General features: G+C 51.9%; 294 protein-coding genes and 12 pseudogenes across 306 annotated transcripts, besides 12 other annotated features; 148 read left to right on the top strand and 158 right to left on the bottom strand.

Annotated features, from left to right (window-relative positions):
• Positions 1–1,431: 1,431 nt before the first annotated feature.
• NCS57_01087900 (2-oxoisovalerate dehydrogenase subunit alpha) lies at positions 1,432–2,740 on the top strand (the record flags this gene model as incomplete). The annotated part of the gene is made up of 4 exons (XM_053060609.1): positions 1,432–1,525; positions 1,581–1,642; positions 1,698–1,910; positions 1,976–2,740. 4 exons carry the CDS (start codon positions 1,432–1,434, stop codon positions 2,738–2,740), a joined length of 1,134 nt encoding a protein of 377 aa, XP_052911003.1.
• A 485-nt stretch (positions 2,741–3,225) lies between these two features.
• NCS57_01087800 (Acetolactate synthase) lies at positions 3,226–5,199 on the bottom strand (the record flags this gene model as incomplete). Its single annotated transcript, XM_053060608.1, has 4 exons — positions 3,226–3,284; positions 3,336–5,003; positions 5,069–5,136; positions 5,189–5,199. The coding sequence occupies 4 exons, from the start codon at positions 5,197–5,199 to the stop codon at positions 3,226–3,228; spliced, it is 1,806 nt and encodes a 601-aa protein (XP_052911002.1).
• A 1,215-nt stretch (positions 5,200–6,414) lies between these two features.
• Positions 6,415–8,159, top strand: NCS57_01087700 (BZIP domain-containing protein; the record flags this gene model as incomplete). Its single annotated transcript, XM_053060607.1, has 3 exons — positions 6,415–6,461; positions 6,521–7,309; positions 7,370–8,159. 3 exons carry the CDS (start codon positions 6,415–6,417, stop codon positions 8,157–8,159), a joined length of 1,626 nt encoding a protein of 541 aa, XP_052911001.1.
• Positions 8,160–8,513: 354 nt separating this feature from the next.
• NCS57_01087600 (FMN hydroxy acid dehydrogenase domain-containing protein) lies at positions 8,514–9,760 on the bottom strand (the record flags this gene model as incomplete). Its single annotated transcript, XM_053060606.1, has 3 exons — positions 8,514–8,666; positions 8,731–9,614; positions 9,673–9,760. 3 exons carry the CDS (start codon positions 9,758–9,760, stop codon positions 8,514–8,516), a joined length of 1,125 nt encoding a protein of 374 aa, XP_052911000.1.
• A 403-nt stretch (positions 9,761–10,163) lies between these two features.
• On the top strand, positions 10,164–10,551 carry NCS57_01087500 (uncharacterized protein; the record flags this gene model as incomplete). Its single annotated transcript, XM_053060605.1, has 2 exons — positions 10,164–10,319; positions 10,378–10,551. 2 exons carry the CDS (start codon positions 10,164–10,166, stop codon positions 10,549–10,551), a joined length of 330 nt encoding a protein of 109 aa, XP_052910999.1.
• A 342-nt stretch (positions 10,552–10,893) lies between these two features.
• Positions 10,894–12,118, bottom strand: NCS57_01087400 (Lactamase-B domain-containing protein; the record flags this gene model as incomplete). The annotated part of the gene is made up of 3 exons (XM_053060604.1): positions 10,894–11,527; positions 11,589–11,732; positions 11,784–12,118. The coding sequence occupies 3 exons, from the start codon at positions 12,116–12,118 to the stop codon at positions 10,894–10,896; spliced, it is 1,113 nt and encodes a 370-aa protein (XP_052910998.1).
• A 624-nt stretch (positions 12,119–12,742) lies between these two features.
• NCS57_01087300 (uncharacterized protein) lies at positions 12,743–14,230 on the top strand (the record flags this gene model as incomplete). The annotated part of the gene is made up of 1 exon (XM_053060603.1): positions 12,743–14,230. One exon carries the CDS (start codon positions 12,743–12,745, stop codon positions 14,228–14,230), a length of 1,488 nt encoding a protein of 495 aa, XP_052910997.1.
• A 576-nt stretch (positions 14,231–14,806) lies between these two features.
• On the top strand, positions 14,807–15,534 carry NCS57_01087200 (3-methyl-2-oxobutanoate hydroxymethyltransferase; the record flags this gene model as incomplete). Its single annotated transcript, XM_053060602.1, has 2 exons — positions 14,807–15,122; positions 15,212–15,534. 2 exons carry the CDS (start codon positions 14,807–14,809, stop codon positions 15,532–15,534), a joined length of 639 nt encoding a protein of 212 aa, XP_052910996.1.
• Positions 15,535–16,850: 1,316 nt separating this feature from the next.
• Positions 16,851–18,499, bottom strand: NCS57_01087100 (Aa-trans domain-containing protein; the record flags this gene model as incomplete). The annotated part of the gene is made up of 5 exons (XM_053060601.1): positions 16,851–17,273; positions 17,321–17,712; positions 17,759–17,950; positions 17,997–18,258; positions 18,323–18,499. The coding sequence occupies 5 exons, from the start codon at positions 18,497–18,499 to the stop codon at positions 16,851–16,853; spliced, it is 1,446 nt and encodes a 481-aa protein (XP_052910995.1).
• Positions 18,500–24,215: 5,716 nt separating this feature from the next.
• Positions 24,216–25,745, top strand: NCS57_01087000 (uncharacterized protein; the record flags this gene model as incomplete). The annotated part of the gene is made up of 1 exon (XM_053060600.1): positions 24,216–25,745. One exon carries the CDS (start codon positions 24,216–24,218, stop codon positions 25,743–25,745), a length of 1,530 nt encoding a protein of 509 aa, XP_052910994.1.
• Positions 25,746–27,585: 1,840 nt separating this feature from the next.
• On the bottom strand, positions 27,586–28,620 carry NCS57_01086900 (NADP-dependent alcohol dehydrogenase 6-like protein 1; the record flags this gene model as incomplete). Its single annotated transcript, XM_053060599.1, has 3 exons — positions 27,586–27,882; positions 27,944–28,549; positions 28,606–28,620. The coding sequence occupies 3 exons, from the start codon at positions 28,618–28,620 to the stop codon at positions 27,586–27,588; spliced, it is 918 nt and encodes a 305-aa protein (XP_052910993.1).
• Positions 28,621–31,100: 2,480 nt separating this feature from the next.
• NCS57_01086800 (uncharacterized protein) lies at positions 31,101–31,565 on the bottom strand (the record flags this gene model as incomplete). Its single annotated transcript, XM_053060598.1, has 1 exon — positions 31,101–31,565. One exon carries the CDS (start codon positions 31,563–31,565, stop codon positions 31,101–31,103), a length of 465 nt encoding a protein of 154 aa, XP_052910992.1.
• Positions 31,566–32,489: 924 nt separating this feature from the next.
• NCS57_01086700 (uncharacterized protein) lies at positions 32,490–33,600 on the top strand (the record flags this gene model as incomplete). The annotated part of the gene is made up of 2 exons (XM_053060597.1): positions 32,490–32,646; positions 32,699–33,600. The coding sequence occupies 2 exons, from the start codon at positions 32,490–32,492 to the stop codon at positions 33,598–33,600; spliced, it is 1,059 nt and encodes a 352-aa protein (XP_052910991.1).
• A 538-nt stretch (positions 33,601–34,138) lies between these two features.
• Positions 34,139–35,137, top strand: NCS57_01086600 (Short-chain dehydrogenase/reductase SDR; the record flags this gene model as incomplete). Its single annotated transcript, XM_053060596.1, has 1 exon — positions 34,139–35,137. One exon carries the CDS (start codon positions 34,139–34,141, stop codon positions 35,135–35,137), a length of 999 nt encoding a protein of 332 aa, XP_052910990.1.
• Positions 35,138–35,751: 614 nt separating this feature from the next.
• On the bottom strand, positions 35,752–36,245 carry NCS57_01086500 (uncharacterized protein; the record flags this gene model as incomplete). The annotated part of the gene is made up of 2 exons (XM_053060595.1): positions 35,752–36,034; positions 36,100–36,245. The coding sequence occupies 2 exons, from the start codon at positions 36,243–36,245 to the stop codon at positions 35,752–35,754; spliced, it is 429 nt and encodes a 142-aa protein (XP_052910989.1).
• A 489-nt stretch (positions 36,246–36,734) lies between these two features.
• NCS57_01086400 (Zn(2)-C6 fungal-type domain-containing protein) lies at positions 36,735–37,988 on the top strand (the record flags this gene model as incomplete). Its single annotated transcript, XM_053060594.1, has 1 exon — positions 36,735–37,988. The coding sequence occupies one exon, from the start codon at positions 36,735–36,737 to the stop codon at positions 37,986–37,988; it is 1,254 nt and encodes a 417-aa protein (XP_052910988.1).
• A 1,223-nt stretch (positions 37,989–39,211) lies between these two features.
• NCS57_01086300 (Amine oxidase) lies at positions 39,212–40,645 on the top strand (the record flags this gene model as incomplete). Its single annotated transcript, XM_053060593.1, has 1 exon — positions 39,212–40,645. One exon carries the CDS (start codon positions 39,212–39,214, stop codon positions 40,643–40,645), a length of 1,434 nt encoding a protein of 477 aa, XP_052910987.1.
• Positions 40,646–41,085: 440 nt separating this feature from the next.
• NCS57_01086200 (uncharacterized protein) lies at positions 41,086–41,995 on the bottom strand (the record flags this gene model as incomplete). The annotated part of the gene is made up of 2 exons (XM_053060592.1): positions 41,086–41,378; positions 41,437–41,995. The coding sequence occupies 2 exons, from the start codon at positions 41,993–41,995 to the stop codon at positions 41,086–41,088; spliced, it is 852 nt and encodes a 283-aa protein (XP_052910986.1).
• Positions 41,996–44,751: 2,756 nt separating this feature from the next.
• Positions 44,752–47,104, top strand: NCS57_01086100 (Fungal-trans domain-containing protein; the record flags this gene model as incomplete). The annotated part of the gene is made up of 5 exons (XM_053060591.1): positions 44,752–44,880; positions 44,941–44,950; positions 45,005–45,866; positions 45,930–46,128; positions 46,181–47,104. The coding sequence occupies 5 exons, from the start codon at positions 44,752–44,754 to the stop codon at positions 47,102–47,104; spliced, it is 2,124 nt and encodes a 707-aa protein (XP_052910985.1).
• Positions 47,105–47,218: 114 nt separating this feature from the next.
• NCS57_01086000 (DUF1338 domain-containing protein) lies at positions 47,219–48,664 on the bottom strand (the record flags this gene model as incomplete). Its single annotated transcript, XM_053060590.1, has 1 exon — positions 47,219–48,664. The coding sequence occupies one exon, from the start codon at positions 48,662–48,664 to the stop codon at positions 47,219–47,221; it is 1,446 nt and encodes a 481-aa protein (XP_052910984.1).
• A 382-nt stretch (positions 48,665–49,046) lies between these two features.
• Positions 49,047–49,972, top strand: NCS57_01085900 (Aldolase-II domain-containing protein; the record flags this gene model as incomplete). The annotated part of the gene is made up of 2 exons (XM_053060589.1): positions 49,047–49,260; positions 49,332–49,972. 2 exons carry the CDS (start codon positions 49,047–49,049, stop codon positions 49,970–49,972), a joined length of 855 nt encoding a protein of 284 aa, XP_052910983.1.
• A 420-nt stretch (positions 49,973–50,392) lies between these two features.
• NCS57_01085800 (DAO domain-containing protein) lies at positions 50,393–51,903 on the bottom strand (the record flags this gene model as incomplete). Its single annotated transcript, XM_053060588.1, has 2 exons — positions 50,393–51,666; positions 51,729–51,903. The coding sequence occupies 2 exons, from the start codon at positions 51,901–51,903 to the stop codon at positions 50,393–50,395; spliced, it is 1,449 nt and encodes a 482-aa protein (XP_052910982.1).
• A 575-nt stretch (positions 51,904–52,478) lies between these two features.
• On the top strand, positions 52,479–54,175 carry NCS57_01085700 (MFS domain-containing protein; the record flags this gene model as incomplete). Its single annotated transcript, XM_053060587.1, has 3 exons — positions 52,479–52,617; positions 52,669–53,763; positions 53,823–54,175. The coding sequence occupies 3 exons, from the start codon at positions 52,479–52,481 to the stop codon at positions 54,173–54,175; spliced, it is 1,587 nt and encodes a 528-aa protein (XP_052910981.1).
• Positions 54,176–54,749: 574 nt separating this feature from the next.
• Positions 54,750–55,877, bottom strand: NCS57_01085600 (annotated as a pseudogene). The gene is made up of 2 exons: positions 55,329–55,877; positions 54,750–55,265 (listed from the first exon to the last, which is right to left on the bottom strand).
• Positions 54,750–55,877: a sequence feature.
• A 1,372-nt stretch (positions 55,878–57,249) lies between these two features.
• Positions 57,250–59,107, bottom strand: NCS57_01085500 (FAD-binding FR-type domain-containing protein; the record flags this gene model as incomplete). Its single annotated transcript, XM_053060586.1, has 4 exons — positions 57,250–57,677; positions 57,730–58,604; positions 58,692–58,820; positions 58,878–59,107. 4 exons carry the CDS (start codon positions 59,105–59,107, stop codon positions 57,250–57,252), a joined length of 1,662 nt encoding a protein of 553 aa, XP_052910980.1.
• Positions 59,108–60,232: 1,125 nt separating this feature from the next.
• Positions 60,233–61,922, bottom strand: NCS57_01085400 (uncharacterized protein; the record flags this gene model as incomplete). Its single annotated transcript, XM_053060585.1, has 3 exons — positions 60,233–61,160; positions 61,245–61,477; positions 61,533–61,922. 3 exons carry the CDS (start codon positions 61,920–61,922, stop codon positions 60,233–60,235), a joined length of 1,551 nt encoding a protein of 516 aa, XP_052910979.1.
• A 787-nt stretch (positions 61,923–62,709) lies between these two features.
• On the top strand, positions 62,710–64,353 carry NCS57_01085300 (Amidase domain-containing protein; the record flags this gene model as incomplete). The annotated part of the gene is made up of 1 exon (XM_053060584.1): positions 62,710–64,353. The coding sequence occupies one exon, from the start codon at positions 62,710–62,712 to the stop codon at positions 64,351–64,353; it is 1,644 nt and encodes a 547-aa protein (XP_052910978.1).
• A 4,632-nt stretch (positions 64,354–68,985) lies between these two features.
• On the bottom strand, positions 68,986–69,357 carry NCS57_01085200 (NIPSNAP domain-containing protein; the record flags this gene model as incomplete). The annotated part of the gene is made up of 1 exon (XM_053060583.1): positions 68,986–69,357. The coding sequence occupies one exon, from the start codon at positions 69,355–69,357 to the stop codon at positions 68,986–68,988; it is 372 nt and encodes a 123-aa protein (XP_052910977.1).
• A 1,144-nt stretch (positions 69,358–70,501) lies between these two features.
• NCS57_01085100 (SnoaL-like domain-containing protein) lies at positions 70,502–71,006 on the top strand (the record flags this gene model as incomplete). The annotated part of the gene is made up of 2 exons (XM_053060582.1): positions 70,502–70,505; positions 70,555–71,006. The coding sequence occupies 2 exons, from the start codon at positions 70,502–70,504 to the stop codon at positions 71,004–71,006; spliced, it is 456 nt and encodes a 151-aa protein (XP_052910976.1).
• A 23,971-nt stretch (positions 71,007–94,977) lies between these two features.
• On the top strand, positions 94,978–99,029 carry NCS57_01085000 (Leptomycin B resistance protein pmd1; the record flags this gene model as incomplete). The annotated part of the gene is made up of 3 exons (XM_053060581.1): positions 94,978–95,243; positions 95,339–97,248; positions 97,312–99,029. 3 exons carry the CDS (start codon positions 94,978–94,980, stop codon positions 99,027–99,029), a joined length of 3,894 nt encoding a protein of 1,297 aa, XP_052910975.1.
• A 6,296-nt stretch (positions 99,030–105,325) lies between these two features.
• Positions 105,326–107,152, top strand: NCS57_01084900 (MFS domain-containing protein; the record flags this gene model as incomplete). Its single annotated transcript, XM_053060580.1, has 5 exons — positions 105,326–105,339; positions 105,406–105,654; positions 105,721–106,366; positions 106,419–106,797; positions 106,845–107,152. The coding sequence occupies 5 exons, from the start codon at positions 105,326–105,328 to the stop codon at positions 107,150–107,152; spliced, it is 1,596 nt and encodes a 531-aa protein (XP_052910974.1).
• A 781-nt stretch (positions 107,153–107,933) lies between these two features.
• Positions 107,934–109,649, bottom strand: NCS57_01084800 (uncharacterized protein; the record flags this gene model as incomplete). The annotated part of the gene is made up of 6 exons (XM_053060579.1): positions 109,291–109,649; positions 109,211–109,241; positions 109,017–109,160; positions 108,840–108,969; positions 108,150–108,792; positions 107,934–108,102 (listed from the first exon to the last, which is right to left on the bottom strand). Exons 1-6 carry the CDS (start codon positions 109,617–109,619, stop codon positions 107,934–107,936), a joined length of 1,446 nt encoding a protein of 481 aa, XP_052910973.1. The 5' UTR covers positions 109,620–109,649.
• A 542-nt stretch (positions 109,650–110,191) lies between these two features.
• On the bottom strand, positions 110,192–111,648 carry NCS57_01084700 (uncharacterized protein; the record flags this gene model as incomplete). Its single annotated transcript, XM_053060578.1, has 2 exons — positions 110,192–111,567; positions 111,618–111,648. The coding sequence occupies 2 exons, from the start codon at positions 111,646–111,648 to the stop codon at positions 110,192–110,194; spliced, it is 1,407 nt and encodes a 468-aa protein (XP_052910972.1).
• Positions 111,649–111,906: 258 nt separating this feature from the next.
• On the bottom strand, positions 111,907–112,245 carry NCS57_01084600 (Scytalone dehydratase; the record flags this gene model as incomplete). The annotated part of the gene is made up of 1 exon (XM_053060577.1): positions 111,907–112,245. One exon carries the CDS (start codon positions 112,243–112,245, stop codon positions 111,907–111,909), a length of 339 nt encoding a protein of 112 aa, XP_052910971.1.
• Positions 112,246–113,474: 1,229 nt separating this feature from the next.
• Positions 113,475–114,107, bottom strand: NCS57_01084500 (uncharacterized protein; the record flags this gene model as incomplete). The annotated part of the gene is made up of 1 exon (XM_053060576.1): positions 113,475–114,107. The coding sequence occupies one exon, from the start codon at positions 114,105–114,107 to the stop codon at positions 113,475–113,477; it is 633 nt and encodes a 210-aa protein (XP_052910970.1).
• A 1,724-nt stretch (positions 114,108–115,831) lies between these two features.
• NCS57_01084400 (FAD-binding-3 domain-containing protein) lies at positions 115,832–117,728 on the bottom strand (the record flags this gene model as incomplete). Its single annotated transcript, XM_053060575.1, has 4 exons — positions 115,832–116,620; positions 116,675–117,045; positions 117,101–117,372; positions 117,427–117,728. The coding sequence occupies 4 exons, from the start codon at positions 117,726–117,728 to the stop codon at positions 115,832–115,834; spliced, it is 1,734 nt and encodes a 577-aa protein (XP_052910969.1).
• A 1,297-nt stretch (positions 117,729–119,025) lies between these two features.
• NCS57_01084300 (uncharacterized protein) lies at positions 119,026–120,609 on the top strand (the record flags this gene model as incomplete). Its single annotated transcript, XM_053060574.1, has 6 exons — positions 119,026–119,125; positions 119,185–119,211; positions 119,263–119,378; positions 119,430–120,340; positions 120,393–120,520; positions 120,575–120,609. 6 exons carry the CDS (start codon positions 119,026–119,028, stop codon positions 120,607–120,609), a joined length of 1,317 nt encoding a protein of 438 aa, XP_052910968.1.
• A 364-nt stretch (positions 120,610–120,973) lies between these two features.
• On the bottom strand, positions 120,974–122,943 carry NCS57_01084200 (uncharacterized protein; the record flags this gene model as incomplete). The annotated part of the gene is made up of 7 exons (XM_053060573.1): positions 120,974–121,143; positions 121,200–121,560; positions 121,609–121,650; positions 121,698–122,109; positions 122,166–122,397; positions 122,451–122,613; positions 122,665–122,943. 7 exons carry the CDS (start codon positions 122,941–122,943, stop codon positions 120,974–120,976), a joined length of 1,659 nt encoding a protein of 552 aa, XP_052910967.1.
• Positions 122,944–123,659: 716 nt separating this feature from the next.
• On the bottom strand, positions 123,660–124,983 carry NCS57_01084100 (uncharacterized protein; the record flags this gene model as incomplete). The annotated part of the gene is made up of 5 exons (XM_053060572.1): positions 123,660–123,890; positions 123,943–124,038; positions 124,095–124,615; positions 124,672–124,840; positions 124,894–124,983. The coding sequence occupies 5 exons, from the start codon at positions 124,981–124,983 to the stop codon at positions 123,660–123,662; spliced, it is 1,107 nt and encodes a 368-aa protein (XP_052910966.1).
• A 974-nt stretch (positions 124,984–125,957) lies between these two features.
• Positions 125,958–126,834, bottom strand: NCS57_01084000 (uncharacterized protein; the record flags this gene model as incomplete). The annotated part of the gene is made up of 2 exons (XM_053060571.1): positions 125,958–126,333; positions 126,395–126,834. 2 exons carry the CDS (start codon positions 126,832–126,834, stop codon positions 125,958–125,960), a joined length of 816 nt encoding a protein of 271 aa, XP_052910965.1.
• A 2,634-nt stretch (positions 126,835–129,468) lies between these two features.
• Positions 129,469–130,461, top strand: NCS57_01083900 (uncharacterized protein; the record flags this gene model as incomplete). Its single annotated transcript, XM_053060570.1, has 2 exons — positions 129,469–129,902; positions 129,957–130,461. The coding sequence occupies 2 exons, from the start codon at positions 129,469–129,471 to the stop codon at positions 130,459–130,461; spliced, it is 939 nt and encodes a 312-aa protein (XP_052910964.1).
• A 199-nt stretch (positions 130,462–130,660) lies between these two features.
• On the bottom strand, positions 130,661–132,709 carry NCS57_01083800 (HET domain-containing protein; the record flags this gene model as incomplete). Its single annotated transcript, XM_053060569.1, has 1 exon — positions 130,661–132,709. One exon carries the CDS (start codon positions 132,707–132,709, stop codon positions 130,661–130,663), a length of 2,049 nt encoding a protein of 682 aa, XP_052910963.1.
• A 1,072-nt stretch (positions 132,710–133,781) lies between these two features.
• On the top strand, positions 133,782–135,059 carry NCS57_01083700 (NAAA-beta domain-containing protein; the record flags this gene model as incomplete). Its single annotated transcript, XM_053060568.1, has 1 exon — positions 133,782–135,059. One exon carries the CDS (start codon positions 133,782–133,784, stop codon positions 135,057–135,059), a length of 1,278 nt encoding a protein of 425 aa, XP_052910962.1.
• An 857-nt stretch (positions 135,060–135,916) lies between these two features.
• Positions 135,917–136,447, bottom strand: NCS57_01083600 (uncharacterized protein; the record flags this gene model as incomplete). Its single annotated transcript, XM_053060567.1, has 1 exon — positions 135,917–136,447. The coding sequence occupies one exon, from the start codon at positions 136,445–136,447 to the stop codon at positions 135,917–135,919; it is 531 nt and encodes a 176-aa protein (XP_052910961.1).
• A 3,047-nt stretch (positions 136,448–139,494) lies between these two features.
• On the top strand, positions 139,495–141,119 carry NCS57_01083500 (MFS domain-containing protein; the record flags this gene model as incomplete). Its single annotated transcript, XM_053060566.1, has 2 exons — positions 139,495–139,668; positions 139,725–141,119. 2 exons carry the CDS (start codon positions 139,495–139,497, stop codon positions 141,117–141,119), a joined length of 1,569 nt encoding a protein of 522 aa, XP_052910960.1.
• A 290-nt stretch (positions 141,120–141,409) lies between these two features.
• On the bottom strand, positions 141,410–142,338 carry NCS57_01083400 (PPPDE domain-containing protein; the record flags this gene model as incomplete). The annotated part of the gene is made up of 3 exons (XM_053060565.1): positions 141,410–141,681; positions 141,735–142,204; positions 142,268–142,338. 3 exons carry the CDS (start codon positions 142,336–142,338, stop codon positions 141,410–141,412), a joined length of 813 nt encoding a protein of 270 aa, XP_052910959.1.
• Positions 142,339–142,749: 411 nt separating this feature from the next.
• On the bottom strand, positions 142,750–144,528 carry NCS57_01083300 (ADP-ribose 1''-phosphate phosphatase; the record flags this gene model as incomplete). The annotated part of the gene is made up of 1 exon (XM_053060564.1): positions 142,750–144,528. One exon carries the CDS (start codon positions 144,526–144,528, stop codon positions 142,750–142,752), a length of 1,779 nt encoding a protein of 592 aa, XP_052910958.1.
• Positions 144,529–145,004: 476 nt separating this feature from the next.
• On the bottom strand, positions 145,005–146,935 carry NCS57_01083200 (uncharacterized protein; the record flags this gene model as incomplete). The annotated part of the gene is made up of 5 exons (XM_053060563.1): positions 145,005–145,394; positions 145,450–145,873; positions 145,924–146,378; positions 146,431–146,726; positions 146,776–146,935. The coding sequence occupies 5 exons, from the start codon at positions 146,933–146,935 to the stop codon at positions 145,005–145,007; spliced, it is 1,725 nt and encodes a 574-aa protein (XP_052910957.1).
• A 2,648-nt stretch (positions 146,936–149,583) lies between these two features.
• On the bottom strand, positions 149,584–151,340 carry NCS57_01083100 (uncharacterized protein; the record flags this gene model as incomplete). The annotated part of the gene is made up of 4 exons (XM_053060562.1): positions 149,584–149,735; positions 149,794–150,787; positions 150,835–151,181; positions 151,238–151,340. 4 exons carry the CDS (start codon positions 151,338–151,340, stop codon positions 149,584–149,586), a joined length of 1,596 nt encoding a protein of 531 aa, XP_052910956.1.
• A 1,774-nt stretch (positions 151,341–153,114) lies between these two features.
• Positions 153,115–154,291, top strand: NCS57_01083000 (uncharacterized protein; the record flags this gene model as incomplete). Its single annotated transcript, XM_053060561.1, has 7 exons — positions 153,115–153,216; positions 153,278–153,329; positions 153,382–153,793; positions 153,846–153,903; positions 153,958–154,010; positions 154,060–154,182; positions 154,231–154,291. The coding sequence occupies 7 exons, from the start codon at positions 153,115–153,117 to the stop codon at positions 154,289–154,291; spliced, it is 861 nt and encodes a 286-aa protein (XP_052910955.1).
• Positions 154,292–155,451: 1,160 nt separating this feature from the next.
• Positions 155,452–157,656, top strand: NCS57_01082900 (uncharacterized protein; the record flags this gene model as incomplete). The annotated part of the gene is made up of 3 exons (XM_053060560.1): positions 155,452–155,532; positions 155,582–157,497; positions 157,545–157,656. The coding sequence occupies 3 exons, from the start codon at positions 155,452–155,454 to the stop codon at positions 157,654–157,656; spliced, it is 2,109 nt and encodes a 702-aa protein (XP_052910954.1).
• A 307-nt stretch (positions 157,657–157,963) lies between these two features.
• Positions 157,964–158,986, bottom strand: NCS57_01082800 (NmrA domain-containing protein; the record flags this gene model as incomplete). The annotated part of the gene is made up of 3 exons (XM_053060559.1): positions 157,964–158,292; positions 158,344–158,758; positions 158,813–158,986. The coding sequence occupies 3 exons, from the start codon at positions 158,984–158,986 to the stop codon at positions 157,964–157,966; spliced, it is 918 nt and encodes a 305-aa protein (XP_052910953.1).
• Positions 158,987–159,721: 735 nt separating this feature from the next.
• Positions 159,722–161,644, top strand: NCS57_01082700 (2EXR domain-containing protein; the record flags this gene model as incomplete). Its single annotated transcript, XM_053060558.1, has 1 exon — positions 159,722–161,644. The coding sequence occupies one exon, from the start codon at positions 159,722–159,724 to the stop codon at positions 161,642–161,644; it is 1,923 nt and encodes a 640-aa protein (XP_052910952.1).
• A 127-nt stretch (positions 161,645–161,771) lies between these two features.
• Positions 161,772–162,407, bottom strand: NCS57_01082600 (uncharacterized protein; the record flags this gene model as incomplete). Its single annotated transcript, XM_053060557.1, has 1 exon — positions 161,772–162,407. The coding sequence occupies one exon, from the start codon at positions 162,405–162,407 to the stop codon at positions 161,772–161,774; it is 636 nt and encodes a 211-aa protein (XP_052910951.1).
• Positions 162,408–162,867: 460 nt separating this feature from the next.
• NCS57_01082500 (uncharacterized protein) lies at positions 162,868–164,942 on the top strand (the record flags this gene model as incomplete). The annotated part of the gene is made up of 7 exons (XM_053060556.1): positions 162,868–162,904; positions 162,962–162,976; positions 163,048–163,191; positions 163,250–163,707; positions 163,759–164,395; positions 164,447–164,642; positions 164,690–164,942. The coding sequence occupies 7 exons, from the start codon at positions 162,868–162,870 to the stop codon at positions 164,940–164,942; spliced, it is 1,740 nt and encodes a 579-aa protein (XP_052910950.1).
• A 3,139-nt stretch (positions 164,943–168,081) lies between these two features.
• Positions 168,082–170,028, top strand: NCS57_01082400 (annotated as a pseudogene). The gene is made up of 5 exons: positions 168,082–168,579; positions 168,631–168,758; positions 168,808–168,933; positions 168,984–169,067; positions 169,128–170,028.
• Positions 168,082–170,028: a sequence feature.
• A 5,691-nt stretch (positions 170,029–175,719) lies between these two features.
• NCS57_01082300 (HET domain-containing protein) lies at positions 175,720–177,219 on the bottom strand (the record flags this gene model as incomplete). The annotated part of the gene is made up of 1 exon (XM_053060555.1): positions 175,720–177,219. The coding sequence occupies one exon, from the start codon at positions 177,217–177,219 to the stop codon at positions 175,720–175,722; it is 1,500 nt and encodes a 499-aa protein (XP_052910949.1).
• A 1,568-nt stretch (positions 177,220–178,787) lies between these two features.
• Positions 178,788–179,606, bottom strand: NCS57_01082200 (uncharacterized protein; the record flags this gene model as incomplete). Its single annotated transcript, XM_053060554.1, has 1 exon — positions 178,788–179,606. One exon carries the CDS (start codon positions 179,604–179,606, stop codon positions 178,788–178,790), a length of 819 nt encoding a protein of 272 aa, XP_052910948.1.
• A 1,748-nt stretch (positions 179,607–181,354) lies between these two features.
• On the top strand, positions 181,355–182,503 carry NCS57_01082100 (Alpha-carbonic anhydrase domain-containing protein; the record flags this gene model as incomplete). The annotated part of the gene is made up of 3 exons (XM_053060553.1): positions 181,355–181,498; positions 181,649–182,247; positions 182,302–182,503. 3 exons carry the CDS (start codon positions 181,355–181,357, stop codon positions 182,501–182,503), a joined length of 945 nt encoding a protein of 314 aa, XP_052910947.1.
• A 998-nt stretch (positions 182,504–183,501) lies between these two features.
• NCS57_01082000 (uncharacterized protein) lies at positions 183,502–184,002 on the bottom strand (the record flags this gene model as incomplete). The annotated part of the gene is made up of 3 exons (XM_053060552.1): positions 183,831–184,002; positions 183,735–183,784; positions 183,502–183,675 (listed from the first exon to the last, which is right to left on the bottom strand). The coding sequence occupies exons 1-3, from the start codon at positions 183,961–183,963 to the stop codon at positions 183,502–183,504; spliced, it is 357 nt and encodes a 118-aa protein (XP_052910946.1). The 5' UTR covers positions 183,964–184,002.
• Positions 184,003–186,376: 2,374 nt separating this feature from the next.
• On the top strand, positions 186,377–187,984 carry NCS57_01081900 (Fungal-trans domain-containing protein; the record flags this gene model as incomplete). The annotated part of the gene is made up of 3 exons (XM_053060551.1): positions 186,377–186,754; positions 186,813–187,061; positions 187,124–187,984. The coding sequence occupies 3 exons, from the start codon at positions 186,377–186,379 to the stop codon at positions 187,982–187,984; spliced, it is 1,488 nt and encodes a 495-aa protein (XP_052910945.1).
• A 246-nt stretch (positions 187,985–188,230) lies between these two features.
• On the top strand, positions 188,231–189,342 carry NCS57_01081800 (Abhydrolase-3 domain-containing protein; the record flags this gene model as incomplete). Its single annotated transcript, XM_053060550.1, has 2 exons — positions 188,231–188,395; positions 188,476–189,342. 2 exons carry the CDS (start codon positions 188,231–188,233, stop codon positions 189,340–189,342), a joined length of 1,032 nt encoding a protein of 343 aa, XP_052910944.1.
• Positions 189,343–189,803: 461 nt separating this feature from the next.
• NCS57_01081700 (uncharacterized protein) lies at positions 189,804–191,459 on the top strand (the record flags this gene model as incomplete). Its single annotated transcript, XM_053060549.1, has 4 exons — positions 189,804–190,184; positions 190,233–190,759; positions 190,809–191,091; positions 191,145–191,459. 4 exons carry the CDS (start codon positions 189,804–189,806, stop codon positions 191,457–191,459), a joined length of 1,506 nt encoding a protein of 501 aa, XP_052910943.1.
• A 430-nt stretch (positions 191,460–191,889) lies between these two features.
• NCS57_01081600 (Mannan endo-1,6-alpha-mannosidase) lies at positions 191,890–193,507 on the bottom strand (the record flags this gene model as incomplete). The annotated part of the gene is made up of 5 exons (XM_053060548.1): positions 191,890–192,468; positions 192,522–192,766; positions 192,815–193,138; positions 193,191–193,352; positions 193,420–193,507. 5 exons carry the CDS (start codon positions 193,505–193,507, stop codon positions 191,890–191,892), a joined length of 1,398 nt encoding a protein of 465 aa, XP_052910942.1.
• A 2,577-nt stretch (positions 193,508–196,084) lies between these two features.
• On the bottom strand, positions 196,085–197,754 carry NCS57_01081500 (uncharacterized protein; the record flags this gene model as incomplete). Its single annotated transcript, XM_053060547.1, has 3 exons — positions 196,085–197,115; positions 197,171–197,485; positions 197,547–197,754. 3 exons carry the CDS (start codon positions 197,752–197,754, stop codon positions 196,085–196,087), a joined length of 1,554 nt encoding a protein of 517 aa, XP_052910941.1.
• Positions 197,755–199,982: 2,228 nt separating this feature from the next.
• NCS57_01081400 (uncharacterized protein) lies at positions 199,983–200,501 on the bottom strand (the record flags this gene model as incomplete). Its single annotated transcript, XM_053060546.1, has 1 exon — positions 199,983–200,501. The coding sequence occupies exon 1, from the start codon at positions 200,427–200,429 to the stop codon at positions 199,983–199,985; it is 447 nt and encodes a 148-aa protein (XP_052910940.1). The 5' UTR covers positions 200,430–200,501.
• Positions 200,502–201,980: 1,479 nt separating this feature from the next.
• Positions 201,981–203,929, bottom strand: NCS57_01081300 (Glutamate--tRNA ligase; the record flags this gene model as incomplete). Its single annotated transcript, XM_053060545.1, has 2 exons — positions 201,981–203,502; positions 203,556–203,929. The coding sequence occupies 2 exons, from the start codon at positions 203,927–203,929 to the stop codon at positions 201,981–201,983; spliced, it is 1,896 nt and encodes a 631-aa protein (XP_052910939.1).
• A 1,273-nt stretch (positions 203,930–205,202) lies between these two features.
• Positions 205,203–206,398, bottom strand: NCS57_01081200 (1-alkyl-2-acetylglycerophosphocholine esterase; the record flags this gene model as incomplete). Its single annotated transcript, XM_053060544.1, has 2 exons — positions 205,203–205,781; positions 205,829–206,398. The coding sequence occupies 2 exons, from the start codon at positions 206,396–206,398 to the stop codon at positions 205,203–205,205; spliced, it is 1,149 nt and encodes a 382-aa protein (XP_052910938.1).
• A 976-nt stretch (positions 206,399–207,374) lies between these two features.
• Positions 207,375–208,479, top strand: NCS57_01081100 (Zn(2)-C6 fungal-type domain-containing protein; the record flags this gene model as incomplete). The annotated part of the gene is made up of 3 exons (XM_053060543.1): positions 207,375–207,554; positions 207,601–207,896; positions 207,954–208,479. The coding sequence occupies 3 exons, from the start codon at positions 207,375–207,377 to the stop codon at positions 208,477–208,479; spliced, it is 1,002 nt and encodes a 333-aa protein (XP_052910937.1).
• Positions 208,180–209,448, bottom strand: NCS57_01081000 (uncharacterized protein; the record flags this gene model as incomplete). The annotated part of the gene is made up of 3 exons (XM_053060542.1): positions 208,180–208,332; positions 208,722–209,160; positions 209,210–209,448. The coding sequence occupies 3 exons, from the start codon at positions 209,446–209,448 to the stop codon at positions 208,180–208,182; spliced, it is 831 nt and encodes a 276-aa protein (XP_052910936.1).
• Positions 209,449–209,707: 259 nt separating this feature from the next.
• Positions 209,708–212,363, bottom strand: NCS57_01080900 (uncharacterized protein; the record flags this gene model as incomplete). Its single annotated transcript, XM_053060541.1, has 2 exons — positions 209,708–210,806; positions 210,856–212,363. The coding sequence occupies 2 exons, from the start codon at positions 212,361–212,363 to the stop codon at positions 209,708–209,710; spliced, it is 2,607 nt and encodes an 868-aa protein (XP_052910935.1).
• A 1,230-nt stretch (positions 212,364–213,593) lies between these two features.
• NCS57_01080800 (uncharacterized protein) lies at positions 213,594–214,409 on the top strand (the record flags this gene model as incomplete). The annotated part of the gene is made up of 1 exon (XM_053060540.1): positions 213,594–214,409. The coding sequence occupies one exon, from the start codon at positions 213,594–213,596 to the stop codon at positions 214,407–214,409; it is 816 nt and encodes a 271-aa protein (XP_052910934.1).
• Positions 214,410–214,600: 191 nt separating this feature from the next.
• NCS57_01080700 (PX domain-containing protein) lies at positions 214,601–216,579 on the bottom strand (the record flags this gene model as incomplete). Its single annotated transcript, XM_053060539.1, has 4 exons — positions 214,601–215,498; positions 215,550–216,033; positions 216,100–216,276; positions 216,333–216,579. The coding sequence occupies 4 exons, from the start codon at positions 216,577–216,579 to the stop codon at positions 214,601–214,603; spliced, it is 1,806 nt and encodes a 601-aa protein (XP_052910933.1).
• A 396-nt stretch (positions 216,580–216,975) lies between these two features.
• On the top strand, positions 216,976–219,125 carry NCS57_01080600 (uncharacterized protein; the record flags this gene model as incomplete). Its single annotated transcript, XM_053060538.1, has 3 exons — positions 216,976–217,368; positions 217,590–218,284; positions 218,354–219,125. The coding sequence occupies 3 exons, from the start codon at positions 216,976–216,978 to the stop codon at positions 219,123–219,125; spliced, it is 1,860 nt and encodes a 619-aa protein (XP_052910932.1).
• A 721-nt stretch (positions 219,126–219,846) lies between these two features.
• On the top strand, positions 219,847–220,692 carry NCS57_01080500 (uncharacterized protein; the record flags this gene model as incomplete). The annotated part of the gene is made up of 1 exon (XM_053060537.1): positions 219,847–220,692. One exon carries the CDS (start codon positions 219,847–219,849, stop codon positions 220,690–220,692), a length of 846 nt encoding a protein of 281 aa, XP_052910931.1.
• Positions 220,693–220,842: 150 nt separating this feature from the next.
• NCS57_01080400 (Zn(2)-C6 fungal-type domain-containing protein) lies at positions 220,843–223,163 on the bottom strand (the record flags this gene model as incomplete). Its single annotated transcript, XM_053060536.1, has 3 exons — positions 220,843–221,892; positions 221,945–222,861; positions 222,926–223,163. 3 exons carry the CDS (start codon positions 223,161–223,163, stop codon positions 220,843–220,845), a joined length of 2,205 nt encoding a protein of 734 aa, XP_052910930.1.
• A 1,693-nt stretch (positions 223,164–224,856) lies between these two features.
• Positions 224,857–225,672, bottom strand: NCS57_01080300 (Cupin type-1 domain-containing protein; the record flags this gene model as incomplete). Its single annotated transcript, XM_053060535.1, has 3 exons — positions 224,857–225,284; positions 225,338–225,489; positions 225,545–225,672. The coding sequence occupies 3 exons, from the start codon at positions 225,670–225,672 to the stop codon at positions 224,857–224,859; spliced, it is 708 nt and encodes a 235-aa protein (XP_052910929.1).
• A 1,199-nt stretch (positions 225,673–226,871) lies between these two features.
• On the top strand, positions 226,872–228,366 carry NCS57_01080200 (AB hydrolase-1 domain-containing protein; the record flags this gene model as incomplete). Its single annotated transcript, XM_053060534.1, has 2 exons — positions 226,872–227,591; positions 227,644–228,366. The coding sequence occupies 2 exons, from the start codon at positions 226,872–226,874 to the stop codon at positions 228,364–228,366; spliced, it is 1,443 nt and encodes a 480-aa protein (XP_052910928.1).
• A 136-nt stretch (positions 228,367–228,502) lies between these two features.
• NCS57_01080100 lies at positions 228,503–232,666 on the bottom strand (annotated as a pseudogene). Its single transcript has 10 exons — positions 231,716–232,666; positions 230,799–230,935; positions 230,645–230,748; positions 230,570–230,588; positions 230,393–230,514; positions 229,791–230,341; positions 229,470–229,743; positions 229,249–229,424; positions 228,999–229,182; positions 228,503–228,948 (listed from the first exon to the last, which is right to left on the bottom strand).
• Positions 228,503–232,666: a sequence feature.
• A 665-nt stretch (positions 232,667–233,331) lies between these two features.
• Positions 233,332–234,306, top strand: NCS57_01080000 (G domain-containing protein; the record flags this gene model as incomplete). Its single annotated transcript, XM_053060533.1, has 1 exon — positions 233,332–234,306. One exon carries the CDS (start codon positions 233,332–233,334, stop codon positions 234,304–234,306), a length of 975 nt encoding a protein of 324 aa, XP_052910927.1.
• Positions 234,307–234,339: 33 nt separating this feature from the next.
• Positions 234,340–237,237, top strand: NCS57_01079900 (uncharacterized protein; the record flags this gene model as incomplete). Its single annotated transcript, XM_053060532.1, has 1 exon — positions 234,340–237,237. The coding sequence occupies one exon, from the start codon at positions 234,340–234,342 to the stop codon at positions 237,235–237,237; it is 2,898 nt and encodes a 965-aa protein (XP_052910926.1).
• Positions 237,238–237,416: 179 nt separating this feature from the next.
• NCS57_01079800 (uncharacterized protein) lies at positions 237,417–238,967 on the bottom strand (the record flags this gene model as incomplete). The annotated part of the gene is made up of 1 exon (XM_053060531.1): positions 237,417–238,967. The coding sequence occupies one exon, from the start codon at positions 238,965–238,967 to the stop codon at positions 237,417–237,419; it is 1,551 nt and encodes a 516-aa protein (XP_052910925.1).
• Positions 238,968–240,645: 1,678 nt separating this feature from the next.
• Positions 240,646–242,495, top strand: NCS57_01079700 (uncharacterized protein; the record flags this gene model as incomplete). The annotated part of the gene is made up of 2 exons (XM_053060530.1): positions 240,646–241,179; positions 241,227–242,495. 2 exons carry the CDS (start codon positions 240,646–240,648, stop codon positions 242,493–242,495), a joined length of 1,803 nt encoding a protein of 600 aa, XP_052910924.1.
• A 1,375-nt stretch (positions 242,496–243,870) lies between these two features.
• Positions 243,871–244,752, top strand: NCS57_01079600 (Carbonic anhydrase; the record flags this gene model as incomplete). The annotated part of the gene is made up of 1 exon (XM_053060529.1): positions 243,871–244,752. One exon carries the CDS (start codon positions 243,871–243,873, stop codon positions 244,750–244,752), a length of 882 nt encoding a protein of 293 aa, XP_052910923.1.
• Positions 244,753–247,137: 2,385 nt separating this feature from the next.
• Positions 247,138–248,055, top strand: NCS57_01079500 (uncharacterized protein; the record flags this gene model as incomplete). The annotated part of the gene is made up of 2 exons (XM_053060528.1): positions 247,138–247,293; positions 247,369–248,055. The coding sequence occupies 2 exons, from the start codon at positions 247,138–247,140 to the stop codon at positions 248,053–248,055; spliced, it is 843 nt and encodes a 280-aa protein (XP_052910922.1).
• Positions 248,056–248,508: 453 nt separating this feature from the next.
• On the top strand, positions 248,509–249,723 carry NCS57_01079400 (uncharacterized protein; the record flags this gene model as incomplete). The annotated part of the gene is made up of 2 exons (XM_053060527.1): positions 248,509–248,891; positions 248,937–249,723. The coding sequence occupies 2 exons, from the start codon at positions 248,509–248,511 to the stop codon at positions 249,721–249,723; spliced, it is 1,170 nt and encodes a 389-aa protein (XP_052910921.1).
• Positions 249,724–249,860: 137 nt separating this feature from the next.
• On the bottom strand, positions 249,861–250,936 carry NCS57_01079300 (annotated as a pseudogene). The gene is made up of 3 exons: positions 250,663–250,936; positions 250,118–250,567; positions 249,861–250,066 (listed from the first exon to the last, which is right to left on the bottom strand).
• Positions 249,861–250,936: a sequence feature.
• Positions 250,937–251,849: 913 nt separating this feature from the next.
• NCS57_01079200 (uncharacterized protein) lies at positions 251,850–253,700 on the top strand (the record flags this gene model as incomplete). Its single annotated transcript, XM_053060526.1, has 1 exon — positions 251,850–253,700. Exon 1 carries the CDS (start codon positions 251,877–251,879, stop codon positions 253,698–253,700), a length of 1,824 nt encoding a protein of 607 aa, XP_052910920.1. The 5' UTR covers positions 251,850–251,876.
• Positions 253,701–254,388: 688 nt separating this feature from the next.
• On the top strand, positions 254,389–254,772 carry NCS57_01079100 (uncharacterized protein; the record flags this gene model as incomplete). Its single annotated transcript, XM_053060525.1, has 2 exons — positions 254,389–254,490; positions 254,563–254,772. 2 exons carry the CDS (start codon positions 254,389–254,391, stop codon positions 254,770–254,772), a joined length of 312 nt encoding a protein of 103 aa, XP_052910919.1.
• A 2,753-nt stretch (positions 254,773–257,525) lies between these two features.
• Positions 257,526–258,905, top strand: NCS57_01079000 (Peptidase M20 domain-containing protein 2; the record flags this gene model as incomplete). Its single annotated transcript, XM_053060524.1, has 2 exons — positions 257,526–258,475; positions 258,524–258,905. Exons 1-2 carry the CDS (start codon positions 257,580–257,582, stop codon positions 258,903–258,905), a joined length of 1,278 nt encoding a protein of 425 aa, XP_052910918.1. The 5' UTR covers positions 257,526–257,579.
• Positions 258,906–259,383: 478 nt separating this feature from the next.
• NCS57_01078900 (uncharacterized protein) lies at positions 259,384–260,134 on the top strand (the record flags this gene model as incomplete). Its single annotated transcript, XM_053060523.1, has 3 exons — positions 259,384–259,653; positions 259,714–259,772; positions 259,831–260,134. 3 exons carry the CDS (start codon positions 259,384–259,386, stop codon positions 260,132–260,134), a joined length of 633 nt encoding a protein of 210 aa, XP_052910917.1.
• Positions 260,135–261,383: 1,249 nt separating this feature from the next.
• NCS57_01078800 (uncharacterized protein) lies at positions 261,384–262,003 on the top strand (the record flags this gene model as incomplete). The annotated part of the gene is made up of 2 exons (XM_053060522.1): positions 261,384–261,858; positions 261,909–262,003. The coding sequence occupies 2 exons, from the start codon at positions 261,384–261,386 to the stop codon at positions 262,001–262,003; spliced, it is 570 nt and encodes a 189-aa protein (XP_052910916.1).
• Positions 262,004–262,672: 669 nt separating this feature from the next.
• Positions 262,673–264,628, top strand: NCS57_01078700 (uncharacterized protein; the record flags this gene model as incomplete). Its single annotated transcript, XM_053060521.1, has 4 exons — positions 262,673–262,837; positions 262,892–262,910; positions 262,956–263,305; positions 263,348–264,628. The coding sequence occupies 4 exons, from the start codon at positions 262,673–262,675 to the stop codon at positions 264,626–264,628; spliced, it is 1,815 nt and encodes a 604-aa protein (XP_052910915.1).
• A 2,527-nt stretch (positions 264,629–267,155) lies between these two features.
• Positions 267,156–268,706, top strand: NCS57_01078600 (uncharacterized protein; the record flags this gene model as incomplete). Its single annotated transcript, XM_053060520.1, has 3 exons — positions 267,156–267,502; positions 267,552–267,759; positions 267,822–268,706. 3 exons carry the CDS (start codon positions 267,156–267,158, stop codon positions 268,704–268,706), a joined length of 1,440 nt encoding a protein of 479 aa, XP_052910914.1.
• Positions 268,707–269,446: 740 nt separating this feature from the next.
• On the bottom strand, positions 269,447–270,122 carry NCS57_01078500 (uncharacterized protein; the record flags this gene model as incomplete). Its single annotated transcript, XM_053060519.1, has 2 exons — positions 269,973–270,122; positions 269,447–269,914 (listed from the first exon to the last, which is right to left on the bottom strand). The coding sequence occupies exons 1-2, from the start codon at positions 269,994–269,996 to the stop codon at positions 269,447–269,449; spliced, it is 492 nt and encodes a 163-aa protein (XP_052910913.1). The 5' UTR covers positions 269,997–270,122.
• Positions 270,123–270,759: 637 nt separating this feature from the next.
• On the top strand, positions 270,760–271,476 carry NCS57_01078400 (Flavoprotein domain-containing protein; the record flags this gene model as incomplete). The annotated part of the gene is made up of 1 exon (XM_053060518.1): positions 270,760–271,476. One exon carries the CDS (start codon positions 270,760–270,762, stop codon positions 271,474–271,476), a length of 717 nt encoding a protein of 238 aa, XP_052910912.1.
• A 113-nt stretch (positions 271,477–271,589) lies between these two features.
• Positions 271,590–272,574, top strand: NCS57_01078300 (uncharacterized protein; the record flags this gene model as incomplete). Its single annotated transcript, XM_053060517.1, has 3 exons — positions 271,590–271,600; positions 271,723–272,243; positions 272,294–272,574. 3 exons carry the CDS (start codon positions 271,590–271,592, stop codon positions 272,572–272,574), a joined length of 813 nt encoding a protein of 270 aa, XP_052910911.1.
• Positions 272,575–272,676: 102 nt separating this feature from the next.
• NCS57_01078200 (uncharacterized protein) lies at positions 272,677–272,864 on the top strand (the record flags this gene model as incomplete). The annotated part of the gene is made up of 2 exons (XM_053060516.1): positions 272,677–272,751; positions 272,799–272,864. The coding sequence occupies 2 exons, from the start codon at positions 272,677–272,679 to the stop codon at positions 272,862–272,864; spliced, it is 141 nt and encodes a 46-aa protein (XP_052910910.1).
• A 302-nt stretch (positions 272,865–273,166) lies between these two features.
• NCS57_01078100 (Branched-chain-amino-acid aminotransferase) lies at positions 273,167–274,453 on the bottom strand (the record flags this gene model as incomplete). Its single annotated transcript, XM_053060515.1, has 2 exons — positions 273,167–273,340; positions 273,395–274,453. 2 exons carry the CDS (start codon positions 274,451–274,453, stop codon positions 273,167–273,169), a joined length of 1,233 nt encoding a protein of 410 aa, XP_052910909.1.
• A 1,664-nt stretch (positions 274,454–276,117) lies between these two features.
• On the bottom strand, positions 276,118–277,638 carry NCS57_01078000 (Ethanolamine-phosphate cytidylyltransferase; the record flags this gene model as incomplete). The annotated part of the gene is made up of 4 exons (XM_053060514.1): positions 276,118–276,465; positions 276,518–277,289; positions 277,361–277,478; positions 277,527–277,638. The coding sequence occupies 4 exons, from the start codon at positions 277,636–277,638 to the stop codon at positions 276,118–276,120; spliced, it is 1,350 nt and encodes a 449-aa protein (XP_052910908.1).
• Positions 277,639–278,594: 956 nt separating this feature from the next.
• NCS57_01077900 (uncharacterized protein) lies at positions 278,595–279,782 on the top strand (the record flags this gene model as incomplete). The annotated part of the gene is made up of 3 exons (XM_053060513.1): positions 278,595–278,747; positions 278,796–279,017; positions 279,066–279,782. 3 exons carry the CDS (start codon positions 278,595–278,597, stop codon positions 279,780–279,782), a joined length of 1,092 nt encoding a protein of 363 aa, XP_052910907.1.
• A 185-nt stretch (positions 279,783–279,967) lies between these two features.
• NCS57_01077800 (uncharacterized protein) lies at positions 279,968–296,431 on the bottom strand (the record flags this gene model as incomplete). Its single annotated transcript, XM_053060512.1, has 2 exons — positions 279,968–286,238; positions 286,308–296,431. The coding sequence occupies 2 exons, from the start codon at positions 296,429–296,431 to the stop codon at positions 279,968–279,970; spliced, it is 16,395 nt and encodes a 5,464-aa protein (XP_052910906.1).
• Positions 296,432–300,622: 4,191 nt separating this feature from the next.
• Positions 300,623–301,401, bottom strand: NCS57_01077700 (uncharacterized protein; the record flags this gene model as incomplete). The annotated part of the gene is made up of 3 exons (XM_053060511.1): positions 301,346–301,401; positions 300,821–301,296; positions 300,623–300,777 (listed from the first exon to the last, which is right to left on the bottom strand). The coding sequence occupies exons 1-3, from the start codon at positions 301,387–301,389 to the stop codon at positions 300,623–300,625; spliced, it is 675 nt and encodes a 224-aa protein (XP_052910905.1). The 5' UTR covers positions 301,390–301,401.
• Positions 301,402–302,370: 969 nt separating this feature from the next.
• On the bottom strand, positions 302,371–303,917 carry NCS57_01077600 (uncharacterized protein; the record flags this gene model as incomplete). The annotated part of the gene is made up of 4 exons (XM_053060510.1): positions 302,371–303,028; positions 303,078–303,489; positions 303,543–303,833; positions 303,884–303,917. 4 exons carry the CDS (start codon positions 303,915–303,917, stop codon positions 302,371–302,373), a joined length of 1,395 nt encoding a protein of 464 aa, XP_052910904.1.
• Positions 303,918–304,463: 546 nt separating this feature from the next.
• NCS57_01077500 (uncharacterized protein) lies at positions 304,464–305,390 on the top strand (the record flags this gene model as incomplete). Its single annotated transcript, XM_053060509.1, has 1 exon — positions 304,464–305,390. The coding sequence occupies one exon, from the start codon at positions 304,464–304,466 to the stop codon at positions 305,388–305,390; it is 927 nt and encodes a 308-aa protein (XP_052910903.1).
• Positions 305,391–305,793: 403 nt separating this feature from the next.
• NCS57_01077400 (Calcium-transporting ATPase) lies at positions 305,794–309,367 on the bottom strand (the record flags this gene model as incomplete). The annotated part of the gene is made up of 5 exons (XM_053060508.1): positions 305,794–306,351; positions 306,406–306,621; positions 306,671–307,777; positions 307,834–308,264; positions 308,317–309,367. The coding sequence occupies 5 exons, from the start codon at positions 309,365–309,367 to the stop codon at positions 305,794–305,796; spliced, it is 3,363 nt and encodes a 1,120-aa protein (XP_052910902.1).
• A 3,356-nt stretch (positions 309,368–312,723) lies between these two features.
• NCS57_01077300 (NACHT domain-containing protein) lies at positions 312,724–316,855 on the top strand (the record flags this gene model as incomplete). The annotated part of the gene is made up of 3 exons (XM_053060507.1): positions 312,724–312,832; positions 312,887–313,933; positions 313,992–316,855. 3 exons carry the CDS (start codon positions 312,724–312,726, stop codon positions 316,853–316,855), a joined length of 4,020 nt encoding a protein of 1,339 aa, XP_052910901.1.
• A 1,760-nt stretch (positions 316,856–318,615) lies between these two features.
• On the bottom strand, positions 318,616–318,912 carry NCS57_01077200 (uncharacterized protein; the record flags this gene model as incomplete). The annotated part of the gene is made up of 1 exon (XM_053060506.1): positions 318,616–318,912. One exon carries the CDS (start codon positions 318,910–318,912, stop codon positions 318,616–318,618), a length of 297 nt encoding a protein of 98 aa, XP_052910900.1.
• Positions 318,913–320,362: 1,450 nt separating this feature from the next.
• NCS57_01077100 (uncharacterized protein) lies at positions 320,363–321,681 on the top strand (the record flags this gene model as incomplete). Its single annotated transcript, XM_053060505.1, has 2 exons — positions 320,363–320,913; positions 320,964–321,681. The coding sequence occupies 2 exons, from the start codon at positions 320,363–320,365 to the stop codon at positions 321,679–321,681; spliced, it is 1,269 nt and encodes a 422-aa protein (XP_052910899.1).
• A 303-nt stretch (positions 321,682–321,984) lies between these two features.
• NCS57_01077000 (RF-PROK-I domain-containing protein) lies at positions 321,985–323,323 on the bottom strand (the record flags this gene model as incomplete). The annotated part of the gene is made up of 2 exons (XM_053060504.1): positions 321,985–323,180; positions 323,236–323,323. 2 exons carry the CDS (start codon positions 323,321–323,323, stop codon positions 321,985–321,987), a joined length of 1,284 nt encoding a protein of 427 aa, XP_052910898.1.
• Positions 323,324–323,560: 237 nt separating this feature from the next.
• NCS57_01076900 (uncharacterized protein) lies at positions 323,561–324,956 on the bottom strand (the record flags this gene model as incomplete). Its single annotated transcript, XM_053060503.1, has 2 exons — positions 323,561–324,061; positions 324,114–324,956. The coding sequence occupies 2 exons, from the start codon at positions 324,954–324,956 to the stop codon at positions 323,561–323,563; spliced, it is 1,344 nt and encodes a 447-aa protein (XP_052910897.1).
• Positions 324,957–325,838: 882 nt separating this feature from the next.
• Positions 325,839–326,715, bottom strand: NCS57_01076800 (uncharacterized protein; the record flags this gene model as incomplete). The annotated part of the gene is made up of 2 exons (XM_053060502.1): positions 325,839–326,431; positions 326,487–326,715. 2 exons carry the CDS (start codon positions 326,713–326,715, stop codon positions 325,839–325,841), a joined length of 822 nt encoding a protein of 273 aa, XP_052910896.1.
• A 247-nt stretch (positions 326,716–326,962) lies between these two features.
• NCS57_01076700 (uncharacterized protein) lies at positions 326,963–327,779 on the bottom strand (the record flags this gene model as incomplete). Its single annotated transcript, XM_053060501.1, has 2 exons — positions 326,963–327,637; positions 327,693–327,779. 2 exons carry the CDS (start codon positions 327,777–327,779, stop codon positions 326,963–326,965), a joined length of 762 nt encoding a protein of 253 aa, XP_052910895.1.
• A 2,670-nt stretch (positions 327,780–330,449) lies between these two features.
• On the bottom strand, positions 330,450–335,019 carry NCS57_01076600 (ZEB2-regulated ABC transporter 1; the record flags this gene model as incomplete). Its single annotated transcript, XM_053060500.1, has 2 exons — positions 330,450–332,976; positions 333,023–335,019. The coding sequence occupies 2 exons, from the start codon at positions 335,017–335,019 to the stop codon at positions 330,450–330,452; spliced, it is 4,524 nt and encodes a 1,507-aa protein (XP_052910894.1).
• Positions 335,020–335,595: 576 nt separating this feature from the next.
• Positions 335,596–336,115, top strand: NCS57_01076500 (Zn(2)-C6 fungal-type domain-containing protein; the record flags this gene model as incomplete). The annotated part of the gene is made up of 2 exons (XM_053060499.1): positions 335,596–335,799; positions 335,855–336,115. The coding sequence occupies exons 1-2, from the start codon at positions 335,674–335,676 to the stop codon at positions 336,113–336,115; spliced, it is 387 nt and encodes a 128-aa protein (XP_052910893.1). The 5' UTR covers positions 335,596–335,673.
• Positions 336,116–341,962: 5,847 nt separating this feature from the next.
• On the top strand, positions 341,963–343,918 carry NCS57_01076400 (uncharacterized protein; the record flags this gene model as incomplete). Its single annotated transcript, XM_053060498.1, has 5 exons — positions 341,963–342,161; positions 342,216–342,303; positions 342,353–343,427; positions 343,478–343,651; positions 343,703–343,918. The coding sequence occupies 5 exons, from the start codon at positions 341,963–341,965 to the stop codon at positions 343,916–343,918; spliced, it is 1,752 nt and encodes a 583-aa protein (XP_052910892.1).
• Positions 343,919–345,266: 1,348 nt separating this feature from the next.
• On the top strand, positions 345,267–348,032 carry NCS57_01076300 (Protein kinase domain-containing protein; the record flags this gene model as incomplete). Its single annotated transcript, XM_053060497.1, has 5 exons — positions 345,267–345,797; positions 345,858–346,180; positions 346,234–346,400; positions 346,449–347,877; positions 347,933–348,032. The coding sequence occupies 5 exons, from the start codon at positions 345,267–345,269 to the stop codon at positions 348,030–348,032; spliced, it is 2,550 nt and encodes an 849-aa protein (XP_052910891.1).
• Positions 348,033–350,670: 2,638 nt separating this feature from the next.
• NCS57_01076200 (uncharacterized protein) lies at positions 350,671–351,354 on the top strand (the record flags this gene model as incomplete). The annotated part of the gene is made up of 1 exon (XM_053060496.1): positions 350,671–351,354. The coding sequence occupies exon 1, from the start codon at positions 350,674–350,676 to the stop codon at positions 351,352–351,354; it is 681 nt and encodes a 226-aa protein (XP_052910890.1). The 5' UTR covers positions 350,671–350,673.
• A 337-nt stretch (positions 351,355–351,691) lies between these two features.
• On the top strand, positions 351,692–352,381 carry NCS57_01076100 (GST N-terminal domain-containing protein; the record flags this gene model as incomplete). Its single annotated transcript, XM_053060495.1, has 1 exon — positions 351,692–352,381. The coding sequence occupies one exon, from the start codon at positions 351,692–351,694 to the stop codon at positions 352,379–352,381; it is 690 nt and encodes a 229-aa protein (XP_052910889.1).
• A 508-nt stretch (positions 352,382–352,889) lies between these two features.
• Positions 352,890–353,834, bottom strand: NCS57_01076000 (uncharacterized protein; the record flags this gene model as incomplete). Its single annotated transcript, XM_053060494.1, has 1 exon — positions 352,890–353,834. Exon 1 carries the CDS (start codon positions 353,823–353,825, stop codon positions 352,890–352,892), a length of 936 nt encoding a protein of 311 aa, XP_052910888.1. The 5' UTR covers positions 353,826–353,834.
• Positions 353,835–354,326: 492 nt separating this feature from the next.
• Positions 354,327–355,796, bottom strand: NCS57_01075900 (uncharacterized protein; the record flags this gene model as incomplete). Its single annotated transcript, XM_053060493.1, has 1 exon — positions 354,327–355,796. The coding sequence occupies exon 1, from the start codon at positions 355,749–355,751 to the stop codon at positions 354,327–354,329; it is 1,425 nt and encodes a 474-aa protein (XP_052910887.1). The 5' UTR covers positions 355,752–355,796.
• A 703-nt stretch (positions 355,797–356,499) lies between these two features.
• On the top strand, positions 356,500–357,978 carry NCS57_01075800 (uncharacterized protein; the record flags this gene model as incomplete). The annotated part of the gene is made up of 9 exons (XM_053060492.1): positions 356,500–356,598; positions 356,659–356,687; positions 356,742–356,879; positions 356,931–356,997; positions 357,062–357,089; positions 357,137–357,149; positions 357,206–357,632; positions 357,691–357,775; positions 357,830–357,978. The coding sequence occupies 9 exons, from the start codon at positions 356,500–356,502 to the stop codon at positions 357,976–357,978; spliced, it is 1,035 nt and encodes a 344-aa protein (XP_052910886.1).
• A 55-nt stretch (positions 357,979–358,033) lies between these two features.
• On the bottom strand, positions 358,034–359,265 carry NCS57_01075700 (NmrA domain-containing protein; the record flags this gene model as incomplete). The annotated part of the gene is made up of 5 exons (XM_053060491.1): positions 358,034–358,456; positions 358,559–358,859; positions 358,910–358,947; positions 359,006–359,065; positions 359,125–359,265. 5 exons carry the CDS (start codon positions 359,263–359,265, stop codon positions 358,034–358,036), a joined length of 963 nt encoding a protein of 320 aa, XP_052910885.1.
• A 2,156-nt stretch (positions 359,266–361,421) lies between these two features.
• NCS57_01075600 (uncharacterized protein) lies at positions 361,422–363,258 on the top strand (the record flags this gene model as incomplete). The annotated part of the gene is made up of 3 exons (XM_053060490.1): positions 361,422–361,472; positions 361,630–361,933; positions 361,982–363,258. The coding sequence occupies 3 exons, from the start codon at positions 361,422–361,424 to the stop codon at positions 363,256–363,258; spliced, it is 1,632 nt and encodes a 543-aa protein (XP_052910884.1).
• A 709-nt stretch (positions 363,259–363,967) lies between these two features.
• On the bottom strand, positions 363,968–365,005 carry NCS57_01075500 (uncharacterized protein; the record flags this gene model as incomplete). Its single annotated transcript, XM_053060489.1, has 2 exons — positions 363,968–364,422; positions 364,492–365,005. The coding sequence occupies 2 exons, from the start codon at positions 365,003–365,005 to the stop codon at positions 363,968–363,970; spliced, it is 969 nt and encodes a 322-aa protein (XP_052910883.1).
• A 468-nt stretch (positions 365,006–365,473) lies between these two features.
• NCS57_01075400 (uncharacterized protein) lies at positions 365,474–366,786 on the bottom strand (the record flags this gene model as incomplete). Its single annotated transcript, XM_053060488.1, has 2 exons — positions 365,474–365,829; positions 365,880–366,786. 2 exons carry the CDS (start codon positions 366,784–366,786, stop codon positions 365,474–365,476), a joined length of 1,263 nt encoding a protein of 420 aa, XP_052910882.1.
• Positions 366,787–367,147: 361 nt separating this feature from the next.
• Positions 367,148–369,224, top strand: NCS57_01075300 (uncharacterized protein; the record flags this gene model as incomplete). Its single annotated transcript, XM_053060487.1, has 6 exons — positions 367,148–367,208; positions 367,259–368,201; positions 368,246–368,348; positions 368,410–368,754; positions 368,800–368,941; positions 368,995–369,224. Exons 1-6 carry the CDS (start codon positions 367,154–367,156, stop codon positions 369,222–369,224), a joined length of 1,818 nt encoding a protein of 605 aa, XP_052910881.1. The 5' UTR covers positions 367,148–367,153.
• A 319-nt stretch (positions 369,225–369,543) lies between these two features.
• Positions 369,544–371,433, bottom strand: NCS57_01075200 (AA-permease domain-containing protein; the record flags this gene model as incomplete). The annotated part of the gene is made up of 6 exons (XM_053060486.1): positions 369,544–369,920; positions 369,976–370,709; positions 370,759–370,828; positions 370,877–370,981; positions 371,038–371,209; positions 371,269–371,433. The coding sequence occupies 6 exons, from the start codon at positions 371,431–371,433 to the stop codon at positions 369,544–369,546; spliced, it is 1,623 nt and encodes a 540-aa protein (XP_052910880.1).
• A 762-nt stretch (positions 371,434–372,195) lies between these two features.
• NCS57_01075100 (uncharacterized protein) lies at positions 372,196–373,400 on the bottom strand (the record flags this gene model as incomplete). The annotated part of the gene is made up of 4 exons (XM_053060485.1): positions 372,196–372,279; positions 372,381–372,916; positions 372,974–373,097; positions 373,221–373,400. 4 exons carry the CDS (start codon positions 373,398–373,400, stop codon positions 372,196–372,198), a joined length of 924 nt encoding a protein of 307 aa, XP_052910879.1.
• Positions 373,401–374,064: 664 nt separating this feature from the next.
• Positions 374,065–376,181, top strand: NCS57_01075000 (Amine oxidase; the record flags this gene model as incomplete). The annotated part of the gene is made up of 3 exons (XM_053060484.1): positions 374,065–374,538; positions 374,592–375,099; positions 375,154–376,181. 3 exons carry the CDS (start codon positions 374,065–374,067, stop codon positions 376,179–376,181), a joined length of 2,010 nt encoding a protein of 669 aa, XP_052910878.1.
• A 204-nt stretch (positions 376,182–376,385) lies between these two features.
• On the bottom strand, positions 376,386–378,664 carry NCS57_01074900 (Zn(2)-C6 fungal-type domain-containing protein; the record flags this gene model as incomplete). Its single annotated transcript, XM_053060483.1, has 5 exons — positions 376,386–376,965; positions 377,015–377,353; positions 377,410–377,723; positions 377,781–378,482; positions 378,536–378,664. 5 exons carry the CDS (start codon positions 378,662–378,664, stop codon positions 376,386–376,388), a joined length of 2,064 nt encoding a protein of 687 aa, XP_052910877.1.
• Positions 378,665–379,797: 1,133 nt separating this feature from the next.
• Positions 379,798–381,411, top strand: NCS57_01074800 (uncharacterized protein; the record flags this gene model as incomplete). Its single annotated transcript, XM_053060482.1, has 1 exon — positions 379,798–381,411. One exon carries the CDS (start codon positions 379,798–379,800, stop codon positions 381,409–381,411), a length of 1,614 nt encoding a protein of 537 aa, XP_052910876.1.
• Positions 381,412–381,785: 374 nt separating this feature from the next.
• On the bottom strand, positions 381,786–386,852 carry NCS57_01074700 (uncharacterized protein; the record flags this gene model as incomplete). Its single annotated transcript, XM_053060481.1, has 1 exon — positions 381,786–386,852. One exon carries the CDS (start codon positions 386,850–386,852, stop codon positions 381,786–381,788), a length of 5,067 nt encoding a protein of 1,688 aa, XP_052910875.1.
• Positions 386,853–389,561: 2,709 nt separating this feature from the next.
• Positions 389,562–391,826, bottom strand: NCS57_01074600 (NACHT domain-containing protein; the record flags this gene model as incomplete). The annotated part of the gene is made up of 4 exons (XM_053060480.1): positions 389,562–389,584; positions 389,712–390,725; positions 390,775–391,426; positions 391,476–391,826. The coding sequence occupies 4 exons, from the start codon at positions 391,824–391,826 to the stop codon at positions 389,562–389,564; spliced, it is 2,040 nt and encodes a 679-aa protein (XP_052910874.1).
• Positions 391,827–392,769: 943 nt separating this feature from the next.
• Positions 392,770–394,604, top strand: NCS57_01074500 (uncharacterized protein; the record flags this gene model as incomplete). Its single annotated transcript, XM_053060479.1, has 3 exons — positions 392,770–392,979; positions 393,042–393,508; positions 393,563–394,604. 3 exons carry the CDS (start codon positions 392,770–392,772, stop codon positions 394,602–394,604), a joined length of 1,719 nt encoding a protein of 572 aa, XP_052910873.1.
• A 333-nt stretch (positions 394,605–394,937) lies between these two features.
• On the top strand, positions 394,938–399,240 carry NCS57_01074400 (NB-ARC domain-containing protein; the record flags this gene model as incomplete). The annotated part of the gene is made up of 5 exons (XM_053060478.1): positions 394,938–395,352; positions 395,403–395,845; positions 396,016–396,281; positions 396,325–397,443; positions 397,494–399,240. 5 exons carry the CDS (start codon positions 394,938–394,940, stop codon positions 399,238–399,240), a joined length of 3,990 nt encoding a protein of 1,329 aa, XP_052910872.1.
• Positions 399,241–399,349: 109 nt separating this feature from the next.
• NCS57_01074300 (uncharacterized protein) lies at positions 399,350–402,667 on the bottom strand (the record flags this gene model as incomplete). Its single annotated transcript, XM_053060477.1, has 1 exon — positions 399,350–402,667. One exon carries the CDS (start codon positions 402,665–402,667, stop codon positions 399,350–399,352), a length of 3,318 nt encoding a protein of 1,105 aa, XP_052910871.1.
• Positions 402,668–405,620: 2,953 nt separating this feature from the next.
• On the top strand, positions 405,621–406,398 carry NCS57_01074200 (uncharacterized protein; the record flags this gene model as incomplete). Its single annotated transcript, XM_053060476.1, has 4 exons — positions 405,621–405,840; positions 405,890–406,016; positions 406,071–406,201; positions 406,262–406,398. The coding sequence occupies 4 exons, from the start codon at positions 405,621–405,623 to the stop codon at positions 406,396–406,398; spliced, it is 615 nt and encodes a 204-aa protein (XP_052910870.1).
• Positions 406,399–407,396: 998 nt separating this feature from the next.
• On the top strand, positions 407,397–409,461 carry NCS57_01074100 (uncharacterized protein; the record flags this gene model as incomplete). The annotated part of the gene is made up of 2 exons (XM_053060475.1): positions 407,397–408,276; positions 408,356–409,461. The coding sequence occupies 2 exons, from the start codon at positions 407,397–407,399 to the stop codon at positions 409,459–409,461; spliced, it is 1,986 nt and encodes a 661-aa protein (XP_052910869.1).
• A 127-nt stretch (positions 409,462–409,588) lies between these two features.
• Positions 409,589–412,628, bottom strand: NCS57_01074000 (uncharacterized protein; the record flags this gene model as incomplete). Its single annotated transcript, XM_053060474.1, has 3 exons — positions 409,589–410,661; positions 410,717–410,855; positions 410,910–412,628. The coding sequence occupies 3 exons, from the start codon at positions 412,626–412,628 to the stop codon at positions 409,589–409,591; spliced, it is 2,931 nt and encodes a 976-aa protein (XP_052910868.1).
• Positions 412,629–413,525: 897 nt separating this feature from the next.
• Positions 413,526–415,139, top strand: NCS57_01073900 (MFS domain-containing protein; the record flags this gene model as incomplete). The annotated part of the gene is made up of 1 exon (XM_053060473.1): positions 413,526–415,139. The coding sequence occupies one exon, from the start codon at positions 413,526–413,528 to the stop codon at positions 415,137–415,139; it is 1,614 nt and encodes a 537-aa protein (XP_052910867.1).
• A 983-nt stretch (positions 415,140–416,122) lies between these two features.
• Positions 416,123–417,224, top strand: NCS57_01073800 (uncharacterized protein; the record flags this gene model as incomplete). Its single annotated transcript, XM_053060472.1, has 2 exons — positions 416,123–416,919; positions 416,972–417,224. The coding sequence occupies 2 exons, from the start codon at positions 416,123–416,125 to the stop codon at positions 417,222–417,224; spliced, it is 1,050 nt and encodes a 349-aa protein (XP_052910866.1).
• Positions 417,225–418,286: 1,062 nt separating this feature from the next.
• NCS57_01073700 (Lactamase-B domain-containing protein) lies at positions 418,287–418,868 on the top strand (the record flags this gene model as incomplete). Its single annotated transcript, XM_053060471.1, has 2 exons — positions 418,287–418,306; positions 418,415–418,868. 2 exons carry the CDS (start codon positions 418,287–418,289, stop codon positions 418,866–418,868), a joined length of 474 nt encoding a protein of 157 aa, XP_052910865.1.
• An 81-nt stretch (positions 418,869–418,949) lies between these two features.
• On the bottom strand, positions 418,950–422,330 carry NCS57_01073600 (uncharacterized protein; the record flags this gene model as incomplete). The annotated part of the gene is made up of 7 exons (XM_053060470.1): positions 418,950–418,986; positions 419,184–419,253; positions 419,299–419,608; positions 419,708–420,845; positions 420,920–421,056; positions 421,420–421,900; positions 421,954–422,330. The coding sequence occupies 7 exons, from the start codon at positions 422,328–422,330 to the stop codon at positions 418,950–418,952; spliced, it is 2,550 nt and encodes an 849-aa protein (XP_052910864.1).
• A 4,202-nt stretch (positions 422,331–426,532) lies between these two features.
• NCS57_01073500 (uncharacterized protein) lies at positions 426,533–427,499 on the top strand (the record flags this gene model as incomplete). Its single annotated transcript, XM_053060469.1, has 2 exons — positions 426,533–426,541; positions 426,600–427,499. 2 exons carry the CDS (start codon positions 426,533–426,535, stop codon positions 427,497–427,499), a joined length of 909 nt encoding a protein of 302 aa, XP_052910863.1.
• Positions 427,500–428,428: 929 nt separating this feature from the next.
• On the top strand, positions 428,429–430,237 carry NCS57_01073400 (uncharacterized protein; the record flags this gene model as incomplete). The annotated part of the gene is made up of 1 exon (XM_053060468.1): positions 428,429–430,237. One exon carries the CDS (start codon positions 428,429–428,431, stop codon positions 430,235–430,237), a length of 1,809 nt encoding a protein of 602 aa, XP_052910862.1.
• Positions 430,238–430,352: 115 nt separating this feature from the next.
• Positions 430,353–432,618, bottom strand: NCS57_01073300 (HET domain-containing protein; the record flags this gene model as incomplete). The annotated part of the gene is made up of 4 exons (XM_053060467.1): positions 430,353–430,680; positions 430,732–431,469; positions 432,212–432,353; positions 432,429–432,618. 4 exons carry the CDS (start codon positions 432,616–432,618, stop codon positions 430,353–430,355), a joined length of 1,398 nt encoding a protein of 465 aa, XP_052910861.1.
• Positions 432,619–435,852: 3,234 nt separating this feature from the next.
• Positions 435,853–437,355, top strand: NCS57_01073200 (uncharacterized protein; the record flags this gene model as incomplete). The annotated part of the gene is made up of 8 exons (XM_053060466.1): positions 435,853–436,118; positions 436,171–436,212; positions 436,274–436,340; positions 436,402–436,429; positions 436,491–436,503; positions 436,558–436,647; positions 436,700–437,042; positions 437,092–437,355. 8 exons carry the CDS (start codon positions 435,853–435,855, stop codon positions 437,353–437,355), a joined length of 1,113 nt encoding a protein of 370 aa, XP_052910860.1.
• A 1,375-nt stretch (positions 437,356–438,730) lies between these two features.
• Positions 438,731–440,691, top strand: NCS57_01073100 (annotated as a pseudogene). Its single transcript has 7 exons — positions 438,731–438,871; positions 438,917–438,987; positions 439,038–439,329; positions 439,388–439,459; positions 439,512–440,240; positions 440,291–440,395; positions 440,458–440,691.
• Positions 438,731–440,691: a sequence feature.
• A 365-nt stretch (positions 440,692–441,056) lies between these two features.
• NCS57_01073000 (Abhydrolase-3 domain-containing protein) lies at positions 441,057–442,351 on the bottom strand (the record flags this gene model as incomplete). The annotated part of the gene is made up of 6 exons (XM_053060465.1): positions 441,057–441,256; positions 441,305–441,566; positions 441,618–441,695; positions 441,753–441,810; positions 441,860–441,953; positions 442,006–442,351. The coding sequence occupies 6 exons, from the start codon at positions 442,349–442,351 to the stop codon at positions 441,057–441,059; spliced, it is 1,038 nt and encodes a 345-aa protein (XP_052910859.1).
• Positions 442,352–443,098: 747 nt separating this feature from the next.
• On the bottom strand, positions 443,099–443,994 carry NCS57_01072900 (annotated as a pseudogene). The gene is made up of 3 exons: positions 443,796–443,994; positions 443,594–443,723; positions 443,099–443,543 (listed from the first exon to the last, which is right to left on the bottom strand).
• Positions 443,099–443,994: a sequence feature.
• Positions 443,995–449,059: 5,065 nt separating this feature from the next.
• Positions 449,060–450,647, top strand: NCS57_01072800 (MFS domain-containing protein; the record flags this gene model as incomplete). Its single annotated transcript, XM_053060464.1, has 2 exons — positions 449,060–449,158; positions 449,220–450,647. The coding sequence occupies 2 exons, from the start codon at positions 449,060–449,062 to the stop codon at positions 450,645–450,647; spliced, it is 1,527 nt and encodes a 508-aa protein (XP_052910858.1).
• A 252-nt stretch (positions 450,648–450,899) lies between these two features.
• Positions 450,900–451,743, bottom strand: NCS57_01072700 (uncharacterized protein; the record flags this gene model as incomplete). Its single annotated transcript, XM_053060463.1, has 2 exons — positions 450,900–451,568; positions 451,627–451,743. 2 exons carry the CDS (start codon positions 451,741–451,743, stop codon positions 450,900–450,902), a joined length of 786 nt encoding a protein of 261 aa, XP_052910857.1.
• A 255-nt stretch (positions 451,744–451,998) lies between these two features.
• NCS57_01072600 (Actin-related protein, ARP2 class) lies at positions 451,999–453,392 on the top strand (the record flags this gene model as incomplete). Its single annotated transcript, XM_053060462.1, has 3 exons — positions 451,999–452,092; positions 452,182–452,601; positions 452,662–453,392. The coding sequence occupies exons 1-3, from the start codon at positions 452,071–452,073 to the stop codon at positions 453,390–453,392; spliced, it is 1,173 nt and encodes a 390-aa protein (XP_052910856.1). The 5' UTR covers positions 451,999–452,070.
• Positions 453,393–455,333: 1,941 nt separating this feature from the next.
• NCS57_01072500 (uncharacterized protein) lies at positions 455,334–456,701 on the top strand (the record flags this gene model as incomplete). The annotated part of the gene is made up of 1 exon (XM_053060461.1): positions 455,334–456,701. One exon carries the CDS (start codon positions 455,334–455,336, stop codon positions 456,699–456,701), a length of 1,368 nt encoding a protein of 455 aa, XP_052910855.1.
• A 1,491-nt stretch (positions 456,702–458,192) lies between these two features.
• On the bottom strand, positions 458,193–458,857 carry NCS57_01072400 (uncharacterized protein; the record flags this gene model as incomplete). The annotated part of the gene is made up of 3 exons (XM_053060460.1): positions 458,193–458,356; positions 458,408–458,554; positions 458,608–458,857. 3 exons carry the CDS (start codon positions 458,855–458,857, stop codon positions 458,193–458,195), a joined length of 561 nt encoding a protein of 186 aa, XP_052910854.1.
• Positions 458,858–460,127: 1,270 nt separating this feature from the next.
• On the bottom strand, positions 460,128–461,477 carry NCS57_01072300 (uncharacterized protein; the record flags this gene model as incomplete). The annotated part of the gene is made up of 1 exon (XM_053060459.1): positions 460,128–461,477. One exon carries the CDS (start codon positions 461,475–461,477, stop codon positions 460,128–460,130), a length of 1,350 nt encoding a protein of 449 aa, XP_052910853.1.
• Positions 461,478–462,391: 914 nt separating this feature from the next.
• NCS57_01072200 (FAD-binding-3 domain-containing protein) lies at positions 462,392–463,807 on the top strand (the record flags this gene model as incomplete). Its single annotated transcript, XM_053060458.1, has 2 exons — positions 462,392–463,692; positions 463,741–463,807. The coding sequence occupies 2 exons, from the start codon at positions 462,392–462,394 to the stop codon at positions 463,805–463,807; spliced, it is 1,368 nt and encodes a 455-aa protein (XP_052910852.1).
• A 367-nt stretch (positions 463,808–464,174) lies between these two features.
• Positions 464,175–465,845, bottom strand: NCS57_01072100 (Mannose-6-phosphate isomerase; the record flags this gene model as incomplete). Its single annotated transcript, XM_053060457.1, has 2 exons — positions 465,426–465,845; positions 464,175–465,374 (listed from the first exon to the last, which is right to left on the bottom strand). The coding sequence occupies exons 1-2, from the start codon at positions 465,567–465,569 to the stop codon at positions 464,175–464,177; spliced, it is 1,344 nt and encodes a 447-aa protein (XP_052910851.1). The 5' UTR covers positions 465,570–465,845.
• Positions 465,846–467,196: 1,351 nt separating this feature from the next.
• Positions 467,197–468,769, bottom strand: NCS57_01072000 (Zn(2)-C6 fungal-type domain-containing protein; the record flags this gene model as incomplete). Its single annotated transcript, XM_053060456.1, has 3 exons — positions 467,197–468,312; positions 468,371–468,478; positions 468,584–468,769. 3 exons carry the CDS (start codon positions 468,767–468,769, stop codon positions 467,197–467,199), a joined length of 1,410 nt encoding a protein of 469 aa, XP_052910850.1.
• A 5,079-nt stretch (positions 468,770–473,848) lies between these two features.
• Positions 473,849–475,359, bottom strand: NCS57_01071900 (Peptidyl-prolyl cis-trans isomerase; the record flags this gene model as incomplete). The annotated part of the gene is made up of 2 exons (XM_053060455.1): positions 473,849–475,223; positions 475,280–475,359. The coding sequence occupies 2 exons, from the start codon at positions 475,357–475,359 to the stop codon at positions 473,849–473,851; spliced, it is 1,455 nt and encodes a 484-aa protein (XP_052910849.1).
• A 2,867-nt stretch (positions 475,360–478,226) lies between these two features.
• Positions 478,227–478,862, bottom strand: NCS57_01071800 (uncharacterized protein; the record flags this gene model as incomplete). The annotated part of the gene is made up of 1 exon (XM_053060454.1): positions 478,227–478,862. One exon carries the CDS (start codon positions 478,860–478,862, stop codon positions 478,227–478,229), a length of 636 nt encoding a protein of 211 aa, XP_052910848.1.
• A 4,650-nt stretch (positions 478,863–483,512) lies between these two features.
• On the bottom strand, positions 483,513–484,610 carry NCS57_01071700 (uncharacterized protein; the record flags this gene model as incomplete). The annotated part of the gene is made up of 2 exons (XM_053060453.1): positions 483,513–484,304; positions 484,374–484,610. The coding sequence occupies 2 exons, from the start codon at positions 484,608–484,610 to the stop codon at positions 483,513–483,515; spliced, it is 1,029 nt and encodes a 342-aa protein (XP_052910847.1).
• Positions 484,611–485,033: 423 nt separating this feature from the next.
• On the top strand, positions 485,034–485,815 carry NCS57_01071600 (40S ribosomal protein S24; the record flags this gene model as incomplete). The annotated part of the gene is made up of 3 exons (XM_053060452.1): positions 485,034–485,194; positions 485,439–485,686; positions 485,736–485,815. The coding sequence occupies exons 1-3, from the start codon at positions 485,112–485,114 to the stop codon at positions 485,813–485,815; spliced, it is 411 nt and encodes a 136-aa protein (XP_052910846.1). The 5' UTR covers positions 485,034–485,111.
• A 449-nt stretch (positions 485,816–486,264) lies between these two features.
• Positions 486,265–486,669, bottom strand: NCS57_01071500 (uncharacterized protein; the record flags this gene model as incomplete). Its single annotated transcript, XM_053060451.1, has 1 exon — positions 486,265–486,669. One exon carries the CDS (start codon positions 486,667–486,669, stop codon positions 486,265–486,267), a length of 405 nt encoding a protein of 134 aa, XP_052910845.1.
• Positions 486,670–487,584: 915 nt separating this feature from the next.
• NCS57_01071400 (uncharacterized protein) lies at positions 487,585–492,212 on the bottom strand (the record flags this gene model as incomplete). The annotated part of the gene is made up of 2 exons (XM_053060450.1): positions 487,585–491,896; positions 491,950–492,212. The coding sequence occupies 2 exons, from the start codon at positions 492,210–492,212 to the stop codon at positions 487,585–487,587; spliced, it is 4,575 nt and encodes a 1,524-aa protein (XP_052910844.1).
• Positions 492,213–493,056: 844 nt separating this feature from the next.
• Positions 493,057–494,527, bottom strand: NCS57_01071300 (putative GTP cyclohydrolase-2; the record flags this gene model as incomplete). Its single annotated transcript, XM_053060449.1, has 2 exons — positions 493,160–494,527; positions 493,057–493,104 (listed from the first exon to the last, which is right to left on the bottom strand). Exons 1-2 carry the CDS (start codon positions 494,279–494,281, stop codon positions 493,057–493,059), a joined length of 1,170 nt encoding a protein of 389 aa, XP_052910843.1. The 5' UTR covers positions 494,282–494,527.
• Positions 494,528–496,840: 2,313 nt separating this feature from the next.
• On the bottom strand, positions 496,841–497,506 carry NCS57_01071200 (uncharacterized protein; the record flags this gene model as incomplete). Its single annotated transcript, XM_053060448.1, has 1 exon — positions 496,841–497,506. One exon carries the CDS (start codon positions 497,504–497,506, stop codon positions 496,841–496,843), a length of 666 nt encoding a protein of 221 aa, XP_052910842.1.
• Positions 497,507–502,073: 4,567 nt separating this feature from the next.
• NCS57_01071100 (RPA43-OB domain-containing protein) lies at positions 502,074–503,441 on the top strand (the record flags this gene model as incomplete). The annotated part of the gene is made up of 1 exon (XM_053060447.1): positions 502,074–503,441. The coding sequence occupies one exon, from the start codon at positions 502,074–502,076 to the stop codon at positions 503,439–503,441; it is 1,368 nt and encodes a 455-aa protein (XP_052910841.1).
• A 196-nt stretch (positions 503,442–503,637) lies between these two features.
• NCS57_01071000 (uncharacterized protein) lies at positions 503,638–504,366 on the bottom strand (the record flags this gene model as incomplete). Its single annotated transcript, XM_053060446.1, has 1 exon — positions 503,638–504,366. One exon carries the CDS (start codon positions 504,364–504,366, stop codon positions 503,638–503,640), a length of 729 nt encoding a protein of 242 aa, XP_052910840.1.
• Positions 504,367–506,315: 1,949 nt separating this feature from the next.
• NCS57_01070900 (Arylsulfatase) lies at positions 506,316–508,301 on the top strand (the record flags this gene model as incomplete). Its single annotated transcript, XM_053060445.1, has 4 exons — positions 506,316–506,634; positions 506,690–507,162; positions 507,215–507,895; positions 507,954–508,301. The coding sequence occupies 4 exons, from the start codon at positions 506,316–506,318 to the stop codon at positions 508,299–508,301; spliced, it is 1,821 nt and encodes a 606-aa protein (XP_052910839.1).
• A 1,182-nt stretch (positions 508,302–509,483) lies between these two features.
• Positions 509,484–509,971, top strand: NCS57_01070800 (NADH dehydrogenase [ubiquinone] 1 beta subcomplex subunit 7; the record flags this gene model as incomplete). Its single annotated transcript, XM_053060444.1, has 3 exons — positions 509,484–509,514; positions 509,587–509,711; positions 509,867–509,971. 3 exons carry the CDS (start codon positions 509,484–509,486, stop codon positions 509,969–509,971), a joined length of 261 nt encoding a protein of 86 aa, XP_052910838.1.
• A 2,184-nt stretch (positions 509,972–512,155) lies between these two features.
• On the bottom strand, positions 512,156–513,613 carry NCS57_01070700 (uncharacterized protein; the record flags this gene model as incomplete). The annotated part of the gene is made up of 1 exon (XM_053060443.1): positions 512,156–513,613. One exon carries the CDS (start codon positions 513,611–513,613, stop codon positions 512,156–512,158), a length of 1,458 nt encoding a protein of 485 aa, XP_052910837.1.
• A 7,389-nt stretch (positions 513,614–521,002) lies between these two features.
• Positions 521,003–522,116, top strand: NCS57_01070600 (uncharacterized protein; the record flags this gene model as incomplete). The annotated part of the gene is made up of 2 exons (XM_053060442.1): positions 521,003–521,580; positions 521,870–522,116. The coding sequence occupies 2 exons, from the start codon at positions 521,003–521,005 to the stop codon at positions 522,114–522,116; spliced, it is 825 nt and encodes a 274-aa protein (XP_052910836.1).
• Positions 522,117–529,706: 7,590 nt separating this feature from the next.
• Positions 529,707–530,217, bottom strand: NCS57_01070500 (uncharacterized protein; the record flags this gene model as incomplete). Its single annotated transcript, XM_053060441.1, has 4 exons — positions 529,707–529,813; positions 529,908–529,924; positions 529,987–530,093; positions 530,200–530,217. The coding sequence occupies 4 exons, from the start codon at positions 530,215–530,217 to the stop codon at positions 529,707–529,709; spliced, it is 249 nt and encodes an 82-aa protein (XP_052910835.1).
• Positions 530,218–539,181: 8,964 nt separating this feature from the next.
• Positions 539,182–540,714, bottom strand: NCS57_01070400 (Zn(2)-C6 fungal-type domain-containing protein; the record flags this gene model as incomplete). Its single annotated transcript, XM_053060440.1, has 2 exons — positions 539,182–540,314; positions 540,402–540,714. The coding sequence occupies 2 exons, from the start codon at positions 540,712–540,714 to the stop codon at positions 539,182–539,184; spliced, it is 1,446 nt and encodes a 481-aa protein (XP_052910834.1).
• Positions 540,715–542,448: 1,734 nt separating this feature from the next.
• On the bottom strand, positions 542,449–543,696 carry NCS57_01070300 (Nitric oxide dioxygenase; the record flags this gene model as incomplete). The annotated part of the gene is made up of 1 exon (XM_053060439.1): positions 542,449–543,696. The coding sequence occupies one exon, from the start codon at positions 543,694–543,696 to the stop codon at positions 542,449–542,451; it is 1,248 nt and encodes a 415-aa protein (XP_052910833.1).
• Positions 543,697–545,762: 2,066 nt separating this feature from the next.
• Positions 545,763–547,493, bottom strand: NCS57_01070200 (uncharacterized protein; the record flags this gene model as incomplete). Its single annotated transcript, XM_053060438.1, has 1 exon — positions 545,763–547,493. One exon carries the CDS (start codon positions 547,491–547,493, stop codon positions 545,763–545,765), a length of 1,731 nt encoding a protein of 576 aa, XP_052910832.1.
• Positions 547,494–551,234: 3,741 nt separating this feature from the next.
• NCS57_01070100 lies at positions 551,235–553,768 on the top strand (annotated as a pseudogene). The gene is made up of 7 exons: positions 551,235–551,354; positions 551,521–551,906; positions 551,961–552,241; positions 552,297–552,499; positions 552,553–552,896; positions 552,948–553,097; positions 553,144–553,768.
• Positions 551,235–553,768: a sequence feature.
• An 865-nt stretch (positions 553,769–554,633) lies between these two features.
• NCS57_01070000 (uncharacterized protein) lies at positions 554,634–555,990 on the top strand (the record flags this gene model as incomplete). Its single annotated transcript, XM_053060437.1, has 2 exons — positions 554,634–555,138; positions 555,191–555,990. The coding sequence occupies 2 exons, from the start codon at positions 554,634–554,636 to the stop codon at positions 555,988–555,990; spliced, it is 1,305 nt and encodes a 434-aa protein (XP_052910831.1).
• Positions 555,991–556,273: 283 nt separating this feature from the next.
• On the bottom strand, positions 556,274–557,286 carry NCS57_01069900 (annotated as a pseudogene). The gene is made up of 3 exons: positions 557,141–557,286; positions 556,889–557,013; positions 556,274–556,839 (listed from the first exon to the last, which is right to left on the bottom strand).
• Positions 556,274–557,286: a sequence feature.
• A 1,011-nt stretch (positions 557,287–558,297) lies between these two features.
• Positions 558,298–558,885, top strand: NCS57_01069800 (DNA replication complex GINS protein PSF3; the record flags this gene model as incomplete). The annotated part of the gene is made up of 2 exons (XM_053060436.1): positions 558,298–558,339; positions 558,391–558,885. The coding sequence occupies 2 exons, from the start codon at positions 558,298–558,300 to the stop codon at positions 558,883–558,885; spliced, it is 537 nt and encodes a 178-aa protein (XP_052910830.1).
• Positions 558,886–560,078: 1,193 nt separating this feature from the next.
• Positions 560,079–562,137, bottom strand: NCS57_01069700 (uncharacterized protein; the record flags this gene model as incomplete). Its single annotated transcript, XM_053060435.1, has 2 exons — positions 560,079–561,818; positions 561,871–562,137. The coding sequence occupies 2 exons, from the start codon at positions 562,135–562,137 to the stop codon at positions 560,079–560,081; spliced, it is 2,007 nt and encodes a 668-aa protein (XP_052910829.1).
• Positions 562,138–567,657: 5,520 nt separating this feature from the next.
• Positions 567,658–569,312, top strand: NCS57_01069600 (Protein OS-9-like protein; the record flags this gene model as incomplete). The annotated part of the gene is made up of 2 exons (XM_053060434.1): positions 567,658–567,756; positions 567,807–569,312. 2 exons carry the CDS (start codon positions 567,658–567,660, stop codon positions 569,310–569,312), a joined length of 1,605 nt encoding a protein of 534 aa, XP_052910828.1.
• Positions 569,313–574,686: 5,374 nt separating this feature from the next.
• Positions 574,687–577,512, top strand: NCS57_01069500 (uncharacterized protein; the record flags this gene model as incomplete). The annotated part of the gene is made up of 2 exons (XM_053060433.1): positions 574,687–575,190; positions 575,239–577,512. 2 exons carry the CDS (start codon positions 574,687–574,689, stop codon positions 577,510–577,512), a joined length of 2,778 nt encoding a protein of 925 aa, XP_052910827.1.
• A 604-nt stretch (positions 577,513–578,116) lies between these two features.
• On the bottom strand, positions 578,117–578,479 carry NCS57_01069400 (DPBB-1 domain-containing protein; the record flags this gene model as incomplete). The annotated part of the gene is made up of 1 exon (XM_053060432.1): positions 578,117–578,479. The coding sequence occupies one exon, from the start codon at positions 578,477–578,479 to the stop codon at positions 578,117–578,119; it is 363 nt and encodes a 120-aa protein (XP_052910826.1).
• A 2,364-nt stretch (positions 578,480–580,843) lies between these two features.
• Positions 580,844–582,416, top strand: NCS57_01069300 (FAD-binding PCMH-type domain-containing protein; the record flags this gene model as incomplete). Its single annotated transcript, XM_053060431.1, has 3 exons — positions 580,844–581,316; positions 581,364–581,895; positions 581,943–582,416. The coding sequence occupies 3 exons, from the start codon at positions 580,844–580,846 to the stop codon at positions 582,414–582,416; spliced, it is 1,479 nt and encodes a 492-aa protein (XP_052910825.1).
• Positions 582,417–583,081: 665 nt separating this feature from the next.
• On the top strand, positions 583,082–584,161 carry NCS57_01069200 (uncharacterized protein; the record flags this gene model as incomplete). Its single annotated transcript, XM_053060430.1, has 3 exons — positions 583,082–583,671; positions 583,723–583,998; positions 584,047–584,161. 3 exons carry the CDS (start codon positions 583,082–583,084, stop codon positions 584,159–584,161), a joined length of 981 nt encoding a protein of 326 aa, XP_052910824.1.
• A 1,640-nt stretch (positions 584,162–585,801) lies between these two features.
• NCS57_01069100 (uncharacterized protein) lies at positions 585,802–586,545 on the top strand (the record flags this gene model as incomplete). The annotated part of the gene is made up of 2 exons (XM_053060429.1): positions 585,802–586,057; positions 586,109–586,545. 2 exons carry the CDS (start codon positions 585,802–585,804, stop codon positions 586,543–586,545), a joined length of 693 nt encoding a protein of 230 aa, XP_052910823.1.
• A 234-nt stretch (positions 586,546–586,779) lies between these two features.
• On the bottom strand, positions 586,780–587,655 carry NCS57_01069000 (Phosphonopyruvate hydrolase; the record flags this gene model as incomplete). The annotated part of the gene is made up of 1 exon (XM_053060428.1): positions 586,780–587,655. The coding sequence occupies one exon, from the start codon at positions 587,653–587,655 to the stop codon at positions 586,780–586,782; it is 876 nt and encodes a 291-aa protein (XP_052910822.1).
• Positions 587,656–587,940: 285 nt separating this feature from the next.
• On the bottom strand, positions 587,941–588,959 carry NCS57_01068900 (uncharacterized protein; the record flags this gene model as incomplete). The annotated part of the gene is made up of 2 exons (XM_053060427.1): positions 587,941–588,643; positions 588,724–588,959. The coding sequence occupies 2 exons, from the start codon at positions 588,957–588,959 to the stop codon at positions 587,941–587,943; spliced, it is 939 nt and encodes a 312-aa protein (XP_052910821.1).
• Positions 588,960–590,311: 1,352 nt separating this feature from the next.
• Positions 590,312–591,637, top strand: NCS57_01068800 (GFO-IDH-MocA domain-containing protein; the record flags this gene model as incomplete). Its single annotated transcript, XM_053060426.1, has 3 exons — positions 590,312–590,415; positions 590,470–590,603; positions 590,655–591,637. 3 exons carry the CDS (start codon positions 590,312–590,314, stop codon positions 591,635–591,637), a joined length of 1,221 nt encoding a protein of 406 aa, XP_052910820.1.
• A 228-nt stretch (positions 591,638–591,865) lies between these two features.
• On the bottom strand, positions 591,866–592,932 carry NCS57_01068700 (uncharacterized protein; the record flags this gene model as incomplete). Its single annotated transcript, XM_053060425.1, has 4 exons — positions 591,866–592,083; positions 592,129–592,600; positions 592,665–592,756; positions 592,857–592,932. 4 exons carry the CDS (start codon positions 592,930–592,932, stop codon positions 591,866–591,868), a joined length of 858 nt encoding a protein of 285 aa, XP_052910819.1.
• Positions 592,933–593,436: 504 nt separating this feature from the next.
• Positions 593,437–593,880, bottom strand: NCS57_01068600 (SnoaL-like domain-containing protein; the record flags this gene model as incomplete). Its single annotated transcript, XM_053060424.1, has 1 exon — positions 593,437–593,880. One exon carries the CDS (start codon positions 593,878–593,880, stop codon positions 593,437–593,439), a length of 444 nt encoding a protein of 147 aa, XP_052910818.1.
• A 778-nt stretch (positions 593,881–594,658) lies between these two features.
• Positions 594,659–597,020, top strand: NCS57_01068500 (uncharacterized protein; the record flags this gene model as incomplete). The annotated part of the gene is made up of 2 exons (XM_053060423.1): positions 594,659–595,244; positions 595,309–597,020. The coding sequence occupies 2 exons, from the start codon at positions 594,659–594,661 to the stop codon at positions 597,018–597,020; spliced, it is 2,298 nt and encodes a 765-aa protein (XP_052910817.1).
• A 238-nt stretch (positions 597,021–597,258) lies between these two features.
• Positions 597,259–598,796, bottom strand: NCS57_01068400 (uncharacterized protein; the record flags this gene model as incomplete). Its single annotated transcript, XM_053060422.1, has 3 exons — positions 597,259–597,736; positions 597,789–598,251; positions 598,304–598,796. The coding sequence occupies 3 exons, from the start codon at positions 598,794–598,796 to the stop codon at positions 597,259–597,261; spliced, it is 1,434 nt and encodes a 477-aa protein (XP_052910816.1).
• A 457-nt stretch (positions 598,797–599,253) lies between these two features.
• NCS57_01068300 (HpcH-HpaI domain-containing protein) lies at positions 599,254–600,339 on the bottom strand (the record flags this gene model as incomplete). The annotated part of the gene is made up of 5 exons (XM_053060421.1): positions 599,254–599,519; positions 599,570–599,837; positions 599,886–599,911; positions 599,960–600,052; positions 600,105–600,339. 5 exons carry the CDS (start codon positions 600,337–600,339, stop codon positions 599,254–599,256), a joined length of 888 nt encoding a protein of 295 aa, XP_052910815.1.
• A 2,602-nt stretch (positions 600,340–602,941) lies between these two features.
• On the top strand, positions 602,942–606,681 carry NCS57_01068200 (uncharacterized protein; the record flags this gene model as incomplete). Its single annotated transcript, XM_053060420.1, has 3 exons — positions 602,942–603,275; positions 603,407–605,936; positions 605,985–606,681. The coding sequence occupies 3 exons, from the start codon at positions 602,942–602,944 to the stop codon at positions 606,679–606,681; spliced, it is 3,561 nt and encodes a 1,186-aa protein (XP_052910814.1).
• Positions 606,682–607,182: 501 nt separating this feature from the next.
• On the bottom strand, positions 607,183–608,390 carry NCS57_01068100 (annotated as a pseudogene). Its single transcript has 2 exons — positions 608,046–608,390; positions 607,183–607,986 (listed from the first exon to the last, which is right to left on the bottom strand).
• Positions 607,183–608,390: a sequence feature.
• Positions 608,391–610,027: 1,637 nt separating this feature from the next.
• Positions 610,028–611,609, top strand: NCS57_01068000 (Aldedh domain-containing protein; the record flags this gene model as incomplete). Its single annotated transcript, XM_053060419.1, has 3 exons — positions 610,028–610,073; positions 610,124–610,577; positions 610,625–611,609. The coding sequence occupies 3 exons, from the start codon at positions 610,028–610,030 to the stop codon at positions 611,607–611,609; spliced, it is 1,485 nt and encodes a 494-aa protein (XP_052910813.1).
• An 828-nt stretch (positions 611,610–612,437) lies between these two features.
• Positions 612,438–613,781, bottom strand: NCS57_01067900 (Fumarylacetoacetase; the record flags this gene model as incomplete). Its single annotated transcript, XM_053060418.1, has 2 exons — positions 612,438–612,790; positions 612,842–613,781. The coding sequence occupies 2 exons, from the start codon at positions 613,779–613,781 to the stop codon at positions 612,438–612,440; spliced, it is 1,293 nt and encodes a 430-aa protein (XP_052910812.1).
• Positions 613,782–614,132: 351 nt separating this feature from the next.
• NCS57_01067800 (Amine oxidase) lies at positions 614,133–616,349 on the bottom strand (the record flags this gene model as incomplete). Its single annotated transcript, XM_053060417.1, has 5 exons — positions 614,133–614,265; positions 614,322–615,166; positions 615,212–615,337; positions 615,390–615,963; positions 616,015–616,349. 5 exons carry the CDS (start codon positions 616,347–616,349, stop codon positions 614,133–614,135), a joined length of 2,013 nt encoding a protein of 670 aa, XP_052910811.1.
• Positions 616,350–617,153: 804 nt separating this feature from the next.
• On the top strand, positions 617,154–618,857 carry NCS57_01067700 (uncharacterized protein; the record flags this gene model as incomplete). Its single annotated transcript, XM_053060416.1, has 1 exon — positions 617,154–618,857. One exon carries the CDS (start codon positions 617,154–617,156, stop codon positions 618,855–618,857), a length of 1,704 nt encoding a protein of 567 aa, XP_052910810.1.
• Positions 618,858–619,187: 330 nt separating this feature from the next.
• On the bottom strand, positions 619,188–620,882 carry NCS57_01067600 (uncharacterized protein; the record flags this gene model as incomplete). The annotated part of the gene is made up of 3 exons (XM_053060415.1): positions 619,188–620,458; positions 620,508–620,610; positions 620,661–620,882. The coding sequence occupies 3 exons, from the start codon at positions 620,880–620,882 to the stop codon at positions 619,188–619,190; spliced, it is 1,596 nt and encodes a 531-aa protein (XP_052910809.1).
• Positions 620,883–622,941: 2,059 nt separating this feature from the next.
• Positions 622,942–623,784, top strand: NCS57_01067500 (uncharacterized protein; the record flags this gene model as incomplete). The annotated part of the gene is made up of 2 exons (XM_053060414.1): positions 622,942–623,219; positions 623,274–623,784. The coding sequence occupies 2 exons, from the start codon at positions 622,942–622,944 to the stop codon at positions 623,782–623,784; spliced, it is 789 nt and encodes a 262-aa protein (XP_052910808.1).
• Positions 623,785–624,561: 777 nt separating this feature from the next.
• On the bottom strand, positions 624,562–626,024 carry NCS57_01067400 (PKS-ER domain-containing protein; the record flags this gene model as incomplete). The annotated part of the gene is made up of 3 exons (XM_053060413.1): positions 624,562–624,653; positions 624,705–624,800; positions 624,863–626,024. The coding sequence occupies 3 exons, from the start codon at positions 626,022–626,024 to the stop codon at positions 624,562–624,564; spliced, it is 1,350 nt and encodes a 449-aa protein (XP_052910807.1).
• Positions 626,025–626,960: 936 nt separating this feature from the next.
• On the bottom strand, positions 626,961–628,329 carry NCS57_01067300 (Phosphoinositide phospholipase C; the record flags this gene model as incomplete). Its single annotated transcript, XM_053060412.1, has 2 exons — positions 626,961–627,451; positions 627,501–628,329. 2 exons carry the CDS (start codon positions 628,327–628,329, stop codon positions 626,961–626,963), a joined length of 1,320 nt encoding a protein of 439 aa, XP_052910806.1.
• Positions 628,330–629,640: 1,311 nt separating this feature from the next.
• On the top strand, positions 629,641–631,156 carry NCS57_01067200 (Zn(2)-C6 fungal-type domain-containing protein; the record flags this gene model as incomplete). Its single annotated transcript, XM_053060411.1, has 2 exons — positions 629,641–629,694; positions 629,807–631,156. 2 exons carry the CDS (start codon positions 629,641–629,643, stop codon positions 631,154–631,156), a joined length of 1,404 nt encoding a protein of 467 aa, XP_052910805.1.
• Positions 631,157–631,796: 640 nt separating this feature from the next.
• Positions 631,797–632,560, top strand: NCS57_01067100 (annotated as a pseudogene). Its single transcript has 2 exons — positions 631,797–632,319; positions 632,463–632,560.
• Positions 631,797–632,560: a sequence feature.
• A 1,051-nt stretch (positions 632,561–633,611) lies between these two features.
• NCS57_01067000 lies at positions 633,612–634,846 on the bottom strand (annotated as a pseudogene). Its single transcript has 2 exons — positions 633,880–634,846; positions 633,612–633,829 (listed from the first exon to the last, which is right to left on the bottom strand).
• Positions 633,612–634,846: a sequence feature.
• A 2,656-nt stretch (positions 634,847–637,502) lies between these two features.
• Positions 637,503–638,789, top strand: NCS57_01066900 (uncharacterized protein; the record flags this gene model as incomplete). Its single annotated transcript, XM_053060410.1, has 1 exon — positions 637,503–638,789. One exon carries the CDS (start codon positions 637,503–637,505, stop codon positions 638,787–638,789), a length of 1,287 nt encoding a protein of 428 aa, XP_052910804.1.
• A 2,977-nt stretch (positions 638,790–641,766) lies between these two features.
• NCS57_01066800 (uncharacterized protein) lies at positions 641,767–642,768 on the top strand (the record flags this gene model as incomplete). The annotated part of the gene is made up of 1 exon (XM_053060409.1): positions 641,767–642,768. The coding sequence occupies one exon, from the start codon at positions 641,767–641,769 to the stop codon at positions 642,766–642,768; it is 1,002 nt and encodes a 333-aa protein (XP_052910803.1).
• A 576-nt stretch (positions 642,769–643,344) lies between these two features.
• On the top strand, positions 643,345–645,696 carry NCS57_01066700 (HET domain-containing protein; the record flags this gene model as incomplete). The annotated part of the gene is made up of 2 exons (XM_053060408.1): positions 643,345–643,840; positions 643,898–645,696. The coding sequence occupies 2 exons, from the start codon at positions 643,345–643,347 to the stop codon at positions 645,694–645,696; spliced, it is 2,295 nt and encodes a 764-aa protein (XP_052910802.1).
• A 577-nt stretch (positions 645,697–646,273) lies between these two features.
• Positions 646,274–648,358, top strand: NCS57_01066600 (HET domain-containing protein; the record flags this gene model as incomplete). The annotated part of the gene is made up of 1 exon (XM_053060407.1): positions 646,274–648,358. One exon carries the CDS (start codon positions 646,274–646,276, stop codon positions 648,356–648,358), a length of 2,085 nt encoding a protein of 694 aa, XP_052910801.1.
• A 154-nt stretch (positions 648,359–648,512) lies between these two features.
• NCS57_01066500 (GST C-terminal domain-containing protein) lies at positions 648,513–649,632 on the bottom strand (the record flags this gene model as incomplete). Its single annotated transcript, XM_053060406.1, has 3 exons — positions 648,513–649,373; positions 649,420–649,569; positions 649,621–649,632. The coding sequence occupies 3 exons, from the start codon at positions 649,630–649,632 to the stop codon at positions 648,513–648,515; spliced, it is 1,023 nt and encodes a 340-aa protein (XP_052910800.1).
• Positions 649,633–650,652: 1,020 nt separating this feature from the next.
• Positions 650,653–651,933, top strand: NCS57_01066400 (2EXR domain-containing protein; the record flags this gene model as incomplete). The annotated part of the gene is made up of 1 exon (XM_053060405.1): positions 650,653–651,933. The coding sequence occupies one exon, from the start codon at positions 650,653–650,655 to the stop codon at positions 651,931–651,933; it is 1,281 nt and encodes a 426-aa protein (XP_052910799.1).
• Positions 651,934–652,547: 614 nt separating this feature from the next.
• NCS57_01066300 (VOC domain-containing protein) lies at positions 652,548–653,258 on the top strand (the record flags this gene model as incomplete). Its single annotated transcript, XM_053060404.1, has 1 exon — positions 652,548–653,258. One exon carries the CDS (start codon positions 652,548–652,550, stop codon positions 653,256–653,258), a length of 711 nt encoding a protein of 236 aa, XP_052910798.1.
• Positions 653,259–655,596: 2,338 nt separating this feature from the next.
• Positions 655,597–657,133, bottom strand: NCS57_01066200 (uncharacterized protein; the record flags this gene model as incomplete). The annotated part of the gene is made up of 2 exons (XM_053060403.1): positions 655,597–656,552; positions 656,611–657,133. 2 exons carry the CDS (start codon positions 657,131–657,133, stop codon positions 655,597–655,599), a joined length of 1,479 nt encoding a protein of 492 aa, XP_052910797.1.
• Positions 657,134–664,570: 7,437 nt separating this feature from the next.
• NCS57_01066100 (MFS domain-containing protein) lies at positions 664,571–666,326 on the top strand (the record flags this gene model as incomplete). The annotated part of the gene is made up of 4 exons (XM_053060402.1): positions 664,571–664,849; positions 664,934–665,724; positions 665,839–666,013; positions 666,072–666,326. 4 exons carry the CDS (start codon positions 664,571–664,573, stop codon positions 666,324–666,326), a joined length of 1,500 nt encoding a protein of 499 aa, XP_052910796.1.
• A 1,947-nt stretch (positions 666,327–668,273) lies between these two features.
• NCS57_01066000 (uncharacterized protein) lies at positions 668,274–669,290 on the bottom strand (the record flags this gene model as incomplete). The annotated part of the gene is made up of 2 exons (XM_053060401.1): positions 668,274–669,095; positions 669,144–669,290. 2 exons carry the CDS (start codon positions 669,288–669,290, stop codon positions 668,274–668,276), a joined length of 969 nt encoding a protein of 322 aa, XP_052910795.1.
• A 419-nt stretch (positions 669,291–669,709) lies between these two features.
• On the bottom strand, positions 669,710–671,141 carry NCS57_01065900 (Amb-all domain-containing protein; the record flags this gene model as incomplete). The annotated part of the gene is made up of 3 exons (XM_053060400.1): positions 669,710–669,776; positions 669,831–670,434; positions 670,487–671,141. The coding sequence occupies 3 exons, from the start codon at positions 671,139–671,141 to the stop codon at positions 669,710–669,712; spliced, it is 1,326 nt and encodes a 441-aa protein (XP_052910794.1).
• A 1,723-nt stretch (positions 671,142–672,864) lies between these two features.
• NCS57_01065800 (uncharacterized protein) lies at positions 672,865–674,035 on the top strand (the record flags this gene model as incomplete). Its single annotated transcript, XM_053060399.1, has 4 exons — positions 672,865–672,942; positions 673,000–673,239; positions 673,289–673,924; positions 674,003–674,035. 4 exons carry the CDS (start codon positions 672,865–672,867, stop codon positions 674,033–674,035), a joined length of 987 nt encoding a protein of 328 aa, XP_052910793.1.
• A 1,331-nt stretch (positions 674,036–675,366) lies between these two features.
• On the top strand, positions 675,367–676,151 carry NCS57_01065700 (Protein HRI1; the record flags this gene model as incomplete). Its single annotated transcript, XM_053060398.1, has 2 exons — positions 675,367–675,523; positions 675,571–676,151. 2 exons carry the CDS (start codon positions 675,367–675,369, stop codon positions 676,149–676,151), a joined length of 738 nt encoding a protein of 245 aa, XP_052910792.1.
• Positions 676,152–677,008: 857 nt separating this feature from the next.
• NCS57_01065600 (uncharacterized protein) lies at positions 677,009–679,072 on the bottom strand (the record flags this gene model as incomplete). Its single annotated transcript, XM_053060397.1, has 1 exon — positions 677,009–679,072. The coding sequence occupies one exon, from the start codon at positions 679,070–679,072 to the stop codon at positions 677,009–677,011; it is 2,064 nt and encodes a 687-aa protein (XP_052910791.1).
• Positions 679,073–685,830: 6,758 nt separating this feature from the next.
• NCS57_01065500 (MFS domain-containing protein) lies at positions 685,831–687,584 on the top strand (the record flags this gene model as incomplete). The annotated part of the gene is made up of 2 exons (XM_053060396.1): positions 685,831–685,977; positions 686,031–687,584. The coding sequence occupies 2 exons, from the start codon at positions 685,831–685,833 to the stop codon at positions 687,582–687,584; spliced, it is 1,701 nt and encodes a 566-aa protein (XP_052910790.1).
• A 3,426-nt stretch (positions 687,585–691,010) lies between these two features.
• On the top strand, positions 691,011–695,321 carry NCS57_01065400 (uncharacterized protein; the record flags this gene model as incomplete). Its single annotated transcript, XM_053060395.1, has 1 exon — positions 691,011–695,321. The coding sequence occupies one exon, from the start codon at positions 691,011–691,013 to the stop codon at positions 695,319–695,321; it is 4,311 nt and encodes a 1,436-aa protein (XP_052910789.1).
• Positions 695,322–696,068: 747 nt separating this feature from the next.
• On the bottom strand, positions 696,069–696,662 carry NCS57_01065300 (uncharacterized protein; the record flags this gene model as incomplete). Its single annotated transcript, XM_053060394.1, has 1 exon — positions 696,069–696,662. The coding sequence occupies one exon, from the start codon at positions 696,660–696,662 to the stop codon at positions 696,069–696,071; it is 594 nt and encodes a 197-aa protein (XP_052910788.1).
• Positions 696,663–697,862: 1,200 nt separating this feature from the next.
• On the bottom strand, positions 697,863–699,074 carry NCS57_01065200 (Utp12 domain-containing protein; the record flags this gene model as incomplete). The annotated part of the gene is made up of 1 exon (XM_053060393.1): positions 697,863–699,074. One exon carries the CDS (start codon positions 699,072–699,074, stop codon positions 697,863–697,865), a length of 1,212 nt encoding a protein of 403 aa, XP_052910787.1.
• Positions 699,075–701,930: 2,856 nt separating this feature from the next.
• Positions 701,931–704,794, top strand: NCS57_01065100 (uncharacterized protein; the record flags this gene model as incomplete). The annotated part of the gene is made up of 3 exons (XM_053060392.1): positions 701,931–702,019; positions 702,143–704,375; positions 704,429–704,794. The coding sequence occupies 3 exons, from the start codon at positions 701,931–701,933 to the stop codon at positions 704,792–704,794; spliced, it is 2,688 nt and encodes an 895-aa protein (XP_052910786.1).
• A 2,427-nt stretch (positions 704,795–707,221) lies between these two features.
• Positions 707,222–708,205, bottom strand: NCS57_01065000 (Nudix hydrolase domain-containing protein; the record flags this gene model as incomplete). The annotated part of the gene is made up of 2 exons (XM_053060391.1): positions 708,162–708,205; positions 707,222–708,113 (listed from the first exon to the last, which is right to left on the bottom strand). The coding sequence occupies exons 1-2, from the start codon at positions 708,197–708,199 to the stop codon at positions 707,222–707,224; spliced, it is 930 nt and encodes a 309-aa protein (XP_052910785.1). The 5' UTR covers positions 708,200–708,205.
• A 594-nt stretch (positions 708,206–708,799) lies between these two features.
• NCS57_01064900 (Beta-lactamase domain-containing protein) lies at positions 708,800–710,141 on the top strand (the record flags this gene model as incomplete). Its single annotated transcript, XM_053060390.1, has 4 exons — positions 708,800–708,899; positions 708,949–709,213; positions 709,266–709,956; positions 710,013–710,141. The coding sequence occupies 4 exons, from the start codon at positions 708,800–708,802 to the stop codon at positions 710,139–710,141; spliced, it is 1,185 nt and encodes a 394-aa protein (XP_052910784.1).
• Positions 710,142–710,193: 52 nt separating this feature from the next.
• On the bottom strand, positions 710,194–711,576 carry NCS57_01064800 (uncharacterized protein; the record flags this gene model as incomplete). The annotated part of the gene is made up of 1 exon (XM_053060389.1): positions 710,194–711,576. One exon carries the CDS (start codon positions 711,574–711,576, stop codon positions 710,194–710,196), a length of 1,383 nt encoding a protein of 460 aa, XP_052910783.1.
• A 712-nt stretch (positions 711,577–712,288) lies between these two features.
• On the bottom strand, positions 712,289–713,627 carry NCS57_01064700 (Stc1 domain-containing protein; the record flags this gene model as incomplete). Its single annotated transcript, XM_053060388.1, has 4 exons — positions 712,289–712,417; positions 712,480–713,220; positions 713,270–713,528; positions 713,596–713,627. The coding sequence occupies 4 exons, from the start codon at positions 713,625–713,627 to the stop codon at positions 712,289–712,291; spliced, it is 1,161 nt and encodes a 386-aa protein (XP_052910782.1).
• Positions 713,628–723,548: 9,921 nt separating this feature from the next.
• Positions 723,549–725,956, top strand: NCS57_01064600 (uncharacterized protein; the record flags this gene model as incomplete). The annotated part of the gene is made up of 2 exons (XM_053060387.1): positions 723,549–723,713; positions 723,773–725,956. 2 exons carry the CDS (start codon positions 723,549–723,551, stop codon positions 725,954–725,956), a joined length of 2,349 nt encoding a protein of 782 aa, XP_052910781.1.
• Positions 725,957–728,052: 2,096 nt separating this feature from the next.
• On the top strand, positions 728,053–730,170 carry NCS57_01064500 (uncharacterized protein; the record flags this gene model as incomplete). The annotated part of the gene is made up of 5 exons (XM_053060386.1): positions 728,053–728,258; positions 728,313–728,912; positions 728,960–729,211; positions 729,258–729,786; positions 729,838–730,170. The coding sequence occupies 5 exons, from the start codon at positions 728,053–728,055 to the stop codon at positions 730,168–730,170; spliced, it is 1,920 nt and encodes a 639-aa protein (XP_052910780.1).
• A 3,694-nt stretch (positions 730,171–733,864) lies between these two features.
• NCS57_01064400 (uncharacterized protein) lies at positions 733,865–734,347 on the top strand (the record flags this gene model as incomplete). The annotated part of the gene is made up of 1 exon (XM_053060385.1): positions 733,865–734,347. The coding sequence occupies one exon, from the start codon at positions 733,865–733,867 to the stop codon at positions 734,345–734,347; it is 483 nt and encodes a 160-aa protein (XP_052910779.1).
• Positions 734,348–735,656: 1,309 nt separating this feature from the next.
• NCS57_01064300 (Protein-serine/threonine kinase) lies at positions 735,657–737,194 on the bottom strand (the record flags this gene model as incomplete). Its single annotated transcript, XM_053060384.1, has 4 exons — positions 735,657–735,720; positions 735,813–736,801; positions 736,855–737,003; positions 737,080–737,194. 4 exons carry the CDS (start codon positions 737,192–737,194, stop codon positions 735,657–735,659), a joined length of 1,317 nt encoding a protein of 438 aa, XP_052910778.1.
• A 2,663-nt stretch (positions 737,195–739,857) lies between these two features.
• On the top strand, positions 739,858–741,144 carry NCS57_01064200 (uncharacterized protein; the record flags this gene model as incomplete). Its single annotated transcript, XM_053060383.1, has 3 exons — positions 739,858–740,742; positions 740,794–740,873; positions 740,925–741,144. 3 exons carry the CDS (start codon positions 739,858–739,860, stop codon positions 741,142–741,144), a joined length of 1,185 nt encoding a protein of 394 aa, XP_052910777.1.
• A 609-nt stretch (positions 741,145–741,753) lies between these two features.
• NCS57_01064100 (CTP synthase) lies at positions 741,754–744,491 on the top strand (the record flags this gene model as incomplete). Its single annotated transcript, XM_053060382.1, has 14 exons — positions 741,754–741,979; positions 742,037–742,069; positions 742,136–742,219; positions 742,279–742,322; positions 742,376–742,416; positions 742,470–742,497; positions 742,554–742,582; positions 742,638–742,663; positions 742,719–742,841; positions 742,897–742,904; positions 742,987–743,159; positions 743,270–743,288; positions 743,339–744,067; positions 744,117–744,491. Exons 1-14 carry the CDS (start codon positions 741,955–741,957, stop codon positions 744,489–744,491), a joined length of 1,737 nt encoding a protein of 578 aa, XP_052910776.1. The 5' UTR covers positions 741,754–741,954.
• A 2,797-nt stretch (positions 744,492–747,288) lies between these two features.
• On the bottom strand, positions 747,289–749,463 carry NCS57_01064000 (uncharacterized protein; the record flags this gene model as incomplete). Its single annotated transcript, XM_053060381.1, has 4 exons — positions 749,049–749,463; positions 748,500–748,999; positions 748,346–748,448; positions 747,289–748,298 (listed from the first exon to the last, which is right to left on the bottom strand). Exons 1-4 carry the CDS (start codon positions 749,320–749,322, stop codon positions 747,289–747,291), a joined length of 1,887 nt encoding a protein of 628 aa, XP_052910775.1. The 5' UTR covers positions 749,323–749,463.
• Positions 749,464–751,084: 1,621 nt separating this feature from the next.
• On the bottom strand, positions 751,085–752,927 carry NCS57_01063900 (uncharacterized protein; the record flags this gene model as incomplete). Its single annotated transcript, XM_053060380.1, has 3 exons — positions 751,085–752,075; positions 752,130–752,735; positions 752,809–752,927. The coding sequence occupies 3 exons, from the start codon at positions 752,925–752,927 to the stop codon at positions 751,085–751,087; spliced, it is 1,716 nt and encodes a 571-aa protein (XP_052910774.1).
• A 1,443-nt stretch (positions 752,928–754,370) lies between these two features.
• Positions 754,371–755,437, bottom strand: NCS57_01063800 (uncharacterized protein; the record flags this gene model as incomplete). Its single annotated transcript, XM_053060379.1, has 3 exons — positions 754,371–754,604; positions 754,654–755,081; positions 755,140–755,437. 3 exons carry the CDS (start codon positions 755,435–755,437, stop codon positions 754,371–754,373), a joined length of 960 nt encoding a protein of 319 aa, XP_052910773.1.
• A 1,767-nt stretch (positions 755,438–757,204) lies between these two features.
• Positions 757,205–758,191, bottom strand: NCS57_01063700 (RING-CH-type domain-containing protein; the record flags this gene model as incomplete). Its single annotated transcript, XM_053060378.1, has 1 exon — positions 757,205–758,191. One exon carries the CDS (start codon positions 758,189–758,191, stop codon positions 757,205–757,207), a length of 987 nt encoding a protein of 328 aa, XP_052910772.1.
• Positions 758,192–758,778: 587 nt separating this feature from the next.
• On the top strand, positions 758,779–759,848 carry NCS57_01063600 (Proteasome subunit alpha type; the record flags this gene model as incomplete). Its single annotated transcript, XM_053060377.1, has 5 exons — positions 758,779–758,822; positions 758,884–758,903; positions 758,983–759,033; positions 759,081–759,680; positions 759,730–759,848. The coding sequence occupies 5 exons, from the start codon at positions 758,779–758,781 to the stop codon at positions 759,846–759,848; spliced, it is 834 nt and encodes a 277-aa protein (XP_052910771.1).
• Positions 759,849–759,956: 108 nt separating this feature from the next.
• Positions 759,957–761,041, bottom strand: NCS57_01063500 (uncharacterized protein; the record flags this gene model as incomplete). Its single annotated transcript, XM_053060376.1, has 3 exons — positions 759,957–760,404; positions 760,452–760,557; positions 760,849–761,041. 3 exons carry the CDS (start codon positions 761,039–761,041, stop codon positions 759,957–759,959), a joined length of 747 nt encoding a protein of 248 aa, XP_052910770.1.
• An 803-nt stretch (positions 761,042–761,844) lies between these two features.
• On the top strand, positions 761,845–766,648 carry NCS57_01063400 (uncharacterized protein; the record flags this gene model as incomplete). Its single annotated transcript, XM_053060375.1, has 6 exons — positions 761,845–762,342; positions 762,393–762,421; positions 762,472–762,520; positions 762,570–762,819; positions 762,872–765,313; positions 765,363–766,648. The coding sequence occupies 6 exons, from the start codon at positions 761,845–761,847 to the stop codon at positions 766,646–766,648; spliced, it is 4,554 nt and encodes a 1,517-aa protein (XP_052910769.1).
• Positions 766,649–766,762: 114 nt separating this feature from the next.
• NCS57_01063300 (uncharacterized protein) lies at positions 766,763–767,656 on the bottom strand (the record flags this gene model as incomplete). Its single annotated transcript, XM_053060374.1, has 2 exons — positions 767,484–767,656; positions 766,763–767,429 (listed from the first exon to the last, which is right to left on the bottom strand). The coding sequence occupies exons 1-2, from the start codon at positions 767,621–767,623 to the stop codon at positions 766,763–766,765; spliced, it is 807 nt and encodes a 268-aa protein (XP_052910768.1). The 5' UTR covers positions 767,624–767,656.
• Positions 767,657–768,740: 1,084 nt separating this feature from the next.
• NCS57_01063200 (Glyco-transf-64 domain-containing protein) lies at positions 768,741–769,944 on the top strand (the record flags this gene model as incomplete). Its single annotated transcript, XM_053060373.1, has 2 exons — positions 768,741–769,135; positions 769,191–769,944. 2 exons carry the CDS (start codon positions 768,741–768,743, stop codon positions 769,942–769,944), a joined length of 1,149 nt encoding a protein of 382 aa, XP_052910767.1.
• A 632-nt stretch (positions 769,945–770,576) lies between these two features.
• On the top strand, positions 770,577–771,307 carry NCS57_01063100 (Aminoacyl-tRNA hydrolase; the record flags this gene model as incomplete). The annotated part of the gene is made up of 2 exons (XM_053060372.1): positions 770,577–770,940; positions 770,991–771,307. The coding sequence occupies 2 exons, from the start codon at positions 770,577–770,579 to the stop codon at positions 771,305–771,307; spliced, it is 681 nt and encodes a 226-aa protein (XP_052910766.1).
• Positions 771,308–771,530: 223 nt separating this feature from the next.
• Positions 771,531–773,257, bottom strand: NCS57_01063000 (BING4CT domain-containing protein; the record flags this gene model as incomplete). The annotated part of the gene is made up of 2 exons (XM_053060371.1): positions 772,553–773,257; positions 771,531–772,502 (listed from the first exon to the last, which is right to left on the bottom strand). The coding sequence occupies exons 1-2, from the start codon at positions 773,237–773,239 to the stop codon at positions 771,531–771,533; spliced, it is 1,659 nt and encodes a 552-aa protein (XP_052910765.1). The 5' UTR covers positions 773,240–773,257.
• A 207-nt stretch (positions 773,258–773,464) lies between these two features.
• Positions 773,465–776,061, top strand: NCS57_01062900 (Bms1-type G domain-containing protein; the record flags this gene model as incomplete). Its single annotated transcript, XM_053060370.1, has 2 exons — positions 773,465–773,672; positions 773,729–776,061. Exons 1-2 carry the CDS (start codon positions 773,567–773,569, stop codon positions 776,059–776,061), a joined length of 2,439 nt encoding a protein of 812 aa, XP_052910764.1. The 5' UTR covers positions 773,465–773,566.
• Positions 776,062–776,342: 281 nt separating this feature from the next.
• NCS57_01062800 (uncharacterized protein) lies at positions 776,343–777,215 on the bottom strand (the record flags this gene model as incomplete). The annotated part of the gene is made up of 2 exons (XM_053060369.1): positions 776,343–776,985; positions 777,037–777,215. 2 exons carry the CDS (start codon positions 777,213–777,215, stop codon positions 776,343–776,345), a joined length of 822 nt encoding a protein of 273 aa, XP_052910763.1.
• Positions 777,216–777,553: 338 nt separating this feature from the next.
• Positions 777,554–778,485, bottom strand: NCS57_01062700 (uncharacterized protein; the record flags this gene model as incomplete). Its single annotated transcript, XM_053060368.1, has 3 exons — positions 777,554–777,819; positions 777,871–778,142; positions 778,199–778,485. The coding sequence occupies 3 exons, from the start codon at positions 778,483–778,485 to the stop codon at positions 777,554–777,556; spliced, it is 825 nt and encodes a 274-aa protein (XP_052910762.1).
• Positions 778,486–780,814: 2,329 nt separating this feature from the next.
• NCS57_01062600 (uncharacterized protein) lies at positions 780,815–781,465 on the bottom strand (the record flags this gene model as incomplete). The annotated part of the gene is made up of 2 exons (XM_053060367.1): positions 780,815–781,121; positions 781,164–781,465. 2 exons carry the CDS (start codon positions 781,463–781,465, stop codon positions 780,815–780,817), a joined length of 609 nt encoding a protein of 202 aa, XP_052910761.1.
• A 3,740-nt stretch (positions 781,466–785,205) lies between these two features.
• Positions 785,206–786,198, bottom strand: NCS57_01062500 (uncharacterized protein; the record flags this gene model as incomplete). Its single annotated transcript, XM_053060366.1, has 3 exons — positions 785,206–785,453; positions 785,503–785,774; positions 785,828–786,198. 3 exons carry the CDS (start codon positions 786,196–786,198, stop codon positions 785,206–785,208), a joined length of 891 nt encoding a protein of 296 aa, XP_052910760.1.
• A 20,675-nt stretch (positions 786,199–806,873) lies between these two features.
• NCS57_01062400 (uncharacterized protein) lies at positions 806,874–807,656 on the top strand (the record flags this gene model as incomplete). The annotated part of the gene is made up of 1 exon (XM_053060365.1): positions 806,874–807,656. The coding sequence occupies one exon, from the start codon at positions 806,874–806,876 to the stop codon at positions 807,654–807,656; it is 783 nt and encodes a 260-aa protein (XP_052910759.1).
• Positions 807,657–809,001: 1,345 nt separating this feature from the next.
• On the top strand, positions 809,002–809,289 carry NCS57_01062300 (uncharacterized protein; the record flags this gene model as incomplete). Its single annotated transcript, XM_053060364.1, has 1 exon — positions 809,002–809,289. The coding sequence occupies one exon, from the start codon at positions 809,002–809,004 to the stop codon at positions 809,287–809,289; it is 288 nt and encodes a 95-aa protein (XP_052910758.1).
• Positions 809,290–818,205: 8,916 nt separating this feature from the next.
• NCS57_01062200 (uncharacterized protein) lies at positions 818,206–819,394 on the bottom strand (the record flags this gene model as incomplete). The annotated part of the gene is made up of 2 exons (XM_053060363.1): positions 818,206–818,886; positions 818,939–819,394. The coding sequence occupies 2 exons, from the start codon at positions 819,392–819,394 to the stop codon at positions 818,206–818,208; spliced, it is 1,137 nt and encodes a 378-aa protein (XP_052910757.1).
• A 3,241-nt stretch (positions 819,395–822,635) lies between these two features.
• On the top strand, positions 822,636–824,079 carry NCS57_01062100 (uncharacterized protein; the record flags this gene model as incomplete). The annotated part of the gene is made up of 5 exons (XM_053060362.1): positions 822,636–822,955; positions 823,230–823,257; positions 823,411–823,608; positions 823,688–823,822; positions 823,921–824,079. Exons 1-5 carry the CDS (start codon positions 822,888–822,890, stop codon positions 824,077–824,079), a joined length of 588 nt encoding a protein of 195 aa, XP_052910756.1. The 5' UTR covers positions 822,636–822,887.
• Positions 824,080–827,053: 2,974 nt separating this feature from the next.
• NCS57_01062000 (Aa-trans domain-containing protein) lies at positions 827,054–828,923 on the bottom strand (the record flags this gene model as incomplete). The annotated part of the gene is made up of 3 exons (XM_053060361.1): positions 827,054–827,709; positions 827,763–827,925; positions 828,030–828,923. 3 exons carry the CDS (start codon positions 828,921–828,923, stop codon positions 827,054–827,056), a joined length of 1,713 nt encoding a protein of 570 aa, XP_052910755.1.
• Positions 828,924–830,202: 1,279 nt separating this feature from the next.
• NCS57_01061900 (Peptidase A1 domain-containing protein) lies at positions 830,203–831,905 on the bottom strand (the record flags this gene model as incomplete). The annotated part of the gene is made up of 3 exons (XM_053060360.1): positions 830,203–830,516; positions 830,568–831,660; positions 831,723–831,905. 3 exons carry the CDS (start codon positions 831,903–831,905, stop codon positions 830,203–830,205), a joined length of 1,590 nt encoding a protein of 529 aa, XP_052910754.1.
• A 3,219-nt stretch (positions 831,906–835,124) lies between these two features.
• On the bottom strand, positions 835,125–836,186 carry NCS57_01061800 (uncharacterized protein; the record flags this gene model as incomplete). The annotated part of the gene is made up of 1 exon (XM_053060359.1): positions 835,125–836,186. Exon 1 carries the CDS (start codon positions 836,154–836,156, stop codon positions 835,125–835,127), a length of 1,032 nt encoding a protein of 343 aa, XP_052910753.1. The 5' UTR covers positions 836,157–836,186.
• Positions 836,187–836,272: 86 nt separating this feature from the next.
• On the top strand, positions 836,273–837,181 carry NCS57_01061700 (Protein GET1; the record flags this gene model as incomplete). The annotated part of the gene is made up of 3 exons (XM_053060358.1): positions 836,273–836,527; positions 836,577–836,763; positions 836,820–837,181. The coding sequence occupies 3 exons, from the start codon at positions 836,273–836,275 to the stop codon at positions 837,179–837,181; spliced, it is 804 nt and encodes a 267-aa protein (XP_052910752.1).
• Positions 837,182–837,902: 721 nt separating this feature from the next.
• On the top strand, positions 837,903–839,082 carry NCS57_01061600 (uncharacterized protein; the record flags this gene model as incomplete). The annotated part of the gene is made up of 2 exons (XM_053060357.1): positions 837,903–837,922; positions 838,026–839,082. 2 exons carry the CDS (start codon positions 837,903–837,905, stop codon positions 839,080–839,082), a joined length of 1,077 nt encoding a protein of 358 aa, XP_052910751.1.
• A 269-nt stretch (positions 839,083–839,351) lies between these two features.
• Positions 839,352–841,233, bottom strand: NCS57_01061500 (GRIP domain-containing protein; the record flags this gene model as incomplete). The annotated part of the gene is made up of 4 exons (XM_053060356.1): positions 839,352–839,745; positions 839,792–840,861; positions 840,949–841,085; positions 841,188–841,233. The coding sequence occupies 4 exons, from the start codon at positions 841,231–841,233 to the stop codon at positions 839,352–839,354; spliced, it is 1,647 nt and encodes a 548-aa protein (XP_052910750.1).
• Positions 841,234–842,193: 960 nt separating this feature from the next.
• On the bottom strand, positions 842,194–843,831 carry NCS57_01061400 (Amidohydro-3 domain-containing protein; the record flags this gene model as incomplete). The annotated part of the gene is made up of 1 exon (XM_053060355.1): positions 842,194–843,831. One exon carries the CDS (start codon positions 843,829–843,831, stop codon positions 842,194–842,196), a length of 1,638 nt encoding a protein of 545 aa, XP_052910749.1.
• Positions 843,832–844,616: 785 nt separating this feature from the next.
• Positions 844,617–845,863, bottom strand: NCS57_01061300 (RRM domain-containing protein; the record flags this gene model as incomplete). Its single annotated transcript, XM_053060354.1, has 3 exons — positions 844,617–845,662; positions 845,719–845,787; positions 845,836–845,863. 3 exons carry the CDS (start codon positions 845,861–845,863, stop codon positions 844,617–844,619), a joined length of 1,143 nt encoding a protein of 380 aa, XP_052910748.1.
• Positions 845,864–846,295: 432 nt separating this feature from the next.
• NCS57_01061200 (SMN domain-containing protein) lies at positions 846,296–846,971 on the top strand (the record flags this gene model as incomplete). Its single annotated transcript, XM_053060353.1, has 5 exons — positions 846,296–846,388; positions 846,440–846,498; positions 846,550–846,652; positions 846,729–846,807; positions 846,865–846,971. 5 exons carry the CDS (start codon positions 846,296–846,298, stop codon positions 846,969–846,971), a joined length of 441 nt encoding a protein of 146 aa, XP_052910747.1.
• Positions 846,972–849,394: 2,423 nt separating this feature from the next.
• On the top strand, positions 849,395–850,415 carry NCS57_01061100 (uncharacterized protein; the record flags this gene model as incomplete). The annotated part of the gene is made up of 2 exons (XM_053060352.1): positions 849,395–849,980; positions 850,030–850,415. 2 exons carry the CDS (start codon positions 849,395–849,397, stop codon positions 850,413–850,415), a joined length of 972 nt encoding a protein of 323 aa, XP_052910746.1.
• Positions 850,416–851,390: 975 nt separating this feature from the next.
• On the bottom strand, positions 851,391–851,753 carry NCS57_01061000 (F-box domain-containing protein; the record flags this gene model as incomplete). Its single annotated transcript, XM_053060351.1, has 1 exon — positions 851,391–851,753. One exon carries the CDS (start codon positions 851,751–851,753, stop codon positions 851,391–851,393), a length of 363 nt encoding a protein of 120 aa, XP_052910745.1.
• A 627-nt stretch (positions 851,754–852,380) lies between these two features.
• Positions 852,381–852,840, bottom strand: NCS57_01060900 (4F5 domain-containing protein; the record flags this gene model as incomplete). The annotated part of the gene is made up of 3 exons (XM_053060350.1): positions 852,658–852,840; positions 852,504–852,588; positions 852,381–852,415 (listed from the first exon to the last, which is right to left on the bottom strand). Exons 1-3 carry the CDS (start codon positions 852,718–852,720, stop codon positions 852,381–852,383), a joined length of 183 nt encoding a protein of 60 aa, XP_052910744.1. The 5' UTR covers positions 852,721–852,840.
• A 2,641-nt stretch (positions 852,841–855,481) lies between these two features.
• NCS57_01060800 (uncharacterized protein) lies at positions 855,482–856,315 on the top strand (the record flags this gene model as incomplete). Its single annotated transcript, XM_053060349.1, has 1 exon — positions 855,482–856,315. One exon carries the CDS (start codon positions 855,482–855,484, stop codon positions 856,313–856,315), a length of 834 nt encoding a protein of 277 aa, XP_052910743.1.
• Positions 856,316–857,429: 1,114 nt separating this feature from the next.
• On the top strand, positions 857,430–859,672 carry NCS57_01060700 (uncharacterized protein; the record flags this gene model as incomplete). The annotated part of the gene is made up of 5 exons (XM_053060348.1): positions 857,430–857,591; positions 857,681–858,100; positions 858,149–858,984; positions 859,041–859,236; positions 859,289–859,672. The coding sequence occupies 5 exons, from the start codon at positions 857,430–857,432 to the stop codon at positions 859,670–859,672; spliced, it is 1,998 nt and encodes a 665-aa protein (XP_052910742.1).
• A 740-nt stretch (positions 859,673–860,412) lies between these two features.
• Positions 860,413–862,302, top strand: NCS57_01060600 (uncharacterized protein; the record flags this gene model as incomplete). Its single annotated transcript, XM_053060347.1, has 2 exons — positions 860,413–860,434; positions 860,483–862,302. The coding sequence occupies 2 exons, from the start codon at positions 860,413–860,415 to the stop codon at positions 862,300–862,302; spliced, it is 1,842 nt and encodes a 613-aa protein (XP_052910741.1).
• A 340-nt stretch (positions 862,303–862,642) lies between these two features.
• On the bottom strand, positions 862,643–865,194 carry NCS57_01060500 (uncharacterized protein; the record flags this gene model as incomplete). The annotated part of the gene is made up of 3 exons (XM_053060346.1): positions 865,136–865,194; positions 864,950–865,086; positions 862,643–864,897 (listed from the first exon to the last, which is right to left on the bottom strand). The coding sequence occupies exons 1-3, from the start codon at positions 865,147–865,149 to the stop codon at positions 862,643–862,645; spliced, it is 2,406 nt and encodes an 801-aa protein (XP_052910740.1). The 5' UTR covers positions 865,150–865,194.
• Positions 865,195–865,459: 265 nt separating this feature from the next.
• Positions 865,460–867,178, top strand: NCS57_01060400 (uncharacterized protein; the record flags this gene model as incomplete). Its single annotated transcript, XM_053060345.1, has 2 exons — positions 865,460–865,869; positions 865,918–867,178. The coding sequence occupies 2 exons, from the start codon at positions 865,460–865,462 to the stop codon at positions 867,176–867,178; spliced, it is 1,671 nt and encodes a 556-aa protein (XP_052910739.1).
• Positions 867,179–867,558: 380 nt separating this feature from the next.
• Positions 867,559–869,109, top strand: NCS57_01060300 (Serine--tRNA ligase; the record flags this gene model as incomplete). The annotated part of the gene is made up of 1 exon (XM_053060344.1): positions 867,559–869,109. The coding sequence occupies exon 1, from the start codon at positions 867,610–867,612 to the stop codon at positions 869,107–869,109; it is 1,500 nt and encodes a 499-aa protein (XP_052910738.1). The 5' UTR covers positions 867,559–867,609.
• A 261-nt stretch (positions 869,110–869,370) lies between these two features.
• NCS57_01060200 (uncharacterized protein) lies at positions 869,371–870,801 on the bottom strand (the record flags this gene model as incomplete). Its single annotated transcript, XM_053060343.1, has 1 exon — positions 869,371–870,801. One exon carries the CDS (start codon positions 870,799–870,801, stop codon positions 869,371–869,373), a length of 1,431 nt encoding a protein of 476 aa, XP_052910737.1.
• Positions 870,802–871,777: 976 nt separating this feature from the next.
• On the bottom strand, positions 871,778–874,225 carry NCS57_01060100 (Protein kinase domain-containing protein; the record flags this gene model as incomplete). Its single annotated transcript, XM_053060342.1, has 4 exons — positions 872,962–874,225; positions 872,613–872,912; positions 872,178–872,559; positions 871,778–872,126 (listed from the first exon to the last, which is right to left on the bottom strand). Exons 1-4 carry the CDS (start codon positions 873,779–873,781, stop codon positions 871,778–871,780), a joined length of 1,851 nt encoding a protein of 616 aa, XP_052910736.1. The 5' UTR covers positions 873,782–874,225.
• Positions 874,226–876,198: 1,973 nt separating this feature from the next.
• On the top strand, positions 876,199–877,747 carry NCS57_01060000 (uncharacterized protein; the record flags this gene model as incomplete). The annotated part of the gene is made up of 10 exons (XM_053060341.1): positions 876,199–876,285; positions 876,349–876,378; positions 876,446–876,542; positions 876,595–876,617; positions 876,694–876,712; positions 876,758–876,880; positions 876,933–876,955; positions 877,018–877,193; positions 877,247–877,666; positions 877,717–877,747. Exons 1-10 carry the CDS (start codon positions 876,262–876,264, stop codon positions 877,745–877,747), a joined length of 966 nt encoding a protein of 321 aa, XP_052910735.1. The 5' UTR covers positions 876,199–876,261.
• Positions 877,748–879,750: 2,003 nt separating this feature from the next.
• NCS57_01059900 (uncharacterized protein) lies at positions 879,751–883,072 on the top strand (the record flags this gene model as incomplete). The annotated part of the gene is made up of 3 exons (XM_053060340.1): positions 879,751–879,950; positions 880,012–880,237; positions 880,286–883,072. 3 exons carry the CDS (start codon positions 879,751–879,753, stop codon positions 883,070–883,072), a joined length of 3,213 nt encoding a protein of 1,070 aa, XP_052910734.1.
• A 1,548-nt stretch (positions 883,073–884,620) lies between these two features.
• Positions 884,621–885,837, top strand: NCS57_01059800 (uncharacterized protein; the record flags this gene model as incomplete). The annotated part of the gene is made up of 2 exons (XM_053060339.1): positions 884,621–885,010; positions 885,061–885,837. Exons 1-2 carry the CDS (start codon positions 884,663–884,665, stop codon positions 885,835–885,837), a joined length of 1,125 nt encoding a protein of 374 aa, XP_052910733.1. The 5' UTR covers positions 884,621–884,662.
• A 642-nt stretch (positions 885,838–886,479) lies between these two features.
• Positions 886,480–887,535, bottom strand: NCS57_01059700 (C2H2-type domain-containing protein; the record flags this gene model as incomplete). The annotated part of the gene is made up of 1 exon (XM_053060338.1): positions 886,480–887,535. The coding sequence occupies one exon, from the start codon at positions 887,533–887,535 to the stop codon at positions 886,480–886,482; it is 1,056 nt and encodes a 351-aa protein (XP_052910732.1).
• A 557-nt stretch (positions 887,536–888,092) lies between these two features.
• Positions 888,093–891,812, bottom strand: NCS57_01059600 (uncharacterized protein; the record flags this gene model as incomplete). Its single annotated transcript, XM_053060337.1, has 3 exons — positions 888,093–890,892; positions 890,939–891,453; positions 891,507–891,812. The coding sequence occupies 3 exons, from the start codon at positions 891,810–891,812 to the stop codon at positions 888,093–888,095; spliced, it is 3,621 nt and encodes a 1,206-aa protein (XP_052910731.1).
• An 856-nt stretch (positions 891,813–892,668) lies between these two features.
• On the bottom strand, positions 892,669–893,248 carry NCS57_01059500 (CENP-V/GFA domain-containing protein; the record flags this gene model as incomplete). The annotated part of the gene is made up of 3 exons (XM_053060336.1): positions 892,669–892,815; positions 892,873–893,039; positions 893,092–893,248. 3 exons carry the CDS (start codon positions 893,246–893,248, stop codon positions 892,669–892,671), a joined length of 471 nt encoding a protein of 156 aa, XP_052910730.1.
• Positions 893,249–894,187: 939 nt separating this feature from the next.
• Positions 894,188–895,117, top strand: NCS57_01059400 (DUF3669 domain-containing protein; the record flags this gene model as incomplete). Its single annotated transcript, XM_053060335.1, has 1 exon — positions 894,188–895,117. The coding sequence occupies one exon, from the start codon at positions 894,188–894,190 to the stop codon at positions 895,115–895,117; it is 930 nt and encodes a 309-aa protein (XP_052910729.1).
• A 319-nt stretch (positions 895,118–895,436) lies between these two features.
• Positions 895,437–898,221, bottom strand: NCS57_01059300 (uncharacterized protein; the record flags this gene model as incomplete). Its single annotated transcript, XM_053060334.1, has 3 exons — positions 895,437–896,817; positions 897,728–898,041; positions 898,093–898,221. 3 exons carry the CDS (start codon positions 898,219–898,221, stop codon positions 895,437–895,439), a joined length of 1,824 nt encoding a protein of 607 aa, XP_052910728.1.
• A 557-nt stretch (positions 898,222–898,778) lies between these two features.
• Positions 898,779–899,428, top strand: NCS57_01059200 (uncharacterized protein; the record flags this gene model as incomplete). The annotated part of the gene is made up of 3 exons (XM_053060333.1): positions 898,779–899,132; positions 899,237–899,253; positions 899,317–899,428. 3 exons carry the CDS (start codon positions 898,779–898,781, stop codon positions 899,426–899,428), a joined length of 483 nt encoding a protein of 160 aa, XP_052910727.1.
• Positions 899,429–899,465: 37 nt separating this feature from the next.
• NCS57_01059100 (AMP-binding domain-containing protein) lies at positions 899,466–901,115 on the bottom strand (the record flags this gene model as incomplete). Its single annotated transcript, XM_053060332.1, has 1 exon — positions 899,466–901,115. The coding sequence occupies one exon, from the start codon at positions 901,113–901,115 to the stop codon at positions 899,466–899,468; it is 1,650 nt and encodes a 549-aa protein (XP_052910726.1).
• Positions 901,116–901,768: 653 nt separating this feature from the next.
• On the bottom strand, positions 901,769–904,546 carry NCS57_01059000 (Alpha-L-rhamnosidase; the record flags this gene model as incomplete). The annotated part of the gene is made up of 2 exons (XM_053060331.1): positions 901,769–902,701; positions 902,750–904,546. The coding sequence occupies 2 exons, from the start codon at positions 904,544–904,546 to the stop codon at positions 901,769–901,771; spliced, it is 2,730 nt and encodes a 909-aa protein (XP_052910725.1).
• A 995-nt stretch (positions 904,547–905,541) lies between these two features.
• NCS57_01058900 (MFS domain-containing protein) lies at positions 905,542–907,318 on the top strand (the record flags this gene model as incomplete). The annotated part of the gene is made up of 4 exons (XM_053060330.1): positions 905,542–905,774; positions 905,825–906,855; positions 906,903–907,155; positions 907,204–907,318. The coding sequence occupies 4 exons, from the start codon at positions 905,542–905,544 to the stop codon at positions 907,316–907,318; spliced, it is 1,632 nt and encodes a 543-aa protein (XP_052910724.1).
• Positions 907,319–907,471: 153 nt separating this feature from the next.
• NCS57_01058800 (uncharacterized protein) lies at positions 907,472–909,663 on the bottom strand (the record flags this gene model as incomplete). Its single annotated transcript, XM_053060329.1, has 3 exons — positions 907,472–907,891; positions 907,958–909,259; positions 909,316–909,663. 3 exons carry the CDS (start codon positions 909,661–909,663, stop codon positions 907,472–907,474), a joined length of 2,070 nt encoding a protein of 689 aa, XP_052910723.1.
• Positions 909,664–911,289: 1,626 nt separating this feature from the next.
• NCS57_01058700 (uncharacterized protein) lies at positions 911,290–911,718 on the top strand (the record flags this gene model as incomplete). The annotated part of the gene is made up of 1 exon (XM_053060328.1): positions 911,290–911,718. One exon carries the CDS (start codon positions 911,290–911,292, stop codon positions 911,716–911,718), a length of 429 nt encoding a protein of 142 aa, XP_052910722.1.
• Positions 911,719–912,093: 375 nt separating this feature from the next.
• Positions 912,094–914,649, bottom strand: NCS57_01058600 (AAA domain-containing protein; the record flags this gene model as incomplete). Its single annotated transcript, XM_053060327.1, has 5 exons — positions 913,360–914,649; positions 912,922–913,309; positions 912,767–912,832; positions 912,517–912,714; positions 912,094–912,461 (listed from the first exon to the last, which is right to left on the bottom strand). The coding sequence occupies exons 1-5, from the start codon at positions 914,545–914,547 to the stop codon at positions 912,094–912,096; spliced, it is 2,208 nt and encodes a 735-aa protein (XP_052910721.1). The 5' UTR covers positions 914,548–914,649.
• Positions 914,650–915,503: 854 nt separating this feature from the next.
• Positions 915,504–916,437, bottom strand: NCS57_01058500 (Aldolase-II domain-containing protein; the record flags this gene model as incomplete). The annotated part of the gene is made up of 2 exons (XM_053060326.1): positions 915,504–916,147; positions 916,212–916,437. 2 exons carry the CDS (start codon positions 916,435–916,437, stop codon positions 915,504–915,506), a joined length of 870 nt encoding a protein of 289 aa, XP_052910720.1.
• Positions 916,438–917,695: 1,258 nt separating this feature from the next.
• Positions 917,696–918,700, top strand: NCS57_01058400 (uncharacterized protein; the record flags this gene model as incomplete). Its single annotated transcript, XM_053060325.1, has 3 exons — positions 917,696–918,064; positions 918,116–918,292; positions 918,347–918,700. 3 exons carry the CDS (start codon positions 917,696–917,698, stop codon positions 918,698–918,700), a joined length of 900 nt encoding a protein of 299 aa, XP_052910719.1.
• A 180-nt stretch (positions 918,701–918,880) lies between these two features.
• Positions 918,881–920,381, bottom strand: NCS57_01058300 (Zn(2)-C6 fungal-type domain-containing protein; the record flags this gene model as incomplete). The annotated part of the gene is made up of 4 exons (XM_053060324.1): positions 918,881–919,376; positions 919,428–919,836; positions 919,884–920,273; positions 920,330–920,381. 4 exons carry the CDS (start codon positions 920,379–920,381, stop codon positions 918,881–918,883), a joined length of 1,347 nt encoding a protein of 448 aa, XP_052910718.1.
• Positions 920,382–920,679: 298 nt separating this feature from the next.
• On the top strand, positions 920,680–922,377 carry NCS57_01058200 (uncharacterized protein; the record flags this gene model as incomplete). The annotated part of the gene is made up of 1 exon (XM_053060323.1): positions 920,680–922,377. The coding sequence occupies one exon, from the start codon at positions 920,680–920,682 to the stop codon at positions 922,375–922,377; it is 1,698 nt and encodes a 565-aa protein (XP_052910717.1).
• A 981-nt stretch (positions 922,378–923,358) lies between these two features.
• Positions 923,359–924,140, top strand: NCS57_01058100 (annotated as a pseudogene). The gene is made up of 3 exons: positions 923,359–923,728; positions 923,780–923,935; positions 923,986–924,140.
• Positions 923,359–924,140: a sequence feature.
• A 666-nt stretch (positions 924,141–924,806) lies between these two features.
• Positions 924,807–926,171, bottom strand: NCS57_01058000 (uncharacterized protein; the record flags this gene model as incomplete). Its single annotated transcript, XM_053060322.1, has 1 exon — positions 924,807–926,171. One exon carries the CDS (start codon positions 926,169–926,171, stop codon positions 924,807–924,809), a length of 1,365 nt encoding a protein of 454 aa, XP_052910716.1.
• Positions 926,172–927,233: 1,062 nt separating this feature from the next.
• On the bottom strand, positions 927,234–929,187 carry NCS57_01057900 (uncharacterized protein; the record flags this gene model as incomplete). The annotated part of the gene is made up of 2 exons (XM_053060321.1): positions 927,234–927,693; positions 927,746–929,187. The coding sequence occupies 2 exons, from the start codon at positions 929,185–929,187 to the stop codon at positions 927,234–927,236; spliced, it is 1,902 nt and encodes a 633-aa protein (XP_052910715.1).
• A 1,855-nt stretch (positions 929,188–931,042) lies between these two features.
• On the bottom strand, positions 931,043–932,732 carry NCS57_01057800 (MFS domain-containing protein; the record flags this gene model as incomplete). Its single annotated transcript, XM_053060320.1, has 3 exons — positions 931,043–931,651; positions 931,714–932,501; positions 932,561–932,732. 3 exons carry the CDS (start codon positions 932,730–932,732, stop codon positions 931,043–931,045), a joined length of 1,569 nt encoding a protein of 522 aa, XP_052910714.1.
• A 619-nt stretch (positions 932,733–933,351) lies between these two features.
• On the bottom strand, positions 933,352–934,564 carry NCS57_01057700 (uncharacterized protein; the record flags this gene model as incomplete). Its single annotated transcript, XM_053060319.1, has 2 exons — positions 933,352–934,475; positions 934,522–934,564. 2 exons carry the CDS (start codon positions 934,562–934,564, stop codon positions 933,352–933,354), a joined length of 1,167 nt encoding a protein of 388 aa, XP_052910713.1.
• A 1,605-nt stretch (positions 934,565–936,169) lies between these two features.
• On the top strand, positions 936,170–939,288 carry NCS57_01057600 (AIP3 domain-containing protein; the record flags this gene model as incomplete). Its single annotated transcript, XM_053060318.1, has 2 exons — positions 936,170–936,349; positions 936,493–939,288. The coding sequence occupies 2 exons, from the start codon at positions 936,170–936,172 to the stop codon at positions 939,286–939,288; spliced, it is 2,976 nt and encodes a 991-aa protein (XP_052910712.1).
• A 734-nt stretch (positions 939,289–940,022) lies between these two features.
• NCS57_01057500 (Elongator complex protein 1) lies at positions 940,023–944,100 on the bottom strand (the record flags this gene model as incomplete). Its single annotated transcript, XM_053060317.1, has 4 exons — positions 940,023–941,694; positions 941,751–942,093; positions 942,141–943,858; positions 943,943–944,100. 4 exons carry the CDS (start codon positions 944,098–944,100, stop codon positions 940,023–940,025), a joined length of 3,891 nt encoding a protein of 1,296 aa, XP_052910711.1.
• An 866-nt stretch (positions 944,101–944,966) lies between these two features.
• Positions 944,967–946,106, top strand: NCS57_01057400 (uncharacterized protein; the record flags this gene model as incomplete). Its single annotated transcript, XM_053060316.1, has 1 exon — positions 944,967–946,106. The coding sequence occupies one exon, from the start codon at positions 944,967–944,969 to the stop codon at positions 946,104–946,106; it is 1,140 nt and encodes a 379-aa protein (XP_052910710.1).
• Positions 946,107–951,350: the final 5,244 nt, after the last annotated feature.

The following is a 951,350-nucleotide window of genomic DNA, read 5'->3' as shown; positions in this document are numbered from 1 at the left end:
GGTCGCAGTGGAAACAAGATCTTACACTTCCGACCTTGGCCATCTCGTCGACGTCGTAGTGGAGCTTGCGGATGGTTCCATCAAACCGAGAAGTGATCTATGACAATCGTAGGTGAGTTCATGGTACGGCTTTCCTCACAGGACGCATCATGCATACGAACCTCGACAGATGCCTTGTCGGACTGGACCTCGCAGATGGGATCAAACTGCTGGACTTGGTCACCGGGCTTCACAAACCACGTCGTGATCTGACACTCGGTTATGCCTTGCCAATATTAGACTTGTCTCCTTTCCTTGCCTCCAAATCTCCCTCTACTCACCTTCGCCAATGTCGGCGAGCAGATATGGCTTTAGGGCGCTGAGGAGTCGTGTACTGTGGAATAGACGACTGCTCTGGGGATTGAAGGCACCGGTGAGGAATGGTTGATGCGTCGCGCCCTGCAGTCTCGCGCTCGACCATCTTGCAGCATACTGGACGCTTCCACGGAGCGGTTGGTACATGTCGACGAGATTCCAGGCTAGAACTGCCACAATCGGTGTCTCAGTTCCTGCTGTGGTTCGACGCCTGATGAGACCGCTGCGTGTATCATGCGACGGAGTTGGCCTCCAAGGGGGGAGCCTCGAGCATCTCACCAAGTATAATAAAATGCGAGCTTGACCAATCAATTCATCATCATCGTCAATGACTGGCCGGCTGCGACACCGGCAGTCCTCGCACCGGATATCCGACGAAGAGCGATGCTAGCCAGCCACTGACTGTTTCTGCGGATGGGTCGCAAGCTCGGTGCATTGAGTATGCGACTCACGTTGGAAATCTCCCGCTGTTTGAGCCTGTGGGATTAGTACCCGTCTCACTACTAATAGCTCCGACCGAACGGGCCCCTTCAGATTGACTAAGGTGCGAGGCGCTTCCACTGCTCCACGCGATTACTAACCGACCCTCTTCCGGGCGTCTCGGCTCGCTGCGGTACCAGAAACCTTGGGCCTTGAGCCGCCGGTATTGGAACATGGCCGTATTCCAGAGGATAAGGAGCAATCATTCAGACCAAACGACAATATCCTATCCAATGTAATTGTTTTTTTTTTTTTTTTTTTTTTTTTTCGGTGCTTCCTCGCCGTATTTCTTGTCCACCTAGACTTGATTCATCATCACCCTTCGACATGAGGTCCCTATGGCGATGCCAGCAGCAGAGGTCTGCCCTCGCAGCCTTAGTGAAGCAGCCGATTCCAACGAGATGGGCCAGATGCGAAATACTGCCTTTACAGGCGAGCTACTCAACAGCGTACTTCAATCCTCCTACCTAGTCAAAGAATTGATGCTAAGCAACTTGCGACAGGTCTTGCTTCCCAGGTGCCATGAAAAGCCCATTGGAGAGGGAAATGGCCTGGATCGAACCCGCGACTATTCCGCCGATTTCCACCTTCTCTATCATGAATGCCGATGGCTCCGTCGAAGACGAGAGCCGGTTGTCGCCCGAGCTGACCACCGACAAGATGCTGGAACTGTACCGAAACATGCTCACGGGTAGGACTGTCGGGAGATGTCCACAGTGAAGCCATGCTGACTGGTCACAACTTAGTCAATGTCATGGATAGCATTATGTTCGACGCGCAAAGACACGGCCGACTGAGTTTCTACATGGTATGAACCGGCGAGTGGCTGCTGAGGGTGAACATCACGACCTAACAAGAGACAGGTTTCCCATGGCGAAGAGGCCATTATGGTCGGGTCGGCGGCGGCCTTATCTCCGGGTGATGTTATCACGACTCAATATCGAGAACATGGCGTTTTCCTTCAGCGAGGCTTCGAGCTCAAGGACTTTATGATCCAGCTGACCGCCAACAAGAATGATCCAGGCAAAGGCCGCAACATGCCTGTTCATTACAGCGGTAAGGCCAAGGTCAACATCGTAAGTCATCTTGTCTTCCCTGTCCACCTCCGTGTTATCCAGGCTGACTGTTTGGCCGCCGCCAGCACGCCGTCGCCTCCACCCTCGGCACTCAAATCCCCCACGCAGCCGGAGCAGCCTACGCCCTGAAGATGAACACTCTGCAGGACGGCGCGGAACCTCAAGTTGCCGTCGCATACTTTGGAGAGGGCGCTGCCAGCGAGGGCGACTTCCACGGCGCCTTGAACATGGCCGCAACGCAGCAGTGCCCCGTCATCTTCATCTGCCGAAACAACGGGTACGCCATCTCGACCCCTGCAGCGCAGCAGTACAAGGGTGACGGCATCGCGAGCCGAGGCGCCGGCTACGGCATCGAGACCCTCCGAGTCGACGGCACCGACATCTTCGCCGTGTACGAGGCCACTAAGGAGGCGCGGCGGCGCGCGACCGAGGACGGCGGCCGGCCGATCCTGCTCGAGTTCATGAGCTACCGCATCTCGCACCACAGCACGAGCGATGATAGCTCGGCGTACCGGGGCCGCGACGAGGTCAACATCTGGAAGTCGTCGCGTAACCCGCTCTCGCGACTGCGACTCTGGCTCGAGAGCAAGGGCGTCTGGAGCGAGGAGATGGAGAAGCAGACACGTGCGCAGCTGCGGAAGGACATCATCCGTGAGCTGACCGAGGCGGAGAAGGAGAAGAAGCCGGCGCTGCAGGCTATCTTCTCCGACGTGTACGAGGAGCTGACAGAGGAGGCGGCGGCTCAGAGGGAGGAGCTTAAGAGGATCATGCTCAAGTATCCACATGAATATGACTGCCATGAGCACGAGGGTGGAATCGAGAGTTTGTAAGATGTTGCTTAGGGGACTGCCAGATGGTTTAAGCCAAGCGCAGAAGTTCGATAAATTATGTATACCGAGTTGTTCTAGAAATGCTAGCTGTACTGGCATTGGGTTCATGAGATAGCAAAATGTGAAGGAAAATGTCTTCGGCAATGCGGGAGCATCGTGTGCTGGCAGGAGAGCCAACTGCACTTTAGCTAGTGGTCAAGATACACATGATTGACTCTTTCACCATGTTTTTGTCGCTAGAATAGGACCACGCATCTTCAGGGTTGCGACAATGACATGACAACCACAGCTTTGGAGTTAAACTTTTGATGGAACCTGGCTGAGTTGAGCATCCAGCTCACCTGTTTGTGAAAGCTTGCTGCTGAATCTACATACACTCCGTGCCACCGCTTCTCGGAACCCAGTGCTCCAACCATGCTCAATGACTGAAAACGCCGCTCTCCGCCTATGCGATACCAATAACAAAGGCCAACGTGAGATGCAGTTCAGCCGTGGACGCCGCAGGTCCGCTCTCGGATGAGTTCCCTGCGCTTCCTCACCCGTGCTGTCTCAAGTAAGTAACCCCAGTCGCGATCAGTGCTGGAACTCAACTCACCTTCGTCATAGGCGATGAACTCGTGGAGACCGCGGCCGGCGGGGACTGTGGGCAGCACGGGGACCTTTTTCTCTGTTTTAACCTCGAGCAGAGCCGGTCCCTCCGTGTTTACCAGCCATTCAAGGCTCTTGCTCAAGTCGCGAGGGTCGGAGACAGATTGGCACTGGACATGCATGGACTCGGCCAACTTGATGAAGTCGGGGTTTGAATGATGCGTGTGGGCGTAACGATCTTCGTAGTAGATATTCTGGAGCTGCGTGACCATGCCCTGTTCCTCGTTGTTCAGAAGGATAACCTTGATGCCGATATTAAACCTCGCAGCTGTCAGCAATTCGGAGATAGTCATGCTCAGTGAGGCATCCCCATCGATATCGATCACCAGCGCTTCTGGTTGGGCTAGCTTGGCTCCGATGGCAGCGGGCAGGCCGTATCCCATGGTCCCCAGGCCGCCAGACGTAATCATGGTCCTCGGATGCCTCCACCGGAAATACTGCGCCGTCCACATCTGATGCTGCCCCACGCCCGTGGTGATGTAGGTCTTCTCCTCGCGGCCGCCGACAATGGTGCTGAGCTGCTCGATGAGCTCCTGCGGCATGATGCGCCCAGGGGTGCGCTCGTAGTCAGAGAGCGGCCATTTCTTCTTCCAGACGTTGATCATGCCAAACCACTTCGCGCGGCTCTGCATGGTGCGAGGCTCGAGCTGTGGCAGCAGGCGGGCGAGGTTGGTGGCGGCGTCTCCCTCGACGGCTTCCGTGGCTTGGATCACCTTGTTAATGTTCTTGGGAACGATTTCAAAGTGAACGATGCCGCCCTGCCGTCGTTTCTTCTCGGCCGCGTAGGCTTTGGGCGCGAATTTAGCGATGTTCATCGTCACCCGGTCGTCAAACCTGGCGCCCAAGGCGACGATGAGGTCTGCTTCCTGCATAGCCATATTAGCGTACGCGGTGCCGTGCATCCCGAGCATATGGAGCGCCTTCTCGTCGAGCTCGTCAAACGCGCCGAGGCCCTGGAGAGTTGTCGTGACGGGGATCGAGCATCTCTTCGCTAGGTCCCGTAGGAGCTCCGGGCCTCCCTCGGAGAGAATGACACCCTGCCCGGCGTAGATGACGGGCCTCTCGGCCCTGTTGATCATCTGCGCGACTCTTTGGAGGGTCGCGTCGAGATGGTTCTGGGTCAGCTGGTGGGCGACTCGGGATGCCGCGCCGGATATGCCAGGGAGGGAAGATCGCGTAGGGATGGCCTTCTTCACGATGCTACGGCTGCAGTTGTGCAGATCGACGAGAACAGGACCTGGGCGGCCGCTTGTCGCGATCTCAAAGGCCTCGTTTATCCGTCTCGGCAACTCTTCGATCGTCTTGATCATGACAGCCCATTTGGTGCAGGCCAGGGCGATGCCGATGGCATCCGGGTCGTCCATCCCCATTGCCCAGTCGCGCTCGAAAAAGACAACCATAGGCGTCCCGTCAGAGAGGGCGTCTTGGATGGGTGTGATCATGTTGGTTATGCCGTGGCCCGAATTAACAAAGACGACGCCGGGCTTGCCTGAAGCCCGGGCGTAGCCTTCTGCCATATGGCCGGCGCCCTGTTCGTGTTTTGGGGGGATTACATCGACACTCGGGTTGGGCGTTTCGCGAAGCGCCTGCAGGACGGGCACGGTTGGGAGGCCGACTGGTAGGTCATCGAGGTTAGTCAGACAGTCCGCTACACCAGGGTCACTCATTCCATCAACATACAGATGTGTTTTACTCCGTGCTTCTCCATCATCTTGTAAAAAACTTGGCCACCCGTTTGTCCAATAAACCTAGTTCCACTGTTAGCGAGCGACCAAGAAACAACAGGGAATCGCGTCGTACTGTTCCTCCATTCGGCTTGCTCTCGAATCAGAAGACGCGTCGACACCATGCCGGGTGGACTTGAGCTTCTGCAGCGGACGGCATGTACTCAGCATGTCAGGACTGTAGGCCAGCCCTCCTTGTCAGCGAACGAGAAACGCTCCCGGAATCAGCATACATGAGGCAGGTTAACATACGATATAGTCTCCGGGGGCCTCGGCTGCTCAGCCGCCGTTGCTATCCTCCGCGTATGCTGTACGGGCATTGTGGCCAAGCCTCTGGCAACGACGGCGGCCCTCGAAGGCCCCAGTCGAAGTTTGTTGGCGTGCTGAAAGAGGATCATGATTGGCGTTGTGCCGTTTCCCAGCAGCCGGCGACTACGCAAAACGTCTCCAGGTTCCTTCACTGATAGGATGAGATGAGATGGGATGCGACGCTGTCTTCGAGGCGCTCAAGTTGTCTCTCGGTTTAAAAATGCCAAAACCCCATCAATACCGCCCGTTGCCACAGGATTAAAAAGTTGAACTCGACTCATCCGGTGGAATGGGTTCGCCGCAGCGACATCGGCGAAGATGAAAAAGGAACTTGACTCTCCCTTTGCCCCTTGTTAGAGGCATTGTACGAGAGGGGGTTGACGAAGGTACAAGACATGTCACAAGCCAGGAGGTCCAGTACGGAACTAATATCGCTAGTCTGGACCTCACACCCTCTCTCTGACATAACAAACCGTGACTAACACGGAGTGCCTCGTCGGACAGAGGCCGGTTATAGAAGAGCCCAGCTCTCGCCACAACGCTCCTCCACATCTCCATGATTCTCCGCACCGGGCTCGTCGTTCATGTGATCATGTGCCGGCAGCCGAGCGTTTGGAACCGACCGAGCATGATGCTTTTGTAGATTCGGAGCGTTCGGGTCATTGGGCCTGGTGGCAGGGATCTGCATCATCTGCCCGATCAATGGCCAGTTAACTATCTCCATTCCCCACAGCAAGCTTTGGGCCAAGTGTTCGGACACTGCTCTAAACGTTAGCGAATCAAGTTGCTTGTGTGCTCATTACTTATCTCCTCCCCCGCAAAGACCGCCTGCCTTCCCCTCGCCACCCAGTTCCAGTAACTCTTCAGTAAATAAAATCCATCTGCCCCCTGGAGACCCATCCCATCATCAATTCACTTCTAATCGTCGCCACTGACTAACCTCTTTCGCCGTCATCACCTCGCACCCTTGGACTACCAAGCCTTGATACCATCATGTCTGATGCACCGTGCGCTGACGCATCCACCGTGTCCCAGAAAAGGTAAGCCAAGTGTCAACTCTCCAGGGCACTGCAGTTTGCCAACACAGCTGACATGACAGGCTGCGCAACCGGCTGTCTCAGCAAGCCTTTAGGAAACGACAGAGCGCTTACATCAAAGATCTGGAAAGACGCTTAGAAATAAGAGGCAATGACGAGACCGGGCAGATCGCCCAGCTGGAGAGCGACAACCGCGCTCTACGGGAGCAGCTCACGTCGGCCTGCGCCAAGCTCGAACGCATCCAGATCACCCTAAGATCGCTGTCAAGTTCAATGATGAGCCATGTATCTCACGGCGCGGAAACCGGCCTTCCGACTCCTCAGGCTTCGTTGCCCAAGTCGACTTTGGACACGGAAGATGAGGGCGACACGACGGCGACAGCTGAAGTAACGGCTCAGGACCAAACCAGCCCGACCACGTCGCCCGAAACTGCCAGCTGCGCGAACGAGACGTCAAGGCCAGAGTCGCAAGAAGATGCCGGGGTTCTCTTTCCTTCAGCCCCGCCCGACGCCTTGCAGGTAGATAACCTCGAGGTGGGCGACGGGATGGTAGATCACCACGATGCTCTCGCTACCGGCGTTCTGGTCCCGGGTGGGCCAGAGTCGTTGAGTTTGGAAATGTCGGCCCTTCTTGAGAGAGTCTCGGGTATTCGAGGCTTGCCGGGTATATGGACGCACGACTATCAGATGGGCCCTGCAAGCTTCCAAGCCCGGAGCCCTGACGCCGAGAAGACGAGCCGGGCGCTCGCTACTACCAACTCCTCATTTTCGGATCATATGCAGATGATAAGAGCATGTTTGGTAAAGAAATGGCAAAAGGCCAGCAAGCTACAGCCCAAATCAGCCACGACGTAAGATGCCCGACCCCCCTCTTTGTAGTCTGCACCTCTGCTGACCCGTTGAATTGCTAGAGATGCCCTTCGACTCTCTGCCACGGTTATGCTGTCGCTTTTCCATAGCCTCAGTCGGCCCGCGGCTCTCACTTGGTACACGGCCACTAGGTTCCAGGAGAACGTTGCCGATCTGCTTCTCTGGCAGATGAACCGATCTCGTCTGGTCTACTCACGCCTCCACGCAAGCTATAGACCCTCGGCACTGCAGCTCTTTGAGCAGTACCCCTCCGTTATCGACTGGTGTCCATTCCCGACCATCAGAGACAAGCTAATCCTCCTACACGCTGCAAATCCTTATCTAGATCAAATCATCTGCGATATCGCAACCGCTTATGCGGTCGAGGTTGATGCAAATAAGTTGATTCTTGGACAAGTGGGCCGGGGCTACATCCGGGTCTGGGATCTGGTGTGCGCCTTCGAAACAGAGGACACTGACGGTGACGATACTGGTTCAGGCATTATGCTCAACTATCTATCAGGTGGCGACTTTACGGACGGCCAGCTTTCCTTCTTCCTCCCTGCGCCTAGCGTTGAATGCCTGTTTGAGCCTCACTATGCTAGGGAGGCTTTCAGGGCCCTTGGTCTAGATGATGGAGTGCCGCGATTCAAGGTTGACCCCAGCCTCTTTGTACAATACCCCGAGCTATACGACCCTGGTGCCGATATAATAGCCATGGGAACTGCCATTGCGCCCAAGGTCCAGACGAAGATACCTCGCCCGACCTTGCCGAGACAAGAGACTATGAAGATTTATCAGAATGTCGCGGATTGGTGTGTCAACGGCATCTGCAATGCGTCACTAGTGTAATTGAATTGAATTAATTTACGAGCCTCCCAACGACCGTGTGACAAGGGATGTAAGCTACCTCCAGGGCCTAGGAGGCATTGCGACGGTTGGCTGCAAGGGAAGGGAGTCAATGATGAGTGACAAGTTTGGCCTTTACGATTGTGCAGGGAAATTGATTACTTCCATTCTGACTATTTTATCAATTTCGGATGAAAATTTCTACCTTGACTTATCGGCTTCTAAAGTCCAGAGGCGTCGAGGTGCTAGATGCAGTCTGCCAATGGGTTTCATTACGCTACTTCTACTCCAAAATGACCTGTCCTGGCCTATACCTGGTCCTCAATCCACCGTTCCTCCGCAAGGTGGAAACGCAATCTATAGTTTTGCGAGTGGCCCATCCTTCGATACCACCCCAAGCGACTCAGGGGTAATATCAGCGATGCTATTGCAGCCACAGAGCTGCATGCACCTCTTGAACTCGGCGTAGAGAATATCCAGAGTCTTGGTAACACCTGCTTCTCCATTATACTGCAATTAAGCACCAGTGTGAGCGACTTTCTCTTACGTGTTGACATAAATGCAAGCTGCTTACCGCCAGCCCCCATATCATCGGGCGGCCAATCCACACACACTTAGCCCCAAGAGCCAGCGCCTTGAAAATGTCTGTTCCGTTTCGGATCCCGCCGTCAATGTGGACGTCGATCTTTCCATCGGCCGCCCGGACACACTCCGGGAGGACGTCAATGGTGGCCGGCGTCTGGTCGAGCTGCCTGCCTCCGTGGTTACTGACGATGACGCCGTCGCAGCCATATTGGATCGCAAGCTCCACGTCCTCGGCGGTCAGGACGCCCTTGATCCAGATCTGCATTTTAGTTACGCTTCGAAGCCAGGGGATCTCCCGGGCCCAGGAGTGCGAGTCCGAGTTGAATGAGGTAAAGCCGTCGTCGTGAGTCTGGGCGCGGATCGTCTCCGATGTCCGCTCAAGCATGGGCAACGACAGGCCTTCGGGGGTCCGGAAGTCGTTGCGGAGCTCATTGTATCTCACGCCAAGCACCGGACTGTCTGCCGTGAGAAAGATAGCGGTGCATCCGGCCTTCTCGGCGCGTCTAATGATGCGCAATTGAGCCGAGCGGTCCTGCATCGTGTATAGCTGCATCACGTGGTGCAAGGGGCCGACGGCAAGCCCGGCGGCTCGTACATCCTCGACGGAGTAGTTAGAGAAGGAAGACACGCCCATGTGAACTCCGCGCTTCCCACATGCGCGGCTTGTGGCGAGTTCGCCGTCCGGATGCGCCATGGCCTGGATGCCAGCGGGCGACACGCAGAGCGGGAAGGGGATCTTTTGCCCAAACAATGTGGTTGTCGTATCGGCCTTGGACACGTCGACGAGGACTCGGGGTCGCAGACGGTACTTGGAGTAGGCTGTCGTGTTCTCGTTGACCGTGATCTGGTCGGTTGAGCCGGCATCGTAGAATTCTGCCGGAGCAGAATGGTCAGCATCCATACTGACCCGCCATGTCCTACACGGCCTCACCTCTTGCAGTAGTGGACAGATTCTTTGCGGCTGCTGCCTTGATGTCGTCAAGGCAGAGGATCAGTCTCTGATCGTCCTTGGATACCATTGTGATGGCGAGTGGTTTGGAAATGAGGGGAGAAGGCTTGTGGTGTGTAAGTTGGATCTGGATTCTGGACGCTCTGAATTGCTCGCAACCAACTCTGGCGGGTTTATACTGAGCCATTCTCCAAAAATGGGGCCATTGAGCGGCGAGACCCGACTCTCAACATCATGAATTGGCCCCGCCTTTGGGAGGAGTGTTGCTCATGGAGGCGTCAGGAATGACTAACGGCTAGTTACGTGGATATGGACGGCGCCTGGTGACCAGAGGCTGGTTGACTAAGTCGGGGATCGCCCGAGAGAACAAGAATGTGCTCTGCGGGCGGGGATATAAGTTACAATGCTTTATTTGGGCTTTTGGTCTCTTCATCCAATTTCATCTTTTCCTTCGACCCCAAGCTCCTTTAGTCATGTCCGCCAAGGCAGTTTTCTCCCCAGACGCGCCAAACCCGCCGCCTTTCCTCTCCCAAGCTATCAGCTTAGCCAACCTAGTGTTCTGCTCTGGCCAAGTAGCAATCAATCCAAAGACTGGCGTGCTTGTCCGAGGGACGGTTCGCGACAGAACAGTTGGTAGTAACCCGTCTTTGGGATCTTCTAGTTTACTTATTCAATGGAATATTTCAGAAGCAGATCTTACTCAACCTCGGTGCCGTCCTTGACGCGGCTGGCTCCGGTCTGGACAGTATTGTCAAAGCCAACATCTACCTCACCAACATCCAAGACTTTGCCGAGGTCAATGAGGTCTATGTTTCCTTTTTCCCAGGCCTGAAGCCGGTAAGCATCGTCGAGCCCGGATGATTGTCGCCGTAGTTTTAATGGAGCCGTCGCAGGCAAGGACATGTGTGGGAGTCAAAGAGCTTCCCTTGGGTACCGATGTCGAGATCGAGTGCATCGCAAGTAAGCGTGGGCCGATAGGAGGTCACTTGTAGATAAGACCGAGATAACCAGCAGCATTGGAGAGCATGCCAGCCTGGGTGATATTGGACACTCGGCTGAGTGGGCGCTTCATTGGTAGTCCCTCAGCGCCCACGAGGCTGGCCAATTCTATCTGCGTGCCGGTCTAGTCTGAACGCGGTCACGGTAACGAATGGAAAACGAAAAGTTAGAAACTTTTGTAATTGCGAAATTATACTTGTGTATCTATAGTTTTGCCCAGTGTCCGCCGGCTTCGAGCGACTTGCCCTCGAGTAAAGACCTAAAGTCTTTCAGGAATGCCCACCGCGTCTTCTCAGCCCAATCACGCGGCTTCCAGTCGTTGACTGTCGATGGGAAAAAGGTCAGCTCTGACAATAACGAATCGTCGTGAGCCATGACTATGAAGACATTGTCGAATCCGTCCATTTGCTGCATCATCTCGATCGTGCGTGCAGCCGCGGACCTGTCATGTGTGTATGCTTCATACTCCGGGTCCTCGGGGATGCTATAAAGCGGAGTTTGGAGAGTCCGTCCAACGCGGTGGAGATACACCTTGATACCTGAGGACGGGCAGGGGGTGCTTGCGTGCGGGTGCAGTGGGTGCGGCTTGATGAGTCGAGGAAGCGGACGGAACTCGGAAGGCCGAAGTTGCCCACTATGATGGCACGAGTCGGCACCAAGCAGGATAAACGTGTCGGGCGCGTTGGATGTTCGAGCCAGTGCCGATATGTGACCCAGACTGTGGCCTGGGGCATCGATGAGGTAGAAGGAGCCGTTTCCGAAGTAATCGTGTGCCTTGAACGGGCCGATCTGCACGACATTGTCGGAGGAAAAGTTGACTTCCTTCACTTTCTTGCCCCTTTGACGCTTGTCAACGTCGTACCTTCACTGGATGGAATGCCCACAGATTATGTCTTTACCTGAAGTCCACAGCGGAGAGTGACGATTTCGAGCTGTCCGATTGATCGTCTTGGAGCCAAGTGTTGATGAAACCTGGCCCAACCACAACCAGAGTAGAGTCTGGAAAGCGGCTGACATCGCCGACATGGTCCCAATGGTGGTGGCTGGAAAAGCATTAGCCTGAGTGGACGCAGAGTCAAACATGTCAGAGATACCTAAGAACAACCGCTTCGATGTCGTCCGCAGATATACCTCCGGAATTTAGTATATCGACAACGTCTCTCTCCACCTCGATCCTGATCCCATCTTCTGAAATCTCTTTCAAAGCAACGGCAGGAAGGTTCTCCCAGTCTTTGCGAGTGCCCAGGTCGAACAGCACCCTGCGCCCTTCCGGGTTCTCGACCAGGAACACGAAGCAGGGCACGTTGAGTTCATCGTGACCTGGCACAACCGGGGTAACGTACGGTTTGATGGGGATGTTCAGCAGAAAGGAAGCGTTGATGACGGATACCTTAACGACGGCTCCTGGCTGAGTCTTCAGGCACTTCATGTCGGCTTGCGGGTTGGAGGAGGTGCGTTGTCGAGGGATCAAATGTCTGGAAAGACTGTCAATAATATTCTGGTTGGAAAAACACGCAACAGCTGTCGTATTCTCTCTCAAGAACGTATACTAGTCTAGTGTTAGTATAATGGCTTTCGGATGTACAGTTGGGTACCCGATGCCTCCTCAGGCACTGGAACTAATGACGACAAGATGACTTCATGTGTCTCATCACGTCTATCTCAATTCCGTCGTTAGTCAATGTTTTACAGTCAAAATCTCTTAGCGCAAGCTTATCTTCTCTATCTATTTGATATCTCTTGTCGTGCTCGAGATCCTCGAGAGCTCCCGGCAACCCCTTGCCGTGCTTTCCGGGGTAGCGAGGGGGAATCTATGAAATGACTAAGTTCTACTTACCACATGAGATTAGGGGGGACGCTAGAACTGATAGGTGTGTCCTACGTATGCCCATTATTGCATTAGCTCAATAGAGATGGGATTGTGTCTGGTCTCTGCTGCAAGTATTAATACCATAACCCCACATCTTGGCAGTGTAACTGTACACTATCTGAGACTTTATATTCATCGTTCTTCTTTTCGTCACCCTAAGAGACCAAAGACGAAGCTTTCACCATGGCAAAAACTACCAAACAAGACGTCAAGGCCGAAAATGGCATCCATCACAGCGACCATGCTGAAGGAGTCACTGTGCAGCCCATCAAGCCCTTCGGTCTTCTCAGCCTCATTGGCATGGGCTATGCGATCAGCAATACAGCCATCACTTGCATCGGGTCCCTGGCTGCTTCCCTAGGCGGTGGGGGGCGCATCGTCTTCGTCTGGGGACTGATTCTCGTCTTTCTCATGGCCCTCAGTGTGGCCGTTTCTCTGGGCGAACTTTGCTCGGCCATGCCGCACGCTGGAGGGCAGTATTTCTGGACCTCGAGGCTTGCACCGCGCAGAGTCAAGAGAGAGCTGTCATATCTGGTTGGCTTTCTCGGCTGGAGCGGTGCCGTCGTTACGGCAGCGTCAGGAACTCTCGCCATCCCACAGTTTGTCCTGGGAATGGTGGTGCTGGTCAATCCAAGCTTCACCATCAAGCCGTGGATGGTATTTGTGGGCTATCAGATCACCAACGTGGCCATTTTCTTCTTGAACCTATTTGAACGCATCCTCCCCAAGATCAACGTCGCGAATCTGTGGATTTCCATCATCAGCACCGTCGTCATCTTCATCACACTCCTTGCTACGACCAAGTCCAAGAGCAGCGCGAAATCCGTGTTTGCCCAGATTGACAACGTGACCGGATGGCCCGACGGCGTTGCTTTTATATCCGCCCTCGTCGGGCCAAATTGGGGATTTGCCTGCCTTGACGCAGTCACACACATGGCTGAAGAAGTGCCCGCTCCCGAGAAGACCCTGCCCAAGGTGCTCTTGTCCACAGTGGCAATCGGTATCACGATCGGACTTCCCTTTATGATTGGCGTCATGCTCTGCGTCACTGACTTTGACTCTGTTATCCACACTGCCACTGGAGTTCCGTCCCTGCAACTCTTCTATGAGTCGACTGGGAGCGAAGCAGCAGCGTGCATCCTGCAGACCATGGTGTTGATCGTCTTTGTCGGAGCCGTGTACAGCATCCATACATGGCAGTCTCGCATGGCATGGTCCTTTGCTCGCGACCATGGATGGCCTGGCAGTCGGTACCTTTCGCGGATTGCCCCGGCCCCAATGTCTGTTCCTCTCATCGCCCACATCTGGTCCTGCGCTTGGATCGCTGCTCTGGGATGCCTCTATCTCGGTTCTTCCCTGACATTCTACTCCTTTGTCAGCGGGGGCATCCTCCTTCAGTACTTGTCATATGCCGTCTGCATAGTGTTATTGCTTTCTTATGGAAGGGGACGGTTCAATCACGGCCCTTTCTGGCTGCCCAAGCTGGGACTGCTGGCTAATAGTGTCACGCTGCTGTGGGTTCTGGTGACGCTGGCCTTTTACTGTCTTCCGGTTACCAACCCGACTATGCCTACAACCATGAACTACGTCTCGGCCGTGATTGCTTTCATGTTTCTTTATGCGGGTGCCTTTTGGCTGCTTGGTGGCAGGAAAAACTATACCACTCCCTAACTTTGAGGGTATACCGTATGTTGCATGATATCGGTGAACATGTATTGAGGTATGGCTGGTCGCTGGTGTTGGTCACGTTTAAGTATCTGTACTAAACCTAGTCGTTCAAGAGCAATTTTGTAAATCTCGTCTTCACTCTCCTGTGGGACCATCAGTCGGATCACGGGAACAGACCAGGCGATATAGCAACAAGTCTCGGCGGTGCAGCTGGGGGGCCTTATCTACATCCTTCTTTCCTCGGACCTTCATGTTGCATCGGCTTATGGATGAGACCCTCAAGATCAGGGAGCGTCGAAGCATGTGGGCGACCGGCTTGAGCCTCCATGGCATTGTTGCAACGTACCCGCGGGACCGAGTCAAGCAAGCTTATGCCGCCCCTCTCCGAGTTATCAGTTCCGACAGGACGCCCGACCCTGGGTCCCCGTGAACTCCACCGCCAGCTGCGGGGAAAGCCAATGACTAACAAAAAGTTATTAATTGCGATTTGATTGCGTGGAGACTGGCTCCCAACTATAAAGGTGAATCAGCGTGATTGCATTGGCCTGGACACTCGTGTTGATTAACCCTTCACTAGATCTGTATCACCTTGATTGCACGCCGTATCCAAAGATGACCACAGCTCTAGCTAGGTTGCGAGCCGTTGCGGCAAAGCGCAAGCTCGTCTGTGTTACTGCCTGGGACTTCCCCAGGGGATTACTCGCAGAGACAGCGGGGATTGACCTGGTCCTAGTTGGCGACAGTCTCGGCATCACGGCCCTTGGCTACAAGGATACAAAGGCAGTCACCTTAGACGAGATGGTGCATCACACGCGGGCCGTGGGCCGAGCCTTCAAGACCGGCTTTCTCCTGGCTGACCTCCCTCTTGGTTCCTACGAGAAGTCCACTGAGCACGGTAAATCTTTTTGTCTTGTATTTAGCGGCGAGCAGCAACGCGTCCAATAATAGCTGCTCTTGACAAACAACAAGCTGACAACGCCACAGCCATCGAGTCCGCCATCAGGCTCGTCAAAGAGGCCGGTGCACACGGAGTCAAGCTCGAGGGAGGCTGCGACGTGAGCCCTACCATCCGGGCCATCTCAAAGGCTGGGATTCCTGTGATAGGGCACATCGGCCTCACGCTGCAGAGAGATCTAGATGCGTCGAACCAAGTAGATGACAGCAACGACGCTTGCGCAGGGGTTCTGGCCGATGCCAAAAGCGTTCAGGACGCCGGTGCCGTGGCGGTTGTTGTAGAGGCTGTGGCCTCCCAGACAGCCGCGAAAATCACTAGTGCTTCGGGAATTCCCACTATTGGGATTGGGTAAGAAATCTCTTGAGGTGTATCCTACGCTTGTTGCATTGATACTACGTCGTTCGAGCGTGGACCGGCCTCTTGCTAACGCCTCCGGCAGATCCGGTCCTAGTTGCTCTGGTCAGCTAGTGCTCCAGAGTGAGATACTGGGCCAGTCGTCTTTGTTTCCTGAGTAAGTGCAATAAACCGAACAGACGCCCGGTGGCCGTTTAAACTAATGTCTGTAAACACAGATGGCATAAGCAGTATGCTAAGATTGGTGACTTAAGTGTGCAAGCCCTACGGACATTCTCTCAAGAAGTGCAAGATAATAAATTCCCCTTATAATAAGTCTAGGTAGTGTCGGTGTTGTCGACGGAATTATTTACGGCTGTGTATGTAAAATAAATCAAAGCCATGGTACATCACATCACCGCCCCTAATTCAAGTCTTGCTTTGCTTCGCCACGTTTAGGCCTCACTCTCCGGATAAATCCCCCCGCGCTTACGTCTTCTTTAGAAGATTGTTTGCGCATGCGTGTTTAGTTGCTATAGCCCGCCCGCCAGACCGAAGCCCCTTGTTTTACAGAGATGGCTAAAGAACATATAGTAAATGCCTCGCTGATTAGGCTGAAATTCTAATATCTCTTAATCCATACCCTACTAGATATAATACTAGTAACTCTATAAATATTAAGATACTAAAGACCCCTTTTATAAGAGCTCTATAATATATTAATATTATAATATTATAATATAATATAATACTTTTATAATTTATTAACCTTATTAAGGTTAAGTCTTTAAAAGATATTATAATACCTTAAAAATATTAGCTTATTAAAGCTATTAGACCTAAAGAAGCTCTTTAATAAATAAATTATAAAATAAAAATAAAATATAATTAAGATTTAATAAAAACTTTATTAATATAATTCTAAATAAAGTTCTAAGATATTTTTTTAATTATTTTAATAAGTCTTAGTTTTAAAATTACTCTTTAAGGTACGTAATTTATAATATAATTATTATTTAGTTTTATAAAGTTATTTTATTAATAAGTTCAGTTTATATATTTCTTACCTTCTAAAAGTAATTATTATTAATTTAATTAATAATAACTCTTTTTAGCTATTTGGGTTAGTAGGGGTAGACCGTTATTAGGACTTTAACTAACTAAAAATTAGTTATCTTTGTAGCCACCTAAATTACTTTACTTATTAGGCTATAAAACTCTCTAGAATCCCTGTTACCTCGTGTAGTAAGAGGATTAAAGGTAGTAGATATAGTACAATACAAACGATAAAGAGACATCACGGTTGGACACCTCCCATGCGCCAACTGAGTCCGCCTAAACTGAGTTCGAGTTATCAGCGCAAGACCACGGGACCGATCCTCCAGAGCTCTCGTACGAATCGACAATGCCAACAACAGAGCCGTAAGTGCCGCCAACCATCAAAAAGGTACCAGAGATGATCACGAAGACACTCCAGACGACCATGAGAGCCCACCAAACTGAGGGGTTCTTTCTTCCTGCGGTCCAGTTGTCATAGAGCCACATACAGCCCATCGGCTGAAATGACATAAGCGTGCCAAGCAGAGCCCCAATCAGGGAAACAAGTCCACCAAACACTGGAATGCCGCTGGCGATGAGATATGCGATGATTGTAGTCCCGAGAGTGCAACTGAGCCAGGTTCCCCAGTGGATGGCACTGTTGGAAGCAAGGTGCCTAGATCCGCGCAAGATACGGACAAACGTGTACTTGGCCGCAAACTAGGATCGATTAGCAGAGAACTCGCCAGAGTCAGCAGGGTTCCTACGTGGATCATAAGAGTAGTAGTGGCTATCAAACCCGGGAGAGCCAAGCCATAAGCAATCTTTTTGACAGTTACGCCAGCCGAGCCCAGAGCAGGCGTAGCAACGTAAGAGCCGCAGAAATAGTAGACCACGCAGCCAATAGCAATGTAGATTGCAGTTACGGCACCCTGGCATACCAGCAGTGCCCGAGTGAAATGCTGAGGCTCGCGCATTTCAGAAGCGATAGAGAAGAGAGCCGGAGTGCAGGCGTAGGCAAAGACGAGCGCAGACACTGCCGAGATGGCTTCGGTAAACGATGGGTTGTTGGTGATTTTGAAGTCGGATTCCCAGGAACCTTCCCGGGGCGCAGCGTCAGGTCGGTCTTGGATACCAACGGCAATGGTGACGACAAAGACTAGGAGGGTTAGGATCCAGACATAAGACAAGAGGAGAAGGCATACTAGAAGCAAGAATGCAAATCAGCCCAAGCCACGCAAGGAAACTTATGCGGCCCAGTGTGCGAATGCTGGCGAATAAGAAACCGATGATAGCGGCGACAGCGACGAATATAGCAGTGCATGCGCCATGAGCTGACAAAGAGTTCACCCCGATAGAGATGCCTAACATTCCGGATCCGGCCACAAAGATGAAGTCTAGACGATGTAAGCGTTGAGTTTTGACCCAGAATAGAAGGCTTACAGAGACAGAATGCAATGCCCAAGAATTCTCGCCCAATGCGGCCAAACATCAAAAAGCCTGCATCATCAATACTGTAAACTTCTGGATGGCGAAGTTTAAAGACGCTAACGATATAGTCTGACCAAGTGGTGATGGCAGATACGGCGCATAAGCAGATAACCCCAGGCACGATTCCGAGCGTGTCAAAGACAGCAGGAATGGAAAGAACACCGAGTCCGATCTGGGTCTTCATCATCAGAGCGACGGTGCCGATCCACCCAACCTAGAAGCTGTCAATGGACATTTCCATGTATGGGACTTCAGATGGGCACTATCATAGGACGTACGCTGCGGTAGTTGGGTCCGTCCTCGCTAATTTCGCCGAAAATAGCATCCTGGGTGGTGTCCTGACATTCGCCCATCTGAGAGGGAGCCGGCGCGAGCCCACCGTTGAACTCGATGTCTTGGGCAGGGTCCCGCTTCATCATGTCCTTCTCTGCGATAGGGACGGAGGATTGCGGCATGTCGCTGAAGTGCTGCAATGTTTAATAGGACGGGTTGATTAAGGTAACGAGCACGAATGAACGAGTTTGAACTGTAGATGTTGCCTCGTAGGTTTTTCACTTGGTTCAAATGCCACGACTGTCGAGTCATCACGGCTGAACTTATAGATACAGCGGCAACGCTCTGGCCACATGGTTGGCGGAGCTGTGGCGAGTCTCAGACATGATATTACGATAGTGGGAGTCAGTCTCCCCATGATTTGCGTGATACGCCATGGGCGGAGACGTACTCCGTATGTTAGCGTTATCTCCGGTGGACTAGGAACCACTCAACCCCATGGGGTCGGAGAACCCAGCGAGATACGGGGGGTGGGGAATCATCAGCGGTAGCCCCGGCTTCCATAAGTATTACGTACGAGAAGAATCGAGTGCGGGGAGACAAGAACCCGATGCCCAGACCTCAAAACTGGCCCGTACTTTGCCCCATGGTACCCGAGGCTGAAGATAAACACGTAATAGAAGATGAGTCAATATCAGGTGGCAACCTAGGAGCCGCGATGCAGAAAAAACAGGGGTTCATGATCTAGGGAGGTTGCCTGTGAGACGAGGCATAGAGTAACTCGGGTTTCGCTTGCTGACTTTAACCAGGAGTTAAGAAGTAACACATTTCCAGATCTCTCATTGTCACCTATTAAACGTCTTTTAACGTGGCGATTAGCTGGGTGTGAAGGACTGTATTGTCCCGGCTTGTCCAGCGTCTGAGTTAAGAGGGGTGAAAACCAATTTTGCGACGTACATGCGCACTCGCTGAGCTGGCGAACCCGTGCATCATTACACCCACTTCAGAACCGGCCATAACCCCTTCCAGCCTACCTACGGGCTGACAAATTGTTCCTCTCGCCGTGATCTTCCATTCCGCCCTTGAAATCCAACGACTACCCGAATCCGGGGGCTTGGGTTGGCCCGGACCGTCCGTTAGGCCGAGGGCGAGGGGATGCAGTCCAAAGTCAGGGGTAGGTTTGTCACGAATTCATACGTGATTGCACCTTTCACTCTACTGCCCAACCTTATCCTTGATACAAGGCGGATCCGATTGACAAGCACCGAGCTCAACTGCCTAGCTCATCAACCTATAGTCCGGCGTCCCTGTCCTCTGGGGAAATCTTTGTCACACCGACTACACATGGGCAGCTTCTGCTACCATCTTTGAGGTACTAACAGCTTCTTACCTAATATGCCTTCTAAGTGTCAGGCGATGTAGACAGAGATCGCCTTGGTAAGATTTTTATTGACCTCTGGCTCAGTAATACGAAACTAGAGGCCCTATTTTCATGTTGATCCCTCAAGAGAAGTTGGAAAAGCCTGTCATGTCACCCAATGGCCAGTGGCCCGCCCAGTCCGTATACATAGCACCAAACCTTTCATCACCAAAGGCAAAAGCATTCAGATTCCAATCAAGGCGTTTAACTCCCGGAGGCAAGTGTTAGCCGCCTCAACTGCCCCTGTAACGGCACTATCCTCAGAAGCGGCCGTGCAAACTCCCTTCTCTGTCGCGGAAACATGGCGTAGGCAGTACGTGAGGAGGTAGTGGCCCTCAGGGATGAATACCAGGGTCGCGAAGTCGGCATCGCGTTTGCTGCGTACGCCGGAAATGCAGCCCAATCGGATTGACGCGCCACTTGTAGAGGCAGTATCGCCTCTTTTGCTAACTAACTCGAGGATGATTCCGAGGATATCCTGGAGGGGCATGCTGGGGTACATACCTGCGCCGTTGGCAAGAAGGCGCTGGAACAGGATCTCTGGAGAGAGCTCTGTTGCGCTGTGGGCGGCCTCTGGCGGAACTTCGGCGCTCACCGGCCCTGCGATATCTGCAATCTTGAGCGCCCGTCAATATACATCTTGTGAAAGAAGTAGTACTTGACGTCCTGCAGCGAGCGCAGAACAACCGGCTTGTGCCGCGTGTGGAAGCACTGGTAAGGCAACAGCTCGGCGACCGAGACGTGAAGCTGAATGAGCGCCGTGCCACTGTCTTTGAAGCACCTCTAGAGTCTGTCACAGGGAGCGGCAGGCTTGAACAAACTCCGAGTTCAATCGCAGCGTCTCGTTATATGAGTCGTCCCGTGTGCGGATGTCATTGGAGAGTTTAAGAATGCTAAGGCCTAGTGGTAGGGGCTTGGCCAGAGCGAGCGCAATGGAGATGCCTGTCGGCGAAGTTTCTCCAATCCTTCTATCTCCATGAACATCAAGCAACGGATCGTCTTCTTCGTCTCCAAGCATCTCGTCGTCCAGCTTAGCAGGAGGCAACGCATCATAGTCGTCCATCGACATCAGCGATGCTCTAGCAACATCGTACGCGATTTGTAGGTTGAGGTCCCAAATGGTCATCCATAATTGCCACTAAATATTAGCTCTCAATACCCCCATGCCGCCTTAGCCTAGCTTATATGGGTCGCGATATAGGCCTATATATATGTCAGATTGGACCCTGTATAATAGCTCAGAGGATGGTTACGTGCGCAAATAGCCGGCTAGGTGATCTCCGGCTCTAGAGTAGATTAGGCCTAATTAGGAAAGCTATAGTATAGCCTAAAAGGGAAAGAAAAATTAGTATTAAGAATAATAATATAAGTAATATAAATAAATTAAGGTAATTTATATAATTAGCTTTAATTTATAATAATATTATTAAAAATAATATATTAAATTTAAAAAATAAGACTTAAAAATCTAAATAGAAACTCTTAGGTTTTTATAATATATATATATATATTAGCTAATATTAGCCTTATATTAATTATTAATAATAAAAAAATAAAATAAGTAATAAAATAACTTAAATAAAAGAAATTAAGGCTTAGATTATGTAATAATAAGAATTTAAATCCTAGGTATAATTAAGATTTCTAAAAATAAAAGTTCTTAAAAATAAGAAATACTAAGTTTAAAGATTAAGATATAAAAATCAAACTAAGAAATCCTAGATATATAGCTTTAGCTTAATATAATCTCTTTTTTTAATTAGGTAGGTTATAAGGTTTAAACTCTTATATATTTAAGGTTAAAATATTTATATATAAGGAATTTCTATTTTTATAAAAAGTAGCTAGATTTAGAGTTTAAAACCTATAATTATAATAAATAGGGCTATAAATACTTCTTGCCCCTATATATTATAATAGGAATTATAAAACTAACTCGTCATACTAAGAACCCTAGTCCTAGCTCCTCTACCTTATAAGAGCTTATTTACTAAGCCTTAAAGCTTGTTAGAGCTAAGATCGTTAACTTCAGTCATTTATCTCCTGATTTAGTGATAAATTTACTTACCGTAACTCCGAGATTAATTCATACTATTTTATTATCTGTTATAGGCTTGTAGCTTAGTTGGCCTACTTCGTAGTATCGAGGAGCTCGTCATGTTGAGATTCTACGACGCTTATGTCGCCCCACAACAGGCCCGAGTGCACTCCCTCGGTACTGCGAGGTGGCTTGGCAACGGCTTTCTGTCCAAGTTACGTTGCCGAAGGCCAATGTATGTATGAGAATGGGTTCGCGAAATATACAAGTGTCCAAGTTCCCTCTCATCAGCGACTGTCTTTTGCCATTGATTATCCCCTCAGACTCCCAAGCCCTTCTACTCCCAGCTCATCATGTCTTTGTCAACCAACGACACCATTCGTGGTGTTCAATTCAATGGTAACCTTTACGAGGTTATTTTGACGGACATTCCCGCTCCTGTCATCTTGAACCGACAGATGCCATTGTCCGCATCACTGCTGCTGGCATATGTGGGCTTAAATAATGCCCTATAGGGTGACAGGTGCGGGATGCATGTCTAGATCCTTGTCATCTGGTTTCTCGATGGCCGACTTGACAATGACTCCATCCAACCTCGCGCCCTTCACCGGCGGTATCCCAAGTGGTGCCGTTGAAACACAGCTAGCAGCAGTGATGCATTGTCTCTCGATTCCCCCCGAGCTGGATTCAACTGGCAATATGATGAACGGTTGGCTTGAGGTTCTCGTCAAATCACTGCCTGGCGTGAGGCAAGTTCCTGTTCTTCGTGCGATTCCCCAGGGTGACCCCTCGATCTAAAGTAGATCTCCATACTCCATAAGTGATCTACCGAACTGGCCTTCTTACTCCTTCGTCGAGGTTGCCGAGTCTCAGCTGTCTCCCTTGCCGCCCTTCCGCCTTCAGTTTGGTCTGTCTGAGCCACTAATTTGTCCCGTGCAAGCAATGTGGCTTGAACACATGATTGCGCCATGAGGGTCTAGTGCAATGCGACTGCAGTATCGTGGCGAGCTGGCAATCCTAAATTCAGACCGATCTAAGTTATCCTGCCCTCCTTCAAGGCTAAATCTCCGTTTTACATTCTACTGCACCGTCCTCCCATTTCCAACCACAAACTTATTGTTACTACTTTCTTTCTCGTTGCCGATGATTGGTTGCGCGATCTCGTTGCCTGCTACCACCGTCTACGCTCGGCGTCATTTTCAATCATCTTCAGCAGCCCAGCTCGCAGTTAGAGGCTAGTGGCTTAGTCTTAGAGCCCGCTCCGAGGACGTAGACTCCCTGCCAATCTGTTTATATCTGTCAGTGACACCACGTACCATAAACCTCTCGTTGGGTATCGTCTCGCTGGTCGTCACTAGCCGGTGTGGCTCTCTAGTGGCGTTCTTTCTAGTCTTCGGTGTCATAACTTGGGGCTCACCCATATTGGGATGGTCTATGCTTGACGTTGTGTGATGCGGAATGATGTGCTGCCTTGATGCAAGGCGGCGTATAGCTGACGAAACACTGTACAAACAAGGTGAGATAAAGATGTAGAATATCGGTGAGAAGGATGACTGATGGCCACTCCATTCTCCTTCACAAACTATTCTGTTGTTCACCCTTTTCTCCGTTGCCTCCTTGCCTGCTTCTGGCACAAGCCGTTGATTCAATGGATAACGAAGGTATTGCACTGGCCAATTTTATGTCCTTGGATGTACACGACTGCATACCGGCACGTCCCATCTGATTCTTGTGTCCAGTGTGGCCGAGTTCGCTGGAAACAACGACTACTACAAACGCAAGCAGAAGTAATTTCCTGGTTTTGGCGGGGCGTTTACAGAGGCCATTGGATCTTTTCACCACATAGAACTACTCCAAAGGGGATCTGATCCTGAAGTCATCCACCACTGGAAACTTGCCTGCATCGATGAAACCATATAGACAACCTCTGGAGTCTGCTAGAACTGCGCATAGTGAGGCGGCTCCTCCCAAGTACAAGTTCACCCCTACACTTTACCTTCAATTGTCTGAGCTATACTGTCGCAGGCCTGAGCTTGGCTTTTTTCTCTGCCTGTTGCTGCTGGAACTCCCGCTCCAAGAGGCAAGGAGGAAGCCGATGGTGATGGTCTGGGCTCCAGACTTTGTGGAGTCCGCGGATCGCGCGGATTGTAAATAGAGACTTCTCCGCCGTTGATAGAGCAGCGCAGCTGCTTTCTGTGGGCATATACTTATTAGTTTTAAGATAACAATCCTAACCCTTGTAACCTATCAGCACATTGGCCACTTTTAGAAAGCTCTTGGGATGAGTCATTTTGAGTCGACTGATAATCCTATCATAAATAAAGGATATGCGGCTGTTAGCAAAGACACATCTCATATCTTGCGATTCACCGTACATCTTGATCACACCTCAGCAAAAGATTTGCAACGCCTACTTTTCCCTATTATGCAAGTCCACAGAATGGATCATTCCGATGTTCATGTCATCGCCAGACACACTGTTCAGAGCGCTGATCTGCCAGTGCCCATATCGGCAACCTCTACAAATACGACATTTCCCTTTCTCCTCGGTCCATTGGATCACCTTGGCTCCCCTGGCATACCAGTTGGCGTTGTTTGGGTGTACGAGCCCTCGAGTACATGTCCAAAGCCTGCCCCAATCGAGACGTTGACCTTGGCTCTGAGCCGTCTCCTGGACTATTACCCACACCTGACGGGACGTCTTCATATTGACGCCTCGAGTGGGATCCGTGTTATCAATCAGCAAGAGACTGGCATTCATCTTTACGAAGCAAGGTGCAATACATCGTTGTCCAAGTTCTACAAGATGTCAACTGAGGAGCTATCCCTTGGTCTCGGCGATCTTGGTGGAACATCTGTCGCGCTGATGGCACCCTGGGAGGTTTCCGAAGAAAGCGTTCAACGCGAACCGTTATTGTGTGTTCAGCATACGAGATTTGCCTGTGGGTCCATGGCACTTGGAATTCGACTTGCCCGCGTCATGGCTGGTGCCGGAGGCTTCTTGCAGCTCTTCCGGCATCTGGCTGAGTTGTATCGGGCTGTAGCGGACGATGGCATGGAGGAACCTACACTGAAGAACCCACCACATATAATGCCTTTTATGGTGGAAGAAATGGCTGGATATATCGCAACCAAAGACACCCCAACAGCATCTTTGCACCAACCAGCTGGCTACTCTACTGAGCGCATCGTGGAAGAGCCAGCCTTGGCACGCGACGCTCCAGAAGTCATAACCCCAGAAGCGATAGCCCCAGCTTGTCAGGTCATTGGTCGAGAAATCCGGTTCACGGTATCAGAACTCGCAGCTTTGAAAGCAAGTGCTATGCCCCCCGACGGCGATTCCTGGGTATCGACCTTTTCTGCGCTATCGGCCTACATATGGCAGCGCTCCCAGATAGCGAGACTACGGACACAGGCCTCGGCGCAGGGATGTGGGGACTTGGCCTTGCAACCATGTGCGTTCTTTACTAGCGTTGATTTTTCTTCCAAGATCAGTCTTCCTCAGCCTTACTTCCCAAGTGCCGTTGTCACGCCATCGGTCCAGCTCCCCGCGTCGGAACTCGTGGATGCACCACTCTGGCGTGTCGCCAAGGCCATACATGATGCAACACGTGCCGTCTCTCCAGAGATGGTGCGAAATCTGGGAAATTGGGTAATAGCACAGCCTCGGAAACAGGATATCCGACAAACAACCACATTTGGAACCAACTCAGTAATTACCACGGCTTGGAACAAGCACTCTCTCTATACAGGCGCAGATTTGGATATCCCACCAACCATTGCATGTGTTCCGATTACTCCAACCAATCTTGTTGATGGCCTTGGGTTTTTCCTTCAACCGCGAGAGGGGAAAGGGGATATTATTGTGGCTTTAGCGTTAAAGCAGGCCGTTTGGGAAAACCTGGATAATGACGCGAACTGGCGTGTCACGACCCGTGGTTCCGTCCATCCTGTTGCGGATAGTCGGTAGGGAGGTTTAAGAAGTTGCCCTTCATGGATTATTGGATGTCTCGGGGGAACTGACTGAGAAGAGGGTTTGGACCCCTGAATAACACCGCCTACTCCATATCCGAGTGGCTAACAATGGCGGTGACGCAGTCTTCATCTCTTGGATCGTCGGGCAATCCCTCAATCTGAACATAGTGAAAGCCGTGAATAGGTGAAACAGGGTTCCCGGACCTAACCGATCACCCCGTTTAGAATGAAGGAATTAGGCGCTGCCGCAAGTGTCAGTGGGCGCGTGGATAACTCACTATCTATCTATTTCACTCAGTTATCCCATCAAGGGCCGGGCTTCAACAATAACAAAGAACACAAAATTAACAATTCATAGCATCATATTCCAATACTAGCACCGTGGCCTCCATAGTCTTCTCACCGTCCTCTCCTCGGCCTCCTGGTGGCCCTGAGTCTCTCTTTCTTCCCACAGGCGCATTGCCTCCTTCTCCCTGATGGTTCCGCCATCTGACTTCATTTTTCTATTGTCCCTTGACGACATGGTTTTGAAGGGTACTTCAACATATTAAGATGCGAGTTCTCTGGGAGACCGACACTTGTACTCTTCCAACTCTATATTGGAATTTCGGCCTGGCATTGACGAACGCCCGTCCGATAGCATATCTCAACGTAAATCCCCGGTTCATCCATTCCCTTTAATACCTTTCTGAACGACTACACCACCCTCGCATCGGACGTCACTGAGGCCTCTTACAGGCCGCCATCGCGTATCTGCGTCCCACGTTGCTTCTGCCCATAGTGACTCGTCCGTCATCGGCTCTAATGTCGTAAACGCCAACGCGCGAGGCATCTGAGGGATTCATGTGCAGCAACTTATTCGTGTTAACATCATGTTGGTCGAACATAGGTCAAAAGTCCCCAGGCCTGCTCCCGTAGGTGTGAACGCCTCCCGTCACGATAACGGCCAACCATCTGCGTTGCCCAAATTTGTGAATGTCGACCAAATTCTCGGGGTCAAAGGATATATTACGTCGACTTATTTAAGTATGGAGAGACTAAAGATAGACAGAAGGCATTAACTCGGCAATGCTAATATATATATAACAGGGGGCATGTAATGATTGTAGGATTTCCTAAGAGATAAACTAGTCGGTGGCGTTATAGATTCCCATCTCCGTGTTTATGACAGTCAGAATGTGACCTAGTCAGCTAAGCGGTCATTTGTCTGGCACTTGTTACATGGTGGCGAAAAGGGCGGCTGACATATTTCTGGCGGAAAGAAAGCGGTAGGGGCCTCAGGGCCACTGAGGAGAGGGACGAGGTTTACCGCTTGAGTAGCCTTGTGTATCTAACTTTATTACTCGAACATGAAATCCCCCTCGACTCAACCAGCTCTTTTGCTCTTAATTGACACTGAATAACTTGATCAACGAGCTACACTAGATCTGAGCTGGTTATGACCATGATACCGGAATTGGGCCTAATTGCACGGACTCAGTCACACTGATCGGATGACGGTGGTCAACGAAGCGACGCGGCTTCGGCGGGTAGTACGCATTTTAAATGGCCTGACTCTGTCGTCGCTACCAGGATGGAGTCTTACGGGCGGGACAATCTGGTGAAAGCTTATTCCTACCGCATTTCGGCGAAATATTGCCTGAAAGAGACACTGTCACCTTTATGATTGGCTGCCTTGGCCGGCTTTTTATGCGACAAAGGATCTAGGAGTGAAAAGGGTTTGGCGCCGACTGGTTCGGAGATAAGCTGTCATCATGTTGCATCAGCGGACTTCGGCCTCTCTAGCATTTCATTGATATTGGTTCTTTCAACTAAGCGAATGCTAGGTATTGTTGTTACTCATCGTTTACCATGACGTAGCGATATTTGGCCTTTCCAGATATCATGTGAACGATTGTCTGATTCACCTGACTCATTGGCCGTTCCTCAATCCAGGGCTTGAGCTGACTCTTTTCCGCCAAAAGCAACATTTCGCGGATTTCCGCGGGAGACCCGATGCATGACCCTCCAAGCTTCACTCCACTGAAAATTAGTGGATAACCAGGTACGACAAAGTCACCGTCGTCGGGAGATCCCGCCTGGACCAGGCTGCCCTCAATCTTCAGCAAGGAGAAGTAATCACCTATCGGGACCTTGGAATCTAATCAGAATCGGGTCGGACCGCATGTGAACTATTCCAACGACTTGACTGACCTTGGCAGACGACACTGTCGATACAATGAGATCCAATGACTGGTAGTATTGCTGCTGCCAGTTGGAATCCTCCGTCGCGACGAATTCATCGGCTCCGAGCGCAAGTGCATCTTCGGGCTTGTTGCGCCCGCGCGAGATGGCGACAACCTTATCTGCCCCAAGCGCCTTGGCAAACAGTATGGCAATGTCACCGAGGCCGCCCACGCCCGCAATACCAATAGTCTTACCGGGACCACAGCCATTCTTCTTCAGAGGCGAATAGACGGTAACTCCTGCACAGAGCTGGGGAGCAGCCACGGCGGACGAGAGGCCGTCGGGGATCTTGAACACGAAGTGCGAGGGGCACCTGTGGTACAAGGCGTAGCCACCCATAGCGTTTCCGCCATTGAAGTGCTTTGCCGCATACGGAGAGACCATCTTTTGGCAGTAGTTCTCGCGGCCCGTTACACACCGATCGCAGTCCCCAAATCGTCCGAGGCACGAGTCGCTCTGGGGACCGACTCCAACCCGGTCGCCCACACGAAGGCCGCCTTCAACCTGAGATCCGACACGTTCTACCGTGCCGATAATCTCGTGTCTGACACAGACGGGGTAAGGAGCGGGACCCTGTGAGTTGCTGGTTAGCCACGAGTCGCCAGCGTTAGGCGAATCGACTGACTTACCCAGCCGCTACGCATCATATGGACATCTGAGCCACAATACACCGCAGTGTGCGATCTTAATATCCACGTCGTTTTCCTCCCATGGCTGTGGTTGATAGTCGAGAAATTCGAGCTTTGCTTCTGCAGCGTCAGGTGCAAGTGCATGCCAGCTTTTGAACTGGGGCGCTGGAGCTGCCATAGTGTAAGAGTGGTTTGATCAAGGTCGTAGGGGGCTGTAGACCGAGGGATGCAAGATCGGACGGATGCTTGTGAAAGGGTTGGTGATGCATTCTTATATTGCAACATCAACATGCCAGGTCTGGAACCCGTGGGTCGCGGGTCGGGGACTGTCTTAGGTCAGAACGGACATAGGTACTGGGTTTAAGTCCGTCATACCCCTCTGTTTATTGGGCGGGCTGGTCGGCGATGGGCACAGATTTGTTGATAAACTTGGAGCACTAAGACCTATCAAGGCGAGCCCGGGCGAGTCAACTTAGCTTGCGCATGAGTCAACGGGTAACTAACAAAGTTTGCTCACCGACTATCTAAAAGACATCAAAACTGGCCTCCTTATCCCCTTCAGGGTTCAAGGACTTCCGCGCCGTACCTTGTTCCACTGCTGTGCCTCTTAACAGTTAGGGTTACCGCTTCTCCTACAGCTGTTTCTTTCTATAGTACTCGTGGTAAGATTCTTGATAGCCGAATGCCCATTTCACCCATAGGCCAGCAGAATGCATTGCAACCTTGCTGACGAGTAGGCCGAGCCACTGTGTAGGCATGGGTATCGCAAGAGGAGTATCGGCGGTTCGCAAAAAGACTATTATCTGGAAGAAGCTCGGTGGTTGTCTAGCCTTACGGCAGTCATTAAGGTATCCAAAGAAATTATAGAAAAATTTCTATTCTCCTTCGTAGTCTTCCGGTATCAAGCTTACTTCGAGAGCTAAGGGCTTAGTTGAAGAAGCGTTGTTAATAGTATAATAGACCTTATTAGGTATACTGGCGGTCTTTTTACCCGCCGGGTCAACCGCCGAAAGCTGCTTCTAGACGCTATCAATCGCACCCTTGAAAGATAATATTCCCTCGCATGGCGTCCGTTTGTAGCGGCACAAGCGTTGCTAGCAAGGTATATATAGTGAGGGAGTGCTCTACTAACCACCAACACTATCTCGCAGTTTCATGGATTACTCGTCCATATCAAGCACTATATCTTAGTTTCTTAACCTACCATCGTTAACTTAAGGAGCTTTTTAATATGAATACTACCGCCATTCGTTCGGTCCGCTGATGGTTGGGCATCCCCTACGCCAAGGCATAGCGCTTCCGTCGGTCTGCTTTGCTCCCTTTCAACCCGGATCTGCCCTACAATCAGATGGGGCCGGCTCCAGTGCAAGCCGGCAACAGCAGCTGGCTCGAGGCCGACAACAGACTGAGCGAGGACTGCCTGAACCTCAACATCTGGGCACCCGAGCACGCAAGCAGAAACGAATTTCCCGTGATCGTTTACATCTTCGGTGGCGGGTTCGAAGTCGGCGCAAACACATCGACGACTTCGAACGCCTCGGGTCTGGCTGCAACTGGCCGCGCCGTCGGTGTGTCTCTGAACTACCGTCTCGGACTCTCATTAGAAGGCCCTACAGAAAGCAAAGAACTACTCTACGGCAAAGGTTGAGAAGAAGTTGGGTCTTATGTAGATATACTCCGTCTGACCTCTATTGGCCAATACCAAGATGATGCCATGCTTATTAACGAGTTGTTTGATCTTTTTCGCCGCTTCTGAAGGGCAATAGCCATCTCCATATACAAGCAAAACAACCCCTTTCGCTCCCTTCCTGAAAGCTGCCTCGATGAGATCGGGGTCAAAATCCAGGTAAACTTCAAGAATGACCATTTTAGGTAATGGGGTCTCTGGCGAGAGCCCACTAGTATCGACTTTCTTTGGGACGCAAGGACCTAGATAGCGGGAAAATGGGTTAAAGTCCTTGATTTCTCCTAGTAAACTTCTCGGCCCAAGTAAAACATAGCCGTTCTCCTTTTTGGTCCCCAAAGGAGACATAATCTTATCCTGAATAGAAATCACAACTCTGTCGCATTTTGAACGTCATTGTGTTCAAAGTTGATGTGTATGAGCCAAAGTTTGGCAATTTGCCGAGATATTGCATTTAACCTCTAATCTACCTGATCCTCGCCGTAATCCTCCTCTACAACCCAAACCTTTCCACCTTTACGACCAAATTCTCTCGTTTCTCGTACGGAGGTTGGAGCAGTTAAATGCCCTATGAGAGGCTTAACCTTTTATGATGATATAGCTAGGCATGACTCTTTGACTATAGGCAGTAGAAGGTTAAAAAAAATGCCACTATGTTAGCATTGGGATATGATGCTATAATATGTTGAAAATACGTTCTTTATTATAGTTGAAGCCCGGACCTCGATGGGTTAACCGAGCCTATGTTGGGTGTATATTGAACAACGGCCCGTCTAGATTTCCCTCGAACTCTGTACGCTGCAGACCAGAACTAGGCAGCCGTGTTTGCCATCTTCAAGATTATGTCCTTGTCGCAGAATTCAACCACCTTCTTGACTTTGGACCCATCGTCGTTGAAGCACAAGAACCTAGCGAGCTCGGCGCGGTACGACTCTCCGCTGGTAGCGTGCACGTCTGCAATAGACGTAAATGCGGCCCGGCGGGCCTCGGCGTCGATGACCAAGTTCGAAATGATGTTGTTTCTAAATTTCAACACCTTGATATCCTTCGCATAGTCGTCCTGATACTTCGTCGTGTCGAAGAAAAAGTCTGCCGGTAGGCCAAAGGCCTGGGGCACGGACGCGGGAAGCAGGTACCGTGTGCAGTCCGCCGTAACATCACGGTTGATGATGAAGGCGTCGTTCCGGGCCCCGCCCTCTTCGTACGCCGACAAGAAGGCTCGGGCTGTAGCCTCAATGCGCTCTCTAAGGTTCGTCGAGGAAGGGCTTGAGGCCATGATGAAGCAAGTTTTTGGAATTCTTTGGAAAGTCAGGTAGGAAGGAGTTGAAGACAGTGGTGTATCAGAAAAAGAGAGGAGTGTTTGCTCATCACGTTGGGATGACCGCCTAAACTTATTTATGTTCCACGCGGAACGACATTGTTACTTAAAATCAACTTCGGCCCCTGTGACCCTCTCTCACTTCGAGCCATAGCCCTTCCCGGCGATAGGAGGTAAATCCATAAGTTAACGCCATCCTTTGAGTTATGCTTCACGGACATGATTAATCAACATGATCTCATGTACTGCTACTCATCATTCGTCACAGATATCCCTTTAACTGTTGTAAGACTACACTTGGCCCGAGACATGGACGGTACTCTGGTAAACTTTGATTCGCTGTGTAGCTGAAAAGTGTACGGAGTGTTATGTACTGTGATGTAGATCCCTTAGAGCTGTGACTTCTAGTATCATATAATTAAGTAGGGGGGACCTTGTGTACCTCAACTGTCGCTGTGTAGTTGGTCTAAATTCCCGCCACCAGCCTCAGCGCAGCCTCCCAACAGTGAAAGGGATATGACTCGCCGTGATGACATTTTCCCCCTTTTCGGCCTAGTGTGTCTCCCCCACGTTTAACACCAGGTCCAGATCTCCCGTTGTTTAATCCTAACTCCGCTCGCTTGATGACATTTTTACTTCCTTCAGCCTAGCCTTGTGCACTGGTGCTACTTAGTGGGCTCAAAATCGCCCATCCCCGTCATTCGTTCCTGATTTTGAGCCCCCACCAAGTAACCCTTGTCAAGCTCAGGTTGATTGACTTTGTTCACAGCACGACACATTTCGATTCCAGGACTAGGCTTAGTCGGACTCTACTTTCTTCACTACTCACCACTACGCTTCAAGAACGGCCACACAGAACTAGATACTCAATAACTCGGCATCATGGAACACTCCGTTACTCTGCTTCATTTAGCCCTAGGCGAAGGCGAAGCGAACAAGGCTGGCGGTCACCCCACGGTCCCCACCCACGTCGACGCCGAGGCCGAGGCCAACAAGCAGCGCAGGAAGGTTCAAAATAGGAAGAACAAAAGAGCACAGCGTGAGTCTTTCCCTCGATGCCTCACCCCCTGCTGAGCTCATAAGCTTTAAAGGACTGCGGATTCGGGAGCAAGACCCGGGGCCTGTTCTGACGTCTCGCCCGTTCCAAGTCCGGCGCTGGCGCCTCGACGAACTCGATGGTTGTCCATCCCGAGACGCCTCGTCAGCGAAAGACGCAACCGCCAAGCACATCTCCGCTGGGCCACCTCACACTCACGTCAGTACATCAATGTCCACACCCGAACGCGCCGTTGTCCGTCGAGGGCCACCACCCACTGCCGTCGTCCACGCCCAGACGTCCCCCCGGCCCTTCATCTTCCCCCTCTCAACCGATCACCTCCTCCATCTTATCCAGTATAATGTCTTTCGCGCCTTCGTCTCCAACAAGCGCACTCTCAATACCCTTCTCACAGGCTGGACCGGTGCCCCTCGCCCCCCCACTACCTGTCCCATCAGTGGCCCTTACCGTGACGACACAACTATCTACCCCCTCAACCCCAATATCCCTCTTTCCCTCTTTCCGACCCGCCTCCAGCAAGCCCGCCCCCACTCCTTATGGATCAACCTCATTCCCTTCCCCTGCGTCCGTGACAATCTTATCAAGCGCGAAGGACGCTTCGACCACTGGGAGCTGCTGCAAGATCTGATCGGCGAGCTCATGAGCATCACGCCGGCTCCAAACCAACGAGGTACGCCCCTCTCCATCACCGTCGCCGACCCTAAAACCATGTGGACCCTGCCCCTCGCAGCAAGACGTGACGAAGATGAGGTCACCGCGGGGCGCCGGGGGCTTATTGTTTGGGGCGAACCATACGACATGCAGAACTGGGAGGCCACTCCCGGCTTTCTTGCGAAATGGGCGTGGGCTGTGGAGGGTTGCAATGAACTAGTGAGGTGTAGTAACCGCTGGAGGATGATGAGAGGAGAGGAACCTATGCGCCTCTCTGAATCGTAAAGATAGCTGCAATGCGAAAGAAGTCTTATAACAAGCGGAGGACGGCCTGCGGATAGTCTCCTGATACAATCTATTCCTAGTAATCCCCTCAGTCAGAGCGTTGTTGTCCGCGGAGTGAAGTGGTCTTCCATAGTACGGCCGAAAAGGGGAAAAAAGTCATCATGGCGAGTCATGGGTCTGTTACGGGAACGATGAGGGGCAGTTTACGAGATTATATCGATTGATCTTAGTCTATCAATCATCATTGATAATACGGCGTTAAGTTATGGATTTACTTCTATCGCCGGGAAGCATCTTTAGAGTGGACGGCGATTGGTAAGCTATTCCCTACCTGACGGTCTTCTGAAGTGATGCTGTCCTGAAATGGGTCCACGCCGTTATGTAGGCGTTCAGGGTAAGCAGACTAGATAAATAAACCACTCCCCGCCACGCTTCGACTCCAGTTCACACTCCAAGTCCTCAAGATTCCATTAGTCCTCCGCGCAACAAGCAAATCTGTTCCTCATCACCTCTCACTGCATCCCTCACTAATACGATCATGTCACGCTACGCTGTCGCCCACGCCAAGCCAAACGGCCCTGGAGACGCACGCCCCACGGCCCTACAGATCATCAAGGACGAGGGCGTCGAGGGCAAGCTCCAGGGCGAGGCCATTGTCATTACCGGTACCTCTTCCGGCATCGGTATCGAAACTGCTCGCGCTCTAGCCGCCACTGGTGCCACCCTCTATCTCACAGCCCGAGACGTTGCTAAGGCCCAGTCCGCCCTCGCCGGTATATTTGAACCTTCCCGTATGGAGTTAATCCAGATGGACCAAGCATCTCTTGCCTCTGTCCGTGCTGCCGCCGCCGCTATCCTCGCCAAGACCTCCAAGATTCACCTCCTCGTGAACAATGCCGGTATTATGGCCATCCCAGACCTCCGCTTGACCGCCGATGGCCACGAACTCCAGTTCGGCACGAATCACCTCTCGCATTTCCTCTTCTTTAAGCTCCTAGAGCCCGCTCTCCTCGCCGCCGCCTCCCCTAGCCTACCCTCCCGTGTCGTCACTCTCTCTTCCTCCGCCCATAACGTCCACGGTATCAACAACGCCGATAACTACGACTTCCAGAAAGGTGGCTATGACCCCAGCGTGGCCTACGGCCAGTCTAAGACGGCCAATATTTACATGGCCAACGAGATCGAGCGCCGCTACGGCCCGCAGCACCTACATGCCACGAGCATTCACCCGGGAATTGTCCAGACGGGGCTGACCCAGCACATGCCCCCGGATGCTTTCAAGGGGATGGAGTTCATATACCCCACCATCAAGAGCGTTGAGCAGGGTGCCGCAACATCGGTGTGGGCGGCCGTCGGCAAGGCATGGGAACATGAGGGCGGCAAGTACCTCATCAACTGCGCTGTGGCAGAGCCGTATGCGGAAGGGGATGACAAGTTTTCTGCGCCCGGGTATGCCCCGTACGCCTATGACGTGGAAGAAGCGAAGAGGCTATGGAGCGACTCGCTCAAGCTTGTGGGATTGCCGGACGAGGAGTAGGGAATTCAGAGGGGCTTGACCCTTAGAATACAATCAATTTGTGATTTCCATAGATGAATATATCCCTATGAATCACGGAGCCATATAATTCGTGATATTCTAGTAATTATATGCAGCGTGATCACTTCACATCCCAGTCAATAACAACTGGCATTGCCTGTTGTCCCTGAATTTGTGATTACTGACTATAAAGCTCAAGGCAAACGTTTCTGGACGCGCTCTTGGAACTGCATGGAAACCGTATAACAAATGGCCAGTCTTCCAAAAGCGATTTTGCCAGCCTCTATGTACAACTATCCAGGTGTAAAACGCTACAAGGCATGGAGCTTCTCAGTTCCATACGACCGCAGGATTTCATCGGGAATAACCAGACCAGAGCATAATTGACGCCATGCAGAGGTTGATAAATCTGGCAGCAGAAACGAGGCGATTATTTGAAAGTCACCAAATCCTCGCGTAGGACAGCGCCCACGAGTAGTCTTCAAAAGCTCAGTTGTCAAGGTTGGGGATTGAAGTCTGTATATCGGGTTTAGGGTTGTACATTTGATGCGATATAGAGACTCCGAAGGCATGCTGTGATGTCCCTTAAAACATGGACATCGGTATGTAAGGTCTTACTCAGACACCTTCAAGACCTCCGTCAAGTCAACCAGCACTTTCTGCCCATTAACAACCTTGATACTCGCAATCAGCAATGTAGAAGACTTGGTACCAACGCCAGTCTCCTTGTTGGAGTCGGTGAAATGCACCAACTGCGAGACACACCCGGCGCCAGAGCCGTCGGGTGCATCCCAGAATTGGATTTCCCTGATGCTCTGGATGCTCGTCATGTTATCGACACGGAATTTCATGATAGCTTCCATGAAAGTTTGTCGCGAGAATAGGTCATGGTTGATTCTTAGGGATAGGGTTAGCTTAGCTCCATTTTACCAAGGTCGAAACCCTTTCAGCGTCTGACTTACCTCGCAGTGAAGCCCTCTGAGACACGCTCTTTGAAGGCACTCGCCGAGACTTCATCATTTGGCTGACAGAAGATGCGGTCATAGAGATCCTCAACCCATTTTCCGAGGGCAGAAGAGGAACAAGTGGGTTCGGAAGTGTTGGCCATGGTGAGTGAGAATGAGGGTTAAATGAATTTTGGGGAATTGATGGTAATATCTAAAGATGATTCAGAGAAGTTGCACTTGGAGAGCTTCACAGGCACTTATTTATACCCGTTGTCCAAGTCATGGGCTTCGATATGGGTGTCCGAGTCGGGACCGGATCCACACGGAGGTTTAGTCTAGCGTGCGGAACTCCGCATACCAGGCCCCTCATCAAGCCGGGGCTGCCGCGTGCGCTGACCGACGTCCTCTCTCAGCAAATGCCGCTAGTCTTCACAACCCGACTTTCTTGCGCTGGCTGTAGTTAGTCCACCTTTTGACAAAGCTTCACAACGTCGGCTCGCGGAAACATGATATCATCAAGACGAAGGTCCTGCTCGGCTTGTGCCCGGGGTAAAAGGCGGTGCGACCTCGGCTTCCCAGAGTGCGGGCGCTGTCTTGCAAGGGGAGTCACCTGCGTGTATGCTTGGATATCACCCGAAGAAGCCCAAGAGATGGTGCAAAATAGCAGCCCGAGTCCTTGGATGCCGCAAGAGATTCGACATGACGATCACCTTGACCAAAGCGGTTTAACCGAGACACCTCAGTGGAACCACCACTTGCCCGGACCAGGAGAAAGCCATGCCAGTGATGATGCCACACTTGGCTCGCTGCTGCCCCTCACAACAACTCCTTTCACTCTGCCCCCGGCCTTGGTGCCTCTATTAGACGAGATTATCGGCCGAGGGAGAACCATATCATTCCTCACCCCAGACCTCCAACTTCAATCTCCCGACGCGTCATATCTGAATGCGGGCTCAGTTTTATGTGCACCCCAACCTCCATATAACATTGGTGTTCCAACGACATCTTTCCAAATACCCAGCGACAGCCCCATAACCACGGGAAGTGTCTTCCAAGCCCGCGCGGAATACGTCGCCGGCCGCCTAGTCCTGCAGGCTAGGGCTCTAGCAGAAACGGGACAGACGGCCTTTATCCACCACACTCATGTCAACGCCTCTCTGATACTGCGAGACGCCTTAGCTGCCTGCTCCCTGGACGTCATGCGCAACTCGGCGAACGTGTTTCTTGTCCGGTCTGAGATTAAGAGGCGGGTAGAACTGCTTATAGAGGCTACAGAGACAGCCATCTCCCTTACGCCTCCCAGTTCCCATTCGACTATGAACCTTGATCTCCTGCCCGCTGTGCAGGCCATGCTTGTTTACCAGTGCATACGATTATTCTCGACCGGCGACGTTGCACAGCAGGCAGAGGCGGAGCGAGACGCTGAGCCGCTTGCAAGATGGGTCGGCATCTTGCAAGGACAGACTCAGTGGCCGCGAGATAACAGTGCCGGCGGTACACAGCTCGAGCATTCGAGCTGGAAAGACTGGATCCAAGCCGAAAGCATCCGACGTACTATAATCTTTGCAGAGCTACTTGACGGCATCTATACCTTTCTTAGGTTTGGCTGGTACCGACCCAGTGCGAGGATGGCCAGGCTGGGCTTTACAGGACAAGTCGCCCTATGGGAAGCAAGATCAGTAGCAGAATGGCACCAAGCAATGGGGCAAAGGCCTTGGGTCGAGGTTAGTATCTCAAGTTTCCATGACGACATTAAAGCGGCATTACCCGACGACCTTGATGAATTGGGAATCGTCATCTGGGTAAGCTATAACGGCATTGACGCGTTAGAGGAGTGGTTGGGTGGCGACAGCACACTGCTTGGGAAATGGGGGCTAAGGCCCCGGGATGGCTTCGCCTCTTAGTGCTATTGATTCACTGCAATTTCATGTTTGTTAGCTTGGCAAACTCTCGGTTATCGATCACCTGTTGTAGCTGGTTCTCGATTCCTTCGTTGGCCTCTTCACTCCTGACGTATCTGCATGCGTTGATGCGTTTAAGTATCTTAAGGCGCTAAAAATAACGGCGTGTCACAATCCTGCACTGCATATAGAGAGCTCGGTTGTTAGCCACGTTGGCATCACAGCAGGAGAGGATAATGTTAATACTAGTAATGGACTTGCTTAAGACGGGATAATTACTAAACCCTTCTAACTTCAAGATGGAGTTGGAGCTTTTACATATATATATAATAAGCGAGCGCCGCAGATAAGTGAGCGCTATACTTTTCCTTACCTCTTTATGATAAAAATATTGTAGATTATTTCATCAAATAAGTCAGCAGTTCCGGTTACCTGTTGATAACCAGCCCCTTGTAGCCATTAGCTCGAAATGAGGTGATAATAATGCCAGGTCACTGTAACGAAGGCTATACAGTGCCTCGAGTCCCTATTCAATGGCCTCCATCTTGATGCACGCTCAGTCTTTTGTCTCGCAGTAGAAAGGCTCATGCCTTCGCATTATTTCTCCTGTGCAGCGTAACCAAGTTACTCTGCCAGCTTGTCCAAGTTTCCCGAGGGCTGATCCTTCGGATCTCCGTGGACCAGAGCGAAAGAGTCGAAAGATACGGTGAAATTAACTTATTGCCCTGCCCTTTGCTATATCTAAACTCACACAATGCGAGTGAAATGGCAGTCGGACATATCTTTGCGAACTTGATTTTAATTAGCTTCTGCTTCTATTATTTTTTACTAACTTGGATAATAAATACGGTCTTCGATTACTAGAAAGAAAATAAAGCAAGGCAAAATAATTCGGCAACCCGCGGCCGCCGCTGTGGGTACTCGTGTGCTTGGACCTCACGGCGGAGTCGGGACTGCCGCATCTGCAGAAGGGCGCAGTCCATAAGAAAACTTACGAGAAGCTCCGAAGATACAAAGACAGTCAAAGTCCGAAAAGTCCGACTATAGGTCAGATAGGTCGGATAGGTCGGGGATTAACAACCACACGAGGATTTGCCCAAGATGAGAAATTGATCTGCGAGGAAAGTTTATATCGGCGTTTGCTATTTAAGCCACACAGTTGTCGCAGCACTTCCATGCATGTCCTTCTATCACCAACACTCGATTCCATTTACTTTCCACCCATGATGAACTTCAAAACTTTGTTGCTATCTTCGCTTCCTTTGACCTCCTCGGTCCTGGCGGCCAAACACGGATATGTTGATGTCGCTGTCGTCGGTGGAGGGCTCTCTGGTTTAGCGGCGGCCAAAGACCTCGCGGCAGCTGGCAAGTCTTTTGTTGTAATTGAAGCCAGAGACCGCGTTGGCGGACGCGTACTGAATGCGCATCTGCCTAACGGAGGAGTGGAGGAGCTGGGTGCCGAATTTATTGGCCCGACTCAAGACCGTGTCATCGATTTAGCCAGCAGCCTCGGTCTGGAGATGTACTCCACGTACGCAACTGGAAACAGTACACTCTTCTACCAGAAAACCAAGCAAACCTACTCCGCTGATACAGGAGGCCTGCCGCCTGCTGACCTAGAATCTCTTTCCGAGCTTCAAAGCTTCATCCGCGAAGTGGATAAGATGGCTGGGCAGCTCGACGTCGATTCCCCATGGAGTCATCCAGAAGCCAAGACTTGGGACGGTTTAACACTGGAATCCTTTGTCAAACAAAAAGTCACACGACCGGAAAGCCGATTTCTTGTCGAGAACGCCGTCGCGAGCATCTTGTCGACCGAGTTGAAGGAGCCATCGCTTCTCTACTTTCTCGCTTATGTTGCCGCTGCAGGAAACGAAACAACCCCAGGGGCCCTGGGTCGGCTTGTTGGTGTTCACGGTGGTGCCCAGGACAGCCGGGTCAACGGAGGAACTCAGCTTCTCGCCACCAAGCTCGCCGATGGGTTAGGTTGGGATCACGTCAAGCTTCGATCCCCCGTTAGGAAGATCATTCGCCAAGGCAATCGCTATCTTGTCGTCTCGGATCGATGGAGTGTTGTCTGCAACCATGTCGTTGTCGCCATGTCCCCGCCGATGGCCAAGGCCATTGCGTTTGAGCCAGCGTTGCCGGCCGGTCGGGTCAAGTTGAACGACCGAATGACCATGGGTGCCATCGGGAAAGCCATTGCGATTTATCCTAAGCCCTGGTGGCGCGGGCTTGGTCTTAATGGGCAAGTATTGAGCGATAGTGGTGTCATCCGGACCACATTCGATAATTCACCCGCAGATGCGAGTTATGGTGCCATTATGGGCTTTATCGAAGCCGACGAGATGCGAAAGCTGGACACGCTGAGTGAAAAGGAGGTTCAGGATTTGGTGGTCAATGATCTTGTCAAATACTTTGGGTCGCAAGCAGGTCAGCCATCCGGCTTCCTTCTTCAGCGCTGGGATCTTGAAGAGTACTCCAAGGGTGGCCCTGTGGCATACGCACCGCCGGGCATCCTCAGCTCCGCTGGCCGCTATCTCAGAGCTCGAAGCGGCAACATCCATTTTGCCGGAACAGAGACGGCGAACTACTGGACAGGTTACATGGATGGGGCTATTAGATCAGGCGAGAGGGTGGCGAAGGAAATTCTGGCCTAGGAAGGCTCTCGGTGCTTTGTGTACATTTCTTACCTGAATATCGTATTCGGGAACGGGAACAGAAGCAGGGCGAGGACTAGCATGTTAATGGATGGACGTTTTCCAAGATAGTCCCGATCTTCACAAGACGCAACAGCCATGTTTCCAGTTCTGGTGGTGTTCTAATATATCTACAATGAGTGAAAGATTCGAAGCAACCTTTACGTTAGAAAAGGACCAGATAACATATTTTCGACCTACTATGCCATAGGAATAGCGATGCATAAAATAGAATAAACACCAAACTGCAGGCAAATTCTTCTTAGTTGATGCATATTAAGGTGATTTTCATCTATTTGAGGCGATCTGTATCGGCCACTAAGATAATTGTCGAGCTCGCATGGAGGCCTACGGGCTCGAGTGACGAGAACAATACTATTATAGGACATCTCGTTATTGACCTATTTAGACCGCTGAGTCTGAGCCATTTTAAAGAATCTAAAAGCGCCGTATAGTTGTGTGACAATCCAAAGAGCGAAAATGATAGGCGTGACGATTCTCCAGATAGCGCCCCAGCGATCCCAGGATAGATGAAGAAGGTAGATAGTGATTGCAACTTCAACAGCAGCCGCTGTTGTTGCCCAGCAAGAACAGCCATACGCAATGTGGACTAGCAGTTGGCTATTATCGCGTCTCAGACGCCAGACTATCATCGAGCCATAGATGGGAATTTCTGTCACGACGTCAAAAGCGCCTATTTTATCCGTTTAGCACTCCCAGGGGCCTATAAGACTAGGAGTAGCAAGACTCACCCCAAACCATACACATGTAAAACTCCAATGTTGCTTCTGGATGGCTGCCGATATCTGCGAAAAGCGCCAAAGCTGTTTGTATCACAGCAAGGAGTCCAAAATGATGGGCGATGCTAATAGGACTAGAGAATTTGGTGCGAAAGCAAAGCTCAAAGAAATAGTACGAGCTATAAATCTCCGACAATATGAATAACACGTCGCCCAGTGTAATGTTGCCTATTAGGAGGGTTGAAAAGTCGGATGCTCCAGTAAGAAAGTAAAGGACAGGATACGCGCCAGCAGCCAGAAGTGAGAGCATGATCATGATGCCAATGTGAAAATATACAAACGAGCGACGTCGCCTTTCGTCCTTGCCTCGTTCCAGTCCGTTGTACACCTCAGTATAGGCCTTTCGCAAAACCCATCGCTCTAATATGTTTGACAGAAGTATGACAAAAATGAGGCTGATTCCAAGAATCAAAGAACCATAAGGTAACAATTCTGATAGCGGCTGGTTTTGGATTATCGTGATTTTGGGCTTCGAGACGGCGTGTCGAGTATCGTGACGGGGAACTGCCATCGTGACAGCGGAATTGGATGGCTAGCTGGTGTAACGCCAAAGGATGGTATTTTAGTCAACAATTGTGGTGCCCTCGTATTTGTATGAATGCAACTGGAGCAAGAGAGTCCACATAGAGGCACATTTCATCCCTGCCATGTTATTAAGTTTACCTGTAGGCTGGCCTGTAAAAACACTCCAAATCTTCGTTCCGCAGCATCAGACGGGGTGTTGGAACTAGAAGACCGTGCGGGCCGAAAGATTCGGAAGTTCGGCATGAAAGATGGGTACTGATATTTCTAGTCCGCACATATTGGCAATATTAGCTCGACAGGCCGCGGAGCCCGGATCGGCCTGGGGGAGGTCAGGCCGCGGAATCCGGATCGGCCTACAGGAGGTTTCAGCTCCCGATTCACCGACGGAGAAAAATTAGAACTCCATGTCCTGACCAAATGGCTGCAGACTTGACCGGAGATAGAAGCAAGCCTTCGCACGGGCTTCAATTACACACATGCGTTCCGTAAAAAACCCGCAAGGGCCGAAACGTCGAAAGTACAGGCAGCCCTGGGGAACGACACTGTTGGTGCGTTTGTGAGTCTTCCTTTTATGGGCCGCCCTGCATGGTTTATACGCAAGCGCGTTTTGCGAGCCAGTCTTCTTTATTAAGTGATATCTGCTTTTGTGCGCGATCGGATGGCTCTTGTGACATGCCATTCGTTGCGTCTGTCTTGTGTTTCTATCTCTGTTTGACCTGGAGGGATATGCTGGAATCAATATGATAGATAGATAGAGTCGCTGCTGCGTATCGAGAAAGGCAGTAGTAATGTCGGCATTCATGCTTTCGCCAAAGTCGGCAATTGCCAAGTCAGGAAAACGGATTTCAACTCTCTCATTACCAGTTGCTCCAGATACGGCATTATAAACAAACCAAAGCCAACTTTTTCTAGTCAGCTGGAAGAGTGGGAGAGGATAAGTACTTACATGTCTAAAGAATTGCTGGAATTTTTATGCCCGTTGACCTAAACACGGCAAATATATCTGTTGCAAAGCTCCTGTTGTCCAGTCTACGTGTCCTACCCTAGGCCTAACCGGCAGTTGAAACACGAAATTAACTTCAAAGCTTATTGAATCGCCTGCCACTTTACGTTAGACAGTACTCTAGGCCAAAAACGACAGGGGCGAGTCGAAGAAAATGCTATAAAACAAGCCAAGATCTACAATGTTGAGTAATTGTCTACTTCATCCTACAACTCCTACTTTTCGCCAGCTCTTCTAGCCTCTACCCTAGATGACAACTCTTAACCTACCATTTTTTATCCGCAAAGCCAACACGCGAATCTCGCCCAAGTGGAAAGAATGGACCCCGAATATGAATTGGAGCTCGTGACGGCCGAGACACCAATCCCTGCCACCAAGCGATCAGCCCTTCATGCTTCGCTATGCGTTCTGGGCAGCCAATGTCTACCCGAGATACCAGGTTATCAAGTCTTTGAAGAGTCTGGTGGCAAATACTGGCTTGCAGATAAGATTCTTGTCCTTGCCCGCCACCAAGGCATTCTAGTTGGATTTGTCTCGGCCCTCGTTATCCCTATCCCAGGGTTAGACGACCCCATTATTCACACTGGTCTAACGATGGTTCATCCTTCACATCGTCGTTCGACAGGTCTGAACCAGACGATGTTTGCCCAACTCTTCTTGCACCTGCTTGAAAAATTCCCAGAAGGAGTCTGGACGACGACATTAGCAGAGGTTGTTAGCTCTCTCGTTCATATGTCAAAGTGCGGAATTGATACATTCCCTTCCACGGAAAGCGATGAACCGACACCGATTCATCTTAGGATTGCGAGAGAAATCAACCGTAACCGTGCGAAGCTCTTGATCTCACCAAATGCCGTCTTTGAGGAGCACACATTTGTTTTTAGAGGCTCCAATGATTGGCCCAAAGGCAAGGTGTTTATGAAAGACGTTGATGACAGGGGATACTGGCATCGTGATTTGCAGAAAAGCCTATTCTATCGCAACATGTTACGCAGAAACAAGGGCGATGAAGTACTGCTGGTTGCCTTCCTGGAGCCGACTCATATCATTCGCATGGCTACGAGTGACAAGCACGAGAGGGATTGGGGCGAGAAATATTCATCGTTGGGGGTGCAAGGAAGAAGTAAGCTATAAGTGATATCAGAATGTATGAATGTACTCTTGTGTGTTGACATATCAATTGGTCAAGAACAGGGTTGAGGGGATCACAGATGGACCTGTGTCATGTGCAAGAGTTAGCTAGAGCATAATGTAAAAATGTGTGAAAAATGGACGACCTTTGGTAAGTAGGTAAAATTACGCTCAGCAGCATCCCAAGGTGTATTTGGCAGATGGATATATTTGTAAAACCCGCTTATCCATATACGCGGCTTAGATCTCATTTTCTTCATGGTATTTCATTGTATAGGGTTACCTATCTGATTCCAGACTAGTGTCCGCCAGGATGCTGCGTACGAATATGGTTATCTTGGAAAATAGTGGGTATTGACGGATGCAGACGGTGGGCGTGTTTCTTAGCGAGTGCCCTGCCGATGCGCCGGGCGAGTTGAATGTGGAGGCAATCGGAGCTTCCCGAGGCGCTGATAATGGCTCCCAGTCTCAATGTCCCCTCGTGATCTCATTTGACTCTTCTGGCTACATCTCCTGTTTCCATACTGATCTCGCGCCCTTGCAGCCAGACTCGCTACTACGTCGACACCAGTACAGGGCTTCCGCTATCAAGTTTCGACGTCATCACCATGGCACCTCCGAATATGGACAATCCCCACCCTGTCAAACGCCCCCGCGTTGGAGAGCGGACCTTGCTCGCCTGCGTCGGCTGCAAGCAGAAGAAGCTCAAGGCACGGTCTTCCACCTTCATGTGCTCTGTCTCCTCTGACTTCAGCTAGTGCGATGGGCAAGTGCCAAGATGCCAAAACTGCTCAAAGAATGGGCGAGGTAGGCCAAGCTGCACATCCGACCAAACAGTGCGGTGTTGACATGGCCATGTAGAGTGCCTCGTTGAAGACCCTGCGACGGGTCTGTTCCGTCCTCGAGATTACATGCAGTCACTGGAAGCAAGAGTCGCCTATTTAGAAGGCCTCCTCCAACAAGTCCGACCTGATGTAGCCTTGGATCACCTTGCTGGTCTCGAGAAAGCCCACGCCGACTTATCGCCTTCTGCTACATTCCCCGAGTTGCCCCGACCCTCGGCATTGCGCAATGGCGAAAGAGCGCCCATAGTATCGGATGCAGACGCTGCCGAAAGCCATCAACACGATGCATCTCTAGACCTGGAGGATCCGGCTGACCAGCTCTCCGCCGACGTTGCTCTGTTATGCCTCACAACAGCAAGCAAGGAGCCTCACTACTTCGGTCCATCCTCTGCTGTATCATTTTCCCGCGTTGTTAGTGCAGCTATGAATCTTCCCAAGAAAGTCGGAGGTTCTCAAGCTAGCGGTATCAACTTCAGCCACGGTAATTCAAGCTGGGAGTTGGCAACTCCATTTCCCATTAGCTTCCCTTCGGCACCTCTCGGGACTACATTGTCTCAGGCCTACTTCAACAACATCCATCCTCAATACCCTTTTTTGCATCGACCAACATTTCGGTTCTGGGAAGAGCTATGTTTCAAGGCGGATAGCACTGGCAACCTTTCACTTGCTGGGGATATCGCCCAGTTCTTCGTCTGGATGGTCTACGCAATTGCCTCCCTAGCCCTTGGCCCTAACCATTACGATACAGCGGAATCCTACTACAATATGGCGCTCGCACACCAGCCTTCAGTTCTAGAGCTTGATGGTATTGAGTCAATACAAAGCCTGCTTTGCTGTGCCGTCTACTCTATCAGATCCCCTGCTGGGGGAAGTTTATGGTAGGTGCCAAGAGTTGGCTATGCTGTGCAATGGAGCGATCACCCAGATACTAATCATCTCAGGAAACTCTCTGGACTGGCAATTCGATATAGCATCGAACTGGGCTACCACAGAAGCGCGTCTACATACCGCAAGAACTCGAATCCTCTGATTGCCGAGATGTCCAATCGATGCTTTTGGGTGGCATACGATATCGACCGTGTTGCATCCTTCATTCTTGGCCGGCCAGTTGGTATCCCCGATGATTGCATCGATGCTGAGGTAGGCGCCTGGCTCCACCTAGATTCTTGCCTACTAACTAGCATCTTTTCAGCTCCCTCTGGATATCAATGATGAACATATCAACGCTTTGGGTCTGCTTCAGAGCCCTCGGGCTTCTCCAGATGAGCCACCAACCAACATGACAGGGGCCATCCACGTTATTAAACTCCGCCGACTCTGGTCAAAGGTTGGGAACAGCATCTATCCAGCCATCACGAAATGTTCTCCGAGCCAAGAAGTTGCAAAGAAGCCCTTGATCGATCAACTTGCTAAGGAACTCGAGAGCTGGCATGCCGAAATCCCGCAGCCACCTGATACGGCTGGCCTCGATCCATTGTCCGTATTTGCGTCTCGGGAGTGGTTCAAGCTAGCTTATGACCACTCAGTCCTCCTTCTATACCGTTACTGGATCACGCACAAGCCACCTCCTGGGGAAGAGGAATCTGTTGAGCATGCACTTGAGACTTGCTCGCAGAAGGCGAAGGAAATATGCCTTCTCTACCGACGGCTGTTTCAGTACCAATCCATGCAGTTTACCTGGGGCTCATTGCATATTCTCTTCCTTGGTGGCCTTACCTATCTGTATTGTATCTGGAAATCAGCAAGAGTGAGGCAAGCGGCCAAGAAAATGGACGTCATCAACACTTGCATGGCCTGCAACACAGCACTTGTCATTATAGCCGAACGATGGAGTAAAGCTACTCCGTACCGGGATATCTTCGAAGTGCTTTCTGAGAAAACCATCGGCCTCGTTTGCGGAGATGAATGGAGGCCGCATGGCAACTCTGCTGTGCCACCTACTTCGCACTCGGGGGAAGCGGTGGACTCACAACCCCTGGAGGACTGGATTATGGAGCTTGGCGCCAGCGATATGCCGACGGAGTCTGAGTGGTTTGTCCAGCAACTACTTCAAGGGATGCGGAACACACAAACGGATATCACGGCCGAAGCACCTCCGACTTCTTTAGATATGTGATATCATGCAATGCCATTAACGAAATGATTTTATTTAGCTTGATCTGTATGGCTCTATCAATGTAGCTATGAACTACCTATTGAGCAGATACCTTCTTGGTTTCCGTCACATCCTTCAACCTGAACCCAGACCGCACTTCTCGATGCTTTCACGCTGTGACTTGAGGTATAGATCATCAGCACTCAGTAGCTCACCGCCGAGAGCCTTTTCGTAACCTTCCCGATCTGGTCTCCCCATCTCACATAAAGGAGACCCTTTGCTTGACGTCAGGTTTGACTGAAAGATACCAGCGGCGGAGAAGGGAAGAAAATCCTCATAGGTGATTGGCTCGGCTTCCAGGTAGCCTTGAGAGACAAGATCTTCCAGAGAGGGCATCTTGGACGAATCTTTTGGAAATGGTTTCCCGGCTCGCCGGTATGTGCAATAGACCAGTTCCCGTCTCCGAAGCTCAGTCCAGGTGTCTGGATAGCCCCGAAACACCTCACTCAGGAGCTCATCCATCAATTCTGGCTTTTTGCCGCAAGAAAGAGCCTGGAATTTGTCCATGGCATTTTCCAACAAGGCGTCGTATAACCTTCTACCAGCAGGCGTAACGGCAGCTCCGCGTTCCTCAATCTCTCCGAATCGAGCTCTGTGCGTTCCTTCAACAAGGGCACCCTCAGAGTTTCGGAACTTGATTCGTTCTTCGAGAGCCAGGAAGCTTGTTTGGCGGAGCAGGATAGGACATTGGCGAGGTGGAGGACCCTCGATGCGGTCTTTGACTTTAAGACCCTCGACTTTCATTCTCTCCTGGCTGGCCACTATATCTAGCGTCCTCGGAGTCAGGTGATTGATGTGGGAACTCTTGAATGATGCAATGTCTGCCAAGATTGGATGCTCAGCAGCGAGTGTCTTGTACTCGTCCTCAGTCGCTGATGCTTCAGGCCTCCAGCTGAACGTTTTCATTGCTTCAAGTATGAACTCCTCTGCTTGTGAAGCAGTGAGACGGTTGTTCTGGCCCTCAGCCGTACTAATGAGGTCAAGAAGTCTGGAACTGAAGATGTTGCGTCTGGTCAAGAGCTTCGTGGCCAAGTCCCGGGCCTCTTTATCAGAAAGCAACTCTGGTCGAAGTAGGGTAGTAAAAACGCGGAAAGGGTTCTTGTTGAGAGAGGCGAGATCAATGGGCCGGAAGCAAGTGGCGTGCATTGGGAGTCCGGCGATAGAAAGATCGTAGTAGCCCACGGCTTTAAGACCGATGACGGCGAAGATACGGGAAACGGTCCTTAATTCATAGGGAGTTCCCAGTCGTATCGCTCCATGTCGCTCTAGATCAAGTCTTTGAGGCACAGCGCTTTCGCCAATGCTTGTCTGATCTGCTAACTGGGATTTTGCAGAGAGAACCTCCTTGTTGATAGACTGTACAATGCGGATGAGGTCTCCATACGAGGGAACTTCGTTTCTGTACATCGCGGACATGGCGACGGTGAAGGCTGTCCGAACATCATTGGAGTCCATGAATGGCTCAACTGAGCCATAAGGAACGCCTCCGGCAGTTGTTGATCCCATAGTGAGAGTCGACATCTTGATGAACCCAAGAGTTGTAAAGTGTCAATAAAAAAACACTTAGTGATAGCTAGAGTGAACCAAGGAAGACGACAAGAACTGGATGGTACTGAAAGCCAACTCACAAAGTCCGTATCCTATTCTCATCATTATCGACAGCCACGATTATATCACAAACGACGTCGGGTGTTACCGAATGAACTGGCTTCCCAATCGACGCCTGGGGTGTCTGGAGGATCGGGTCAATCTGGCCAATCACGGGGGTTACCGAGTCCCCACGGATAACAACAACTATTTACATGTTTCAACCATTGCCGGGATCTTGCGTATTGTTCAAGCCTCACGATCAAGTATCAGTTTTGGTATCAAGTCCATTTCCACTTTCCGCAACAACTTCACAATGTCATCCACCGCCACAGTCACAGTCGCGGCCTCTTCTTCCTTGAATGTGGGAAACGGCAAGGATGGTAAGCCGAAGAGACTCCACCAGATCCCCCAGTTTCAGACTAAGGAGGAGACGAGGCGTTGGCAGCTGGAACAGATGACCGGTGCGTTCCGCATCTTTGCCAAGCTCGGATTTGCAGATGGAGGAAGCGGTCACATCAGCCTAAGAGGTGAGTTTTTCTCGTACTCGTCGGTCTATGCTGAGACAGTTTGGGTCTAATACCTCTTGCCATTCGTTCAGACCCCGTTCGGCCAGATACCTTTTGGATCAACCCATACGGGGTCCATTTTGGCCTGCTAACCGTCTCCGATATGGTTCATATTGATGAGGACGGCAACCGAATTGGTGGTGGAGAGAAGCCCGTTAACACGGCGGGCTTCATTATCCATGCCGCCATCCACAAGCGGCGTCCAGACATCAATGCCGCCTGTCACCTCCATAGCCCATATGGTCGAGCCTGGTCAACATTCGGAAAGCCCATTGACATGCTCAACCAGGATTCATGCATGTTTTACAAAGACCTTGCGGTTTATGGCAGCTTCGGTGGCGTGGTCTTCGCTAAAGAGGAGGGTGGCCGCATCGCTGATGCCCTTGGTGCCGCTAAGAACATCATCCTGCAAAATCATGGCTTGTTAACAGCGGGTGGGACTATTGGCGAGGCGGCGGCATTTTTCATTGCTTTGGAGCGAGCTTGCCAGACTCAATTACTCGTTGAGGCTGCCATGACTCCTAATGGCACCCAGCTCAAGAAGTCTCTGGTCAGCGACGAGGAGGCACAATATACGAAGGATGGCACTGGAACTCCTGAGGTGATGTATATGCAGTTCGAGCCAGAGTATCAGTTGATCTTGAAGGAGACCAGGGGGGACTTTCTTCAATAAGGGAGCTACAATGGGAGGGTCACAGCCTTGTCAATGAACCTGCGTAGTGCTAGACGAGTTCATTTCAGTATGCATTTATTAAGGGTTTATATGCTTCGCCATCAAATTTACTTGCATGTCGATCTCAGCTGCTGAATAGTGAAGTATAAGGGACAGGCAGCTCTTGTGCGTCTGCACACACTTTCACGGGCATGCACGGGGGATGCGGGTTCCCAAATGAGAAAATACCTAAAAAGGGGGACCTTGAGCATTTACGAGAGCAGGAGGTGTCCTCCTCGGAGCGACCCAAGGGTTCTTGTTGGCATGTGATTACATGTATTTAAGAACGCCCTCTTTGTTGCGAGTACCTGGCATTTCTATTCATGTAGTCGGTCCATTAATTCAGTGGAAAAAGACCGCTATGCAACTTCATGCATGAAACTATAGCATAGAAAACCTCTTTGAGGTTTGCCCATGAATGGAACCTGTCAGAACCACGTTTTGCAAAGCCCTCGACCCCTTCTTTCCTTCCATAAGAACATTGGCCGGCTCTTTTTCTCCTTGGCTCCTCCACCTCCATGCCTTGATTGCTGGACGATCAGTTTTCACCTCCTCTATGATGTCCACCACCCAGTCCCCGATATTGGGTAGAAACTTGAAGGCGTGGCCGCTACCTCCTGTGACAACCATGAGGCCTGGCTGATCCGGTACACGGTCAATGACAAAGTGGTTATCAAAGGTATCAGTATACCAACATGCCCTTGTGAAAGCAACATCGCCAGCTTCCTCGAGGACTTCTGGGATATGCTCCGATACAAAGGAGGCGATGGTATCCATGGCTTGTTTCGGAATCTGAGTGAGCTTTTGCCCGTCAGTCCACCTCGTTATGGGGACGCTGCGCTCCTTTCCATCAGACTGGATTTGGGGGTTGGTGTACTTGGTGCCACGGTATCCGATCTTGAAGTGGCCCTCGGAGTCAAGGGCGAAGCCGTAAAGACCGCCTTTGGAACCATCTCTCATCTTGTACATCCAGATCGGGAAGTTGCTTGATGAGAGTCGCTCAAACAGTGGAGATGTCTTTGGGATCTTGAAAACGGCCACGGAACCTGCTGTGGCTTCGCACAGTCCATCAAGTTCGGGGACAAGCACCGGCGTATAAGCGCCACACGCCATGATGGTGAGCTTTGCATCATGGAGTTGGTTGTCTTTAGTTCGAACACCGACAACTCTGCCACCCTTCCGGATGAGAGATTCAAAGGTCCCCGATTGAGCACCAAAGATGAACTTGACTCCAAGGCGCCTTGCCTTGTGAAGAGCAAGACGACAAGCCTTGTCGGCTGCAACATGACCGCCGCTCGTATCAAGAATGCCTACCATGGCTTTCCCACGACTCTTGGACTTGAACTGGTCAGTGTCGAAGCCCAATTGCCTAGCGACCTCGATATCATGGGGGTCATTAGTGATGAGCGGTGTTGCAAGCCCCAGCTTCTTTGCACCTTGGATCGTAGCCTGTTCAAACGGCGGCAGGACGTCTCCCTCGTTGAAGGAAATAGCTCCGTTGTTGAAAAAGACTTTGTCGGATGGGCTCATGCCAGGCGGCACCTCCCCGTTGGCCAAATCAAAATTCCATTGGTTCCACAACTTGATGGCCTCAATCGAGAGTTCTTGGTACTCGGTCTGAGTTCCATAAGCTGATCGAATAATTTTGTTCAAATCTTTTTTTTTTTCCATTAGTTAACAATGCTTGATCAATAACGCATTGAGGCCAGGGGCTCACCTGCTGACGCAGCGTCACAACCCTTTGCATACGAGTAGAGCCCTTGATCATAATCTTGTTTATCGAGAACCGTGACCTGATCGTAGCCACGCTTGGCAAGGTGTAGAGCGGTGCTCAGACCGAAGATTCCTGCGCCAACAATGACGATTGGATCGTTTTTTCTCAAAGGTGACATGGCCGGTCTCTTGGCGGATCGCGTTGATGATTTTGCTAGGGAAATGATGTGGTATCGGATTTTATCAGCCCAGAACTCGACGATGTTGAGCTAACATGTTACCACTCCGGGAGTTTGCGAGTCAGCGAGTCATTTTATCGGCTGCAAGATGATGATAACGATGATAACAACGATAAGCAAACGCTAGAGAGCGCCAACGCCTAATTGAGTCTAACCGAAGCGGGGAGCCCAGCAACTCGGGTTCCCCCGATATCAAGTGCTCTCGTGATGAACCCACCCATACTCTGGTTCGGGAGAATCCAGAATTCGCGGTGCTGGTTGACGAGGATATCCTGCGGGGAAGAGATAAGCATCTGGGGTAACGAATGCAGTTCATGCTTGGCGCGACTAGCTTGTGGCTCCTCCGAGGTCGAGTAGGCGAAGCGAGGCTTTGTGGGTGGTGATATATTCCTCCACTGAACCCTCCGAAGAAACCTCTGACAGCGGACAAGATCATCACTTCCTAATTTGTCTTGACAACTGAAACAGCTTCCACATTCTCCTCAAGACGAAAATCTCCCCTCACTGACTCCATCATGGGCTTCAGCAAAGTCTTCACTGACTCATCGCTGGCGAAACATGTCAACAGCATTCGTAACTCGCCACGCGAAGTCATCTTCAACCGACGTCTTCTCCTTTCGTCGGCACTCTATGCCATGTCAGGCCTATGCATCAGTATGTCTCCTCTATTGTCCTCGAAATTATCCAGTACCTGACTCTCCAAAGCTTGGGACCAGGGCTCCAGTTCTGTCGTGCCCTCTCTCCCGGGATTCTCGCAGACGTTTGGCATCACCTCTGCCACCAACCCCAAGGAGGTGGCCAACTTCATCTCCTTCGTCTATCTCACCGCTGGCGTTGGTTCAGGCCTGTCATTCTTCGTCAACGACCGCATCGGGCGGCTCTGGTCCTTGAGATTGTACTTTGTCATCTGGATCATCGGCCAACTGGTTGCCACTTTCTCTTATGGCAACATGGGCGCTCTTTACACCGCTAGATTCATCTCTGGGCTTGGTATCGGTCCTCTGACTGTTACCGGCCCCATGTCTATCGTCGAGATTGCACCTACCGAGATTCGTGGCCTTCTGACTGTGTGGTTCAGCGTTGTCATGCTGCTCAGCCTGACCGTAAGCACCTTGACAGTGTACGCTTGCTTCCTGCATGTCGCACCTTCACACTTGCAGTACCAGATAGTTTGGTTCGTACCAACTATCATCTGCGCCATCGTCATCGCTGCGAGCTTCTTTGCTTACGAGTCTCCGCGTTGGTTGATGCTAGTCGGCCGCAAAGAAGATGCTGTCAAGACTCTTGTCGCGCTTCGCGGACTACCAGCAGAGCATCCTCGAGTTGCTGGAGAAATTGCCGACATTGAGGAGCAAATCCAAGACGAAAAGGCCAAATATGGCGGCAGCGGTGGCCTCAAGGATGTTCTGAAAGAGACTTTCATGGTTCCCGCCAATCTTCGTCGCGTCCAGCAGGCTCTTATCTCGTACGCTCTCGCGCAGCTCTCTGGCGCAAACTCGGTCACCAGTTATCTCGTGCCGATTCTGTCGCTTATGGGGATCAGCGGTGCCAACGGGCATGGCCTCTTCTTGTCAAGCATGTACTCTCTCTCCAAGTTCTTTTACACCCTCATCGCCTCATTTTTCTTCATCGATGCCTTGGGTCGCCGCAAATCGCTCTTCATCGGTATCATTATTCAACTAATCTCGGACGTCTACCTTGGTGCTTACATCAAGAGTCACCAGTTGGGCTCTGTCGCCCCTGGTTCATCTGAAGCTGCAATCGCGGCCATCTTTATCCATGGTTTTGGATACGCAGTTGGTATAGTTTAAAGGCACCACAGCCTCATTTTCTCAAGTAGCTGACAAGCTTAATCCTAGGCCTCCTTGTTCTCCCGTATGTCTTTGGCGCTGAACTGTGGCCCAACAGCATTCGGTCCTTTGGCTCGGCTCTATCTCAAACCTTCCACTGGCTTTTCTATTTCGGACTCAACCGCGCGACCCCATCCATACTCAGCAGTATGAACAATTGGGGGGCCTTCATATTCTTCGCTGGGTGGTGCTTCGTGTCCCTCATTTACGTCTTTTTGGCTGTTCCAGAGACCGCAGGTCTCCCCCTGGAGCATATTGATGCTCTGTTCGAATGCCCCTGGTGGCAGATTCGCAGCAAGGCCAAGACCATGAGGGTCGACTCCATCTCCGGTCGCAGAATCGATGAGGACATTGAAGAGTGAGTTTGTCTCGGATCTTAATAGAGTTGTGTCTGACCGTGTGCTTCCCCAGTACCGAGCGCGACGATGGACAAGACCAGAAATTGACTTCCAAGGGTCGACAGATGGAGGTCTAAGTTTACAGCTTCGCGTTGAGTCTATAGATCAGTAGGACGGAAAACGAAGATTCAACCTTCATTGCAATTCTACTTTCAATTTCGTGACTGGACCATCCGTGCAAAATCTAAATTTCTCAGATGTAGACCAAGCAAGACCTGAGCTGAAACGTCATGGAGACCTGTTTAGCAATCAATACGTGGATAGCAACAAAGTTGTCGGTGTTGACTACGATATTGATCCGGGTCACACAGATAAATTAAGAGTGTGCTCTCTCTGAGGTAGTTCATTGGGGTTCTTGATCATATGAGGTCATCAGCCACAACACCCAGATGACATAACTAATATATATCACGGTATCGAAACTCGACGCCGAAGACGTCTAATCTCGATATTCTGGTCTTATATGGCTGAATCGGATAAAGCTCCAAGATAGAAACGACAAGTCTTATTCGTGTATTCGTTGATCTTTTCTAACTAGCTAGATCTTCGAACTACCCTTCAGCTGGTCCATGTTGACTGGGCTGTTCGCCGTCCCAGTCTCAAAGTAGGCTCTGATGTTCTCGAAACATTCCCTTTCGGCCTTTTGGAAGGCGACGTCAGTCAAACCACCAAGATGGGGCTGGATAATAACATTGTCTTGCTCGAAGAACCAAGGGTCAACCTTGGGCTCGTTGACAAGCACATCCAAACCAGCTCTCGCAACCTTTCCAGTCTTGAGGGCAACCTTGAGAGCTGCCTCGTCCACGACGGCCCCACGAGCGGTATTGACCAGGAACGCCCCATCCTTCATCGCCTCGAACTCGTTTGTGCTAATGAGATTGGTTGTCTTGTCATTCAATGGGCAGTTGAGTGAGATGACGTCGGACTGTGAAAGTAGCTCGTGTAGTGAATGGCAGTATGTGGCGTTATATTCTTTCTCGACGTCCTTGGGAAGCTGTCGGCGGTTGTAGTATCGGATCTTCATGTTGAAAACGGCCGCCTTTTTGGCAAGGTACTGTTATTCGAGCTAGGTCAGCTTTATCATCCCAGTTTATCAGGGCAGATCAAGGGAACTAACCTTTCCGATTGAACCCATACCGACGATGCCCAGTGTCAAGTTGGTGGGATCTCTGGCTGGGATGAGAACACCGGCCTCTCCTCTCCATTTCCCCGATTTAGCAATCCGCTCAGCATTGGAGGTATTTCGCAGCACAGCCAAGGTCAAGAACATGGCCATATCAGCGGTGGCTTCGGCAACTGCATCGACGGAATTGCAGAAAATGACATTGTTCTTGCTCATCCACTCAACATCGAATTCATTATATCCTGCTGACGCCGAAGTAATAATTCGACAGTCTGGGACAAGGGCCTCAAGCAAGTCCTTGTCGAAAGGCTCATAAGGCGGTGTTCCCATTCGGATGATGAAGGCATCGATGGGACCGCCTTTGCTGATGAGTTCTGGCAGCTTCTGTTGCGTCTCGGCCCGGTTGGCCGCGTCGAGCACCTCAAAGTCGAAGTCTTTGCCGAACGAGTCCAAATAATCGGCGCCGGCATGTTTGGGGGTGCCAAGGCACACGACACGGGGTTTTTGAGAAAGGCGACTGGGGGACATGGTGATGGCTGTGAACACTGGGCGGTGTTACGGTGGGATGCGATGAGGAAGATAAGAGTAACAATGATTTCAAGACGGAACGCGACTGGCCTTGTATACGTCCGACGCTCTTGCAAGCTCTCCATCATGATGCAGGGTAGCGGTCATGATTCCGGTTGCATGTCCGATCTTGGCCGCCGGCTCGGAAGGTTGCGGACTCCACTTTGATCGTCGTGGAGAATCTCGGCTTCCCCCGAGAGTGGTCAGCCGTGGCCTACCGGCCCATATTACGTGATTATTGAGGATAAAGCTGCAAGGGCCCAAGCAGACGCTGATTCAGGAGATTAGCAGGGGTCACTTCTCTCCAACAATGACCGACAACGTTGTGGCACCACCACCTCTGGGCTTCCTTGCCGTGGAAGTTGACATCTTCAGACCACCAGGAGACCCCTACAATGACAAGACCTGGCCTTTTCCACTTATTCGTGAAAAGGTCACCGGCACCAGTGAATCTCAAATTGTTACAAGCACTGCATATGACGATGCCTTCATTGAGCGATTCGTGGCTGCCGGCCAGCGACTAGCTGAGAGAGGGGCTGTGGGAATAATCACTAGTTGTGGGTTTCTTGCAATGGCTCAGAAAAGGTAGCTACTTCGATTCGCTTCCAATCCCTGGGCACTAAAGACCATGGCAGGCTGGCAGCTCGTTTGCCGATTCCAATCGCGACATCATCTCTCATACAAGTGCCAAGTCTCCGTGCCCTTATCCCTGCAGACAAGGCAATTGGAGTCTTGACATACGACAGCAAAAGGCTTGGAGACGCGCATCTACTTGCGCTTGATATTAAGCCAGAGGATGTGCGAATATGGGGAACCCCTGATGACGGCCATCTGAGAGCTATTTGCGCTAGAGGTGAAGCATATGACGCTGAAAGGCTGCAAAAGGAGCTGGTAGACCAAGCCAGAGCAATGACGTCTCGATACCCTGAGATTGCGGCCGTTGTTTTGGAGTGCACAAACATGCCTCCATATGCGGACACGATTCAGCGTGCAATAAACTTACCAGTCTACGATGTATATACAATGGGGACTTGGTTCTACTCGGGCCTTGTCCGACAGAATCCAAGCAGCTGGAAATCTGAGAGGAGAGAATGACAAGCAAACCTACTGTAATTCTAGTGGGTCGAGATAGAGTAAGCCATTGGCACGACCTTGCTTCGAGCCATAGATGGCGGGTAATCCGGACACAGCAGAAGCCTCATGCTAGTTGGGTGAGAGTTCTATTGTTGGAGATAAACGGCTGTATGGTGACACGTATGTCAAACTAACGAGAATACATAGGAGATAAAACATTACTAGGAGCCTCTTACGCAGGGCTGATAACCCCCTTCCTTCCGGACCCGAGGGTTCACCATCCAAATTGCTCGCAATGTAGAGACACGTGAGGGCCCCCAGAAACCATCCGTGATGTCGTCACGCTCCTGACTTCCTTCAACAGCGCCGCTGGCCCGCATGCCATGACCAAGACTCGCTGACCGGGGGCCATCCCCTCCAGGGCCTGGGCAACGAAATCATTGACATTGGGCCGTTGGTAGTGAACCGAAGCACCGTGGATGTAACTTGGCTGGTCCTCAGTCAGGCTCGATAGTTCAATGGCCGACTCATCGCCTAGAGAATCTTCCAAAACCAGGGCCCCTTCTGAGCCATCTGCTGTTCCCAGGCCTGATCGGTTGGACGGTTTCTCAATCTCTTTCTGGCCAGTAATGTGGATCAAAGTCTTGAAACCCGAGGAGTGACCAACGTCGCGCAAATGAGCTGAAAACCACTCAAGAAGGGCTAAAGGCAGTTAGTCATAATCACATTAGAAAAACCAAGATTCAAGACTGACCTGAGTTCCTCATGGACCATACCAAGGTAACATCCCTCTTATCAGAGTCCTCGGAGGCCTGCAAAAGTCGAAGAGCACTGCCGAATGCGAAGCTGCCGCCGCTGCCACCCGCAAATATCACCACCCTATCGTATCGCGCGGGGTCTGGTATCTGTCCGTAAGGCCCCTCGACCGACGCTCTCAGGATGGCGCCGGGGTTCTTCGAAGCATACTGGTGTAGGTCGCGAGTGAAGCCATCCTGGGAGGCAACAACAAACTCGAGCGGTTCTGTCCTCGCGATGGTAAAAGGGTGCGTCTCAAAGCGACGAATTCCCGGAATCCACAAGAATGCATGTTCGCCAGGATTGGCGCCGAGGAGCTTCTTGTTCAGGATGACCCTCGTGCCGCCGTTAGGAAGCGGCTGCAGCGTGGCGGTATTGTTGATGCCGTGGTAGACCAACCGGGATGCACGCACGAGACGATCGAGGAACCACATTCCCGCCGCGAGGCCCATCGCAATAATGACCCTCTCCGCTGCGGTGGGATGATGGAGAGAGATGAAAACCAGCGAAACCACAAAAAAGACGACGTGTAGGACGTAGAAGAGCTCGTAGCGGCGACGCTGCAGGGTCAGGGCAGCCATGACGACTGTCAAAAGACTGAAGCCCGCTACGATGCCAAAAATCTCTTCGCGAACCCGCAGTCGGGCTGCGTTTTGCTGATCTATAAAGACGGAGGAGTATGAAGCGGCGTGCACGACGACGAGGAGAAACGTGGTCAACCCTGAGATGCGGTGGAGGATGTTTAGTCGTTCGTAGGACACTCCGGTTAGGTAGCCGAGGGGTGTGTTTTTGAGACTGAAAAATACGGTAAGGACGATATTTGCGACAGCCAACCTGTCAATATTGTTAGTGAGAGCTCCTCTTGGGGACATATATGGAGAAAAGACATACCAGCCCGTTCAGGCAGCGACAACGACGCGCAGTGGCAAGAAGCTGGTATCAGTGTAGACGAAGATGAAGCCGACGTTGAGTCCGAGGTAAGCTAGTAAAAGAGTGCCGTGGCCAAGAGACGGTACACCAGGGACCTTTACTGACACGAGCCTTCGGAGACTGAATAGTGAGTGTCGGAGCTAAGTAGGCTGGTTTATGTGTTTGGTTATTTCTTACCTAGCAAAAGGCCCAAGTTTTAAAGGCCGCCGCAGGAGACTGAAGAAATGGAATATGATAAAGAGTCCCATAAGACCTGCTAGAACACCTGCGTAAAGCCTCATAGCGTCGTGATCGCGCCTGGCTCGCGCCGCGAATATTGCCATCAGCTGTGCCTGATCTGGCGGAGGCGGAGGTGGAGCGCTCTGCGTCGGAGCAGCTGTGGACGCATCACTGGCAAGACTCGACATTGTATGATGACTCTGTCAAGTCTGATTTTGTTCTTTAAGGAGTAGTTGAAGTGGGATGAGTTGGCTTGTTATACAGGAGGCCAGTCTATGCCTTGTGGTATTTTTCGTACTGTCAACGAGTGGAAGAGATGGTCGGCCGAGAAATGAGAACGGGTTTGCTTCACGAATATATAGGTCAAATCTCAGATTCCAAGCTTTTCATCACAGACCATGTCGATACCCTGGCTCATAGACAATCTTGCAGAGCCACGCGTTGTCGGAATGCTCGAGTTTCCTGCTCGAGTTTCCGAACAAATGGCATCATCAGCGGCATAGCCATGATCTTGGCTCAACCTTGGACAAGCCTGGCTGTGCTGATACAGGCACTGAGAAAGGGGCAGGGTTCATGGTGAGATGCGCCTTAAGATAGCGACTGATCGGCAAAGAGATACAAGCATTCCCATAGTGATGGAGCGCGGGCCTTGTATTAAGGTTTAGCTCCAGGGCTTGGCTTATCTTGGTAATCTTAGTAATTGGGAGACGCGCAATTGGGAGAGGGATCCAAAGCCTCATCAAGTGCGTAACCGGTCAAGGGGCTAGGACAGTCATTTGTCAGCTGACCATATGTGCATCTGAACGTTGATTTCGGAACCATGTCTGATTGGCCACACAGACCCGGAGCATCTACGTAGCGCTTTGAGATCTCGGCACGTGGTGGGATGGGCATCAGGCCGAATGGAACGTTTTACAGTATTGGGTTTTGATGCCGCAATGCATTAATAGCTGTATCTTTTGCTGTCGTGGCCAACATTGGAGACAAGAATAGTAAAGCAAAAATACCCAGGTATTCTAGAACGTGTCACGGCAGTTCTGCGCGCAGAATGGTCCCCTTGATGAATGATGTCTTCGCCAATAAAGAAGATGTCTGTCATGTGGATCCAGAAATAATGTTAATAAAATTTGAAACGCGCCGAGAATGAACAAATGAATGATTCCTTGCGCACGAGTGATACTACAAACTAGGTACTACTTGAAGCCCGAAGTCATATCGCGTGTCTCGACCGAGTCGGCATCTACACACCCGGCAGACCCCTTATCAATCTCATGTCCGTGCCGTGACTCATCTTCCCCAGACACGAGTGCCCCTCAAGACAAATGCCAAAGTTTTGCAGAATGGCGACGACAGCTCTTGCCCCTCCAAATGAGCAGCACCCCTGACCAGAACCCAAAGAGGCACAGCGCCCCCATGATGATGAAGGTGTCCCTCAGACCACTGTGGTTGATCCACGGCTCCGTAGCAAAGATCATGCCGCAGGCGATGATGTTGCGCACCGTAATCATGGCCGTAGACGCCTCTCCAGCTCTGTGAGAATAACACTCAGTGACATAGCCCAGGGAGACCTCTCCAGCAATTGGTACCCCGGCGCCGATAAGCCCCATTCCCACCACCGGCACCATCCAGTGCAAGCCCGCCGAGGCTCCCACCCCGTACAGCACCAACCCGGCGCTCATGATCGGCCCCGCCACTAGTGCAGCGTAGATGCGCGACTCGGGCTCCATGATACCGCCGTTCCGGCGAGCCTGCCAGATCATGAAGCGGTCCGTCCCTGCCCCGCCTACGTAGAAGAGGATCATGCTGCCGACGAGGGGGGAAAGGCTTGTGAGGCCGACAGCGGTGAAGCTGAAATTGTAGCCGTATAGGGGGCTCTGGAAGACCGTGTTGGAGGTGAAGGCCATGATGGAGAGCCACGCGATGCCGAAGCCATAGAGGCACGCGCACCAGAGGATGATGGGCTCGATGAGGAGCTGGATGGGCTGGATTATAGTGGCGCCAAGGGACTGGGGGAGCTTGAGGTCCGAGACCAGCTTCAGCCTTTGCACGTAAGTCTTTGGCTCGTGGAGAGGAGGGCCAAAGTCGCCGGATGTGCCATCGTCTCGGTTATAACCCGTTTCTTCTAGGAAGAAGAAGGCGAGAATGGTGACGACCGCCATGGTGATGGCAAAGGTCCAGTATACCCAGCGCCAGCCGACGCCGTCGACGATGAATCCAGTTGCTAGAGGGCCAATGAAGGATCTGTACCGAACAAGTTAGCCAGGGATGATCAATCAGTAGCCAGGTATCCGGAAAAGGGGGGGAGAACAACCCGTAAACACTTACCCTAGCGTTGCAGCGAGGACATACATGGACAATCCAAAGCCTCGCCGATGGACAAAGAACTGGTCATTGACAGTTACTGCGGGAAGCTGCTCAAAAGGAGCGGCAACAAAACCCATCAGGATGCGAGAGCCCACAAAGACGTCGCTTCTCTGTGCGGTGGCTGCAATAACCTGGGCGACGCCTGTCAAGAGACAAGATAGTATGTAGACCGGCCGGCGACCATATCGAAGGGCCTATCACGTTAGACAGTCTTCTCTTCCTGGTTCTGGAATACTTGCAGTAACTCACCATAGGATTCCAGATAATGTTGCCCATTCCGATAAACAGAATCGAGACCGCCGTGCCGACGTTCAGGTACTCAGCCGTTGTACCGAACTCAGCAATGAGGGCTCCGTAGGTAACAGCTGTGGACAAAGCCACCACGGCGACCATGAAAGAGTAGATGTTCACCACTAGGAAGGAGAGGGTCTTGCGGGTGATGCTCCAATTGAGAGGGTCGTCGGGGTCGCTGGAGGGCTCTGGAGAAAGAACAATGTGGGTTGACCCATCGTCTCTGCCCGGGTTGAGGAGAAGTCTGGTCCCAGGTACCATGTCGACTGTTTCTAAGAAAGTTCCCATCTCGACATCTGGAGACGAGGAGTTCTCAGTCTTCTTGGTTGACTCTGAGGTAGAAGTCATGTTGAAGAGCGGTTTGGCTGTGTACCTAGGTTGGTGAATGATGGATTAGAAGCGCGATAAGTGACGCACAAAGTAAATGGGGAGTTATGTTTCCATTATTTCCCAAAGACGGTTCGAGCTTAAGACAACAGGCTTTTATTCATATTGTGGTTTCCAAGGTTTCTCGGCCTAGCAGAGGCTAGTGTGCAGGATGAATAATTGATTCAACCCAACGAGTTGACACAGATTGCTGCGGCACGTCGCCAGGGTGTCTAGACGCGTAATATTCGCAAATCGCTTCCGATATTCCGAGATTACACTCTTTCATGTGCAAAATGCCAGACCTTGAGATACATCAAGGCAAGTGTAACACTTAGCTCGGGTCCCTACCCCAGAGATCCGGGGCAACCTTCGGATGGGTCCCGAAAACCCTGCAATCTCATTGGTCTCTCGGATCGCCTTGTAACTGCCCTATCTTGTGGTGGAGATTGCACCGTCCCTGTCTTGGCCATTATGGTTTACGCCAATGCCGCAACTAGCATAGCCCGTTGAGGGTGCTTTTGCGTCTCCTCTATGAGGTATTTGTCAGCTCGGAAACAACCAGGATGCATTCCAGAAACCGTAGATATCGGTGGCAGGGTGGATGCTCGAAAATAGTTGATGCTGCTTCAAGAAGCCAGCTATAAGTTATAGCACAACATCGTCCTCCAAATTGCACTCAATAGCGTCCTCTACTCCCAGACTTGATTGGGCCTTACTTGGAGATTAAAGTAACCAATCGTCTTTTTTCAGTACTATAATCGCATTCATGTCTACCCCGGACTGGCAGGACATAGTGGCACGCAAGCGAGAGCAGCGTGCCTCACTCATCCCTCAACAATGGCTGATTAAGAAATCGTCGGGGGACAATCCTCTCAAATCCCTGTTGGACAGTGGCCTTTTGACCCCCGAGGAACTGGACCTCACCGACGTCAGCAAGCATGACGCCGTCGAAACGCTCAGCCTCGTCGCTTCTGGGAGCATAACCGCCGAGAAGCTTGTCACCTCCTTCTGCAAGCGGGCCGCTGCAGCCGACAGCTTGACCAACTTCATCACCGAGGTCAACTTTGAGCAGGCTATCCGCCGTGCCAAAGAGCTCGACAAGCATCTGTTAGAGACCGGCCGCCTCGTCGGGCCCCTACACGGTCTGCCCCTCACGGTCAAGGACCACATGGACCTCGAGGGGCACGATTCGTCTGCCGGCATCGCAGCGTATTGCTTTGATCCCGCAAAGTCAAATTCGCGCCTCGTCCAGATCATGATCGAGGCCGGCGCGGTTGTGGTAGCAAAGACCAACGTGCCGCAGACTTGCCTCGCAGCCGACACGATCAACGTCGTGTTTGGCAGGACCCTCAATGCCCACAACAGCGGCTTCGGAGCCGGTGGCTCTTCCGGCGGCGAGGGCTCTGCTCTTGCTATGGGAGCATCCCTCCTCGGGCTGGGCTCTGACGGCGCCGGGTCAGCTAGAATGCCGGCTATGGCCAACGGCGTGGTTGGTTACCGACCCAGCGGATATCGTCTCCCCGCCGACGGTAGGTCTATCCTCGACCCGGGCATGATGGGAATCACAGAGCTCGGCCCCGTGGCGACATTCGGCTTGATGGGTCACTCGGTTAGAGATATCCGGCTCGCGTCCAAGATTGTCAGCGATGCCAGGCCGTGGGAGTACGACCCCTTCTTGTACCCATCGCCATGGCTGGGCATAGCAGCTCCAACGAGACCTCGCATCGGAGTATGGGCCCCTGGCACCCCCAATAACTATTGCCACCTCTTCCCTCCTGTGTTGCGAGGCTATCTGGCAGCGCAGGAGCGTCTACGCCAGGCTGAATATGAACTCGTCGAGTTCACTCCACCAGACATGAGCGAGGTTTGGGATCTCTGCAAAGCTTTTATTCACGTCCAAGGTATTACTGCCCTGACCAGAGAGATTTCCAAGGAGCCCATAATGAAGATTGTGGAAAAGACCGGCACTCTAGGGTCTGAGTGGGCCAGCAAGATGATCACCCTCGAGGACGTCCACTTGCTCAACCAGAAGCTCGCGCTGCTTAACATTCAGATGAAAGCAGCGTGGAACGCAAGCGGCCAGCCCCTCGATGCCCTGCTCTGGGTCACTGCCGCGAACCCGGCTCTGCCTATCGACGAATGGACGGACACGACGTTCACGGCTGTGTTCAACGCGGTAGACTGGCCGGCCGTCTCGCTGCCACTGGGCTTGAAGTGTGACCAAGACATTGATGCCCCTTATGTGGACTTCAAGCCATTCAGTGCCGAGGACGCGCGACTGCAGGCTCTGTATAAGCCTAGGAGGTTTCATGGGCTGCCTTTATCAGTGCAGCTAGCAGGGCAAAGATTTGAGGATGAGAAGCTTCTTGCTATTGCAGAGCTTATTATTAATGAGATAAGACACGAGTAGTTATGTATTAATAGTATCTCTTATGTTTTACCTAACGTACTTGATAAGCGAGCGACGCAGTCAAGCGAGCGACGCACTATACTGTGTAACTAGAAATTACCTACCCTATATTACTTTTACTTCCTTAATAAAATAGTTAGAACGTTAAAAAGAGTATTTTTATAAACCTTATTTTTTATAGAATCTAAAAATATTTATTATAGATTTTTAAAAAATATCCCTTATAAAGAAAAAGCTATATACACAGTGTAAATAGACTTTTCTTATACTAACTTATAAGGAATTAAATTAGATTTTTTAAAAAATGTCCTAAAATAATATAATAGGTAATAAGCCTAACTATAAAACTTTAGCTATTTTAGGCTTAATTTTAATTTTAGAGGGCTTTTTAAAAACCCTCTTTTAAGGTGAAAATCTAAGTGCGTCGCTCACTTGACTACGTCGCTCGCTTATCAAGTACGTTATATCACTTTCTTATGAGCAACTTCTATGTTTAGCTTGAGAAATAATTCTAAGCTCTGCGTCCGTTCTGGACACAGCAAGAAAATACCCTACCAGAGTGTAGCGAACATCATCTGCCTGAACTGATCCTTCTTTCTTGAGGGGCAAACTGCGTCAAGAAAATGATGAGTGCGCTCACTGTAAACTACAATGTTATGAAGGATCTTGAACTGGATAGCACCCGCACTCGACCATTGCGTTGCTGGAAAACTGGGTTGAGCAAATCTGCCAGTGATACAGGAACCTGGACAGTCTCATAAATGGCTACTGCCTCATGCTCAGCTCTACTGAACGGCCAGAGCCTAGGTATGTTTCACAAGCATTTTGACCATGAAAAAGTTTCCTATGTCAGATAAGGGTTGTTATATGGAATCTAAAGGAGGGCTAGTACCCCCTATGAAATAGAGTAAAGAGTTGAAGCCCTGTTTCTTGACAGTCAGGACGACTGCAACAAGCCCAAGTGAATATGGGGTCCTAAGCACTCTGCCTCAACATAATGCCCTTTACCTACACGCCACACCATAACTGTCCATTGCTATTGTGAATTCTCTCATCTAGTAGTCCGTTTAGTGACATTTTATTGTTCTGAATAAAGGGAATAACACACCTAGAACAACGGATGAGGGTATATAGTTTCCCTTTATCGTGGCACAGCTGGTACTGAGCCGGTAACTCGACCAATCTATTTTTGTGTCCCGACACGTTTTGGAGTATAACCCACTATTGAAAATCAGCCAGTGGGAAAGAGTAAGAGGTAGGAGTTCTCATACAAACTTCGCCAGGTTATCCAACCATCAGCATTGCCAAGACAATGGTCAAGGTTCACAGAGGAGGCGTAGTACACGCCATTAGTAGCAGAACAGTAGCATATAAACATGGTTCCGAGACCAAGGCTGCACCCCCTGCAGCTTGCTGCGAAACTGCGCTTTTGAATGGATTTGCTCTCGTTGCTACCATGACCACCGACTCCGGCTGTTTCAAGAGCCAACTCCGAGCCAGTTTCGCCGGTCGGAGCTGCCACCGAGGCGGTAGCTAGAATAGCACTGATAAGAAGAATGGACCGAACCATGGTTACAAGATGGCGGTTCTCGCTGAAATAGAAAGACAAGGTACGAAAGTGGCAAATAATTGTAGGCAGGGTAGGTGGTAGTAGTAAGTAATGGCTGTCCTTGGGTTTGTGGGTAAGGGTTTGGGCGATCCTTTATATGGTTTGGCAATGGCGGGCTGTAGGTGGAAAGAAAACAGCAATAATTCAATAGAGGCCCATTTTAAGAATTAATTGGCTCGGCTATACGAAAATCACGATAGAATAGTATCATTGTGAGACTCGGTATGTTGGTGGTATGCCGCCGCAACATCAGGCATTTTTGGGACATCCTGTCGCCTGTTGAGAGTGCATGATCGTCGTACCTCCCAAAGTCCGAAGGAAGCAATATTCGGCGCCATAGGGTTGGATTGATGCGAAAAGGGAATCGGCAGCCAAGCAGCGTTATGGTCTTCAGGCGTCTGGATGCTGGTGGGACGGTTAGCCCAAGAAACCCCTTACTCACAAAGCGGTGGACCATTGTGGATGTGCATGTGGGCCTCCACGTAGGTGCAGCTTGTAGGACTAATTAAGATGCTCTGCAGGGAGATGTGCAGCTACACCAAATCGTTTTATTGTGTTAGAAGCAGAGCGGACAAGACGAAGCAGTGGGGGAAAGGGGAAGAAAGGCCGTATGGCGCAACTTAACCTTGATATGTGCGGGCAATTTGTCAGATCACGCCGCGTGGATAGTCCAGACTCACCGTCCGCCAGACGAGTGCAAAGAGGTCATGTGAAAGAAGGTATCGCAAGTTACTCATCGTCCGCATTACCCCCCCTGCTCGTTGAGTCTATCCACTTTTGTGCCTCATCGACACGACCCCCTGATTGGGCTCTCTACCATCTGATTGCATGTAGCCCCGTTTCCTTCCCCGTTTAAGTATGGCATGTGAGATAGTCAAAGTGGGAAAAATCATGCGCTTTGACGTTGGACGGAACGGCCCGCGGCATCACGACTGCAGGCGATCCTTTGACACCGCCAGCGCGCCGTCAAAGGCCAACAGCGGCCGAAGAGGACACTATACCCTTGCTACGAAAAAGCGCGTGCCAGAGGAGCCAGTGGAGATCAAATTGAATGCCACTCTGGCTAATCTCCGCCTCCACTATGTAGCATCACCAGACGACAAAAGTACACACCATATTTGGCTAGATCGAAAAGCTTCACGAGCGGGACATGATACTGGATGAGGTGCATGGGCTGAGCCTTTTTCTTTCGCTCAATTCTATGACGTATCTAGTTTTTAACAACGGCCGGGGCAAAAGGTTTAGGTCGTGTGTGCGTCTGTATGTGCCCAAGACAAAATAGTCTCGGCAGTTGAGTCGCAGAGATTGATGGATATCGCTCATGAGCTTCTTGGCCTCTTTTGGGTATATTATGCGCACAAATACTACATCTCTCTATTTCATGTTGATCTATCATTAGGTAGGCAACCCGCAATGTTGCTTCAATATCACTCAAAAGCAGTCATTTCCATTCCACCAGTGTGATACTTACTGTACCTAAACGCGACACATAAGCCGGCGACAGCCTACCACTTCACGCCTGGTTGTTGTGTATGACAACTTTACTGCATATGTAACAGAACTATAGAAGTTGGTATTCAATCTTATGCCATTTCATTGCCAAAGACCAACATGTCAGGGAATTTTGACCCCTCAGTGTGTTTCGTTTTCGTAGCGGCTTCGGCAGCACTCGCCTCGGCGAGTCGCCCCTCCACACTGTTTCGTGCTGTGAGCGCCTAAATACAACTATCAAAGAGGAGGTGTACCTGTTCCAGAGGTAACCCTTTCGCCTCTAAGATTAAACAGTAGTTGAAGATAGCCGACAGGAATATGCAGGCGCCAAGAAGGTAAAGCATGCCGAACTTAATGTTATGGATCATGTATGGGCTGAGTAGATGACAGCGGACTGGACGATCCACTGAACGGCCACCACGGCCCTTGTGGTTGAACTTCGAATTCTGCTGGAAGATTTCCACAGCAAAGATCCAGGGTTATGAACACAGGTCAGCGTCAACGGGTGCATTGAGGGATTATTACGGTACCCACCATTGCCTGCCGGGAAAAGGCGTAGGCTGCGGCATATCCATAGACAAACAAACACCATGGCAAAATAAGCGTCCGCGTCGCCATCGGCAAGATTGTCAAAAGGGCCGCTAAGTAAAGAATAAAATGACTCTCAGCGAGGCCAACAGCGCCCATCGCGGTGAACAAGATGGGCCCAGCAAACGGAGAAGACGATATCTGAAACCTGTTAAAGCCAAAGATTTTAGTATGCCAAGACACCGCGCCGGAACCTCGTTAATGTTGGTGGCGGACCTGGGGGTCCTCTGGGTTCATAGAAGGAGGGCCACCCCCTGCCTATACGTGCCTCTCGGGAACTAGCGTTGGCCAACTGGAGAAACTCACGCCCTTTTATCATCTCAGATCCCTCTTATGTGTCTGGCACCTGATTCGGAGCGACAAGGTGGGCCACATCATGCCTGCCTGGCTCAGACGCTCGTTCCGACTAGCCACACAGCGTTTGATAACTGCCGCTGAGTCATCATGTGCGCATTGCTGGTTGTTCCGCTTGAGGCTATCACGACCTTCCTTTTCAGGTAGCAGCGTGGCCTTCCTAGTTAGAGTTAGTTATCCGATGGTTCTCTAACCATCTTTGTAGGCACACGTAAGCACCATGGAGGCTGTGCGCAGGGCCCAATTTGACAATACCATTCACCTTATCAGCATGGCTACAGAAACACTGATTTCCTAGTTATGTTGCTGATCTCATGAAAGGAGGTAGTTTAAACAAGAGCATTCTGCTTCCGGTTGGATGTTGTAAGTTGCGTAATGTGGCAGTACGTAAGCCCCATCTACCTTGTCAGATAGATCGATTGAATCCCCTCTCTGGCCCATATACATCTGCTTGGCCCTCTGATTTGAGGGTAAGTCCACCATGGGGCGTAGAAATGAACACGAATAGTAAAAACAAAGGAACATGACAAGGTAAGGTTTCGCGCCGGTCCATCTCCTCATGACTTCTAGCCTCCACTGTGGCCGCATGCTCAAAGAACCGGAGAGAACGAAGTCGGATCCAACACAGTTGAAACAATGCTCTCAAAGTTGCTGAAGTTGAACCCAACCATGTCGTTGGTGAAAGCTTCACTGGCCCTGTATGCTGCGTCGACATCGGCAGGGTCGTCACCGATCGCGTATTGAACCAGGGCCATGACTTGCTTATCGTCGCCTTCGGGTGTCCAAACAGCTCTGGTGGTAACATTGAACTCTTTCAATGACTCGATATGCTTTTTCCAAATCTGAACATATTGGTTGGTTGCATCGACGGTGCTCAAGGTGTAGCTTCGCAGCTCTGTCGGGGGCTGCTGGCGTGCCAGAGCAGCCGGAAGACAAGAAAGAAAGGCAAAGGAGATCTTCATGACTTGGTGTGGTCGAGTAGAAAGTTGCTGATGTCGGTTTCAGATGATAAGAAATGGATGTCTTCCTTTGCATGGTCCGAAGATGTCCTTATATACTGCAGAGGTTGAGATGAATAACCAGACCTGGACCTGATGACTAAGCGGAGGTTAAGCCTTGTTCGGGATGAACGCTCGATTTTCGCTCTAGAGCCGACAAAGCGTAGCAGAAACTAATAAAAGTGAAACAAAAGCAGCTCTATCGGCCCCATCGGCCCCATCGGCTCCATCGGGTTGCTGCTTTCAGATACGCAATCAGTATTTCAAGGCCAGGGCTAGTGCCAGGGTCAGGGTCAGCATCTGGTTCAGGTAGTGGCTGGCCTTGCTGCGAATTTGCCCCCAAGGGGACTCGAACAGAGCGTCAATATGGTCCAGGCTAAGACGTAAATAAGGGATACGAAGCACTATCCTGCAAAAAGATGAAGGTTCGATACGGTCGTTGATAGCATACCTAGTCGATCCGGTATTGGCACTTGTGAAATCACCCCGTTGTGAGAGGCCACGATCAACCAAGGTATATGCAGGATGGAGAGAGGTGGCCAAAGGGCGATTGGTCGTGTAACTACCAGACCCCGGGGATTATCATGCAATGCAACTGAAGCCATGTGTTTCGGCCACCGGACCGTTAGTAAAGGTGAAGAATTGTCGCTCTTACTTCCTGATGATGATACTGGTGGAGCAAGAACCATGACCCTGGGCCCTGGGCCCTTCAGCACGGAATGCAACCAAAACCAAAGTCTAAAGCTTTCGGCCGCCGGACCGCCACGTCAGCAAGAGTGAAGAACTGTTGCTCCCAGTTTCTGACATACAGGGCTTCAACCCGGATGCCTCGGCCCAGGCGGTGCTCGCCATACAATGCCGACGCTCCATGTAACCTTGTTTCCATGCCCGTCGACATCCGGCATTTGAACGTGGTGACGCAACATAACAACCCCCAGATCTCCTTTAGTTAGATTGTTATAAATAAGCTTCAGGGCCAGGTTTCCGCATTTCCAGATCCTCCCCTGTCATCACTACAAGAGTTGCCCTGTGATTTCCATACACTTACCCTCAGAACCAACTTCTCAACCCTGCTCTCAAACCAAGCTCAGACCAACATTTGCCTATAATGGGTTAGTCAAAGCGTTTGAGCCAAGCTCTACCTCGCTAATGATTCTTAAGCTATCTCGGACAAGGCCAGATTGACCATCTCCCGGTGGACTGACGGATGGTCGGCGTCCGATCAGTCAGACTGGGTCAAGTTGCACACTAGTGATGTGGTGTATACTGACCACGCTTTCCAAATCAGTCGAACTGGCCACAAAGGACTCAAAAGCCATACTGGAATCTGGAAAAACTCTCTTCCAGACTTTGCTGTTAAGGAAGAACACATTTGGCTGGAAGAGTCGCTGCCTGACAACAAGAGTCGGCTCGTCTTCAAGACGGTGAACACGGGCATCTTTGTTAATGACCTTCCTGGAATCAAGGCAACTGGGCGGCCTTTTTGGTTCCCAGGCGTGGTTGAACTGATTGTCCGCAACGAAGATGGATTGATTGAGAAGATTGAGGAATGGTACACCTTCAAGTTCCATAGCTTGGCTTCGATTGATGAGTATGACCACAGGGATCAGTAGATTTTCACCGGCCTAAGTCTTACATTCATGTCAAGACTGGAATATTCTCCTTAGTAGCTATCCTCGATTTCTTTGAAGGGCAAATGCAGATTTCGTGTTCCAATTTCGTCTCTACATAGCCTTCTCCACTGAAACGTTCTTGGCTTCACAACTTCCCGATACACAGTTTCTGCCTCCGGCAAGTATTGTGAAGGACAGGGATGGGAACAGATATCAGATAACGGTAGGCTTTATTAGTCGAAGAGAGTGAGTCTCTCGCTGTTCGTACCATCTTTCATGAATACCCAAGTGGCGCTACTCGGTTCCCTTTTATGCTTGCCTCGTCGTCTTTGCCATTGATTATTCAACCCACTCAGTGAAGGCTTACCCTGATGTATGAGTACCGTTTTTCCCCAATCTTCTTTTATTATTATTGATAGTGACAAGCCCAAAAGAGACCATCAGCCACAACTGCAAAAGATATCGTCCAAAATGCTTGATGGCATGAAAGCCCAATACTAAAAAACACTATAACCTAATTGGCATCCCTTCACCTGAATCTGACGCTCAAGCATCAACGGCGTAAAGTACTAAAGACACCACCCACTTCTATGGCCCCTGATTGTTTGCCGATCCATTGACAACTGCACCGGGCTTGTCAGAGGCCTCAAGCGGCCGTGGCAACAACTCCCGCACTTCCTATGGGAGTTGCCAAGTCAATGCAGTAGACAGAGTCCAATCCGACAGCATAGTACTCCACGCCCTTGTGTTGCACGACAGCGTGGGAGAAGACTGCCGATAAATCTAGATAATTGGGATAAGTAATGATTACCTTTCTCCGCTCAAGATATTACGCAACCTCTGCACTTTCACACCCACCAAGTTCAATGAAATAGCGGCTAAAGTAAGCACGAGGGACAGGTCAGGAGTCCGGGTGCAGCGAGCATGAAGCGCCTTATCTATCCAATCGAGAGACAGGAATGCCCAGCCGATTTTATACTATGCGTATAAAATCAGGAGTCTGGGAGAGAAGTAGACCAAGTTGATCTTACATTTCACATCCTTTCGGTGATATTTTCCTAGCTTATTACCTGAAACTCTTGGCCAACTATCCCAGACACCTTTCACCATGATTCATCTACTAACAATCTCAACTCTCCCTTCTGGCATTGCAGGCCATACCTTGTTCCAGGTTGCCTTGCATGTCAGACAGGAGAGCCTCAAACCGATCATCAGTCCGATGGCATGGGAAGGAGCTGAGTTCTCCGAGGAAGGCTCTTTCGTGGTCCAGTTTGGTCCAACCGACATTGCCGAAGTCGATGCAGCCCTCGCCTCCTTCCAAGGTTCGACAAGTTCACTTTGAGGACTCTGAGATATCCTAGCAACCACTGACCCCAACAGCAACTGGTATTTCTGCTGGACATCTCTCTCCTCTGGCCTTTGTGCTCCCAGCTTTGGGTCCTAAGCTGCGCCGCCTCAGTCACCGTGTGCACCACGAGGAAGGCTTTTTTGTTCTCCGCGGCTTGGAGCCGTGGCGATACAAGCGCCTCAAGAACACCATCGTCTTCACTGGCATTGCATCCTACATCGGGAACCGACGCGGCATGCAGTCAGCAGATGGGCCTGTCATGAGTTCGCCGCCATCTTCATATATGTTAGGACAGTTCTGACTTCAGCGATCGCTCATATCTTTGATTACCCCACCGAGGTCGAAGAAATGGAGAAGAGCAATGACGGCTACTTGGGCCATGCTAACCGCACGTCGGCTCTTGTAAGCAATTATTCGCCAGGCCTGTCTTCAAATGCTGACTCCCGGAAGCCTTTCCATACAGACGACGGTCACATCATCTCCCTCTCCTGTCTTCAGACGGCAGATATTGGCGGACGTACGCTTCTCGCCTCGCCCTGGGCCATCTACAATCGCCTTCTCTCCACCCGCCCAGACGTGATTCAGACTCTGAAGGAAGCATGGCTTTGGGACTCGTATGAACCCTTTCCCCATTCCTCCATTCTTATGCTTGTGGCTCACGCATCGGGCAGTTTCATCCCCGAAAACCCAAGCTTCGAGCGCCCTCTTCTCCTGGAAGAGGAAGGGAAGCTAATCTGCAGCTACCGCATTCGCCCATTTCTCGGAACACCGTGCTATCCTCGCAATGCTGCCATGGAGCCGCTCCCAAAGCACCAGGAGGAAGCACTTGCCGTTGTCAGGAAGATTGCCGAGGAGATATGCCTCAAGTTCGAGTTCAAGAAGGGTGACATCCAGTTTGTCAACAACTTGAGCCTCTTGCATACCCGTGAGGAGTTCCATCGCGCGGTTGGCGAGAACACCCGCCGCCATCTGCTCAGGCTCGTGCAGATGGATGATGAGTTGGGATGGAAGCTCCCGGCAGTGATGAAGGAACCGATGGAGAAGATGTTCAACCATGAACCCGATGAAGAGAAGTTCATCTGGAGCCCAGAACCACTGCCTTATGTCATTGGGCAGTGAGCCGTATCGGGTAAAGAAGGAGTAGCAGGACAGAGTAGGAACAAGCTGTATGCGGGGTCATTATTCTTGTTCAGATCCAAGTGATAAGATGCGAGGAGTGTTTTTGCCATGCTGCTTCCAAGGACTGACTGATGACCCTACATTTCCCGCTCCATTACTTCTTTTGAACATCCAAGATCACCATTCCGTCAAACTCCTCCTTTCCGCCTGTGAACACAGCAATCTTCAGATCTTCAGCACATCCATGAATGAGAGCCTTGAACTCGCTGAGCGTCCGATGGCCGCACCCAAACACGGCCAGAATTATGATGTCAGACATGCTGGAACTCAGGGAACCTCCAACCTCGGGGATGGCCGTGTCGATTATCAAGATCCGATCGCCCGGTTCCATGGCGGCCAACAAGTTCCCGAGTATTACTTTACACTCCTCATCCCCATGGTCGTGGAGGATAATCTTAAGCAGGAAGATGAGCTTGCTTTTGTTAAGGCGGGTTCCTTTCGGCTGTGGCGATAGCATGTCATGAGCAAAGAACTTTATACGGTTCTTTAGAGCTGGAGGGCAGGCTCTCTGGCCATGCTCGATGATGAGCGGGTGATCCTGAACGGAGAAGGTGGCTTGCGGGAATCTTTTAGCAAGGAACAAGCTCAGGTTACCGAACCCTCCTGCAACATTAACAAAGTGGGTTTCGACTTCAAGTCTCTCCAAGGGATAGCTGTTCTCCAAGAACGGTAACTGGTTACGGGCGAGCTCCTCCATGGAAATGGCAAAGTTAAGGGCAGCTGGGTGGTCAAGCTCGTTGGAGTATGAGTAGAAGTCCAGGGACGTCCCGTAGACAGCGTTGAAGGCAGCTTTGCCGGGCTCAGCCAGGCGGTATCCCTTTACTTTCATGGCATGCGGAAGATGTGCAACAGCGCGATATTTCTCCTCGAGGCTACAAGCGTGAAGTTAGCAGACTTTCAGTTGGGGGATCCGCCACAGGATTGTATTACATGGACGTCATCCATGCGTGAAACGGAGGGTTCAGCATGACCTTCGACATTTCCGTGTGCCGCCACCGACCATCCTGCGATTGCTGGAAGATGCCAGTCTGTGCGAGAAGTCGCAGTAATGGGCCTGGCATACATGTTGGCAACTTAAGTCACGGTGATGAAATCGGATAGTTTCAGCTAACGAAGAACCCTCCCATTCTATTCCGTCAAGCCAGCCAGTTCTCCTATCGACAGTGATTCCGTCTCTAGCAAGTAGTGTGCTAGGTTTAGGTCGACACAAATTTTCAACGCCGTGCAAGTTGTATACTAATACGCTCAGCTTTATAGACCAAAGCACGATCAGAATACGAACTCCTCTTGTAATCGCGTTCATGGCTTGCTTGGGTCCATCGACGTTATCAGCGATCCTCTTCGCGCCGGCCCGAATTTCCTCTCTCAGATGAAACAGCTCATTATCACTCAGATTGGGCTTGCTCATGAAGGCTTCGGCTTTCGCCAATAGCTCTCTCGCAAGTTCGACCAGACTCATTGCGATTCAGCTGAATTGTCCGAGGATTCAAGCGCAAATTAGACACACGTTTTGCTTCAATCACCGATCCGGGTATATACTGTAAAAAGGACATTGCTCATTTGATGTGATTTCTATTTGAACAAGACGACCGCCACCATCTATGCGGGCTCCAAGATATCCACAACGCCTGATGAAATCAGACCACTCTACAATGCACCCCTTCTTGGCGTAAGAAATACGAGACGTCACACGACTTCCTGTAGCTGAGACATGCAGACAAGAGCCAATCATCCTCACAGGGCTGCGGTTGGGGTGGCATGAGGCCAGCTAAGTGAGACCGCAGAGCTTTCCGTAGTTGGTCCCCGAATGCACCGTTTCAGGTTGATCACCCATCCATCCCGCTCAGGCCAAAGCGAGATGCTATTGGTGAGCCAAGAGGACAGATAGATGGACTTTCCATCCAGTGATTCTGCACTATTCCATCTCCAGCCCCCCTGCCTCTTCCGAGTGTAGGACAGGTATCCGTACATGCGCACTTATTGATGTGCTGGCAGCCGAGTTCAAAGGGTATCCGGCAAATCCTGGGGATGTACGCGTCTTCCATCATCGACATGAAGACGAAGGTTGTGCCTGCTTGCTTGTTGTGTCGCATGTGTTGCTTGGTCCTTGTAGCCCTTGAGTCACTGAGGGCGAGACACTTGGGTGATCAAAGAGCAGCCCGTTGACTCTTGCGATGACCCTGTCGAAATCGTCTTGAATGAACCTCTCGAGGGGATCAAGACTTGGGGTCGCAGCCTATTAGATATAACTTATAGCCCCTTACCTCAGAGTATATAACCCAATCTTTTATTAATATAAACCGAGTATAACTAGTTTATCCCTTAGGAATTACCCTCTCGTTATAGATGCTATTATTTATTAAGTTCCCGCGTTAGTATGGCTCGCAAGTAGGTCTAAATTGCTAGGCTATCTACTAGCTAGATAATACTTCTACGTCGCTTAATAATCTAGTATCTTCGCTTTAACTTAGTTATCTATATCTATAGATAGATATATTTAAACTGCTAGTTGAGATCGCGGCGGGGATAGGGTTGAGTATGATTGGCTTTAAAATAATAGTTATCCGGCGGGCTAGATAAATAGCGCTATATTAGCTAACGTGTGACCCGGGAAGTCCGTGCACCCCCTATCTCCGCATATTGTGATGCCCTCACGGTTAGAAGAAGTAGTTAGTGATAGTTATTAATTTCTCGGCTAATATAACTTTAAATTATTAATTAAATAATAAATTAATTAAAAAAAGTATTATTAATAATCTAGCTTTTTTTATGCCTTTTTCTTATTAGTTTATATATATTAATTACTTTTCTTTTCTTAACCTAATTTTTAGCCTTATTATAAGTATTTATTATTTTATAGATCTAAGGGAATACCTTATTAGGGTTAAATTAGATAGGTTTTCTTCTTAAAGGCTTCTTAGCTATAGCTTTTGCCTTTAGGAGAGTAACTTCTTACCTTAGATATAATAATCATATCTTTTCCCAAGGGATAAACTAGTCGTGCTGGTTTATATTAGTAGGGGGTTATTAGCGTTATCTTAAATAAGAGAGTATAAGTTATATCTAGTAATATACTTAAGGGTATTAAGTATAACTAAGTTATATTAATAGCTAAGATAGCTATTATATAGGAAAGTACTAATAAGCATATTCTATATACTTATATATCTAGTATAAGACTAATTATAGGCTAAGCTAATATTATTCCTAGGCCGCGTTGGTCCTAGATTAATATTATTTTAATAAAGTATTAATCTATGCCTAATAGGTCTCTAGGGTCTAGGGTTTTATAAAGACTATATAATATAACCGCGAAGGTTATAATATAATATTCCCCCTTTATTAGGCCTTATCCTTAAGATATATATATCTTAGTTATCTATTACTTTATTAATATATCTTAATCTTAACCCTTTTATTACCCCCTAATACTATAATAGCTAATTATATATCTAAATAGGTTTCTTAAAAAACCCGCGAGCTATATATCCTTACCTCTTCCGTGGAATTCTTAAATAAGAAGGCTAATATATCTTATATTTATTATTTTTATTTAGGTAAGTATTACTTAATATCTATAGATTTATCGCGCTATAGCGAGTATATTTATAATAAGAAGTCCTATAATAATACCTATATAGCTGCCTCTTATATAGTTTTTCCTTTCTTTATATATCTTTATAGCTAACTATAGTAATAACTTTCTTAATAAAATAAAAGAAAAAGTTAAAGTAAGATAAGAGTAAAGCTAATAATACTTTTCTTATTTTTTATAAGGAGATAGCAGAGCTTTAGTCTTATCTAGCTATAGTAGCTAATTATTTATCGCGTATTTATAAGACTTAGAGTAGCATAAAAGCGAGGTATTTTAAGGCGACTTATTATAGTCTTTAGGAGGTAAAATAAGAGGATAATTTATTATCTATATTAAATACCTATAAAGGTATAATAATATATAACCTCTAGGTAGATTATATCCCTAATAAGGTTAATTAGGTATCCCTTAGGTTAAGTAATAATTTCCTTAATATATTACCTTTATTTAATCCTAGTATTATTAATAGAAATTCTTTAGAAGGTATTATATATTAATAAGGTATTCTAGGGGTTCTTAAGTATTTTCTAAATCTAGGTAATCCTTTTATATAATAAAATATATTATTTTATTATTAATTTTATTTATATTAAGGATAGCTTTTATAATATATTCTTTTAGTTTATTAATCTTAGCTTTTAGTTTATTATTAGTTTTAACTTAAATAGTATTTTTTATTAACTTAAGTAATAAGATAATAAAAATTAGGTAAAATTTAACCTTAGGTAATAAGTCTAGTTTATAGTTATATTTTAAAGTTTTTTACTTAATTTTATATAATTTAATATATTTATAGTTAAGTTTTTTATTTTATTATTTTATTTTAATATTTCTTATTATAACATATATCATAAGTAAGTGAAATATATAAGCAAGTAAAACAAAAATCCCTTAACCTATACCTTCTCTATTTAATTAATTAATTCTTAACCACCCAGCATATCATAGTCAAATTATGAGGCTAGAATACTTCTTGCCCTTTAGGCCCTTTAAAATAACCCAACCTTAAAGCTCCGACGCGCTGCAATAATCTATATAATCAACCCAATAACGCTCTAGCGTCGGCAAAAAGGCATCTAATCTCAACGCGATATTACCCTAAAATCATATCGACTATCTAATCTAGAGGAATAGATCCTTAAATACTTTATTTTTAACCTAGATTCGCGAGGATTTCCCCCCCGGCTATATAATATAAAAGTAATAGCTAATTAATTACTTACCGACCGCGATGCACCACTAATCGGCATAAATTAGGCCTTAAACTTCATTAGGCGATACCTAGACCTTAAGACGCGTTTTTTTTATAAATATAATTATTAGAAAGCTAAATATAAAGATCTAATTATTATCCGTAATTAATTTATACTTATAGCAAATATAATCGCGAAGTATAGTATCTAATTAGAAGATATCTATAACTTTGATAAGATTAGCTTCCTTATGGGCATAATTATAAGCGAAATAGTTATCATAGGCTTAAAAAGGTATTTAAAGCTAAAATTAGTATAGCCTGGAAATTAGGAATAAATTATAATAATCTAAGCGATTAATGCAGAAGGCTAGTTAATCCTGCTGTTTATTATCGGTGCGGGCTAATATTACCTTGCTAATTAGTATTAAGAAAGTAACCTCCCGGGCGATTAGGCTATTATAACGACCTAAAATAGCTAGACTAATAATAAGACTAGTCTCGAGTGGCTTAAGCACTTTAACTAGCATATAATTAATTAATTAATTAGTTCTTATTATCTCTTAATCCTTAATAGCCATAAAAGTTATTACTTTATTAAATTCGAGAGATATTATAAGGAGAATAAGATTATCTAGCTTTATATGCCACCTTATTTATCTCATCTACTCTAGCCCCTTAATATTAGGTGCTTTAGCATATTAAAAAAGGCATATAATTAAGAAATAAAGTATCTAATTAGATACTCTATAATATATGTTTTAAAGACTAAGTTCTTTCTAGCCTTCTACGCAGCATATAAGGCCATTATAACGAAAAAAAATATTAAGGTATTATTTAAAGGGGCTAGGCTTATTCCTCTTAATCTAGAAAGTATAGTCTCGAAGCTTAATATATAGCTATAGACGCTAACGCTAGTTAAGGAGGCATCTAATTAATTAACCTCTTGGGCATTAAGGACCCTAAAGACTATGCTTAAGGCCTAATCTTAGTCTAAATACCTTAAGAGACGAATTAAAAGGCACTAAAGTAGCTCTCTAGAGTTAATTCTTAAAGTATTAAAATCTCTTACAAAGGGAATAAAGGCGATTATGCATGAGATGGCTCTTATTTAGGCAGAGGTTTAAGACCTTTAATAAGTAAATGAGATACTAAGCTAGCGCCGAAGAGTAAAAAGGACCTGGCTATAGAAAAGAGGGGTAATAATAGTAGAGGAAGGAAGGTAAGTCATTAATTAAATAGATGCTAATGCGCGGGTAATGGCTGAATCGTCGCGGAGTAGTGATTAAGGGAGGTTAGCGCGACCGGGTGTTTAATATTATGGTATCTATGGCAAGCCCGGCTATAATATAAGGACTTATTAAGTAATAATTAAGATATCTAGGGAAGAGTATAGTAAGTAGTTTTAATTAATTAAATAATTTATAGTGTTTTTATTATGATTTTTATAAAAGAGGTTAGGATTTTTATTTTACTTGCTTATATATTTTATTTACTTATGATATATATTAAGGTAAATTATATCCCCCTCTAAGAAAGTTAATTTCTTAATTCTTTTCTTATTAATATAGTTTATTATTTTATTCTTAATAAACTTAAGTTTTATTTATATTTCTTTATATAGATTTTTTAGCTAATTATTAATAAAAATAGCTTTTAGGTTAATAATAATATCTTATATTTATTAATATATATCTAATATAAATCTAAAATTAATATAAGTTAATATAATTTTTATATTTTTATTTATAGCTATATTATAAGCTAGCTATATAGCTAATCGTTTTTTAACTTAATTAATTTATTTATAATTAATATAATATTAAAGGTATTATTTTAATATTTAATTTATATATTTTATTTATTTATTTATCTCTTTATAATATATAATAAAGAGTTTATAATTAATTCCTAAGTATTTTATAAGGCTTTACTAAAATTTTAAAATAAATAATAATTTATAATTAATAATAATTTTAAGTAATATATTATATATTTTTATAATATAAAAATAAAAGAAATAATATATATAATAAGTAAGTGCACTAGATAAGTAAGTAACGTACTTGATAAGCAAGCGCCGCAGTCATGTAAGCGCCGCACTTTTTTTAACCCCCTCTATAGTTATCGCGATAAAAACACCATAAACCATGTAATCAATTAAAACTACTCACTATACTCTTCCCCAGACGTCTCAATCACTACCTGACAGGTCCTTGCATTATGGCCGGGCTTACCGCAGACACCACAACGCCGAATACCTGGTCGCGCTGACCTTCCTTGACCACCACTCCTCGACGATTCCGCCACCACCTGCGCATCTATATCCATTTGATCAATTGCTTGCCTTCCTTCCTCTACCGTCATTACTCCTCTTTTCTGCAGTCTAGTCCTTTTTTGCCCTCCGGCGCCGGCTTAGTATCTCATTTGCCTGTCGAAGGTCTTGGACCTCTGCCCTCATGAGAGCCATCTCATGCATAACTGCCTTTGTTCCCTTCGCAAGAGACTTTAATGCTTCAAGAATTGACTCTGGAGAGCTACTTTGATGCCTTCTAATCCGTCTTTCAAGGTATTCAGACTGAGATTGGGCCTCAAGCACAGTCTTTGGGGTCTTTGAAGCCCAAGGGGTCGATGGTTCAGCTGCCTCCTCAACCGGCGTTGGCGTCCGCAGCTGAACATCAAGCTTTGAGACCACAGTTTCTGGGTCAAGAGGAATAAGGCCAGCTCCTTTAAAAGCCCCCCCCTGATATTTGTTTCCGTCATAGTGGCCTCGTGTGCTGCGTGGAAGGCCGGAAAGAACTCGGTCTTTGAAACGTGGGTTATAGAGCATCTGATCAATCGCTCTATTTCTCGACCATAAGCTTGCTTTAGCACGCTAAAGCACCCGACGTCAAGGGGCTGGAGTAGATGAGAGGAATGAGGTGGCATACAAAGCCGGATGATCTTATTCTCCTCACAATATCTCTCGAATTCGATAGAGTGGTGACTTTCGTGGCCATCAAGGATCAGAAGACGATAGCGACTATTTGATCGTTTGGCTGTGCATCGGTTAAAGTGTTTTAGCCACTCTAGACCGGTCTCATTATCGGTCCAGCCATTTTGGGTCGTCGCAATAGCCCAATCGCCCGGGAGGTTGCTTTCTCGGTACCAGTTGGCGAGGTGATATTGGCCCGCACCGATGATAAACGGCTGGATCGCCCAGCCTTCCGCATTAATCGCTTGAATGACCGTAATCCATTCCCGGTTTCCAGGCTGCACTGATTTTGGCTTTGAACGCCTTTCTGCACCTGTGACAACCATTCCGCTTGCAATCATGCCCATAAGAAAGCCAGTCTCATCAAAGTTATAGATATCATCTGATCGGATGCCGTACTTCGCGATTGTATTCGCCACAAGCCGAAACCAATCGCGGATAATGGTTGGATCTTCGCACTTGGCTCTCTGGTAATCGTATTTACGAAAGAAACGCGTCTTAAGGTCTGGGTGCCGCTTCACGAAGTTATGAGCCCAACGCGTGCCAACTGGTGGCGCGTCGCGGTCGGCAAGCAATTGATCAGCCATTTCTTTCACACCACGTAGCCGTGGGGGAAATCCTCGCGAATCTAGATCGAGAATAAAGTGAATAAGGATCTGTTCCTCTAGATCAGATAGCCGACGTGATTTCTGGATGGTATCGCGTCGAGACTGGATGCCTTGCTGGCGGCGACGTAGTCGTCGCTCATCGACTATATAGGTGCTTGCGGCGCGTCGGATGCTTAGTTTTGGGTTATTTTGAAGGGCCTGAAGGGCAAGAAGGGTTCTAGCTTCAATAGTAATAGCTGGCATATTAGGTTGTTGAGAATCGATTGATCAAATGAAAAGTTAGGTATAAGGTAGAAAAGTGCGGCGCTTACATGACTGCGGCGCTTGCTTATCAAGTACGTTATATTAAAAATCTTAACCTTTAAAATAAAAATTACTAAAAAAATATAATAAGTTACTTAATTAATTAAAATTAATTACTATACTCTTCTTTAGATATTTCTATAATTATCTAATATATTCTTATATTATATCTTATTTTTCTATATCCTTTATAGCGCCTTTCCCTTAGTCTCGCTAACCCTCTTTAACTACCACCTCTCGACAATTTGCCCTTTACTTACTTATCTATATTAATTTAATTAATTACTCTCTTTACTTCCCTTATTATTATTACTTCTCTTTTTTATAATTAGGTCCTTTTTGCCCTCTAGCGTTAACTTAGTAGGTTATTTGCCTATTGAAGGTTATGGTTTTTTGCCCTTAATAAGGCATTCTCATATATTATTGCCTTTATTCCCTTAGAAAGAGACTTTAATGCCTCTAGAATTGACTCTAGAGAGTTACTTTTATGCCTTTTGATTTATTTATCGAGGTATTTAGACTAAGATTTGGCCTTAAGGATGGTCTTTGGCGTCTTTGAAACCCAAGTAGTAGAGGGGCCGGTCTCCTCCTCGACCGGCGTCGGGGTCCATAGCTACATATTAAGCTTTGAAATTACGCTTTTTGCGTTAAGTGGAATAAGCCCGGCCCCTCTAAAAGCCGCCTTGATATCTTTCTCCGTCATAGTGGCCCGGAATGCGGCATAAAAGGCGGGAAAGAACTTAGTCTTAGAAACATGGGTTATTAAGTATTAGATTAGATGCTCGATTTCTCGACTATATGCCTTCTTAAGTAGGCTAAAGTACCCGATATTAAGGGGCTAAAGTAGGTAAGGTAAATGAGGCGGCATATAGAGTGTAATAATCTTATTTGCCTAGTAATATTTCTTAAACTCGAGAGAATAATAACTTTTATGACTATTAAGGATTAAAAGACGATAGTGATTAATTAATCGCGTCTTTATGCACTAATCAAAGTACTTTAGCCACTTAAGCCCTAGCTTATTATTAGTCTAGCCATTGGGAGACATTGCAATAGCCTAGTTGTCCAGGAGGTTACTATCTCGGTACCAGTTAGCGAGGTGATATTGGCTCGCACCTATGATAAACAGCGGGATTGCTCGGCCTTCCGCATTGATCGCCTAGATAATAGTAATCTATTCCCTATTTCTAGGCTATATTAATTTCGGTTTTTTACGTCTTTTAGAGCCTATAACGACTATTCCGCTTATAATAATACCCATTAGAAAGCTAACCTTATCAAAGTTATAGATATCGGCAAGGTTAATACTATATTTGGCGATTATGTTCTCTATGAGCTTAAATCACTTTCGAATCTTGGCTAGATCTTCGCATTTGGCCCTCTGGTAGTCGTATCTATGAAAAAAACGCGTCTTGAGTTTATCGTGTCGCTTGACGAAGTTAGAAGCCTAGCGCTTGCTAATAGGTAGCGCATCGCGGTTAGCGAGTAGTTAATTAGCTATTTCTTCTATACTATATAATCACAGGGGAAACCCTCGTGAATCTAGGTCGAGAATAAATTAAATTATAATTTATTTCTCTAGATTAAATAATTTGCGTGATTTAGGAGTAATATCGCGCTGAGACTAAATGCTATTATGCCGACGACGCAAGGCATAATAGTTAACCTAATAGAGTCTTATAATAGGTCGTAGCTTTAATTTTAGGTTATTTTAAAGGGCTCAAAGTATAAGAAGTAATCTAACTTCTTTATTTAATTAAGTTATATTTAATTATTGAGAATTAATTAATTAAATAGAAGTGATATAAGTTGAGGGATTTTTGGTGCACTTACTTGTCTGGTGTACTCGCTTATTATATATGTTAAGTAAATTCTTTAGCTATTATTAATTCTTTATAAAATATAAAATAAAAAAATTTTATAAGTTTATTTATAATAATAAAAATACTATTATAGAAGTTTCTAATAGCTAGTTTTTTTAATAGAGGTAATTTAATAATAAAATCTATAATAATTAAATCTTATAATTATTTTATAACTAAGAGTAATTATAGCTCCTTATAGGGCTTATAGTATTATACCTTAGTTTTTATATAGAGATTATATTAATTAATTATTACTAAAATAATTTCCTTTATATAAGAAAAAGTAAATATTATTTTAGCTTATTTTAGGGTTTTATTAATTCCTTAGTATTTATATAGCTAGTAATTATATATTTTATATATAAGGTTATATTATAATTTATTTAGTATTTATTATTTATTTATTCTTTTTTTATTTAGGAGCTATTTATTATATTCTAGGATTTTAATAAGAAGTAGATTACCTTATTCTATTATATAAGTTATTCCAAGGGTTTAGTTAGGGTTACTCTTTTATTAGGTTAGCTATTAGTTCTCTTAGTAGGTCTTATAGTGCCTATAGTCGCTAGGTCCCGCGCTAAGGTTTTCTTAATTAAAGTACTAATATATTATTTCTTAAAAGTCTCTATTAATAAGTTTTTTATTATATTTTATAGTTTAGTAATAGTATTTAATAAATTCTTTTATATATTTTTATAATATAAAGATATATTTCTAGTATATAATTATCCCTTATTAGCTTCTTACTTAGTCTACTTATAAGAATATCCAGAGTTAATCAGTTTTTGCCAAATCCCTGGCGATAACCTGCCGAGGTCATATGACCCATAAGACCATATGACCTAATTTGGCAAAGCCTCAAGGAGGCTTCGGCAAATTAAAGTCTTTATAGCAATACAGACATACCCTTAATCTCTAATTTCACCCTAATCATGCCCAAAGGGGCCCACCTTTTCATACTACTTATCTAATTATAAGTCTTCTAAGTTCTCTAAGGGTAATATTAGCAATAATCTTATTTTTCTATTTATCTATTAAATAATAACGTATATCACAAGTGAGTGAAACACACAAGCGAGTGAAACAAAAATCCCTCAACCTACACCTTCTCTATTTGATCAATTAATTCTCAACCACCCAGCATGTCACAGTCAAATTATGAGGCTAGAATGCTTCTTGCCCTTCAGGCCCTTCAAAATGACCCAACCTTAAAGCTCCGACGCGCTGCAACAATCTATACAGTCAACCCAACAACGCTCTGGCGTCGGCAAAAAGGCATCCAATCTCAACGCGATATTACCCCAAAATCACGTCGACTATCTAATCTAGAGGAACAGATCCTTAAACACTTTATTCTTGACCTAGATTCGCGAGGATTTCCCCCCCCGGCTACGTAGTGTGAAAGCAATGGCTGATCAATTGCTTGCCGACCGCGACGCACCACCAGTCGGCACAAACTGGGCCTCAAACTTCGTCAGGCGACACCCAGACCTCAAGACGCGTTTTTTTTCGTAAATATGACTACCAGAGAGCCAAGTGCGAAGATCCAACTATTATCCGCAACTGGTTTATGCTTGTGGCGAACATAATCGCGAAGTACGGCATCCGATCAGAAGATATCTATAACTTTGACGAGACTGGCTTCCTTATGGGCATGATTGCAAGCGGAATGGTCGTCACGGGCTCAGAAAGGCGTTTAAAGCCAAAATCAGTGCAGCCTGGAAATCGGGAATGGATTACAGTGATCCAAGCGATCAATGCGGAAGGCTGGTCGATCCCGCCGTTTATCATCGGTGCGGGCCAATATCACCTCGCCAACTGGTACCGAGAAAGCAACCTCCCGGGCGATTGGGCTATTGCAACGACCCAAAATGGCTGGACCGATAATGAGACCGGTCTCGAGTGGCTCAAGCACTTTGACCGGCACACAACCAATCGATCAATTGGTTCCTATCGTCTCTTGATCCTTGATGGCCACGAAAGTCACCACTCCATCGAATTCGAGAGATATTGCGAGGAGAATAAGATTATCCGGCTTTGTATGCCACCTCATTCATCTCATCTACTCCAGCCCCTTGACGTCGGGTGCTTTAGCATACTAAAGAAGGCATATGGTCGAGAAATAGAGCATCTGATTAGATGCTCTATAACACACGTTTCAAAGACCGAGTTCTTTCCAGCCTTCTACGTAGCACACGAGGCCACTATGACGAAAAAAAACATCAAGGCATCATTCAAAGGGGCCGGGCTTGTTCCTCTTGATCCAGAAAGTGTGGTCTCGAAGCTTGATGTGCAGCTACGGACGCCAACGCCGGTTGAGGAGGCATCTGATCAATTAACCTCTTGGGCATCAAGGACCCCGAAGACTGTGCTTGAGGCCCAATCTCAGTCTGAATACCTTGAGAGACGAATTAGAAGGCACCAAAGCAGCTCTCCAGAGTCAATTCTTGAAGCATTAAAGTCTCTTGCAAAGGGAACAAAGGCGGTTATGCATGAGATGGCTCTTGTTCGGGCAGAGGTTCAAGACCTTCGACAGGCAAATGAGATACTAAGCCGGCGCCGGAGAGCAAAAAAAGGACCCGGCTACAGAAAAGAGGGGTGATGACGGTAGAGGAAGGAAGGCAAGCAATTGATCAAATGGATGCTGATGCGCGGGTAATGGCCGAATCGTCGCGGAGTGGTGGTCAAGGGAGGTCGGCGCGACCGGGTGTTCGACGTTGTGGTATCTGCGGCAAGCCCGGCCATAATGCAAGGACCTGTCAAGTAGTGATTGAGATGTCTGGGGAAGAGTATAGTGAGTAGTTTTAATTGATCAAATGGTTTGTGGTGTTTTTATTGCGATTTTTATAAAAGAGGTTGGGATTTTTGTTTCACTCGCTTGTGTGTTTCACTCACTTGTGATATACGTTATAATAATATTTATTATTTAATATATATAATTATTTATTACTTAAGGTAACATACTTAATAAGCGAGTGTCTCAGATAAGCGAGTATCTCAAAAATCCCTTAACCTATATTATTCCTACTTAATCAATTGATTCATAACCACCCAGCATATCATAGATGAATTATGAGGCTAGAATGCTTCTTGCCCTTTAGGCCCTTTAGAATAACCTAAGGTTAAATCTTTGACGCGCCGCATTAATATATATAGTCTCTTAGAAGACCCTAGGTCGCTGATAAAAGGGCATTCTTTCTATATAAGAAATCACTATGAAATCACGCAAGTTATTAGATCTAGAGGAATAAATCCTTATTTACTTTATTCTCGACCTAGATTCGCGAGGATTTCCCCCCCGGCTTCGTGGTATAAAAGAAATAGCTAATCAATTACTTGCCGACCGCGATGCGCCACCTATTGGCACGCGTTGGGCTTATAACTTCGTTAAGCGATACCTAGAGCTTAAGACGTATTTTTTTTAGAAATATAATTACTAGAGAGCTAAATGCGAAGACTTAATAATTATTTATAATTAGTTTTAGCTCATAGGGAGTATAATCGCGAAGTATAGTATCTAATTAAATAATTTATATAACTTTAATGAGATTAGCTTTCTTATGAGTATAATTATAAGCGGAATAATCATCATAGGTTTAGAAAAGTATTTAAAGCTAAAATTAATATAGCCTAGAAACTAAGAATAGATTATAATTATCTAGGCAATTAATGCGGAAGGCTAGGCGATCTAATTATTTATTATTAGCGCGGGCTAATATTACCTCGCTAATTAGTACTAAGATAGTAACCTCCCGGGCGATTAGGCTATTATAATAACTCAAAATAGCTAGATTAATAATAAAACTAGTCTAGAGTAGCTAAAGCACTTTGACTAATATATAGCTAAGCGATTAAATAGTCGCTATTATCTTTTAATCCTTAATAACTATAAAAGTTATTACTCTATTAAATTTAAGAGATATTATAAGGAGAAGAAAATTATCTAGCTTTATATACCACCTTATTTATTTTATTTACTTTAGCCCCTTAATATTAGGTACTTTAGGCCACTAAAAAAGGCCTATAGTCGAGAAATAGAGCATCTAATTAGATATTTTATTACCTATATTTCAAAGACTAAGTTCTTTCTAGCCTTCTATATAGTATATAAGGCTATTATAATAGAAAGAAATATTAGAGGGGCTTTTAAAGGAGCTAGCCTTATTTCTTTTAACTTAAAAAGTATAGTCTTAAAGCTTAATATATAGCTATAGATTTTAATGCCTATCGAGGAAGAGGCTAAACCCTTTACTCCTTAGGTCTTAAGGACCCCAAAGACTATACTTAAGGCTAGATCTTAGTTTAAATACCTCGAAAGATAAATTAGAAAATATAAAAATAGCTCCCTAGAGTTAATTATAGAGGCTATAAAGTCTCTTATAAAGGTAATAAAGGGAAATATATATAAGATTATATTATTAAGGGCTAAGATTAAAGACCTTCGAGAGGCAAATAAGATACTAAGTTAGCACTAGAGGGCAAAAAGGACTAGATTATAGAAAAGAGGAGTAATAATAATAGAGGAAGGAAGGCAAGTAATTAATTAAATAGATGCTAATATATAGGTAGTGGCTAAATTATCGCGATATGGTGGTTAAGGAAGGTTAGCGTGATTAGGGGTTTAGCGTTATAGTATCTATAGCTAGCCCGGCCATAATATAAGGACTTATTAAGTAGTGATTAAGATATCTAGGGAAGAATATAGTAAGTAGTTTTAATTAATTAAATAATTAATAGTGGTTTTTTAATAATTTTTATTATAAGGGTTAAGATTTCTTAAGATACTCGCTTATCTAAGATACTCGCTTATTAAGTATATTATCCTTTTTATATAAATTATACAAATTATTTTTTTATTTTAATTTTTCTTATATTAAGGTTAGGTTATTAGCTAATAATATTAGCCTTATTATTTTTTATTTTTTTAATATAAATAATAATATAATTAAATTCTAAAAGGTATTTAGTATATTATAGTTATTATTTACTAAGTTCTTATATTTTTATAAAGTAAGTAATATTTTTATAATTTATATATACCTTAATTTAATATTTACTTCTAAGGAGGTAATATTAAAACTATTTAAAAGTATTAATTATTATAAGGAATTCATTATTATAAATAAGGTAATTAAGTTTTATTTTATATAATTTATAAGAATAAAATATAATAAGGTATAAAAGTCCTTTATTATCTTATTATTTAATCTAGGCGCTTAATATAAAGTCTAAGATATTTATCTTAAGTTTAATTTATTAAGATAAATTAAATATTTTAAGTATTAGTTTACTTAGAATAAGTTTTTTAATTATATTAAAAGCTTTTTTAGTCTTATCCCTAAATATAAAGGTTTTATTTTTCTTCGTGAGGTTAATTAATAATATAATAATCTTCTTAAATTATTAAAAGAATTTATAATAATAATTAATAAAACTAAGGAAAGTTTATATTTCCTTAATATTTATTAATTCTTTTTAATCCCTAATTACTAAGACTTTCTTAGGGTTTATATATATCTTATTATATAAGATAATATATCTAAGAAATTCTACTTCTAAGGCATAGAATTTATTTTTCTTAGGTTTTATTAATAACTTAGTATTTTATAGTATTTATAGTACCTTATAGATATATTTTATATATTTTTCTTTTATTTTAAAGAAGATAAGGATATTATTTAAGTAATATATAATAAATATATCTAGATATTCTTATAATATATTATTAATTATTTATTAAAATATAATAAATATATTAATAAGTCTAAAAGGTATAATAAGGTACTTAAATAGTCTATACTTAGTATAAAAAGTAGTTTTTTATTTATATCTTTTTTTAATCTAGATAAGGTTATAGGCTTTTTTAAGGTTAAGTATTATAAAATATTTTATTTTAAAGAGTTAATCCTTTAACTTATTAATAAGGGGTAATAATATATAATTCTTAATTATAATAATATTAAGTATTTTAAAATTAATATAAAATTAGAGTTTTTTTATTTTTCTTTAGAATAAATATAATAAGATATTTAATAAATAACTTATTTTCCTTAATATATCCTTTTTATAATATATTTTTAATATATTTCTTTAATATTAATAATTAGGCTTTATTAAATAAGTAAAGTTTATTAAAGCTAGGCTATTTCTTATTAATAAACTTAATCTCTAGGTTATAATATATATATTTTAATAAATTTATTTTAAGTTTTTTTATAAAAAGCTTCTTATAGATATAATATTATAATAAAATATTCTTAAGTTATTTTTTTCTTAATATCTTCTTAATTTATTTTAGGTTTTTTTTTAATTTATAAAATTATTTTATAATATATATAATTATTTATTATTTTTATTATTTTTATTTATTATAGTATTTATATTATATTTCTTTAAGTAGAGAAATATTTTATATTTACCTCTTCTTAATTTTTCTAGTATCTTTAATAAAAGTTTAAGATCTTATATTATATCTTAAGTTATTATTTATTATAGAGGGTATCTTATTATTAATAAAGAATACCTAGCTAATTTTTTAATTAAAATATAAGTTATAGTATTATAACTATAAGTACTTAAGTATAAGATTATAATACTTATTAGGTATAATATTAAATAATATTTCTTAGTTTTTTCCTTTAATAAAAACCTTAAGGTAATTAATCTTATAATTAATAATTCTATTATTATAATTAAAAAGAGTCCCTTTTAAGTTAATAATTAATTTAATATTTATTTATATCTCTATAATAGCTTAAGCCTATTTACTATAATTAGGTTAAAGTAATTTTACTTAACTTTATTATTTATTAAAATATTTAATTATTTTCCCTTAACTTATATTTTTAGTTTTAAGTATTATTATCTATATATTCTATTTATAAAATATAGGGCCTTCTAGGGTAATATATTTTTATATTTATCTATTTATTACCTTATACTAGATAAGGTACCTAGTTTTTTAATTTTCTTATAGTATAGCTAAGGTAATTAAATTTATATTTACTATTTATATATACCTTATAATTATAGTTATCCCTTAAGCTATCTTATTATTACTAATAGCTTTCTTTTACTTCTCTATCTTCTTTATATTAATCCTTACTTAATTCTCTTTACTCTTCTTAACTAACCTTTTTCTACTAGTCTTTAACTCTATAAATTACTTACTTATATTTCTAGATAGCTTAGTATAAGTCTTTATAATATTAGGCGCATACTACGCCGATAGAGTTATACTAATAAAATACCTAGTATCCCTCTATCTTATATTATATATAGGGGTTATTATTTAGCTAGGCTAATAAGGCAATAAGGAAATAATCTTACTTTTATTTTTTTTTCTTATATTTTTTATATTAGTAATATTAATAAAATATTTATAAGATACTAAGATATTCCTTATATATAAGATATATTCACATATTATCCTAAGGGTTAAATAATATTTCTTTATATTATAGGTTTTTAATTAGTTTCTTATAATAAGCTTAGAGGTAAATCTTTTATATATATAACATACTTAATAAGCGAGTATCTTAGATAAGCGAGTATCTTAAGAAATCTTAACCCTTATAATAAAAATTATTAAAAAACCACTATTAATTATTTAATTAATTAAAACTACTTATTATACTTTTCCCTAGATATTTTAATTATTACTTAATAAGTCCTTATATTATAGCCGGGCTAGCTATAGATATTATAATACTAAACCCCCGGTTGCGTTAACTTTCTTTAACTACTATATCGCGATAATTTAGCCATTACTTATGCATTAGTATTTATTTAATTAATTACTTGCCTTCCTTCCTCTACTATTATTACTCCTTTTTTTTATAATCTAATCCTTTTTGCCCTCTAGCGCCGGCTTAGTATCTCATTTGCCTCTCAAAGGTCTTTAATCTTAGCCCTTAATAATATAATCTTATATATATTTCCCTTTATTGCTTTTATAAGAGACTTTATAGCCTTTATAATTAACTCTAGGGAGCTATTTTTATGCCTTTTGATTTATCTTTCGAGGTATTTAAACTGAGATCTAGCCTTAAGCATAGTCTTTAGGGTCCTTGAGACCTAAGGGGTAAAGGGTTTAGCCTCCTCCTCGGCAGGCATTGGAGTCCATAGCTATATATTAAGCTTTAAGATTATATTTTCTAGGTCAAGAGGAATAAAGTTAGCTCCTTTAAAAGCCCCCCTAATATTTCTTTTCATTATAATAGCCTTATATATTATATAGAAGGCTAGAAAGAACTTAGTCTTTAAAACATAGGTAATAGAGTATTTGATTAGATATTTTATTTTTTAACCATAGGCCTTCTTTAATAGCCTAAAGCACCTAATATTAAGGGGCTAGAGTAAATAAGATAAATAAGGTGGTATATAAAGCTAGATAATTTTCTTTTCCTTATAATATCTCTTAAATTCGATAAAGTAGTGACTTTCATAGCTATTAAGAATTAAAAGATAATAGCGACTATTTAATCACTTAGCTATATATTAGTTAAAGTATTTTAGCTACTTTAGACCGGTCTTATTATTAGTCTAGCTATTTTGAGTTATTATAATAGCCTAATTGCCCGGGAGGTTACTATCTTAGTATTAATTAGCGAGGTAATATTAGCCTATGCTAATAATAAATAGCTAGATCGCCTAGCCTTTCGTATTAATCGCCTAGATAATTATAATCTATTCCTAGTTTCTAGGCTATATTAATTTTAGCTTTAAATGCCTTTCTAAACCTATGATGATTATTCTACTTATAATTATACCTATAAGAAAGCTAGTCTTATTAAAGTTATATAGATTATCTAATTAGATGTTATACTTCGTGATTATGCTCCCTACGAGCTAAAACTAGTTATAGATAATTATTAAGTTTTTATATTTAGCTCTTTAGTAGTTATATTTTTGAAAAAAACGCGTCTTAAGCTCTAGGTATCGCTTAACGAAGTTATAAGCTTAACACGTGCTAATAGGTAGCGCATCGTGGTCGGCAAGTAATTAATTAGCTATTTCTTTTATACCATACAGCCGGGGGGGAAATCCTCGTGAATCTAGGTCGAGAATAAAGTGAATAAGGATCTATTCCTCTAGATCTAATAGCTTATGTGATTTCGTAGTAGTTTCTTATGTAGAAAGAATGCCCTTTTATTAGCGACCTAGGGTCTTCTAAGAGACTATATATATCGATGCGGCGCGTCGGAGACTTAACCTTAGGTTATTTTAAAGGGCCTAAAGGGTAAGAAGTATTCTAGCCTCATAATTCGTTTATGATATGCTAGGTGGTTATAAATTAATTAATTAAGTAAGAATAATATAGGTTGAGGGATTTTTGAGATACTCGCTTGTCTAAGATACTTGCTTATTAAGTATGTTACTGAGTTGGGGAAAATGAGTGCTAAGCCGTTTTGGGCCGTTGGGCAATTTCTTGTACGTAGAAAAAGGTCAGAGGCCGCGGCCTCTGATCATCATCATCATCTTCATCGATCATGACGAGAAAGGGGAGCTTTAGGCTTTCTTCCTCGGCGTAATCATTATTGCTATCAATTGATCATTTGCCCTTACTATTTTCTATGTTATTGAGATCACGAGACAGTGTGTGAGATCCCTCTTTTGAAAGGTCACGAAAGGAATTCGCGAAGATCTGGCTGTGTGGTGTGGTGTGTTCTGTTTCTCCAACAAAATAGCCTTTTTATAAGTAGTATTAATAAGTCGAGATAGTTTTATTTTAACCTTCTTATAGTAAATAAAAAAGTAATTAACCTAATACTTACTAATAGGTTTATTATTACTACTTTCCCTTATTATTACTAAGGTAAAAGCTTATATCTTAGACTTATTAATAAGTATATAAAAAGCCTCTCTTTAAAGTATTTATTTAGTGATATTTTTCTCTTATAAAGGACTTAATTTTTAAGTCTTTTCCTTAGCGATATAAATATTAATAGCTCTTTTAATCTAGTCTTTTAATATTAAGGGCCCTAGGCTATATTTACGCGCTAAGCCGCAAATTCCGATGCTTTTTATATCCTTAATAGCTATAGAAAGAGTTATCTCTTTATTAGTGCTTTAAGAAGTTATATTAAAAATTTAGTATTAATTAAAGTAAAATTATGCCCGTGAGAGCTATATTATATAATGTTGTGGTGATGCAATTGAGATACTCACGTGTGCGGAGATGGGGGGTGCACGGACTTCCCGGGTCACACGTTAGTGACTAATGGTGCGGAATAGGCAATAGATATATATGAAACCTTTATAGACTCGTAACTTGTCGTGCTCAGAAGATCTATTGGCTGGAAGTGGCGCCTCGTCGGGGTCTAGAAGGCCGGGTAGAAATAAGGACTTAAGAAGTCAGCTTAGCCCTTTCCTTACCTTGGTGGGAATATTATGCTTGTCGCGAAGATGTGTCATGACGGGTGACGGCCCGTTGGATAATGCGAATTTATAGTTATCTTGGGTGCAGATCAAGATATGCGCTCTAGAATCGTGGAAGAGGTTGAGGTTGCTGAGTAGCTCCTGGGTAGCCATTCTGCTGATATTCAAGGCAATTTGGTGAAATACAACAAGACGCGGCGCGTGCAGCAACGTGCACAGACTAGTTTCTATGTAATTGATCGAATTACCAGCACGACTGCGTACGGTAGGAATCGCCAAGGCCCTGACAAACACCACGGTGCGACGCAAACAAACAACCAACAGCCACCTCGGATGGGCCGGTCAGTTGGATCACCGTGCCCAGCCCGCCCTGCGTACTGCGTAAACCAACCAACCCCAGGTCACCAACAGGCCCCTGTCAGGCTGTCGCGGCCGGTGGTGGTACTACCAGGTGGCACGGTACTCGCCCGGACGCAACTTCCAAACACCTCAACCTCTGAACTTCGCCTTCACTGGCAACGGTCGCGATGTCTAACCACGACGATCAGGGCGACGACAATGATCACGGGGATCGGCCAAAGCCATCTGGCTTTGCCAGCTATGTTCGAATCTTCAGCTATGTCGACCGCAGCAGCTGGGCCCTGTACTCGACAGCCTTCATCGCCGCCATTGGGGCTGGCGCGGCACTCCCGCTGATGAACCTCGTCTTCGGCAGGTTCGTCACGACTTTCAACGGCTTCGCCAGTGGCGGCGTGAGCCCCGACGATTACATGGCCGAGGTATCGAGGCACGCGTGAGTCGCCTGCAATTGTGACGGTCGCCGTCGTCACGTCGAGGATCAATCGTGCCGTCGTTTACATGCTGACCCGTCTTGGGCCGGCGTGACAGCCTCTACTTCATCTACCTGTTCATCGCCAGGTTCCTTCTCATCTATACCCACACCGTGCTGGTGTCCATTGGAGCCATCCGAGCCACCAAAGCACTGCGCATGGACTTCCTGCAGAGTCTCCTGCGCCAGGACATGACCTTCTTCGACTCGGTAGAGGCTGGCTCTCCGTCGGTCAAGGTCACCACCAACGGCAACCTCGTCACCAACGGCATTTCTGAGCGTCTCACCGTCTTAGTCCAAAGCTGCTCGACGTTTGTGGCAGCCTTCGTCGTCGCCTTCATCGTCCAGTGGAAGCTTACGCTCATCACCCTGGGCATCGTCCCGACCATCGTCATCGTCACTGGCATCTGCATGACCATCGAGGTGAAGAGCGAGAACAAGTTGATGGACATCTTCTCCCGCGCCAGCCTGGTCGCCGAGGGGGTCTTCTCCAGCATCACGACCGTCCACGCTTTTTGGCTGCAGCCGACCATGGCGAGGCGGTACGAAGAGTTCCTCGCCGACCTAGAGCGCGTAGGGAAGAAGAAGTCGCCCAACTACGGCGTGCTCTTTGCGACCCAGTTCTTCTCCGTCTACTCGGGTTATGGCCTCGCCTTCTGGCAGGGCATCAGGATGTTCGCCCGCGGCGAGATTGACGAGCCGGGTGCCGTTGTCACGTATGCATACATCCCTTTGCCCCCCCCCATCATTCCGCGACGCACGCTGATCCCCCTTCATCCTCACAGTGTCATCATGGCCGTCGTTCTCGCTGCGACATCCCTGACCCAGATCGCGCCCCAAATCATCACCATTACAAAGGCCGCCACTGCTGCTGACGAGCTGTTCCGCATCATCGATAAAACCTCCGCCATCGATCCACTGTCGTCCGCTGAGCCTGTCCCGGAGAAGTGTGTTGGCGAGCTTGAACTGAAAGCCCTCGAGTTTGCCTACCCCTCTCGCCCCGATGTCAAAGTTCTCAGTGGCCTGGACCTGAAGATCCCCGCTGGCAAGACTACGGCACTCGTCGGCGCCAGTGGCTCAGGGAAGAGCACAATCGTCGGTCTTCTCGAGCGCTGGTACGACCCGGCAGCCGGTCTGATCCAGTTCGACGGACGAGACATTCAGAACATCAACCTGGCCTGGCTGCGGACACAGGTCCGTCTCGTACAGCAGGAACCCGTCCTGTTCAGCGGCACAATCATCGACAACGTTGCCTTCGGCCTGGAGGGGACTGCACACGCAAATGCCTCCCATGAGGAGAAGCTTGCTCTCCTAAAGGCGGCCTGTCAAGATGCTAATGCTCACGACTTCATCGAGAGGCTTCCTCAACAGTACGCGACCTGGATCGGCGAACGTGCTCGCACGCTATCCGGAGGCCAGAAGCAACGCATCGCCATCGCCCGAAGCATCATTTCTCGCCCGTCGATCCTGCTGCTCGACGAAGCAACCAGTGCGCTTGATTCGAAAGCTGAGAAGGCCGTCCAGGACGCGCTGGACAGGATCTCTGTCGGCAGGACAACCGTCATCATCGCGCACAAACTATCCACGGTGCAGAAAGCGCACAACATCGCCGTGATGTCTGCGGGACGGGTCGTCGAGCAGGGAACGCACCAGGACCTCATCGCCGCTGATGGCGCCTATGCGAGCCTCGTCAGGGCGCAAGATCTGAAAAAGGCAAAAGGCAAGTCGACTGAACGGCCGGAGCCCGAGGGTGAGTGGATTGAAGAGAAAGAAGGAGCAGAGCCGCCCGCACCACTGTCGCCGCATCGATCCAGAAGCATCGTCGCCGAGTCGGTGGAGGGTAGCGCTCGAGCCCTCGGAAAGGAGACTATGGGATACGGCATCGTCCGCTGCGTATGGCTGCTCATACTGGATCAGCCCGAACTATGGAGGTTCTACGGGATAATCGCCTTCCTTTGTGTCCTCGGAGGTCCGTAAACATTGCCCCCCTTCTCCTCCCACGCCGTGCTGCCGTTCTAACCCTTCCTCTCAGGCGGAACTTATCCGGCACAAGCCGTCATTTTCGCCCAGACGCTCCAAATCTTCCAGTTGAGCGGCGACGAAGCCATCCACCTCGGAGACTTCTGGGCGCTCATGTTCTTCGTCGTTGCCGTCGCCAACTTTGTCGTCTACTTCATCTTGGGATGGCTGGCCAACATCATCATCCAGAAGGTCAGTCGAAAATACCGCCGCGAGCTCTTCAGAAACACCATGAAGCAGGATGTTGCCTTCTTCGACCTCCAACAAAACGCTACTGGCGCAATCTGTGCCCGGCTGCTGACCAACGCCTCAAACCTGAACGACCTCCTTGGCATCAACTCGGGCCTGATCCTGATCAGCTTGGTCACGGTCGTCTCCGTCTCCGTCCTGGGCATCGTCTACGGCTGGAAGCTCGGCCTCGTCTGCGTCTTTGGTGCCCTCCCCCCGATTGTGATGAGCGGCTTTCTACGGATCCGCCTTGAGGTCAAGCTGGAGGAAGATACCTCGGAGCGCTTCGCCAGCAGCGCCGCGCTCGCGACGGAAGCCGTCTCTGCCATCCGCACCGTGGCGTCGCTTACACTAGAGAACAAGATGCTCGCGCTGTACCGGGAGAGGCTGGATGTCGTGGCGAAGAAATCTGCAAAAGCGCTGACGCTCACCATGCTCTGGTACGCCTTCTCGCAGTCCGTCAACTTCCTCTCCATGGCTCTCGGCTTCTGGTACGGCGGGTTGCTTGTGTCTACCGGCGAGTACACAAACGTGCAGTTTTTCGTGGTCTTCATCGCCGTCGTGCTCGGTGGAGAGAACGCGGCCACACTCTTCCAATACACGATGAGCATGACCGGGGCGACGGCCTCGGCCAACTACATCTTTTGGCTTCGTCGGAGGGTCCCGAGCGTCGATAACTCGTTCACGGACGACGAGAATGACACCCAGGGCGATGCGCCGCAAGACTCCCCCGGAAACGATGCCATCGGCGTCCATTGCCAAGCCCTCGAGTTTGCCTACCCTTCTCGCCCGCAGTCGAAGGTGATTTCGGGCGTCGACATCAACATTCAACCGGCCAGATTCGTCGCCTTTGTCGGCCCGTCAGGCTGCGGAAAGTCCACCATGGTCAGCCTCCTCTCTCGCTTCATAGACCCGACATCTGGCTCTATCGCGATGGATGGCCGCTCGATCCACGAGCTGGAACCGCAAGCTCATCGACGGCGCCTCGCACTGGTCCAGCAAGAACCGGTGCTGTACCAAGGCAGTGTCCGGGAGAACATCGCCATGGGCCTGGCAGAGTCCAAGGACGTCACGGAAGCCCAGATAGAGAAAGCCTGCAGGGACGCCAATATCCTCGACTTCGTCTCCTCGCTGCCCGAGGGGCTGGGGACCGATGTCGGCACCCGCGGGGCCAGGCTCTCCGGCGGCCAGCGGCAGCGCGTGGCCATCGCCCGGGCGCTGATCCGGAACCCGAAGGTCCTGCTCCTTGACGAAGCGACAAGCGCGCTGGACACGGAGAGCGAGAGGTTGGTGCAGGCGGCGCTCTACGAGGCTGCCAGGGACGGGAAGAGGACGACCATCGCGGTTGCGCATCGGCTGAGCACTGTCAGGGACGCGGACTGCATCTTCGTCTTCCAGAGCGGGGAGATCACCGAGATGGGGAGCCATGTTGAGCTGATGGAGAAGAAGGGGGTTTATTTCGAGATGTGTAAGGGACAGGTGCTGGACAGAGCTCTCGCCTGATCAATGTTGTTATAGGGCGAGGGTTAAGGGTATTATAAAAGTTTTTACTAAATTTTAATACTAATGTATATCATAAGTGAGTGAAATACATAAGCGAGTGAAATAAAAATCCTAACCTCTTTTATAAAAATCGCAATAAAAATACTATAAACTATTTGATTAATTAAAACTACTTACTATACTCTTCCCTAGACGTCTTAATCACTACTTGATAGGTCCTTGCATTATGGCCGGGCTTGCCGCAGATACTATAATATTAAATACCCGGTCGCACTAACCTCCCTTAATTACTACTCCGCGACGATTCGGCCATTACCCGCGTATTAGCATCTATTTGATTAATGACTTACCTTCTTTCCTTTACCATTATTACCCTTCTTTTCTATAGCCGGGTCCTTTTTACTCTTCGGCGCTAGCTTAGTATCTCATTTGTCTATCAAAGGTCTTAAACCTCTGCCTAAATAAGAGCTATCTCATATATAACCGCCTTTATTCCCTTTATAAGAGACTTTAATACTTTAAGAATTAATTCTAGAGAGCTACTTTAGTATCTTTTAATTTGTCTCTTAAGGTATTTAGACTAAGATTAGGCCTTAAGCATAGTCTTCGGGGTCCTTAATGCCTAAGAGGTTAATTAATTAGATGCCTCTTTAACTAGCGTTGGCGTCTGTAGCTATATATTAAGCTTCGAGACCATATTTTCTGGATTAAAAGGAATAAGCCTAGCCCCTTTAAATAATACCTTAATATTTTTTTTCGTTATAGTGGCCTCGTATGCTACGTAGAAGGCTAGAAAGAACTTAGTCTTTGAAATATATATTATAGAGTATCTAATTAAATATTTTATTTCTTAATTATATGTTTTCTTTAATATACTAAAATACCTAATATTAAGGGGCTAGAATAGATGAGATAAATAAGGTGGCATATAAAGCTAGATAATTTTATTCTCCTCGTAATATTTCTTAAATTTAATAAAGTAGTGATTTTTATGGCTATTAAGGATTAAGAGACGATAAGAACTAATTAATCGATTAGTTATATACCGGTTAAAGTGCTTAAGCCACTTAAGACTAGTCTTATTATTAGTCTAGCTATTTTAGGTCATTGCAATAGCCTAATCGCCTGGGAGGTTGCTTTCTTAGTATTAGTTAGCGAGGTGATATTAGCCCGCATTAATAATAAATAGCAGGATCGACTAGCCTTCCGCATTAATTACTTAGATTATTATAATCTATTCCTAATTTCTAGACTATATTGATTTTGGCTTTAAATGCCTTTCTAAGCCCGTGACGACTATTTTGCTTATAATTATGCCTATAAGAAAGCTAATCTTATTAAAGTTATAGATATCTTTTAATCAGATGCTATACTTTGCGATTATATTTGCTATAAGTATAAACTAGTTGCGGATAATAATTAGATCTTTGCACTTAGCTCTCTAGTAGTTATATTTATAAAAAAAATGCGTCTTAAGGTCTAGGTATCGCCTAACGAAGTTTAAGGCCTAGTTTATGCCGATTAGTAATGCGTCGCGGTCGATAAGTAATTAATTAGCTATTATTTTTATATTATATAGCTAGGGAGGAAATCCTCGCGAATCTAAGTTAAGAATAAAATATTTAAGGATCTATTCCTCTAGATTAGATAATCGATATAATTTTAGGGTAATATCGCGTTGAGATTAAATGCCTTTTTGCTGACGCTAGAGCGTTATTAGGTTAATTATATAAATTATTGCAACACGTTAGAGCTTTAAGGTTAGGTTATTTTAAAGGGCTTAAAGGGCAAGAAGTATTCTAGCCTCATAATTTAACTATGATATACTAGGTGGTTAAGAATTAATTAATTAAATAGAGAAGGTATAGGTTAAGGGATTTTTATTTTACTTATTTATATATTTTACTCACTTATGATATATATTAATTAAAATAAATATTAATATATATTTAAAATTAGCAAAAGTAAAAAATAAAAATAAAATTAAATAAAATAATAAGCTAAAATATAATAAATCTATTTATATATATTAGTATTATTTTAATATTTACTTATATATTATAACATATATATATAGTAAGTATCTTAGTTAAGTAAGTATCTCAAAAATCTTAACCTTTTTTATAAAAATCGCAATAAAAATATAATAAACTATTTAATTAATTAAAATTACTCGCTATACTCTTCCCTAGATATCTTAATTACTACCTAATAGGTCCTTACATTATAGCTAGGCTTACCATAGACACCATAACGCTAAATACCTAATCGCGCCGACCTCCCTTAACCACCACTCCGCGACGATTCGGCCACTACCTACGCATTAGCATCCATTTGATTAATTACCTGCCTTCCTTCCTCTACTATCATAACCCCTCTCTTCTACAGCCGTATTCTTTTTGCCCTTCGGCGCTGACTAAGTATCTCATTTGCCTCCCGAAGGTCTTTATTCTCAGTAGCTAATAAGGCAACCCGATGCATAACTACCTTTATCTCCTTCTTAAGAGACCTTAGGGCTTTAAGGATTAACTCTAGGGAGCTACTTTGATGCCTCCTAATTTATTTTTCTAGGTATTTAGACTGAGATTGGGCCTTAAGCATAGTCTTTGGGGTCCTTGACGCCCAAGAGGTTAATTAATTAGATACCTCCTTAACCGGCGTTAGCGTCTATAGCTATATATCAAGCTTTGAGACTATACTTTCTAGGTCAAGGGGAATAAGGCTAGCTCTTTTAAAAGCTCCCTTAATATTTTTTTCTATTATAGTAGCCTCGTGTGTTGCGTGGAAGGCTAGAAAGAACTTAGTCTTTGAAACATAGGTAATAGAGTATTTAATTAAATGCTTTATTTCTCGACTATAAGCCTTTTTTAGTATGCTAAAGTACCTAATATCAAGGGGCTAGAGTAAATAAGATAAATAAGGTAGCATATAAAGCCGGATGATCTTCTTTTCCTTATAATATCTCTTAAAGTCGATAGATTAGTAACTTTCATAGCTATCGAGGATTAAGAGACAATAAGAACCAATTAATCGATTAATTATACACCGGTCAAAGTACTTAAGCCACTCGAGACTAGTCTTATTATTAGTCTAGCCATTTTGAGTCATTGCAATCGCCTAATCGCCCGAGAGGTTATTATCTTGGTATTAATTGGCGAGGTGATATTGGCCCGCACCGATAATAAATAGCTAGATCGCCTAGCCTTCTATATTAATCGCTTAAATAACTATAATCTATTCCTAGTTTCTAGGTTATACTAATTTTAGCTTTAAACGCCTTTTTAAGCCCATAATAACTATTCCGCTTATAATTATACCCATAAGGAAGCTAGTCTCGTCAAAGTTATAGATATTATCTAATTAGATGCCATACTTCGCGATTATATTCGCTATAAGCCGAAACCAATCGCGGATAATAATTAGATCTTCGCACTTAGCTCTCTGGTAGTCATATTTCCGAAAAAAACGCGTCTTAAGCTCTGGGTGTCGCCTGACGAAGTTATGAGCCCAACGCGTGCCAACTGGTAATGCGTCGCGGTCGGCAAGCAATTGATTAGCTATTTCTTTGACACCACGAAGCCAGGGGGGAAATCCTCGCGAATCTAGGTCGAGAATAAAGTGAATAAGGATCTGTTCCTCTAGATTAGATAGCCGATGTGATTTCTGGATCGTATCGCGTCGAGATTAGATGCCCTTCTGCCGGCGGCCAAGGGTCTTCCAAGAGACTGTATAGATACTAGCGGCGCGTCGAAGACTTAATCTAGGGTTATTTTGAAGGGCCTGAAGCGCAAGAAGCATTCTAGCCTCGTAATTAGTTTGTGACATGCTGGGCAGTGAGGAATCAATTGATCAAATGAAGATAATGTAGGTTGAGGGATTTTTGAGACACTTGCTTGACTGAGACACTTGCTATGCATATACGTTATCCTATTTTTTTTATTATATTTTAAGGTTAAATTCTATCTTTGGTACTGGTCAATCCAGAGATAATCACCATTCTGTACGGAGACTTCGTAACGCTCTGATTGGACACTGAACCACTACGTCGGCTTCAGAGGGTCTTGCGTGGACGGCTGGGTAGTCTGATTTGTAATTCACTCTCCGATTTCGTCTCTTTTGTCCGCTTCTGAAAGAATGATCAGGCTCATGTTATCAATGCAGTGTGGTACAAAACAAGGTGTGGTCGATCAAGTTTCTGGAGATTGAAGTCCAGCACTCTTTTCGCGGCATGATGAGAAGCGCCCTTCTATCCAGTGCAGCCCGAATCTCTTCAAAACAATCCTACCGATCTCACCACCTCGACTTGCGCAGTTTCATAAACATGGAACGGGGAGAGTATTCGTAAGACCTCGTCAGCTGCCTCAAGGGGTAAGACTGAGTCCATGACAGCAATATAGATCCTGAAACGTTACTGGCAGCTACTTCGACCGTCCTACCTTCTCCGATGTTACGATCCACTCCAATCTCAAAGACATTTACGCCCATCGTCTCGTGCTCGCCAGCCAATCTCGCTACTTTGCCAAAGCACTTCACAGGTTCCTGTGTTATCCCACCCTGCACCTTCCCTGATACCTACGTACTGGCGTTTTATTCATTGGCAAGAATGGTCTTCGGGAGAAGGAGATCCAGGTCAACATCATGCGGTAGATATCTGACGACACTGCCTATGTATCATTATCCATGGCGTCATCCACCTCGCAGAATGGTTCGATCGCTATATTTCGTTCCTTAAGGATATGTTGTTTTATTCTGGTGCGGCCTTGGTGCAACCCCTTATCGCGACTCTGAACGCCTCAATAAGCTACTTAAGCGTACTCCAGGACTTTTCAGTGGGGTGAAGGCCAACTGTTGGTTGTGGAGCAAAGGTCCAGCGTTGTAGTCTGGGGCGGTAAGCATACCTATTGGCATAAATCCCCTGTGCTAGGAGTAAACCCTTTTCCAAAGTACGGGGTTGGCTTCTATATATTACCATTATGCCCAGGCTTCGTGTGTTTCTGTTACTGTCCACGGAAGCCAGGGTGTTTCACCACAGCCGAAGTAGGGCCTGACGGCACCGAAATAACACCCGTTTTTACAAGGGTTCAGACCCTGGCAACAGAACGCCCCGATTGGTTCCGAAGTTTGATGGCGATGAGGGCCGCTTATCTCTTCCCGTCCCGTAAGCCTCACAATTCGTGGTCAAATAGCCGCAGTGGCGTTCCAGCCGCACGGCGGCAAAAACGGCATGACGACGTCAGGGGCGGCTCAACGACGACGTCGTATGAATCGTGCAACGCCCATGGACATTTACGCCTTCATACATGCCCGTTGTTGCCTCTCGGAAAATTGGTGCTGTGTCTCAAAATTGCATCGTCTCCCGTGTCTAATGTTTCGAGTTATTCTAGAGAAGGAGACTTGGGGGTTTTGCGTAGAGATGCTTTAGATAAAGACACGGGACTCAAATGTAGCCCCGTTACCTCGCTCACTACATAATTTAAACATGATGAAAAGGCGGTGGGAAACAATGGCGGACCATACAAATCCCGCAATCAGATGAATCATGAATCCTTCAACTACCCAGGAGCTTTCAAGGTAGGTAAGCATAGTTTGGTGCATATATCCCCAGACGGTAAACTTCGCAATCAGGCTTACCATAGAAGCATAACACAACGTGAACAAGCGAGGCCGATCATCTGCCAAAGCCACGTAAGTTTGACTGGAGACTGTGATGCCATGACGGCCGGAACCGTGTCGAGGAGCCGGAAATAAGGAGGCCGGTGAGAAAAGGCCCGTTATTGACCTTGACGTTTTTCGGTGGGCTTTCGGTCACTGGACGTTGCACGGTCACCCCAGATGCTTTTGCAGGCCATGGTATTCTGTCGACCATGGTAAATGACCAGGAATCCCACGACGTGATTCTCCACACATCGTGGCATGGTCATGTCTGCCAATGGCTAAATTCAGCGCAGGGTTCAGCTTCTCGGCGTGCTCGGCGTTTCCCTCCTGTCGCGTCGGCCCTTCCGAGCAATCCACCCTGGGTCGTTTGGCGGCTAAATGGGCAAATTCCATTTAGCCTTTTGCCCCGATAGGATGGGCCTCAGTGAGAAGTGCCGATTATGGCAGCGTTCGTGACAGGCGTGGGATGGTCACTGCTTCAGACTCGAGACGAAGGTGCTCTGTGCTGTGCTGGCGATGGATCCATTCTAGAAAACTGCTCAAAGCTTTCGTAGCGATAAAAGAACAGACATGCCTCGTCGGTTGAGAAACCAGAACATCTCATCAACTTCACTGCCATCAACACCTCCAGTGAAAGAAAGATGCTCGGACAAATGTAATGTCTCCATTCAACAACTCTTCAGCCCTACACTCGAACTAGTGGCGACTAACTACTCCCTAGTTCCATCAAGATCAATGGGGCCGATTGTGGAGCCGAGGCTCTACTCTTGGCCTTGATCACCTCCATCGGAGGCTTTCTCTTTGGCTATGATACTGGTCAGATCTCAGGAATGCTCCTGTTTGAGGATTTCACCAACCGGTTTGCCCAAAAGCATGATGACGGTACCATCGCATGGGTGTCCATCATCAAGTCGCTTCTGGTCTCACTCATGAGCATTGGTTGTCTGATTGGTGCCTTGTTGGGTTCATAGTAAGTCAAACCCTTCACGCAAGCTTCATGGATGGGGCGGTGGACTAACATGCCTTTCCTTTTTAGTACGGCCGACTGGTATGGCCGGAGAAAGAGTTTGAGCATTGCCGTTATTGTCTTCCTCATCGGCAACACGCTTCAAATCACGGCAATGCATTCTTGGGTGCATATGACCATTGGTCGACTGGTAGCTGGCTTCGGCGTTGGCGCCCTATCCATCGGTGTGCCAATGTTCCAGAGCGAGTGTTCTCCACGAGAGATCCGTGGTGCTGTGGTCGCGTCTTACCAGCTCATGATTAGTCTGGGCATCCTTGTTTCGAACCTTGTCAACTATGGAGTCCGCGAGATCCAGGAATCAGATGCCTCTTGGCGTGTGATCATCGGTATTGAGATGGCTTTCTCTCTTCCTCTCGGCCTTGGCATTCTCATGGCCCCAGAGTCACCCAGGTGGCTGGCCATGAGAGATGATTGGGAAGGATCACGACTTTCTCTCGCACGACTTCGCGGCATGAAGGATGACCCGAAGAATCCATTGGTTGAGGACAATCTCAGCGAGATGAGGATGCTGCTGGAAGAAGAACGCAGAGCCGGACAAGGTACCTGGCTTGAATGCGTCGACCCACGCAACCAGACCCCCAAGGTTGTGTATCGAACCCTCCTTGGCATGGCTGTTCAATTCCTCCAACAGTGGACTGGCGTCAACTACTTCTTCGTGAGTACCGTTAGACAATTACCTGCCTTGCATCATCTAACGGCTATTTTAGTACTATGGAGCTACGATCTTCCAATCTGCTGGTATCGATGATCCAATTTTGGTTCAACTGATCCTGGGTGCTGTCAACGTCGGCATGACCATCCCCGGCATCTACGTCTCAGAACGAGTGGGTCGTCGATGGCCTCTCTTCTTGGGCGCTCTGTGGCAGACAGCCTGGCTTATCGTTTTCGCCTCTGTCGGCACAGCGATCAACCCCGAGGGCAACGGCGCTGTTGGAAAGGCCATGATTGTTTCGGCCTGTATGTTTATTGCATCCTTCGCCCTTAGCTGGGGTCCCTTGGGTTGGGTTGTCGTTGGAGAACTGTTCCCTCTCCGAACTCGTGCCAAGCAAGCGTCTCTTGCGACAGCGAGCAACTGGCTTGGAAACTGTAAGTGCAAGACATTAAACTACAAGCGCAATGCTAACTTCAAATAGTCCTCATCAGTTTCCTCACCCCCTTCGCTGACGACGGTATCTCTTACTCCTTTGGATACGTCTTTGCTGGAATGAACTTCATCGCGGCCATCATAACCTGGTGCTTCCTCTACGAGTCCAAGACTCTGAGCCTTGAACACATCGACCTGATGTACAGTCTTCCAGATTTGAAGGCTTGGAAGAGCACAAGCTGGACGCCACCAGGTTACATCACCCGTAGAGAGCGCGACGAGGCTTATTTCCGCGAGATGGGCAACAACAAGGAGAGCGAGAAGGAGGTTATTCACAGCGACAGTCTTACCGAATAGGCGGCCATGATTCAAGAATGGTGTGTTGAGGGTTACTCACGAAGCAACCCTTTTCCACCAACCTTCAAGTAGCATATCATCAGCGAAACATTCTTCCTGGCTCTTGAGATATAAGTCTCATTAGATATTGTACATTAAAGGGGTTACTAGAGTTACACGTTGACTATCGGAGAAAGGTATCAATATTAGAGGTATCCTTCCATCTTGGGTCAAATGAGACATAGTTATATCGTTCGCTTGTGTCTGATCATTGACCGAAAAGTGCAACTGTTGAAACGTATTAAATTGGGCTACTATGATGCTGATACAATCCCATGTCTCTTACTGCTATGGCTGGCCTCGCACCTAACCCCAATCGAACCAGACGGCTCTTCAATGAAGCATGGGGAATCTCAAGAGCCTCGAAGGTGCAGATGACTTGTGTCGATGAAGGAGATGCGGCGCCTTATCCCCCCAGCCGCTGACAAATAAGGTCAAGTGGAAGACTCCAAATGCTGAGTCATGTGGCAGCCTCACTGGCACTCCAAGGCAACGGTTGGTGGGTAAGAGGAGGGACGGCATACGGTGTGGTGATGCTACGGGCAGTGAGTCAAAGCCAACACTCATGTAGTGTCTGCCGGCGTGCACAACTGGCCCATGGTGTTCTTTTCGGCGAGATACCGGAGGTGTATTAAAGACTCTCTTTTGAACTACTTTGCCTGCTACTCTTCTTACTCCCATGGATTTTTATCGCATTGTTGACGTGTCTTGCTCACAACCCCTGCTTCTGCTCACGACCGGATTACGCAGCAGCTGGCACGAAGCGGAGCAAGCACTTCTGACCGTAAGGCCTAGCCGAAATGATCTGATCGTGTGACCTCATGGATTCCTCAGTCATGGAAGGATCAGGAACTGTTTGGTATTGAGAATACAACTCCCTCAGCAGAAGCTTCATCTCGGCATAGGCCAAACTAAAACTGTGTGAGCAAGCGCAAGCACATGGTTGGAGAGAACTCACTGTTTTCCGATACAGCCTCGTCCACCATAAGAGAAGGCAAAGATATGGCGCCTCATCTCTCCATCGTTTTCGTTCGACATCCACCGGTGAGGGTTGAATCGATCAGGCTCTGGAAACACATGCGCATGGTGTCGCTGAACCGAGTATGCCTGACAACTCACGATAGTATCTTCAGGGACAAATAGATGGTCGATGACCCTTCCGTCCTTTGGAACGACGCGTGGCAACGACATGGGAATGGCGGGAAAGCAACGCAGGCCTTCTTGTACAATCGAGTCAAGAACTGGGAGTTTGTCAAATGCCATATCAGGGTTTCCCAAGAGTTCTCTTCGAAGCTCATCCTGGAACTGAGCTGAGCGAGGCTGGGATAATTCCCAGATCAAGAAGCACAGCACATCGCCTGTGGTGTCGATGCCGGCAACCATGTGATCAAGACATTCTGAAGCGATATCGCCTTCGGCCAACTCGTCACCAAGCTTACTTCGGAGACGACTTAAAAGAGTAAATTCTTCAGGGTCGTCCAGTTTGCTTCTTTTTGTGACAAAGTTATCTGCCAGTGGCGTGGCGCGTGGCTCAAAGAAGCAGTCCAGAATCTTGGACGAATACTTGTAGAGAGTTGGCGCATACAGCATGAAAAGGCGGCCTAGGTTGTCAGATCATTCTCTTGGGTAGAGAGTGCGGTGAACTAACTCCGAAGACTATCATCGGCATTGACTTGATCCATCATCTCTCTGTCGCCAGGATTCCCCAGGCAATCAGTACCGTATGGCTGGAACAGATGATGGGTAACACCATCGCAAGCGAACGCGTGAAGTTTGATCTAGTCAAAGTCAGCGAAAATCATAGAGTAGTCAGCGAACAACCTACGTATACATCGACACTGCTTCCGATTGAATTGCCACACTGTCTCGCAAATTCTCGTGCTCGATTCTCAATTCCATTGAGGGAGGCCGGCTTGAGAACGTTGCTGTTTGCGTACCTGTCGGCTAGGAGACGCTTTCGCTTCGCATGCTATTTACTATGAGCTATAGCGGCAAATGTCGAGTGCATAGAGGACTAACAGTGGTTTTATCAAGTGTCGAGAACAATGTTCTTCGAGTTATCAGCACAAGGTAATACGCGGCGTCATTCTACTACTTACCTACGTCCGAACACGGTGAAGAGATCATAAAAGGTGGATTTGTCGTAGCCACTGCCCTTGGAGCCGTAAATCTCCTTGGCAGCTTCATAGGATGAGAATGACATTTCATTGGGCGCGATACGAACGATAGGCCCGTATTTCAGATGGAGAGAGTGGATGTACAAGGTCCGATTGGCGTTAAATTCGTTCCATCTCAACATGAATAGCGTGAAGCGGGAGAGAAACGGACCGGGGGCTGCCCACAAGGGTGATGAGATGCATTTCCAGACATAGAAAAGGGCACATGCCGCAATGGCAATTGAGAGTGCGGGGATTGACAACAAAAACATGATTGTACAACCAAATCCTGAGGATACGAAACAGTCTGAGTCTGTATCTTTGTTGGACTCGACATTGGTCGCGCCTTATATATTTAGGATGCTCTCAAGCTTTTACACAACGTGTGAGGAGTCAACTCTCTCACCTCCAGATGACTTCCCGTTTGGGTATAGATCTGGAGATCGGACTAGCAACCTTCCGTTGGGTCATCTCCTCTAACCTGATTGGCAGGCGATCAGACCCGTGATGGAGAACGTCGGACCTCGGGATTGTCAACTCAACTTTGAAGAATTTTCTTTACGTAACTCGGGGGCATCGTATCTGTATTTTACCCTTGGTCTGATAAGCTATCCGCGGTCTTGTCAATGATATCAGACTTTCTTCTGTTCAAGTGAGGAGTCGATTCAGACAATAACTCCCGGTCGTAGTCGTTTGGTAGGACGCCCTTTACATGACCAACCAAGACACGGCTGTTCCTCTAGCGCAAGACTTCCATGAACACATTTAGCTTAGTAACGCTACCACAAGTTTCTGAGCTAGAAAATGAATTAATTATGGATTTGGTTCGCCTTTGGAGGCAGGCTCAGGGTAGCAACACTGGCTGTCCTGATAATTCCCACTTCCGAGCCAAGTCTCGCCAGTCTCGTTCGTCAGCTGCCCAGAATACCTGCAAGAACTGCGCGACGTCCCAGAAGTTCTTGAATCGCATTATGCGGCATATCCGACTGTATAGATCTGAGATAATCCCTTGCCTGGCATCATCTTCGTGGCTCTCCACTCCAGCAATGAAGAGCGACCATGGGAGACAGTGCAGCCACTCGTCAATGGCGCCCATTGCTGCAATTTGATCGAACAAGCCATCTATCAACTCCTTCCGTTGCTCTTCGATGCGTATCTCCAGGCACCTTGCAGAGTATAGTAGAGCGGCGTAGTAGTGAATGTTCACAACACAGATAAAATTTCGACGTCGGGAAGCAGGCTGCAGAGCGAGACGGCCCGCTGTCATGAGTGTCTCTCCCCGGGCGACCTCAAACTGTGTCCGAAGATGGCTAAAAGTTAACCCCAGCCGGGCCAGTCGAGCAGTCGAAGGCTCGAACTGACGGGAAAGCAGCGTGACGTCGTGCAAATACCTGAGATAAGTTGAGAATAGTATTGAGTCGTCCGCTGTACGTGGAAGAATCACTTGCTGCATCGAAGACAGGTCAAACGATGTCGTACAGGCAAAGATGTCGTGTACAGACAATTGATTCCTCAGGAAGTTGAGCAACAAGCTCTCACCACGACCTGTCGTCTCGAACGTATTCACGAGTGACCTCGCAGCTCGTCGATGAAAGTCTGCCGCCGCAGAACCAGAGTCTGCCATTTCGTAGCATGAAAGCAGGAGCATGGCCGCCAAGACCCATTCGACGGCCCGTTCGTCCAGTTGGTTACCAAGCTCACGTCCACTCATGACATGAGTGGTAATATTTTTAACGTAGGCCGATATCATACCAATGGCCTCATTACGGGCCTTTTCAGAAAAACTGTCATCTTCAAGCGAGATGGAAGCGTGCTGAGAGGAGACGGCAGCCATAGCTAGCCCGACGACAGGATGTCTGTATGCCATTGGGGTGACATATCGTCGATAAGGGTTTTCATCCGAGTCAACCCAGACCATCAGGGGTGCTATTTGCTTATCCCAGTGATCGATGAGCTTGTGTAGTGTCTTCTTGCTGATCGAGTGAAACGAGGATGCGCTGGCCCAGATTTCATTCCCAGCCGTTGTAGATAAAGATCCTGCATCATCGGCGATCGTCTCCTCGGCTTGGGCAAGACGGCCACGGATAGCAGCGCCGCCGGCCCATCGCAGCCGTTGACCGTACCCCGGGCAGACCAAGCCCTTTTTCGTGCATTTAAGGCAGCTCGGCAATGCACGATCACACAGGATTCGCCGTCTTTCGCATTTGTAGCAGCCTGACACTGTAAGTTTGTCATCTAAGCTATAATAAATCTCGGTAGCCATTACAGACCTTGGTTAAGCGCCGGCCGTTGTCTCTTCATCGTGAGGTGCTGGCAGACTGGCTGTTACTCGAGTTTTGTTATGATGAAGGAGGAAGGCAAGATGATAACAGATTCAAGATTGCCCCAAAGCGGGGTCAATTGCTAACCGAAGGCGACCAAGCATTAGCGCGCCAAGCAAAGTTAGACTCTGGTTCTCGATGCGATTGTTAATTTCTCCTCTACTTCGCTGTCTATCTATGGGATAGACATTCCTAATAACCATAAAGTATTTCTTATTAACTCCGCATTGGATAGCCGCTAGGTCTTTTGAGCATGGCTACGACCCTCAGCAACGACCTTGTCAAAGTCGTACTCAGACCACCGTAATTCGGGAGCGAGTCCTGCAAATTTCCATTGGCCATCAATCTTCTTGTACCAATGTTTGTTGTAGCTGTGAGCGTGCCCCTTCACCACAACTTTTGAAAGTGTGGTGTCCTCGTAAATCTGATGAGCCACTCGTAACTGATGATGACCGATGATTTCCGTGTCTGATACCCGTTGGTAGCGACTCGCCCCGGTTAGGTGCTGCGTCTTGAGAGTCGGGCTGCCTAGCATCGCGGGATTTGAAATCATGTTGACGTACTCTTCAGCCGCCATATTCTCCCAAATCTTGTTTAAGAATGATCTATAATCAATCTGCAAGGGCCTGTATTAATACTGATGTGACGAAGACAAGGGAGGGGGGAAGTGGCTGACTCGCAACTCAGGGGCGACGATCTTGCGCAATCTTGCCCAGTCTTTAGTGTCATAGCTATCGGCCCATTCATAAAGGGCCGCTTGGACACCCTGGAACTCTATATTGATTGCTGGTTAGTATGACCATCTGCTGATATATGTATGGCGAAATACCTGCCTTCAAAATTGATTTGCTCTGACATGCTCACTTGGCTGAAGCAACAACGTGAAGGGTATCTCTCAGGTGTTAATACAGCTTATAGACTCTAATGGTCTTGACCCTGAATGCCTTTTTCTTCAAGAAGAATGAAAAGTGTAAGAAATAGTAAATGCGCGTAGATGCCAGTGGACAATAAGGGAGCACTTATATTTGAAGACATTCGGCCCTGCAATGCCAAGCTTGTTTCTTGTTCTGAAACCTCAATTACATATAGCAATGCTATATTAGCAAGTAATAGCCATGACTTTATAATACTGCGCTTGCTGTCTCGCTATCTTCTTTGGGATGTGGAGCCGACGATGCCAACTGACCTGGCCACATCCCGCTACAGTTGACTGTAACGTCCGTGGTAGTTTACGGCTAGACATCTTTGGTCAATACGAAACCTTAATCTGGCGAGTCGATTCGTTCAGCTGTATCAGCGGAGAGACGTTCGTGTGGGATGTGGAGGAAAGATTCCGGGGAAGACAGGGTTCAACCACTTAGTCCCCCACACGGGCGGCAAGCGGATGATGCATTCCCCTGGCTGCCAATAGTCTATTTCGAGCCTTGAACAAACCGTTGCCTTGTGGCGCCGCTGTCAGAGATCACTAGCCCCAGTGAGTGCCGGGTGCGTGGAGCCGCAACCGTCCACTTCCCGACCCAAGGGTCGCTCTTGAGTGGAAGGTCAACGCTATGTGCCCTCGAATTTATAGATGTAGAGAGCTCCATGTAAGAAAAGGGAACTCAGATTGACTCTAAACCACTTTAGCAGGTTGACTACAACTGATATCATTACTCCACACGAAATCGAGACGAGGACCTCGATGCGATAGGCCCTCACCTAATCCGCGAATTGCATCAACTTTGGAAGATAGGCTAGAAAGCTAGTAGTGTATTATCTCGGCTCCGGGTATCGTATATTTTTTACACTCAAAGACATCAAGCTAAATTACAGAGACACAAGGAAGCCAGTAATACCCATCGCGACCGCAAACACGGCAGTCAGACCCGCACCACGAGCAGGAGCCGCATTGCCGTTATCGCCCGACGATCCTCCAGATCCTGCAGTGGCCGTCAACGACTCCAGGATAGGCTCGAGAGGAACCGTCTTTGTCTGGTTGGCAGAAGTGAAGAAGAGAGTGCCGGGAGTAGAGCAAGACTCGAGGACGTTGCCATCCCCATCGAGCTCACACTCCTCGACAATCTTCTGGGCATCACCCTCCTTCTCAATCGCCCACTCGGCGACCTCAGTCAGATACTCGATCAGAGCATCGGACAGAGACGATGGGGCGACGAGGGTGCAGGGGTCGGTGGAGGAAGGGGCCCTGAGGGCCCATGACTGAAGGTCAGGGTCTGGGGTGGGCGCGCTCCTGAGTAAGGAGATGGCGGAGCTGCTGCATTGAGCTCTGTCGGCGCGGCGGAAGAGAGAGTCGAGGGAGCGCTTGTTGGGGCTGACGGGAATGATCTTGGCGTTGTAGATGTGGAGGGTCTCAACGACGTGGATGACCTCGACATGTTGGACTTCTTCGGCGACAGCTGTAGCGGCCACAGCGGCCAGGATGGCCAGATTCTTGATCTGCATGTTGAAAGGGGTTTATTGAGTTTATTGACAAGATATACTTGAGAAATTCTTGTCAACAAAAGGGTTTGCTGACGCAGACGAAGTGAAGGGTTGGTGGAAAGGAAGAACCGTCAATTGACGGGATGCAAGGCTATTTAAGTATTCCTCCCAACATCCCCATTGCCATTCAGCCTGTTGGAGGATCCTTCTTGGCAGTAGGATTCCCAAGGCTTGGCCAGTTAGCCTGGTCCTTGATTGTCGAATAGCGGCCAGCGCATTTGTTCTTGGCAACGGGGCTGACTTGATCATGCGTTCCAGAATGCGAGCCCAAGCCTTGCCAGGCGGGCACCCGACGGTCGATCGATCCTGTCCGGCACAAAAGAGGTTTAAATCAACGTGACATGACATCAAGCGAAGGATTTAACTCCGTAACTAGTAAGATGAAGATCCTTCACTGCCATTCTGCCTCGACCATCCGCCAGAACGCATTAGCAAAAGCCACCATCGATCGCCCGGGCGAGGTGTGGCAAATGGGTTGGCCATTTCGGCTATGAGGCACAGCAACAAGGGTCAGGGGCTATTTAAGATTAGCGCAACAGCCTGGCAGCCGGCGACTTCCACATCCGGCAAATCATTTGTTGGTGCATAACGAATCGGCCGATTCATTTGAAAGAGGTTGCATCTGATTGAGGCGAGGCCGCCGTCAAACATCAACGCTCAACACCACATGCCATGGCGTCGCATGAGTCACGGGGGGACTGCTCTCTAAGCCAGGAAGTCTCCGCCTCACAATATCAACACGATCTTCTGGCTCAGTTAACCCATCAAGGGCCGGGCTTCAACTATATCAAAGAAGGCATTTTATCTCAGCCCTCATCTAGCTTGCTAGGTTTAGCACACAGTTTTGAGAAGCTTGGGGACTGCTGAAATCGTAATAACGATAGTTCCGAATACTTTTAAAGGTACCCAACTATAACAAACCTCCCTAACTACGCGAGGGGCACATCCGACAGATAGGCGTCTCATTGCGAAAAGGCCAATGCATCTTCTCGCAAATACCACACCAAAGCCATTGCCGCCCCAGGCCCAACAGCAATGTAGGCAAGCAGAATTGCTATGGCTGCCCTTCCAGTGTTGATTCGAGCAAGGCCAACCCGTTGCAGGTCCCAGACAGCAGATACACACCAAACGTACGATGTCAAGCAGTAGCCCCAAAAATCAACACAAAAGAACCCCATCAGGTTCTCTTCCAGCTCGCCTGAAATCTCCCACCAAGATGATGGGTGCAGCCACCTTAATACTTGGCTCCGTTCCGCATCCATGCCCATCTGTAGCAAAGTCTGCCAGTGTATAACAGCACCAAAACATGCAAAAAGAAGATAGATTTTCCGCAAGTACTGAACGTCAGACAATGGCTCTCCTTGTCTGCTTGAGCCTTTGGCAGCCTCAGAGTGGCTCCCTATTCGACAAACGTAAGAGAGTAAGGGTATAAGAATGGGAATGAATTGCCACACAACAGCAGAAGTCGCCACTTGATGCCAGGGACTGGGTGTCAACATGAGTGGTAATGCGTAGCCATGTAAGCCAGCCAAGAGCACGCCTCTAGCAGATCGAATAGGGACTTGCCGTCCGAGAGGCCACCATATGCTTTCATCATCGGGCACAAATGTGTGAATAATGCAGTACCATGGCATCACCACAGAAAAGCCAATGAGTTGAAAGGCAGCAAACCAAATAACTGGCCTTCAATTCATCAGCAAAGAAGACATTGGGAACCGAATCAACACGTACCATGTTAAGACCGAGACTGCAAAGTGACCTCGGAAGCCTTCAAGCGTCAATATCATGATTGGATGGAGCGATTGGCTAAGAGAGTAGAGCTGAAGGCAACCGAGTTGTTGTGTTGGGTTTCTTAGTCCAGGCACAAACGCCGCAGCCATGAAAGCCACTCGATCGCCAATCAAAGGGATTCCAGTACGTGCCCTCTGTAAGAGAGTCAAGGAATCATCTTCAAGAGCGCCCTCGGCCAGCACTTTGTTGATCTGGTTTCCAAGCTCTGTTGCCGAAGGACTCAGCCATCTGAGATAGAAGGCTACAGCGCTGCATGTCAGGTAAATCCCAAGTATTATGAACCGAACAGTTCCTCTTGCTTTTGGTTTGGCCACCAGCTCATCTTTGTACGGCACGAGCTTCTTTCGGTATGGCAACGGCAGCATGTTGAGCTTTTCGCTGGCGGGTATTTGAGCTGAGTAACTGCGAGTGACATCTTGCTCCCTGACTCGAGGAAGAAGGCGTAACGCGACGAGTCTTTGTAATGAGTTGTCAAGTGACTCGGTTAGTTGTTTCTTGTGTGAATAAGCCTTGATCGCCATCACCCTAGGGTATCGAAGCGTTTGAACCTGGTTGAAAAGGGTCGTAATATCAGTGGTGGCCAGAGGGGAAGAGGCCTTTTCCAGTAGATCGACCAAGGAGTTTGTTAATGCAGCAGCAGTCTCAATCGCCGCATTGCCTCCATGACCTCCGATGGGATGGAGCTAGAAACTCATCAGTCACCTTAACATTGCTTCTCGGGAAAATTGGCTTTCTACCTTGTGTGCAGAATCTCCGAGAGTGAAAGCTCTGCCAAAATGCCACTTCTTGTAGACATATTCGGGCAGATGAGTCAAGACTGCAGTGATTCGGTTCTCAACCAGCGTGGAAAAGGTTAACCCGGGCAGGATTGGGTCATTCGAGGCCCGATCAAGCGCTTCCTCGAGTTCTTTTTGGCTATAACGTGGAATTTGTGTACCATAAAGCCTCTGGGATAGCTTCTCGAATCGAAACCAGTACACTCGTCCATTTGGGCCACCAGAAATCAGGTAGGAAGACCCGTTGCGAAACACTTCATGTAACCCACCGGGCACGATGCCATGGCATGGTCGGGAAATGCCAAAGATGCAATTGTAATCGCAAGGAGGTTCTGGTTCCAGGTGATATTAGCCCTTTGCACTATTACCCAATACCGAAGCACTCACCTTCTTCCTCGCCCGCGTCAAACCAACCAGGACGCGTCATGTTGGCGAGCCTCCTCATCTCCCCCCGGACTGTACTGTGGATACCGTCGGCGCCGATGAGGATGTCACCCTGAAACATTGAAGCATCCGATGCCAATACTGTCACACCGTTTTCGCCAAGATTGACCGTTGTGACACGTTTGTTCGCCACAATTTTTGACTTGTCCCTGATGTTGTCATAAAGGGTTTGTATCAACGTTTGACGGTCGAGAAAGATCATGGGGTATCCGTGTCTGGATCAGAACAGTTAAAATCCTGCGTTCATTTTGAACAAAGAACATTGTTACCGGTCAATTAGGTTACGGTCCATGTCAGGATATGATGCCAGCGGCAACCCAGACGGCTCACGAAACGAAAATGTGTTGACAGGTTCCGCTACTTGCAGGATTTTCTCATAGAGCCCCAGTTGATCTAGAATCCGGTTTCCATGGGGAAGCAACCCTATACTTGCACCGACTTGAGGAGCGATGCTCGGATAGGCTTCCAAGACAACAAAGTCGATGTCATTTGCCTGAAGCATGTTGGCGAGTGAGAGCCCAGCCACACTAGCTCCGACAATTACTACTTTGAATGGTGGATCCTGGGCCATCTTGATAACAAGGAGGGGTAGTGAAACAGTAAGAGAATGGAGAAGCTTGAGAAACTTGAGATGGAGTCACCACCAGGTTCTGAGCAGATCTATAGAACACGCCAACGGCTCCTAGCGTCCCAACAAACAATGAAGAATTCAAGGATTATTAAGCGAGGCCAGCCTCATACGCATGTCAGAGCGCCATTGGGTCTGACAAGTGAACATGTCTGGTCAGATCTGGGTCTAGGCGCATGGGGAAACCCTTGCTCTCCTTGGCCTCCCCAACAGTCTGTCTGTTGATCGGATGTCGCGGGAGAGGATTCTCACGATACAACAAAGAAAGGGGATTGACCCTTGAGTCAGTAGCATAGCGTAAAGTCGGGAATGAGATTGTGCACACAGTAAGCTATGCGATGCCAAGTCCCTAGTAAAACAAGACAATGGCCTTTAAAAAGTTCCTCTCCAATGTCACCTTCCCTGCCATCAATTATACACAATTCAACCTTATCTGACAAGGACTGAAACCTGCACTAAACATCACACAAGGCGAATGACAAATACCATAGGTAGAGTGTGATTGAGTATTTGCATTTTGAAGCCACTGGTACTGTGTTGACACACCAAAGGCTGGGCTTGGCCGGAAACTTTGATTCCGAGACTGAATCGACATCTCAAAATAACCCTTGGTGGATCTCATCGTGACGCGGCACGGGTGCATTCTGTGACAGCAGGGGTTCAGATCTACAAACTTGGGCAGCGGGTGCAACCATCTAAACTCAAAACCAAGGGACCAGAAAGATCCGTCGAAGGTTCCATTCAACCATGGGGCCAATCGGATTAAAAAAAGCCTAAAAACTGCCGAGGCTGGGGTAGAGTTGGGGTTAGGGGGGATCATCGTACTCTGAAGCAGCAACCTGAGATCCGCACGCGTTGAAACACGATAACCATTGTTGATCAAAGACTCCCGTCTCGAAACCACGTTTCGGGTTGACGCGCCAAATGTTACAGGCAACCTTATCCACACAAGCTTAAAAATAGTAGCTATTGACTATAGACAATGAACAGTTATAACGGGAAGCCAAGCCATCAACTTGCTGATATCTTCACTTCTCTTCGACACTCTGGGCTGGCACCCAAAGACCTTTCTTCTTTGTTTTAACCGTCATTTCTTTGTTTCATTGTGTTATTTTGGGCTGTTTGGATCTGTTTCGGCTCGTTTTCCATTGTTTTGGTGTCCTCGCCTTCGCTTGAGGCCGGTTCCTCTTCAGCAGCGCATTCCCGATTTCTTTTCCTCTACCGCTTGCCGTAATTCATCATGGGGCCTGAATCTGAAGCATCAGAGAGACCGCAGTGTGGGAGTCAGACAGAAGGCGGCCCTGAGGGTTATAACCTTGGTCTGCATGTCGGGGGTTTATGTAAGCCTTCACCGATACGTGATTCCTGTTGATCTCTCATGCTGACGATGATACGAAAGTTTTGGTTCTATTTGTGTCTTGCCTCGGTATGTCATCATGGCCTTTCTTTGGCGTTCATCTCTAATGCTCCCACACAGGTGCCGGATTTCCCGTTGCCGCCAAGAAGCTACCTTGGTTGAAGATTCCCCCTAGCGTCTTCTTTGCCTGCAAGCATTTCGGAACCGGAGTTTTGGTTGCTACGGCGTTTGTCCATGTTAGTCTGGCTCGTCAATGGCCAAATTAGAAGTCCTGCTAACACCCCCAGTTACTCCCCACTGCTTTCGGAAGCCTCACCAACCCATGTCTACCCGAGCTGTTCACTGAGGTTTATCCCGCCTTGCCGGGAGTCATCATGATGGCAGCCATGTTTCTTCTCTTCATTGTTGAACTCTACCTGAACGCAAAGACAGGCGGCCACTCGCATGGCGGCCCTACCGGTGCCTCATTTGGGGACGCCTCAACTCATGTGCCACATGCCCACACCCACGCCCACACCCACGCCCATAAGCCTTCGACCGTGTCACAAGACACGGCTACATCGTCATATTGGGGGGACGACCAGCGCACCGAGGCCAATGTTGACATTTCATACGAGAAGGCCATGGCCCAAAAGTTCTACGAGAAGAATTCCCAACAATACGAACACCCTTCAGATGATGAAAACAGCTACTCCACCATGCCTGCGTGGTTTGTTGTCTTCTACGAGCAATATGTCCGTCAGCGAGCCGAGATGATGGAGATGATCCAGCATACTCGAAAAATCTCAACAGCGAATTTTGATCAACAAATTGCTTCCGAAACCAGCGTATCCCACTTTGACGAGGAAGGCCAAGAGGTTGATCCTCAGGTTTACAAGAAAATGTCGACCAACATTACGCTTCTCGAAGGCGGCATTCTATTCCACTCCGTCTTTGTGGGCATCACGATCGCCATGACCACAGATGGCCTCGTCGTCTTGTTAACTGCCATCATGTTCCACCAGATGTTTGAAGGCCTTGGCCTCGGGTCTCGCATCGCCGCTGTTCCTTACCCTCGTGGGAGTTTCCGACCTTGGTTGTTGGTTTTTGCTTTTGGAACTACGGCACCTATTGGACAAGCTATCGGAATCGCAAGCAGGAACACCTACGACCCCGAGAGTGAGCTTGGTCTGATCATGGTTGGAGTTTTCAACGCTATGTGAGTATTAAGAAGTCGAGGTCCGTTCATGCCCAACCACTAACACAAACAGTTCTTCCGGCCTGTTGATATATGCCGCCTTGGTGAACTTGATGGTCGAGGATTTCCTCTCCGAGGAAGCAAGCCTGCTCATGACAAAGAAAGACAAGATTGCCGCATTAGCTTGGGTTTTTCTCGGAGGTGAGTTGCTCAGCCGATACTTCAGGTTCCCCTCCATTCTAACTAAGTCACAAGCATTCGGAATGTCCGTGGTTGGCGCCTTCGCTTAGAGGAATTCTTCTGGCCCACGAGGATGACGGGGGATCATGTCGATTATGGTGTGATGAATATAAGAACATAGAAGGCCTACTTTGAGTTGGGTTGTAGTCCAGATTGGAAGGAATGGCTGCACTGTATTGATTGAGGAATGTCTAATCTACAAGACGATGGTGCATGGATAGAAAGCGACTTGATACAGGGGACTATAGCATGCAAAGGAAACTGAGAATCCGCGCATGATAAAGAACAGCTCTCAAACCGGGCCATGACGCGGGTGAAACATGAGGCGCGGTACGGTCGGGGCCCGAGTCAACGTCTCAAGAGCCGACGTCTTGGCGTTTCTGCCTCTATTGCTAAATTAGAAGTACAAACTCCTTACTTGGAGGTTTTGGTCGGCAGAGGAGGAAGCGTGGTCGTGTGAGTTGCCTTTGCTGTTCCGTTGGTCTTGTGGGTGCTGTTGGAGGTAATGGCGATTTCACCAGTGGCAATATCGAATCGGTTGGTGGTTCGGTTGAAGATCTGAAATGACGCCTCAGGTTGGAAGTCTGCAGTGATTATTAGAGGTCATCAGGCCTGGAGGATGGCATGGGGTTTTGCTTACATGGAATTTCATGGCCGGCGTTCCAGACACGAGTGAAGCTGAGCTTGCCAAACTGCCTCGTCTCTCCATAGGCCTTACCATTAACCATCAGGTTAGTATAGCCAGCGTCGCTGAAATCATCCGATCCGGACCACTTGGCTGCAAGTGAGAGTGCTTCACCGCCACGCCAGTTGCAGATATAATCGGCGTCGCCAAAGACCAGTGCCACTTGAACGTCCATTTCAAGAAGCTTTTCAATGTCTTTGAGGTAGCCAATTGCAAAGTCGCCCGACAAGGTGAAGGCGGTATAAAGTAAGTTGCTTGATGTGTAGTTGAGGTTGACACCCAGGGCGTCCTGCACGGGCGCGGTGTTCAACCAAGGCTAGCAACGGATCAGCCGTCAATTCATATTGGAGTGGGAAGAACTTACCCGCCAGTAGTTTGGAGGGACGTCTTCTCCGTTGCGGAAACGCTGGACCTTGTTAGTCTCGTAAAGTGGTAATTAGGGTATAAACAAACAATATCGTATGTGCCACGGCCTTCAAGGTTGAATGTGTAAAACATTCCCTCAACGTCAGTTTGGCAAATGAACTGGGCTGCAGAACAAACTGAACGCTTGGTGAGGGAGTCTCGTTCAAGCCAAGCGCAGTACTCAAGCTGCTCTTGGCAACCTCCAGGACGATCGCGACTAAACTTGCCATAGTTATAGATGGTGTCATTGACAAGATCGACACCATAGCCGTTGTGCTCAGCACGAGTGAACTCGAGGAGGTGGCGAGTCTGCACGACGGGCTCGACGATACCGTTGACGATACCAAGACTCTTCATCTCGAGCTTGCGGCCCTTTGTAGTATCCTTGTCGAGCTTCTCATTCTGCTCATTGAAGTATGTGAAGAATGCAGGACCCCAATGGCCGCCGAATGATTCAGCCCTGAAAGAATGACATTAGAGTCTCATGCATTGAATCGGGCTTGGGGATACTCTTACCAGAGGTGAAATTCTGTTGATGAAATCTTGGATTTACTGAGCTGCGGCAGTGCGCTGTAGAAGCCTTGCAGGACCTCCCAGCAAGTGACTGCGGCCAGGCGGCTATTGTCCTCTTTGGTAGGTTCAATGACAGACCAGCGACCCTCCTTCTCTTCACGGCTTCCAGGCTCTTTGTCAACGGAGAGGTACGTGGGATCAAGATAACCGACTTCAGCCTTGCTATAGGAGAACCCTAACATTGTTAGCTTAGCAAGTCTTTACATAACCACTTGAGCTCAACTTTACCTGTTCCCACGGGCTGTGAGAGGAAAAGAACATTGGAAATGTCCGTCCAGGAGTGGTCCCTGAGGACGGTGGTCATGTTCTCCACCACCTCGCAGGGTCCAATCTCTTCGAATAGACCAATCAAGGAATCCGAACCTGGCCCTCCGTTGAGCCATAGGGTTACCTAGGCATATGGTCAGTCCTGACAAGGCAATGTATGACCTGCCCAACTTACAGGATCGTTCGCAGGGTCTCTGCGAGATTCGAAGAACCAAAAGAAGACATGGACATCAGGGGCAATGTCGATATAACCGCTATAAGAGTTGACTCCAGGGGTTGTCTCGCAGATTCCATCCTTTCCGGGCTCTTTGTATCGAATCTGGGCACCCGAGGGACTCTTAATAGTAGTGACTCCCTCAGCTTGGCCAGGGGCCTGTCGTGGACGAAGAACAGCGCCCAAAGATGGTTGTGCACCAGCACACAACAGGCTGGTTATAAAGGAATTAAACTTCATACTGAAAAGCTGACGAAAGTTGAGTTGCCTTGCTCTTCATGCCACTCAAACTATCAGTGGCAACGGTGGTACTTATATAGCAAGAGAGCCATGGACTTCTCCCTGATAATTAGCCTAACATCAATCAGGCAGTTCGCAATGAATCATGACCAGTTCAAGCGATTCCGTACTCTTTTTCTTTGTTATCACAGCCCATTCAGGTGTCAGTGACATGCTTGCCGGTGCTTGAAGCCTTGCTCGGCCGGCCCCTGTCCCATAACTAATCATTCTGGGGTTGGATGCGTAGATCCATCGACGCTTTCAGGACTTCCCCGCACGCAATGCAAGGTTCTTGATCCGGGACTTTTTAAATCGGCTGAGGCTTCTCTTATCCGCCCCAATCCCCTTTCTGATGGTATCGTCGGGAGAGGTCTCCGACTTTGAATCTCCGATATTAATTCTCGGAGTCACCTCCCGACCCGATAGCATCACTATCTGAGCACTGAGAATACGGGAATGCAGTGTTCCTGTTTGGGAAATGGAGCATGGTTGTGACCAGTCCCAGAGGAGAAAAACAGCAGGGGATAATACAGACAGACTATTTCGCCAGGTGAAACGAGTGCATGCAAAGGTGAATGATGTGACATCATCTGATGATGCATGGAACAGTCAGTAAAGGTCTCAAACAAAGAGAGATAGCCGAAAACAGAGAGAGATTTTTCCGCCCAACCTCCACCTCAAGACCGGAGATACTCGCACACGCTGGCACCCCATCGAACCGCCCCCTTGTATTTCCACATCCCCGGTGCATTCCCCTTCTCAAGGCCCTCGATTGCGGTCGCAAATTCCATCCCGAGACCTTCCTCTTTAATCTCGCGTAACGGATACAAATATGTTTTGAAACTGAAGAGGATGGAGTGGGTTTTTGGAAGCCGGCTCAATGTTTGGAGTTCGATCCGAAGATAAGTCTGTTGGGCTTGTTAGCCAGATGCAATGCGGCATAAACGGGGAGAAATGTACCTGTTCTGGATCTATCTGCTCACTTTCTACCTTCTCCTCGCCCGTCACATGGTTCCCCTTGGCGTTGAAAAGTTCCCCATGGGTCTGAACGGTCCACTGTCAGGCTCAACGGTCAGTCCATGTGCATCGAAAGGGCTGTGGGAGGGGCACACATTGGTTCGCTTGACATTCTTTCCCACCTCAAGCTTGGTGAAGAAGCGCTCCATGCTAGGCCCGATTTTGTTGTAGGATGGCACATTGGAGTGTATCTGGCCCATGTGCTTTCCCAATTTTGAGGATGGGTTCCAGCCAGATGGAAAGCAACACATGAAGGCAACGCATTGGTGGCCTTCTACTGTAGGCTTCAGAATGAACAAGTCTTCCTCGACTGTGGTACCCATGATTCGCAGGGCACTATCGTGATCAACAGGGGGTATCGTGGAGTGTGCATCACCAGTCGCCAGGTTCTGCAGCTCAGAGTTGCCCACAGAACGCTTGAACATGGTTGGGTAGCGCTTGGGCAGATATTGCGCAAGAAGATAAGTGTAGAGTTCGTCTACAGCGTCGATCCCAGCGGGAACACAGCCGTGTACCATTTGGCCTTGACTTTGTATGAGGCTCTTTCGGAGCTGAATTCGGTCGAGGTAATCGCGGTCTATCGTGATGAGCTCCGACGCCGTGTCTGACTTGATTGCTATCCAAGGCAATATTGTCAGTGGTGCGTCTGTACGCTTTGAGCCCGCTACTTACCCATAGTAATGTGATAGATAGACTTGAAAGGCCGGAACTTCTGAGGCTGTTGAACAGTCCAGTCAAAGCCGTTAAGCGGCTGCACCAGTTCTGCACCAGAGCAAGGCTTTTCAGACCCTCGATACGCATTGATTTTGCTGTGCTGAGGCAGATTGTCACCTCGGTGCCGCTGGGAGTTGATTAGCCAAACTCCAGTCTGCATTGTTCCAAGACAAAACTCACCAATCTTCTGTTCAGGGTGAGAAAAAGAGTTGCTAGTATAAGACAGAGCCCTATTTGAGGAATGATTGACGTAACCTCGAAGGCTGCCATGTTTGCTGTGATAAGTTCTATTGATTTGATGTGATTGGGCATAGGGAAGCGTTTAAACCAAGATGTTGGAAAGACTTGACGGTCCAAATTGTCTTGTAGAGGCTCTCGTCTGGTTGGCACCATTGGAATAAATAGGAACCAGCCGCATAGTTATCTCATGCTCTCAGTTCTGCTCTCTCCATCTCCTTCGGTCTCTAGCGTGCGTCCGATGAGCCAAGAGGAAGAATCTCTTGGGTTTAGCGCCGATAGGAGGCAAACGCCATGTTCTCAATCTTGCATGACACTACCCCAAGACATCCCACCCTCCCCGCAGATCAAGGTCACGCCGCGGGGAAGGCAACGTCAGTAGAATGATCTGGACCTTTCGTCTTTCAAGTTTCACCTGTGAGATGTGAGATACAGGAACAGAGGCTTTGTCTGTATCCACCAATATCTTTGGGGCGCGGGGATGAAGGAATGCTTCATGTTATCGTCACAATGTGGTCTGTATGGTCTCTAAGCATCTTTGCCTCTCCGAAATCGGCGATTGCCACCATTTGTCCCGTGGCCTTTGGTGCGGCTCGTATCCTGATATGAGCCAAGTAAATCGAGGCCTAACCCAGGACAAAAGCAAGACCGCTCAGTGCAAGAAGCTAGTCAAAGACGACTCCGCTGTTCCCAGAGACTCCCATGAAAGCCAGGAGCCCAAATCCAAACTGGACAGCGACATACCACATAGGACGGCCAGCTTTGTCGCCATAAGATAGGAACCTTGGCGCCATGTTTCTCAACCATAGCTTCCAGAGTGCGCCAAAGTCTCAACGTCTAGGACGGCTGTATCACCGCGTTCTATAAGCATGTCGATGAGATCATAAGATTACAATAACTAAGTTTAGCTTACTACTGCATTTTCAACAAGTTATGCGTTACTAAACTCATCAATCGCTTTTTGAATATTAAGGATTAACTACCCAACCCAAATCATCCCTACTAGCCTAAGCTGGGGGCGCGTCGCAAACTCGAGTGAAGGTAACATCATCAAGAGCGATAATGTTCGAATCAAATTCTCCACTGCAATAGATCTCGAGCGATACCTCAACCTCATCCACAGCCCCAGTCTCGCTCGAATTCGTCCAAAGTGCACTAGCCGCGGTCCAAGAGTAAGGCCCTGAATTCGTAAACCATACTTCCGGAAGCTCAGTGTCTCCAATCTTGGGTGTGATAGTGCAATAGAAGTTGGTAGAAACAGTCCCAATCCATGGGACCCAGCTGACAACACGGTAGTAAAATTCGATTTTGTAGTTACCCTCGAGGTTAGTTACGGTCTGAGAGATGGTAGAAGCCTCGCTCCAGGGATCGAACGAGTAGCGCCTGGTGGATCACAACTATGTCAGCTAATAATACCTCTATGACTCTAGGAGGGATGACGTACAGATTATAGCGACCCGTACGAGGGCTTTCCTCAGACCTAGAGCTAGAGACGCCAGTCCACGGGGAGCCATCACCGTCGTCGAAGCTCGGGTTGACGAGCGCTTGGGTTACGGTGCAGACCGGAGCTTGAGAAGTCGTCGACGTTTCTGCAAGTGTAGTTGCTGAAGTCTCAGCCAGGGTAGTCGATGATGAGGTTTCTGCCAGCGTCGAAGACGACGCCGTCACCGATGAGCTCTCTACTAGTGTGGTAGAAGTCTCGATGACAACGATTGACGAGGTTTCTGCGATGGTGGTCGACGATGTTTCCGTAATCACGGTCGAAGAGCTCTCCGCGAGAGTGGTAGATGAAGTCGCAGCGCCGGTAGGTCGGCAAGGAGTGGCGTTAGCTCCGAAGGCGAGGAAAGCGACAGTGGCCGCGGCCAAGATAGAACGCCGAGCCATTTCGAACAGAGCGAGGGAGAGGAACGAGGGAATACCCAGCGGTTGAAAAGAGTGGAAGAGGCTAAGACAGCCAGCCAAAGAAACGAAGGTGAAGATCTGGATGGCCTTGTTTCAGACGAGAGACCTTCTTTTTATTTACTTTCGTCTTTCCCCTGAAAAATGCATATTTTACTGCAAAACGTGCATTTTTCAGCTTCTGGTGGGGAGCGCCATGTTGGACCATTTACCACAAGCGCGAGGCTAATGGCAATAGTGTGTTAGGCTATTGGGTTTCAATTAATTACTTATTGAACCGCCGCGTAATCCGCAGCCCGGCCCACAGGATGGGAAAATGCAAAGATAGAAAACGGCACGTCTGTGTAGTTAACGCCGTGTGATTCTATTTATCACCTTGCTTAGCTGCGGCGGCCATTCTGGCTAGAAATGATGTTAGGGTACTCTGCGGACGGTGTGATAAGGTAGAGTAAAGCGACGAGGCCCATAGAGGTATTCTCGACCTTTGGGTCATTGTTTTCAACCGGCTTATTGGTGGCCGTGGGGACTCTGGAGATTCTGAAGTGCAGCGAAAGAGCAAAGGTAGTAAATGGATGTGAAGACGAGAGAGCCTGGCAACGAGGCCCGGTTTTGATTTGGGGGTATTAAGCCTGATATAGTTTCTAAAACACACACGGTAGGTGGTAGGCACAAGTGAAACCAGGGCAACAGTTACAAGCTGTGTCAAGGTCAGGGACTTACAAGAGACAACCTTTTGATACGAGCACAGCGTCATACACCGCGCAAGGACCTGCCATGACTTTCACCAAGTTTGATTAGTGGCCCACATACCTGAGCCTACCATGATCCTTTATCTGTGAGGTGATGGTAAACTGGACATTTCGGCGCGGGTGAAGCAGCCCGTCTGGTGACATTCACCACATGTCAAAGGTTCAAACCAGTTTCTCTCCTTAATATCAATCCAGCACTGCCATATGCATGAATTTTCTTCATCACAATCCTTTCAAGTCTTGGATCCTTCGAGCTGCCCAAGGCAACGCGTCAAAGATCGGGTCAGTGCGACCACCATTTGATCATGTTCACGACTCAGTACCCCGGCATCATATCACTCAGCTCCGGCTTCCCCAGCTACCAAAAACGCGGGGAAATGCAGTCGGACCTTCAGGATGGCGCCCTACCATCGACATTGCAGGCAGCTAAGGCATTGCGTCCAGGGATCCCTTCACAACCGATATCTGTGACGGCTCGGAGACAATTTCGTCAATAGCCAAGTTCGAGGCAGGATAACCGATGGCTACAATATCATTGGTTGCTAGAAAGCTGCTCTCTTTTTGTTACCGATCTTGTTAGTAACAACTTATCTCGAGCCCCAAGTGTGTTCTCACTTTCTTTCCCTTCTTGGCTTAGCTGGTCTTCCCAGCTGATTCATGGGTTCATGATAAGCATGCGGGGGTGGCGTCTCTACGATACTGACAACTCCTCCACTTGACAGGGGCAAAGAACGCTTCCTTGACCTCGACACAGTCATCGATGTGAAAGTATTCGGAAGAAACAGTACAATCTCTCATCTTTAGCAATCCGGTACTCTGAACAAGGCTCTGTTGGGCTGTACTATTGCGGGTCGCGAGTAACCTGACTCGTGCAAAAACTTGCCTCCCCACCGAGACGCCAAGTCACCAAACACCCATATCGGTCTGCCCCTGTATTCGGGCCCTCTTCTCATCTTCTTGCCGCAAATCCAGCAGGATAGTGGATTACTTTCAACCTGGCAGTTGGCTTTCCTGTCAAGTTTCGACCAAACCCCCCCTGCCATTGAGCAATCTCCTCCACGTTATCGCAGGTCGCAGACCCATAGACAAACCCGGCCTCATTTCTGATTCTCGGAAATTTTAGCCCGTCAATTTCCAACCCATGCCGCCCAAAAAACGTCCATATGTCCCCAAGACAAAAGGTTCGTGATACCTGAATCGGTAGTCTTCCTCTTCCCCGCTAAGGGTAATCCCAGGCTGTTATCAGTGCTCAAGGCGCCGTATTCATTGTGACAAAACAGAGCCTCATTGCAACAAGTGTAAGTCAAGGGGTTTAAAATGTACAGGACTCGGTATCAGGCTTCGCTTCAGCTTTGGGTGCCACCCCAAACAGTCAGATCCCCATGCCCAGTGTCATGAACCTGAACTAATCTTGCACCTGAACCAGGCAAGAAGGGGATGCCGAATCATCCACACATGCCTCAGTAGTGAGACCAAAGTCAACAGTGGCACACACAGGCTTCCAAGATATTGGTCACCTAGCGGAATATGAGGCAACAAGCGAGCCCAGCCGTCCAGCGCTGCAAGTCGGGCCAACCGAAAGCTATATCAGCCTTGACGACTGTGCAGCCACAGTGGATGACTGGTCCCTTGTTTTACTAGACTCGCTGGATAAACAAGAAGTCGCTGACAGCTCCACTAACGAGCTGCTTGGGATTGAAGACGATACATGGGCGAATCTTATCGGCTACAACACTCTTTGCCAACCAATGCCAGACCATCTCCCACGCTGGCACAATGACCTCTGTCTACATTGTAAGCAATATTTATCAGCTGTTGTTTTCTCATACTTATCATTCTTTTACAAGTTTCTTTTCATATTGCTGGTGAAATGACTGCCATCGACGGGTCTCACAACGGATGGAGGCACTTGGTTCTCCCATTCGCCAGGGGTGACAGGCTGGTCCTCGACGCAGTACTTACGGTTTCTGCTTTTCACATCTGGTTAAACAGAAATCCTGCGGCTGAATTTCACTCCCCTGGGGACATGACGAGTGCGAGTCTTCAAGCTCCAGATCCAAACCAGCTGTACAGGCGCGTCATCTCGGGTCTACAGCAACAGCGTGAACTTGAAAGCTGTAGTGCTGAACGGAAACATTCCATCTTGATTACCATCCTCGTCCTTCACGTCAGTGTCATGGTAACTGGCCGTTCAGATTTCCCCATGCTATTTCGCATGCTTGAGTCAGCGCTTGCTGCTATGGGGGGATGTGAGGCACTTGGGGGCGGTGAGGTTGCTGACTTCATCTTGCCAGAAGTAGCCAAGTAAGTTTATGTCTCTAATAGCTTGAGGGAGGCTCACTAACAATAGCTTTACAGATTACGCCTCTATGCAGCACCGCTTCTCAGCGAGGAATCTGGCCTCGAAGTTGTCTCATCACAGGAGCATGCTACTCGACTATTTAATTGCTTAACCCATCACGTATCGGCGTATCCAGAACATAGCGCCTCCTTCGCGTTCATCACGGACCTTGTTCAGCAAGCGATCAACATGTACCTCACCTCGTCGCGTTTGGAAGCACCTTCGGCTCTCGACATTGCTGATTCCATTACCCGGGTCGAACACTTCAAAGAAACCCTGGAAGCCTTCCCCTTGGGAGCACCTGGAGAGCAGGTGATGGTCTGGGCATCCTTCGTGGCTGCAGCCAGCTCCCTTCTCGATGAACACATGGAATTCTTTGAGCATGTTTTCATGAGGCACTACATGAGGAGCGGGTTCTCTAATTTGGTCTCGGGGCTCGAGGCTCTTCGAAAGATTTGGTCAAGGAAGCCCGATGAAAGATGGACATTGCTTATGGCTGGCGTACACATTCTCGTCATGTAACTATTAATTGCCGAGGGAATACATCCCAAGACATAAAAGAAGAAGTGGTGGTCTGGACTTCAGCCCAGCCTTGGTCGCGTAATATCAGAACCACAGTCTCGTCCACAAGTTCTCAAACCCATGCTTTCTTTGCATTCTTCCTACTCCTTAAACCCTGCCACGATTTGTACACTCTCTCGCTTGACTGTCTCGAAGTTGACTAATAATCTGGGGGGCTTCCTTCCATCTCAGGTGGGATAGGGTCATGTTGCAATTCATAGCTTTGAGGTGGTTGACGACCCTGTGGAAGCCCATAGATCCCAGAGCCCACCCAATGGCTTCCTGGTGGCAGGGCATACGTTGTATTAGGTTGTCTTTGGCGCTCCTGTATCCCATGAGATGCTACTGGAAGACAGCCGTAGTTGGCAGGCGCTGGCCTAGGGCTCGAGTACAGCTCAAAAAAAGCTTCGGATGGGGATTTGGACACTGGTCTAGCACCCCCTAGCCACACTTTACATTCTCCATTAATCTGGATTCCCATTCCTGCATGAAAGTCGATTCTTCCATCACGCATACCAGGCCCAAGAACGAAGCGGTACGCCAGTGCTCCCACGCATTCCAGTGATACGAAAAAGCCGTCCTTATTATTGAAGGATTCTCCCGGGGTGCCAACCGGGATCGTGACCAAGCCTTCGCTAAGCGTACAGCCTGTCGTCAAAAACCTGGTGTGCAATGTGTCGGCATCGTCGCTATCCAGGGCCGTGCCATACCCAGCAATAAGGTGATCTTGATCTACCCAGAAGGCAACTATCATGCGGTCCTTCCCCCTTTCGTTTTGAACGACCATGACGGCGAGCCATTCGTGAGCGTCGCCAAATCTTTTTAGCGAAACCTCGTTAGCACCGGAGAACGCCTCACTCGGACATACGTTGAGAATGGTGATGTGCCGGAATCGCTGTTCCATAATGATAGTCAATATGTCTTCGCGATCTGGTCTGAAAGATGGCAGTTGTAGGAAAGGAGAAATCTGTGGCCCTGAAGACTTCCATAGGAGGGGCGAGATGTCATCATTCAACGACACCCAGATGGGCTCTGATTCGTATTTCACAGTAGGAACGATCCCGCGTCCAAGCATGTAGTTCCGGAAACTAGTTCTGGTGAATTGCCCAGGAAATCCTCCTGGCTGACGATGCAGGAATATCGCGACCCACTCGTCATCTCCGTACTCCCATTCTTGGTGCGTGAATCTGGAACCCCAGTCCTGTATGCGCGCCCGTCTCTGATCGGAAGCAGTGCATGCCAGATAGGCAACGTAGTACCCGTCTAATCCTGATATGGGTGTCAGCGGCAGCTGAATATGCAACCCGAAGTTTGTCATGGCGAAGTCGGGTTTCGCCTTCGAAATTGCAAAGGTCTTGGTGAATGCCCGGTAGTCGGCGGGACGGCAAGCATAGGAGTGGGCGAACTCATCGGGCGACTCAGCCAACAACCCGGCCGTTAGGCTCTTCCTCTGCCAGGCAAAAATACTGTGGTCGTGGGATATCCGCATGATTTCGTGCTGGAGCCTTGCGAAGGCGCGATGGCCTTCGCCATATAAGGTTGGCATGTTGACTCCGAAAATCCCCATGAGCGAGTATGCCCGATCTTCGGCCCTCGTCGTTTTCCTATGCGCCCCCCAAGACATATTTTCTGCAACACTGGCCTTGTATGCGTGTACGCCATTGACGAGGGCAGATTTAGCTACCCCTGTGATTTTGGCGAGAGTAGAGGCCAAACCTGACTTGGCCCCGATCTTGACCCAGTTGTTGGTGAAGAATTCCACCTCGGCTGGAGCAATGAGTTCCTGCAGGGTCCATCCCCTCGTGAACCAGCTGCTTTTTCTGAATTCTTTTCCGTTGACCGCCAGGCTGGAGACATCCTCCAAGTATGCATAGCATATCTCAGACTTTTCGTACCAACTATACATCGAGTTGATGGCCTCGGAAAGCTCTGCGCTGTTTCTCTTGTCGATACAGCAAGTGTCGATCCAGACCCAGTGAAGACCGTCTCGCAACGCCTGTGCACAACATCCTCTAATCTTTTTGAAGCCACTCTTCCCCTTAGCTGTCTCAGTGCGCATAGTCATGTCTTCAAAGGTGACTTCGTCTTGGGGGTTTGCGGCCCATCGATGGGAGAGGATCGCGTACTTCGGGATGCTTCCAGTGCATGACTTGAGCGATATCGACAGGTCAGCGGAGGATTCGTCCCAGCTGCAGTAAAGCAAATACATCGTTGTTTCTTTAGAAAAGGTTAGTATGGCTATCACTCGTTAATGATGATATCCTTTTTCTAACCGCTGGAATGGTAGGTTAGATCGGTCGATGAATGAAATGATTATGCCTGAAAAGCGGGGTCCAGCAATGTGGCCGATGGGTCTTCTCTACCGAGTATACTAATGTTTGGAGCACGGCGATTTTGCAGAGAAAGAGGGAATGAATGAGATCAGGCTCCGCGACAAGTTGACGGGGAGGGGAGAAATACAAGTACACATTTGTCCTCCCTTGGTGCCCCTACACCATGGACGCAAATAGCCAATCTTGAGACGAAGGAAAGGTTCCGGTATCCACCTGTGTGCATGTACTGCCAGCACTTGGCGCATTTTCTACGGTGCCGTGTCTGCCTCGCTGTCATGGCTTGGCGAGTCGCTGCGTGTGTGGCAGGTCGCCCGCGCGAGCTGCACTTTGGGGCTCAGCTGACAATGCAAATTCCTTTTCCTCGGCGTATCTGCGTTGCCGCAGGGATCTGTAATAACTAATAGAATCAACGGAGGTGAGCCACCCTTCTAGTAGGTGGTCACAAGCTTCTTGTGCATTGCCCGATGCCGGCAATGTGATACTCCTGCAAGGGTATTCACTATCTTTTCTCAAAGCATTCCAGCATTCAACAATAATTGAATACGCCGTCGATTGCCATTGGCCAGTCCGCAATAAGGTTGCCGTTGTAACAATAGATGTATGAATACATATTAATAGCTATGGCCCGATGACCGTTGTTCCATTGCGCGTGGGGATAGAGGCATCGAGGCAAATGCCATGTTACCCAAACCGGCATAAACAAAAGCAAACGAAAAAAAGCCCATCGGCTTATTATCGCATTGGCTTGCGCCTATAATAACTCTTTGGCACCTGTTTAATAACAACAATCAGTCCAGTTTGCATTCATGCAAGATTAGGTAATCTGCATACGCAAACGCTTCGTGAGCTGGCAACTCCCAAAGTCTCACATCTCATCTCACCCACACCTCCAGGCATCAGCCTCACACCGCTTCAGCCTCATGAACGCCGCTGCCTCTCACCAAGAAAATGTCGACAGCCGCCGAGATCCCCAGATTCGTGGTCGACCTCTCGCAGCCGCCAGAGGAGCGCTATGCACACATCGTGCCTCATTTCCAAGGCTCCGATATCTCATGCAACATAAACACTGTTTTCAACGACCTTCTCAAAGACCTGCTTGGCCAGACTTTTGGAAAGTTTATGGCTTCTGTATCCCCACGTATCCTGCGCCGAGTATACATGCCAGAGGAGAATGCCGAGTTGAGGGGGATATCCAAGGCCATGGGCGTTCCCATGCACGCTCTAGTCGCCTTCAATGTTCTTCTGGATATATTGCTAGGATGCACCAGCGGCGGTGTACGTACCTTGAACCTAGCCGATGGTCCAGACCAGCAATCAAGCCGCATGCTTCACTTCCGGACTCTCGACTGGGGCATGGATCTTCTGAGGCAGATCATTGTTGAGCTTGACTTTGTTCGGAAAACTGGAGGCCCCGTGATTGCGACCACAGTCACCTATCTCGGCTATGTTGGAGTCTTGACAGGAGTCAGAAAGGGTCTTAGCATGGGCTTGAACTTTCGGCCATACCATTGCAGAGACACCTTGAGACAACGCGTCTCCTTCAGAATGCACCAGGTCAAGGTGATTCTTGGTAAAAGAAGATCCATCTCAAGCGTCTTGCGAGGTTTACTACTAGATCCCACTCCCGGGGAAGACATCCTGACCCATCAAGAGCCCGACACCGACGCGACAGCATCAGAAATCCAAGACTGTCATATTCAGGAAATATTGAAGACACTTTCCGCCTCCAGATCAACTGCAGCCTACCTTGTCTTTTGCACACCTGAAAGAGTCTACGTTGTCGAAAAGGATGATCGCAAATCGCTTGTTCGCGACTCTGATACCTTCCTAACAGCATTCAACCACGACGGCCACGACGAAAAGGATCCTACGAAGCTCCAACAGGCCGCTGCAGACCTAGCCTCGGGAGACGACGGAACCGCAATGGCAGCGCTCGTTGATGGCTCGTTGGAGAGGAAGGATCATCTAGACCGCCTCTGGAAAAAGCGAGTCAAAAAGTGTCAACGACGGTTCGGCCATCAAGATCCAATCATCACTTTCCGCGATATCCTCCGATTCCTACAAGATGACAACATACTGGTTGATGAAACGCATTATGCAGTTATCATGGACCCAGGAAATGGCAAGATGCTTTGGCGAAGGCTCTACAAAGCTGAGGAGTCAACCGATGACTCTAGTCAGGATGAAAATGATGACGGACAGGAGTCGGTAATTTTGACTGATTGAACTACATATTTCTGATCCATATCTATGCTGGATCAGGGTCTGGTAAGTTCCCCGAGATAATGAGAGGCAATGACTGACAGTCAGTCCAGCTGGCAGTCTCCTCGTGTAGCATTGATCCTGCGAGTCGAGAGCGGCGGGAATGACGCCCGAAAAGGATCTAAAAGAATGCAAAGAACCGACCAAAGATCCAAAAAGTACGTTAGTTGTTCCATCGCAGGGAAAATGGCAGCGGACTGACAAATTGACAGACCTCACACTCAATCTTGAGCGAGGAGTGCCTCTACGGAGCGCGGCTTGTTGTTACAGCACCACCCAGTGCTTGACCTTAATCAGAGGTCTTGGTGAGAGAACGAGAGATTATGAGAGCGAGTCAGACTGAGGTGGACTAGTAGCTTGGATGGTTGAGCTGTATATTACACATGTATAATCGACAGAGGCGTAATATTCAGAATACATGACTGCGCTGATGTAATGAAGCTTGCCATGGGACGGCAGTCGATCATGATGTTTGAACTTGAACACTTGATCTCCGAGCCGGTTATGTGGCATCTGTCATGTGCGAGTCACCCACAGATTGCGATAACACAAGTACCCGAGATCCAAGAGCCGAGATCATTGTCAATGTCTTGCATTGGAGAGTCAATGGTTGCACATCGAGGTTCTTTCGGGTCACAATTCACAAGCACAAGGAGATACGCGAGACACTTGTATGACATTTGACTCTGAGTACGCCAGTAACTCTGCATTGAATGACCCCTTCCAGATATATCCGAGCCTCATTCCAAGCGGAAAAGCACACCCGCAAGACGCCAATCGCTAGACCTCCTATCCATTAAACGTTGTTATCCCAATTCCATCTAGATCATGGCGACAAAGACGCCAGCGACAGCGGCAACAGCAGCAGCCATGCCGACCTTGATAGGGGCGCTGCTGGCAGCATTGTCGTCGTCGTCCTTGCTGTCGCTAGACGAGGCAGAGCCAGTCTCGGAGGCCCAGCGCATGGAGCTGCACATGGTGGCGGACTCTGTAATAGATTCGATCTGCTTCTGGATCTCGGGGACGTCGCTGCAGGCGTCCAGGAGGCTCGAGTAGCCCTTGACTTGCTCGCCGTACCAGCTGGAGAGCTCGGAAGCGTACGAGCTGTACTCCTTGGCCATGTCACCGGTGACGTGGGGGATGACACACTCGTCGGTCTGTGTGACGAGGTTGGTCTGGCGCACAATCCACGAAGAGAGTGTCGCGTCGGGAGTAGGGATCGCGGTCAACTTGGGGAGCATCGAGGTGGCGACCTTGTAGCACTCCTGGAGATCGCGCTCGTCGAGGCCGCCTTCGGGGGCGGGAGCGGCAGCGACAGCAGTCGCGACGGCAAGGAGTTGGTAGAAGCGCATTGTGATGTGTAGAGAAGCACGGACGAGGTGTTCAACGGAGAAGGATCAAGAGGATTCGTGATACAAGGATCGATGGGTGAGAACCAACAAGCAGCAACTTGCAAGCCACAAGGGCACCAACTGAGTATTTAACCTTAACAAAGCCTGCCTTAGAGCTGAAGTTTGGCGTAGGGGTCCATCATGAGCTATTCCCATCTTGCATTAATGCTTATGGAGCTGATCGTTCCCCCATTCGCCCCGTATACGAAGAGATTGCTCAAACATGGTCATATCACACGAGCCAGGGCAAACATGGGAAGCCATGAAACCTCGGCGAGCCTGTCTTGGCCGAATGACATGCCCCTGTACCACGACTCGGCTTACCCATGGCTCCCTGCGTCGTCTCGAAACAGCGCGTCGGACTTTTGCATGAAATCTCTTTCAGCTGCTCTGCCAATCTGCCTTGTCCTGCCTTAGAGGTGTTTCATTAAGCCAGGACCCAGCGTCACTAGCCTGGTCTGGAACGCTAATCGAGCGGCAAAGCAGCATCATTTCTCGTAGTGTGATTGCCAAATCCACTGACAACCCTGCCCTTATTAATTGGGGTCCATTCAAGGTCGTGGTCTAGCCTCGTAGGGCTCGGTTCAGACACCAGCCGATTCAGCAGGCGAAGGGAATGCGGGAAAATGTTACCTCGCCCAGTGTCAGAGCGGACCTTCTTTCTCCCGCAACGTCACACTGTTGGCCAAAGAGTAGCGGTGTCTCCTAATTTGGCACAGCATTGAAGTTGATTGGGTCAAGCTCAAGAGTCGGCGACTACCCAAAGGAGCACTGCAACCCTCCAATCCTCCTATTTTTGCTCCGCCACGGTCGGGCACGACCCATACTCGCAGGATGTGAGTCGATAGGATCCAAGGTCAGTTTCGCCATTGGCGGGTTAATACGATTTGCTGGCACACACGATGACTCCAACTCTGGATGATATAAATGGGTGCTGCGAAGTTGTATTTGAGTGCTTAGCCTCGAGACCATCGAGGCCCACCCCTAAGGCATTTTCTCTCTGTCAGCCGCCAAAGCTCGGCTGAAGGATCGACAGGCAGACTACTAAAGTGCCAGCGAAGCAGGTCGTTCGACCTCTGTCAGATGGGGTGAGACACTTCAAGGTCCTTATCTCCCCAACGCTGCGTGCCTGGGACAATCATACAACTCTTTGCCATATTGCTTTAGTAAGCCAAAGTTACTAATTCAGGCCCCTCCGTCTTCGATAGCTGATGATTGACCTTGAATGTGATGTTTCCTTCACTAAGGGAGTTTACTCCCGGGTAGTCAAGCACTTATGCCATGGGACAGGTGAAACAACGGCCAAGATACCTTATCGGTTTTAGCATCCTGTCTAGCTCTAACAAGGTGATATAGGTCAATTAAAGATGACCCTTTGTCGAGAGAGCACTGAAATAGAGGATAAGCAAATGTGACAGATGCGTGGAAAACCCAACACGTCTGAGCTCTGTGCCATTGCTCCAGTGTCATTGAGGCATCAAGTATTATGCATAATGGACAAGAAGACAGTTTCAATGGAACAAATTTGTGAATTCGATGCCAGAAACCCCTGTAGCTTGAAATGGAGCCGAACTCGCAAACCTTAGCCAAACTGTTGTAATAAAACCGTTGGACCCAAACATGGAAAACCTAAATAAAGCCTCTGACTGGCCATATTTGGTAGCGGGTTAATGGGATTACCACTGGCATAGTACCACGCAGACTCGCATCAGAGATGTTAGCCGGCTCTGGGAAGGAAGGAAGATAGGGGATCTGGACTGTATTTGGAACACGAGCCTTGACAAATCCTTGGCAGCCACCGGACCATCAACACAATACTCGTTCGGAGCTATGCGGACAATGAACCCTGCAACACTATTAACATGTCGTAGCACGTTGCGTAACAGCTCTACCCACCGTATTGTTGATGGAGCTGAATACTCGTCTTGGGATATGTTCCGAGATATACTTCCTTGAAAAGCCAAAACCTTGTGTATATTGCAAGGAATTGGCCATGAATTGGCCTCAACGGGGAGCAAAACAGCTTGTAAAGGCGGCAAAGAGAACATGTTGCACTTGCGCAAGCAACGAGACAAATATAAGCCAAGGAGGACTCCATGTTGGAAATGTGTCATATCACGAGGAGCGTGTTTCCAGAAGAGTGAATTGATGACGGTAGCAGGGTGATAAATTTAAACCTTTCTCGTTTTAAAAGACTGATTTTCCTCTTGTAGGTGAAATGTGGGTGTTCGGTCTAATTCTCCTGAAGGGTATTAGTATCGAATCGAAACACGCGCCTATCAACCGGGGGCATCCCAACACTCGGATTCTCATCATTCGGATGGTCCCGAAGCAGTAGAATCTCGTTGCCGTTGATTGGACCATTTCACCCTTCACCCTGACATGTGGCGGGTTACAAACTTACAGTTCGGACGTATGGCTCCGAGAACACTGGTGCCGAGACCACCCCTGTCATACCTCTTTATACAGGCATTTATCAAGACAACACCCATACATGTCATGTAGCTGTCGTATATCTTATTCTGCTGCAGAGGTAAAGTGTGGTCAGTTGGAGCGCGAGCCTTTTGATGGCTGTGTTTCCCTGTGAGTCTTTCAAGTGCCGCTTCCATGACTTCCATACGCTCCATCAGAGCTCGGGTCTCCGTATTTGCGATATTGCCCCTATAAGTGCTTCAGTGTACTTCGTACCGACAGGCTACATCGGCAGTGGCTGAGAGATTGCCGAGATCATCAACTGGAGCTCGGTCGGAGGACTGGCTCCGATGAAAGCCCAACATGCCTCACAAACGCGCTAAACTAACGGCATCAGGTCCATGCTATCGTTACATCAAGATCGATGCGATTGCGGGGAAGCATTCTGGGGAAACGGATCCGGGTGATGGGGCATGTGGTCGAGATTGATATAATCGGTGACCTTTCCTTCCCACTGCCAAGAGAGGGTATGACTCCTCTTTGCCCCTTTTCTCCTATAGTACCCCATTGCCAACCATCTCTGCATTCTCACGACTATGGAGCCACAGTCTCCTGCCAACGCTCAACTTCACTCCGTCTGGAGCGAGAAGCGATTGATTGCAATCTGCCTCTTCATCGCTCTGGCTCAATTCCAATACGGATACGATTCTGCCGCCATTGCAGGGTTCCAGTCTATGCCAGGATTTCTGGCCGTCTTTGGTTATGTCGATGTAAGTCCCTGTCCCCGTGCCTGCAAATGGATGCTGACCGGCCTTTTCTGACCTAGCCAGCCAACCCCATCGGGTACAACATCAGCACCAAGGTGCAGACTTTGCTGCAGAGTCTGATCAGCCTCGGGGCTTTGGCAGCCTGCATCGCAATCTTCAAGTTCGGAAGCTTCATTAGCCCCAGGGTCGGCCTATGGATCGCGTCGTTGGTGGGTGCGGTCTCCGTCGCCGCTCAGATTGGGAGCACGAGTATCGCTGCGCTCTATTTCGGCCGTATCCTTCTCGGATTTTCGAACGGTTTCTACAGCACCTACTCGGCAATCTACATCGGAGAGTCAACCCCAGCGTATCTTCGAGGTGCGGCCATCGGCATGGTGGTAATGCAGATCAACCTCGGGGCGCTGATGGGGATTGTCGTCGACAACTCTACTCAAATTCTCACCAGCCGACTGTCTTATCAGATCCCGCTTGCTGTCATGTTTGCCATTCCGGTGCTGATGACCATTGGCTTGATATTTCTTCCAGAGACGCCCCGCTACTATATATCGAAAGACCAGGACGACAAAGCCGAAGCAGCTATCCGGAAACTGCGAAACATAACGGATGAAGCCCGACTACGCGACGATATTGCAATTATGAAGAGGGCCTGGCTTGAAGAGACCGAGATGCGCTCCTCGACACACCTGCTGGACGCCTTCCGCGGTACAGACCTCCGACGCACACTTCTTAGCATCGCAGCCGCTGTTGCTCAGGCGGCCACTGGCGTTCACTTTATCTCAGCCTTTTCGGTATACTTTTTCGTCCAGGCTCGAATTGGCAGCCCCTTCATGTGGGTAACGGTATCTATAGCGATCGCCCTAACGGGAAATCTGCTCTCTTTCCCGGCGGTGCGCTTCTTCAATCGCCGACATCTCCTGATAACTGCTTCGGCGGTGAACTCGGTGTGCATGCTGGGCATGGCGATTGCCTACACCGTCTCCCCTGTTGGGTCACCTTCTGCAGGAAAGGTCCTCGTGGGGCTGAGCATTGTCTTTGTCTGGGTATACGGCCTTGGCCAAGGTCCTGTGCTATGGGCTCTTCAGACAGAGATACCGTCCCAAAGACTCCGGGCACAGACAGTTGGTTTCTCCCAAGGTGCCAGTTTTCTCGTTTCATGGTTAAGTGCCTTCTGCTCACCTTACTTTATCAACCCCGAGGCTCTCAACTGGGGCCCCAAGTACTGTTACATCTGGGCCGGAGGCAATTTGATTTTGGCCATCTTCACCTTCTTCTTCATTCCAGAGACCAGAGGGAGAAGCTTGGAACAACTTGATGAGCTATTTGAGAAGAAGCTGGCTGCGTGGAAGTTCCAGTCCTACATCACAGACCTCCAGCAACCTGATACAGACAACTTTGTTACGAAGAAGGAGACAAAGGACGACATGCAGGTATATGAGATTGAGAACCGAGAGTGATAATGGACACGAGTACTGCGGGTCTCCCACGTTCCGTTATATCGCCACGGCCTACTCGATGAGTAGCCGACTTATTACTTGTTGAAACATAGTCCGAGCTGGTTTGCTGAGACTTTGAACAGTCTGGGTACCTTGTTGTCTAACAGCATGTATTAAGTAGGTAGGTAGCAACATAGTGCTAGATCCTATGGTCTATCGCCAATGAATACGCTCCCATTTTGGTCCGATTCTAGAAGCTTCATTGGCCTCCAGATGAAACGAATCCCAGAAAACTCCCAATCGCCAGCAAATCACTTATCTCCCCAGTGCTTCTTTAATGCCCCCAAGTATTCCTTAACCGAGGTACTGTCCTCGCTCTCACCTCCCACGTCCATTTTAGATCTCAGCCGCGCTATCATCAGGTCGCGCGCAATCTTTGGAGAGGCTAGAGATAGTTCCTCGTCCAACTTGGCTTGACTGATGACCTTGCCGTTGCATAGCTCCTTGACAAGTGTGTCCACCAAATGTTGGCAGTTGTTAGATAATAAATGATATCGAGGATTCAGTTCCATGTGATGTCGGCCTAGAAAAAGATGTCAGTAGTCCCCAGCTACCCATATTCTTCCTTCGGCTTACCTAGATCCTGAATCTCCTGGTGCGACTTTGTTGTTTCGCCAATGTAATAGCAAGAACTCCACGTGTCAATAAACTCGGGCGTAATCACAGCGACACGAAAGTAGTTTTTGCCCAGGGCACTCAATTCCAGACGGTCGCTCATTAAATCGTAGCAGTAATCCTTGCCCAGCCCCCTGTCGATCACGCAAACAGCCCAGTGGCTCACACTGTTGAGACTCATGCCGACGTGCCTGGCCAAGAGCTTGTAGCTTGCCTCGGACAACGCAAACTTTCCAAACGCGATGGGCGTCGTCACCAGGAACACGGCCTTGTGATTGCTGCGAGGGTCGCATCTTAGCGGAGCCATTTCGTAAGCCGAGTCACCCGTCATCTTGCTCGTGACCAGACCGAGAAACTCATTTCGCAAGCGAATCTCTTCTCTGAGCTTTGCATCCTGCTCATCATGGGCGTATCGCGCTTTGCGGTCCTCCCTTTGCGGTGCCACCGTGTCAGTTTGCCTTGGCCTAGGTAGAGCACAGACAATCCAGACTCACCATTTCTTGGACAGATTGTGATAGGCAGCCTCACCGGCCGCAGCGAGTTTAGAAAGGGCCTCGAATCCCATTGTTTGTTGTCAACTTGAGTGCATCGTAGACTTTGTTTCTGCTTGTGCCTGAGTCTCAAAGAACAAGTTGAAATCTCCAGCCTCTCACGAAAGGAAAGGCGGCTGTGCGCCCTTTTTGTGGCCAGCAACTCACCTGAAGACAATCACGGCGGGGCGCACAGCCACGCGGGCGTTCCGGAGAACCCGTGAAACCCATGTCAGCATCACGCTTGGCAAATGAGCCTCTCCAGAGCCTCCCAAGATGACGTGTGACCTCGCCAGGACATCACGTGTGGCCATGATCAAAGACATTGGTTTAACTCGTTTGAGTTCTCTCTTGTTCTATTTCTACAGTAATTGGTTTGGTCAAACGCTCAAATCAAGCCGGCCAACACCGTGCAACTCGCAAGACCGCGCCTCCAACGGCAAACTCTAAGCATCGCCCACCAAAAAAGGCATGATCTGGCTTATATCTCCATCCACATACGTGCTCAGCTCTCCATCCTCTTGGTCCCATGATACAACCGCCTCTGGTCCTAGTCCAACGCGCACTAGCTTGACCAAGCCGTTCCCCTTGAAAACAAGGTCCTCATTAGGCCATCGCAAAACACCAGGCGTGTTCATCCCGACACCAAGCTCCAGGATCACCAGCTTCTTCTTTTCTCGAAGAATTCTTGACTTCCAGGCCTTCCACGCAACCTCACCCTCTTTGAAGGGGGCTTGGTTGAACCATGGGCCCGCCCGAACGCAAATGCTCATCTTCGCTCCACAATATTTACACCGCGGAACCTTGCTCGAGTCCATCAACTTCTGGGTAGCCTCGTCCAAGTGTGGGATCGCATCAGCAACAAGAGACGCGGATCGAACTGTGGCCTCGACTCTGCAGTTTTCCAAGCACTGTAGGTATGCGTAAGAGCCCTGAGGAGTGGACAACTGCTTCTCTGACCAGCCGTTGGCCAAAAACAATCCATCCGCGTTGGATGTGCGAACGTGGGCGTCAGGGCCAAACTTGTTCAACCGCGATATGAGGGCTTGGTAAGAAGGCGTCTTGGGCCAGTTGGCCACCATATTAAGATGAGTAAAGAAGTAGCCCCATCGATGCTCCTCTGACGGCCAGTCATTATAGCCAAAGACGCTGTACAGGGACGTCAACCCATACTTGAGGAACCCAGGGAAGTTTTCCGCAAACAGCGATCGAGAGTGATAGTCCAAGCCCTCAGCAGCCGATAGTCCAGCACCCGCAGTCACCAGCACGGCGTCTGCGGAGTCGAGCCATTCGCGAGCCAAAGCCAAGGATCCAACAAGCGGTGTCGATTTGGGCTTGTCACTGAGAGGGGTCCAGTCTTCAGGTAAAGCTTCAAAAAGTTTTGAATAGATCCCAGTGTCAGACTCGGTAAAGGTGTTGAAAATGATGTCGGTTATTGTCGTTGATGGATGATTGTCGAGCCACGACAATACCGTCAAGACTGCAATCTCAGCTGCTTCTTTGGCTGGAAACGCGAACAGTCCTGTCGAAATACAGCAGAGTGCAATCGCCTTTCTACCAGCTTCTTCAGCTGGAAGCAGCTCCAGAGCGTCAAGAACAGACTCGTAGCATCTGGTGAGCTGTCTCCTCTCAACCTCGGTCGGGGAGGCACCACGACGGAGTTGTGGGCCTACCGTATGAATTACATACGATGAAGGGAGATCATATCCACGAGTGACAAGCGTCTCACCCGCGCCAAGGTCTTTGTCCCTATCCTGCATGAGCTGGAAGCACTCATCCCGCAAGCGAGGCCCTGCCCGCGAATGGATGATGTTATCGATGCACCGATGCGTCGGCTGGAAACATCCAAGCATCTGGCCGTTGGTGGCGTTTGTAATTGCAGTGATACCCGTCAAGGTGGTGATATCTCCTCTCCAGAGTGAAAGGTTGGTAGCTCCACCTTGTTCATGTCGAATCGTCCGTGATGGAGTCAACGAGGAGGCTTGGGTGAGGATATGGTGATCTCTAGTGCGCAAGAGGATTGAGTCGATCTTTTGGAGAATATCTTCCGGTAGAGGCGGCACAGGTGATCGAACGCAAAGTAACTCTTGGAGAAGACTTAATTTTGATCCAGTTTCGAGGTGGGATAAGTGCTGTTGATAATGCTGCAAATAACCAGCATCAGACCAGCTATTCCCATTCTCCTCTGCATCAGAGAAAAGGTGTAGTAAAGTATCGTCGAGCATGGTGACTTTGTTGTTTGGTGTTTATGTTGTAGTGGAGTGTTCAGCATCAGGAGTACCACATCAGAAGTGTGCCTGCCGATCGATCTTAATATATGCAAGCCCAGAACCCCTGATGTAGTACACGCCCTTCCGAGAGATTGAAATATCTGCCAGAAATGACAAATTCATGCTGCGATTATTTCGTCAATCCCACTCGGATGAAGTGGGATGGCCGGTCTATCGCCACTTATCCCACTTGAGCCGACCGATATTGGTGAGAACTGCACTTACGAAGATATTATAAATTAGCCACAGGCCACTTGAAACGAGTTGTCATAGATTTGTATAGTCACTGATACCAAGCCTCGTTCGAGGAGTGGTTGAAGCGATATATATTGATGGGTATTATCAGATAATCCTCGCATACGAGGGGTAAATACAATCTAGATCATGTCGGCAAGACCAAAGCCAGAGCCGATAGAAGCCAAGCTTCCATCTTACATAAACTTGTGCAGGAAGCGGCGCCAGGCAGGCCACGAGGCAACCTTGGCACGGTAGGCGTTGATGCTATCCCAGTCATGCTCACGAAGACCGGTGTCGAGGTCAATCTTGTCGATGGTGAGCCAGCCGGTTCGCTTCCAGATGAATCCAGCAACCCAGAAGGCAAGGACGACGGGGATGGCAAGGCAGGCCTTGAAAAAGTCCTCGGCAGTACCAGTGCCAGTCTGTCCAGGGGGTGCGATGGCAACAAAGATCTGGGCAGCAAGAATGATGAAGCAGAGGAAGAGTCCCATATACGATCCGTAGACTCCACCGCAAGCCTGGAAGGGGATCTGATCAAGCGAACGGCCCTGGCGAGCCCAAGCAGTACGGAAGCGAATGTGAGCCTAGGCATGTCCAGTTAGCAAGATGGAACAAAATGTGGCGATAGGAGCAACGTACGAAGCAGATAGATCCCCAGGTGAACAAGGCAGCAAGAGCAGAGACGGCCAGGAGCCAGTCAAAGACGACAGAGCCCGAGGATGCCAGAACGACGTAGGCAAGGCCACCCCAGATGAGGTTGAACAATACCGACATGAGAGGGCGACCAGACCTATCAATATAGGTAAAGATCTTGGGCGCGTAGCCCTGCTCAGCAAGAGCGGTCAGGGTACGAGAGCCTCCGTAGACACACGAAACACCGATAGAGACGACTGAAACGCAGATGACGAGGTTCATGAAGGAGTCGTAACCCTTGAGGCCAGCGTCCTTGACAGCGAGCACGAAGGGCGAGGTACCATCCTTGTAGGGGTTGCTGCTGTTGAGGAGACGGTCATCGGTGGAGCTAACCAGCATACCAACAAGAGTAAGACCGACGATGTAGAAGCTGACAGACGTTAGCAGGGATCACGAACCACTGTTGGCTTGAGTACTCACAGAGTGATACGCCAGAAGACCTGCTTGATAGCGCCGGGAAGGGCCTTGGCCGGGTTATTTGACTCGGCGGCAGCAAGACCAACCAGCTCAGTACCAGCGAACGAGAAGGCAGCAGTGACAAAGACACCGCAGAAGCCACGGAAGCCGTTCTGGAATGCGCCTGGATCATACCATAGCTTGGCACCCTGATACGTGTCAAACTTGCCGTCGGATGGGCCGCCGCCGCAGATCAGGACGACGGCGACGATCATGAAGATGACGATGGCAGCCAGTTTAAAGCAAGAGCTCCAGAACTCCTCTTCGGCGTAGCCTAGCGTTCCAAAAATGTTGATGATGATGATGACGACCCAGAATACACTAATCCATACGGCTTCGTTTATGTCTTTATTCCAGTATTGAACCGTGAATGAGACGACGGTTAACTCAAGCGGTAAGACAATGACCCATTGGAAGACCTGGAACCCGTTAGCGAAAGTGTCCAGCCCGATGCAGTCGAGGGTTGCTCACGTAATTCCAGCCCATAGCAAAACCCCAGGAAGGATCGATGAAGCGAGTAGAGTATGTGTAGAAACCACCAGAGACGGGATACATGACAGCGAGTTCACCAAGGGCGTGCACGACGTTAAAGATCATGACACCAGCGATAGTGAAGCAGATGAAGACAGAGGCAGGGCCACCCTTGGTCATGGCACTACCAGAACCGACGAAGAAACCAGCACCGATGGAACCACCGATGGCAATCATGTGAAGATGGCGCTTCTTCATGGAGCGATCGAGCTCGACACCACCAGTGCCATAGTCACCTAGAGCTCGCGTTAAGGGGAGTCAGGCTGCATTGACAGTTGAACTTACGACGCTGGAAAGACTGCAGGTTGAGACCATTTCGGGTCATGAAATCCTTCTCACGGAAGTCATCGGGGATCTCGTTGTCATTGCCAGAGCCCTTCTCAGGATCATTGCTGAGAGGGGGCGTCACCGGGCCTACGTCGAGCTCGGCGTCCTTGGACGTCATGGTGAAGGACGAATTCAGCAAAGAATTGAATGCTTAAGTGTGTAACAGGGATGATGAAAACAAAGACAGAAGGCTCTCAGCGTCGAACTCTGAGGGGTCTTGTAGAGGAGGAGACCTGACACAGACTGAGGGGGATGATCAGCAGCCAACGCGGGCGGGACGGGACACTTTATCTAACGGAGCGGCAGAGGGCAAAATCTGTACGACGGAGCAAGCGGCAGCCCATTGCAAAAAGGGCAGGAGGAGGATCAAAGGCGATCCCGAGCCCCGGGGGTGTCTTGGGTATGTGGTAGCACCATGTGAATGCCAAGAAGGGATATGCACCAGCCGTATCAGACGAGATAGGGATGTCAAAAGGTTCCAGGCATCCGGCCCCCAGGGTAGCGAAGCTTCTATTGAGGCTCGCAGCTGAAAGGGGGTGGGTGTGTTTGTGACTGGTTGGTGCTACCCCGAGTCAGGGATCATGGCCAAGAAGCAAAGCTTGCTCTGGTGTCACGGTCAGCAAAGTGCAATGAAGAGACAGAAATACACGTATGAGGATTGCTCTTACGTAGTAGTCGGCGACTATATTGAGTAGCAAAACGCCCCGAAGCAACGTCTGGACGCCTCCTACGCGATGGCAGCGGAAGCGCTGTCGCACATCCGTCCACACACACACACGACCAGTAGCCAGATGCTCAAGTGCTAGTGCCGTTGCCCCCTACCGTCTCCAGGTGCTTGGTTGGCCAGCTCGGGCTAGGGTCCCCGCACTTGGCAGAGCGAGCTGGGTGCATCTTGGCCAAGAGATATGATCGCTGGCTATCTTGGCTCGACGCGTGACCTTTCTGGCTGTCTCGGTGGTCTCTACTGCAACGGGGCTTCTACTAAGAAGGGAAGGTGTTAAGATCGATCACTGTTGGAGTCGGATTGGGGTCCGACTTGGCAAGCAGCAGCCAAGCCTCTACCCTCGTTCTAGCGAGTGGACCAACGTTCTTGGGCTTATTTGGTGGCGCCTTCGGAGCCAATCCGAGAAGAGAGCTAACCAACAAGCTTAATCACCGTCCGAGACGAGAGGGGGGGAACGCGGAGAGGCACAGTTCTGTACGGTGGTGGTGCTCTTTTGGCCTTCATCGTGGCAATGCTCTCTCCAAACGGTTTTCCTCCTTCTCCTCTCAGTTTAACCTGTCGTTACCCCAAATTCGCCTCCACAAACCCACAGAGGTTATCGCGACCCGATGACATGGGAGACGCGGCCACTCACTGGGTCGAGGCTCAAGATGGAAGGAGATGAAGTCTTGGGTGCCATCTCGACCCGCGGCGACAACTTTCAGAATAACGAATGCGAGGACAAGGAGTTCATGACGAGCTCTAATCCCGGTGCAAACCGCCGTATACGATGCACCCGTCACGCTCTCCCTCGGCTTCCTCAGCCGCAGCTCCTGTTGATGTTGTCGCTTTATTCTATCGCCCCATCAAGATTGCCGTTGACGCTTTGGGTGCTTACCCGTCCGTGTCAAGATAAGGACCATGCATTGCGGATCTGGGGATAGCGGGTCGTTATGGATACGAGTGGGAACAGATAATGGAAGCATCGTCAGGTCAGTCCATGATGTTTTGCTTGCTACAAGGAGCCAAGTGCCGTGGAATCCTTCTTCTACAGTGGATACGGGGTACAAGAGGACGTGCCATGCTGTACCACCTCCGGAGCATGAGACACGGTCGGAAACAGGTGGTCCATGGTCTCGGATGAGGGCGCCTCGGCGCATGTGAGGTGCAGCGACAAACAAAGAGGGAGACCTCGTCCAGACTTCATTCAGGCAAGCTCGCAAAAGGTCATTCCGAACAGCAACTTGTCCTTCGCCGCTGGCAATCTCTTGGCCTCGAGACTCGACTCGACTCGACTCGTCACGAGGACCCCGGCGATTGTCTCTCTTGTTGGCTGCGAGTGGATCACGGCACCAATGGCTTGGCAATAAAAGCAGACAACAAAAAGGACCAAACGGGAAAACAGTGCGGCCATTCCCATCCTCGTCGGACCATGGCTTTTCACCCAGGGAGCCAATGGAACGACCGTGATTGCCAGGACTCTTGGCGGACATGGGCTAGGTTCTTGGCGACCTCGAACCGTTGGAGCAATCCGCAGAGAAAAGATAAAGGCTATTATTAATAGTTACCAAGCTTGGCTACAACCATCTCATCGCCTGGGAAAAGTTTGCGGGGAAAAGGCCCGGTCAGCAAAAGATTGACCTGCCATCCTGGACAGTGACCACACGGTCGGGAGAGCTTAGTTTGAAGAAGCAGAAAATAATATTGACGAAAGAACGAGGTCATCCCTATCGATAAACAATCAGTCAACCCTTGGTTCAATAATCTCCTGCTTACTTTGTACCCTGGCTGGGATCCTCCCCCCCCTCCCACACCCGAACAAAAGTTCCCTGGGCTGGGCGACATGGGTCTGCGATAAGCACCTAAAATGTTTTGGTGTGGCAGCTCTAATTTGGACCTTAATTTAAGGCTTGATTTGAGGCTTCTGGAATCATTGGAATGATGGAAATACTCAAGTCTATTACCCTGGAACAGCTAAACTGATCGGACTTGCATCGAAGTGCCTGCTATAGCCCTCAGTGGTATGTAGTCTAAAGATAGAATCCATCTTGGGGCCCGAATGTTTACGGTATTCGGAGCTCCTTTGCCTTCTCGTCATCATCGAATGGAGAGTCGGGGCGATCAGCGGCCAGCACTTCTTTGCCCCGTATTTGTGCCCATACCGTCTTGTAGACCGGCTTCATAAAGAGGGCATCCATCTCTTCGAGAGATATGCCTAGAGATGCGTCAGTACACACAAATATGCAGCAGCAAGAGTGAGGAGAAGAACCAACCTTTCGTTTCTGGGACAAAGAAAACGGACCAGATACCCATACACACCAAGATGGCGCTAAAGAAGAAGTAGGCTCCGTATCCAAGATCAGAAATCATATAAGGCGTCGATCGAGCAATGATGAACGATCCCAACCAGGTATCGGCCGTAGTGACAGCCACACACAGCATGCGGATGTCGAGCGGGAAGATCTCAGATGCATACGTCCAGGTGATGCCCTGCCAAGTCGCGCAGATGATAACGGCGTTGATGTAGACGCACACAATGGCCAGGTATCCCCAGCCATCACGGTTGATAACCCCGGCGGCGGCGGCAGCTGCCGGGTCAGCCCTCATTACATAGCCTCCGATATACCACATGGGGATGCAGCCAAGCGCGGCGCCCCAGATCAAGCCTTTGCGCCGACCGACCTTTTCAACCACCCAGAATGTGAAGAGGAACATGCCAAGCGTCTTGGCGATCCCGTAGAAGCCGGTCGAGAACAACTTCAACGACGTGCCTGGAACTCCGAGACTCTCAAAGATTCGGGGAGCGTAGTAAGTGATGATGTTGACACCAGTGAAGCTCTGAAGGAACATGAGGGCCATGCCAATACCCATGCGGTTGCGGACACCCTTCTGGAACAGCTTCTTGAACTGATCCTTCTTGCTCATCTTGTTCGTACTTCTCTCCTCCACTTGGGCTCTGATCTCACCCATCTCATGACGGATATACTCATGCTCAGACGGGAGTCCTCGAATCATGGTGAGCACCTTCTCGGCGGCCTCAAACTGATCGCCACGTGCAAGCCATCGAGGAGACTCGGGACACCAAGTCATTCCGATGGCGAGTCCCAAGCCAGGAGCCAGCTGAAGAGCAAGGGGGATGATCCACTGAGTCTTGGAGTTGACATCGATAGTGCGATCGGTGGCATAGTTGATCCAGAAGCCAAGCATACCACCTCCTTGTGAGGCAATTTCAAAGATACCAACAAGTCGACCACGAATCGATGGTGGCTATAAATGTCAGATTAGGAACTTTTCAAGGACAAGAATCACCTTACAGCAGTCTCGGCGATGTAGACAGGTACAGTCAGAGAGGAGGCTCCGATTCCGAGTCCAGCTACGGCTCGGCCACCAACCACCATGCTCATATTACCATTGGCAGCCGTCATCAGCGTGCCGCCGAGCAAGAAGACCAAGGCTGCGCCGATGATGGTCTTTTTGCGACCCCATTTCTCAGCAATGGGGAAGGTGAGGAGAGCACCGAAGAAGCAACCGGCTTGAAACGTCGACACAATGTTGCCCTGGAGCGTATCACGCTCCGTCTTTTCGGCCGTGTCGAGTCCAAAGTCTCGGATGAAGGATTCAAGAGCCATTGTGCCTCCAATAACTGCGGTGTCGTATCCCACTTTGAAAAAGTTCAGCATTCACACATCACAGGGGGTCATGCTGTCATAGACTCACTGGCGAGCGCAGACATGCTGGCCACCAAGGCGATCAGATGGATACGCCAGTTCCGCACTGCAGGCGGATCATTGGTGCCCGACGCATGAGTATTGAAGCCCATAGGTTATTGAGTAGAGAAGAGAGAAGACAGATGGTTTAGACCGTTGTTGAGAAGAGTGTAAGATGCAATACGTGTAGCAATGCTTGTTGTCCTCTTCACAGCGGGGGGAGACGGGCCCTTTTTCTAGTCATCGACGACATCACAAGGTCTACAAGGTTCAAGCCCACCCATGCAGGTTGAAACGGCCATGATCAACAGCCGTCGCGCCCCGGTCTGGTTCCCCACGGGGAAGTTGGGACTGGACTTGGTGATCCGTGACCTCTAGACAAGGTGGGATGGTGTTGCGCTCTCGGCGTATTACATGTAATCATCAGCGCATTGGTGGATCTGCCAAGAATAAGGGTTGGGATCAGCGGCTTTGCGAGGCGGCAACGAGACGACTACGTATTATATCGCGCCTTATGCAAAGTTTGGTGGCCATTTTATCGGCCAGAGGAGCGCAAGTCAGACGTCGACTTAATAGCTCATATAACACCGTCACGATCAAAATACATAATACAAACCTCGAACGAGTATTCCTTACGCCAAGTCAGCTGTTGGTCGCGAGAGGGTCATGACTCGTCAGGCTGGGATCAGGGTACACGGCGGGGATATCCAAACTTCGGTGTAGACGACCCCGAAGAGGACAAAGATCTACGCGCGCCGGCCATTAAACGTGGATAATGAATGCCGAGGCAAGATTGAGTCAGAATTAAGCAGCGGTAGTTAGTTCGCTACTGTTACGCAGCTAAACTAGATACAAGCAGCGTTGTGCCACCATCAACAATTCGATCGCCGCTCGGCAGACAGAAATACCCTCCGAGTTGCCCCCCCTCAGTTTCACTTGGGCCGGAAACGTTCGATCACAAAGGCTGGCACATACGGAAAAGGGACCCAAAATACGACCCTGTCTCCTCTATTCCGACGAGGGATTTTTAATCCACGCATGCTACCGTCGCATGGCAGGAATATAGTGGACACTTTGGACCCCAGACTGCACCATCGTCAGACTCTTGGCATTGGATTTCGTTACCTAACCGCCTAGATCCCGGTTCTTTTGCGTATTGTCTCGCCGAAACCAACCTCTTGACTGGCTCGCTCTCTTCGAGGGCACGTAGACCCTACGCAGACATCTCGGCATCTTGATATTGTCAAGGCTGTGAGATCGGGAATGTTCGGACGCGAGTACAGGGATGCGTGACTGCAACGACCTAGATCTGGCCCATTTGCGAGGCTATGATTGTCATCGTCCGGTCGCTACAGGCATGCTTGGATGTCGTTAGTTCGTGATGCTATCTAGAATTAAGCTTAATTTCCCCGGACTCTCTACTCCACAAACAGGTATCATCGGTCAAACTCTCTTGGTATGCTAGGCAGATAGCTGTTTCATTGAGGGGTATCTCAAATATACCTTCACTGGCCATCAGAAAGATCAAGTTGAATCAACATAGCCGAAACTCGGAAGACATGTCCAAGATGAACGAGAGACAACGAGAAAACACACTACTACACCCGATCCAACATCTCGAAGCCCATGTGCCATGACCCGAATCTGTCTAGATGGTCCATTCTCATCGTGGCTGTGCAACATGTCGTCTCAGTAAACTCTCGAGATCCTTGCTATTAGCGGGGAATCCGGGGATAGCTTCGGCGGATCGGCGTTTCGGACGAGAATACCCCGCACTCTGTCGTTGCTTTGACTCTGTCCTCGTACATCATCTGCTTCTTCTTATCCGGCTCTCATCTCGGTAGTACATCTCCGCTTCCACATCCCAACATCTCACAGCTGTTCACCATGACGACATATCACATCCAGCCTGTCAATAATCGAGTTCAGGGTCGTCTAGCCCTCGTAACGGGCGCAAGGTATTACCCCTCCCTCTCCATGCAGTCATGTGTGTGTAGCCCTTCCCCAGCTAACATCCACACATTGGAGGTATTGGCTCCGCATGTGCTAGGGCCCTGGCTGCCGAGGGCTGCGACGTAGCTTTGCACTATTCTTCGAGTCAAGTAAGTGTCTCGGCTCGACCGATATCCCTGGTTCGAGACCCGGGCTGACAAGCCACCCCCGACATGCAGGAGAAGGCCCAGACTCTGGCCTCTGAACTTCAGGCTTCGTTTCCAGAGCAGCGATTCTTCTGTGTTGCTGCAGACCTGTCTAACCGTGATGCTACGAGAGCGCTAGTTCCCAATGTGTTGAACCATGGTGAAGTGGCTGGAAGACATTCTGCGGTGTCCATCCTTGTTGCCAATGCTGGCGTCGGAAAACGTATCCGCGATATCCAGAATATCGAGGAGGATAACTGGGACGAAGTCATGGAGGTAAACGCTCGGAGCCAGTTTGTGGTCACCAAGGCTTGTCTCCCAGGTATGCGCTCCCAAGGCTGGGGTCGCGTTATCCTTGTTGGAAGCATTGCTAGTCGAGGAGGTGGTATCAATGGATGCCACTATGCAGCTACCAAGGGAGCTCTCAGGTGAGCTTTTTTTTTCAGAAGTTATATTGCAGCATGCTAAACATCAATACAGCTCGATGGGCTTGAATCTCGCCACGGTACTTGCTCCAGAGGGAGTGACCGTCAACATCGTAAGATAACTCACTCTCCTCAACCCTGGCAGTCTGCTAAGCCTCCAACTACAGGTTCTTCCCGCCTTGATTGGATCCACGGGCATGATACCAACTCCCAAGTCACAGTACGGATTCTCTCATCAACAAACAGAATTTTACTGACTTGAGGTGCAGGACATGGGAGAAAAACGCTGATCTTGAGGCGCTGAGAGAGGAGGATCCAGGGTTGGCCATCGCAGCTAGTATCCCCGTACACCGTCTAGGAGTGCCAGAAGAGGTCGCAAACGTCGTTACAATGTAAGAATTCCAGCCAACCCCTAAACTCCACTGCTGACACGAAACAAGGATGGCAAAGACGGGATATATGACGGGACAGGAGATTTTGCTGGCTGGAGGACTGAGGTAGGCATCAAGTGTCAAGACACTGAAGGGACACTTGCTAGCTTTATTCCGTCAATATTCTATGCATATTATACCTGCCACTACTCTTACAAAGCTGTCTATGATGCTTTGCTTTACCACATCGTGTGGACGAACTGTGAAGCCCGACATGCCTCTGCCCCTCTGGTCCCCAGCTCAGATCAGATCTAACATGGCAAATCAGTCAGTCTCAATCCCCCGAAAAAAACGGGGTCTATCCAAACCACCTTGCATGCCATATTTACATATTTGGCATGACCTAAATCTTTCAAGAAGACGTAGACGCCCTGGTGGAGGCTTAGAGATGGTTTTTTCGCAGATAGGTTAGCACCGCGGACGTGAGAACAAGGCAAGTCTCTTACAACCGGGAGCCCAACACCACATGAACTCTTCCAGGCCTAGTATCTCATGGGGTTCCGCAGAGAGATTCGGTCAGGGCGGGCTTCAGACTCCTTTAAAAAAAAAAAAAAAACTGACATGCGCAGTAAGATGAGGCTTGATCCAAGTCTCAGACACAGCGACATAGAATCCTTTATCCTGAATCTGAGGTTCTTATTACGTCCCAAGGATCTCCTAGGCCCATAGCCTCCCACAAGAGGCTTCGGGATTTACTGCTGCCGAGAAAACCCATGTGCCCAGCGTCATTCCCCGCGCATCTCATTTGCCGGCTTGGCTCTCGATCCAGCTGCGCTGAAATGCCGGCTCCTTCCAAAGCAGCCATTGAGGGGCTTGGTGCTCACCGGCTTGGTGCTGCAGGGCTGAATTCACCTCACTCCGCCGTTTTCATGGCGCCCTAGCTCAGGTCTAGACCAGCCCTATTTGGCACCAGCACCGCGGGATGGATTGCGCCTCGACAAAAGGCGGAGGCTTGTGACCCAAAATGCACACAAGTCCCTTAAAACATGTCCCTTTCTGTGCTAGATATTCCTGTAGGCAGCGGCTTTTTCCATCAATGTGCTCGACCCTGGGCTCGGAGGCGCCCTGCTTGGCCAATGGTGGTGGCCCAGGGATGAGCGGCTTGAGATGGCTTCACTCCGTCTCTCAGCTAGGCTGTCGATAGTATTCCCCATGCGGCGTCGACACGTCAGCTGCATGTTGCTGAAAAAAAACATAAGTTTAAGCTTACAATAGCCTGTCAAGTTTAAAATGTGCGACTTCTCCCCTGTCAATCCCACCCAGACAGTCCTTGCCAGATATCCGCCCTACGCTGTCAACCACCCGGATGATGTATCTCGTGGCATTTGTGGCATGGCTAGCATGGATATTTCCTGTCCAGGCAACTGCGCCAAATGTTGGTTGGCGAGCCGCTATCATCGCCAGCCAGATCCTCGCCATTCCCGAATTCCTCAATCAGCACGAGAGGGTCCTCGACGTCCGCGTTCCCGTCACCTTCCATCGTGTAGCATCAAAGGCGGATTCGTTTACGTTAGACCTCTATACGTCTCCATATTCTCCAGCAAATGAGACCAGCTACAATCGCACATCGGTTTACACCGAAGTTGTCCAAGCCACGAGCGCAAACCCAGAGTTTGAACAGACCTTTCGATTCAGCATCTCCACAACCGGCTGGGAAGACTTGCTCATTCTGGTCAACGTCGACGATGGAAGTGATGGTCGGTATTCAGTTGAGACGGGCGGAGCCATCCTCTTCTACAACCGGGAACAAGAGTGGTGGTCAGGACGCAATATCTCGGAACACGCTTATCACATCAACAACGAGATCGTGGAGGAAAGAAAGGCCATCGTCCCGATGGGCATCGACAACGTTACGGTAGCTGAAAAAAAGCCTACACCGGGAGTTTATGTCCCAGTCGACCACATGGAGCCGAAAGAAAAGAACGAGACGACTCCCTCCATACCTTCAACTACTCCATCTCCAGTAGTTGTCCCGTCGACGGTGCCTCCAAACCCTGTAATTAGTACCAGCCCAGGAGCCGACCATACCTCTATGCCCGAGAAGCCTTCCGTCCCTGTCCAAGAGTCGATCCATCAGTCGCAGTCATTCCCACCCTCTAAATGCGAGCCTATCACCGAGACGGTATATCACACAGTTACTGTGTACGCGGAGGACTCTCCATCCTTCTCCTGTTCATGTGACTCAAAGCATGACAAGAAATCTCTCAATGCCCGAGACGACATTGTACCCGCCTACGTCAAGGCCAAATTCACTTTCACAGACCGATGGGGCCGGACAATGCCACTGCGCCACCTGGTAATCATAGCATATGCGGATCTCTTCGAGCAACCCGAAGGATACAGAGTCGGACCTTGGTCTTCCATAGCCTTTACAGATGTCAACGGTGAAGCGACCTTTACCTTTAGCATCGGAAAAAACCACAAGATCGTTGCCAATACTCTCTATGTGATCCTCCAGGGCGAGCATTACACCATCGGAACCCGCCGAGATGAAACTGAGGACTTTGTACAGAGCGAGATCCGCAAGAGTCTGGCAAAACAACAGTGGACTTTCCTAGCAGGAGAAACCATCGAAGTCACAGTCAACTTTGAGGACACCGAGTACAATCGGGCCCTTTGGGTAGCTGACGCCTACGAATACCTCTCCTCCTATGTCAAGGAAGAGATCGCCAACAGAGACGGTGAACTGACACAAGTCCAAATTTGGTATCCAGCGCCTTCTTCCGGTGCCTTCTTTTCGGATGCCACAGCAGATCCGGTTTATATCAGTATTCCTGATAGCCAGTCCGAGATCCCAGCGACTATGGGACATGAGTACGGGCACTTTATCCATTACTTGGCACGAATGAAAGCAACCCTCTTTGCTGGGGGAGTGCACAACTTTTGTAATCTTAACGACTTGACGACGACATCGATCTCGGAGGGCTATGCCAGCGCACTTGGTCTCATGGCCCTGTATGGCACACCTCTAGTCGACGGCAAATACTTTCAATACGCCTATCGATGGCATGACGGTCTAGGAAATGTTGTGGTAACGGGTCCCGATCTCGAAAACTACTCCTGCGACAAAAGAAAGATGAGTTATGATGAGGGACGTATAGCAGCGGCTCTTATCGATCTCGTCGACCCTCGAATAGACGAGTATCCGACAGAGGACAGCGACATTGGACACATTGCACCTGATTTCAACCCAGAGCTGCACAACTTTCGTCTCACCCCCCGCCTCGTTTTCTGGCGTGCGATGGCTACGAATCCCCATAGCATTGCTCAGTATTGGTATGTTAGACCTTAGCACCTCGAGCGCCCTAACTAATGATTTAAAGGTACGACTTACAATGGACACTCACAGAAGAAAAAAGGAAGCAAGTTTGGTCTGTCTTTGAATACAACTGGGCCGATTTTCCTGTTAATGGGGAAACAACAGCCTGGACATAGAGTGTGTTTGATGTGTACATATAAAGGAGCCTTGTTTTGAAGTTTACAGCAGAATATTCCCTAGCTATCTTGATAGAGCAGTAATTGATTATGTCGCTACTGTTGTATTTACATCAAAAGGATCGTGTTATGCCGACAAGAGTCTCTTGATCGACAGTCTTCTCATCCAGATTGCTTTGCAACTGAGGCTAAGAATCCTTCAAGGCTCCATACTATAGTTGGTGGCAGCTAGCACACAATGTAGTCGTATAGTAACATTTATTTAATTCATTAGATGAAAGTTAACTTCTTTATGTTAACTCCATATTCATTCCCACTTGGCCTTGTACTTCTGGACAAACTCCTTCCACGTGGTGGGCTTGTCGTCCAACAGGTCAGCGCTCTCCTTGAGGTCCGCCTTGTTGTAGTAGCCGGGGTCCTCCAGCAGCAGCATGTTCTCCAGCATCTCCTGGGCGACGTGAGGGGAGAGGAAGGACTTGAAGGCATCTGAAGGAATCTGGTTAAAGGTAGCGGGCTTGCCAATAACCTCGGAGAACTCGGAGATGATGCGAGAGGGAGTGTAGTAGTCGGTAGCAGCGTAGATTCGCTTGTTGAGGGTGTCAGGGAAGTGCTTGATAGCAGCCTTGACAAACTTGCCTGTGGATTGTTAAATGGGATTCTTTACTCTTCGTGCCATGTTCAACTCACCATTGTCGTCACCAGCATTGAACAGAGGCACCTGAGCCTTGTCGCCCGAGACCGGGAGAGACCAGGCGTAGCCACCCTCTTCATTCTTGCGGATCATAGTAAACAGGTTTGACATGAAGAATCCAGGGAGGACGAAAGTGGCGGGGACGTTAATCTGTCGAATGTACTCCTCAATCTCGGCCTTGCCCTCGAAATGCTTGATGTGGGTGAGGCGACCTCCGCTAATCTTGTTTGTGTCGAGAAGAGATGAAAAGATGAGGTGCTTAACACCGGCAGCCTTGCAAGCATCGGCGACAACCTTGCCCTGGGCAACTTCTCCGTTGCCCTTCTCAGTCTCCCAGTAGTTTGTCACGAGGAAAACAGTGTGGGCGCCCTCGACGGCGGGGGCAGCTTGCTCCAGAGTGTTCATGTCGGCCTGAACGATGAGTTAGAATTATGTAAATTGAATAAAATGCAATTGATCACTCACAGAGACAACCTCAACACCCTTGGAGGCGAGGTCCTTTGCAGCTGGCTTGGAAACATCACGGGTGATGCCACGAATCTTGAACTCCTTGGAGAGAGCGGGGTCGTTGAGGATGGCTCGAACAACAGAACCACCCTGGTTGCCAGTGGCGCCAAAAACAGTGAGAATCTTGGACATGATTGCGGTTGAAAGGATGTGGAATAGATGCGATTGAAGATGCTGAAGCTGGTATTTGATGATGCTAGATAAAACGGCTACTCAAGGAGCCAGCGATCCTTTTTTTTATACCTCCATCAGGCTCCATGACACGGTGGTGATGATTGCACCGGCGCCCTCGGTTGGTGCGTAGCGCGCCGTATGCCTACAGGCCTGATTACAGGGCCTTACCAATCTGAACCTTGACTGCGTCTGCCACCTTCAACTCACTGTACTTCGGCGCGTCGGGGAATGCCAAGGCCGGGCAAGATTCAGCCTTAACGGGATGGGTCGAATCAGAGGCGGCCGACGGGGGGGGGTAGCGCGAAGCTATTCGGGCGGTGGATGCATGACAAAGCCTGAGTCGATGAGCGAGCATGCAGGGTTGGATCGCTAACCGATTAGTCAGGGCCTCCTCAAACAATGGGTCTTCGGGGGAAGACGAAATGCCGAAATGCCATGTTTACGTATGGATCGTATGGGTTTTGGAATGTGCATGATGCGAAAGTTGGGGAGGCGATGGACGAAGATGAAGAAACGATGCGACGAAATTGAATGCCTGATGAGGCCGCCATCCCCTCCCTGCATTCATCTCGCAAAATCACGTGAATTTTGAAGCTCGCTCACGTGACCACACCCCAGCTGCGAACCTCAGCATCGCAACTTTTCCACGCGTGGCTTGACGCGCCCCAGGTACCTCGCAGCGCACTCAACAAAATGGCCAAATCTCCCATCGACGATGAAAGCTCGGATGATCATGTCGACGGCGATGAGAGACCGAGCGACCAGGAGTTGAGCGAAAATGACTCTGATGATGACAACTCTGATGACAACTCTGATGATGGCAGCTCCGATGACTCGGATGGCGGTGGCCTACTCGACACAATGGCCGCCGAGGGCAGTGAGGACGAGTCCAGCGAGGAGTCCTCTGACGAAGACGAGCTAGATCGAGGCGTTCCGAGCTCGACAAAAGCCCATTTCCCGCAATTCTGTCGCCTACCAATCGAACTGCGCCAACGCATCTGGGAACTGTTCTGTCCAGAGCTACGCGCGCGACACCGTGTTCTCGACTTCAGCATCTCGTATGGAACCGCTAGGCATCCAGATGCGGCCAGCGCATTCGTCTGGACTGTGCGCGATGGCATCGCGCTTGACGATCAAACCAGGACCCTCCGAACCGTCCTTGCAGTCCACCACGAATCACGCGCCATGGCCACCAACGCCTTTCCCCATTCTCTCAGCATGGATGCCGGAGCAGGAGATGCAGTTGTCCGTTTCAACCGGGATTCCGATGTCGTCTTGATAAACGGCCTTCGCAGCCCAGAAGGCAATCACGTCTTCCACCTCCCAGAGTTTGGCAGTGAAATCAAAAATCTCGCCCTCGGTGGTTGGAGTTCCCTTGAACAGATAGATGGAACAGCCGTCTCCAACTTTTTGGTCAAATTCGACCAGCTAGAGTCATTCTTTGTGTGCCTATCGTTTGCAAATTGTCGGAAATCCAGAATGGCTTGGTGCACTTCCGACCTCATCAATCGCTACCACACTCAAACTTTTGAGCGAGAGGCCGGCTTTGGAGAGAACCTACAGTGGTTGTACTGCTGGCCTGATCTGCGCAACCATGCCGATTTCGCCAAGTTCCAGATGCAACGAGATGAAGATTTGGACAACCTGCCCGAGCCCTTGGACGGCCTCTTGCTTCGAAAAGGCGTCAAGGCATGGCCCATGGTTGTCTTTGAATTTGAGCGTGGCCTACGACGGTTTGAGATGCTGCAAACCCTTGGTCTCAACCCCGATGACAGCGACAGTGAGGGTTCGGACGAACAGTCGGAAGACGAAGACGGCGGTGATGAATCCGGGACCGACCTGGATGAGTATGAAAGCGACGGCATCGATGACAACGAGATTGTGGAAACCTATGAAGATTCGGACGAAGAAGGAATTTCCTTAGACGAAGGATCTCCTGGACCTTCTCGTGTCGATCTGGACGCAGCATCGGATGACGGCTCAGGAGCACACTTCTCCAGCCCAGAACCTGACCCTGAAGAACCCGAAACTGCGCCGGTACCCAGAGGACGCAAGCGACGGGTGGTGTCGGATTCTGATGACGAGTCAGATGACGATGTGCAGCCAGCTAAGCGAGCGAGAACTGATCGCATCGACGAATCCGAAGACGATGAGGATGAGGAGCCTGTGCAATCCCAAGGAAGGGGCCAGCGTTCGGCTCGTGCTGTGGTATCTGATGACGATGATGACGAAGATGACGAAGACGAGGAGGATGGAGGCGCCCCCAAGCAAGAACCAGTTGAAAATGCCGACGAAAGCGACGCATCGAGTGACGGCGAGGATGAGGAGAATGAGGAAAGCGAAGACGAGTCAGAGGATGAGGACGAGGACGAGGAAGACGCGCCGCCAGCACGCATGTCTCTAGCCGAGCGACTACGTCTGCACCGACAGGAGAACCCCATCGACGAAGAGAATTCAGAAGATGAAGACGACAGAAGCAGCCGGACTGCTGGTTTGGATAGCGAGGACGAAGAGGATGACGATGAAGATGATAGGGAGAGGAACCCCTTCATGTTCGGCATGGCAGATGAGTCGGACGGAGAGGGCGAAGGGGGCTACGACGAGGACGACTATTGACACGCATTTCAATTACGTACATTGCCAGACATGACCAAAACTACCTAATCATGGCTTGTTCTCTAGACAGATTCTATTTAATCACGGCCTTTTAATGCACCTGGAAACCTCAGACCCAGCGATAGACCTATAGACACTTTCCACTTGCCAGCAACGTGACATACTGCTCGATCCTCTTCTGTCTCGTTTCAGGGCGCTTGGCCGTCTCCAGGCGTTGCAGGAAAGAGTACCTTTGGGATCGATTGATGGTCTTGAAGAACTCGCCAGCTGCCTTGTCGTCGTCAAGAGCCGCCTGGAAGTCCTTGGGCACCTCAGCGTTGCTGGATGAAGAGTACGCCCGTTCCCATCTCCCGTCGGCTTGAGCCGCGTCGATCTCGGCTTGACCCGAAGGTCGCATCTTTCCTGATTCTATGAGAGGCGCAACCTTGTTGACGTTGCGCTTCGACCAGAGACTCCCCTTGCGACGCGGTGTGAATCGCTGAATAAAGTGCTGCGCGTCAAGGGCCTTTCTCTGGCCATCGATCCATCCGAAGCATAAGGCGACGTCGAGTGCCTCATCGTAGGTAACAGAAGAAACGCCAGAATCCTTCTTGGCCAGTCTAAGCCATAGCCCAGAGTTGATGTTGTGATTCTCATCAAGCCAACTCTCCCACGCGTTCACGTCGTCAAAGAGGCGGCTTTCCTGATCGGGCACACGCGTCGCGGGAGTGGTTGCGCGAATCCGAGTTAGCCTTTTCGCGGTGGATCTCGTTTGCCTTGACATGGCTCCGTTTTTGCAAGGTTCTCAGGCTGGGGAAATGTAGAAATGGTTCGATCGAGCTGCAGTATGCAAGTGGTGAAGCATGAGGCTGACATCTTGATGAATCTGGACGCTAAATGCGATGCGCTAGGGTGAAACAAATTTTTGTGACACAGTGCTTGCATGCTAGGTAATTTCTGCATTAAGAACACCCGAACGTAATTATTCGCAAGAGATAATCCTTGATTCAAGATCAACACAGGTTCAAATGCAGCGTGTCAAGGAAAACTGGCGAGATCTTGGCAAGGTACAGGGTAGCTGCGAGACCTCGGAGAGAACAGCGAAACCCCTCACGTGATGGCAAAAGCAACGCATGCCCGATGAACCGTGAGAGGTGGATAATATCTGTGGCGGGGGGAGCCAGTGACAAACCCTCGATTACCTACTCTTGCGTTTCCGACATCTTGGGGAGTCCTAGGACACCATGCCAGTAGCTAAAAGACCATGTCTCCAGTGTAAAGGTGAGGTGGCCTGGTGGACGTGAAGCTATGGATGGCTTGCGCTGACGGACCTCGCAGAGAAGCATGTCAAGTGTACGTATCACCATTTGGACCTTGGTCTTCACGTTTGTTTCTTTGAGACTGACCGAGCATATCAAACTTAGGTGACGAAGCAAAGCCAAGATGTAATCGGTGTCAAGCAAAGAATCTCCCTTGCGCCCGTCCTGCCAAAAAGACGGTTTTCCGGAATGCGTCGATGGCACCGTTCAACACGAACCAGACTTGGGTGAGCGGGGAGATTAAAGAGTGTGAGTTTACATAATTTGTTGATGCCACTCACTAAGAAATCGACTCTGACTATCACAGTCTGCGTCAACTCACGAGGGGATCAACTCGATGGCCATCCCGGGTCAGCCTCAACAGCAGGGACGGATGTGATGGAAACGACCTCTGGGCCGAGAGAACCGGGATTCAATGAGCTACCTTCTCTGAAAAGCAGCCATTCTTTCCCCATGTCTCATTCTAACCGCTCTATCGATTCACAACACCAAGCTGGTGGCTCCCCTAGCTACCAAACACCACCCTCTTGGCAGCCTGGAACCGGACGCTCACCCCCCGACTTGACCAGCGTTTCAAGCGGATATCTCTCAAACCCCGACCACCCTTCGCCTTCCTATGGTCAGTCTCAGAACAGAAATGACATTAATGCGATTTCACCACACTCTCAGCCATTTCATGCGCCGGGAGAATCAACCACATTCCCGCTCAAGGATCCCCAAGAAGCGTGCCTATTACGCTACTTTGTGGAAGAGCTGTCACACTGGGTGCGCTTCTAGCATTGAAATTACATGGAAGACTTTTCTAAACGGCACTAGTTCGACCTCTGTGATGAGAGACGGCATTTTCAGTTGGTGGTGCCGATCCGAGCACGCCAACACCCTTTCTTGCTCCACGCGATATTTGCACTCGCAGCTCGGCATTTGACTCGGTTACCGAAATACAGGACAGCACGGGGCATTTTGTATCAAGGGCAACTTCTTCCAAAGCTAACAACTCATGATGCGGTCGAGTACACGCTCAAGTGCATACCGGCACTGCGAGACTTTCACGCCATCCAAGACGACGATCGTCTCGAATGCATCCTAGCGACGGCGGTGATCCTGCGCCAGCTAGAGGAAATTGACGACGAAGAGGAAGAGGCACGGAGCGATAGCCAAGTTGACGAGAACGAGGGTCCGCGCTCGAAAGAGCAGGTAAACTTTCTGGCAATCATCGACGCGGTCCTTAGAAGCCCGCCATCACAGACACTCTTCGGACGACGGTCGTTAATTCAGGCCGCGTACTGGATGGCTGTACGCCAGGAACTGTATCACTCATTCACCAAACGACACCCACCAAAGATGATTCTAGACCCAGCATATGGTCGAGGGGCGTCCAGAGCGAACAAGATCGTACTACACACGGCCCAAGTGGCCAAGTGGCGTTGGGCTGACGGATCCGAGCAAGAATGGCGTGAGTCGACGATATTCACCTTGAAAAGAGCTTAGCTGACAGATAGTTTAGTGCGGCTTCAGAAACAGGGCGAGGTGCTTGAGGAAGAGGCGCTGCAAGAGTACCAGCCTTATTTCGTGCGTCCAGCTGACAGGTCCAACGGGGAGATATTTCCGACAATCTGGTACGCTTCCGCACTCGAGGTCACGAGCATGCAGCTGTGTATAATTGCCAAGATGGTTCTCATGGCCGAGAACCCGTTCCTCGGGTGAGTTATTCGGCATTTTGTATAGAATAGGAGCTGACGTCACAAAGAGGCCACTCGACCTCACGCGCACGATGGAGGGAGATTGAGAACGAGGTGCGCCAGATGATCCTGGACCTGTGCGGCATCAGTCTGTGCCATCCGGCGTGCCCACCGGCGCTCGTCCACGCGGCGTTCGGCATGGAGCTGTACGGTGACTTCTTCACGGACCACTACGAGCGTCGAGCCCTACGGGGCGTCGTGGAGAAGTTTCGAGATGCACGTGCCTGGCCGGTGAAGAAGCTGTCCAACATGTTTCAGTGAGTTTGACAGTTGATTGAGTCAAACTGCTGAAGAAGAGGCGGGTTGAGACAACCATGTGCCGTCCGGCCGGCAGACAGACGGGCAGTGGATTACTATTCAGTCTAGGCTAGCGGGAAGACGAGTCCCTTTGGGCTCTTGGTAACATCGGACAGGCCAGAAATGGCATTTCCATTTCCCCATTCTAGACTTGTCAAAAACAAGAGGCCCACGTAGTGCCTGTCGTTCAAGAGCGGGCCGACACCTTTCGGCATATGTGAACCCGGTTGTGATGACTGTTAAAAAAGAACCCAACCTTGCTGCATTGGGGATCTCTTGCCTACATCTCGGCCCTACTTCTCACCTGCCATGCTGCGTCATTTCAAACCGCAGTAGACCCTTGTGTGCCTGACGCGGGCTGGGAGGGACCCGACCCCGGCTCTCAATGCCGATCATCCCCCACAACGCAATCTCCTGACAGCTCACAAAGGGACTCGTCAACTTGTCAGAACCTCTCGTGAACACACCGAGGTTCGGTTCGAGCTGAGAAGAGGTGGTCAAGGCGAACGGCATCTAGGTTTAGCGGGGAAAAAAAGAGGTCTGACGGTCGAAACATCTCGCCATTGTGACGAAACAAGAGAGAAACAAGCCCATTGATTCACCATTGAGAAGAGACAGAAGGCAAATGTAGCACAGGCCGCGTGCTTACCCGAAGCCATAGGGTGCAGCTTGGACCGTTTTAAACGCCTCGCTCACATCAGCCAAAGCTTCCTTCTATCAGAGACAGGCACAAGGCACAGGGTCAAAGCCGCCATCAGAGTTTTGCGCCAAAGAGTGATCTAGCGACTTGGCACGCTCGATAGAGATCGGGTCGGCGAGCAACGACGAGACCATGACGACAGCATTCTGTTGATCAGCGCTGCGGTCTACCAGTTCGCCGACCGGTGCTTGGCCCTCATTTGGAAGGCGCATTGACAGAGGAAAAAAAATAAAAGATCTAGGCCTCCAAGGCCCATCTCGTTTGGCACATTGAGATCGTCTCGGGTGCAAGATATTGTCCTCGTGCTAGTCAACAAGGTCGATTGGATTGGATTCGGGCCTGACCATGTGCCCCCAAAAACGCCTCACAAGCCCCCGGCATCGCTCCCAACAGGTTCCGTCCACGTTGGATGGGCTAGGGCTGAGCAACAAGCAAGCAAAGGCCAAGCCTTCGCTCGGTACCATTGTCTCGAGAGGACGCCTCGTGGTCTACGGAAGAGGACAAACGTGCTCTCTTTGTCAAGTCACAATCCATTTCGCGGCATCCTCGGGCCAGCGGTAGCTTGGGGTGTGTGTGTGTGTGAATGAACAGTGGGCCAGAGCATCAGTCTAATCCATCACCAACAAATTGAAAGAGATCGACTCTTTCACGTCTTCGTTTATCGCGGCGCGCGTGGGGGAAACGCCGGCTTCAATGCAACCCCAAAGAGATTGGCGACGACCTCTCATATTTTCCTTTCTTCTTTTCAGTGTGACACCGACAGAAGGGATGAGATTAATTGAGCGATCCCCAAGAACCGAAGGGGGGACGGGGGACAGCGGGAAAAAAAAATAATTCTCCGTTTGCTGGGGATGGTGGACCTTGCCAGTCAAGACCCATGTCCATGTGGAATCTCACTGCCGCAAGCAAGCTTTCACGGCAGCACCAGCACCAGGAACCAACGGTGGACAGAGGCACTTGGTTGGATGTGGTGATCATCACAGTGGAGCCCATGTCCATCCCAGCCCGCCTCTTGCAGGAAGACGCCTCCTCTGGCTGGCTGGCTGGGGCCTGGCCTCGTGCTCTACGCTGTGTAAGGGAGGGTGATGCCACCACAGGCAGGCAGGACTGCAAGGGAGGGTAGCAAACACGCACGCGAAGTAGGCTGGGCTTGAGTCAACAGAAACCCTCTAGACACATCAAGATCCTGTCTGTCGCGTGGAGAAAAACTGACTTTTGTGTTTGTGACAGCTCGAGACACTCTCAACGGGCGTTCGAAGAAGGAGGGGGAAGGAAAAGAAGGCGGTTTCGAAAGCGCCCAAAGAGAGACAGCTAACAAACTCTGTCCAAGTTCTCTCTGTGAATTGTTCTCGCGTGTTGCGGTAATACAAACTCATTGACCTTTTCTCGCGACGTCCCGTGTCTCGGCCGTATTCACCAAATGGCCTGCATCTGTCGTCCTTCATCACAACGGTCAAGAGCAATCACCCGGCGCCACGGAGCAGTCATTATTCGTCATGGAGGCGCCTGAACCCAAGGCCAAGGCCCAGCAAAAGAAACAAAAACAAGAGAGACACACAGGAAAACGCTGCGCCTGTAGAAAGAGGCTGGCTCTACGTGGCTTGACAGAGTTTGGCTGGGCACACACAATCTCCTCCTCCCCCATAAGCAAGGGCTCTTTTTTCCTGGTCTTCAGGGCAACCGGGGAGGCGCTGATCCCTCACAGCTTGTGAAAGGCACCCGTGGTTGGCCGTGGGCGCCGCTGATCCTTGCCCTGTTGTCTCAGCCACTTTCCCCTGCCGCCCTTGGGCTCTGGGAGAATGAGCAAGAAGCAAATACGGCTCTCCCGAGCTATTGCGACGATCTACATTTGCGTAGGGGGTGTACTAGACAAAAAAACGGCTTATCCTTGCACAACTGCTTGGCCCTTTCAGTAAGGGGTGGGCTCTCTTGCTGCACGATCCCCGTCTGAGCGTTCGATGCTTGCCAACTTGATGATGGGGAGCTGGGGCCTTCTTCCGATATCTCAATGTGTGGTGGCCCGTCCCCCCTCCAAGCAGCTCTCTCTCCCGGACTGGCGGGTTGACATATCGGAAGACAAGGGTAAGAGGCCAGGGCTAGAGGCAGCCCTACTTCGCAAGAGGCCAGGATCATCACGATCGGGAGCCAGATTCACTCGAAGCTAGCGTGCTTCCTCCCGAGCTGGAGGCTAGGGCAGGGGTTGAGAGTTGTTTGCTCTTCTTCCCTCTCTCTCAGACACTCGTCGTCCAATACATAATAACTCGTCATCTCCGCTTCCCTGTGCATTTTGTTGGAGGAGACCACACATTCCTTTCAAAACCACGTTCATTAACTCGTTCCCATTCCCCCTCTTCGACTTCCATCCCGTCCCACGTTTTTACTCTCTCCACATCAAGCAACAGGAGAAAGCAGCAAGCAGCAACAATGGCCGAGTCGGGGACCCCAAAGCCCGAGCCGCGGCTCGATGCCCTGGGCATCTTCTGGATCGTCTTTGCCCTCGCCTGGACGTTTATACTCGCGGGCGGAATGTACTTTCTCTGGCGCCGTCGCGATATGCCTATGCTCAGGATCCGAGGCCTCCCTCTGTCGTTTGCTGCCATCATCCTCCTGCACCTATACTGGGGCGCCGTCCAGACGGGCTACGTCTACTTCCCGCTCTGGACCCCCGAGGGCGAGTTCTGGATCATGAGCACCTACTTTCCCTTTGGTGTCGCCCTCTTCCACGCCTCCAACAGCCGTTTCCTCCATGTCGCCAAGCAGCAAAAGGAGCTGTTTGCCATGGACGAAAAGTCACCTTCCAAGACCAACCGATCTCGTCCCGGTTCTCTCATTGCTCGATTCAAGTCTCTTGATTATAACAAAAAGATCTATATCACCATCGGCGCAGGCATGGCTGTTCAGGTACGACCCATACGATAGACATCTCAACGATCTTCAACTGACTCTTCTCAGCTCATCCTCACCGTCACCATGTTTCTTATCTCTCGGAAATTCCACCCTTCGTTCGGTATCCCCGGCACCGAGCTCCATCCCGGCTCGGAAGAGTACCGCAAGTCTCAGATGGGCAAGGGCTGGGAATGGTAGGCCTCAATGTCCCGCCGAGATTGATCCCGACTAACATGTCGACAGGTGGCCCTCGGTCTTTTGGCAGTTCTTCTGGGCATGGATCGTCGCCCCTTACATCCTCTGGCAGGCTCGCGGTGTCAACGATACGCAGGGATGGAGGACGCAGACCATTGCTTGCTGCCTCGCCAGGTCAGTATCCCTTGCGATGACATACTTGGACTCCACTGACCGAGACACAGCCTTCACGCTACACCTATGTGGCTCATCGCCTTGTATGTTCCCGCCATGGCTCCCGTCAACAAGTACTGGATTCCTCCTCAATGGTAAGCAACCTCTCCCTACCTACACTTTGTTCGAGAACATGCAAAGCTCACTGCGCCTAGGCTCGCCATCTCCATCATGATGGTCGAGATCTTCACCGTCTTCCTCCCCTGCGTCGAGGTCATCCGACACCAGACTCTGCGACAAGAGACCCTCGACTCCATCGCTCAATGGCAGCTCAACAAGAAGGCTGCTAGCAAGGGTGCCAGGTCTGTCGCCACTGGATCAACAACAGTCGCTGTGTCTGCTTTTACAGCTTGGTCCAAGGACGGCTCCGTCAAGAGCAGCGGCTCTGGCGAGAGTATCTTGACCATGGAGGCTCTTGAGTATGTCCTTGAGCGCAACCCCGAGCCTCTTCAGCAATTCTCGGCCCTTCGCGACTTTTCTGGTGAAAACATTGCCTTCTTGAGAGCCGTCGCCGAGTGGAAGGCATCACTACCAGCGGCTGTCCGCGACCCCGAGAAGATCAAGGACGCCTCAGTACAGGAACTTGTCCGCGAACGATTCAACAGCGCCCTCCGCATCTACACCAACTTTGTCAGCTCCCGCGACGCCGAGTTCCAGGTCAACCTATCCTCGCAAGACCTAAGAAAACTCGAGGCCGTCTTTGAGAGCTCAGCACGCATTCTCTACGGCGACAAGCGCAACATTGACCCCGCGACACCCTTCGACTCATTCGCCATGACAACAAAGGTCAAGTCCTCATCAGCATCTTCACACGGCTCCGAGACCGGTATCATGACCGAGTCCATTAACCACGACATCGAGCACATCGGTGACAAGGCCCTCTACTGGGGCGACATCCCCGAGGGCTTTGACGCGGGCGTATTCGACGACGCCGAGGGAAGCATCAAGTACCTGGTCCTGACCAACACATGGCCAAAGTTTGTCAAGGATCGACGATGCTCGATCGACTCTAACGATACCCTCGAGGCTGGTAATGGAATCCCCACAGCCCGTTAATTAAAGGGCCTGGGTTATTTTTACGAGTATGGGAGTTTACGGTGAATGACTTTTGGCGGGGTTTCTTCTGGGAGGGATTTTGATGCTTCAATTATTCTTAATGAAAACGCGACTGAATACCAGTCTTTCTTCCTCTTCACACTTTGATCTTATGACCCTGTGTCTCAATGTGACGTGATGTGAGCCTCCAACGTGACGTGATGTTCTGCTACCCCCTTGGCACGGCGGCCCGTTGCCGAAACTACCAAAGCCACAAACGGCTTTTACGGAGCACCTGTTCCTCTTTAATCATGGCTCGATGAACCTGACGATCTAGACTCTCCCGTGGCTGACTGAAGGTTTTTTGCACAATCGTGGCACTGGGCTCCCTTCTCCCCGGGTCTCACCTGTCGAGGCTCAAATGAGAGGCGCGTGCAGAAAAAACAAAGCAAAGTCCGTGATGCAAACACCCACGCGAAGCAATCAAGCGGCCTGAGCGAAATTGTCCGTGTTGGGAGAGGCTTGCATTGACTGCAAGGGGCCCCTGGGTTCGCATCCTTCATTCCCAATGCTGAGATGCTGCTCTAACCCACTGTTTCCTGCGGCTTCATCTCCACTGAGACCAGGTCATCGGAGCTGAAATGCTCAAGCTAAGCAAGCATCTGGCGATCCACATGGTCAAGGACCTCAGAGCTCTCCCGATCTCTGATAACTGACTGCGTGTCACAAACAGCCTCCCTCCCCACCTCGTGAAGCCATCTTCCCACGCGATACTGGAACTAGCTCAACGGCCCTTCCGACTGTCAAAGGGGTCTGGACCTGTTCTGCACGCGAGGAGAAAACGACGCAGTGGCTTGATTCTTCAGCTCTGCCACTCAGCACGTGGAAGCCAAAACGAGAGACCTGCATCATCGCGTTGCAACGCCGTCTCTGTTGATCACGCTTATCACAGTTTCACGATCCCGACAAGACCGAAAAACTACTGCAAGTCTAAATAATGCGCTCACGTTTCATGACGTGTCCTGCTCGTCATTAACCCATTCTCTTTGACACCTCCCGACAGACTGGTCCACTGGATGCATCTGATTCTGTCAGAAAAGGGCTCGACCGTTGTCATGGCTCTGTAAGCGATGGGGCTCTTTTCTCGTTTCTTTTTTCAGCAGTCTACAGGGCACTAAAAACACCACCAACAAAAAATTCTCCAACGCCGCATCGTGAGATGGTGTGATGTGGCTTTGATTCCCCTTCTCGCAATGACGGCCCAGTTGCCCGAGGCCGCGTCGTCACAAGCCTGCTCTTTTAATTAATCCAATCTGAAAGGGCAAGGCCGAGGGATCTCGAGATCGATGTAACTGTGTGGCTTGACGGGGTGCTCCCGGCGTAGTATTCGCTAGCGGCTAGTTTCCGTGTGGGAGCTAGCAAAAGGCGAGATCCAAGCGCAGTCGAGGCGCAGTTTTTGCTGATCAAGATGTTGTTCCGAGTGGACAAATCATGTCTGGTGATCATGGCGACCACCTTCGAATGGATAGTGGTGGTATAGCAGCGCAACCCTTACACCCATCTTCATGCTGTGGTATGGACTGTCGTGTGGGTTGTTCAGCTGCTGGGACATGGCCCAGTGCTCACAGGCTTGGCTGTCACTTGGGGGCGGGTCAGAAAGGGGTCATGTGGGAGTTCTTTTCAGCGTAGACAACCGATATCGTATGAAGAATGGCGTAAATTTATTGCAATACTGTTAAACAGAATGTGTCGGAACAGTTGTCGCAAATTCGAAATGCGGGTTTTGATTGAAACACATATAGGCACTAATATTTGGCCCCATTGCATCAACCACTGATCCCCGAGTAGCTCAGTTGGAAGAGCGTTCGGCTGTAACTGCCTTACCTCGATACCGAAAGGTCACCTGTTCGAACCAGGTCTCGGGGACTCAACTTTCATTTTTGCATTCGCCTTATTTTTTGATCCTTCACAGGTGCGATATTTTCTCATCACCTTACCTATCATCGACTTGTTCATTTTTCTTCTTCTTTTATGCTGGATTGTAGCCTTGAGTTTGTCTCATTGAAAACTACTTTGAACTCCCTGGCTGCCGAACAATCCCAATATCTGTCGTGAACCAACTGCTTGCATGATTGTGTCTGCATAAGCGCTTGTTAGAGATGACATAGCTTCTCTGATCTTTAGTCCTGTATATGACGGAGACGTCATCGAAAAATAAGAAGAACAGCTTCTCTGAAGTGGCAAAAGGCCAATCTAGTCTCTGTTTCTTAGATCTCGAAAACTCCCACTGGGCCTCATCCCTTGCTCGGTGTCGAGCATCTGATAGTCTCGCCGACATTACTGTGAACTTGAAGGATAACTAAAAGAGACATCCATACTAATCCCCCCAAATATGGTATACTTGAGACTCCTGCCGACGGAACCAAAACTCCAACCATCCTTTCATCGGAAAGCATTCCCACTGTACTCCCTGAAAGCGATGAGTGTGCTCAGTGGCATGTGTCACCTCTACCTCGCTGACTTGAAGTCGATAACCTCGCTTTGGAGGACTATGCTGGAAGTTGGCAAGGCAAATCCACCTTGGAAACGCACAGGTTTTTGAACAGTCGATTCCAACTCGGCATTGCCCAAGTGCTCGTTGGCTCCCATTGGCATATGTCAAAAGAATACCCCGGCAGAACCCCGTGTCTGGATCACGGAAGATCTCGGCTCTGACAACACCTGAGAGAGGTGCCGAGGAGAAAAAGGGTCTTCTAAAGGGGGGAAGGGAAGAAACGGGGGTATTAGGTGTAAACCCCACTTGGTCCTTGCTGTTGGATGCCACGCCCAGAAACGATATTGGCGAAAATTCAGGGACATCGTATACCAAGCCAAGGCCATAGGCTGTGGCTCTGGAAAGGACCGTGGTTTCTCCTCTCTGATATGACCCAATAGTAACGTCACCGCAGAGCGTGGTTCGTATCTGCTATTGTTAGAAAGCCGACGTCAAGATAAATCAAGGAGAACTGTACCAGATAGCATGCGCCCTGACGCGGAGTACCAGTATTGGACCACTCATTCTGGATCCCAAAGGCCTCGACACAGTCTTTGGAAGGCAAGGGAACATAAACCCAAACAACATTGTGCTGTCTCTCTTGAGAGAGCTTGTAGAAAGTAGCCTCGGCGGTCGGCTCCAAAGATGAATGCGCATGAATCGCCCAGGTCTCAGAACCGAGGAAGAAGGTAATGCCTGTGCAGTCTCGGGGGTCGATGGTCCGCAGTTGACGAAACCAAGACTGTTTTGATAGTTGGGACGAGCTGTAAAGAACACAGTCGACTGGTCTTTGTGGGCATGGCTTATCCCAGATATGGAGTAGATTGACTCCCGGAAGGGGAATAAGACTACATAGTCCAAACTGGCAGTGTTAGAAAACACAAGAAGCCGAGGGACACATATAAAGTGAGACACACCTTGAAATTAACAGTCGTATTCCTCAGAGAGTGCTCAGTCTCGACGATATAGGCAAAGGAATCAGAGCGAGAGTTCGAGGGCGAGGGAGCCTCGAGCAATCTCTCGATGCTACTGATTCCACACGAGTCTACCTTGATGCGGATAACTGCATTCGGGTTGGAAGAATGCGAGCCACGAGTTAGTATCGGTGAGAAGCCCCGTTCCCATGTATCGATCTCAGCGATATCATATGAAGTGAGTGCTTGCTTCTCCGTATTCCAGGTCGTAGATGCGCGGTCGACGAGTTCCACCACAGAAGCATAGCGCCAGAAAACAGCAGATTCTGAAAGGCGCTGAATCATTTCCGCAATCTCAAGAGGGAGAGAACGAAGTCTCTGCAAGTCGCACAGGTCAGCGGCGAGATGCATCGCCTTCTTGATATCCAGGCAAGGACGGAGTCCCAGAGATGGACCGGCATGCCAGGGCTCTCTCCACGTAGCGAAACAGGCCAGCCTCTCTAGCTTATCCGTAGCTGTGCACTTTTGCATGAAAACGTTGAAGCACTCGGTGTGGAGTGTCGCCACGTCGGGGGCTTCATTGCAAGCATCACAAAAAGGCTGACGACATAGTCGTAGGCTGTGAAATGTCTGGCCAAGGGGGCAATGTAGTGGGAGTCTGAAGAGGCCGTAGACCCTCGGCTGACCTGTAGCAGGACATTCAACTATTGAGCGGTGAGTAAAATGCTTAGAGGGGATCATCCCGGTAGTGGTGAGATGCACGTACGGCAGAGAAAAGGCTCCCCGACCAAGAGGTAGAAACCACACGCATCGCAGTGCGTGCGGACAGACAAATGGACTTCGTCCCGCTGGCCCTTGCGAGAGGAAGGGCTTATCACCAACGCCATGGGCGCAACATTCGATCATTGTATTTCGGGGTAGATGAAAGGTGAGTGAGTCGGTCTGCCGAGGACGAGGGTACGAATATGTAACGTGAGGCCGAGAGTCGCGTGATGGTCAGGATCCAGTTGTTTACATAACCCGGGGCTTGGCTATCAGCACATAGGAAACCCAAACATACGGGAACTTGATATTTATTGTCTCCAATATGAAATTTGAACCCTCGTTGCTTTCTTTCGGCAACGTATAGCACTTGAGGAGGGTGTTGTCCTTGACGTGGTTGGTGGCTTGACCAAGGCCAAGTTGCTGGCCTGGAGGAACGGAGGCTGGACAGACACTCGTCAGGGACTCGTCGCCAATATGAATACGAAATTATAAGAAGCTTAGGACACTGAAGAAGAAATGGAAACTGGTATTTGGCTGTTCCGGGCTGTTTAACTGATACGCTGAAGTGGGAGATGGCCCGCGAGATCCAGGGGTCTTGTAACTCCTGTTCCCGAGTTAGAACCTCAAGAACATGCTGAAAAGAGATGGAACATACTTCCAAGGCTGATATTATTCACCTCCGCCGCCGCCGCCGCCTCCACCCCCATCACCACCTCCTCCATCTCCGCAACCGCTGTCTCCTCCATACCAACCTCCTCCCCCTCCACCACCACCGCCTCCTCCTCCTCCGTCTCCATATCTTGATCTTCTCCTGTTCCTTTTGTGGCTGCCACTGCCAAACCACACAGCATCATACCACCAACTCCATCCATCACGCTTAGTCCGTCGAGTTTTGTGGAGCCTATGTCGCTTGAAGCTCGACGCATCGTCAAAGACAGGCCGAGAGTTGATATCGTAGATGTTGAACTCTGGCTGTTGCGGCTTCTTGCTCCGCCGGGGAAAGCACATGATTGCAAAATTGAACCAAAGATTCTATGAGTAAAAGATGAAGATTGTTTGAAGTTGAAAGGTAAGGAATGCCCATGCGCCTTTATCTTGGTCTGCCAAGACCCGTGACCCCTGCAAGGTTGACCAGCTGAGCGCGATGAGGCAGATTAGCACGCTCACGGGGCGAGAGTGCGGAAGGAATGCGGAATTATCTCCAGTGGAGTGTTTTGGATTGGTTGAATCTGGGCATTGTCGATCCTTCTAAGCCAAGACTGGGGTCATCGCCAAGATGTTAAACCTGAAGCAAAGATAGCCTTGGTCCAAGGTCAGACTCTTGGCGAAACTGCCGTATGTCTAGCCTGCGAGGTAAACCCCGAGATCCTTCTGCAAAGCCAACAGTTAAACAAGATGAGGCCTACAAGTGTTCTATCCTGGATAGCATCACATTCATCAACGCCACTTAAGGGCCAATCCCCTCTTCAGAATCAACTTGCACAGCCCAGCTGTCAACCCCTAGCTCGTAGTAACCTTAACGTCACACATCCAAGACCCTCGAATTGACTGCACTCGACACTCAGCATACACAGCCAGGCCAGGCACCTTCAGGTTCGCCTGATTCCCCATTGGCTTGTTGCTCAGCATCTTGAATACATGATCCGCCTGGTCTGCTTCTTTCGAGACTGGTAGCAGGCCGACCTTGCCTGTTCTTTCTCTTGGCCTGACGGTGAGTGCCAGAGAGAAACATGCGCCCGACGAAACCACCTGGAATACGATGCTTGCCTTGACCTCTTCCGCGTCCCCCTTGGGCAGCCTCATCGTCATGTTTTCAGTGTATGGGTCGTGTTGCCACGAACCAGTCGGATAAGACCGTAAAGGCTGGATCTTGGGCCAGTAATGAATCCAACACTTGCTGATCATTCCCTCTCTGTGGGAGTACCCATTCCTCTTGGTCAGAAACACAGTCGTCGGCGGAAAGTTGAACGCGCGCATGGATAGCTCGACTGGGGGAGCGCGAGAACGACTGTACTCTTGGAGGTCGTGAGACTTGCGCAAGAGGGCGATGCCTACAGCTGAGCCAGCACCACCGCCTGAGAAGCAAGAGAGGAGACCAAGCTTCTGCCCAGGATTCTTGCTCTCCTCTATGATGGGTAGTCCAAGTCGGATGCCTCGGTTGGTAATGGTTACTGGGTCACCAGAACTCGGATGAGGTTGAAAGTGTGAGCTCTTGCTGAAGTAGGATGGATGAGGTGCCAAAGTGCCGATGGTTGAAGCAGATTCTGGAACCGAGGATGAGTCCCATGCAAATATTGTATGGTCGTCATACTCCTTGAGAATCTCTTCTTGGAGTCGAATGAAAGCCTTTTCTCCTTCGCCGTAAAGCATGGTCATGCTGATGTCGAAGATGCCGAGCAAGCAGTATGCAATGTCTTCAGGTCTCGTTGTCTGTCTGCTGGAAGCCCAAGACATCTTTTGAGAAACACTGGCCTCTGACATATCCCCAGTCCTGAGTGCCTCAATGTCAATGTTGGTCCTCCGCGAGATTCTTTCTCCCAGGTCAACCTTGTTGCCGATAAAGTCCCAATCTCGATCGAAAAAGTCGACTGTCACTGGTGCAAGCAGCTCCTGAAGTGTCCAGCCTCTTGTGAACCAGCGAGACTGTTCCAGCCGCCCCAGATTTGCGGATGTCACGTCCTGGAGATATGCGAAGCAGCACTGAGACTCCTTATACCAGCGAAACATAGCATTGATGGACTCTGACAGCTCAGCGCTGCTGGTCTTGTCGATGCAACAAGTATCAACCCAAGCATATCGCGGTGGATCAGATAGGTGCTCCATGACGGTCTGGCAGAATCTCACAATTTTGTCCCATCCAGGTTTTTCCTCGAGGTCATCGCTATCGAGGTCCTGAAGCGTGACTTCACCTTCGCCCCATGTATGAGACAAGATGGCATAAGGAGGGACTTCGCCCAAAAAAGTTTCGAGTTTTAACGTCTCAATGTTAATGAGACGCATGGTGGGTTGCTCTGGCGGTTGTTGATGTTTGGTGGTTGAAGGAGCAAAACCGCTTCAGCCTGAGACGGACGAGTCGGGGCTGTGTGACGGATGGGTTTAGTCACGTGAAGCTATTGGCCGCCCAAGGCGCCCATTGCAGGAAAGGACTTGGCAGAAGCACTGTTTCAGTACCTATACTGTGTGAAATGATATCTTAATGAGAATGGCTCATTTGAATTCATGTCACGGTTTCGGAGATGTGATAAGGTTGACAAGTTCCGAAGATGCTTCCATGAGGGGCCACAAGTCTAGGTACCTGGCTTGCCTAGGTACTTGATAATCCACTATGCAAAAGTCAATGTAGCTAAGGATAGTTGGAATGAAGGGGGAGGATATGCTAGTTTGAACAGTAAGGTGGCTGAAAGTAAATGGCATATCTCTCCATGTTGAACCAGATTTGGAGTCTGGCTTGGTAGTTGCTCGGTCTGCCGTACCCAAGGTTGTCGTTGGTGCAACCAATCGGGACTTGAGGCTCTCTAATGAAGTGAATAAGATAACATTAACTTTTTACACTTTGATGCTTCTTACCGTATTCCCGAAGCCGCCTCTGTGGTTGTGTGTGAGGGTGACCAGGGCGGGGGACGCGGGTGTCACCCGGCCAGGGGAGCACAAACGCCTCTACGACACGTCAATTAGCACGCATTTTTGATGCAGGAGGCTTGAGGGATCAGCACCTTATTCAATGATGATCTGTAATTATACGAGGTACGAGGATGTGGCAACGAAGAGGGGTGGGTGCACTACGGACCAAGCCAGAGAGTCTTGAGTCAGGTCTCCTAGAACGCCAAGATCACAGCGGCTTGCAAGAGGACAGCATGACAAGTGGAATTATAGGATATAGGATGAAGCTAGAAACGTAGTGCCACCAATGCTATCTTGATAAGCGCGAACCCGAGCAGCTTCAAGGGACACGACTTACGGGAATCTCGGACTGAGCGCCACGACCAGGTTGACTAACATGCAGATTCAACAATCGGTATTTTGATAGACTGAGGTTGGATCAACCGTATATCGATAGCTAAGCATCTTCAAACATAGGGCTGAGACACACGTTTCTCTCGGCGCCTTATCCCACTCAAGCTTTCCGACATCCGATCTGTTGAGGGAGGACAAGGACGGGTTCCCGGATGCAAGCCTTTTATGTCGTGAGACCCTGCGCGAATTAGCGTGGATGCAAAGTCCCGCCTTCAAATCTATTGTCCCGATGAAAGAAAGACAGGTAGTCAAGTGATCAAGGGCAGATAAATGTGCCGCTGCGTCGGAATTGTCTGACATTCGCCGAATTTGCTTGGGCTGAATTGAGAGACTAGGGGACAAAACACGAGACCGGGACAAATATTAGAGACAAACCTAGATCTATCAATAGAACTAGTCGATACAGTCACGAGGGCTTATCCCGGTTGCCATGTTGTTCCAGAGTCTTATCATTGGTCTCAAGTGCCTTGGCATTGCAGCTCACTACCCCAATTGCAACTGCTTATGCAACCTAGGTCCGGGCCAATTCCTTGCCGGTACGGACATTATGCTTGTTACTTTTTCAGATACTTGGCCAGCGAACCCTTCAGAACCTGCTGGCCAGCCTCATACAGCTGCGTTCGCTGATGCTCCCATCCGCCCTCCTTGAGAAGATTCTCACCCGGTCCAATGGCAAACTGATCATCGCCCTTGACCAAACCGTCGTACATCTTGTCAGTATACTCTGCCAGCGGCATGCCGATCTCCCCGCCATTGACGAGATCCGGCTGGTGGTGCTCATCATGCAACTCGGTCTGCACAGCAGGCGGGAAAACCTCTACCATGCGCACGTTGGAGCACCCTCCCTCGCGGAGCTGCTGCCGCACATTGAGGATAAATGTGTGAAGTGCAGACTTAGAGGCATTGTAGTTCGGGGTCCGGATCATGGATGGGATCAACCCGAGGGTGGCGCTGACATATACGAGGTGTCCCTGCGTCTGCTTCTTGAGGTGAGGAAGAAATGCGGTCGTCAAGTAAACAGCAGAAGTGTAGTTTGTCGTGATCTCGTCTCCAAGTACATCCAGATCCACCGTCTCGGGCTTCGAAAAGTCGAAGCCCCGCTGAATGCCAGAGTTGACAACCACACAGTCGAGGTCGGGGTTGGAGCGGATGACCTCGTCAGCAAAGGCCCTGACGCCAGCGAGATTTGTTACGTCGAAAGCCACGGCGCTCGCATTATCCGAGCCGTGCGCCTCCACAAAGGCATCGAGCCGGTCTTTGCGGCGGCCGACGACAATGACCTTTGTTCCGGTCTCGATGAGCTTTGCTGCGAGGGCGGCTCCAATGCCCGACGATGCGCCCAGGACAAGGGCCTTTTTGTACAGGGGGGCCATTTCCGGGGGAGAAGCTGACGGCGGCCGACAGGAGGCTGTGATACCTGGGACTCGTGGAGAGGATGAAAACGTGTGGAATCAATCACTGCGGGCAGTGTGTGGTTGCTGTGCTGTGCTGTGCTGAGGGGTAGCCTAACCTGCAGTCCCCGAGAAGCCCGAATGAGTGGCTGATGATGTCAGCTTTTGGTGGTGAAGAGATAAAATGAAGGATAAAATATCGACAACGGCAAGAATTATGTCAATTATTAAATAGTTATTTTAGCTTTACCCATCGTCATAGTATTCGGATTTAATCAATTATATCTCCTGCTTAACAATGAAGCCGGATTTACGTCGTCTCGCGACATCGGATTTAATAAACCACCAAAAGAGCGAGGTCAAAGCCACAGCGTCTGCCACATTGCGCAGCACACACTAAATGTGGCACAGCAAGCTGGACAGACAGGGCCAAAACACCAAACTAGAACAAAATAGAGTAGCCCGTGATAACTTAAGCTTACTATAAAGGTTACCATTTAAGAAATTGATCCGAGTCACCCGGTTGTATCAGGTCGCCAAGAAGGGGCTGGACAAATGATTCAGCCCTGTCTGGGCCTCGTCTGAACCCTTACCCAAACGAGGACAGGGGGGTCTTGGCAAACACCTCCAGGCGCCGGGACTCAACAAGAGTGTTTGGCTGCTCGCGATTACCGAGAGAAGAGGTAGCATTCTACCATTCGTAAGCTAGTGAACATCACACAAGCCGAGTCGCCAGTCTGTTTCCGCGTCTCGTCGTGCGCCCGCAGCCGGACCGGAAGTGCGTCAATAATGCGATGCCTTGGCTTGCAGCGGCAGAATGCAAATGAATGGGATAGTTATGCAAGTCGTTGTGGCACCTCGGAAGAAGGCAGCTATACTGAAGGAGCTGCCCAGAATACGCTCAGCCGTGGTTGATCTATCTCACACTTTGGTTCCTCTGCCCAGACTCTTGGTTCTTGAAATGACCTGCACTCGACCTGCAGGTGCATGGTCGTTTGACTTGGCAAAGACCCTACAGCCAAACTCTCTTTGTCTTGGCAAATAACACGAGCAGATATACGAGTTATCGGGATATCTGAGTTATTGGTGGGAATTAGAAATGAAAAAAAAAAAAGTCAAGTCTAGACTTTCGGATCTCTGCAGCCCGGTCTTGCAGCTGTGGGCGTCTACGACATCAACGCCTCCATTTTTAGATGCATCTTGTCTGAGATTCTGTGTCCCAGACGCCCACTAAAACCCCAGGATCCTTTTTTTCTCTTTCTCAACAGCGTCAAACCCGTCAGAGGACGCGTCCCCCAGCGCGGGCCCCAGGGGTCTCGCTCGCAGGCGCTCTAGACCCTGCGCTGGCGCCTGTGGCGTGACATTCGCTGACAGGCCCTTGGGGTCCCATTGGGGGCAGGGGGTGGGATATCCGGTGAGCCCTTTTACAACGAATGCGTTGCAACGCCCATGTAAGCCCCGGCCCCCTTCACACAGCCCCTGGGGGGGTGAGGCCTTGTCATGGTAGTACCCAGATGCGATGTGATCTTTTCAAGGTAAGTGGCCATGACTCGAAATGCATAAAGATGCAAGGCCATCCTCTCGAAATTGTTTCCCTCCATTGTGTTTGAATCAGTTTCTCAGTTTCTCTTCAGTACTGCATATACATTATTTCTTCTTTTTCATTGTTTGGAATAGCTGGCATCTATACCTTCATTTGAAACTTTGCCAGCTTTTGGATACTTTTCACCATGCCTGCTTGGTCATCCCTCTTAACTCTCCTGGCCGCTTCGGCCCCCCAGGTCCTGGCTTCTTGCGCCTATGGAACTCATCTGCATCCTCGAGCTGAGGCTGGAGCCTTTGAAGAGCCCAAATTTGGATACAACGGTATCAAAGTAAGTTTTTTTTTTTTTTTTTTTCGATCCGATCACGATTTCATTTTAAGCATCATCCTACAATGAAACCTCACAACATGCACAAAACCCTGAAAACACTATATTCCCGTCACATTTTTCAAGGGTCAAACATTTTTTAACTCTTGTTAGGGCCCGGTCAACTGGTATTCTCTCGACCCAGCTGCCAACGCCATGTGCGCCACGGGCAAGAACCAGTCGCCAATCAACATGGCCAAGGGCTCGTTCAACCTCATCCCTGCATCCGAGATGACGCTCGAAATCCCCGACTTTGCCGAGGGCGCCGAATTTGAGAATCTCGGCACCACCGTCGAGGTGCTCGCCGAGGAGGCCGGCGGTGGCAGCCTCGAGATCGGCGAAAAGTCCTACGAGCTCAAGCAGTTCCATTTCCACCTTCCCAGCGAGCATCTGGATAACGGCACGAGCATGGCCATGGAGATGCACATGGTGTGGCAGACTGCGGAGCAGGAAATTGCTGTCATCGGTGTTTACATTGACCTGGACGACGGTGCTGCGTCTTCTGCCAAGAGCCACTACGGCCGAGGCAGCAGAGGAAAGGCAGAAAAGAGGTCTGCGCTGGAGCCTCGGCAGAGTGCAGCCACACCATCCACTCTGCTTGAAACAGTTCTGGGGTCTGTCGATAAGATTGCGACCCCTGGCGCAACCACTCACACGGAGCCGCTGGCCATGTCTGAGCTTGTCAAACTCCTGACCTCTGGGTCGTTTCAATCGTGAGTAGTGACAAACGACAACTAATAATGAGTGGCTTGCTGACAATTTCTTAGATACGCTGGCTCGCTTACAACGCCTCCTTGCAGCGAAGGCGTCCGGTGGCTCGTCTCCAACAAAAAGGTTTCGATCAAGACCAGCACGTACCTCAAGGCCCGATCCGTCATTGGCTTCAATGCGCGATATCCCCAGAACGCCCCCGGAGAGGAGAACCTGCTGCAGCTGGCCGCAGACGCCGAGGATGAGCACGACGACTGATTTGTGTTGGTGGAGTAATTGTTTTTGATACGAGGGATTTTTGTGTCGGAAATTGTGTCCTTATGCCTGTCACCGTTTAAATGCCTACTGTACCCAGCACAATCTGGCAATATAGACTTTGTTGATCATGTCCTTGAACTTTAAAGACCCTTGTTCCTTATCCCAAGTGCACTTTGCCCCGTTGGACCCTTGAAATGTCATGAGAGGATGACGAACGCATAAGCGCCTGTTGGCCAAAGAACCCAAGTCCCCTGTACACAGACAGTACAACACGCGAGATTACGAGTCTTTGCAGCTGCCATATCTTAACCTGTTTCCCCGACCCCAAATCCCAACGGCTCAACCGTCGTCCGTCTCCCCATATCTTGGCATTCTCGCACGGGGAGCCGCATCCCCGTCATCCCCATTCAGGCAGGTTGAGAGGCCGATCAATGCGTGAGATCCGACACGCGTCCCTCTCCACACAAAAGCACTGCCTGCGGGATTAGTTATGGATCGTGGAGAATTTTAGCTGCCAAGGCTTAGAGTTTACATATCGTTCGATATCCTCTTAGCATCCGTGTCTTGGCAGACGCCGGTGCCTCTTTTTATCGTGTCGATGGATACGCAATTGAGGCTTTTTTCATGGCACGGACGGTCCTTGTTTAATTATACAAATTCCAGACCGCTGAACTGTAATTTTTTATGCCACTACAACTCTGACATCATGCCCTCCCATTGATAAGCAAAAGCAAGGTTGCATTGTCTACTCATTTTGGCATCTAGCTCGCCAAACATGGATTAATGCTGTATCCTCGGTTGACTGAACGGTGATAGTCGACGGTCTAGACTCTGGTGGTAATTAAATTGTGCAAGTTGAAGGTTTGAAAATACAAATCACATGCCCTATATAGTCACGCCTCAAGAGATTAGAGTTGGCTCTGTGACATTTGTGTGCATTCAGCTTGGCGCCGCCACCACCGGCAATTCCCATGGGGTCGTTTCCACCAATGCTACTCTCACGAGTCAAGCAAAGGGGGAACCTTCTCAACAAGATACTCCACGATCGCGTCAGGACCCTTCTCGACTTGCAGCCCTTGGGGGATGGCGTGCGTCTTGATGTCCGGGACGATGGATCTTGCCAGGGCTTGAATCTTATCCGCCTCCTCGGGCGTCCACATGGATGCGCAGAACTGGTGGCATTAGCAATTGACTCTATAAGCCTCCATGATATGATAGGGCGCCATCTTACTAGGACGTTTGGGCGATGTTCAGTCACCTTGGGTACCACCTGGTCGATATCTGCCGAGGTGAGATACTTGATACACAGAAGATGGGACAAACATACTTTCACAGTTATCAACATGAGTAATATCATAGTCCTCCTTCAAAGCATCGATCAAACGACCGATCAACCGCTTCGCTCTCTCAGGAGCAGTGTTGACCGTAACGAGTCTGAAAGGTCCTTTGCGAGTAGCCATGTTAAAGATAGGTGTTGTCGTGCCAGATTCGCCGAATTGTCTTTGTCAAAGAAGTTATAAACCGCTCAACCGTTAAAAAGATCAACGGTTGGGCGGGGTCAAACGGTTCTGGGGCTCGGCATCATTCTCGGCAATTTCTCCGTTGAGGGGTTGCAGCGAACCCGGGGTATGAACGCCCCGAAACCGGATCTTCTCACCTGCGACAGGTGATGATGTAAACATATAATAGATTCGAGGTTTTGACATATACATTTTGTCGATCAGTTGGGGGTGAGACTCGCTAAACTACCCACTGCCCTTGTTATTTGGAATTTGGGATGAAACTGGGTGGTATCTTTAGAGATAGGGAGGCGTTACGAAGGCCTTTGAATAATCTGCCTGTGAGAGTTATTTATATCCTATAATCTCTCACCTCCTTGTCGGCCCTGGTGACGAGCTGTCTAGTCTTTACTCGTTGTCTTGAGATACTGTATTGGAGACCATGGCCATTTCCAAGGCAAAGCCACATTCCAGCATCACGAGTGTCGAATTGTCGAAAATCCTGGGGTATACCAATGATCAAGGTAATTCCAATTCCATGAATATCGTGTATAACGCAATTCTCATTTTCCGCAATGCCTATGCCAAATATCGGCAGAGAGAACATGCCGCAGGTGTAGCGTAGTGTCCTTCTGAGCAATTGCTCATACGGCACCATCCGCTACGCGTTGACAACCCGAAATTGAAACTTGGCAGTGTCATGATAAAGGTGTAGCATAATGTAGTCAGTACACTGAAAGTTAGTGAGTCTTGCATAGATAGCTTTTCCGTGCTTCTTCCACCAGAGCTTTGTCGCATCCAGCAGCATGACGTTCAGGTTGTTCGCCATATGCTTACTACTCGACATCCGCCGAAGACTTCCACTCGTATTAGCCCACCCTTTGTCACAAGAGGCCTGACTGTCCCGTCGCTGTTGGGATGATGGATTCCAGAGGGTCAACTCGGAAGACTCCGCCATATTGTCAAGAATAGCAAGGATATCGTATGAAGGGGCCTTGTTGATCGCGTAGTACCCGTATCGCTCGACAAAATTCATGACGATAAAGTAAAGACCAAGACGAACTACCAGGCATGGACAACTTCGCAGCAAGGGGGTAGGAACCTGTCGAATTTATGAAAGCGCCGGTGCCAGTGTATAGTCTCCTTGAGGACTGGGCCGATGAAAGGATGGAAATGGGTTCCCTCTGAAGTGCGGGGAGTCTCAAAGGTTTCTAAGTAGACTTTAGATCTGTATCAGGAGAGAAGGAGCTGCGTTTATGGCATATAAGCTACAAGTTGTCGGGAACTGCTAGCAATGCCCACGCTCGTCGATCTGGGTTCTTAGCGTCCACATATGGCAGAACGGAAGTGGGTGTAAAGGTACCTGTACCTCACGGAAGCTCGGAACGCCCTCCTCGGAACCGTATATTTCCCCGCATTTTGAACAAGACGTAGGGTTGATCTGGGGAATCGCGGGGAGCGGAGAAGCTAACTCCACCTCGGCATAGCATGCGGCATGCCTTGTGGGAAATGTGACCCGTGAATTGTACCCTGAGTCTGGTCAGAGGGGTAGACGCATTTCTCTCTCTGATCAAGTTACGGACGACGCTGCCCTGCCATTCCCACGCGTAGCCCAGCACCAAAGGGCTTTCTGATAGTCAGGTGGACTCGAAGCTACTAAGCCTACCTGTAGCCCACATTGTACAATGGTCGCAAGCAACGACCGACATGCCGTGCATCGGCATCGGCGGAACAGAAGGGATCCTTATGTCAATCAAGCATGGTAAGCCTGCGTGCCTAATACGTACTTGATGCGTGCCTTTCAAGGATATCTTTCTCAGCTGTCTTCTAGCAACGAGTGCAAGCGAAGAAAGGTCAAATGCGATGGAGCCGACCCTTGTGCGAAGTGTGTTCGATCCTCAATTCCATGTGAATATCACCCACCGCCTCGAGTCCCGGCCGCCGATCAACAGTCAGTTGAGCTATTCCATTCATTTTACTATTCTTACTTGTCTTCACTCGTCATAGAAACCACCTGAATGACTGACAAGATCTTAGGAGCCCAGGTTCAACCAGATCAACCAGACCTTCTCAAAATGTCACTCAACAAGAAACTCCCCTTGACATAACAAATCCTGCTCCACCACAAAACCCATCACCTGCAACTTTTCAATACTCAAGTCCCCGATCGGATACCCGATCAAGCCAGAGACCGTCTGAAGGGGGTCATAACTCACCCGAATTTTGTGGCCCCTCCAGCTCCGAGTTTACCTTTGAAGTCGTCAAGGGAAACCTCAAGGCCATGGGAATACCAGCAACCATATTAGACAAGTCCACTCCAGGCAAAAGCCGTGCCTCAAACGTACCATGTCAGCTGGCACAATACGGGCCATTCATGAAACTCCTGGCCCAAGACCCTTTGTGGGATATGAATCGAGGAGATGCCATCAACAACATTGAACAGTGGTTTTCGGAAACTGGCTCTCTCTACGCCGTTGTTAGCAAGGAGCAGATGTTAGAAGTTGCGCACAATGTTTTTGACGTTATGCAGAGTGTCAACGTCCACGATACGAGGAGTCGAGGAGCTCTAGCGGAGTGCTTGTCCCATGATAAGACTAACAAACTGAAGCTCATTTTGGCCATTGGTCGAACGTTAGAGAGCGGTGGACGTAATGGTCTAGCTCAGAGGCTCCTCCAAAGCGCCACTGAAGCTATTGAAGGGCTCTTATGGAGCACGAATTCCATCAACAACATACAGTTGCTAGTCCTGATGGTATGGGAGCAAACCACAGATACTTTGGCGGTGCATTTATGTTGACAGATGCTCCTAGGCCCTTTATTACTATCATCTCGACGAAGAAGTACGAACAGGCCGCATCATTGGTTTTGCAGCCAGACTCTGCCTCGAAATGGGCTTGCACCGTCGAGCGACCGTCAACTCCTTTGCCAACTCGGAAGAGCAAGCCGCGGCGCTACAGACGTTTTGGTGTGTGTACATGCTGGAGAGAAGGACGAGTCTGGGGCAGGGGATCCCGTTCTACATACAGGACTGTCATATCGACCCAACACTATTTGCCATGGTATGGAATGGTTTGCCAACTCTCCTTGTGACGGCAGTCATGATGTGCTGACGGGTCAACAGGGTGGTCATGATGCAGTGACGACGGCGCTTCTCGACTGGACCAAGCTGGCAGGCAGGACGTGGCACGCTCTCAACAGCCAAGGCGAGAAGGAGAATGCCATCAATTTTGATGAACTCGACTATCTCGACTATCAAATAGGGCAGTGGTACCAGCACCTAGCCGATGACATGAAGCTCGAATCTATACAGCCAGGGCAGGAGATTCGGCATGTCCAGGCGGTGATTTTCCTCCGCAAGAGCCATCTATACAACCTGATCTATCGCCCAGTCCTCCAATCCCCAACGCGGATAGTCCAGCACCAGAGGCATGCCCATAAAGCTGCTGCTATTGCCAAGGAGTCGCTGCAGATGCTCTCAGGCCTCAACGAAAACACCGGCATCATCAAGCGCAATCCTCTCTTCTTCAAGCACCTCTTGCTAACTGCCTTTGGAAACCTATTGCTAGCGGTCGTCAATGCCAGCTCCATGTTTTGCGACAACGTCAAGGTCGAGTTCGACATTGCACTCGACATGATAAGAATGCTGAGCAACCGGTCACCACTACTCATGGCTCTCTGGAAGCGTCTCCAGGGCCTGCGGAGGCTTCGGGCGCAGCTTTCCAGCTACTCTGCCACGACGGCATCAAGCAGCTATGGGCAAGGCTCAGAAGCACAAAGCTTGGACTGCTCGCCTGATGCCGATGCCATGATGTTTGATGAGTTGTTCCCAGCGCTGCAAGCGGATGCGATGGACATGCCGGTCGACAACTTGGGGGACACAATGGTCCGCGACCAGCTTAATGGCTTCTTTGACCTTCCACCTGTCTCGGCTGGTGGGACAGGGAGCAGTTGGGTCTTTGCAACCTGGGACGGATCGACATAGTCCCCACCTGAGGTTGCTCGCCTCGGAAGCGGAACTAGCTCGATAACTGGGCCTGGCCGAGGGCTTCCATTCCGAACTCAGCACCTCTATCTGAACTCCCATTGGGGCAAGCTCAATACAGTCAAATCTATTATCCATCCAACTGTTGCATTTCATGTTCTAGCTCTATTTCTTCCTATTCTTTCTCTCAACACTGCCCTTGATCGCCGGTACCCCAACGTCCGCCAACCCTCACTCGGCGTCAACATGTCGACCTCTAGCTTCCCACTCGAGGGATTCGCCGGGTACACGTCCCTGACAGTACCCTTCAAAACCACACCAGATGGGCCCATCAATGCCGACGTTGTGTACCCCGAAAAGTCGGATGGGTCTCCGGCTGTCGTCCTGCTTCACTACCACGGCGGTTTTCTTGTGAGTATCTCCTCACGCTCTACTCCAGTCCATGGACTTTCACCTTGTTTCACAAATTCATCATGCTGAAACCTTTCTAGGTTGTTGGAGACAGATTTGCGTTTTTGCCATACTGGCTGGTACACGCTTGCGCCGCGCGAGGATGGATCTTTGTAACTCCTGATTACCGCCTAATGCCCGAATCAACTGCCCATGACACTATCGAAGACGCCGCGGACGCCTACAAATGGGTCCACTCATCGCTCCCAGAGCTACTAGGCCGCCCTGTCGACTCAACATTGCTGGCTGGGTCAAGCGCCGGGGCGTACTTAGCTCTCAACACAGCCGTCTCGGCCACCAAGAAGCCTAGTGCTCTGCTTCTTATCTATGGAATGCTCAATCCCGCTGGACCTCGATACATAACTCCCGGGATGAACATATTTGGGCGGCCGCTGGTCGAGACTGGCGGTATCTTGGAAGCATGGCCTATGAAGAAGGCTCAAAGCGACAAGAGGAAGCCAGTCTCAGCTTATCCTGTCACCAACCCGGCGACTGACCCGAGACTCGCTCTTGTTGCGGCGCTACACATTGAAGCCTTGTTTCCTGACTATATGACTGGAGTCGCCGGCCTTGCTCGCCAGATTGCCACCGAAGGAGTCAAGGCAATACCAGAAGGACACCGGCCTCTGTTTCCACTCCACTTTGGCGACCTGAACGGCCTCCCACGCGTCATGCTACTTCACGGTATCAATGACACAGCCGTGCCACTTGAGTGTAGTACCGAGGCGGAAGAGAAGCTTAAGGCATCTGGAGTGCAAGTGTTCACAAAATACCCGCCAGACGCGGAGCATGGCTTCGACGCAAGGGCTGGTAAGGTCAACGTTGAGACCTCAACTGGGAATGATGTGATTGCTGTAGAGTCTCTCCGTAAAGTAATTGGGTTCCTTGAACAGTCTGTAGTCAACTAGTCCTGTAGTAGCGTCATGTAGTTGTATGGAACCGTTGCTAGATATTGAGCACATCGATCACTCGAGGTAGAAAACTCACACCAGCCTCATGAAAGTTGTCTTGATAGCACCTGTGACGACCCCCGTTTCTACCTCATAGCTTCTAAGCTCCACCATTTACTAAGCTAGCACTGTTAAACCCAATGTTCTTACGGCGGAGCAACTTGGTTTACCACGGACTGATACGTTCAAGTTGTCGATCCACAAAACGATGCCGAACAGCTGAGAGTTGTGCATCATGTTGCCGTATGATCGCCTGGAGATGCACCCGAGGGAGCCTTTCCGCTTCCGCTTCCGTTTGTGACCATTCCGAGGCCAGACTCTTCGGGGTTGTAGCAAACCTAGCTTATAAGACTGAGCTTTCATAGATAATAGCATCGGTTCTCCAACACGATTTGGTGTCATCTACAAGCACAACTACCATGGACTTTGACAGGCTATTGGAAATCGCATCCGAGCATCTCTTCGCGTCGATTACGGCGTTGATAGCTCTATTAGCTGTCCTCTACGTCTTCTACTACCGCAACATTCACCCCTTGTCGAAATATCCCGGTCCTTTTCTCGCATCTTTTACAAATCTCTGGAAAGTTCGACAACTATGGAGCCTCCATCTCCCCGACACCCTCATTGCGCTCCACGAAAGGCACGGCGATGTTGTCCGCATCGGCCCCAACCAACTCTCTTTCAGACAGGGAGACGCCGTCCCCAAGATCTACAAGGCGGGTAGAATTCTGGCCAAGACTCCATTTTACGATGGTTTCACTTCGTTCAACCCCAACCTGTTTGGAACTCAAGATGAGGAGGTGAGTCAAGAGACTTGTCAGGCCCGGGTTGACCACTAACTTTTCAAGGTGCACTCTCTTCGGCGACGACAGATGGCACATGCATTTTCTCTGCAGTCAATCAAAGAGATGGAGCAATACATCGACGAGCACCTCGTGCAATTCCGCAGAAATCTCGACGAATATTCCAAGACAGGCCAAGTCTTCGACCTCAAAGAACTGATCGCCTTCTTCGTCCTTGACGTCCTGGGAGATCTCGCCTTCCGTTGCCAATTTAACTCGCAGGTTGAGAAGGATGCATCGAAGCTACCTCCTATCAACGACCACATCTTCCTCTCTTGCCTTCTGGGCATGGTCCCCGACTCTATGCCCCTCATCAAAGCCATTTCCCCCTGGACACCAATCCCATGGTTACAGCAGCTTCTCGCAGCACGACGAGACCTCAAGAATCTGACTGCCAAGTGCGTCAGCAGTCGCATGGCAGATATGAGTGCTGCTCGGAAGGATCTCATCACCAGTTTGATCAACGCCGTGGACCCGCAGACAGGCGCCAGACTCACGGAGCTTGACATACAGACAGAGGCATTCGCGTTCATGTAAGTGGTCGGAGGCCGTCTTTGCACCCTGATACTAACTTGGTCTCAGTGTTGCAGGCTCACATACGACGTCCGGAACCCTCACCCTTCTCTTTTCCCACATTCTCCAAAATCCGGCCGTTCATGCTAAAGTCGTGGACGAGGTCGATGCGACTCTCGGTAACGTCGAGTCAGACATTATACCTATTGAGGGCCTCGAAACAAGGCTGCCCTACATGATGGCGTGCCTGAATGAAAACTTTCGGATGAACTCTGTCTTTACGATGCCACTGGAGCGAAAGGTGACAGCCAAGGAAGGATTGGATATTGGAGGCCATGTTATCCCCAAAGGAGTATGTTTCTGCATCTTTCCTGCCATCTGGCCATCAGCTAACAGAGCTATAAGACCGTTGTATTCAGCCTGAATCACGTCGTCCACCACAACCCCTCCATCTGGGGTACCGATCACAAAAAGTTTGACCCTTCGCGATTTCTCAACAAGGACGGGGAGACGCTTCAACGTTTCCTCAGCCCATTCAGTATGGGTCATCGAATGTGTATTGGACGAAACATGGCCATGACCAACATGCTCAAGCTCGTTGCTACGACGTTCAAGAACTATCACCTGGAGATGGAGGATACGACGCAGATCATTTCTACCATCAGCGTTGGAATCTCGGAGAAGGAAGGTCCTTTAATGTGTCGTGTGCGAAGAAGATGAGGGTGTTTGGTCATATTGGCCGTACCTAGTCATGCAAGGTACCATTGACAGGTATTTAGACAGTGATCCCTTGGATCAGGGGCAGTACCTATGTTTAGAGGTAAAATGTGTATTGTGACAGATATTAGACTCGAAGGACCAGGTTGCCAGGCATTCTCATCTGCTGCCTGCCATCTCCCATTTTAACGCCGCGACCGTACACATCAGTGCCCCAAGGCCAAGACGAAGGAATCATTTCGGATGTATCTCTTATTTTGTAACCCTCAGGGTCTGCCCCGGGTGTCCATCCCTCTTATCCGTCATCTACTCCTCCATAAAACAAGATCAAAGAAACAAGGGCATGTCTCATGCCAGTAGTTGTCTACCAAACGCCATTCTCCTTCGTCAATGAAAAATTAACACGCCAGTTATAGTCAATTCAACGCCGCGCTCAGTCGAAAGCGCACATCCAAACAAACGTCCCGAGCGCGCTGCTCAGGATCAAAAATGTGAGAACACCGGCCCCGGCCTTGTCGGCCTGCGTGATGGGATCCGGCTCCGGCGTGTCGTGCGACTCCTTGCCCGCGTTGGGGTCTCCCTTGGAAATACCGCCGGTTCGGTTGGTCACGGGGGGTTCGGCGTCACCAATCAACAAGCTCGATACAGCCGCCAGCACGCTCATCTGCTCTCCCGCACCACTTGTCTCGTCGACAGCCGGGTCAACGAAAACTCCATCGCTCCAGTAGAATCCGCAGGCGCGGCCAGACTTTCCACCCGTGCACTGCTTGACGGCGGCTTCGGTCGAGGTTTGAAGGACGGGGAGGATCTTCTCTTGGAGTTGAGGGACGATCTGAGTGACGACCGCGAGCCATCGGTGAACGTAGCCCTTGAAGGAAAGCATGTCGGTCGAGCAGGCGCCCTTACGGCCTTCGCAGGGGACCTCCCATGCGATGCCCTTGGGGAAGAAGTTCTTGAGGAGGGAATCGGTGAGGTTGTTGACGCGGGTCTCCCAGATCTCGGAGCCATTCGTCTGTCAAATGTTAGCTTCCATAGATGTGACCATCAGGTATACCGTGAGCATACGTAGTTGTACATGAAAGCCGCACCCTGCAGCAGAATAGCAGCATTGTACGAGAATGTGGCCTTGTTGATGTCGGTGCAGTTCTTCTCGACGTGTCCACCATCGTACACCCTCCAGTTCTCATGGTCGATGTATTCAACAGCCCAAAGCCAATCCCAAGTCTCTTCAGCGTACTTCGCATAGGTCGAGTTACCGGTGTATCGGGCAAGTCGAGCTCCAAGGTTGAAGAAGCATCCGTTGGCAATTGCTAAGACGAGTCAGCAGCGGCGCATAACCGACATTTGGTATTACCAACTGTTCTTGTAGTTGTAACCAGCATTGGTGAAAGGAATCTGCCATCGCAAACCTCCATTGCACTCCTTGTCGTGTCGATTGGGGTGGGCCTGCGTCGTCCAGACGGCCTGCGCAAGGGCGAGCCATTGAGCCTTGTCTTCGGGAGGGTTGGGGAACTTGTTCTCGGCAGCCAGCATGGCCGACATGCCCCAGAAGCCTTGATCGTCGTTTCCGAGCGAAGCTGTGTGGTTCTCGGGCATGTAGTCGTGGCCGTCACCCGTCTGGTGCAGCATGCCCTCCATGATGACGTGGTTGTAGCTCGAGTCGCCGGTGAGCTTCCAGTAGTCTGCACATTTCTTTAGTCGTCGCTCCGTCGCCGTCGGTATCTGCCTACGCACCGATATATGTTCCCATCATGGCGCCTCCCTCCCACCAGTAGTAGTCACCCTTGAACTCTGTGGGCGGTCCAGGCAAGATACCGGGGATCATGCCAGTCGTGTTTCCGTCATATTGCAGCATGAGATCGTAGGCGAGTTTTGCTGCCGTGTCTTTAATCTCGGCTGTGGGATGATCAGCTTGTCGTCTACAAAAGGCGAGAATCTGTCGGCGTCGTAAACAACAACATACCCTTTGTGCCAATCTTGTATTGGGCATCGGCCATTTGGAAGAGACCTCCCGACAAGGCCACGAGGGCCGCCGACTTGAGGGAGAGCATGATGTGAAGGACGGAAAAATAAACAAACGCTGAAGTCGAAAAGTCGGAACGAAAAAAAGGTCACGGGAAAATGAGCGACGTCGTGAGGATGCAGCGAGCGAGCGACCTTGAGGGTTAGATTGAAGATGCCGACCCGCCACCAAGACGAGACCGGGGGATTAGAAACGAAGGTCCAAACTTCAAGAACAGCACAAGTCGGAAGGATTCATGTGGGAACAAAAGACTTGAAATGCAAAGAGAGAGGCCTCTGGGTCACGCACGAGCAGGGTCAGGAAGATGGAGGATCAGATCTGGCGGGACGGACGGGGCATGGGGCCCTTTGAACAGCCCGCATCACTGCACTCAATGTCAATCAATCAAGGGAAAATGAGCGGCCGGTAAAAGCCAAGACGCTGGGCATCGGGGCAGTGCAACGGGGGGTGCCAAGTCCCCAATAGCGACGGCGCTTGGCGGGCATCTTGGCATAGTGAAATGCTTGGAGATGGCTCAGTGAGAAAAACAAAGGTCCAAGATGGCTTCTCACGCCAAGACACCATGGGGCCATGGTCACCGGCGCCAAGGGGCAGAACCAAGAGTCTTGGCGGGTGTGAGGGAGAGCCACGTAATAGGACACGGGGTCGCCCCTGAAAACAAGGACGCAGTGGACAAGAAGTATCAGCCGGTGATTCAAGACTTCTTGGTGTGCCCTACTGCGCATCACCGTCACCCAAGACTCTTCTTCCTTGATCGACGGACCACCCGGGGACCGAGCAATCCGGAGGGGACACAAGAGCCAAGTGACATCCATCTATTGGGATCCACAGCCAAGGGGGGCCTATCATAATGTGTCCAAGAGAGTCATGAGCAGGGCAGGGGTTGGTAAAATACGCGCCGAGAGACAAAGAGAGCTGGGCACGGAGTGTCGGGCGCTGTCAGACGGCGGTTGGCAGTGGCGAGGGCCTGAAGCCAGGCGAGAAAGCAGGGCGAGAGGTGCTCAAGAGGTGTCAAAAGCATGCGAAAAGGCCACAGAGAGTCCGTGTCTGCCGTGAGAGAGATCAATTCCCCAGATGGACAATAGAAGCAATAGAGAGCAACCCTTTCCTGGCCAGCGGGTAAAAATTGGATCCGGAATGAAGGGCCACGCAAGCCCTGGACAATGAGCCTCTACCTGAAGGGTACCTAAAACCCCCCTACAATCACACTCTAGCACAAGTGTCCCGTCCGTGTCTCCCCCTTGGGAGAGTGTGCAATGGCTGCCGCTAAACTCTAATGCGCCTCACTCAAATTACCGTCACCTCCACAAAAACCATCACGACAGCCAACGACGATTCCGTATTCACGACCACGGTGCGACAGCCCCTGGTATGCTTAAATATTACCTTATTCTGCTGCCCGTCCACTGAAACATGCCATGTATCACCGCCGCCTTCACTCTGCTGCGTGCGTGTCCGCTGCTTCTGTTGATGGTCTCTGTGTCTCAGCCGAGAGGCCAAGAATAACCATCATTTCTTCTCCCCGTCATAGACATCTCCAAGGGGTTAATCATGAGGGAGGAAAACAAGGCAGCCGCTTGGCCTTGGCTTCGGTGCCAGCCACTAACCATCTCCAGGGGAGTCTTGGCGGTCAACCTCCGCTTGGCGCCATCTCCGTCTCAAGGGCTGGGGGGACTCCCTTTTCCGCGTATCGTATGCGTGTCATGTGCCGAAGGCTGTCCGACGCTTCCGGGTGCCCACGTGAAGATTGATGGTTTGGTGGTTAGGTTGAGGCTATTCCCAGTGCCATCGTGGGTATCACGGAATGCGCATATTCAAGATTGGGTCTTTGCTCTCGATCAATTAGAACCATTCCCGCCCCCAGCTCTGGTTCACCGCCCTTTTTTTTTCACTGCATTTTTAACCCAACCTCACCCATGCCGTGAGATGTATTTTTTTTTTTTTCTTCTTGGAGAGCACGCGACGGGCCAGACAAGGCTTGTCAAAATTTAAGCGCCCGCGCACTGGGTCTGCATGTTGCCGTTGACTTTTGTAACTATTGAGGCTCAGATATCTATCAAGACTTGCGACTGCCGAAGTGAAGTTATTTGATCCAGATTTTTGCAGGATGCGTGAAGCGATGTCCCTTTATGTGCCTTCTCAACTCAAACCTCATGAAGGTGACAATGCTGTACCGGGTAGGAATGACGTACTTTTGCGTGTTTGGCGCATCCGTTACCGCAGAGACAACACCCGCCAGTCATCTGGTCTATCCTTCGTTTATCTTGTCCTTTTTTCCGGCTCGGTCTGAACTCACATCCATTAAATGGAAAGCCCGTTATGTTAGCTTGATGCGATCGTTGATGACGATCTCGCTCTTGGACCGGATGCGCGTCCATGGCACATATATGCGTGGACTCCATGTACATGGCGCACAGATCGAGATCTTTCTCGACGTCTCCCCATCCTAACGTTTCTTTACTACGTATTACGATCATGGAGCTAGCGGTTATGAGGCGCATAGTAGGTGAGATAGTTGTCCTACCATGACCACGACGCGCCTCGTCTTAGTTTAGGAGAGAGGAAGTAATAAAGAGAGAAAGGGGGTATCATTTGAAGAATAAACTCAACTAATATGCAAGGCCAAGTCTAGATTAAAGAAGCACGTAGGATTTATAGTAAGACTGCCAACACCAAGGTCATCCCCAAGCGTACTGCACTCACGGATGTTCTTGAAGAACTCAACCATGTCGATGCCGTACTTCTCGGGTAGTAGCTTGATGTCTTCCGCGCCCATGAACTTGTAACTCAGGCCCCGAGACTCCGTAGACACCGCGTAGCAGTCATTGTCGATGAACTGGGATCCTTCTATCTCGCTGCATTCAGATTCGCTGAAGTTCTTGATCATCATGACCAAGTAGCCCATAGCCTTGAGAGTCACTCCGACGAGTCCCTGGTTCATGAAACGCACGCCTTCGGTCAAGCTGCCCATAAGGTCTACAGATTCGGACTCGCCCATCCAGGGCATTGATAAGATGACGGCGGTGAGATCCCAGTCGTCAGCCACGGGCTGGAACCCTCTGCTCTTCATGCCGTCAACGAGGTCCGATAGTGAGTACTCGACGTCGCGATTGCCAAATAATCGGGCGAGGAGATTTCCCATGGAATTTCTCGTCTCGTCAAAGATGGTTTTGAGGTGGACCGAAGCTTGGCTGCGGACCGCCTCAATGTCAAGCACCTCGGGAGCGGGGACATTGGCTCCGACAATTGTCATGACGCCACCGAACAAGTTAAGAATGACCCCAGCAGGGCCAGGTGCCGCCCCTGCGACAGCCCCAGCCATGGCCAGAGCACCGGCCATCGTGTTGAAGATATTGGGGTCGACGGTGTGAGCGGGGTCTGGTTTGAAGTCGGCAATGATCTCGTCAATGGCGAGGATATTCAGGATAGTCTCGTCCTGGAGCTTTTCATGGGCCCGGGTGAAGAACTGGTTGATTAAGCCCGAGACAAGCCTGATGTAGTAGAACTCGGTAGACGTGTACTCGCGACAGCCCTTGGACGGGGAGCAGTTTGAGGTTTCGATGACTCCGCAGCTGGGTAGCTCGACCGTGCCTTGGCCATTGGTAGTATCACGTTCCATTGCGAAGAACCAATCGTCTAGCAAGGGTAAATCAGCAAACGAGATGAAGACCGAGAAGAGTAAATGACTTACCATCCCCTTGGATAGCTAGAAAGTCTTCTAGATATTGGGCTGGGCCGCTATCAATAAACGCAGCTGGGTGGTGCTTGGGATAGTCGCAACGGTTAAGGCCTGGCCCGAACCTGCTTGGACCGCCATCTTCCCCAGGGAGAAGCGGGTTGTGGGGGTAGTTCGAGTTGCTGATGTTGTATAGTTCTCCATCAAGGTCCCAGAAGCCTCCCCAGAGCCCTGAACCCTCGATGCATTGAGCGATGATGTCCTTGAAAGCGTCCATGCAATCCCTGAGGGGGACTGAGTTGTCGGCTCTCTGCACACTCAAACGCAAGTCTTGCGACAGACATGTTAGTTGGCGTTGTCCATATGAGCTACTTTGTGCTCAATCACATACGTCCATGGTTAAATGTGTTTTGCACCTGCTGCTCATCATCCACCTGCCAAGTGCGTCTACAGATAGTCTCTAGAACACTTGGAGACGTTGTTGCCGCACGAATTTGATCTGCAGTAGGAATATTCAGAATTCGCTTCTGGTGGCTGAAGCACTCTGCAGCAAATGATATGCTGCACAGGGCAAGCAGAACCAAACCGAGGGACTGCATGTTGATCGAAGATGGAGAAAGAGGTAAAGAGCTAAATTGTCAGTCATAGCTGGAGCTTGCTTCTGACATCCTTGTAGTTTATATCTTGGCGACAGCGTGCGTCGTGTGGTGCGGCTGCCGGTGGCCTTGGGTTCGTGTCAGACCCTGACTCTGGTCGTCGTAATTTGTACTCACTCGAGGTCACTCGAGGCAACATGAGTTGAGGAAGCTGTCCGACGAGTCTCGCCAAAAGATACCCTGTTTGATCTTTTCATGACATCCAAAGGCAGGCAACTAAGGTGGCCTGGTCAGACCCAGGCAGTGCTGAGTCGGATCGTCGTCATGTGTAACGAACGGGCGGACTGGGAGGCTTACTGCATCATGGCCAATTTATACGCCCTTGAATCCACGTTGACGATATGCCTAGGTATCGCTATTGAAGGCGTGTACAGGACATAGCTAGACGGCTTCACCAGCCTTAATCTAGAACAGAACCCAGGTTGGGAAACCACTGCGCCTTGCGACGGTGACACTCGCTAGGCCGCGACTTTTGGAACGAGAACGGCATCACCTCGCTGTATTGCATCCCACCTATATGGTATTCTATAAGGTGCTACTGGCTACTTTTCGACTTACCTATCGAGCTGGTTCAGCTCGGATTTGCTGACATTCGCGGCATCGCCATCGGGCAATCTACTTTGCCTGGCGTGAGAGCACCTTTGGTGTCCTGTCCGTTCTCTGCAATCGCTAGAGCGTGAGCGAGATTATGGCAACAATGAACAATTTTTTGTGCCAGAGTGGCATTGAAGGGGTCCATGTCTGGATGTGAATGAGCAAGCAGCCCGCCTTTGAAGCATCTGGAATGACGGTGCCAATCTGTTGCTCTCGTCGAGATCCGACACATTAGGCGCTCTTTCACTGCCCCCTAGCTAAAAGAAACGAACTAAGGCCCTCTTTTAGAGAATGTGGGTTAAAGTAAAGTTGTCGCCGTCGCCGATGACAGCCTAGGGAGAGTGATAAGTTCCGTGAAGTTGCCCAGAAGTGGTCGGACTCTAGACCAAGACATGGTCCCCCGGCAGAGAGTCTTGTCTGGCCGATGGACAACAAATTTGATCACTTTGACTCCAGATCTAAATGAGCATAGATAGGAGCACTATCAAGGCTTCGTTCTTCTCAGAGTCCCTGACCGTGGCACACTCCTACATTATAAGTGTAAGATGCTATCGCTTGCGATAACCACTACTAAGTGCCTACATCGCAGCATCAGCCTCGCCAGCTATTGAAAGCCTTAGAAGAGGGGCTGGCTTGTTTATTTCCCCACGGAGACAGAGAGTGTCGGTCGCGGTAACAAAAGAGCACAATTCCCAACATAGGTAGTCAAGGCATTTACGGTCTCTTGTTTCAAGAGAAGACCGAGGCTGGCGGCTTCAAAGTTGATGTTTTTGGAGAATACAGCCTGAGCATCGCGATGGCATTGGATATAACATATTAGAGACAATTGAGGCGGTTGGGTACTTGCGTCTTTCACGGCCATCACAGGTTTGCCGGCAAGTGGAGAGAGACCAGTGCACAAGCTGTGACATGGCACAGACAACCGAGGGAATGCAACGCTCAAACTCGCGATACTAGGGAGACATAAGCACGATTGAACAAGTAGTTTCAACAAGATGCTCTAGAAATAAAGCTAGCATTGGGATCTCGACAGCGCGCTGCGCCAACGGTCCTTGATCAAGTTGACTAGCCATCTGCTCCATAGTCTCGAGCGTCAACACTGCTATGCCTTGTAGAACGAGGCCAGTGTGCAAGCACATTGGAGGTTGATGTCTCTAGGGGTCGTTTAACATCCCTCTTGGCTGATGAAGTGATGAACGGCCTAGTCTCTCAATCGAGATGGGCACTTTTGTCCAGCGTAAGGTCATTTGATCATGATGTCGATACTTGAAGCAATATACGTAGTATCCATTGCAAGGTGACGGTGCCAAGAGTAGCAAGCAGGGTTCACGTCGATCGATAGTCACTTCAATACCCGTTTCGGAAACATATTCCTTCATTCAGATGTATTTGCTAGCCCAGATCAAGGCCTCTAAGTCTGATCTTAATATGTACAAAGTCTTTCGCATTAGAATACAAAACAAGTCATGCCCAAACATGCCACTTCCAGGGAATACCGGTACAATCCTCCACACGTGTATACCATTGTCGATTAAGCTCCCATCAGCGCAGTCCGGCGTTCATATAAAGCGATGCGCCTATTTGGGGAGGGCAGCGGGGGCGTAGGACTGATCGGGCTTGACAATCTTGGCACCGGCGAGCTGCTTGTCGGTGTAAGCGGGCCAGATGATCTGGCGCTTGCTCTTGCTGACGACGGAAAGAGTGGTGAAGCCGTTGCCGGGGCCGAACTGGCCGCTCCAGCCAGAGGTGACGGTGAAGTCGCCGCAGGTCGAGGGGCCGGCAGAGGCCTTCTGGGAAGCCTTGGGGCCCTTGACGTCGTGGCGGCACTCGACGACCTTGCCGTTGCCGGTGTCGATGCCGAACTTCCAGTTGCAGATGGAGTCGTCGGCGCGGCAGTAGCGCTTGGCGTCGCGGATGGTCCACTGGGGAGTCGCGGCCATCATGGAGACGGAGTCGCTCGCGGCGGGAGCGGCAGAGACGCCGGTGGCGGCGACGACGGCGAGGACAGCAGCGGAGAACTTCATATTGAAGGTTGTTGTTGTTTTGTGTTTATGTGTGAGAGAGTTGTGAGTGTGGAAGATGTGATTGAGGTTGTTGGTGAGGATGAGAGTGTTGATTGAGAGGGAGGATGTGATGTTTATATAGCTTCAGACTCTACTCAATGGCATGCATATAATCCCTATTGAAGTTCTTCTCATCGTCGGCCGTTCCCAGCCGCAAGCCCCAAAGACCCAGCCTCGCAGGTCTCATCATGTCGTCTACACGAGGTGATCGGCAAACGCAGCTGTATCTCGTATTCATCAGACGATCCCCTGGTTCCCCATCAGTCAGCCGGCGGCGCCGGACCATCGCTGAAAGGGTCTCTAAGAGTGCATATGTTCTAACCCCATCAGAGAGAGAGGACCCCGTCTGGAATAGATTGCCCTGTCTGCTCGTATTCCCAATGTCTCGTCTCGATCGGGGTGCGAGTGCCGGACCTCCGTCTGCCAAGTCGGGAACCCCCCGCAAACCTCGGCCCCCCTTCATCATCCTTTTTGCGGGGATTTATTCCGTCCTTTCACATCACGATTCTTCTGCTCAACAACGTCAGAGTCAGTGGATTATCCCGCTGATCTCTACCCTCAAGAGATTCTCGTGAATGCAAAAGGTCCCGCTATACCATCATAATACTCCTTTTTTCCTTTCTCCCTCAACTGCGAGGGGCTTTTCCCATCTCGCCCTCAAGGTCAAGTCCAGGCGTTCAGTAGCGTGCTGTAGTGCAGCAGAGTCTCGACTCTCATCGACCGAATACGCCACACATAAACTTGACCGCCGGGTCCCTGACAAAGAGGCGGCTGATGCTGATACTATTCTTAGCAAGCTTAAACGGGACCTTACCTTACTTTGAACAATAATTCCCCGTGACCGCATCGTTCAACCCTGTGGGCAGATGGATACAAAGTCAAGAGGCATTTACGTCATGAGCTTGACTTTCCTGAGGGGAACAGATGCTGATGGAACGTCACCTTGAGCCGATTATTCTAGAACCCGCCCAGTGGGGATGAAGCACCCCCTGTTCGTCTCCCCTCGTGTTGATCGCTAGGCCCTGTCATAGCTCCCTTCGCCTATAGCTCGGACACTATCGATAATGGAATTGTTCATCTCGTGATTATTTTATGCTGACTTGCTTGGACGAGCTGCATGTCTCTCAATAGCATGACTCTTTATGCAGTCTCCATTCCCTGACCCTTTCATCTCAGACTTACGGCCTTGTTTCTTACCAGTCCCGCTCGTGTCTGACATCCCTTGCAGGCATTGTTCGGCCGAGTGAGCTGAATGAATAACTTGCACAAATTAGTTTACTCCTCAAGCTCAATGCCCAATTCGGCACAACTCAAGGCCATGACATCAAGCCAGAGTGGGAAGCTATCCACAGCAGTATCACCACCAATCACCATCATGTGCACAGTCGGCGTGACCCCTAGAAACCATACGATTGGCAAAAGCTGAAATGGTGATGTGCAGTCATGGCTCGTCTGTCTCTTTTTTGTTCGTATCTACTAGTCGTTCATCCTCGCTACTACATACACACAGCTCTAGTTCTTCTGACCGCCTGTGGGAACCTTGAACAGCACCGCACGGCCCTCGGGTCCTTGGCCAAGAGCCTTGTCCACCCGGAAGAAGCCCTTGCGCTCCAGCTGGAGGAACTCGCCCTCCTTGAGCGAGCTGATGTTGGCGTCAACCAGCGCCTCCGTCATGGTCGCCGTGTTCTCTGCCAGGAAGTCGTCCAGGTTGTCGTCCTTCTCCAGAACGTCCTTGGTGATGAGGTAGCCAAACTCCCAGAGCTCCGCCTCCACTAGGTTCTCGGGGTCAGAGGCCAACCACGTCACCTTCTTGTCCGTCGTCTTGAAGTCACCGGCAAGGTGCAGCTCGAGGTTGAGCTCCTTGATCGGCGTCTCAGACTTGTCCAGTCCCCGCACGATGGCGTTGCCCCAGCTCATCAGGGTAATCTCCTCGTTATCGGCAAACGAGGCAGCGTCGGCTTGATCGATGATGAGCTTGGGACCAAACGTCACCTGCTTGGTGCCCACCTCGGGGTTCTTGACGTGCTTGGGTCTCTCCTCCTTGTACGACTTCTCGGGGCCTCCAGTCACAGTCACAGCAACAGCATCCTTCTTCTCAATCGCCATGTATCGGGGGACAACAGCGTCGAGCATCTTCTTGTTGATGGCCCAGATGGTTGTCCAGTCCATTGTCACAACATTTCGGCTAGGGCCCTGTTTGAGCATGAACTCGCGGAGGGCGGGAACAGTCAGACCGCGACGGAGGATACCACGGACAGTGGGCAGACGGGGATCATCCCAGCCAGTGACACGGCCAGTGTCCACCACCTTGGTGAGCTTTCGCTTAGAAAGGAATGTGCGGATAAAGTTGATACGGGCAAACTCCCACAGGTTGACCTGGCGGAGCTTGAGGTTCTTGAGGAACCAGTGGTACTGCTCGTTACGGTCCGCGTACTCGGTTGTTCGCAGAGCGTGTGTGACGCCCTCGAGACTGTCGACGACAGGGCAGGCAAAGTCGTAGGTAGGGTAGATGTTCCAGTCCCAGCCAGTGCGGTGGTGAGGAGCCGGCTCCTTATCCTTGAAGTTGGGGAATCGGTAGATAACGGGGTCTCGCATGGAGCCGTTGCTCGAGTCGTAGGCGATACGAGCACGAATGCAGTGTTTCCGGCCCAGGTCAGTGCCAGCCTTCATCTCGCGGAACATGGCCAGAGACTCCTCGGCAGGACGGTCACGTCGCTTGCTGGGGAGACGGTTCATGCGGTCCGCCTTCTGCACCTCGGGATCGGTGTCATCGGCGTAGGCACCGCCGTCGAGGATCATCTTCTCGGCAATGTCGTACAGCTCCTGGAAGTAGTCGCTGGTGTGGGTGACGGAGACATACTTGATGTCCATTAGCTCCAGGTCGTGCAGGATGGCATCCTCAAACTCCTGCTTCTCCTTGGAGGGGTTTGTGTCATCGAATCGGACGAGGAGCTTGCCCTTGCCGTCGGGGGCGCTCTTGGCAAAGTAATCGTTAAGGAGAGCAGCCTTGGCGTGGCCGATGTGAAGGAAACCACTTGTGAGAGAGTCAGTATGGTCACGCGATTTGTACCTGGCGTCAAGACCTACCTGGGCTCAGGAGGGAATCGGGTCACGACTCCATCCTCAATGTTGGAGAGACCAATGTTGTAGTTGGCTCCCCCGCGCTTCTCGGTCGACTTGGCCTTACCCTCGTTGAGCTTCTCCTTGAGCTCGGGGTGAGCCTCCTCGATGAACTTGAACCATCGTGTGACGTTGGCGTAGCTACCCTTGCGGACGAGGCCAATGGTGACCTTGTTGGTGCGCAGGGCAGTCCAGACCTTCTCGTCGGCCTCTCCCAGGCTGTAGCCTCCGAGGTAGGTTCGGAGGGTGAGGTGCTTGTCGAGCTCGGCGATCAAGGGACCGATGGTCTTGAAGTCGGCGGCGGCGAGCACTGGAGCCGCGCTCTCAGCGTCGAAGCTCATGATGGCGGGGTGTCTGGGTGGAGGTGATGGGTGATGGAGTGTGTGAGGGATAGTCGGAGATGGGTGTATTCGGATCGCGTCTCTTGTTCGTCGTCTTCGTTCGTCTTCGTCTCTCGTGTCTCGTACCCGTCTATGCAGATGCAAGATGTAGGGTGGAAATTGTCGCCAGAAGTAGGTCTGTCGTGCCCCAACTGACCGCCAAGAATTTGGAGGGGTCAAAGATTTTGGCGGGGTGATTCTGGATGACTCAGAAGAAACACGTGACTTCTGTGGTCTGATAAGATCCTACGAATGCCGCCACTCTGTTGGTGAAGTCCCTGCAAGGGGAGATTCAGGTACATGCAATTGCTAGAGCCTCAATGTATATCTCATTTTGCGGTGTTGGAATGCTTTGATTTTCCACTTTTGCCTCATTTCACAGCCTCCGATTTTTACATCAACTTCACAGACCGCAGATTTACTCCCGGTTCCAGGAGTCTGAATCATGCTATGGTCATTCCACCAAAACCCGAAGCCGGCCTCTTCCCTCAAAGCCTTGATGGCCAGGACATAGATGTGTTCTGATCTCTATAACTCATGGAATAATTGCCCCTGACAGAGTCATCCCGACAACGGAGAGAGGCCGTTCATCGGCCAATCCTCAATCGAGCTGCCCGATTCGCGACATGTGTGCCTACCTACCCTTGACTGTCCCAGGTTCGGCTCGGCTGCTCCGGACCCGGAAGCCCGGGACCTGACCCGCCGGCTTTGGCCCGGTTTTGGTTCACTTGCCGACCGGGAGTTAATTCAACGTTCCGGTATGTTGCAAAAATAGCTTTTCTCAAATAGCCGTTATTGGGCACAGATTGCACAACTCCTCGCCATTTTTGTCGATTTTTGTCGCCTTGGGAGTTATGCCGGCCTCTCAAATGATAGCTCTCAAAGAGAGCAGTAAACCACCCCTGAGCTGACATGATCCCAGTGGATTGGCCTCAACTCCACTCATTCCGTCGACTGAGGGCAAAAACACACAAAGCTTCCCAGCTTCCCCACGTTCCAGAATCTCTTAGAATCTCGAGTCCTCGACACGATTGTGATACCCGGCTGGTTTGAGGAGCCGCGGCGAGTTATGTGACAAAAAGGCTCCTGAGAGGTAGTTGACCTTCAGATGCTATAAAATGATATTTGATAGTAAAATCTACATAAGAAATCTATAGGTAAAAACACCACCCATCGAAGAGAGATTCAAGCCCACGTTCCCATCTACAACACAGATGAGTCCACTGCAATGCATCTATCGCAGCTGGCTCTTGACAATGGACACGCCCTCAGTTCCCTTGACCGCCTTGAGCAGAGCAGCCTTGTTACCACCAAAGGTGTAAGTCATAAAAGCGGAAACAAGTTCGGAAACGGTCTTCTGCAAAACCTCCCCATCCACGCTTCCAACAATAGACACCATCTGCTTCATGATTTCCTTGGGCAGACCCAAGGTCTTGAGAACCAGAGCAGTGTCGAGGTAAGAACCATGGATCGTGCCAGCAATAGCAAGCTCAACTTTGGGACCTGTAAGCTTGTTCCAGAACTTGACCCAAGTAGTGTCCTCGGAGCGATGGTTGGGTCGGCCCAGCTGCATGAAGGGCTTGTTCAGACCCTTGCTGAGAACTGGGTTGAAGAGACGACCGTCGAGGTTCATGCCACCCTTGATCCTCGAGTCTGAGAGGACAGCAGCTGCGGCGCTGGCACCGCCTAGGGAGTGACCAAGGGCAACAGTCTTCTTGGTATCGACCTTTCCTGGCAGACCCTTGAAGATCTTGTTCTGGAAGGAGGACTTTTCGACTTGAGAAATGACAAAAGAGATATCGGCAGCTCGGACCTGCAATGGGTTAGTCGTGGCCAGGTTTGCGATGACTGATTTCTTACTTGTGTCGCATTTTCGAGGTTCTTTTCATCCTCGGGGATGTTGCCACCAGCGATGATGCTTCCATCAGGAAACTCAACAATAGACGCATCATAGGGATGATCAACCAAAACCACCACATAGCCATAACTAGCAAGAGACCTGGCCATGGCGCTGTACTGAAGTCGAGAGTTTCCAGATCCGGGAGAAAAGACGGCGAGTGGGAACTTGGCCTCATTATGGCCGCTACTGCTTTGACAGGCCGAAGTCTTTGAAACGCTGCACACCTCCATCTCGAGGACACTGAAAGTATCATTGGAGAGACCCAACTGGGCAGCCTGAGCTCCGTATGCAGCCGCTGTAGCAGGGGGCATGTAGGGAACTCGCTTGCTCGAGCAGGACTTGGAGTCAACGGGCCAGAAAATTGAAGTGAGGATGCGTCGCTTCTGTCGGTCCGGGGCGTATGGATCAATGCGATGGTTGTCCGTCATAGTGTTGATCTTGAGGGCGACGGGGTATGGACCACTCGGGTTCGGAAGTAGGAGGGCATTTCCAAAGTGGAGGAATGAGAGTAGAAGAACGAAGACGTACATGTTGAAAATTTGTTATGAGATGGATAGAAAATGAGAGAAGAGAATGTGTCTGAGATGGTGATGTTGAGGCATCGTGACAGAGAACCAAGGACTTATATACACAGATGCATCGTGAGTGAGGCTGCGCTGAAGTGGAAACAAAGTCGTCTGCACGAAATGACAAACATTAGAATCCCCAAATAGGACAAGATCGAGCGAAGCTTGCGTAAAGCTTACAAGATGCCAATTCGAAAACTCATCTCTAAAACGCCCATGAGCAAGACTTGATAGAATTGCGTCCCACAGCAACAATTCAAGCTGACGAAAGCTGAAGCCCAAGCCTTGCGCGCCCCATGATGGTGGATCTAACCCGATGATACTATTGGATGGATGCCTCGACGCTACATTAGCGTCGCTCAATCGATTCCTAATCGGGTATCATCAAGTCTCGCTCAATCGATGCCATTTCAAGTTTAACCCCCCAAAGTTCACCTCCTCGACCCTGAACCTGGGAATCTTGATCTTTTACATGAGAATTCACCTGTAGAAATGCCTCTAGGTCCGTTCGATCGCCGAAAGAAGCGATCTCGCTGTCTTGCATGCTCAGCAAGTCACCTGAAAGTAAGTCCGCTAAATCCATTGGGCGAACTGTCTGATCAAGGTATAGTGTTCTGGAACTTTTCCATGCAGCAACTGTCAGCGGCGGCAGATTGTCTGTGACTTTTCTCTGGTGCTGAACAAGGATGCTCGGATCAAGATTGATCATGGGAACCATGCGACGGCTGTTGGTTTGGTCACATCCGATTGCCGACATGCACCCCAGCTCGTTATTACCCCACGGGTCGACAGGACGTCTTACTTCTTTCGTTATTTCGATACTTTCTTGTTGAGGAACAAGTTTACTCAGAAAAACATATTCCCCACTGATATTGTAGAGCTGATACAACGCTCATCGTCAGGGGAATATCTCCGAGATGCAGCCCTCTCCCTTGGGGCCATGCAAGCAACGAAAACCAGATCGGCAGAAGGTAGCAACTCAACCGAAAGCTACCGCTTTGCTGTTAATCACTATTCAAAATCAGTGGCTGGTCTGCGGGCTGCCCTCAACCAGTTCGCAAGCCTACCAAACCTCCGACACAGCATTCTATGGACCACTCACTTGCTGGGATTGTTTGAGGTAAGCCGAAAACCTGTCGTTTCTGACCCAGGCTGATATTGTATAGCTTATGAGTGATACAACCGGCCAGGGCTGGGTCCAGCATCTTGTTCACGGTACATCCAGTGCTCTTGTTGCTATTGGTCCACTGGCCTTTCAATCCGGCCTGGGGAAGAGGTTCTTGACAGAAATCAGGATATTTGAAGTTTGTAGAGCCATCATATTTAATGAGCCTACATTTCTTGCAAATCCAGGATGGCAAGACCTTTCAGCAAAGTTGCAAGGCGTGGAAGATGATGGCCAGTCACACCCCCTCGATGCCCTTCTGGGAAAAATCGTCTTGTGCTCGACGCTACGAGTTCGGTAAGGTTCTCTAGACTTCTTTTAATCGCACAATCAACTGACCCTTTGGATTTCCAGAGCAAGCAATCTCATCTGCTCACTTCAAGACGGCCAGTTAGCTGGCACACCCGATGAAGCCCACGGCATCGCTGTAGAAGGATTTCGCTTGAGACAAGCCCTTGCACTTTGGCAAGCAAACCGCAGAGTATCTACGCCAACGTCAAATCCCAAAGGCGAAACAATTGCAGACGATGACTTTCTATCCCTAGCAGAAGTCTTTTTCTCAGCAACAAGCATCTACCTCTCAGGAGTCTTCGACTACGAAATCGTCCACTGGCAAAACATGAGCATCCCAGTTCCAAACCTGAGCGAAGAAGAGATCCAGACGCACGTGTCTACCATTCTTGTGCTTAGTGGCATGATTCTCGACAACTCCAAGATATCTCCCGTGCTTGTCCTGTTTCCTTTGAGAGTCGCTGGCGCGCGTTCATGGGACCAATGGCAGCATGATTGCATTATTGAACTTTTGGAAAGGATTGAGCAGACTTTTCCGGTGGCTGCTGCTTTTAGGATGGATCTGGGAGCGCTCTGGGCTTCTAGATAATCGCTTGGAGGAGAACTCATGGCCATCCCAGCAACTCAGCAACTCATACTTGCTCAAACAGACAAGTCAACCCACTCATCTACGCTCCCAAGACGCAGTATTATAGCTAGAAAGCGCTTCTCAATTCATCTTCATTAGTACAAAGCCGCTCAACAGCACCCTTCCCCACAGCCATGTCCATGCCCATGATTATCCTCCTCAGCCTTGGGCGCCGCCTCCCCCTCCTTACTCAAGCAACTAACATGAAAAGCGCTCAACTTGATCAACTGCGGCATCTCCCTCAGCAAGCCAATATGATCCTTGAAATCCTGCGTCTCCCTAAACTTCTGATGCGCCTCGACGCTGGGCCATCCGATGAACGCAATGAGCATGCTGCCCGTCTTGTCCTCGTCGCCCTTTACGGGCACATCGTTCTCGACGCTCCAGCCGTAGCTGATGCCCCGCCAGTCTGGCGAGGTTTTGAGTGCGCGGCCGGCGAACTCCTCGAGACGACGTGTGGCGGTTGCACGAGCGGCGACGTCGTAGTCTGGTGGGAAGAAGGCGAGGAGAACCTCGGTGACGGGTGATCGGGCCTTGTCAAGAACGTCCTCTGGGGGATGGGGGTTCACAGTGACGTGCTTGTTAAGGTACTTGTTGAAGTTGACATAAGGATCCAAAGACTCAAGAATGGGGCCATGGTCACTGCCGATGATCAGCGCTTAACCCTCACAGTAAAAAAGGAAACACTCACGCAGTCTTGCGATAGGTGTTGTGATGCTCCAAAGTCTCCCAATCAATAAAAAGCCAAAGAGTAGAAGGATTCTCAATCTCAACACCAGTGTACACACGTCTCGCGCCGGGCTGCTTGAGCGTCGAATCGAGGACCTTGGAAATGGCCTTGGCGGCGTCTGTAGACTCGTCAAAGGCGTTGACGCCCTCGTTGAGAGTGAGGTGAGAGAATTGAGTCACGTTGCTCACGTTGGTAGCCATGATTGAGAAGATGTTTGATGCCACAGAGAAGAATGTCGTGAGAGTTGTGAATGATGGACGAGGGGGAGGGGTAATAAGTGTGAGGTGACATCAGTGGGGTCACTCACTCCACGTGAAGTGAATGTCAATGGCTCCTTTGGCCCGCAAGGGGGAATGGAGAATGGGCAACACCATCAATTGTCTCACGATCAATTCGGTCAATTAACGAGTCATGTTAAATCTACGCTCCTGCAAGCTTTTCCCTATAGTATCTCAAGCTCTATTTCATGAATCCGTGTCGCTGAAGCCAATTTGGGTTGTGATCCTCCTCCCATTTCTTCTCAGCTCTCCTCAGCGTCGATGAGACGTCCCAATAGTCTCGCTTCTGTGCGAGGTCTCGAGGCGTTCTGCCCTTGTTGTCCTCAACCGTCGGGTCTGCTCGCCAATCTCTAAGAATCCTGACGACTTCTCTCCTCTCGTCGTCTCCGTCCACTGCAGCACTTGCTGCGTAGTGCAGAGGCGTACGTCCATCATTTGTCCTCGCATTGGGGTCTGCGCGACCGTCATCTACGAGAAACTCGACCATGGCCGCTGAGCCAAACCTCGCCGCGAGATGCAATGGCGTTCGACCTCCGTTGGCGCGGGCGTTACAGTCGGCGCCGTGATCAAGCAATAGCATCGCGATGGCAAGATGATCACGTTCCGCCGCGAGGTGCAGTGGTGTTAGACCTTGAAGGTCACGCGTCAGTGGCGATGCGATGCGAAGAGCTTCTCCGCAAGCGCCGATGTCGCCATTCCAGGCAGCATCAAGGAGCACATCTTCGGGATCGTCTGCTGGCTCTCGCTGTTTAGGCGCCTTGGCCTTTGCAGCATTTGGCTGTGGGGGAGGCTCTTCACGGGTGGCTTCTTCATTCTTGGGCTCGTCATTCTTGGGCTCGCTCGGTTGCTGTGCAGCAGCGTTAGGTGGGGATTTCGGTGCCTGAGTTGAATCAGTATCGGCCTGGACGTTATCTTTGGTCGGGGCTCCGGTTGGCGGAGTTGACCAAGCTTGTTTGCTGTCAGTGTTGCTTTCTGGCGATTTCTCTTCAGAATGTCCCTCAGTTGGAGGCGTCTTTTCGTTGGATGCAGGCTCGGAGCTTGCAGCTTCTGGAGCCGCTTCTTCCGCAGGGTTTTCTGGCACAGGTGTCGGGTTTGGACTTGGAGGTCTGTAAAATTGACCCATCGGAGGAGGGTCCAGTCCAGTTGAACCAGCCCTTGATCTCGAAGAGCTGTGCTCATGAGACGACCGTCTTGCTTCTGTAGAGGCAGATGGCTTGCTCGACCCTGGCGGTGGAGGTGGATTGCTCATCCCTGGAGGTGCTGGCTTCATGAGGGCACGTCTAGGTCCCATCAGCATGAGCGACTGTGAGTACTCCGGATGGCACTTACGAGTAAATGTTGACCATGAGCGAGTTGAGAGTTCCCAACTGCTTCTCGAGATCGGCGTCCGCTGCCTTGATCTTGTCCTCCCACTCATTCTTGTATCTATACGAGCTATAGAAGTTGTGGAAACCCTCCCAGACCGTCCCTTCTAGGCCATCATCGCTCAGGTCCTGGAGAAGCTTGGTCATCTTATCCAGGGCCACCTTGGCATTCTTGATGGCCGACTCGATCAGTTGCCTAAGAGCATCGGCACTTTCGCCTTCCAGTAAATCGGGGCGCGCGGTAATGGTATTCTGGATCTGGTCGATGGTGTCCTTGGCTGCAGTCACTTTGCTAGAGAGACCGCGCATCTCATCTGGGGCTTTTTGGATGTTCATGAACCAGTCGGCCCACTCTTTGGCCGTGTCGGCGTGCTCATTCAACGATTTGACGCCAATATACGTTGCGAGCGCTTTTGGGAGATGTTGAAGAAACTCATTTGACTTGCTCTTTTGCTGGTCTGGAGCAGGTTTCTCAGCGGGTTTCTCGCTGGGCTTCTCAGCAGGCTTCTGGGCAGGCTTCTGGGCAGGCTTTTCTGCAGGTGTGGCCGCAGGTTTGGGAGCCGGTCTGTCCGGAAGCCTGATGGGCGGCCTTTCATGGAGCCCCTGATGCTTGGCCGACCTTTCGGGAGCAGCTTGAGGTTTGACTGGCCTTTCAGGAGCGGCCTGTGGTTTAGCCGGGCCAGCAGGGGGATGTCTCCTTTCGCGATCGGCAGAGGGGCCGGTATCATGATGGCGGGGCAGCGGCGATCTATCTCTTGACCTGGGCCTCCCACGCAGCATCTCTGAGGCGAGATGAGGTGCTGGTCTATAGCCCGGAGGAGGCGACGGCCTCGGTGCCCGAGGAGGATATCTTGGGGAGCGTGGCGCATCATACAACGGTCGTCGTTGGGCATCTGGTCTATAACTATCTGTTGGATATGACCTCATCGGGGGACGTGCGCTCGTCGGCACCCTCGGAGACGGTGGCCATGGCGATGGTGGTGCTTCGTGCCCAAGAGCTGGAGGTCTTGGGCGTTCTTGTCTGGGAGGTCGATCGGTGCGATAACGGGGAGGACTCAGCGATGGCCGACGAGAGACAGGCCTGCTGTCCTCGTCGGCGGACATATCAGAGTCTCGGTTCATGCGACGTCGAAGGACGCGATCCGTTGGTCTGGGCGGAGGTGGTCGGGCGCGAGGCGACACGGACCGCCAACGGGTTTCCTTTCTCTTGGGACGGCCATAGTAGGAATCTCTCGGACTCGACGTTGGGGGATATCGGGGTCGGCGACTGGCCTCATGGGACCTGGATCTTCGAGAAGAGCCTCCTCCCAGCGTGGGAGGTCTCAACAGCCCCCCGCCTGGAGGTTGTCCATGGGAGGAAGAAGGTCGAGACTTGGACGAGCCAAAGAGCGTGGCCGGTTTGCGCGAACTCGACGATAAGACGGGACCTTTTGGTCTCGTTGATCGCCTCAGCGAAGAGAACCTGCCGGGCATTCTTGGAAGGGTGCCCTTCCCGTATCTGTATCGGGCAAGAGAATAGGGGATATATACCTACCTAAAGCCAAGAGGCTCGAGACGTCAAACCAAGGGCCTTTAAAGAACAAACCGGCGTCGGGACGGAATGACGACATTGCAGCCTTATGAGGCATAACGCGATGCACAACAAATCCGGGGGCATGGTGATCCTGGGCTCCATCACGAGAGCGCTGCTGCTGCTTGGGCAGGGACACGTTGGTTGCAGCGCGTCGGGTGTGACGTGTCTGCCTGATCCACCAGAGATAGGCAGTCTTGGGACGATAGAACCAAGGACCGCGCATGTATAATTATATCATGCTTTGGGGGCTGAGCTGAGCTGCTGAGCTGAGCAGGAGGATCTGGTCGCTGCTGTGCGAGGCATCAGCATCAACATCAGGCGTTTGTCGCTGTTGCGGGGTATCCTTGCGAGTCGCATGATCTGGACAGGCCTCACAGATGATCAGCTTGGCGGTTGCTGTTGAGTCGTGTCACATGACGCGGATGAGATAAAGAATTATCTCTGTAGTCTGCACATGCCTCAAAAAGTTGATGTGATATGAAGTGATTGCAACACCTTGCACACACACACAATGTGACAACACGCACAGCGTCCAAGGTGACACTAGTTCAAGTCAGCTGCCCTTTTTCCAGTTGGTGTGAGGCTTGTCTCAGGTGCCTGAGCCGGCGCTTGATAGTTCATGATGTTTTTGACGCTTGACACTGGGTCTGACCTGGGCTGAGCACGTGGAAACCTATCGCCGGCTCCCTGGATCTCTCGTCTGGCACGGTTAATGCCCTGACTACTGCTAACTACTGCAGAGATGCTCCGGATCCAACTCTCCAATTCCCATCATCGTACCAGATCTACTCGGTCCAAAACCGTGTCCTGCAGTAGAAGCACCCTTCCCATTGCCCGGCGTCCGTCCTATTCCTCATATGGGCGGCTAACTGACAGTCGGTGAGCTGCGGGGCTCGCCATTGGCCCCGCGGCGCAGGTAGCGCAGGGATATCGAGGCTTCCAGACCGCCCCATAGTGCAAACTCCTCCCATTGAGCCATTTTTAATCCGACCTTTGTTCCTCTTTAAATTCTCGCATGCAGCAAAAAATCCTCGCCGACTTTTTCGTCACCCCCTCTCCCCGTGTGCTGTCTGTGACCGCCGGCTCACTCACTCACCATAACCACGTGAGCCCGGGCATGTTGTGGAGCAATGTCCGAAGACTACTGGGACCCGGCCGCCTTGCTGCGCATCGGCCGCGGACGCGGGCCCGGCCGTGAGGGCTACTCGTGCCTCGCCCTGTCCTCGGCCTGTGACACTGCCCACCGCGAGAGGCGCCCCAAGATCCTCCGTCTGCTTAACCAGCTGTCCCGCTCACGCCCAGAGGCCGCCTCCAGTGTCATCCTCGACCAGCTAGCCGGCCTCTGCCTCTGCACCGAACATGAGGAGGACGCCCCAGAGGTCGTCGCCGACTGGGAGTCCATCATAGACCTAGCCAACCAACACCACCGGCACCTACTACGCTTTGATCTGGCCGATAAGCGCGCCGAGATTGAGGCTCTACGCTCAAAGCTCGACTGGGTTAACCGTTTCCTGACATGGAAGAATAAAGACTTGGCCGACCAGCTCGCCCAGCAAGGGTGGTCATCCCAAGTCGACGAGCACAAGGGCATCAAGGAGATTTCCGAGCTGAGGCGCTCCAACAAAACCCTGCAGGCCAAGGGCCAGCAGTTCCTATCAGCGCAGGACAGGCTCGACCAGGAAAACGCCACCCTCAAGGAGGAGCTCGACCAGACGAGGGAGGAGGCAAACTCACTACGGGAGGAGCTCGAGGCGCTGAAGCAAGAGCTCGAGGAGGAGAGGGCAGGCGGCATGGCGCTGCAGAAGAGGGCCGCCGGCCTGGAAGAGCTGGTGCAGAGCCTGCGGGATGAGATATCAAGCTGCTGGCTGCACAGCTTCCTGGCCTGGCTGCGGCGGCTGCAGGCCCTCTCGCTGGGCATGTTTTCGGTGTTTACGTACAAGGATTGACGAGAACCACGGCGCTATTGTTTGAAATGAATCAGGACAGAATGACTTGAATGGGCCATTAGATACCTATAATAACAAGAATACCCAGTACTGTTGCTCACGAGTAGCACTCATCTGATCTTGTCCTTTCCTGCGACTCTGGCTATATAATAAAGAAACATCGGCAACGTGTCTTGCTAAACTGCGCCCCTTCATTCGAAGTAATGCTCTGCATCTAATCTGATGTCCGCCACCCGTGGTTTAAAGAAGTTCCCTACAAGAGTTGAGCGAGAAATGTGAGCCGGCTGGTCAATTAATTGACAAAGGTATGCATCCAGATTGGCCCGGCGGCCTTCGGAGATGGACATGGTGACATAGTTGACACGACCAGGCAGGTATGGGAGAGTCCGCTTGTCCCCCAACTTGCCCGCCTCTTGAGGAAACTTTGCCAGGAGGCTGACGTGGAGGTCGTAGAAGTCCTCGTATCTTCTCCTCAACCGCCAGAATTCCTCGTATTTGAAATGAGTTTTCACTATGAACTCGAATGTGTTGGTTTCCTCGTCCCTCACCACCTGGGGGACCCTAGCCCCAAGTATATGTGGTCCTGAAGATGGGCCTGGCACATCAGAATCATAGGTTTCTTCTGCATCCCCATCACTGTCTGAAGCGTTCGATATTGTATCCTTGTCCTCATCTTCGAGAACGACTAAGCCTTCTATTGTGATTGGCAAGGCTGTCAGAGCGAGCTGCTGAAGATGAGACCCGAGATGACGGCAAAACTCTTCGGCGTTATACGCTTTGCCCTCTGGCGGATCCCAAGAGAAACAGAGAGGGCACGAGGAAGACCCAAACTTTCTCAGTGGCCGCTCGCAGGTTTTTAGTATCAAGGGCCACTGAGTGTTGGTGAAAGATCCTGGATGGACCGAGTCGAAGTGATCACGAAGGCTGGGCGCAGAAGTGAATTTACCGCTGTGGCACTTTGAACAGTACCACTGTTTCCTATGAGACTCGATTTCATGGCTGAACCACTCATGTCTGCTGGAGAAGGAGCCCGAAGAGCAGTCTTCAGAGGTACAGATGTAGGGCTGAAGATCGGTAAAGACGTGCCTCCTACTTTCATTAGCCGCCGCATGCCAAGAGGGGCAGAGGGGAATAACAAACCTCCACTGGCGTTCAGATAAGATTATTTGTGTAGTCCGACAGAAGGGGCATTCAAAGATTCTGTCATACTCAAGTTGGGTGCCGTGAAATTTCAACCGTGTTAGATCTGGTATACGAAGATCGCCATTCTCGTCCTCCCCAAATGCTGTTGCAAAGGAGGTGGCTCCGGTGATGATGCTGAGTCTGGAAAGCCTGGCAGCCTGCTGCTCTATATCTATAGAGCCTTCGTCATATGTAGTAGCGATCGTGGATGGTGCTCTTCCGGATCTAGCCCTGCCGTCCTCTGCCAAGTCTTGACTTTGCTCTGCCAAACGCTGGTGGTGGAGCTGTCGATAGCAGATAAAGGCTCTTCGTTTAGCTATAGCGGCCCCAAGACGCTCGGCTAGCCATTCGGCCTCCTTTACTTTGGGAAACTTGTCCTTGACGTGTCGAATATCCATGGACGGGTCTACTCCCGGGGCTCCTGTCTCCATGGGTAGTCCCCCTAGAGGGCGACTGCGACGAATTAGTATAGAAAGCCGAAACAATCGATCCACTGAAGCTTGGATACTGGACAGAAGTTCATCAAGTTCTGTTGTAACCGGTTCATCAACTGGGGATTGGGGGCTGGATAGAAGCGGATCAACTTGAAAGGTTCCCAGGGATGAGTAGTCCTTAAAAGTATCCATGAACACTTCATGGGTCTTATTGGTGCGGTTGAGAAGTATACCAGCTGCTATATTCGTTGCTATAGAGAGTTTGTTAGTGAAAAGAAAAAAAATAATAAGAAAATTCAAAACCAACCCTGTTCCGCGGATTCCTTGATGTCCATCATGGCCTGCTTGACACTCTTGCGCATCTGCATCCCGTCGCGCAGACGGCAGTCCAAGGAGCTCGTGTATATAGGGTCTTTGAGTGCCCCTATGTTGTTCGCCCAAACAGAGAAGCGCCCCTGTGAATCATCGACGGTAGAGAGATGATGTTGCAAGTTGGCCGACTCCCGCAAGCAGAATGAGAGGTTCTCAAAACACGATCGGCACTGGATCGCCATGATAAATATCAAAGGTTTCTCTAAATATCGGGTCGTTTGAATCGGAAGATAAATCTCATCAGGTGTCGACTCCATGGCGGCCAGAAACGTTGTCGAGTTGAGTGGTTGACTGACCTCACTCAATAGCTTGAACCTTTGATGGTTCCCAGATCTTTCTTCTTCATTTCTTTGTGCACATTTGACGGCGGTAAATCATGCAAGCTTACTGGTCATGACAAATGATTGGGCGTCTTGATGAGGGGTATCATCCATGATGTCTGTTTTTCGTCACAAGGCTCTGAGCTGAGCCAGACGTGTTTTCAGCCCCTCACACTCGTTCAGCTGACCTGAACCCCTCTCATCGCCTTCAACATAACCTTCAAGGCTGATGGCAGCTTCAATTTCCTCATAAACAACATGTCGGGCATTGAAATCGCTGGCATCGTCCTTGGCGGCTTCCCGATTCTTATCGAGGCTGCCAAGCCGCTCTACGGGTACTTCCAGGGCGCCGAGCGATGGTGGCACTTTAAGAGGGACTTCATGACCCTGATCTCGACGATAGAGGATGAATCAATCGCATATTCTCAAAACTTGGAACTCCTCTTGACACCAATCGAAATCGACCCCAAGGCAAAGGCCAGTCTACAGGAGGACTCTGGGTCAAAGCTATGGCATGATCCAGAGATCCAGGCAAAGCTCAGGGGTCGCATCAAGATCCAGTACATGTCATGGTTTCTGAGACAGCTACTGGAAATGAAAGAGACCTTGGGTGAGCTATTTGGCATGTTGCCCATTAATAAGAATGGAGAGGTAAGGGCAATCCTCTGCTTCCAGCCCTCGCCGGTCGCTGCGACCCAGCATCATGCTATATCGTTTCTGAAGTGATAGGTTCTGATCTATCGCCTTTAATTCCCTTAGTCACTGTCTATATTTACACTCCCCGATGGAACACAAGGTTTCTGCGAGCTAGTAACTTGCTTACACGGCGACAACATCACCATGAGTTTGAAAGCTAACTTTAGTTATTATAGGTGAACTTTCCGAGGACCACCACGGTTGATTATGAACTTTTTAGACTTAAACAAAGCTTCTCTACCCGGAGGAAACATCTGCTTGACAACATCGTCCGGATCAATGAGAGCCTTTACAAGTTCCTGGCCAAAGACTCCCATATAAACGCCGAGGCTGCGAGGTCCGCCACCTCTTGGAACGTAACGCCCCCGAGCAAAGCCGAACGGAGCAGAGCTATGACACTCCGACGACTCCAATCCGAAGCCAAGACACTCTCTTCTGCGCTACTCAATGGGTGGAACTGTCGTTGCACGCATCAATGCGGCGTTGGACATGACTGGAAGTCCTCGGAAGCTGCTTTGAAGGAGCCGAGCCTGAACTTGCTGTTTGAGAGAGGAGCCTTGATGAAACAGATAAGAGTTGAAGTCATGGCAGAAGAAGACCTTGAATCCATTGAGGCAGCCTCAAGCAGTAGTAGCATAACTATGCTGGATCAAATGGCGGATTTGAGGATGCAAGCACGTCGGGAGCTCACGCCCACAGCTGTTGAGAAGAGTGCTCGACGACCAGGACTTGCGTCCTCTGTTATTACTGTGACCTCGACACTAGTTAGACCGGGCGTGTCTGGCGATCCAAAATTATGGCGAAGGCGAGAGCAGGAGAAGTTGACAAAAGCCAACCCTCAAGTGCTACAGCTTTCGGCCCAAAACACGAGGTAAGAGACGGTGCCCTTTGCAAGTATTCAAATGGATTTGGCTGATACTGACATCACTGTCCGAAATAGTTCATCCAAATCGATAAAAAAATCGGTTCGCTTCTCCCATGACCCCCCAAGCACTTCCTCGACTTCTTCGAGTCGTTCGTGGAACTGGATACGCGATACGTGCTTGTTTCTCAACAGCAGCCCCTCATGGACGGACCGACAGTATCTCAAGACTGAGCAGGACGCCGTCATCTTTTCCCCAGAACCTCAAGACCAGCCAAGCTCTTCAAAGCTGAAAGTTGAGGATCTAGGGGCCTTTTACGGAAGTACACCGCGGCTGTCAGATCGTCTTCAGGTTGGACTTGACATCGCGCTAACTATTCTTGGGCTTGGAACGTCTTGTTGGATTCCCAGAGGTTGGGATCGCCGTGAGGTTTTCGTGTTGTACGATCCCAAAACTTCTACCAAGCCGTTTCTCCGACACGATTCTCTTTCATTCACACTCGGAGAGACAATAGACGACATTCGCGTCCATACGGAGGCCAGCCTATTCTCTCTAGGTGTGGTCCTCTTGGAGCTCATCTACCAAGAGACGCTGGAGCAGCAGCCGTTTTGGGATAAATATTGTGAGAACGGGCAGCCAAACGACTGGACGCACCAATGTACCGCCATGGAATGGCAATCAAAAGTCGAGGCACGATACGGGGATGACTTATCTGAAGCAATTCGACTCTGTGTAGAAGGAGGGTTTTCAGGGGACGCCAACCTGGATAACTCGGACTTTCTGCGGGAGGTGCTTGATACTGTGGTAAGTCCACTAGAGAAGTTCTTGTCCGGATGGAAGAGGAGTTAGTTGAGCTGTTTGCTGTTATTGTTGATTCCAATTCTCTAACTGAGAAGAGGATATCAGGCATATTAGCGAAGAAACTGATTCCCAACACGCAATCTAGTTGAATGAAGATGATGCGATAGGGAAGGGAATGTGCTGTGCTATCTCTCCTTCTTTCGTGAATAGCCCAAGCAAAGCACAACTACTATGGAGTCGTCAAGACTCGACGATTTCTCAAGGTACCTTGTATTTCCCTGCCATTAACAGCACTACCTCGCCTTCCCTAGCACCGACATGGGTTAGGCGAGTGCGAGATCCTGATCGATCAAGGGACCAGGGTCCACATTAACCCCTGTCACCTGTCAGCTTTGTTGAGATGGCTACAGTCTGCCCTCCTCCTCTGGGAAACATACCGCGCTGAGCTTATGCTTGGACTAGAGCCTAAAGAGGTTAATTAACCATGAGGCCCGCGGCGTTCTTGCATGGTAGTTGCTTTGCCATATTTGTGGTGCAAACGGTCAACTTTTACCACGTTAGACAGGCCCTTGTCGAAGGACCAGAGGCAGCCAAGACGTGCAGACAACCCCAATCTCACTTCCTAATCTCCGTCGGCGATTATCTCACGTCGGCGACGTGAACTATGACGAGTATAAAGCCGCTTACTTCCTTCAACCTTGTCGAAGCTTATTTATACCTTCTATACTTCCAAGGCCCTTACACGTCGCTCATCTTGGTCTAATTCATCATGGCGGAAATTCCACGAACACAACTCTCACCTTCGGTGTTCCTATACAACCCGGACCCAAAGGCAGACACCAAACCTGGTCCACAGCTTATCATCTTCGCGGCGTGGGCTTTTGCACAAGATAATCACATTTCCAAATATGTCGCCAAACACCAGGAGCTTTTCCCTGGTTCGACCATCCTCGTTCTCAAGTCCTTCCTTCGCCACATGTTTTTCATCCCAGAAGCGCGAAGGGAACTTATCCCAGCCGTCGAGGTGATTCGCAACGTGTTGGGCACAGAGACAACCCTAGATGGAAACAAGGAGCCATCCCTATTTATCCACGCCTTTTCCAACACCGGCCTCAGCACAACATACAATCTCGCAGATGTGTATGCCGAAACTGCTTCACCGGATGACAAGGACCAAGGGAGACTTCCACTACATGCCACTGTGCTCGACTCAACACCTGGCCGGTACGAGTACAAGGCTATTGTCTCAGCCGTCATGTTCGGCGTCCCTCGAGGTCGTTGGCTTCAGCGTCTCTTCAGTCTACCACTGGCTCACCTACTCAGCTCGGTTATGTGGGTATGGGTTCGCGTCCTTGGGGGCCGGGACTGGGTTCCCATATGGGGGGATGGGGCAAACGATCCTTCACGTACAGTCGAGACATGTCGGTCATACGTCTATTGTCGTGCCGATCCTCTTGTTCCGCACTTTGTCGTTGAAGCCCATGGAAAGGACGCTCAAGACAAGGGCTACTCGGTCTTGCATCAGGTTGATTTTGGCGATAGTGCCCATGTCGCCCACGCACGAACTGACCCGAAACGATACTGGAATATTGTGAAAGAGACATGGGAGGCATGATTGACATATGTGGATATAGACGTTTCTTATGGATTCTGATCACAGTCGCAACAACTCTACGCTCGACTTGGATGATGGTTCAGGAAGGCTCAGTAGACCAGTCGTGAGAATTCGAACCAAGCCTGGATTCCCTGCCATGAATACGACACCTTAGCACAACATAACATACAAGTTCTGTTCCTTTGAAACATGAATCCAAGTCCAATCCTGTCTCCCTGTCTCTAGCGCCTCTTCCTGGCGCCTCCAAACCTCATGCATGCAAGAAATGATTGTCCTGAACCGCGTAAAACCAGTCTTATCAAACGAATTTTGTAGCCAACCCGACAGATATTCTCTCTGAGAGCTACCCATCGCTTCGCAGCCAGCCAGGAACGCGGGCCACGGTGAGCCGGGACCGTCAATGCCGTCCCTCTCACAGGCGACGTCAAACTCCTGCAAAGCTCGGACAATGTTATCCACATGCTGTTGGAGAATACCGGGATTCACTTCTTTAATCCGACGGTAGAAGAATATGATCAAGGCGTAATTTAGCGCCCTCACGAGATGGGCCCGGGGGGTACTCTCAGAGGCGTCGTTCAAATCCTCGACCTGTGATGGGGTGTTATGCGTAAAAGTCCAGACCAAGTTCTCGAGGTGCTTCTTGTGACTCTCCAGGGATTCCAAAGAAGCAGTGTCAGGCTTTTCCCGGGACTGAGAGACTCTCTCCATATAGTTAGCCAGCCGAGTTGTCTGCGAGACAAGACTCAGCCAGGTCTCGGACACTCCATAGAGAAATCGGAGAGTCGCGTCTGATCTGCCTGGGCTGCCCTCTGATGGAATGTAATCCAATGGTGACTCGCCCTCCCTGGAGTATATCGTTTCCACATCCATCTCTTGTTGGAATGGCTCGAGTCCTAGAAAGTCGTCGAGTCGTGTGTTGTAACAATATTGGCGATTATCGGTGTATGGAATCTGAGAGGATGCACCTGGCGTTTCCTTCCAAGGTGCTTGATCTTTGGTAGAGATACTGAGAGCTGGATCGGCGTTGCCCGGGTTTGGTAAGACGTATGTGCTCTCACCAACAATCTTGCACCAGGTGTAAGTGTGGTGAAGATAACTAATCTTTCGAGAAATCTTCTTCTTGGCTAATCCACAGGTTCTAACGAGTTTCTCGGACCCAAGAAGATAGGCTTTTACGTCTTTCTGTCTATCGAAGAGAATCTGGGTTTGATCAGAACAAATCAGGAAACTAGCAAGTCCCCGGCCTACTTACAGCAAACGATAGAATGGAAGAGATCGAGAGTAACATGTCCTTGTATTTCGCAGCTTTGGGGGAAACCTCGTGCTGAAGAGAATACTGCAGGGTCCCTTGGGCCTCTTTGTTGAGGCGTTCAGCAAGCTGTCGCCAGTATTCTGCATCCACCTTTTCTTTTCCGTTGGCCATATGCATCGATGACAATGCCAGTACAGCGTACAAGTGAGATAGCGAGGCATGGGAGACGGGCCGGATCGCGATAAAGGTTAGTCTTGCCAGCGTTGTTACTGCTGCATCGATATGAATGTCCATGGATGATTTTTGTCCAAGAGGTAGAGACCATATATGTGTTATCATGCAGTCGCTATAATGCTTCAGCAGCATCTGAGCATCTTCAACCGTGACTAATTCTGAGAAAGCGATCCTTGGTGTCTTGGGCTTCAAGGGAGCGGGAGAGTTAATGCCCAAATTTGACAGATGCACACCTTCCCAGTTTGCGTCATTGTTGAAAGAAGTAATTGCAGCTGTGTGTGGAATTTCGTTTAGAGCATCAATGTCGATGGTAGACTCGGGAGGAAACCAAGATGGGCTTGAGTCCAGGTCGAACAGATCCGTCCAGTCGAGGAGATTATCCGTGTTAAGCATCGTGTCCACGGCTAACAGGGGCTGATGACTGAGGCTAACTGCGTTTTCCGGAGTGTGAGGCTGTTTCGTTTGGGTCTCTGGATTGTGCTTTGTCGTGATATCAGGAACGGGAGTTGAAGTCGTCGTGTTGCTCTCGACGCTGAACACGCCGAAGGGACCTATCGTGACTGCCTCATCGTTGGGTGTACCTGTATCTCTGGACTTGGCCTCAAGAGTTAATAAAGACTCATCAATAGTCTTGTTTGAGAGAGTTGATCTCAACTCTGTGCTCATCGAAACCTGAGACCGTTCTAGTACACCATGTTAACAAGATTGCCAAGAGAAACTCAAGGGAAAGCTCAAAAAGGTGCCCACCGGGATAGAATGGTCTCCTTGGCATCCTCATCGACACCTTTCTACCTCCAGATGATTCTCCCGAAGCCGTAACCCATCGAAGACCCGAGTCATCAAATCCATCGCAAGTAACCCCGATGGCCTTGCAAGTTAGGCATTGAGGTCGAACCTGATCACATTTGACGTGCCTCTTACGGCATGTACCACAACCGCCGTAGGAATAAGACCCCCTAGGCTTCTTGACCGGTCTCGCATGCATGTTTGCAGGGCTCGTTAATGGAATTGTGCAGCTCCAGCTGGTAGCAAGAGGTAGTGACTCTCGTCGGCGAGACTAGCCTGTTCCCAAAAGGGATGGTGATCCCGGCGAAGCGGTTATCGGACGAGGAGAAGCTTACATAATAACCATGGATGGGAGAAACCAGTACCTCATGATCAAAGTAACAGTTTATATGGTTTGCATGGTCTTTGAGTCATGAAGAAGTTCCTCAATCGTTCGGAAGTGAACGTCTTTGAAATACTTCTCGCGGTGCCTGAGGGCCTCTTCACGGGGCACAGCAGTCCCCCCAAACCCTGACCACTCGTCGATGGTTGCTGTATACCATGCTGCATCCTCTAATCCTCGTGTGAGATCTTTTTCGAGCATCTCTTTGGTAACATAGGTACGCTGGTTCGGCCGTTAGCAGGGTTGCGCGATGTGTGCGTGCTTCAGATGACCTACCTTCAACTCAACACCCCAGAAGCGTTCAACCTTTTCGATAGCTTCGTTCCATGTCCCAAGCTCGCCAAACACATATGTATGATCGTCCCAGTCATTAAAAGATACCAATTTTACAACTGCCTTTGAAACATCCCTCGCAGCTGTCCAACCAACAGGCTCGTCTCCAGTACCAACGACGCGAACAGTCTTCTCCTGCAGGTCTATCGGCCAACCTTCGGGAAATGGACGCATATAACTCCTCGATCCATCGGGAATTTGGACAAAGTAGTCAGCCAGCCAACCTTGGTTGACCAGCGTCCACTTGACGTCGGACTGTGCTGCCAGTGTCTTGCGAAAAGTCTGTCTTGCGCGCTGAATCCCACGAGGCAAGATTGGAAAATCTCTGAGGTTTCCTAAGAACTCGCTTGGAATGAAGCGCTTGCATGATTTGGATTCTTTGCAAGCTTCGAGCAGGGCTTCATGCAGCGAGGTGAAAGCGCTGGGGTCATCTGTGTGCAAGGTCGAGACGAGAACAGTCGCGCTGACACGATCGAGGATCGACACTATCGCATCTTTCGAGTATTCATCCAACTTATTCAAGGGAACATCGAGGCTCCTGAAGAACTCAGGATCGGATCGAGAAATAATAATGACATCGTGCGTCTTATCTTGGACGAATTCCTCGGCGAGGTATTGGGCAATGTTGCCCGAGCCAGCAACGACGACAACCTGTTTAGTTTCAGCCATCTTGGGGAAGATAGGAGGTCAAATCAAGCAAGTAGAGATATCCAACAGTCGACTTCAAGGTTGATAGATGGTGAAGATGTCTTTCAATCCCCAAGATGCATGGAAAGGCATTATCGGGTACTGATCCGGGCTGCGGGGACTCGGCTCATTACCCGAGCCTCTCACACCACTCCCTTATCTCGAATTATGGCCAAGCCGCTGTCGGGAAAATGTGCCGTAGCCTGATTCGACCCATGCCAACTCTTCTTTACCACAAAGGATCATTGCTGAGGAAGTCGAGAAATTTCTAGCAGTCAAGAGCGTATATTCAAGAGCCCAACAAGGCAATGTTATCCAGCTCCGTCTTCAGTCTCTATCTCTGCTACTGTGAACCGTTCCCTAGTAAATGTCTGCTGAAAGTCTAAAAGAAGCTCTGTCGCATTCCAACTGAGCCCGTGAAGTAAGCCCCGGTGAAGTTGATTCACCACAAAGCCTATCCATCATGAGCTAGAGAAACCTCGATGACAATCTAAACCTGTCGCTTCGTCTTGCCACACTTGGCAAGACACTCCTCAACCTTAAAGGTGATAGTCTTGGGGATAGCATCCCGAACCTTGTCAATATCCTCGCCAGCAATGCTCTGACCAAAAGTGTTGGCAATAGTCTCGTTCTTGAGAGCAAACAGGTTGTTGGCGATCAAGCTAGCGCCCATGTCCTCAGAGGAGAAAGTGGTGACGACAACCGCAGGCTCGCAGTCGGGGTTCATCTGGGTGTGGAAGGAACCTTGATAGAAGACGGTCATCATCTTGGGGCCGATCTCGTTGCGAATGACGCGCTGGTTGCCCTCAGCGTCGGTGACGCCGGATTCGGGGACCATCTCGGTGTAGATGCGACCGGAGATGACGGCCTGGAGTTCGGCGGCTCGGGGGTGGATGTGGACAACGGCCATGGAGCAAGCTATCAAAGATGGTCAGTAATATTCCCAAGAGAAAATAGTTGAGGAGTCATACGCTCAAACTCGCCGACGGTAAAGGTCTGGCCAGTACCAACAAGGGCAGGGAAGGTCACAGCGTTGGCGACACCAGCAGCAAGACCGTCCTGCTTGTTGAAGTCAAAGACAAAGTCCTTGTCATCGGGGAGAAGCTTGAATCGGTCGATCTCACTAATATCTATCAGCCCTGCTCCAAATATTCATCATAAAAGCCTCAAAGACTCACGTATCAGCCAGTCGCAGCTTCTGCGTAATGGTAAGCTCGGGAGTAGCACGCTCCTCAACGTTGTGAGGGGCGGCAGCCACAAGAGCGGGCCAGGCCAGAATAGCGCCGATGATGGACTTGGAAAGCATCTTGAAGGGTGGAAGAGAGTTGAAGGTTGAAGGTTGAAAGGTGTCGAGTTTGTGAGGAAGCGGTAGTGAGTGAATGTTGAGAGTGTTGGTTGTGTTGATGAAGTTCTTCCCCAACGGTGGCATCAACAGCCTTTATACTTCAAGACTCGCTACTTTACAATGAAGATCAACATTTCTAAAGAATCTTTGAATACCAATGACACCTTGGAGTGGTTCCCGCCTAGCCAAGCCCCCGCGATACGCCGGCCGGGGTACTAAGCCTCAGTCAGCCCTACGCGGCCCTCGAGTGGCACACACTCCTGAACAGAGTTGCATACGCCGGAGATTATCACTGTGGATCTGCGGGAGGGAAGAAGCATCTCGGTGAGGCTTGGGCTTACGAAACATATCGTGGGCTGTGGGGAGGTCTTGATTCGCCCTGAGAAATTCCAAATCATCAACCAGGGAGTATCGTTGTATTCACTTTGTAAGCTGAATTCGAGTCTGGGCTGAATCTGCCCTATTCTTCGCTGCCTGCCAATATCGTAGGTATTTTGTGCCAGCTTCCAGATGAGGTCTCTTCGGCATCAGGAGTTCAACCGCCGGCATTCATATTAGGGCCAGATTCAACGATCGAATAGCATAGTACTAAGAAAACGGCCCCCAAGATTGCATCTAATCCCCCGTGATGTTATTGTTCGAGAAGTCTTCTATCCAGGGCCTCGCATCAAGGTGTGCGAGCCTTCGTATGACTTCACGGCCCGAGCCGATCTTTTTCGGCGTATTCTCATCCGCCCAAAAAGAAGCTTGATTTTTACCAACAGCAAGTCCCCATAGTAATCGGCTTGGCATAAGCACTTGAATGCGGCGTCGGGGTGGAGAAGAGAGCGTATATAAGCCCCTGGCGTATTCGTTGGTTTGGCGCGTATTGGCGTATTCTGGCGTATTCAGCTCGGACCGTCGCTGAACTCCATCAACTCCGGAATACCTTCATGTTCGGAGTTAGAGATGGATCATGAGAGTCATGCTGGGCAATTTGGAATTGACTGTTAGAATGCAACTCTGCGACTTGTTGCTGATGTCTGGATTGCCTCATCTACGTATAGGAAATGGAATACTAGGTAGGGGAACCATGAATAGAAATTGTATAAAAATCGGCCTCGTCGCGGATCAAAATCACAGTTTCTCGTCATCAACAGCATCTTCAAAGTCAAGTCATCATGGTTCTCCCAGTTCTCAAAAAAGCCGCCCTCCTGGTGGCTGTAGCTGCCTCCAGCGTCATCGCAGAGAATCATTTCCCCGACTCAACAACCTGCGACGAAAAATGCCAGAACACGACTTTCAACGCTGCCCAATGGATCTCGGAGCAGCAGTCTGATCCAACCTTTGAATTCTACAAGGCCCCCTCCAAGGTCTCAGCCGATCTTGGCCCTGGTGTTGTTCTTGAGGCCGAGGAGGTCACGGATCTCACCAACTATCTCGTTCCCAGTGGCTTGACCATGTCTAGAGTCATCTACACCACCGAAGATATCAATGGCAAAATTGTTCCGGCTTCTGCCTATGTTCTATGGCCTTACAGCCCCTACTCTGCAAACCCCAACTTGAAGAAGCAGCCCATGCCCATGGTGGCCTGGGCCCACGGCACCACAGGCACCTTCAAACCGTGTGCGCCCAGCAGCTACCGAGCACTTCAATATCACTTTCAGGCTCCCTTTGCTTTAGCACTCCAAGGAATTGCTGTTGTAGCTCCGGACTATGCTGGTCTGGGCGTCTCTGAGCTGCCCAATGGAGACACTATCCCCCATCCTTGGGTAGCCGCTCCGGCTCACGCCAATGATCTTGCCAATGCTGTTACGGCAGCTCGATCAGCATTTTCTGACTTGTTGGACCCTAAGGGACCTTTTGTTGCGATGGGACACTCTCAGGGTGGTGGCGCTGCTGTATGTGACCCTGAATATCTTTAAGCCACAGATACTGACTCGTAAAATACAGTGGGCATTTGCTGAACGACAAGCCAAGAAGCCTCTCAAGGGCTATCAAGGCACAGTAGCCATCGCCCCAGTCACCAGGATCCTTGAAGACCTCGCCTACTTCGATGACAACGGCATCGTAGCAGCCGTCACCTTCGGCCAAACTGCGCTCATCGACTCCGTCAGCAAAATTTACCCCGAGTACAACTACACCGGGCTGACCCCCAAGTCCTACGATCGCTGGCACAACGTCCTTGCCAAGGTCGACGGCTGCTTTCCTCTCCTTCCTCTGGTCTTTGGTGATCTTAAGCCAGAGGAGGTGGCTCAGCCAAAGTGGTACGAGGACGACATCCCTAAGAAATGGGCCAAGGCAGTCGAAGCTGGACGCAAGCAATTCGCAGGACCGCTCCTTGTCCTGAACGGAGCTAATGACAGCGTCGTCCGTCAAGAAGGTGTCAAAGCGGCCGTCGATGACACCTGCAATCTGATCCAAAAGTCGAGACTCAAGGATAGCATCGAGCACGTCACCTATAATGCCATGGATCACTTCCCTGTTATCCAGGCTAGTCAGATGAAGTGGATGGGATGGATCAAGGATAGGCTTTCTGGCAAGACAGTTGAGAAGAGAGGCTGTACTTCAGAGGTTGTTCCGGGCCTGAGGACGGAGTCTACTGTTCAGACGTCGACCCCAAACTTCTTCCTGTCCTTTTTCGGTCAGGACGAAGCCTGGAAGTACGGCCTTTAATGGCAGCCAGTTTGATCATATGGAAGCCTGCCGAAGCACCTTCCCTTAACCTTGATACTTGTCTCCCGAGCCTCATAGTTATTTTACATTCTATTATTACAAATTTATAACCAACTTTTTACATGGCCATAATGTCTCATAACCGTGCATCATCCGGACTCCCCATGGACACAAGGAAGCTATCAATATCCAAAGAGTTGGCAAGCTCAAGCAGCTGCCCAGGACTCAAGCCAAAGTTCATGGGCGACTCCCCCAAAAAGCCAGTTCCTAACGCACCTTCAGGAGGAGGCATAGGAATGTCTGCTCCATCTTGCGTCGTGTCGAGCCCACCCACAGAAAACGACATGGTCATCCGGCCCTCTTTCATCCGTAGGTGCTCCAACGTATCCTCCAACTGTCTCAACTCTGATCCAATTAACAAGGCTACTGTATTTCCCCGTGAACTTATCTCGTCAAGAACCGCGTAGGCTTTCTGGATCCAATGATTGTAATCTGTTACCAACGATGCGTCGATAGTAGCCGCCATGATGATGGCAATTGTCGAGGTGAACGCCGCATTAAGATCGAATGGCAAGAAATTTTCTGCAGGACGGTCAGATCCGAGAATATTAACGTTATTATAAAGCACGTACCCAGTAGTCCTTGTCCCAGAAGCACTGATAGTATCTTGATAATTCGATACGAAGATTCCAAGCATATCTGAACGAGGCGTCTTACGCTCTCAGACTTTAACCTGTCCAACAATGAAGCATCCGCCTGGCCGAGTCTGGACTGTAGGAACGTATACAACAGTGGTCTTGTTGTTAGCACGATGCACTGCAAGTGAACCCTTGTCAGTATGCATTCAGTGATATCACGGGATCACCGCATGAATTGACTCACCTGATGATATTGAAGATGAAGATGCGCCGAGATTCGCGAAATACCAGACGCACTGTCATTTGCTCCAATCGCGAATGACGTGTTGAGCTGATCAGCAATCTCTGAGAAGCTCCTCAGAACAGATCTCGTCGCGTCCAGATATCGACTGTCAAGCTGCCCTTCGGTTCCATAAACACCTTTGACATGTCAGTAGGCGCCACACAATGAGGTAATAAACATACTCGAGTGGATCTTGGAGAGTATTTTGGAAATCTTCAACTGTATCTCTAGAGTGGCAGTCCTCTGTTTATTCCGGGGACAAACGGGGTAAGGCGTGCTGATGTACTCGTCTGCAACTAACAATGGCACTCCGAGAAGAGATGCCATGTTCCGCTCTAGGATGTAGAGGGTAGACCAGACCAGCCTACATCTTTGGACGTATTTCTCGTCGAGATATTGGCTCTTCATCTCGGTATGTATTCCGGTCTGCAGCGCCATGCTGATAGCCTGGCTAATCTTGAAAATGTCAGCACAGTGCCTTCATATGTGTAGACATGACTTACGACATTGTGTGCAGCGGGACGACAAAAGATACACTGTAGGTACAATGCCGTAGAGCAAAGAACCTGTATCTTTTCGATCGGACAGCAATCCAAGAGAACAAGGTCAGGCATCATCTTCATCGCCTGAACAAAAAGCTCAGATCCAGGAGGACTCGCTGACTTGCTAACCTGCACCACAAACGCCTTTCCAAACGCCAAAAGGATCAGATAATGAACATACCACAGTGGCGACATGGGCTCATTCTCGTCAGAGTTTCCGTGAAACTGCTCAAACTGTCTCATAAACGTGTCCTCGTCGTATAACTGGAACAGTGTGCCGCAGCGAAACTGCACCGAGTTGATGAGATAGAGGGCGAATTCTCGGGCCGGGAGAGTCGAGAAGTCGAATTCCTCTTGAGAACAATTCTCCTTGAGGCCATCCCAACCCAGGTCGTAAACGTGGCCATCGAAGAGGAGGCTGTCTATGGGGAGTGGTTCTCCGGTGAGGGTCTCATGCGCCATGGTCAAGACTCGTCTACCAAAGGCCCAGTTAGACGAAGTGCCCATGAATACTGCATTCAATCCATCAGCAGCGTTTCATATGAATGAGTCAAGACACCCACGCATGTTGCCATGTCGAGCTGGAGCCCAATTTGCCGTGCGCAACGCAAGAGGATTCGTGAGAGGTGCTTCCGTTCCATCGGCGGCTTTGCTGGACTCTGCTATGGTCCCGGAGGTTATTGTCCTGTCAATGTGCATTAGAAATCGTGCCTGCAGAAGTGTCTTCACAGTTGGCTGACTCTTTTGTGCTTTCGCTTGCTGTGCCTGGTCAGCCATCAACCAAGCTCTAGCTGGTACAGACATAGACGACTTACAAGTTTCTAACCTCTCCACTTGTATAGTATTCTCATCTGGAGAGGTAGATTGACTCAGTTGTTTCTCATACGCAGCTAGCTTTGCTTGGAGGCCACTTAGGTATCTACACTATGTCAACACCACCCGAGTCAAGACAGTAGCTTACAGGCCTACCTCCGCGAGATCAGAATCTTTTCCGACTCCCCCTCGAACTGACATGGAAGCCCCCTTCTCCTACAAGGATCGCAGGGGTCGGAGCCAGAGCACTTGATCTTTTGATCTCGACATCGTTTGCAGCTTGAGGGAAATGGCTGTCAGCGCATGTTAGTTGGCACATAGCATGTCGCCTCACGCTTTGCTGGCCCGTTTCCGGTCTCTTTGCCATCCAGATTCGCTTCTAGTCGACATGGTTGATGGATGACTGGAGCTATCAGGCAAGTGGTTCACTGATTGATTGATGCGTGCCTGCTAGAGGTGCGGGGAGAAGAGACTCTCCCCACTCAGTTTGTCATCACCGACCAAAGGAGAAGGTTTCCGCGAGCTGCATCTGACAGATAACGGCTGATAATCACAATTCACGGCATCTGAAACCTCAAGTATTCGTTGTTTTATCGTTGATGTCAATAACTCCTCGAGTAAAAAATACAGAAAAGATATATCAGCCGCCGTCTTCATCACATCTCAGCCCTTCAATGGTTTCTCCAACTGATCAACGCGCTCGTCCCCCACGCCGTTCTAAACCACCACGAAATCGGGATGCCCAGCCACACAAAAACAGTCAAAGCCTTCAGCTTATGACAAACTGGAGATTCGGCCATCTCACAGCAGGATTTAGTATTAATAGCCAGCGCGATACCGTCGCCGAGCGCAAGTAACATGTAGACCGGGATGCCATGCTTTGGGAGCAAAGAGCAGAGGATACCACATGAGACAGAGGATGCTGTAGAATCTCGTGCCGGACCGAACACCGTCGTTCTCATTGGGGAGAATCACCGCGCACAATGCGAGTATTGTCGAGAGGAAAGTACCGTGTGTCAACTGCATACGTGTAAGCTACGAGGCACTGCTAATTGATGCTGAGTTAATCTTACAATTGAGGCGAACCGAAGCCAAAATCTTCTTCTAGAAGAGATGCTCGAGTCACTGGAAGCAGGGCTCACGGGCCTTGATTCGTAGGATATTCTGCCATGTCGATTCTGCCTTGAAGATGACTGCCGAGATGAGAGTGGTCGTGCTGATTGAGATCCTCGTCGAGAAGGCGGCACCTCGAGCGAAATGCCGCGCTCTGCAGTAAGCACTGAAGCTGCGGGAACAATCAGGGTAGATGCTCTCGGGCCTTTCTTCTCCCTCATGACCTTGGGGTTGTGCTCACAAGCAGCGTTGACCTGATCGCCACACGGTGAGTACCAATGGGCAAAGTCGTATAGTCGTGGATTTCCCGTATACCCATCGGCTCGAGAAGCAAGCGCCGTTGCTTCAAGGCCATCGAACTCAGTTGGCTCTCGCTTAAGAATTCCGACGTTCCAGGCGATCCAGTGGTTACTGAACCGACGAATGGGTGAGTCCGGTAGAGTGTAGTCCTGGACATATCTCCATGGTCCGAAAGGTGCAAGGGCACAGTTCTTCATGAACGCCCTTAAGCAGAAATCTTCAAACTCGGGTGCTTCAAGTATCCTAGAAAGAACCCAGGCATGCGCCGTAGAAGAGAGCCAAGGTTCTGTCTGGTAAACATCATCCTCCGGGTCTGGTGGCAGTTCGCGGTCTTGTAGCCAGTCATGAAACAGACGAAAGGTGTCAGAATTCAGGCCGGAGATCACATGGTCGTCCTTTTCTTTCAAAGCAAAGAACCGTGCAAAGTATCCCGAGACGGCGCTCGCTTGGTTCCTGTCTACGTTGAAAGAGCCGCCACCGTTCCCGTCCGGCGATTCGATCCAGACGACGTCTGATGCCATGAAGCTCACGGTCGGTAGGCAAAGAACTGGGAGATAGGTAAGGTATCTCTCGAACCGAAACGAAGCGGAATAGAAGCGGTCGCTTGTTGCACCTATCGCGGAAGGGCTTGCGACGAGATTTGAATGGATACCTCGACACTACTAAGACTCGAATCGAGCCAAGTGGATGAGGCCGCTCGAGTCGTCCAAGAGTGCTTGTTCCCCCTGCGATACTGCCTGTCCCTCAGGGTCAATTTCTTGTTACATTGTTTGATCAAAGTGGACTATTTTACGGTCCTTTCTTCTACTTCGGGTCTCTTAATGGCCTCCGTTCCGGGACACCGCAGGAACCGTCCACTTGCTGGCGCCTGCAAGAAGCCTTTCCATGCTCGAATCGCTTGCCGCGTCCTTATTATGGTTTTTCACCTTGGACAACATCAATTCTGCCGCAAAAGGCGATATCTCGGAGACAAACAAGAGTGAAAGTGCAACCTCACGCAATTGAGAACACGACATTCGCGGGGGTTTCAAACCTCCAGCTCATGCGACACGGCATATCTGCAAGTCTACTAAACCAGTAATCTCCTAGAATAGCTTTGTGTCTATCGAGGGGCAGGCTGGGCTCACTTAGAGTCAGGTCGATCTGCTTAGGGCAAGGAGACTATAAGACGGATAGACATTGACATAGACACCTCAATAATCACCACAAATTGCATCAACAAGTGCTTTCTCAACTCACATACCCTCAGGTTCACTCATTGATCCCAGTGTTCATAATGAATGACCTCGTTCGAGGTGCTTTTGGGCAGCTCGTCCCACTTGGCACACTCTATAATGCCAAATCAGACTCTTTCCTAGACGCCTCCATCTTACGCAACGGACAACCCTTCGATGCAGTGATCGGCCGGAGAATAAATACTTCTGAAATCACTCACAATTCGAGCGCAAGGTATGAGGATCGGATCGAGCCTCTTGGCGTAAGCCAAGACACAGCAGCGAGTATCCTCTCAGGTGCAATCAAGGTTAAGGGATCTTCCGACTACCTTCAAGCCGAGTTCGACTCTACATATTCTCTCCATTGCGCCTACCATTGTACATTCATCACAGTGGCAGACGTATTGGACCTAAGGAGATTCAACCTGAGAGAGCATATGAATCTAATGCCTCTACAGACTCTTGATAGCACACATGTGGTAACCGCCATCACCTGGGGCTTTCGAAACACGTTTGTGATCAATCATGAGTTTCTGGGCGATTCTGAAACACCCCAAGTTGAGCGAGCCTTCTGTCGGGACTTGAGTCGACTCAAATCTTTCACAGAATCCATCGCTGGACACCCTGAGCCCGACTCTCATGGAGCAAGCCCACTGGAGCTTCGACACACCTTCTATCTATACTCCGATGCTACCAGCGAGGGTCTAGAGATGGCTGGACTTAACGAGATGCGGAAGTTTATTCATCTCCGCTTGGCCGACTTGCCAAGAACGAACCGGGGCAGAGGGTTCCCTCTCTCCTACACCCTGCTTCCGATCGACAAGTTACATAGGCATATACCAGGATTCCAAAGCATCGTCGTCACTCCCATACCTTTGCCCATCGAAGACTTTACCGAGTTTATGGGTCACTTTGACGAGTTTGCCAGCCGCAAGAAGCGACTCGGCAACTACTACAAGAGCTTGTTAGAGAAGCGACCATACGTCTCAGAGGAGCACATCCGTGTTGTTCACGTCGCAATCGGTGATTTAAACTAGTGGAAGACGCATCTACAAGAAAGGCTCGTCCCGATGCTGAAGGACATTAGGATGGGTATCACGGACCCCCAGCGTCTCCGCGGACTCTACAACGACATCATACTTGGGGTGGGATGCCCCAGACATATTTCTCCCATGGTCGGCCAAGAGACGGAGAAGCTTCTCTTTCTGACCGAGGCTGTCGCTGCTGGTGCTATATACATCGGCCACGGCGAGTCGCCCCTAGAGAAGGTCAAGACTCCTAGCAATGACCCAGGTTGTTATGCATTTCTTCTCAGCACCGCCACGATCCAGCAGAAGATAACATGGAGTCATCAATGCAGTTCGTTGATGCGCCTGCTGGGTCAATCAACCCAGGACAAACCTATCTATGTCGTCGACTGCGATGCCCCATCTTGTCGTGTACAGTTGCAAGAATCTCTCGTGATAGAAAAGCAGTCCGGGCGTGATCTTGTTACTCAATTGGTTTGGGAACACCCACTCGATCCTCCAACGAACTTTGATCCAGACACTCGAAACGAATGGGATACCAGGCGAAACGAAAAAAGCCCTGTCCCTCCCGATAACGGCCCCAGTTGGCATTTCCCAGCTGCCACAGACACCGGCGAAAATGAAGATGCTCAGGATACTGAGGGTGACGAGGAGGATGAGGATGCCGAAGAACTCGAACCCCCGCCAGAATATTGCTTGGCTCGTTATGCCCCGGGTTCCTTGAAGATTACAGATCGCTCAGACGAGGAAGACGACAAGAAGCCTATGGATCGTCGCTTCATCAGGATCCCCTGCCCTGGAATACGCTGCAATAACAACACCTCGCGCGAATGGAAATGCTTCCAATGCTCTGTGCCCGTCGAGTTTGGCGTGACAGACGACTACATCTACTGCGAATGTGGTCATTGCCTCTACAGCTCCTACGACTTCAAGTGCAATGGCAAGAATCACGGACCAGGCTTCGACAAGTACCCGTCACATACACTACTAGCCATGCTTCGAAGTCTCAAGTCTCTCAAGTCCGACTCGATCAACATCTTGATCCTCGGCGAGACAGACGTCGGAAAGTCGACCTTCATCAACGGCTTCGCCAACTACCTCACCTACAACACCCTAGACGAAGCCAAAGCCGCCAAACAATTGACCGTACTCATTCCCTGCTCCTTCTCAACCCAGATCATGGACAGAGATGATCCCAACGATGAAATCCAAGAATATTCCGTCCGCGCTGGGGGATCAAGAGACGACGAAAGGGACGGCATCAAGGGACAGTCGGCGACCCAACAGACATACGTGTACCCCATCACCATCGGCACGACCACGTACCGCCTCTTTGACACCCCAGGCATTGGCGACACCCGGGGAGCTCAGTATGACAAAGAGAACATGGCCGACATGATGAAGACACTGAGTGACTACGATGTCCTCCACGGTACCCTTATCCTTCTCAAATCCAACAGCCCACGTCTGAACCTGTTGTTCAAATTCTGCATCACAGAACTTCTGACACATCTGCACCGGAGCGCCGTGTCAAATGTTGTCTTTGGGTTCACAAACACTCGCATCTCCAACTACGCACCCGGCGACGCATATGCTCCTCTCAAGAAGCTTCTCGAGGAACGTGGCGATCTCGGCCTTGCTCCCAGAAAGTCAAACATCTACTGCTTCGACTCAGAGAGCTTCCGCTATCTCGCAACGCACTTTTCGAAACTCCCAGTGTCAAATGAAGACGACATGCGCAAGAGCTGGAAGCATTCCAAGGAAGAGTCTCAAAGACTCGTTAAACACTTCCAATCAATAACTCCACACAACGTCAACAGCACACTCAGCATGAACGGCGCCCGTGAAGTGACCCGGCTGATGAGACCCATTTCAGAGATATCGCATCGCATCTCAATCAGTTCGGCCATGGTAGAACAGAACATAAAAGATCTCACAGACATGAAGCTCAAGGGAGACCAACTCCTCGAAAAGCTATACCCCGAGATCATCCAGACCAAGATCAGGAAGCTCAGCAAGCCTCAAACCGTCTGCAACAGCCCCAATTGCATTGAGATCAGAGAAATCGGCAATGGGAATAGTGTCAAAGTCCACAAGAGAGTTTGCCACGCAGAATGTAATCTCACCAATGTCAAGCAAGAAGCCCTCGCCGACCCAGCTCTGCTCAAATGTCGGGTCTTCAAAAGGGGCAAAACGGAAAAGTGCACCAAGTGCTCGTGCCATTGGCAGCAGCACATGCACATCCTCTACGAAGTGTACGAAGTCAAAGAAAGGGTGAGGGACGAAGAAATTAAGCGCATGATCGATAACAATGACGACGAGATTGACGTCCGACAAAAGGCCGCCATAAATGCGACAAAACTGAGGGATGAGTACAGAGACGAGCTCAGGAAGATGCAAGAGGCGAGAGCATGGTTCGTAGTGTTTCTCACAAAGAACGCAATGGCGCCCATCAACGACACGACAGTGGAATACCTCGATATGCTATTCCAGGACGAGCTGACCAATCTCGAGGCTAGCAAGAAGCTGGGACTTCCTGTCGACAAGCAAAAGGAAAAGCTCAAGGCCCTTCGCAAAGACCGACAAGCAAATCTTGAACTCGTCGAGGCCTTCCAGCAGAACAACCACGAATTCCAAGACCAACACCTCACCGAAAAGGGCATACAGGACCTAGTCAAGTCGCTCTACAACCTCAAGCACTTTGGCAAGGATCTCAAAAGTCTAGAGAGCACCATAACATCATCTCACAAGGCTACGTTGCGCGAGCGACCGTTTCGCGTGTCACGGCCTGGAGGAAGGCAAGCTGCCCGCAGCGCGTCTGAGAAGAGGCCAAGCGGGGAGGGGGCTGTGGTTGTACACAGTGGCAAACATAAGAGTAGGCGCAAGAGGGGAGGACAGGGTGGATTGGGAGGTTGGTTGCCGAGCCTTACTCGGAGGTGACGTACAGACAGACATTGGCCAAGAGGCGAGGATGCGGATGCAGACATGATGCTCTGTCAAAGGGTTCAAAGAAGCAGGGGGGCAGACGTGATGCAAGATACTGAATCTACTTTTGTATACTCTATCAAACTAAAAAGAAACGTGTGTGTGACGACAAACATGCAACAGTCCAGCTGTGACTAAAAGAATCTCCAGATGGAGTCGGCCGGCTTGCTGCCCTTGAACCTGCCGTACCACCTCACCGCAGGCCACATGACAAGCATGGCAAACGCCCAGATGCCAAAGTACGCAAACGCATTGTCGATGCCCCTCGTGGAACCAGGGTCCATCTGCGTTGGGATACCTGTATCATGACCAAACAAGGCGACCATGAAGGGTCCAAGGATAAAGATGAAGAATAGGTGGGTGATGTAGAAGAAGAGGGCAGCTCTGCCAAAGTCGAGTAGCAGCGTGAAGCGTTTGGCCACGCTCGTGGGGATACCACCAAAGAAAGCCAATAGGAAGAAGTTGCCGGCAAGAGTAAACGCCCAGAAAGCCACATCCGGGGGATACTTGATGATGTAAAAGAAAGACTGCGCCGACGCGAGATACGGGTTACGATCAGGATACTTGTCGTGCTCAGGCGTCTGCAAACACCCTTCAGAAAGGTTTCCAAAGCGCAACACCCTCGTGAGCACAAACAAGACCAAGAAACCCAACCCGGCAACTAGATTGCAGAGCGCAGCGACACTAGAGTTCCACGTCCTCGTCACATCGATGCGCCCGTACAGCAAGCCCAACACGGCAAACGACACCCAGGCCATGGGGGGAAAGACAGACATGACGCGCTCCGTCTGCGTGATCCAGAACCAGATGCCAAGCAGGGGATTGTGAGACACGGCGGGGCCGTCTGGTCCTTCGCTCGCAGCCACAGAGAGGGGCTGCATCACGTCTGACGCGTGGTCCCTGATTTCGCAGTGTCCGTTTGTTGGAGAAAGCCAGATGTTCCACCAGATAGTAACCAAGCCCAAGATGGCGAGGAGGAAGTTGTGAACGTGCCACGATACCAGGACGCCAAACTCGGAGCCGTCCTGTGCTCTATCACGACGAAGCAGAGGCTCGTCGACCTCGTCTTCCTCTGAAACCTTGTCCGGAAACACGCGCGTAACGGCCCGCGCGAGCAACGGTTCCGTAGTGTCGATCACCAGCCACAGCATCCCGGCGAGAAAGTAATCGATGGCCAACGAGAACAAGACAAAGTTCATAAACCAGACCCTTCCTCCCGAAACTGCCAACCCGAGCAATACGCCGATGAGCGTCAGCACAGCCGTCCGGACGGCAAAGTACTTTGCGATGCGCAGCGTTGACCAGCCCAGTCTCGTACGCGACCGACCAAGATAGACGACTCCAACACCGAGAAGCATAGTAAATCCGGAAGCGCATAGGTGGGTTAAGGTGCGGACGACGTATGCGACAGGTCTATTCCACTCCTTGATCACAACACCATCCATCTCCGTCTCCCGTCCAGTACCGTGCTGCCAGGTATTCAAGGCGAGTGCCATGTGGTCAAGAGCCATGGTGAGCATGAGTAAGCCTCGCAGCAAGTCAGGAGCAAGCGCTCTCGTGCTCTGTTTCGCAGGTTTAGGTATATCGCGGTCCGTCGTGGGAAAAGACCCGTATCCCGCATCGGGTCGTCGCTCGTCGGGGGGTACATCGCGGCGTGAAGCCGAAGCCGTGGTTTCCTGTGTCATGTCGCAAGAAGTCGTATCAATCGATTCACATGGACTCTACGGGTCGTCGGGGACATGAACCAAGATATTCTTCGGGTCGCTCGGGCGATCGGCCAGACTGGGCGCCGAGGAGCCCGGAGGATGCGGAGTTCGGAGCATCACTGACATATTTGCTGAGTAAGGAAGAAGTTGATGGTAAGAATTGATGGAAGGTGATCCACAGATTGCGGACTTAGGAGAGGAAAGCGGACTTTGGTAGGCGAATCGGCGACTTTTGGGGGTGGTTGATGACAGAGGCTGTGTAGGAGAGGCGTCATGCATTTGAAGCAGCATTTCAGTCCTCTAGGCTTCTCTATAGATAGATATTCGATCTAACCTAGTTAGTTTCGAGGATAGCTTCAGGGCAACCAGTTGACAATTCCATCTTGGTGTATTTCCAACATAGACTTCATGTGAATACTCTTTCTCTTGTGCTGGTTGGCCTGCCCCTTGCCGTCACCACTTGGTCCGAGCACGCGACACCATCAGCTTTCCTACCTCTTCTTTCCTCTCACCTTCGTCTGTTCTCTCGCCCCCAAATATCCATCACACCGCTAAAGTCAAAGCAGCTATCCGCAAAAGCCTCATCAACACCAAGTCCCATCTAGCGTGCTGGGGAACAGATACCCGCGTTTCCGCTCTGCCGCTTGCCGGGCTTAACTCAACGCCAGCCAACCCAATCTCGCGGGAACCAGCATACACTCGCATGAGAATTCCCACACGCACACAACAGCCACAGACTTCAATTGGACGATAATCTAGGCTGTACCTTTTAACCCAAGAAGAGGGTGACATGAAGGTGACGCCCGTTTGCTCAACATGACTCACCTCCAAGGATTTTGGTCCAGAACCCAACCCCCTACCCCGCCATTGCAAGGGAGCGTTACAGATCTTTAGGTGAAAAAAGCAATGTCGCGAATCACTTCCCAAAACTCCAGCCATCTCACCCTCCATCCCAGCCTCCATCACATCGCAGGTTGCATCAATAGATTCTGTCACTATTGTCCGTCAGCAAGCGGTGAAATGTGCAGCAAACGCCGTGGACGAGTAGAAGAGTCGCAAACTGCAGCAGCTCGGCTACTACGCTCTTCGCATATGCAGTCGAATCACACTGTTGAGATGCACTCCGTAGATCATCTATGCCAAACAACTGCACTGCACCATAGAATCATCTGTGAAACCGCAAACGAGAGAAAAAGATAGCCAACAGGCAACAAAAGCAACGGCAAGCAACATCCAGAACAAAGAAACCCGCTGCACCGCCTCCTGCTGCCCAATCCCCATCCCTAGTGGCGTGTGCCTCATATTGCTTTTTGCCCAGTCACTCGAGCGATGGCGCTATCGTGTTCCATGTGGAAATTTTATGTTCTTTCACCTGTTGCTGCCGCCAACTCCTATCCTGCAGTTCGCCTCACTTTCTTGATTTCCTGTTCCCCCCTCCTGTTTGACATCATCTGCAGTTTGCCAGACCGCAGCACTGCATTCTAAGACTCTCTCTGTCTCTCCTGAGCTAGCCCCCCTCCATTCAATTCTTTGTCCGAACGACACTGGCTGGTTCCAGTGGGCTCTACTTATATTTTGGCACCCGCCATGTCCGTCGTGGTCGCGTTCGCGCCTCTAAACCCGGCGGACGACCCCGTCCATCTCATCATCACGCAGCATGCCACAACCTTTTGCATATACAACGTCCGGAACCAGCAGAGACGCCGTTGACAGCATCGTCTGTGCAGGCTCAACCAAAATGGCTTCCGAAAGCACCAGGAGCACGCCTGAGCTGCTCCCCACAAAGCCAGCTCTCTCAAAGTCCATCTTGGCTGAGGTCACCAAGGCTCTCGAGGTTGGACATCCCCTCAAGGCCACACACATGTGTGCCCTCTTGGCCGCCTACCCAACACTCAGCAAGGACACAACGATAGTTCATCCCTCTTATTTTGACATGTCACCTTCCTCTACCGACTCAAGGGTCCCTCTCAAACCGCTCCCCTCCAACAAGGTATTCCTGGCGCCCCTTCAGCACTTTGATCCCAACCATTGGTCAGTGGTGAGGATACAACGAGACGTGGCACATAAAACCATCATGAGCCGCCATTACGACCCAATTCCTTCTCCACAACGCCTCCAGGACGTGGAGCGGATGATGAAGCTCTGGGTTAAACTCCATCACCCTGGCTGGGATGTGAGAGTGTCGGGAGTCGTATGTATTCTCTAGTATCCCATTGCAACTTAGCTAACCTGCCAAAGAGCGGTCCCAAGGCTGCTACCTCGGCCCTTAGTGGTCTTTACGCCGTGCTAGGGACTGATGAGTTTCCGGCCACATGCAGTTTCGCTCCGACTTGGAAGCCCAAGTCACCGCAGAGCGCTGTCGTTGCCGCCCTAGAGCGGTACGAGAGAGCCGCTTCGGCTGACAGCGGAGTGAGTATGGACGAGGAGGAGCCAAAAGCCTCTTCAAGCAATCAATCCTCAAAGGGCGGTGCCGCGAAGAAGGGTATCGGCATTGGCACTGCAAAGCGCAGCAAGGGTTCTCTGGTTCGTAAGCTGGGCAAGGAGAGCCCCGCTTCTACACCAAAGAAGGCATCACCTTTGCTATCCGAAAAGAATCTGCCTCCGAAGCCAAAGGTCCCTGGCACTCCCCAATTCGAGCAGAAGCCACAACTCCCGGACACACCAAGATCGAAAGCCCCAAGCACTCCTCTCACCGAACAGAAGTCAACGTTCAACAGCCCGAAGCCGAAACTCCCCGTTACTCCCCAGTCTGAGCTGAGGCAGCTGCCTTCCAACAGCTCAACACTCAACATCCTCACGACCATCAACAACAGCACCAGCACCCTTCCCCCTACGCCATCAGCCAAGAGACCAAGGTCCGGCTCTCTCTCAGAAAATCCCCTAGGGATTTCTGAGGCACCTGTCAAGAAGAGATGTACCCCCGAAAACCGGGATACAGGGGGAGCTATCCAGAGCATCGGTACATTCCTTCAAGTGCTCTCCTTCCCTTCACCTGAGGAGGCCGCGGCCGACATGGAAGGCAGTGACAGAGCCATGATGGCTGTCAAGTCAAAACTACAGGAGGCGCTAGAGGAGCAAAAGGCATGCTCTCTGAAGTACGCAGAAAGGTTCGAGACCTATAGCCAGCACAAAAAGGACTGGGAAGTCTTGTCGCAGAAGATCGCACAGGACACCAAGAGCCTGGAGAACTGGTTCAAGGACATGCCAGCCATGAACACCATGACATCGGAGCAATGCGACCAGATCCACAAAGCCTTCGAGTCGAACCTGAACCAGCACCGCAATACCCTAAAGGAGAAGCAAGCGAAGATGCAGAGTTCCCAGATACTGCTAAAGTCAGCTGAGGATGTATGGGACGCCAACAAGGCCAAGGTGGCCAAGCTGGAGATTTCATTTGCGGAGAAGGAGGCAGAGTATCGGGAGTTTATGAAGCGAAAGGATGTGGCCAAGTTCATCTCGGAGTTTGGGGAGAAATTTGGTGCTCTCAAGACCAAGTGGGAAACTTGAGCTGGATGGTAATGAGACTAATGAATGTGAGATGAGAAGATCTTGAATTAATGTAGGATACGAAAGGGAGAGCGTTTGATCATGTACCTGATGCTCGTTAAGGCTGGCCTTTGAATATTGTTGGATACCCAGGTAGGTAGTTGAATATCAAGACACATTCTCTCTTAAGATGAAATGCAAAGATTCCAAGCTTAGTCAAGCCGTATCAGAGACAGTGATTGAGACGTTATCAGAAGCCATTCAATCATGAAGGCTTGCTATCCCAGGAACTCTCAGGATGAGATCCCAAGGTTGCCAACCTAGATGGTGAGTAGGTTTCAGTCTCGTCCACCCCAATTGGCCTTGGTCAACAAGAGAGTCATCTCTTTACTCTCAGACAGATGAACAGAGTTACCAAGATCTGTCAGTTCGAAAACTAAGGCCCAAACCACGTATTTCAATCAATCTTGGTTCTATTATCAACTCGGACTATCGAGGACACTAACCTCGGCCTAGCAAGAGGCGTTGAAGATGCATCCTTCGTCATGGCGCATCAGCTGCTGGCAGTCCGGTAACCGGGCCTCCGGGATTGGAAATAGAATGGGGGTCCTGGTCCTTGTTTATGGTGCTTCTGCAGCTGCAAGTGCACGAAGGTGGGATTCATGGTGGGATGAAGATGGAGAGGGGTATTTCCTCGGTGGCTGTCAAGTATCTCCGAGGACTCGGTGGGGGGCGCCGAGAAGCATCAATTCTCTCACAATTGCCATTATCAATAAATACTGGCATCTCAATTGAATAGCCGACTAATAATCCACCTCATTCAATCCCTCAATCCCTCAATTGACCTCGTCAACCTCGGACATGTCTCGCGAACTGCCGACGTAACCCCGGCCCAACTCCCCGGTGATGTCACAAAAGAGAAATGATGGACGGCTACGCACGGGCCGGGCTCCGTATCGCAGATCGCTAATCGGCAGAGCCACCGATAAATGGCACCCAACCAAATGAAGCTTGTTGGAAAGCCAGGGAGAGAAAAAACCAAGGCAAAGGACGGGACGCGACGATGGGGGCTCAACAAATTAGTCCAGTCCAGCTTTTGCCCTGAGTAGAATCTCGGCAACTCTCCGCTCTCCTTCTCCGTGGGATCCCGTACTTTTTCTGACTCCATCAAAATCTGCACTCACACCCACCCACGCCCACACACACCACACAGTGAGGTTATAGCGACAGACCTGCCGGTATTACCGCTCAGCAGCCTGTGGGCGACGCGCTCTTTTTTTCACCCTTTGCCAAGCCAGAAAAAGGAACCCTGCAGGAGTGCCTGTGTTCCCGCCTGCCGTTTTTTTACCCCTGGTCGCACTCGCAAGCACGTAGCTGCAACTCAACCAATCCTTGGATGTCGCCAATGATCTCCTCTCGGTTTTCTTCCTTTTCCCTCCTCTCCTCCTCTTCTTCTTCATTCTCACCCTCTGTTTATTCTCGTTCAACTTCTCTTTTCCTCTCATCAGCCAGACGCTCTACCCTCTTCTCCCACCCACGCTTCGCATCATCCAAGTCATCCCCTCCTCCTCCACCACCACAGCTCTCCCGGTCCGACTGGCGCAAGATGGCTGAACAGGACATCACCAAGTACCTCCAGCAGAGCCACGACCGGCTGTTCGACAACAACCGGTCCTGGGCAGAGGCCAAGGCCAAGCACAACCCCGACTTCTTCAAGAACCTCTCGGCCGGCCAGGCTCCCGAGTACCTCTGGATCGGATGCGCCGACTCTCGCATCCCCGCCGAGCAGATCTGCGGCCTCGAGCCTGGCGAGGCATTTATCCACCGCAACATCGCCAACCTCGTCTGCAACACTGACCTCAACGCCATGGGTGTCATCAACTACGCCGTCAAGCACCTCGGCGTCAAGCACATCATTGTCTGCGGCCACTACGGCTGCGGTGGTGTCAAGGCCGCCATGACTCCCAAGGATCTCGGTCTTCTGAACCCCTGGCTGCGAAACATCCGCGACGTCTACCGTCTGCACGAGAAGGAGCTCGACGCCATCGAGGATGAGGCGGCCCGCTACGACCGCCTGGTCGAGCTCAATGTGATTGAGCAGTGCCGCAACGTCATCAAGTCAGCCGACGTCCAGCAGTCGTACGCCCAGAACAAGTACCCCATTGTCCACGGCTGGGTCTTTGGCTTCAAGGACGGTCTGCTCAAGGATCTCAAGATTGACTTTGAGGCGGTGCTGCATGATATCCAGAAGATTTACAACCTCGTCGATAACAAGTAATGGAAGCGTGGCCTGGTGCTATGAGAGAGAAGCGAGATTCCCATGACTGCCTGACGTACCTGAGTGACTGTGTGAAGTGTTTGAGTGACGACATGAGTAACCATGAGACCACATTAAGTGGTTGCGCGTAGATGAGTGTTGCGCTGATCAAGCGTGAGCAAGTGGACACACACTGTGAGAGTTGTCAGAGAGGTGTAACAAGACTGACACTCCTTCCGCACAAGATTGAAGCCATCCAAGACGTTCGTCAAGCTCCCCGGACAAGGACCAGCTGCGAACCGTCGACCATTTAAACACGTCGGTAGCGCTTCCTTAAATGCCTGATATGCAGGGATGATTTCCCTCAGCTCCAGCCCTACGAAGCGACCGTTACAGGGACCACGGCTTGGCCTGGGCCCCTACCCCAGATCCTTTCCGCGGTCTGGGCCTTCAAGGTGTGAGTTGGGAGATGCTAGTGGTGGTGGTGTGTGCGCTGCAGGATGATATCTTTGTGAGATTTGGGCATAATATGATGATTCCACTTCAGAGGAATCACTCATCTCATCCAAGAAGCTTTCTTGACTCCCAACAGTCGAATTCTTCCGTCTTTATTCGATCTTTCCGCCTTGAAAAGTGAACGAGAACGTCACGTCACGTGATAACCCCCAAAGAACACATCCCCACACATCGTACGATTTTCGCATGGCGGGTCCCCACGATGGATGGACATCCACTTGGCGCGCCTTGCAAGCCAGGACCGTTGCTCGTTACGCCAAGCGGTGCTTATTTTGAGTGCCGGCAGATGATCTTGGACCTTGATTGATGGGTTCACTCGTGGTATTGTTCGGGAATCTAATCTGACGTCAGTCTTGGAGATCTCTTGGCCGTTCATCGTGTGGTCTTGTTGTAGCGCCATATCCATGATACGAACGAGTGAATTGTGTAAAAGTGACTTGCACACAGCCTCAACTTCTAACTTCAATCAGGTTTGCCAATACTCATTATGCCGCTAGCAATCTCATGTTCAGTACAGCAAGGTCCATCTTCACATCATCCTGTGTAGTGTTGCTGGCGTCAAGGTTACCCCGGAATAAGAGCCCACCATGATGGCACTGCATGATCTTTGCCTAATCGCTGATCGAACAGGCAGATTCACGCTTCCCTTCGCACGCCACCATCTACAAGCTTATTTACCATGGTGTGAGGGGTCTGGTTAGCAATGCAAGATCATTCCAGATCTTGTCCTCGTGGGTTAGGTGAAGATGAAAGCTGGAGGCCAGGATGGGTGCATTCAAGTAACCTTGATGGCCCAACGCGGAGCGTGCCTGTGGGCTCAAGGTAATTGGGACTAATGATAGCGCAATAATGCCATCTGATTTCATTCTGACCTATTTCAAACGTGTCTGATCACAAAAAATATGACATAGCCTCTTTTGATCTTAAACATGAGTGAAGCGGACTGCCGGTATGGTACCAATAGTGCCGACTCGCCACCTCTCACAGCTGCTTTCGGTCCAAGTCTTTGGCGACCTGGCAGAAATTCCTGGAGTGTAAGCTTCCTTACAAAAACAAGCGGGAGGGCCTCTTTAGATGATCCAGGGCTTTAAAAGACCCAGTAATTGACGATGCTGTCCGCAATAGTAAAGTGGTTGCGTACTTGACTGCTTGCGACATCGCCCACATGAGCTGGCGTACCGTACGAGCTAGGACTTCACAAGACAACGACAGAGGGACCTGACAAAATGAAACAGTGAAGTCAACAGTAATTGGGATTTAACTTTGCTCATATCTAGTAGCGAAACTGCCAACTTCTATTGCTTATCCTGTTGACGCTTCTCCATTATCTCGGTCGCTTTTACCCTACAGCATCCCATCTCGCTGGTTGCCACTGATGAGCACTTTTTGCAGCGCTCCATCCAACAACAAGCATCACGTGAAACACACGTGATACGGTCTGGTGGTCTAGTGGTATGATTCTCGCTTAGGGCAAACCCTACAGCTACAGCTTGCGAGAGGTCCCGGGTTCAATCCCCGGCCAGACCCTTTCTTTTGCTGTCTGAAGCGATTTCTTTTTGCAAGTTTGAAGGGAATGTGGTCAGGCAGCTTGCCGTTGTTGCTGCTCTTCTTGCTCACGTGCCATACATCCATTGAGAGTTCAGCCGCTTGTGGGTCCACTTTTTGATTGGTCACGTGTGTCCGTGTCATGACATGAAGCAATGCCCCTCGCGCGTCATCTGCGTGGGGCCGTATCAAGCTGCCGTCGGGACGTTGCAATGCAAACAAAAACATAAACAGGCGCAAGATCAACGTCAATCTTTCCGTCTCGAAGTTGCTCCTCCCTGCAAACTCCCGGAATATTACTATCCTTCCAATTTATCTTCCCTCCATACTCTCCGCCGCTTCATGATGGATACGATTCTGTCCATCTTCTCCCCGCGCAAACGGGCACCCGAGCCGCCCAAGCCGCTTCCACATCCACGGGGGAGGACATACTCTAGAAAGGACCGTGTCAGGGCCAAACGCGCGCTAGGTCGGATATCAGACTCGGACACTCGCAGCCCGGTATGTTTCACCAGGGCAGAGCTACCCCGGCGCTTGCCTCTTGTTTTGCAGACACTGACTTATTTAAACCGACAGCGCAACCGAACAAGCAACGCTTCTTCCATCACAGCATCACACGACACGACCGGAGAAATCAGTTACCTTCATGAACAAGAAACGACTGTCAAGATGAACACCCCCGGCACCGACACTCGTTCGCCCGTTGAACCCCAACTCTCGCCATCACTGGGATCGTCTCCGAGGGATGATGGGATGGGCCCGCGCAATAAGCGGCTGGTACGAAAGAGTCCCCCTGTATCCGAGAATGAAGACGAGGAAATGGCCGATCCCGAAGACGAAGCGGAACACGACACCGAGGGGGAAGAGCACGACGAAAACGAAGAAGAGGGGGAGGATGACGAGTCCTACTCTTTCAACAAGATCCTCAACCATCGCTGGGTCAAGAACAAGATCCAGCTTCAAATCGATTGGAGTGAACACCCGCAGACCTGGGAGCCCGAGGAGAACATTCATCGGGATGCCCCCGCCGCCCTCTTCGACTACTGGCGCTCCAAGGGCGGACGACCCGACAACCCTAAGAAACCCGGCGTCTACGACATCTTTGCGATCCGAAAGCACTCGAAGAACAAGAAGAAGGTCCTGGTGGAGTGGGTCGGTTACGACGAGAGCGAGCAGACGTGGGAGGATCGGAAGAAGATCGAGAAGGCGGCAAAGGCTCTGGTTGATGATTATTTTGACGGTTTTAAGAAGGGCAGCAAGTGAAAATTGGGCTCGGCAGGCGTTTTTGGCAAGGTTTTGAACGACACGGAACGAAAAGGGATTGAAAATGTTGCAACGCAATGGATGTAATGATCGACGCTTGACGCTGGACGTTGGCTTGGGTTACGCGACATGGACGACGAGGCTGTACTTGGAGTACCTGGAAGAGTTGGTGCACTGTTTGGGTTACTTGATAGTAGTTTTAATGTGCATCTTGTATGTGGCTTTGTTTGTTTTACTTGATGGATGCCTGACCACGAAGCCATGCAGCGGAGCTGAAGAATGCTGACCCGATGCGACCGGGAAATCTTGGCTGGAGGTGGAGGCCACATCGTGTCTTTGACTTTCATTGTTTCCATCTCAACTCTATCAACAACTCTATTCTATCAATGCATGATATAAACGTCGATTTATGAGCTTAATCTGACAATTGATCATCTCGACTCTAACCCCGCAATGCCCTCACCCTCTTCATCCGGCCTATCCGGCCGCATCATCCCAATAATCACCCTCTCAATCCTCTCCATCTTCGCCTTCGACGCCCTCCTCATCCAGCTCGACCGCAACGGCTACTCCGCCCTGCTCAATGAAATCCTCGATGACCCCAACCCGCGCTTCCTCCCAGGCTCTGAGCGGCTTCTGCTCAGACGCTACACCGGCGTGCCTTGGCTGGACCGCGGATTCGCCCTGTCCAACCTCATCTGGGCGAATGTTGTGGATGGATCGAGGCCGGAGCTTTCGCTGTTTGCGTTTTGCTTTGGGGCGCAGTTGCTTCCTTTCTTTTTGGTTGTTATGATTGAGAGCCAGAGGGTCGTTGGCTGGAGTCGTCTTGTCTTCAAGTGAGTTGCATCCTTCAGTGCTTTGTCCTGTACTGACTTTTGCAGCCCTATTATCTGGGGAATGCTGATGCAAGCATTCGGCTTTGGCTTCATCATGCCTCTATTTGCGGTAGTCCACCTCCTATGGACATCAAACGTGACCCGATCTCAGACTGTCTACCTCCGGGATCACACAAGCTTGCACACGGTAGTCCCAGTGTTTCTTCTTGGATACGTGCTCCTTTGTGGACTCCTTGCCTTTCCCTTCCCTGACGACAATCTACGACAATGGCTCAATGTCATCTGGACTTGGTTCCCGTTGCATGTAGTCGTGCTCCAGACGCTCTTTGCTGGCCTTGTCAAGCGGATGAGCATCGGCCAGGACACGTTTACGCCCAAGGTTAAGCTTGATAGAGAGGCTCTTTCGTACGCGTACGGATTTGCCTGGAACGTGGCTGTCATGGGTCAAATGTGCACATACGCCGTGCTCATCGCAGCAAACATATTTCCCAGCGTTTTCCCCCAAGGCGTTGCGAAAAGACTCACACTGGAGAGGGTCTTCATTCCCGACGCACCACACACGTACACACCTATGACGGATACCGGCTCTGCTATGCATAACTTCTTCAACTACGACCTGTACATCGGATCTATTTCTGCTCTCATCTGGGCGGTTCATCTTCTGTTGCAGGTCCGACCGGAGCTTTCGTCGGGAGAGGAGAGGACAAATCTTGCGAGAGGTGTGGCAACGAGCTTCTTGCTTTCTGGTCCTGGAGGAGCGCTTGTTGCGTTGATGCAGCATCGTGATGATGTGGTACTTATCGCTGAGGCCAAGGCAGACAAGTCACAGTGAGGGAATGGTGTGTGTGTTGTTGGCGGCATTGTAGCAAAAGAGCAAACACCCCTCCGTCCATCGAGAAACATTAACATATATCCAACATCTTTTTTTTTTGGCTATCCTAATACATCTCGAGCAGTCTTGTAATATGACTATTTTTTCTCGCCGAGAGGAACATCCATGCCATGACGTCCAACATAGCCCGACACTTCAGCAGGCTTCCATCCATGCTTCTGCAGCAGAGTCTCATCCTTGAGGCGATACACCTCGACCTTGAGAGGACGGCAGCACTTGATCATCTCATCCTCACTGGCCGCTCCGAAGCCCCAAAGCGAGAGATCACCACCAGGGCATGTGCCTGAGTTTATCGTCAGCGTTACGAGTCATTTACTGAATGTTGGAAACTTACTCAGCGCCATCAAGAGATCCTGCTCGGCGAGGAACTCAATGTGGTCACCAGGCTCAGCTGGCGAAGGGTTCATGAAATACCGTCCCTTCTCATCCAGACCTGTAACCTGGAAGATGTTGATAACATCATGCACATCCTGCTCGTTCAGACCATAAGGAAGAACAGCCCGGGTGAGGTTGGAGTGGCACTGGAAGTTGTACTGTCCACCGCTCAGAACAGTGTTGATGTAAGGATCACAGCGCGTGCCAAGCAGATCGTGCACCCGACCTCCGTGCTCATCCTCGCCGTACCAGTCCAGGCTGTCGGTGAGAATAGTGGCCAAGGGCCGCATGTAGGGGAGGTTGGACCACAGACGGTCGTAGGTGGAAACGTGCGAGGCGTGAAGCTGCTTGGTGCGGCTAGCCCAGAAGCGCTCACGAGGGTTATGAAGGTTCCAAAGGTTCAAGTCACCTATTATAAGTCAAGTCATCAGCCAAAGTCCAACACATTCACAAACATACTCTCACATCTCCGCATTCAACCCCACACTCGGCTCGACTGCATACCAACCTGGGGACCCTCTGGCGTGCTGATCTTGACAATCGATCCCGCCGGGGCCTTCCACGCCCTCCCGGACCGGATAGGCAGAACAAACTCCTCAATCAACTCCCTCGGCGCCTCCCGGATGGCAGTGTACGCATCCTTATCAACGGTGAGCACCGACCCGGGAGAGGGGAGGTAAGCCGGGACGGGCTTCTTGATGGGCTTGCGGTTCTTGAGGCGTTCGGCTCCGTTGGAAGACATTTTGACTGATGATGATTCTGACTGAGAAAGATCAGGCTTTGTCTTGTGGTTATAAAGTCTTGAGGTCCTCCACCCCCCCACTTCACCTTTGGCCGTCTGTATCCGATGGCGGAGATGCACCTCCGACCCCGGGGTGGAGAGGACGCTATCGTGGAGGGGTGATTAGCTAACGTGGTGGTATCGCGGGTGGTTGACGTGCTTTGGCGGGGTTGTGAGTGAGGCTATCTCCAGGTTTGGGGAGGACAGACACTAGGGCTGAGGATGGGAGTCCACGCATTAATAATGCACTAAGGATTTACTAGCTAGATATGGCCTAAGAGGAATGGATTTGGCAACTTGGTATATTTACTACACTCTATCGCGACTATTGAGGTTGTGCTTGTAGGCCGGGGTTATCATGCAATTATCTTGATGAGCCCAACTAATGTAGTCGCCTATCGGCCGAGTTCTTTAAGCTTAATACGCAGTAGATGCACCCAGGGTATCCATTACATGCCCAGTTGAGCCACCCCAGTCGCTGTTGTATCAAGTCGTCGGCCCTGGGATCGACACTCCCAATCCTCTGGAACCCCTTGAACCTACATGCGACAAGCTGTAGACAACCATCCTTTTTTACAATTGCAATGTATCAAATTTCTCTCATCATGCAGGTCCCGTCAATCAAGGGTCTAGAAGGGATGGAGCCTCACGAATGAGCGCCCTTATTATCGCAAGGGAGACACCCCTCCAAACCACAAAGAGTGCCCAGCTGGAATGACATTCTTAATTCCAAGACAGGGGCTCATTCCCGACACGAGAATTGGATATCTGTCGATCCAATGGTTTCGTTTCGTGAGGATTCGTGGCTTGTCAACGGGCGCGATTAAAGTCTCCCTTGCGTCGTCTGTCAGACGCTTTATACGGCTGACTTCGCCCCTCTGCCACGCCCCTCTTGTTCACCAAGCCAATTTTTTCGCTAGGCCATGAAACCGTCAAGATGGTGGTAGTATCTGGTTCACCATGGGCCAGGAGGCTCATCTTTGTCGCCATTTCTCTCAACCTCCTCATGTGGTTGTTCGTCATGCAATCCCAAGTCGCAGTCCGTCGCGATGATCTTGTCCAGCCGCTCCCTCAAACAGCCGACGAAGCCGTCATCGCAGCAGCGGAAGCAGCGAATGGCCCGACGGCGACCGTTACCGGATCCAAGACATTTCCGACTTTTCACTCCTGGAGCAACTTTCAGGTCGTGACGCCAAAGAACCAAAAGACGTATCCCTACCGCAAGTTCAAGAGCTCGCCGCATAGTCCGCCTCACATCAGCTGGTCGACCAACGGCAAGCAGCAGTCCAAAGGATACGTCTTTATTACACCGCAGTCCAAGGGCAACGAGAAGGGGCTGAAGCAGGAGGCTTCCTTCATTATGAAAACCAACGCCGAGATGATATACGCCCACGAGGAGTCCATCGCCAGTGAGGGCATGGGGGTTCAGCCCCTCGAGGATCAGCAGTATCTCACCATTTGGCGCGGTGTACGCAGGAACGGCTATGGATTCGGCGAAGTGGTTCTCCTCGACCATCAATACAAAGAGACAGTCGTAAACCTGGAAGAGAGCATGTCCGCCATATTTGGCCAAAAGTTTCCCGGCAACCTAGACTTTCACGAGATGGAACTTACATCGAGAGGAACCATCCTCGTCACGGCTTACAACACCACGGCCGCGGACCTACGATTGATCGGAGGTCCTGTGGACGGCTACGTCGCCGACTCCATGTTCTTTGAGATCGACATCGAGACCAAGGAGATCCTCTTCAGCTGGAGCTCCCTTGAGCATTTTAGAATTGAAGACTCAATGCTCCCCCGCGTTACGACCATGGGAAATGGAGGTCAGAGGAACCCCTACGACTTTTTCCACCTCAACTCGATCCAACTCGTGGGCCACGACTCTTTTCTCATCAGCAGCCGCCACTTCTGGTCAGTATACCTCATCTCTCGATCTGATGGACGAGTGCTCTGGGAGTTGAAGGGGAACAGCAAGGGAGGAAACTTTGGAGCTCTGCCGGCTCATGGACGGTTCCGCTGGCAGAACCATGTCAGGGCACACAACGCCACTTCTACAGGCATGATGATTAGCATGTTTGACAACCACAACTCGGAAGAAGACAACGGCAAGACACCATCAAGAGGCCTTCTTCTGAAGTTGAAGCTTCCCCCGGATCCGTCAGAAAAGCCCACAGTCCTCCGCGTGCTGCAATCCGATAGGGCTCGCTTCTCAACAGACTACGGAAGCTACCAACTAGACCTCGGCAACAACAACCAATTCGTGAGCTACGGTGAAGGTGGTGTAGTCCAAGAGTTCGGCCCCGGCGACGGCACCGACCTCCGCTGGGAAGGCCACTTTGGACACGACGACTCAGTACAGTCCTACCGAGCCTTCAAGCAGACCTGGCACGGCACACCTGCACAGTGGGACCCGGCTCTGGTGGTGGAGAAGCCCAACGACGTGGTGATGGGCTACGTGAGCTGGAACGGAGCGACAGACATTGAAGCGTACAACGTGTACACCGTCGAGCCAGGCGTGGCGATGCGTCCCCTTGGAAAAGCAGTAACCTGGGGTTTCGAGACGGGTTTCGACCTACCCGTTGCTTTCAACAAGACGACCTGTCTGATGGTGGCGGCCGTGAGAGGAGGTCAAGAGATTCGGCAGTCTAATGTGGGATGTATAGAGGGGACAAAGTTCAAGTCGACGTTCAAGGTGGTGGAGGACAAGAAGACGTCAAGGGCAGGGGACATGCTTCAAAAGATCTTGGGAGGTCTAGTGTGATATGGCAAGCGTGTCACTTTTCTAGTTTATAGCGATATGATGGGTACTTAACATTTACAATAATTCGTCTCTTTGAACTCGGGATCAGTTCGCGAGTGCAATGTTGTGGCTGGCCGACAGTATCATCAAATCAGCCTCAAAATAGGACTACCTATTAGAGACATTGCAACGTGATGAGTTGCCATTCTTGGCAACCTGTGAGGCGGTCAACTTACAAAGCGGTTAGCACTTCCAAGTCCTCGTTTCAGAGGATATACCATTTCAAGGGTACCGGCCCGAGCCGGTGTAGGGGCTCTTTGACGGGCGTGATACTTGAACTGGGCCATTCGGGAGAAGACACCTATTTGGAGTGCTACGAGGAGGCTGGCAAGCACCCCCGAGTTATGGGTATGTGGAAAATATAGCTAGGAGGATGAGTACGTAGTAGCTAGGAAAGGGGATATGTTGTGATGCTTCAATTGCTGTCGTACAACCTGAGTCTAGACTATCTTCCCCAATTGAGTCTCTGGGGTACACGATAAAGCTTCAAGTAGCAACTCAACCTCGTCTTCGTTCATCATTCGGGATTTTCCACCCGAGGACCCATCAAAAACTCGCATGCTTCATAGGAGCCCTGGTTGCCGACCCTCCCATCACCGTAGATGTCGTCGGCGATAGGTGGGTAGAGTGTCTGAATACGGTCGACAGCATGATCTTTTCTGGATATATTGCCCGGAACCTTCTTATTCGAGCCGACCTCCGCAATCACGAGAAAATTCCAAGATACAGGGATGCTTCGGGGACACACTCGGTCTGTGACAAGTGATCAAGGGCGGCAACTATATCAGAGAAGGACGACAGAACTCACTGAGATTATCATCAGCAAGTCTCCTCTCACTTCTACAATCAACTCAACAACCTCTCGCCAGGCTACGACATCACCAAGCTCCGGAAGTGCCGCGAGCACCCCGTCACACTCCTCGAGGCAAAGGAGCCCCCCGAGGAAAAGGGAAGCATCGAGAAGAGGGCCTGCCACAACGGTCTCAAACAGAGAGGCTACGACAAGGGATACTGCTGGGGAAAATGCAACTGAGGCGTCAAGGGTGCTTGGTTTTGGTGGGCTTGGGAGGATAGTACTGGTTCTTGGATTCAGTGCAAGAGTGACAAGGATTGCAACACTATTTACAACAAGCTTGCCATGACTTGGGGTTGCGGCGCTGGCAACTGCAAGGCCTGTGGATGCGGCTGCTAAAGGATATTTGGCCACACATGTATTGCCTTCTGTGAAGTCGGACTTTTGTGTCACCTCAAGGCTGCTGGATATGATGTTGAAGAGTCCTGAGTGGGCATGTTTAGAGGAGTAGGGACGAGAAATGAGAAATCATGAAAAAATAATGAATAAATGAGAGTGCTTTGCTGCCAGTTGATTATGGTTCCACGAGACATGCCACTTCACATATGATGCCTCGAGAGTGAAGGAGAACTCCGACCCGAGGTTTTGGGTACTCGGTGAGCCATTCATATACAAAATAGGTAAAATGTTCGTACCTTGCCCCAGTAATGGCGATCTCTACTGTAACAAGTTCTCTTGCATTACCTGGTTCGTCTACCTTGCTAGCATTCAAACCCGAACTCGACATAACCCGACCTATACGAATAGTCTCACCTACACAGAATAGAAAGGATCTACGCGAGTTTCAACCTTGTCACACAAACCCAACCCAATTACACAAAACAAATCCCCTACCCGTCAGCAAGGCATATACTCGGATCTCGGGTCAGCCTAGCCCCAAGTAAGATGACTGATCGACGTGTCCCGCGGAGGATTATATCCAAGACACGATTCAACTGCCGTAGCCAATCAGGTAGGCACACAGTAGTTCAGGATCACTTCGCCGGGCAGGGATCCGCGGACCAGCTTGTGGGATCAGCAGAGACATCGTGAGCTTCATCAAGACATTGATGTTGTGGAATGTAAGCGCGGAGAGCGAGTCTAGCCGAGAGGGAGGATGGCCAATTTACTTCAAACTACACCGCTTGGAACGACAATTATTGAAAACTATAAAAAGCTGTTGCTTCTCTCCATAACTTGGAATTCATCAACAACAACGCAAAGACACAACAGCTTCTTTGAATCAGTACACTGAACCAGATCTTTCATACCTTCACCATGAAGTTCTACACCGGGATCACCCTCATCGCTGCCACTGCGGCCACCCTTGCCCAAGCTGCCACGGTCAACGTCTGCAAGGGCCAGGGCAAGACCGAGTGCATCCCTGTTGATGCCCCGGCGTTTATCTGCACCAACCTAGTCTCCGCAGGTAAGAAAAAACTCCCCAATATATAACCTATAAACTCTGACATATATCGGTAGACGGACGTCCCTTCATCTCTGGCTACTCTGATGGTGCTGTCTGTGACATCTACAGCTCGCCTAACTGCAATGGCATTGGAAACACTGTTGATGGTGCGGGATGGTCCAAGTTCCCGTTCAACGTCTGGTCTATCGAGTGTTAAGGGATGGCCTTATAGAGGCTTTAAGTTGTTCAGTCTTGTTTGTAGAGACTAGTCGTGTTGGAGGCGCAAGCTGTACGCAGAGCTCTTACATCTACTACAGTCGTTACTTCGCGTTTGAATGAAATTAAGAATACTGAAATTCATTGTGACGGTCATGGAGCCGGCTAATAATAGGTTTCTGTGAATGAGCAACACGGATTTTTCATCCACCCCGTGCCAATCCTTTAGCTGGTTTACAGATCTGCTATCAGTCTTCTTTACCTTATATCGTGGCCCGAGGCAAAATAAATGCGCAAATATGATATGAGAGAAAGGTCTTTGGCGCATATTATTCCCGGAACTAGCAGGATCAATGGAGAGTATGAAGCAGGCCTCAGGTGGTGTCTAAGTTGCTTGCCAGTTCATTGACCAAGACTCAAGGCTTGGACTTCCTTTCATGCCCAGCGGCCATAAACTATTGACAAAACCCCAAAAGTATCTTTTACTCCTCTAGGTTATCCTTTAGAGCTTCCCTCAAGAGTGAATGCATCATTCACAAATGTGCCTACAAAGAACCCTACTTGTGCTCTTTAGTTCTGTAGTTGATCCTTTCAAAGGGGAGGTGAACTGAACAATAGTCCACCTGAAGCGCCAGATGTAGCCACGCCGTACGTAAGAACTCGGCGAGTTTTAAAGCTGTGATATTGGCACTTCCATTTGCATTGACTCCGAATACCGGATGCGACTATGAGCCACGCAAGTCGTGCTCCTACTTGGCCCCCTCATGAGCACGAGTATACAACTCCAGCCACAACCAGCACCTGGCAACTGAAACCAGAACCCTTTACAAGAGTAACAGTCACTATTCAATAAGGAAGAACGGAAAGGTGACTGCCCGACCCGAGAGAGATAGCCTATCGAACGTCAAATCACCCACCCAAAGACGGCTTTCCCTTCCCGGAAACCCTCAATATGAGGCCACCATGCAGAATGACCCGTCATAGACGCAAGCGGGATCAAATCCTCTCAAAACGTGGGGAAATCCCAATATGAAAACGGTCGAGTGCAGTGAGACATGCCGCTCGTGTCACGTCGGCAACAAGGAATGTGGATATCAGTGACGACGGATGTTGCACATGTGCGGAACGGGGTCAACGAGAGCATCAGCAGATAGGAATGGGGCTTTGAGAGTAAGAGTTATTGGGCAGCTGAAAAAACACGAGAAAACTCAAAGGGAGGGGGCTTGCGCATACCTCAATCGAATGATTCTTGGCAGAGGGGAGGAAGTAAGGTTTGGTCAAGTCCGGCTAGCTCTACTTAAAGAGGCTTCATGCCAGTGTCGAACGGTTGGCATCTTCATTCACATTCATCCTAGCCATTCGAGACATTCTCATATTCATCAAAATGCCGTCGTTTACTCAGAATTTAATGGGCGGTTCTCTCGGGGGTAAAGGCTCTGACCTCCCATCCGCAGAGGTCAAAGCCGCCATCGACGCATGTGCTTCAGGCCTGAGACTCATCAGCAAGACCATCCATGACAACCCTGAGCTTGGCTACAAAGAGTTCACGGCCCACAAGATCATCACCGACTTTCTCGAGAAACAGGGCTTTGCCGTGACTCGACATGCCTACGGCCTCGAGACTTCTTTCGAGGCCGAGTACGGATCTGGCGGCCGTCTCGTCGTCTTTTGCGCCGAAATCGATGCTCTGCCCGAGATTGGCCATGCGTGCGGCCACAATCTTATCGCAACCTCGTCCATTGCCGGATTCGTCGGCTTGGTCGGCGCAATCAAGGCATCTCCCATCAAAGGACGCGTCCGCATCCTCGGCACTCCCGCAGAAGAGGGTGGCGCAGGAAAAGTCAAGCTTTTGGAGGCCGGCGCCTTCAATAATGTCGACAGCGCCATCATGATGCATCCGACATCTGATCATGCCTTTCCCGAAGGCATCAGAGCGCTGGCGGGCGTCAAGTTCATCGCAAGCTTGAAGCTCAAGGTTGAGTTCCGGGGTCACACGGCACACGCTGGTGGAGAGCCGTGGAAGGGACTCAATGCTTTGGATGCAGCTGTCTCATCGTACACCAACATTTCCATGCTGAGACAACAGGTGCGGCCGGATGAGCGCATCCACGGAGTGATTGAAGACGGAGGAACGGTTCCAAACGTCATCCCCGAGTACTCGAGGGTCAACTACTACATCCGCAGTCCCACCATCAAGGGCGGAAGAGAGCTGCTTGATCGAGTCAAGAACTGCTTCGAAGCAGCAGCCAAGGCGACAGGATGCGAGCTGAACTACATCGAGTGAGATCCCATGTCCACCCTTGAAGAGTATTTCACTAACTTTGAAAGGGCACCCGCTTACACAGAGCTCCGCATCAACAACACTCTGAGCTACGAGTTTGCCAAGATCATGGGCACTCTGGGCGAGAAGGTGATCCCAAGAAGTGACGACCCCTTCACCTTTTCCACAGACATGGGCAACGTCTCCTTCGCGGTGCCCTCATTCCACGGAGCCTTCGGAATCCCCGCGCCCAAGGATGCGATGCCTCACCAGGCCAAGTTTGCCCAAGCGTCGGGGACAGAGGTCGCTGTCGATGTGGCCCTCTCTTGCGCCCACGGCATGGCTTTGCTGGGATGGAGGGTGTTGACGGACGATGAGTTCGCGGCGGGGGCTTGGAAGGACTTTAACACTCCGGATTACCCTGACCAGGAGATAATAACCCGGGCGTGAATCTGAAAGGGTGAGCACATACTGGACATTGGGACCAGAAAGCATTACTGGCTTGGTACAAGACGGGCCTGTAATTCGGGCATGGGATACACGCGGAAGAATGCTTTCCAGACCATGGCTGCTATCGATAGCAAATTGCTTGTTAAATCTTGAATAAAGTATACATGTCAGAATCAAGAAGTCTTTTGGGTCGCGTGTGTAGTACAGACTTGAACTTGCGAGCCACCCTTCATGGCCACTTCATCATCAAAAACGCAGGCTCGCATCTCTACTCGAGCTACCATGGGGCTGATTCGGTTACCATAAATTTGAGGAACAATCATAAACTGGCTGTTGATTGGCCGTTTATCTTGTTCGGCAGGCTTGTTTTGCCTGGCAGCTGCGAACACCTGGCAGCCAGTGTTTACTCACGGGCGACTCTCCATTCCACGCTCTCCTCTGCCTCAATCCAAAACTCTTCACCTTCTCACCAACCGACATGCAATCCGGAGGTACGACTTCAACCACCGCATCATCAACACATCCCTCCAAAACCTCCCAACAACGGTCAATATCCACGATGGCTTCCTTTCACCGCGGAAACACCCTGGCCGCCGAGGGTGATCGCCCCGCGGAGCAGCCAGAAGGCTCCTCAAAGAATGCGATCCAGAGCCCTACCGTTGATGCAGCCCGGAATATGGAGCCGGTGCTTTTCAAGAAACCTATACTCGACCTCAGCCCGGTCGTCACTCGCAACACCCTGGAGGATGTAAGTTTCCATCGTCATTGCTTCAATCGTGCCTTGAACTCTACTAACCATGGTACCTAGTTCGCTGAGCTCACCCCGGGACTCGACCAAGTCCTTTTGGGCCGTTTAAATGAGAGCGAGTTCGTCCTTAGCCTCCCACACGCTCTCTGGTCTTCCCATCCTCTGACAAGCTTCCAGGAATCCCCAGCCGAGCAACCACATCCGTGAGACCGATGATGAAGACCCTCTAATGAGTTGGGCAGACCTCTTCGATGGTACCTATTCACCCTGGTATGAATACCGCGACGCGGGCTGCTTTGGCTACGTATGCCCTCCTGCTTGGGACGGTCTCGACTTCGACTGGAGTAGCCGCGTTCGCGGGCACAATGTTGAGTTCCAGGGCATCAAGGATCTGGAGGGGGCTGCGATATTTGCTCTGGCTAGAGTGGTGCCCCTGATTCAAAAGATGGAGGCAACCACTAAGCTTGAGGAGGTCGATTGATCGTTTACGAGGAGAGATGTGGACAAGGACAGGAAACCAGGAATGTATATTCGTCATTGGGGATCACTCCAAGGTCGGAATACTCGGGCTAGTAATCAAAGTCACACGGTCATTGCAGATTCATAAGGGATATGTTCGCGATTGTTGTTCTTGGTGGTCTGTGAAGTTGATGGGAATGATGGCGAGAGAGGAACGCTGTCGCTCGCCCTTTCCTTTCGGGTGACGCCCAGAGCAAAGAACACCTGCCTGATGACGAGCAACAGCGCAAGGACGTGTAGTTATAGTTCGCCCTGTGCGACGAACCCAGATTGTTTTCTTTCCTTCATCAAGTTTCGTTGGTTATCTTCCCAACTCAAGTCTCGACCACAACTGCGTTCTGTGTACGCTCATAAGCGCCATCTCGATCTCTCCGCAGCATCGAACTCGCTACAGTGGTTGTTCAACAACCATCATCTTCCGTAGTATAGTGGTCAGTATGCAAGCTTGTCACGCTTGAGACCCGGGTTCAATTCCCGGCGGGAGAGATCGCCAGCACCTTCAAGGTGTGATTACTTTTTTTTTTTTGCGATATTTTTGCTCTTTGTTGGAGGTTGAAATGCTGGTTGAAGATCATTCTCGTGGTGCTTTTGCATGGATGGGAGGTGGTTGTCTGAGCATCGCGGGGTTAGTGGGCACGTGCACTAAATTTTAGTGCGAACCCCCTGTATTTTGGAAGGTGTGCCCAAGCCCCTTCCCTGGTGATTCACCCTCCAAGTCCGTGTGTTTACTTGCACTTCACAGTTCCCGTTCATTGAATCTTCGAGATATCGGATAAGATGAATGGGAATGTAGTATCCGAGTGATGAGGTAGTGGCTTCAGTGCCGACCATCGTATAGTAGGCGCAGCAGAATGGGCAAGGCCTCAAGGAGGTTGGTCGCCAAATAGGCCGCTGAAGGTGGCAGTGAATCACCAACAAGCGGGTGCACCAACACCAACAGCACTTCATCGAGTCTGCCTCGCCAGTTGAAACAGTACGGCTGCTCAAAACTGCCTCTAATGGTGTAAACGGTGTGAAAATATGGCCAACCTCATACGCGAGGCATGCGGGAGGCCGTACCGTACAGCTTACTCTCATATACATGAGCCCTCGTTCCCCTCGGCTGAGGCAACTCTTCAATCTGCCTACTTTCACCTCCCCTTCTACCGCGATCCATTCATTCGAAAGATCAAGCGACGAACCAAGAGAAATTTTTTCTCATTTTGATCAGCATGCACGCGATCGACTCCATCTTTTGTTGCCTCGTTGGCCGAAGCGCCTCCACGCCCATCGAGCCCACCGAGGCGATCATCAATGAAAAGGCAGTCATTACTCAACAACCGGTTCCGTACTCGGACAATGCGGCAGATCAATTCGTCAACATCCTTCAAACACACAGTGGTTCCCGTGATGAGCTTCACCGACGACTGAACGAAGTTGTGTCTGCCAACGGCTGGACCGAGAGCCTGGCCGAGGCGATCCTCCAAAAGATCGAGAAACTCATCAAGGAGGGCGCCAAGATGGCACAACCCATGACAGACGCGATCAAGAAGGCGACCGACACCGCTCTGGAGTTTGCAAAGGAGCACCCCGTCTATACTGCCCTCATCGCGGCGGGCACTATCATCGCCATTGGCGTGCTGGTTATTTTCGACCTGGCCTGGGTATTGAACGCCCTCGGTTTCGCGGCGAAGGGGCCCCGTCTCGGTATGTTAACCCGGAGCTCAACTTTTATCTCCTCCTAACGTTGTGCGAAGGTAGTTTTGCGGCCCGTTGGATGAGCCAGATTGGCAATGTGTCCAGAGGCTCTATTTACTCGTTCCTTCAGAGACTGGGAATGGTATTGAAGTAGACGGCGGTCTTGCCCCATTGGTGCTCGGCGATGACTGCAGGGCTCCGACAACTGGACTATCCGACCATGGACACACTCGGGAGGATGTGGGAAATCTACCTCGTTGGTTTGGGTTGCATTTGGAGACGAGATGGTCTGATTGGCGCTCGGCTGCTGTGAGGGAGCTCCGAGGCGAGCTCGGGGGCACGCGACAGACGTTTCCCATGATGATATTGTTTTGGAGGGTATTGCTTGTTCTTTTGAGTGCTTAGCTTAGGCATTGAACAATGTTAAGTCAAATCACTCAGCTGTCTCTCAGGCTGGATCAATATGATCGCGTGAGGCGGTACAGGACCAAGTTGAAATCAAGTTATCGTGATACAATTAAATACAGCTAAATCCCACTACGGAGAGCTGCCGATCACGCATGTTCCACCACACGACATTTGCAGTCATGGGCTCCGGCGATCGGCAAGTCAAAGTTGCAATCATCCATCACGACATTGCCAACTTTACCCCGCCATCTTCCCCACGGTCTCCATCTCCAACAAGCAACGAATGATTCATTTCTCGGCCTTGATCCGATTGTCCGAGGTCCATCTTGATTCAAGCATTTAAAACTTGACAGACGCCTTGTTACTCTGCGCCTCTTCGTCCTCCTTCAACCGTCACTTGATCAACCTCGGCATCATGCCTCTCCCCACATCATCCATCCACGAGCCGGCGACGGCTGGCTTCACTGGCTATCCTTCACGGAGGAGCGTCGTTCACAGCACACAAGGCATTGTAGCAGCGCCTCAGCCGCTGGCAGCCAACTGTGGTCTTGAGATTCTGCGAGCTGGAGGAAATGCCGCTGTAAGTTGCTCTTAACCATGTTTAACCCCGCAATCATGATGCTGATACAGCCAGGATGCCGCTGTAGCAGTCGGTACGTCGAGATTGAGCAATATTAGATAACTACTAACCTATCCAGCCGCGGGTCTCAATGTCACCGAACCCGTTTCCACTGGCATCGGTGGTGACATGTTCCTCCTCTACTACGATGCCGCCACAAAGCAGGTCAAGGCACTGAACGGTTCCGGCCGATCAGGAGCCAAATACACGCTCGAGACCATCCGAAAGGACCTCAAGATTGCCGACGGCACCATCGGCCAAATCCCTCTTCATGATGTGCTTGCCGCGACTGTTCCTGGCGCTGCGGCTGGATGGTACGACACGGTAGAGAGATTCGGAAGTGGAAAGCTCAACTTGAGCCAGATCCTTGATCCTGCGATTAGACTGGCAGAAAACGGATTTCCTGTGTCTGAAATCGCTTCGCATTCGGTAAGTCTCTGTCCCGAACTAAAACTCTGCTAACGAGATCAGTGGCGATCCCAAGAGCAGCTATTGCGAGATTCCTCGCCCAACTATGCCGAAATGCTCAAGAAGGACCCCAAGGCTGAGAATGGCGTTAGAGCACCTGGGCCCGGTGAAGTCTTCAAGAACCCACCCCTTGCAAAGACATTCAGAACTTTAGCCACAGAGGGCAAGGAAGGCTTCTATACCGGTCGCATCGCTGAGGAAATTGTCAAGGTTGTCCAAGATCTGGGTGGCCGCCTGGAACTCGACGACCTGAAGCACCACCTCGAAACAGGCACCCAAAACACAGAGCCCATCTCAGTCAAGTTCCGTGGCCAAGGCCTCACAAGCAAAGATCCCAACGGAGGTGTCGAGCTCTGGGAGCATCCGCCAAACGGCCAGGGCATCGTCGCTCTCATGGCTCTGGGAATAATTGAGCAGCTGGAGAAGCAGGGCAAAATTCCCGTCTTTAAGCCCGAGGACTTTAATACGACGCCGTATCTCCATGCCATCATTGAGGCCCTTCGGCTTGGCTTCACGGATGCAAGCTGGTATGTCACAGATCCCGACGTGACAAAGGTGCCGACAGAGGGCTTGATCTCTCCCGAGTACCTCGCCGAACGCGCCAAGATCTTTGATCCTTCAAAGGCCCACGACGGAGTCCAGCCCGGAAACCCGTCATTCATCTCCCCCGCCCTGCAGAGTTGCGATACCGTCTACTTTACAGTCACCGACTCTGCCGGCAACGCCGCCTCCTTCATCAACTCCAACTACGCCGGCTTCGGCACTGCCATCATCCCCAAGGGATGTGGATTCACCCTGCAGAACCGCGGAGCCAACTTCTCTCTTGACCCCAAGCATCCTAACAAGCTCGAGCCTCGCAAGCGACCCTATCACACCATCATCCCCGGCATGGCCACCAACCTTAGCGACGGCTCTCTTCACTCTGCCTTCGGAGTTATGGGTGGATTTAATCAGCCTCAAGGGCAGTTGCAAGTGCTTCTGGGACAAACAGTCGCTCAGTTGAACCCTCAACAAGCCCTGGACGCTCCACGAATCTGCATCGGAGCTGGTATGCCAGATGAGGGTAACGTGCTGGACTGGACTGTCCATGTTGAGGAGGGTATACCCGAGGAGACTATTGAGGGGTTGAAGAAGCTGGGTCATAACGTGGTTGTTCTCAAGAATTGGAAGAGAGCCATGTTTGGCCGTGGGCAGATCATCCGGTATACCGTGGATCCTGACGGAACACCAGTGTGGTCTGCTGGCAGTGACCCAAGAGCCGACGGAGGAGCATATCCCCAGTAGAGGTGTATATGACAGCGTTCGAATGATAAGAATAATAAATCAATCTTTTAACAGTGAAGTCCCGGGCGTGCATGACAAGACGCCAAATCCCAGGTGCCAACATACAATCCCAAACAACATCCTCCAACTTCATGCTTGTGCCAATAACGCACCATAACGAATCACATACTGTACCGCCTTCTCAGGAACCTGCCCGAGAATCCCTCTAAAAGATGGAGATGACTCTTGGTATCGCTCTAGCAAGCGCCTCCCATTTGTCGGGCACATTTAGGAATTCCCGATTATTGACGAAAGAGCTAACCCGTCGCATGATCCGATAACCGTACGACTCACTCTTTAGGGCAAAAGGCAATTCACCAAGATACCAGACCTCGAGATTAGTTGTACCATCTCCGTATAATAGATTGGATTCCCCAAAGGAAGGGACAGGGTTGAGATCGCGGTCAGGGATCAATGTGGCAAATAGACCCATCACTTCCATGACAGTGGCTGCTTGGGAAGTTTTGGGGAATTTGGTTTCCCTAAAAGACACAATTGCCTGATCCCAGTGAGGGGGAGTGGACTTGACTGCGTTGAAAATCCTAATTGCGTCGGCTTGGACCTCTTCACTAGTCCAGTCCACTACCCATGATGGTAGCCCTGGCCTCCGGCTGCGTCGGGAAGTGTCCAGCGCCGACAAGACATCAAGGCGATCCTCGAAGAGTATGATATTTTTGGTTGTCTCGGTGAGAACATGGCACAAGGTGTTGTTAGCTGAGTAGTCGGGAGTTATGGCGTACCCGGGGTGAGCAAGGCCAAGAAAGGCGTAAATTCGGTCCCGATCATCAGACGCCTTGAAACCTTGGGAGCGAGCAAGAAGAAACGGGAGGCCGTATGCATCGTCCCATTCGGCTTTGGTCTTGAGCATGACCCTGACTATTCCTACTGCCTCCGCGGGATTTCTAAAATGCGTCGTAGAGTTTTGTGGTTTCATTATCCTGATGAGACTTTGAAGTACAGTGCGATCGCGCTCAGGGCCGAGATATCGCTCGAGTGCGAGCTGGGTCATCATCCAAGGGAGATGATAACGCCCAGAAAGAAAGGTTGCCTCAGCCGACACCATAAACTCCTGAAAGACCCAAGCTCTGGTCCACCAAGGACTTTCAATCACCTCTTCCCAGAAGGTGGTCAGGCTATCGCCGGGATTTGCGGCTGGTTTACCCCGAGATTGCCTTCGTGGCCGCTTGCCGTCTCCGTAAAAAGCTTTAATAAACCATTTCATGCCTTTGCCCTGAGTATTGGACGTTGATAGGCAAATGAGAGTCTGCTGTGCACTCTGATAGATGTCCCTCATAAATCCAACTTGATGAGATCTCTCGGAAAGGTCAGCCTGGTTGATGCAGATCTGATCAGCCCATAGAAGGAAGTCTTCATTGCCGGGCTGTGTCGTCCAAAAGTGCCGAGCGCATGTCAACGCGTGGCAGAGGTTGGCAAATACGTTGCACTTGACACCATTGACGAGAATGATCTCTGTATTTCGTGGATCGCCGGCGCAATAAGAGAGGGCCAAGTATTTGCCTCGCACTTCGGCAATAGGTGCGCTGGGCAGTAACTCACACTCTACAAATCCACTGCCGGAGTCCGGAAGCACTTTAAGAAGACGAATCTCTCGTTGAATGGGATCAAGTGTCTTGTATGGAGTTTCCGATAGGAAGCTGCTGTTCTCTGGGAGAGGGAAAGATGATGAGAAGAAGGGGGGAAGCGTCGCCAAGAGAGGGAGCCTTGTTCGAGGCTGAGTTCATGTGCACTTCCCAGTCGGTGTTTTGTGGCGCAGGGCACGCAGAAGCTCAACACCATGAGAGCCTGGTTCCCAGAGCCTGGTTTACAGAACCCGGCTCACCCCACGGCAGGCGGGCAGATGGGTAGGCGGTGTTCTAATGTCAAGGTCTTGTCTTTGCTTCAACTCCAAACAAAAATTGAAGCAAAGAAAACTCACTGAATACTCATACGTCAATAACAACATACCCCCCACCGATTCCATGATTGGCTCGCTGCCCCCAAACACCAGTTGATGCAGTATCCAGCGGGGCTGTGTGCCTGGATACGCAATCCTGACCGGGATTGTTATCAAGGCATCTGAATCAATAACTCAGCTCTCATGCATGATAGCGGCACTGAACCTTCGACGTCATGATCATCGCAGTGAAATATAGCAACAGGACCTCCTAACTTGGCTCAGCGTCATCAACAAACCTCGTATTTCGAGGGAGCTGCCTGGCTGCCTGCCTAATAGCTGAGTCTTCGACCCAATAAGAGGAGTTTCTGCGACGCAGCTGGGTGGCATCGACTCGGTCTGCAAGGCAGATTTGGCACAACTGCCAACAGCGCTCCACTTATGGGCACATCCGGTCAATCGCAGAAGCAACAAAACCTGAAGACTGCGCAACTGCCTATATGCCGCAAAATACATATAATTGCCACAGTTACCGTGTGGCTTGTAGTTAGTCATGAATGAAGTATTCACAACCCACTGCGCTATTCCGCCACAATGACCTCGGACAACTGCACCTGCCCGCTGGCAGACTATCAGATTATGGTCGCCGATAATGGGAAGCCTACTGACACCATGACTAACATAGCTAAAGCGCTTGGATATAGTATCCGAGGCCGCAAGAACGAGCCTGAGCTTGCTAAAATTGTCAGGGCATATCCGTCACGTTTCACGTCGAGGGCTGGCATCTCAGGACATCAACTCCTCAAGTGGAGTAGCAATCTTCACCAGCAGGGTCTAGCTGAGATGACACACAAGTTTCTCTGCACGGATGGAAATGGGCCTCGTTTTTGGCCTGATGGACATGGCGATGATCGGCTAAGATATTCGGAGCATCGCGATGAGTCGGTCACCCCTTTGGCATCACATCTCCTTGCTGACACTCCAACTTAGAATCTTTGAAGAAATGTTCCGGTTGTTCTTCACGATCAATCAGTACCAGAAACCCAAGAAAACCCGCCTCAAGCGCTCGCGTAGGGACTTGGAGGACCATGAACCACTCCTCAATCCGGACTCAGTGCTAGGGCGGCCGCCTATTAGACAGGTGCCAATAAGAGGAGAAATGCCGCAGCGTCCAACAAAGAGCCCAGATCACTTTGATGTACCTTCACATGCCACCGCACACCTCACTCTCTCAAAGCGCTTTTGCTAACTATCGTGCAGGAGATTTTCCGGGATCAGAGCAGACCCCCAAACAACCCTCGTCGTAGAGTCAACCCACAGCGAGCTCCTCATAGCAACGTGGTATTCAATGCGTTCCCCGCCGGTGGTCAGAGTCGGGCCTCTGCAGGTCCGTCTCGTAGGGAACAAGGCACCACTCATGAGCGCGCCGAGAGACCTAGAGACCCAGAGAATGCCACCATGGCTGATGCGCCGACTCAGTCAAACGTAGAAATGGATAACACGACTCACAATGGAGCAGGTAACGGACCCCCACAGCCGGTGAACATAGAAAAAACATCAGAGGTGCCAAGAGAACCAGAAGACCAAGAGGGCGCGGGCTATGACAATAGAGCCTTCTGGCCATCGTCAGGACAATCGCGAGAAGTACCGCAGAGTCGCCAAGGACTAATGCGAGGCTCCCCCGAACCAGATGCTCAACCTGTCGAGGAACCAGCACCACCTAGGCCAGAGCCTAAGACCAATCCTCTCCAAGCGCCTGCAACGCCTGCAGTTATTCACGGTGTCCACCTCATTATCAGTGTTCAGACCTTCCCATGGCTGAATGAGATATGGCATCCCGACAGATACTTTTTCCGTTACACGCTCAAGACCTTGATCGAGGAACTGCCCTGGCAGGGAGAGTTCTACAGAGTGATTATGCTTCTGGAGTTCCCAGACGGTGTGATCATTGAAGACGTGCAAAGAGATGACGAGATGGCATTTAGGATCCTCTTGGCAAGATTTGAACAAAAGATTGAAACGTTGAGAATGTGCTATGCCGCCCTGGATAGAGATGTTGTTCTCGAGGTTTGCCTGGAGCCGATGAGCCGTTACCATGAACCCAGTGAACGAGTACAGGCTTTGGTCAGGAGGCACATGCGATAGGAAGGGTTGCTTTATTAGACAGTATAGACACGATAGACATTTTTCATTGATCTTATAGATTTCTAGTTCATCAGCTAGTCAATTAGCCTACCGCAGAAAGACATTGTCCAAGATCTGGGGTTGGTGAATAGTGAGACGCCAGCTACCCTTGAGCAGCTGCCAGAAATAAAAGGATGGATTAATTGACGAGCTGACATTTGGAGGGGCTCCCTCCCTTGCAAAAGCATGGTGATAAGAGTTGTATTTTTAGCATATGCATAAAATGTAGGACCTCAAGACTTTCGAGTCTTTCTGGTAGTGCAGCCGTTACTGAACAATTTTAACCAAAGTGTTGTCGAGGGTTTTCAGATTTGCCAGGGGCATGAGAGATAGAAACAGAAGCCGAAAGCGACATTGACGTCCCTGAATTTTGTTGACGTATGCAGCAATTCTTCGGACATGCACTCCGGGTGTTTAGCTTCATCATAGCCCGAGCACTCGATCTTGCAGGTAGGTAGGTCAGTAAGTGGGTGAAGTGTGTTGAGGAGATCGCAAGCCAGCATTTGTCAGCCATTGAACTGGGGAACATCAAATACCAACACCCAATCCCTTGATTGATGCAGAGATAAACCAGAAAAATTCTATTCTTTTCGCTGTACTTTATTCATCGCCGTACAGAGGTATCTCATGCCCATGAATCCATTACATCTCGTAGGTATTTGTACACTCGGACCCGGTCCAGCTCGGATGCCATCATTCGTCTACTCCTTCTTGTCGCCCTCGCCGAGCTCTCCCTCGAGGATCACCTTCTTCTCCTCAAAGAGCTTGGCTAGGTCGCCGTTCTGGTGCATGGAAACGAGAATGTCGCAGCCTCCCACAAAGTCCTTCTCGACGTAAAGCTGAGGGATCGTGGGCCAGTCCGAGTACTCCTTGATTCCCTCTCGGAGCTCTGGGTCCTCGAGGACGTTGAAGGCGGCAAACTTTTCGGGGTTGACGCCCTGAAGGCCGAGGATCTGGATCGCGGCGCGGGAGAAGCCGCACTGGGGCATCTCGGGGGTTCCCTTCATGAACAGCACCACCGGCGCCGACGCGACCGCCTTGTCGATGGCTGCCCGGGTCTGGTCCGAGAGCAGGCGTGCCTGGAAAGGAGTGAGAGGGGAGATGGGGGCGCGGAAGAGGGAGGCCGAGGAGCGGACGGCGGTGGGCCGGGCGGCTTGCCGGAGGAGGGACTTGAGTAAAAGGTTAGTGAACCGGAGCGAGAGCGGGGCGAAGCCGGAGGAGACATACCGAGGCGACCGTTCGCGAGAACATGTTGGCAGCTGTGACGGGAAAGTGGTGAGAGGAGGAGGATTGGCGGCGCAAAAGTTGATTAGAGGCCGGATGGTGGAGGAACTGGATTAGGTCATGCAAAGAGGATGTTTCGGTGCCGTCCCCGGAGAACGGTGGCGATTCGCCAATCAGAGGGCACGCAATTGGTGATGCCTGTGGCTGATGAGGTGCTCAAGTGTGGCTAGTGCTGTGGCGATCTCGTTACTCCACCCGGCCCCGGTATCAGCTGCAATCCGGGAGAGTAGCCGGTCGAGGCACGAGGTTCATGACCAGACACCAAACAAAGCTGAATCGGCTCATGTTATTCATACTTTCTCAAGAACCGGAAATCTCGAGCTGAAAACAGTCACGTTGTCAGGCCATCGGGAAGGCGGTTCCGGAGGGCCAAGTGCGAGAATCGGCGCTGCCCCCGTGATGCTGTAGAGTTCGTCGGATGACGCGGGGTGATGGCGGGGTTAGAAAAAGGATGGCATCCTCTCTCGAGAAGCTAGGAATTCGTTCATAGCCAAGCTTGGATTCAATTGAATTCCTCAATCATATCATATTTTTATACAATATAACCGAATTGCCTCGAGAGCCGACGCAAGCCCTTGACTTGAATGCACTCCACCACACTGCGGCTTTAACCCGTCACATCTCACATCTATCCGGATAGCTTCATAATCACATCACCACCTTAGCTGAATAATCGTCCGCCAAGAAATCTCATCGACCTCGGAAAAAAAAATCTTGGATTTCCCCCACGATGCTTCACATCATTCAAAAGGGCCACGACGCCCACCACGAGCACCTCATGCGCAACTCTACCGAAACCCTCGAAAAGGCCCGGAATGATGGCAAGCGCCATATCCTTCTCGCTGCCTCCGGGTCTGTCGCGACGATAAAGCTCGTCCAGATCATCAAGGGCCTCAAACCTCAGACGAATATCTCCATCCGCATCATCCTCACACGATCTGCGACCCAGTTTCTCTCTGGCTTGACAGTTGAACAGCCCACGGTGGATGAGCTCGCTCACCTGCCCAACGTCGACGCCCTCTACACTGACGCGTCTGAGTGGGCTCAGCCATGGAAGCGCAACGCCCCCATCTTGCACATTGAGCTGCGACGGTGGGCAGACGTTTTGGTGATTGCACCATTGAGCGCAAACACCCTAGCCAAGGTTGTCAACGGCATGTGCGACAACCTCCTGACGAGTGTGATCCGCGCCTGGGACACCACAGGAGCCGTCGACGGCAAGAAGAAGAAGATCCTGGTGGCTCCCGCCATGAACACATGCATGTGGAACCATCCCATCACGGCGACGCAAATCCGCGTGCTCGAGAAGGACTGGGGCGGCGAGAATGGTTGGTTCGAGGTGTTGCGTCCAGTGTCGAAGAATCTAGCGTGTGGCGATACTGGCAACGGAGCCATGATTCCTTGGGAGAATGTTGTTGAAGCGATTGTGGAGAAGATCAAAGCATAAGGATAAAAAGAAAGGGCAATGGACTAAATGAGAATTTGTACGAGAATTGCTATGGACGGCCAAGGATTGACTTGATGTTAAGGGAATGGTTATGGCGTTTGAGGGACAACAAAATGGACATCTTGTGTGTGCTCGGTGAAAGAGGCCTGGTAGCATGCTGTAGGATTTAATACATGACCATCATTGGGCTCATCGCTCACTCGCTGAACTGAATGAATGAATGATACGGGTATTTCCTACCAACAGGGGTCAACTGCGCGAGGAAGCATCCCATCAGGGTCAATGGACGCTTGGGATCCATGGTGGCAGGCGTGGCCAGTGTCAAGCACGAGCCGCTCCTTCCCAACGAAGTTGCAACAGCACCTGCATCAACTTCACACGAGGCAGATTCAAATCTTTCCATCGACCTCTCCTCTTCATCGACCACGCTCCTCTTCTGTCACCGCCAACATTCCTACCGACTTACCTGTCGTCATCGCCCATCGTCTTGCGCTGCCTCGGAAGGGCGACTATGGACTCGTCCTCTCGTCTTCTTCTCAACTCAACCTCCAGTCTTTGGGGAGATGAAAATGCCTGCTCTTCCAGTCTGCGCGCGCGCCTTCGCGATGATCATACACCAGCGACGAGCTCCTCTACGAAGCCGGCGTCGTACCAGGACGTCTACCAGCAAGTCCAAGCATGTCTAGGGAATCATTTGCTGGCCCCGAAGCCCGACAAGAAGACTGCACAGACGTCCGATACCAAAGACCCAGCAATCCAACTTCGAGGTTAGTTGCAACTCCATATGTGGAAAAATGCACAGGCTGACATCAAGCAGAGGCGTTTGCTCGGATGGGCATGAACCTTCACTCATCGGCGATTGAACACCTTGTGCAAGCGCATTCCGAAGTGCAGTCCAGGATAACCCGCTTCTCCAACGAAACTAGCGCGACTCTGTCGGAGTGCAATGATCTCTATTCCAACATTGCTTATCCCCTATCGGCGACTCTGTGCCACTCTGATAACCACCCTCGGGCGACAATTGCTACCCACTTGGCCAACCTGAAGAAAGAGATCACCGCAGCGAAAGAGGAGATCCTTCGACTCAGCGACGAATAGGATGCTTGCTGTCGAAGTGAAGCAGAAGCTTGGAGTGCCTTGGAGAAAGAGCTCGAAGACCAAGGTCCAGGGCTTACTGAACTCGATAAAGAGACTGCCAAGATGGCGTACGTATTCAAGGCGGAGGCGGAAGAGATTGTGAAGACCAAATGTCGACTGTTGGGCGAGATTGAAAAGGTATTAGTGCACTCTTCACAAGGTATTGCGCTTGCTGACTTGCCCAGGAGTTTAAAGCTGATATACAGGCCGAGACTTTGAGAATGATGCAGAACTTCTTTGTTGACGAGTAGCATGGTTGTCATGTAACCCGAACTGTCTTTTGATCTGCGTGGAGAACTTGGAAGAGATGTCACAGGCTCACGTATGTATTGCCATCGCTCAGACAGTCAGCTGTGTCTATTTTATTTTATTTTATTTTATTTCTCATTACGGTCTGCAGCTATGCCGCCTCCGCCTCTTCGTGTCGATGCAATATGCACAGGACCACCCTTGGTCCCTTTTGTATCAATAATATCCGCTAAACGCCGTCCCATGAACTATTCAATGCAAGAATCCCTCGCTCTACGTGAGCACTCGTTTTCTTGAAGCAGGCTTATTGCTTCTCGGGGATGACAACACCCCAGGGGTGCTGGGTACGGCCGTACATGATGTCACCCAGCCAGCCCTTGATCTTGCTGGTGACCTCTCCAGGCGCACCCTCAGCACCCATGGGGATGTTGATGTCCTTGCCACGGTGGTGGATCTGGGAGACGGGGCAGATGAAGTACTGAAAAGGATGTTAGCAATTGACTGGTAAATCATTCAATTGGGTTCAACTTACGGCAGTACCAGCAGCGAAAGCCTCAATGATTCGGCCTTCCGCGTCGGCCTCGATAACCTCGGCGATGTGGTACTTTCGCTCAGTAATCTCGTACTCGTCGCCCAATCGCTCGCGGGCCAGCTCGAGGCAGCTTCGTCGAGTAACACCGTCGAGGATCAGCTTATCGTCGAGAGGAGCAGTGATGATCTCCTTCTTGCCGTCCTTGCGCTTCCAGATGACGAAGAAGTTGCTGGCACCGGCCTCGGTACACTCGCCCTGAGCACCGTAAAGCCAGAGAATCTGGTGGTAGCCGCGAGTTCTGGCATCGGCGGTGGCCAGCAGGGAAGGGCCGTAGTTGGCGCCGACCTTGGCGTAGCCGAAGCCACCGACCCAGGCGCGGACCATGTCGTCGGGAGAGGTGTGAAGTCGCATTCCGCCGGCGGGAGCATCCAGACGGGGCATGAAAGTGACAATGATGTAGAGGAGGGCGGCCTTGGGAGCAGCAACGCCGAGCTGAGGAGCGGTGCCAATGACGGTAGGTCGGATGTACAGGAAGTTGCCAGGCTGGTCCTTGGGGAGCCACTTGGGGCCATCGACGGAAAGAAGGGCGATCATGAGCTTCTCGATCTCGGAGGGCTCGAAGATGGGGAGGGAGATTCGGCCGGCAGACATTCGGAGACGAGCAGCGTTGCGGTCAGGACGGAAGATGCGGAGCTTGCCATCGTAACCGCGGTAGACCTTGAGACCCTCGAAGCACTCGGTAGCGTAGTGCAGGACCGAGGCGGTAGGCATGAGGCTCAGAGGACCGTAGGGCTTGAGCTCGGGAGCAGCCCAGCCGGTGGACTGGTGCCAGGAAGCGAGGACCATGTGGTCGGTGGCGATGGTCTCGTCGCCGGCGTGGGCAGAGGCCTCATCGGGGACGGCGCGGGGGTTCTGGGTGTAGGTGTAGGTGAGCTTGGAGGCGTCGAGGGGAGCCTGGTTGGACTGGCCGTTGGCGATGGCAGGCTGAGCGGCCTCCTTCTTGTGGATGGCGGCGGCCGTCAGGTTGACGTCCTGGGTCTCGACAGCGGAGGGAGCCATGGTGATAGAGCAATTGGGTGCAATTGGGTCGAGTCGAGGTGTTGTTGGGGTGAAGAAGAGATGATGTCGATGTGACTCAGTTTGATGTGACTCAAGTTTACAGCAACGAGGAGGTGGGAACTACAACAAGCACGTCAAGCAACACGCACTATTAACAATGAAAGCAACAGATGAGTCTGAAGAAGCAAGAAAGAAGAAAAGAAGCAGAGTCAAAATGGAGTCTGTAGAGGCAAACTTTATAGAGGGGGCGCTTGCTCCCCTGGACTCATGACTGTGACTCTATTGTCTTCGCTCTCCACCAAAAACCCTTGACTAACGTTAGAGGGAGCGCCGAGAAGGGGGCCAGGTGACCTGTTGCAAAAAAAAGTCCGTCCCCGCCAGCCCGGATAGCCCGTCTCTGCCCGCACCGCTCTCGGCTCCGGCGTAGTGTTTTTTTCTTCTCGATAACACGGGAGTGGGAGTGGCCATGATGAGGTGGTACCTATCGCCTGCATACCGCGTTGCGCGGCTGCCCATGTACCACCCTCCGGGCCAACGTGGGTCCCCGAGTGGGAGGGTGTGGTGAGAGAGCCGCCTTGTTGGGATGGGGCTAGATTGCTTTCAAGAGGGGCGAATGATTGTGTTTCCAGACTTTTTCTGAGAGTCATTGGCTTGGAGTTTGACAGATGTTTCTACTCAAAGGGGGGATCTACGTGCCACAGGAGATTGAAAGCCATGGCATGGAAAATTCTTTCCCATTGAAGACCTTCTCCCTGTCTCACCTTACCCAGCGATGGTTACAATGTCACCATCTCGATTTCTACAGGGATTCCATGACCGAGGTCGGTTCGGCTCTTGGTGAAAGGGTGCGGAAACAAAAAGCAAGAAAAAGGCAATTGTCAATTCTACCCTTCCATGGACGCGTCCCCACCGACAGGGCGCTTGCTGCAAAACTCCACAGCAGAACTGATAACGACTCCAAGCATAGGGTGAAAATGACCCGGATTGCGTGTTTCTCGCGAGACGGTCACCTGCTTCTTAATCCTGGCTTATCATTTCTGATATGGGGGTCTTGGTCTGACCTTCCTAATCATGGTGATTGTTTTATTTTGCATATTGTTGTTGTTTAGTGTGTGTCACCCCCCTCGGCATTAAACATTCTTTGTTCGAGTCGATATCACGGGGGCGGAATTGGCGGCGCCCACCGCGTCTAACCGCCAATTGCCATTTTTTCCCACTGCGGCCCCCCGCGCGTCGGTTATGATGAGGTCATTGGTGAGCCGCACAGCAAGGGGAAAACAATGGAACAGGCCCGGGTCACATTACATGAACCTGCAGCGGGCTTATCGACGATCGGGGCTGCCGACTAGAGCCGTGCTACTGAGAGTACGTACTCGGCTTTTCTCTGAGGAGGGGTTGGGTTGCATGGCAGACATGATCCATGTTCTTATCGTGAGTTGTCATGATGAAGGTGTCGCCGGCTAAATTACCTATGCAAAAGGTGTTTGTATTTACTAACTTGTTTTCTAGGTATCATGGTTAACTGATTACTTTCCCGTCTCTTAGCCTTACCGGGGGCCTGTTGAAGACCGATTTTATTCCATCATCACCACACCCTTGTCCTCCATCTCGAGACAAGCCATGCGCAGACCGCCAGACCGCCACGTTCCCGCCACTGCACACCATCACGCTCTCTCGGCCTCCTTCTGACGCTGCTCCTCCTCGAGAATTTCACGCTCGCGTGCCGCCGCCTCGACTTCGGCCTTCATGCCCTTGGCCCTCTGTCGCGCCTCGTACATGTCGCGGCTCTTCATGATGCGCTGGACAATCTCGCCGGCGTTGACGTGCGCGAAGGTGTGGTCGCCGACTTCGCGGTAGATGCCCATGGCCTTGGGCGCCGTGTAGGGGTCGTAGGTGAGAGGGATGAAGGCTGTGGGACCGTGGTATACGGCGTCTGGGAGGCCGCGCGGTAATGAGCAGAGGTAGCTCTCCGTGGGGGTAAACGGGGCGCCAAAGACAACGGCGTTGATGTACTGGGAGTTGTCAGAATGCGTAATTCTACTTGGTAAGTGAACTTCAACCAACCTTGCACTGGAGAACGCAGAGACCGCGCTCGAAAATGTTCATGATGGGATAGTTGACTCCCTTCCACTGGTTGATGACCTCGTCATCATGAACACCCACAACGACATAGGCAGGAGGATAGTCCTCGCCCTTGCCCTTGCGCTCATTGACGGCCTGCTCCGAGTACCAGCCCTCCTCTCGCGCGAGCTCCTCCTCCTGGAGAAGCACCTTTCGGAGAAACTCGATGTGGCCGCTGGAGAAGAGGTCGTATCCGCCATCGACGTAGACGACGCGCTGGCCGGGCTTGGGTCCGGGTCCCTCGATCAACTGGTTGAAGACGCCCTTTTCCTCTTCACCGTCCTCGGCCTTGGCTTCCCTGGAGGCCTTCCATTGCCAGACATCGACGCCGGGGGCCTTGCCAGACTCGTCAGTGGCGTAGAGCTGCATGCGCTCCAGCATAGCCTTTCCTTCAGCGATACGTTCCTCTTCGGTGCCGTTGCCCTCTTCACCAGCGAGCTTCTTCTCAAGAGACTTGATGAAATGCGTCCTGGTGCACAGCAGCATGCGACCAACGAGGTCGGTGGTGGAGATACCAGGAGAGCGCTTAACAACCTTGAACCGACCCGCCTCCTTGACGAAACGGTAGCAGTCGTTTCCATCGCTATCAGAGGTGATGTCGTCGCCGTGGACGACATACTTGCAGCCGTAGTGAGTGATGTAGGGGAGTGAGGTGACGTAGGGCGCATGGCCAACAGAGCGGGTTACCCATCGACAGGCGTCTGTGGCCGCGAGACTATGGTGAGTTAGTAGAAGTTGAGTGATGAGTCTGCCGCTCGACAGACCGATAGAGCGTGTAAAAATCACCGTTCTTCGAGGTTCATGACAGTGGGACCCTTATTGGCGAGGATGGCCTCATCCGAGTGGACGCCAGCGTAGAGCTCAGTACCCAGCTGACGAGCCTGGACGATGGCACCAGCATGGCCTATTCATGTCAGCTAAAGCCCATAACGCGACTGTAGATAGGACCTACCGTGGTGGAAAAAGTCAAAGCAGCCATCGACCCAGATACGACCCTCAAGCAGCTCAGGCGCGGGGTCACCCTCAAGGTGAAGTTCATCGTTGGTGGGGTCAGTGGAGGCCATGACGATCTAAAGATATCAAGACTTTCGATAGGGAGATACTGTGCAGGTTTCACGTGGGGTGAGACTCAAAAGAAAGGGAAGATGAAAAGGGGAGGCGGTGATGAGAAAGGGTCCGTCCCCTTTGGAGGTGTGATTCCAAGAAGGACAAGGTACGTAGCCGTTGGGGCGAGCTTGGGGGAGCTTGGGCGGGACTAACAATTTCGGGATGTGGGGAGGTTGGTGTCTGATTGGTTGGTGCCTGGCTGGTGCGTCTGCCACTTGAAGAGCTTCCCCAAGCTATTTTGTTGTTAACTCATGCACATCCAACGGTGCTTGTGTGTTCTGTTTGGTGTTTCTGATACAGATGAGTTGCTTTATATGCTAGATTCATTTGAGACGCAGAAATGGACAATCTGGTAGCAAACAAATGCGTTGAATCTCTCAAATCCTTCTATCACATGCTTTCATGACAGCCCCACCATCAATCAGCCAACACGAGCTTGAGACATGCGTACGCCATATCCCAATTCAACAAATCCACCAACGACTTCTCAGTCCAAGTCTCGTCGGCGCCGGCCATGATGTCGATTTCTGTCGTAGCCTCCGAGTACCATCTCCGTCGTCTTCGCCGTCTTCTCTCACCGAAGCCCCAGAGTTGACATCTGCGCCGGAGCTCAGGGCCCTGGACAGTCTCCACTTTGCCCGGCCCTTGCCCGCCACGTTGCCGATCGATTGGCTCCGCTTCTTGCTTCGGAGGGAACGTCTTCGGGCCAAGATCCTCCGGGGGTTGAAGTGAACGGCGCCGGCCACGAGGTTGAGGAACATGAGGGGCATGGATCAAGGACGCGATGACACCTTGGGAAGATGATCCCGATGGGGTTGGAAATACTTAAGTCCAACGTCAGCACCTCAACGATGATCTTGCTCTTCAGTCTCTGCTACTCAGGACCACATCTCGTTTCAACTGAGCCCTCAAAATGAAGCTGTCCATCGTTTCCACCCTCCTGGCCCTGACGCCTGCTGCTCTGGCCGACTGGCACTTTGCCAAGAACAAGGAGATCAAGTACACGGCCGTCCCGGAATTCTTCATGCAGGATGACCCGGCTACTGACCCCAAGACGTTCGACTACGTATGTCTTCTCCCTTTGCGGTTTGAGTGACATACTAACAACCTTCAGGCTCAATGGAACTTTGGCCTCTTGAACCGCACTTATCCCACTGACCCCAAGAACCCTCGCAAGGGTTACAAGACTCAGTGGGAGCGTTTCGCTCAGTATGTCAAGCACCTCAACCGCAATGCTAGTCGTGACAGGGTCCGTTATAAGGTCCTTGTTATGGGTCGCCACGGTGAGGGTTGGCACAACGCTGCCGAGAGCTTCTATGGCACTCCTGCCTGGAACGTAAGTCATCTTGGAGTAACTCTTACTACACGTGCTGACTGGGTATAGTGCTACTGGGGCGAGCAGTCAGGCAATGGCACTGCCGTCTGGGAAGACCCCCTTCTCACTCCCGCAGGTCTCAGCGAGGCCTACAAGGCCAATGCCTACTTCAAGACCCGATTTGAGCACGAGGGTATGCCCTACTTCGAGTCGTACTACACCTCTCCTCTGGCCCGCTGCGTCGTCACTGCCCACGAGACCTTCAAGGGCCTGAAGCTCCCCAAGTCCAACCGCTTTGAGCCCATCGTCAAGGAGTGGCTTCGCGAGGGTGTTAGCATCCGCACCTGCGACCACCGTTCCAGCAAGAGCTACATCAAGACCTTGACCCCCAAGATCAAGTTCGAGAAGGGCTTCTCTGAGAAGGACAAGCTTTGGACTGGCAAGAAGGGCGAGACTGGTGAGCATCAGCTGGCTCGCAGCAAGGAGGTCCTCGACGATATCTTCACCAGCGACAATGCTGTTTGGATTAGCATCTCCAGCCACTCTGGTGAGATCACCAAGCTTCTTCAGGCCCTCAACCACCAGCCTTTCCGTCTGGCTACCGGTCAAATTATCCCCGTCCTTGTCAAGGCCGAGGTTGTCTACGAGGAGCCTACCTCTACTTACGTTTCTTGGACTACCGAGGCTACATGCAACGCGCCCCCAGTCACTAGCATCGGAGGACAGGGCTGTGTCTGCTCCAGCACTGCCACTTTGGCTTCTACACCAGCCAAGGCTACAAGCTAAATGAGGACAGTTATGTTGGTGGAAAAAGGAAATAGATCTTGATTATATAGCGAGTGCTGACTTGAGTACATAAGAAACTGTACGGATCGCTTGACTTGAGTACATAAGAAAACTTGGCAGAAAATGCCGAATGTCCCCGCGGCTTTTGTGACAATCTTGCCGCCCCCAATTTTTCCTCCTTTCACTTATGACGCTGCGCCAATACACCTGGCACCGTCTCCTGTCAACGCCAGGAGAGTTCCACCCTTAGGCAGAGCAACCGGATTGGTGTTGGGACTGCGGATGTTGAATCTCCAGGTGGTTCCAAGAACAGTCTCTTGAGCATACAGCATGCCGTCGGAAGTTCCCCATACAATATCCCAGACGAGGCCGCCGCCTAGAACGCTGAGTATACCCCATGTTTTGTGGAGCTCCCATCTCATCGTATCGAGATTGAACTTGATGACATTGGTGGAGAGAATGCCGGTGAACAGGAGCGAGAACTGCACCGAGTAGAGGTAGTTTCCGCTTCCCGGTACAAACGCCCAGTCACCCACGCCAGACAAGATGCCCATATTCGAGAGACCAGACGTGATGGTGCTGCCAAAAGTTGGAGATGCCGGATTGACGTCGATCTGGAAATACTTTCTACCTCCCTCTGAGACCCAGAAACGGCCAACGTCGTCAATGTCACCCAGGGTGATGCTCGTACTGTCGATGCGATACGGTAGAACATCCCAATTTCCGTTCTTTGCGACACGCATGAGCCAAGAACCAGGCTGGTTGCCAAATAGGCTGCCCAGAAGGATATCGAGTAGCGGGTCGGTGATGATGGCGTAGATGTAGTTGTCGAGCTTGTTGAAGCCGATGGCATTGATGAACCCGCCGTCCGTACCGATGTAACCAATGGCGCTTCTGCTTCCGTCGGCGAAATTGACCATGACGAGTCGGCGGCCGTCGAGGGCGTAACCCATCTTGTTGCAGTCAAAAGTGGGCATGAGCTTGACGGATGAAGTAGTGGACGTGGTGGAACTGCTGCTTGTAGTTGTGGGTGGTGCTGTGGTTGACATACTTGTGCTGCTGGTGCTTGATGAGCTAGAGCTCGTAGTCGAAGAGGGCGTGGTGGATGAGCTGGAGGAGCTGCTTGACGAACTACTGCTAACTGAAGTGCTTGTGGCGCTGCTCGAGGTTGAGATTGAGCTACTAGTGGTTGCAACGGAGCTGCTAGAGGTGGAAGCAGCGGCGCTACTAGACGAGCTTGTTGCGGCACTAGAAGAGGTGCTTGCGATGGAACTGCTGGAAGTTGAGCCAGGAGCAGAGCTACTAGAGGTTGAAACTGCCGCTGAACTACTGCTGGTAGCTGAGCTGGCGGACGATGTGCTCGAGTGTGAGCTTGTCGAGACACTACTGGAAGTGGTGCTGGCATCCGTAGAGGAGCTGCTGGCATGCGAAGAGTCTGAAGCGTGGCTAGATGTTGACTGAGCGACAGAGGAGCTGGTGGAGGCTCCGGAGCTTCCACTAGAAGCAGTTGACGAGCCGGTGGAGGAAGATGCAGAACCTGAATGGCTGGAGGAGAACCCGGCTCCCGAGTTAGTGCTGGATGAGCTTTGGGAGATGTTCTCAACATCGACAAGGACACCAGATGTGCTCGAAGCATCTGAGTGTGAAGATCCATGTGATGAGGTGTGAGATGTATGCGAATCATCACTTGAGGCCCCAGTATGGGACGTGACACTGCCTGAATGTCCATCGCTGGCGCCGGTCTCTGAAGACAGGCCTGCAGACGAGGCACCAGCCTGAGGTGTGAGAGAGGTCTGGTCCCCAGAGTGGCTGGTAACAGATGCTCCAGTGTGATGATCCCCAGTCGGAGTTTCAATGATGAGAGTGCCATGCTCACCATCGGCGGTCGGGGGTTCATAGATGGTGTGTGAGGTTGAGCGAGTACCAGCTCTGAAGACGGTGACGTTGTGACCTGGAGTATCCACCAGCGTTGTCTCACCAGCAGAGTTGGTAGCAAGCACCGCAGTAGGAGTCTCGATGATGACTGTCCCTGGCTGGCCTGAAGCTGGAGGGATGTAGATGGTGTGCGTAGTTGTCAAGGAACCATCCCTGATGATGGTGACATCGTCGTCTGAGGGTGTCCAAGTGGGTTCGCTGGGTGCATCCGTGATGCCAACAACTGGCAACTCGATAATAACAGTGCCGGGCTCGTTCGACGCAGTAGGAGGGATATAGACGGTATGAGTGGTTGAGAGAGTACCTCCTCGGACAACAGTCACGTTGGCGATGCCAGAAGGAGAGGCAGTCGTGGTCTCAGCAGGTCCATCAGTGATGTGGACAGTGGGCGTCTCAATGATGACGGTTCCAGGCTCGTTGGAAGCTGTCGCCGGGATGAAGATTGTATGTGTCGTTGAGTGAGGGCCACCACGGATGATGGTCGAGTTTGCAATCTCGGGAGATGTGGTCTCACCAGCTGAATTGGTGACAGGGACCGTTGGTGTCTCGATGATGACGGTTCCCGGTTCGTTGGATCCAGTAGCGGGCTCGAAAACGGTATGTGAAGTTGAGCGAGTTCCGGCTCTGTAGATGGTGACGTTTCCACTTCCATGATCTGGCGCAACTGTGGTGTGCCCAGCCGTGTGGCTATCTGTATAAGTGATGCTTCCAGATTCTGTCTCCTCCGGGCCCGCGGTCGGGGTCTCGATAATGACGGTGCCGGCTTCATCGGAGGCTGTAGCGGGCACGAAGATGGTTCTTGTAGTTGATCGAGTGCCAGCTCTGTAGATGGTAACGTTGCCACCGGCGGAAGACGGTGCGATCGTGGTTCCGTGGTGTGTACCGCCCGAAGAAGAATGAGGCTCTCCTTGCGGGGTGACGATAAAAACGGTTCCCGGATCGTTCGATTCACCAGGGACGTAGCTGGTATAACCAGCTGTGCCTGAGCCACCACTGAAGACGGTCACGGTAGGTCTATCAGAGGTGATGCCATCATCAACATCAGAGGTGTCAGTTTCGGGACCTGAGGTGGGAGTGACAATGATAACAGTTCCGGGCTCGTCGTCTTCACCGGGGATGTAGGTTGTGTGAGCAACCGATCCGGGACCACCCGTAAAGATGGTGACGTTCGGGCTACCAGTCGCCTCATCATCGAGACCATCAGAAGTCTCAGCGTCGGGGCCCGAAGTAGGAGTGACGATGTAGAGTGTTCCAGGCTCACCCGAGGCTCCTGTGACATATGTAGAATGGGTGGTAGAGCCTGGTCCTCCACTGAAGACGGTGACAGTAGGGCTCTCATCATCACCTCCAGTGGGAGTAATAATGAAAACGGTTCCGGGTTCCCCTGAGTCGCCTGGCACGTATGTAGTGTGTCCAACTGTGCCTGGCCCACCGCTGTACACCGTGACAGTAGGGCTGTCTGAATCACCCCCTGTAGGCGTGACGATGAATAGAGTGCCCGGCTCATCATCTTCACCTGGAACATAGGTCGTGTGGCCCGCGGTACCGGGACCGCCGCTGTGAACGGTAACAGTGTGCCGACCCGAAGAGCTTGCAGCAGTAGGTGTGACGATGAATAGGGTACCTGGCTCATCATCTTCGCCCGGGACGTAAGTGGTGTGTGCGACGGTTCCGGGGCCACCGCTATGGACAGTAATGGTGTGGCGCCCTGTAAAGCTTCCAGTGGGCGTGACGATGTAAATAGTGCCTGGTTCATCGTCCTCACCGGGAACATAAGTAGTATGCGCAGCGGTTCCGGGTCCGCCACTATGGATTGTGACGGTATGGCGGCCCGACGAGCTTGCAGTTGGCGTGACAATGAACAGAGTTCCTGGTTCATCGAATTCACCTGGAACGTAGGTTGTGTGTGCCACAGTACCTGGTCCGCCACTGTGGACAGTAACTGTGTGGCGTCCTGTCGAGGTGCTAGTTCCTGAATGGCTTCCAGTGGGAGTAATGATATAGAGGGTTCCTGGTTCATCGTCTTCACCCGGCACGTACGTAGTGTATGCCTCGGAACTAGGCCCGCCGCTATGAACAGTGACAGTCTGACGCCCTGAGGAGGTTCCAGTAGGCGTAACGATGTACATCGTGCCTGGTTCATCGTCTTCTCCGGGGACATAAGTGGTATAGGCCACGGAGCCAGAGCCACCGCTGTAAAGAGTAGCGGTTTGGCGTCCCGAAGAGCTTCCAGTGGGTGTGACGATATACAGAGTGCCGGGCTCGCCATCTTCACCTGGCACATATGTGGTCTGTGGCGTAGAAGCAGGCCCACCACTGTGGATAGTGACGGTATGACGTCCCGAAACGCTTGCCGTTGGCGTAACGATAAAGACGGTGCCGACCTCGCCGTCAACTCCAGGCACGTATGTGGTGTGGGCAGCTGTGCCAGGTACACCACTGTAGACAGTAGCGGTTTGGCCGTCTGAATCGCCCCCGGTTGGAGTGACGATATAAAGAGTGCCAGGTTCACCAGAAGCGCCAGGGACATACGTGGTGTGCCCAACCGAGCCAGGTCCTCCGCTGAAAATGGTGACTGTGGGACTGTCTTCACCAGTGGTCTCGGCTTCAGGACCTGAGGTAGGCGTAACAATGTAAAGTGTGCCGGGCTCGCCGTCTTCCCCAGCAACATACGTACTGTAGGCAGTCGAGGCAGGGCCACCACTGTAGACAGTGACGGTAGGCCCGCCCGCGGTGGGAGTCACGATGAAAAGAGTACCAGGCTCACCAGAGGCCCCTGGGACATACGTGGTGTGGGCAGTTGAAGCAGGGCCTCCGCTGAAGACGGTAACGGTGTGGTGAGCGGGGCCTGTGTGGTGACCAGAAGTCTCAGCTTCTGGGCCTGAAGTTGGCGTGATGATATAGAGGGTTCCTGGCTCATCATCTTCTCCAGGGACGTAAGTAGTGTGCGCAGTTGAGCCTGGGCCTCCGCTGTATATAGTAACTGTGAGACTACCAGGAGTGCCGGTCGGAGTGACGATGTATAAGGTTCCAGGCTCATCGTCTTCTCCTGGAACATACGTGGTATGCGCCGTTGACCATGACCCACCACTGTACACGGTCGCAGCAGGGCTTCGTGAAGAACCAGTAGGGGTGACAATATAGAGAGTTCCTGGCTCATCGTCTTCGCCGGGAATGTACGTCGTGTGTGCACTTGAACCTGAACCACCGCTATACACGGTAGCGGCAGGAACTTGTGATGTGCCAGTGGGTGTGATGATATACAACGTTCCTGGCTCGTCGTCCTCTCCTGGGACATATGTCGTGTGCGCAGTGGACCCCGATCCGCCGCTGTAAACCGTAGCGGCAGGGCTTCGAGAAGCACCGGTTGGGGTGACGATGTAGAGGGTGCCTGGCTCGTCATCCTCTCCCGGTACATATGTGGTATGGGTGGTAGAGCCTGGCCCACCGCTATACACGGTAGCCGTTGCCCTGCCCGCGCCTGTGGTAGGTGTGACAATAAAGACAGTTCCAGGTTCGCCATCTTCTCCTGCCACGTAGGTAATATGTGCAGTTGAGCCCGGTCCGCCGGTGTAAACCGTGGCAGTAGCACGACCCGGGTCTGAAGTGGGAGTGACGATGTAGAGAGTTCCTGGTTCATCATCCTCGCCTGGGACGTAAGTTGTGTGTGCAACTGAGCCGGAACCACCGCTGTAAATGGTAGCGGCAGGGCTTCTGGTAGGCGTGACGATGAAGACGGTTCCAGGCTCACCTGACTCACCGGGGACGTAGTTTGTGTGGGCCACTGAGCCTGAGCCACCAGTGTAGACTGTGACAGTTGGCTGACTGTTGTCGTCGGCGTCAGAGCTCTCAGATCGAGGGTTGGATGCGGGCGTGACAATGACCACCTTGCCGGGCTCGCCCGATGTCGGTGGGATGTATGTCGTGTGTGCAGTCGAGCCAGGTCCCTCGGTGAAGATGGTGATGTTGTGGGCTCCTGTGTGAGTCGCTGATGCCGAGTCGTCGACATCCTCAGAAGCCTCGGGACCTGAAGTCGGAGTGACGATATAAAGGGTTCCAGGCTCGCCATCTTCACCTGGAACATAGCTAGTGTGCGCTGACGAGCCAGGGCCACCACTGTGGATAGTAACGGTACGCCGTCCAGTATGGCTACCCGTCTCAGTGGCATGGTGAGAAGTGTGAGAGCCGGATGTTGGTGTGACAATGATGAGAGTTCCGGGCTCGCCAGACTCGGCTGGAGGGACGTAGGTCGAGTGAGCAGACGACCCAGAGCCACCAGTATAAATGGTAACGGTCTGGCCTCCAGTGTGGTGCCCGGTGTGAGTTCCACTGTGGGTTCCAGTCACTTCGTCATCATCATCTTCAACACCAGCAGTGGCGCCGGAAGTAGGGGTAATGATGATGAGAGTGCCTGGCTCGCCTGAAGCTTCTGGAGAAAGGTAAGTCGAGTGCGAAGTTGACCCAGGGCCTCCACTGTAGATGGTAACAGTCTCGCCAGCTCCATGATGTCCAGAAGTGTGACTGTGAGAAGCGGTAGTGGGCGTGACGATATAAAGGGTTCCAGGTTCCCCGGAGACCCCCGAAACATACGTGCTGTGAGCTGTTGAGCCAGGCCCACCACTGTAAATAGTGACGGTTGGGCTTCTAGAATCATCATCATCCGTTGCAGAGGGGTCAGATGTGGGCGTGACAATGAAAAGGGTTCCAGGCTCATTGTTTTCGCCAGGGACATACGTGGTATGTCCAACTGTACCTGGCCCACCACTGAAGACAGTAACAGTAGGACTTCCTGAGCCATCATCGTCGTCCGTCTCAGAGGCGCCGGACGTCGGAGTGACGATGAACAGAGTCCCGGGCTGACCTGAGATGCCTGGGACATAAGTAGTGTGTCCAGATACACCCGGGCCTCCGTTAACGACGGTGACGGTTTCGGAATCATCGTCTTCTGTAGCAGAGGGATCAGATGTAGGGGTAACGATGAAGAGGGTTCCGGGTTGTCCTGAAACGCCAGCCACATAGGTGGTATGTCCGGCTGAGCCTGGCCCACCACTAAAAACGGTGACTGTAGGGCTTCCTGAGTCATCATCATCTGTCTCGGAGGCCCCAGAAGTGGGTGTGACGATGTATAGAGTTCCTGGCTCACCATCTTCGCCTGCGACATAAGTTGTGTGCGCGGTTGAACCTGGTCCTCCACTATAGACCGTAACGGTGAGAGTTCTGACGTTGTCGTCATCTGTTGCAGATGCTCCGCCCATGGGGGTGACGATAACGAGGGTTCCTGGCTCGCCTGAAGCTGCTGGAGGCAGATAGGTCGTGTGACCGGTGGAGCCTGGACCTCCAGTGTAGATGGTGACCGTAGGGCTGCCAGCGTCCTCGTCATCCGTGGCAGAGGCTCCAGAAGTAGGAGTGACCACATAAAGGGTTCCTGGTTGGCCAGAAACACCAGCAACATACGTGGAATGCGCAGTTGAACCTGAACCTCCGCTGTACACGGTAACGGTGGGAGACCCTGAGTCATCATCATCTGTGGCTGACGGGCCAGAGGTAGGAGTGATGATATAGAGGGTGCCTGGCTCATCGTCTTCACCTGGAACGTAGGTGCTGTGCGCTGTCGATCCGGGTCCGCCGCTGTAGATAGTAACCGTAGGAACATCTAAGTCGTCATTATCTGTGGCAGATGCGCCCGTGGGAGTGACGATGTATAATGTTCCGGGCTGGTTGGAAATGCCTGGCACGTAGGTGCTGTGAGCGGTTGCACCGGATCCTCCACTGAAGACCGTGACAGTTGGAGCATCATCGTCGTCATCCGTTGCAGCGGGTCCGGAAGTCGGTGTAATGATGTAGAGTGTGCCCGGCTCGTCGTCCTCACCAGGGACATACGTCGTGTGCGCCGTAGATCCAGGTCCTCCACTGTACACGGTGACTGTGGGAGTTCCTGAGTCTTCATCATCGGTCGCAGATGCACCTGTAGGTGTGATAATTATGAGAGTGCCTGCCTGGCCGGACTCGGCTGGTGCGAGGTAAGTGCTATGTCTGGTAGAACCAGGGCCTCCGCTGAAGATGGTGACAGTTGGAGCCTCATCATCATCACCGGTTGGTGAAGCTCCAGAAGTTGGCGTAACGATATAGAGAGTCCCGGGTTCGCCTGAGAGACCTGGCACGTACGTAGTATGTCCTGTAGACTCTGGGCCACCACTGAAGATAGTGACAGTAGGAGTTCCGGAGTCATCATCAGTTTCGGCAGCACCAGCAGTCGGGGTGATGATATACAGGGTGCCTGGCTCACCATCTTCGCCTGCAACATAGGTCGAGTGTGCTGTTGAACCAGGACCGCCGCTGTAAACGGTGACAGTTGGGCTTCCTGAATCATCATCGGTAGCAGACGCGCTAGCTGTGGGAGTGATGATGACCAGTGTTCCTAATTCTCCAGGAGCAGTCGGGGGGATGTAGTTGGTGTATCTGGTTGAATCAGGTCCACCCGCGAAGATAGTAACATTACCAGCTCCCGTTTGGCTGACCTCGCCTGCATCATCGGTCTCAGTGACACCTGAGGTAGGCGTGACGATATAGAGAGTGCCGGGTTGGCCTGAAACCCCTGAGACGAAGGTTGAGTGCGCAGTTGCACCGGGTCCACCGCTGTAGACAGTAACAGTAGGGCCATCAGTCTCATTGGCGTCGTCGAGATCTGTTCCAGTGACGCTAGCGGTAGGTGTGACTATATAAAGAGTGCCAGGCTCACCCGAAACGCCCGACACGTAAGTAGAGTGTGCCGTGGAACCAGGGCCGCCACTGTAGATAGTCACGGTAGGCCTGTCAGTCTGGTTTCCGGAATCTTCATCATCATCTGCAGTTGCGCCAGCAGTGGGTGTGACGATGTAAAGAGTGCCAGGTTGGCCTGAGACTCCTGCCACATAGGTGGTGTGCCCAGTGGCCCCGGGGCCGCCGCTGAAGATAGTAACAGTGGGCTGGCCATCAGAATCAGTCTCGGAATCGCCAGTTGGGGTGACGATGTAGAGCGTCCCAGGCTCATCATCGACACCGGGAACATAGGTGGTGTAGCCGCTTGAGCCTGAGCCACCACTATAGACGGTGACTGTAGGGGCGTCATCGTCTCCATCATCAGTCTCAGCCTCAGATCCAGAGGTTGGAGTAACGATATAAAGAGTTCCTGGATCGCCTGAAACGCCCGGCACATACGTTGTATGGCCAGTTGCCCCAGGGCCACCACTGTGTACAGTGACGGTATGGGCTCCGGTATGGCTGCTACCAGAGTGAGCATGGGTGCCAGCAGTCGGCGTGACAATGTAGAGTGTTCCGGGCTCGCCAGATTCAGCGGCCGGGACGTAGGTAGTATAGCCACTTGAGCCTGCGCCACCGCTGTAGATGGTGACAGTCGGGCTGTCGTCTCCATCCCCGGTCTCGGCTTCAGGGCCAGATGTTGGAGTAACGATGTAAAGAGTTCCTGGCTCGCCCGAGACACCGGGCACATAAGTCGTATAACCTGTTGATCCGGGGCCGCCACTGCGTATGGTGACGGTTTCACGTGAAACGGCAGTTGGCGTAACGATATAGAGCGTTCCAGCTTCCCCAGACTCAGCTGCAGGGACGTAGGTGGTATAGCCGCTCGAGCCAGCGCCTCCACTATACACAGTGATGGTAGGGCTATCGTCTCCATCATCGGTCTCAGCTTCGGGACCAGAAGTGGGGGTGACGATGTAAAGAGTACCCGGTTCGCCCGAGACTCCAGGGACAAAGGATGTGTGACCACTAGAGCCAGGGCCGCCGCTGTAAACAGTAACAGTAGGGCCATCATCTTCCCCGTCAGTCTCGGATTCTGGACCGGTAGTGGGAGTGATGATATAGAGAGTTCCGTCCTCATCTGTGCCAGTTGGGGCGACATAGCTCGTGCGAGTAGTCGAACCAGAACCGCCACTATAGATAGTGACAGTAGGTCGACCAGCGTGGGTATCAGAATGCCCAGAAGTGTGACTGTGAGAGCCACCAGTAGGAGTGACGATGTAGAGGGTTCCAGCTTCACCAGAAGCACCGCGGACATAGGTGCTATGAGCCGTTGAGCCGGGGCCACCGCTGTAAATCGTCACAGCTGGGGTGTTATCTCCATCACCAGTCTCAGTTTCAGGACCCGAAGTTGGTGTGATGATATATAGAGTACCGGCCTCGCCCGAGGTTGCGGGAGGGACGTAGGTGGTATGCCCTGTCGCGCCTGGACCTCCACTGTAGATGGTCACAGTAGGACTACCGGCCCCATCGTCGGTCTCAGTGGCATCGCCAGCTGGACGCACAATGACAACTGTGCCTGCTTCGTTGGAGGCAGTAGCTGGCAGGTAAGTCGTGTGACCAACTGATCCAGTGCCAGTGCTGTAGACGGTGACATTGGGCCTGATGCTGAAGGAGTTGCTTCCAGTCTCGCCGTCTTCAGGAGAGCCGTCGGTTCCAGTGGCTTCTGAATTATTATCATCATCCGTGGCTGTAGCGCCATCATCACCGTCACCAGGGTCTGCAGTCGGGGTGACAATGACAACTGTGCCCTGCCCATCCGAATTGGCCGGGGGGTAGTAGGTTGTATAAGCAACAGAGCCTGGGCCGCCGCTGATGATGGTAACGTGGTGCCTTGTGCTCACAGACCCGGTGATATCCCCATCAGTCTCATCGTCGGGGTCTGAAGTAGGCGTCACGATAATAACAGTGCCGGCCTCATCAGTTCCAGTGGCGGGGATAAAGGACGTATGAGTGACCGACCCAGATCCACCACTGTAGATGGTAACGTTAGGCTTCGCACCGTCCGAAGCAGAAGCACCGCCGCTGGCCAGAGGGCCCATGGTTGGCGTCTCAATGATAACGGTTCCTGGCTCAGTAGATGTGGGCGCGATGTAGATAGTGTGGAAGGCGAGGCGAGAACCAGGTCTGTAAATGGTGACGTTGCCACCGTTTGTCGCTGGGATGGTTGTAGCGCCATGATGAGCTCCGGTAGCTGCGGCTCCAGAAGTGAAGCTTGTGATGCCTGAACTAGTATCATGGTCATCTTCATCTTCGTCATCAAAGCCAGCTCCAGAAGAAGTTGCTGTTGACCCAGAGTCTTCGGTTTCGCTTGCAGATCCGTCATCGTCTCCAGTGCCAGTCCCTCCAGCATCTGCGTCGTCGGTAGTGGACTCGTCAGAGCCTCCATCATCCTGAGTTGCGGAGGCGTCATCATCATCACCACCATTAGCACTAGTCAAGAATCTACTGGGCACTGGAACTTGGGGCGTGATGAAAGCAGTCTCATCATCAGTCACAGACCCAGCACCAGAGTCGTCTGTCTCGGTTTGGGCAGCTCCTGAATCGTCGTCATCACCATCGTCCGAGGGGACGCCAGTAGGAACTGGGACCTCGGGTGTGAGGAAAGCAGTGTCGTCGTCAGTTGCAGTTTCAGAGCTGTCGCCATCTCCAGAGTTGTCATCGCCATCTCCATCACCGACACCAGCTACACCTGTGCCGGAAGCATGGGAAGCACCTGAACTGCTCGAATGAGAGGCTCCATGAGAGTCTCCCGAAGCACCTGTGGCAGTTCCGTGAGCCGAGTGGACAGAGCCTGAACCTGTGTGAGAAGCTTGGTTTCCAGATCCACCGTCATCATCACCACCATCTTCGTCGCCGTCGCCGTCGCCGTCGCCACCAGCACCAGCACCAGTCGCAGAAGCGCCAGCACCTGATGCGTGTGTTCCAGAGGCGTTGTTGACGTGAGCCGAAACGGGGTGAGATGTACTATGGGCAGAGCCATGGGCACCAGTTCCTGAAGTATGAGCAGGATCAGAACTACCTGAACCGGGGACATTGTTCTCTTCCTCCTCGTCATCATCTCCAGGCTGTTGGCCTTGGCCGCTGGAGGGAGACGCTGAGTTGCCACCAGTGTGGGTGCCATGGCCGGCCGATCCGCTGTGAGCTGATCCACCAGCACCCTGAGGAGCACCAGTAGCATTGGCTCCATCAACAGAACCTGACTGATTGCCAGAACCAGTATGCGAAGATCCAGAAGAGTGGTGAGCTGAGCTTGAGTGTCCTGTTGCGCCAGTGGAAGAGGCGTTGGAGCCATTCCCTCCTTGCTGGGCTCCATCGTCATCGCCCGAATCATCATCAGGGCCGGAGCCACTAGGTGTGGAGGCCTGGCTGCCACCATGTGCTGTATTTGAAGAGCCATGGGCAGAACCAGAGTGGTGAGCCGAGTTGGAAGCACCTGTTGCTGAAGCGCCACCTGCGGATCCCGAGCTCACGGCACCTCCAGCCACTACGCCCGAGACAGTAGAACTGTGCGAGCCATGCGAGCTGGAGTGAGAGCTGGAAGCTCGACCGCCAGCCGATCCAGCGGTGTTCGAAGCATTGGATCCACCCCCTGAGCCAGAGTCATCATCGCCATCTGAACCGTTGTTCTGGTTAGGCGTACCTGTACCAGAGGATCCAGCCCCGGATCTGGATGCCTGAACTCCACCACTTCCTTGGCCTGAAGCAGTAGCTGCAGAACCACTTGCAACTCTCGTGTTGGCTGGAAGTGAAGATGAGAAGCCAGATCCATTAGCAGCTCCTCCATTGCCGGCAGAGGCGGAATTGGAACCACCGGCTCCGCCGTTGCCGTTAGATGCTGCAGTGTTGGTTGAAGATCCAGAGCTAGAAGCAGCTCGGGAACCAGAACTGGATGCAGCACCATTGTTGGCCGAGTTTCCAGCAGAGTTGGAGGCTTGGCTGTTTCCTCCGGCGGATGGCTGACTGACACTGGATCCAGCTCTCGAGTTAGTTGAAGCCGATCCGCCTGAAACGGTGGTTACAGCTGAAGGAATGATCTGCTCCACAGGTGTCAAGGTGGCCGAAGGAGCCTGCCCGTTGCCGGAAGTAGACTCTTCATCATCACCAGAGCCGCCACCAGAACCGGATCCGCCGTTAGAACTTTGAGAAGGTCTTGGGGTTCCAGCGACAGAGGCAGCTATATGAGGCCTGGAGGAATGACTGGAAGCTGAGCCGTGATGCGATGATGAGCTGTCTCCACGAACTGACGCAGAACGATGACTGGATGTACCAGTTCCGTCGCCCGAGTCGCTAATTGTCTCGACGATGACCGAAGTACGCGTGACAACTTGACCACTTGACGTGACGGTGTAGCGGGAAGTTGTGGTCTGGAGATGAGGCTGGGGTCGCGTAGCGCCACCATTAGGGGCACGAGTCGAGCTCCTGGATGCTGAAGAGCCGTTGCCAGAGCCAGCCCCAGAACCATTACCTCCAGAAGATCCGTCTCCATCACCTCCAGAGTTGTCACCGCCGCTCGAGCTACCGTTTCCACCGGAGTTGTTATTGCCCGAGTTGCCGTTGCTTCCTGGTGAGTTGCCTCCGGATCCGTTGCTTCCAGAGTTATTACCACCGGAGTTGTTGTTGTTGCCAGAATTATTGCCTGACCCGTTGTTTGAGGGGACTCGAGTTGTAGGGGCAGCACCTCCAGAGCTATTGTCGTCATCGGGGTTGAGCTTGCCACCAGGGCTTGGAGATGCAGATACCGAGCGCGATGCATTACCAGACCCGGATCCGGATCCGTCACCCCCGGAGGACCCAGAGCCAGAGCCACCATTGTTGTTGGTGCCTCCGGACTGGTTGCCGTTGCCTCCAGATGAACCACTTCCACTGCCGTTGGATCCCGATCCCGAGTTATTGCCACCAGAGGAGCTATTACCGTTTCCTCCGTTACCAGAAGATCCGTTGTTGCCAGATCCCGAGCTATTGCCGTTGTTGGATCCCGATCCGTTTCCTCCGGAATTATTGCCGTTCCCTCCAGATGAGCCGGTGCTTCCGGATCCCGATCCACTACCTCCCGATGAACCACCGTTGTCGCTGCCATTGTTTGATCCGGATCCGGTGCCACCTGAAGAACCATTGTTTCCTGACCCTGATCCAGAACCTCCTGAAGAAGTGTTACCGTTACCCCCGGAGGAGCCGTTGTTGCCGGACCCTGATCCACTTCCTCCGGAGTTGTTACCTCCAGAAGACCCACTGCCGGACCCTGATCCAGATCCATTGCCGTCACCTCCAGAGGATCCATTGCCGTTATTATTAGACCCAGAGCCACTCCCACCAGAGGAACCGTTTCCGTTTCCACCAGATCCAGACCCTGATGAGCCCGATCCCGATCCACCTTGCGAGCCACTGCCGCTGTTGTTGGATCCAGACCCACTGCCTCCTGAAGAGCCTGGGCTGGAGTTGTCTCCGCCCTGAGGGGTTCCCGATTGGCCACCGCCTGAGGAACCGTTCCCGCCAGAGGAACCATTGTTTCCAGAGCCAGAGCCAGAGTTGTTGTCTCCGCTGCCAGAGTTTCCTGTGCCGCTAGTGTTTCCATTGGTGCCATCTCCGGAATCATTGTCGTTGGACCCTGAGCCGGAGCCACCGTTGTTGGAACCAGATCCGCTACCTCCAGAGTTGTTATTGTTTCCTGAAGACTGGCCACCAGAACTGCCTTGTCCAGAGCCACCGTTGTTGTTGTTGCCCCCTGAGCCAGACCCTCCGGAACTATTGCCATTGTTGGAGTTGGAGCCAGACCCAGACCCAGAGCCGGAGTCGTCGTCGTCTGCAGAGCTATCTCCAGAGTTGCCCCTTGAAGAGCCATCTCCAGAGTCGTTACTCTCGACTTCGCCGATGGAGGGCGAATCAGAGCCGCCTGAGTTATTCGAGGAGTCTCCGTCATTGCCTGAACCTCCAGACTGGTTGTCGCTGCCGGACTGACCATTTCCAGAGTTGGAGCCACCAGAAGAGTTTCCAGATTCAGAAGAACCGTTGTTTCCAGAGCCGTTGTTAGACCCTGAATTTCCGTTTCCAGAGTTGTTTTGACCATTGTCGCCTCCAGAACCTCCGTTTCCTCCGGATCCCTGGCTACCTCCATCACTGGAGCTACCATCTCCAGATCCGCTTCCTCCAGAGTTATTATTTGAAGAGCCACCCCTATGGCCATCGGAGTCGTCATGGTTGCCATTGTGTTTGCCGTGGCCATCGCGGAAGTTGGGATCGTCGGGATCATTGTTTCCAGAACCGCTGCCTCCTTGGGCATCTCCTCCTGAGTTATCATCACCTCCAGTTGAATCATTGTCTACTGAGTCATTGCCTTGGCCTTGCTGGCCAGAGCCGCTGCCAGATTTCGATCCGGAACCTGAACCAGAGCCAGAAGATCCATCGCCGTTGTCGCCGTCTGAGCCATCGGCGCCTGCATTGGCACCAGGAGAATTTGAATCGCCAGACTGATCATCTGAATCTTCCTCGCCGTCATTTTCTATTCTCCCAGACTTTGAATCCTCATCATCGGAGTCTCCGTTGGCAGAGTCAGACTGCTGGGCATCTCCGGACAAGCTTTCCACGGCGTTGTCTTGACCGTCTTGCCCAGTGGCAGAATCGCCTGAGCGTCCTGGCCTGAGAATGAGAACGGTTCCTAATTTTCCGTTTTCGGGAGGAATCGTGACCGTTTGTCGTGGCCCGTTATCGTCGTTGCCGTCGCCTCCAGCTGCCGCATCGCCGTTTGCGTCGTCGCCAGAGTTGTCCTCTGATCCATCATTCGAACCATTACCAGACCCATCGCCTGAACCGCCATCACCAAGATCGAGGTCCGTGACAACTCGGGTAATGGTAGTATAAGATACTGATCCATCAGAATCTGAGCCACCTGGTGGAGCCGTGGCACCTGGTGGTAGAGTAGCCTTTGGTCCTCCCTGATCGGCGTTGTTAACTCCAGGGGGTGTTTGAATCAAAACAGTGCCGAGCTTGGTGCCAGTCGGAGGAATAGTAATTCTAATAGGAGCTGTGGGCGTGACGTCTCCCTCAGCTGGTTCGATAATAGTGACATAACCAGTCGCGTCTTCAGGTTGTAGAGTGATCGTCTGGGCCTCGATGCGTCCCAGAGCTTGGAGAGAAGCCAAAGCTGGTGTTTGAATAAGAACCGTACCGGGATTTTTGCCGCTCGGTTCAATAGTCACGCGGATGACTGTTGAAACTGTTTCATGCGCCTCGATGACGGTGACAAAACCACCGATCTTAGCAGGCTCGAGTGTGAGAGGTTCGAGTTTGCCTCTAGTGAGTGTGTTGGAAGGAACGTGGATAATGACTGAACCACGTTGTCCTCCGCTGGGTGAGAGAGTAATCCATTCAATGGATGAGAGTTCTGCGTTAGTAAGTGGCTGGAGAACTGTGACATATCCAGATGTGCCGTGAGGTTCGAGAGTAAGTGGTCGAAGGGTTTCGTAAGTGCCATCGCCTGGGGTTTCGATAATGACCTCTCCAGGGTTACCATCTGTTGGTGGAATAACCCTTGTGATGGCTGAAGTAATCGAAACTGATCCCTTATGTGGGCGAAGTGTAATCACGTAAGAACCCCCATCTGATGCTGAAATGATTGTGTTCTCTGGTGATGAAGTACCGCCCGGCTCCTGAACGATGACAATACCTGGTTCATCGCCCTGCGGAGGAACGGTTTGTAGAGTCTTGACTGAGCCCTTGTATGATTGTGTGACGGTGATGTAGTCGGGAATATCGGCAAGGACTGGATAGACGGATACGTACGTATAACAAACACCTGAATACTCATTGTTAATACCAAGAACTAACCTATCATCTTGAACACCAAGGAAAGCGCGGGATGTCCCCGCGAGAGTCGCGAAGAGGAGGTGCCGTAGCACCGTCGTCAAAGAGGACCGCATTGTTGCTGCGGCGCATGCACAACGTGCATACGAAAAGGAGAGATAGAATATTAGACGCGCAAAAATGTAGTGAAGGAACGATTTGAGGCTTCAGGAACGAAGGAGATATCACCAAAGAATTATAAAGCCTGTCAATCCTTTCTCGACCCACCTCATATCCGGACTCGGGCACCTCAAGGCCCGCAGCGTCGAGGCCTGGGGAGGAAAGCTGTTCTCGACGATGAATAGTATGCGGAAACTGCACCCCAAGCTACAAAGCCATTGTGCACAAAAAGCACCTGGATTTGGGTTGCTAAGGTGGAAGCCATCATGCCAAAGCGGACGTACCCGCTGTGGATCGATGCTGTTTCCTCTCCGTAAGTGTTGTTTCCACGTTCCTGCATGGAATGAGACAAGCTAAACCCCAAAGCGTTTGGCACAAGGTTGGGGACAGGCGGGCCGGCTGGCCCAGACTCTGGCGCTGGAATGTGGGAGCACGGGAGAGCTACCCGTTGACGCGACGACTTGTGCCTTGTTATGATGAATGTACACACAGCAAATGAAAGAGTATAGAGTAACGAAATCTGGAACAGAAAGCACGAGGCTATGTCGCGGCATGTGTGTGTGACAGGGCAACTAGACGGCACGCACGCTTCGGATAGCGAGCTGCAAGGTCCCGTGGGTGCTTCTGCATAGACGTTAGCAGTGATGTAGTAATGCAGATGATGTGCACAATGTGGCGAGGGCTTAACGAGCATGGCAATCATGTATAGCCACTACAAGCCAAGTTTCTGGGGAATAGCAGATCCTCCAATGGCGGAAATACAGCTCTGGATGCGGAAACAAGGAGACGTCACAGAGCCTAGGCATAACCCTCGGTTTCTTGCCCTGGATGCCGGGAATATCAGCAGCCATGGAAGCCCAGGCGAGTCCACCAGCTTGGTCTGTCACTCCGGGCTAGCGGACAAGTCTCACTTGTTGTCTCGACCTGGCCATCATGAGTCCCTCAAACACATAAAAGCACCAGATAGTCTGACGTTACACTAGCGGGGATAGCCCACTCCAAACACCAACTCCTTCGTCTACGGATGACATTGCCTAGTAGAAGCTTATCCCAGCTGGCAGGCGTTGCACTACTGGGTTAATACTGGGTTAATGTAGATCGCATTTCCTCCCGGGCTTGTGATTGGCGCGGAGTAGCTCCGTTCGGAGAATACTTGATACTTTGGCAAGACATTCCGGTGTGTGATATCACACGGTCAGGTCCACTGCCTCACTAGATCAGGACCCTGCTCGATATGATCTGGGGTTACACATGGCAAGCCCCAAGCTCCACTATGGTCCCCGACGAAGATCTGTATGGTCGGGGAGTCAGAAGACTTTGTGGTTGACTGCATTCGTACGCTGGTTACGGTTTTAGCTGATGAAGAGTAAGAGATCGAGACACTGACGTCGGTGGAGCTGGAGATCCGGCTATCATATGGAAATATAGGATGATCGATATAAGCATGGCATGACGGGTTGTATACGTTTTAATGACATCTTTGTGAAACTATCGAGGGAGCGAGGTAGTCATACTTTATCTCGTGGCAACAGCGCATGATCTGACCCCCTGAATGAGACGATGATCTCTGTGGCGACCAAAAACGGTCAAGATCACTCATGAACACCGGGTAGTTGTCTCTCGGCCCCGACGCCGACTGTCGATATGACAGCTCAAAAGTGACCATCTCAAAACCTCAGACCTGAGCCGTCCTGCCAAGAACTCTAGAAAAAAAAGTCCCTGAGACTCGAAAAGCAAACAAGATTCATTTCCCCTACCCTTTGTGAAAACTGGATCTTCTTTCATCTCCTCCGGCAGGCAAACGAAACACTACCCAACCAAGTCAATCACTGACGACATTTTGAAAAATCCAAGACATCTCATCCTCAACACAAGCCATTCGCCACCGCAGAGTCATATTGATAAACAAGCACGTATCCCCTGTTTCAAGAATGCTTCCGGCGCATCACCAGCAACCAGGAGCGTCAGGAAGCCACAGTCTCATTCATCTCTGTGCAACGAGAGGCTTTTCGGGTCTCTTCGTACCCGACTGCTTTACCTTGTTTCATGAATCACTGGCGGTAGCCAGGTCTTCGCTTAATACCAAGGTCGAGACCGCATCTGACACTCAGAGCCAAGACAGATCCGCCACCACTGCTTTTGTGTTCCGAGACTACCGGATCGGCGCAGCTCTTGCCGTATTTACGGCCTGCTTTCTCAAAAAGGATCAGATACGAGGTCGCCTTGTCTCACCACGCAGCTGCCCAAGGTTCCGCAGCAATGGCCGTTGGTAGGGCCTCTGCCAAGTGGTTGAAGCTATCCTTGAGTAGTATAGTGTCTTTACAGCTTCGGATACGAGATTTGAAAGCTTGTATAGGAATGCTTGCGCACTATTATTGGTTACACAAAGCGGTCATGCTGCACGCGCAAGCAGGCAGCGATGGGAATCGTGCGCAAGCACTCAACTGGAGGCCACTATGATGATTCCCGGCATGGGTTTACTTCAAGATCGACCCCTGTACAAATCAGAAAAGTAAGCTAGGTTAAAAATCAATGGCGATGAGGCGATTCGGGTATTTGACGTTGTACTTTTAACATCAGTCAAGTCCACCCTACACAATCAACACTTGACTCTGGTACCTGCATACGTCAGGGCACTCCCACATCGATGCCTTGGGACCAGGCCAGATCTAGGCTGTGGACTGTCTCAGCCGCAGCAACAAGACAAATCGTTTGCACGGCAAAAACGGAGTTGGCTAGACCTCGGTAATAAGCCAATGATACAGGCCAACAACATAACGATGAAACGGCTCTCTCGGTTCACGGGGCCAATGGTTAGGCAGACATCAAAAAGAAAAGTTGGCCAAGGCGCAGTGGAATCTCACGCCATCCGCGCCACGACGCGACATAGATCAAAGCGGCTGATAGGGCCGGAGATAAAGTTCTGCCACGCGCTTGGCCTTGTATGCAGGTGAAGCGGAATCGGGGACGGGAAAGAAAGTTTGGACTAGGGTCTTGTCCCTGAGAGAAGTGATTGATACGCGTGTGCCTGAGTGGTCAAGCAAGGCAAGGGCTCAACTCAATCTTGGGGAGGTCAGACTCAGGCTCCCCGGATGGTGATGTGAGTATCGTATAGGCGGTGGCCCTCGTGTGGTGATCCCATGATCGAATTACAAATCATGTCAACGTTTCCAGGTGACCGAGCTCCCGAAAAGATGGCTTGGGGAAGAATTCTTGTATGCCATTTTTGGAAAAGGTAGCCCTTGGCAATCGAACATGAGAATCTGTGCTGGTAAGTGGGCCAAGAACGGCATTTGATTCGTGACAGTGCAGGGTAGCTGGATGCTCCGAACTGATCAACGTAGGTAGGTACGAGAAAACGGCTGTTTGTCACTGAAAGGTCGGTTCAATAGTAAGTTGGGTCTTAGGGTTTTATATGGTATCTCATATGCAATGGCGTGTATCTTGGAATGATTACGGAGAAACGGGAATCAGATCATATAAAGATGATTGTGGTGTTGACTACTTCGGAAGCATTGTACACTCCAAAACTGAGAAGTCCTTTAAATGGCGAATTCTGTGAGTATAATAGCTTTGAGTCAGCCATATATAGTAATGATGAGACAAGATTATTAATGACTCATTCTTCAAGTCACAATCTCATATTTGATGTCGTAATGAGACCGAGGCACCACGGCAACTCAGGCGCTTGGTGTCCAACTGCGACCCTTCCGCTCAACCAATCAGAGCCACGCCCGGTTAGCTCAATCGGTAGAGCGTGAGACTCTTAGATACCCACTGGGTGATGAGTACGCGATCTCAAGGTTGCGGGTTCGACCCCCGCATCGGGCTGTTCCTATAAAAACGATTGATTACGAGCATTGCATGGCTTCTCTTTTTGCTCATTGGTTCATAAAGGGAGGGCATGGTTCATTTTTAGTTCCGATTTATCTCACAGTAACCAGTTTGGTCTTCACTTGAAGAGCAGCTGTCACCAAGGAGCGAAACAAATTCCTCGAATCTCATTATTACTCTGCCCCGGAAACAGTCACTCGACTTGATAAGGACCGACTACACCAAGAATCGGCCGCCCTAACTCCTCGTTGCGCCCCCATAATTCCCATAAAGCAGAACTGTGCCCTGTACCCTAATTGCACTTCTCATCACATTCACGCCCCCAGCCTAGCCGCATCCCCCGAAATCTTGGGAACCAGCAAGGTCGGACCAAAATCCTGCTCTAGGCCTGTATCGATATTCACGCCAAGCCGTTTCTTGTCTACTTCCTCCCCGGAAGCAAACTGATACGAGCGATGTTCTTGTATAACTGCTATCAGTAAGAATTCCTTCGTGGTTTCATGGGCTCATACCGCAGACACTAAACCGTGGACCCTGCACCAAAAACGCAACAAGGCCACGATGAGTGACCAAAAAGATGTTCTTGTATTTGCCAGACGAAGCAAGGGCATCCAGGCGCCGCCGAATTCTCTCAGCTCGAGCTGTCGCTCTTTCAGGACTGTGCCCCGAGTAATCCCACTGCCTGCGACATGCTGAAAAGTCGAGATGAGGAAACTTGGCAGCAAGTTCTGCTCGCGATATTCCTTTGTTGCAGATTGCGTCATGCGCTTCACGCAACTCGGGCCAGACTTGAACCTCGACTTTCTTGCCCCCAGAAGAGTCGTTAAAGAGGTGACCAAACACGATATTCATGGTCTGAATGGTTCTGGTCATAGGAGACACCAGGATAAGATCGGGCTTCACGGTCAAGGTTCGTCGCACGGCTTTGGCTTGTTCGCACCCAACCTCTGTCAAAGGAGGATCTCTGTATGGGTAGCCTCTCTGGACGCTGCATCAATTAGCTCTCACACTTGGCCATAGGGGAAAAGTGCATATACTTATGGCGCCCCTGCCCATGGCGCAGGATGTGAATCGTCGCCATCGTCCTGGTCGTGATGGTGTAGGCAGAAATGAACGCGGCTGCGGCTGCTGGCGTGCAACCTTTGTCTGACGCTCTCCAAGAACTGACACGTGACGGCGCGTACTACAGATGAACCTTCTAAGTTAGTAAGAAATGGCGCCTTCTTGAGATGGAATTGGTGATTAAAATGCAACGCATAATTCAACATCAATTTCTAGGATGAGTTGAATCGGTGATCTTAGTAGAAACGCTCCACGAATACGGCCTTGGCCCCTGCATTGTAGATCCCGGCAACGCAGAACACTTCCTAAGACGTTCTTTTCTTGAGCCCAAGCTTAGGGCACAAATGTCAATGCTGCTTGGATTAATTCTGTGGTGCTCCTCTTGATGTAAAGACTCGAAAACGGAGAAAACCGATATGAATGAGACATAGAAAAGTAGGCTGTGTGTTGGAGTTGGCTAGCAAAGCGCAGTCTGCTTCAGATACATGTAATATGCAGTAGCCAGCTAGAACGCTCAAGGCTAGCTGGAGTTTGAGTTGTCCGCACATGACCAAGCAGCAGACCCTCCTTCGGCGCGATACGAGTCGATGATGCCTTGGATCGCGCCGTATATGCCTGCTACCATGAGAAAGGTGCCCGAGGCCCAAAAGGAGATGGCTGATATGCCACTCAGATGGTGCCCTTCCACATCAACACGAATGAGATCACTGGCTTCGACGACTCGCTATTTCCTCTCCTCAGCTACCACATAGGATTGCTGGTGGGTGGTGACATTCCCATCATCACTGGCCTCGAGGCCAGCAATCCTGGTGTCCCAGAATTGAAAGCCTTCAGTGCTGGGTTTGCCACAACGTCGTGAGCGGCCATGTTTCATAAGGATAGATAATTAGGTATAAACGAATAAAAGAGAGTATAAATATCGGTCTTTGTCTCAACACACACCCAGCTGCTGTCATTGAGTCGCGTGCCGGTGGGGCACGTCTCTCCCAAACCTCCATCATTAAGTCACACCATTTAGTCCCTCGAATGCAGTCTTGGCCCCTGTATCGTAGATCCGATCAACCCACAGAACACTCTCCAAGGATTTCTTTGCCTGAGCCCAGTCTCCAACGCCAAGTGTCGATGCGGTCTTTGCAACGGCTGTGCGATGCCATTCTTGGTCGAACGACTCAAAGACAGACAAACCTGAGATGAACAAGGCCCAGAATACAAAACGCACATGCTCTGGAGGTGGCGGATACTGCTGAGCCTGTAGTGAGAGACTCAACTTATCCGACAGGTATCGCATATTCCTGCCGATACCAGGTATTTGAAAGAGAAGACCCTTGATGTACGCCAACATTGACAGCCTCATGAGTTCAGCCAGTGACGTGCTATCATACTCGAGGTGAAGTAACCGATTCGGAACAAAAGTGCTTAGCGATAAGAAGAGGTCTGGCTTTACCTCAAGCCCAGATTGGGCGCGGTTCGCTATTTTGGAGTAGCACTTCAAATCAGCCCAGACGGCGAGCAGTCTTGGATCAAGTGATGGATGGGTCGCCTCGAGTTCCTTGCACCATGTGGTGCACCCTGGAGGGGCGATTTGCGGTTCCCAAGAGATGTCTTGGGGGAAGAGCCGCGGCTTGCGATTGGTTCCCATGGCGAGGGCGAGGTCAAGTCTGCCACAAGTTAGTTGGAAGAACCAGTGGGTGATCAGCCATGGCTTGCCGCTGGGCCTTGTGTTGTACAAGGCTTCCGTGCTGAAGAGATTCCACTCCTCCTCGTAGCTCGAATATCCGGTAAAGTCCATCCATGTGCTTCTCGACAGTCTGTAAATCCCCAAACACAGCAGCGGCTGATGCCAGCATTGCCACAATCGCGATGGTGGCCATGGCTACCGCGCCATGTCTATCATTGAGGCTTTGCTGGAGATGATGAAGGGTCTTGCCAAGGTGAAATTGCGCAATTTTGCCACAGGGTTGCCCCAGAGAAAGGTCCTGAAATGCTTGGGCAGTGAACAGTATTGAATGAATTGTGGCTCGGTGGGTGTGGATATCCGACAGGTCAAAGACCCGGGTTTCAGTCTCGTTGACAAGCTTCATATCGACCGCATAGATACAGGGTTTGGCAGTTGTAAAAGCTTTTAAGTGTCAGAACCTTTTTGATACAATACAAGGAAAGGGGACTCCATGCCTTGATGCATGAGATCTAGCATGTAAGGCTTCATCTCAAACCCGTACCGGTCCAAAGCAAGCTCTGGTGCAATCTTTCGGAAGATATGGGTCCAATCTCGGTCTGAAATCGCCCGCCAGCGTCCCTCATCAGAAGCCTCAGCGGGTCTCGACTGAGACTGGGCTTCTGCCCTCGCACGTCTATCAGCACGCGTGTTTCTTCCACGCATCACATGGCTCCTAATGTGTCTGCGCGTCCGTGGGTCCGGCTTATCGAGAGAAGTGCTGATGATCCATGGACCGGGGTTTGGGGCTGGAACAAGGATCAGTTCACTGACATGTTGAGAAGGGGTTGATACTGACTTGCTTGTTCTCCAAGATTGGTAATACCAAGCATTTTGCATTTAATGAGTCTCCGGGGATGCCAGATTTGCCGTCTTACTGTTTTCCAAAAAGAGTTTGATCCAACTTCATGGCGCCCTCTGGTTTTATAGGGACACCATCAGCGTCAGCTCAGATCCGCGCCAAGACCGTACTGATTACTTTGATAGGAAATGATCATCACTTGCCGCTTGCGCCTAAGAAATCTTGAACACAAATAAGCAGCCAGTCTTCTGCAATGATTGGTGCGTTACCTGATGGTCTATTTTTTCAATATCTTTCGTGCTTCTTGTATTGTCATCCGCTTTGCCTGCATTGCCGCTGATCCAAGACAAAAATGGCAAAATGTAAGAAATCGAAGTCGAAGCCATGGTGAAATTGGCTCGCAAGGTGAGTTCACAAGCTTGGAGGTTTTAGAACGAAAAAAAAATACAAACAAGGAAGCAGATCGTGGCGACCATTTTGGCCATTATAAGAACGAAGCGCTCCTCGACTGGATTTTCTACCATCTTCTCATCGTATCTATCAAGTAGTCAACTCTCTTCTCTTCAACCCTGTCACAATGTGCTTCACCAGCAGCTCCATGTCATTCAATCCAGAAAAGGACATTCCATCACTCCACGGAAAGGTGATCCTAATCACAGGAGGCAACACCGGCCTTGGGAAGCAAGCCGTCCTCGAATTTGCTCGTCATAAACCTCTTCAGATCTGGCTCGCGACTCGAAACCTTCAGAAAGCCGACGCTGCGGTCACCGAGATCAAGCAGCAAGTTCCAGATGCGCCGATCAAGCTTCTAGAGTTGGATCTTGCCAGTTTCGACTCTATACACCAGGCGGCACGTGCCTTTCTTGAGCAATCGGAGCGCCTCGATATACTCATGCTCAATGCTGGCATCATGGCAGTTCCGTCTGCACTCACCAAAGACGGCTACGAGATCCAGTTTGGTACCAATCACATGGGACACGCATACCTCACGAAGCTCCTACTGTCGGTCTTGGAGAAGACCTCGCAAGCAGAAATAGAGACAAAGCCCCGAGTTGTCTGTCTCGCCTCTCATGGTCATGTCTACCTACGCAAGGGCGGCTTCGACTTTAGCTCGCTTCGCACAACGGGTGAGTCCACGGGGCCACTTCAATGCTACTACCAGAGCAAACTAGCAAACATGCTTTGGGTTCGACAACTCGCCAAGCGGTACCCTCATCTCACCGTGTCTGCTATCGACCCTGGCCTTGTACAGACTGAGCTGGCGGTAAAGGCAACAGGCATCAGTTGGATCCTCCGGGTGATCATCAAGATCATGCTATTGACACCTGTTGAGAAAGGAGTCAAGAACCAGCTCTGGGCTTCAGTTTCGAAGGATATAAAAAGCGGGGAGTACTATGAGCCCATTGGAAGAGGAGGTCTGGCAACGGATGATGGGAAGGATGATGAACTGGCTGAAAAGCTTTGGACCTGGACTGAGAATGAGCTGGACAAAGTGGGGATATAATATGGACTCTTTGTACCGGGCTCGATACGGCGGCCATGTTTGTATTGCGAAAACTGCCGTTTCCTAAGTGTCTAACGCCCGTTGTCCATCAAAAGCGGCACATCTATAAAATTATTAGGTACTTGGTGATGGTATGATGCTCTTTGAACAAATTGTTTAAAATCTCGTATTATTCGTATCTCGTTAGGCATTACTTTAGTCTTGTCGTGATCTGCCTTGTTACGTGGCAGATTCTCAAAAATGAAGAAATAGATAACTCAACGCAAATGACAACAAATACAATCGTACATCTCAACAGTAACATACTCGTACAAACCAATAACAGAAAAACATCGCTGGTCTTACCCTTGTGCTTTGCAGCTGTCCCTAACCTCTATGTTTGTGCCCCGTATTATCCTCTCGTCTAGTTCGCGGCGGGTGTGACACCAGCCTCAGGATCACCATTCTTCTTGCCTCTCCTGGAAAAGACACCCTTGACCTTGCTCCATTGTTCAAGCAAGAACCTGTAGACAAACACGAAAGGCGTGCCAACAAATCCAGCAACGGCAGCAAACCATTCATCAGGGAAGATTCGAATGAGAATAGCCCAGGGAAGACAGAACAGGGCAGTGATGACGGAAACACCCCATTGCGTAGCATCAAGTCCATCCGGGATAATCTGGAAAGCTCTCGAGCCCTTGAAGATGATGATGACTTGGAGACCAATCATTAGGAGCGTGATGAGGACAAAGAATTGGTTGCGCTGGACGCCTTGGAAGATGTTGAACTTGTTGTCGAGGCGGCGGTTGTTGAACATGTTGAAAATTTGCATCCAGACAAAGGTATTGAAGATGACGGTGTCGAGCTCAGTCTTTTGTCTCTCGATGGAGGTGTCGTAGCCGAGGATTTTGTCGCCGGCAAAGTAGAGGACAAAGGTGATGGCGAGTTGATAGATGGCTTGACCGATAATCATCTTCCACATCTGCGCATTGCATGTTAGCATACTGGTACGAGATATTTAGAGGTGTGAACTTACAGTAACGGTGATCAATGGCTTATCCTTGCCCTGAGGGGGGCGATCGAGAATCTCCTCAGTGGGAGGGTCAGTAGCGAGAGCCAGAGCGGCAAAGGTATCCATAATGAGGTTGACCCAAAGGAGTTGAACCGCCTTGAGGACAGATTCCATGTCGGGATCATAGACGGCGGTGACAAAGGCCAAGAGAACAGCAGTGATGTTGACGGTAATTTGGAACTGTGTCCATTAGTGTGTGTTACTTGTGATTAGGGTGTAAATGACATACCTGGAGGAACTTCTGGACGGCATCATTGACAGCTCGTCCCCACTTGAGGGCAGTGATGATAGAGGTAAAGTTGTCATCCATAAGAATAATCGACGAAGCCTCCTTGGCAACTTCAGTACCAGAAATGCCCATTGAGAAGCCAATATCAGCAGCCTTGAGAGCAGGAGCATCATTGGTACCATCTCCAGTGACAGCCACGGTCTCACCAAGGTGCTTGAGTCTCATGACAAGAATTCTCTTGTCTTCAGGCGAGGATCGAGCAAGGACTTGAAGATTCGGCAAGATTTTATCCATCTCTTCTTCGGAGAGTCTTCGGAAGTCAGGGCCTTCAATTACCAGTCCGTCGGTGTAGATACCGCACTCCTTGGCAATGGCCTTAGCAGTCGTGGCGTTGTCACCGGTGACCATGCGGACGGTGACTTTAGCAAGTTGAGCCTTGCGCACTGCTTCGGGCACACCGGGACGGACGGGATCTTGAATGCCAACAACGCCGAGGAAGACAAGCTCACTGAGAACAGACGCAAAGTCGACGTGGTTGTTGTCAGTGACTTCGGCAGATGAAGGTGGCCAGTTGGGATAGTCCTTGTACACGAGACCGATTGTCCGGAGAGACCTCCTCGCATACACATCAATGGTATCGTTCAAGGTCTGGCAATCTTCATCGGTGAGAGGCTCTTCTTCGAGGGTGTCAATGTCGGCCTTGGCCGTGCAGTAGGCAAGAAGAATTTCGGAAGCACCCTTGACGAGAAGGCGGTAACCTCCAGACCGAAGTTTGATAACAGCACCCATGCACTTCTTGCTCGAGTCGAAAGGCATCATTTGAACAACCTCCTCATTGGCACGAACTTGGGCCAGCGACTCAAGACCGAGATGTTCCTTTGCAAGATCGAGAAGGGCAGTCTCCGTCTTGGAACCGAGGAAAACAGTCTGGCCATTCTCTTGACCTTCAAAGGCGGTGGAGTTGATGGCAACGCTTTGAATGATGATGTCCTTGGCATCAGACGTGAGCTTCTTTGCCCAGGTGGCGATTGGGGTGTCGTGCTTCTCAGTGTTGGAGAAGTCGGTGTTACCGAAAGTGCCAGCGACAACCGTCATTCGGTTAGTTGTCTATAATAATGGTCAACATCAATCCGTATGTCTGTGATCCCTTAAGTGCGACTTACCAGAGTACCCGTCTTGTCCGAGCAGATAGCAGTCGCATTACCCATAGTCTCACACGCCCGAAGAACTCTCACGAGGTTATTCTCCTTCAACATCTTTGTCGTAGCAAACGCAAGAGCAAGCGTAACAGCAAGAGGCAAACCCTCCGGCACAGCGACAACAATGATGGTGACAGCAACGATGAGGATATCCATAAACGACGAAGCCTTGTCCGTCGCGAGACGGTTATCGCCGGGGAGATTGGCAACGAAACGGAACAAGAGGACAAAGAAGAGAAGACCGGCTGCAGTACTTCCGAGGTATGCGATGGAGCTGGCGAGTTTGGAGAGCTTCTTCTGAAGAGGGGTTTCTTCGGTTTCGGTGCGGACAGACATCATGATTTTTCCGTAGCTGCTGTTGACGCCGACCGAGGTGCAAAGAAATGTGCCGACACCTGTATTTGCTGTTAGTGACATGCCAAGCCAATCGGTGGTGCTAAAACATACCTTCGAGAACCTTGGAACCAGAGATGATGAAAGGATCAAGACCCTTTGAGGACTTTCCCGCCTCCAATGCCTGCATAACAGCCATACCTCCAGTCTTCTTAAGAGCATCCGATTCTCCGGTAGCAGAAGACTCATCGCACTTAAGATCATGCCCATCAACAAAGACACCGTCAACCGGCACAAGGTCGCCAGGCTCAAGATGAAGTATATCACCAACGAGCACATCGTGAACGTTGATCATAACCACCTTGCCCGAACGAGTAACCTTGACCTCTCTATCCTCCTTCTTGGCATTCAACTTGACAAAGGCTCGCTCCTTTTGCCAATCATTTCCAGCGCTAACAAAGGAAACAACAATGATGGCAATACAGATGGCCACACCCTCAACCCAATCAACTGGAGTAGGATCACCAGGTTTATGCTCAACGCCAAATGTTTCGTAAAGTCCCAGCGCAAGAGAGATGACGGCCGCTACCGTGAGGAGGATGAGAACCTTATCGTTGTATGCGTTCCATAATAACCTCCAAAACGGCGTAGCTTTCTTTGCGGGGAGTACGTTGCGATTGTAAACTCGTATACGGTCACCGAAAGGCTCTTTCGTGGGCTCTTTTGCGGGTGTCGACGGGGATTGCTTCGTAGGGGTGGTTTCTGTGGTTGTTTGCCACCCGGTGGCCTCCTCAAAGGTAACATTCTTCCCCACTGCCGTTTCCTCCGCACTTAACCCCGAAGCAACATCCGTCTGCAGGCCAGTGACTATGCCCCCCAAGCCTCCCAAAGCGCGAAAGGCATCCAGCGACTTTGGGTTCAGCAGCTTGTTGAGTTGTCCAGGGGAAAAGGCAAAGGGGCTGTTGTCGACCATAAAGTCATTTTCGGTTCCTGGATCCGGCCGTAGCGAAACTTCAAAGTGTTCTAGTTCCGACGTAGAACCACCGGAAGACGACGCTGTAACAAATGGGTCGGAAAGGCTCGACTGGTCCCCTGAGCCTAACCGTGAACGCTTTGCGGTAAGAGTAGGGGTGCAAGGTTGGATTTCGTCTGTTCGGTGAGTCATGGTAATTAAATTTACGATAAGTAAATCGAGCAGAAAGACAGGAATAAGCTTAAAGGGGACAGAGCCAAGAAGGGGAACTGTGCTCGATTTTAAGCTTGGCGAAGGTGTGTAGTGAGGCTTAGCCAGAGGCCGCGTGAGTAGTACAAAACGATTGGAATATACGAAACTCCCGATGAGTGAGGCTATGCTGAGAGGAAGTGTATCAAGTCAAACCCCAGCCTGCCTCGTAGGCAGGGAGACGCCTGGGTGTACACCGTATTTCAAGGCTAACTACACGGACGAGGCAGTAATAGGCTCGGCGAGGTACATGGTCTTGGGGTGTGTGGCAACCAATCCGCATGCGCCTCTGACAGTCACCTAGACTAGGCGTTTTGCTTGTCGCCCTGACAGGTGTCGATCCAATTGCGGCATATATTACGCTGGGTCAAACTCGTCTAGCAATGCCAAGTTTCTCACTACTCTAGCCCGGCTTTTTCTCGACGACACTCTCGTAAACTGCCGCGTCGTCTACTGCCCAAGACAAGATGCCTTGGTGCCTCACTACCAAGCACAGACCTAGGCCAAACACAGGTGCCGTACAGCCAAAACGTCTTAAACGACCTTGTTTCTCAGTTAAACTTCAACTGATGAATCATGTGAATATCGCAACACAGCTCCGCGTTCCCCTGAAAGAGCCAACGCGAGCTCGTGAAGAGAAATTTGATGAGGTATTTGATCACGTCCAACAATAAAAAATCAACTCAAATGCGACGCGTCCGTCGCGCGCCAAAGGGGGCAGTGCAACGCCCCTCCAACCCCTTCGAGCAAGTCCATCACCATCAAGTACAAGTACTCTGCTAACCTCAAACACGTGAAAAGTCTCAGAAACACAGCCATTGTGCTAAACACATCTTTTCTACAACAGGACATCATCTCCGTTTCTGCGGAGGCATCTAGATCTTGAAATCGCCGAGACGCGCACTCTTGGGATGCCTCCCCGCTAGAAAATTGCCTCCTTGAAGGCGTCACCTTCCTAGATGATGAAAGCCTCAAGGGGGCTGTGTATCTCTAGGTAGTCGTGTCATCGACTCGATGGCCCAGCGGAGGGCTTCGGCTTGGTGGAACTTGGGCAGGGGATGGCCTTTTCTAAACTTCGGGGGGGAGGCCGCTCGCGTGAGGCAGTGCAAAGCAAAATCAAATGCCGGAGGGTTTTCGAGCCCAAAGACTGGCTCGGTTCTTGTGCTCTAATGTCCCATGGCGGTGAGGCATCGAGATGATGCGCCAAGTTGACAAAAGTGCTGAGAAAGACATGTCAAGGAACGGACTTGACATCTGATCCATGGACAAAACATCAAAAGATCCGTCCGAGTTCTCCTTGAAATCCGCTCGATGGAGTTTTCATCTCGGTATGACACTCGAAAGCTCAGATTGGTTGATCCAAGGCCAAGAACCAGGAAGATCATGTCGGATCAGTCTTGGCGACCCACCATGCAAATTAAGCTTGTTGGGAATAAGCTTCGCGTTAGTATTGGTGAGGTCATCGACGGTGAGGGCACAACATTCCATGTTTTTGTACTGGAGACAATTATCTACAAGTTCATTTCGAATTGTGGCAGTGTTAATTTTAGTCGATGCTTCATTTCACCAATATGGAAGGTCGTGTTGCTTGGTGGAGTTGGGATTTCCTGCACAACAGCTGCTGTGCCGCCTCCAGCCACCCCGGGATGTCACTGTCTTTGAATTCCGTGGTGATTATGTATTGCAAGTACCACTATAAGGCACAATGTCTCGGGGGCTTGTCGAACTGCAGGTGATGACCAATCCATCTGTGCTGATGCATGCGATGTGACGAGAGGTAGACCTCGGTGATGCTCGGAGCTCCTTGCGGTCACGGGTAGAGCAAGCAGCAAGATCCGATCTGCCATACTGTGGCATTCTCTTCATTCAAATCGCTAAAATAAAACAAAAAAAAAACTAGCTTTATTTATCAACAGGCATTCTAAAAAGTGGTCTTCGGCTATTCTGACGCACCATTGTACTTGGTGTGACTGAATGGTCGCGCGACCATTTGGTTGTGGAATGCATTGGTCAAAATACCCCAGAAGATTGTAACTACGTGAGACTAGCGGTTTAGAATTACCGCTTGAGATAGAGCAAGCTTGAGGTAACCGAGAATACCTAGATCGGTAACAGAACGACAGAAGTTCGTCACATTCATATATGTAGGATTATCATAGAACTGGGGCATGTTATAGTTTTGGATATAAAGGTCTTAGTTAGTATTTGTTCTTAGGCCTCTCGACCACTAAGGCCTTTATCCATAGACAGTGCCACTCAAGTATTAGTGTCTTTTTTACCTACAGTTCGGTACTTTAAATACATTCTCTCCCTACCCTAAATACCTATACCTAGACCTAATCACAGTTTTTACTCCTTGGTGGAATATAATACCAGTGTATCTTCCATGACAGAGTTTCAATCTTCAGTTGCAGAGATCTTTGTCCCAGTCCGAACCTGACTCAAGATTCTTGAGTGTCATAGTGGCTCTAAAGAGGATTAATCACCAGCATGTTAATCAAGACATGGCAACACGTCGCAAAAAACATATACTGTGAAACGCTACAAATTCATTTTGTGTGTCGTTGAACAAGTGCAGTCACTATGGAGGTGAGGCCTCATATGGGATTTAAAAGGTGGCTTGCTGACTGCATGTGTTGCCCACGGCTGAGGTCTTGGCTCTCCAATAAAACTGGTTACCTTTGGGTCAGGCGTACACTGAGTTGGTGGCCTTGATATGCATTGAAATTTGTCGGGAGCCCGATCCCTTCTCTTGTTCGATGTCATGCTACGCCCCAGCCGAAATAGACAAGGCGAAATAGCCACCATCTGTTCGGCAGGTTCTGGCCCACACAAACCGTAGGAGGATGAGTGTGATATAAATATCTCGCAACAGGGTTGTAGCCAGTCAGAGTTGCAGGCATGTTACAACCGGTCAAATCCCCAACGATTGTAAGTAATAGTTCTTTCGAAAGGCTGGAGGCAGTCGTGTCAATTTCAACTTTTCGTCTTGTTCGGCGCTTAATCAAGGGCGTAGGGTCGTCCCAGCCTCATAGCCGCCGTGAGTCCGCAAGGTGTTGGTCCATCCCCTTGTCGAGCCTGGCTCTGCTATTGGCCCATGTGCATCATCGCACCATGCCCACAGGCAAAGCGGCCCATGAGGCCACATGAATCAATTTCATCTTGTTCCTCTCACCCTCTTCCTTTGTATTTTTCCTCAAGCGTACTTCTACGCCCTTGACTGATTCTACCAAACCACTCGGTCTCCAGCCGAGTTCCCACACGTCGCACCCGATCTGGGTGGAGCAGAAGACATCACCATGCGTCGGATGCTGTGCTGCGGTATTTCTCCTTCAAGTCACGATGGAGACGACAAGCCTGCACATCCGGCAGGAGCCAAGTCGACGCTCTCTCAACAACACTCCAATGGCAAGCCTCTTTCCTAGTAAATGCAGTTCGTTGCGCTCAGACTGACGTCGATAGTGCCGAAACGCGCTGATCCTCCAAAGCCGAAAGACGATGCGCCATCTTCCTCTGCCGTGACAAGTCCAGCAGATAACGCGCAAACTAAGAAGCAAGTCAATTCCAACCTATGGGATGAAGCCATGGGAAGGCTCTCAGAAGACGACAAGGCGTGGATCAACGGCAACTCCCAGCAGTTCCTAGATTCGTCTGGCCCCGGAGTCCGTGGCATCATTGCTCTAGTTGATCAAAAGCGACAAGAATGCGAAGCCAACAGATGGACAACTGTCCAAGTATTCAGAACCACCATTAATCTATCCGATCTGGCCAGCAACGCTATCACGTGGCTCAACAAGTTTAAAGAGGTTGGCGACACGATTGTCCAGTACGACCCTGGACATGCAGCCTTGCCGTGGGCCGCGATGAGGTTTATCCTTCAATCCGCAATTTCATACGAAGAACACATGGCGTTCTCGCTACTCAGCGTTGAGAAAACAACAAGGATTGTCCACAGGTGCCAGATCTATGAGCTGCTCTATAACTGCAACACAATCAATGCCCAGGTTGCCAGTGGTCTCGAGAAGGCCTTGGTTGACCTATATTCCTCACTCCTTCATATCCTCGCACGAGTGGGCAAGTTCCTCTGCAAAGGCACGGCACGCCGCTCCCTCTCTGCTGTCCTCAGGCCAACTGAGGGGGCAGACCTTCTCTCGGAACTTGAAAAGTTCGAGAACGAGGTCAACAAGGAAGCCTCAATCTGCGAGAGCAAGCGGAGTGCCGAGGCTGATTCCAAGTCTCAAGAGCAAATACAAAAGCTTCAATCTCTCCTAAAGCTTGAACAGCCCGTTCTTCGCATTGACGAAAACGTCCAGAAAGCCCTTGAAAAGATGGAGATTGAGGAGCTGATGCGCATTCTTGAGTGGATTTCTCCCCTGAAGTACTATCAACACCATAGGCTGGTCACGGAGGCGAGGACCAAAGGTACCTGCTACTGGATTGCTAAACAGCCAAAATTCTATGAGTGGCGGAGTGAGACCTCTTCCACCACATTCTGGCTCCAAGGATTTGGTGAGTATAAGATTCCTTGCACGTGCGTCCCAAGGACGTTGTTCTAATTCCTTTGTAGCAGGCACAGGCAAAACCTTCATCACTTCAAGAGTCATTGATCTGGTCGCAGAGAACCTTGGAGGCCAACGAAATCATGAAGGATTCGCCTATTTCTACTGCAATCAAACTGAGCCAGCTCGTCGACAGGCACTCTCAGTCCTCCGGAGCTTCATCAGACAGCTTTCATCACTCAGATCCTTCTCTAGCCATCTCCACTCCAAGCTAAAGCAGCTATACGACGAGTCTGAGCTGCAGGGAGGAGGATGGACATTTGGTCTATGCAAGGAATACATACTCGATCTGTTCAACTTTTATCCTCACACGACCATCATACTCGACGCCCTGGATGAATGCCCGGTTGAAGAGCGAATGTTGTTGCTCAACACCTTCGATTGGGCATCGAGATCTTCGTCCCGACCTGTCAAGATCTTCATCTCTAGCCGTCCAGAAGGAGACATTCGGCAACGGCTCATCCGCCTCCCCAATCTTGAGATTTCTGCCTGGAACAACAGCCACGATATTGCAGAGTTCATCAAGGAGAGTATATACAGTCAAGACTCGCGGGCCCCGTGGACCCCAGCGTTGGCGAAAAACGAAGCCCTGAAAGAAAAAATTGCCCGGACACTGATCGAGAAGAGCGATGGAAAGTTTCAGTGGGCGAGGCTACAAGTTGATCAGCTCAGGATCGTCGATAATGAGCAGGACCTCCGGACCAGGCTAGGAGAGCTTCCAGAAGATCTCAAGTCATCGTATGATGAGATTTATCAGAGGATCCTAGACCGTCCCAAATACTCGAGAATTCGCGCACTGAGAGCCCTGAAGTGGGTCATGGGCTCGCCCAAACCTCCATTTATGCATGAGCTTCTGAACGCCATACGTATAGACCCCGACGCTAGGGTGATTGACGAGCCTGGCGAAGTAACAGAGGAGCAACTTCTCGGCTGGTGTGCGAACCTGCTCATGAAAGACAACTCATCGTCCTTTTCTCCCAGCGTTTGTCGGCCGTGCCACCTCTCGGTGGTCGAGTATCTCGAGGGTCGATTCACGGAGCCCACTGCTCACTTCTTTGTTACGATGGCCAAGTTGTTCCTTCTGCTTGTCCCGTCTGATGACTCAGAGGAACCAGAAGGATGGAACTGGCTCATACTTAGTGATGGCAGCCGTGGTCCAGGGGCTCTTACACCCACAGAGAAAGATCTAGATCCCATAATTGGTCGTTCCGGCCTTCAAAACGTTGCTCGAAGGGACTGGATGGTCTATGTCCAAGCATACGACAATCATAGCATCGACTTCCGGACCGCACCGTTCAACAGACTTGCTGCCATGGTCAAGGAGTTTCTCGGCACACCGACTGAAAGCAGTATGCCTTACATCCGATGGACTCGGTACGCCCTCAACAATCCTTACTCTACCTTACGGTCGTCTACGCAGTTAGTGTATGACTCCTTCGTTGACCCCGTATCCAATCCTCTCTTTGGTGTCTGCGTTTATCCCATTTTCTACCCCTTGAGAGACTGGTGGGAGCCGGGCAACGTGAAATTCAACCACTTGGCCGTGAATAGGGACGGAGAGAGTCTCTTGACCATGGCGGCTATGTCAGGTTGCATACCGCTGTGTGGAAGTCTCATCGAACGAGGGATCCCGGTGAATCCTACAAATCATGGCAAGCGCTTTGGCAGTCCTCTCGCCGCTGCGGCAGCATCTGGACACACGCATGTTATCGAGTTTCTCGTCGACCGAGGAGCCCGGGTGGACCTGCTCCTCCAGGACGGCGAATATGGGAGCGCTCTCGCCGCAGCACGCAATGTAGGCGTATCCAAACTATTGGTCAATCTGGGGGCCGATGTGAATCTTCTGCTAGAAGCTGGAAGTTACGGCAGCGCTCTTGCTGCAGCCCAATGGGACACAAAAACCGCCCAACTTCTCATTGACAATAGAGGAGAAGTGGACCTGCTCCTTAAAGCTGGAGACTATGGCAGCGCCCTGATATGTGCGGCGGCCATGAAGAATTTAGAAATGGTCCAGCTTCTCATTGATAACCGTGCAGATGCCAAGCTGTCAGTGTCGACTGGGGAGTATGGGACTGCCTTGATTGCGGCTGCCACCGCAAACGAGGAGGAATCAGAAATTTCCGTGGAGATAGCCCAGCTTCTCGTCAAGCATGGAGCAGATGTGGACTATCTCCCATCGACTGGCACCTATGGGAGTGCTCTCATTGCTTCTTGTGTACCCGGGCTCGGAGATGCAATCGATATTCTGCTCGAGAATAAAGCAGAGGTCAATGCGATTGCTAAAGTGGGCGATTTCGGAAGCGCTCTTATTGCCGCTGCTTGCAATATAAGGGATGGCAACCTCTATCTCATCAATCTTCTGATTGAGAAGGGGGCGGATGTGGATGCGCTCGTCCCAACCGGAGCATATGGTAGTGCCTTAGTAGCGGCTGCGACGACCGATGTCATCGCTTGCAGATGCCTAGTGGAGAAAGGGGCAGATGTCCGTCTTCGCGTGCCTTATGGATTCTACGGAAGCCCTCTCATTGCGGCCATGTGCTCGAGGTCGGACGATATAGTCAGATTGTTGCTCGACAAAGAAGTAGAAGTTGACCAGATTCCCGATGGGGAGAAGGTTGACTTTGGAACGGCCTTGATGGCAGGAGCCTACTGGGGATTTCTATCGGGCGTCGAGATGTTGCTGGAGGCTGGGGCTCAAGTGAATCTGCGGACCAAGGTTGGGAGGTTTAGCACTGCGCTCGCGGCTGCTCGAGCAGACTTGACAGATGAGGGAGGCGTTTTTGGGGAAGACATGTGGTATCGCGATGAAGAACGGGAGAAATTGAGGCTCGCGGTGGAAAAGTTGCTGCTTAATCATGGGGCAACAGAATGAAATGGTAGGAATTGACCCAATACGTATTGAGGATCCGGTTTGAAGGATATCGCGTCTCTAGTCGTCGGTTCATGTTAAATGCCAGTGCCCATGCCTGGGTGTACGCAAGTTGCCAAACCGCCGCGCAGTCCTCATACACTAGCTGCTACAGGCTAACCCTTTTTCACGAGAACTTTGGTTTAATGAGCAACATAGGACATGCATATTCATGCGCAAGGTTATTCATAAAGGTCTTCGATGGTGGACTAATAAGTCCATGTCGACACGAGCGATGATTCCAACTTTAAAAGCAACACGGCGTACACTTCTCGTAATGACAACTCACACTCAAGTCAACATATCAACATGGCTATAAAATCTTAGGTAATGGGCAGAATAGGCGGTATTGGCTATGCCATAGCCTGCCAGCTCGCTGCCGCTTCGACCTCCTTAACCGTCATCATTACCGGCCGCACAGAGCCAAGGAGCCTCCCTCACGCCAACCACGAGTTTAGGCCCCTGGATGCATCGTTAATGCGTTCAATTAAGCTCTATACCGATAATTATAAGTCAGCAAAGGAGCAGCAGTTTGACTTACTTGTCTTAACTCAGGGCATCACCTCAATGGCGGGGCGGACTGCGACTCCTGAAGGAATCAATCGCAAGATGGCGCTTCACTACTATGCAAGATAGCTGCCAATTCGTGAGCGAAGCCCTGTTCTAGAAGACGATGCAAAGGTTCTCGTCGTTCTGGATAGTACGCGTGGGAATCCGCTCAAGTGGGACGACTTGTTTGGAGTCAGGAGCAGATTCAGAGGGTTAGGGATCACACGTGGAAGATTATCGATGATGCATTGAATGCGAGTGACTGAGAGGACGGTGGTTGCTAGACAATCAAGATTATCATTATTCTTGGACTAATAGTCGCAAATATTGGTCCGGGATGTCCCGCTGAAGCGCGGATTCAAGAATTTTGAACAATGAGAAAGCAATCACTCTAAGCAATGAATATTTGTATCTAGAAAAGCCACAACCGCCAGCGCCAGCCTATGCCCATTTCTCAGCTAGCCGTCCAATCGGCCAGCCACTTACATCCGCCTATACTGAAGATTTGAAATATCCAAAACTGAAATTGTGGTAGATATTTAGGCAAGTACTGGCACATGTGAAGACCCGTGGGAAATCCCATGAGAGAAGGGTGGCGTCCTATCACACCTATATAGGTATCATCACCACAGAGTCGATGCACATTTTTCTCCATGCAATCAAGGCGACGAAAGGTCTCGCTTTCCCAAGAAATGGGGTCTCTTTTGTCCTGGGTTTCGAGCATGGCGAGTGGAAAGTAATATTTCCATCTCTTCAGTCGTCCAGTTTCGCCTTGGGCCTTCGCGGCTTGGGTTCGCCAGCCCGAGTAAGAAAGGGCCCCACCCCTCTCCCAACTCACAGGGACCTAGAAGGATGTTTTTCATGATCTTGCAGAATACCACGAGGGCTTCAGTCCTGTTATCTCCGATGCCAGAGAGACGGAGGAACTGCTCCTCAAGAGCTGTACTCTCCTCAAACAGGGGCTCGCGGCCGTAGAAAAAGGCATCGCAGTAGCCATTAAAACGTAAATATACCTCTAATCCCTCTCTTTCCCACATCTCGCTGTATTCCACCAATCCTTGCATCATTGATATTATAAAGTACGACGTAGGAAGTGGTGTAGGAAGCGGCATCGATGGAATCTGTGGGCCGGTCTACGATACGAATTCTTTGCCGTTGTGGAAGAGGGCGGTAAGCTAGCAAAGAGCGATCAAATTGTCCTCATATCCTTTAAAGTCAATCTCTTCTTTGAGGACCTGCTGTATCCTGCTTCTCAGGATTCCTCTCGAGGATCCTTGGTACTTCTCACGAACGTGCCGAAGGCGACCAGCCAGCAAAGCCAGCGGAAGCAGAGAGTCTGATTGAATCTGGGACTTGAGCCTCTCTGCCACGCCTTGTAGACAACGGGGTTTGTTTTCTTCCAGGCAAGCCAGCATAGTAGACGAAGCCAAGATGAGGGCTTTGATCTCGATGGCGGAGTGGCATCGGTGCATGATTGCGATGCGGAGTTCTGTGGGGAGGTTCTAGAAGTAGTCATCTCTCGAGATAGTGCCTGTTTGTGCCAGTGGCGGTGGAGGTCTCCTAGGCGAAGAGGGACAGCTCATCGGTGCAGACATGGCGGCGACGGTAGAGCTCTTGGTGGTGGTGTGAAGATGATTGATGGTAGAACAGCGGTTGATGTTTCAAAGATGGCGTTTACTTTGAAAATGTGATTTTTATGAGGACATGAAGTGAAGATTGTGCCGAATGTCACTTCCAAGGGTTGCGACTCTCGGGAGCTGGCCCGGAGAGGAACGCAGATGAGACGAAAGAGAGAAGTAACAGAAACGTGTGTTGATAAACTGAGCAAAGAAAATCCCTTGAGTCAAAATTCAGGCGACGTGTCTTGATGTTTGGGTAAATAAACTCTGTTATTGTAACCTTCTATGATACATCAAGTGCAGAGTGATATAATCCGTGACGTTCTTTGTTGGATGAAAGGGGGACTTGACGCAAACTGGAAACGGTCGTGCTGCTCACAATTGGCGTTTAGTTACGGGTAAGGAAGCCCTCGTTGACAGAATGGGTTGATGCCTAATCTTATGATCTAAGGATCAAAATTTCCACACGTAATTCTTTCAAAACAGTTCATCACAATGATACATCCATGCGTTGAGGATTGTGATTCTGCATCTACTCTGGCGCCTCCTAACCTATAGCTCAGCGTCTACTACTGGAGATGGGTACATCCAGTGGGACAAACAAGCCAGTATAGAGTCTTGTGACAAGAACGACAATAGGTAACTGTTCATGTATGACCGACAGGATGAAATGTCGACATCGAATAGGATCAAAACACGAGTAATGACAACCTGGAGTTCATGTAGAATGCACATGTCGTCGAATGGCTTGCAGTAGCGTGGCCAAGTCCCCTAACCCATCATCCCTGTCTGCCCCTCGCCTCCACTCTGGATCTTCTATTTTTCCCTTCTTACCCCTTGCCGAATGCAATCACCGCTTTGATATCCACTTTTTTGTCCAAACAAGGGGCGGCGGGCCTGAAGAAACATCAACAACTGCCAGCTAAAGAATCCCTCACAGCATCATTCATCACGATCGACCCTCGAACCCGCCACCGATACAACCTCCCAGCCAGGGGCTCGAGCTGGGAAAGTCGCCAAACAGGCGCAATCCTCAGCGCCACTTCACCTACCTACCTCCCCTCCATACCACCCCCTCCACCCACCCCCTTGCTTGGCTGCAACGCTACCACCGTCTGCGGCTCTGACTCTTGCTCGAAAGCAGCTGCGCTGTCTCATCCTTTACCTGCCGATCCTACCGACAGAGTGTGCCATCCCTTACGCGCGGCTGCCGCACAGCCTCTCAAACGACTCGCACAGCACACTACCTACCACACACTCCATAGTCTCTAATTAATAACCACAAGCCCACCGACCGCCCAAAATGCCGCCCAAGACACCCAATTCCACCGGCACGCCCATCTTCTCGACCTCCATCTTCTCCTCCTCCTCCAACGCCGCCGCCTCCCGCCCTACGACTCGCGACGGCCACGGCGTCGACCCCCTCAACACCAACCACCCGAACCTCCTGATCAAGGACCGCAAGCCCTCCTTCTCGCGCAAGTCTTCGCTGTCCGGATCGCGCCGCCGCGGGAGTTCATTCGGAAACGGTCCAAATGCCTACGTGACGGACGCAGCAGCGCCCCCCGCCCTCCCTGAATACGCGCTGGCTGCCGCTGCCAAAATATCACCCCGACCCGATCTCGCCGAGGGTCATCATCTCCCACAGGCTCCCGACTTGGGCATTCAGATGTTGAACCGCACTGCGACTGGATCAACAATTCATTTGGGCGGCGGTATGACGTCTCATGGGACTTCAAACGGTGCGCCTGGCACGACTGGTGTGTGGCAGCAGAGCGAAGCCAGCATTATGCACCATCATGTCACTGAGCTCGCCAACAAGCGCATTTCGACGCTTGACTATTTGCGCAAAGCGTGCGTTTTCCAACAGCATATTCCTATAATCGCACACTAACAGCATGCAGTCATGAAGGCCGTGTCCACTGGTTCAAGACCTACCTCTTCGAAAAACAAGACCTCCACCGCATGCCCTCGTTTGACACACGGAAGCTCGGTCGCAAAGCAACAAACCATCTCCTCCTCGGCCTCTCTCTCCCCACCGTCGTCGATCTCTACTCCTCCACTCCGATCGAGTTTCTGCGAAGTCTGAACACCCTCCTCTCCGAATACGACTCTTTCCAGCAACTCCACGGCGACTCCTCGACAGCCGCTTCCTTGACCCGCGCCCGTCTTCCCAGCATGTTCCGCCGACCGGGCGGTAAGTCGCGACGATCAACATCTGCCGCTGATATGCATCCCATGGTAGACGAGATGGCTCCTGTGCCCGCGGCTGGTGGACCCGCGCCGGCAGTTATGAACTTTGCGGCGTCAGAAACGGATCTGCTTCCTGGTGAAGAGTATACGCATCTCTTGACACCATCACTACCCTTCGATCCCGACTACTTTGAGACGTTTGCGACATTGTGCGATGTCTTGATCGATTGTTACACCCGATTCTTGGCTCTTGTGCCTTCACCCCGCGAGTGCTCCGCTCCCGTCGCTGAGCTCTTTACCAAAGCCGACTCACGAGTGCGAAAGATTATCGTGCAGGGTATTGTACGAGAATTTGAAGATCAGAGCCGACATCATATCAAGACGGAAGTAGCCAGTATCGGCAAGGTGGTCCTAGGAGGTCTCATGTGAGATCCTCCATCAGATTTGGGTTAATGCGTTTGACGGAGTTCTTGAACGTTGCATGGAGTTGATGGCTGGGAGCGCAAGACATGGATATCCTGGTTGTGATCTTGCCAGGAGTTTGGTGTCTTGAAAATGGGTATAATCTGGTGTCTAATTCAGTTGCATGCCGAGATGAAGACTACGAAAGGGTTATCATGAGAGGATATGTCGTCTTGTATTCATGCCGTCAGCAGAGACCATCTCATTCATCTTACAGCAGGTCCTGTATAATACAACCAATACTATTCTACACTTTTATACACTTTGTGTCTATTTCTTGCCTTTGTTTTCCTTCTCTTTTGCTTCCTCTTCTGTGACAAGGAGCTCAATGTCCCTGCCGACGAGCCAATCCCTCGCGCCATCCATGATCCTATCCAGCTTCTCTCCTCCCTCCAGCACATTGGGCAAATCATGCACATCTATCCCCGCGCGATGGTCAGTACATCGATCCTGGTTATAGTTGTACGTCCTGATCTTATCGCCTCGTGTGATCTGCGTCTTGGACAAGACACTATTCCTCAACTTTGCAGCCTCCTCTTCTCTTGCCTCTCTCCTCTGATCCGCAATTCTCGCACGCATCATTTTCCACGCCTCCTCTCGATTTCTCTGTTGCGATCTATGATCCTGCATCGACACCGTCGTTCCCGTGGGTAAATGCGTCATTCGAATCGCGGACTCGGTCTTGTTAACGTGCTGTCCACCTGCACCGCGAGCCCGCATAGTTTCAATCTTGACCTCCTGAGGGTTCACGTAAAAGTCGCTCTCCGGATCTTCAAAGTCGACGCTGCCAGTGCCATTCTCAGGAAACGAGGGGAGAACCCATACTGCGACGGCGCTCGTGTGAACGCGGCCTTTGCTCTCGGTGCTGGGGATGCGCTGGACTCGATGCATGCCCGCCTCGCTGCGGAAGAGGTCAAAGGCGCCTTGGTCTTGGATTTCGAGGACGGCTTCTTGAAGGGGGTTTTCGCCGGCTGAGGAGGATGAGTCGCCTGCTGTGTCGGCGAATTCGTACTTCATCACGCTGTGACGGTAGCCCTTTCGCATGCAGAGCCCTTTGTACATCTTGAAAAGCGTATCGGTAAAGTACCGGCCTTCGAGACCACCGGGGCCGGGTCGGAACTCGATCATGCAGGGAAAATCGGCAAAGGGATGGCGCGGGGTGAGACTGGCAGAGAGGTTCCTCGCAAGGGACTCAAGCTTTCCCGTCTCGCTCTCTAGCTCATCGCGAGCGATAGAAACAAGATCAGCGTCTTGCTCTGGATCGTTGAGCATGGCTGTCAGCTCAGCGACAGAAGCCTGCGACTTTTCCCATGCTTTCAGAGCCTCGGCAACCCGAGAAAGCTCGCCGACGCGCTTAGCTTTTGTAGAATCGAAAGAAGCATTGAGAGTCTTTTGAAGTTCGTCGTACTCGGATGTCATGGACTGAGCGCGGTGAAGGAGGGCGGGAGCAAGAAGCGACGAGGCATCTACAGTCAATCGTTAGCTAGAGCATTTCGCCTCGAGGTATGGCGTTCCACGAACCATTGGAGGCGAAGCGCACGAATTGGCGCACGTGAGAGCGAGCCAGCGCTCGGGTGCAGCTCCTGCATATCCATGGCGCCGGGGACATGGCTTGTGAGAGGAGATTGGGGGGTGTGAAGTTGGAATTGTGGTTGTTGGAGGGGGAGTTGAGGTTGAATTTTTAGAAGCCTCATGTACCGCGAAAATCCGGGGATACAGTTGGCGCGGGGCCGAGACTCTCAGTTGAGTCTCACAGCAGCCAATTGCAACGCGAAAACATGCTGTGAAATGTCGTATACATGTAGGTATTCTATACAGTCTATGTCTATTCAATATCATATCCAATTCATGACTTTTGTCTCTCCTCAGCCTTTTTCGCCGCAAACAACAATGCCGCCCCAAGCATCATGCTCGACCCTCCCCACATCTGCGCAGCCAGATAATCACCGCCCGTCATCTGCATAAACTTGCCAGCAAGCGGTGACCCTGTGAGAGCAGCAAAACTAATGATTGTAAAAACCATGCCGATTCTTGTTCCTGCTTTACTCAGGTCCTTTGTTAGACTCGCGCACGTCGAGGGAAAGAGGCTTTGGATGCCGGCGCCAAAGTAGCCAAACACGGACACCCAGACGAAGCCGCCGGGGAGGGTGTGGACTTGGGACCACATGTAGATGCAGATGCCGGCGGAAAGGATAGTTGGGATGAAGACGTTGACGGCGCCAAAATATCGGTCTGCAAGCCAAGCTGCCACCATCCGTCCCGGTATGCCCACGGCATTAATGACAATGAGGATGGTAAACGAGTCCGAAGCCGTTCCGTGCAGTTTGTCAGTCGCGTATTGACGAGCCTATTAAACGTGAGCAACCAGCCAAACAAACAGTCTCATTAAGCGAACTTACATAGTTGTACGAGATCCACGTCGGCCAAAGAGTAAAGAACATGGCTACGGCAAACAAGACGTAGCTCAGCTCCTTGAACGCCGCAAGTTCCACAAGCGGTCCAGCCTTTCTCGGAGGTAATCTCGTCCTCGCTAGGATCATGATGAGGATGGACGCCACGAGAACGACTAGGCCCATTACTCGGACTGTCCAGCGGAATCCGATCTTGGGCATGAGTTGTTGGGCGATCAGGGGGAACACCATGCCTCCGGTGGCTGCACCGCAGGCCCCAGCGGAAATGGCGATGGTCTTTTTCTTTGTAAAGTATGTCGACATGTTGGCTATTGTCGGAGCAAAGACGATACCGTTGCCAAGTCCTTGAGCTATGCCTTGAGCTAGCAAGACTTGCCAGTACTCCGACGCAATGCTGGTCATGAAGACACCAAGAGTCTGAAGGAACAGACCGATGAGGAGTGCAGTGCGATAGTATCCCGCATCAAAAGCGCGACCAGAAAAAGTCCCCACAAGGAAAATGAGGCAAACCTCTAAACTCCCAATCCACGAGATGGTCGACGGCGGGAGCTGGAACTTGTCCTCGTAGTAGGGCTGAAAGATGCCAAAGCTGATGAGGTAGCCCCAAGAGTTGAAGGCGACAAGATGACCTGTTACGACTTGTAGCCAGGCTCGTAGGCCGCCGTCGGGTGGTTCTCCAGGGTCAGTTGGGCATGTTTGGTCTGATTCGTCGCCGTCGAGGGTAGAAGAGATGTCGTCATCAGAGCAATGGTGCTTCTTCTCAAGTGAAGACTCTGGATCGGTGTCAATGGGTGTAGGGCAGACACTGTCCCTCATCTCGGCCGCCGTCATTTTGAGCAAAAGACCAACAAAAAGATACTGGAACAAAAAAGATCATTGCTGGAGAGAGAGGTACCCGGGGTTTATGTAAAAGTAATACTCGTCCGCATGTCCGGCACGCCCTTGACGGAGCCCACCTTGACTTTTCGCGGGGTTCCGCCTCCGACCCCGGCATCGGTCATCCGGCCGAGAATCACGAAATATGCATTGACAAAACCCAGCAATTACGACGATCAAACTGTTCAATTGGCCAGAGTCGCCCTGCGCCGTGACGCTCGAGAGACGAAAGGGTTGAGCAGAGTGGGGATGACAATCTTGAGGCTGGTCATCAGCACGTTTTTAGGCGGTAGGGACGGGAAAAACGGGAATAACGGGAGTGAAGCTAGGTTTTGGGAGGCTGCGATGCCATCGTCAATGGGCGATTGAGTTCCTCGCGTCGCAGCCATAAAACGTGGGTGGGCTTGGCTCTTACTGTAAACTCCATACCTGGAATTCCAACGGTGAACAAACACAATTGCACTCTTCAAGCCATGATTCACAGCCATCAAGATTTGATGAGGCATTCTCGGCGTTGAGTTTCTTCCAGATGCACCGCTATAAAATGACCATCTTGAAAGCCAAGACTTCCCCAGATTGCATCCCCACCACAACCCATGCTGCGGCAACAATGCGGCAAGTTAGCGGCCAAAATGTCGGCATTTGCGGCCCATTGCAGAAAGCCAAGAGAGAACCTTGGATGCTCGCAGCCGAAACTTGATTTCTTGAAAAAGGATACCTTTGTTCATATTGCTCAGTACCTATGATAATAATAAAAAAAGAAAGAAACGCGCTATCTGAGTCTTGATACAAGGGTTCAATGCTAATGCCTAGCCGTCGATAAAATAGTAGATCAACCTAGCCAAACATCGGGCGTCCCGGCTCACGCGGTCCAATTGCTTGAGACAGTTCTCTCATACTCGCGAAGAATGCCCCTGACTCTGGATTCTCGGGATAAGTTTTGTCGACTGAGCCTTGCCATCCATGCGCATAGCAACGCACCTCCATAAACTCCACCTCGGTGCCGTTGGTAGCAAGTGACCGCAGTTCGTCGAATATCTGGTTCTGCTGAAGGAAAGACTGCATTTCTTGGATGCCTATATAGCGAAATATTCCGCAGCAAGAAGTGTTATTCACATCCCATCCAGTGGTGCAATATGAGGACACCACACCACCGGGACTCTGCAAAACAGATCTGGCAAACTGTGAAAGAATGTGGTCCAGTTTTTCCTTGTCCTCGTCTGTAAGAGTAACGGAGAAATCGAAGGTGAAGAGGCTAGACACGGTGTCATATGAGCTGTGCATCCCTGGGTGCCCTCTGTGGCCGCCCCATGGCAGACGGTAAATAATCGAGTGAAAGGGTGCTGAAGTGACGGAGCTCCAGGCCATGCGAAGGTTTTCCAACTCGGTGCTTGACTGAAATTGATCTCTCCCAAGGCTCGTCTTCCAGTCTTTGATAACGAGTTAGGATACCCAACGTCCAAGGAAAAGGTGGAGTTCAAGTACCGATGAATAACTTGGCTCGCTGGGGAGAGCCATGTATAAGGGTCCAGTAGACTATACCGGTTTGCTCTAGCCGAAGATATGTCTTGAGTGTAGATGCCCATACTTTCCCCACGGCGGTACTTTCGTCAGAGAGCGCTGGGGGAACAGAGGTATCAGAAAAGTGAAACGTGAGGACCTCGGTGTACTCGTAGATGCCGGGCGGAGGGGGAGAGAATAAAGATGTCGACATGATTGAATAGAATACAGAACTTATTGCCAGACGGTCAAGTTCAGCTCCAAGTGTCTTCTAAGTATGTTGGCAAGTGAGAGTTGCTTGTTTCAAGATGACGTGCAGTGAAACGCAGGATGCCCGGACCAACCTCACATGACGACGTAAACACACCAATCACATTAATAGTTCAGAACCACCTTGAATTCTGCCTTGTTGGTCAATGTCAATTGGTATATCCGCCTGGTTGATTCTCTCAAGAAGATAACTATGCCTTGAGTGGCCACTTGGGGAGAAGCACCCCGTCGTACTCCATGCATTCCAAATGCTGCCGATACTGTTGTATCAGAAAATCCTCACTCGCCTCAGCTGCAAAGGCAAAGTCAGCCTCTGGCAGGCCTGTATCCACCATTTCCAAGTCTACTATCATGACCCTGTCCTTTCCGTCCTCCGTAACGAGATGAAAGTTGTCAAGCTTGTTGTCGTCGTGGGAGACACCTAGCTTGCTGATAGAGGTCAGAGCCTTCTTCAACAGGGGACGGAAATCCTTTTCGTCTAACACTGCTCCTTCTGGTGTCGCTATGCAGTATCCTCCAATGTCGGAAAGTATCAAGGCTCGTTTTCCGTCGTATTCGATCTGCCCAAAGCAGCGGGGGATGACACTGCCTTGCACGGGCTCGAGCTTTTCGTATGCTGCCTTTTCCATATTAAACTCTTCCTCCCAGCCATCCTTCTGGATCTTGAGGACAATATTCTCGGGTAGACACCATTCCGGAAACCTAGACCGGATCCAACACGCCCATGCAAGGGGAAGGAATGAAACAATGGCTTGGATGACTCGCTCGATAAAAGTCCTGCGCACCCGAAGGCGCAGAACATTTACATGGCAGTTGTCTGAGGCACTTCCTGTGGCTTCGATGATCCGAGTGCCATATCGAAAGTACTGTGCCTTTGGTGAGAGCCTTTTCCTAAAGGAGCGCGTTACAGGGCCTTCATACGATAGTCCTCCGGTAGGGCACGACCTTACGTTGGTACATGTCCTTCGGTATGTCACAGGGAGATACAGATCGACTTCCGTCGTCCATATTGATTCATGAGGTATATAATCATTTTCAGAAGAAGATCCTGTGAGTGTTGATGCTGTGTGCTGCCTGATGAAAAGGAGAGAAACACATTGACAGAGATCTATGGATGGGTGGCTTAATTAGGCTTAGTCATGGGCTAACCCACCCTTGCACTGAATCCAGCCCCCACGCAGTCGTTGAAGGATGCCTACCTACCTACATCTTTGGGCGATAAATTTAAAAAAGATTAACTTCATAGCTAAATTATGAGTAAATTAAGAGATGAATTCTTAAAACATAATATTAATTACTTTTTTTTTTTTATAATATTATTTCTCTTCATTCTTGGGATATGAACCTGGCTCCCTTTTGCGCTCACCACGGTCATTTTCACGCCCCCAACCATGCAGCGTACGCAGACCAACATGCTCCAACCAACAACCTCTGAACACAAATCAAAGTGCTCGATTTCGCAGCCTTACTTGCACTCTCGCAGCTCTTCAATTGAGGCGTTAAGGACACTTCTCCATTGGCTCTGAGCACCTTGGCATCTAGGCAGCACCCTCAAAGTGGACGAGTACATCCGCCCTCGTGTTCAATCACGCTGGCCCTTCTTTGGGGGCGGAGGAGGCCGGTTTCAACACGTTAACGTACTTATAGCTTGCTGTGGCAGCTCTTTAATATGAATTCATCTGTTCATTACTCTCTCCCTCACCCATCTGCTTCGCATCGTTGCTCGCGGCGGGCTGCTGCATCTGGATGATGACCAGCCACACCGCACAAGAGCTCATTCTTGAGCATCCCTCCAACCCGATCCATAACCCCCTTTACTTGACAGACTCTGACCAACGATGGGCTCGTAATTACAAACCCATTGTGAACGCCACTTGTCGGACCATGGTGGCCAACGACGGTATCACCTACGCAACTTCGATGATGCCTTTCTTCCCCTTTATGAAGATGATAACCTAAGGCTTAGCCAGCCTGCCGAGCCGCCGAATAGCCGGAAGTGGCGGTTCGAGACCGAAGCCGACTGCGAGAATTGGTTCAACACAGAGGTCGTAAATGTGGTGCTGTCTGCGTGGAATTCTTACCCATCGATTTTACAGTCGTCTCATAACAAGCCGGTTTCAGAGGAAAACATAGCTGAAAATATCGACTCTATTTTCACGTTCAAGTCTGAAGGCGCAAAGCGTGTCCTAGCTATAGGCGAGATCAAGAGAAGTCTTATCAAGTCCATGTTTTGGCAGAGGGGGAATCCCGCCTCTTCGGCAAGTCAGAAAAAGCTCTCGCAGGAGCTACGAGGGTACCTACGTATTGGAACCAGAGTTAATTCACCCAGCTGATCATTGCTTGCCTGCAGGTACGCGCACAAATATCAGTGCCCTCAGGTGTTCTGCTTCGACGGTGCCATCCTCATTCTGCTACAATTCCGCGCCGAGAAGTCCGAGGATATTGAGAAAGAGAGCTGCCCTGTGGATTGCTGGGTGCTTCCTATGAGACAGAATGCTTGCCCCCTACGATTGGCCTTTTATAGGCTCCTTTCGCAAGGCTGGAGGCGATGCCAAGCAGATCTGGCAGACCCTTTCACTGTTGGGGGATTGGCGCCACACTCTCGCGAGTTTTTCAACGGCCTGCCCGTTTGGAAGCACGAAGGTAGGAAGACTAGGACACATCCATAGTAAGACTAGGAAACATCCAGTTGGATATCAGAGATCGGTCCATGCGGCAACGGGTGCTTTGATATGGATCCAAGAAAGCGAAGACGAGGCTGAGTGGGAGACTGGCGCCTTTTGGGAGCAGGTAGAAGCTTAGGCTTTTCTGGTGCATTTGTGGAAGAGGTATATCTAAAGATAGGTAAATTGCTAGCGAACAAGTAAGCTTTGTTATGTGTCATACATGGTAAAAAAAATGATTCTCTCTTATGAGTAGCTATAAGATTACCTTGTGTAGTAGCACTCTGTCAACAGCTTTAGACTACTATCACACTCCGTCCCATGATGGACGGTGGCCAGCGCCGCGAACACTGGCTGGCGTTGATAACTGTGTCTTTTGCTGTCGTGACCGATGTGCTCTTCTAGAGATGTCATTGATGATGAGAAGAGCATCAGCATCAGCAGAGATATCCTTCATCAAACACCAAAAGGGGAGCACTTTTCTAGCTTTGGCCTTAGACGTTCGGATGCGTGACGCACCACTCGCCTATTAGGCATACCGCTGACGGGGATCAGCGGCTGTGTTAGCAAATAGTCATCATGAGCTTATCTTAGAGTAGGGCAAAGGGGAACAGTAAGATAGAGCCTCTGCTTTGTCAATACGATGGGCATGTAACAATGAGCTATTAGAAGTCTCGCGTATCCAAAGAAAGAGATCTGTTTATTCAGTTCATGCTGGCTTCATGGCCTTACTGTCTACCAATCCTGTACAAGGCTTTCATGACACATTCTATGTCGTCATTCAAGATGTCATCCTCTATAGTCGGAACCCCGGCCCAGTGGCTGCCAATCTTGATGTATTAAGGAAATCTAGGTAAATGAGCGGAAATTGTCGAATCAAAATATCTTGTCCTAGTCTCATTGACAGTTGATCTATAAGGTACCCAGTCTATAATAAAAAGTTGATGTTTTCCCTAAATGCTTCACCAAAAAGAAAAAGAAAAAATCCCGTGAGGAATCAACCCGGCCACAGCCTCTACGACTGCTTCTGCTTCTTCCCCTTGGGCATGCGGACGAGCCAGTACAGGGCCAGCGACGCCGCAATGTTGACGACGATGTACACCATGCCGATACCCCAGTCTCTCCATCGGTTGTCGTAGCTGGAGCTGAGGGCCTTGAGGAAGACGTTGGTGTCCTTCATAGGGCAGTACTGACAGTCGGAGGTGGCGCTCTCGTTGAGGACGTAACCGCCAGCCGCAGAGATGTAGTCCGCGAGGTAAGTGGCGCAGTCTTGGCCCTTGGGGGCGTCAAAGATGACGTATTCGTTGGCTGCGCAGGTAACCTCGGTGTTGGCCAGACCAGTCGCCATGATGGCAGAGACCAAGTACGTGAAGGGGGAGACACGATACATGAAGATCCAGAAGCCAGGCATCTGATCAGGAGAGGCCAACACACCACAGAAGAACAGGCAGAGCATGAAGAGGACGTTGGCAAGGTTACCACCAGCCTCGGCGGTGTCAGTGATGGCGATACAGGCGTGAGCAAAGGTGCAAGTGAAGATGAGGAACTGCCAGAACAGAAGCCACATGAGAGCACCGCGCTCAGCAGTCTGACCGGCCGCTGCAGCGTTCTTGTCGAAGCCAACAGGGTAGTAGACGCAGACAAACATCAGGACCGACATGAGAGTGTTCCAGGGGATCTCGGCAATGATCTGAGACAGCATAAAGACCTTCCAGCTGTAAGCCTTGGATGGGCGCTCGCGAACCTCGTACAGGGATCGTTGGGTGACGAAGTGAGGCATCTGCTGTTGGACGAGCTGGCCAAAGATGGTCAAGATGTTGAAGACGGCGAACATCTGGTTCTGTAGGCCCTGCATGGTCAGGGGGGCGTTGAGGAAGACCAGACCGATGAAGAGAGCAACCGAAATACACAGAGCAGCCTTGGAGTAGATGTACGATGGAGTTCGCCAGTACTGCTCAAAGACTCGCTGGGTGGCAATTTTAAGCTGCTCCCAGAAGGGGGCGGCAAACTCGTTGTAGGCACCGTGGTCGTTGTCATGGGCAGCAGAGTTGGCAGGGCCTTCAGCCTTGAGACGCTGAAGCTCGGTCTGAACGGCCTGGTACTCGGGGCTGTCCTTCCAGGTCTGATGCCAGTCGATGTCGCTGTGAGAACCAGGGGCGGCGCCAATGACCTCGAGCATCCACTCGGCAGGGTTCTCACCCTTGGGGCAGGCGCTGGATCCGTTCTTCTCGAAATACGAAGTCAGAGTCTCAGAGTTCTCACCGATATCGCCAAAGTAGATGGTGCGTCCACCCTTGGCGAGGAACAGAAGACGATCGAAGCGTTGGAAGAGCATAGCAGAGGGCTGATGGATGGTGCACAGGATAGACTGTCCGGCCTTGGAGAGCTTCTCGAGGAGGTCAAGGATAGCCCAAGAGGTCTGCGAGTCAAGTCCAGAAGTAGGTTCATCAACAAACAGCAGCAGAGGAGGCTTGGCAGCGAGCTCAACACCAATGGTAAGACGCTTGCGCTGCTCAACGTTGAGACCCTCACCAAGGATACCGACGACGGCGTCAGCATACTCTTCCATATCCAACAGCTTGATGACCTCGTCAACATAGGCAATCTTCTCAGCGCGGGGAGTGGTGGCAGGCTGTCGAAGAAGGGCGCTGAAAGTCAGGGCCTCGCGAACAGTGCTGGTTTCCAAGTGAAGATCCTGTTGCTGCACATAACCGGTTTTACGCTGGAATGAGGAATCGCGAATCTTGCCATCGACAAGCATTTCACCAGTGATGACGCCCATGGAGATACGATCAGCGAGACAGTCGAGAAGGGTAGTCTTACCGGCACCAGACACACCCATGAGAGCAGTCAGGGTACCGGGCTTGACCCAACCGTCAACATGGTCCAGAATGCGTCGCGGTTCTCCCTTGATCTTGATGTCGTAGCAAACGTTGTTCCAGTGGAAGACGCTGGTGGAACCCTGAATGTTGGCATTGTCGTTCTCGTTTTGGACCTTGTCGGCAGCCTTGATGGGACCGGAATAAGCGGCCTCGGCATCACCCTTGCCCTGAGAGACAGCAGGCATGTTTCCACGTCGGAAGACGAGGACCTCGCCCTTGGACTTCTTGGCCGCGATGAGCTCGGTGGCAGCGATGTAGGTGAGATGGAAGAAGAGGACGAAAGCGATGATGATGCCGACGTTGCGCCACTTGTGGCTGTGGTAGTACTTATACTTGGAGTTCATGAAGGCATCACCGTTGACATAGTCCTGACCGGGCAGAGCACCCACAGCGGAGCAGGCGCGCATGGTGCCTGTGATGTCGGCGTACGTGGGGATGGCCGCGCTGGGGACGAACTGGTTGCAGGTAAAGTTGCGGTTGTGGAATTCGTTAATCATGAGAGCCTCATAAGCGTAAGCGACAGGGTCGAGATAGTTGATCCATCGGCACCAGCCAAGCATGTAATCGACGGGAATGACGAAGCCGGCAAAGATGACGAGGGCGAGAATCAGGATCGAAGCCGGAACCATGGCCTGCGAGAGCGTTCGAGAGACGGAGGCACTGAAAGAGTCAGAAAGTGGTCAACTGGGAATGACGGGGAACTTACATAGTACGGAAGATACCAGACATGGCCAGGACCATGAGGAAAGAGACGAAGAGGAAGAAGAAGAAAGCGCCAGGAGTGCGGTTCAGGTTGGTCATGAAGTACAGCGTGAGATTATAAAAGATACTGTTAAGAATCTTATACGGCATGTCGACCAAGATTGACGAAAAGGCTTCCGCGGAGGCATGGTAAAAAGCGTAACGAGTGTGTTTCTCAACAATGGGCCGTTGAGCGTATTGGGTCAAAATTTCCAGAGCACTAGCAAACGCGTTGGCGAGAACACCGATGAACAGGACGATTCCTCTGTTTTGGAAGGATCCTGTCGTCTCAGGGAGGTTGTACAGCAGCGAGGAGGCGATGAGAGCGGTGGACGTGTTGGCGATGAGAGAGAAGATTGTGACCTCGGGTGAACCCTTGAGACGCTTGAATCCTCGCCACAGGCAGAGCTGGATCTGCTGCACGTAGGAGAGGGTGAAGGGGGACTTAAGACGCTGGCCCTTGGCCTGGGTCTGCTGCTTGTTCTCTCGGAAGGCGTCGGCGCTAGAACCGTTGAGGGGGTACAGGCTCTTGTAGGTGTCGATCTCGTTCTGCAGGAGCTGATACTCTCGGCTCTCCTTCCACCGGGCGGCGAACTCATCGGGCGTACGGGGGGCTCGGTTCTCCCAGCCGGGACGGACGATGCGCTCAGAAGGCGCAGTCATCGAGGTCAAGAAATCGGGGGTTGTCTGTCGGTCGGGGCACTCGAAGCCGAGGTTGATGAAGTAGGCCTTGGCGTCCTCGGCACGACCAAAGAAGATCTGTCGGCCTTCGTAGAGGACGAGGGCCTTGTCGAACAGGTCGTACGCGCTCTGGGGAGCCTGATAGATGGAGACGGCGCAGGTCTGACCGAACAGCTCGGACTGCAGTCTCAACGTCTTGCAGAATTCGATGGCGTTGGCCGAGTCGAGACCACGGGTCGAGTTATCCCAGCATTGGAAGGGGGCGTTAGATAGGGTGGCCTCGGCGATGGTGACACGCTTCCTCTCTCCGCCAGAAACACCTCGGATGTAGTTGTCGCCGACTCGGGTGTTGATGGTGTGGCTGATACCGTACATAGCCATGACGACGTCCCTGAAGTGGTCGCTGTACTGGTTGTGGGCGACGCCGGGGGGCAGGTTCTGAGGGCATCTCGCGCGAGAGGCAAAGGTGAGAGTGTCGCCAACTGAGAGCATGGGGAAGTGGACGTCGACCTCAGCGGTGTAAATAGCTTCTCCCGAGTGATGGTTGTGCATCTCATCGGCCGGAACACCCTGGTAGTTGAAGTAGGTCTTGTCGTCAACATAGATACCATTGGTCTCTCCAGAAATCGTCTTCAAGAAAGTTGAGCAACCTGAACCAGGAGGACCGAGAACGACAACCATCTCACCAGCCTTGACAACACCGTCAAAACCTCGAAGAATGTCGATCCGTCGCTTGCCGCGGTTCGGAGAGGTGAGGTTGGTGATAGCGCTGGGAATGCCGAGCCAGACGTTGCCAACATCCTTCTGATAATCGGTCTCTGCGCCGTAGCCAAACACGTTCATGTCCTGGAAGCAGAGGCCGCTCTGACGGAAACCGCTGCCGTGCTCCGACATGGTCTTGGCGACGGCCTTGGCCCAGGCTCTGGCGTTGAACTTTTCGCTCTGAGGGTTCAGAGGAGAGTCCTTGTCGTCGGCAGCAAAGAGAGCAGCACCATCACCCTGAAAGTTCTGCATCGAAGTCTGGGTGTACTGCCTCGCGAGGTCACGAACAATGGAGTGGCGACGCTCCATCTCGTTCATGCCCTCCTCATCCTCATCGTCGTCGCTGGAGCTGGAGCTGGACTTTTCATTGGGGGACGCATTCTTGGGCTTCTCGGTGAAGTGTGCGGTAGAGGCGATGCCCTCCATGTCGACGACGGTCTCGTGGCTGCCGTGGATAGAGCCGGGAGCGCCCATGGGTGCCTCGCCCGGGGCAGGGCTGGGGTTTGGGGAGGCAGGCATGTTTTTGAGCAAGACAGATGCTGTCCAGTCAAGCGCTTGGTCGTGCCGTACCGGTGTCTGTGAGCGTTCTATCTGGCAATTGAGTCAGATTTGAGTGAAGGAAAGGGGGGTGATGGTGACTTACAAGCAAGTTCTAAGGAATTAAGAAAGCAACAAATATTAAGTATGTATGTAGTAAAATAAAACAAAAGGATAGATCTGAATTGTCCAAATTGACACTGACCACAACGAGGCTCCCCCCCAGGTCTAATAATGGCCCTCCCGCAAACTTGATCGAGCCCGTATCTTCCGAGATGCTGGTGGGTACCGACGCGGGATCCGCAGACGAGACGCACACGGGGACGGTCGACTCCCCGTCCCCGACAAGACCTTCGGGGCCCGTCTAGTGTCCGTCACCGACAGAGCGTCAAAGTGTGGGTGGCAATTATTAATGTGCAAATACACAGCCCTGGTTAACATGTACGAAGAGCACCCAACACCCCTTGCAAATAGTCCTGCATCTCGTTATCTGCCCGCAGCAAGAAATATCCTAGTTCGCCCGCCGGCTTGACTCTCTTACCGAACTCCAAAGAACGAAAAAAAGAAGTTTCTGCTGCTTGCTTACGTTTTACCTGTTCCTTCCCATATTGCCACATTCGGTCATTATACGACACCATGGCAGCCCTGCCTACAGAACAACCGCAAAGATCAACAGAGTCCAAGAGAATCTTGGCCTGTGTGCTCTGCCAGCAACGCAAGAAGAAGTGTGATCGCAAGAGTCCATGTTCCTTTTGCATCAAGGTATGTTTTTACACATCTTCAACATGTCAAGCAAGATATTGACCGTGCTTGATAGGCCAAGGTCACTTGCATACCGAGTACACCAGCTCCCAAGCGTAAGCGACGGAAGCCCACAAAGGAGCTCCTCGAACGCTTGGAAAGATGCGAGCAGCTCCTCAAGAGATGCACATGTGTGCAAAAATCTCAGATGTATGACTTGCCAGGACATTATAGCGAGTCCAGCAGTCCCACGGATAGCCATTCGAGTCCACCTCCAGAGTACGAAAAGGTGACGCCTTCGAGCTATGAGCAACACCAAACCTTTTCACCACAATAATCATTGCTTTTTTGAAGTACACAACTCTTCTCAGTCACTTGACATCTTTTTCTTTTTGGTATGGCGTTGATTTGGGAACACTTGCTCGTAAAAGGTGGGAAAGAAGGGGCGTATACTCTATCTTGATGCCCGCAAGCATTTGAATGCGTCTTGTATACCTGGGGGTGTCTGGCGTCAGGTAACAGTACAGAATCTTTGATGATTAGCGAGCATTGGAGAGATAGAGGGCGGTATACTTGGGCAACACGGCAATGGGAGGCGTTGATACAGATACCATAATAAACTCGAAATTGTAAAGAGTCCTGTAGTATATATTTTGATCATATCAAGTCACGCCATATAAGTAACATGACGCTCAAAAGTGTTGGTCTCGTGGTGTGCTCAGTCTTGGTGGTGAGAGTCGAGAGGAACGGGGAACCATCGAATGTCGTTGAAAAAAACCTGGGGGGTAAGAGGTCTCGGTAAATTCTGAACCCCTGCTCCAAATGCCCTGTGGATCCTCCCCTGCCAGGATCATCCACTAGTCTCCGCCGTGCCAAGAGTTGTCGGACCCGAGGAGGACCCCGGGAACGCGCTTGTTAGAGTTTGAGCGTTTATTCAGCTGGTGTCAGGCTTGATGCCTCGGAATCTGACAGCTTGGCTTCATGGGAATGATTGGATCGAAGGCCCTGTTTGAGAAATCAAGATCCGAATCGAACAAGGGCACCGGTGACACGGTATGACTCCAACATTCGTCACTCCTGAATCAACGCATTGAGAGCCATAATGACGTCCATTTCTCAACGTGGGGCTCTACGGATAAGATTCTGACTCCTCCAAGTTACACTTTCCATACCCCGGGTTCCGTTACGGGGCCGTCTCCGGACACCGCCCGGACGAAAGCTGACAATCTCCATGAAGTTGGGGGCAAAAACGTGGCAATGCGTTCTTTTTTCTCTCTTGAAACTCTATTTTCCCCTCATCAGGGGCGTTATCATCTAATCGTTCCGAGAGCGAAAATGTCCGCCATCCCTGCGTGCCAAATTGGTAGTTGTCAATGTCGTCATGGTTGAAAATTGTCAATATTTTGATTCATGCCTGTCACACACGAGCCCCCGGTAATGAGACGGGAGGAATCACGCCACGTTTTTCAAGTCCGTGACACCTTTCCTTTCGTGTTCTTTTTCTTTTCTCTTGATGGCGCTTGGACGTGCTTGACGTGGCCATGTCCCCCTCCATGTTGCCGGGTGCCGTTGGAATTTGCATCATTCTTGGCCAACATTACCGGAAGCGCAGTCATTCCTGAACCCGACACATTCTATTGGAGAGTGCTAGAAGTTTCTTTTACTTGTGATAACATGTTCCCGAGCCAACATGTGTCTCTTGATAATGCCTTGCCCAGTGGACAGGACAGGAGTTACCATCTGTCCGTCGTACTCGTATTCTTGTTGCGCACCAGTATCACAACACACAAAGACAACAGTCTCCTAATCCGTAGAAGGTGATCACCACAGTGTCTAGAATAGCAAAAGCGAGACCGAGAAAAAGAAAAGAAAAAGGATCGAATAGGGGAGTTCGGGGACTCAATGTCCGCGCGATGCGCGGGCTCTACTACGGCATTACGGCCCCGTCACCATTAAGAAGTTAGACTACTTTTGAGTGAGATTATCGATTCAGAGTGTCCGCTTTCAGGGAGGGTAGCTCGGGGTTGCCTCAGGAGCAGCCCAGCCAATCTTCACCCGAGTTCAGGCGCTCCACCAAAGTGTGTGATACACCTCCGTGAAGCGAGTGTGACGATCGTGTTGTTTCCCAAGGGATGAGCTTGTTAGAAAGTGCTAGATGTTGTCTAAACAATATGGTACAGGTTACATCTGGTAATATGCTTAAGGGTATTAAGTGTAAATGAGCTATATCGATAGCAAAAGTAGTTTCTACATAGGAAAGTGCAAATGGGCGTGTTATGTATACTACCAAGAGGTTTCTACTTCGATTTAGGGTAGGATCAAGATAGGAGCATTAGCACTCTTGGTCCTAACCCGATCTACAGGGGCTCTACCCGTCCGGCCTCTATCTCGGCACCTTGCTCGAGGCCGAGTGGCCCTTGACGCTCGATACCGCCCCCAGCGTCCCGGGGCTCCCCATTCGTTGAGCTTTGCAGAAAATAAGCCATTATTGGTCTAATCACAGGGAAGGGGGATGAGGACAAGCGGGACAGGCATCGAACAGCCGAGAGAGCCTGGTGGGCCAACGGAAGGGAGGCGAGGAGACTACCCTCGAGCCTCAGTGCCCAGAGGTACCATTGGCTTAGTGAGAGAGTGCGGATCCAGAGCAGGAAGAGCTTACCGGTATTGGTAATGATGTTGATCGTGGCGACGAGTACGTGCCGTTATTATGGTTAGCAGCGATGGTTTGTGGAGCTCCTGTAGCTGCACGTCCTTCTCACATATCAATCTGATAGGCAGAAGTTACTCCGTAATATCAATCGAAATTGCGGATGGACGCAAGAAGAATGTAGCTGGACATTGGACGACGCGTGGGGATGAATATTAGATTGCTGTGAATGAATGTGGATAGGTGTTATGTAAGTAAACTTACAGTTTCATACCGATAACTGATAAGGAGAAAGGAAGAGAAGAGAAGAGAGGGAAAACAAGGCCAGGATGGGAATTAACACCCCATGTTTTTAGTCCAAAAACAGTGCTTGCTGATGCATCAATGAACCACTATGATTCTTGAACGTAATTATGGACCACTAGTACTGCCCCATCAATTTTTGGATTAGAACTGGGGGCTTGACCAACGGTACTCTCCAAAACCTTGCATCCCAGGCACCTTCTGTTGCAGCAAGGTAGTATCTAAGAGAGTCCTTGCTCCACACCATATATCCCAAGATGCAGCCTGCCAGACTTCTCTGTGATTGGAGGCCGAGACGATTTAGAGATTCCTCTATGTACAGGGTAGGCATGTGCAGGACGGGTTCGAGATGACGGACGAGGACGGCACGGATACTGTAGGGGATGACAACACTACCACCATAATGAATAAAAACATTTTCATCAGCTGAATGGAAGCTGGTGGTCAGCGAAGCCTAGAAGCTGGCCCTCTTGGTTGTGTGTAAGAACTCCAGACCTCAGAAGGATTTGAGAAGTGGCTGCGTAGTTCCGTTGCCGCCCCTGGACGGCATTCTTCCCGCCATCGGTCATGTCACTGATGACAATTCTGTCGGTACTCAAGTTGGCATCACGATCTGAAAAAGAACACACGACAAACTCAACTTAATTAAAAAGAAAATTGGTGGGGAAGAATTTGCCAATTCGATTAAATGCTTGTGTTTGCAGCTTCAAGGGCCTTAGGGGGGTGACAAGAATCTTCTGTAAGCCTGCCTGGTTGTCCTCTTGCAGTTCGAAGAAACACAGAATAGATTTTACTCAAAGATTTCCCTTGTACGTTTGATAATGTCCATAGAAGCCAGCTCCGGTTCTGTCCTGTAGGACGTGGTGTTGAGCAAGAACCCCTCATATCAACGGCTATAGCAGTACCTGCATGATCAGAGTGAACAATTCTCAGTAGTTGAGGTAATGGCTAGAATCACTGAGTGAGTAGTAATGAATGATTGTTATGTCCCGGGGCACGATGTGTGGGAGTTAAGTCACTATCTTCTGGCTCAGTTATCCCATCAAGGGCCGGGCTTCAACTACATAAAAAAACACTATAGCAGATAAGTCAAACCTGTAACTCATACCTGGAATTTGCTTTCTTTGATTCGTCAATACTATGCTGCTTCCTTCAACCCAGAAATATGGGCGTTTTATCATCATCCCGGTGCCTCTTCTTTAATTTTGTTTTATTCTTATTCCATATCCTCTAAATAAAGGCAGTCCATCAAGAGACATTATCAACACAGTAGTCCCTTCTTCTTTTTTCAACCCCGAAATTATCATGGCAATGTAATTCTACAACATCCATTCACTTCTTGCATCCGCATTCATCTATAACATCGATATTGATATATGCGAAAAGTGCCTGACCGTAGCCAGAAGGCCAAGGTCAACAGGGCGCCAACAATAACAAAAACAACAACAACGGCATTCCACCACAACCATAACCTCACTGGAATCCTCTTTTTTTTTTTTTTTTTTTTTTTTTTTGAATCTGCACTTCTCCATTCGACCAAAGACGCCTCGAGGCTTCAAGGTGGCCAAGTCTCCTCTTCGCCACACCTCCATCGACCCATTGGGCTCTCCAGGCATTCTGCACGTTCGGCCCTTGCTGATTCCTGTGCCCGACTAACACTGCAGTCTTACCTACAGAGCTCAACGGTGGTGCTTTGGCCGCTACAGTTAGGATTGAATACCTGCCTTGTTCAGTGCTAGAAAGAAGAAGGGCGAGGAGGGAGAGGGGAGAAAAGATAATAGCAAATAAGAAAAAAAGCGATTGACGTTTCCCCCCTGTTCTTTCTGCTAATATTTTATCTACCGAGATCGCCACCGGGTTCACAACCTGCAGCTGTAACTGGTGATGGGAGGACAGCATATCTGAGGCACTGCCAGGGAAAATAACACCTGAGGCGCATCCCGGCCCGCTTGTCGGTTAGGCATGTGTTTATTGCCGAGCCTGATTTCGAAAGGTGCCATGAGCCGTCAACCGCCAGCCTGATATGCATGTTATCACAGACAACTCCAATCAGATGCTAGATAGAGTAACACGACAGTTAGCGAATGACGCGCCACGATGGCACCTGAACATGAGGCTCAAGTTACCCCTCTTTGCTCCCATTGTTCCGCTCATCTCCTGTCCCCACGCTTTCTGAAATCACAGGTCTCGCTTTTCAGCCCCGTGAAATGACCAGGCCGCTTGACTGGGTGCAAGCAGCCAACATCACAACCAACTACAGGGCTCGATATCAAGAGAGCACTGTGAATCATTTTCTCTTGTGGGAGGCATCGCCTCTTTAAGGCTTTCCCCGCCTGGCTGTCTAGGTTATTACACATTCTCGTCCCGTCCTTGTTCCCGGGCGACATAGCCTCCATAACAGAGCTGGGAGCTGCGCCTCAATCATCTCAGCCATGGACATGGTCATCGACACGTTTCCCCAGTACCGGCTGTGGAAAAGGAGCCTCCTTGACTACCTGAAACAACAGTTCCCTTCGTACAGCAATGACATCTCGGTCGAGGTGAGTCTCAATGACAAAAACATTTGTCGGGCGCACTGACAAGGCCGTAGGAGCACGGCACTGTTTATCGCCTCACGATCCCCCAGAAGTTGACCTCGGTATGGATGTCACCCGAACCCCTTTCTTGTCCTTATTGACACTAGTGTTTCCCAGGCGCAACGTAACCATATCTTGAAGTGCGTATGCTATCGACCAGAGAGTGACGACGACTAGGCGATGCTCCTTCGGATCTGTTTTCCGCTTATGTTTAGCCGGGATATGAGTACTCGCTTGGATTTTCTAGGTAGTTCAATCATGACATTGTTTACACCTTCTGTAACGTTGCGCCTGTAAAATCTGAACACAACAAATACATTTTGCCCCAGGGCATAATTGTTCCGTGTTGTTGTCTCTGCTACCGCCACTGCCAGCCTCATGAGCCACCAGGCAGACTCAGCCACAGCACGCGCCCTGAATGAGTGACTGAGTGGTCGGCCGACCGTGGACACATGTGGTGGCAGTAAAGCAAGCCCACACTTCGTCTTAAATTTGCAGTGCACCCGCAGCAGTCTGCCCTGTGCTCATTCGCGTTCGTTCCCGGGAGGGGAAATGCCTCGGGGTGTTCAAAAGGATCATGAGCCTCTGCTGATGTTGTTTCTCCATCTTTCCACCCTCGTCCTGAGGCATCCGTCATCATTTGGCGTACCTGAATAAAATGGCTGACAACCACCATCGCGTCGAGTTTGAGGAGTCGCTATCCAAGTTTCGCGACTATCCGCTCAATCTAACTCGAACGGCTGACTTCTCGTATACCCTCGAGGCATACAAATCGAAGCTAGTGCAAGGGGAGGAAGTATACTTTGATGACAGCCAACCCCGTATCAGAATATGGGATCTTGCAAAGCCTCAAGATGGTCCGTATTTGGCAACAGTTATTTTCGGAAGCGATTTGCTAACTAGTCTTGCAGGAAAGCACGTCAGTAGATCATCTGTCAACTTGGTTCAACTCCAAAACGCCCTGAGCGAAACCCCGGCAGATCCCTGTCGGAGGTTCATGTGCGTGCAAAAGACATAATCTTTATTTGAAACTGACATGATCTCACAGTTTCATCAAATCTGGAAGCCACAAGTCTCCCCTCGACTGCACACGAGAAATGATGGCGTATCTATTCACCCACCATCAGATCATGGCCCGTTTCCTCGACTTCTGGTGCGCCTTCACATACCGTGAGACACCTCACAGCTTCACCCACTTTCGGAACGAAGATTACCTAGGCTCCCAGCATCACCAGCCTGGGTTGAGTGCCATGTGTCGATCTGGCATCCGGATTCAGCACTGCTTCAATCTGCTTGGGGTTGAGAGAAGCAGAGATAAAAAAGGGTGGGAGCTTCGACAAACAGCAGCGTACCATTCCTATGATCTTATTGAGGGCCGCACATTGTGGGTCATCCTCAAAGGCGACAACACCATGAGAAAGCGCCTCGAATCTGTAACGGAAGAGTCTGTCAAGAAAGGGGACACGTCTCTACACAGCGTGAATGCTTCATTCGCCCAAACACTGACAGATCATCTTCTAATCATGCAGTGGTGCGTCGAAAATTGGGAGTCTTATGCCGAGAGCCTTGAACACAAATACACAAGCCTCTCGGGGGTGGCAGACCATGCCCCTGTGGATGCTCTGGCCGATGATATCGCCACCATCAAGCTACGTGAAAAGATGGACATTCCGCTAGTTTCACCTCCCGGACAGCCAACCAGCGGCCCTACGAAGTTTACTGAGCCGCCAGGCATCGTCCGGAAGCTGACAAGGAGAGTCACTACTGGTTTCAGCACAGTAGCTCCAGTAGAGCCTCCCCCTCGGAAGGTAGAGCATCTCAGAATCGAGAATCTGGTGCAATTTGACAAGCTCCAGTCGCTAAGCAGTGTTGGAAAGAGCCTTGGGGAAGCGATATCGGCAATCGCTCAAAACCGGAGGGTCTTGGCTCAGATGAAGGAGTATTACCGGGAATTTGTCAATTCGGAGGGATTCAAGCGCCACGTCCCCAAGTCTGCCCTCAAGGTTTGCAAGCAAGCTGTCTCGGAGTTTTCCATGAAGATAGGGAGATTAGAGGATGACCTCGCCAACTACGAAGGTAACCTCAAGACCATCCTTCAGGGGGTTGAGAGGACAGAAGCAATGGTGCGTTCTTTTCCATCTAGGAGCACGAATTATGACTGACGCGAGATTAGTACAACGGTATTCTCCAGTACCAGAGTATGCGGACCGCAAAGTATTTTGCCGAGTCATCTGAAAAGTCAACCGAGATCATGAAGGGCTGGACGCAGGAGATGCACGAAAAGACCATGTCGATGCATGTCATCACAGTTTTCACACTCATCTTTCTACCGGGGACATTTGTAGCTGTAAGTCCGCCTTTTGAATGAGCCGGAGCCGACACTGACAGTTTTTTCTAGACCATTTTCAGTAGCGGCATCATCACGTTTGGAGATGATGGTGACGGAGGCTTCGGCTCTGCAATGGGCGCCTGGAAAGTCCGGCCGGCCGCCTTGAAGTTGTTTGCTGCTGTCTGCTTTTCATTGCTAACAGTGACATTACTGGCATGGTGTTGCGCGTATTGCTCTGCAAGGCGCAGGAGAAACCCGAGGAACAGAGCCAATGACATGGTGTAACAGTATAGATTTGCTATTTTTTTTTTGTACATTTCTCAAGGGGTTGAGTTTCATTCGGGATAGACATAGACATGCATAGATGGCGTTCAATACTGTTGTGTACGGCAGAAACGTCATTGAAAATAAGAGTAAGAATGGCGTTCAATACCAAGTGATCAAGAAACGGGCTTCCAACTTTGTTTCTGCAAGGGCCTAATGTGACTCAAAAGTGCGATGCGTGGATTGCATGGGACCTGCCTCTTGCAAGGCAGACATGGCCTCCATAGATGGCAGTTCCTCCCAAACATCGGCGTGATGGGCTGCCTTGCAGATGAGTGATATTGCAGATCACCAATGATTGGCTGAGCTTCAAGAGCTTCCATCTGGCGAACCTGGGGAATGATCCGTCATCCAGAGCCGGGCGTTCTAGCAGGCTGACCCCTGCAGCCGTAGCGGATTACAGTTCGCCCAGGTGGGATCAGGCCCTGACATGCAGGTGACCTCGGGAGCCTAGCAGGGCTGACATGATGCGCTAACAGCGCGATTGGCCGCTCGAGCCTAAATCAACCTGTGTATGCTTCCAGCGCTCAGTACACGCTGCCATTATCTGAGAAGAAAGGGAAGACGAAGCAGGCCATCAGCATCATTGTTGCGTTGCATCTGCGGGTCACATCAGACAGCCAGAGCTGAAAATGAAGGCAGGGATTACCAACACCTCTCGGCTAAGCACTGAGCGTCGTGTGGCTGGATATCAGAGGAGCAATTGGGTGACCCAACCTGTAAGGATGCAGTTGTCTCAGCCGAGTTGAAAATGGGCGACCTATGCAACCCACTCCCAAAGAAGGCGCCCACTGTGTTCTCAGCCTCGATAAGGCATTTGTTTGCCTTGGCGAGGATGCCTTGTAGCCTGAAAGGTCTCTTTCTTTCGCAAAGTGCGGTGCCGTGCGGTGCCTTCCATCGCGACCGCTCTCGCGCCGACCCCTCCGTCCCTCCTCATCCCATCCCATCCACCCCGCCCCGATGCTCTTCCATCTCACAAACACAACAACAACGCCTTGTTTGCTGCAGAATTATCAGGCGCATCTAGTATCGCATGTAGTGCCGCATCTAGATTCTTGCTGCAAGCACTTCCTACGCTACCATCTTGTTTTAAGCCTTGCGCACTCCATCCGCCTCTCTTATTGAACAATCCCCTTCAGCCCACCCCACGAGTTTGTTCGACGTCGTCCTCCCACAAAGCCGTTACATACAACCCAGACTCTCCCCCTCGCCCGCGACCGAAGTTACAAGCTCTTGTTCAACGAGTGCCGACCTGGCTCAGCCACTCCCTGCCCCAATCTCCCTCCCAGCGCATCGCGCCGTTCGATCGATGCCGCCTAGCATTGTCGCGACACGTGGGGAGCAGCTTGGGCGTTTGAAGTTGCAATTCCATGGCCAAGACGGAACTGGATGCGAGAGATCGCATTATATTCCTCGGCACTGTCTCGAGGAATTTTGGGAGGCCCACAGCATCAGCGCGATATTGAGGGCGTGCTCCATCAACAAACCCCAGAATGTCATTTTCCAGAGCTTCTTGTGCACCTTCTCCCTTCTCGTGTACATCAACAAGGTCGACTTCCTCGGGTGGCTCGTCGAACGCAACCTAAAGGACGCTACCTTTCCACTAGAAAGCCGTCCCTCATTCTGGCCTGATACACCATCGTATGACAAGCTCTTCGAGGCTATCACCGAATGGCAGTGGATCTTCTTCCCCGTCACCTTGGAGCAGCACGAGCTTTACAATCAAGTCTTCAGCCCTCAGTACATCTTTCCAATTTGCACGGAGGAGCTCATTAAAGCTGGCGACACGATCCAAGTCCACAAGATTGAAACGAATCCGTCTTGCGCAGGCTCCGACCCGGTACGAAACAACCTTGCGGGCCGCATACCTTTAGTTCACTGCTTACCCATGCCATGACAGGCCACTCGCGTCCGAAAGACCTACAATGAATCCGGCAAAGCCCAATACGAAAGAGAAGTAAAAACTTTCACCAGTCTGCAAAGCCGTTCCTCTCCCTACATCATCAGCTATCATGGCTGCTACCAACAACAACGCCTAGACGGCACCATCACATACAATCTGATATTGGGGTTTGTCGACGGCGGAAACTTGGAAGAATTTTATACCGACATGAATCCGCCCCGCTCACTACCCGACACTAACAAGATCTGGAATGCCTTCTGTGGTGTATTGGAGGGATTGCACCATCTCAACTTTGCTGCTATCGACACCAACTTCCAGACGTAAGGCAGACTTGACGTCACCTAGCAATACCAGAGCTAACGGCACACTACAGAATTCACCAGGACATCAAACCCGACAACCTTCTCGTCTCCAAGTCCGCATCAAGCCAGCCCTACGATATTGAGCTCGTCATCACAGATTTCGGATACAGCCACACCAAAACTCTGACGACCGGCCAAGACACGTGGGGTATCGACTCACACGGAGGCCAGGTCTACGGTTAGCACCTTTTCCGCACATAGGTTGCCTAAATGCTAATCTGACAAGGTGCCCCGGAATCTAGCCACCATGCAGATTACACCCGTCACGGACGAACTCACATCACCCCCAAAGTCGACATCTGGTCCCTCGGATGCGTCATGAGCGAGGCTGCGATTTGGATCAAGTGTGGTCGGCAGGGTTTGGAAAATTATCGAAACGGACGCATCGCCGAAACGAGGACACTGCCCAGGTTTGATCAAGCCGGTCACGGTGGATGTTTCCATGACGGTGCCCAGGCCCTGAGTGCCGTGCGAACGACCCATGACTGGATTCGCAACTACTATCCAGACGACACTGTTACCCTCCAGGTGCTCGAAATGATCGAGACATCCATGCTGGTCCCGCAAAGAGATCGACAAGACGCCCAAATGCTCTGCGAACGACTCGCCAAGATCATACAGGGCGCCTCCTCGGGTCATGGCAGCAACTCACCGCCGTCCAGCTCACCACCAGCCAGATCATCAACCGTCAGATCCTCAACAGTCAGATCACCAACAATCAGATCACCAATAGCCAGATCACCACCGACTAGTTCGCCACCGGCCAGCTCACCGCCTCGTCCCGTTTCTCTTAGTTTTCCCTGGACACCTTTGACGAGCCGTCGATCCCAGACTACAACAACATATACGACCCCAGCCACTCCGCAATCCCCCATTTCTACTTCAATAATGGAATCCCTGTCGCCTCTTTCACCTAGGGCTGAATTGCCTGGAAGTCAGCCCAACGGAGTGCCCCATCCTCAGTTCTTCGACTCTCCCACCCCAGCTCCACGGCCTGACTCACGACGCCTCCTACCATTGTCCCCTATCTTAACCTTTGATCAAGCCCAAGATTGGTATAATAATGCCAAGAGCGGCTGTCCCGTTGACCCCAGGGTTAAAGATGTCGTGGGGCAGCTTGGGAACAACGTCAAAGGTCGCGACCACATCTTTTTGATGGATGTGTCACCATCAATGGGCCTACATTTTCATGAAATCACGGAAAAATTCAAGATTCTTGCCTATCTGGCTAAGAAGTTCGATCCTGACGGTGTCGAAGTTTGCTTCTCATCCGAAGTGCCATTGATACACAAGGGAGACACTTCAAAACTTCTACGCCTATTCAACGAACAAAGTTGGGACCAGCTCTCCTTTGAAGACAGAATCGGAACTTTCATCGATCAGATAGTCATTCCACGGCTATCGTCCTTGCGACAGAAGTTTGGGCTGAAGAAACCTAAAAACCTCACCATCTTCGTCCTGACCGACGGCCGATGGGGCGAAGGCAAAGAAGGCGCCGCGGGCGTCGAGAACCCAATTAAAAGACTTATCAACGTGATTCTCAAAAAGGAATTGAGTCGTACCCAGGTGGCGATTCAATTCCTACGGTTTGGAGATGATTCAGATGGCAAACGATACTTGGCATATCTTGACCGCTATGGCAAGCAATACGACTGGTGAGAGAACCACTATTGATTTGGCGAAGCGCCCATAACTGACCTTTTAACTTAGTGACTGTGTTGATACAAAACCTATTGACGGAAACATCTTTGACATGTTTATCGGGCCCATTAATGCTAATATCGACACGGCGGATGAGGATGAACTTTGAGATCTCTGGTGGCAAGGTTTTTCTAATTGCTCAAATACTTGAATTGCTTAATTCTGTTATAGGATCCCTTGAATGGTATTTAGAAAGCGAGTATTATATATAGAAGTATTTCTCACATTATAGATGGTATTGGTGCATGAGGCAAAAATGGGCGAAAAGGAAAACGGTGCAAGTCGAGGTTCGCATTGCGTATTGCCATGGTCAATGCTCTAGGGAGGGGAGTCAATGAAAAGGCCTTCCCCTGTGATTTATCATTTTGTCTCATAGTTTTAGATCGGTAATTTACCATCAGGAAGCCCAGGGGGGGTGAAGCCTGCAACAGATCAACTCACCTTCTGCCGTGTGGCCTTGCGAGACAGCTGTCCCCTCTAATCTCCCCAATGACAGCGAGATTCTGATTTTTAGTGCCGATATGGCCGACACCTGATCATGGCTGCTTCAGGGTGCAGTTGTGTTTATGGGTGGTGTAAGACGGGTCCGCTGACAACCATCTACCTCCCTCTTGTTACCCTTCGAGACACAGATGGTCCTCCAATTGCTTGAACTAGCCACATGGACGAAAGATTGCAAGGCCGATCAATTGGAGGTGAGGACCTGCTCCCTTTTCTTTCATCTACTTTCTAACCTCGCTCAATGCCACTTTATGGTCTTGCAAACATCTTTGACGCGTCACATTAGGGTGAGAAGGCCCCCAATCCACAACACATGCTGCCTGCATATCAGCGGAGTCTTCCCCAAGATCACTGACCCTATTTAGTTCCGAGTAACGTTGCCCCTGAGTGATGAAACATTCATGACATTATTTTGGTTGTCAAGTGTACTAAGCGTGGAGGTTTGACGAAGTCCAGACGATAAGCTTCCTAGAATGTACATACAGGTGGTCTTGGGCCATGGCCAGAGCCATTGGTCGTCACCAAGTTACAGAGCTTGAGGGCACGTGTAAAGCCACATATTAGTCACATGGCCCATTTCCTACAACCTCAAAAATAGCTTTTAACCCGTTTGCTTGACAATAGATGAGCAGCGCCCGAACCGCCACTTGCCGCTGTCCTTGACTGCGCGAGTGCTGCCAGCCCGCAATGAACAAGAATCTAAGCTGATTGCGGCCGGTCTTTGGAATAGTTCCCCTCAGTTACAGTAACAAAAAACCAGTATCGCACTAGAACTTTAGTGAGATCAGGTAGTGCTCCAACAATGGGGCTTGTCACTGGATGGTAACGCTCTCGCAGCCAAGGGCGCATCCATTCTTCCCAACTAGCACAGAGACAGTAATATACAGGATAGACCACAGTCCAGACTCAACGGGAGGCGCCAAGGAATGGCCCCAAATAGACACAGCCAGGCGGAATTGGGTTCAGCCCCTTGCTTGAACACGAGCCTGTCGCGGACCTTTCCAGGATTGACACCGGAACATTGCGATATCTCGAAATAGAATAGAAGAGGCTGCATGAGCTGAGAGGTCAAGCTTAACAATGAGGAGCATTACTCACTCGCCACATGAGCTGAGGGTTGTAAATATTTTGGCTTCGGTGGAAAATGGGACTGGTGGAGGTTAGAGTGAAAATTGGCTGTGATCGTCAGTCAACGGCGAACGTGCGGATTAGTTTATTAACATCGCGGATAAAAAAAAATGGAACAAGGAAAAGAAAACCCCGACTTTACTTGAAGGCATCTCACATCTCTGGTGATGATGAGGGCTGATCAATGATCCTCTTGAGTACTTCAATACTACCCTAGACCTGCATCGAATTTCCACTCAATCTCGCCCGATGATTTGCGGGACACGACGGCGGCGAAACGTGTAACGTACAATGCAAGCCAACCCTGCTCGTATTCCGGTGGCTTGCGTAAGCATTGAAGCACGTTTCTATGGCTTGGCTGAAATCGCGTTCAAGCCCTGAAGCCCGCTTATGTCCACCTATGCAGGTCTTGGCCGCGACAAGATAGAGTCGAGATCCTCAGCCCTCCAATTGCCTCGGGGACAACAAGATCCGGGGTAGCAACGTAAGAACGACGAACCAATAAACAGGCACGAACCAAAGTCCCCTTTCTCGAGGGGTGGCAAGGCCGAGTCTAACTCCCACCACGGGACAGCCCGTCTCCAATAGCCCGGTTGATTCCTCATACTGTGGAGGATGGACCCGTTGTCAAAGTCAGCTCGACGTTGCATCGTTCCATCTCATTGACGACATGGGTTCAGTCAGCCACATCTGAGCGCCACGACGTTTAGCTCTGAGTAAACGAAGGCGCCCCTGGGCTTTTTGAAGGTGTTTCTCAGGCTTATGGCGTTAAAGGAGGACATCTGAATGTTGGCGGTGACGGGAGAGTCAAGTTGCTCCTTCTCCGTCTACTCACGCGCTTACTACGCATCCACCAACCTCCTCCATCGCCAACTCTGCATCTTCCACCCAAACTACACACGTCAAATTGATCTCTAGCTGCGTCAGCGGCGGCCTATGGCAGTGTCCCGGCAGTGCAACTCTACGCTTACCGGCACCGGTAGTCGCAGCCTCTAGTCAGCGCCTGGTCAGCACTAACGAGCCCAGAATCGCATTTAGCGCTGACCTTCATCAAAGGTATAAACAACACTGTCGATCCCCTTTCTGTTTCTCTCTCGTCACTTTCTTTTCTCCATTGCAAAATGTTTCCTCGTCCTGCGCTGTACGTGGCCCTCGGGCTCTTGATGGTCGTTTCCATCATCGAGTTGTCGTTTATTTCGGCCATGGTTGGATGGCTCCACGGTACTGCGAGCGGAACTTTTACTTTCAGATACAACGGCGCGGATCACGAGCTCAAGGGCGAACCAAAGAATCTCATTGTCGACCAGGGCCATACCAGCAATGGCGCAGCAGGCACGGCATTTGTCCTCATCGGCTGTGGAGGATCCCTTATTCTCTGGCTGCGATCTCGACCGAACCCAAACAAATTCAGCATCGCGTTGTACTACGGCTGGCTTGTCGCAAATGTTCTCAGTCTTCTTCTCGTCCTCAGCGCCCTCATCTACGTCTTTGTTGTGACAAACGACCACAACGGCCAGAGAATCGACCCCCGCGTCGCTGCCGGACTCGACGCCGGAGAGAAATACCCTCTCCAATCGTGGACACCTCAGAATTGGTATTCGGCAATGCTCAAACTTGACCTGCCCGATTCGAGCCAGAGAGATGACATCGAGAGCCACCTCCGCATCATGCGAGGATGGCAATACAACCTCATCCCCTTCTTCATCATCCACCTTATCGAGACTTGCCTTGCACTGTGGGACGGTGCGCAGCGACGGAAAGAGCACGCCTACAGCCCTCCCACTCACAAGAGCTCTGTTTAAACCAGCACAAGATTCAAAATTCTGTGGACATCATCATGAGGAGTTTGGCACATACATTAGTGGTTCCGGCAAAAAAGGCAATCATTAGATGAATTCTGCACCTATACATCATGTAATAACTACGTAGGACTTTTAATTCAATGACATTTTGTCCTACTCCAACATTGTGGCACCACAAACCCTCTTGATTACCAACGCAACAGACCGCCTGTCGAATAAAGGGCGTGTCGTGACTCACCAGCTCAGCGGGGTCGTCCATCGACGCTATAAAAACCATCCTCATCTTTCACCTCTGCCAAGACTTTGTTTATTCTTACAAATCAACGACAAAATCAATATGACTTATACACTCTTCATCGGAAACAAACGCTACTCTTCCTGGTCCATGCGACCCTGGGTCCTCCTCAAGGCCCTCGACATCCCTTTTGAGGAGAAGCTCCATCTTTTCAAGCCCGGCCCTCGCCAACCTCACTTCATCGCCTTTTCTCCCACGGGTAAAGTGCCCTGCCTGCAGGACGGAGACACGTCGATCCTTGTCTGGGATTCTCTCGCCATCTGCGAGTACATCGCCGAAAAGTACCCCGCCGCGTGGCCTGCTGATGCTGCGGCTCGTGCGTTTGCGAGATCTGCTGCGGCAGAGATGCATTCTGGATTCAACGCCATACGGGATGAGTGCAGTATGAATGTTGGTCTGAGGATTGAGTTGGGAACGCCGAGCGAGGCTCTGCGGAGGGATATCAACCGTTTCAACGCCCTGTTCAAGGAAGGAATCGAAAAGTTTGGAGGCCCGTGGTTGGCCGGGGACAAGTTTACCATCGTGGATGCCATGTATGCGCCCATTGCATCGCGCTGCAAGACATATGGCGTCGAGCTCGACGGCGCGGCTCAGGAATACGTGGATCGATTGTTTGAACATCCTGTTGTGCAAGAGTGGGTCCAGGATGGTATCAAGGAGACGGAGAGGGAACCAGACCATGAGGATGATTGTGTGAGAGGACGCAAGATACTGCAGGACCTGTCCCAGTAAAGACAGGTGAGCTTGGAGAATAATATGACGCCCGATAGTATTGTCTGCAATGATGACAAGAAGCCATCAGCCACAACAGCAAAAAACACAGTCATTAATACGTGACGGTATTAAAACCTAATACCGTATGACGCTTGATATCTCGATAGTAGACGGGTCTCATTGTGTACTTGGTGACGCTTCTAAAAGGCTATCAGCCACAATAACAAACAACACGGTTATTGACACATGCCAAAAAGCGCAATCACCTAGAATTAGACGGGGATCGCGTTGTCAAATAACAAATTATAATCAGTCGTAAAGACTGGTATTGTAACAAGCTACTGGTTGAAAATATGCCGTTCTAGTCTCCAAGCCGGGTATAGTAAAAACAAATATGCAAATATACCTTCCATGCCATCGAGCCAGTTGTGTTTTGACCAATGAAAACCCCATCCGTCATCCATATGTCGAATCTGCCGCTCGCCATCTCATGTTGAATGTCTTGGAATCTACTGAATCCCTCTCCTCATCCCGCCTTGTCCCGTGCCGCACCCTGGCCTTTCTTTTCCGCCATTAGCTTCTTTGCATGCTCGACCTGCCGATCCTTCCTCTCGTTGAACCTCCTCCTAACCACGCCCCAGCGCCGCTCCTCTTCCGGCGTCGTGAAAACAGGGGGCGAGCCCGGATTTACCCAGTCCAGCGGCACAGCCTGACTCTCTATCGGTTGATAGAGCGGCTCAAACTTCATCTGCCTGTCGTCCGGCGCCTTGCTCATCTCCTCTGGTGTCCAGGGAAGCGCCTCCCACACGGCGTCCGAGGCGATTTCACCGCGCGTCACCATCCTCGCTTTGATCGGCTCCGGGGGGTGCCCCTTGAGGTACGACACTTTTCTATCCCTATTAGTCCGCCACAACCTGTAATGGAGCTCTGCCTCGGCGGCCTGCTCGAGTGTCAGGGTGAGCTCATAGTCTCTTTGCATCAGGGGCGGGCTGTGAGAGGTGGCGTAGCCGCGTGACAAGGGCGTGGGAGTGGCGTTAAGAAGTTTCCAGTGGTTATTCAGAGATACGACACGACGTTGCAGGTCAGGCGGTTCATACGGAGGTGGCTTTCGGAATTGAGAAATACCAAAAATGGTGTCGAGGATGGACGTCTCTTTTAGTACCAGCGACGTCAGATCGCGTCGTGACTCCAGACTCCGCAACATTTTCTTGCACAGCTCTAAGTTGTCGTCGGGCAGTGTCGTGGGGAGTAGGTAGTATCTGAGGGTGTGGTGTATGTAGTGGACCTCGCACAGCGTGTTCTCGAGGTCTGGATCGTTGGGAAGGTCGGTGAAATGACTGCATGTCTCACGAAAGGCCTTTGTCGTTGGGAACCACGGTAGGGGAGTTCCGAGGGCGCCGGTGAGGCCTCGAGGGGCGCTCCTTGTTGAAAAGACATCCGCGATGCCTTTGAGGACGTTCATGATTCTAACATGAGATTGAGAGAAGAAAGAAAGGGGGTGAGTAATTTGAAGATTCTGAGTGAGTGATGCTGTCTCCAAGAGCCAATCACTGGTTATCTGTCTGGTGTATTCCTTGCACAAAGTGGGGCCTTTTTCGGATAAATGGGTGCTTCCACGTCCCAGCCTTGGCGAGATGCGCCAGCGACATCTTGATCAGAAGTGCTGAGTATTTGAATTTCATCAGAGGAATATTGCCTGATCGATAAACCGTGATCAGACGAATGAGACAAATGAAGACGGGTGACCGGAACATAAACAAAGTACCCCAATTGCCGCAGCCTTTGTCCGCAAGCGACATCATGTACAAAGAACTCTGACAACATCAACCCAAACGCGAAACCAATCCCCTCCCTGGCATTACAAGATTTGTATCCAGTCTGTAAAGCTAGATGCCTCCAGATCTTGTGCAACTCCGAAAAAGCCGACCAAACATCAACAACAAACACCTGTCAACCCCAAAACTCACCAACGAGCCCGGTTCTCGCGTTCATACTCATCCTCAGAGTACCCATCGAACTCATCCTTCATGCTGCGCGCATCAATCCTACTCCTCGTCGGCTGATCCGGAAATCGACGGCCTTGGAAAGAAAGAGACTGCGCGCCTAGGAACCCCTCGATCCGGCCATCGCCCAGGAACTTGATCCAGCCGTCGTTTCGGTCGCCGTACCAGATAGGGCCTTGGTCTTCGCGTCCCCGCCATATGAAGTGTACCTTTTCGTGGGAGGATCTCATCGGGCGGTCTTCAATGAAGAAAACACCTTCGTACACTCCCAGGTTGAAGCGTCCCCACAGAGAGGAACCGGAAAGCGTGAGGGTCAGCCCAAAGTCGTCTGGGTGGTAATAGTCCCACTGGCTAGTGACGTCTTCTGAATCAACTTCATAGTCGCCGTTGAGAAGGCCAAGAGGCGCGAGACTGGCTTCGTCCTCGTAGCCGTCATCATAGCCATCGTTATCGTAGTTATCGCTGTGAGATTGATATCCACCACGAGGAGAGTAGTCATCTGAACGGTAGCCGCCATCTTCTGGGTACTCCGAGTAGGGAGGAGGAGCGGCAAAGTCGTAGCCAGAAGGCCGGGGTGGGGGAGCCTCGATGCGTCCCCGTGCCATGAAGGCATTGCTGCGTCGGGCCGTCTGCTTCTTCCGAGTAGAGCTTTCTGGTGAATCCTGTCTTGATGAGCGGGTTGGTCCTTGGGATATGCCGCCTCGACGGGCCATTCGCTCGCGGGGAGCTGACGACTGGGAGGTGGCGGGTGTGCTTCGACCAGATGTGGAGGAGGCGCCACCTCGGCGGGCAGTCTGCTTCTTTGCAGGCGTGGTAGAAGTAACCTTAGCAGCAGACGCCTTGGAAGTGGACGCCTTGGAAGTAGAAGCTTTGGTGGTTGTCGTCTTTGTAGTTGTGGTCGTCTTGGTTGTGGTCGTGACCTTGGTGGTAGTCGTCTTTGCCTTCTTCGAGGGACCAGCGTCATCGCCAGCCTTTCTCTTGGCACCCGCAGCCTTTGCCGGTGTTGAAGAAGCAGCCTTGGATGCTTTCTTGGCCTCCCGGTCATTCTTTGTCCATTCCTTCTTAAGCTTGCCCTCAATCTTGGTAACATCCGCCGGCACCTTGAGATTCCCCGCATTCATAACATCCAGCAGACGCATGCGGGCGACCGACTTTGTCTTTGACGGCGGGAGACCATAGTGAATGAGTTGCGCCTCGAACCAATGTGCAGGATGATCTTTGTCGTTACCAGACGTGAAGTGCGTCTTGAGCTCCTGGAGCGTTGCACGACGATGCCTGTTTTGGCCTGAGGCTTCGGCAAAGAAGTCCCCGTGGGCAAAGGCAAAGGCGCCTTCAGATACGGGAGGCGCGCCGACCCACGCGTTGGCGGGAGATGCCTTGGGCATTATATCGTCGATATTGAAGATTGAAGTGTCAGAAAGATCAAGATTGACGAGGGGGATTGAGGGGAAAATGAGATGCAGTGGTTTTGCTTTTTTGATGCATCATCAAACAAGCCACCTCCCAGTGTGGTTCAGGTGCCAGGTCGGCTGGGCAGCAATGCATGAAAATTATGAAAGAAAGTAGCATACTTATGCAACGGTAATGCAAGTAGAACTTGGTTTGAAGCCCTGTTTGTTCTTTAGATAATAGACACAAAATTGTTTATAAACTGTCGGGGAACTGCATGTCGAATGCTAATTCGCCATCCTCTATAGTGATTCTGAGATGGTCCTGAAAGAGAAAATGGACAGGTGAAGGGTGTTGACCGTCGATATCCTGCCTCGTATCTAGACATAAACAAGGGACCGTTACACTCTCCCGTCTGCTTAAAGTTCTAGACCTTATCTTGAATACGTAGTTCCTCAACAGCAATGACCCGTTCAGGCTCTGGTGCCAACCTGGACACTCTTCATTCCACTCAAACACAAGCCAGAGCCTCTTACCCTAGACCTATTCCATCCTCAACGAGCGGATTACCAAACCAACTCTCCATCACGCGATTGGAGGTTAACCGCGCTATTTAGCCATGGCCCCTTACATGGGTGTTCCCCGCTCCGAGCTCGAACTCCTCTCGCGATCCATCCATCCTCCTTAGCTCCATCACCACTATCTTAGCCTCCCTCTAATTTTGGTACGACTGTCTCACTCACCATGTGCGGGTCCAATTCGCCGACCAGGGCACCGACTTCCGCTTCTCCACCGAGATCGACTCCATCTCCGATCGATTTAGTTCCTGCTGATCAAGGCGAAGTAGGATCTGAAAAATGCCTCTGTCTGGTCGAAAATCCGTAGCTGATGTTTGATCCTTAGGACGCCGATTCATCTATCGGCTCGGACGCGTGAGTGGACGGCTTGGCCATGTGGTGCGACACAAGATGCTAAAAGCGACCTAGAGAAAGTTCCACCGCTTCTGTCTCGGCCAGCATTCTCGAATATCGTCGTGTCCAGGGTCGCACATACCATGCCGACAAGTTTGTCAATGACTATGCTTTTCCCAATGACGACCAGCAGTTAGAGTCTATCGACATCTCGTACGGCCGTGTCTCTAGAGACTGAGTGCACCATGCTAACTTTACCCCTAGCCACCACTCCCTCACCCTTCTCTTGGATGGCCAGCTATTTCTCGCACCTATCAAAGATAATGTTCAGGTGCGGACTTGCTCCAAGCATAGGACGGCAAAAGTTCTCACGCTGATAATCATGATTTTCTCAGAAAGTACTTGATGTTGGTACAGGAAGCGGTACGTGAAACCCTCCATGCACATGGGCGTCGCTGATCATATGCAAGGCATTTGGGCAATGTATCACTGCCTTGCTACTCAGATATGAGCGACCAGCTTATGCTTACACATTCTAGTGACTTTGCCGATCAGTACACAGGTGCCGAAGTGATCGGTACCGACCTCTCACCCTGCCAGCCAGAGTGGGTTCCTCCGAATGTACAATTCGAGGTAGACGATGCTACCGAGAGATGGACCTGGGGAGATAATCACTTTGATTTTATCCATATCCGTTACCTCTTCGGCGCCATTGCTGACTGGCATGCCCTCTTTAAGGAGGCCTACCGTTGTTGCGCCCCTGGCGGTTGGGTAGAGTCGGTCGAGGCTGACGTCCGTCTGCTCAGCGATGATGGGACTGACGAGCTAGAGCCTGTCTTGAAAGTCTGTGACAAGATGTACGAAGAGGGAGGCAAGGCTCTGGGCCGTCCGTTTTTTGTAGGCGAGCTACAGGTGGAAGGACTCAAGGAGGCTGGTTTTGTCGATATCAAGACGGTGGATTACAAGGTGAGATTTGCATGACACGCACACCCTCTCCAACATGTATCTGACTTGTGAATTACAGATGCCTATTGGTAACTGGCCGAAAGACCCTAAAATGGCCCAGGTGGGCCGTTTCGTCCAGCTGACATTGGAGAACGACCTCGAGGGTGAGCAAGCTTATTACCTAACCTAACACTGATATCCCTGACATATCGCCATAGGATACTCCCTTCTGCTGTGGAGCCAGGTCCTGAAGTGGCCGGAAGATGAGTTCCAGGTGTTTCTCATGCAGACGCGCAAGGCAATCCGCAACCGTAAGGTCCACAGCTACTTCAAGGTGCGGTACGTCTACGGTCGTAAGCCTGAGTAGGTTGGAAAGACGCATCAGAGACGAGATTAGCGCTAGTCTTTTTAGGTATCTGGACCTAGATAAGATTCTCTTTTACACTCTCCAAGGCCTGTTTAAAGTTCCGAACCTTGCCCTGGACACCTAGTCCCTCAAGAGTAATGACCCGTTCAGGCTCCAACTTGTGCCAGTTGGGAAACTCTTCACTCCACCGCAGCTGAGAGGCGATCTCAAGGCCTCCGACACCCCAAATCTTCTCAGTTGTCTTATCCGAGACCTCGATGTACACGGCTCGCTTTCCCGTGACACTCTCCCAGACCTTCACGACTTCCGACAACTTGAGATAGTCGGTGATGACAATGGCGATCCTGCCAAACGACCTTGGTCCGTCTTCTAGGATACCTTCTACGACCACGCCGACGTTGTGTTGGGCGTCTCCTGCGATGGGAAGAACTGCGTCTTCTTTGCTGGGTTGAATCCAAGCATAAACATCGGGGCTGGGCTATACCGAAGAAAAACAATTAACAACGTGCTGCATACGATTCAGACCATGGGACAGGGGCAAAGAGTTCCCAACTTGGCCTGACGTCTGCGATGAACTTACCAGATGAACAAGTTTCATCATGGCGTTGAATGCCATGTTTGATGGATACCAACCAAGCCAGACCCGGGTTGTCTTGGCTGCCAGTTCCGGCGCATGCTCCTCAATCCACTGAAAGGCCTCGTGCTTGTAGTCAAAGTGCGGAACCGGCAGCTTGCCGTTCGATGAGAGGCTGGCGGCGGGTAGCGAGCTCATTATGTAGTGCTTGAGGCCTGGAGTTTGAGCTGCCGCCTTGGCAATGTTGATCTGTTGCTGCTTTTCCACCTCGCCGGCTGCCTCGCGACCCTTCTTCATCACAAGTCCCCTGAAATGAGCCGTGAGTATTATAACGAGCTAAATGAACGATACGCGTACCAATCAAAGTTTGTAAGAGCAAAAACAGCCGTTGTACCCTATGTAAACCTTGATTAGTCTAGGCTCGAGGGGGTTGGCGGTTTGCTCATCTTGTACCCTGAATGCCTCATGGAGGGAGGTTTCGTCATTGGCATCAGCGGCGACTACCTCGATGCCCTAGATGAAAATGTCGTCAGTAAAAATGTTGAAGGTTTCCCGCATTTGGACCGAGCCACCTTCTCGAGGAGCTTCCTGGAAGCGTTGCTAGCGGGGTTTCTGGTGACGGCCCGAACTTTCCAGTGAGGATTGCCCTGGAGAGCAGTACACACGGAGCCACCTTGAGATCCAGTGGCACCGAGAACCGTGATGATTGACATGATGGCTATAAATCTGGATTGAAGAGCGGAGTTGGAATAGACAAGCTGGTGTGTTTGCAATGTGATGATGATGCTATGCACTTGGGAAAAGCACCCGATTTCATGTATATCGTAGTACATGCACAATGAAGAGACAATGATGAGTAATGTCGTCATGAAGTTTTATTTAGCCACCCATGCCCTGAGACAACAGCCGCAGATATGCCCACTGTCGGTTTTCGGAATTTCTTCTTTCACCGAGGCGACCCGACGTTGTGCGAGATAGACAAACAACTCGCTGCTTCGGCACCACGGTAGAGCCGATATGCGACAGAATGGCTTGGATTGGAAGTATCAACCACTTAACTGCGTATTTCGATACAGAAATGATTTTATGATGGACCAGGCACGAGTCGAGCCAAGACCCTTCGGCCTTCGCGTCTCGTTCTCGGTCGGCCACCATCATCGCCAAGCCTGAATTTGTAAAGGGGCTGAAAGGCGAGACTGCAGTTGCATAGATTGCTAAATGGCAGCCCGAGCATACCCATCCGGTCCCGGTAGGACGTTGGATCAGTGGGCGCCTTGCCATTTGGGCACTTCCCGATGCCTACATCACACTGAATAGTGATAAGTTGATAAGACGCCGATTGGAGAATATCAGCTCCATGGAGCTTGAGATCGAGGTGTGCTCGCGCAAACAGTCGCCAGGCACAGGCATGGCCGAAGTGACTAGACCCCACACATTGACCGAGGTGAATAGATACTTGAACACTACTGATCAAGTAAGGAAACTCTCTCTGATGATGCAAATAAAAGAGATGAAAAATTCAATGTAGCTTCTTATTGGGGGCAGGCATGCAAGAATCTCGTAGCTCCGATTGGGCAGATGAGATCTGTGATCACCAGCGTAGACTCTATACTCACCAATTGAGATGTGATCAGAGAAAGATTGCAGTCATTTAGTAATAGAGCTCACAGGGACTAGAAGTTCATTCAAAATCAACACCAAAACATGATGGTTCCTTCACAACCGTATTAGAGTTGCTGAGCGGGTAGCTGAAATACTCGATAATAGTTGCGCGACATAGACTATCATTCCTTGCAAGCACCATTTATACTACATGAAGCACGTCTTCGTGTCCCTAAAAACCTACAACCAAGAAAGAGAACTAAAAATGAACCCATAGAGCACTAAAGTGCTTGAAAGGTGGCACCCTTACTTGATACCCGGGGTGAGCTTGAATATGTCGTATCGTGTGGTTCCCTATTGAATTTCATCGATTAGTCATTATTCCGACCACCCGCGCTTGTTGTGCAACTCACACAATGCCCACCAGGTTGGAAATCTCCTTTTCCATCTTCTTCAGCCTCTCTTTATGATCTTTCTTCGTTCTTTGTGAAAGAGCAAGTCTCTCAGGCAGTGTTGGCTCATCGTGAATAAATGCCAACAGGACCGACGGGGGTTCGACTACTGCATGGCATGGGTTCAGTTTGATATTCACGTTGACAGATTGGAGGGTGTACCGGAAGCTTCGTTGTTGGGTGACATCCTTCCTGTATGATGTTGTGCTCGTGCAACTACCGTGACGGAGAGTGGAGAGGGCTGATGTAATGGGAGTTTGTAGAAACGGTGGGCTTGAAGCGCAAGCTTGAATTCAAGTTCTCGTTTATAGTCACAGATGCATCTGGCAGACTTTATAAAAACTAATCGTCACATTTGTGCTCTCAACGGTCTTGCGGTCACGTCTGTGACCGAGGGGGGATTGACCTTCCCAGACCCTGACTAGTATTCGCATCAAGGGCCCGGAGCATGCTGAGCACAATGGTGACCACGAAATAAATGAACGCCCAAGCTTCTGAAGAGCCGAGAGATGCTGTGAAGGCGATAATTGGCCTGGAAGGCGCGGCGAATTTGATTGGCTGCCGAGTTTGTCACATTGGTGATGGCGGCCTGACTACATCTGCAGGCTCTCCGATCCTGGAGGTCGAAACCTGTTCCAACTTACCATTACCCGGAAAGAAACAAGAAGGAAACTTGACACGTCAAAACGATCGCAATTCCTGTCACTTATACCAAATCCGTTCGGCCGACGAACCACTTACCCCTCTGCCCACTCGCTCTGCCTTGCAAGAGCGAATATACGAGTCCGTTTTACGCGGGGTAAACTCAAGTAACCATGTTCCTGGCACCACCTGGAGTGCATAAAACCGAATATGCATGGGAATGTGTAAGTGTTCATGGCAAGGCGACACAATATGTATGGAGCTCTGACCAGGAACAAGTGTAATTGCTGGTTTGACAGCCTGGGTGTTGTAGACATCTGCGTCAATTGTAACCATCCTCGTTGCATGAACTGTAAAAGACCGGCCATCATTTATCCACAGAGGGAGCAACTCTCCGACCTGAGAGAACTGCATCATGCGCGTACCGCCTCCTCTGGCCCGAGACGTGACGGGCTGGACATTGACGGCCCAAGCTCCTCCAATAGCGAAGCAACCGGCGAGGAGTGTCATGAAATGGATGGCAGACTTGATTCGAGGACTGGCTTTGCATGCCCTGGCCGAGTGCAGGTTGTCGAGGCTCAATCGTCCTCACCCCATGAACCCCACCACACAATCATTCCCAAGGAGCCATGGCAAAAACACACCGACAACACCCCCGAGAACGTTGAATGTAGAGAGGGAAAAGGTGAGTTCGAAAATGACTCCATATATTCTGAGGGATACACTTCATCAGACCTGGACGGTTCTTCATCGACGTGCGGCGAAGAGGGCACTGACCCGGCGGTCCAAAGGGTCCCAGGTGGTTGGGAGTTTGGGGACACCGATGAGACAATCGTAAGAGAAGGAGCGGCGCCGCTTGCTGTGACTCCTGGCGGAGATTTGCATCTGTTGCCTTGGCTTCTTTGGAATGTCCGGCGTATCTGGTGGTGGCTTCACCAGGACTGGCAGGATTTCTGGACAGCGACTCACCAGCCTGGGGAACATTCAACGACATCTCCTCAATCAGGTCTATCAATACGGCAGAACCAAGGCTCTAGGGGTGGAAAGAGACGAAGAGAGCGAACCGAGTCGGCTGACGAAGCAGAGCGGGACAGACCATCATCGGGCAAGTCGAAACGTGCCCGGCGGCCCAAAGAACCAGGGCCCTCTTGGCCCCTCGCCTGTCCTTTCTGTAAAAAGGATCTCCAGCAGTATCAAGCCTGTGTCAAACTCAAGTTGACCAAGGTGCGCTACGTCAAGCAACATCTTCACCGGAAGCACAGGGACGATATCGAAGACTGGGTAATGTTCCGCCTCAGACTGAGATCAGCGCCTGGCACTGAAGAGGAACAATGGTACAGGATATTCGACCTACTGTTCCCTGGCCACTTGCCCCGACCCGCCACACCGTACAACGATTGTACAGTTTGTAAACGAGCACAGCCGTTCCCTGATACCTCTCCAACCGAGGAAGCGCTCTACGTTTCCGGCATGTTTTTGACAGGAGAATCTGTCCAGACTCTCCAGCAGTTTCTTGTCCAAGACTCTGCGTTAGCGAGTGTTGCGGCGGATGATATCCGCGGAGCTTTGGACCGTGCCTTGTCTCGAGTTTTCATGGAGCAAACATCGCATCAGAACCCATCTATTGATGGCTGGCAGGCAAGAGCCCAACAAGGCTCTGAGACGGACATTGAGGATTCTGAAGAAAGTTCCAATAGCCGTGGCTTCGTGCCGGACCGAGAGGTCCCCAACTCCCGTTTCAGCGACGACTCTGGAGTAGTCACGAACGAACATCCAAGTTCCGCAACCGTCCAGTCGGATCCAACACCAGAGCCGCAAGGGACTCAGCGTGGAGTTGGGGGGGCTTTTGAATGGGAGGAGTTCCTGAATGATGACCCAAGCCTATATCTTGAGGGAGCACCTGAAGACCAACAGTTGGGTCATCGCATTGATATGGACTGTTGGTTAGATGAATGGCCATTCACTAATTACGATCAGCCGTTTGGGGAAAGTTCTGGGGCGCAGGCATAGACAAAAGGGAGGATATTCCTAGGTGGTCGAGGGCGGGGTTTCACCGAATTTACTATCAATAGTTTTGTTCTCTGTTCCTATGGCCGATGACCTCTTTTAGTAATTTGATAACCCATCAGGTAAAACTCAGGCCTGTAGATATAACTAAATAAGGAAATGTTCACTTGGTGTAGGTCCTCTGACGAGGAAGACATGGTAGGTTAATGGAACTTACAGTATCGAGGAGGATTTATTAAGGTCTTTACTAGAGGGTCTAACTAAGAAAGACCATAAATCTTCTATGGGCTCCAAAATCTTTAATTGTTTGCATATTAATTCAATTTTTTATCGACTTGTAATGGCCAACTACTGCTTGACCCCCTCTTCTTATCGTGAACGGTAGCCTCGGCCCGTGATGGTGATCTGGCCATGATATCAGCCGGTCTCATGGGAGAGAGCACAAAGAAATAGGAACCAGTGAAATCATTACGTTAAAGAATTTCGGATACTGCAACAATAGTTTCAATACCCTACTTCCATATCTATCAAGAGGAAGGGAAGAACTCGCTTTGGAATCCACTTTGGCCGCTCTCTTGGCCTTATCGACGTCTCTCCTAGCTAGCTTGTGGGATGCTAAGTCTAACATGGTTTACACCGGCAATTCAGCCATGGGAGCCAAATATCAAATATCATATAGTTGCTCATATGGTGAGGTAGAGAGGCACTGTTTCTAGTTGGTCTGACTGGAATTCGACAGAGGTATACCATGCAGGTTCGGCACACTGGGCATGGAAGAGATTTGAGAGATAGATGAAAGGGACGGAACAGCCGCAAGTGGAGAGGACCTCGGGGAGACCTCGTCGTGACCCAGATCAAACAGCAAGCGCAAGCCAGTGTTGTCTTGTGGGTTTAGGACAACTCTATCTTTGTCTGGTGATCGTGACTGCTCGTTGACAACAACTTCCTTCTCATCGGAATAGGGGTATAGCTCTTTTTGGTTGTCGACGTCAGAATGGACCGAGAACTTTTCGTGAACTTCAACTATCGATACAGCCTTTTTATGCCTTTGCGTATTCGCCGGTGCTGGAGAAGAAAGACCCTGTACGTTGCTTGGGTCGGAAGAGGGTGTAGTGTTGGTTGAGGGCGAGGGAAGCTGGGGAGATGAGACAGGGTCACAGGAAGTCACTATTTACGAATTAATCATCATCAAATCATTCTCGCTGCCAGAGAAAAGAGTTGGAGGGACTGTCTTACACGAAATGCTATCAAACACATCTCCTAGGAGAGCAATGTTGGAAAAGGTTGAGGATATCACAGCGGGCTCTGGACTCGCCTCCTCCTCTTTTTGGTCCCCGACCGTCGGGGCTGCGAGGACTACTTGACGTACAAAGTTCAACTCGGCCAATACTGCAGCGTGATGACAGTGAAGAAGCGGCTGCTGGCTCTCAAAGTCGAGAGAATCGGCCAGAATCCACCTCATCTTGCTGCGAAGTGGCGTCTTTCCCCCATGCGCCTCCGGTCGGCACTTCTCCACGAGTCTGTCGACGCGGTCATGGCACTGCTGCGCGGCCTCAATAATTCCATCGATGCGCTCAACTGCTGCGGGTAGGAGCAAGGTCGCGTGCTGGTTGCGAAGTTGAACAAGGTGCTGGAGGTCGTAATGACATGTGCGGACAAGCTCGATGCATGAGCGGACCTGGGTTGACAGTGGATCTTGATCGGTAGCCAGGGTGACTATCTGGCGGAAACGAGTATTTAGACCAGGCATCTTGGAGACATTGATGGTGAAAGGCAGGTGGTTATGTCAAGGAGAGCCAATTTTACGAGGCCGAGGTGCACCGGCATCCCGCAAACGAGAACGAGGGTCGGTTGGAAATGCCGTCGGCCTTTTAATGAGTGAGTGGAGCGGGGAACCAACTTGCAGCTGCACCAGACCTTTCTTGGATGTCTCATGCCTCATGTCTTGGTGTTGTTGGTTGTTGGTCGCTCACACAGCAGGGACCAGCCCCCAAGCAACTCCTTCGGCCGGTCCGGCCCGGAACTTCCTCCACGATCGAATTAAGAAGGAGAATAGAAAGTTAAATGAACTTGTTGGCTCTTAGGTGGTCCTTTGTCAAGCCACATGTAACGACTTGTTGGTTGATCCCCTGCACTCTTGTCGCGATACAACCAACAGACAGAATGGACTACGACGATAGGTCCAGGACAGGGCATTCTACTCCACCGCCAAACCCACTTATGCACCAATAACTCCGACCTCGGGTTCCACTACCCGTCTTCCCCCCTTGTCCAACCCAGGGCACACAACCACCGAGTTGCCCTTTTCAAACACGAAACGCCAATCCTGGGGCTGTGACAAGATTACATAGCCGAGCTTCGTGCACTCGACAATGACGGCCTGCAGGTGATCTGTCTGGGCGCTGTGGCTGGTCCCGACAAAGTGGTGGAGGAAGCCGTTGAGGCGGGTCGCCAAAGCCAGGGCCTGAGAACTGAGAGCAGCTTTGGAAATGGGCAGAGGCGTTCGCTCATAAGGGCTTGGATGGAGTAGGAAAGCTGAAAGACGACGCCATTCGGACAAGGCAGCCGATTGAGCTAGAAATCGGCGTCAGTTGCGAAAAAGAAAAGACAGTGTACGGTCTTACCTGTCGCGTTGTGAGAGGGGATCGAGTCCAGAAAAGTGCTGAGAGGCGCCGGGAGCATTGAGAATGCGCCACGGGAGTAGATGTCAAGGCTCCTGAAAATGACTTGCGAGATGACGTGCCGAAGACCAGTTTGGCGAGACATCGGCTTTGCGCATACTCCTGCGATGGCTTCTGTGCCATGAGGGAAGTCTCCGAGCGGGGCAAGATGGTCTGACAAGGTCGACACGTCGGTGATCGGGTCAAGATGATAGTACTTTTCGACGTGTTGATCGATGAGATGCCCCAAGGCTTGTAGTTCGGCCTCAATCTCTCTGTCGGGGGTCGCGTCGAGGAGTAGATGGTTCAACGGGGTCGAATCGTCGCTAACGGTGGGAGACGGTTTCTCAACGGTCGCGAATGCTCGAGGATTGTCGTGGGGAACAGTCTTTATGTCGTCTTGCCCTCTACGTCGTCGACGGAAGAGGAGCCAAGCGGCGACAAGCCCGATCAGGATGCCGCCAATAGCACATCCCACGGCCGCTCCAGCGAGTGCTCCTGTGGAGTGGCCCGACGAGCCATTGTCGCTAGAAGGAGCCGATACACTCGTTGATGAGTGATTGGGATTGCTGGAGCTGGAAAAGGCGCTGGAGATGGCGCTGGAGTCGGTGCTAGTGCTCGGTATAGCCGTGGTCGAGGGACTTGCACTGGTCGAGGAGCTGGCAGCATCGCTACTGGAGGGGGCGGCAGAACTGACGGACGACTCGACAGATGTGATGTACTCGCCTGGGAGTAGGGGTTGGGTTTCAGTAGTATGTGCAAAGTGCAATAAACGGACTGTCGACGTCCACGGTACGGGAGTTTCAACCCCGTTTATCCATGATGCGGACTGTCCTGAAAGGACCGTCGTATCGGTTGATGTAGCCGCCATTGGAGAGCGAAGGGATGGGGAGTTGACTGCGAACAGAGCTTTAACAGATGGGGGATGAGCCACTTATCAGTGGGCTGCTGCGAGTGCATCATTCCGTGGACAGAGATGGTCAACGGTACCTGCGAGGAGGAAAGCTCCATCTTCTGTCTGCAGGCCTGGCTGGACAACCCCTGGGCCAACATGACTCCATTGACAAGGGTCCATCACCCTGGACATGGGTAGCTGCAGGTCATGCAGATTGGAAACCCCACCTCTGTCCGCCGATCAGAGAGAAGAGAGGAGATGAATCCATCCAAACTCAAGTGTCCATGGGCCACCCTCTTTGCGAGACTCTGGCATCTTCTCTCACCCATCCACAACAGAAAAAATGAATAAACAATCAGACTTGTTAGTGTCTGTCGACCTGGGCACCACTTATACCGGTACATTCACACTCTCTGCAACGAAAACAAAGTGCTGACAGAACCCGCAGGGGTCGCATGGATGACCCCAAGGACGCCGATCCAGGTGGTCAACGATTGGCCCGGCAGCGGTGACCGAGGAGAGCGCAAGGTGCCCACCAAGCTCGTGTACAATGACGACGGCACACTCAGTTCTTGGGGCTTTATATGCGAAGATGACGATGACGGGCCGGGATCTGGAAAGACGAGGCGTGAGTTTTTCAAGATCTTCATTGACCAAGATACACTAGAGGCAGCGCGACAACAAGGTCTCTCGAGTGCGCCGCAGGACACGGCGGAGGCGCGCAAGTACTTGACCGATTATCTGCGTCAGATATACGCTCATGTGGAGGAGACGGTTGAGACGCAGTTGGGGAGGCGCCACACAGGCGGTTGGAGAGACATGGCTGTGACGTTTCTCTTCAGCGTGCCAACAACCTGGACCAACATTGCCATGGTCAACACGTTCAAAGGCGTTGTGCGGGATGCCGGCTTTGGCACCGGAGGACCCTCGCATGTAGCGCTCGTGGATCTGACTGAAGCCGAGGCCGCATCTGTCGCAACTCTCAAGACAAGTGCCGTTAGTTTCCAAAAGGGACACGTCTTTCTGACCGTCGACGCCGGTGGCGGCACGACGGATCTGGCTCTGATGCGCATCACCTCGACCGACGCCATCTCTCCCCAGATGGCACAGGTCTCAGGTGTACGAGGCATCGGCATCGGATCTACGCTCATCGACCGGGCCTTTATCCGCCTCGTTGCGCAGAGGCTGGCGGCGAACCCCGACGCGATCGAGAGGCTCCCTGATGACTTGGCGACGTCCATGGCGAGGAGCCACCATTTTAGGACTGTCAAGCACAAGTTTGGAGAGAAGGTGTATATGCAGCAGACATTTAAGATACCGATGGAGGGCGTGGCTTTCGACTTTAATCACCCCGGCTTACGGGTCGAGAGGGGTCGAATGCTGTTTACAAAGTGCGTAACCCATCACTGGTTGAATGATTGCTGACCTAGAGCAGAGAAGAGATCCAGGCACTTTTTGATGTTCAGATCGAAGGCGTCATGAGCCGGATAAAGGAGCAGCTCGAGTGGATGAGGGAAAAGGGCATGAAAGACCAAGTGGTAAGACGTCTTTTATCCAGCTTCCACACATACATCCTCTGACACAAACGACAAAAAACAGGAGTACATGGTTCTGGCTGGAGGCCTGGGAAGTTCAGCGTACGTGCGTGATGCAATACAGCAACAGCTCGTTGGGTACCCGCACCCAAACGCGCGACACGTCATCGTCGTCCCGTGTCAGGAGCCTCAACTCTGCGTCGTCCGCGGTCTCCTCCTAGACCAGCAGCAAAGGTTTCAGACGGGAAGCCTACCGGTCCTGGCGACACGGGTTGCGCGTTCAAGCTACGGCATGGTTGTTATGGAGCCGTATGACCCAGCCATTCACTTTGACGAGGATGTCAAGACGGACAAATATGATCCGAAGATCAAATGGGCCAGAAGCCAGATAGAGTGGCTAATACGCAAGGTATGAGGGCAAACTTTGTCTTGAGTTTTTCTTCTGACGATTTAGGGCGATGTCATTGATCCAAACTCGTCTCTCATTAAATCATTCAAGATCAAGCTGGATCCTGGAAGCACCACAAGGTCCTGGGACGCCATAATCGTCATCTCCAACAACGAGCCGCATCTCCTCCCCAGAAGCATGAAACATGGTGCGTGTCATGGCCCAATGTTAATCTCATGCAGCCACTGACAGCTACAGCAGCGGGCGCAAAGAAGCTATGCGTAGTCAAAAGCAACCTCACAGGAGTCCAGCAAGACCAGATGGTGCTGAATAAGAATAGACGATCCTGGTATCGCAAAGGGGTGCCTTTCTACCACCTGCAATTCGACGTGCACGTCATTGTTGCCCCCGCGGATCTTCGCTTCGAACTCTGGTTCAACGGGTATAGGTTCTCGGGTAATCACGAGCCGATTGCTGTGACCTGGGACTAGGGTGGGAAGGGCGAGAATCCGTGTCGTTTTACTTTCATATTCGAGCTAGATAACATTTGTCGGAGTGGGCTTCTCTTAATAGCTTTTCTACAAGACACTTTAATTCCACATGAAGATAACCATGTAGCCGGAACATTCACTTGGCGTGAATTCTTTGATACGAAAGAAGTGGTGGAGAACTTGTATTGTCGAGGAAAGCTCATCACAGTGGCTACTCAACTCAAGGTTTCAACTCAGAAGAGCATTTCTTCTCTTAGGATTCCATAACCTTAGACTATGTAAATATCGGCTCGACCTCCTGTAGAATCGCAGCAGCCGACTACTCCTTGACCTCTTCCTCCTTAGCCTGAACAGCAGCCTCGGCATCAGCCCTCATCTGCATCTCAACATTCCAAAGCCTTGCGCTGCTAAAGTCGATACTCTTGAGCGTCACAAACTTTGTCTTGTGTGTAATCTTCCAGCCCACAGCCAAGATGATGAACACGAGGAGGATGACGTAGTTCATGAAGAAAGCCTCCACGTCCCACGGCGCAAAAGAAGTCCAACCCTGGAAGAAAGCAAAGAAGAGGTTTCCGCCAACGCCGAGGTACGCGCAGAAGCGCCAGGCGGGGGCTTGGAAAGGTAGAACGTCGATGGGAATGTTTTGGGCTTTGAGAGCCATGCGGAAGCGGATATGGTTAAGAGATATGAGGCCCCCTAATATTGTTAGTTTACTGTTGCAAAGATGCAAGAGATGTAGTGCTCAACTTACAGGTAATGAATGTGGCCACACCTGTCATGGAAATGATCCACGTGTAAACAACACCAGCTCCGCTGGAAAGGTTAAGCAGGGACAGGAAACCGATCAGGTTCATGAGAACGAGGGAGTAGGCTGGGACGCCCCTCGAGTTTGTCCAAGCAAAGATCTTGGGAGCCAAACCCTCGACAGCCAGACCATAGAGGGTTCTCGAGCCAACATACAGGGCACTGTTGATGGCAGAAAACATGGTGATGAGGATGACGGCGTTGATGGCATGTGCACCAGCTGTAGCTCCGACTCGAGTAAAGGCAATGACGAAAGGAGACCGGGCAGTCTTGCTCTTTGCCGAAAGCAGATTGGGGTCGTTGTAAGGGACCGTAAGAGTCAGAAAGAATATACCGAGCAAAAAGATGCCAACGATTCTCCAAAGAACGCTCTTGACAGCCTTGGGAACGTCCTTAGCAGGGTTCTTGGACTCTCCGGCAGTCAGACCAATCATCTCGGTACCGCTGTACATAAGCGCAGCAAAGGTAAAGATCTTGAAGACGCCCTTGACACCGTCCGCAAAGGGACCCGGATCGTGGTAAAACTTGAAACCCATCTTTTCACCGCCGATGGCGCCCGAGGTGATGAGGATGGCGCAGAGGAAGAAGGCGAGGATGGCAATGACCTTGATCAAAGCGAGCCAGAATTCGGCTTCACCGAAGGATTGGATACCGAGGAAAGTAAACGCGAGGAAGATTCCCCTGTATAGAGATTAGCATCTCGTCAACTCGGAGAGATAATTGTGCGGACCAGAAGATCAAGATCCAGCCCCATCGCGGAATAGGAGTCTCCCAGTATGTCAAAACCAGACCCAAGTTGTCTATCGTTCGTCAGCGGACGGTCGAAATACGTTGTGCATAGTGCGTACTGTATTCTGCGATGATGATACCGGCCCAGAGAAGCCAATAGTTCCATCCAAGAGCGAATCCAAGGGCGGGATCGAGAAACATGGACGTGTAATGGGTGAAAGAACCTGTTTAATACATTGTTAGAAACGTCAAGGAAAAGGATTCTCGACATGAAACTTACCAGACATGGGAATAAACGCTCCAAGCTCTCCCAGAGACTGCATCACAGCCCACAGCAGAACTCCCACGATGGCAAAGCACAGAAGCAGACCTGCAGGCCCGGCAGTTGAAAGACCAGTGCCCATGCCGACAAAGTAGCCGGGGCCAATAACGCCTCCGATTGCCAACATCATCTATAGGGGGAGCTGTGTCAGCTGAAGAGATAAGCAAGTCCATGGCCGAGTCAACTTACAAGATGGCGGCCGGCCAATCCGCGCTGAAGGCCTGCATCTTCAGCGTTTGCGTTTTCGACCTCGCCGTTTCCGTTGGAGGCGGTGCGCTGCAAGCCCTCGTCCTTCAGAGAATCAGTCTTCATGATGATGTTGTCACTATTGTTGTCGAGTTTGATGTCTCTCATCTAGATGCCGTATATCGTCTTCTTAAACAGAGTCAACACTATCGGCGCAAGGACCACCAACTTGGCCGAGTCATGGTTGTGTGTTATTATCTCATGACCCCATCCGAATGGGCCCAGTTCGCAGAGAGTTTTGGGCCGAGTCAGATTGCACTAACTGGGTTTTTCCTTGGTCACCCTTCGGATCAACTTGCGGGGGAGGGTCGTCCTTGGCTGAAAACAGCTAGGGGGCAAAATAATCGATGGCCTGGAGCTCCTTATCATTTGCCATGGTCCTCATTCGTCTTGATTAGCATCAACGTGGTGACCCTGGACCTTGATCGGGTTGCCACATCATTATCGCGTCTTCGGCTGGGCCGTGTAACATGGCACGCGCGTCGGTGAGACATATCGACTTGAACACGGCTCAGTCGGGCGAGTCAGGACTGTCAGGACAGATTCTTGGAAGGTAAAAATGGTATCTCGTGAAATTGAAACTCCTATCCTGAATTTGGTTGTCTAGTAGTATTGTTTTGTGTGTGCGACTGCATTGCCTCGGCCTCTGATTGCCGCTCGAGCTGCCGCCACGAGTCTTCGCCTGAATGATGGTGATAATGATGAAAGTGATGATGTATGTGGTGATGATGGTGATGGTGAACTGTTTGTTGTGTCGTTGCTGGTAATTGAAATGATTCGGCGTAAGATTGAAGCATTGCATCGTCCCCTGGAATCCCCCAATTTTTGGGTACTGATGAAGCACCTGTTGATCCGAGCCACAAGCTTTGATCAGCCGGCGGTGATGTGCCCGTGGCAACCATTGAGCTCATGGAGGACCAACTTGACGGCGAAGGCATGAATGCTCCTGTAGTGCTATCCTGACGGTGTCTTGTGTGTAATGGCCTGGGTTGTGTCCATTGCTTTGCGGTCTGTGTTTGATCCGAGAAGCTCGATGGGAGATCCCCAAGAAGGACGGACTCGGACGAGACACCAGTCCCGTTGACCTTCTCGGCATTCTCACCGTCAGCATCATTGAGTGACGGCGGCGAGGGGCCAGAAAAGGTTTCGTAAAAGGCCGAGTCGAGGAAACTGGGCCCTGTCTGTTCACCAGCCTCGGCCTCCATGGCGGAGAATGGCATAATCTGCTCGGCTGCGTTCCCGCTTCCAGATTCCATGTCGATAGTGAGATTCTGGGGTGCAGGTGATACTCCGCTATCCATGGGGGACATTTGCGACGTCGATGACGATGGTGTGTTGCCTTGGGATTTGGCGACGCGGGAATGAGATTGACGAGAGAGAGTGCGCCAGCGGTTGCGGCAGGTGAGAGGTGGACGGCCAGGTATCCGCGATGATATAGCTGCCCAGCGATGACCTAATGTAGCAACACCTTGGCGGAGTAGGTTGTCCTCTTGGGCTGTCCAATCGCTCAGGCGGTTTTGGGCGGATGGATTGAGAATGTCGTTGTACCTCTTTGAACATTGGTCGTCTTTCCTGCCAGGAATGAGAAGGGCTAGGAGGGTGATGTTAGATTACGAGGCTGTGTGTGCTAGAGAGATAGGATATGTACCAATATCATGCCAGGCTGGCCCAAGACGTGCATACGCTGAAAGGAGAAGCTCGTCCTCTTGGGCTGTCCATCTACCCTTGCGCAGCGACGGGTCAAGGGAGTGAAACCAGCGTTTGCGACAGTCCTGCAGGGTCTTGTCAGCCTCGGTGCTTGCGTGCTGCACGCCTCGGGTGTCGACCCGGGCCGTATATCAATCAAGACGGCGGCGTGGGGTGCGTGCAGAGGCTCAGCCTCAGGGCCGACGTACCTTGGCTGTCCGACCTTGGAGACCGGCAGCAATGTCCTTCCACCTGCCCTCGGGTCCTCGACTGTCTCCAAAGTGAGCTACCAGCGTCCTCAAGGCCGAGTCCTCGGTGGATGTCCAAGGCCTTCGATGCTTGCCGGTGTTGGCGGGGGGAGACTGCGGGGAAGTCTCCTGGCCGGACATGGGTAAGCAGGCAATCGAACGAGGGCAGAGACGCAGTAATATGGCGGTAGATGAAGTGTCGAGGTCAAAGATGCGTCATTAATTGATGCGACGACAGAGAAGAGCTAGCTGGCTGGCTGTGAGACAGGGCGAGGCAGGTCAATTGTCGAGATGATCCGCAGGCTGAGATAGTCATTTTTCCGTGGTTGCCCTCCGGAACTCGGAAGGCTGCAGCCGTTTACCCTATCACAGAACGAGGCCCCCACTATCCTTATCTGGCTGACCCAGTCTCGCGACGCCACCCTTCCCCCGCATTCCCACCCTTGCTCTCTTGCACATTAGCTTGACTCGGCCCTGCAGAGATTACCCTGCACCTCAGCCAGTTCTCGTACGAAATCTCTGTCTTATCCGACGACGATGCATTCTATCTCGCGATGTGATCCTTGTGGGGTAGCGCAAGGGCCCTGCCAGCTTTTGCGGGGAAGCACGTTGTTGATTTGACTCAGCCTCTGTCAATCTCGGCCCTGATATCGACAATCTGCAACTTCAACTGGACGCGGGTTTGACTCGGCTGCAGGCCCTTCAATGCAGATAAAAAGCCTGCAAAATGATCTTCTTTCATTCTCTTCATCCAGCAAGACACTTCAATCTTCTTCCATTCAGTCATCCTTAGCCTGTCTTTACAATGTCTACTGAATACCTTCACCCTCTTGACCCGGCCACGGCCGACGAGATTCAGCGGGCCACTGACCTGATCAAGAAGCTGTTCTCGCCTGTCGAGCTGCACTTCAAGGCCGCTGGTCTGGACGAGCCCCCCAAGAAGGAGCTGGTCCGATACCTCGATGCGGAGCACAAGGGCCTTCCCCTGCCCCTGCTTCCCCGATGCATTTTTGCCATTTGGTACATTAAGCGTACTCCTCGTCTGTTCGAGGCTGTGGTTGATGTCACCAATGGCAAGATTGTCCAGCATCAGGAACTTCCTCGGGACTTCCATGGCCCCGTTGACCGTACCGAGCTGACCGAGGCGGCTGGCGTGGTCATGGCCCACCCCGATGTCGACAAGGAGTTCGCCCGTCTCGGACTTGACAAGTCTCAGATTGTTCTTGACCCTTGGGACTATGGTGTGGATGGCACTGATACACAGGCTCGCATGACCCAGGTAAGCACTCACAGCACTTCAACTCTCATGAGCATGCTCTAACATACATCAAGGTCTTCCTTTACAAGAAGAATCCCAAGAACAATGATGTCGACTCCTCTCACTACTCTTTCCCTCTGGACTTCATGGTCACTGTAGATCTTTGTGCCATGAAGGTCAAGAATATCGTTCGCCTTCCTCTCGGTTCAGATGAGACCGTCACCCAAGGAAACGTCCCCCAGCCGGACTCTGACCCCGCTGAGCCTGAGTATGACCACCGTCTTCAGAAGAACCCTCCTCGTACCACCATGAAGCCCTACAATGTCATCCAGCCTGAGGGTGCCTCATTCACCATGAAGGGTCATCTGATTGAGTGGGAGAAGTGGCGATTCCGAGTTGGCTTCAACTGGCGAGAGGGTATCACCATCCATGATGTTCACTTCATGGACCGCAGCGCCTTTTACCGCCTGTCTCTCTCTGAGATGTTTGTCCCCTACGGCGACCCTCGTAGCCCCATCTACCGAAAGGGTGCCTTTGATCTTGGCAACGTCGGTGCTGGTGTCACCGCCAACAACCTTCAGCGTGAGTTTGCCTCCTAGAGTGTGAAATATTTATTAGCGGCTAACATTTCTACAGTTGGGTGCGACTGCCTTGGTGTCATTAAGTACGTCGACGGCTGCGTTGTCGCTGCTGACGGAACCCCTGCTCCTCGTCCCAACGCCATCTGCATCCACGAGGTCGACCAAGGCATCCAGTGGAAGCACACCAACCACCGAACCGGTAAGGCGGTCGTCGTCCGCAAGCGACAGCTTGTTCTTCAGCAGATCATCACTGTTGCCAACTACGAGTACATCTTTGCCTGGATCTTTGACCAGAACGGAGAGATCTCCTTCGAGACCCGAGCTACTGGTATCCTCTCCACTCAGCCCATTGACAAGGAGTCCAAGGTTCCTTGGGGAACTCGCGTTGCCGATGGTGTCATGGCTCCTTACCATCAGCACCTGTTCAACGTCCGTATCGACCCTGCTGTCGATGGCCACCAGAACTCTTTCGTCTACTCTGACTCTGTTCAGATGCCTTGGGACGAGAAGCTGAACCCTCTGGGTACAGGCTACGTCAGCAAGGAGACCACTGTCAACCGAGCTGGTGCTGTTGAGGACAGCCTTGCCGACGGCCGTGTCTTCAAGATTGTCAACCCCAACGTGGAGAACAGGGTCTCCTTGACCCCCACTGGCTACAAGCTCGTGCCAATCCGCTCTCAGATGCTCCTCGCTCAGCCTGGCTCCTGGCACTGGCGACGATCCGAGTTCTGCGAGTCCCCCATCTGGGTCACCAAGTACAAGGACCGTCAGCTGTTCCCTGCTGGTGACTACACCAACCAGTCCATCGGTGGACAGGGCATCAAGACCTGGGTCAAGGATCGGGATTACGTCGTCAACGACGACATTGTCATCTGGCACACCTTCGGGTTCACCCACAACCCCCGAGTCGAGGACTTCCCCGTCATGCCCGCTGAGATTGCCGCTTTCCACTTGAAGCCGTACAACTTCTGCGAGTATAACCCCACCAACGATGTGCCACCCTCGAACCAGGAGTTCAACAAGAGCACCAGCTACGAGGATGCGAACAAGGGCTCTTGCTGCACCACCAAGGGCCGGTTGTAAAAGGCGGAGAATAAAGAAGGTAGAAGCATTGGAAAAACTACATAGAATTCGTGTTTTTGTTTAGAAAAACTTGCCTTTTTTGTCATTTTCGTTCATTACAGTTGATTGCATAGAAGCTGGAACATGCTCTTCATATATACTCGCTCTGCGACAATACAGAATAACCCAAATCAGAGGCGCTCTTACTACCTATTCCTAACCGTTTTACAATTTTGATGCTGGCTCATTGAACTCCCTCTGTCCCTGTTGTGTATCAGGGCTGGCCATGGCGAACTGTTCCACCAGGCTGCTCAAACTATTAGCCTCGATGTCATCCGACTTGCTCATGATGTCGACGGGCCATACACTGTGAACAGCCTGCATAGGACCTCTCGTTCCCGTGTCATGCACATCTTCAATGCTGGCTATGCCCCTCATTAGATTCAACTCTTCTGGTCGCATCCGACCCTTGACGACCTGGAAGAGACTCTCGGCCACATAGTGACTGCGGGCTTGATCCCGTAGGCCTTTGGCGGCGAGGAAAAGGGTGGAACGGGTGGCCTCGAGGTCAAAACCAGGCGTCTGATTATCAATGGTGTCTAGACACATGAATGCAACCAGGGCGAGGGGCTGGCAGATGAAGACGTCTGTTTCGTTGAACCCGTGCCGGAGATAGTAGATGCGGATCAGTGTCAAGAGGTACTTGGTAGCTAGGGACACGATCTCTTGGGGACTAGGGCTTTGGGATACGGGCTGGGAGACAAATCGTTCGTAGAGCGTCATGATGAGGTTTTGGTGGTAGAAGCTGGGATAGGTTAGGCCATGGGAGATGTCGGGGCGGTTCATACACTCACTGAAGGTTAAAATGTCCTGGATGCACAATGAATCTGGGCTTGAGGCAGTCCGGCAGACCGTATTGCCAGTTCCTAAACCGGTTGTAGAAGGCGTTGGCTTGGTCCAAAGTGACATGTGCGCCGCCTGCAAAGTACACCTCACAGACCTCGTTCATGATCTGAAGAAATTGACACCTTGCCTTGAAGAACTGGCCGAAGTGGGTTGGGAAGAGGGTCGTTTCGAGAGGGTACTTGAGCCACACCTCGCCGTACCATCGTGGGTCCTTCAGCGGGTCTGGAAGAGGCACTATAGGGGGATGTTTGAGAGTTGGAGAGTGCATGAAGTGGTACGCAGTGAATCTATCGTTGGATGCTTAGCAGCGGTCGACAGTTCCTCTGCACTCGGTCAAACTTACGTCTCATAGTTGTATAGCACCCACGCCGTGAAGCACCTCCCGTCCCTTGTGCGTTGGTCCTGAACCTCTTCAGGGTCGTCAAACAGCTGTAGCGTGTGAGCAAGGCTTAAAGCATGTGTGGTGTAGGCCCTCCCAAACTTGTCAAGACCACAGATGTTGTGCAACGTGTTGAGTATGACACCGGCCTGGACCGTCGTGACACGAGGAATGTCCGCCTCAAGCTCCCACAGACGCTTCGCCTCAGCCAAGAAGCGATACAAGAGCGTCTGTGGGTTCCAGTACTCAGCCCGGTCGCGAAACCCAGAGTAGCAGCTCTGTCGTCACTGTCAGTTCTGCAGCGTCTGAGCAAAGAGACTAGGGGGCTCACATACGCATGAGTAGGCTAGAAGGGAATTGACTAGGAGCGATGAGCAGAACGCGTCCCTCCCGGAGGCCATATCCTCTAGAAAATAGTCCTTGTGGAAGACGGCGTGGGGAAAGTATTCGCAGCGTAGGTAGACGTTGAGAAGCTCCCTCATCAGAGCGTCGTTGGCGCAAACGGCGGTCCATGTTGATGGTTTAACAGCCGAGAGGAGAGGGTCTATTACTTCGGCCGAGTGAAGAGGTTTAAGGTAAGGGCTCTGATGCCTGGATAGGCTGACATTTCGATGGTCTGTGAAATTGTTTTGGTTGACGGGACCTGAGTAGAGGGATGCAGCTTCGTAGACGAGCGAGTCAAGATATGGATTGTTGAGAAGGAGGCTTTCAGGCATGTCCGAGATGTAAGGAAATTCGTATCGATACCTCGTCTCAGGGATAAGAGCCATCTGTAGTAGTAAATCACCAGCCCTGATCTGATTGAGAATGGTATCGACATCAGCTCCGGACCTGATCCTCCGCAAAACATCCTGCGCCTCCTCGTCTGACAGTGTCGCGAGAAGTCCGTATAGCTCTGCATACTGCGATGTCTTGTGCTGTACATGAATATACTTTCTCTTGAGGGCCTGTGAATGCGTCTCTGTTGACGCCGTCTTGTACACGCACTCGAGGTTCTTCTCTCGGCAACGTCTGCAAACCGGTCGATCGCCAGAACACTGCAGACTATGTCAGAAACGCCCATGCAAAGTTTAGCTAGGGACTTTGAAACCCTTGACTTTCGCTTACGGCAGGCTTCACAAGCCGCAGAAATCTTTGGTCTCGCGGGGGTGCTGAACGAAGGCTGTCTTGGCGGTGGCGGCGCTGACTGCCGCGGCTGTAGAGGTCGTAAGCTGGACATGACTAGAAGCTGAAGCGATACGCGGCCAACAGAGGCGGCTACGCCTTGGAATCGACCCGAACCCGTGGGGAGATGGAGACGATTGTTGGAAATGAGCCTGATCGGAGAGCTCACGGTTCTCTTTTTTGATCGGTGCGGAACTTGTTCCGACACCAACATGGCCAATCAGTAGCTGCATATGTCTCCCCCTTGCATTTTGTACTACCTTCTGATCAGGGCTCGGTTGCCTTTCCCTTAGCCTCGGTCACAATGTCAATTCGGCTGAGTTTACACTCTTGGCGCAGAAATCTGACCCATACTCGCTCAGTATGAATAACTACGAGAAGAAGAGAAAGAGCCAAGGACATCTTTGTTACCACGCAGGTTCCATGATTCTAGCCTGGCCACATCTGATACCCCATTCATCCTCTTCTTTGCCTGTACGAGAATGTGATCGTTGTAGATATTATCGGCCATTAGGGGCACATACGGCTTGCATATATATCGGCTAGCGAGCTATATAAGACAGTATAAAGATTAACGAGGGAATATATGCTATCTAGATATCCAAGTGCCTTGAAGCATTGAGGATCTAGGCTTACTCATTTTACACGATTGCTTAGCGGTTGAATTGAGGAGTACTAATAACTTTTTGCGTGTGTTTCGATTTTTCATCTTCAGTCATGTCATTAAAGACGTATGCAATTCTGCTTCCATCTCTTGTGCGCCATTTCGCTTGACAAACAGATGAACTTTCGTCTCTTGGCAAAGTTTCATCGATTCAGCTTCCTCCACTAGAAATGCTATGCAAGTCAAACAACAGTTCAGCGTTTCTTGGCAAGCGAGGGTCTGAAACTGACGTTGAAACTAACTTTACAGGCCTAATATTGCACCAATGAACGACTCCGCAGCAGGCCTGGAATGTCGAATTTGGCATTTTCGAGTTGGATACGATAATTGTTTCCCGCTGCATGGCCTCATGGGCATATACTCGAAACCCGGGTAGGTTGCTGATGAGAGCCCAGGTGGCCAAGCCAACATGATCAAATGAGGCCCATTTATATCTCGTCCATGGCCACACTGAAACTTTCGCAACACTCGTCCAGCATCATTCGTTTCGTTCTTTACCCTATTTTTCTTTTCATTCGTTGATTATGCCTTCTTTCAACCAATTCTTTGCCGCTCTTTTGCTTTGTGCTGTCCGGAACAGCACTGCGGCTCCTGCTTGCAAGCCGCGTCCCAAGGATGTCACGTCAAAGTCTGCTGGTTTCGGACCTGGCGAGTTCTTTGAGTGGCCTGTTGCTACTGCCGATCCCGACACGTTCATTCGAGAGCCGGTAGCTACTGCCAGCTTTGTTGAGGAGCCCGTGGCTACTACTGATGCCAGCACTTTTGTTCCCATTCCTGTGGTCTCCACTGATCCAAGCACATTGGCCCCGGAGCCTGTAGCCTCTGAGGCGCCAACCACTCCGTCCTCAAAGCCCGAGGCGACCGCGAATCCGAGTATTTCTAGCACCAAGCCAGCTGCTACTGGAGGTTCGGGGGATAGCAACAACAGTTCGGAGCCAGCCACGTTTGAGGCCAACCCCAACGTCGGAAGTGGAGGAAGTGACTTCCAGGACTCTGCTCGCTTCCGTATCTATGGAGCAAGCTCTTCTGAAGCTGAGGAGGCCCTAGCCATGCTCGAGGGTGCTTACGACTGCTTCATCGGCAAGCTTGGCTGGAGATCATCTGGTCTAACCTTTTACGACAACGACGATACTTACTACAAGACCAACTTTTACACCGTCAACTCTCTGGACGGTGGGGCCGCGGGACTTCAGCACTCTGATATGGAAGCTGGATTCGGCTATGTTGAGGTCCTCCAAGAATATCTCACGAACCCTCAAATCACAGTCCATGAATACGGTCACGTCGTCCACTTTCACCAACGAACGTGGGTTAACCAGGCCAACACGGGGGCTTGGTGGGAAACCGTCGCAAACTGGTTCTCGGACACGTACAAGACATCTGATATCTGTGCCGAGGCCCGAGAGAAACACGGTCAATCTACTTCACCTACGGAAATCGACTTGCAAAAGGTCATTGGGGATTCGTTTCAGGTTATCGTCGATGGGTCTACGGATAGTGGGAACTATTACCAGGCCTGGCCGTTCCTAACATACCTAACCTCTAACCCCGACAATTTTGCTGGTCTCGGACAAGATGTGATTCGTCAGCTCATGATTCAATATCCTGAGGACAGCAACGAAACGCCACTTCACACACTCTCTCGCGTCTCCGAGAATGCGACTGTTGCTGAGATCGTTGGCCGTTATTGGGCGCACATGGCTTACCTCGATATCGGCCACCCATCCGCAAAGGAAGCCTTTCTCAGCCAGCAAGACTCTCTCAACTTTGACAACCTCGAATCCCAAGGAAGTGGCTCTTACAAGGTCAAGGCTGACCGTCAGCCGCGCTACATGGGGTCCAACATTATTCCCCTCACGGCATCCGGGGATGGAAAGGTGGAAGTCAAGGTTGAGTGTGACGCCACCTTTACTGGAACTCTGGCTATCCACGAGACGTCCTCTGGAAAGGTCCGCTACGTTTCGCTTGTTGATGGCGCGGCCTCGACGTCGGTTGCTTCGGGCGAAGAGGCTAGTCTCGTGGTCGCCAACACTCCCGCGGAACTCATCAGCTACGATGGATTTAAACTTTCTGACGAAGTGCAGAAGGGGCTGGACTATACCATCACAGTCATCGGTGCTACGGCCGGGGGAGCCTAGGTAAAAGAGAGGACAGCTCTTTTAGGTTCGACACGACCAGTACTCTCTTCAGGGCTGTGTGCCAAGGGGCTTACTCGTTTTTTTTTTTTTTTTTTTTTTTTTTTTTTTTTTTTTTTTTTTCACGCTCCAAGCAGCGCATTCTTTGTATAAATCCAGCTTGATCTATTCTTCATCTTTGAACTTCAGGTGACGGGTGGAACACAACAAGTCAGTTACAGGGCGCTTATAGGTATGTTGCTGTTGTCTTTCTATAGAAACATGTTGACAACATGGAAGATAATAAATAACGGAAGGTTCCAATATGTACAGTATCGAAGAATATAGAGTTATTGTATCGTAACTAAATACGTATTCCTCCCACTAAACATTATGGTTTAAAAAGTCAACATGAAAGCAAGTGAGAAAACTCCAAGAGCGACCTTCCATCCGTCGGTGTCCAGACGAAGGCCTCTTCCCTCCACGACTACCATGGTTGGTGCGGACGTGGGTGGCTCAGTCGCTGCATCCGACAGCGTCGTGATACTCCTTGTCGCTACTGGTGCTTGATTACCTGCTTGGCCACTGCCCTGGGCGTCACTGGAGCCGCCTTCCTCTCCATTTCCAGCCGCATGGTCACCCTCTGAATCAGGAGTAGAGGTTGGCACTTCCCGAACCTGAGTGGAAACCACGGAGGCGTCGACGTTCGAGGCAGCTGTAGATCCAACTTGCCCCTTTGCGTTGCCTCCAGAAACCGGCAGAGATTGCCTGGGACCGGGGATGGTGACAGAGGATCCCTGATACTGAATCTGTGAGGCAGAATGCAGCGCATCGCTCTGGATAAGAGGAACGTCTGAGGTTGGGTGTTCGTCCGAGGTTGGGTACTGTGTGACTTGGACAGGCTGTGTATACGTGATCGTGACCGGATGTTCCGCGCACTTCTTGCAGACTGATGTGACAGTCGTGACGCTTTCGACGTCGCTTGCCACGTAAGGGACAGTGTATGTCACCGTTACCGGCGCCGACCAACTGGGGTCGGAGCAGACAGATGTAATGACTGTCACAGCATGCGTCTCAGTGACGACACCGGACTTGGGTGAGGTTGTGTCTGGGTGAAGAGAGGTGTGTCCTGGGGCTTGATAGTGTGTCTTCGAAGTTGAAGAAGATTCTGTTGTGCCCTCTGAACTCTGGTTCGGCAAGGAGGGCGTCGGATAGGTGTGTTCTGACTTGGTGGAAATGCTCGCCTGGGAGCTCTCAAGACTTGATACAGAGCTACTAATATCGGGAACAGATGCAGTAGTAGTGGTATAGACGTGCGCTGGTTCGGACGTGGAAACGTCAGATCGGGAGGTCTCAAGAGTTGACACAGAGTCAGTAGTAGTACTGCCGGGGTCTGACTCGGTAGTCGTGGGATAAGCGTGCGTTGACTCAGAGACGGAGATTGAAATGTCGGTTTCAGAGCTCTCGAGGCTCGACACAGAACTAGTATAATCTGTGGCGGACGTGGTAATTGTCTCGTTGGCAGGGCGAACAGTAGAAGAGCCGGTAGTCAACGTCAAGCTGGTGTCCGAGGATGTAACAGAAGATGCATCAGTAGTAGTTGGCAAAGCCAAACTAGATGTCTCCGAAGCTGTCTCAGACCATGTTGAAAAGGTGGTATTTGCAGCTCGAGTGGGTGTCTCAGAGGTTTCAAAGCTAGTAGTCGTTGCCTCTGTCGAGACATGTGTGGTCATGTTGCGGATTGGGGTCATAGTCGTGAGTGAAACACTCTCCGTGGTGCTCACAACAGGGACCGGCCGGTCGACCACGCCTGAGAAGAAATTGTCCGGCCTGCTTCTTGCATACAGAGCATACTGCAGAGTGCGAACGTCGAAGCCGACCGTGGTCCCGTTGGTGAGTTCTATCGCCAGGCTGTATGACATGTCGATTGTCCAAGAACCTTTGAAACCGAGCATGTTGGCGATCCTGAAGGCCAAGACTTCATTCTCGGCGACTTTGCCCGTGTACTTGGACCGGAAAGTCTTGACTTGGCAGCGCTGGACGGCCTCTACAGTTATGTCCCTGGACTTGACAATCTTGTTCTCGTGGTCAAACTCGGTGCCAATGACAACAGAAGTTCCATCGCAGAGGAATCCATCATCTGTCGAAGCTTGGCTGGCAACAAGGGCCACCGAGTTCCATGGTCCTAGCTGACCGGGAACCTCGATGTCAAACTCATAGATAGGTCGGTCATCGATAGTCTTCTCCAGCTGGTGCTCATAGACCTTTGTTCTGTCGACAGCACTGTAATAAACCGGGGGGTAGAACTTTTCGCCCACAGTCGCAATCTCAATAAAGTACGTTCCCGCCTGGAGGTCTGCCTGGAGCTCTTCGCTGAACCGGCAATAGAGATAAAAGTCGCCGACGATATCTTTATGCCATTCCGCCCAGTCGTTCAAGGTGATCGAGTAGACGGAGGTGCCCTCGTCAAAGCTAGCGGTTCCCACCAGATTCGACCCCTGATCCATCACGTACTCCTTCTCAGCGACGTCGACGATCTCGGCTGGAAGAGCGAAACTGACGACCGTATCAGCAGGGACACGGTTGGGTATCCTGATCTGGACGTGCAGCTCCATCCAGTCACCGGGGGCGTTCATCGTGCGAGACTGGGTGCCTTGACGGGCAAGGGACAGGTCGACAAAGGCATTCGCCAATCCGGTCGGGGTGGACTTTGCCCTGAGAGTTGTAGTGATTCCGGGGACTGAAGCGGTAGTCTCCACCGCAACGTCAGACGTCGTGGTGCTGGGGGTAGTTGTTTCCGACAAGCTGGCGACAGTAGATGTGGGAAGACTCTCTGTCGTCGCTGTTGTGCTGGTCTGTCCGGGAATCGGATCATCACCATACTGGATGCTGAATGCATCCGAAAGGAATAGCTGCCAGTCCTTCGCATTGCTGGGATCTCCAAACATGCGAAGAGCCCTGCTGAGAATCTTGTACTTCCCCGACGGAATCGCCGTCCCGTTGGAGAAGCTCTGGAACCTCGTGAAGCCAACGCTGCTGAACCGCACGGGGAACGTGATGGGGAAGTTAACATAGCTTCCAAACACATCCGGCTGGCTCCTCAGCGATCCGGACCATGCCTTTGACGATGCGCCCGCGACAAAGGGATATTCAAAGTCGTCGACGGTCCAGTCTTCGCCAACGAGGTCAAGGGAGAACTCGTACGTGCCGTAGCGCAGAGCGTAGTAAATCTCGGGTGATTCGAGTTCATCGGGCTTGTACGGCAAGTTTTTCCAGTTGATGGGGTAGAGGTAGCCGTCGTTTGAGTCGTAGCGGAAGGGCAAGGGGGCACCTTCGAGGGGCGTCCAATTGTATGTTGACACTTCGACGCCCATGTAGGGCACCGTGATGAACTCGTCATTGGTTCCTTGGAAGACGATCTTGCCGCTCCATAGAGCACCACTGTCGGACTCAACTTCCGGGGCGTTGATGGTAACCTGGATGTCACGCGTTGAGCCCGCTGCGATGGTGATGCTGTCGGGTGCCTCGATGGACCCTTGGCCCTTCAGCAGGGGAGGGTAATAGAGCATCGGATACCAGTACTCATCCCTAGACTGGATCGTAGCGGCCGCCACGTGAGACACCTTGTACGTGACCGCTTGTGAACCGGTATTGCGCAGGGTGATGGTATGTGTCTTGACCCGATTGTCTGTATCATTCAGTGAGATGAGCGGCTCCGACACAAGAACAGTCTCATAGTCCATCAGCTTGACAGCGTCGACCAGTCCAGCACCCTGCTGCGCCAAAGACGCAATCTCACTGACAACTTCTCCCATCGCCGCGTCATACGATGGAAGAAGAGCAGCAGTGGACGCAATCCTGCGGAAGAACTCCCCACCATCCTTCTTCCGGCTGCTAAAGAACAGCGCCGCGATACCAGCCATATAAGGCGTCGAAAAGGATGTTCCCGAAGCAATAGCGTAGTCATTCTCGGGAAACGCTCCATAAACAGCTCCTCCAGGTGCCGCGATACTGGGGGAAAAGTCGTTCTCAAAGGTCAAACCCCAGGAAGAGAAAGCAGAAACTTGTCCCGCGCTAGGATAGTCCTGCTCTGAAACTTCAGCGTCTCCATCAGCCTCGACTTCAAGAGTCAGGTTCCGACCCGAAGCAACCTGCTTCTTCACCCATTCCCCGACAGAAGTATCCGTCGTGGCATATAGGTGCACCTCAGGGCTGACCGTGACCTCTGAGTCGTAAAACACGCCTTGGTTGTACGAGTCAAAGATGAGGAAGTAGCCGAAGCCCATGCTGGTTAGGAAGTTGTACGACTTTCCTGAGAAGCAGATGCCTCTCTTGATCACAACGGCTTCATCTTCGTTGCCGTAGAGAGTTGGATCGCAGGAATCGCCCTCGTCGAACTGAAGCGGCACGCTAGTCGACTCGTTGAGCTTCTGCCCGTCTGAAGTCACGTAGCACAGCTCGAGGGTCTCGCCAGACGAGGAGGCGATGGTAGCAGGCCACCCGAGCACCTTCTTCGAGTTGACGGATGCAACAGAGACAACACCCCGGCCGGAAGCAGGGGAGCTGGCGTAAAAGACGCCTTGTTCTCCAGAGTTGCCAGCCGCAATGAGCACTAGCCTCCTCTCAGCGATCTCGCTCGCAACTCGAGACATGACCGAGCCAGAGTATCCGTTGTCCAAACCGAGAGACAGGGACACAATATCGCAGTCATCAGCGTCGGCTGCGAGCAGGCCCTTGAGAACAATATCGTTGGGCGTGCTCCCTTCACAGCCAAAGACCTTGTACATGTACACTTCTGCCTCGGGTGCGACACCGACAAAGTCCTTGCTCTGGCCGACGATGACGGATGAGACAAAGGTGCCGTGGCCGTTGCAGTCTTGAATATCGGTGCTATCGTCAAGCATGTTCTTTCCGCCAGCGATTCTGCCAGACAGGACAGGGTGAGACGCATCTGCACCGCTGTCGACGACACAAACACGCTGGCCCTTGCCCTTGAGACCTCTTTTGTGAAGCTCATCAACTCGGGTGACTTCATGAGGGTTCCACTTCGGGCTGGCATTGTTGGTGTCAAACTCGACGTCCAGAGTGATGGCGTAGACGGGCCAGGCATCCACAACACCTGGGACATCCTTCAGCTGGCCGAGGGTCATGTTCCCATCGTTGTTGATCTCGACAGAAACTGCCTGGAAACCACCAGACGCCGAGGTCAAGTCCTCTGCCACGCTTGCATCGTAGCCAAGTGACTCGATCTCGCCGATGAGAGCGGAACCCCTGCGGCCAATGTCTCGGGTTTGAAGGGAAGTGCCGGGTTCAAGCTCGACAATGTATTTTCCGGGGATGATTGCCGGGCCGGATGCTTCGATGGGCTTTCGTGAGGCCTTGATGCTGTCGGCATCCCAGGCAAGGGTCCCAGATAGGCTGATAAGAGTCGCCAAGGCGGCTCCCCTCAACCAAAGTGAAACCATCCCGTCGGCTCAAGAGAGTGATCGACTTGTTGGCCCACTAGTTCAAAAGAGTGAAAAAGGGTAGGAGAGCAAACGAACGGCTAGGATGCTATATCACTTAAACTAAGGCTGTCAAATTGTCTCGGCATTGAGCCGCCTTTATGAATCCCGGAACCTCTGGAATCCTGCAAGCCAAGAAAGTGCTCAACCTCGTATTATCAATGCCGACTTCGGAATCACATCACGTCTTGTCTCCGCTTCGTTTATGATAGCGGCTCAATTAGACATTGCCAAGAAACCTTTTCTTCGAGCCACCTGCCCTTCGTGATTGCAGTCACGGACATTACTAGCCGTACCTGGCTGCAGCCGTTCCTTGTTCGATGGGGCACCCAAGATGTTGGTCCCAAGGCTATCCCGGATTGGTGGAATCATCGAGTTTTCGGGCTATTGAAGACCGGCTCGACAGGGGCTCAGGAACGATTGCGCGAGCCAAGTTGTACTAGAAATGGGCCAGGCTGTGGACCACCCTTGGTTGATAGGCCAGGATATCTAGACCGGTCACATCTAATCTTATCTGATCATCTGATAAACAGGCCCTGGTCCGTGCCGGCACCGGCGCCGAAACAGCCGAGCACCGAACGAGTATCAATGGGTATGCACTCGCCGTGCGGATTCATGGGTTTCATGGGATGGTGCAGCCAAGGTCAGATGAGCACCAGCAGATGCTGTCTTTCCTGACACACGTGTAATATCTGCTCCCCTATATGTTGGCAATATTTCGAGCTTGTAAGTATGCAGTACCACACAACCCATCCCCTATCACGGCTATGCTCGAAATTTAAGCCAATATGCTAAAAAGCGAGCTTAGTGCTAAGGCATATAAAACATATCTTTTCTCTGATCACATATTTTAGCACGTACTTCCTAGTTTTCCCTCTGTATATTGCCTCATCTATGTCGCAGTGGTAGATGTTGTCCCATACAATCTGGGCTGACATTTCGTTCTTTCTAAAGTTACCCCGAAAAATAAACTATTCCAGTCCTCGATAAGGTCCAACGCACGATGTAAATCTGAGGAAAGATGGGCTTTCTTTTTTAGCCTCATAAGCACATCTCCAAGCCTGGCGAGTATCTCTGAATACTGGGGTTGTGAGCTGGCCCCATGTTTCAGAAACTTGTTAATGATCAATATTAGTCCAGAACACAGTTGGGTGGCTTCCAAGTTACGAGTTTTCTCGTCCCAGAATCTATCCGAGGTGTAATCCCCCGTCAAATCTTCCGTTTCTTTTTCCAATCTCCAAAAGCATAGGTGGAAGGCAGTCGCTCCAGGCTTCAGCTCGATACACGGGTCGTACGGGTCGTTTTGCCAGCCGAGAACAAACACGTCCCCTGCAGAGAGATTCGAACTGAGACCCAAGTCTAGACTTGCGCCAACATCGAGTAGAGCTTCCACGACGTGTGCTTGACCTTGATACGCTGCTGCCATGAGAGGTGTGACGTGGGCGTGGACCGTCGTTGCATCCGGATCGGCCCCAATTTGCAAGAGACGTTTTACCGTTTCCGTTTCTTGAGCGTAGTGTAATGGCCGAGCTCCAAGACAGTCCCCAATGTTTGGGTCCGCTTTGTTTTTAAGAAGTATTTCTGTTAACCGCAACATTTTCGCCTTGACAGCCAACATGAGAGGGGTTTCTCCGGCTTTGTTCCTCAAGTTCACGCCAGTACCGTGCACCATGAGGACCTCCATGGCCGCCTTTGCGAAGCTCAGATTACCATGAACCTGTCTTGTGCAAAGACGATGATAGGCAGTTTCCAGCTCGGGGCCGTACCCCATACTACTCAATGATGCGTCGCGAAGCAGCAGAGCGGAGAACAGTCCCAAAGTTGATTTTTCAATGGCGGCGAACAAAAGAGGGGTCTCATCATCAATGGTAACGGTGATATCGGCCCCACAGTCGACCAGACGCTGTGCAAGCCCCAGTAAGTCACCTTTGATAGATAGCTGAAGAGGACTCCAGGGTGTCGTTGCGTGACCACCGTTAGGATCTGCTCCCTTTGAAAGAAATTCGAAAGCCAGAGATACAAACCCGCGAGCAATAGCGTGATGGAGGATTGTTTGTCCATCTTTCAGAACAACGTTAAGATCATCCAAATAGTCAACAAGAAAAAGGACATACGTCTCGCTTTGGCGCAATTCAAAAGCAGACGTTATGTACACTTTAACACCTGCTTGCAAAGCCTGTTTGGAGAGGTGGGGACTGGGAGACTTTGCTATGGTTGGTTTGAATGGTTGGCAACCCAACTCGATGAAGCCTTGCAGAATTGGCGCGGTATACTCTGGATGTGCGAGGTAGAGAGGGAGTAACCACCCCAAACCTTCTCCTTTGATTTGAATATTGGAAACTCCAGATGACACGGCACTCGCTCCGGCTGCAAGAACGTTCCGTACGTGACCTGGATCGTCCGAGTGCAGGTAGTGTTGGAAGAGTGTTGCGTGCCCATTGCTAAGAGCCCAAGCCGCCGCCGTGGACACCGAGTCCCAGGGTAGAGATGCCGAAAAAATCGAGTTGGTTATCAACTCCCTCCAAAGCGGAAGTATTTCATTGCAATCGTAACTCCAAATGTTCCGGGACGATGAGAGCCAATTGTTCCGTGCGTGGTCAAAGAAGAGGTGAACATCGTCACGCACCCTCCACCTTTCACTCTGCAATTCGTACGATAGCCTTTCCAAGTCTACTTTGGGGTCACGCTGACGCCTGTGTTTTGCCAGTAAACTAAAGGCCTTGCGGGATACTTCCGACGGAATGACCGACCTGGCCGTTGTTTGAGGGACTTGTCCAAAAGAGACCTTCTGCGCTGTCGATACTCGGCTCTCAAAAATACTGTAGTTCAAGTAGGTGACGCACACAGCACCTAGTGTCATTTCCGCCTCTGAGAGGTCAAAGTGAAAGATTCCAGTCTTGACGTCTGTAGAACGGGCAGTGAGGTGCAGAAGCACACTATAGTGGATGAATCTGACTTGGAGATCCTCCTCGTCGACATCCAACAGGCTGCCCCCATAAGCCGAAATAAGTGCCTTTCCGGAACCGAACAGTGTCGAATCATCCCATTTGGTGTTTCCTGGATCAACATTGAACGCCACGCGTAGTTCGTCCATGCTCAGAGGTGGCTCTGCTGACGCGACCAATTCGAAGAGCTTACTGCCATATTTGTCATCGCGGATTCGCGACAGTGCTTTGTCAAACGCTCCCGGTAGGTCTTTTGGTAGGTTCCCTAGTATATCCAGGATTTCCGCGTCTGACCGCAGTTCTTGGGTGTATCTGGGACAGATGTCCTCGATCTGAAGTGATAGCCATAGCAGCATGCCCTGGCATCCCGCAAGCAGTTGTTCTTCCACCAACCTGTTCAACTCTGTCGTCAAGGGTCTGATTGTATTCCACCTGGATATTTCCGCTGCAAGGTATGCGCGGATCTCCCCGGACCTGTCCGCAGTTTCCATAGAGAGAGTCCACATCTCATCCAGTTTTGACCGGGCAATGGTGTAGCATACCGACGTGGGCCGTGATGAGCACAAAAGGCTTACCCATCGATGCTCTCCTAGGCGGTGTAATTGGCCGAAAATGTCGTCAACTTCTTCTCGGGGCATCTCATCGAGCCCATCAACCACAAAGATTCCTCTCCAATGAGGGGGTGTGACTTTCAGCAAGATGTCAATATACTCTTCAGGCATTGCGTGAGCATCCGGAATCACTTCCAGTTGCTCAAGGAATGACATGAGTGAAGGCTCCAGAGCAGGATTTTGCAATACCTGTCCTACAATGCTACCTAGCAAAGTACTGGCAGACAGAGTTTTCGAGTTGTTGCTTTGGCAGAAGAAGTTTGACACAGTTACAGCACCTAGGATCTAGATTAGCATCTGCAAGATCACAAAAATGGTTGAACCAACCCTGGGGGTCCATGGAAGGTGCAGCCGAGGTCAGGTGAGCAACGGCAGAGGCCATTGTTACTGTCTTTCCTGACCCAAGGTTACCCTTGAGCCAAAGGACGGACTCAGCCTCAGATGATAGCCAATCCTTGTACGCATGTGTCTCATACATCCAGCTTGACGTGCCTCTCTTCCTTTCCCTTCGCCAGATGAGGCTAAACTCGCCCTGGTCCGGACACAGAGCGGTAAGCAGCCGATGCTTGCGTGTCTCTTTTTGTTGAGTTACTGATTCCCGTGACACGGTGGCCTGCAGTCGGTTAAATCGCTCCAAGACTGATGACTGGCTTTGGAGACCAGCTTTGGCAAGGAGGATTGTCGCGCGTTTCTCGATCAACTGGGCCCAGGCTGTGAGGTCCGACTCCAACGGCTTAAAAACCGCGTCGAATGTGGACGTAAACGAAGCTGCAAGCTGGGATAGGGCAGATTTGGCGCAGTTGTGCACAATCTTGGCGCAGATGTTGACCATGACGATCGTGTACTCGCACATGTAGGATTGGAGTGTCGAACATCTCGGGAACAGCATGACGAAATCCTTGTGAAGAGACAAGGATCGCCCCAGCCTTAGCATCATGTTCGTGACATTTTCAAAGTATGACAGAAAAGAGAGTGCCGTCTAGTGTTCGTTAGTAGATGTGACATTTGGATGATCCTGTCAGGCCAACCTCTAGAGACAAGCGAACCACGGCCCAGACACCGCAAGCGATAAGGTTCTGTGAGCCTCCCACTAGAACATCTCCAATGGGAGCAAATTGGCGCATGCGTTCCAGGATGGCTACAAGTCGAGTGCCATATGGCCTCCATGATCGGTGAGCTCTAGCACCATCCCGGTTGATCTCCTCGGTGAGCCTAATGATGTCGTCTGGGCTGGGAGGGCTCTGTGACTGTAAGTTCTTGAATCTGGCGCGCTGGTTCGTGTTGCTGAGAGAAGCGTTGAACTCCGAAATGGCCTTGGCGAGCCGGATCTCTGGCTTCAACTTTGCCGCGAAGCCGACGGCCGAGGATACGTGCTTCATGGTCTGGTAGTACAGAGCTCCGCTTCCCTGTCCGTCACGCTAGCTTCATATTTGATGCTTGATGCACTTGTCCTTGTAGACCCGAATAATCCCAAGCAGAGAGGAGCCAGAAAAAGAAGAGTTAACAGAAAGAAGATGGGAGGGGATGGTCAGATTGAAATGTCAACTCAGCTGCGCGGGGTCTCATTGTGACCAGCCCAGTGGCTGAATATCGCAGAGATGCCATTGGCTTTGGTTGCAGGGGCTGTGTGGATGAGGCAGAGTGGCATTTTTTCAGCCGACGAGGAAGTGAAGGGTGCAAAATTGAGGCTGTGTGTGTGGATGATCGGGGAGCGAAACCATGTAGCTTTAACTTTGAGCTCAAATACCTGGCTGAAGAGACAATGGTCTGTGGAAAACTGACTTTCACGTGCTCCTTCCAGCTACGCAACATGAGAAAAGCGGACAGGACCTGTGCCTTCCCTCACCTGGCTCAGTCTCCCAGAAGCCATCTTGAAGTTCATGTACTCTCTTAGCAACCCAAGTCAAGATAGAGTAGCGCCGGATCTGCTCCTTTCGGGAATTGTTGACCTATAGCTCAAGTTCCCTACCTGTTTCAAGACTTGCCTACCATCTCGCGTCAACACCTCAAGCCCCAACTCAAATCCTCAACTCAACCGAGCTTCGAGGCTGGCTCTCGTTTCAGAGGAAATCTCCATCTTTTAAATATTCCTATACCTTCTGATATCCGGCGACATTTCACGCATGGAAATGATACCCCGCATCCCGGCTCAGCTTCACTCAGCCCTTCCAGCCAAGACAACGCTTGTCGCCTCCCTATTGGTCCATAAATGAATTAGGCTCGGCACAAGGCGTTTCTTTCTCCGACGCGATCATGTCACCTGCCTTGACCCTCAGGACAAGAATGCCCCGCGGACCTGCAAGGCCGCCCACCTTGGCAAATATGTCCTCTCTTCAATCTGCCATCCAGGCATCAGGTTGCCTGCGAGCTGTCGCCGAAGACTTGTGCATCGACACATCTTGCGTCCAGTTCTGCGCCACCCTCCAGGTGGTGCTAGCAGACATCGTCAAGTGGCTCCGGACATTGCCCGACGATGGAGACTCGGAGCGAGAGGCGACTGCACTCCTCAATCAATTAGAGGGCCTCTGTCAGGTGATCAAAACGCGCCATACTACTTCAAATCCGGGATGCGACTGACTATGGAAAGCATGTAGCCGCAAGATGCAGGACAGGCTGCAACCTTACCGGAGGGTCCTTACTCAGGCCTTGACCTGCTCATGGCTGACGCTGAAGCTGTGATACCGACGATTCGCAACTTGGCCAGTTCCAAGGCATGCCAACGACAACGGAGGACTGTTTTGGCTTGCCTCGAGTCATTTCTGCCTCAAATTTCTGAAGAGAAAATCGCCGTCTCACCTTCCGATGCCGATCTCCGCGCAGCAAGCGATGATCCACCAGAGTATGGTAGAGAGATAGTGTCTCTTCACCGGGCTCTCTTCGCGCACTGCTGCTGTGCAAAGTCCGAAAAAGTTGTTGCCCATATTAGACTGCACAACAGTGTTCAAGACGATACCAAGGTAACATTCGGGGTCATATTCAAGGCGCACCCACACCATGATGGGTGTGGCTCTGATTGCCCACCCTGGTGGCAAGACACGCAGATATCTGTACAGCGAACAGTGTAAGTTCTAAAAATGTCTTTCTAATAAATTTGCATGTACTAAGTTAGCGATAGAACTTTTGAAGACCACTCCACATGTCAATTTGAGCAAGTTGGGCTTGATTCAGATCCTTCTTTCTGTACATACATCTCAACACAAGAGGAGCAAGGCCTAGTGCTCTTGTACTTTTCGGTCCTGGGTCAGAGGCTCTACTTTGAAACTCACGATGACCCCCCAAGACTCTGGGAGCTCGACAGACCTAGTATATCCCTCGGTCGGCTTCTGGGAGAGATATGTGAGTCAGGCAACGACCTGACCGAAAAGATGAAGGAGGTCCTCTCATGGCTCTTGGTCAAAGCTGTTTGGCAGTATTACAGCTCTCCGTGGATGCGTGAGCCATGGAACAAGGAGAGCGTGCATTTCCTTTTCGAAAGACGAAGAACAGATGAAGGTGAAGAACTCACGGGCATCTTTGTCAACGAGCCTCTTCTTTCCGTCTCCATCGTTCCCAACCCACGCGGGACTGAGACCAGCGACCCAGGATATCAGATTGCACCAGGCGTTAAGAAACCAGGTCGCCCGCTACTTTTTGGGAGACCACTTCACCCAATACCCAAGATCCTGGCTCTCGGTGTCATGCTGATTGAGATCCAACTTGGGCGGCCGATAGAAAGCCTTTACGGTGAGGCCGAATGGTCTCAATATTGTCCCAAAGGCAAGGCGAACCCAAACACCAACTTCAAGATCTGCAGGGACCTGATCGCAAAGCCACATTTCTTTGCAGACATCTCAGATCCTCTGGAAAATCTCATCAAGAACTGTATTCAACCGAATAACCTTTTCGTGCCACCACATGTCAAGGACGAAGAAGGTATCCGAGAAGCATTGTACGGGTTGGTTAATCGGCTTGAGGTTTATCTTTCCAAAAGGAAGCCGAATAGCGTGAAGCCATTGAGCCTGCCACGAATTTCTACCTCGGACAAGGCGTCAATGCCCAAGTTGACTTCTCCGCCAATGTCTGCGCCGGCCAGACCGTCAGTGTCTCGAGTGCTTGCTAGCAGCCAATATCGAGTAGGCCCTCCAAAGACAGAACCGCATCCCTTCATTCAGGCCTGATTGGCCCAGGATTTGTCATGTATGAACAAAATCTAGTAGCTAGACAGCCCGTAAATAGACTTTGCGGCAAATATTATCGTCTTCATTCTTTACCTGTGGTCGTTCGCGACACCATGTGATTATTTTGGCTCCTTCTCTCTTATCCTCTTCTTCAGGTCATGCAGCCACGTCCAGACAGGGAAGGGGCACAGGGTCCTGCTATTGGCAGCCCGATTTTCGGGATGGGGTTTACTCCGACGCAGGTGCATGCAACCCCGCTTACCATCAACACGACAACCTCAATCCAAATATCGCAATGGATGATCTCACGTCAAAGTAAACGACTTGGTTGTCATGTCAACCGCTCAATCCCCGGTGGCTATAGACCACTCCTTCGATACAGAGTCCCAAAATGAGCAGCCTCGAGATCTCAACGAATCCCAAGCCAACAAGGATAAGGCCGAAGCCCAGATCGACGCTTACCTATCCGGCTCAGACAGTCGAGCGACGGACACTGCAGGTATCCAGCGTCGGACTCTAGAGTGCCAAGCCCTTTTCGAGACATGTCAGAAAAACTCTCATCTTTCTGGAGATGACTGGATCGACAAGATGTCAGCTGAGTTCAACTGGTGGTCTCTGGGTATTGGGGCAGCGAAAGGAGGACATTCCTCGTTGGATTATCGCGTGCAGACCCGGGACGACGTGCGTAATGTTTTAGTCAATCTTCTCGACAGTTTAGCCACATCATTAGCGAAGTACATTGATGCAGGTTTGTCCATCTTTGCGTTCTTGCATGTTTATCTCAACTGACGCGACAAGCATCCGAATCCTGCTCCACCTCCACCCTGACAGTCACTCCGGCACCAGACAACGATTTGCAGGGGTCAACAGCACATGGCCCAGAGTCACAACCCTCCGAGGATGGTTCAATGATTGATGAGCAGAGATACTATATCGAAACGACAATCCGATTCCTATCACAGATTTCTATGGCCATCCGCAAGTCGGGGACCAAATTTAGACACCAGCGGGTCGATAAACTTCTCGCCGCTCGGGAACCAGAACTGAAGGAATTCAGGGACTATATGAGATACTTCCTTTTGATGAGCCCTCCAAAGGTTCACACCTTGCATGGAATCTTGCATCAGCACTCTCTGACAGACGACCCAACCTGGAAGATCCTGTGGATCACTCTCAAGGCCTACTTCACGGATATTCAACGCCTGACTCCAGTGCAGAGTCGGCTCATAAAGGCAAACTTGGTTAGACGCAATCGATTTGACCTATACCTTGCGCGATACCATCGAAAGATGCGAGTCCAGAAAGGCCACAGTTGCCGCGGGTCCAAGCCGCGACAGTAACCATCATTCCGCCGAAAGAATTACCTGCTCCAGCTCCAAGCCAGAGCCAAGTCTCACAGACCTCATCAAAGCGAGACGAAAGGATACCCGTCCAGCCTCTGGGGACCGAGGGCTCTCAGCGATCTTCGCAGTCGGCCACCAAGATCGGCAGTTTCGTCATGCCTCAGCGCCCTCAAGAACTGAAAGCCAGATCTATCAGCACAAAATTATCTCAAGGAGTCCTCAAACAGGACTACCCAAAGTGCCCGGGAACTGAGGGTGAAAGCTTCTGGTGCCCGTACTGCGCCCAACTGCTGGATTCTTCATATTCTGATTCGAAGAAGAACAAACGTTGGCGGTAAGTGTACCCAAAAATCATCAGAAGCATCTAACTCCTCTAGCGGTCATGTAGTCGAAGATTTGAGCCCTTATGTGTGCGTGTATGAGGACTGTGACAGCCCTGACGCCATGTATGTCACAACGCTTGAATGGAAGAAGCACATCCGAGAAAGACACTCTCGAGCCCAGTGGATTTGCGATCCTTGCTGGCTAGAATCCGAGTGTCCTGAAGAATTCCAGTTCGATACTGAAGAGGAATGGCACAAGCATACTCTGGCAGAACACGAGGATGAGGTGGAAGAGGACGACTTGCCGGACCTTGCTGAACTCAGCCAGCGTACAGGGGTCCCCCCTATCGCGTGTCCATTGTGTTACGAGGACGCGTCTCTTCGAAACCCTGAGACTGACAAACATTTGGCTGAGCATCTTCACTCTTTCGCTCTCCAAGCTCTACCGTGGGAGGTGACGGGATGCGATGTTGAAACACAAGTCTCTATGGGATCAGATATCAGGAAGTCCCATGACTCGGGAGATATCGAAGAGTCAACACCCGACAAACATCAAGAAGCTGACGACGAGATTGCAGGTTGTCAAACCCTCTTGACGACCATCATCAGTCGTTCCCGAGCAGGCATTTATGTGAGCAGGGATAGTCTTTTAGACTTGCTGACAGAGATGGGAGACTGCCTTGAGGACCTATCCGCACGTTTGAGCGACTCCAACCCCTCGCTTAGGTTTGAGATCTCGTCTTGCGTAGCACGCCTGGGAAGTATTTTACAAAGGAGCCAAGACAAATCCATTGATTTCCTAAAATCGTCCTCCATTGACCCCTTTGAGCAAGACCTTGCCGAAGGCTTCAGGTCTCTACAACACTTGGCGGGGCTTTCACTAGTCGACTCTCTGGAAGCATACAACATTCATGGGCCGAGAATGATGGGCTACTTGGAAACTTCCGAAGCTGTTGAAACTGCCAGATCTGACAAAGCCCGAGATCCTGAGAATTGGGATATAGACAGCAGCGATGGTGTCCATGTTGATGCTCCCTCTGTCAAGCGCATCATTCCATACGAGCGGAACAAGGGATTCATTGCTCGACCAGAACTCTCCGAGAAGATTTTTGGCATCATTCCTACTTCATACCAGTTCCAGAGCGGGGCACTATGGGGCGTGGGTGGGAGCGGGTTAGTCTACATGTTTGTTGTGTCTCAGACGCCAACTAACTTGACCACAGTAAAACTCAACTAGCCCTAGAATACGCATATGCCCGTTGCAAGGACCCCAACTGCTATGTCTTTTGGGTGCGTGCTGACAATGCGGCAACGTTCACGGCAGATTACCGTCTAATCGCCAAAGAACTTGGGGTTGAACAACACCTCAAAGGTGATGACCTGCTTGCTGCAGTCTGCAGCAGTATCGAGGCCCACCAACCATGGGTACTCATTCTCGATGGTGCAGATGATTTGCTGCTGTTCAACAGGAAAGAAGATTCGGAGTACTTTAACAGCCTGTTTGATTTTGTCCCCAAAGGGCCGAGGGGGGCTGTTCTCTGGACGACCCGCGATTCGAACGTTTGGTGGTTGATCCCCAAACCCCTCCGCTGCCTCGAGATTACTAGTATGAAACCTGCTGAAGCCAGGAAGCTCTTCGCGTCAACAAGAGGCCAGATGGCCAGGCACCAAGAGACCGCGGACATGAGAGTTGAAACACATCGTTTATTGGACCAGTTGCAGTATCGTCCACTCGCCATTGTACAGGCCGGATCATACATGCGGCATACCGATACATCTATCCACGACTATATGACTCTGCTTGGAGAGAACAGGCAGCGATCAAGATTTGTTGTGTCTGCATGGAGCGTTGGCGTTGTTCTTTTTACTTCAGCCATCTCGCTTGATTGGATCCGCCAGCAGAACAGAGATGCACATGAGATGGTTCATGCCCTTGCCTACCTAGACAACCGCGACATAACACTCGCCTTGTTGAGGGAACTCATCAGGGATACGGAGGACGCTACCAACAGGGAAGATTCCCAGAGACTATCAAGAGCTATGCAGGAATTGGCAACATTGCATCTCATCTCACCAGCAGGCAGCGGATGTCAAGGTTTTGAAATGCATCCAATTGTGCAGGACGCTGTGCGAGACTGTCATGATGATACAAGACCGGCTTCCTGGTCCATCTTTCTCGCAAGAGCCCTGAGCCTGGCAATAAGACTTTTCTCCGTGAACCACGCTGTGAGTGTATGCAAGCGGGCAGAAACAGGGGCAAGAGAAAGTGAAGCTACTGCTCTCCTTCGTCAAGTGTCGAGGCTTCTTGATGACGAAGAGCGGTGGCTCGAGAAAGAGTCCGTGGATAAACGAGTCCTGGAGCTCCAAGAGAGGGTGCTTGGTAAATCGCACCCTGAAACCATCAGCAGCTCCATGTCACTTGCGGCAACATTCTTTCAACAGGGCCGTTCCGACAAGGCCATGGAGCTAGCCATCAGAGCCCTGGAGATGCGACACAACACATGGGGGGGAAGGAACCCATACACCATGAAGAGCAAGGTGGCGATCGGGATGATATTCCACCAACAGGGACTATACCATGAAGCCGAGGCCACCTACTGTGAGGTGTTGAATCTCCAGACCCAGGGATCCGGGCTGGAAATGGAGACCCGGCCTTATGTTATTGACTGCCTCGCCTGGACCTACTACGTCCAAGGCCGTTACGAAGAAGCCGAGGCCCACTTGGATAGTGCATGGTCCTTGCATCGGGAATTTCACGGCGACCAACATCCAGATACGCTACAGGCCCTTCACCAGCTTGCCGTTATTGTCCATATGAATGGCCATCCTGACAGGGGGCTCGAGTTGATGCAGACCTGCGTGGAATCAAGACGCGAGGTTTTGGGGTATGCTCACCCATTGACGAATGTATCTACATTGCTTCTTGAAGAGTGGAAGACAGGGGAGAAAAGTTCACAAGCTGTTGAGTAGCTGTTCCAGGACTGATGTGGTCAGGTTTATGCAGAACGAAGGGGGCTCTTGGAATATCTGAAAGATTTTCAGTTACTATGCTATGTACACCTATAAACTACCGACACGTTCACCATGCGATCTTGGCGACAATCGACCCAGGGAACTTTCTCACAATGAGCTTCCTAATCTCATCCACAAACAGAATACCAAGTCCAAGAGGAATAGGAATCAGCCAAAACTCAATGGGCACCGAAGCAGTGTCAAACAGATTCTGAATCCCTGGCACCTCAGTGACAAAGATGGCGATGACCAAACTGATGAGCATGCTGAGGATCAGCCAGGGATTGCGGTGAGGCTTGGTGATGGGATCCGCCTGGAAGATGCTCAGACGACGGTTTCGCACGGCGAGGATGTTGCCCCATTGGAGGAAGACGAGCGTGACGAAGTAAACGCACTGTCCGGTGTTGTTGAACTTGATGAGTTCCTCCTGTGTGTAGCCGCGGTACCCAGCCGAGTAACCCTCAAACAGGAAGAAGAGCTCCGAAACGGGCATCTTGGCGTGTCGGTACATGTAGAGGAAGAACATGGAGTGCGCAGTGATGGTCTCCATAAAACCCGTAAAGAGGTAAGCTTGGGTATAGATCTTGGCGTTGATGAGGTGATCATGCTTATGGTTGCGAGGCGGCAGTGACAACAGGTCGAATTCTTCTTTCTCCATGATGAGAGAGAGACTCAGGAAGAGATCGGTAAAAACGCAAATGATGATCATGAGGAATGCGCTCAAGGGGAGGGGAACACCGAAGAAGACGTTGAGGATGACGGGCCAGATCTCGGACCAACTTCCGGCGGGGAGGAGGTAGGAGATGACCTTTTGGAGGTTCTGGAAGACGAGGCGACCGAGACGCATGGCATCGATGATGGAGTCGAAGCGATCGAGGAGAACAAGGTCAGCAGCTTCAATGGCGACATCGCTGCCACTGACAATGGCAACTCCAACATCAGCGGCTCGAAGCGCAGGAGCATCGTTGACGCCATCGCCCGTTACAGCGACAACATTATCACGTGCACGAAGCTCAGTGACGATGCGAAGCTTCTGCTCAGGAGTAGTTCGCGCAAAGACGACTTCCTCGTAGGCACAGACAACGTCCCAGTCCTCTTCGTTCAACCGGCTGAGATTGGAACCCTCGAGGAGCAAGCTTCGGTTAAGAATAGGCGCACGTTCCTTCTTCTTAGACTTGCTCTTCTCTGAGATGGGTTCTCCGGTCGAGTGAAGGGTGTCAATGGTGTCGGGGTCGCTGGTACCGGTGAAGATGCCAGTGTTGCGAGCAATTGCAGCGGCAGTCAAGGCGTAATCTCCGGTAACCATGAAGAAGCGAGTTCCAGCGCGACGGCATTGCTCAACGGTGGCAGGGATCTCAGGACGGTGAGGGTCAATAATTCCAAGCATTCCAACAACAGTGAGGTCGTGAATTGCGGAGTGGGTAATCTCATCGCTAAAAGCGTTTGTTCCGGCAACAGCGCGAGGAGTAATGAGTTTCTCACAAAGGACAATGACTCGTTCAGCCCGACGAGAAGCTTCATCTTGGATCTCCTGGAACTTCTGACGAGCCTCGCGGTTGAGGGTCTCAACAGAGTTGGTCTCCGAGGACCAGTACTTGGTGCAGCCAGCAAGAAGAATATCAGGAGCACCCTTGATGATAGCACGGTATTTTCCACGGTTGTCATCAGACTGGAAGAGGGCAAGCATCCATTTGTTCTTGGAGTTGAAAGGAACCTCAAAGACCCGTTGAGTTGTCTTCTTCAAGCTGTCACCAGCAGATCCAGATGCAGCAAACCGAAAGACGGCACTATCAGTGGCATTGCCTTGTATTTTTCGCTCGGGGATCGGAAGATGGATCGTAGTCGGGTCGAAAGATGCGTCGTTGCAGAGAAGGGCAGCGCGATGCAAGGCCACAGCAGCTTGACTCGGCTCGGTGGCTTCATGCAAGAGGTGAAAGTCATCGGCAGAGTCAAGCTTCTGATCAACAAAAGCCACAGAGTTGACAAACATCTGGTTCTGAGTCAAAGTACCAGTCTTGTCTGAGCAAATGACATTGACGCAACCAAGAGTCTCAACAGTGGACAGACCCTTTGGCAAGACATTGACAGCCTTCATGCGACGAGCAACCATCATCAACGTCAACGCGACAGCGACAGGCATACCCTCGGGGATAAAGGCGACGATGCATGCCATGACGTTGACAAGCATGGCTGGGACGCTGAGGAAGTCAGGGTGGTCGACACGGAGCCAACCAGCCCAGGTGAAGAGGATGAGGAGAGCCAGGAAGATGGTCATGCAGACGATGATCTTGACGAAGCGGGTGATCTCTCGCTGGATGAGAGCGGCAGAGTCCTTGACGCCGGCAGTTGAACTTGCGATGCGACCCATGACGGAACGGGCACCAGTGAGGATGACAACACCAACACCGTTACCGTTCATGACGGTAGTACCCATAAAGGCAATGTTGCGACTCTCGAGAAAGTTGCGGTCCGTCTGGTCGACAGCGCCCTCGATCTCATCCGACTCTCCAGTGAGGACAGAGCGATCAAAGCGAATGTCACCAGAGTGGCTGATGAGACGAAGATCAGCTGGGACCTTGTCACCGACCTGAAGGTGAACAACATCACCAGCCACGAGTCCAATGGTAGGCAAGCTCTTGAGGTCTCCATCTCTCTTGACCAAAGCGAACGAAGGCAACAGGTCGAGAATGGCATTCATAGTCTTGGCAGTAGACCAATCCTGAAAGGCGGAAAAGCCAGCCTGCAGGAAGATGACGATGATGATCAGGACAGCAAGGGATAGGTTCTGCACGGAAGGAGGGTTGCTCAGGGGCTGCCAGCAGAGGAAGAAGATGATGGCACCAACCCAGAGAACCGAACAGAAACCACCAAAGATGTACTTCAAAGTTCTCTTGATGTAGTTCGTCTTGGGATGAGGCAGAGAGTTGTTTCCATCACGCTCCAGACGGACTCCAGCAGCATGCTCAGAGAGACCCACACCAGGGCTGACGTTGAGTTGCTGGCAAAGCTGCTCAACCTGCACCTCATGGTACTGAAGGTTGGCAAAGTAATCCTCATCCTCCTTGTTCTTGAGGGCCTTGGGGTCCTTGGCATCCTCGAGCTCAGGCTCTTGTTGCTTCGCTTCGGTGACCTGGATAGACAAGGTACGGTATTCGATCTGAACGCCCGAGTACGGAGAGGATGCGGGCATCTGGCTGCGGGTACTGGATCGCGAGCGGGAACGACGACGAGAAAGGGTACGAGTCAGACCAAGAGGTGCATCCTGCTCATCAGGTGCACCGTCTCGGCCACGACCGTGACGGTTACCATCCTGGAAGGTGATTCTCGGGTTCTGTGCGGCCTCGAGATCGACCTCCTTTGTGGTCTGGATGTCGGGATCTGGCATCTTGACGGGCGCTGTATCTGCAGGAGAAGCAGGGGAGAAGAAAGAGGAGGGTGGCAGAGACAACAAGGGGTAAGAGACACGGTCGGTAATGGTAAAGTGAGAAGGATTGCAGTATGGATTGACAGCGAGATATAGGTACACTCTTTCAAAATTCCTCACTTTCTCGAGGAGGCCTCCCTGCCTCAAATACGCATTACGATGCAGCGCATAGCGAAAATCCCTCATACATATTTTTACAATGGGTGAGTGGAAACCGTTATGAAATGGTGAGTAGAGGTCGGTGATGCTATACACGAGCGGTACACGCACCAACAGCAAGATGATCGTGTGGGTGATGGTCCCAACCAGTCTCACAGGACTAGCCACTACAAGGGACCTAATAATGTACATGGTCAAGTCCCAGCCCTCGTCTAGACCCTTCTGACGGGCGCTGGGTGTGGGAAATGACGACTCGGCCATGTCTAACCAGATGTGGGCGTCCGCGTTTCTGATATCTCTTTGACCTTGGCTGTGGCTCGGGATGCCGAATCTGGGCCATGTACTGTATACTCCACGTGCCCGTCGCGCTCGGTTAACATGTAATTATCTCATAATATCACCCTGAGAAATTTTTCTTATGGGGGGGAAAGGGTTTGACGCCTCTTACGAGGTTTGGTCAAGCTCATCCGTTGGTGCGACCTGAGCGGGGGAGGGACTTTTGCAGCGTGGCATGTGAAGGTGATGGATGCAGTAAACACCTCTTGACAGTAAGTAAAGGCCATTTGAGAATAAAGACCGTTTAGAGAAGGAATATCATCTTTGAGCACTGTCCTTTTCTTCAAGACCCTACCCCTGATCAAGGTGACATCTCGTAGAATAAGGTATTCACATTAACGTGGGTGCAGCCGTCTTGGCATCATCATAGCGTGTGTAACCGAAGCTGCCAAATTCGGCAGTGGCAGTGCTCGGCGTAATTGGGCTCCGTCATTGGCTGCTCCATCCTCTAGCTCGAAGAGACAACACCCTCCGGGGCGAGAGCCTCCAGATCTGAAATGCCTCATACAAACGTGAGAAGGCGGTCGAGAAATCCTGTTTTCGAAAGAGGGGGTGGCTATGGTTGACTGGAGCATCTCTCATCTGCTAGACAGCTGTGAGCACCAGCACGCACCAACACGCACCACGCACAGCTGCATGAGAAAACAAACTCGTCACATCGCAAGCGGGGTGAGACAAGAGTCACTGCGTGCGGGTTTCCCAATCTTGCGTCTCCGCAGATGTCCATCTCTTGGCGCTCCAAGGATCACCACGACCCTTGACGACCCTTGTCCTCACCTCCTTCATCTCCAAGCCGCGACAGCCCTCGAAAGTCAACCCCCCAGGTGGGTGAAACAAAACAGTGCCAGTCCTCGCGTGTCCCCCCTTTCCTCACCGCCACCGTGTCTCTGTGACTTCCGGGTAGCTGACCACTCCCTCTGCTCGGTCGCCATCCACGCCCAAACTCAACCAGTTGTGCTTGTGATTCTTGGCCCGTAAAGAGCCGCTTACCCGGATGACGACACACAAGAAAGTTGCCGATTGCCACAAGGTTTTTCGAGGCTGTATCATGTAAGACGACCAATCAAAAGTTACGACAGCCAGTCAGAACTATGCCGCCGTACGCGAGCGACAGCTGCAGCCCGAAGGCGACGCGACGCGCGTACAGGGTAAGAACAGAGGCACAGATGGCATATAAATAGGGGTAATCGCGAAAAAGATGATTATCCCGTTTCCGTGCCGAAATGGAGATCCATTTTTGCTACAGTGAGGCTTCAAGGCCATGCAATCGGCGACGATTGACGACCTATTCATTGCCATCTCCGTGTGAGGTTCTCCTGGTTGCCCCGTCCACGCATCAGCGCGCCTCGCGCTTTGGTCTTGCATCATCTCAGGAACGATGTTTTCCAATCAGTACAACCAGTCTTTTTTTTTTTTCATTTATTTATGCTGCAAACAATTTGAGCCCTGATGAGAACATGAGCATCGGTTCAACCAGTGTCTAGTTAAAGGAACCGACTCATGACCACCTTGAAACGTGCATGTCACAAAGAGTAAGGCAGAAAAATGAAAGAGAGAGAGAGAGAGAGAGAGAGAACCATTCTGGCACCATGTGCCTAATAGCTAAGTGATTATTTTCTCATTATTTCCTAAGCGGCCCACAGGCAAGTCTTCTGGCCATGTGGTAGCCGACTCACTTTCCTTTGCAATGTGATCATTTGCAGCAGTGCTCTGTGCCACCATTATGTTGAAAATTGAGTTCTTTGCCCTGATGACCGTTGCTCTCTTTGAGGATGAGGAGAGAACTGTCGCAATCATCAAAATTCCATCTTTTAGAGTCATGGGGTGAGAGGCCAGTTCTCAAACATGCCCACCGCCGTTTGGGTTATTGGCTCTGTGAGACATGCATAGCAACTTGCTCTGTCCGCCACCTCGTTCTGTTAGGGGTTATCATTGCGACTCATGGCTTTTTTTCATATATTAAGATACTACATAAAGCAAGCAAGCCCAATCCATCAGGGCAGGAAAATGACTGACTCTTTTGTTTGACAGCGCCGCGTCCCTACAGCATCACCACCGCCAGGCAGTCACCACTCTACAACGTCACTCAATATCATTTTCATGGTGTTTCTGCGCTTGTGAGACAGACAAGGCTGAAAGTCGAAGGCAAAAGACTTCTAGAGACTATTGGCTTGGCCTACATCATTTCCATGCAGGGTCCATTCAGCTGTGTTGGAATAAGCCAGTCATGTCTTGAATAGTCCGCCACAATCGGGATACCGACTCCTGCCAAGACATCAAGGCATTCGTTTTCCTTTGTTTTCAACCTCGACCTTTGAACCCTTCAAATACTTAAACCTCGATAATTCCCTCTCGCGAGTCGAGCATCGTCGTACTGATTCCTCTCTCAATCTTGCTCGCCGCTACACGATAAACCACGATGCACAGTCTCTCCTTCTTCGCCGCGCAGCTCCTGGCGCTCACTACCACCGTCCGCGCAAGCCCAGGCCCAGCCCTTACTCTGCCACCCGCGAATTTGGCGGAACGAGACGCGAGTTCGACACGAATCAGCACGTCATACTACGCTCTCGCTACAACTCAGGTTCCGAGAGATGAATACTACGTCGGGATGGGCAAGAACGGGACCAGGGGAAACTACTGTTAGTCGCAATGTTCCCTCATGAATTTCTGGCTACTAAGGTTTCTCAGACTGGGTGTCGTGCATCGATGAACCTTTTACAACCATCAGCAGCTTTGGCGGATGCGGACGCGACGATGTGTATACTCGATGCTCGGGCAGAACAGCGTTAGGAATCGACGGTGGCGAAGTTCTATGGTACGGCATCTCGGGATTTCGGTCACTCTGCTTTGGTACTGATGATTTCTGCAGTGATGTGGAATGCGTTACGCACAGGATCTATCAGGACCTTGATGTAACAACGTGGACTCCCTTCCTGGGTTGCGGCAGGGGGACCAGCACAATGAACCTCTTGCGGACATCAACTCATTCAGGCGATCAAGGTTAGTTATCGGCGACTTAACACCATGTGTTGGTAGGAATGTACTCACGCAAGTTTGCAGATGCAACCACCACAACAGGATCCCTCACAACGACGACGACAACTGATGAGCCCAATCTTGGTACCGCGTTACGACCCTACTTTGGGATGGCCCGTCTGATAACCCTCGTTGGTGTGATTGCACTCGTTCAGTTGTAATTGACACCGATGGCGTAAATTGTTCTTCTTGGTGAGATGGAACGGCCTTCCCAGCTCTTGATGCAGGTGCGCAGAATCTTGCCTGCAGCTTGTGGGGGCTTGGCTCTTCTCTGCAACTCGACTTTGCAGGCCCTTCTCTTTATAGGCGGACTTGCACACCGCTCTAGCAATGCTACCCCTTGGGCGTGCGAGTTCTTGAAGGGAAAGAAGAACTGCCGGGAGAGGGGGTTGCTATGAACCCATGTAGACATTCTTGTCAAATTTTGCATCTTCATCTATAATAGTCCTGGATTGATCATTAAAGCAAGGCCTGCTTTCAATAGAATATCCAAGAAGCCCCCATGTCGACTATGCCCTTGAAATTCAAATCTATTACGCGACAATTTGCCTTTAAGCCTGTCCAGGGAGGCTGTCCAGGCAAAGACGTGAAAATGCAACAGACGTGCGATGGCATCTTGTACAAATTTACATTGTAAAAGCCCAGTACGTTCAATTCACTAACATCAAACAACTCTCTCTCGATGCCAAGACCACTCATTGCATGATACCCCACGGGGAAAACTCACCTTGCCCAGATCTCGCCAAGCTTTGGGCACCATGAGCTTTTTCTCGTGCCTCCGGTGGAGAGCGGGGAGACAGGTGATATTGAAGAAATCCTGGGCCGTCCTTGCTGCTACAGTGCAGCCCTGACTCGGGCCCTCCAATTAAAGGGTAAAGTTCAAACAGAGTTGCATGAGCCACCCCTGTTGGAGTCGTATCTCTGCCCCGGGACTGAGACCAACAACTCCGGTGGGGGTGGGTATCGCATCTCCTCCGGTGGGCGCCCAAGACATGAATGACGGCATCTCAGCCCCGGCGGCGGAGATAAGGGAACGCCAAAACATCCTGGACAACCTCTCTCTGGCTAAAAGCTGGCGCTGTCATAAGTTGGTTGAGAGAAGCTGATGCATGAACCAACGTTTCTGCCATTACCCTCAAAGTAACCTATCAAAGAAACCATGCTTCTTCGTCAAGAAAACACCCTCGTCTTCAGATATGACGCCGAAGAGCTCTGGGTGCAGCCCTGGGGCCCCAACGCCTTCCGCGTGCGGTCCACAAAGTCTAGCATGATGCCGACAGAGAACTGGGCCCTCCTCCCAGCCCAGCCCGTCGAGCCCGAGATTCACATCTCGGACGACGCTGCCGTCATCACCAACGGAAAGGCCAAGGTTCACATCTCAAGCCTGGGCAAGCTCGTCCTCGGCAACTCCCGCGGCACTGTGTCGATTGAGGAGTACGTCCGGAACAGACGCGATCTGCTCGACCCCAAGTGCAGCGCCATTGAGGTTGAGGCGCGCGAGTTCAAGGGCATCCCCAGCACCGACAACTTCCGCCTCACCATGCGGTGGGAGAGCCCCGATCCGGACGAGAAGATCTTTGGTATGGGACAGTATCAGCAGCCCTGGCTCGACCTCAAGGGCCAGGACCTTGAGCTGGCCCATCGCAACTCGCAGGCCAGCGTCCCGTTCGCCCTCTCGTCGCTCGGATACGGCATCCTGTGGAATAACCCTTCCATCGGGCGTGCCGTGTTTGGAAAGAACATTACTACGTTCGAGGCCTACTCAACAAAGGCCCTAGACTACTGGGTCGTGTTTGGGGACTCGCCAGCCGAGATCGTCGAGAGTTACGCTGGTGTGACGGGCAAGGTTCCAATGATGCCTGAGTACGGGTTGGGATTCTGGCAATGCAAACTTCGTTATCAATCCCAGCAAGAGCTGCTCGAAGTTGCACGGCAGCACAAGGCGCGCAATATACCCCTCGATCTCATCGTTATCGATTTCTTCCACTGGCCTAAGCAAGGAGAGTGGAAGTTTGACCCTACATACTGGCCTGATCCTGGTAAGTTGTCTCCTTGGTACATTGCATCGCCCTTCAGTGCGTAGAGGCAGAGCAGAGGAATCAGGCTGATCGTTAATAGATGCCATGGTTAAAGAGCTCAAGGACATGGGTGTTGAGCTAATGGTCTCGATATGGCCAACGGTCGACAAGAAGTCAGAGAACTATCACCATATGCTTGAGCACGGGTATCTCATCCGTACGGACCGCGGTGTGCGCACCGGCCTCGATTTCGAGGGCGAGACGATTCATATCGACGTGACAAATCCAAGGGCACGAGAGTGGCTGTGGTCGGTCATTAGGAGGAACTACTTCTCAAAGGGCATCAAGACCTTTTGGCTAGACGAGGCCGAGCCTGAGTACACGGCCTACGACTTTGATAACTACCGGTACTTCCTTGGATCCAACTCAACCATCGGCAATGTCTATCCCGTAGAGTATGCCAAAGCTTTCTACGAGGGACAACAGAGTGAAGGCCAAGCCGACATTGTCAACCTGGCCCGTTGCGCCTGGGCCGGCAGCCAGAGGTACGGCGCCCTGGTCTGGAGCGGTGACATCGCCTCATCATGGGCTAGCTTCAGAAACCAGCTGGCAGCCGGTCTCAGCATGGCCATCGCCGGCATACCCTGGTGGACGACCGACATTGGGGGCTTCCACGGGGGTGACCCGGACGACCCCAAGTTCCGCGAGCTCTTTGTGCGATGGTTCCAATGGGGCGCCTTCTGTCCCGTCATGAGGCTCCATGGCGATCGGGAGCCGCGACAGCCTCAGCAAGGCACCACAGGCGGCGCCACCTGCTGCAGCGGCGCAGCCAACGAGGTGTGGTCGTATGGGCCCGAGGTCTATAATATTTGTCGCAAGTATATCCAGGTTCGCGAGAGCTTGCGGGACTATACAAGACGGCTGATGAGGGAGGCCCACGAGAAAGGAAGCCCCATCATGAGGCCACTGTTTTACGAGTTTCCGGGGGATAAGAGGTCGTGGGAGACGCCAACTCAGTACATGTACGGGGACAGATACCTCGTCTGCCCAGTGCTGGAGGCTGGCGCCCGCACTCTCGAGGTTTACCTTCCGCCCTTGGAAGACGAATCCAAGTGGACTCACTTGAACGGCGGCAAGACCTATACTGGAGGCCAAGTTGCCAAAGTTGCTTGCCCACTAGATGAGATGCCAGTATTTACGAGGTAGTGGCCATTTGGTGGGACAATGACAGGATAACACGGGATAGGGGAAACCCCAGCCCCTGAGTACACAGGTACGCTATCAAGGCAGCTTCAAAGGCTTTCTTGGACTTTGGAGAAACAGGGGAGTTTGCTCATCCATAGATAGACTCATTCAAACCATGTCCCATATCCTTCCTTCTCTCTCCTGATGAGGCGCATTCTACAGGTGTGGCCTGGATTAGAGATTCCAGAATCGCGCCGAACGAGTTGCTTATACCCCACCGGTTTGCTGGACCTTGTGCTAGTCTTGACATTCGTCTGCCTTTGCCAGACAGCAGCCGCAGCCCCTCCTGTAGAATCTTTCGAGGTGCTCCAACATTGCAGATGTTTCCTACTCGAAGCAAGTTTGCTGACATCTTGTGCCCCAGCCTTACATATGTCTGCACCATTTCGTCGTCGCAGGGTCGATCGAGGTAGATAAAGTATAGTTCCGGCTCCTCATCTGACTCGACACCGGCTGTTGACATGCTGTCCACTCTTTCGCCCGAGTCCGGGGCTTCATTTGATGGCCGAGCCATGGGCTCTTGCTGGTGCACTGTGGACACTGTGGACACGCTATACACCCAGATACACAGGGTGGCCGCATAAACCGCGAAAGGCTCCAGGAAGTCGTTGACGCTATATCGACGGACATACCACAGAACAGCCCCGGCGTGGACGAGTGCGAGCCTCGCCTTGAACTGATCGGCAATAACCCATTTGCGTAGATGACCACACGCTTCCTTATACTTGATCTTGTCAAAGCTTCCACTGGAGCTTCCCACATCAGACAACGCAGCCACGTATTGCATGTGCTTGATTGGCGTCAGCAGCAGCAGCCGCGAGAGATGGAGGTGCAAAATAGTTGGATGTTCCAGTCCACCTGCCCTTGCCACAGTTCCATTTGCGTACCAGTGCAGGATATCGAGGCAGTCGCAGGCGCTGTTTCTCCATTTCGACATGATGGGCAGCGCTGGTGGCCATGTTTCGGCAACAGACTGAAGAGTTGAACGGGACTCGATTCTGGCATTGGGTACCCAGTTCGACAGTCGAGTCTGGTACTGAGTCATGGCCTCACTCGTCCTCCCGAGTATCGCGTAGATGAGTAGCAGGTAGCCGAACTCGCCGAGATGTGGCGGTAATCGCTTCTCCATGTACAGGATTTCGATTGATTCGGGCATTGGAGCTGAGGTGAATGGTGTCAGCATGCTTGGTACTATAGTGACTTGGATGACCCTGACCAGGTTTGTTCTTACTGTTAATCTCCTCCAAAGTCGGGGCTTCCCAGAGGTCTTCAGTGCACGGCAAAGGCGACGAGACATCCGCAAGGTGCACGAGGGGCTGGCAGTTGAATTCGAAGACGAAAATACAGTCTAGAAGCTACGCGTCCGTCAGCAGCGTTGAGAAATCATCACTGTCTGTCCAAATACTAACCCACGTCATCATTCCTGTGCGAATTTTAGCCTGGAAGTCTGACCATAGCTCTACTAGAAGTTCCGAGGGAGAAGTGTCAATTTTAAAGTCGGGCTCTCGCATAGATAAAAGGTGCATTGCCTTGCACTGCTCCACGATGTGATGTCGATCAGCCATGGCGCGGTGTATCAGATTTTTCCTGCCGCTTTGAACCATCCAGATGAGATTGAGGATACTAGCTTGAAGAGTTGACAGGCCGAAGCGAACAGGGGTAAACGTCTGTCCTGATGGTTGCCAAAGAAGCTCATGGTCATCTTGAGGGGGGGAGGAAATGCAGTATTCCATATGTGCATTTACCATTTGGAGCATTGCGTCCCGCCACCCAAGGCTTCGAGTCTCCGGGCAGTACCAGGCACCGACAGCTGAGACGGCGAGAAGCAGAACCCAGCCATCTGGCTGTGGTAATGGGCGTCTGGGATTTCGAGCAAACCTGCTCTTCTGAACAAATGGGTAGGAGGGGTGAAATTTTTCAAAGTAAAGCTTGACGAAACGCCGAATGTGAGGCAACGGAGGGATTGTCGTCGGCGCAAGGTTGAGAGCTTGAATATGAGAGGTTGACTGCACTTGTAGTATCAAGTCGTCGTAGACAGATTCAAGAACCAGATCCTCCCCGATTGTTGGCATACGTTCAGCCTCGAAGCTTGCGGAGAGAGGAGTGGATGTATGGTTGGGGTTGCCTGTACTTCTATCAGAAGGAGATATGTCCGTTGTTGCATGTGCCTCGATCAGGCAGCCCCTGAATGGAGCCCTCGCGGCCGCGCCATCGACATAAAATCTTCCCTCGGTCGCCCTTGAATCTCTTGAAGACGTCGGACTTTTAGCAGACACTGAGCGGGGGTTGTCCATGGCTACAGGTTCCCCGTCTTGTTGCTCGAGCAAAATCCAAGGACCGTGTTCGACAGGGGGTCGCTGTATTTGACTAGAGTGCCCCTGCGATGGAGTGTCTGGAGAAAGAGCGGCTCGGGAGAGACCCAGGGCAAATTCGAAGTCACCCAATGCCATGCCGTTGCCAGATGTTGCGATAAGCTGACTATCCCACTCTGGCACCTCTTGATACTGAGGTGATAGCCAGTTTAGTGCAGACATGCCTAGCACAGGTTCGGGCAATCCTTGGCTCAGGGAAAAGTTGTTGGCGTCGACTGAACGAAAGGCCGCGCCAGGTGGCTCCTGTGGAAAGCTCGCGCTACTCGTCAGGTTGATAGTCGGTGTCCAGATGACTTGGTCAATCAGAGGCACACTCGGGCCCATGGTCGAGTTCTCAGCATCATGTTCTCCGCTGAGTCTGGGTACTCTCAGCTGCGGTGCCGAATTTCCGAGGTCAATCGCGTCGGGGCTTGGGGCATCACGGTGGTGTGCGGAAGCCTTGCGTTTTCGTTGTACGGGATAGGTGCACTCGAGGTTCTTCGCGTGACATCGCCTACAGGGTGACCCTTTAGAGCACCGGACCCGGCTGATAGCACACTCACGACAGGCTCTAGCAGAGGCGCCAGCCAAGTCGGAAGCGGTCTGCTGGTGGGATGAGATGTGGCGTTGGAGAACGTCTAGACGAGAGAAGGACTTGCTGCACTGAAGGCATCGGTAGGGCTTCTCACGGGTGTGGCTGCGAGTATGGCGCGTCAAGTGTTCCTGGCGCGCAAAGGTGCAATTGCAGATGTCGCACTTGATCTGAGCCTCGGCCATTGCGTTGCGCGGCCGAGATGGACGTCGACCCACGAGGTTGCATAGCAATCAGAAGACGGGAGGCATGGGATCGCAATAATCGGAGGTAGAGAGGTACGAGAGCAGCCTTACCATGAGGAAAACGTATGTTTGTATCAGTGGGTGTGATAAGACTACGTTGGTGGTTGTCGAGATGAGGTCGGCTAGAATCGCGTGAGCGGTGCACCTGCACCATGACCGCGGGGAAGCCAACCCGGCAGTCATTGGTGGGGTCGCACTTTCCCCAGAGGGAACTGAACTGGCTGCTTGGCCATTGGCAACATCCAGCCAATCCGGGGAAACTCAAGACATAACGTCGCCGTTGAAGAATAGCTTTTTTAGCAAGTTAATAGTTTTAATAAATTGTTTCCTTAATTAGGCATGAAGAAATCAGAGTTGCTATCAGCCTAATACTCTTTTCTTTCTTCACACTGGGCAATCATCATTGCACAGCGATAGTACCTGCCGTGTTGTGCGGGGCCCCCGCCGGAGACCCGCCATCAACCTCCGGTGGAGAGAGGTCGCTCCGGTGGGGGACCATACGACCGGCCTCGACATGGTGAGCCGGGTAAACAGGCCAAATGAGAATGGCATGGCATGAACCATTAACACATTCCATTTGACTCTCATCCCCGCAATGTCTAATGCGCGGAGAACTGGGGTTGTGGGGTGATCCGGCTGGATGGTCCACGAGCCTTACCCAGAGGAGAGTAAACGCTGAGGACCAATTGCACGAGATGCTTCACCCCTGACATTCATGCCCACCGCTTAAATACAATCCTTTCTCCCTTCATGTGGATTGTTTCTGTCATCACCATCCCCATAGTTCGCAGATATTGACCACCAGCTACCACAGGCGTCCCGCGTATTCGCTCCACCATGGCTATCAACGATGACAAGGTGACCAGGGTCAGCCAAGATGACCACCCTCACGACTATCACGGCATCAAGGACCTGGCCATCGCTAAGCAGGCAGCCGAGGAAGAGCACAGACTCACCTTTCTCGAAGCTATTCGGCGATACCCTCTGGCCGTCATGTGGTCTGTCCTGCTATCGACCTCCATCATCATGGAAGGATACGACATCGTCCTGATCTCCTCCTTCTTCGCCCAGCCCTCCTTCAGAGAGCACTACGGAGAGTACATTCCCAAGACCGACACGTACCAGATCACCGCCTCCTGGCAAAACGGCCTCAGCAATGCCGTTAGCGTGGGAACCATCATCGGCGCCTTTGCCAACGGCTTCTTCACTCACAAGTTTGGTTACCGCAAGGTCCTCCTCGCCTCGCTCGTCACCATCTGCGGCTGTGTCTTCATCTCCTTCTTCTCCCCCAGCCTCCCCGTTCTACTGGTCGGGCAATTCCTCTGCGGGATTCCCTGGGGAGTTTTTGCCACCATGGCCCCGGCCTACGCATCCGAGGTCTGCCCCATGGTCCTACGTGGCTACCTCACTGTCTATGTGAACCTCTGCTGGGCCCTTGGCCAGCTCGTCTCGGCCGGCGTGCAGGCTGGGTTCTCTGACAGGGAAGGCCAATGGTCTTACCGCGTTCCATTCGCCATCCAGTGGGCTTGGCCTGTTCCCCTTTTCATCGTGCTCTGGTTTGCCCCTGAATCTCCCTGGTACTTTGTCCGCACCGGAAACTATGACGAGGCCGAAAAGTCTGTCACTCGCCTTGGTTCTACGTCCAAAGGCGCCAACGCCAAGCAAACCGTCGCCATGATGATCCACACCAACGAGATTGAGAAGTCTATCGACCAAGGCACCTCCTATATCGATTGCTTCCGCGGGGTTGACCTCCGCCGAACTGAGATCGCCTGCATGGCATTCGCTGCTCAGCCCTTCTGCGGCTCGGCCATGGGCGGCACTCCTACATATTTCTTCGTCCAGGCCGGCCTTCCCGAGTCAATCTCATTCCGCATGTCCGTGGGTGGACTTGGAATTGCTTCTGTGGGCACCATTGTCTCTTGGTGGTTGCTTCACCCCTTTGGCCGCCGGACCCTGTACCTCTGGGGGCTCGGTCTCCTAACTGCCATCTTACTAGCTGTCGGCTTCATCAGCGTCGGGGCTAGTAACTCGGAAGGTGGCAACTACGCTCAGGCTAGCATGATGCTTTTATGGCTCGGCGTTTATTATTTAACTGTCGGTCCTGTCTGCTACGCCATCATCTCTGAAGTTTCCTCGACCCGCCTCCGGAACAAGAGCATCTGCCTCAGCCGTATTGTCTACTATGTCGCTCAGATCATTTGCAATGTCATCAACCCATACATGCTGAACCCAACTGCCGGTGACTGGCGTGGCAAAACTGGCTTCTTCTGGGCTGGGTGCGCCTTTGTCTTCTTTGTATGGACTTTTTTCCGTCTTCCAGAGACTAAGGATAAGACGTTTGAAGAACTTGATATTCTGTTTGCTCACGGCGTCAAGGCTCGTGAATTCGCTGACTACCGCGTCGACGCCTACGCCGAAGGTGGTGATGTTTTGACCAAGGAGGGCTGAACACCCAGGGCTGTTGTACTCGACGATTAAGCAGTGGTTCGCAGGCCAATGGCCACTGATCATTCGTCATTATCCATTCTGTACTTCATCTCCATAGCTTCACATTTTTGAAAAAAATTTTCGTCATTAAAGACCCCTCCTGTCTAACATGGATCATCGTGACTGTAGTTGATGATGGAAATCATCCCAATCCTAGACGCACTCAGGATCTGATTTTTAATTTCAGGAGTAACGAGGAAGAATCCATATGGACGCCCGCCAGCTTTTAGACAAACCACAAGGAAACCCCCACGTAACAATGTTCAAGACCAACCTGCCGCAGCATTTTATCCGGGGGTAAAAAAAAAAAGAACCCCTGCATCTGATCCCGAGCAACGCGAGAGAACCGAAAAGACCGAGCAAGCTTTGACACTCCCACAAAACGTCGACAAATCAGATGCGGAACCGAGGCTAAACGATCAGCCCACACCACCCTTGATCCTCTTGGCGTTTCGTCTCGCCTTGACGATCCGAGATTTGAGGTGACGCGGATTGCGATGCTTGTTTTTCTTTGCTGAGGACACGTTTGAGCCCTTTTGAAGGCTTTTATTGGCGGCGTGAGGTTGTTCACTGCGGACAAGAGCAGGCTTCAAACTGACAAATCTCCTTCTCTCGTCTAGACAATGCCAAACACGACACACCCTTCACTCGTCTAGAAGCCAAGACATCGTCCATGGATCTGATTTGCGCTCGTATATCAATAATCCTTGGCTCACCATCATTAATCCCTACCTCGCCTTACTGCGCCTCATCTCGCTACCCGCAACCTTACTTGATCCATGCCATCCATCTTCGTCGTCACCCCACAAGTCGCTCTTGGCAAGGTTTTAAGCCCGCTATCTCCTGGGACACGTCTTTTTTAAAGCTGGGCCTCCCCAGAGGCATTCAACCTCGAGCTTACGTCGTCATCGTTCCAACCGTTGTCTTCTGCAGACTGGCTCGCCATGTCAACAAACACCACGTTGCCGCCCGGCTACGAGCCCCCAAGCTACGCGACATGCCACAAAGTGACCGATCGCTGCCCTGTAGAGGCCTCCCTCTATGGTGACTACTTTAGCCTCGGAGGCTGCGTCTTCTTCGTCGTCGCATATGGAATCGCCCTCGTCGCTCAGATCTGGCTCGGAATCAAGGGCCGCACCTGGTCGTACTCCATCTGGCTCGCCATCGGCACACTCTTTGAGCTCATAGGTTACGCCGGTCGCGCCGTCATGAGCCAAAACCCCTGGGTATACAACGCCTTCGTCATCCAACTGGTCCTGCTTATCCTCGGCCCAACGCTCGTGGCGGCCGCCATCTCTGTCACGTTTAAGCACCTCGTTCTCTGGTACGGACGGCAATATAGCTTCATCAAGCCGGTCTTGTACCCCTGGGTTTTCGTCGGCAGCGACCTCTTCTCCATCGTCATCCAGGCTGCCGGTGGTGGTGTCTCCTCGGTTGCTACTGGAGGAGAAGAGGTAAACCAGAGCCTGCTTGATGCAGGCTCGTCCATGCTCATCGCAGGTGTTGTCTTTCAAATGGCCAACATGATCTTTTGCGGTGGCCTCATGCTCTTATACATCTGGAGAAGACGTCGCGCTATCAAGAATGGTTCTGCGAGGCTGCAATCATCCGCTGGCGAACTTGGACCTACCGAGGATCCGACTGGTGCCATCCATACGAGGGCAAGTGACAAGAAGACGAAGACTTTCGTTTATGTCATCACTGTGGCGTACATTGCCATCATTATCCGTTGTATCTATCGGTGGGTTTTCCCTCATGTCTACTGTATCAACATTTAACTGACAAGGTAACAGTATCCCCGAAATGGAGATGGGCTGGGGAAGCGACCTCATGCAGAACGAAACTACCTTTATGATCCTCGACGGTGCCATGATTCTCGCTTCTGTGTGGCTCCTCACAATATTCCACCCGCACTTCTACTTCCCTTTCTTGAGCAAAAAGTCTAAGAAGGAAATGCCCGTGGACAAGCCTCAGGAGGGGGTGGGAACACCAGAATCGCACGAGATGGGGGCCGTACTGAACCGAGAGGACGACACAAAGAAGTGAACAGCCCATGCTGCGGAAGAATTAGGGTTGAAGATGGAAGTTGAGTTGTGAAAAACTGGTCAAATTTGTGAAGAGAATCTAGTTTCGGATCAGGCTGTTTAATAGGTAGACTGTACATAGGGCCTATCATGTTGGGGCTTTCGATATGAACCTTATAGAATAAAACTCAGCGTAACATCTTCGGTTTAAATTCAATTTAAGTTGCCTCAAGTTGCATATTTTCCAACTTCCATTGCGATTACTTTCACGCTGGTGGCCAACCTGTTCTAAAACCATATTCATCGGGCAGATCGTCTCACCTTACATGAGTAGCTTATATAATGTTCTTTCAACTGACTAATGTCTTATTCCTGCCAAGGAAATATCAGGGCTTTACCCTAGACCAGAGCAAAGAGGCCCGGAGTTGTTGTTTTTCTGCTGAGGTATCATGAACATCCTATCATTAGATACATTGATCAGTGAGCAGCGCAGCTCTCTGGATGGGATCGTCAAATATAGGTCAAAGGCGGCTCGCAACGGTTTCATAGCGGAAGCATGCAAGCGTCAGAAATGACAAGGTATTAACTAGTTGATTCGTTCCTATCACCAACCACAAGTGAGATACTTGGAGTTAACGTCGTAGCAGGAGTGAGTGGTAACCCCACTATCGTCACCGCACGGTACTCTTTGAGGAACCCTAGATCACCGGGGTTGGATATCAGTGACCTGACTGGGTAACCTAAGTAGTATTTCTATGTCCAGACCATTCAATGTCAGCCAGTTGCATCGGCGTGATGGCCCATTGGGTACAGTGTAAACCTTATCCCACCTTTCAAGGGATCAGGGGATAGTATTGGAGTTTCAACAAGGGTGACGCGTCTACGTGGCGAGGCTGACGGGGCCGCGGAAATCACCAAGGGGCGATCGCGTAAGATCATGTGAGGTTGGCCAAGCTCTATGTAAGTGGGAGCCGATGGCTTAACCGCTGGATTTGTCAGTTTCAAGCCGCACAAGTGTCGGGGTAATTCCGATTTCCGCTAATAGTTAGCTGTTCTGAAGGTCTGTTATAGGCTTGACCCTAGAATGTCTACTGGCAGTGTTAAGTATGTGTTGTAAGTCACGCACGAGCACATCAATCACTTCGGAGGTGCTAAGTACCTTCAAAGGAAATTTAGCGCAGCCATCTATGCGTCTGAGGATGCTTAAGGCAGAACCCAGAACAACTCGTGGTCAGTGCCAACCAAAGACAAGGTTGTAGCAGACGGCGACGTTGTGAAGTCTGGGAACGTTATGATCAAGATCGTGCACACCCCTGGTCATACTCTAGGCACCATCTCACTGATCTTCGCAGTTTTTGATAACTGCGAGCCTCACGTTGCCGGGCTATCTGGGGGTACTGGAACCCCGAGACAGCAGAACCTGCGCGAGATGAAAACTACGTCGCAAAATTGGTTCGCGGACATCGCTCGGGAGGAGGGCGTTGATATCCTTCTGTCCAATCACAATGTCGCCGATCACGCCCTCTTCCATGCCGACATTCTTGTGCACCGCGGTTCCGACCCAGCTAATCCTTTTGTGGTTCTGGTTGAGAACTTTGAGAAGTACATGAGGATAAATGCACTGTGCTCAAGGGTTGTTGCTGCACGAGAAGGCATGGAGTTGTAGGTGTAGGACGGTCTATATCCCCGGTTCAGAGTATAGATCTGCTCGGAACAAACATCCCTCCTTGGATCATCCCGACGTCACTCAGGTGTTCTGGCGGAAGATGGCAGACGAGATCTTGCTAGGGTCATATACAAACTCAGCATGTTGCCAACACCAAAAAACAAGCTTGTCTCTTGCCATTGCTTGTTCAAAACGAAGCCCAACACGCTATTTCTTCGCTAAACCAAAGTGATCACTTCTTCACAGCATCCTTCCAACTCCACGGCCTCGCCATACATCAACCCGTGTACGTAACACTCTCCTCCGACAACATACCCGCCGCCACCACAAGCCCGAAGAACATGCGGCATGCTCGAGCCGGTGAAGATGCATATCCGATCACCCACTTGACACTCAACAGGAACTGAAACCAGTCTCCCACCACACGTACGGGCAGTGAGTCGACAGTAATTGATAACTCCGGCACCCGCAGACAACTCAAACCTGCCGAGATGCTCGATAACAGGCCCAACGAGAGACTGAAACCCCTTGAAGTCGATACCATCATCCACGGTCTGAGAATCAATGTATTTGCAGGCATTTACGTAGCCATGGAAAGCGTCAGCGCTGTCTGAAGTGTCCTGTTCGCGGTATCTAGCCCATGTCAACGTCTCAGCGAGGTCGGCGAATCTCCGTGACGAGAAATCTTCCTCTGTGACCTCTGCTATCGCCATTACACCCCTCGACCATGCTGCAGCAGTCTGGTGGCATTTTAGCATAATTTGAACGCATTCATATACGTTTTTCGGATTGTTCGCGGCGATGAGGCTCTCAACCTGTGCCGGGCGACTTGAACAAACCGCCTCAATCGTATCGATCATTCTCCCGTTCATGCTGAGTTTTCTCGTATCGGCGAAGGCTACAGTGATAGAGCTGGGCCCACCAGCTCGAAAGCACTCATGTTTCCTCATAGGCAGAGGTTTGTCAGGGAATCCTCGAGTGAGCTGAGGCATCCAGGAGGGCTCGCCGGAGGTCGAAGGTTGGAAGTAACACAGGCCGAGAAAGTCCAGACTTCTCCTCTCTTCTAGACTCCATCTCACCAGTCTTTGAAGCATCTCGGAAAATGAAATGCCGTAATCAGGCCGAAGCAGAGGAGACGCCCGCAGCGACGTCGGCATCAGCCCAAGAACACTAAAGAGATAGTCCTTATCTTCAGTACAAGAGAAGTTTGTGGTTTCGGAAAGCAGCGCCATCAAGTTCTGAGGCCCTTCAATCCTCAAGCTAGCCATTAGCATGAGGTTAATGGCATTTGTGGCGACTTGCTGTGATTTCTGAGGCTGCTGCAGCTGTATTATGAACGTCGATAGGATTAAATCTAGGGCGACGTCGAGGAGGATGCCCCAAGGCAAAGTTTGCTTTCCGATAACGAAGACCGGGTTCTGAGATTTGACAGCCTCCTGGATCACCCATTTCCGAGTGAACCACGGCAAGCTGAATAGAGATGCCACAGCCGGGCCATATATTCGACTGATTAGGGGCGGCGGCGCTGAGGCCTGAGTAGGCTCTTCAGACCTCTTCTGCGATCCGCTAGACGTTTGGACTCCCGAGCTGTGTGATTCTTCTGGAGAGCGAGAGGGCATCAACTGGAACGTCAAGATGGCGCCTTCAAGTTCGGGGGTTGCGTCGCTTAGCCATATCAAAGTTCTGCTGGCTCTTGAGTAAATGTCGGGCATGATCTGGACCTGAGAGTTCCGTTCGGAAATATCAGCCTGGTTGATACACAGCGAATCAGCCCAGATCATCCTAGGTGAATCTGAATATCGCAAGCCGCGAAGCGCAGCGTACAGACTCGGTCCAACCTCCGCGTAGCCCGTGGCCAATCGGATCCTTGCCTGGGGAACTGGGCAGCCCCAAACATAGGAGAGCGCTTCGTACTCTGGTGCATCATCCAGGCTGTGGATCATCAACTCGCACTCGACTTCGTCCTCATCGGCTCCTCTATGAACCTTCAGAAGCCGAAATTGTTTGGAGTTCGCTGAAGACCGGAGAGGCATGTAAGAGTACTTCGGCACCTCTGGGCGCTGAACAGAGGGGGATTGATCTCGCTGAGCTGGCGGTGGGCGCGACATCCTGGGTCTCTGTTCGCGCGGCTGTTGTTGAGGGAGATCTCTTGCTGCCTTGCAAGGGCAGGGAGATGTGGGGTTTTGAGCTAGGACTTGTCAGGACTATCCATGTGCCTCAGCCAGTCAGCTGATATAGCTGCACTTTGTTGGTACAGACAGAACTCGTTACAGGCCAAAAGGCAATCACGAGTTGAGGGTTGTTCTTATATGATAATTTATTGCTGTCAAAGCACAGCGGTAGTATTACCAAGAGGGTACATCTCTTTGGCCTGAGGCCAAGCAGCTTGGCTCCCACCAAGGTCGATTGACGAGCAGAGAGAGCCTTTAAGTGTACAGAAAGTACATGCGGAAAAAGAAAAGGAGTTATTCTAAGCTCTGAGGGCTAATTTATCCTAACTAGTCGTTCAATTCTTGCCATGCTCATGAAAAACGTATGCCCGACATTCAACACTCTCTCGATCGGGATAATCTACAGTCGACGGGTCCACGAAAGCCGAGTGAGGGTTCCGACAAGCAACTCCCTCCTTGGAATCAAAGCTCTTGAACAAGGTGATGATATCAGGCGTCTGGCCAAATCGGTAGTAGAACTTATGCCCTGGGCTCGATGTCACATTAAACGTCGACCCCTCTCGGTTTGGGAAGATGACCTTTGTATGAACAAGATCCTCTTGGGGGATCGAGCGAGCATCGGCTACCGCGAAAGGGTCTTTGTATATTGGCTTTAGAGGTCGCCAAGCATGGATGACTTGGAAGCGCCCCTTCATCAGCTGATCGGCTTCGGAGCCAAGATCAAAGCGCGCGCCCTTGACGGCCTCTTCCGGGGTCAGGTCGACGTGAACCAGTGATACAGGACCCTGAGCGGCCTTTCCCGGTATGGGGGAGGGTTTTCGGATAATCGGGTTGAAGGCGTGGACGTAACTTGCACCGGTTCTTTCCAGGCAAGACTTAGCGTGGTCTTGCGTGTATTCGGACATGAAACTTACGCCTGCTTCAATACTTTCTCTATCTCAGGGAGGTACTCCTTCTTGATGAGATCTGAGTTTGAGAAGTCCGCCACCTTTGTCTCGTGATGGAAGAAAGAGAAGCCATGCTTATCAAGGCTGTACTCCTGCTCCTCACCCGCCACGTCGTGAACCGTGACGGGCACCGCCTCTGCCCACCGACTGTAGTCATGCTTCTCGGGTCTAAATGGGTAGATTGTCGGTGGCTTTTGGCCATTTGGAAGAGGCTTGAAGTAGTTGAGTGTCGTCTGGACGTGTCTCTTGTGCGCGTCGGCTGGAGGGACAGGAAAGGGAGCCGCCATTCTTGCTCCGGCAGAGTGGAAACCACGGCGGGACAAGTTACTGACTCTGAACAGCATCTTGTAAGTAATCGTGAGGCTCTAGAAGTATTATAGTGTAAAGTGGCAAAAAAAGTCTTTCAGGTGAGAACAAGCCCTCTCTTTTATACTTGCCGACTCGTGTATACACGGGGAGTCGGGTCCCCACACCCAACCGACAAGTCACACCGGAAACCGGGATACGCATCTTCAGTACTAATTGCCCTGCTGAGGAACATCTCCATCATATTCATAGGGCATTTACGAGCGGCCCGAGCCTCAGGGGCATATGGGCCAAGTGCCGGCATTAGTTAGGGCAGATGTGACTGTTTACCCACTTGATCAAGCGAAAGCGAGCTTCCCCTGTTGGCATATTGACAGAGAGATCCCTATCAGCCCTGACCGTAACTAGACAAGCGCCGATCTCTCCCATCTTAGCCTAGTTCACCCGGACGTTCTTCCGCTGACTGATCGGCTTCGGGACCCTACAGGTCGCCGAGGAGCACTACGATTTAAGGATATAGTGATGTATGCCCACATGTCCCGTTCTCTCAAAACTCACCTTTTCGCCGCGTGTATGATTCTTTGAGATTGGTTATGTTTGGTGGCCCATACTAACTATGGGAACAAAAATCCTGCTTGACAGGCTGTCAACTCTGACTAAGCTGTACCATTTCAACATAACTTTCCGCCTTGCTGTTTCGAAAACCCTCATCTGACACTGGACGAGTCTCTAAATATGCTACAAATAGATAACGATCGTCTCCAAATTTCTGCATCCTACGGCATTGAGTTCAAGTCTGATCATTCCGTGGAAAACTGCTTCGCTTGGTCCTGGGCCTCGCACTCTCTTTTAGTGATGAGCGATATGCAATCGTCAAGAATCTATGATGACAAGACATCTGTGAGCTGTATTTGCAGGGCAGCAAGTAAAAACTGACTTATTAGAGTTACATTACGACGTGTTCCTATAATGTCTTGGTTATTCCATGGGGAAGGCCCAGGCTTGGCTTATCCTCCATTTGCGTTCCATCTACATGTGGTCCATAAGCTGAACATCGCAAGCTGCGCGTCAATCTAGAGACAGCCTTGTCGCTCCATTGAAACTAATTGTATTGGGCCACAGCGCTCAATGATGAACGGCCGAAGACGTCATGCGTCAGACACGACGATGTAATCCGAGCAGAAAGGTATTGTATAGGGCTGTGTTTATATCTAAGGCCATTTTGGACGCAGAGTAGCTTTACGAGAAGCACTCGTTTATCGTCCTATTCCATGACAGAATCAGGCCCACAAATGCCGACAGAATCTCACTGTGGTTGAGTTACGACTCGCTCCCTCACGAGCAAGCTGCTTTCACGGCGATGGTCTACACGGTTCTGATTCAAACTCACAACAAACTTCCAGTGATGAGTTGGACAACTCAAGTGAGTAGTTCACATCAAGTTATAGTTGTTCAGAGAGAGTCCTTTAGCCGCAAATGATTATAAAAATACCCTCTTTCCGAGCTTTTACTTCTCTCCTAAATACTCATCACTTGCACATACTCACAAGGCAAGTATAAATATCTCCCCTTGAGAACACCGCCAAAATGTGCCTTACTCTTTCCTACATCTTAGAATGCACTGAATGTGGCCACCGTCAGAGTCTCGGCACGTCCCTCCGCCAGGTTTGCAGAGTTGCCGTTGAGGGGAAGCCCTGCATTCACCACGACTTGGAGCACCCAGACCAACATGTTTGCGGTTCATGTTTACTAGAGAAGGAAGAGGAGGAAGCAAAGACAGAAGAAGAGAAGAATCAGGGCAATCAAAAGAAAGAGCCGAGATAGGCTCTTGGGGGTACCATCAATTTACGGCAGTCAAGAGCTTTAGTTGTCGATAATTTTAAATCGATCGTCCGGTTGTTCTAACCCAGCCCTTCGCCGCATTCCCCAGTCTTTCTTCAGCTGGTTACTCCAGGCGGCTTGAACTAAAATGCTTCTGGGTTTATTACTTGCACAGAGATATTCATAAACTATCAATCATTGCCATATGGCAAAACAACTCAGGAGAACGCTTCATTTTGCCTACTTGATGGAGCAGGTTTCAGTTTTCCAAATCCTACGATGATATGTTATTGTACATGACTCTGGCGACGCCCTGCCCCCTGCAGTTGTTGTCAAAGCACCAAACATATCAGTGTTGTTGCTTGGTCACAACAGTGTGTGATTGCAAGACTTGGTATGCTAGGTCGCAGTGCTTGATAGCGGATAGCCTTAGACGTTGCTAATAGACACAGCGACATGGAACCAAGACTTATTTGGGAATTCTTCGTGATTCAGAAGCTAATCTATGTGTAAACCAGCGTTGCGAGAACTCGCGTCGTGCCGTACTACGACCTGTGGCTCTATGACAAAATCAGGTGCATAAACGCGCCGGCTTTGATCGTATCTGAATTGCGTAACCTGTTTTCACAGTGATGATGGACTTTTTTTTTTTTTTTTTTTGAATACATTCCACAACAAGTCTGAGTTTGATAGGCCAGCTAAGTATTCAGTAGCGAATTTGACACTTGCTTAGTCACAACGCAAACATATATAATAGCAAACTATTTCTCAAATGCCCACTTGCCCCTTAAATACTCATCACCAGCACGAACATCCCCATAATACTAATGCAAATATGTACCCCAAAGAAGAATACTGCCAATATGTGCTACACTGTTCACTACGTCGTGGACTGTACCGAGTGCGGATACCGTCAGCGTCTCAGCAGGCCTATCCGTATATCCTGCCCCCTTGCTATGCAGCATAAGTACTGCGGTATGCAAGCAAACTATGAAAACCGAGATCAACACGTCTGTGGGTCGTGTCTGCAAGCGCAAAAGGAGAAGGAGGAGAAGGAAAGGAAGGAGGCGGAGGAGGCAGAAAGGAAGAAAAGGGAGGAGGAAGCCGCGGCAGCGAAGAAGAAGGAGGATGAAATCCAAGTACAGAATATCATGGCGCAGCTTGCCCGCTTCCGGCAGTGAAGCTCTAGCACGCAAGACGAGGCGGGGACGAGAGGACGTCGGATAAGGCCATTTATGACAGTAGGTAAACAATTCGATCCCCTCCGAGATAGCTATTCTCCTATCCAAAAGTGTATTTCTTTGAATATCATTTGCGCATTTATAGCTTGGTCCCCGCTCCAACATAGCCCCTTGACTGATCACAAAGCCACTGAGTTGGGGCAAATACCATCACTAGGATCTGCCTGAGCTATCTAATAGACATTGAAGGTAGTGATATTGACTAAATCAACTTGAACTTCCCAATGGCACGTTATTCCGCAATGGCCTTATGCTTCTTCGACAGGGACCTCGAAAGATGTTGTCCGAACTATATTGGGTTTCTTTCGAGCAGTGGTCAGTTTCCACAAAGGGGCCCCCGTACAGCTGACGGAAACGGTTCAACTGGACGAGCGCCAACAACGGCGCGAACTTAGCTTGACTTTCGATATGTATAAATAACCATCAAGAGTTCACTACTCTTATGCGCAAAGAAAAAGCATGAGCTCGGTCATATTCCACATGGCCATTCATAGCCATGAAGGGCTGCCAATGATATCTATAAAGGCTTGCTACAAGGCCTACAGCCAGAGCGGTGATTGAAATACAAGCAGCCCGCCCATTAACCGCATTCAACTGAGATCAGACAAAAGTGCAGGCATCGTCCGTATCGGGGGCATCGGCTAATTGACTTTCGGCGGATAAGAAGAGCTCCGCCTTGGCTGCCAGGTTTCCCTGAATCCGTGAAAGCTAGTTTCAGAGCGTTCCGCCTTCTCCACTTCCTTTACAGTAACAGAACGGCCAGAGATTTGGCTTTGCCGGCGCTGAGAACGGAGTGAACGGTAGACCTCCCCGAAAAGAGCTAACGGCCCGATTCCGCGCCATAGCAACCTGGAAGCGGATCACGAATGATTGAATTCCTTCCCGTGCGGGTCCAGCTGAAGTAAAACCTTGCTTCCCTTCTTCGGTTATCTTCAAAGCATTCAGACCCGCCTTCGTAGGAGTAAAGGCCGTCTCCCCGCGACTAAGAGCTCAGCCATTTAGACTACAAAGGCATCACCTCGTCTCGGTATCCTCTCTGCTCTGAATAGTACCACAGCTCCGAAGATTCATCGTCCGGTGCCTTTAATAACGCTACCCTAAGATACTCGCGGCTTTGCGTTCTAAACCACAAATAGCCAAGCTCGGGTTACAGCCAAGCTCCCCTGGGTTCCATAGCCATGACTGCAGTACACATCCGACCCTCCCGGATTCCCAGCCCCAGCGCAGCACTAACGAGACCTGCAGTTAAAGCGATCTCGTGACGACTACCGAGAACGAGCATATATAGCCGCCTCCCGTCGCACCGACCGAAGCGCCAAAGCCCGCATGGAATCCGCTTTAATGGCAAGCGAGATCCATAAGAAGCGCACCGGGAAACGCCTGCATGTCACCGAGGATATTGTCATGAGCGATGCGCCATATGAGGAGGACCAAGATTCGCCGCGCCCACAAACATATCCAGTGGTTTCCAAATTGGGCATGAGCATGGGCGCGGAAGTGATATCGAAGGCATCACTCACTTCTGCCGTACTTGCCAAAACGGAAGAGGAGTGGCGGGAAAATGAGATCAATAGGCTATTCGCAGAGGCATTCCCGAATTTCGGCAAGCAATCCCAACTGCTCGTTCCTACACTACCGAAGGAAGACAAACCATCCCAGGAGCCTACGTCCCGGAACACGAAGGAACCAGATCAGCAGAACCCGCACGAGCACCTACAGAATGTCAGCCCACAGTCTAAGCCTGGCGAGCCAGCTGAAGAAACATCGCCAAGACCCAGGGAAGACTCGCTCCTCGGGGAAACCCCGTCGCTGCTCGGCAGCGATGCAACAACCTTGACCTCTTGCTCACCATCTTTCATGCCTGACCTCTCAAATGGAGCCGAGATTCTTTCTGAGTTCTTTGATCCAAACCTCACCAGAGGTCTGTACGTCAATGACTACAGCGCCATCGAAGAGGGATTCATCTTCAACACGAATGATTTCACCCAAGACGATGACGTCAACAAATGGTTGCAGCACGTTTGCGATAGCGGCGACATGCTAGACATGGCAGGTTGGGATTCTCAGCCCTTTGACGGGACGATAGAGGACTGGTGGCCGACAATCATTGATGACAGCGCTCAGCCGGAGACATCTACTACTTAAAGGGTTGGGCGGAGCTACAGCACCGACATGATCGGTAAAGGCGTTTTTAGGGGCGGATATTGAAAAGCGGCAGGGTCTAAAGTTAGTATATCTAGTTAATCGTAATCACATTCTTTCCCTTTTGTAAGTCTCATGGAAGCCGCATTCTTCGTCGAGCTGTGCAGGATTTTCGATGTTGAGACTTGTATCATCAGAGCGAAGCAGGGACTGAAGTTCTTTGAGGGGAGCAACATGCGAAAGGTAAATATACAGCAATGATCCCCTTATAAGTAGAGACCAGAGGAGCTCCAGGGTGCTAGGGGCGGCAAGTGCACAATCGAGGCAGTGGTGAGATTCCATATTTGCTTTCCCGCAAGGGCACCATTTTGAACACCTGGACCGGAGGCTGTCACTATTACTACCCTTCTGCTTTCAGTCCTAACTCCGGCTTGTTCTCGAGCAGTGGGTGAGCAGCATCTCCGCCGGCACCTAAAGACATGTCGAGATCCGAGTAGCATAACAACTGAAAAAGCCCAAGAACACTAGGTAGTCGTTGATGGATTTAGACCCATCAAGTGTCCTGGATAATGGAAATAAATACACAGTCAACCAAGCATCTCAACCAATTGAGTGGTAGAGCAGTTGTGGTTATGATTACCAGCCACTGAGTGGTAAAATTGAAACGGAGTTCGGACTATGGACCAATTGCGACTCACAAACTAACCACACTAAAACTAGCAAATCAACGTTCCTCAACCTCGATGCAACATCAATCTGTAAGTGCAGGGGGCATCGTGGGGTCCCAGCGATCAATTGCCGGTTTCACAAATCCGTTCCCCGTGTCCGTGTCCGTGTCCGTCCCTCTACGCTCTCAAGCCCATCACCCGAAAACACGACATTTTCGTCTTCTTTCCACATACACCTTTTGCCTCGCTTAGAGATAACAAATCATGGGGACTCCTGCAGTTTACTCGTCTCTCGAAAAAGAGGACCGGCCCGAGAATGCTGCTCGCCAAGACGCCAACCACCGTCCTCCTGCACCTACGGTCGAGAACGACGCCACAAAGGGCTTGTACAAGCTCGACAACTACTTGAAGGCCTACATCATCATCTTGGGCGTGTACCTCTCAGCCGCTCTGTTTTCCGTGGCGTGGTCCTACACGGGTGCCTTGCTTGACAATGACGCCTCCAAGAGACGCGTGTTCCGCACAAGCGAGAAGCTCCCCGTCGACCAGCTATACTCCGGTTTAGCTCTCTCGGCACTCTTGGCCCCTGCTGGCGTCGTTGTCCAATGGGTTGTACACGACTTTCGTCGTCTTCATCTTTTTGCGTTGACCACGCAGATGCCTGTTAGGATCAGAGACTTGGACGAGATTGGTGACAACTTTAGTGTCTGGACGTTAAGGACCGTGGCGAGATACTCTTGGTGGTATGGCTTGATGCAGACCGTGCTAATCTTGACGCGAACTCTCCTTGTACCCGTTGGTACCCTCAGCCTTACAGTTGGACCATACACCCATTACGAGGAAGGCACTGGTGTCATTGGACTTCCCCTGGCACCAGCTGACGCGGCCACAAACAACATCACATCCCTTTCAACCGCTATGGGTACAAGCAACGGAACCGAGTTTCGACCTTCGCTTGCCAAGAATGACACCTTCCTTACTCAGGCAGTGTACACCTTCGTCGGTAACCTCGTCAGCCAGAGCGCACTTGTCAATGTCGACTCGGGGATACTCGGCCCAGTACCCACACACAACCTGACCTTCCAAGCGAACACTACCTACGACGGACTTGTATACTTTCACTGGGACGCTCACTGTGAGGCTGCTGATGAGGTGACGTATAAAACCCACCAGAGCGGCAGCAACACCACCTACAACTTTACTCTTCCAGATGGAAGCGTCGAGAGCATCGAGCTTCGGGGAAAGTCGCATGGCTCTCAGAGGCTGAGGCTATGGAACAACGCCTCGACCGAGAGCACCAACAAGATCCCAACCGGAGGCTCTACATACTTCCTCTCGGCCACTCGAACAATCCCAACCATCAACGCCACCGCGCTGCGGGCCAAGGGATCCGACAACAGCCTTGTTCAGACCGACGATGGAGACTGGATATCTCGGACCAAGTGCACGCCTTCTCTCAAGTGGTCAATTGGATCATGTCACTTCAACGGAACTATCATGACGGACTGCATGCCTTCCCCACGATCCAACACCTCCGCGCTTGACACTGAGGCACTGAATGCACTTGTTGTGTACATGACAGCTATCCCGTGGTACATCTTCGAGAACCAAATCGCCATCGTCGACGACACACTAGACGCCCTCTATTCGATCCCAACCTCGGAAGATCTGGGTCACTTCTTTGGAAACATGGCTCACGCAATCGTCTCCATCAGCACCGCCGGCTACTTTGGCACTTCAGAAGTTCCCACTCTCTCCCGCGTCATCGAGCAAGTCTACATCGTACGCTGCAGCGTCCTAATAGCAGTTACAGTCATGCTTGGCCTCTCCGTTGCAGTCTCTGTCCTCGACATCATCCGCAACCAGACGCGCGGTCTGCCTTACCTGCCCGCCGACTTCTTGGCGATCGCACACGCTGTACGTGGACCGTGGTGGGACTACGAGCTGGGAGGATACAAGCCATGGGGCATCACAAAGTCACGGGATCCCAATTCCACTGTTATGTTTGGCATTGATAACTCAGATCCGAGGTACATAAGACTGGCACCGTCCGTCGTGCCTATTCATCGATAAAATTCCTGATCCATTAGATCCACCATTTTCACTTCATCCCTTCCTTCCAAATTGTACCTCGATCAATGCCAAACCACCTTTTGTCCGCGGGTCGGACGGTCAGAACCAAATCGCTTTAGTCCTTGTTGGGGATCCACTGCTCAGTGCAGATGACCTTGTCGTTCTCGTCCTTCATGTAGGGGAGATCCTTTCCGGCGTGCTTGATGACGCGGTAGGTGTTGGGCTGCCAGATGGCGCGGCAGACGGGCGAGACCTTGACGACGACGGAAAGGAAACCCCACTCGTCGCAGACCATGTCGGAGGCGAAGTTCTGGTCGATCATGGTGTCGAAACCGCGGCCGCTGACGGCCTGGCGTCCGATGTACTCGACGTTCTCGACCTCCTGGCGGGTGTAGTGCCAACCGACAATGCCGGCGAGGTTGAGGCGGATCATCCACTGGGTACTGGGCTTGTCAGCTGGTGTTTTCCGCAAACGAAGACGGAGGGAAACTTACACGGCATCACGGCAACCAAGGAGGCGGCCCTTGTGAAGGCGGAAGGTGAACTGGGTCAGAGTCTTGCGGTGAATGGCAGGGAATTCGCCAATGAGTCCCTGAAGAACGTTGATGACATCGATGGTGGTGACGTGCTCAGAAACAGGCTTGGTGGCGTTGACAAGAGGAAACTGGAAGCGAGCAAGAGGCTCGACAAAGTGACGACCCTCAATGACGTAGCGAACGTGAAGCTCACCGTCGAAGTTGTCGCCAACATGCTTCATCCAGATGGCAAGACCCTTAATGTCAGCGACGTTACCCTCGGAGTCACGGAAGCGAATCTTCTCATCAAGCTCAACCAAGACGTGAGAGCGGCTGCGGCGCTCACCGGGAAGCAGGAAAAACTCGAGGCTGAAGCGGTTGATGGTGCCTCGAACAGCGATGTTCATGATGGGGTTACGAGCGCGACGAATCTGCTCCATGCTGAAGGTCTCAGCCTTGGCGAGCTCCGAATCGACGGGGGGAGCAGGGGCGGGAGGCGACTCCATGGGGGCGGTAGGGGTGGTCTCGTCCTTGGTAGGGGTCTCCATCTTGTCGGGGGTCGAGAAGAGTCGGAGCTTGGAGGGTTTCTTTGGGGTGGAGGGTCGAGGTTTCTTCGGGGACGAAGATCGAGGAGACTTGCGGAACATCGTGAAGGTTTCTCGCCGGTCGAAGATGTTCTTGTAGTCGCTGCCGTTGGCGTTGTCGTTTGCTTCTTCGCTGGTCGGTTTGTTTCGAAGGTGTCGAGGAGACAAACTGTTCGTTGATGGGATTTCATCTTGGCGTTTGGGTTCTTATGTATAAGTAGGATGTACAGAAAAGGAAAATTCTCGTTGAATGATGATTCTGTATTGTTGACGATTCTCTATTTGCAGAGGGGGAATGGATGTGAGGCACAATGGTAAACATCCCGTCCTGGCACTGCCGGCAACTGCCAAGCCGGTTCTGTTTATTTGGGTGAATTTGCGCAAATGGGATTGAATTATATTCCCGAATTCGGCTATTTTCATCTCTACGATTGGAGAATGGCCTTTTTTTTAAACGAAAGGCCTCTGTTCGATGAAGGAAGGGTGCGCGTTGTTGAGATGAATTTGCCCGATGCAGCAGTGACAGCTCCACTCAAAGGGGTTCGCAGGAACTGCTCTTTTCATGAATGAATAGCAGAGATGATTTCACTGTTATTTGCCAGGCTCTTCTCGTGTGAGATATGATTGAAAGCCCTTGTGAGGTGGCTAAATGGCGTACTCAAGATTCGAAGGGTAGGATCATGAAAAGGCCTTTACAAAGAACTTTTGAGCGACCAGGACAAGAATCAGAGGCAGTGAACAAGTAGTAACAAATACAGTGCAGCAAAGGCTCAAACTAATCGCCGGTTTCAAGATGACACAGCAACATCGCTGCGAAAATGTCATCTACGCTTTGACGCTCAACCATCCCAACACTCCAAGAAAAGGAGGCCAACGCCGTTACATCGCGTTCCCTCAACTTCCTTCCAAATACGGAACTGGCCCTGTTGCAAATTAGAGTCCAGACCTTGTCCAGTGCAGCCCTATCTTTGGCCCAATCCCTGGGTGACTTGCCACCGTGATCCTTCTTGTCGATATCTGCACCACACATCATTAGATAGTGGCATACAGTTAGTTGTCCCATTTCAGCAGCGTGCGAAAGAGCTGTTCTACCCTCGAAATCCCGGTCATCGACTTGGATGAAGCCGCGAGAATCTTCTTTAACCAGAGTCTCCACAGCTAGCAAGGAGCCGTTCATGGCCGCTCGTGTCAGTGGCGTTCGACCATGGTTATCTCTACTATGGTAGTGGACGCCACGGCTGATGAGAACTTTCAAGCCGACTTTATCGTCATCTCTTGCCATGATTGCCAGCAAAGCTCGATTGGCATGAACCAATCTTTTCCCTCGCAAAACTTCCTCCACCATGCAACGTTTGCGAGTGGCCAGAACCTGTGCCATATCTGAATCCTGTTGGAGATAGGGTAGCGAGATGGGTGTAGTTCCAAGAACCCCCCCTTCAATAACGTTGATTTTTTCCTGGCTCAGCAGTAACTCCACAACAGAAAAGTATCCATGTATTATTGCAACGGCCAGTGGTGTCAGGTTATCGGAGTCCTTGTGGTTGATATCGGTCTTAGGGAGCCCGAGAAGAAAACGAACTGCCTCTTCATCTCCCTTTCTTGCAGCAATGTTGAGCAGCTTCTCCCCTGATTGGTTTGTTAAGGCATCATCGACAAGATTGTTGGAAAAAAGGTGCACGATCAACGTGAGGTGGCCCCCATATTCAATCAAGTCACCCGCGGTCAAATCTAGTGCGGTATGTCCATGAACATCCAGGATATGAATTGTCGTCAGGTCATGTCTCTCCCGCAATGCCCAGTTAAGTACCCAGTGGGACAAACGGGGTATGTCTTCTAGATATTCGACTAACTCCGAGAGAGATGGACTCGGAAGCGTAATGACCGATGATGGGAGAACCTTCCCAAAGAGTAGGAAGCAGAGAGTATCGCGACATACCCCTTCCAGGGTCTTTTCGCAATCAGGATGAAATAATTCGGGGTTAGAGGCATCTGATGAGATTCCCAGTAGAGCGAGAATCTTATCGCGAGCCTCGGTCGCTTGGCATGCGGCAAACTTCTTCAGCAGAAAGTGAAGGTCCCGCCTGTCGGACCACCAAGACTGATCCCGCAGTCTTCCAGGCATGATGTCAAGAATGGCTTGAGTATGATCATCAAGTTCAAGTCCAAGTATCGAAGGCATTAGCGCAAAAATGAAGCCCGGGACGGACTTCGATCCGCACACGATTGTCGCGGCACGGGCGCTGGCGATTTCCTGGAGGATCCAGACACGTTGAAACCAGGGTCTTTTGAACAGCTCTTGAAGCGCCTCAATCTGTTTGCAATACTCGTTTGCTGTCGCCAGCTCTAGTCGCTGCCGAAATATTGGCCCGCAGATGGTAAGGAGTTGTTTTGGGTCCTTCCAGTTGTCATGTCTGGCAGATGCTTCTTCGTGCAGGTTATGGATGGAGTCCAAGATCTTGTCAGTCATCTCATCTCCTTGGCCAAGTCAGACAAGGACTTGCTCGGCGTTTTCATAGATGTATCTCATCTGCCCAATCTGATCCCCCTTTTCGACGTCGTCAAGCTGGCTGATGCAGATCGCATCAGTCCAAAGAATCCTATCTTGATTCTCTCTTCTCAAGTACCGCAGAGCTGAATGTAGATTCGGCTTAATCTTCATTGTGGTTAACCCACTTCGATTCTGGATAGTAATCTCCTCAAGCGTAATATCTCCTGCAGGTTTGGAATTTTTCGAAGAGGTGTCCTTTGACATGGATTGTCGACGTGCATCATCTTCGGGTGTACTAGTAGCGGGTGTTGTTCCCCAAGTGTAGGACAGTGCTTCATATGTAATGTCGTCCGGTTTCCAGGCCGCAACCTCGAAGAGTTCACAATGAACTCTTTCACATGGGAAACCTTTTAATAGTCGGAGAAGTCGGATTACCCCCTTGCCATGAGGGATGGGGCTATACTGATGCTCAGTCATTTGAACCTTCAGCAAAGATCAAGCGGGCGGGGTAGCTTGCAGAAGAACTGGGACAGCCTAGAAGGCACAAGGTGTTGATTGAGGGGGAGGAATTTGAGTGGTGAGGAGTTTTATTTCTTCTATCTAGACGAGTGAGAAAATGATTTCTTATACCACTATAGATGGGGCCATGGAGGCCATGGAGGCCATGAATGAGGCCGTCCTCAAGGCTTTCACGAAGGCGTTCGATAAGGCTTTGTGGGAGGGCTATGTGAGAGGCTGAGCCAGGGGCTGTGTATCCCATTCCGTTCAGGCTTTTAATCAGGCTGCCTGCAAGGTGCAGGCCAACAGCTACAATATGGATGTCATAAATGTGTAGTTGGTGTGAAGGGGATGGACAACAGACATGGACTTCAGGCCGCCACAAGTGGGGGCCATAAGTATACTCTAACGGGGGATTTGATGCATCACTCCACTAAAAATCCCAGACATCACTATAAGTTCGCAGCTAGGCCCCATATACCAGTGCGAAAGTCCGCTATATCTTAGCGCTTCTCAACCCTCCTGTTAGGTCCTTTTGGTGCGGATACCTGACATTTTCAGGGTTGTGGTGAGAAATGGACAGCCCTCAGGAGGGTCCTGTGTACTCCGGAATAGTGCCCATGCTTAGTGACGACTTGTTCTAAGACAAATCAACCTACCTACACAAGCGACGTTCAATCTCGCCAATGTTGGCTGAAATGAATGTGATCCCACCTTTCCTTGGCAAACCTCAATGCGTGACATGACTCCCCTAGACTACCCGTAGAGAGACCAACTCAGGCTCATCGATTATCGAAGCGTATAGCAGGCAATGGAGTTGAGTCCAGATTGACTTTAACAATCTGGCACAAAAGCAAATAAAATCCCGAGATCCTCTCGTCTGCCTGTTCGGCTGTTCATTGGAACGGGCCGTTGCCGTTGTTCGTGAGCCCACCCAACCTAGTGGCGCCACGTTGGCTTGACATGAAGCTAATTTAGACCACGCGGGGAGCATCCGGTTCGCAACAAAAGCCGGATTCATCAACGTTTACGACCTAGCGGATCTTCATCCCGCAGCGGAAGCGAATATTATTGCAACCAAATAATCTTGCAGGTTATTAAATATTATCACACGCACACAATAAACAGAAGAAACAGGCCTCAAACTCTAATGTGCCGCCTGATGAATTTATACTATTTCTTGCATGACTTGCCGCGCAAGGGGTTTCCCTGTGGCCGCGTGGTGTTGAAGAAATAGCCAATGACCTACGTTACCAACCACGGCACATCACATATCAGAAAACACTAGACTTTTGCGCAATCAATTAAAAAGGAGAGGAAATGAGGGATTTTTGGGCTACTCGCTTGTGCGAAACACCTGACTTATAGGCCCTGTCCCCTACCCTGTCGCTATTCTGAGCTTTGTAAGGGCTGGGCTCGCCTCCATCGGTACCCCTCTTTCAATCTTCTGATTTCCCTATTTTCACTTCACCAACCACCCACCCACCGTATCACCATCGTAACAACAACCGCCATCACTAATAGTCCAACATGGCAGGCAGCAGTCCCCCGAAGAGCAGCAGCCCAAAGAGCCGATCTCCCGCATCGCCGAGGTCGCCTCAATCGCCAGAGGCTGCCCAATCACCTGAACAGGCCCAAGTGGGCGTGATCGAGGCGGATGAGGATGCTGGCGAGGAGGATCCAACCCTGGGATCCGACGCTGAGAGTTCTACCGCTTCCCTTTCGTCGAGTATTCTTGATTACCGCACCATCAACGGCAGGACATACCACAGCGAGAGGGGAAACGCCGCATACTGGTAATTCTCATCGCGTCTTGAAGTTGAGACCGTTATCTGATCTTCCCGCCAGGGGCGCCAACGATGAACGTCAAAGCGAAGCTATGGATATTGGGTAAGGACTTTTGCCTTGTAATTTGAATATCAAATCGGACACAGCCCTGACAATTTCCCAGCCACCACATGTGGACCCTGTCCCAGGATGGAGCACTTCACTTGGCTCCTTTGAAGGATGATATCCAAGTACGTCCACGTATCTTCAGCTACCCTTAGGTCTCTTTCTGACCTTGCCGTCATCTACCAGAAAGCTCTTGATATTGGAACAGGAACCGGTAAGTGTAGACATCTCATGGCGTGCTAGGTCGCTGTGATATGATTCTAACCACTTTGCAGGTATATGGGCCATGTGAGTTTGGTTGCTGCTCAACGACTGATTTTGTCCTAACGACTTGCGAATTAGCGACTTCGCCGACGAGTACCCCCAGTGCGAAGTCATCGGCACCGACATCTCCCCTATCCAGCCTGGCTGGGTCCCGCCCAACTGCAAATTGTAAGATACCATACTCCCCATTAAAATGCTTCATTTCTCATCTCGTCATTAGCGAGATCGAAGATTGCAACCAAGAGTGGACATTCGACTCGGATTCTTTTGACTACGTCCACTTCCGCTACCTGATCGGATGCATCCCTGACTGGCCAGCACTGTTCAAGCAGGCATATCGGGTCCTCAAACCAGGTGGTTGGATCGAGAGTTTCGAAGTCTCGCCAACCGTCACAAGCGACGACAACACGGTTGCGCCGGATTCTGCCCTGGCCCAGTGGGATAAAATGTTTATCGAGGCTTCAAAGAAGATTGGAAACAGCTTCACCGTGGTTGCTGATCAGATCCAAAAGCCGGCTATGGAAGAGGCCGGATTTGTCAACATTAAGGAGTGGAATGGCAAAGTAAGCCAGCCATCCCATGACCCTGCGGTATCTAGCTAACAGTATGCAGTGTCCCCTTAGTCCTTGGCCCAAGGACCCCAAACTGAAAGAGATAGGCCGCTTCGGCCAAGTCTTTGGCACCCAAGACCCTGAAGGCTTCGTAAACTTTGTCGCCACCTTCTTGGGCTGGTCGTCGGATGAGGTCCACGTCTACCTCGCTCGTTTCAGAAGCGAGCTGCGAAACTTGAAGCATCACCCGTACGTCTTTCTCAAGACGGTTTGGGCGCAGAAGCCGCTGGACGCTGAGCCGCATACGACCGAGCAGCCCGCCTAGACGGGGGGCTGAGGAATTCACTAGCGAGCGGGTGTGTTTTTTCTGAACAAGTGCCTCGATCTAGCATCCTGAGAGGCAAAGTTTACTTTTATGTCTTGTTATTCTCCGAGAGATGGATCTTGTAGCGAGGCTTTTGAGAATTTACTGCGTTTTTACTATCATATACTTGTCGACCTGTTTTCTGTCCCGCATAGGTTGCTACTCTTTATTGCTTTGTTTACGCTCTTCCAGATCTTTTGCACGTCTTCATCAGTTAGTCAATAGATTGCCAACTATATCCTTAGCAATCCGGGCTTTAGTCCCTCATATTTCAGTTTAGACTCGTCTTCGTCTCTTTCTTGGTCCATTATTTCGGCCCTAGGTCAGGGAGCTCGGTGGGCCGCAGCATAGTTCAAGCAGCGACAATGTCGAATGCAGAGGTCTCTCACGAAATAGGTTCATGCAAGTCAGATTCCCCCGCGTAAGAAAGTCCAATCGGGGACAAAGAAAGAGATCCAATCTCAGAAATAGCGTCGGCGGCATGCTCGGGTACCTCAGCCCGACTCCACGTAGCCGTCGGGTCCCCCAACCCGATGTCAGCACCAACTCAGCTTAAGGCGGGAGGAGTTCAGCTCTTGAAACGGCCATAGGTCTTGTGTACTTGAGTCTCGTCTCTGAGCTGACTGATCATCAGATAATGCCCTGGCCGTTCCATCCCGTAGAGGGAAACTCTTTCAATCACAAGGCAGCAAATCATCACTAAGAGTGGCGAGTAGTGCTCCGTAATAACTAAAAAATCTCACTAGATGCGTCACAATATCGATACCTCATTTCTCACTACAGATAACCACCCCTGGCTCCTGTCCTCGGTTGCAGCAAACCAAGTCTTGACCTTCCAGAGCCTCGGACATCAGCCGGCCTGTTCAATCAAGACCCATTTATTCTTTACCCCAGATTCTTATCCGTAAACGAGCCACCACAGTACACCGCGAAGCGATCCGATTCGACATGATCCGCCGTTATCGGCCCACCATGTCCTCCTCACCTCGACGTCACAACCCAGTACCGTGACAAACATCCTGGACACAAGCCGGCGTATTCGACGTGTGCAATCTATTGTAAATTTCGGGTTAGTGTCAGGCAGCGCTACCCCGCATCCGCTATCCGGGAATGTGCGCTCTCCGGGGATGTGCGCCGCCAGCAGCTGGGATGCCCCTAGACAGGGATGGGGTGATGGTTATCTCGACGCTGATACGACTAGACCAAGATTGACAAGAGTAGCCGCGGGTAAGTGATAAACAAAGAGGGTGTGGTTGGTGTTGCATTTAAACCCTCCGTCTTCCAACGACGATGTCCATGACCACGAGTGTTTCTTGACAAGTCTCATTCTCTCAGACAACTGCCCAGTTCAACCTGCATCATGTCCAACACATTGCATGGCGACGTGCTGCCTCCGGGCACGCAGCGCATCAATGACTCGCAGGCGACGCACATCTTGCTTGCGCCTCAGCCGAGTTCCGATCCGAATCAGCCCCTGGTTCGTATACTCCAAGACGTTCCGATCACCATCTAACAATCACAGAACTGGAGTTCAAGACGCAAGACCATTCACATGACACTCCTTTCCCTCTACGCCATGATGGTATTCGCCATGTAAGCCCCCATCTCGTCTCCAAACTACACACAATTAACCCTGTATCCAGTCTCTGCATTAGCGTCCCAATGTGGCAAGACTTTAACGAACAGCTCGGCATGAGCTACGACGCTCTCAACAACGGATACGCAACCAACATGGCAGGCTTGTCGGTCGGCTGCATCATCTTCATCCCTCTTGCTCTCCGCATTGGTCGTCGACCTGTTTACATCGTTACAGCCCTTGTCATGTTTGCGGCTGCCGTGTGGCAGGCTGAGATGCAGACCGTGGGGGATATGATTGGAGCTAACCTCGTCGCTGGAGTTGCTGGAGCTGTCAATGAGGCACTCTTCCAGGTCACGGTAAGCCATCACTCAACGGTGACACATCAGTGACCAGTTAGTTGACCAGGTATTCTAGGTATCCGATCTCTTTTTCGTCCACCAGCGAGGTACCATGAACGGCATCTATCTCATCATGGTCGTGATTGGAGTCAGTTCCTTCGAGTCAATCCCGCGCCTCAGCTCGACTAACACAAGTCTAGAACTATCTCGGACCCGTTGTGGGTGGCCACATCGCCGTCTCCATGGGCTGGCGATGGGGTTTCTGGCTTTGCGCCATCTTCATGGGAGCCCTCTCCATCATCATGTTCTTCTTCCTCGAAGAGTCCAAGTACATTCCTCCTCCGCTGACCGGTCACGACATCACACCAAACACACCCGACGACCAACTCAACAAAGTCAGCAGCATTGCTAAGCCTCCAGTTCCCGCATCGCTTGATAAAGACCAAGAGGCTATCTTGAGTCAACAGAAGAGACTTGTCGAGATTGATACCAACATCCCGATGAAGACATACTGGGAGCGACATGCGCTTTGGTCCCTAGACAAGGAAGCCGCCGCTGGTAAATCATTCTGGAAGCAGTTTTACGAGCCCTTCCACATCCTCGCCGTCTTCCCCGCAGTCATGTTTGCCGCCCTTCAATACGGATGGAGCATCGCCATGCTCGCCATTCTAGCAGTCACCCAGAGCGCTCTCTATGCGGCTCCTCCCTACAACCTCTCGCCTGCTGGTATTGGAAACATGAACCTACCTCCTTTCATCGGTGCCATCCTTGGATCGTTGTTCGGCGGACCGCTGGTAGACTACATGATTGTGCAGATTGCAAAGCGCCGTGGAGGCATCTACGAGCCCGAAACACGACTTTGGCTGTTCCTGGTGCCGGGCATGGCAATGGTCATTGGCTGTCTGATGTACGGCTTGACGATTGCAAAGGTATATCTTTTTCACCCCTTACACTTGATAGAGTCTAACATGCCATGAAGGGAATGCCTTGGATTATTAACGCTGTGGGTGCCGCCTTCATCGGCTTTTCCATCGGAGGCTGTGGCGACATCGCCCTCACCTACGTCCAAGACTCATACCAACTTGTAAGAAGCCTCACTCCAAGCCACACAACTCTACATCTATACTGACGACTTTTCTTTTCCAGATTCTCGGTCCTGCTCTGACAGCTGTTGTGTTCGTCCGCAACATCATCGCGACAGGCCTCGTCTTTGCCGTCTCGCCATGGATGGCTGGCATGGGCGTCTATGACATGTTTGTGCTCCTTGGTTGCATCGCGGCTGCAATCGCTCTGACATGTGTCCCCTTGATGATCTGGGGCCGCAAGTTCCGAGCTCGGTTGGCGCCCAAGTATGACTACTTTATCGACCAGCAATTCTAAGTCCAGTACTCTTAGGATAGGTGAAGGACTAGGGATTTTATTAGAAACAGCAGCGATTTTACCTCGCATTATCATCAAATCTCCCAAGTACCTCTGTGCATGCACTACTCCTAGCAACCATGATTAAGAGCTTGATGGGGTACCCTTTCACTCGTGAGGACTTGCAAGGAGTAGTGAGTCGTCAGCTTCATATTTTCATGACGGAAAATCAATTCCAGGAGAAATTCTTCACTTTATACAATCAAATTGTGCCATTTAGAAGGATAATTAGAGATTGATTCGGTATCCCCGGACCCTAGTCCACAGTATTACATCCCTCCCTGAGCCTTCCTCTTGTAATTCTCCATCGTCTCCAGACATTACCCTCACTTGGCATACTTCTCTAGAAACTTGGTATATCTTTCATAAAAAGTAGCAACTTGGGGAATCTGAGTAAGGATAACAGGGAAGCAGTGAGGTAAGCCAGCGTATGCATGTAGCTCAACATCAACACCATCGACCTCCAGGGCTTCAGCGTAGGCAAACGCGTCATCGCGAAGAATGTCACCACCCGCACATTGAATAACTAGAAAATGATCAGTTGAAGTCTTGCAATTGCAAAGTCAAGACTCACGTGCTGGAGGGAGGCCCTCATGCGACTTTGCGAGAAGAGGTGAATGCCTCCAGTCATGCTCAACATTAGGAGTGTGCGCGTCGAGAGTCAGCTCGTAAATAACAGAGCTGAGAACAGGGTTTTCTGAGTTTTGGATATAACTTCCAAATTCGTACTTTTCCCTGGGGAAGAACTTGGGGTGGCAAGTCAAAGGAAAGTGGAGGACTTGAGCAACAATGCCAGTCAGCCCATCGTCTCTAGCCTGAACGGCAACAGTTGCGGCCTAGGGTAGGATGTTAACACATACTCCAGCGAACACTTGAAGCGTACTCACAAGACTGCCTCCTGCGCTGCTTCCGCTCAGGATAATATTTTCAGGGTTGACACCGAGGGTCTTTGCATTCTCCTTGCACTGAAGGGCCATTAGTAACGTGCACCACTTTCAGCGTGTTGTATATGAGCCACAAACCCAGAGGAGACCATCGTAGCTATCTTGGAATGGGATTGGAAATGGGTATTCCGGAGCCCTAGCATCATCAGCGGATAGTTCTCAATTTTGATGCCAAAAGAACTCACAGGCGGTAATCCACGCTGACAACAACAATGTTGGTGTTGGTAGCAGCATAGACATTCTCGGCACCATCAACTTCGTGGCTTCCAACAACCATGCCTAAGTCGCAGAAATTAGCAGATCGCATTTGATACTCAGATTCAGAACATACCACCGCCGTGCATGCGATACATCAAAGTAGCATCCTCCACAACACTCGGCGACTTGTAAACCTTGAGCTCAATCAAAGTCCCATCACGAACAGGAAACTGAATCAACTCCGTCACTACCTCATGGTAGCGATCCGGGCCACCAGGGGGCATGGGAGCATCAGCATTGCCGGCAATGGCCCGCATGGAAGGAAAGTCGGGGGCACCCCAAATGGGCTCGTAGCCAGCCCTGATCTGATCCTCAGCGGCTGCATACTCTGGGATCTTTTCTGAGAGGTGGCCGTGTTTTGGGAGGGGTTTGAAGTCGGCCGTGACCTCGGCGTACTCGGGGGTGGATTTCGTCTTCATAGTTACTTGGCACTGGTTGGTAGTGGTGTTTCCAGTGTCACCTTGATTGGTATTGTTGAATCGGATAGTAAACAATCTCTTTCTCTTCAAGTTACCAACATTCTCTTATATATTCTCCCTCTCAATCATCAACTTCAAATGATACCCATCCGAAACAGTGTGTTCATTATGAATCATTCTCTACTAGACCCTATGCAGTAATCTGTACTGAACCATGTAACTCGTCAGACTGCTGTGATTGGGGAGAGTTGAGTGAGCAGGTGGGCCTTATTCTACTTTAGGCCAATGAATCATACCTTGTCTATTTACTATCCACAACATGATTAGTGTGAACAGGGAGAAGCGGTTGACCATTGAGCACTATGTCTATCATCCATGGGTATTTGATGCAAGTTGCGGTGCATTGCAGGATATCGTTAAGTCCGCGAGCCCAGAGCCTCTTTGAAGCTTCTGTACTTTTTCTTCAATGAGAGGGCACACTGAGAAGGGCAATCGAAAGACATGAGCAGCCAAGGAGTTCCATCAAGCACCACGTTTTATATACTATCAGTCTAAATATGTACACACAAGAACTATCACTTCTATGCTCTTTTTTCCTCTCTAGCACCAGATCCAGCTAGATTCCATAGAAGTGACAACTTTAAGATAACACACACAATCATCAAGCAGTGACTAATCTCTCCCCCATGGAGAAGCTCCTCCTGGAGGCGAGACTCATCACCGCTCTGCAGAGCTGGGTGAAGCCATCTAGCAGTTGGTGCGGAGGCTCTTGACAAGGCAAGACTTGCCGTTGTCGCCAGCCTCGCCGAACTTCGGGGGCTCCTTCTTCTGGTCGTTGCCGGTGTAGGCCTGGCAGCTCTTGCCCTTGTTCTGGCAAGAGTCGGTGATGGTGCAGACGTCGCCGTAGTTGTGGTTGACGCCGCAAAGCTCGCCACCGTTCTTGGCGACAACGCCCTTGATGTTGATGTTGCGGGGGCCGCCGTTGCCCTCGCAGTTGCCGCAGTTGCGGACCAGCTTGCCGTAGTCCTGGACGTAGAAGTCGTTGACGTTCAGCGTGCCGCGGCCGTTGAACTGGAGAACCTTGTCCTGGGCGCTGAAGGCACCACCACCGTTGACGGTGGAGGTACCAGACTTCTGCTTGAAGGTGGCGGCGTCCTCACAGACGTCGGCCCACCAGACATTGTTCAGGGTGCTAGTGGATGTGTTAGTTGTGGTGTAGGTGTTGGTGAGATAGGGACTTACCAAGTGCCCTTGCAGTGAACACCCTCACCGGAAGAGCGGTCGATGATGACGTTGGAGAGAGTGGCACCGTCCTCGAGAATGAAGGAGGCGTCCTTCTCACCAGTCTCGTACTGGTCCTTGCAAGTGGTGGCTGGAGGCGGAAATGGATATTAGTAACCGAGGTTGTCATGACGGCCGGATTGTTGTTTCAGGGTTGACTTACGGTTGCGCACGAATCGCTTCATGCCACCATCGTACTTGCCTCCCTTGGGAACGGGGATGGCAGTGGGTTCGCTCTGGACACCCTTGGAAGCGGGAAGAGTGGTAGTGACGGCAGCAGAGGCGCCAGTGACGGCGGCGATGATGAGAGCGGAGGCCTTCATGGTGATTGAGTTGAGCTTGAGAGTTGAGCTGAGTGATGTCTGATTGAGTGCGTGATGGTGATGGAGTGAAGGGGTTGTCTAGGAGAGGACTTGGCTACCCTTTTATACCTGGCGTTCCTCGAGGTTGGGATGATAGATTGCATCGCTTCTCGGTGTTTCACTACTCGGCAAACACCGAGGAGCCGTAGGCTTCCATGCCCTTGGCGGTGTAGTGCCGGAGTGACATACAAACCCCGGGGAATCATTGCTTCGCCGAACCGTCAGGGTGTGTATTCGGGGCGATTGTTGCATCCTGTCACCCAGAAGATCGTTGCGTGGCCCTATTCCAGAAGGCCACCTCCCCAATGGAGGAATTGTTCCGCCGTTGCAAGGATGTCCTGGAGCGAAACCGAGTCGGTCAAGCCGTGAGGCATGTAAACAACTGTCACTGCTGCAGCAGGGTAATTCATGTACCTGGAGCTCCATCGGTCGGCAGTGGCTGACAAGGACAAGCGAGCTGGAGCCGGGTGATGGGTTCAGCCTTATGAATGTTTGCCGAATTTTTAGAGCCAACAGCAGTATGGATCACGGAGATGGGGAGGAAAATCCGACTGGCATCTTGATCGACGTGTTACTCTATCTACCGGCTTTGCTTGGCATACTGTCGTTCAACAATCGCAGCCTCCAACATCTTCTGCTGACTGCCTGCCCCCTTTCACTTTCACAGCTTATTCTAGGATAGTCCTAGAAGAGTACACGGGGGTTGAACAACCTCGTATTCCATCTTAACCTTAAGTCAGATGCTTCAAAATACGGTTAACAAGCGGACACGCCCATGGGAATGGCTCAGGACCCTTACTTTCGGTAGTTCGCCCAGTCCAGTGTAGCATCATCACGGAACCAGCCCCTGGATTTCTTCCGAGCGCTGCACCTTGCCATTCATGGATCGTGTCCCGAGATCCACGCCTTACGCCCCTTTGTTATGGGGTCGGCCCGTCCGAGATGGTCCCATGTCCGGGCGGCGACAACCCACCCCGGGACGCCGGATCATGGTTACCGTTATGGTTATTACTAGACGAGGTGCTAGAGAGCAAGCTAAAAATCATGGTTGTTTGAGCTCGAGATGATCGTATAACAGGGCTGTCTCAAGTGCTATGAGGGAGAGACTAGTGTTACAGGTAGAGTCCACGCAAATGATGAGTACCGCAGGATCTCGTAAAGCAGAATACGTGAGCAAGTCGTTATCTAATGTCTTTACGGATCATGAGTCTAGACGGGGCCCAATACCTCCAGGGATCGCACCACGTGCCGGGGGATATGCGAGCACGGATACGGTTGAACGTGGGCGATTGGAGGAAAAATGATCAACGTGTTTGAGATATTTTGGAGACAGAAAGCTTAATCACCCACGCCTGCCGATGGCAGCTCAGGGATTGGTATGATAGGTTAACTAGGCTTCCTGTCTGCTCTGATTTGCGGACTCCGTAACCTCCGACTTTTGTTGAGATGTCAGTAGAGAAGAGCGAAATGCCAAGGCACCATATGAAATTATAGGAATAAGGCTAAGCAGCTAAACTATTCTGCTCGGTCTACGCAAGCATTCAGTGCTTATCCATGCTGAATCTTTGTTATTCTGCCACATACGTAGTCTCTAATGCGAGTTGTTCGTCAGTCCTGTAAACTCCGGTCTGCATACATACACGTAATCATCAACTGAAAACCCACTTCTACCCTGTAACCTTGCCCACCGTATACGTCTACCGTACACTTTTCGCGAGTCTGCAAGACAACGTTACGAAGATCTGCCGCTAACACGGGAGGATCGTGTTCCCGAGACTGGGAAGTGGATTCCTTGAACCGCCGTGCTCACCGCTGTGGCGAGCTGTTTCCGAGTTAGCCCAAAGTCAAAAATCGCCATTTGTCAACTACCTGGGTTACCCTGGGTTTGTCAAAGTTTGAACTGTGCCGCTATACGAAGAGAGGACTTTTGCTCGGTGACGCCGAGACAAAGAAGGGAAGGAGGATACGTGAAATCGTATCATGCAAAGGGTCAACCCGACGTTCCGAAGTATTGTTGCTGACGTCTACCGCTTTGTAATAGAGGACGTGTTGTTAACAAGGTCTGAATCTAGAAGTGGCTGAGTATATCTCAAAAACTCTGGGTAGAACTAGTAGCAAGTTCTTGTCGTCATATCTCTCGTTCATTCCAACTAAGTTCAGGTAAGAGCGGTTCGGCACTCGGACATGGCCGACGTACCTTTTGGCTTATGAATTTTCAAAACCACTGGCCGAAACATCATGAGTGGTATAGCTCTGAAAAGTCGGACCGCCGTCATGAGGTAATTGAAAGAAGACCAGAGGTCGGTATAAAGGCTCCGCTCTATGTTATGCTCGTACGAAAGAAGGTCTTATTGGCTTGATAGCGGCCAACCAGGGCCTGGCGCTTAGAAAACACCCATCAAGGTTTACTTGTCAGCTAATAGAATCCCGCGGGATACCGAAACTGACAGCCATGACGAAGAGAGTCTCGGTATAAAACAGAGGAAGAGTCTCGAGCTTGATATCCCCATGTTGCATATCCCAGGTCATGCTTTCTTGCCTTAGTCTCACTAGGTACTCAATCTGAAAATCAATGCAACTCGTCAAGAAAGCAAGCACTGAAAACATCTAGGAGGCGACTCTACGTCAGTCATTCTCGCTCAAACAATGTTTTTAGACAATCAAGTTAAAGAGATCTCCTTCTAGGGCATGTCCTAGAACTATGAAGATCTTGCATTCTTTGTCTTCAGCCCCTAAATCAGTAAGGCGCAGGATGTTTCGTGAGAGTCTCGTTGTACTTTCCGCAGTACCCGAGACTCACGCCATACACCCTCGAGTTTGGCGGTCGATTTAGACCATTTCTCGACATTAAATGTCTTCACAGTGTCTACCGTGCCCGTTACTTTATTGGTGTAGCTGACGACCTGTACGAAATGTCCTTTGGCAGTCTCTTCATTCAGGCTGTAACGCCTTGAAAGCCCCATGCTGTACTCCATGTCCTCCACCACCTCGGAAAACTCATCCAGGCCGTCCCAAATGGCTGAGTCTGTGATACGGCCTTGGTCGTAACCTCGTCTTCAGCCGGCTCATCGGATTCTTGAACTCTAGCCAATTCACTCTCCATCTTGAGACTTTATCGTGGCAGAAGGTTTCTAGCAACGGCTTCATAGCCAGCCATGAGCCACCTGACAAGCTGTTTAAACGCCCTGCTTGAGGCCCCGGTAGACGCTCGGCGGCCAATAGAGAGGGAGTACTGCCCCGTGGTCAACCAGCAGCGGCGAAAACGAGAGCAGGGGTACCTCTTGGGAACTCTCGGCTCCAGTTGAAATAGCGGAAGTCGTCAAGGCCGAAACCCTGATTTGTTCTATGCACCGCGGTAGCATCGGAAGGCAACTTGTCCAGCCACCGGACGAAATCATCTCCTTTGAGCTTGTTGATTTCAGAGCCCAACCCTTCACAGCATATTCAAGGAAAGGATACTGCTTGAGCCGCTAGGCCATGTCATTGTATGTTGTACAGATACCACCAGAAAGGTTTTGCAAAGCCAGATACTTCGAATTGATCCATGTGATGCGCGTCCTGCCTTGCATAAGCTTTTAACCATGAGACCCTTCAAAGTATTGCTCAGCCTTATAATAAACTAGTCAAACAGTCTATAAATCTCCATTGACGATGTTGAGGCCCCGAAAAAGCGACAGTTAGGATATGCCGTCCGGAACATCGTCATCTTGAAGGGCCATGTCCTTTGATGGCTCCTGGGTGGCGTCCATTTGCTGGAACTCCAAAGCCATAGGGGGCCGTTTCGCATACAACACCCGGAACAACACAGCCTCAGCTAGATATACAGCGTTTGGGGTTTGGCTGTAGATTAGTTCTAGGGCATCCGAGTACGTGGCATCCAAACTACTGGGGAAAATCAAGGAGCTGAAGCAAGTTGGGTAAGTGACGATGAAAGCCACCAAGATCAAGAGCCTACTCACGCGAGTTTCGTCTTGACAGCCCTGACTAAACCATCACAGTTGAAATAACCACAAGCACGAGCACCCAGGCACCACAAGGTATCGATGTCTCCTTTTAACCAGCTCTGGAAGGTCTCATGCTCAAGTAGCCAGATGCCAGTCCCAGGCCATCCACTTTCCAAGACGTTGGCATACTTGGCACGAAAAGATGTTGGAGTTATCCAAAGGGCGATCTTCTTCGCTTCCTTGTCTCGATATTTGGTCTCAGATCTGTCAGATTTGTCAATCAGATCGTCAAGTTTGAGGTTCGTTAGCTTAGCCTTAACCAGGCCCCCACACTACACTGAGGCGCAAGCTTGGCAACAATGACCTTGAGGATCATATTGAAGAGGCTGAGAGGGCCGCCGGGACTGGCTAGCGTTATGATAGGCACAGTCTTCAGGGTCTGGGCAGCCTCAATCGCGTCTTCTGAGTTCTCGATACGGTCTTTGAGCATCTCGAGCGGACAGGCTGTGCTCCTCAGCTCATGGCGCAATCGTAGCCGATCGGTTGAGCCTTGCTTGACGTCTTTGAGATACTGAGTGGCCGTGGCAGCAGGTTGAAGTACTGCCACTACACCTGCAGTAATACTCCATGGGTCGCTCATAGCAGTTATCTCAAGAACCTCACCCAAAAGCGTAGAGTCGAGTTGAATGTCTTTATTTTCCCGGCGCCTAATTAAAGGCGGGGTTGAATAACAACCACCTGAGTTCCATGGTTAAAGGCGGCTGTTTATGATGCCTTACTCTTATCCCAGGATACTTTCCTAAGGGGAAGCTTAGAGTTTAACTCTATAGGCAACATAGAACGTAGATCTCGTTCATTCTACCTAAACAAAGTTCGATACATTCCTCCGCATTCAGATCGCATTGAGCCATGGCGTAACTCTTTGTCCATGGCTGACCCTAGAGCCTATCTCGGAATGACGCAGGGGGGGATGCAAGCCACTGCGGCACGTGGACCCACCCCATGACCACCCGCCGAAGCTCATGGGAGCTGCTGCTGGACGAACCTCCAACTCTCAACACCACTTCACCGCGATAGCTACTCTACAGCTTCCTTAGCAATTCACGGCAATCGACGGCAAAATGGCAGGCGGCCCCATCAGGCTCCGCGATATCAGCGGCTATCTGATCCTGCTCATCGTAATCACGACGCTGGGATCATTACAGTTCGGCTTCCATTTGGTACCTCCCCTCCAGCATCAGCATGCCCTGACAATGACCTCTTGCTGACAATCACCCACAGGCCGAGCTCAACGCGCCCCAAGATGTCATCACCTGCCGTAAAAAGTCCATCTCGACCTTTGAGCGTCTCAAGGGGTTCGTCACCTCTTCGAAACCGAACGAGCCCACTGGCGGCCTCTTCTCCAATTGTATCCCGATGAACGAAGCTGCTTTCGCAACCATATCGTCGATATTCACATTGGGAGGCTTGCTGGGAGCCCTGGTGTCTGGCCCCTTCTCGTCTCGACGCGGTCGTCTTCCTGCGATGCGCTTCACCGCCCTGCTCTACCTGTTTGGAGCAGCCATCGAGACAATCGCCGGAAGTGTCTTTGTTATGGCGCTCGGCCGCCTCATTTCCGGAATTGGCGCTGGTGCCTCTACTGTTGTGGTACCTCTATACATCAGCGAGATTGCGCCACCCAAGGAGCGCGGCCTCTTTGGCTTCATGACCCAGATCTCCATCAACGTGGGCATTCTGGGCGTTCAGACCCTTGGATACTTCCTAAGCTACGGAAACGCTTGGAGATGGATCCTTGGCTCCGGCTTCTTTATTTCTGCAGCACAGACTCTGGGTCTGGTGGTTGTGCCCGAGAGTCCATCGTGGCTAGCCGCGCAGGGTGATTCTACAAAGGCCAAGAGGACGTTGCAGAGGATCCGTGGTATGGGCTACGACATCCACGAGGAAACCGAGGCATGGAGCTCCGATGAACGGGAAGCGACTGAAGAGGAGGGGCTTCTTCAGGCCGATGGAGCAGCTGAAATAGCCCCTGCCGCTGTAAAGGGCCCTGTTGAGCACCTCGGCTTCCTTCAGGTGCTCAAAGACCCTCTCTACAGGCCCGCCATTGTTGCCGTTGTTGGTATCATGTTTGTGCAACAACTATGCGGCATCAACTCGATCATCATGTACTCCGTCTCCCTCCTTGCGGACCTCCTCCCGATTTCCTCGGCCCTCCTTACCATCCTCATCTCAGTGGTCAATCTGATTACTACGGTTGCTTGCGCTCCTCTGCCTGACCGTCTCGGCCGCAAGACTTGTTTGCTCGCGTCGATTATCGGACAAGGATCAAGCGCATTTGTTCTTGCTATTTCGATTGTCTTTGGCGTCAAGATTCTGTCAGCCTTTGCTGTCGTCATCTTCGTGGGCTTCTATGCCGTTGGGCTCGGCCCCGTGCCTTTTATCCTGGCCTCTGAGCTGGTCGGGCAGGAAGCTGTTGGAGCTACACAGAGCTGGTGCCTTGCGGCCAACTACGTGGCTACATTCATCGTGGCCCAATTCTTCCCCATCGTCAACACGGCTCTGAACAACCTTCTTGGCGGTCATGGATGGGTCTACTTCATCTTCGCTGGCCTGGCCAGTGGATCAGCCATCTTTGTCTCTTGGAATGTGCCAGAGACAAAGGGCAAGAAGGATGCCGACGAGGTCTGGGGCAGAACGCGACGGGTTGATTAGGGGCAACACGGCGTAAAGGCCAACGCACCACGCATACTTGGTTCAGACCTGGATCAGTGACAATTGCACATCCACAAAGCGAGTTGCAGCTTCAGTCATTTTATGAGTGCTTCATGATTTTGACAGATTCCTCAAGGGTCTGAGCAAGTGTTATTAGCCAGTTCCTTTTCACAATGCTTGATGGATATGAGCGGTTTAGGCGTTTGCAGGTATGACTTGACAGAAATAATGAGATATCACTGACATGACTTTTCATCGAAAGGCCCTTTTGCTGTGGACCATCTGCTCCAACTGCATGACACCAGCCTTGACACCGTCGATGATGTAGACGAGATTGCCGTCGGCCTTGCCGTACATCTCGACAGCTGTTGAGCGAATTATTTCTTCCAGACCCGCCATTCCTGCACACCCCATCACGACACATGACACCTGCCCCGAAGAGAGTAGCTCCCGAGTTGCTCCCTTGAGCTTTTCCTTGACCTGCTCTGGTGATACCGTGTGAAAGTCGCCTGCGGTGAGGCCAGACGAGAAGACGCCGGCGAACTTGTTGTTGATGCCATCCCGTTCCTGGCCAAGGAATTTCTTGACACCGTTCGACAGGTGGTCCTCCCACCATTTCCCCGTTGTGACAATGCCCCATTTGCTGGCATCGTCTGGTGCGGGAATGAGAGAAAGAGCCGTGAGAATGCTGGCTTCAAAGATGCCGGTGACAGCGAGGTGACGGTATCTCGTCAACTTGGAGACGAGACAGTGCACGCTGAAGCAAGCCACAAGCACCGCATCGTACTTGTCGGAGTCGAGCTCCTCCTGAATGTTGGGGTCATCAAGGACAGCCTTTGCACTGGCGTCAATCCCCTCCTGGTCGTTGATGCTACCAGGGGCAACACCTGGAGGGGCCGTGTAGGTGTAAATCTCCACCGACTTTGACAAGATCAGCGTGTGTAGAAATTCAATCTCTGTTTGTCTTGAGATGTCATACTTCTGGAAGAGACATTTGCCGAATGGCATTGGCCGCCCCTGCCGTCATGGTGGTGGATGAGTTGGGATTGAGGACGAGGATGCGGAGACTCCGCCGAAGGAAGCGAATTTCGGACATGATGTAAAGAAATCTATAAAGAGTTGACCCTGGAATATGCGATTGAAACGCGGCGTGAGCCTGGAGAGCTATCTTGTTGTGAACCAGAAATCATCTATGAGTCTTCTCTGAGCGGGGCCCCAGAATTATATGACGGCACCGACATTGTTGAAGCCATCAAGTTTATCGCGGGGCGCCACGTGATCCGCCTCAGCCACCTCTGACGACAACCCCACCACTGACGAACACCTCAACCTCCCCGAAGCTCCTGGCGACAGCAACACCGCACCTTCAACCTCAGCCTCACCACGTTCAAATAATTATATCCCGCTTCGGGTTGTCGCAAAGATGGCCAACCCCCCACCCATTGGTAAGCTTGAACCACATTTCCAGAGCTCCCGAGCTTGAACCTGTACACCCCCTGAGCTGGGGAAAGCTGACCTCACTCCTACCGCCTAGTCCTCGACGGCGGTACCGGTTTCCTCAAGGTCGGATATGCCGCGCAGAACTTTCCCGAGCACCAGTACCCGTCCATCGTCGGCCGGCCGATCCTCCGGTCTGAGGAGCAGACGGACAGCGACCTGGTGATCAAGGACATCATGTGCGGTGACGAGGCCGCCGCCGCCCGAACGATGCTTCAGATCAGCTATCCCATGGAGAACGGCATCGTCAAGAAGTGGGATGACATGGAGCACCTCTGGGATTATACCTTCTTTGAGAAGCTCAAGGTGGATCCTCAGGGCCAGAAGATCCTCTTGACAGAGCCGCCGATGAACCCGCTCAAGAACCGGGAGAAGATGTGCGAGGTCATGTTTGATCGATATGGATTCGGAGGTGTTTACGTTGCCATCCAGGCCGTCCTGGCCCTGTACGCGCAAGGTGAGTTGCGCCCGAAGCTTGACGGAAGCTGTGGACGCGACTGAAGCTAATGCGGTGTAGGTCTGAGCTCTGGTGTTGTCGTCGACTCGGGTGATGGTGTCACACACATTGTCCCCGTCTACGAATCCGTGGTCCTCAACCACCTTACAAAGCGATTAGATGTTGCCGGCCGAGACGTGACGCGCAACCTGATCAAGCTGCTCCTGCGCCGTGGATACGCCCTCAACCGAACCGCCGATTTCGAGACTGTCCGCCAGATCAAGGAGAAGCTATGCTACGTGTCATACGACCTGGAGCTGGACAAGCGCCTGAGCGAGGATACCACGGTGCTTGTGGAGGATTACACCCTGCCGGACGGACGTGTGATCCGCGTGGGTAGCGAGCGATTCGAGGCGCCCGAGTGTCTGTTCCAGCCTCACCTTGTCGATAGCGAGTCGCCCGGCCTGGGCGAGTTCCTGTTCAACACGATCCAGTCTGCCGACGTGGACATCCGCTCGTCCCTGTTCAAGGCGATCGTCCTGTCCGGCGGCAGCAGCATGTACCCGGGACTCCCCTCGCGACTGGAGAAGGAGCTGAAGCAGCTGTGGCTCACGCGGGCGCTGCAGGGCAACCCGGAGCGTCTGAGCAAGTTCAAGGTGCGGATAGAGGATCCCCCGCGACGGCGACACATGGTGTTCCTGGGCGGTGCGGTGCTGGCCAACATCATGGCGGACAAGGAGAGCATGTGGGTTACCAAGGCGGAGTGGGAGGAGCAGGGACCGCGGGTGCTGGAGAAGCTAGGACCGCGATAGATGTGCTGGTGAGCGTATGTTGATTAGAGGAGAGAATGGATTGGTATTTGTTGTGAAAGTTAGCTAGACAGCAAGAAAATATGTTATAAGAATGAAGCCTGGTATAAGGGGGGACTGGTGAATTGAAGGGGAGTCAATATCGTTTGGGTGTAGATCAACCGTGAACTGTTCTCTTGTCCCAGGCAGGGAGCGAGGACATGCTCTTAGTTAACACTGAAGCTCTGTGAACCTTGAAGGCATCACCAACTGGAATTCTAAGCAACAAATGCCGGCTTAGTCATCACCCGTCTCTCACGAGTCGTCGCAGACTTGACACAACCTCGATGGCCATGTCAACAGACCGGTCAGGAATGATTCTACATCACGCATTCCTTGGCCAATTTCATCGTTTTCCCTCCCATCGATCCCAGCAGACTTGTATCAGCATCTGTCTAGCTCTACAAGCTCGGATAGGATTATCCCCCAGCAAGTAAAAAACTCCACATCGCCCCTCGACTCCGCACGCCCCATATCGCTCATTGCACCTCACCTTGTCTTGTCTCGTCTCGGCAGAGGGCAGAGATCCGCGCTGCGCTGCGCTGTGCCCACGGCAGCTGATTACAGCTTCTTGTTCGCCAGTATCCGTACAGGGAAAGGGTTGCTACTTCAAAGGCCAAGCAAAGAATTTGCGACGCCTACTGCGGCTTCTCTTCTATTTCCTGTTACGGCGCGCGTGACAACCACGTTTTCCGCGACTTTTCGGTTCGCCGGGCCCGTTGATCCTGAAGCTGTCTATGGTTCGCTATCCCGTCCTGCATTAGATCGTTCGGTTTTATACTCTTACGTGCGGGGAAAAGAAGACAGAGAGTGTGAGCAAGAGAAACCCAAAGGAGAAGACGCACGCACGCACACCACACACATCATCACGGTCCGCATCCCACACCGCGTTTCGCCGTCGCCGGCCACCGGGGGGCGGGAAAGAGACGACCCTTTCTGTGGAGAGAGACAGGAGAGGGCCACACACAAGCAACTCTCGCTTGCCTGCCTGCCACGTACAAGTTCGAACTACGGGCTGACAAGACAAGACGGAGGGGCCGGGTTTTTCGCTAAATGAGCGTAACGAATCCGCCCTCGGGGGCGTCGGGCCCGGGATCCGTGGGGTTGGGCGGCGCCAGGGGGACGTTGAAGCGGAGTGTCCAGGCGACATTTGAAGGTGCGTGTTTGACGGCGTGTGTTTCTTTTCTCGTCATTCTGCTGCTGGTTTCCCATTACACGCTTGAAATACATTTCAACCTATCAGCGGCTGGCTGTTTCTTATCCTGCATCTGCGTCTGCGTCTATTTGTCTCGCGTATCTTGCTTCTCCTCCCCTATTCCGGTCAAGGATCAGGCTATATCTGCTCCCCAGACCGCGTTTTTTCCACTCTACCTTTTGAACCTTTTCCCGTTCGGCCTGTTCTCCGTGTGTCTGTCTACTTGATTCCCTTTTATTTATCCGCTGAGGGGTTCTTGGCCGTGCTGCTTATTCGCCTCCTCCTCACTCTCGGGGTCGCCTCGCGTACTTGCCTTTCTCGGAAAAAGAGCAACCTGAGGTGTCAAGATTGTCGGCTAGTGTGGCGTGGCCTTGGCCTCTGGCGTGGTCTCTAACGACTTGCCTGACTCGGCCTTCATCGACAACCTTTGGATTCAAACATTCATCCTCTTTTTTGTTGAGCATCTCGTCATCATCATTTGCTCATCGTTTTTTTACTATTGCTTTTTCTTCTTGTCCTTTCCCCGCGAGCCTTGGCATTGCAAATATCTCTCTGTCTTTCTTCGCCCTTTTTGCCTCGCATCTGTCCTCTACTGTTCATACGCTCTCATCTTTTGAACCCCTCAGCTGTGCCAATGCCAAGTGGTTAAAAGCACCTCATCCATCTCAAGCAAGATACCGAGGCAGAGAGAGGCACTTGACACCTCGGCCATGCCTCTCCGCCCTCATCACCTTGGCGTCGGTTTCCCAGCTCACGCTTACCAAAAACGCCGTGTAGAACCTCACGACCGCTCCACTGGATATCAGCCCAAGGTCCGCATCACAGACCGCTACCGTATTGTCGGCTTCATCAGCTCTGGTACCTATGGACGCGTCTACAAGGCTGTCGGCCGCAACGGCAAGCCCGTTGGCGAGTTCGCCATCAAGAAGTTCAAGCCCGACAAGGAGGGGGAGCAGATCAGCTACACGGGCATCTCGCAGAGTGCTATTCGTGAGATGAGCCTTTGCAGTGAACTCAACCACGGAAATGTTATCCGCCTCTGTGAGATTATGCTCGAGGACAAGTGCATCTTTATGGTCTTTGAGTATGCCGAACATGATCTGCTACAGATCATCCATCATCACACTCAGCAGCCTCGACACCCGATACCTCCGGCTACAGTCAAGAGCATCATGTTCCAGCTCCTCAATGGCTGTCAGTACCTCCACACCAACTGGGTACTCCACCGCGATCTCAAGCCGGCCAACATCATGGTCACGTCGTCCGGCGAGGTCAAGATTGGCGATCTCGGACTCGCCCGTCGCTTCGACAAGCCTCTGCACTCCCTCTTCAGCGGCGATAAGGTGGTCGTGACAATCTGGTATCGAGCCCCCGAGCTCATCCTCGGTTCCTATCATTACACCCCCGCCATCGACATGTGGGCTGTCGGCTGCATCTTTGCCGAGCTGTTGTCCCTACGTCCCATCTTCAAGGGTGAGGAAGCCAAGATGGATAGTAAGAAGACGGTTCCCTTCCAGCGAAACCAGATGCAGAAGATTATCGAGATCATGGGCGTGCCGACCAAGGATCGCTGGCCACTTCTTCCGACTATGCCTGAGTACAATCAGCTCAACACGCTCGCCAACTCGATGACGTCGTCTCACCATGGTCATCATGGTCATCATCACCACCCTCATCACCACGGTCACTACGGCTCTCGTAATCCGCCTCCACCTCCCCCTGGCGGTTCAAACCTCGAGAAGTGGTACTACAGCACCATCTCCCATGCAGGCCCTCCAGGATCCAACGCCAGCCCCCCGCTCGCCTCCCTAGGTGCGGAGGGCTACAAGTTGCTCGCCGGTCTTCTCGAGTACGACCCCGCCAAGCGCCTCACGGCCGCGCAGGCCTTGCAGTCGCCCTTCTTCAGCACAGGCGACCGTGTCAGCGCAAACTGCTTCGAGGGGTTGAAGAACGAGTATCCACATCGACGTGTCAGCCAGGACGACAACGACATCCGAACCAGCAGTCTGCCGGGTACGAAGCGAAGCGGACTGCCAGATGACTCACTCGTCCGACCGGCCAAGAGGTTAAAGGAGTAATATCGTTAATCGGGTAGATGGGTATTGGGATAGGGGTGAGCACGGCGTTTGGGAATTGCTTTGAGGATATATATCGTTACGATGATTGTTAAACACCACGGTTCGGTGCTTTATGGGTGGATTGATGGATTAGATGTGAGTCAAGGACAGATACCCGACATCTAGGCAGAAGCAAATCCAGATGTCAAACAGAGTTTCACCTCTGCACTCTCCCACCACCTGCCCGCCAGTGCCACTCCCCCTAGACCCTTATATACCAGTAAATCGCTACCCTCATCGTCGAAAGACATACGGAACACGCCCAACGGTCAAACGGTCAAGACGAATCATCACCACGAAACGTTAAACACCATTTCTCCCGACGACGCCAGTGACGACCTGTTCGAATTCCGCCACGGCGAGGCCCGACGGCTGAAGCATCTAAATGTCCTCCGCAAGGAGGGGAGCCTCGGTGGAGTGAGGTTCTAATATTATAGGTACTTTGTACCTTATAGATACAATTGTATCACCCAAGACATTAAATGTCAAACCACTTTTTTTTTTCTCCTATTGTGCACCTCTTTTTTGTAATTATCGCCATCTGCATCTCCCGCCTCTGCGCCCCACATCATGGTGTTTATCGCCAACATCAATCAGAACTCCACCAACGCCCCTATCACCTTTCAATTGCAACACACCAACTCCACCAGCATGCAATTCTAAGAAAATAAGAGACAGAGAGATTCGTCAAGAGAAATGAAAAAAGGGTCCGACGTTAATTAAGACAAGTAATACATAGAAAAAAAAAAGGGGAGAGAGGGCATCATAAAATGACAAAGATTATCTTTTACCAACAGCAGCAACGATTGCAAATATGCGAAAAACAGACTGACAACAAAAAGTAAATAAAAAAAGAAGAGGACGCTCTGCCTCTCATTCGCTGCCTGCTTTCTGTCTTGTTCCCTTTGTCCAGCCTTTCGATTCATCTAATCACCATCCCACCCTCTTTACATCCTGCCATCATCCCTCCTCAATTCCAACCCATCTCCCCCTCCACGGATCTCTAGCGGGTAAACAACAGGCAGTTAGAGAAAAAAAGAAGACAAAAAAAGCAAGATAAAACGTCGGGTATTTCGGCAAATTTCGGCGGCGGGCGGCGGTTTGAGTTGTTGAGTTAAGGGTTGGGTTGAGGCGCGTTGGGGAGGATTTGTATTTCTCTCTCGGGGCGGGAGTTGCGGATGTCCAACGAACGTAGGGGATGAAGGCGAGTATCTTCCTTTTGCAAATGCCCATGTTCCAAAACATGCCGAGTAGATCGGTCACAGCTCGCATCGGGGTGGACGCATCGGTTCCCCATACGCTCGAAGGAGTAAAGGTAGAGAGAGAATCGCGTGTCGGAGATATAGAGAAGCCTCGGAGGTTTCGCGCCGGAAAAGGGGGGGAAAGTCGTCGAGATATAGAGTAACCGCCAAAGGGGGAAAAAACCAAGGAGATCGAGTATCGGTCGTTCCTCTACTTCTTGGCAGGGGCAGGAGGAGCCTTGACATTGTTGGAAAGCCAAGCCAGACCCTCGAGGAGACCCTCTCCCGTGGTGGCGCAACTGGGCACCACGTACCAGACCTTGTCCTTGAGCTTGGTGAGCTGGAGGGCGTCGGTGACTTCTTGAGGTTTCATGGCTGAAGGACGTTAGCACGACATTGTAGAGAAGAGTAGAACGAGGGAGTTACCTTCTGCCAGATCTTGCTTGTTGGCAAAGACGAGTAGTAGACTGTCCTTCATCTCGCGATCGTTGATGATGCGATGCAGTTCTTGTCTCGCCTCATCCATACGGTTCCGATCAGAAGAGTCAATGACAAAGATCAAACCCTGAGTACCTAAATCACAACATCAGCATCCCATCTACCTCCATATGCCTCTCCAAACTCACCGCTAAAGTAGTGCCTCCACAGAGGTCGAATCTTGTCCTGACCACCGACGTCCCAGACGTTGAACTTGACATTCTTGTACGTCACCGTCTCGACGTTGAAGCCAACAGTAGGAATAGTCGTAACATCCTGTCCGAGCTTGAGCTTGTACAGGATGGTGGTCTTTCCGGCGGCGTCGAGGCCCAGCATCAGGAGTCGCATCTCCTTGGATCCGAAGATCTTGCCCATCATCTTGGAGAGTTGGCCGCCCATGGTTGCGGCTGGCTGTAGAATCGACGGTCGAAGTGTATGTTCGGTCGGGTAGATGTCAGAAGGAAAGAACAAGGTCGGTGCGCCTTTTCTTTTCGGTACTCGTCGCGGTTTAGTTGTGGTGTGATGATCCGATACTCGGGGGTGGGAAGAAGGGGTGGGCTTGGGTCTTGGTGTTTCGTTTCAAGTCCAACGGAGCTGCGGCGCAAGCAAGATCAGTCAGTAAACAAACAGCCGTACAATACAACAATGCGCTGTAAGAATGGAACGAGAACTCACCAGTTTGATAGTCAAATGCGTATAGAGTAAACGTCCAGGGTCTGGGAAACGTGGCTGTTGACTTTTTGGTGTTTTTCTTTTCCCCCCTCCTTGTTTGAACTTGGAGAATTCCCACTTCTGTTGCTGCCTTGTCTCTCCACTTGTTTTGCTGATAGGGAAAAGAAGAGTCCTTCGAAAGTATTGCACTTTGTTTCGTTCAGTCGTTCGCAAAAAAAGGGCGATTCGACTTTTGTTCGTTCGTCCCCCGTCAGGGGAAAAAAGAAAAGGGAAAATCAGATCCATCCTATGCCCCCATGAGCCAAGCGAACACTGGGCTTCCTCTCTCTCCTCCTCCTCTCCCCCTGGTCTGAGCCTCTCTCGGACTAGCGCAGCACGGGGCAACGGCCGCCTGCAGGGCCACCACTGACGGGGCATCTCCAGCGAGTGTCCACGACCTTTAGGGGATTGGGTCCCCCCGCCCCTGAGGCCCCTAAGGCCCCCGTGCCCCCCCCCCCCCCCGTCGTGGTCCCTGAAATGAGCTGCCCCGTGTGCCTGTAAGGTACCCGCGCATCCGTTTTCTCTCTACCTCTACCCCCGGCTGAAATTCAAGTCCAGGCCCATCATGAGCGGCGGCTGTCCCACTGGTACCTAACGCTCCACCGTCTCTAAGCGCGAGGAGCAGGTCACTCCACGACGGACACTCGTCATAACCGACGCCGGGGGACATTTCTCCTCCTGGCCCTCCGTCGTCATAGTATAAGAGACCGACATTTGATAACGGACATTGCATTGCACGCCAATGGGTATACCATTCATGCGCCTAACTTATTATATCAGATCTGCTATGGATGCCATATCGCTTCCGCTGGCTATCCTTATTATTGCCTACTGCCTCGCCTTGCCATCCGAGACTCGTCATGGGACGCTTTAAGCGAATCCATCCAATTCTTTGCCCATGGAGAGTAAAACAACTGCGTCTCTCACTTTCCCTCGCCGGCTATGCAAAAGTCCAACCTCAAGCTCTATACTCAATCACAAATCTCCGCTCAACCTGCTGCAGCGTCGTCGAGTCATTCTCCCCCTCGAACTTGAGGTTCACCTTGCCGCCGTTGTCCATGCTGTGCACCTCGGCCTTGTAAAACGTAGTAGTGTTGGGGTACAGCGCAAGAACCACCTTGCCTGACTCCCAGTCCTTCAGCGAGCCTGCTTGGCTCTCGGGCGTGATCGGGATCATGCTGCTGGCGCTCGACCGGTACTCCTTCTGCTTACTCTGGTCGTCCGGTTCGATATCGAGCACCTTGTACCGCCGGCTCTTGCCTTCACCCATCACCTGAGCCACCTCGCCCAGGATCCAGTCCGACGTCTGGTCGCCGTTGACCGCCTTGGGTTTGAAGGCGACCGCATCGCCCTTGGAAAAGACAACCTTGAACTTGCTGTTGGATCCCGATCCGACCCCGCTCCCAACTGACCCCTGAGGCTCGACACTATCGGCCTTGGGCGGCATGCTGTCGCGGTCCCGGTCCCGGTCTCGGTCTCTGGCCCGGTCACCGTACTTGCGCGAGGACCCTCCGATGGGGCTCGGCACCGGTGAGTCGCCGGCGCCGTCAAAGTCGTAGAGCGAGGCCGTGTTGTCCCTGGCCTGTCTCTTGCCGGGTCCTGCGGTCGCAGCCTCGGACTGCTCCTTGGCTTGCACTACGGCGCGGAGCACTTTCAGCTGCTCGATGGTGTTCTTGATGTTGGCCATGTTCGCCTCCGAGTGCTTCACCCCTGTCCGGCAGTGCTGCTCCATCTGTTGCAGCAGGTCACCCGGAACCTTGTCAGTTTCCATGGTGCCCGCCTGCTTATCCAGGTTGACAAGCTCTCCGAGACTGTCGTTCTCCGCATTTATCCCAGATACAATATCTCCAATCTGACTCTTGCAGAGCTCCCATATCTGCACCTCTTCACCATGGTTATTACCATTGTTCCTGTTGGTCGCCCGCCCACTGCGGTTTCGTTGCGACATCTCGCGACTGTGACGCTCCGGCTTGGCGGAGTCGGCCCTCGGTATGCTATGCGCGGGCGGTTCGCTCCTGGGCGACCTCTTGGGCGTGGATGCGTCCGAGGTAATGTCCCGACTATGGTTCTTGGTCCTCGACTTGGTCGGGCGGCTCGGGGTCGAATCTCTGCTAGACGGGTCCTGCCGCTTCGTGCCAGATCGTCTCGGCTCCGGGGTGCCCGAGGACTGTCGCAGCGACTCCTGGAAGCTGTTCTCCCTCGAGTGGGTGCCGCTGCGTCGCGGTTTGAGCGGGATCTGGTAGTAGGGTCCCAGGTCCTCCTGGAGGTTCTTCAATTCGTCCCGCGCAGGCTTCTTCCCGTTAGCCATCCTGCCCCGATACCAACCCGCCTAAACAAAATGTCGCAATAAGAATCAGGCCAAGAAAGGAGGGGCACAGACGGTATGGTAAAGATGCCGGATAGAGAAGAGTATCCATGTTGACACAGAAGACCGCAGAGGAAAGGAAAATGCTTCAAGTCGACTAACCTTGTGACAGTAGGCCCAGTTATTGAGCGGCCGAGGCGGGATGGTATGGGGAAGGAAAGGCGGCTAAGACAGAAAGCGCGTCGCAGACAAGAAAGAAGTGATCGGCAGAGAAGGAAGGAAGGAAACGAATTTGAAGAAGCTTGCTTTCATAAACAGCGTGGCCAGGCCAGGTGGGTATCAACTCATTGTATGCGCCAAAGCAAACCTCGAAATCTTTCCCAGAGTTTGCTCACAGAGGGGGTATCATATCGTCGTCGTCTGTCTTGCCTGTCGTGATATGCTCTCCGCCCGACAAATGAGGCCGATGATGCGGTGGGTGAGGTAAAAGCCGGCAGAAATCAAGGCGGTGAGGGGTCCAGGCTTGCCTGATTTGGCAAGTACGGCAGCTTATCGGAGGGTGGATAAGCCACGTGCGAATTGAGATCGTGGAAGTATTAGCACTGTCCGATCATCGTCGTATTCCGTATACCGACTGGCCTGTGCTCACCCGCAGTCGAAGAAGCAAAAGACAGGTCAGTCTCTTGCAATGCCAAGTTTACGGGGAACAAAGAATAATATATAAATTCTATCCTCTCTTCTGCCTTACTTCATTATGAGCCTTTCGCTACATGATCTGTTGCTGGTACTGAGTAACGACCTCAAGTCGGCATCAACCGTGTTGGCCCGTGATATCTTCACTTACACAGCAGTGCCACTTCTTGATAATTCAGTTCAAAACACCCTCTCATCATCAATTGATCTCTCAACACCTTGAAATGTCCTCCCCTAGAACAGTCGCCATCATCGGCTCCGCAATAGCCGGCCCAACCCTCGCCCTCCAAATCCTCTCCCACCCCATCCTCCGCCGCACCTTCACCCCAATCCTCTTCGACTCATCCCCCTCCCCCTCAGACTCTGGTTCCCACGCCGGCGCAACAGTCGGCCTATTCGCCAATGGTCTCTACCCGTTACACCGTCTTGGCCTCGAGTCTTCAATCAAGACACAAGGCTTTGAGTGTGGTGCATTGTCGACGTGGAGCTGTGATTATGAGGGTGGAGTTGAGAGGTTAAATACGCAGGGCGATCTTATGTGGAGTGGTGATCTTCAGACGGGCGTTGTCTACTTTGAGAGATGGGCTTTACAGAAATTGCTGGTTGAAAAGGTGAAAGAACTTGGTGGTGAAGTGAACTGGGAGAAAAAGGCCGTCGACTTCACCTCCCTCGACGATGGAACCATGAGGGTCGCCTTTGAAGACGGAACAAACATAACGACAGACCTCCTTATCGGCGCTGATGGAGGATACTCTGGCGTCAGAAGGTTCATCCTCAACCAGAGAAACAAGGCCACCGCGGAGGAGAGATGGCTGCCCGACTTTATGGGCTTAACTGGTATATACGGCGTATCTACCAGTGAGCAAGCACCGTCTTCAACAGCCAAGTTCAGCGAATCTCACCTTATGCTGCTCAATGACGGCTTTCTCGCCACAGGTCCTTGTCCCCAAGGCAGAACACGTTGGGATCTCATCCTCCCCGAAGCTTCACCTCCTTCATCATCCTCACCCATCGAATCCGGCCTTAAGCCTAACGCAGAACCATGGCAATCTTCAATACTCCCAAGCCAATATCCTCTCAGTTCCACTGTCGATATCCTCCGTCAGCACCGCAACGTCTTCCACCCCTACGCCGGCAGCCTCGAAGCCCTCTTCTCATCCGCAGACCGCATCATCCGCACGCCCCTCCGTCAACGTGTATGGGAACAGGATGAAATCCAATGGGGAAACGTAGCTCTCATCGGAGACGCAGCACGTCTGATGCTGCCGACAAGTGGTCAGGGAACAGGCTTCGCCATTGAGGATGCCACGGTATTAGCGAGATCACTACTCAAGCACGCAACTTCAGATGCAAAGACCGGTATTAGAGTTGCGCTGGAAGAGTATGCACGAGTTAGGGAGCCGAGATCCAAGAAGATGGGCAGTCTTGCGGCGGTGGCGGCGACGTGGAGTACCAGCAAGTCGTGGTTCTGGAGGGGGTTGAGGTACTACGGGTCAAAGTGGCAGCGCGATAGACCAGAGCCAAGGTAAGAAAAGTCGGTTATCTGAAAGGTACGATGCTAACTGTCCATCAGCAGGGGAACGAACAAAGACGGCTGGCCGTTCAACGAGAGGATTGATGTCGACGACTCACCCAAGTGATAACATCTATCGACCATGAAGCGAAGTCAGCCCCTGAGGAACCTGACAACGTGCACTCTGAAATTAATCACGTATTTCCTATCAAAAGAATATGCAAGGCATGCTATGTAAAGGACCAAGTACAACCCTAGTTAGCACAAGGCCTGTCGGTCAAGGTTAGCTTATCAGAGGGAAGACAGGGTATGAGTGACCAATCTCCCATCATGAATAAACCCCCTACTCCAAGTACTTTGAGAAAAAGACACCAATATGACATGTAGATGAACGTGATATTAAAAAGTATATGCAGCCACGTCATTCAATGGCCAAAAGCTAAAAGCATCGTTTTTCACGCTCTTGTTCACACGCCAAACCCCCGAGTAGAAACTCATAGCTTCTCTTTGGAGTCATCAATCTCGCAAAACGCCTTATAAGTCGTAAACTCATCATCCTCTCCTCCCTCGGACTCGAGCACGCACTCGGCCGTAGCGCCGACAAAGTACACCCACCCCTCGCGAATCTCGGCGCTCGTGGGGCCGACAGAGATCTTGCCCTTGCCGCTGGTGCAGATGACGATGCTGGGCCCGTCGAGGGGCTCAAAGGTGGCCTTTGCGCCATCACCCCGGAGCAGGGTGCGCACCACGCTGAACTCGTCGATAGGAGGGTCGTAGAGGACCACGGCTGAGCCTGAGCTGTAGCCACTGCGGTTGAGTGTCGCGTAGGGGTACTCTGTGGGTGACATCTTTTGCTCCTCGATGGGGGCGTAGTTGTAGGTCAACATGTCGACAAGGGTAGAAACATCCTTGAACTTGGGGGTGAAGCCCGCGCGGACAACGTTGTCCGAGGCAGCCATGCACTCCATGATATCTCCAGAGATGTAGGCGTGAATATCATCAGCAACCAGGAACAAAGCCTCACCAGGCTCGAGGGTGACAAAGTTGAGGAAGAAGAGCACAAACAGGCCAATGTCGTCGCCAAACTCGCCGTGACATCGCTGGACAAGCTCAGAAAGCTTCTCGCCAGACGTAGCAGCCACGCCGCCAGCAGCAAAACTAGCACCCTCGTTGCTCGCTTGCTCAACCAGCTTAGCAGTCTGCTCAGCAATCGCCTCAGCAGACGAGTTCATGAGCGCGCCAAAGACCTTCTTCAGCAGCGCCTTCTTGTCCTCACTAACACCCTCCTCCTCATCCTTGGCAACCTTGGCAAACTCGGCAGCAGCCTCGTCTCCCACCAGAGCCCTCAGCGCAGGCACAGACTCAAGAAAGTGCGCAATCTCAGCCAGAGGGCGGAACCCGCAGAGACCCTCGAAGGGGGTGATGGCGATGGCCATCTCGGGCTTGTGGTTGTCATCGGGGTAGTTCTTGGGGTCGCGGGCGTGGAGCTGCTCGGCGAGCTTCTTGTTTGGGTGGGCCTGGATTGAGAGGGCCTTGTTTATCGAGAGCACCTTGAAGAGGAAGGGGAGCTTCTCTCCGTAGCGGGAGATGATGGTGGACGAGAGGAAGGCTTTGTTGTCCTGGACGAGCTCGAGGAGGGATCGGCCGGTGTTGACGTCTCGGGAGGGATTTGAGGGATGTGTGCCCATCCAGAGCTGCAAAACATGTCAGTCATTGACAAACATCATGAAGTTTTCGAGGTATACCTCAGCGTAAGGAGTGTCAGACTCGATCTTGAGGTCATCAGATGGCGTAGCAGCAGCGAAGCGAGCAGCGGCAGACTCATTGCCCTTCTTGCCCCAGGCGTACGAGTTGACGCCGCATCGCAGTCTTAGTAGAGGAACCTGCATCTTGGAGGGTTGTCGGTGGTAGTGCGACTCTGAAATGCGATTGCGACGCTGTGATAGCTTCAGATGGCGGGGAAGTAGATGCCAGGTGTGCCGTGCGTGTTGGAGGCGGTCGTTTAAAGAACAGCGCGCAAAAAGAGCAAACGTGCAACTTTGCAGAAGCTGCAGAAAATCAGAGAAAGACAGGTGACGCCCAAAGACTTTCTCCGCTCCAGAAGAAATATCTGATCTGGTCAAACGTGGGATGACGAGGTGGAGGCAGGAGGGGGAGCTCGAAATAGATCAGCAAGACGCAGATTGGTGAAGATCAGACGCGGAAGGAAGCCCTCCGTCTGCAAACCACTGTAAGCTATAGCGCCTGCATCTACCTACGGACACACTGCCCGGTCATTGTCCCGCAGCGGAGCTTCCCCCTGAAGCCATACCGGAGTAGCGCCGCCGACCTACCCCGCTGTGGACCTGGGGTTTACCTGTTTGGGGCCATGTCTTGATACCATGTGATGACGGGCTTTCATTAGATTCATCTCGTTCAATGTGATTGTCCAGGGGTGATGAATCTCGAGAGATTGAAACGTGGCTAAGCTGGGGTGGACCATTGGATAAACTATTAAACAATGGCTCCAACAGATATTAGGACAGCTTCATATTAATCACCACCGTGCCCAACTCATAGACCACACCACCAACACTCCTGTCAGAGTCAGACTATCAACTCGAGATGGATCATTAGCTATCTACTATTCAAGTAGTTAATTTCATGTACAGCTGTCTCCCATCAGGAGTGCAGAGTCTCATCTCGTCAAGATCCCATCAAAAAGACTACCAACCAACCCCAAACCAAGCCCATTAACAAGCCCGTGTCCTTCTTCCATCCCAATGTCATTTTCCCTTTCCCAATTCACTCCAATTTTCGCCTGATCAAAAATGTACATACTCAACCCAATATCCATTTTCGCCTTCCTAACATCCCGTATGCGTTTGGTTGTGTCCGATGAACCTCGTGCCAGCCCAACATGCAACGAGTCAATAACTCAACCCAGTCTCTACAAAGACATTGGGGAGTAAACAATTCAAGATGCAATGCACCATGATGACCAACCATGTGATTAAAACAAGAGTAAGAAAAAGAGAGACAAAGGTAAAGAAAAAAGACCAGGCATAACAACCCGGTGTCGTTCAAAGACGAGAAAGTGTTCGACGACAAAACGCCAAGGGTGGCACAACACCAACGCTCTCGTCTTGCCTCCCCGTCAGACGCTGTGACTCACAGCCTCAACCCATCAAACCCCTCACTCATGTGAGAAAAAAGGGTCCCCCAGCAAGTCTATGAGCAGTTCATCCGTCCTGCTCCGCGCGGGGAAGGGTCAGAGAGGTTCTCACCCCTGCATTCGCGAGTCTCTCGACAACGACGATGGCCATTCTCGTCATCCACCACGAACAGAGAACCATGGCAGTTGGCTCATTCACATCTCGATGCTCAGGTCCAAAAACATAAAACACACTGCAACTCCTCTGCTGAGAGCAGGCCAGAAAAAAAAAACACTTTCAAACACCGAGAGCCAGCAGGGAGGGAGTCCATGGTCCCAATAAGAGAAACAACTTCATCAACCGACGGCTCAGACGTCTCCCCTCATCCTCGAAGTGTCCCCGCAGTCTTGCGGTAGCTATCCGCCGCGGCTTCTGCCCCCGTGCCTCCGACGTCTCCAGGAGGGAGCATGTACGACGCGGGCTGCGCCATGTACGTCGTGGCGCCGTGTGCCATCGAGAACGACGACCCAACGCTGCCACTGCCGCCGTTCATCATGGGCAGCTTACGGCGCGCCGACGCCGTAGCGGCCGCCGTAGTCGCTGCCGTTGTAGTGTCCGTGTAGCGGTACGTGAGGTCGGGTCCTGGACCTCCTCCTCCGACGCGCATCGAGTCGGCCGGAGTATAGAGAGAAGCCTCGGAGGAGTTGGCATGTGTGTAGAGATCATTGCTCGTGCGGGTGAGCTGCGAGGCTAGTGTGATAGGAGGATACGAGGATAAGCCCGCGGCCGAAGCTACGCTCGAGGGCTCGTAACTCGTATAACTCGAAGGCGTCTCGGAATCTGGGCTCGCAGGCGACGTGCCCGCCGTGGTCGACGTCTGCGCCGAGGAGCCCCTGCCGCCGCTCCCGAAGATGGAGCCGCAGCCCGAATCGTTCCGGTACGACGACGACGAGGACCCTATTGAATTAGGTAGTGATGATCGTCCCACGGGCATGGGCAGTACCCTGTCGCCCATGTTGACGCCCGCTGCCATGTTCTGGAACGACATGTTCGTCGAGTCGGCCGCCACCGGAGCCGGTCGGTGTACCAGGCTCGTGGTCGGAGGCCCGCTGCTGTAGGCGTAGTTGGGCTCCGTGTCGACGCAGATGCCCTCAGACTTGCCTACCGTGCCGGAGCCGATGCGATAGTTGATGCCATAGTCCGAGTCTTGCATCGAAGGGTACGCCGGCGGATACATGGTGTAGTTGATGCCTTGATCTTCAGCGTATCCATGGCCCCAGTTGGAGAGGGGGTAGAGGGGCTTTGTGGTATACGCAAAGGTCGTGGGAGCTCGATAGATGATGGGGTCGCTGGCACTCATCGGCAAGCCATCGGGGTAGTGAGAGGTAGTCGACGGGAGAGGCGGTACGACGGAGCTTCCTCGCGCTTGATACTGTCGAGAAGCCTCTAGGCTATAGTTAAACGACTCCTGCTTCATGGGTGTCTCTTGCGAAGCAACCTAGATGGCAGTGTAAGTCCCCGAACGTCACAAAGCACCTCCCCCCTTAAATACATACTCTGAGAAACTGGCAGGGCTCGTAGCCTGCGTTCTTGCAGTTTGTGCATGGTCCCCCATTCCCGGAATCGCCGCTGCACCGGATCTTCCTCTTTCGACACCGCCCACACTGGATCTGTTGTTAGCCCGCTACACAACTATGTAAGTCTCGCGCACACCACACACACCAGGGGGAGAAGACGTAAAGGGTAAGGGAGGCAGGGTATACACTCACAGCGACTGCGATGCGCTTCCTTTGGGGCGTTACATCATCAATCATGTCTCTCTCAGTCATGACGGTCGTTCGTGTATCCGGGTGGATGGGGTAAGCCAGACTCCGGCGCTCCGGGTATGAGGAGTAGCCATTCATCCTGCTATACCGTCGGACGTCGGCCGGCGAGTAGCAGGTCGGGGTCACCATGGTATAACTACCAAGTCTGTCGAGGATTAAGGGGTAAAGGGTGAGTGGGGAGATGCTCAACGGGTGACTGGAAGAGGTTGCAGCTCAGGCTTCCTCATCAGTGCCAACAACCGTCTTGTCGAGTCAGCCTGGATCGATTCAATGACAAACTCTGATGAGTCTTGGTCCTAGGGACAAGGTGCGTAATGTACGAGTCGTTGCCGGTTTGCCAGCACTCGTCCGCCGGGGCTCGGGAAGTGTAAGTGGTTTGTCCGGTCAAGGATGGAGAGTGTATATTGCCAGCTGTATCAAGCAGTTGAGTCGAGATTTGAAGTAAAAGACAAATCTCACCACTTCTTAACTTGACAGCTCAGACAAGACGTGTTCGACAAGATCAAGAGATTGAAAGAAGGAGAGCATCAGAGGCGGCAAGATCTGCAGCCGTGGCATGTTGTTATACTCTGCCCGCATCACTCTCCCACTAGTCCTGGTACAGGACGTTATATCTTTGTTTGCCTCACCCAGCCTGCTCACTACTATCTCTCCGTCCAATAAACGGCCCCCTCGCCCCGGGAAGACCACCGTGCCCACTCAGAGAGGCGGCCAAAGGGAAATGGTCGAGGGATCCTCCGGTAGCTTCGCAAGCACACACACCTACCACAGCAGATGTCAACGTCTCTCTCTCACCTTGCAAGGATGTGGAGCGAGCCGCGGACGCTGTGTGGCTGCCGCGACCCTCAGTTACGCGAGGGCCGCCGGTCTTCGGATGCCCACAGGTAGCTGCAGAATGATGAGGATGCCATGCGGCACTAGCTTCCATGGCTATCTGAGTAAGGCGGCTGCAAACATGCCAGGGATGGATCCCAGCAGGAGAAGAGGGGCGCCTAGATCTGGATTCCCGATCAGATTGAGGTCTTCCCCGGATCGTACAGCGAGCCCTGCTGGTCTGAGACTTTTGACAGAACCATGAGCCCTCAGGACGCCGCTGGGACCAAGACACACCTCTGAGACATGTTCATCTCTGTCTCCAACTCAGCCGCATGTCTAGAGTCTGTATAGTTGGCGTAATTCATGACTCTGGCACAGCATCTGAGGCGAGACTGACGCTCTTCTTCCCCACGTTGCGCCGCCTATTCAACCCTTGATCGGATCTCTGTGCAGCAGCAATCTCGAAGCAGCCCACTGTCATGTCCAGGGACTTGTTTGCCAAACGGTTTCCATTCCTTTCTCGGCCCTGTATCTATATGGAGAAAGGGGGTCATAAAGAAACGGGCAGCGACGAGATGACTGCGGGGGCAAACAGACATGTCTTTTGCCAAAACCTCGCCCATGTCTTGGCCCCGGCTGAGTGAGCAAACTCGCAACCAGTAAGACAATGTCACAAGACATGATGGTTCCAAGATGATGAGAAGGCCGTCCCTATGGCAAGTTCAGGAGAGCAGAGCTTGGGGGGTGGGCAGAGTCCCCTCTCGGCTGTGACGCAGCGCATGGTCACTCGTCAACAGATGCTGTAAACACATTCTTGTCGTCGTGTAACACCAGTACGCTGCGACCAGAGAAGCCAGCACAGTGAGAGCCTGAGCCTGGGGGTCCAAGTTTGCCTTGGCTCTCCTGATTCAACGAAGCCCCCGAAGACCCATGTCGACATCCCCATGCGGCTCAGATCAAGCGGTGGCATTCTTCGGGGAAAGTTCCTCAAACCCGGTACTTGGGATGAGACCCTGGGCCCCTAGCTGACCCTTGCTAGGATAAACGGCACATATCGAAGCGAAAGCGACGATCTTGATGCACAAGGCCCGTGATTCGATAGCAGAACAAACGCAGCGTCTAACTCGATTGAGCAAACACCCATACAGTGGTCGTCTGCAACATGGCCAGGACGCCTTGGCACCCCAAGCCTCCGTCAAGCAAGACAAGGAGATGAGACGACGAGAGCAAGCCATGGCCAAGAAGCTGATCCGCTGTCCCCTTCGGGCCTTTTTCAGCTTCTTCCTCGTCTCTCTCGAGTTTCTATTCTCAGTCCCCAAACCTGCCAATGTGCAATGTTTCCCCGCGACATCCCACTTCAATATGCAGACTGTGGGCCCCCCCTTGGTTGTTTGCTTAGACGAACAAGATCCGTTGTAGATTGATCCGAGCACTTCTTTAGCACGGCGAAAACCAATAGGGATAGTCGTCGACTGAAGAGGGATACCGCCGTGTCGGCCGTTGCACAAAGTACAGTGTTGGGTTGAGGGCTTCATCCTCCTTGAGCCCGTTGCTGGGTCGAAGCTGTGCCCTCATCTTTGGGCACCAATGCTCAAAGGCGAGACGCAGGACACGAGTTTCTCCGCCATGGATACAGACAGCCAAACGGTCGCGTTGGTGTGGGTGTAAATATAGAATCAAGGTCAGAGCCCGTATTGGAAACGGCCGCGCAGAGGCAGAACGAGAAACATGTCGCCCAGGGGCCAAACTGATAGGAGCAAGACTCCGATGGAAGCTGCAGATTGACGGACAGGAACTAAACCCCTGGTTGTTCGAGTAAAACGAGCTTGGGAGCGCCACATGCCAGGCTCAAGGGGCTCATGCATGAAATCGCTGACGAGGCTGTCTGATTTGCTTGCTCCCCGTGTGGCACCTCCATCAGGTTCGGGGGGACTGTCTCTCTTAGGGCTGGTATCTCCAACTCAACTTCAGCACCACTTCCGTTGCGCAGTGTGTCCCTCGAGTAAAAACGGCTGCTCACAACATCTCGAGAGTAGGATAGATGCTGTAAACAATATGGCAGAGACCAAAAGAGAGGTCGGGTGTATCTCTCAGCCCCCAATTCGTCAAAGTGTAGGGGGCATGGGGCATCAGTTGTCAGACCCTACAACCAAGGACGGACACCATCTCGAGTTCAACTTGTCTATCTCAACATCTCTGAGAGACTGAGCACGGTGAACAAACGAACAGCATCATAGGAGTGCCGTCCCTTTGAGCCCGCCTTGTTTCAATTGGTTCCAGAGTGGAACCCGCTCGCATCGATGAGCAACCAGATTCTCGTATCGAGCCTCCGTCTCTCCCCTGGCAGGGCGACGACATACACATGGCCAACGGACTTTCCTAGTCAAGCATAGGCTCGCTTCTGCCCTTCTTCTTTTCTCTTTCCATACCCTGTTGTTGTCGCAGCCCCGCAGGTCCTCTGGACGAAACCTCAACCTCCGCCGCCGCGTCAAGGACAGCAAAACGTCCGCAACTGCACATGACACGGCGAGCGCGGGACCCAGGGCGGAAATTTTTGGCCCAGCAGCGTCCCGAGGGGAAATGTAGCCTACCGCGCTGTCATTAAAGGGTGTGGAACGTGAAGATGCACATTTCCGTCTTGCGTATCCTGTGGCACTGGCGATTGGCCCATCGTGTCCAGGGGTTGACTCTGAACCTCTCTGTGACTCCCATCAAGCAAGGTGAGGGGGAGGACTGAACGGTGGCTGACGGCGAGATCATCCACACCATGGTTGCTATGTCCTTGAGGGTCAGAAACATCTGTAGCGATCCGAAAAGCACGCGGGGGGATCTCCATCTCTCGAATCCAGAGCCAAGGACGCTTGCAGAGAAGAATCTGAAACTCACCCTTCTCAAAAGATAATATCACAAGGCCTCGTGGAATTCTCTCGGCGCATGTTGCTTCCCGTCAGGGACTCAAATCGCAGTCCAGGCCATGTCCCAGCCCTCGAGCACCCTGCGACAGGCTCTTTGACCTCCCCAAGGTTGCACATCTCGACAAAGTCTCGCCTGAAAGGTCTCATGCCCGAGATACCTATGTGTCGGTGTTACAGTATGCACCAAGGTGCCCATGCTGACCGAGCAGGTTCCCAAGGTCTTGCTTGGTCATAGACACGGACGATATGGGACCCCAGAGCCAGGTATCACCTCAAGGTATGATGATGCAATTCATCAGAAACAGCGCTATTCCCAGGCTCGGACGTCGGTCCTCGAAGCCCGGAGCTCGTGTTGAGATGGTCGGGATGTGGCACCGCCAATCGTCACCATCCATTAACATCAATGCCGACCGAACCCAATGATCGATCTGAAACGATGTCTTTGATCTCTCTTTGCGCATACAGCCAGCCACTCTTGCCTCGGCCCAAGATTCAGCTCTGGAATCCACCATCCCTGCCAGGCGAGATGGCTTGGGCGAGCTGGGTGGCAGATGCTTCCAGAGTGAACCAAGGCTGGATGCCATGCACTTGGCCGTACAGCAGCATCTCAACGTGGTGAGAAGATGTCGTCTCACCCCCGAGTGTCTTGCATTTTTCGATCGAGCGCCGTGCCCAGTCTTGTCGAAGGCGAAGCAGGCACAGCAAGCATAGCCGAGAGGTGGCTTATTGATCCATCCAGAAGGTTCAGCTATAGGTCATGGTTCAGTCAGATTCTTGTCTACATGTCCGCTCGCACAGAATGCAGTACCCGTACGTGAAGCCAAACATGCCGTGGCGTGCTGCTCTGCCATGCCTGGTCGCCCGTTGGTGAGACTGGGTTAATAATGCTGGCGCTGTGATCTGCTGAACGTCCACAAAGAGACTTGTCATGTGTCACAGGCCTCCAGATGCTGAGAAATGCGTGGGGGATGCTGCTGGCAAGCGACGCTTTGGCAGAAAGAAGATGGAGTGGCCCGGGGATCTTGTCCAGAATGACAGCTGGGGTTGCTCAGCAGCGGGAGGGAGATCCCCGGTTCACCCACGCCCGCCAGCATGTGCTCACGTTGACGACCAACGTCGCTCGTGCGTAGACGGTATGAATTCGATCCATTTGGCCTACTCAGACTGTTGCGCGATGCTCGTGGGAGCTCCGAAGGACCGCATGTATGCCGGGGAGGTCACTTGTACATGATGAACGGAGGCAGCAGAATCGGGCAAACACCCGTCCACAACGAGATAAACAGACTGCCAAACTCGTAGGCTAGGACGAATTGGTGTCCCATGCTCGTGTAATGCCACATGTATGCACATGTCGGTTGGTGTTAGTTGAGGGATCCACATCAAGGGGTCGAAACGCTTGCTTTCGATTGAATTAGAGACCATCAACGGTTGCAGGGTTTTGCGCCGTTTGTATTCCGTGTCGCCGATTCGCCACTCTTTACCTCCTCGACCTGCGGTCATAATCGTCCCGCCCATATCGATCCCTATCTCTATCTCGGTCTCTGCGATCGCGGTCTCGGTCTCGGTTTCTATCTCGATCTCGCCGGTCCCAGTCTCGTCTGTCCCCTCGGCGGTCATCCCTGGGTTTGCGATACCGGTCTCGACTTCGGTCTCGCGGTCGAGGGCTCCGGCTTCGACTCCGTCGTCGTCCCGAACCTTCAGCATCGCGAGGCTTCGGTGGAGGGCCATCATCCCTCTGTCGACCAGGTCCATTGCGCTCCAGCTTTCCCTTCATCTCCTCCTCTCCGTAGACCATTCCGTAGTCGCCTTCAGTGCTCCTCTCCCTCTCTTCACGGTACTGTCGGCGCTTCTCCAGCTCCCGAACACCTCCCCAGCCGCCGCGACCAGCATTGGCTCGACGCTTCTTGTTGGTGTCGTTTCTCCACACGTCGCTAAGCTTGCTGACGCTCTGGGAAAAGTCGACGTGAATTCGTCGGTCGTCAATCAAAACATCCTGCATCTTGAAGTATGCTGCCTCGCAAGATGCCTTGTCCTCGTATTCGATGAATGCATACTGGAGACTGTCGCCTGTCTTTTGATCCCTGATTACTTCGCAGCTCAAGATTTTGCCGAACCGGCCAAAAATCAGCTCCAAGTCCTCATCCCCGGTGACCGGGTTCAGCTTGCAGACGAACAAGACATTCTCGGGAGGTTTCACTTCGGCAAACGGCAGATCACCCATCATCTCCAGAGTCAGTGCTTGCGCCTGCGCCTCCCGGTTGCGTCGTCGTTTTTCCAGCTCCTCCTCGTCAACATTGTCATCAGCGTGAAGTGCCGCCTCATCGGCAATCCGAACGGTTTTAAGTTGCTGGTCGGTAGGAGGAGGACTCGAGCTCGGTTCCCGTAGTCCAGGCGGGTCAGGATAGGGGTCATCCAGAATGACTGTGTGCTTTATCCGGATATCGATGAGGGGATAGCCCTTGTCATCGACAATCGCCTCGTTGACCTTTTCCAAAGCATCAAATCCTTCCACAACCTTGCCAAAGATGGCAGCTTTTCCATCCAAGAAATCCGTGTCCTCGCCCAGTGTGATGATGAATTGGGAAGCCGCCACGCGCGTGTCTGGGTCGGATTGCAGTGGTGCTGTCGCCATGCTGACCGTCCCTCGCTCAAGGTGTTTCAACTTCGGGTGAAAGAAGGCAGGAAACGTTCGTTTCGAAGTGTCGCCGGACAAATGACCCCATATTGACGAGCCGCCATCAGAGTCTTTAGAGAGAGGGCCGAGAGGGTCGCCGGTCTGGAAGGAGAAGTTCTTTTGAACGGAGTGAACGGGTGAGAAGTTGTAGTACTTGACTTTGCAAAGTTTGAGGAAACTAGATGACTGTTAGCTCGATCCATCGTGTAGAGAAGCCAAATGTCAAGCACTTACTTTTCGCAGAGCTTCGGCGCATGGTCGACCAAGAGGTCGATGACGATATCGCCCACGCTGGTCTCGAGGAGGACAGACATGGCGTGTCGTCAATAAACTCTGTAGAGAGCAGTCCTCTTTGCAAGGCGACAATAAGAAACAAGTATGAGAGTAACAGGGGATTGTTGATGACCAAAGTCGCGTCGTCCGAAGTCTTGGAAGGTTGTTTGAGTTCACCAGCACCAGCCACTGTCGCGAAGCTCAACCTGGAAAGAATCTCCATGCGGGTGGCGCTAGCGATCAGCGCCACAGCTATGTGGCTGGTAGCTCAATCACTCAGGGCATCACATGACACCCCTCTCCTCCTCCAACGTTCTTGCTGCTCATGTTCTAGAAACAAGGGGATCTTGACAACAGGGGCCTTCCAAGCATTGGCTTTCATCGTCACTCATTATCCCATCGCACCTGATCACTTGCCGCGACATAGAAATTCTGGGCTTGATACAGACATCACCGTCTTATCAGAAGATGCTCCCGGAGCTTGACAGGTTTCTACGCCGCATTCGGAGAGAAGCCTCAAAAGATACCTTGAAAGGTTTCTTTTACGGGAAAAATCGACGTTTCTTCAAGGGTAGGGTCAAAGGTGAGAAGTTTAGGCCTCCGTATTGAACCGACAAACACCACCTAATCACCTTATTCACTTGATAATGGGCTACAGTAACATAGCCAGAGATTCATAACCTCAAACTCAAGTCCATACTGTATCCATCCGAGTGGGTGCGATAGACCAGGGTTCATCTTGGCAACTCAGCCAAGGAAGTCCTTGTCTCCCTGCAGTCCTCCTACCTCAGATCCATCCAAAAGCCGTTGAAGTCATGGCAGTTATGACGTTACCAACCCCTCTACAACAAAGAAAGTTCCCCGTTGTAGCGAAATCAGTGATCAAACATCCATCATATCATGGCTTCACAACCTATCTCGAGGAGGAGGAAAACATCCGGACTTGTGTCCACCTCGCCACTCACCGACATGTGCGAAACAAGTCAAGTGTACAAAGACCGAATCCGAACAAGCTCATTACTCAAAGGGGAAAAACCACTTGAAGCCATCGACGAAACAAGACGAGAGATCTCGATCAAAGAAAACTACGTCATATCAGATCAAGACACCGAAATGTCATCATGATGTTTTATGCTTGGCCAGGATCCAGATTTTTTCCCCCGACGAGATCGACGACCGTTGAAGTCACACCGGAGAAAAAAAGATGGCACCCCAAGGTTGGTTGCGCATGACCGTGTGAGGGTGTGTATCTCTGAGCTGTTCATCTCGGAGAGATGGTCATGAGCTCATCCGCGGGAGCGCTAGGGTAGTAGACTTCCCGTTGCCGGGGAATCTTTGAGGCTCAAACTGGGTAGCATTCTCCTCCCCGTAGTCAAGGCTGGATATCGAAAAACAGGGCCCCTGATGTAAGAGGGCATGCTACATTGCCAAGTGAAGAAACGTTTGTCAATGATGTAACCGTTACTCAACGATGTATCCAAATTTCCACACATTTACCCCAAACATGACAGCAACAAGTCGTGTAATCCCCAAGAAACCAGATTCTCGACGTCACAACTCCAAAGGTTCAGACTGTCAGCCTCATCGCAAGGTGAATCCCGCCGTTGCTCGGTGTACAGAAAGCCCGCCATCCTAGACTATGTGTATGTGGCGCCGATCCCCGGGCTGGGAGCACCGTTTTGGAAGTTCAGCGGTGTGGAAGGGTGTGCTTGGACCGCTCAGGTGGCAATCAAACGATCACGATCGATAGAAGCCAATACTTTGACTAGCACGTATCAAAGCCCATGCCTGGCTATCAAACAACTTCCAACCGTCGAAAAAACACCTCCCTGTTCCATCCCCCGTCGTCGCGTTACGGTTGTTGGTGGAGCTCCGTCCGGCGGCGCCAGGGGACGACGACTTGCTGCGAAATGATCTTCATTTCCCCCCAACCGCCGAAGGGCGAGCAAGGGGGGGTCGGGGCCGATCAAACTGCAAGATTGTGGGTTCGACGCGTGTTGTCTCGCTATCTTTCTAGTACGTGGGGCACCAGCGGCTTTCAACCTCGGGTCTGATTGTCAGTTTGCTATGTTTCACATCATATCATCCATTCTTCAGCGGTTAGGTAGCCTGGGTGATGAATCCCGAAGTTTCTCACGATGGCTTCAAGAACAGATGAACAAGTTAAAGTAGTTTGTGCGCCGCAATCGCAGGTGCATTGATAGTGAATCCATTCATCGCTATCACTAAAAAAAAAATTGATGTTGAAGAAAAGTCTCCTCTCGGGAGATCTTCATGATAAACGTAGACTCTGTCCATCTCCCGCGTGATTTTCCATCGACCAGCGCAGCTCAAGAATGTAAACGAAAAGGTAAAAGTAGCCACGCGATGCCACCACAGAGTCCAGAAGTTCTTTTTGGCAAGAAACAGAGAATATTTGCCCCCAATGCCCCAAGTTTGCCGCACGCTATGCAGGCTTGTGTTCCCATCCTTTCCACTCCGGCTGAACCCAAAAAATAAAGAAGATAGAGATCAAGGTTTGTAGCGTTATGGGGTATTTCTCTTCCCAGAACCAACGCTTTTCCCCGTTTGATCAGAGTAAAGACCCCGGCTTTCGTCCCAAAAGAGTCCAATTTCCAGAATGTAGTGGTTTGTTTTCCTTTCTCTTTCCAGAGGCCATATGCCGTTCGAGGCCTTGTCGATCCAACCAGAAACGCCAGCCAATGCAAGACAAATAAAAAATGCAAGGACAAAGAAGAATTAGAGATTATGCCAAGTGGTTGGTTTTTGATGTCGTCGTAAACCATTGTGGGTGGAGGCGAAATATGTCGGTTGTTTTGCCACCACCAACAACGGTAAATGTCGTTGTGTGGTGATATGATGATGGCGGAGGCGGCGGCGGGGAGTTGCCGGCTTACGCCTACTTCGCCTACTCGTTGCCCGAGCTTCGTCGCCTTCGTCCAATCCGGAGTTCCTTTTCCGTCTCCATGAGTCTTGTCTGAACCCAGGTCCTGAATGCCCGGTCGGCACGCACGCTGCTGCAGTTGAGAAGCTCTGTCAGGGTGCGCTTGATGCTCTCGTTGACCTCGGATAGGCGATGCTCCTCGGCCGAGATCTCAAAGAGAGTCTCCTCGTCGACAATGGTGGTGAGTTCGTTGCGGTCCTCCCAGCCACTGCACCGGGCGTGGGTACGCGAATGATGTCGTCCGCTGCTTCGGGAATGGCGCTTCGGTGACGAGGGGACCGAGAGTGATGATGAGGAAGATCGTGTAGGTGATGTGGATGGTGACGAGTTAAGGGAACGGGTGGTAATGGTGAGCTCGGGGCGGATCTGGTCGAGACGATCGCAGAGCTCTTGGTGCTGCTCCTGGAGGAGCATGTACTTTTGCAGAGCAAAGCTGTAGTTGTGTGCTCCGGAAGCCATCTTTGGTAGCGAGAATGTGGTGGAATTGATGGGTGTGGAAATTGCGTTGAGAGAGCTACTCGTGCTTGATACTGATGTCGATGATACTGGTCGGCTCTGCCCGGCGAAGAAATGGGGTCTCACGTCTAATGACGAGACCATCGAGGCGACTGATGTGGTATTTGGGGAAGAGCGAGGAAGGTGAAAGATAAATCCTCAATCAAGAGGATATCGCGAGCGTGTGTCGTTGAAGAAGTCGGGTTTGTCCACAATGCTCTTGTAACGTGGGAATTGACGGTGTAGCCCAATGGTGGTGTCGCAATATGTGAGATGCAGGCACTGGAGTGCCGGTCGCCGGATAATATGTGCGTGGGTTGATGTTACGGTTGTTCAGGTCGAGGTATCGCAGGAAAGAGGACCGGCTATGTACGGCAGTTGTTTGTTAAGCTCGAGGGGGGCCAATCTGCGACCGTGTACGGAGAACGTGTGTGGGTGGGAAGCTGTAAGATGCGGTCCGCGATAAGAGGCGAGCGGTAAGTGAACAATTAAGTGACGGTGAGAATGATTATGGAGAAGAAGAACTCGACGAGAGTTGACCGTGTAGATAATTCAAGACACACAAAAGAGGTGAAGTCGACACGGGAGTGAGATAGTGTGATGCTTGGTATTCTGGGGGGATGGGAGAGAGCAGGGTGGTTCATTAATAAAGATATCCATCTCAGGATGAGCCAGAGGGAGTGAAAGATGAGGGGAGGGGTCAGCAATTGATTAAACTACCTCGTAAAGGCATGTACCAAGTACGAGATCCAGGTACGAAAAGGACGGAGCCAGGAATTGGGAAATGAAGGGGAAAGTCGAGGTCTCAAGCAGCGAGTCAGAACCAAGGAGAGCACCATGTCTTGCCGTAACCAGAAGTACACGGGTACATTTTCCCTCACTCAATGCCATCCCATCATCGAACCCCCCTTATCCTGGCACGCCCGTGCCTTGGCTTCTCAAGAAGAAGAGCTGGGCTTGGAGCTAGCCCAACCCATGGGGAGGGGATCCCACCTCGTCGATTGGGGCGCCGCAGGGCCACCATGACCACTTCCGACGGCATGGGATGGCCAAGGACAAGGGGGGGAGGAAGAAGCCTGGGCTCTGTCGCCATGGCACAAGCTTTTGGTGGATCATTCGTTGTGGGTGTGGACGTGCGTGTGTGTGTCCGCCGCCCTTTTTTTAGGCCAGAGAGCGTCAGCTAAGCTCGATACGGGCTTCATTGCACAGTGTTGCAATCCAGGTTCGCAAAGGTTCTCACAGGGTCGTTGGGTTGGGTTACTTTGCTTGCTGCGCTGCTTGGTTTGCTGGCGATGGTAACAAAATGGCGCCGTGTGGCTCGTTCCGCACGCCATCCTCCACAGCGATGAGCATGATTTTGTTTCTTCTTTTCCAAGACAGGTGTGACTCTGGACAGTGTCTGACCAAGAACGATTCTCTGCTTCTACCAGGATACGAGGTCTCGTTCCTTGTGATATTCCAACGTTCCAGAACAATTGTTGTCAAACACGAACATGATGAGTCTGACAAAGAAAACCGTCGTTGCAGCACAGAAATAACTTGCAACAACGCATCTCTCGTCAAGCTCCCCCGATCTGGGAATGGACTCGATCCCAAGCCCTTCCTTCTTCCTTGGTGGCGGGCGGTCCCATAGTGGATAAAGCGGGCATTCTGGAGAACCGAACCCATCCGTGCCTTGGCTTGGCTTTTCTCTGCATATTTTTTCACGATGCCTTCCCGGAGTAGCCCGGTCGGTGTTGAGCGATAAAGAAAGCCTGTCAAGCCCCATTTCTTCCTTGGCATTAAAGAGTCCAGTGGGGATAACAGAATCTAATCAGTCAGTTTTTCTCTTACCAACAAGCACCATTCAGTAGTTCGAGTCCGTGGCGCCGCCCGTCCAGGGGGGGCTCGTGCTGTGGCGATTGGTGTTGAACTGGCATTTGGATGGGTCCCCTTTCTCTGCCGCGCTCCAGCTGCTACTGCAATGGTTTACGCGAGCGAAATGCACCTGCAAGAGATCTCACGCATAATAAATTGGATCAAGAGGGGAAAGAAGTGTAATGCCTGGGGACGCCTGACCACGTGCAGATATGCAGCCGGTTCGAAAAAGAATTGCCTGATGGCAGTTGGAAGAACGTTGCAGTAGTAGCCAAAGAGATATGCAAGAGGTCACATTGTTATCCGGACAGAAGAAGGCCAATATCCGTACGCGCTTCCTCTCTCAAATTGGCACCCCGACCATGCACTGTGCCTCCTGGGCCTGAGGGGGTGATAAGGCAATGGCAGCCCGCAATCACGAACCAAATCTTTTAGCTCTGGGCGGTTGGTGACCACCCTTGGCCGGGGCGGCTACAGGCGGGAGCCTTTTAATTAGTATTCTGACCGGGCGGTTTGTTGGACAGCCTACTGATAAGAACAAAACAGACACTCACACGAGATTCGTGGGGTGATGGGGGATGGATGGTCGTCAGAACTGGCCTGTGAGATGACGATAACAGGTTTTTTTTATGAGAGGAAGCAATCAAGCAGCAAATCCCCCTGAAAAATGATGATAGCCATTCTCAAGCCCCCCGGGCCAAATTGGAGATGCCGGGATATCCCCTGTCAGCTCTCACAACGTTCCCGAAATAAAGAATGGACCTTTGTTCCCAGAAGCCCGGGGACAAGACAAGACACAATATGGCAAACTCGCCGAGATGTCCCATTCCCATCGAAACCCAGTTTTGGAAGCTGTGGAAAGAATGCTTGTCCCTTGCCTTGTCTTTGTTGCCAGGGGTTTCCAATCGTGAGGCCCTCCATCGTTGACCTCAAACTTGCATAGCCGATTGCCGAACCGCATGACGTTGTCTGAGGCATCATCACCTCATACCGCCTAACACAGAAAGTTGAAGAAAAAGCCTCCTCCGCGGAGGAGAGACACAGGTTTCACACAAGCTTCTTTCTAGCACCAGACCGTCTCTTTTCCCCTCTTTCTCAAACATTTTACCCCAAATTCTCACCATCACCCCCTAAAGTCCCTCTAGCACTGACCGGTCCTCCGGGTAGCAAGGGTCAGGCTCCGGTCAAGGGCTTCGATGCTAATCTCCCCGGGCTTTGATAGACGTCGGATGTTCTGATCTGCCTTGCATGCATTGGACAAAAGGTTGTTCGATTGCCTTCTCTTCACTGATTCGTCCAGATGATGTAGGTGTAAAACCGGGAAAAGATACTCCAGAATGTCTAGGGTAGTCGTCAGAGCGAGGTCATCTGGGGAAAGCTTCCTCGTGGCAGGTCATTACGCAAGGGGCTCGACACTTTCAAGCAGATCAAGCAGGCCATGACGTTTCATACTGTCAAGGACACAGGACAAGAGTTTCGACCTTGTGTAATGACATACGTCAAATGGGTCGTTTACTTGCCTGTCAATTGTTCGAGACAGCTCACAAACCCTCCATCTACACCACTTTACTTGTTCTCATCCTGAGACAGATGCAGGCACAGTGCGAAGCTTCACAACGTCCCAAACTTCTTGTTCACCAGTGACTAGACCATCCACGTACATGCCTCCTCCTTGGCACCATCATGGCGTCGATCCGGAGTTCTGTCGCCGTACCTGACAGGCCCAAGCTCGCATTCCATCCCCCAACATCACAGAAGCCCTCCCCGGTCTGCCGTGGCCCGGATCACCGCCTCCTCTTTCTCGTCCACGGCCACTGACCCCGTGGCTCACCTTGCTTCTGCAAGCCCAGCCCATCACCCTCTGGCGGCAGACCATGGGTGCCACGTTCCTGGCTTTCGACGGATGGATGACTTCATGTCTCGTAGCACCCCCCCTCAACCCCACCTGACCGAACTGATGGATCCGGATGGGAATGTTTCAATGTGCCAAAACGCTGCGCACCTTGACACCACCCGCCGCCATCAAAGGTGGGGTGGAACCAATCGCGGTGCTCAGATCGACCCAAGCTCTCGAGCCTCCCGATCGAAGCCTCGAGCTGCCAAACCCGCCTTCGCTTCTCCCCGACGCAAACCCAATCGCCCTCAGGGGTCTTGGGAGGCTTGGTTCTGGCCGTCGTGTTGAGCCCTGATGACGAGTCTGGCTCAAGCTCTTTGTCACGCTTTGGATCTGGCACGTAGGTCTAGATGTCGATGCTCGGGAGTCTCGATATTTTGGTACACGAACCGAGTCCAGCTGAAATGCATAGCCAATTGACCCCTCAAAACCCCATCAAATGCCCCCCGTAGGAATAAAGTCAGCCAATGATGGGCCCATGTCAGGAGCCAAATCCCGAGACATGATCGTGTGAACCGGCAGAGTGGTGTGACGATGTCCGTATATCCACAGGCACATCTACGTATCGTGACGACCACGCAATTGCCCTATCAGCTGCACCCGAAACCTCGGGGTTCCTTGATCATATGGGGACTGAGGAAAATCTCCTAGCGGGATGCAAGAGTGTTGGTGAACTGCGGGTCCCCGACGCCCGTCATGGTCTGATTGATGATCTAGTGGCATGACCCTTTGACGGCCAAGTCCCGGGTAGCCGAGTTTGTTGCGAACAGCTCTGCTGGAGTTCTCCAACAAGCTCTCTTCCGGGTATTCCGACGATAATCTACGCCGCATTCTGTAAAGTCGGCGGTTGGCGCCAAGGCCGAGACCCTCCGTTGTGTCGACGGTCAACGCCTCGGTTGACGACTGGAATGTATGGGGAGTATCGCAGTGCCGCGATTGGTCCTCGTCCGATTCTCTGGATGGAATCGGGTATGGCGTCGAGTTTCAATGCTCCAGGTTTCTGGTTACTCTTTCGAGACTTTGCAGATCCGGATAGCGACCTTGTCATTGTAGAAAGGACCCTCTTGCCTCTCGCGCGTTGGAACCTCAAACTCTAGATCCTCGACGGCGAGCCCGTTGGCTTGGCACTTGTCCAAAAACACCTGAAAGGTCTTTTCGTTGCGCTGGGTTGCCGAGATGAAGACCTCCACACGTGGATAGAGGTCGAAAACCTCCTGAATAGTCCCAACCAGAGCCGGTATCACGCTCTTGTCGTAGGTAATGTCTGCTCCGAGCACTACGTCGACGGCACGTCCACCATTCCACTTCTCCTCCTCTGTGCCCATGAGTGCGTGTCCCCACTTGACCTCCATTGGTACCACGCGGGTCGAATCCTGAAGGTTGTTGAGGAAGAAGTTCTCGGGGAGGTTATTGATCACATCATCCGAGCCGTCGGATGCGAGTACATGCGTCGAGCCGAGAAAGTTTGCGCAGAGAATGGACAGATAACCTGTACCTGAGCCGAGTTCCAAGATACGCTTGTTCTGAACAAGACCTTTGTTCTGGCAGAGGTACGTTCCCAGATGGAGAGCAGCCTCCCATGTGCGGAGGCCAGTGGTCCCCGATGCTGAGATGAGAGAACGATTCTCGAGAATTGTGATGTGAGGTGCTTGAGAGGCTGACTCAAGTGAAGCCTCTTGACAGAGGTCGGAAAGATGGTATGTGACATAGCACTTTTTCTGAACAGATGAAACCTCAGCAGGGAGTGGTGTTGCAAGTAGCACCGAGAGAGCAGACATCAAGTCATCAGATACGCCCTGCAGCCTGTTAGAAAGACATAAATTACGTGGAATGACACATCAGAAGCGATTTCGAATACGACTTACATACTCATCCCAGTCGTCGATGCTGGCCTCAACTCGAGACATGAGCTCCTTGAGAACCCGGAGCTGGTAACGTGGTGGAGGCCCGTATCGAACGGCATCATCTGCGAATAGTCTTGTATAGAGAGCATCCTGGACTTGAGAAGTCTTGAGTAGAGCCGACTCGGGAAAGTCCAACTCGGGCTCAAGCTGGAGATATTGATGGCAGAACCGGTTAACTTGGCGTGTCGTTGAAGCCATGCTAGCGAACGTGCTGAGTGCTGATGCCTGTGACAGTTCCCCTCAACATCAGTTTGAAGTATCTTGACAACAGACCATCATGAAGCCATTCGAGAAGTCTCGAGAAGCGACTCCATTGGATACTGCTTGAGGAGTATCTCCACTCAAACTGGAGTTGCAGCTCATCCATCGCCAACGCAGAGTCTCACTAACAATTTCGGCAACAATTCATCCGAAGCTCTTCCGGAGACCCTTCACACTCACGTGACACACATGAAAAAAAGCCCTCGTGGGTGGTCACCGCCTTAAATCCAAGGCACAAACCAACGCACAAGCATTTTTCCCTGCACCTGTTTAGGGTTGGACCCAATTAAGCGACACGGGAAATCGGAATTTTCGCTCTCCCTCTGCCTAGACTGTGTGTCCCGCCCGCGACAACTTCAATCCACGACAACACCGCCGCCCCCAGTCTCTCCCCCCGTCAACTCTCACCCCCAGAGACCATCACGACAATCGGCAAAAATGGCGGACAACGACTCCCCCGTCACCCTCCGAACTCGCAAGTTCATCCGCAACCCTCTGCTGGGCCGCAAGCAGATGGTCGTGTGAGTGACCCTCAAAATCTGATACCCCTCGCGCGGTCCTCGTCCATCAAGATCATCATCGCTCTGCCCGTCTTGAATTTCTCGGACGGTCTGGTTTGTGCCCGCTGTGCACCAGACATCACGATACACGAAATATATCTGTCCAGAAATTGGGAAGAAAAAGGCGGGCAAGCCTTGATGAGCAGGATGGACAGAGGACCACCAGGCATGGCAGGAAACTTGGGCTGACTCGACGCGATTTCAGTGACATCCTCCACCCCAACCGCGCCAACATCTCCAAGGATGAGCTCCGCGAGAAGCTCGGCGGCCTCTACAAGGCCCAGAAGGACCAGATCTCCGTCTTCGGTCTCCGAACCCAGTACGGTGGCGGCAAGACCACCGGCTTCGCCCTCGTCTACGACTCCCCCGAGGCCATGAAGAAGTTCGAGCCCCAGTACCGATTGGTGCGGGTTGGCCTCGCCACCAAGGCCGAGCGTGCCTCGCGACAGCAGCGTGCGTCTTTATACTCGTCACGACGTCATCAGATGCTAACACGCACCAGGCAAGCAGCGCAAGAACCGACAAAAGACCCTCCGCGGAACGGCAAAGGTCAAGGGTGCCAAGGCGAAGAAGGACAAATAAGCGACCAGCAATGTCTATGTATATCCTCGGGCTGGTTGTTGGGGAGCTGTGGTATTGTGCATTCGGCGGCCTCGCGTCCGTCATCCTCGATCCGTCGGCGTGAGGTACAGGGACCTGTCGCCGGCGGACGTTGGGGAGCTCTGGACTCGGCTAGGGGGGGTGAGGGCCTGGCTTTCACGGTCTCTCCTCAATACACTAGCATGAAATCAATGGTGTTTCGGGTTTCGGACCAAAAAAATATTACATCTCTGGTTATCTTACGGGGTCTCTGTTTTTGTGATGTTGATGGATGACTCACTTGATGAATAGGCGACGGATATCACCGAACGAACATATGAATGCTGAATCAATTCAATTCAAAGCCTCCCAGCAGTTGGGTATCAAAATCAGAATCTATAAACTCCCCAACTCCCGCAACGCAATGCAACTCGACAGGTCAAATACACCCTTTACATGACAACACCAAGCACAGCCGCCACGCCAGCAACCAACAACCCCAGATTGCTCCCCCGTCCTGCAGCACCAGCCTTGTAAACGGGAATATGCCATCCACAACGCTCCTGTCCATCCCTCGTCCGACACTCATAGTAGGTAGATTGCTTCCACCCCAGACTAGCCAGCGCATCCTCTTGAGTGGGCGCCGCAGTAACAGGCGGGTTGAAAGGCGGCGGGTTCTGCTCGTTGTAGTTTGTGTTCTGCCTCGCCGTTACGGCGCAAGCCCGAGCCGCCACCGTCTGTGTAGGAGAAGAAATGGTCTGCGCGGGCTGTTCTGCCGTTGGGATGGCAAAAGTTGTGGTTGTGAGGCACAGAACGGCCAAGAGGGTAAAGATGATGCGTATATATCGTGACGCCATAGTTGCGACTCTTTCAACAAAAAGCTTCTTTTCGTAGATTTATTGTTCGTAATAGTCCAACGTATCGCGTCAAGGTTTGTCAATGAGTTGTCTTCTTCAATTCGTGAAGCCGGCGTCGTCGTTATATAGTCGTCGAGTTTCGTCGGAACACCAGCCAGCGAACTTGTGTAATTGAACCAGAACACGGAACAAAGCGCAACAAGGCGTATAGAGAAGAGAAGAGAAAGATAAAAGACAAGATCAACAAGGGAACAAGAGAAGGAAAAAAGAGAACATTGTTCTGGAGGTTCCCGACAAGCTACACAATATAACCTTTGAACCCTCCTACCCCCCTTTGACTCCCCCCATGACGCAAATGAACAACGAATAGCCAACAGCTTGAATCCCCCATGAGCTCATGAGACAAGACAAGAGATCGCTAGAAGAAGAGATGCGGAGCGTGTGGTAACGTGAACTTGACAAGTTGGTGGGTTGTCTCGCTGCATCATCCGCCAAGTCCGACAACTCGATTGGCTGACACGGTCTGGCTCGTGATGCAGCTCTTGGTTCCAAAACCCCTCTGAACCCGCACTGAGACAGCCCTAGAGCTAAAAATCGGTTCGTGATGTGCCTCACATGAGACGCCTAGTCTTGGACGGTGCAATTGAATGGGTTTTCCTGATTCTTGCTGCCTTTTGTCCATAATGCGCTGCAGCATCTTAACCCTGTCCCTGACCAAGGACTTGTCCGACACGTCAGGCTTTGCTGACGCTAGGTCCCGTTCTGTCTCGTCATCGTACAGATTTCTTGATATACAGGTTATCTACAATTCCTTGTCCCTTCCATTATCCCTGGCCTTTGTCTTCCTTGCATACCCGAACCCAAGGCTGTTCCCAAAACCCCTGACCCATTTCCCAGAACTTCCATACTTCCTTGTTAGAATTTGCGGGTCGTCCTCCTCCGTCCTTTGATCTGGCTATAGGCACTCGCCGTCACATCCCGAGCCGGTGGCAACGATGTCCGTCCCCGAGCAGGTCGAGTTTGCGAACCCGTGCTGTTGCTTGCCGATGCAGCTGCTGCAGGGACACTCTTCCCTCGACTTCGCGTCATAAAGTTCTTTTGAACCCAGCCCGAGCCTTGTGGCATTGAATTATCTTGATAAGTCCCATCCACGCTGTCATCGGCATAGTGTTCAACAAACTGCACCGAGGGCGGGCTGGAGCTCAGCTCAATAACCTGGCTGCCTTCCGGAATCACCAATAGTGACTCTCGCTTGGCTCTCTGTGACGCTGGTGGTGTTGTAGGACGCTCAGTCTTGACCGGCGCCTCAACTTTGACCGGCTGAAGCGACGATGAACTTTTTGAGGGTTCCGGTTGTGTTGCATCCGGGAACAAGCTGCGAAGAGACTTGTTGTGATCTGGCGACCGATCAGAGTCGTCCTCGCCCTCATCAAGCTTCCGCATCGCTTCTTCATACTCCAGGTCCTCCTTGCCAGGCTTCAACGACTGTAGCACTGACTGTTGTGTCCATCTCGCTGGGCTTTGTGTCTGTCTTGACGTGGCAGCTGTATGGAAGATCTCTTCCAATGAAGGAAACGGGCTGCTGCTTCTCAGAGATGGGCGTGGGCTGGGCGACTTTTTGTGAGGCCGCTGTATCGTTTCGGCAACCACCGAGTCTTCAACACACTCCTCTGGGAGATCTTCGAGCCCGTTAATCGAGGGCGGCTGTCGTCCACTGCGGATGCTACCAACGGACGAAGGTGCCGCCAAAGTTCGGTGATCAATGAGTCCCATGTTCTTTGAAGGAAGTGGTGGAAGTTCTGGAGATGCTATGCTGTCCGGAATGATAGCATCCAACTCAGTCCCTTCAACTCCAGCACTCGACTCCATGTCGACATCTGCAACATCTTCTGCATCCCCTATCTTATCCACCTCCTTCCCCACTTCCCCTGCTGTAGCACCCTCTGCATCGTGGGACAGAGTGTGCTCCTCGCGTGCTCTGGCAGCGTGTAACGTTTCCTGCAACTGCCGTGAAGGGCTGTTAACCATGTCGCTCGGCGTGTCTGCATTTCGGACCAGGCTGCTGATTGGTGTGTCGTCTCCGGGCGTCGTTAGCTCGAGCCGCGGAAGCGCCTGGCCAGAAGGGATCGAGGTCGAATTGTTGCCCTCAGTAGCTTTGGCTGCTGCTGCCCGTTCCCTCAGATCGGCCTCCACCTCGGTTCTCACTTCCTGTGTACCTAATTCCTCAGTTTTAGTTCCATCGTGATCTTTTCTCTCGCTAACCTTGTTGTCCTCCACCGAATCCCCGTTTTGTGCAGGTTGCTGCTTTTCGGTTGCGAGTTCTGGGCCGTCGGCCGATGCCTCCAGCGTGCTGGGTGATGGCGCCTGCTGGACCATTCTTGGGTCACTCATTTCTGTCCAGGAAATCTCCCTCCGTCCATCATCCTCTTCGTCTTCGTCTTCATCCAAGTCTGGTGCTTCAAACTTGGCATACACCCGCTTGCCTGTGTGCTGGTCATATTCTTTGTCATTCTGTTCACGGTCCCTTTTCGCCAGCAGGACGTGAAGGGCGTTGTCCGCGTCAACCGAAAGAACCATTCCTGTCACGGGCAAGATTTCGGGCTGCCAGTTCGTTGCCTTGGATAGAAGCAACTGCTTCCACGTAATGACCATACCAGGCTTGACCTCTGAAAAGTCAAGACTGGGAAGAGTAGTGATATCTGACGGCAATGAGGGGAGGTCATCCATGTCCGTAAACTGGCTGCTTTCCAGGTTGCCTTTAGCTGGTGCGTCATCATAGTTCAGCACCACGTCCGCATCGGCACTCTCCTGTCCAGCGTCGAAGTGGCTGTCGAGATATTCATCCTCGTCATAGCTACTTTCCTTCGACTTTCCCTTCTTGGACTTCTTCTTCTTCTTTTTCTTCTGCTGGCTGTCATCATTCCACTCTGCTTCGTCGCCGTACGCCTGGTCATTCTCGTCGTAGTAGCTCTCGTCGTAAAAGTTCTGCGAGGTTCTCTTCCTCTTCCTCATAGATCCGTACTGCTGCTGAGGATCCCATCGCTGTACGAACGGAAACGGCGGTTCGCTCAACACCATGCCTTCATGGCAGCATTCAACAGCGCGATACGAGATCTTCTCTCGCCACGCGTCGGGGTTTTCATCTGGCTGCTCCGGTTCAGCAATAGCGTCGTTCTTTGTTGCCTCCTGGCTCTGCACCCGAGGGTTTTCCAGAGGCCTCACATCCTTCATGAGATTCTTTCGAAGCTTGTCTTCCTCAGCCTTCGACTTGGGGTTCTTCAGTCCAAGGGCACCAAGCAGGAGTCTCCGTCCAGCTCCCATGTCGACCTTGAGGCGACGTGACGAGGCCTTGGGTTCTGCGCTTGAAACTGCCTCTCCAGCGACCGCCGCTGCTGGTGTCTCATCCATCGGTGCTGCAGGTTCCGTAACCTTGGTCTCATTGGTGGGCTTTTCTGTGGAGGGTGCTGAGGCCTGATCTTCATGGTCATCACTAACAACGCTGAGAAGCGCTCGCTTTCGTGCCATAAGCTCGGCTTCTTCATTGACGTCCCCATTGACAGAAGATTGAGACGGTGTATCTGCTAGGGCCTGAAGTGCCTTGAGACGCTTGGTCTCGCGCCTTCTCGCGTTCCTCTTCTTTGTCCTTGACAGGCCAGCGCCGGGGGCGGCAGGCCCTTCGGTGGATTGTGAGAGAGTGTCAGCAGCCTTGACTTCGACGATTAGTTGAGGCGCAGAAGGCTGGGGTGCTTGGGGTGGTGATTTCTGGGCCTTTGCTTTTGAAGATATCTCTTCAGGTTCAGAATCTGAATCCGAGTCTTCGCTTGAACTAGAATCGCTGCTGCTGGAGCTATCACTGCTGGAGTCGGAGCCGTCTGGGTTTGACTGGTCCACAGCAACAGCGACCTTGCCATCGTCACTATCAGAGTCGGAGTCGGAATCGCTGTCACTCGAGTCGCTATCATCTGAACTCGATGTGTCCATTGCATTGTCATAGAGCGAGGAGAGCGAGGATTTGTGCTCTTCCAGACGCGGAAACCTTGGAGAGTCATCGGAATCATCGGAGTCGCTGTCGGAGTCGCTGTCAGAATCGCTATCAGAGCTCGAGTCTGCCTTTGAGCGATTGTGGGAGTCATCAGAGTCAGAGTCATCTCTGGAACCATCATCTGAGTCTGATTCCGAATCTGAGTCCGAGTCCGAGCTGGAACTGGAGCTGCTGGTGTCGCTCGAGGCCCTCTCTTCCACCACAGTGATCAGCGGCGCTGTTCGTGGCTCACTCTCTACCTGACTGACCAGGTTCGGAACAGGGTCCTCTGCAAACTCCACCTCCTCAATCAATGGGCGTGTTGGGTTCACGGGCTCCGGGCGTCCAGGAAATTGGAGTTCCGCGGTGCCAAAGTCTCCCAGTCTTGGGCTTTCCTGTCCCAGAATCCCTGACTGATCATCGCCGTCATTGATACCGAGCAGAGCGCGGTCCATAACTTCATCGAAACTGAGTGTTGGCTCATTCGTTTTGGCGAGGGCCTGGAATGTTGTCCGCAGATCCTTCTCGTGTCGAAGCAGTTCAGATTGTATCGTGGATATCGATGTCAAGGGGAATGCTGCCCGCAGTGCTGTGATCTTGTCGAGAAGCGAGAGATCAAAGGTATAAGCTGGAAGAAGGGCTTGTGGATCTTGACTGTTGTTGTTGCTGGACAGTAGAGTGTGCTGTTCTACCGGCGGTGTTTGCTCGACCAGAGCATTGTCCTCTTGCAGCAGTCTCAACTCCTCAGTGAGATCCACGTCCGGCTCCTCTTCGTCACTCATCTCGTCAATTTCGTCGTCCATGGCAGGCTCCGCTTCGACATCCCGAGTCGGAATGAAGTCTCTATCGTCATTATCGATCTCGTCCTCTTCAAAGTCGACAGTCGGGTCAATGTCTATGAACCTCGCGCGGACAGTGACACTGCCTGGTTCATCCACGGCATGTGACTCGGAATCCTCCAGTAAAAGCCGTTCTGACTGGTTCTCGTCGTCCGAGTATGAATCGTCTTGTTCGTCGAGTTCTTCTTCGTGTGTGATTCGAGCTCGTTTTCGTGGGGGTAGGTCGAGGGATGGTCGATCTCGCGGTTGCCTCAGCCACGGCCTCCCAAAAGCAAGGCCGTCAATAAGGTGTTTGCCATCCTCAGAAATCTGGTGTCGTCCGCTAAGTCTCCGTCGTCGCAAGTCGTCTGTGAGGAGTGATCGGATCCTATTAAGCGTAAGCCTTGAATATTGCGCGAGGGTTAGAGAAAAAGCCCTTACAAAACTTGGTCGTCTGCCTTCAAGACCTTGCCAACCTGTTGGAAATGCAGCAGCTCAAAGCTATCTCCCTTGTCGTCGGCAAGCTCTACAGCATAGTCCTCGAGTCCCCAATCTCCGCTCTCGAGCGGAATCACCTCGTTGACCTGCGCGAGGAGCTTGGAAACAGTGAGGTCATCAGATGCGACGCAGGGCCACACGAGCTTGACCTCAGGGACGGCGTGTCGACGAACGACGAGGCGCAAGCGAATCGCCTGGGAGGGCATTGTAGCAGCTTTTGATGGTCAGTGCTACGATCGCATTATTATTGAAAGAATGAAAAGAAGCGCTATTAAAAACGGTGGGGAGTTGGAAAAGTAGGAGCCGAGTTGCGATTTTGCGAGCTTCAAGTTGACGCGCCTGCCTCAAAGTCCCCGTGAAATCTAGAAGGTACGTACCTTCGTGCCTTCCGCATCGCGCCCCACTGCCCTCGAGTGCCGCGAAGAAGACCATTGTTAACAGCACCCTTGACGATTAAAATAAGAAGCGTATTTTGACTACCTACCACCTAACAAACATTTCCCTTAACATCAGCATATTGCAGCGACAAGGAGGCAAAGCTCGAGTTGTGCATAGGTGCAAAAGCAAAGATTGAGGAAAGACCATGCGCAAAGCTACCATCAGAGCAAGGCAATTCAAGTATCATGAAGCACTTCGCCTGTCAGTATCCGTGTGTGCCAATTTGCAACTCGAGCCCAACTTCTTCCTAACAGTTTTGAGCTTTGAGTCGAGTTCTTTTGACAGAGATTGCCAAAGTCCTGGGCCCAACAGAAGAAGAGCTATAACACCCTCAAACTGGAGACTTGGGAGACGGTCATCTCACTTACACGCCAAGCCACAGGGAACAGACTCTGCCGTCCCACGAGAAGATACAAGATGAGGAATAATGCAGGTCGCCGAGACGGCGTATTGTCTACAGTTACATCACCAAAAGTTACCACCCAAAAACGCCAACAAGAGTAACCCCATCCAGCGACAGCAAACTCCAATATCATAATCAGCAAGCCTCCCACACGTCCCCTTGTTCTTTCGAGTCTTGACTTGTCTCGTGCACAAAAAATAAGCCGCCTTTTACTGTGGGAGTCCTCCCATATCTAGCATGTGGCCCATCTTCTCGATCTGCAGTTATCAGTTAGTGATTGTTGACCCATCACAGAAGTTGTAGTCGACTCACCTTCGTCTTGAGGTAACCCTCCACCTCCTGGCTCCGGAAACCTCCCCTTCCCCTCCAAGACAGAGGCACCATGGCCACACGCTCCTTGACCACAACCTCGCGGTTGGGACCCTCAACCGCGCGAATCTTGTCGGGGTTGTTGGTCAGCAGTCGGATATCCTTTTGGCCAAGATCCAACAGCATGGCTGTGGCCAAACCATAGCTTCGAGCATCGGCGGGGTGTCGCAGAAGCAAATTTGCCTCAACAGTGTCCGAGCCAAGGTCCTGGAGGTTGTACGCCTTGAGCTTCTCGCCAAGACCGATTCCGCGGCCTTCTTGTCGCAGGTATATGATGATACCGCCGGCCTTGTTCTGGCTCATAAGGCGCGCCGCTTCATCGAGTTGCTCGCCACAGTCGCATCGCGCTGACCATGCTGTCTCGCCTGTGTAACACTCGGAATGGATTCTGACAAGAGGGACCTGTCGCGATGATGCTTCTCCCGTTGGTGTATTTGCTCCACTCATACCACTGGTTTCCCTACCAGGAAACAGTTTACCGGTGTATGCGCCGCGCACCATGCGATCCATCTCGGTCTCACCCTCTTGGGGGGCATCCAGACTCTTACTTCTGATGTCATTTCCAAATACAATGGCAAGGTGCTCCTTGTTATCAACATTGTTGGTGTAGAGATGCAAAAACATCTCTGTACCATTGACTGTGGGAATGCGGGCGCGGACGACACACTCGACATGTGGCAGAGTCTCAAGCAGCTTGGGCCGCTTGGAGCCGCATCCTCCCGAGGCAATTGAACTATCAACAGGAACACCACGAGGCCCAGGAGTCGCAGGTGTCGATGTTCCGGGCGTGCTTGGCGGCGTAAAGGCGGGCGACAGCAGGGACGGCGGGGGCGGTTGGCCGATGGGGGTCTCGGGGCCCTCGGCGTGAGCGGAGACGGAGGCGGAGGCGGGAGTGGAGGGAGCGGGGGAGAGGGACAAGTCTTCTATAGACTGCTCTAGGGTTCGACCACCGACTTCATTGTACGACGGGGCCTTTTCGTCGGCATTCTGTGTCTTAGGGGAGTAGAAGGAGGGGAGAGCAGTGCTAGAGCCCGCCGGTGAGCCTGACATGGCATCAGACGGCATGTTTTGGCTTGAGGCGGGCAGGTGGGCGCCGCGACCGGATTTTGGAGGGGTTCGAAGGGTCGTCGAGTCGCAAGTTTTGTCGGGTCGAAGGCGGCGGTCGCTAGATGGGCATTGGCCGGCGTGAGGTGTCGCAAGGCTGCCGAGGGTTAGGACTCGGTAGGCAGAGGTACAGAGAAGTTGTGCGTCGTAGGTTGTAGGGAAACAATGATCAATTGAGCGGCCCAAGTTCAGCGATGGCGATAGTTTGCGGAACCATGACTTGATGGCCGGGTGAGTGGGGTCCAAGGGTGCAAGTGCGGTGGTATCAAATTAGTCATCCGCGATATCCATCCCGCGCGGTTACTTCCAGGTTTAACAATGCTCGTGTGCCGGACTCCGTTGAGAACCTTGAATTGAGCCGTTGAATCCGACACTTTGGTAGATTGTCCGTCTGCCTTCTACGTAATTATTTCACACAGTCAGATTTCTCTCGGCTGACGGCAGTCACCGCTACAACAGCCACTGCGCAACAGTCACGATATACAGTGTCTCCGGCATGGGGAACGAACCCCGACCTAGAGAGAACCTCGGCGAAGGCGGCCGATGGGGACCGAAGCCGGCACGTGGGGCGCCGTTAAGTCTCTGTAAGCATTTCCAATCGTCCAATCGTCTGACTCGATGAGAGGCGGACTTTCTTCGGTGTTGGATATTGATTATCAATGATGGGAATGTCTAGGGTAATTTTGAGAGTTGAAGCATTTTTGGAGTTTTATTATACAGCGCAACATGATGAACCCTTCTTCTTTGTCATGGTAATAAAGCGAGGAGAGGCTCACTGTGAGAGACCCTTGGGTTTAACATACGACCGGAGTTGTCCCTGTTAAGTTTGATGGTCCGTGTTGCGTGGGAGGCTTTGAAGACACATGATATATTCGATTTGCCTCTTTGGGCGACGTCGCGGATGCAATTGGAGGCTTACACCGCAAGCTGTTCATTCGAAAGTGACCACCACAGCTCACGCCGGCCCACAAGGCTTGCGATAACTTGGCGAAGAGACGAAACTAAGGAAATGCGGCATAGTGATTGATCGTTAGACATGATGAAGCAAAACGGCGCCACATATACCCAATGAAAGAGCATACGACTGGGACATGAACCCCGACAGCGCAAGAAGTTCAGAGACATCACATCGCTCCTTGCGAACTCGAGGATTCTCCTTCTCACAGGAACAGAAAAAGCATCGAATATGACCCGTAAGGAACACAGCTCTCAACACAGCTTTGACATGAAACCCGCCACTGCACAACATCGCACCACATCCCCCTCATCCGTTCAAAAGCCTATCTCCGTTTCACGAACCATCAAGACGGTCATAGTCACCGTTTAAACCTCCCCCCATCACCTCACCTCGAAACCGACACCGAACCACCTGACCGCTACGTTACACCTCCCAACCCCAGCGGCGTCCCGTCCCAAGAGAAGGGATGAGACACCCCCAGCCCTGTTTGACGCAGGTACAGCACATCTAACCCCTGGACGACATTTAGACGCCGTGTCGAAGCGCCTGCGGCGTTTTTTGCCCTCTCCCCCGTCTCATCTTAATCGTCCCGTCATCCTTCCCAGCCCGGCCGCCAGATCGCACGGGAAAAAAACATGGGTTCAGGTTCCTCCCCGGATGCTACCCCAACCTTGCCGAACCGACATGTCTGTTTCACATCTTGCTTGGTAGGACAAACTCTGAGCGAAAACCCTAGATCTTGGAAACTGCGTGGTCTGTTCTCGTTGGTCACCCGTGCGATCTTTGACCGTCAGGCTCTTTGTGTGTTAGAAGTTGGACCCAGCCCAGCCAGCACATCCCATCACAAGATCAGTTTTCCACAAGGCCAAGCGCTGATCATGCATGGACAACAAAGCAACACGCAAAAAAGGTTCGGCCAAGGCAGAAAACAAACATCTTTTAATTAAACGTTTCGTTTCAAATTCCCTCGTGGCCGATTCTCAACTGCACATGAATCCTTGGTCCTGCAAGTCCTCATTGGCCAGCCACCCCCCTAAGCGCAAACGTTGGACCAGGTACTTGAAAAAAAGAGTTTGGCAAGGACCAAGAACGACAGGAGGTGAAACTCCCAGGCTGACCGCTCTCGTGTGATTCGTGAAAAAAGTCGAAAGGGCCTCAAGAGGGGAAGCGTCAAAAAGCAAAGGGCTGAGGAGGATGGCAGGGGTGTAAGGGGGAGGGCTGAGAACAGGGGTAAACTTGAGAGCCTGCTTACACCAAGCCGCTAAGAAAAAACGACAGACGACTTATCACGCATGAGTGACGTTTCAAGCAGAGAGTGAAAGTGCATGTGAAGTAATGTGAATGGTATTGACCTTGTTTCCATCAAAGTATGTACATGAAGCGAATGAAATGGCAAAAACAAAGTCTTCTTTTTTCCTGTATCCTGTGTATCCTTCCCAAGTTTTCATATCGTTCGTAGCGAGTGGCACACATCCTGGCTTTCACCAAGGCGGCGAGTTTCTTCTATTGTGATCATCATTCAATGAGACCAAAATGTTACAACAATCCTGTCTTTTCTCCCTTTACAGAGCAGTGACCTTCTTGCCAGTGCCGTAGAGGATGTTCTCGACCTTGAGGTTGGTCTCCTTGACGGAGCCGAGACCGCTGGGGCACTGGGGCTGGTTGCTGACGGCCAGGTTGAGGTGGCACTTCTCATCGACACCGTGCTTGCAAACGGGGTCGTTGATGTTGTAGAGGGCGTAGTTCTGGGCGACCCAGCTCTTGGGCTCGCTGAGGCAGGAGGCGACATAGTTCATGCTGTTGGCGGCGGCGAGGGGCAGCTTTCCGTCGTCCATGAGGTCCTTGCAGTTGGAGGCGTCGACATACTCGTAGTTCATGGCAATGCCACCGCCCATATGAGGGTCCTTGGTGGCAGAGCTGCCGAAGCCGAGGTAGTTCCAGGCATCGTAGGAGATGTCGTGGGCACCACCGGAGGAGTCGATCTTGAGGAGGTAGACGGAGCGTCCCTCGTTGGAGACCTTGACGCAGATGTTGTTGCAGTCGACGCTACCGGGCCAGTAGGCGACGCGGTTGGTGTTGATCTTGCATCCCAGGACACCAATGCTGCTGGAGTACTGGTCGTGGGGAGTGACGCTGGCAGAGCCAGAGGAGCCACGGGGAGCAATGGGGCTGGCAGCGACCAGGGTAGCCGAGGCGGCGGCGAGGACGGCGGTGAACTTGGCAAACATTTTGGCTGTTTGGTTTTGGTGTTTGGTAAAAAGTCTTGTGAAAAAGCTTTTGTACTGGCTGAATGGTATAGTTGGAGACTGGCTCGACTTGCTTTCTCAACGCACGGCGGAGAGAATAAAGGAATGGACAAGTGAGTTGTTGTGTAAAAGGACTGATCTCAGATCAAGGTCTGTTTTTGGCGACGGCCAGCCGAGGGAGTGACGAAGAAGATTGGAAAGGAAGGAATATCACGAGAGAATGTCTTGTGGTGATGATCTAGAAGAAAGGGAGTGCATCTGGGGTGGAGGTGATGGACCTTATATACATGAGATCGACTCTGGGGGTGTGGGTGAGCAGCCCACGGTCCATGGAGGAGGTTTGCGAGGGCGGAGACAAAGAACCTACGCACAGCTCACACACATCGAGGCGAAACAGATCCAATGCCGACTTGGACGACGCCGAGAGAGTGACCGCTCCGCGGGCAAGGGTGGAACTGCCAGGTCGAGCAGGGCAGATTCTCGGACCCCAGAGTCAGGCTCCAGAGTCAGGGAGGGCGGCTCCATGATTCGAGATGCCGACCCCCGGTAGCATGTCACTAGTCAAAGGGGCAGTGACGGTTTGTTCGATTGGCCGTGGAAGCCATGGAAACAGAAGGGCAGACTCGTGGGAAGAGGAGGCGACGTGGACCCGCTCGGCACGTTGCCGATAGGGATGGGACGGTGCAGCTGCTTCGGATGAAAATCCTCATAGCCTGATGGAGTCATGAAAGGCTTCTGATGGTGTGCAAGGCCCAAGGGCAGCCAGTGGCAGGCAACCCTGCCTGTCTCTGGCATCCTCCGTCTTGCTGGCTGCCGGGAGGGCTTCCCACCCACGCGCCGACCGTCCCCTAGCAGAGGAAAATGGCTCACTCGCTAGGCCTGGATGTGACTAGGCCAGTCCGGGCTGCCATCCCTCTTTGCCAGGCACGGTGCGTTAGTCAGGGCCCGACACGGCGGCAGACGCACGCACTCAAAGGGCCTAGAGCGCCACGGGCCAGGGTTGGGCGATGGGGAGGTGCTGTGAGCAGGCCTCTGACTGGGCGGTTGGGCCATCTTGTGCCTGGCGATGCCACGCTGTACCTGATTCCCGTCAACCTCCCTGTCCTGTGCCTGGCAATCCCGGCCCTTCTGTGTGGCCTCCATGTTTCTGAAGCACCTGGGGAGCCGCCAGGGGAAACACAGCAAACAGATTGTTGGGACCCTTGCAAGAGCCGCTGCTTAATCGCCGGGCGGTTGAATCGATCGGTCGATTCGAGTTGCAGAGTGTGGTGGGTTGACGTTGTATTCGTGGACTCCGTTTTCTCAAGGGCAAACGCCAGTAGTCAACGGACGAGGAAACGGACGAGAAAACTCTTCAGTCTGCGGACCCGCGACAGTCGGCGCGACCAACAACCGCGTGTCCTGGGATCGTGGAGTCGTCTTTCTTACTGCCTGGCATTGGCATGGATGGCTGCCTGACAGCCTGCTTTGGAGGAATCTGACACTGTATGCGAGCTGGAGCGTCAGCACCGTCTGGAATCGGAGGTCGCACTGATGGCTGGTGATGATGCCTCAGGCATGAGAAGAGAATGCAGTGGAACGGCGGATCGGTGGAAACGGCCTAGACGGAGATGGGCGAAAAACAGCGAGGAATCAGAGACGGTCGGCTGCGCAACAAGACTTGGCTTGTTTGTCAACAAGAAACAAGAAACAGCGCTGGCGCTGCCAAGCACGCCGGACACCGAACGAGGCGGGCTTTGTTGAGCTGGCTGAATCTCACGATACCCATGCCATGCCTTGAGCCGCCCAGCCACGGGCGTGGACGCGGGAAGCCGATAAGCTTGTTTCGATTTGCGGAGGCTGGATCTGTCTCATCTCACAATCAAGCCATGGCAAAGGACCGGGCATCTATTGACGGGAACCTACTGAAAGTGCACCTCAGTCAATAGAGAGGTGAGATGGTGGTATTCACACAAACACGCCTCGCAACCCGCCACGTAGCCAGGAGCAGGCTGTCTCATCTTCCTGCCCAGCTGACGCTTCTACCTGTATGTCAGTCTCGGCATCTCACCTTGCAAAAAAAAGAAGTGAAGGCGGCTTCATCAAACCGCCGTCTCTAGCCATGTTAGTTGCTGCAACCCTGCCTTGCCCAATTGGTCCACACGGTCAGCCAAGGCGTTATCCCGTCTTCCGCGCTTCTGCTGAGTCGGTGAGATATTTCTTTCTTTCCTCTTTTCCCTCTTCCGTCTCATACTGTGCGCAATTTTTTGCTTCTTGGCCCTTGAGGCAGTGCCCTGTGGGTTTTGGTTGAAGGGCAATGGCCTCAGGATCAAGGTTTGCAAAACAATTTAGTGGATTTTGGACGTCCTCGGGGCCTTCTCGCTTCTGCTATCTTGCAATGCCCACTCAGAGGTCTTGTCCTCTTCTCAACCAAACCCACTCACACTTCCTTTCAACTTGACGTGCCCACACACATGGAGACCGAGTTGAGTTCCCAGCCTCCAGGTCCATCCACTGTGTCCGTGCCTTGTCAGAAGACGGAAGGAAGGGAGAAAACTCTTCCCGCCGATTCTCATTGGATCTCGGGGTCGGTGTCGGGGGTTTTTAGCGGTGGCTGAACCTTGGCGAGCGGATCCCCTGAGCTCCTTTCAAGCCTTTCAAGGCGGAAGAGGCACCGCCATTGACAACCGACACCACATGGCGTTTCTGGCAGTTTTTCCTTTGAAGCTTCTCTCGTGGATCAGGAGTAAGCCTCTGATTCAAAGCCTGTGGAAGTCGGCTTTATTGACCAGAATAGACGTGAAACCGCCCCAAACTGACGCATCACCACATGGCTGGCAACCCTCCATCAGACGTTGACAATGACATTGCCTCAGAAACAAACGGTTTTGCCTCCCTTCCTGGTGTCTTCCAGAAGAACTCTGAGTCTCTGTCAAAATAGAGTTTCAAACGCTCTCCATTCTCCCACTTATCGGGAATTCTTGCCGGTAAAGCGCGCCTGTTCGCATTCATTCCGTTGCCTGCACCTCGACCGACCGTCACAGACGCCGTCACGCGCGCCGTCTAATACGCCATGGAGAACAACGCCATGCTTTGGTCCTTCGTTACGGTTCTGCAGGGAACTTGGACAATGCAGGCTTGATAGTTTAGGCTCCACATGACCTTGCCTTCGTTCGGTCTTGATGGCTTCGAGTCAGTTGCCTTTTCGCCTGCGATATTCGCGCGGAACTGACTACTACACTCGGTTGATAACGCCCTCGCCATGTGGATTGCGTGTCCACAGCCCCGATGAGCGGAGTTGAACTTCGTTCACCTTCCATGTTGGGCTTCTGGCAGTAGTTGATGGTCTTTGGAACTCTGTCTTGGATCCATGAACATTCCTCCTTTATGCAAGTGGGACGATTCATGTCAGTATGGCTTCTCCGAAGGCTCAGGCGGTTCGTTTTCCGTTCCGCACAAGCGACGGAATTCTCTCGCAGTTCTCCGAGTTTTCGTTCATGTCCACTGCCCCTCATCGTTCACCCGATGTTGAGTTCCCCAACACAATGTCATCTGTCAAACTCGGCCACCAGTATGCCCTACAGATCATCACCAAGATCTGCAGTCACCCTAAGTCTTCATTTCTGGGGTAATGAGGCATCCGGTTCACGATCGCCTCGATTGATCAGTGATCCGGTGTTTGAAGGGACGGTCCGAAGCTCCAAGGGAACTCATGGATATCGACTCCACTGGTAGCGATCCGGGGGAACAAGATCGCCTGTGCTTGATGAACGAAGAGATCGTCGCTGTTTCGATGTGGGCCCCGTATTTTGGATCGTGGACTGGGACAAGACTCTGGTCGACATTGTCAGTCTCTGTAGTCTGGGGGCTAGAACGATGAGACTCCGTGACCGGCTCGAGTATGTTGACCGCAGTTCTAAGTTCACCCTCGTAGACGCTCTCGATGTCTTTTGATGACTGTCATTCGCACAATCTAGTTCCCCAACTTCATCTTTGAGTCAGGTCATTGGAGAGAAGAATCCCAACACTGAGCTGTTGCTCCGTGATCATGCCATTGTGTCCTGGGCTGGGGTGGGTGCTTTTCCCCTTGTAGGCAGGTATGAAGCTTTGTGGTGCCCTGTCAAGTTTGTTCTTTATGTCTGATGTGAATAGGCTCGGAAATCCCGTGTGTGATATATTGATGTGAAGACTTGTGAGAAAGTTTAGTGGAAGACAGATGAGGAAGTTGGCAGCAGGTCGCTATACTGACACGGAATGAACTCATGGAGGGAAGCAAGAGGGCTCAATGGGCTGACGGCAGACTGTGAGAGGTTTTCATTCTTGGAAGAGCTTCAAACACATTGTCCACTGGTGTCATTTGCTCTGCATACGCTCATGCACTGGATTTACAATTCATGGGTATAGGGTAGGCCATTTCAACTTCACCTCGGTGAGGCCCCACCACCGGGCTCGGTGGTCTCGGTGAACCCTTGCCCGGCGATAATCGATAAGGAAACGGGACTAAAAAATTTCCCACTCGAACCGTCTACAACACCTTACGACTCCCAGCGTCACGACAACCACCGACGCAATGGCGCCAATCGACCACGCAGCCGCCAAGGCTGAGAAGAAGTCCAAGAAGGAAAAGAAGCGCGCGCGAGAGGAAGACGCACCCGTCGACACTGAACGAAAACACAAAAAGTCGAAGAGCGTCGCCCCGGCAGATCTTCCTGCGCCGGAGGTTGTCAATGGTGATCTGAAGGCGGAGAAGAAGAAGAAGAAGAGCAAGAAGGATAAGCACGCCGAGGAGGCTGTTGCGCCAGCTGAGAGCGAGTCTGCTGCCGTGGAAGAGCCCAAGTCGGAAAAGAAGCACAAGAAGAAGAAGAAGCATCATGACGATGATGTCGCGGCCCCTGTCGAGGAGGCAGACGCCTCTGTCGTAGCTGACGGAGAGAAGAAGAAGAAGCATAAGAAGAAGCACAAGAAGGACCACCAGCCCGAACCCGAACCCGAGGCTGAGCCCGAAGAGGATGCCTCGCCCGATCCTGATGCCATGGACGTCGACTTCGCGATCCCCGCCAGGCCCAAATCCAAGTCCAACATCCACCAGCCGCCCGACATCCCCGCGAACCCTCAATTCCCCTTCTTCACACAGACCGTGTCTCTCTACGAGCCTCTCTACCCCATTGGCTGGGCGCAGCCCGTGACGAACTGCCAGTACCAGCACCTACGGCACCTCCAGAACAAGTACGTGCCCTCGCTGCGCGGTGTGCTCCTGGACTACAAGAATGTCGCCTTTGGTGAGAAGCCTGGCAGGAATGGTGCGGCCATGGATGACGAGACTCCGACAACCGTCATGTCCAAGGACGAGGCTGCTGTTGGTTTCGGCTGGATCACGGCCGATGTCGATCTCTTTGTGCCTAGCCGCGGTGCCTGGATGGAGGGTAGCGTCAACCTTCAGACCGAGGGACACATTGGCGTCGTCTGCTTTGGCAAGTTCAACGCGTCGATTGAGGCGCGTCGTCTTCCGCCCGACTGGAAGTGGGTTCCTAACGAGTCCCCCGAGGCTCAGGGTTTCGAGGAGACGGCCTCGGTTATCACCGCCGACGACCACGGTGTTGTTCGCCAGATCCACAGCACCGGCTTCTGGGCCGACGGCAGCGGCGAGAAGATCAAGGGCAAGATCCGCTTCCGGATACGCAACTTTGACGTCGGCACCAGCGGCGAGACCAGCTACCTCAGTCTGGAGGGCACCATGCTGGACAAGCAGGGTGAGAAGGCCGTCGTGGCCGAGGAGGCCGAGACTGCCAAGATGCGCAAGGGCAAGAAGGGCGGTCAGAGGCGACAGAGGAGACGCGCGCCCGAGTTCAGCATGACGCGCTTCGCTGTGGACGAGGAGGAGCAGACACAGGACAACGAGGAGGAGAAGAGAGAGGTGCTGGCGGTGAGCGAGGATTAAAAGCATGGGATGGGACTAAGAAGGAGCCAGGAGTTGTGATACCTTGCTTTAATGATGAACTCTGTTACCACCAGCCTTGAGAGGCGTTGCCTATTGCTGAAAGATTTGTTACAAACATGACCCAAAGACAAAGAAAACTATTCGTATAGACAAGATAATATCCCGAAACGCCAAAAAATGTCCCTCAAAGGGTATATCATGCCGCCGCCTTCACCATGGGCTCCCACGGCCGTGCCAGATTCCAAAGGTATACCTCCCCGACGGGCTCCTCGCCCAACGCCTTGACAAAGATGTGTTGAAACAGCGGTACCGTCGAGAACAGCGGCGCTACCGGTGAGACGGATCCCCTATCCCAACCTGCTGAGAGTCCCTCGGTCCATGCGGGCTGCTGCAGGAACTCGTCCACCTTTTCGTGATACGCGTCCCAGTCGTCTGAGTGGTCGTTTACGACGATCTGGAACCGCACGCCTTGGATGTCCACCGTGATGCGCTGCACTGTACTCGGGAATCCGTGTTGAGAGCCTGAGCTTAGGATCCATGTGTAGTCTGTCTGATCGCCGTTGCTCTCCCAGTCATACCAGACCTGCGTTCCTCTCTCAGAAAAGTCATTGAGAACAAGTCTTCCCTCGGCGTCAAAGCTCAACTCGCAGTGTCGCGCGTCAACACCCTCCATCGGCGGGAGAACAACATCGCAGGATGCTGGGTCTGTACCGAGGACGAAGGAGCCGGGACGCTTTGGGGCCGCGTCGAATGTGAGTTGGATGGCGCGGGGAGGACGGCTGGTGAGGAGGTTTGGGAGACGCGAGGTGAGGGTTTGAGATGAAGTTGTGAGGACGGTGCGGGAGATGTTGGAGGGGAGGTGGGTTGCCTTGTCGGCGGTGGAGTTGCGCGCCGTCGGGACCAGCCAGGCGATGATGTTGGACATGATGGATGAGTTGAGTAAAGAGTGTAGTGTTGGTGTTGTGTTGAGAGAGTGTGGTATGAGTGAGAGGCGCGAGTTGACGATTTGTTCAAACGAAAGAACCAAAGTGAATGCAAGCTGATGATATCTTAAAAATGAATAGTTGAAAAAACACACGCTGAAGAAGATGTTCTGATTCTGGTGATGTGTATGCTCCAGTCTTTATATCTTAGATCAACAACTTCAACAGCCTGCGTTGCGCCGACAACCACTGGCCCTCAGCCCCCCGCGTCGAGCGCGTCGCGAAAGCACATGACGACCAACGAGAAAAACCCCAGAAGCAAGAAACACCCGTTTCACCGCATCAGTCCCAATTGCGGCTGTGGTTACAGTCTTGGGTGTGGTGGTGTTTGACCTTGGGAGCACGAGAGCCAATCATTTCTGGTCGTATTCGAAACCGACAGGGGAAGCCACCAACGAGAGGAGAGGAAGAGATCTAAGGCTATACAAAAAGGGAAGGGAATGGATTCGTGTTGCAGTTTTTGTTCACTGTGTATGGGTGGATTTGATGTGGCTTGTCGGGAGAGGCGGTCTTGGGGGTTCATGTTGTGTGGCGAACGTAGACAAGTCGTTTTGGACCCTGGATTTGAACAGACTGAGTCATAACCTTGTTTGAGAGGTGAGATATGCTTAACCTGTAGAGTTGCAGTGATGCTTATTCTGATAGTGCGTATTGGTACCTGTGGGTGGTTGACATAGGGAGGATGTTTCAACGCTGGCTCACCTTTTGTTCATCAACAACCACCTATAGACAACAACAACAGCGATATTGTTTCAAGAATTAGGATGCACCGTTTCAAATGAGGCATTCTGATTATTAGTGCCATGAGAAGTGTTGAATACAGATAGGTCTACTTCACTCATAGGCATCCGAGCACTCTTGAGACTGTGACCAGCGGCTATCATCTCTATCCGCGAGGAGGTCGGATATCCAGACAGAACCAATTTCAGCTCCTGATTCAGTTTTAGACCCCCATACTTGAGAGCCAATGGAATCCTGACGCGCTTGACGGATACATTGGTTCCTGCGTTTGGCTCCGAGACTTGACTTCTGATTGATCTACCTGGGTAGAATAGTCATTGATGTGGAGGATGCAAACACCATACTCCCCAGAGGGAAGCTACCAGTACTTGGGACTTAGTTATGGCGCGGATGAGATGAATCTCGGATCGGCCGTTTTCTTGTCTTGCCAATGTAGGGCGCAGTTAAGAGCGAGTCGGAATTGGAGGCCGTTCACCACTCTCGGTGCGCAGATCAGTGTTTAGTTCTGAATTACTATACGTCCAACTTCAAGGCAGAGATCAAATCAATTGTCTTTGTATTAGAGACTCATATTTATTCGTCCGGATACTTTCTTTCACAATTGACTTGACATTGTCCAGACAACTGTGATCAAGTCAAGCACATCATCATGGCACGGAAGCACCTTTCTCACTTTCCGAAGCAATCCACAGCATTAGACAACGAGCAACACAGAGCATGTGTCATGTTAGTCCGACATACACGTATAGTAACACAATCCCCTTGATAAAGGCATCCGAAAACGAGACTATGTTCGGGATTGTGGGGGTGTTTGCGAGACCCATGCAATAGCGCTGTTAGTGATATGGCGACACCTCCGCAGAGAACGTTAACATTGACGCAATCGGGAGCCCTGGATTGCGCGACATCAAAAGCCTCATGGGAATTTTGCGATGAGCCGAGATATTTCTTTAAAATCAGCTTCTGAAGATTTAGGTAGAGAAAAGATCTTGTCAATTGCATGGATACTTATGGGATTGAACGAGGTTAAGAACGTTTGAGGTAATTGAGTTGCTGCAGCTAGCAACTCAGCTGCAGATACCTGAATCAACAACAACAAAAGCAACAACACCAATAGCAACACCGACAAACAACCGCAACACCACCCAAGATGCGGTACTCAACCTGGCTAAAACCAGTCTACCTAACCAGCTCGCTCCTCCTCTCAGAAACAGCACTCGCCCAGCGAGACCAAATAGTCCTCGACAACGCACCCAAAAAGAACATTGTCTTCATCCTCACCGACGACCAAGATGCCGTCCTCGACTCGGTGGCATACATGCCGCGTCTGAATAAGCACGTCATAGACAAGGGAACGTCGTTTGTCAATCACTTTACAACTACGGCTATTTGTTGTCCTTCGCGTGTTTCGCTGTGGACGGGGAAGCAGCCGCACAACACGAATGTAACAGACGTGAGCCCACCCTATGGTAAGTTGCTACTGAACTCGTGCAGATTGGAAGTATAGGGTTGCTAATTTTGTAGGCGGGTTCCCTAAGTTTGTCTCCCAAGGCCTCAATGAAAACTACCTCCCCATCTGGCTACAAGAAGCTGGATACAACACATATTACACAGGAAAGCTATTCAACGCACACACAATCAACAACTACAACTCACCCTTCCCTGCTGGATGGACTGGAACAAACTTTCTGCTCGATCCAGGCACGTACTCATACCTGAACCCCATCTACCAGCGGAACAGTGAGCCTCCGGTGCAGCATCATGGAACTCACACTTTGGACCTGATTTCCAAGTATGCACATGAGCTGCTTGAAGAGGCGATTAGTTCAGACAAGCCCTTCTTTGTCGCCATTGCCCCTGTTGCGCCGCATTCGAATATCGATGTCAACCGGGACAGTGGTCCTCCAACCATGACCATCCCGATCCCGGCTGAGAGACACTCCCACCTCTTTGAAGGAGTTCAGATCCCTCGAACGGCAAACTTTAACCCTGACTCGGTATGTGACCTCTCACCTTAAGGGTAAGAAAACCTGCTCACATTTCCCCAAGCCCAGTGGTGTGAGCTGGATCCGCCAGCTGTCCCAGCTCAACGAGACGGCCGTCTCGTACCTGGACGACTACTACCGCGCTCGCCTCCAGGCTCTGCAGGGAGTCGACGAGATCGTGGAGCAGGTCATCCACCAGCTGGACTCAGCCGGGCTTCTCGACGACACGTACGTCGTGTACAGCTCCGACAACGGGTTCCACCTTGGCCAGCACAGGCTGCCTCCCGGCAAGGAGTGCGGTTTCGACGAGGACATTCGCGTGCCCCTTTTCGTCCGGGGCCCAGGCGTTGCCGCTGGCGCCGTGGAGACGGCCGTGACGACTCACATCGACCTCGCCCCGACGCTGCTCAAGCTCGCTGGTGCGCGTCTCCGCAGTGACTTTGACGGGACGCCCATCCCGGTGCTGCCCGGCCCGGGGACCAGGCGCCACGAGCACGTCGCCGTCGAGTATTGGGGGATAGCTCTCGCCGAGGGAGAGATCGGCGGTTTTGGTATGCTTGGCTCCTCTCCCCCCTCAGCCCCCTTTCCCCCGTCGTTTCCGGCCGCTGACGAGATCATCACAGATGGAAAGGGACAGATTCTCATGCCCAATAACACGTACAAGGGGGTTAGGATAGCACATGAGGACTATGATTTATACTACTCGGCTTGGTGCAGCAATGAACACGAGCTCTACGATCTCAAGGTACGTATGGCGGGGAAGTCTCGTTGAGGTCTGGAGTTGAGGCTGATAAACTCCTCAGGCGGATCCAGGACAGCTGCACAACCTCTTCCCTGAGGATGATGACGTGACGGCAGACGTGTCACTCTTAGGAAAGAGTACCCATCAGGTTATAGACCGACTTGACGCTCTGATGCTGGTTCTCAAGTCGTGCAAAGGAGAGTCGTGTATCGAGCCCTGGAAGATCCTCCATCCGGATGGCGACGTAGCGAGCTTGAAGGACGCCCTGAAGGACAAGTTTGACGAGTTTTACGAACAGCAGGTCAAGGTCAGCTTCGACCGCTGCGAGGATGGGTATCTGATCGATGCCGAGGGGCCACAGGTCGGTTACCAGTATCGAGACGGCCTCGAGTGGCATCACTGGACCTGATGCCGTCTCGTGTTTTAGAGAAGGGCGTTACTTTTCTATAAATCATCAGTTATACAACAGCTGGCGATGTGATCATGATGTATGCTGCTGAATGAATCAGGCAAGACGGGGTCATGAATAATCTTGCCCCTTGAATCGCCAAATCCCACGAGTGTCCTCACAGATCGTGGCCCGGCCTTTGTCAGCCCAAGTATACACGAGCTGGGTCCATAAGAGAGTTTGTCGCCCAACAGTGGAGTCCCTCCCTAGGATCATGGGTTTGCTGACGAGAGTAACATGTTGAGAAAAACCACGCCAGGTCCGCCCACGACTTTTGTAACATGTCGGGTCATGTGAAATTTCCCACGTGGGTGTCGAGTCCCGTCTATTCGACAATATGAGGTCTCTCATTCCAAACCTGCAAGGAAGCCGGGAGCACGTCATGACGGCCAGCGGTGACACGGGTGAGAGAAGAGAGTGCCGACAAGGTACCGCGTGGGAGAGAGCTTCTGGAATGGGTCGAGGGCTTGACTGCTTTGAGATTCTTAAGCATATACGATGGGTCTTGAACCTCGTCCAAGCGTCTCAAGATCGGTTCCTGCGATTTGAGTGTGCCTGCCGGTGCCGGTGACCTCTGTTTTTTTTCTTCAGAGCACATGAGCAGGCAGTTTTGTTGCCAAGAAGCTCCAAGGAACTCCAAGAGGCTCTCAGACAGGAGACACTGACAGTAGTTTTCAAGGCCTTGATGCCCCCCTGAGTGATCCTCTTGCCTCTCATCTCCTTCAACCCATGCCAGGTCCCGGTTGTCTCTTATTCTCTTAGTGTAAACCGAAGTCTTGGCCGGAGTCGGCGCCCGGTCCGGACCCACCGCCGTGTGCCGGTATCGACTTGAGATCCAAGTTGAGATCTCTAGAGGACACGCAACAGAGGAGGAAAGGAATCGAGCTGGTCGGAATTGCAGGAAGTAATACTGAAGAGCTTTGAGATAAGTATTGTTCGTGAATAGAAGTGATGGAGAGTGTGGTGGTGTTGTAGACTCGGAGTGGTAATTCGCGGGCTCTCATTGGATAGAAACGCGTTGCTGCCGGAATTCCAAGGCACAAACTCGGCAGCTGCCGACCTTGAACCGAGAGAGCATCTCACGACTTCAGCCAATTCAAGACAACCTCACCCATCTCGAAGCGCCCAATTGAACCCGCAACGATGGCTTCCGACGCGATTACTGAGCCGCGGCGTACGTAACGATCCCAATTGATTCCCTGGGTCAATTTTCGACGACGAAGACGACCGCTGACCCGATGAGCAGAGGCGACCCGCGAGGAGATGCGCGATGCCAAACTCCCCATTGCCTACCGAGACAGCTGCGCACACCTCTTGATCCCCCTCAACAAGTGCCGGAGGGATACTTGGTATGCCCCCTGGAAGTGCACGGTAAGCTTTTTTCCTCTTCCATGACATCCCGCCGAGCCCAAGTCCGTCCGCGGCCACACCGAAACGAGCCCAACGCAACGCAACGGTCGATTTATTGCCGGGATATATATCAAAGAACATGATGCTCACACCGAGACCTTTTCCCCCTTTACCAGGATGAGCGACACAGCTACGAAAAGTGCCAGTACGTCGAGTTCAAGAAGCGAGTCGCCAAGATGGACGAGTTGAGGGAAGCCAAGGGTGGTGCTCGAAGCAACTAGACAACACACACGTGTGTGACTTGGGATGTGTAGGATGTGATGTGTGATAAAAACCGGTACGACGGAGGTGACACACCGGCACACACAGAACGCACGAGGTCAGTCACCGGGACGTGGGTGGTGGTGGTGCCGGCCGGGATTGTACATATACAATGAGCCATTGCTTGGTTTCTGAGAGGAGGACCGGAATAGAAAAACGGCTTTCCACACACAAAGAGACGGCAACGAGGAAGGATGCGGATCCTCCATGGCGTGAACGACCGGGTGTAGAATGGTATCGATGTGCTAATGGGAACTGTGGTCTGGGCCGCAGAGCCTCATGAGGCTCATCCGGCGATGCTCGATCTGAGCCGCACGGCACGTAAAGAGAGAGTCTCAATGGGCCGACTGTGCAAATGGGCCGGATAATAGTGGACTCAGCAAGGGAGGAAGTGGGACGGGTAAAGGTAAAAAAAAAAGGTGTGAGTATGGCAAGAATGTATTGTACAATGTCGCAAGGCCGGAGGACCACGCTGCAAATGGGTTTTGACATGTCATGGTGGCCGACAGCAACCCTGTCCCGTCGAGACGCCAAACACGCCGGGGCGGAGACGACATGATATTGCGGCGCCAGAGGAGACGAGTAAGAAAAAAGTATATAACGTGGCCCATCTGCTGTCATCTGGGGAGAGAAGATAAAATGGTGGGCAGTCTCAAGTTGAGCGACACTTTTGATCCGGCAACTCTTCCAACATGAAGGCATCTCCTTTTGAAAAGGGGTGTTGATCATCGGCAGTTGGTTGCCGCAGAGCCTCAACACCAGACAGATTGCCTCACTTGCAGCTTCGGCATTTCTCAGCGCCCGACCCGACCGACGATAAGAAGCCTTGCACACCGATATCGATACCGATAATCAGCCAGACACACACAGACAAGCCTCATCTGAGGCTGAGCGCGGCTGGAAACAAGCGGCACGGCGCCTCAAAAGTTCTACCAGGGTTTGACGGATGCCCTGTGCTTTCACACCGTCGTCGTCATTCCCACCCCTTGTTCCGCTCGGGTTCTCCTTCTTGTTTATATTTCTCACGCCAAGATCTCACTAAAATGGGAGCCGCGGTTCAATTGTCTTGAAACGCCGTGATCGACACTGCGGAATGTGTCGGCTCAGAACAGACGCTGTCCTCTCCCTTTCCCCTTACTCTTTTGCCTTTCATCACTTACGCACTTGATCAACAGTCCGAATCATGAGCACGGCCAAGACATTGCGTTTATTCACAATGACATGACTCCCGGCCTACCCGAGTTTTTTGCCCGCCTGGAAAGACGCCTTGGGAGGATCACTCTCGTCGGCTACTGGTCCGCATCCCGCCCCAGCCTTACGTACCATGTTTACCTTCTGCGGCTCCCGGCCCCTGCTCGCAAGGACAAAGAGCCGCATTCAGGTCGTTCCAGCAAACTTCTATGCATGTCCCGCAGCCGAGCGGGTGGCTTGGCGCCGTCGCGCGCGTGGGCCCTTGCAAGAAAAAACCATGACTAGGGAGTCGAGCCACACAACGTGATATTATCAGATGAGATCCACCCCGCCAAGTCCCCTTCATCCCTGGGAAGTCCCCGATCCATCAAGATTGCATGATGCCAACAGCCGGCATTAGCAAACTTTTATTCAACGACGGTTCCACATCTGCCGGTTCAAGAGCCTCGTTCGGCATGCCTTGACCACCAGACCAAGGGGGCATGACGCCCGGCCCGACCATCACAACCTTCGGCCGGTTTGTGGATATTGCTGCCTTGGTCTGTGGCCAACCTCTTGAGACGAGTGCCAAGAAACTGCCAAGAGACTGCCAAGACCTCCTCTCGTGCTTTACGGGATCACCGGTGACCAGTAGTCCTGCTCATGAGGATCTCGAGGAACCACCATGTGGATTCTATAACACAAGCATCACTTCACGGTTGGATCACAGCAGAGTATGTGGAACCACTATTTGAATTCTCTTATATAATACTTTCTAACCGGCATCCCGGTAGAAATGAGACATGTACATGATGATCAAGGTAGGTAGAACGGCTCGCAGTCACTTTTTTGTGGTGCTGAGGGGTGCGTAGTATCTTTCACAAGACGGTGAGGCTTTAAACAAAATAATGCTCTAATATTGGCGAGAAAAGGGAAAATATTGTAGGGGGGGTAACAGGGGGGGAGAGACCTGCTCAGAAGAGGGCATTGTTGCCACAGTCAAACACACCAGAGATGGAACTTGAGTCGCTGGCCATAATGTCTGTGAGCTCAGTGATGGACGACCAGAGACCGGCAGCGTTCATGAAGAACGAGATGCCAATCAGGAAGGCGTTCACGGCAAAGAGGCAGATCTGCTTGGGGCTGCTGAACATGCAGTCCCAGTTCATGTGGAACCAGAAGACGGCGCTAAAGCCAAAGGTGAACCACGAGATGGTGGTGGCCGAGGCAATGGACAGGATCGAGTCGAACACGGGGATGGCGTTGGACAGGATGAAGCAGAGAACCCAGAAGATGGTCACGAGGGACATCCAGATGGACCACGAGCGCACATTGTTGGTGGTCATCTCGTGGGTGATCTTGAAGTACTTCATGACCTCGACGTAGCAGTACTTGATGCCAGTGTGACCGAAAGCCAGACCAGTAGAGAAGACGGCGGGGAGCACGATGCCGTAGGCGATCTTGGCAGTGGTGGCAGCAGCCGAGCCCAGAGCGGGTGACACGGTGTATTCACCGGCAAGGCAGTAGATGGCAATGGCAACGATGGTGTAGAAGCCAATGGAGGTAACCTCAAGCCAGCACAGAGCAAAACCAAAGTCATTGACGGGGTCAATCATCTCAGCCATGTAGCCGACAAAGTTGATGTTGCCAGAGTAAGCGTAGCAGATCTTGAGGCAAGCGTTGAGACCCTCTCGAAAGGTAGGGTTGCCAACCACCTTGAGCTCCTTGTGCCAGGGGATGGGGGCAGCCTCGGGGTTCTTGACGCCCAGGGAGATCATGACGATGAGAGCAGCAGCGATGATGGCAACACAGCATGGGTAACCGGACCAGGAGACGAACTTGGCCGTTCGGGGAGCACAGAGGACCCAGCAGCAGAGGCAGCCAATGCCAATGTAGCCGACAGTGCAGATGGAGTGGTTGGAGATGGTGTTGAAAGCAATGGAGAGAGTGACACTGGCAGAGGCGGCAGTCATGATGACCTGGATAAGCAGACCGATACCCGCAGTGATCTCGAGGCTCTTGCCGCCGACAACCCGGGTCATATCAACAACGTTGACGACATGTTGGTGACGAGCATAGAACTGCTTGAGGACATAGGCGGTATACCAGGACAGAAGACCGATGCCAATGATGGCGATGATACCAGGAACGATGCCCATCACCTTGAGGACACCGGGAAGAGACAGGACACCAAGACCAACCTGGTTGGTCAGGAGGGCAAAGGTCGTGTCCCATTTGGTCATGTTGCGGAAGTTCTTGCCGCCTTCGCCACCGCCGAAGCCATTGTCGACGGGGACGTTTCTCTCTGACTTGAGGTCGAGCTCGTGGCCGCTCTCGTGGCCAACCTTTTCCTTGCTGTTGGTCTTGCTCGAGTCGTTGCCCTGATCAGAAGGGTAGATGGCGTTGGTGGCGTCTTGCGTGTAAGCAGTCATGATGGGCTAGCGGTGGTGCCGTGAGGCGTCGTGTATAAAGATTCTCTCTATGTATGATGGATGTGCGAGGTCTATATGTTTCGATTGGATGTGATGTAGTATGTACGGCGCTTGAGAGAGTGTATAGAGTTGATGGAGGAGAGGGAGTGATTCCAGTTGAGGGATGAGAAGGAAGAAGCTGAGAGGAGTGAAGCAGCAATATGAGGGCAGAGACGGGAGAGAATATATACAAGTCTAGCAAGAGTGAGGGCAACAGGGAAGAAGGGACTAACAGTCGGACAAGATGCTGAGGAGCTCGGCGTTCCCTCGTCAAGCTACCATGATCCTTGGTCCACCGTCCTCTTGCAGCGGCGGCAAACCCGTTGGAGCTACGGGCCCTTCCTCTCCATCGCCCTAATCGGCTGACTAGGTCATTGCTAATGGGGCGGAGGTATTTGCGAAGGCCAATCTCCCCATGGTGGAGCGAGCACAACGGGGAGCGGAGACTGCGGTGCCAGAGAGGATATCGGGGCTCCGGGCGGAGGTGTATCGAGGCGAAGGGACGCGTGCTGGGGAGGGTTAGAACGCGGAAAACCCTGGGGCTCCATAAGTTGGAGATGGGGGAGGCAAGCTTCCGAGGGGCAGGGATGGGAGGAGAGGGGAGGAGAGGAGATGGAGAAGAATCACGTCAGGATCCAATGGGGGAGCCCATTGGGCCAGCGGCGGAAAGGTGAAGGGATCGTGACGCCCTTCTCCATGGGGGGCCAAGCAGGACAAGCATCAATGGCCCGTGGGGGATGGAACACGCTATTCGGTTCCAGAAGCCGTCATGTTACGTATTGTGAAGCCGTCTTGGACATCTGCTTGGTCCGGTCCGGCCGTCATCCTTGGGCTGCTCGCCCGGGCCGGTTTGGATGAGCGGATCCGAGGGTTTTTGCGAGTGATTTGCGTTGTCTGAGTTGTCCATGATGAGGGGATCACCAACACGGTCGAGGGTTTCGAGATATAGGCTGAAATATCAAGACAGGAATCCCCAATTGCTTCCTATGTACAATGACGATGAGGATGGTGATTAGAGTAGATGGACCAACAGTCAACGAGGCAAAAAGCAAAAGGGAACCACAAAACGCGACATGAACCTCAATGCTTGGCTGTTGACTGGAGCAGGGTTCCATTCCAAGCGCCGCGGCGGCTCTGTCGTTGGAACAAACGCTAGCTCGCTCTGATTCGAGGCTGACGGCGAACCCAGACAGGGACTAGACCGAGGACGGAGAACCGAGGCGTCGGGTGGAGATCTCTTGTTCAAACACGCCCTAGAGTGGAGGCGGTCATGGAGGTTGGTTTGCTCTTGTTCGTCTTCTCTGTTCAACAGCAGACCACTGCGCTACTCCCATACCGCGGCGCCGGGTAGAAGCGAACATGTGCGTCGACTCGGTCTGCATGGATGAAGGATTGAAGAAGGAGAAGAGGCGTGATTCATCAATAAGACGCATGATGGATAATCCCAATCCCAGATCTGTGCGAGTCGTTGCCGCCGTGAGATCCATCCGTGGTGGGTGTGGGTGGGTGGCAGGGGCGCCTTCCGGTTTGGAGAATTGGAGAATACAGCCAAGCCTGCCGCGTTCAAGTCAGGATCAGGGTTCATGTCACGTGTAGGTATCTTGGAGAGCCATGTGCACATGGGCTGATGAAAGTCCGAATATTTCCCTTCGTACGTCTTTGTTTTGCCTGTGACATCTTGAAGAAATCACCATTCCCTTTTGCATGGACAATGACATGTTGCCACGCTTAATTGCACGCCAACGCACTTTGTTTTAGTTTGATGCGTCTTTAGAGTCACTGACAGAGCCACATCCGTCATGAAGCGCCCCCTGCAACACCCCTGCACCCTGCGCGTTTCCACATTCTCCTGTTTTCCAGCTCGCAGTGCCCCAGTCACACACCTTCTAGTCGTCTTCTAGAAGAAAGAGACTGCCTCCTGAGGCAATTAACGGGCCCGAAAAAAAAGGTGAGACGGAGCCGGGCCCTGTCCGACTCGCTCCCTCTTAAAAGAGAGCCCCAGAATGCCAAGATAACTTGACTCTGCTCCTCACCTTTTATTCCTCGTTTTGGTTTTACCGCGGTGGGTTCTACGAGCTTTTTGATGGGGATCACCAAGGTTACCCAAGCTTGAGTTGCTTGGCACAGCATCATCCTCGAGCATCAGCACCTCACCGGGTCTCGCGCTCTCCCTCCTCGCGACCACACACGGCGATGCCATTTTACGAGAGGCAACAGACATCCTCTTGGAGCCCTCTTGTTACGTACAACGACCCGTAGTCCCCATGGGACCGCTTGCTCTCCCCCGGCGATCGCTCTCGACAATCAGGGGACTCCAGACTTCCCCGTGAGACTCATTCTCTTGGCTTTTACGCCCGACCAAGAATCCCCAGATATTACGTTTCTAGACATTCCTCTGGAAGCCCGAGAGGAAGAGGCGTGGCCGATGGGTACCGGCCCGGAAATGTCCCGTGCGGCCACGGTGATGCCGCTCATCATCATACTACCGCTGACCTGGAGCATCGGCCAGATGGCCGTGGTGCCACCCCGACGGCAGTCTCCCGCGCCCTGCTGGACCCGCGCCCTTCCGCCCTGTCGAGTTGTTACCTATTCTAGCCGCCTTTGACCATGAGCCTTGACCTGGCAGTAGAGCCGCACGAGGGCCACCTAATATCTGGAGCCAAGCGCTGCACCTCCCGTTCAGGCAAGATTCTCCTTCCGCCTCACCTGGATCAGCAGCGTCACCCGTCAATCTCTACTAGTACCGCTTGACTGCCACGACAGGGACATTGCCGGCATCCCATTCGGGCCTGTCCGAGAAATCCCGTCTGCTGCTCCCCCTCCCCCCTGGATCTTGATGCCTAGTTTCAAAGAAGAAGCTGCCGGATCCCAATCGTCACGGCATGTAAGTGATTGGCGATGTTGGTAATGTGAAAGAAGAACCTCCTGCAGAGACGGAGCCCGAGCATCACGGCACCCGGGCCTGAAGGGAACCCCTTGCGGGCGATGGGCACAGGCATGACCTTGTTCAAACAATACCAAGCTGCGGTATTTTGTGCATGAACGTGTCTACGCTTGGCTTGCGACTCCGCTCTCGAGGATTCGTGTCATGGATCGTTGGTCACGATCTCCTCATTTCTTACATCTCAACGCCAATAAGGTTTGCACAATAACCACCGCGTCAACAACATCGTTCGGCTGTCCGTCCCTTTCGATCGGCCGGGGGGGCCGTGTCAGTATTCTGGAGTCACCTTCATGGGTTCATCACCTTTGTTTCTGCATGGCACGGGCGACTTCCGGTTGCAATTCTCATCAGCCGCCGTTATCCTCGATGCCCTCATTGTTCCCCTCAAACTCCGCCTCCAAGAGTCTCCGCTACAACGACTTTCATTACGTACAATTCATCCCTTTCCCCGACTCGAGGTCGCCTTATGCACCGGGGAAGTCTTGTCCATCTGCATAGATTTGTAACATTGTGAGGGTCCAAAGGGGCCCCGGGTATACACCGTGATGGGCCATGGAGGAGAGGCTCGTTCCGGCTGATTACCCACTTGCCCTTGGCTCGTCTCGATGGGGATCTTGGCTATTCCTGGTTCCATATAGATAACATTTCGACGTGGGAATTCGCTGACTGTTTGCTGCTTGTCAAACCGTCACATCCAGATGTCATTCTCTTACACTCTCCTGGCGCTTCGGCGTACCATCCGGGAACCACTTCTGACTGCCGCCGGGACGGTGGATGCCGGTAAGGCCTGGGTGCATCTAGGAACGACCTTCCATACGAGGAATAGGCTCTTGAGGCTCTGTCTTGGGCATCGAGATGCGCTACTATCGGAAATCCGAACCTTGGGGTTTCAGGCTCCAAGCCGGCAGCGACCGGCTGTGCAACTCGTCGAACTATCGTAACGTTCTTTGATCAGTTCATGGCATGTTGGGGCAGCATCGTGGGATCTATCTGGCTGAAAGAACGTGAGTAAGGGTTTGCCCTGGGGGTACGAGTTCTGCCGCGAGGGTTGAGTTAACCCACGAAGTACGAGGCCTCCACAAGTCAATTTTCTCGGAGTCCGCCCAGGCATCTGTGGGCATACACCTCTTCTATGTGACAGGACTTCTCTGCTCCTACTCATCGTTCACGCCGTTCAGCCCCCTCTCCTCTTCCCAACGGTGTTGCCTATATGCTTGCCAGACACAAGATCATACAACAGTTTTAAGCTGCAGTTTGATATCTCGTTTTGAGGTTCAACGCCGTACACACTTCATCATGAAGGAAACTGACGTCTGATACCATGACAGGAGCAACTCGTGCCATGCACTACGGGAGAGCATGTCGATCGACAACCCGCGGCCGCCGAATGATTCCCGTTCTACATCGTTCTTTTGTGCACAATATTTCCATGGCATGAATCTTTATTCTTCAGTTGATATGGTGTTGATGCGAGTCTTGGTGGTCCACCACTTGCAGCTGGGAGCAGCCAGTACGCCTTTCACAAAACCACAAGAACTCCTGGATGCTCCGGGCTAGAACCCCATCTCGTTGACAAGAAACATCATCTAGCTGGTTTTTACAAGAGTTTCAGTGCTTCCAGTGCCTCGAGTTTTCCAGGAGCAAGCATTGGTCTGCTCCGTGGATGGCGGCTGGGTGGCGAGACCCTTGAACGGTTGCAAGGGGTCCCAAAACCTTCCGCCTTGGGAGCTCCTATCCTACCAGCTACGCAAGCGTTCCCAGATGTCAGAGATGCATAACTGACAAGACGCAGTTCTTACTTGGAGATATAGCATGCCCAAATCTGCTGAAGCCCAAGGGGTTTCGCTAGCGTTACCCTGACTAGCCCGGGTCGAAACACGAAGCCTCGGTAGCGTCGCAGTCTCCTCTTCCATGATCTCTTGTTTTGGCCTTCATTGACGTTTAGCCTTCGTCAAGGATGGCTGGCTATACATTCTCACCCAGGTGCTCCTCATGTTCGCTATTATATCCCTTGATAGACAGTCTGTGAACTAACATGTAAAATTGACGTCCGACGTACCGATGATGATATGCCACTTTAGAGTCAGGCTCCATTCTCCAGGGGGCAATATGTCTAGCTGCAGCGCTCGACGCATGGAGCGTTTAGAACCCAAAGTATTGAGTAGAAGCACCTTTAAGAATTCTAACCATCACCCGCTGGAATGTCCATCGTTACACTCCTATTGGAACGTCAGACCCCTTGTCACCTCTGAATACTGGCTGTAGAAAGAGAAGAGATGGGTGACTACTTGAGAGCTCTCCTCGAGGCGTATCGGACATGACTTTGAATTGTGATAGGGGCGTCCCAAAACACCCTGTTTCCTCTGCTCCATCCAAGGATGCCGAATACCTCGATGGCTCAGGGCGTCAAACATCTAGCTCTTCACTGCTGACGTGGACCCTACATGATCTATATATATATATATAATTAGCGAGCGTTTGCGCAGTTCTTGTTGAGACAGCCACTCTCCCGAACTCTGGACGTCTGTCCCGGCTCTCCGTCAAGATGTTGCAGCCGGGTACATGAGTTTAGGCGCTCAAGTCGTAACGCCCTCTGTTATCTAGATTGGCCTATGCTATACATCGATGCTCACCTGACGAGGTCGTTCCTGGCGCCATATCTGACAATGGGGACGCTCAAAGTGGTGTTTTCATCGCTCAACTATAGGGTGTACGGGATTTCCTTACTTCCCACCACCATATTCCATCAACAGTTCAAGAACCGAAAATACCGTAATTTCAACACAGCTGTTGATTGCGAGAAATAACCTGGTAGTTCTTTCTGTAGCAGTAGGGGCAGAGAGCCGGTCTTGGTATGGTTCTATCGGCCGAGTGTCTGGGTACCAGAGAAGTCCGAAAGCAGCCTATCATCGGGGTCCTCGTCTTCAACTCATGCCGATTATGCATTGTACATCAGGACGCATCGGTCCTCCTACCTAGACCATATGTCTCGCTGTTTAGAAATGGATAGGACCTTTCTGTACATTCAAAGTATCGATCCAAACCCCAACTATTATAGCCTCGATATCTTCATCAGAGGTTATCCGCCCAAAGACCCAGGAGTCATACTGGTCCAAACTCCCAACATCACATCAATTGTGAGAAAGATTTCCACAAGGCCGGGGACTAACGCCCGTCGATTAAGATTTCTCGGCTCACCGGACCTGCATGCCGGGCATTTCTAAGCGAACCGCCCGCCAGGGCCGAATCGGTGACAATATCTTCTCTCAAAGGACGGCACTATCAGGTCGTCCACTGTAATCACTGGGAGTTTTTCAGACAGTAAAGCTATCAGTAGTCGCTGGTCTGTTGTGTTTTATTGCAATGAGGTTTATTTTTCATTTATAAAAGATAGTCATGGTCACCAGATTCCCAAAGTGCAGCTCTGACACTCATCCTAAGTCGACTATGGGGACAATCGTGTGGGTGCTTGCTTGCTGGAGGGATAGATGCTGGACACATACTTGGTGAGAATTCTTTGGAATGTCATAGAACTCAAGAACCCTGAATAGGTACTCGTGCAGTTGAATCGCCGGATCACGCTGGTTAGTTCATGCATGTTCTTCGCGAGGTAGTCTCAAAGACTTGGTGGTTATCCCTCGAACTGTATGTGGTGAGCGGGTATTGGACACCAACTTCACTATTTGGCATGTTGGAGAGTATGTTTAGCTATGATCGGCAAACATTCTCCAATGGCATGTCTTTGTAATTTGATGACATGACGATATTTGAAGTATGAGAAAGACGTAGAAGCATGATGCGTGTCGAATGAGCCAAGCTGGCTTGCCAAACACCTACTTTCAACACGCCAAGTCACAGGGATAGATGCATGCTTGCTGCTTGCTTCTTTCCCCTTCCTTAACATGTGAATACCGGCAGGATACCAACAAGTATCAGTCGTGAGCTATTAGCATTCATTTTCCCCTCCACACCGTTCTCTGATGGTGGTGCACCAGGCAATGCCTTTTCCACACCCAAGATTGAAGGAAATTCGATAATAACCCAAACAGTTTGAGTCTAGTAGAGCCGTGCGAGGACTTTAAGAAAACCAATAAGGAAATGATACGTATAAGGAGGAATGGCTTGCTCAGAGGACTCCATCCCAGGATCGCGTAGAGGTTTAGGGTAGTCAGCAGGCATCATCTGCAACCTTACGTTCCTGCATCCGAGCGATCCTGACACGCACGTTGATCAATCAATCCACGTTGTCAGTATTTATCGACAGATCCCAATCAACCCAAAAGGCATTCCGGTACTACTAGAATTGGCGAGAGTAAAGCATTGAAGTACGGCAAGGAGTGGATTGGCCAACCAAGGACACACCGACAACCCATCTCAAAAAGGCAACGTCACAACATCCCATCACCATGGGCTCATCAGACATCCCCCCTCCCTCAGCACCAGCCTGGATCGTCCCGGCATCAACGATATGCCTATCAACCGGCGTAACCTTCTGGCTCCTCGCCTACATCCTCATGGTCCGCCGCTCCCTCGCCACAGGCCACACCCCAGCACCCCTCGTCGCCCTCGGCCTCAACCTCGCCTGGGAGGTCGTCTACGCGTTCGGCGTCTGCGAAGCCCCCATCGAGTTCTTTGGCTTTACGCTCTGGCTTCTCTTTGACATCCCCGTCGTCTACGCTACCCTTAAAACGGCGCCTAGGTCCTTTGCGAGCAGCCCGCTCGTTGCGCGCAATGTGCCGTTGCTGCTGGCTGGTGTGTTTGCCGCCGGGTTGGTCGGCAATGGGCTGTTTGTTTGGTGGTGGCTCAAGGAGCCTCACCGAGGGTACGGCATCAAATGGGGAAAGAACTGGAAGGGCCTTGAGGCGCGCGACACGACTGAGCTGGCGTTTTGGTCTGCTGGCGTGGCGCAGATGATGTTCAGCGTTGGTGCCCTCGCCATGCTCCTCCAGCGAGGACACTCTGGTGGACAGAGCTATGCAATCTGGTGAGTTCAAACATGCACATATCGATCTTTACGCAGAGGGGGTGTGTCTTGATCTGCTGTCTCGTCTGTTCTCTCAACACTTCTGCTTGCTTGTGTTTGTTTCCTTGTCTCGCCCTCTCCGGACCCGACGGTACGGTGCTCTACTGCAAATTACGTGTCAGGTGAGAGTTGAGCCAAGGAAAAAACAGACAAGCAAGGACTGTTCGCCTCGTCATGAGGAAAGCAAGAAAAAAAAAACGCCTCAGTAATCTTGGTCCTGCAATAGCGCTAATCAAGAGTCACCTTCTAGGTTTTGCCGATTCATCGGCACAGTCGTTGGCCTCCCCATCAGCTGCATCCTACTCTGGTGGCACTGGCCAGAGGCGCATGGCTTCGTCTTTCATCCTCTGGGTCTTTTCTTTGTTGGAACTGCGGTAGTCTGTGATCTATTGTATCCGTTCCTACTGGCCTATGTTCGATCAACCGAAAGGATCCTGCCTGATGGAACCGTGGTGGCCGGAGAGACGTTTGCCGAGGTAGAGAAGAAGCAGCAATAAGGAAACGGCGCAACAGACGCGCTAGCTGACCATTGTGACTCTCTACCTGCGGCGTGTTGGTTGCATTTCCCTCAAACAGGGGAGACAACCCGGAGATGGATAGATAAAAAGCAAGAAATGACACATCTGATTGCATTCATACATGAGCCTGGTATCACAGGACCAGATAACGCCCTACTTGCTGGAATCATACCTGTTTGTCAAGCCCTCCCCAGGTCCAGTGATAAGGTTTTTTTTTTTTACCTTCGCCTCGCGCGGCCGGGACCAGAACACATGGTGATGTGCCGTGCATGCGTGAATCACTGTGACTGAACAGACGATGCAACCTCAGATCCGAAATCTCGGAATCATGGTTGGTGACAGACAATGCAAAGAGGTAGGGGGGATGACCCGGTTGAGCATCCAATTAGAGGCTGACGGTGGTTGCCTGTGAAGATCGAGATTGCGTCAACTCGGCCAGTCTTCTTTTCTCTCAATCGAAGCTTGTGGCGGTTGGGTGCTCATCATGCGTCCCTCTTGCAGCGATCACTCCTCTAGCGCCGCCGCGGAGAATGCCAGTCCATATCCGCAGTGAGAGCCGGATCGTGGCTTTTCGAGATGTGATAGCCCTGGCAGATAAAGTCGCAACCAACACTCTCGGCAAAATGGGTGGTGTAGGGGAGTGTGAGAGGACGTAGATATGACGATCCCGATAAGTAGTCCCCCCAAAGAGAGCCCAACATCTTTCATTTCATCTACTCTCACCGTTGCAACACCAAATTACTCCCGTAACTCGCAGGCCATATTTACCCGGTCAGAGGGAAGGAAACTTGAATGAGCATGGGCAAATGCTAGCTTGAGTGGGATTGGACAACGGAACCAACAACGGTCAAGCCAACAAACCAATGGTGTCTAGGCATGCAAGCAAACCGTACATAGAAACTTGGCTTGCCATGATGACCAACAGGAAAAAAAAGGAAAAAAAGTCCGCCGATATTCGCCAATGAGAACATGATCCAGCCTGTCGGTAACAAAAGAGAAGCAAACAACACACATTGCGGCAAGGGCACGGGATCTCGATCCTGGGAGTGAATGTGTGCGCACACGCATGCACTTGCACTTGTCGCACCTTCCGTGTTGGCCAAGATGTTGGTTCGAGGCCTTGCATCCTCGTTCCATTTCCTTCGTTCGGGGAAGTTGTTGGCCCTGACTTTATTCTGGACTGGGGTTCCGTATATCTTTGACCATGAGGTTCATCATCCGAGACATTTGCTCAAGCTGTTGCTCCCGTCACGCGTTAGCCTTGTTTGCAGAGACTCTGATCCAAAATGAGAGGAGCCAATAAACGTAAAACGCAGGGCGCCTGTTAGAGAGACGCCATCCAGAGCAAAAGTCACATGCTCGCGGGCTTGTGCGGGTGCAAGGCATGGCAACGTCAGGGGGGAGAGACTTCTGGAACCTGTCAGGGGTGGGACAAATCGTGGAGAAGGGTTACTGCTAGAGCATGCATTGCAGTCCTGGCATAAGAACCGTCGGATAGCGTCAGGCTCATCATGTTTCATCCCGGTCTGGTCCTTGTCATGGAGCCTGTCCCCCAAGTTGAGCGAGATTTGTCCGGAGGTCATGACCGATGTGTGCGAGGAATCAGGCGCAGGCGGATAAACATCAGGGTCTTTTTCGGCAGGACGCTTTCCGGGGGCGTGAAGATAATACACAGGAACTCTCCCATGATCATGACACCGTGCTTGGCGAGTGTGTGGTATCAGGCATCAGGCATCTTGTGTTTGACAAGAAAAAAAATACTCCGTGGGTCGAAAGGAACAGGGCAAAGCAACGTAACCTCCTCATTTGGGAAAACGGGCATCGGGCCTTTCTTCTTTTTGAAATCGAAACTGACCCGATGTGGGCAGATGAGCACAAAAAAAAGTTCGGCCCTGGGGGTAGCAGTTCCATGGATGAAGGGTGTGAGGAAGTTCTGCAAGAGGACGGTTTAGGAAATAGGATGGCCTCGGCGGAGATTTCCAAACCGACCGTTTGAGTGTATCCGGCTAACGGGTCTATGCATCTGCGAGGGTTGCTATGCGAATGCGCTAATGCAACTAAGCAGGATCGACTTCTTGCTTCCCCTCCCCTGAACCTGGAGGGGGGGGCAGCTCTGGCGTCAGCGTGGAGAGCTGTCAAACCTGTCAAATGCCAACACCCACCAGAGGCAAAACATCCGGGTTAATACATGATGAGAGAAAGTCCGGATATTGTTCGTGATGCGACTCTGTGATTCATCAAACAACAAGGGGGAAGGGGGGTCCTTGAAAGGGTCTACCATGCTTGCATTGCCAGCTTTGGCATTGGTCTTGACTCTCACAATGCCCCGACGAGACACTCATGATTCGGAATCCTAGGACGCTTGGGTCTTGGGCCGGCACGCACCCGTTCGCTGCTCGCCATGAAGTGCACTTGATCATGCACCCCCTCCCCTCACCCCGAGAACCCTTCTGGATCCTGGCCGAGACTATCAAAAGGACGGTCCCTCGTTTCTTGACCCAGTATACGCCATAATACTGGGGACCATGTTTTCCCCTCATACGGCCAGGAATACCCGGGCTTACACGCTTGGAAGCGAGAGAGAAGTGTGTGTGTGTGTGTGAGAACCCAATGGCAAACCATATCCCCAACCACACGACTCGTCCTCCAACTGCGCCACGGCCCGTCGGGTGCGCCTCTACCCTTCATCACAGGGCATGCGACATCATCTCTGAATCGAGCAGGTGTGTTGGGAGCGACCCTGTTTTTTCTTTCCTTTGCCGCGGATGCTGGGTCGCGCCTCGGTGAACAGCGCTGCAATTGGACTCCCCAGTATGCAGGGTTTCCATACCGGTGAGCGGTCTCCTGTGGGGTAGGCCCGGCCAGCACGCGACGGCGGCGTCACGTACGTACGGGTTGCTTCTGGATTTGGGAATGTGGTATCGGCCGTGACATTTCATCTCCGTAGAGCAAGCCTGTCGGGGTAGAATCCTGGCGGGCAGTCTTGTCGTTGTGCTTGGTGGTTGGTGAACGACCAACCGTTGTGCTGAATCGACGCTTCGCTTATTTGACCGTACGTCGACCTAACGTATGACATTGTTTGTGAGCGTCGCAGTCAACTGCAAGCCATCTTGGATAGCGTTTCTCCTCCATCTCATGTGCCCAGGCACCCGAGATTCCGCCAATTCGGAACGTAATGGGAGGACTCGCTATCACCAGCATCCCACGCCCGGGGACAAGGTTGCCATCACCAGACCCGCGTGGGGTCCCAGGCTCCGGCAACGCACAACACGTGGGAGGCTACTGGGCGATAATTGCTGGTCCGCCCGCGTCTATCAGGTCGTCTGATGAGCCGTGTTCGCATGATGATAGGGGACTGGGAGATGACGAAATAGAGTTCCGGGTGTTGGTTTCGGAGGAAGTCCATTGAAGGCCGTTTCTTTGACGTTGTCGTTGTCGTCTGGTGTTGCCCCCTCTAAACTCCCGTTCCTGAACAGCCATGACCCTTGCATGGATGAGGGTTCGACGTGATACCACCCACCAGAAGGTGAAGTGGTCGTCGCATTGCGGCATCTGGGTTTAATCCCATCACAGCCCTTTCGGCGGCTGGCAAATGCAACCGCCAAGCTTGAGGCCATCCTGGGCGAATCTATGCAAGGTAAACTCCTCCGATGTGATGAAGGAGGGGGGGACTGCGCGAACTTGTGATGAAACTGACCGGACCTGGCCCGAGCACACCGGCCGAGAAGGAATTACCTTTCAGGTGTGTCTAGATCCTTGGAGATTTGTCAAACCGGCCAGGTTAGAGGGTGGGAGATGGTAATCAAAGGGTCCTTTGGGAACAGGAATGGTAGTAAATGGGGAAGAGTCCTGATAAGGAAGTGGAATCGGCCGTGGTAGGGCTGGCGTGTGACGAGGACCCAAGAGTGGGCTTCTACTTTCAGGGAACAATCAGACGATCCCATGAGACGGGGGGGAAGGAAAGGAGGGGAAAAAAGATTTGCGTGATGATTTACAGTGCCGGGTTCGTCGTTACATGGGTGCCGTCCCAGCTGGTCGGTATAGGTACACTCTTTGATAAGCAGCACAACCACCGGAGATGCAATGGCGCGAACGAACGATGCATCTCCGTCTTCTTCACCCCCTTCTTTCGCAATCAATATCCGCCCCCCATCCTCAGCTTCAGCCTCATCAGGGTTCCCTTTGAACGAAGCCATCTCATGAGCCTATCAACCCAGTACCGAGTGCGCCCTGCCGCCCACAATCCCGAGACCGCCATCATGTCTCTCTCCCACGTCAAGACATTTACATGCACCCCACGTCGCCATCTCTGCGAGATCGAAACCCATTATTAAACCTTTTTTGAGCCCCCGTGACCTTGGAAACTCGTACGTGATAAGTTTTTTTTACTCTGTACGGTCTAAACTACGTTACCCGCCTACTCGACGTGGCAATCAACCCGACGCCGTTGAGCGCAGTGCCGAGAAAACCGGCGGGGACAATACATGCCCAATCCTCATCCCGTCTGGGCGTTTTTACGACCAACGCGAACCAGGGCGGCGATTTTGGCGCCGCCGGCAGCGCACGTGCGGTCGTGTGAGGCTGTCTCAAGCGCCAGCAGATACCTTACTTGCCTGAAGGATGCAAGGGCTGGCTGAGTGAAGCGTCGGTGAACAAGTCAGCTCGGCCTCGTTCTTATCACCGGGTCGCCGACCTCCGATGTTGTTGGCACCCCAGTCTGTTGGGTGATTAGAGATGCGTTTACGAGCGGTGAAAAATATTGGTTTTTGCTTGGATTTGGTAGCCGCGCTTTGCGAAGGGGGGCGAAAAAAGACATGGGCAAACTACAAGAAGGGTGGTTTCACAGACGCAGGGCCTTGATGGGAGATTGCTGCCAGCCAAGCGTTGTTGTCTCACTTGTCACCTTTGGCCACTGCTTCGTAAAATGCCTTGCAGAGAATGTTCACCTAGCAATCATGAGTGTCATGACGGCATGCGCCGACGATCTCTTTTTTTGCTCAACATTATCAGATTGATAAACCCGAAGAATGCCGGTCAAGAGGCTGTTCCACCAGGGACACCGGGCGGAACAGCTAACATGACAAGACCGGGATCCGGCAGAGGGTAAAGCTTGGTTGTGAAAAGAGACAACTACCGTAGAGCACATTGTGGCTTGCATGCATTCTGCACGAATCACCCAGCACGCAGTAGTAAAAAAAAGCAATGACAAAAGCCACAGAAGGAAAGGAAACGAGGAAACCTTGGCAAACGCGCTGCCCTTTTCCTTGTTCCTCTCTCTTCTGTCTCAAGACCTTGCAGGGGGACCTTGCTGGCGGCGCGGTGCAGTAGCGTCGGCTCAGAAGATGGTGGGAGGGTTTTGTCCACAGTCAAAGAGGAAGAAAAACGTGGGGAATGAATGTTTGGTCCGTATAAGTTTGAGGAGAAGGGGAGAAAAGGGAGGAGGATTTGAGGTGAGATTGGATGGTTGATCATGGCATGATAATGCATGCGGTGATAAGATACGCCTCTGTGTCTTACTTGACTCAATATCTACCTACCTCTTTGGATGATACATGTTGATCAAGCACAAATGATGAAAATCCCACGCTTCCAGAAACGGGATAGAAGGATGAGACAAAGCTCCAAAAGTGGAAGACCAAAAACCCACAACGCTCGAGCACACTCTTGAGCCCATCATGTCTCTCTCCATCCCACGTCTTTCCGGTCGTGGATACCGAGCTTTTCTCAACACCAGAAAACCCTCCCCCATCTCGGTGAGCTGATGGATACTCCATCTATGAGTACTTTTTTGCCACGCAACGTGGGATTTCGGAAAGTTCAGAAATTCGCTAGAACCAACAAACTCCCCGGCACTCGAAAAAGAACGAGAGCGGGATGACCACCTAGCCTTGACGGGCCGGAGCGGGCTCTAAACCAACCTAGTCAGGTCAGCCCCCCTCTCTCAAAACGGTGTTCCCGTGTGAACGCCTTCTCGCCTTTTTCTTCGCGTCTTCGGTATCTCGCTCGGGATGTGGGAAATGGCGTGCACCCGGAGGGTTTCTCTTTAGTCTCGTGGGGGAAATCGCATGTGAGCGGCCAACGACGTTTCTTGCAGCTTTGGCGCGGAATTTGAAGTAGTTGGAGTGTGTGTCTATGATGGTGTAGTGAGTGAGTGCCTGTGCAGCATCATGGCTTTTCCCTGACATTGCCGCGCGCTGGGCGTCATGACCATTTCAACGCACAGTAGCTCAAACATGGAGACTCAAGAAAAGATGGAGAAAATTCAAGCAATATATTCTAATAATTTCATCATGCGCCAAACAGTATGCAAGCTAGTCAGCTGTGGTCAGTAAGGTAATTGGCAAAGTAATGATCCATCCGTCCATCCAAGTCCCCCCCATCCATTCATTCCCCGATGTCGGGTTTCCCTCCAATTTCCAAAAAAGTTCCTTTCCGTCCCGCCCATTGAAGCGCGGCAAAAACGATGATAACGCCATGCCACGGAGTGCAGAGTAAGTATATGTGAGGTTTCCAAGCCCAATGATATCTTTCCATCCCGTAAAATGCTCATTTCCAGCCATGCAGTTAGTAAGACAAAATAAAAAACGCGTCGAAAAAAAGCTCCCTCTCTTGCCGGTGTGATTTGATCCTCCTCTTCTCTCTTTCGTCTCTCGTCTCCTCAAGGAACAGGGTTGATGAAGCTTCGTGTATCATGCCTGTCCCACGCAAGATGGGCTTCCGGTCGTGGTCATCCCACCTCGAGCAGGCATCTCGACAGGACTGCCAAAGCGCCTGGGGCTGGGGTGGCGTCCAATGCCGACGTGGAGATACTGGTTGCGGCGCTCATCATGAGGGTGTCGGGGGGCCTTTGTGCCCATCGAGATGTGCCATCCATGGAAGGCCTTCCATCCTGGTCTGTGGCAAAACGCGCTGCTCTGCATCCCCCATCAGCCGCCCCCAGCTCCAGCTCCCAGCTCCAGAAGCTCCCCCAGTCCCCAGCTTCTGCTGATCGACGCTCAACCTCCCAAAAAGGTACCACAGCATCAACACCCTCCTCTGTAAGCGAGGAAAAGAGGAGTAAACCACCGGCCGAGGTAGGTTTGCACCCAAAGAGCCAATTCTTATCCACCTTGGGACGAACAATAAAAAAACGACAAATTTCCTCCAGCGCCCTGACAATTCCAGATTTTGCGTCAAAGATTTTTCTCCTGTTTTTTGCGGTTTTCGGTACTGTAATCGTTGTTCCACGTTGAATACCGTCGTGTAGCCTCTCATCCGTCCCTCTCGCGCATCCGCATCCGCATGGGCCGAAGGTGGGGTTGGCCAGTCAAGAATTGGATGCAGTGCACTTGGCGTAAACGCCTGCAGATGCACCGTCTGCTGTGCAGGTCGGCGCTGCCGAAAGAGCGAGATGAGGGTTGTCTTCATGTTTCAAGTCACCCGAGAAGCCGGATTATCGATATCGGATCGGGTGTGGGGGAGTAGAGTATAGAGTGGTGCCGCCTCGATGAGGAACGCGGGCCGGCTGGCGGCATCGTGAGGGCGTCGTGATATGCCTCGATGGTTACCGGCCCGTGACGTGAAGCGCACTCATTGCGCTGGGACTTGTTGGGCAGAGTAGGACATGCGTGACTCGGGACGCTGGATGAGTTTTGCCCACGGGTGGTTGCTTGGCTGCTGACGCTCGCGGCAGGCGGCTGGGTAACTAGTTAGTATGATGCATCGCCCTAACAATGGTCCCGTCGGTGGAGAGGATGATTCCGCTCGGCCTTGGAAAAGATCAAGACATACCACAAATGTCGTCACCCCTTTTGGTAGACCGTTAGCAACGACTCATGCAGACTAATGGATGGGATCCGCGTTGACTCACCAGTACTGCTTGCTCACGATAGTGGGCGGGCATCGACGCTCCGTCTCGATGTACTTGGGGCACCATGACTCTACCAAATGGTAGTGGTGCTGGCAGCTCAGCTCCTTCTGAATAGAGGATGATTGTTAGTCACGATCCCTTGCCTGACTCCTTTGCGTATGATCCTTGTCATGGCCATGACCAAGGATTTCCATTGCCAGTCGCCCAACTTACGTAGATGTAGTTGCACATGGTGAAGAAGGGACGTAAAGATCGATAAAGAATGAATGATTTTGTCGAGTATCAAGACGCTGCTGAAGCCGTCGGGCGGTGTTGAGATATATAGGCCCAGGTCAGACGGTCGTGGGGTAGAGTAGTGGCGAGGTAAGAGTTGATGCCGGGCAGTGTCAATGGCGGTGATAAGGTTGAACTTGGAAGGACAATGACAACACGCTGCAACGTCGACGTCAACGGTGTCGAAGGGAGGTTGAAGAGTATTTAAAGACGAGATGGACCCAAAACAACGGAACCGAAGCTAGTCATTGAATCCCTAGAGACGGGGTGAGAAAGGCCGCTATTGTTGCTGGACGGGCTCAAGGTTGTTTATTATAAGTCGAGAGGCACCAAAAAACGAGTCCCAGACCCTCCATGACCCCTGTTGACAGCCCACTACCAGAATGGAGTCTGGACAAGGACCTGGTCTGAAAAGCGAAAGCGATGCCAGAATAGCCAGAGCACCAAAGCACAAGACGCACACCACAGCCAGCAGTGCGGTCGGTACGTCTGGGCGGCCTGCGAAGGAGTGTGTGCCAGAGGTCCCGTCCGCAACGAGACCCAAAAGAGGACCTGACCCCCCTGCCAGCGGAGGCGTAGGTAGATGGGCAGGGGGGGTGTGTGCGGTGTGTGCCTCGAGGTGCGTGGGTCAAGTCTTTTTTTCTTCTTTGCAGGCGAGAAAAAAATTAAGAAGAAACAGGGGTCCGGGGTTGAGGAGCTGAAGAGCGGAGGGAGTGAGATGTGGGCTCTGGTGGAGGAGGGTGAGGGTGTCTGGCCTTGTTACAGAGATATGCAGGTATTGATTGTGTGGGTATGCAACCAGCCGGGGTGCAACCGCTCTGCTCCAGCTCCTCTAGTTGCAATCTACTGGGAGCGAGACCCGTCGACCAAAAAAGTTCCAGTCCCCTTCTCATGGACTACGGACCCTCGAAGGGGGTGACACAGACCAACCTACGAGCCTCGCAGCTTCGGCGTCGGCGAAGTGAGGATGGATTGGATTGATTTGGAATGGAAGCCTGTGGCCAGGAGCTGACCTGAACCGTTATCCATTACCAAGACCCTGAAGGGCATTCATTTCCATGACTCGCCCAGGCCTAAATGGCCGAGAACGAATACTGCCTGTACCTGTGCCTGTGCCTGTGCCTGTGCCTGTGCCTGTCTGATAGATGAACCAACAGCCCTGCCGTTTTGCAAGGTCGAGATTTTTTCCTCTTGCCCTTGCATCCATGCAGAAACAATGGATTGATCCGGAAGCCAAGGGCCAACTTGTCACCGCCGGCAGAGCAACAGAAAAAAAAAAGAGTTGAAAGGATCGTGTGCTGCGTTACCCGCTCCAGCGACGCCCTCTCACGGGCCGTCATCCACCACCAGGCAGAAAAAATGGAAGCTTTAGAGCCCGTCTTTCACTCCACCACTGATCAAGTAAAGTACCCATTCAAAGTCGATACCATTACCGCCGGCACTCAATCCACTCATCAGTGTGTAACCCGTGTGTCAGGTTACAGCACATCCTCACAGCACAGCACGGCGCCTTATTACTCACCGCAATGCGTTGCGCAGCAATATTCTGTCCCAGGGCGGAGCCGCCAATGGAGTCATTCACTGGTGCTGCTCCACACAATGAATGTGCTGTGCTGTGCTTGCTGCCCGCCATTACCAGTCCACGCCCTCAGGCAGCCAGCCTCAAGACTCCAAGAAAACACCCCGGTGAGATTGAGGTCCGTCACCCTTGAGAACCCTTAAGGGCCATTCGATCCCTTGACGCCCTGACTTTCTCGTCTTGTCAGGTCCCCACCACCAAGGGAAGCACCCGACGACAGAACAACACCACCTCGGAGAGCCACCATCACCTCTCATCTAAATCACCCTCCGTTGATTGGGAGTAAATGGCATCACCCGACAGACGGGCCGTCGGGCACGTGGGATCCTTCACCGAGCCCCTCCTCTCGCGATCGACATGGCCGACTTCCCAGAACGGGTTGACGGACCACCAATTTGAGTAGTCGAGACTTTGGACATGCAACTCTACAGTTCGGATCGCCATGGCCAGTAGTATTCACTGTCTTGTCTTGTGCAAGTCAACCTCGGCCTGCTGTGCTTCCTAGGGCGATCAAGGGACGCGTATTGTCTTCACACCTCCCATCGCCGATTGCTAGCTGCCATGGCTCGATTGACTGGACCCGAGGTCAATCAGGGTGCTCCGTACAGATACATTACATGTTCTCTCATGCCGCGGCGTGCAAGGGTCCTATTTCTGTTACCATTCATACCGGCATTGCCGCTTCTCCCAAAAGTCAGAGCGGTGATGGGCCCAAAAGACAACCCACGTCAATGCAGGAAACAATTTTTTTTTTCTCTCGCAAATGGCTCGCATCTGCAGCTCGATATTACACGCGCCAACAAAAGAGTTACCGTATTGTCCTTCACCAATCGCAGCATGTCGCCCTGACATCTGTGAGCAAATATCTCCAGGTTGGCCCTGGGAGAATGGCCGACATGTCTGACCCACCGTCTGCCAGGATCAGCCGAGCGTCTTCCACCGTTCCAGACGTCGCCGGCAAGTTGGGATTCGTATCCATGGTCACAGACGCCTGCGCCGGTGACGCCATCCTCGTATGCCCTGGGCGTGGAGTCCCAAGTACCGTACCGTTCCGTTGGCAAAAGAGACCACTGCCGTCTGTCTCACAAAGTCGGAGAATCACTCTGTTCGAAATCGGCCCTGTAAACCTGCTGCAGAAGCGTCGGTCAGATGAACCCTCAAAGATGAAGAAATCACCCCATCTCCGCCAGATAAACATGGACTGCTTTGGCGCCAGCTCCACCTCGCACGTGGGCCGAATGCCGGCAGCTTCTTCTCACGTCTTAGGTCGTCAGTCTGCCGAGTGCCCTGTCTGCCCGCCACTCCTGTTCTGGTACAGCCAGAGTTTTGACAGCGCGAGACCGCCCACATCTGCCATCTCTGAACCCCCAACCAGCCCCGTCGGTTTATCACGATGTCGTCGGCAGCTGGGACAGCATCTGAGATTAGCCATCCACAAGGAGATGCATCCAAAAGACATGGCACAGGAGATGCGACACTCCAAACGCACGCAAGGGCACTCGCACTGGCACGCGCATCACGCTGCTCCTACTCCTCCTCCTTCTCACCACCAGCAGCACCTTTGACTGGTTCGGCGCTGGACGTCGAGTCGCAGGAAGCCATTCAGCCGTTACAGCCACGTTGCTTTCCCAATGCAGGAACCGGTGAACAAGTTTCGACATGGCTACGAGTTTGAGCCGGGTCTTTCTGCGGACCTTGCTGTCAGGCATGCCATTCCCACCAATCAAGCCAGACCGACTCCCCGACGTCCATCCATTTGCATTTGGCATCTGCTTGTGCTTGGGGACTTGGCCAGGGCGCCCGGTTATGCCCACATCCCGAGCTCCCTCGATGTTGCGATATTCATCCAGCCGACTGACTGACTAAGAATTACCGTACCGTACGAACCAGGCCAGGGCTGTCCTCAGGGAGAGAAACATGGTGCTCACGGCGTCATGATCAAGGTCCGCTTGCAACACGATGCATCCAACCAGGGCGCCTTCTGGAATAATTTCCACTTCACCCCATCTCCACATTGAGCCGACGCCGTCTGTAGACGGTTACTACACCGCTATCCAATCAGCCCTGCAAGTCCTGGTGCTGCTGTGACTTGGGGGCAAATGAGTGCCAGGGGACGAGCTCTTGGTCCCGTCTACGAGCCTTCTAGCTCTTACCGACTGGCTGGCTTTAGAACGAGATTGGAAGCAATCCTTTCTACGCCCCGGCACGCCGTCTCAGTCCGCCGGGCCCTAGCAGCATCCCCCGGTGTCGACATGCCGTCGATGCACTCTGCTATTCGACGTGCGGTTTCGGCGCCTTGTCCACAGAGGATATCAACGACCCTCGCTCATCAAACAAGGCTCAGCACGGCCTTAACGACGTTGTTTTCATTTTTCATCGGTTCCAGCTCCCTGGTCGTGGCGCCTCCGTCCAGAACCCAGCTTCTTTAGCCCGAAGAACCTGGCTCGGGGTTGAGCAGGCCGCAGTCGTCAAAGCTAGGCCAAGCCATTAAGCCCGTTCTTGGCGAGATTCTGACCAATCACAGGCGTCCCAGCTGCGTGTCTCTGGTTCCCAGGACGCGGGCTCGGGCCTCGGGATGTTCTGCTTCAAGCATGATAGCCCCGGCCGGTTGTCTGGTTCCCTCCCGCTCGTCAAACGCCAACATGGTCATGAACGATTGCAAGGGTATCAAGCATCAGTTATCAGATTTTGCAAGTTTATGCGTACGGGATTGTCACAAGAGGCTTGGTGTTTCGAGGTCTCTCATCCATTCAGGCAGGTATCAACAACACACTCTCTGCCGACGCGGCAGCTGGACATGGACGTGCAGGACGCGATCTTGAAGATCGAGCTCACTGCGCCGTTGTGGGGAGTGCAGAGGCACGCCTCGAAGCCACCATGTCTGGGGTTACGCCTTGAACGTTGCAACGATTCCGCCTTCTGCAGCCTTGTTGCATACCCAGCCGAGGCGGCGTTGCCTCGGACGAATCCTCTTGATCAGGCCGACTGTCGGCCTCGCCAGACACCTCCTGTCTGTTGATCCAGCTGCTCTGCGGAACCGAGCCGTGCCGAACCCTTCTCCTGGAGTCGATGCCCTGGTAGACAGCTGGGCCAAATCCACCGACTCCACGTCGAGGCGCCAGGGTTATGGCAGCTCATTTGACATGTTGCTTTTTCTCGATGTTGGCAACGACGGGGAAGGCATTCGAATCCTGCTTCAACTCCGCCAAGCAGGTCAAGGTTCGCGTTAGTCTCACTCTGAATCCGCCACGGCCGGGGAACAGGATGGAAACCGTGTGCGGGTCGGCCCTAGACCAGCCATGAATTAGTTTCCGAGGCGTTGGGTTGAGTTGGAGAGAAGAAGAAGAGACAACAAAAGAGAAAACAAGGACGATCCGGTAAACCGAAGGTTGTTGGAGATGGATGCGTGCGGGAAATTGGCTCGGCCTTTTCACTGCCGAGCGTCACATCGACAACAGATGACTGATACTGCAGCCACACTGACGCAGTATGCATCAAGGACGCAGACACGGGATACTGAGGATTATTACTTCACAAAGGCGTCTCTGGGACATCTCTAGACACGCCGTCCAGCGGATGGATTTCTTCAGTGTACGGCACTAGGCTAGTTGATGCAGACCGCTCTTTGACAGCAAGCCTACGACGCGGTATCGACAAGACGTGCAGCTGGCAGATGGAGCAACGATGCAATTCTCGCAGGGCCTCGAACTAGGAGGCCTTCGGTTATTCCACTGGTGTGGCCCAGGCTACAGGAATTTTCTGAGTCGATGTCGAGATAGGAAAACTCTGCCGCTGGAAGCGCGATGGAGAGCCCATCATACACACAGACACACACACTCGCTCTCCCGCTCAGGCAACCCATGGGATTTGCACCTGTCGACCCCAGACTTGGCAAGAAATTAGCAAGACCGCCACGGCTTCAGGGCGCCCGTCAAACAGGTTGACAACCCCCCGCCGGCCGGCATCTCTGGCTGCATATGCTATCGGGTCATGGGCAGACTAATCAGTCTGCCGGCGTCCACCACTACTGCGTGATGCCTGCGGGAGGAGCTTCACGTGAGGGTTGGATGGGACACGGCCATGAATGACGGGAGTCAAAAGGTTCTGGACCTCCCCAGGATATAATAACTTGGACGTCACAGTCAGGCGATTGTCTGTTCGCAGCGACACCGTGGTGGCTTTACAATCAATGTCTAGGCCAAGCAACACGCAACGCGAAGTCGCGCCTCAAATGGTAGGTACAGCCGTGAGAGATATCAACTAATACCCTGGAGCGCAGGAAACCGTTCACAAGGATCAAGACTTAGTGGCCCGGGGTTAAGGAAGCGGCCGATGGCTTGGGCGAATGAACGAGGAACAAACGCAGATTATGACTCTATTTGGGAGACTGGACTGCCCTTAGGCCGCCAGACAGAGGCTGTGCGATACACGGGCACACCAGAGAGCGACAACGATCGAGAAGGGAAAGTTGATAACCCTCATCTGCGCGATATTGAGGTATAGGTTAGCAGGCAGTTGGATGGCAACAGTACGGTAGCAGTTTGCAGGCAATGGAAGCGACATTGGATTGCAACGTCGGCCGCTGACTCCGGCTCCGCATGTCGGAGCGACACAGAAGAACGTTTCAACAAAGGAACCCCAAGTCGTTGTTTCAGGCAGTCGAGAAGACCGCCCTGGTCACTCACTCTGACCCTTGATGTCTGCCTGCACACCCTCGGGCCATCGCCATGATGGATGCTCTTTGACAGACGACCCGACCTTGCTCAGGGGCGATTCGATTGGGGAGCTCTCGGCCGACGGAGAAAATGCCCATCGACAAGCCCCCAGCTATTGTGCGCCATCATTTACCGTTGATCGGTGGCATTGATTACCAACTCGGTCGCGAACCCCTGGTCATTGCGAGGTCCTTGTCTCGCACCAAAGGCGGCGGTACCGGTCAGTTGGGATTGGCGAGATGACGCAGCCTGGCTACCAGGCAAGGAATTTCGTAAACAGCCCAGCTTGTTATGGTCTTTGCTTTCTCTCCTTGTCTCGTCATGGAGGGTGAGCGTTGCATTCCTGGGTACAGAAACGTGCCTCGGGGGGCTGGACAGGGGTGTGCACGCCATCACTTCTGCGTTCTTTTTTCCCCTCTGTCTTACTCGAAAAAAGGGGATGGGAATTTCAGATGGCGGTTTGATGGTCTGGACCGAAAAGCCATGTCAGATGGAGTTTTGCCCTTGATCGTCTAGATCAAACCTCGATGCCCCCTTGATTCCTTGGCTCCTTGGTGTTGGGTTGGGCATCAAGATCTTCCCAAGAAAATGTCCCGAGACAACGGCTTCAGTGGGAACAGGAGGCTCCACCGACGTGAAGCTCTGGGCCAAACAACATCATGGCCACGCCGTCGGTGAAAGCTTAATCGTCGCGCGCGCGCGTGTTTCATGGCCTGGGACTGAAGCGGACTGGATTGGTAACACAGCCTGCGCCCCCCGGCATTTCGGACCCTTGGATATTCCCGGATCAACGCCCCCCTTGAAGCCCCGTGGGCCATTTCATCGACTGGATGGACCTTGGGACTTGGGTCTTGCTTGACCTTGACTTTGGACCCTTTGTCAGCTAACCTGCCCCATACATACCATGCCATGCCATGCCCATTCCATTCCATATGGGCGATGGACATGGACATGGACAAGGCCTCTGGACCATGGCCCCGGCGTCGTCTTGAGCTGCCGCAGATTGCGGCATGCCCGTGATGAAGATCACTGGGGTTGGTTGGCCTAGCGAGGCGAGAATAAGGTTTCCCAGGTGCCATGCGAGTTATTCGCAATCACACCACCGCCGTCACTTGTCAGATTTTCTCAACTGCCTTCCCTTCCCTTCTTTGAGGGGAGGGGTTCGATTCGACAGGAGCGGGTTGCATGAATTGGGAACTTGAGGTGGCAATGTCATTGGCGATGGAGTTGTCTCCGTATTCGCTTGGATGGGAAATGCCGCCCTCAAAGGGTCCCCTTTGACGATCGCTGTCTTTTTGAGGCAAATTTGTCTCAAACCGCAAAGACAAGAGAGAATACTTGCTTTGCAAATAACGAGATAATTCCACCGTTGGTTGCCCGTGAGAGGAGTGGATAATCGTCAAAGCGTCTCATCGTGGGATTGAGTTTCGGCCGTTGAAGCACGGCTCGGGGGTGCGCAGTTCGGGACATGCTTTTTTGCCGACATGAGTTTGATGCCCTTTCAAGGATGTTGTGAGTGAATTCACGCCTCGTCATCGGTCATCGTCATACCGAGCTTGAATCATCTACCGTGCTCATCCGGCACATCGACTCCCGAAGTTGATGGATGCGACTTTACTCAAGACGCTGTTGAAACTCAAAACCCCTCCTCTCAATCAAGTCTCATCGCGTGGGAGGAGAATACAAGTGCTGCACCCCCCTCTCGGTGAGGCGAGGCGTGTGACCGACGGGACTTGTAAGCCCGTTTTTGCTCAGGGTAGCACCCAACGGCTGCCTCCGAGGGGGACCTAGGCTTCTAACGGGGTGCTGAGGTCCAGTTAAACACCACAGAGAACCCCTTTGGCCCTCCCCCGGATGCCGGATGACCGTCCCCTAGCGGGCTTCGGTCCTGTTGTTTGTTGTTGGTCGTGGCGCCCGGGGCTATTCTAGGGAAACGGGAGCCGAGATGCATGTCTGCCATAGTTGGCTTGGCGTAGAATATGCGAGAACTGAAGAAGGTTCGCAATGATTGTTACGGGTGTTGCAGCTATTCAGAGATGCACCGACCAGGCATCAAGGTTTAGACCACCAAGTTTATGTTTGCAGCAAGGAAGCTATGGCCTTTGAGATCGAAAACTTGCTGCAGCCCTACGAAGCACTGCGAAGGTTTCGATCTACGTCTGGGAACTGGAAGATCATGTTCCGCACTATCCGGGAATATACATTTTGCTCTTGCATGGTGTTGATTGAAGATCATCCATCGGGTTGGGTTGGGCATGAATGCACTGCGCGCTGCGAATTTGCCACAACTCCTAAAAGGCCAAGGACCTTTGCTACGAATAATATTACTTTGGGAGTGCCAATGTCTCGTTGAGGACGCCACCTCAGTTTCTGGATTACACCGCCGAGTTCCCACTTTGATGTGTTGTTGTTGACCGCTTCACATCACATGGCATTTGACCTTGATAACACGCCCCGACGACGAGAAGGTGAAACTAACCATAGGAATGTATTAGATTACACTATTCCGTGCCTTCCAGGAGGCCTCAAAGGCGGAACCGGGAAGAAAATCTATGCCAACAGTGTCCATACGCGAGAAGCTCTCCTGAGTGCCACCGAACCGAACCCATCGATTTCAATACTATTCCCCTACGAGTCCAATAATGGCTCAATCTCGCTGCGGAGTTTAACAAGATGCTTGGCCAATGCCTCCTCTCGATCTCTAAACGCCTGGAAAGATACATCCACAACACCGGCAAACATTGACGCCGCGTTCCCAGCCCCGGACCAGCGCGCTGTTGATCCTCTCAGGCGGCAGAGGAACTCCTCTGCCAGCTGGATCGTCAGGAACATTTGGAGAAAGGGCGATGACTCGACTGCAAAGGAACCCACGGTTACGGCGGGGAGTTTCCAGAAGCTAAAGGTCGCGCCCGAGTCTGCTCGGGACAACTCCGCGTGGACGAGACTGAAGACTCTCTGATACATGTCTAGAAGGCGGACATATGTTGAGAGGATGAACATGGCGTTGCCTGGGTCTGTCCCGTCGATGGTTGAGTGATGTCCCCTGGCTCCGTCCCTATCTGGTGTATCGGCAGGGGGCTTCTCGAGGATGTCAGCGACTCTTCGGGTCAGCTTAAACATGTCCTCGATGGGGAACCCTTGACTCCTGAACCTCTCGTCGGCAGGACGACCCAGCGACGGACCGCTCTGGGCCACCTCCTGCGGAGAGGGCAGGGCGGACGCGAGGTCCAGGAGGCGGGCGTTGATGTCGGACAGCTGCGCCATCCAGTGAATCGGGGGCGCTTCGGGGTGCAGCGGAGACAGATGGTCAGCGTCGTGCCTCAGGGTGATCTGCCTGGGCCGTTGCTTGGTCCGGGGCCGCGAGCGCTTGTCAGAGCTGCCGTGCTCAGGTACACAGCTTCTGCTCCTCAGGGGCTGTAGCTGTAGCTGTGGTGGAGGTACAGCAGAGGGGACAGAGTCGACAACGCGGTGGGAGGCGTCACCTTGAAGCTGAGGAGGAAGAGGCTCTTGAGGAGGTTGATAAGCCTCGACGGCGAGCCTCGGATCCCAAGAGTCGGCAAAGACGGCCGGAGGATGGACCAGATGAGGATCGTTGACTACTCCTCCCGGGAGCTCAGGATGAGATAAATGCTGGGGAAAAAAGGCCAGCTGGTCAAAGGTGAAGCCAAAGTCGCCGGCGTCGAGGACGGGATCGGGTGTGACGGGGACATGACTCTTGGACGCCGCCGCCAGGACGCCCGTATGGGGTACTATTGGCACTGCTTTCGGCAAAGGGAAGTGAGTCGGTTGATTCAGATGAAAGATACAAGAGAGGTAGGGTCATGGGGAAAAAGGAGAATGGCACGTACCCGCGTCGGGTGGGACAAGACTCGCATCTCCTTGGCTGTCGGTCCTCCGGCGTTTCGGAGAGCGGCGTCCGGTCGGAGCTGGAGTTGAGGAGGTGGGAGGAAGCTGTCCCTGAAGATGATTCGAGTTGTTGTCGACGAGTTGCTGTTGTTGTTGCTGCTGTTGCTTCCTGTACCTCAGGGAAGGACTCGACTTGCACTCGGTCTTGAGTCGGACGCATCGCTCGCACGGCTCGTCGTTGTATCGCTTGCAGCTGAGCTTCTGCGCGTGACATCGATCGCAGGCCTTGCGGATCACCGTCTCGGCCATGGTCATGGCCCCCGTCCGGCGGTTCGAGGGGAGAGACGAGTGGGGAAGACATGGGAGAAGGTGTTTAAGAAGAGTAGAACGCCGAATGACCCATGGCTTGAAGAGCGATGCTATCTCATGTTCTCTGAGACAGGGAATATCATTTTCTTTCCCCTGCCACCTATTCTCCCATTTGGTGGGACAGCATCTCTTCTCCTCTCTTCTCTCAGGGGAAGAGAAAGCCTCATGCATGGACTCGCCTAACCATGCTGCGCGCTTGCCAGTGAGGCGGTTCCGATGCTGTCGCTATCCTTCCTGTGGGACATAAGGGATCCGGTTTAATGGATCAGCGTCTAGGGACAGGCGTCGAGTTGTATCTGCTGAAAGCTGAGTCAAGTGACTCTCCTCTACAACATGAACCCTCAATGGCTCGAAACAAACCCTGCTTTGAAGGAATCTTTTCTTTACTTCATCTCCTTGAGTCAATATCATATCCATCTCTTCACAGATGTAGCGCCTCATCATCTTCCTACCGTGACACAGCCCGCACGCCTTATACAACACTCAGAGGACTCGAGAAAGCCGTTGTGCAACCCCATCTCCAGGCACGATCCAGTCCCCTGGCACTTGTTCTCTTTCACCGCCGGGGACGCGGAGAGAGCAAGATATATTAACCAAGGCCGAGTGCATCATCAGTTTTTCATTGGAAGCCTGTTGGCGACTTGCATGTTTTATATACATGTACATTCGGAGGGGGCGGGATCTCGTTGTAAATTGTTCAAGATCGACGATAGTAACACAGACACGAGATTTAAAAAAGCAATATTATAACACGTGCTCCCGTTTACACAAAAAGCAATCTCTTGAAAGACAAATAACATGACTTTTCTTTTCTCCACACAAGGTGACTGTTATCGATCGGTTACATCCGATCTCGTCTATCACACGCCCCCTGGTTCTTCGCAAGGAACCACCTTGCATTCCCCCACACTGGGTCAGCATTTTGCTTTTCTTCCCCCGTACATTGGGCCCCCTTTTCTAAGTGGTTGCATAGCATATAAAGTCTAGATCAGTTAGGTGCTAGATCGTCTTCATCGGCTCTGTTGGGTGCTAAGAGCCTTGTCTTGGGGTTTATACGTATCCTCGAGTTAATGATACACAGGAACAGATATTTAAATGACAATATCATGAGCTCGGAACCATCACCTCCTTTTCAATTAAGGTACTAAGCAGTGGGTTGCCGTTCTTGTCGCCCTTTTACGGGAAGAAGCGGATGTGATGCCGCTTGGTGGCGACAATGACCGTGAACTAGGACCTACTTCTCTCGCAACAAGTTCTTGATTTATACGAGAACAGGCAAAGGCTGCGAGACCAACATCTCATTCCCTCATCTGAAACCCGAGACGTCTGTCTCACAAGACGAAGGGTCTAATCATCTCATATGAGACCGTTCACTTGTGACTCTAGACACATATTTCTAAAAATAATAACTTTCATTTTTCGTTCGAGATGGGTGGTATCTAGGATATACGCTTTCTACTCTTTAGAAAACAAAATTCGTTATAGTGAAGAAAACCACCCGCTACAGAAAAAAGCTAGGATTCCAACGCCTTCGAAATGCCAGATGAACAAAAGACAACTATTCGCAGTAAAAAAGACAGGACAGAAAAGGAGAAACCCTGACATCGTCATCCCGAATCCTAGCGTGTATCCCATTCTCTTTTTTAATATCCCAGTTCCTCGTTGTATCGTTCTAGGAAATTAGATATCTCCAGTCTTGAACAGCTCGAGGTGCTGGCGCTCGCGGGGAACACCCTTCTCCTCGAGCCAGGTCCTCACGCCAACCATCCAGTCCTCGGGACCGCAGATGTAGTACTCTGCCTCTTGGTTCTCGAGGTGGAGGAGGTTCTCCTTCTCGAGGCGGGCGAGGTCGATCTGGCCCTCAAAGTCAAAGGCGTCGCCGTCCTTGGCGTCCTCGAGGAAAATCTTGGCCGTCACGTTGTCGTGCTGCTTAGCCGTCTCGAGGATGTGCGGCACGAAGCAGGTAGAGCCGGAGTAGCGGGCGCCGTGGATCCAGGTGATGGGTCGCGAGGCAGTCTCGGAGGCGAGGACGGAGTCGTAGATGGAGACGAGAGGAGTAGCACCGACACCAGCAGAGACGAGAACCAGGGGCTTCTTGGCAGCAGAGGTGTCGGCAGGGTTGACAAAGAATTCTCCGCAGGGAGGGCTTAGCTCGACCTCGTCGCCGACATTGAAGCGCTTGTGCAGGCGGTTAGAGACAAGACCGGCGATCTTGCCGGCAGCCACGTCCTCGATGGTGGGCTCCTCGGTGGGGCCCTCGAGCTTGACGCTCACGCGGAGATGGTTGTTGCCAGGAGCCTCGCTGAGACTGAACTGTCGGCTCTGGAGGAGACCGTCGAGCTCAGGGATGGGAATCTGCAGGCTGACGTACTGGCCTGGGAGGAACTTGGGCAGGGACTTGCCATCGAGGGGCTCGAGGTAGAAGCTGGTGACGGCGTCGTTCTCGGCCTCCTTCTTGACAATCTTGAACTTGCGCCACGAGTTCCACTCTCCAGCAGCCTCATAAAGATCACCTTCTCGCTTGATAAAGATGTCGGCCAGCTGACCGTAGGCGGCGATCCAAGCCTCCTTGATCTCGGTGGTCAGGGCAGAGCCGAGAACCTCACCAATGGCACCGATGAGATGCGTGCCGACAATTTGGTACTGCTCAGGCTTGATGAAGAGCGAGACGTGCTTCTGAGCAATACGCTCAACAGCGTGAGACAGCTTGCCGAGGTCGTCGATGTGGGTGGCGTAGGCGAGGACAGAGTTGGCGAGGGCGGCCTGCTGAGCACCCGTCTGCTGGTTGCGCAACGAGAAGTAGTTCTTGAGCTCGGGGTGGGCGCCGAGCATGTTGCGGTAGAAGGTGGTGGTGATGGTCTTGCCGTGCTCCTTGAGGATGGGAGCCGTCGACTTGACGATGGCGACCTGAGCTTGTGTGAGAGCCATTGTGATGGTGTATATGGTAGATGGGAGGTATCTAAAGGAGAAGAGGAAAAAAACTGTATGTTATAAAAGACCAATTGCGTCTTGTTGATGTACTGAATGTATCCCAGAAGTAACGACGTCAAAGTGGCCAGCTCTCGGGGTCTTTATATCTGGGTCCGGAGAACCAGTCAAGGCGCGGAGAAAGGCCATTACAATTTTCGTCTCGGCCATCGTGAAACATCATGCCATGAGAAAAAAAAAACAATAGGAACTTCTCACGGCCCCGAACACCGCGCGCGCCCGGAGGTCTCCTTGGTTCCTGGATCACCGCCCGATCCTCACAGTGGTCTGATGCTTGTTGGACGGCGCATCTCCGCGGACGACACGGCCGTGGCTGCCGTGCGCCTCCCGAGTTTTGAGCCGGAGTTTTTTTTTTGCTGCGCTCTTTTGCGGCTTGCGTGGGACCTGTTCATGTCAATTCGGCCGAATTGATTTAATCTATGCTGTTTCAGTTAATGTCGCTTCACCCAAACTCCTGGGAATCAAAGGAACCAGGTTGCAATTCCATCCCGCCGCCCCGCCTACTTACAGCACGTATGCCTCTGTAAGCGTTGACAAAACGCCCTATGTCATTAGTTTAGACGCAAGGCCACGGTGCTGCTTCGGGCCCCCCTGTACGCTTGCGTCAAATCGTGGCCAAGATGCTTAATTGACAGCTTCAGCTCCCAGGCGTCTACTTGCCAAACGGGGAAATAGTCTACGGCAATTTCTTGCGGAGAAGCGGAAATGCCAACGGCTGGCCCTATTTTTTAACGCCACGAGCCTGGGAAAGAACAATTTCGTGACACACAGTGGGCTGACACGAGAGCAACAAGCTTCGGATCAACCCGGGGGCTCGATGATTCATCGGAACGGGTATAACGGGGGAGGAGAATCAAGATCTCGCTGAGCCTCCAAGGTCCCCTGGCTTCAAGCCCATGTGATGACTCGATTTCCTTGCCCATTGCTTCAATGGGTTTGGTCGCCGCAGTTTTAGACCACGCGCGAATGGTTTTTGCAGCATTCATAAGCAGGCTTCCCCGGAGATGTCGATTCTGCATGCTTGAGAACGGGGTCCAGGTGGGTCGTCATGAATTGCGATTCCTCACTTCGATGCCTGTTTTAGCATCATGGCCGAGTTGCTCAGCGTCGCGCAGCTTGGTCAGTCATAATGTAATCCTTGGGCAACTGGACACGGCTCCATGACAATGACATGGATGAGAAGCCCTGAATGTGGAATGGTTCCGCACTTTGCATGGGAATTGGTCGTCTCCTGTTGGTCAATGCCTGCTTTGGCCAAGGGTCAATCGAATTCCACAAATTCCATGTCGATTTTTGCAATGGAAGGCATAGGACGAACTGAACTCCACCCTGACAACGCAGAGCTTATAGAATTCTTTTTCGTCGCGGCTTCCAACAACAAGAACCGGCCGCGTGGCCTAATGGCTAAGGCGCTAGATTTCGGTCTTTGAGCCCCGAATTCTCTAGAGATTCCAGGTTAGTACACGCAACAGCACGCATCGCCATCATCAGTACTAACATCATCTCAAGGTTCGACTCCTGGCGTGGTCGATTGATCAGCTCTTCCTTTTTTGCTTTTTGCAAGTCTGATTTATTCAAGGGATGTGTGTTAACCATTGATGCAACCATGGGAATGGTGGTGGTGGTTGTCAAATTGTTGCGATATTGACTTGGCCTTAATGTCAGTTTCATCCACCACAACCACCTAGCACTTACCAACTGAACTGCCGTGATCGTACGATCAAGCTCTTTTTCGTCGCTCTTCTTAGTGCCCAAGTTGGCACCTTGTCTTGGCCATCATTACTCGTTCTGGTCCAGTTGCTATTGCAATAATTCATGACATCACTGCGTTGCCTGCCCTGACCTGTCAACTCCAAAACAAAGGCAAGAGTGTTGATCTCTTGTATATTCAGGTACTGTAACAATTCGCTCGTCACTCGCTCTTCATATCTGCCCAGATCGCAAACCACAACAGCCGCGCATACCGCGTGAAATCCTCTCCATCCTTGTTATGGCGTCGAGCTGGATCAAGCCTCGTCGCTCGGCTTGGGCCTTGGCGGACGACCCCATCCTCTCCAATATGAGGAGGTGGGATGCTGGACTTGATCAATTGTTCGACACCCGGGGTTCCAGTGGTCGTCCTCCCCTCCAAATGGCCACATGGCAACGAAGAGGACCTCGTCTGGTGGACATGGTTGCAACTGCTTGAAAGTTGTCCACCCCAGAGTGTCGACCAGTCGTTGCAGCATGGCTCGGCCAGCCTTGACTGCATACTCCAACTTGTCCTCATCCCCGGCCTCCCTATCTATCTTGTAACCGTTCGAGGTCGAACCGGACGCCTCTAACAATAGGCTTCGAACCGAAAAGAGATTGCGACAAACGTGTCCCATCACCGTGTCGATGGACGTGTGGATCAAGTCATCTTCGAGACTCCATCGCTCTGCAGTGACCAAAGCTGGTCGGAGATAATGCTTCCTGCAACGCTCAATGGCGTCTGCGGTTCGGTTCCTTTCGCGCTCTGCTACGCTCACATCGTCGGGCAACGGCAGTGCGTCGAACCAAGTCAGTGTAGCAGCCTCGATCTCGTTGACAAAGTGTTTCGACGGTAGTGATTCGTATAACATCGTGGCTAACCTCTTGCTGTATCGGCTCACAATCAGGTCGACCAACCCTTGCCAGTTGACCGTGAACCTTCGGGGTGAAGTGGCGACGTCTTTCAGGTATGCCTTGAGGTCTTTCAACTCGTCCAAGGTTGCCGCTCCGAGTCGCATGAGATCTGGTCGCTTGGCATCGGCGCTGGAAATGTTGATGGGCAAGAAGAGCCCTGATACCATCGACGAGAAGTCGATTCGTAGTCGATCACCCCCGAGGTCATTGTATCGCTCCCCAGCAGCTCTCGCCCATTGGAAAGCCGACAGTTGACGCATCCCGATGGTGTTTTCCATCATCTCTGTTCGGGTCATGCTGACCAGGTTCAAGCCGGTGGTAAAGTTGCACTGAATGACCTCGAATCCTATTTCCACCCGCATCAAGCCATCATAACCCCATTCAGTGGCTATATCGCACAGATCGAGTGCTCGTGCCCATTCGTCCCACACGCCGTCGTTGTGCTTGGTGTTATTCTCGCGAAGGACAAGATCCTGAGAATCCATAGTTCCCATCGAGGTCTTGCCAGCGCTCATGCCGTCAATCAGAAGCAGCTTCAGATCGCGTTTCGCCTGATACGTATGGAGGTATCCACGGTAGTTCCTAGGTTGGTTGTCGTCGTCTCCATCGCCAGGGCCATGTCTTCTTCCGGTGTCATCACCGTTCAGATCATGTTCTCTACGGCGTCGCAGCTCTTGGCGAGGCTCTTCAGGCTCCGGCTGAGGTTTCCACCCATGAGGTTGTTTACCTGGCGGAGGAGGCCGGGGGCGCCCGTCGCCAGGAACAGCTCTGAACGAGGGCGCAAAGTTCTCGGCGTGCTCAATCTCGAAGGCTAGCCACTCAGGCCCTGTCGGTGTGACATTCTGCCGAGCACCATGATAGAAAAGGGTGCCCTGGGGAACAATGGCTGGGAAAAACCCGAAGCCGTTGTGATACAGAGATGAGCCCCATTGTCGACCTGCAGAATGTATGGCGTTGAAGACCATATGCGCCCGCTCTCTGGCCGACGCCTGATCCGGTTGAGTGCGCTCGATATCGTCGCTTTCGCCGCTCACGGCCCTGAGAACCAGGGACAAAGCGCCCAGAAAACCAAGCGAGGGTTTCGGAACCATTGTTGTTCAATCCTGTGAAAAGCCAGTTTTCGTTAGCAGGACTTCTCTCGTCCGCGGGAACTCGAGGTCAAGATGTCCCCGTCAGTAAGAGCGCATTTTACTGATGGTGGTGTTTTGAGCCGCGCGTCCGTCAGGTCAGACCCGACCCCGGTGCGACGCCCACTTTCCGCGATCGGTGGTCGGAAACCGATCTTATCGGCGTGGTGGAGATGGCGGCGCTGATCAACAGATTGATAAGAAGAGGTCGTCAACAACATCTCAAGAAGCTCGTAACAATTGCTGCGAAAAGTCAACGGGATGGCTTCGCTGCGTCCAGAATGTCTGGCGCCCTCAACCTGAAATTTGCGACATGTGAAAACGCATACTTGCGCCGTTCAAAAGCAATGCGCAAGTCGCCTTTCTGCGATTGAACGCTGCGCGACCCAACACAAAGCAGTGCGATGCAATGCGACTCGAGTCTGCAACCTTGGTGTTGCACAGTCGAGCAGAGTTTCCCATCTCATGAGGGCGTCGCGAGACAAGGAGGCCGCGCCAGGTTGAGGGTTGGCATGGGATAGAGCACGGCCACGTGTGCTCATGCCATTGACACCTAATTGAATCAGGGATTTCAACAGCGACACCATGACCACCCATGAGAGCCGTGAAGCATGAGGGATGGAGCTCTCTGCAAGCATCCACCGAGCAAGGATATCCAGCAAGGGCCCGCGTTGGTACCGGTACGTCGATCGTGAATTCATGGGTTCCACCGCTCTATGTAGCTCCCACGGTGCAAGCTCGAACTCGAGCTGGCGTTATCGACAGAGGCGCGCGCGGCACCCGGGATGCACTTCCGTGCGCGCCTTGATCCCATCGAATGGCCTCGTCCCACGGCTTCTGAGTCGCGGCAGATCCAATGGGCATGCCGCAGAGGCACATGCGCGATGCTGGTGGTGGGATGATTGGCGCAGCATCACCAACCCGACACGGTTCACCGCCGGTCAGCGGTCAAGGGTTCGCAAACACTCGGTAGTAAGAGATGAAGGTCATCAAGGCTCATGCGGTGACTGATGGCAGTTCGGTGAGATGGGTTGCCCATGAGCCGCCCTTGATGCTTGGGATTGACCTTGAAAGCCATCATACGATGGAACGACCAGCTGACCGGAAAGCCGAGACGGTGAATAGCTTGACAAGCCACTCTTCGTACTCAGGTCGTACGAAATGCTGTACGTACTCGGGGAGGCTGCTTCTCCTGAACGCCGTTGCCCGGTGAAGCGGGCGCTCGGGGTCTCGTTCTGCGTCGTGATCATGTCGAAACGGGGATCCGGAGGCTGAATCATGAGTTGAAGCTCCTTGAGGCGAAAACGGTGCCCCCTCAAACTAATTGAAAGTCCCTTACTCGATGCTCTGTTGTAAGGCAGTCCTGAAGGCAGATAGCGGTATCGCATTGGACCTTGTCGAGTCTTGTTAACCCCCACAGAGTCGGCAACTGACGTACATTACATGATCATTCAGGCTGAGGCCAGATAGCCATTGAGCAAGGGGACAACAAGCCCCTTGCATATTCGCCCGGGGGCTCAAGACGGTAAAAGAGGCGAGTTGTAGGGTAGAAGCCGCGGCCCATCATCTTCCCCAGAGACTTCCGACTCGTGCGAAGCAAACAGTGGGCGCCCGTGGGCGGCAAGGAAGACGGCGGGGGTTAGCGGCCATCTTCCGGGGACGGACGGCCCCTCTTGCATCGCTCCTTCCTTTCTGTGGACCCTGCCCGCCTGTGCTGTGTCTGCAACTCCACATCTCTCCTTCCTCGTGGAACGGTCCCCGGGCGGCTCGGCGCAGCGCGGGGTCGGCAGCACTACTGGCCTAGGTACATTAGGTACTTGGAGCTACCTGCTGTAGGTCTAGGTCCCGTTGGGCGGCACAGTAGCGCCCTGTAGCAGTGGGTGACAGCTCCTGGAATAGAAGGATTGAATGCAGCTCAACTGCAAATCCCAAACAAAGGCCGACCCAGGCACGACCAGCCCTGGCGTTGCAATGGTGCATCTTGCAACGGTCAACGTGCCCAGCCAGAACAGTTCCAGGACCGTGGAACACAGAATGTTCCATAAGGGCCCAAGAAACAAAAACCAAGCCATAGGGTCAACTTTAATTGTCCTCACCAAACTGCCTGTGGTCTAGGTTAGTGAAACATTGACAAGTCCGCAACCGGAGAGCTGTCATTGCACGACAGTAACAGGAAGGAGGGAATCTGATGATGCAGTGGCTGCAACTGTTACTGGCCCGCAAGAGACAAGAGCAAAACCCAAACTACCTATTGTCCATGCCTCCTTCCATCCTTAGGTCTGAGCGACACGAGGAATGTCACTTGTCACTCCTCATCTTTCCGCTTCCCCTCTCTTCTCATCAACTCTTTTCGTTCTTTCATCTAAACTTTCTCGAGGTGATTGATGCAACACAGCGGATGTGACCTCGTACCTGCATCAAGCACGTTGGCGGCGCTTATTGATTTTGCTTCCCAAAAAAATCCTGGATTGCAGCGACTTTTCGCCATCCGATTTCCCATCACCGCCGCCTAGAATCGCAGGCCCACGATCGGATTCATCAACCCCCCGGTGATCTCATCACGCATATCAGACCACGTCCTCATTACCTCACCTCGCCTCGTCTTTCCTCCTGCCCAGCCCTTTCTGGCCCCCCTTTCACGTACCCCCGGACCCTCCGGTTTTAGTGATTTGATTCCGTGTCAGAGTCAGGAACAGAAGGCAGCGTCCTCAGTTGGCAAGTCAAGACATCGACAAATTCTTTCTATCATCTGACACACAGACGCACCATAGCAGCCTCAGCAAGTGCCACTTTCTACACCTGCTCCCGCTCTCAATCTCTACTCCCCAGAGACCCAATCTCTTTCCTCTCTCCCCCTCGATTCACATCCCTGTGTTAATTTACCTGAGCATCCGGCTCAGGCAATCGTCGCCTCTCGATACGGCCTGTCGTCCAAACGCTGGCCAACGTGACCGTCTACCGCAAGCAGTCCAAGCTTCGCCCTGTCTCCGGCACGCCACCCGTCTCCTCACCTTGGGGCATCATCGCCTGCTCACCTCGTCACCTCAGTCTCAACTGGTTGTTGACCCCACGCCTGCCCGCTCTCCCGCCCCCCTGTCAAGTTGACTTGTCGATTCCCCTTGTCTCTCCCGATACCTCGAGTACCTCCTGTCGCCCTACAGGAGTACCGTACAAGTACTGTACTCAACTCCAAGTGCGTGCCTCGTACCTCTTCTTGCCTGCTGCATAGACCCGCGCTGACGGGGCCAGCCAGGGTTTCAATCTTGGGTCAACTACCAGCCTGGCCTTCCCATCTCTGCAGATTGTTGCCGAGGACCCTGCTCAACTGTTACCAACGCATAATCGTTCTCTCTCATCGGTGGTCCCCGTCTTCCGGCCTCTCATAACCCCCAATCTCTTGGTGTAGCCATCTTCAGCAGGGGTGCCTGTGTGTTAGACGCTGCTCCAGCTCCACAACTCTTTCGATCCCGACCTCCTACTCACCACCGCCTTTTGCCTGTCTGACCTGACCAGGGAGGCGCTCCAAGAGTATATCTTGAGGCTCGGCCGCAGTCTTGTCCATTCTTCTGAAGTCCTGAGCATCTCCATTGGCTTCTCGCTGAGTTCTCTCGTCTCTCTTCCTGTCCCCAAGAGAGCCCCCCCTCCACGAGCCATCACCAGTTCACTACCCCTCCCTCATACCTGTTACCCCGCCATTCGCTGCAGTCCGCCGCCATCATGACTTCCAAGCCTACGCGCAAGTTTTCCACGGGCGCCACGTCGCACCGCAAGAGGCAGATGAGCCTTCTCGTCGAGAAGGAAGGCCCCGTCAGCGCTCCTCTTCAGGTGTGTTTTCTCTCTTATACTGTCTTTTTGCTCCACCTTGACTTTGGATGCCGTTTTGGGCCCTCATGACATCTTGCGTCATCCCAATCGAGACACCTGGAGCCTCCGCCATGAAACCCAATGCCGATCACTGTGTTGTGGCCAAAACTGACGAGTTCAACCACAGACCTTCTACCTCGGTATCTCTGCCGTCTTCGCCGATGACCACACTGCTGTCATTGCCCTCGCTATCCATGACACCGTCTACCTCAACGACTTCTCCATCAAGCACATTTCGCTCGATGAGGACATGCGTGAGGGCCAGGACCTCATCGCCGACCACATCATCTCCGAGGTCGAGACTTATGAGCATGAGAACTTTGTCAAGTTCATCGGAGCTGGTCTCCCCGTCACGCTCAAGTACATGAGCCCTTCTCTGTGCTCCCGTCTCTGGCTCGAGCTCGATATTGTCCCCGTAGTCCTTAGACCCGACCACGAGGCCAAGGAGAAGAACTTCTGGGATGTCAAGCGTGTCGATGAGCAGGCCGACTCTATGGCCCGCAAGTGTATCCTGTAAGTCGATTCATGATGGATCTGCGAAGCTATTCACTAACAAAAACTACACAGTAACTTCGGACCCTCGCTGGTTCCTCACCTCCAGGTTGGTTACCGAGGCATTGTCCAGACTGACGCTGGCTTCCGTGTCCACCTCACCACCCTCCAGAACCACAAGGACACTTGTTCTCCTGCCACCTGGGGTGCCATGCAGTTCTACGCCAACCAGCTCCGTGAGAAGAAGACCAAGATTGCCTTCTTCAGCGCCACTCCCCAGGGTGGCGGTGTCGCTCTCATGCGCCATGCCCTCGTCCGTCTCAGCCGTCTCCTAGGCGTCGACGTGACTTGGTACGGTAAGTAGCAATGACCCATCAGACAGACGTCGACAGCATCCTAATAGCCAAAAAGTTCCCAAGCCCCGACCTGGTGTTTTCCGAATCACCAAGAACCAGCACAACATCCTCCAGGGTGTCAGCCACCCCGACCAGCGAATCTCGGACCCTGAGAAGGCCGCCATCACCGACTGGATCGAGGACAACGCCAACCGATACTGGCTCTCTGAGGGCGGCCCTCTCCGCCCCCCTGAGGAGGGTGGTGCCGACGTCATCTTTGTAAGGACGGCTCCGTAGAGAGAGAAGAGAGATGGTTACTGACAGTGGAACAGGTCGATGACCCTCAGATGCCCGGCCTCATCCCCCTGATCAAGAAGATCACCCCTGACCGCCCCGTCCTCTACCGATCTCACATCCAGATGCGAAGTGACCTCATTGCCATTGAGGGCTCTCCCCAGAACGACATCTGGAACTACCTCTGGAGCAACATCCGGGAGTCGGACATGTTCATCAGCCACCCCATCCCCAAGTTTGTTCCCCACAACGTCCCCAAGGAGAAGGTCGTCTACCTGCCCGCTACCACCGACTGGATCGACGGTCTCAACAAACCCATGAACAAGTGGGACACTGGCTACTACGCCCACATCTACAACCAGCAGTGCCTGACCCAGCGAATGTAAGAGTTGTCAATTATTGATTGCATCATAAGAGACTAACAAAAACTCAGGACTCCTCTTGCCTGGCCCACTCGCAAGTACATCGCCCAGGTTGCTCGATTCGACCCTGCCAAGGGTATCCCCACCGTCATCGACTCTTACGCCGAGTTCCGCCGCCGCTGCGACGATGCTGGCATCACCGACATTCCTCAGCTCGTTGTGTAAGTTATCCGACTCATCTCTCTGTCTCTTTACTAACCTTGGCAGCTGCGGCAACGGCTCCATTGATGACCCCGATGGTGCCATCATCTTTGACCAGACCATGACCCAGCTGGAGGATCACTACCCCCACCTGATCGAGGACGTCAGCGTCATGCGCCTGGATGCCAACGATCAGCTCCTCAACATGGTTATCGCCAACGCCCACGTCATTCTCCAGCTCTCCACCCGCGAGGGTTTCGAGATCAAGGTCTCCGAGGCTCTCCACGCCGGTGTCCCCGTCATCGTTTCCAACGAGGGTGGTATTCCTCTCCAGGTCAAGGACAAGGTCAACGGTTACCTCGTCACCCCCGGCGACTACAAGACTGTTGCCGGTCACCTCATCGACCTCTTCACCGACAAGGACCTTCACGCCAAGATGTCCCACGAGGCCAAGACTGGTGTCAGCGACGAAGTCGGCACTGTTGGCAACGCCCTCGGCTGGTTCTACCTCGCTGCCAAGTGGTCTGAGCTGGGCGCCAAGCCCGGTCTGCGCGGCGACGAGAAGTGGGTTAACGATATGGCCCGTGAGGAAGCTGGCTTCCCTTACGCCGAGGGCGAGAACCGTCTTCCTCGCCACTACACTCAGCGCAAGCCTGAAGATGAAGCCGAGAAGGAGGAGGCTGAAGAATAAGTCGACCCGGAGTTGCTTCTCTCTCTCTCTGTTAGACGTCGTTTCACCTAAATTCATCTGGGGACGGAAGAAAACCAAGAGGATAGATGGATACGTGTTTGCGGTTACAATGGTTTATTGTTAGAATCGGTACGGGTTGTTTATGACTATGATGGGGTATGACATGTCTGCCCGCATAGTCGGGAACGAATTCCACTCACCTGCTGCATCGGATTACACAGTTTATGCTTATGAAGAAAATACCATACAATTATTGTTTATTGAAGTATCTCCTCTCTTCTTCTGACATGCGAGGTGGTTGACATGAGCCTTAGAGGGAAGTGAAAGGTGCACTGCCACGCCGCATGTCCAATACGATGAGGAGCAGTGGATGTTAGGCGAGGTAACATGCAACTTCCCGAGGGCACCAAAAGCCATACACTCGTCCATTGTTTTGTTTGCCAAAGTTTTTGAAGACCAATGAAATGGGGGCGTAGGTCGGTAGGTACTGGGCATGGATAGAAGCTGGCACTTGCTTGCAGTGGCAGGCAGGTGCAAAGCTCAAGTCTGCCGAGATCGCACTCAACCACCTGCAGCTAAGTTCTGTCAGGGCAGGTATGTTCTACCTGGCGTGAGCTCAGCAATCAAAAGGAAGGAACGAGGAAATACAAGCTGGGAGTATCCGGTAGCTGCACATCTCACCAGCACGACTTTCTTCGCAAGTTATCTCACCTGGAATACTCAGTGTCTCCTCCAGCTTCATTGCCCCCATTCTCCCAGCAGTCTCAAGCTCTGTCAACTCGCGGCGTCCACCTCACTCGTTTGTTTGTTTGTTTGCCTGTTTGTTCGTTTGATCTTCCTGTCCGGGCTTCGCTTTCGCTGGTCCATGAAATCTAATCGTCTAACCTGCCCACAGAGCTCCTCTGCCTTTATTTCGCCTCACGATCCTCAAGACTGGCCCGGAAACATTGGCCCCATGTCTCTACCTGTGGTGGAGGGTGCGACCTCTCCGCCTACGACGTGCGTGGAGATGATGAACTCTGCGCGCGCTCAGATGCTCACCGAGGTGGCTCGGGTAGAGGCAGCCATGCCCCCGCCAGTCATCAAGATCGAAGATAGTCCGCCTCCGCCTCCGCCAGTCACGGGGGCCAACTGCGCTCCCGTTGGCGATGCATCTCTGCGCGCCTTACGGGGCTCAAGCCAGGGCCATGTACTTGGAGGGCTTCAGCGTGCCGGCTCATCTGCCAACATCGGGCCCCGTGCCCCGACTGCTTCCGTCTCTGCTTCGTTGAAGCGACCACACAGAGATACTGACGGAGGAGCCAAGAACGACAAGGGAATCAAGCGGCACAAATCTGGGTACTACACCAAAGTCCTTTCCCTTGGCCAGGGTGAGTTGGGTCAAGTTTGGGTCTGTCGTGCTTGGGTCTAATCAGCTTCCAGCTCCTTCCCCAAACCCGGACACCAAGTACCTCACGTCTCTCCTCCAGAACCGGACCCTGACTCTTTGTTTGCAACCCCCTCTGAAGAAGGGGGAGTTGATTGGGACTCCCCGGACGCACGAGTTTCGCATCTCGCAGGCTGGTTTGATCCAGCACGAAGCCCTGTCGGCCCTCGGCTACACTCGAGCGCTGCCCTTGTCTCTCCACGACCAAGACATCTGTGGGGGTGATGGTCCCATCATGCGCACCGTCCGAGGTCAGTTGCTCGAGGATGTGTGGTCTGGTCTGAGCAAGCAGATGAAGTTTGGATTTGCTCGACAGCTTCACCACCTGTTGAGCAAGATGCGAACTCAGGACAAGGGCAACACGGTTGGATCTGTTCATTCCGGACAGTACACTCTTTTGCTGGACAAGCATGCCGAGCACACATACTATGCAATCCGCACGAAGCCGACTCAGAAACAGTTCATGGCGCTTCTCATGTCAACTTTGTATAACACTGTGCCCAACCAGGTAGCCCAGGCTCTGATTTCGCAGTTCCGGACCAGCTATGACACGGTGCTCACACATGGTGCGCTGTGCCCCCGGAACATTGTTGTCTGCAACGACACAATCGCATGGATTGTGGGCTGGGACTGTGCCGGGCATTATCCCGCTTGGTGGGAGTATGTTCGATTCTTCGAGGCGAGAACTGCCAAGGAGAACAGCGACTGGTACAACTATGCGCGGGACATTTTTGACGATGAGTTTACGGCCGAGCTTGCGGCTTACCAGGGGTTGGGGAGATGCCAGCAGCCCTGAGCGGATGCTGCAACAGCTTGTTTGACGGACTAATGCAAGTGCTGGTTTGTAATACATGCGTCGAGTTTACAGCATTGCGGCAAGGATTGCCGTTGAATGACGGGACCACAGGGATTGGAACACTAATTGTATTGACTCGATGGCGATTCGATTCAGAAGCTCGATGTACTATACACTCGATATCTTGACAAACAAAACATGTCTACGCAGGGCTCGGCTCATGACACCTTGGCGCGTGCGTCTGAACTGTGGTTCTTTTGACTCTTTGACTTGGCTACAACCCTTAGTTGCCGAATCGCTTGGCAACAGTCTCCCAGTTGATGACGTCCCAGATGGCGCTGAAGTACTCGGCCTTGCGGTTCTGGTACTGGAGGTAGTAGGCGTGCTCCCAGGCATCGATACCGAGAAGGGGCTCGAGGTTGCCAGTGACGGGGTCCTGGTTGGGGCGGGTGACGACGGAGAGAGTGCCCGAGGTCTTGTCCTTGACAAGCCAGGCCCAGCCGGAGCCCTGGATGCCGGCGAGGGCGGCGTTTGTCTGCTTCTTGAGGGTGTCGAAGGAGCCGAAATCCTCGTTGATGGCGGTCAGGAGCTTGCCCTCGGGCTCACCACCACCGCCCTTGCCGTTGGGGGCGAGGTTCTCCCAGAAGAGGGTGTGGTTGACGTGGCCGCCGCCGTGGAAGTTGATGAGGGGAGCCTGGGCAGCGGCGGCCTTTGCGTCGCCCTTGGCCTGGGCCTCGGCGAGAGCCTCTGTGGCAGCGTTGAAGCCGTTGACGTAGGTCTGGTGGTGCTTGGAGTGGTGGAGCTCCATAATCTGGCCCGAGATGTAGGGCTCGAGGGCGCCATAGTCGTCTGGGGGATGTTAGTTGAAGTTATGAGAGAGATGTTTGGAGAGGCGCACAGGAGAGGTCGGGGAGAGTGGCCTTGGTGCGGACAAAGGCCATGGAGGCGAGGGGAGCGGCGCGGGCCCGGAGGCCGGCGCGGAGGGCGGGAGTGGTGCGGAGGAGGGCGGACGACATGGTGAAGCTATTCGGTAATTGTCAGCTCGAGTCAATGTCAATGGATGAAGGTCAATGGAAGTCGAGACTGGTTTAAAATGAGGGTTCGATTGCTTGACTGAGCTAGGGTAATTAATAGATAGGTTCAGACGTACCAGACGAGGAAGGGTGGATGAATTGATGATGTAGGAGGGAGAGGGAGGGGAGGGAAAAAAGGTATGGGCGGAAATGTCGGATTGCCGAACTGCGGGATAGCTCCAGCACCTGTTGGCGGGGACTTGGATGAACTCAGCTTGTCGTCATTTCTAGGGAGCTTGGGCCGCTGACGCTTGTGGCTAGAGGTGGGATGTGGCTGTTGTGGCTTTGTTCAAGAGTAAGGCTGATTGATAGAGTGCTTGTTGTAGCTTGCAATTATTAGGTCTGGGGTTCTTTCTTTGTACTTTATTGTTATTTCGTTCTCACATATTGACGCCTTTCAAGCGAGTTGCTAAGATTCAACTCATCCACGACGTATCTAGACATCTGCGTTGGATGTTGTTGACTTGCACCATCATCATGAGATTGACGACAACAGCCTTGGAACTTCGACAGCGGTCCACAAAAAGATCTTGTTCTCTAACCAACCGCTTCCCCATGTAAACAGGCTAATTCCGTAAACCCAGTCCAATCGGTTCAAGAGGCTTCAGCTCGGGGGGTCCTTGTCGTCTCTCGTCTCGGACTCAAAGCATCTCGGCCTTTTCGTGTAAAAGCCGAATCGCGAAACGAAACGAGACGAAACGTGCCAAGACCCATGTGAAATCTCGATTGCTTGGAAATAGGAATCTCTCTTTTTACTGATACCCCATGTAGCTCGACCCGTTCCTCCGAGATAACCGCATATGCCGATCTCGGAGACCCGAGGTTGTTCTGCGAGGTGACGTCTGGAGTTTCAACAGCGAGCAAGCATGATTTCTCAACATTGCCCGTTGAGCACATGGCTTTGTTACTATTCCGACTTTTATTTTTGGATTTGCTGTTTCAATCATCTGGCGATAGCTAAAGAGATTCTGTAAAAAAGCGAACGATCCACTGATGGCTTCAAGTTGCAGCTCAAGTGCCGATGGACCAATAAGCTGAAGATGATTCCCAATGCCCACGATTATCAATCGTTGGCTCTAGGGTAAGCCTGCGGATCTTCCCGTCCATTAAACATTGAACGGCTCGGGATTATGTCATTGTCCGGCGCGTCTTCCCCTCCACTCAACGCGTCTCCAAAAACCCCATCTCCAAAAGACGACAGCATCAAAGAGACACTTGAGAAGTCACCGCAATCATGTCGTACTACGACATAGACGCCATCCTAACGGATGCAGAGGTATGTCCCCGAATCACCAGTCTCACACGCTCAAAGCTCACAAATGTCCAGAAAGTCCCATGCCAATTCGAAATCGACGTTCCCTACCTCGGCCACCTCGACAACTCCCCCCACGGCCTAAAACCAAACACGCCCCTAAACCTCCCCCTCTGGCTCGCAGAGATGCTCGCCCTCGCATCAACACCAACATCCCGCGCCCCTCTGACTCTCAACCTTCCTCCATGTCTATCCGCCATCGTACTCGCCGCGCTGAGGGCTGATCCGCGTGCTGTGCCGCTGAGGGATCAGAGCGCGCACTTTTACGGTGTGGGCGTTAGGATGCTGGATCTGTTTGACGAGAGGGATATTGCAGAGGTTTTGAGGAAGACTTTTGTTGTTAGGGCCGGGGAGGTTGGGCTTCATGCCAGAAAGGCGGATGAGGGCGTTGGGGGTAATGGAGGTGAATTTTTGAGGGGACTCGAGGAGTGGGAGAGGGCACTATTCAGGAGGGGCCACGATGGAGTCAAGGGGGCCAAGGAGTGGACTGAAAAGGTCAAGAAGACGTGATAAGGATAGGACAGGCACGAAGGCTCAAGGACAAACACACGCCCGAGGACAAAGATACCCATGAGAGATGCCTGGAGAGGCACTACGCGTCCATGAAATATTAAACTTGTAAATGGATTAATTAATCAACTCGAACATCACAAAAACAACCGAAAAACATTGAGGGATAAATCGCGTGCATCTTTCAGCACGTTCTATTGCCGACTCCGACTCCTACGCCTTGAAGCCAGCCGAGGTTCCCATCCGTATAGAGGCAAAAAGGTACTCATCCATCCGCTCAGTAATGTTCCAACCGAACGACAAGCCCGGCATTTCCCCAGCATGCCCCCAGATCTAAACCCCATGTTTATATCCCCAACATCGTGTACACTTCACCTCTCTCTTGATATCCAACCGCTCTAGTAAGAAAACCCCCTCGTCTCGAGGTGCAAAACAAACGCTGATTCCCCATCATTTGATCCTTCCCAAGGATCCCCAAAGCAAAAACGCCATGCTCAAAAGTCGAGTTGGATCCCACATGTACAGCAAGAAATGCAACCGACTCCTGTTTTTCCTCTCCCGAGAAACCCCAATACCGACCGGCCCCAATGTATCATGGTTGCGCGATGAAGCACTTTCAATCGCGCTGTGAATAAACGTATAGGTCCCGCGCCATACAACAGCCGGGACCTGGTGGCTGTCCCTTCAGGGATCGAGCCGGGTTTAGCGTAACCACCAGTTGCCAAGGGATCCGCTGAATAGTAAACCAGGGAGTAATCATCGACGCCGTGACGGTAAGAAATAAGAAAGATTCGGAGGCGAAGAAGAGAAACAGCAATCATAAAACAGGCTCCTTGAAAGTCATTAAATGTGAAGGGAAAATCGGAAAGGCCCGACCAAAGGATGGCACCCTTGGTCTAGGGAAAGACTGCTATCCAGGGGAAAGCAGACTGCCAAGTTCAAGATACCAGAGTGGGCATTGTCGTGTCGACCCATCGTTAACTTGAACTCGACTAAGGGCTTTTTTTTTTTGTGTTTTGTTCTTTTCGCCCATCCTTATCCCTTGGTACGTTTGGTGCTCGACAATAACTCGACGTTGAGATCTAGTTCGGCGAAGCACGCCAACTGGTGGAGGTTGGACAATATCCGTAAGGAAATAAACGAGAACGATCACCGATACTCCAGGGAACCTCAACCCCTGTCGCCATCATGCCTCAAGTCCACTGGACAAGGTGAGACATGTCTTGGTAGGTCGATGGAGTGATGGTGTTTGTGGACGAGAGGTTCGACCCATAGGTCGACGAGCCCTGGTCCGAGAAGGCATAGTTGTCGCTCAGAGCGACCAGGGGGGACCCATCCGAGAAAGGCGAGTACCCGAAGCTGCCGGCAGACGAGATGGGGGCCTGGATGCTAAGCTCACCGTTGGCTCCAGCCAACATAGCGGGATCAGCACCCTCAAGGGCGATATCGTAGGTCTCGCCATAAGGGCTCATGCTGTTGCCAGTGCCATACATCTCCATCTGGTTGGGTAAGCTAGAGCCCTCCATATCAGCATCAACCATGTCCGAGTCGCCCTCCTCCTGATCCATGATGGGGGATTCGTTCTGGCCAACCTCGACCGTCTTCTCGACGAACCAGGCCTTGAGCTCAGACATGGGAGGCCAGTCACCACCGCCCTTGCCTCCGCGCTTCTCATCACCGTTGGCACCCTTCTTGCCCCGGGGAGTCTTGGGCTTGAAGTGTGTGCGGCGGAGATGAGCGGCTGCGTTGTAATAGGCGCCATACTCCTTTCCAGAGGTGCACGCCTTACACTTGGACAAGGGGTTCACAGCCTTGACATTGGACTTTATGCCAACTGTCGCTGGGTCACGGCAGACAAACTTCTTGACGATGCCCTCGTGCTTAGCGTTGATGTGCCGGCGAAGCTCATGATCGCCACGGAAGCCATCCGGATGCTCATTGCACTGGGTGCAGTGAACCTTGGGGTGCTTGGGTCGCTGGTAGCTGCTCTTGTTCACAGGCACCTTGGCCTCCTTCTTGGAGGCAGTCGAGTTGGTTTCGGCCTTGGTCGTCTCCTCCTTGGGCTTGGGGGCAAGCTGAAGGGTCTTGGCGGACTGCAAAACACGAGCTCGGGCTTCTGCGGCTCTGCGTTCTAGGTTGGAAGCATTCGATCGCACACTTGAGATACTTGTGTTAGAAGCAGATCGCTCCATGTCGGCGGACTCTGGTGACGACAAGAGTGAGTTCTTGTTGGCGGTTGCCCACTGTTGAGTAGTGGCAGTGGAGGAAAGATTGGCGCCGAGGCCGATGAGATCATGCTCAGGCGTGTACTGCTTGCTGGTGGGGTAGAGGTTGGTAGGGCTGGGAGAAAGATCCGGAGCAACGAGCCCGTCGATGTGCGACTGTGATGATTCCATGGCGGCCATGGGAACCCCAAAGTTGTCCAAGGCGCTATTTTGGCGTGTCAAAGGACTTGGGGCCTCGGTGACAGAAGGGCCGGAAATCATCGAAGGGCACGCTGACGAGAGGGGGTAGCTGCAGGGCACATTGGAGGAGAGACTTGACGAGAGGCTCGAGAAGGCGTTTGTGGAGGCCATGTTGTATGAGAAGTTTGAGAAGGACGGGTCAAACTGCTGCGAGCTTTGAGGAATCTCGGTGTACATCTCCAGGAAGTCGCCAGGATCCATGCCAATGTTGAGAGGTTGGTTCTCCTGGACGCTGGGCAGTCGTTCGGATGCGCCCTGGAGGGACTGGTTGGCGGGCTCATCTTGAGAAGCACAGAAGCGACCGATAGACGGGTTGAGAGGAGCGATGCGGTTTCCAGTTTGTGAAAAGGGCATGTGAGACTCGGAATGAGCTGACATGCTTCGGCTCATGGGGACTGTAGCGCTCGCTGACTGCTGGGAGTATGCTCTCCTCTCGCGCTTGTGAGCCTGGAGGTTGGCATTGCGTTCCTATGGTGTGTCAGAGGGTGGGCATGGCGATACGTCAGGGTGTGTTCCATACCGTGATGGCACTCTTTATTTGTTGTGTGGGATAGCTAATGGTAGACTTGCTACGAGAGAGACCACTACTTCGTGCACTTGAGCCGCCGTAGCCGGGAAGCTGATAGCCCTGGGCTAGCGAGTACCCGTAGTTCTGGGCGAAGTGATTTAGGGTTGAAGGATCTCCTCTGAACTGATCCTGCACCAACTGCTCGAGGTTGCTATTCCGTTCGGTGAGGAGCTGCACCCGACGTTGTAGCTCCTCAATATTGGTGTTGTCTAAATTCATCTTTGTATTGATGTCAAGTTGCACGCGGGATGATGGACGATGCAAGCGAACAAGATGTGTGAGGCGAGAAGGGCGCAAGATAGGATAACCTTGACAGGCTCACGATGCGATAGACGCTGGTGTAAGCCGGACGTTGGGCGATGGGGTAGCTGCGACAAAAGTGGGCAGCCTTGCTAACCTGTGGATGGATGGCGAACAAGTAAAAAGCTGAGGCGAGGCGGACGAGAGGATCAAGAACTGAGGACAGATCTGAGGCTCACGTTGGTCGCGGTTGGAAAAGTGGGATATGTGAGTCGAGAAAGACGACGGAGAAGGGAAGGACAAGAACAAGAGCGTGAACGAAGATGCGGACGGGATGGAGGATTAATACGTGAGCCGGGATGGAGAGAACAGGCGGCCCAGTCGTTCTGACGAGGCTTCCAATACCCACCCTCGAGCAGGGGTGAGCAGGGATGGTGGAACTGGGCGGTAGCTGCGGTGTGTGGACTCGTACTGTAGAAAGGATCTTGGTGGGTGGGCTAATTAAGGTGTAGTATGCTGTACAGTACAGGACAGCAGAGACCGACCGACCGCGGGTCCCGGGCGTGCGTGGGCGTGTGACGATGATGTAGCGTGCGTCTTGGGTGGTGTGTTTCGAGGGAATGAGAAGGAGATTCGTTCGCTCTGGCAGAGTGTTGGTGATTGCTGGCGAGCTGAGTTATGGATGCCAGTGCAGTGGCCTGACGGAGGGAGGGACGTTGATAATAAATGAACTGCACACGACGAGTGACAGACTGAAGGCAGATTCTTGACAATGCACGTTGAAGACGCTGATGCAGGGCTAGAAGCTGCCGCTAGCTAGGTACTGTATCCGTAGATGGCCTGGTTTGGTGTTTGAGATGCAGATTGAAATAAAGATGAAAATGACCTTGAAGACGTGGGATGAGACAGGAATGGGGCCCATCCCATGGGACCTGGGCGAGAGAGATGGGAAAGAGCCCCCCAAGACCAAGTCTGGCGCCAAGGTGGACGCGTGACGACACCTCACCAAAGAGTCTGCCCGTTGACAGCAGTGGACGCATGGCTTCACCTCCAGGGGGTCCACCCGCTAACAAACGTCCTCCCCAAAGCCAAAACGGTCGCTGGAGGTCGGCATGTTCGGTGCCCGTTGAGTGCTGTAAGCTCCGTGCCTCCAGCTGGCAGAGAGGTCTCCTTACCGGTGAGGTCCAGTCGACCCACTAATAAAACACCCCGGGTAAAGTTGTCTCAATCCAAAAAAAGAGCCCCCGACAAAAAAGAAAAAAAAGGGCCAACTCCAACAGAAAAATATCCCTGTCGGCTGACGCCCGGCTACAGAGTGGAGTCCTGATGACGCTCATTGGATGTTTCAAGCCGTCCCTCGAAAGCGGGTTGGCTCCTTGCCCTGGTCTGGCCTGCTGCGACCACTACAACCTTTTTACTCGTCTCGCTCTCGGTTTGCGCGTACGTACAGCCCAACTCTATTCGAAGACGACGAAACGGGTTGAAACGAGGCAGCTGTTTAGGGGCGTAAGAGGCTGAGTCGGGCTGTGTACTGTAGGTACTCGTTTGCCTGCTTGCGATGACTCTTATGTTTGTGTGTGATACAAGTGCAAAACGCAACATGTTGTGCATCTCGATGGGAAAACAAGAACCCGTCCAAGAGTCTAGGACTCGCTCTGAGTGAGACATAACGGCAAGCCGCAGATTTCTGACACCTCACGATCCATCCCCAACTCCCGACCGCCATCTCTCATTCCTGGTAGCTGGCTACGTAATTAGCGGCGGCATCAGTCGTCATTCTCGATACGGGCGGTGGCTTGTACAGTAGAGAGAAAAGAACCCCAGCCAGCCTCAGCCCAAGGACAACACAAAGAAGCAACGTTGAGAACAGCTACAACCCACCCTTGGGAAACCCCCAAGACCGAGTGGGCTTGCATGACGTCCGTCCAATACAGCATGCAGCCCGCCAACAGCAGAAATCGGCAGCAAAAAGCAACGACAACTCAAGGAGCGGTGCGTGGCCTGGGGCATTTCTTGGTTCTTGGGGAATGGGATGGGATCCATGATCCAATGCGAGATGTCATGGATCGCCCACTCACACAGTGGCATGGCAGAGGCCAGCGAAGAGCGGGCACTGGGCGGGCGCCAGGGGGGGCACCGACGCCAGAAGCGCCTCCGAACGCCAAACCGAGTAATTCAACGTGTCCATCATGGGATGGGGGAGAATACCTACTTCTCTTGCGCCTGCATAACACGCAGCAGCGCAGCAACACACGGGAGTGAGTGAGACTGCTGCTGCGACAGACAGTTACGAGAGCGGTTACGAGACGGCGTCATATCATGCGCGAGCCCGCTAAAATCTTGACCGGCTGCACCATCTCTGCCAGGTGTTGTTGTCAGTTCCCGTCTTGGTATTGTCAGTAGGAATGGAAGCTAGGTCTTGAAGATACAAGGGATATTGCTTGGTGGTCCGTATAATCACCGATGAGGTCTCTTGGTTCGATTGCGCCGTATTCTGGTGTACTGTAGCTATTTTCAGCCCTGTAGGAAGCACTGAGCAGACAATCTCGTAGGCGAGACCAGGAGCCTACCAACACTAGGGAACCGGCGATGCTGATCACCATTTTCCCTGGCATCTATTTGCTGGGCATTCCAGATCCGGTGCCAAGTGCCGCCTCTCTCACTCTTCGCTTACTGAAATGACCCAAGCCCCCGGGTTCAACAGCAGTCGACTTCCACCGGGCGATGTCCCCTTGAGCAAAAGTGCTGTTGGACTCGACCCCTTGATTCGTCTTTACCGCAGCTGAACAGCAGATGTGCAGTCGCAACAGAGATGCCATCACCAAGAGTCTGAAAACGTGCTCTGCCTCCATCTCCAACTCCAACGGGTTATATCCCTACCCGAGCTAGCACCACGCTCCATCTCATTTGCACCCACCTCCCTAGCAAAAACGAGGCAATCAACGAGACGGGGCACCCAACGATTGGCTCTCGAGCGCGGTCAGGTTGGCCCACCGCATCTCGATTGGCTCCCGCTGTCGCATAGAGTGAGGCGGACGGCGCCATGCTAACAAGTGTGACTCCCCCCTTCTCCAGACCGAGCCAACCTAATCAGATCCTCTGTCGTTTTCTGCTTCACACCATCTTCTTTTTTTGACTGCTTCTTTGTGTTGGCCTCGAGAGAAATAACCTCATGCTCTCGGGGAACTCGGGTCCCCTTGCTCAAACGATGCCGATCTCATCGTGTCCTGGACTAGGTCCGACTAGTCTAGACTCTGCGATCTTCACGACGGGACAGGCATGACCCAAGCTTCTCAATCCCTCGACCGAGTCCAATGTCGCGAGGGTTTCGCCCGGGCCCTGTGTCATGCAGTCGAGTACACATGCAGCTACTGTATGAGTTTCTTCTGACTCGAACATGGAAAAAAGCTTGGCTTGGCTGTAATTACCTCGTCCCGCGCGTGTTTTAGTCCCTAACCCAGGAACAGCAGTGGTCTGTCTGCTGCGTTGTCGACTTATGCTAGCTTTTGCAACCATCACGGCCGCTGTCTTGATGCCGGGCACCCGGGCGTCTTGCAACCTTGAGAGTTGCTTGCAACCCTCCCCGCGGAAGCTCATCCGGATCAACAGCCCCGATTCATCCCCTTCTCGGAATCCGTAGATATCCTCAATCCTCCGAAGACGTTGATGTTTAGCTGCGGCAGATAACATCTCCCGAGCCACCTGAGCTTGTTGGTTGGGCGCTCAGAGACATAAGTTCCACTTTCCACTGCCCCGTTGCCTCGTTTCCTTGCGGTGATCATGCAGGCTCAACCTCTGCCATGCCCGCTTCAACTCGAATATTTCGCAGATCATTTACGGAACCGGTCCACCAGCTCCTGGGTCTTGATCCCGTGCCCGTGCGGTGTCGCCTCAGCCGCCCGCGCGCACGTGTGAAGGGGAACGCAATGCAGACCTTGGCCACCCACCGCGCTTGATTGTGTGTTTGCTTACGACGTCTTGATACCTTGCGTGTCGATCCGCGGCTTGGGCAGAACACGTGCGACACCTTTGACAGACGCATGTCTCGATAGCGCTAAGCTGGGCGGCACCCCTTGATAGGCATGCATAGATGGCTATGCCTTTACCTCCGAGTCTGGGAATGACAACTATTAGCGAGCAATGCGGGAAAACACTAGTCTGCTTTCTTGTTACCTGACTGCAGGTTGTCTGTCGGTTGTCTAATTCACAGTTGTGATTATCTCGCAGCTCCAGTCAGCCACCCTACACGCCCACATTTGTTTTGTGAATCCCACAGTTGATTGCCCTTTACAATGCCACAATCAGTTGCCTAACACACTTACAATATGCAGGACACTGTAGGGAAACCCTGGCTCAAGGTGATTAAGCCAAGTCGAACGGCTTGTATCTGTTACATAGCTGCATGAAGGAGTTCGTAATGCCTTTGGCGAGCCCTAAGCAAGTGTCACCTAGGGCTGATGTCTACATAACAAACCATGACTCGACAAACCACTGTCGGCAGTCTATGCTTCTCGGGTTCGGCAGCCAAACGGGACACGCCGGGATCCCCTTGGGATGCTTCTCCAACATCATGCCATGATAAGCGCCTAGCGTTCTGCTAGAGCCATATCTTAGGAGTCACGCAGACTGAGCAATGGCCAACACCCACAGACGCCAGTTCCAACTCGGTAGGTACCTCGCCGCAATCGTCGTCCGAGCTCGGGTCTAGCGGCCCGGCGATGAGATCGAAGCAGCATATCGTGGATCTCCTCAATCACCGGGTCCAGGACCCTTTTGTCTGCCGACTCGGGGGTGCCCATCTGGCCCCGGAGGTGGCAAACTGTCCACCGAGACAGGTGTAGTGCTCCGAAGAGCTCTCCTAGCTGTTGGCTCCCCTCCCGGAACGGGGATGTTCCTGGCAACGGCATGTGCCGGTGATAGGCCCTGTTGAGTGCCATCGAGCCATGTTGGGCTCTAGGTTACAGATTTAAAGTTGTTGACTTGAGACGAACCTTGCACACCGAGAAGCTAAGATCTTGTCTCCTCAATAGGGCATCCAGGAGAGGAGACAACTAGGCATCTGGGCAAGGAGATGAGGTATGAGGTAATAGTCAGCTGCTTGGTTGGATCTTCCAATTTAGACAGTAATTATTATTAGGTACTCATCTCGCATCGGCGGCAATGCCGACTCGGCCCCTCTTAATCTCCTAGGCTCCGTAGTGTCAGCCCGTTAGAAGTGGAAATGGCCGGCGACGTGCTCGGGGGCCCTGGAGAACCATGCGCCGTCCACAGCCGGAGAAATCGCCGGACGGTGGCTTCCCTTACCTGACACCGGCGAAACTTCGGAAAACTGGTGCTTCGCAAGATGACGCCTGGCTTCAACCAATCGAAACCCCACAGCTCGGCCCATCATGACACCTCTCTCACTAACGCTTGGCAGGCCGACTAAGCGGGTGGTTGACGTGACCTTTTTCATCTCCTTGAGCTCTATGTGAGCTATTCACGGCACATTACGGCACAATGCGCCGGTTCAACTTGGCACTCCTGGCTGTGATCCAGCTTGCCAGAGCTCGCTCTCCGAGCTTTAGCATCCACGAGGATCTGTTGACGTATCCTCAGGTAAGCCGTTCCGGGATGCCGAGGGGTTGACTGATGCTAACTGTTGGCAGTTTGAGGTCATCTTTGCCGACGATTACATCTCCGAGAAGGACGCCAATTCCCTGCTGGAGCAGCGTGTCCAGCATTCCACCTACTCGGCTGACTTTGCGCAATCTACCCTCCAGCAGGTCCGAGAGGCCAACGAGCGCGACAATGACCAGACCAACGAAGGCGAAACAGGCCCGTCGCATACATACGAGCTGATGAAGCTTCCTCCCCACCAATACCTATGTTCCATCCCCGTCATACAACCCCCGGCACCTGAGAACAAGACCGCCAACGAGCTCGCCAAGGCCGAGGAGGCGCGCGAGCTTAGTCGTGCGACTGCGAGTGGGTGGGAGCTTCTGGGACAATTAGAGAATTCATGCCTCTACTTTATGTCAGGATGGTGGAGCTACAGCTTCTGCAATAACCGAGAGATTGTTCAGTTCCACGCACTTCCTTCCATACCCAACGGACAGCCTCCCAAGCGCGACCCGAACACAGCTCAGTTTGTCCTGGGACGGACACCTGCGATCCCTCACAATGCTGCGTACCAGGCTAAGAAGAATGGCCAGGAGGAGCCGGCTCCAGCAGAGCTGCAGGCCAAGGGCGACCAGCGATACCTGATTCAGCGCCTGGAGGGAGGAACCATATGCGATTTGACAGGACGGGAGCGTACCATCGAAGTCCAGTATCACTGTGTACCGGGCATGAAGAGCGATCGAATCGGCTGGATCAAGGAGGTGACAATTTGCGCGTACCTCATGGTGGTGAACACGCCGCGGCTTTGCAACGATGTCGCTTTCTTGCCCCCCGAGGAGACGAGAGCGAACCCCATTACGTGTAAACTCATCGTTGGAGAGAACGACACTCCTCCTTTGCTGGACCAAACCGCCCCCGCCGAGGCATCCATCGCTCAGGAAGCGAAGCAGAAAGAAGGTTCAACCGTCCAAGACGAGCCTCCCGCGAAGGAGCAGGTCAACATAGGTGGCGTTATTGTCGGCGCACGGAATGTCCTGTCTTTTGCCGACGAAGCTGGGAAGCCGCCTGCGAAGCTTGCTCCTCCTCAGAGCTACTTTGCCAACACGGATACGGACGCCGAGCGCTTTATCGAAGTGGTAGCCTCTGGAAAGTCTGCGGAGGAAGGTGGCGAGTCTAAGGTTCTCGGCAACCCGGAGCTTGAGAGGCTGGACCTGCAGCCCAGCGTGGTGAAGGACATGGCAGAGAGGATGAAGAAGATGGCAGGAAAGCACGGCTGGAAGCTGGAGCTCGTGGAGCTGCCGGGCGGTGACAAGGAGCTGAGAGGCTACATCGACGCGGATGAGGATGAGCTGGCCAAGGACAAGGCTCAGAGGAAGCAGGAAGCGGCCGCAGGTAAACAGGAGGAAAAGAAGGTTGCCGAAGGGCAGGGCGAGGTGAAGAGTGAGAAGAGCGAAGAGAAGGATGAGAAGCAACAGGAAAAGAGTGAGAAGGTTGAGGAGAAGAAGGGGGCGGAGGGAAGTCAGGAGGAATTCTTCCAGAAGCAGGAGCTATGATTGAAGTAGATCTTGTTCGGCGTTATGGTATGGGTTATTACTGATAGCATGAATGAATATACATTACACGGGCATACACATTGCAAGCATGTTTGACTTTCATTTACTCGACGCCTATCTGTTATTGTTAAAGAGCTAGGATCTCACTTGATGCGTACGTGATGGCCCTCCGTGATCTAGCGTAGCCATTCATCTCCTGGCCACTCGTAGGGCTTCTAGATGAGCTTGCTCGTTCTGGACACTGGCCCTGGTTTCCTGCTGCGATGGGATCTGTGGTTGGCGGGGATCCGCTTGATGGTTTATGGTGAGAGCGATTTGCTGGAGACCGATTTAAGAGTCACGCTGGGAGGTGAAACTCATGCGTATCTCACTTGATGGGTGAAGGAAGCGATTTCCATGCAACCCAAGGCTCGTGTAAGCCATTGTTGGTCTGCTCCTCTCACATCTAGAGTTATGGGCACATAGCATAGTATAGAACGTGATTTATCATTAACTGTACTGACACCACGCTCAATGCCACGCGACGACGTACTTGAGCTGTCTCGGGCAATGTGTATCCAAGACACCCCCCTTTTGAGGTGGAGGTTCAGGTTTATGAATCCTCACCGTTAGAAGACGTAGTCAGAGTGATGAGAATAGCCTTGCAGTTCCCGCCTGATTTGTGTAAATCTCCTGTACGTCATAGAAGGTTTAGCCCCTTGTTGAACGTTAGATGAGCGTTGTCGGCTCGCCCATTGCTACACCTTGCTTGACCCAACTGGTGAATAGTTCCCGTCAGCTTAGAGAAACAAAACTAGTCTGCTGGAGATGTGCACTCGTCTGCATCCATTATGGTGTGGCTCCGGTGTGATCAGTAAGAGGCAGACCAGTGTTGAACAGAAAGTCAAATCCTCCACCCAGCTTGGTCGAGTCACCCAGAATTGTGAACAATGAGCCATTTGTGGTAGGTTATTGGAGATATTCTCTATGAGCAAAGCCTGGAGTATTGGAATGAAGAACGAAGATCGCAATCTTGGACGGTGAGAAAAGATACATCATTTGGATGTAGGCAGTGAAGGCACTTGAGCAGCCTCTGGCAATATCTTAAGAACAGCACCATAGCGGTTCAAATCTGATGCACAATCGAATAGCTCAACACCTTGATCATGTTCATTTTGAGAAGAGTCCAAGCGGTATGCAGCGTACCGCATCCTCTGATCACAACTTCAGATACTTCATCTGGGTTTTGCTGGCTTTTTGCTCATCTACTCTCCGACTCGGCATCCTGTTTGACTTGCTATTGACCAAGGAATGATGTTACAACTACTTCTCAATAGTTTCCTATAATAATAGCTGGAGTTATGAACCGCACTACGATCTACAGCCCTTGAGATGTAGGTTGTGAGTTTGTCCCAGGGTAGGGCACACTTGGACGGCAGCTCTGGGGGTGGAGAAGAATTAAGGGAACTTGCTCTGCCCGATGCCCATCACTGTTTTCTTATTGTTCATGTCACCAGTAACTGTCCCTCTCCTTAGGAGTCTTGCTTTGACAAGTTCCCTCCACCCATCGTTGAGTGACAAGTTGCCACGGTATGGACAGTCGCTTAGTATTTTGCAAAGTCCAAGCTGGGAGGCAAATCCCCCGAGAAGACAAAGCCATGGCATGAATGAGTGACAATCGGGCACCGTGCATAGCCGGTGATCAGATCTTGACACACCAGTTAGGTTTCTTGGTGCGACAGGATTGCGTAGAAAGTCACACCACAATCATGATATCAAGAATGAAGGTCAAATTCTGCCACGCTGATTGGTTGAATAGCATCGGCGATGTTTTGTAGACGGGCCTAGAAGCACGGCGATAGATCTGGAAACAGGTATTACTGCGATTTTAACTTGATGGTAACATTACTGACCAGCTACGGGGCTCTTCGCACACCGATATTGAACAGTGGTCGGAACCATAGACCAGACGGCATTGAGCCCAAACGACGGTGGCAAGACGTCGAGATACAACAAGCTTGAGCATGTCCCTTTCGGCGTGTTGCCAGTTTGACACCTTGGTCAAAGAAGCTTGTCAAATGATTGAGCAAAAGCGTTTGCCACTGGGAGCCAAGCAGATTGCTGTCGTAATAAAGATGCTTGCGGAAGGGCGGCTTCGGATATCCGCAGACAAGAAACCGCATGATCGCGTGGCATAGCTTGTGGAATGTCAATTTGGCCCACGATCAATAGCGCCGTGGTCCTGCCATCTGCCCGTTGGACAAGGAGGCGTCTAGACTTGGGCCAGGAGGTTTGTTTGTCATGGTCGGGCTGATGTTTGGCGAGTCTGATAAACGCCAAGGCTTGATAGATCTGCGATGCTTAACGTTACCTTGTTCCAAGCCTTGCGAGAATCTCTGCGTTTCCTGTCGAGATTTTTTGGCAAGGGGAATTCTGCGATACCCATCCCTGTGATACTTTCCACAGCATTTCAGCTTTTCACTTGATGGCGAAATGGCCCGAACACGGGCATCTTCGGAAGCCAGATTTTTCAGCTCTTTAGTCTGTGAGCAGGTGTATCCCCTATCCCTGGCGATTTGGTGAACCACAGATGCAATGCAATCGCCAGACCGCGGCGTCGGAATTGACCGCCTCCTCCAAGTGTTTGCTGCGATGCGGTGCAATTCAGGCTGCATGGCAGATATGCCGCCAAAGAGGCGGTATGCAAACCCCAGCCGCAGGCCAGATGCGTTTGGACCTGGGCAGTTCCCACTTGGTCGCATCTTGCAGAGCGCATCGTTGATCTGGATCTATTGGACCGTCTGTTGGTGCATGTCTGTCTGCGTTCGTAGTAAGTTTGCGAGCTGGTAAAAGGTTCCTGATGGTGGCTGAGTGGTTGGGAAGCATTTGAGGCGTAAAGGTTTCACGTGAGAGGGTGGCCAGCTGCCAGGGCGGCCAAGTCCCGACGGGAAAGGCTTGGGAGGAGGTGAGACTTTGCGGGAAGGACGAGCAAGGCCGCAAGGGACCCGAGGGGCGTTTTTGCCTTGACCTCTTCCGTCAAAAGGCAAGGCAAGGGTTTGAAGGTTCTGGGCTGGGTCTATTGAAGCCTGAAGCTACTAAGGCGGACCGAAAGTGACAAGGGCCGGACTCGTTTCACCCGTCGCGTCACAGCTGGAGGGAGAGGCAGAGTTGACAAGATTTTATGCGTGGTTGCCAGATCTTCAAGGACGTATACGAGCACATGGTCTGGCAACTCGACTCAATGGCTTGATGCGAGTGATGATGTGTGGCTTGCAAGGCCCTTGAGGGGTTTCAGTTGCGTTGCTGGTGACAACGACGAGAAACAAGGTGATGAATGGAATGGATGACCGGGAGGAGTTGAAACATCCATGACCGACAGTCAGGTCGAGCCAACGACTTTCCAACGGCCAGCGAGGGAGCCGCCGTGTCCGACAAACGGACGAGTGCTGATCCTACAAGGGCCCTCGACTCTTGCTTTTTTTTCACCTGCTGTCTCTCCTCCCCAAGCCACGCTGAGAGACCGTCGTCAGAGAACAGGACGCCAAAAGCAACGGCAGAAGCAAAAAAGCGAGCTCAAGAGAGAGAGAAAGGTGACGACATGGGTATGTTTCCCCTGCCATGTCCCTGTCCGAAAGGGCGCCCCGCTCGCCGGGAGCCAGGGGGCCATGCTCCCCAGGATGACGGGAGAGTGCGTGATTGGTGGACGGGAGGGCTGTTTGCGCAGGAGGAAGTGATGGGAGGTGACGGGAGGGGAAGTAGAGCTTGTTAGTGGAGGGGAGGGGACAAGAGGAGAGTTCTAATTTTGATGTGACGGGCACGCGTTGGATGTGAGAGGACGCGATGCAATATCGACTGAGGGGTCATATTACATGGAGGATGGATATCAGTCCCTCTATTCGATAACAATGAGCTGCAGATGCCAGGGCATCATCTTCTTCTCCATGGAAACAGCCGTCAACAAACAACCAAGCACAGGCCAGACTTGGGCCTGATGACCTACCGCAAGCACCTAAATCTCACTTCCCTTGAAAGGAGAAGAACGACTCGCTCGTGGACTATCGGTATCAAAATGACGACCCTCCCTAGCAAGTCCAATTCAACTCCCGAGAGTACACAGCCCACTTCCTGAAACCCTCCCCCACTTCTCAGCCAGAGCGCGTCGCGTCAATCCATGTCGATCCTTTCAATCAATCCACGGAACACGGCCGCCCGCGACCGCGGGCACTAACAGCAGCTACCGCGTCCCGCCCAAAATTCTGCTAGTGGGTGCCTGACGGAGCTGCAGCGCTAATGCGGAGGCCCCTACCGTAGCACGACTCTCAGGTTCCAGTTCTTCCTCAAGCCCCCTTGAGCCTGGGGCGGGTTTTATGCCAGGGATCGGTGGCATTGGAATGGATTGGCTCGCGTTCTTGGTTTGGGTTTGGCTTTGATTTTTGGCAGACGGGAGGGAAGGGACGTACTATACGTATACTGCACAGTCCATATGTACGTATCACAGACTGTCGCATCCTTTCTTTTTGCTTGCTCCGTCTTCTCCCTCCCTACTCCCCTTTCTCTTTGTGATAATCCATCCACCTTCTGCTTCTGCCCCAAGACAGTCACGTCCTAATTAATTTCCTGACTTTCAGATTGGCCCATTTCCTTTCCTTCTTGGCCTGTCCCGTGCTGCGCTGCTTGTCTCGCTTGAGCGTCCATCCTCCTCCACGTCACGTACCTTCTCCTCTACTCCTTGCGCCGCGACCTCTTTTCTCCCTCCCCACCAAACACGAGAAGACTAAACCCACCAGTCTCTCCCTCGCATTGTCATCCCCGACCGACTTTCCCGAGTCATTAGACCCTCCACCTTCTTCGACATCGCGTCTCCTTTTCTTCAAGAGATTCCTCGAGGTGCACTTGAAACACCATCATTGCCTGACAGCTTCGCTTCGCTTCGTGACCGAGACAGGAGACGTCACCTCTTCCAAGGAAACCACTGCCGACATTTGCGACACGTTTGCGTCTGTTTCGGCAATACTCTAGGAATACAATTCCTGTCTACTTCCGACATTGCCTTCATCAACCGGTCAACAGCCTTGAGACACGGACTAGCAACATCAATTACACAATATCCTACCCATTTCGCCTCCCGAGACGACACAGGCCATCCAGCACATTCCGCGATGAAGTGAACCAAGCTACTCCATCGCGATCTGGACCTTGGAGAAACGCGATCAGCCTCGATATGCTGCATAGACACGTATAATTGTGTCTCTGATCGCCCACCGTCTCGAACCAACATTGATATCACATACAAAGACAACCCGCTCTGCTTGTCCGGGAAATCCGACGGCAGGCCTGTTCTTCTCGTACTCTTATACTCTTAATCACATAGTCAGCCCTTCGGCATTTCCTAATCATGGAGCGACCTCCTTCGCGGTCTTCTTATGGGCGAACCGCCTCTCGATCTTCCACTAGTACCACCAACACCAGAGTCACTATGCATAGCACGAATAGCTCGACTTCTCACGCACCTCAATCCCCTCAACTATCACACTCGCAACACTCACAGCACTCCCACCGATTCTACCATGCTGCTTGTCAACGACCTGCCAGCGCCACTCCGCGAACATCGGCTCGATTGACGCCGCGCCTAACGAGAGAATCTAGCAGCGAATCCACGCGCCAACCAGTTGTCTCATCTTTCCTTCAGGAGAGGCTTCAGAAGGAGCGTCAGGCCGAGAGCGAAAAGGCATCGTCATGGTCACGAGCCAACACTGAAGCTAACTCTTCAGGCGAATTCGGCCAGGTCAGCCATGGCTCCCCTACTAAGCGTAGGGAGTCCGATGTGCATCGACCTCAGTCAGCCGCTGGTAGTGAGGCGTCTAAGAAGAAGGGGTTGGGGGTCAAGGACATGGAGCAGGTAAGATTGCCGTTGCTTTCTGCAAGATCCTAGCTGACTGGTTTCGAGGTCATTTCTTCTCTTCACAAGCAGAACTTTGACCTCAAGTTGGAACTTTACCATCGTCGGGAACGACAGACGGCATTAGAAGACCAGATCGAGATCCTGGAATCGGAAAAGAGAAGAGTCGATGAGATCAACGATAACCTTGTTCAAGAGATGGAGAAGCGTGACAAGGCCATTGAGGAAGCAGTTGCCATGATTGTGACGCTCGAGGCCAGGCTTGAGCAGTTTGCCCAAGAGCGCGCCATGGTTGAACAGATCGAGGCCGAGGGACAGTACATGGCGCCCGCGTACAACCCTTGCTACGAAGATCCCGTACCCAAGTCTAAGTCGCCGGAACCCGTGAGACAAGGGGATGGTGCTAAGGCCATCACCCGGATGCCGAGTTTCTTGTCTGAGCGGAGCGAGAACACCGAGAACTTGCGAAATGTCTATCTTGGAGCTAGAGGCAGTGTTCTCAGCCTCCCACAAGTACCCGAGGGCGAGGGGAACTTTGAGAATGGCCCTGTGGGCAGCCCAAGTCTCAGCGTCTTGAGCGAGAGCTCTTTCGTGAGTGTGTACGGAAAGAAGGGACACGACACGAACGTTCCCCAGGATGTGGAGGAGCCACTGTCCCTTGATGGCGCTGATGGTCTTTCGGCCAAGGTCGTTGCTAAGAGCATTCACCGGCCAAAGACATCTCTGGCCAAGTCCCCCATGCCGCCAACTAACAGATCAGGTCGGTCGAACTCGCTCACCAACAGCAAGCGTGGGCAGTTCGACTCTATCAACAACGTTATCATCGATCGGGGATCTCCCCTCCAGCAGATTGAGCGAGACTACTCTCAGAAGAAGGGAGAAGAACGACCTCAGAGCCGGGATAAGGATGGCGCCAGTCTCTTCAATGGACGTGCTGCTATGTCGCCTAACCATCGACGTACCAAGGAGGAGAAGCGAGAGTCACTTCGAAAGGTTCTGACCGATGCGCCTGGTGGCGTTCGACTGCATGATCATGCTCTCCCACCAACACCCGATACTATCTCAACCTCGACACTGCGACGGTTCCAGAACTCCAATGATACCTTGTCAAAGCATCCTACGATGAGACGAAGCCGTAGTGGTCTGTCAGATGCATCCGACGACGAAAAGGCGGATGCGCACTCGGGTGCTCGTCTTGAGCAGCCTTCGCATGTTGTCAAGGCTTCAGCTAAGATCATTGAACTGAACAACAGCGCATATCTGGAGAACCGCGGCAGATCGATCCAGCGTCCTCGTTCTGCTGATGAGACGACTGTATCTAACCGAAGAGGAAACGACTGGGACTCCGACTCTGATGACACGGACGTCGAGTCTCTCGAGTCGAGCCTTGATATTTGGATGCGCGAGAGCGCCAAACCGAATAGAAACAGAAACGGCGGACGCATCTCGCCCGATCTCTTTAGCTTCCCGTCTGGCGGAGCCAAGGGCGGCTGGGCGATGGATGCCATGTTTGGACCTGGCAACGGCTACTCTGGAGGCGTTAGCACTGGCGCTGATCCACAGAGAGTCATGGACTTGTTCGCTGTTCAGCAGGAATTGTTCTCATCGTCGATTCCTCCGCCGCCGCCTAACAGGCGGTCCAGCCTTAATGCCCAGACTGCAGCCAACTCCAAGGCTGCTTTCCTGTCGAAGCCATTGGTCAACGCCAAGGTCTCCAAGCCAGGTCGCCGAAGCCGTCACCAGAGGAGAAACAGCGATGATATCCAGATCAGAGCAGAGATGCAGACTCCGGTGCAGCCACTCCAGCCAGCGCCACCGGTCGGCGAACAGAAGAAGAACCATTACCCACCAATCACGGGACAGCAAGCTGTCCGCAATGGACTTACAAAGCTTTTCCGGCGATCGATTGGAGCAGGATCTTCCAACTCCGCACCGGCACCGGCGCCGGCAGCGGCCCCAACTTCGGACGCGGCTCCTGTTGAGCAGACCAGCGCCGAACACCCCAACATTAATGGTGCGACGGGGGTTCCACCGTGGATGACTCGGACTGGAGTAGTGGATGATGACCGCGACAGCGCAACGCCTCCACCGATTATGCGGAACCCTCGCCACGGCCGACATGTCTCTGTTGAACTGAGCATGGCGGACGACTCGATCTTGAGTCAGGAGTCGGCAGCACCGGGTACGCCGTTGACAGCGGCTCCCGCGTATGACAAGGGGACTCCCGAGTACATTGCGGGCAGCCCCAGAGTGGCCTCGGCAGGGCCCAGGAGAAAGTGGTTGCCAGGATTTGGAAGGGCGGCGGGAAAGAACAAGAGTTAGGAGATCTGGTGTCAGCACAGAATCACTTTTGCGTTGAGGATGATGTTTGCAGAGCGTCAAATTGTAAATTAACAAAATAACCACGGATTGGTCAGGGGGGTTGCATTCGGAATGCACCCAGGCGTTGGATTGTATCATACCCAAGGGGGGAAAACTCAATTTGCTTACGGGAGGGGACACAATGGGAGGCTAGGTCAGGGGAGACACTGGTTTAAGGTTGGGGACAGGTTTGAGGTTGGGACATATCGGACATCAATGAGGTCAATCTGACCTGGAAGCGAGCTAAGCATAAATTGGTAGCATCAATTCAACTGCTGCCAAGGCAGCGCGATTACTTGAAAGGTCATGGCTTGTAGGAGAGACATGTCACGGCACTAGAGGAGGTAGAGAAGAGAAATGAGTCGAGGTGAAGTTTTATTGAGTTCCCTTTTGCGAGTTCCCATTCACATAGCTGACTAGACCAGTCCATCCATGCACCAGGCAACCCGTGCCATTGTCAACGAAAACCATGCGCGTCCCGTATGTTCGTGCCGATCGAAACCTGTGTCCGAGAAGAAGAGTCCTCGTTCAAGAGGCCAAAAAGAGTGTCGAGGGGAGAGACCGTTTAGGCCCAGTCCCAGGTGGTGGTGGTGCGGCCGATGCCGAGATCACCGATGGCCTGCTGGAAGGCAGTGGGCGAGAGATCGATGTCGTTGTAGGCGCAGCCCTCGCAGCGGTCAACGACCTTAACGGTGACCTCGCCGGCGGCGCCCTTGACCTTGATGCTGCGGCCGCAGGGCTTCTGGGCGTCGAAGAGGGCAGCCGACATGGCAACGATCAGGTCACCGTCGCCGTTGGTCTTGCCACAGGCGCCAAGGCCGGGGTGGTAGTAAGTAGCTTGACCCTGAGCGCGAGGAGCGACGGCCGGGGCGGCGCTGGCGAGAAGGGGGAGAGCGAGGAGAAGAGCGGAAGTGAACTTGGCGAACATGTTGACGGTTTGTTTGCGTTGGTGGGGTATCTTGAAAGTTGTCGTTTGAAGAAGAGAGTGAAAAGCTTTCCTGCTCGAGAGTTGTCGAGGTTGCTTTGTGAAGAAGAGAAGGCTTTGGTTGTGAAGGAAAGGAAAAAGCTTGAAGGCTAGCTTGCAAAGCTTGGTTGGTTGTTGAAGGAAAGTGGTGAGAGTTGCTGGTGTGTGATGATGAAGAAGGGAAGAAGAAGAGGAGGGCCTCGAGGAGGAGAAGCGGTCTTCTTATACCTGAGATGGGCCGGAGTGACAGTGAATCATGGTCGTGGCCCGGCGCCTCGGGGCGAAACCGCCATGGCACTGACAGAGCGAGGCCACACATCCACACACGAGTGAGAGGGAAACAATAGCCTGCATGAATAAGTGGTGCTCTCTCTTGACTGCCCGTCTCCGCCTCGGTATACCGACCAACTGGCTAGCGTGCAGTCCTGCAGGGGGAACAACAGCGACTTGCAGAACTTGGGGGTGGGCCAGATCGGACCGTCTGAGTCGAGATTGGTCCTGAGAATCGTGTGAGAGAGATGGGATGAGTTTACGGGATGGAACCATTTGATCCTACGGGTACGGGGAACAGGGGGCATGTTGAGGCTCAAAGAGGATTCACGGGAGGTCCTTGTTTCACATGGGGATTTTGTTTCAAGCAGCTTTCATGGGACCACCATTGTTTGGAGCTGTTTCGACACTAGAAGAGAGAAGAAAAAAAACGCAAGCGGTTGGGTGCGTGGCAAAGGTACGTCAGCAGTTGACGGGATGTGGGTTTTTTCCCCTTGTGTGACCCTTTGTGTGGGCTTGACAGCAAAGGGCGGGGGAGAGCAGAGAGAGCGCAGCATGGAGGAGAAAGCGACTTCCGAGAGGTTCATCTCCTTGAGCTCGGGATGGACCTTGTGCGTGGATGGGCAGGGATGGGGTGGTTTTGTCGATCTAGGGCTGTGAAGGAGGGACGCAACGTTGCGGGTGCTCTCTACATGAGGCATTGTTTCCAAAGAGGAAGTTGGCTATGAGAAGGGAACCTTTCATTGAGATCCTTCAGTGTTCATGATTTGATCAGGCTTACGTTTTGAGCAGATTCAGGTACCAGGCACGGGCGGGTAATGGCTTTTGCAAAAGGTGGTGAGCCATTTCTCTCATGATGACTGCAGCCAGCGTCTTACTGGCGTCAGGGGAAAAAAGGCAAAAAGTGCAAAGTCTTGGCTGGTGAATACCACCTTGGCACGTGTACCTCTGCACCGCTGTCCAATGCGAGGATACATGGCGTGAGAGGTACGTCTCGTCTGGAACTTTGGTTGAGTAGCAGCAGAAACCAAGAGTTTGAGTCTGAATCGTAAGCTCGAATCTAGACTTGCGGTCGGTTTTCTTTTTCTCCGCTCGCAAACCCGTAGCCCAGTCGGGTCGTCGACCGAACCCCCCTCCCGCCTGTCACTACCCAAACGTGTTCCAATGAGAGACAAGATTCCCCTCGCGGGCTTTTCGGAAAGAGCCTGCGTCGGTAGCGCCGCCGGTTCCTGGCATGACGGGGCACCAGGGGGAGGGGGGGTTTCTGATCAATAGGCGCGCACGAGAGTGGTTGCGCGTACATACAGGAAACTTGAAACGCGGGCGAGTGGGCGGCTGACTGCGGAGTCTTTGTACGGCGGACCAAGAGAATGCACGTTTCGGATGCTGCGTTGATGAGAGTCTTGGTTGGTTCTTTGGGTTGGACGAGAGTGAGTGTCGTGGTTTTTGTGTTGCCATGGCGTTCTTTGAGGGAGGTGAGATTCGGGATCTTGGAGGGAGAGGAGGGTGTTGGCTTCTGTTGACGTCTGTAACTTGAGTTGAGTTGATGCGTCATCGGAGAGATCAGCTAGATAGATACGGTGTGAGGAAGGGATCATCTAGTCATCGTGGCCAAAAGGTTGTCCCTAGTTGGCGATCCCGAACAGCTCTCCCCTACATATAGAGAAGCTCATCCCCAAGCCATCTCGAGCCGTCACTGGCGACACACTGTCCCCGCGACCCTTGCACCGACTCACAAACCCGTGCCGATTCCGAGATCAACATGGGTTTATCGCCCGTGTGCGATGCTTCTCGGAATAGCAATGGGGCCTCGAAATAACAACCCCCTTTTGTCTGCATTCTCGTGAACCCCGTTTGGATCTCGTAAAACGCCATGATCGCTCAATTTGGGGCTCTCGCCCAGCGGTTTCTCGTCGTCACTGAGCGACTGGACGGGTATAAATTGCTGCCTTGGATCGTCTGTGTTCGAGGATGAGTTGGAAGTATCGTCAATCACTCTTCTCAGAGCGTGAGGCGATTCGCAATCGGCTGAAGTCTCCAATCGCAGTCACCGATACCATGGCCTTTCTACCTCTCCTTCTCGTCCTTGGTCTCTACTCGGGTCTCTGCCTGAGCAACCCCTTCTACGGTCCGCCGGATGCCCTCACGTCTTGCCTCGCTACGGCGTCAGTCCCCTACGCAGCAGAGAACTCGAGTCAGTGGATACAAGACACCAAACCATACAACCTTCGCCTGGCATACTTCCCCGAAGCGGTCGCGATCCCGACAACCATCAAGCACATCCAAGATGCAGTCAAGTGCGGCAGACAACACGGAGTCAGGATCAGCGCTAAGAGCGGAGGACACAGCTATGGTTCCTTCGGCTTTGGTGGTGAAGATGGCCATCTGGTCGTTGTCATGGACGCCATGAACAAGGTCACTCTGAACAAGGACATGAGCTGCACCATCCAGGCCGGTGCACGGCTTGGCCAAGTCGCCACAGAACTGTTCAACACGCTTCGCAGAGCTCTATCCCATGGGACCTGCCCTGGGTAAGGGTGACACTTGTCCCTTGGTTACGCGGGCTGACAAACGGCAGTGTCGGCATCACCGGCCACGCCCTGCACGGCGGTTACGGCATGTCCTCTCGTATCTACGGTCTCACGCTCGACCGCCTCGTCGGCGCGACGGTGGTGATGGCGGACGGATCGATCAAGTATAGCTCGGAGTGGGATACACCAAACTTTCACTGGGCACTCAAGGGAGCCGGGTCTTCGTTTGGCATTGTCGCTGAACTCGACTTTATGACATTTGCGGCACCTGAAGTGCTCACGTCTTTTAGCATCGACCTTGACTGGAGTGAAGACGAAGCGGTTAAGGGGATATTGGCCTTTCAGGAGTTTGGAGTCAACGCCCCGAGGGAGCTGAACATGCAGATCTTTATGGGACCTAGAGGCCAGGCGATCCAGGGCCTCTATCACGGCAGCATGGAGGGCCTGAATGCAGCTCTGCGACCGCTTTTGGGAGAGATTAACGCGCAAGTCTCAAAGACAAAGACTATGAACTGGATTGAGAGCGTGGAACATTTCGCTGATGGACAGCCGCTTGTCCAGAGGCGTCCGTATGACAGGGTGAGACTTGAAGCAACACTTTGTGATCGGGACTGACAGTACGATAGCACAGCACGTTCTACACGACCAGTCTTTTGACGCATGCTCTCACGAGACGCCAAATCGAGTCCCTTGTCAACGCTCTCTTCACCGACGCCAAAGACCCCTCGGCGCGAAAATCGTGGTACCTCCTCCTCGACCTCTTCGGCGGCCCCAACTCGGCCATCTCCGAAAAGTCCCCCTCCTCCACAGCATTTCCCCACCGCGACAAGCTCCTCCTCTACCAATTCTCCGACGGCGGCTCCAACGGCTCGTACCCGCCCGAAGGGTTCGACCTCCTCCGAAGGTTTAGGGAGAGCATCACGTCGAGCTTGGCAGACGGGGAGTGGGGCATGTACGCCAACTACCTGGACACGCAGCTGGATGGTGACACGGCGGCGAGGCTGTACTATGGGGCGAATCTGGAGAGGTTGAGGGAGTTGAAGAGGGAGTTTGATCCCGATGATGTGTTTTGGAATCCGCAGGGTATCAGGCCGGCTTAGGGCAGAGCGTGGGGATGCGGTATTGGGATGGGGTCTCTTTCGGTGTAAATAGTTTGCGATTACTGTGATATGTTTATGACAGAAACTAATTTCTTGACCAACTTGAGCCCTTTCTTGCATGCTCACCACAATATCTGTTGTTGAGCAGCCGCATTCCCCAGTTGATGTCAGATCTCAGGCCTCAAGTCCTCATAGTGACTCTGCGTAATCCGTCGTCCAGCTGAGAGGTCCAATATGCGCCACAAACGAAACTAACAGGTCTCGTGATATCTTTGCCACTGCGAATGCTGGCTGGACTTTTGCAATTGTCCGTTGCTGGAGATTACGGAGATTGGCGGCATCGTGGCTGCGCTTCCGTTTTAGGAAGTAGATCTCTGGTTGGTCGAGACACCCTGGCGCATCTACCAAACCATGAGTCTACTTTGCGTGATGAATGCCAACGTCGATGAAAAAAGCTTCAAGTTATCGGGGTTAGGCAAAGTCCGTGAAAGTGTGCGGCTGAAAGTCCAAGACATGTAAAGCTGAGAGAGGGGGTCTGGGAGTATATAACTGCAAGAGTCTGCGGTTGAGTTGGGGGGAACCCATTAAGTAACAAGCGACCCTTATCAACATCCCGTCGGTTTCCGTTTAATACGTTTTCTGGGCAACTCAAAGTCCACCTCAACATGTCCTTTTGGAGCTTTGTCCGCGCTCAGTGGACGTACCTCCCCCTCGTCCCCACAGAGGCCACCGTCACTGGCGGAACCTACGTCGTCACAGGCGCAAACACCGGCCTCGGTTTCGAGTGCGCCAAGACACTGGTTAAGCTTGGAGCCAAGACAGTTGTCCTTGGTGTTCGATCGATCGAAAAAGGCGACGTCGCGGCTGCAGCTATTGCCAAAGAAACTGGCCGAGAAGGGGTTTGTCAGGTCTGGCATCTTGATCTCGCCTCTTTGGACTCGGTCGAGGAGTTTGCAAAGAAGCTTCAGTCTCTGGATAGGATTGATGCACTGATTCAGAATGCGTCGGTTGCGCTCGCTGACTTCACGCTCTCCGAGGGAGTTGAGACGACCATCACCGTCAATGTCCTCAGCACAATGTTGCTCGCTATCAGGGCCATGCCGAAACTTCAAGAGTCTGCCAGGACGTTTTCGATTAACCCACACTTGGTTATCGTCTCGAGCTTGACTGGCTTTCAGTGCGAAGGGATTTTGGAAAAGCACAACGGTGACCTGTTTGAGGCGTTGAGTACAAAAGAAGCTGACATGGTCGGTCGGTAAGAGCTGTCCAGCCCAACTCGTGAGACAACTGGGCTAATAATAATCAGATACCCCCTGAGCAAGTTGTTGCAAATATACGCCACCCGCCATCTAGCATCGCTCTTCCCACTGTCGGAGACGGGTGTTATCATTAACGTCCTGAATCCAGGTCTCTGCAAGACAGAACTCAACCGCAACTCACGTGGGTTTTTGAAGTATCAGATTCTCGCGTTGAGGTTGTTCCTTGGACGGACACCTGAACAGGGTAGCCGGACTCTTTTGCACGCCGCGGTTGCCGGGACGGAGAGCCACGGGAAGTATGTATCTGACTGCGAGATCAAAGAGTGAGTGATCCTCGGTTGGATGAGAGTAGAATGCTAACGTGGTGATAGATTTCTGGTTCCTGGATGGGTGTCTGGTGAGAGTGGGTTGCACATGCAGCGAAGGGTTTGGACGGATTTGCTCAAGAACTTGAACGGGAGAGGGCATTACGTAGAGTCTCTCTAGGGTGGAGTAGTGCCTCGCTGGTATTTTTGTCATCTTTTCCTCTTGTGGGAGATCTCTATAGTACGTCGTAATCCATTCATCAGTTGACAGTTTCAGTCATGGCCAACTTCTACCACAACACCATCACAAGGGCCGCAAGTCTCTTAAAGATAGTCTTTGAATTCCATAGGCCGTATTGAAAAGGCCTGGGGCTCTGAGGGCTCTTGACTTTTGCTGCCTTCTCGAGTCAACGCGGCCAAGTACATGTGCGAATGTCCCTGCCGAGCCTGCCCCAGCTAGTTGAAGCATGTCGAGGTCGAGGTTGGTAACCCGCGAGCCCCTATGTTTACTATCCTTATGTAAGCTAATAAACAAATTTTCCTCCTGGCTGGGTAACTATATTAACCATATGGGGCCTCTCGATTATTATCACACCTCCTGGCCGAGCATGTTCGGACGGAGTGACGCAGGAGATCAGCAACTATTTCCCCCAAGTTATGGAGAGTCATCTCCCGGGCCGCGGACCTACCGCCAACAAAGAAACCGGGCTTAGATCTCCTAGACGTCGATCAACTCTAGTTCATGCCAAGCCCCACCACCAGAGAACCACGTGGGGCCGTCGTTGACTCAAAGAACAAGCCACGATCGAAGAACAAAAGCCACATAGAGATGAGGCATGTTATGATAGGTATGGGGGAAGTGGGAGAGCAGACTCAAACGTGTAGGGAGGAGGGTTGAGTAACATGGTACCCAACGTTGTAGAGTACCATCGCGGTGTTGCATGCTGACCTGCAATCACAAAGGGGGATCAGCAGCGCTCTTCTTTACCCGCTCGACCGACTTGTTTCGGCTTTCGAAAATAAAAGAACGGCTGTTTTTTAGTCGCGATGATCAAAGAATAGGGTGACTGCCGAGCAAACAAGCGGAAAAGATCGACAGGGCAGCTAGTGCGCTGGACAAGGGTATCTCGAGGCGGTCTCTTCCCCAGCCACGGTTGCATAACATGCCGGACATGGGGTTCATTTCACTGCCAGGGGGGAATGACGTCCTGGGGACTGGGGATGGTTGCACCCAATGGGATTGACAGGAGGTTGTGGTGCAACGTTGAAGCTTTTCGAAGGAAGGGGGATATGATGATGTGCAGTCAGCGGAAAGTTCCGTGGCTATCTGACAGAAACCGACGAGTCCAAGTTGGGAACCGTTGAAGAAACATAGATGGGATCACAGATAATACCTCAGAAACTTCAAGACAATGAGAAAACTCATGCTCGCAATTCACGATCAGTAAACCATTTTACCCAACCGGATTCCTCTCCAGACAAAGACCCCATCTCATGTAGATCAAAGCGAGTCGGGGGAACACTAGTGAAGCTCGGAACTCTGCGCTAGAGCCTAGGTCTTCGTTGGTGAGAGAGCGATCGGCAAAACCACCAAAGCGGAGCATCTCGAACTGACAATTTGAGGTCACTGCTACCTTTCGTCATGGCCCAATGATACTCTGAAAGTGTATATAAGCATCTCTTGATTCCGCCATTTCTACCACTCTCTCATCATCCTCATCCAGCTTCAACTCTTCCAGCTTCGGCCCAATCACACTCTTTTACCACCCACACTCATTTTATACAACCACACTCTTTTAACACTCTTTTTTAATTCCCAAAATGAAGGCTACTTTCTTCTCCGTCTTTGCTCTGGCCATCTCGGCCATTGCCAGCCCTGTTCCTCAGGTCAACGGCGCTGTTGGACAGGTTAACGGTGTTGTCAAGTCCACCACCGACATTGTCACCAAGAAGGTTGGCGTCAAGCAGATTGTCGATGAGGCTACTGCTGCCAAGCGTGCCATCGCCGATCCTCAGGTCTTGATCACCACTCTCAAGACTACTGTTCACAAGGTCAACGGCCAGACCACCGGTATCAGTATGCAATATCCACCTTCCAGATGAATAGTTCCAGACTAACTGATTTCAGACGAGATCGTTGAGAAGGTCAAGTCTGGCGCCCTCACCAAGGACGCCGGTGCCACCCAGGCCGTCCCCATGTTCGAGGCTGTCCACTTCGAGCTCACCGAGGTCGTCACCAAGCTCACCGGTGCCGCCGGCCTCAACGTTGCCGACGTCGATGTCGACACTGTCCTCAGCCTCGTCGTTGTTCTCGTCTCCGAGGTCCTCACCACCGTCAAGACTGTCGTCACTGTCATCGGCCTCCGACCCCAGCTCATCTCCATCCTCCACTCCGTCTTCACAATCCTCGCCAAGGTCCTCACTCTTGTCATTGGCATTGTTGGCGCCATCGTCCCTGGCCTGATTGCTGCCCTTACTCCTCTCCTCGCTGGCCTCGGCAACGCTGTTCTTGCCCCCGTCCTCGCCCCCATCACCGCTTTCCTTGCTGGCATTGCTGCCGCCTAAAAAGTTCATGTCATGAGAGTATCTTGCATGGGAGGGTGTCTGAGTTCCTGTACATTTTAGCCCATGGGCTGCTTCTGAGGAAATATTCTCTATTATTTGTCAATAAAATGATATGAAACTTTAACCTGATAATTGCACTATTCCATGCCACGATTGACTACTAGATATAACCATCCTTGGACCAGTAACCTATAATGATTCGCGAGGTGGTGTCCTATACTTTGTGCCCAGTATCTAGCGAAGGTAATCCTTCTCAACTGAACGCATATGATCATCGCCTTGAAGTGCAAAGATGTCAGGCACTGGAGTTATCTCCTCTTCCACTCGACCAATGCCTCCATCTTCAAGGATGCGTTTAAACGTGCGTCTCATTGACGCCACGGCTGCTCTGACAGCATGATTACCACAGATGATCAGCCCGACCTTGTTCAGCGCTGCTACGTCGGCAAATGATAGTTGCGGGTAGCTAGTTGGCACTATCACCAGAGGTACAGTCCCTGGCCAGGCTTGACAAAAGGATAGGATCTCGTCTGGGGTCTTTTGCTTGCTGTGAACTAGGACCGCATCTGCCCCAGCTTCGGCGTAGGCTAAAGCACGCCTTATGGCTTCTTCCTCTCCCAACCCAGCGATCAATGCCTCTGTTCGAGCAATGACAAGCACCGGGCTGACCTTCGCGGCGGTGATCTTACCCTGGAACTCTGGGATAGAAACCAGGGCGTGACGTCCTCCAGCCCGTAGGCTGCTGTCTTTGGGGAAGGCCTTGTCTTCGATGACGACGGCCGCTGCACCCGCTGCAGCAAAGCGAGGAACAGCGTAAGCAACATTGACTGCGTTGCCAAATCCTGTATCAAGGTCGACAATGAGAGGAAGGTTTTGGACCTCGCCCATTGCACGCGTCATCTCAAGAATGGTGCTCATGGGTAAGATGCTGGCGTCGGGCACTGCGTATGAAGCTGAGAGTTCAAACCCACTGACCCAGACCGCCCCGAAGCCAGCTTCTTCTACCAACTTGGCACCGAGAGGGTTATGGGCGGCCATGGCAATTGCTGGCTTGGCTGCGTTTAGTCTCTCGCGGAGAACGCCGACCTTGGATTGGGTTGATGATGCCATGGCGATGTTGATCAAAGAAGATTGTGATGGTGTTGGTAGAGGTGCTGTAAGTGTACGGACATGGGTATTTATGAAGGACGAAATGAATGCGAATTATCGAATCAAAGATTTGCTCATATACCAGGCATGGATGAATCAGCTGACGTGCCGTGGATGCAGGCCGGACTTGATAGTCCGAGTAAAGCCACGAAGGATCGCCGAGGTCGGGGAGACATGAGTGATTCACACCAAGACTTGAGATGCTTCACAATATATCTGGTCATCATACGTCCCGTTTTTGTATTATCAATACTGTTCTGTCGTGCCCTTTGTTCTATACCACAACTGCCGTGCATACTTGTCCAGACGTTGCGGGAGCCACAATGTGTTGTGCAGACTCTCGACGTAGTCTTCAACCGAGCGAATTTTTGGATTATGGGTCTCTAGTGCGTCGAGGTGTTTTCTGAAGAAATATTCTCTGTAGGCAGCCTGATGACTTGAAGATAGAACAAGAAGAAACGCCAACCATAGATCCAGTCCGGCTGCCCTCATGGTGGGCCAAACTGTTGAATCGGACACTAGATTCTGAATATTTGACAGAGACATGGGGATGTGGTCTAGGAGCTGCCCGTTGTTGCTGATAAAGAAGATGAGCACTGCTGTAAACAAGGCTACCAACTGATCCGCGTTTGTTGCTCCAGAGGATGTTTCGTACTGCCATCGTGGGAGCATTTCAATGGCCAAGCCGTATAAACTTTGGACACCTAGCAAATCCCACTTGTAGCTTTCGGGCTGTAGAAGCCAAGCGGATGTGTCCTTCAAGAGGCAGTCGGCAGTTATCAAGAACTCGCGGAGCCCGTGATGGATGCCGGTTCTGCACCAGCCAGAGACCTTGAGATTCGATTCGGTAAAAAAGAAAGAAGACTCTGGGTAGCTGTAGATCTGCTTCATCAACCCTCTGGGCAGTGCTAGTTTCATCTGTAGCCCGGTGTTGCCTGACGTGAGACCACTGTACGACCCAAGAATTAGCTATGCTATTGGGGCTTGACAAAGGAGATATGAATTTGCTCTGTGAAAGTTGGCTCTAACCTCTGAAACTGATCATGGAAAGAGATTTGAGAGTCACCCCGTAGAGCAACCATTTGTCTGAGGCCACTGATATGAGCCTTGAGTTGCGCATAATCAGGCTGTAGTGTCTTGTTACGAGAGTGAGAAGGAGAGGGAAGAAACAAGGTTTCCTCAAAGCAAATGAGATTGTACACGGCTGTGAGATTCTCATTACATGTTGCTTCATCAGCGTACTCCAAACTTCGCCGCATCGCCATTATGGCGAGGAGTCTTTGGCGTTCAGCAAATCTGACGTAGTAAGGTACATCTGGACGTGCCATGGATAACCGAAGCGCCGTGAATGCCAAGATAGCATGCGCAGACGCGGCATGATTTAAAGACGGTCTAATCCAGTCGTTCTTGAGTTGCTCGTGCGCAATTTTGGAGATGTTGGCTGCGGCTACAGGACAAAGGATCGAGTCAACTGCGATAACAAGCCTTAGCATTGGACTGGGTGTGGTTGCTCCTGGGTGTCTGTCACGAACAGTATGTTAACAAGGTATGGATGTCTTTATCGTTTGCACCCGAGATAGAGACCCCAGGTGGTCTCGGAGATATACTGCGTAGAGACTTCGTGGTCCAGAAGTCTAGCAGCACCTCTGATGCTTGTCTCTTCCCTATCTTGACGCTCTGAGGTGGGTCGTCTTGCTCTGTCTGTGAGCGAAGGACTCGGTCTTTCAGCGGAACTACCGTTCTGGTCCTCGGTGTCTTCTTGGCCCTTCTCTTGTCTTGCGGCTTTGCACTTTTGGTGGACCAGGAAGAGCCAGCTCGGACATTGCCAGTTACAAAAGACCGGCCTTGCCGAGAGATGTTGGAGGTGGATGGATTGCTGACGCTGACAAAATGAAAAGATCGAGACTCGGAAGCCATCGTGAAGAGATCGTTTCCTAACTGGGGAAATGCTAATGGCGTTCATGCAAAGGGACGTGTTTAGGCAGGCAAGTGAGATTTGGGAGAGATTAGATGAAGCCTGGCTGGGGGCTGGAAACCCGGTCGGACGGTTGATAACTCCCTGCCCTTCAACAAACTCTGGGGCTTTGGATCGCTTGTTCGCGAAGGCCATGGCCTCTCTGTGGTTGGTATGAAACCCTCCGAGACACCACACCGGAGGCTTTTGAGTCCAGGGATCCTCAAGCCATTGTCCAATTTGTAAGCTGGGATTCGATACTAGGCCGTATTAGGAGAATGCTAATTACGTTCAATCGTAGATACACTATTCCCTCCTGGGAAAATGCTAATGTGATTGCTTTTATGAAAGAGTATCAGACAAGGAGGGGATTATGTGTCAGGGCAATGATGTGAAGGTGTAGTAAATAAGTATGACGGCGTTAAGAACCTATTAATTCCATTACTTATTTATTACTACTTAATAGACTCTTTGGTCATTTCTCTTCCTCCCGTCAGGTCCGCTCCATCTCCCACATTGTGTTTACTCTGGTGGTTCTGTTATATACACGGAGCTCTTCCTTCCCAACAGTGCCACATTAATGCTAGCCTATGTCAACCAGTAAGTGAACCCTTGATGCTGAAAAGTAGCCGATGGATACTGATACCTCTTTAGATTGACCGCATGGCATCCATCATCAGCCGACTCGTGGGAGCCTTCTACCCAACAGTTGTACCTAAACGTGACGATGCTATCAAATTAGGCATTCTGGGTGCTGCAAACGTTGCGTAAGGAAAACCTGTCTCGGATCAAACCTAAGATAAAAGGCTAACAGAAATCAGCCACATGTCTCTGTTGACTCCCGCCAAGTCACACCCCGAGATTGTTATCCAGGCTGTAGCGGCCCGTGACCGCAAGAGGGCCGAAGAGTACGCCAAAGCAAACGGTATCCCAGAGGTCAAAGGTTCATATCAAGGTGTGTTTTGAAACAATTCCTCCCCGTGACCCGGTTTGATGCTTTGACTAGAGATGCTCGACGACAAGAACATTGACGCCATCTACATCCCTCTCCCCACTTCGTTCCACTACGAGTGGGCTGTTCGCTGCATCAAGGCTGGCAAGCACGTACTCGTTGAGAAGCCATGCGTATCCAACGCCTATGAAGCCGAGAAACTCTTTAACCTACCCGAGCTCTCTCAACCTAATGCCCCTGTCATCCTCGAAGCCTTTCACACCCTGTTCTACCCCTCATGGCAGTACTTCTTGTCATTCGTCAATTCTGATGAGATTGAACACATTCACTCACAGTCGATGCTTCCGTGGTACTTTACAAGCAAGGACGGCATCATCTTTGACTACAACCTCTCCGGCGGTGCAATGATCTGCATGGGAACCTACAACTTTGCTGCAATCCGTCAACTTTTTAGAGCTGAGCCAATTGAGTGCTTGAGTTGTGAGACGCAGACGTTCCCAGGAGAAGGACGCGAGAAGTGCGACATTGCCTTCAAGGCAAAGTTTCGCTTTCCCAACGGAGCTATCGCCGACACTGAGAGTACGGTTCGTGGTGGCAGCATTTGGACTCCTTCAAGTGTGACCGTCACGAACAAGGAAGCCATTGTCCCTGACAAGTCTCTCCCAAGCGGACACGAAAAGGTCCTGAAACGGGAGCTGACACTCTATGGGTTCCTCAACGGCATCGTCTGGCATCGCATCGACATTAAGGACAGGTATACCATCCGATCCAACGGAAAGGTACTCAAGACATGTGAAGAGAAGGAATCTCACAAAGCATACACCTTCAAAGAAGCGGGTGGCAACTTTGCCAACTTTCCAGGGGAGCACACTTGGATCTCGTACCGACACATGCTTGAGCAGTTTGTCAACAAGGTCAAGGGCCGTGAGACACAGACTTGGGTGTCTGGAGAGGATTCGATTGGACACATGAGGATGATTGACATGGCCTACGAGAAGAGCGGATTGGGCATCCGGCCTACTCGGAAGTACGAGTAGACGAGTTGTATCAATTTGGGTATATCACTTTCACTTCCACAATTTTAATTAATGTGCTTCTTTGGCTTGACTGTACTTCGCATGGGCATTGTTAATCCCCTATTGACTAGTATTGCAAGATGACCATTTCACAAGTTTGTAAAAGCATCGTTGATTGTCCACCCATATCTTCTCATAACCGTACTTGCTTAAATTTAACACTTCTTAGTTGATAAACCTAAGAAGGTGCTAATATGTCGCAGGGGTAACGCTTAGGCGTCCACCATCTGTAATAACACAGTTGCCGCTGCAGTAAGCTCCCGCCCGGGAGGCTAAGTATAGCAACGGCCCCATGATGTCTTCTGGTCGCCCGGCTCGCTCGGCCGGGATTTGGTCCAGAGGAAATGCTCCCTCGGCAGTTGGATCATCGCCCTTGATCAAGCTCTCTGTAAGATCTGTCGGAAATACTGTAACTGTTAGACCTGCCTCTTGAGATGTGAAAGATTGCTTACAGCCCGGGCAGAGAACGTTTGCCCGAATTCTGTACGGTACTAGATAAGTGGCTAGAATCTTCATCATCAGAGTTGTAGCGCCCTTGCTGGTACCGTACGCAAAACCAGCAGTAATCTTTCTGTTGAAGCTTCCGATGCTACTGGTGGCAATAACTTGACTCCTGCCACCCTGGTAGTCGGACTTCTTGTTACCCTCATCCAGCAACCCGAGGAAGGCAATGGTTGTGTAAAACACGGCGGTGCAGTTTACATGGTAGGTGTTCGTGAAGTCCTCCATTGGGATGTCGAAGAGAGTCTCTTGGAGTTGAGCAATGCTTGCCCCTGGAGGCACGTTGCCAGAAGGACCAGAGATGCCAGAGTTGGCGACAAGCAGATTGATATATCCAACATCTTTCTCGATGAATGCTACAGCAGCTTTGAGGTTGTCTCGACTCGTCACGTCGCACTGGACTGGGATGACATTGTCAAGACCCTAACACGCATTAGCAAGTTTATACTCCTCAGCGAACAGGGAGTAGACTTGCGATCTCTTTTACCGCGTTTTCCAATACTTCCTTTCTCCTCCCGATGATGTAGACCTTTTTTGCACCGTTTTCAGCCAGCGCACGAGTCATGAAGAGTCCGAGTCCTGGGGAAGTTTAGTCTTGAAACACTCGAAGAAATCGAGCCTGTAATGACCACATTGAAGGAATGACTGATTCATGTTATAGAGAGAAAATTTGACGTACCACTGCCTCCGCCTGTCACCACGGCCACAATGCCACTGACATCGAAGAGGTTGGTTGATGAAGTGGGTTGACTCATTGTTGATGGTAGAGCGGCTTGGAGATTGAGGGGAAGCGGTGTTCGAGATCAACACAAGTGACAATAAAGACAAGGATACCTGGTATTTTTCATAATAGTATGTCTATATATCTGCACAGTGGGATCGCGGTAAACTGCCTTATCAGATGGTTCCGTGGTGGAGGAGTGGGGCATGATTGTCTGGATGGTGGATTAGGAAGGCCAAGACTGGACATGCTAAACTCGGGATGAATGGCATCTATCGGCATAATTATCCGGTTCAGATACGGGTTGCCCGATGAGAGAGTGGCGACGGATCATGGTATTGTCTATGTTGTGGCCAAGTCCAAGCTGAAGAGTCGCCGTGAGCGCAACAGATCATCCTGCATGTGCCCTTTGGTAGGTGGCTGAACTACTTAGAACATGGCGAGACGAATAACATGTGTTGTCCTATTATCCCCTCCATTGAAGCAAGGCATATCTGGATTCATAGAGTTTGGTTGCAACCTAGATACTTGATTGCATCTACTGCCTGTGCCCAATAGCCCGGTTCAACTCGTACACATCCCAATAGAATGGTTGGATGGACGTAATGACCCCAGCCTCCAGATCAACCTTGATAACCTGGCACAACGGAAAATGCAACTTTTCGCCCGTCTTCCTGACCCTCAAGTGCAAGTTTCCAAGCGAAATAATCCGTTCTGACCCCTCCCTCTCAAAGATCTCGGGGTTCTGCACGTCGACGACGTCAAAGTAGTTGGCCATGCTCTTGGCCCAGTCCAGAAAACCCTGGGGTCCTTTGAAGGTTCCCGCGTAGGGAAGACCGGATGATTGCTCGAGGTGGACGTCTGGCGATAGTGTGGCAGCCATGCCTGCAAAGTCTCGTTCTTCGGGTGGGGCAGACATGTAGATGCGTTCTGCTGCGTAGAAGGATTCGAGGATTGACCGTGCTGTGTGTTGAGTAGACATTTTGGGTTATGCTTTGCTTATTTGTCGATGATGGAGGTCAATAATGAAATGAGAAGTCTGACAACGAAGGAAGTTTAAATTATGCCCGAGAACTTTAAGTAGGTAGTTTGACGGGTGTTTATAACGTTGAATGTAATGCAAAGAATTTGTCATCATCATTCCACTATCATTTCAAATCTTTCTCTGAATACCTCTAAGGGGTTATCGGAGCGACATATTTGTGCTCCGGCGGAGTTTCCGTCATGAGTTCCTAATGCGGCAATTTGACACCGGAGTCCTCGGAGTTGACCTACAACGACAAGCATCTTTGATTAATCATAGTAGTAGAAATTGAGAAACGAAGAAACACATAGACTGTATCTGGACAATTATTACCTTTATAATCTTTAGTATTACTTACTACTGGAATAACGACGGATGGGAAAGAAAAGTCTGTTGAAGTATGCCAACGAGTCTGCTCGTCTTAATGCTTCAAGCCTCGAAAGCCAAGATGCCATAATGCGTTAGCACGTCCTTGAAAGTTCCTCTCATATACAGTGAAGAATAATGGTAGAGAAGGACGTAGTGTTTGAATGCAAGGCAGGCAGTGAAACCAGAGGAGGCGTCCCTTAACGCTGTTCATTGGCTAACTGTTATGCAGTCATCCAACATAGCCTGTCCCAGGGCAGACGATCTGCAGGAGCTGAAAATCCCGTCAAAAGCGCTCAGCTCTGATTCTTCCCCTCTCATCTCGAGTCGTGAAATATCTCGTGCTCTAGACAGACTTGATCCGGAAGACATGGCTCAAGACACAGACGACAGACCCAAGAACCCTCTTCTCTGCGAAAAGTGCCAGATATGGGATAGTATCGACTCTTACGCCGAATGGTGGCCTTATCCAGAGGGGTTTGATTTCCCCCAAAACGTGGCAGAAAGCGTCCAGTGCATGATTTGCAAAGCGGCCATTACAGCAATCGCCGCTCGAGTCTCGCAGATGAGCATTCCTCAAACCTCACAGGTTCTCTTTCGCAACAATGGGCCGTACTTTCTGGATCACGATACTGGGGATCCATCGGATTCCATCTCGCATCGTATCGACACATCGGATCCATCTGAGAGCATCGTTCGCCTTCTCATGGGCTTGGTAGTCAAGATAGAACCGGCGGCCCCAACAGTGCCCACCACAGCTCAAGATGGGCCGGCAGAGTTCGAAATGACGCCTCAGTTCTGTCTGCGGTATGGACACAACGGCCCACAGTCCTATCTGAAGAGCGTGGAGCCATGGGAAGTCCCCCTGTTTGATGTTTCACTGTTGAAACAGTGGCTTCAAGGCTGTGCAAAGATTCATGGAGCAGAGTGCAGAAGGAACATCCAAACCCAGCTCGGTCAGTAGCTCCCTTATAGCGTGACAGAAAAAGCCCATTGAATTCTCAACTGACATGATGATAGATGAATTGCCTCGAGGGTTCAGAGTCATCAACTTGAATACAATGAATGTGGAAGTAGCGACATCGGCATTGACATATGTGGCACTGAGCTATCGGTGGCCGCCGGAAAAGGACTCTGAACGTGTGCAGCTTGAAAAAGGCAATTGTGAGACTCTGGAGAAACCAGGTGGTCTCGCGAAGATTGCTTTGCCGCCTATAATTACGGACACGATGTTGCTATGCAAGCAGCTTGGCGAGGACTATCTCTGGATCGACCGGTTCTGCATCATCCAGGACGACGCGGATTCGAAGCACGGCCAGATACGCGGCATGGATAGGATCTATCGATGTGCAAACTTTACCATCATGGCGGCTCTCAGTGGACAGGAAGCATGGGGACTTCCGGGCCTCGTCGGCCGACCGAGGGTCTCATCGGTGTACAAGCCAGCTCGTGAACTCGAAGGAGAATTGAGAGAAATCAAGCCAAGAGGGCTGTCTGCTGCTGAAACTTCAATCTGGAACACCAGAGGATGGACCTTTCAAGAAAGAGTCTTGTCCACCCGTCGTCTCTATATCACTGAGCATCAGGCCCTATTCGAGTGTTGCTTGGGATGTGCAAGTGAGGACCTTGCGCATTATCCTCCACACCAAAGGGCCAACATGGGCTTATCAGTCAGCAAGGACAAGGCTCCGGAGGATGAGTTCAGGGAACTTCCTGGGTTCTACAGATGGCCTGGCATCGGCAGAGGCGTCAACTACCACATCACAGACAACACGTCTCTACAAGACTACCTTGACTGGGTGGCAAACTACACTTCGCGACAGCTCTCTTTCGGCTCTGATGTCTTGAATGCTTTTTCCGGCATTGGGAACATTCTTGGTCAAGTGTTAGGATCTCGTCTCATCTTTTGTCTCCCGGAAAAGTTTCTCGTGCAGGCTCTTATGTGGACTGCCTCTGACAACATCGAGATGAGAACCGGTATGCCTGCGGATCTTCCAAGCTGGAGCTGGGCAAGCTCCCCCAGTAAGGTGGACTACGAATGGATAACAGAAGACAAGGAAGATTGTCTTCGTGTCATCAGTCTTGTTTACTTTTACCTTCAAGATGCCAAGGAAGGTCTTCGGAAGGTCAAGACACAGGAGTGGTGGGTGGAGGCAGAAATGGCTATCGAGGACTTCAGAAACAGAGACGATGTACCGCCTGTCGAAAATATCAGCAAAAAGTACCTCCCGGGCCATCAGAGAACAAGCTTGACGTGGCGAGAGTGCCCTCACAATCCGTGGCAGACACTACTTCACACCACATTGGACCCAGAGGCTTGCAAAGTCGCTTCTGGTCTCCCTGGCTCTTTGGTGTTCAACACCACCGTGGCTAGAGTGATGCTGGGCCGACAATCTTACACTACTTCTCGAGGGGAATTGGTAGAACAGATGCTGGTTCTGGATTCCAACGGGGAGCAAATAGGCATGATCAAGGGCGCGTTGCCTCAGAGTCAGAAGCTCATAGAGGAGAAGCAAGAGATCATTGTCATATGCGGCGCTTTAGCGGGCTCGTCCGCTCGTAAGATGTCTGCTAAGTACTTCCGCGACTTTGATCAGTGGCAGTTGCATGTCATGTTGGTGGAGAGAAATGGGCCAAGTCCGTGTGTTGTTCGCCGGGTGGGAGTTGGCTATGTGGGTGCACATAAATGGAAGGGTTGTGCTCCGGCGTGGGAGACGGTTGTGCTTTGCTGAGGAGCTACGCCCTGGGTTTTGGGATGAACAAATGTGTGTGCGTGGACTGATGAACAAATAAAGCTGCTGCTTTGGGCATCTTAGAATGATACTGTCTGGAAACTGGTGATTTAAAGTGTTTATAAGTAGTTGATCGGGTTGCTGTTACAGGGTTGCTTGAGAAACCCACTGCCAAAGCCACGAGTTACTGTTGAAATCCCTTCTAGATCAGTATCATCAACCTACAACTTCAAATCCATCAACTGGTTCGCCACTTTTTCTCCCACGTAGGAAAGAAGGGACTTTCATCCAACGTCCTTGGCTCCCAGTCACTCGGGATTAACCCCTTCTCGATCTGAAGACGCTCATACATCTCCAACGTGGGTTTAGTGACATGCTCCACATGCCGCGTCGCCTTATGTTCCATCAGGTTCTCTTTCCCGTCGTTCAAGATCTTAAGCATCAGGGACGGTATATACGGTTCATCCTCGAATTCTGTGATTGGCGTGAATAGAACTTTGAAGTTGAAGACGACGGCGCCGGAGAGGGGAAGACGACGTAGTGTCTGCCAGTCGGTTCGCAAAAAGATGTCATCGGGCTTTAGTGAGGGGTTGGGTGCGTCGCGGTACTTGAGGCTGGCCTTGCTTGGATCGCCTGGTAGATAGAGCGGTTGGCCTTGAGAGAGGCCCCATGAACCTCTTTGTATGGGATTGGATGTTGGCATCTTGCTGAAGAACCTGAGTTAATTTGTTAATACTAAGCGTCAAGCTGAGATGCCAGGATACTTACCGGTTCATGCTAAATCCCATCTTTTCCTTGTATTCGGGAACCGGTCTGTGGATAACATCAAGGTCTTGATTCATCTTCCTCCCTAGGTTCCAGCCAATGGAGGAGCAAATGATGCCAGCTCTAAAGACATAATGACCTGTCTTTTCATCCTTTAACATGATTGCAAAGTCCTCGGGCACATTGTCACGAAGAATGTGGAGAGGTTCGTGCTCCTTGAGGTTATGCTTTGTCCCAAGAATATGGTTGACCAAGGTGGTGCCAATGAGTTGGAACTGATTCGGATAACGCGTGCATATGAATTGAATCACCATCTCCATTAGCTCTTTGCAGGCAAGCTCGGAGCCAGGTAACGCCTGTATGACTTCCTTGCCATGTTTTGCGCAGACCTCTTGGCGTTGACGCATTCGCTCTCGGTATGTGCTTTCCAGTTCGATCCAGAAGTCGGGGTCCATCTTCTTGAAGGCTGCATAAAGTCTCAGTTGGTTGAAGGCCACTTCACTTGATACTGTACATACCCATAGTTTGGTGGTAAACCCATCTCAAAGGTCGGTACGGCCGTGGAACAGCTTTATCCACGTTGAAGTTTGGAAGAGGGGACGGTAGGGGAACGCCAGATAGCTTCGCATAGTCTGGGAAATCCCCCAAAGAAAGGACTTCTCTAACTGAGAAGCCGCTAAAGATGTAGCTTGAAAGGTTGGCAAGTCTGTAGTCCTTACCTATCTCTAGGATGTGCTTGCTGCCAGATGTTAAATCTGCGGTCGCGTCATTGGGAAAGGCTGCAGCTCGCTGTGAAGGAGGGAAAACGTTTGTGTAGCCCAAGTCCGAGGCACCCTTTTTCGTTGTTCCCACTGCGAAGCCATGACGTTGTAGTTGAGAATAGTCAACATGACGCAGTTTGTCACGTCGCAGTCGAGCTTGAATGACACCAAAAAGAACCAGGGCAACAGCTCCGAAGGCCAACAGGACAAGGCTTGTATCAAGATGGAGGATGTCGACCTGAAAGCGCATGTTGAATATTGGCCAGGTCGAAAATAGGCTATACTTGGAGGAAAACCTAGATAAACAACCCTCTGGTTTAAGTAGGTAGATCCTTATCTACTTCGGATAATGAAGCATGATCAGATGATGAGCTGGGCTGCGGGGTGCATGTGTAGATAACGCTTTGGAGTAAGCCGCTGTGTTTACCACGGTCTCGGAAGCTGAAGCCGATGCAGACCGTCAGAGTGATCTTAGCCAGATTTGGTTAATTTTGGAGAGCAGAAGAATGCATTGCGATATCGCTAGGAAGATCCGAGATCTCTGAACCAAGTCGGGACGGCTCTTAAAAGAGAAAATTTGATAGGCTCGCATCGCTTGTCGGAACACTTTTTCTCCCTGTATTGTAGGCAGCATCTCTCTCTTGCCCAAAACGTCCTATTGGAGGGATATCGATCTAAATACTGCCATACATCTCGGGGCCTTTGCCTCAGTATGAAACCCCCTTGTCGGGTTTAGCTGTAGCACTCGCAACGCTCAAATGTCCTCTCACAACATCATCCAGAGAGGTGTGGTCTGTTGCGACGCTGATCATGTCGAACCCTTGATCAGCAAAGGCTTTGGCCTGCTGACCTCCCGACGTATAGATGCCACACTTTTTGCCGTGTTTATGACTGGCTGCGAGGACCTTTGCAATTGCATCTTTCAATTGGGGTGCCATCTCGCTGCTAACAATGGGATGACCGATGTTGTTTCCTACACGTGTTAGTTTCAATGAATGGCTCTGGGGGATTTGGGAGGCTTACCGAGGTCGAATGGGCCAATGAAAAGGACGTCGACACCATCTACGGCCGCAATCTCGTCGATAGCCTCTAATGCCTCCTTGGTCTCGATCTGAACAATAACTAACGTGGCATCGTTGGCTTGATGCAGATATTCGATAAAGTTTGGAGATGGGTTGAACCGCTGCTGAGCGTAGGGAGATCCGAAGCCTCGTCGACCCTGGGGTGGGAACTTGGCGGCCTTTACGACTCTCTTGACCTCTTCCACGGTTTCTATGAGAGGGATGAGGACCTGGATTTGTTAGGAGGTGCAACAATGCTGAGTTACTTGTCTGCTTACTCCGTGGGCTCCACTGTCCAAAGCTCCTGGAGGCGGTTAGCTTTCTTGTTTATCATCTGAAGAGGAGCACTGACTCTTAATCATCCATCCTTCCATGCCTGGTGGTCTAACAATAGGAGACACGCCCGCGTCGGCGATGGCTGGCACTGCCTCGTGCATTGCCCCGTCTGCAGTGTTCGTCAGCAACCCCGGAATCACGAAAGAAAAACAACTTCATACCGTCAATGTCTCCATGCTCGCAATCCACAAGAACCCAGTCAACTCCAGTCCTCGCTAATACTCGAGAAACATTAGCTCCTCGTATCATTTGCCATGCTCCGAAGGACTGTTGCCCCTTGCTCAGGGCAGTCCAAAGTCGGTTTGCAGCCTGCATTTTTGACATGTTGGAATGAAAGCGACGATCACAAATGAACTGAGATGTAATCTTTGAAGTTTCATGTAGGACGTGACTCATGGGGATTTAAGTAAGCACAAGCGGCCGGAGTTAGCATGACTCTCTCCGAGATGCGGAGCTTGGCAACTTGAAGATCAAGCTACTTAGGTTGTTTTTCGCGCCCTATGCAGGTGATAGCGTCACGACCGGCCATCAGATCGGAAGCCTAGTCCGCTCCCTAGACAACTCATTGTAGACAACTCATTGCCGGCTATTTAGGAACTTGGCCTATCGGATGAAATGCGCTTCAGTTGCAGAAGGGGTAGCCAAAGTCATGAAGCACCCTCCACCATCGACAGCCTCTTTAGGCTGATTATCTTAAGGTCAGCAAATCCCCATTGGCTGCGCATCATTTTCCGGATTCTAGTCTACTCCGAACTCCGGCTTACACCGAACCCCAGCTTACTCCGAAATACGCGAACAGTTGCGTGTTGATCAAAGCAGTGATAAGGCTGGCATTGCGGATGTGCTCATGAGACCTGTAGCATACTATCATGGAGTTCTGACAAGACCTGCATTCCGCATAGCGACGGTTCTCAAAATCAATCCACAAAAGACGCAAGATAGCTCCAACGATACATTCCCCTGCTGAAGGCCGCAAGTCGTAAACTGACGGCTCGTATACGTGACCAGGAATCTCTCCAAGGTATTGACTCAGCTCGGACAGCTCTGCACCGTTAAAGACTCCTCCAAAGAAGGCGTTCATCAGTGGCACGAACGATTTAACGAGACGAAGCTCATCTAGGTCGCAGAGGAAGGGAGCCTTGAGGACATGATGCGATGCATGCGAGGCGGAGAACATCTCTGCTTTTTATATTTGGTAAGGTAGCATTACTCGACGCAGCCAAGAATAGGCGACTAAGTATCGTTAAGGAGGGCGCAGACCATACGTGAAGGATTCGACTGGCAGGGCTCGCCAAAGGCTCTTGAGGTGGGTTAAAATTGCAGTGAAGGCGGAGCCCCACTAAAACTCACCAAAATCTCAGCATTTAAAGAGAGAAAAAAAAAAGGAAAAAAAAAAAGAAGAAAAAAAGAGAAATTAATAAGTATCATAAATAGAAAATACTATATACGAGCTTACTGCATATTTTTTGATAGACTTTTGGTGTGTTTAGTTGAGATTCTATAGCCATGTGAATTTTGGTGGCGCTAACTAAACCGACAAACTTACAGGGGATCAATTGTATCCTTGCCTGGGCTGAGGCCGCCACATGTCTCATTGCACCCATTTGGTGTGCTATCTAGAATGAAAACCAGGCAATTCTGAGAAGGAGGCCGAATCCATCTGGACACAGTCGCGGAAGTCTGCAGAGTAATCGTCCGGATTCCAGTTAACTAAGACCTTTCGCATGTGGAATGGAACCCCCGATCGAGGTCCACGCATCAACCAAAGCCATAACGCTGCGTCTACCGAATCCAAGAGCTGTGACACTAATCGCTTGGATTCAATGCGTTTGTTGAAATACAGGATCAGCCCTCTGATTCGGTGATACCTGACTGATGCGCACATCAAAACTGAAGCATCGCTGGAGACTATGTCTCAAATGCACCTGACCTATCCACGTTGGATGAGCCATCAAGGCCTTCTGGCGAATAATCATGGAAGAAACAGTTGAACTAAGAACAAAGACTACATTGTTTCTTTCAAGGGGGTTTTAATCTACAAGATCGAGACATACAACAAAAGTAGTTCGAGCAAGGCATGCCGCAAACGAGTCCAAGGAAGAGGTGCTCAGATAATGTAGGTGATTTGAAGGCTACAGAGATCCGACGACACATACAAAATGTTTCCTTCGGGAGAGCAGACCGAGACGTACACCCGGGACTGTTTCGACGGTGTGCTCATAAATTGCTGCTCCACTCGGTGCTTGAGGCGGATGACTGGTACTTGGTGCTGTGCTTACAAGCTTCCAATATTGATGATGGAATATAGGTATTGGCGGAGGCCAAAAAACCGTTTATTGGTCATTCAAAGTAGAAGAATGGATGATATAAATTGGTTGGTGAGGCTTTGTCAGCGGGAGACTGTATGAATCGGGTAAAGGTGTGGAATTTGCTCCAGTTGAGATTGTTTAGCCGCTATTACCAGGCGAAGTCTGACGGAAGAATTGCTTACGCCAAACTCTCTTTCTAATAACAGCTAGTCGGACTTTGAACTCAGAGTTTGGATGGTGGCTTGGCGTTTTCATCATCACGTCTGCCTGCCTGTATGTTGTCATGCCTGTGCTACTCCAGATACTCGTTCTCACGGTCATTATCTCCAGTAGTATCCCTCGTATTGGAGTATTAGAGATTTTCAAGGACCTTCAGTTGACAGATCTCGAACCCGGATGGATCCGAGCCTGCCACACCCGGCCGAGAGATCCAGGGACTTGGTGCCCAACCCCAGGATCGCCTGTGTTCTGGACCATGGATAAGACTATTCTAGAAACGTTTTAGACGCAAAGACGTTCTTACGACGGTGTCGGACGGTGTAATTTTAAACCAAGTACCGAGACAGGGGGTGACGCAATTGGGCTCAATTTCACGGGCGCCCGCGGAAAACGGTGATGACACTACTTTTCTACCCACGGCCTTGCCCAACACCTTTTCAACACCACAAGGATATGCACCGGCAGACACAATGTCGAGCTCCTCAGAGCTGCAGCGCGACAGAGAGGCTCAGGGCTACCTCCAGAGCTGGCAGATAGCCCAGGGCTCGTCGCTAAAGGTCGCTCGCAACCTCGACAACATCGTGGCCTCGCACCCTGAAGCGGCGGGGGAATTGCCGGGCCACACGCCTCAAGCCTCGTCCGACAAGGCCCTCAGCGCATTCGCTCAGCTGGCGGTCCTGCGACTGAATGCGCAGAACGTTCTGATATCGCTTATCGATGCCTCTACGCAGACTGTCCTCGCCGAGGCGACGCGCAACCTCAGCCTGGGGGATCTGGATGGCGGTGCCAAGAATGACTTGTTTCGTACGTAGACTCCCCAGGACAGCCTGGCAGTCGCCTTTTGAGCGCTGCGAGTAATCCCGGCCCTTCCGCCTCATAGCAAGACCCTACAGTCACTAGGACCTAGATCAACATGCTGACCGGACTCCAATCAGTCGGAACCTCTGTCTTCTCGCGCAGCATAGGACCCTGTGAGCACGTCCTGACCGAGACTTGCACCGCCCGCAACCCCGATGGCGAGATGTACACGACGGCCGGTATGATCGTCCCCGACTGTCGACTCGATCCCCGCTTCCAGATGCGACCGTTTGTACAGGCCGACGATGGTCTAAGATTTTACGCCGGAGTGCCAATATTTTCGAGAAAGGGACACAAGATTGGCACCTACGCCGTGTGTAGTGACGAACCTCGCGATGGACTATCGATCGATGATCTGCAATTTATACAGAATGTGGCCCAGGCTGTCATGGAGCATTTGGAATGGGCGCGCGATCGTGTCGATCGGTTCAAAGGAGAGCGGATTGTGCGAGGATTGGCCTGTTTTATCGAGGGCTGCTCTGGTGATGATCCGACCTGCGCCAAGGACGATCAAGCGACGGGCCCTTCTGTAGTTCGACCGCCAGCGATATCTATCACGTCACCGAGACGGCCGCTTCTGAGGAGGATTTCTTCCACCAAGATTGATGCTGGATGTCCTTCACCTGGAGGCCAGCAGAAACGAGACCGGCTTACAAGGATGTTTTTCAGGGCTGCAGACACTCTAAGGAGCTCAACGCTAGCTGATGGTGTTGTCATCTTTGGCGCGACAGCTTCCAGCGCCAGACAGAGGTGTCGCGGTGGTAAAACAAACGGCCTCTTGTCCGATGAAGATGATCAATCTCCACATATCACCTCTGGCTCTGACGGGTTTGGCATCGATAGTTCTGACTCCGACACATCGCCAGCTGCCAGACCGTGCAAGATACTCTCGTACTCACTTGCCGACGAGAAGGTGCACGCCGAGATTGAGAAGGGACCAGCCCTCTCACTTGGGACTCTAGAAAAGTACTTTTCCCTGTTCCCCAAGGGAAAGACATTTTCTTTTACCGACGAGGGTCTTGGAATTTCTTCAGACGATGATAGTGCAAGTGATCGAGAGCCGACGGCCAGCTCAGAAAACCCGGGCGAAAGAGGCAAACGACGACGAGGGGCAAAGATGGACCACAAAGAGCTCCTCAAGAAGATACCCGGGGCCAAGTCAGTCGTATTCTTGCCTCTTTTCGACCACGTGGAAGACAAACTCGCCGGAGGTTGTTTTCTGTGGACTTCTGTCACTGGGCAGATGATGAATCTCGACCAGGATCTCTCGTACCTGCGTGCTTTTGGCAACAGCGTCATGAGCGAAGTCGGAAGAATCAACACCCAGAAGAACGAAGCCGCAAAGACGACGTTTATTGCAAGCATGAGTCACGAGCTGCGAAGTCCACTCCACGGAATTCTCGGTGCTGCCGAGTTTCTAAAAGACACCATCACGGATTCTTACCAAGCTGGTCTGGTCAACTCTGTCTTGACGTGCGGAAAGACTCTGCTCGACACGTTGAACCATGTTTTAGATTACAGCAAGATCAACACGCTTGGTCGTTCACAGATGAGAAGAGGCGGCAAACACAGCAGACTTATCAGTCTCTCCTCCGGCTCGCTGGAGAGTTTGAACATGTCCGCCGCTGTGGACCTCTCGGTTCTGGTCGAGGAAGTGGTGAATGCCATTGCAACTGGTCACACTTTCAAGAGGCTTCCGGGGATTTATTCACCGACTGCAGAGGAACCCACGCTAGTTGATCCACAGACTCTTAAGCATCTCCACCCTTCAGACGACAATGGCAGCCCGGTTTCTGTCTTGTTGGATATTTGCCCGCGGACCTCTTGGATGGTCAGCACTCAACCGGGTGCTCTCCGCAGAGTCATCATGAATCTGTTTGGCAATGCCTTGAAGTACACGTCTTCCGGATTCATTCTCGTCTCCCTTCGGGGTCAAGAGACGGCAGAGAAGTCCAAAATCGACGTCGTGATAAAAGTGATGGATACCGGAAAAGGCATGTCAGAAGAGTTTCAGCAAAACCGCCTCTTCGTCCCGTTCAGTCAAGAAGACTCGTTCCAACCTGGTACTGGACTGGGATTGAGCATCGTCAAGCAAATCGTCGACTCACTCAAGGGAACCCTCGAAGTCAAATCGCAGCAGCACAAAGGCACTGAAGTCGACGTTCGTCTTCGTCTCATTCCGGCCCCTCCAAATTCATCACGGAATCAGGACGAAACGGTGCGTGGTATCGTTGACAAGACGAGAGGACGACGTCTAGTTCTCCTGGGCAGCGGTGAACGTAACTTGTCCCCCTCCATGGCGCTACAAATCCGAATGCGAAACGAGACTCTCATCGAGACCTGCACCAACTGGTTCGAGATGGAGGTTGTGAAAGAAGAGGATGCCGATGTCGATGCCTCGAAAGCCGATATTTATCTGTACTGCGAACCACCTTCCATCCAAACCTTGAAAGATCGCTTCCAGAGTCCAAATTCTATCCCGTCTCGGAATAGAAAGATTCCCATCGCGATTGTCTGCGCAGGGGAAGAGGAAGCAGCTCAAATAGCGAGGACACAAACCAAGGCTTTGGCTGAACTATCCAAAATCATTGAAGTTGTCCCACAACCGTAAGTCACCTGGAAAACTGATTAGAGTTGTAACTCACATGTGTCTAGATGTGGACCACGCAAGTTGGCTCAAGTCTTCAAGCGTTGCTTGCAAAGAATTGAGGAGATTGCTGAGAGCGAGAGTGCACAAGACAGTCTACCTCCACCTCAACAACCACCAATAAATGACGTCAAAGTAGAAACAGTGGAAGCAGCACCAGCGGAATCAGCCCCAGAAGACGAAGAGGACCTTACTCCAGTCCCCTCAGAAACCGCCCTGCCATTACCATCTCCGACACCTCTGGATCCAGAAACACCTTTGTTGGCAGAAGACGGCGGTCAACTGGAGCAAAACGATGAGAAGCAAGACACAGAGTCAACTACGACACATGTCTTGCTCGTCGACGACAACAAGATCAACCTCCAACTCCTCGTAATGTTTATGAAGAAATGCAAATTCACCTACGAAGAAGCCGAAAACGGCCAAGAAGCACTCGACAAATTCACTTCACGAAACCTAAACTCTAAAAAACGCTTCGACTACATCCTCATGGACATTAGCATGCCCGTGATGAACGGTATAGAAGCTACAAAGAGGATACGGCAGGTGGAGCGCGAAAATCAGATACAGCCTACGACTGTTCTTGCGTTGACGGGGTTGGCTAGCGCTGATGCTAGGAGGGATGTTTTGTCTGCGGGTGTGGATGTTTTCTTGCCAAAGCCGGTGCGGTTTGCGGAGTTGAAGAAGTTGCTTACGGAAGGGTAGGAAAAGTTAGGGGTTTGGGAGGCTTGCGGTTTAGTTTTTGGTGTATAGATATTGGAGTTGGATATTGGCATAGAATCTGGTTGGCGTAGTTAGGCTTGAATATCTCAGTCTTTTTCTCTTGTGCTTAGGCTTCTTGTCTGGAATAGATGCTCTCCAACTCGTAGTAGTTCTCTCTAGGTCCAAAGAGTGACTGGATTTCCCACTTTGGTAATTCATACGCCATTGGTGGTCGAACTGGCATAAGCGCGTTCACATAGGTTCGAAAAGGGCGGTTAGCATGGCTTTCTTTAATTGCTGTTGACGGAGGGAACTTGTTGACCGGAGTCCAGCCCCCTGTAGACCTAAAACTATAGACTTTTCTACAGTATAACCCACGTTCTATCTTGTATGGTCTATCCACTCTAAAGAAACAGGCTGGCGCAGTGAACATGTAGATGACAACACCGGAGGAAATGGTGCTCAAGCAAGGCTCTCAAGAAGGTTCAAAACACATCTCCTGCCCTACAGTTTGGTTTCCGCAGACGGGAGTGCCGGGTACAGAATGCCGTCCTGGTATGCTGTTGCAACATGTTTCCCTTCAGGACTCCAGATGAGTGTTGACATAGCTGCCCTCCCTGCTTCGTACCGTGGCCAGGAAATCTCCAATATCCACCATCCATCCCCACGAAACATGGCATCTGCAGCGTTCACATGGACGTAAAACGAGTAGCTCAGGGTCGCTGCTCGCCCAGGGCTGGATCCATAGCCAAGTTGATTGCCAAACATGATAAGACCGTTTCGATCAGCTGCAAAAGCATGGCAGACAACATGACCATTAATGTCATCTTCCGGTAAAGGAGAAAGAGGCCGATATAGGATTAGTTGTTTCTGCTCGCCACTTCCCCTGGTGGAGTTGTACTGCGTCATATCCACCTTGTGCATATCCAAGATTGGAAATGTCCCATGCCCAACGTCGGGGAATGCTCGACTGAAGACGTCTATGTCAATTTGTGGGCACGCCTCCCATTCTGTAGGAAGTTTTGAGGTGAGGATGTCATGGTAGCGTTCGCTTGGCGGGATACCCTGGGCTACTTCTGTTGTTGACGAGGGTCGACGAAAAGTGACAATGCTGGTTAAGCATGGGGCGGAAAGGGGCTTTTGACTGTCCTCGACGGAGAACGGTCCAGCCGGCGGAGCGGAGGGCTTAGTGGGCTGTCGGACATTAACAAGAAGAGTCGCGAACGATCGTCCATATTGGGTTTCAGACACCTCAAAGACGAAGGGGCGGTCGACAAGTCCGGGGCTTGTGAAGACGGCATGGATGGACTGTAGCAAGGCGAGTAAGCATGGGATCTCTCGGGAAGGTATCTAGGGCCCTTCCTCACATGTATCCCAAATGCACGATCTTTGTCTGAATTGGAATCGGCTCTTGATGCAATTGCACGAGCTGCTGCAAGAGGAGCTTGTGCATAAACCACTCCTCCAAAGGCAACTTTGGTGCCAGGTGGCCGAGGGATGGCACTGGCCTCCCATGGCAGCGCATCACCTGTCGCCCAGGGTGGCTGACGATTCATGAAGCGCAGCATGACTTCCCCGGTACCAGACTCCTGGTTTGGGAGCCTTGTAAGCTCCATGGCTTGCTGAAACGACAGCCGAGCGCATTTTTCTAGGGAGGCCATAGTGGGCGATGGAATGATGGTCAAGGGTGAGAGTGGACAGAAGTATTTGATCTGGTGCTTGTGACAATAAATCACATTTCTATTTGGGCTTACCTTGGGTGTGGATAGGCAACTTGACGAGCCTCGGCAACTCTTGTTAGTGCCGAACCCGCCGAGACCCCCTCCCAATCCATTTGCACCGCGCTAGAAAGCATTGAGCAGCAGCATATAAGGCCCAAAATGCCTCTGCATTAGCAGAAGGTATCTTCTACTCTTGCCATTGGCATAGTGGTCTATTGTGTTCCATAAAAAGAAAACATGGCAGTTGTGTGGATTACAATCACCAACCGAGTCCCTTTCTTTGCAACATGGCTGCAAACAAGGTAAGGGCAATTCTATGCGATTTGACAATCTCCAAGTCGACATTATATCCCACATCCCGTTGCCAAATCTGCGTATCTATCACGACGCGACCCTCAGCTTTGAACCACCGAGCATCGGCTTCGGTCAAGTACACGACCTTTACCTGATAGATGGCTTGCAATTTCTGCGAGAGTCAACGCCTCGGAAGCAAGGGGGATAGCCTTCCCAGCATATTCAGACGGTTCATGAAATGAAGCAGCCGCGAAACGCGCAATGTCAGCGACGTCGACACGACAAGATGGAGTAGAGTTTCTGGCCGGAAAGCAGCTCTGATCTCGTGTCCCTCTGCCAGCTCAGGGAACATGAACGAACAGTCGGGCTGGCAGAAGTTTGACATGAAGAAGGCCGGGCGCAAGATCGTCCAACTGGCGAATCCCGCCTTTCGGACTCGTCGCTCACTCTCAGCCTTGTTGAGCCAGTGCCAAGCCAAGGGATAGTCCTTGTTCCAGCCGGGAAAGTCCTCATGACTGCAACACTGGGATTTGCCACATGCATGACGCCGTTTTCGCGTGCTAAGGATGTTTGCGGCAAACATGGGAACTATCCAGTCTGGCTATATAACCACGGGGTATTGACGTCTGGAGGGTTCGTTTACATAGGAGAAGCGCAACTGGGTCATTGTATGGTGCATGTTACTAAAAATCATGACTCAAACAGGCATTCTTATGCTGTTCTTGGCCTCGTGGTTATGAGTGGTGACACCAAAATATAGATAATTTTGGTGAAATAACAGTTCGCGTATTATTTCTGCATTTGATGAAGCTAGTTGGTTGATGGTGACTCAGACGGGATGAGCCGTTAGGCGATGATTCCGATATTTCCGACCCGGAACGACTTCAACACTTTGACCCCCTGTGAAATCAAGAACCCCGCCCAAAAGGACCCCTCTTTCTCCTGAGCCTCGGAGATAAGCATCCTATCATTGCTTTTTTCATCATGCGTATGTGATAAGACGCTGCTTGTGGGGGTGATCATGGTATGAGCTGTTCCTGAGCCTCCTCTAACATGGATATCATTGTGGGTTGAGGTAGCTAGTTCCTCTGTGAGCTTTGACGGTAAGCTGACACTGGGAACGTTTCTGCTTTTTGCGCATTAATATGGATAAGGTTAACGTCATAATACTACCAGAGGATTGAACTAAGATGGTGTAGGAGCCGGGTTCCGACTCAGGTTCGAATCTTTCCGGCCAACTTCCGAGTTGAAATGTATAAACTCACGACCGACCCTCCATCGGATACTCAACTTCGATACCCGTCTCATCTAGTTCACTTTAATTTACTCCCAATATGGCTGAAACTACCATTGTCGGCGCCGGCGGCCGAAAGATCACCCGTACGCTCACACCAATACTTGGCATGTGCATGAAAGCTGACCTTTGATAGTCCCCACTGGCCTCTTCATTGACAACAAGTTTTCCCCTGCTGCCGATAACAAGACAATCGCCATTGAAAACCCATCCACCGGTGACACCATCGCCAACCTCTCAGCAGCCCAGGCCGCTGATGTTGACCGGGCCGTGGCCTCTTCCAAGGCCGCCTTCAGGAACACATGGCGCTTGACAGGTCCGGCAAAGCGCAGAGCCCTCCTCAACAAGCTAGGTGATCTCATTGAGCAGAATGCCGAGGAATTTGCGTCTATTGAGGCTGTCGATGCCGGTATGCTGTACACCATGTCCATGGGACTGAGTGTTACGCAGGCTGTCGAGTGTTGTCGGTACTATGCTGGCTGGGCGGATAAGCTTGATGGCCAATCGATTGAGAACGATCAGTCACTTTCGTATACGCGCCGTGAGCCTATTGGAGTCTGCGCCGCTATTGTGCCATGGAACTCCCCTCTGTAAGCTACCTCAGTTGCCATATCTGGTTGAAGGCTAATCGGACCAGGATGATTACTTTTTGGAAACTTGGCCCAGCCATCGCAGTCGGAAACACTCTCGTCCTCAAGACCCCAGAGCTCGCCCCTCTCTATGGACAGAAGCTGGCACAACTCATTGCCGAGGCTGGCTTCCCTCCCGGTGTCATCAACATCCTCTGCGGTGTTGGAAGTGTTGCCGGTCAGGCACTGGCTGATCACTCCGATGTGAGAAAGATCTCATTCACCGGCAGCGAAGGAGTTGGACGAGGGATTCTCGCCAGCGCAGCGCGTTCGAACCTCAAGAGAGTCAGCCTTGAGTTGGGTGGAAAGGGTCCTGCCATCATCTTCAAAGACGCTGATTTTGAAAACGCTCTCTTGTGGGCTGGAGCTGGAATCACTGTTCACAACGGACAGATTTGTGTCGCTGGAAGTCGAATTTACGTGCAAGAAGAGATTTACGACAAGTTCATTGCCGAGTTTTCAAAGAGGACCAAGGATGCGGTGGCTGGAGATCCTCTCCTCGCAGAGACGGTCAAGGGACCCGTCATCAGCGAGGCGCAGAAGAACCGCATCTTGGGATTCATCACCAAGGCTAAGGAGGAGGGAACGAAGCTTCTCCACGGTGGCGAAGAGAAACTATCGTCAAAGGGACACTATGTGCCTAACACAGCGTTTGTGGATGTCTCACCTGATGCCACCATCATCAAGCAAGAGGTGTTTGGCCCTGTGGCAAGCATCGCCAAGTTCAAGACGGAGGAGGAAGTTATTGCCCTAGCCAACGGCACGGATTACGGACTCGCGGCATCCATCTTTACAAACGACATTGCCAGGGCCGTTCGCGTATCAGAGCAGGTCGAGGTCGGCATTGTTACTATCAACACGTGGGGAAGCATCCATGCGAATACTCCATTTGGCGGTATCAAGCAGAGCGGGTTTGGTAGGGAGATGGGGCAGGATGCGTTGAATGATTGGACGCAGGTGAAATGCGTCAAGCTCAGTGTACCAAAACTTTAGATGCGAATTATCACAGAGATTATTGATGACCTTTTTCTTGAAAAATGAACACTGAGATGATCTTGTGCTGCGGATTCGGAATCGTTCCGAAGTCTTTTTGGCGGGCAACAAGTTTTCGACCCCCGCAAACCTGAACCATCCAACACCACTACAACGCGTCACCATGGCTCGCGGCAAAGAGCTATCACCAACCCAGCGGACCTCATTTGCGATTTAAAACAAGCAGGTAACACCTACAAGCATACCCACAATCTTTTACCCCAAATTTCCTTCTCCACGATAAAAACAACATATCTACGCGCAGCCAAGCGCAGCCCGAACAACACGAGCCTACCACAGGCGGGCGCGCCGTGGAAGCTCACCAAGGAGCAGCGCGATCGCATCTACGATGTTACCACGAATGAGAATCCGAGTATCAAGATAAAAGACCTGCTTAAAGAGGTTGGGCATACTATTGAGAAGCGCTTTAAGCAGAATCTTCTGCGCGAGATGAATTTGAAGCGTTGTGTTGCCAAGTGAGCGCGCCGATTGGAACGTGATATCTGTGGAATATGTGCATTACGGATAATTTAATATTATTGAGCGTTTTCTTCTTCTTTTTGGTAACAAAGATTCTACTCCTTCGTGAAGTAAAGGGCTAAGCTGATGCCTTCATTCAGGCATTTTGTCACACGAATGTGGTAGCCCCTAATATTACCCAGGGCTCATGGGAAGTGAGATAGAGGTTGACATCAACTCGGTTAGAACGTAGCCCTCCGCAGTGGTTTAATGATACTGTTCTTTATCTCGAGGCCGAATGTGCTTTTATCCTCCACCCAATTCCAATCTTTACTGCCTGGGTGGTAAAGCCTCCAGAATCTGTCCCGCGCAGTCTCCAAACCCAATGAGTTCATCCTCATTCGTACCTGACCACCCTCGAATGATGACAGTATCACCATCCTCGAGGAACTTGCGTTCTTCACCATCTGTGCCGATTCGTAGAGGTGACTTGCCTCCACGTGTCTGCTCAAGAAAACTGCCTTGAGTGCCGTCCTCAGTACCAGATATGGTGCCGGACGCGAGGAAGTCACCAGGTCGCAGGTTGCACCCTGTGATGGTGTGGTGTGCAATCATCTGAGGCCAGGACCAAAGGAGGTTTGTAGATGATGTTCGAGTAATGACTGCTTTAGTGCCTTTGGGAGCTGTTTGTTTGGTCAGATAAGTGGTCTTTCATGTGTAGATCCATGACTTACTCTCGAGAGTCACTTCCAGGTGAATATCAACAACATTATCCTCTCGCTTCTCGCGGAGATACTCCAAAACTTCGACGTCGTTGGGAAGGCCCTTTGACTTGAAAGGATCCAACGCATCTGCAAGGACGACCCAAGGGCTTATGGTGGTTCCTAGGTTCTTCGAGTTGAAAGGTCCAAGAGGCACGTACTCCCAGGCTTGGACATCACGAGCACTCCAGTCGTTGACGAGGACATATCCAAAGATATAATTCTCTGCCTCGTTCACCGGGATAGGCTCTCCAAGGGTATTTCCCTGACAGATGAACATGCCGAGCTCCAGCTCAATGTCTAACCGAGAAGAGGGTCGGAACACTGGCGTCTTGTCTCCAGGAGCTGCCAGGACTTGGCCCCAGGGTCGACGAAGTGGCGTTCCTGAGACCACCACAGAGCTGGCTCTGCCATGATATCCGACAGGGAGATGATTATAGTTCGGGTTCAAGGCGTTGGCAGCACCTCGAAAGAGGACGCCGACATTGAAGGCATGATTCCGGCCAGCGTAAAAGTCGGTATAATCGCCGATTGCCATAGGGAGGTGCATCTTAACTTCAGAAAGCGCAACTATGGCGTTCTGCTTTAGAGACTCATTGTCCTTGAGGACCTCGGGGAAAGGCGTGTTGGCTCCAAAGACCTGTCTCAGATACTGCCTGACAGCTCGATGCACAGGCCTGCCGAGTGCTGCGAATGAGTTGAGAGTGGGCTCGCTAAAGACGGAGATTTTATCTTTGGGGAAGCCCTGAAGCTTGTCGAAGCCTCCCTTTTCGGCGAAAAGTGAGAGATCGAGGGCATTATCACCGATGGCGACGGCTGGGCGAGGAGATGGGTTGGCTTTGGTGGAGATGATGCCAAATGGGAGATTGGCGAGGGAGAAGTGCGAGCCTCGTGGGATTGTGAGCCACGACATTTTGGAAGCTTTTCTGAACATGGGGTTTCAAAAAAGGCATTGCAGGGGCGAATATTGCATATAAAGCCATCCCAATATTAGTCGATCACGAAATCGACGGAGTTGGAGGTCGGAATCGGCTTTGATCGGGGCTGCATATGATTCCGCGATTTCCGCCCGAGAATATGCGCCTTCTACCGAACGCAGAATTCCGCATCAGCATTAAACACCAAGCCTCGAATAGTTTTCTGTATTTTTAATGCTAATTTCTATCCAAAATGAATCGTTGCTTAGTGTGGTATGAATCAAGCCAGAGTGCAGTATCCAACCGACTTCATCACCTTTTTACTCCTTCCCCGTCATATTTCCATCTCATAGCCTAGGCTCCCTGCAGCATCCATCTGCTGATTGGGAACCCAGGTCCTTATCCGAAGGCACGTCAATAGCAGGGTTCTGCGTGAAAAAGTCCGAAGGCGTGAGAGAAACCTGAAGAATCTCGACGGGCCTGCGCGAATCTTTGTCAGTATCAAATGTCACAACAAATCTCAGTCCGAAACCTACATTACGGGCCAATCCTCAACACGCGGGTTGTGCGTGAGACCGAAGCAGCTCCAGAGGACAACATCTTCATTGAGGACATCGTCGTTTCGCGCTGCGGCGTCGGTGACGCCTCCTGTCTCGTTCTTGCCCAAGTGGGTGTATCGTCCGGCGGCGTATAGCTCTTCATCCTTGTACTTCGTGACCCAGAGGTGATGTTGTGTAAAGAGGGCTCGCTTTGCCTGCACGCTGCGGGGGTCTGCGAGGAGCTTCTGCGTGGCAGGGGTAACCAGCTTGTAGCCGACGGGCCTGCCAGATATCGGGTTGATCTTTTCAGTATTCTGGACCTTGAAAACGCGGTTGTTGAGAGGTTCTACGTCGAAGCCGCCGGACTTGGCGATGGGTGTTTTTCGAACTTCGTAGAGATTGCCATAGGGGTTTGTCTTGGGGTCCATGGCAACAGGCAGACTTTCTTCTTGCACCACCGTATTGTTGTTCCCATCAATGGCCGGATCAATACGCACGCAAAAGACGTGCTGGTGATTCTGAGCCAAAACCCCAGGGTTGACCACGTTTCCCCAGGGTGCCGTCTTCCCGAGGTCCAGGTTGACAACCGAGACGATTCCTGTCGCCCGGGCCTCGACGACGATGCCGGCTGCTTGGTCGAGCTTGAAGTTGAAAACATACTCGTAGTTGGCAAGCGTGATGATAAACTGAACGACGAGCTCTCGACGACGCGTGACTACGGCTCGGCCGGTGCGCCAGTTGGTGTGCTTCCAGTTGATGCCGTTGTCTTGTTCGTGGAGGCAGATGACGTTCTTGGTTGCTGTTGCGTTGCCCTCGTTGTCGACGAGCACGCCGTCGAAATACTACTCAAGTTAGCTTGTGTGGTACTTAGCGAGATATGAACCGACCTTGATAACGCCAAGACAGTCACAACCAAGGGTCAGGTTGTTGACTGCATTACCTAGACCTCCATCGCCAAAATCGAAAGCCTGCTTGCGATGATACGGGGTACGAGGGTCAGCGTATGGGACGGTCTATGAGTCACATCAGTACACTTGATCCCGACCTTTCGCTACCTTGACATACCATTTCACTGACGGCTAGACGATACAGCACACTTCGGCCCTCGTACCGAAGGTCGTGAAGCACGGCACCCTCTCGAGGGTTGAACGTGACCCGGAACTGCCACTTTTGCCACCGCACGAGGTTGTCGTCAACCCTGAAGCTAGGCCCATACGGCTGCACGATAGTAAGAGGCTTGAGATCCTGTCTCGTACCGTCGGGGAGAAGCTCTGGGACGTATTCCGCCGTGTCGCAGTGATCGATGATGCCTCCAAAGTTGGTCCGGCCAGTCAGAGGGTCATCTCCTCCGCCGGTGGCGGGCATGTCGATGCGGATGATTTCTCCGGTGTTGTAGTTCATGATTGGGATGATGGGTAGCGGGTAAGCGTAGAAGTTGGAATCTGGATTTCCGCTCCTCTTGTCCTGGGCGAAGAGGAGGGCTTGGAAGACACGCTCATCGTCATCGCCTGCATCTGGGGCTCCGTATGGCCAAGGCTCGACGACAACTTCAAATCCTTCGGGGAGACGCAGCTCATCGATCTTTTCTTTGACGGCTGGTGATGTCTCGACGCACTTGATTACCTTGTCAAACTCCCACCTACAATGGCCATTAACGGTCTGCTTTCTTCCTTGTATGGGGAAGGCTTACATGGAGAGACTGGGCTTGCTCTTGGGATCAATGACCTTTTGGTCGACAATCTCGGCCTTGGTCAAATCGACAATTGTTTCATGATACTGCGGGATACGTGTGTTGCCAATGACATCGTACCAAGCCTGGGCCAATCTTGGTGGACGTGGCGACTCAGCGGTAAGCTTGCCAGAGTGCTCAAGGTCCAGAAAGGCCTCAACATCGGCTTTCGGGGGCTCGAGAAGGAAGATAACTCGAAAGTTCAGGACGGTTCCTGGATGAGAGCGACGAACCACATCGCGGGCTGTTGTGGTTTCGCTGATGCTCAGCTGAGAGAGGGGATGCGGGGTGGACATGGTGGATCGCGAAGTTGGAGGTGATAAGGATGAGAGGCAATGGGTGGGGTGAATGGTTCGTTAAATAGGACTACGTAGTAGTTCAGAAGAGAAGTTGCGAGATGGAAAAAGAAAGACCTGTCGTAAAAGCGTCAGCTGAAGGATGGAGGCTTGCATCAATAAGAATGAATAGGAGACTAGTCACACTCATCACAGGATGTGATATGCACACACGGAACTCCGCAGACGGGACAGCTCGGCGCTAACCTCGGCAACTAGAATGTGCCGATCCGATCGCCGGTGGTGTTTGGCGAATGCAACCTTGGACAGGTTATAGAGGGTAGTTTACCTCGACTTCAACCACAGTGTAGCGTGCTACAGGTCTTGCTCAAGTCTGTAACAGTGGCTTTTTCAGTGATATTGTGTGTTGTTCTACTTGTCATACGTTCTTCATATGGCTGAATCGGTGTGAGGTAGGGAGATCAGGCCAAGACGAAATGGCTTGATGATGACCACCTCAAGACATATCAGGCTCTGATTGTCTCTTGAAGGCGTTGGCAGCATCTATTTTTGGAGCCGTTGAAGAAGTGGCTGGCGTTGTCAAAGGTTAAGGTACATCTTGAGGTACAACATGAGGTGGCCCGTGCTGAAGCTGACGTCAAATTCCCCACGAGGGACAACGCACAACATGGAGCTCAGCTCAGCTCATCCGTTCTGGCTGCCTCACAAACACCAACAACGGGAGCTATCTACCCTTGCCCTGTTAAGGTTTGCCCTATCTAAACTACATCCTCTTACATCTCTATTCCCTCTAAAACCGCAGTCATGTCTTCTCACGGCGTCCCAGAAGTCCTCATGAAAAAGGTGGATGAATACGTCGACTCCCTTGGCCCCCAGATCCAGCCCCGCATCACCCAAGAGCTTGAGATATTTCAGCAAAAGACCATCGACAGCCTCGAGGACCAGGTCGTCGACGCCTTCCGCTCGCTCTTCAACAAGGACGGCAAGCGCTCCGAGGGCAACTCGAGGGACCTGCGCGAAGATGCGCCCGACTCGTACGGCGGACAGTCGCTGCCTTTTGCCGACGAGATTGCCAAGCTGACCCGCAGTTTCACCAAGATCACTGACGAGGCTGGTGATGATTTGCGGGATATTTTTGACATCACTGAGGGCGCCTCGCGTGGTGGTCAGGGTGAGACGCGTTCTCGTGGAGGAGGTGACAACGACTTCTCATCAGCTAGAGGTTTCCTCTCGGCCGCCATCAATGTGGTTCAAGATCGCCTCGACGACAACGGCAGAGGATCAGGAGGTCCCAAGTTTGAGCTTGACGGCCTTCTTGGCATCCTCAGCGACACTGTGAAGGACGCCGCCCGCAACCCAGAGGAGAAGGCGCGCATGATCAGTCCCGAAATCAAGGAACATGTTGGCGAGAAGCTTCGAGAGCAGCACGCCCCCATCGCCGAGCAGTTCACTCGTATCGCTCTGGAGCACATCAAGCGCTGGCTGCGCGGCAACACGAGCACGCGGGATCTCGGTGATGGTGTCAAGGGCGAGATTGAGGACCAGGTCAAGGATCTTGTCAAGGGGCTGGGAGGTCTGTTTGGAAGCAAGAAACATTCCGACGAGGGCGCTTCGAGAGGCTTCGGTGATCGCGACCGTGATCGCGACGGCGATGACAAAGAGGGTGGCAGTGGCTTCTCCAAGGTCATCAGCGATAAGCTGAGCACCGGTCTCGCCAGAGTACACAGGGAAGTCCGTATCGAGTTCCGCAAGATCCTCGGAGGCATCGAGAAACAGCTGTTCGAGCTCCTCCCCGACCAATTCCAGCGCCCTCTTGAGAAGATCCTCGGTGGCAACCCCTTCGACTCGCAGCTCGACCGCGACGCCCAACCTAACGCGGACCGTGGTTTTGGCGACGATATCAAGTCCAAGTTGGTCAACAAGATCCGCGGCTTGGTGCGTAAGGTGCAGGAGACGCTGCGGGAGAGCATCCTGGGCGTCGTCAACGGAGGACACCGCAAGTTTGAGCGCGAGAGCTGGGTTTTCGTGCAGAAGATGGTCGAGCAAAAGGTTCAGAAGTACCTGCCCAACGTCAAGATCTCTGTACCAGATGACATTGGCAACGAGGGTGTCAGCGTGGGTGCCCCGACGTCGGGCACACACCTTGGTGGTGCGAACAACCCTGTACCCTCTTCGCAGGGAGGCCGTCCTCCTTCTCAAGAGCAACATGGAAGTCAGGGACATGGATACAATCCTCCGCAGCATCAACAGCAGCAGGACTACCGACCTGATTACCATCAGCAGTCCCAGGAGTACCGACCCCCGCAGCATCAGGGATACCAGCAGCAAGAGTACCGGCCAGACCAATACCAGCAACATCAGCAGTACAACCCTCAGCAGTACCAGCAGGGCCAGAACCAAGGCTACCAGGGCCAGGGTCACCAAAACCAGGACTACCAGAACCAAGGATACCAGCAGAACCAGGGCTACCATCAGGGTGGGGGATATGGGCAGAACCCGCAGTACTGAAGTAGCTGAGCAATGAAGCCAATGATGGTCGTGTCTAGCACTGGCTATGGGACTATGGGTCAATGGTATCAAGCTACTTGCTGAAGTTTCAAATTCAGAGCCACTGTTCAGAATAGAGACTGATAGGTAGCTATGAAAATGATGATGATGATGATGATTGATGATGCGCGACGTAACTGCTGCAATGTTGAGTATGCTAGACATCAAAGGTATTGGACCACCCCATGGTCTTCAAGGATAACGACACATTTTGGTTCCTTCTTCGGTCTATAACTATTCTACAAATCATTCCCCTCGAGCCAGTGCCAAAGCTAAAGCTTGACGCATGGCTTAAATCGGGTAAATGTAAAAGGGGTTCTCCAAATCAGTCAAATCCAGCAGCGCAATCTCAACCTTTTTGCGGATCACATTCCCACTCTCATCCAGCTGCTCAACCTCACCAAACTCGTGGGCCAATCTCTCCTCCTCGGTTAGACTAGCCGCCCAAGCCTTGCGCTGAGCATTCCTTTTCTTCAAGATGAACTGGATGATGTACAGGATCACGGGTGTGCCGACCCAGCTGACAACGATCTGGGCGACCCAGGCGCCGTAGTAACGTGGTGCATCCTTGGGAACCCAGATTTGAGGTGAGATGAGGTTTGCTACACTGTAGCCGAGCATGAACATGACGTTACGGGTGAGCTTCTTGGTGTAGCCGGCTGCGGACGAGGTGGCCCAGCCGAGAGCGATGATGTAGGTGTTTCCGTAGGTGTGGCCAGCGAGAAGAAGACAGGCCAGCATGCCTAGCTTCTCGTCCCAGTCAATGGCTACCATGCCAATACCACCGGCGATGGCTGGGATGCACCAGACCAGTCCATGAAGGGCGAGGTTTGATGGCCACCACTTCAGAGCCCACGTACCAGCAAGACACACGAGGATACCAAAGCCACCGCCTGCCGCAGCGACCAGTGTTGAGCCCAAGCTTGTCACACCAAGGGCCTTTGTGATGAGGTTCTGCTGTCCGTAGGTCAGGTTGTTGGACATCATGAGCGTAAAGGCCTGTAGGCAGAAAAGCCACGAGACTGGATCTCGGAGCGTCTCTCGGAATTGTGTCTTTTTGAATTGCTTCTGCTCGATGGAGCTCTGACTCGACTCATGCACTCGCTTGATGGTGTGGACCTTTTCTTCCAGGTTGAGGAACCTTGCGTCGGCTGGGTTGTTTGGGTACCAGAACCAGACCACGACGGAGAGGAGGACTGAAAGGCTGCCTGTGATGATCATGAAGAGCTTCCAGGGGAGCACGCTGCTATGGGTCCAGAGGAGACCGTACGAGATAAAGGCGGCGCAAACTGGTGCAGCTGCTGCAGTCGCCCAAAGGAAGGGCTGCAGGAATGACTGCTCGTGACGGTTGAAGAACATGCCAATGGTCATCTCCATGGCAGGGACGACGACAGATTCACTGGCTCCAAGTGCTAGGCGGAGGACGACGAGACCAGCGTACTTTGTAGCCACGCAGTGCAGGAGGACTGTAGCTCCCCACATGAAGATGAGGCCGGCGACGAACTTTCCCAGGGGAAGACGCTGCATAGCGTAGTGACCAGGCCATTGTGCAGCGAGATAACCTGAAAGTGATGAGTTGATGTTGCATTGGGTCTGTAAGGCTATACATACCAACATAGAAAAAGGTACCAAGGTTGTTGTACTGAGCCTTGTTGATACCAGTCTCCTCAAACAATCCCAAAATAGCAGCATAGCCAAGAGTCGATTTGTCGATCTATCTCGCATTAGCCAAGACCTGATAGTCAAACTCAAATTCTCACTTACAAAGAGCAACAAGTTGATAGCTGACAGCAACCCCATGACATACCAGTACAACTTGCGTCGTAGTTTCTTCTCCTTTTCAGGAGTCAAGGGCCCGAACTCGTCTCCATGTTCTTCGACAATGCGGAGGGTCGCGTCGGCAAACTTTTCAGAGACGACGGCTGTTTCGCCGGATTGCTCTTGGCTGCTGACCTTGGATAGGTCCTTGGACTCGTCCACACCCATTTTGAAGTGTATTCAAGGGAAAGCGAGGTATGAAGTGTGTTGGATGAAGAGCCTCATTGCTGCGAAACGTCTTGGCTTTATTACACGAGTTCAAAAAGACCGTGAGCCCACAATCACACCAGAGTAGCTCCATAGTTTCGCACGCAACAAACGGTTCTACTCGCCTCCCGCGAGTTATTTCCACTCTCGAATTACTCTATGTGAGATGGCTCCTCATCGCGACAGCGAGTGGACCTCTTGCGTGATCGGGCCCATGCCACGAGCACCCGCTTATCTCTCAAGGGTTTGGCTTTAGAGTTCGCAGGGTTGGCTGCCGTACAAGCCGCGGGTTCTGGCCGGTCTCGACACTTTTAGGTCAATCTTATTGGGCTACGCGAAATCTCTCGTATGCAAGCCCTTCCCGTCGCGTGTTTGAGGCTCCCAACCGGCCGGTTTTACCGGGTTGTGGACCCTGGTGGTTCGGACTTCGGCCGACTGTCTTCTCGAACGGGGTGTGTCCACTATACAGACATACCACTGAAGCTTATGGATAAACCGGCCAATAGGTTGCTGTACCAGCTTAGCGATGGACTCGATGCTACGTAAGATAAGACCATGTGAATATTGCTCAAGGGCTAATGCCGGGCCGAGGAGTGCAAGAGTGGGTTTGATCAGCGACGTTTTGGTTCGGTTACATCCCGTAGGATCACGCTTAAAAGATTCGTTCTCTCGCCGCTGGATGACGCTATGAATTAGAGAAGTTTGGGCTGGTCATCGGCACGATCGCCAAGCGTTCGATGTCGAGATAAGAGACGTTGTCTTGAACGCTTGGCGAACACCTATCTTAAAAAGGCCAAGACCTGTCAATAGTTTCTTGAGATGCGCATATTTTATCTTGGGTGCCTAAAATTCCGTCTCAGTAAGGTGTCTGGTACGAGCCACAGCCCCCCAGACAGCCGTGCAAGGACACGTATGACCTCTCAGACCTCCCCAGCCTCGGCCGCCGGACATCAATAAACGGCCGGTCCCAGGGTAGTTCTTCAGCTTTTCATACCCCCACGGAATGCTTCTAGACCTGGCCTCTCTCCATTATTAAAGCCTTCTCACTCAGTCACTACCCTGTCCAACTCGTCATCAACGTCGGTCACGACCATCAAAGCTTTGACCTTATTTCAGCAAAGGACCTTTAGCAAATAATCATTGCCTGGAGGTGATGGTACAAATATTCGAGCAATATATGGGGTTTCATTATATGTGAACTCCAGGCTACACGCGCTGGGGTCATCTTATGCGTATATTCTTAATTGCATCTGCCGTGATTATTCTAGCAAGACGGGATAGAAGCCAGTCCTATGGAACTTATATAGCGCCCTCTAAGTATTTTACTTCACCGCACTCTCTGGATCTTCCTACTTCTGCTCGTACAGACCGACCTAGGCACGATTATAAAAAGTGTTGTCGTCCGTATCAAACCTCTGTTGCTCAAACATTTGTCAGAGTACAGAGCAGTTCTTATATCCAGAAAATAATCTTATCCAAAAGACACCCAATTTTGAAACCGCAGCAGTTTCGAGACGAACCTATAGCTGAGGCATGGGATGTGAGTTGCTCAAAGGCAGTCACGTGATTGTTCTTCGAACGACGTTTGAGACCTTCTAGCAATGCAGTGCAGCGGCTTGGCTCCATGTCAACCACTAGCAAGTTGATGTGTAAGGGTGCAGTTGCATAATGCGTTGCCGCGTTGCTGCCTGACAACCGCCTTGCAGAAATATGAGCACATCCTGCTCACCGCTCATGATACTATTTAACAACCTTGTAACTCCTGTTGTCTGCCAAACTTGAATCTCCTCAGGCGCGTCAGCCCTAATTCTCAGCCCTACCTCAATCCCAGATATGGTCGAACCGCTGGCTGCGGTTGGAGTGGCAGCCAGCTTGGTGCAGCTCACCGACGCCTCGATCCGAACCTGTCTTTGTCTATATGCCTTCTTTTCAGGCCTGCGCAATTCGCAACCCGAATTCCATCGCCACGTCACCAGTTTGAAATCTTATTAATATTTCTCTGATAACTGCCACTAAGAAGATGGTAGTAATTCGGGATGTCCACGACGCAGTTCAATTGATCCGCGAAACAGTTAGCGGCCAGAACTCGAACGAAGCCCGACAGAAAGCCCTTAGCAGTCATCTCAATAGTATGGACCAAGAGCTGTCCATCCTTGAGAAAGAAATAGCAGGCAAAGATCCAACCAAGTTAAGGGCGAGGATTGTCCTGGTTTTGAAGTCAGCCGAGACAGAGCGAGCATTGCAGAGGCTTGAGAACCACAAAACAACCCTTCTACTCTATCTCCAGGCATTTAGCTTGTAAGATTATCTTTGTTTTTATCCATGGTCATATTCGTCTAACTGGTGGAGTAGTAGTCGCTCTGAGGGGATTCGTTGTTCCCAGAATTCAGCAGAGGCTCGTCTGCAATCTCTCATAGAGCAGCAGGATAAATATGGAAGCGCCATGCGAACTGATCTCGAAAATGGCCTAGAAGATCTTAGTGAGAAAATGGGAAGCCTGGACTCTGCTGTTGGCATCTCCCAGGAAAGCTTAAAGGAGGGCTTCTCTACCACATCTCGTGAGATACAGGTCTCTAGGGAACATCTGAGGAACATCATTCGTCACGAGCTGCAGCGCCAACTTCAACCGCTTGTTCAAGAGACCATGAAAAGATCCGAGATGCGGAGGGCGGCTACTCCTAAGCAGCTCTGCCCAGATGTGGACGCTGCGACAACTCCGGTTACGACCGCTATTGGCAGGAAAAGAGTCGTCAGGGTGATTCGAGTATTTGATATAATGGGATTGCTTTTCCCTAGGCTTGATCTTGTTCAGATAGGCATGTTTGCCGTCGGGTACGTTGGCGTCATGGCGGTGATGAAGTAAATGGTCCATAATCACATCGTTGAGATGCTCTGTAGTAGCGAGCACAACTGCACCGCTATATCCCACCGCTGTCTAGATTTCACGAAACTAAGTATCCACCAGGTCTCCGTAACTAAGTACTTCATGATTCTTGGTGGTTCGCACGGGCACCTTTTCATCAACAGATTTCATCCCACGGTGTGTGTTCTTGTCATCCATCATGTATTAATAACTGTGTCTTTTTCTAGTTTACTAATGACCTGCTTTAGAGTCTTCATTGAGGATACTGATGGGGAGTAATGTATCAATAGATGTAAAGATGACAACCGTGTTTTTGGATAGAGATGTGAGATATATAAATAGGCAAATACCTGATGGTAGTTAAGCAGCTCCGCAATCATTCATTTGCGCTTGTTCTAGTTCAACCCTGGATATTGACGGGGGAGAACATTGGCGGAGGATCCATGGCTGCACCTACGATGCTCATCGGCATGAAAACAGGAGGATGAGAGCCAAGGACGGAAGGATCACTCTCGGCTATCTCGATACTACAGAGAGGCCTTGGCGAGTTCTCATGATGCATTTGTATAATACTGTTTACAACCGTGTATGTCATGGGGACAATTTCATATTGACTATAGAAAAGATGAGCTTCACACTCTGACACAACCCTCATCACCCTCAACACCATTCACCTTCATGCACCCTCTCAACCACGACTCGCGTCTTCCTCTAAGCCCACAATTTTAAAGCCACACTTGTATCAATCTTGGTCATCATTCATCTCTTCGTTGCATCTTAGTCGACATCAATAAGCACCTTCAGGGCACCATGCTTGGCAGCTTCGCCGAAGGTCTCGTAGGCCTTTTCCATCTCGCTGAGCTTGAACCCTAGAGGATGTGTTAGTCAAGAACTTTTGTAAGTATTACAGGGATTCTTACGGTGGGTGATGAGCTGCGAGGGCTGAAGCTTGCCGGACTGGACTAGCTTGAGCAGCATGGGGGTGGTGACGGTGTCGACCAGTCGAGTAGTGATGGCTATTTCAAACCACGTTAGTGCCCATTGCACATAATCGTACAGTTTGAGGAGTTTAACTCACAAATGTTCTTATCCCAAAGGTTCTGGAGTTGAAGGTCCACCTTGGTGCCGTGAACACCCACATTGGCCAAGACACCGCCAGCAGCAAGGAGTTCCTGGCAGAGATCGAAAGTCGCCGGGATACCAACAGCTTCAATTACGGAGTCACATCCCTTTCCGTCTGTCAGAGCCTTGACCTGAGCCACGGCGTCTCCCTTGGAGTTGTCGATGACTTCAGTAGCGCCAAACTTCTTGGCCACCTCGAGTCTTCCAGCGTCTGTGTCAATGGCGATGATCTTGGATGGAGAATACATTTGAGCCGTGATGATGGCTGCTAGACCGATAGGTCCAGATCCAACCACAGCAACTGTGCTGCCTGGTTGGACCTTGCTGTTGAGGACACCGCATTCGAGACCAGTGGGGAAAATGTCGCTGAGCATCACCAGCGAGGACTCATCTGCGCCCTCGGGGACTGGGTGGAGACTCGAGTCGGCGTGAGGAACGCGGACATACTCGGCTTGAGTGCCGTCAATGGTGTTGCCAAGAATCCAACCGCCAGAGACGCAGTGGCTGTACATGCCCTTGCGGCAGTATTCACAGGTCGCGCAGCTCGAAATGCACGAGATGAGGACCTTGTCACCCTTCTTGAAGCGTCCCACGGCAGATCCAGTCGACTCAACGATGCCAACTCCTTCATGGCCTAGAACACGGCCGGGTGTACAGGTAGCAACGTCGCCCTTGCGGATGTGAAGATCTGTGCCGCAGATGGTCGTCTTGAGGACTTTGATGACGGCATCGGTGGAAGACTTGACCTCAGGCTTGGGTCTGTCCTGCAGAGCCACGGCATTGCTTCCATTGTAGATGAGGGCCTTCATGGTGGACAGATATCTCAAGGTGAATGGGCTGGGCTGTAGTCGTCGCAGTGGAGTGATTCTAGTGGCACCGGATAGCGCGGGAAGGGATGATCTGAGCAGGATAGACCTGGAAACTCGTGCAGCAGTCGCCATGGCTGGGAGAGCAAACAATGACTTTATAGCAACGCAATGCGGGGAGATGGAGGGGGGCGGTAATAAATGTGAACCGAGGAGCTGAGTCGATAATTGCAGCGCATTGCTGCATGCGGGAAGATGCTTTCCCAGTGAAAAGTCAAAATTCTTCTCGTTGTTGGGTGGGCTCCGGCACATGTCGGATCATGACATGATTACGATCAGGAGCAGCGTAACATGACACGCCTCACCGCCAATGAGGCGCCTGAACGGTTTGCGGGGTGCAGTCGATGGTGAGACTTTTTCACCTTCGGGTTTGCTCCTCCGGGGCGGGGGAGGATATCAAATGACAAGGGTGGTTCGATTTGAGGGCGACGAATTCAGGTTTGTCTGTCTTGATGAGGTCTGGGATTGTTGGTTCCTTTGCGGGGAGCGTTGGATCGTTCATGAACTAGAGGCTTATGGCGTAGTAGTTTTTCAACCTCTGCTAGGATCTTGAATCGTTACAATGCTCTGCCGGCCGCAAGATGCAGCTCTGCTAGATGCAAGCGAGCAGTTTGAGCAAGGCTGCGGAGCAAATCCCGTACCTGCATGTAGCTATTTGCGGAGCTGGTGCCGCAATAAAGTGCCCGTGAAAATCAGCGGAGCTTTACCCGTTGACTGCCGGTAGCATTGCGGAGGCCGGATCGACTTCCCCGCGTTGCACTATGCCTCGTCCCCCGACCTTGTTCTTGAACTAGCTTGGAGCTAAGTATACATAAAAGAGACGTGTTAACCAGATAGGCATGTTTAAGCCCTTTATTGTTGATACAGTGACTTCTCCTCTTGGAGAGGCGGTGTCTTGGGCTACCTCATGTTGCTTCGAACCTGCACGTGGCTCTCCTTTAATCAAACACATTCCAGTCCAAACTCAAACCACTGTAACTTGGATTGGAGGACAGGATCAAGAGTTGAAGTAAGAGGGCTTTTGACCAGGGGTGTATCCATGTGTTAATAATATATACATATGCGTATGCAAAAGGTCCATGGAAGGCCGCCGAGATATGGCCGCTCCTCCCTGGCCAGGGCCTCCGAGTTGCAGCCAAGATAGATCCAGTGCCTCAGTTATACAAAACTCTTATGGGTGACTCTTTTTCAAGTTACGATCTTCTCAACATTTACCAAGATCACGCCCTCTGTTGGCGTCCCTTGACCGTCCAACAGATGCACAAACCGATACCCATTTCCCAGCCGATCCAGCCGTATACACGCCCACCCTGCCAACTGATCCCACTTGAAACCCTCATCCATAACCTGAAGGCTCACCCACGATAGCTCTTCCAAGACCCCGTTAATGTGCGGGAAACTAATGTGATCTTGTTGGAAGTCGATGTCGCAACCTTTGTGTGAGGTTGTGAAATCAGTATACTTTTCGTCACGCTCATATGTCTCGCTTTCGACGCTGTGATCATCGCCAGGTCCTTCGACGTGAAGTTCCACATTGACATACGGGCTAAATTTCCGTGGGGACGTGTAACCTTTCGGAAGGGGGATGTTTTGACCGGAGTAGAAGGTGATGGAAAGTTTAATGTCTTTCGTGTTGATTATGTTTGAGGCTGGTTTTCCCCGGAGATGCGGGCGATATCCTAGGAACCGATGAGTCGGAGAACCAGCAACCTTTTCTGTGATACGTACCCGGAGGCTTCAAAATCCAGTCTTGTGTGTCTGCAAACATGCCATGGTTTATCATCATTCCTGTATCCCACGTCTGCCAGTTCAGAGCTACCATCTGAATACCCTTTCTCCAGAAGCTCGACGGATCCATGTTGGATGAATCGATACGGGCACCGCTGGGATACGTCCTCATGAAATAGTATCTGTTGTGGTTGAAAAGTTCGTAGGCGGCTGTATCCAGCACGTCTTGCACTTTTGTCTCCGATAATGAGAAAACATGCATCGGATTTGATGCTTCTGGGGCGTCAAGAACCTTGAAAGACATGCCGCGAGTGTAAATACCCATGCTGCTCAGCTCTTGGGTCATCTTGTTTGAAGTGACAGACTTGTTTCCCTCTTCATCGCCACTGCTTGTAGCAGATACAGGCTCTTCAGGCGGCGCGTACTTAACTTTTATAAGCAACTTATTGCGCAAGGAATTTGGGCTTGGTAGCTCCACTGGCTCAACTTCAGGTTTTTCCAAAAGTAAGCCATCCCAAATCTCGCGCATGATACGAACCATGACAAGTTGTTGCTCAGCACAGCAGTGAACTTCTAGAGATACAATGACGGGGAGGTCGTTAGCGGCGAAGGCGCTGTCCCGTATGGCGACGCAAACGTCACGGAAAGAGACCTCCCTAGTGAGAGTGTATCCATGCAGAACTCGGGGCTCAATAGCTAACCCTTTGTCTTTCTCAGATAATGAACCGTGGCTGCTAGAAGTCCTTGAAGAAGCTGATGTCGTGTTCCGTAGCTCGAGTCCCAGCCCTTTAGCCTCATCTTCGTGCTTGTCTTGAAACGAGGCCTTCATTTTGTTGAAAAGTCGCTCAAACCTGGTCTTTGACCTTTGAGTCCCGTCGAAGCTCCTATCCGAGTTACTTCTTGCAACGGATGCTCTACCGTCCCAAACATCAATCTCGACGCAACGACATCCACGACGCAATGCGTTTATGTATGGTTGCGTTGAAGAGTCACTTGACAGTTGGTTGCCAGTCAAGTAAGTGTTGTGGCTTGAGCTGATAAAGTAGCTTGCCAAAGGCCATGTCAAGTCCTCTGCCTTGGGTGGGTTGGTGACGTTGCAGTTGGGCGATGCCATCCATGCCAGGAAGCTTTCTTTTTCGAGATGATCTCTTGCCGCCAGCTCGACAGAACCAGGCGTCACGGTTTGTCGTTGAGAGTATTGCAAAAACTCCCGAATCATCTTGTTGCTCCAAGCTTGTTGTCCTTGCTCAAGGCCTTGACGGAACACATGGGACAGGTAGTGTAGAGTAGTCGCGTTGAAATGGGGTATGGAAGAACTGGCACTGCTGCCGTCACCCTTCGATTGTTTGGTACAAAGGTCCATATTGGGCAAGTCAATGCGGAAAATAGTATGGATACAAGGTTGATAAAACAACGAAGTCTCACTGAACTTATACTAATTGAAGCTTACTATGAGGGTGGAATATGAGAACCGCCCAGTATTCCCCTTCAGTGGACTACCTCTTGGCCCCGGGCAGCGCCGGGCCAAAGCATCCACCATACGATGATGCCAAGGCAGTGAGGCCTCGAGTGGCAGTTAGATTACATGTTCTCTCGAAAGTAATGCCCAGATATTGACAGACTACTTCAGCCAAGGCCCCGGTGCTATGACAACTTGGCTGCCGGAGTTCCGAAGTTTGTGGTTGGGGCGTGGATTAGCCCAGCCTGTGGGTTCGGCCACTCCGTAAACGAACACTCTACATTGCTGGACTCTATATTCGATCTCAAACTGCACTTCATTTGCCACCAATTTCTATCTCCTTTAAGATAATGGCTGAATAATCTTCCAATAGAGGAAGACGTAACACAGTTGAGAACTTCCAGTCACCTCTGCCAACGGTGAGAACAGATGTTATCTAACTCAGCAGGACAATCAGCCACGACAGAACTAGAAGCGGGAAAAAAGCGTCCTTGGCATTTCGGACCAAGATCGAGATTCTGATTGGTCCATTCGTATAAACAAGGACCTCGCCGTCCACATTTTCTAAGATTGACGACCCACCCATTGGCTGACCTTAATATACGGGTGGACTACTTAGAAACCTCAAAGCCCTGCATTTCCAACTTCATTCACATGCACGAAGGAATGGCTCCGGAAATCATGACCGTTACCACGCCCGTCAAGCCCAAATTCAAGCGGGCTTTCAGTCACAAGGTCCGCACCGGCTGCATCACCTGGCATGTTCCCTCACCGTCTCTCCGTCTTGAACTGAACTAACGTCATGTAGCAAGTAAGTGCTGTCAGGACATTAGACCCCAGTTTATAGACTCACATGGTACCCAGGATCCGACGTGTGAAATGTGACGAAGAAAAACCCACCTGTCGCCGCTGCATCAACGACAAGTTCAAATGCGACGGCTACGCAATGCCACCAAAACGAAAGAACGCGAAGTCCAAGGCCAAGGCAGAGCAAAGACTGGCTCAACAGACCAAGCTTCCCCTGGCCATCAGCGAAGCCATGTTCTTGACGGACTGGGAGAGATTCTACTTCCATCACTTCCTGCACTGGACGGCAAAGCAGCTCTTGACCTCTCCGGATTCGTCCAATTTTTGGCTTCGCTATGCTTTTCCGCTAGCTCACCACTGCGAGGCCGTAAGATACAGCATGGTTGCTGTTGGGGCGTCCCATCGGCTGTTCATGGCTCGGTCAGCAGCTCACCTAAAACCTTTCGAGCTCGAACGCATCGCCATTCGCCAGTATAACAAGGCCATTGCGGTAATCACGCCGTCCATGTCTGCCGATTCCGTTTATAACAGGCACTGCATCCTGATATGCTGTCTGCTCTTCGTTTCTGTCGAGGGACTAATGGGTCGATACGACGACTTGCTTCGACACCTCCGATCCGGCAACCAGTTATTATCTTCGTCTCTCAACGGCTTTACACCTGACGGGGATGCGGTGAACGAGAAACTCGTCGACATGTTTTCACGCCTTAGCACCGAATCATCCAATTTTTGCCGAAAGAACATTGCCTCAGGGGTATCACTGTGGTATCAAGCCAACGCCAACCCGAACATGATGTCCGCTCACCCATTCCGAGACCTGGACGAAGCCTCGTACGAACTACAGAGGCTCAGTGTTCGACGAACCGACAATGCTTGGTATAGTCGAGTTGAATGTGAAGACGATGATACAGACGACGTCGAAAGCGAGAATAGACTGGCTATGATACACGAGAATTTTGCTGCATGGAATTCTCGTTTTGAAGCCATGACATGCCTCAACCAAGCTAATCTCCCGGTCGAGAGCAGTTCGCAGCTACGCAATCTCTGCCTAGCACAGCAGTTCTGGAAGTTGACCAGTGCCGTCCTGGCCCCAGACGAGCCCATCTCAGGGCCCATCTCAGATCCCACCTTCTTCTACGACTTCATGGCCGCAGCCACAAGTGCAGCCGAGCCGCTCATTGCAATGAACCAGCCTACATTTTCCTTAGATGGAGACCTAATCTCAGGCTTGAATTTTGTCGCTGCGTTGGCGATCCACCCTTCGGTCGCTGATGTCAAGATTCAGGCGCTTGACTTGTTGCGCAGATTGAATCGGAGGGAAGGAGTCTGGGATAGCAGAGATGTAGTGAGGCTCTATGAGTTGATGGCAGCTGCTGATGAGGAGAGCTGAGCCCCGGGCCTCGCTCACACGACCGCGACAGGCAGTTTAGAGGTCTCGTTTCCGTGTTTTAGCAAAACTTTTGGTTACATGAGGTTGGCCATGCTGGAGAGGTTTCATATCCCCGAGACCAGATGACAACAGCTCGAGAAAAGGTTCAAACGATATGGTAGACTTTCGAGGCTGTGCTATGTAATTTCTTCTGTTTCTCTCTCTTTGGTTTCTCATTCTAAAGGAAACCAATCATAGATTTAGCAGTCTTTCAACATAATATATCAGACACATCGAAATCGACCAATTAGGGGCGTGGAACTAGGGGTCGTTGTTGCGAACCTCGGCTTGCGGCAATAAGTGGAGCTCACTCCTCACCTTCTGGTTTCGGTGTCGGAGGTTTGTCATCAAGCCCTCCTATATCAGGTCTCCGAGGCACCCTGAGTGCCTACCAAAGTAACCGAGGCACGGACAACTAAGTTATACGAGCCTCGGCAAGATTTAGTAAGAGTATGTGTGGTATATAGTTGAGACCTTATCTCCCCAGAGATATATGCTTCTTTATATCCTATCCTTCCCTTTTCCTGCCACTGTACTCCGTGCTTTCTGTCCAGCATTGAATAATCTACGATAAAGTCTTATAGACACGCAATATTCCAGAGCCACTCTTATTTATACACCACCAGATATAATCAAAATGCGCCTCAAGTACACAGCAGACCCTCCAACCTTCTCCGACCCTACGGACCAAGCTTTTCTAGAGAAGTTACAAGCACAAGTCGGCAAGCGCGGTCTTGGGCCTCTTTTCCGCACCTTGCTCATCTCCCCGACCTTCGCCCGTGGCTTTTTGAGCTTCTTTACTGCTCTCCGATCCCAGTCCACGCTGCCTGCGGATGTAGTGGAGTTGGCAATGTCTCGTGTTGGGGTCCTGACTGGCGCCGCTGTCGAGTGGAATGCGCATGCCCCCATGCTCAAGAAGGCAGGGGTTAGCGAAGAAGGGATCGAGACGGTCAGGACAGCGGCTCCAGGACAAAAGGGCTCTGATGGGGAGGGCGGGTTGAGTACCCGACTATGGGATCTCATGCGCTATGTCGATGCAGTAACGAAGGACATCAACGTCAGCGATGAAGTCTTTGAGGCCATGAGAAAGCATCTGGATAATGACAGACAGGTCTTTGAGTTCAGTAAGTCCCTTTATTTGTTCTTCCTGGCTGTTGGAGAAAACAGCACAAGTCTTTCCAGGATCATGTAATGCTACATGCAGAAGGGCTCGTGACAGGATATGCACGCGCATAGATGATGTGTTTGCTAACGAAATAACCTACAGCTATGATCATCAGTGGCTACAACGCCTCCTCGCGCTTTTTTGTTGCCCTGGATGTGGCAGAAATGAAGGACGCTAAAATAACCAAAGCCAAGCTGTAAAATACTATTTGAACTTCTTGTATTGTTTGAATCTACAGAGCCGGAGGAGACATGGTTCGAGACACTAGATTCCATATCTATTTTGAGAGAGTTCTGCTCATATAGAAAGAGAACCAAACGAGAATCGAAATCATAGTGTTATCCAATAACACTAGCAGCAAAGTTCGATATCGTTTGCTCGCTCTGTCGAACAACGCTATTTGATGAGGCTAACCTTGTTTTCCGGTGAGAGACAATCGTCCGGTAAGCGTCGAGGCAGCGACAGCCCCAACTCACATCGAGAGATTATATCAAGCAGTCCTACATTCACCTCTGCAATAAGGCTTCGAGGGAGTTTCCCTGCGCCATATCAAGCATAATCTAACCTTGCTCGCACAGTGGGCATAGCTCTGCCTTCTTGTTGCCGTTGACGACAACCATAGGAATCTTGGTAAGAAACATCACACAACTTTTTAACATATGATATAAGGAAGGCTCTATTGATTCCTCGCTTACTTGCTCTCATCTACTCATTCCTTTCCTAAGCTAGCAAGTTCTCATATTGCCCTCCAGTAAAATAGCTTTAGCCAAAGACATAGGCTCCTTGGCCAGGGGTATCAAGTTGAAATCGAGGCCGTTACAATTATAGACATTTCCCCTTCATTCACCTTCATTCACCTTCCACATGATAGATCTGGTGTTGATTCCAGATGATTGGGTCCTGTGACCCCCATTCGCAGCCTAGCACATACGTCCTGTTATCCGTACGGCTTATCAAGGCCTGCAGAGTGCTGCCCAGTGAAGGATCCGTCATTCCCACAGGATTTCCAGATGCTTCATACCGAGATGCCGGTTCTTCAAAGGTTTGGCATGCCCAGTGCTGGGTGCAACATAGCGTCCCAGGAATTTCGACGCGTCGTATTCGACTGTTCAGAGTGACGGTGGCAGATAGTCGTGCGGATTCGGAAATCGACCCTAGCCCTTGTCCAATCCGCTTCCGGTTTCCAATGCCTCAGCCGTAATGACTCTTTCGTCATGGTGGTGTGATATGTTCTTGGCATCGTCTGCCACTTCACGTGTCCTTCCTTCTAAACGGAGACGCCACCGGCCAGTAGCTTTGGCGAGCCATGCTCGGTTGGGATGTCGCGGCAGTGACGTTGGTAGATTGGTCATGGACATGAGAAACATGCTCTGTCTGATCAAGAGGATGCATCGAAGACGAGGAGCCAGAAGGTACTAGTCCTCGGGAAGAAATAGTGCTGTCTACACGAGACAGAGGTTCCTTCGCATCTGTCAGGGTCTCAACATCAGCAAGAAAAAGGATGGACTCGCAAACATACAGTAAGGGTCCGTCATGTGAAACAGGTTGAATGGGGAGGTCCTGGGTTGGTTTGTCCTTGACGACACATTATTGGCGGCCTCTGGAACTGGATGCAACTGGATGCCGTCATCGTGAATAGCAGCGATACCTCCAGAATCGGCATTGATGTGCATGCAATTGCAGTCTTTGTGCTGCACGAGCAGCAGCAGCTTATTTAGCACGACAAACTCCATCTTCAACTTGATGCTGTAGACCACGGGCTTGTACGTCGTCTGGATCTGGAAGTGGCTGAGGTACTGGGTGATGAGCAGGCTTATGTCGAGGAGGATGACGAGGATATTGACGATTATGAGATTTCTGATGATTTTCCGCTCCAGGGCCTTTTTGATGGCAAAGATGGGCTTGAGACCTCGTGCTGTTTCCCAGATGTAGAGGCCTGAGATGATGGATTCCTGGAGAAAGAAGCCTGCGAGTTGGATGCGCTCGTAGATATTAAAGGCGGCCAGATAGCGGTCAGAATCCCTAGTGTTGCTACCGAGGAACAGAATGGTGACGGGTACGTGAAGAATAAAAAAATTGGTAATAATCATGCCGAGAACCCAGCGCGTTTTTGTCTTGTCGTCGACGATGAGGTGAAGGCGCGAGTAGAGAACGACAGATTGACCCGTGACCATGCCATACCATCCAATGCAGGTCAAGACGCAGAGCGGGAAATTGGGGCCGAGGCTGTAGTAGCGCAGCAGGACCACTATGGAGTGCAGGACGATGCCCAGGGTGGCGGTGAGCATGCTCCAGAAGTAGAGGCCCTCGTGGCGCTTGAAGCGGTTGAGTAGGGAGATGAGGATCTCGACGCAGTTGTAGCAGGCTACCGCGAAGAAGCCCGCGATGACCATGTTGATGGGCAGCGGCGCCGAGATGGGGCCCGTCTCTCCTGTGGCAGCCATGGCGAGGAGGTCGCTGCCGCGGCGACGAGGCCGATCATGATACTGTCAATGCGAAGGGGAAGGGAGAGAGGAGGAGGAGAGGACGTGAACAAAAGCTTGTTTCTGGTGGAGAACAAGAAATTGGGGCAGGTTTATTTACGAGAGGCCGAGAATCCCTGTGATCGCCGCCCTTGCTGTTTTGCGGCTGCAGCGTCAATGATCGGTAGCTTGGTCTCCTGGGGTCATTCTCAGCTGGAGCCATTGGCCAGAGCTGCAACCCCCTGCATGCAGAGCAGGCCTCTAGGGGAAAGCTAGAGGTCGGTAATCCCGGGGAGAGGGCATGATTCAGGTTAGACGTTTGGGCAAGCCACACGGGCAACAAAGGGCGCATTCTCTATCGAGTTTCCTACACCGGGTTCAGCGAAGGAGAAAAGTGACAGATGGAACAGGTGAATACGGTGGGCATGGCATACAAGAGCATCGAGATTGGCTGCGTCATCTCGGCATCGCCTGGGCTTGACGGGCCCGCGGATCCCGGGGAGAAGAACCCGGGCGGGACTACAGGGAGTCTTGGTGTTTGTTAGGGGTCTTCTTCCCTGGCACTCATGTCTCTTTGGCCAATGACGTGAGCACGTCTCTTCCAGGGCCAATGGCCACCCCAGGAATTTGCCGGTTCCCAAAAGCACACTCTTTATCTGCCCTTGCTGCGCTCGAACCCCTTGGCGACGCACGCGTTGACGCCTGAACCCAAGAGGCAGGTTCACTACCCTGAATTTGTCACGAGAAAAACCTTATCCCATTAAACGGCCGCATCCATCGTCGATTTGAAATCCCGTTTGTGTAAACGTCTCTCGGTGTGCTTATCGGCGCTACGAGTCATGCCCGCATAAGCCGTGGCTGATGAAGCCATACGCGGATGAAACTGTGTCGCAATACCACACTACGAGCATAATCACATCATCCAAAAGAGGCATGGACTTGGCCCCTTTGAGCGTTACGTTGATGAGACACTAGTACCGGGCGTGGCCTGACTTTGACGATCAACGTCAGGTTTTGGGCGGTGCTCGTAGGGCGACTCTCTACCTGTTGCGATCGTCGGCCGTTCGCCCGAAGAAAAACGTGGCTTGAAATGCCACATGTCTTGCTACTGTTGATTGATACTGACCTTGACAGTGTCGATCGCGAGTATCGTCGACGACGGACTCTCAGATCAGGCCGCTGGTCCACACGGATCTCATCTCGTCAGCCAACCATACAACAAAGCTTCGGCCTTCCAAATCAACGGTAGTCTGCTCCAGTCTTCAAGCTTGCGACCAATTCATGCCACACACACTTTTTACGGCTCCGCCACCCGCAAACAAGCCCGTCTCAAGCCGTCGATTGGCGTCTCAAGTTCCGTAGTCCACCCATCGACCGCACCGCCGTCGAAGCGGTCGAAATAGTCTAAAAAAAACCTTATGAACGGAGGGAAAGCTACGAGAGTGGAGGCTGGGGAGATTGGGGTTAGATGCCGCCGCCAGCTCGATCTTGGGGACGGAAGGGCTGCTGCCGAACCGAGCGGGAGCAGGGGGGAAAGGAGAGGGATGGATGGCGGCTTGCTGTAGTTTTGCGAAATGGTGGAAAAGAAAAGGGGATTTATTATATGACATCATCTTGGTCGGACGCCAGCTCTTGTGCATTCGGAACGAGTCTCCGAATGGCAGCCCCTAGTTACCGCTGTTGTGGCGACCCTTTGCGGGTGACTTCTGAGCTGCTAGCACCAGCCCCTGCAACCCTTGGCAGCATAAACGCGTATTTATCGTCTCCTGCGCTATAACGTTCTTCCTTTCCATTGTTAAACGATCAAAGGCTTGGGTCCTTGGGTTGACTGTATGCACGTGTCCACTCATTTGCCATGACGAGCAAGACGGCGATGTTAAATACTCCGTCAGACACAGCTCTCGTAACAAACATCTTGAGCTGAGGAGTTGAACTGAACATCTTCAAGACAGAGTCATGTTTGGACAAGAGACACCTGTACATGACTGCAGACCCAGAGCTCACTCTGCCACTGTGGGAATTGCTTGTCGGCCCGAAGCTTCTGCAAGACTCTACATCAATTGACCCGTCTTATGGTTGCGACAAACTGTATTTACTCTCTTATGAACGCGTCTCGACTTGAACACCGCCTCGAAGCATCTGCAATCCCTCAGCGAAGAGGCGCAGCACCCTTAGCCACCAGGCAGAGATGATTATCAAACCAATTGAGGCTGCGCATCGTCTCATGACGACCCAGAAGGCATAAAAGAGGCACAGAAAGGGTATCACGTAGCGTCGTCGTTCTCGTTTACAACAGACCAACCTCCGCAATCTCCACTTTCCCTTCGCATTCGCATGACAGGTCTTGGCATTGCATTCCCGATTGGGTAATAATATTGCGAATCTCGCAACTTGATCCTATTTACAACCCATACAACTCTTTACACTCAATTAAAGGTCGTGGGGGAGAGGGATTTACTCATCTGGGGATTGAGAAAGTCCGTAGGAGATGGGAAATGACCCGAGGGAAAGGATGAGCAGAGTCATTGACAGAGCCACGATGTTTGTCGTAGACATGAGGCGAGTTTGTGAATATTAAGGAAGCACAATGTGTATATATATGCCTCTTGATATCTACTTCTTTTCTTCATTATCTCCCATCCTCACATCAACTCCAACAGCCCTTCCTCCTCTCTCCACCATGAAGCTCTCTCACTCTCTTCTGCTCACAGCCCTGAGCGCTTCATCCTGCGCCGCGGCCGAGGACCTTCAGGATGAACACCCAGTTCTCCTGCTCAGTGAAGATGAGTCCTTTCACTTCGAGCTTCTCGTCCCCCTCGGCGAAGCCATCGGCGGAGGCTCCGACATCAACCCGATGCTCCTGGCCGCAAAGAACATCACCCCTGGAGACCTCGATAGCTTCAGCGAAGTCTTTTACCAGCTCGCCAACGAGACCAAGGCCCAGGCTGAAGACCCTGCGTTTGCGTATGACCCCGTCAATGTGAGGGATGCTTGGTTTTCCGCTGCGACGTATTTCCGTCGAGCAGACTTTTACCTTCATTCTGACTGGGAGGATCCCCTCATCAACTCCCTCTGGGAAGAGCAGACCGCTGCCTTTAACAAGGGTTTGGCTGCTCTCCCGCACCCCGGCAAACGTGTCCGTGTCAAGGCCGACAACTTTACCGTCGAGGCCATCTGGTACACCGAGTCCGAGCACTCTCTGCGACCGACCATAATCATGGGTAATGGCTATGATGGTGCTCAAGAAGATTTGTACCACATTGTAGTCACTGGAGCCCTCGCCCGTGGATGGAACGTTCTTACCTACGAAGGCCCTGGACACCCATCCGTCCGCCGAAACCAAAACCTCGGATTCATCCCCGACTGGGAGCGTGTCGTCACTCCTCTTGTGGACTATCTCCTTAACGAAAAGGCCGCCGCCGTCGACCCCGAGAAACTCGCTCTATTCGGCTACTCATTCGGAGGATACCACGCCGCCCGCACCGCCGCCTTTGAGCCCCGAATCAAGGCTGTCCTCTGCAACGGCGGAGTCTGGGACACATACGAGTCTTTCAGCTCCGGCCTCACCCCCGAAATGAAGGAGCTCCTCGAGTCCGGCAACAAGGAAGAATTCGACAAGATCTCGGAGAAGCTGCGAAAGGACCCCAAGACCCCCACGATGTTCCGCTGGGGCATGAACCAGGGTCTTTGGTCCTTTAACGTCAGGTCACCCTACGACTTTTTGCAGCTTACCAAGCAGCACACCCTCAAGGATGTCGTTCATCGCATCAAGGCCCCCGTGTGGATTGCTGACGCCGAGTTTGAGGGTTTCTTCAAGGGACAGTCTGCCAAGGTCAAGAAGGCACTTGGTGACCAGGCTGACTTGCATGTTTTCCGGGGAGCTGCAGGATATCACTGCCAGACGGGTGCGGGACAGGAGATGATGAGGGTCATGTTTGCTTGGCTGCACAAGACTCTCGGTGTGTAAGAATGTGAAGGCTATGTGAGCATTGTGGATGATACTTTACTTTCTTCTAGCGCCTCGCTGATCATGAGGCGTGTTCGTTTTAACTGGATGTTTTAATCTGGTTTTATGTCTGAAATGTTTTTTTTAGAGAATATGTAGTTGAATTGATCCTGTTAGCAAGACATATTCCCTTGTACTTTTCTATACCTATGACGAATACTGCAAATACGCCCACAGTGAAAATGCGCCTGTGGTAAATGAACAAGAAAAGAAGAGCCTAGGGGTAAATCTTCGAATTTCCTAGATATAAGCTTGGGAGATGGCGGGTTGGTAAATGGGACCAAGCGCCCGCCAGATCGTGGAGATCTGGGATCTCTTCAGGTGTCTCTGACCGTGGGGGACGTAGGAGATCAATGCCCGTTTCCTGGCTCATATTTTATTGGCCCTATCTCAAAATCTGGACAGCTTGCCGATGGAGTGTCTATCATTCTTTCAGAGTCTAGGTCCTGCCCTCCGAAAGGTTGTGATGTGATGAGTGGTCAAAGTCAAGAGGACTAGTCATTGATGGGCGGTCGCTTTGTGATGCCACATTACGGAATAGTGGTCATCCAAAATAATGCGTTAATTGCATTTTCAGAGCCCCGACTTAATTTCCATGATTCTCTTGTCCGCTTGTCTCAAAAACTTTGCGCACTCCTTGGTGTTGACTTGCTGCCCCGGGGGCTCCCATTGAGACCGAAACCGCGGATAAAAATCCATTGAATAATCGAGGGGTCGGGGAAATACTTGAAAGTAACTCTTTATTTTCTCATCCCGCACTTCTTTCTCGGGTGACTGCAAGAGCTTTAGCTATGACACAACTTAAGCTGGGATGAGAATGGTTAATCACCTTCTTGGGCGAGCTCGTGCTGGATTTGCTCGGGCTCTTTGGCTTGGCCTTTTCTATGCCCCAAATCTCTTCCAACAAATCGGCAAGATCATTAGGTTTTATCTCGATGGGCTTCTTAGGCCAATCATCTTTAGTGTTGGTCGAGTCTGGCGAGTCCATTTCTTGTGTCTTGGGGTGATTGTCGCTGATGGATACAGTGGTGGATGAGGCAGCTGAAAGAGTGCAGACATCCCCTTGATATAAGTTGATGCGGGAGATTCAATTTCACTCATTTCAGCAATTCGAGAGTGGCTGAAAAGATGTAGAGCATTTTGTTGAGGTTCTATATGAATACATTGAGCTGTCACTCATCCGGTCTGTGAGGCTAAATAGACTTTCCCACATCGACGGTGGTGTCGCGTCAAAGGCGCAGACCCCTGTTGTATACAAAGGTCGAAGATGCACACAAATCTTACTGGATTTGAGGGTTGTCGTGAATGCAGTACAAAAAACATGCACCAGGTGAAGACGCCACATGAATGCGAGATGGGGAGCTGGAAGTAAATATGGCACCATAAGGCGTTGGGTGAACTGAGGTACTGAGGGCATTACCAATCAGTTACCGAAAGGTAAATTTAGATATCTTGACGGTCAATACCCTTACTCGTTCGTCTTTGAAAGGCAATACGATGAAGGGAGATTCCACAGTAGTACCTATTTATTTGAACTGCGTCGTAATGGATACGGCTTCTTGTGCTACTTCTAGCCTTATAGATGACGGGCTGTTGATTTTTGAGTTCATCACCACTTTCCTCCCACCTCCTGCAAGCAAGATTACTTTGCCCTGTCCTAGGTCTGGGACCATGAGACCAACAAGAAACATATCCAGATTGACAACTGGGACATTACGTCACGAGAACTAACTACTAAGCTCTAACACGCCTGGCACCTGAGCCGGGGCAACTCTCAACATGGACCGACGCGGCGTGTATTCGGCAGTGGCCAAGGGCCAACCAAGAAAAGGACCGACAGTCGAACTGTATAGGCGACGTGTCCCCCTACGAGACCTAGATTATCGTGCATCTCGGAGAGATGGATCGGGGGATCGACAGTGTGATCGGTCATTTGCAGCGTGATGGTGAGGAGACGTGCAACTTGGCGGCCATCATCCTTCAACACAATGACCTGGCTTTTTTGGCCTGGCTTTAAAGGTCAAGGTGGCTATTTAGGAGAGCCTCCATCGCAATACAGACACAGTTGGAGGTGATTTCATCTCTGATCCTGCCATCTCTACAAATGAAATGCTCGAGTTCGCTCATGGAATTGGTTCTTCCATGGTTGGATCATCCAGGAGCTCATCCTAGCACGTGATGAACCCGACAGCATCGGTTTCTCATGCAGTAAGAAGTATCCCTGGGGTGCATTCTTCTCCCTCTTGCCGTGGATCAACACGGAGGTTCGTGGCATTGAGGGCTTTAACGAGAGCTCTGAAGGCTCCTGCGAGATGTTTCCGGCCTTCTCTAGGCTTTGCATATTCCCTCGAAGCCATCTCCTTGATCTCCCGCCTCATTCTCTCATGAAGTATGTGTAACGTCTGAGCCTTGTGTCATCTTGCAGAAATTCCCAGCAACCATGGTCGTCTGCGGGAGGAACTCGCGACGCGAGGCTCGGACGACGAGTTTGTACCCCAAAGGCCTGACACATTGACGGCAGGGGGTGTGCTCGTTCATACAAGGCGGAAGCCAAAATCCCCGCGGGCCCCAAGGTGAAATAAATACAGAGATCAAGCCCGGGAGAGGTGGGCTACAACATGCCAGATATATCTGTCAACGGAGCGAACGGAGTGCGATGGGGAGTGCGGTTCGTTATTGTCGCCCGCACGATAGTCATTATCCTTGTTATTGGCAAGGGTATCACATAGACCGCCAATTACAACCCGCTTTGAGAGCCAGGGTTGATCTGGACCATGACCTGAGATGTCAATGTTTAGCCGTGCTGATCAGTGATAACCGTGTGTATAAAATGAGGCCAGCCTTGTTCGCCATTCGACATTTTCTCTTCTCATCCAAAAACAGCATTGAATCCCAAACTCTTCAGGCCATGTTCTCTGTCGTTCTGACTGCCGTCGCCATGGCGACCCTTGTACTATCCGACTCTCTTCCCTCTACAACTCTTGCTCAGCTTGAGGTCGGCACATTCCTCGAAAACATAGCAGTGCGCTCAAATGGAGATCTACTCGTGACCAAATTGTGGCCTTCAGCTGCTATATACACGATCCGAGCCCCATGGGAACGTCATAATACACTCGAACAAGTCATCTCAATCCCTTCCATCCAGAGCATTTATGGCCTTGCCCAGGTCGCACCGAGCCGTCAAGGTGTCGAGACATTCATTTTTGTCGGCGGCAACTCTACAGCCCCAGGAGGCACCGTAACTGGTTCGTTTGGTGCGTGGGCCATCGACTTTGAATCACCCGGAGGGGAAGTCAAGGTCAGGAAAATCAGCGATATGAGCCTCCAGAGCAAATTCCTCAATGGCGTCACAGCCGTTCCGGGCATATCCAATGTGGTTCTTGTGGCCGATTCTGCTAACGGCCTTGTCGGCCGTCTTGAATTGACCACGGGCATCTTTGATACCTCGACGTTCCGTTTCCCCCTTGAGATGGACCCGGTTGAGGGTGCGAGGTTGCCCATTGGCGTTAACGGCATTCAGGTCCGCAACGAAAATCTCTACTGGACCAATTCATTTCAAGCTTGCATCTACTGTATTGCAATCACTCCTACCGGGTTCCCTGCTAGGTATTCAGGACCGGAGCTTGTTGCCAATTTATCCAAAGGCGTCAACTTTCTGGATGATTTCGCCTTTGACGTCGACGGCAACATCTATGCATCCACCAACCTTGACAACTCGATTGTCTTTATCGACGCCCAATCCAAAGAGTGGAAGACGGTTGTGGGGGGTATCGGAGAGATGACTGTGGCCGGCTCTACATCTGTTGCGTTTGGTCGAAGGGCCAAAGATAAAGGAGTCCTCTACGTGAGCACATCTGGAGCAATCGCGACTCCCATCAATGGGACCGAGATTGAAGGCGCCAAGGTTGTTGCTGTTGATACTAGGCTTCGAGAAATGTGACAGGGTTCGTCTCATGTTGACTTGACTCTGACAAAGCACGACTCGCGACCTTGATAATAGGATGAGGCCAGCGAACCACTGATTTTCTTGCTGTATTCCTGGTTGGCCACAGTCTCTTCATCTCCCTCACCCAAGGACCCAACGTTCCTACCCCACCCAAACTCGATTCTTGCAATAAGCAGCGCAAGATCATAGGCAGAATAAAGCGCAAGCAGAGCCCCTGGCTTTAGGGCAGTGCTCTTGCATCGCCCCCACATTATTCCTCCCAACGAGATGTCAGAAATCCCTCAGTGATCGCTCAAGTCAGCCTTGGGAATGGATGTAATAGGCGGTTTCGAGTGGCTATGCTTTCTTACCTACTTATTATGCGTGCTGACGCGTCAGATTCTCTGGAGGTTTTATCCTCGTTTTTATCAATGCCCTCGCTCGGTCATTTAAGAGGATTATCTTATCCTCTCTCTTGACCTAGGTATTTAATAAAGATACCCGATTTCGACCCAAAATACCCCTTCTGCCGGTCGACCAAGCTCATTTTCAATACCTAGTCATTCACCAAGCCAGGCTTCAGCGACCGCAATGTCCAACGGGCGAGACTTTCTGGGCCGCTACTGGGGTCGCCCTGAAGCCCCTGTCGTGGAGAAACAAGGCCATCGCTGCGACAAATGCTCGACCATCCAATTTTCCAGCTTCCGCGCCAGAACCTTCTTGGACGAGACTTTCAGACCTGTTACGCTCGTCATGGGGAGCTTTGAAACAGTCCAGAAATCCGCTTTTGCAGGTTGCTGGACCTGCCGGCTCGTGCTCTGTACCTTGCTCAACACTTTAACCACGTTGCGCGATGAGGCTCGGCTCTACCAGATTGCAAAGGTTGGGCTTCGGCTCAACTTGGACGATGATCTGACCGTTCATTGCTGGGCGTCTGACGGCAGCAAGGTTCCCTTGCTAGGCCGTGATGCACTGTTGATTCCACTGAGAGATAGTGACAATGTGGAGGATGAAAACCATGAACGGGACTATGAATGGGTAGAGTTGAATATTGACCCGTTGAAGATGAGGATGCTGAGGCCCAGTGGTACGTTTTCTCCAGCAGGTTGCTTTTATAAACCAGCCATTTAATGATACTCCTTAGACAACAACGAATACATCCCGAACCCGCCTATAGACGAGCCCGACCTGGTTCGTAGCTGGCTATGGACCTGCAGCGCCTGCCACGACACCTGCCCCGACACACCCTTATACTCGGAAGACGGCCCTATACTACCCACTCGCGTCCTGGACCTCGTTCACCCGGATGGCCCTCGTGTGATTGACACAAATGGTAAAAAAGGAGAATACGTCACCCTCAGTCACTGCTGGGGCCAAAGCCAGCACAATTACAAGCTCAACAAGGATAACATGACCTCGATGATGACCCACATCGATCTCAATGACCTCCCCAAGACTTTTTCCCAAGCCGCCTTGATTACCCAGAGTATGAGAATCAGGTACATCTGGATAGATTCCATGTGCATCATCCAGCCTACCGCGGGGGACACGGAGGACTGGACGCGGGAGGGTCCTCGCATGGCGGATTACTATCGGAACGCGGCATTCACCATAGCCGCCAGCGTGGGGACCGACAGCAACTTTGGATGTTTCTTTGCCAGGCCAGGACGTCAACTCAAGGCACAGCCTTGGCCTCTATTCAAGGATCCTATACAGAGAAAATGGGACGAATTCTCCGTCGCTACGGGCCGCAACCCGGAGTGGCTCCCCGTTATGCAGCCCTCGCCCGCCTCCTGGCTGTGGCAGGTGCAGAACTGCCCGCTCAACTCAAGGGCATGGGTCCTGCAGGAAAGACTCATGTCAAAGCGCATCTTGCATTGTACTATGCAGGGCTTGATGTGGGAGTGCGCCGAGCTGCATGCTTCGGAGCAGGAGCCCCTCGGTTGTCAGTTCGACTACCGAGTTCGGGATGAGGGCCTACTTCAGCTGCACAATGCCTTGGGTCAAGGTGCGTCCTTTGTCACGGATAGATACTGGCGCCAGGTAGTGGAGCGGTTTTCCGGACTCGGTATCACTTACAATACTGATCGACTGCCTGCACTGGCAGGTCTTGCCAAAGCCATCCAGGAAGAAACGAAGGACGTATACATTGCAGGGCATTGGAAGGAATCTCTTCTGCCTAGCCTCCTCTGGTTCCGGCTCCACACACCTACCTCAGACCCAGTGAGGCTAGCTGATGCTCCGAGCTGGGCCTGGTCATCCACATCGTCTCACATCAAGTTCACGAGTCTAGATGAGTCTGACTTTCCAGCACGTGCTGCAGAAAGCTACAACATCACGGCCAAACTTGCCAATGTATCCGTCCAGCCAAAGACGTTGAACCCGTTCGCCTGGGTGTGTGGCAGCTCACTACGGCTCCGTGGTCGGCTGATGAAATACAGCCCGGAAATATGCCCAACGCTGCAGTCTGCAACTAAGTCAGCGGAAGAGTGCTGGCACGGTTACCGCCCGATTCAGTCGGCAGTTCAGCAGAGAGTCATTACGATCCCTTCCATGGATGAGAACTGGGATCCCGTGCCGGATGATGCTGCTGAACAGATGGCCAACATGGTAGCTGACGATAATCTACTACAGTCTAATATGAAGGAGGAAGTGGCACGTGCTATGGAATCCCCTTCTACGGGTGAGATTCGTCAAGGGGAGGAGCGGGACCAAGACACGCTTGTCTGCATCTTTGACATTCCGGATGAGGATAAACACGAGGAACTGTATCTTTTTGAGGTTCTGCGGGAAGTAGGCGAACACAAGAGATTGGAGATATCTGAAGGACTTGCATTGGTTGCGTCAGATGGTGGCACCTACAAGAGGGTTGGGTTTTTCACGTTAAAGACAAAGTCGTCGCTATTTTCCGAGTTGGAGGAGATGGAAGTTGAATTGGCTTAGGTCTGCTCCGGCTCTTAAATAGGGGCTACAGAGCATATATAGCTCTTTCGGGTCGAGGTTAAATGAGAGTTTGGCTGTTGGTTTTCGGAATAGAACTCTTTCGAAGGACTTGGCTCCTTTCCTTGTGTCGGTAGGCGTTTCCTCTAAAATGGTGTTTCTTGTCTACTTACTTATGCAATAGTACCCAGAAATTTTGATTGTGAGAACAGGGGGCAGCAACTTGTTCGTGATGGTCGATGTTTCATTACACCTCTAATCATTTAAGACTGAATCTCTAGGGTTGTGGAACACAACTGACGACTATGCCAACGGCAAAATTAGAAGATACCTTCTAACAGGCACCCAGGCAATAGGCCATATATGCTACGCAACAGGGGTGAGTACGGTGGCACCTTAGATGCAAGTCGCAAAAAGTGGAGGTGAACGATGCATAAGCAGTCAGGCTCCGACAGCTGCATTTCCCCTCAATCTTGGACCTCAATGAGGCATAAACTCCCCTCTCAGCCTTTCCTTGTACTACAAGTTCCCATTCTCATTGGAATCTCTCATTAATTCTACTCCTTGGGGTATTCCAGTAATGGACGAGTCTAATCATATCTGCGATGCATGCAGGGCAGTCGACATTGCGAAGTATCTCTCCCACAACGACCCCATCAGCACGCCCATGGGATATTTCCAGGACATCCTGAAGAACGAGGATTGTACGCTATGCAAACTCATTGTCAAGGCACTGAGTGTCTACGCCCGGAGCTATTGGCTCCCGGGAAAGTACCCCGTCGAGATGTGCTATCTCGGTAGGCTCAGCGGCAATTCGACCCCAGGAAGAATCGAGGTATGGTTCCACGCAACATCCAAGACTCTTCCAGACGGAATCTGGGGACATTTCACCGTTCTCGGCCGGATAAAGTGCCTTGAGAGTGTCGAGCCCCCGGTCCTTGAACGACTCAATTACTCGCTAATCAGGAGCTGGATGGATGATTGTACAACTCGCCATGGGCCAAAATGCAATCCGCCCGGCCTTAGCAGAGACTGTCTACCTCTGATACTCCTCGATGTCAAGCAAATGCGGCTCTTTAAAAGCGACCGGCACTGTCGGTACTTGGCTCTCAGCTACGTCTGGGGCAAAGCAAAGCAATTCACAACGGTCAAGAGCAGCTTTCAGGAGCTTCAACAAGACGGTGCCTTGTTAAGAGTCCGTGATCAGTTGCCTCAACTGATAAATGACGCCATTGCCTTTGTGGCAGATCTTGGAGAGACCTATCTGTGGGTTGATGCATTGTGCATTGTGCAAGACGATCCCGAGGTCAAGGAGTTCTACGTGCCATGCATGGATAAGATCTACGGCCAGGCCCTGTTAACCATCGTCGTCCTAGCTGGCTCCGACGCCAACTGTGCACTTCCTGGCATCGCCACCGGATCTCGCACACCGTCGCAGTCACCTGTGCAGCTAGGATCCCTGATATTGGCTCCTGAACTGCGAAGCCTTGCGGCTACGGTTGAATCGTCTACATGGCGAAGCCGAGGTTGGACATTCCAGGAAGGAATGCTTTCCAGGAAACGCTTATATTTCTCCAACTCTCAAGTTTACTGGCATTGCTCTGTGGCGCATCGCTCAGAAGATGGAGAAGAAAGTCCGGCAGGAGAGCTGTCATCTTGGAGCATGAACCCTTTAGAACGGCAGGTCAGCCACGACCCCAGACAAAGGTTCAACATCTACGAATCACTGGTCAAACAGTACACTCGACGGACGCTGACATATCCGTCTGATTCTCTGAATGCATTCGTGGGCATTCTCTCCGCGATCGAGGACTCGTTTGGATGGCAGTTCGCGAGCGCCCTACCGGAAAACTGTTTCGATCTTGCTCTCCTGTGGTCATCGATGTGGCAAGGCCGACTACGGCCAAGGGAGCCATTAGGTTCGGCTTGCAAGTCACCTACCTGGTGCTGGACGGCCTGGGAAGATGACATTTACTGGGATCCTTGGCGACTTGGCTCTTACGCCGGAAAGCGTGTGACACTCAAGTCTGAAGTGGGGGATTTCATCATAATGGACAAGGTTGGGGGGCGCAAGATTGTCCGAGAGGATCACAGTCTCCGAGAAGCTCTCCCCAATTCTTTACCAGCCCTGTCCGAGGCATCAGAACTTGCGGCCTTGAACGGGAACTCTACTAATTATGCACTGGTCTTTGAATCTCTCAGTCTAGGAGCCGATATATACACAATCTCATCGCCCCGCCCAGAATTGTCCAGGACATTATCGCGCCCCTTCTCAGACTCCTTCACCAACACGTTACGTGGCCAACTTTGGATCTATGATGCAGCAGGGCATCATTGTGGAACACTTAGGGGATTTAATTCATGGAACCCTTGCCCAGATTCCGCTTATGAGTTTGTCCTACTCTCACGCAGCGACCAAGACAAGATTATTCAGGCAGATGTTGACGGCTATCGCGACCATCTACCCCTGGAGTACCCCTCGGCTGATGAATACTATGAAGAGATTTTTGATACAAGCATTTACCAGTACAAGAGTTGGTGGGCTCTGAATATCTTGCTAGTGGAGCGAAAGGAAGATTTGTCGCAGCGGCTGGCTGTTGGGCAATTGCATGCCGATGCTTGGGACGCGGCCAAGCAGAAGATGAAAAGTTTTGTTCTTGTCTAGATGTTGACTTTGGGATTTCTGAAATGGCTCAACAACTTATAACGATATAGTACAGCACCAAAGTACGAGGGGTCATTGGACAAGCGTTTACTCTCAAGCTATGAACCACACCTTGTGATAGAGGCCATCACAAACAAACGCTCCAAATAGGAAATCACCTTGCATCAGACTCCTTAAGCTCATGAACAAACACCTCTGGCCCCTTCGGAATAATCAGCGGACCCGTAATGCCCAGAACCCGCTGCCTTGAATCTCCATATCCCTGCTTGTACTTCTCAATCCAAGGAAACGTCGTCTTCTCAAAGGCGCCATGCGTTCTTCCACTCTTGTCCCAGTACAGCCTCCTTAGCCATAGATGCAGGTTCGGATAGTGGTCTCTGATGGTCCCCAGGTTGCACATAAAGATGGGGTTGTACGCAACGTCGAATCGGACGATGGTTGGGAAGAGTCGGATATCGGCCTCGGTGATGTTGTCTCCTAGGAGGAATGGTCTATCGTTGAGGATCTTCTCTAGACGGTCCAGAGACTGGAATACTTTGACCACATTCTCCTCATAGGCGCTTTGCGAAAAAGCGAATCCACACTTGTAAACGCCGTTGTTGACAGTGTGATAGATCCATTCATTGATCTCGTCGATTTCCTTTCGAAGGTTCTCAGGATAGAAGCCGCCCCCAGGTCGATTAACCTCCCGGTCCTCCTCTGGAAGGAGATGATCGAACTCCGTGTAGAGCATGCGGATGATCTCGCTCGACTCGTTGCTAACCATAGTATGCGTCTTCTTGTCCCAGAGAACCGGCACCGTGTATCGTCCCTCATAGTTCGGGTTGGCCTTTAGGTACAGTTCCTTGATGGTGCTGAAGCCGTAGAGGGGATCTTTGGGAAGTACACCATACTTGGCGGACTCAGGATCATCGTTAAAGAACCAGCCGTCTTTGCCCATGGAGAGTGAGTTGATGTAGAGATCCACAATATCTTCCAGTCGCTTGAGGCTTCGCACGATCATAGTGCGATGGGACTACCTGATGGTCAGCCAGTGACAGGGAAAGAGGATAGAGGCTTACCCATGGGCACCCTGGACTGAGATAGAGGGCATATCGGCCCTTTTCCGCAGGGAATCTCGATCCCGGCTCGTTCGAAATAAAATTCCGAAAGGCGCTTTCAGTTCGTTCAAATCCTCCGCCCGCGCCAGGCTTATACCTAATTTGATCTTCCTATTCATCATCATTAGCTTAGCCAGCAACACCAGTTTCAGCACCACATACTGAGTCGCTCATAGTGTATAATGGTATTACAGGACCGACTAAAGATGAACAATATTGATACACGCTCTGTGGAGAGCTATCGTGCAAGGATATGATCCAGTCGCAAAGAAAGAGGGCCTCCGCAACCTTTTTGATATACTAGGATAACCGCGCGGTTGTCCTGCGGGGAGAAGAATCACGTCATTGTCACCTTTGGACAATTGTCAGCAATCTTACAAATGTTAGCCCCGAGATCGATCGGATTAAATCATCATTACTTCAGCAAAGGTCCGGGGTGGGTTAACCGCGCGGCAATTCGGAGGGTTCGGAAGCATCAAACAGTTGCCCAGAGACGGGGTATATGCCTTCACTCACAGCCAGACTTTTCCTTTCAAATGTCTGTTTTCATCGCCACGGTTCAAGGTCAAAGTAGCTGCGTTTATTGTTCAGTTGCCAAGTTTCAAGACCCAGAAACTCAAGCACTTATGAGTCAAGCGACATTATATCCACTGGAAAGCATCAATTCGCAACGAGATATTCCAACAATCAAGCAGTCTGTTTTTAATGAAGGGAGCGTTACAAAGCTAGCCATCACTTATAGGGTGGCCAGTTTGATGTGCATGTTAACAACGGGGTGAGCTCACAGGATTAATGAGGGTGACAATGCGCATTCAAGCTGTATCTGAATGCGCAGTTGCTGCACCAAACTAATAATACCCTATTTGCCCACCACGAACTTTGCGAGGAGCCGAATTTTGCCTATGTGGCTGAGTTATGCCGGTATGGTGAGTTGTCCGATGGGCCCAGTGCTCACGAATCACTAGCCTGGTTATATCGCAGTGGTTTCCCGATGCAGTATGAGATGAGACCTTGAAGTCATGGATCGTCTGAAAATAGACCAGACAGGCCACAGGCAAGGATGTCATCTTACATGCAGAAAGACCTGTGAGTTTCACGTGACGTGTTTGCGGCAGCAACTGCAACCATGTCATAGACAGTAATGAATTCGTCATCCCAAATCATCTTCCAATATCTCTACGCTTGCCCCTGATCATGGCGTCTGATACATTTCACTTCTTCTCCAGCCTCCCCAAGGAGATCCAGGACTTGGTTTGGGACGCTGCTGTGCGCCCAGTGCCAGGCACGAGGCATGTGCACCGGTTCATGGTCTTGGGGTCCCAGGAGCCAGAGCACAATTTCTCGGGCCATCTTCTGGACTTTACTAGTTTTGGCATCACTTCTACAGAAGATCACAACTTGGACGAGCACACAGAGGATGAGGAGAATTCAGCTGGTGAACAGAGCGGCTCATCTGGAGGAGAGAAAGAAGATGGTGTCTTCCATGAACCGGCTTCGCCCAGGTTTCTCGTTCCAGGCAGCTGTAGCCTCGCCATACCATATGACGCCTTAGACGGCGGTCCTAACGACTCTGTCTACGCTTTAGATAGCGGCCTGTGGATGGCCTGTAAGGCCTCGCGGGCCGCCATGGAAAGACGTTTCACGAAGAACGAGTGGTGGTCAGAGGCTGAATGCGAAAATACTCCAGAGCGTCTCGCGACCTGCGGCGACTACAACCAAGAGAAGGATGCTACTCACACGGCGTCGTACAAGAACTGCGACGGTGAGTACACGCACATCACGATAAATCACGACAGGGACCTCTTCTGCTTGGACTCCCGGCACCTAGGCTCTCTGGACTGGCTCCGATACTCCGCTCCTGATTTCCCAGCTTATATGGAGGTGTCCGAGGATGGCGGTTGGGTAGCAAACCCGAGCTTCCTGGGACCCAATATTGCCATCGACTATGACCCCTACATGTTCGATCAATGGCTCCCAGCCAGCACGCACCTTCGGCGACCAGACGTGGAGTGGAACGCCATGCGTTTGAGCCACATGATGGAGCTATTTCACCACCGGGCAAAGAGAACGCTGTGGTTTATTGACTACAGACTTCGACCCATTGATCCACATTACGCGAGCCGTGAGATCTTGTCTGGGGAGTCCGTGCTGCGTTCATTTGATAGCCAGGAGCGAGCCATCTTTCGCTCCAACGAACTGGTGCTCATCGAGGTGAAACCGGATGACAGGGACAAATGGTACATTGACACATCGGGTTACGAGTCCCGAGGCGCCAGGTACACGGCATTTGACTTCTTCAGGCTGTTGGCCAGGTCTGGATATGGAAGCTTGGAGATAGATGGGTATCGTCGACTGCGAGTTCTGGCGTGCCAAGCTGTGCCGGGCAAGACCCTTCGACCAAGGCTGTCGGACGCGGTTGTATGCCCTAGAGATGCATCGTGCAAGTTTTGCGGTCGGACAGATGATGTTACTTAGTCGTGGATAAGTCAGCAGAGGCAAAGGCAGCTGAATAGCAAACGGAGCAGGTATCGCTGTGTAATTTGTTCGAAGACGTTAAGTCAAACAGAACAGCTTCATACAAGGATCCTCGATCCAAAGAATGTGGCATAAATCTCAATCTCAATCCTTCTTGACCAAAATTCACCGCCTCAATTGCCGGTCCACCCGATGACAGGCAGGATTAAATGACACGACTCCCAAGCAGTTGGGTCAGGTACCAACAAGCACAGGAAGGATTCGCCATGTCGTCCCTGCAATTAACCTCATCCAGCCCTATAGCGAGGCCCCGTCCCTTCGCTGTCGCGGTTCGCGAGGTCGCTCGCCCCTCGCTCCGCCCCGCGACTCGTCGGCCGAGCGTCGATCGACCCCACAGGGCTCTGCAGGCCAGTGTCGCATCAGATACACCAAGGAAGCGGGCAGGGAAGAGGCTGACGTCGCTTTCGTAGATGAGCGAGTGAATTGTAAGTCATGGCTTGAATCGATTGTGCATATAAACCTCAAGATGTCTCCAGCTTGGCAGTAGGTCAATCAGCATATCTCATCATCAACTCACATCCACACACTCGCACTTACACTCCAACACCTTCACCATGGTCCAATTCTCCTTCAAGTCCTCCTGGGCTCTCCTCCCTCTCCTCGCTTCCCAAACCCTAGGATGCGGCCCCATTGAAAGAGCCGACAATGACACTTCAGAATACCCCAAGAACCACCTCGGCAGTGATGCCGCCTCTGATCCCGCCACGATTGGCTACAATATCAACCATCTGTGCCTCAACGTCAGAAACCTGACAGCCAGCATGGACTTCTACTCTCGCGTCTTCGGCCTCCGAGAGCTCTTCCACCTCGAGGTCACAGAGAGCTACACCATCGCCTACATGGGCTATAGCCACGGCGGCAAGAACGGAACAGGCTACCAGACCGCATTGGAGCTCAACCGGGAGAAGAACAACGCCCAAGGCCTCCTCGAGCTCATCCACATCGACGTGCCAGACAACTACCTCCCCTCATCCGGCGAGCATCCCAACACCTTTGGTCACGTCGGCATGATCGTCCCCGATATTGAAGCCGCCCAGGCACGCCTCGACACATTCCCCGATGTCAGAATCCTCAAGCGCACGGGAGAACCACTGTCCTTCGGTACTGAGATTGGCAATGCGACCAGCCTTTCCCCAGCTGTCGTGGCACAGCTCAAGCCTGTGGAGCAGGCTGCTCTGATCAAGACCCTGAGCCAGCTGAACTCGCCTCTCATCTACGTGACTGACCCCGATGGAAACCTGGTCGAGCTGCAGCCCCAGAACTAGCGGCCTGCCACTGGGAGCTCTTGGGATGGCATTAACTATTTACATGATGTACATGTTGAAAACTTTTGAGGGGCACAGGGTTGTTTGTGTCCAATGTATTTTACTTCTTTAGACGGACATATTTGGTAGAATTTTGATGAATTGTTATACTTCAAGTTTTAACGAGTTATTTCGATGATCTACATGTAGTTCGTGAAAACATCATCTCATCAAACAGGTCAAAGCCATGTCCCTGATACTCTTCTCTTCCTCTAAAAAACACTCCAAGTGACAATGGATATGAAGCAGCAAGAGACTGGGAAACAAGTCCCATCTTACTCCGCATTTCCACCATCCGCCACTGCCCAGACCCTCAAACAATCTTTTTGGCTTGACTTTTGCCCAGTACTTCATAAGCCAGGCTTCTAGGAAGGGCTACGGACGAGGGATGAGATTGACACATCTGAAGCACGCCAAGTCTGAAGGCAAGAAAAGCGGATGCTGGCGTGCCGCCAAAAGTGCCGCGCGCGTTCAAATGAAAGGATTCACAAGTGAGGATGAAGGATTTTTGTTTCGGCCAAGCTAGCCGGATCCTCGGGGATTCCTTCATATGTTAGCGTCCTACATATTCCTTCTACAAGAACTGCGTCCGTGCCTGGGATTTTGGGATAAATTCTGCCAAGCTCATAGTCCCTACAGCTCAGTGAGTAGTCGTCTTTCGGCATTGCATTTTTATCTGGAATTGTAAGCCAGGGTTGATCCTCTTCAACACCCTCGACGTCGTTGTCAAAACTCGTCTTCTACAACCGATGGCTGGCCCATGGCCCCCAGTTTGTGCATTGCGAACTTGGCGAAGCTTTTGAAACAAACCATTAGATACAGTAACAAAGAACGCAGTCATGGACACATGTCGGCATTAAAACCCAATGCCCCAAAAAACACCATAACGTATCCGCCCAATTTGTACATGGCGTCGTTTTGGCGGCTTTTGGAAGAATCGAGACACCCCTTATAGACACGACCGAAAAGCCCACGGACTGTCTCGCGGTCACAGATTGCCATGCCTTGGCCCCCATGCTCCCCTTCCCCGGCACGCCAGGCGACGACGAAGAGAGCCAATTCGCCATCTGGTTCGAGTTGAATCTTGGGGCAGTGACAGTTAACACAATGCAACACAAGGCGCCCAATGTGCACCTTCCAGGTCCAGCGCCGAGCCAGAGGGCATTCTCTCGAGTCCCCCGAGACTCCGGTTAGAGATGTATAGCAAGCTAGAGATAGCTATGTTACGAATAAGTTCATGTGTCGCTCCTAGTGGTGAGAAGGTCGCCTCCAGTGGCGCAACTCCTTTGGCTCGGCCTTCAGGTTCACGGCCCTCCCCTCGCCGGCTCGATTTTGGGAGGCAGCTGAAGAATTCAATGCCCTGACTCCCAACGGAAGGGGCACCGGTGGTGTAGGAAAGTGATCTTGAAGGGACCTACTACTCCCATCTTCCAGACTTGAGTTCTTTTTCACTCGCTATCATGAACCACGACAAGTCCACGCTTCTTACTCGAGTGCGTCCATGTCTTTACATAGCGAGCTCCTGGCTCCCACTGACTCTCACTCCTCAACGAACACTGTAGCCTCGTGGCTCAGCCCAGCCAGACAGCATACCCACCATCCTAAAGCAGCAAATACTATGAAGAGGAGCTTAAGAACTCTCCTTATGTCGAGCCTTTGCATGTCGAGTCTTCTTGCCCTATCCAATTCGGCCCAGCCCAGAAGACCAGGATATTAACCTTCCCAACATGTGCTACAAGCAAAGAAGCCGGACATCAGAGAACAACTTGACGAGCACAATCAAGTCAGATCTTCCAGTGTCCAGACCAATGCGAGGGACTGAAACGCGCCTGTTCCATGGCAAGTTCCCGGCCTTGCCAAAGGGACCTTGAGATAACCAATTCATGCAGACGGACAAGATACGGTCGCGGCGACGGAAAGCCTAGGGTTCTAGGAGCTGAGGCGCCTCTCCAAAGAGCAGGTACAGCAGCTAGCAGGCTCTCGTATTCCAGCGGAGCTCTCCAAGCCGTCAAACTATGCAAGTTCAAGTCAACATAGAAAGAGCGTCAAGAAGAAGTGCGGGAGCGCAGGAGAAACACAATCATACACCCGGTGATGCCGTCCCATGGGAATACCGACCAGGGAAAGGAACTCCCGGTTCGATGTGAGCCCGGATTTGTGTGCGTAAAACGCATGAGTAATGCAGCCTGATATCCGATGGAACCCAGCTGGCTGAACTCAACCGCAAGGGTTTCGTCACGAGTTTTTGTAGTCCGGGATGTTTAGAAAGCCATTCCTTAACCTTTAAATGCGTTCCAGATCAGTCGTTGATCAACTCCCATAGCTTCTTTCCAGGTGCGTCATGGAGAATTCCAATCCATGGAAACGGTCGAAAGGCCACCTTGACCTCCTCCCATGTCCCAATATTCAACTCCTCTGCCATCTCTCGTATTTTCTGGACAGGGAGTTGCTCATAGTTATCTTCGGGTAACAGCATAGCGTAAACAAAGACGATCCAAAACCATAAGGCTCTGTAATCATCGCCTCTCTCCAGCAAGACTTTGCTGTCAATACGCTCTCGAAGCAATTTTTGCAAGAGCCCACAGTTGAGACCTCGCAGGAAACTCGTTGGCCAAGTTATAGTAGCCAAGAAAGTCAAGAGGCCCAGATGCCACATATCATCGAGCGGATCGAGCGGTCTCTTCTCACTCAGCGGTGCAAAGTCTATCAGCCGCTGCCACAGCCAGATCAAGATGTCCTGGTACTGCAGAGCCACCATCTTAGCCTTTCCAGGCTGTCGACACAGAGCCAGCGTCTCTCGTGTCATGTGCCGTAGTGTCTCGCACATCTGGTTCAGAGGATACCTGAGGACCCTCGCAGCTGTAGGGCCGGGAGTTGCCGCAGTGAGTCCTCCAGCTCCATACCGTGTGCGAGCACCAAGGGAGATGGCGAGCTCGATATCAGTGCGAAGTATCTTGTGAAGAAGTGCACGATTAGACTCGCTGATTTCTGATAGTCCACCTCGTAGATCGACGAGGCGTTGAAGACCGTCTAGGTGCATAGAGCACTTGGGTGGATCTCGGATGAGTTTGGAATGGATGGCAAGGGAGACAATGATGGCGATGGTTGAATCTTGTGGAGGCGTAGGTTGCATGAGCTTGGGGTTGATGAGACGAAGAGTTTGTGAGAAATGGCGTGTGGCTTCGAGAGGTTCGCAGTCTGGTTTGCGGAAGAGGTTGAGGTAGGTTGCCACCATGGCGAGCAAGCAGTGAAGGACTATGAAAGTTCTACCATTAGCAAGCGACTTCAGGTGATGAGACTGGAAACAACGTACAAGCTTGGTCAGAAACCATGTATTTAAACCATGGTGACCCAACTTGTTCTGTTCGAGAACAAAAGAATGAGGGATAGATGGCATCGCAGACTGCTGTGTGGACTACTCTATAGATCAGTGGTTGCTCAGCCAAAGAGCGAGGTGCTGGATGCTTACATTGATACACCATGTATCTCATCGACTGGGTAAACTGGATAGGAAAGGCAAAGTATGTATACTCTTCCCCAGCGAACGGGCTCGATGGCGAGCCCAGCACATCATGGGGCACAATCTCTGGAAAGATCAACGTGCTGCCATCACTATCGACGCGTACATCTCGCTCCCGTCTAGCAACGACAAGTTCCTCAAGCTTCTCTTTCTTCTGTACACCCTCAAAGATCTTTGGCTCTTGCGCCGCAGCATGCTTACGTCCGCGACCTTGGATAGTCCGCCCCAGGTTTTTGCCCTTCATGACATGACGGCGGATGGCCTTGCGGGAGCCGGGATCGCTTGCTGCATGGCTATCGACAAAGTGGAACTTCATGGCCACGTGAGTTCGGTTACAGAGAAGAGAGAGATGAGGGACGTGGTGTGATGTTGACATTCATGGAGGAGGATGACGAGGCGCGGCGGTGAGATTGTGGCGAAACGCGTTAAAGTCCGTAAACGCCGATACTGTGGAACGGACTGAGTGGGAGCCATCATGATGATCAACCATCGCCAACATGATGGTAAACTTGAAAATAATCATATTAAGATGAAGAGGGACATGGACAGCGATGATAGAACAACCGAGTTTGATGATGATAGTATGTGAGGTCGATCGATAGACGAGTTCAGCATCGGCAGCGACAACAAGGACACGAAGGGCTCGAGTTGAAATCCAGTCTCGATCGGTTTCCTGAATAGTTTCGGTGTATGAAAGACTGTTTTTCTTGCATCTGTCAGTCAACTTTCTTACATGGAATAAAGCCTCAAGTTATTAGGGACTTTGTGGCATATTGATTCTTGGTCGTCATGGCTGACATGGACAACCCGACAACACAACAATGCCAATAACAACAATCAAAACCTCCAAAACACGACAGAAAACGAGAATCCCTTGACCATATCGACATGATGAAGGAGAAGGAAAGCTCTCAAACCTGGAGCTGTCTGAGAATTCCCTCAGCCGGCCCCTGAGACATATCCTCGGCCCAGATAGACGCTATTCCGAGGACTACCACGGTAATCCCCCAGCCTTAGCCGCCAACTTGGCCCCCGGTAAAATCTCACAGAGGCCTCTCCAGCCGGATATCCGTGTCCCCCTCGCGATGCTCGATTCTCCTAGGTTATCAAAATGACACACCGACACTGGTCGATAAGATCATCACTTTGGAATCAGACAAGATTTTCCAACAAAGGCAAAAGCCGCTTCTCCACAGGGTCGCCACCGGCGTTCATGAAGCCGGTGTGTGTGGACGGCCTCAGCGCAACGCGATGGAGGCAAATGTAACCGCTATTGGGTTTTTGGCGTTCTTGCGTCGGCATCGCCAAGTACCCAGAGCCTGACGAGACCGGAGGGCCAGACCTGCATCCCCCATGTCCGCAGCAGATGGTGTGGAGGCGTCTCGTCGAGATGATTGACTATTGGGGAGGGGGGCTTGCTGCGTCTCGACGAGGTTCCTTGGTTTGTTGGCTGCCTCTAGGAGGGATCGTCCCATTGTGGCCCTCCTGTAGCAGAGGCGCAACCCCCTCTCGCTTGGGCCGCTATCCGCTTGATGCCGCTCAGTCCGGGGAAGAGTTTGGGGCAGCAGATAGTCTGCATCTCGACACTTGTCGAGTTAGATCCAGACTGTTCCCCCCGGACTCGCCCTCGACGCTTCCCCGACCTCTAGTCGGTGCACCCCAACACCCAACCAAGCCGTCGCATGGGGCGCATATCGATGATGCAGCAGGCCCTGTGAATGGCTGAGACCGTCCGGAAGTTGAATTTCTCGTTGGGACTATGTGTATCGGAGCTTCACCGAGGAGGGGATCGTCATGAGCGGCGTAGTCTAGAGTCAGGAGTATCAAGACAAAGGATGAACCGAAACTGGACCGAAAATGCCTGTGGGAATGCTCCATGTCTCCGTCTATATCAACCATGATTGGGGAACTGCAACCGAACATAGCCAAGGCCCGACAGAGCATGTCTACGAGACAGGGCTGGCAGAGTAGCCGCGGGACATGACTTAAGATTTAGACCTCTGCCACTAAAAATGCCAGCGAGATAATAACTCAGGGAGAGCACAGAGCACAGGGCACCAGCCTAGGAACGGGTGGCAACCCTCCCAGCTTGTGAGAGGCTGACGGCCATGTGCGAGCTGAAAACCATGCCTTGTCTTGGGGGTATGGGTTGAGGAAGCCAACTAGCGAGAGGAGGAGAAAGACTAACGGGGTCTCCCTAGGGGTTTGGGGGTGGCTTTGAGCTAACGAGTGAGGAGAGAAAAGGAGGGGGAGATGAGAAAAAGGCGGAGAGGGAGTTGGTGTGCAGGGGAGGGAATCTTTGGTTGACCGCAGTTTGCGCCCAGAGGAGAGAAGAAAGAGGGGGAAGTTCGAGACGCAATCCAATCTCTCAACAACCCAGGGCCCAAACTAACCGACTTGGGGGAAATTTCCCGGAGGCAAACGAGGTCCTCCGCAAAATCTAGATTTCACTTTTCTTTGATCACCCGCTTGTCGAGTTGTCTCATGCCATAGGCGCACCGGCTCCTTCGGATCAGGGCCAAGACCAAGCTGCTGGGAACGACTCCAATTTCAGTAATACACTGGCAGGGTTACTTTGGGATGGATATCATCAAGGTTGAACAATCGTTCGATTCAAGACATCGCTTCGGCACCGAGAGAGAGAGGAAAAAGAAACGAGAGCGGCGAACGACAGCATCCACACACACACGGACATTCGTGTTCGTTCGCCCATCCATCCATCTGCAAAGGACACATGCCAGAAACGTGGACATGGACTTGCGCGCACGCGAGGAATGATGCATCCTTGTAAGAAGTTGATGGTGTGTAGGCTTATCTCGACAACAACAAGAGTGATGCGCCCTGAGCTAAGCAGGCAGATCGTAGGCGCATCGCGGGCCATGCCTTGGCCACGTTGCTCATGTGCAAAGAGCAACTTGCAATGCATCGACGCGCATTGGGACACCCAACTCCAAAAAAGGTGGCGGCGCCATCCCTCTGACCGAGGCTGCCTAGCTGCATGCAAAAGAGAAGGAATAAAGAAGGATGGAAGCCCACAAGCGTCTAATCATGGAGGGTTGCGTGAGAGTAGAGTGTCCGAAACATGACGGGATATTGCCAAGACGGCATGCGGATGAGACGTTGAGTCTGTGCGTGTGGCATGGGCGGAATTTACCATGAACGAACGGACAGACGACGGAACCCGAGCTTTGAGGCAGATATCTACAATGTAGGGTAGCAGTGCATCTCAAGTCAACAAGAGATTTTGCAGGTTGGCAGTAATGGAGGGGGGCTGTGAAACGTGGTTATGCGGGCACATCTTTTTCAGGGCATCTGGGGTTCTCATAGGTTGGGTTGTAGATGATCTGAGCATACAGTAGCGCACTATCAACCCTGATGATGCCATATTGTGAGGATCACTTCTCAGAGGCAAAAATCGTCAAAAGTCAGAAACACCCCGATGGTCGGCCACTCAAGAGTAAGGCAGGACAGTTTACGCACTCGTTATCCAAACCATCGAGGTAATGCCAAGACACAAACGACCCAAAAGAGGCGCCTCGGCCGGACTCAGTCCAGGCTCGCGGCCGCGCGCGTGAACCGGGATTACATGTGCGCGCCCTCGTACCCACAAAAGGGCTGCATGAAGAGGAGACCCGGGAATGGGATGCCGGTAGGCTGGGGTAAAATAAGAGTGCGGAGTAGTGGAGAGGGCCACAGAGAGATACCGAAGGGGTGAGATTCGAGATGTAGATGCAGATTGCACATGGCCAGATGCTGCGCGCCAGATGGGCAGAGATTTTGGGGCCCGGTACTTGACTCATCGTCAGACCATTGTACCCACCGACCCGGCCCGCATGATATGGAGGCGTGACCTGGTGTCCCTGTGTCGACATGGTTGGCAGTGGTGGTTTCCCCCCATTTGAGAGAGACAAGACACGGTTGGCACGGGCGCGAGAGAGACCAGGGCAGTCTGGAGCATGTGCGCGACGAGATCTTGGTTCAGAAAGTGAAGATGCATGGCATCCAATGTCTCGTATCTCGACGGTCGTATCTTTTATCACTACTTGACTCGATAAACATGCCCTCTATCTCTCCTCTTCACCTCTTGGATAGATACAAAGAGCGGTGGAGAGAGAGAGAGCCAGTGGGGACATTTAACCTTATCTTCCACCTTATTGAACCACCTTAATACGACGGCAAATGAGGAGAAGACGCAATGTGATGACCCAAGATTGGGTCCTTTTGGAGTTTTTGTCTCCGCTTTTTACTCAACAAAAAAAGCAAAGACCGGCCCGCTCAGACACAGGGTACCTTGTCGGGCGCTGCGTCAACGGGCGGGGGCCCTTGTACCCTCCATCTTTTTCGCCTTCTGTTGCCCTGTTTTGTCTTCCCCCCCCTTTTCAGAGTTTTGTGGCCTTGGATTTTGGGGGAGAATTCTTTGTACGTAAAGCTTGTTTTTACTTTCCCCCGCTTGCAGCTTTGGGGGGAAAGATGGAGGGCGAGGAAAAGACCAGCGCTGAGGAGAAAGGAGGTCCTTTGGAGAAAAATGCTACTCTGACCTGGTCATTACCGAGGAAGAAGCTGCGGACGTGCGGAGCTCTACAGGGTGGCTTGCCTCTGTCCAGTGTATGTGAAGCCATCGTCATATGCAAAATAGCAGAAGCATCAAAAAGTACAAGGACAAAAGCAGGTTCCAGGCCAAGCCGGCACATCCAGACCCAGGCTTCCCCGGAATCTTTGTTTTGCCCCCTTTCCCCGGAATCTCTCAATAAATCTCTCTCGACCCCGGATTTTCCTTTCACGGACCCGGGATTCTACGGGGTCTGGGGCAAGTGGGAGCATGATTGCATTCTATCTCAGCCTGCTGACCTTGGTTTTTGAGTGGTAGGTCCCAGCAGTGGTCCGGTCCACTGACGCAGCAGGCCTCCAGGCGCTGAACCACTGGGAGCCTAGGCATCGTGCGGGGCTCTGGGGGCGCTGGGCTCAGCCCCGAACTGGGGTCCTCCTTGAGCGGCACAGACTGGACTGCACGACCAGGGCTCTCTCTGTCTGCATTTAATCCTTCATCATTGATTGGATAGGACTTGGGATGCTTGCATCTTGAGGTTTCAGCGGGTTTCCCCCGCAAAATTGGTCCCCGGCCAATCTCATCTCGCACGCCAAGCCTGGGGTAGGAGATTGGGCTTACCAAGATCCCCCAAGGCACCAACCAACCTCTGCCACTCTCTCATCTTCCTCACCTCCATTTCTCCTCGTTTCCTCTCACCCTCTTCTCCATCCTCTAGTCTCTGTCTTTATGCTTATTCACTCACACCTCCCTCCAACTTTCACATTCCCCTCATGCTCCCTCCTTCACAAGACACTAAGGTCCTTCGTCGCGTGTTTCCCATGTGGTGGCGCCCACTTCCCTCGGCGATCGCGCCGCCCGCTGCGAGAGAACAGACTTTTCCCTTGGGACAATCTGTTTGACGCCAAGCGAGGGGTACCCGGCGCCCTAGGTCGAAAAGAGAGAGCTTCCATCCGCCCGATGTTGGCTACGGCTGTCAAGATAGCCGAAGCCGTTGAGGCATGCCCCCGACCATGGTGTAGCTTTGCGGTTGAGGCTCTTTTCGCGTTCCCGCTGTGTTGCAGTGAGGCTACTACGTAGAAGCGCAGTAGAAAGCTTGGCCAGAGCGCGGCAGAGCAAGGAGCGCGGCGATTTTTCCAAGATCTCGAATCTAGACTTGTGTCTGGGCATCTACTGGGCATCTGCTGGGCACGTCCTGGGCATTGCTTGACAACTTGAACTCCCACCTTGGCAGAAGCTGTCAAGGGGATCAACATGCCACCTCGTACCATCTTCCAGACGCCTGGGCCCAGCGTCACAAGCAGCCGTATCTACGGATTGCTGCCCTCCTTCCCGCCCGCCGAGCGCTGCACAACACAGGGATACCAAGAGTTCTACACGTGGGAATACGCTCAACTGTGCCTATATGCAGCATCTTTTACGTCGTAGAGGATGCGTTGCCATGTGTCCCCATGCAACTCTGAGCATGTAAATCCGCCCCTTCGCGGCAAGCAGCCACGAGACCCGTCGGGACGGACGGGGGGCAAACGCCTCGTCTGGCCATGGACAGACACACAGTCTCGGTCAGAGGTGACGCCTGGTAAGTGACGTCTCTGGGGAAAGGGCAAAAAAAGCTTGGTCGCGGAGGGGTGGCACGGCCACAGGGGCGGAAAAATACTGCGAGATGGGAGATGGGCGGCTAGATGGGCAGGGCTCGTACCAGATGACGGGTGCGCTGGCATCGACATGAGGCCATCACCTCAGCTTCAGCTGGCGGCCATGATACGAGTCGCTCACCGTGAGGGCGCGCCCACGAGGGACTGTGACTATCTCGTCGGTGACGACAATGGCCCTATCGCTCAACCACCCTTGAGGAACTCTTGTCTAATAATGGGACCGTGTTTCGACATGCATGCTAATGACTGCAGAAGGGGGATTGTGAAGCTGACACTGATACTGATGCAAAAGGGAAAGCCACACCGCAGCGCATGTGTGGCAAAAAGAGTAGACATATCGCTTGGCCGATATGCTTGGTCTGTGATGCACGGGGATTTTCCCTGTTGTGGTCGAAAGCAGAGTGAAGGACCGGAAACGTGCCGCTCTCCATGTCCATGGTCCTTTCTCAAATGTCGAACCATACGTGGGAGTCAGTACCGACTTGGCGAACAAGGGGCGAACTCGTCAAGCTTTTTTCTTCCCATGTCGCAATCTTTCCGCAAGTGATTGACATGATTGACAAGACCGGACATGTTTTGAATCCGCATCGCATGCAACCACTCGAGAAAAGGAAAAAAATCTTTTCATTTGTCTCGCATAATGATATCCTTGGCATCCCACGAATGAGACCTTGAAAACAAGCGCAGAATCAACAGCTTCACTTCAACTACGCAACCACACCCTGCAACCAGACGCAGACCGAAAGTTGCGGCGAGGCTTTAGGCACGGGCCCGACCCCATCTCGCACAGAATCTGGCTCTGGCTCTTCTTACCAAGATGTGTGTGCGTGTGTGTGTTGGAGGACAAGGGTGGGCGACAAGGGCCTGGTCCTCAGCAGGCGTTGCTTGGCAGTGCCTCCTCTCCTCGCGTTCCCCCGTCCACGGCACACACATTGCTGTTTGGGGACCGGCCATTGGTCTCCGGCTAGAGGCGGGGAAGCGAGAGAGAGAGAGAGGCCCTCAGTCTGTGGGTTCAACTAAGGCATGGGGTAAGATATGGAGACATGGGGAAGCGGTAAGGGTGTGTGGACCTTGGGGGTGGGACATGGCAACACCCTTGTTGACTCTTGAGTGTCTGCTCCAACTCCTCCTCTCTCTCTTACCCACACACACCACACCTACACACACGCTATTCGCCTCAACCCATGCTAGCTGCCGTTCGTGCGTCGAGTCGAGGCGTCCAAAGGGGGGACCTGGGGGGCGCTTGCGAAAGTGGGCAATGTCAACCGTGTAGACTAGAGAGCTGGGGTTTTAGTTGTTGGCCCCGGCGTCGACCGGGCCCCAAGATGATCTGGGGAAGGAGAGACAGTCAGGTCTCGAGTATCCATATCGTCAAAACCTTTCATCTTCCATCATCCATAAAAGGTGGACTCTTCCCCAGGTTTTTTCTCCAGATCTCCAGACCAGAGCATCCGCCTCATCCTCTTCTCTCAACTTCCTCGAGGACAATTCCCATTCATCAATCCTTCTTCTCCATCTTTGCTTCCCTTCACTTGAAGTGAGCATCTTCAAAATGCTTCACCACGACAAGAACACTGCGGCTACCGCCCAGGACAACTCGTCCACCGAAAAGGTCGACTATGAGAAGGCCGTCTCTCTCCACGAGAACACCTCCGATGAGGTCTTTGACGTCAAGTCCACCAAGCGTCTTCTCCGCAAGATGGACACCCACCTCCTCCCCTTCCTCGCCCTCCTCTACCTTCTTTCCTTCCTCGATCGTGCCAACATTGGCAACGCCAAGCTGGCCGGTCTCGAGGAGTCCCTGGGCATGACTGGCAAGTGGGACTACAATGTGAGTACAGCATCAACTTTCCCATCCTCTCGGGTCCTTTACCCCCATGTCATCGCGGAGAATTAACAATGTGCTTCCCCACAGATCGCCGTGTCCGTCTTCTTCCCCTTCTATGTCGCGGCTGAGATCCCATCCAACCTGGCCATGAAGCGATTCCGCCCCTCTATCTGGATCCCCTTCATCATGATTATCTGGTCTGCCATGACCTGTGTCATGGGTGTTGTCCACAACTTTGGTGGTCTCCTCGCTACCCGCATGGCTCTCGGTCTTGCTGAGGGTGGTCTCTTCCCCGGTATCACCTACTACATCACCATGTGGTACAAGCGCCACGAGTGCGGTCTCCGCATGGCCATCTTCTTCTCCGCTGCCACTGCTGCTGGTGCCTTCGGTGGTCTCCTGGCCCGTGGCATCATGGAGATGGACGGTGTTGGTGGTCTCGACGGCTGGGCCTGGATCTTCATCCTCGAGGGTCTCGTCACCTTCTGCTTCGCTGTCATGGCCTTCTTCGTCATGTACGACTACCCCGACACTGCCAAGTTCCTCGACGACACTGAGCGCAAGGAGGTTGTCCGCCGCCTCGAAGAGGACCGATCCGTTCTCTCTGATGAGTTCAAGTGGCAGTTCTTCCGTGATGCCCTCAAGGACTGGAAGATCTGGGTCCACATGGTCATCACCATCGGCATCTACACCCCTCTCTACTCCATCTCCATCTTCCTGCCGACCATTGTCAAGGGTCTCGGCTACACCAACGAGATGGCTCAGCTCATGACTGTCCCTCCCTATGTCGTCGCCTGCCTGTTCACCATCGCCGGTGGTTACGCCGCTGATAAGCACGGTCAGCGTGGTATCTACATGATCTTCTTCTGCTGCGTCGCGTAAGTCTTACCCTTCTCCAATTCTCTCCAAATCGCCAAGGGCCAGACCCGGAAGCCGACTCCGGCTTGGCGCGACAATCTTAAGCCTCAATTAGCTAACATTCCTGTCTACAGCATCGTCGGCTTTGTCATTCTTGCTGCTGTCGAGTCCAACGGTGCCAAGTACTTCGGTGCCTTCATGATCACCTGTGGTATCTACCCCAACGTTCCTCAGGGTGTCGCCTGGAACGGCAACAACATCGGTGGCTCCCTCAAGCGAGGTGTCGGTATTGCCATGCACGTCGGCTTCGTAAGTTGATCCTCATCTGCACTACAGAAGCCACAGTCTCACTAACACGAATCAACAGGGTAACCTCGGTGGTGCCGTCTCTGGCTTTGTCTACCGCAAGGATGATGCTCCTCACTACAAGTCCGGCCATGCTACCCTCATTGGCACTACCACCATGAGCTGCATCCTCTCCATCCTCATGACCATCTACCTCCGCCGCGAGAACGCCCGCCGCGACAACACTCACAAGGCTCCCCATGAGTACACCCGCGCCGAGAAGGAGTTGGAGCAGGACTCTGGCGACAACGCCACCTTCTTCCGATACACCGTCTAAGCGACAAAGCTGGCGGCGCGACATCTTGCAGAACATCTTACAGGATATCGCATGGAATTGTACATATGACTCACTGCCTTGAGTAATGCAAAAAAAGCATCAAGAGGCGGTTGGGATTGGACAATAGAGGATTGGTTCCTTGAGATGACGAGACGGACGGAAATGCATGCGAATTGGGGTACAAGGCTTACAAATTTTGAGGCTTTTGATAATTGAAATTGAACCTCGGTCATGATTTAGAGGCATTCAACAGTTTCTTCTTCTCTGCTCTTGTGATTGTCTATTATCGCTCATCTTGACTCGGATCTGCCAAACTCTCTCTCAGACTAACAACACAGACGTTGCACCGGGCCGCAGCCCTGACTGTCGCACAGGCTTCCAATACATTACTACTGCAGCGGTTCAACTCCCGAAAAACCGACGGGCTAACGCATAAGAGGCGCAGCTGAGACGCAGATTGCTTATCATGGGTAAGCCCGACAGTGAGCACGGCATACCACGTTAATAGACACGCTCCGGGGAACCTTTGGGCGCTCCTTACAAGGGTTCTCAATATCATCTCCTCTGCCGTGCTAGCCGCATACTGGGGAATTTCACCGAAAAATACGAAGACGGGCATGCTTGACTTTGCTGTGCCTCCGGAGCGCGGGTTTGGGGTACGTAGCGCTTAATGATCGACGACACTAGCTGAGCTTGGCTTGAGCTTATCTTGTGCTTGTGAGTTTCTTGTTTTTCCTTCCGCGTGACCAAAAGGGTGCTAGGCTCGGATATTTTGCTCTCCTCGTCTCAAACATTCACTCCGTCATTTGCTAGAGGGAGAAGATACAGCCTAAATTGCCTGGCATACAGTAGATTCAGGCGCCCGCCAATCTCATATGTGTTTCGCCACAGAGTCGCATCGCACACATCTTCTGCGTTTTACCATGTTGCCAGAATATCGGATATTCGTGCCGATTTCACTCAACCCGAGGGTATTATATGGTGCTTCAAACCCAGGATATTCATCCTTGACCAGGCTGGGGCACGAGTCAATGTCACAATGTTCCAGAAAACTCTGTGAGCTTGGTTCCAGAGACTAGTGCCTCAACACCAAAGTCTACCATCTTGGCAGATGCAATCCATTATACCAGCACCAATGAGCGAGTAATTCGTCAGTCTTGGCAGAGATTAGAGGAGAGAGCCTCTCTCTCTCCTCTCCGGACAATAACTTCCAGGGCGTCTCTCCCCCTCTTCAATCTGCGTGCCTACTTCCAAAAGCAGAAAATCAGCCCGTGACGGTAGGCACCGACACTTGCATGGCCTGATGGCTCTGTGGGATGCACCAAGAAACGTGGCCGAGATGTGCTTTCCCCCCCTTTGCATTAGCCGACCCTGGATGCCGATTGCAAGGGGTGTTTGGTAGGCCGGCCCAGCTGATTCCGCCGGCGAAGCTAAACCGTGTGGGTTAGGTGGTTCGCGGGCACTTTGTCGAGCATGTAAGAGTTGGAGTCATGGCCCATCAGCGGCTATACTCCAGCAACAGTCACATCCCTCACATATCTCTCGCATAAATTTCCTGTGAATGATGCTCTTTCACCACGTGTCAAGTAATAAGAACCACAATTACAATGTAAAGGAAAATCCTTCTGTTGCTCATTACGTACAAGGTATCATCTCCAACTTGGACCGGCCCTGTCTACTCCAACTCCCCGCAATGTTTAAACCCTCCAGGTTCTCCAACTTGAAAGGAAATTACCCAGCTAGCGTAGACGCCCGAGTGTCCTGCCCCCCTGTCCGACGTGGGGGGGAAAAGGTCGATCATGAGGTAATTGTGAATGATGAATGAATCAGGCAGGAAACCTCTTTTTGTATCTTGACCACATGTCGTCGGACCGGTCTCGGGCCGTGCCCGGTTCTTCGGCACGGCCCCGCTGTTTTCTACCGGAGCTTGCACCGAACTCTACCGGCTTAGAACCTCGGCGCCCAGTCTGTCGCGGCCGGCTCGACCAGGTCCACCGAGAGCTGCCACTCCGGCGGACACGGGACCAGGAGTGAAGCTTCGCTGTTCTCCGAGTCAAAGCTGCTCATTCCCTGCAGGCTCTGGCATAGAGGCAGAGAGATCAAGCTCCTCATTGTCCATCGTGGAGGTGCTCCCGTGCATCTCGGTCGTGACACGGGCCGTCGAGGCTCTGATGTTCTTTTCCTCTTGCTCAGTCGTTTTCTCAAGCCTGTCCTCTTTTCTCCCGCCCACGCCAGCAACGCCCGTATTGCCTGACCCAACATATCCTCGCTCTCCTGTATAAGCGCCGTCCTTGCATCCACCACTGGTCCAATCGCCGCCTCCATCAGCTCCGGGAAGCCTTCGCCCGTCCGTGAGGAGCAAGTGACGAAGCGACCTCCCAGACGCTTAGCCAACCGCTCCCCATCATGAACATGCTCCTGATTCGGCAAGTCCGCCTTTGCGCCAACAACAAGACACGGCAGACTAGACCCAGGCGCCACCCCAACGCCCTCGAGCTCGCAGCGGGCGCAAAACTCGCATAGCTCCCGGAAGCTGCTGGGGTCTGTGAGGTCATAGACTAGTATGAGGGCGTCGCAGTCGCGCATGCCGCGGGTGAGCCAGTAGAAGAGCTCCTGCTTGGAGAGGGCGAAGCCGTCGCCGTGGGATGTGAGAGACATGGGCGTCTCGAGCCAGACGTTGCAGGCGAGGCCTCGGAGGTGGGTTTGCTTGCAGGCGCTGTCGCGTTCTGTGAAGGGGTCGTCGTTGGGTATAAACTCGTCGAGACATATCTAACAAATTGGTTAGAGCTGACTTTATGCTGAAGAGTCGTTCCTTACCCTATCCAGAAAACTGTGTCGTCCGCTTCCCTCTGCGCCGAGTATTTGAATTTGAATACTCCAAGGCCATGGCTTCACATTGCCGTTCTGAAGGTAACGACTATTCCTGATTCTGAGTCTGCTCGCTTGCCAGTCTTGAACGTCCATCTTGACATACCTATCTGACGAACCAAATAGATGGGCGACATGCTTCTTCTTAATTGATGGAGACGCCCTTGTCGAGTATTATCATCCGAGACATATCGAGCCAAAGGGTGCGATGGATCCCTTGATGTTCCAAACGAATCGGCACATCTCCCTTGGAAAACCAACCCTCGCGATACCTTCCAAGGGGGAATCGCCATTAAATTCCCCCCTCACCTATTCGGCCGAATAAACCAGAGACAATTGAGTGCAGGGCCAACCTGGCATTAGCATTGAGCAGTCCACTATTTAACAGTAATATGTACATGGGCTCAAACGGCCTAAATAAGTGTCCAGAATAATGTCATCTGTCGATGAACGTCCCTTGATCAATCCTTGACCGGGCGGGAACTGCCCTTTTCCTGATTCCCTCGTCTCATCATCTAAGCGACAACTCCAGTACCGGCCTTGGCCTTGACGAGCTCGCAAATGCAGCTGGCAGGGTCGGTGCTATCATTACAGTCAGCATCATGTCTCAACTTCACGGGGATACTCTTGACTCACGTGTAGCTGTAGGGAGGAGTAAACTCCTTCTCCTGGGTGATTTGGGTGTCGCTGTTGGTGAAGATGTTGTTCTTGTTGGAGGCGAAACCCTCCTCCTTGCTGTCGAGGTTGGTGACGATGGCGCGCTGGACGTTGTTGAACGAGTTCTGCTCGACGAGCACCTGGGCGCCCATGCGGGAGTTGACACCAGAGGTGGGAACGTCCTCGTAGCAGCTGCTGTAGATGTGGGCAGTACCGAAGCGCACAGAGGGAGCACGCGAGTTGATGTTGGACCAGTAGTTGTGGTGGTAGGTGACGTGGAGCTTGCCAGTGTCGTCAGCGCCGGCGTTGTCGCTGTGGCCGATCAGGCTGGCCTTCCAGTGGTCGGAGAACTTGGTCCAGCTGATGGTGATGAAGTCGGAGCCGCGCTTGGCGTCGCAGAGACCGTCGTAGTGGTCCTTGTCGCCGGTGATGCCCTCGGCCGAGAGGTCGCAGTGGTCGACCCAGACGTAGGTAGAGCTCTCAATGTCGATCAGATCCTTGCCCTCGGGAGGGTTGCTCATCTTGAGGTTGCGGAGGATGACGTTGGACACGTCCTTCATGCGGAAACCACCACCGACGAGACCTGGTGAGATGTGTTAGCGATGTATGACATGTTGGACTTGGGGTCTGCTTACCAGAGCCGGAGCCAACACCGAGGATGGTGGTGTCGCCCTCAAGACGGATGATGTCGCAGCCAGACAGTTGGCCATCGATCTTGATGACACCGCCGTTGGCAACAGCCGAGGTGAGGTCTGCGCAAGAAGTGACAGTGACACCCTCTCCGCTGCCACCACCGGTAGTTCCATCACCGTAGCCAACGAGCTCATCAACAGCAGCAGCACCACAACTACTACCCTCAGTAGCCTCACCACCGGCGGGTGAGGAAGGCTGCGAAGCAGCAGCAGAAGTAGCAGGAGAGTTTCCAGCAGCGGAAGAGGCGGGAACCTCAACAGGCTCCTCCTCAACAGGAGCGCTGGAAGCAACAGCCGAAGGAGCAACAACAGTAGCAAGTGTAGTAGCAGCAGGGGCCTGAGTCTGGACAGGCTCCTCAGCAGCCTCGGAGGCGGGAGCGGGAGCAGAGTCGCCGCCGGCGGCAAACTGGCACTCGCACTCCTTGGCCAGGTTCTTCTTGCTGCAGGCAGAAGCCCACGAGGGGAGCTCGGCGGTCTCGCTCACGGAAGAGCAGAACGACGAGCCATTGGCGGCGACGGCCTTGGCGCACTCGTTGGTCTTGGGGTTGGCGCAGGCCAGGACGGCCGGGAGGAGAGAAAGAAGGGCGTAAGACTTCATTGTTGTTTAACTGGAGACGGCACGGCCGTTTTTGGATGAGCAAAAAGAAAGAATGAATGAAAAAGAGTAACGAAAGGAAGGGATTACTGAACGAAAGTGAATTACTGAAACTTCAAAAGATGTCACTCCCAGCGAGGAACCGACGTTGTTTTAAAGCTCATCCCACGACTCCCGCGTCGTCATCCGATAACCTTCGATTTAATTAACCAGGGCCACCAAGACGTGTCAACCTCGAAAGCTCCGTTTGGCGGACGACAGAATCTCCGCCTGGGCACTCGGCTCCGAGTCTTTGTAGAGGCCCGTCGTCAAGGCTGAGGATCCATTTTGACGTTTCAAACCCATGCCCGTGGAAACATGCCACGAGACTTCAGACAGCTTGGCGCTTGGACGGGCGGTAAGCGAGTTCGCCAGTGTTTCATGACCAAACAGGCCAGTTTTTTGAGGTGGAAACTTTCTTGTTAAGCTTAATGGATAGGAGTTTGGCGAAGCCAATAAGTCTGGTTGAAGGAGTCACTGTCGTCGAAGGGGCGTGGTCGTGTCCGGCTTCGTGGCGTTCAACCTAGCAGCCTTAACAGTCTTGTCAAAACGTTTAGAATTGTAGTCTCATGAGGCTAGTATATTTAGACCGTTGAAACAAAACTTGGAGGTTTCTTCGACTATAGCGTCGTCGATCTCGGTCCATCGGGGTGTCGGAGTGTCGGGATTCTCACTCAGGCGGGCAATTTAACTGTTTGGCTCACCCTGCAGTGGCTTTCCACTTTCGGTACAAGTATCAGATGGCATTTCCCCCTTAAACCCGTCTTCAATTGTTTGGAACGGCTGGGTTATATCGGGCGAGGTCAGAGTGAACTGGCGTTGCGTGCGAGTGTCCGTGGTAGCGCGCGGAAGTCACCCGCCTATGACTCGGATGTGAATACATTCTGGGGACTCAATCCGAATATATCGGCGCCCCAAGAGCCTCTTGAGATTACAAGTACGTGGCCTAAGTTGAAGTGCTATTGCGTAGTCCCCAAAGGCAATCGAAGCTCAATAGCCCGATTGCTATCACCCAAACCCCCGCACATCGAAGCTATCCATCCGTACAGTCGCGACCAATGATAGCATCACTAATCATGGACGTGAGCAACAGGGCGTGGAGCATTTCTTCTAGGAGTTCTTCGGAGGAGAGTCTAGGAGTTAGGAGGACAACCTTGACCTTGACCTGACATAATGGAAAGTTGTGGTCCTGTGCTCGGGACCTGTCGCCCAATGGCCTAACCTGAAGAGATAAAGCTATGAAAGATACTTTGAACTGCCGCTGTCTTTATGCTTGGAGATTATTTTAGAATGAATTGAGCCGGGTGGGTGTTACCAAGCGCGTCTCTCTCCTTGGCAAGAGCTTGTTCGCGTCCTTGGACTGGACTGCCTGCCCATCTCCCACAGCAACCTTTTGCCTCAAGAGCCGGCATAAGAAGAAGCAATTCGTGAGTGGACTTACTAATTTTTTAATACCTTAAATCAGCCTATCATATCACAGAGCTGGACTGTATGGCGCAGCTTGCTTGTGGCTTCTTACCATTCATTCTTGGCGAGCTAGCTGCCAGCCTGGTCTCAGCTGGACGTGAAAACCCCGAAGATTTTGTCGTTTCGTCGTCCTCCTTCTTCTCCTTAGTCATATTGATCTCTTCCTAGTCATCTCGGAAATACAATCTCGCTTCGTATTTTTGCCCCTGTGGAACTGGAAATGCCAGAGACTTGCATCTACAACTGCTCTGCGCACCCCACAGAAATCAGCGCCTATGGCGATATTTCAGGTATAGGAGTACGACAAAATCCCTCATTCAACATCCACGAGAGAAGTCTAACCGATAGCATCTAGGTCACTACAGCGTTCTTCGCCACGGCATGGATGGTTGTCCTGTTGCTCAACGGCTACTACCTGGTAGCCTACAACCCCGAACTCGACCCCTTCCGGCAACCTGGCCACAACACGCCTTGCCAGCATCCCAATACTAGTGATTATGTATTTCTGTATGCTGTCCGCAAATTGCCTGGCCTCCGGAGACTGCAGAACATAAACTGGCTTCGGTACAGTCAGCTAGAGTCCACACTGAACATGGTGACGACCACAAGCCTCTTTTGTCCACGTCCATGCTCACTAGTTCTAGTGCGTCATCATGTTTTCAGATATCCAGACCTTCACTGGCTTGGCAGTTATGATCAGCGGGTATATTGCTTTAAGCTGTGGGCTGCAGAGTTACCACTGGCAGTTAACGGTCTACCTCGTGTGGCTGTCTTCCTTGACGCACCTGGCTGCTCTATCGTTTCTCAGAAATCACCTACACAACCACCCTCGCCAGCTCGTATGGCGTGTTACTGCGATGTTCATAATTATGGTGCTTTTGGAGGTGGCCGTTGGTCTGGCCGGCCACTTCAACTGGAGTGAGGGCCCTAGCAAGGCCTCAGACTTTGCTGTCTGCTATTTTCGTGAGAAGATGGACACAACGTCAGTGGCATTCGAAACCATGCTAAAGACACTCATTCTCCTTGTATATGGGTTCTTTATCCGCCTCGCAAAAATGTCAAAACGTTTCGAGGGGGGGCTTCGAGGGGTTGCGGCTCGACTGAGCGCCAAGGCGATGAGATTCCAGCACTGGGACGGCGAAAATTACCTTCCGCGGAACTCTCAAAGCTCTTTAGCTGAAGGACTAAAAATAGGACACCAAGCGGCTCAATACTTCCTCATTGCATGCTTCAGTTTGCTGAGCATCCATCTTAATCTATTCACGTCCTTCCTCGCAGAGGTATGCCACCTCCCCAACCATTACAACCCCCACCCCCTAACCTTGTCATTTCGCAGGTCTACTGGCTGACCCTTTCAGCCTCATGGATTTCACGGCGATTTGTTAAAATAAGGCAGCTGGGGTCGAAAGAGGAAAACGAGTGGACGTTTGGTCAGATTCTACCTCTGCTGCTGGTAGTGGCCCCCCTGGCAGCAATGCTTGAGCGCTTATTACCCTTCAGAGCCCCAGCCAACAGGCAACTGCCGCAATCAAGCCAGATAGCCATGGCGATCCTACGTCAATTAGAAGCAGACGAAGCCCAGTACAACGTACCCGTTAGCATGGATCATCAACATATCCACTCGATTGCGTACCGCGGAGCGTTCCTCCTGGCTGCGGTAACGTACATTGAAGTCGGAATCTTCTTCGTCGCCGACCTGTCACCTGGCATCAAGGGGCCACTGATAAGACTGGGGGTTGCGTTTTTCGTCTTGAATCCACTGCTGCAGCTCTTATGGGTACAGTACGCACTCTGGATCTCTCGCATGAATTGGAGCCGCGTCGCCAAAAATACTTTCCACGGTGTGACATTCGGCGCGTCCATGTTCATTTCAGTCAACGAGTTTCTCCGGGTCTCGATGAAAAGCAAAAGCGACAACCGTGAACCATTATACAGCACTTCTACCTCTTATCTCACACTTGGGGGCGGCCTTATGCTCTCAGTGACCGTCCTGGGGAATAATCTCATTTTAGAAGGCAAAAAAGGGTTGCCTATCGTCTCTTTTTGCATTTTTTATCCTCTTAGTCTAATTGGCCTCTGTTATTTTACAAGTGCCAGGTTGCCCGGTATTGGAAGTCCAATAGAGCTCACATGCAACCTTGGCTTCTGCCTTTGTCTAGAATTATTCTATTATGGTTATGAGTGGCTCTTGGAGAGTAGGACCGTAACTCCGAAATACGCATTCTACCTGAGGTGCGGGCTACTGTTTTGCTTCCTGGGTAGTTTGGTGGTGTTACAATTGCTGGCGCCTTTTGCACCTAGCACCACGATTCTTTCCGGTTCCATCACAGTATCGGCTGCCATTTGGAGCCTTTGGGGGACGATTTTTTCTTTGTACACAAGTAGGCGGACTGTGATACAAGACGAGAGTCCAGCGTCATCACCTGAGACGGACAGGAACATGGCATCATGTTAGTTAGGTCGGTAGGCAGACCACTCGGCTAGATTGTAGCTTATATCTAATTGATTTATTGACACTAACCTCACTTCTATATAGCAACAATTGAATTACCAAGCAAGTGCATTTTCCTCAGTGGATTCGACGCCTTTCGGCTTGTCAACCCCATCTTCGGCCCCGCGTGCCTCCGCCTCCAAGATCCACTCCCCACCCGTGCATAAGAACCCGGCTGCAACTCTATTCACATCTACAGTTCCTCAACCGCGACGATCGAATTGAGTCAAGATGGGCAGCATCTCAGTACGCAAATGGATCCGCTGGGTCCCTGAGGAGGCTAGTGAGCCGACTTCCACCCTCGTCCTCACCTCTCCCGGGCGGCACTTTGTTGACCTGCGTATCTACCTACCGGAAGGCCACCAAGGGCCCTGGACCGGTCAGCATGGTAAGCACTCCCTCTCCATTTGATATCACTCAATTAACAAGCTCTAGACCCCCTGCCATTGTCCCGCCTGGAATGGGGAATCGCCGGCATCTCAATCTCGACCAAGCGCCCCGACTCAACCGGCAAGCTGGCATCCTACTCAGCCTTCCACCAGTGGATCTCATCCCGCACCTTGACCCCAGAGCTCTTCCCCGACGCGGGCTTCATGTATCCCCAGCCCAACGACCTCACCCTCGAAAAGGGCTCCATGCTCAACCCCGACACGGGCGTCGAAGGCGAGTACGAGGAGCTCTGGCATGACGTCGACCCCACTGCCGTCCCCGGTGAGGGCGGTGTGAGGATTCTGGTGGTCCAGCTGCATGACGACGAGCACCGCACGAGGGGCTCGGTTGTGAGGCTGGGAAGGCATATGCAGGGTTTTGTGAGGGTTGGGGATGATGTTGCGCTGGAGAGGTGGGAGTGGGATGAGGGGTGGAAGAGGACAGTGAAGATCGGAGAGATTGGGCTGCCGTGTGATAAGATCTTGAAGGAGGAGAACCTGAGCGAGGGTGATGTTGTTGATGTAGGAGGAAAACCGTGGATGGTTGTCGAGGAGAGCGGGAGACGCGATACTGCCTCGAAGCTGTGACTTGGATGATGAGTTACGAGGGATAGTCCTTACCATACATGATCGTAATGAAACAGCTGCACACTTAGGACACCGTTCATGGAAAACTGATGGGATTTAGGATCAAGATTAGCGAGGTCAGTGGGCAGGATAGCAACTTCAAAACATCATCAGACAACCAGTCAGCTGGACGAGTTCCAACACATTGCCTCATATCAGATCAACTTCACATTCACGCACAAACACATCTCATGAAAAAAAAAAGTGTCTTCTCAGTCCGGCCCGGACCGGATGTCATGTATTCCACTCCCATCGGAGCAAAAAGCCCACCAAGAGCTTGATCATCATCTCTCACACTCAACCATTCATTCATGTACACTTATGTGCGAACACCACTCGCACACTTTCATCCCTCCCTTCGTCCCCTGATTCCTTTCATCATCTTTTGATGTTTCATCTACGAAAAAAAAGTATTTCGCTTGTGGTCTAATCATCTACCCGCCTTGTAGCAGCAACTCAAACAGTACCAAAGCTTTATCTTCCCCCTCTCTCGTTCTTTTTCGCCTTCCTCCCCCTCGGTCATAAAAACACACAACTCGAACACACAAAACGTGCTCTTGGGGGCTTTCCATATGTACCCTCCATGGATGCTTCTTCTTGCTCAAAAACAACAGTTGCAGGTGCTGCGTTTATAGCAGACTCTTGCAGAGTAAAAACGCCCGCCGATGGTTGATAGAAACTCAGGCCCAAAATAGTAAATAAGTAAACACTCCAATCAACTCTTCTGAGAAAGACCTCGTGCTTCGGAAATAAAACGTGGCGTATGCGAACAGAGTATAACCGCATAAAAGTAAAAAGTTCTGGAAGAAACGTGCAGCTCAGACAGCCCAGCTGCCCCGTCGTTCCCGGACTCCCCACCCCACAGGATCCATGCTGTCGAGGTTGGGGTGCTGTCTGGCCCACTCCTTGATATAAGATCGAAGAGCTCGCCATCGAGGGCATCTCTTCTCTCGGGGCGTGCCGTCGTCGGCCTCGACCAAGTGGCCCTTGGCAAGCTGTTGGTCGTCATCTCTCTCGAGATCATCAATGCTCATAAGACTGATACGAGACAGCTCCTCATCAAAGGCCCGTGCCATGGCGGGGTATCCTAGTGACAGATAGTTGTACACTTGAGTGACGAAGCCGTCGTCAAACTCCTGGGCAATCTTCTCCTCAAGCTCGGCGTGGGCCTTTTCCTGCTGAAGCCGCTCGTCGATGCCATGGAGCATGTGGAGGCCCTTGGGGTTGCCGGCCCGGGTGCGGTGCTCCTTGGTGCCGTTGGTCTGGCCGTTGAATAGACCGTTAGCACCGTTGATAGCGGCGGGCTCGTCCGTAAAGCTTGGAGAGCTGATATGCGAGGCGGTGCCGGGAGTAGCCGGCGGCTTGGGGGTTGTGAGCATGGGTGGGGCATGCAGGTCTGCTGGCACCAAGTAGGCATCATTCGATTCGGATCTGAAGCAGTATCCTCGCCAGAGACCCTTCTCTCCCGAAAGATCCCGGTACTTCTCCTCGGCATGGCGCTCTGCGAATGGGTGGTCTGGCTCCAGCTTGGTCTGCTTGGGCGACGGACACCTCCGAAAGACGAGATCCTTGCCCAGCATGGGTGGAGATACCGCCTGGCGCCTCTTCTGGAACGGGGGAGCTGGCGACCTGTGACCGAAGCCTCCGAATGGGCGTCCAAAGCCTCGACCCGAGTTGCGAAAGCCGCCGGTGTCTGGGGGGATCTGGGAGGGTTTGGCGTATGGCACATCAGATCTGCCGGACGGCGCCGAGGGGATGTAGGGCATCGGAGATTCACCAATGTGCCGGGATGGCGCAGGTGCCGGGGAGGCGGCCTTATTAGTCTGCTCGGCCGTCAGATAAGAATCTGTCTGGAGCAGTGGCATGTACGTCTCCCCAATGGGGCCTGGAGCGCCGGGCGATGACCTCTTCCTGCCGGCGGGGGGCGCGTGCTGGTTGTTTGACGTGGTCCACATCGGATCCGGAGGGGCGGTCAGGTCCATCTTGTCGAGGTCGGCCGTGTCTGTCCGCATCACCGTGTCCTCACCTTGCTTGCGCGCCGTGCGGTCCTCGTGGGGCTCTTCGGCGAGCGTCGCCATCTCGCCCGGCTTGTGCTCGGGCTCGTCCAGAACCATGGGGTCGTCATGCTTCTGCTCCTGGAGGACCTGCTCGGCGTGCTCTTGCATGTGCTTATGCCACCAGGACAGGTTCGCATCGGACGACTGCCGCCGCACATTGTGGTGAGCTCCAATGGGTTGGCCATGGTGACCATGGTGGACGGGTGAGGTACTTTCTGGGGAGTTGTCGCTACCAGAACTCTCACGGAAGTAGAAGTGGTCAACGTTGCCTTCACGTTGGTGGCTGTTGGGAAAGGCAGCGAGGGCAGCCTCCTGCATCTGGCGTTCAGCCTCCTTGGCGGCAAGCTCTAGTAGATACGACATGACATTCTCATCCTCCGACTCGCGGCGCCGGGCGCCGTTGACGACGGGAGACTCCTCATCGTCACGGCCGTCACCTCGCCGCCTCCCACGGTGCTTTGTAGCGGTGTAGATGTTCCTGGTGTAAGGGGTGATGTCGGTCTTGTCGGTGGGTTTCGTGGCAGGACCGGTGTCTCCGACCCGGCGACTCCTGCGCGAGGTCTCGATCAACTGAGGAGCGAAGCGTCGCTTCGGGCGCAACTCCTGGGGAACGGGTGAGGGCGAGCGAGGTGAAGCCTCGGGGGTGGGCTCTGGGTTGGGGCCCATGGTGCAGGGCGGTGTCTTGGGCTGGTACTGATCGTTGTGGTTGTTCTTTTGGCTGCTCAAAACCTGCTTTTGCTTTCCCGTCTTGCTCCGGAACGTCTCAAAGGTGGTCTCAATGGGCTCGGGGGCAAACCGTCGCCTTGGTTTATCTGGCGCTGCCATGATGGAAGGAGGAAACGAAACGAGCGAAGGGGTCGGCGAGGGCGGGATGGCTCGTGACTGGCTTCTCGAGGTTGGCCTGTGTGTGCGCTTCTGCGCGAACCTTGCCTTGGCTTGTGCTGTGCGTGCGGTGCGTGCTGTTTGTCGGAGGGGTAGACAAAAATAATGAGGCGATGAGCGCACGCAGGGGAAAATGACAACAGATAAGATGCAACTGGGCAATGAAGAGTGTAGATGTATGTGTGTCTAGTAGATGTAGAACCGACGATGTGATGAATGGTTCAGAATTGGCAAGTGACGACAATGACACAAGAAACGTTGGAAAAGCGATCAGAGCGGAGTGCGCGAACTTGGATTTTGGGCTTATTTAGTAGACGAGATATGGGATGGGGGATAACAAGGCGGGCGGGGCGGACGCAACGCAACGCAACCAAGAGAGAGACAGGCGTGGACGGGATGGACGGACTGGGACTGGGATGGACTGGGGCAACAGGTACCAGAATAGTTCGTTTGCGGTAGTCCAGGTACTTGATGAGCAAAACACCCATCGCCCGGCACCGGCGGTCACAAGTTCACATTTCAATCAAATCCACGGACAACGATTCGCACACAACGACACCCCCACCGACAATCCGGACTCCCTCCAGCGCTGTGTGTGCTGTGCTCTGCGGTGCCCGCGGTGCTATGCCAGGCCACAGTAGCGTCAGACTCTTCATACGAGCTGAATTGGAGGCGGCCCAAAAAAGGTACCGCCACAGTCATCGCCTGCCTCCAAGCCATCCCAAGCCCGTTTTCTCAACCGTCCTTGTCCAGCTGCCCAGTTCTCTGATGTCGGATACGGCCGAGTCGCGGCCATATCACCCAGAGACAAGAGAGGCCAGCCAGCCGGACACCTGTTCCCGACAGAGTAAAGCCCCTGGAACGCAAGGGTCCTTGTCATACCCTGGGAGGGGAGCTTAGCAGCCCAGCTCGGGGATCTAGGGGACCGGGTGGCGACCATGATGATGCTCATGGCCCCATTGCCAGGGGACGGTTCAAGAATTTGGGGACACGGCATCGTCACTCATCTACGTATGGCATTGGATCGTCATCTGGCGGAAACTTGACGATGTGCGGGTTGCCGTGCTGCCCATGGGGTTTGGTGTTTTTCCTGCACCACAGACTGCAGAACGCCCACGCCGAAACCGGTGACCTATCCATTCTGTCCAGGTCGTCACCGTCAGAGACATGAGGAATTGGTGGGGGTGTCTCTGGGCCCTGCCACCATGATGGTGGGGTTTCATTAACATGGGGAGATTGAGCCAAGGGGTATAGGGGCAGTGCGATCAAGTATATCCAGACATCGCACTGTCCTGAGATCATTCCATCTTGGCGAATATGGGCGGATGACTCAGGCCTCACAGTCGCAGAGCCTCATACTCGCACATGCCAGCTACCTCTTCACCAGAAAGCCACCTCGAATGAACAATTCCGTAAATCTCTGAGACTGAGCAACGTCAGCGACACAACCAAGCACGAGTCCTCGGCAGCCCATGTCCAACAATTCCAGTCGTCAGAGACGTTTAATGAAGCTTTCACGAGGTACGAGTCGCTCGCCATTGACCCTGTATGATACCGACATTCGAGCTGACGACAGGGCCGATGGTGTTGTTTTTTGCCTAAACACACACACTCACACACACACACACCTACTACGCCCGGCGCCGCGGCGAAACCAAGAGCCATCCATTACTCGGCCGGCTGCCATGTGATGCCCGCTTCCCACCGGTGGGCGATGTCCGCGCTTTGATCTCTCCTGTTTGTGGCCCTGTAGGGGAGGCCTGGGAGGCCCTGAAGGCGCCGCAAGGCCTCACTCCAGGAATACAGGACACTATCGGTCTTGGACCTTCCCCTAAGAGCACACACGAGCACGCATACTCGAAACGAGCTGCAGCGGACTCCTCTGAGCTGCAGCAGAAAGCTCGCCACCCGCTTCCGCGTCCGCCCCCGGCCCCCGAAGCCGTGTCGCCCGGTGCGGCTACGAGCCTGTAAGGACCCGCTGCTAGGGTGTTTCCGCCGTGATGTTCCTGCAGTTGCGCCTTCACCGACACTTTTCTTCAGCCTGCGCAAGAAATCATGAAACTCTGAAAGTGAAAAAGAAAAAAAAGGGGGAGACTTTGAGCGGGAGACTGCCCGAATGCGCTACCAAGCTACGGGTAGGCCGTGGAAGGGCCTAATGCGGCTGCGGCTCTCCAGAATGTGACCCTGTAGTAGGGCCGGCACATCGTCACCATTGTGGCGAAACGTGAGGCTATCCAAGAATAATCACGGCAGCAGATGCGAGCTTTTGAGGCTGCACGGCATGTGCTGTGCTGCTACCCTCCCACGCGGGTCATGAAATAATAGATCAGACACCATAATGGCAGAGGGCCTCGAATACTTGTTGATTGCTGGGACGTTGATGAACTATGAGTCCATATAGAATAAGTAGGGACAATAGCAAAATAGCACAAGAAAAGGTGATACGCTAGAAGTCTTCTATACATGCTTTATCACATAGTATTATACTTTTCCAAAGTATCCTTCACGCAACATATACTAGTGCCTCTGTATGAGTACTGCCGTCTTATTTTTTCCTCCAACCCACGTCCTACCCATGGCTATCTCTGTGGCGTCAGGTTCCATCCAATGCTTCACACCCTCTCGGGAAGCACGTAATCAAGAGCCTCAAGGGCCCCTTTATCTCTTTTTTTCTCGCTGCGATCTGCTGTTGCTGATAGAGATGCGCATGCTGTACGACCACCGTTGGGATTGTCTTGGGTTACACAAGGCGCACCCGCGTCAATCCCTTGGGAGGATGGAACTCTACATGAGATACATTTCGGAGACGACAAGTCTACTATCGACTCTTGCGAGTTGCCTTTTGAGCACACCTACTCACGTAACGAGACAACTCGCTCGTTTTACAACATGCCGTCCCCGATAATTTGTGTTCCTACAAGCAGCCAACTCCTAAACCATGGACAAATGCTCCAGTCATCAGTATCTCCAAGGTCAATCAACCATTATGCATTACCCCCCACGCAATGCATCCCATCTTTACATATCCCATCCACACATCTCCCATGTCGTCACACCCACATCCAGCCAGCCAGCATCTACCGGCGGGCGGCTCCCCGAGAGGGAGGAGAGAGAGCGACAACGAGAAAACATCTGAGCACAAACCTGCGAGGAGACCGAGCCAATGGCAGTGACTCTCCCGCAACCACAGTCGAACCGTTGCATTCAGCCACTTTTTTCCTTTCCCCTCTCGAGAAGAGGTGAGACCTGCTTCTCTCCTTGCAAGCAAAACAAAACAAGTCGTTATCGTCGTTCCCAACCACCTGCCGCCTACAACGGGACCTTGTTTCTCGCGGAGTTTCATGTCCATGACATCCATCCCTTGCCTTGCTCTAAACCCCCCACACTCACCGCATCTGCCATGTTCCAGTCCCAGATGCATCCTCCCCTTGTCTCACTCACCATCCCATCCCATCCAGAGCTGCCGTTTGCCGTCTCCGCTGAGAACACGACCAAGCCTGCATGCGAAGCGTCTAGCTGCCGAGTAAATCCCCCGGAATGATACCCTACTTACTTTTTCGAGGCCATCAAAGCACGAGACCCCCTCCCCTTGCAGACCCCCCCTCACTATCAATATCTGACTACATCCGCCTTTTTTCTCACCCATCACGATATAGCCAAGATACGCTTAGCTGTCAAACCCCGGTGCACGGCTCTATATCTGAGCCCATCGCCATCCTTAACTCTCCTGACATTTTCTAAGCCCCGTCTCGTCCTCCTTGTCAGCATCTCCCGTCGCTTGTCGAATCGGTGAAGTGCTCCCAAACCCGTGGCCGGCTGTCTGGCGCCGTCGGCCCCCCTCAGGTGATGGCCGCGTCGTCCACCCCTTGACTTCTTACTATGTACTCTGACCTTCTTTTTCCTGCCTCACGTTATTGAAAGCTTAGTCCGATATCCCTGCGCTTCAAAGAGGATACACGTGGGCCATTCTCCATGCGAGCCTGCTTTTCCCAGCACCGGAAGAAATCAACCCCTCCCCTGGCCCCCCTGGTTGGGGGATATAAGCGCGATGCTCAAGCGAAAACATACATGTTCAGATGGTGGTGCTACTTTTCACACACCGCTCCCTTCGACTGGTAACCTCGCTGAAACCTTATTGTGCCCATTGCTCTGATTTTCTGGGGTTGCAATCTCCCCCTCCTGCCGGCATGTCTTGAATCGAGCTGGCTCTAGAACACTAACCCATCAGTTTTCTTTGTGCAGCAATAGAACGAGATCTAGCCCAGATGGTCTCGCGGTGACATTCTACCGCAGCAACGGCCATACGCCAACAGCCTTTGTGTAACCCAGATGCCATCTTGATGTTTCATATGTCGAATCTCTTTCTCTCCCTCCCCAGCTGAGAACAATCTCAGCTTGGCACCATCTTCCCCTCCCCCATCCCGCTCGTCCTCAATGATCGCCGTGCACGGCACTCCACAAGCCATGTGTTTCCCGGTGTGGCGCCCGCGGCAGCTGGACTGAACTTTAACCCCCCCTTCAAGCCCACGGACAAGGACAATACCAAACGCCCATCGTCTTGGCTGACGGGCGGGTTCGGTGCCCCTCCTCATCCCGACGGCCGATCGGAGCAGGAAAATCCCCCTCCATCAGACCTTCTGGAATGCATGTCTCTCCTCCCCAGCCAACCGTCTTCTCCCAAGCTGCAGATCGCGGGCGCGGAGAGCCAAGGGTCCGTCTCACGGGGAAAACACACACACGACGTCAGTCCGTCCCCTCTCAACGAGTCGAGATCTACACTGTCGAAAAGGCACGAGTCGAGAACTGGCCCCGTGAATCTTCTCAGCATAGTCGTACTGCAGGGTCCTGACACGGCGTCGGGCTTGTAACTCTATCGCGAGCGTGTTACTGTACTTTTCTACGTCGTCACCATGAGTAGCTCCCCCCGCTTGACTCTTGGAAGCCATCGTCGGATGCGGGTGGCCGATGGCGGAATAGCGGCGACATCGTGAGGATCTCGTAGACATCCCTTCCACATGCTTCGCTTGACCGGAGTGCAGTATTTTGGATCTTCATCTCCTCTGGCGTCAAGATTAGCGTCGAGATTGAAAGTAAACGGCTGATGACTGCCGTGACCAAGATTTTGGATCGAGATGACGATATCTGACCGAGCAAACATACGATGTTCCAGATCAAGTGACGGGACTAGAATATGCCTGCAGAGCTCATTTCTTGGCAAACGTGTTTTGTATGTCGAGAAGAGGCACAGTTCCAAGCCATTTAGCCACAGTCGAGTCTCTCCCTAGGCATAGTGGCTATGTCAATACATCAGCATGTGGACTTGAAGAACATACCAAAGCATTACCAGAGACTAGCCATAGATAAAACGTTCAGTACGACTGAGTAATATCGTCCAGTCAGCGCCGCTATCGGAGTTTTATCTAAAGGCTGCCCGTTACAGAGTGCAACCTTATTCCATGGCTTGCTTCAGAACACGAGGCGTGCTACACAGGATGTCCTCGAGTTTTCGAGTGCGACAATGGCTCAAGGTTACCTCATGTACGCCTCACGCGCCATTTACTCAAACTTTACATGTAGATAGGAGAGTTTACAAAAAGATATGTGTTGGCTTGTGAATGTTCTAACATCGTGTGTTGCTGCGTTCAAGCAGACGGACAATCTGACACTTGTCAACCACATCGCAGCACGAAAAGACCCTCACTGGATCTCGCTGGCCATGGCCAGGGAGTTATGTTTACAATCAGCGAGGCCCAGATACGACGCCGTGTTCCCCGGATTTTGGGCCTGACCGAAGCTTCTGGAGGGCCCGAGATCCTTATGCTTCAGCCACCCTACACCCTCGACGGCAACTGAGTGTGACTACAACAACTTCAACTTCTCCGAACGTCGACAAGACCTTATTACCTTGGCAATGGACTTTCAGCTGCAGCAAGACTTCCGGTCAAGTGATCCAAGCTTTGAGTAGAGGATCCGGAAGCAACTAGTAGCTTGGCGAGATGCTCAATCAGCGTGGACAGAGTCGATTGGGTTACAAAGCCAGTTTCGAGCTGCCCTAAAGCAAGATCAACACTACCGATAGCGACCAAAGAGAGCTGAGTAACTCATCTGCTTTCGCTGTGCAACTCTCCAACCGACCCTCAATGCTGATCAATCCGAGTTTCTCCTCAAAAGCAATTGGTAATCACCCCCTCTCAAATCATCCCTTTCGGTCGTCATAACTATCCTACAATCCCCCCTCGGTCATCATAACCATGCAGTGATTCCAACCCGGTCGTCATAATCGTATCTCCCTCGCTGCCCGGTCGTCATTTTAATCTCTCCCCTTCCCACAAGGGCGTCATGTTCAACCAACAACCTTACTAAGCCCTCAGCCCAACGGCCGTCATAATCGAGTCGAGAGGCGCTTCGTTAACTATTGTGTTTGTCAGCCCCGTCTCCTCGCTAACCCAAAGGAGGCAATTCCATCCACACCTCGCGAGGGGAAGCCAGGAATCATTGCTGGGAGGCTTTGTTCCTGAGGACCTGGCTTGGGCATTGACCAAGATGCAGCTGAGGCGGGGAGAGTTGCGGGATGGGTACAAAGGATGGACGAGTCTCTCTCTTTCGGTGTCTTCAACTGCTGCGAGCTTCGTTCTCAGACAGGCATAGCCTTGAATAGACAATCTCAACACCACACTCGATCCTCTGTTCTGTGAGAGACCATGGCCTCAGACGAAGAGAGCATCAACCGTCAACATGAGTCTACCGTCGATGTCGAGAAACTCGGCCGTCAACGACCGGATGTGTTCAAGTCGATCTGGGCTGAGCTAGGCTTTGGTATATCCGTCTTCTGTTCCATGCTATTAGCTGCAAGTCCAACATCACCCCTCAGAGCTTCCATCAGACTCTAACCAGACACCAGGAATTCTTCGTCAGTGGCTTCCATGTCATTCTCCCTCCTCTGGCCAAAGAGCTCGATATCCCCCAGGCCTCTCAGACATGGCCTTCGAGCGTCTTCTCCCTCGTCACAGGAGCTATGCTCCTCCCGATGGGACGTCTTGGCGATATGTACGGCGGATATCTCGTCTTCAACGGCGGGCTCCTGTGGTTCTTCATCTGGGCTCTCGTTGCGGGCTTCAGCAAGAACTACATCATGCTCATCTTTTGCCGTGCCTTGCAGGGCCTTGGTCCAGCTGCATACCTGCCAGGCGGCGTAATGCTAATGGGCAAGATCTATCGTCCCGGCCCACGCAAGAACCTCATATTCGCCCTATATGGAGCCTTTGCGCCGCTTGGCTTCTTCCTCGGCATCCTAATCGGAGGGCTTTCCGCGGAGTTCTTGATCTGGCGGTGGTACTTTTGGATCGGCACCATCATCTTTGCAGTCGTCACTGTAATCTCGCTGCTCGCCGTGCCCTTTGACTACAACCGAAAGCGGACCGACATGTCGATGGACTGGTGGGGAGTCACCACAATTGTGCCGGGGCTGCTTCTAATTGTCTATGCACTCACCGACAGCTCACACGCCCGGAATGGCTGGGCTACTCCGCATATCATCGTGACCTTGGTTCTCGGCGTTATCCTCTTGGTTGTGGCATGGTATGTTGAGACGCACAAGGCCAGGCATCCTCTCCTGCCGGCTGACCTCTTCGCACCAAAGTGCATGAAGCGCCTGACTGCAGCGTTGTTCATGAGTTTCGGCACCTTCGGAATCTTCCTGTTCTACTCCAGCTTTTACATAGAGCTGGTGCTCCACAAGTCGCCGCTTACGACAGCCATCTGGTACATCCCTTTGTTCACCGGTGGGTTACTCATCGGCACCGTGGGCGGATTCACTCTGCATTTCCTTCCTGGCAGACTTCTACTGTTCATCTCGTGTCTGGCCAATGCAACGAGTATGCTGCTGTTCGCTCTTATGCCCGAGAATCCAAACTATTGGGCATGGGTGTTTCCGTCCATGGTGTGCTGTACTATGGGCATCGACATAACCTTTACAGTCAGCAATATCTTCCTGACAACCAATATGCCAAGCCACAGGCAAGGATTGGCCGGGGCATTGATCAACAGTATCCTCTTCTTAGGCATCAGCTTCTTCCTTGGCATCGCGGACATTGCGGTGGGACAGACGGCTCACCTTGGGCTCAGGCAGAGCTACAAGGTGGCCTTCTGGATGGCATTCGGCGTGGCATCCGTTCCCCTGCTGTTCCTCCCATTCCTCAAGATTGGATCCGCAAAGAGCGATCTCACGTTGGAGGAGCGACAGAAGCTCGAACAGCCGAGGAGAGATGAACGCCTGGCGGAAGAGTCGGAGACTGAGGTGGAGCCGGAGTGGAAGCATGAGCTCAAGATGTTTGAAGTAGGAGAATTTCGGCAGTTCAAGAATGGGTCGGTAGATGGACCGGGCAGGGGTTTTAATGACGGGGACGGTAATAAGGACGATGCTAAGGCTGGGAACAGATACCCTGAATGGATCTGACACTTGGGTGTAACGGGGCCCTGTCAATAGTTGCCAGGCAAAATCGATAGGTAGTCTGAGGCTGAATAACAAGAGAATCTCGGAAGAAGGGTCCAGCCAAGGATGTGCAGCAGATAGACAAGACCCCGATATCGATGAGGCTGGTCAATAATACCGAGAGAAGCACCAATGTTCCTTGTCATGGAAGCTTCAAGTGTTTCTACAGGGATTGCGGTAGAAACGAATCCGGCGTCCCGGATGTTGGAGAGGTAAAAGCCGGATGCAGCGTAGGGACAGCCCTGCCACGGCTACACCAAAAGGCCATCCGCCGAGGCCAACGCAAAAGGCAAAAGGGGCGGTTTTGGTTTTGAGGTCTGGCACATTAAAGTTGCGACGAAAGGGACCGCAATGCCCCTGCATGAAATTATGTACAGCCCCCTTGTCTCGAGCAAGGGTGGTTGCGGGAATGGCATGGCCTGGCATGGGAAACGTGGTCTTGAGGCTGCCGCCACTTGAGATTTGTGCATCAGTGGCTGGCAAATGAGGCGAGGAGGAGTCAAGAGTTGATTCAAGCTGTTGCGTTGCCCAGAGGTGGCGGCGAACCAGGGCTTGACCGTTGGGTGTTTATGGAGACTGATCATAGTGCCCTTGTCAACGGTCAATGTCAGACAGGACGCTTGGATCCAGCGTTTTCAACTCCAGCAAGTCATGGTCCATCGCAGTCGTTGCCAAGTTGGATTGCAGGCTGTGGCTCGGCTGACAGAAGCCGCTCAGCTCACTCTCTGTCGAACCAAGACGGCTGTGCCTTGTCTTGCATCACCAAGGACCAATCCCACCTGTCGCACAGAGCGCAAAACCTTGCCGGATGCAGATCTCGAGCGTCATCGCTCTGTGCTGGACCGGAAGACGGAGTAGCTCCGGCTTTTGTCGTGGAGAAAGCGGAGCGGGTAGAGACCGTCGGGAACAGCACTAAAGCATCAACCAAGCCTATGGGAATTCGCGCACGAGGCAGATGGCCAGGGTCTCTGGGCGATGCACGAGTGGGCTTCCTTTCCGTTGGGTCTGGCGTCGGCGATGGCGTCGAGCTGCCGCCAGGGAAAAAGCAGGGCAGACGCTGAGATGACGAGATGGTGGGTATCCAGTTCAGGGCGAGGGGACCGCGACGGTGACTATGCTCAGAAGAGGCGGCTTGTTGATTATCGCGTTGCTATCCATTGGAGCAAGAAATCGACGGGTTGACTGGTGAGCAGCAGCCATGTGGCGGGCCAAGAAATCCGGGGGAGCAGCGATCAGACCCAATGACGATAATGACGACCAAGATAACGGATAGAGGGAACGTAGCGTAGCGTCGCAGCGCAGCGCAGATAACAGATGCAGTACTCATCCTACGGAAGAGAAGGTGAGGGAATATCCGACCAGAGAGATAACTAACTTACTTAGAGTCTCATTCCGATCCGAAACAAAAGACCGCAGAGAAAAATTTGCTTTCCCTTCATTTTCCTTTCTTTTTTGCGCCATTGGTCACTGGGGAAGAGGATCGAAGGTGTGGAGAAGGGGACGTTTCTAGTGCCTCTGATGAGTCGCACCGATCGAAGTGCAAGTGGAGGAGCCAGACCCCGGCCTTCGTGAAGTGTTCAAGGTGTCAATGACTTGACTTTCTGGGCGTGCAGGCCTCTCAACACCTTCCAGTTGATGATTTTTGATGAGACGATAGAGTTGGGCAATTCGGCCAGTAGAAGGCATCAGAAGAGATTTGGCTTGGATAAGTTGCATCCTCAGGTGCAGGCGCATCAACTTAGTCGTAGAGTTTGCGATGGATGGATACCTCACATCCACACAGCACTCTTAACAAAGAGAGTGTGGCATCCATCCGGGGACCCAAGCTTTGAGTGCGCATCGCTCCGAATTGAATTATCCTTAAAACCTTTTTTTGTTTTGTTTACTTTCCCAGTCGACAGTGTCCTTCTCAGCAACCAAAAAGGCCATTGAAGCAGCAGAGACAGACTGTCGTTCTTGTCCCACTATAACCAGCGCTGCCATCCTGGACTCCCGACCTGGACCAACTTGGAAGCTCCAACTTTTTACGCGACTCGCAAGACCCTCCAACTTTTGGATCAACGATCCCGGACAATCCATCGCCTTTTCTCCTCTCGGGATATTTTTTCCTTCTCTCGGGATTCATCTCTCGGGAACTCATCTTCTCATACTCGCCCCCGTCCCCGCTTCGTCGTTTGCCTCTTGTCCTCCCGGGACCTTGCATCTAGTCCGACCCGAGGGTCGCATTGCCCGTGCGACATCCGTCCATCTCGACCGCTCAAGAGCCCGCAGCGCCGCGCGAATCGCTCTCTCGTCTCGTCTGTCCATCCGTCAGTCGTCGCACTGCGCCTGCGAATGCGCGCCGTCAGGTACGGGCCGACCTCTCTGTTTGATTCTCATTATCCTGCCGGCCACGTTGTGTGTGCATCTTGTACGAGCACTCGTCGCTAGGACCCTCCTTGCCAATTCCCTCTTCCCCGATTCCCTTCCCCTCGACGGATCCATTTGAGTCTGTCTCATCTCATCTCTGCGGGCCTTTCCGCACGTACCTGCTTGTGTACCTGGATCATCCTGCCCTTTGAGCGAAACACACGCCGGGATACCTTGCTCTGTGCGCGGCAGCCACTCGATATCATCTCACGAGCAGGGTCTTTGTCAGTCCAGTCTGCGCTGGCAGAGCGTTGTTTTCATTTCTTCTTCTCTGACCTGACCTGTCGTCTTTCTAGTCTTCAGCCATTCAAAACCTCCATCTGCGTCCCCGGTTGATTTGCAACAAGATCCTTCCCGCCTTGTTCCCGTCGACTGTTGCGCAAGGACCCAGGCTTCATCCGCACACTTGGACCATCGTGCCTCTGCTGTCCTCAACCAGCCATCTCTTCTCTACTTCTTTTTTCCTTCTACTTCTTTTCCCTATCGCGCAGTCTTGACTTCAAGGTTCTCGACTTCATTATCTCGACCCAGGCGCACCACGGGACCTCGCTACGACCTTCATCAGCCACTGCGAGACACCGGCTTCCCGCTATCAATCAACTAACTACCAAAGCTGCTACGCCCGCAGCGCCCTACACCTCAAAGCACACACCGACTTCAGCCCGTCATATCATGGGGTGTTGACCCGTGACCTCGAGATACCACACCTCTCAGCGCGATATCGATTCCTTCTCGAGCTCACCCGCCAATTGTGAATGGGCAACCCAGGTCGCGCTCTTGGTCTGGGGAGCCTACCCTTTTGCCTTGCACCCACTTCCTTGTCTGGATTATCCACCAAGCTGAATCCAGAACAGCTCCAGCAGAGTCTGCGTTGAGCGCAAGACATTTAAACTGACACCGAGGCGGCCATCCCCTGTCTTGCCTTGACCACTCGGCGCAGGATCGCCTCGGCTTTGCCCATCAGGTCGACAAGCAGCCATCATGACTGCTCCCTCACAGTCACAGCCCGCCAGCCGCGGTCACGAGAAGGATGAGGGCCAGGTCGACCCTGTGCTCCTCTCTTCTCCCCTTTCAACCCCTCTCACCACGAGTCCCGAGCCGGTCTCGTTCCAGTCGCTGGCCGACCAGAATTCAACACCACTCAGCATGTTGGACGACTCATGCTTTCTGGACACGGAAAAGTCCAACATGAGCAGCTTTGGCACCATGGTCGCTGATGCTGGAGCTGCTAGTGCAGGTGGCGACAAGCCCACAGCGTCCTCGGACCAATTACCAACAGGGCCATCCGCTAGAGACCTGGACCCCAGCAGTCAGAGCCAGCGCACTGCAGATCTTGGGATTGCTGTCTCTGCTGCGGGTGACGGAAACGCCGAAACGACACGTGCCGTTGATGATACCGTCAATGCTTCCCGTCGAGTTGATTCAAATCCATCGACTAACCAATGTGCTCGCGATGGAGGCTCAAATCAGGGTCCTCTAGAGCAAGATCGACAGGACACCGACAGTCTAGTACTGCAGGATCAGCATCGACGACAATCACAGCAAAAACTCATTTCGCCAGCAACAATTAATACGACCAGCTTGCCGGCCCAAAATAGCAGCGCCCCATCCAGCGGCATCTCGCCTCTCAGGGGCCCGCATCAGAATCGAATGGACCTCTGGAACAGAAATCAGCAGCGATACGAGACTGCTCCAGCGCCCACAGGGTCAGTGCCAGCTCAGGCGCCAGCGCTCCCTGCATCAGGGATAGCAACTGCACCAGCGAGCGCCCACTGTATGGATAGTGCTGCTTCTATTGCTGCTGCTCGGGGCGCCACGCAGGACATGTCAGCATCCACTTCACCCACTGGCACCAAATCCGCTTCCCCTGGGCATCGACCGGGCTACCAAGACGGCCACCTCAACGGTCATTCCTCACACGACACTCACGACCACGCTTCCTCTCCCTCCTACACATCCTCCCCTTCTCCTCTTCGAGTTGGAAGCGTCCAACCCACCACAAAGTTCGTCCAGCCGCGCCCGAGGACAATCGTTCGCACAACCTCCGACTCGGGCTCCCTCGATCTCAAACATCCCACTCCCGACATCACCTCCCAGGCCCGATCTGGGGCCTACGTCGGGAACATCGCCCAGCTCGAGGCCACTGCTGTGCGACTGTCTATGACAAGCTCCATCGACGATGCAATCCGTGATTTGCACACCGAACTGAAGCGATCCGATTCTAGACGTTCGTCCATCCTCGCCGCCAGCGTCAAGGCTTCGGGTTCTGTCGACGATTACACCCCCGGCTCGGCAGTCGAACAGCTCAGACGACACCCCTCAATCGCATCCTCCATCGTTTCGACGAATAACGCTGCTCGCTACGGCGGCTACTCTCCCGCCGGATACGTCCTCTCTCCGAACCACTCGCTTACTGGCCGTCTGCGCTCGGGATCCAAGAACTCGGCCGGTCGACCAGACTTTGACCTCGACTCTGTCCTATCACGCCACGGCCCAGGAAAGGCTTCCGTTAGAAGCGTTCGATCTACAAAGATCTCTCTTGCAGAGATTTCAGAGTCCGAACCCATTTCACTGACACAGGACGTTCTCGACATGGCGGACAAATCGCCCCCCATTAAGAATTCGGAGAGCGACTCTCTCCTGCCCGACGAGCTTCGCGATGCCAATATGCCCGCCACCGATGTCTTCAATAAGATGATGGGAGACGATGACTTCTTGGATGATAAGAACGAAAAGAAGCCTGCTGATGCTACTACGGGGCTTCTCTCTGATCAAGAAGAATCTCGAGAACCTCAGCGGCCTGGAAGTGCGCACTCTGACACAACTTTCCAGCAATGTCAAGATGCGTTCGGTGATTTTGATGGTGTGCACTGGGTTCCGGAGCAAGAGGACCCCTATGCCCCTCCTGAAGGGCCAGAGTCTCCTCCCAAGAAACAAATGCCACCCGCTGGCATGGCTCGGCCGCAGTCTTACATGGACCCTGAGACTGGTCAGCAGATGCTCTACTACCCGGCCCGAGTGCCGGCCATGCTCAACCTACCTCCGAAGCTGTCCAACAAGCCCAAGGCAACCGAGAGGAACAAGCGACGTTCCCAAGTGATGAGTGCCATGTTTGAGGGCAACAGACAATCCCGTGTGCTAGATGACAACCGACGCTCCCAAGTCTTGGATAACCATGACACTACTCGGGACTCTTGGCTACCTGACCCCCTTGCAGGCCACCGAGAGTCGTTTGCTGCTTTGTCTACAGAGCAGCTGCAGCATGTAGATCAGGAACCCCAGACCATCCGCTCTGTGCATTCGGACCGAGATGAAGCGCCTGCAGTCCAGCCTGAGACAGCGCCCGAAGCTGAGGCCGAGCCACTGAGACGGCCCAGGCGATTGTCTAAGATGGATCCTGACAAGCGCAAGTCCAGAATGTCCAATCTGCCACCGCAGCTGAGGGCCAGTGTCTACTTTGACTCGCCCCCGACGGCACAGCCAGATATCGAGGTCAAGGACGGATCCGCCATGGCCACTCTCGACAGCATCCTGGATGCATCTGCCAACGCACCAGTCAACGCTTTCACCGACCACGAACGAGCTGGCAAGCTTGGCCAGGAGGTGTACGGAAAAGAACGAAAGCGAGCGTCGGTCGCTGCATCGACGGTTCTCCGCCCTGAATCGGGCGAAAAGCAGCACGAAAAGCATGCCAGGAAGCGATCCTCCTTCATGTGGCTCAAGCGGCACAGCCATGAGAGCGACGACGATGACCACCCAGCTAGCAAGTCGGATTCTGGACTTGGTCCTGTCAACGCTGATACACATGCGACTGAGAATGAGGCACTGGCCCGCAGTGTGGACGATCGCAACGAAGGCCACTCCGATGATGAACAAGCGGCGGCCAAGGAAGGGGAGGAGTCTGAAGAGGAGGCCTACTATGGACCTCCCACGACACTTCTGGCTGAACTTCAGTTGCGTAAGCAGCAGCAGAAGCAGCGTACCCAACGAACGTTCCCCGGCGGCATGCACGCAACATTGCTGGAGATGGACGCCGTTGCCGAGACTCAGCGAAAGGCCAGAAAGGATAAACGTGTGAACTTGGCTTGGGAAGACGCCGATGGAAACCCCGTCGACGAAGACTCGGATGATGAGGATGTGCCCTTGGCCATCATTGCGGCCAGGAACCAAGGCGCCCAGAACGTCATGGACCTCAACCGACCACTAGGCTTGATGGAACGTCGCGAGATGGAGGACAACGAACCTCTAAGCCAGCGCCGAGCTCGTCTTCATGGACAAGATCCCAGATCTGTCATGATCCGCAAGCCTAGCATGAACGACCTCGGTGCCAACAACCTGAGCGCGAACTATCTCCCCCAGACTCCACAGTCGGCACAGCATCCGGCAACCGAACCCGATGATGAGTTGGAGGGAGAGACTCTTGCTGATCGGAAACGCCGGCTTGCTGCCAAGGATGAAGCTGATAATCCTCTGCCCAAGGCTCGACCTGTCAGCGGTGCCTTTTCCGTGGAGCTGCTAAGCCAGTTCGAGGATCCTGAAGAGAAGAAGAAGCAGGAAGAGGAGAAGGCAAAGCCACCTGAAGAAGAGACACTCGGCCAGCGTCGTCGTCGCTTGCAGGCTGAGCGTGAGGCTCGTGAGCGTGAAATGAGCTTCAACCAACTGAACGCAGGGCCCGGAGCCGGAGGTCCTGGAGGAGGTCAAGTGCCGGGCATCAACGGCAGAATGCATCAGCTATCAGATATTCTTGCCACGCACCCCAAGAGGGAGGCTGAGATTCTCGCGCAACAAGAGCGAGCTCGCGTGGAACGTGAGAACCGACTCGCACGAGAACGCGAGGCCAAGTTGGCCGCCTATCGGAGTCAAATGCCACAGACCTTGACTCGGCAGATGCCACAGAGTCTCGGTGGTGGTGCAACCAATGCTCACAATGGTGCTTTCCGAGGCGGTGCCTTTAACGATGGCACAGGCGGTCAAGGCCCTCAAGCAGCCATGTCCTCGCCAGCTCTCAACACGCAACTTCTCAGCCAACCGGCTCTCAACCACCGAACAAGCGCTGTGTTTAGCTCTTACGGGGCACCGATGCAGCAAGGCCCATATGGTGGTTCCGCTACCAACCTGGGTATGATGAACAACAACCCCAACATGGGCGGCTATGCTGGCATGAACAATCTGAGCCCGTATGGCGGTGGCGGCGCCGTGTACGGCGGAGGCTTGATGCAACCGGGAATGCAGCCTATGAATGGCGGTTCAATGAACAGAATCGAGCAATGGCGCCAGAGTGTGCTCCCTTGAGTTCACCACTGAGCCGACTCTGGACGCCAATATCTATCACAACGTATCAACACATTTAGAGTGGTAGCGCCAAGGAAGGCACTCACTCACCACATCACTGTACTATTGACGAAGAAGAAACAAGGGGGGGGGGGGGGGGGGGGGGACATTGCAGCGAAAGCGCTTGCTATTGAATTGGGTTGGGTGTTGGGTATCTCGGATAGAGAGCTACACCAGAGGAAGCAAAGATTTCGGGGGGTTCGTCTTTTTAATCTTTTTAATCATGGCACCTAGCATAGCATGGCGCTGGGAACTACAAGGGCTGCATGGATAAAGCAATCTTGGCAACGAATAGTTGTGGTCCTTTTTGTAATTTGGGTCTTGTATTCTATCATGAGGAGGTGTGTGGTGTCTTGTCTAGATCAACATGGACACGATTGATGACATGAACCCAAGTCTTGCTTGTCTGGCGTGATTAATCCACAGCGTGACGAGACTTCTCAATGACAGTCGACGCAAGATCTACCATTGGTAGCTGGAGACTTGTCCTGACCTTATGTTGTTTTGGCAGAGAGATGAGAGCCGGGCACATGTTCCAACCAAACAGATTCATCGTCCCAATTTCCCAAGTACACCAACCACTACATCAAGGTCAGTCGTTTTTGCTGGACGCCTCACGGATTCTGCCAACTTACTATCAAGGTAGTGTGTCTTGCCGAAGGGCAGGCTAGGGGGAGCGTGTTGTAAAGGGGGGCCATCCTCGTCATCTCAAGTCGCACTCTGCAATGCCTCTCCAGCCAGGTCGAGTGATGCAAATTGCGACGACAGATCTTCTCCAAGGCGGAATCGAGCGAGTGCCTCACTAAAGAACTTCCAAGCCTTCGTCCCACGGAACTCACGTACTAGGTCAGGATGCAGCGCCGGGTCGTCCCAACTCGGGTCGTCATCCATCCCAGCCGTATCGGTTGTGTGAGCAGGGAGGGAGTCGACCTCTCCCTCGTTCTCATCCGCCTCCTTTATAGCCTTGCAGTACGATATCATCTTGGTTGCGAGGCCGCTGTGTTCAGCGAAACCCCTGGGATGCTGCATCAAGGCCTTCTCGCGGTTAGACCACCACTTGGAGCGCCGCCCTTCGTTCCTCTTGCGGTCACGTCTCGGACGGCCATCCTCCAACAAGGCGAGGTATGACTTGTCGGCTTTGATGGTGCTCTTGCCGATGGACTTGGGGATTCTTTTGAGGGTGGTTCGGGGGAGGGTACGAGTTGACGGGGCGAGGCGGGATGATGGCTTGTTGGACAGATTCAAGTCCGAGAATTGATGGATTGTGGATTCCATCGTGCTTTTATCTCCGGATGTCTCCATCTTGTTGATTGTGATGAGGATGATTGTGATTGTGATTGTGAATGTGAATGAGCAAGAAAGTTGGAGTTGAGGTGTGTTGGGGTTGTGATTGAGATGAAAAGATGAAAGCCAAGCAGAGAAGGAATAGGAAGAGGACTGATTTTATGTTCAAAGATTTCACCCAAAACGGAAATATAAACTTGAACCTCACATTCAAGAAATATGCCAAAACGAAGCAAAAACGAACAACAGTTATTCACCTTGTTGGATAAACGCTTCCCAAAGAGGTAATATAACTTTTTTTACTTGCAGCCAGGCAACAAGTCAACAACATTCAGAGTTACAAGGAGCAGAAAAAGCAAGGTACTTGAAAGTTAAAAAGTATCGGGATATGATCAGGTGTGAAGAATACCTAGGAATCCAGAGGAAGCCATGGATGATACATTTCAAGATTTATTTTAATTTTTTTGCAGACTATGTACAGCAGGAGTTAAACCTGAGCAACCAAGGCTCTCTACTGCCATGAAATAGTAAGCTTGTGAGGGTTGTTTAGCAGAATGACGTTGTGATCATAATGTGATGGTCGAGTGCAAGTCGGCACAAGAGGGCCAAAACTGGCTCTGTCAAGAAGGCCCTCCAATCAGGTTTAAAAACAAGACTACAACAGTATCTCACTAATAAGAGTGCATTTTTAACGTTCCTACTCGAAACCTTTTGTTAATGCGAGCACGCCGGTAGAAAATAGTAACTTGACGTTTACAGTTGTAAGAGAGCAGAGATTGGGAGTGTCCCATATCCCTTCGCTCTAAAGCTCGCCCAAGCGTATTGTCATTCTCTATCATGGTCGTATACCAAGCTTCTGTATATGGTAACAGCTTGTTACTGGATAAGATATCCTAGATGATGAAATATAATTAGCTTATGCCTCTAGTCATGGCCCTTCGGTGGCTCAGGATAGCTCGTAGGATACAAAACAGTCTTTCCATCTCTTCACACCAATGTAATCAACACAGGTCAACAATCAGTCACTGGCAGAGAACATGGAACATGCAAGTGGTAGCCTATTACACGTCGAGGCAGATTACAACAAACCCCCTTTGCTACCCGCCTCTATCTCTCAAGGCTATATAAATTCCTCCCCAATGCCTAAAAATCTAGAAAAGACCAACGCCAAGATAAAAAGAAAGCCCCTTTCATTTTGCTGTACATGCTTTTTCTTTTTCATCTTCGCTTGCCAAAACCTCCTGCCGTCTTCTGAACCTTGGACGGCGGTGCGGCTGCGGCTTCGGCGTCGCTCTCCTCATCCTCACCCATTGACTCGTCCACATCGTCATGGTTGACCTCGTCCTCATCGAGAGACTCCTCAGCATCACTATCACCCTCCTCACCAGCAGATTCCTCCTCTTCATCATCAGAGTCGCCGATGAAACCATTAGTCACGGGAACATCAAGATCATCATCCGAGTCGTCAAACTCCCCATCAAGACCACGCCGCCGGGCGGGAGTGCGAGCAGCATCATCCTCACCCTCAACCCAGATAACGTCCTCATCATCCGAGTCAGAGTCAGAGTCACCACCAGTGTGAAGACCGGCGGATCGAGACATCTTGCGGCGCAGATCCATCTGACCCTCGAGCATGTCGAGCTTGCCCTTGAGGGCGAGAAGGCTGGAGAGACCCTTTGCGCGCTCAGCCAGCACCTTTTGCAGACCGGCCAGGTTGTGAATGGTCTTGGGCTGCGAGGCCAGGGCACCGCCGTGTGCGACGAGGGTCCACTGAACCCACGTCATCAGGTTGCCGGCGCGGCCAGGACGGCGGTGCAGGCGGGAGGCCAGCTTGCCGAGGAGAATGCCAGCAAGAGAGCTGTCGAGTCGCTCGATAGTGTTGCGGATGGTGCTGAGGTCGGTGGTGTGCAGGCAGGACTCGAGGAGATCGGTGTCGTCGGTGCGGAGAGCCTGCGAAAGGACAGTGGTGAGGGACTGGTGAGAAGGTACGGGAAGAGCGCTGCGCGTGGGCTGCTGGGTGACAGCACCACCCGAGGGGTGCAGCAGCGAGGGAACATCGATGATCTCGTTTTCGGCACGGAGGAGCTCGCCAAATGAAGGCGATGTAGGCTCGGCGTCAGAGTCTGCGATTTCCTCTTCGCCATTGGGCTTCTGCTTGGCGGCTTTTAGGCGCGCGGTCAAGTCCTTGGTGGTCTGCTGCTGCTCCTCTTCCTCCTCCTCCTGCTGCTGGGGAACCTCGGCATCCGAGAGGTCTTCGTCGCTGTCGGCGTCGGAGGAGATCTCAATCGTCTCGACTTGGGAGCTCTGGAGGGCTTCGGGGCCGGCGATGGAGGCCTTTGACTCATCGATGGTGACCTTGTTGGGGACTCGGGCGCCGGATCGCACGACGGGAGCGGCCACCTTGGCCGAAGCTTTGCGCTTTGTAGACATGGCGATGCGAGAGGTTGTTGAAGCGTCGCAGAAGTGTAGCAAGTCGCGTGCAGGGATTGTCGATGTTCAATGACGACTGGCCAGTCAAAGAATCTCTTTTCTTCAAGTATATGGATACTCGGCGACTGCTCCTTCTCGGAAGGTATCAATCGGTCGCAAACAAATTGTCGTGATATCTTCAGCGTTATCAGCGCCGAGTGGTTGCAAAATTTCACGAGGCCCGTCGCTCGATCCAAGCGTGTGAACTTTTTTTTTGGTCTCGAGCCTTGGCGACTTGATGGATGCCCCCACACCGCACAAATTCTGGATGACATAAGCGACAGATAAGAGTGTCGTCAAAGGTCACCTGATGATAAGAAACCAAGTGTGTCTCACGTGTCTCCCGCACACCGTGACTCATCCAACAGTCGCACAGAGGGCGACATTCGGCCGGGAAAGGCTGCTGGCAGCCTTCGGCAACCGGGCGACCATGGTTGTGCGCTCACCGCATCTGATTGGCAGGAGAGCCCAATGTGGCCTCGCCTTGCAGCTGGAAGAGGCCATTTAATAACAGTGATTGGCTTTGCCGCAAGCTCTAAATGAGATGGGCCGCCATTGGAGGACTTGGAACCCAAGTGGACACCTGTCCTCATGGTGATTGGTTGCATCGACCACATTTTACATTGCTGGTGCCGTCGAAGATGGACCACGACGCAATCTGTGGACTGGCTACCCTCAGGGGGGGGCAGGAAAGGAAAGCCACCTCTTCTTCTCAAACAAACAACGTTCCCGAGAAGCTGGACAGTTGGGTGGTATCACGAGCAGACGAGAAACCCGAAAGTGTGTGTGCATATGTGTGTGTGTGTGTGTGTGTGTGTGCTTGCAAAGCCCTCCCCTCCTTCGTTTACCGGAGACGGGTGTGCACAGTCACCTGACCTCTCCCCTGCCTTGGCCACTCGAGATGAGGTGGATCCGTTGTCGGGCTCGGGCCCCGGTCCATGATGCGTCGGGTCGACCTCGTTAGATGGTTAGACACCGTCATGAGGGTATACGCGTTAGTTAACATGCCAGCCTTTTTCATGGCATCGCACGCGTCGCGACGCGCTGCGTGACTTGGGTGCGACGCCAAAGTTAAATGGGTTGCCTGCGCTGGGTTCATCAACCAAACCAAGTTCATGACTTTTCCTTCTTCTAAATTTCTCTTTTATCATGCAAAAGAGTATCCTTGCTCTCGCCTGTTCACCTTTCAACACGTACAGACTCTTTCCCGAGCTGATGCGTCTCATGTTGGCTGGACGGAAGACGGATAGGTCTTGTAAGACGACGGACTCGGGAAACGGAGGGCGTTTGAGGGCCGTGAAATGGGACTCCCGTGGTTGACCTTCCGAGGCCCAATCACACGAGGGGACTTCCACCAGCCACATGGCGCTGTAAGCCGCCGTGAGGCAACAATCAAACGGTTCGACAGCAGAGGGGAGAGTATCTTATCTAGCAAAAAAAGAGAAGTTGATGTGCATTTTCAAACTCATACAGACACAAATGCATTTGCATCGCCATCTCCCATCCTCGCTTTGCCGTGCGTGCACCCTTGTCACCCCTTGCCGGTTCAAGCCACTATTCACCCCAGCCACCAGTCCCAACCCGGTGCAACAAGAGCAAGCGCAACAGCAGAAGAGAGAATGGGCCAGCCTGGTCCGTGCGTCCACTTTTTTTTCTCTTCCCATTCCCCTTTCAACTACAAAAAGCTCGGCCAACTAAATTTTTCCCTCTCTTCCTCTCCTCCTACCCCCCCTGGTCACCTCTGCGCCCCGGTAGAAACAAGTCAAACGGCTCAGCGGAGTTTGCCTTCTTCTCTCATAAATACCACCGCGCCTCCGACCGGGCAAAATTCACTGACGTGCACGCGCTTTTCCCTCCAGGCCCTATATTCAACCCCCCCTCCCCCCTCCCCTCCACCCTCCGGGCCTGCTAGGAAGCAGCAAAAAAAAAAAAACGAGGTTCAAGAGGAGGTACCTTCCCGGCAAGCAAGACCGTCGCCGCATCCTGCGCCTAAAAGTCTAGCCACTCACAGAAGCTCTCTGGCGTTCAATCTTGGCAACCCAGCGCCGCAACCACTTACCACCTTCTTCTTTGCGGCGAAGCACAAAAAGCACCTTCCGCGCCCGATCACGATAAGAGCTCCCCTCAGGTTCTTATTGTTCTCGAAGCCCTCGCCTCGACGTCTACGTCTACGTCTACGTCTACGTCTACGTCCAGCAACACCTTCCCAACTGCACTCCAGATAATCAATAATAAGTTTACGATCACGGGGCACGGCTTGTTTTGTTTTGTTCCTTGCATCGCTTAAACTGTTTTTTCTCTTTGATTATTTTTTTTATCCACTTCTTCCTTTTCTTCTTCTCTTCTTGTTCATACTCTTTCCCGCTTGCGCCAACACTCCCCTCCCCGCCATTACAAGCTTGCTTTTGGTCGTCGGCGTCATTTGCCCCAACTCTCTCCTCTTTTCTTCCTGACCTACCTCAATCGCGTTGTCACCTGCGCGTATCCGGAGTTACCATCTCGGCCTTGGAACCTCATTCCGTCGCCATCTACGTTGCGCTACCTCTCGCCTCTGCGCCACACAATTCGAGACCGCGCATATAAAACAGCGCCCCCCCCGCCTTCACACATTCTCGGTCGCGCGACGCGCCTCCATTCCCAAGGCTCCACACCTACCAACTCCATCGCGCGCATCGCATCGCATCGCATTTGTCGCATCGCACATCGATCGCTTCACCAACTGCATCCGCCGCAAGCGCATCGGTCTTTGACCTCTTCATGTCGCGACGATTTGACTGAGCATCCCCTATTTTGACGCGCTCACCGCAAACGGCCAGTATGGCTTCGCCGACGCCCGACGCTCCTGCGCCGGACACCAAATCGCACGATTCGACGTCGGAAAAGGAGCAGAAGTCTGAAGTTAATGGGTAAGTCACCCCTACTCCTGTGCGCGCTGCTACGATGGCCTTGCTCTCCGTTTTGCGACGCGATCCATCATGCGCGCGCACACCTATGCATCTTTCAGCGGTAGCTGACCTTTGTTTCATCAGTCATGCGACACCCGATGAGTCCAAGGGCACATCTGAGCCCCCGACAGTTAATGGAAATGAAAAGTCGGACGATCACCCTACGTCAAACGGCGTCACTAAGGATGTTGAGATGGGAGATGCCGAGAATCAAAGAAAGCCATCCACAGACTCACCATCGGGCAAGGATGGCGAGGGCGCAAACGGGGATAAGCCTGCAGGTGAGAGTCAGTCGGAGCAATCAAACGACAAACCCAAGCCATCAGCTTCTGCTTCAGAAGATGTGGATATGACGGATGCCGCACCCGCGCAGGACAAGTCTCAGGACGATAAGCCTGCCCCCGAGAAGGAATCCAAGGACGTCGAAATGTCGGAGAAGCCTTCTGGCCCTGCTGAAAAGGTCAACGGAACCGACAAGACACCACCCTCCTCCAACGACACCGCACTCCCCACATCCGAAGTTGACTTGCAGCCCGCCAGCCTATCTCAGCTTGCCATCGAATCCGAACCCACTGCCCCCAAGCCTTCCATCGAGGTCGCCATGGAGGATGCGCCTAGTGCCGTCAAGGTTGCTCGTGAACGCGAGGACGACATCACGGATGAGCCTGCGCCCAAGCGAGCCAAGACAGAGCCCAACTCGGAGGAACCTGCACCATCCACCAGCGCCCCCAAGGCTGAGACAGCGCCTGCCGAGTCTGCCTCCCAGCAGACAGAGTCTCCGTTCGCCTCGCTCAACCGATGGAATGACAAGGAGTTGATACGCCAAACCCTCACCCCGTTCCAACGTCGTGAGTTCCGCAAGGTGCTTGGACGTGTGAAGAAGACCAAATCTGGCGGTCACTTCAGGGATTCGGTCCCAAAACTATGGCCTTCACTGGCGCAAAGCTATCTCGCTAAGATCGAGAAGCCCACCGATTTGTCCGAGATTGACCGAACACTGCGGGATGTCAACGGTGTATATACCACGGTTGGGGATTTCCAGGCCGATCTGCTCCTCATGTACAACAACACTCGAGACTTCAATGGCGAATTGCATGAAGTCACCAGTGCTGCCTTTAATGCCATCCGAGGTGTCTGGGAAGACATTGTCCACATCCCCCAGGAGGAGCCAGCCAAACCCAAGCCGGCGCCAAAGCAGAAGATTCCTCGCGGACCACGCACCGTCGCACACGGGGATCCGGTCATTCGTAAGCAGTCTGCTGGACCCAGCGCGAGCCCTACCGTGGGGAGCCCTGCCCCGAGACCAGCTCCCGCGGCTCCAGACAATGCTGCTCAAGTGCGTCGTGCCTCCAACGCCACCGATGGAGATCGGCCCAAGCGGACTGTACGTGCCCCGAAGCCGAAGGATATTGACTACTCCACCAAGCCTTCTCGTAAGAAGCTCAAGCCCGAGCTTCAGTTCTCTGAGGAGGTTCTGGCCGACCTGATGCACCCCAAGAACAAGAACCTCAACTCGTGGTTCATGGACGCTGTCGATGCGGAAGGTCTCAACATCCCCCACTACTACTCCATCATCAAGAAGCCCATGGATCTTAGCAAAGTGTCGCGCATGCTGGCAAATGGTGAAATCACCAGCCTAAAAGAATTCGACAAGAATATCGCATTGATATTCCAAAACTGCTATGCCTTCAACGGAGACGTGAATCAGGGCAACCCGGTGTCGTATCTGGCGTCGCAGCTTGAAGCCCACTACAAATCCCTGATGAAGACAAAGGACTCGTGGTTGGCCAAGCATGCCAAGGCCAACGCTCCTCCTGCAGCCTCCCATGCGAGCGACGAGGAGGAGGAAGAGTTCGACGCCGAGGGCGAGGAGGCTACTGCCAACCCAGGCGTTGATCCGTCCAAGGAAGTGCGCGAGTTGGAAGCCAAGCTGCGTGAAGAAAGCGAAAAGCTCACGGATCTGTTTGCTGGTGATTCGCCCAATCAGAGCCTCATCACTGTGCAGCAAGGTATCCTGAGCATGATCCAGGAGGCTCTCCTCAAAGCGAAGCAGAACCTCAGCGACTACCGGCAGAAGCATGACAAGCCGGCCAAGAAGGCGAGCAAGCCGAGCAAGCCCAAGCCCGCCAGCTCTGCCTCGCGTAAACCCACGAGTCACCCCGCGCATCCCAAGAAGTCTGGAGGCACCAAAAAGGCGGCGCCCAAGAAGAGTCTGACAGCGGCGGATAAGGACACCATTGCCAACGCCATCAACGATCTCGAGTACCCATATCTCGATCGCGCCATCGACATTATCAAGCGCGACACGGGTCAGAACGTAAGTGACTCCCGTTTCCAGAGTAGCTCTTTTGTGACTGACATGTGCTCCAGGAGAACAATGATGGTGAGCTGGAGCTTGACATAGACCAGCTTAGCAACGATGCCCTACTTAAGCTGTGGGAGCTCTGCAAGAAGGTGTTGCCTGGGTTCGGAAAGGACTCGAGCGCGGCCGCAGTATCCTCGCCAGAGACTACGCGAGCGCCTGCGCCCAAGCCGTCCAAGTCGTCGTCGACATCGGCCAAGCCCAAGAAGAACAAGCCCATGAGTGCCCGTGAACAAGAGGAGCGCATCGCGCAGCTTCGGGGACTCCGAGACCTATATAGGCCAGGTCAAGAGCCGTCTGAGTCCCAGCCCGTGCTGCAGGCACCCACTCCCACCGCCGAGTCCAGTGATGAGTCGGATTCGGAGGAGGAGTAAAGGCGACGTTGGGCTCATGGATGGATTGTATGATGAAACTTGTATGACTGTTGAAAGTCGGTTGCCGAGCCGAACGAGGAGGTGGTTCGCCAATTATACCCAGCCACATGGCTATTCGACGTGCCCTTGGTTGCTCACAGTCAACAGACTGAGTGCGTGCTCTGCACATGCTTGAGCATGCCGCCTCAGCAGGAGGCAGCCCAGTTGAAGGCATGCGCTTCGAGACCAAGAGGGACCTGGTAGCATGCTGGCCTTAATAGTTTTGGGCAACTATTACTCTTGGAAGATTCGGACAACAGCAGCGCAGATAGAGCCAGCCTGAGCGCAGCTCCGGGTGGGAGGGAGACAGCGAGTCCTGTCGTCGAGAAAAACTTTTTGGCGCAGTCGGGCAACGAACGATTGGCAAGGATGAAGGGCTCTGATAAGCAGTCGATACGATACCAAGGGAGTCGGAGGAGGACGATAGCGTTTGCTTGCTTGCTCAGCGAAAGTCGTGGGGGAAGATGAAGCGACTTGGGAAATCTCGAGAACTACTCGGAGATGGTGTACGGATTGAGATGTATAGTAACATGGAACTTTGATTCCCATGCTGAGACTTTTGCCGTGCAATGTGATGTGATGTCGATGTAGGCTGAAGAAGCGAGTAGGTGGCGGGCTTGGCCAGCCAAGGTACCAAGGTAATAGGCCAAACAGGATGTGATGCTGTCGCTTGTTCTGGAGTGGTTTGAGCCATGTGATCAGGGCGATCTATCCAAATAGGCAAGTCCGCTGTGGCCATCGCCTTGATGGGCTGAGTCGCATGTTTGTGTTGAAATCCGAGCGCTGCGAACTCCAGGCGGCTGTCGGTGGTGGGTGATCTGAGCTGGCCTCATAGTTCCTCGCCCTCGTCGTACTTTAGAGTTGATGGGCTTGAAATGGTGGGCAGAGGTGGGATTTGAGCGATTGATGACAGTTGACAAGAGAAGGGAAAGGAGAGCAAATCCTGGGAGTGTGTGTGTTTGTTGTTGTTGTGGGAAGTAAAGTGTCCGGTCGGCAGAGTCGACAGGTGAGCTGGCAGCCTCGTCGCAAATGTGCAAAGGCTATGTGAGTAGGGCGAGAGTGTCCTTGGGGCGACAGTTGAAGGAAGGAGTCAAATAAGAGAGAGGTAATAGATTCATTGGAAGCGAGGCGAAAGGGGATGTCAGTGAGTGATTCAGCAGCGATATGTCGCCGTGAGGGAAGATGATGTGGTCGGAGTGAAGGGATCCCTGGAGGTGGTGAGTTTGTGGCCAAGTGAGGAGGTTGAATAGGTGTTCTAAAGCATTTTCCGGCGCGAAAAGGGCGTGAACTAGCCGATATGACAGTGAAACGGACTCGGGGTATCATGCCGGGTCTGCGATAGTCACTTCTGGCTCCTTGCGAACCCATGAAGCGTCCAGTTGAGTGTTGTTGTCCCTGGCCAGCGTGAACGGAAGATGGCCCCGAGAACAGGGCGGGGTCGCTGTGGGAAGGAAGGTAGGCAAGGTCAGCAGACACGGAGAGCACGTACATACCTGGAGAAGATCAAGGTGATTCAGAGACGATAGAGTCGAAGTAGAGAATATTGAACGACATTCTGCAGCAGTTTCGCAAGAATAGTGGCTGTTCTGAGCTGGAATTTTCCACCGTGTGCGGGAACTGAATGGAAATTTGGGGGATGGGTGGGAGTTGTTTCGCAGTCGACTTTTTTGGTGGGCTGACTGGGGGGGGAGAACTTTGGGAAGGAACCTCGCCTCGCTGAAGGGACTGGTCAACCAACGCTGGATGGCTTGCCCCAGGTTTCTAAAGAGAGCTGACGACCTACCCTAGACACTACTTACACTTTACTTTGGGTTTTTGGGTGCTTGATGTTCATGGTGGCATCATAGTGTTTAAAATAGTGCAAGAAAATGGTGTATTTTAGATCTTTTGGAGGGTTGTTACAGGCAACAAGACATGCTCAACGCTTGCACTCCTCGTGCTGGTTAAATTCATGCATGCATCCTCATTCTATCACTAGTGTAGAAGCCATCACCAAAGCACACCGTTTATGCTTCGATAACAATGACAGACTCTTTCCGCACTTATACGCTCTCTTCATAAGCATTTATGAATTGCCCAAAATGGCAGCTATGACGTGCTCTTTGCTGGCTGTTCAGGCGCGGCGGAATCCCCGACTTCTCCGGGCTCTTTACTCGGGTCAAAATGTGAACAGGCCAGCTCCCAAGTCCGCATGCGCCGTAGGTTTACCGACTCGACCAAAGAACAGAAAGGCCTGGTACTAGCATTATAAGAGCAGTCTCAGGTCGTACGCCATGGATATTAATGTAGGAGTCACTAGCATCAGGGTACGAGCCAACAGTGTCAAAGGAGGAGTCAACGGTGTCCTGTAAATCAACAGCTCAGCGCTCTAATCTATAGCAAATCAGTCTACACCTCATCCGACTCCATCGGCACAGGAATCTTCCTTCTCAGCCGAGCCTGAATCTCTGCAAAGTCCTCTTCATTCTCGGCCGTGATCTCTCCATGCCTCACTAGGAAATCAATTAACACCGGACACACATTCGGCTTGAACTCGCCGGCCAGCATCCGCTTCACGACCTCGCCGCACTCCATCAGCACAAACTCCTCGACCTCGTCGTCTCCCGGCTTCGGGACCACATCGTCCGGAATCTCGAGGTCGTAGACGTAGAGGATGTCGGAGTGGTGTAATCCCGAGCGTTCGTTGATGTTGGCCAGCGTCACGGCGCCGGCGGCATGGACCTTTGACGACACAAGGTCCACAGGGAGACAAGCTTCCTCTACTGACTCGGCGAGGATGCATTCGAGGGGCGTGTTGCTGGCCTTGATACCGCCCGCGACGGTGCTATCAAGAAGGCCTGGGTAACTAAAGAGATGACGGCTTCGACGCGCAACCCAAATCTTGATCTTACCATCCGTACCACGAGCATAGCCCGTCATATGAGCACCACGAGTAGCGATACCAAACAACGGCGCCGCAAAACGCTCAATCTGAACAAAACTCCTAGCTCCGACGACAAGGAAAGGCTCGCTGTGCTCCCGGTGCAAAATGGGAAACAAGTCGCCGTCAATGGCACCGTCCACGGCCTTTTGAAACGCGGCGTTGGCATGCGCTGTGAGTGTCTCTCCGGGAGGCGGCGCCGACAGCGTCACGGAGCGGTCGTCGTGGCTGACTATAAAGTCTGCGGGCCACGGCATGCGCGAGACGGTGTCGGGGAGTATGTAGCCATGAGGACGAGGGTCCGGGGCGAGATAGAGGCGGTAGTAGGGATGGTGATCTGCCTCAAAGTTCAACGGGGCACTACATGTGTGTCAGTAACGGATCTTGAAGGGGAATGGGGGAGCTTACTTGTCGATTTGGGTGACGAGGTCAAGAAGCTTGGTCATGATGGTGGGGAGGGGTTAAAGATCAACAACGGTAAGACGGGTTGGAAATGTCCGATTGTTGACTCAAAAGAGGGAGAAAGCGAGATACGAGCAGCAGATCGAATCTAGTGAGTCACCCGCTATATTACAGAATGTGGAGTTGTCAGACACTGATTGATAGCCGCCTTACAGAGAAGAAACACCGACGAACCAAGACCGCAGGTGCTAAAAGTTGTCATAATGGCCCAGAGGTGAGTACAGGCCTTGAAATACGCCGGTCAAATATTACTACAAAAATTGAATATCGATGCTTTTACAGTTGAAATCTAGTGAGCGGCCGCTTGTCAGTGCCAAGCGTCGAGCTTAACAAAGAATCGTGGCTTGCCATGATATTGGTTGGCTTTTCTGTTGTACGCCTTCAAAACGTCGTCGATCATCCTTCTCCACTTTCGCCTCAATCATATAAGAGCGGCTTGCCGTCCTCGAAATAGCTTCACCAATTCTTTCACACCGAGAGTTATACTGGGCTATCCACTCTCTTCAAGCCTCACCCCGTCCTTCAACCAAACTCCGAGTTCTCTTCCTTCTCCATCGCATCAACTTCACCCACACACCACCAACATGGAGAAGCTAAGCTTCATCCTACAAGAGCACGTCGCTCAAGGGCAAGACACCACCAACAAACTCCTTGGAGCTGCGTTTGTCGTTGTAAATGCAAAAGGTTCATCACCAAGCCGTTGCTTTACGTCCATGCTGACAAGATATCCCAGATGTCCTCTTCTCTGGCTCTTCCGGGCGTATCGACTTTGACCCCAGCTCAAGACCTTTCAGCACCGATACTTTCACCTGGATGGCCTCCATGACCAAGATCATCACCACCACTTGTTTCATGCAGCTTGTAGAGCGTGGAGAGATAGGACTAGACGATGATGTTCGGCCTCGCATCCCAGAGCTCGCCAAGATGCAAATCCTCCGTGGGTTTGACGACAATGACAAGCCTATTCTCGAAGACAACACAAAACCCATCACACTTCGGTATGAATCCATACTCAACATACAACGAAGTTCCTCGATGCTGATCTAATAGCCACCTCCTCACCCACACCCTCGGCCTCGGTTCTGACCTCGCAGATCCAGATCTCATGAAGTGGTCCAAAGCTGTCGGCCGCACTGATACAGTCCTCTCCTGGAACCGCGAGGGTATCAATACCCCCCTCAAGTTTGCACCCGGCGAGGGCTGGTATTACGGCGCCGCGACGGACTGGGCCGGCGTCCTCCTCGAGGAGATCACTGGTGAAACCTTGGGCACCTACACACAGAAGAACATCCTCGAGCCACTGGGCATCAAGGACACAGGATTCTGGCCCGAGAAGCTTCCCCAGACGGCGGACCGCACTACCGTGTGCACATACCGTGAGGGCGAGACACTCAAGCCCGGTCCCCTACCTCCACCGAAGGAACACATCCTCGAAAGTGCCGGCGCAGGCCTGTACTCGACAGCAAACGACTACGCTACCTTCTTCCGGGGGTTACTACAAGGGAGACTTGTCAAGGAGGAGACTTTGCAGGAGATGTTTTCTCCGCAGCTCAACGAGGCGCAGGCGGGGATTCTGGAGATGATTGCGTACAACATTGGCGGCCAAGATGCTTTCGCTCCTGAATACCCCAAGGGAGCCAAACTCAACCATGGGATTGGAGGTGTCATAAACGTGGAGAATGTGCCAGGGAAGAGACGCAAGGGGAGTTTAATGTGGAGTGGCATGTGCAACAGCAGATGGGTGAGTTCCCCCCTTCACAGGATACTATGTAGATTTACTGACCTGTGTTACTGCAGTGGATTGACAGAGAAGCCGGTATTGCAGCTGCTTTGATCGTCAATGTGCAGCCACATGGCGATCCAGTCGTCAAGAGCCTGTATAACGAGCTCGAGTTGGAGGTTTATCGATGTTTGGGCATACAGTAGAGCCTAGCCAGTAGACAACTTGTTGGTTTCCATTCATCAATGGCAATACTGTCTACTCATCCTCATCTCCAAACAACTCATCTGCATTCATAGCCTCCAACGTATTCTCCAACACCCGTCTACACCTCGCTCGATAATCCAACGCCAGCTGCTGATTCCTCGTGAGATCCCCTCCACCCACAACCTCCACGTCCGTTTCGAGCAACCTCTCCAGCTCCTGCATTACCTTGTGCTGGATAATAGCTGCCGTCTGCTGAAGAAACATTTTGCCCTCCTCGATGATGTCGCCGCTGAAGAAGCGTTCTCGCTGGGCTTGTTCAGCTGCTTCACCTTGAAGAGTGGCGTCGACTGGGACGAGGACTGCGCGCTGTTCGGGGGTTGCTATCGTGCAAAAGATGTCCCAAACCATGTCGTGTTGAACGTGCTGAAACGCTCCGATCACTGTAGTAGACTCGCTCAACTGGATAGCCTGCTTCGACCGCGCGAGGAGGGAACTAGGATGTCGAATCGGTCGTAGAGAGATGTAGTACTCCTCAGTAGCCGCAGCCTCAGCAGCCTGTCTCTTCCGCACATGAACATAGTCATTATGTAACTCTTCCGACTCGGGGAGCATGAAGCCGTAGCCGAGGAGCAGCTCTGCGTTGGTTTTCATGCTGTAGTTGTTGAACACTTGCTCTCCGGCTTCGTACGCCTTGGCAACCTTGAGGCTGCAGTGCTTCTTCTCTTCGTCGAGCTCCCATCGCACTTCGGTTCTCATGTCGTGATTTCCCACGTCGAACAGTGGCATCAGGACGGAAAAGTCGTCAATCTTGACACCCTCGGGGAGACGCTTCTGATCTTCTGGTCCAAGAACGAGACTCGGACGGAAACTCCTGCTGGAAAAGATGCTGTACGCCCACTGATAAAGACCCAAAGTAAATCCTTTTCTCAACTCTGGCTCCCAGTCTTCAGCCGTGAGAGCATCCAGAGCAGCCTTGAAGTCACGCTTCACGTCAGCCTTGATGCGAGCAACACCAACCTCAATGTTGGTCCCCTCAAACAACTCTGCATCGTCATCAGGCCAAAAAGGCGGCAGCGACCAAGAATCCCGATCCTCCGGCTGTGGGAGAGCATGGATGTAAGGACTCCAGAACGACTCACCCCCGAGGAGGTAGTGCTTGACGAGGACCAAACGACCGATGACGTGCGGAGGCGTCTGCGCCAGGAAGCCAGCAGGAAAAGGTCGAGGGTCATCACTTCCTGGGAGAGCGTTGAGATAGGACAGCGTGAGGCTGGAGGGGATGCTGACGATTGTGTCGAGAGGGTTCGTCTTGGAAGTTGCGCGGAATGAGAGGCCGGTTTCGGGGAGGTTGTCGACTTTGACCGAGGGGTTCAGATGGGCGCCGTGAGAGGTCGCCCATGAGACGAGCTCCGAAATGCGCTGGGAAGAGGTCATTTTATGCGCAGCGTAATGGACAGAGAATGAGTGGTGGGTTTGAAATGGTTGAGTTGGTTGTGAGGCTCCAAGAAAAATGAGGCACCCACAATGAGGTCAAGATCATCTGAAAGTGGACAATAGTTTCAACATGCTCAGCCATGACCAGGAATAACGGTTAACCTCAGCGTAATAAAATCGTATGATCAAAAGCCATGAGTGTTTCCTTCACACTTCCCAATAATTTCTACTGATTTGTGGTTCCTCTTGATGCTGTCAATGATGTAACACCCAGGCCGAGGAAAAATAGAGACACCAACACTACAAACCCTTTAGCTCATCCCCTCCTAAAGATAGGCAAAAGAGGTCTAAAATGTCACCTTAATTATAACATATTCTTAATTATTTTTTATAATTTTATTATTATACTTAGAAGGAGTTAGGTAGCCCTTTTAAACGTTCTGGTATTTCGTTCATTTCTCAGCCGTGTGCGGTACCCCGCCCCACATGTAGACTTGGAAGATCTTCACTGACAGCTTCATGGGTATAAATCGCAAAACTATTCCTTTGTTCCATATTGCTACTTGGCTCTGGTCGAATTCCCTCGAGCCTAGAGTCCCTCGCTTCTCACTGTAGACCTGCGATGAATGGCATCGCTTTTTCCCTGTATCAAATCTCGAGACCCCAAACCAAACCCGTATCTGCGAATATCCTCCCCCAAATCACAACCCAACTAAAAGTCGGAATCATCCGACTCAGCGTAGTGCATGCGGCGCTGGCGAGCGACCTCGGGGTCGACGTTCTTCGCCTTGGTCGAGACCAGCACTGGCTGCTTCTTGATCTCAGACTGGGGAATTCGGAGCTGCATTTGATCAGTCAGTTACCTAGACGATCAATACTTGTTCGGACAGGTAGGTATCTTACCTCGCTGGACTTGGGCCATTTGCTGTTCCCTCCTCGAGTGGCCGGCTCCGCCTCGAGAGCGTTGGGCACATCGCTCCAATCGCCGATGAGGTTGGGGTTGCTGCACTCGCTCTTGTCGGCCGAAGACAAGGCAGATGCGCCGCTGCTGGACATGACTGTCGGGTTCTTGATGGCTTGGTGCTTCTTTCCGGTAAAATCCCAGGCATTGTATTGAACCTGACGTTCTTTGGCCGTTTCCTCTCGATCCTTCCGAACAGTACTCGCAGTTGAAATGCTCTCAGGGCCTCGGAGGTGAGGTGGCAGCTCGTTGTGCTGCTTCAGGTTGGATGTCGCAACGGAGCTCACAACAGAGTTCGCTTTGGTCGAGACCTTGCCTGCCAGGTGAGGAGGCAGTCGTGTGATGGTCGACATTGCCTCGTCGGCGACGCTAACTGTATCCCCGCCGACACCGACAACAGAGTGCGAGGAAGTCGAGCCATCGCGGGTGAGCACCTCGGAGAGGATCTGGTTGGCCCGGGTACCCTCTGCAGTGCTCTCCAACTCAGTCAGGCCTAGGCCTCCAAGACCGGTAACGGGGGCTCGTGGAAGCGCATCAGTGTCGCCAAAGAAGTCGGCGTTGGCAAAGTCGCGAGCCCAGGCACCTTCGTTTTCTTCCTCGACGGAAACGTGGCCCGTCTCCAGGGGCGAAGGCGTAACACTGGGCTCCTGGGTCTCGGTCCAGGCGGTGCATCTCTCACAAATCTAAGACGTCAGTAGGCAAACGGTGATAACCAAGGACCAAGAGACTCACGATTTCGTCGCGGCGAAGAGCGGCCTTGCTGAAGTGCTCGCGGGGCTTGATGAGGTCGCACACCTCGCAGCGGTATTCCAACTTGGTGCCGGCAGAATGCTCCTTACAGATCATTCCGCAGTGCGCGGGATCGACGTCCTCACGGTTCTCGAGCTGCCACTTGATATTCTTCTGCTGGTTGTTGGAGAAGTCGGCGAGTGGCTTCCACTCTCCTCCGACCTTGCATCGGAATCTGGTGGGAGTCGCTCCCTGGGTCCGGCTTTACCATGAAACAGTCAGTACATCAGTATATCCTCCTCTTTTCATCTTCTAAGGATCAGACTCACGGTTTGTAGCCCCCTTTGTTTCTGTTGGGCATCGTGGAGGATGGGTAGTCCTTTGCTGGCGATGGGGGGGTGGATGAAGATATTGGCCTGAAGATGCGAGAATGGTTAGAGAAGACTCCGAGAAAAAAAGTCGTGAGACGAAGGTTCTTGAGAGGAAGCTGGGGAATAAATATGCGAGAAGAAGGGGAGTTTGTTTGTGGTGGAGGAGTTGAGGTGCGAGAGGGAGAGGAGACGGGAAGGTGCAGTGCAGCAGTGTTCTTGCTCAGGCACAAACACAGGCAAATCTGCTGCTGCCACTGCCGCCGCCGCGATCAAGCACAAACCTGAGATCCAGCACGGTAATGATATTCTTTCACCTCTGTGACGGCTGTGTGTGGGATAAAAATGTCCGACGAGGGTTGTTGTGGTGAGGTTGAAGACGGAAGAAACACTCGAAGAGAAGTCAGCGCACATAGCAGATTTTTGTAAGGCCTCTTTCCGACAGTGATTCAGTGTCACAGAAGCTCCTTTTTTGCCACAGCTATCGTTTGTTCGTTGGGAGCCTTTGCTGCGTTGCTCTCTCCCGCTTGTGCCACGACGGGGAGGTGCATCACTCTGACCACGAAATGGATTTAGCCTTGGCTGCTGAATTGTGATGGGCGGCTACTTGCAGATTGCGTGTGCTGTGATGATTTAAATTGCCCTTTATGGTACAGTATTATCTCCATATGGGGATGGCGGCGGTTGGTTCCTCTGTATTCCGCCGAAGGCCGCTGAAGTCGCGATGACCTCAGATGAGTAATTTCTCAGGCATATTTTCTCCATTCAGAGATGAATATAGATATAATACAATTCTGAGAGATACTCAGAAATGGCCAAAACTCTAGCCTCGGAATAGATACTTGGCTCTCGTCGTTATTATCATTGATCCCGGGTGGTGGATGGAAGTGGTCTGGTTAGCCCGTGAACGGTATATGCAGCACACCACATGTTGCCTGTGTAATTATATCCAGGGCCATGGATAAATGGAATTTTATTTGGTAGGGAAATCAGTCTCTGATTATGGATTATATCGGACATTTACTGTCAATTCTGGACAGAGGTCGTTTCGCATCTGAACAGTCTCCATCCTTATCAGTGAGGCTCAACCGGCCGCAGATCCACAACCTGCATCATCCACGTGAGGCATCTCCCCAACTGTCACGCCCGAACTACTCAAGCCATCTGACGAACTGCTCAAACTGACCATCATTTTCCAGTTACCGAGGCATCAGACTCTATCGACACGAGACTCCATCCTCCTCCACCCTCACCGCTACCTACCCTATAGCATACCTACAAAACGAGGCGTTCACCGCCCAAAGACCGACCCTTGGTTAGCTCGCTGCACAAACCCCAGACGGCCACCTGGCATGCTTCTCGGCGACTCACGGATACCCTCGTCTATGGTACGGCGCCGCTCCGCTGGTGGATTCCATGGCCTCTCGGTGGCTTGGCTCGACCAACTACGCGAGAGCACCGGGCTTCTGGCTGGGACGATGGATCCCCTCGGAGGGGTCCTTGGGGAGGGACGAACGAAACTTGAACTTTGATGCAGGGCTGTGAGACAGGAGAGCAATGTGAGTCGGTCTGGCAGATGGGTGCTGCATCTACCCGGCCCCTCCGGGCTAGGCCATTGGTGTTTATGTCCAGGCTGGACGGGTTGGAGGCTGCAAGTGACCGACTCAGCAGGGAGAGCATGTGTGTGAGCAAACACAGTTATTCTTCATGCTGCAGTCACGCCATGTTGATGCAGTCATGTTGATACAGTCCTGCGAGGCCGGCACCGGATACACTGACTATTCGCTGCCAGACTATTTGTCTACGAGAGAACGGGCCTTGCCATCACCGACTTGAGCTTGGCGAACGGCCCATGTGCGGTGGATGGGGAGAGATAGCTTCACCCACCGTATCCACTAGAGACATGCAGATGCAAGCTGAAGAGGGAATAGGGAGGGCAGGGTCCAGACCGCAAGAACCTCTTTTGATCAGAGATGGGTTGCGGGTTTTCCACTTCAGGATCAACCCATGGCTCGAGTCGACAAGAGTCATGCCCATCCTGGTTGATGGATCTGGGGTAACCGACTTTTAGACATGCACACGACTGCAAGCCCGCCGAATCGTGCCAAAGCTAAATTCTCGACGACGGCGTGATGGACTCCTCTACGAGACTTGGCATCATGAAGTTGGACGTTGGACTCCAGAGCTGAGACAGAAGCCTGCCGAGAAATCGGTGCTCCGAGACAGTCCAGCTGGAGATGTCCCCCTCTTCCGAACCGGCTTCCTGGTTTGCTCAGCCTGCGATGCTCCATGACAGCTCACTCCCTCTCCACCAGCTACATACGGCATCGGCTGAGATGGGGGTCAACTGGGGCCTTTGCCTTGTTTCTTCCGCTTTTGACCATATCAAAACAGATCGACATCCCTCCGCAGTCGTGTCAAGCAGTCCTGTCGCGTCTGCAGCGGCATTGAATCAGTGACTTCACCACCACGACGATGCCGCAGTGACAGGTGACCCCAAGTGGGCTGGGATCGACCGCCATGCTTTTCGAGGTGGACAGATGTTGCCACATTCGCACAATCCCACGCACAGCGCGGGTCTCAGCAGCGTCTGCCCCGGCCAATATCGAAATGCCAACTCAAAAGTACTTGACGACGTACCGGTTGAGCGGATCTTCAGCAGGTGAGGCTCTCAGTCAATGGTCTCTCATCAGCGATGGAGGCGAACAGGACGCGTCAAGGGCCTTGACGAACATGGGGCCAGATCTGGCCTTGGACCAGGCAAGGATTTCAGTCTCCAACCGGGACGAGGTGCCAGAAACCCGAACTCCAGAAGTGAGACTTTTTCACCCCTGAAGTGCTGATCAAGGACTTGGTGGGGAGAAAAAAGCATGAACGGTTCGATTCTTTCTGCAGAGGCATGTACATAGAGACGAGGTCGAGGTCCGAGGATGAGACTCTTGACGGCGCGGTTCGGGCGCTGCGCTAGAGTCAAGCGACTGGCTCGAAAGCTCAAGGCTCGGTCGACGGCGCGAGTGGAGAACTACAGCACACGGGGCGTCCCATCGGGAAGAACCCTTTGACGGCGGCTGCACTCCACAAGTGTCAAGTCAATTGAAGAAGTTTTCCTGTAGCGTTGACCCAAGGCTGGGCCTCGCGAAGGAGAGGCTGGCTCTTTGGAGGGTGGCAGGAAGGCAACCGAGGAAGAGAGGGCTGGGTATTGCTCGTGTGGCGCACATTTGTCCACGATTTAAGGCGTGAGTTTTCGTGTTGAGATGGATGTCCATGCGTCGCTGCAAGGGCAGGCTGGCAAAAAGAAAGCACAGGAGGGAAAACTCGGATTGGCGAGTTGCTTAATTGCGAGTGTGACAGTGACAATTGGTGACGAGAGATGGAGGCACGATGTAATGGCACGGCGTTGGAGCTACTGCAACTGAGCCATCACAATTAACGTCAAGGCACACATTTCAGGCACATCAAAGCACAATTTTGATCACAGATAGCAAGAGACGCAAAGAAGCAAATACAGACCCACAAACGACAAGAAGATGAGAAATCAACGGCGGCAATCCCATCTCGCCAGCAAACCACAGCCTCTCCCCCAGCCTCGGTGCTTCTCCCACTCTCTGAGAGGTGGTCCCCCATCAGATACGATACGACGTCCTTGCCGGCCTCAACTGTAATCCCACGCAGGGTTCTCTTATTAGACAATACTGATCCCTTCAGCCACCATCGCCAACCCCTCAAGCGGCCGGCTGGCAAATGCGCGAACGGGCCTGCCAGAGATCCTACGCGCCCAGTTGCTCGCATCATCTGTGCATGCGGCCGGCCGCTCAGAGGCATGCTGCGATGTCGCGCAGGGAGTTTCCTGGGTATGTCCCGGGACCGCGATGACGCTGCCTCCTCTTGCCACAGGCCGCAAGGTGACGTGAGAGCAGCTTTCGATGGGAACTTGAACTGGGGCTATAGGGTCATCGCATAACATTCAGACCCCGCCTGCTCTCCCTCAGGTTCGACTCTGAGCTGGCCTTGTCAATGGGCTGCATACTGTGAGGCTGGGTGACAGGCGCGCAATTGGCAAGCATGCGGGCGGTTCCTGAGGAGCTGCCGCGTTTCATGACGGGGCGGCATGGTTGGGCAGCCTGCCGTGTTGGGAGCAACCACTGACTTGAAGGGAGGCATCCAATGCGCGCCAGAATCAAATCAAAGAGCAACAAGAGGGGGAATGGAGGGGAGGGGAGGGGGACAGACACCCAGCAGAGCAGAAGGGGACAGCAAACGGCTCGCTGCGAGAAGGATCGACGCCTAGGGCATCCGCTGCGTTGGGGATCTGTGTTGGGCCAGGATAGCTCTGCTTCTCGAAGCTCTTGCCCAGCCCTTCCTGACACCGGGCAACCCGGGGATGCTACGGTGGGTGTCATCGTGGAGAGCTCGTCTTGCGTCTTCTTGCGTCCCTGGGATGGCAATCTCCGTTCCCCGGGCCCCTGTGCTTGTTGTGCGTCCTTTGCGCTGGATCCGATTCCGCGGGCATCGTGACGGGACAAGAAAAGTCCAGGGTCGGAGTAACTGCCTTGAAGGGCACGCACGGCACGCACAGTATTCGTTATTCACGTCACGTCACGTCTTGACAAGACGGGCGGGCTGAGGTGCGGGATGGATTGGATGAGACGGGACCCAAAGGGGGGGTTTCAAGATGTCTGGTACCTGCAGCAGCCTCTGGAAGGTACCGAAGCCCACACGCACACAGGCGCACAGGATCAAGTACCTACCAGTGAAGCCCGCCGTCCGTCCCATGGGATGGGATGGTCCAGCGGTTGGTCCCTGGCAGCGGCCCCACACTCCGGCCGTTGGCTCGAGGCCCGACCGACGGATTGGCGTCTCTTTGGGAAGAAGCAAAACACACCCAAAGATTTGCCGTAAAGGAAGCACAAGATTGACATGGGGGAGTGAAAATTCAGACTCTAGCCGGCTTCCCCTACGAATAGCTAGCCCGTTTCTTTTCGGACCAGGAGTCGGGGTCTGTACCTGGTTGTTGGTAATGGATTTGCCGCACTTGAACCCGTCTTGGGTCCGGAAAGACAGCCCGTCCTCTTCTCTGACAGCTCCGTACAGTACCACATCGTGATATCAACTGTACCCATCGCTTCTTCTGGCAGCTTTGTCACTGCTATATCTGATCCGAGTTAATGGGCACCTAGACCCTGACGATGTCCTGCGTACCCCTGCAGAGGAAGGACAGGAGATTGTCCAAGCACTCTCTGTGTGACCGAGCGAGAGCCGGGAAAACTTACTCTCGTGATCGACCCTAATGTGATCATGGGTAGGTAACTCCATGGAAATAGTGTTTTATTTGTTCACACTTCTTCGCCAGGAATTGGAATACTGTGGTTGCTCATTCTTGTGCCGTTTCTCACCTCGCTCGTTCAGCATTGTACGATCGCTATGGCTCAATGTATGTGATGATCTTAAACACTGCCATTTGCGTTTCTAGTATCTGTATATTAGTTTTTTCGTTTTCGTCTTCCAGTTGATCAGAACGTCCGTACCATCTGCGTGAAGTTCGATGAGTGGCTCCGCATGATTGCCGTCCCCTCTTTCATCATATCCCTCGGATGCTCGATTCTAGCGGCTGTACAAGGTTCACTGCGAGATCTCAATGAATCACGTTTCGCATTCCTGGCAGCTGGTGTTACTGCAGCCGCCTACTTTGCTCTATACCTGCTTCCCGGTATCTGTATCGGGCTACATTGTGCTCAGGGCAGAACAACGGAATGATAAGATGATATAGGACTAGGATCTAGAATCGGGTCCTATGGGCGATGAAAAAGAGGCTTTCCTGAGCATCTAAGTAGTTTAATTCAAACCAGCGGTTCCTAAGTGTTGAAAGATGCTTGCTCCAAAGTAGGTGGCGCATGGAAGCTCCCACGCATGGGACGCCAGAATATTAAGAGGGTTACCTAATTGCCCTTACGCATTATAAATAAATTTGTGGAAAATATTACAAAAATAATCTCATAACTTGGAGCATTTTTATTTATTCTTATTATACTGTATTGATCATCTTTAGGGGAGAATAAGCTCATAGCTTTGTCTGGGTATATCTTTTGTCTTGACCCAGGTGGCTCTAGAACTGAAGCCGACGGTGCATGACGATGTCAACTGCATAACTCGCACTAACGGGCTTTGTACACGTGTGTGGCAGGGGTTCGCGTGTTTCGAAAAAAGGCTATGCACCGAACCCATCGCCATCTTTATGTACTGTGCGCCTCCAACAAACCAGACCAAGCCGTCGCATGGAAATGTTCCCGCTCGGTCGCCGGCGTTGGCTGCTATCCTAGCCGGGCTCTCTGTTACTCGTTACTGATTCTCCAGCGTGTTTCGTCATTCCAACGGCGGCGACGGAGCCCCCCTCCCCGAGGCGAGTTTCCTCCCCCTCTCGTGTTCCCCGTCCCCTCCCCCTTTTTTCTTATTCCCAGGTCCCTGGACCACTGGACGGGATCGCAGGGCACGTCCCGATCAAGGGAAAGTGAAAAAGAGAGCAGCGTCGAGACTAGACAGGCAGTTTGATTACCTTGCCCCCCGGCTGCCCCGGCCGCTGGAAGACGGCCTCCGCACGCACCAAGCAGCCAGCCCACGAGGGCTCTAAAAAGAGAAAAGAAAGAAGAAAAGAGTGGAGGGGAGGGGCGGCCCCGGGAAGCCATTTCATGCGACCCAAGGCGCCGAGGCAGAGGGACCCCGTCTTCAAGGCCCGGCCACCAAGAAAAGGCTGGCTGCTTCGCTTGGACGAGGCGCCGCGACCCGCGAAGCGCCAGAGGCTGGTAGCGAAAGGATGAGAAGAGCTCACGGCGTCTAGATGGCGCTCTCGACGGCCGCGTCGATTCCCACCGGGCTGTGCTGGGTATTGGTTCGTCAATAGGACGCTTCACGACGATGCGGCAAGAAAGCAGGGGAGCAGAGAAGGTCTTGATAAGCTGTGTCTGCCGCGAGGCCACGAGGTTGGCCGAGGCTGAGGGTGTGGCAGGGCAGCGCGTGTGGGCAGCCTGAGAACGCGCCTGTTAGAGTGCGCGCGTCTTGCATTTCTCCATCGCCAACCCTCGTCCATTCGCCTTCTCACTGACCTCCCACAAGCAACTCTTGTCCTCGATGTTTATCAGCCATGGCCACGGGGTCTTTGTGTGATGAGTCGGATATTATCCACTTCGTATTTCTATTATCGTCTTCGGCTTTGAGAAGCAAAGCATGAAATCAACTGGTCCCGGACCCAAGATAGATTTGCTCATCTCTCGAGACCCGGCGCCCCCAGACAATGCTCCCCTGCCCTGTAGATTATGCAGAAGACGCGGCTGGCGGCATTTCAAGGGACCAAGCCCGGGCGAGGTCTTCTTCAACGGGGAAATAATAAAACCAAACTAACCCGGGGGTGTCATTGTTCTTTTTGCCCCCAAATTAACAGTAATAAATTGCGATACCTCACGGAGCCAGCCCAAAAAAGAAGAAACGAAAACATACAAAGACAGAGGCAAGGCGCCCCGCGAAGCCGGACCCGCTGGCGAGATTGGGCATGGATGCCAGTCTCTTCTTCTCTTCACTTCCCGTTGGCGATTTCCCAGAGGTCGGCAATGATTGACCACCTTTTGCGACACCGTCACGCCGGCGCCCTTGTCGGGATGGATGATATCCTAGCAACCTGAACCTGACCTGGGCGGGCGGGCCTGGCAAGGCTTCTAGGGGGGCTAGGGTATCTTGTCCCCCGATGCTCCTAGCTGGCTGGGCCATCTCTTGACTACCTATCGCTCTCCCAATCGTTCTGTCATTCAATTCATGCTAGTTGAGTAGCGAAGTTACGAGAGTCGTCCATTTGGGATCACGGAGACCATGAACATCACCAGAAGCCTAAACAGTACCCCCGTGATCGGTCCCATCCCATGCCATTCGATGTCTGCCATTCCAGCCCATACCAACGAACCAGCCAGTCCAGTCCAAGTCCATTGGCCACACGACACGGTATCGTGCGTACCGTCCGCCATCCCTCTAGCGGCCCTCTGACCCAGTGTGTGTGCTCTTCTGACCCTCCCTTGGGGGGGCACGCACACTGGCAGGTCTTGATTCCCAGAACCTTGCACACCCTTCTGTCTCTTGTTGTCTGTCGCTGTCCCATCCCGGTCTTCATTCTTTTCATCTGCGACAGTTGAGAGCACGCACTCACATATTCGCACAGCAATCCTTGGGGAATTCCCCACGTACCGTAGCTTTTGCGCCTCTGACTCCGATCTGGTCATCTCCTTCCCGTGTGCCCTTCTCCCTGTGCACATCTTTGCATTGTAGATTTGCCTGCATGCTTATGCTCACCACGAATACGTGCTAGAGCATATCACGAATGCCCCTTCGGGGGAGGTAGAGAGTCCCCGAAACCCCTCCCCATTGTAAGTCGTTGCGCGACTCGGGACCAAGGTTTGTCAAGGGCCTTGGCTCTTTCGTCCGCACCGCAACGCACCGCACCGTACCGTACTCCAGGGCCTTGCCAGCCTTTCGAGAGGAGCTCTCTTTTCTGCCCGGACTGGCCTTCAGTGACTGGGGGTGGGCGAGTTGCACCAACCGGATGGCGGGTACGTACCCTGCCTGCCCGGCGGGGCCCTGTTTTTTTCGTTGCTGGGTTTTCCATTTTCTGACCAGGGCAACTGAAAGTGGACAGCCCCCCCGGCCTCCCAGGGCATGTCCCAATCGTCAGGCCGCTGGCCAGGTACAGTGACAAAGTGCTCGAGAGGCTGTACACCAGGCCAATAAAGAGGATACATTCCCTACCAGCCTCTTTTATCACAGAGCCCAAGTCCCAGCAAGGTCCCCGCTGGCAGCTCGCATGTACCTCTGACTCGAAACCTCCTATCCCATTATCCCCCATCATCCCAGACGGGGGCTCCATTGCTTCTTTTCCATCCTTTCCTTTCCTTGCTGCACTCCACTATCCACCGATGCCATTGATCCATTGCCCACGCCCCCCCGTCTCACATCTCGACGCCTCTGGCCCTCTGGCTCTGGCTTCTGGCCCTTTTTGGGCTTCTCTGGGGGGACTTTCTTGCTCTGCCTCTGCCTCGCTCGCTCTTTCTCACCTCACCCCATTCATTCGTCTGCTCTGCTCACCTGCGTCGCTTTTCCCTCTCTTCTTTCCTCATCCTCCTCCTCACCTCTCTCCACCACAAAAAACACCAGCCTCTCTTCGTGTCGCTGCTATTGTCATCGTCGGCAGTTGCTCGTTGAATGCTCCCATTTCCTCTTGAATAATCCACCCCCATCAATACACAGCGGGAGCTTCGCCGGGGCCCATTGAAGCAACTCACTAGTGGCCTGAGGATCCTGCCCCGATCGGCAGGTTCAAGCCACTCCCCCCCCTGGACCTGGGCAAGAGCTTTCCCTCTCCTTTTCGTTAATATCGACTCTATCCACTCTGCAATCACCCTCACTTCAGTCACTCCTTTTGCCCTTCCTGGACCCTCTGGCGAGATCAACTCTCTTCGACGCTCACTCTCCATCATCTTGAGCTACTCTTAACACTTGCATCCCTTTTCCTCGATCAACCGGTATCCATCTTCACCGTTCTACCGCCGCCGCCACCCCTTCACCTCACTGTAACGATTTACCAGCACCACCACGAATTCCGCTATTACGACTGCATTCGCTTGCACGCACGCCCTCAGCTCGCACGCTCGTCGTCATTCTAATCACACTTGGTCAACCTGAATGCTCCGGTAAATCGGTCTTTTGCTCTTTGATAGAGCCTGTCTATCGCTTCAGGCCTGGATTAGGTATTGTCTACCGCTGCTGGTCAATGTCGGGAGTCCTTGGAGCCAATCCCTAACGCCGTTCCCCAGGATCTCAGCTCTCACTCGCGTGTCACACAACATCTCGAGGTAGACTGTATCTTGATCACAGCCGACAAAATGACTGTCACAAACGACCTGACTCATCGGAGTCCCTCGGGCCACCAGCTCGCCCTCGAGGACCGCTTTGAGGTTTTGAAGGAGATTGGCGATGGTAGCTTTGGTAGCGTCGTTCTTGGAAGGGTCCGGACAGCGGGTGCCAACGTTGCCCGCCGAGGGACTGTGGTAAGTTTCACTCGATGCGCGCCCTGCGTTGTGTGACAGCACCCGTAACAGTCGTTTAGGTTGCTATCAAGACTATGAAGAAGACCTTCGAGTCAATAACGCCCTGTATGGAGCTCCGCGAGGTCGTCTTTCTCCGCACCCTCCCTCAACACCCTCACCTCGTCCCCGCCCTCGACATCTTCCTGGACCCTTACAGCAAGAAGCTGCACATCTGCATGGAGTACATGGAGGGCAACCTCTACCAGCTGATGAAGGCCCGCGATCACAAGTGCCTCGACAACGCCAGCGTCAAGAGCATCCTCTTCCAGATTATGCAGGGCCTCGAGCATATCCACTCCCACCACTTTTTCCACCGCGACATCAAGCCCGAAAACATCCTCGTCTCCACTTCCTCCCACAGTGAATCCAGTAACTCCTTCCGACGATATTCAGCTCTCGTGACGCCTCCTTCTACGCCTCCCACCTATACCGTCAAGATCGCCGACTTTGGTCTCGCTAGAGAGACACACTCGAAGCTTCCCTACACCACCTACGTTTCCACAAGATGGTACCGAGCCCCCGAGGTTCTCCTGCGAGCGGGAGAGTACTCTGCTCCCGTGGACATTTGGGCCGTTGGTGCCATGGCTGTTGAGATTGCCACTCTCAAGCCGCTGTTCCCCGGTGGAAACGAGGTCGACCAGGTATGGAGGGTATGCGAGATCATGGGAAGCCCTGGCAACTGGTACAACAAGTCGGGCGCTCGTGTTGGTGGTGGCGATTGGCGTGAGGGTACCAGACTCGCCGGCAAGCTGGGTTTCTCGTTCCCTAAGATGGCCCCCCATGCCATGGATACCATCCTCCAAACACCGCAGTGGCCCACCGCTCTGAGCCAGTTCGTCACCTGGTGTCTGATGTGGGATCCCAAGAACCGCCCGACCTCCTCTCAAGCTCTCGCTCACGAATACTTCCTCGACGCCGTCGATCCCATGCGCCCCAAGTCCTCCGCCTCTAGAATCCTCGGACGCAAGCAGTCTGACCTTGGCCGTAGCAGCAAGGACTCGTCTACTACTCCCACCTCCACAAAGCAATCTTGGTTCCGCAAGTCGCTCATCGGTCGCTCCGAGAGCTCCGACCTGGCCACCGTGCAAGCCCAGGTCAAGGATGCGTCTGCTCCTCGACCTGCTCCAGTACATACCTCATCGACTACCGAAGTGCCTTCAAACGCTAAGCCACGCCCAGCGGCCGGAAAGAGAACTACTTGGACCAACGGCCCCTCGAACGTCGCTCCCATGCCCATCCTTCCCACGATCAGGCCCATCTCGCCGGTCCCCGATGCTGTAACTGCCCGAGCCAACAACGGTTACAACGACTCGTACGCTAATGGACATGGCCAGGGGAAGACCAAGAAACTTGGCCGGCAGCTCTCTGTCGCTTCGAGCACGAACAACTACACCGAGATGCACCGACAGCAAGCAGAGCGCGCCCTCAATGGAAATTCGGGCCTTGCGTCGCCACCCAGTGGTCAAAAAGAAAGCTTCTTTTCACACCTTAGAAAGCGTGCCAGACGCTTCTCAGGTCGACACCAGACACCCGTTTCCCCTTCATACGATGATCTGGAAGCTCAAGCTGGATGCGGCCCTTGGGCTAGCAACCGGTCGTCCATGGTTATTGACCAAACACAGCAGCAGGCTCCCATTCCCAAGTCAGAGGTCTATGAGTCCCTGGATAAAGCCCTGCGGGATGTCCAGAACAATCTCGACTCGCGTCCACCTGTACCGCCCGCCCATCAGCTATCGCCTACGAGCAACCTCAAGCGGCATCACTCGCTACCTCACCACCAAGCTAGGTCAGTCGACAACCTGATTGGCGCCGCCCGAGGTGGTCCCATCTCGAGCCGAACACGACGAGCACAGGCGACGCATGGGGTGCATCAGTATGAAGCCCCTGATGAGGAGGAGGAACTGTTGGATGAGGCTCTCACCTCTACCCAACGTGCGATGAAGCGCATGGAGCAGAACTCGAGCAAGCCTCTCCGCCAGTCGGCTAGCAACCTGGGTTTGATGAACCCATATCCAACCCCTTCGCCCTCGGCCAGTGGCAACCAAGTCCTCTTCGGTGATGGCAACGAGGCCGTCACTCCGAGGCCACTTGATCTACACAAGAAGTCCGAGGGCCAGTACAAGTGGCCAACGCCCCCTTATGAGGAGAGCGAGTGGGCGGCTTCAGCGGCGGCTAGCATCTGGGCAGCTGGCAACCGTTTCTAAGTTATAAGACGTGGGACACAACGCGGTACGATTACGTCCAGTGGTGTGGCAAAAGTTCTTTGGTATCGATCGACTCGCATGGTCACGGTGTTTGGTGTTGGGCAAGATACGCAACTCTCTCGTTTTGATCTTTTTCGTCGTTACGTGGGCGGTCCTTTTTGATTTTTGGGCATCTGGCTTGACTATACACACTTTATTCCCCCTTTCGATTCAGCAGGCTCGACGTTTCACCAAATACCCGGCCGGATTTTGCGCCGCCTTCTGCATATTACTTATTACTTCTTCTCTATCCCTCCCTTTTCCCGAAATATTTTGCTCTTGTTCGTTTCATCCACCTTTGAGTATCAAATACCCCTTATAGACCGACACAGGCGAGCTCCGCCGCAATCTGCTTGAAGCAATACCGCATATCACTGGACCAATTTCTTTCCTTTGTCAACTACCTACCTATTATATAAGAGGGGGGGATCGGAGTACGAGGTGCTTGGGCTGCATATGAACGGCCATTTTCTTTGTCACATGTTGGGATATCTCATCTCTTGAGCGCACAAAAAGGGTCAAACAGGACGCCTCCAGGGAGACAGGAAGGGAGTGAAGGAGGGAGGATCAGTCCAACGTTTGCTTATTGAAGAATGTTGTAAAAAAAAAAAAAGTCAGCGATCATTTCATTACGCATCTTTTCTGTTTCTCCAGCGCATTCGGGAGACTGCCAACCGAACCGAGTACCTAGATGGGAGTTTTGATACCTTGGCCATGAAGCCGGCCTCAGACCAGTTTGCACTTTTACGACGCGTATATAATTAGGTAGTTGATGCCCCAAGAGGGGAGGCTGGTGCCTCGATGGACGGATGGAGTGGTGATGGGATTAATCAATGGAGATGAACTATGACTTTTGTTGCTACTGTGATGTGCAATGGCTGTCTTATTTGGTGTTGTCTTTGGTAATGAATACGTGACTGTGCAAGGTTTAGTGGCGGCGACGCCGTGGAAAGGATGTTTAGCCGACTGTCTCGAGGTGGAGAGAGCGGTTGAATGTTGAAGAATGCATTGGCGCCGTCTCGAGGCCTCTTCTCCCTTGTCGAGTGGGGATGAGGTGACGAAAATAAAGTCACATTTGTGCTGAGCGGGGGAGGCAAAGAAGAGAAATGAGGGTTGATGGGAGATGAAGTGGCTTGATGATGGATATGAGATGAGGGCGTATGTCTTGAGAGAGGAGTGAGGGTAGATTTGATGGTTGTGCGGCCTTGTGCAAGGTTGAACATTTTTATGAAGGGAAGATGGAAATTCTATTCAAGATGGGTGAGACACAATTGTTCTACTTTTGGAATCTGCAAGAACAATGAGGGTCTAGGCTTCCATTATCGAGACGTTTACGAGAGCTGGGATCTATAAACGGAGTCGCAGACGTGCGTCACTAGCTTGACGGGATTCAGGTTCAGCCTAGAGTTGGGACCCTCGATGCGACGTCAAATGGCGAGGTTTAGGTCGAGGTTGGGGTTAGGGGCGTCACGTGTTGACCAAGGGAATAAGATGGATCGCGACGCTTACCTTAGGCAGCACCATTCGCATCCTGGTAAGCGGAGCTGAAACGACGACGAGAGCCAACTTTTGACCGACAAGGACGACGACGACTCACGGGTCTTGGGGTGTATCTTAAAAACGTGTCATCTTTGTTGATGAGCTTCTATTTTCTGCGGGCTTTTCACACCTCTCTTTTCTCTGAAGAAGCCGTGACGATTGGGGTTTCAAGTTTGAGCGGAAAGTGTCAACTGACAAGTGGATGAACGGACCGTCGACTTGAGTGAGACGACGTGGTCCTCTCGACTGAACCTCGCCTCGCTTCATCTTTTCAACAACTCGTTCGACGATAAACATTTTACTACCTGGGGCAAGTTTCGCCACCGCCAGTTCGTTTTCGCTACTTCACATCCCCGCCACTTGACGTCCAACGGTCAAGTCGCCCGCATCGCATCGCGGGGGAGGGGTTAAAACGTTTGGGCGACAGGAGAAGGATGGTAACGGCGCATGTGAGACCGAGGGCGTGAAAGCAAAACGAAAACGACAGGCCAGCAGTGAACCATTCATCTGTTGATAAAATGGCCAACATGATGAACCTCAACATGCCGCTGCGCACCACTGCCAGCAGCCGGCGCAACCAGGAGAGCCGAAACTACTTTACCAGCTACACGCCTCCCAGCTCGACAGAGGCCATCAATGGTCCTGTTAGGGAGCCTGTGAGGGAGCAGCCGCCTCTGAGTGACCGGTTGATTGTGGGTGTTGACTTTGGCACCACCTTTTCAGGGTGAGTATCGGTATACAGCTGGTAACTAAGTTGTATCATATTGACTTTTCCTAGTGTCGCGGCTGTCTACACATCTACCCCCGATGATATAGAAATCATCAAGACGTGGCCAGGCGGCAACGGCATCACCTCGGACAAGGTCCCTACGGAGATTGCCTACGACTACCCGCCCAACGCGCCCCAAGGCACCGACCCCTCGGTGAAATGGGGTTTCCAGTTCAAGCCCGAGGAGTCGCGGCTGCGCTGCATCAAGCTCTTCCTTGACCGCTCCCAGAAGCTGCCATTCTACGTGAGCCCGCTCGACACGGCGGCCCAGCTCAAGCGGTTCAACAAGAATGTTGTTGATGCTGTGAGCGACTACTTGACGCAGATTTACAAGCATACTATGGATACGCTTACGCGCCGGTACGGCGAGTCGTTTATGGCGTCGACAAAGGTTGAGTTTGTACTGACGTGTCCGGCTGTCTGGAGTGATGCTGCGAAGAACACGACGCTACAGGCTGCGGAGCGGGCTGGTATGGGTAGCAGGTCTGAGATTCAGATGATTAGTGAACCTGAGGCTGCGGCTGTTTACACGCTCAAGGCGATTCAGCCTAATCATCTGAACGTGGGAGACAACTTTATTGTCTGCGATGCAGGAGGCGGTACCGTCGAGTGAGTCTAACTCGTACCTGTCAACCTTCACCCCTAACCTCTTATAGTCTTATCGCCTACAAGATCATGTCCCTCAAGCCACTCCGGGTTGAAGAGTCTGCTGTAGGAACAGGAGGCTTGTGTGGAAGTGCCTTCCTAAACTACCGTTTCGAGGAGCACGTCAGGGGCCGACTTGGACAGACCCGGTTTGATGAGATGAAGACCAAGAAGGGCAAGACTTGGCAGATGGGACTCCGCTACTTTGAGGAGTTTGTGAAGCGCAACTTTAACGAGGATGAGCATCAGGAAGTCAACGTCCCGTATGTCTACCCCAACCCCTTGTTTGCCATTGTGCTGACTTTTTAGCTTCCCTGGTCTTCCTGATGATGAAGAGGCTGGCCTCGACTCTGGGTTCTTGGTCATGACGGGAGAGCAGATCAAGGATATCTTTGAACCAGTGGTGAAGGAGGTTTGCGACCTCGTGCAAGGCCAGGTCAGCAACCTCCGATCAAAAGGCGGCATCGTCTCTGGCATCGTGCTGGTAGGAGGCTTTGGTCAGAGCGACTACCTATACCGTCGTCTCAAGTCTCACTTTACGAGTGCCGCACCACCACCATACAGTGAGAGGCCGACACACGCCAACGCAAATGCTACGGAAGAGATGGGCTCCATCGAGGTTATGCAGCCTGTGTATGCTTGGACGGCAGTGGTGCGAGGTGCCGTGCTGCGAGGGCTGGAGGGTAACATGGTCATCTCGCGCAAGTCGAGAATGCACTACGGAACATCGTACGCGACTGTGTACGATCCGACAAAGCACTCAGTTAGTGAGCGGTACTGGTCACCTCTGTGGGAGAGGTGGATGGTCTCTGACCGGATGCAATGGCACATTGCCAAGGTAAGTTCACCGTATAATGTTGAACAATCACCATTTACTAACACGACTCAGGGCGAGGCCTTGTCACCACTTGCCCCCATCGCATTCCACTACACACGCAACTTCCGTCCAGGCCAGTCCCTCATCGTGACAGACGACCTCATAGCGTGCGACGCCGACGAACCCCCAGCGGCGTACACGCGCGACCTGATCCACGTGTGCACATTGACAACAGACCTCAATGCCGTACCGAGGAGCATGTTTACGCGTCTGACGACGACAAGAGGCGTCGAGTTTGACAATCTTGACTTTACGCTTGAGATGAAGGTCGAGAGTGCGGGGTTGGGCTTTGAGCTCAAGGCTGACGGGGTGCGGTATGGAAGAGTCGAGGCTGAGTTTCACTGAGCTGGCGTGAGGGATTTGTGTATAGGTATATAGATGGAGTGTTGAGTTGGGACATGTATGGAATGGGATCAGTTAGAAGAGGATATAAGAGGTGTTTGTCGTTAGGAGTCGAGGCTATTCAAGCATCGGGTTTGCACATGGCCCCATGACTGTATTTGTCTACTCGAGTTACTTGAGCCTGTGAATAGACTTTTTCAGAGCCCTCCTGGAAAGCTCTTTACTCTGGCTCTGTCTTTGCAACTTGGTTCTTGTCGAGGAACTGATCTATTGAGTGGCTAGGCTTCTGGATCAAGAGGAGGCAGGGGAGTGATTGATCCCGGGGGGGGGGGTTGTTAAGTACTTGGAGAGCCCACTGGCAAGGCAACTGGCAACTTACGAACCAGTGTGGAAGTCGTTCCCTTGGGCTGGGTTAAAATTGCAGTGAAACTGCCTCGATTTGCACTGCGAACTAATCTGCAAAGGGTTGCCTTGGCGTAGTCCAACCTGCTGCAGGCTGACTGGGTCGCATCGATCGCCCAAGGCTCTCAGGGGCGGTTAAGATTGCAGTGAAGATAGGGTAAAAGCTATGTCTCCAATATATTTACGTGCTTTGAGGCTTGTTGAGGGATTGCTTAGCTGAGGGCAAAAGAAGAAACTGCTGAAGTACTTCTATAGCAACGATATCTTGTCCTCAATGCAAGTGCCTCTCAACTGTAGCGGCTAGGAAATGGCCATGTGGAGATGATGATGATTCTAAATAGTTTTCAGCAGAGCTTAACATGGAGAATTGCCAACTGGACGATATCATGTTTCTTCACAGGTTGATCTGGAATACTATCTCCCACGGCATGGTGAAGGGCTATAACGCTTCGATTCCCTGGGTTGAACTTGGTAGCTGTTTGCCTTTTATACAGGAATGAAGTGCGTATAGGCATAAAGATGTCTAGAGTAGGTTGGATCCCTCTCCGTCTAGGTTCTTTGCTTCTAGGTGCTATCTATAATTTGTTCTTCGAGGTGTTGAGATAAGAGCCCTCCTGGCCGTGGAGCTGGGAGTTCGCTGGTTCAGCACCCAGTCAAGTGTGTGAGCGTTCTCTTGGGCCGGGCTAAAATTGCAGTGAACAAAAAAAATCCGAAACCGGGAAAATTGATTGATTGGTCTCATGCAAGATCGCCTTGGGCGTGTTGGCCAAGACTGGGATGCTCTGAGCGCTGAAGGCTCTGGGGCCGGGTTAAAATTGCAGTGAAAACCGAAGAAATGCGATTGTGCACGCTATCCTTGAGGGCCAAAAGAACACCGGACTGATTTGGTTGTGACTCCTGCCTTGATGTCCCGGCCTTTTTTGACACTCTACCCATGCCGTGCATTCCTCCACTGCTCTCAGTCCTGAAGGCTCTTGGGGCAACTTGTCTTGGAAGAAAACAATTACACGAGAATGAGTTGAAACAGTAATCCTCATAGGCTGACCCAGGATGGATTGTCTGTCATGGCTCAGAGAAGAGTGGTGAAACTGTCATTCTCCGTATTAAACCTGCTATTCATCTCATCCATGTAGGAACAAAGTTCGTACTCAAATGAGTACGCCCGACTTAGTTTCTCTTCATGGAGCCCCTTTGGTTCTGTCATTCTGGGGCAGACGATTAGATGATAGTTGAAGAATCCTACCAACGATAGGATTGGGAATCTGCCGGTAGGCACCCATATGATCGTTCTATTGGGACGGCAAACGAGGATGGGAGGGTTGCTTCGAGCTCCAGAGTCTCTAGGAGAGAGTTGAAATTGTAGCGAATCGTTGATCGCGGAGCCACAAGCTCAGGTATCTGCATAGACGACGATGACGGTTGCTTTGGGGTTTCACGAGATACGAAGAGCGAAGGGACGGGTTGTTAATCTCTGGGTAACCCGCTATTTTCCTTGTCTTTATAGGTATAGAGTATACGGGGTCGAGGAATCCGTCGAGTCTGTCCATAACTTGGCTTTCTGTTGAGCTTCTATGTTTCTATTGTCAGTGATTTATTTTTAGGTGTGATCCAACAGCACCAAGAGAGCCCTCTTGACGATGTGGCCCAAAACCTGTCAGGAGGTGTAGGAGCACCGCCTTGGGCGGCGTTAAAAATGCAGTGAAGAAAAGGTCGGCCCCCTGCTGGCCTCGCTTTAGTCGCTTATGCAGACAGGGTGGTTGTCTTGGGGACTAGTCCTCTGAAAGTGGAATGGGTCTGCGGAGCGGCAGAAGTATAGCGAAGAACTCAGTTGAGCATCAAAGGCTCTCGGGGCGAGTTAGAATTGCAGTGCAGCCGCAGTCACACGCACGCAGAAGAGCAGCAAAGCTGCTACTCACTGGGTTGAACCAAGCATCTGCCCGCCTCATCCATATCGGGATGGAGGGAGAGGGCTCACATGGAAATGTCTGCAACTAGGTTAACCCTCAATCTCCAGCTTCTTTGTTTCTATTACCAAGGATTTGTTCTTGGCGATTGTTCAATTCTATTTTGAAGAATCTTACTGCAGATGTGATCGTGAACTCGTTGGTAGTTGTAGGAGCATCCCATTGGGTTGGGGTAAGAATGCCGTGAAAGGGGTTCTGAATTGTCGTCTTTGCCGCTTTTCATGTCCTCAGAGTTTCCTTAAGAACGTTAGCTAACAGACTCCCATGCGCAGAATACAAATGGTTCATTTGAGAGTCTTTGGCTCTCTCGTGGCAGGTAAAAAAAAATACAGTCAAGATCACGGACGAACGAGGTAGCTACCAGCTTGGCAAAGGCCCTGGGGGCGGGTTAAAATTGCAGTGAAGGTGGTGAATACCGGTAGATGCAAGTGATGGCCAATGAAAGCGAGCTTGACATAAGATTTTGCCAGCCGGATGCCTTTACGGGGTGATGTAGAGTTGGTTCCTTGCCATAGAGAAGTATAGCAAGGCTACTATTCCCTAGGTTGAGCCAGCTACCTATTCATTCACCTTACCGATATAGGCATGGAGGTTGAGGGGTCACATGAACACGTCCACACCCAAGTTAACTCTCCACCTTCAGCTTCTTTGTTTCTATTAGTAAGAGCTTGTTCTAGATGACGGCTTGACTACCTTTGAAGAGGTAGGTCTACTTTAGACATAACAGCGAACCCGCTCAAGTGTATGTGGGTGCGGAGTTCTGGACGTGGTCAAGATTGTAGTGAAGACGATCTTGGAGAACAATGAACATGTGCCAAGGCTGTAGCAAATTGGGCCCTTGTATATCAAGGTGCGCATGTGCGAGGGAGTTAGCAGCAAGCCCATAATGAGATGCTGTGAGTCGGTTGGAAGAACGCGTTCTTTCAAGTTTGATCCATAGTCAATCCATACTATGACTAGATGAACAAAGCCGTTGTTCTCTAGGTTAAACCCCCTATGTGTTTTGTTCACATGATTAGAATGTGTGCGGAGGATGAGCGTTGTTGCTTATGAACATGCCCACCACTTGACTCTTTCTCTGAGTGACCTCTTTGTTCCCATTGCGAACCACTTACGCTGGTCGAGTGTTGTATCGAAGGAATAAAAATAGTCCCATCCCCTCGCTCATCATTCAGCATCATTCCAACCAACATCAACTCACAAACTCCCCTGTTCCAATTGTTCCAATTAAACTGATTCACTCATTACCAGGGTTATATGAGCAACCCCCCAGTTTCAAGAGAAAAGGCGACAGGTGAGTAAGTAATACACTACACAAAAGAACACTCATCATGGCACAGTACCTCTGCTATCAATGGATACACCCTGACCACGACGCCTGGACCTGCGCGGATAGGAAGTTTGACGGTCTCAATGAGAACGCCAAGGTCAAGCTGCAGATCCCGTGGATCAGGTGGCCCGAGGACGAAAGCGAGGAAGGAAAGGAGCACACAATCCACTGGAAGGACATCTACAACAGGGCCGTTGAAGCCGTGGACCAGTGGGCCTACCTTCTAAGGCAGAAGGTGAGCGGCGAGAACTTTCCCCGGCACGAGATTCTGTCGTGCATGATCCAGATGCACGAGCAGCTCCTCCACACGATATTCACGCTTCGCGAGAAAGACCGGCATCTGAGGTTGTTTTACGGCTTCGCCGCCGATCGTGTAGCGATGCTCGAAGAGATCCAACAGTTGGCTCTGAAACAGGTTGTCTTTGTCGTCGGCGGCAGGGCCAGGATCCGGGAATATGGAGGGTATGAAGTGCTGCTAAAGTGAGCATGCCAAGCCTTTGATAGGATCATGCATCTTTTGTAAGTCCCCTGGCCCCTGGAGGACTGAGGCTGGTTTTGTGAACCGTGTCACTTGGATGGTGACATAGAGCTACGAGTTAGCTCGATTATATATGTATATATACACCAATCAACTTGGTGAGCTCCATGCGAGCCCGTCTCTGCGAGATGCCCTAGTTTGTACAAATATATTCTGCCCCTGGCGCTGAGAGCTGATTCTTTGGGATGACAAGAAATACCACAACGGGTATGCAAGCACATGCAAAAAAGACTTGCCCCTTGAAATAGATACCAGACACATGTAGTCAGCTGTTGAAATGTCTTTGCCGGGAGCGAAAACAAGCACTGGGCACACGCCCTTCTGTATTGTTTCTCTGAAGCCTCGCGACTCTGTTCTTCCGCTATACGAGTGAGCCTCACTTTGCTCACTTCAGACCAGACTCTCCGTCGAGTAACCAAAAGACAAGTGCAATGATATTTCCTACCCATGACCAAGACTCCCGTAGAAGTGTTTTTTGTTCCATGTACATGCATGCATGCTGCTTTGCCAACAATAGAGCCACCAGCAATCAATACCCTCTTCCAATCCATTCATGCCTCTTCCATTCCCTTCATTTGCTCTGCATCATACAATGAGCTCCCGCCACCTCGTGAAAATTCCGTCATCGTCCCCCGATATAATGTCATGTAGTTATTTCAATGTTACAGCTCGGGCTCCTTCATTTCCCAAACATGCGCATAACAACGCGCTTGGCTAGGCTGTACAGGGCGTCGAGGCTCGCCGACAGACCGGCTTGTACACGGATCGGTTCCTCAGGCTGGGTGAACCAAAAGGGCCGTCCGTGATCCTGGTTGTGTGTATCGTCCTCGCCCGGCTGGAGTTGTCGCTTTCCTCCCCTTTCGAATATCCAGGTGACCTGCGCATTCCGGTTTAGATGGTATTGCCGCGGGCATATCGACGTCGGCGACTGGGGGTGCCTGGGCCGCCTCGTCTTCTTTATAGTAGTAGTTGATGATAATGTTGATGTTGTTGATATAGCATGTCTTTTTGCTCTCGTCTGTGTTTTGCTCCGGCGCACGGTTCTGCCGCGGGTGACGATGATTCCCTTTTCCAAGAAAAAAATCCATTAGACTTCCTGTGGACTCGTATAGTTGCTTCGCGGGGGCGCGTTGACCACCGCCTCGGCGTCGCCCACCTGTTTCCGTTCCGAGACCTCCCGGTTCCGGCTTTGCAGTCGTTTGCGGAGAACCCAAGGGGGAACCTGAAGGTTCTGTGCGCCGGGGGCGTCTAATTGCTATTGGAGGGGCTCGGACGACGAGGACAGGCGGTTCAGGTGGAGGTAGACATCGGTGCCGTAACTGGAGAGCGTGTTAATCATGAACTTGGGTCGTCATATGCGGGGGAAGAGTGGAGGTCATGATGGGGCCTCTGAGTTGCACTGCAAACTTACCCTTCCATGCTGATGAGCTTCAGGTCTCCGCCAAAGTAGCGAGCGTATAGACGTGAAATGGGCAATCCGTATCCGAATCCAGCCATTGGGGCCTTGAAGTCGCTCTTGTCGAAATCAGGGTCCAGGCTTGGCGTGCGGTCGACAGTGGTGTACATGTAGGTCCAGACCAGAGGAATGGCGCTGCGAGGGATACCGCCACCCTCATCGGAAATCTTGATGGTGATATCCTCCTTGCCCTCGGCCACAATAACCTTTGTCACAGGGAAGGCCTGCTTGTCCATTCCATGGGTCTCGACGACGGCGCGTAGCGAGTTCTTGAGGGTCTCGAAGAGCATGTGTGACAGGTGACCGGGAACGTACATAAAGTTGAGGCTGGGGTTGCAGACGAGCTGGACCTTGGGGGCTTCAAAGAGGCCGTAGTGATCTTCGCAGACGAATCGGGCGTTCTCAATGGCTTCTTGGGCGAGGTCCTGGACGTTGGTCTTTGTGCAAATGATTCCGACGTAGGTAGGATCGCGGTGGTGGCTCTGGTCCGTTAGGGCGATGTGCTGGCCGATGAGCATACGAATACCGATACGAGACATGTAGAAGCGGTCGAGGAAGGACTGGATGGTGCTGTCGATCTGCATTCGCTGGCGGCGTCGCTTGTACTCGAGAATACCCTGGGCCATGGTGGTGACGACGCCATCATGACGGCGCTTGATGTCGTGGAGAGTCTGGGCGAAACGTTGGTTGTAGAGGTGCAGGTCGGCGGGCCAGTCGCCCGTGTCGTCGACGACGGCAAAGTAACGCCGCGTCACGGCCTTCTTTCCGTTGCCGTTTCCATTGTTCTGGAGACCTCCCCAGCCCGAGGACTCACCCTCGTCAATTGAGGGATTGGGGGTCGCGGGAGGGAGGCGGAAGGCCTGTCGGCCGAGGGTTTTGCTAGGTTTCATGAGGCGGGTGCGTACATCTTGGGGGAGCTCTGGCCGGGGGAGTTGGGTGATTTCCTGCGGCCGAGTCAGTTTGGCGCTTTTTAAGGAATTGGATCATGAGCGCATACCTCAAAAGACTGGGCGTACCAGTCCTTGACCTTGATCACCGAGGGCATCTCATTGAGACCATCTGGGAGCTCGTCAAGCTCTTGCACACGGTGGGCCAGGCGAATGGGTAGCTCCTCGGCGAGGAATTGGGAAGCTCGGAACAGGGTTCCTGAGAAGATCAAGAGTCAGCGCGCCTGTGAAAGGCCCGGGAGCCCTCAATGGGCTCGAGGCGAGCGGAAACGTACCGACCGAGGGCTTCTCGCCAAACTGCACCATCTGGCGCAAGCTGACACCAGTGGCGGGAAACCTGGCATAGTGACGGATGGTGTCCATCAGACGTTCTGAAGCCTTCCACGACATGATGGGCAGCGGATTTCTATGTAGGAGAGGCGGGAGAGGCGGTAGAGTACGAGGAAGAGAGAGGAATCGGACTCGGTGGCAGGCTCGGACGGACGGAGGGAGAGACCGGGATCCCGCTGCGGAGGGCGTCCGAGAGAGTTGGAGACAAGGACGAACTCACGGCGTCGTCATTGAAGGAGAGCCCTCGATGTTGAAGCAGAGCAAACGGCGGGCGCGTGTCGTGAGGGAAAGGAATTGGCCTCGGCTGCGGGGGAGAATGGGAGAGTGAGTGAGTCAAGGATTTGGAGGAGGAAGGGTAGGTAGGTATCAATTGAAGGCGGCCCCGCGATGACTAGACTGAAGGGGTGCGAATAGCGGGAGAAGCCGAGGCAGTCCGGAGGTACGTATTTCTTCGGTCAGCGGCGTGTTCCCTGCTTGTACCTCTTTAAGATGGAGAATGAAAAAGAAAATATGGCAGAAATTGGTGTCGCGTGAGACTAGAGGAACAATAGAGGCGCACAATGGAAGATCCCGGGGAAAAATAGAGTCAAGGGGAGAAGGGGAGCAAGAGCAGGTGGAAGAAGACGGGACTAGTAAAACCCAAGGTCAGGTGCGGGAGTGCTCGGTTGATGAGCACCTAATGATGCTTTCGGGGTTTGGGGGGGCCAGCAGCAGGAAACACACATTGCCGGGGATAGCTACGGGATATGCATTGCTATGACAAGGGGAAAAACGTCATTGAGACTTCCCATCTTAGAGAGGTACCCAGGACCGGCTGCTCCAAAGTGGGATCGAGTATGGGGAAGCCCATCCATTTTTCTCCCTCTGAGGGGGGCACATGATGGAGACGCTTTTACGGGGACGCGGAGCTGTGCCTTTGCTTCCCGGGGTGAAGGATACGGGCCTACGGGACTGTAGAAGAAACAAGATAATTGCTCAAGAGAAGGTTTCTGCAAGTGGTCAATCTCTTACAAAAGTGTCTTTGTTGAAGGGGCGTGTAGACGTTTTTTTTTCCTTTTTACGGGGTTGACAACCTGAACCTTTTCCCCGCCGGTCTCCGAGCTCAGATGTCGGGGTACGGTCGACTCACCTCGGGGAAATCTCCGGGGGCCCGGGTCAGGCCATGGAGGCATGAACGGCGCACCACAAATCGACGAGATCTGGCTACAGGCCGTCACGGGGTTTGTTGATTCGGAGGGAGAGTTAGGGCCTGGACCTTGCTCGCGGGGGAAGAACCGCGACTCGCAGCGGCAAGCTCGGGGTGAGTGGAAGATGTTCTGCGTCGGAGACAAGGGTTGGCGAGAGGTCGAGAACGGAGGCGAGGCGCTGTTGCGAACATGGCGTCCAAGAGACGTGTTGCGTGTGAAGGTTGCTCGTCGTGAGAACGGACTGCCTTATTGGGATATTGCGCTTCAATATTTCCCTGAGCCTGTTGCCATCCTCCTTTTTCCTAGAAAGGAAATCCGCTACTCAAGTGCGTAAATCATGAGATACACTCAACTATAAACTGCCCATCTATGCTCCGGCAATCAAGTTCCCCAGACTCCATCGAGCATCCATCGTTGGAGGCGCCGCCAGGCCCTTTCACAAGCCGTCTCAGTACCCCACACCCCACCTCCAATCAGGCTCAGCTCGGTCACATGCCGACCAACCGCTCTCAGTTTTTCAAGAACAATGCAATGGGCATGTTGCCGGGGCAAAGACCAGCTGTTGTCAGAAGCAGATGCGCCGCTGTTGATCCTTTGTCTCTGGTGTTGCTTTCGTCTTTGGCTTTCGAATCAGGTGACTTGTCACGCGGGGAAGAATCTCGCTAGGGGTCTGAGGACAAAAATGAACAGATTGGAAATGAGTGCCCCTCGAATGTCCATCTGTGCTGCAGTAAGGGGGTAATTACGATAGTGCTTTTTTCATCGATCGCGAGAGTGCATCCATCGGAGTATTTATGTCTCACCACTTTATTGTCACCATTGTTACCGCTGAAATCCCCATTCACCTCTTCAGAGTCGAGTTTTAGCCACAACCTTACAAGGCCAGGCGCTTGGTGGCCGATACTTGTGTCGCAGCCAAAAATAGGCGAGGCATGACGTATCTCGATTTGATGTTACATGATTGGTCCGGATTAAATATGGGGCTGGCCCCGACCTGCTTAAGCGCAGCCAAACAGATTCTCCTCCTCCACTGACTGCATCAACCCAACCCAAATGACTCGACCCAAAGCCAAAGGGAGAGACTGAGGCCGCACGCGCGACAGAGACGCAGATTTTCCAGGCTTGCTTTGCGGCCTTGAGCTGCTCTATCGATTCATCGTCTTACTTTTGACGCCCTTGCTTCGCTTCTCTCTTTGCGCCCCCTTTCTGGGGCCTCCTGTGGCCCACTGGGCCCTTCATTTAGCAGCCCCCGGCCGACCAAGTTTGAGGACCACGCCCAAAGCTACGCCTTTGGTTGGTGGACGTGCTCCAGCCTCCCGCTTCTCCAGGGGAGTCGGTGAGGCTTAGTGCTCTTTTTTTTCTCTCGTTTGTGCGATCCACCCACGGCCACGTCGTTCGTCTCCTTTGGGCGGGTGTCTTGGAAAGGTTCTGGTTCTCAAAAAGGGCTTGTGAGGCTCTGGTGAGCTGTACTGTCAAGCCAGGTCAGGTCTTGCTGCACATACCGACCGAGTCCCTCTATTTTGTCCACTCGCAACCATGGATCTCGCTGCCATCGACGAGGATCCTGCCGCTGCCATCGCTGCAGCTGAGGCCGCCGCAGCTGCATCAGTCACGGATGAGCAGCTCATCTTCTCGACGCCTGATCGCAAGATGCCCATCTCAAAATCTTCGTCCACCGCGACGACCCCAGCCACCGGGTATTTTTCCTACGGCAACGACTATCGCAGCGACTACCGCCATCGCTATCACGACGACCATGACTCTGTCCCGGATCAGGACCTTCCCGGCATGAGGACGCCCTCATTACTGTCTAGTCCCAGTGTCGCTTCTAGTCTCGGCTTCTCCACTGGACGGTTGAGCCCGCTGAGGAGGGAGCTCTCCAGTTCAAGGCATTCTTCTCATCACGATCAAGAGCCTAATGACGCCTCACCAACTGCCCGACGGGGTGCCCGCCTCAGCCGGAGCAACCGCGACACCCTCGCCCGGCGTCTGAGTCAACTCGCTCATGAGCTCACATCCGGCAACGATGATGTTGATGATGTTGACGTCGACCTCCTCACCGCTCAGCTGGACCACCTGGAAGCATCCACCAGAATGAAGAAGACAGTCTCATTCTCATCTAACCCATCCACCCCCTCACCTCGTCCCACTCCCCGGCGGCCCCTGAGCGTCGACATGCGCAGTCCCGGTGACTCCTTGTTCAGCTCTCCGGGTTCATCCATCTTCCGGACCCGCTTCTCCGACTTATCAGCGTCTATCCGGAGGGACCCCGAGCCGGAGCCGGAGCCGGAACCTGACCCTCCACCCAACATGGGCATGACAGTGGCTCAGGCCAAGAAGGTTATCAATGAGGTGACGCAGCTCAACGAGGAGATGTCTCAGCTCGTCGCCAATCTCAAGGCTCGCCAGGAGGAGTCGGAAGTAAGCTGCAGTTCTTATCTCTTGTCCCACTCGTCCTAACATGCCCTTTAGCATATCCAAGGTCTCCTCATTGAGCGTGCCGAACGTGCCGCCCAACGCATCATCTTTCTTCAGAACCGGGTATCTCATCTGTAAGTATCCCGGACAGCCTTCTGCACCTTCTTCTCTAACACACAGCGCAGTGAGCAAGAGCTTCGCGAAAATGACGACGAACTCCAGCATCTACGGATTTGTCTCAAGGCAGTTGAGATCCAACTGCCTCCTCACCCGGACAAGGAACTTCAGCGATGCCTCTCTTCTTTCAAGCAGGACTACCAGGCCATGAAGCGCAAACGTGTCAACCGCACTAGTATCGCCAGCCTTTCCAGTCTTGGTTCTCCGTACCCTGGTTCGCCAGCATGATGAAGCCACGCTTTGAAGGGCAGTGGCACGCGCAACGCTATCACGACTTTAACGACACGCATTATTCTACTATATCTCACGCGCCTAGCGAATGTTTACGCTTGCCATGGTTCACTCATGTCCCACGACACCGGCCTCAAGGTCGCCTATCTCATTATCCACATGTCACATCACTGTCATGTCTACACGCTCTGTCTGCGTCCCGCTCCTGAGCACCTCTACTAGCACAAATCACAGATACCCCCTTTCTCAATGCAACCATTCACATTCACACATTTTTCACCCTTTGCATAGCACCGGTGTAGACGGCATTCAGCAATGTTTTTCCCAACTCGTGGCACAAAAGTCCAGTACTAATCGAGTGGAGCCTGGCCATAGAAAATCCTGTTTTTTCCATTCCATGTTTTTACAATAATCTTGGTGTCAGGCATGAAGCAGTAGGGATTGCTTCATTGGTTCGTCATAGTAGTGTCCTGTGAAAGGATAAATTAACTGTTTATTCCATCGAGTACCAACGTGAGACCGCTACTAATCAACTGCGCGATGAGCGAATCGGGCATTGCCGAAAGTCAAAGCAGAGCCTCAAGGATGACGATTCATGGCATCGAGGGAGAGTCAGTCAGAGTCAGAGTCAGAGTCAGAGTCAGCGTCGAGGTTGGATGCCCAGTGCATTCTCTTCTCTCACACTGTGCGGCCCCACCCGTATCTAATCTGTGCCTCTATGGAGCCTGGCAAGCGTCGAAATTTTTCAACTTTCACGAATGCTTCATCCGTCACCACCAACAAATCACCTTATCCCCGACCGACAAGATGAAGTACGTTCTAGTTTCTGGAGGTATGTGCTAAAGTATTGATTTCTCCTTTGAAACCTCCATATTAACTTCGTCGTTAGGTGTCATCTCCGGCATTGGCAAGGGCATCATTGGTACGAAGTCAAAGCAACACCGTGCCCCTCCTTCACCGTAACTAACTCTTGTTATCTCGCATGCAGCCTCCTCCTCGGGCCTTCTTCTCAAGACCCTGGGCCTCAAGGTCACGGCCGTGAAGATAGATCCTTATTTGAATATTGATGCCGGCGAGTCCCCAACAAATGTAGATCCCCAGGCAGAGCTATCCGGCTGACTGGGAGTCAAGGCACCATGAGCCCCAAGGAGCATGGTGAATGCTTCGTCCTCAACGTAATGCGCCCCGCTCCAAACTCGGACGCGCAACCTCTTACTGACTGGGTTAGGACGGTGGTGAGAGTGATCTTGACCTGGGCAACTATGAAAGGTAAAATCGCTATATTCGTGACTGAGAATGCCGTCTGACTTGACCGTATCAAGATACCTGGGCCTTAATCTCACCAAGGAGGTAAGCTCAGATTGCGCCCACGTACCCTTGTATTCTCCTCTAACCCGGATCCGTAGAGCAACATTACCACTGGAAAGATTTACAAGTATGTCTGCGAAAGAATCCCTGGCCTTGAAAGCGCCAAGACTAAACCCTGTCAGCTTCGTACTATCAGAAGAGCGAAAAGGTATACCCAGCCCAGAGGACTTGCAGCCATCGCGAAAGCTGACAAGCTTGTAAAGGCACCTATCTCGGAAAGACCGTCCAGGTCGTGCCCCATGTCGTAAACGCTATCCAAGACTCTATCGAGCGTGTTGCCAGAATCCCCGTCGACGACTCGGGAGATGAGCCTGATGTGTGTATCGGTATGTTTTGCACCACAGGCTATAGATGAAGCGCCCTTTGCTGACTATTCCCAAGTTGAGCTGGTATGTAACTACGAGCCCAGGCGGAGTCCTTTGCTCTAGGACGCTTCGCCTCTTGTGCTACCTGAAACTTACCATCCATCAGGGAGGTACCGTCGGTGATATCGAGAGCATGCCTTTCGTTGAGGCGTTGACCCAGTTCCGTCAACGAGCTGGCAAGGGCAACTTTGTCAACATCCACGTTTCCTACGTTCCCGTCATCCACGGAGAGGAGAAGACCAAGCCTACGCAGCACTCTATCCGTGGAGCCCGTCAAGCGTAAGTTTGCACCCTTGTTTTGTTTTGTGTTATGTCTGGGTCTTTGAGTTTGCAAACTCGCCCTAGCAACTCATTATATGTTTGAACCAATTTGCTAACCAGTGCTCCAGGGGTCTTTTGCCAGACTTGGTTCGTACTTGAGATTACACCGTTTCCGGAATAGCAACTAACCTGGGTAGATTGCCTGCCGATGTGAACGACCTCCCCATGAGGCTACAGTTGCCAAGATTGCCAGCAGCTGCCATGTCGATATGGAGCAGGTTATTGCCGTGCGGGATATGGAGACCGTCTACCAAGTTCCTCATCTTCTCATGACTGAGGGCCTGCTCCAGCAGCTCAAGACGGGCCTGCAGCTGGACAAGCTGACCATCCCCCCTGCTCTCGTCGAGAAGGGCGCTCAGCTTTGGGAGGTGTGGCAGAAGACGGTCAACCCCCGACAGCACGTCGACCGAGTTGAGATTGCTCTGGTTGGCAAGTACGTCGAGACGCACGACACTTACCTCTCGGTCACCAAGGCTCTGGAGCACTCTGCCATGCGATGCCAGAAGGCTCTTCACATCAAGTGGGTGGACTCTGAGCACCTGGAGGAGTCGACGCAGGACGCCGACCCCACAAAGTACCACAAGGCCTGGCACGAGGTCTGCACCGCCGACGGCATCCTGATTCCCGGAGGTTTCGGTTCTCGTGCCACCGAGGGCATGATCAAGGCGGCGAGCTGGGCTCGCACGAGAAAGATTCCCATGCTGGGTATCTGCCTGGGTATGCAGGTTGCCGTCATCGAGGCGGCCCGCAAGCTCTGCAACCTCAAGGATGCTGCTTCGGAGGAGTTTACCGCCAACGCTGAGCACCCCGTCATCATCTTCATGCCCGAGGGTAGCAAGACTGAGAAGGGCGGCACCATGAGACTTGTAAGGAGATTTTGTATCTACAACTAACACCTGCTGACTTGATATATAGGGATCTCGAGCCACTCACTTCCAGCCCGGCAGCGAATGGAGCAAGCTCCGAGCTCTGTACGGCAACGCAGATGTTGTCCACGAGCGCCACCGACACCGCTACGAGGTGAACCCCGACTACGTCGAGCAGCTCGAGGGCGCAGGCCTGCACTTCATCGGCAAGGACGACACGGGCAACCGCATGGAAGTCGTCGAGCTCAAGGACCACCCCTGGTTCGTGGGCGTCCAGTACCACCCCGAGTACCAGAGCAAGGTCCTCAAGGCTTCTCCCCCCGTCCTGGGCTTCGTCGCCGCCAGCTCCGGATGCCTCGAGCAGATCACCAAGGAGATTCTCCTGGAGTACCAGAACGGCGTCGGTGAGGGAGTGCAGTTTTAAAACTAGACTTTTTTGATTCCCGGAGGATTGACTTTTTCGGCGTTTAAAGATTGTCACAGGATGAAAGGGGCTAGATGAGAGCATACAGGGGGGAAGAAAAATGTATTAGAAATGACCCTTTTTGTTTTAATAGGCTGAGGTTTTTGTGCTCTTGAGGTGAAGGTGGTGATGGCTGCGAAGATGGCCAATTCACCAAGTTAGACAAAGCTATAGATGGCTGGGCACTGAACCTCTCGCGAATTTTTTGCGATGATGAATATACCATGTATGAATTGAATTAGACGCACTTGCTTGGGTGCATGCTTGACTTGGCTGAGGTTTCAACAGCCTGCTTACATGATGTCTACCCTTGCCTTGGGCGAGGTTAAAATTGCAGTGAGGGTAAGGCGAAGAAATCAGGTCGCATAAAACACTCGAATCAACCCTATTCGCTGCAGCTTTGGCTGGGAGCCCTTCCTGTGTTTTTTTGCGAACTCGGGGGATGGTTCGCCAGCGATTTGTTAGGCAAAGCTGCATCGAGAAGGTGACCATAACGCGAAGTAACTGGGGGCAGCTTCCAGCTTGGCATATTGAAAGTGAGGGCATCCTAGGTGAATTCTCTTTCCAAGCACACTACCTATACTGAGACATCGGAGCTACAGGCTAAGACGCCTATAGCCAAAGAGACAGAAGAAAGAGGAGATCAAAGAAGAGGGGGAGAGGTTGACGATATGAACGAGGAAGAACGCGAGCTTTATCTGTGCCTAGAGAGGCGACGAAGTCAACATCTCGGTCTTGTATTTGAATATCTATCCAGCCGGATCCAATGTTAGGCCATGCGGAGTCGTCGATTCAGGTGTATGTTCTCATGCAAGTGAAGCTGCTGTTATGAACGTCATCTAGTACTTAATTGCTGAGGCTTCCCTTGGCGAATCTTGTTCAGTTTTTCCTCATGTCTTCATCTAATAGCAATTCAAGAGTAGGAGAAAAGGGGCTCATATTTTGCCTTGTACTACCACTGCCTCGGGCGGCGTTAAAATTGCAGTGCAAAAGGGCAACTGGTTCGCCAGGGCAACCACGCCGGGCTCAGGGCTAGCTGTCATCATCGCATGGTTCGCCAGGGATTTATATGTGAATGTCCACCTCTGGTTAGATCCAATGTTAGGCCATGCTGAAAAGGCGGCACAAGCACATAGGCGCCATTGACTTGTGGAATATGGAGGCATCGATATAAGTGCATGTTCTATATCGTGCAAGTGAAAGTGTGGTTATGAAGGCCATCCAGCACCAAACCACTGGGGTTTCACTTGGCGAATTCCCATAATATTTGCTTATGTCCTCATCCAGCAGCAATCAATGAGCGGAGAAAAGAATATAAAGCAGACTGAATTCTTGTCGAGGTAATACTTATATTGCCTAGGTTATAAGCCGTGACTGGATATCAGTTGATGTGTTAAATTTATTGCCCATACATTTCCACCTTCTCGTCACATCACCTCACGCCAAGATTATCTTAGACCGGCCGGTTGATATTGGAGGAGACAATATTCAGCTCTGGTTTGTTCTCGCGCCCCAGGACTCTTGAAACCAGGCATGAGTTGATCATCACTTTGCCGCCGTTACCCTTGACCGTGCCCGTAAGCGACCCTATCCTTCTACCCTTACACTCGGCTGTGTCGCAAGGTGGGCGAATTCTCAACTGAGAAGGCAACTCGGCCCCATGACACGAAGCAGATCCCTTATGGAAGCCCAATTCTTGGGATCGACCGTTGATGTTGGTGGGATACACTCGCCACCGGAGGAAGTGGTGTTGTGTCGTGTTCATCCGCTTCAACTTACATGTTGTCACCTCTTCATCGTCTTGACCTTTTTCATCTACAAAAACAGTAGAGCCAACATTAATTACATCACCCACCATACATGACTGGCCAAAATACCATGCTATCAATTAAAGTCTGGTCCCTGTCATGCAGCGGCTACATCCGCGAAACGCCAACGTGGTCTCCTTCACCTCGACCCTAAAACGCCATGCAGACGTCCATCATGGGTGCACCAGGCAGGTGATGAGGTCCAAGGATGAGAGTATGGTCATGAAGGGTTACGATCTTCGGCTTGAGTGGCAGGGTTTCAAGAGTGTTGCAGAGGAGGGTGACGGAAAACCTGATTTGACAAGGTGGCGATAAATTGGATGCCTGTTGACAGCACCCGCCTGTAATTGATGGTGTACAGGATGTATTGATTCCCAAATACCTTAATTTAGCAAACTGGCGATGGCCTCAGTAGGAATTTTGATGAAAATGCGACTGTCAAGATGATGATGCCTGTTTGTGAAATGCTGTTGCTGTATCAACACAAGTCAACATTGACAACAGTGACTCAACACGATGCATCAACCCATGAATATCTACCCCTGACACAACATCGGGCGCATCACACTTTGACTCACCATAAGACCACGTGTTTGTAAAACGTTTCCAAAAGAAGCATGTGTATGTGCATGTGTGCGTGTCAAACGTACAACGAAACTTGTATTTCATGACTATGAGCCTGCCCCCCAAAAACCCCGTAATGTGCAATCTCATGATTGATCTAGAATATTGTCCCAGTAAACAAAAGAAAATCGTTGAATGGTCGCCAATCTCGTAATGTAGAAAAGTAATAACCCAATGGTCAAACTAAAAAAGTGATAAAGAGTAAAAAAAATATTAGGAAAGAAAATAGAGATCCTTTGATGAGGATCTTGAAAACCCCCTTTTAAAACGTGGTGAAATTACATCCCAAACTTCGAGATCTCAAGATCTTTTTTAGTAAAAACATATTAGCGAGACCTCTCATCAGTCCCGTTGGTGTGAGGAGTCCGATAGTGGCCTCCGTCGTCCACAACCACGTTTCTCATGGCCCGTGGGTTAAGACGCATGTATTCATCGTATGTGAGACCGTTGGGGTCTCGTTCGCTACCCTCGACTATCGGACTTCGTCGCTCGCTTTCTCGACGGGGGATTGACCGCGGTGTTGCTTCTGTCGAGGTCTTTGGTTCCCGGCCTTGGTAGTAGCGGTACTCCTTTTCTCGGTTTCGTCGACTGCTGGGGTAGCCGTTTCGGTGGCTTGATGAGACGAGGTCGTAAGAGTCAGGGGGGCTGGAGCTGCTCTCGATAGCTGATGTGGAGTGGCGGTAGCGGTTTGGCATGGGGCTGCGAGATCTGTGGTTTGATGTCGTCGTCGGGGGTGGAGAGTGTTCTTTCGACGGCTTCATGGTGTTATCCGAGTTGACACGAGGAATGAAGCGACTTGAAGTATCGGTGCGGGATGATGACGACTTGTAGTTGTCTCTTGATCCGCGGCGATACTTGGATGAGTCGTGGTTCCGGTAGTCGTCGGGTCTGTACCGCCCTGTGCCTTCATCCCTTGAAGAGCTAGACTTGTGAGATTCGTCAAAGGAAGCTCGTCGATACTCGATATCGTTCTCGTTGGCCATCTTGATCCAGTCAGAAATGGCATTGACAACAAGATCATGCGTCTCCCTCTGTCGATCCGCAGGCAGAAGGTGCCTCGAAAGCTGCTTCGGTAGGCGTTCTGGCTTTCCATCGACTAGAGGTCCATCCGCGGTGATGGGTAAGTCAGCGATGACGCGGTTTAGTCGCTTGGCCTCTTGATCAGGAAAAGTCTGGATCTGGCAGACCATCCACCGCTCGAAGCCGGCGGGGGTAAGGGAGGGGATGTGAGGCATGCCGGTTGGGCGTCTTTGGATGAGGTGGTTCTCGCAGCGGAGGTGTTGGTATAGGGTCTCGAGGTTGTCGAGAGCTCCGTGGGGGTTGCAGTCGAATATTTCTGACCTGTGTTAGAGGGGGTGTTATTAGGTGTAAGTGAGTACTCACGTTGGAAGGGAAATGCCTCGGATTCGAGTTTGTAGGTGGCGTAGAATTGGTTGAGTTTCTCTGGTGTGATGACGAGAGAGTTGTGAGGTGTGTATTCAGCAATCTGCACAAGTTAGCTCTCATTCAATCTCAATGAGCGTTCAGACAAACTCACCAAGTAGTTGGCAATTCCCCTGAGAACTTGACCGAGCCTGGCAGTCGGTTCACCCCTATCGTCAAAAAGCTTCCCCCATTTCTGGTCCACCGCCGACAGAGCATTCCCCTGCTCATCAACCACCGGAGGCTCCGGACGGGGCGCCTCGGTGCGGGTCGCCGGCCGACCGTTTAGAATAACGGGCCCCCGATCGGAGAAGCGCACGGACTGCCGGATCTTGGGACTATGCTGGGGCGACTCGCTCGGGGAGTGGTTGTTATGGTTGACGATGGCGGGCTTTGTCGGTTTGGTCTCGGAGATGAAGGATGACGTAGGGCTGCACGTTGATGCGGCCGAGCTGCGGTTCGAGGTTCTTCTGCTGGACTCGAAGGACTGTGCCATTGGGTCTTCGGGGTCGTCTTCGACTGTTGCTTGAAAGGCGGTTTTGTGGTCGATGGGATTGGACTTGGGGCTTGAGGGTTCTGATGAAGATGGAGTATCTGGTGAAGGATGCTCGACGACTAAAAAAGTGTCAGCAGTAAGTAAAGACCAATGTGAAAGGCAACTCACGCTCAGACTTGACCTTGGCAAAGATCTCGTCAAACCACTTGGTCTTCATCTCATCAATAGTGAGCTTCCTCACCAACTCCTCCACCTGCTCCTTGGACATGTCTGCACTAAGTCTCTTCTTCATCTGTGCGTCGCTTGACCCCGAATCGATCGACGAGCTGTCATCAGGTATTTGAATCCGCTCGCGGAAGGCCGGCTTGTGCACCCCTCCTCGGTCTACGGCTAGACCGCCGCCTCCGCTCCGGACGGGATAGGACGACGGATCGGAGAGCATGGTACGGGATACACGGGAGAAGAGAATAATGGTATACAAGAAAAAAGGGTCCCTGCACGGTGCTGGGAAACACAAAAGGGCAAAAATGAAGGGCAAAAATGACGGGCAGCGCAAAAGTGTCGAGAAAGGCTGCACGACAGTTTGAAAAAGTTAAGGATCAAGTGAGGCGAACAGAATGGAGGGCACAACCGGGCTTTTACATATTACGACTTCAAAGAAAAGAGAGTCCTACTAGCCTCCCGGGCACACATGCACACACACGCACCGATTAACAAAAGGGTCGACCGATTGGGGTTGCTCAGCAGCCCCGATTGAGGCCCCCGCCTGGCAGTGAGGATTTTGGGATGGATGGCGAGTTGCATGAGCCGGGCGCAGGAGGATGGGTCCCCCCTCCTTGTCGATGCTTTCTCTTGTGCGTCAGGTCAGGCTTCAAAGTTGACGGTACCTATATTACAAGGCGTTTTACCTTGTTGCCCAGACAGTATGAGAAGGACGTGTGTGCATGTGTAAGTGCCAAGTAGTCGTCTCACACCAACCTCTCATCAACTCACAAATAAACATTGTAAAAGCCAAACTAATCTGTCTCGGATACTCCCTTCTCACTAGAAAATCACAAAGGGTTCTATCTTCCTACTCCCCCAACCCATCAGAGGAAAACGCACTCCCCCCTCCTCCATTGGGCCGCAACGTCCACGAGGGGCCGCCAACACAGGAAAGGCAACCCTGGTTCGCGCCCCGCGATCGCCAACGTCTTGTCCGCCTTATTCTAAACCCCTTCTCCAATTGAACCAGACATCCTGACCCCTCCCCCCCGCTTCGTCGTGCAGCACTGGAGCCGGGCGTTGGCTGTTCGTGTGTGGGTGGGCGTATCTGATCAACGGGAGGCAAAAAATGAAACCGGGACCTACGAAACAGGGTGTGGATGATATGACTGCTTGCCGACTGAGACAGTGAGGCTCCCTCTCGTTCGTGAGAGAAAGCACTTTGGGTTGCACGATGGGGACGGGAACCATGGCGACGCGTAAGATAAAAATATTTCATAGGCAGCCGATTATTGATGGCTTGCATGGACGCTATCGGGACAACTGCTCAAGAACAGAAACGGAAGTCTATTTTTGCTTATTGCCAGGTTTCCAATGACTTGTCCTTTCCATGTCTTTCGATATGATGGCTTCTCGAGACGCATGTTTCGATCGATCTGGAAGAAACACATACGAGTCTGTTGAATCGAGATTTGACAAGTGTACAAGTTGAGTTGAACAAGGACTTCCAGTCTCTACATATACATATACATATACGCATAGATACCTTGCTCGGGTTGTCCGAAGGGGAGCGTATCTAACATCAACAACTTCAAATTTTCACAACGCAAGGAGTCTAGACATGCATCTGCCGAAACACGACAACAGCCGAGTTGTGCAGGTAAGCACAAGGAACATTGTACAAAAATAATGCGTTAACTGCTTTTCGATTCGATATCATTGACCGTTGCCGACAGGAGGGAAGAGAGGATGCAGTTTCCCACCCCATACAGTGAAAGAGGCTAACAACGTGTGTATGACGGTTCATCCACAGTACCATATACCGTGTACCTGGCCCTCGGTGCCCGTCGTGATATCCCTTCTATCCCCTGTATCCAAGGGACAGAACAATGCTCTCAGACATTACATTCAACACCAAACAAACGCCAACGCCAATAACCATAGTAAAGATGAGATATACCACCAGCGCTGCGCTCCTATTTCGCCGACTTCCCAGCAACTTACGCCTTGTACAACAAATCCAAAAAGCCAGTAGCAAGGTCCACCACCACGCTCTTGTTTGGCAACGATCCCGCAACGCCGTACAGTGCCGATGTGTCACCCATAGCCTTGCCGTGGGCCGTCTTGCCCTCGACGATTCGCACACGTTCCTTCTCACGCTCCTCCTCGACGACTGCCTCCAGGTCGGCAACCAACTTCTCCCAAACCTTGGTGATGGGGAGAGTGACAGCGACGTGAATAGCAGGAGGGTTCTGCAGAGCATTGAGATGCCATCCCTTGGCATTCATGCCGTCGGCAATATCGTAGATGTTAAGGTTACGGGCCGTAAAGGCAACCACCGAAACAAGGGGCTTGCCAAGAATCTCGAGTTCGCCACCAAGCGGCGTGCTCTGGATGGCATTGGCAATCTTCTTGGTAGTGCCGACAATCTTGGTGCAGGCCTCGATGTAACCAGTCTCGCCAATCGTCATCAGACTCGCCCAGCAGCCGGCAATGAGTGCGCCAGGTCGAGATCCGGCGATGCCCGGAGAAGCGTAGACACCGCCAGACCAGTCGGGGGACACAAAGTACTGGTAGGTTCGGAGCTCAGCGGAGCGGTAGAGAACAGTCGAGTTACCCTTGGGCGCGAATCCGTACTTGTGGGTATCGCAGCTGATGCTGGTGACACCCTTCAGACGGAAATCAAAGAGCTGAGACTCGAAGCCGGCCCTCTCAAGGAAGGGAACGAGGAAGGAACCCAGACAGCAGTCGACGTGAAGCCAAATGTCCTTCTTAAGAGCGAGCTTGGACAGGGCAACGATATCGTCAATGATACCGTGAGGGAAGTTGGGCGCGGAGCCGACCAACAGGATCGTGTTGGGGTTAATGAGACGGGAGACGGCGCGAACATCGACCTGGTAGTCAGGACCAGGGCAAGAGACGAGGTGAATCTTGATCTTAAAGTACTGAGCAGCCTTGTGGAAGGCTGTGTGAGCCGTCTCGGGGAGAATCCTATCGCGATAGGTCAATATCAAAGCGTAATGGCTTGCCAAGAAAACAACTTACATCTCGGGCTCCGTGACTCCCCGCTCGTGGTAAGCCCGCTGGCGCGCCGCCAGACAAGCCATGAGAATACTGTCGGTTCCTCCGCTGGTAGAAGTACCAGCAGCACCAGGAGGCGCGTGGAACATGCTAAGGACCATGCTCACAACCTCGGCCTCCATCTTGCGAACACCAGGGAAGACATCGGGGTGGATGGGATTGGCGACGGTGAACTTGCCGAATGCCTCTGTCTGCAGCTTCAGTAGCTCGTCCTCACCATGATACACGGCGCCAGACACGTAGCCATCCTCCCAGCGCGTATGGTCCATGTTGGCGAGGTTCTCGAGTTCGGAGCGGACTGCGTCGAGGGGGAGACCGTCCTTGGGTAGAGTGAGGTAGCGGATCTGGTCCTTGGGAACCATCTTGTCCGACATTTTGCGCAGGGTGTCCTTGACCTGCTTCTGGACCTTTCCGCGAACACCAGGAGCGCGGAGGAAGTAGCCGTACAGGATGCGACGGATGTTGGTGTAGAGCTCGACGATGGAGCCGATGAGGCCGCGACCCTTGAGCTGCCAGAAAGCGCGGCGAGTCCATCGCAGGACAAAGAGGAAGAAGAGGATATTGCGCAGTCTGTATGGATCAATCGTTAGCAATCTATATCAATCGCAAACCTGCGCGCATCGCAGAATGCGAATCGACTCACAGGTCGAGGTTCAGCAGCGACCAAGAGACGTCATGTCTTCTGCGCTTGACGGACTCGAAGCTGCCACGCAGGTTCGCGGGTAGACGAGCGAGGCCCGACATGGAGGGATTTGAAGCCATGATTAAACAAACGTAAGAGAAGCCAGGGAAAGAGAAACAATGAATTAAAAAATGAGTGACAGAGTGAGGAAGTATCACGAGAATTAGTACGGGGAGGAGCACTCTAAAGATTCCGAGAAAGGGAGCTTGACGTCGATGATGGAGATGATGGCGGGGGGCATGGACGCTACTTGGATATTTTTTAGCGGCGGCCCACCTGCCGGGGACCATCACATGCTGAGGTCCCCGGGGAGGGTGTGGGCCTCCATTCAGCGCTCAAGCCCGCTACAGATTAGGGGGGCACAGGGCGTTGGAGGCGGCCGGTCCTTCCACTGAACGTGGTCAAGAGCCGAGGAACACCTGCAGCTAAACCTGCGGAGGACGTGCCATTGTACATGATGGTTACTTCTTGTGGCAACCCAGAGACCAATTCGACAAAGATTCCCTCTTGCTAGCTTCCCTATTCAGGGCCTTGTCCCGGCGCAAGCAGCATCTCGTCTCGTGTTTCTGGCGAATTGGTTCGTCACTGCGTAGTCTGGATTCACGGAGGGTCCTCCGGCCCGTCAGAGCGAGTAAGCGATGGGTCAGGGTTAAGACGGTGGAGGGTTCCAGGTTGATTTGGCGGGCGTGACAGGGGTGTTGTGAACTGGTGGACGATGATATTACGGCCGTCGAGTTTGCTCAAGATATGTACAACGTTGTTAATGAGAGGCTCTGTTGTTGGCATGAGTAACTATTAGACGAGCGTCTTGAGTATATAAAAACATTCTCATCAATAAGAAACCATCTTGAAAGCCATCAATTCAAGTACAAACCATCCCCCCGGTCCCCTGGCATCATCACGGCTCCGGACCCGGACCCTACAAGAAAACCCCGTTCCCGTCCTCCTCTCGTCGGTGTTTAATCTACCAATGAGCTTCAACCTTTTATGTCCGGCAGCAAGCGAGCATCCCAGATTAGTGACGCATCTATTGCAGGACGCCCCGGTCAGCTTCCAGAATAGAATCCTTGACCTGCACGAGTGTCGGGGGGACTTCCCTGTGCTACGGCTAAAGTGCCTGGCCACATTGATATCCCAGTCGCGCGATGCGAGGGTTACCGAGATGATGGGCTAGACCACAGACGAAAAATTGGTGATATCGTTAACCCATACAGAGGTCGTCTATCTGCCCATCATAGGGTAATGGAGACATGTTCCTGAGAGGGGAATGGTCAAGGCGCTTGGAAGATTAATGCAGCTTGATGTCCACCTATGAAACAAGACTTGAACACCACGATCCTCTCGACAGTCGCATCCAAACCAGTGTATACCCTTGGATGTGACTACATGGATTCAAAAAGACCGTCAACGCCATGACACTACACAGATACCTCGTAATTTTTCCACCTCCAGATCCCCCAAGAAAATCCACCGAGTCTATCGAAAAAAGATCAAACGCCTGAATCACCGCGCTTCAGAAATGCTCATCTCCTCGCCGCCGCAGCGTCGCCGTACTTTGTCGTCAGCTGCTGCTGGTAGTAATGCGACAGCTTCTCGCAGGACATGGCACCCGAGATGGTGCAGTCCACCATGAGCGTGACAAAGTCGCCGTCCCGGTACGCGTTGCCCTCCTTGTTGCGTCCGTACGAGGCAAACGTCCGCTGCGGCACGAGCGCGAGCTTGGAGAGGATCGTGGGATGCCATTGCACAATGTGCTCCTGTAGAAGGGGTCAGAACGTGGCTTCGGGTTGGCGAAATACTACTTACAAGAGCGTGTCGCTCGGCCTTCTGAAAGTTGTAGCTCTGGTACAGAGGATCCATCCACGTCTCGATAAAGAACTTGGCCCAGTCGCCGTTTCGGAGGACGTAGCTGTTAGTCACGAGGCCTGTATCGTCCTGGCTGATGATGAGGGCCGCATCCCCGCCCTTGAGATGGCTAAAAGTCTTAATGATGCTATCCGGGGGCACGACTGGCCAGTCCTTGATCATCAAGCTCTCCAGCTTGGCCGGCGCCATGACCTGCGCCTCCAGAGTCCGGTCGAGGTCCATAATGTAGGCATTCTGATCCAGGAACCAAACGAAGGTGGCATCGGGGTACTGCGACAGCGCATGGCGCATGGCGATGATCTTGGCCCACGAGCGGGGAGATTTGCCAGTGTTGTAGTCTGTCGCCTTCACGACCATGGCCTCGTATCCTATCCGCCACCAGTCAGCACACGCGATGCGCAGATCCGAGGTGAGAATTCGCCTTACCGTGCTTCGCCGCATACTGCTCGCGGTTGTTTTGGATCGACTTGAGGTAAGCTGAGCTGTATTGCCTATTATCGAGAACCGTCAGGATCACCACTGGAGGGTTTCCTGATGGCACATGCTCGCGGTATGGTGTCTCTCCCCGCGATCCAAAAAGAAGCCATAGACATCCAATAGCTCCTAGGAGAAGTAGCACCAGTGTCCTCGGGCGAGCTCGTCGTAGAAATGGTGGTAGTTGTGTGGCTCTCGGTCGGAAAGGTGGAGGGTCCGAGTTCTTGCGAGGGGGGTATGCGAAGTGCATCTTGAGGAGCGAACCGATGCGACAAGGTCGGCAGTGGGTTAAATGTCTTTGTTCAGGAGTCGCGATCGGTGAGAGGTTCAATTTCGAATCGCCAAGTCACTGATATGGCCAGCGCGACTGGATTAGGGGATCGACGGTTGCTGACCCTCAGGAAGGGAGACCAAGGGACCTGTGTAACGTGCAAGAGGGCGGGCAGTCGAGTATCTCGCGTCGAAAGGAGGTATTATCCGTCGCAAATAGCAGCACATAAACGAGCGACGTCGCAGGAGTCAGTCCGCAGCGATTCCAGAGGCAATCAGCAAGCCATTGGTGTTGCGGTTTTGGTGATAGATGGCCTTTTGATTCAACCGAGTTCATGAGGCGCCGGCCCACATGCCAGGCGATTTGGCTGCAGGGATGTGAGAACACCACTCAAGTTCCAACGTCATCTCGGCGGCGGATTCACAAATATCCGACCGAGACATTGACTCTCAAGAGTCTAGAACCAAGAGAAGGCGCACTTCGAACACGTCTATACGAATAGTTGTGGAAATACATTGGCAATGACTGCATTGTATATTACACCTGGGGACGCTCCTAGGTGTTTTCTGGGCCCCACGGGAACAACCAACAGTTGAGATGGTAGACCGCATAGAGTGCTTCATGGGAACACTCGGGATCATTGTAAATAGCGTCCACGGTTCAGGTTGCTGATAATCTACCTACCTACCAAAGGTAAGAGCATAGCCAATAGTCATGTACCCCTGAGGATGAAATATCCTACCTAATCATCCTCATCATCGTCATGTATTAGGTACAGATAGTGAGAAATGGACGATGCCCTGTGTTCCAGTCGAAATGGTTTCCGCTGCTGGTGAGAGTTACGCCCTCTTCAGTGCGATCATAGTCCTTATCCTAGTGATTCTGAACCATATATATGGATAAGAGTGCTTTGCCCATGCAATTCAGAATAGAGCACCCATTGAGGTCGCTCTTCGCCGTCGCCATCCCTTGCAGTCTTGCAGGCAGCTGGCCTGGCTAAGCTAATGAGGGGAGAATCACTCACCAGCAACCAAATCTCATAAAGTCCGTTCCAGATGGGATCCTTATGTTCAATAATGCTTGAAGAACACATTGGCATAGAAAATAGCAAGGTTGATGATGGAAGAACACAGAGAATCCAGGAAGTAACAACAATTCTTCTGCGGTATCATTTTATAGCATTTCCATCTATCAACTGGAAACGAACGCTATGTCTCGGTACCTGGGTAATAACAGCCAGAGAAGGCTGATGTGCCCAGACAAGGACGGAAAACCGGCAGTGAACCAAGCCGTGGCTTGTCTCAGGATATGAAGCTTCTAAAACACTACCGTGCAAGGGCTGAGACAATAGCCGCACATGCAAGGCGGGGATTTGTTCAGTATTGTACAAAGGAATGTCGACTTGACAGTCACGAACTAGCATGTATCAACCATCATTCGGCCTTCTGCTCACTGCGCTGCACTAGGAGTGTACCCAGCAGATGCCTCACATCGTCTTGGACGCCCAAGGGCGCCCCGATGCGCAAAGGATGGCTGATAATCTCAACCTGGCCGACGAGCGAGGAGCCAAAACGGCCCTCGCTCAAGGCACAGAAAGAGCGTAGATCTTTGCACACAGACTAGTTGACTTGACAAGGAAGCGCAAGATCGAGGCAACTTAAGAGTGTGCAGAACAAGGATACATCAAATAACACGCTTTCACTCTAATCGTGAGTAATGCTTGAAAACAAAGACCCAAAATACCGTTCATTGATCTTTCTTACTCTCTTGGCTCGGCCCGTCGTTGGCATTGTCCCCTTCTTCATCATCGTCGTCTTCCCCAACATCGAGAACTCTGTCGCTCACATTCTTGAGCACGCGAGCACTCAACTTCTGAACACCTTTCCAGATACCCATCAGGAAAGTGGCTGCGCCAATGAGTACAAATATCAGGTTAATGTTTTCGACGCGATTCCGGCCAGTCCCCTGTCTTCTGCCGCCGCCTGCCATGCCGCTGTTTCGCAGTTGCCACCAGTGGAACGGGTTGACGGAAATCATGGTCTTGAACAAACCAACGATGCCCAGAGAGAAGAAGCCCTTGGTGAAGTGCTCAATCCATGACGTGGGCTCTGACGGTGGAGGTGGCTTCAGGGCTTCGATATCTGTTACCACGCTTGTGACAGTCTCGCCAATGGTTCCAATTGGGTCGGACCAGAGGTCAAAGAGGGGATCGGCAATGAATCCAAGGATGAAGATGCTCATGATGCAGAAGAGGACAGTCAAGCCGACCTGGGCCCACTTGCTGCTCAAGGCTGAACCCCAGTGTAGTCGAGAGATGCGATACGTGAACTTGCAGGTCGGACATTGCCAGTAATTCCTCGCCTCCATTGGATTTGCGAGTCTCCAAGCGTTGAGACATCCTTCGTGGACGTATTTCTGCGAACCCTTACACTTGCATGGTGATAGCAATCGGCCCAGTTCCGGATCATCGGACACGTAGGTCGGTCGAGACGACGACGTAGCAATGCCAAACGTGGTGGTCGGCTCGGGAGGAAACTTGGGCTCTTCGGTGTCGAGACAGATACGACACGTGCGCGTGCCATAACGCCTGTTTCTAGGCGCGGCTCGGGGCTCGGGGCGTGGTGTCGTGTCTGGCCGCCGTGCTTCAGGTTCTGCCGGGTGAGGTTCCGCCGGATGTTGCTGAGCAGAGGTGTCCCCTACAGAGGACCAGTTCCATGTCGGACGTGCATCCATGTTGATTGATGTAGACCTGCGGAGGTAAAGATGAAGACAGGAAAGGGGGTTAAGTAGTGACCGTGGAGAACAAAGGAATTTGCTGAGTGATCATCGGCCGTACCTAAGGCGTACGAGGCGCAACCTACATGTTTCTGCAAAAGCTTGGACTAATATCGTACAAAGCCAGCAAGAGAGCGGGGGAAGCACCAGGCCAAGATCATCACGGAAGATGTGAAAAGGCCAGCTCAGCTTTCCGCAGCAGAAGGTCCAAGAAAGCAACCGAACCTGCCGAGCGAGCGAGCAAGCATTGAAAGCTGGCTGTGCAAAAACGACGGGACCAATTTGACGAGGGTGGTTGTGTGAGTGGAGTCGGAAGGAGCTTCCTTGTCCGGAGTGCGGATAATCCATTTCTCCGACCACAGCTCCGGGTGAGCTCGACGCGCAGCTGGGCCGTGCCTAGAGGCGACAGCTGCTTGGCCAAACACCAAAGCTCCAGTTGCAGCCTTGCTTGCTTGATATCTCCCTGCCATTCCCACGAATTCCTACTCAACCGACGGCGGAACCAGAACATCACACCCGATTGTAGAAGAGCAGCATCTTGAGCGATGGCGGACCGATACTCCTTCTCCCTTACAACCTTCTCCCCCAGGTATGTCTTGTGGTGACGACACTGCTGTTGCTATTGAGCATCATCACTGACAGAGTCGCAGCGGAAAGCTGGTGCAGATCGGTATGGATTACTTGGCATTTAGCATCCGGATGCTAAAGCTGTAGCCCCTGCAATGACCGTAACTGACATCCCACTTCAGAGTATGCCCTCAACGCCGTAAACCAGGGTATCACTGCCCTTGGTATCAAAGGTTCGCATCTCTCTTTACCTCAATGAACTGCTATTGACCTTGACAAGCCACCAACGGTATCGTCCTCGCCACCGAGAAGAAGTCCTCCTCCCCCCTCGCCGACCAGAGCTCCCTCGCCAAGATCAGCAACATTACCCCCAACATCGGCATGGTATACTCTGGCATGGGCCCCGACTATCGAGTATTGGTGGACCGCGCACGCAAGGTCTCGCACACCGGTTACAAGCGCATCTACAACGAGTACCCCCCCACTCGGATATTGGTGCAGGATGTTGCGCGAGTTATGCAGGAGGCCACCCAGTCCGCTGGTGTTCGACCTTACGGTGTGAGCCTGTTGGTCGCCGGTTGGGATGAGGGCATCGAGCCTGAGGAGGAGGAGGCTGCCGAGGCTGAGAGTGGTGAGAAGAAGGTCAACAAGAAGACTGGCGGCATCCACAAGGGCGGCCCCATGCTTTACCAGGTCGACCCCTCGGGCAGTTACTATCCCTGGAAGGCCACGGCCATCGGCAAGAGCGCGACCAAGGCAAAGACATTCCTGGAGAAGCGATACTCGGAGGAGCTCGAGCTTGAGGATGCCATCCACATTGCGCTCCTGACCCTGAAGGACAACATTGAGGGAGAGATGAACGGAGACACCATTGAGATTGGTAAGACGCTTTGGTTCCCGACTTGAGGTCTCGTTCTAACATGACGCAGGTATTGTTGGTGCCCCCGCGGAGCACCTTCTGGGCCTTGAGGGCGTCGAGGGGGCTGTCGGACCCCGTTTCAGAAAGCTGACTCCTCAAGAGATTGAGGATTACCTGACGAGTCTATGATCACTTCTACGCGGACGATTACTAGGAGAAGCCTTGTACAATAGAGAGGGTTATTGGGCTCAATAGAGCTGGTTCCGGTAGAAAGGCGGCTCCTATGAGCTTTGACATCTATTTTGGCTTTGCCTTTGCTGTGACTATGAATGATGATCTAGGGCCTGCTTCGACTCCGACAATGTCCCAGCCTGGGGGAGTGATGAAAGGCACCTTTACCCACGATTCGACTGGGCTTTTGGAGTCGCTTCCCAGGCCAAGCTGGCCGTTTGTGTTGTCACCCACGACATAAACGCAACCGTCGGTTGTCAGAGCAATGGCGTGAGACTCTCCAAGTGCAATATCCTGCACATCTTTCTCTCCGTCGACCTCTACATAGTTGGGTATTCCACTGAGATCAGTAAAAGCCTGGTGCCGGCTTTGTGACCCAGGTGATTGCATACCCCAGAGGTACAGCCCACCACCCTCCGTCAACGCAGCCAGGGTGTATCCTCCAGCCGCAACCTTCTTGATAGGCTCACTAATGTCACTGAGGTCTGAAACGAGGCCGGGTACATCTGCAGGACTATGAAGGTCAGCCATGAGCCACGTAAGATGTTTGTGTGTATGTACCTGGACTCATCTACTTCACGACCTAGACAGTCCCCAAAGCGTGGATCTCCCATCGTTGAGACAGAGGTATCCTCATGTAGAATGACGAATCCCCCATCATAGGCAGCTATTTGACGGACGTCAGACTCACTGGGCCAGGAGTGTGTGCTTCTGTTGGTTCTCCACGCAGCCAATGCCGGATATTCCACGATAGCCTGGGACGGCCTTCCGAGGCCCTCCACCGGGAGAACCCTTCCATCTGCAGAGATTGCACTCGGATGATCGAACAGGTACCTTTGGTCAGCCTTTCCAGAGACCAATGTGCCTGGGGATAAGCCAGCTAATGACCATGTGCCCTCGCGTTGCACTCGGTTGCGTTAACTAAGAGCTGACAGTGATCATGGGGTGGAGAATATACCTGCTGTGTAGCACATCTGGGATACTACTCTGTTTAATTTTTGTGTCCCTAGGATCTTTGTGAAGGAGAAGATGTCGTCCGGCTCATCCTTGACTGCGGATGGGTCGAAGGTGAGCTGGTTCCAGGCGTTGAAGCCGGTTGCGTACAACCCCATGGCATCGTCTGCCTGAGCGTTACGCACCGGTAGCTCCATAGATGCTTGGATTTGGTTCCTTTGAATATTTCGTGTGCGCCTTGGAGCTTTGTGGAAACTGGGGTTGTTGAAACCTTTCCGTGGTATGGTTGTGTCTAGGGTGTGAGGGGTGTGGAACGATGCCTACCCTATTTATGGAACGGTTTCTCGGTGTATTTCTTGTTACTCCCAATTAAGTAAAATGAGACTTTTTGTCTTGGTATAGGGTTTTATTTACATAAAATAGAGAGTGTGTATATTGGAGGAGAACAATGTGTTACCACAGGTGCTCTGAATTGTGGTGGTGAGAGTTGTGATGATGAGCACTATTTCCAACACCTCTAATACGGCAAGAGGCACCAGCGCTCAGTACAGTGCAGATTCAAGATCAACTCTTCATTCCTATCTGAGCACCATTGACTCTTTTAGGGCGATCAGATGCTTGACGAGAAATACCATTTGAACACTAACTTGTGATTTAAAAGAATCATGTGAGTTAGTAGGGGAAAACAATCGATGAGCTAGGTATCCTCGTAGAATCCTCAATTGCGACCACTGGTGTACAGTGCAGGATCGGGAGGAGACTGTGGACTCAACCTCACCACCTGCCTCATATCCACTCCAATACAGCTGCATCTCACATTTACAGTGAATCATGGCCCCCCCTGAGAGTTGGTCGGCCTCCCACAGACCTATTTCTCAACCAACACCATAAAGCGGCCTCCCGCGTTCTCCTCCGTGCGCATACGCCTCGCCGGCCCAGCCCTTTCTTTGTCCAATGACTGGTGGGCCTCCTCCAATTCGACCTACAGTGATATTCGCCCATGAATAGGCGCTCACAACATCGCTCCCTCACATGCTTGAATTTCGGACCACCGGCTCCTTGGTTGAGAACCCTTGCACCGCTTCTTTTGCCCCTTCCTGTCTTGCACCGTCCGACGCTTTCATCCTATCGTCGCGCGGGTGCCCAATCCCGTCGAGGTATCTTGACCTCGCGTACGAGAGCCACAAGGGGCACCCAAATACGACTCTCTGTCATTTCTCAGAGGAATACAATCATGGCGACTCCGAGGTCACCGTCCCCCGAGAGTGGGAGCTCTGACACTTCATCAGTTGAGAAGCTACCTGTTGAAGAAGCTGCCACGTCTGCCCCAGAGATTGTAGAGAAGGTTTCTGTCATCCCGGCGGACGACATTACAAAAGCCAGTGGAGATGAGATCCTTGAAGACAAGGAAGAGTCACCCGCACCAGAAATCATCAACCCGAGAGCTTACCAGAGAGAGATGTTGGAACAAAGTCTGGAGCGGAATGTCATTGTGGCTGTCAGTTCTTTGTCTCCTATACTTTTCACCATTTGGCTGACACTGTGCAGATGGACACTGGCAGCGGGAAAACCCAAGTGTAAGGCTTCCTCTAGATGTTCTCAGGACTTGGTTATTGACTCTTTTCAGAGCCGTTCTTCGAATCCAAGCTGAACTGGAGAAATGCTCGCCAGACAAGGTGTGTATTCCACGAAATCCCCAATGAACACTCCATGAACAAGACCTAGATCATCTGGTTCCTCGGAAAAACCGTTAGTCTCTGCGAGCAACAATTCAAAGTCATCCAGAAACAAAATCCGTCCGTGTCTATGAAGATACTGACCGGGCAACTCAACATCGACGCCTGGTCACCAGAAGTTTGGCCCAAGATTCTCGGCGGCACTCGGATCATTGTGTCTACCTTTGAGATTCTTCACGATGCACTTACTCACGGCTTCGTTAAGATGGGGATGCTTGCGCTTATCGTGTTTGATGAAGGCAAGCAACTTATAATCCCGTCTCCCATGTCTCTGCTAACGAAGGTGCTTAGTTCACAACTGCGTCAAGAGAAGCGCCGGACGAAAGATCATGCTGAACTTCTATCACGAAGACAAGAGCGCCGGGCTACCCGTGCCTGCTATCCTGGGGCTGACTGCCAGTCCTGTCATATCATCAGATCTTGCCAGCATCGAGGCACTCGAGAACACAATGGATGCCGTCTGCACGACGCCGACAGTACACCGGGAAGAGCTGCTCCAATGTGTAAACAGGCCGCATCTGGTTCGCTCGGTATACGAATTTAAGAGACGTTCCGAATTGACGAACCTGATGCGGGCACTGCAGACTGCCTACCAGAAGATGGACATTGCAACGGATCCCGACGTCCTCAGGTTTAGCCGCTGCAGGAATGAGGAGAATCTGAAGAGACTCCGAGATGCCATTATGAGGAATGACACGTTCTCACAGAACCAGATGAAATGCCTTTGGAATAGGAGTAGGGACATTCTCGAAGAGCTTGGAAGCTGGGCTGCTGATCGATACATCTCGAGATTGATCGCCGACTTTCTCTCTCGAGTCGACGCACCTGACGATACCTGGTCCAACGAGAATAGGACGTACCTTGCGGGATACCTGCGAGAGGTTCCTATCAGTTCTCTCGGAAATGAACCACCGACGTCGGCAGATCTCTCGCACAAGGCTGCAAAGCTGATCCATGAACTCTTGGCAGCCGGGGAAGACGTCGTGGGCATCATCTTCGTCAAAGAGAGAACCACGGCCAATGTGCTATGCGACCTCCTGAACAGCTCCCCGTCCGTCCAGGCCCGGTACCGCGTGGGTGCAATGGTTGGTACCTCGAGTTCTAGGAGTCGTACCCAGAACATGTACGAGTTCAACAACGGCGCCAGTACCCAGATCCTCGAAGACTTCCGATCCGGTGTGGTCAACCTCCTTGTGGCCACTAACGTTCTGGAGGAGGGTATAGATGTACCCGCCTGCAACCTGGTGGTGTGCTTCGATGAAACAACCACGCTCAAGTCCTTCATCCAGCGGCGTGGCAGAGCTCGCATGCAAGAGTCAAAGATGATTGCCATGGAAAGCTCCCTAACGAGCTCGCGCACTTGGGAAGAACTGGAAGAGAGCATGAAGAGACGGTATCAAGACGACCAGAGAGAACTTGAGCGACTGGACGAACTGGCAAGGTCTGAACAGACAGACTCGATCTACTACATCATCAAATCTTCTGGCGCACGACTGGATCTTGACAATGCCAGACAGCATTTGGAACACTTCTGTCAGGTTATGTTCAAGGCAGACTATGTCGACCGGCGACCAGAGTACATCTTCCACAAGGAGCAGAACGAACTTGGTGAGTACATGCTACGGGCTGTACTCACGTTGCCATCAGGCTTACCAGCCAATCAGCGCAAGTTCAGGAGTTCCTCCTCGTGGAAATCGGAGAAGAACGCCATGAAAGATGCCGCGTTCAGAGCCTATGTGGTCTTGATTGAGGAAGGACTCGTCGGCGAGAACTTGTTACCCATCAACGAGAACCCCGTGGATAAGGAAGAAAAATCGGGTCTGCAGCCAGAGCCCCTATTCAACCCTTGGATCCAAGTGGCACAGAACTGGAAGAAGACCGAGGACAAGTGGCTGTACGGCTTTGAGTTCTGGGACGAGGAGCTTGACTATCCCGTCCATTTCGACGTTGCTCTCCCTGCTGAGCTACCACAGCTCCGGAGTATTGGACTGTATCTTGATGCCGACTATCGGTGGACCGTCAAACATGTCTCGACCCAGAAGATTTCTCACGACGAGAACTCCAGTCTACCTGACCACACCTCAACACTCCTCGCGCTTCATTTTGGACACCGGTGGTTGGTGGAAGACCGCGAGCATGTAATCAAGGTCATCTACGAGGAAAGAGGCATCTCAAGGGAGCACATCGGAGGTATGCCTTTCCTGGGGAACGAGGACAAGGCGGCCAACGGCCTAGCTCTCGTTCGAGATCACTCAAGATGCCCCTTCCACTACATCAAGGCGATCCCATCGAAACCTTCCCCAGAGGAGGTGCAGCACCCGTTCTACGAGTATGAACTGGCGCCGCAGGATGAACCCTACCTCGTCATTGAGAAGTGGACGCGACGAGCAGACTTGCTTCATCCTCCCAACAATCCTAACCGGGAGCAGAAAGTCAACACCAAGCCATATGGCCGGGTACTTCCCATCTCATGGACGACAGTCGATATGGTCCCGAAGAGAGTTGTCAAGGTTGGAATGCTGATACCCTCGATCATCCACGAGATTGAGGTTCAACTCGTTGCTTCAGAGCTATCAACTACCTTGCTGCAGCCCGTGAGTATCAATGACTTACAGTTGGTGCTCGAGGCGATCAGCTCCCGAAATGCGCATGAACCTGTGGATTATGAGCGGCTCGAGTTTTTGGGAGACTCGATTCTTAAATACTGCACAGTCATCCAGGCCTATGCAGAGCGTAAGTCCTTCCATAGTACCACCCATGACCCCCGCTGACTTGATCATAGACCCTTTCTGGCCCGAAGGCCTGCTCGTGCACTTCAAGGACAGGTTGGTTTCCAACGCACGACTTCATCGTGCTTGCCTGGAAAGCGGCCTTTCCAAATTCATCCTCTCCAAGGCATTCACCGGAAGATCATACAGCGGTGAAGAGCGGAAGCCTGAAAAGTGGAAGCCTCTTTACCTTGACAACTTTCTTCCAGAAGAGAGCGTCAAGCCTCTTGATCGTATCACAGGACACAAGAATCTTGCCGACGTGGTAGAGGCACTTATTGGGGCCTCCTTCCAGGACGGAGGCATGGACAAAGCCCTGAAGTGCATTTCAGTCTTTTTGAGCGATAAGTGTCACTGGCATGAAGCTGGGAGAGGCCGGGATATTCTCTTCAGCTCCGCTCTAGATGGTGTACCTCTTCCGTCTACCCTTGAACCTCTTGAGGAGTTGATTGGATACTCTTTCCGCAAGAAGTCGCTGCTGATTGAGGCGGTAACTCATGGATCGTATGCGGGAGATACTAACCAGCGATCCTATGAGCAACTCGAGTTCCTGGGCGACGCGGTACTCGACTACATCATCGTCACTAAGGTGTTCAACGTCAAACCGCCGCTCCATCATTCAGACCTCCACCTCATCAAGACGGCAATGGTTAACGGAGAGTTTCTTGCTTTCGTCAATTTGGAACATCGAATGCGCCGGGTAGAGACCAATGTCAATGCCGATGGAGTCACGGAAGACACCGTCAAGACCTTGGCTCTGTGGCAGTTTATGCGCTACACCTCGCCGGCAATCAGTAACGAGCAGGTCAGAACCGTCGAACGTTTCGAGACGCTGCGAAGGGAAATCGTCGATGCCATTGAGAACGGCACGCACTATCCGTGGACGCTGCTAGCTCGCTTCCATCCCAAGAAGTTCTACTCGGATCTTTTTGAAGCACTCATCGGTGCGGTTTGGGTTGACTCGGGCTCTACTGAGGTCTGCGAAGGTGTCCTCCGTCGATTCGGCATCCTGCCTTACCTGGAACGCATCATCCGTGACAAGGTGCATATCAAGCACCCCAAGGAGGAGCTCAGCGCTTTGGCTGTGGACGAGAAGGTCGAATATTACTACAGGTTGCTCGATGGAGTGGAACCCGAGTATGTGTGCCAGCTCAAGGTCGGGGGCCGGCTGGTGGCGGACGTGAGAGGGGGGTTGAACAAGGACGAGATCATGACCAGGGCTGCTGAAAAGGCCGTGAAGTTTCTGAATGAGGAGAAGAGGGCTGCGGAAACTGGGGCGGAACCAATGGATCTGGAGTAGATGACTTGGTTGATGAAGTTGGGGATGCACAGGGTAGTAGGTGAGCACTCGTATCGGATGCAGTGCACTCCCGTCTTTAGCAGAACTGGTTTATCCAAAACTTTGAGGCATCGATTAGATCTGCCTTTTTAGCCCATCCAAGATAGTATCAACAGTCCACTCAAACGTCTTTTCAATATCGCCATCAACACCAACCTTGTCCTGCACCTTGATCCTCTCCTTCTCCAGCACATCCATCTTGAACTCACCCTCTACATCACCACCCTGAAACATCCAAGCATGCTGCTCCACATAGTTTGGCCAGACAATCTTGTCCACATAGCCAGGCGGATCAGCCCAGAAGCCCTCCAACGTGACGTATCCGTCTCTCGCTTCTCTCCTCGCCTTGGCCTTTGCGTAAGTGGTCCTCAGGAACAGTTTGATATCTAGGTTTGGCTTTATCGCGGCCATTGAAGGCGAGAAGAGTAAAAATCCGTCTAATAGACACAGCCGGAGGTTTGAGTGGAGGGGATGGTCTGGGCCGAGGGCTGCTTCGACTTTGGCTCGCTGGGTGGTGATTGTGGACTCTGAGACGGGGCACTTGCCCACAGAATTCTGATCCTCTTTGGATTCGAGGGTTGACTTTGAAGGGAAAGTTGGTCTCAGAACTTCGCAGTTGAAAGAGAGGAGGCTTACAGGGAACGAGGCATGCTGACGGATATGAGCCAAGGAATCAGCCATGCCAGGGATATCGATGGCCTCTGGGCAATCCCAGTCTAGTAGGCCATCTCTCATAGGCAGTCTACAATCCAAGGTCAGCTACATGTTAGTTCCCCGACGAATAGGATTGTCGTACTCAGCCTCAGGTCTGTAAAAGTCATCCTCATGCAGGATAAACGTGTTGGGGAAGATGTCGCGCAGCAACCGAGCGAGGGTCGTCTTGCCGCTAGATGAGCACCCGGAGATGGCGACGATGAGGGCCCTGTCCCCTGTCATGATGAGATCTGTGTCGATGGTTACGAGTTGTGTATTGTCGATGCTGTTGTTTGGTTCGTGAGTGACTTTTGAGATCTCACTTGGTGGTGTATGGGATCTGCGAGAAAACCCCACACATGCACGATGGCGTGCGCTAGATCCGGTAGCTTGGCCGCTGAAACCGGGAACTTGACGCGTGTCGCCTTTCTTGACATTTTCATGGTGTTATATATAGCACAGGTTGGAGGGAGAAATATTGCCCAAGTTGACAGTCTGCAAAAAAAAAAAAAAAAAAATCATCCCATTGTATTAAAAGGGTCAACGGCCTTCTCTGAAGCTCAACGTCGACGCCGTCTTAAGCATGATCAAGCTCGATCTCGGTGTTGAAACACCCCTGGACCAATCCCGCCCAGGTCCATGGAGAATATGCCTGATAGTGGTAACAAAACAGGGGATGGCAACGTCATCGAAGTTTGAGGAATTGATTAGGGATTGTTTGATCCACGTATACATCTTCCATTAACAGTTTTAAGTACAGCAATAAACTTGCATGTTGCTTAAAAAAAAATACCTCTTTTTGACCATCTCCCGCCACGTTAGTAGAGTTAAATCCTTCCCGGCCTACGGGGTAAGCCAACTGAAAAAGCAAGACGAACCAACCGCAACAGGATCAACTCGCATATCCATCTGCCGGGCAGGGCTCGGCGAAGGCCAAGAAACTGACAACGTGTATCCACGCCACATTGCATCACCCCCCCTGATGATCTTCCCATGGGTCCCCAGTCTGAGAAGAAGCAACGAGAAGGTGGTCTGGGGATCATGAAGCAGGGACGCGTTTTCAGGGGGAAGGGTTTGCAGGGGAAGGTCATGATTGTCGGGCATATATCAGTTATATGTGAAAGTCTTGCTTTACTATCTGTATCTCGTGCCAGCACCCAACACCACCAGTTCTTGCGTCTTCCACCTCTCTTGTTGGCTCTTGAATACAACAAATCGGGGCAAGCACCGAGAACGTACCTGCCAATTCTAGTCAAGTGGCTGGAGTTTATTCAACGGGCATCCCACGCGGTGGAGTTTGGAAGGTGCACACCTTATTTGTGGTTCCTTAACCCCCTTCTTCCAGGCTTCAACTCCGAGCATGTTGAAGCCGCAAGAAACCAAGATGGAGTCCGTCAAGCCGTTGGGATACAAGATCGAAGAGTCCTGGAGAAATTTCACCTACAAAGTGGAACTCAACACGAGACCCTTGAGAGCCGAGATCGACAAGAGGACGCAATGGCTCAGAACGAATGTCCCCCTTCTCGTCAAGTCTCGTGCCTTTCAACGGGCGGCCACTCTCACGACGACCTTTATCCTCACTGTCGCATTCATCATCGTCACCATTCGACTTACAAATGCGACCGCTCTTATTCCTAAAGTCATCAGCAAGATGACCAAGTTTCCCACATGCTCGAGTATAAACTACACGGGCACACGAGAGATTTGGGACAAGTCAAGGAAGAAGCATGAGCATCTGCTAGATGACAAGTTCACGTACGTTGCCTACGCATTTACTACGACTGACAAACTAACGTCGGTTCGATTTTAGCATTGCTATGCAGACTTACCGTCGACCTAAGGAGCTTGAGAATACACTGAAAGCCCTCTTGACCGACAAGATCCCATCTCTTCAAGAAATAGTCGTCGTTTGGAATGACCTTGAGGCTGAACCACCAGAGGACTATGTCTCCAAGCACGGCGTGCCAGTGCGGTACCGAAAGTCAAAGAAGAACAGCCTCAACGAGAAGCTCTGGCCTGATCCCGACTACAAAACGCAGGCGATCCTCCTCTCGGATGACGACGTCTACTACCGACCTGGCGATCTCGAGTTTGTCTTTCAGACGTGGCGCAAATTTGGTCGGAACCGACTGACTGGAGCCCTTGCACGATGTTCTCCCGTTGATTTGTATGGCAACAGCGAGTACACATTCTGCAACGACCGGAAGGGCGAGGACGGATACTCGATGGTTCTCTCCGGGCTAGCCTTTTCGCACCTGTCGTTCCTCGACTACTACGCCTCTAACGACACTGCCATGAACCAGATCAGGGACTACGTGGATGAGGGATTCAACTGCGAAGACATTGCTCTCAACTACGTCCACTCTATGCTGACAGGCGAGGGACCGCTGCTTGTCAGTGGTAATGAGAAGTACGTCAACTATGTGCCGAGGGAGGGTATCAGCAGGAAGACGGGACACATGGATGCTCGAAGTGCGTGTCTGAATGAGTTTTCAAAGATGCTTGGATGCTTCCCGCTGGTCGAGGAGACGGCATACATTCAGCGAGGTGTTATCGTGGTGTGAAAGGCCGAGAGATTCTCGAAATACGGTTTGTCGGCGTTGGGGAGAACCCCGGGGATGGATTCCTAGTTATCGATTCATAATAGGTTTTATATTTGAATATGGAAACGGCCGCATTGAAGGTATACGGATCATGACTGATTGAGTTACCTCGCGTCGATGTACGTGCTAAACCAATGGAGACGAAGATAAGGCCAATGGAATCACCAGCCATGGACGACACTTTAGACCGGAACGCCCGGAGATTTTACGCCATCTTATCTCAAGAAAACGCTTGGACGTTCCTTGTGTTCCCAAGACTCTTTTCTCTGTGCCCAGGACTGCTCATGAGCCGTGGGTACATACACACTCCTGCTTTGAGAAGCCATTGGGTAGCGGCAACGTGAACCGTAGAAAAATAATAACTGGTAGCAGCTTGAGCAATAGAAGTAAAAGCGGACCAGGCAAGCTCATGATTCCGAATCACAAATTTTATTCAATATATTTATCCAACAAAGCACCCATGATGACATGTTGCACCTTGAAACACATCGCTGCCCCACGTGATATGACCAACACCAACCTAGCTCCATCACCAACCATCCAAAACCACACCCTCCAAAAACCCAACCACAGCAACCCCAAATCGACACACCATGGCAGACACAGGCGGCCAGCAGACAGGAATCATCCTCTCCACGGCGTTCACCGCCCTCCTCACCGGCTACGCCTTTGGCGTCTGGACCATCCGCGGATACCTCATCTCCCCCGACCTCGTCGAGGAGCGCCGACGAGCCCTCCACGATCCCGAAGAGAGCGAGGAGAGCGATATCGACGAGGATGATTCGCTGCTGGATCATGCGCCGAACTGGGCTAATGGCCCCGACGCCGATCGCAGACAGGGATTGAAGGTCGCGGAGGAGAAGAAGGCTGAGAAGAAGGAGGAGCCGGTTGTTCAGGATAACGGCGAGGAGTGCAAGCTGGTTCTTGTGGTCCGAACCGACCTGGGCATGACCAAGGGTATGTGTTACCTCTCGAATTATTGACAGACCTCGCCCTGACTTTCTTAGGCAAAATCGCCGCGCAGTGCTCCCACGCTACCCTCGCATGCTACAAGACCCTCCTCCGCGCCCCCGCCAACTCTCCCCAGCGCAAGATCCTCGCCCGCTGGGAGCGTCTCGGCCAGGCCAAGATCGCCGTGCAGGTTAAGAGCCAGGAGGAGATGCTCGAGCTCCGGCGCAAGGCGCGCTCCCTGGGACTCACGGCCGAGGTGATCCAGGACGCCGGACGAACACAGATCGAGGCTGGGAGCATGACGGTGCTGGGTGTTGGACCTGCCCCGAGAAGTGTCGTCGACCAGGTCACTGGAGGACTCAAGTTGCTGTGATTGGGGCACGGGAAAAGTCTACGGTGGGGGGTTGTATCATATGAGATCACGGATGAAAAGTATAGAGCACGGGAACTGGACTGGGTTCATATAAACGTTTTCATGAACATATAGACCTTCAAAACGGAGTTTTTGGCACACCAAATTACATCCTCGCATCGCCAGACGACCGTGACTTGAGCTCGGGGTATTATTCGCATTTTTAGTACAAGCAAGCCTGCTGCTACTCCTTTCTCGCAAACCTCGACAGCGCCGGGCCCAGATCCGCCTCGACCTCCTTTTGCTTCTTGTCTTTTTGCGCCTGCTGCTCCTTCCAGATCTCGTCGACATGCAGCCTCTTCTCGTCGATAATGTTCTTCTTGCGTTGCTTGCGCAGATACTTCTTGAGGGCGCCATTCTTGCCTCTCGCCCTCTTGCGGATCTCCTCGGCCACATCCACAGCGGGAGCGTCGAGGTCTCTCTCGGCGCGTCGCTGCTTCTCGGATCGCAAGTCCAGGTTGCCGATAAAGTTGGGGTCTAGGGCAATCATGTCGGGTGAAAGCTTGTTGAGCAAGCCCTTGACTTCGGACTCCTGCCGTTGCTTGGCTGTCTCGAAGGGGTTCACCTCGAAGGCATCGAAGTTGGCCTCACCAGCACCAGGGACGATAATGGACGAGAAACCTGAGTCGTGGCCGATGCCGAGGACATCTTCAAAGGGGCACCAGCGCACGCGCTCAATGCGCTTGCCCTCACCACCCCAGGCCATATAAGGGCTCTGGACCTTTTCTTGCACGGGCTTGTTCTTGTCGAAGAGGCCCTTCCAGATGGTAGTTTGGGTGCCCCAGCCAACGGCTGTCAGACCAGTATCTGAGATGGAAACTGATGTTGCAGGTTGCCGGGTAAAGTAGCTGTTGACCTCGCGGAACATTCTAACGTCCCAGACCGCCATCTTTTGATCCTGGCCGGTTGACACCATATACCGGCCCTCACGGTCCATCGCTAGATCCCGTACAGGTCCTCGGTGGGCCAAAAGCTTGACGAGAGGGTCTTGAGAGTTGGGCGACCATAATGTGACGGTTCCGTTCTGGTGACCGACATGTAGGATAGCGTTCCAGGGGTTCTGTCCAAGAGAGGTCGGTTGTCCTAGCTTGGTCGGGATTTCGGCGACTAATTGACCAGTCGAGGTGTCTTGATATTTAAGAACGCCTGTAGATCCCTGAGATTTGTTAGTGACACATGCGACAGATCAGTTCGCTCAAGACTTACAATTGTCGCCAGGAGGAAGTGGTACGGCAGAAACTCCATGTGGCTCACTTCCTGGTGTTTCCTCAAGCTGTGCAGCTCGACGCCATTGCAGTCGTAGATGTAGACATATTTCTTCTGCGCCACGGCAAAGTATTGGTTGTTGTGCAGCCACTTGACGTCGCGCACCGTCTCGCCCAGCTGAATCTCGCAGCCCAGCTTGCCCTCGCGCCAGTCCATAGTCGCGACATGACCCTTGCGGCCTCCAAGCAGCAGATCCCGACCGTTCCTCGAATAGTCGAAGCAGTAGGGGCCCAGATCATCAAGCTTGAGCTCGAACCGCTTCTGCGCCGTCTCCACCGCCACCTCCTTGGTGATGTCGTCCTGGCGCACCTTGTACGTCCGTTCGAGCTCGTCCTCAGCCTCCAGGAAGCCGGCCGTGTTCTCGAGCAGGATCTCGGCATCCTTGGCCCTGATCGCGGCATCCTGGTACTTGTTTTCGAGGCGCTTCATGTTGTTGCGGAGCTTCTTGTCCTTGATACCCCTTGTGTTGATCTTCTTTCCTCGACCGTAGGCCTTTTGGGCTTCGCGGTGCCGACGAGCCTTCTCCCGCTCATGGTGAGGGACGAGCTCTGTGCGAGCGCTCTTGACGACAAGCGCCCCATTCTCCTGCACCTTTGTCCGGGGCTCGTCAATCGTGTCGACCTCCATCGTTTCGTCTCGTCGATTCGCTGGCTGGGTTGAAAGGCTGCTTCAAGAGGCGGGAAGGATTGGCATAAAACAAAATTTCCAGGACGCCAAGAGTCGATTGTTATCGCTATAATTCCATTGGCTGAGGCTCGACCCGCTTTCGTTATCGATAGCGCACAAAAATTTCCAGATAACCACAACCCCGCCATGACCGCCTGCGATAATCGAAGATATTGCCATCGAGATTTGCCAACGACCTTGACGGGCACTTTTTTTCCACTTTTAACCTCTTGTCTGTCCAATCTGGCCTCTCTACCGTTCAGATTCAAAGCCGGTAGTGACAGCAAGATGCCTGTCGCTGTGGCTCACTCGCATCGGCCAACGACAAAGGTCACGCACAAGCCGTTCAAGTCGAGGGCTGCTTCCAAGCATGAGTTGAGAGACCGTGCCAAGGGTATGGATTTTTGCCAAAAAATTCGGGTGACCATGAAATCTGACATGCATGCACAGGTCGAGTCCCCAACGAAAAAGGCCAGCGAAAAACTATCCATCAACAAGTCATGTCCAAGTTCGACCGACGCAACCAGGCCAAGCAGGCCCGCTTGAACAAGCACAAGGAGCACGTCAAGGAAACTTCGGTTTTTGCTGGACGAGATGGAGCGCCCAGAAACGTTGCGGTTATTCCTCTGTGCGCTGATGGAGATGCCAAGGTCGCTATCCAGCAGCTGAATGGCAGCATCGATATCGAGGACAGCGCTGTGGATGGCAACTTCCGAGTCACAGTCGACCGATTCAAGCAAAAACTCCAGTACATTCCTCTCGAGCGAGATCTGACTGCCTGTCTGGATGCTGCGCGGGTGGCCGATTTTGTGGTTGTGGTTCTGTCGGCGAATACCGAGGTTGACGAGCTTGGTGAATTGATCCTGCGTAGTGTCGAAAGCCAGGGCATGTCAACCCTCTTCACCCTTGTTCAAGGGCTCGAAGCAATTGAGCCCGCCAAGCAGCGACAAGGCGTCCTTGGCTCTCTCAAGTCCTTCATCACACACTTCCACCCCGAGCAAGAGAAGCTCTACAGCCTCGAGAACCGACAGGAATGCGCCAACCTCATGCGATCACTATGCAGCACAACACCAAAGGGCGTCCGGTGGAGGGAGGAGAGAAGTTGGATGCTGGCTGAAGATATCAAGTTCGCTTATTCCGACTCCGACCCCACTATTATCACCGGTGTTGTTCGTGGCAAGGGTCTCAAGGCCGACCGCCTTGTTCAGGTTGGCGACTGGGGAACCTTCCAGATCGAAAAGATCGTGGCTGCTCCCCTACCAAAGCACATCAAGAAGAAGGGAGAGGAGGTCACAATCGAGCCTACAGAGGGCGAGAAGGTTCTCGATGAGCCTTCTGAGGACCGAGATGATCTGGTTGATCTGGCCCCTGAGGAGGTCATGATGGATGCTGATGACGATGCCGCGATGGAGACTGAGCCCGCACAGAAGAAGGGTGTTTTGCTGGATGACCACCACTACTTCTCAGATGAGGAGGCCGAGGCGAAGAAGATTAAGAAGAAGGTGCCCAAGGGTACATCCAACTACCAGTCAGCCTGGTATCTTGAGGATGTCTCCGATGACGAGTCTGATATGGAGGATTTCGAGATGAAGGACGAGGCTGGAGAGGAGGAGGCTCGCCCTGAGGATGGTCTCGAGGGTCGTGCTCCCGCTCCCCCGACTGAGGGTGCCCCTTCAGAATACCCCCAATCAGAGATGATGATTGAGCCCGATGAGGAGGAGGATGCCAAGCAGCTCGAGCAATTCCGAGCACGAAAGCGAGATGAGGTCGAGGACGACAAGGAGTTCCCCGACGAGATCGAGTTACACCCTCACGTGCTGGCACGAGAGCGTCTGGCTCGATACCGCGGTCTCAAGAGTCTGCGAACCAGTGTGTGGCAGGAGGATGAGGACCGCGCCCACGAGCCCGAGGAGTGGAGGCGTTTGCTCCAGGTTCCCAACTACCAGTCTTCGCGGTCTCAGGCGACACGGGAGGCTCTTGTCGGCGGAGTTGAGCCCGGAACCCGTGTCCAAGTCTACATCAAGGGCATCTCTCCTATTGTTGAGAAGACTTATAACCCCAAGTCACCCCTGACTCTGTTCTCCCTGCTGCGCCACGAGAACAAGAAGACGGCCGTCAACTACCTCTTCAACCTCAGTTCCGACTTTACCAAGTCCATCAAGGCCAAGGAGGAGCTCATCGTCCAGTGCGGACCCCGCCGAATGGTCGTCAAGCCCCTATTCTCCCAGCCCGGGCAGACACCCAACGATGTTCACAAGTACTGCCGGTACCTGCACCCCGGCCAGTCAGCTATTGCGACCTTTATGGGTCCTCTGACATGGGGAGCGGTCCCTGTGCTGTTCTTCAAGAGAACTACAGCTGAGGAGGTTGAGAGCGAGAATGGCCAACATATCGGCATGTCGCTGGTTGGCACCGGAACCGCCCTGCCACCATCAACCTCTCGCGTCATCGCTAAGCGAATCATCCTCGCTGGCCACCCTTACCACATCCACAAGAAGATCGTCACCATCCGATACATGTTCTTCAACCGCGAGGACGTCGAGTGGTTCAAGGCGATGCCCCTGTGGACCAAGCGCGGCCGCAGCGGCTTCATCAAGGAGCCGCTCGGCACCCACGGCTACTTCAAGGCGACTTTTGACGGCCGAATCAACCCGCAGGACTCGATCGGTGTCAGTCTGTATAAGCGCGTGTGGCCGCGCAACGCTGCGCCCGTCGAGGGCCGGTTGTTGGAGATTGACCCGAGCACGCTCAACGCTGATGGCGATATGATGATGGATGAATAGGCTTAGACATGACCACCCCAGTATACCTCATTAGATGAAAATACAGGCGTTTTTGGTTTCTTTTGTTTGACAAACTTTGAGTATTCACTTACATGTTGTGACGGAGCCCAAGGTTGAATGGGTCGAAGGTGTTGCCATTATTGTCGTCATCGCCATCGTTGTGCCTCGGATTACTCAACGACCACCAAAAGGGGCGACAGTTTGCAAAGTTGAACAAGAAGAATCAGGGCCGCGTCGTCAAGGCAACTCACTGATGAAATATCAATTTTTGATTTGCGCTTTTATGCGTTGGTCAACGCCTCCAGGCCCTCAGTCGCCCTAGGTCCTCCCTTGCTTCTCCTCTCCTCCTCTGCGCCGCTGGCCTTCCATGCACTCTTGATCAAGTTGATGATGTGATCCACGCCAACGTCCTTCTTGACCTGTGCAAACACCGTAGGGCCTCCCTCCCGCATCTTTCTCGCGTCCCGCTCCATGACGCCCAAGTCGGCACCCACAATCTCTGCCAGATCCGTCTTGTTCACAACCAACAAGTCGCTCTGTGTGATTCCAGGTCCTCCCTTTCTGGGAATCTTGTCACCACCACTCACGTCAATAACGTAGATGATGAAATCCGCCAGTTCACGGCTATAGTTGGCAGCGAGGTTATCGCCACCGGACTCGATCAAAAGCAGATCCGTCTCGAACTCGCGGTGCAGATCCTCCAGGGCGGCGAGGTTCTGGGAAATGTCCTCTCGGACGGCGGCGTGCGGGCAGCCACCAGTCTCGATGGCTCGGATGCGAGAGGGAGGGAGAGCCTGGTGTCGGGTGAGGAATTCGGCGTCTTCGCGGGTGAAGATGTCGTTTGTGACGGCGGCGAGGGAGTATTCCTTTCGGAGGGCGAGGCAGAGGGCGAGCATGAGGGCAGTCTTGCCGGATCCGACGGGGCTGCCGAGAGTCAGCATTCTGCTCGATGGGATGATGGGAGACTGCTCTCACCCTCCAATGCCAATGGTGAAGGCTCGATCAGACCAGTCGCGGCCTTCGGTGATGGGCATCTCGCGACCGAGGTAGCTACCAGGTCCATCGAGGATCTCGTGAGAGTGGCCGTGCTCGGCGGCCGAGAAGCCCTCGTGCGAGTGGGAGTGCGGGGCAGATCCGTCGTGAGTGTGCGACATGGTTGCTGGTGATGTCGAAGAGTCGAGTATCGTGAAGAGGGGAGGTTCACGACGTCAGCTCCTTAAAGAGGGGGAGAAGCTTTTATTTGAGACAGTTCCAGTTGGTGGCCGGCGGCGGGCGGCGACATGAGCAGCGGCCCTTATCAGTGGATAGCTTCCAGGTTGGCTGGAGGGGAAGCTCCAAAGCTTGCGTCAATGTGGGGGAGGGGTAAAATGCGCCGGCCGCCGCCGGGGGCTGCACCGGAGCCAGGGTTAGTATGACGAATTGCCGCTCCTTCTGACAGTCTGAGGCATGTTCACTTAAAGGATTGGCTTGTAGCCATGTCCTCGGACGTGTTTCACAAAGCATTGGGCGTGGTTTCCCAGGATAGTGTCACCGACTCCTCATCAGGGATGGCTTCACTTTCCGAGTTCAACATCCTCTGGGCTGGTGAAGAGAGCACTTTGACTAGGCCATCGAGCTCGCGCACAACTTCAACTGGATGAATCTCAAGGGCCTTGAATAAAATGCCCTGTACCTCGAAGATCATGCTGGGTTGCAGCTCCGACAGCCCTTGGTAGAAACGCTCTCTACCTTCGTCATGTTCAATGACTGGAGCAAAGTCTGAATCGAGCCATCAGTCCCACTAACACGACGAGCCTTGGGGAAGCTTACCAGGGGTGACGATGACTTGGCTGGTGGGGAAGATGGTGCGCCACAAGCCTTCCCATTCCAGCACCTTGTTTTTGCCCCGGCGATCCCGCAGTTTGCTCTCCATTTCCTCTGTGATGCCCTTGTCGTAGTCATCAACGACGGGAAGGGGGAGACTGGAGCAGCTCTGGTGGTTGGAGTGGCTGCCCAAGGCCTTTTTCGTAGGAAACCAAGCACTGCACGTTCCGCACTGGAAAGTGAAGTCCTTGGCCTGGTGTGCCGACGTCACATGGCGTCTAAGCAGGAGTCAGGTACCGACCTCGCAGAAAGCCCATGGAAATGCAGCATTTACTTGACGAGAGTGATGCTAGAAAAGGAGTGGTGGGAGCATGTAGGAAAGTCGCGGACGTTAAACACTCGAGGGTTTCGACGGCGGTAGGGGCAGCTGAAAAAAATGTCGACTCTCGATCTCTTTCTTTCGCTCGCCAGATGTACCGAAGACTCTCCCTCCTCAGGGACATCACGTCTTCTCTTGGTGCCTTGCGAGCTTGGTGATGTTGAGTTGTGCAGAAGGTCTTGGGCAGGCTGCAGGAGGTTATCTAGGAACAGGGAGCCCCAGTCAGAGTCGCTGTCAAACATGGTGCAAGGCTCAGGCAGGGGCATGTCTCTGAGGAGGTAGCGAAAATGAGAAACAAAAAGGACTACTTGATGGAGATAGCAGTGAGCCATCGAGGATAACAGTAGGGTTGGAGTTTTGGTTCCTTTATACTCCGTGCTTGAGTCGCAAATGGATGGGATGTGCTTAGGATCGTGTTCAATGGAAGATGTCGGGTAATGAGACGAAGGCGGATTGGAGAGGGGAGGCGGGACGGGACCTAGGATAAGGCAAGGTACCTTAGTGCAAGCCCAAGCGCACCCTGGATAGGTAGGGGTCCCATGGCAAAACCCTCGCCCTGAACCCCCCCTCCTCTGGTGAGCGGCGGCGGCAAGGGCTTATTTGATTGGTGCCCCGTAGGCTCTTAACTACACATTTGTGGCTTTTTGCACTGGGCAAAATACGGAGCTCGCAGTGGGAACCCTGTGATTGGACCAGGTTGATGTTTTTGTCCGGCGATGGACATGCAGGAGCAAGAGGTTGCGCACAGTCCCAAGGCGCTGTACCGGGCTCGGCACATCCCATTCTGGCAATGACGGGCTATTACATGTCTCCCAAGACTTGATGTTTGTCCCGACGGACCTCAGTCATCCTCAGTCGTTCAGTGAAAATGCACTCTCGGACCCACCAGAAGGACGGACAAGCCCGCCAGCTGCCTTTTCCCACCCAAATCCTCCCTTTGAACACTTCTATCGAAGGGCGCAGACTTACGGCGTGGATGCCTGCATAGCTGGATGGTTTGGTAATAGATGTCGAGTCCCTGAAGATGTACAGCCGTACATTTCTGATTCTTTGCATCTTTCAAAGGTTGCTGCTAGAAGTGAATTGTTGTTGCACCTCATCTTGCACCAATTCCAAGCTCCATATTCTTGATTAAGCGTCCATATATGTATCTAGTCAAGAAACCGAGATACTCCCAAGCAACTTTCTCTCATCAAATACATGATCGTCGGATGCCGAGACTTGCTTCAAGACCCAATGAAATGCCAACACACGGTCAAGTACTAGCTCACGTCCAGCTGCTCGAGGTCGCCCAGCAAAGAAGCAAAGGCTGTTACTGAAATAATGTATTTGATGATTGTTCAAATCAGATTATCCGGCATCCCGTCTTGTCAAGGAGCCCAACTGAGGGAGTTGCGGGGTGTACCCAGTATTGCACAAGCTCGTGATTGGTTGATACGCTACTGAACCAAGCCTGTGACAGGACATATGACGTACATCTCAAGAGAGAAGAGAGTCTCAGGCAAACCGTGACGAGGCCGCCGCACGGAGAAATCATGCCAGTGGGTTGCCTCGATGACTGTCATCTTCTGAGAACTTTGCGGAAAGCCCTGTCAGACGGTCTGACCTCTTGAGTTTCCAATCCCTTCTCGGTATTCCCATTGCTGCAACCAATGGTATAGTCGAGCCTCTTACTTCAACCAGCGTGTGCCCGCGCATGGCATTCTTGTTCTGAGCTAGCCCCGAGATGAAGTAACGTGACGGTCATTATGTAATCGCGGGCAATTGCCCTCGTCCGCTGCGATGGACAGTCGCTCATTCCTGGCTCTTATAAAATGCCAAATTTTCGCTTCGTGTAGATGATGGCGAACAGCAACTTCCTTCTGAACAACAAATAGTCAGAATTTACTCACGATGGCTTGCCTTGGAGGGATACAATATGGCCGAGTCGATGTGCTAGATATCCAGTATCTTGATGATCTAATAGATAGATAATCGGGTATCTGAGCTATTGGCCTAGGGCGATCTCATACAACGCTTTGTAGGCCATTGTTAATACATTTAAACTGCCAAATTAGGCAATGTGGAACGTTCGGGCGACGGGCCGGAGCGGTGCACCCGCCCGTGAAAGTGGAGATGCACGCGGAGGCCCGGCCGTGTGTGAAAGAAAAAGACGGCATGTTACTTCGATTCCTGCTATTACTGTGTGATGTGCAACAGATCTCCAGGTTCCGCAGGACCCCTGCGGCACCCACCAAACAAACAGTCAATTCCCTGTGTTCATGCTGAAACGCAGTGCCTCATCCAACCAGTGCGGCCTCCCCATCCTCGACCTCTGTGTAACGTTCGAGATAAAGCAACCGATCCAACGTATAGTGCTTCCAAGCGCAGCAAGAAAGCTTTGTCCCTGACTGATGAGCATCTGCAGATGCACACGGGCATCTTGCATCATGAGCTCTGCGGACATGGAACAGCTGTGTTCTCGAAGCCGTTGGAAGAAGTGGCACCAAGTCTCGTGAGCCTCAACAACCGGGACGAACTCTGACGGTCGGCCGTATTAGTGAAAGACCGGGTTGAAGTCGCATGGCTGCGTCAAGTTGGAGCAAGCAATTGTTCGGGCAGCTTACCGGGACTGGGAATATGATCGCTTTCTGGGAAAATGGTCATCCAAAGCGTGCTCCAGTCAGAAACACCATTTCTAGCCCCGCGGTCGCGGAGCCTCCGAAGCATGTCCTCAGTGATGCCATTGTCATGCTCATCAGAGTAGCATGTGCGGTGCCTGAAGCAAAGCCCCGATTCCTGATGCAGCTGTCGATCAAGATCTGCCCGAAAAGGAATACCGCAGTTGTTGCAGGAATAGGTAAAATCCTTTGATTGGTGCTTGGACACGATGTGACGCCTACACTTTGTGTTAGTTGAGGGAGCGAATGAGGTGTTATACAAGAAGTGGACTTGCTTCAAGAGGGCGATGGTGGGGAACGAATGAGTGGCGCAGATATGATGATCGCGGACATTAAACATCCAAGGATTGCGCTTCCTGTAAGGGCAGCTGAAGGATTGGTTGGTCGTCTGCACCTCTGGTTCCTGGGAATTAAACGCAACACCCTCTGCATCTAGCGCGGTGATTGTCGGGTCGAGGGTGTACTGCCTCTTCTCCTGGAAGTAGGATGGTCCAGGCTCTGGTGTTCCAGAAAAGTCTAGACTTTCCCCTGCGAAGGTGGGAAAGTACATGTTGTCACTCATGATTGATTGACAGGTTGCAGCACTAGGCGCTGCGAAGAAAGAGAGAGAAAGAGAGGGTGAGGTGGGGTGAGTTGTGAAGTAAACATGTCTAGGTGAGAGCAGTCAAGTCAAATAATAAATTGCTTAACCAGGAGGGAAACCAGAAAGCCTCAACTAAGCCATGCAAGGGCCGCGTGGCAAAGCGCCGCCGCCCGTTTATACAACACTGTCTGAACCTGGGGTAATTTGCCTCGGGTGGCGAATCTCAATATCAGCCCTGTTACGAAAGCCAACCAACTTGTCTAGGCTCCAGCTGATTAATGAACCGTTCCCGTTCAGCTGTGGAGGCAGACATCCTGAAATAGAACCGTTTCCCGAAAGAATCACCTTTTTCTCAACCGCAGCCTGTCACTCGTTGAATGCCCTTCGTTCGACACAGGTGTGGTTTAGCCGCCTGTGGCGAGAGAAAAGGCGTGGTGGCCCTCAACTGGGCAGACCCCAAAGTCCCGATCGGGCTGGGCTGCGATGCATAACTCCGAAGGGCCTCGTACTGTAATTACCAGGCAGACACTGCACAGCCAGGAAGGCTGAATTACTTGTTTAATGCGTGACCAACCAATCGAGTCTGTCGCGCGAGGGCCAGCAGCTCATGTTGGCTCTCGCGCAAACCTCATTTTCTTTGACTCGTACATTAGGTATTTGCACTGGCCTCATAGGGTTGAATGCGCTCTTGTGAGGCCTTCAGTCTATTTACACGTCATCACCCCTCAGGCCTCCAGGCCCTCAGTTCATGATGGTTTCAACCCCATCAATAGGCTCGGCCACGGCAATTCTTTCCAAAAATTCCGACCCCGCGGACTTCGGCGATTAGGATAATAATTCTTTGGTGTGCGGATATCATGTCTGGGTGAAGCCCTCACCAGCGCATCGGTTTTAGGCATCATGTTACAAATGATGCCTATCTACCGTATGACCCGGTGACAAAGCCTCATGTTAAATCAATGAACAGTCAGCGCTGCTGACGTGAAGAGATTGATGACCGGGGAAAGAGAGACGAGATCCGGTGCCCGAAGATGCAACCACAAGGGTCGGGAAACAAACGACACAATAAAACAGTAAATAAGACTAAATTCATCTCGACTCTTGTAAGTAAGCTTATATAAAACTGATAAAAATGCTTAATAAAGACATCCCAGTAGAATGATTGCCTTAGATCTCTTCCTTGTATCTTATTGTTCTTCTTGAATCTTTTTTTAACACTTTTCGGGGATAAGATGAGAATACATTGTGTGTGGCGCCTCACATACTGGGCACGGAGCGGCGGAGGGTTGGTACGGAATTGGGCAACTCGGCTGGCTAATGAGAATTGACAAAGATTCATCTATTGGTATCGTGTGGCAACAGATGTGTCATGCAGCGAGTATGCGCAACAGACAGACACGCTTTACGTCGAGTACACGTGTAAGGGCACGTTGGCGGTGTGCACAACTGGGGGGGTTGAGACACTGCAATCAGTGTGGGGATGGGCGATTGTCACGGAAATGGAGGTCAAACAGGGAGATCACCACCATCGTCGAATGCGCAGCGATGAAGAGTTGGTGCTTGGGAGTAAAAAAGGTAATGATTCGAATGCTTTCACTTACACAGCAATTCGTATCCTTTAAATGGCTCAAGATCAAAACATCACTCGTGCACACCACGAAACCCCTTCAAAGACGGCTGAGTGACCGGGCTGAAGGCTTCATCAGTTGCCACACAGAGCGCGTTCAAAACACGCCGGCCTCAACACACGTGTGATCCTACGACACAACGCCTGTAATAAGCCTAGGGGGCAAGCAGGTTGGGATTCGTCTCTTACCGGCCCCTCCGCACCACCTTCAATTTAATGCAGGAGTGTATGAAGTCAAAGGGTGTAGAGCCTCCTTTGCAGCCGAACTCCCCCAGGCTCTCTATTTAATAAGTGATCCCTTTCCCAACAATGTTCTTTTCTTTCTCATTTCTACCCAAGCATGGAGGTAATTCAGACTGCGATTCCTGTCCCCTAATTTTCAATACCATATTATCACATTATTACTTCAAAACACTCTCCTCCCCTTTCGCCTCGATACCTCATTGTCTTTGCCCCGACCCGACGGCGATTCTATCACATTTAAGAAGACGCCGACTATTCTTCTCCGTCTTGATACTTCACCCCCCAATTGCCTCCAACGAGGTCGCGTTTTTTCATCCTCTTGTCAACCACTGGCAACGACACCGAGTAAGCCGGCCTCGCATGGCGATGTCGCTCAACACCGACACTGACACTCCGTCGCAGAACCATGGAGACCAGCAAGATGATTGAACCCTTCATTTACGATGTGTCCCCCGTTCAGGAGCGTCTGATTTGGGGCGGCGCACCCGCACCCGGCCCCTCTGCTGCGGCCACCACAGCCGTCGACAGTGTGTCCAAGCTCTTTGCAAATGATAAGCTGAAGCCGGCCCCCAACTCCAACAATGCGAAACAGCAGGGCACCCAGAACAGTTCTGGAAAGAGCAGGCTGTGATTAATGGAAAGGTTATTTTAGGTTTGGCTATTTTGAGGGAGCGGCGATGCAAATGAGATGGCCTTCTGCGAGGCCCAGGGCTGTTGTCCTGGAAATGTTTAATGTTTGATGTTGTTGGCCTGGAGCCAACCTAACGACGAGACGGCGGTGGGACTGAGTGAGGCTCTCAGCATCGCGATTGCGAACGCCGGACAATGAACGAAAATGGGATAGACGGGTCAGCTTAATGAAACTCGATTACACAAATGAATCGTCTCTTTTCTCGTGTGAGACTCTTGATGCCCAATAGCCGTGGGGGAGGAACAATGAAACGGGGCTGTCGAGCAGGCTCGGCAAGTCCGGCTCTGCCGGACAACCATCTCAAAGGGAAAGATGGTGTCCGAAGGCAACGAAACATGAAACGAAACATTTGAAACAATTCTAATACGAGGCAGCCTGCCGAGGGAGTAAAAAAGGAGAGGCGCCTAAGGCGCAAGTAAACAAACGATTGGGAGGCTCCGGACGGCTCAGGCGCTTGGGCGACACGCAAGCGGTCCGCCGAGGACTTGCACATTGCCACATTTGAACATGTTGGTGGCCACCCTCTTGAAGATTTAACAGATGTCGTCGAGTCAGACGCCGTCCTCGTACAAGAAGGGCGCCAGTTTGAGAATGGCGCGCGTCAGTTTGACGCATTGGTCAAGGATGCCATAAATACTGTGAAACGGACCCTTCTCACGTCAGCGGGTTCGCAGGTGTGGTGATGTGGGCCAATGGCCACGTCGGGCTGCAGTAGTACGGGGGACCGCCCAAGAGGCCTCCTCTTCGAGCTGAACTTGAAACTCGGACGAAACATGAGATGATAGAGAGAGGAACGGAAGTCAAGAAAGTCTTTTTCGTTTTCTTTGACTAATTCAAGGTTTTCGGCCCGGGTGGGGCCGTGCCGTTCCCGGGTGGGACGGTGGATCGCCGGCTATCGTCTCCATTAACTTTAAATTGCATTCCCTTGTTCGTCTAGACTCAGGAACTAGCCCATCCTTGAAGGGGAGGGGTGTTGCTCGAGCCAAGGGAGGACCATGTCCTTCCAGTGTGTAACCTCTTGTCCGTGTGCTCATAGAAAATACCAAGACAACACAATGCCCGCAAACTCCCAACGCCATAGACTGACGCAAGACCAGAGATCTTAAAACACCGCCAACACCCAACCTTTGTCCAACTCGTGAACGCTGTATGCTTGACCTAGAACCCGCCTCGGCCGCCGATGTAAGTTGTAGACGTCTCAACGCCAAAATCAGGGAACCCGCCCGACCTCCTCTGCACGTCGACCACGAAACCGTACACCCTGCGCAGAGCCTCTCCAAAGTCATCACAGTCGCAACTTGAATGGATCATTGCCTGTGCGCGGTGTCTACCTGGTCCATCGAGGACGGAAAGACTCCTAAAGAAGAATTCTAGGGCTTCAGGGCCCTCGACAACAGGTCTGAAGGCTATACAAAGGTTAGCGACAACCAGTCAGCCGGGATCGAGGGTTCATACCTGGACTCGGCACTTCGCCACACCCTGGGAAGATGGTCATCCAGAGATCGCGCCAAGTGAGTACTTGGCAGATGGCCCGGCGATCTCGGAGCTTGGCTTCCATCTCTTGGTCGATGCCCATGTCGCATTTCCGGGTCGATGGGCTAAAATGATGAGGACACATTCCATTTCCAGAGTGCATCATCAGGGCATTCTTATTTCTGAACCACGAGTGACAGTTTTCACACTGCTCGGCGCACTGCGACAAGAGATGTGTGGACATGATGTGACGTCTGCCAGATGATCAGCAACGGGGTCTCAAGAGGTCGGGAGGAGGTGTTCTTACTTGACCATCGTAATGCTGGGAAATGATCGAGTCGCGCATGTCGGGTGATCGCGCACATTAAAAACCTCAGGATTGCGCTTCCGGTATGGGCAGCTGTAATTTGCATCGTTGGCCACAGTCTTTTTCTTTGGTAGAGGAGACCGAGAGGCCTCTGAAGATTGATAAGATGGCGACTCCAGTAAAAAAGCGTTGTGATTTCTCTTGGCGGGGTGAAACGGCGAGGGAGTCATGCAAGGCGCTGAAATGGTAATTGAAGAAAGGCACTGAGAAGTCGGGGCAGCGAACAAGGGCTGGCCCACGAACTCGTCAAAATCCTCAAAAGACCAATCAGGGGTCAAGGGAATGGTGAAGGAGGGAGCAGACGAGGCCATGTCGGAGGTTCATCGGTAAGCTGGTTGGGTGAGCGAACATGGTAGGCCCGAATCATCGAGGTTCATGGCCCAAGATGCTTTATACAGAAGACTCGTGGGTGGCACGTCAGCTCTCGATCCCAGTCATAGTTTGCGATTCAGCCCAACGCAGCTGAGGCAGCCCTGAGCCGCAGGAGGGTTCGTCCGAGAGTGGTTCATTCAGACCTGAATCAAATGCTCCGGGGATACGATTCTAGCGTCGGAAACAAAGAGAAACAGAAAGAATGCGCTGGAAGATTCTACGGGAAGCGGATGACGGGCTGCGCCTCTCATGGAAAGACGCGAATGTTCCATGGCGGTACGTACCCCCCAAGACGTCAGCACCCGACAAAGCTGTCAGCTTAGGTATCAGTTATTTCCTGATTTGTGTGGTCTGCTCACCTCGGTCTGGCCGCTTACTCATGAGTCCCATCACTGGCTGTAATTTGATTCTATTTCTAATACTCAAATGAGGGGGTTGGGATGCGGGCGGATTCACACTCATGCTTTTTGTCGCTCCGCAGACGACGATGATGATCGGCAGCGCCTCCTGCGAGAAGCCACCTGAGCACTTACACCGACACCACGTGCATGCAGATATGAAACAGTCTCAACAATAATATGGAGTCTTTCTTTTTTTCCTCTGCTTTGTTTTGATCTGCGTCAAATGGGATCTTGAGACTGGGCGCAGATCGGCGAAGGGCGTTAAAGATCACCAAGAACAAAAGAAGTAAGTTCACCAAGATCCAATGGTCTGAGCCAATTGCGATGGTTGAGCTTGCTTCAGTCCCATGACGTGACTGATGCATTTTTGGCTCTTGTCCAGCTTAAGTTCGGCATCTTCCATCTCAGCCAGGGTGAACCCTGAAGATTTCACGAGGATAAGACTTGAGGGGACTTACTGATCAGCTTCTAGATGCAGGCACATGGAGTTTGGCGTCTGCAAGATCTCCTTAGCGTGTCTCCCGGAAGCAGAAACAGGGTCTAGACCGGGTCCAACATCCGGGGATATGAAACGGTGGGATACTACTAGAAAACAGATAATCGATCACCCATCCTCGACTCGCAAGAGCAGTACGAGGCACAGCGGATGATGGCCATGGTTGGTGACTTTGACATGCAAACGAAGCGCAGCCGCGGACTTGGCCTACGGAATATAGCAATACGGCTCTGAGGCTGCCGGCATCATTGATCACCTAGGTCATACGCCCTACTAGGGTGTTGCTTCTGTAAGCAGATCATTGATCATCGTTGCCACAAATCGAGAGTTGAGCATGTTACTCACCGCCCTGTCCCGTTCCAAGCGGGAGGTAAGAGGGTGTCTGGTTTGCGCGATAAGGTGACGCCCACTTGTGCGTCATTTGCAGCAGAAATCTTCCGCTACCTCGGCACAGCATCAGCTATGCAAGCCAAGGCCATGCCACAGAAAGAAAAAGGGTGCGGCGGTGGCTCAACTGTCCATCTCAGCCTCTTGCACACACAGACCGCCATGCGAAAGGGGTCTGCCACTAAGCGAGGTGTGCTAGGCAACTCATTGAGCGGAGACTCGATTGGTGGACGTCTGCAGGTCCCCGGAGAGGTAAGTGGTGAACAAGACGCCCTTAGTTCCACAACTGTGAGGAATAAGACGTGCACTTTGCTCCATGCCCAGTGGGAGATGATGAGAAGATAATGGACCAGCGTGGGATGTGTGGAGGAATCATGGCTACATAGCTCTAAGCGAGCGCATCTTTGCCTTTCCATGGCAGATGGAAAGAATTGCTTCTTCTGAGACCCTGCTGTGTGCGCTGGCTTTGTCTTCTTGGTTTCTGGGCGATCATTGCCCGTCAGCCTCGCAACAGATCGCAAGCAGGACCCGAGTGACAGAGTCGGGTCGGGTGCCAACCAGCAGAACGGAGCTTGTTTTCTTTTTTCCATTTCTTCCTATACTACGTACCTAGTATCTTGTTCTTTCCTTTTTTGCTTTGCACTCCCCCTCCCTGGAATACTGATTTGTAAGTTTCATGCCTGTTTTTGATGTCCCTTGATCTGCAGCCAAGTCCAGCACGTGCATGTATTTTGCTACGTTGCTTTTCAGAGAAGAGAGGCATTTCAACAAGTCCAGGTTGATGGAGAACACAAGCAGCGATTGCCTCTTCTTCTTCTTTCCTTTGATGGTTAGCCTACAGACACCTCGGACGTGAGTTATCCGGACATCGCAGTCGTCGAGCTGTCTCTTTGCCCACCCGCTTGATTACCGGGCCGCCGGGCCTGTGGATCTGAGTTATAAACATCAAATCTCAAGATCAGGCTGAGCCTTGAGCCGCGCCGAGTACCAGGAGGTGTGGGATGACGACTGAGAACTACACTCGTACGGAACACTTCACACCCGATATTGAAGCTCCTCATCAAGGTTAAGAGATGAAAGTTGGCCTTGAAAAAAGAAACTAACTTGTTGGGCAAAAGTATGGCCTTGATCGTCTCATCCATTCACCGAGGACACCTTTGCACTCTCGCCTCCCGCAGCAACTCATGCTTCACTTACCAACCGATGTTTGAAACTGCCCAATTACCCTCCTATGTCGCCCTGTCTTCGCAAGTGGTGCCCAGCTCATTCGTTCATTATCGACGTGGTGGGTGTGTTGCTGCTTGCGAGGCTTGTCCTTCCACGCGTCTGGCAATCGTCGCCACAACCAGCCGGTTTGCCTGGACCGAGTCAGACATTCATGACAACAGAAGACGGCAGGGCTGTCGGCTGCATCCAATCTATGCGCCAATTTCGACCTCTCGTCGTCACCTTGCATTTTAATGCAGCACGGGTTACTCATTAGGAAACAAACTCTGAGAGAGAACGTCAAGCCTAGGGACCAGGCATTGCTTCTTCATGTAGTCTCACAACCTTCGCGACATGCAAGACGTCGATCTCTCTCCCTCCTATAAGAGAAAAGCACAGGAGGATAAAGTCCTGCGATGATCTCATCTGTTCAGCCGCATGTTGGATGCCCCTTTGCCGGTCCCAGTCCAAGGCATGGGTTACTTTGTTGCATAGAAGATAGTCCGCGTCGATCCCAAGGCACAACGAAGACAACATAGGCAAGATCACAATACAAAGGCCATAGCCTCTCGCTCTTCTTTTTCGATCTTCTCATAATATTGTCCGAAAATTCCTCTTCAAGTTTGAATCTAGTTGTGCTGGACTTCTAAACTCTTTCACTGTCTTGATCTCGCCAAGTCGACTTAGATATCGCTCACCTGCCTCTACCGCTCACGTTTTCTATTTTTGTCTATCAGGACTCTTTTCTCTGCGAGACAGCCGTAACAGCTGCCATGGCTTCCAACCCACCACCCATCAACACAGACTGTGTGAATGGGGAGGACATGATGTCAGTTCATGGCACTTGACATGGCCAGTGTTTATCTCCTATTGACCTTTATAGACCTGCCAAGAACTATTCGATGCTGCTGCGATACCTTCACGATAACACTTCATTTTCAGACCGTCTGGTCGAGCTTACCGTCGTCGATTCCACCACCAAGGAGGGCAATGCAAATGTCCTTAGATGCAACAACGTCGATACAGCCCAGGAGAACAACAACAAGTCTTCGGGCAGTTGAATCGGTCCCTGGTATTCTAGTTAGATTACCGCAGATGGAGTGGCGTTTCAAGGTCTAGGGAGGAAAAGGCGATAACGTATACGTTAGACAGTGAGGGCACTCAAGCATTATGAGTAGCTATCTTCAGTTTTATCAGTGTTTAGTAAAATGGAAGCTGTAATCCTTGACTCTCTCTATCTCAAGTTACAAGGCAGATGGCTCAGACACACTCGATGTGTTGATGAGTCGACCGGCAGTTGAGAGAGTGATTTCCTTCCTACCTGTCGATCAGCGGCACTCCTGTGGCTTGCTCCCTTTTCAGCCTATAAAGCCCTCTCGCTGCCTTTTCTTTTTCCTTTTTCTTTACAGCCAAGGTATGAGAGTCGAAACGTGTCATCCGCTGGTCGAGTTCATTGGCCTCGGTGACCTCGTCTCATCATTCGTTCCATATCGATGTCTTTGATCTCACGAACCGACCAACTATTTGTCAGCTCATGCTCTCTGTTATATTACTTGATCTCTCAAATACCTTTTTCTTATTTCACGAAGGCGGCTCACTTCTTGTTCGCCCCTACCCTGGCGTCCTTGATCTCCTAAGTCTGTCGGTCCTCACATGAACAAGCGGTCATGCACCGCCCTGAGTATGGCTTGCCTTTGATCGGCAATACCACTCACCCTTTGTGGCTCCCAGTTCAGTAACGCCAGTTTCTTGAGCTCATTGGTTCACAGCGAGTGTGCGCAATCGCGATGATACATGCGTCGCCCAGGGTCAGCTCTTCTCCACCCACCGAGCCGGCATATCTCGACTGGTGTACGTCCCACGGCGAACCGGTGAGTTCATTCCTTACGAAAAAAAAAAGCAAGGAGAAAGAAGAATATTTGCTCGGTGGGTGATAAATTTCTTTGTTAAAGCAATAAATGAACTCTAGTGAATGCAAATGGCTGGAATCCGCCTTGCCCTGCTTGATCGCCTTGTTCTACTTCTCGATACTGTATACCTACAACAAAGGCGTCGACTCAGTAGGAGAGTCTCATCCGATCTTGGAAATCTTGCGCTCCTGGTAGATCAAGGAAAGACGGATGAGTGTCATGGATCTCGTGGGATGAGGCACAAAGGATAACCAACCCCGCGCTCGGACAGACAGTTCTTGCCGCAAATGGAGAGCGGGTTTTGAGGACGATCTATTTTGAGGCAAACAGTTCGCGAGAAGGCAGCTGAATCTATGTGGAAAGAAACGCGCAGCCTAGTTAGGCTGCATGTCTGAAGTTGCGCTGACGCTTAGCTGATTCAATAAGCCAGCGCATGAATAGGGGCATTTACTCGTTCAGATCTCGGGCCAGCGATGAGAAAATATCGCATCGACGTTTTCAAGCAGCGGGCAGATGCATCACTAGCCTTCCCCAATCGAGACGGGGACCCTAAACAGTTTGCAAAGCCAGTACCTTGCCCGGTCAGTGGGTGTGGACAGGGGGGCGTCGATTTCATCCCAGCCGCCGACCATGTCTGGCCCAACACACAGCCCGCTCTCGAGTATTGATGATACGGTTAGATGCGATATCATAATGAGCGCTCATGTAGCATTTGCTGAGAGACTGCTACTTTGGCGTTCTGAGTAGCAGATATTAAACCTCGGTCGGGGCTGGTAGTAGGTCATCTCTCACTTCACCTCAACATGTATTCATCCACACAATGGGCACCCGAGTGTTGTATCCTTTGTTTGCTACTCAACTCACGACGTCGTCTGAGATGAAGCATAGAGAGAGGCCTGACACAATAGAAGAAGGAGGTGGGTAGGATGGAGGGGTTGTGTCCCAACAGCTTCCAGCCTCGCCCGCTCCCCTTCAACTCATCCTGCGCAACGCAAAAGAAGCATTCGTTTCGCCATGTCCCGGAGCCTCTGCATCCGTCACTCGTCTGTGGGGTCGAAGAACCGGGACCCTTTATTCCTAGGTTATTAGTTGCCCGGAGAATGTGTAAGTCTTATCGCGCATCGATCAGCGTAGGGTACGCTTATCCCCCTCCAAGTTCCCCCGACGTCACTGCCGATGCTGGCACCAACACAACCAGGCTCCCAGCCACCCTGTTGTCGCGGGGGCTTGAGGGGCGGGCCGAACTGTCCATCCATGGATCAAGGTAGGTTGCCAGATAGCGTCCTCTTTGGCGTCAACAATGATGATTTAGTTGTGGGTCTAGCGTTGCGTGCGCCTGGCAGGGATTGAGATCCATGCTTGGCAACGGCACTTGAGCACCTGAGAGACACCACCACCAAGGCTCCGTGATCACAGCTGCTTGTTTCCGATTTCTAGGCCCACGTTCTGCGCCGAAATTCCCTGCCTCATCTTCGGTGATGTACGCACGCCTAGGACGAAACGACACATATATAGGTGTAAGGTTGGTTGCAGGAGCTCGTTAGTGATGCCCTCTCTCACCCACAAGAGTCGTGCCTTTCTTGAGGCACAAGTCCCGAACCCATGGAGGTCGCACTGGCCTTGGTTAAGGGATGCCAAGTACCTACCTATAGTATCTGCGCTCGTGGGAGCTTGGCCCCTCGACCTGACGACAAGTTCGCTGCCGAGTTGTCTCTTCTCTCGGCTTTCTAGTGCGAGATTGGACTGTGACAAACATTCTTCCAATCAAGGGGTAGAAGACCGCCGCCGTTGGCAGACCGGGTATGTGGTTCCGGGGAGTACATAGAAGCGAATTCCGGATTGACATGTAGGGCAGGAAATCTTGACTTACAAGGGGGGCGGTCGAGAAATCCAGAGCTACAGGCGAGTTGGTGCATTCTTCTCCCAGCGTGAACACCTGTCAACGCTTGGTCTGTGTACGAGGCTTGCCGTGCGGTGTCACCGCTGAGCGGTAAAAGCATGGTCACTTCGGACAGACATTTTGGACAGATGGGCTGGAAGGAGGGAATCGATCACAGCCCCAAACGCCAAGCGTCTTAAGGAAACAGACCACGTGGAATATCATGCGCGCGAAAAAATCTGCCCCACTTTGCGCGCGCTCGAAATGTTTCAATGCGCGCGAGCTTGACATTTGGGCGCGCGCCCAGTGGATCCAGAATCCTCGAGCGCGCGCACGGTGGGGCGTACTTTTCGCGCGCAAAGTGGGGCAGATTTTTCGCGCGCACAGGGCCTTTGAAGCGTCCCCTTCTGGATTTTCGTCTTAAACTTCTTTTAGCAAGGTCGCCAAGAATACTGCCACCATAGGAAGTTTCCATTTTCAAAAACGGTTCAAGATCCATCCTCGATCAACGGCCATTCTAGGTAGTCACCTGACCCTTGACCATATTACTATGCTCAAGCCAATGAAGCCATCAACAAAGGCGACAACAAGCAAGATTAACCATCATGAACTATGAGATCTTGTGGTAGAACGAGGCTCTGGCTCGATTGCAAAGCTGTTTTACACCTATCACCCTGGTAGTCCCGAATCCGGGACTGCAGGGGTTTCTCCCGTCCAGATTGCCGTGGTGTAGTCCATAAGTGAAACGAGGAGAGGCGAGCTGACAGATACCCCAGCGAGGTATGGCCTATACACCTTCTGGATTGGGCCTTTCTACATCATCGCACCAATATGCAGCGTGAACTCGGCTCCATCACCGGGTTGTTGTGTGAACTTCGCATCGGTCGATCTGCAATCCTACTCTTGGGTCTGATCTGCCACGCGTGGGCAATCAAGACTCGCGGCCCCTGAAAAGGCAACGACGCTGGCCCTAACTTTCATCTTGAGGACGCGGTGCATGCATACCTGGTCCGGCTTTTGCGGGTCTTGTTGGCTGGGGTGTGGAGGTTTGTCAATTGCTTGTCCAGCCCAGCTCGATCTGGGTCTCCTCCGTTTCGTCTGCATCCTATCTTAGAAAATTGGGTCAAACCGCCCGGGACATGGCCATGCATGTGTGAGCTCCCCAGATTCCCTAGGCCCAGTTCATCGGCGCGGAAGCCCGGGCTAGAGATCGAGTGAGAATAGGTGCTGGCCCGGTGCAGGCTTTACCGAGCGACAATGGTCAGCTCCAAAGGGAGGCCGCGTTTCTTTCTTAGATCACCAACTCGAACTTTTGGCTCGCATTGTCTATCGATCCCTCGTCCGGAGTCACGGGAGCATGACCGGCGCCGACCGTTCCGCCTGGCTGAGGGTTGATTCTACCCCAACCATCCATCCTTCCAGGGTCTTGGTAGCGGCATAAACATTAGCCCTTGATCTAGTGAGCCCTTGAGCAGATGAGCAAATGAGCAAATGAGCAAAATGAGCGATTGATCAGCGCAACCCAGGCAGTTAGGACATGGGGTCTGATTTAGATCCTGGCTAGCGCATCTCTAGCGCATCTCTCCCGGGACCGTGTTGTAACAGAGCAGTAAGACATCACAACACCACGATTTGGCAACGTTCCGACAAGGATCAAGTCACCAACTCAGAGTCGAGTCTTCAGCGGGGAATCAGGCTGGACCAGGTACTAGGTCAAAAACATCAGGTCCAGCTTCACACGAGTGCTCTTAACTTGACGCAGTCGGCAATTTTGTTGTAGATTATTATCATGACACAGAAATAAAGATGCCCCTAATGAATGTACTCGTACCAGAATTCTCATTATGTTGTTGGTATCCCTGGCTGTTCGGGCGTTGGTGTTACTCAATGGCGATCAACGTGCTCATTAATTCTTAGTTCTGCAATGACTTTAGCAGCCGCTCGCCAACCTAGGTCTTGAGGCGATGTCGTTGTTGTCAATTGCAGATTCATGGGGAAGCTACCCGAGGTGACCAGGGTCACAGCCAACACCATAGAGTCAGATGTGGCTGGGCATCATGTCTTGCGTCCGTTCCCCGGTCTGGGTTCTGGCCTTGCTGTCTCCGGCACGGCCCAAAGATCGCTACGAATGGGACAATCCAACGTGTCGGCGACGGCACCGGCACCTACAAGCGAGGCACAATCCAGGTCCACTGCCATAGGGTGTGTGGGCAGATCTGCCATCCCGTGTAGGGGTTAAGCACTGGTGTAGGGTGGTGGACGCGAATTTCGGAATGGCAGGGGGTCAACATCAAAAATCGGCACGACAAGAAGCGAATTCTGGACTACGACTTTGGAGGGCGTGATGACGTTTTAGGGCGTGAGACAACCCCAGCTCGCGGAGGGGTGCGTATTTTCCTCAGTCGTTGCAAGGGTCGTCTTTTTGTACGAAGCCATTCGTCTTGTCGGCCCACCTAAATCTAACCATCTCACACGCCTCGCAAAGGCTGATTGGTGTTGACCGACTTGTCAGATGCAAATTTTGGTATGGGTGACAGGGGCACTATCATAGATGCGAATTTTGGACAGCGGGTGGTCCTTCATGGGGTCCTCTATACTGACCGACCGAGCGCACTGGTGCTGCAAAAGCAGTTTCCTGCCGCTCATCCAGCTGCACCTTAATGTCTGTCGTGTGGTCGTTGTCGGAGGGGGGTTGCCTCTTCTCGAGGATCGCCTTGGCCTGACCGGAGACGAGGCGCACCACGTAGACAGCAATGTCGGCCATTGTGATATAAAATTCATCACCTCCCTCTCGCTTCTGCCAGGCTTTCATCAGACAAGCAGAACTAGAGCATTCCATCATTGAAGCATTGTGTGATTCCTCTCTCTTCATTCAGCCAAACTCCTATTGTCCTACCATCCCTCCCAAGCCTTGCCCATTTCCAGTCCTTACCTTGCTGTCTTGGATATTTCCCTTGCATCTCTAGACCACTGGGACTTACCGGCACTCATTGTTCTCACAAAGACAATATTGACTGCCCCTCATGGCCACCGACTCGGCTTCCACTGACACTGTCCATGTGAGTGGCGACTCGAGGTCAGTCCATTACCTTCGACAGCGTCAATTCTTGCCTCATGTTAACCCATCGATAGGTCCGTTGGCCACTCCTCGATGCTCTTGCCATTCATCTACGATACATCTTCCTTTTCCGATCGTCAAGTGCAGATTGCCAACGGCGGTGCTACCCGCCCATCGACCCATGAACCTGCTCCCAGCCGTCGCAGCGCCGATGCGAGCAATCATAATAACAAGAAGAAGGATGATAAGCCTGTATGCAAGTGAATTTATCTCTAGATCGGACATGAGACATATAAGTGTTTCAGTGTCGGGGGGTGAGGAGAAGAGAGGCAGGCCAGGGCGACGGGAGACAGTCGGGTTCATATCGCGACCTCGACTTCACGCTCATTTAGCATCAACTTTTTAGGACGTAAAACAACAGGTTTCTACTTTTACGGCTTGAAAGGCGAAGAACTCGTAGGTGTTGGGTACCTGAGTGAGAAGCACACGGCGAGTGTTCCAAAGCCTCTCTACTCGCAAGGGGAGGTGTGAGGATAGCCATCTGTCGTTTCCCGCTCAAGCTAGTCACACACTGGCCATATCTTCTGTAGCTCTTTGATCCTAAATATATTATCTCGGCCTTCACTATGAAAGATCCTTCTCATCTTATTCGCTTTGACATCCAAGTGATCATTCCTCTCTAACCATTAGCCTTGCCATTGTAATCATGTTGCCTCACCCTACCCTAAGCCTCGCAAACTCTATCAAGCAACTGACCGCGTGAACCGAAATAAATCTTTAGAAAATAAATACCTGCCTGGCTCGAAGGGTTGGGTGGCCAATGATGACCTAGAGCGTCGTCGTGTACATCCAAGGCTGCTAGGAATGCGCCCGGTTCGCACCTGTCGTCCCATTTACCCCGAACCAAGCAAGTTATGTACCTACGTGTTGGGACTTGACCACTTGGGCCCATTCCCCGCCATGAAGGATAGCCAGCGCTATCTACTTGTTCTAGTGGTAGACTCCGCCTCTGAGAAAAAGGCGCGCGACAGTTCCCCCAAATGCCCAGGAACTGACTGTTTGCAGGTCTCATATTCTCCAACCACAAATCATTTGACTATGTGCCCAGTGGTCCTATGGAAGAGTTGGGCTACAGGCGTCTTCCACTTGCACGCTTTTTGCCATTTGGTTGGCGAGGGGTAGCCGCCGCAGCAAGGAACTACCCGAATACTTACACCGACGCCCTTAAGCATGCGGAGGAGAAACAGTTTCAACAACAGCTTTGTTTCTTTTCCGATATCCATACTCTTTGAGTTAAAAGGTGAGACCAACAGACTCCGTGTAGGTCGGTCTTAAATTCACAACACCAACAACACGTGACAGCCAAGGGAGTGTCTTTTCACGAAACAGTGAGCAATAAGGATGCCTACAGGTGCTGACATGGACTGGGAGGCGCTCACTTCTATCACCGTCTCTTTTCTCTATCATTACGTAAGCTTTCAACTCACCCGACCGTGCCCTGGAGATTGTAGGAAGAAACTCCCCAAGACCCCAAGCGTGACACACATGGTCAACGACTTGATCAACCAAGGAATGGATGAGCGAAACTTGGCAGCTTTGTATTCTGTCAAGTCTCTCTGCGGAGTGTAACTGAAGTGAGAGTTGGGACAGGCCGCGTGTTGATGCCGGCACTAAAACAAGCAAGCTCCTAGTTACCCCTGTCGTCATAGGACTTGACGGGAGAGCCGTCCATCTAGCGTCCTCTTTGGCAGGGACTCCTCGTCCATGCTTATTCCTCGCCTTCCTGGGGCCCCGTTCTGCGAGCAGAAGTTGCCAACCTCATCCTTGTCAATATGCATACGTCTAGGACGAAACAGCGCATATGCAGACGTAAGGCAGTTGTATTCAAACGTGCGGTTATTTGTAGGAGCAGGTTCGCGAATTGACTCTTCTCTTGACTGTCTGGCGCGCAAGGAGGCTGAGGCAAGTGCCTACACTTCCAAATGCATCCATCAGGTTGACAACTGATTGCGAACGAGTCCACCGAACTGTCTTGTTTTAGAACATCGTCACAATAAAGAAATGAAGATGCTCCTAATAAATGTACTTGGGCAAGAATTTTGGTTACACCGTTGACACATCTTTCCACCTACCTACAGCAAGCTTTTCTGGGCTTAGTCCGATTCATTGGCGACCGACGCATCCATCAACTCTTATTTCCAGAGATGGCTTCCACAATCGCCCACCAAGCGGGGCCGTTGAGCGATGGAGCTACCGTCGAGTGTGGCATCGAGTGCGGCATCGAATGTGGCAGTCAGGGTGGTAGTCAGGGCGGCATTCAGGGTGGTAGACAGGGTGTGGCATCAGGCGGTAGGCGTAGGGGGTTCTCAGATCCACGGCCCTGCCTGTCCCGAAGTGCCCAGGGTCACAAGCAGCATGATGGGATTGGGGAAGGCCGGATGGTCGGACGGTCCACTCTCTGTTCCGTAGAGTAGTGATGGTTGTTGAGCAGTCGAGTTAATAGCGGCACCTTTGCCGGGAGAAGGTGCAGAGTACCGCAGCATGATCTGTTATCTGGTCTTGGGGAGAAGAAGCGAATTCTGGAAAGCGAATTTTGGATTGACATGGGTAAATCTGGACTGACAGGGGTAGTTGAGAAAAAAACGGACTTTTGAGGGGAAACCGGACAATCAGGCTGCGGCCGGACGTTGAGAATTTTGGATTGCAGGGGTAATATGCGAATTTTGGAGTGAGCTCGCTGGCTGTCTACCATGACAGACGCCCAGACCATGCGAATCGTACACAACCGCAAAGATGTCCCCGTTACTCACCCAACTACACCTCAATGATCGTCCCCCCTCTCGCCGGCCCCCAGGGCTTGGTAGGTTGCCTTTCCTCTGGGTTGACATTGGCCTGGTTGGACACATGGCGTACACACTCTCTCAACAATCGCAGTCGTCTTGATATAAAACTGTCACATCCCACTCGCCTTTCCCACGTCTCTCAACTCTCAAGAACCACTGACAAGCTACGCTGAAACATTGAAGCCTTGCGCGGTTCCTCTCACTTCGTTCATCCAGGCCCCTATCATTCCATCTTCCTTAGTCTTTCCCATTTCCAGACCATACCACGGCTTCTTGGAGACACTTCTTCTTTTTGCCAGTCGACTGCTACCTTCCCGTACTCGATTCTTCCGCAAAGCTAGATAGATTGCCCCTCATGGCTGTCGACTCATCTTCCACTGACGCCGGTCGTGTGAATGACAACTTGCCGTCAGTCCATTATCCTTGAGAAAGTCAAACTTTCCATATCACCTACTAATCCAATCATAGGGTTGTCAGAGACTTTTCGATGCTCTTGCCCTTCATCTACGACACGTCTTCCTTTTCTGACCGTCAGGTCCAAATTGCCAACGCCGGTACCATCGTCTCGTCGACCCACGTGGAGGGCCAAGCACCTACACCCAGCCATTCCAGCACTGACACGGCTGATCCTACAGAGGGAAAGAAGGGCGACATGCCTGTTGACAAGTGATTGAATCTGAAGTATACTTCAGGCATGCCTTGGCTCAAGGAGCAGTGTTTCAATGTCGGGGCGGCGGGGAGGGGGAGCTGGAACGACTGCAGACACCTGAGTTTAGGCCAATAGCTACATCCTCACATTTATTTAATTGATGTTTTGAGATTTGCGATTGCTGCCTCTGGCAATTCACCTCTTGTCTTAAATAGGAAAGAAAGAACTGAACAAGGCTGGCTGCTGGGTTGACTAGGCCCCGGTCTGGGCCAGCAAGGGACTTCTTGGCTGCGTTTGCGAAAGGAACCAACCTGCTGTGCCTCGTGTGATCTGCTGAATTGAAGCTTGCAACGGTGCTGACTCGGTTGGGAGTGAGGTACTTGCCTGGTTGAGGTACCTACCTTAGACAACATGCGATGTCATGCCGTTGAAGAGGGATCAAGGAAAAAAAGGTCAGCGATGGGCAAAGGAAATAAAGGTGGTGAAGGGAAAGAGCCGCAATAAAGAGAAAGAACAGAAGAGACAAAAAAGGCACTGTATATGAGCGCAGAATGGTTTCGGGTCGCACGCCAAAGAAAAAAGACGGCGATTGGCCAACGGGCTTTGTGCGCAAGCCATTGTTTAAGTGTTGTCATCTACCTCCTCTTATTGAGACTTCAGAAGCCTCCAGTCCCTTGACAGAGTACCTATTGTTAGTCATCATCTACAGGGTCTGCTGGCGTCATTCGAAAAACGCCAATAGGGGTCCCATGTCTTGGGATATTCGGAGATCTGATCAGAAGAAAGACTAAAAGGGCCATGCCCACTGAACAACCCTGCGAACCATCTAACAAAGAAGATCTTATTCGATAATCTATTGCGGATGGGGCGGGGGACTGGTCTACAGTACCTACGTGTCAGCTCCCACAAGGGAGACTTGTCAAGTTCGGGGATCCGGGTTAATAATTATGCAGGCACGAACGGATCCTGCTTTCTTTTGGCAAGACCCAGTCCAGGCGGTGCTCCGTAACTAGCGGCCGCGCGCCGTTCGGGACGGACTCGATCTCCACACTCGCTTACATCCGCCCGGCTTGTGGAGTTAGACCGCAGCCATGGGTCTGGGTACGTACTTGACAGCTAAAACGGTGGGAACTCGGTGGAATGGTACGTACCCAGATCGCCCGCAAGGAAAACAGTAGAACCAGGATGCCAGCAATTACCGACACCTGACACTTTACGCCGTGTTTGGAACGTAAGGCGAGTTCAACTTTTACAGAGAACTAGCAGCTTGGCTCTAAGATTACGATATTATTGGATAATACATAGATCACGCTGATGTTCCTTTGACAGGCGGTGTATCTCTGATCCCATTGTCAGTGATTTGAGATTTGAGCATATGTCACGATCCAATTCCCTTTATTGTGTAGCGGGTTTCACACCGTTTTGAAGATGGAGGGGAGGTGAGAAACAGGCAGTAAAGAGATGGCAGACATAGGAGACATGGGAGACATGGGAGACATGGGAGACATGGGAGACATGGGAGACATGGGAGACATGGGAGACATGGGAGACATGGGAGACATGGGAGACATGGGAGATATGGGGGGCATGGGAGATGTATCTGCCGGACGTATTATGTTAAGAAAAGGCGGCTGCAACGGCGGCTTCCAGCTGTCTCAACCGACCTCATGGGGAAAGCGGCATGCGAGATGGTCTGTTCCAGCGTAATTAGAGACCACGCAATGGATCAATCAATCAAGGTTGCGAGCCTCCTGACTTGTCGAGCAAGGCGTGGGACGGAAAGGTACTGTAAGTTCCCCCCACGCCGAGGCAGACGGAGACTGAGCCACCTGCTCGGTAAATGTATCTTGTTTCATCGCGCTGCGGCCATTTAGTTCGGATGGGGGAATGAGGTGGGCAATTCCTGGCTACATACATCCCACGATGTCTTGTCCCGGGGATGTTGCACTGCCGGCACTAAGCGAGTGCGTCTCGTAGCGCCATTTTTTCTGGGCTCCGGGCGAGCTCCTCAACCAATGTCGACACAGTCAGGTGTGCAGGCATGGATGCAATTGCAAGCAACATCATTGGGTAATAATTAAATGCATGGATGTGTTGGTAATTGCTTTTCCCCATGTTTTCCGTACCCAAATTTGTGGTCTTGCACCACACATTTGTGGTTTCACCGAACAGACTGGGAGCGGACATGCAACTGCATGACCGTCGATCTTTGGGCACAGCTGACAGGAGAGACGTTTCACACCCGAAAGTTGGGGGAGGATGAACACGCGACATTGGGTTATTACTTCCGGCCACCCGATGTTTTTTAACCGAGGCATTCGCGCCATGCCGTCATTCGTCAAATCGTCTCTTTCTTCAGTCGATCGCGCGACATCCGGAATCATCGAGCTGGGGCGTAGTTAGAGCCTCAATTACCAAGTTCAGTATCATCCTACGTCGAAGCTCCACTCGATGCCAGCCCACTGGAATGAACACTGGATCGGAGAATTCATTTACTGACCTATGATCCTTGTCAAGGTGTGGATTGTCTTCTTCGTATCAACAGTCGTTTAGGAAAACATTGTTGTGACGCTCATCTGCGCCCCATGAGCAAACTAAGACTCAATGCGAAGCATACATCAGACCGCTTCATTAACAGTCACTCACTAACCAGAGTCTTTAAAGCCCCTGAGACCCTCGTTATGGGAAGAGATAAATTTATTCTTAGGGTCGCATACTTCCGTCGTAGATGCCGCCTGGGGTCACTCAAGCTGAAGCGGTCAGGTTGGGTGGGGGTTGCTGCATGCTGCGTTCCCGGATACAATCAGCGCGACTTTCCTGCCAGGGTCGATGACTAGCAAGGATCCCCGCAGAGGATCCTTGCCAGTTCAGAAGTTTCTCTTCTCTCATGCCTCCATGCTGTTTCCTTCTGGCTTGTATACGGCCGGAGCGCGGCCAAATGTGACACTCGGGACACCACTCCCACTCATGCAAGGCGAGTAGGTCTGCGCAGGGCAGCCACGGTGGGTTAGAAACCCCCGATTCTGACGAGTATGGTGGCATAAGTTTTCCTCATATGACATGTAACCGCAAGTTGGGCACTCGTGATTCGCTGGCCTGGGGATCACGGCGGTTGCCTCATATCGTGTCGAGGCTGACCTCTGCACGGATAAAACACTCTGCGGACAAGAAATCATAAGAAAGGGGGTAATATAAAAACCTTGACGTCTCGCGCGTCTCTTCAATTCATTTTGCAATGGCATTGGGAATTGGAGCATTTTATCACTCAAGCACTGAGACGTTCGTCCTTATCCAGCAACAGCCTCGCCATTCTGAACTCCCATACCTTCTTCATATTTCTTAACTTCATCAAGTCAGCTTGGACATTCGCAAACTGTCCCTACCTCTCGAGTTTCACCTGCATTTCTGTACTTCCTGTCTCACAAGACAACCCTGCCTCTCATGGATCCCAAGCAAGCTTCCAGTGACGTGGACTCTAAGAGTGAGGAGGACGTGCTGTCAGTTCATGTCCCCAGACAAGACCAAAGTTTATCTCTTACTAACCCTTACCAGGTGTCTCAATGACTTCTCAGTGTTAACACAATTCATCTACGACACCTCTTCTTTCTCTGATCGTCTAGTCCAACTCGCTATGGATACAGCCACCGAGCCGGCCCGTGCAGAGGACCACGAGCCCGCCCCTGGCCTCTCTGAAGCCGAAGCTACCTACGAGAACAAGGACACCGAGTCCGCGGGAAATTCATTCTATCCCGAACATCTTCTAATTGAGTAGCGGCAAATGGGGTGGCGTTTCACGGTGCGGGGAGAAAGGACGGCCAAGTGCAAGTTGCGTGGACGCACATGAGTTTGTAAACTTAGACACTTCCTTGCTTTCTTTCAAAAAAAAAATAATTCGATCTTCTAGAAGCTACCAAAAGGGGAAGGGTGCCTTCTATGTGCTGCTGTATATAGTTAAGCTGTGACAGAAGAAAACGGTTCTACCAGGGCTGTGTGTGAAGGTCGCAATGTGTCATCTGCCACTTGATTCGACCAAGCCTCAACGGCGTCCTACATGCATTCAACCAAATCCGTGTCCTTGGTTTCCCAAAACAGCTGGGTCTGTGCCCGTCACTCGCAAATGATACACTCCCGAGACTCAGGTTCGCCCTCCACCCCAACGGCCTCAAGTCCACGCATTTACAGCCCATGTCAAGCGCACTAAAGCGAGCCTCGTTTCTTATTTACCGAAAAGAGATGAGAAATATTTTCTTCTCATCTGGCTGAGGAATTGTTTCTTCTCTGTGTTATCGAGTCAGCCGGGGTACTGGCGTGGTGATTCCAGAATGTCTGGCGACTAAGTCGTGCTAGTTAGCAACCCACACAGGTTGAAAGATGAATGAGACACCAGAATGGCGGGTAAGAAAGTTCATGCCTTTGCACTGGCGCATGTCACTCTGACAGCGCGCGTGGGGGGCATGGGACCTCTCCATCACAGAGTCGCAATCATGGAATACGGGTACGTACAAACGCTAAGCCAGGACGACCATATCTCTGCTGTGCGAAGACTACAGCAGGTCACTCGCCCCGTAGTTAGTATCTTAACTCATCTAAGAGTATCGGCTCGATAGTAAGATAGAGCATTAATTTCCTGGTACTTGCCACTCCTCCTGAGAGCAGTGCTTCATGAAGTCACGGAGAATACGCTGGTCTCAATCGGGCTAGATCCCTGCGGGTGGCTCAGCTGTAGTCTTTGCACAGCAGAGATTTGACGGCAGGTTCAACGTCCACACCGGCGGCATAAGCTGTACCACGTTTGAGGCCCACGATCACGCAGTGTGGTCCGCGAACATGGCTTCAGCCACGCTGATGCGTAGCGTACGAGAAGCACCACTTAAAACGCCTGAATCGCGTTCAGCGTTCAGACTGGTCAGTACTGCCTGTTCCTCTCAACTTGTCTGAGAGGGTCTTGCTTGAATAGTGGATACCTGTCCACGCTATGCAGAGGCAGGGGTGAGCGAGATCTATCAGGTCGTAAAATGACATGTCATAAATCCACATCTTGACCGTTTGTGGCAGCTGAGGCATTCACCACGCCCACATTTCCCATGAAGTTCACCTCGAATTTTCCCGCATCTCACCGATCACTTTGCGGAAATGATGATCTGAGATACTAGGTCATAATGAGTGCTCATATATAACATCTGCAAAGACACATGGACGGCTCCCGCGGGAAACTTGATGGAGGCCCCTTGAATGAGCCATGTCGATTCCCCTCCCCCTCATCTCTCCCAGGCTTCATCCGCAGTGCTCATGAGATTTGGCTCCCAACTGCTTGGTACTGCCTGTTTTCTCAAGCCTTGAAGTCTCATGGGACGAACATACGCGTGTACGCACACGTGCACAGCGTCAATGCAAGATGCCACTATGCCGGCATCTCACCCCGGGGGTGTCTCAACATCCAGTGTCTCGTCCCAGGATTTGGCTTGTCTAGGACCCGCCCGTTCCCTTGGGCATCTCACATCACAGAATCGGAGCTTGATGCATCATTTCTGACACCGTGTGCCAGGAACTCTACCGTCCTGACCCATCTTTATGGTCAAATCAGGCCCCACCATTCCCGAGTTGCGCTGGTGATGCATCGTGTGTAAGTCCCCTCGTAGCACGTCCACAAGCGTGGAGTGAGCAGACTTGTCCCTCCCCTCGCTAGGAGCTTGTGTGATCTGTCACCTCCCGTATCTACACTAGTCATTCTTGAGGAAATGGTTCATCGTCTTTTTGCTTCCGAGATGCACAGCCTAACCGATTCCTCCCTTGTCCTCAGTCCTTGCCTTATTATTTCTGGTTGCCTTTATCTTTTCGAGCAACTAATTAAAGGTACGGTATTGATGTATCGCTATAAAGAGCCGTATATTCTCCTTTGAGTAGACTCAACTCCTCTCATTCCCACATAACATTGGAAGAACGAATCTCATTGTCCCAACGATTGTCCATGGGAGCCCATACCCATAATAGTACGATTCGACTCGACGCACAGTCATCCGTCCACCTCCAGCTTGGTCTCTAATCTCGCGAGCACTTGATCGCACCCAATCGTCTTTTGCTTTCACAACTTGGTTTCCAGAACACCAAGATGGACCCCGCTGGTGTTTCCCCCGCCGTGTAAGTCGTTCAGTCTGGCCTTGTGGCTTGATATTAACAGTCTTCAGTCCCTTCCAGGATGACTCTATGCTTGCCTCCTTCATCTACGACACTTCATCACTCCAAGACCGCCTGATTCAGGGCACCATCATGGTTGGTACAGCGACAGGTGTACAAAAGGTCCCCCGGACTATGTCTCGGGAGAAAACAGGGAAGACTTCAGAGGTTGCCAAACTATAAATTGAGGTTATGGCTCTGTGAAGAGAGCCTGAAAATAATACAAGCATTGATTGTATGAGTTTAGTAGAACTTGCATCTTGTCTGAGATTATTCCTCCTTCTTCCTCTGAGAATAACATCATCACATGAGGTGATGGGATATTGATGAGGGTTCCCTAAGGTGGGTAGCTATCCTCACTGTGAGTGAAGCATATGGTCTCTTGTTTGTTTGCATATGAGTCAGTGTCGTTGTTGTGCTCATGACCAGGTAGTATCCTATCACACGTCCTGCTATTGGAGGTCGCCACGTCACTGTCCGGAGCGGCTCTCACATTTATTCTGCAATATCCCGAAGATGTAGGCTTTGTACTGCGATTGAACCGACTTTCCGGCTTACCGTAGTGCAGGGTGTACCGCCGTACTGAGATGTATGTTTCCCCCACCAGTTCCAGCAACGCATGCAGCTACCCGACAGAAGGTATTGTCTGTCCAATGCCACGGTAGATATCCTGGAACAGATCTTTCAGGTGTGCCACAAAGCCTTGTCTTACAAAGTATCCGACGTTGTACATCCCATTTTCTGGTTCATAAGGCTATGCACATCAGTTACATGCGACCATCTCAGCACCGGTTGGACGGAGAGCTCATGCAGAGACACCGGATATCTCCGAGTCTGACAACCGAACCGGTAGGCGAGAGGCTGCATATGCTCAGGCATGCGCGTTTATACATTGGCCTACCTAATCGAGATGATGCCTGCGAGGCTGCTCCTTGGTTGCGTGGCCTTGGCACACAGAAGCTGGACCAAGGGTACACAGTCACAGCCAACACGCGAGGGTCGGAACGGCTCCGCGGCAGAGCCTCATATTCCATGCCAATCAAAGTTTTTGTACCTGCTTGGCTCCACTTGAGTGGTTCGGTTGAAAGCTCGACACGGGCTGCAGAACACAAACCGGCTACGGGTTTTCGGAGCGGTGCGTTGAGCCGAAGTCACACAGGAGTCATCTTAATAAACGGCCACAAAACTGGAAGATGCGCTGTCCTACGATCAAGACGCGTAATTAATCCTGAGGAATAAAGGTTATGCGTGTGTTGGATCCGATTGGATCAAGATAGGCTTTTCATTACACCCATATTCAGATGTGAGTGGTTCAAACTGTTTCCCCGGTCCTGACACTAACATGCTACATAACACATAGAGGTATTAAATAGTTAGCTTATTGGACATATACATCCTATTCTGACCTCTATTATGCTGTTTTAAATGCTCATGGTTTTGGCCCCATCCCAACCATACCTACAGTTGCATGATGCAGGCCTCAACTCTATGCATGCTCAAGGTTTACACATCCCTCAACAGGGCACAGAAAGGCCACATTTCCCAAGATTCTCATTTCTTATTTCTCTTCCAGCAACAACATCTTGATCCATCCCTCAAACCATAGCAGCCATGACCAGTCTCCCGCCCCCAGCATACGAAGAGGTGGTTACCCGTCGAGTCGACGAGCATTACTTGACTTGTACGCGGCCTACAAATGAAGGGCGGACCAAATCCCTCATGAATCATCGAGTTGGTACCTTTGCCGTGAGAGGCTGGATTGCCGGCAATGGCGGTACCACTGTCGCAGTAGGCCATTGGTGGATGAATGGAGGAAAACACCAAACTTGGGAGGTGTGCAAACCAATCGAGGACCAAATTGCAAAGCCAACCCAAGATCGAAGAACGAAGGAAAAGTTGGTCCAATGGCTCCGTACCTTGCGCAGTCAGCGTATCGAACAAGAGGCGGCATCCATTTTCGCAGTGAACGGAACGCCCATACAGCCAGGCGAGATTGAGTATACCATCTTTAGTCCCACTGACACGACAGGATCGGGCGAGTACGACTGGACTGAGAAATGGGGGTGGAAGGTGAAGCTTAGGGCATATACCTATGCCAAACATGTGGAGTGCTCCCGGTGGACAATAACATGCCGTATGTTCCTCGACGACCTACCATCCCTGTTGCAAGCGGGCGGCATATCGTGGAAAGATGTCATGGTAGATGTCGATGATGATCGCTTCGACGAGGACTCATTCCCGAATCGCGGGTGGAATTGGGCGCGATCATATTTCTGTTGGCCATCGTCGGCATCTGGGCAAAAGTGGAATGCCAATGTTGATGAAAGACACCAGGAGCAATCATCACTTGAACGAGATTTCCGGTATCGCCTCTCTACAGACACAATTCACTAGTAAGTACTTTTCTCCAGGCCCCTCCATCCCAAGACTTGACTGACTTGTGTACCAAGGGCTCAAATATTTCAGAGAACGGGACCTAGGAAGTACAAGATGGTCATGATATATGATCTCTATACGGTCTATGCGAACGACATTTCGGGAGAGCGAGTAGAGGTCTGGCATGATGGTCATGCCGAGAGGTTTGCCCAATTCATACGCCCGTTGGTGCCATGCGATGCGCATCTAGCGACTAAGCATGATGAGTCGGGCAAAATGCTGAGAAGATGGAACTTGTCAAGCCGTAAATAGAAGGTCCTGCCTTGGCCCTGAGAGGCAATCAAGTCATATCCAAGAGCCATACACAAATAGCAGCAACATAGAGCCGGGTCCCAAGCTCCAATCAATTCACCTTTTGTAATGAACATTCTCCTTTTCGCTCTCCAATGTATATTGCCCCTATTTTCTCCCGGTCATCTCCTCCAAACCCCAAGCGCCATCTACTTGCCAGTCCATGTGACCTTCCATCGTCATCCGTATTCAAGCAAAGCCCTGCTTTACAACAAGCTTTACTTGTACAACTCGTCACCTACATCGCAATGATTATTCCAGTGACTGGGTTCCTGGTTTTCTGCTTGTTGAGTGTTGAGTCAAGCGTTGCAGAGAGATGAGTCCTTGTCACACTCAACTACCAGCCAAGTTGGTCACGGTGGACTTTTGGGCCGGCATCTCTGCCAGGTGCGGCAGAAGTGCGACATATTTGGGGTTTACAGGAGCCCGTTTCCGGTCCCTCTAGAACCAGCCAACGGAGTTGGCTTCACAGTTGGGAGTGACACTTGGGGATGCAAATGCCCTGGCCAAAAGCTCCGGCCGTTCTTCGACAGTTATACCTGGGAATTTATGTGTCGATATCATCCAGATGATCATTATTGTGTCTGATTAGGAGTTGCTTTACGTATTGACGGGCAGGTGATCTTTCATCTTCGTGCCCCATCGAAAAGTTGACTCTTAATACATACCTGCCCAGTCGTACAACCATGACTTTGTGAAGTGAAAACAGTTGCTAACACTATCCTCACTTCTGATTCAGTGTTTTTCTACAAGTATAAGACTTGGGCTGTCTTCCCCCAGAAAAGAAATTACCTCTTCCTACACCATTCTCTCCCACACACGACCAAGCTCAGAGACTTCTTGCCTCTCAGGTCGCTTCCTACTCCCATACCAACACTCAGCGGCCAAGACCCCGCCGGTTCACCATCATTGTGTTTACTTTTTGTCCACAATTACCAGACACTCTTGGACACGATCAACGAAATCAGGGACCGAATAGGGGCGACAACAGACCATTGACCACTTGACAATCATGGCCGCCGACGAGGCCCCCAGGGACCCGGATCCCGCAGGCGACAAGATCCCACCCACTGTTGAAGAAGAACAAGAAGAAGAGAAGGCGAACCCAACCGAATACAACAAAGGTCCTATGCTGCCTCGGTTCATCTACGACACCTCTTCAGTTACGGAGCGCCTAATGCAACGAGCTGATGCCGACGCCAACGAGGACTCAGCGCGCGAGGGAGAAGCCAGCAAAGGGTTTCATCCCAACAACGCCAAAGCCAAGGACAGCGACCACGAAGAATCCAATGCAAAGTGACTTGATCTGTCCTGACTCTTGCTGCTATGATAGAAGGCCATTCTTAAACACCGCCTTGGCCGGCCCTCCTCTCTTCATTTGGCTGTCATCTCAGCTTCCTGCGCCAGCTCTCATCCCAAGATCAAACATGCTTCGTGCTCCTCCCTTTATATTTGCTTCTTGGGCTACCTCCATCGGCCCATTTTCTTAGCCTGCATCAATTCCTTGATGGGCTCCATTAAAGTCTTGGATTGTCGAGTTCATGCCCACCATGAGCTCCCAAGCCACTTCTTCCAAGGCGACCTCCTGCAGCCCGGGCAAGTAAGTTCGGTCAAAGTCTGGCGCTGATTATATCTGATTTTTTGTTTCTAGGGGCGGTAGCGACTCCTCCATGCTTGATCCATTCATCTACAACACGTCGCCTTGCGGACCGTTTGATCCAGCGCGCCATGGCAGCAACGACAGCAGCCACGACAACTATGCCAGCAACAAAGGATAAGCCCTCGAACGACATTAATGTCAAGGATTTCGAAGGGTCTGGAGAAGCTACGGTCAAGCTATGAGCCATTGATGTACACTGACTGGGTGGGAGGTGTATAGCCCTCGCTGGATACTCAATACCCTACATTTCACCATGTAGGCTCTCAAGCCGACAGCTTCCACTGTCTGTACAATCAGATCAGTCGGCTAAAAAAAGAAGGGACAGAAAAAGGTTAGAGCCAAGCCGCAACAATCCAATTGTTTTCACTCTCAATCCGTGCCTAACGACAGAAACTGTCCATGAAGAGAAGTGTTGTGACAGGACGTCTTGATGCACCAACTTAGAAGCCCTCTAATAAACGTGCAATTATCTCCCAAGCACTTATTATTAAAGAGTAATTTAACCTCATAGCATACCGAAAGGTAGATCAAGGCAGCCCAGTCAGAGAAATACAGTTTTATACACAATCAAGCCATCATGCCCAATGAAGCACTTATTATGCCTGTTACACTTGGATAAGGAGATTAGTGGTGGCTACTAAGCACATGGTTGCCTTCTATTCGTCACAGGATTGGCTGGATAAGCTGCGCCAAATAGGTGCGGGTTGACTGACATTGAGATGCTTGGGTGGTGTTGATAGCTGCTCCAGCTTATATTCAGCTATACCACAAGGCTCTGGAGGGCTATCAGAGTCGATTGATTCTGGGTCTGGACGGCGTCCAGTAATCGCAGCGCAAGCGACTGACTGCGAGGCTTCTCACCCTCGTGTGTCCCAGCAGGCTATGGTATATCGGTGGCAAGCACATGCAGGCAAGAGAGATACTGCCCACGTCCCATGTATTGCAACTACCGTGAAACCGGCGATTTTGACCAGTTTTTGTATCTGGCGAAGTCTTCATTGCCTTTCCTCAACAGCAAACCTACCAGACTTCTTCTACCTCTGCGCAATGAAGCACCACTTACACCGGACATATATGGTTTAATTGAATGGTGTCCTTTGCTGGGCTTAAATTGTAGTAACGGGCTTGGTGCAGGTACCTGGCGGCCTCGACTGCATCGGTACCTTGAGGTGTGAGGATACAGATTACACCCCTGGAGCCGGAGGGCTGAAGGGGCAGGCAACCAGCCATGCAGACTTGACAGGGGTGAGGCGATCAGGCGAAGAAGGCAGCCCGGTGACATACTCGGTCAGGGGCCAACTGTTTACAGTACTTCTTTCTTTTTCGCATTCGACGTCAGCGCGTGTAAGTCGCTGCAAGACCGCGGACTACAAGACTTTCCATTGTGCGCGGGCTGTCATCGCGGCCCACGGTGACATTCATCATCAAGCCTCATGTCTTGTTCGATCGAGCGTGCTTCGGCGCCTGTGTTACGCAGCAGCTGCCTAGACTATCCGCGAGCAATAAGGACTGAAGGACAATATCGAAAGATTCTGGACATTGTAAGCTTCTGGGAACTGATTCACAGGTGGCTTGAATAGCGTGGCAATGCGTTGGGTTGCAAACTGGTTCGCAAAATCTGGAAGAGCCTCAGAATGACATGGTTCTCGAGCTAGGCTGCTCCCGAGCAGTGATTGAGCCACAGGCGGAATTGTGATCTGGTTCGCAAACTGCCAAGAGCCGCGTGGGAAGAAGGCAGAGTGGTTCGCAATGGTTCGTAATGGTTCGCAACGCGCCTACAGAGCCTCAAACAGGCAATTCTGCAAGGCAACCAAGCCAAACTCCAGAATTGAGGCTCTGTATGCGCACACACCCCCGGGCTCTAAATTGCCATTTTTGGTCCTTCCGAGCAATTGCGCTGGGCCCATTCGGAGAACTTATCGTTTCGTCGGTCATAACACTGGCTCAACCGGAGCCCACGGTAGCTACCCCCCAGTCACTGGCCCATCATGTGGCTACCAGTGTAGGCGCTTGGTGTCCTTCATGCTCTCAGTCGCTTCCCTGTCATCTTGTCAAGATGCGGGAATCGCATCCTCTTCCCGGGGTATAAGAGGCCTGGGCCCCTCGACCGATTTGGGTTCCCTTCTCATTGGAATAGCAGACTCAGATCTGGTGTTTGGACACTCCTCCTCTCTTCACTTGGCCGTCACTCCAGTCTCTTCCGTCAACTCCTGCCCTGAGACCAAGCCCTCTTTCTTATCCCCCTCTCATATCCACTCCTCAAGCCGCCTCCTCGTGTCTTTTCTTGGGGCCGCCTCCATCTCTACCCAGCCGACCCCCATTCGAGCTTTTCGCCGCCGAGGTGGTACCCATCATGAGCTCACTGGCGCTTTCTTCAAACAGTACCCCCTCGGGGAGTCAGGAGCTGTAAGTTCCGTTGAGTTTTTCATAGCCTCATCTGACGGTGTGTTCTCAGAAGCGATACGAAGCCATCTATGCTCAATCGGTTCCTCTACGACACCTCCCCTCTTCCGGATCGTTTGACCATTGGTGCCATGTTAGCAGCAACATGTACAGCATCTTCGGCAGCTACAAAGATGGCAACGGCAACAAAGGACAAGCCCTCAAATGGAATCTTTATGAAGGACTTAAAAGGGATTCAGGAAATCACTACCAAGCTATGAACTATGGTCGCGCACGGAGCGTGAGGTGGACAGTTATCATTAGATACTCAATACCCTACGCATCACCGTATGGAGGTTCAGACAACAGCTTCCACGCTTGTATTACTAAAGAGTTGTTTACAAAAAAGCAAAAAAGACACAAAAAAAAGTTGGAACCAAATTAAGATTGCCGCCTGGCTTCTGACAGTACCTAAAGTGAATGGTCACACGACATGTCCTGACAGTACATGCGCCACGTCACAACCCAACTGAACTGGAACGGTTTGTGATACTGGCCTGGCTGAAGAAAGCCTGTAGCCATATAGGGCAGTACCCTTAACTCCATAACATTTGTATACTGTGATCCACTTATCGATGTTTTCAACGGCAAAGACTGCCCCTCCGCTGAAGATGGCGCTGCCAGCCACTATTCGTATTTGCACCCGCCTCTCCCGGTCCCTTCTCCTGACCAACTTCATCGCGTTGTAGCCTAATAGTCTTCTATGAGTGATGATTTTTTCCGGGGCTCAACTTGCACAAATACTCAGGACGTTGGTTATTCTCGACCAGAGCAAAGGATGTAGAAACCCCTCTTACAAAACCACACAATCACCTCCGCGACCACAATGCAAGCAATTCAATATAGCACCGCAGCGGTGAGATTAACTGTGTTCATCTCATGACTTTGAAAGGGCACATTGCTGACTGCATCTCCAAATGGTGCCATACCTATCCAAAACATCTCGTCAAGAAGGTGGGCGATAGCTGAGAATAGCCCCCCAAGAGAAGAGACTGGCCTCAGTGTATGAAGAAACTCAAATAAAGGATATGATAGGATATTCTAACTTATGGCATATCATGGTGTTATGACTTGGCTAAGTTCTTGACGAGTCTACACAACCCTACCCTACGTCCTGAGTTACTATGGCAGGATGCCTTCAGAGCGATGTGGACCTCAAACTGCTGATGATTCGTTAAATTGAAGGAAGAAATCGTTTTTCGCAGAACTAGAGTTGACCAACAAGATGACCTAGATGCCTCAAAACGCACAGCAACTGTCATGTGCCAACCAGACATGGCCAAGGGCAAGTTAAAGCCTTGACTATTTAATTAAAGAGGTCTATGTAGCACAAATCAATGTGCCTAATTGAACTTCCTTTGCTTCGGAGAACAGGCATATAACGGTTGAGTATTATCGTAGTAATGTCTTCTCTGTCTCCCCTTGGGGTTGTTGACCGACTTCCACCCCCTAGTCTATCCTTTATAGACTCGACTCTAATTCCCGATTGGCCATCTAACCATGAGGTCTTACAGGTGACTTCCCAGTAGCCAACGAAAGGCTGAACAAGGAGTTAGGAACTTGCAGCCTTCTACTCTATTCGCTGGACAGGGCATCTCGCAATAGCAAAAAGAGAAACAAAGGCAAAAAAACATACAACAGCGGGGATTCGCTGGTCGTCACCGACCCAACTACTAATCCGCCCCTCACTGGCTTATCTATGGGAGAGCGGACGGGATCCCGAGTTCTCCAGTGGGTATGGTCGTATGTGACAAGTGGCGGTTCACAATCGGGCTATAGCCTTATGACAGACCCCTTTCCCCTGAGAATAGGAGCCGATTTGGAACACCTTCACAACTCTCAGTTATTTGCTTTCTAAGCTCGTAAGAGGATTGCTGAAGCAGGTGATGATATAAACTGGTTCAAAAAGATAGCCCCGGTCTATCTGTGGAACCACTGGCTAGCGCAACTATTCCAAGTTGTAACCACAAAGCAGCGGAATGAGACCTTCAAGTATACAGTCAGGGCTCTCACGCAGAGCTTCCGAGCTCTGTATCATCAGCCATTACGTACATAGAGCCGATGCCCAAAGCCCTGTTGGTAATAGTCTCGGCCTTCAGCCTAGGTTTGGTTACCGTCATGAAGGCCCAACTCTTCAACCATGTCGTAATAATCACACCAATAACTAAATAAACTGCTGTCATCAAAACTTTTCTCACTATCTTCGGGTCTAGTAAAGTTGGTAGCGCTGACTACAGTTACTACTGGTTTGAGGGCCCCTGAGCCTACTACTTATGCCAACATTATGGCCATTGAGACCCTCAACACCACAATAAGCGCCTCGAATTCGAATATCACTCGATTATCTACAGCTACTATCAGTTCAATTGCTTCATTTAACTATGTCTACTAGCACAACAGCCAGCTAGACACTCCTCATGACGGTATCTGCACCTGCACCTGGGCCCATTCAAGCAGACCCGGTCTCCGACCAGTTCTTCGCCAGCTACCATAGAGGAGATGTTATTGAGTAAAGCCAACATGAACGATACCCCATCGGCATCGAGTACGTCGCAGTGGCAAGAAGCAGAGGGGGCATCCCGCCCACCCTGACCCCTGAAGTTCACTTGGCCATAATTTCATCCGAGTCTATCATCGTCCAAAAGTCCAGTAACAGAAATGACTGGGCCCTGTACATCCAGAACACTCCCGTCCGCAATGGACATCATCATATACTTGAGGCGTCAACAATAGCACTATGGCGCTGAGCTGTGCTGGATCGGCCTCACTTACACCCAGCCGCAGCTGGGTAACCCCTCGGTATGTCTCGAGACGGCCCGTTTGCGGTCCTTGGCAGCAGTCGCGAGAGTAATACCGGCAGGTTCAGTTCATTTCTCAGAAACTCATTCTTAGAGGGTAGTCATGGAGTGTTTGGGGGTCCATATAACTCCTTGCGTAAGTGAACGGGAGCACATGCCCTACACGCGGGTCAAGAAGACGACGTCTAGATAGAGTATTGCTTGATCATGAGTTGAGGGAAGTTATGCTAATAGCCTCAAAGCAAGGAAGCCATAAGGTGGAGACTTACATAAATTGCCTGTGATGGCATAAATAGAAGTGTTCCAGAGGAGTTCACTTGAGTGTCTCATTTGTTTCTCAATCCGTGTGCCAAGTTATTCTCTTTGCTCGACCCAAATCCTTTCGGCCTTAGATAACCGACAGTATGCACGAATGGCCTCTTGCGCTTACCACCGGTCTGCACTTTGAGCTTCGGGAGGTCTGAACTGGACGGACATCCACCCCCGGTTCATCCATATTCCATGTGGCTGTCTCGATCCTGCAGGCCTTTGAAACATCCAAGGCATGGAAAAAGAACTACGACAAGTTGGGACAGCCGCACTTCCACACTCGTTCAGCCTGGCCTCGCCGCCAAACACCAACGTAGCCATGACGCGTTGAGAGTCTGGGAAGTGCATTCTCTCGGGCGAATGGGCTATTCTTCATTCGACCTACGCAAGCCAACACACTACACTTGGAAGGATGAGGTGGTGACTTACACAAAATTTGCCCAAAGTGCCAGCAGGGGATCGACTTGTGTGGTTGCTCAACATTAGAGCTAGATATCATGAATCCAGTCGTTTTCAACAACCTTCACAGACCGCTATTTCCACGATTGCAAATTTGATTGAAAGCAGTGAGATTTAAATCTTCTGCAGCATGCCAGAGCCAACACATTCTTGAGGCCTTCCAGCCTTTTCGGCCATCACCGCTACTTGATGAGGTTTCCCAGTGAGAGAAGTTCTCTCAGAGCCTCGTCAAGCTGAAGCACAGCCTGACAGCAGGCACACCAACCGGACATCTCGGGTCCAATTGTATAGAATTCTGCCCTCCGTGCATTGCTCACCGCTTCTCTCGACCTGCAAGACATTCGTGAGGCCTAAATGGGAGGGTGGCTTGCCCAGTTGGCTTATAGGGCCGCAAGACGCAACCTCCAACGTGGGGGCTGGGACAAGTTACCAAGCAATCGTAGAGGGGGGTTACCGTTTCCGGATTGTCAGTCGGACACCCGCATCCCCAAACACTACGCTGCGAATCATCGTCAACCGACTTGTTACCGCTGTTTTCTTTGGGAACAATTTGCATCTCCATTCCCTTGCGGCAGCCCTACCACACCTCGTCGCCATCTTCTAGAACAGGCTGCCGCTTCGCAATGATTGGTCTGCTTAGTATGGGAGTCCTCCGTCGTTGGATTCATTTCGTGTAGTTGGGCCAAAGTCGCCCGGAAAGTCAGGAACGAGGCTGTTCAGGCACTCACCGAACACTTTTGCTTGTGATTATGCGGCCCGCTCAAGAAGGCCTCAAAGTAGAATTGTTTTACCCATAAAGATGTCAAGTTTCCCGGGGTGATGATGTCTTGTTTCCATCTCAAGCATGGCGCTCCTTGAGCTCAAAGCCCAGACACCTGCCTCGTCCAACAGACTTCATACTTCATGACACTCTCTTCCCTAATCTTATTTACCATAAGCGGCACTTTTCGCGCTCTCTTTATCATTTGAAAACTCGAGCCCACGATTGTCTCTCCTTCAGCTCGACGTTCTACCATGTCGTCCAACACAACTTTCACTTACACCGCAGAGGCGGGTAAGCCTCAGTGAGACAACAGCCTTCCGCACAAAACATGCCTCCAATAACCAAGATTTTTAGGTCCGATTTAGATGCTCTAATGCTCCTACGTTTCCTACATGATACCTCTTCGGTCCAAGATCGCCTCTTTCAGGGGGCCGCCGCTCAGGACGCCCAACCGAACGATGGTCAAATCTCCGACATCAACCTCAATGAGCCAAGAGCAAAGCTCTAAAGACCTTGAGAACAACTACGCGAAGCCTCGATGCCGCCCTTTTGCATCCTATATATACTAGGTAGAAAGACAGGCTCAAGTTACTGCGCCTACTCGTGCGAGGTTACGAGAATCACTCCACAAGAAGGACACATGTAGCACAACGTTGTACTCTATTGCAAGAGGACAGTAGCTTGGTCGATATTTTACTCTATGTAACTTAAATCACATTCTTTTCTATCTGCCTCACTCCCATGTTTTCACACTCGCCCTGGCCTTGTCGACCTCTTCCACCATAACGTGCTCAGCTGTTACTTTCATACCCTAGATACTAAGTCCAAGTTTAACCCAATTGCAGCCGATTTATACATCTTTAGTAGCCCTAAGTTTCCTTGTCTGACTCTTCCACAAGTAGTCACATTCGCACCTAACGGAGACTGCCAGAAGACCGCAAAGAGGGGCAACTTGCCGACAGAACTATGAGCAAACCAGGTCGTCGATATGAGAAATATCAATACCCTCATTTTATGATTCTATTAAACTGCTTTTGCAAGCTGTCTGATGATTTTAAATCAAATATCTGGCCCTCTTTGCGCTGGTCCCTAGAGGGAGTTGACTTGATGTCTTACAAGCGTATCATCGTAATACAATGCTGAGTGCACGATCTCAATTCCAAACAAGTAGGGAAACTCAAGTTATTAGAAGTAAAAGCAGCCCAGTTATGTCAGGAAACGCCATGCCGTACTACACCACTGGTTACACGTTGCCAAGGAATCCTCTTTGGAACGTCCTCAATGGCAGGCCAATTCCACCACCCCTTTTGACGTCGCCGAATAGTACGCCCACGCGGATCCAAACGAGCAGACTCGAACCGCCTTACGGACCAACACTTTTGTGCCCAGCATTGGAAAACTCAGGCTCGTGTTCTCTCATCAGACTTTTCCCGCAGTGTCGTTTGATCCAAGAACCATCACCGACTCCCAAAGCGTGCTCAACTTACACAGAAAACGCCGACACCGGTTCAAAACGGGAGCAAGGAATTGTCAAGAAATGGAACGAGCCTTGAAGGCTGCGAGTTGTAACTTAGACCATGGAAAGTGTTCATCAACCATGTGCCCAGATGGTGAAGTCGTCAAGCATAATCAATTCGTTAGGAGAGCCATGATAGTGGACAGGAAATGCGTCTATCTTGCGCTTCGTGATGTACATTGTTACACACATATCATATAAGTACACGTGGTACCATCCCTGGTACATCTTCCCCGTCATCTTCGCCTCAAATCCCGTATCCAAAACATTTATTGAGCCGGAGGTGTCGTCTTTGTAGGAGGTATCGAAGAATCCGCCACCACTTCGGACACACCAGCCTTCTCGAGAGCAGCCTCTTTCCTTTCGGCAAGGATGGCACCCAGCTTCTCCAGCATCTCGTCGCTGAGCTCGGGCTCGCCCTGGGCGGCACGCAGCTCGCGCTGTTGGGCGTGGTACTCCTGGAGGGGAGTCTGCATGGACAGAATGGAATCCTCCCGTGCCTTTTCGGCATTTGCCTCGTACTCCTTCTGCTGGACGTACCACTCCTCGTGGCGTGTTCGGAACTTGGAGAACTTGTTTCGTAGCTCGTCGATAACGGTTTCGGGCATGGGGGCGGAGAGGAGGTTGTAGTAGAAAGATCGGTTCTCAGCAGCCTCACGAGGAGTATCGCTGGCGTGTGTCTCATATTCTGGCGCCTCCACTGCGGGCCAGGGGATAACAACGTTGATTCCGGGAACGAGCCGGTCCCATTTCTTTCCATGCTCCCATCGATCGAGTGTCATGTTGGTTGACTTCATGTTCGGAGGAACTGCCTTGAGCTGATTGATAACAACATCCCTGGTGATTCCAGTCTCGGAGTTGGTGATGGGGTAAACGAGGCGGATCGAACCGATCGAGATAGGCATAGGTTGGGACCGGCTGTCGTTGCCAAACATGCCAGCACTAATTGCCTATTGACTCAATTAGCTTCCGCAGTCTTTTCGATGAACCGCCATTTCATACCCGGTGATGAGTCTCAAGGGTAACAGATCCTGATTGAAGGTTGATCGCCTTGATACGATCAATCTTGCCCTTGTCCGGTCCATCCATAATGACCACTCGATCAGACACAGCCAGGTTGAGCTGCTTCAGTCCTCCAGCCCAAGCACATCTCTTCTCAAGAACCTCGGGTCGTGGTGTGTAGAAGCCGTAGTTGGACCAATCCGTTCGTACACTCTCGGAGAACATGCCGTACTGATTGAATCCCAGATCACGCTTCGGGGCAAGAGGGCCCAGCTCCCAATCCTCCTTTCGGGCCCGGCGGGCATCCTTAAGATTCTGTCGGACCTCAGAAACAGCACCTCGGAAGGCCTGCTGGTTTCGAAGCTTGTAGTTGGTCTGTTCGGTTTTGGCAGCTTTTTGCGCACGTCGGCCGGCCTGGCGCTGGGCCTGGGCGACTCGCTTGGCGAGCTTCTGCATGGCGGAGAAGTCGGGGGAACGAGCTGTGAGGGTCGATTGAGGGGATTCACAAGCTCTAGCAACCCATTGGGCGGGAACGAGCTGCGGGCGCCGAGTTGTCGCTTGGGCGTGACGATGAATTCGTTGTGGAGTGGACGATTGAGGTGGAAATTCTCAATCGTGAGAACGGAATTAGCCGCGGTAGCGTGAGTGCGGGGTATCTGTTTGCACTGTATTGGGCACTGTGTCAAGGTCGTGATACCCTCATGTCGTTGAAGCCAAAAGTTGCCCTCATTTCGGCTTTACGAGACTACCCATAGAGGTAGAACAACTTAGCGTCTCCCGGGCGGGTGGTTTTCGGTCCTCCAGGACTGGTTGAAGCAAGGCTCACTTCCATTGCTCAAACATGGCATGCATCAACACACACCAAGTTTCAAGTCTGCACTCTAAACTTGACTCTCTTGCAGGACACAGGGGGCTTGCCATGGCTCAATGAAACACTATGCAGTAGATACCGCAGTTTCGAATGAAGCATCAGCGTCGTCGTCAGAAGGGGTAAACATTGTCCTCCGGGATACGCGTAAAGAGCATCCACTTCCGAATTTCCGATATCAGATAGGTAGGTCGTCAGACAACTCCGATGGCTGCAAGTTGAGAAGAGATGAAAGATTCACATGACACAATCAGAGCCGCTGTTCTTTCGGCACAGTCCTCCGTTCCAGGGAGGACTTGGGTCACGATGTTGAGACAGGGGCCGCACACGTGCTCAGCTATCACGCTTCAGTTAAAGCGCCAACCCAGGACATGAGATAGATCAAACCTCCGTCAGAGGAGAGGCTCGCTCGCGTGTGAGGCCCAGACCGTATCTTTCACCCATGGCCAGCTCACGGTACCGATAGGTCAACAAGGACCCTGACGCCTTCAAAGACGAGGCGGGGGACGAGTCCTAGACTCTTGGGTACCGTAGGACTTTTCTCCCCGTCGCGAGCTCTCTGGCTGGCCCTCCCGTAAAATCTGGTTGGCCCCAGGCCTTGGGGAGCGGGGACGGGATGGCACAGGCGACTCCGCCGTGCATTGCATGACGGACCAGGGGCTGAGAAGCTTGTGCCAGCGTCACTTCGCCCAAAGCTTTTTGTCGAGATGGCGCTACGTAAGCTTTTGTAGTCTTGCCAGTGGTTGCTCGGTACGGAGGAGCTGGATATGGACAGTCAATCAGCAAAGGAGGATACCGGTCAGCAGCAGGGAGGTAAAGACATGCAAGCGAACATGCCTCTCGATTCATTCTCCAAGCATGATGAAAGGCAAGGAGGCCAGCGCAGGGTCATCAACATCAAACGCCGGCCATTTCCCCTTGGGGGCATGACGACAACAAGAGCCGTTGGCATAGCCGCCGGATCCCAGCTGGAAATCTCCCCCAAGGCCAGATCCCATCCAGGGAGGTCGGGGTCCCGTTTCCGATGCCATGGACTACAAGCCAGTGGAAGCAAATGTGATGATGCAGCCCGAGGCTGATTCTCTTAGTGTCGTGCTGCCCGAATGACACAGGCTGAGCCACGGTTTCAGCCCCGGAGCTATGGATGGAGCCTCCCTCTCAAGGTGGCATTGGCGGTAGAAGGACGCAGCAAGCGGCGGCGACGACAGGACTCTGTTTGGTGGGCCAAGGACCGGCTCGCGCACGTCAGGCCGCGTCTGACGGGAGAACGTGTGCAGACGGAGAAGAGCGTGAAGACTCATGCGAATGACGTGCCGTGGTGTTGATGTCCTCGACGCCTTTACCGACAGCTGCCTGTTCCAACCTGCTGTAGGTCGTGAATGGCTCCCTGCAGAGAGTCATGAGAATGCGTCAAGGACTTTTGTTCCCGTATTATAAGAGCGTGAAAGATGATGACAGATTGGGCGTGAAAACAGAGGCCATCAAAGCAAAGCTGCCGTGTAATCAACAATCCCTCAATCAAACCGATCAAACAGCCAACCCCATCAACCATCACCCTTCATATCCTTTGTGGTTCATTCATTCAGCCGGATCTGCCATCTCATCTCGTCATTATCCGGCAATAATCACCGGCATTGTCCGCTCGAGAAAGACGTGCACGTCCGCCCTGCAGAGCACAGCATAGCACAGCACAGCACAACAACAGGCCGCGTCAAGGCGCCAAACAACAGCTCCATCCCACTGAAAGTTTCGCGGAGGGCTCCCGTGTCGGTCAGAAATAAACTGGGCCAGTTCCATTGTGAGTTTCCCCCCTCCTGGCTGGGAAATAGAGGCTTGTGACGATACCCTCGCACTGTCGACGCACTGGGAGCGACTCCACTAACCGGTCGCTGAATAGGGGACGGTCTTAGCGGTTGTTGCCACCCACCAGCCGACGCCAGGGCCACGCCGTTGGCTGCCTCAGGATCTACAAACCTGACCGGATCAAAAGTACCGATTGTGTGGTAACGCCCGCAAAAGAGTACCTCTTTTGGCCTTGCTTTTTCCGTCTGCCCAGCCCGGCCTGTCCAGGGGAAACACCACCCATCCATCATCAAAGAGTGCCCAGTCCAGGCCCCAGCAACTGCTGCAGCCCCAGCAACAGAGGACCAAACAACAAAGCGTCGACGCAGCTCATCTGCCGCCGCCCCATTTCGCTACTGCGAGAGAGCTCTGAGTGCAGCGGAAGCTCCATTGGTGAAGGACACCGGCCGACCACCTCCCTGGGTGCATCCATTCCATTATCAGCAGTAGCAAACACCATCAGCACTGCGCTGCACTGCACTGCACCGCACGGCATCAGCATCAGCCTCCTTCTTCGCGCGGCGCTACCTAAGAGTAAACAGGATTGGATTCCAAGCCCAACAGGCCATTCTCGAAACGGGCGTCCTGAGCTAGTTCCTCCTGTGTTTAAAGGACCAAAACTCCCCGGGCCGTCATTTCGTCACGCCCAGCTGCCATTGCACATCACCGACCGTCGATTGCACATTGCCCATCCCAGCCTGGAAAACACAGTGCGAGTCACAGACGCCCTCGTCCCAACAACCTTGCACCGTCCACTCGCCAACCCCAGCACGACGCCCGGCCCAGCTCAGCTACCCTGACCTCCCTCCCCTCTAGACAGCAGGTACCTGGCCGCTAGAGCTTCCCACCCGTGCGCCAGAGGTACCTCTAGTCCCCGTCCCGTCCACTCTTGGCTGTCCTGAGGTGTCCTATCTGTCCTCCTTGCCTGCCTGCCTGGCGCTGCCTTAACATTTCCCTTCCCTCTCTCTGCTCTTTTTCTTCCCTCGCTCTCGCTCTCCCACCTGCCGCTACCTTACCTACCAACCAAAAAAATCCAGGCCAAAACCCAAACCCCCTTCTGACGTCCTCTTTCCGCGTCCAACTCTCCTCCTTCTCCATCCCCCATCGACCCGCAGCCGCCGCTCTCCGCGAAACTCACCTTCTGCAACATCGCCCGAAGCTCAAGCTCGCATCCACGCCAGCACCACCGTTTTCTTCTCATATTTTATTAAACTTCATCACAACCTAACAGCAAACGTCATGGCTGAGATTCGCCGAAAGCTCGTCATCGTCGGCGATGGTGCCTGCGGTAAAACCTGTTTGTTGATGTGAGTTTGCCAACCTCCTCCCGTTGCCTATCATCCATCCATCGTGCTGTCGATGGTCGCCGATGCTGCAGCCAGGCCAAGCGCCCACGGCAGGAGAACCCAGCTGCTGCTGGCTATCTGGTGCTTGAATGCTTGGGGATGGCCTCATGCTGTTGGCGCCATCAGCGTCGTGATGACCATCGGTGGTCTCCGTGTCCCCTGTCGCCATATCCATCAACATCACCATCACCATCGCCTTCACAGATCACCAGACTGATGCTGACCCCTTTTGCAGTGTCTTCTCCAAGGGCACTTTCCCCGAGGTAAGCATTGGCTCAACGACAACGATGCCTTCACCATGCTCCGTCCTATCGCTCGGCTCCACAACGACGACCCATTCGCGGCCGAGCCTCGTTTCGATCATCAATACAACTCATCAACATCATCAATGCTCATGCTAACGATGCATCCTTCAGGTCTACGTCCCCACCGTCTTCGAGAACTACGTGGCCGATGTTGAGGTCGACGGAAAGCACGTCGAGCTCGCCCTATGGGATACTGCTGGCCAGGAGGATTACGACCGTCTTCGACCCCTGTCCTACCCCGACTCTCACGTTATCCTGATCTGCTTCGCCGTCGACTCCCCCGATTCCCTCGACAACGTCCAGGAGAAGGTTGGTTGATGCTCAGCCTCGCCCAGAGCTGATAGCCCGCTCGATCGGCACAGCCTTGCTGACACGTGCTCTTTAACAGTGGATCTCCGAGGTTCTGCACTTCTGCCAGGGTCTCCCCATCATCCTCGTCGGCTGCAAGAAGGATCTCCGATACGATCAGAAGACGATCGAGGAGCTTCGCAAGACCAGCCAGAAGCCCGTTTCTCCCGAAGAGGTACGACCCCGACCCAAGGAATGCCGCTGTCCGGCTTCGCCCGACCAAGACAGGCATTCCTCCTTGCATCACCAAGTACCATGCTAACAACTTGATAGGGTGAGGAGATCCGTAAGAAGATCTCTGCCTACAAGTACCTCGAGTGCTCGGCCAAGACCAACGAGGGTGTCCGTGAGGTGTTTGAGCACGCCACCCGGGCTGCCCTGCTGTCCCGCAGCAAGGGCGGCAAGAGCCACAAGAAGTGTCTTGTTCTGTAGAGGACGGCGCGAAGCCCCTCTGAGCGGAGCGCAGGCATACGTGCTGCGGCTCGACCCTGCGTTGTAATCCATCGTCGTTCCAGTTCACCCTCAACTTGGCCCCGGCAGTTCGGATGATACGGGTTCGCGACAGCCAAGAAGGCGACGGCTGTCGACATGCATCGGTTTTCTCGGAATCTGGAGTTTGATATCGTCTCGCTCTTGTCTGGTCCATCGGCCTACGCGCCGACCTTTCTCGCTGGATTGATGGTTTTCTTGTCGGCGGAGCCCATGATTTCTTGGACCTCCTAAAGTCGCAGCAGCTGCGGGAGGTTGCTATACCGACAGATACCTCGTCTTTTTTCTTATCACCATGGCAGGCGAGCGGGACCTTTGTTTTATGTATCTGCGTATTGCGTATGGGGGAGGTGGGCCAGATGTCTTTTTTCTTGCTGGGGCTGCCGAGGAGAAGGATGAGGAGTGACTCCCGCCCCCGACTCTGGGGTCCTTTGCCTGTCGGCGGAAGCTGATGGGTGATGGATGGTCAAGATGGTTGGGGAGGCCATGGGAGGCTCCGTGGGCCGGTGACGGCGAGAGCGTTTGTGTGTATGGAATTGGGGTCCGGCTGGGGGAACCTTGTCGGGCCAGGTCATAAATTTTTCATTTTTTCTCTTGAAGCCTCGAGACCGTTATTTAGATCATGGAGATGGGACATCTATTGCGTAGGGCCTGCCTGTTTAATCATTGTTTTTGTCGCAACTTGTTTCATGTGACGTACCCCATCGAGTCTGTCTGTTTTATTTGATGGCCGCGTCGTCTTTGGCGTTGTACTGCTTGACTGCCACTCTTCCTATGACTTGAGCTTTACTTGATGCTAAGGAGTCGTCCACTGCTTTTGTTTCTTCTACTACTCTACATATCACCTCTTGTGCTTTATCTCATGCTTTTGACTGGCTCTACCCAGCTGCCTTTGGCCATGTCCCACTGCAGATAGATAGCTCGATCTACAGACAAGGCTTATCTCTTGGACTATCCACGTGCCAGCGGCCGGTCATGTGGTCCATCCCACTCACACCTCCCCCGTGCTCCCCTCTGATGACGCCGTGCCTGTTTCGGCACTGGTGATACAGGTGATGTAATCCCATCAATCACCACGCAGAGGTTGGTCACCCACAGGTGCGGGCGTTAGTCAGGAGCTGCCTAGCTCCAGGTCCGGCAGTGAGTCAAGCGCGGGAACCGAGGGGCATTCATTCACTATGGTAGAAGTTGTGTTTGATTCATTCTTGATCAACCTTGAATTCTCTCATCTAAGGACTGAGTCGAGTCTGAAAACGAAGGGAGCGTTTAATGATGAAGATTTCCCGCCCAGAACAAGTTTAAAAAAGGAGTGGTGCTGTAAAGTAAAGAAAAGCGACCCCCTCCGTTCACATTCATTGCCTCCCCATGTATTTGGATATTTATTTCTAGGGGTTTTGTATAAACCCCGTGTTTGAATCAACTCCTGCTCCCATCATGGTTCTCGTCAAAAAAGGGTTGTAATTTGTGTTGCGTGCTTAGACGGGGCAGTGCTAGAAGAGTGTCAGCATGAGTGTGAGATGGGAAAAGAGGAGGGAGGAGAAACGTACAGCGCCGCAGCTGGAGCAGGTCTTGCCGGAGCCCTCGATGGCAGCGCTGCAAGAGGGGCAAGAGCTGTGGCTGTAGTTGACGGGCTGCATCTTGTCTGAGATGGATAGAGAAGAAAAGTATACAAAGTTACTTTGAGGGAGGCAGATAAAGAAGAAGTCGAGAGTGTACTGGAGAAGAGAAGAGTCACAGAGAGGGGAAGGGGAGGAGGTGGTAATATATGTACAAGTTCACTCTCTGGATCATCATACAAAAAAGGCACACGAGATTTACGTTACGTGAGCGGGGTCACAAAAAGTCCCGTCCTCCTCTTCCTCTAGCGGGCTCTCGTTTTGTTTTACCCCCGCGTGCGATTCGTTGTCGCCGTCGGGTGACCCCCCTCCTTCGATATGGGGTGTGTGATGGGCGGGCTCAGCTCACTTTCCGACGACGCAGCTTGGTTATTCGTCCTAGATTGTGGGCCTGGTATGCAAGGCTTTCAAACTCGAATAGCCTCAACAAGAAGGGGAGGAGAAACCAGTGCCCGCGGAACTGTTACAGAGCCTCTGATGGATGTACTTGGAGCGGGGTGGGGGGTCCCCAAGTATATCGTGTGAGCAACATGTCATGATGGTCTGGGCGGTGAAACTTGATCTTGAAGCGAGAGACGAGCATCCCGTTATTGAAGAAATAAGATGCAAAAAAATGTCATTAAAAAAGAAGATCCATTAGAATGTGTATAGTGGCAGGCGGGGGGCTAGGGCAGAGACAGAAACAGATCATGTTCTAGAACTATCTGGTCCATCTTCCATGTTTAGCGTTGAATAGGTGTGGTCATGGAGAGATCAATGCTTCACGATCTTCCCAAAACGAGCAAACGCCTCGTTGAACAAACACGCCACGCGCCCTCTCTTTTTTCTTGCTGCAGTCCCTTATAGTAATAGTAATACTTGCGTATACAAACCCATCCATGTGGATCTCTTAAAACACGCGCGGGTGTACCTGATTCTCTCCCGTCGATCAGACAAAAGACTTGCCCCGTCCATCTACTAACATACACACATGTTTCCCAATACCCAATTCCGCCTTTTGTACATGACAGCAAGCCCCTCTCTCCACAGTCCAATGATGTCCAGTCAAGGTTCCCCTTGCGCGTCTCGAAATCGTGCTCGGGCTCAGCAGCCTCCCCTGTCCTGTATATTAATCGTACACCTCTCTCCCCGGCGAATGGGGGGAGTCTATATGCTCTGTTTTCGTTATGTTTATGCCCATACATGTGAGGCCAAGTAATGCTTCGCTGGCCTTGAAGCCAATAACCTTTCCATCCGACATTCCGAGTCGCATCAGTCTTTATGCGCACACCGCCGGTCCGTCCTTGTCTGGCAGGCAAAAGTCAGTCCATCTTCAAGGAACACATGCTGAAAGGTCCGACAGGTCCCGAGGGATCTCGGATATCCATTGAGTAGGGAGACTTACTGCTTATCATCTTCTGCACCGCCTGGAGCACACTGATGACCATGACGACGACGCCGAATACCACGACTGCGTATGCCATGTATGTCCGCCAGCTCCGCGTCGTCAGCTTGATGTAGCACATGGGTGGTAAGATATATGCCATGGCTACTGCGCTCGTTGCGCCCACCAGCTCAAACACGGCACCCAAATCACATGTCACCAAGCTCAGCACCAGCGCCGCTACCACGAGACTCGTGCTGAACAGCAGATGCCGGTTCATGTTGAAGGGCTCGTCCGGGAAAAAGTAGGTCAGCATCACCTCACGACACACAAACGCCTCGAGGGGTAGCGTGGTGAGCATGTTGAGACCGAAGCAGAGACGCGCCACGTTGACCATGGTGCTGTCGGCGGGGAAGTTGTTGAGAACATTGCCCAGTGTCTTGTCGCCAAATGTGAGGAAGCCGCCTAGTGCAAGGACAAGGCAGAAAAGCATCGATACTCCAGTAGAGTAGTGAGTAACTCGGGAAAAGTTGTCGATGGTAGGGGTCTTGAGAGACCCGTAAATGAGTAATGAGTTGTGATGACAGACAAATGCTACATCCATCAATATGCGTCCCTGTATCAGGGGTAGAAACGGCACGACTTACCAAATGAAATAACACCAATTGCTTGAAAGAAGCCATCATTGAAGAGGAGAAGCGAAGGGCTGAATGACCCTCGCTCCGACGCGGGCGTCAATACACCCTGAATGAGCACAGTCACGACAATGACCAACATGCCGACGAGTGCAAACGTGCTCGCCTTTGCCAGCTATTCAGAAGCCATTAGTCCGTTCCTTATAAAAGCATCACACGGGAGAGAAGCAGCACGTCCGACACCCTCCTGGGCAACCCTCCCCCTTTTTTGGTTCTCACCTTGGAAATATCCCGATACAACGTCAACGGGTATCCAATGCCCAGCACAAACACCGTTATGGCGACCTGCCGGTTCGCCAGCAGGCCCAGCACGGGGACGCTCGGTAGATCTGGCCAAATGGCCTTGAGCACGTGGGGGATCGTGTCTCCCACAATGACGCCGTACGCCACCATACCGCCAAAGGCGAAAACCCACTGCGCGACGCTGATGGCGATCAGCCCCGGCTGCCCGAAGCAGTGCTCGACCGTCCCCTGGAAGTGGCTCGTCCCGCTGAGCTTGCTGTTGATGACGATGAGGCAGATGGTCCAGTCGACCACCACCGTCAAGCCGACCAGTAACAAGATGCCGCCGACCAGACCGGCCTGGCGCACTGCATATGGCTGGCCGATGATACCGGCGCCGATGATGGAGTTGGCCATGTTCATGAAAGCCGACTTGAGACCCGACTTTGGTCGGTTCATCTCGTGCTCCGCCAGCTCCCCGGGGTCGCCCATCGAGTTGGCGACGGTCACGCTCGGCGCCTCAATGCCCGTCAGGAGCGGCATGCGATGCGCCCGCGCAGGGCTCGCCGCCTCCTCCATATCAAAGTATCTATCATCCTCGGAGCCCCGCGGCCCATGTCCGCCGAATGCATCGCCGTTGCTGACGGGGACAATCTCGGGTGTCAAGTCGAAGCGCACGCGGCCCGGCGTCCGGGGTGTATGTCCTCCGTTGGCGTCCTCGGCCTTGCCGGAGCCGCCCTTGCCCAGGTCCGCGCTGCCGCTGCCGCTGCTCAGGGCATCGTCGTCGCCCACGCCAAAGTAGTCATCGTCGTCAAAGTCATGGCCGGCTGCCAGTAGACCGCGGTCCTCGCCGTGAGGGTTTGGGGAGCCATTGTCCCTGGCGTGCGTCATTGTCGGGGAAGGGGGGCAACAGCGAGGTATCGCGTGCGCATCTTCTCCCCGCGGAAATTGAGGAGAGTGTGTATTTCGTTCGTTCGCTCGTGAAGGAGTAGCTGCCGCAATAAATGTACAGACAAAAAAGAGACAGAAAAAAGATCGACAATCAAGAAGTAAAAAGTTGGAGGTTGTAGGTTTCGCGCTTTGCCTCCCGTCTTTGCTGTCTGTCCTTCCCCCAGATAAGCAAGGGTAGCGTCACTGGACGGGCGAGGGCCGTGGGATGATGGACGCTGGGATTGGCTGCGCCCCCTGCTGTGGAAGGCCCGGAAACTTCCCTAGGGCCCCTGTGGAATCGGGCTCTCGGTGCTGGAACCGCCCGTAGCTCTAGCGTATGCAGGGGCACGGATCCAGAGGCTCGTTTTAGACAAAGAGGTTGAGGAGGAGTTGGTCTCTATGCCACGAGGAATGTCCCTTGCTTCTTGTGAATTGGTTGTGAATAGCTTGATTCAGCTGAAGGATCATGGCTCTCTAAAAATGGGATACAATAGACATGTTTACTCAGCATTGCCGCAACGCAAACTGCAGCCCAATACGAAGTTGTCGGAATAGGGGTCTAATTTACACACCCGTCTCCTTTTTTTCAAGGGTCCAACGGTCCAGTGGGATGGGAGACACAAACTACCTCCATTCCGTACTAGGACCGGGCGACAGAAATAGTAGTATCGATTTGGTGAGGAGATCCTCATATTGTGACCACTTTATTATGACATGGTCACCTTCAGTGTACACCGGCTGCACCTCGAACGACGCTCACCAGATGTGCGCAGCCTCGGGGCTATGTCGTCTCCGACAGGGCTCGCATGTACTTATTGAGTCTGCCTTGGTAGTTGATGAACATCAATTCACGGGCAAAAACTGATCCAAAGACGTTTGTCTATTGAGGCTGCGGGCTCTTCTCTATCAAGAATACCATTCAAGCGTGGCTTCAGCCTTCTGTTTCCTCCTCCTACCTATGTATTTCCTATCCCTGGGGCGGGTATCTTTGCCATCATGCTCATCTGCCCGTCACACCACGCATCCTGTCATCCCACGCGTCTATGGGGAGGCGACTTGCAACATGTCTATTCTGTCCCATCTGCACAGCTGCCATGTCCCTGCACGAACGCCGTCGTGTCGTGCATGATCTAAGTGGTGTCCCCCGTGTATATGTATATCCGTATCTGCGCGTCTCTGGTGCGAAATTGTGTGTATCGTAGGTGATATTAAAGAATGTACTGCCGCTCGTCTGGTTGCTTTAGACCAGGAGGGCGAAAAATGGTACTATACAGAAAATGAATGTGAAGCGGGCTTGTGAGAGCAGCCCTGTGGGTGCGGACGAGTCCTTGGTCTCGCTGGACTGGCTCGCGTCCGAGGTGGAAGTACCAGTGGTGATGGATTCCTTGCCGAGGCCGACGTCTGGCCCTGAGGTTGCTGTCGAGTCGGGGAGGGCGCTGACGCCAGTTTCCTCCGAGTCGTCAGCAGTCTTGGTTGCCTTGGCCGAAGAAGTTGAGGTCTTGGTCTTGGAGCTTTCCTTGTCAGAGCCACCTGTGATGACGCTGCTGGCGAATCCTGTTTTCTGTCAGTGAGCAGATCGAGTAAGAGCTACGTGTTCCAACTTACCAATTCGTCGCTCGTCGGCGTCAAAGACGGCGTAGACGTTCTTGATGAAAGTATCTCCAAGCAGCCAAGCTCCCTGAACAACCTCGTAACCGTAAATGTTGCTGGTGCACTCGCCGTTCTTGTTGGGGGGCGAGACCCAATCCTTTGGTGAGATGACATAGTCGACGCCAGAAAAGGACACGGTCAAGTTGCCTTTGCTGTCACAGGGAACCTTGTATGTCGTGTCGTCGCTGCTCTCAGCTCCGGGGATGAGGGCGTGGAGCTTCTTGACGTTTTCAGACGAACCAAACATGAAAGAAGTTCCTGTGTCGATAAAGGTGCGGATTCCACCAATGTTGGCATTCTTGCCGTTGTAGCCCATATCGTCCATCTTGATGGCCCAGTCGTTGTCCTTGCCGTCAGGAAGAGAGGTGTATGTGATCTTGCCGCTGTACTTGTCAGGGTTAGGAGAGCCAAAGCTGATCTCGCCCTCGTTGGTACCATCAGACGCGCGGTTCAGGGCGATGCAGAAGATGTTCTTGTCAATGTTGCCAGATGCTTCCAGGGTGGACAGAAAGTTCTCGTTTGCGCCCTTGTTCATGGCAAGACCCAAGATGCCGTCGAATGCGAACTGAACAAACTGATCGGAGGTGTTGGTCGCCAATCCAAACTGATACTCGAGATCCATGCCCGCCACGTGAATGTTGTCCTTTGCGAGCACACCGCTGACCTTGCCAGAGCCGTACGCAATGTTGAAGGGCTTGTTGATCAACTCCAGAGAATCCGAATCGTCAGGGCCAAACGTGTTGTGCATCGCGCATGCCTTGCTCGTACAGTCGGCGCCCATAACCCAACTCGAACCAGCACCCGTGTCGATGAGCATGTAAATTGGCTTCTTCTTGGATCCGATGTCGACCTCGATAAAGTAAGAGTAGTCGGTTCCATCCTGGTTGACTCCCTCGGTAAACTTTCCCTTGGTTTCAACAGCCTCCATGACATCGTACTCGTTGGCTCGCTTGGCCAGTTCGCTGTCGCTCGGAATGTCTTGGCCGCTGTACTTGGCCACCAGTCGTGCTGCCTCACGGGCAGCTCTTTCGGATATGGGCTGTTTGTTCTGCAGCAGTGATTGGGTTAATGCAAAGGTGACAGCAATGGCATTCCTGCGGTGAAACAAACCTGAGCGGCCCTCTGTTTGATCCCCATTCGCACACTTCGACCTTCCTGACCTCGAATGCTCCTATGGCTCCTTGTGACACGTTTCTGCTCTACATCTCGACGCCAATCTGGGTCATAGGGAAAAAAGGCATTGGCGGATGAGGCGCATAGTGCCAGCTGTGCCAGCAAAACTGATGGACGCATCTTGTAGGCGGGTAGTAGGAACCTCGGGAAAGCTTGAAACGGAGGCTTCCCGATGATATATCCGCGGATGAACCAGAAGATGCAACAGTGAGAGGACGATCCGAGTGGTGTAGTAAACCGGGCTGGACCAGCTCGTCACGGATTGTCTCAGACGCGACCGGCTTTGGAGAGCGAACCGGAGCAGCAGTTGACAATCGAGGGGGCGAAGCCTCTGGGAGAGAGGAACCAGGCAAGCGGCTGGCGCGATGTATTAAAGGATTAGAATTATGAGGCCGGCATTGGAAACTTGAACGGCACAATGGTATGCCGGATGCCACCAGACACAGGCAAGTGGAGGGACAAGCGAGATGCTGGAAACACACACAAAAGCCCGCACGCAGAGGAAATGCTTGGCTTCTTGGGGCGGAGGTTACAGGTGAGACTGACGAGCCTTCTTTGGAACAAGGCTTCTCTTGTCGTCGAGGCGGCCTTTTCGGATGCTACCGTCAAGGATTGGGACGGTGACGGAAGTTGGAGTAGGTACTTGGCCGAGGATGCCGAGGGAACGAGAAGAAGAACTTGAAGGAAGGAAAGGTGGCAAGATGCAAAAAAGAAAAAGAGGAAACAAGAGAGGCAAAGGAGAGGGGAGGAGGGAGAGAGGGATTATTACGGGTTAAAGGTGAGTAAGTAAGTGAGGGTGAGAGAGTGACGAAGAAGAAGGTGGGTAAAGTATGGGGAGAGGGTGGAGGTTGGAGGTGGTTCAAGACAAGGACGAGCGAGAGCTGAGAACAGACGAGACGGGACGGGAGTGACCTGGGTGGGTTGTAGCTATCATCCCAGTCAGGCAGTCGACCTTCAAGGTGCTGATGCCCTATCTCGAGGCGCTCGGGCTACTACAGATGGAGGCTAGGGCCACCTCTTTAGGACCCTCCCCTGGTGAATGATCATCGCCAATGGTACCTGAAGATCAAGTACCTGCCGTCCATCTTTGCGTGTCTGAATCAGCGACGAGCCTCCTTTTTCGCCTCGTTGACCAACAAGCATCAGACAAAGACAACAGAAAGACAACAACAAAACAAAACCCGCCCCACGGGCTCCAGAGTGGCTTGTCTCCCGCATCGTCCGTCCATGCCAGTCAAACAACGGCATCGCAGCTGGCTGGAGACCCACGGTGAGCAAGCAAGCCGGGGGCCCTTGGCACAAGGACGCATCTGGAGCATTGCAGCTCTGCCCATCATCACTGGCTTTCCTACCCCCGGGCCACCGCCGCATGTTCATCTCTCGCGGGGCCAGGGGGTGTCATTCACTGAGTGGTCCAATTGCTGCTAGCCGCCTGGGGAGCGACGGTGCGAGAGAGGGCCCGGGGGGCACATCAGAATGTGGATATTGCGGTGCTATCGGCCGAAGATGCCTGTCCTCTTTGGTCAGGTGCTTTTGGTATTGATCTCGTATTTTCTGAGGATACATACGAGTGCTGCAGTAAAAAGAATTGGAAACAATTGCATACCTACTCATTGTCCGTTTGCAATGTCTCGCCTCTCTTACCAAGAAACATCCCGAGACGAGAGGCTTGCCGCCCAGAGTCTCACTGCTTCTGCTGCCCCTGACCCGACACGACCGAGTGCATGCAGCTTGCGTATGTTGGATGCATTCTCCGTCTGTCAGTCACCCCCTCCAGAGATCTACAGTGACACAGGTGCTGCAACGTGGAGCCCAGCGGCAAAAAAGAAGAACAAGCTTTGGGCGAACTTGAATCAGTTGAAAAGAAAGTTTCTTGGGGAGAACACGCGTCCCCGAGATGTCAAACGATGAGACATTGAGAGACTCGAGCGGTCAATTGATTGATAATTGACAGCCAGACATTGTGGCCCTGACCCGTTTAAGCCCCGTTTCAACGTTGACCAGAAAGCTTGATGCCTCTGGCGTTCAACACGTGAAGCACCGTTTGAACGCACATTCACCAATTCAAGCTGCAATGGACCACAGCTGCCAATGGAAGATAAGGGCCGCGGTCGTCAGAAGCTAGGCCCTCCCCTGTCTCAGCATCGCATCGAACTCAGCCGCCATTGGGCAGTGCGTCTGCTGTTTCCTTCAAGTCCATCTCGATGCATGCACCGTCGTTTTTTTCCCCTTACGCGTAAGTTCCACAGCAAAGCTACTAGATCCCCTAACTATTTAGCCGCCAGCCAGCCTCAGTTTCCCTCAGCTCTGTCTTGAGGCTCCAATTTTCAGAACATTTTTTACTGCATGTCGTTACGCGTGTCGTGGAGACGGAGAGAAACTTCCAGGGTGCCGCATGCTGCCCGCTTACTGTAGTAGCTGACATGCAACATCCAGGAGTCCGTGGTCTGATGGATGCAACGGACCTCGTGGGCGTCAAACCTGGCTTGCCTTTTTCCCCACACGCTCGAGCAAGACGGGCAAGATATCAGATATCATCGGCCAACGACCTCGGCGACTGAGCAGGGTTGTCAACGGTCAAAACGGTAAAAACTGGCATATCCCTGCGCATAAGACAAAGTCCAAGTCAAAGCTCTTGGTGTACGGCATAAGATCCATTCTTAAGGCATTCTAAATAGAAGTGATTGATCAGAATCCTATGTATAGCGAGACGCTTACAACATCGAGTCTTGGCTCCCAAACAGGTATCGCCGTCTTGATAACTTCCTCCGACGTAGCATCAAGTCTCGCGCCGCATTTCCATTTCATTAGATGCCCCTATACACCTCACCGTCCTACCGCCGACCAAATGACTTCATCAACTCTCAAAACAAGTTTCATCCCACGCTTCGCCTTCCAAAGCAAATAAACCCACAGCTCCATCTCTTACCCGCGACCCAGGTCGCTCTTGAAACGACGGCACCCACAAGGCCCGGCCTGGCCTCCGTAGATCTCCAGCCCTCACCCCAGCAAGATAGAGTCTTGGCCTTCCCCGTCGGTGCAACACCATCACCTCGGGTCCAATTTCAATGCAAATCGGCCTTCTGCTCATCTCAATGCGTCCAGCACAGATAAGCATGGTTGATAGATTAATTGCGGGCACGTGGAAAGGAATCTACACTTGGAGGGACGGCAGATCTTCATTTTAATACAGCCATGCTACGTAGGTTATCGGGGACTTGAAACACTACTCAACATGTTACGCGCCATGACAGCATAATCCAGCCCTGATAGATTTGTTTCTACTTCAGCTTTATGCATCCTCCCTGTCTCACCGAGAGGCATCCAACAGACTTGACCTCACGGCATCTCCTCCAGCCCAGCGTCAATGATGGTCAACCCCTGACTTGCTGAGAGCCACTTCTCGGCCCTCTGCAGCGTCAGTTGCTCAAACCCATCCTCTGGTGCACTCTCCCACAGTGTCCTCCGCACGAGCTCAAACACGTCGAGGTCGGCGTTTGTGGAGCCCCAGGCGGCCATGTGCCGGAGAAAGTACCAGACCGACTCGTTGCGCCACTTGAACGACGCCGCGAGGTTGAGGGTCTCGCGAAAGATGGGCGATGTCTCGGTTGGTGGTCGCTTGTCAAGGAGGAAGATGAGGAACTGCCATCCGGAAATGTCATCGTGATGGGCGAAGCACCACTTTTGCGTTGCTGAGACGAGACGCGGTAGGACCTCGTTCATGTTTGGGGACGGGGCGACAAAAGTGTTGATTAAATATCTGGCATGACACCAGGCATAGTAGTTTCGCGGATGTCGCTCTCCGGATACCATGATGATTCTTGTAACGTCATCCTCGGCAGGGACGTCCAACTCATGAAGGCGGAACTGGTCCATCAGCCATCGACGGTGATTCCAGAGCGTTGGTGATTTTGTATGCCGGTGAAGGCGGCTGGTCAGTAAGCTATCCATCAGACCCTTCTCCGTTCGTAGTATTTCCTTGGCATTTTCTTTTTCTCCTTCGAGTCGTTTCCCAAGGACTCTCTTTCTTGTGTTGGCAGCGGTCAAGTGCTCCGGATCCATCAGCAACATAACTGCTGTGGACCTTAAGATCTCGTCAGTCGATACTGTGCTGCCATCTTTTATATGGCTCATAAATATTCTGTGTGCTACCAGGAAGGCCTGAACGAGCCGTAGTTTTGGGATTGCAATGGCATTATCATCCCGTAGGATTATCTCGTTGGGGTCAAGTACGTGGCTTTTGCCTAACAGCTCAATCTCAAGGAGCTCGTTAGAGGGTTCTGTGAGGACGGTAGAAATCTCATCAAACACGGCACGGTGATCACCATGCTTGAGAGACTCCTTGACACTTGCATCAAGTGCTCTTGACATTTGAACAAAAGTGAATATGCCGAATAAAGTGGTGGCAAACTGTGAAATGAAGCTTTCCAGATGAGATGTATAGGGTAAGTGGGAGAGAGGGTTTTGGTGGTGTGGAGGGGTTTGAAATGGAGCCCTCCATGCAATGTGTCGGGGCTATGACATGGCTCCGACACCACGTTGACAAAAGAACCTCCAACACCGCCAACAGCATCGACAACGAGCTTCACCCGGCGCTCGAGGAACCACGCAATGCGCACATAGCCCACGATTACTGCACCGAATCCGTCAACATGGCTCACCCCCTTATGCTCTCCATCTTCCTCATCGAGGTCGTCGTCCACCTCGTCAACGCCATCGGAGCCAAGACGATCAACAACCTGGTATGTGTCTCCGGAGTACCTTGAAAGCTTCTGCTGACCTTGCTTTAAGCTCTGGACGCTCATCAACTTCCTCCCCGTCCCGACGGCCAAGGCGGCGGCCGAGCAGCGCAAGATGCAGGCAGAGTACCTCAAGGTCCAGCGGGAGCTCAAGGCCACGAGCAGCCAGGACGAGTTTGCCAAGTGGGCGAAGCTGCGCCGACAGCACGACAAGCTGCTCGAGCAGCTTGAGAAGAAGAGTACGTCTACAAACCAGCTGGATAGAGACGGACACAGCTGACACGTGTGCCTACAGAGAACAGCATGGCAGCCACACGATCCAAGTTCGACACTTCCCTCACCGGAGCCCGCATCGTCCTCACCCGCGCGCCGCAATACTTCCTGCCATTCTGGTACGCCACTGAGCCCATGTTCTGGCTGCCGTACGGCTGGTTCCCCTACTACGCCGAATGGATCCTGTCGTTCCCTCGCGGACCCATGGGGAGCGTCAGCATCGCCTCGTGGCAGCTGGCCTGCACAGGAGTCATCCTCCTCTTCAGCGACCTGATCATGGGTATCGCGGGCCTGGTCATGAACGCCAAGCAGCAGAGCAAGACCAAGGAGGCGCCCGTCAAGGCTCAGAGCGAGAAGGTCGAGACGGAGAAGAAGGAATTATAAAGCGGACAAATATGTAGATATCTGTGCATTCGCTACGGCGCAAAGAATGGGAGCATTTTTACAATATTACGCAAATGTTGACCACTACGATTGGAATGTATCTCTTTGATAAATTTGACGCAAAGTTCATCATTGCCGGAGCTGAGACTTTGTAACACGACAGAGAATAACCCTTGGCAGGGTATTTTGGGGTTGATCTAGGCAACATATTGACTCTAGCGACCACGGAGAAGTAGGATCGCCAAAGCTTCGAAAGTGCCAATTGGAATGGAGTGAATATCTGGGACGTGTCACGCGGCGAGTCGGGACGGGGAGACGTGAATAACGGGCGCGTAAGCCATGTGATTGCGCTATCGAGCTATGATTAGGAGTAGACGGACAAAGAAGTGAGTGAATGAATAACAAAGAGTGAGAAGAAGAAGTTTGTGGTTGGAGAAGTTTGTGTTGAAGAGAAAGAAAAAGTAGATCAAGAAGAAATTCTCGAGCTTTTTGCTCTCTCAGAAAACGCTCGGCCCCACCTTCAATCTTCCTGGCTCCCCACATTTCTCCCGGCTTAGCGACACCTTTGCCTTAATGAAGTTGTAGGGTACTTGAGTAATCGCCCTCGACGTCACTGGTTCTGCCTTTCGCCCTTTGAATACTTCAACCGTGTCAACTTTTACCGAAAACAACACCAAAGGATATCAGAGACTCTCTGATCGAGAGTGTCATATCCGCCATCATGGCGATTCCGTGGGATTCGTAAGTTCCCCTGTTCCAGGCGTATGTGTTCTGCTTGCTCGTTCAGCGTCCACTTACACATACACACTCGCATGTGCAAGCCCAGCTAACTCTAACGGCCCAGCATCCGCTCCCTCGTCATCTTCTTCGGTCCCATGCTCCTCCCCAAGGCCATCTCGTACTACCGCTCCTTTCGCAACGGCTCGAGCTCCCACCGAGTCCCCATCGTCCCCGTCCCGCCCCGCGTCCGCGTCGCACTCGGTCTCCTCGCCTTCCTCTCCTTCACATACATCCTCAAGTCGCTGCCCTTCCTCGCGCCTGAGAACCTCTTCCAGGCGACGCAGAGTCGTCTGCAGATCCCCGTCGATGTTCTGTTCAACCGTGTTGCTGCTGGAAGGCCTGGGAACGCCTTGACGAAGCAGGATGAGGCGCTGCGCATGAGATTCGTCAACCTCGAGAGCAGACTGTTATACATTCAGTATGGACCCGGGGTGCTGGCCGACTGTCCCTTCTGCCACTCCGACGACCCGAGAACATTCTTCTACTACGCCATTCCCCAGCTCGTATGGCCTCACCTCGCCAACCTCGTCGCCGTGGCCGTCGTAACGAGCCCCTCCTTCACAGGCAAGGCAGGCAATCAATGGCGGGCTAAAGCTACGATGGTAGCCGCTGCCATTGCTGCTCTTGACATTTACTTTGTCAACTCTTACAACTATCAAGCCAACGCTCGCGCGCTCCGCCTACCAGAGGTTGACTTTTTCTTCTGGACATCCCGTGCTGCGCGTCTAGTTGCCCTCGCGGCCTTCAACGCCGCCCTTGCATGGCTGCTTTACCTGTCCTCAACCAACAGGGCCTTCTCCGAGCCCCCCTCGGCCGTTGAGCGTATCGAGTCAACGTCCCGCGCTCTGCTATCTGTAAAGAGCAAGCTCAGTGCACTGGGAATAGTAAAGAACACGGCGCTGCGCGACGAAGAACTTCGCTCGCGTAGCCACGCCTACTGGTCCCACGAGGTGCGCCTCATGGGCGAGGTCATGGAGGAGAGGGACGTGGTGGAGGGCGTCAACGATGCGCTGAGCAACCGTATCGACATTGGCACTATCACAAGGGACGCAGATGCATATGCGCAGAATGTGTTGCAGCCATTGCAGCAAGAGCCGGCGGATGATGATAGTGATAGCTAGTATCTAGCCCGCCGACCGCTTCTTATCCCAACCAATCCACTGAGAAAGAACCTATTCATACAGAGAGGTCTATACCCGTCAAGGGCCTTCTTTGAGCCCACAATAAACACAGCTCGTACCCCTTTTTTGCTTCTTCAAAAAACCGTCCAGAAATCTTGTGCCCATCCCATTATCCGCCCGTTTGGCCAGCTCCTCCCCTTGAAACATGCACCGTGTCCACTTCCCATGCCTTGTGATAGCGTAACACCATCTGAACCTCCCCCAGTACATTAATTTTTGGAATCTGGTCGCGCCGATTCCGGTCTTACTGGCCCCGTGGCGGCGCTGCTCGAGCTGCCCTTTCTGCTCGGCGTGTCTCCCGAGCCTTCTTGGGCGCTGCGTTCTAGGAAGTTAGCCCATAGCTCTGACAGCGACTCCTTGTCCCTAGAGGATGATGGCTCCGAGAAGACGTCGGCACTGAGCGAGGGCGAGCTGGGTGTTCGTGTGAAGGGAGACATGGGTAGGCGGAGGCTGTTAGAGGCACCGGGGCGGGCGAGGCCGGCTTGCTCGCGCTGCTCGTCGGTCCAGTTGAGGTAGCCGGCCATGACTTGGAGGACCTGGAAGCGCTTGGCGTCGCCGCGGTCGAGAGTGAGGAAGTGGAGGAGGTGGTTGGTGACGATTTGTCTGCTCATGGTTAGCACGAATCGTGACACATCCGCATGCGACATACCTATCGACATTGTCCTCCGGCTTGGTCTTTTTCAGGTATCGTAGCGCCTTGGTCAGGTGGTCATTCAGCACAATAGCCTCGTGCCTCAGTTTTCCGATCAAGAGGTTCTTCTCCTTGACCTCCTTCTCGAACGGCGCTGTCCTCTCGAGCTCCTGAGTTAGGGACTGCTTGGCCGCCTCGGCCTCGGTGGCGCGGGCGTCGGCCTCCTGGACCAACTTCTTCAGGCCCTGCACCTGCTCCTCGGTCGTCTCGACCATCTCGCGTAGCTCCCTCTTTCGGGCCTCTTGTATCTCGCGGAGGGCGTTCTGAAGGTTGTCGATGAGGGTCGCCTGGCTATCCCGCTCCGAGTTGGCACCCTCGTAGCCCTCCCTTAGGGCAACGACCTGCTCCTCTAGCTCCGAGACCTTGTCGACAAGGCTCTCCTTGATGGAGCGCTCCTCCATGGCGATGACCTCCCACTCGCCCATAGCGTTCGCGGTCGTCTCCATCTCTTCCTTAAGGTGCTGAACCTGCCGGACGAGCTCATCCTTCTCCTTGTTCCAGTTCTGCGCTGACAGGTTGTTGCGACTCCGGAGTGTGTTGAGCTCTCTTGTCGCATCCTGCAGGTCCTCCTTCAGCTTGCTTACGTCCTCGCCGGACGACACGGCCGTGTTCCTGAGCTCGTCATTCTGTGCCTCGAGCTCCTCTATCCTCTCTTTAGCCTCCTCTAGCTCTGCCTTGTCGCGCCGTAACCTGTCGCTCAGCGTCTGCTTAATCTTTTCGACGCGGCCGAGGAGGTTCTGATACTGCTCCTCGGCCGACTCCTTCGCGGCGTTGCTCTCCTCGAGGTCGGCCTTTAGCTGCGTGACCTCACTGGCGTGTGATTCCTGGATGCTCTCGAGCTGCCTCCTCAGCTGCTCGACCTCAGCCCGCAGGGCCTCTCGTTCCTGGCTCATGGCCTCTAGCTTGGCGGAGGTGTCTGAATCGTCGGGCTTTTCGCCATCAACCGTCGGGGGTGCGAGCCCGTTGCTCTTGGGCTCTACGGCATGCCCGTTGCTATCGGCGGGTGCGTCTGCATCGACCGGAGTCTCCTGCAAGGGGATATAGGGTCAGCGCGCGAGGGTGCATTGGTGGAGGTGGATGAGGAGGGGGGTCATGAACTAGGTAGAGGTACGCACAGGCTGGGTGGGTGTATCTGGCTCCTCCGGGGTGCCGTCGGACGCTTGGTGTGGCTCAGAGTTGTTGGCGGGCTGCTCTTGAGCCTTGTTCTTGTTGGCGTTCTTCTTCTTGTTGTTCTTCTTCTTCTTGGACGAGGCTGCACGTGGAAGAGGCGAGGCCCCCCATCATTAGGACACGTTCATTCTCCATCTGCGAGCGAGCGATTGGATTGATTGCAGGGGGCAGGGGCCGCACGCACCTGAATTTGACGCCTGGGTAGGGTCTATAGTGGGCGTGGACGACATGGTGAGGTTGCGATGCGCCAGTCAGAGGCATCGAGAGGGATCAATGTCGTGCAGAGATGCCCTCTTTTTTCCAGCGCGTAGGTAGGGTATGGATGGATATGTATGCAGAGGGACGTGTACGTGTTAGGTACGGCACGGGCTGGCCTGTCCTCCCTGCGGTTGGTGGTGTAGGTCAGGTAGATTGGGTGGGTGGATGGATTCCAACACGTCAGCTCACCTACAACGGGCGGCCAGTGGCATTTAGTGGGTGTCAGCATCTGGAGCTGCCCTGGAGTTAGCGGGAGCGGGAGTCCAACGGCCGCCGCCGATGTTCAGATACGGGCTGGTAATATCGGCTCGGAAATGTCAATTGCTTGGCATTGACCTTTTTTAACTGATGCACGACTGAGATGAGGCATGGTTCTTGTGATGTGACCACATACGAGGGGTTTCCTGGTCTGCATTTGAGCCAATGATGACCCATGGCATTGACTTCATGACACGAGATATCTGGAAGATGGACGTATTCTCTTAATGCTCGTGCTTTAAGTACATAATTAGAATCATCTTGTTCATGTGATTTATATTCTTCACGGTAATAACCAGATTCAGCAGTTGGATGAGCTATATTCTGTACATTTTCGTATCCATCCTCATCTTCAATGTGGGCCTTCAAACATCGTATCTCTCACCCAGGTCATTTACGGTGCTACATTACCTTCCCCCCCCCGCTGTCGATCTTGAAAGATGCAGTCTTGGCTCCAATGTTTGATGCAAGATCTCGCGAGAGACATTTTGTCATTACACCATTCGACAGACGAGATGGCATTGTATCTGGTTTTGATTCCCCATCATGCTGGATGTGCAAAGTGTCACCTCGTATAACATCATCACGTGTGGTTTCCAAACTCGTGTTCAACAGTGTCGGATGTGCTTTACAAGCAATTGGTAAACCTCCTTGGTTACAATCTGACAAAGCCTCTAGTTCAACACCTCCGGCTTCGCTTGGTAAACGACCTTGCCCTGGCTCCAAGTCTGATATACCCTAGCTTCCAGCAGAGACTCTGGCGTCCACTGCGTATCCAGCGTTAAGAAATCCGCCCTCAGTCCCGCCTTCAAGCTCCCAGTCCACTCCTCCGCGAAACGAGAGTATGCCGCGCCAGAAGTAGCCGCAGTTACAGCCTGCGACAGCGTGAGCGCGGCATCGGCGTTGCACTTGGCGCTTGATGTCGGCTGGAGCGCAGACTTTCTTGTTGTGGCATTGTACAGGTTTGGGAACGGTAGGTGTCGAGCTGTTGGCGCGTCTGTACCAATCGCGACGCAGGCGTGTCCCTCAAGAAACTCGCGGTAAGGGAAAGCCCTCTCCCATGTCGCAGGTCTGATGAGCTTGGCATAGGCAGAGTTGAGTGAAGGGTCGCTGTGGACGGGCTGGATGGATGCTGTGATTCCCAGCTTACCGAGGCGTTTGGCATCTTCAGCACTGGCAAGTTCCAGATGCTCGATGCGATGTCTTCCCCGGGGACTATTGGCGCTGGCGATGCCATCGATTGCCTGTGTGATTGCAGCGTCTCCAATGGCGTGTACCGCACACTGCATTCCGGCTTCAACCACCCGCTTGATGACCTTTTGCAGAGCGTCCCCTGGCCACAACGGCGGAACAATCTCCTTGCTCTTACCATATGGGTAGCTCATCGCCGCGGTACATCCATCCACCACGCCGTCGCTTATGATCTTCACTCCGACGACGCAAAAGTCGGGCGACCGTGAAGGATGCCACTTCTGGTTCATGGCGATGGCCTCCTCGATGTGTTTAAGCTGCGCCTCTTCGTCTGATTCGTAAGGGATGAGCCAGTGAGCGGCAAAGTGAACAGGAAGACCTTTGGTTTTGCGATACTCTTCGAGAGCCTCCCAGTAGTTCATATCCATGGCCATGTCGATGACTCCGGCGTATCCAGCCTCGATGTACGCTTCAAAGGCGGTCTGAAGCGCAGCTTGCTTCTCTTCAGTTGTGCAAGCACCAACTATATGAGGCCAGACAAAGGCAGACTGGGCTGTTTCAGCAAGCAGACCAGTTGGATTTCCAGCCTCGTCACAGGTGACGTGTTCTCCGCAAGTAGCCTTCATCTCTTCCACTGGAAGCTCTTTCAAGGCCGCAGTGCTTAACCATGAAGAGTGTAGATCGAAAGCTTCGATGTAGATGGGACGAGGGTCCAAGTCGTCCAACCATTTGGCCAGACCCTCGCCATCTGTGACGGATTGCATCCAGCCCTTGCATAGAATCCGAGGCAGCTCTGGATGCTCCTTGGCATACTTGGAGATGGTGTTCTGTATATCCTCGAGTGACGCGCATTGTGATACGTCCAGCTTCTTTAACGAGAGACCAAAGAAGAGTAGATGGACATGGCTGTCGATAAAGCTAGGAACCACAACTCGGTTCTCTAGGTTGATGACATTGGCGCCTGCTTCTTTCGCTTGTTGTACTGGCTTGTCGGTTTCCTTTCCAACGTGAACGATCCTGGATCCATCGATGATCATGGAATCATGATAGACGGCATCTTCTGTTGCATCTTTTGCGTCACCAAACAACCTTCCGTTGATAAAGATTGTAGACTGTGTCATTGCTTTGGTGTAAGCGACTGATGAGAGCTGTCGTATTGGAGATTGTTGCGAGACTGTATGTAGATGAAACACAGATCAAGGAGACAGTTCAAAACCCCCGGGCAGCAGAGCTTATAAGTACCAGATCCTCATGCGAAGCTTCCCATGAGGCATCATCCGTAAACGGAACCCCGCATGGAAACTTACCGGCTCCCAGGAACGGATAACCAATTGTCTAGCCATGTTTGGGAGTTGTCTTGCATTTGGCTTCAAACATGTATACGCGTGCCTTTTGCATATGCATTCCCCTCCAATAGAGATAACTTCAGATGAGAGTCCTAGCCATATCTAGTCAATATCTGTCACCTTTCCAAGGTTTCCCCAGGATCGCGAGTATTGGCCTGCTAGGGCAATGATAACCGCGGGTATCTTAGTCATCAATCTATGTGGGACCTCGCCATGATCCTCATTTCAACGCTTTCTCGCGCTTCGCTTCCAAATTTTCTCTTCTTCTTCATCTTACATCCATCTTCGCCGTCATATTAAAGAAAAAGACCATTGTATACCGTGGCTTCTTCACAATCTCGCGCGAAGTAGAAAATCGCTCGCCTTTCATAATCCCGTTGCTTGCTCTTTTATTTCCTATGAGTGCTATGGGTTCGCTTATGTGCGTACATATCAACATCAAAACGTAGAAAAAAGACCTCAGACGAACATCGTGACAACTGGTCCAGACATGCAATTCATTATGGACTTTTAAACCCTATATCTATGTCGCTGAACTCCTAAATCATTGAACGATTCACTCAGGCCTTTGCCTTACGGCCCTTAGCTTTTGTCACCTTGGCCTTCTTTGCCTTGGCGGCTGGCTTCGCCTTGGTCTTCTTGACCTCGGGCTCCTCAACAACGGGCTCAGGCTCAGGCTCCGCAACCTCGGCAGGCTCCTCAGCCTTGGGCTCCTCAACAACGGGCTCTTCCTCCTTCTCAGCAGGAGCAGCCTCAATCGCCTTGACCTCCTCCTCTCCATTCTCAATGGCCTTGGGCGCAGGAGGGGGGACGTCCTTGATCTCAGGTGCCTCAAACTCGTAGCCAATCTCCTTAAGCTTGGCAGCCTTCTTTGCTCGCCTGGATTGCTCCTTGGACACCTTCTTTGTCCAGCCAGCCTCAGTCAGGGGCTTCTGGAGCTGATAGCCGGCCATCTTGTTCCAGGGAACAGCCTTGAACCGCCGGTTGGCACCCTTGAAAAGGTCCTCGTGCACCTGCTCCTTGGGAATGACTCGGCACTTGAGGATGTGTCCGAACAAAAGGTAGTTGTCCATGGTCTTGGCGACAATCTCGGCCGTGGTCGCCTCAGCAAACTTGACAAAGGCGTAGTGCTTGCTGGCACCAGTCTTCTTGTTGCGCGAAAGTCGGAGAGCCAGGATGGTACCGAACTGCTCAAAGTACTGCCTCATCTCGTGCTCGTAGAAACCGTGGGGGATTCGGCCGATGTAGATGACGCCAGCGTCCTCGTCGGCGCCCTCAGCGGCCTTCTGAACCTCCTTGGAGACCTTGGGGATCTTGCCGACATCCTGTCCGGGCTTGAAGACGGCGTCGCCCTCGGTGATGTCCTCGTCACCAGAGTCCAGCTCCTCCACGATGGCCTTGACCTCGTTGCTCTCCTCGGCTTCGGACTCGGACTCGTCGGGGATGTCGAGCGTGGTGGTTTCCTCCTCCTCAACGACCTTGACCTCTTCGACGGCCTTGCTCTTCTTGGGCTTTTGCGCCGGCTTCTCGGCGGACTTGGAGGTGACGGCAACCTTCTTGACCGACCTTTGCTTCTTCAGCGACACGGGCGATCCATCTTCGGCGGCTATCGAAACGTATTAGAGACGAGAGGTGACTGCAATGGAGTTGGACTGGATTTACCCTTCCGCTTGCCCTTGGCGGCCTTGACAGGCTTAGCAGCGCCGTTGGGCTTCTGCACGTCAGAGACGGCTAAAGATCATTAGCGCATGAAGATTGAAAGACGTTCGATATACTCACACTTTCTTTTCCTGAGTTCTGGAGCCATTGTGTCGTGTTGTGCTTGCTGGAGGTACCTACGCAAAAGCTGGACGGCCGCCGCAGAAAAAAAGATGGAGGCGTGGGAAAATTTGGGATTCTGCCGCGTCTGGTGTGGGCGGTGAGACGCTGCCCACTATCAGCGCGGGGGTTGGGGTCATTTAGTGGCTTGGACCGCTAAAGGGTCGCCTGCAGCTTCTGGAGCTTGGTGATAGGCAGTCGACGCGACGACCAGACTTACACTTGGAACTGGCAACAACTCCAGTCGCAAACCGGTTCATCGTCTCTGTGGATGCTGGGGATGAAGGTAATCTGCATCAGATAAAGCTCGTCTATCCTTGCCGGTGCCATCAACCTCTGTGGAGAACGCCTCCAGGACGCTCCTAATCACTTCACCACGGCACATTCAGGGCTCTGACAGTTGGAGCTCTTGGATACCAAAATGTCCACCAAGCAGGAGAACTTGACCCATGAGGAGTTGTGGGACGACTCCGCCCTCATCGACTCCTGGAACGAGGCTCTGGAGGAGTACAAGGTGGGCAAGTCTGAGGAAACTCACGAAGCTTCGCTAACTCACGGCCCATAGAAATACCACAGCATTCATGCACGAGGCGGCAGTGTCCGAGAGCTGGAGTCTAAGAGCCAGTACGTTATCTCAAGATATCAGCCCAAATTCCTACTAATATCTTTTGCTAGGGCTGCGACCAAGCACGAGTCTTCTCCTGATCGTCTTCAAGATGTCGAACTTATTGAGCCTGAGCAGCCATCCACTTCTGCGCAAGAAGCTGTGAATGAGGAAGTAAGCTATCCTGTACCCCCTTCCCACACTTTGACGTGAGGGAAACCCTGCAATTACTCAGTAGCTAACTACATAGGAACACTCGTCACGCAACGAGCCTCAGGCTACACCCCAAGGACTCCCTGCATTTCCTGTGCAGGCTGTTCTAGGCTCTGGTAAGTCAACCATCTCCGTGAACACCTCTGAACAACGGCTAACTGAAGGTTTACCAGTGCAAGATGAAAACCTCAAAAAGCTTCTTATGTCGTGGTACTATGCTGGCTACTACACTGGCCTGTTTGAGGGTCAGCAACAGGCTCAACAAAACCGGGGGTCTTGAGTCAACACAATTGTTTTGTTTCCAAGGCATCTGAGCTCTGATACACTGACAGCTTGTGTATTGGTGAACTGAAGTCGGCCAATGAAGCCGCGACTTCGAGAAACTGGAGACTCATGCAAACTCGGCTTTGGGCTCCGCGTTGAGACGCTACAACTTTGCTCACCCCATGGCGAAGATGGGGTGTCAATATCAACAGCCGGCGATCCGAACAGTGGTCAGACTGTTGTTTAGTCTCCAGGAGAAAGTACGCGAGGAAAGGGGTTTTGAGGGTACACGGGCCATGATGGCGATATGGATGGCGAGGATGAGGCTTTGTGAGTTTTCTCCCAGCAATGATAGGCGACAAATATTGAGTACATTCCGTGAAGCACACTGTAAGTTGAACTAGTAATCCTGAGAACAATAAGATCGAAACCATGGGAGAAGCAACACTAAACTGCGGATAGGGCTTCGTGTACTTTGGTTGTGTCTGTTCCGGTCAACGTTCTGCTTTGTGTGGGATCTGGCGATGACAACTATAATGGCGATGACTCTGAGAACAAATCGGCACAAGAACCTATTCCTCGCCCGTGGCATACTGCTGAAGCCAATCTGCTTTTTACGCCTCTACCACGAGATCTGCCCTTCTGGATAAGGAGTTACTCGTTTGAATGGCAGTATACAAGAGCAGCATTGCGCGTTATGCTTGTTTGACCCCCAAAGGCACCACGCTCTACGAAGAAGCCATGTGTAAACTACGCGAGATCTAGCACCATGCTATGTTTGCACGCTGGTGGAGCGATGAACTATACCGGAGGATGGGTCATGGCCGGTTCCGCACCAAGGGTCATTGGGACTAGGAATTCTGGCCTGCGAGGATCGAGAAGGCTATTGCCGCTCGCCGCATCATGGCCAACGACCTATCCTGGATCCACGATTGCTTGTCAGACCTCGTATCGTGGCCGCTCAAGTCAACGGCCTCAAGTCTGATGACACCGTGGAACACTCCCTGTCCATGAGAAAGTCGGCAGACATTGCTTGTATATAGGGCAACCACCGCGGAGGTATACTCGCATCCGGCCAGAGCCTTCTTTCTTGCTCATGTATGCAGTAAAGCAATTGTATAACCCATCTTCCATCAAGACATGGAGAAATGGGCAGCCGAGCAGAACATCGACATCGAGCACTTTAGCGACTGGTACGGTGAGCTGGAAATTATGCAGGAGGATCTTGAGCCAACGAGTGAATGCATGACGGCCTTTTCAGCGAGTGTCAGATGGTGGAGCGAGGAGGGACGACATTACTGAGAAGGTCACTCGGCGCTTGTTGGCCGGTAAGTGTGGACGGCGTCTGAGGCTTTACTCAAGTCGGGACTGATAGATGGATGGTGAGACGGAGACACGTGGGAATTGAAGATGTGCAAATGACAGACGAAGCCGTTAAGGGATTTACTCCTGGATGGGATGAAATGAGGAAGGGGTTGTTAATGTTGATGGCTGGACAAGTTTGACTGAGCTCGATCATTAATGGCGCATAACTATAGCAACGCGATAACACCCAAGAACGAATTTCTCATCAACTTTTGCAGTTTTGGGTGATATTTCCAATTGAACTATAACAGATTTCGCTTAAACGGCCATTGTTGGCGACTCGCGTTGAAACACAATCTGTTCCACCCTAGCAGATCTAGACTTGGCCCCCCCCTCCCCCAGGCAAAACTTGGCCACTGCCGTGAAAAGTAGCCTATCGGTTCGTTAGCTTGGAAACAACGGGTGAAGAGACTGCCGCCCTTGGCTTGTCGGAGATGGTGTCTCACCAAAGGGGACCTTGCCAACCTGGGGCGGGCTGATGCAACTCACACGGTGCTATTAGCCGGCCAAGAATGCTACTCTGTAGTTGAGGCTACCCAAGACTGCACGTTACTACGCACCTACGCTACATGAGGACTCGCCTTTGGTGTGGCGGCCAAAGGGGTCACAACTCAAAACACCAAGCCCAACTTCCGAGACGCTTCTGTCACAGCGGCCTCCCCCGCATTGCGAGCCCGTCTCGAAAAATTCAATGGCGGCGCTACGTGATCGGAGGCACCAGCAGCCGAAGCGAGGCGAGGCGAAGCAACCGGTTACTGCAGTCGCCGTGTTTCGACCCGGGAAGGGGCTGGAAAGAGGTTGTCTCCAAACGACCAGTGATGGATATAAGTCTCGGTTGTTCCGCAACCTCAGACGAAATGTTTCTTCATCCTCTTCATCCTTTCTTGCAAGTTTCTTCACTTCCGCGTGCTTCATTCTTTTTACCGCACTCGAGATAATTTCCTTCTTTACGAGCAGGCCCTCGCCTTTATTTGACCTCCTACCAATCGCTAGGTATCGATACCTATCTACTCTCCTTTGACAGGAACTGTTCTCTCTCCTTGCGCAACTTTAATACCCCCCAAAAAAGACATCATGAAGTATTCCGCTGCTCTCGCCATGGCCGTCGCGCCTCTCTCAATGGCTCGCTTCCTCGACATGTTGCCCGGTGGTCAGCTCGACCGACGGACTCACCCCGAGCCGGAGAAGCAGGCCTGGTACCCCTCTGGAGAAGAGTGGCAGGGCATGAAGGGCCACGGCATCACAAAGGATTCCAAGACCGAGATCATCATCATCTGGGCCAACCCTGGTAACGGTGCTGCTACCACCACCATCAACGAGAAGGTCACCGTCACCCAGACCGTCACCGCCGGCGCCGGCGGTGCCACTGAGGCCCCTGCAGGAGAGCCTGCTGCTACTGCTGAGCCTGCAAAGCACACCGTCACTGTTGGTGGCCCTGGCGGTTTGGTCTTCCAGCCTGAGGAGCTTGACAATGTGCCCATCGGTGACACCGTCATCTTTGAGTTCCTTGCCCAGAACCACACCGTCTCTCAGTCTGCCTTTGATACCCCTTGCGATCTCCTCGAGGGCGGTATGGACTCTGGCTTTATGGCCAACCCCAACAACACGGTCTCTCCTCCTCCTCAAGTAGCCATGCAAGTTATGGTCGACACCCCTCTCTGTAAGTCACTCCCTATAAACACATCCCAACTATAAGCTAACTATTGCAGGGTTCTACTGCAAGCAGGGCAACCACTGCGGCCAGGGCATGGTCTTCTCCATCAACCCCACCGCCGAGAAGACTCAGGCCAAGTTCAAGGAGCTCGCCATCCAGCAGAAGGGTGAGGGTGCCCAGACCCCCATCACCGGCGGCAAGCCCTCGGAGCAGCCCGCCGCCGAGAAGCCTGCTGCCGAGAAGCCCGCCGCCACCGAGACTGCCAGCGCCCCCGAGAACACCGGCTACGTGCCCGGCAAGGGCCAGCTCGGCAGCGATGGCAGCTGCACCTGCGTCGTGTCCTGCTCCGCCGGCTCGTTCCCCGCCGCCAACGCCCAGGGCATCGGCGCCTTTGGCGGTATGGCTGGTGGTCTCCCCATGAAGATGGCCGGACTCAGCTAAGTTTTTGGTGGTTGTGAAATATGATACCAGGAAGCTAGGGGTTTCTAAGGTGGACCAGTTTATGATTTAGTGTACCACTTATGGGATTTAGACGGTTCGGAAACTGTACGGGCGAGCCTAGATGGCTCTGATTCAAATCTTCACGGGTATGAAGATGGGTATAACCGGCGAGTTTAGTGGGTAATACGACAAGTGTTTACGAATAGTCTTGACTCTTTTGCGTGAAGGTGGGACAAGTTCTAATATGGTATCTTCATTCAATTGTCTAAACTTGTGAAGCTCTGTCATTGATTGTGGGCATTGTGAAGAAGAACGCAGTAGTAACACTTCAACCCCTGATCATTCTGAACAAACATCATGATCCATACCAAGCAATCCGTTAAACTCCAATCTTAAACCATAATAGCAATGCAAGAATCCCGGGGCTTCGTGCGTTATCAAGGCCGTGTCCTCCTCTCTAGCGCACTTGAAAGAGTATTGTGTCAAAGAATTGTTGAGGTTACCCGGCAACAGGCGCGAGATCCGTTGCATCCCGAAGATCGCAAAAGCAGCGTTGACAAACTCGTGAACGCCAGGCGTACACATGCTCACCTAGTTCCACCACTAGCTCCCAGAACAGCATTGAGTTCATCGTCATCATGGATGACACTCTTATGGTACAGGTTTGGGAGGCTCTGAACCATGGGTTTTAGGGCCCTTGAGAGTCTGTACCTCGACTTTCGCTGCACGACGAGCTTTCTCACCACCTTAACCTGCGCGAGCCCCGGTCCAAAGTCGGGATCTAATCGGAGACCCAGGTCATCTCTTCGGTCATGATGGTTCAAGTTCTCTAGTGGTATCTGGGGATCGTTAAGGGGCCTCAACAACGGCCTGAACGGGTCAGGCGTGACGCGGATGCAGCCATCCGTGTCCTGGGATATCCGGTTATCTCCAGCGTCACGTCTTTTGAACAGTCGAAATCGGGTCGCCAGCAGTTTAGGATTCAGAAGAGGTACATGAGCGTGCCCGAGACCCTTGAGTTCTCATGAGCAACGTCATGTCGAATCTCGTGCGTGCCAGGCGGTCAAAGGCTTCCATGTCGATGTTGAGCCTGATGTGCTTGACGAAGCACCTCTGCCGACAGACAATGTGCTCAAAGTCCCAGAGAGATGCCTTGTCGAGGGTAAGGTGGCGGTAGAGGAGTCGCTCGAAAAAGATCTGCCAGTCTCTGCAGACGAGCGAGTACTGGGTCAGGGGGTATCTTGAGAGCTTGGTTTCGTTCTTGGGTGCTGGATCATGTGCTAGCATTTCGAGGATTATCAGCCGGAGCTCCTCTGGGAGCAGTCGCCAGGATTCCATGGTGTATGTGTGATGTAGCAGAGAGCTGGGAGTCTGATAGGTGGTCGGAAATGTGTCGAGTGAGTGTTCTTGCGATGAGTTGGTTAGATAGCTATGGTAGAATCTACCATTTATATATTTGACATATTCCATTAAAATTCGACACTACATGTCAACAACCTGCAACTGTAAAGTCTGAGGTTATTCTCCAGAGTTCAGAGTGACCCGGGAGGCCTAATTGTGCATGATTGACATGCTTTCAACGGCCCGCAACGTTAATACACAGGCCCAACGTTGAAAAGTAAGAGATGACTGTTCTATCACTTGCTGTGAATTAGACTTGCCATGAACGGGAGGCCACGTCGTTCACAACACCGAAAAGGAATCCAGAAATGCCAGAACAAGTCACATCGTTAAAAAAGATGCATTCAAGAGGCTAGTGTAGCTTTATATTCCCAAAAGGTATCCCATACATTTGCACCACTTCGCCTATGCTGTCCAAAATTGATTCGTGTCGTCGTTGTACAAAAGGAGAGGCTGGTTGTCAAACATTTCGTCATGCCCGCGTCTCGTCTCGGAGGTTGTGGAGAGGAGGATCGGTCGTCTTGTCGGGCAGGATGGAGTGTTCGTATAGCATGGTCGCGACATCTATTTCTTGCCCTCGGCAGCCTTGCGGGCCTCGGCTAAGCAAAGCATGTTAGTCCATTGACTGTATGGGGGTTGGGCGTATATCGACGGCATCTCGTAGGATTCGGTGAAGGGGGTGCGTACCGGCAGCCTGCTTCTTTCGCATGATATCGGCGTTGGCCTCCTTGGCATGCTGCATCTGAGTGCCGCTCATGTTGGTGCCAGACTTCTATAGAGGATGCAAACAGAACCATGTTAGTCGTGTGCTAGCTGATGACATTGGAGGCTGACAACGGACCTTCTTGGCCTGCTCCTTAAGGTTGGCCTGACGAGACTTTTCACGCTGGTTGCCGCGAGCCATGATGATGGATATAGTAGGGGGGTTGATTAATACAAAACTCGTACAATGGTAAAGATCTAAGGGTGATGGATCGTCAAGCTGTCGTATTCGAGCGAGAGATGGGGAGGGAGGAAGAGAAGAGGTAAAACCAGCGGTCGCGACACCAGAGGCGAGACCGTCAGATATAACCTGGGCGACAAGAGGTACCCCCGTACCCATACCCAAGCCAATGGGACAAGGACGGGAGGCTGTGTCCTTGCCCGGTTTGGCTGAAGATTTTGGCAATGGGCCAATCGGAAGATCAGCCACTGGAGGCCTGAGATGCCCTCAGGATTGGGGCTGGGTGCTCGGTTGACCCGGGGTACTTTGCTCTGCCCGGTGACTCGCATACAAGCCCATGTACCCCGTGTCAGCCCGCGAACCCCCACCCGTGGTTTCGCTTACAAAAAAACCTCACCTCATCGATGAATTCTCCCCCCAAAAGTATCATGACTTCAAGGGAGCATCATCAACTGCTTTTTTGTCATCTCGGTCATTTGCGTAAATTTGTCAATTCACTCCGATTTCATCGCGACTCTTGTGCCAAAGACGGAAGAGTTGGTTACCCACATTCCTATCCCGTTCTTTCCCACAAGTATCGAGACATCCTCTACTTGACACAAAATGTGTTCGCAAGAGTATCTGCTCTATTCTTGTGGATGTACTCTCAAGGGCGAATTCAACCAGTGCGATGAAAAATACAACGCGAGGAGCATTCTTCAGTGTGACAAGACGGACCGAAAGGAGAAAAGACTACGCAGCTATTGCCCAAAACACCTTATCAAGGAGAGCAAAGCTTCCGAGTCTGTGATAAAGATGCGGCGGCAGAGTAGCTAGTTATACAACCCAGCGATGTGGGCCTGGGAAAGCACTAGCACAAGAGCGCACCAGACACATGTATTCCCAACTGCGAAGGCCAAACAATTTCCATTCCCGAGCTTCCTGAACGAGCAGACGCCCAAGGACTGGCTGAGCCTGGTGGTGTAATAATCATGAGATCATCAGCGGCCCGCGAAGAACGGCCTGGACTGCGAGTTGTTCCGAGCCCGGCGCTTACGAAACTCTTCACGGGTCAAAAATAGCATCGATTCGCGGTTACCAGCTGAACGGACAAGCGCCTGGAGTCGACCCGCGGCCGAGAGGAAAGCGACCAACAGAACCCGAAAACGAGAGTCAAATTTATCTTCTTGGTAGGCTAAGATCAACTCTAAAAACAGATCGAGAACGTTGAAGTTCCGGGTCTCGTCTTAAGTGATTTTGAGATTGCGAAGAACAATTTACGACGACGGGCGCCTAGCATTGATTGGGTGATGGATCCAATCTTGGTTGGGCTGGTCTTCAACGCCAAACAATTCTTTGAAACTGAGACCTCGTGTTCCGGTCACAAAACGGATGACTCTTAACAGCCATGAGAAAAACTCAACGGCCAACTTGGAGCCTCAGGTCTTTATTTGTGCATCATGTCGAGCTTCGTGGCACCCAAACGTCCCCCGCGTGTGAGTCGCAGCTCCCCGGAATCTCATGTTCTTCAGTGGCGTGCCACCCCTGTATGCGGCTCACTGCCAGGCCACTTAGCGCTGCCCACGCGGCCCACCTCTGGGCTAGAAGGCTTCTGAAACGACGTTTTGAAACTGCTCGTCCAATCATCCCCTCCCTCAACCCCGGTCTTGAGATGTGTAGAGTAGCAAACCATCCAGTGACGCCCGCCCAAACATCAAGAGTCGAACCGCTCGCTGATGAAATCGCCCAAGTCCCAGAGTTAGGCGCTGGCCTGGGTCGACTGGTCCGAGGTGCTGCGACCTGTTGCTGTCCACCCAAGGCACCTCCGCCCTTCTGATGAAGTGAGACGGACCTCTGTTGGGGAGCGCGTCCTAGGCCAGATATCGCGGCCATGAGACAGCAGAGCTGGAAGTTTCTTTCATCCTCTGACAACAATACGGGCCCGAGTGGAGCCTGACACCGAGAATGCACCTCAGAACGAGTCGATCTGGACGAAACGGCGAATCGCGATGCGCCCCTCCGCATCCCCCTCCACGCGACACCTCCAGGACTCTGCTTCAGCTGCTGCTTGGTTGACACTGGCAAGCAGGGATAGGGACGCCTCTTCTGCATGCCCGATTTACCCAACAAGGGCGCGTCGACACTGATGCACAATACGCAGCTGTTCTTAAAGGCTGCATGAGCCTGCCCGTTCTGTTCAGTGACAGTCAGCCCTCTCTCACTTCCTATTGTTCAGTTCTATTCAAAGCCTCGACAATGGTGTTCAGGAACCACCATTGACGCCACTTTTTCAATCATTCAAAACTTCCCCTTTCGCTTCTATTGTCATTGTTGGAATATTGACCTTTGGACTGGATCCGTCATCAATACTTATTGCTCTCTTTCAGGCACTTTTCCCCTCTCGCTCTCAAAACCCCTTTCTTTCTTCTGATCTCTTCCTCTCTCCTGATCACTCTCTCTTAAACAAACACCAGCTTCACACAGAGAACATCACTGCTCGCGCAAACGCTTCCTGATTCATTCTCATCATCAAGGTCATTTGGTAAGAGCCCATCTGCGAGCGCCTCCTTCTCTTTGCGCTGTTCACTGACTCCTTCTCAGAACCACACCTTCGCTCCCTCTCTTCAGCCCAACGAGATTCGTTCCCGAAGAGCATCTATCAAAATCATCCACATCTCGTCGATCAACGTAAATCGACCAAAACACTACACCACTTTTTCTTTACCAATCTACTACACCCATCATGTTTTCAGGTCTCCGCGGTCCGGGGATGATCTTCCTCCAGATCCTCCGTGGCTTTACCATTATTGGTCTTCTCGCCGCTGTCGTGGCGTGCTGGACTCTTATCATCAAGATCGACACCTCCAACGGATGGTTCTTCTTTGACGCCACCTCTCTCTTTTTCACCAGCACGGCCGCCGTCTTCCTCATCGTCTCCGAGCTTCCCATTGCCAAGTCGTACTTCCGTCAGACCTGGCCTGTCCTTTCTGAGCATCATGGCCTTACCTGGCTCGGTGTCGCCATGATCCTCATCGGCTGCAACGTCCTGGGAAAGCTGAACCAGTCCGCCAACTCTGCCGACAACCTCGGACTCCCATTTTGGCGACTTGTCCTGGCTGCTGGTATCCTCAGCCTCACCTTTGGTGTCGTGAACATCATTGCCTCCCTCATCTTCCGCGATTCGGCCAACGGCATCAACGCACGCATCGTCCGAATCGAGGGCGAGCTCGCGACGAGCCGCGATGACGAGTCCTTCCACAAGCCTATGTCCAGCCGCAGCAGCTCCCTTAATGAGAAGCCTGGTGCTAAGTTCATGTCGGTCTTTTGGAAGAACCGTGGCAATAAGAACGCCTCCACCAGACCCAACATCAGCCAGCCCATCCCTCGCGACGTCGATGTCGAGCGCAACGCTGGTCCTCACTTCGACCACAGCCACATCAACGGAGATAACGACTACGAGGAAGAGCGCCGCAGCCCCATCGTGCCCACTGTTCGACGTCCCGACACGGCTCTCCACCCCATGAACAATGGTCGCCGCAGCAGCTATTACTCTGAGGCGCACATGTCGCGGTTCTAGGAGGACAAAAAGAACGAGCTTGGCGAAGAAGGAAGACCAAGCATGCAGGAAGGTTCAGTCTGGGGAGAAAGCCAGGCAAGCACGGAGGCAACGCTCGTTGCATGGAGACAATGAGAACAAAGAAAGGCGTTTGGAAGCAGGGAGTCTGGCTTAATGTTTTAATGAAATACCCAGCGGCTCGTTTGGGAAGGACCATCGGATTTAGTTACGGCTTGCTTTGTCCTTGCCAACAGTTCTTTACTAGTCACCTTTACTGAAAATCGATCGTTCTAACAGTTTTTTGTTCGCTTTGATTGTCGTGATATCGTGAATGGTGCCCAATGGTGGTGTGGCCGTGGAATGTGAGGTACGTACCGGCAACTTCGACCCGGAGTCACGTGGGTGGGCGCCTTCCAACTTGCGGGCAACGACGGGACGCTTCGTCAAGAACCCAAACTCGGTTCCCGTTTCTCTTCCCTCCCTCACATCATCACCGACCGATCACCTTGTCTTGTCACGGGCCTTAATTCGACACCTCGGCCAAAACAGCAAACGCGTGACAAGGCTTCCCCTCGACTCATCACCTCAGATAGACTTGGCGTGCGATTTGCAAACAGTCCCTTCGACACGCGACACCTTTGACTCCCAAGGTCAGCAAACCCGATAAGCGCCTGTTCGGATCCCGTCAGAGCTTCTCTTTGTCCTGATCGCAGCGCTGCGCATTCGAGAGCCCAAAACAGGCGTGCGCGCGCGTTTATATTGGTGACGTCGGGCTATGTCTGCTGGTTCTTGATTGCAGCGTTCGTTCGTTCGCAAGGGTTGCTCTGGGAATACTGGTACTAGGGCTAGACGAGCTGTGCGCGTGCCGTGCCAGGAGGGAGATCTTGTTTGGGAATAAACTTCTGCAGATTAGAACGCACTGTTGTGCCTTGCACCGGAAGCTTCTGCCCCCTGCTGCAAGATCGTTTGGCGTCTGCTTCTGGAGATATCTTTGTTTTCGCCTTTGACCACTTTCATTGTTGCCACCACTTGGCCTTTCCCCCATTCCTCCAGACATCCTCTTCACCTCCATACCAATCTCTTATCCCTCATCTTCTGTCTTGCGACTTGATTTACACCAGATTCATCCATCATCATGACTTCGGATTCTGCAGAGGTCGCGGAGGATTACCGCCTCGCGCTGGAGGACCTCTCCTCCAACATGCGCTTCGAAATCAGCAACTTGACTACTATTGCTCGCGAGAATACCGAACATGCGCTGGCGATTGCCGAGGTTTTGCAACAGCACATCCTCAAGGTAGGCAGATCTCTCATGCGAACAACTCGTCCAGATTCATGCGATATTTTTCATTCTCTTGGTGATACAAGGCTAACTTGGCATGGTAGGCGCCCCCGAACAAGAAGTTGCCAGCTTTATACGTGCTCGATTCGATCGTCAAAAATGTCGGAACGCCCTATACCCTCTACTTCGGTCGCAACCTCTTCAAAACATTCATGGAATCATATGCGGTAGTCGACCAGCCTGTTCGCCGCAAGATGGAGGAGATGCTTCGGACGTGGAAGGAGCCGGTTCGTGGATCAATGGACAGCAGGCCTGTCTTCACACACGAGCTGGTGCGTCCGATTGAGAATGCACTCATGAAGGCACGAGCCGCAAGTATGCCTCAGCCAGGAATGATACCTGGTCGTCCACGATCGGCAATTCCCCATCGTGATACTCCTACACCTCCTGGGATGCGAGGGCAGCCCGGTTATCCAGCCCAGCAATACCCTTCGAACGGAGGGCAGCCCTTCCCAGGCCAACAGGTAAGTTGTGTCTCCCAAGCCGACTAGACTTAGACTAACTCCTGGCAGCCTCCTTACTACCCCCCTCACTCAACACCTCAACCTAACAACTCTGCACCTGCACCTTTCCAACCTCCCTATCCCGGGGCGTACGGGGCCGGTGGGACGCCCACCCCCGCTGGGATAAGCATAGAAACATTGAGCAATGACATTCAGAACCTGATTGTGGTGATGCAGGCTGAAGCTTCGCGGAATCCTCAAGATGCTAGTGTTCAGACCAGACTAAGAGCGCTGCTGGACCTCCAGGGCATTGTGAAGAGCACTAGCTTGCCTCCGGACCAGCTCGAGCTCATTAAGAACAAAGTAACTGAACTTGCTGCCGTAAACATGATGGCGCCATTGGCCCAGAAACCTACACCTACACCAACTCCTCCCGTACCCGTCCAGGCACGTCCAATGCCTCCGGTGTCCGTAGCCCCTTCATCAGCCCCCGCGGCTGCGGCACCGGGAGGTGTGACGCTCGACTCTCTGTTGGGCAAGGGTGCGTTGGCAGCCTTGATGGCGAGACAGTCAGCAACGCCTCAGAACTCGACACCAACACCACAGCCTCCAGCGTATGCCAATGTGGCCATCCGATCACCACCTCCAGTTCACGCTGAGCTTCCAAAGCCGGCACCGGCACCGGCACCGGCAGCCGGGGGTGCGATGTCCCTCCTGGAGCAACTTCGACAAGCAGGTTTGCTTCCACCATCATCTGCGCCAGCTGCTCCTGTTGCGCCGCCGCCAGCACCGATTGTCCCCCCAAACATCGCGAGCCTACTGGCCTCGACCAAGGCAGCTGGGATGTTGGCAAACTTCAACGCTCCGCCTAGTGGTGGTATCAATGTGGCCGCTTTGAAGCAACCGTGAGTTTTCCGTATCAATATATTCGTTATAGTAACTGACACCCATTTCTTACCAGATTCCATCCTTCTTTGGTTTCACGTCTCCACGATGATCTTGGACCTCCTTGCACGCAATGCGGCCGACGATTCCGAACTGATGAGGAGGGCAAGAAGAAGAAGACTGCCCACATGGACTGGCATTTCCGTGTGCACCAACGAGCCAACGAAGCCGAGAAGCGAGGCATGCACCGGAGTTGGTATGTCGACCAACGTGTAAGTTTCGATCCATCTCTACTTGCTGTAACCCATCACTAATGATAACTAGGACTGGCTGAAGTCGAGGGAAGCTGTCGACGTGGACCATATCCCTGGGCCAGACGAGGTGGCAGCGCAGGCTTCAAAGGCGTCAGAGGCCGCCAAGCCCAAGTACATTGCTGTGCCAGACCCGTCGCGTGGGATCAACACCGTGTGCCCGATCTGTCAGGATCGATTTGAGAACAAGTGGCTTGACACCGCGCAGGAGTGGGTGTGGCTGGACACGGTCTTGGTAGGCAACCGGGCATATCACGCCTCATGTCATGCAGAAGCAACAAGAGATCGTGAGAGCACACCTGGTCTGGGACGAACACCAGAGCCGGTGCTTGGAAAGCGCAAGGCGGAAACGAGTATCGCATCACCCAAGGTGCGGTCTCTGAAGACTTCAGCTTGAGGAGGGGTTATCATATATCCCTATTACGACCAAGACTGGGATGGGATATTTTTGGCCATGGTGATGTGACAAGACTTGCAGCATTGCAGCAGCAGCGAGGCAGCACGAAAAGGCGTTATGGGATGCATTATTAACAAGCATGAAATGGACGGTGGGTGGTTAGCTGCACATCAGAGGTTTCTAGCATTGGGAGTTGATTTTATTCATGGAGAGGGGGTTGATGCGAAATAATCGGATGGAATGATTCATGTGGTGGATTGAAGAGGGGGGAGTTATAGGAGGCGAGGCATCTCACAACTCGTTCAAAAGAGAGAATACAAAGGTTGACATGAAACTACTGAATGGACCAATGAGCTTTGTTTATGGCGGTTGCCTTGGGGGCAAGGTGATCCAGCTAAAATTGTTAAGGAGGCTTGGTGCTCAGCCAGCCAGAGACGGCCTTCACCCATTCTTTTACCTGCTTGAACCCTGTTGCTGAGGTTTGAGAGGCTGTATTGGGTTGCTGCGGATGGACAAGCATGACATGAACCTGCATGTTTTGTATGCAGTCATAGGGGGTGGAAAGGGAGAAGAAATGTACAGAATCATGTAAATAAAGGTCTGTCATGTGAATTCAGGCCTCCATTGAATGAATACTCTCGGGCTACCATCCAATATTTCTTCCCTCACGTCACATTCATCGAGTCTTCTCCTTGCACTAACAATACCGAATCTGTGGAGCCGAAAGCGGCCCGCCTCTCATGGATTGGTCCCCGCGATTCGGTACGTATCATCCGTCGTCCGGCGCGTCTTGTCCCTGACATTTTACAGCTGCAGCCAAAATTCCTACGCATCGCGTCACTCAAGCTCTCACAGCTTCAACTCCTCCACGAGCAACAAGACAACGACCACACAAGACGGCAGCCGCAAAGTCGCACAGCATCTACACCCTCGCCTTTCGTCACCCGGCGATCGGCAAATCATCTTCTCCCCGACCCGAGCCGACCATGTCCGTCGACTGCCCCATCTGCAACCAGTCCGTAAGGTCGTCCGACATCAACGGCCACATCGACTCGGGCTGCGAGAGCTTCATCGTCGACAAGGACAAGGCACCTACGCCGCCGCAGTCGCAGACACCTCAGCCGGCATCGCAGAAGCGCAATGCTTCAAATTTCTTCTCGACGCCTGCCCCGAAGCGCCAGGCTGCCTCTGAGAATAGGGTGTCGACGCCCGTGAAAGGAGCTCTGCAGCCGATAACGGGGAGGAAGAGGACTTTTGAGGAAGGCCCTGGGGCTGGAGCGAGTCAGAAGACGGAGAATGCGACGAATGGCGACGAGACCGTGACAAATGGGAGGACAGAGCAGGATGGAAGAGCTGCGAAGAAGACAAAAACACAAAGGGCAGCTCCCTTGGCAGAAAGGATGAGGCCAAAAACCCTCGACGATGTTTTCGGCCAAGACCTCGTCGGACCAAACGGCGTCCTCCGCTCCCTCATCGAGTCGAGCCAAGTCCCATCCATGATCCTCTGGGGTGCCTCAGGAACAGGCAAGACGACAATAGCACGATGTATCGCCCAGATGGTCGGCAGCCGCTTCATCGAGCTCAACGCCACCAGCACAGGAGTCGCCGAGGTCAAGAAGCTCTTCCAGGAGGCAGCAAACGACCTCGCCCTCACCGGTCGCAAGACCATCATCTTTTGCGACGAGATTCATCGCTTCAACAAGGCACAGCAGGATGTCTTTCTCAAGCCTGTCGAGGCTGGCACTGTGACGCTCATTGGCGCGACGACAGAGAACCCGTCCTTCAAGGTCGCTACCGCTTTGCTATCTCGATGCCGAACATTCACCCTCCAGACTCTCACCACCGAAGATGTCGTTCGTATTCTTCAGCGCGCCATTCGCGAGGAGGAATCCGTTTATCCTTCCACGCCGCTCCTTGACGAAGCTATGATATCGTATCTCGCTCGCTTTGCAGATGGCGACGCCCGAACCGCCCTCAACCTCCTTGAACTCGCCCTCTCCCTCACAACCCGCGAGGGAATCACTCAAGCCGACATCAAGGCCGCCCTCACAAAGACCCTCGTCTACGACCGCGCGGGCGACCAACACTATGATACCATCTCTGCCTTCCACAAGTCTGTACGTGGAAACGACGCTGATGCAGCTCTCTACTACCTCGCGCGTATGCTTCAGTCTGGTGAAGATCCGCTCTTCATTGCCCGGCGCATGGTTGTCATCGCCTCTGAGGATGTTGGTCTTGCGGACAACACTCTTCTCCCACTGGCGACCGCCACATACACAGCGACCCAGCAGATTGGTATGCCTGAAGCCCGCATTCCGCTCGCCCACTGTGCCGTTGCTTTGTGTAATGCGCCTAAGAGCACCCGCGCCTACCGCGCCCTCAACAACGCCTACGCCGCTTTGCGTGAACCTGGTGTCGCCGGTCTCCCTGTACCTCTCCACCTGCGCAATGCGCCAACACGGCTCATGCGAGATCTCGGGTATGGCGCGGAGTATAAGTATCCCCCGAACTATCGCGACGGGCAGGTGAAGCAGACATATCTGCCAGACGAACTTATTGGACGACGATTCCTCGAGGAACGCGATCTAGGAACAGAAATTGATCCCGACTTGGAGATGGGAGGCACATGATGCCGTACTTGTGTAAAACGGAGTAGGACAAGCGTAGGACAATTGCATTGCACTGGAGTAAGGCTGGGTTTGGATATCCCTAGACGGGTTTTGTAATTGTATAGTATAAGCCCTTCAGGATGAAGGCAAGGCATCAAAAGTCATAAAATGTACAGATATAGCAAGTCTATTTTATTTGTAACTCCCTTTTCGTATGCATGTCGTGAGGAATATGCTGCCTTTCAAAATGCTAGTATCGTGATATCCTTCGCAACGCCATGATGAATAAACCAGACCTCCAACGCCATCATCATAATGCAATCAATGCCGCTTGTATCATGTATCCATTCCGTTCTGTTGTTCAATCCTCTTGCGTCAAGTCTATAAATCCAATATCGCTCACCCGCACCACACTCGCTTTGATGCCCCTGCGATTCAGAGCTGCTGTCTCCCTAGCCAGCCGCTCGTCGCGCTCGTCGGCGTCCACCTCGACCTCTTTGAAGAAGCCCACATCACTAGCCCGCGGGATGAGTAACTTCTTCTTCCGCGCTGGGGCTGGACTGGGGCTTGCGTTTCGCTCCCGCGGGATAGGTGGCTGGTGGTGCTTAGCAGGAGAGGTAGGAGAACGCGAGATGAGCTCGGAGAGGGGTACAAGACCATCAGAATCGCTATCAAATGGGTCATCGTCAAAGGGGTCAACATCTTTTGACTGGACTGAAGGCTTGAAGCGTGGGGGTGGGAGTTTAGGGGGAGATGGTTGAGAGTTTGAAATGTCAGTGTTGGACCTTTTGGTAAACAAGTCCATAGATGTTTGCTTCAGTTTCGTAGGTTGAGACCCCTGAGATGAGCTCGATAGCTTCGGAAGTCTCGAACTCCGCGCCGTATTCCTCACCCTCTTCGGAGAGCCATCCGAAGCAAGGATTGAGCGTACTGTATCAGGGAGCTCCTGAGCACGAGCCCGAGGTTTTGGGGACGGGGTCGGGGTCGGGGGAGGTGAATCCACCGGGCGGACGGGGCTAGATGTGATGACAATCGCTTCTTGTTCATCTGCTGGAGGAGGATTTTGCGGCCTAGGCATCACTTGTGAGCTGCCAAGTGTCCAAGGGTTCGTCTGCCTGGCGGGGCTGCCCGAGGTCCAAGACGTGGGTTGGTGCTTACTTGGCTCCAGAGGGGAGGGTATTCGGAGACGTCGCTGCGGCCGGGTCGGTGATGGCCTCATCGGCCTGGCGAGTCCGGCGTCCTCCTTTGTCGTCGTCACTGGAGCAGGTTGGGACTTCGAGATTTGTACGTATCTGTCAAGGGCACCGGCGGGCATTCCAGTCTTGGCCGTGGTTCCGGAGGTCTTGATACCGGACTTGGACTTTGTTGTGGTATTCTTCCTTTTCTGGAGGGCCCTTTCTCGAGCATTGTGCTTTAACTCAGCTTCAGCAACAATCTCTGGCACGCTTCTCCTAGCCAGCACCTCCAACGCCCAAATGCCGTAGCGCTCTGAAGGATCAAACGGTTTTGCCTTGGACTTTGATCCAGAAGTTTCCTCAATATTCTCGGCCTCGTCGATGTCGTCATCACTGTTAAGTGCCAACCCAGTTCGGCCTTGAGTAATTGATTCGTCTACTTCCTTGGACAAGTCGATTGGTATGATCTCCAGAGGGATGTGCTGCATGCGAACTTCAGGGACAAGATCACTCATAACGTGTGATCTAAATCCTGTGATCCCCTTGATGTAGCCAGCATCGTCGTAGCCCGTGTCAAGCAGCTTGTTGATGAGCACGGCATGGGAGAGGACTCGAATAAACTTGATCGCGCCTATTCGATAGTCCCAGCCAAATATCTCGCGTGTGAACTCCCGCAGGTCCTCGATTTGAATCTCTCGCTCTTGGTAGATCTTGTCGCGGATTTCGTCTAAGCTCGACTCTGGTGAAACAACAGGGTGTGTATAGTAACGCAGAATCTTGAAGTCGGGAAAGGTGTCTGGGATAACCAAGGCCTTATTTCGTCTTTTGAAGAAGTGGCTTTCGTTGGTACGGAGCTCGTGTACCAGCGATTTCTTCCAAGCCTGGATCCCTTCCTCGTCTGAAGCTTTCAAGCGACAAAGAGACTTGCCGAACCCTCCCTTGGCAGCCTCGACAGCAACTTTGGGTCCGCATCCTGCGATTCCAACAGGATCATAGTCACCTCCGCTCATCAGGGCGACAAGGACCATGCCCTCTCGGTCAAGGCCTTGATCAACCAGGCGCATCTCTTCTTTGTCGATGAGCGACACATGTGTTGGGCACGTTTGGCGCTTTGACTGCGGGGACCATTGTCGTAGCATTTTTGTGCATCCAAACATGAGAGTGTCGACATCCTCGCTCATGACGGCGTCGACGATGCCGTGTTGTTGCAGCAGAGCGCACTCTGCCTCTGCTTCTCCCGGCGCATCATGAGTAGGGAACCCCAACAGATGGATTAATCGTTTTGCTTGCGCATTCGATAAAGCATCGCCTCGACCGGATCGCTTGTTTCGCTTTATTTTGGGCTTGTAGGGGCCGTCGAACACAAATACAGGCTTGATGGGCGCTGCCAGAAGTCGAACGAGACGGTAGAAGAGGGTTCGAATCGCAGGGTTGGTGCCACCTGTAGCGCTGTTAGAGAGGCATATTGTAATATTGTTGTGGGAGTGAAATACCCTGGGCTACCTGGCTCTGGAACTGCCAAATAGCAATGTCAATTGCGATTCGAAAGGGCCGGCCCTCGTTGACCAGAGAATCGGCGGCAAGCTTTGCAAGGGCGACTCGTCTGCCCTCGCCGATCTCCTGGTAGATGCTACAAGAGTCAGCAAGGTATATCTGACTTGAGACAAGACAATATTTACCCCTTGATTCCCATCTGGCTCACAGAAAGCCCCCGAAGCGATCTGCTCACGGTATTCGAGGTCGATGATGTAGGTGAAGATTCACGGCGCAGCGCAGCCCCACGTCGCTGCGGTTACCAAGACGGCGTGTTTTCTTTCTTATCGGCGCATCGGCCTCTCAAACGCCGACACCGACTTCAACACCCAGGCTCTACAGCTACAGGCACCCACCAACCAGCATCTTGCACAAAGCTGTACCCAACAAAGAGCATCGCATCACCATCAACCTCGAGAAAAACACGCCCAGAGTCAAAGAGGACAGCCTGGTAACATACTCTTGCTACCATGGCCTCGGGGGCAGGTCCTACGCTTGCTCATCGCAGCGTGGCCAGCATCCGAGGAGGTCCTCCTCAGGGGTCAGGCCCCTCCACTCCACACACCCCAAACCGCTCCATCACTTCCACCTACGGCTCACCGTCCACCATACGAGCTGATGACGATGTCATCGTGATTGAGCTGGGGTCACGCCACATTCGGGTGGGCTTCGCCGGCGACGCCTCTCCCAAGGCCACGCTCCAATGCAGTCCTGAAGATCAACGCCGTGCTGGCGACTATCGGGGTTGGGAGCAACCGAGACGGCCACCTGGGTTGGAATGGTCTAAGGAGCATGAGTTTTGGCGGTTTGATCTGCGAGAAATTGATGTTGGCCTTTTTCAGGACAAGCTGGAGCGTGTAGTGCGAGATGCATTCACCAGGTATTTCTTCATCAAACTTTAGTTGGTCCTCACTCACTCAAAGTCTAGATACCTTCTTATCGACTCTCGGCCTAGAAGGCTGGGCCTAGTTTTGGATTCCGCTGTTCCGGTGCCACTATTAACAGCTGTACTGGACACCATGTTCAACCGCTTCCAGGCTCCTACTATTTCTCTCATGTCAAGTCCAGTCATGTCCACAGTCGCCGCTGGCGTCCGATCTGCATTGGTCATCAACTTGGGATGGTCCGAGACGGTTGTTACCAGTATTTACGAATACCGAGAAGTAAAGAGCACACGAACTATTCGAGGAGGAAGGACGCTCCTCGACTCACTCTACGAAGCTATCCAGCCATTACTCCCAGGAGAGCATGACGACAAGAAGCAAAGGTCCATCACGTTTGAGGAGTGCGAGGATATTATGTGCCGCTTGATATGGTGCAAGTCCTCCGAATTCAGGTCATCTCAGAGACAGTCGACGCAATTAGAAACAGTCGACGAGCAAGAAGAACTCGAGGCCGAGTCGGCACAGGCTGGTGTTCCCACTGGAGTTGCCCAAATACCCATCACCACTGGTGCCCAGCCCACAACGATCGAAGTCCCTTTTGAAAAGCTGGCCGAGATTTGCGATGACGCCTTTTTCGACCCCTCGGCGAACCGGGCAACCTTCGATGATCACGACCTGCCAGTACACTTGCTCATATACCGCCATCTTCTGCAGCTTCCGATGGATGTAAGGGCAATCTGCATGTCACGGATCATGTTTACGGGAGGCTGCTCGAATATCCTAGGCCTTAAACAACGAATTATTGATGACCTGTCAGCTATCGTTGATAAGAGAGGCTGGGAACCTGTCTTTGGCAAGGTCGTGGATCAGCGTCGAAGCACTGTCAGACTCAACCGACAATCCAGCAGTTCATCCCCCAGTGACGGATCCTCATCACCATCGCAGTCCGGGGAAGAGGTGGAAAAGCCTGTCAAGACCGCTGCTGATATCAAGCCTGAGTGGGATCCAATTGGTGCCAAGGTTGCACGACAGCGAGAGACGGCACCGCAGATGAAAGGCCAGATCCGAGTGCTTCATTCTCTTGGACCATGGATCGGAGGTAGTCTTCTCTGCCAGCTCAAGGTGCCATCAATAGCCATCATCGATCGCGAGATATGGCTGCAACAAGGTGTACAAGGAGCCTCTCGCCCAACAGAGGTGGACCTCAAGGCACAACAACGACAAAGCATGCAGGCTGGCGGTTACTCTCGAGGCGCTGGAGGACACCACGGCAATTGGACATTGGGGACATGGGGATTCTTGTGAGAAAGCATTGGTGTTTAGAACTTTAGATGTGGAAGCTGAGATGTCATGACATGAAATGAGCACTATTATCAATGAACTTGGATGAAGCGTGGTGTGCAAGGTCATGAGTTGAGAAATTGAGAGATTTACTAGAAGCATCAACCATTGAGGACGGACCAATATACCCCATTAGCAAACAAGATTGAATTTAATTTACCTCATCTCATCTCTTTAGCCCGACAAGATTGGCTCACCAATTCTCAAAACTTCATGATCTCCGAGGCTTGGCCTTGACGATAGTCGGGGTCGGATCGGCGCCGGGCTCGGCTTATGCAATAACCCGAGCCCCATCGTCGCATGTCACCCGCCAAAGCTTCGGCGGGAGCCGCAACTACCTACCTCTAGACTACGTCAAGCTTCGAATCTCATTGAGCATTGAGGCCAAGCCCATCATGAACAGGACATTGACACGCTTGACGTGTCGCAACCTTCAGGCGAGGACTTACCCGGCCCTGGTCCGCCGCTTCGCCGACGTCAAGAGGCCGCCCTCGGCTCCGAAGCCCATCGTCGACATCAAGGACATCCGCCAGCACCCGGACCTGTATCAACAGACATGCGTCGAGAGGAATTACCGTCGCCAGGCTCAGAACCCAGCTCAGATTCTTGAGCTGCACGCCAAATGGCAGGATCTCCAGCGGCAGGGTCGTGCCCTTCGTGAGCGATCTAATCTGCTGAGGCGCCAGCTCGCGAACCCGGCCACCAGCAGCGACGATGAGGATCTCAAGGAGGTGAAGCAATTGACCCGCGAGCAGATCCAGGAGGAGGCTCGGAACCTCAAGCAACAGCTTTCTATGATTGAAAAGGGCGAGTCGCAGGCGGTCGCCAAGATGGAGGAGCTGGCGCTGGAACTCCCCAACCTCACTCACCAAGATACCCCCAAGGGTGACCAGCCTGAGGTGCTCAGCTACATCAATGATCCTCCTATTTTCCAGGAATCCCCCGAGGATAAGATCTGGCGGTCTCACGTTCACATTGGCTCTGAACTCGGCATCTTTGACTTTGCTGGAGCTGCCACTGCTTCTGGATGGGGATGGTACTATCTCCTTGGTGAGGCCGCTCAACTAGAGCAGGCCTTGGTTCAGTACGCTCTCGCCGTCGCAACCCGTCACGGCTGGACACAAGTATCGCCTCCAAGCATGGTTTACAGCCACATTGGCGCCGCCTGCGGTTTCCAGCCTCGCGACCAGAACGGCGAGCAACAAGTCTACACCATCTCCCAGTCAGCCGACGATATCGAGCGCGGTGTCCCTGAAATGTGCCTCACCGGAACATCTGAGATTGCCCTTGCTGGAATGAAGGCCAACACCACTATCGACCCGGAGGACCTACCCCTCAAGCGTGTCGCCGTCTCTCGATGCTATCGGGCCGAGGCTGGTGCCCGTGGCGCTGACACCAAGGGCTTGTACCGCGTTCACGAATTCACCAAGGTTGAGATGTTTGCATGGACAGCTGCGGATGAGGATGTCGCCCAGGACCTCTTTGACGAGATGCTCGACATGCAGACCGAGATCCTCTCATCGTTGGGTCTCTACTGCCGCATCCTCTCCATGCCGGCTCACGACCTGGGGGCGTCAGCCACCCGCAAGATCGACATGGAAGCCTTCTTCCCCAGCCGCAAGGGAAACTGGGGCGAGGTGACGTCGGCGAGCATGTGCACCGACTACCAGACTCGCCGTCTCGGCACACGAACCCGCGTCGATGGCAGACTCTCCTTCCCCTGGACCACCAACGGCACCGCCCTCGCCGTGCCGCGTGTACTGGCAGCCATCCTCGAGAACGGATGGGACGAGGAGGCCAAGACTGTCGCGGTGCCAGAGTGTCTGCGGCCATGGATGGACGGAAAGGAAAAGATTGGCCTTGGAGGTCGGAGGTCGAGCGTGGATCGCGTGTAAGCTTGTTTTGATGGGCCTGGCTGGCTTCTTGTACGAGTTGAGTTATATGGGACGGTGGCATGAACTGCTGTATTGACGAAAAAGAAAATTTTGATGCCTTGAGTAATAGTTGCAAGGGGGGCGTAATAATCTAGCCATGACAAATATAGGCACTCTTCTCGCGAAGGATGACTATCTGATCTATCCATCTAATTGTGATGCGCTACAAACTCTTACATCATTCTACATATTCTCGTTCTGGGTATATAGCAGCTAACATCATCACCAAATCAAGTCCTTCACCTTCTCCTCCCACACTGGCATCCGAAACTCGATCCCCTGAGCTCCCCTCCAACGATACCACCCACTCATCTTCTTCACAGCACCAAGCCATCCCAACTCTCCCTTCCTCCACGCCTTGCTCCTCGTTCCATCACCGCGATGCTGTACGACATACACGCCTCCGTCAGAAGCAGTTGTCAACCTCGCCTCTCCGCGCTCTGGATCTCCACCGCTGGTGCGATACTGTCGTCGACGTGGTTGACGGCTATAACTCGTATATCGATTCGCTTGGAAGCGGTTCTCGCTGTTGTGGTGGTCTAGATCTAGACCTTCGAGGACTTCTCCTGCTGCGACTTCCATCCATACGTCGAGTGTTCGAAGGTGGTCTGCGTAGATGACAAGGAGAGCAACGATGGAAGATAAGCCAGATGCGAGCCAAAACACCCAGAATGCAGATCCTTCAGGACCGTAGGTTCCTTCAATGGAGAGAATTCCCGATACGACCGTCAGAGGGAGGAGAAGACCTCCCAGGTAAGCTATGCGATCGAGACTCCGGGAGTTTGTGTCCTTGGGCTCATCGTGTGCTTCCTGGGACTGTATACTCAACGCAATAGTGGCAGAGAGTTGAAGACGTCTTTGAAGACGTTCAGAGAGATATGTCCAGTCTGCAGACGTGACAGTGCTAAACTCTCCTCGACGCTCCATAGCCCTTGTTGAATCTGCGTTGGTCTCGAGGGCTCTGGCAATCGTCCACTGAACATCCACAGTATCAGATCCCAAAGGAGGCAAAGAGTCGAGTTTCTCGAGCCAAGAGTCGTATACAATCTCTGCTACGAGATCTTCAAGACTCCGTGTGTCAACCAGGGCTTGCCAGAGAGCGTCCTCGAGTTCGGATCTCTGTGGTGGGCGTTTTCCTTGCGATATGGACTCTGGGCGTGTCGTGCTTGGTGGTCTAGTATATTGAGAAGGTCTCGAAGGACGTGGGGGTATTCGGAGGGGAAGGCCGTCGAGTAAGAGTATAGGCAGCCGATTCTTGATCGTGAGCGACGCCCGACAGATGCGAATACCTTCGCTATCCATTCCTCCATCATCGTCTTCTTCTTCCCTTCCACCCCTTCGTCTTCCCCTCTCCGTCTCAGCAAACTCCCACGTCCATCCCCTCCCAGTCTTCTCCATCTCCATCTCCAACACAACACCCAAATCACACTCGCCCCTCATAACCACCATCCTCCTCCATCCCGGCCGCTCCGCCGTTGCCATCTCTTCCCTCAAATCCTCCGCATCGAGAATACCTTTTTGTCGACAGTTTTGCCCGTTCCACTCAAGGAGGTAAGGCCGTGATTGGAATTTCTCGGCGCCGGGGATGCCCCGCTCCGAGGACCGCCGGCGGGACCGGTGTCGGGGCTCCGAAGCCGGACGGTGCCGCGACATGTTGAAAACTTGCGTAATTTTTCCCTTAGAGAGTGACTAATACGCAATTTATTGATAAAATACACAGATGAATAAAAACAAGACCGAAATCGACTCTGTGAAACTTGGGAGTTTCGCCTCTTTTGTGTCTTTCCGTGCTATCCCGCCGAGATGTCAGCTCAGATCCCATGAGCGCCCTACTCATCATGCGAAAAGCTCTCAGGACGCGTCTTCTCCATAATTCCATCAGGCAAACGCGCTCTCAACTGAGACTTTGTGCTTCTAAAGGGTCTCATCTAGGCAGATGAACCCCTGCGCCTCCATCAGCAAGACACCCGATAGTGTCTGGGTGTGGTCATGTGAGACTCCCACCGCGCAGATGACCCCGATACGATAGGAGCTTCACCACGCGACTTGTACACGCTTCCACACACCAAATCTTCACACAAGGCTGACTTAAATAAGCTCCGGGGTGACGGCTGCGTCAAAAGTCAAAGATCCTTTTTGCTCTATTGATTGATAGCTTCATGCACTCGCTCTCCGTCTTGGTTCAAACGGTCAAGACCAAACATATCATTGCTTTCTTTCCCGCTCTTCCCCAAACGCCAGACCAGAAGACGCCAATTTTGACGACAAATAAATGTGGAATGCCGAGCATTTCCTTTCCTACTTTCTTTCTTGCTTTCTTTCTTTCTTGAATCGCTGTCAGCCGACATATATCAACCGCTCAACTGGTCTCATCCTCCTCCTTCTCCTCCGCTGTCTGTCTTCTCTTGGCCTTTCTTCTGCCCGCTGGCAAACTTTCGTCTAAAGGAGTGGCATCGAGTCGAATCATGGTGCAAATGCGTAATAGGCGTCCCAGTGCAAGAATTTCAATCCGTGGTCCCGTGCGTATACATGTGGTGAAATAGCCAGCCAGTAGCTCAAGGTAACTCGCCATCAACCCCTCCAGCTCTTCATATCAAAACTTGTTCGGTGAGTTTGTTCGCTGGTCGATCTAGCGATGGTCGTCGTCACCATCGTGGTGCAAGGTGACGCTGTTGAACTCGAGGAAGGGGTCGGCAATGTCACCGCCAGGTGTCGCCAGTCCGCTATCCAGCGGCACCCCCTTCATCGCCCTGGATCCAGACAGGTCGACACTCTCGCTCTCTTTCACGTTACGGAAGTTGACGGTATCGATTCCTCGGCCAGCGTGGGGAACGATGGGTGGCTTCATGTGGCGGATCAGCGCCCACTGCGTCGTCCGGAAGAATGGATGCGCCTTGATATCCGAAGCGCCAGCTCGGGCTCCCAGTCGCCGGTTCTCGTCTTTGATAAGTAGCTTGCGTATTAGTGACTTGCAAAGGCTACAGTCTTTGGTTAGTCGTTATCCGCATCATGTTAGCGAGGGAACCTACTTGGAGACCTGGGCCGAGCCCGTGTGGTCTGGGAAGGGGATATCCTCTCGCAAAATGTTGGCAAAGGTGGCATTGCGGTTCTTTCCCTTGAACGGCGTAGTTCCGTAGAGCATCTCATATATGAGAATACCCAATGTCCACCAATCAACGGCACTTGTGTGTCCGCTTCCCTTGATCACCTCGGGTGCGATATACTCTTCGGTGCCAACAAACGAGTTGGTTCGGAAGTTGGCAATACATGATCGCGTATCGATGGTTGGCAAAGCGTCCGTTCGAGCACCATTCTTACCGACAATCATGGTCGGCTTGCCACCAGGGTCTGACTGCTTGGACAAGTCAAAGTCCGAGAGCATAATGTGACCCGATTGGTGAAGCAGGATATCTGTTCCGACAGTCAGTCGTGTATTTGTCAGCATGGTGTTGGAGTGTACATACTCTCTGGCTTCAAGTCACGGTAAATGAAACCCATGAGATGCAAATACTCCAAAGCTGCTGTTACTTCTGCGGCGTAGAAGCGAGCGTCTTCTTCGGGGATGCATTTTCCTGGGCGTGTTTGGAGAGCGCGGAAGAACTCGCCACCACTGCAGTATTCCATGCAGAGGTAGAGGTAATCTTCCGACTGGAAAGAGTGGTATAATGTGACAATGAACGGATGGTTGCTTGTTGCCAGAATCTCCTGCTCGGCAAGGGCTCGCTTGATCTTGTTGCGCTTAATCATCTCCTTCTTGCTCAGTACTGTGACGGGTCAGTGACGGTTGCGGCTTGTAGAACATTTGGGGCATACTCTTCATAGCGTAGAGCCTACTGCTCTTCTTCTCTCTCACGAGATATACCTTTCCAACATCTCCCTTTCCAATAAGTTTGATCTTGTCGAAGCTAGACGGGCTGACTTCGACATTCCGAACCTTGATAGAATTGGAGCTGTACGTCCTACGGAAAGCCATGGCCGTGTTAGGGGCAGGGAGAGCAGCAAGGACGTCTTCCTCAGCAGCCTTGGCCTTGGCCTCAGCTTCCTGTGCCTTTGTTGTCTCCATGAGGCCGAGAGAGCCCGAGCTAGCGTTGGCCAGGAGAGGATCCTTGCCCAGCTCGGCAGTCGCAGGACGTTCGCCATTAGAGGCGCCTTTCGAGAAGAGACCTTGGGCATTGGGGGCACTAGCAACTCTCCTGAGTCTTCGGGCGAGCTCTTCCTTGGTTTCGCTAGTTGCTTGGTCGACATTGGTACCATCGGGACCCTCTACCTTGAGAGTAGGGGTATCGGGAGGGCTCGGGGGGACAGAGTCGGCATTGTGGTGACGCAGGCCAGGCTGGCCCTGATGAGCAAAGTATGGGTTCGCGTGGGCCGTAGGGCTCATAGCCTCGTCGAGCTGATTGCCCTCGCTGGCGACAGTGTGTGCGCGCAGGCGACCGACTGTATTACTAAAGAACTTGGTATGGCGGGACTTTGAGCCAGAGGCGGCATCGGGGGTGGTGGCAGCCGGAGTCTTGTCCTTTTCTTTATCGCTAGAACCACTGCCGGTACTACCTCCGGTGTTCATGCGGAAGAAGTTGCGCAGGCGATGGCTGACCTGGCCGCCGGTGCCATTGGAGTTCTTGGAGGAGGGCATTTCGGCGGTGTTAAGCCGGCTTTTAACGGCGGCAGGTTTGGAGGCAGGCTTTAATCGATCAGAGAGTCGCTTCCATATTCGACGGAAGAAACGGCGGGAGACAAATAATGGATTCTTTCGATGACGTTGAGGCCGGATATGAGCTCGATGCTGCGAGTGGAGCGGGGAGCGGTTGCGCCGCGGCGAGGGCGCGGATGAAGGCGCCGACGAAGGAGAAGGGGGACTCTGACTTTGACTTGTCCGAGAGAGTCGAGCTTGAGGGGCGACGATGGAAGGACGAGGGGATTGAGAATGTGATGAGGCCGCGTGGCCAGTAGTATCAGCAGCGAGATCTTGGCCAGTGTCGCTGTTGAAGAAAAGGGAGGAAGAAGGCGAGGCTTCAGTCTGGGAATGACGCTGGCCTTGGGACTGGGGCTGGCTAACGTTATGGGTCTCGTTGGTCTCCAGTTGGGAATGGGATTGGGAATGGGCCACGGGAATGGGGGCGCCCTCGGAAGCTGTTGATGCCTGAGGCACTAAATGAGGCACGGACGGAGCCATCATCCTGCAGGTCCCTCCCGCCGTGGAGCGTCGGCTTCAGTTCTGGAGGAGCTTCCACGCACCGCGCGCTAGGGAGGTACAGTGCTGTACCGTATCCTCCGACTGGGCTAGCGGTCCCCGGTTAGCAGGGTCTCACTCCTCTATCGCCTCTTCGCCTTTCACCTTGGCCGCCTCACACCTCGTGGCTCGGCCTCTCCAGGGATCCTTGGGCACCCTGCCGGGGTTCGATGGCCCTTTGCCTTACAAAGCAAAGCTCGGGGGCTCGGTGTCGTCCCACCTCCCGCAGGCTCCGAGAAAGCAAGAAGATGACGCCCAAGCCTCTGGTCTTGGAGCTGCCAGGCCACTAAGACGCCCCCAAATCCTGGCGCAGCGCCGGGGAGCGATGGCGGCCGGGAGGTGCCCCCGCTGGCGTGGTAGCGTCCTGTCGACTGGTGCGTACACCTGTACCGTCTGTAGGTTTCAAATCGGTCGTCTCGCTTGAATCAGGGCGCCGATAGCCTTGTTGAGCCCAGAGACAGGTGGTCTTGGCGCGATGGTGTGTGTGGGTGAGGGCGATGGCGCTTGATGCTCCAACAGCTTAGTTGAGTTGACCTCGCGGATTCTCAGCATTTGGTTCCTGCTTGTTGGATCGGCCCCTGAGAATGAATGCTTACCTAGGTACTCGCGTGCGGCTCTCGTGATGAACAAGTTGAAAGCTGGCCAGATGAATGAGATGACTCGAAATTCGACGTGGTCGGAGGAGGACCCTGTGGGGAGATATGAGACGGGGCTCTGAGAGGGTCCCGGCCAGTCTGTCGAACGACACCCACGATTGCGAAGGCCCGGGTTGAGGACACGACACGATACGGACGGCACGATGGATTGGGAGGAACTGGTGACGGTGCCGGCACTGGCACTTTCGTCAGTGATTGATTGATTGATTTATTGATAACACGGCTGGTTGTAAGAGATTAAGCAAAACAATACTTGTTTGTGGAATCCAAGTGACATGCTCCCAAACTCAACGACGCGTCTCTCTCTGGATGAACAATGGAAGCCCACTAACCAACGTCAACGGTTGACGTTCCTTATTTCCTCTTTGGGAACTCAAATATGCCAACCATCCGTTACTTCCGGTTCAAGAGAAGAGTTTTCCAGTCATTCCGGTGCCTGTGCCTTGTGCCTTGTGCCTGCTTACCCATCATCTAAAGCCTTCCAAGGTTTGCTATCGCCTGTGCTCCCTCGGTTACCTGTGCCATGGGCTACCCTGCAGAAATGAACCATGACAAAAGTTTGACCCGTTGCGCCGGTGTTTGCCTGAGAATAATGACTTTCTCATTTTTGTCCTTATGCTTGTCAATCTGCTTAACTTGCCTCTAGCGTAATGCAAGCGCTGCTCTGTAGGTGCGATTGTGTACAAAAGACCTCGACACTTGTTAAGGTTGAAGAGAGATCAACCCATTCTCTTCCCAGGGCCACTGCACAAACATGATAGAATGAATAAATTAAAAAGGAGAGATTCAAGATACATTTCTCTATTGAAATGTGTCTTGATTGTTTTAGTATTTTCCATACACTATTATCATAAAGCTAAAGACTTTCAGAGAAGTCAGAGCTCAGCTACATCTTTGGCCTCTCATCTATTTCTTGACGCGTGTGACCCCCAATTGCATTCAAACTCTAATCCTTCTCAGCTCAAGCCCAAACCACGCTAGACGAGTTGATTCCGCTTAAAACGCATAATCTCCAGAGCCTATCATCTAAGACAATATAAACCTCGTAGCCGCATAATGCCCCTGCCACATGGCCTACCTGCCCACCTAGGGATGGGATGAATGCGAAACCGACAACCCACGGACCCATTTTGATTCCCCCGCCTCACCTCAACATGTGACGATTCATCCCTCCCACTTACCGAATCACCTGTAGGATCGACAAGACAGTCTGTGATATCGTTCAAGATGGTAGACGAACATGAGCACATTGTGAGGATTTGCCTATTGGCATATAACAGATCGATGTCTTGCTAATTGCTACCGCTTCAACAGACCGCTGATGATGATTCGGCCCTCGGTGTGGTAGGTGCTGGGCGCCGCATGAACTCTCGTCGCACTGCATCCACTGACGGCGATGATGCGCCTCTAGAACCTTGAAGAAGAGTCGTCATTGGCGTCTCTGAGGACGAGCATCCTGGAAAATAAGGAGGAGAACGGTCGGACCTACCATTCCATGAGTGAGGGGAGTATGTATCTCAGCCACCTGTCGCACATGATGGATGAACTGACACGCCACAGAGTACAATTTTCCCAACGACGATGTAAGTCTTTGGCCGGGCAAACCAGAAAAAGTGTTAGTGATTATGTCAATCTCGATTGCTGACCTTGTCCATCTAGCAAGAGAATGAGCGCCTCGGTACGTGATCCTGGACAGTTCTCGACGGCGAGCTAATTATCTCAGATCTGCAACATCACATCTGGAAAATCCAGTTCGATGGAAAGCCAGCCCTCAACCCTGGTGCCGAAAATGCAAAGAGAGTCCTCGATATTGGTACCGGTACGGGGATGTGGGCACTTGACTTTGGTGAGCCTCATTGATTCGGAGCATTTCTTCAAGAGGCTAACATGAGGCACAGCCGACGCCCATCCCGCTGCCGAGGTAGGGATCAGAAACACTGACATATTCTCCCATAGGTACCTGGTCACTGACAATCTGCATAGGTAATTGGCGTTGATCTCAGCCCTGTTCAGCCTCATTGGGTTCCTCCAAACTGCCGCTTCGAGATCGATGACTTGGAAAAGGACTGGACTTGGTCACAGCCCTTCGACTTTATTCTGTGCAGAGGCATGTCGGGTTGTTTTGCCGATGTTCCAGCTCTTATCCAGAAGGCTTATGAGTAAGAACTTTCTCTTAGACTTGACAAAGCAATGGTCCCTAATCCTGTATTAGTAACTTGACTCCTGGAGGATACTTCGAAGTTGGCGATCTGTCCCTCCCAATGGGCTGTGATGATGGCACCGTTACCAAAGAATCGGCTATCTGGAAGTGGCACGATGCGCTCTACGAAGCATCTAAGAAGATCGGCCGCACCATCCAGAGTGTTGCCCACGACACCACGGTCCTGGAGAAGGCCGGCTTTGTCGACATCGTGCATCGCGAGTTCAAGTGGCCTTTCAACAGCTGGGCCCTCGACCCTAAGCTCAAGGAGATTGGCCGTTGGCAATGTGTCAACCTCGACATGGGCCTCGAGGCTTTCTCGCTGGCGCTGTTGACGCGCGTTGCGGGCTGGTCCAAGGAGGAGGTTCTGGCGTCCTGCGCCGAGGTTCGCAAGGATATCCGTAACCGTAGGATGCATGGATATTGGACACTGTAAGTGAAACTTGGGTCCTTTAACAATAATTTACTGACTTTCTTGACAGCCATGTCGTCTACGCCAGGAAGCCTGAATAGGCACAAATCGAGCATCGGGATGTACGACATGCCGGAGCTATTTCTTCACAGCAAGCGTTGATTTCACCGACTTTATGATGAAACGGTCTTGCGATTCATTTGAATTGAACGTTGTTTTGGACATTTGTGCTGTGACGCGAGGAGGATAGCGAGAGAGGCAATTGAGTAGCATGCCGTCATTGAATACTGCATTTCTCTTCAATGCATCGCTCGCCCTTGACTTTTAAGAATGAAATTAACGAATTGAATAAATATTAAACACTCTTGCTTACTTTGGGCAGAAAGCAATCTTGTGATCCTTGCTTGCATGCAGATGCGTTGCTTTAGAGAGCCGTCGTTATACTTTTAAGTCCAGCAATCAACCCCCCTGCAAGTTACGTTTCCTCACCGATACAATGTGCCATATTACGCAAAATTGACAATGGAACCCTGCAATTGTTGTGTGTTCCTCGTTCGGGTGTATTCACGAGTTCGGCATTGAGGGCTCAGGACCATAGCAACATGGCAGAGTAATAGCTAACAGAGAAGGAAGACAAGATATGAGTCTCTTGCAGATTGGCTTACTGTGTGTTTGCAATGCTCGGCAGGTTACACAGCTGATGAAGGTATCGACTTGTTCATGCGCAGTGGATGACCCCTGACACTCGAAGGCTTAAAAGATGCTACTAATCGACCACAAAATAGAATTAAAAGAGATATGCCAGCATTCATCAAGCCATCTTATAGTGGACCTTATTCATTAACCGTCACTGGATGTGCGTGGTCTCTCAGGGGCTCAAGCCGACCTGTGTGTGAAGAGGAACTGCCCAGTGAGTGTCAAGATGTTCTGTTAGCTTTAAACATGAACGGTACACAAGCTGAACATGCCTTAGAGAACCCGAAGCACTGCAGGATTTCGAATATGCTACACCGTCGTGTATATAGATCAGGAAACCTGGCGCTGGACCGTAGTACTCGCCTCGGCTTGTTGGGAGAAAGTGGGAAGAGGAAAGGAGCAGATAATAAGGGTGATGGATTATCACAGACTAATTGAAGAACAGACAGGTCTCTTCTTCTCATATTATTCGCATCTTTCACAATGATTCCCTGCCTCTACGCTGCTCTCAGCTCCGGCACTTGAGCCGGGAATCGGCCTTTCCCTAGCACATACGACCATACCCACTGGAGAACTCGGGATCCCGTCCGCTCTCCCATAGATAAGCCAGTGAGGGGCGGATTAGTAGTTGGGTCGGTGACGACCAGCGAATCCCCGCTGTTGTATGTTTTTATTTTTGTTGCTCCCATCAACCAGGCACCGTGTTCAAGAAACGCCCTGAACTGGATACTCACTGGTCCTCGTGGCATTGTGCCACTTGCCCTCCTTTTTGATCGATATCTGGTTGGTGGCATTTGCTACATTCCTCAGCAAGTTCTTTGTCATCTCAGAAGATGCCGACTCTTGATTTGGATGTTGAGCTCCGTACCACGCCATGGTGGGTCGCTTAGAGCCGACCTAAAGCTACTCGGTAAGTAAACGAGGAATGTCCTATTGCTCTGTATATACGAACCATAATGAATGGATAAATACTATCTGTATTCCATATCTTTAAGAATCAATGAGTGTGTTGGTGTGTTGTAGACCACTAAGGTGGTCACGTGTTCCCAGGCTTGGCATCGGGATTCTTTTACTTCCTCAATCACCACACCATCAAAGCGGCCCGTTCCCCCTCACCTTGACGGGCCGAGACCTTCGTTTATTAGATCAATACTCTTCACAGCCCGCAGCATGGCCACTATTGAAATCTGATTCGAGGATCGATGCCAAGGTGGTTGAAACATGACCCCGCTGCACTCAACCAACACCGGCGCTTAGGAGACGTCGTATGGTGTTTGAGCCGGGCGCTTAGCAGAGTACAATACTGTTTCAAGTCCGGCTCTTTCGACACGAGCAGCTTAAACCTGTATTTTTCAGTCTAAATGAACTATAGAGCTTTGTATTGAGCTCCAAGCCATATCCTGTGGCCATGTTGTCTTCAATACGTCGTCGGATCTTCCGCAGCAAACCGGACCATGACCGGACCACCAACGGAGTTCCGGCCTCTGAGATCCGGGCCCCCGGCGCCTCAGCCCCTGAAGCTCCGTCCGAATCACAACCACGACGGGCCAAATCCTTCTTTTATTCTGGAATAAAGGTCCTCCATAGCTCACAGGACGATAAAATTGAGTAAAGACTTGCTAAGAATAATCCTGAGATTTGGATTACCTTCTAACAAGGACATTATTAGCATCGTCTTCATCCACGGTCTCAATGGCGACTGTGAAAAGACGTGGACCGCCAAAACGGAGGTACAGCCTTGGCCAAAAGTTTTTCTTCCGTCACAGGTCCCGAACTGTCGTATCCTTACGTATGGGTACGATGCGGGCTTGGTCGACTCGTCCAAAAATCGAGTTTCGGATCATGCTCACACTTTGTTGACATCTCTTGCCTCACAAAGACAGTCTGATGATACAGTAAGCACCTCAACTAATCATTTTCTGATCTCCTACTCACACATTTAGGCGGAGAGGCCCATCATCTTTGTCTGCCATAGTCTCGGCGGATTGGTCTGTCAAGATGCCCTGGTGACAGCGAAACAGCGTCCCGAAGCACATCTCCAAAGTATCTTTCACCTGACTCGAGGTATCATCTTTCTTGGAACCCCACATCATGGATCAAGCCTCGCCAAATGGGGAGAGATGTTGTCTCGTTCTGTGGGCATGATGAAGCAGACCAACACCGACATCGTCCAGCTCCTCACGCGGGACTCCGAGGTTCTCGCTCGCATCCAAGATTGCTTTCACACATTGATCATGGCCCGAAACAAGGAGCCAACAAACGACATTGACATCACTTGCTTCTACGAAGAGCTGCCCATGAAAAGGATTGGCGTTGTTGTGCCAAAACACTCAGCCACCCTCCCCGGATACATCTCAATTGGCATACACAGCGACCATGCTCAAATGACAAAGTTCGGCAGCCGCACCGAGCCAGGATTCGTGGCAATATGCGGCGAGCTTAAGCGTTGGATAAAGAAGATTGAGCAACAGGGGCAGGCTGAATCAAAGAAACACCACACTGAGCAGGTTGATGAGGCCACACCGCATTATCTCATCCCTTATACCAGCAATCCGGACTTTGTTGGGAGATCGGAGGTCATTGAATCACTGAAGGATCAGCTGGGTCACTCGGAGCCTGCGGCACGGAACAAGGCACACCTCCGTGCTTCACTATGTGGTCTCGGAGGTGTTGGAAAGACGCAGGTTGCACTTGCGTATGCCTACTGGCTACAGGAAGCTCACCCAGAAATATCCGTCTTTTGGGTTCATGCCAATAGTGCAGAGCGCTTTGCCCACTCCTATGCCAATATCGCCAGAGAATGCGAGATCCCTGGCTATGATGAGTCAAGTGGTCTCGATAGCCTGTTGGTTGTCAAAGATTGGCTTGAAAGCAAGGCCAGTCGGAAATGGCTGATGGTCATCGATAATGCCGACGACATGCAGCTCTTCTTTCCTTCAGGGGCGGGAGAGAAGCTTGGCGAATACATACCCGATTGTGCACATGGAACCATTCTGTTCACAACGAGGAATCTGCAGGTGGGCTCAAGGCTCACGAAAGGGAAGCGCCCCATCGAGGTGAATAAGATGGACGAAGACGAGTCAGTTCAGCTTCTTAGCCGCGGACTTCAAGGCATCGACGAGGACCCCAAGGATTTGCTGCGACTTTCATCCCGGCTTGAGTTCCTACCCCTTGCGCTCGTCCAAGCATCCGCATTTATCCAGGAAAATACCATCACTGTCAACAAGTATTTGGAGCTATTGGAAGAGAGCGAAAAGGGCTTGGTCGATCTACTGAGCGAGGATTTTGAGGCAGTTGGGAGAGACTTGGCAACACCTCGTGCCGTCACCGAAACCTGGATTCTTTCTTTTCGGCAGATCGAGCGACAATATCCCTTTGCAGCCGAGCTTCTCTCCCTCATGAGTCTCTTCGACCGACAATCCATCCCCATGGATTTCCTCGAGTTTTACAGCGAGGAGAAGAAAGGGGAGTCCAGCAGTGCTCTGCAGCTTGTCAAGGCTCTTGGGGTTCTCAAAGCTTTCAGCTTCATCATTGCTGAGAAACGCGGCGATCATAACATGCACCGTCTGGTACAGTTGGTAACCCGTGCTTGGTTGAATCGAAACGGTACCAAGGAAGAGTTCAAAAGATGGGCGCTTCTTGCAGTCTCGGACGCCTATCCTTACGGCCACTTTGAAGACATTCCGACATGCAGCGCATACCTTGCGCACGCCTACGCTGTCTTGAATTCGGATGACATTGATTCACAGACAGAGAAGAAGGGCCCTGATTCAGAGACGGAGGATAAGTTGGTCAAGGCATCTCTCCGCCATAGGGTTGGCGGGTTTTTCTTGTTCCAAGGTCGATATTCTGAAGCAGAGCGGTTGCAGCGAGAGGCGATTCGTACCCGGGAGGAATTGCTAGGAGCTGAGCACCCCGAGACGTTGACCGTTATTTCTGACCTTGCCTCCACACTCTGGCGGCAAGATCAACTGGAAGAGGCGGAAGAGCTAGAAACCCGGGTCATGGAGGCCTGGAAGCAAGCAGAAGGCGAGGAGCACCCCAGGGCGCTTGATGCGATGAGTAACCTCGCGAGAACAATTAGTGATCTAGGTCGGTCAGAGGAGGCAGAAGAGCTGGAGACACGAGTTTTCCAGACAAGGAAGCGTGTTTTGGGTGAAGAACACCCTGATACACTCATCAGCATGAACAATTTGGCGGTGACTATCCGCGACCAGGGGCGATTGGACGAGGCCGCGCAGTTGCAGCGGGACGTGATGGAAATAAGGAAACGGGTTCTCGGCGAAGAACACCCTGACACACTCACAAGCCTAGGAAACCTAGCAGTCACGCTGTACGAGCAAGGTGACCTAGGCGAGGCGGAAGAGTTGCAAGTGCGTGTGATGGATGTGAGGAAGAGGATACTTGGCGAGGAGCACCCAACGACGCTTCTCAGCATGCAAAACCTCGCAGAGACGTGGAAGCTACAGGGTGAACTGTGTGACCCGAGCATGTCTATAAGACTCGAAGTCCTCGGTGAAGCTCTCGCCCTCTTGCAGGACTGCGTTCGCCTTCGGCGTCAGGTGCTCGGCGAAGACCATCCGGATACACAGGAGTCATGTACGTGGCGGGAAGAGTGTCAAGAAGCACTCGACATCGCGATTAAGGAGTTTAATGAGGAGGCAGCGAAGAAGAATAGCCAGGTTGACCTTGGCGGGTTTCCAGACAGAACGGATGGTAAGACTGTGTAAGGATATGCCTTGTGATGAGTTTATGGAAAACTAGGCAGAAAGTACCGATTACTGTGATTATATCTTGCCCTAATCCTTTTCATATTTTGAGTGGGTATTTTGCCCTTTTGGTGTTTTGTTTGTTCTTGGACCGCGTGTTAGAGTCGCCATGGGCACTGTACCTCTGGTTTCGTCCCGGCCCTGGGCGGGCATGTCGATGCTACTGTGGAGGCTGAATATGTTGAGGCTTATCCATAGCAGCCAGGAACACTGTCACCAAGATCACTGGCGTAAACCTTGTCATCAGTCTGGGGAAACGTGCCTCAAACTTGAACAGCGAGTGAGAGGCCGTGGAATAGTCCTGGAACAACCCGTATCCAATTTCGTACAGAACGGTTCTATCTCTAGAGTCCGAGCTGAAGCAAGTCTGAGGTAATAAAAAGAAGCTTACTAAATACGACGTTGCGTTGGAATCTACCGTTGGGTTGCATGAGGCTTCGGTCCGAAGGGAGAAACGATCGAGACGAATCCGATCGCAGATGCTATACAGTGAGGAGCACGTATTTGAACTGATCGACCATTTAAGCTTGTTAATACAAGATAAAGACGCATGATACTTGGAAGAATGCGAAGATCTAATTAATAGCTTTCAATAGTTTTGTCTGGTGGTGAATCCTGTTCTTGGGGAGTGTCTGTAAGTCGACATCATGACATCACGTAGTCGCACAGCATCACACTTAGGTCTACTTTCCAGATGAGATATGAGCCCAAAGACTGAGAAAAAACAGTGATCTTACTGAAAACCCTTTGTAAGATCCACCGAGTGTATACGGATCTCCCACTTGATGTTTTCTTTGCAACGTCTTGCTTACCCGTGAGAACCGGTCCCTGACGGACGGACCTCCGCCAAGACACATCCTCAGCCCTATTTCCACATTCGGGAAACAGATCTGCCGGGAGGATGTTTATCCCCTGGCGCTAGGAATCTTTGCCTCACGGACGCACGATAAGCGCGCCTTGGCAAGCCTGCTCTTGCACCGCCATGCACCTGGATCAAACCATGAAGTTTGTAGGAAAAAAACTCGCAGTGTTGCATTGAATAGCACGCCATTGGGATGCTTATTTCATGTGGGAGGCGTTGGTTTTGCAATTGGCTTTTTTCGGCACATGCGGTAGAACCCCCCCTCCCTCCTTTAATTTGTTTCTATATCGATGACGGCTCTTGAAATACCGAACAAGGATGGAGGCCAGTACCGTCAGCTTGGGGAAGCCGTGTTAACCGTCTTCCCGCCCGAACCGGGGAAAAAGCCAGGTCTAGACTGGGAGGATTAGTCTAAGGCTGATGCCTTTTCTCGGATCTTGCTGGGACCGAAGGATGCATTGGACCTTTGTGTTGTATGGCGTCATGATACTCCCAAAGTAAGCACAGCAGTGCCTCACTCTCGCAGCGAACTCAAAATTGCTTTGATGCACCGGTCTCCTCCGTTTTGTCCACTGGAGGGGAACTCAATCTTGACTACATAACCAGACCCAAGCCCTCCCTTCACATCTCACTTCAAACCATCATCACTCGTTCTCTTTTCATCATCATATATATATAAAAAACACAATATGCGTTTCTCAACACTCTTTGCCGCCGCTGGCATCGTTGGCTCTGCCGTCGCAGGTGCCCTCCCGAGAGGCTTCAGCATCCCCAGCGGTAATGGCTTTCCCAACCCGGACCCTCAGCAGGAGCAAAAGATCTCTCTGCAGGCTGGAGGAAAGCTTCCCGGTGGTCCTCTGCCTACTCAGTTAGGTCCTGGATCTACCATCGCCTTTCAGCTTATCGCCTTTAACGAGCTCTTTGAGACCGCCTTCTTTAACTCTTTGCTGTATAACATCACCAACAGTGTCAAGGGCTTTGAGGTTCCCAAGGATAAGCGTTATGAGGCTGAGAACGTCATCAAGACTGTTCTAGCTGTAAGTTTTCCACCCTCTTACATCGTCTTCACTCACCAACACCATCGCAGCAAGAGGAGCAGCACGCCATCGGAGCCCTCGCAACTCTCAAGTCAGCCAACAAGTTTGCGCCCTCGCCCTGCAAGTACAAGTTCCCCACCTCCAACCTCAAGGACGCCATCTCCCTCGCCGAGACTTTCACCGCCGTCGTCCTCGGCGTCTTGCAGGACGCCAACGTCATCTTCAGCAAGGAGGGTCTTCCCGAGGTGGTCCGTCTCATCTCGGCCGTCATCGGTCAGGAGGGTGAGCAGAATGGTTTCTACCGTCTCTACCTCGACCAGATCCCCTCCGAGTCGCCTTTCCTGACCACGGTTCCTGCTGCTTTTGCTTGGTCTGCTCTTCAGGGCTTTGTTGTTCCTGGCTCGTGCCCCGAGGATATCAAGCAAATCAAGCTCCCCATCTTCCCTCCTCTGCTGGTCAACGGCGGCGCCATCGCCAAGATCAAGGCCAAGGACCAGACTCTCTCCTTCGAGGCGACCCTCAAGGTCTCCAAGGCTGCCGAGAAGGTCATCGCCTACAAGGCCAAGACTGGCGGTCTGTACATCACCTACCAGACGGGCCTGCAGGTGCCCAAGAGCGTCAAGGCCGAGAACGTGCGCTGGGTCGGCAACACCATCAAGCTCCAGGCCAAGTTCCCCTTCAACGAGCTCGTCGCTGGCGGCTTCACCCATGCCGCGCTGACCACCGCCAACAACTTCCAGAGTGTCGATGATATCCCTGCTCACACTCTGGCCGCCCCTGGTCTCATCCAGGTGCAGGAGCCCATCTCTGGCAAGGGTTACTACTAGACGGCCCGACCGGCCAATCTGACGATCTATTGGGAAAATTACATCTTGTTTGGTGCTATTCTAATAATATTGTAATTGATTGATTGTTACCCTCAAGTACCGGAGAGTGACTGTTCCGATGTAGCGTGTAAGCTCCCGCCCCTCCATCTCGGGTAATCGGAGTTGAAGACGCCTCTAAACCAGTGATATGCCGGGGTTGAGATGCACTAGCCAGGGAAGGATTGGACTAGTTGCGGTTGGGTGAAATCATGTTTCTGTAATTGATCCAAGGCTTGACTTTTTGGCTTCCGCAGGGCTGAGCTTGGAACACAGCCCCCGGGAGTTCCTGGACCGTTTCAACACCAAACAAGGCTTCATGAAGATATCAATCTCGGGACTGCCGGGTATCCTATTAAGCCGAGTCTCTTCAGCCTCACGCAAACCGGGGGAACAGCCACCGGATCCAAGGCTCCGTGTTCATTATCTCGTGTGAATGGTCGATCTTGATGGTCAAGCACAACTTCAAAGAGCAGGGTGGTGTCTGCAAGGTCCCGTAACTTTGAGCAAGAAAAAGACGGGCGGTTTCAAAAGTAACCTTGGTCGATAAATTTCCACGTGCATCAAAAACGCTTGTGCGCGACGATATTACCCTGAAAGCCATCATCATGCAGCATCGTCGTCGATAATATCCGCATCGGGCTCGTCTGGGAGGTTCTCGTTCATGCGAATCAGCAGCTCCTTTAGCTTGCGTCGATTCTTCCTCCAGGTCATAATGTCCTCTTCTTGCTGATCTCGTATTGACGGCGTCACCTGGTTCCCATTCTCATCCTTTAGATAGTCTGGTATCTCGTTCTCGGCGGCTTTCCGGCAGCCTTTGTTGTTTGGGCCATCGCCGACGTGCCATGAAAGCGGTACCAGGTGCGCCTCTTCAACATGCTTGTTGAAGCTCTCGTCATCGTCAAACTCATAAGGTTCTTCTCGACGTCCACAAGACCCCCATAGACACTGAACTGAGTCACCGTGAACGATGTAGACGTGCCGCCGCAGCGTTTCAAGGTTGTGCAGCTCCGCCTTGCAGTCATCCCACTCACACAGGAAGGCGATAAACGGCACGTCAACCCGACGGTAAATGTCCCTCGGTGGCGGCGAAGGGTTCTTGGGTGGCCGTCCTCTTCGCTTCGGGAAACCGTTGAGATGAGGCCGGGTCTTGATTTGCCGGGCCTGACGGGAGGCTGCGGCTGTGAGCTGTCCGTCACGCTTCTTGACCGAACCCTTTGGTCTTCCCCGACCGCGAGCGGGAGTGGTTGAGGCTGTGTCGCTGGAAACTGCCGTTGATGGTCCACTCGGACTCGGCACGACGAGGGTGCTGACTGGTTTGAACAATGTTCTGGGCTCTCCCCGTGGTGTCAAGTCCGAGATGACGGGACCGTCGAGGTCCTCATCCGTAACGTTGACCTCATTAAACGAGTCCCAGTGTCCCGGCGATCTGGTCAATACGACGGCGATCTTTGTTTGACGGCCTGGTGTCAACGAGTTTTGTGGTGGGTTCGCAACCTGCTTAACCGGGCTTTGGGTGTGACTTCTCGTTGGTGCATCCCTGGCCAGGGGGTCTTCTGATTCGATGCTGCCCATATCCGAATCTGCTCGTGAAAGGTGCCCTGGTATGTTGAATAACTTCCTTTGGCTCCCCGCGCTCTGGTCGAGGCTGCTAATGTCCATGCTGCGGGTTTGACACGCTCAACAGCGCGTCGTGTTTCAGTGAGACGCGTCGTATGCCGGTGAGATATATACTAGGAGATGAATTCTTGACGGAGAGAATGATCGTTAAGGCATTCCCGAGAAATAATTATTGATGTGAGTTGGATATTAAGGATGTTGAATGATCAATGTCCGGCTCTTGAAAGTTGATGGAGAGAAGGCGATGATTGGTGATGCGACTCAGCTCACGTGCTCTGAAGCATCCCTCCTGATGGGAGGCATCAAACGAAATCAACTTCAAACAGCAAACACCTTGCAATTACCTGAGCTCTCACATCACGATCGAAACGCCAAGTGAAAGTCATGCATGCGAAGACATTATCTCTTTTGCTTGTCTCCAATCTGATCTCCAACAGTCGGATCACGTGCGCACTCGAAATACCTTCAAAGGTTGTGAATCATTCTGCAAGAAGCCTACCGAGCAGTATTGTTACAGGAATATCATAATCATCAATCTCATCCAATCCGTTTGCCTCCCCATGTACCCAATCCAATTACACCCTTGTACAAAAGAAACATTAGACCTCGGTCTCAACATCAGGCTTTCGCCCATCTAGCGCTCCCAGGTTCACCACCTTTCGTACGGCAAACTTGGCCTCGTCCTTGGCAAACTGCATGTTTCGCATCGGTCGCCATTGCATGAGACCCCTGTGTCGACGGTGCATGTCGCGGCTCTCGGCGCGGTAGGACTTGATCTTCTTGATGGGGTTCAGGCTGTTGCTGCTGGCCTGAGAACCGCTCGTCGCGCTCGTGTTAGCAGTCGCGTTGGTGTCCACAGAAGGGCGGCCATTCTCCGAAGGCTCCGAAGGCTCCGTCTCGGCATCTTGGATGCCCAGATCGGGATCAGAATCGTCATCAACGTCGTCCTGGTCAAAGTCGTCGTACTCCTCGCTATCTCGAGAGGGACGATCGCGCTTGGCCATCAGAGCAGACGGATCCTCACCAAAGGCTCCGCTCCAGTCAGTACCGTCCTTGGCAAGCCACTTCGCCTTTTGCTTCTCGTCTGCTTGAGCGAGAATGTCTCGGCCATGGGTCAAGGACTCGTCGTGAAGCTTCTGGATCACAGGAGGAACCTCAGCGTGCACCTCTTGCTGGCGCACACCCTCGGCGTAGCAGGCCTCCCAGGTCTCGATTGTCTCGCGGGTATCGTTGGAGCTGACAAACTTGATGTGGTCCGAGTCTGTTCCAGCTGAGAAACGGCCTCGGAAACGAACACGGCCAACCTGCTCCATCTCGATATCCGGGATGGTGCGGTAGTTCTCCTCAGTGATGTAGTTCTGGGAGAGTCGCATGCTGTTGTTGCACTTCCAGATGGGAATATCAAAGTCGGTCTCCTCACCGTCAACGAGCTCCAGAAGCCACAGTACCGCATACGCGTCGGGACTTCGCTTTCCACTAGGGTAGAACTCGACAAAGATGGGTGAGCTGTAGCGATGACGAACAGGCAGGCGAACATTTTGGGTACCATCTTCACCACTAATGTCGAACTTGAGACCGTCACCCTCGCGAGAAGAGACTTGCTTCTTGACGTTGGCCGATGAGCCGCCAGTCCTGAATCGGAGTCTGGCCTGGTTGGCAGGAGCATAGTTGGTGGTGGTGATTGTGTCAGAGAGGAACTCAAATGTGCCAATATCCCAGCCGAGCTGAGGAGGGGGCAGACGAAGCTCAACCGATCGGAAGAGGAGCGAGATACGGATACGACCAAAGCCGATGCCTCCGTCGAGAGGATACCATCGAGTGGATTCGCTGCTCGTCAGGAGGACATCAGTCAGCTTGAGAGGCACAACACCGATGATGGGATCGTGCTGTCGGTTGCGCGAGTCGCGAACCGCCACAGTGACGATGCAGGAGCGCCAGTCACGAATGAACTTCTCAGTTCCGGCGTTGAAGATTGGCTGGGAAGAGACAACCTTGGTTCGGGTCTTGTAGACAAGATCGTCGTTGACCAAGATGGTGCAGTACGAGCTGGGCAGAGACTTGGCTTGTTCCTCCTTGACCTCGCCAGCCTCGGGCCGTGCAGGCTCGTACTCCTTGCCCTTCCTCTTACCCTCGGAGCCCTTGATATTGGCGAGCTCCAGACCAACGATCTGGTGGACAACAACGCTGAGAACACCAGAAGGCCAGAGAGGGTCGGGAGGAGTGTGGATGACGGCATCTTCCTCCTGGTTATCGATCGAGCCCTTGTTTTCCTGAAGCTCGGGCTTGTCGGCGAGTTCCTTGGGGAGGTTTAGATCTCTGCCATCGGTTCGGAGCGCCTTGCGGAACTGAGTCTTTCCAAAGAAGCCGACTTCCCAGTGGAGCTCGCCAGGCATCTCACTCTCAGCCTTGACACCCCGAAGCTTGGAAACCTGAGGGAACATCTTGCCGGGGTGCTGGATCAGCTTCTGGATGCTGAGCTCGACCTTGCCGACAACATCGTCGGCGGATGATCGATCGCTGTCCCAAAGTTCAACCGACAGCTGCTCATCAGCGATGAGAAGGTCGCTGGTGACGAGAAGGCCACAGCTCTCCTCAAAAACGGGGTTGAGGTCATCCTGGATAACACGCGTGCAGAACTGGGGCTTGGAGAACTTGCTCCAGCTGATGGTGATGTAAGGATCAGAGCCACCACCTTTGCTGCCACGCTGGTCCTGCTTGCTGAGACCAACAGCCTTGTGGATACGGATAAACATGACACCAAGTGCGAGGGTCTCCTTCTTGATATCATCACCCTGGAGCATCTTGCTGAGATCGAGGGTCAAGCTCTTGGGCGCCACATACATGGATGCCGCTGCGCCAATAGCCCAGTTGACAAAGTTGGAGATGAGAGGCAGGTTAAGAATGTTGACACCCTTCTCAATCATGGGAGTACATCCGGCTTGCACCTTGGGGATACCCATGAGGGTGAAAGTGAGCGCCTTGAGGAAAGGAGGGTCGGGGGTCAGTTGAACACGGACTCGAGCCGTCGCAACAAGACCTATAAGCTCGACCCAGATGGGCAGGGGGACACCGAAAAGACCCTTGATACCGAGGTAGAAGACCAGCTGCATACCCATGTTGCGAGCCTTGGAAGCAATATCTTGACCAGAAGGCTTGGCGTGATAGGCAATGGCAACCTCGAGGTTGTAGAAGGAACCAGCCTGCTCATTGGCAGCCAACTCCTCGGGGTCAGTGTTCTTCTCGTTTTGTCGGTGCTGCTCGTCCTTGATGTCTTGAACGTGGGAGTCGGGCAGAGCTCGCATGTTGAGGATACGAATGGGGTTGTTTCCCTGCGAGATATCGGCGACGCGGACGTGTTCGATGACACCAGGAACGGAAGCGGCCATGACATCCTCAAGACTGCCTCTTATTAGTATTGCAACATCAAGCAAAGATGTTCACTCACGTATCGGCCACGGCGGCAAACATCTCGGGGTTGATAAGCCCCCACATGATGCCCAGCATGGTGTTCATCCATTCCACAGACTCAGGAATCAGGTTCGCGGTAGCAGTCTCACCGCGTTCTTGCTCGCTTGACCACTCGAGATCTCGGCCCTGTCGAATCAAGTCTTTGGTCCAGAGGAAGACACCAGAAGAGACGCAGAAGCCCAGCGGAATCAGACCCAGGAGACGACCGCCGAACATCTTTCCAATAAAGACAATGGCGATAAAGATACCGATACAGAGGATATTGGAGCGCTGCTCGAGAATCTCGAACATGGGCTCGTAGCTGATAGAAGGAGTCTTGTAGAAGAGGACTGAAGTCTTTTCGCTGCGAATTGGGACATCAGAGGTGGCGCCCTCCTGGACGGGGTCTGGGGGCGCGGTGACATCCTGGGCGTAGCGATATTCTTCTCCGGATTGCTTTGACGATGTCGCGATAGTCGCGGGCTTTCCTAGATTCTCATTGGGAACGGACAACTAACGATGAGGGTTAGATTGACCATTGCATGTCGCATAGTTACCACACATACCTGTGGGTTCTCGACCGCTTCAGTAAAGTCAAGATCGGCGTCCCGGATATCGACATCCTTTCCCGTGACAGGATCTCGCACCTTGCGAGTATCCTTCTTTCGGCGGATGGCCTCGGCTCTATCGTTCTTGTGATCTTTGGTCTCACCATGGATCTTGTTCTGCTTGAGCTCCTCGTCGATAGCGGCATCGCGGGCCTTCTTGTCCTGGTCCAACTGCTCCATGAACTCGCGAACGTTGGGCACACGGTTCTGGCCGCTGTAGTGCTGCCGGCCCGAAGGCACGACATGCTCCTGGAAGTTCGACATGTTGGCGAACTTGCGAGGTAGAGGGAGAATTAGGTGTAGGTGAGCTCCCCAACTCGGGTATAATGATGATGAATGGAAAGAAAGGAAAGAGGAACGCGCGGAGATCAGGGAGAGGAGAGCAGAAATATTGACACGGACACCAGCTCAGCTAGCGTCACACAACAGCCTCCTCCTTCGAGCTTGATTCATCATGGGAAACGCAAACAACCAAGGAAACTCGCATCCAGAGCAGGCCATGATGTAAATGTCGATGACGTCGATGCCGCGGGTACGTACCGGAGATAGCTGCAGTGGGGGAGCTTTAAGCAGCTTGCGGCCGTGATGGCGCTACGCGTCGATCCGTTTTTGGTGCGCGAGGAGCCGCGTGGAGGGGGCCATAGCGGGAGAGCTCCCTGCAAGACCTCTAATGTCTGGCAGGGTTTCAGCGCCACGAGAAAGCCAGTGACGTTGCTGGAATTGTCACCAACGGTTAATCTCAAGCATCAGTTCTTGATACAATGTCTCCCCTCACAAAATTGATAGCTTGAATAACCATCAGAAGACTTGATTCCTGCAGGCCAAGGGCTGAATCTCTCCATCAAGTGGATTCAAGGTCCCGGATTCTGGCCCAGGCGGACAAGGAACATGTCAGTTCAAGCTAAAACCAATGATGGCGCGGATCGTCATCCCTCCACCTCCAAGAACTTGCGTAAATGGCTTGCACACCTGCGACGATCGGTGAAACGACAATGATCTCGATACATTTCTCTATTCGTCTATTGGCGTGCCCGTCCAACCACCCTCCAGCCCCCTTTACACCACACCACCGGATATCTCCAAACAACGCCAGGTGTTTCTCAAAAATCACTGACAGCTTCTATTTCTGGGATCCAGAAGATGTGGGCTCGCCCGTTTCTGCATTGATTTCAACCCCAGACAAATCACCTGCCGGCACCATTTTGTGAATACCGTCAAACTTCTTGTACTTGAGCGAATCAAGGTCCACATCGTTGAACTGTCTCACCTGGAGGGTTGTCAGTTCTTGACACAATTTAAGCGACTCAGAGGTGAAGATACGTACACTGATACCGTAATACGGCTTATCGGGCTTGAATCTCTTGAAATCAATGCCGATGCTTGCACCGCATTTGGGACAAAACATGTGGTCGCGCGTCTTGGTGTTGAACTCGTAGCGCGACACACGTGCTTCCGAGTCGTGGTGCCATGTCACCTTTGGGTGAAACGGGTCTTGGCAAGTTAGCGGCTCGTCCTGAAGCAGAATCTGGAATGGAAGACTTACAAACGAGGAGGTAGCCTCCACGACGGCAGATGGAACAGTTGCAGTGAAGGACTTCGTGCTCGGGCAGGGGTGGTGAGAGTGTTACTGAGAGGCTGATGTAGCCGCAGTGGCAGCCTGCCTCGTACGTCGCCTCGGCCTTGGGTTCTTCGGTTGCCATGATGATAATTGTTGCAAAAGGAAGTAGGTAAGAGTGAGAATACTGGCTGTTGGAAGTTGCCAAAATCGCGGGGCGGATGGTTAATAACTTCCACCTTGGGTTCTGTATAAATAGATCTCCAGCTTCCTATTTTGGACTCCGGCCCTCCGGAAGTCATGAGGAGTTTCACCGACTGGGTCTCGCTAGATAAGAGGGGGTCAAAAGGATGGAGATCCTGGGCCAAAATATAAATTCTGTTCTCCCGCCCCGGTTGAGAAGACGTTGGTCTTTTCCTTGAAAGTGCGCCCATCGGATGCTATATCCGAGTCTGGAACGGCTTCCCGATCACCAAACCGAGGCGGCGAGCCGTGTTCCGAGACGACCTCTGTAAGCAGCAATCACCAGTAGCTTATTAATTCGCTCCTTTAGAAGAGCCCATGGGTTTATTTTTAAGAAGACTCGCCATGTCTTGAACACGAAATAGGGAACCAGTGTTATTTGTAAGACTCATTGTAGGAGGCAATCTGCCCACCCTAGACAATGCCGCCATTTCAAAAGTTGAGGATAACGACAAGAGGAAGGCAATTGAGAGTGAGAACCGACTGTTTTGGCATAATTCTTCCAGTCATTTTCGGGATGTTGAGATTTTCGCATCCATTCTTTGCCATCTTTCTTCACTCCGCCTGTCTTTCTCAGCATCGTAGATTGCGAGCGCCTCGTTAACCGTTAGCAGTTCGAGTTTTAGCCAGGCTAACAACCCAGAGCTTAACATCGGCTGGAATAATTATGTGCTAGCGGCTTGAGTTCTCTCATCCACTCGGATCTCAAATTCTCTTGTCACAATATTCTTGATTGACTCTGTAGCTAGACAGGCGCAATATGGGCTAGACAACAGCGGTGCGGACTGCTAGCCGCGATCTCACCACAGAAACATCCTTAGAGCAACTGGAGAGAATTGGGATGGGCTTCTGCGGCAGCGTCTGGGCCGATGTGAATTCTTCAGCCAACCAGACTGCTTCATGCATGAAACGAGAGGATGGCGGCCCTGGCAGATCGATAACCAACGAGTACCATATCCATCGGCTCGTGAACAATGCTGTCAACTCAAATCCCCGACACGCCGCCAGCTTTCGCATCCCTTTATGTCGCGGTTTTCTCAAGAAAAGCGACGCAGACTGGTCGAAGATCCTGCTGCGACTGCCACCAGGCTCCACGTCCTGCAACGCGCTGCTCAGCGAGAAGGTTCAGCCAGTGTCAGAGACCGCCCGAAGATTGCTGGCGGTCAATTACGCAAAGGACCATGATAGTGAGGTGATTATGGGCGACAAGAAGAACGAGCACTGCCTCATCCGCCCGTACCTTGGCCATAGGAGACACGGTTGGGTTAGAAGACCGGGAAAGCCTGCGTTCTTCAGTTTGCGGAATTTCCCTCTTCATATCGACCAAATGGAAGAGCTCGGCATGTCGATTGAGCCGTACGCAAAGACAATGGCAGAGGGTCTTGCCTTTCTCCTATGGGTCGCGAGGATTGATGCCAACGACGTCGAGTTTGTCCTTGCCCGCCCTCGCCCGTCAAACTCGGAATCCAGCAAGTTTGAAGCAAATATTCTAGGACCTCATTCCATGTGGATTGTAGACTTTGGCTGCTGCAACCCGATGCCCATGGATGAGGAAGGGGTAGAGATTGCTGCTCGGTGTTTCTGGAGGAACGACCCCTTCTACCCGCGGCCCGGGAGTTCCAATGCCGCCGATGAGAGTCTTTGGGGGATCTTTCGGGAGCAGTTCCTAAGAGTCAGTGAGTGGATACTTGAGGATGAGTCGTCATTTGTGAGAGAGCTCCCTGCGCGTTTGATTGACAAGATTATTGAAACTAGAGGCAAGCTTGACTGAAGGGAAAAGGCCAACGATTATTGCCGCTGCCGATATACACAGCTTTACCGTCAATGCTGGATTGTGGTAGAAACTGATCTGCCACTGAATGGACTGCCAGAGCAAGGGAGGGAAGCTGACATGTAGCACTAATGCATTCAAAATAAAGAGATGTGATTCCAATCCAAGTGCCCTCTCGCATCCGTGTTGACAAAAATGCAATAAAAGTGTACCTTGAAACTGTAAGAAATACCCCATATGCCCATGATAAGCCTCGCTTGCATCGAACTGGCTCAAGGCCGACGATTTTGATCTTCCTCGCCCTCGCCATTGAACCGGCTTAAATGTCATATTTTCCCCCATAACTGCCATCTTCAGAATCCACATACTCCTTGGAAATCTGATCCTCCATCTCAAGCTCTCGGTCCTCTTCAGGTTCTGGTCGAGGCGTAAATCTAGACGGGAGGTCCCAGGCCGAGCTTTGTATCAGTTCCCGCAACTCCTCGATGTAATCTTCGATGCTCCCGACGACAGCATCTAGCTCTCCTTTCTGTACCTGACCGGCAAGAATCCGATACCACTTGTGAAGACCACTTGCCCATTTTCGTTTCTCCTCGACTAGAGTTTGAAGTAGGAACCGTGCAGTAGTTGTTTCTCCTTGTGAAAATGCGTGCAAAACTTGCTCGAGGCGTGTGATGTCTTGCTCGGCCGTCCTGTTTCGAATTCCCTCGTAGAGATTGGTGAATGCTTGCTGTTCTTCAATAGATGGGCGCCGCCCACGGCCGAGGTATCCTAATGGCGTATAGATGGCGACCTGAAAGATATCCCAGGCAGTAGATCCATTGGTATTGAGGTGATTGAGGTCCATCCCCGATAAACTCAAACTATCAAGGTACTGCAAGGTTTGCAGGTTGCAGGAAACAGCAGCAATGTGAAGCAGAGTGTTGCCTGAATCATTGATAACATGCAAAAAAGCTCCTTCCTCGACGAGAAAACGGGCAACGTGGATTCTGTTAGTCCCTACTGCCTCTAGTACCGGGGTATTCCCTGTGCAGGTTTTCGCTTCGATCCCCATGCCTCGGTGTGTGAGAAGGAGTCGTGAAATCTCTATTGCGGCTTGTTCATCTTGCCTCTTGGGTAAGCCGATCAAATTGGATGGATCGATCGAATTGACTAAATCGACCCCATGTAGTGCTGTCTCTCCATAACAATTGCCAACCGATGCCCGAGAGCCTGCAGTAAGCAGTAGCTGGACTGCCTCGAGTCGGTTGAGGCAGGCAGCTAAATGTAGTGCTGTATTTCCCCAGAAATCAGTCGCTTCTATAGTCCCTTTGATCCGAGATAGGATCCGAATGCACTCCAAGTTGCCGCATCCTACAGCAACCATGAGAGGTATTGCACCCGAGCTGTCCGGTAAATTAGCATCGGCGCCTCGGGCAAGTAGGAGCTCAACAACTTCTGGCCCATCCCTTCGTAGGATAATGGCAAGTTCTAGTGGTGAGTAACCGGCGTCTGTAAATTCGTTGACAGTCCAGGGCTCGTCGTCGAGTGCTTGACGGATGAGGGATATGTCGAGGTCTTTCCAGATGGCTTGACAAAGACGCGTGTCGTAAGCTTCGTTGCTTTCATCCGCCGATGATATAACTCGATTTAGGAGAGACCTAAGCTGGTCTGTCAAGTCTGGATTGAATAGAATGTGCTCGGCTAGTAACACTAGGCTTCTGTGAAGGAATTAGCGCTCGAGCAGGATGTAGCCTCCAGCTGGAATCAATCAACAGGGAAAGGATTGGTACCGTGGAAAGTTGAGCAATGGCAAGAATTCCCTCCATAGATGTAGAATCACCTCTACATGGGCGAGTTTATTGCAGCGTAGAAGAAACTGTCCAACTTTTGTGTTACTTGACAACTATTTTCTTTATACGTTTTGGTCTGCAACTCACCTCGATAACGTTGTGCTGGACCATTTCATCATCGGGGTAAACACGTAAAGATCCAGTCCTAATCGCATCGCAGAAATTCTCGAATGGGCCAATAAGTGACAGCAAAATTGGGTTTACGCGTGGTAGCACTCTTTTTGGGCGGAGAGCGACTCGTAGTCCTCTCGCTCTGTGATATGAGGCACCAAACGACACCATACCTTCCCATAGCCATTCAGGCGGGTAGTACTTAAACTCGAAGGCAGTATCGGTAGTTGCACTGCAATGTTTATGGCTGCAAGCTGCCTGCTGAGTCCTAGGGGCCGATCTGTATTCAACCAGCAATGATCCAATGAAAGGGATTGCCCAGTTTGCTTTTCGACTTCTGTTCTGGTTGGAGTGACATCGGCAGCGACAGAGATGAGAACATCTGCTTATCCTCATGGCGGTGATGTATGTCGGAGATGTGTTCTCATCACGACGAGTAAGCTGGGTTTGAGTTGAACTGTCAGGGGGCGAGGCTGGCTCTGCAGCCTCAGATTCAGGGCGTTTGCTTTTCTCATCCTCTGAAGAATCATTGGAATCAATGATAAGGGAAGTCCCTAGCGGCCCGCGACTTGAGATGTATAGCGTCAACATCTCGAATTGATGTTGAAGCACGCTGACTCTGCTCTGTGTCAGCCCACATCCGCACATACCTAGGTTTAGCACTTACTGCTCGCACATAAGGCCCCTGATTTGAGAAGTGAGAGCTAGATGAAGATTAATTTTGGCGTCAGTGGCCTTTTCGCGGAGTTTCTGCAATTTGTCGCTTTGCATTATCCATTTCCGCTTCTTTGCCTTGACAGTGTTGTCTATCGACTCCTTTCCGCAATGCTCCACGAAGCGTTGAAGCTCGTTGTTGATTTCTTCGAGTCGTTGGGCAGTGCGTCCCACTAGCATTTCCCCCGTTGTTCCCAATACCGAATTGGATCCCCGTGTAGCAATCTCATTCTGCACGTCATTGAGCATTGCTGTGATGAGGTTGATCTATAAAAGTCTAAGTATTCACCTGTGAGTTGGCCAGAATGAGCGACTTACGTCTTGCCTGAGCTCATTGAAATCATGCTGGATGTCGGGTATCTCGTGCATTAGCCTCACTATATGCCGGACTGCGCCGATGGCTTGGCCAAGAGCTATTGAGCTCGCAACAGCCCCCAGGGGTTCCATGGCAATGGGGGAGGCCACGTAGTTTGTGTAGCTGTAAAAAAGGCACACAGAGCAGAGATGAGGGGAAGAAAGCAGGCTCTGAAGGACGGTCTTAAGAGGTCAGGTGAATCAGGCTGGCGGCATGGTGAGGCGAGCAGGGCTGATTCAACCTACAACCGCTGCACTACGCATTCTGCATCCTGCATGCTGCGCCCCCTCAACTATGTGGCGTGACATGACTTTTGTGTGGGGGCTTTTTTGAGGCCTTTGAGGATGGTCTTGGTGTTGTACAGTAGAACTGACGTGGTGATGCCTTCAAAGCTGCAAATGGGGGCCCTCTACCAACTTTATGAGGGCTGCGGCCGTGGGCAAATTGTTATTTGAAATGCCGAAATTACAACAAATGCATTTCCCAGGTTGCTACAGAGTTTGAGCAGCTATTCTACTAATGGAATGAGTATGGGCATGGAAGATATGAGATATCCCCAGAGCTGAGTCTCGCTCTTCTTTCACTCCATAGGTCACTGCGACATACATAGACAACTATTATTCATTCCAAGCGCCATTACCTTGTACCCATGGTCAATGTCATCGGCATCCTCGGAGCCGTCGCAAGCGTCTTCACCATCCTCGACAGCGCCTTCAACAATGTGCCCAAAGGCCGCAACTCCCTGGTCTCCGTCCGTGCAGCCCTCGACGAAAAAGATGGAAGCGGTACGATGAGAGGCAAGATCGGTTGGATCCGGACCTGGAACAACAACCAAGACAAACTGGGTGAGGAGTCTAATCGGAAGATTGGAACTGGGGGCCTCATAGAGGTGCAGGTCTCTCAGAAGAGCGGCCAGCAGGCCACTTACGTCTCACTTCATGCCACTAACGATGCCGTTATGTTGCTATTATCTGGGTTGGAGGCGAGAGATATGCCTGGCCGGGTGATTTTGGCCGGGTGTGTGGATTACCTTGGTATCCAAGCAAAGTCTATGTAAGTAACGCTGAGCTATCGAAGCAAGCCAAGATCTAACTCTTCTACTTAAAGGTCGATAACGGAAAGCAGTAAGTCTTCGTTTTGTCACTTCTTGACACATAAGTCCATCGCAAGCTAACAATCGCTCATAGCCAACCTACCTGCACCTGGATCGACGGCGACGGTACCAACGGACTCTTTGCCAAGTCTTTCAGCATTCACTTCCCAACCTTCGCCCACGAGCCCATGGGGAAGTGCTTGTAACGAGAATCTGGGTAGGAGTTGAACAACCCACTCTAACTTAGTGCCCTTCACGAACCCAGTCGGAGGTGAACCCAACGCCCAGTGACTCCGTAGCCTTGTAGAGGGCCTCAATTTCGGATGCATGCTCATCTACCGTCAGCTTGCGCTGGACAGTTCCTTTGCCTGCTCTTAGCATAGGCTTGTCAGCGGATGTAAAGATGATCATGTCGTGGTGAATCCTGCGGCTCAGAGAAATCGGCTTGTTTGCAGCTTCAACTGACGGCCAGATTGTATCAACCAAACTCTTCCGTTCCTCTTCGTTTTTCGGGGGATTGACAGCTTCGACCAGCAGACCTGATCGAGGGTACCCAGTGCCAATGACCAATGCCGCGCTGACAGCAGGGTTGGAATCAATGATGCTCTCCATCTCAATCGGGTTCAAGTTGGCTCCACTAGAGAACACAATGACATCGTCAGTACGTCCCCGATATAGCCAAAGATTCTCCTTTTTCGGGTGTTTTGCGTAGAGGTCCTTCATAGGCCACTCGTCCAGCTCGGGGAATGTCTGAAAGAAGGCCTGGTACAGGTCGAGCTTTGGGTCCTTGACGATGAAGTGCTCGTATAGGTCTTCCGAGATTTGACGAAACTCTGAGCCGACGACATGGCTGTAGCTCATGTATTGCCAATCTTCTTTGTCGAGGAGATGAGAGGGAAGGGCACCGCTTTCGGTCGTTCCAAGACAGTTAAGCAGCTTTGTTTTGGCGGTAATGGCGTCCCCTACTGCCTTGGGGAGGGATCCTCCTCCAAAAGTAACTTGATCCAAACGACTGAGGTTATCTAGATACGTGGGGTTCTTTGCGAGATCGCTTAGTATGAAGGGCGCGTGGGCGCTTTGCTGCACGTTGCCGTGGACATGGATCGCATTGGCAGTCTCCGCGGAAAGAGGGAATGGCCCGAGAACCACCGTGAAGCCAGCATAGATGCACCCGGGGAGAAGCATCCAGATACCGGCGCAGTGGCAAAGGGGAAAGGCCAGGTAGACGCGAGATCCAGCGCACATGGAGGGATACGTGTTTGGAAAGCCTAGAGATGGCAGTTGTGTGCATGCATCCAATGTCGCGAGTGTTCCGTGTGTTTGAACCAGAGGCTTGGGCATGCCGGTTGAGCCAGAAGTGTGCAAAACAACGAACGGCTCTGATCTCGCCTCCTCAAAGGTCTTGGTGAAAGGGTACAGCTCCACGGGCCCGTCTTCTAGCCAATGCTGCAATGCGGGCATTTCCAGGACATTCATACGACGTGTCTGAATGAGTTGTCCCACGATAGGCAAAGGAAACTTCGGAGGGGCCAGGAAAGTCTTGCAATCGGTCTCCTCTAGAAGGAACAGACTTGCTTCGAGAGGGTTTCGCGGCGAAAGCAGATGAAGCTTGTAGCCCGTCTTGACACAGGCGAGCGTGAGGATGGCATATACGACATCTTGGGGACCGATGAATGCCAGTGTTGGAAAGTCTTGGCCACGTCCGAGGTGTTTCCCGATATACCAGGCGCATCTGTTAACGGCCCGGGCAAAGGTTTTGGCGTTGATGTCTTGAAATCCGTCGGCGGGATTGTTGGTCTTTGTCACAGAGTAAAAGACTCGGTCTGGATCAGATACGGCGATTTCGTCGACGAGAGAAGGCAGAAGGCGCCTGCCATGTTGTATTTGCGTCATAGTAAAATGTTCGTGGTGAAACTTGAGGAATGAGTATGCGGTAGTTATTGTTTCGCCACGCCTGTCGATGAGGAGTTCCAGTAGAGAATACAAGTTCCTTACACCCAGTTGAAAGAAGGCGATACTTCAAATTTATATCTCCACAATCCCACATATCCAAGTCCAGTGACGCGTTTCAAGCCTTTCTTCCGAATCTCGATCTGACATGCATCTCGACACACCAAGGCGGTTATAAGTTGCGGCTACAATTATGGAGTCCCTGCCCTATAAGGCGGTGGTCTGATTGAGCGGCCTGAGAGGCTACAAGCGATTGACGCCCAAATAAGCGAGTTCGTCAGCTTACCTGGGAACTGGGCGGCGCGTGGGACTTGTTTTGGAGAAGTGCTGATGATCCTTTCTGAGATGGAGTAAGTAATTCACTGCCTCAATTGGAGAAGGATTCACGGCTCACGAAGAGTAGAAATGTCTTGTGGCAATGCTCCTTGAATTGACTACTTTTTGTATGGCAAGGAATTTCTAGATATAGCGTCTCGAGGGGCATTGCAGGTACAGGGATGGTCTATCTATACAGCCTCAACGTAGCGTCGTCACTAGACATGGTATCTTGACCGTAACCCCTCGAGCCACGTCGTTCATTCGTGAGACTAGCTCAACTACTCCTCCGGGGCTAATCCAGGCAGTGTCGAAGGAATAGCCTTGACTGGCCACTGATAGTTCCTCTCGTAGCGAGTGCTAAACGACCACTTGCCGGATCCGACAACCTCGGTCTTTGGGCCCTCGGGTGCAGGGAGGATAACCTCCATCGTAGTGGTTGGCGGAACGACCACGTCAACCTGAAGAGTGAATGCGCCCTTTTCGCCCTCTATCTCCTTCAGGTTCCAGGAGCTTGAGACGATGCCGTATGGCGTTAGGTGCTGCGCTGACGCCCACTTGAACTCGCCTCCGATCTCAGGTTGCACTCTCGTCTTCTTCCAGCCTGACTCCAACTGTTGGAGACCTGCCAGGCGCTCGACCATAAACTTGGCCACGGCACCATAAGCGTAGTGGTTGAAGCTCGTCATCTCGCCTGGGTTGATAGTGCCATCGGGCAACATACTGTCCCAGCGCTCCCACATGGTTGTGGCACCCATGGAGATGGTGTATAGCCAGGACGGACATGTCTCGTTTAGTAGCATTGAGTAGGCGACGTTACTGTGGCCGGTTCGTGTGAGAGCTTCGCAGATAAATGGCGTACCGGCGAATCCAGTGCCGACGCAGAAGCTGTTGCGTCGGACAATATCGACCAGACGCTCACCAGCACGGGCGAGCTGATGGGACTCAAGCAGGTCGAAGCAGATAGCGAGACAGTAAGAAGTCTGGCACTCTGACAGGATACGGCCACTAGGCGTTACGTATTCGCCCCTGAACTCGGCACGGGCGCTGGCAGCTTCAGACTTGTAGCGCGCAGCATCTTCAGTCCGGCCCAGGATCTCTGCGACGCGGGCTACCAAGTCGAGACTACGGACGAGGAAGGCATCGGCGACTAGATGGGGGTTTGCCTGAGCCTTGTGAGGTGCGTCTGGGGGTGCAGTGGGATCAAGCCAGTCCTATCAACAATTAGTCCTGACATGTCAACTTGAGGAGGCAATTCTTACAGCAAGTTGGGCCGAGTTGGAGTCCCAAAGGTGAGTTGCGCCTGTCTTGTTTCGAGGGATACACTTCAGCCATGTCTCCATGGACTCAAACTGATCCGCCAAGACAGTCGGGTCCGCCGTCTCCTCCCACAAAGCCCAAGGCGCGAGGACAGTCACATCATGCCAGATGGCACAAGGCCACGGGTTTCCCCAGAACTTGTTGTAGCTGAGGATGTTGGGCGTCACCATTGGAGGAATGCCCTTCTGCTTCTTCTGGTCTGCCCACACGTCCTGCAGCCAGTCTCTCAAGATGGAAACGCATCCATAGACAAAAGTCGCTGTGGGGGCGAAGAGAGCGAGATCGCCTGTCCAACCCAGACGTTCATCGCGTTGGGGGCAGTCTGTTGGGATGGAGACAAAGTTGCCTCTCATACCCCAGCGGACGTTGCTAAAGAGTCGGTTGAGCTTGTCATCTGAGCATGCAAATGTGCCCTGTTCCTCCATGTCTGTGTTGCAGACGACAGCTTCTAGCACATCCAGCAGGTTATCCTCAGTTGACGGCCAGTTATCGACCTGCGCATATCGGAAGCCGTGGAAGGTAAAACGGGGCTCATATGACTCGCCCTTTTCGTCTCCCTTGAGGGTGTAGACATCCTGAGCTGAGGCAAAACGAAGGGGCCTGATTCCCAACTCCTCCTTTTCCATGACCTCGGCGTGAGAGATGGTGACGGAATGACCACGGGGTCCCTTGATGGACTTGATGCGGATGTATCCAACCAGGTTCTGTCCAAAGTCGAGGACAGTCTTTCCAGAAGGCGTTGTGATGATTTTAGTGGGCTTGACTGTCTCAATTCTTCGTACAGGCTCAGAGAAACCGGCATTAAGAGTGACAGACTCGGAAATCGGGGGGAGAATGTCGACGGCCTTCCAGTCTCCGGAAGCAACACCAGGACTAGACCAGCCGGGAATTTCTGCTGTCGCGTCGTACTTTTCTCCATCGTAGATCTCTGCCAGCTTGATTGGTCCTTGCGAAGCTGTCCAAGTCTCATCCGTCACGATAGTGTAAGTGGTGCCGTCCTTGAGCTGCACTTCAAGCTGCGCTTGAAGACCGGTGCGAGAGCCCCAGATGTTGCGTTGGCCACCTTCAAATCCGAGTCGGCCTTTATACCAGCCTTCAGCGACGTGCACACCCAGACAGTTCTCTCCTGAAGAGAGGAGTCCAGTGACGTCGTAGGTCTGGTAGTTCAACTGCGAATCGTAGCAGTTCCAGCCAGGAGCCAAGAAGTAATTGCCGACTCGCTTCCCGTTGAGCTCGGCTTCATAGATGCCTTGGGCTGTGATGTAGAGTCTTGCTGATTGAACATCTGCTTCCACCTTGAACTCTTTGCGGAACAAGTCTGCAGGCTGGGGCTTGTCGTTGTTGTCGTCTGACCAGGGTGCTGAGATGAGCTTGCTGCTCCATTCTTTTCTGTCAAAGAGGCCCGCCTCCAGAGTCGCGGGTTGGCTCCATGCTGTGGGCTCTGATTGTCCCTTTCCTCGGGCTCTGACTCGGATCGAGTATATCTCGCGGGATTGAATAGACTCCTCGTGCGGCCAAGCAACCAGCTGTGAGTCGGGAGATGTCCTCTTGACGGAGCAGACCTCTGCAGTCTCTCCTCGGGTGATTTTGCTCAGCTGAAGCTCATACTCTTCTTGAGTAAAGTTCTCGGGTGCATTTTCGAATCGCCACGAGATACGAGGCTTGGTCTCATGTACGCCCAGAGTGTTTTCCGGGCGGTAATGCTCAAAGCGAATGTCGACGACCTTGAGGGAGGACATTGTGAAGCGGGGTTACATTGACTGGCACTTGGAGTCCAGGAGGGGGATAGTTTGGACGACCTCGGGATATATTTTCTAGTTCTTTCTTTTAGCCTAAAGTTCACTCTCTGTTCTTTGTGGAAGTCGGACCTTGTTGTATCGGTTGAATCGATGCCGAATTATCGTCTTGAGAACGATTAATGTAGCGTCATCGTTTAAGCATCAAGGTAACCCCTCATGCTAGGTCGGCCTATGATAGCCCGAAACGGCGACCTTCTGAGACAGCAGCCAATCGCCAATTATTCGAAACTAGTAGTGGATCTCAAGGTTACAAGTGTCTCCATCCCTGTCCCCAGTTCTCGGGCTCTATCCTTCTCCGCAAACGCTTCACATTGCCTGATACGGTAATGTATGGTCAGATGAGGATGTTTTTGGTGGATCATGGTTAAACTACGGGATGGCTTTGAAGCTGATAAACCCGCAGGATCACGTACACAGCGAAGAGGATGCTCAAACTGGATAGAGGATGATCTCTTCTTCGGTCAAGATGGGCGCGAACGTGGGCTCTTGTATCTGCCCTTCCGCTCTGTCCTCACCGAAACAACCATCATGAATCGCGCTGCTTCGGTGGATTGACATGCCGACCAAACGTTAACACAGCGATCTTCATTTCTTCTACCTCTCCGAGAGCCATTGCCGATGCCATACCCATGCAGAATAGTCACCTCGGCCCCGCGCTCCTCCCCGCCTTGTCTCTCGAGTCTGGGGAACATGACTCGTGAGAGCATGCCCAACTCGCTGGAAACCTGGGGTTAGGCCTGGGGTATCGTCCGTAAACAGCAAGGAGTCGTCCTATTTCCCAAGGATCGCCAAGGTCTTGGCGCGTAGAACAAGCGTCAAGCTGGTTGGCATTGCTCATGTTGAGGCTGTATAAATGGAGGATGCTATTCCCATCTGTTGAAATGTGGACGCATTATTGAGCGGGACTCGTTGAATCATCCGTGATAGTACCCACAATGACTCGTGAGAGCATCGAGGCAAAGCCCGACGTCAGTCAGCACGACAACCCGGCTGACAACGAACATGGCATCACTCGCAAGGACCTCGCCTTAGACGCTGCCTCCAAAGGTCAGGGCATCTCTGGCTACGAGACTCTTTCTCTTTGGGAGACTGTCAAGGCCTTCAAGGTCAACGCCGCCATCTGCTTCGCAGTCACCTTTAGTGCTGCTACCGATGGCTACCAGATTGGGTATTTACAAGCCTTCCACAGCTGCTACCCGACCCTGCTAACATGTACAGCATCAATGGCAACATAATCGCCAACCCAGGCTTTGTCCACCAATTCGCCACAAAGCTCAACGATGCCGGCGAACCCTTCCTCGCCTCCGACATCCTCGCCGGCTGGAGCTCCATCATGTCGGTCGGCCAGATCATCGGCATGACCCATTTGACCTTTGTGTCCGACCGTTTCGGCCGCAAGGTTGCCATGTATTGGTACTGGTTCATCCTCGCCTGCAGCGTTCTGTGCGAAAGTTTGGCCCGGAGATGGGAGGTTTGGCTGATTGCTAAGCTGCTTGCGGGTATTGGTGTGGGATGTTTACAGTCGACTATTCCGACTTACATCTCCGAGGTCGCGCCTATTCGAATCCGTGGCGGTTTACTCATGAGCTATAGTCTTTGGTTCACCGTGGGCCAGTTCATGGCGCCTGTCGCCTTGCAGGTCCTCTCCCAGACCGACCGCCATAACTGGCTCACGCCCATCTATACCCAATGGGCCCAGATCGGTCTCATGATTCTGATCTACCTTCTCGTTCCTGAATCGCCTGCCTGGTGCGTCAGTCGAGGCAAGCATGAACAAGCCAAGAGGTCCCTGCGAATCCTTAACCACGGGGTCAAGGACTACGATGTTGATCAGCAGTTTCAACTCCTCTCTATGGCGATTGACCACGAGCGTACTGTCGCTGCCGATCAGCGCCGTGAAAAGTGGTATGCCATCTTCCAGGGCACAGACGGACTACGCACTCTTATTGCGCTATGGACTCTTCTTACCCAGCAATTCATCGGCCTCACCCTCTTTGGAACATTCGGAAGCTACTTCTTCCAGCAAGCTGGCATCTCTGATCCTTTCAAGTACACTTGCATTACTTCCGGCATCAATGTCGCCGCCGGTATTGCCTTGGTCTTTGCCGCGGATTGGGTCGGTCGTCGTAGACTTTCTTGCAGTGGCACAACTCTCTCTTGGGTTTCAACTGCCGCTATTGGCATCCTCGGAGTTGTGCCACAGGTTTCTGCCACCAATTATCTCATGGTTGTCTTTGCGGTTCTTTGGAGTAAGTGATAGTGCCTCTAAGATTGACGCTCGCTCACAAACTGCTAGACCTTGGAATGGTCTCCAACGGTGCCACCGGCTGGGGCTTTATCGGTGAAATCTCATCTCAGCGCTTGAGACCCTATACAGCTGGTTTCGGCGCTGCGTCGACATGTGTTGCCGGCGTCGTCATGAACGTCCTCACTCCTTACATGGTCAACACCAACCAGTGGAACTGGGGTCTCAAGACGGGCTGGTTCTACGCAGGACTGGGCTTGCCCTTCACCATCGCCATGTGGTTCTTGATTCCCGAAACTGCCAGGTTTGTTCACTCCGCCATTCTGTTGATCTCACTCTAACGTTGGTACAGTCGCTCGCCTGCTGAGTTGGACGAGTTGTTTGAGAGAAAGGTTCGCCCTTGGCGATTCCACAAGACGGAGACGGCCACCCAGCGCATTGTCAAGGTTGATGAAGGTGATGAATAAGGAAATCATCACACAGCAACGAGGTTTCTCATACCTGATAATAACTGATATGCCAACTGAGAGGTGGGATTAGGGCTGGGAAAAGAAAGAACCCGGGATCATATTACTCGTCTTCCAGGCCTATCCACCAAGACTCTGCTCTACATGTCTCAATTATACCCCTGAATCGAACCTCTCCTTGATCTGTTCCGTCTCTGCTTCATGGCCAACTCCCAACAACCGCTTCCTCTTTCTCGTTAGGTGCGTGATCCCATATCGGAGTCGCTCGCTTCTCATCATCCTCGTGATATCTATTGCCGCCATACCTCCAACTTCGGGCAACAACTCGAGGAACTTGGAGTCCCGCACGGCGGTCGAAGCATAACCGAGAATCTCGGGGCCGTCGGCAAGGTGGGCAAAGACCACGCTGAGCACACCACTGCAGAGCAGTACGATGCATGACACGAAGCATAGGGCGATCCAGGGCTTGGATATTGTGTATATTTGGACTAAGGTGCTCACCTGGGCCGGCTCCGTGACGTTTTCTGAGAATAATTGCATGCCGTCCATCATTCCTTGCGTCCCCATGTCGGTCTGCGAGAGGACGAAATATGTATTGAACAACTGGGATAATCGGATGCTAAACAATGCATCACTCACCCCCTCGAATGCGTCCAGATAGATGGTCTGAACGGTGTGTCCTGACTTTGAGTCGGCCAGATACTTCATAGACAGGTCCGCCTTGCCGGAACTGCTTCTCCCTGCTGCTATTGGTAGTCCCAGAGAGGCCCAGTTAAGAATAGAGGGGAATGATAAATGTGAAATGTCCTCAGACGCGTGCCGCCGCTTGGAAGGGCGCTGCGCCACCACGGTGCAGTTCTGTCGGGCTGTTTGGGAGCAGTTTACTCGCGACTCGACGTATCTCTGCTTGATCTCGCATTCGGCTCCAACTATCAAGGGTCCCAGAGAGCTCCTCGCTGGTTCTATTACAGCTAGGAAGAAGAGGTTTGCAAGCTTTGACTTGATCCCCGTCTCATTCTCGAAAATAAGGGGCCTTGTGAACTTTCTTAATTCCACGCCACCCCAGGAGAGCCTGTCGAGCAAGTGTGAGCTGTTAAGCCAGAAGGAGTCGACGAATCGATCAACGCCGAAGTTCCATGTCGTCATCGGCATGGTGTCCGTGATGTCGTTATCTGCCTGGCGGGGGGGCCCGTAGATGGTCCCGTTCCGATAGGTGACGTTTTCCCAAGGGAAACGATCTTCCAAACGGGTGATGTTGTAGGCAGAGTATTGTGAAATCACTGGACTGTGGTAACCAGGTTGCCATTTGGTACGTTGCCACTTGGAGCAATTAAGTTGAAGGTAGCTGGTCTGCATAGAAAAGGTCGAGTTGCCCATTGACACATTGGCAACCGGGTATCCTGCGAGCGAGGAGAAGTATTCAGGGTCCGGGCTCCAAGACATTTGGCTCCAGCCACTACCATCCATATCTTTAGACAGAAAGGGGATCTTGACGTTTCCCCAGAGATCCATGCTGTCTGTCTTGGCCGTCGTTGGAGCTAGGAGCAACGCACTGTGCCAGTTTCCTAGATATCTGATCTCATCGTCAATAATCCCGAACTCTTGCCCACCTATTGGCCCACGGGCCAGAATAGAGGCAGCGTCCGAGTCAAAGTGAGCAATGGTTGAATTTTGCACGACGGGCTCTAGACGTGAGCCGAGAATACGCAGCAGAGACTGGCCGCCCAGAGGTGAAAAGATCCATATGAAGAGCAGGCCGGCTGCCAGGGGGTTCATGGCGCAGAGCTTGGCATGGATCAAAACGGTTGAGCCAACTGTCTGGCTTCCTAGGAGCTGCTCTAGCGTGCTAAGGGTGGCTCCCTGCTCGAGTTTCCATCGCGCAACCTCGTATACGAAACGACCGACCGTGGAAGCAAAGATGATGGGAAACAGTGAGCCAAGCTAGTCAGAAGTGTTAGCCAGGTCATTATGACTCTCCCGTTACAAGGAGCACATACCACGGTGGTCGCATTGTTCCATTTGGCAAACGAAGCTTCGCTAGCCTCTGAGCCATCGAGGCACAAAACCATGACTGTAAAGACGATGAAGGCAATCGGTGACGCAACGGCGGCCACATCTCCGAGGATTGTAGCCAAGCAGAGGCCGTGTCGCTCTATTCGTGGCATTTCACCATCTTGGGGATCCGCATTTTCGTTCTCAGAAGTGTCAGGCTCACTCGTTGTCGGGCCTCCAAGGTCATTTTGCTCACTCTCTTCTCCCCCGTGGCCTTGTGTCTCTTCGTATGGTACAGGCTGGTAGTTGGCACTGGCATGTGCAGGAGAGAAGTGGCTGGGTGTATGATCCATTCTTAAAAGCTTAAAGAACAGTCTAATGAGTTGGTTGAAGGCTCCCAAGGGCGGCTAATGGGGGCGGTATCCTTTATGTCTTTTTCCAAGCAAGTCTCGGGCTGACGTGGACCCCTTTCTCCTCCAAAAAGGCCAGTATCACAAGGCGGGTAGGACATACATCTCGCCAAGGCCAGCGTATCATGGCCTGTATATCATTATATTCAGCACGATAGGCTTAGGGTGGTAGTACTACCTAATGGGGGAATCACAGCGAGAAGGCGTACAGGAATCTCACAGTGATTACGACAGCTCTGGTTGAAAATAATTATTAGCCATAGACGAGTTTCACAAGCCTTACCCCATCAGCAGCAAGATGCAGTGTAAGTGGTACAAGCTATTAAAAAAGAAACCACGCCGAGCTTATTACTTCTCACGCAGTCGCACTGCCTGATGTATTGACCCTATACACGAGCTATGAGTTCAACTTGAATAGATATCCGTTGGAAGTAAACCAATTGCCTCCTCAACTTGACCTTCAAATCTCTTCTCTATCAGCTCCACATGCCTCCCACGCCCACTTTCCACCAAAGCATTGGCTTTACATACATCCGTCGAGCTACGGCTCCCTATGGACAACCGTGTACTCAGAGTCTACCTCTACATGATCTGGAGGCAAAAAGCTGAGCAATCAAGCATGCCATTCTCTTGGGATGGGCACCTTGAAGTGCGAAATGAAAGGTCTCGGAGGGAGTCGAACCCTCGCTGGCGGAATCAGAATCCGCAGTCATGACCGTTAGACCACGAAACCTGAAGGGTTGTAAATACAGGTTCTGAACTGCACTCATGCCATCACCATGTTGGGCCGGGACAGCTATGGCTGGATAGTCAAATACAAGACTTGGTATCAGGGCCTTCGAAGTCAAAGTGTTTGCAGGCGAATACAAGTATTTAGCCCTTATGGGGGACATCAGAGTTGCGACAACTAACATTTCGAAAGCTCAAGAGAAGAGGTTGAAAGGAGTGAGGGCTGTTTCAAATAACACTACTTCTGACTGAGCTTGTAGGTTTCATATTATCCTTGGCAAGATATCGCTCAACTCAGGGTTGTCTTGGCAGTAAACCTATCTCTGCCAAATCACCACTTAAACACAAGAAACGCGCAGTCTTAATAACACTCTTTATCTGTCTACTGTTGGCATTCTGCCACGAGATTATTTAGACCATAGTCTTCAAGGGCGACGGATCCTAATCGCATTCGGCTAATCAAGTTGGACAAAGCTGCCTTGGGGCTGAGGACTAGCTCTGAAACTGGGAGAACAGAAGAGTGACAAACCCCGAGGGACTGAAAGCGCCACTGATATGCAATATATTGCGTCAGGGGATCTATTCGATCAAGATACGCAGAAGCATGGGCCATGACGTTATTTCCATAAGTCTCGCCTCCCTTAGAGGACGCCTCGCGCCGGGTTGCCCATCGCGAAGAGAGGCTATCTTCGAGACTATTACAGAAACTAACGATTTCAAAGTGGGCCTCGTAAACACAAACCCCTTTCAGTCGTCATATAAGTCTCTCTTTCTAATGGGGGATTCATCATCTTATTGTTCTTACAGAACTTCTATAAAATCACTCAATCCAAAGACACCATGCAGTCGCGCGTGATCTACGGCTTCATCACAGCCGTGTCGCTGTTCACTGGCAGCATAGCCGGGCCTTGCCTGCCATCTGTCTCTTCCCTCTCCAGCACCGAGAATGTCCCATCCAGCACAACCGATGGCGCATCGTCCTCGACGAGCACTGTCGCCACGCTAAGTTCCACCGAAGATGCTACATCAACCACTGGGGTCACATCGAGCACCGAGGTCGCATCAACGACTGAGACTATCACGCAGCTGTCAAGCACCTCGCAAGCCTCTTCGACCACCAGCGGCGTCTCCAGCTCCACCAGCAGCGTGGAGCCCATCCCCACGTTCTACATTTACGTTGCCAACACCGACGCTGATAGCATCAGAGGCTCCAACCCCCTCGTCTACATATCAAGTCGTATTAATATTCAAATTGGGTTTCAAGACTAGGATCGTGATGAGCACCACCTTTACTACTATCTGACTTTCTTTCTGTCTCTGTGGGAAGCAAAGGAGCTGTGTATCCCTCTAGATTTGTGTTTATCTGTGACTAGGTATCCCAATAGAGTCCCTTGATCATTGCGAAATCTCAAAACACGATGGCCTCAGAAGCCAAAGCTCATTAGATTTTCCTTTTCACCCTTTCTAGGATACGTAGATGTGAATAGGTTCTCTCGTTAACAGAACCACCAGGGTTTGTATTGCAACTATGACCAGCGGTGAGACATAACTGGCTATCTCCTTTGAGTTCTCGATGTGTATTTACTCCTAGAGGTTTCATCTATGTCCTTCTGACCTCACGCTCTGCCATACCGCGAATCGAGGTTAGCCCTGCGTACCAAGAACCTTGGAACCTCTTCTTCGAATATTGAGCACAATGTCCAGATGGCGCACACCAAGGGGTGCACCTTCATTAGCTGCCATGATCCGTGCAGTCTTGATGGCGCTTTTTATCTGCCTCCCGTTGATATCCCACCGCGAGAGGTTGTCCAAGTCCGCGTTACCAAGATCAACAGAGTCTGGAGGTAGGCGGTTGATGAAGTTGGACCAGATCTGCCTTCGGGCATCTTGGCTCAGGTGATCGTAAGTCAGTATAATATCGATACGAGACTCGAAAGCTGGATCAATCTCCTCAGTTCTGTTAGTGGTGAGGATGAGAACGCCTTGGTAATACTCCAACGAGGTCAAGAATACTAGAGTCGGTTGTTAGCAAAGTCCTCTCTGAAAAGCTAGTTTTGGTATGTTAACCTGATACCAGCTCATTTTGAGCAAGCCTATCGCTAGATCGCTTCTCCAGAAACACATCAGCCTCATCAATGAGTAGCACCGCATTCCAGTGCGAACATTGATGGAAAGCTTCTTTCAGAGAAGATTCGACATCATCGTCTGAAAGGCCCAGGTCGCCAGCCCCAACCCTGTATAGGGGCCTCTTGAGCTCTTCGGCTACTAGACTAGCAGTTAGTATTGAACTGGCTAAAGTGTTCTTGAATATAAGTACTTGATTCGGCGGTCAAAGTCTTGCCCACTCCTGGCGGTCCAGCAAGAAGTAAGATCAATCCCTTTCCTAGATGCCGAAGATGTTAGCACCAAGTTGCACAAGCCCCAGCATACCTAGATAAACATAAAATAGAAATCTTGGTTGGTTTCAAATACCTTTTCCTTCTATAAAATCATCAAAACCTCCATCCTCCTCTTTCGCAGTATGTGCAACCAGGGCTAGAAGTAGTTGTTTCTCTTCATCCGGGATGACGAGGTTGCCCAGCAGCTTCTCATTCCAGGTGATAGGAGTGATGTCACTGACGGAAAATTCGAACCACTTCTTCATACTGAGGGCAAACCCCTTGACGCGTGGTACCGCCAACATACACTGCTTTTCAGTCAGGGCGGTTTGCTGTTGACTCCTCGTGTGACTGCCACTAGGGGCATCAGGGGAATCCGTCTCCTGTCCCCCCTTCTCACTTTCAAGTTCTGTTAGGTTCGGAACTGAATGGTGCTGGAACCTGTAAAAGGCATTGGCGTCGACGATTATGCGCTCCGATATCTATAGCCAGTAAGTAATGAGCGCAATAGTAAGAGCCAAAACCCGCATACAAATATTGTCTCTGGTTCCCAACCGGACTCTAAATGCACCAACCCATTGTAGTTTTTGATGTGCTGGCCGCATAAACCTTCAAAGGTCCTTCCTCTGGCAGTCAAACGCTGTTTGATTTTCTCTTGATCTGGATGAGCCGCGAGAGGGAAAGCATCAAGATCCGTCGCCTTGCGGAATCCCTGAAAGCTCTCAATCTTCCAAGTCTTTTCTCTGTACCCAAGTCTCGTCCCATTCCAATCCAACACCTGGACTCGGAGTACGCATACGAGAACTCCCATAAACTCTTTGTCGATGGACGCATGCTGCAGGATGCCGGCTGAAAGCACACCATCCTTAGATCTCAGTACGATCTCGCCAGGCACGAATGCCATCAGAATGTTGGGAAAGGTGGTGTAGCGAGTCTTTCGGAACTCCTGAAAGGCTTGAAAAGAACTATGCAGCTCCGTTTCTAGGGTTTTCCGTAGGAGCTGGAGGAGCCCCTTTGACTTTTCGTTGTCTGCGGTCTTTTCTGCCAGGAGTAAGCGATCCCAACGTTGCACCAGGCCCATGAAGGGGGGCCGAAGCTCAATAGTCGGGGCTGCCGCATCAATATTGGCGCATCCAGAGAATATATCTGCGAGACAGTTCTTCAGCTCGGGACTCTGAACAACAATACGGTCTGTCTGGAGGGTGGCATTGTGATAGTGGAGGATAGCAAAGTCCCTGGCCTCGTCCCTTCCACCAAGCGCCCTGTCAAGCCTGTGCTGAACACCACTGGCAATCGGAACTTTGGTCGAGTAGATCGTTTCTCCGGCCACGTTTTTCTCCTTCGTGTCATAAAGGTGCCTTAGTTCAGCTTTCCCGCCGGGTTCGTATTTGTCCTCATCCTTCACGTCGTCTCTGTGGTTGGAGCTGGAATGGCTTGATGAATAGTCCCTTGTAGAGGAGCCGCCGCTAGACTCTGTGTCGTTTTCCCCAGTCCCAGTTCCGAAAGATGCAGATGTTTGATTCGACCGAGTTGATTCTTTATTGACAGGGGCCTGAGAATGATGATCCTCTTGTCGAACAATGTCTTCAATTCCGGGCGCAAAGTCGTCATTGTGGCCTATTTCTGATTGGGGCGTCTTGGCTGTAAACTTTTCGTCATCTAGCGCGTGTTGAATGTCAGTGAGCTGGTTTCCAAGCCTGGCCCCTTTGTTGGCCTGCATCCTGTGTGATATCTTGTTTGCCAAGGGTCTTTGGACTAGGTTCCGGGGTTGAGAGGTTCTCCAGGCGAGCGAGCAGGGCAAAAAGAGGAGAATGCGCGAGGAAGATAGGGTTATGAGAAACTTTTTAATCTGCAGGTTGTCTATTCCCTTAAAGGGGTATGTCAGCTTTTTTTTTTTTTTTTTTGGCCTCAGGCCAGGTATCTCAGTTCCAGATTGCGATACCGAGGCAGCTGAAGGCCGACCCATTGGGCCTCCTGCATGCAGCCTGAACAGACCTGGGCAGCCTTCTTCCGGGAGATTTTCCAAACCCTTGTTCAAGTTTGATTGAAAATCTCACCCTATTGGCCACCCTTAGACCGGCCGAGTCGAGTTGAGGCCTCCTGGGATAGACATGCCAGCTCACTTGGCGTATCTCAGCTCAAGCCCGTCCCAAGATCCCACTGGCCTACAATTCTGTGTTATGATATCATATGGCTTGCCATAATTGAGCCGTTTTGCTTTTTCTGACCTGTCAAATTGGTGTGAAGCTCGGGGTTGCATGGATCGTGGATAGCTGAAGAATAACCCTGACCAGCTGGTGACGACCTTTTCAGCTCTGCTCCGTACGCCATCTTGGATTGTCTTGGCCTCTTTTCTTATCAGCTCTCGGTCGTTCCCAACAGCTACTATGCTATACATTATAGCAACACTCTTTTATCGCTCATACCTCTTCTGAGTGGCAGTCGGTCACCGAGACTTTGGACCCAACGAGGCACCCTTCTGCAGCACTGGCATATGTCTAGGGCGCTCCAACCCCGCAAAAGAAGACACCCATCAATGGCAATTAAAAAAAGGGTGTTGAAAACTATATTTCTAACTCCTACGCCTGATACCTTTTCTACCTCTGCAGGAACGGGAGTAACTTGCTTGGCAGAACATATGTTAAAAAATGGGTCTTGTTCACGACTATCTTGGAACTATAGAAGGAAGTCGCCTCCACTCTCTTTCAGCGTATACTGATACTCGGGCTCAAACTGCAGATACATGACCTCGGGAGTCCCAGTCCCGTCTTTGGTGTACTGTGCCTCCTCATCGCTCACCAAGGTCTTGGCAAGCTGCGATCCATCAGGGGCGACGGCTGCTTCAACGAGCAGCTGAGCATGACATGCCCTCTCCAAGGCGATAAAGAAGGCTGCAGCCTCGCCAATTGTGCCCCCTGCAGTCAGCAGACCGTGATTCTGCAGAATGATATTCTTCTTGGTAGCACCAAGCGCATCAGCAAGACGGGCACCTTCCTCCTTGGCAAACACGACACCGCCAAAGTTGGCGTACACGGCAAGATCCTTGTAGAACATGCAACTGTCCTGATTGATCATCTCGATCGGCTTGCCAAAGGTTGACCACGCGCGGCCATAGGGGCTGTGCAGATGGCAGGCAGCGTTAATGTCTGGGCGACGCTTGTGGATGGCGGCGTGGATGATGAACCCGGCTTTGTTGACAAGCTTGTCTGCGCCGCCGATCCGGTTGCCCTCTTCGTCGATGTGGACGAGGTCAGACACTTTGATGAGGCCAAAGTGGACGCCATAAGGGTTGATCCAGAAGGTGTTTGGCTGAACAGAGTCTACTCAGCCGTTAGTATTAGGCGTCTTGGTGTATCACAGGCCTGATCATATCCTGTGGCCTACCTCTCAAGCTAATGTGACCACTGCTTCCATCTGCATAGCCAAGTCTCGCAAAAACGCGAAAGGCTCCAGCCATTTGTTCTAGTTGCCATCGTCTTGTTGCCTCCTTTGTTGGAAACTGTGGAATCTTTTGCAGCCGCTTCACCTTGCCATCCTTGTCTGTCGAGACATTCAAGCTGGACTGGCTTGGCGGAGTGGCTGTGGTTGTGATAGTGGCAGTCGAAGACATGATTGATGTTCTCACGATCAAACGGGAGTATACACCCGAGCTGGTTCAATCGTCTGATATGCACTTGAATGATACAAGAGGAAATGTTTACGGCGGGGATGGTCATATATAACCGGCGTCTTCTGAGTGGTGAGTCGTGTTTAGTCACCCGGATGTGTGCCGTAGGTTTTCGGGTATCATCCGCATGTTACCATCCTGAAGCGTATGACGGCATTGACGCTGTGTCCTTATCCGCCATAGGTACAGAGTTAACTGTGGACATATCCGCCCCTTATCCGTGGCTGTATTGAGGGAGCGTGCGTGCCCTCACCTAACTGCTCACGACCTTTTTCTAATTCTTAAAAAACCAATTACTAGTATGGCTTCTTCCCATAAGGATGGGTATGTCAGTTAATGGCACGGTTTTGGTATCAGGTCCCATAAGACATAGCACTACAAACGCAAGCCATACTAACTCAACGTAAAGTAAAGAGAACCTAGGATAAGCATAGAAGACCTTTTCCTATTAGGATATCGTTTTCTGGCCGGCTACTATTTCGTCACAAACTTGTCGAAGGTCCTTCTGAGGCGCCATCACCGTCTTAAGGATTGATACTCGATACCAATTGAAACATATTAACCCAGGATGCACGTCGAAATAGGGTACAGTGACCAAGCAAGTCAAATAGAGCGATAGGTTAAAGCTATTAATAGGCACCTCAATGAGCTACGTCAACCTTAAAATTAAGCTAATCCGGATCTTAGCCAGACCCAGCGCCGCATCCTGGGTGGCCATTGTGAAGAATGCACGTGAAAGATCTTCTCCAATAAAAGGATCAAGAAATGCTCATTAGGAAGATCAAAATTCTTCCAGATTCTGTGGGTGACGCAAGACTGATTATTTGATTTATAATCCTCCTCCCTTGACCACCCATGAGTGGCCCCATCCTTACTGCTTACCACCCTTGAGGACCCGCCACTTGACGGTCAAGTTCAGCTCGAAGGATCGTTAATAACATAATTCTTGGCTTGTATTCGGACTTTCGGTCTTTCGGGTCCTATGTGTCTGTCCATATACGTAAAATGAATCATTTTGTATGAGATTTTCGGACTTTCGGACTCATGTATCTCAGATTGACTTGGTTGACGCCATAAAGGTAACTAAGATGAGCGGGTATATAAGGATGAGCATCCTATCATTCAGATTTCAATTGAGTAACCTTCTGCGTGCTTTTTAAAACACACTGTAATATAATTACCATCCTCTGTTCTTTTCAGCATGGCTCCTCACATCACTGTTGTCCCCGCATCCACAAAGGCCGGCAGAGAAACCATCCGTGTCCTTCTCAACTCCGAGAGCAAGCCCCACGTCCGCGGAATCTATCGAGACGCATCCAGGGCCCCCTCCAAGTTTGTTCAAAACGCCAACTTTGAAGCCGTCCAGGGCGATGTTGGGGCCGGCACCGGCCTTGATTTTGGTAGCTCGGACGCCGTCTTTTACATCCCACCGCCCATCTATGACGGAACAGACTCGGGGGAGTTTGCTACTCGTGCTGGAAACAACGTCAAGAGTGCTCTAAAGGCATCACCCAGCGTCAAGCGACTTCTCCTATTTTCCGCGATCGGTGCTCAAAATGATCACGGCATCGTACGTCACTCTTCTAGATTTGACTTCTATTACTAACGAGACGGGAATTAGGGTATCCTGCGCCTCAACCACATCGCTGAGAACATTCTCAAGGATGCGGTGCCAGAGGTTATAATCGTCAGGCCCTCCTACTTCCAGGAAGACCTCGCTTCTGTGCTTGAGGAAGCACGGGCAGACCCGCCGGTTATCACCTCGATCTTCACCCCCGCGGATCACAAGATTCCCATGGTACGAGATATACCCCTTTCAAGCTCTGAATTGCATACTAAAACTCTACTCTAGGTGAGCCTCAAGGACATCAGCGAGATCTGTGCAAACTCCCTCCTCGCAGAGACAGCGAAGCCCAGCCCTCACTACTTCAAGCTATTTGGGCCCAGATCCTACAGCGCTCTTGACCTGAAGAAGGCAGTCGAGGAGGTTATTGGCAAGACAGTTGAGCTCAAACTCATCGAGAGAGATCAACTTTCCGAGTTCTTTGCGAAGCAGCTTCCTGAGCCCTATGTGCAAGAACTCGTGGACATGACGACGGCTGGTTTGCCTGGTGGAGTTATTAACAAAGACTTTGTGTATGATGATGACACTGTCAAGGGGATAGTTGAGTTGGTTGACACACTGCGAGAGCTGTACACCAAGTAAATGTTAGAAGCAATGAGTGTAGTATTAGTGCAGACTATATCTGCGAGATCGAGTCTCTGAACGGATAATTAGACCAAATTCAAAATACACAATAGCACCTCCGTCGCTAAATAACATTGAACAATCTTCACCCGTCCTATTTTTACCTTCAAGGCAATTTACCTCCCCACAGGTATTACTTCACATGATTAATGCTTGATTTGGCCCTCCAAGAAGTCGAGTCCACCTGGTAGTCCCTTGAACAGCCCAGAATCCCCGAATTTGCTCTATGGCTCTGAGAACGTTGCCACACCCCGTCAGAGAGTGAAGTGTCTGCAATCGCTCGAGAAAGAACTCGCGATGACTGTCTGTAGAACTCTCAGCTGCAACGACAAAGTATGCCCATGCTAGAAGATGCCGGCCAATGATATTGTCGTATGTGTTGACTTTGTTTGCAATCTGCTTGAATCTCTCGACCGATTGGACTGTCTGATGCATCGGGGGATTGTTTGTGGCTCTTTGGACGTAAATGTCACAGGCCATGGTGATGAGATCAAAGATGTATGACATTAGCTCCTCATGCTCGGGGTGTAGCCTCAGACAGAATCGCAGAAACTCGAGGCATGCCTCGCCGTGAGTCAAGAGGAATTCGGATCCGTTTGCCTCGTCAAAGAGCGATTCCCCAAATAGAGAGACCCTGTCAAATGGTCAGACACCTCAAATTCCGCCTCGGCCAATGCTAACCCACCGTAGAATTTGGATCTTGACGAAGCGTCCGAGCACCAAGTTCTCGCTTTCCAAGTTCTGCTCGAGAACCATGTTCTTGATAAGTGTGCGTAATGAACCATATATTAACTTGAAGTTGTCGCTTCCACTGATCATCTCTCTGATGTGCAGTAAGAGGAGCGCCGTCTGGGCTAGCTCATCTTGAACCGGAGGGCATTGATTCGACCGTTCAACGAGATCACGAAGAAGACTGCCGTATGTAGGTGAGTAAGGGGCACAGCTATTAGTTTTCAAGGCAAGGTGTTGCTCTGCGACGACTACAATGGCTTTTCTGATCATGGAGTCGAGCTCGGCGTAGGGAAGTACCAAATCTCGGTAGCCATTGAAGCCAAGGTTGATGACGGCCGTGATCTGGGCGATATGATCCGAGACTGTGGCATGTTAGGGCCCCGGGTCCAGCAGTAGAAATTCCACTTACAATACTGAAGAAAGAAACGGGTCCTCCCGTCAATATGATCAAGCCCCCAGTCCAAGTCCCAAAGTTTGCTGTCAGTTGTTGCGATATCTTCATCCTCGGCTAGATTATCCGCATCAGGGGAATTTGACTTCGGCAGTGGCGTTGTCTCGACAACCTTGTCATCGGGAGAACAAGGTTCTTCGTCCTTTTTGGCAGTTGGACTTGGATCTTTCTTGTATGAAAGCGTGTCGGGAACAAGCTTGTAAGCAAGTTTCCCTCGAGAAGCCACACCCTCGTTGAAGCGATACCTGATTCCAAGACCGCTGCACTTGACGCCTTTTGCTCGGCATTTATAGCACTCGGGCTCATTCCGATCACAATCAATGCGGCGTCGAGCACATTCGTGGCATCCTATCAGCCATTGTTAGTCTCGTCCACGAAAGCAGCAGCGGCGGTGTCTCTCGCACCCTTGACCTTGGGCCTCTTCTTCCCTTTCTTGGCAACACTCGAGTTTGGCATCTGCGTCAGAGCTTGGTCTCTCGCTTATTCTTCAGCGCAAAACGGTTTGGCATGGTTTGTTAAAAGAAGCAAGCTGGAAAGAGGGACGCCGATGAGGAGAAGGCCGACCAACCAATTGCAGCAATCGAACACGAAGAGGGGACGCGTTTCCTAAAGTGGAAGCTTGACGGAGAAGGTCGGCGGCGTTCAACTTCTGAACAATCATCGTCGAGTTTCTTATCATACGAGCTGAATATTTAAGGCGAGGATTGCCAAGCTGACGATTTTTGAAGATCGGCATTCAATTTTGAGCTTCACCATGTCCACCCAGGACTATATCTTTGACCTTGGGTCGTACCATCGTCGCATCACCACGCGCAATGACGAAGCCCAAACTTGGTTCGACCGCGGTCTGATCTGGGCGTACGCATTCAATCATGAAGAATCAGCATCTTGCTTTGAGAGGGCCATCAAAGCTGACTCCAACTGCGCCATGGCATACTGGGGTCTGGCTTATTGCGTCGGTCCCAACTACAACAAGCCATGGAGCTACTTTGACGAGAAAGATCTCGCAGCCGTCGTCCAGCGCGGCCATGAAGCAGCCAAGCTTGCTGAGGCAAACACCGATGGAATTACCCCGGTCGAGAAAGCTCTCATCAAAGCAGTCCAGTACCGATATCCTGCAGAGAAGCCTGAAGGAGCCGAGGCTTGCGTTCATTGGAATCAAGGCTTCGCCGATGCAATGGAGGAAGTATACAAGGAATTCCCCAACGACCTCGATGTCATTACCCTCTACGTTGATGCCGTCATGAACCTCCATCCTTGGAACATGTGGGACCTAAAAACTTGCGAACCAACCGAAGGGGCACGAACAATCGAGATGAAGAACCTTCTTGACCACGCATTGACTCTTGACGGGGCGTTGAAGCATCCTGGACTGCTTCACATGTACATCCACCTCATGGAAATGTCACCTTCTCCCGAATCTGCTCTGCCCATCGCAGACCATCTCCGAGGCCTCGTTCCTGATGGCGGCCACCTACACCACATGCCAACTCATCTCGACGTTCTCTGTGGCCAGTACGAACAGGCTATCACCTCCAACTCGGATGCAATCGTCGCCGATGAAAGATTTCTCTCCCAGGCTGGACCGATCAACTTCTACACCTTGTACCGAGCGCATGACTACCACTTCCGCGTCTACGCAGCCATGTTTGCTGGGAAATACCAAGTCGCTATCGAGACTGTCGAGCGATTGGAATCATCCATGCCCAAGAGCCTTTTACAGGTGGAATCACCCCCGATGGCAGACTGGCTGGAGGCGTTCCTCACATTGCGTGCTCATGTCCTGATCAGGTTTGGGCTCTGGGAGGACCTTGTCAACCTTGAACTACCAGAGGATCAACAGCTCTATTGTATGACCACTGCGATCACTCACTACGCGAAGGGGGTGGCCTTTGCCGCGTCGGGACGAGTCAAGGAAGCCGAAGACCAACGCCGTCTTTTCCAGGACGCCGTTCAAAAGGTAGCACCATCACGGACTCTCTTCAACAACACGTGTTCGGATATCCTTCAGGTTGCCGAAGCTATGTTGGATGGAGAGCTAGAATACCGGTTGGGTCACTTTGATGCTGCGTACGAGCATTTACGCAAAGCCATCGATCGAGAGGATAACCTCCCTTACGATGAACCCTGGGGCTGGATGCAACCCACACGGCACGCATATGGAGCCCTCTTGCTTGAGCAGGGCCATGTTGAAAAAGCCCTCGAGGTATACATGGCCGATTTGGGCATGATAGACACTCTCCCCCGTGCGCTGCGGCATGAGAATAACGTCTGGGCTCTCCACGGTGTTCATGAGTGTTTGTTGACGCTGGGTCGAGAGTCTGAAGCCAAAGAACTGGAAGGCAAGCTTTCAGCTGCAGTTGCCGCAGCAGATGTGCCTGTTCACGCGTCTTGTTTCTGTAGATTAGAGACGGAGTCGAAGTGCAAGAGCTCTGGAGCGTGCAAGGCTTAAGAGATGTAGGATCAGTGGTGTTTTCATGTAGGCACTGGGGAAGGATTGTTACGAAGAACAATGATTGCCGCACAGCAGAAACTCTCACCGACTGTCCCATTCAGAGTGCCATGGAGTCTCTTCTGCTAGGGCCCTCAGCGATACATGGATCAAGGTTGACCGCCGCTCGGAAATTTCGTCCTTCTCCGGAATACTTCTGCGCCCTTTAGCAAAACAGCGATTGATCATTCATGAATAAATAGTCAAAAGAATACGAGCAAACCAATAGAATCAAAGAGAATAGTCAAGAGCCCTGAGCTTCGAACTCCGGTCTCTCAGTGAACATGTTCCTAGCCCACATGGGACAGGTTACATAGCATATTCAAGGTTTATAAAAGGCGGACTTGTCAAGCATTGGTGGAAACCAGGACTAACAGCGGATGTATAGACTTCGGGCCCTCGGTGTCATATAGCCCGTATGCGGTGATCCAGGGGCAGGGGATGCCATGATTGAGAACCAAAATCGTTCTACAAACAATCATCTCAACTGGAGACGAGACGGCTCCTAGTTTCAAAAATCCCTGCAAAGTCCTTGAAACACATGGGATCAGCAGTAAATGTTCCCAGAGCCCTGGATAAGGCGGCCTCATCCATGTTTCAACCTCGCCAAGTCATTCGTGGCATTCAGTCAACCGAACCTCGTATTATAAACGGCTGCAACGTCGTTTGAAACATGATACATCCCGGAATAGGAACGACGATCAACGGAGGTGAACCTGCGACAGGATCAGTCTGAGACGCTGGTGGTTGGGGCCTCTCGGAGAATAACTCCACCACTCGCTTCGCGTGCCGGAATTAACGGGACTCGGACCTGGAGAGTTGAGATGGTCCGCCAATCACGGCTGGTGTTTGTTCATTGATGAAACTACCTTTGACTGATATATATAAGACGTTTGATTCTTGCCAGTTGGAATCGAAAATCATCACTAAGCTTTACCAGAAAAACAGTTCAAAATGCCTTCCTCCAGCCAGATCCTCTCCGCCCTCGCCGCCATGGCCGTCGCCTCTGTGCAGGCCGCCATGGGCCCTGCCTTCAGCACCGGCCCTGTGGGCGCCAACTCGTGGATCCGAGAGGCCACTTCGACTCTTGTTCTCCCCGACGTCCCCAGCGGATCATCTGGTGTTGCCTCCCTCTGGGTCGGTATGGGCACCGACAAGGGCGATCTGATCCAGTCCATCGCCGACAACTGGCAGTCTGACAAGTGGAGCATCTTTGCCTACACTCTGGTCAAGACTGGAGAGAACTCTCAGATGCCTGTTCAGGATGAGAACCCTACACCTGCTGGCAAGGGTGACCGCATCACCATGCACTGTAAGAGTCATCAACCTATAGCATTAATAACAGACTAACAAGAATAAACAGACAAGTACGACGATTCCACCCAGGAATACGTCCAGTACGTCTCCATCAACGGCCAACAGGTCTCTACCCTGAGCACATCCAAGGGCCACCACGCCATGGGCTGGGGCAGTGCCGTCGAGTGCGGCGCCGAGGACTGCGGTTCCATCGGAGCTCACCGTAAGTCTCGACCACCTTTCAACCTATACGAAAGCTAACGCCTTCCTCAGAGTGGGTTGACACCAAGATCATCCTCGACACCCCCGACCCCAACTACGTCCAGACCCTCGGCAAGGGCCAGGGCGTCACCGGTGACCTCACCACCGAGGACGGCGGCAAGACCTGGGTTGCCAGCGAGATCAACATTCCCGCCCACACCTTCTAAGCGGGTATCTGGGTCTCTTCTAGTATATAGTTTATGTGTTGATTCTGCATTAAAGCCAGTGTATATGATTCGCGTCGATCGCGAAAAGTCAATGACCAATATAGAACTTCTTCTTTTCCAATGACGTCTTGGTCGTGTACAATAGAGGCGTCATATCAAATAAGGGGAAAAAATACTTGATGACACATCCTCCCAGTGAAATATCATTATCATTTGAATAGCAAGCACGAGTTCCGTTTACCTATGCATCTACTACCCTCCACCACTGCCTATCAATAGACGCTCTAGTCAATCTAATGTTTTACTCATCCCTTCAACACTTTAACCAAAATACCCATAGCCCCTGTTTTATCTCCTAAAAACAACCACTCTCCAAACCCAAAACAAGAATGAGTCCTTTTCTTCCTTCACCTCGCCACGATTTTGTGAGTTCTCGTGGATGCCGGAAATCGGCAAGATCTGATCGGATATCGAATCGAGCGAGTCGGAATGGCGACGATATATCCTGGCGGTCTCTGAATAGAGCTACTCAATCTCGACTGAGAGGCGTGTTGATGCCGAACTATTTCCAAGTCACCGATTGAGTCCCGGATCTTGCACAATCATAGCTAGTATCAATGACGTACAGTGAATTGGCTTCGAGCAAGACAACTCGCCCACTCAGCTCTAGGCCTGTCTCCTTGTAGCAACCTTTGCCCATCTACAAAAGTCCACAACCTCCAACTCTTCCAATGCCTCGTTAGAGTCCTGATAGACAAACACCAACCTCCCAAAAATATCAACAAACCACCGATGAGTCCTCTGTCCCTTCCGCAGGATCTTTGTGCCAAGCTCCTCGCCATCTTTGGCGTAAATCTTCAGTTCCGCAGGCCAGACGACGGTTTCCGGTTCCTCATAGTCAATCCTTTTGATAACAGTAAAGAAGAACCGGTCGAGTAGGATACCGGCGTCGAGCTCATAGGGTTCTTCCAGATTGGAGCTGTAATATATGGCAAATAGTTCCGCGCCTTCCGGGTCGCAGAGCGTCATGTCCCAAGGATATGTGACCATAGTGCCATCTGAGAACTTGCACCATGATGAGTTGGCACGCGTCACTAGTTCCGCCCTGGCTCTCGTGATGGGGCTTCCATCTGTCGTCCAGAAGTCTGTGAACCACAAGCCTATGTGGGGAGTATAGAAGACAATGTTCTGGTGCAGGTCTAGCATGGCGCTCGGGTTGTCTTCAGGAGCAGAGTACTCGTAGACGCACTTCAAGGTGTCTAGATCCCAGACCCTGACATGTCTTTCGCTCCCCGTCGCCATGAGGTTCTCCCCCGGTTTCTCTACATCATGAAACGTGCATCCGTGTTCTGGGTGTACCAGCTCTCCACGCTTCACACCGTGAGCATCCCAGACCTCGAATATTGTCTTGGATGTTTCACCTTCTTCCGTTACGCGGAAGGTCAAGACATGTCGATCTTGTGTCCACCACTGCTGCAGCGGCCTGTAGGCTCCAAATGAGCCAGACAATGACCAATCTTTAATGTTGCGGGCCACTATTTGGTCGTCCTCGTTGCCCAGAAGGCGGGAAGAGTTGTCGAAGCAGCACATAAGGCGCATGGTTTTTCCCTTGTGTAGCAGTTTCAAACCCCTATGGTCCAGGGTGTAAATGTCGATTTCATCCTCCACAAGTTGACGGGACAGGTAATGAACATCCTGCTTGCCCATACACACCAAACTATCGTCTGGGTCGTCGGAGCGCAAGTCTATTCGCTTGCATTTCGGGTTGGTCCCGCGGTTGATGGCATCAGCCGAGCGGCAGATGCGAAGATAAATATCCCGTAGGTGGTATCTGTCGGTGTACTGATCGATCAAGCTGTCCGCGTAACCAAACCGCCTGATGTACTCTCGCCATGCAGAGACAGGCTCCTTACTTTCCCACAAGGCTTTGGTGATGCCCAAAGCAGTGAAGAGATCCTTTTCTTCCAGGTGGTGCACGATGTGCTGCGCCAGCTCCAAGGTGTGAAAGACTCTGTCGGCAGGTTGAGTCATTCTGTTGAAGTGGTGTAACAATTCGGACGACCAGGGTGTAGTATAGGGCTAAAGGGGATCCCAAGAGTGAAAGCCTATTTGAAATGGAGTATTGGGACTGAAGTGGATGAAAGTGTCGAGTTTAACAATGAGAAGCAGTTCAATTTAGGCAGCCAGAGAAGAGGTCAACTTGCATAATGTCACCTTTTGTGGAGGTCAGCTCTGTGGCAGTACATCTGCTTACCGACCAGGATACCCTCCAGCCGCGCCAAGACTACAGTAGTGAAGCCATATCTATGTCCCTGTGCTCAAGGAAAAGTTACAATATGCTAATAGACGCGGTTTTTGGGTTTTCGAAAAGTGACTTTGATAGAATAGTCAGACATGCAACCTTAGTTACCCCAGAGTCAAAGCAGTCTTTTTGCATGTCATGACAATATAGAGACCAACACTAGACATTCGTGGGCAAAATTTTAACACAGAAAAATATTCAGAGATTAAAATGGGTTCTACTTGAGAGAAGCCTAGTAAACGTGATGCAGAACGAGGGAGTCGGTGTGACATGTTATAACGACGCTGGGTCTTAGACACAAAGCCACTTTACCCGAGTTAACAGAGCGATAATTCACACCATGCTCAAATGTACGAAGATTAGAATTAGATGAGAGCGATTTCTCAACCGAGGAATAAAGAAACATGTCTATCCTGGCTTATTATCGCGATGTAATTAGTTGTGAAGACATGCTTCTGAAGCGCAGATACCCTGAACTATCACAACAGCTAGCTGAACCATCACACAAAGATTGACTTGTCGAACATAACCAGATGCTTGATGTTTTTATAAAAATTTGACATTTTTATATAGGGTATTACATTACGTGCCAGTCAGTATATCACCATCTCGCATCATGTTCCTAGACATGACCAGGCGAGATAAACATTTTTCAGATCCGCTGCCTCCCCATGTTGCCGGTCCCCATGAACATGACATCACAAAACGCCATGCCTCCCGGCAGATGCCCGACAACTCCAAATGAAACAGCATGCTATACAATATGAAGCAAAAAACACAGAAATGACCATTTAGACGGTCTCCTTGTTGGCGTTGCTGGTCACGCTATCCCGTCGAGCCACACACGACGCGAGAGCCTCGTTGTTCTGGTTCTCCTTCTCCTCTTCCTCGGACGAAGAAGCAGCACCCATGGGGGGACCGGTAGGGGCGTAGTTGCTCCTCTGTCGGATCTTGGCGCCATACTTGTAGAAGATGAAGGGAATAGGAGCGAGAACGGCAGCAACACAGCCGAGGAGAGTGGCAGCGTACTGGATACCCATACCCTCAAACATCTGACGAGCAAACAGAGGGAATCCAGCACCGCAAAGAGATCGCAGGAAGGTGTTACCAGCGATGGCAGAGGCGGCGAACATGAGGTAGGCGTCGACGAGATAGTTGAGAGACTGAAGGAAGATGGACATGAGACCGAAACCGGTGAAGAGACCGCTCAGAGCGGGGACGATCCAGTGGACGCTGCGAGTGTATCCAGTCCTGGCAATTGTTAGACACCGAGATTCAGTGAGAGGGAGAAAGAGAAGCTTACCATCCGAACCAGAAGATACCGATAGCAAAAGAAACACCACCAGCCATGACGTTGGGAAGACGCCACTCAGGGATGGGAATGCCATTGTTGGCCGCAAGCTTGCGGAGGTACCAGGGCTGCTGAGCAATGACGGAAGCACCAGCAATGAGCTGACCACAGATCATGCCAAAGAAGGCCAGGCCAGACTCGCCCATGTTGAAGCCGTGGACACCGACAAAGACGAGAGGATAAGCAGTGAGGAAGAGGTAGAGCAGGCCGTAGATGAAGCTCATGTAGATGGAGAGAAGCAGAATAATGGGCTCGGTAAAGAGCAGACGCAGAGGTCGAGAAAAGTTCTTCTGGACGAGCTCCTTGAAGTCAACCTCGATTTCCTCCTGCTTGGCGTGGATACCCCAGTTCTTGGTGCGTCGTCGCAGATCGGCGGCCTTCTCGATGAGAATCACAGGGGGGTAGGTCTCCTCGAGGAAGATGCAGTCGAGAATCAGAGCGGTGAAACCCATGATGGTGGGAAGGTACTCAGTCCAGCGCCAGCCGAGGTGAGACTCGACGATGAAGCCACCAATGAAGGGAGCGAGCAGAGGACCAGTAAAGACGGCCATTGAGAAGAGTGTAATGGCTGTTCCTCGAGTTCGGTTGTCAAACATGTCGGAAAAGACAGCAGCGACGACAGCAAGAGGACAAGCACCGAAGAAGCCACTGAAGAATCGGCAGAGAAGGATAGTCTGGATATCCTTGCCAGTAGCACAGCCAATGGAGAAGATGGAGAAACCAAACATGGAGATGAGCAGAGGAAGACGTCGACCTCGCAACTCGGAGAGAGGAGCCCAGAGCGAAGGTCCAAAAGCGAAACCAAGAACGTAAAAGGTTGTTCCCAAAAGACCAACCTCGGTACCCACGTGGTACTCCTTGGCGACAATCTGAGTAGCGGCGGAGAAGATGGAGGATGTGAAGGCGGAAGTCATGGTGGTGAAGCCAAGCACAGCAGCAGTGATGAGCTTCTTCCTCAACGGCCAATTCTGCGAATGCATTGGGTCATCGGGGCCATCAAACTCGACGACATACTCCTCCTGCTCAGGCAGCGGAGGGGGATACGGCTTTCCGGCGCCAAAGGCAGGGAGGGGATGTCGGGAGGCACGAGAGCTCGTGCGGGAGCGCACACCACCACCGACGGTGGCATTGTGCTGGCTGCGGGCGGTCGCGATACGGCTCAGCGCCGTGGGGTGACGCTCTAGGTCGCGTTGGGTCGAGATGCGGCTGATGGTGTTGTAGGGCTGGGCGAGAGAGTTGCTCCGTCGGCGGTTCGAGGAGGAGGATGAGGATGATGAGACGGTGGAAGCAGACAGGACGCGCTCAATCTCGCCGCTGGCGCGCTGCTGGTATTGCTGAGGAGATGCATCGCGCTCGGCGTCGATCATCCCCTGGTCTACGGGATTGATAGGCATGGCGAATATGGTTCTGCGCAAGTCTGTGTGTATAGAGTACTCGCTCTCAGAGATGAAGCAAGTTGGAGAGGAATTGGTATGTAGAATCGATTATGTAGTGAACCGGTTCGAGTCGAAAAAGATGGTGTGAAGGCGATAGAAAATATAACCAACGTCGAACGGGCGCAGAGCAGAATAGACGGGAGCTGTCCCCTCTCTTGTTCGTTCGGGTTCGGGCTATGACGCTATAGCTGAAGCCGGTTTAAGGGTTCGCTCAAGGTTGAGAAAGTCGGCCGACGCTACTGTATAAGGGCGAGTCAAGGACGGATGAAGGATGCCGGTTGCGGTCGAGTAGGTAATAATCGGAGTGATGAGTGGGATGAACAAGTGTACTGGGTATAGGTAGTCAAAGACGGGCTGGACACGCTCAAGCACTTTTAATTAAGCAAGAAAAAGATACTGTCATGAGATCTAAAAGTAATGGGGATAGCTTGTTTGAGTAAAGTAGGCAACATGATCATGGGGTGACGGCATCTATATAATAAACAAGGTCCAAGATTTCTCCAAGCTCCCTCCCCACGTGTCAGAGGCAATCTCGTTTTCTCTTCCATCCAAAGCGCGAGGACCCGAAGCTAAACAACAATTACTAAACCCATGACTGACAAGAGCACGAAACCCTGTCAGTCAATTGGCAAGAAATCTCTGTTGTGGCGGCCCTTTTGCAGGCAAGCAAGCATCAGAAAAGAGATGCATGGTATGGTCCACACCGGAGCAAGGGGTCCCACTCTTTTCTCGGCAGCCGCTCTCGGCACCGGCACCGTCTCCCTCGTGTTTTTACCAGGGGGTGACTCCGTAAGTGACCCAGCAGATGCAGGACACGCAGGGCCAAGCACTCGATATCCGGAGCAGAGACTGGTATATCCGTTTAGATGATCCCATGACGACGCTTCGCAGGGGGAACAATTTGTCAATTACTCAGCCTCTCCATGGATGAGTTGCTCGCTCAGCAACAAATGCACCTCGCTCTCTCGCTCTCGGCCGCGGCGCTCACCACGGAGCCGAGATCCGTGAAAGACTCACTCTCTGACCCAACAACTCGAGAAATCTTGATAAGCCGGTCCCCATTATTGGGCTCCAAAGGGCCGCCTGATTTCAAGTCCCCGAAGCCCCACCGTTCCCCTGGGAATATCTTAAAGAAAGTGTAAGGAATGAATTCCTCGACAACAGCAGGGGCCACAGCTTTATCATCAAATCCAGTCAGTTCCCCCGAGCTTCATGACCCCCTGACGGGAAGTATCCTTGCCGTTCAACTGCCTAAATCCAAACTTTCATTCATGCCTGCCCGGCTTTTCGTTGAGCAAGCATGGCTTAAACCCGATGTTGGCTCTCCCTTTAAACATACCACAAAGGCGTCACACAAAGATCGAATGCCTTTAACGGAAGCCGCCGAGCGCGGTGCCGAACAACAAAAGGTCCCCACTCTTGCAGGTGTCTCACCTTGCATATTCTTTTTGCTCGGCCCTCGCGCGCTCTCGCACGACGGCGATGCACGGTGATGTAATTTCTTGAGCCGTGATCCGCTAACTGCATCCGCCATCCGACGTCTTGGCTATCGCGGGACTGTCCTGTTTCGTTCTTAGAGCCACGGGAGCTCCCTCTCCCTTCTTTCTTGAAACGCCGGGGATTGCCGCTTCTAAGCCGCAACACTTAATGAATTTCTTATCTTGTCTTGTTCATCGAGACGTCGAGACGCTTCTAGACGAGAAAAAGAAGCAAACTCGTCAGGCCATCAGTTCCCACAGTTGAAGAAATTTATTGATGTGTCATTCCTCAAGTCTAATTGCAACACGAGTAATATCTAGACCCTAGACAGGTATCATCGCACTCCCCACCCATCATCCAATAACGCCGTCGCTTCTTCTAGAGTCAACCCTGCCGTCTCGGGATAGATCCTCCAAACCATAAAGTAACCGATGCAGCATATTACTGCGTACAGGACGAACGTCCACGACGGACTCATCAGGTCCATCAGCGGCAGAAATGTCAGGCCGACTATAAAGTTGGCTCCCCAACATGTGGCCGTCGCTATTCCACTTCCCAATGATCGAACAGCGAGGGGGAACAGCTCACTCTGCATCCACGGCACGTTGCCCATGCCCAGCGCGTACGCTCCGACATAGACCATGATGGCCACGAGAATCGTAATGGCTGCAACCTCGTGTCCGGCGGTGGCAGGAGGATCCTTCTTGGCCTCTGATGGCTGGGCAAGTGTCATGAACGAGAAACCATGTGCCGACAGCAACAGACCGATGATCATGAAGGGGATCGAATAAAGCAGCACTCTTCGGCGTCCAATGCGATCAACGAGTCCCAGGGCAGCGACGGTACCGAGGAAGTTGGTGACTGCTACCACCAGCGAGGTGAGGGTTGGGCTCTCAAAACCAACAGCCGTAAAAATGGTTGCAGAGAAGTACATCAGTGAGTTCTATCACATTCGCGTTAGCAACGATTCGTAGCATAACTCGTAGTTCACCGGGGCTCACTCACAAAACCACAGAGCTGCTGGAAGCCCTGGAGGAGACAAGCGATAGCCAGCGCTCGACGGTTCCTCCCCTCCCTGAACAGAGCTTCCCACGCACCCAACCGCTTCCATCGGCCAGACGTTTGGTGATCCCGTAGCCGTTGCGCCTCGTACTCTTCCCGCGCCTCCAGCTCAATCTCCCGGACCACCACATCTGCGTCATGCTGCGATGCCCCGCCGTTCACCCGCTGGATCACGTTCTTGGCTTCCACGGATCTGCCGACCTTGACAAGCCAGCGTGGCGTTTCGGGCATGAAGGCAATCATGCCGCCCTGGACTAAAGCCGGCAGAGCACCCAGACCAACCATCCACCGCCATCCCGTCTGTTCAGAGCCGTAGGTCGAGAACAGCCATCCGATAATGTATGCTATCACCTGGCCGCCCGTGACAAATATGATGTTGGTTGTAATCAGCCGTCCACGATGTGCTGCGGGTGCCACCTCAGCAATGTACAGCGGTACAACAAAGCTCGCAGCTCCAACTGCTGCACCGATGATACATCGCCCAATAACCATGGTAAAGACCGTAGAGCACCATGCTTGGAGGATGGCTCCCGCAACGAACAGGACATCGGCATAGAGGATGACGCGTTTTCGGCCAAAACGATCGGCGAGGACGGAGGAAAAGGGCGAGATAATAAGGGCAAAGAGGGACGTCGAGGATGTAATGATGGACTTGTCCATCGAGGTCAGTTCGCGGTTCGAGAGGGACGTTCCGATGGAGACGAGGGTAGCCGACACGACGCCGGTATCATCTTGAATTGTCTGTCAGCGAAACATTCCACGACATAGAAAAGGAGAATCAGAAGCCTACATCCAAACAACAAACCGCTGATACAAGCAGCAAAAGTCAAAGCCAACACAAACACGGTAGGCCTCTCGCTCCCCGACTTGCCGGGCTCGGCGGGAGATCCTTCGGCGACATCATACTCGAGCTCCTCGTCATCGCGGTTGCCCGCAATAAGCGGCGCCTGAGAGCTATCCATTCTGTCGCTGTCTATAGATTCCGCGCAAGCCGATTCAACTTCCTCAGAGCGAGCCCATGAAGCTGCGCTGCGGGATCATGGGGAAGAATCTGGGGGTGGTCGTGGATTCGGGGTCCTTATGATGGATGGAGATCAGCACCCCTGGTCACATGGGGCTGGGGATGTCTCGGTGTTGTCTCCGGCTAGTCATTCTGGTAGCGAGAAACGTGGAACTGGGTCAGCTTGCCGCGAAAAGACATGTATCGCGCTATCGTCAACCCCAGCATTCCATGATGTGCAGCATCAACCATTCCAATCCAACATTCAGTTCAGGTTAGGCCCAGGACGCCAAGCAATACGGGGTTGTGGATAGCATTTATAGCTTTCGATGCTTGAAAAACAACGCCTTTATTGTTCATTAGATATGTATAATCCAGTTCTCTTTATTCCATGAACTCCCCTCCCTTGCGTATCCATTGCCCTCTTCTCAACTATCCCTTGAGTTGTTTCAGAGAGTCGGTCATCTACCCATGATGCTTCCCCTTCAAGCCCCTATCTCACCCATCCCCTATTCTTCAAAAAGTAATAGCTGTGCACAGCTGCAACACCCAGCGGTTGAAGCACCCACGGTAGTTGATGTCTAACATGACGACTCATCGACACTGCCATGACGCTTTGCGGCGCGCCGGGGGTCATCATCCAGTCTTGCATCAACTCGGCTGTCAGCTTCTGGACAGGGCCAACCCGAGCAAACATTTGTCTCTTCAAACTCTTGGATTGCCTTGTCTAGCGAATCATCATCTTTGTCGGCTGCTCCGATGATTGCCTTTGCAAGCAGTGATGCATCGTCGAGGGCCTGGTTTACGCCCTCACCAGCATAGGGTGTCATGAGATGCGCGGCATCGCCAATGAGTGTGAGACCAGGCTTGTGTGTCCATTTCTTGCCGACGGGGAGCATGAACAGCGATCGAGGTGTGCATCTGCCATCTGCCATCTCTATCGCTCGCTTGAGTCGAGGATCCCAGTCTTTATAGAGGCCGTTGAGCAGGGCTGGAGCGACTTCTTTGATGTTGCCGGCATCGTATTCGCATTTCTCAGGCTTCATCCAGTCCGCTTCTTTGATGACATGGGAGCAGTAGACGCTGAGAGACCCGTCACCCATCTGCTGGATGGACATGCGCTTACCCTCCCAGCCAGCAAAGACGCTACCACGGTTAACGAGCTTATAGAGATCGGGGGCTCTGTTCTCAACGTCTGTGACTTCCAGCTCCTGCAAGCCTATGCCTGAATACTCGGGCACTAGGTTGGGGTCGATCTCCTTCCGGACCTTGCTCCAGGCTCCATCTGCACCCACGATGATATCGAAGCCGTCGATTGTAGTGTGCTCGAAGATAAGTGTTTGTCCTTCAACCTTTTTCAAGCGATGGCCCCATTTGATGACACCCTCCGGAAGCGACTGGGATAAAAGCTCGCGGAGTTTGCTGCGATCAATCTCAGGCCGCTCCTGAATCTTGTTGTATGGCCCATCGGCGTTTTTCACCAGGAGATACTCAAGGTTCTTGTCAACAATGGCAAGATATTGTCCATCGTATCGAGCATGCTTGAGAAACTCATCAAAGAGTTTTGCTTCTTTGAGGGCTGCGAGACCTGTTGCCGTATGGAGGTCTAGGGTACCACCTTGAGATCGGAAATTCGGGTGCTCTTCTCCCTCAAAAACGGTAACATCTATGCCGCCGAGATGAAGAAGTCTTGCCAGCATGCAGCCTAGTGATGTTAGAAATTGACTTGATGTTGAATTGGGGCAACTTACCGGCTGGGCCAGCACCGATAATAGCAACCTTGCGGTTACCCATTGTTGGGTTATTGAGAAGGGAGATATGTAGGGTTGAGGGGAAGTTGAGACAGCAGATGAATTGACTCAAAGTGTATTCAGGTTTAAAATGAAGCTTGATGAATTATGACTGAATGCTACGACAGGGGACGCCTTTGTCTTTAAGTAGTTTTGACATTTCCACCAGAACAGCCTCTTCGGAGTTGAAGCTTACGCTGTTGACAACAGCCACAATTAGCTGACAACCAAACTCAAGAGTCGAGACAAGTCCAGTCGGGTATACCGGCACCTTGGTTCAGCCAGAGCGCCTCTTCATGACGACAAAGCATCCAGTGAATGAGACGAGTCCTCGTTGCCAATGCCTCGTCTAGTCGAGGAATGCTAATGGCACGTTTCAAGGCGCCGTTGCATCACCCACCCAGTGCTGACGACTAGACTCGGCTAAACGAGCTTAAAAGACGCCTGCTGGAGATGCTCAGCGCCACGGCTTCATCTCTGGATGGCACACGATGACGGGCGCGTGAGGCTATGCATGAGGGCGTCTGCTGGACCATTCAGCTCGAATTAATTACCATTCGCGGACAGAGGAAGCGGAGGGCGGCGTAACTATTCATCCCTGTGGTCAGGTTCCATCCATCACAGTCACGCACCACCAGGAAGGCTGGGAGAGAATGATTATGCGCGTGTTTCTAAAATGCATTATTTACATCCCATCTGCCGGTTTCTAAACAATATGGGGGAAAAGAGCGATGGGTTCTCTTTCTGCGACAAGCCCTGGCTGCGGTTGTCATGCCAGCTTCTAGTCTCTTCAAGCCGTTTCCTCGCCGACAGGGTATGCAGCGATATCCATGTATGTTGACTTGGAGGCGGGATCTAAGGCCATCAGTTCGAGCAGGCTGGCTGAGAGCGACTGAGTTTGGCTACGGCGCAGGCTCATTCCAGAGGATGCGCAACGCTCAGCGGTCATCTAGCATCGAGAAGATGCATAAAAAAAGTCCAATAATCATGATCATGTCGTCAAAAAAGACTCTTTGCCCCCAGAAACTCGCATTCACAGACCCAAGATGCCAAGATACACGCCATGGTGGCACGTGCTGATGCAGGGGTTCACGGGCTGGCGGGTGCCCGTCCACTACAGGTAACAGGCCCTCTATTCTCAGCTCTAGCGGGCCTCTGCCGCTGCCGCTGCCGCTGCTGCCCACTCGCTGGCTGCCACTCGGTGGAGGTCTACAGCACAGCACAGCACAGCACACCCGACGGCATCCCATCACCATCCATCATATCAACATCCTCCCACCATCATCCTCCCTCCTTCACCGTCAGCCTCGCCCGGCCTCTCGCTGCCTCCAGCTGCTCCCACAGTCTCTTGCGCCCGCCGTATCGCTCCGCCTCCGACGCCGACCTTGCGCACCATCTCGACCTCTTTTTGTCGCTCGTTCTGATGATGCTACTTGCCCCTCGACAGTCGCACTCAAAATCCCATCGTTAAGCGTAATCCTCCGACCGAGCTCCGTCCGCGTCCACCCTCTGGGAACAGAATAGAGCCTGCTATTTGGCCATCGCATCTATCGCCGTCGCAAACATCTTCAACGCCCAGCAGGACCGCCCAAGCCCGATATAACCCGCCATGCAGGCCCCGTCATCCGGCTCCCAGCGAGCCTTTGCCCACCGTCGCTCGCCCGGCGCCGAGCCAGGGCCGCCACCAAATGTCCCAGTCCGATCCATCTCCCCAGCCCTTCAAGCTCGAACCTCGACCGCCTCCACCAGATCTGCTCAGTCCACCAGCTCGCGAAGGATGAATCGTGAAGTGAGTAGTCGCCTCGTCTCGTCTCTGGCTCCCCTCGCAGTCGGCGCAGTGAGCGTCACCAAGAGCTTGCCTGTGCCCCTGCCGAGCCCTGCCCCACGTCCACGCCCAATGGCAGCATGCTAACCGCGCTCTGCTCTCTCCAGGGTTCCGGCAGCGGCGCCAATATGCCTCTGTCGCAAATCGAAAAGAGCGTCACCCATCTCCTTGTCGCCACCAAGCAGCTCCTCGAGACCCTGACGCAATGGTCGCGCGGCCAGGCTACCGACAGCCAGGTGTCGGACGTCTATGTGCGCCTGGGCTACGAGTTCAATATGGCCTGCCGCGCATTCACGGCCATCAACGTTGATACATCCGATCTAGGAAATGTCCCCGACTTACTCAGACATATACTCGAGGCTACGCTCAGCCAGGAGGCTAGCTCTGAGAGTCTAGAGAAATACCTACCCAGGATCCGTGATATCATCATCAACCTGCTCCATGGCCTTAAGCGAAAACAACAGAAACTCCGTCAGAAACAGGCCCGGGAGCGCGAAGGACATGCACCTCCCGATAGGACAACCAGCGTCAGCACTGTCGGCAGCGGCCACAGCGGGCTTACAAACATGTTGGAGGAGGGGTTGGAGAATGGATTTCAAGCCGAACCTCAGCGGACCGAGTCCTTGCCTCCCGCTGCCAGTTCGTCCCCGCGCCGCTTTGGCGCCCAGCGGGAGCAGTCTCGAGGATCCGTTGCCTCAGAACAGTCATCTCTGTCGAGCAACACGATGCAGAACATGCCTGTTGTGCCACCCTACCCAGAAGCCGACAATACGATCCCAACAGGGCCAGGGCCCTCGACGAATGGAGAACTGAATATCGATTCGTTCCCTCCTCCACCGCCGCCTCCTCCCGATAACACTTCCAGCGCTCTCGCCGCTTTGCAGAAGGGTGGAGATCTCGAGCGACGAGCCTCTCGAAGATACTCGCAGTATCAAATATCTAAGCATCTCGGAGGCGCCAATGGAGTTCCGATCCTCCCTCCACAGAACACGCCGGTACCGAACCGTGGTAGGAAAGAAGTGAGGGAATCGTTGCGCGCAGTGCAGGGTCGCCAGTCTATACGACATAACCGCAATACCTCGAGCCAGTCGCTGCGCAGCGCTGCCGTTGAAGCATCCCCTGTCAGGATACCGAGCAGCGTCTCGGAGGAGCCCTCAGCAGTAGAGCCCCCTGCAAAGACAGAGAGCCCGGCCCCTCAGAGCCCCGAGGACAAGTTCAGGGCCAGCGCAACGCTTAGCGGGCCGCCTGTTGACCCAATGTTCTATCAGGAGGATGAGACTAGTCAAGAAACGCCCAAGACTGAGCCCAAGGTTGAACCGGAACGTCCGCCCACGCCGCCTCCGAAGCCAGCAGCCGAGCCATCTTACTTCCAGGAGTCTCCTCCTCCGACACCTACAAAGGATCTCACTTTGTTTCTCCAGTACAAGTCCAAGGTGAAGAAGTTTGTTCTGCCAGAGGGACGGGCCGAGCTTACAATTGGACGGCTTCAACTCGCATTTATCGAGAAGTTTTCGTGGAACACACAACAGAATGGCGCAGATCTCCCAGAGATTTACATTCAAGATCCCATATCTGGTGTACGACATGAATTGGAGGACCTGGCTGATGTGAAGGACCGGACTGTTCTGGTCTTGAACGTGGAGGCTCTGGATGAGGTCAAGAAGCATATCGATGATGGCATTGCCTCTTTGACTGCCATCGTGCGTGATGTTAAGCAGACAGTCACGGATCAAGGGGCAGCTATCCAGCGAGTCTCGGATCGACAGCAGGAGGCGGCAAATGAAATGGCTCGAATGGCGCTGGCGCCACCGCCAGCTGCTCCCGTGCCTGATGGGACCAAGCATTCAGTTGCCCCTGGAAGGAAGCTGGATAGTGGCCATCTCACGGAGTTGCAGAATCTCCGTCGCGATTTGGCCGTTATGCGTCAAACTTACTCCAAGTTCCAGGCCGAAATTCAAGATTCGATGTCGACTATTCGCAGCAAGGCCGCCAACGTCAAGGTTGCCGCGGCTAAGGCCTCGATTCCTGACGTTGAGGGTGATGCTGGCTACTCATACGTCACCAACGGACGCAAGCAGCTCAATAATGACTCTGATCGGCTGGTTGGAAAGGTGGACGACCTCCAGGACCTCATTGAGGACCTGCGCAAGGATGTGGTGCACCGGGGCGTTCGACCTCTACCACGCCAGCTGGATGCTGTGGGCAAGGATATTGCTCTCTTGACCAAGGAGCTCAAGAGGATGGAAGATTATATGGATCAGGAGAAGCCCATCTGGACCAAGATCTGGGAGAAGGAGCTCGAAGACGTGTGCCAGGGTCGTGACGAGCTTCGCCTTATGGAGGACCTGTTGGTGGATCTGCGGGACGACCTGGAGAAGGCCTCTGAGACTTTTACGCTTGTGGAGCAGGCGACCAAGGAGCAAATGAAGGACAATGGCACTGGCGCAAGCGCAGGATCCGCGCGCCAGTTCTCCAGGGGCCTCAACAGCCTTGGCAACAGTCTCGATCAAAGTGCAGCAAAGGAGGGTGTCCTCGGAGAGGTCAGGGCTCTCCAGCCCAACCACGAAGATCGTCTTGAAGCCATCGAGCGAGCCGAGAAGCTCCGCCAGAAGGAACTTGAGAATCGCCGCGTCAACCCTCTTCACCGTGAGATGGTCAACTTTGTAGCAGAGGGCAAACTCAAGAAGTCTGGCGGCTTCGAGGAGGTGGAGCGAGCACGCAAGGCAAAGGACGACCGCATCCGGAGAGAAGTATGGGAGCGACAAAACGGAATCATCCCCGAGAATCCCATCGGAGAAGAGGAAGATGACCAACTTGAACCGGATGAAGTACCAGGAAGTCCTCCACCGGCTTCAGCAGATCAAGAGGTGGATGGCAATGCGGACCTGCCCAACGGCGCCTAGTCAACTTCCATTTTTATACATGAAGACTTTTCCTTGTTGATTCGGGAATCAATCACTTTGTTTCATGGAGATAATGCCTGGGAAAAGGATGAGAAGACGTCCTCTTTGTTTTTTACGCGAAAATTGTTTGATATGGATCATGGCAAACAAACGATGGAAGAAAATATGGATGTGTTTCACGGATGTGGGACATGGGGAAAGGGGATGGATGGGTTGGGATATAAGCGGCCTTGGCCGGCAAATTTGGCCTCTTCTTTTTCTTCTCACTCCTTTTTTTTTCCCATAGCTTTTTTTTACTTGGTAGTTTTTAGTTGGGTTTTTCTCTTTTTTTACTTGCTTCATAGCGGAGGCGAATGGGAATTGTGTTTTTCGTCGGTCTTTTTTTGCGTGTGAATAGCCTCACCTACACAGACTAGACTGAACTAGGAGTTGGAGCTCCTCTGATCTTGGTTGATAACTTGGTGTTGCGGTTTGAGCTCGGAATCTATTTAGTCTCCTTAAGTGAAGTTTCATGAACTGTAAGCATGGAGTGTGATACGTTCACTTGCGCATGAACGCCTCGTCCTAGCATCTTATGCGTCACTTGTATGGTTCATGCAGAGAGAATCCTACTGCTAATGCAGATGTAGAGTGACGTTTCATTCAGTGTCACGGCAAAGAGCTTTTCCGTTCCTAGATACCTTCCCTACCAACCCATCTATCATCATCAGTCATTGAACCTTTCATAACAACTCTTACGATCCCAGCAGTGTAAGCTTATTCAAGCCTGTCACCACAGGCGGCTCCAGCTTCTTACCCCGTCCTAACACGAAATCCTGTAGTACTGCTTCACCTCCTGTAGCTTGCCATGCTGGCTCCTCCTGCTCTGGCTTCTTGTCCTCGCCCTCAGGTGGGTTAAACACCTCTGCAACGGCAGTAGTGCAAGCCTCTGAGACCTCAGCCATGAGAGCCTCGGCGGCACGGGCTCGCTCAGGCATGTTTCTGCGGACGAGCGCAAAGACGAGGCGCTCGACATCTGGGGCTGTGGCGCTGACACGCTCGATGAGACGGCGGATACTGTTGACGAGGTACTCTTCCTCGTAGACGGTGCCCTTGCGGCCTCTGGCACGCTTCTTCTCCTCACGCCGGCGGTTTTTGCTCGTTGCACGACTCACACCAGTGCCGGCGGTGCCCACACTGCCGGCCTTGCCTGTGTACCGTGTGAAGAGGGAGGCGCTGGTGCTGACGCGAGATGAGGCGGCGATGGAGATGTCATCAGGGATGTCACCTCCACCAGCACGCTCACCCTCGTAGAAGGCCAGGGGGTCCTCAGCGGCCTTACGGCGGAGTTCAGCGACACGAGGTACTTGGGCCTTAAGCTGGGCCTTGCAGTCAGCTAGGAACTCGGTGGTGGTGCCCAGAGCATCAGCAAGGCCAGTATCGACGGCTGTGGTGAGAAGATCGGGACGGTTGCGCTGAATGACAATACGGATCGCGTCCGCAAAGTGGTACCCCTTGCAGAGACAGCGGACAGCCATGTCGATAGCTCCTAGGGATTCGAGGTGAATAGTGGCAGCGGCCGCATAGTCCTTGGCTTCCCAGAGCGCATCAGCAAGAGCGTTGGCGAGTTCAGCCATAGCATCAGCCGACATGGGGGGTTGTTGCTGTGCTGCAGTGTAGAGACATTCCTGCCAGCATGTAGCACCGGCAGTTCGGTAGCAGCTGGTGGCCTTGGCGTAGTTCTCGAGAGACTCATAGGCGAGACCAGCTTCGCGGTATTTCGAAGTTGACTCGAGGTACGCGGCATAGGCGTCTGTGAGGGCACGTAGTCGAGGGGCATCGTAGCGGTACAGACGGAGGGCGTCATGGTAGAGGGCATGCTTGGTCGTGTAGGTCAGGAGCTCGTCAAATACATCCAGGGCCTGGAGGTGGTTGAGAGCCTTGATACGACGTTCGAGGTGGTCGTCGATCTCAAACTTGCGACGCAATTCGGGGAGAGAATGAAGGTGCTGAACAAAGGGGAGGTATTCGCGAGGATCGCGCTGGGACTGCTGGGCGACCAAAAGGGCGAGTTCCAGGTTGTACAGACCAAGAGCGTTCTCGTACAGGCGGTTGACGTCGACCAAGAAGCAAATGTGCTCAACAGCCTTTTCAGCAACCTTCTCATCCTCCTTCATCAGCTCCGAAACAAGGAGAAGGCCGTCGTCAAGGGCTGGTGGCGACTTGCACACGTGTGCGGTGATAATATTTTGGAGGTTGGTCTCCTTGCGGCTCTGGAGGGCCTTGATGAGTGCATCACACACAGTGTTGACCTTTTCCGGGGAACCTCTAGGCGCAGGAGCAGAATCAGATGTGGGAAGAGCATCTGCGTCGAGAGCCTTGGGTCGCTTTGTGTCTTGGTACATGGTCTGAGTGACATCCTCGGCACTGCTTTCATTAGCCCCTTTTCTCGCAACGCAAGACAAGGTGGTTGGTTCACTTACCGGAGAGAAGAGAGAAACAGGTCAATGAAGGTAACATCTGGGATCTGGTCAAGAAACAGCCCGACATTGGCCAAGAACTGCTCCGGCTGATGATCATAGAGAATGTTCATATCAACCCGTTGCGTCCGGCAGTACGAAAAGGCCCGCGCGTAGTTCTTCTCATCGATGAGGCTGCGGATGCCAGCCACAACCATGGCTCTGGGGAAGACGGTCTCGAGGTTTCCTCGGGGCATCTGGAGGATGATACTCATGTTTGCAGGAATGGCAGTGACAAGACGAGATCCACGTTCCACGCTGCGGCATCGCTCATCCTTTTCAGGGTCGTCTGCAGGGACTTCAAGCTCTTGACAATGTTAGCAACTATTCCAAAAACAATGGTTGACGACTTACCCTCGACGTTGGCAGATAGATGCACAAACTTGACAAAGTGGTTGTTGGTAGTAAAGATGAGATGGCTGGGTGTGAGGACGAAAGAGGTACAGTTCTTGGCAAGGAGCCGCGAGTTGGCATAGATGTGACCGTTCCTTGAAAGGCCAAATGCAACAATCTCGCCATCAACCTTGCTAATCTCGAACCAGGGCATCTGCATATGGAACCGTATAGGAAGAGGCTGAAGACCACCGCCGGTGGTGATCTGGAGCAGCTCTCCTGAGCTGTTCTGTCCATAGGCTTCGAGGGAAGAGCCATCTTGGTACGTGGTGGTAGCTAGCACAACGTCGTCCGGTTCCTGCAGATGGGGAGGGCTATCATCTCCGGCTCGTCTGGCAATGTGGACGAAGCCCATCTCTTCCTGGGCAAAGATGTGAAACTCGTCACCGACAGCAGTGATGCGCAGAGGCACACCATACGTTGGCGTCTCGAGTTCGGGAAAAGCATGCTTGTGCTGAAGCTGCGGTTTGATAGACCTCCCATTCTTCATGGGCCACTCATAAAAATCGATACCCTTGTGGTGCAGTACCGCAAAGGTGGTGTTGTTAGGTCCAAATGCGACATCAACAGCCGCTGAGGCAACTGAAATCTCAAACATGGACATGGGCGGAGGTATGTTGGCTGTTCGAAAGGGAGTCAACTTGACTGTTTCGCCATCAATGACAGCTACAGCACCGTTGTCGTTTGGCGGCTGACAAGATCCCCTCGCTGTGTAAAAGATGTACTCGCCAACTAGCACGTTGGTCGTCGACGCAGCGGCGAAGCGGAGAGCCTTTTCAGGATGCCAGGCCAAGCATGTAGAGTCTGGCTGGATAGGGATCTCTTGCTTGAGATACCAGTGATAGTTTCCCATGGTCCACAACTGGATTAGGTCCTTGTAGATAACTGCCAGGACAGTCGAGTCCGAGTTCCACTCCAGACGTATCCTTTCGTGAGCTGTCACTGGTCCTGAAGGTGAGCGAAGAGTAAACTGTCCATGCCGCAAGCCGTTCCTCTCAAAGAAGGCAACATCTATCCGGTCCGGCAATCGCTGAATGCCAGCCATGAGGTTGCCAGAGGGCCTCCAGCTTAGACTACCCTCAAGGCCATCAACAGGTTCACTTGCGCTGTCAAGCTCGCCCTCTCGAGAGTACACCCGGATAACACGACGCTCACCCTCCTGAACAGAGTTGATGGCCACATATGCGCCGTCTCCTCTCCAGCTGATGGTAGTCGAGCCATCCTCATGGGCGCTCGGCAAGCCCTGGTCAACCTTCTCAGGGATGGTGGGATCACGCATAGCCTTGGCACCACGGCCCTGGAACTGCGTCTCCTTCTTTCCCCATCCCACAGAGACATGCTTTGACGCTTTAAGGTCCTCGGCCGTCATGGTAACCTCAGCCACAGGGTCGAATGTTGCGCCCATCAAGATGACCGTGTTCGCCTTTGTGACAACGACAAGCAACTCCTCATCTGGGGACCATCGTGCAGCAGAAATGCCGGCATCGATGGAGCCGACAATCTCTATGTGAGGATCTCCACCAGAGAACTTGTCCTCTTGAACGGTGTAGATGTCGCCGCCTTCAAGGACGATGCATGTGGTTGCTGAACCACTCAGATACTGCAAGCTCACGACCTTGTCGACGAGCAAGTCCGGGGTCGGGCTGGGGGCATCCCAACTCGCCACCAACTCGACAGAACTGTATGAGCATCAGCAACCATTAAGACTCAAAACACATCAAGGATCAACACGTGATAGAAGCCCTTGCCTGACTTTGACTTACATGTCCTGATCACCCTTGATCCTCAGCAACTCGATACTGCTGCTCTCCTCGGTAGGCCCCGCGGTGCAGAGCACCTCGTCGCTCTCAGGATCCCAGCAGGCAGCTGTGACATGTTGGCGATCGCATCGTCCAAATCGAATGTTGCGAAGGTTGCGCATCTTGGGCACAACTGGCCAACAGAGAGTATTTTCTGTGTCTCTGTTCCCTTTTGTGATGCCTCACAACGCTAGCGGACAAAATGGCGAGACGCTGGACGCATGCGTCGTTCGACTTTGTTTTCCTTCCTGATTCTTCGGTGACGCCGCCGCCCGGGGACTTTTCTTGGGTAGCAGTTTTTCGCTCTGGGTCGGGTGAGGGTGTGTAGATCGGCAGCTGGCGGGCGAGTCGATGCCCGGATTTGAGATTTTCGCCGACGCCTGGTCCGGGGGGTACCTGACGAGGCTGGTGGGGGAAGGTATCTAGCGGGGTTGTGCTCATCACAAAAGTGTAGGCGGGATCAGCCGAAGGTACCTCTTGTGGCTGAAAACACAAGTACCGTTCTTGGTAAAAGATCTGATCAACGGCCTGGCCATTTTGTGAGTAATAGCAGCATTTTGCTTGGAAACCGGCGCCTGCACCAGTCTCGATTCTGAACTGTGCCGTTTTTTCTTCGTATGGGATCGGCTCTTTTCACAAGCAGTGGCACTCTACTGTATGTACTCTTTGACACTCACTAAACTCGAAATTGAAAAACCAACCTCGTCCCTCGGTTCATCACCTCAGCTCATTCTCTTCCTTCTCTCAGCCACATTCTGCCCTTCATAAGCGACTCCTCGTCCGTGAGATTAGGTTGCTTTCCCTGCTCCATTCCCCTGTTCACATCCATCGCATCACATGCTCTGCATTCATTAGTCGTCCTTGCCGCTATCGGTGCAATTGAACCCATTGACTCTCTGCCTTTGCTCTCAACGCCCTCCTCTAGACTTGCATCGTTATATATCAATCATCATTATTCACGATATAAAGAATCGTCTCCTCCATCGCCATGGATGTCGCCTATAATCAACACGCCGACCGCGCTCGCCGCAAGAACCGCTCTTCGTCCAGCCTCAACCATCTCTCTCTCGCCCCGTTGACGGCCAAGCTCCCCCTCAACGACGACGAGCTCATCGCCGACGCCATCGCGTCCCATCCCCAATCGCCTGTCCATCCAATTCCTTCCTATATCCAGGGCAAGTCCGCGCCTACGACCCCGCGCCTCCTCGCCCGCTCGCCCACCACCTCTCGCTCGCGATCCCATAACCGAACGCCCTCGGCACCCCTTGCCAAGAGCAAATCGACTACACATCTCGCTGCCCCTGCGGTTCGAAAGTCTCTCTCTGGGCGCGTTACCCCTAGCAGGCGTAACAGAGATGACCCAACGATTCTAGGCTTTGGCATGCGACATCGCAATGACAGTGACTGGCTGCTCCGAACAGGTGCGCTCATGAGCTCCGAGGCTCGCGAGTCCAAAGGCCAGGCATGGCTCATTTCGCGTCAGAGCTCCACCAGCCTTGCGGGAATGGATCCTGATGAGGAAGCCTTCGAGTTTGAGCTAGCTCGCGAGCGTGACATGTCTGCTGCTGCGAGCCGCCGCGCCAGTCGCCGTGGCAGCACCGCTCACCTTGACGAAGACGCGTCTCCTTACGCCAGCCGCTTCTCCAGCCGTAACCATAGTCGCTCACACAGTTTGGCACGTCCCCGAAGCCAACTATCCCCGCTCGATCGCCCTGGCACCGGTGACGAATCCTACTTCCCCATCCAGGACGATCAGAACGAGCTGCCCGGTCCTGACTTTATCAACCTTGACGAGCGGCTTGAGGAGCTTGAGCGCGATACAGAGCAGGACGATGAAGCTACTGTCCGGCGTTTGGTCCGGCGCGGCCAGGCTGGTACAGCAACTTGGTTTGGTAGTGTCTGGTCACTCTTCTCCGTGGAGGAGGACGAGGAAGATTCGGAAGACGATAGCGAGGATTCCCCTATAGATGGAAATTCTCAGCTGAGCCGCTCTCGAAGCTCGTCATCGCGGTATCTGGCAGGCATTTCGACTGTCCCGGAAGAACGTATGCCCCCTCCTGGGGATAATGACGGTGGCTGGCGGGATGCGGCGTGGCTGTTAAGCGTGGCGTCTAAGGTGATGTTTTAGATCATGTTTTCTGCAATTGGGACCCGGCGTAATATCATAAGAACATACAGGCCGGAGGGGGACAAATGGGATTCAAGGGTGAAGTACAGGATATGTTCCAACATGGAGCGTTATTGGGTAATCATATCTTGCCATGGTGCAATATGGATAGGTAGGATGGACTCGGGGTAAAATGGACTTTCGGCGTGCTTGACCTACTCGTACTTGGGATATCCGCGTCTTGTAAAATCTGTGCCTCACCGGGACCAACGGGATCATTCCGTTGTTCCCCTACCCAAGCCAAGCCTCATCCTCGGCCGACCGCCAGGCCATCCGGCCGTGTTGTCTGGGCGGTTGTGGATATCCAAAGCTTGGGAACAGGCATCCGCTTCTGGACCTGTTCTATCCAGGGTCTATTCCGCAGCAACTGCCCCCTAGCTGCATCGCAATAGCTGCATGATCACCGGCCGGGTAGACCCCGGTGGGCTCCGGGCGCCCCCACACCCGCTCCGCGGCCGGGGGCATTCCTTGTCAACCCCCGGCCCGCCGGGAAGGACGGGGGTACGGCTCAGGACCGTCTTGAATGCGACTGGCCGCCACGTAAGCTTTGTTTTCTCCTCTCTCAACTGGACTAGAAATGTAGCGCCGTCTAGCGCACTCTCGAACAGCTGCTAGTCGGAAGCAGACAAATATCCACCGGAACGACCTGGCGCAACGTGGTGGTGATGGGAACAGGGGCCTCACGACCAGGCTGTGGCGGGCTGAGCATGGAGTGAGCAAAAACCGGTTTGTCGGGCTGGGCTGTCACCTCGCAGAAGGATCATTGCGGGCCTCGAACAGGGCCCTTCTCCCCTTTGCAACCTCTCCCTTTCCGTATCTATCGGATGGATAAAGAGTCCCGGTCGCCGAGAAATCTCCCATCCCATCCCATCCCACCTTTTCGAAATCCAGGGCATCAGGGTGACAAATTGCACGGGATGCTACGTTGTAGACGCAGTATCCGTCCGTACATACTCGCGGGATACTGGATCCTACCTGCTAAGCTATTAGATGTGGTCCGTGGTTCCTTTGCATTTCTCCGCTTCTCTTTGATCTCTTTGTGATCCATTACCCGAGGCGAGGGCGCTTAACCCGTGCAAGGCAAGTCTTGCATTGCATGCCCGTGCTACATGCTTCCCGGGAAATGGGTCATTGGTGGTTCGACAGTGATGTCGATGCTGGTGATGCTGACGACCCTGTCCTCCTGTTCGACCCTACTTTATCAAGATACAGCCGAACATTGCCGTTTTGTCACTGATGCCCTGTGATGTGACACAGCAGTCATCTTACATCGACGCATGTCTGCTCGAGTCTGCGGCTGCGAAACTTGTGCGTCATAGGCTGCACAAGTTTGCGGTGAGGACTAGACAGACTGCGAGTGGAGTCGACGTGCGGCTTGCATTGTTAGGACAATGCCTAACTGACGGTCAATATCAAAAGTGCTGTTTGCAGCAGCATGTGTGCAGGCGACGCTCAAGAACAAGACCCTTTGCAGATCCCACGTTGTTGGGACGTCTCATAAAACAGAGACCCGACTTCAAGGGTGATATGTAAACTCAGACGGACCCAATATCTGGGCCTAGGAGCACCAGTCAATGTGAGACCACAACTATCCCGGCACCGGTACGGCAAACGTGAAGTGGCTGTGTGCGAGTTCAAACCTCGATTCTGTCTCCAAGCTTACCGAGCGGGATAATGCCAAGAGCGTCGCCCCTCCACACTATTGTGTCGGTACAGCACGTGCCGCTTCAGCTGTCACCCGGCCAAGGAGATTACCAAGTTGGTATTTCGAGTCAGATCACCCAGAGACAATCTCAAGCAGTCATGGTGCCGAGGAAATGGTAGGTAGTATTCCAGCATCCCAAAGGTTCCTGAAGCGCCTGGGTGTAGCCCCTGCCAACAAGCCATCGAGGAAGTTAGGGACCCCGCCATCAGGCCGTGCACGAGGGGTGAGTGAGGGGTGCGGAACGGGGCCCGTCAAGCTGTGAGATTTGATCAACGGACCCTGCATCAGGACATGGGAAGGGAAACGGCCAGGACTTAACGGAAGCCAACGCCAACAACAAGTAGAGTGTGACGGAGAAAATGCCGCACAATGCTTGCCCGTCCCGTCAGTTTTGGCAAGCCTCGTGATGGTTGGTGCAGAGGTGGTGCTTGGCTTCGACAGGCGCCAAAAAGGATGCGACAGCTTGGAGCTCGAGGGGTCTGGTCAAGTGGGAGATGCTGTGTGGGGTGCTCTGGTGGCGTCTTCGGGTTTACTTTTCTCGAATTCAACCGGGCGGTGGGTTGTGGACCAACGGGAACGAGACGCGGCGCTGAGCTGTGGTGTCCTGGGACTTGACCGCGAAGTCCAAGGCCTGCAGGCAGATAGAACCTTCCGCTCCGTTGGCACGGACATCCGGAGCTATAACAGAGACCAGGGGAGGCTCTGGAGTCTCGCGGTCGAAACAATCTCGAAATCTTGCGGCCGAGACCGTCGATCATATCCAGGCTGGGCCATGCCAACACTCCAGCGTGTGGACCGGTGACTCGGTGAGCTCTGTCATGGATTGGGATTCGGCGGAGGGAAGAACATGGTGGGAATGATGACATGTTGGGCCTTCAGCATTCGGCAAGGGCCTGCTCGCTGTGCTCGAATAACCACCGAGCATCATGTCTTGACAAGTGGTGGGAGCACTATCGAAGTTGCAGGGTCGTAAAAGAAATGAGGAAGCAGGGCTGAGTGGAACCTCAAATAGAGACGACATGTGGGCACGGCGAGATATTGCCGGCTCTCGGGCGACGGATGATTATGTGGATGACCCGGAACGACGTTGGAGATGAGGCTGGGGATAGGGCGGGTTGGTAACGCTTGCGTCCATGTATGGAATGGATGTCTTTGGAGTTTGAGCTGCACGTGATAGAAAGCAGAGCTAGAGGTTGAAGTTGTATGTGGAAAGTACAAGCCGGTTAACTCCTTCTCCGTTATTGGGAGGTACCTTGGAGGAGATTGGGCTGTCGTGAAATGGAGTTTGGGGATCAGCCCAAATCCCAGGAATAGACCGCCTCGAAAAACGAGATAGTAGTGGAGGTAAGGCAAGATGCTAACTTCCGATAGCTCACTCCGTTTTCAAGGTCGTTCTGGGTATGGAGACGAGCCGAGAGGGTCAATCATGGAGTCTCGCTTGACAATAGTCAGGTCTCTTGGCTCTCTCTCAGCCGCCCAAACAGGAGATACCCAACATCAAATCGGAGTCAAACCGAGGGACAAGTCATCAAGTTGCCTGACTCTTGCTTCTGGCAGTACAGTACTGTGCCTAGCATTGTTTTCGCGCAGTGGTCAGTGACCATGTCTTGCTGGTGGTACATAGTTCGAGACTAGTGGGAGAATGCTTCTGCGCTAGGCGGACGCGGTATTGAGCCCCGGAGAACCAGAACAAAAAGTCGTTCGTTCAAGGGGCCCGTGGTCAGGGTAGTGCTGTTGGGATAATTAAGCGGTGACATTTTGGATATGAGCCTTGCGGGAAGGGCTCAGGGGAGGAATGCTGGATTGCTTGTCTGCTCCCACGGGAAAGACTCTCATGGTCGACCAAGGCTAAGCTGTCGCGTGGCACAGGCATGGCACTGACGGGATAGAGGACTGGCGCGAGGCTTGAAGCAGGGGGACACCCTGGAACGCGTCACGCTCTGTAAATGGGGATGGGGATGGGGATGGGGATGGAGGACAACGGCCGACGAGGATGGCCTCAACCTCAGCCCGGGCTGGGCTGGAAGCGTCATCCGGCAAAGATTGTAGAACGGCAAATCACAATCTATCCTCTCGTTGTCTCTCCCTCCCGATGATAGCTCAAAGAAGCCCCAGTTGCATAACCGAAGATCCTTTTCTGTTTGGGAATGGCGTCCCCCGTTCGAAGCCGTGGAATCTAGGCGCGTCTTGTCCTGTCCTGTGCGTGCTGTCTGTCGGATCCAATGATGCAACCGCTGCCCCTCCCCATTTTTTTCTCTCTTCTCTTCTTTTGTCCATGTGGGTTCTCCCACAAAACAACGACGTAATCGGCAGGGCCCCCTCCACGACTGGGGACCTGCCTGGGGCTCACGTACAGGAGGCAGGTAGAGGTAGGTACTTCTCGCCAGAATAGGTCCACGTCGTTGTCGGCAATAGCCCCCGTACACCGAGTGCGAGCGAGCTTGATTCCAGTGATCTACCTACTTCCACTGTCTGCCTCCCCTTCCTCTCTCTTCCTCTCTTCTCCGTAGCCTCACACCCATCCTGAGCATCCCCTACGGCCTCGTCTCCTTCCACCGCTGTACCGGACGTTTTGTCGCGCACCGCATTCCTGGTGTCCCTGTACCTCCGGCGCTATATTCAGCCACTGTCGTCAGTCGTACCAGAACAGCCCGCTTCGGGATCTCCCGCAGAGCACACAACCTGAACTCAAGACGACACAACTTTTTAGTGACCACGCGCTCGGTCGATAGCTGCACTGCGCTACACACGCAACCAAGGGCTCGCAGTCGCAGAGCACACAAAGGCAAAGGGGCACGGGCTGAGTCAAGGGACGGGTGAGAAAAGGAATCTCCAGCCTTCCCACTCAGTTGCTGCACTCGCTGCACCTCTCACCCGCGCTCAACGTTCGTTGGGAATCCAATCCTACCACCCCAGGTCCATCCATAACCCACTCGAGGTAAGGAACATGTCTCTCCTCCGCATTCAGGGCAGAAATTCCCGTCCTTTATGCCATTCTGCTTGTCATTGCTTGTCTCTGTTTTGTTCCGGCACGGCAGCTGCTTGACTTGAATTTTCACACTTCCATGGATCTCGCCAACACTAAAACACCATCCACCCATGGCATCCCCTCCCTCGCGTGGTCCCCAACCGACATTGGATCCTGCCGCCGCCGCTGCTGCTGCCGTTGCCGCCAGTCGACAAGCACCGTCGATGGCTCAAGGTCCACGGACGCCCTGCGTCAGCTAAGGCACTTCAACCCCACTCGACATGGCTCGCTGGCCTGCTCCGAGCCTTGAGGGCTCTTGGATGGATTCGGATGGACCCCCCCCATGGCTAGCCCCTCATCCATGAGTTGACTGCCCACATACCAGCAACCGACATCACAATATCACACACATCTCAACCGCCGCCTTCACCACTACCACCGAACCACACGGTCAGAAACACCCTCAAGCCATATCTCAGCCTCCCTGGGCCAAGGGTCCAGCTTATTGTACTCACTCAACCGTTACCCGAAC

The sequence above is a fragment of the Fusarium keratoplasticum genome, chromosome 8 (assembly GCF_025433545.1).
Source record: "Fusarium keratoplasticum isolate Fu6.1 chromosome 8, whole genome shotgun sequence".
NCBI classification, from domain to species: domain Eukaryota; kingdom Fungi; phylum Ascomycota; class Sordariomycetes; order Hypocreales; family Nectriaceae; genus Fusarium; species Fusarium keratoplasticum.
This window is presented reverse-complemented; position numbering and strand designations above follow the sequence as displayed.